Source organism: Bufo bufo, chromosome 7 (assembly GCF_905171765.1).
Source record: "Bufo bufo chromosome 7, aBufBuf1.1, whole genome shotgun sequence".
In the NCBI taxonomy this organism is placed as follows: Eukaryota; Metazoa; Chordata; class Amphibia; order Anura; family Bufonidae; genus Bufo; species Bufo bufo.
The window spans coordinates 54,659,328-55,613,879 of NC_053395.1; the positions used below are offsets into that span (position 1 = coordinate 54,659,328).

At 44.0% G+C, this 954,552-nt stretch overlaps 6 protein-coding genes across 11 annotated transcripts in view; 2 read left to right on the forward strand and 4 right to left on the reverse strand.

Moving 5' to 3' along the window:
- The window catches only part of RRN3 (RRN3 homolog, RNA polymerase I transcription factor), a 69,329-nt gene extending 27,219 nt beyond the window's left edge, over positions 1–42,110 (reverse strand). The window contains exon 1 of the mRNA XM_040441445.1: positions 42,021–42,110. Within this exon, the coding sequence (XP_040297379.1) occupies positions 42,021–42,110 (90 nt within the window). The remainder of the gene's footprint in view (positions 1–42,020) is intronic.
- A 20,136-nt stretch (positions 42,111–62,246) lies between these two features.
- Positions 62,247–71,550, reverse strand: LOC121008750. The gene is made up of 6 exons (XM_040441446.1): positions 71,476–71,550; positions 71,191–71,304; positions 65,245–65,322; positions 63,524–63,589; positions 62,706–63,076; positions 62,247–62,471 (listed from the first exon to the last, which is right to left on the reverse strand). The coding sequence occupies exons 1-6, from the start codon at positions 71,548–71,550 to the stop codon at positions 62,273–62,275; spliced, it is 903 nt and encodes a 300-aa protein (XP_040297380.1). The 3' UTR covers positions 62,247–62,272.
- Positions 71,551–86,320: 14,770 nt separating this feature from the next.
- On the reverse strand, positions 86,321–99,639 carry RSL1D1 (ribosomal L1 domain containing 1). Its single transcript, XM_040441647.1, has 9 exons — positions 99,553–99,639; positions 96,527–96,666; positions 95,731–95,869; positions 92,647–92,795; positions 90,301–90,402; positions 90,122–90,215; positions 89,735–89,845; positions 88,850–89,062; positions 86,321–87,266 (listed from the first exon to the last, which is right to left on the reverse strand). The coding sequence occupies exons 1-9, from the start codon at positions 99,589–99,591 to the stop codon at positions 86,448–86,450; spliced, it is 1,806 nt and encodes a 601-aa protein (XP_040297581.1). The 5' UTR covers positions 99,592–99,639; the 3' UTR covers positions 86,321–86,447.
- Positions 99,640–111,742: 12,103 nt separating this feature from the next.
- Positions 111,743–136,926, reverse strand: GSPT1 (G1 to S phase transition 1). Of its 5 annotated transcripts, none has more exons than XM_040441650.1 (15): positions 136,863–136,926; positions 126,738–126,785; positions 123,683–123,724; positions 122,687–122,914; positions 122,478–122,511; positions 122,168–122,245; positions 121,004–121,184; positions 119,799–119,953; positions 119,440–119,580; positions 117,947–118,040; positions 117,679–117,759; positions 116,833–117,006; positions 116,288–116,377; positions 115,988–116,156; positions 111,743–113,430 (listed from the first exon to the last, which is right to left on the reverse strand). In XM_040441650.1, exons 3-15 carry the CDS (start codon positions 123,702–123,704, stop codon positions 113,378–113,380), a joined length of 1,500 nt encoding a protein of 499 aa, XP_040297584.1. In that variant the 5' UTR covers positions 123,705–123,724; positions 126,738–126,785; positions 136,863–136,926; the 3' UTR covers positions 111,743–113,377. The 5 variants fall into 5 exon arrangements, with proteins under 5 accessions (XP_040297584.1, XP_040297583.1, XP_040297582.1 ...); XM_040441649.1 differs by having other exon boundaries at positions 122,687–122,911; positions 136,499–136,916; XM_040441648.1 differs by having other exon boundaries at positions 136,499–136,916.
- A 126,917-nt stretch (positions 136,927–263,843) lies between these two features.
- Positions 263,844–305,031, forward strand: TNFRSF17 (TNF receptor superfamily member 17). 2 transcript variants are annotated; one of them, XM_040441654.1, is made up of 4 exons: positions 263,844–263,973; positions 278,735–278,812; positions 280,084–280,215; positions 304,165–305,031. In XM_040441654.1, the coding sequence occupies exons 1-4, from the start codon at positions 263,856–263,858 to the stop codon at positions 304,440–304,442; spliced, it is 606 nt and encodes a 201-aa protein (XP_040297588.1). In that variant the 5' UTR covers positions 263,844–263,855; the 3' UTR covers positions 304,443–305,031. The 2 variants fall into 2 exon arrangements, with proteins under 2 accessions (XP_040297588.1, XP_040297589.1); XM_040441655.1 differs by lacking the exon at positions 278,735–278,812.
- A 54,223-nt stretch (positions 305,032–359,254) lies between these two features.
- Positions 359,255–941,046, forward strand: SNX29 (sorting nexin 29). The gene is made up of 21 exons (XM_040441656.1): positions 359,255–359,366; positions 409,919–409,983; positions 413,515–413,567; positions 418,049–418,173; positions 419,369–419,549; positions 422,461–422,531; positions 424,241–424,489; positions 426,513–426,894; positions 433,513–433,631; positions 441,607–441,700; positions 447,156–447,238; positions 470,900–470,963; positions 472,422–472,550; positions 501,073–501,152; positions 592,005–592,108; positions 643,077–643,193; positions 653,703–653,758; positions 656,109–656,190; positions 782,211–782,351; positions 841,058–841,197; positions 940,308–941,046. Exons 1-21 carry the CDS (start codon positions 359,360–359,362, stop codon positions 940,435–940,437), a joined length of 2,472 nt encoding a protein of 823 aa, XP_040297590.1. The 5' UTR covers positions 359,255–359,359; the 3' UTR covers positions 940,438–941,046.
- Positions 941,047–954,552: the final 13,506 nt, after the last annotated feature.

A 954,552-nucleotide genomic window follows, 5' to 3' on the forward strand; every position in this document is an offset into this window, starting at 1 on the left:
AGAGGGGTCGAGGACCCTGCAGGCAAGAGCTTACAATCTATACGGGAAGGGGAGAACACAGTAGGTGAGGGTATAGGCTGCTCTTTTGGCTGTGTGGTGGCAGCATGCTCATTGCAGGTGGTAGGCTTTCCTGAAGAGGTGGGCTTTCAGGTAACTCTTGAAGGTTTGGATGTTGGGGGAAAGCCTTATGTGTGGGGGTAGTGAGCTCCAGACTGGGAGATGCACGTGAGAAATCTTGTAGTCAATTGTGTGGAGGACAGAGGAGGAGGAGGACAGAGGAGGTGGAGGAGGACAGAGGAGGTGGAGGAGGACAGAGGAAGAGGGCCTGTTAGGATCTGAGATTACGTGTGGGGACCTATCCTCTGTATATTGATGGGGGTCCGACACCCCGGTAGCTGAGGAAAGCAGTCGGTCATCAATATTAGAGGATAGAAAGTTGTACTTTCTAATGGCACCATTTAATATTGCATATGATACAGTGGGGAGCAGGAAATATTTTTCAAATGGGGTGGAATTAGAAAAACATGCAATTCCGCCACAGATTTATGGGTTTTGTTTTACAGTGTTCTCTGTGCGGTAAAAATGACCTGTTACTTTCATTCTTTGGGCCAGAACGATTACGGCCATAACACATTTGTATACTTTTTCTTGCGTTTTAAGGGTACTTTCACACTAGCTTTATTCTTTTCCAGCATTGAGTTCCGTCCTAGGGGCTCAATATCGGAAAAGAACTGATCAGTTTTATCCCCATGCATTCTGAATGGAGAGTAATCCGTACAGGATGCATCAGGTTGTCTTCAGTTCAGTCTTTTTGCCTTTTCAGGATGGAGATAATACCGCAGCATGCTGCGGTTTTATCTCCGTCCAAAATTCCGGAACACTTGCCGGAATGCCGGATCCAGCATTTTTTCCCATTGAAATGCATTAATGCCGGATCCGGCCCCGAGTGTTCCGGCAAAACGGACCCGGCATTGCGGTCTGCGCATGCTCAGACCCCAAAAAATGTGAAAAAAAATAAATGCCGGATCCGTTTTTCCGGATGACACAGGTGAGACGGATCCGGCATTTCAATGCATTTGTAATATGGATCAGAATCCTGATTCGTCTGACAAATGCCATCAGTTTGCATACGTTTTGAGGGATCCGGCAGGCAGTTCCGGCAACGGAATCCTCTGCCACAAGTGTGAAAGTACCCTAATACTGAAAAAAAAAAAAAAAAATGATATTTTTTTTCTTTTCATTGCCATATATTCTGACCCCTATAACTTTTTTGTAGTTAAGTGTATGGAGCTGTGTAAGAGTTTTTTTTGTGGGGAAATGTGTACTTTTCAGTGATGCTATTTTGAAGTGTGTGTGTGACTTTTCATTCAATATTTTAGGGTGAGGTAAAGTGACAAAAATGGCCCTTTGGCCATTTTGAATTTTTATTTCTGTCATGCCATTCAAAGTATGCAAGAAATATTGTTATATTTTAATAATATGGATGTTTTAGGATGTGGCAATGAATATGATGGTTTTTTTTTATTGTTCATTGATTTTGGGGGAAAAGGGGGTGATTTGAACTTTTATAATTTTTTGAATTGTTTATTATATTAAGTCACCCTAGGTGACTATAACCAGCACTCATTGGATTGCCAATTGTATTCTGTCATGGGTATATACAGTACAGACCAAAAGTTTGGACACACCTTCTCATTCAAAGAGTTGTCTTTATTTTCATGACTATGAAGGCATCAAAACTATGAATTAACACATGTGGAATTATATACATAACAAACAAGTGTGAAACAACTGGAAATATGTCATATTCTAGGTTCTTCAAAGTAGCCACCTTTTGCTTTGATTACTGCTTTGCACACTCTTGGCATTCTCTTGATGAGCTTCAAGAGGTAGTCCCCTGAAATGGTCTTCCAACAGTCTTGAAGGAGTTCCCAGAGATGCTTAGCACTTGTTGGCCCTTTTGCCTTCACTCTGCGGTCCAGCTCACCCCAAACCATCTCGATTGGCTTCAGGTCCGGTGACTGTGGAGGCCAGGTCATCTGGCGCAGCACCCTATCACTCTCCTTCATGGTCAAATAGCCCTTACTTTCAAAGTTTTCCCAATTTTTCGACTGACTGACCTTCATTTCTTAAAGTAATGATGGCCACTCGTTTTTCTTTACTTAGCTGCTTTTTTCTTGCCATAAAACAAATTCAGTAAGACTATCAGCTGTGTATCCACCTGACTTCTCCTCAACGCAACTGATGGTCCCAACCCCATTTATAAGGCAAGAAATCCCACTTATTAAACCTGACAGGGCACACCTGTGAAAGGAAAACCATTTCAGGGGACTACCTCTTGAAGCTCATCAAGAGAATGCCAAGAGTGTGCAAAGCAGTAATCAAAGCAAAAGGTGGCTACTTTGAAGAACCTAGTATATGACATATTTTCAGTTGTTTCACACTTGTTTGTTATGTATATAATTCCACATGTGTTAATTCATAGTTTTGATGCCTTCAGTGTGAATCTACAATTTCCATAGTCATGAAAATAAAGAAAACTCTTTGAATGAGAAGGTGTGTCCAAACTTTTGGTCTGTACTGTATATCCATCACAGAAGACAACATTCACTTTATTCCAATACAGTGCTGCCACCTGCAGGCTTGTATTGGAATATACCAGTGATGGGTATCAGAGCCTGCTTGAGGCTCTGAGCCATCACTGGCTTATGACAGGTTCCCCGATCTCAGCCAGGGAACGCTGTTACGGCATCTGATCATATAATACCATACTAGAATAATAAAAAAATTTAAAAAAGGATAGCACTCCAACTCAGCAGATGATAAAATGTGAGGGTTTTTAATCACCCATATATGGGTAAGACATTCTGGTTTAGAAAGAATATGACACCACAAAATGCAGTGCATTCTGCAAGCATGTTATAGAGCAGGAGAAGCTGAGCAGATAGATATATAATTTTATGGGAAATTATTCAGTAAAACTTGTAATTTGTACATTTATATCTCTGCTCTTTCTGACTTCATTGTACAGGGGGAAGTGTTATCAGTGATTGAGAGAATTCCCTGTGTAACAAGTGCAGATCTTTCCCTTATACCTTATCTCTGTGGAGGCTCCAAGCCTGGTTTTGGCTCGTAATCACTGATTGAAATGTAACACCCCAGAGTTGTGTTACTACACGCCTCTACCCTGCTACTATCTGTACAGAGCCTGTATATTGTCATCAGATATCATTTATATTATGTCTTCACAAATGTGCATGTAAAACCATGTTAAATGTAATTGTTTTCCTGTAGTTTTCCAGGTTGACCAGCAGGTGGCAGCAATGCATTGGCCAGGTATAAGTTGCAGTTTAGTATATCTAGGCTGAAATGGATTATTCCAGCTTAGCTCCCCCTCTGTGGAGGTGTGGACTGTGCCCACATCCTGCAGCATGGGTGGAGAAGGAAGTTAGAGTCAGTGTGCCAGCCACCCCTGTTGGGGAAGGCTGTGTGATAGCCTTCAGGAGATCCCCTGCATAGGGAAGACAGCAAGGAGCTGTGTGAGACCTGATCAAATACCCAGGCTGAGAACCTGCAGCCTCAGCTGGAAGAAGAAAGCAGAGAACCTCCAGAGTTCCAGGAAGAAAGCATCCCCTGAGAAATCATCTGTGAGTTAAGTCCAGAGACCTAGGAGAAGCCATTACTCCTCAGCTAGTCTATCCCCACAAAGCAGAAGGTACAGAAAAGTGCAGAAGATTAATTCCTGCCACAATTACAGAGCTACCAAGCAGACGCTTTATCCTGCAAGCTCCCCACATATCAAGCAGAAGCATTTATTCCTGCCAATGATTGCCAAAACCTGCTGGGACCAGAGACCAAAGCTGTATACTGCTTGGATACAAGTTATCTTCAGTAAAGAAAGTTTGTGAACTTAATCTAAAGGTCTGGACATCATTTCTGCTGCAAAATTCCTCTATTACTCCTACGATCACTATACTCAAATTTATTGCAAGTGAGCCAGGAGTCCAGCCGTACCCAGGTAGGAGACACCGTTGACACAATTATCACCACCCTACAGAGACATTATAGGCCATTACACCACTCTGGCATTCCTAATCTGGGACATGCGTTATAACACCTTGGAAGGGCCCTGGGGTAGTACCCTGCGCACGCTGCAATTGGCGTCATGAACAAATACAGACTATTATCCACCCATATCCTGACCCACTGCATAAGTGGCGTCAGCGTACCCGTTCCTGGTCACTGCAGAAATCACTGACTAAAACACTGACGTGTGAATGAGGCTTAACCCTTTCGCTACCAGCGCCTTATATGTACAGCGCTGGAGCAATAGGCAAACATAGCGCTCGCTCGCTTGTGCAGTGGGTGTCATGACCGGCATATCTCTGCTGTTTAAAAAAAGCAGAGGCACGCGTCTAATCACTGCGACCGGCATTAATGCCGATCACGGTTATTAAAGCTTTAGATGCCGTTATCAAGGGAGAAAACGGCATCTAAAGGGTAAAAATGATTTAAATGTGCCTCAGCCTTGCTGAAGAGGCTGAGAGCCTTCAAGCTGCAATTCTTATTTTGGCAGGCCAACATAAGAAATGAGCAATAGTCAGTAATAAATGCATTTTAACCCTTAACACAAAACGCTGTACATGTATGGTGGGGGATGCATTGCCAGAATGCATTCCGCGTTACATGCACGGCGGGCTGATCGGGCGGGTGCAGGAGCTGCACCAGCCCGATTACTGCAGGGGTCCGGCAGTCCCTGGTAGCCGGGCCCCTGCGGTATCCGCCAGCATCGCTGTTTACAGTGATGCCGGCGGATTGACCGCGGGACATAGAAGTTGGTTTGTGGCGAGTGAAGGAGCGCATCGGGTCCCCGCGCTGCTGTGAGGGACCCGATGTTGTGACAAGGCAACCCAATGCCGTGCAGTAGGCTGCCCAATGCCTTGCACGGCATGGGGACCTGCCTTCTACGGGTGCCGAGCAGGGCGTACAAGGCAGGGGCCGAAGGAGCGGGTGCCCTGGGCGCTACCATTTGCAGACAGGAGGGGGGCGCAGGTGAAGTGCCAGCCACGGCCCCCCTACATCATGCTGTGCCCCCCCATGTGCCCCCCCAACTAAAATGACCCCCCCCCCCCAAGTGAGCAGCCGCCGCCCGGGCACAGGGAGATGAGCGCCTTCCATTGCGCTCATCTCCATTGTAAACTGTCTGTGCCAGCGGAGGTGCAGGGGAGGGAGAGGCGTGTCCCTTCCCTTTCTCTGATAGGCTGCAGGCAGGCACCGAAGTGGAGGAGAGGGCCCCGCCCCTAATTACTCCTGTTTACCTTTCTAAAGCTAAAGGACCTTTGATGATGTCATCACAGGTCCTGTAAGGGAACTGCACAGTGTAAAGTGTAGTTCCCAGGTTAGAACAGTGCATCTGCCAGGACCTGTGATGACATCATCTTCAACATCACAGGTCCTGCAGAATCTAGCAAAGGAACTGCACCAAAAATGGTGTAGTTCCTAGGTTTCAAAGGTACATCTGCCAGGACCTGTGATGACATCATCACAGGTCCTTCAACCCCTAACAGCAAGTATTAAAAGTTCACAAGCAGCTCTGTATTGATCCATACAGACTGGAATGGAGAGGTAAGAGGAGGTCCTCCACTTTTCATCATTTACCCCCCCCCCCCCTCCATGCCCTGTTTTTACTCATTGCTCACTCATGTATACTACTTCAGACAGTTACCACTACCTCATGTACCTCACAGTGACTATAATGCATAACTGACCACATATTTCTATAACCACTGCATCTACAGTATTATACCTTCTATGTGTCACATCAATACACTGCTCTGTATATATATATATATATATATATATATATATACACACACACATACATGCAGGGCCGTCTTTTCGAATGGGCACGCTGGGCAGTTGCCCGGGGGCCCCACTTGCCTGGGGGCCCGCCTGCCCAGTGAACCCACCAGCCAACTTCCCAACCGTCATTTAGCAGCGTTGCCGCCAGGGCCGTCTTTACCAAGGGGCAAAAGGGGCAGCTGCCCTGGGCCCAGTTGCTCCTGGGGGGCCCAGGCAGCTGCCTCTTGAGCCCTGCTAGCTACTGCCCCGGGTGTCAGGCTGTCGGCTACACAGGCATCATGATCGTACTGTGTTAATGATCTTAATTCTAGGACCTTAATGAGTTTTGATCTAGGACCTTAATGACATCATTACCATGTGACCAGTAACCTAGCAATTACTGGTCACATGGCTATGAAGTCATCACAGGTCCTATCAGGAGTGTTGCAGAAGTTAACTGTGGAGCTTTTCTGTGTAAAGATTACATCAGAAAAAGGTGACATGGGGTTGTTATTTTAATATACTGTAAACTACTGTATAGTGGGGTGCTGTGTACTGTGTGGGGGGCTGTATACTGTGTGGGGCCTGTATACTGTGTGGTGGGCTGTATATTGTGTGGTGGGCTATATATTGTGTAATGGGCTGTATATTGTGTGGTGGGCTGTATACTGTGTGTGGGGGGGGGGTGGCCTGTATACTGTGTGGTGGGCTGTATAGTGTGGGGGGCCTGTATAGTGTGGGGGGGGGGCTGTATAGTGGGGGGAGTGCTATACTGCTGTACTGTATAGTGTGGGGGGCTGTATACTGTGGGTGCGGTATAGTGTAGAGTGCTGTACTGTATAGTGTGGGGGGCTGTATCGTGTATAGTTTGGGGTGCTGTATACAGTGAGGTGCTGTATAGTGTGGGGGTCTATACTGCTCTACTATATACTGTGGGGTACTGTATAGTGTGGGGTGCTATACTGCATACTGTGTGGTGCTGTATACTATAGGGTGCTATACTGCATACTGTGTGGTGCTGTATACTATAGGGTGCTATACTGCATACTGTGTGGTGCTGTATACTATAGGGTGCTATACTGCATACTGTGTGGTGCTGTATACTATAGGGTGCTATACTGCATACTGTGTGGTGCTGTATACTATAGGGTGCTATACTGCATACTGTGTGGTGCTGTATACTATAGGGTGCTATACTGCATACTGTGTGGTGCTGTATACTATAGGGTGCTATACTGCATACTGTGTGGTGCTGTATACTATAGGGTGCTATACTGCATACTGTGTGGTGCTGTATACTATAGGGTGCTATACTGCATACTGTGTGGTGCTGTATAATATAGGGTGCTATACTGCATACTGTGTGGTGTTAGGGTGTACTGTATGGGGTACTATAGGGTGCTATACTGCATACTGTGTGGTGCTGTATACTATAGGGTGCTATACTGCATACTGTGTGGTGCTGTATACTATAGGGTGCTATACTGCATACTGTGTGGTGCTGTATACTATAGGGTGCTATACTGCATACTGTGTGGTGCTGTATACTATAGGGTGCTATACTGCATACTGTGTGGTGCTGTATACTATAGGGTGCTATACTGCATACTGTGTGGTGCTGTATACTATAGGGTGCTATACTGCATACTGTGTGGTTCTGTATACTATAGGGTGCTATACTGCATACTGTGTGGTGCTGTATACTATAGGGTGCTATACTGCATACTGTGTGGTGCTGTATACTATAGGGTGCTATACTGCATACTGTGTGGTGCTGTATACTATAGGGTGCTATACTGCATACTGTGTGGTGCTGTATACTATAGGGTGCTATACTGCATACTGTGTGGTGCTGTATACTATAGGGTGCTATACTGCATACTGTGTGGTGCTGTATACTATAGGGTGCTATACTGCATACTGTGTGGTGCTGTATACTATAGGGTGCTATACTATATACTGTGTGGTGCTGTATACTATAGGGTGCTATACTGCATACTGTGTGGTGCTGTATACTATAGGGTGCTATACTGCATACTGTGTGGTGCTGTATACTATAGGGTGCTATACTGCATACTGTGTGGTGCTGTATACTATAGGGTGCTATACTGCATACTGTGTGGTGCTGTATACTATAGGGTGCTATACTGCATACTTGGGGGTTTACATCCACTTTAATCATACAACTAAAAAAACGAAATAAATATAGATATATATATAAATGTACACACACTCTGGTGCTGGTGGGTAATGCTGGTGTGGGTACTGCTGGTGCTGGTGGGTATTAATGTTGGAGTGGCGTGTGTACTGCCTGGGTACTCTACATTGTGACATCACAAAAAAAAAAAAATGTTTGGGTTTACATCCACTTTAAGTTATTAGTGCCCCCTCAAGTTTTGACTGTAATATCTTATGTGTCCCCCTATATAGCAATCTTAGAGTTGCCACTCGTTCGAGGAAGTGTAAAAAAGGTGAGGAAAAATAAAGTTATTACGTGTTGGTGAAAATAACCTTTAGTGCAGAAATGAAACGTAATGTTTTGAGTGGAGCACAGAAGAGGAAAAAGGCTGCAGAGGAGAAAGAGAAAATGTGCAAACTTCCAAAACTAACATCTTGGCTCAATCCAGGTGCAACGTCAGCCAGTAGTTCTGCTCCTCCAGATGTAGCATCCACATCTACATGCACTCCAATTCCAGCAGAAATACCAATGGTATCATTACCTGATCCTACTGCTGGGGAAAATCCACAAGAGGAAATGCCCAATAAATATCGCCTTATTGATAATTTGCATTTTTATTCTAGTGCGTGATTGTGTAGACAGGGCCCCAGTGCACTGTATTGCCCGGGGGCCTATAATGCTCTTAAGATGGCACTGCATACATGCACACACACTGCATATATTACACAGTATTATACATGCAATATGTACAGATATATAGTATATACCGCAGTGCACTGATATGTGAGGTATGAGGTATAATAGATGCTGTGTGTACAGATATCAGTACACTTCTGTATATACTATATATGTGAGGTACGAGGTATAATAGATGCAGTGTGTACAGATATATAGTATATACAGCAGTGTACTGATATGTGAGGTACGAGGTGTCAATACACTGCTGTATTTACTATATACCTGTACACACTGCATCTATTATACCTCGTACCTCACATATTACACTACTGTATATACTGTATACACTGCATATATTATACCCCGTACCTCACATATCAGTACACTGCTGTATATACTATATACCTGTACACACTGCATCTATTATACCCTGTACCTCACATATCAGAACACTAGGGAATATACTATATACCTGTACACACTGCATCTATTATACCGCGTACCTCACATAACTGTACACTGCTGTATATAATATACATCTGCATCTATTATACCTCTTTTGTGTGCCAGGGCTGTTTTGTAATCCCATTCCGGCCCTGATGGCATAAATTATAAAACGCAGCAGCAAGAATAGTTCATGGAACAAAGGGAGGGGCTATAAAAGGGGAATGGGGGGCCCAATTTAGATTCCTGCTATGGGGCCCAGTGATTTTTATGTACGCCCCTGGCTGCAGGCACTAGGCTGGCAGCCTATCAGAGGCCGGCGCAATGACGTCATCGTGCCGCCTGAGCCTTACATTACAGCGTGGGACACAGGAAGAGGCTGCATCGCATCGCTGACACTTAGGTAAGTATAAGTGTTTTTTTTTTGTTTTTTTTTACAATAGTGTTACTGGCACATTGGGGGGGGCTTATTACAAAACTGGCACATGATGATGGGGGGGACTTTATACTGGCACATGATGATGGGGGGGAACTTTATAGTGTCTGTGACTTTCAAAGTCCCACAGTCCTTTGTTCTATTGCTTTAAGTATATTCTTGTTTTGAAACAACATTGATTCTTTCTTAAAAACGGGGGGGGGGGGGGGGGGGGGCGCAGTTTGCCATCTTCGCCCTGGGCACCAAATGGCCTTGTCCCAGCCCTGGTGCCGAGATCCAACCTCAGGCTGCGTCTCCTAGGCAATGCATTACAATACAGATGTATTGTAATGCAGTGCAGAGGGGATCAGACCCCAAAAGTTGAAGTCCCAGAGTGGGACAGAAATAAAGTTCAAAATAAAAGTTAAAAAAAGTGTTTTCAATAAAAGAAAGAAAAAACGCCCCTTTCCCCTGATTTTATAATAAAAAAATAGAGAAAAAAAACCACACATATAAGGTATTGCAGCATCCGTAACGACTGGCTCTATAAATATATCACATGATCCACCCTGTCCGATAGACACCTTAAAAAATAAAAACTGTGTCAAAAAAATGCTTTTATTGTGTTAAATGTAAATAAAAAATAAAAAGAAGTATACATATTTGGTATCACCGCGTCCATAACAACCTGCTCTATAAAAATACCACATGACCTAACCCCTCAGGTGAACACCATTTTTTTTGTCACCTTACATCACAAAAAGTGTAATAGAAGACGATAAAAAAGTCATACGCACCCCAAAATTGTACCAATCAAACCGTCAGCTCATCCCGCAAAAATTATACCCTACCTAAGAGAATAGCCCAAAAAAAAAACTATGGCTCTCAGACTATGGAGACACTAAAACATGATTTTTTTATTTATTTTTTGTTTAAAAAATGATATTAGTGTATAAAACTTAAATAAATAATAAAAAGTATACATATTAGGTATCGCCGCATCCGTAACGACCTGCTATATAAAAATATCACATGATTTAATCCCTAAGGTGAACACCGTAAAAGACATCATATACAAAAGGGTATCAAAAAGCCATTTTGTCATTTAACATCACAAAATGTGTAATAGCAAGCGATTAAACAGTCATACGCACTCCAAAATAGTACCAATAAAACCGTCATCTCATACTGAAAAAAATGAGCCCCTACATAAGACAGTCGCCCAAAAAAAAAAAAAAACTATGGCTTTCAGAATATGGAGACACTAAAAAATATTTTTTTTCAAAAATGCTTTATTATGTAAAACAGAAACAAACAACCAAAAAAATTCCTATTTGGGATTGTCGCGTCCGTAACAACCTGCTCTATAAAAATAGCTCATGATCTAACCTGTCAGATTAACATTGTAAATAACAAAAGATAAAAACAGTGCCAAAACAGCTATTTTTTTGTTACCTTGCCTCACAAAAAGTGCAATATAGAGCAACCAAAAATCATCTGTACCCTAAAATAGTACGCGTAGTTTCCAAAATGGGGTCACTTTTTTTGAGTTTCTACTCTAGGGGAGCATCAGGGGATCTTCAAATGTGACATGGCAGCTTAAAATTATCCCAGTGAAATCTGCCCTCCAAAAACCATATGGCGTTCCTTTCCTTCTACGCCCTGCTGTGTACCCGTACAGCAGTTTACGACCACATATGGGGTGTTTCTGTAAACTACAGAATCAGGGCAATAAATATTGAGTTTAGTTTGGCTGTTAATCCTGGCTTTGTTAGCGGAAAAAAATTATTAAAATGGAAAATCTGCCAAAAAAAGTGAAATTCAGAAATTTCACATCCATTTTCAATTAATTTTTGTGGAACACCTAAGGCCTTTTTCACACGGACATCGCGTGTGAGGGCCAGACAAAATGCGGGTGCGTACGAGTGCAAAACGTTTTAATGCGTTTTGCACGCGCGTGAGAAAAATTGGCAGTTTGGTACCCAGACCCGAACCCGGACTTCTTCACAGAAGTTCGGATTTGGGATCGGTGTTGTGTAGATTTTATTTTCCCTTATAACATGGTTATAATGGAAAATAATAGCATTCTTAATACAGAATGCTTAGTAAAGTGTCCATTGAGGGGTTAAAAATAATAAACAAATTTAACTCACCCCATCCACTTGATCGCGTAGCGCAGTGGTGCCCAACCTACGGCCTGCGGGCCACATCCGGCCCGTGAAGCTGTGTGATCCGGCCTGCGCAGTGACGGGAGGCGGATCTTGCGCCCAGCTGAAGAAGAAGGTACACTCTGGGGCGGCTGCAGTGGCGCAGTACAGAAACCCTGGAGGCAAATTAGGGAACGAATGTGAGTAGTAAATAATTTCTGTGACTGTAGGGTGTTGTGTGTGTGGACTCTGCGGGGTGCGTTGTGTGTGTGGACTCAGCGCGTCTCTCACCGCTGTCGTTCACGTGGGTTGATGCTGGCAGTGCTGGGCTCCTACTGTGCGGAGGGCTCACAATTCCCCATTTTGTGCGAGTGCTGTGTCTGGGTGCGTGCGCTGTGCTGGTCCTTGTGACCGGACTGTACCGGAGGAAGGAAGGGCTGACTCTTAATGGCAGGCACAGGTGGGCAGTGTGGTTTCAGGAGGGCTGCCCCTGTGAGTGTGGATGGTACCTTAGTGAGGACAGTTGGGATATCCTGAAGGGCTAGTGGAGTCCATGTGGCAGGGGTCCGGCAGTACATGGCTTTGAGGGGTAAGAAGGGAACTGTTAAAGCAGCCCTAAATTAGGGCATTTTAGATACACTCTGGTGTTCCTGATCAATGTCCCCCCCCCCCCAGGGGGTTAATATCCACGTGTGGCTGAGAGACTGAACACTGACACAGAAGTTGGTCAAAGCAATCTCTAACTTTTATTACATGGGATAAGCCGTATATACATCTTCAGAAGAGGGCAGTCCTCTCTGAGGCTAAAACATTGTTTCATTGGTCAAAAAGGAAGAAGAGATAAGAGAAACAGAGATAACACTTCAACATCTGCGCAGTGAATACCACTTTGGAATGTGAACTAATGTAAACATCTAAGTGTTCGCCATTTTGTAATGGCGGACAATCTAACAATAATACTGCATACGTCATATGTGACACTTCAAAGAGGTGCTTCTCTATAGGCAGTGGATAATATATATCATCAAGCCATATGATTGGCTTACGCATCTCTACCACACTCTATGGGACACCTGTAGAAAGATGAGAAATCAGACACTTCTCACAGCACAGCACTTTGCCCCCCCTCTCTCTCCTCTCCAGCCTTGAAACAAAGAGAGGGGTGGGGGGGGAGGCACTTGGAAAAGAAAAAGTTAACTCATTACAGTCCTAGAGATACTGAATAGAGAATAAAATTCACACATCTTTAACAGTCAAATTCACACATCTTTAACAGTCCCCCCTTGAATTTCATTCTCTCCCTAAACCTAACCATCTGTCCCAATGCTCCGCCTCCTCTTCACCAGCTTCCACGACAAGTCATTCCTAGCGAACAGCCTCCCGTGACACTGGATTTGAGCACGGGGAAGTCAGATGATCTTTCCCTAACTGGCGTTGACATTATATGGGGGGGACTGGAGGTCATCAGTACTCCTGATTTTCTGGATCGAAGTTTTCATACAATTTTTCCATATTCTTTTGAGTCATGATCAACAGTCACACAAGGGAAAACCAGTCTCAACATTTCCTTGAAATCAATCCAATTTTCCTTTTCTTTGAGCTTCACTGTGCATGTGGTCAACAACACTCGGAATGGACCATCAAACCAGGGTTTTGGGACTTTTCTAACGTGTCTTTTCTTACCACCCAATCTCCAGACACAAGTGGGTGGGTTCCTGGTACTTTATCAAAAGCTGGAAGTGAAGCAAAAACTCGAAAATATACTTTAGTCAAATGCTTGTACAAAACTGATCACATAATCTGTCAGACAACCATGTTGCATCTGAAGCTGCTGTGGGAAATATATCCTGCTCTAGGGCTGACCCAAAAAGGACCTTATAGGGACAAAGGCCTGTCTCACGGTTAGGCGTATACCTTACTAAAAGAGGGCTACCAGCAGGCACTCTAAGGCTTTTGAATCTTTAACTTAGTGTCCCGTTCAGTTCCTTTTCCCTACTCTACTGCTGCTTTGTGGATGGTACGAAGCATGTAAGGCCTGTCCTACACCCAAAACCTTCATCATCTCCTGCATCACTTCACCTGTAAAGTGAACACCTGTGTCACTTTCAATGATCTAAGGTACCCCATACCTGCACACAACTTCGGCCATAATCTTTTTTACTTCTTTGGGTACGGTTTTGGCCATCCTGAAAACAAGTCACATATCAATACATACTCATACATGCCCACGTTGTGTAGTTCAAGGTAGTCTGTAAATGTTGAAACAGATACAAAAAGCAAGACGTGTTTCTTGGGTACCTTAACCACCTTGTCCATGTTGTTCTGGACACGACCGTTTATCCTTGAGTATGTCTGACTGTTACAGTGCTGAACCCTGGGGCGTACCATATGCTACGTACTAAATCACACATAGCAGTTTTTGTCTGGTGCGTCACTCCATGGGTTGCCTGTGCCATCGTGGATTAGAGGGACCTGGGAAGGTAAAGTTTCCCTTCTTATTTGTAGTCCCCCCTTTTCCATCCACCAGTCCCTTTCCTCCTTCCCCATCTGGTTCTGTAAGGTCTTAAGAACTTTCGGGAGACAGGAGGAGTTATTTCAGGGACCTGAACTGTGGCCACTTAAGACAGGGGTCTGCTTAGGTAATTTGGCAGCCATTTTTGCCGCCTGATCTGCCGTGGCTTTCCCCTTTGCCTCCTCTGCATCTGTTTACAGTGGCCTTTCGTTGCTATCATCACCTCTCATGTTAGTGACAAGAGGGCTTCCATCAGAGACCTTACTGCTTCCCCATTTTCGATGGGTTTACCTGAAGCGATCAAGGAGTCTCTGGCTTTCCATATGGGCCCATAGTCATGGGCTATCCCAAAAGCACACCTGGAATCAGTGTAAATGTTGGCTGTTTTTCCATCTGCATATCTGCAAGCCATCTTCAGAGTCTTTTAGCTCCACTTCTTGAGCAGACATGTGTGGTAGTTCACGTTTAATCACCACTGCCCAACCTGTGTAGTACCTGCCATCCTGGCCATACCTTGATCCATCCACAAAGAGCACATGATCTAGATTACCTAATGGCTGATTTACCAAATCCCACTACCTCTTGTGACATCATCTGTAAACAGTCAGGAGACTCTTCCTTTGAATCTGGAAGAAAAGTTTAAAGTGCGGTGCCCTAACTCTTCCCTCCCCCCTTGATCCAGAGGCAACAGAGTGGCTGGGTCCAAAGTATTACACCTTTGGAGAGCAACATTGTCAGGCAACAAAATGGAACACTGCATTCTCAAATAACGGGCAACAAAACAATCATTTGGATTGTACGTTCATGAGGATAGATGTAATATCACCATCACTATCTCAGAGCTTTCATCAAGCATAGCTAATACAACTACTACAGCTCTGATGCAGAAAGGGGCACCTCTGGCCACGGGATCAAGTCTGACTGAATAATATGCTACGGGGCGTTATTGCTGGCCATGCAGTTGGGTGAGGACAGCTGAGTCATGGCCACTCACTTCATAACAATACAATCTAAATGTAATAATCTGATAGTACATTGTGGGGGAACACAAAATTGCCAGTTCTAGGCATAAAAAGCATCTACCACCTCATCTGTGAGGCGGTAGGGACTAAATGACAAATCAATCACAGTGGAGTGAGCAGGGGTAATGGGAACCTGAGCCAACAAGGTGTGTGTGTTGGGCACGCTGTGGGTGTTAGAAACTGTGGCCTCATTAACGGCATGTAGGTCATGTACCATCCAATGGTGAGTGGTTTTGCTTTTCTCAGCTTCTGGGAGTACTGATACAAACATGGACCAGGGAATTTTATCACTAATGGCCAATAAAGTTCCTGGTCGTTGAGGACACCTGTAAGCTTGACAGTGCCGTCCTCCTGATGTGAGATACCAGCATGTACTTTTGCAAGCAAATCTGCACCTAGGAGGCAACAAGGGGCGTTACCACTGACCAGCAAACAGGCAAGCGCATCTTGGTTAGGGGCAAATCTAATATGGATGGTTTCTGTTGAAAAGGAGCGTACTACTTTCCCATCCACTTCTACCCAAAGACTGGTGTGCTTGGGGAGTAAATCAGGGGAGGCCATGTTTGCTGTGCACAACTGTCTTGGCTGCTCCAGTATCAATCAAAAACGGGACTACTTCTTTATCACCCAGAGTGAGGGATATCATTGAGCCAGACTGAATCTGCTAAAATGTTTAAAAGTAGAGCCGATACTAGATTTCATCTAAGTCCACCCCCTTCAGTCGGACGCTGTGGTCCCCCTTTTGTCCATCAGTAATGTGGCAGCTATCCATAAGAACAGAGCTCTGATGTTTAGCACAACACTTAACATGTAACACGTAACTTCAAACATTGAAACAAACAGATCTGACAATACAGACATGAACACACAAAGGGCCCATAAGAAACTTTTCATTGACTTCGATATAAAAAAATGTACAGCTTGATCAATGCTGTTGGCACCAATAAAAACCAAAAACTTCCAAGAAAAATAAAATAAAATCCTCAATGCGCATATTATTTTAAAAAAACAAATACCGTACTCCATACGCATTCATATACATTTTCATGTACTCATTTTCATTAACAGCTCATAATCAGTCTTCACACATATTCACCTCAATTACAACTCAAAGCCACACCCATTCACATTCCACTGAATCATTTATGTCTTCCAACCCACATTGTTTCATCCCAAAACATGCAGCACAGACAAACACAGCTTTCCTGGAAACAGATAGCCACACCCAGAATTGCTGATGGTCTGTCGCTGTAAGACAATTGTCACAACCAGACAGCTGAGAAGCTCTGACAGGAGCCTTCCAGATCCTCCTCCTTGAGTTTCTTTGTTTTGGTTTCAGTTCCTCATCTCGTTAGTCTATCTCAGCTGTCATGCAGTTGGACTGATTGCTTCCCTTTAAGTTCCTCCCCATAATGCAGTAGTGTGCAGCTTATACAACTTCCTGGAGTGTGTGCGCATGCTGTTCCTATTTCCCAGTCCTCTGCAAGATAAGTGCTGTTCCTTTATTTGTGATTTTCTGTCTACTGGATTTCAGGAGACCCTGACTCCCTCCGTGTCTAGTGTAGGGAGCCGGTGGTCGTGTCCCCTCACTATTGTAGGGTCTTCAGGTATTAGATAGCCGAGGTACATGGATATGCGCCCATCCACCTTTGGGGTGTTCGCATAGGCTGAGCAGTCAGGGAGAGTGGCAGGTCTCATGCAGGGGTCTCCCTTTTGTTCCTTAGTTGTGGATCCAGTGAGTCATTGATTATATTGCATTGTCTTGTTTCCTGTACACCATCCGTGACAACAATATACATATTATAATCATACAGTCATTTTGTTAAAAGCTGGATTCCCACAATACACTGCTTGGGAAAGAAGAAAGAAGAAAGAAGATTATTGAACAATTCTTTGTCTTCTATAATAATATTACACATATAACATCACTTACTCTGCATGATTCCCTGCCCCCATGATTCACTGCCCCCTTTCCCTGCTCCTCTTATCTCAGGAATGTTTCTGTGTGAAGGTGGGGGGGAAATGAATTTCTCTATTTCACAGTTCCTGACCATCTTTTTGTCCCTCCAGTTGCCATAAATCGACTTGCCGCTCGGTGCCATGCCTGTGCTGCACCTAATAATCCTTCATCATTCAGCTTTCCCTGACACTGCTCTGTTTTCTCACTCGTTTAAAACTCCCCCTTCAACATCACCGGAGTTCTGATGCCCTCAGTCTGTAAGCTCTAACTTCACAGTTTCTAACAGATTTTCATCCCTGTTGCCAGCCGGGCGACCTTCTGTCCGGGGCCACCCTTTCTCTAACATTCTTTGTCACATTTTAACTTTCAATTCTCCATATCACATCCTATAATCTCCCTCTTTCCTCGCTACTAGCTAGGGGCTGTATTTTCTAATACTGGGACTGGCCCCTTTTAAAACAACAATATTTAAAACTGACACACACACAAAACAGAGGAGTGATCAGCACCTTTAGCCCTTTCTTCCGCAGACAAAGGATTCACCCTCCCCACTGGTTTGCTCAAATCTGACTATCACGTCTGACTAGTCAGCTGGGACTCCCCGCACGTCTTCCCCAAAACCAGGGGTCAGGCGGGCTCCGTCGCGTCTTCCTGGGGTCAGGTCAGGTAGAGAATATCACCGCAGTCTTCCCCTAGATCAAAAGGTCATGAGAGGTTCTACCGTCTTCCTAGGGTCATGTCAGGTAGTCTCCGAAGTCTTCCATTAGATCAAAAGGTCATATGGCTCTACGCGTCTCCCTGGTCAGGTCAGCCGGAGTTCCTTTGTCCCACACCTCGGCGCTACAGCGCCTCCTTCAAAACCAGGAGGTTACTGTCCCCTCCCTTTGTCTGTGGTTTTACCGTCTGTGCTCAACTCACTCCTCACATAAATCGCAGACACACACAAAACATATACACACCAGATTGATCTATAATTTCAGACTATTGGTTCTATGGACCCCAGGCTTTCAGCATTACAGCCAACTACTATACTTACATGGGTACCACCTCACAGCAGACTAAGCCAACATGAAGTGACAAACTAAATGGCAGAAAGGCAGGTAAGAGTATTCTTACTGTTCTATGAAAGCCGGCCATCTCCTCTCTGCCGTTCGTCAAGTCCTGGGGCCTCTTGTGTGTCGGCTGTTGATGCTCCCTTCGCCTTGGGGCCCCATGTTGGGGGCGCCATTTGTTAAAACAGCCCTAAATTAGGGCATTTTAGATACACTCTGGTGTTCCTAATCAATGTACCCCCCCAGGGGGTTAATATCCACGTGTCAATAAAGAAATAAATATATCACCAGTCCGCAATAATGCTATGCAGCAGGTCCGAAAAGTGACGTGGGTTCAATCACGTTATAAACAAGTACAATATATAGGGTTCGGACCGCGCTTCTGGTCCAGGTCAGTATGCAAGTTCTTTAATCCTTCTCACTTCCTCGTTTGCAGAGAGAGCCTGAGGGCTGCAAATATCCCTCAAGTAGATATCCTGCAACCAATGGAATTATAATAGTGTAAATCCGTATGTAACAATAGCCTGCATTGCACTGATTGTACTCACACACTGCGTATCACACAAGGCGTAAATGTAATCTCTCCGTGGTAGGTTGCTCTTATTCTGTTGAAACAGCCACGTTTCCATACAATCTGGTTCAGTCCCCACACGGACTCAAATGGTATATACCACAGACAAATCTGTATTTCATTTCTTCAGATTCCTGGAAGTATTCTGTGGACAAGAATGGCTTCTGCAATAGTGAAGCTCCGTAATACTTCTTTAAAACTTTTTATTTGTCCATACTCACAAGACAACTTTCTTAAAACAGCTTTTAAAACACATAAAATTCCCAGCGTCTGCTGCTTCTGCCCGACCCGGGTTTCACTCCTAGAGCTTCGTCAGGGGCACACTTGTTTTCTCCCTCCCCCACCTTCTTATTCCTTCCTTGCAACTAATCAGGAATCAGGTGTGTTCTTCCACAGTATTTTCCTATCCTGCCTTTTAACCCTATACTGGACTCTCCTCACCCCAAGGGGAAAGAAGACGCATGTAGTTACGTCCCCATTCACATGAGCATGCTTTTTAGTATAACGTTTTTTCACTAATTCAATACAGCCTGCAGGTCAAAATCTACATTTAGACCTCCCGGCTGTAGTGTACCTAATTCGTATATCCACTTGGTTTCCTGCCTATTGATTTTTTCCAAAAGACTGCCTCCCCTCCAATGGTTTTGTACGGATTCCACTCCCATAAACTTTAGAAACTCTGGTTTTTTTTTGGGGTATTTTTTATAATGGGCCGATACTCCATGACTTTCAAGACCTTTTTTTATATTTCTTATGTGTTCCTGTATGCGGACTTTTAGAGGTCTAATAGTCCGTCCAACATACTGGAGGCCACAAGGGCACTCCAGTACATATACAACCCCTTTACTATGACAAGTCATCTCACCTACTACTTCTAATTTTTTATCTTTATTGGTGCTTTTGATTAGCGTACTCTTTTGTAATTTTTCTGTTCTTTTTCTGTTCCTGCATGGAATGCAAAAACCACACCAATTAAAGCTATTTTTCGTTTTTTTATTTTTATATTTATTTTCAGAACGATTGGCGCTGTGTACCAATTTATTTTTTAGGTTGGGAGCCTTTTTATAGATGACTGTCGGTTGCTCAGGAATAACACGTCCCAAAATTGGGTCATTTTTTAAAATCGACCAGTTTTTTCTGATTGCGTTTTTCAGTTCACCAGAACACTGTGTGAACTGGGTTATAAATGAAAATGAAAAGCGAAAATCCATGGTCTTCTCTATTTTTTTAGGTTTACTATTGGGAGTTCTCTCTTGCTGTTCTGTTATATCTTTTATACACCTCTCCAGGTCTTCATTTTTATAGCCCTTTTCAACAAAGCGCTCCTTTATTACATTGCTCTGTTTTTTAAAAATCGCCGAATCAGTGCAGTTGCGGTGGATTCGCTGGACCTGTCCCTTCGGTAATATCCACGTGTGGCTGAGAGACTGAACACTGACACAGAAGTTGGTCAAAGCAATCTCTAACTTTTATTACATGGGATAAGCCGTATATACATCTTCAGAAGAGGGCAGTCCTCTCTGAGGCTAAAACATTGTTTCATTGGTCAAAAAGGAAGAAGAGATAAGAGAAACAGAGATAACACTTCAACATCTGCGCAGTGAATACCACTTTGGAATGTGAACTAATGTAAACATTTAAGTGTTCGCCATTTTGTAATGGCGGACAATCTAACAATAATACTGCATACGTCATATGTGACACTTCAAAGAGGTGCTTCTCTATAGGCAGTGAATAATATATATCATCAAGCCATATGATTGGCTTACGCATCTCTACCACACTCTATGGGACACCTGTAGAAAGATGAGAAATCAGACACTTCTCACAGCACAGCACTTTGCCCCCCCCCCCCCCTCTCTCTCCTCTCCAGCCTTGAAACAAAAAGAGGGGTGGGGGGGAGGCACTTGGAAAAGAAAAAGTTAACTCATTACAGTCCTAGAGATATTGAATATAGAATAAAATGCACACATCTTTAACAGTCAAATTGTTGTTGTTTGGAAAGGCCAGGACATGAGTGGTGTTCATTGGTCTTGGTTGGAATTAAGACACTGGTAGCGGTGGTCTGCGATGTGGCTGGCAGTAGAGAGAGTGCCCCCTTCACAGTAATAAAGCTCACATGTGCCCCCTTCACAGTAATAGAGCTCACATGTGCCCCCTTCACAGTAATAAAGCTCACATGTGCCCCCTTCACAGTAATAAAGCTCACATGTGCCCCCTTCACAGTAGTAATGCTCACATGTGCCCCCTTCACAGTAGTAATGCTCACATGTGCCCCCTTCTCAGTAGTAATGCCCAGATGTGCCCCTTTTACAGTAGTAATGCTCACATGTGCCCCCTTCATGGTAAAAATGCCCAGATGTGCCCCCTTCTCAGTAGTAATGCCCAGATATGCCCCTTTTACAGTAGTAATGCTCACATGTGTCCCCTTCTCAAGTAGTAATGCTCACATGTGCCCCCTTCACAGTAGTAATGCTCACATGTGCCCCCTTCACAGTAGTAATGCTCCAATGGGCCGCCTTCATGTTAAAAATGCCCAGATGCACCCCTTCACAGAAAAAATGTCCAGATATTTGCCCCTTTACAGTAGTAATGCACATACGTGCCCCCTCACAGTGTTTGCATTTCTTTCTGGCAAAGCTACCTGGTTCTGGCCCGCAAAATTTATACCATGTCTAGTGCGGCCCTCAGACGAAAAATGGTTGGGCACCACTGGCGTAGCGGATCTCCTCTTCTTTCTACTTTCTTCAGGACCTGGCTAAAGGACCTTTGATGACATCACTGCGCTCATCACATGGTCCATCACCATGGTGATAGACCATGTGATGGACCATGTAATGAGCGCAGTGATGTCATCAAAGGTCCTTTAGTTAGGTCCTGAAGAAAGTAGAAAGAAGAAAAGCTACGCGATCAAGTGGATGGGGGTGAGTTAAATTTGTTTATTGTTTTTAACCCCTCAATAGACATTTTACTAAGCATTCTGTATTAAGAATGCTATTATTTTCCCTTATAACCATGTTATAAGGGAAAATAATAAAGATCGGGTCCCCATCCCGACCGTCTCCTAGCAACCATGCGTGAAAATCGCACCGCATCCGCACTTGCTTGCCGATGCTTGCAATTTTCACGCAGCCCCATTCACTTCTATGGGGCCTGCGTTGCGTGAAAAACACACAATATAGAGCTTGCTGCGATTTTCACGCAACAAGTGAAGCGTGAAAATCACTGCTCATGTACACAGCCCCATTGAAGTAAATGGGTCCGGATTCAGTGCGGGTGCAAAGCGTTCACCTCACGCATTGCACCCGCGCGGAATTCTCGCCCATGTGAAAGGGGCCTAAAGGGTTAACTAAGTTTGTAAAATCAGTTTTGAATACCTTGAGGGGTGTAGTTTCTAAAATGGGGTCACTTTTTTGGAGTTTCTACTCTAGGGGTGCATCAGGGTGGCTTCAAATGGGACATGGTGTCAAAAAACCAGTCCATCAAAATCTGCCTTCCAAAAACCATATGGCGTTCCTTTCCTTCTGCGCCCTGCCGTGTGGCCATACAGTAGTTTACGACCACATATGGGGTGTTTCTGTAAACTACAGAATCAGGGCAATAAATATTGAGAGTTTAGTTTGGCTGTTAATCCTTGCTTTGTTAGCGGAAAAAAATGTTTAAAATGGAATATCTGCCCAAAAAGTGAAATTCTGAAATTTCATCTCCATTTTCCATGAATTCTTGTGGAACACCTAAAGGGTTAACAACGTTTGTAAAATCAGTTTTTAATACCGTGAGGGGTGTAGTTTCTAAAATGGGGTTATTTTTGGGTGGTTTCTATTATGTAAGCCTCACAAAGTGACTTCAGACCTGAACTGGTCCTCAAAAAGTGGGTTTGCTTCTAAACTTCTAAGCCTTCTAACGTCTCCAAAAAATAAAATGGCATTCACAAAATGATCCAAACATGAAGTAGACATATGGGGAATGTAAAGTAATAACTATTATTTGAGGTATCACTATCTGTCATAAAGTACAATATGTGACGAGAAAACAATCTCAGAATGGCTTGGATAAGCGTTTTAAAGTCATCACCACATAAAGTGACACATGTCAGATTTGCAAAAATCTGTCTGGTCCTTAAGGTGAAAGATGACCCGGCCCTTAAGGGGTTAAAAATCTATGACTGTTCAAATTAAAAAATGTATTTTGTACAAGCTTCAAAATCATTACAAAAAAGTAAAAAAAAAATTAAAAAATATATAAAAACTTACAAAAATCACCCCCCTTTCCGTATAATAAAAAAATGTATACCTAAATAGCAAAAAATATAATCATGGGTCTCACTGCGACCAAAGATTTATAGATATAACTATAAAAAAGTTATGGGGGTCAGAATATGGTAATGTAAAAAAAAAATGTTTTTTTCAAAGTTTACATTTATTTTTACACTATTTAGACAAAAAAAAAAATACACATATGGCATATCGTTCTAATCGTACTGACCCAGAGAATGAAGGGCATGGGTAAGTTTTGGTGCAAATGGAACGCCGTGGGAACAAAACCCGTAAAACAGTGGAGGAATTGATTTTTTTTCCCTATTCCACCACATTTCGATTTTTTTTACCGCTTCCCACTACATTGTATTCCATAATTAATGGTGGCGTTAGAAAGTACAACTTGTCCCGCTAAAAAAAAGTTATGTGAACAGAAATATAAAAAAGTTATGGCTCAAGGAAGATAGGGAAGAAAAATGAAAACGGAAAAACTAAAAACCTCCAGTATCCTAAGGTTTAATGCCTCATGGACACATCAGTAATTTCCATCAGTGATTTTGAGACAAAACCAGGGTGGCTCTAAACACAGAACAGGAGCAGATCTTGTCTCACTCTAGCAAATTACATTTATCATGTAGAGAAAGTTAATACAAGGCAATTACTAGTGTATTGTGATTGTCCATATTGCCTCCTTTGCTGGTGTGATTCATTTTTCTATCACATTATACACTGCTCGTTTCCAGGAGTTACGGTCCCTGCTGCAACGCAGATATGAGGAGGCTGGGACAGGAGCTACCTCACATGTGCACCTATGCGTACTTCGACGATCTCGGCCACCGGAGAGGCTGGTGCTTTTTCCTATAGTGTTCAAGCACGTCCACCACTGATGGATTAGTAAGTGCCTTGTATTAAAGGGAACCTGTCATCAACTTTATGCTGCCCATACAAACAGCAGCATAAAGTAGAGACAGGTTAGGTGATTTCAGCGGTCTGTCATTTATAAGTTAAAAGTAAGTGGTTGCCGAGAACCAACATCACAATCATTGCAGACTGGGCCTGGAAAAGAGTCACGGCCACCTGAGAAGAGTCCTGGTTACTCATGGATTCCTGCTCTCCTGCTGATGACTGACCGTCTTCTACCTAGTTTTCTCCCTTTCTATCTAGGAGAGAACTGCCAATCATCAGCAGATGGACAGAGAGCAGGAGATTATGAATAACCAGGACTCTTCTCCAGGCCTGAGCTGCAATGGTTATGATGCTGGTTCTCGGCAACCACTTATATTTAGCTGAAGAATTACACACCTCTGAAATCAGCATTTCTGTCACTAATTGATGCTGCCCTCAGTGAGGTCAGCATAAAGTTGATGTCAGGTTCTTTTTAAATTTTTCTACATGATAAATGTCATTTGCTGAAGTGAGACCACCCCTTTAAGTAATCTCAAATGCAGTGCCAAAATATGATTGCATATAGATTGTTTTACTATGTATGGCAAAGTAAAAATAAAGACGATCAGAGGGGAAAGAAGGATGGGACCTGGACACCCAGATTATCCTACAAATATAAGGTAAGTAGGGGTCAGCTCCTGGCATCCCTGTTGAAGAGACCACAGCGCTCTGTCCTCAAGGGATTAATATTACAGCTGTGCGAGGCAGGCACACTCACAGTACCCAATAACTGTACGATTTTGCAGTGAAATCATGTGGCCATCGCTTGCTGTGGGTGGGTGTGCACCTTCTCCAAGATGCTGTTCAAACCCAAAACTGAGATACATGAAATACGCTATTCCACATGTGCGTTATGTCTTTCTGTCCGGCCATCAGTTGTATCATGGATCTACTACACAGGGGCAGACAGGCCATAGACCCTACAGGGAAGTTTCCTGGTGGGCCGATGCCCACAGCCAAATTGCATCAAAAGACCACGGCACTCTGTAGTTATTTTTAGTTGCTTGTTTTATTTCATATCTTTTTTATATATATACACTGCTCAAAAAAAATAAAGGGAACACTTAAACAACACAATGTAACTCCAAGTCAATCACACTTCTGTGAAATCAAACTGTCCACTTAGGAAGCAACACTGAGTGACAATCAATTTCACATGCTGTTGTGCAAATGGGATAGACAACAGGTGTAAATTATAGGCAATTAGCAAGACACCCCCAATAAAGGAGTGGTTCTGCAGGTGGTGACCACAGAACACTTCTCAGTTCCTATGCTTCCAGGCTGATGTTTTGGTCACTTTTGAATGCTGGCAGTGCTTTCACTCTAGTGGTAGCATGAGACGGAGTCTACAACCCACACAAGTGGCTCAGGTAGTGCAGCTTATCCAGGATGGCACATCAATGCGAGCTGTGGCAAGAAGGTTTGCTGTGTCTGTCAGCGTAGTGTCCAGAGCATGGAGGCGCTACCAGGAGACAGGCCAGTACATCAGGAGACGTGGAGGAGGCCGTAGGAGGGCAACAACCCAGCAGCAGGACCGCTACCTCCGCCTTTGTGCAAGGAGGAACAGGAGGAGCACTGCCAGAGCCCTGCAAAATGACCTCCAGCAGGCCACAAATGTGCATGTGTCTGCTCAAACGGTCAGAAACAGACTCCATGAGGGTGATATGAGGGCCCGACGTTCACAGGTGGGGGTTGTGCTTACAGCCCAACGCCGTGCAGGACGTTTGGCATTTGCCAGAGAACACCAAGATTGGCAAATTCGCCACTGGCGCCCTGTGCTCTTCACAGATGAAAGCAGGTTCAAACTGAGCACATGTGACAGACGTGACAGAGTCTGGAGACGCCGTGGAGAACGTTCTGCTGCCTGCAACATCCTCCAGCATGACCGGTTTGGCATTGGGTCAGTAATGGTGTGGGGTGGCATTTCTTTGGAAGGCCGCACAGCCCTCCATGTGCTCGCCAGAGGTAGCCTGACTGCCATTAGGTACCGAGATGAGATCCTCAGACCCCTTGTGAGACCATATGCTGGTGCGGTTGGCCCTGGGTTCCTCCTAATGCAAGACAATGCTAGACCTCATGTGGCTGAAGTGTGTCAGCAGTTCCTGCAAGACGAAGGCATTGATGCTATGGACTGGCCCGCCCGTTCCCCAGACCTGAATCCAAATGAGCACATCTGGGACATCATGTCTCGCTCTATCCACCAACGTCACGTTGCACCACAGACTGTCCAGGAGTTGGCAGATGCTTTAGTCCAGGTCTGGGAGGGGATCCCTCAGGAGCATGCACAGGCATTGTAGGGAGGTCATACAGGCACGTGGAGGGCACACACACTACTGAGCCTCATTTTGACTTGTTTTAAGGACATTACATCAAAGTCGGATCAGCCTGTAGTGTGTTTTTCCACCTTAATTTTGAGTGTGACTCCAAATCCAGACCTACATGGGTTGAAAAATTTGATTTCCATTTAAAAATTTTGTGTGATTTTGTTGTCAGCACATTCAACTATGTAAAGAACAAAGTATTTCAGAAGAATATTTAATTAATTCATCTAGGATGTGTTATTTTTGTGTTCCCTTTATTTTTTTGAGCAGTGTATTTTTCTTTTGTATATCCATCCACAAAAGTAGCCACTGACCAACGTTTCGGTCTAGTCTTAGACCTTGTTCACGGCCTATTGTATAAACAAGTACATATTTACATTAATATATACAATAATAGAAAAAGTTATTTCATAAGTAGCATGTTATCTAGTAGACAATGCAATTCATAGCTGTGACATTACTTGGGGAGAAACACGTCTGTCTTACATGAGAATACATAATGGACCAGAAACATCCAGATATACAGCTTCTGACATATAAATGGATAATCAGCCTAATCTAAAATAGAGAAAGCAGCATCAGATAGACCGTTCAGACAATGGAATAGTGATCTCCAGGTAGAGATGCCAGGGTATAGGTGCAATATCTGTGGAATCCAAACAGTATATTATTAGATAGAGGGTAGTCGTTATATAAGCATTCTTGATCATATATAGCCATGTTGGAGTGAGCATAGTACGGGACGATAGTGACACCAGGACAGTAAGGGCTGTAGTTCATAGGAAATATTTGGATGGTACACTTAGCGTTAATATCAGTATAGTTGTAAGGAGGCTAAACAACTTACTATGTTAAATCAATTACTATGTGTGGACGTTACCTATCCTTAACTACCATAACATAATCATAATCACAGCTCCATTAATCGTAATTAGTCTCAGTGGCTATACATACCTTCGTTTTTGTAGTAGGGAGAATGGTGGATGGTGTGGGTGTGCTGTGCGCCTGTTTGGTTTAAAAGGACGGCGGGGATGACGAGGAGCGGTGTGACCCGCGCCAGAATGATGACGTCATGCGCAAAGCTAGTAATCAGTATCGGGAGCATGGTCATGGGCGGGCGCATGCGCAGAGGCAGGCTGTGGTCTAGAAAGGGCACTGGCAGGCTGTAATTATGCATAGGGGAAAGAGCGCTTGCATAGTGGCAATAGTGAGTCTGGTAAAGGTACTGGTTTGTAATTAGAGACATCGATGGCCCCATTCTATCCCAGGTATCTTGGAAAGAAAGTTATATATAATACATTATATATTTCATATTTATCAGAACCAGTTAGTATCGAACTTAAGTGTAGTAGAATAGTAAGATAGGATAATTACTAAGATAAATAGTGAATCATCCTCTTAGTCTATTTATATATATACCTCTATCAATATAACGTTATAGTATATTCTAATAATGGCATCATATTATATTATATTATATTACCAGTGGCATACTACAGGGTGGGCCATTTATATGGATACACCTTAATAAAATGGGAATGGTTGGTGATATTAACTTCCTGTTTGTGGCACATTAGTATATGTGAGGGGGGAAACTTTTCAATGGGTGGTGACCATGGCGGCCATTTTGAAGTCGGCCATTTTGAATCCAACTTTTGTTTTTTCAATAGGAAGAGGGTCATGTGACACATCAAACTTATTGGGGATTTCACAAGAAAAACAATGGTGTGCTTGGTTTTAACGTAACTTTATTCTTTCATGAGTTATTTACAAGTTTCTGACCACTTATAAAATGTGTTCAATGTGCTGCCCATTGTTTTGGATAGTCAATGCAACCCTCTTCTCCCACTCTTCACACACTGATAGCAACACCGCAGGAGAAATGCTAGCACAGGCTTTCAGTATCCGTAGTTTCAGGTGCTGCACATCTCGTATCTTCACAGCATAGACAATTGCCTTCAGATGACCCCAAACATAAAAGTCTAAGGGGGTCAGATCGGGAGACCTTGGGGGCCATTCAACTGGCCCACGACGACCAAGCCACTTTCCAGGAAACTGTTCATCTAGGAATGCTCGGACCTGACACCCATAATGTGGTGGTGCACCATCTTGCTGGAAAAACTCAGGAAACGCGCCAGCTTCAGTGCATAAAGAGGGAAACACATCATCATGTAGCAATTTCGTATATCCAGTGGCCTTGAGGTTTCCATTGATGAAGAATGGCCCCACTATCTTTGTACCCCATATACCACACCATACCATCAATTTTTTTTGTTCCAACAGTCTTGGAGGGATCTATCCAATGTGGGTTAGTGTCAGACCAATAGCGGTGGTTTTGTTTGTTAACTTCACCATTCACATAAAAGTTTGCCTCATCACTGAACAAAATCTTCTGCGTAAACTGAGGGTCCTGTTCCAATTTTTGTTTTGCCCATTCTGCAAATTCAGTGCGCCGATCTGGGTCATCCTCGTTGAGATGCTGCAGTAGCTGGAGTTTGTAAGGGTGCCATTTGTGAGTAGCTAATATCCGCCGAAGGGATGTGCGACTAATGCCACTCTCCAGTGACATGCGGCGAGTGCTACGCTGTGGGCTCTTGCTGAATGAAGCTAGGACAGCCACTGATGTTTCTTCATTAGAGACAGATTTCATGCGTCCACATTTTGGCAAATCCAACACTGAACCAGTTTCACGAAACTTAGCAAGCAGTTTGCTAACTGTAGCATGGGAGATGGGTGGTCTCGTAGGGTGTCTTGCATTGAAATCTGCTGCAATGACCCGGTTACTGCGTTCACCAGACATCAACACAATTTCTATCCGCTCCTTACGTGTTAACCTCGGCGACATGTCAATGGCTGTAAACAAAGAGAAACTTGCAAATAACTCATGAAAGAATAAAGTTACGTTAAAACCAAGCACACCATTGTTTTTCGTGTAAAATTCCCAATAAGTTTGATGTGCCACATGACCCTCTTCCTATTGAAAAAATAAAAGTTGGATTCAAAATGGCCGACTTCAAAATGGCCACCATGGTCACCACCCATCTTGAAAAGTTTCCCCCCTCACATATACTAATGTGCCACAAAGAGGAAGTTAATATCACCAACCATTCCCATTTTATTAAGGTGTATCCATATAAATGGCCCACTCTGTACTACCTGTCTGACAGTGGTCATTACACCTGTAAGGAATAAAGAGGGGGAGGGGAGGGAAAGACAATTAATATTTGGAAATCCATATTGATCATACATTCAACATATAGGATAATATGAGCATAGAGTTGTCATAGTTCATAGAATCGGTAAAGAGAACATAATAGGATGAAGGTGAGGACATTGTAATCCAGAAGTGTAGATTCATTTACAAGATAAGAGAGTACAAAAGATCAAGTAATGCAAAAATCTAAGTCCCTATTTAATCCATGAGGTGCCAAGGTATTAAGTTCGTAGATCCAGTACGCCTCGCGTTGTTTTAGGCGTGCTATCCTGTTTCCTCCACGTCTTGCCGATTCTACTTGTTCTAAAATTTGAAACTTTAATTGGTTGATCTGGTGGTTTGCCGAAATGAAGTGATGTGGTACTGGTAGTTCGGTTTTGCGACAACGGATGTCCGATTTGTTCTTGGAAATGCGGTCCCGTGCACATTGGGTAGTTTCACCCACATATGCAAGGCCGCATGGACAACGGATCAGATACACGACATATGAAGATGAACATGTGTAAAAGCCTTTTGGGTGGTATATTTTGCCTGAATGGGGGTGAATTATCCTATTACCTCTAATAACATTATTACATTGGGTGCAGTTGAGACATGGATAGGTGCCTGTTTTTGTTGGTGCCAGTGTAGTTTGTTTTAAAGAGGGTTTTATCGGACCAATGTCAGCCTTGACTAGTCTATCTCTTAAGTTTTGTGGTCTTTTATAGCACATGCGGACTGGAGATTGAAATTCAGGAATATCTGGATATGATTCTTTCAAGATCGACCAATGTTTTTTTATTATTGTTTGAATTTTAGGCATGATAGGGTGATATGTTACTACTAACAGAAGACAGGGTGGTAATGGAGTAGTGTTAGAGGGGGGGTCCTGGCGTATTGGAAAAGTTTGTTCTCGTTTGAGTAGAGGAAGTGGATATCCTCTATCCTGAAATTTTTGGGACATTTCTTGTTATCTTTGTTTCTGGAGTATGGGGTCCTTAACAATTCTAGATACCCTTTGGAACTGTGAACGTGGTAGGGATTGTTTAGTGGTGAGAGGGTGGCAACTGGAGTAATGTAGAAGAGTGTTCCGGTCAGTAGGTTTGCAGTATAAATTGGTGGTCAGTGTGCCAGTGGAGGTCTTCATGACGACCGAATCCAAGAAACTAATAGATTGCGGGTCGGTATGTGCTGTGAATTGTAAATCGGGGTCGACACTATTGATGTATAGCAGAAAATTAGTGAATGTATTCTGGTCACCTTGCCATATGCAGAATATATGATCGATATACCTGTACCATGTTAGTGCATGGGTCTGGAATAAGGCATTGGAATAAATCCAGTCCTCTTCGAACTGTGCCATAAAGGCATTAGCGTAGGGTGGCGCCACGTGCGTGCCCATGGCGGTCCCTTTCTTTTGAATGTAGAAGTTGTCACCAAACTTGAAGAAATTGTGTTGAAGCACGAATTCTAATAGACGTATACAGAAGGTCTGTGCTATTGGGAGGAGTTCAGAAGTTCTTAGCAGTATTGTAACTGCTTTGATTCCTTTGTCATGCGAAATGGAGGTATATAAGCTATTGACATCTAGTGTCACTAGCAGACTATCTGGAGGTAGGTCCCGTAGATCTGAAATGATGGATAGGAATTGTGAAGTATCTAGTAGGAAGGAGCGTGTTTGTTTGATGAGTGGAGTTAGTATTTTTTCAAGAAACTTAGATAGTGGTGAAAGTAGAGAATCAGTAGAGGCTACAATGGGCCTACCTGGTGGGTGGGTAAGGTTTTTGTGAATTTTGGGCAGAATGTAAAACACTGGAAGAATGGGATTGTTGTTGAAAAGAAAGGTATATGTAGATTTATCAATAATGTTGAGTTGAAGCTGATGGTCTAGGAATGTGGTAATGTCCTTAGTAAGGTTACTTTCACACTAGCGTTCAGAGCGGGTCTGTCTGATGTTTCATCAGACGGATCCGCTCCTATAATGCAGACGTTTGTATCCGTTCAGAACGGATCCGTCTGCATTATAACTTAGAAAAAATTCTAAGTGTGAAAGTAGCCTGAACTGATCCGTCCAGACTTTACATTGAAAGTCAATTGGGGCGGATCCGTTTGAAGATTGAGCCATATTGTGTCATCTTCAAACGGATCCGTCCCCATTGACTTACATTGTAAGTCTGGACGGATCCGCTTGCCTCCGCACGGCCAGGCGGACACCCGAACGCTGCAGGCAGCGTTCAGGTGTCCGCTTGCAGAGCGGAGCGGAGGCTGAACGCCGCCAGACTGATTCATTCTGAGCGGATCCGCCTCCACTCAGAATGCATTAGGGCTGGACGGATGCGTTCGGGGCCGCTTGTGAGCCCCTTCAAACGGAGCTCACGAGCGGACACCCGAACGCAGGTGTGAAAGTAGCCTAAGCTGAAAGGTAGGATTGTGTTGGACCTGCTCATAGGTGGTAGTGTCGGATAGTTGTCTCTGTATTTCTTGAATGTAGAATAGGGTGTCCATTACAACTATGGCACCCCCTTTATCAGCTGGTTTGATCGTGATTGTTTTGTCTGCCTGTAGTGTATTCAGAGCCATATGTTCCTCACTTCTTAAATTAGATGGAACATGGAGTTCACCATTTTTCAGGGCAATAGTGCTGGTTTTGATTTCGCGATTTATAAGATCAATGAATGCTTCCACACCGTGGTATGTTTTGGGGGGCATATAGTTACTTTTATTTCTCAGGCCCAATGTTTTGATAGATAAGGGAGTGGGTGATGTAACCGTAGGTGGTATGGTAGTTTGTTGTGAGAAATGGGCTTTGAGTCACAGTGTTCTGTAAAATCTATTGAGTTCCTGTTTCAAAGGGAAAGGTCTTAGATTGCCATATGGGCAAAATGAGAGTCCCTTTGATAATACGTTCAGTTCAGCAGGTGAGAGAGTTCGTGAGGAAATGTTCACTATAAGGTTCCTACCTGTGAGCGGGTCTGGATGCCTGTTGGTTTTGGATCGGTGGGTGCCTCTTAGCCCACCTGAGCCCTCCTCACTGCTGCTGGTTTGGTACATACTACTGGTGGCACTATAGGGGTAATTATTAGAGTAAGTCCAGGCAGCAGGTTGACGGTAGGGCTGGATTTGTGCTGTGGCCCACATCTCACCTCTTAAGCCCCTTGCTCCATATCTTAGAAACAATTGGAGGAGGGCAGAACGTGGCAGCCATTGATGGCCCCCACAGAAGGATAAGCTTCTGGGGAGGTATTTTGTGTTGCACTGTGGTATTTGCTTCTGTTGGATGGTATTTTCTGCTGCCCTGCCAACTTGTATTGGCCTAATACTTGTGTTGCCCCACCTTCTGTCAGTTTGGACCCACCTACAATATTAGGGCCACTTTTAGCTTTTCCAAGGCCACTTTAAGTTCCCAGTCCGCCCCTGCTGCTACACCACCATGATTGTATTCAACAGAAGCCAACTCTGTTGTGTAAAAGAAGTAATGAACCAGATATGAATGGAGAATAAACACATTTTATTGGCTTGAAAATAAGAACAGCATTTACAGAGAAAACCCCAAATGGATCATCTGAGGAGCACGTTTACATTTTAGATAGGAAGACCTTAATCCTGCTCAGCCATTGTTCTCAATAGTCCTTTACGCCTGATAGATTGAGTGATGATTGGTAACCACACAAGCCCTGTGACCAAAAATATTAATCCAATGGAAAGGAAGACTGGTCCTAGGGCGTACGGCACATCCAGGTATTTGGTGAAGTAGAAGGTGGTATAAATGATTCCCACTAGGAAAACGATTCCCCCGAAGACAAGCAGAGTGATGGGCTTGTGGTAATAGGACCATTTACTCCTCTCTGTGACAGCAGGTCCCATGAAAGTTCCTCGTGGTATGACTCTCAAGCCCTCGGTGCTCTCCTCCGCCAAAGGCTGTTGTGCTGGACTAGTAGCTGGAGACATTCTGGAGAAAATAATTAGCAGAATGATGGATATATAATGTATAGTTCATAACTCTAGGTCAACCTAATTTCACCAGTTATCGGTTACCTGTAAATATACGTTGCCCTGTTCTCCGTATAGTAAAATCTAATAACTATATGTATCCTCCTGAGTTCACTGCTTAGTCCTCTGTGAATGAATGGGACAGGCCTCCCAAAACAGCCTAGCAGCACTATCTGTGCTTACATCAGTTACTCAGCGTCAGCAGCATCAGTCCCATCACATTCAGCGTAGTGTAGAAGGAGGAAGCATCAGAACAGGAGAAATGTCAGGAAATGGCAAAGACGAGGATGAACAGAAGACTGCTTTGGTGGCCTGGAATTTCTGATAAACCTACATTTTAGAAATATGATCAGGCCAGGTATTTACTGCATATTGTCAATGTATAGTCAGGCAAAATCAGTGAATGTGTCTTTAGAAAATGACCTATTGTTTAAAGGCTATGAACACTTTTGGGGCAATTTATTTTCATTATTGCATTGTACTCATTTTGAGCTAAAAATCATTTTTTTCAATTGGTCTTTATTAAAAAAATATGAAGTCCTTTTTCCTGTACAGAGCTGAGATGCTCTAGAAGCAGCCTGTGGATTTTCTCTCTTTTCCATCAGTTGGGGAGCTGACGGGCTCCTTATCTCTGCTCTCTGACCTTATAAACACTCATTGTAGCTCAGTCCTTATCTTACTGATAAGAATGTGGCTTAAATAAATGTTTATGACCTCTTAGTAGTTTACAGATAAGGTTTATTAGATGTCTGGCACAAAGTGAAAGTACCAGTCACATAGTTAGAAAAACAGTTAACCCTTTGTGACAGAACAGCTCAATATTTTGAATAAAGGCAAATTGAAAATATGATTTTTAGCCCAAAATGAGTAAAATGCAATCATAAACAAAAATTGCCTCCGAAGGTGTACATAGCCTTTAAATCATGTTTTTATGCTAGAAATATTTTTTAAAGAATTTTAGAAATCTTAGGCCTAATAATAGGTGCCACTTCTAGGTCTACGGATCACTTTACTGCAGTTATCTCCTTATTATTACAGGCATGATTAGAATGACAGATATCACCCTAAATATGGATACAACGGGATCCACCATTGTCATTAGGTGGTATCACAGCTTATCTACTCTGCACAGGTCATAGAGCATGCCTAGAAAACTCTCCCAGTGTTTTAGACTTTAACATTTTTCATTGTTATTGTTGTTTCCTGTTGACTCTGTAAAATCAAAATCTCTTAAATAAAGATTAAAATAAAAAAAACAAGGAGTCAGCTCCTGTCCATTGTGTCTATAGCCCATGGTGGCTGCTGTGAAGAAATTTTCTAACTGTTGTTAAGAACAGGTCAGGCAAGATGGCCTCTATAATCATGCTTAGGAAACAGAATAAAAAATCTGCAATCAGAACATAAAAACAGATTAGAAAAAAAGTATATGTGTCTCTTTCTGGTTTTAACTGACAGAGAAAAAAATTTGGTGTCACATTCCCTTTAACACAGGTATGGTATGAAGCATTTTTTAAAGTCAGATTTAGGGCTCGTGCACATGATCCAATATCAATTCAATGAGTATAGATCTACTAGTACATCCCAATACATTTGAATACCATCGAAAAGTTAATTTATTTCAGTAATTCAATTCAAAAAGTGAAACCCATATATTATATAGATTCATTACACACAGAGTGATCTGTTAAAGCCTTTACTTATTTTAATGTTGATGATTATGGCTCCCGCAAATTCTCAACCTAACCCTTTCCCTCCAGCCCTACTGGTAAAGACATACTTCGAAAACATTACATACAGCACCACATACCTCTTACATCCAGTGACATCTTGTCTCTGCAGAGTTTGACACACAGACATCTTAGTCTCCTACATTTCCATCCACCCATATTCTGAACACCCCATCCTGCCACCCCCAATACTGTTCCCACTATGCTCCCCAATACTATACTGTAGAAACAGATAATTCCCCTGAAAATACTATTACCACACAGATAGTGCCCTCTTCAATAATTATTGGCACACTCATAGTTAAAACATAATGTCCCCTAAAACTAATTGTGCTAAGCTGATACTGTGCAAGGGTGCCCCCTACAGCATTAGTGCTCCTCAAAGTCCCACCAATAAAAATAATTATCTGCCAGAGTGTATGGTGGCAATTGTAATAATGCCCCCATTGTGCCCATACTAGTAATCATGTTCCCCGTAGTCCCCCAGTAGTAATAATTCTCTTTATAATGTGTGCCAGTAAAAAAATGCCCCCTTACATGGTGAGCCAGTACAAAAAATACCCCCTTACAATGTTCACCAGTACAAAAAAATACCACCTTATAATGTGTGCCAGTGCAAAAAAATACCCCCTTACCTCTCAGATCAGACCCCCATATGAGATCCTCAGACCCCTTTATCAGTTTCTCAGACCTCAGATCAGAACCCCATCTCAGATCATCAGACCTCAGATCAGACCCTCATATCAGACACCCATATCAGACCTCCATGCCAGACAACAGATCAGAGTCATACCCACATATCAGATCCTCAGACCCAAGATAAATTAACTTACCTCTCCTGCTCTGCCGCTGCATGGTCTTCTCCTGGCCTGCGCTGCACAGTCACCTGACTACGTACAGTGTTAGGTCATAGTGCACCCTGTACTTCCTGACACTGTACGCAGTCAGCACATAGCAGCATGAGACAGGAGGAAGACCAGGGAGGATGGGTATGTATAGGCAGTGCTCACAGTACTTCACTCACCGCTCCACCTGCATACTAGTGAGAGCTTCCATTAGCTTGATAAGACACACTGCGTCTTATAAAATGAAAGATGCATTTCTGGCAAGGGGGGCACACAGCTTAGGTGCCCGGTCGCAATTGTGACTGCAGCGACCCCTATAGCTACGCCACCACTGCTCATGGTGTCACACTCTAATCGGCTGATAAACACAAAACACCTGCAAAGGTTTTCTAAAAGGGTCCCTCATTCTGGTTTAGTAGGCTACACAATCATGGGGAAGACTGCTGACTTGACAGTTGTCCAGAACACAGTCATTGACACCCTCCATGAGTGCTGTATACAAGCATATTAATGGAAAGTTGAGTATAAGGAAAAAGTGTGGTAGAAAAGGTGAACAAGCAACAGCAGCCTTGAAAGGATTGTCAAGAAAAGCACATTCAAGAATGTAGGATAGATTTACAAGGAGTTGACTGCGGCTGGAGTCAGTGCTTCAAGAGACACCACACACTGACGTATCCAGGACATGGGCTACAACTGTCGCATTCCGTGTGTCAAGCCACTCATGACCCAGAGATGTCTTACCTGGGCTAAGGAGAAAAAGGACTGGACTGTTGCTCAGTGCTCCAAAGTCCTGTTCTCAGATAAAATGCTAAATTTATTTTAATTTGGAAATCAAGGTCCCAGAGTCTAGAGGAAAAGGGAGAGGCACACAGTACAAGTTGCTTGAGGTCCTGTGTGAAGTTTCCACAGTCATTGATGGTTTGGGGAGCCATGTCATCTGCTGGTGTTGGTCCACTGCGTTATATCAAGTTCAAAGTCAGTGCAGCTGTCTACCAGGAAATATTAGAGCACTTCATGCCTCCCTCTGCTGACAAGCTTTATGGAGATGCTGACGTCATTTTCCAGCAGGACTTGTCCACACTGCCAAAAGTACCAATTACTGGTATCACTGTGCTTCGTTGGCCAGCAAACTCTCCTGACCTAAACCCCATAGAGACTCTTGTCAAGCAGAAGATGAGAGACACCAGACCCAACAATGCAGACAACCTGGGCAACACCTCAGCAGGGCCATAGACGAATGGCCTTCATGCCACGCCACATTAATGCAGTAATTCATGCAAAAAGAGCCCCGAGTGCATATACTTTACATACTTTTCACTAGGCCAACATTTCTGTATTTAAAATATTTTTTTTTAATTGGTCTTATATAATATAATAATTTTCTGAGACACTGACTTTTGGGCTTTCATTACCTGTAAACCGTAATCATAAAAAATAATGCTTGAAACAGATCACTCTGTGTGTAATGAATCTATATGACATATGAGTTTCACTTTTTGAGCTGAATTACTGAAATAAATAAACTTTTTGATGATATTCTCATTTATTGTGATGCACTAGTAAGTATCTAAGTGTCTCCCTGATTTTACAGAGAGGCAAAGCTGCTTTTTTACTTCCTGCTCTGCAGCTTGCTCCATCACGTCATATTATAGAAGTATACTCCAAAAGGGTAGATATGGCACAGAGGCACCAAATGGGTGCACCCAGGTACCCCTTGTAAACCTAACAATGCTGTGTACATGGACCCTAGTACTAATGCCATGGAGTTCAAGGGAATGAGTGCAAATTACATTCCTCGTGGATTCAGAGCTGTGTGTGAGATGAACAGGTTTGAAATCCTTCTCTATTCTATACACCCGGTATCATATATTATGCTATGTAAAAGCATAGATTAGATAGATAGATAGATAGATAGATAGATAGATAGATAGATAGATAGATAGATAGATAATTAGATAGATTGATAGATAAATGAGAGAGATAATTAGATAGATAGGAGATAGATAGATATTAGATAGATAGAATAGGTAGATTACTTAGACAAAGATAGATTAGATAAATTGATTAGATAGATGATAGATTGATTTGACATATACAGGTGAAACTTGAAAAATTAGAATATCGTGCAAAAGTCCATTTATTTCAGTAATGCAAATTAAAAGGAATTGCATTAATGCAACTTAAAATTAGAATTTTGTGAAAAGGTTCAATATTCTAGGCTCAAAGTGTCACACTCTAGTCATCTAATTAATCCATACCCCCTGAGCAACGGGGACCTCAAAATTGAGACTTTAGGGTTTCATAAGCTGTAAGCTATAATCATCCAAATTATAACAAATAAAGGCTTGAAATATCTCGCTTTGCATGTAATGAGTCTATGTCTTATATTAGTTTCACCTATTAAGTTGCATTACTGAAATAAATGAACTTTGCACGATATTCTAATTTTTCGAGCTTCACCTGTAGTAGCCTGATTAGCTAGATGATGGACAGATAGGTCCCTATATGAAAAACAAAGATAACTTGGTTAGGTAAACATTCACACTACGCTCTGCATAAAAATAATATTTCCTGCACACTGTAGCTTCTTTTCTGTCACATTACCTTATCTGTGAGACAGATCCGGCTCTTCCTGCAGCATTCCTTATAGACCTTGTTTTCCCAGGCTGCGATCACTGGGCTGGGGATAGTTTACAGAAGGATATGACATATTTGTATATTTTCCAGCCGTGTAGGAGTGTCCCGGAGGATGATGGGTCTGTAGTAATCCAACACCTTTCCCTCATGTACTGGCTTTTATACAAATGTGTATTGTCAGACATCCTGTATCTGGCTTGGTGGACGGCTTGAGAGAGCGGAAAATATGTTTCAACAATTAATAATGGATTTGTGAAAATGTTATTGTTCTTACTACATTTCTGGTATTATACTATATTATATTATTTTATTATATTATTATAATCCTAATTTTAAATCTATACAACTAGCATGCACAGTTACAGTCCTGTTCATTTGCTGCCAGAATAACCCGATTCAGGTGAACAGAACAGATTTTTAGTGGCAGAAATTTCTACAACAAATTATTATTATTATTTATTTGAAATCTCCATTAATTCCATTGCGCTGTACATCAAGAGGAAGGGGGGGGGGGCCATACATTTTTTTGCTATGGGGCCCAGTCATTTCTAGCTACGCCCCTGATTGGTAAGATTGGGAAGGCACTGGAGCGATAGAGCGCCCTGCTGTAGGAGAAGCCGGCGGGAGATGAAAGGAGGAGGGGCCAGCTCCTGGTGGTGTCGGGCACACGGCGCAATCATGACGGTGGAGGATCTGACTGAAGCCTAAAGACCAGACATCAAGGTAGACCTGCAGAAGAAAGTGACAGCGCAGTATGGGATGTTGTCACGACCATGGTCATGGTCGTGACTCCTAAACCTCATGCTGTTGCCTACGGTCTCGTGTGGTTGTTTCAACCACAGGTGAGGGCCGCTTGTATGTTGCCTCACTTGTGGTTGCCGTTGGCAACATGTTCTTATGATGTACTTGGCAGCATAGCAGCCTGAGCTGTTGCTTGGCAGCTTGCTGCAATCTGCATGAGGTTGCACCTGGCAACCTGTCTTTGTAGGTGTGCCTTTTTATTGGTTTGGTGATCACAAGGTTTTTGTATGTGTGCACGTCCCCTTTAAGTGGCTGTCTTCCCTTCCCTGGTGTGGGAAGGGTTAATTCCCTTCCTAGTGTGTGAGCACTGGGTGTGTCTGTGTGGGTGTGGCTACTTGGGCCTATATAGCCTCTGCTGAGAGCAGTAGTCAGGGGGGTACTTCAGCCATGGTCAGCTGGAGTCATCCTCCTACCTAATACCATCTGCCAGTGAGGGCCACCCTTGTGGTCATAGCAAATGTTATGTGATGTTTAGTCGATGTTGTTTTCCTTTTGTTATTTAATGCAGCTATGGATCTGGTTTCCTGTCTGTATGTGTGTTGGCTGTGTCCTTTTAAGTATTGTGTGGACGTCAGCGTGTCAGCACAGGGATCCAGTCAGCAAGGCTGTGGCAGGTAGGTGGAACTTGTGCAGTTCACCTGCCATATCCATAGGTCTGTTTTTGTATCCCGTTTCCTAGCAGCTTGGCCAGTAAGACTCCTGTTCCTCCGTGTCCAGGAGGAACGGGCTGTCTACCCAGTTCCTAGCTCAGGGATCGGCGGAGGGTCAGTAGGGATCCGAGGTTCCTGAGTATGAGCCCTCCTACCATCAGGGTCGGCTCATGCAGCTAGGAGTCAGGGTCAGATTAGGGAAGCTCTAGGAGGTGACCTGCCCCCTATTTCTGTCGTCCTGGCCAAGAAGCCACTAACATCTTCTGGCATCGCACGGCTGAGGGTTTCTTCCATCCTCAGCCGTGACAGATGTATACATGTGTGTAGTGTATGTAGTGCAGTGTGTGATCATCACATACTGCACTACATACATTACACACATGTATACATCACATGCCCCCTCACAGTAATAATGCCAAGATATGTGCCCTCTTCACAGACCTAATGCTCACACATGCCCCCTCACAGTAGTTATGCCCAGATATGTGCCCCCTCACAGTAGTAATGCCAAGATATGTGCCCTCTTCACAGATGTAATGCTCACACATGCCCCCTCACAGTAGTTATGCACAGATATGTGCCCCCTCACAGTAGTTATGCCCAGATATGTGCCCCTCACAGTAGTTATGCCCAGATATGTGCCCTCCTCACAGTAGTTATGCCCTGATATGTGCCCTCCTCACAGTAGTTATGCCAGATATGTGCCCTCTTCACAGTAGTAATGCTCCCTCGTGCCCCCTCACAGTAGTTATGCCCTGATATGTACCTTCCTCACAGCTCACAGTAGTTATACCCTGATATGTGCCCTCCTCACAGTAGTTATGCCCAGATATGTGCCCCCTCACAATAGTTATGCCAGATATGTGCCCTCTTCACAGTAGTAATGCTCACACGTGCCCCCTCATAGCGTTTGCATTTCTTTCTGCCAAAGCTACCTGGTTCCGGCCCGCAAAATTTATACCAAGTCTAGTGCGGCCCTCAGACGAAAAATGGTTGGGCACCACTGGGCTAGACGGATCCGTTAGGCTCCGCATAGTCAGACGGTCACAAAAACGCAGCAAGCTGCATTTTAGTGACCGTCTAAAAAACGCAACGGAGGCCAAACGCAGCCAAATTTATGCATTCTGAACGGATCCTTATCCATTGAGAATGCACTGGGGCTTAACTGATCAGTTTTGGGCCGCTTGTGAGAGCCCTGAAACAGATCTCACAAGCGGACCCAGAAACGCCAGTGTGAAAGTAGCCTAAAGTCTTAATAGTCTGGAATTTCTGATAATCTGGCAAGTTGGCAGTCCTGAGCATGCTGGAGGATTACTGTATATATTCTTATAGGGAGTTTTTTTTCTCAATAAAGGGGTTGTCCCATGAAAACTATTCTACATTTTTCAAACCAGCACCTGGATCTGAATACTTTTGTAATTGCATGTAATTAAAAATTTTGTACAGCCACTAAGTTATTCAATATAATGTATCTGTATAGCGCCACCTGCTGATTGTATTCTTTATTCCCTTACGTCCTACCAGCAGCACAGATGGGGTTAACCACCCCCCGTGGACAGGTAGGACTGGCGGAATTATTAATGAGCCCAAGTAAATAAAACAATTAAACAATTAATTAAGTATCCCCTATAAAGGAGGGAATCACCCCCAGCCCACTGTGTTTTTTTTCTGTCCTCCCGGACAGGTGGGCTGGCGGTCATCCCCTCTTTCTAGGGGATCTTTCTCTTTTCCCAGGTGCCTAGGGGTTTTAGCCCATATTTTTTTCCCCTCAGGAAATATTTTTCCGAGCTTTTTGCCCAGTCTTCTCTTTTAGCTACTTTGGCCGGCAGCTTACCTGCTGTCGGCTCTGCGCGTTTGCTCTTTGTTTTCGCGTCTCTCGGCGGCATCCTCGGTCCGGTTTTCCGCAGCCGTTGGGCGCGGCCATCTTTCAGAGGTGGCGTCGGAGTGGCCTCTGACATCACTTCCGGGTTGTCCTTGCGGCGTGTTTCACGTTCACCGGGGATATTATTATTGTTATTTCTTTCTTTCCTCCTGTTGGGAGGATTTTTTGTTATTCCTTGCCCTGCTAGGTAGCATCGATTTATATGTTTATACAGTGGTTATTTTTTTCCTCTGGGTCCAGCCTCTTCCCTATTTAAGCATTGTGCACCAGCTCGGTCTCTGGCTGCACATGCTTCTCAGCTTGCTCCCAGAGTAAGATAAGATAAGATAAGATGCATTTATTGTCACTGTACAATACAATGTAATACAATGTACAGTACAATGAAATGTTGTTTGGAGCAATCCTAGATGCCATGGACAGAGGAACAAGAACTGACATTTAAACTAAAGCATTACACTATAAAAAAAATAAAAAAAACATTGCACTAGAAAGCATTACTATACACAGTTCACAGCATATATATATATATATACACTCACCTAAAGAATTATTAGGAACACCATACTAATACGGTGTTGGACCCCCTTTTGCCTTCAGAACTGCCTTAATTCTACGAGGCATTGATTCAACAAGGTGCTGATAGCATTCTTTAGAAATGTTGGCCCATATTGATAGGATAGCATCTTGCAGTTGATGGAGATTTGAGGGATGCATATCCAGGGCACGAAGCTCCCGATTCACCACATCCCAAAGATGCTCTATTGGATTGAGATCTGGTGACTGTGGGGGCCATTTTAGTACAGTGAACTCATTGTCATGTTCAAGAAACCAATTTGAAATGATTCGAGCTTTGTGACATGGTGCATTATCCTACTGGAAGTAGCCATCAGAGGATGGATACATGTTCTCATTCTGTTTACGCCAAATTCGGACTCTACCATTTGAATGTCTCAACAGAAATCGAGACTCATCAGACGAGGCAACATTTTTCCAGTCTTCAACAGTCCAATTTTGGTGAGCTCGTGCAAATTGTAGCCTCTTTTTCCTATTTGTAGTGCAGATGAGTGGTACCCGGTGGGGTCTTCTGCTGTTGTAGCCCATCCGCCTCAAGGTTGTGCGTGTTGTGGCTTCACAAATGCTTTGCTGCATACCTCGGTTGTAACGAGTGGTTATTTCAGTCAACGTTGCTCTTCTATCAGCTTGAATCAGTCGGCCCATTCTCCTCTGACCTCTAGCATCCACAAGGCATTTTTGCCCACAGGACTGCCGCATACTGGATGTTTTTCCCTTTTCACACCATTCTTTGTAAACCCTAGAAATGGTTGTGTGTGAAAATCCCAGTAACTGAGCAGATTGTGAAATACTCAGACCGGCCCGTCTGGCACCAACAACCATGCCACGCTCAAAATTGCTTAAATCACCTTTCTTTCCAATTCTGACATTCAGTTTGGAGTTCAAGAGATTGTCTCGACAAGGAGCACACCCCTAAATGCATTGAAGCAACTGCCATGTGATTGGTTGACTAGATAATTGCATTAATGAGAAATAGAACAGGTGTTCCTAATAATTCTTTAGGTGAGTGTATATAGCAAGAGCAAGGTAGGAAGTGCTTATGAGTATATATACACACTGATTCAGACACCACTGCAGACATGAGATCATCATGGGTTCACGAATGCAGCAGTCACTTTCAGTCTGTGGTAGTTTCTATCCTAGGAAGGGGCAATAATCTCTGAGCATTTAGGAGACTGATTGTTTTGGGGTAAAAGCTGTTCTTCAGCCTAGTGGTGCGGGCGTGTAGGGCTCTAAGACGCCTACCAGAGGGTAGGAGAGTGAAAAGGCTGTGGCCGGGGTGAGTTGGATCCCCGCAGATAATTTTTGCCCTGTTGCTGCAGCGAGCAGTGAAGATGTCATCCAGTGATGATAACTGAGTACCAGTGATTCTGCCAGCCATTCTGATGATGCGCTTGAGGGTCTTCTTGTCCTCAGAAGAGCAGCCGGAGGACCACACTGTAATGCAGTATGTGATAACAGATTCTATGGTGCATCTGTAAAAATTTACTAGCAGCTGTTTTGGGAGTTGTGCTTTCTTCAGACTCCTCAGAAAATAAAGCCTCTGATGGCCTTTTTTGGTAATTTCTGTTGTGTTTTTTTATCCATGACAGGTCCTGACTAATATGAACTCCCAAGAATCTGAAACTTTGAACTATCTCCACGTTTCCACCATTAATGCTAATGGGATGGTGTCCATTTAGTTTCTTCTTCCTAAAATCCAGAATTAGCTCCTTTGTTTTCTTGGTATTGAGTATGAGGTTGTTGTTCTTACTCCATCTCTCTAGGTTCTCAACCTCTTTCCTATAGGCTGTTTCATCATTGTTGGAGATCAGGCCTATCACGGTGGTGTCATCTGCAAATTTTATAATGGTATTTGTATTGTGAATAGGTTTACAGTCATTTGTGAAGAAGGAGCAAAGGAGAGGGCTCAACCCCAGTGTTTAGTGTTAAGGATGAAGAAAAGTGCTTGCCCATGCGTATGATTTGTGGTCTTTTTGTAAGAAAATCCAGTATCCAGTTGCACAGGTGTGAGCTGAGACCCAAGTTGTTCAGTTTCATTGCCAACTTGTTGGGAGGGATGGTGCGAAAGGCTGAGCTGTAATCAATGAACAGCATCCGCACATAGCTGTCTCTCTGCTCCAGGTGAGACAGCGCAGTGTGAAGGGTAAGTGAGACAGCATCCTCAGTTGACCTATGTGCTCTGTAAGCAAACTGGTATGGGTCCATGGAGGTGCAGATCTTGCTCTTCATGTGCCTGAGTCCCTATAAGCTGGTGTTTTCTCTGCTTATTGGTGCTTTGTTCTTCGTCTGGCCCTTTTTTCAGCTTCCTCCGGTCTGCTTCTTACCTTTTCTGCCTAGTAACATTTATTTTTAATATACAAATATTTTATTTGTCTTTTCTTCCCGCAGTGATGTCTTCTCCGCAGGATCCTGATAGCAGAAAGTCGGTTTCTAAGAGGCAGCATTTATCCTGCTACGATTGTAGCACTCCTTTGGAGGATAGCAATCCCTACTCCAGGTGTGACAGCTGCCGTCCAAGGGTCCAACCTTTGGGTGAACCTACCATGCAGGACATGTATGCATGGGTGAAGAGCTATGTGGATGGGTCCATCAAGGGAGTCGTGAACCTGCTTGATGAAAGGCTTCCTACTCCTGCTCAGACGCCTATGGAGACCTCTGCTCCGGTGGAGAGACCCTCTATGGTCTCCTTAGTTTCTTCCTCCTCAGATGAGGAAGAGCTTACCTCGTGTTTTTTTTCCTCCAGAAAAGACACAAAAGCTACTCAAGTCCATCAGGTCGGGGGCCCGGGGGAGCCTTCCAATCACGCTAGTCGGGCACCACGTGTCTTTAAAGCGGATGAGACCCTCCTCTCTGTCATGCGTACAGAGTGGAAGAAACCTGAGAAAGGTCCGGTTCAAACCAAGAAATTTAGAACCATGTTCCCGATGGCTAAATCCTTGGTGGAATCATGGGGTTCCATTCCCAAGGTGGACATGGCTATTGCCAAATTGTCCAGAAGCACTCTGGTTCCATCAGACGATGGGTCTAGTCTGCAGGATCCCCTTGACAGCAGAGCGGCATGCACTCTGAGAATAGGTTACACGGCAGCCGCATCATCCGCTTCTACAGCCATTGCTTCTACCGATGTCTCTACGTTCCTCCGGACTCGCCTGAACCAGATTCAGACTGACGTGGATCAGAAGATGTCTCGTGACGACATTCTGGCTGCCTTCAAGACCATTAACCTGGCGACGGATTTTATGTGCGATACTGCGCAGCTTCAGCTGAAATTGGCGGCCAAATCTATGGCCCTTGTGTCAGCGGCCCGTAGGCCTTTGTGGCTTAAACCTTGGGTCGCTGACAACTCCTCTAAGTACAACTTATGTGGCCTTCCCATTGAGCCAAACTGGTTGTTCGGCTCGGAGCTAGATAAAATTATGGAAGGCCTGTCAGATAAGAAGAGGAAGAGTCTTCCCCAACAGTCTTTTCGAGGGCGGGGCAGACAGAACCGTGGAGGTAGGTCTAGCCAGCAGTCAAGAGCTTAAAGGGACTGGGGAGCGCAGCGAAGAGGTTCGAGGCACTCTCGCGAAGGAGCCAAGGATAAAAAATCCACCTCCTGACTACGGGCCTCCTCGAGGTTCTTGGATGACTCCTGTTACTCCTGCCGTCCTGCCAGAAAACTTCCCCATTCCTCTGCCTCATCTTCCCATCAGGGGCCGTCTCTCCCACTTCAAAGAGAATTGGATCCGAGATATTTCGGATCCCTGGGTCCTGAATATCATCTCCGAGGGGCATTTAATCAATCTAATCTCTCTTCCTCCAGACAGGTTCATCAAGACCAAGCTCTTACAAACTGCCAAGCAGTCGGTTCTGGAGGCTTACATTCAGGACTACATCCGCAAGGGGGCTCTGGAGGAGGTTCCGGCAGGGGAACGGGGCTTAGGGATCTATTCACCAGTTTTTCTGGTTCCCAAGACGTCAGGAAATCTCCGGATGATTATCGATCTGAGGTATTTCAATTGATATATAAGGAAGGTGAAGTTTCATATGGAGACCATCAGGTCAGTGGTTCACGTTTTCAATCTTGGGGACATGATGGTAATCCTGGACCTCAAAGATGCATATCTGCACATCCCAATTCATCCTGCTTCCAGGAAATATCTCAGGATGGCATTTCTTCCGCCCCTCACACTTTTACCAATGTGGTGGTTCCGTGGTGGCAGCTTTAAGACTTCAAGGACTGACCATCATTCCTTATTTGGACAATTGGCTTTTGAAAGCCTCTTCTCTAGCGGTCCTAACCCACCATCTTCATGTGGCAATCTCCTTTCTGTTCCGCCTGGGTTGGATTATCAACTGGCAGAAGTCGAATGTGAGCCCGTCGACTTCAGTAAGATATCTAGGCTTCATAATCGACTCCGTTGGGATGTCTCTCCAGTTGACTCCAGAAAGAAGATTCCGAATACAGAACACAGCAGAGTTCCTATCCGTTCCTCGGCGAGTCCCAATTCGGACTCTCATGAAGATGTTGTGGCTCATGTCAGCGTCTACAGAAGCAGTCCCTTGGGCTCTATGGCACGGTCCTCTCCAAATGGAATGCCAGCCCTGCCGGGCTAAACTCCCTGTGCTCCCTGTCTTGACGAACTCGGTATTCCCTCAGATGGTGGTTCCATCTTTTAGACTGGAAGTCTATGACCCAGCCAACCTGGATCATATTGACAACAGATGCGTCCCAAGTAGACTGGGGCGCTCGCGTAGACGACTCTCCAGTTCACGGGAACCTGGTCTCCACTGGAGCGGCTTCTCTCTATCAGGCTAGCCCTCCTTCACTTCACCCCGTAGATCCGGGGCAAAGCTGTGGAAGTCCAGTCAGACAATATGACTGCGGTACTCTACATCAACAAGCAGGGAGGCACAAGATCACTTCCCCTCCTATCAGAGATTGAAATTTTCCCACTTATCTGCGATCCACATTCGAGGCTCTCTCAATATGAGAGCGGATCGGCTGAGCCGTGGTCTTCCAACAGGGGAGTGGTCTTTGAATCCAGAGATATTCAAGCAGATTGTCCTCAAGTGGGGGATGCCAGAGGTGGATCTTATGGCAACAAGGTTCAACGCCAAGGTGAAGAGGTTTTGCTCTCTTTACAGGGAGGACAACCCCCTGGCTATAGATGCTCTGTCAATATCCTGGAGGTTCAGGCTGGCTTACATCTTCCCTCCGTTTTCCATGATTCTGAGGGTATAGATGAAAATCCGTCAGGATCAGGCCAAGGGGATAGCCATCATATCATTTTGGCCGAAGAGATCCTGGTTGACCTAGCTCACCCAAATAAGTTGAGGGCAATATTAGAGGCTCCCCCCTCAGCAGACCCTGGTGTCGTGGGACATTCACCTCTGCTCAGATCTGCACAGCCTGACAGCCTGGAGGTTGATCAGTCCCTTCCCAGAATAGAAGGGCTTTCAGAGTCGGTCCTGAGAACGCTGTCTCATTCAAGAGCGGACTCTACCAAGAGAGACTACTCACGGATTATGAGGATATTCTCATCCTGGTGTACCTCAAAGGAGGTGGCGTGGGCAGATCCGCCCCTCTCCGCCATCCTTCAGTTCCTGCAAGGCGGCCTTGACAAGGGCCTTGCTCCATCTACTCTGAGGGTTCAAGTTTCATCCATCTCAGCTTGCCTCAACAGGTCTTTTTCTCAGGACCCGCTCATCAAACGGTTCCTTAAAGGAACTGAAAGATTAAAGCCTACAGTACTGAGACCCATTCCTCAATGGGATTTATCAGTAGTTCTCAAGGGGTTAGCATCTCCCCCTTTGAGCCTTTGGAGGAGGTGGATTTCAAGTTCGTCACATGGAAGCTTGTTTTTCTCCTTGCAGTGACTTCGTCCAAAAGGGTCTCTAAACTTCAAGCTCTCTCAGCACACGAGCCCTATACCATCTTTTTGCAAGACCAGGTCCTTCTAAGATTTCTCCCGTACTTTAGACCTAAAGTTCCTTCGTTCCATAATATCAACCAGGTGATATCCCTCCCGGTGCTTTCTACAACTTCTACCTCCTCCGAAGAACCTGTTAGACATCCTCTGGACGTCTCGAGATGCCTCTGGATCTATGTGGATAGATCAAAGTAGTTCAGGAAAGATGAAAATCTTCTAATCCTGTTTGCCGGTAAGTTTAAAGGCCGTAAGGCATCTAAACCATCCATCATTCGATGGATTAAGGAGGCTATTAGGGAATCCTTTGTTTCCCAATCTCTGGACCCTCCAGGGTTTGTGAAGGCTCATAGCTACTTCTTTTGCCGAGAGGAGTCTTCTTCCTCTCGACATGATTTGCAAGTCTGCCTCCTGGAGCTCTGAATCAACATTTATCTCCCATTATACAGGGTGGGCCATTTATATGGATACACCTTAATAAAATGGGAATGGTTGGTGATATTAACTTCCTGTTTGTGGCAAATTAGTATATGTGAGGGGGGAAACTTTTCAAGATGGGTGGTGACCATGGCGGCCATTTTGAAGTCGGCCATTTTGAATCCAACTTTTGTTTTTTCAATAGGAAGAGGGTCATGTGACACATCAAACTTATTGGGAATTTCACAAGAAATGGTTTTAACGTAACTTTATTCTTTCATGAGTTATTTACAAGTTTCTGACCACTTATAAAATGTGCTGCCCATTGTGTTGGATTGTCAATGCAACCCTCTTCTCCCACTCTTCACACACTGATAGCAACACCGCAGGAGAAATGCTAGCACAGGCTTCCAGTATCCGTAGTTTCAGGTGCTGCACATCTCGTATCTTCATAGCATAGACAATTGCCTTCAGAAGACCCCAAAGATAAAAGTCTAAGGGGGTCACTGGATATGCGAAATTGCTACATGATGATGTGTTTCCCTCTTTATGCACTGAAGCTGGCACGTTCCCAGAGTTTTTCCAGCAAGATGGTGCACCACCACATTATGGGTGTCAGGTCAGAGCATTCCTAGATGAACAGTTTCCTGGAAAGTGGATTGGTCGTCGTGGGCCAGTTGAATGGCCCCCAAGGTCTCCCGATCTGACCCCCTTAGACTTTTATCTTTGGGGTCATCTGAAGGCAATTGTCTATGCTGTGAAGATACGAGATGTGCAGCACCTGAAACTACGGATACTGGAAGCCTGTGCTAGCATTTCTCCTGCGGTGTTGCTATCAATGTGTGAAGAGTGGGAGAAGAGGGTTGCATTGACAATCCAATACAATGGGCAGCACATTGAACACATTTTATAAGTGGTCAGAAACTTGTAAATAACTCATGAAAGAATAAAGTTACGTTAAAACCAAGCACACCATTGTTTTTTATTGTGAAATTCCCAATAAGTTTGATGTGTCACATAACCCTCTTCTTATTGAAAAAACAAAAGTTGGATTCAAAATGTCCGACTTCAAAATGGCCGCCATGGTCACCACCCATCTTGAAAAGTTTCCCCCCTCACATATACTAATGTGCCACAAACAGGAAGTTAATATCATCAACAATTCCCATTTTATTAAGGTGTATCCATATAAATGGCCCACCCTGTAGATTGGATGCCAGATTAGCTGAATACTCGGCCTTTGGGCAGACTATACTTGATTCTGCCAGGCATGAGGGCCCTCCCTAGGGGTTCTTCTTGCTATCTCCCCATCTGAGCTGCTGGTAAAACCTAAGGGACTCGTTAATTTCTAACGATAATTTGTTTTCCCTTAGTCCTAACAGCAGCACACAAATATCCCACCCTAGTAAGTCTAGTTTATTTCTTGCTATAACACAGTGGGCTGAGGATGATTCCCTCCTTTATAGGGGATCCTTAATTGTTTTATTTACTTAGGCTCATTAATAATTCCGCCGGTCCTACCAGTCCACGGGGGTGGTTAACTCCATTTGTGCTGCTGTTAGGCCTAAGGGAAAACAAATTATCGTTAGAAATTAACGATTTCCGTGTCCGATTTACTGAGAAGGTCGTACATGCTCAGTTTCATCTTTCAACTGCCTCCTGAGCTGTGATAGGGAGAGAGCTGCAGCAGAAAGGACACTCCCTTTGAGCTGCCATCTGGATATAAATCTAGCAGAGCAATAAATGTGGAGATCTCTGGGTCCATGTGAGATACAGGGCTGGTTCTAGCTTTATTAGAAAGCAATTGTCATGTGCTATATGATGTCTGAATTTTATCTTTAACATTAATCATGGGATAACCCCTTAACATTACCAACCAACTCCACCGAATATATACACCGCCAGCCCTTTTGATGTAGAAATTGGCAAGGGAGCCATGCTAACAACCCCTCCCCCATCTATCACCTCGCATAGTAACATTCTTTTAAGTGCTAGTTCACATGGTAGATTTTGCATAGGTAAAATCAGTTGTGCATTCCATGGCTGAAAATGCTGCGGTGTCTGCCACGGTTTTTCAATTTGAATCCTGCAGATCCACTCACTGTTAGGCCTCTTACACACAAACGTATTTTCATTCCGTGTCCGTCCCGTTTTTTTTTTTTGCGGACCGTATATGGAACCATTCATTTCAATGTGTCTGCAAAAAAACAGAAGGTACTCCGTGTGCATTCCGTTTCTGTTCCGCAAAAAAATAGAACATGTCCTATTATTGTTCGCATTATGGACCAGCTGATCCGTCCCGCAAAATATGGAATGCACACGGATGTCATCTGTATTTTTTGCGGATCCGTTTGTTCCGCTGGCAAAAAACACTGTGTGAATGGGGCCTTGAAATGTCAACTGTAGATAGTCTTGTCCATGGGGAAAGTACATTTTGTCACAAAAGAGGACGAATGTAAAGACCCCAGAACTACTGTAAGTAGTTCTTCGATGTGAATGATACCTAATGAACCCGCAGCAAACACACTGGATAGACGCACAGCAGCTGCTTCTCATGAATCCAGAGGACAGCTGGGTAAATACAGCGACACGGAATCGTCCGCCATCCAGCAGGAAAACAAGGGGAATGGATTTCAATAGAGGTTGGTCCATTGTACTTTTTGTACTTCTCCTTTGTCATAGGGGATCCTCAGCCCAGTTTGTAGCTTTGAAAATATTGATCATTTGTCACCAGGCGTCCTGCAGTTGCATAAGGTTTGCATGCCACATTATGTGTATTGCAAATGACACTAGGATGGGCCAGGCTACTGTACTACCAGGATTAACCCACTAGATGCGATGGCTGTCATGTCTGAGGGCAGCAGAAACTGGTAAACACCCGCAACAATGCCCAGACCCCTCATAAAAATAATATTTACCTGGTCCTCGACGCCTGTTTCCTCCCGGGTCCCTCCATGGCCGTCACTGCATTTCCCCGGCATGGCAGATCACAGCATACGTCAATAGGGGGAATGCATATGGAACCTGCATTCCCTGAATTTAAAGTCCATTGTGGCACCAAAAGAGGTATAAGGCCCCTTTCACATGGGCGAGTATTCCGCGCGGATGCAATGCGTGAGGTGAACGCATTGCACCCGCACTGAATACCGACCCATTCATTTCTATGGGGCTGTTCACATGAGCGGTGATTTTCACGCATCACTTGTGCGTTGCGTGAAAATCGCAGCAAGCTCTATATTCTGCGTTTTTCACGCAACGCAGGCCCCATAAAAGTGAATGGGGTTGCGTGAAAATCGCAAGCATCCGCAAGCAAGTGCGGATGCGGTGCGATTTTCACGCACGGTTGCTAGGAGACGATCGGGATGGAGACCCGATCATTATTATTTTCCCTTATAACATGGTTATAAGGGAAAATAATAGCATTCTGAATACAGAATGCATAGTAAAACAGCGCTGGAGGGGTTAAAATAATAATAATAATAATTTAACTCACCGAGTCCACTTGATCGCGTAGCCGACATCGCCTTCTGTCTCTTTTACTGAACAGGACCTGTGGTGAGCATTCATTATAGGTCAAGGACCTTTGATGACGTCACTCCGGTCATCACATGGTACGTCGCATGATCTTTTACCATGGTGATTTTAACCCCTCCAGCGCTGTTTTACTATGCATTCTGTATTCAGAATGCTATTATTTTTCCTTATAGCCATGTTATAAGGGAAAATAGTACAATCTACAGAACACCGATCCCAAGCCCGAACTTCTGTGAAGAAGTTCGGGTACCAAACATGCGCGAGTGCAAAACGCATTACAATGTTTTGCACTCGCGCGGAAAAATCGCGGGTGTTCCCGCAACGCACCCGCAAATTTTCCTGCAACGCCCTTCTGAAAGAGGCCTAATACTATGTGAGCTCAGCATGCATGTGGAACGTACATTACCTGACTTTAATAAAGGCCTGTATGGCACCAAAGGAGGTATTTAGTGCAGGTTCTTATCCTAGAGATCGCCTCGACGCTGGCGGAAAATTACAAATAATTTTGTACAAAATGTATCTGCCAAGAATCTCACCAATATGGCCCTATTGTTTTTACTTTATTTTTTGTGTTTGCAGAGTGCTGTTGCATTGTTTCTTTTTGCTTTTGAGCTTTCAGCCATGGCGACGTGCAGCTGCGCACTGGGATGTGCTGACTAACCCCCTTTTTATTCTTTGCAGCCCTATAGTGATATATAGCATCTATAGCAGTATGTAGCATCCAATATGTAGGATCAGGAGTGCTATTTTATCATGTTACCAGGCAGGGGTTATGGCTCGTACATAGACTGTGCCTACTCTTACAACTGTATACAACTAAGGGTACTTTCACACTAGCGTTTTTCTTTTCCGGTATTGAGTTCCGTCACAGGGGCTCAATACTGGAAAAAAACTGATCAGTTCTATCCTAATGCATTCTGAATGGAGAGCAATCTGTTCAGTATGCATCAGTATGTCTTCAGTTCAGTCCCTCTTACGTTTTTCTGGCCGGAGAAAATACAGCAGCATGCTGCAGTTTTCTCATCTCCGGTATTAATTTCCATTGAAATGTATTAATGCCGGATCCGGTACTAAGTGTTCCGGAAAACCGGATTTGGTTTCCCGTTCTGCGCATGAGCAGACCTTTAAAAATGTGAAAAAATTAAATACCGGATCCGTTTTTCCGGATGACAACCGGAAAGACAGATGCGGTATTGCAATACATTTGTCAGACGGATTCGCATCCGGATCCGTCTCACAAATGCATCCGTTTACGTCCGGATTGCCGGATCCGGCAGGCAGTTACGGCGTCGGAACTGCCTGATGGAATGCTCCGCCGCAAGTGTGGAAGTACCCTAACATGATGTCTGCACAGATGAGTACTTGTGATGTCATGTGGCATATTGGTGTTAAAGGGGTTGTCTCATCATGGACAATGGGGGCATATCCAGTGAAAGGAAACAGATTCAGGGGCAAATTGTCTTGCAAAGCATTTATGTTTTTGTCCTTATAAATTCACCTGTAAGTAATGAAAGTAAATAATAATAATGGAAATATAATTTCTAAAAAATTTATTTATGTGCATCCATAATAGGTATATTTTTTATGAATACATACCATAAAAAATATAGTATTCATAGAATAACTTTATTCAAAAAACGACAATGCAATAACAACACAGCAATAAGTCTTGCTTGTCATATAATCCAAGGTCTGTGAATGTTTAGTTGCACTTTGATATATCCTGCTAGAACTACAGGCCACATAAATCGAATTTTCTTGGAATGTTCTTGCAATGTGATTTTTTAAGCTGATGCTATTACTTCACAATAATTGTAAAAAATTGATGTAAGTACGATTACTGTGCGACTATCAAGTTTCACTACCAGCTCATGATATAATAACGAGTGAACCTACCAATTAGTTTCGGATAATTATGTATTACAAAAGTGTTGCACGACACATCTTTCAGTGTGGTGAAATTAAACTTGACAAATGTCATCTTGATCCAATATCCTTAGGCTACATTCACATGGACATTGTTGTTTCCATCCATGAATTGGGGGACTGCAATTTGCATCAAACACAGCACAGTGAATTTCCATCTACCGTGATGGAAGGAGACCCATTCAACTTGAACGGGTACGCAACCTGTCTGATACGCACAAAATATATATATATTTTTTTATTTAGGAAGCAGAAACAAAAACAAAACTGAAGCACTCAAAAGTATTTCCATGGTGTTCCGATATGTGCCTCCGTTCAACAACACAAAACATATCTGTGATTGTGGACCCACTCAAGTGATTGGATCGTTTCTGCGTGTTGCACAGAGTTGGTATGTGTTCCATTATTGACAACACCGTCCATTGCACAGCTTGTCTAATGTATGCAGTTCTTGAACAGCTGTTCGAGGGGGCATATATTATTTTAAAATGTGAGGAAATTGTTGTTTTCGAATCGCCAGTAGAGTATCTAAATGTACGGGTTTCCTCACTGAGAGGCGTTAAAATTTTTTAAAAAATTGAGCAAGCACTGTATGGGCTAGATGTGAGGTAGGGTAGTAGCGGCTGTCTACCACACACAGGCCCCTCCATCAATTTTCTTTTTTTTTTTTATCATTATGAAGACGCTGCGGTGCTTCGTCAGCACAAAATTCTCTTCCCAGGCCATATGACATCATATTCCTGGTTCACATAGCATGGCTGCGGCACTGTACCATCAGAGTGATTTAGTCTGATCTGTAATAGTAAGCACAGTGCTATCAAATGCACAGCGATGAGGAAAGAGGCTGCGGCGCTCACTGGGCCATCGCTGTCTCGTCAAACAGCTGTTTGTCGGTGGTGCAAGGAGTCAGACCCCCACTAATCTCCTAACTCTCTGAGTATAGTTGTTACCTGCAGTCCTATGTAACAGTCCACATAACACAGTTAATTATTTTGTTATGTGACTTTTTAACTATGACTGCAGAGAACATCTACTACATTATCTACACACAGAAGGTTAGCACTGTTATATGTGCTTTTACATAGGACTGGTGGTGACCTCTACAAATTAAAATATTTGTCCGCACTACATGAAGAAGAATTCAGCACCACATACGTCTTACCTCAAGTGACATCTAATGTCATGTAGATCTTATCGATCCTCTTCTCCTCATTTTCTTTCAGCCACATCAAATTTCTCCAGAGTTTGTTATACAAACATATTATAATTCACATAATTGTCACATTTATCAAACTGGTGCAAAGTAGAACTGGCTTAGTTGCCCATAGAAACCAATTAGATTCCACCATTCATTTAGCAAAGAAGCAGTCAAAAATGAAAGGTGGTATATGATTGATTGCCATGGGCTAATTAACCTGTTCTACTTTATGTTCTACTTTACACCAGTTATAAAAATTATTACAAAGGTCCCTGTCTACAGCAGTTATAATGTCCCTTAGAGTGCACACAGTAAGAATAACACCCTATATTGTGCTTCTTGTAATAATGCCTGTATAGTGTCACCAAAAATTATGATCCCTAATGGAAACGTCTTCACAATGCCCCCGTATAGTAATTTCCCCCATACTGCCAAAAGAAAAAATTCTCACCCACAATGCACTCCCACAATATAATTTGCCCCCACACTGCACCCATGAAGTAATTTGACATCACATTGGCCACCATGAAGAATTTTTATACAAACTGTAGTGATTTGGCCCCCCCGTTAATAATCTGCCCCACATCAAGTGATTTGACCCCATTTATTAATCTGCCCGCTCCCCTCACCTTATTTGCTACCACACTGACCCGTGTACTTCTCCTGCCCCCCCCCCCCCAAAGTTGGCACACAAAGAAACAATTATTTTTCTAAAGATAATACTTACCTGTGTTCTGCATGGTAAGGCAGGCGCGCATTCGGCATTGTCCTGCGTTCCTCCAGGAACAGTCGCGCAATGACGTTATCAAGCAAGCCAGCGCCGTGATTTCATTACTGCATAGGTAGGCCTCCGGCATACTAGGGCTGAATCATATTTCGCTGATCGGGTGCGGGGCAAGAAACTATTCACTCCCGTGCCCTAACACAGTATGAGTGCATTCCAAAATAAAGAAAGATGGTCCAGCTTCACTGAAAAATACTTGATGCTTTATTCAATCCCGTGCAGATAAAAACCAACATACAGCAATGCAGAAAATCGACTGGTTTTGGATCAATGTAGATGCGGTTGTGCACATCATGACTAAGGATCTGCATCTACAGTGATCCAAAAACAGTTGATTTTACAGCATTGCTGTATGTTGGTTTTTATCTGTACGGGATTGAATAAAGCCTCAATAATTTTCCAGTCAATCTTGACCATCTTTCTTTATTTTGGGATCCGTTGTGCGCCCAAGGTTCAGGGTGAGGTCCGGGCTCCTGGCTTCCTGTGGAATAGTGCGGCATTTTCCAGTGTTGCTTCATAGTATGTGTGCATTCCGGTCTGCGTTGGGACCCCCAGGGATGCCGGGCCCGTGGCTATCCAACACAAACGCCCCTATTATAATCCTCCACTCATCAGGAGAGTGAGTTCGCAAGGTGTATCACATTTAAAAAGCGGGTTAGAGGGAATAGTACCAGGGAGGCTAGCCCTGATCTGACCCACCACAACAAGTTTGAACAGTTGTTAGTTGAGGGGTATGTTGGTTCAGGTACAGCACTGCTGTAGCCGGCCCGTTTTTATGCAAGTCTTTACGGTAAGAGCAGTTAGACTAAGGAGCTATATGCCTGATGAGGTGGTGATGGTGAGTGCAATAAAACACTTCACGTCTGGGTGTCTGGATGTATTTCCGTAGTGTAATAATATTACAGGCTATAGCTACTAGAGAGGGGTCGTTGATCCAGCGATTGATTATGATTTTCTTGATTGTAGTCAGGAATGAATGTTCTCTCATCAAGTCTTGATAATTGGAAACCTCACAGTAGGTTTTTTGCATTCGTCATGATCAGTTTGCCGGCTAACTGGATGCAAACCGGATGGAAAAATTTATTTTTTCTGTCTTATAAACCATGTTACTATGTATTAGATACGTTTCATTTAACACTTTATGATGTTCTAACCATTGCCCTCTTAAAAAATGAATATATAAAATAATACAATTTGGCCTGTATCACCAGTTGCACGGTCAATAATAATTTTTCTATTTCATTTGATAGTGTATTTCCATCTCAAGCCATGCCATCCTGCATCATCCCTGGTTGTGGTAATACATGGAAAAGAAAAAACCAAAATATTATTATGCATGTTTTCCCAAAAAACAAAGATTTAATTCGCCGTTGGCTATTACAAGCGCCCCAATATTTTCAAGATTTGGAAGACTGGGTAGAAAAAATATTTCTTGGAAAACAGACCGACCGCTATAGACTATGTTCCCGTCACTTTGATTATTTTGCATATCAGGATGGCGGTTCAAGAAAAGTACTATTTCCCTATGCTCTACCAACTATTTTTCCTGACCTAAAGATGATGACAGCGGAAAATACAATAGGGGTATCACATGAAACCCCCTTTGAAAAACAAGAAAACATTACTGAAAACAGGCCACGAAAAAGAAAACGAGTAACCCAAACAGAGAGAGTTGACATGGATCCTAATAGATCAACAATAAACAGTAACATAGTGTTATCCGGATTATCGATTGGTGAAACTGTATATCTACCCATATTTTCTAATCCTATAACCACTGCAGTAAACAATGAATGCGTCAACATCAAAACAAAAGATAATTCTACAAACACTGACCTACACTGGTACGAGGACAAAAATGTATTTGTTATTGACTCATCACTAATACCAAAGAAAAATATTGGAACTCAAACATGTAAAGGAAACAAAAAAAATCGCGGGACAACTTGCAAGCTATTGACAGACTCGCATGATTTACCAAAGAAAGAGAGATTGAGAAAAAAAGTTACTCTTGAAGAAATTGAAACTGTTGAAAGTTTACCATCAGGCGAGGATCTTTACCAGAAGTACATTGCTAACAATAATGACAACTGTTTAGATAAAAGTGCATTATCTTCTATGGAAAATGTTGATTCACTATCACACGGCGAACAAAGGATTGGTTTTCATACTGTGTCAATATCAAATACAGATCAAAATTATTCACGTTTTGACATTCCACATACATCTCCTCTTCATAGGTGTTTACTAAGACCAGAAGAACCAGTATTTACTTCGACCCCAATGAGTGTATGCTGCACACCGGTATGCACGCCCTATGATAATAGTTTACAAGGTCAGAAAGTACCATCTTCAGTTGTTAAAAAACTGGATTGGATGGAAGGAGTAGTGCAACCTGTAGAAAAAGAGTCTATTGAAACAAATCAAGAGTACTTGGATATACCAATGGAGGATTCTGATATTGAAGAAGATGAAATTCTAAGTGACCTTTCTGACAACAGTGATGACGAAGATACAGATTTTTTGAATACAAATTCCTGGATGGACAACATGGATAACATATCATCTGACTCAGATAACCATTCAGAAGAGCATAAATTTTTTGTTTTTTATAGTTGTCTTAAAAAACTAATTGGTATGATTCCATGCCAGTACCGTAAGACATGTGGTCATGAAATAACGCATATTGCTGTTAGACAAAATGGTTCTGCTATAAATGTGGATGTAAAATGCACAAAGGGTCACCACAAACACCTTTGGAATAGCCAGCCCCTAGTTAATCGAGTTCCAGCTGGAAACTTATTGATTTCAAGCGGTATTTTGCTGAGTGGAAACTATTTTTTAAAGATTAAATCATTTTTTGATGTTATGAACATCTATTCTATATCCAAATCAACCCATTATAGGCACCAAAGAAGATATATATTCCCTATGGTTGATTATCATTGGAAACAAGAAAAAAAAAATATTATCACAGCTATTGGACAACGAGCAGTGTGTCTTGCAGGTGATGGGCAATCAGATAGCCCTGGCTTTTCTGCCAAATACTGCGTTTACACCATGTTGGACACTGAGTCAAGTAAAATAGTTGATTTTACTGTTGAACAAATTGTACCCCCAAATAATTCAGTGAGCTTGGAGAAAATAGCTTTCAAAAAGACATTGGAAAGAATACTGGCTTCTCATGTTAAAGTAAGAATACTAACTACAGACAGACATGTTGGAATTCGAAAAATTGTAAGGGAGGACTATCCGAACATCAAGCACCAATTTGATGTGTGGCATATGGCCAAATCGGTTGGTCAAAAACTACTGGCCGTCTCAAAATTCAAAAATTGTGAAAAGATTTCTCCCTGGATTCAACCTATAAAAAACCATCTTTGGTGGTGTGCCAGAAATTGTAATGAGGACGCTTCAAATTTATTGGCAAGATGGAATTCCATTACTCGTCATGTTTTGAATGTGCACGAATGGGATTCAGATGGGCAATACTGTAAATGCCATCATCCACCAGGACTTCCACAAACTAAATGGTTAACGGAAGATTCCGCTGCATTTGCTAAAATAAAAGCTGTTATTGAAAACCCATCACTTCAACGTGACTTGGGACACTTATCTTTCTTCTGCCACACCGGCGACTTAGAAGTGTTCCATTCAAGTGCCCTAAAATACAGACCAAAGCGAGTTCATTTTTACTATGATGGTATGGTGGCACGGACAACTTTGGCTGTTCTAGACCATAATAGAAACATAGAAAGAGTTCAAGTGGCTTTGAGAACATTTGAAAGTGACACTGAAGAATCCAGCCAAAAGCGTTTTTGAATAGAATATTCAAAAGCCCGTAAGGCCTGGGTGGTCAAAATACTATATGAACAGCGTTGTAACGAATTCCTGAAAGAAATTCTACGAGACATATTTCTTTATGCTGAAAACAGAATTGAGAGTGATTGGGAGTCCGCACGAACCTCATTACCAAAAAATATAGCCCCAATTCCAAAACCACCATCTCAGGAAATTATAGACAAATATTTATCTAGATTTGGAAATAAATAACGGGTAATAGTTCATGGAACCTTAGTCTACATACACAATGTTGCGTTAATATTATCAGTGACCAGGTACACTGGTTTGACATTTGTATATTCGCCTTTTACATAATATAAATGGACACCCATATGAAAAATCATACTACTGTTGGTATAAAGATCAAGACTAAGGTGTGTTCCTTTTTTTCTAATACTATAACTCTAAACTTAAAAAATAACCATAATACCCAGTTTAAAAGTGGCCACATGAGGCATAATTGGATGTTGAAGAAACAATTGTATGCCTACGTCCTTATTTGGTTGCATTACTATTTCACTTTTTTTTTTTATTTTGAAATTAAAAAAGATGTTTGGTAAGTTTTCTAAGTGAAATATACCTTATTATCTGATTGTACAATATACGGCACTCCAAACAAAATTATATATCATTATTAGTACACTGTTACTGTTTTTATCTATTAAAATTCTTCTTTTTTGTATAGGTGAATGGTCGTGTTTATTCTTCAAAATTTGTCAAATTGAACCAATTGTTTATGTTTAAATAAAAAATTTGTTTTTGAAAACATTGTGTGTAAACATCGTGTGCAATATTATTTTTTACGTAAAAAAAGAATTCAAAATTTCAAAACAATTTTTATTTATTTACCAAATTGTAAGTTCACTGAATCATGAATCAAACCATATAATATCACAATTTTGAGATATTTTTATAGTATGTAATTGGTACATATATGGAACCATTCTGACTTTGATTGGAACTTCTGCACAATTGGAAGCAAGTATCGGCCTTGGTTGTCTCATGACAGCCGGAGAAGACTGCCCAGAAAGTAGCCTTAGATGTTACAGTCAAGTGTGTCCATTGAACCGTGGAAAAATGTGTCCATTTGAATTTGAAAGTAATTTTTAATATACTTTGATTGTCCTTTTGTAGTTATTCAGATTAATTTTAAACGGGTTATCCCATCTTAGACAATGGGTGCATATCGCAAGGATATGCCCCCATTGTCTGATAGGCCACCGCTGGGACCGACACCTACAAGGAGAACAGAGCAGAGAAAGTGGAGTAGGGCGCACTGCGCATGTGCAGCCGCCCTGCCTTCAATTCTATGGAGTCGCCTAAAGTAGCCGATCGCCGGCTCAGTTATTTCCGTCCGCCCAATAGAAATTAATGGGAGCGTTGCCCGTGTTTGTGCGGTCAGCTCCCATTCACTTCAAATGGGAGAGGCGGAGAGCTGTGCCTCGTGGTGTTCGGACCCTTGGAAACCCGGTGTCCTCCAGCCACAACTATTCCTGGCTCCGTTATCGTTGTAGGTGCGGGTCCCAGAGGTGGGACCCGCACCTATCAGACAATGTGGGCATATTCTTGCGATATGCCACCATTGTCCAAGATTGGATTACCCCTTTAAAATTTCATAATATACAAATATTTTCCTTGGCTAGGACCACCCTACACGATGGATCAACTGAGATGATCCTTGCACACTGTCGAATAAATAACTTGCCTGCTTGGGGACATGAATGCTGAAGTGGCATTAGGGTAGTGCTTATTCCTATATTGTAAAACAAAGTCCTCTACTATGTTATTAAAGGGTGGTCGTAACGCCAGGAAACATACAGTATATATTTGTGGAAATACCAAAGAATCAATCCGGGAAAGGAGATTTTATGGACAATCATAATAGATTAATTGTTTACTTGTGTCTTCATATCGAAGGTAAATGGATAAATTTATAGAACCATTTTTTCAAGAATTAGAATTTTTTTTCCAAAAACTATGGAATACAACTTTGAAACTAAAACAAAATTAAATAGCATTAAAAGTTAAAATCCAAATCAGATTGGGTAAGTGGAACGTCTTGATAATAGTGAAAACCCGTGTAACAACCATTTTGATCAGGAAAAAGAGCTCTGATTTTTAGAACTGCACACGTTGGAATTGGTCTCCGGTTATGTTTACCCAGTGGGCCATGTACCCACATAGTAAATGCTCGATAAGCGGCCAAACAAAGACATCTAAAAAGAAAGAAAATAATATTATTGCTTTATTGTCTGACATCCACGAGATTATGTTCTGGAATAGGATTATTTTGTTGAAGAGATATCTCCCTCAAGCAATATCTAATTTAACAGTTTTTAAAAGCAACCACATCTAATATAATCATAGGATTTCTACTAAATACAAGTACCTTCCAGTTGCAGTAGCTCCAAATTTACTTTATATTCATATAGAAATCTAAGTAGACTCACCGAGTGTTTTTGGAGTCCATTGTCCGACCAGTGGTAATTTGCATCGATGTAATGAGACCAATTAGTTGATCACTGTCTTGACAAACTTCAGTAAACCTTGGATGTTTACAGATACAATTAATTTCTGGGGTTAATAGGCTTTCCAAGGCATAGATCTCAGTGCAACATAAACAATCATTTACTGATGTCAAGATTTGGCACTGTCCACAGTTACACCAGTGCAATTCTTTTAGTCTATTTTCCGGGTCTGGCTCTTCAATTGAACTATCCTCTTCTGGTGACCATAATGGGTCAGTCTGAAAGCAATAGTCTTCACCTGGGTTTGCAGCTCTATTTTTTTTCCTTAGGCGCTCTAATAGACTTTTCATTTCCTAAAAAAAAAAAAAATAAGGTAAGGATTAAAATAAAAAATGGTTATTTTATGAGACAAAAAAAATATATCGTATACAGGAAATTATTATTAGAGCTCTGTCGAACATAGAGAAGTTTGCCCACTATAGTAAGGTTCAAAGAAGGGTAGAAAAAAAAAACACCCACCCCAAAACAACAGTGGACTGATGAATTTACTCATATTCTTTTTTACATGAATATTTGTAATTTTTCTTATGAAGAAACTTCTAGTTTTAATTTCATAAGAGGAGAAGAACCCAACAGGGCCGACTCTTAGGCATAAACATTTATAAGTAGCTTTGTCCGTCTTCCGGGACAAAGTGACAGGTAATGCACACAATCCAAATAGCTAAGTTTGTGAAAGTGGTAACCTTTTTTTTTTTTTTTTTTTACAGTTGATAAAACATCTGTTGAATCCAGTTCAATACCTCATCTTCCTCAATTGTTTCATGTTCAAAACTTTCATTGAGCCAACTTTCGTCGATTTCCGATATCTATATTTGTAATTTAAAAAAATATTAAAAGCTTTACATAATAAACATATCTAATTTAAATTTGCATATATTTTTTTTTATTTTCTCATACTATTTGCATTCAAAAGGCTGAATAAGTTTGTGTCCACAATGCAATCATAGCTATTATATATGACGAAAATAATTTTAGAATAATCAAAGAATTCAATCATTTAGTTTGTTTTTTACATTATCTCAATTCATGTTGTAAATTATAGTATGTAAAGCAAACATGCCATCCACAATCTACGTGACCATTAGGGCTGCACGATATATCAAAAAAGGAATCGAATAGCAATAATCGCAAAATATAATACGGTGATTTGGCCGACCAGAAAATGTTGCGGTTATATATGAAGGGACCACGCGCACATAACTTGCTTTGTGTGTAAAGTATTCTACTACTGTGTGAAACTAGCTCTCTCCTATTGATAACATGGCCAGCCTCTGTACTCACTTTCACGGTACTATGAATGCAGGGCAGCGAGCAGGACTGCCAGTGCGTGACTGACGTCACTTAGTAAATCTCCTGATTCCCGAAGTGGGAGGAGCGTTAATAAGTGAAGACAGTCATGCGCCGGCCGGCATGCTAGCTGCCCTGCATTCATAGTACTGTCAAAGTGAGTACAGAGGCTGGCCATGTTATCAATAGGAGAGAGCTAGTTTCACACAGTAGTAGAATACTTTACACACAAAGCCAGTGATTTGCACAGTTTAGGACACATGAGGGGAGACATAGGTCCATGAGGGGGACCAGCATAAGATGCTATAGGTATGTCTTATGCTGGCCCCACTCATGGCCCTATGTGTTATAACACATATCCCCTATAACAGTGCTATCCACAGATTCCCCACATAAACGTATGCTCCACAGATCACCACAACACATCTTCATCCACAGATCCACCACAAAACAGCGTCCTCCACAGATGCACCATAACTATGTTATACCCATCCGCGTCAGCGGCTCGTATGTGAAAATGCAAGCAAATAGACCTCTAGCACGATTCCCTTTAAAATATCAAACGGCATATGGTTATCGCAATTTTAAGGGCCATAATGGCAATCGCACCAAATTCCTATATATCGTGCAGCCATATTTACCATGGCAGTTTAATCTAAATAGTATGACTGTGGAGAGGATAAGTAGATAATTTAGTAATGAAAATTTATTCTTCAAAATTGATTTTTTTGTACAGTTTTCTCCATATCGCCGGCAATGCTATGACAATACTTCACACTAGGAGTGGGATTGCTGACTTCCCATAAACAAAATTATATGTTTTTAAAATAAATTCATGCATATGTTTGGAGCCTTGGGCTGCATTATACACTACCGCAGGGTGCCGGTGATATCAACAATGAATGTAGGGGTGGAGACTCTGACTACCATAGCGTGAGATGTCATTGAGCTTCATTGGCAGTAAATAAGACATTTATGAAAGGGAGAAGCTCTTTTCAAATAATTTCACAAATAATACACTGCGTCTGAATACATGAGTAAAGATGCTGATATGTCTGTGATCATCTCTAAAACCAGCAAAAAAAAGCTATTATGTGATTATCAATTGATTTATTAAAAAATATAGATTCTAATAGACAGACAGACAGAATAAAAATAATAAATTTTGAATTACCTGCATTGATGACATAGTATTTTCCAGTACATCTAATTCAGAATCTGAGATCACCTCTCTGTAATCTTTACTGGTTGCCTAGGAATCAGAAGAACAAAGGTTATAGCTAATTCAAACTAAATGTATGACAATAAAACAATATTATAAAAATATATGTTTTTTAATAATATATGGGAAGAAAAATCACCCTATGGCCTCATGCACACGACCGTTATGTGCATCCGTGGACGTTGTGCCGTTTTCCGTTTTTTTTTCGATGACACTGTGCCACCAAAGAATTATTACAATAGAGGGAGGAAGGGGTGGCGGGGGATTGTGCACACTGCCACAAACCTATTATTACAATAGAGGGAGGGGGTGGGGGGCTGCATTAGTGCCCTCCACATATATCCCCATAACAGTGCCCTCCACAGATAACCCCAAAACAGTGCCCTCCACAGAGCCCACATAAGTTCTCGCCACAGAGCACCCATAAGTGCCCGCCACAGAGCCCCCATAAGTGCCCGCCACAGAGCCCCCATAAGTGCCCTCCACAGAGCCCCCATAAGTGCCCTCCACAGATATCCCCATAAGTGCCTTCCACAGATATCCACATAAGTGCACTCCACATAGCCCCCATAAGTGCCCTCCAAAGATATCCCCATAAGTGCCCTCCACAGAGATCCCCATAAGTGCCTTCCACAGAGCCCCCATAAGTGCCCTCCACAGATATACCCATAAGTGCCCTCCACATATATATCCATAAGTGCCCTCCACAGATATACCCATAAGTGCCCTCCACAGAGATCCCCATAAGTGCCTTCCACAGAGCCCCCATTAGTGCCCTCCACAGAGCACCCATAAGTGCCCTCCACAGAGCCCCCATAAGTGCCCTCCACAGATATCCCCATAAGTGCCTTCCACAGATATCCACATAAGTGCACTCCACATAGCCCCCATAAGTGCCCTCCACAGAGCCCCCATTAGTGCCCTCCACAGAGCCCCCATTAGTGCCCTCCACAGAGCCCCCATAAGTGCCCTCCACAGATATCCCCATAAGTGCCTTCCACAGATATCCACATAAGTGCCCTCCACATAGCCCCCATAAGTGCCCTCCACAGATATACCCATAAGTGCCCTCCACATATATATCCATAAGTGCCCTCCACAAATATACCCATAAGTGCCCTCCACAGAGATCCCCATAAGTGCCTTCCACAGAGCCCCCATTAGTGCCCTCCACAGAGCACCCATAAGTGCCCTCCACAGAGCCCCCATAAGTGCCCTCCACAGATATCCCCATAAGTGCCTTCCACAGATATCCACATAAGTGCACTCCACATAGCCCCCATAAGTGCCCTCCACAGAGCCCCTATTAGTGCCCTCCACAGAGCCCCCATTAGTGCCCTCCACAGAGCCCCCATAAGTGCCCTCCACAGATATCCCCATAAGTGCCTTCCACAGATATCCACATAAGTGACCTCCACATAGCCCCCATAAGTGCCCTCCACAGAGCCCCCATTAGTGCCCTCCACAGAGCCCCCATAAGTGCCCTCCACAGAGCCCCCATTAGTGCCCTCCACAGAGCCCCCATTAGTGCCCTCCACAGAGCCCCCATAAGTGCCCTCCACAGATATCCCCATAAGTGCCTTCCACAGATATCCACATAAGTGCCCTCCACATAGCCCCCATAAGTGCCCTCCACAGATATCCCCATAAGTGCCCTCCACAGAGATCCCCATTAGTGCCCTCCACAGAGCCCCCATAAGTGCCCTCCACAGAGCCCCCATTAGTGCCCTCCACAGAGCCCCCATTAGTGCCCTCCACAGAGCCCCCATAAGTGCCCTCCACAGATATCCCCATAAGTGCCTTCCACAGATATCCACATAAGTGCACTCCACATAGCCCCCATAAGTGCCCGCCACAGAGCCCCCATTAGTGCCCTCCACACAGCCCCCATAAGTGCCCGCCACAGATATACCCATAACAGTGCCCCCCCACAGAGCATCCATAAGTGCCCTCCACAAAGTCACCATCAGTGCCCTCCAAACACCCCCCCCCCCAATCAGTGCCCTCCAAACACCCACCATAAGTACCCTCCACAGAGCCCCCATAAGTACAACACCGCTTCTGATGCGAAACAGAGAACGAGGCAGTGGGTGTCAGGGCAGCGCAGCGGATACATGGGACATAATAAACTAATCCACGAGCCGGCATCTCTCACTGAGCTACCTCCATCATGCGCCTCCTGCCCTGCCTGCCTGCTTCATTCATATAGTAGGTGGAGCAGGCAGACGGGGCAGGAGAAGCATGAGGGAGATTTTCAAAAAACTGAATGCTGGGCACTTTGATTTTGCCAGCAGCATGATGGGGGGGGGGGGGGGGGGTCAACAGGCGGCCGGTCCCCCAGGAGTTCCGGGAACGGTCGCAAATGTGAATACTGTATGTACGCCACTGGTTACGGCGTGTTTGCTAGATTGAATGTCATGCGGCATGACATTCAATATAGCAAACACGCCGTACCTCTACACAGGATTGAGTATACAGAACAGATGAACATATATGAAATACTTACTATTGTTATCTAGTTCTAGGGAGGGGATGGGAGATCAGAATTGTAGCTGCGGAAGCTTGAATCATTTCCGGCTAACACGGGAGCGCGCACGCAAAGGAAGGAGGCAGAGTCAGCAGTCAATCAATAGAAATGTAAACGCCCACCAACTGAGCAGTTTCTTGTACAGGAGAGAGCAGCAACGGCATGGTAAGGAGGAGGTGGGATAACCCCTTTAACTGCAGACTGTCAGCTTTAATTTGAGGGTATTTACATCCGAATCAGGTGAACGGTGTAGGAATTACAACAGTTTGCATATGTGCCTCCCACTTGTTAAGGGACCAAAAGTAATGGGACAGAATAATAATCATAAATCAAACTTTCACTTTTTAATACTTGGCTGCAAATCCTTGCAGTCAATTACAGCCTGAAGTCTGGAACGCATAGACATCACCAGACGCTGGGTTTCATCCCTGGTGATGCTCTGCCAGGCCTCTACTGCAACGGTCTTCAGTTCCTGCTTGTTCTTGGGGCATTTTCCCTTCAGTTTTGTCTTTAGCAAGTGAAATGCATGCTCAATCGGATTCAGGTCAGGTGATTGACTTGGCCATTGCATAACATTCCACTTCTTTCCCTTAAAAAACTCTTTGGTTGCTTTTGCAGTATGCTTTGGGTCATTGTCCATCTGCACTGTGAAGCACCGTCCAATGAGTTCTGAAGCATTTGGCTGAATATGAGCAGATAATATTGCCTGAAACACTTCAGAATTTATCCTGCTGCTTTTGTCAGCAGTCACATCATCAATAAATACAAGAGAACCAGTTCCATTGGCAGCCATACATGCCCACGCCATGACACTACCACCACCATGCTTCACTGATGAGGTGGTATGCTTAGGATCATGAGCAGTTCCTTTCCTTCTTCATATTCTTCTCTTCCCATCACTCTGGTACAAGTTGATCTTGGTCTCATCTGTCCATAGGATGTTGTTCCAGAACTGTGAAGGCTTTTTTAGATGTCGTTTGGCAAACTCTAATCTGGCCTTCCTGTTTTTGAGGCTCACCAATGGTTTACATCTTGTGGTGAACCCTCTGTATTTCCTCTGGTGAAGTCTTCTCTTGATTGTTGACTTTGACACACATACACCCACCTCCCGGAGAGTGTTCTTGATCTGGCTAACTGTTGTGAAGGGTGTTCCCCCCAGCAGTGGGACCCGCACCTATAAGACAATGGGGGCATATCCTAGCAATATGCCCCCATTGTCCATGATGAGACAACCCCTTTAAGGGTGTTCAGTAACATGCAGCACCTGAAGTTCTGAGCTACTGGATAGTTATTGTGGACAGTCAGCCTCATGATGTCATAACCTTGCCAATCCACTGGCACTTCTACTTGTACAGTCCATGTCTTATCCACCTATGGAGTTTGGGAACTTACTGAATACTGACTTATCCTTAACTTTAATGGGCCTTTGTAAAAAAAAATATAATAATAATAATAAAATAAAATAAATTACATTGAGCTCCCCCTAGTGTTGGCTAAAGGCAGTCAGACTTTTATAATTTACCTGTATAACTATGCAGAGGGTATGGAGCTATGCATCAGAAAAACAGTTCTGGTTGCTATAAAGATATGAAATGAGAATGGAATTTTCAACAGATCCGACTTTCCAACAAGCCTTGGGATTGATTTGAAGGGAATATAGCCAGGCCAGATATTGATCAGTAGACAGCTGTTTTGGGTTGCCTGCCCCTCATCTGTAGAGTAGGATTCTGGCTGGCTAAGCTGTTGCAAATCCGCAGCATGTAACACAGGGTTCCCCAACTCTAGTCCTCAGGACCCACCTGCCGGGCAGGATTTGGGAATATCCCATAAAATTAATACCTGTGGTAAGTCCTGATGCATGGACACTAATTCTATCACCTGCTCAATACTAAAGAAATCCTGAAAACATGACTGGCAGGTGGGCGCTGAGGACTGGATTTGAGGACCACTGATGTAACATACAGTATGCGGATTTTGCTGCGGTTCTGTATCGGAAAAATCTAACGCGTGTGTGAACTTACCCACACGATAATTAAGTGATGCCTGCAACAAAGTAACATTTAATGCAAAGCTCATGCGAACAATGGCAAAACCAAGTGACCAGATGCCAATGCTGCAATTAACATGAGCAATTAGATGCTACTATGTTGTGAATTATGGGACACGAGACATAAAATCTCAATGTCGCAAATAAAAGTTACACAAAATCAGCAATGCTCATCCCTTTTTCTAGGACTTTCCCTCTCTCTCAGTAATAAATATTCCCTTACGTCCTACCAGCAGCACAGATGGGGTTAACTGCCCCCCGTAGACTGGTAGGACCGGCGGAATTTTTAATGAGCCCAAAGAATAACCAATAAAAGAACTCCAGCTCCCTTAAAGGGAGGGGTTCGCCCCCAAGCCCATCGTGTTTTTTTCTGTCCTTTGGACAGGTGGACTGGCGAGTTTTCCTCTCCCTTTGGGGAGTTTGGAGACGCTTCTGACTCTATCTGAGTCACCCTTTGTCTCCTTTTCTTTTAAACATAGGAGCGCTTATATATTGCGCTTTATTTTTATAATTTTTTCCCCCATTTGATCGCGCTGCGGTACCTGGGGGTATGCTTGCCTCATCTATGGTCCCCTCCTGCGATGTGACTCTGCGGCGCTCCGCTGCCGGCATGGCATGGGCGCCGCCATGACCGGTAGTGACGCGCAGCCTAGGCGCAGCGTCACTTCCGGTCTCTCGGCCCGGCCGTCGGCGTCCTCGGTCAAACAAAACTGAGGATGCCGGCCGGGTTCTATTCCACAGGGGGGGATGTGATGGTTCTCCCCTCACTTAGACATAAGTTTTTTTTAAGGAAAAACAGTATAATTCAGCAGTATCTTTTAGGAGGAGGGTTGTCATAGGAAACCACTCCCCTAGGCGGAGCTTCTCTATTTAAGCTCCCTGAGTTCCTTCAGTCGGTCTCTGACTGCGTTGCTTTAACAAGCTAGCTCCAGAGTCTCCTGTTATCAGTGAGAGATATTGCTATCTTACCAGTTTGCTAATTCAGCTTTATCATTGTATTTGACTTCTCCTCTGGTTCGTGCTCCTAAATCAAATGGATGTTTTCCCCTTACTTTTAGGGATGCTTTTAAATTTGTCTTTTTTATTTCAGCTATGGCCTCTCCCAGAGAGTCCGATCAGCTACGGAAGTCAGCGACCAAGAGGAAACACCTGGCTTGTTACGACTGTAATACGCCTCTTGACAAGAGCTGCCCTTTTTCCAGGTGTGACAGCTGCCGTTCCGCCACTGCTACAGAACCTTCGATGCAGGACATGTACCAGTGGGCCAAAACTTATGTAGACGACTCCATTAAAGGGGTCGTACGTCTTCTTAATGAGAGGTTACCGATTCCCTCTCAAACTCCAATGGAGGTGGCCGCCCCCACTGATAGACCAATGCCCCTTTCGGTGGGGACGTCTTCCTCTGATGAGGAAGAATCGACTTCTTGTTTCTTTCCACCTGAAAAGACACAAAAGCTACTAAAGTCCATCAGGTCGGGGACCATGATGTTGATGTAGGGGAGTCTTCCGATCCCGCCTGCCGGACCCAGCGGGTCTTTAGGGCAGATGAGACCCTTCTCTCTGTGATGCGCACAGAGTGGAAAAAGCCGGAGAAAGGTCTAGTCCTTACCAGGAAATTTAAGCTAATGTTCCCGATGGCTAAACCCTTAGTGGAATCATGGGGTTCCATTCCTAAGGTGGACATGGAGATTGCCAAGTTGTCTAGGCGCACTCTGATTCCTGCAGACGATGGGTCTAGTCTGCAGGACCCTCTAGATAGGAGGGCAGAGTGCACCCTAAGAAGGGGTTACTTGGCGGCCGCAGCCTCGGCCTCGACATCCATTGCTGCCACAGAGGTTTCTTCCTTCCTTAGAGCTAAGTTGAATCAAATTCAGACGGATGTTGACCAAAGTGTCTCTCGGGACGATATCCTTGCCGCCTTCAAATCCGTCAATTTGGCTATGGATTTTCTATGTGACACATCCCAACTTCAGCTAAAATTGGCGGCCAAGACAATGGCTTTAGTGTCTGCTGCTAGGAGACCTCTGTGGCTAAAGCCTTGGAATGCAGATAATGCATCCAAATACAACCTCTGTGGGCTCCCCTTTGAACCGAATCGTCTATTTGGATCCGAATTAGACACCATTATGGAGGGTCTTTCAGATAAAAAGGGGAAGAGTCTCCCCCAACAGCCTTTTTCGAGGCAGGGGTAGACAAGCCCGCGGGGGCCGACCAGGACAGCAGGCTGGACGTAGAGACTGGGGGGGGCAGTCTAGAAAGTTTTCTAGACGCTCCTGCAAACCCACCAGGGAGGCAAAGCCCTCCTGACTATGGGCCTCTCAGAGGCTCTTGGATAAACCCTGCTACCCCTGTCGTTACGCCTCTAGATTTTCCCGTACCCCTCCCCCACCTCCCTGTAGGGGGGCGTCTTTTCTCTTTCAGACACGTATGGGCCCAGGAAGTCCTGGGTCCAAAATATAGTAGCCACAGGCTATCTAATAGACCTTGTTTCTCTCCCCCCAGGAAGATTCATTGCTACGCGCAGTTTTTCGCCGGCCAGGCAAAGGATCTTGGAGTCCTATATTCAAGACTACCTTTCCAAGGGAGCCCTGGAGGAGGTACCGGCAGGGGAGAAGGGTCTAGGGATTTATTCTCCAGTATTTCTGGTACCCAAAAAGACGGGAGATCTTCGGATGATTATAGATTTGAGATTCCTCAATCGTTTCATAAGGAGAACCAGGTTCCGCATGGAAACCATAAGGTCAGTCAGCCACCTCCTCAATCCTGGGGATGTGATGGCTACTCTGGACCTCAAGGATGCTTACCTCCACATCCCGATCCATCCTTCCTCCCGGAAATTTCTCAGGATCGCGGTCCAGATGTCAGGAGTGTGCAGGCATTTTCAGTTTGCCGCCCTTCCCTTCGGAATCTCATCTGCCCCCCTGATCTTCACCAAGGTGGTAGTATCGGTAGTGGCAGCCTTGAGACTCCGGGGTCTGACCATTGTCCCTTACCTGGACGACTGGCTTCTTCTAGCCCCTTCAGACCCTCTACTTTCCCATCATCTTCATGTCGCAATTTCCTTTCTGCTACGCCTAGGCTGGATTATCAACTGGCAGAAGTCGAACGTGAGCCCTTCAACTTCTATCCATTATCTAGGATTCATAATCGACTCTCTGGAGATGTCCCTCCAGTTGACGCCAGAAAGAAGAACGCGGATTCAGGACCTGGCAAGGTTCCTTTATGTACCACGACGAGTCTCCATACGGACCCTCATGAAGATGGTGGGGCTCATGTCAGCGGCTGCGGATGCAGTCCCTTGGGCTTTATGGCACCTCCGACGTCTTCAGTCGGAGGTCTTAAACAAATGGAACGGCAACCCTACGGGGCTAGATTCCCTGTGCTCCCTATCCAACCAAACCCGAAATTCCCTCAGATGGTGGTTCCATCTACCAGAAGGGAAGTCTATGACCCAACCAGTTTGGCTCATATTGACCACGGACGCGTCCCTTGTAGGCTGGGTCGCCAATTTAGACGGATCCCCAGTTCGGGGATCCTGGTCTCCTCAGGAGCGGCATCTTTCTTCGAATCTCCGCGAGATGCGTGCTATCCGGCTAGCCCTCCTTCACTTCGCCCCTCAGATTCGGGGCAAAGCAGTGAAAGTCCAGTCAGACAACATGACTGCTATGCTTTATATAAACAAGCAGGGAGGCACAAGATCCTTACCCCTTCTTTCAGAGATTGGGGTAATTCTGCGGTGGGCATAGCTGAACCTATCCCATCTATCCGCCACTCACATCCGAGGCTCCCTCAACATCATTGCGGACCGCCTAAGTCGCGGCTTACCGACCATGGAATGGTCACTGCATCCGGAGATCTTCAAACAGTTAGTCCTCAGATGGGGGATGCCAGAGATGGATCTCATGGCAACCAAGTTCAACGCCAAGGTACAGAGGTTCTGTTCCCTATACAGGGAGGACAACCCCCTGGCGATAGATGCTCTGACAATACCGTGGAGGTTCAGGCTGGCGTACATCTTCCCTCCTTTTTCCATGATTCCGAGGGTATTGATGAAAATCCGTCAGGATCAGGCCTCAGTAATAGCCATCATACCATTTTGGCCCAGGAGATCCTGGTTTACCCAGCTCATTCAGATGAGTCGGGGACAATATTGGAGACTCTCACCGGAGCAGACCCTGGTGTCGTGGGACACTAATCTCTGCCCAGATCTGCACAGATTCAACCTGACAGCCTGGAGGTTGATCAGTCCGTTCGCAGAGTGGATGGGCTCTCTGAGTCGGTCCTGAGAACTTTATCGCATTCCAGAGCAGAGTCTACCAAGAAGGCCTACTCCCGGATCATGAGGATCTTCACCTCCTGGTGTAGCTCCAACCAGGTGGCGTCTGCAGATCCGCCCCTCGCAGCGATCTTACAATTCCTTCAGGATGGGATAGACAGAGGTCTCTACCCTGAAGGTCCAAGTTTTTGCCATCTCGGCCTGTCTCAACAGGCCATATTCTCGGGACCCGCTCATCAAATGCTTCCTTAAGGGAGCGGAAAGATTGAAGCCTACAATACTGAAACCCGTTCCTCAATGGGATTTGTCAGTTGTTCTCAGGGGGTTAGCATCCCCCCCCTTTGAACCCTTGGAGGAGGCAAGCTTTAAATTCCTAACACTTAAGATGGTCTTTCTTCTGGCCATAACCTCGGCCAAAAGAATTTCGGAGCTGCAAGCCTTCTCCGCGTTATACCCATATACCATGTTCCTACAGGATAGGGTCCTTCTAAAATTTCTACCTTATTTTAGGCCTAAAGTTCCAACCTTTCAAAATATCAATCAGGTAATCTCTCTACCTGTATTATTCTCTGCCTCCTCCTCTGATGTTCCAGTCCGACATCCACTGGATATATCGAGATGCCTCCAGATCTATGTGGATAGATCCAAAGAATTCAGGATGGATGAAAATCTTTTTATCCTGTTTGCCGGTAAGTCTAAAGGCCGTAAGGCGTCTAAAACAACTATTAGTCGCTGGGTCAAGGAAGCCATTAGGGAAGCTTTCACCTCCCAATCCTTAGATCCTCCGGAGTTTGTGAGGGCCCATTCTACAAGGGCCGTAGCTACCTCTGTCGCGGAGAGAAGTCTTCTCCCCCTAGAGTTGATCTGTAAGGCAGCTTCCTGGAGCTCTGAATCAACCTTCATCTCCCATTATAGGATTGATGCTAAGGTATCAGTTTTCGGCCTTTGGGCAGACAGTCCTTACTTCTGCCGAGCATGAGGACCCTCCCTAGGGCATTCTTCTTGCTATCTCCCCATCTGTGCTGCTGGTAGGACGTAAGGGAATCGTTAATTTCTAACGATAATTTGTTTTCCCTTAGTCCTAACAGCAGCACACAAATTTCCCACCCTAAGGTATTTTTTCTTGTTATAGACACGGTGGGCTGGGGGGCGAACACCTCCCTTTAAGGGAGCTGGAGTTCTTTTATTGGTTATTCTTTGGCTCATTAAAAATTCCGCTGGTCCTACCAGTCCACGGGGGGCAGTTAACCCCATCTGTGCTGCTGTTAGGACTAAGAGAAAACAAATTATCGTTAGAAATTAACGATTGATGCCTCCTGCCCACACCTCAACCTCCTCTTTCACATACTGTACTCAATTTCTCTCTCCACTGGAGATTCGGCTTAGTGCTGGAACATGCACTGTTGAGGATGTCATGATATTAATCTGAAGCCATTACAATATGGCGCTGACACCTAGATGTTTACAGTTTACATACCAAAGTTTGTAAAATAATGCACAATGTGCAGATGCCAAGTGTTCTCTGTTCTTGTTTTTCTATTTTAGCCAATGAAACAATTGCATGAGCCTCAGTAGAGGAACACCCTCTCTGATGATATAAAAACTGCTTAACTTCCTGTAATAAATGAGTTCTGCTTTAATACTAAATTAGTGGCAGTGTGGTCCTTCCGTGCATGATATACTAACAGCTTGTAATTTGGAAGACAGTCAATAAGCACAATCAGCTTGTGGTAATCCAAAATCCATGTGTGTTGATGTGCGGCTGACATATCAGGACCAAATCCAGCAACCTCTGTGACTCTTGCACGCTTGCTCGGCTGTTCTCAGAACTTCCATAAAAGTGATTGGAGCATATTAAGAGTTGTAGTTTCACAACATTTGGAGTGATGGAAGTTGTTGATCCTGTGCTTTGGGTTTTGCATGAGGCATAACATAACCATAATCCCCTGAGACATGTCCAATTCACTTGTCCAGCTCAAGCAGCAGTTCTCCTTCCTGTATAATTACTGCAGCCACCGCACTGAGCTGTGATCGCTGCCATCAGCGTCTGCCCTATGTACTCTAATTGTAATGGAAAGATGAAGATCAATGATCAAGTCTGTAAATACTTAATCAGGGTTACTTATTGATTATGTAAAGATCATATATTTTTTATTAGTATAATCTGCATGTCCACAGCAGCACTGTTGTGCTTTTTCATAAGTGTATAAAACATTTATCTAAATATCCTAGTTACAGTGGATTTGATTATATATCTATAAGAGGCCATATTGTTATATGTTATGCATTTTAAAGATGGCCGAGAGAGGGTCATTTGAAGGAAAGTTCAGATAATTTCTTTTCATGGATGTACCAGTCTAAAAAAAAAAGAGGCCTTCTTGTCTCCTTAGGGATTTATGACAGGAGATAAGAGTGCTCTCCAGACGCAGCTGGTGCTAATTACCTCTACAGTTTGTTATTTATTAATGAAGCAGAAAATCTGTGATATCTATATACACCTATAATCAACCTTAGTTTTGTATAAGAAAATCAATAAGACATATAAAATGATACATATTGTTACATATTTTTAAAGGGGTTCTGCAGTTTGTTTTAACTGCTGATCTATTCTCTGGATAGATCAGCATCTGACCGGCGGGGGTCCGACACCCGGGACCCCCGCCGACCAGCTGTTTGAGAAGGCAGCGGCGCTGCGGCCTAGTCACTGGGCCAGCGGTAAACAGTGAGGTCACGACTAGGATCACTGGGCTGGGCGGGGATAAACTCCGTTCCCTTGAATAGAGCTTAGCCGCGCCCAGGCCAGTTGATACTAGTCGTGAAGTCACTGGGCCAGCGGTAAACAGTGAGAAGGCCGCGCCGCTGCCTTCTCAAGCAGCTGGTCGGCGGGGGTCCCGGGTGTCAGAATCCTCTGGATAGATCAGCAGTTAAAACAAACTGTAGAACCCCTTTAAGGACGTTTATGCATCTGTTATATATACTCTTAGGAACGCATATATTCCTATTATATGATGAAGACAGTTTGGGTATAGACTTTGTTAATGAGTATCTGTAAAGATGTGGTGTTTTTACTAACAATCAATTAACCGTTGGTGTAGCAGAGGAGGTACAGATATCTCTGAGAAAACAAGGCTCATTCATATAATTATTGGTCCCATAAATTAACCATGTGAGAAACATTCAAAGGGCGCCTAAGAGTCTGTCCATAATTGGTAAGAAGTGTCAGAATTAATCACTATAGCTTTGATTTAGGTTCAAGAGGTCATGTGTATAGAATGTGAGATAGCTTAGGTAACTGTCACCTAGGGGTAAACGAGCAACATTACAACAACAGCAGAAATACATTTTGGGTAATACATTGACATCACAGTCCTTATCACATATACACGCCTAGCCGACAATGATTGGAAAACTCCAAACTAGGAAGGTGTGTCTAACTGATAAGTTTGTGAGCATAAACCACACACGAGAAAAGGGTACACCACCACCAAGAAAGAAAAAAAAAGAGAACACAGAGAAACGAAGAAAACCCAGAAGAAAGATCCTAATGACCAGATCGTAACTTAGAGCCAACTTCCTTTAGTCCAGTGCTTCTCAATTATTTTCTGTCATGCCCCCCCTAGGAAGAAGAAAACATTTCGCGCCCCCCGCGCGACTGTAAATAGTATCATTTGTCGGGGGCTCCCTCTCTCCAGCCGTAGAGTTGCTAGGCAACCGACGCCGCGTGGGACGCCGCTTGTGGATGACGGACACTTATGGGGGGATCTGTGGATGACAGACACTTATGGGGGGGATCTGTGGATGACGGACACTTATGGGGGGGATCTGTGGATGACGGACACTTATGGGGGGGATCTGTGGATGACGGACACTTATGGGGGGGATCTGTGGATGACGGACACACACTTATGGGGGGATCTGTGGATGACGGACACTTATGGGGGGATCTGTGGATAACGGACACTTATGGGGGGGATCTGTGGATGACGGACACTTATGGGGGGGATCTGTGGATGACGGACACTTATGGGAGGGATCTGTGGATGACGGACACTTATGGGGGGGATCTGTGGATGACGGACACTTATGGGGGGATCTGTGGCTGGCACTGTTACAGGGGGATCTGTGGCTGGCACTGTTATATATGTGCCATCCACAGACCCCCCACCCCATAACAGTGCCATCCACAGTGCCCCCCCAGCCCATAACAGTGCCATCCACAGACCCCACCCCATAACAGTGCCATCCACAGACCCCCCCCCGTTGCCGTTCCAGTACAGTTATAGAATGTGTAAAATTAATAATGATTCTATTCATGAGGCCCCCTCTGTAGTAGAACATTCAATATATCCATCCTACTCACAGGGCTGTTATCGTAATCCAGGCCGGCCGGGCAGACGAGCGGCAGCGTCACTGACTGACGTCACGTGCCTGCGCCGCCTGCTTCATTCATAAAGTATGCCGGGCAGGCACGTGACGTCAGTCAGTGACGCTGCCGCTCATCTGCCCGGCCGGCCTGGATTACGATAACAGCCCTGTGAGTAGGATGGATATATTGAATGTTCTACTACAGAGGGGGCCTCATGAATAGAATCATTATTAATTTTACACATTCTATAACTGGGGAGGAGCGGTGGGGTGGGGCTATAGTACAGTGACCGCACCGCCCCACCGCTATTGCCGGCCCCAAGCTCCAGGCCCTGAACGAGCCCCTCTTTACGGAGCCTGGCGCCCCCCCTGGGGGGCGCGCCCCACTATTTGAGAAGCACTGCTTTAGTCCCTGCACATCATCTGTATTCTCAGTAATGTATAACTTTGTTTTGTGTAGTATTGATATAAATTTAATCAGCCTGATATTTAGTCAACTCCCCGCTTAGTGTGGATGCTTAGTGTTAAAAGGCGCTACATCAATATTGTTAATATTCAGCAAAGATGCATATTGCTAAATAAAAGATCCAATATTGATTTAAGAGGAAACTCTCTAAAGGCGTGGCCTAAGAGCGCATGGAGTAAGTCGTACCGCTCACTGCTCCTGCTAGCATCCTGTATAATCGAGTGGTAGCACCCCTCGAATCGTTGCTGTAATCTTGCCTGGTGGAAGGGAAGTGACCGGAGGGTGCTGTGGCGATTTTGTGAGTTCTGACATGCCGAGGAAATCAAGCAAAGTGCCGAAGGCCGACAGACCGGAGGTGGGCCAACATGGCGCCGATGGAGGAGAGGGGACGGCGCTGCAGCAGGCGATGAGTCAGAGTGCGGCTGCTAAACTGAGCAAGTATGCTCGTACAGACAGCGGAGTGGGCGATTGGGCTGAGGAAAAGGAGACAGATATACATACCTCCTCTGACCAGGAGGACGGATCCCTTGATGGTGAGGCCCTGGATGCGGTGAATTGGCCGCCACTGACTCCTGTATGTCCAGCTAAGGACACAGTAGGCCCCAAGGCCGCGGCTAATGAGGAGCCCACTTTGAAAGATATCATGGCCGCTGTGGCCAGCTGTAATAGCACCCTGAAAGTGCTCACAGTGCAAGTCGGCAGCCTGAGATCAGATGTGTCTATAATAAGGCATGATCTACACAAGATCTCTGAGCGCACCTCTGAATTGGAGAAGAGGGTGTCCACGATAGAAGATGTAGTTCAGCCTTTGCAAATGGCGGCAAAAACAACTGCTAAGGACATTGCTGCTTTATATGCCAAAACGGATGACCTGGAGAACAGGTCCAGAAGGAATAACCTGCGAATTGTGGGAATGCCAGAGAAGGCGGAGGGGGCCAATGCCACAGAATTTGTGGAGAAATGGTTGCATCAGTTGTTTCATGAGAAAGGCCTATCTTCCCTGTATGCGGTGGAGCGGGCGCACAGAGTGCCCATGCGGCCGCTCCCGCCAGGCAGGCCTCCTCACCCTATATTGGCGAAGATTCTGCATTTCAATGACCGGGACACTATTCTGCGGCAGTCCAGGGACAATGAGGAGATGGTCCTGAATGGAGTTAAAGTGTCCATATTCCCGGACTATTCTAATGAGGTGCAGCGGAGAAGAAGCAGATTTATTGATATAAAGAAAAGGCTGAGAGGTCTACAAGTCCAGTATGCTATGCTGTTCCCTGCTAAACTGCGTGTGGTGGCTTTGGGATCCACCAGATTTTTGGAGGAAGCGGCACAGTGGCTGGACGTCCACGAGCGACAATTGAGAAGTGGGGCCCTGGACACTTGAAGGAGGCAGAGATATGGTTCCTTATGTTTAATCTATATATGTGTTTGCACTTTAAGGTCACTTTAATGTTGCACCAGTTAAGAAGTGTATTATGCAATGCTACCGCATGGTAGATCCTGAGGAGGGAGTAGGTGGTTGAGAGAATGTAATGTATTTCTCAGCTGTGGGGAGGATTCTCTACCTGAGGAAGTGTGTTGTAATCTGTTATGATTATTATAGGTTTGGGGGCAAGTTGCTCTCGGATTGCCCTGTTTTAATGATTGAGGTGGAAAAAAGGGGGACTGCGGTTCCCAGTTACAGTAACCTGATTATGGGTGGGGATGGGGGGTAGTGAGACAGTTGGGGGGAAGGGATAGGGTCGTGAACTTTGAGCGGATGGAGTTTGAGTGGGTTGTGAGATTCAAGTATGGCTTAATGTTCTACCATGTCACAGGTGATTAGAGTTTTAAGCTGGAATGTGAGAGGTATGGCAGATGCACGGAAACGACAGTGTGTTTTCCAATACTTGGGGCAGTTTCAGCCGGCTATATGTTGTCTTCAGGAAACGCATTTGATTGGCGATAATCTACACTGGCTGAGCAAAAACTGGGTGATTCATGCGATACATTCAACTCATTCCTCTCACTCCAGAGGTGTAAGCATGATTGTGCATAGTAGTATTAGATATAAACATATACAGGAACGTGTGGACGCTGATGGTAGATATGTTTGTGTTGTGTGTAAGGTGGATGGGATACAGGTGGTGCTTGTGTCGGTGTACGTGCCTCCACCGTTTGCTTCTCCATTTATAAGGGAGATTATGGATTTTGTGGCGGACTTCCCTGGGTTACCATGGCTACTGGTAGGTGACTTCAATTGCACGATGAATGACTCCTTAGATAGATGCCGGGTGGAAGGATCAGGTGGTTCACCGGGGAGTGTGGCTCTAAAGAATATTATGAGTGAAATTAGTGTATATGACGTATGGAGATTGCGTAACCCTAATAAGCGTGGATTCTCGTGCAGATCAGCCACGCATCATTCGCTATCACGCATAGATTTGGCCCTTGTTAATGATGTTATGCTGCCACTGGTTAGGGATGTTGTCTATCATCCTAAGTCGTTGTCTGACCATTCTCTGGTGCAGATTGACTTGTGCCTGGGGGTGCTCAGACAGGGACCGAGGCTGTGGAAATGTAACTCACATTGGCTGAATGTGCTGGGTGACCTATCCGGGATTTCTCTAGAGATCAAGGAATTTTTTGCTATCAATACGGGGACGGCTTCAGTACCCGGTGTCTGGGATGCCATGAAAGCATTCCTGAGGGGAGTCTTGATGAAAGAAATTAGCAAGCATAAATCTAAGTCTAGAGAGTCAGACGTTAAGGCGCATGTCCTAGTGGCTGAGGCTGAGAGAGAGTTTAGTCGATTCCCTACTCTGATTAATAGTGAGGCGCTGGCGGTAGCTCAGGAGCAGCTGAGGTGTCATTTAGTGCAGGCCGCAGAAAGGAAGAGAAGTTTCTATCGTCAGAGATCTTTTGAAGAGGGCGAGAAGGTGGGTCATCTACTGTTGGTTGTTTCCCAGGCTCAGAGAGGCTCCTCTTGTATTCAGGAACTGAGAGATGGCATGGGGAACAGTAGTCAGGACACAAAAGGTATATTAGATATTCTAAAAAGTTTTTATGTGTCTCTATATGCTTCTACTGTCTCTAGTTCTGAGGAGGCTCTGAATGCGTTCCTGATGGAGGCACAGTTAACGGTGCTGTCAGAGGAGGATAGAGAAAGGTTGGAGGAGCCGATTACACTTGAGGAACTGGAAGCTGCGCTTGGGGATATGGCGAATGGTAAGGCGCCTGGGGCTGATGGCCTCCCAGTAGAGGTATATAAAAAGCTGCAGGGGATACTTCTTCCTGAATTACTTAAAGTGCTTGAGCACTCATTGGAGGCAGGTTCGCTACCACATTCGATGCAGGAGGCTATAATTGTAGTTATACCTAAACCTGGGAAGGATCCTAAGTTACCGGATTCCTATAGACCAATTTCGCTTTTAACGGCAGATGTAAAGCTCCTGGCGAAGGTGCTGGCGAACAGGTTGTCCAGGGTGATTCTGACCATTGTGCACCCGGATCAGACGGGTTTTATGCCTGGGAAATCGACCGCTATTAATCTCCGTAGACTATATGCTAGTTTGAATATGCCGGCAGATAATTGTGGAGACAGGGCCTTGCTTGCTCTTGACGCCGCCAAGGCGTTTGATAGTGTGGAGTGGAATTACCTGTGGGGGGTCTTGAGAGTCATGGGTTTTGGAGCGCGGTTCATTCAGTGGGTAAAGGTACTGTACTCGAGTCCCAAAGCAAGAATTAGAGCTAATGGGGGGTTGTCAGACGGTTTTGCCTTGGCTAGGGGCACCAGACAGGGATGCCCATTTTCGCCCTTGCTGTTTGCTCTTGCAATAGAGCCGCTTGCGGCTTTTATTCGCCTGTTATCAAATATTGATGGGTTTCGATATGGTGTGCTGCACAATAAAGTGGCTATGTACGCGGATGATACTCTGCTTTTTTTGGGCGATACTGGTGCATCCCTGGATGTGGCCATGGCATTGATTGATAGATTCGGGAGCTTCTCTGGGCTTCAGATAAATTGCCAGTTGATGGACAGGCCCTGTCAGGTAGGCAAGTTGATAGTTTGGTTCCTTGGGTGGATAAATTCAAATATTTAGGGCTATATATATCACCTAGATTGTCGGACTTTGAAGACCTTAATCTGTCTCCGCTTCTGGCTACTTTTAGACTAAAGGTGAGGACATGGTGTAGACTCTTTCTTTCAGTGGTAGGTAGAGTGAATCTTTTAAAAATGGTAATGATGCCCCAGCTGCTCTACGTATTGAATAATGCTCCCGTGTGGATTCCCCTGGATAGATTTAGGAGAGTACATTCTATGTTTAGGGATCTTATTTGGAAGTATGGTCAGGCTAGGATTAGACTGGAGACGTTGCAATACCCTAAGTCTGAAGGTGGTCTGGCTGTTCCTAATGCATGGATTTATTTTTTAGCTTCTCAATGTCAGCATTTTAAGGGATGGATCAGCTTCCAACTGCCAGATATGACGGGGCAGATTCTGCAACACTGGTTGGGCAGTCGTGACCTCGAGGGTATTCTGGAGGGGTCGGGAATGCATGCTGGGAGAGAGAACTTCATGCTTATTGATCTTATGGAAAAAAGTCTGGGCGAAGGTGAAGCAGCTGAGAGGTGTAGGTGGTGTTTGTGAGCTTTCCCCGATTAGGAATAATCACCTATTGCCTGAGTTCCTAACAATGTCAGGACTCCGGAATTGGGAATCCCATGGAGTAATGAGGATTGGCCAATTAACTGAGGGCAGGATATTTAAATCATTCCAGAGCCTGCAGCAGGAATTTAATATCCCCAGGGTATGAGGTCATGATGAGGAAAGGTTGTACAATAGCCCAAATGGAGGTGGTCCATAAACTTGTTCTCCCGACAGGGGGGAAGGGAAAGAGGACTGATATCACAGGTATACACTCTCCTACTAGATAAATTCTTGGAAGGATTTCCGCTTTCAAGGATGAAGAAGTGGGAGGCTGACCTGGGGGATATCTCTAAGAATAAGTGGAATGACATACTGGAAGGAGTTCCCAAAGTGTCCCTGAGTGAACAGGGCAAGTTGTCCCAACTATTCATCATCCATAGAGTAAACGCCGGTGTTCTTAAAAAGGTTGGTGTAAGAATGGATGACAAGTGTCCAAAGTGTATGGAAGATGGCGCAGATCTGCTACATATGCTTTGGTCTTGTCCAGTAATAGGTAACTACTGGGAAGGAGTAGTGAACATGATTAATAGTAATATGATGCTGAGACTTCAAAAGGATCCCAAGGTGTGTGTGTGTTGGGGTATGTGTCAGATATTGGAGGGACTGAGTTGGTTAAGGTAGCGGTGGGGAGGCTGTTGTATGTGGCCAGGAAATTAGTGTCTCTGAGGTGGATCCAGGGGAGTCCGCCCACATTGGATGAGTTTGAGCGGAAGGTGCATGACATGCTGATGTTGGAAAAAGGGGTGTTTGTGAAGAGAGGGTGTCCTCAGAAATTCGAGAAATTATGGAGTGAATGGTTATCTCACATTCATGTAGTTATTTTGGCTCTTAAAAGGTTCATGACTTGTTTAGGAGGGGGGGGGGTATGGGAGGGTGTTAGAGGTTGTTAGGATAAACGCATCTATGGTCTAAAGTTTGGTCCTACATGTTAACAAGCTATGTACAGCTGTATGAAGATACTGTGTGAAGTTATCATTGGATATTGCTGTATACTGCTTTCGAATCTTAGAAGGGAAAAAAAGACATTGTATTGTTATGGAATTTGATGCATTTATTGATTTAGTAAAAACTATTTGATTTAAAAAAAATAAAAAAAAAAAGAGGAAACTCTCTGATTGGAATAATTTTATTCTATAGTCAATACCAGGCTTAATTTATATTGCTTCCCCATTATCCGAGATTTGTCATAGTTGGGTGCAGAGCAAGGGTACATAACATTATTGAGTTTTTACATCAAAAAATTGTGGTTGAGACGGACTGTGTATACGCTGGTACTGTGTATACGCTGGTATTTGTGTGGCGCCATCTAGTGGCAAATCTTGGGTACTGTATTTCACTGTATCTTTGCAGATTATTGAGTTTCACATTGATTAATCTTTGATTGTATTTAAAAATTATTGTATAATAAATCATTTATATTTTTACATAGATGCTTGTACCTTGTTTTACTGATTGCACAACATAATTAAATAACCGATGAAACTCTTTTTGAGGTTTTATACATGTCCACCTCGAGGATCAACTGTTTTAGAATTTTTTTTCTCTTTAATCCTTTCTTTTATATAAAGCCATTTGCTTTATATCCCCTACAGCACCACAACAGTACTTTTCTCCACCCCACATTTTTGTCATTTGACCATGCTGCAGCTGCCATGATTACCCATAGCAGGTATGCCCAAACTACGGCCCTCCAGCTGTCACAAAACTACAAACTTCCATCATGCCTGGACAGCCTACGGCTATCAGGACATGCTGGGAGTTGTAGCTTTGCAACAGCTGGAGGGCCGCAGGTTGGACATCCCTGACCCATAGCAATGCAATAAATGTTGCTGAATACCAGAACCATCAGGTGACCCCTACCTGTATTTTTTTTTTTTATTTCTATATAAACAGGGGATATTACCTCTTTCCTTAATCAGAATATGGCGTTTGTTTTTTACTTTTGTTATAAATAGCACTAATCAGCCAAAGTGTAGTCACCTATTTCTATAGTATTGAATGCTATATGTCTCAAACATGAAAATGTGCTTTCCCAAAACATTTCAAATGCCCGATTCTTCAATGTAAAGGGTATCCTAAAAACAAATATTCTATATTTTTCAAACCAGCACCTGGATCTGAATAATTTTGTAATTGCGTGTAATTAAAAATGTAGTACAGCCAGTAAGTTATTCAGTAAAATGTATCTGTATAGTGACACCTGCTGTTTGTTCTTTTTTCTTAATTTTTCTGTCCTGCTCACAGACATGGAAGCACATGCTCAGTTCCAGCCTTCAACTGCCACCAGCTGCCACAGAAAGGACACCACCCTGAGAAAGCCACTTAGAAGGCATGCACCATCTTGAAATAAATCCAGCAGAACAACTGGAGCAATGAATGGGGAATTCTCTGGGGTCCTCCAACCACCACTTTGTCAGCTCCGTTCTGGATATCAGTGTGGGTCCCAGCAGTGGAACCTGCACCTATCAGACAATGGGGGTATATCCTAGTGATATGCCCTATTGTCTCAGAGGAGAATACCCCTTTAAGCATTGGAAATGCCCATTCATGCAGAACTAGTTGGCCCAAATTGTGAAGAACCAATGCAAAAAGGATGTCAGGCAGTAAAGAGAAGGCTCTGATAATGGGTTTACCGTACAGACATAAGGGTTAACTAATTCTCATCTTATAATTCATTTTTATGGATAAAACAGTATAGACAAAATCTATAAACTTGTAAAAGGAATGCTTATTAAGAAAGATATGGAAATATTTAATTAGGATAAACCTGACCATTACATATCTCTAGCATTATACAGACTGTGGGGTCTTCATTTTCTTTTTCTGCTTCAGTTTTGGGGTCTGAGGGGCTTTTCTGGCTGATTTTGTGAGTTTCACTGCAGATTTTCTGGGTGTTTTTTTAGGAGTCTTTGTAATAATGCTGCGCTTGGGTGGAGTCCCCTGCTCTTCAGGCTCCTTGCTCTCTTCCTCGGAAAGCAGCTCCTTTTTGTGTTTGCTTGGGGTCTTTTTAAGAACACTGCGCTTTGGAATGTCCTGCTCTTCAGGTTCCCTGCTCTTTTCCTCAGATGGCAGCATTACGTTGCGTTTGCTTGGGGTCTTTCTAAGAACCCTGCCCTTGGCTAGAGTCTCCTGCTCTTCAGGCTCCTTGCTCTCTTCCTCGGACACCAGCTCCTTTTTGTGTTTGCTTGGGGTCTTTTTAACAACACTGGGCTTTGCTGGAGTCTTCCGCTCTTCAGGCTCCTTACTCTCTTCCTCGGACGGCAGCACTTCGTTGCGTTTTCTTGGGGTCTTTCTAAGAACCCTGCCCTTGGCTAGAGTCTCCTGCTCTTCAGGTTCCTTGCTCTTTTCATCAGACGACAGCCCTTTTTTCTGTGTACGTGGGGTCCTTTTAAGAATGCTGCGATTTGCTGGCGTTTCCTGCTCTTCCGGATTCTCTCTCTTTTCTTCAGATGGCATTTCTTTTTTGTGCTTGCTTGGGGTCTTAAAGTCTTCACTTTCATTTATCTTGCGCTTCTTAAGTGTAGAGCTTTTAGTAGATGACGCTTTCACATTCTCCTCAGACGCTTTGCTTTTTTCTTCCACTTTGGATTCTTCTAGAGAATCAGTTTTCTATAAAAGAATCACATACATATAGTAATTAAAAGTAAGGTCTCCTCTACTTACACCTAAAAAGTAACAAGCAAGCTGCTTAAAGGGGCTTGTCTCAAGATTAGAACTGATGACCTATCCATAGTGTGATCACAAAGGGTCCTACCACTGGGATCCTGTATAGCAAGGTATTTTAGTGGTTCTTTCCCCTTTACTTCCTTGTAATGTAGTTGGTTAGTCGTACCTGGTGGTACCTAGCCACATCCCTAAAGGCTAAAGTAACTATACATGCGTACTGCACACTGAAGACCTTTAGGAGGGGCCAGGAGACTAGAAAACATCTAGCCATGTACCAGAGCTTAGCTCCATTCAGTGAGGACATCATCTGGGTAAGATGCGTCTTGCTACCACTAACTCTCTTTGTATCATATGGACTCCAAGCTTCATTTGGATTTTCCATCTCCTTTACTATACTTTAGCGAGGCTAGTTAATTCCAAGCCTGGTTCTGATTCTATATAGGACATTCTCCATTGTTCACTGTGATAGCAGGGATACGCTTGAGGATTATTTCACAGCACTATTAGTGTAAGGCTGTGTTTTATACTTATTTTTCTCGTGCCTGAACATTGTACGATTCACTTTTTTTTTTTACACAGGTCTACATATCATATTTGAGTGGCTTTTTTTTGCCATTGACGTCACATCATCATGGGTTTTCTTGGCACATTGGCATTACTGGCACTTCAGAAGCCAATTTTGTCACTCTCACCAACATACAGATTTTGCCTGCTGTGGTTTTTAGGACTGTTATTTATTAATTGACGCTCATGAATTTTGTGTATTTTAGGTGTTATTAACTTGTTTGCCTTAGTCTTTGTTGGTATTTTAATTACTGCTTGCCTGGTGTACTCAGTCGTTACGTGTACACTGTTGTTTGCTATCTAAAAACACTATGTAGTCTGCAAATTATGCAGCCCTCGACACTAATGGGAAATCACCATCTAATAGGGTCTGTGAAGAACAAGATATTTTTGACAGACTAGTACTACTCTTTGCACCAAAAATACAGGAAACCACGACAGACCCCACTGACACAAACGTGACACTTCTAAGTCTCCAACACTTCTCTGCGATACAATAATATGAGGGTCTTTACTTACAGGGAGGTGCTTTCTGTTAAGACGATTCATTTTTAGACACTTAGAAATACTAGACCTGCACCTTTCTATAGAACAGAGCTCCCAAAGAGAACAAGAGCACAAAGCGCCCACCATTAATTTCTAAGGAAATCAAGCACTGGCACAGCTGTCTCCGAAAGGTCCATAGAAGTGAATAGAGCGTCAGCCGTGCTTAAACGCCAAGCTCGCCATTAATGTCTATGGAACTTTCACATGCGCTCGCTCTATTTTCGGCACTCCCAGAGAAATTGAGAGCAGCTGCGCGTGCTCTCCTTCATTTTTGGGAACTTGGTTCTAGTGACAAGTGCGGGTCCAAGGGGTGGGACCTGCACCTATCTGACACTGTTTGAGGGTAGACAACGTAACCCAGGGATAGGTTACCATTTTAAGAGATGTTGTGCGTGTTGACAGGACTGAACACTTGCCTTTATCTTGCTCTTTGTTGCACTGATGGGCTTCTGAATAGGAACCAGTTGAGGTATTTCTTCCTCCGCATCATCTGCTTCATTCGGCTCTTTGTGAGGAGTGGCTGTATCGTTCTTCCCATTTGCTAGCTCATCCCCAGTTTTCTTAGAGCCTGGGGTTACTGGTTTGTGCTCTTTAGCTGACTTTTTGCTTTTTTTCTTCGTTTTAACTTCCTGTAATCGAGAAGAAATGTTAATTTTGCAACAGAATGAGGGAAACATCTTGCAACTTTTGACACTTTATATGCCGCATATAAAAAAAAAAAAAAAAAAAAAAACACAACAAAAAAGGTGGGTGTAGGGGATGGAGGTCTCCCAATTATTATTGCAGCCACATTTATTATAATGTGCTGCTACATTGGCCTAATGGACATGTGTGGTGCATCTACCATTGGTTAAGGAATACCGTCCTATGGTCATTAGTCCAAGCCAAAAAGACAAATGCGGTGTTCATTGCACAGGCTATGTTACAAAAGGGAATCAACTGAATTGCGTTAAACAGATTATTCCCACATTTAAGGAAGCTTGTATTCAAGGGCTTCTCCAATGAAAGTCACCCACCCAATCCTACAAAGTGTGGAGAGCTGCAACTGAACTCCGGGTGCTAAAGTTGCTGAGGCAACCGACTGATGTCCACCAAGTACGGTGCACAGGTCTCCTAATAGGACTTGTACAAACTATTTGCAGGGTGTCACACCACTGTCCTGGCAACTGCACCTCCCCCCCTGCACTGAGTGTCAGATCAGCTTGGACAACCCCTTTAAAAATCTGATTTGCCACACGAGACTTTTTTTTACCACTAGTGGAGAACACACAGTCAGCACACGCCAGAGATTGTGCACTTACTTCAACCTTCACCAAACGTAAATCTTTTAGACTGTCAAAGGAGGAGTTGTAGATAGGCAGAGCCATGGACGACTGGGTTTTCAGGTGAAGAACTTTGACATTCTTCCATTTCTGAAAAGACAAAGGCAGACGCTGTTTATGGTCACTGACAATGACCCCCACCCTACAAAAAAAAATAATTACAGAATATGGAAACGATATATACAGTGTCTAAACATTTGAACCGAGTTTGTTCATTCCCACATGCAATGCAGGGATCAAACTATCTGGACATACATTTATCGGCACAAATGACAATATAAAATATATATCTCATGAGTGCATCTTAAATAAAAGACCCAGACTATATGCTGATGTGATGCACAACTGTGTGCGGGAGACACCTACCATTGGCAACTTCTCAGCTACGACTTTAGCAACTGCAAGTACGTTTTCAACGATGTCTTCCACCTTCATACCTGTGTGACCCACACGTATTGCACTGCAATAAAAAAAAAAAAAAAAGAATGATTTAATAGCCATGTTCTTCACCTCTCTGTAATAAAGACGAAGTGTCACACACTCACTAGCAGCATCCTTTGTTGGTAACGTGAAGCTGTGTTCCTTGGATGAGGCGGTTCAATTCACGGGAGAGATTCTTGCTCTTTAGGTTGACAGACTGCGGCTCTCTGCATAAGGTGGGCACAGATAAAAACAGAGGGAGGTTTATCAAAACTGGTGCAAAGGAAAACTGGCTTAGTTGCCCATGGCAACCAATCATACCGATTAGTGTTGAGCGAAATCCGGATCCGAGAGCAAAGTCGATTAACTAAACACTAATGATATTAACTCTGAAAAATGGAATCCGATTGGTTACTACGGACTACTAAGTCAGTCGTCTTTTGCACCAGTTTGATAAATCTCCCCCTTAATCTTTTACAAGTCACCTGGAAGATGCAAAATGACACGGACACAAGGACATGAAAATGAAACTTCAGAAAGCAAACCATCTATTAACCAGAGCGGAGTGCAATGGCTTTAATGGGGTTGTCCCAAAAAGCAACATTTATCACTTAGCCAGAGGACAGTTGATAAGTGTCTGATCAGTGGACCCCACCAGTTACTAGAACTGGGGACCCCCCAGTACACAAACGCACTAAGGGGGAATTTGCATGGAGCAGCATATGACCTCCCACTCCATACAGAGTATATGGGAATTATTTAACAATCTCTAGCAAGTGATCATTCAGGAGATGTCATGCAGAAGTCTTTCCTGGTATGAGGTAGAGAAACGCCACAAAAGTAGAGAGATACAATTTGTACTGCAAGACGTCCTTGGGGAGGTTACACCCCTTCTAATTGAACAGGTAACCTGATGGAAAGGCTGTACTGGACTTCTTTACAGATTGGGACATCCCTCTAATACAGGGGTCAGCAACCATCGGCACTCCAGCTGCTGTGAACCTACAACTCCCAGTATGCAAACGTTGTTGTCAATATATCAAAATTTTGATTAGATTTCGATATCATAAAAAACTATTGCGATACTCGATACCATGCGGAAAAAAATACCACCAGAAAAGCCACGCGCATTCCACATTTTATGGAACGTCCGGCCCATAATCGAACAGTCCCATCTTGTTTTTTGGGGGGACAAGGTGACAAAAAAATAATATATAAATATGGCGAATCGCGCGGTTTTTATTTTATTTTTTCTGTTACAGCGTTCACCGCATAGGAGATTTTTTTTTCAAATTTTAATAGTTTAGACTTTTCGGACGTGGCGATATGTAATATGTTTATTTATTGTTTATATATTTTATATGTAAAATTGGGAAAGGGGGTGATTTATACTTCATTTTTTTTACTTTTTATTTAATAACTATTCGCCTCCTTAGGGGCTAGAACCTGGGATCTTTTGATCCCTTGTCATATTCACCCTGATAGATCTCTATCAGGGTGAATAGGACTTCACACTCTCCCTGCTGCCCTGTGCATAGTGCACACAGCAGCAGGGAGCTTACCATGGCAGCCAGGGCTTCAGTAGCGTCCTGGCTGCCATGGTAACCGATCGGAGCCCCGCGACTTCACTGCTGGGACTCTGATCATTGGTGGTGCAGTGTCAGTTGTGAAGAGGGTGGAGGGGAGCCTGTGGGGACTGCTACCAATGATTATAATACTGGGGAGGTTGGGGGGGGGGGACTGGACGCACCGCACCACCAATGTTTTTAATACCGGGAAGGCGCACTCAATGAAGATATTTAACATTTAATACAGATACAGGAGGCAGGTTCCAGTGGCAGAATCACATATCCGGCACCCAACACCTATGACAGGGAGCTGCGATCAGTGGCAGTTAACCCCTGAGCTGCCGCACCTGAGGGGTTAATTGCCGCTGATCGCAGCTCCCCGTCATAGAGGTTGGGCGCTAGCTATGTCATTCTGCCGCCGGCACTCGCCTCCTGTATCTGTATTAATGGGCGAGTTATCTTCATTGGTGGCGCAGTGGCCCCAGTCCCTCCCCTCATTGGTGGCAACAGCAGCACAGGGTGGGGGAGACACTGCTTCCTTCTCCCCTGTGCTGCTGAGGGAACATGGCGCGCGCTGAGAGCAGAGCGTGCCATGTTCTGTGATACTAGGCTGTGCAGTAGCGCAGCCTAGTATCAGTAAAAGGCAAATCCCGGTATTGAAGCGATACCGGTACAAAAGTGTCGATTGGGTATGGATAATTCGATACCTGGTGCAACCCTAGGCTGGAGGTTGCTGATCCCTGCTCTAATATGTACTAATGCCATGAGGAGGGGGACACACAAAAAAAAAAAAATTGACACCCTCCTCCCTACTTCTTAAGTGCTGCTTATTTTGCATGATATATGGATACAGTATAAGATGAACTTTTGGGCGTTAGTTTACCATTTGTGTGTTCCACTAACCTCTTCTCTTTGTAGAAGTGTTTTCCGATAAGGGCTGGAAGGAGTCGGCGGATCCTGGCATCAGCAAGAAATAGGTCATAACTGCCCAGCAAGCGGAGCTTTGCTTCAAATTGTTTGTATTCTTTTCTCATTTTTTTCAGGGGGATGATCTGCCGACACATACATTACAATTTATACATAAGATGTCATGGATAGATTACCGACACTTCAGTATAACACCACCAAAAGGCTCCATTATACATGACTAAAGTGATAATGTTCATGTATGTTATGGAGCCCATCAGGATTTCATGATGCCGGTCGTTCTGCCAGCAGGAATCTCCTGACAGCTTCACTTTAAAGCGTTTTAAATATTCTCAGAACAGGTCATTAATATCTGATCGGCAGGACGCTAGGACTCGGACGTCCACCTATCCTTATATCGATAACGTATCTGGAAGATGGGTCATCAATTTTTAAAGGGGTTTTCTGAGACTTTACTACTGATGACCGATCCTCTGGATAGAGAAAAAAGTAAGAGGCGTGTAAAAGCCATTTGATGTACTGATGGGTATGGAATAAGAGATACAAGGTGAAGATACCGGCTACATTAGTTTTTTCCCTGCAGATGGCGTGATGATGAGCCTGCCCACTGCGAGCCATGCATCATGGAATAAGTATTGGGCGCTGGTGCTGTCTTCAAATGTTATCTAGTCTCATCAGTATCTGATTGGTGGGGGTCCAACACCCTGGACCCCCTGCCAATCAGCTGTTTGAGAAGGCAGCGGCGCTCGCAGCTTTGCCTAGGTCATGTGAGGTCACGTTCATCGGTCCCATAGCCAAAACGCAACTCAGCACGATTGTAGTGATTGGGGCTGAGATGCAATACCAAGAACAGCCGCTTTACAATGGATGGCGCTGTGCTTGGTGAGGTGAGAGCTGGTGCCTTCTCTAACAGCTGATCGGCAGGGGTCCCGGGTGTCGGACCCCCACCGATCAGATACTGATGACCTATACAGAGGATAGGTCATCAGTATTAAGTCTCTGAAAACCCTTTTAAGTCCTGGAAACCACTGTTTAATATTCTTTTTAACCAATTCTCATTTTGAAAACTGTGTTCAATAGCATCGCCTTCTGGTAACATTGGGGGAAAAAACACCATTAATAAAAATGTGTCACCAAAACTTTTATCTGCCAGCTTAAACGAGATAGCGACACATCCTTTTCTTCTAATCCTTTTATATTCTGATTGTAGATTTTTTTTATTCTATTTTCTGAACATGAGTATGGGGGGGGGGGGGGGGGGGGGGCATCTTGCCTGAGCTGTTAACAGAATTTAGAAAATTGCTTTACTGCAGCCCCATGGGCCATAGACACAATGGTCAGGAGGGGACCCTATTGACTTCTATGGGAGTTTTCTAGGCCTGGTCTGTGACCTGTGCAGAGGTCATTGTACAAGGAAAGAATAGATAAGATGTGACAATCACCTATTGGGAATGGTGGGTCTTATCTGTTCTAATCCTGCCTGTAATGATATCACCTCTGTGTATAGATACTGCAGGGAATGCAGTAAAGTGGCGGCTATTATTAGGCTTAGTGGCCAGTTTGAAAACTGAAGGATCTTAGGGTTTTTGTTGAAATCTAGAATATCAAAAATTCTTAAAAAATATGTTAAACATAAAAACGTGATTTAAACAATAGGACATTTTCTGATGACACATTCCCTTTAACCCTTTCACCCAATGGAGGTTTTTTTTTTAGCGTTTTTGTTTTGCGCTACCTGCCTTCCCAGAGCCATAACTTTTTTTATTTGTCTGTTCACATAGCCATATGAGAGCTCGATTTCTGCGGGACAAGTTGTACTTTCAAACGCCACCATTTAATATTGCATATGACGTAGTGGGAAGCGGGAAAAAAAATTCCATAAACGATACGATAAAACTGACCGGGTACTTTTATTCTACAGGTCAGTACGAATCCGCCAATACCTTAGGGCTCATGTACACAAACGTTTTTTGCGTTCAGTATACTGCCCGTTTTATTAGTTCAGTATGCGTTACTTATACTGAACTATTCATTTCAATGGGTCAGCAAAAAAAAAAAACTGAAGTGTCTCCGTGTGCATTCCCGTTTTTCCGTTCCGTTCAAAGATAGAACATGTCCTATTATTGCCCGCAAATCACGTTCCGTGGCTCCATTCAAATCAATGGGTCCGCAAAAAAACTGAACACGTACAGAATGTACTCCGTATGTCTTCCGTATACTTTCCGTTTTTGCGGAACCATCTATTGAAAATTTTATGCCCAGCCCAATTTTGGGGTGTGTATGACTTTTTGATCACTTTTTAATGTAATTTTTTGTAGAAAATGAAGCGACACAAAATGGAGAAATCGGCCATTTGGATGCTTTTTTCCGTTTTGCTGTTTGCCGTATGGGGAATATATTTTTATACTATGGGCGCTTTCGCACATCGCGACACCCAGGATGTGTATTTTTTTGATATTTTTATTTTAGGAAAATGGGGGGGGGGGGGGGGATTAGAATTAATGTTTTTTGTTTTTTCTTTCAATTTTTTTTTTTTTTTTTTTTTTCACTTCTTTATAGTTACTATAACATGCAATCATTAGATTGCTATTCTCATAGACCCCAATGCATTGGAGTCTATGAGAAAATTGCTTGTTTCCTATGGAGCCCTATTACAGGCAAGGGCTCCATAGGAAATACTATGCAGCAGCCTCCTGTCATTCACAAAGACAGGGGCTGCTGCACACAAGCTCCGTCTCCTCCGATCGTGGCACGGGGGAGCTGGAGCACCACCGGAAACGCGCGCTTTTGGTTTTCAGCGTGCTCAGATGCCGTGGTCAGGAGGTGTTAAATGTCCGTGATCAGCATTACTGACGGTTGCGGACATGAGCCGCGGGTGTTTGCTATAAGAAGCAGGCGGCCACCCGCGGATATGGCACCCGCAGCGCTCAGGAGCGGGCGCCATCTTTAAAGACCCGGCCAGCGCCGTACTATTACGGTGCTGGTCGGGAAGGGGTTAACTCAGTGCAAAGTGAAATGAGTTCTCAGATATAGACCATTCACTAATATACATCTTATTACCTCAGTTATCTGTGTAATTCCATGCTGACTGAGCAATTTTTTGTAAAGCTTTTCCGTCTGTTCAACAGACATATTTGGTTCATCTTTTGTGAAGAGGCAAACGTCATGTGTATCTGGTCGAATCCCATGAGGAAGAGGACTGCAGGAGAAGATAAAAAAATATATATATATGTTGTACACTCAATGCAGGAGGTGTAAATGAGAGGCAAGAATACCTCACCAACATCGGCTTCATGTTGGAAACTGACCCAAGGATTCGTCCCAGAAACTCAATTATTCCAGACTGTCACCTTAAAAGGGCTCCCAATTCCACTTTGTTAGGATGACATATACAATTATGTATGATCTATACAAGCATGACGGATTACTGTCCCTCACCTGTCCCAGTGGAGGCCCCGGTTTTGGTGTAGTAAACATCCTCACCTGTCATCCATGGGCTGCAAGCTGGTGACGACCATGTACTCCAGCACATGCACAGACAGAGTGGATTCTGCTGCCGGCATTTGCGCATCCATGGGACGCATTCATCACTGTTCAGCACATGCACAGAATGGAAGGTACCCAGGAACAGCCAGAAAAAGCAATCACCACCATCTTGCAGCCAATGGATGCAGAAGATGCCTGGTGAGGGTTTACTTCACCAGGGTAGTCGGGGCCCAGTATACAGTTATGTATGCTTGTATGGAACATATATGGCAGTATGACAAATTACACTGGAAACTGGCCAACCCTATTAAGTAAATTAATAAAAAGAAAAGCAAAAAGCATGGGATGGGCACTAGCCATATGAGCTTACATTTTATATGCTCTTGTTTGGTTTGGAATCTTCCATACAGTAAGCAGGATGGATATCCGGTCATGTTCATTTAAGAGTAAAGCATTGGAGCGCCCCTTGGTTTTTTGGTAAGCGAGTAGGGCCTTAGCTGCCTTCTTAACCTGAGAGTAGCAAGGAAAAAAAAAAAAAAAATACAACGTTGGGTTAAAACTTCTTTATAACAGACCTTTATGTCAATCAGAATAATAATAAAAAAAATGAGACAAAAGGGAGGAGGCAGCGCTACATGATCTGCAGCATGAGACGGGAGTAAAGAGAGAAATTCATTTCATAAGAGGAAAGACCTGTCAAAAAGACATGGTGACTAAAGAGAACGAAGGGGGTCAACACACTACACAGACAGGATAGAGGCACAGTCTATGGCAGGGCTACAGGCTTTGAAAAAATAATAAATCCCATGGGCACTTTCAGCTCCCAAGTCTAAAAATTTACAGAAAACCATGTGCTCTACTTTCCTTCTACCCGCAGCTGCCACTAGATGGAGCACAACTACTTACTGCTATTAATGTAAACTCAACAGTAACAGCATGAAGTAAGCTCCCTCTAGTGGTGGCTTCAGACAACCACCGCTAGAATGCCATGTAATTGTCCAACGTAAATGGAAGAAAAAAAAGCCACTCAGCCCTGCTTGCTTCCAGCATTGAAGCTCCCCTTTCGCTGCTTTAGGCTACTTTCACACTTGCGGCAGAGAGATCCGGCAAGCAGTTCCGTCGCCGGAACTGCCTGCCGGATCAGGCAAAATGTATGCTAACTGATGGCATTAGTAAGACTGATCAGGATCCTGATCAGTCTTAAAAATGCCTGATCAGTCGAAAAAATGCATTGAAATGCCGGATCCGTCTTTCCGGTGTCATCCGGCAAAAACGGATCCGGCATTTATTTTTTCACCTTTTTTTCAGTCTGCACATGCGCATACCGGAAGGACGGATCCGGCATTCCGGTATTCTGAATGCCGGATCCGGCACTAATACATTCCTATGGGAAAAAATGCCTGATCCGGCATTCAGGCAAGTCTTCAGTTTTTTTAGCCGGAGATAAAACCGTAGCATGCTACGGTTTTCTCTTTTGCCTGATCAGTGAAAACGACTGAACTGAAGACATCCTGATGCAAACTGAACGGATTACTCTCCATTCAGAATGCATGGGGACATACCTGATCAGTTCTTTTCCGGTATAGAGCCCCTGTGACGGAACTCTATGCCGGAAAAGAACAACACAAGTGTGAAAGTAGCCTTATGCTCCCCTGTTGACCCAAAATGTGATAACTTGTCCATGGTCACGTGCACTGCTGCAGCCATTCACTGCCTCCCAAGCAGCACATGGCCACAGTGGTTCAGTAGTCACATGCCAATCACTGGCTGCAGTGATGCACCTGAACCCCGTCCGTGCCGGAGGTTTACACGCAGGGACTGAGGCACAGTGAAAACCCATGTGGACCATTAAGTATGCTTCCTCTGGACTGCTGTCTCTGGCAGTCCCCTAGAGCTGAAGGAATACAGCCCCCCGTTCTTGTGATCAGTGGAGGCCCACTGCCAGGACCTCCACCAATTACAGACATCTCTCCTTATCCTGGATGCATGGGACTTAAAGAGGAGCTTTCATCAGTTTTGACATAGGCTATTGATGGTATTACCTTGTAAAGCGGCCCCCACTGATGCCATGGGTGTATTTAATGTTTTTTTTTTCAAGACACAACCCCCCCCCCCCCCCCCCCCCCCCCCCCCCCCCCCCTGTTCGTCCGCTGTGCCCCCCCTGATGATTTGGCACTCTGTATTATAATGAGCAGCAAACTCGCAACGGGGAGGAGACGCAGTCTTCTGCTGTGGGCGTCTCCTTCTGCCTGGTTGTGAGCGCGATCCAATCAGAGCGGACCGCACACAGCCAGGGAGAAGGAGACGCCCACAGCAGAAGACTGCGTCTCCTCCCCGTTGCGAGTTTACTGCTTATTAAAATACAGAGCGCCAAATCATCAAGGGGGGAGGGGGGCACAGCAGACGAACGAATAAATAATAATTTGGTTACTTTCACACTCGCGTTTGGTGCGGATCCATCATGGATCTGCACAGACGGATCCGTTCAGAACGAATCCGTTTGTATCATCTTTAACGTAGCCAAGACGGATTCGTCATGAACTCCATTGAAAGTCAATGGGGGACGGATCCGTTTTCTGTGTCCGATTGTGTCAGTTTCATCAGACAGCTGCAAGCAGCGTTTTGGTGTCGGCCTCCAGAGCGGAACGGAGACTGATTGGAGGCAAACTGACGCATTCTCAGCGGATCCTTTTCCATTCAGAATGCATTGGGGCGGAACTGATCCGTTTTGGGGCGCCTGTGAGAGCCCTGAAACGGATCTCACAAACGGAAAGCCAAACCATTGTGAAAGTAGCCTTAAAAGGTGTTGTCCAGCCATTACTCCCCAGGATAGGCCATCACTAACTGATCGGCAGGGCTCGGACACCAGCTCTACGGGTGAGCCTCCGTCGCCCCAAGTTGAGGACTACTCCTGTAGTAGTTAGGCCTGATACAGACGACAGTGATCAGTCCGGGAAATGGCGGTCCGCGTGTCAGCTGCATCTCCAAGACAGTAGGAAGCACACTTACCTGATCCCTGTCACTGAACGTTCCAGCTGCTGCAGCCATCCACTGGCCACAGCAGTGACCTGTCCTCTTTGTGTCAAGTCACTAGATCATGTGACGGGGGGGGGGAAGTTTATAGGTGGAGACCGGAGCAAGGTAGTCACTGCAGGGGTCCAAAGAAACCCAGTAGTAGATACATATGCCTCTATCCCTGGTAGCAGTCTGGCAAAAAAAAGCCCCCCCGGCAAAGAAGAACAACCCCTTTAACATTTACGTCTATGGAGAGCACATTGGATATTGCCTCCATGACAAAGCAGCACAATACATTAGCAGCAGACATACGGGCACTGGTCGTCGTGCTAACACATAGGATAACGCGTGCGGTTCCGCTCTGCTATGTCAGCGCCTCACCTGCTCGCTGTCCACCTCATGCCGCGCGATCTCAGCCATCTTCCACACCACACGTGTGACCGCAGAGAGCAGTGCGCAGGCGCAGCCTTACAGTCAACAAGTGAAACTTTATTAGTTGTTTCCAGGAGTGCAGCGTCGCTGAGGAAGTGACCCGGAGGAGAGCTGATGTCACGTGACTGCCACCACAGCTGAGCTGAGCGGAAGTGACTGGGCGGAAGCCGTCCTGTGGCAAGCTCCTCCGTAGGTGGCGCATGGGAACAAATGTCGCAATAAAAAAAAAGATAATTTTAAATATATATATATATTAAATTAGGTGACCGAAAAGGTTAACATACTGTACCTCCAGGTCTGCATTCATATTGTCACCTAGTTTTGCTTTTAGGGTACAACTTAATATACAGGGACCATACAGGGCATTGGCATTATAATGCTAGTTGCAGGAGCCCATAACAGCGACTCCCACACAGAAATAACCCTTAAAGGGGTTTTCTCAATAAGAGCTTTTATGGGGAAGCCACAAGATCAGTGATAAATGTACAATACTACTGCTGGGACCCCCATCTTGGATAGTGATAATTGGGGGTAAGAAAGCAGGGGAGACAGGCATGTCGGATCACCGCTGCACTCTTTATGGAACCAGCCAAGATAGCCAGAGGCCCATAGACAATTGTGGTTGACCCCCATACACCGGCGGATAGGGGATAAATGTTATTAAAGGGGTATTCCATCCTTCTGGCTCTTAGTATGACAACACAATTCTCTGACCTGTAGTGAAGGTAGTCTTCTTTCCGGTGATTGTATTTTAGTTATCCCCTCCCTTCTGATCCTCAGCTGTGTCATGTGACCAGCACTCTCACTATCCAAATAACACAGCATCTTATGTGTGGGCAGGAAGCCAGTTTCTCTATGTATTCCTATGGAAGCCTGAATGGCAGTCTCATAGGGATGAATGAACTTGTGTTTTCAAGTTCAGCCTACAACGTTCGGGTTATCTAAGAATTCCGTTATGGATACTGCTACCACGGACCATAATTTATGGTCCGTGGTAGCGGAATTCTTAGATAACCCAAACTTTGTACGCCGAACTTGAAAACACAAGTTCATTCATCCCTAGTAGAGAAGTAACTGACCTTCTGTCCTGTGTCAGTTGGAAAGTCTGATTGCTGGTCACATGACACAGCTGAGGCCTTCTAAATCGGTCAGCACTGTGTGGTGCTCGGTCAGAGGGTCGGTTGCCCAAATATCAAATAGAAGCGAAAGACCGGCACTCCTGAGTTGCTGATGAAGTGAATTTATTGGTCATATATTACATTTGTGACACACGTTTCGGCACACGTGGTGCCTTTATCAAACTGTGTATCATCCTTGGATGAACAGAGTACGATCCGTGATCAACACTTTGTTTGTTCTTGCCACAGTAACACAGTTTGAGAAAGGCACCACGTGTGCCGAAATGTGTGTCACAAATGTAATATGGGACCAATAAATTCACTTCATCAGCAACTCTGGAGTGCCGGTCTTTCGCTTCTATATGATACAGCTGAGGATCAGAAGGGAGGTTATAACTCACAAATACAGTCACCGTTAAAAAGATTACCTTCACTACAGATTACATCATGGAACTTTCTAACAGGTCAGAATTTTTTTGTGGAAGAGCTACTTTTAAGGGTTTGTCTCACTTCAGCAAATAGCATTTATCATGTAGAGAAAGTTAATACAAGGCACTTACTAATGTATTGTGATTGTCCATATTGCCTCCTTTGATTGTTGGATCCATTTTCCATCACATTATACACTGCTCATTTCCATGGTTACAACCACCCTGCAAATCCATGGTTATGAGCATCCTGTGCTTACACACTATAGGAAAAGGCGCAGCCCTATAAGCACTCCCATGGTCTCGGCCACCAGAGGCTTGGTGAGTCTGTGTCTTCACAGAACGCAGAGCTGCATAGGGATGGAGAGAGAAGCAGCCTGAAGCAGTGAGACAGGAGCTGTGTCAAACGCCCCATGGGATCTGTAGGTAGGCTGTAGTCACATATCTGCTCTAAGGGCTCATGCACTTGGCTGTAGCCATTTTTGCGGTCTACAAAACACAGATACCGGCTGTTTGCGATCCGCATTTTGCAGAAAGGAATATCTGGCCCATAATAGTACAGTCCGTAATGTGGACAAGAATGGACACGTTCTATATTTTTTGCAGATGCCACAGAACGCACACGGAGTCATTTCCATTTTTTGCGGGGCCGCATTGAAGTGAATGGGTCCTTATCCAACCTGCATAAAAAAAAAAAGCGGATCGGATGCAGACAAAAAATACGTTCATGTGCATGAGCACTAAAGCAGCAAGTACTGAGGAAGACATGCAAAGTAAGCTGCACCTATAGGTAATGGAGGTACATGTAGTTGACAATTGGAAATTCTCTTTCATAGACCCCAATGAGCAACGTGGAAAAACTAGATTTTTGTACTTCCGTAAAATCCGTTTTTTTTCCATCATTGGGCGACACAGGCTTGACCATGGGTATAGCTGCTGCCACTAGGAGGCGAGATTAAGCACAAAAGTGTGAACTCCTCCCTCTTCAGCTATACCCTTCCTACAGGGACTAAGCTAAAACAGTTTGTGTAAAAATAGTAGGAGAAGCAAGAAAAAACACAGGAAAACCAACAATGTACAAACCCAGAACACGAAGGCCACAAAGAGGCCCGTAAAAAAAGAACATGGGTGGGAGCTGTGTCCCACAATGAACGGAAGAGAAACAGATTTTACGGCAAGTACAAAAATCTCGTTTTCTCATCCATATCATTGGGGGAGACAGGCTTGAGCATGGGACGTTACAGAGCTGTCCCAAAGGTGGGCCATAAACAAAGAAACCCTCTGGTCAATTAGAGAACCGCTGTCTGTAAAACTCTACGCCCCAGAGAAGCGTCAGAGGACGCAAAAGGTGTGCACTCTGTAAAACTTAGCAAAAGTGTGCAAAGACGACCAGGTAGCCGCCTTGCATACCTGAAGGGCCGAGGCCCCATGATGCACTGCCCAAGAGTCCCCTGCTGGCTGAGCAAAATGAGCAGTTACCCAAAAGGGCAGGGCCCGGTCACTGATGCGGTATGCCTCCACAATGGCCAAACGAAACCATCAGGAAATGGAGGCTTTTGACGCAGCCAACCCTCGTCTCAGCCCCTCTGAGATGACGAATAGCGAATTCATCCATCAGAAAGATGACGTCGGAGACAAATAGATATGAACGTACTAAATCCAGAGTGTGAAGTGACTGCTCGCGAGGGTGAAATGGTGCAGGACAAAAGGATGGCAGAATAATCTCTTTATTGAAATGGAATGCCGACACAACCTTCGGAAGGAAGGACTGAACAGGGCGAAGTACCAGGAAGGGCGACTGACAGAAAAGAGCCGCGAGTTCTGACACTCTACGGATGGAAGTAATTGTGACTAAAAAGGCCACCTTGTAGGACAGGAATCGAAGGGACACCTGCTGCAAAGGCTCCAACGGAGATGACTGAAGAGTGCTGAGCACCATATTAAAGGGTTTCTATCACTTCGTATGACATAATTAGCTGTCAGACACTAGCGATTCGCTAGTGTCTGCTCTGGCCAACCATCCTAATATAACAGCTTTTGGGGCAGCCCTTTTGCTAAAAAAAGAACTTTTATAAATATGCTAATGATCCTCTAGGTGCTATGTGGGCGTCATTAGCACCTAGAGGCTCGGTCTACCTTCATAAATAGCCACCGCCCAGCGCGTCCCTCCAGCCCGCCCATCTCCTGCTGAATGCGATCCTCCGTGTGACGCAGCGGACGAATTCTCGCGCATGCGCCGTGCGCGGCTGTATTCGGCGCATGCGCAGTGAATGTCTGACCGCTTCCCTGCTCAGACATCTCCACTGCGCCTGTTCCTTGGAGCACTATGACGTCATCGGCGCAAGCGCAGTGGAGATGTCTGAGCAGGGAAGCGGTCAGACATTCACTGCGCATGCACCGAATACAGCCACGCACGGCGCATGCGCGAGAATTCGTCCGCTGCGTCACACGGAGGATCGCATTCAGCAGGAGATGGGCGGGCTGGAGGGACGCGCTGGGCTGTGGCTATTTATGAAGGTAGACCGAGCCTCTAGGTGCTAATGACGCCCACATAGCACCTAGAGGCTCATTAGCATATTTATAAAAGTTCTTTTTTTAGCAAAACGGCTGCCCCAAAAGCTGTTATATTAGGATGGTTGGCCAGAGCAGACACTAGCGGATCGCTAGTGTCTGACAGCTAATTATGTCATACGAAGTGATAGAAACCCTTTAAACTCCTAAGGATTCAAAGGAGGATGGTAGGCAACTCCCTGCAGAAAGGTCCTAACCGCAGAAAGCGAAGCCAAGTTCTGCTGAAATAAAATGGAAAGAGCCGAAACTTTCTCTTTTAGGGAACTGAGAGCCAGACCCAAGTCCAGTACAAAAATCAAGTTTTCTCATCCATATCATTGGGGGACACAGGCTTGAGCATGGGACGTTATAGAGCCGTCCCAAAGGTGGGCCATAAACAAAGAAACCCTCTGGTCAATTAGAGAACCGCTGTCTGTAAAACTCTACGCCCCAGAGAAGCGTCAGAGGACGCAAAAGGTGTGTACTGTGTAAAACTTAGCAAAAGTGTGCAAAGACGACCAGGTAGCCGCCTTGCATACCTGAAGGGCCGAGGCCCCATGATGCACTGCCCAAGAGTCCCTTGCTGGCTGAGCAAAATGAGCAGTTACCCGAAAGGGCAGGGCCCGGTCACTGATGCGGTATGCCTCCACAATGGCCAAACGAAACCATCAGGAAATGGAGGCTTTTGAGGCAGCCAACCCTCGTCTCGGCCCCTCTGCCCTCGGATCAGTCCCAAGGGGGGATGAGGATGGGGCCGCAACAAGTGAAGAATCTGAAGCCGGAGAGTGGATACCTTCTCCGAGGGCAAGAATACCTTGGCGTGAAGAGTGTCGAAAAACATGCCCAGAAAAAATAAATAAATAAATCAGTCTCTGAGATGACTTTGGTCGGTTCAGAACCTATCTGAATAGTTCCAGGTGTCTAGGATGATGCGCAGGCTGTCCGCCATTTCCCAGAATTACAGACCCTTTATTAGGATATCATCCAAGTATGGGATCGCTACTATTCCCCTGGTATGGAACAGAGCCATGACCGAGGCCAGAACCTTTGTAAAGGCAATGGGAGTAGCCAGGCCGAATGAGAGAGCCACAAACTGGTAGTTAAAAGGACCCACTGCGAAACAGAGAAAATTCTGGTGACTGACGCAAATAGGAACAAGGTAAGTGTCATTGAGGTCTATCAAGGCCAGGAACTCCCCTGGTTCCATGGATGTAATGGCCGATCTCAAGGACTCCATCCGGAAGCGTCGGAGCCGAAGAAAGCGGTTGAGAGCTTTGAGGTCCAGGATGGTACCTTCTTTTTTGGGAACCACAAAGGGATTGGAATAAAACCTGCAAAAACGGTCTTGAGTAGGAACCAGGACGATCACTCCCTGCCGAAGGATGAGAATAGCCTGAAAAAAGAAATGGGCGGCAGAGGGAGAGGTCGGAGGAAATGAGCGGAAAAAATGGGGTGGAGGAGGGGGAGCTGAACTCCAGCTTGTAACTCCGAAAGGGTCGAAAAAGAGGTCTATGCTTTTTTGACTTGTTGAAACACACTCTGTTTTGTGGTAAATGAGTGCCCTTACCACCTGCAGCATCAGAAATGATCTCGTCCAGGCGTTTGCCAAATAGCCTGCTGCCGGAAAAGGGCAGGGCCGTCAAGGCCTGCTTTGAAGCATTGTCTGCCGCCCAGCAGAAGAGCCATAGGGTACGTCGAGTAGCCACCAAAAGAGCTGACGAGCAGGCCATTAGTCTGTCCTCGCCCAGAGAGGCTTCAAAAAATATACGAACTGGCATGGGAGAGCTGCAGGGCAATATCGGAAAGTTCCTCCGAGGAGAGACCGTGACGCAGTTTGTTTGCCCACTCACCCATAGCTTTGCTCACCCACGTAGAGGCAAAAAACGTCTGTGCCCACTGCTTCAAACGATTTTGCAAAAGATTAAATTTTTTTAGCCCTGGTATCCGAGAAGGAAGCCCCATCCGCCATAGGCAAAGTGGTATGTTTTGCCAAGTGGGATACTGGCGGGTCAACTATAGGAGGATCACTTCTTAGTCAAATCCTCCGGAAATGGATAAAGGAGGTCTAAGTGCTTTGGTAAGGCAAAACGTCTATAAGGAAAATTCCACTCCTTGAAAAGAGAGGAATCAAAATCCTGGTGGTTGGGGAAACATTTGGGCGAGTGACGAGACCACCTGAAGGAAAAACTTGAACTGGCTGATGAGGGAGCGGGGTCCTCAACCTGTAAAATCCACAATTGTAGGGACCGCGCTGATACCAGCAGAAATAGACACAATGAAGACTTCAACACAGGCTCCAGCAGGCAGCTGTTAACAATCCACTCCAATGGACGTCTCCTGCAGCGTCTTGATACCAACCGAAAACTTTGATATACGGCACCAGTTCCTTCACAAGGAAAAGAAACACATAGCGCAATACCCAAGTGGTAAAAGTAAGTATCTAATTTATTGTACTTACAAAGTCTATGTAGTAAAAAGCATTTCATAAAATCGCACCCGACCCGGGTTTCGCCTTAGGCTTCGTCAGGGGTTAAGGAACTGAATTCCCTCAGACTCGATGTTAAATATCCTTCCCAGATTGCTCTGGAGCAACACCCTACTTCCGTTTTATCCGGAGGGCGGGCGACATGCATTAAATAGAAACAACACTAAAAACATCCATAATACAAAAATCAATAATACAAAAATATCAAATAGAAACAACATATTACAAACATTATCCACATGCGCTTCACATGGGCAATATAAAGAACTTAAAATATTACTAAGTTTACGCGGACTATGCAGTCTGCGATTATGACATGGAAGCTGCCTTGATATCCCATTCTATGTTGAGGCCGTGTGGTAGGAGGGTGCCCATCTCGTATATCCACTCTGCTTCTCTTTTGTTTATCTGTTTAACAGGGTCTCTCCCTCTCCAGTGTCTCCGCACCAGTTCAACGGCACAAAATCTTAAACCGCTCAGATTTTTCTGGTACACTTTTTTGAAATGTGCCGAAACACTGTGGGTCTCTAGACTCTTCTTAATGTTTCGGACATGTTCAGCAATGTGGGTTTTTAATTTTCTCAGAGTACGACCTATATACTGTGTCTTGCAGGGGCACTCTAACAAGTAGATTACCCCCGCTGTTTCACATGACAGATTCCATTTTATTTTACACTCCTTATGTTTCGATGTTGATATCACCATACTTGTATTGGTATTTCTCTTGTCTTCCTTGGCCCTATTTTTACATCCTATACAGAAACCGCACCATGTGAACACATCCCGATGGATACGGGATCCCATTTCTTTATTAGGACATCCATGTACGATCTTATTCCTAACAGTTGGAGCCCTTCTGAATATGAGGGGGGGGGTTTGTGTGGAATCAGATCCCCTATTACACCATCATTCTTAAGGACATTCCAATTTTTGTTGATTATATCCCTAATCCGGGGGCAGTGGACAGAGTAAGTGGTGGAAAAAGCAAACCTGTACCGATCACTATAATCTTTCTTTTTAAATTGATCACTGTTTTTTTCATCTTTACTTATTACACTGACATCTCTTACTTCCTCCCTTTGTTTACACAACAGATCCTTCGCATATCCTTTCTCCATAAACCTTTCGAGAATTATATCACTTTGTGATTCAAAATCATCAGCCTCAGTGCAGTTGCGTTTAACGCACTGTAATTGCCCTTTAGGCACATTTTGGATCCATGGTCTATAATGGCAACTGCTCCTGTCAATATAACCATTGCGATCTGTAGGTTTAAAATAGGTTTTAGTTTTTATCCTCCCTTGTTCGACCGCAATTTCCAGATCCAAGAAATGGATCACCCTCTTGCTAATATTCTCAGTGAATACAATACTCCAGGGGTTATCATTGATGTATACAATGAACTCCTTGAGCGCGGTCTCTGTACCACGCCAAATACAGATACAGTCGTCGATATACCTCTTCCATAATTGCAGACAGCCTGCTTCATTCTCCATACACAACAGCGGGTCATTATAAAAAATGTTCCCAGTATGACTGGATGCGAAACTTGGTGCGAATTTAGCACCCATCGCGACGCCAGATACTTGCAAATAAAAATTGTCCTCATACCAAAAATAATTGTGAGTGAGGCAGTATTTGATGCAATCCACAAATGTTTTATGTTCCTCACTCATCTTCTCATCCTGGTCCATATAAAAACTTACACCCTTTAGTCCTATTTCATTAGGTATTATGGTGTATAAGGATGTGACATCAAGTGTCACCATATACGTATTATCTGGAAGTGCACTAAACCCCTTAAGGATTTCTAGGATCTGTCCCGTATCCCTAAGATAGGAAGGGGTTGTAGGCACATATTTCTGTAGGAATATGTCGATGTATTCTGAGACCCTACTTGTTAAGGAATCCAACCCTGAAATTATGGGCCTCCCTGGCGGCTTTTCAGCGTTTTTGTGTACCTTAGGGAGATAGTATATTATTGGAGTTCTAGGGTGGGCGTGGTTGAGGTATTGAAATTCTTTCTTATTTAGGACCCCTTGTGCAAAGCCCCTATCAAGAAGGACCTTAAGTTCACTTTTGTATTGGACGACTGGATTTGTTTTTAATCTCATATGTATTGTGGTCACTGAGAATTCTATGCATTTCCGCATTGTAGTCCACTTTATCTAAAATCACAAACCCCCCCCCCCATCGGCTGGTTTCACCACCACTTGTTTTTTTTTTTTTTAGGCCCCTTAGAGCCTCTTTCTCTTTCTTACTCAGGTTGTCCATGACTGTCTCCATATTTGATTTCATCTAATCCTTTTAAAACACCCCGTTTGAAAGCCTCTAAGCATTCGTTATCCTTGTTTACTGGGTAAAAAGTGGATTTTGTGTAGATCCCACTATTTTCTTTTTGTGTGGTCTGCATGGGATTTTTCACCAGATATTTACAAATATTCAGTTTCCTGATGAAACAATGTAAATGGGTCTCAAATCTGTTCCCTTTATATGTGGGAGCAAACTTTAAACCCTTATTCAGGACCATCGTCTCTTCCTTAGTAAGGGTGTGGGAACTGAGATTGTAAATACCTACTGGTTCACCCGATCTTTCTTTGCGGATGGGCTTGTTGTGTCTCTTACCTCCCCTTCTCCCCCTATGTCCCTTTTTTTCTCTCTCGGTGTTTCCTCTTTTCTTTGTAGCATCGGACTGGTCCTGCCTGTAAGGTTTCTATAACTGCTGTAATGAGATTGTCCACCATAAAGGACAGTTTTAAAAACTGGACCTCAAGAGAGAAAGTCTGCATCTGAAAACCCTTTCTCGGAACATGCCTCCTCTAATGAGAACAAGTTGGAGTGAGATTGTCTGGGAGGTGGCGGAGAGGCAAAAGAAACGGAGGACGCAGACACCTTTCTGCGGGAGGGAGGTCTGGCCCATTTTGCAGTTAGTCCGCGATGGGAATGAGCCCCAGGATCCCCAGTCGGACGCGTCAGAGGAGGGCCTGGCAGACAAACACCCCAGTATTTCCACAATGGCTTTGCTGGTATGGGAGACTTCCTGTACCATCTTTGACAGGGAGCGTGCCCACTCTGGCTCTACCATGGGCTGGGCAGTAGGGGCGACTGTGTCAAAGCCACTTGGCGGTTGGGCAGAGCACGAAGAGCAGAGGGGATCCAACTGACCAGATGGAAATTTGGAGCGACAAGAAGCACAGGCAAAATGGTGCACAGAAGTGACCACTTGCTTTGGGGCCTGGGCTTGGACATAGTGAATACCCTGTAGTGACAGGAAGGAGGATGAGGAGGGATGGTTAGACCCTGTAAGAAGGGGAGGCAGAGCTTACACGGCCTGGGTCCCTCAATGCAGCTGGTCCGGAGGAGCCTTAAGACAGTGTCCCGCAGAGATCCTCTTGGAGCAGAAGGTGGGCGGAGCGCAGAAAGAGCGCCAAGGATTCAAGTCAGGACACAAATGAAGGAGGAGGGAGCGGAGAGAACTGCAAGCCCCGTCCCCAATATGGAGTCGGTACCCGGCAAACGCAGGCACCCCCCCAGTATAGCGGAGAAGCCACTAGAAGACCCAACCAAACGGGGATGCCAGCCGGGCGAGAAAAAAACCCAGGGAGCCGGAAAGCGGGGTAGGCTGCAGAGATGCTGGGGCCTTAATTACAAGAGGCCCCGGCTCAGTCCAGAACCGGGGACGCCGTGAATGAGGAAGGGCCTGGGAACACCAAGGAGGAGGCAGGTGCCCGCAGAACAAAGGGGCATAGTGTGCACTCAGAGGCCACCCTTCCCCCCCACCGGAGAGAAGACAGATGCCTGGAGGGGACAAGGCCTCCATGAGGGACAATCAGCCCAGGTAACCTGAGAAGGAGGAAGAAGAGGGGGAGTTTGGGGCCAAAAATACTCACCCTTGCGACGTGTTCTGCCCCCCTGGTTCCAGCCGGATCAAAACCTTTGGTGTGCGGCCCTATGGGGAGGGCAGCTACACCGGAACAGAGGGGGAATTAAAGTGGGCGGCCGTGGTGACCCGAAGGCTGGTGGGATGCAGAGGATTTAGGAACCTCTGGTCCTGCTTGCCTTCTGGAGATTGGGAAGGAGCAGCGGGCTTGGGGACCCCCTGGTCTCCCGTCTCCTGGGTGGGAACGCAGGCAGCTAGAGCTGCCTGTAGCCCAAAAGAAAAGAAAAAAACACAGCAGAGGCAGGGAGATCTGCCTCCTACAGACACTAAGCTAAAACGGTTTTAGCTTAGTCCCTGTAGGAAGGGTATAGCTGAAGGGAGGAACTCACACTTGTGCGCTTAGTGGCAAGCAGCTATACCCATGGTCAAGCCTGTGTCCGCCAATGATACGGATGAGAAATTGACGATAGCTGGACCCTCCAGAAGGAAAGAAGTAAAGGGAAGTTTTCCCGTGGGCCGATGCCCAAGCCCCCATCTCTGCCACTGGCTGGGTATGTAATGAGCCATCAGTGGTAATTAATACTCAAAATCAGGTACTCATGTACCCGGCCAGCAATATGCCCTCCTGAATTTAATTATGCCCCGCATCTCACCTCCTAAGGACCCTGTTCCATATCTTAATCAGAGACAAGTGGAAGCGGAGGAGAGAAAATGGCCGCTATTGTTGGCCAACTCAGAGGAACAGCTTTTGGGGCACTGTGGTATTTTGGGCTATTGTATTGCCGACGACCCCTCCCCCACTACTTTTGTTACTCTGCCTCCTGTCAATTTAGACCCTCCTACAATATGTAACCACTTTAGGTTCCCAATCCACCCTGGAGTGTGCCCTCACCAGTTTGAGTTGTGCAACCATAGACACGGCTCTAACTGTGCTTGTCGATAATACACCAAGATGTGGGAGCTTCAAGCTAGAGCTGTCAGCGTAACGGCTCATGCACAAGAACGTTTTTTTGCGTTCCGTATACGGGCCGTATTTTGATTCCGTATACGGAACCATTCATTTCAATGGGTTCGCAAAAGATGCGGACAGCACTCTGTGTGCTGTCAGCATCCGTTGCTCCGCAATAATTATGAGGCATGTCCTATTCTTGTCCGTTTTGCTGACAAGAATAGGCATTTCTATAATGGGCCTCCTGCAAATTGAGGAAGGCACAAGGACGGCACCAATTTTTTGTGGATCCGCAATTTGCGGACCGCAAAAAAAACGGTATGGTCTGTTGCATGAGTCCTAAGTGCATTGTCCAGGCGGTTTTTCTGAAGCCATGAATGATGGGATGACTCTTGCTGGTGATGCCTGAAGATTACCCAAAAGGACAAAGAACATCAGATGGCGGTACACGCTTTATTTAGTATAGCTATGTACATGCTTAGCTTTACATAGTACAGCGTGTATCAAGTTCAACCAAGGAATTGAGAGAGATATGGATAATAGAAGAAAAAAAAAAAAAACACATACAGCAAAGTGTGAATGTCAATCTGACCGTTTATTATGGGCAACAAGTTCTGTATCCCCTATATCTCTCTCTCCTGTTACCAGGGACTTGGAATCTGCGGAAAGGCACTGTGAAAAATGTACCGCTCCATACTTTGTCACATTACCATTACTCTTAAGTAAAGACCAAGTTCACATCATTGCTGACATAATAAAATTTATTTCCATTTCATGCATTACGGCAGCTACAAGAGTAATCAATTGAAACTGTAGGACAATAGCTTTTCTCTGGTCGTACAATGTAGCCTCATTGGTGAAATGAATGGAAAACCCACAGATACAAAGAAACAAATAGGGTTAAACAATCTTAATCTCCAAATTGGCAGCCATGTGTCGACCGCAGAGAATTCTGGGAGGTCAGAATTTCTTTTTTTTCCTTTTTACACATCTGAATACATTTCACCATTACGTCAAAACATAGTCAGAAGTCAAGAAAATTAACTGTTCGATAGGAAGATGAAGCAAAAAAAATAAAAAATTTACCAAATTTCTCTATTTTTGGCCCCTCGTCAAGACCTTCGGAGAAAGAAGCAGCTAAGCTATTGCTCTTCGTATCCTGAGGATCATCGGAATAAGAGAAATCTCTAATGCATCACCTACTCAATACCAGAGACTACTATTTCAAGTTCTAGACAAGCTGAACTCTTGATATGCAAAGGTTTACAGGTGGCAGGACTGGATCTATCTTCCATATCCAAAAGGTATAATATGTGCAAACGTGTGAGCTCAGCAGCGACAGTCATCTGCTTATCCCAGACACTTGAAGCAGCAAGGAGAAGAATTCAAGCCTTTATTAGACAACACAAAGACTGAACTATGACTGAGAAATAAACCCTTCCCAGGTAGTAATCACAACGTAGCTCTTGTGGGGATGGAGCTACTACCTAGGTCTTCCTCGTACGCTGGAATTCTGAAAATTTAACAGCCATTCACTCCCTTAAAATTTCGGAATTAGTAAAGAATGATGCGCCGGAGCAATTTCCATATATATTTTTTTTTGCTTTAATACATATAGGACAAACTTAGTCGCATCGCTCAAGACTATTAAAATTGTAGCGGTGTCAAGTTTGCTTACATATTGCCTCCTTCAATGAAAAAGGGCAGTTCTTGTAGGCGGTATTAGAAACGGTTGAAGTCTTTTTAAGCAGATAGGCCACTGACTTCACTGGGCAAGAAAGAAAAAAATATCTAATAAAATACTTGAAAATTTTAAATAAAAAACAAGTTAATGCAGCAGTGTTACATTCAGTTTTAAAAAAAGAAAAAGCATTCAAAAGCAATTCAGATACCGACTAAAAGGTTTTAAACTGATATTTTTTTATTAACATGGTAGTTTTCTCTGTAACATGTGCTTACACACTCCGAGCGGTCTGCTTAGAATTACCGTGTGTTTATGTACTGACATGACAGGGTGATATTGCAAGTATTTAATTTAAAAAAAAAAAAATCTTAGGATTTTTTCATTATTGTAGGCAATTCTGTCCACATAACTTATGAAGCCATTGCCAAATCTTTCCAAAGGTTGCAGAATTTGCAAGGGAATAAAATAAAATGTTGAGGGGGAGGGGGGAATCATCAGTGGCATAGCAGAGCTCTCAATATGAGAAAGCTGTCTATGTGGACTTGATGTTTTCAGCTTTTAAATTTTTTGTTTAAAAGGGCGTTACAGTTTGTCAATGGGCTGAAAGTATGAAGGCGACGTGAAGTAGGCTTCCGTAGAGTCAATATCCTCACAGTATTGTGCAGCGTCAAGAGGAAAGCTTAATCCTTCTCTGGAACCAGTTTCAAGACCTTTCCAATTGCAATGGTCTTACCTAAGGGAAAGAAAGTGAGAGAACAAGTTACTATCAGCAAGCCTAAGTGAATGATGCACAATGACAAGTTGGAGGATATAAAACACCAGCTGATGTTCAAGTCGGTAGACCAAAAAAGCTGCAGCACTTGATAAAAGTAACCAAAGATCCTTGGCAGCTGGTCTGAGACTTTCTTAAAGGGCATCTGTCAGCAGATTTGTAACCATGAAACTGGCTGACCTGTTGCATTCACACTTGGCATCTGTGTTGGTCCCATGTTCATACGTGCCCGCGTTGCTGAGAAAAATAAAACTTTAATATTTACAAATGAGCCTCTAGGAGCAACGAAGGCGTCTGCTTTCCCTGCAACCGCCGCAGACTCTGCACTTTGAATGGCCAGGTAGTGTAAACTGTATCACACCTGGCCCTGTCCGAGTGCAGAGGGAGTGCCAGCGGCAGAGAAAGCTGAGCCGCTAGGTATAACGGCAACGCCCTCGTTGCTCCTAGAGACTCGTTTGCATTTATTAAAACATTTTTCTCAGTAATGCGGGCAAATATGAACATGGGAACAAAACAGATGCCTTCAGCTGCCAAGCGCACATGTAACAGGTCAGTTTCATAGGTACAAATCTGCTGACAGATGCCCTTTAAAAGGGTTGTATCAGACTAGAAAAACATGGCAGCTTTGTTACTGAAAATGCTCCATTCTAGTCTATAGGCAATGTCTGGTATTGCAGCTCAGTCCGATATGCTTGAATAGGGCTGAGCTACAATACCACATACAGCCTAGAGTGGTGCTGTTTTTTTTTATCTCATTGAACCTCTAAGTGCGGGTTCTCACTAGCATTAGAAAGTCCGTTATAACAGAATGCAAAACAGAACCCTTTAACAGGCATTATGTCCTAATCTATTTCTATAGGCACATATAACCATTCTGTTTTTTTCCCCTTATACATGACGAAGGAAAAAAAAAAATCCTGTTGACAGGACTATTTTTTCCCGTCATGTATAACGGAAACAAACAGCCATTATTTGGCCCCATAGACATGTATTAGGAGGCTTAAAGGCTTCCGCTTTGCCTTCAGTACTAGAATTTACATCCTATTGAATTCAGTTATAGTCTGTTATTCAATAACGCCGATTTGAACCCGCTATTAACCTACATTCAGTCATGACAGGAAGGATGGACTTATCACGTCCGCTGGAAACTGTCAGTGTACCTCTCAGCTACATGCTATAGTGATTAGGGTTGTTGCGGGTATCGAAATTTCAATACCCAATAGATACTTTTGTCGGGATTTCCATTTTTTCGATACTGGGCTGCACAGTCTAGAATCTCTGAACATGAGCGCGCAGCTGTCAGCGTGCTCATATTCCCTCAGCAGCACGGGGAGAAGGAAGCAGTCTCTCCCCCCCCCCCCTGTGCCGCACTGCCAATAAAGAGAGAGAGGGGTGGAGGAGGGGTGGGCGCACTGCGCCACCAATGATAGGAGGACCTTTCACGGGTCCAGACTGTTAAGTCAGCAGGCCACATAGAGCGGCGCCCAGGGATCTCCCTGCACTTACTATTATTCCTGGGCACCGCTCCGTTCGCCCACTGTTACAGTCTTCTGTTCCATATGCTAATTACTACTATCGGAGCAATGGGGAGGAGACATCAGCTTCTCACCTGGGCGTTCCTTCTCCCTGTGACGTTCTGCGCTGCGATTGGACATCGCTACAGCCAGGGAGAAGGAACACCCAGAAGAGAAGCAGATGTCTCCTCCCCATTTCTCCGATAGTACTAATTAGCATACAGAACAGGAGACTAATGGAGGCACAGCAGGCACAGGGAGTGCGGCACCTGAGGGGTTAACTGCCGCCGGCACCTGCCTCCTATATTAAAGGTCAATCATTGGTGGCGCAGTGCCAATCCCCTTCTAATTGGTGGCAGGGGCAGTGCCAATCGGAGCCCCAGCAGTGTAATCCTGGGGCTCCGATCGGTTACCATGGCAGCCAGGACGCTACTGAAGTCCTGGCGGCCATGGTAAGCTCCCTGCTGCTGTGTGTATTATGCACAGGGCAGCAGGGAGAGTCTGAAGTCCTGATCACCCTGATAAAGCTCTATTAGGGTGAATAGGACAAGGGATTCAAAGATCCCAGGTTCTAGCCCCTAAGGGGGGAAATGGTTATTAAATAAAAAGTAAAAAACACACCGAAATATTAAGTATAAATCACCCCCTTTCCCAATTTTACATATAAAATATCATATATTGCCACGGCCGAACAGTCCAAACTATTCAAATCTATGTGGTGAACGCCGGAACAGAAAAATAAAAAATAAAAACTGCGCGATTCGCTATTTTTAAAAATGCGGAATGCACGTGACTTTGGCGTTTTATTTTTTTTACCTGGTATCGAGTATCGCAATACTTTTTTTATGATATCGAAACCGAATCAAAAATTTGGTATCGCAACAACTCTAATAGTGACCACGAAAAGCAGATTTCTAGAACATCCGACATGACTCAAACACAACTTGCATTCCCTTCTGGCTCTATCCAGGTCTGACAGCATGGGCAAACACAGAAGTTCTCACCTTCGTCTCGCAAGGTAAATCGGCCCATCTGAGGGAAATCTTTGAATGTTTCAAGGCAGATAGTTCCCGCTGTCCTTAAGCGGGCGATGCATACTTGATCTTGTTTGACAAAGCGGGGTCGCGTCTTACTTTTTTCCCCTGTTTTTTTGTCTACCAAGCAGATTAAGGCCTTGAGAGAGAAGAATAAAAAATATATATATATATATATATATAAAGAAAGAAATTATACACCACCGTTAATTCCTGCATCAGTGGCCGGGGACAGAGTTTCTGGATGCAGAGGAGCAAAGAGCCACTTACGGTAATTTCAACTTCTTCAATACATGTATGAATATGCAGCACTGCATTGTAACCAGGACAGATGATTGATTTGTGCTCAATAATCACAATCTGAAAGGCAGAATTGAAACAAGATGCAGATTCAGTTAAGGACTGTGTGAAAAAGTAAAGTGCTGTATATAAAAAATAAAATTAAAAAATAGTACACTCTAAGGACTCAAGAACACAACCGTGATCAGGAAATATGGTCCGTGTGTCTGCCGGATCTCCGAGGCCGACCCAGACTTCCTGAACTGACCATCTTACTTGCTTTAGGATACAGAGAGTTCATATCCGATTGTAGACCTCTTCTACTGTACTCCGGGTTCAGTACAAGAGAGAGACAATCCGACAGAAACTGACTGCATTATAAACACTCAAGATACAGTCAGTTCAGTGGAGCTGCGGTCAGCCCAGGAGATCCAGCAGAGTTTCCCGGGCCAATGGCTGTTGTGTGCATGAGTCCTAAACAAAATGAAGAAATGCAAAATGTCTGAGATTTGTAACAGAAAACCCGCTGGCTGTACCTGGGCATCAAATGTACGTCCAGAATGACAAAGATTGTTTGGGTCGCAAAGAATAAATCCAGGAAGAATTTCCTCCTCTTCTATTCCTTTGAGTCGGAGCTTCAGATTTTCACCAGATGCTACAAGCTCAGTCTCTACTTCATCGGACAGCAAGCTGAGGACTTCAACGGTGTGCTATTAGGAGAAAACACAGCAGTTAGACCTAATCCTCTCCACCATCATCTGCACAGTTTGAAAAAAAATAATAATAGTTTTTTCCAACATTAAAGGAGTATTCCCATCTCAGACATAAATGATACCTGCATCCCATGTCAAAATCCCCATCCCGCCGGATGAGGTGGATGCCTCCAGGTGTAGAAAGAATGTGGAGGTGGATGCATGTGTGCGCCGCTCTGTTCACTCTGCTCTATAGAAACAGCTGAACAAGCAAAACTCCGTTCACTAGGCGTCACAAGAAGTGTATTTGGTGTCGGAAAGGAGGGGGGGTTGGTGGAAGCAGCCAATGGCAGGCGGGGACGAGCCTCCCTAGCATAGAGAGTGACGCTAGGGAGGCTCGTCCCGGCCTGCCATCACCCGCCTCACACCGGATGTTTTCATCTGTGTGCAGAGAGAAGCAGAGGCAACGGTGCGGGGACCAGGAGCGGCGCAGGGAGTGTGGTAAGGATATTTACCTGTGAGGGGCCCGACACATGGGAGGGCTGTTTGTGAAATTGGATAACCCCTTTAAAAAAATCAGGGGTCTAAATAAAGATATATCCCTTTAAAATAAAGCAGGGTATCCTAGATTTGACTAGGTTTGCAACAGAGTAGTCTTCTCATGCCCAGCTTCTTAAAGCTTTAAATCACCTTGTTTGGCATCATGACAAGCTGCTGTCCTTTGCATATTGAGCCAGATTCTAGTTTTCCTAGCACCACTGTTCCCATGTCCTAAAGGGAAAAAAACAAAAAACAAGATATATAAACCTCCTGCAACATCTCAAGACAAGAAACAATATTACTGGTAAGACTCCCGCAAGAACTTCTCATGGAGCAGACCAAATCAATGTTCATATGAATATGAGGGATGGGATTTACTTAAATGAGCCAACAGAGCAATAACCTTTGTTCTGCTCACCTTGTATTTATCCACAATCGGAAGTCGGACAGGTCCATCAAATGATCTGCTGAAGTTTGGCATGTGATCAAGATATGGAATAAACGGTAACCCACTAAAAATTAAATAAAAATTTTTCAATCAAGTTTTTTAAATATATTATAAGGTTATATTTCATGTTTGTATAACATTTAATAATAAACACAACATTTATATCAGTTTCTCCATATTGTTTTCATTTGTTAAAGAGGACCTTTCATTACGATAAAAAAAAAAAAAATCAAAAATATACAGACATGGAGAGCGGCGCCCAGGGATCTCCCTGCACTTATTGTCCCTGGGCGCCGATCCGTTCTCCCGGTATAGGCTCCGGTATCTTCAGATTTTTGGCTTAACCGGGAGGAGCCTGCTCTTGTTCTCCTGGGCGTCTCCTTCTCCATGCTGTAGCCCTGGCCAATCACAGCGCTCAGCTCATAGCCTGAGAGGTGTTTTTTTTCTCTCAGGCTATGAGCCGAGCTCTGCGATTGGCCAGCGCTACAGCCTGGGAGAAAGACGCTGGCAGGCTCCACCCAGTTGAGCTGAACATATGAAGATATCGGAGCCTATACCGGGAGAATGGAGCGGCGCCCAGGGATAATAATAAGTGCAGGGAGATCCCTGGGCGCCGCTCTCCATGTCAGCATAGTTAGTTTAGATTTTTTATTGTAATGAAAGGTCCTCTTTAAATAGAGCGAATGAATTATATAATGTAAGTAAAATAGTTAATCATTGTGATATATATATATATATTTATTAACAATAACAAAAAAACTAATATATATAATATATATATACACACACATCCATTTAAAAAGACACTCATGTAAATGTGTACTTATACACACACACACACACAATCTGTGAATGTCTCATCCATATATTAACCACAAATTATCACTCACTCATGTGATATTAAAGTTAATAAAAAATAGGGGTAGGTTGGACATGTCGATTTGAGTTAATAAGTAGTTAATATTATAGACTTTAAATCTAGAAATAAACATATGCACAGGCATTAAACAATGTAGCTAAATAATAAAGAATTATAAATAACATTTTGAATATCACATTACATGGTTATACAGTGAGAGAACATCGCAGCCTCCCAACATACACCTCCTTCCTAGGCTTTATATGTTAAGAGAACAGCCTTACTGCCCAGGGTTGTATTCGGATTTCTGCTCAAATACTGGAGCCAGTCCACAGTTTGACAATCACTTCTGAGAGTCTGCGCTCTTTTAAGTCAATTCTCTGCTCTTCACTGCAAACCAGAGAACTAGTCTATAGGGTCTACATTTACTATGAAGCAAATGCATGCAAACTCTATGCTGCCACAGTACGTGTCACTTCTTGATGTGGACGTCACATCAACACTGAACACATGCTGAAACCCATGTGAACATACCCATAGACCGCTGTGTATCAGGGTTTGTGACGAGCTGTAATATACCTCAGTGATTATTTTCTATACGTACTTGTACCATTGGCAGAAATCCACAGGGTCCTTCAAGTTTGCACCAGTCAGACCCGAACATGGCATAAAGTGAATATCTTTTTTAGGGTTAAAACCAACTTTCTTCAAGAAGGGTACAAGTTTCTCTTTACATTCTTCATATCTGCAAAAAATAAACATAATTAGCAATTTGCAGGAACTCAATGAAGTCAATACTAAGATGAAGTGCGGTGATCGGCTATCTCCCTCAGTCCCCACAGTGTTTATTCATACAAGGGAGTGATCAGTGGGGATCCCAGCTTTCAGACCCTCAATGGTCCAGACATTTATCCTCATGGACACACAACTGTAAATGATGGGTTTGCTTTGTGTTTTTCGCACCTGTCATTGCTCCAGTTTACTGTTGGATCGTCCATTTTATTAACAAGTACTATTAAATGTTTTACACCAGCTGTTTTTGCCAACATGGCATGCTCTCTTGTCTGTCCTCCTTTCTCAAATCCCGTTTCAAACTCTCCTTTTCGTGCAGAGATTACCTGGGGGAGGGAGAAATTAAAAACACACTTACAAAGGTTGTATTTCAAGGGAACCTCACATCTTCATAATGCCCCTCCAACAACCTGCAATACCTTAAAGGGGGTTGTATAAGAATGGGTGGGGGTAGCTTTGCCAAGACACCTCAAAATTAGGCCAGACCTGTAAACCTGTCTCAAACGCTCCTTCTCCTAGCCCGCAATGCTCCGCTGGGCTCCCTAGATGAAAACATCTGGTTTGATGATGCCTGTAGCCAATGACTGGTTGCGACCATGACTGGCTCCCCTTACATAATGCAAGAGAATCTGGTCACCCCTGCGGCCAGTGACCGGCTGCAGGCGGCATCAAACCGGATGTTTTGGGCGTGTGAGCCCAGCGAAGCACTGCAGGCCGGGAAGAGAAGAAACAGGGAGCCAGCGCCGGGAAGCAGTTAAGTTAGCTTCCCTTTCCAGGTCCGGCACCCGTTTTTACGCAACCCCTTTTAAGATTAAGTTATCTTGTCTCCAATACTGTCTTTTCTTGTGGGATCTGATGGCCAAATATGTAAAACAGCTGTATTCCCCCCCCTTCCTGTGTCTCTAAAAGAGCAGCTTGAAGTCAAGGGGGCAACAGTCTTCATGTTTCAAGTCAAGCTTGCTGCACCCCCTTATTGCCTCATTTACTCTTGATGGACAGCTATTTAATTCTTCAGGTGCAATGCGCCAGATATCCTGTGCCATCCTCTTTCGTTTTCGGCACCTGCGCTGTGAACCCAGCTGTAGCATGCTGTTTTCATTGCGCCAGAAGAGAAAAATAACGGGGGGGGGGGAACCAAGCTTGACAGGGAGATTGAAGTGCCGCCCCCTTGACTTGAAGCTGCTCCTTTACATACATGGAGTGGGGGGAATAAAGTTGTTTCATTATCTATATATCATGCAGACACTGAGGTGAGGGTCACAAATGAAAAAAAGAGTGCATTTGCCGGGCTTCCGTTTCACCCGTATACAATCCATATACTAAGATATCTTGAGCAACGTGCATACAATTTCCAGCCAGTATAGTACATAACGTACCAGCACCGCCAAATCTGCTTGTGAAGCTCCCCCAATCATATTGGGAACAAAGCTCTTGTGACCGGGGGCGTCAAGGATAGTGAAGTGCTTCTTTTCCGTTTCAAAGTAGGCACGGCCAACTTCTACAGTTTTACCCTTGTCTCGCTCCTCCTGGTTTGTGTCTAAAGCCCATGAGAGGTACCTGAAAGTAGAGCGCAAATAATAATATACAGCACAACACATGTTAACAGGAAGCCAATGGCTGCAAAGGAGACATTCATAAACTAGGACTATGCTAATGAAAGGAGCTTAAAGCTCTCAGCCCTTTTTTGGAGCTACAGAAACTAAAACCATCACTAGATGTGATCGAGGCTGGTTGATTGTTGCCAGATTTTACCAGTGATCTCGGACTGTAAAGATTGGCAAAGGACTTGGGCTACTTTCACACTAGCATTTTGGATTTCCGTTTGTGAGATCAGTCATGGGCTCTCACAAGCGGTCCAAAACGGATCAGTTTTGCCCTAATGCATTCTGAATGGAATAGGATCCGCTCAGAATGCATCAGTATGCCTCCTTTCAGTCGCTCTGGAGGCGGACACCAAAACGCTGCCTGAAGAGTTTCTGTCCGTCCTGGGATGTGGAGAGAGACGGACAATGTAAGTCAAAGGGGACGGATCCGTTTTCTCTGGCACGAAAACGGATTTATCCATCATTGACTTTCAATGGAGTTCATGGCGGATCTGTCTTGGCTATATGAGACATAATACAACCGGATCCGTTCATGACAGATGCATGCGGTTGTAGTATTGTAACAGAAGTGTTTTTGCAGATCCATGACTGATCCGCAAAAAAAAACGCTAGTGTGAAAGTAGCGTTAAACCGGTTCTCATGATTAATGTAAAAAATAAAAAACCAGATCATATAGGACATGACAACCTCTTTCTAGCAAAGCTAGAACCAGCCTTGTACCTCACATGGATCCAGAGATCTCCACACTCACTGCTAGATTTATATTAAGCTGACAGCTCTAGGGGAGTGTCCTTTCTGCTGCAGCTCAGAGGGTATGTCCATTCTGCTTCATTGTGACCAAAGGTGTGTGTCAGCAAACAAACTGGTAACCATTTCCTAATTTCTGGATGCAGACACGGGGACAGCTCTCTCCGAGCCCTTCTCAATGTCACTCACCAGGTTTCTCTGTTCTTCTCTTTTGCTTCCCTTTCGTATTTCTCAAGTGTTCTTTTGTCCACCATACCAGTTAAATACCTAAAATAGGAAAGCAAGTTATAACTCACTGGGTAACCTGCCAAGCACCTGTGACCGTGGTCTTTAACCCGTGGCTCTCCAGATGTTAGTCTACAACTCTCTGCATTACTAAAACATGTGGAGTGAAAGCCTGCACCTGTCAGGACTATGCTGGGAGCTGTAGTTTTAGCTGGAGGCCATTGCTCAACCACTAGGTGCCACTATTTGAGGAATCATTAAGTAATTTACTCACATAATCTGTCCACCAATAGTTGATTTTCCAGCATCTAGTGGATAAAAATATTCATTTAAGTTACCATGGATGTTACATTATGCAGTAAGGTATAACACAAAGCTTCAGCAGATAAAGCACTCAAATATTGTTTGCTATAATTAACGCCCCATTTTGTGAAGCCCCATTTTATTTTTTTTAAAAGTGGCTGAAACAATCAGACTACCTACCTACGTGTCCGATGAACACTACATTAACGTGTTGTTTTTTCGGGGCATCGGGTGGTATGACGACAGTTTTAGGTTTTATAACTTCCTCTTCTTCCTCCATCATTTCTTGGGCAACTTCTTCGGAGGAGCCCCCATCCCCCGAGAAGCCGCCTCCTGGCTCTGCTTCGCTCGGCTCATCTTTGTGGTCCCAGGACTCTTCGGGTGACATCTCAGATTCTCCATTTTCTACTGTAAAAACACCAATGTTTATCAGAAAACGACGGTAAAAGACTGCTGCAAGCACAGCTGCTATACCACCATGGGTGTCGGCAGCTTTTTAGCTCTGCTGCATTTGGCTACAGAAGCTTGAGGCGCTCTGAAATCCACAGGTTTTAGAGGCTCTGGGTGGCACTGTCAATCCCCATGCTTTACAGTGCAGCTCCTGCCTCTTCAGACTGGCTATCAAGTGCAAGTACAAACTCAAGCTTCCAAGAAACGAAGGGCATACAAATCTGTTCAGGAGTATTACGAAGTTTGTCTTAACGGGGAGTCCTTAATTCAGTAACTTAAAGGGGTTTTCTCATCTCAGACAATGGAGGCATATCGCTAAGATATGCCCCCATTGTCTTATAGGTGCGGGTCCCACCGCTGGGACCCGCACCTATATCAAGAACGAAGCACCGAAAGTGAAGGAGAGCGCACTGCACATGCACAGCCACCCTCCCTTACTATGGGGCCACCGAAAATAGCAGAGAGCTGGCTCGGCTATTGCCGCCTGCCCCATAGAAATGAATGGGAGAGGCGAGGATTAGCGCTTGGTGGTGGACAGACGCCGGGAAATCAGGGGTCCTGCAGCCACAGCACTCCCCGCTCCATTCTCGATATAGGTGCGGGTCCCAGCGGTGGGACCCGCACCTATCAGACAATAGGGGCATATCCTAGCGATATGCCCCCATTGTCTAAGATGGGAATACCCCTTTAAGTGCTGACGTCTATCACTTATGAAGTGGTACTTACCGACGGGCTCAGAAATCTCCATGCCAACAACAGCAGTGGAACCTGCATATCAAAAAAATGTGAAGCTGGAATTAGAGAATATTTTTGGAAGATTCACACAAGGTTCTTAACTGCAACCCTTAAAGGGGTCCTCCAAGAGCAATGATTTTTTTGTCAAGTTCCCCCAGCTTGCCTCCATAAACAGAAGACTCATACTTTCCTGCTCCTTGCCGATCCAGTCCTCCGTGCTACCTCCTGCATCTCCATGTTCCGGAACCCTGCACTATTCACATCTGAAACAGCATGGTCACATGCTCTGGTGCAGCCAATGACTGGCTTCAGCGGTGATGTGCTGCCATGCGGGGACTGGAAGATGGACATGTGGGAGGCAGAGCACAGAGGACCAGATCAGCAGGAAGCAGCTAAGTATGAACCTTCTGGCTGGGGGCATTTGCAAAAAAAAAAAAAAAAAAAAAAAACATTTCCAGGGAACCCCTCTAAAGGGTTTGTATGTGACTGGAGAACATGGCTGCTGTCTTCCATAGAAGCCACCATACAGTTCATGTTTTTTTCTGGTATTGCAGCTCTATTTAAAAGGGGATGTCCACGTTATATTATTAACGCAAACGTCCAGGGTCCTGATAAAATATAAGTATTTCCAGCCTGCTCCAGATCCAGCCCTGCCACGAAGGCCTCTTCCCAGGCTGCAACCAGTGACATTGTTGTGGCCATAGTGGTGATATTCGGTATACTGCTGCAGCCTCAGCTGTGACCGACTGGCCTCGGCAGTGTATGACCAGAGAAGGCGGAGGCTAGTGAATGGCTGCGGCTGTGTTCAGGACGTCACCGCTGCAGCCACAACATTACATTACTGGCTCCAGCCCGGGTAAGGCTACTTTCACACTTGCGGCAGAGAGATCCGGCAAGCAGTTCCGTCGCCGGAACTGCCTGCCGGATCAGGCAAAATGTATGCTAACTGATGGCATTAGTAAGACTGATCAGGATCCTGATCAGTCTTAAAAATGCCTGATCAGTCGAAAAAATGCATTGAAATGCCGGATCCGTCTTTCCGGTGTCATCCGGCAAAAACGGATCCGGCATTTATTTTTTCACCTTTTTTTCAGTCTGCGCATGCGCATACCGGAAGGACGGATCCGGCATTCTGAATGCCGGATCCGGCACTAATACATTCCTATGGGAAAAAATGCCTGATCCGGCATTCAGGCAAGTCTTCAGTTTTTTTAGCCGGAGATAAAACCGTAGCATGCTACGGTTTTCTCTTTTGCCTGATCAGTCAAAACGACTGAACTGAAGACATACTGATGCAAACTGAACGGATTACTCACCATTCAGAATGCATGGGGACATACCTGATCAGTTCTTTTCCGGTATAGAGCCCCTGTGACGGAACTCTATGCCGGTAAAGAAAAACGCAAGTGTGAAAGTAGCCTAAGAAAGAGGAGCAGCAGTGCTGAATCTAAACAAGCTGGAAAGGTCATTAGAAGTACTTACATTATTTTGTCAGGGCACAGGCAGTTTGGATTAATAACAACCCCTTTAAGTGAATGAGTCCGAGCTGTAATACCACACAAAACCTGTAAATGGGTGTGGCGCAGTTTCTGGAAGAAAACCACAATTTTTTCACCGAAAACCTTTAGGGCTAATGCACACAAGAGCACTGCAATATACAGGCACCGGCCGCTTGTGCACTGCATCACGGATGCAGACCCATTCACTTGAATGGGTCCATAGTCCGGAACGGAGGCACGGAACCCCACAGAAGCATTACGAAGTGCTTCTGTGGAGTTTCTGTCCATGTCTCCGCACCACAAAAAAGTAGCAATTGCGGACCCTTTCAAGTGAATTGGTCCTGCATCTGCATACGGTAGCCCTACGGTTGGTGCCCGTGCATTGTGGACGGCAAATTGCAGTCCAAATTACGGGCCTGGCCGACACACGGTTGTTTGCGTGAGCCCCTAAAGTGTAACAGTCGGGTTTTTATAAAATAAAAAATCTATTTTAGCCTATGTTACTGCTGCAGCAGCATTATGCATAACACAATCTTTAGTTTCTTCACATACCACTGTTTTCCTTGAGTTTTTCCCTTAGTTACGGCTGTTTTAACTCCTACAATATTAGGATCTTCTCAAGATGGCTCCTCTGCCAGTTCTGAGGCTAAAACTGCTTTCCCTCACTTCACATACACACTTGCTGTCGCCAGCAGCTCCCTGCCAGCCAATCAGATTAGATTACTGAGAGACACACCTCCTTACTCTGAAGCCTAATGCAGACATGCAGTGTGGAGGACCGCCCTTCTGTCTTCTGTTTACACTAAAGGTAAGACAGACAAGCCCTAGCAACAGCCTTTAAGAGACCAGTGGAAAGGGACAGGGGACATTAATGAAAGCTGTTATTATAAGGTCATTACCGATCTTTTGACAATCATTGACAGACTAACTCAGGTATACATGCCGTGCTCTAATAAACTAGCAAATAAAATAAAACATATTACAGTTACACTTTAAGGTGGATTTACTTTCACAGAACATGTAAATCACTTTGGTGCTGGAAAATACAGCTCATTACCACCCTTCAGAATTTATTTTTTTTTCAAATAAAAACATGAAGCAGTGGGCAACTGGATGCATATATGGTTTGGGGAAGACCTGGTCGGGGGCTTCTCTAGTTGCACCATTAAGCCGTCGACTGGATTTAGATTTTCCGTGAATGTAGCCAGTTCTCTTTTCTTACACAACTAAAGCAAGACACTATGGGGGAGATTTATCAAAACTGGTGTAAAGGAAAACTGGCTTAGTTGTCCATAGCAGCCAGATTCCACCTTTCATTTTTTACAGCTCCTTTGGAAATTAAAAGGAGGAAATCGATTGGTTGCTACAGGCAACTAAGCCAGTTCTACTTTACACCAGTTTTGATAAATCTCCCCCCCACTGTTCTGAGCAAGTTGAGTTTGGGACACGACGATAAAATGGCCAAATTTAGTATGAAAAAACACAACCGGCCTGCACAGGAATGCAACGGGAGACTATAGATCTTTATAAATAAGTGGAAGACATACCTTCTGAAGATTGGGACTTTTCTTCTTGCGCAGAAATCTCTGTTGCATCTACATGGGGGGAAAAATTAAAAAAGTTAGAAAAACATAATTTACAGAATGAATGTAAAGCAGTGGCATCTCAGTTTTTAAGCTTGTTTTGGCAAGATGCCCCTCGACAGCCCCCCCAAAGAGGTTTCTGCAGTGTGAATCAGTCAGAAAACCCCTTTAACCATTGAAGAGGACACAGCGCTCACAAGAGCACCGCGGCCTCTTTAAAGGGCTGATCAGCGGGGTAACCGAGTGTAAGAACCCTCCAATCTGAAAGGGAGGGGCTATGGCCATCAATCTCAAAATCTCAGGGGAAAAAACCTATAACGCAGGCCAAGAAATCAATGCCCCTCAGAAGTTCTAATTGGTGCCCAACGTTTTAGGTTACTAAAGTGAAGTAAAGCCCCTTTTAAAGAGGGCTGGCCAATATTGGTAAAATGTTTGAGCTACACCTAAACTGTTTTGATGTGACCTACCTCTTTAGGGCTATTCCTTAAAGGGCATCTGTCAGCAGATTTGTACCCATGACACTGGCTGACCGGTTACATGTGCGCTTGGCATCTGAGGGCACCTGTGTTGATCCCATGTTCATATGTGCCCGCTTTGCTGAGAAAAATGATGTTTTAATATATGCAAAATCAGGCTATAGGAGCAACGGGGGCGTAGCCATTACACCTAGAGGCTCAGCTCTCTCTGCACTTTGAAAGGGTCAGGCAGTGGAAATATGATCACACCTCACCCTGTCAGTCAAAATGGAGAGGTGACCAATTCTGTGACTGTTGATAATAGAGCTGCACACCATTGTTCTACCAGAACAATGGACGCCACAGCAGGACCAAAAAAACAGGGTCTATAGGCCGCCACTGGTGCCCATTATACGACAAAAACTGTAAAGGACAACAGAAACCACAAAGATGTGAACAGGAGCATATTTATACAATACACGATTAGAAGTGGTTAAAAAAAAAAAAAAAAAACATTTCATGTGAGGACCTCCACGTAATCTGCAGCTCACCCCCCACAATTCAAGAGCACTAGCACATTTTATAAGTTCAGCACTGCAATAAGCTGGGGACCTCATATGTACACAGCACCGCTCAGATAAGAATAACCTTGACTATTACTTTTTCCCATCACATGTAATACAGTTTCACAATTAAAGGGGCGGTCCAGCAGGATTCTACTGTATATATGTGGTAGAAAAGAATTTAAAGAAGCACTCCCACAAATATTTTTATTCTGACCTGTTACAAAGGTGGATGATGTAAACTGTAGTGAAGTAATCTTCTTACCAGTGACTGTATTTGTGAGTTATCCCCTCCCTTCTGATCCTCAGCTGTGTCATGTGACCAGCACTCCGACTATCCAAACAACACAGCATCTTATGTGCGGACAGGAAGATCGTTTCTCTAGGTATTCCTGTGGGAGCCTCAATGTCAGTCTCATTGGAATGAATAGAGAAGTAACTGACCTCCTGTCCCGTGTCACTTGGAAATCAGAGCCGTGATGACAAAACATCTGAGGATCAGAAGGGAGGTTATAACTCACAAATACAGTCACTGGAAAGAAGATTATATCATGCACCTTTCTAACAGGTCAGAGAACAACATTTTTTGTGGGAGTGCTACTTTAATATTACTCACCTCACCCTGCCTCTGCAATTCTGATGCTTACCGCGTCCCCAATGCTGTCCCCCTCCTGTTACAGGCTCGACACACAGGGGATGCCTGCTTACCCAATCACAGGCTGAGCCGAGTCACCGACGATCGGCTCTGTCATTTGATGCGTGCACTGCCAGGACCAGGAAGAAATGGAAAACCGCAAGGACCTCTCACTGGCAGCAGAACGGGACCAGTGAGGTGAGTAATAAAGACATTCTGCCCCGTATACTAAAAAAATGGAAGCCTTCCTCCTGGACAACCTCTAAGTGATCCAATCAAGAGTCGGTGTGACAAGAAACTTCTTAAAGGGATTGTTTGGTCGTGAAACATTGATGAACTTATCCTTACAACAGATGCAACTGGTAACACCCAGATAGACCTTTATTGCAGACATAAATGTCTAGTAGGAATAATAGAGGAATGACAACATCAAGATGCTCCAGAGTTGTTACTACATGGGGAATCTAAGTAATTAATAAAACAGACATGTCAGGAGAGGTGACAGGTCCCCAAACAAAATAAAGGGGCATCCCCTAACCACAGTGACCCACACGTTTTAGGCTAGGGCTTCAGGATATTACCACCGCACACCCGACCTGCCTACTACTTCTGCCTCAAGCTGTGGAAGTAGAATGGAAGCTTCTATAATACAATTCCTCCCGGTTTTCACGCCCGTCATTCAGAAGGGACAATTATTGCTTATTTCCAGTAGATACAAGCATGTCCTGATCATATGATTTTGCGCCGCCACATGACTGGGACTTTTCTGGATTCAATTCAAGTCCATGGATGTTGACTTCCCCCCCCCCCCCCCCTTTTTTTTTTTAAATAATCAGCAATTTCATGCCTTTATAGGTTCCATACAGAAGCGGAGCCAAGGAGCAACCATGATTCTTAAGTAGCCTGCGTTTCACGGCTGCTTTTGCGCCACACTTTTTCGGACTGGAAAAACGAAAGTGCCCTGATAACACAAATGTTAAAGGGGGCATGTAGAAGTGTCATCCACAGTTTCCATGCGAAAACAGCACCTCCGACCATATTTATTGCGGAACAGATGTGGACCCATTCATTTCAACGGGGCCGCAAAAGATGCGAACAGCACAAAGCGTGCATCTGTACTTCCGTTCCGCGGCCCCACAAAAAAGATGGAACATGTCCTATTCTTGTCCGCAATTGTGGACAAGAATAGACCGTTCTATCATAGGGCCAGCTGTGTGCATTCCGCAAAATGAGGAACTCGCACGGCCGGTATTCGCGTTTTGCGGATCCACAATTTGCGGACTCCAAAACACATATGGTCGTGTGATTGTACCCTTATTGTGAGCCAAAACCAGCAGTGATGCCTACTCAGATAAGACATAATGAAAAAAAAATATGAAAAATTTCTTGCATCGTATGAAAATCTCATCTACTTAATGTACAACGCTGTGGAAATCCGTGCTGAATATGCGCCATATACCCTGAAGGTGCAGTCACATGACCATATTTTCAGTCTGTGTCCGATCTGCACTTGTTTTTGCAGATCACACGTGTGCCCGTTCATTTCTATGGGGCCGTGTGCTGTACACATCCATGCGGCCGGGAATCTAACAAGCTAATCTTCAAGGCTGACTTATCTGGGCCCTGCTGCACCGAGTGCCACCCTGCCTGCGCCGTCACCGCCCCACAGGCAGTGTACCATCAGCAGAAATACAGAAGATTAGCTGCAGCAAGGACGTGGAGCCTGACCAGTCTCGTCACTTGACATTTCCTGGTAGACGATGGGTAACGCGGTCACCAGGCAAGTAGTCTGGAGATTGCATCATTCTACCCAAAAGACGGCTACGCTTTCTGAAGTACTCTTAAAGGGGTATTCCCACCCAAGTCACTTCTAGCATAACCCAGGTTCTAAGGTTGGAATACCCTTTTGAAGTGGTCCTGCCCCATTTACCATCCTCTATGGCGGTTACGTCGGCCAGGGTCTGGTTTAGATCTCAGTTCAGGCACACCGGGGGTCATTTATCACGCTCGGCTGTTTTTTTTTTAGGGAGCGATTAGACTGGCGTAGTGGATCGTGTGCAATTAGACCGCTCGTTGGTCAACTCACAAATCGGGTGCAAAAGTGCAGCGAAAAAGTCACAACCCCAAAACCAGTCTAAAGCCTCCTGCTCATGACTAGGGATGAGCGAATCAACTACGGATGAAACATCCAAAGTTGATTTGCATAAAACTTCGGTCTCGCGTGACTTCGCGTAATAACTCCATAGATAAATTTTTACTGTAAAAAATTTCCTGAACTCGGGTTCGGTTCCAAGTGGTACCTTGGAACTGAACCCGAGTTTGGGAAAAGGTTTTTAAAAGTAGAAATACATTTTTGAAGTTATTACCCGAAGTCGATTCGCTCATCCCTACTGATGACTATATCTGTATTTTCGGTACACAAATACCGGCCATGTGCCTTCCGCATTTTGCAGAAAGGAACGTCCGCCCATGACAGAACAGTCCTACCCTTGTCTGTAATGCGGAACAGCCATATGGATGTGGGCAGGACACGGTGTGCTGTCTGCATCTTTTGCAGCTAGGTCTGTAGTAAACGATTATGTTAGAAATAGAGTATTAAAACAAGTACTCTAATACGAAAAAAAAAAATTATAGACTGTTTCTCCCCCGCACCAAGGCCATCAGCTCCCCCCCCCCCCCCGCACCAAGGCCATCAGCTCTCCCCCCCCCCGCACCAAGGCCATCAGCTCTCCCCCCCCCCCGCACCAAGGCCATCAGCTCTCCCCCCCCCCGCACCAAGGCCATCAGCTCTCCCCCCTCCTCTATGGCGGTTACGTCGGCCAGGGCCTGGTTTAGATCTCAGTTCAGGCACACAGGGGGTCATTTATCACGCTCGGCACACAGGGGGTCATTTATCAGCAAGGCCATCGGCTCCCCCCCCCCGCACCAAGGCCATCAGCTCCCCCCCCCCCCCCCGCACCAAGGCCATCAGCTCCCCCCCCCCCCCCCGCACCAAGGCCATCAGCTCCCCCCCCCCCCCCGCACCAAGGGCATCAGCTCCCCCCCCCCCCCCGCACCAAGGCCATCAGCTCCTCCCCCCCCCCCCGCACCAAGGCCATCAGCTCCTCCCCCCCCCGCACCAAGGCCATCAGCTCCTCCCCCCCCCCGCACCAAGGCCATCAGCTCCTCCCCCCCCCCGCACCAAGGCCATCAGCTCCTCCCCCCCCCCGCACCAAGGCCATCAGCTCCTCCCCCCCCCCGCACCAAGGCCATCAGCTCCCCCCCACCCCCCGCACCAAGGCCATCAGCTCCCCCCCCCCCCGCACCAAGGCCATCAGCTTCCCCCCCCCCCCCGCACCAAGGCCATCAGCTTCCCCCCCCCCCCGCACCAAGGCCATCAGCTTCCCCCCCCCCCGCACCAAGGCCATCAGCTCCCCCCCCCCCCCCGCACCAAGGCCATCAGCTCCCCCCCCCCCGCACCAAGGCCATCAGCTCCCCCCCCCCCCGCACCAAGGCCATCAGCTCCCCCCCCCCCCGCACCAAGGCCATCAGCTCCCCCCCCCCCGCACCAAGGCCATCAGCTCCCCCCCCCCCGCACCAAGGCCATCAGCTTCCCCCCCCCCCGCACCAAGGCCATCAGCTTCCCCCCCCCCCCGCACCAAGGCCATCAGCTTCCCCCCCCCCCCGCACCAAGGCCATCAGCTCCCCCCCCCCCCCCCGCGGCCATCAGCTCCCCCCCCCCCGCACCAAGACCACCAGCTGCCCCTCCTAGCCATCAGTGCGAAGCCGCAGCGCCAGTACACTAAAATGTCCTGACAATGTGCGTTCCGTGGCACTCACAAAAAAAAAAAAAAAAAAACTATAGAACATGTCCTATTCCTGTCCGATCTACGGACAAGGGCAGGACAGTTCTATAGAGGGCAGGACGTTCTGTTCTGCAAAATGCAAAACACATGCGACCGGTATCCGTGTTGTGGACAAGGGGCAATGGCCGTGTGCATGAGGCCTTATACCTCATCTCTGATTAGGCTTCGCTACTGGTTTTGTCTACCAATCACTGATGGAAATAACTGACCTAATAACTGAAGTGTGAACTCAGCCTAAGGGCTCATGCACACGGCCGTTCCCGGGCACTGGCCGTGTGCATCCTGTATCACGGATGTGAACCCATTCACTTGTTCTATATTTTTTTTGTGGTGCGAATAGATGATGGTCCCCGATGCACGGAACGGCCAACCAACCGCCGTGTGCATGAGCCCTAAAACAAAAACAGTCGAACCAGGATAAAGACGGAAAACCAGGATGTGAATCATAATAAATGCGACAAAAAAATAAAATAAAGACTGCCAAGAACACTCAAAATGGAGGATGACAAAAGGACCCTCACAGACTGCCAGATGCTGTGCCTAATTTTTTACATGGTGTACACCGCCAATGATAAATCAGGGCCATAGGTTTGGAATGGTCATGGCTTCCAGGGGGTGCAAATCTGCCCTGGACTTGTGACACTCTCCCAGCTGCTTGGCTGGTTACTCAGATAACTTAAAGGGGTTGTTCACCTTTAGGATTTTGTGACTTTTTGCCTAACAAATTTTAGGTTTTTTTTTGCCTTTTAGTCACAAAACGCCACAGCACGCTGCGATCCCACACTGACAGGATGCCATGCCGTATTCTAGGAGTTTTCTCTACTACACGTGACCCTCACTGAGCTTCTGCCATCCACAATGCCCACAGGTCAGGAACCAGCAACCTTTGGCACACCAGAGGCTGTGAGACGAGAACTCCCAGCATGCTCTCTGTGGGAGCACCAAGAACGGCCGTGCAAGCAAGTGTGCCTGCTGGGAGTAGATTCACAGCAGCTGGAGTTTGCCGACCCCTGCTGTAGGTCCATAAGTGAACCCTGGGCACTATCTGCTTGGATCGGGAATGGCTTCCTAGGAGTCAGGCAAATCTACCTATGTACTAATATCCGGCAGACATTTTACATTATGCATGAAATTAAGCAGTGATCAGACACTAAAATAATTAAGTATGGGCCATACACGCAGATGATGCTTCCTGTGCCTTCACTTATGGGGGACACCACCGATCATAAGAACGCTGAGGCTGCTGCCCCCACAGGTGCAGACCCTACACACGGGGCTGCTGTGCAGGACATCACCTTCGATTCCTAGGTTGCTTCTTTGGTCAAACCCTGTCCAATCAGCAAGTGACGGCGCACCCTGGCTGGGACACTTTAATGGCGGAGGTGTTATCCCGCGAACTGTAAGAGCATGCAATAAGAACTTACTGCGATCTACATGGAAAAAGTGTATTGTTTGGGTTTCATGCAATTACAATTTCCTTTCTGATAGCGCCCCCTGCTGCTTACCCCGGAGCTGAAGCAGCCCAGACACCTTTTTGATATTCGTCCCTTTTGGTAGGTACAAGTTATCCCCCTATCTAAAAGGATAGGGGGAAACCATCAGATCAGTGGGGGTCCCAGAGCTAGGACCCCAGCGGTGGATAACTTGTACCTACCGGAATATCCCTTTAAAGGGAACCTGTCAGCGGCAAAACCCATCCCAAACCGCCAGCAGTACCTTCAAGCAGCCGGCAGTGAGTTTCTAATGATTTTCTTACTGCATTCTGAAGAGGCAGAAGTATGAAAAACGATCTTTTATCCCCCGTCCGCGCTATTTTCCAGTCAGGCTTCAAGTCAAGGTATCCGCGCCCCCTTCCCTGCGAATGACAGCGCTTATACCAGTCACAGAAGGGGCAGGGAAGGGGGCGTGGATACCTTGACTTGAAGGAAAGAGGCCGCTTCCCGCTTGATTTCAAGCCTGACTGAAAAATAAGATAATGATATGATAAAAGAGCGTTTTTCATACTTCTGCCTCATCAGAATGCAGTAAGAAAATCATCATTAGAAACTCACTGCCGGCTGCTTGAAGGTACTGCTGGCGGTTTGGGGTGGCATTTGCCGCTGACAGGTTCCCTTTAAGGCTACTTTCTCACAACAGTGAAGAAAAAAAAAAAAAGGATGTTAAATACAGATACATTCAAGCCTTGAAATGCGTCAAGTTGTTCATGGCAATTTTGCATTGGGTCATGCATCCATTTTCTGGCCATTTTGCATCAGTTTTTAACAGCCATTAAAAACTGTTGAATTTCATGTTGCGTCTACGGGGGTGCCGTCTATGGCAGCGTCAGGCGGGCGCCGTCTATGGCAGCGTCAGGCGGGCGCCGTCTATGGCAGCGTCAGGCGGGCGCCGTCTATGGCAGCAGTGGTCTTATGTTTAGTGTATGATGTTGGATAAATGTAAAGTTGTCTACATTTATTTTTGCAGAGAGACTAGCAATGGTTTCCTGCAGAAATACCAGCCTCATAACGTTATGTGGGCCTATGCATTATATATGTGAATTACCGCAAAATTCGTACTCCTCCTCGGCTAAAATACTCCTCAAAATTGTTATGAGGAGTATTTTTTACTCTTCTGGAAAAAAAATGTAGTGAGAACTCTGGTCCCCTCCCCTCCAGTTGTGATCGGAGCCCCAGCAGTGTAATCCTGGGGCTCCGATCGGTTACCATGGACGCTACTGAAGCCATGACTGCCATGGTAAGCTCCCTGCTGCTGTGTGTACTATGCACCGGGCAGCAGGGAGAGTGTGAAGTCCTATTCACCCTAATAGAGCTCTATCAGGGTGAACAGGACAAGGGATGAAGAGATCCTAGGTTCTAGCCCCTAAGTGGGGGGGAATAAAAAGTAAAAAAATAAAAATAAAGCAAGCTATTAAAATATAAAAAATATCTCCCATGCGGTGAACGCAGTAACAAAAAATAAATTAAAGAAAGCAATTCACCTTTTTTTAGTCACCGTGTCCCCCCAAAGAATAGGATCGGGCTGTTCGATTATGGGCCGGACGTTCCATAAAATGCGGAATGCACGTGGCTTTTTGGGAGTTTTATTTTTTTCCGCATGGTATCGAGTGTGGCAATACTTTTTAGGGTTTCAAAATTTTAGTATTGTGACAAACCTACATTCAATCCAAGAGATTTGCGCAAATTGATATTGCTGAAATTTTTTTGATTTGCAGTATGGCTGAAGAAAAAAAAACAAAAAAAAAAAACAGACAGGTCACGTGCAACTTGCACCTTGTGTCGCATCCGCAGGTCACTATGCGATTCCACATGTTGTCATGTATGGCACGATCGGAGGCGTGGATTTTACGCATCATGCCGCTACATCAGTGTGTACAGCGGAGAGAATGGGGGTCACTTATCAAACTGGTGTAAAGTAGAACTGGCTTAGTTGCCCATAGCAACCAGATTCCTCCTTTCATTTTTCAGTGCTCCTTTGGAAAATGAAAGGTGAAACCTGATTGGTTGCTATGGGCAACTAAGCCAGTTCTACAAATGACCCCCAATATCTCTATAACACGCTATTTAATGATGACAGCATGGAAAGCGCCCCCTAGCCAGGTCCCTCTGGTCGTTATCAGGACCGCGGCCACGGACAGAGGAATAATCAGGAGAACTGTTCATCCACAAACAGAATGGTTCTCCCAGGATTTTTTTTCTTTGCGTAAAATCGGACATCGCATTCGTTTCTCAGACACGTCCGTCAGATTAGCCCATAAAGGACCAAACTTTACGGAGGTGACCAATCGCGACCCTCCTATAACATACAAACGCTCATCACGGCGGATGTCCCGTCACTAGACCCTGCTGGTGATGACATCACTGCCTCACAGGTCAGTAACTAGGTGATGTCACCTTGTGGATCAGACCTGATGGTTTCAGCAGCACAGATGGCACCATTATAAGAGGGGGGGGGGGGGGTCGCTGGCCACATCACACAATACATCTGGGCGCAGGCCACCCCAGGGCTAGATGGTACGGTCCACTTGCATAAATACCGGCAGGACAGTGGGGCTCTATGCACACCTATGGCAGGGGCGGCGGTGCGGGCAGCCGGGTGCTCTTCTCCCATCACTCCGCAGGCGCCTCCCTCACAGTGCTGGGCGGTGGCGTCCAGGCCTGGCCTCCACACATCCCCTACCTGGAAGAGAAGCGACCCCCACAAAGCCTCCCGGCTCCTGCCCGGTCCTTACCCTCCTCCAGCCCGTCCGCAGCCGCGCTGCCACTCTTAACCAGGAAGGAAGGCACGAACTCGGCGGCGTGGACATTGGGGACGAACGGCCTGGCGTTGACGTTGAGCCGGGCCAGGGCTGAGTTGAGCTGGGCCTCCGGGGCGTCAATGTCCGCCTGTTCCCAGGAATCTGGAGCCGAGTCGCTGGGGTCCATGATTTCCGGGTGTGTGTGTGTGCACTGACGGAGGGGGAGGTTAGATGACTGCCGGGGCAGGGGGTGCGCTGGACCAACGTCGCCCAGGGGGGGTGTACAGGCTGCGGCTAGGAAGTGGGAGAAGACCCGGCTGAACCCGCGGCTGCGATGATAACCCGACTCAGCACTCACTCAACGGCTCCTCGTGTGTTGCCGCGACGTCACTGACGTAAGCCGGCGCCCGGAACGCGACGCAGGAGGTGCCACAAGTTGTAGTTCCAGCTGGCGCTGCTCCTATTTGCAAGACGCCGCTCTCGAACTACGAGTCCCACAATTCCTAGCGTTCTCAGAAGAGGAACACCGCCCACTTGCGTGCTCTTGAACACGCACTCGCACCGGGGTGTTGTGGGAAATGTAGTTCTGAACGCGTCCGCAAGCGTTGAATAACTCTACACCCTTTACTGGGACTGTGGGGACTGGATTGTATGAGGTTCTCCGACCTTCTGGCGGGCTTATAGAATATTCGTTTTGTTTGTATGGTGATTGAATAAAGTCAGATTTTATTTTATTTTATTCATACCCTACGTTCACATTCCAATGCTTTCATCCACCAAGCTCTACTTTCTGGTCCGTGTAGACCTGGAAAAGTGACTGTTCAGCCAATCAATGGAAGAAGTAGAAAACAAAAAAAAGTGGACAATCCTTTTAAGTCCATAATGATGCAGCAAATAAGTTTGCAATGCGAAAGCCATAACTTTTTTTTATTTTTTATCAGGGCTTGGTTTTTTGCAGTAAAAGTATTTATTAAAGGGAGTCATCAGAAAATGACATAATGTTGAAATAACATATTTTGAAAGTTTTTTTTTTTTTTTCACGTTAATATAGTTAAATAAAAACCATAAAATCCTGCAGTTTCCCCTCTGGCTACTAAGCCTAATAAAAAGGCACCAGTTCTTGGTCTGTACAGTTCACTTTACTGCAGTTATCTGCTTATCTTATATTCTAATCCTGCATGCAATGGTATCACCTCTGTGTATAGATAAGACAGGATCCCCCATTCACAATAGGTGATATCACAGCTTCTTTCTGACCTCTGCACAGGTCACAAAGCATGCCTAAAAAACTCTCCTATAGAAGTCAATGAGGTCCCCTCCTGACCAATGTGTCTATGGACCATGGGGCTGCCGTAAAGTAATTTTCTTAATGTAGTAAGGAACAGCTCAGGCAAGATGGCCGCCCCCATAATCATCTTCAAATAATAGAATTTCTTTCAGTTTTTTTATCAGGCAGATAACATTTTGTGACAATTTTCCTCAATTTTGAAAGTACGAAAGTACGGGGGGATGAGCAATTTCCACCATAGCTTTGGGTTCTTTTTTGTGGCTTTGACTATGTATTAGGTTTATGGTGATATTTTTATATATTTTCTTGTTTATTACATTTGAACACTAAAATGCTCAATGTTTTTGTCTCGCCAGCGTCTCAAGATCTGTATCATCTTTCTTTTTCTGAAGCTTTCTGAGGGCTTGTGTTTGCTGAGATGAGTTGTAGTTTTCTTTGTTAATATTTTCATCTCTTTTTGTTCCATTTTTGGGGAGACAAGATGAAAATAAAATATACTTGATGGGAAGAAAACATTTATAACTTGAGTCCATAACTCTATGGAAAACTAGTAATTGGTTCCAAAGCCCCAAAATGTCATGATAATAGAAAATGAAGATTTAAGAAAAATAAGCAGATAACTAATCCAGATAAAGCGAGTCCTTACATGTAAATGGACAGGACTAGATGCTGGAAGCTGTACGTCCCTTTCTATGATGAGGGCAGGGGCTTCTTCAGGGTCCTCTACAGCACATAGTGTACCAGAAAAATAAAATGGAGCTGCCTTCATCTGGTGTCCAAAGGAGCAGCTCGTCCTGGCACAGACAGAGGACGGTACAGGACATTTAGTACCGCTCTGTACTGTAAAGAGCCACTAGACATCCAAGATAGGCCATATTGATTGGTTGGATCTGAGTGAGGAGTTGTATGGTGAGTCAAGTCTCAACATATGATGGCCCGGAAAGACCATTGTATGTTGAAAATATTGAGGCCAGGGGTGTAGCTAAATACTCATGGGCCCTGGTGCAAGAGATCAGCTTGGGCTCCCCTTCCCTCAGTGCTTTGTGGGTAGGGGAGCAAACGGCCCTCCTACTGCCTCAGGCAAAAATTGAAACATCACCCCTCCATGCCAAATTCTTGACCTAACCCCTTCCCAGAGATGTAACTTTACCAGCATGCACTTTCTATAATACCAGTATCTTCTTATGTGACACAAGGGTCTTTGGGCCCCCTCAGGCTCCTGGACCTGATAGCGACTGCTACCTCTGCACCCCCTAAAGCTACGCCCCTGCCTGAGACCCTTGTATCTTGAGGGACCACTGTACTTATTGTCTTGAAGTTGCATGGTTCAGCTGCTCCTCTTCTGAAAAGCCTACATCTGCCAACCAGGTCTGATGTATGGACGGGGACATCACTTCCACAACCTAGAATGGGGATATGCTTTGGACAGGCCCAGAGTTGTTCACCTCTAGCGCTTGCGCAGATGAAAACAAAGATAAATATCGGAGCAAAAACAGCATGTTATTCAGTAGAAACCTCTAACAAGGACCAGCTTCTTTTAGCCGGGCCAGGGCCAACTTCATTACCATGTCACCCAATGACTGAGGCTGGAAATAGTCCCTGGTGATATCTTTAGATAGACCGTTACAACCCCAAGCCCTGTTTCAGTCACCCAGTCCCTTTAAAGGGGTTGTTGAGTAATAATGATGACCTATCCTCAGAATAGGTCATCAGTATGTGATCTGTGGGGGCCCAATGCCTGGCACCCAGTCGCCAATCATCTGTTTGAAGACACAGTGGTGCTGGCACCCCGTAGCTTACTAAGCACAGCGCCGTCCATTGGCTAGTGTCCGTGCTTGTTTTCGCAGCTCAGCCCCATTCACTTGAATGCCACTGAGCTGAACCTAGGTCATGTAACCGATGAACGTGATATCGCTGGTCTAGGAAGCCTCTTCAAACAGCTAATCAGCGGGGTGTAGGAAGTCGGATCTCCGCCAATCAGATATTGATGACCTATTCTGAGGATACACCAGTAGTGCCCAAACGATTTCACCTGGCTGCTTTGTCAAGGGTCCACCATCTGTGTTTCTCTTGTTTATTAAAAACTTTAGTGCCCACCTATAAAGTGAAATACACCAATCACACATGGTAAAAACATATAAAACTTACCATCAATATTCATTTGTGCAGGCACCACCAATTATGGCTTCTGAGCAGAAGATCCTGCTGTCTGAACAGCGATCTGCTGCTTAGAAGCCATGATTCTGTATGAGGACAAGGGATCGCTATAGCTATTCCATCGTCCTCATACATAAAGGAGATTGCTGCATGTAAAAGCGCAGTCTTCTTCATTGAACGAGCAGATGACTGTCGGCCCGCTCAGTCAGCCCATCTAAATCCACCTTAAACTGTGCTGCTTTTCCAGGTAATGTAGAGATGCTAATGGAATTAATGTTTGCTACAAAAGGTATGTCTCCAGACCACCCAATGCTGCTGCATATATCAATAGACCGAAGATATACTTTAAAACCAGTCTTGTCATAATTCTGGTTTTGTAATAAATAACTTGTGATCGGGGAACTTCAGCTCTGCTTTGGTCTCAAGCAGCAGGATTTTCGGCCTTAGGAAACCTACCGAATTACATATTGGTTTAAAGGATTAATATTTCATATTCGTGTTTGGTATGCCTGGGTCATAAAAATAAAATAAATTTATAAAATAAATTTAATAAGTTGTTCCTTGCTGCTCTAAGCCTACCCACACCCTCTAAGTACCTCTTTGCTGTGTTACTATTAAAGGCCAGGGTGTTCCTTTGAGTGCTGTGCGTGTGTAACTGGGGTGTTCAGTTGACCGTACTGGCAGACGGTGGCAGCATGTGTGTAACCATGTTTAGGGTTCACTTCACTCCTTGGTAGCCTACTGCGTTAGGCGAGGGTGGAAGCGGAGTTTCCCCTTTATGGTAACATGCAAGGTGCAGTGACTGCCAGAGTGCCTCTTGTGGCCTGTCATGTTGCATGTCTGTGTGATTGTAACAGTGTACATTAGCAAAATGAGCAGACAAACTGCAAAACATACGGCCCTTCCTGATGTTCATCGATACATGTTTTAATTCGCGGCCAGTGCCACTTCCATATTAGAGGCCTCACTGGCGGTCCAACACATACACCACATTAGTGCTGTCTCATGAAATTAACTCCTTGATGTCATACAATTTCCCAGCAATCCTATTCAATTTACATTATGTTGGTTATAATGTTCGGCACATTTAGCATTTTTTACGTGGAAAAAAACCCATAATACCTGCATCACTTTTTAAAACATTCCAATATTTTGATAGAATCTTTTTAATCCTCCCCTATCACGAGAATAATTTGTAACCAATGATGGGTAGAAAATACTCACACTTTTTCTTTCTCCATCAATAATTTCTCCTGTTCCAAATGTCTAATATCTGCACATGCTTTATCCACTATTTTCCTAGATTAACTCAGTTCTAAAAACTTTGTTTTAAGAATTCATTGTTTATTAAAACCCTAAGGCTACTTTCACACTTGCGGCAGGACGGATCCGACAGGCTGTTCACCCTGTCGGATCCCTCCTTCTGCTATTTCGCCGGACCGCCGCTCCGTCCCCATTGACTATAATGGGGATGGGGGCGGAGCTCCGGCTCAGCCCGGCAGTGCATGGCGAAAGGCCGCCGGACTAAAAGTCCTACATGTCCGACTTTTTAGTCCAGCGGCCTCTCACTGCAAACTGCCGTACTGCGCCGGAGCTCCGCCCCGCCCCCATTATAGTCAATGGGGATAGAGCGGCAGTCTGGCGGCACGGCGAAATAGCGGAAGGACGGATCCGACAGGGTGAACAGCCTGTCGGATCCGTCCTGCCGCAAGTGTGAAAGTACCCTAATCTAAAGTATATTTTATATATTCCTGATTACATCAAGGAGAATCTCGAGAGGGGGTTTATCTGGAAATCTACTTCACCAGCCAGTGCCAGGTTCTTCTTTGTGCAGAAAAAAGATGGATCCTTACGGCCCTGTATCGACTATAGAGGTCTGAATAAGGTCATAGTCAAGAACAGATACCCTCTTCCGCTAATCTCCGAACTCTTTGACAGGATCCAGGGAGCTAAGGTTTTCACAAAATTCGACCTGCGCGGCGCATGCAACCTTATCCGCATTCGAAAGGGTGATGAGTGGAAGACTGCTTTCAACACTCGTGATGGTCACTACGAGTCTCTTGTCATGCCCTTTGGTCTGTGCAATTCTCCCGCGGTATTCCAGGAGTTGGTAAACGATATCTTCCGGGACCTGCTCTATGTCTGCGTGATAGTGTACCTGGACGATATACTGATCTATTCTCCAGATTTGACCACTCACCGGAAGCATGTACAGTTAGTTTCACAGCGGTTGAGAGAGAATCGACTTTATGCCAAACTCGAGAAATGTATCTTTGAAAAATCCACTGTACCGTTCCTCGGATGCATCATCTCAGATGCCGGGTTGCAGATGGATCCTGAGAAATTGAATGCAGTAATGGACTGGCCCCGCCCACAGGGTCTTCATGCTATACAGCGCTTCCTTGGATTTGCTAATTTCTATTGTCAGTTCATCCTGAATTTTTCATCTCTTACATCTCCGCTCTTACTAAGAAAGGGATGAATGCCAGAGTCTGGACTCCTGAGGCTGAAGCCGCCTTCGTTCAATTAAAAAGGTCCTTTGCTTCTGCACCTTTTCTGCGTCATCCCGATGTCTCCTGCCAATTATTTTTAGAAGAAGGAGCCGGTGCTGTTTTACTACAGAAAGGTTCCAAGGGCAAGATGTTTACATATGGATTTTTCTCCAAGCTCTTCTCCCCTTCTGAGAGGAATTACTGTATAGGAGACAGAGAGCTTCTGGCCATAAAACTTGCTTTGGAGGAGTGGCGTTATCTATTGGAGGGGGCCCAGCATCCAGTGATAATCTTCACCGACCACAAGGACCTTACATATCTGCAGACAGCCCAGCGTCTGAACCCTCGCCAATCCAGATGGGCACTCTTCTTCTCCTGTTTTGATTTTGAGCTTCACTTTTTCCCGGCCGAGAAGAACATCAAGGAGGATGCTCTGTCATTTGACTTCCCCGATCAGCAGGAGGAGCTCCAGTACATTGTAGATCCTTCTCGCTTGATCACAGTGGCTCCTGTCCTGGTAAAAGTCATCCCTCCCGGGAAGACATTCGTGCTATCTGCCAAGAGAAAAGGTATTCTAGCTTGGGGGCACAACTCCAAACTGGCTGGTCACCCTGGGACCACAGAACTTTTGTCTTGCCACTACTGGTGGCCCACACTGTCTAAGGATGTGCGTGATTATGTGTCTATTCTGAGCACAGACTGTGTAGGCAAAGTCTCCAGGACCAAACCACCCGGGCTGTTGTTGCCTTTTCCTGTTCCTGATACCCCATGGCAACACATTGCTATGAACTTTGTTACAGATCTGCCCTCTTCTGCCAGATGAACAGCTATCTGGGTGGTCGTGGATCGGTTCTCCAAGATGGCACACTTCGTTCCTTTAGCTGGACTGCCCTCGGCTGCCGAACTTGCTAAACTGTTCGTGAAACACATATTCCGCTTGCATGGTCTACCTTGGCATATTGTTTCCGATTGCAGAGTCCAGTTTACCTCTAAGCTCTGGAGTGCTCTTTGCCAGCTGCTCGAAATCGAGCTGGACTCTTCCAGTTATCATTCCCAGACCAACGGGCAAGTGGAGTGGTTCAATCAAATATTAGAACTATCTCCGGCATTTTGTTTCAGCTCAACACGACAACTGGGTACAATTGCTACCTTGGGATGAATTCTCCTATAACGACCACTATAGTGAGTCTACTGGATCCTCTCCATTCTTTGTTGTTTATGGACAACACCCTCGTACTCCTCTCCCTGTTCCTACATCTTCTGGGGTACCAGCTGCGGATTCCTCTTTTAGGGATTTTTTGAAGATTTGGTGTGACACCAAGGACTGCATTAACAAAGTAGTGACGCGCATGAAAACAAATGCAGACAAGAGAAGAAGAAAACCGCCTCAGTTCTCTTTAGGAGATAAGGTATGGCTCTCCTCTAAAAATATCCGCTTAAGGGTTCCCAGTTTCAAATTTGCTCCTAGGTTCTTGGGACCCTAAGAAGTACTGAGGAGGATCAACGAAGTGACATATAAGTTACGTCTGCCTCTCTCTCTGTGTATTCCTAATGCCTTTCATGTGTCCTTACCAAAACCTGTAGTTCTTAATCGCTTCTCGACGGCTCCTTCTACTCCAACTCCGGTATCTGGAGATTCTGACGAGATATTTGAGGTCAAAGACATCCTGGACATCAAGAAGCGTGGCAAGAAGACCTACTATCTTGTGGACTGGAAGGGCTTTGGCCCTGAGGAGAGATCTTGGGAACCAAAAAGAGGGGGCGTAAGGGGGGGGTACTGTAACAACGGCTGCTGTGCGCTGTTGTTCCCCTGCTTACCGACGCGGTCCCGGGCGCCGTGTTCAGCGGTGATCTGCTGCCAGTGTTTCCTTTCAGCCCTGGCCACAGCATGCTTGCTGCTTGTTTCCTGCAGCATTTCCTTAAGGGCCGGTACGCGTCACTTCCTGTGTTTTATAGGTTGGATCATGTGACCTCGCTGACCAATCCTAGCCCTCCTGCACATATATAAGTGGCTCAGCCCCCTTCCCAGATGCCTCAGTGTCAAGGTCCTTGTGTCCTGCTAAGGTTCCTGATATCTGCTTGTGTTCCTGACTCGTACTTGTATTCCTGGACTCTGCTACCTGTTTGATCTCTGCCTGCTTGCCTTGAATCTCCTGTTGCCGATCCGGATTGCCTGATCTATACCTGTGCTGCCTGCCCTGATCTGCTGCCTATTTGACTTCGTCTCTGCCTCATCCTTTGGTCCTGCACTGTTGCTCCTGGTTGCGACTCGGCATGCTGACAATGCCTGTGCCTCTGGTACCTTGCTCAGGTACCTCCTGGTCCGCCTGGACAAGATGCCTCATGTGCCAATTTTTTCTCAAGAGGTAGCGACCTGGTTTTCCCCTCAGGAAAGTCTATCCCCACCATCAGGGGTACTGTGAAGATCGAGGGGTTCACTTAGACAACGCCCTTAGAGGGGGTAGGACACGTGGCACAGTGGGTTCACACATGCTGGTTCATGACATGTGGCCACAAGCAGAACATCACAGCTGAAGCCAGACATTGGCCAGAGTGGTGCATATGACCATGCCGCTGGCTAGCTGGATGTAAACTTTGGGGGGTCTGAAAGATGGAGACAGTAGAGGCAGTGCATATGACGGGGAGCAGAGAAGCATGAATCTTGTGTTTCAGCGTGCAGGCTGCGGGCACTTGATAAAACATAATTATTACCGGAAAAGTTGACCAGCCTGGCATACAGACATATGTAGTAAATAAGTCATCCAATGTAGCAGTGAGGGGAGGTCATGTGCACGTGTCATTGAGCCTGTGCATCATCCATATTGTAGAAATTGACTTCAATGCATGACATATTAGGGAGGTGATAAGAACAGAAATAGAATTTCCTTTGCAACTTGACTCTTGTATGTGTATTATTCTCACCTCCTGTGTCCGGTTCCTGTCCAGCTCTTCCTTCCCCACACTACCCCTATTCTAGGTAACACGATGCACCTGAGCAGCCACTAATTGATGCACCTCAGGTCATGTTAGTAATGAGCTGCAGCAGGAGCCGGCCAGTAACTGCCACGCAGTGGCAACGCTACATGGGGGCAAGGGGGGGGGGGCAATTGCCCCCCCCCCAGGTCATTCCTTGCCCCCCCGGGTGCCCACCCCGCTGATTCGCTAATCGCTGCTGCCTGCGCCCGGCCGGCCGCCCGCCCGCACTACTGACTCAGTGATTCAAGTTAAAGTACAATACTACACACACCACAGAACACAGATACATACACAGTTTCAGACATGAGAGTCACATGACAGATGGGGGTGGGGGCCCAGCGGTGGCAGAGCGTGCAGGGCGGGCGCAGGCTGGGAGTGTGGCAGCCGCAGAGACGAGTTGACGTCACGGTCGTCACCACGTAAAGCTGCGTGCCTGCCTGCCCGCGCGAATGTTTGCTGCCTTCATCTTCTGCTCCTGCGTCACTCTGCTGCTAGTCTAGTGAGAGCCTGTCTCTGTCTGTGCCCACTGCCTAGGGCTAGGCCCCAGCTTCGGACTGTCAGGAGAGGAGGACAGGACTACTGACTGTGGCTGCTGCTGTGGCAACTTCCCAACTCTGCCTCACCCTGCCTGGCCGGCCCCGGCGCTAGAGAAAAGAAAAGAAAGTAAGAATAAAAAGTTTTAAAAAAAGTATTTACCCCTACCGCCACTACCTCACCTCATGGCCTGCCCTGCCTGCTTGGCTTGTGCCCAAGCCCTCCTCAACCCTGATACCCCTATAACTTAGGGGTATCAGGGTACATTATACAGGGGTAATATCTAATGGACCCCTGTATAATGTCCCCTGGTAGCACTGAGTTCTCCTAAGTTATATTACCCTTGTATAATGTACCCTGATACCCCTTAGTTATAATATTACCCATAATGTCCCCTGACTGATACCCCTCAGTTATATAACTGAGGGTAATCAGGGTACATTATACAGGGGGTAATATAACCAAGGGGTATCAGGGTACATTATACAGGGGGTAATATAACTTATATTACCACCGTATAATGCCTGATAGGCCTCCTGAGTTATATTACCCTTGTATAATTATGTACCCGGATACCCCTTAGTTATATGATCCCGGCGGGGTCATATAACTAAGGGGTATCAGGGTACATTATTATACAGGGATAATATAACTCAGGAGGCCTATCAGGCATTATACGGTGGTAATATAGCTTACATTACCCCTGTATAATGTCCCATGATAGCCCTCCTCAGTTATATTACCCTTGTATAATGTACCCTGATACCCCTCAGTTATATTACCCTTGTGTAATGTACCCTGATAGTTATATTATATAACTAAGGGATATCAGGGTACATTACACAAGGGTAATATAACTGAGGGGTATCAGGGTGCATTATACAGGGGTAACATAACTGAGGAGTGCTATCCTATCAGGGACGTAATACAGGGGTAATGTAAGCTATATTACCCCTTTATACTGTCTGATAGCCCTCCTCAGTTATATTACACCCAATGTACCCTGATACCCCTTAATTATATTACCCCGGCGCCAGGGGCGTAACTGCAGGGGAAGCGGCTGCTTTAGTATTTTTCAGTAGTATGATTAGCTGGTGAAAATTATTAGTGCCCCCCCCATTTTTGACTGTGTATCTTCTGTGCCCCCCCCTATATATTGATCCTAGAGTCGCCACTGCTGCCACCTTGTAACTCTGGACTGGATTCCTGGACCGTCCATGCCATCACTGCATTTGTAGCCACCTTGCATAATCTGAAATGAAAAGTAAAAACGTGGATGCTGAATGCAGATCTGGACAGATACCATATCATGGAAAATGCCAGCAGTGTTTATGGATCCTTAATTTCTATTTTGTCAACTGTTTTCTCCCTGTTTGGGCTGCAAAAGGCAGTGACCTTGTAAAAAAACAGACTGTTATGGCAGTGGATGTAGAACCACATCCAACCAACCAACAGATTTGGCTTTAGGCTACTCCTAAGGGCGTTATCTTGTCTGTCCCCTGGTTTTCACCCTTTAAATCCTATACAGGGATCTGGACTGCACTCCAGGGGAGCCACCAGGCCACTACCTCTTGGTATAGTCTCGTTGTGATCGACAGTTGACCCGCTCATTAAACGGGCAGACAACAAGCTATAGCACACCTTTGCAGGATCTAGTGGACTAAGAACCTTATTGCTCAGGCACGTTCCCAAAGGGGAATGTGCTTTAAGTACCCCACAGTTGCCAGCTGTTGGCTGGTGAAAATTTGGATACGTGCTGGCCCTTCAGGAGCCAGAGGAATGCACACCCTATGGGCAGAAGAGGAGAGATCTTGCCAATAGGCAGGCCACAGCCTGTGTTGAGGGGCAGAGCAAGCCTAGGAAGAAGGGAGGGGTGTCGGGATCGCCAGGAAATGTGAGCAGAGCAGCAGAGGCTGACTGATACTGTGAGACCCATTGGTCCATTGCATAATCGGAACACTGCATGTGTCACAATGAATCTGTGAAGCAACAAAGGGCGATGACCTCATAAATGGCCCTGTCTGCTGGACAAACAGGACACAGTTAAACTGATCACTCATGTATACAGCCATAGGGAATTTGTGTGCACATCTCATTGACCGTGTGAATCATCCATATTATAGAAAGTAACTTCAATGCATGTTGGGGAGGTGATAAGAACAGAAATAGAATTTCTCTTGCAACTTGACTTGTCTTCCTCCTCCTCACACAATCCTCCTGTTATAGGTACCAATCTGCAACTGAGCAGCCACTAATTCACATACCTGAGTGGAGAGGTCGTGTTAGAAAAGAGCTGCAGCAGGCACCGGACAGTAGTTGCCACCCTGAAACTATGGACTGGATTTATGGACAGTTCATACCCTCCCCACAACATGTACCCACCTTGCAAAAATCTCAACTGCAAAGAAACAACATGGATGCTGCATCAGACCTGGACAGATACCATGCCATGGGAAATGTCAGCAACACTTGTGGATGCTTAGTTTCTGTTCTGTCAAATGTTGTGTCTCCAATGTGGGCTGTAAAAGGGAGAGGTTGAGAAGGGCAAGTAATCTGGTCCAAATCAACATGGAGACTGATTAATACTTGCTTATTGGGCCATTGCAGTAAGTGTCACATAAATCTGTATACAAGGCTCGTAAAAAAGGCTCGTGCCAGAGCCGAAACGCGTCACATTAATACAGATTTATGTGACAATAAAAGAATAAGCTATCCTACTTAGTGAAGTGCCGTTCCTTTTTTCAACAATATATTGCGGGATGCCAACCCTGGACACGTGCACCACGCCACCTAACTAAACAGAGTGCCAACTGCTATTATTTGGAACACTGAAGCTGCTCAGCTACAAAGAGTGATGACCTGCTGGATGGACAAGACACAGTTACATTGGTCAGTCAAGTATATAGTCATATTGTACATGGAAGAAAAGCCATCCAGTCTAGAGGGAAGGGGAGGTCATATGCGAGTGCCATTGGCTGAGATAGTGCATTATTCATATCACGGAAATGCACAACATGTTAAGAAGGTGATAAGAGCAGAAATAGAATTTTCAACATGACTTTTTGCATGTGTGTAATTTCTGCCACTTTTCTCAGATTCCTCACCTGCTCCTTCTGCCCCCCCCCCACACCACGCCAAGTTCTTGGTATCAAGCTGCACTTCAGTGGAAAGGTCATGCTAGAAATTAGCAGTAGCAAGAGCCGGCCAGCGGTTGCCCCCTTGTCCCATCAGGCATTAATCTTGACCACAAAGAAACAGCGTGCAAAGGTTGTAGGTCCTTAAAGGGGTTGTCCGGGTTTAGAGCTGAACCCTGACATACCCATATTTTCACCCAGGCAGCCCCCCTGATGTTAGCATCGGAGCATCTCATGCTCCGATGTGCTTCCTTGCCCTGCGCTAGATCACGCAGGGAAAGTGCTTTTTTATTTATCATAACATACTGCCGGGCAGAAGCTTCCGCCCGGCAGTGTGTTCGGTGACGTCACCGGCTCTGATGGGCGTGCTTTAACGCTGCACTAGCTGTTTTACTGGCTAGGGCAGCGCTAAAACCGCCTATGAGTGTTGGTGACGTCACCGGGCTTACTGGCAGCCCTATGGAGAGCCCGGTTCGTCAACAGAACTCCTGAAAATGCCTTTACCCTGCGCAATTTAGCGCAGGGCAAAGGAGAGCATTGGAGCATGAACTTCTCCAAGTCAGGGGGGCTGCCTGAGTGAAAATGGAGGTATGTCCAGGTTCAGAACAACCCCTTTAACCCCTTAAGGATCGGGCTCATTTTCACCTTAAGGACCAGGCCATTTTTTGCAAATCTGACCAGTGTCACTTTATGTGTGAATAACTTTAAAACGCTTTGACTTATCAAGGCCATTCTGAGATTGTTTTTTCGTCACATATTGTACTTCATGACACTGGTAAAATGGAGTAAAAATAAAAATCATTTTTATTTATAAAAAAATACCAAATTTACCAAAAATTGGGAAAAATTAGCAAATTTCAATTTCTCTACTTCTATAATACATAGTAATACCTCCAAAAATAGTTATTAATTTACATTCCCCATATGTTTACTTCATGTTTGGATCATTTTGGGAATGCCATTTTATTTTTTGGGGATGTTACAAGGCTTAGAAGTTTAGAAGCAAATCTTGAAATTTTTCAGAAATTTTCCAAAACCCACTTTTTAAGGACCAGTTCAGGTCTGAAGTCACTTTGTGAGGCTTACATAATAAAAAACCACCCAAAAATGACCCCATTTTAGAAACTACACCCCTCAAGGTATTCAAAACTGATTTTACAAACTTTGTTAACCCTTTAGGTGTTCCACAAGAGTTATTGGCAAATGCAGATGAACTTTCAGAATTTAAATTTTTTGGCAAATTTTCAATTTTAATCCATTTTTTCCACTAACAAAGCAAGGGTTAACAGCCAAACAAAACTCAATATTTATTGCCCTGATTCTGTAGTTTATAGAAACACCCCATATGTGGTTGTAAACTACTGTACGGGCACACGGCAGGGCGCAGAAGGAAAGGAACACCATATGGTTTCTGGAAGGCAGATTTTGCTGGACTGGTTTATTTACACCATGTCCCATTTGAAGGCCCCCTGATGCACCCCTAGAGTAGAAACTCCACAAAAGTGACCCCATTTTGAAAACTACGGGATAAGGTGGCAGTTTTGTTGGGACTATTTTTAGGTTACATATGATTTTTGGTTGCTCTATATTACATTTTTGCGAGCCAAGGTTACAAAAAATTTAAATTCTGAAATTTCATCTCCATTTTCCAATAACTCTTGTGGAACACCTAAAGGGTTAACAGTTTGTAAAATCAGTTTTGAATACCTTGAGGGGTGTAGTTTCTTAGATGTGGTCACTTTTATGGAGTTTCTACTCTAGGGGTGCATCAGGGGGGCTTCAAATGGGATATGGTGTCAAAAAACCAGTCCAGCAAAATCTGCCTTCCAAAAACCATATGGCGCTACTTTCCTTGTGCGCCCTGCCGTTTGGCCATACAGCATTTTAGGACCACATATGGGGTGTTTCTGTAAACTACAGAATCAGGGCAATAAATATTAAGTTTTGTTTGACTGTTATCCCTTGCTTTGTTAATGGAAATTTGGCAAAAAATAGCTGTTTTGGCACCGTTTTTATTTCATTTTTTTTTACTGTGTTCATTTGAGGGGTTAGGTCATGTGTTATTTTTATAGAGCAGATTCTTACGGACGCGGCAATACCTAATATGTCTACTTTTTTTAATTTATTTAGGTTTTACACTAGAATATCTTTTTTTAAACAAAAAAAAAAAACATTTTAGTATCTCCATAGTCTTAGAGTCAGTTTTTTTTTTAGTTTTTAGCCGATTGTCTTAGGTAGGGGCTTATTTTTTGAGGGATGAGAGGACGGTTTTATTGGCACTATTTTGGGGTGCATATGACTTTTTGATCGTTTGCCATTACACTTTTTGTGATGTAAGGTGACAAAAAATGGCTTTTTTACACCCTTTTTTTAATTATTTTTTACTGTGTTCATCTGAAGGGTTAGGTCATGTGGTATTTTTATAGTTCAGGTTCTTATGGACGTGGCGATACCTAATATGTATACTTTTTTAAATTTATTTTAGTTTTACAAAATAATATCATTTTTGAAAAAAAATAAGTTTTAGTGTCTCCAAAGTCTGAGAGCCTCCAGTTCCCGAGGTACTCTGGCCTGCTCTTTCCAGGTCAGAAAAGATCAGGGCCTTGAGGACTGCCTCATAGAACTGCAGGAATTTCTCTGTGTTGCCAGCGCTCCGGGACAGCACAAAAGAGTTGTACAAGGCAACCTGTACCAAGTAGACCGCAACTTTATTGTACCATGCCCGGGTTTTGCGCATGGCGTTATATAGCTTGAGGACTTGATCAGAGAGATCAACGCCTCACATATACCGATTGTAGTCCACGATACAATCGGGCTTGAGGACCGTTGCCGTGGTACCTCGCACAGGGATCGGGGTAATGCCGTTACCATGAATTGTTGACAGTACAAGGACATCCCTCTCGTCCTTATATCTGACCAGCAACAGGTTTCCACTGGTAAGGGCACGGGTCTCACCCCTGGGGATAGGTACCTGAAGGGGGTGGGTAGGGAGGCCGCATTGATTTTTCCGCACGGTCCCACAAGCGGACGTGGATCTGTCAGCGAGGGACTGGAACAAGGGGATACTAGTATAAAAGCTGTTATTGTAGGCTGGAAAAGGCAGCTTTTAAGGAGGGCAGATGACCTGGTCCATACCAAAATAGAGACTGATCCTCTTAGACTCATTGGGCATTGCTTGGAAAGAACACTGCTTGTGTCACAGTGAAGCTGCTCAACAATAAAAGGTGATGGACAGTGATTACAGTCAGGTACAGTGCATTGGGAAAGTCTTCAGGTTGCACTCATAATTCCATACTGACAAAGTGAAAGCGGGATTTTAAAATTTTATGGAAACCTTTTAAAGAGGAAAATAATAATATTTTGAATGGACATAAGTATTCAGACAATTCGCTATGTCACTTGAAATTTTGCTCTGGCGCCTCCCATTTCTTTTGATCATCTTTGAAATGTTTCTACACCTTGATTGGAGTCCTCCTGTGGTAAATTCAGTTGGACATGATTTAGAAAGACAGCCCTGTCTATATAAAGTCTGACAGCTGACAATGCATATCAGAGCAAACACCAAGCCATGAGGAGGAAAGAACTACCTGTAGAGCTCAGAGACAGGATTGCGTGGAGGCACAGATCTGGAGAAGGGTACAAAAACATTTCTGCTACACTGAAAAATCCCAAGGACACAGTGGCCTTGATAATTCTTGAATGGAAGAAGTTTGGAACAACCAGGACTCTTCCTAGAGCTGACTGACCCACCAAACTAAATAATCAGGGGGAAAAGGGCCTTGGAATGGTCCCTCTGGCTGAGCTCCAAAATCCTGTGTACAGATGGGAGAAACTTCCAGAAGGTCAACCATCACTGCAGCATTCCACCAATCCGAGCTTTATGGCAGAGTGGCTAGAAAGAAGCCTCAACTCAGTAAAATCATGAAAGTCCGTCTGGAATTTGCAAAAAAGCACCTAAGGACTTTCAGACTGTGAGAAACAAGATTCTCTGGTTTCATGAAACCAAGAATGAACCTTGTGGCTTCAATTCTAAGTGTCATGTCTGGAAGAAACCAGGCACTGCTCATCACCTGCCCAGTTCCATACCTAGAGTGAAACATGATGGTGGCAGTGGGGGTGTTTTTCAGCAGCTGGGAGAGGGAGACTGGTCAGAGTTGGGGGAAAGCTGAAAAGAGCAACATAGAGAGATCTTCTTAGGCCGAGTTCACACTACAGTTATTTGATCAGTTATTTCCATCAGTTACTGTGAGGACAAGCACTGCTAAGTCTGTGGAAGTCCCCATGATGACCTATGTGTTTTTAGGTGCTGGGTAAATCCCAAACTTGTTCTGCCTGAGACCTCCCCAGTCTTCATCTTTTATACCTTACACCTCTCTTACACTACCCTAGCCAATTAGCTGTCTGTTATTTCCCCTGACTTAAAGGTGTTTTCCGAGGTTTTTATACTGATGACCTATCCTCAGGATAGGTCATGAGTATCTGATTGGTGGGGGTCCGACACCTGGGACCAGTGGCGACTCTAGGAATAATATATAGGGGGGGCACAAAGATACCACAGTCAAAAACAAAATAAGTATATATAAATAAGATTACAAAATATGAGAGCATTGCGGTATGCAGGGATACATTTATAATAAAACTATTTACTTACAAAAGAAGCTGTTCAGTCGTCTGCGGTGCCGTCCTCTGCTTGCTTCCGCGGATTCTTTCCCCTTCTTTCTGTCTCTCGTCAGTGCGCAGGCGCACTGTTATGGTGGATCTGTGGAAGACACACTGTTATGGGGGCATCTGTGGATGACACTGTTATTATGCCTCTCATTAGCCCCCATATGCCTCATCATTAGCCCCCATATGCCTCATCATTAGCCCCCATATGCCTCATCATTAGCCACCATATGCCTCTCATCATTAGCCCACATATGCCTCTCATCATTAGCCCACATATGCCTCTCATCATTAGCCCCCATATGCCTCATCATTAGCCCCCATATGCCTCATCATTAGCCCCCATATGCCTCATCATTAGCCCCCATATGCCTCATCATTAGCCCCCATATGCCTCATCATTAGCCCCCATATGCCTCTCCATTAGCCCCCATATGCCTCTCCATTAGCCCCCATATGCCTCTCCATTAGCCCCCATATGCCTCTCCATTAGCCCCCATATGCCTCATCATTAGCCCCCATATGCCTCTCCATTAGTCCCCATATGCCTCTCCATTAGCCCCCATATGCCTCTCCATTAGCCCCCATATGCCTCTCTATTAGCCCCCATATGCCTCATCATTAGCCCCCATATGCCTCTCCATTAGCCCCCATATCATTAGCCCCCTTATGCCCCCAGCAGCCACATTTTTTTATAAAATAAAAAATCACTTACCTCTCCTGCTCCTGGACGCCGCCTGCCTCTCCTCAGTCGACTCTGTGCTCTGAACTGGCGCGCACAGCGTGAGGTCACAGAGCGCCCTCACGCTGTGCGCAGCCCTGCACAGCCGACAGCCGAGGACCAGGAAGTGGTGAGTACAGAGCGTTCACCACTTCCTGGTCTCTCGGTTCTAATGAGCGCTTCCATAATGGAAGCGCTCATTAGTATTCACCTGGGGGAATCAGCGGGGGGGCAACCGGGGGGCAAAGGACAACATAGGGGGGGCGATTGCCCCCCCTCACCCCCCCCTAGCGACGCCACTACCTGGGACACCCGCTGATCAGCTGTTTGAGAAGTCAGCAATGCTCCTATGAGCGCTGCACCCTTCTCTCTGCTTTATTCAGGCCAATAACGTCACGTTCATCGATCACATGGTCTAGGACATGGGTAGGCAATCTCCGGCACTCTAGGTGTTGTGAAACTACAACTCCCAGCATGCATACTTGCTCAGCTCTTCTCATAACTCCCATAGAAATTAATGAAGCATGCTAGGAATTTTAGTTTAACAACAGATGGAGTTCTGATGTTTGCTGACCCCTGGCCTAGGATCAGCTCAGCCCCATAGAAGTGAATGAGGCTGAGCTGTGATACCAAGCACAGTATCACCGCCAGTTCTGTGAGAAGGTCTGGCAGACGTTCTTCTCTACCTCTTGTATGACGTTCTTTGTTTTGGTTTCACTTTGTCATCTCCTTTCCTTCTGCCAGGTGTCACTTATTTAGACTAATAGTCTTCCTTTATATTCCCTCCCATACTGCCTCTCTTTGCGATTTATACTACTTCCTGGATGAAGTGTTCACTGCTGGAGGCTGCTGCTGCTGTTTGCTCAGATAAGTATTTTCCTTTATTGTGTTTCCTTGCTGGCTTGATTCTAGGTGACTCTGACTCCGTCCGTATTAAGTGCAGGGAGACGGTGGTCGTGTCCCCTCACTATTATAGGGTTTTCAGGTGTCACACAGTCTTAGGTACGTGGGCATGCAATTGTCTATCATTGAGACCCTTGCATGTGCATAGCAGTCAGGGAGAGCTCTTAAGGTTTTAAAGGGCTCACCTATATGCTCCTTAGTTTGGGATCAAGCCGTTTATTTATAAGTTCCAGCTATCTGCAACTTCATCCGTGACACACAGCCACTATACAATGTATGGCACTGTGCTTGGTGAGCTGTGAGAAGGCCAAGGTGCTTAAAGAAGCGCCGATACCTTCTCAAAACAGCTGATCAGTATGGGTCTGGGGTGTCAGACCAATCAGATACTGCTGACCTATCCTGAGGGTAGGTCATCAGTATTAACCCCTTTAGGACCCTGGCATTTTTTTACCTTAAGGACCAGGCCATTTTTTGCAAATCTGATGTGTGTCACTTTATGTGGTGATAACTTTAAAATGCTTTTACTTAACCAAGCCATTCTGAGATTGTTTTCTCGTCACATATTGTACTTCGTGACAGTGGTAAATTCGAGTCAAAATATTAAATTTTTTATTTATAAAAAATACCAAATTTACAAAAAAAATTGAAAAATTAGCAATTTTCAAAATTTCAGTTTCTCTGCTTTTAAAACAGATAGTGATACCTTCTAAAATAGTTATTACTTTACAATTCCCATATGTCTACTTCATGTTTGGATCACTTTGTAAATGACATTTTCTTTTCATGGGACATTAGAAGACTTAGAAGTTTTGAACAAATCTTAACATTTTTAAGACAATTTCCAAAACCCAATTTTTAAGTACCAGTTCAGGCCTAAAGTCACTTTGTGGGGCTTACATAATACAAACAGAAACCACCCATAAATGGTCCCATTTTAGAAACTACACCCCTTAAGGTATTCAAAACTGATTTTACAAACTTTGTTAACCCTTTAGGTGTTCGACAAGAATTAAAAGAAAATGTAGATGAAATTTCAGAATTTCACTTTTTTGGGCAGATTTTCCATTTTAATTAGCAAAGGTTAACAGCCAAACAAAACTCAATATTTATTTCCCTGATTCTGTAGTTTACAGAAACACCCCATATGTGGTCGTAAACTGCTGTACGGGCGCAGAGCAGGGCGCCGAAGGAAAGGAACGCCATATGGTTTTTGGAAGCCAGATTTCACTGGGATAATTTTAAGTTGCCATGTCACATTTGATGCACCCCTAGAGTAGAAACTCCAAAAAAGTGACCCCATTTTGGAAACTACGGAATAAGGTGGCAGTTTTGTTGGTATTATTTTAGGGTACATGTGATTTTTGTTTGCTCTATATCACACTTTTTGTGAGGCAAGGTAACAAAAAATAGCTGTTTTGGCACCGTTTTTTTTTTATCATGTTCATTTGACAGGTTAGATCATGTGCTATTTTTATACAGTAGGTTGTTATGGACGCGATAATACCAAATATGTAAACTTTTTTTAGTTGTTTGTTTCAGTTTTAAAATGGCCGATTGTCTTAGGTAGGGTCTCATTTTTTGCAGGTTAAGATGACGGTTTGATTGGTATGATTTTGGGGTGCGTATGACTTTTTGATCGCTTGGTATTACACTTTTTATGATGTATGGTGACAAAAATTGGCTTTTTCTACACCGTTTTAATTTTTTTACCTGAGGGGTTAGTTCATGTGATATTTTTATACAGCAGGTTGTTACGGACGCGGCAATACCTAATATGTATACTTTTTCTTATTTATTTAAGTTTTACACAATAACAGCTGTCACGTAAGGGTGGGAAGAGTGCAGCCCTGATCTCCACCCGCACCTCTGTCCCTACCTACTTGCACGCCCCGTCCTAACTGATGGCGTACAACTTGGCGGTGGTCCCTAGCTTAGATACGTGGAGGGGCCTAAAGAGAGCTAGAGTACCAGAGTTAGGGAAGCAAAGGTCAAAGCCAGGAGATCACGCAGGTACACAAGGGAAAACACAATAGCAAGGTCAAAACAAACCTAAGTTAAAAGCCGATAGGTCACATCAATTCCAAGGAGGTAACAAGATCGAGGTCAGAAACAAAGCCGAGGTCAAAATATAATAGCTAGGTAACAATAGGAACGCTGGTGAAGGTAGAAAGACCAATAACAGGCAACCTGTGGCCAGCAGGCTGCTTGTTGAAATAGCCCAGACTGGTGAGTCACATGACGTGACCAGCGTCACGTGACTCGCATAACACAGCCCAACATAGTTGAGCGCCGATCATCATTATCGGCGCTCAGCTCTCCTGCTGCTTGTTGTCTAGGGGACGGAGGACGCTGGCCACGCAGAGGAGGCATGGGCGGCCGGATCCTCCCCGCCCCCTGGTCCCCATGGAGACGAGGATGCCGCACGCATCCTCGCTCCACTATGCGCGCAGAATGCCGGCGGCACTGCGAAGGGAGAGTACGCCGCCGGCTCCCCGTGACAAACAGCATGTTTTAGTGTCTCCATATTTTGAGAGCCATAGTTTTTTTATTTTTTGGGCGATTGTCTTAGGTAGGGCTCATTTTTGCGGGATGAGATGACGGTTTGATTGGTATGATTTTGTGATGCGTATCAGTGGAGTACACACAATCCATTGGTTCCCGGTGCAAAACTGATCCATGGGGCCCCCTCCCTGTCACCGCTACCACCCCCCCACAACCCGCCGCCGCCCCCCCAACCTGCCTGCGCCCCCCCACTACCTCCCCTACCAGTCACCCAACATGCCTCCCGCCATCTGTGGAAGACACCGTTATGGGATATCTGTGGAGGACACCGTTATGGGATATCTGTGGGTGACACTTATGGGGGATCTGTGGGTGACACTTATGGGGGATCTGTGGGTGACACTTATGGGGGATCTGTGGGTGACACTTATGGGGGATCTGTGGGTGACACTTATGGGGGATCTGTGGGTGACACTTATGGGGGATCTGTGGGTGACACTTATGGGGGATCTGTGGGTGACACTTATGGGGGATCTGTGGGTGACACTTATGGGGGATCTGTGGGTGACACTTATGGGGGATCTGTGGGTGACACTTATGGGGGATCTGTGGGTGACACTTATGGGGGATCTGTGGGTGACACTTATGGGGGATCTGTGGGTGACACTTATGGGGGATCTGTGGGTGACACTTATGGGGGATCTGTGGGTGACACTTATGGGGGATCTGTGGGTGACACTTATGGGGGATCTGTGGGTGACACTTATGGGGGATCTGTGGGTGACACTTATGGGGGATCTGTGGGTGACACTTATGGGGGATCTGTGGGTGACACTTATGGGATCTGTGGGTGACACTTATGGGGGATCTGTGGGTGACACTTATGGGGGATCTGTGGGTGACACTTATGGGGGATCTGTGGGTGACACTTATGGGGGATCTGTGGGTGACACTTATGGGGGATCTGTGGGTGACACTTATGGGGGATCTGTGGGTGACACTTATGGGGGATCTGTGGGTGACACTTATGGGGGATCTGTGGGTGACACTTATGGGGGATCTGTGGGTGACACTTATGGGGGATCTGTGGGTGACACTTATGGGGGATCTGTGGGTGACACTTATGGGGGATCTGTGGGTGACACTTATGGGGGATCTGTGGGTGACACTTATGGGGGATCTGTGGGTGACACTTATGGGGGATCTGTGGGTGACACTTATGGGGGATCTGTGGGTGACACTTATGGGGGATCTGTGGGTGACACTTATGGGGGATCTGTGGGTGACATTTATGGGGGATCTGTGGATGACACTTATGGGGGATCTGTGGATGACACTTATGGGGGATCTGTGGAGGACACTGTTATGGGGGATCTGTGGAGGACACTGTTATGGGGGATCTGTGGAGGACACTGTTATGGAGATATCTGTGGATGACACATATATAGCATCTTATGCTATACATGTGTCATCCACAGATCCCCCCATAACAGTGTCCTCTACAGATATCCCCATAACAGTGTCCTCCACAGATCCCCCATAACAGTGTCCTCCACAGATATCCCCATAACAGTGTCATCCACAGATCCCCCATAACAGTTCCATCCACAGATCCCCCATAAGTTCCTTCTAGCAATGTATCAGTGGGGAGGGAGGAGGCGGGGACACTGGTGGCGGGGCCGGTGCAGTGACTCTACTCTAATACCCCGGCCTCGCACACAGCTGTAAAGTATATTCATGTAAAGCTTAATCTTTGTAAAAGTAGCCCAAACCCTGCTGTACTTACTAACTAGGGTGGCATGGAGACTCGCCACCATGACGGCAGCTAGTGTTAAAATAAATGGGATTGATTCAGAACAGTTCCACCTACAGCGAGGCACCCGGCAGGGATGTCCCCTTTCACCTCTGATATTTGCCCTGGTCTTAGAGCCTCTTGCATGCAGAATCAGACAGTCTAAAGAGATCATAGGCTTTGGAGGGAGAGGAGAAGAAGATAAAATTAGCCTGTATGCAGGCGACATCCTTGTTTTTTTGAGGCAGGGAAGACCACCAGTCTGTGACGCTGCTGAATATCCTGTCAAGGGATTTTCAGGGGCCATATGGAGACATTTTTTCTATTTTGGAGACTGGGCATCCAGGAAAAAGAAAAAAACAGCGTTTAATCAGTGACACGTTAGATAGGGTCTGGAATAAAACTATAAAAGATATTGGGTGTAAGCAGCCCCACACTTTTTACTCCACTTTGGCATAATTACAACTTAAAAGAGTTCAGGTTAATTGAAGATTATAAGTATTGGAATTCACGCGGCATCAACCGTTTAACTCAAATAATATCACAAGGAAGTATTATTCCCTTTGACGATTTAATAAAGGGTATAAATGTCACTTCTTTAGATAGATAGATATAGATATGCACAAATTAGACACGCATACATGAACACTCAGGATAAAGATTCTTTGATCACCAGGGCATATTCCTTCTTGGATTACCGTTTGTAATTTAGGGATACACAACTCACTCTTTCACAAATATATCGTAGATTTCGGGACTGCTTAGGAGAAACAACAACATTTAAAAGCGAGGGAGGATGGGAAGCTGATTTAGGTGTAGGAAGTACTGTTGATTGGGATATAGTATATCGAAATATAAAAAAAGCATCAATATCCCAAAAATACAGATTAATCCAGTTTAGGATTGTACATCGCCTGTATTACTCCCCTGCCTTCCTCGCAAAAATATATAGGGAAAGAAGGGATACGTGTTGGAAGTGTTCAGCTGAAAATGCTGGTCTAGGTCACTTGCTATGGGATTGCCCAGAAATAAATGGATTTTGGACCAGAATCTATGAAGAACTACATAGTAGATATAAGATTAAATTGAACCGCTGTTTTACGCAAGCAATATTACCGTATATACTCGAGTATAAGACGAGTTTTTTGGCACATATTTTTGTGCTCAAAAAGCCCCCTCGTCTTATACTCGAGTCTAGGTCTGTCTTAGCTCCGGTAATAGCAGGCAGTGCGGGGGGCGGCACTCACTCACTGACGTCACGTGCCTGCGCCGCCTAGTGGGAGCAGGCGCGTGACGTCAGTGAGTGAGCGCCCCCCCTGCACTGCCTGCTATTACCGGAGCTAAGACAAAGTAAGATATCTAAATAATCAGAGTAAAGAGCTCAGCAATGAGCAATGATTAAAGTTAAAGTACCGGTAGTTACTGATTTGTTTATAAATATACTGCTGTGAGCGTCGGGGAGGGGGATCTGTGGATGGCACTGTAGGGGGATCTGTGGAGTGCCATCCACAGATCCCCCTACAGTGCCATCCACAGATCCCCCCTCCCCTAAACAGTGCCATGATGGCACTGTTTAGGGGAGGGGGCATCTGTGGATGGCACTGTTTAGGGGGGATCTGTGGATGGCACTGTTTAGGGGGGGATCTGTGGATGGCACTGTTTAGGGGGGAGATCTGTGGATGGCTCCCTGTATTTAATGCAGAGTGTGTGTGTATATAATGCACACACTCTGCATTAAATACAGGGAGTCAGAGTCAGACTCCCATCAATCTGAGTCACCCTCTTGCAGATGTGTGTATATAATGTACAGTGTGTGCATTATATACACATACACTCTGCATTATAGCTGCATTTCCCACCCTAGTCTTATACTCGAGTCAATAATTTTTCCCATTTTTTGGGGGTAAAATTAGGGGCCTCGGCTTATATTCGGGTCGGCTTATACTCGAGTATATACGGTAGGTCTTTTCTCCCATGTGGATTTAACGCCCTATCAGATTAAAATCTCCTTGGAGAGCTTCATGGCCGCAAAGGCCTTGATTCTTAAATATTGGGGCACAAAAAACAGCCCTACTTATTCCGAGTGGAGGGCTCGGATAGATACCATTGATGTTTATAGAAGAATGGTAAGAAAAACAGAATAGTCCTGGAAGGGGCGGGTCTTTGATATATTTTCTTCGCTCCAAAGAGCCTGGCTGTTTGTGGTATTGACCACGAGTAGCAATAGGAGACGGCTGGATCCCGCAGCAGTGAATCAAGGGGTGGGGGTGGGTATAATGGGGTTAACTACGTGGATTGATGTATGATTATCTGTTATTTTTAAACTATATGTAATGGAATTCACATTTTTGGCTCAGAAAAACAATAAATAATTTTTCTTAAAAAAAATAAATAATAATAATTGTGAGCAGGGCCAAAATAATTGTGGGCGGCCGCGCAGTTTAGAGGGAACACTGGCTGCAGTGGTCCACAGGAGGCCGGGCCCCCTGGAGTGCCGGGCCCGGTCGCAACTGCGACCCCTGCGACCCCTGTATGTACGCCACTGGTGCGTATGACTTTTTGATCGCTTGGTATTACACTTTTTGTGATGTAAGGTGACAAAAAAATGGTTGTTTTAGCACGGTTTTTATTTTATTTTTTCGACGGCATTCAAGTAAGGGGGTGGATCATGTGATATTTTTATAGAGCCAGTCGTTACGGACACGGCAATACCCAATATATATGTTTTTCTTTTTCTTTTTTTTCACAATTTTATGTGTTTTATTTTGGGATTTGTTTAATTTATTTTTTTACTTGAAACTTTATTTTTTTTATTATGAAAAGCACTTTTTTTTTACTTTTTATTTTTGTCCCAATATGGGGTTTCAACTTCTGGGGTCTGATCCCCTCTGCAATGTATTACAATACATCATGTATTGTAATACATTGCATGTCAGCTTGTATGCTGACAGCCTGCCTGTGAGACCCAGCCTAAGGGCTGGATCTCACAGGCGTCCATAGAAGGCAAGCCCCAATGCCTATGGAAGACATCAGGCTTGTCTTCTCTGCCATCGGGTCCCCGCCACTGCAGCGATGGGACCCGTTGGAGATGCGGAGGCCACCCCTACCCTCCGCAAACCCTCTGCATGCCGCGGTGAACTTTGACCACGGCATACAAGGGGTTAATACGCCGCCACGGTGTCTTCTCCAATGTCGGCATATGCAGCAGGCATATGTCAGTGACTGCCGGGTCCGTGCCGCTGATCGGACGGATGCAGCTCCTGCACTCGCCCCCGATCAGCCTTCCGTACATGTACAAACCTGGTCCTTAAGTCACGTCCAGCTGTGACGTACATGTACGGCATGGGTCCCAAGGCCTCTTTCACACGAGCGTGACGGATTAGGTCTGGATGCGTTCAAGGTGCGTTCAGGGAAAATCGCACCATTATGCAAGCAAGTTCAGTCAGTTTTGTCTGCGATTGCGTTCAGTTGTTCAGTTTTTTCCGCGTGGGTGCAATGCGTTTTGATAAGTTTTTCAGGCGGGTGATAAAAAAGAGAAGGTTTACAAACAACATCTCCTAGTAACCATCAGTGAAAAACGCACTGCATCCGCACTTGCTTGCGGATGCAATGCGTTTTTCACTGAAGCCCCATTTACTTCTATGGGGCCAGGGCTGCGCGTAAAACGCTGAATATAGAACATGCTGCGATCTTCACGCAACGCAGAACTGATGCGTGAAATAAAACGCTCATGTACACAGACCCATTGAAATTAATGGGTCAGGATTCAGTGCGGGTGCTATGCGTTCACGTTACGCATTGCACCCGCGCTGAAAACTCGCTCGTGTGTAAGGGGCCTTAGGGGTTAAAATGTCGGAATACCATTTTAAATTGCCTATTGTCTTCAGGACCTCTCTCCCTTCCCCATCCTCTCTCCAGCTCCATTTTGTCCTCCTCCCACCCCGCTGCTTCCAGATCCACAGCTCTCTCATCCCCCGTAGCTATCTCAGGGAAATCGCAATGGTTTCTTTATTGCATTGAGTTCCCGACACTTGTCGTTCTTAGTTAGAGGCCAAACTGCCAGAGGATTTATTTTGTACTGCTGGTGTGTTGGTTTTTCTGTTTTCTGCATGTAAAAAATAAAACAGGCCAAACCAAAGCTCCTTGTGGAGTTGAATTTGTCACGTGACAAATATCTTAATCCAGAAGATAGCGATTCCCATGAAAAGTTGTCACACGTGGAAATAAACTTTAATGCACAACACGTTGGGGAAGTGACAGGAACTGAAATAGATGATTTATATGAGAATTACTATTTCCTTTTTGTCTCTTTTGTCTACAGTCCACACAACCTTCTGCTCCCCAAGGGCATTATGTCCAAATTTACGTTGTTACTAATTGAAGCCAATGTCCTAGCAGTCTGACTGCGGCCACGTGATTTCAATAGGCGCCTGTGAGTGATCGCCAGACAAATGAGCTAATACATAACAGATGAAGATTTTTATACTTTGTCTATGTTTTCTTTTATAGTTATTTTACATACCAGGAAACATGGGATTGTCCCCGTCAACTGATAATTAGCCTCAGAGCAGGCAGGCATATACAGGCATGATCCCGTGTAATCCTTAACCTCTTAGGCCCCTTTCACACGGGGCGAGATTTCCGCGCGGGTGCGATGCGTGAGGTGAACGCATTGAACCCACACTGAATCTGGACCCATTAATTTCTATGGGGCTGTGCACATGAGCGGTGATTTTCACGCATCACTTGTGCGTTGCGTGAAAATCGCAGCATGCTCCTCTTTGTGCGTTTTTCACGTAACGCAGGCCCCATAGAAATGAATGGGGTTGCGTAAAAATTGCAAGCATCCGCAAGCAAGTGCGGATGCGGTGCGATTTTCACGCACGGTTACTAGGTGACGATCGGGATGGGGACCCGATCATTATTATTTTCCCTTATAACATGGTTATAAGGGAAAATAATAGCATTCTGAATACAGAATGCATAGTACAATAGGGCTGGAGGGGTTAAAAAAATAATAATAATAATTTAAGTCACCTTAATCCACTTGTTCGCGCAGCCGGCATCTCTTCTGTCTTCATCTGTGAGGAAAAGGACCTTTGATGACGTCACTACGCTCATCACATGATCCATCACCATGGTGATGGATCATGTGAATGACCATGTGATGAGCGTAGTGATGTCATCAAAGGTCCTTTTCCTCACAGATGAAGACAGAAGAGATGCCGGCTGCGCGAACAAGTGGATTAAGGTGAGTTAAATTATTTAGTATTTTTTTTAACCCCTCCAGCCCTATTGTACTATTCATTCTGTATTCAGAATGCTATTATTTTCCTTTATAACCATGTTATAAGGGAAAATAATACAATCTACACTACAACTAACCCAAACCTGAACTTCTGTGAAGAAGTTCGGGTCTGGGTACCATATTCAGTTTTTTATTCCACGCGTGCAAAATACATTGCACCTGTGCGATAAAAACTGAACAACGGAACGCAATCGCAGTCAAAACTGATGCAATTGCGTACCTACTCGCGCGGGTTTGCCGCAATGCACCGGGACGCATCCGGACCTAATCCGGACACGCTCGTGTGAAAGAGGCCTTAGGGACTGGGCTCATTTTCACCTTAAGGACCAGGCCATTTTTTGCAAATCTGACCAGTGTCACTTTATGTGGTGATAACTTTAAAACGCTTTGACTTATCCAGGCCATTCTGAGATAGTTTTTTCGTCACATATTGTACTTCATGACACTAGTAAAATGGAGTAAAATAAATACATTTTTATTTATAAAAAAATACAAAATTTACCAAAAATTTGGAAAAATTAGCAAATTTCCAAGTTTCAATTTCTCTACTTCTATAATACATAGTAAGACCTACAAAAATTGTTATTACTTTACATTCCCCATATGTCTACTTCATGTTTGGATCATTTTTGGAATGACATTTTATTTTTTGGGGATGTTACAAGGCTTAGAAGTTTAGAAGCAAATCTTGAAATTTCTCTGTAATTAAAAAAACCCCACTTTTTAAGGACCAGTTCAGGTCGAAAGTCACTTTGTGGGGCTTACATAATAGAAACCACCCAAAAATGACCCTATTCTAGAAACTACACCCCTCAAGGTATTCAAAACGGATTTTACAAACTTTGTTAACCCTTTAGGTGTTCCACAAGAATTAATGGAATATAGAGATAAAATTTCACTTTTTTGGAAGATTTCCATTTTAATAATTTTTTTTCCAGTTACAAAGCAAGGGTTAACAGCCAAACAAAACTCAATATTTATGGCCCTGATTCTGTAGTTTACAGAAACACCCCATATGTGGACGTAAACTGCTGTACGGGCACACGACAGGGCGCAGAAGGAAAGGAACGCCATGCGGTTATTGGAAGGCAGATTTTGCTGGACTGTTTTTTTGACACCATGTCCCATTTAAAGCCCCCCTGATGCACCCCTAGAGTTGAAACTCCAAAAAAGTGACCCCATTCTAGAAACTACACCCCTCAAGGTATTCAAAACTGATTTTACTAAGGCTAAGTTCACACGAACGTGTGTGATCCGTGGGCGTATTGCGGCCCGCAAATCACGGGCCGCAATACACGGCCACAGTTCCGTGTGAATTCCGCATCACGGATGCGGACCCATTCACTTCAATGGGTCCGCAAATCCGGAATCGCGTAACGGACGCATGGGACGGGACCCCTCGGAAGCACTACGGAGTGCCTCCTGGGGTTACGTCCCGTTCTTCCGTTCCGCAAAAAGATAGAACAAGTCCTATCTTTTAGCGGAACGGCCGGATCGCGGACCCATTAAAGTGAATGGGTCCGCGATCCGATGCGGCTGACCTACGGCCAGCGATCGTGCATTGCGGCCCGCTATTTGCGGGCCGCAGCACAGGCACGGGTCACACACGTTCGTGTGAACTCGGCCTAACTTTGTTAACCCTTTACTAATTAACTTTTTTGGAAGATTTCCATTTTAATAATTTTTTTCGTTACAAAGCAAGGGTTAACAGCCAAACAAAACTCAATATTTATGGCTCTGATTCTGGAGTTTACGGTTTTTGTAAGGCAGATTTTGCTGGACTGTTTTTTTGACACCATGTCCCATTTGAAGCCCCCCTGATGCACTTCTAGAGTAGAAATGTAACATCCCAGAGTTATGTTACTAAACTCTTTCTCCCCGCTACAACATGTTAGGTGTATGTGTATTGTCATCTAGTGTAATCCAACATTGCATTCTTAATTATATGTATTTTCTAGGCCTGTTTTATATATTATGCTGTAATTTCAATGTACACCAGCAGGTGGCAGCAGTATGTAGCAGGATCTTAGTTCAGTTTAGGGTACTTTCACACTTGCGGCAGGACGGATCCGACATGCTGTTCACCATGTCGGATCCTTCTGCGGCTATTTCGCCGTGCCCCCGGGCTGCCGCTCCGTCCCCATTGACTATAATGGGGACGGGGGCAGAGTTCCCAGACCAGGATCTGTCTCGGCTGAGACCAAAGATCACCCTTCCCAGACTGAGCCTTCAGCCTCAGCTGGTTGACAAGCAAGCAGCACCTCCAGTCCTCCAGGAAGAGCATTCCCTGTGAGCATAACTGTGAGTACAGATCCAGAGACCAGGAGAAGCCAAATCCCTCCTCAGCTTGTCAGGCCCATATCAAGCAGAAGACAGAGAGAGCAGAAGACAGATACCTGCCAGATTCTCCAGGCATATGATAAGAAGCAGAAGAGATATTGATCCCTGCCACATATTGCCAATACCTGCTGGGACCTAAGACTAATGCTGTATCTTGTATGGATTAAAGCTGCAACCAGTAAAGACAAGTTGAACTTTATTACCCGTCTGGATCTCATTTCTTATTACCAAAGTTCCTCAATTACTCCTACTAGCAACACTCAATTTATTGCAAGTGAGCCAGGATCCAGGAGTCCAGCCGTACCAAGGTAGGAGACACCGTTGACACTACATAGAGACATGATCCCCACTCTGGCATTCCTCACCTGGTTCGTGAGTTACAACATCTTAAAGGGCCCTGCAACAGTACCCTGCGCAAACTGCAATTGGCGTCACGAACAAACCATAGACTTTTATACACTTATCCTGACCCACTGCATAATTGGCCATCGTACCACGGTCCTGCTCATTGCAGAAACTCCAAAAAAGTGACCCTATTTTAGAAACTACGGGATAGGGTGGCAGTTTTGGTGGTACTATTTTAGGGTACATATGATTTTTGGTTGCTCTATATTACACTTTTTGTAAGGCAAGGTAACAAGAAATAGCTGTTTTGGCACCGTTTTTATTTTTTGTTATTTACAACATTCATCTGACAGGTTAGATCATGTGGTATTTTTATAGAGCAGGTTGTCACGGACGGGGCGATACCTAATATGTATACTATTTTTTTTATTTATGTAAGTTTTACACAATGATTTCATTTTAGAAACAAAAAAAATAAATCATGTTTTAGTGTCTCCATATTCCGAGAGCGATAGATTTTTCAGTTTTTGGGTGATTATCTTAGGTAGGGTCTCATTTTTTGCGGGATGAGATGACGGTTTGATTGGCACTATTTTGGGGTGCGTATGACTTTTTGAATCGCTTGCTATTACACTTTTTGTGGTGTAAGGTGACAAAAAATTGCTTTTTTGACACCGTTTTTATTTTTATTTTTATTTTTTTACGGTATTCACCTGAGGGGTTAGTTCATGTGATATTTTTATAGAGCAGGTTATTATTACTATTTTTTTTATTTATGTAAGTTTTACACAATGATTTCATTTTTTAAACAAAAAAAATCATGTTTTAGTGTCTCCATAGTCTGAGAGCCATAGTTTTTTCAGTTTTTGGGCGATTATCTTGGGTAGGGTATGATTTTTGCGGGATGAGATGACAGTTTGATTAGCACTATTTTGGGGTGTGTATGACTTTTTGATCGCTTGTTATTAGACTTTTTGTGATGTAACGTGACAAAAAATAGCTTTTTTTTTTTATGGTATTCGCCTGAGAGGTTAGGTCATGTGATATTTTTATAGAGCAGGTTATTATGGACGCGGCGCTACCTAATATGTATACTTTTTTTAATTTACTTAAAGGGAACCTGTCACCAGTTTTATGGTGTCCTAACTAAGGGCAACATAAATAAGTGATTGATTCTCTTAGCAAAATGCTGGGTCACTTTCTTTAATTGACCCAGTCAATCTGCCAAAATCTTGTATTGAAAAGCTCCAGCTGATAATGATGAGTCATGAATATTCATGAGCTCCTGACTCTCCCCGCCCACCTGCTGCTGAATGACAGTTTGTTTCCATAGGAATCAGCAGCAGGTGGGCAGGGGAGTGGCTATACGCTGGACTTAATGACATCACGCTGGACTCCAATCAGCTCATTAGCATGCGGCATCTTTGTGTGTATATTATGAGGTAACCATCTGTCACACCAGTAAGTGAATACATCTAAGGCACTTTTTAGTAATTAATGATTGTATATAATTAGTTAGATTATAATCAAATATCCACATGACAGGTTCCCTTTAAGTTTTACACAGTAACAGCTTTTTTAAAACAAAAAAAATGATGTTTTAGTGTCTCCATATTCTGAGCCATATTTTTTTTAATTTTTTTGGCGATTGTCTTAGGTGGGGTCTAATTTTTTGAAGGATGAGGTGACGGTTAGATTGGTACTATTTTGGTGGGCATACGCCTTTTTGACAACTTGCTGTTGTACTTTTAGTGATGTAAGGTGACAAATAAATTGTTTATTTAGCACAGTTTTTATTTTTTTATTTTTTACGATGTTCATCTGAGGGGTTAGGTCATGTGATATGTTTATAGAGCCAGTCGTTACGGACATGGCGATACCTAATATGTAAACTTTTTTTTCCCCCTATTTTTTACCAATTTTTTTTAACTTTATTTGGGGGAAATGACATTTTTTTTTTTTTTTACTTGAAACTAATTTTTTGGGGGAGAAAACTTTATTTTTTAAACTTTTTTTCACTTTATTTTTTGTCCCACTTTGGGACTACAACTTTTGGGGGTCTAATCCCCTTTACAATGCATACCAATACTTCTGTATTGGAATGCATTGGCTGTATGAGTAATACAGTGTGTATTACTCATACAGCTTGCTGCCTGTGAGATCCAGGGGGCTGGATCTCACAGGCTCTTCACTGGAAGGCAGCGCCGATGCCTAAGGAAGGCATCGCGCTGCCTTCCATGCCATCGGGTCCCCATTACAGCAGCACGGGGAACCGATGGCACCGCCGATACCCGCCACAACGACCCGTAAATGCCGAAAACCGCAGGTCTGAATTGTCCCAGGGTGCCTGCTGATTGATTTCAGCAGGCACCCAGTTCCGACCACCGCCCACCGCGCGGCGGTGTTCGGAACTACACATGACGTACCGGTACATCATGTGTCCCCAAGAGGTTAAAGGCTATGTACACCTTCAGAGGCAATTTATTCTTTTTTTTTTTTAAACTCGTTTTATTGAAGAGTAACAAAAAGGCACGACACTTCCATATTCAGAATCAATCCATCCCTCGCAGGGGAGGCAACATGTGACATTGTTATGCAGTAAAGGGTTAGGGAGCACACCAAGGCATCACATTTTATCATAATAAAACAGATTCACTTCTATTAGCAAGGCAGAGTCTCAAAGAGGTCCAGGGACCACAAAACCGGGCCCGCCCGACACAGAATACATGTGAGTGGGCTGCAAAGACATAGAGGACGAGCACCAATCCCCCCATATCCTATGGAATTTCTCTGGGTGTTTCCTATGAATGTAAACAACATTTTCCATGGCAGCTGTGTGATTAACTAGTGATATCCATTGGTTGACAGTGGGTGCCCCATCTGCCATCCATCTCAAGGCTACAGCCTTCCTAGCCAGAAATAGTGTGGCGTCGAGGAACCTCCTCTGATAGTGGGGCCACACCTCCTCATCTAACACCCCCAGGATGCAGATCCTGGGACACAACGGGACAGAAGAGGGGAGTATGGTGGACAGTTTCTGCAGTACCTCTTTCCAGAACCTCTGTAAATAAAGACACGACCACATTAAATGCCAGAAGTCAGCGCCAGGGGTATGGCATCTGTGACACTCGGTGTGCTGGAGTCTACCCATTTTATACAACCTGGTAGGGGACAGATAGCTTCTGTGTAGTATGAAAAGCTGAGTCAATCTGTTGTTGATGGACGGGGAAACCCTAGCTGGCACTTGCAGTGCCTCCTCCCACTCCTCGGCCGTTAGAGATGGTATGTTCAGCCTCCATCTATCCACCACCCCCAGGGGATGAAGAGCAATCCAGGCATTGAGTAAGTGTGTGTATAGTGCCGAAATGACACCCCTGGGGCCCTGGGACCTCAAAACACCAATTAAAGGGTAGTTCGATATCTCGGCGCCCCTGGTTCCAAACTGCGTCGCTAAAGCGTGGCGCAATTGGAGGTATCTGAAAAAGTGGACTCGGGGCAGCTCAAACATCTCCTGCAGTTGCTGGAATGAGCGCAGGGTCCCGTTAACATACAGGTCTTTCAACAATGTAATCCCAGACGTCTGCCACACTCTAGAGCCCTCCAAATTCACCAGGTGCGTAAACATAGGGTTGTCCCATAGGGGGATTTCGTCAGGTATGTCTTTAAATGAGTGCAGCTTTGCCGCCGCCCACACTTGATTCGCTAGCTTATGCAGTGGCAGAATTTTACCAGGTACAGTCCTGAGGTTCTCCAGTACAGGCCACAGGGTGGACATGTGGAGATGCTCCAGGAGGTAGTACTCAGCCCCAGGAAATGTCCCCGGGGACATCCAGGATACTATGTATTTCAGTTGGCTGGCGAGATAGTACAAGAAGAAGTCAGGCAAGGCGGCCCCCCCCTGTAGCTTAGGGCGCTGCAGTACATTGATGGACAACTTCCTTCTGGCTGTCCCCCAGACAAAGGTGGCAACTGAGGAGTGCAACTTATTGAAGAAGGTTCGGGGTATAGGCATACAGGCATGGGTGAGGAGGTACAATGCCTTGGGGAGCAGTATCATCTTGACTAAGTTGAGTCTCCCCATCACTGATAGGGGCAGTGATTTCCAAGTTTTAATCTTATCTGCGAGCATGATCTCCAGTGGGGTGATGTTTTTGGCTATATAGCCATGTGGGTCCTTAGTTATGACAATGCCTAGATATTTGAAGTGGTCTACCACAGGTAAATTATGTACCCGTGACGGCCAGCTATGGGGCCAAAGGGGCATAATGGCTGACTTTGTCCAGTTTATGTGCAGGCCCGAGAAGACCCCAAATTGTTCAATTATGGTGATGGATCTTTGTAGTGTGGTTTCAGGCTCGGACATAAATAGGAGAAGGTCATCAGCATAGAGTCCCACCTTATCCACCCTTTCACCTATTGTCACCCCACGATAGGAGTCATCCTGTCTAATCCTTAAAGCGAGATGCTCAATGGCTACAGCAAACAGCAGAGGCGAGAGGGGACACCCCTGCCTCGTCCCCCTCCGAAGTGGGAAAGACTCAGATTGCACCCCATTTACAAGTATGTTTGCTCTTGGGCTCTGATATATAATTGCTATCCATTTGATAAACTGCGGGCCAAACCCAAAACTTTTCAGGATCTGCAGCAGGAAAGGCCATTCCACAGAGTCAAAGGCTTTAGCTGTGTCTAGGGAAGCTAGCGCCCACTGTTTCTTTTCCAGAGCCCCTATTTGCGCCACTGCCTGAGCCCTTCTTACGTTGTCAGATGTCGTCCTGCCGGGAATGAATCCCGCTTGATCGCCATGTATGATGGTGGTGATCACCTTATTCAGCCTGGTAGCCAGGAGACGGGTGAGTATTTTGTAATCTAAGTTCAGCAATGATATGGGTCTATAAGAGCCACATTCTAAGGGATTTTTATCCGGCTTCAAAAGAACCACTATAGTGGCATCATAGAAGGACTCAGGCAGGCGGTGGCATTCATGGGATGCCCTGTACACATCCAGGAGCCCTGGGCCCAGAATCTCAAGATACTTGCGGTACACCTCTATTGGGATCCCATCAGGCCCTGGAGCTTTCCCGGAGGGTAAGTTCTTAACCGCTAGCTGGACCTCCTCAAGGGTGAAGTCAGCATCTAGCATATCCCTTGCCTCGATGCTGAGCAGGGGGTGAGTCACTTCCGCTACATAATCTCCCAATTGTTGACTGTCATAGCCTACTGCTGATGTATATAGGTTTAGGTAGAAGTTCCTAAAGCACTCCAGTATACCTTCAGTTGAATCCACCGTGTCCCCCGCGGGATCCTGAAGTCGGAGAACCGGGGGAGACGCGCTGTTATTCCTGACAATTAGCGCCAGCAGCCTTCCCGCCTGATTTCCTGCCTCAAAGGCCTGCTGTTTCTGGAAGAATAACTTCCTCTCACTTTTCTCTTTAATGTGCATCATATAAGTTCTGCCTTTTTCCATCCATTCCTGCCTGTTCACTTCTGATGGGTCCAGTCTAAAAGCTCCTTCCGCATCCTTACATCTGTTGTGCAACTCAACTTCCTTTCTCCTGGATTCCCTCTTTATGTACGAAATGGAGGACTTAAGACACCCCCTAAGGTACGCCTTCATGGTCTCCCACAGCAATAAGTCATCTGTATGTTCCCCTTGTACCTCATAGAACATTTCCAGTTGATCCGGAATTCTGTCATAGGGAGTCAGCAGGGACAGCCAGAAGGGGTGCACTCGCATCTTTCCCCCCGCAGTGCCCGACCGCGGCAGTCTGATGTGGGCCAGTACCGGGGAATGATCTGACGGGCCCTGGGGTGCGTGTTCTATGTCCTCTAAGTCATTATACACCATAGCATTCCCCAAGATGTAGTCAATTCTAGACAGGGCACCCCTGGCGGGGGTATAGCAAGAGTACTCTCTTAGTGAGGGGTGTCGGAGTCTCCACATGTCCAGCCATCCAACCTCCGCGATCAATCGAGACAGAGGGGTGTCAGAAGCAGTTGCCGCTTCCTCCCCTCGGTCCGAGTGAAACCTATCCCGCTCCTCCTGCATCACCATGTTAAAGTCCCCCATGCATATCAAGCGTGCTGTGGGGTATTGAGCCACATAGCATAGCACTGTCTGAATGAGGGACATACTGGCAGGCGGGGGGTTGTATAAGTTAACAATAACATGTGCAACGTTATTAATAAATCCAAAAGCACAAACATACTGTCCCTCCGGGTCAGCTACAGAATGTTTAACCTCCCATTTCACACTCCTATGTATCATGAGGGCAACCCCTCTAGCATGAGAGGTCCCGTATGCCTGAAGAGACCACTGCACCCATGGTTTTAACACTCGCCTTCCCGTCTCTGAGGTCAGATGAGTTTCCTGAAGTCCCAGAATGTGAGGGCCATGCCTCCTGATCTGTGAAAAGACGGATATCCTTTTATCCGGGGCCCCCAGGCCCCTCACATTCCAGGACATCACCGTCAGGGACCCCATAATAACCAGCTTATTGACATATATATCCGATCGAGCAATGTGATACCCATCAGGCGGGCATTATCCCCCCCTCTCCCTCCCATACCCCGAGTCTCCCTTCCCGCATAGCAAAGGTGTGTCCGTGCCTGAAACAGAGAACTTTTTGTTATACTACAAACATAGTTAAACATATACTGAATCTTGTCATATGTGCTGTGGCATATCGTGGCTGTGTATTCGGGGACCTGCATGTGGTAAGGTGTTAGGTTATGCAGGTAGCCGAAATGTGCCTTCCAGGAGGATAAATGTCCAAGCTGAACTGGGCCAGCAATGACTAGTGAGAAAGAGTCACTGTGATGATAAAGTCTTTCCGGGTGATGTTGCCCAGCCTAAGCACTTTAAATGAGGAAGAGGAGAAAAATAAAGGAAAAACAGAAAAGGAAAGGAGTCTGTACCCGTTCGGGCCACAATAAAGCGCAAGTGTACCTCACGCGCCGGCCGAAGGTGCGGCTAGCGGGTGGCGTGCATGGCGCCGCAACATGTCAGCAGGCCTCTCAGGCTGCCAGTGAGAACTTACTGAATCGCCGTTGTCAGCGCGGTCGTGGTCGCTGTAGGATCCAGTCGTCCGCCTCCTTGGGATCGGTGAAGAAATGCGAGCGATCTCCGTCCACCACTCGGAGACGTGCAGGGTAGGCCATAGAGTATTGAATGTTTAAGTCCCGCAGGCGTCGCTTCACCGCAACGAAAGTAGCCCTTTTCTTTTGTAGGATGGCGGAGAAGTCCGGGAAGAGTGATACCCTTGCGTCATCATGTTTGATGACTCTCTTGTTCCTCGCCTGGCTGAGTATGAGGTCCCGGTCCCTCCAGTTGAGCAGTCGGGCCAGCAGCGGTCGTGGCGGAGCTCCTGGGGGAGGGGGTCTGGCCGGTACCCGGTGGGCCCTCTCAACTGCGTACGCGGCCGAAAATGGGGCCTCAGGGAACTGCTCCCTAAACCAGAGCTCCAGAAATGAGGCCGGGTCCGGGCCTTCCGCCCTCTCCGGCATACCCAGGATTCTTACATTGTTGCGCCGAGCGCGATTCTCTAAATCGTCGCATTTCTGCTGCCACAGGCCCACCGACCTCTCCACCTCCTGCAGACGGACGTTCATGGGTCTGGTGAGGTCTTCCAAGGCGGATACCCGATCTTCCGTTTGGCGCGCCCGCTCCCGGAGCTGCTGGACATCATGACGTAGTAGGCCCAAGTCCACTCTCACCTCCTCTATTTTGCCCGTGAGGGAAGACTGGCAGGCGGATATCGCCAGGAGGAGCTGATTCGAGACCGCTTTCAAGGTGGGTTCAGGATCAGCAGAGTCCTCGGGTGGCAGTTGCGCAGCAGCTTGACCGCGAGTCACCGCGGCGCGCGGGGTAGAGGGCGCCTGGTCGCCATGTTGGGCCTCGTTCCTGGCATACTCTTTCAGCTTGTCTGCCGCCGTTTGAGCCTTGCTAGGACCCATGTCTGTATTCCTTGGCCTCCTCCGTCTCCTCTGCACTTGCCACTCGGTACTTGAGGCAGTCAGCTTGGCAGGATTACTCAGGATTAAGTATGGTGCACGGAGCGGCTCTCAAATGCGTGCGCTCATGTCGGCAGTTGGCCACGCCCCCCCGCAATTTATTCTTTTGACTGCATGTTACTCATTTTTGGCTAAAAATCTTTTTTTGAATTGCCCATTATTAAAAATATTGAGCTGTTCTGTCACAAAGGGATAAGTGGTTTTCTAGCTGTGTGACTGGTAATTTCAGTTTCACTTTGTGCCAGCTTCTACATAACTTCAGCTCATTCACCGCCAGTCCAAATCTACGCCAACTTCCTTGCTGGCGTACATTTAGAACATTTTCTACGCCTAAAACAGGCGTTGAAAATGATAAATGAGACGTGGTCGGGCCTGGCAGCCTGCCCTCTTCCCCGCTCATGCCACAGCTCCTTTTTTAGACCATGGCGTTTACTGATCGTGTCTACCCTGGAATATATGGGGTTAACTTTTCCCCTCCCACTCCAAGAGTATGTATATTGCTATAACATGAGCAGCATTTGCTATAACTAAACAGTGAGTTTCTATGCTTCTTTTTAATGTGGGAGCGCACTATTGGTATTTAATTTACAGTATATCTAATAAGCAAAGTTTTTATTTCACCTTTATGCTTGGTGCTAGAGATTCCTTTCCTTCAGATGGACACAACGTACCTAGTGAAGATGTTGCCTTTGGATGAATTTGATCCCAAGACCACAATGTACGATTGCTGGAGGTCTGACCCCAATGATCATGAGAACAGGGATTCCAGAGTCCTCTGTGTGAATGGAGCAGTGGTGCGCATGTGTGACCACCGCACCATACACTCCTTCAGACAGAGCTTGGGAAACCCTGCTCTCATCACGGGTGTGTGGTCCCAGCAAGAATAAGGACAGCCCCAGATATTGATGACCTATCCTCAGAATAGGTCATCAATATCTGATCGGTGATGGGAATGGGTCTGAGCTGGAATACCAAGCACAGCCTCTCTCTAATGTACGGCACTTTACTCACCACAACCTTGCGCCCTCTTCAAACAGCTGATCAGCGGGGGTCTTGGGTTTCGGACCCCCACCGATCACATACTGATGACCTATCCTGAGGATAGGCCATCAATATTGTGCTGCCGGAAAACCCCTTTAACTGTTCTTATTTGTCAAACATTTATTTCACTTCCCCCACTAGGTGTCACCCCTGATCTCTGACTGTTCATATTATATAGAGAAACGTTCAAGAAAAGTGTGCAAAATTAGTTTTATTTTCAAATTTAAGTGAAATGTAGAAATGAATACCTATATTTGAGGGAAATAAGTTTTCTATTAGTCATTATATTAAAATAATGTATTAATTGATATAAAGAACTGGTCATGATCTGATTTCATCTTGATCGAGTACTTACAGTAGCTTAACCTTAACCCTTTACCTTTAATAAAGACATGTATATATACATATTTTTAGTCTTTTTTTTTTTTAAAGAAATTAATATTATCTCCATATAGGGTGGGAATAAACCCCGGGTGCTGTCATGGGCTTATGGAAAAGTGATTACCGGTGAGTGTAATCTTAAATTTCCGTTACGCCCATGACAGCACCCTTGAGAGACGACTAGAATAGAAATCCCTTTTTTAGGGGGGGGGGGGGGGGACGACGACTACTGCCTGGAGAACTTTCCTACCGAAAGCTAGTTGTTCTCTGGAACTTAGGTCTAGTCTGTAGTGACGAAAGAAGGTACAGGGTGACTGCCATGTGGCTGCTCTACAAATCTGTCCTAAGGTAGCGTCAGCCCTTTTTGCCCAAGAGGTGGAAACTGAACTAGTGGAATGAGCACCAAAACCCTTCGGGGAAGTCTTTCCAGCTGAAGAATAGGGAATAGGCCAAAGTAATGTCGCTCACAATCCATCTGGAAAGGGATTTAGTAGAGGCTGCGAGACCCTTATTCTTCCCACTAAGTTGAATGAACAGCTTTGAGGTTTTCCTTCACTGACTAGTAACCTCCAGGTAATGAAATAGGCATCTTTTTACATCCAAGCAATGGAGCTTCTTCTCCCTTTCATTTTTATCGGATTTTGACACAAGGAAGGAAGTGGAAACTACTTTGTTGGAGAGGCCTCTACTTTCTAGGATTTCCCCCTCAAGAGCCATGCTGTTACGTGTAACTGCCTCACGCTCGGATGGTTGACAGATCCTTGAGACAGAAGATCATGCCTCTCCGGGAGAATCCAAGGGTCTGTCAGGGATAGCTTTCTCAACCAGGTGAACCAGGTTCCTCGGGGCCAGAATGGAGCAATTAGGATCACTCTGGTTTGTTCTTGTCTTAACTTTTGGAGGAATCTTGGAAGAATTGAGGGATAAGGCATCTATCCCCGTTGGTGAATCTCTCGCGCTGAGGGAAAAGAAAAGACGACATTTTCTGTATTCCCTGGTAGCAAACAAGTCCAGATGTGGGCGACCCCAAAGCTGAATTATTTGATTGAAGACCATTTGATTTAGACACCATTCCCCCAGGTCTAGCATGTTTCTGCTTAGGAAATCTGCCACCATGTTTTCCGTACCCCTTAGATGTACTGCCATAAGGGACGGAACACAAGGAATTATAAGGGAAAAAATGTCTGCTGCCAACTGCATAAGATTTTTTTATTTAGTTCCTCCTTGTCTGTTCAAATAGGAGACAACTGTGGCGTTGTCCGAAAAAACTTTTATAGCCTTTCCCTGAAGTAGAGGAAGAAACTCTTTTAAGGCGAGAAAAAAACGCTCTCAGCTCCCTCATGTTTTGAGAGTCTAGACTCTCCTCTCTTTTCCAAATGCCTTGCCTTAGGTACCCTTGGCAACAGGCCCCCCCCCAACCGAAAGGACTTGCGTCGGTGGTAAGGGTAACAAAATTCTGTTGGTTCCGAGAGAGCCTCGGGGACAGGTTTACAGGATTCAGCCACCAGCGAAAAGACTGAATCACCTGGGGGGTGAGTGTGAGGGGTATATCTAATGGGCGGAGGGTACCTTGCCATTCCTTCAGGATTTGCCACTGAAGGGGTCTGGAATGAAGTTGGCTCCAACTGACCGCTGGTATAGTGGAAGTCATTCTGCCCAAGACCGCCAATGCTTGCCTGATAGTAGGGTATTTTGTAGACATCAGAGACTGAACCCCCCGTATTAATCTCTGAATCTTGTCTTGGGGGAGGATACAGAGTAGATTTTTCGAGTCCAGAATCATTCCAAGAAAGACACGTTCTTGGGAAGGTATTAAATGTGATTTTTACCAATTTATTTGCCAGCCGAGATCTTCTAGGATCTGCACTACTTTTTTGAGGTGTAACTCGAGAAGGATTTCTGACTCCGCTACTACCAAGAGATCGTCTAGGTAAGGAATTACTAGAATGTCTCTTTCTCTTATATGAGCCATGACCTCTGCCATGACTTTCGTGAATAGTCTGGGAGCCTGAGAAATCCCGAAAGGAAGGGCCGTATATTGTAGGTGATGAATGTGACCTCCTATTGAAACAGCGACTCTGAGAAATTTTTGACAGTCTACATGAATAGGGATGTGATAGTATGCATCTCTTATGTCTATTGTAGCCATAAAACAGCCCCCAAAAAGATGTTTTAAAACTGACTGGATCGACTCCATTCTGAATTTTTTGTAGGAGAGAGACTGATTTAGATCTTTTAAACTTATGATGGTTCTAAATGTTCCATCCGGTTTGGGAACCAGAAAAAAAAGGGAAGAGTAGAAGCCCCTGCCCGGAGGGTGAGAGACAAACTCTAGGCAAAAACCTTCCCTTATGATGCTTAAAATCCAGGGGCTTGAGGAGATTTTTTCCCAAGCGTGAAGGAAGTGAGTAAGTCTGCCACCCACAGGAGAGAAACCGTCATTGCTAAGAGGATTTAGAGGCTGAGGACAATTGGGAATTTCCCGAACAGGAAACCCTTAAGTCAACGGACAAGGGATTCCCAAACAGTCCCCCAAGCTGGTACTTGCCAAGCCTTAAGCTGCTATTTTCTGCGATCTGATGAGTGCAGGTACATTCAGCTTAGAATAACCGTTGACCTTATTTTTTGATCCAGTGTCTCCTGACCACCCTTTGAGCCAAATAGCTCGCCTGGCTGAATTAGAGAGTGCCGCTGATCTAGCGTTTAATTTCAATGCATCCGCTGAGGCGTCAGAAATAAAATCTACCGCTTTAAGAATAGTGGGAAAAATGGCTAATAATTGATCTCTCTGGGTTTTATTCTGAATGTGAGATTCTAATTCCTGTAGCCATAACTTTAAAGACCTAGCAGTGGATGTGGTGGCAATATTCGGCTTAAAAGCTTGAGCTGAGGTCCCCCAAACCTTTTTGAGGTAGACTTCCGCTCGCTTATCCATAGGGTCTTTAAGAGTACCCAAGTCCTCAAACGGTAGAGCCTTCATGGTAGCACGGACTGCTTTTAGTAAAGCTTCCGTATCATCTGGGGAAAAAGTGGTCTGGGTTATCTAGGATTTCCCCTGGTTCACTTTCTTCTAATGGATCTGAGTCAGATGTCTTATTAGCCATGCCTGAACTGCCCGAGACTACGGAAGAGATGCTCTCTTTTTTTGAAATTTTTCAAGGAATCAGAACCTCTGACTTCACCATATCCCTAATATTCTGCAGAAGGGATGGGGCTCTTCCTCTATTACCTTCTCAACACAACGTTGACATAGTAATTTTGACCAAGAGGGTGCAAGTTTCTTTTTACAGACGACACATTCTTTCCCTCTTTTTTATAATCTAAAAGGCAAGACAAAGGAAAAAGGAGATTTAGCATGACTAAAGGAAAAAATTGATGGGGAATGATCCCCCTTACCCCACCAGGAGTACCGGTCTGCTCTCATGACCCTCCTGCTGATCGGCGCATCGGGCACTCTCCTCCTCCATGGTGTGTGGGATAGAGTGATTTCCGGGATCCAAATCCGGCTTCCTATGAGGCTGGCTGGGCTGCTACTGACCGCGCGCCTCCTGTGGGTGAGAATTCCCTCGGTCGGGTCCTGCTGGAGCTATCTGCGGCCATTAATAGGAAATCTACATCCTACTTTCGGAACGCTCGCTGCGTGCGTTCCAAATACCGGAAGTCCCGCAGCCGAGATCCGGATCTCGCTTGTCTCACGAGATTTTGTCCCTCTGCGATGCTGTAGTGAAGAGGGAGGCCCCGGTCCTCCTGAACACTGTCAGGAAGGGCCGGCGTGCAGAGTAGCGGCAGCGCGGCATAAGCCGGACCCCAGCAGCAAGCACCAGACTTCCGTCGGCGGCTCCTAGAGGAGACTTACGCCGGGACAGGTAACCCCTCTCCAAACCAACTCTCAGGGGCCCTGCAGCCTAAATCCTATTGCTCTCCACGTGTCCCCTGTCTAGGACAGGAAACAGGAACTGGTGGTCTTGGGGCCATGCTCCTCCTTAAGAGCTCTCCACGAAAGTTCCTGTTTCCTGTCTTGGATGGAGGCGGTCTCTCAAGGGTGCTGTCATGGGCGTAAGGGAAAACATGCTTAAAAGGGTTATCCAATACTATAAACTGCCCCCCCATATGCCGGGCCCCTCACAATGAATATACTTATCCTGCTCCCCGTGCCGCTCCTGGTCCCCGCACGCTGATGAAAACATGCTTAAGATTTGTTATGTCATAGGGAATGCAAGTATTTACTAAAACAGACCTGTCAGGAGTGGCAACAGGAAACCCCTTTAACGCTATATCACATACATGTACATTATTAAGGGGTTGTGTGGAGCAGGATCATGAGCAGGATCATGGCAGGTGCCGGCTGTATAATATCTGAGGCACAGCTTCACAGGCAGCCTGTCCGAATCCCATAGACTGCAATAGTATTCTACTGCAGTCTACGATACAAGCGATCCGAAGGGGACTAACAATTACTGTAAAAATTCAATAAATAAATGAAAGTTAAAAAAAAAAAAAAAAACACAACAATGTTAAAAATTGAAATCACAGGCATGGCCACAACCGAAAATGTCTGCACTGTTAAAATATCCAAATATTTTTCCTATGTGGTAAAATTGGTCTGGTCCTTAAGCGTTGGTCCTTAAGTGTTTATAAAGAGGTTGTCCACAGGCTAGAACATATGTCTTAGGGTGAGTTCACACCACCGAAGTTTATTTTCATTGTTCTGAAGAGAACAACAAAAATAATGCGAGGGCCTAGAACAGTGCTAAACGGACACCTTGACTATAAAAAATGCCGGCCTCTCTGGTGACTGGGACCGTGGCAGCGCACATAGGCTGGTGCTTTTTCCTGTATTGTACAAGCATGGCCACCGCTGCTGGATTGCAGGGTGGTCGTAACCATGGAAAAGAGCAGTGTATAATGTGATGGAAAAATGAATCCAGCTAGCAAAGGAAGCAATATGGACAATCACAATACATTAGTAAGTGCCTTGTATTAACTTTCTCTACATGATAAATGCTATTTGCTGGAGTGACAAAACCCCTTTGGTCGCCATGCCCGTGCTGTGGATCACAGATAGCGGTCCACAAAACATGGGCACTTCCGCGTGAACTCCGTGTGGGGATGTGGACCCATTGAGTTGAATGGGTCCCCGATCCGCAGGATATGGCAAAAGATAGGACATGTCCAATCTTTTGCGGTGCGGAGGCATGGACTTGAAAGCCCACTGAAGGGCTTCCGATCTTTGATTCCGCTCCGCAAAAGATAGGACATGTCCTATATTTTGTTGTATCTTGCAGATCGCGGACCCATTCAAGTCAATGGGTCCCCATCCGCAACACGGAAATTACATGCTGTTTGCGGTCCGCAATACGGGCACAGCGACCAAATGGTCATGTAAATGAGCCCTAAAGAAGGGGGAATCAGCACAATTGTCATAAACAGGGACAAGGGGGACAACCAAGCACCAGGCACTTTCACCCAGCACTATAACATGGGCCCATTTGATCCCTGCTTCACAGCTTCCTCCTGTCACGGATGGTGTACAGGAAACAAGATGATACAATACAAACAATGACTCACTGGATCCACAACTAAGGAACAAAAGGGAGACCCCTGCAATCGACCTGCCGCTCTCCCTTATTGCTCAGCCTATGCGACCACCCCAAAGGTGGATGGGCGCATATCCACGTACCTCGGCTATCTTAGACCTGAAGGCCCTACAATAGTGAGGGGACACGACCACCGGCTCCCTACACAGACACGGAGGGAGTCAGGGTCACCTGGATCCAGACAACAGAAAATCATAAATACATAAACAGAACTTATCTTGCAGACGACTGTGGACAGGGAACTGGGACCTGGGAACTGGGAGCTGGGAGCTGGGAGCTGGGAACTGGGAGCTGGGAACTGGGAGCTGGGAGCTGGGAACTGTGAACAGCATGCACACACACTCCAGGAAGTTGTATCAGCCGCACCCAACTGCCTTATGGGGAGGAATATAAAGGGAAGTGATCAGTCCGACTGCATGACAGCTGAGATAGACTAACGAGGTGAGGAACAGAAATCAAAACAAAGAAACTCAAGGAGGAGGATCTGGACGGCTCCTGTCAGAGCTTCTCAGCTGTCTGGTTGTGACAGTACCCCTCCCTCTAGGAGTGGACTCCGGACACTCAGGGCCCACCTTCTCAGGATGGGACCTATGGAAAGCCCTGATGAGACGAGAGGCCTTAATGTCCATCACTGGGACCCACATCCTCTCCTCAGGACCATAACCCTCCCAATGAACGAGGTACTGGAGGGAACCGCGGACAAGACGAGAATCCACAATCCTAGAGACCTGAAATTCAAGATTTCCATCAACAATAATCGGAGGAGGAGGCAAAGGCGAGGGTACAATAGGTTGAACATAAGGTTTCAATAAGGACTTATGGAAAACATTATGGATCTTCCAAGTCTGAGGAAGATCAAGACGGTAGGCAACAGGATTGATGACAGACAGGATCTTGTAAGGCCCAATAAACCTAGGACCCAACTTCCAGGAGGGAACCTTCAATTTGATATTCTTGGTAGACAGCCACACCAAATCATCAACATTCAGGTCCGGACCAGGCACACGTCTCTTATCCGCCACACGCTTATATCTCTCACTCATGTTCTTTAGATTATCCTGAATCTTTTGCCAAATAGATGACAAAGACGAGGAGAATCTGTCCTCATCAGGCAAACCAGAAGAGCCCTCTCCAGAGAAAGTCCCAAACTGCGGATGAAACCCATATGCACCAAAAAATGGTGACTTATCAGAGGACTCCTGACGACGGTTATTTAAAGCAAACTCAGCAAGGGACAAAAAAGAACACCAATCCTCCTGATTCTCCGCCACAAAACAGCGCAGATATGTCTCCAGATTCTGATTGACACGCTCTGTCTGGCCATTCGACTGCGGATGGAAAGCAGAAGAGAATGACAAGCGAACCCCCAAGCGAGAACAGAAAGCCTTCCAGAATCTGGAAACAAACTGCGTGCCCCTATCAGAGACTATGTCTGAAGGAATCCCATGCAATTTGACAATGTGGTCAACAAATGCCTGCGCCAGCGTCTTAGCATTGGGCAAACCAGGAAAAGGGATAAAATGCACCATTTTGCTAAAACGGTCCACCACCACCAGAATCACAGACTTCCCCGAGGAACGAGGCAAGTCCGTTATGAAGTCCATGGACAGATGTGTCCAAGGACGGGAAGGAATGGGCAAGGGAAGGAGAGGACCTGATGGCCGTGAATGAGGGACCTTGGCACGAGCGCAAGTCTCGCAAGCTGCCACAAAACCCTCAACCGACTTACGAAGCGCAGGCCACCAGAATCTCCGAGCAATGAGATCCAGTGTGGCTCTTGTCCCCGGGTGCCCAGCAAGGACCGTATCGTGGTGTTCTTTAAAAATCTTGTGTCTCAAAGCGAGAGGCACAAACAACCTCCCAGGAGGACAAAGATCAGGAGCTTCTGACTGGGCTGCCTGCACCTCTGCCTCCAATTCAGGAAAAAGAGCAGAGGCCACCACACCTTCAGCCAAAATGGGACCCGGGTCTTCAAAATTCCCACCTCCCGGGAAACAACGTGATAGGGCATCTGCCTTCACATTCTTAACCCCAGGGCGGAACGTAACAACAAAATTAAACCTTGAAAAGAACAAAGACCATCTGGCCTGTCTCGGGTTCAGACGCTTGGCTGACTCCAAGTAGGCCAGATTTTTATGGTCAGTAAACACGGTAATAGGGTGTCTGGCTCCCTCTAGCCAATGGCGCCATTCCTCAAAAGCCAACTTGATGGCCAACAATTCCCTATCTCCCACATCATAATTTCTCTCTGCGGAGGAGAGCTTCTTTGAGAAAAAGGCACACGGTTGCCATTTGGCAGGAGAGGAACCCTGAGACAAGACCGCACCCACCCCTACCTCAGAAGCATCAACCTCAACTATGAAGGGTAACGAAACATCAGGTTGTACTAGGATGGGAGCGGAAGCAAAACTCTCCTTGATATTAGAAAAGGCCTTACGCGCCTCTACCGACCAGGAAGAAAAATCTACCCCCTTTCTGGTCATATCAGTGAGTGGTTTAACAACAGAGGAATAATTCAAAATAAATTTCCTGTAATAATTAGCAAAGCCCAAAAAATGCATCAGCGCCTTCTGATTCTCAGGAAGCTCCCACTCAAGCACAGCGCGAACCTTCTCGGGGTTCATGCGAAAACCAGAAGCGGAGACAAGAAACCCCAGAAATTGGATCTCTGGAACCGCAAACACACATTTTTCCAGTTTCGCGTATAATTTATTCTCCCGCAGGATGAGCAAGACCTGACGTAAGTGTTCCTTATGAGTCTTGAAATCAGGAGAAAAAATCAAAATGTCATCCAAATACACTAATACAAATTTTCCCATTAAATGATAAAAAATGCTGTTGACGAAATGCTGAAAAACGGCTGGGGAATTCATCAAACCAAAAGGCATAACTAAATTCTCAAAATGGCCCTCAGGGGTATTGAAAGCCGTCTTCCATTCGTCTCCTTCTCTGACCCTAACCAGGTTGTATGCCCCTCTTAGGTCTAATTTGGAAATGACTTTCGCCCCAACAACCTGGTTAAACAAGTCCGGGATCAGAGGAAGCGGATAAGGATCACGAATAGTGATACTGTTCAGCTCCCTGAAATCCAGACAAGGTCTTAAAGAACCATCTTTTTTCTTAACAAAGAAAAAACCAGCGGCAACAGGTGACTTCGAGGGTCGTATGTGTCCTTTTCTCAGACTCTCAGAGATATAAGCACGCATAGCGACCCTCTCAGGTTGGGAAAGATTGTATAAACGAGATTTAGGCAGTTTGGCGCCTGGGATGAGATCAATAGGGCAATCATACTCCCTGTGCGGAGGTAAACCCTGAACTCCACTCTCAGAGAAGACATCCAAAAATTCAGAGAGGAAAGATGGTACAGTTTTAGTAGAAACCTCAGAAATAGATGTTATGAGGCAATTCTCTCTGCATATGTTACTCCAACCATTTATTTGCCTCGCTTGCCAATCAATGGTGGGGTTATGTTTAGTGAGCCAGGGTAGCCCCAACACTAGAGGAGTAGGCAAACCGCTAAGGACGAAACATGACACATCCTCAACATGAGCATCATTCACAATTAAACGGATATTGTGAACTATGCTCTTTAATGATTTCTGAGAGAGTGGAGCTGAATCAATAGCAAAAACAGGAATATCTTTTCCCAAAGTGCATACCTGGAAGCCATGAGTTATTGCAAATTGATTATCAATGAGGTTGACAGCTGCTCCACTATCCACAAAAATCTCACAAAAAATGCTCTTGCTCTCTAGCGCCACCCTAGCAGGCAGGACAAAACGGGAACTACAAGCAAAAGGAAAACCTTCAATTTCCGCCTCAATCCTGCCAATAGTAACAGACGGAGCATTCTTAAAAGATTTCTTCCTTTTTGTCTCTTTATTACTCCCAGAAAACTGCCTGAATCTCCTAGAGGGACAAACATTTGCCAGATGATTTATACCTCCACAACAAAAGCAAACCCTCCCCTGCGGGCTGAATCTTCTATTGTCAGAAGCAATCAACCCCAGCTGCATGGGCTCCTGCTCAGAAGGGGCTGACAGCGACTGGGACCCCTGTGCACAGAATGACACCGCTGCACTGTCCCGGGACTGAGTATGACAGGAAGGAGAGATCTCTCCTCTCTCTCTAAGACGCCTGTCAATACGAACAGCCTGAGACATAGCAGAATTCAAGGAGGTAGGTCTTTCATGAAAGGCAAATGCATCTCTCAATCCCTCTGAAAGACCATGGCAAAATTGACTTCGGAGTGCAGCATCATTCCAACCCGTATCTGCTGCCCATCTCCGAAATTCTGAGCAGTATATCTCTGCGGATTGTTTACCCTGGCATAACAGACGTAGTCTAGACTCAGCCAGAGCAATACGATCCGGATCATCATATATCTGACCCAGGGCTAAAAAGAATTCATCCACTGAACGGAGGGGCCGTGCCCCCTCCGGCAGCGAAAAGGCCCAGGACTGAGCATTACCCCTGAGCAGCGATATAATGATGCCCACCCTTCGTTCTTCATCACCAGAAGAATGGGGAAGAAGGCGAAAATGGAGTTTGCAAGCCTCTCTAAAACGTACAAAATTCTCACTACCCCCGGAAAACGTATCCGGGAGCGAAATCTTAGGCTCAGCACAAACTCCATGAACGCAAGCTGAACCGGTCACTTGAAACTGAGAAAAAGTCTTACGGAGATCAGCTACCTCCAAAGCAAGACCCTGAAAGCGTTCAGCCAAAAGTGAAACCGGATCCATGCTTGAGACGGTTTAGGCGGCTGATAATGTCACGGATGGTGTACAGGAAACAAGATGATACAATACAATGACTCACTGGATCCACAACTAAGGAACAAAAGGGAGACCCCTGCAATCGACCTGCCGCTCTCCCTTATTGCTCAGCCTATGCGACCACCCCAAAGGTGGATGGGCGCATATCCACGTACCTCGGCTATCTTAGACCTGAAGGCCCTACAATAGTGAGGGGACATGACCACCGGCTCCCTACACAGACACGGAGGGAGTCAGGGTCACCTGGATCCAGACAACAGAAAATCATAAATTCATAAACAGAACTTATCTTGCAGACGACTGTGGACAGGGAACTGGGAACTGGGAACTGGGAGCTGGGAACTGGGAGCTGGGAACTGGGAGCTGGGAACTGGGAACTGGGAACAGCATGCACACACACTCCAGGAAGTTGTATCAGCCGCACCCAACTGCCTTATGGGGAGGAATATAAAGGGAAGTGATCAGTCCGACTGCATGACAGCTGAGATAGACTAACGAGGTGAGGAACAGAAATCAAAACAAAGAAACTCAAGGAGGAGGATCTGGACGGCTCCTGTCAGAGCTTCTCAGCTGTCTGGTTGTGACACCTCCATTGTCTTTGCCTTATGGTAGCCATACTGGGCCCGCTACCCACAGCAGCAGGGGGCCTGGATCTAGCACACTACAGTCTGACTCCTCTGTCCAGTGCTGCACTAGACAGAGGGGTCCAGAGGGGCTAGATAACTCCAGTCAGGCCCCACAGGCCCCCATCATCTCCTGCAGTTTTCCAAGGTAGATGACTTCTGGGACTTCCCCACTTTTTCTGCTGCTATCACAGACCTTGTAGTGAATCCTTTCTCAAAAACTCTCTTTGGTGGTGCTCTACGTAGCATAAAAGCTTGATAACACATACAAAAGAAACAGTTTACATGGCACTCACCGGAGGGTTAAAATCTTCTTTATTCCAATTTGCAGGTACATGAAGACATGGACATATTGCTAGTATGCAGCGCTGAACTCCTTCTCTTCTCTATGCAAAAACACTGTGTGCAAACAGATTGTTACAGCTTCTAATTCCTATGCATTGAGCTCCCCCTAGTGGTGGCCGCAGGCAGTCAGAAGGGAAGCAGGAGATTTATCAATGTATTTGGCAATTTTCTGGTGTAAAATACATTGAGAAACATGTTGGTCCGAATGAGCGCCATATTTCTGAAACACCTGTTCCACTTTACTAACATAGACGTTGAATAAAGTGGGTGAGGCTGCTGTTGACTTTTGTATTACAATTTTTTAAATACAATTTATTTAATTGAGTATCAAAAATCTGGGGGATTGCATTCTACATTGCCTGGAAGTGATTGACACACATCTATTGGGAAATTAAGTGGGGCAGGGGGGCCCCCATATTAGGTTTTGCTATGGGGCCCTATGAGATCTGTGTACACCCCTGCAGGACAACCCCTTTGATCTAAAGTGAACATAATGGCTTCCCCTATAATTATTATGTGGTATTGTCCACTGTAATTAACTGCAAAATTTAATTTTGAAAATTCAATGTGGACAAGTGAATGAGTCAATACGTTGCTACTAATTGCTGTAAACACTTTGTGGCTCATTACACAATGTAACAGGTAGATAACAGGTGCTCGCTCACATGTAAATGAACATAAAAGGAGCATCCTATAATGATGGTTCACTGCTACTATTGTTCTCTTTGTAGTTTCAGAAGTATCAGCTATGTATCATCAAGGGAGGTAATTCTACTTTCATAGCGCGTTGTTTGTTGTAAATGTCCATTTGCCTTTCTGTGTCATTGTGAAATTGATCACTAGTTTTTAGGGTAAATCCACGGAATAAACACTAAAGCAAATTCTGCAGAAACACAACAAATTAGGAAAAAGCTGTAATCCATTCTAAACTTGTACTGAGCTCTACATATAAACTACAGAATCCAGGCAGTGAAAATGTCATCAGGCCTGGCCCTGTCAATCAAAGTGCAGAGGGTGCGCAAGTTGCAGAGAGAGCAGAGCCTCTAGGTGTAATGGTAACGCCCCCATTGCTCTGAGAGTCTTATTTGCATATATTAAAACATCAATTTTCTCAGCAATGGGGGCACATATGAACATGGGACCAACACAGATGACTTCAACTGCGAAGCGCACATGTAACAGGTCAGCCGGTGTCATAGGTACAAATCTGCTGACAGATGCCCTTTAATTCAGGTTTTACTTATACATACAGTATATTTATTTGTACATTTTACTTGCAGGTATAGGAATGGAAATTTGCTAACTAAAACTTTTAAAGGGGTTTTCCAGTTTCCCCAGGATGGGCCATCAGTATCAGATAGACACCTGGCACCCACACCAATTAAAGGGGTTGTCCGGGTTCAGAGCTGAACCTGGACATACCCATAACTTCACCCAGGCAGCCCCCCTGATGTTAGCATCGGAGCATTCCGATGCGCTCCCTTGCCCTGCGCTGGATCGCGTAGGGCAAGGGCTTTTTTATTTACAATAACACACTGCCGGGTGTAGGCTTCCGCCCAGCAGTATGTTCGGTAACCTCACCTGGCTCACTGCTGGGTGGAAGCCTCCGCCTGGCAGCCCCATGGAGAGCCCGGTACGACACTGAAACTCCAGAAAATGCCTTTGCCCTGCGCGATTTAGCGCAGGGCAAAGGAGAGCATCGGAGCATGAACTGCTCCGATGCTCAAGTCAGGGGGGCTGCCGGGGTGAAAATGGGGATATGTCCGGGTTCAGCACTGAACCTGGACAACCCCTTTTACTGTTTTTGGTCGCCACTGGAGCACAGTGGATGGCACTTTCTGCTTTCAGTCCCATGCCTGTGCCAGCATGCTGCAGCTCATCTCATTATTGGGGATGTGAGGTTTCAGATTTTGCCCCCCCCCCACTGATCTGATATTAAGGATAGTTCATATATGTTTAAAAAACAGGAAAACCCTAAGAATTAAGAAAAAAAAGACTGAAAATACTCAAATATTATTTTATTATAAATATATTCCCATATACCTTTCATTAGTTATAATGGTTCATTTAATCTAGGGAGCAATCATCAGGGGAAATAAAATGGCCGCTGTCCTATTAGTACACAAAAAAACCTGTCCTAATCAAGTTACTTAACAACACTGAGGTATGTGCTGCCTCATCCTCCTCTCTGCCCTACTTGTACGGGGTTATGATGCTGAATACAGATGATAAGATCTTCAGCTGAGTCTCTGTAGAAATGAGGGTGGGGATGTGGAAAATGAGTAGCAGTTCTTGTAGGTAGTCTCCATTACCACACTCTGCCCTGTCCGTCCTCACTGTAACTGTACTAAGTCTTGTCACAGGAATCTGCAAAGGAAACAGTTACTTAACTTACTTTATATTCCCTATATAGCCTACCTCCAACTGCTCAAGAACATGGCTCTTAAAAGTCTTGTACTGGAGACCGTCTGGTGGGAAGATAATATATATCTCTGAGGAAAGGAATTTTAGGATACACTTGGAAGAATCTGAGGTTAGGAGCAGCAGCCATATACGGTCACAGTACAAGCAACACTGACAAACTGATATGAAAAGATTTATAGAATAATTACTAGAATTCAAGCTGCCTCTAAACTCATACTCAGAAATTACACTAAGCTGTTGTGGGCTGTACAGTTTTAGAATGAAGTATCTTGAGGTGAGACATAAGAAATGGGAAAACTGAGTAGCTATAAGGAAACTAGATACAGTTGCAGTTCCTCTTTTTCACAGTATCAGATTTATGTTACAACTTTACGACAAAATATCTGAAACATGGACTTTCTGAAAGCAGGTCCCTTGTTTTCACGAATGTTATCATTGCATAATGTGCTCAAATGGCTCTTTGGAAACAGAAATCACCTAAGATAAGAAAATCCAAAATTAAATTTATTGGTCTCCGTAATAATAAGTCAGAGGCAGAGCAACTGGACTTTTTTCAAATAAGACGTTTCACTGTTTTTCTTAATTCGAACTTCTGACCAGTGAAACGTCTATTACTACTGGTATACTGGATGAATGAGAACTTTCACAGATGTATTGGTCAATCGTTACAATATTCGACTGATTCAATATAACCATCATCTAGTCTCCCCCACTCTTAGGCCTCTTTCACACTTGCGTTGTCCGGATCCGTTGTGCACTCCATTTGCCGGAGGTGCCCGCCGGATTCGTAACAACGCAAGTGAACTGAAAGCGTCTTCAAAATGCGTTCAGTGTTACTATGGCAGCCAGGATGCTATTAAAGTCCTGGTTGCCATAGTAGTAGTGGGGAGCGGGGGAGCAGTATACTTACAGTCCGTGTGGCTCCCGGGGCGCTCCAGAATGACGTCAGAGCGCCCCATGCGCATGGATGACGTGATCCATGTGATCACGTCATCCATGCGCGTGGGGCGCCCTGACGTCACTCTGAAGCGCCCCGGGAGCCGCACGGACGGTAAGTATACTGCTCCCCCGCTCCCCACTACACTTTACCATGGCAAACAGGACTTTAGCATCCTGGCAGCCATGGTAACCATTGAGAAAAAGCTAAACGTCGGATCCGGTAATGCGCCGAAACGACGTTTAGCTTAAGGCCGAATCCGGATTAATGCCTTTCAATGGGCATTAATTCCGGATCCGGCCTTCCGGCAAGTGTTCAGGATTTTTGGCTGGAGCAAAAAGCGCAGCATGCTGCGGTATTTTCTCCGGCCAAAAAACGTTCCGTTCCGGAACTGAAGACATCCTGATGCATCCTGAACGGATTTCTCTCCATTCAGAATGCATGGGGATAATCCTTATCAGGATTCTTCCGGCATAGAGCCCCGACGACGGAACTCTATGCCGGAACACAACAACGCAAGTGTGAAAGAGCCCTTACTCTATTTACACTCCTTACCATTCTTTCTGTGATTACTTTATTCTTGAAGGGGTTGGCCACTTTCTGGCTACTTGTGACCAATGTGTAATATTACTATATGGCACTTACTAATATACCGTAGCCTTTGTTGATATTCTGCATGGACATAAATATTCACACCCTTTACTATGACACTTGACAGTTAGCTCTGGGGACCTCCTGTTTCTCTTGATTATCTTTATGATGTTTCTATACTTTGACTGGAGTCCACCTGTGGTAAATTCAGATAAGCTGACATGATTTAGAAAGACACAGCCCTGTCTATATAAGGTAACATAGAAACATAGTACATAAGGCCGAAAAAAGACATTTGTCCATCCAGTTCAGCCGGTCATCCTGCAAGTTGATCCAGAGGAAGGCAAAAAAAAACTGTGAGGTAGAAGCCAATTTTCCTCACTTTAGGGAAATAAAAAATTCCTTCCCGACCCCTTTCTAGTAGCTATATCCTGTAATATTATTACACTCCAGAAATACATCCAGGCCTCACAGCAGACAATGCATATCAGAGCAAAAACCAATCCGTCAGGAGGAAAGAACTGCCTGTAGAGCCCAGACACATACTTGAGGTACAGATCTGGAGAAGGGTACAAAAAAAAATTCTGCTGCACTGAAAGTTCCCAATAGCACAGTTGCCTACATAACTCTTTCACAGAAGTTTGGAACAACCAGGATTCTTCTTAGAGCTGGCCACCCCATCAAACTAAGTAAACTGGGAAAAAGGGCTTTGGTAATAAAAGTGACCAAGAACCCAATGGTCAGTCTAGCTGAGCTGCGAAGAACCGGTGGAGAAACATATAGGTCAATCATCACTGCAGCACTCCACCAATATGGACTTAATGGCAGAGTCTTCAGAAAGATGCCTCTTCCCAATAAAAGACACATGAAAGTTTGCAAAAAAAAACACCTAAAGGAATCTCAGACTGTGATAAATGAGATTCTCTGGTCTGATGAAACCAAGATTTTACTTTTCACCTTAATTCTAAAGGTCATGTTTGGAAAAAAACAGGCACTGTCCAATTCCATCCCTACAGTGAAGCATGGTGGTGGACCATCATGCTGTAGGGGTGTTTTTCATCAGCTGGGACAGAGAGAGACTTATCAGAGTTGAGGGAAAGCTGAATGCAACAAAGTACAGATATATTCTTAAAACCTTATCCAGAATGCCCTGGGCCTTATAGCGGGCCAAAGGTTTACCTTCCAACAAGACAATGGCCCTAAGCACACAGCCAAGACAACATGGGAGTGGCTTAGGGACAACTCTGTGAATGTCCATGAGTGGCCCAGCCAGAGCCCTGACTTGAACCCAATCGAACATGTATGGTTGGGCACTGACGATCGTTCTGATCCTTCTTGTACAGGCTTGAATGCTTGTTGCTGAAGCTTGTGTACTGGGATACTCTGGATAAATTGAAGGGGCACTAGGCCAACATACAAAGTCCGCTTTTAGGCATCTGGGAACTCTCCCTAGGTGTCTGTCCTGTCCCTGCCTAAAAGCGGAGTAATCGCCCTGAAAGGGGTGGCCCCACTTATCGGTGGCTGCACCCTTACTAGGATTCCCTACCTGTCCAGTATTCCCAGTTATAGATGATGCCAATGGTGAAAAAACTAAAAATCCTTTAACACATCAAGGTTTAACAGCCAAGCAAAACTCAATATTTATTACCCTGATTCTGCGGTTTACAGAAACACCCCACATGTGGTCGTAAACTGATGTAAGGGCACACGGCAGGGTGCAGTAGAAAAGGAACGCCATATGTTTTTCTGGAAGGCAGATTTTGCTGGACTGGTATTTAGATGCCATGTTCCATTTGAAGCCCTCCTGATGCACCCTTACAGTAGAAACTCCCAAAAAGTGACCCTATTTTGGAAACTAGGGGATAAGGTGCCAGTTTTATTGGTACCATTTTTGGGTGCATATGATTTTTTTGATCATTCATTATTACACTTTATGGGGCAAGGTGACCCAAAAATTGCTAATTTTGGCACAGTTTCTATTTATTTATTTTTACAGCGTTCATCTGAAGGGTTAGGTTATGTGATATTTTTATAGAGCAGATCATTCCGGACATGTAAATACCTAATATGTATACTTTTTCTTATTTATTTATGTTTTACACAATAATGGCATTTTTGAAACCAAAAAATTATGTTTTAGTGCCTCCATAGTCTGAGAGCCATAGCTTTTTTATTTTTTGACCGATTATCTTAGGTAGGATCTAATTTTTTGTGGGATGAGGGGACGGTTTGATTGGTACTATTTTGGGGGGGGGGGGGCATACGCCTTTTTGATCGCTTGGTGTTGCAATTTTTGTGATGTAAGGTGACAAAAAATTGCTTTTTTGGCACTGTTTTTATTTTTAATTTTCATGGTGTTCACCTGAGAGGTTAGGTAATGTAATATTTTTATAGAGCAGGTTGTTATGAACTTGGAAATACCTAATATGTCTACTCTGTTTTATTTTTTTCAAATAATGAAGCAAATAAAATAAATCATATTTTAGTGTCTCAATTGTCTGAGAGTCAGTTTTTTTTATTTTTTAATAATTGTATCAGGTAGGGTCTCATTTTCTGCGGGATGAGGTGACTTTTTTTGTACCATTTTGCTCAACATACGCCTTTTTGATCGCTTGGCGTTGCACTTTTTGTGATGTAAGGTGACAAAAAAGACTTTTTTTGACACAGTTTTTATTAAAAAAAAATTATGGTGCTTATCGGATGTGATATATTTATAGAGCCGGTCGTTACGGACGTGGCGATACCTACTATGTGCGTTTTTCCTTTTTTTTTTCTATTTTCTATTATGAAATCTGGGGAAAGGGGCGTTTTTTTCTTTTTTTTACTTGAAACTTTATTTTCATTTATTAAAAACACTTTTTTTAACTTTTTTTTTTACACTTTATTTCTGTCCCACTCTGGGACTTCAACTTTTGGGGCGTCTGATCCCCTCTGCAATGCTTTACAATACATCTGTATTGTAATGCATTGCCTGTTAGTGTATGACACTGAGTCTGGATCTCCTCGGCCCCCCGTAGAAGGCAGGTCCCAATGCCGTGCAAGGCATTGGGCAGCCTCTGCACGGCATCAGGCTGCCTTGTCACGCATCGGGTCCCCACGCATCGGGTCCCCGCCGCAAACCACTACTATGTCGCGGTCAGCACTGACTGCGGCATAGAAGGTGTTAATCCGCCGGCATCACTGTAAACAGCTTCGCCGGTGGATACAGCAGGGGCCCAGCTACCAAGGACTGCCGGACCCCTGCAGTGATCGGGCGCGCACCGCTCAGGTGCCCGCCCGATCACCATGACGTACTATTACGTCAAAATGCGGGAAGTCACTGACTTCCATGACGTAATAGTACGTCACATGTCGGTAAGGGGTTAAATATCCTGTCTGCGATGTTGGTGTCTCTTCAGAGCAATTGCGCAGGCGTCGTGGTAGATACACATGTGCGCCGTTCCGCCCTTTGCCTATGTATATGTGATGGCAGAGAGGAGGGGGGGGATTTGATGCAGACGCGTCACTAGACGTGGGCGCGCCGAGTATGCATGCGTCCCCCCGTTCTAAGGGCAAAACTGGTACTGGCAACAGGAATCTCAGTATTAATCTGCGCATGTCTGAAATTTAGTTGCTCACTGTATATGAAGATCGCAACTGCGCTTGCATCTTATCCATGCTCCTTATATAAATATAATACTGAGGAGCCATTTATACATATTATAATAAATGTATAGGTGTTTTAAATATATGTATCGGGCTATAATAGGATTAAGAAAAACCCCTTCTATCTTTTATATCCCAAATTTTAAAGACATAAAGGGGGAAAGAAGACCTTTCTTTTTTTTTAAATTACAGGGAGACAGGGTAGCATATTATATGGGCTTAAAAAACACATAAACATTGGATCAAAGAAAAATTCATGAGGGAATAAAGGATTGGATATATAAGGGGTCACTTTACCCCCAAAAAAGGATTAAGACCTTTGTGGATTTTAGGTAACGCATTAAAAGTGGGAATCTTAGGATTCTCATTGAACATGTACCTCATTTCGTCTTTGGAGATCAATTGAGTCTCCACTGCTTTAATAAGATTCTTCTCTAGTTTAGATTGAAACTCATTGGTGGGATCTCTCTTAAGTTGTATATAAGAGGATCTATCATTCAGAATTGTATAGCACATCTCGGTATATTGTGAGTGATTTAAGATCACCAAATTTCCTCCTTCATCGGAAGTTTTGATTATGATGTTATAATTTGCTTCAAGTGTTAACAGTGCTCTGATTTCAGATTTGGAGAGGTTAGGTCCTCGATCAGCATTCAAATATTCCAGTTTTTCAAGTTCCTTTGTAACAACGCCCAAAAACAAATCTATTACATTCGTTTCTTGGGAGGGGGGGGGATGATTTTGTACTCTTGGGTTTTAAGTTAGTGAATGGGCCCAGACCCCTATCCCTTTCTTCTTCTTCTTATAGTTCTGTCAAGAGTCTTACATTGGGTAGATCTTCCACCGCAATACCCAAATGGATACTCTCTTCCAAATCATTATTTACAAAAAATGTATGCCATTTAAAGCGGTTGTCCGGGTTCAGACCTGAACCCGGACATCCCTCCATTTTCACCTCGGCAGCCCCCCTGACAGGAGCATCGGAGCAGTTCATGCTCCGATGCTCTTCTTTGCCCTGCGCTAAATCGCGCAGGGCAAAAGCATTTTTTGGAGATCCGGTGACGTACCAGGTCTCTCCATGGGGCTGCCAGGAACCCCGGTGATGTCACCGGCACTGATGGGCGGGATTTAGCGCTGCCCTAGCAAGTAAAAAGGCTAAGGCAGTGCTAAAGCCCACCCATCAGAGACGGTGACGTCACCGAACACACTGCCGGGCGAAGTTTCCGCCCAGCAGTGTGTTATTGAAAACAAAAGAGACCTTGCCCTGCGCGATTTAGCGCAGGGCAAGGGAGCGCATCGGGGCATCAGATGCTCCGAGGCCAACATCTGGGGGGCTGCCGGGGTGAAAAGAAGGGTATGTCCAGGTTCAGCTCTGAACCCGGACAACCCCTTTAAGTTTACGGCAAAATAGGTGTATATCTTTAACCCAATGAAAGGCATTATATTTAGTCGTAGGGACAAAAGACACCTCCTTAGATAGGACACTTATCTCCTCCTTAGTCAATATTCTACCCGATAGATTAAATCTGATACACACGTGCACGGTACGGCGCACGTGTGTAACAACCACGACACCTGCGCAATTCCTCCGAAGAGACGCCAACATCGCAGACAGGGTATTTAAATCCGTGGCGGGAACAGATGCACCATGGGTCAACATCCATTGGCCTTCTATCATCATTCGCCATTGCGCTTTTTTGCACTAGTCCCCTGACGAACTGATATATTAGCTAGCGTTGGAACCTTTAAAGTCATTGGAGATTATATACAGCACTGGACTTTTTTACTATTGGCATCATTCACAACTAGGACTTTCAGAGCCATTGGAGATATTATACAGCACTGGATTTTTGTTTTTTCACCATTGGCATCATCTATAACTGGGAATACTGGACAGGTAAGGAATCCTAGTAAGGGTACAGCCACCAATAAGTGAGGCCACCCCTTTTCGGGGTGTTTACTCCGCTTTTAGACAGGGACAGGACAGACACCTAGGCATAGGCGTGCGCAGCCTATTGCATTAGGGTGTGCACCCTAAAGTACAAACACAGACGCCCCGCGCACGCGTGTATGTATATATATATTATATACATACACACACAGGCCGGGCCTCACCCTAGCGTTGCCGTGACTCCGCCTCTGCGCAGTGGCGACTCTAGGAACAATATATAGGGGTCACATAAGATACCACAGTCAAAAATGGGGTGGGCGGGCACTAATAATTTTCACCACTTAATCATGCTACTGAAAAACCCCGAAATAAGTATATATAAATAAGATTACAAAATAGGAGAGTATTGCGGTATGCAGGGATACCTTTTTATTGTACTATCCTAATACTTAAAAGACAAGCTTTCAAGAGTTTTCCTTTCTTTCTCGGTATTGCTTCAGACCTGAGAAAGAGAGAAACACTCTCCAAAACTTTTCTTTAGAGTTTAAAGCAGTTTCAGCACTATAATAAAATAATTTACTTACAAAAGAAGCTATTCAGTCGTCTGCTGTGCCGTCCTCTGCTTGCTTCCGCGGATCTTCCCCTGCTTTCAGTCTCTCCTCAGTGCGCAGGTGCACTGTTATGGGGGATCTGTGAATGACACACTGTTATGGGGGACCTGTGGATGGTACACTGTTATGGGGGATCTGTGGATGACACTGTTATGGGGGACCTGTGGATGATACACTGTTATGGGGGATCTGTGGATGACACACTGTTATGGGGGATCTGTGAATGACACACTGTTATGGGGGATCTGTGGATGACACACTGTTATGGGGGATCTGTGGATGACACACTGTTATGGGGGATCTGTGGATGACACACTGTTATGGGGGATCTGTGGATGACACTGTTATGGGGGATCTGTGGATGACACACTGTTATGGGGGATCTGTGGATGACACACTGTTATGGGGGCATCTGTGGATGACACTGTTATGGGGGCATCTGTGGATGACACTGTTATGGGGGCATCTGTGGATGACACTGTTATGGGGGCATCTGTGGATGACACTGTTATGGGGGCATCTGTGGATGACACTGTTATGGGGGCATCTGTGGATGACACTGTTATGGGGGCATCTGTGGATGACACTGTTATGGGGGCATCTGTGGATGACACTGTTATGGGGGCATCTGTGGATGACACTGTTATGGGGGCATCTGTGGATGACACTGTTATGGGGGCATCTGTGGATGACACTGTTATGGGGGCATCTGTGGATGACACTGTTATGGGGGCATCTGTGGATGACACTGTTATGGGCATCTGAGGATGACACTGTTATGGGCATCTGAGGATGACACTCCACTGTTATGGGGGCATCTGTGGATGACACTGTTATGGGGGCATCTGTGGATGATGCACTGTTATGGGCATCAGTGGATGACACAGGGTTATGGGGGCATCTGTGGATGACACTGTTATGGGGGCATCTGTGGATGATGCACTGTTATTAACAGTGCATCATCCACAGATCCCCCCCATAACAGTGTCATATTCCACACAGATCCCCCATAACAGTGTCATCCACAGATCCCCCATAACAGTGTCATATTCCACAGATGCCCCCATAACAGTGTCATACACAGACCACAGATATCCCCTTAACAGTCTATTAAAGGGATATCTGTGGATGGCACTGTTATGGGGGCACCTGTGGATGACGCACTGTTATTAACAGTGCGTCATCCACAGATTCCCCCCATAACAGTATCAGCCACAGATCCCCCCCATAACAGTGTCATCCACAGATCCCCCATAACAGTGTCATATTCCACACAGATGCCCCATTAACAGTGTCATCCACAGATCCCCCATAACAGTGTCATATTCCATAGATGCCCCCATAACAGTGTCATCCACAGACCACAGATATCCCCTTAACAGTGTATTAAGGGGATATCTGTGGATGGTACTGTTATGGGGGGCCGGGGGGGGGATCTGTGGATGACACATATATAGCAGCATCTTGTGCTATATATGTGTCCACAGATCCCCCCCCCCCCCTCATAACAGTGTCCCTGACAGTGACCCCCAACAGGGGGGGTGGAGACCTCAGGCCGGCAACTATAGACCCCGCCGTGTTCCTTTGGTAAAGTGTTGTAAACTTGTAGTTGTACTACTATTACTAACTTACTGGGACAGTGGGACTCCCTCCATCTAGTATTCACGCGGGCTCTGAAACATTCAAACTAGGCCGGCGGCAGCGTAACGTGACGTCACTCACGCCGCACGCGCCTGCTCCTCCCACTTTATTAATGAAGCAGGTGGAGCAGGCGCGTGACGTCGAGGTGAGTGGCGTTATGCAGCCGGCTGCCGGGACACGGAGCACAGGACTCCCCAGGAGCAGTCGAGCAGATGTCATTGAAGCTGTGTGAGTGTGCGGGGCAGCCGGGGTTTAAGAGGCAGCTGCGGTAGGCGGCGGTGCAGGAGCACAGAGGTGTGATTAGGGTGTGCCCAGGCACACCCGGCACACCCCGTGCGCACGCCTATGCACCTAGGGAGAGTTCCCAGATGCCTAAAAGCGGACTTTGTATCTTGGCCTAGTGCCCCTTCAATTTATCCAGAGGATCCTAGTACACAAGCTTCAGCAACAAGCATTCAAGCCATTACAAGAAGGATCAGAACGATCGTCAGTGCCCGACCTGTTTAATTAAAAATTCCCTCATCATAAGGGTCTTTAGTATTGTGAGTATCCACATCTGTGGAACAGGCAAATGTGTATATATATGCCCGATGCATTTACAAGCATCTCCATATATTTGTGTTTAAATGAATGGTTTGTGGGGATATAAAACACACATACATATATATTTTTTAAGATATCAAAAATAAATGTTTCATTTTAAGGGTAAATAATGTATTCAGTGACTTCTCTCTTTATACTTACCAGTTTTCTAGACTAAAAAATATCAATGACGGTTTTGGAACAAAAATATAAGCCCAATATTATATGTCTATAATTCAGTTTGTTCTTGTTTAATTCTATAACAAACTAAATTGCAGGCTGCATCATTGCTGAGAATACAAATTGATTGGTCCAAGCTAAATAGTTACAAATAAAAATATTAATACAGTATAATAATAAAATGAAATGAAAAAAGACTACATGACAATTAATAAAACAACAATAATTTAAACACGAGCAAACCATATTAGGCAAGGCCTGTACAAAAAGGCTGTTTTACAAAGAAAAATTAATTGTGGATGGAAGAGAAGCTGTTTGATTGGGAACAACCCCAGAAAGCATAAGGGTACTGGTAAAACAATCTGACTTCTGATTGCCTGTGAGGGAAGGCCCAACCCAACAGATGGTATTTGAGAAACAAAATATCTTTAAGTATGTATTTAATCACTTTGATACCAATGTGTTGAATTCAAATATTTGTATTCAGCGTGCAACAGCTGGGCAATATGGTTTCCACCTCTCCAATCTCGTTTGATCATCTATTTGATCATCTATCATCTATAGTCTTATTGGGTTGCTATTATGATGTAGCGTGAAATGGTGTAATAGGATGTGTTTTTCATAACCAATTTTGATATTGTTACTGTGTTCCACTTCCGATGTTCTCTTTTTCAGAATTTGATGTTGCATATTGCATAGAATAGGGATGCTCAACCTGCGGCCCTCCAGCTGTTGCAAAACTACAACTCCCAGCATGCCCTAATAGCTGTAGGCTGTTCAGGCATGCTGGTAGTTGTAGTTTTGCAACAGCTGGAGGGACGCTGGTTGGGCATGCATGGCATAGAACAAGGACACTTTATTAAATAGATGATGTCTTAGCTGTTACTGTAAGTGCCTCACTAATTATCCATTCAAAATTATTTGCAGTGGATTATACTGTTTTTATAGGAAATTAGGTAATTTGACAATTGCGACCTGTTGCACTGATAAAGCGATTTTAAGACCTAAAGTAGGGGCTTTGGTGTAAACAACAGGTGGGAGTCTGGGTTGACTGTTTCCTAGTGCTTTGGCGATCTGTAGGACCTTCTTGTATTGTGTAATGAGGATTGTGATGTACTATTAGCCTATTTTTGTCCAGAAATTGTTTTGTCAGTATTTCTGCCTCTTGTTCGAATTTCAAAGATAAAGTACTTTTTCTGTTAAGATGTCTATACTGACTCACTGAAACCCTGAATAGCCATCTTGGTAGATTGCAACTGAAATGTAGAATAAAACAGTTTTTTCCACTGGTTTATGGTATTTTGCTACATATAAATTTGGATTTGGTTATGGATACTAACAAATCAAGAAATTCAGTCTGAAGTTCTAGGCCCTAGATGAATAGAAATGAGCAAATATGTCTCTGATGCATTAATATAACGAATTTCCATAGTAGTTTATACTTTTTAATGGTTAACTGAAAAGATGGTGACACAATTGCAAGCTTTTGAGACTACTCAGAAGAGACCTGGCCTGATTAGCCTCGAAGCTTGCAATTTTGTCATCATCTTTTCAGTTAACCATTAAAAAGGTATCAACTTCTAAGGAATCTAATTTTTTATAATCAACATATCAGAGACATATTTGCTTATTTCTACTCATCTAGGGCCTAGAACTTAAAACTGATTTTCGGGAGTAGTTCCAATCGCTTTAACAACTATAGATGTGTGCCCTTGTATTCCACCTTTTCAAAAGTGGCCCTGTTTACATATTCAGCTGAATATCACGTCCACTTCTGTGCGTGCTGTCCTGACGTTCAGCAGGAATAGTCCCATCCATGTGCACGGAACATCACAACTAAAGTGCAATCTGTGGGCTGAACTTGTGACAAGCCACACCCGGCTGCAAGGGACATCAGTACTGAGGTCTGATATGTGGGTGGAGCCTGTCAGAGTGAGACGCCATGCCTCACTACACGGGACATGAGTACTGAGGTCTGATATGTGGGTGCAGCTTGTCAGAGTGAGAAGCCATGCCCCACTACACGGGACATGAGTACTGAGGTCTGATATGTGGGTGGAGCTTGTCAGAGTGGGACGCCATTCACCGCTACACGGGACATGAGTATTGAGGTCAGATATGAGGGCGGGGCTTGTCAGAGTGAGAAGCCAGACCCCAATGTACCTGTCACGGCGGGGAATGGGGATAACCCCCCACCGTGCAATGTCAGTGGCTGCAACGTCAGATAGCAGGGAACAGGGAGCAGGTCACCTCCTAATGTAACCCTGAGCTCTCCCTAGACTCCTAGCGCATGAGCCGCCTCAGAAGGTAAGGGGGCTCATGCTCACCAACCTTTGACCCTACTATCCCCTCAAAGCCCTAGGCCTAATGACTGGGCAGAGACCACTCATTCATCCAACACCACGGATGAATGGTGTCTCAAACGGCCCAGTGGCAAGTAGGATAGAAGGCCATGGGCTAAACAGTACGGCAGGTAAGTTACACAGTAACATAACTATGCAATCCTCACTTACCTGCTATAGCGATGATGGAAGGTGGCTCCAAGCGGGAAAAACCCACAGGCGAGTCTTCGCTTAAACCCCTCTGGGAAAGCCCGCCCCTTTCGGAGCCTCATACAACAATCAAACCTCCAAGCAAAACCCGCACCACAATTACATACACCAGGTGGGCGGAGGAATGACAGACAAAGCAAGAAATACAAAATAGCAAATAAGGATAGCTCACACAGACAGTATCATTCAGCCCAGGAGCAGAGCTCCACACCAAGCTGACAAACAAACCAAACTGACACTCAGGCTCCACCACACCAACATTTAGGAAGCCTGAGGTCACACCCACCACACCTACCAAGCACACCTTAACCCCGTGCACACCAAAGCAGGGAAAGGAAACATCCTAAAAGGGAAAGCGCACACACATGCATAAAAACAAGTTGCTCTCGGCAACCAGCATGCACAGCGAAAATGTCGCTGCACACACCGAGGCCGTGACAGTACCATACTGGAGCCTGAATGTGAAATGGCTTAGCATTATTTTCACAACCTATGGGGGCACTCCAATCAGAGTGAAACCCAGCAGGGTTGGGTTAGCAATGGTTTAATGGACTTTAACAGGTGAAGTACTTTGCCAGAATAAATGGAAAAAGCAGCAGGAATTAAATGATCAGGACAGCAAACAGAAGAACAAATGTCTGTGTGAGGCCAATAACTACTGTGAAGAGCTGCAGCATGAAAAGATTGATCAGTTTGTCTGGGTTAGCTAAGGCTACTTTCACACTGGCGTTTCTGGGTCCGCTTGTGAGATCCGTTTCAGGGCTCTCACAAGCAGCCCAAAACGGATCAGTTTAGCCCCAATGCATTCTGAATGGATAAGGATCCGTTCAGAATGCATCAGTTTGCCTCCGTTCAGCCTCCATTCCGCTCTGGAAGCGGACACCAAAACGCTGCTTGCAGCGTTTTGATGTCCGTCTGACAAAACTGAGCCAAACGGATCCGTTCTGACTTACAATGTAAGTCAATGGGGACGGATCTGTTTTCACTGACACAATATGGTGCAATTGAAAACGGATCCGCCTCCCATTGACTTTTCAATGTAAGTCAAAACGGATCAGTTTGCATTATCATGAACAAAAAAAATGCAAACGGATCCGTTCTGAACAGATACAAGCGTTTGCATTATAGGTGCGGATCCGTCTGTGCAGATACCAGACGGATCCGCACCTAACGCAGGTCTGAAAGTAGCCTAAGGCTGACAGTGTGAGCAAATAACCATGGATGGTGGTCTGCAAATGTAACATCCCAGAGTTATGTTACTAAACTCTTTCACCCCGCTACCACCTGTTAAGTGTATTTGTACTGTCGTCTTGTGTAATTTAACATCACATCTTCAATAATGTGCATTTTCTAAGCCTGTTACATGTAATTTGCTGTAATTTCCATGTACACCAGCAGGTGGCAGCAATGTGTCAGCAGGACCTTAGTTCAGTTTAGCATATCTAGACTGTAATATTACATTCCAGTTTAGCTCCCCCCTCTTTGAGGAGGTGTGGAATGTTCCCACATCCTGCCTCATGAGGAGGAAAGGAAGTTAGCGTAGTGTGCCAGCCAACCCGGCTAGGGGAAGGCTGTGCTGGTAGGAGCTCCCAGTTCTAGGGATCCCAACCCAGGATCGAGTCTCGGCTGAGACCACAGATCACCCTTCCCAGTCTGAGCCTTCAGCCTCAACTGGTGACAAACAAGCAGCACCTCCAGATCTCCAGGACGAACCATTCCCTGTGAGCATAACTGTAAGTAACATCCAGAGGCCAGGAGAAGCCAAATTCCTCCTCAGCTAGTCAGTCCCATACCAAGCAGAAGATAGACAGAGCAGAAGACAGATTCCTGCCATATTCTCCAGGCACATGATAGAAGCAGAAGAGATATTGACCCCTGCCACATATTGCCAATACCTGCTGGGACCCAAAGACTATTGCTGTAACTCATATGGATTAAAGCTGCAACCAGTAAAGACAAGTTGAACTTTATTACAAGTCTGGATCTCATTCATTACTACCAAAATCCCCCAATTACTCCTACTAGCAACACACTCATTTATTGCAAGTGAGCCAGGATTTAGGAGTCCAGCCGAACCAAGGTAGGAGACACCGTTGACACTATACCTACTACTACACAGAGACATTATACCACTCTGGCATTCCTCACCTGGTACGTGAGTTGCAACATCTTAAAGGGCCCTGTGTTGGTACCCTGCGCACGCTGCAATTGGCGTCACGAACAAAAACTATAGACTTATATACCCATATCCGGACCCACTGCATAATTTGGCGTCCGTGTAACCGTACCACGGTCCTGCTTATTGCACAAAGAGAATCAAGACAGTACAGGGGAAGAGAAAGGCAGTCTTAGCTGACACCCAAAAATATTCATGAGAAGAACGTCACAAAATGTTGTTATATGCCCCCATAGCTATGCAACTGCATGTAAACAATGGGGCCAGGCCAGTACTAGATATGTATGTACATATTTTTCCTTTTTAATAAACCTTACTTATGTATATATTTATGACCATTAGGTTTGCACCCTTGCCCCTCCCTCTGTTTTATTGACAGGGCCAAGTTTCTGCATAGTCATCTTGTCTGGATCTGTCAATCACGAAGCAGAGCAAGGATGCACAGAGCGGCTTGGGCCCGTGCTCTGTGCACATAAGTGTTCATTTGCATGATTAAAATTTGTAGATTAAAAGTAAGTTTTTTCTTGAATGAAGCAATGGATCGGTAAGTGAAAGAAGTCATTACATTCAGCTGAGCTAGACCTAGAAGACATGGTTTAATGGGGTTGTCTCACTTCAGCAAGTGGCATTTATCATGTACACAAAGTTAATGCAGGGCACTTACTAATGTATTGTGATTGTCCATATTGCCTCTTTTACTGGCTGGATATATTTTTTCAACTGCTAGTGTCCATGGTTACGACCACCCTGCAATCCAGCAGCGGTGGTCATGCTTGCACACTATAGGAAAAAGCGCTGACTGGGACCATGGGAGTGGTCACAGTCCAGCACTTCTATAGTGTGCAAGCACGGCCACCACTGCTGGATTGCATGCCGGTTGTAATTAGACATGAGCGAATATCTAAAAAATTCTATTTGGTCGGTTTGCCGAATTTTCCGAAAAGATTTGATTCCATCCGAATAAATTTGTGGCAAATCGCGTTAAAAAACAGCTATTTCCTGGCTGCAGAGTGCCTGTATAGTGGTGTAGAACAGTGATGGCCAGTTCGCATTGTTTTCCCGCTTACATATGCGGGCTGCCATCTTTTTTCACAAGTCCGGCGAGGCACAGGTAAGCCCTTACCTGTGCCTGTGCCGCGAGCCGGTCTGAAAACAAATGCGGTCACCGGGAGCAGGCAGTTCAGAGAACAGCCCAATGAAGGCCCCCGGTGGCTGTTCTCGGAACTGCCTGCTCCCGCTGACAGCACTTGTTTTCAGACCGGCTTGCAGCACAGGCACAGGGCTTACCTGTGCCTTGCCGGACTTGTGAAAAAAGATGGCAGCCCGCATATGTTCACGGGCGAACAATGCGAACTGGCCATCACTGGTGTAGAACACTGCGCCTTGCAGTAACAAACATAGGGAGTCTGCTGTGGTAGTGAAATAATACTGTGAGTTAGTATGACACGCAGATGACAGGCGTCGCTCTTAGAATCACTGCACACTTCACTTAGGGGGCCATAACTGACCAAATAACTCAAGTGTGAACTCAATCTTACAGGTCGATGTTAGCGTCAGGTATAAAGAACCGTGCAGAGGCCCAAGATCCTACTATAGCGTGAAAGAGCACACTTCTTTTACACCGTTGTCAGCTGATTCCACATAGTTGTCTACAGAACCTGTTCTATTAAACGCTTATACATGTAGAGCCCCCTGACAAAGTGGAGAGTGTGTCAGCAGTAAGTTTGTGTTGACGTCACCGATTATTTTGCCCTTCCTCTGATCCGTCAGAACAATAACCCCCAAAAAAACGGATCCTGTCTGTTGAACATCCGCTTTCACTCGGTCAGCATTTGGTCAGTAATCCATCAGTATTGCTAATGCCAAAAAAAACAGGAGTGGATCCAAAACAGAGATGACACGAGAATGGAATATTTGCATGTCTTTTGTGTTTTGTACCCACTCCTGCTCCTGGCTACCAAATCATAAGCCAATTGGGGTGGGACCATACGGGCCTTTCGGCTGCTAGACAGACAGGATCCGTTGTGTGTCTCATTTTTCCTTCCTTTTGACAGATCAGAAGAAGGGTCAAATAAATTATGTCAACACGGCCAAAAAGGCAAAATAGTGGCCCAGTCATGAAGTGGGTAGGGTGGGAACAGCATGAGAAGTCCACAGAGTGGCCCAGTGGCATAGTGTGGAGGTGGCAGCAGCATCAGGAGACCACATAATAGCAAGCTGACATAGTGTTGAGGTAGCAGCAGCATCAGGAGACCACAGAGTGGCAAGGTGACAGTGTTAAGGTAGCAGCAGCATCAGGAGACCACAGAGTGGCACGGTGACATAGTGTGGATGTAGCAGCAGAATCAGGAGACCACAGAGTGGCACAATGACAGAGTGTGGAGGTGGCAGAAGCAGCATGAGGAGGCCACAGAGTGGCCCAATGACATAGTGTGGAGGTGGCACCAGCATCAGGAGACCACAGAGTGGCAAGGTGGCACAGTGTGGAGGTGGCAGCAGCATCAGGAGACCACAGAGTGGCAAGGTGACATAGTGTGGAGGTAGCAGCAGCATCAGGAGACCACAGAGTGACACAATGACAAAGTGTGGAGGTGGTAGCAGCAACATGAGGAGGCCACAGAGTGGCAAGGTGACATAGTGTGGAGTTAGCAGCAGAATCAGGAGACCACAGAGTGGCACAATTAAAGAGTGTGGAGGTGGCAGCAGCAGCATGAGGAGGCCACAGAGTGGCAATGTGACATAGTGTGGAGGTGACAGCAGCATCAGGAGACCACAGAGTGGCAAGGTGACATAGTGTGGAGGTGGCAGCAGCATCAGGAGACCACATAATGGAAAGGTGACATAGTGTGGAGGTGGAAGCAGCATCAGGAGACCACAGAATGGCAAGGTGACATAGTGTGGAGGTGGCAGCAGCAGCATGAGAAGGCCACAGAGTGGCAAGGTGACATAGTGTGGAGGTAGCAGCAGCATCAGGAGATCACAGAGTGGCAAGGTGACATAGTGTTGAGGTAGCAGCAGCATAAGGAGACCACAGAGTGGCAAGGTGACATAGTGGGGAGGTGACAATATAATAACATTTGCAAAGACAGGTGCACTCTGCGGTTTTACTAAACCCTCATACTGATGTTAAAATTGAGAGATTAGCCAACATATCCTACTGTGGAGGACATGTCTGAGCCAGAGCACCGTGCCAAGGTTTCTCAAGTAGCTCGGGACCTAACACTCACCTACCTCTGCCATATGGGCTATACCGGGAGCCAGTGGGCTAATTACAGGAGCGTAAGGTCTGACTCATAGCCAACTTACCAGTTACCTCCAGCATGTGAACATGCTTGCAATGGGAGGAGGGAGGAGTCTGCGAGTCCCACTAAAGACTGGCTGATATGGCCCAGGCCTCGCAGGTGCACCTAAATGTAGCCTGTGGATGGAAAACAGACACATTTAAACTGGAGTTTATACACCTCCAAAGATATATACAAACCAACAGAAAAAATAGCGTGGTGTTAAACAAGCAGGAAGTGCTCAAACCCATATGCAGTTGTGCATGTGTATACAGGGGAGCAAATCCTGCACTTGTAGCCCATTGCTAATGGCGATCCCCAGCAAACATGCATACAGTGGAGGATGCCCGCAGTGGACCACAAGTACCACAATCAGTGGCGCACCTACAGGGGGGGTCCAGCGGGTCTGGACCCCCCCTAGAACAACCAGCCCAATTTTTTTATTTTTAATCCTTCAGGGCCGCACCGATCACCACAGGCGGCGCGGCCCTGGATGTAATTGTGGAGGCCGCGTCGGTGGTGGGGGGGGGGGGTGGGGCCCATGGGGCAGTAGGAGTACTAGGAGATGAGCGCTTCCATTGTGGAAGCGCTCATCTCCATATCTAATCCATCTGTATCGCCGTCCTTAGGACAGCGATACAGATGCCTGTGCTGTGCTGCGGCAGGGGAGGGAGAGGTGTGTCCCTCCCCTGTTCTTCTGATAGGCCGCAGGCACTAATGCCTGCAGCCTATCAGAGGCCGGCTCAGGTGGCGCGATGACGTCATCATCACGCGCCTGAGGCGGGCAGCACACAGCAGGGACACAGGCCGGAAGAGCCTGCATCGCATCGCTGCTGATAGAGGTAAGTATCAGTGTATTTTTTTTTTGTTTTGTTTTTTTGGAGGGGGGAGCTGGCACTATGGGGGCACTAAAGGGGAGAACGGCACTATGGGGCATCTGGTGGTACTTTTTTTTTAGGTGGCACTTCTTACTGACACATTATGGGGGGGGCAACATGGGGGAGAACGGCACTAGGGGGCATCTGGTGGCACTATAGGGGCATTATTTGGGGGGCACCATGGGGAGAGGAGCACTATGGGGGCTCTAAAGGGGCTTTTTTTTTTACACAGGGGCATTATTTGGGGGCACTATGGGGAAGTGGGGGTTCTAAAGGGGCCTTTTTTTCTTATTGGCACATGGGGGCATTATGGCATCTGGTGGCACTAAGGGGGCATTTTTTACTGGCACATTATGGGAGGCACTATAGGGGAGGGCGGCACTATGGAGGAGTGGAGCACTATTGAGGCATATGGTGGCACTTTGAAGGGGCATTTTTTACTGGCACATTATGGGGCGGCACCATGGGGGAGAGGAGCACTAAGTGGGCATCTGGGGGGTCTAAAGGGGCTTTTTTTTAATTGACATATTATGGGGGCACTATAGGGGAGAATGGCACTATGGGGAATCTGGTGGCACTATAGGGGCATTATTTGGGGGCACTAAGGGTAAGTGGGGGCTCTAAAGGGGCCTTTATTCTTATTGGCACATTATGGGGGCATTATGGCATCTGGTGGCACTAAGGGGGCATTTTTTTACTGGCACATTATGGTAGGCACTATAGGGGAGAGCGGCACTATGGGGGAGTGGAGCACTATTGGGGCATTTGGTGGCACTTAGAAGGGGCATTTTTTACTGGCATATTATGGGGGACACTATGGGGAAGGGGGAGAGGAGCACTATGAGGGCATTTACTGGGGCACTATATAGGGGTATTTTATACTGGCATACATTATGGGGACCTTAGCTCAACAGCGGGCACTAAGCAGGGGTATTTCATGTACTGTCATATTGTAGGGAGAATTATTAGTACTAGGAGGTATTATGCGGAGCTTTGCTAATACTGGGGGGCTATGAGGAACATGATTACTAGTATGGGCACTATAGGGGCATTATTACTACTAAGTGTGCTCTGGCAGAGAATTATTTCTATTTTGGGGAACCCTGTTACTTTGAGGGGCACCCTGCCACAGTATCAGCTTAGCACAATAATTTTTGGGGGACATTATCTTTATACTATTAGTGTCTGGGCGCAGTTATTTATTTAGAGCACTGTGTGCCAATAATTGTTGAAGGGGCACTATCTGTGTGGTAGTAGTATTTCCAGGGGGACTGTTTCTGCAGTATAGTATTGGGGGCACAGCAGGCACAGTATTGGGGGTGGCAGGAAAGGGTGTTGGAAATGATGGAAATGTGGGAAACTAATGTCTGTTTGTTAATCTCTGCAGAGACGGGAGATGGCTGAAAAATCATCATGGCGGTCTGGTCTGAATGGAGAAGATGAGTAAAGAGAACGTCTACAACAAAGGTGACATCACTGGATGTAAGAGGTATGAGGCGCTATGTAGGAGAGGAGATGCTCCGGCTCCTCCCCCTGCCATTTTCAGAAGGAGGATTCAGAGCTGGGTGAGGACGGTCAAGGGGGGCAGCAGGCCACGGGCAGGTGGCAGATGGTGGGGGGAACCGCAGGCCTTGAGCAGGATCAGGGGAGGGAGGAGAGCGGAGGAGCTTCCTGGCTGTAGCCGGCTTTCTATTGTATAATGTGAAGCAGGCAGTGCAGCCAGGACAGACCTCCCCCTCTCTCCGTATGATGTGTAGAGACAGGCCGCAACTATAGAATGTCAGCTGTACAGTGTTTGTTGGGAGTGGCCTATTATATGTAGGAGGGGCTTTTAATAATGGGCGCCGCATTGTTATTTTCCTGCAGGGCTTTTAGAATCGCCAAGTAAAAGAATCAGCGCAACACACTACACCCCTTCCCTGCATTTTTAAATATAAAGGGGGCTTTGAAAAATTGAATTAGCACAGCGCACTACACATGCCACATTTTTTTGCCTTTCGGACCCCCCCTAGACAAAATTCCTGGGTGCTCCCCTGACCACAATAGACATCCTACACAAGATAGCACTTATGTGGATGTGATAACCAATATAACAATATAATAACATTTGCAAAGACAGGTGCACTCTGCGGTCTTACTAAACCCTCATACTGATGTTAAAATTGAGAGATTAGCCAACATATCCTACTGGAAAAATTGTAGAGCTCAAGGAACCTATCTACATCTATGGTGGTCATGCCCAAGAATTCAAACATTTTGGAAAACGGTATTTGAAAAACTAAACAAGATGCTCCATATAAACATTCAACCATCTCCAGACTTTGCCTTATGTTTTCTACCAAATCAACCTATTCCACAACATACCAAAACAGTGGGATCACATATAATACTAGCCGCAAGAAGCCTCATAGCACAAAAATGGAAAAGTCCAGAAATCCCCACCATCTCAGAAGTACGGACATCGGTCTCACACGCATACAGTATGGAAATTAAATTTACATCATATTCACTATCTTTGAGAAAAAACGAAAAAATATTGCTCTTTATGAAACCCGAACTATCTAAGTACCATACCAAACTGATTTTCCCTTAATCATAGATAATTTTCCAGACTAATGTTGATATTATTTACCTGTTATTTCTATATTATAAAAATATATAATAACTAATCCTTGAATATATTAAGATAAATATATATGTGGGTGTGTGCACATAATGTGTACGCATGTACAGTCGTGGCCAAAAGTTTTGAGAATGACACAAATATTAGTTTTCACAAAGTTTGCTGCTAAACTGCTTTTAGATCTTTGTTTCAGTTGTTTCTGTGATGTAGTGAAATATAATTACACGCACTTCATACGTTGCAAAGGCTTTTATCGACAATTACATGACATTTATGCAAAGAGTATTTGCAGTGTTGGCCCTTCTTTTTCAGGACCTCTGCAATTCGACTGGGCATGCTCTGAATCAACTTCTGGGCCAATTCCTGACTGATAGCAACCCATTCTTTCATAATCACTTCTTGGAGTTTGTCAGAATTAGTGAGTTTGTGTTTGTCCACCCGCCTCTTGAGGATTGACCACAAGTTCTCAATGGGATTAAGATCTGGGGAGTTTCCAGGCCATGGACCCAAAATGTCAATGTTTTGGTCCCCGAGCCACTTAGTTATCACTTTTGCCTTATGGCACGGTGCTCCATCGTGCTGGAAAATGCATTGTTTTTCACCAAACTGTTATTGGATTGTTGGAAGAAGTTGCTGTTGGAGGGTGTTTTGGTACCATTCTTTATTCATGGCTGTGTTTTTGGGCAAAATTGTGAGTGAGCCCACTCCCTTGGATGAGAAGCAACCCCACACATGAATGGTCTCAGGATGCTTTACTGTTGGCATGACACAGGACTGATGGTAGCGCTCAACTTTTCTTCTCCGGACAAGCCTTTTTTCAGATGCCCCAAACAATCGGAAAGAGGCTTCATCGGAGAATATGACTTTGGCCCAGTCCTCAGCAGTCCATTCACCATACTTTCTGCAGAAGATCAATCTGTCCCTGATGTTTTTTTTGGAGAGAAGTGGCTTCTTTGCTGCCCTACTTGACACCAGGCCATCTTCCAAAAGTCTTTGCCTCACTGTGCGTGCAGATGCGCTCACACCTGCCTGCTGCCATTCCTGAGCAAGCTCTGCACTGGTGGCACTCCGATCCCGCAGCTGAATCCTCTTTAGGAGACGATCCTGGCGCTTACTGGACTTTCTTGGACGCCCTGAAGCCTTCTTAACAAGACTTGAACCTCTTTCCTTGAAGTTCTTGATGATCCTATAAATTGTTGATTGAGGTGCAATCTTAGTAGCCACAATATCCTTGCCTGTGAAGCCATTTTTATGCAACGCAATGATGGCTGCACGTGTTTCTTTGCAGGTCACCATGGTTAACAAGAACAATTATTTCAAGCATCACCCTCCTTTTAACATGTCAAGTCTGCCATTTTAACCCAATCAGCCTGACATAATGATCTCCAGCCTTGTGCTCGTCAACATTCTCACCTGAGTTAACAAGACGATTACTGACATGATTTCAGCAGGTCCTTTAATGACAGCAATGAAATGCAGTGGAAAGTTTTTTGGGGGATTAAGTTAATTTTCATGGCAAAGAAGGACTATGCAATTCATCTGATCACTCTTCATAACATTCTGGAGTATATGCAAATGGCTATTATAAAAACTTAAGCAGCAACTTTTCCAATTTCCAATATTTATGTAATTCTCAAAACTTTTGGCCACGACTGTACACTATTGTCTTTACAAATATATTGTGCATATTATATATATATATATATATATGAATATATATATATCTGTAGATGTGTGTATATATGGGCATGTGTGCATGCATATGTGTGGACAATCTAAGATGGATGTATGAATATGTATTGTGACACAGTGAAGGGTATGGTCTGGGAAGACAGGTATTTTCCTCCCAGTGTGTGCTGCTGGGCTGATTTGCAGCCAGGTGGGGTCAAACATCGGACTGGATTTTAAGTGCCTGTCTGGGTTTTGACAACACCTAGCTGTCCTTAAAAGACTGCTGGGCTCAGCAGCAAGGAGTCTCTGTTTTGGGATCTGAGGCATAGTGCCAAGCTAAAGGGCTGAGAGCCGCATGCTGGGAAACAGGCCCCCTAAAGCCTGCTGTGGACTGCTGAGGATAAAACAGCCAACAAGGTGATTATTTTTGTTCTGTGGACTTTGCATTGTGTGAACTAACACCAAGACTGTACAGAGTCGTTTTACTTTTGCCTTATGTGTGAATAAACACTGACGTTTTGCTTTACAAACTTGTTTTCGCCTCTGTACTGAGTCCGCTTACCCTGCCTACCAGAGCAAATCCCCACAATTGGTGGCTTGGAGCGGGCACACGCAGTGAGGCTGGCGTAAACGCCAAAATATTTTTGTTTTCAGGTACAGCTGGATGTCCTGGATTAAACCAGCTAAATTCAAACCTGTGTCACGTGACAAAATGGAGTCTGTAATTAAAGATCTCGTGGAGGCTAACCAACACCAGCAAGAAACAAACCAGCTGCTGTTACAACATGTGATGGCTTTACAGACGGCAGGAGCGTCCCAGAGTGTTAATGATGTCCGGAAAGCGGTCCGTGCGGCGATCCCCAAGATGACACCATCAGATGACGTTGAAACCTACCTGGCGATGTACGACAAGGTGGCCACAAGTGAGAATCTACCTCGAGATCAGTGGGCTGAGGTCGTCGCTCCGTTCCTGACATCCGATTCCCACCGGGTGTATTTCGACTTGCCGGACGATCAAGCAGCCGACTACCAGAAAGTCAAGGGTGAGATTCTGGCAAGACTGGGGGTGAATGTGTTGGTCCGGGCCCAGCGGGTGCATCAGTGGGGGTTCAACCCGGCTGAGCCCGCGAGACCCCAGTATTATAACCTGCTTCACCTCTTGCAAAAGTGGCTACAGCCTGATGTGCTGAGCCCCACTGCTATGCTGGACTGTCTGTTAGCTGATATGTTCTTGAGGGCTTTGCCATCCCCTCTCCAGCACTGGATCGGCCAGGTGTCTCCTGGCAATTCCCTTGAGATGTTGGTTCTGGTGGAACGCTATGAGGCTACCAGGAATCTAAAGGGTGGTACTTTCGGGAGGGGGCCAGTCAAACCCCGGAAATCTCCACCCCAGGCCCGGAGGTTTGAGCCGATAAAACCCGCTCAGGATGTGCCCACTGCAGACCTGACTCCAATAGTCTGCTGGCAGTGTCAGGAGCCTGGCCATGTAAGGGCTGGCTGTCCCCATTGGGTTGAGCCCATGGACACTAACTATGGCTACCGTCAGTCGCTATATGCCAGGAAACTGTGTGCAACAGGTACCCCAGGGTCTCTAGATAACTTGTGCCAGGTGGAAGTGGGAGACACTCCAGCGGAGTCTGGTGACCCTAGTAAGGGCTCCCCTGGTCCGGTCCGCTGTGTATACTGGCTGGAAAGTTGGGGTCATGTGCATTCATGGGGACTTCAAAGACTATCCCACCGCCCTGGTGTCTCTAACCACGGGGGCCGGCTGGTGGACTCACGAAGTGGCAGTTACCACAAACTTACACTATGAACTTATAATCAGGAGAGACTTCCGTGGCCTGCTAAGAGGGTGACTGGTGCCCATGAGACAGGGGTAACCCCAGCAGAGTGGCCTTGCTCCGGAGGGAGGCCAGAGCCTTGGGAACCCAAGGCCGAAGGGCTAGCGGTAGGGGTTACCGGCACTTCTGTGAAAGAGGGGGAGACTACCCCACTGAGTGTAATGGTGGGAAACATGAAGGACTTGCCGCCGGTGCCTGAGCTGGCAGACCTCAATGTCTCCGGGGATAATTTTTGTACTGCACAACACCAGGACCCAACCTTATCCCGAGCCTGGTAAAATGTATTAATAATAGATGGTGAACCACAACAACTGGGGGCCGAGTCTACGTTCCCCCATTTTGTGGTTCAACAGGAGATGCTGTACCAGGTAAATCAACTACTGGGTGAACATATTGAACAGTTGGTGGTGCCCAAGGCGTTTCGCCAGCTCGTGTTGGAGTTAGCCCACCAACATGTTCTTGGGGTACACCTGGGCCAGCAGAAAACACAGGACCGGATTCTACAGCCGTTTTAGTGTGTTCAGAGAGGTGGAAGAGTATTGCAAGTCTTGCCCAACCGGCCAGATAACCAGCCCCCAGCCACATTTCCATAGTCCCCTGGTCCCTCTCTCGATTATTGAGGTTCCATTCGAGCAGATCGCTATGGATCTCAAAGGCCCAGTACCGAAGTCCGCTAGAGGGCACCAACACATCCTGGTAGTCCTGGACTATGCCACTCGGAACCCGGGGGTGGTGTCGCTGCGTCATACTTCCGCCAAACTTATAGCCAAAGAGTTAATAGAGACGTTTTCCCGAGTGGGCCTACCTAAAGAGATTCTGACCGACCAGGGGACCCCTTTTATGTCAAAAGTCATGAGAGAACTACTACAGATAAAACAGTTACGGATGTCCGTCTATCACCCGCAAACGGACGGCCTGGTAGAGAGGTTTAATCAAACCTTGATAAACATGTTAAAGCGGGTGGTGTCTAAAGATTGGAGGGACTGGAATCTTTTACTGCCCTATCTCATGTTCGCTGTGCGAGAGGTGCCCCAGGCCTCTACTGGGTTCTCGCCCTTCGAACTGCTGTATAGCTGACATCTGCGTGGTCTGTTAGACATAGCCAAAGAGGCGTGGAAACAACAACCCACACCGCATAAAAGTGTGACTGAGTATGTCACTCAGATGCAAGAGCGGATGGAGACAGTGTTGCCACTGGTTAAGGAATATATAGTGGCAGCTCAGTGAGCCCAGAGTAGAGTCTATAATCGCCAGGCTCGGGTTCGGAATTTTAACCCGGGTGATCGGGTTTTGGTTCTGGTACCGACCCTGGACAGTAAGTTCCTGGACAGGTGGCAGGGGCCCTACGAGGTACTCGAGAAAGTTGGAGATTTAAATTACAAGGTACACCAGCCAGGGCGGCGAAAGCCGGAACAGGTTTACCATGTTAATTTACTAAAACCTTGGAAAGATAGGGAGACCAGTACAGACGACAGTCCGCGGCCGGGTTTTCTAGCGGAAGAGTTTCCGACCCCTCTGTCTGATGCAAGGGAAGCGGTTGCCACAGTAAAAAATGCTGACAGCCTCTCCTCTAAACAGGCTCAGGAGGCCAGGGAGTTCATTAGTCGGAACACAGATGTGTTCTCGGACCTCCCTGGACGCACTTCCGCAATCCGGCATGACATTGTCACTGAACCTCAGGCAAAAGTCCATACCGGGTACCCAAGGTTTGGCGATAAGCCATCTCGGAGGAAGTGCAGCTAATGCTGTGGCTAGACGTCATCGAGGAGTCAAAAAGTGAATGGGCCAGTCCGATAGTATTAATACCCAAGCCGGACGGGACGTTATGATTCTGTAACGACTTCCGCAAACTTAATGAGGTTTCCAAGTTTGACGCATATCCCATGCCCCGAGTAGATGAACTTAGTGAGAAGTCAGGTCAAGCCCGGTATTTCTCTGTTTTGGACCTCACCAAAGGGTACTGGCAGGTATCCTTGACGGAGGCTGCCAAGGAGAAAACGGTTTTCATCACACCAGAGGGGCTGTATCAGTATAATGTATTACCCTTTGGTCTACATGGCGCTCCCGCCACGTTTCAAAGGCTAATGGACATTATACTCTGTCGACATCATCGGTACGCTTCGGCGTACCTGGACAATATTGTTATCCACAGTACCGACTGGGAAAGTCACCTACCTAAGGTACAGGCTGTGGTGGACTACCTTAGGAAGGCTGGCTTGACCGCTAACCCAAAAAAGTGTGCGATAGGGTTAGAAGAGACTAAATACCTTGGGTATGTCATTGGGCACGGATTCATCAAACCCCAAGTAAACAAAATAGATGCCTTACGGAATTGGCCCCGACCTGTCACCTCTAGGCAAGTAAAGTCATTCCTGGGGATCGTGGGCCATTACATGAGGTTCGTCCCCCACTTTGCTACGATAACCGCGCCATTGACAGGACTTTTGAAGGGACATAAGTCTGTGATGGTTCGCTGGGATGATCAGGCAGAAGAGGCGTTCTCCGCTTTGAAGTCGGCCCTGTGTGGGTCCCCGCTTTTGGTGAAGCCCGACTTCAAGGGGGAATTTATAGTACAGACGGATGCCTTCGAGGTGCTGTGCTGTCCCAAAAAGTCAACGGGTAGGAGCATCCCGTTATCTTCCTCAGCCGTAAGCTCACCCCAGCCGAGACCAGGTATAGTATAATGGAGAGAGAGTGCCTGGCTATCAAGTGGGCACTCGAGTCTCTCTGCTTTTATTTATTGGGGAGAAAATTATGCTTGGTGACCGACCAGTCCCCTCTCAGGTGGATGAGCCAGGGCAAAGACAGAAATGCACAGGTCACCCGATGGTTCCTGTCCCTACAGAACTTTAAATTTACAGAGGAACACAGGGCAGGCCGGTTACAGGGAAACGCGGATGCCCTGTCCTGTGTACATTGTCTGGCGAGTGTTCACCCCTTGAGGGTTGAACAAAGGGGGGGGTGGGGGTATGTGACAGTGTGTGCTGCTGGGCCGCCAGGTGGGGTCAAACATCGGACTGGATTTTAAGTGCCGGTCCGAGTTTTGACAACACCTAGCTGTCCTTAAAAGACAGCTGGGCTCAGCAGCAAGGAGTCTCTGTTTTGGGATCTGAGGCATGGTGCCGTGCTAAAGGGCTGAGAGCCGCATGCTGGGAAACAGGCCCCCTAAAGCCTGCTGTGAACCGCTGGGGATAAAACGGCCAACAAGGTGATATTTTTGTTCTGTGGACTTTGCATTGTGTGATTTAACACCAAGACTGTACAGAGTCGTTTTACTTTTGCCTTATGTGTGAATAAACACTGACGTTTTGCTTTACAAACTTGTTTTCGCCTCTGTACTGAGTCCGCTTACCCTGCCTACCAGAGCAAATCCCCACAGTATGAATACATATGTGTGTGGCTGTGTGTCCGCGTTTTTACACATATGCACATATATTCGAACTGTTATTTAGTTATGTTACTTAATGCCTGTGCACATGTTTATATTCATATTTAAAATCAATGTTATTAACTATTCATTAACTCATATTGGCATGTCCAACCTACCCCCCTATCCCTCTTATTAATTTTAATATCAATTGAGTGATTGATAACTTATATAATTATTTGTAGTTGTTAATGTATGGATATGTATGTAGGGCATTCACGGGTGTGTATGTTTATGTATATATGTATATGCACATATACACGTGTGTCTTTTTGTATGGATATGTATTAAGGCATTTGCCTGGATTTGTGGGAGGGGCTGAGGTCCGCCTCCAGCCTATTTAGGGCACCCCCCTTACCTGGCTCCTGCACCGTCTGAGGTCTGAGCTTTGTGAGAGGAAGTCGCTTGTTGGAGTTCTGAGGAATTTACCTGCGAGCCGCTGATTTTCTGAGAGCTTTTTTCGTCGCCGTCTGGTTCTGGTTGTGGAGCATTGCTGTTCTTTTCCCAGTTTCTCTCGGTTCACTGTGGGTCGCGTTTGCCCGTCAAACTGTGAGTTATTTCGTACGGGTCTGCAGGGCCTCACGGTCGCCCCAGCACCGGTTCATCTCATTTCATCAAGGCACACCAATGTCACGGTTTCATGCAAGTCACCATCATTCATTTCTGTCACACCTGTTCATGCGTTCTCATTACGATCCGCACCACCAGTTGGTCATACACACTGGCAGCATGCGGCATGGTTCCTGGTTCAAACACCCCCCCTTTTCTGTTGTTGTCCACTCGCTGCACCCATGTCACCAGCAGCTCCTTTTTAGGCCCTCCGGCGTCTCCACAGGGCCGCCATGCCGGCCAGCAACCTGCTGATCCCAGCACATTCCCCGGTTTGGTTCACCCCAAACAAACATTCATCATGCACAGCACAGTGGGCTGCTGCCGTGCACCCCCCCCATTCATTTTCACTTTTCACTGGGCTGCCGTTCGTCCCTTCCCTGTCGCCTCCTGCCTGTTGCCGCTCCTCCTGCCGCGCGGCCGATGGCGCCCGACCGCGTCCTGGGGCCTGATCTGCGCATGCGCGGCCGGGGGGGGGTTCTGCGCATGCGCGGCATTTTCGATGGCGCATGCGCAGTGTCCCGACGCCTCCGGACGTTGGTGTTCAACACACTGATTCTTCCCAGCCCCCACATGTCACTCCTCAGTCACAAACCCCCCCCGGTCATTCATGTGCGCAGTCGTGGGGGCCAGCAGCAGTGCAACCGCACAATCTCCCCCCCCCCCCTTTTCCATTCATTACCTGCACTGGGCTCACCGCGGCCGTAACGTCCCCTCACCACCTGCTGCCTGGTTGCCGCTCCCCCTGCCGCGCGGCCGGCCGCGTCCTGGGGCCTGTTCTGCGCATGCGCGGCCGGGGTTCTGCGCATGCGCGACGGCTCGTCGGCGCATGCGCGGTGTCCCGGCGGCCGTGCGCGCGGCATCTGTGTCCGGGGGGCCGCCGTCGGGCGGCAGGGGAGGCCACAGCAGGCCCCTCTTGTTACACATTCCCCAGGAGCCCCAATAAAGACAGTGAAACACATCACACCCATGAAATAAACAAACAGGGAATCATGAGCAGGCCCCTCTTGGCCAAAATCGTACATGATCTCACCATGCTGATCGCCGGAGGGGCATAGACTTCCCATCCGCATTCAGCTACAAGTGACTGTCTCAAAAGGGGTCGTCACCTTTTCACAACCATGTTCAAAAAAAAAAAAAAAATAATATATAATATTTATATTTTGCTTCATATTCAATAAACATGTGGGAATTGCGGGGGCACCGTCCAGAAATGTTCCAAAAAAAAAAAAAAAAAAAGGGGAAAATATTTTGCAGGCGCACACTTTCCGCCAGCCCATGGCCACGGCACGCACTGGTCTCGTTCACATCAGGCGCAAGCTATCATTTCATGTGTAACCGCCATGATCCTCCCGGTCATACATATGTACCACATGCATTTACGCTTTTCATCACGCTATGTCATGTTTACCCTCCCCCTTATTTTTTAGGCGGTCAACCTATACTGTTTTACACTACCGTGTATCCGGAGAATTTTTCTTGGTACCAGGTACGTTCACCTGCTCATTTACCAAAATCTTCCTTACATTTCGGATGGTCCCGTTAGGGTCAGCGTGCTGGCTTTAGGGGCACGATCATCCCACTAGGTAACCCCCCCCCTTTCTTGGCTTCGCCGACAGTTAGTGGTCCCGCGAGGCCGACACCCCGCCTCAAACGTACGGAGGCACCTGCCCAACGCGCCACCTCGTTAGTAAGCCGCCTCGCATGTTGCATAGAGAGGGCCTCACCTGTCACTCCCTTCCCCTAGTCCTGTCTTACAGTCACCGAGAGGCCAACGCTCCTGCCACTACCACGAGTGGCCTCATTACCCCCTCGCGCCAAATCATAGGTAGAGCCTCTCAAAGCCGCTTGGCAATTAGCAGGGCCTCATCTGTCACCATGCAAGTGTAATTTTTCGCCATTTGGCCTAGCTAGCCAGCACGATCCTGCATGGCCTCAAATTAATCAACTTTTTTATTGTAGTATGTCGCTGGATGGGTTGGGAAACTTCTCCCTACCTGGCACCCCTGCTAGATCTGTCACTGCCACTTCGGGAGACGATCTAGCCAGTCCAGCGTCCATCCGGTCCTGGACAATTCCTCGCATCACGGCGGAGTTGAGGAAACGGCATGTTCCCTTCCCCGCCACGGCTAGGAAAGCGGAGCTGTTCCGGCTGTTACGCGCTTCAACCGATACTAGCGATGCGGGGCAAGGACCCAGCCAGTCCGGCACCGGGGACATCCATGCCATGCTGGCCTCTCTGATGACATCCATGTCAACAATCAACGCCAGGCTGGAGAGGCTGGAAACGGTCACCACGACCCTCTCCTTGGCGGGTCCGCCACCGGCGGCATCACCGGCACCGGTCGGTTTGCCGGTGGTCACACCATCCACTAGCATGGAGGACCGGGAAGTCAACCCGGCGCATATGATTCCTGAGCACTTGAAACGGGATATCCTGGAAGGTAAGGATATAAACCTGGCCTCCCTTCTGATTGCCTCCCAGGACGTGGTCGAAAACACGACGTACGCCTATGACGAGGTGTCAGTTGTGGTCAAGTCCAGGGATGCCCGGCTCAATAGGAAATTGACCATTCCCGAATTCGTGTTGGCCTTCGGAATCTACAGAGAGGTCATCTGTGCGGTCTACCCCAACAGAAGGGAGGAATTCGACCTCTACTTACACAAACTGGTGGATTTGGGCAACAAATACGGAGGGTCAGCGTTTTATGACTATCACAGGTCTTTTTCGGCAAAGGTGGCAGGGGCTTTCTCCCAGTACGGAGTCCGCTCCAACTGGGCGAGGATCGACACGGTCATTTTTTGTCGCCACTTCGCAGGCCTTAGGACCCCAGCCTGTGCGCACTGCTCCTCCACGGCCCACACCACCAATTTCTGCCCGAACACGTCGGTCAGACAGGGCCCCTCCCAGGCAGCTGGTCCCTCCGGGGTCCCGGAGAGACTGGCCCGGGACAAACTGGGTCGGCCGATCAAATTTCTAGGCAAATCGATGATTTGCAATAATTTCAATGAGGGGTCCTGTAATTATAACGGATGTAAATTGTTACACATATGCACCAAATGTTTCCGGGCACATGCCAAGTCCATGTGTCCAAATAAAATGTTTACCAAACCGTATCTAACGACTATCAACATGCCAGTTTTTACCGCGCTCATGTCGCAACACCCCTCCAGGCATCTATCAGATTTCCTCGTTTCAGGATTGACAGAAGGATTTCACACGGGCATCCTGTATATGCCAACAGGCACCCTGGAATGTCCCAATCTTTTATCCGCTCTACACAACCCCACCGCCATTGACGCCCTCATAGCCCAAGAGGTAACAGAGGGTTTTGTGCTAGGTCCTTTCAAAACTCCCCCATTCGCCACATGGCGCACCAACCCCATTGGCGTCGTCACTGGGAAATCTTCCCAGAAACAGAGGCTCATCATCGACCTATCGGCACCTCACGGGACGGGCAACCCCAGTCTCAACTCCCTCATTCCCTCGGAGGAATTCTCTCTGCAGTATACCACCATAGATCACGCCATCACGGCCATCAGTCAAGCAGGGGTGGGGGCATGGCTCAGCAAAACCGACATCGCCAACGCCTTCAAATTACTTCCGATTCACCCTACACTGTGGCACCTGCATGGCATCAAGTGGTCTGGGGATTATTATTTTTTCTCCCGATTGACCTTCGGGTCCAAAAGCAGCCCGGCCATCTTCGACGTGTTTGCGGAAGCATTATGCTGGTTGCTATTGAATATAGCAAGGTGCCCGCTGGTTTTACATTACCTTGATGACTTCCTATTGGTGGAAGAGAACACTTCCCCTCCTTCCAGCCTCAGAGCCACCATCAAGCTGTTCAAGGAACTGGGGGTCCCCCTCTCCACCAAGAAGACAGAGGGGCCGGACACGATCATCACCTTCCTGGGTATCCAGTTGGATTCAGCTTCAATGCAAGCCAGTTTGCCGTCCGGGAAGATCCAGGACATCCTCACCCACATAGACGGCTATCTTCAACTCGGCACCTGCAACCGCAGAGAACTACAGTCCCTGCTGGGCTCCCTGAACTTTGCCATGCGCATCATACCCCAGGGTCGCTCGTTTATTTCACGGCTTCTGCACCTCTTCCCCTTGTTCCTACACGACTCGCACAGATTGTCCCTGGATGCCCACGCTGCGGCGGATCTGGGTATGTGGAGGAGATTTCTGTCCACCTGGAATGGTAGGAGCTTGTTTCTCCCTCAGCTGTCGGACTCTTCCCCCTCTATCTGGTCAGATGCGGCATCTACCACAGGCTTTGCGGCCATATTTGGGGACGATTGGCTGTGGGGCAGCTGGCCTCCTGAGGTCCAGGGTCTGGAAGGATTCTCCACTACCTCAGCGCTTTTTGAGATCTATCCCATCGTAGCGGCTGCCGTGGCGTGGGGTCATTTATGGGCAAATCTGGCGGTCCGCTGCTACTCGGACAACCAAGCAACCTGCCAGATTATAAATAAAGGTCGTTCCAAATCCCTCACAATCATGAGGTTCATGCGAAGACTTACTTGGCTGGCCGCCTGCAACAATTTTTTCCTGCATTGTTTCCATGTCCCAGGGGTGTGCAATTCGGCTGCTGACAATTTATCTCGCTTCAAATTTCAGGCTTTTCATCAGGATCTCCCATCAGCATCACCCACTGCCTCCAGCACCCCGTCATTTCAGCAACTCATTCTGGACTAGAGGCCATCATGCGGCATAGCCAGTCTTTGTCCCATTTTTCACTATCAGTCAATACACATAGAGCATACAACAGAGCATTCACGCTATTCAACAGATTCCTGGTAGAACACAACATCACGCACCCTTTCGTCATGACGTCTGTTTTGGGATTTGCTTCCTTTTGCCACCTCAAACTAAAAATGTCATACAACACCATCAAACTGTATCTTACTGGCATTCAACATCATATGCTAATCTTGCACCCTAACTACACCAGCTTCATGGCCTCCCACCAAATCAAAACAATACTCAGAGGCATTCAGAAGACGGAACCCGCACGTCCAGCCCAAAGGCTGCCCATCAACAGTCATGTTTTCAAGGCATTATCCGACCTGCTGGACGCCACGCCTTTTGATACAAATACCAACGCGGTCATCAAAGCTGCTATTTACTTGGCCTTCTACGGGTTCCTGAGGCCCGGGGAATTCACTACCACCTCCGCATCCCAAACCTCATCTTGTCTTCTTGTCTCCCACTTATCTAAACACCTGGATCACTACGTCCTGACCTTACCTCACTCCAAGAGTAGTCAGCGTTCACCTGTCAACATCTCATATTACCCCACGCACAACAAATGGTGTCCGGTGAGGGTGCTGGACACATACAGTCAGCTTCACAGGTTCCTACCCTCTCAACCGCTACTTCAACTTCATGGATCGGTGCTCACCACGACCACCTTCATGATCCATGTCAGATCATTTCTCACCCAACTGGGCCTTGACGCGGCCAACTACTCGGGGCACTCCTTTCGCATCGGAGCTGCATCCACGGCCTCCAGTGCCAACATCCCTGCCCATGTTATCAAGAAATTGGGACGCTGGAAGTCGTCCGCTTACGCACGATACATTCCCAATCCAGCGCAAGAGTTAAGGGTGGCTTTCCAAAGCATGTCGGGTTGAGCTGTTTACATGTTTTATTGGTTACAAATAAACTGGTTTATTTCCATTTTTTGCCCTCTTCTTTCTTAGGCCTACCTCGTCCTCGGTTTCGGCACACCACAACCGACTGCATTTCTTTCCCTGCTTCCCAGGGCTCTTCTCTGTACTACCGTAAGCACCTAACACAAGTATTAAGGCATTTGCCTGGATTTGTGGGAGGGGCTGAGGTCCGCCTCCAGCCTATTTAGGGCACCCCCCTTACCTGGCTCCTGCACCGTCTGAGGTCTGAGCTTTGTCCCTCCCACCACTCCACTCATTTACAACTCATTTCTTTTATGTCTTTTCCTTGGGTGGGCCCTCTTCTTTCTTAGGCCTACCTCGTCCTCGGTTTCGGCACACCACAACCGACTGCATTTCTTTCCCTGCTTCCCAGGGCTCTTCTCTGTACTACCGTAAGCACCTAACACAAACATGAATTAATCACATCTGAAAAACAGATGTTATAACGACAAATTATTCTCCACTCACTAATATTATATAATTCAACCACTCTAATTAATAAATAACAATAATACAAAGAAACTGTTGTATAAGTTCTGTTTACTGATCAATTGTTAAATGAAACATATGAAATGTAACCTTATAATATATCAAAAACCAATAAAAGTACTGATAAAAAAAATATATATATGCCATTTACTGAAGTGAGAAAACCCCTTTAACATGGTTGTGCAGAATCCAACAGGGTTGGATTAATGTCGACTGATAGGATGTGGTTGCAGCATCTTGCCGGTTGCAACGTGACCACATTCATTATGATTAGTTGCGATGTAGACAACATAAAAGCCGTTGTTGCGTGACATAATAAAGCTAATCTATACACATAAAACTGTCATCCATTCTTTTATAATCTCTTACTCTACTTACTTTTAATATTTCCACGTATGTACAGACCAAATTATGTCTGAAAAGACGAACAGTATGGACAAATAATCCACTCAAGCATAAGGATACCAGTTGATGGACCAGCAGGTGTAACCAAATTAAGTAAAAGGAGGCCATTAATCTGTGGATCATTTCTTTCCTGCTGGGAATGTTGTAATAGATCAGACTGAACATGTCATCTATTTTACCGGCTGAATATGAAGTATTAATATATTCATTTAGATAATCTGTCAATGGTAATTGGATTCTCAACAAGCATGATGACACAAACAACAACATTTATTTTATTACATATTTTGTGAAGATAATTGCTATCTGTTGAAAACTTTTGGACTCATAACTTTTAGATTCATAATTGGCTTTCATTTCATCAATGTGATGACATAGGCCAGTGCTACTAAGAATGCCATATAATCCTGTTATATCAAAATGTCATCAATTTCAAAGCCTTCATATGAGTCTCATAGACCTGCATAGAGAAACTTACTTCCGGGTGACACAGCAGATGCAGTATCAGTCCAGTGATCAGACTTAAAGGCTATGTACATCTTCGGAGGCAATTTTTGTTTATGATTGCATTTTACTCATTTTTGGCTAGAAATCATATTTTCAATTGACCTTTATTAAAAATATTGAGCCATTCTGTCACAAAGGGTTAACTATTTTTCAGTGTGACTGTTACTTTCACTTTCTGCCAGTCATCTAATATACCTTATCTCTAAACTACTAAGAGGTCATAAACACTTAAGGCACATTCTTATCAGTACGATAAGAACTGAGCTATAATGAGTGTTTATAATGTCAGAGAGCAGAGATAAGAATCCCGTCAGCTCCCCAACTGATGGAAAAGACAGAAAATCCACAGGCTGCTACTACAGAATCTCAGCTGTGTGCACAAAAAAGGATTCCATATTTTTAATAAAGACCAATTGAAAAAATGATTTTTAGCTCAAAATAAGTACAAAAAAGTTGGGACACTATACAAATCGTGAATAAAAACTGAATGCAATGATGTGGAGGTGCCAACTTCTAATATTTTATTCAGAATAGAACATAAATCACGGAACAAAAGTTTAAACTGAGAAAATGTACCATTTTAAGGGAAAAATATGTTGAATCAGAATTTCATGGTGTCAACAAATCCCCAAAAAGTTGGGACAAGGCCATTTTCACCACTGTGTGGCATCTCCCCTTCTTCTTACAACACTCAACAGACGTCTGGGGACCGAATCGTCTTGGGCCGTCTTTGTTGCACCTTCCTCTTTATGATGCGCCAAATGTTCTCTATAGGTGAAAGATCTGGACTGCAGACTGGCCATTTCAGTACCCGGATCCTTCTCCTACGCAGCCATGATGTTGTGATTGATGCAGAATGTGGTCTGGCATTATCTTTTTGAAAAATGCAGGGTCTTCCCTGAAAGAGATGACGTCTGCATGGGAGCATATGTTCTAGAACCTGAATATATTTTTCTGCATTGATGGTGCCTTTCCAGACATGCAAGCTGCCCATGCCACACGCACTCATGCAACCCCATACCATCAGAGATGCAGGCTTCTGAACTGAGCGTTGATAACAACTTGGGTTGTCCTTGTCCTCTTTGGTCCGGGTGACATGGCGTCCCAGATTTCCAAAAAGAACTTCGAATCGTGACTCGTCTGACCACAGAACAGTCTTCCATTTTGCCACACTCCATTTTAAATGATCCCTGGCCCAGTGAAAACGCCTGAGCTTGTGGATCTTGCTTAGAAATGGCTTCTTCTTTGCACTGTAGAGTTTCAGCTGGCAACGGCGGATGGCACGGTGGATTGTGTTCACTGACAATGGTTTCTGGAAGTATTCCTGAGCCCATTCTGTGATTTCCTTTACAGTAGCATTCCTGTTTGTGGTGCAGTGTCGTTTAAGGGCCCGGAGATCACGGGCATCCAGTATGGTTTTACGGCCTTGACCCTTTCGCACAGAGATTGTTCCAGATTCTCTGAATCTTCGATCTTCGGATGATGTTATGCACAGTTGATGATGATAGATGCAAAGTCTTTGCAATTTTTCACTGGGTAACACCTTTCTGATATTGCTCCACTATCTTTCTGCGCAACATTGTGGGAATTGGTGATCCTCTACCCATCTTGGCTTCTGAGAGACACTGCCACTCTGAGAAGCTCTTTTTATACCCAATCATGTTGCCAATTGACCTAATTAGTGTTAATCGGTCTTCCAGCTCTTCGTTATGCTCAAATTTACTTTTTCCAGCCTCTTATTGCTACTTGTCCCAACTTTTTTGGGATTTGTTGACACCGTGAAAATTGGAATCAACATATTTTTCCTTTAAAATAATACATTTACTCGGATTAAACGTTTGATCTGTCATCTACGTTCTATTACAAATAAAATATTGACATTTGCCATCTCCACTTCATTGCATTCAGTTTTTATTTACAATTTGTTTAGTGTCCCAACTTTTTTGGAATCCGGTTTGTACAATGCCATAATAAAAAATGCCCCCAAAGGTGTACATAGCCTTTAAAAGGGTTATGCTATGAGTAATGTAATAGCTATGTACTTCACATGGATCCAAAGATCTGTCCATTCATTGCTGCAATTGCTCTGCTAGATTTATTTCAAGCTGGCACCTTAGGGAGCGTGCAATTTCTCAGGGAGCATGACAGCTGCAGCTGGTGGCAGTCGAAGGATGGAACTGAGCAATGTATGTCAACCTCATTGTTCTGCCAAATAAATCTGAAGGTTTCCTGATTTGCTTTGGTCGAATATCCCAAAGTGGAGCATCCATTTTACTTTGAAAATGCAGTACTTTAGCGAGAGAAGCAGGGCAGGGAGGATGAAAATGGAGGATCACATGACCCCATACTTGGCCCCAGCTGACGGGTTTGCCCGCAAGGCAGGCAGCCTGACAACTAGTCAGGAGGGAGGATATTGGCTGGTCTGTTAGCCTCTGTGCTAGCTGTGAAGCACAGATGTCATTGTGAGATCAGACAGAAGCCAGCCATCTTAGGGTCTTTTAGGGATAATGTAGGGATATATTTAGTTGGGTAGATTGAATTACTAGGTAAAAAGTCAGGTTTTATCAAAAGGAGAGCATAGGGGCAGCTGGTGTACTGGAAATAGGTGTCTTACAGTGAGGACAGCAGCTGGAAAGATAATTTTTCTTTCTGTGGATGAGCCAGCCTTTTTTCCACAACAACCTGTTGCATAGCTTCTACAGATCATACGTGTTTTATAAGCCCATTTCCAGCACCACCACCAGCATATATTTCGTTGGCTACGCTTTGCAGTTGTGCCATTTGTTTAAAAAAATAATAATTGCAATTTTTCTATGGTTTATAATTGCGCAATTCAGTGAATTTGAGTGCATCAGTACCAGTGTACAGTGTGTTTGTAGCAGGGAACGTTTAATTGAGCCTTGCAATTTTGTTACTGTTTATGTGTATAAGTAAGCGTATTTTCCAGCATCACTGACAGCATATAGTTTGGCCTCAGACTGTTTAGAACAACATACTGCTTCTTTCGATACTATCGTGTGTGTGTAGCATCTTCCGCCATTAAGGCATAATTTTTGGACGCATCTTCAGAACAAGCCACAGTTTCTTCAGACACTATAGTTTGTGTGTATAAACATGGGCAGGCATATGCCCCAGCTAAGGTATAATTTCTGGACCACTTGCTCAAAACAAGCCACAGTTGTTTCCAGGTGTGTGTTTAAACACCATCTGCCCCCAATACGGGACAATCCTTGTAATGTTTTTAATTTTCAAAAGCATAATATATGTTATGGTGCAGTGTGTTTTAAAACATGCTGTTTTTTAACATCGTTAGCCATGCATTTACCCATAGCCATATGTGTCAGTGTCACTTTCACATTATTTACTATTGCTGTCATTGAATTAAAGAGCCTAAAAGGGGAGAGGGGGAGAGAGAGAGACGAAAAAAAAAAAGAAGAGAGTAAGACAAGAGAAAAAATGAATCCCAGGAAAACTCATGTCATGTCATATCATGTGTCAATTTTCAGGTCAATTGAAGCATTTTTAATTTGAGTAGAATCGATTTGGACATGAATTGAAATTTTGGACCAATTTGTCAGAATCTGACCAGAAACAAGTTTCAAGAAACTTGCTCATCTCTAAAATTGACACTTTCATCAGAAAAGAGTATTTTAGTGAACTTAATATTCAGTAACAAAACGTTTATTTATTTATTTTAGAATTTGTGGGCTGTTTGTTTTTCATTTTGGCAGTATTATGCCTTTAAAAATTAAATACAACATATTGTCCATTCTGTCCCTCAGTTAACACAAATCATAAGACTTCCTATGTAAATGCATTGTCAGTTTTCTGCTGCTGTGAGGGTAAGATTTTATCCGAAGGGTAATCCTCATGATAATAGTAGGTGTAGAATTTGGGATGACAATATGACAGCTCTATTGTTCTCTTGATAGGCCTAGATAAAAGTGCTCTCTGGCTACTGTGATGGTCTGATTAAAAAAAGGTAAGGGAAACTATCTACAGATCAAACAAAAAGGTTAAAGAACCAGGACTGTAAGTAGAAGACATGGAGAGACCTTTAAAAAAAATCTATATACAGAAAAACACCCATTTTTTTGTAAAAATATAAATACATAGAATATTCACATATAGGCTGTTAATATATTATTAAGAAATAAATGATGAACTTTTCTCTTTAACTCACACAATGGCTTGGTTTCAACTTGGACATGTCTGGAAATAGTTGTCACGGCGGACAGGATCTCAGATATACAGACAACCAAATAAACAAGTGTCTAGGCGAGATGCTGGGGAATGGTCACCTCCTAGCATATCCCTGACTTCTGTCCCTACGCTGCTAAACCCACATTCAGACCTTGATGGTAGGAATAATGTGTCCTCGTGCCTGGACAGCAAACACCCTAGAATCCCTGAGATGGTGAAAGGGGAGAAGAGGCAGAAGACACACAAACAGCCTAGACCGCAAATAACAAAAACAGAAACCAAACTTATCTGAGCTGGAACAGATAATCCTTCCTTCCTTGAATCCAAGGCCAGACTGAATTCTATAACCCGCGCGGCCCTCTGGTAATAAAGGCAATTTAAGACAATGACCCCACCCAGAGCACTTGAAGGAAAGCGGATCCAGCATGATTCCAAAACAAAACAAAACAAATGGTTAGACACGTGCTGCCAATCTGACAAACCTCCACACACCGTCCGAGCAGGGCATGACAATAGTATTTTATCAGGACTATAAAGTACAACTGCTCCAAAAACTATTTAGTTTAGCAGCATGGTAATCTCACCAGACAGTGAGTCATCTGCAGAGTAGTTATTGTCCTCCATTGACTCGTTTTTAATACTACAACATACTAAATCATCAATAATGATGAAACGAATGTGTGACAATATATAAGAAAACCAAATAGACAAAGGGACACACATATAAGAAAATCTCAAATTTTTATTAACCCCTTAAGCCCTATTTCACCTTAACCACCTCCGGACCGCTGTACGCACAGACGCGTCCTGGAGGTGGTTGATTCATTCCGAGTGGACGCATATACGCGTCATCTCGCGAGACGCGAGATTTCCTGTGAACGCACACAGGCGCGCGCGCTCACAGGAACGGAAGGTAAGAGAGTTGATCTCCAGCCTGCCAGCGGCGATCGTTCGCTGGCAGGCTGGAGATGTGTTTTTTTTAACCCCTAACAGGTATATTAGACGCTGTTTTGATAACAGCGTCTAATATACCTGCTACCTGGTCCTCTGGTGGTCCCATTTGTTTGGATCGACCACCAGAGGACACAGGTAGCTCAGTAAAGTCCCACCAAGCACCACTACACTACACTACACCCCCCCGTCACTTATTAACCCCTTATTAGCCCCTGATCACCCCTAATCACCCCTGATCACCCCATATAGACTCCCTGATCACCCCCTGTCATTGATTACCCCCCTGTCATTGATCAACCCCCTGTAAAGCTCCATTCAGATGTCCGCATGATTTTTACGGATCCACTGATAGATGGATCGGATCCGCAAAACGCATCCGGACGTCTGAATGAAGCCTTACAGGGGCATGATCAATGACTGTGGTTATCACCCCATATAGACTCCCTGATCACCCCCCTGTCATTGATCACCCCCCTGTCATTGATTACCCCCCTGTAAAGCTCCATTCAGACGTCCGCATGATTTTTACGGATCCACTGATAGATGGATCGGATCCGCAAAACGCATCCGGACGTCTGAATGAAGCCTTACAGGGGCATGATCAATGACTGTGGTGATCACCCCATATAGACTCCCTGATCACCCCCCTGTAAAGCTCCATTCAGATGTCCGCATGATTTTTACGGATCCACTGATAGATGGATCGGATCCGCAAAACGCATCCGGACGTCTGAATGAAGCCTTACAGGGGCATGATCAATGACTGTGGTTATCACCCCATATAGACTCCCTGATCACCCCCCTGTCATTGATCACCCCCCTGTCATTGATTACCCCCCTGTAAAGCTCCATTCAGACGTCCGCATGATTTTTACGGATCCACTGATAGATGGATCGGATCCGCAAAACGCATCCGGACGTCTGAATGAAGCCTTACAGGGGCATGATCAATGACTGTGGTGATCACCCCATATAGACTCCCTGATCACCCCCCTGTAAAGCTCCATTCAGATGTCCGCATGATTTTTACGGATCCACTGATAGATGGATCGGATCCGCAAAACGCATCCGGACGTCTGAATGAAGCCTTACAGGGGCATGATCAATGACTGTGGTTATCACCCCATATAGACTCCCTGATCACCCCCCTGTCATTGATCACCCCCCTGTCATTGATTACCCCCCTGTAAAGCTCCATTCAGACGTCCGCATGATTTTTACGGATCCACTGATAGATGGATCGGATCCGCAAAACGCATCCGGACGTCTGAATGAAGCCTTACAGGGGCATGATCAATGACTGTGGTGATCACCCCATATAGACTCCCTGATCACCCCCCTGTAAAGCTCCATTCAGATGTCCGCATGATTTTTACGGATCCACTGATAGATGGATCGGATCCGCAAAACGCATCCGGACGTCTGAATGAAGCCTTACAGGGGCATGATCAATGACTGTGGTTATCACCCCATATAGACTCCCTGATCACCCCCCTGTCATTGATCACCCCCCTGTCATTGATTACCCCCCTGTAAAGCTCCATTCAGACGTCCGCATGATTTTTACGGATCCACTGATAGATGGATCGGATCCGCAAAACGCATCCGGACGTCTGAATGAAGCCTTACAGGGGCATGATCAATGACTGTGGTGATCACCCCATATAGACTCCCTGATCACCCCCCTGTAAAGCTCCATTCAGATGTCCGCATGATTTTTACGGATCCACTGATAGATGGATCGGATCCGCAAAACGCATCCGGACGTCTGAATGAAGCCTTACAGGGGCATGATCAATGACTGTGGTTATCACCCCATATAGACTCCCTGATCACCCCCCTGTCATTGATCACCCCCCTGTCATTGATTACCCCCCTGTAAAGCTCCATTCAGACGTCCGCATGATTTTTACGGATCCACTGATAGATGGATCGGATCCGCAAAACGCATCCGGACGTCTGAATGAAGCCTTACAGGGGCATGATCAATGACTGTGGTGATCACCCCATATAGACTCCCTGATCACCCCCCTGTCATTGATCACCCCCCCTGTCATTGATCACCCCCCCTGTCATTGATCACCCCCCCTGTCATTGATCACCCCCCCTGTCATTGATCACCCCCCTGTCATTGATCAACCCCCTGTCATTGATCAACCCCCCTGTCATTGATCACCCCCCTGTCATTGATCACCCCCCTGTAAGGCTCCATTCAGACATTTTTTTGGCCCAAGTTAGCGGAATTATTATTTTTTTTTCTTACAAAGTCTCATATTCCACTAACTTGTGACAAAAAATAAAATCTCACATGAACTCACCATACCCCTCACGGAATCCAAATGCGTAAAATTTTTTAGACATTTATATTCCAGACTTCTTCTCACGCTTTAGGGCCCCTAGAATGCCAGGGCAGTATAAATACCCCACATGTGACCCCATTTCGGAAAGAAGACACCCCCAGGTATTCCGTGAGGGGCATATTGAGTCCATGAAAGATTGAAATTTTTGTCCCAAGTTAGCGGAACGGGAGACTTTGTGAGAAAAAAATAAAAAATATCAATTTCCGCTAACTTGTGCCAAAAAAAAAAAATTTCTATGAACTCGCCATGCCCCTCATTGAATACCTTGGGGTGTCTTCTTTCCAAAATGGGGTCACATGTGGGGTATTTATACTGCCCTGGCATTCTAGGGGCCCCAAAGCGTGAGAAGAAGTCTGGTATCCAAATGTCTAAAAATGCCCTCCTAAATGGAATTTGGGCCCATTTGCGCATCTAGGCTGCAAAAAAGTGTCACACATCTGGTATCTCCGTACTCAGGAGAAGGTGGGGAATGTGTTTTGGGGTGTCATTTTACATATACCCATGCTGGGTGAGATAAATATCTTGGTCAAATGCCAACTTTGTATAAAAAAATGGGAAAAGTTGTCTTTTGCCAAGATATTTCTCTCACCCAGCATGGGTATATGTAAAAAGACACCCCAAAACACATTCCCCAACTTCTCCCGAGTACAGAGATACCAGATGTGTGACACTTTTTTGCAGCCTAGGTGGGCAAAGGGGCCCATATTCCAAAGAGCACCTTTCGGATTTCACTGGTCATTTACCTACTTACCACACATTAGGGCCCCTGGAAAATGCCAGGGCAGTATAACTACCCCACAAGTGACCCCATTTTGGAAAGAAGACACCCCAAGGTATTCCGTGAGGGGCATGGCGAGTTCCTAGAATTTTTTATTTTTTGTCACAAGTTAGTGGAAAATGATGATTTTTTTTTTTTTTTTTCATACAAAGTCTCATATTCCACTAACTTGTGACAAAAAATAAAAACTTCCATGAACTCACTATGCCCATCAGCGAATACCTTGGGGTCTCTTCTTTCCAAAATGGGGTCACTTGTGGGGTAGTTATACTGCCCTGGCATTCTAGGGGCCCAAATGTGTGGTAAGGAGTTTGAAATCAAATTCTGTAAAAAATGACGAGTGAAATCCGAAAGGTGCTCTTTGGAATATGGGCCCCTTTGCCCACCTAGGCTGCAAAAAAGTGTCACACATCTGGTATCTCCGTACTCGGGAGAAGTTGGGGAATGTGTTTTGGGGTGTCTTTTTACATATACCCATGCTGGGTGAGAGAAATATCTTGGCAAAAGACAACTTTTCCCATTTTTTTATACAAAGTTGGCATTTGACCAAGATATTTATCTCACCCAGCATGGGTATATGTAAAATGACACCCCAAAACACATTCCCCAACTTCTACTGAATACGGAGATACCAGATGTGTGACACTTTTTTGCAGCCTAGGTGGGCAAAGGGGCCCACATTCCAAAGAGCACCTTTCGGATTTCACTCGTCATTTTTTACAGAATTTGATTTCAAACTCCTTACCACACATTTGGGCCCCTAGAATGCCAGGGCAGTATAACTACCCCACAAGTGACCCCATTTTGGAAAGAAGAGACCCCAAGGTATTTCGTGATGGGCATAGTGAGTTCATGGAAGTTTTTATTTTTTGTCACAAGTTAGTGGAATATGAGACTTTGTAAGAAAAAAAAATCAAAAAAAAAAATCATCATTTTCCGCTAACTTGTGACAAAAAATAAAAAGTTCTATGAACTCACTATGCCCATCAGCGAATACCTTAGGGTGTGTACTTTCCGAAATGGGGTCATTTGTGGGGTGTTTGTACTGTCTGGGCATTGTAGAACCTCAGGAAACATGACAGGTGCTCAGAAAGTCAGAGCTGCTTCAAAAAGCGGAAATTCACATTTTTGTACCATAGTTTGTAAACGCTATAACTTTTACCCAAAGCATTTTTTTTTTACCCAAACATTTTTTTTTTATCAAAGACATGTAGAACAATAAATTTAGAGCTAAATTTATATATGGATGTCGTTTTTTTTGCAAAATTTTACAACTGAAAGTGAAAAATGTCATTTTTTTGCAAAAAAATCGTTAAATTTCGATTAATAACAAAAAAAGTAAAAATGTCAGCAGCAATGAAATACCACCAAATGAAAGCTCTATTAGTGAGAAGAAAAGGAGGTAAAATTCATTTGGGTGGTAAGTTGCATGACCGAGCAATAAACGGTGAAAGTAGTGTAGGTCAGAAGTGTAAAAAGTGGCCTGGTCTTTCAGGGTGTTTAAGCACTGGGGGCTGAGGTGGTTAAGGACTTGGCCATTTTTTGCAAATCTGACCAGTGTCACTTTAATCGCTGATAACTTTAAAACGCTTTGACTTATCCATTCTGAGATAGTTTTTTCGTCACATATTGTACTTTATGACACTGGTAAAATAAAGTAAAAAAAAAAACATTTTTATTTATAAATAAATACCAAATTTACCCAAAATTTGTAAAAAATTGCAAATTTCCAAGTTTCAATTTCTCTACCTCTATAATACATAGTAATACCTTCAAAAATAGTTATTACTTTACATTCCCCATATGTCTACTTCATGTTTGGATCATTTTGGGAATGATATTTAATTTTTTGGGGATGTTACAAGGCTTAGAAGTTTAGAAGCAAATATTGAAATTTTTCTGAAATTTTCAAAAACCCAATTTTTAGGGACCAGTTAGAAACATAGAAACATAGAAACATAGAATGTGTCGGCAGATAAGAACCATTTGGCCCATCTAGTCTGCCCAATATACTGAATACTATGGATAGCCCCTGGCCCTATCTTATATGAAGGATGGCCTTGTGCCTATCCCATGCATGCTTAAACCCCTTCACTGTATTTGCAGCTACCACTTCTGCAGGAAGGCTATTCCATGCATCCACTACTCTCTCAGTAAAGTAATACTTCCTTATATTACTTTTAATCCTTTGCCCCTCTAATTTAAAACTGTGTCCTCTTGTAGCAGTTTTTCTTCTTTTAAATATGCTCTCTTCCTTTACCGAGTTGATTCCCTTTATGTATTTAAAAGTTTCTATCATATCCCCTCTGTCTCTTCTTTCTTCCAAGCTATACATATTAAGGTCCTTTAACCTTTCCTGGTAAGTTTTATCCTGCAATCCATGTACTAGTTTAGTAGCTCTTCTCTGAACTCTCTCTAGAGTATCTATATCCTTCTGGAGATATGGCCTCCAGTACTGCGCACAATACTCCAAGTGAGGTCTCACCAGTGTTTTGTACAGCGGCATAAGCACTTCACTCTTTCTACTGCTTATACCTCTCCTTATACATCCAAGCATTCTGCTGGCATTTCGTGCTGCTCTATTACATTGTCTTCCCACCTTTAAGTCTTCTGAAATAATTACTCCTAAATCCCTTTCCTCAGATACTGAGGTCAGGACTGTGTCAAATATTCTATATTCTTCCCTTGGGTTTTTACGCCCCAGGTGCATTATCTTGCACTTATCCACATTAAATTTCAGTTTCCAGAGTTCTGACCATTCTTCTAGTTTTCCTAAATCCTTTTCCATTTGGCGTTTCCCTCCAGGAACATCAACCCTGTTACCTATCTTTGTGTCATCAGCAAAAAGACAAACCTTACCAGCGAGGCTTTTTGCAATATCACTTATGAAGATATTAAACAAAATCGGTCCCAGTACAGATCCCTGTGGAACCCCACTGGTAACATGACCTTGTTTTGAATGTTCTCCATTGACTACCACCCTCTGTTGTCTGTCACTCAGCCACTGCCTAATCCACTCAACAATATGGGAGTCCATGCTCAATGACTGCAGTTTATTGATAAGTCTTCTATGTGGGACAGTGTCAAAAGCCTTACTAAAATCTAGATATGCGATGTCTACTGCACCTCCACCGTCTATTATTTTATTCACCCAGTCAAAAAAATCTATAAGATTTGTTTGACATGATCTCCCTGAAGTAAACCCATGTTGTTTTTCATCTTGCAATCCATGGGATTTTAGATGTTCCACAATCCTATCCTTTAATAGGGTTTCCATTAATTTGCCTACTATTGATGTCAGACTCACTGGTCTATAGTTGCTCGATTCCTCCCTACTACCTTTCTTGTGAATGGGCACGACATTAGCCAATTTCCAATCTTCCGGGACGACTCCTGTTACTAATGATTGGTTAAATAAATCTGTTAACGGTTTTGCCAGCTCACCACTAAGCTCTTTTAATAATTTTAGGTGTATCTCATCAGGCCCCTGTGACTTATTTGTCTTCACCTTAGACAGCAAACTTAGAACATCTTCCTCTGTAAAGATACATGCATCAAACGATTTATTAGTCATTCTTTCTAGTGGAGGTCCTTCTCCTTTTTCTTTTGTAAAAACTGAACAGAAGTATTCATTAAGGCAGTCGGCTAGCCCTTTATTCTCTTCTACATACCTTCCGTCCTTTGTTTTTAATTTAGTTATTCCTTGTTTTAATTTCCTTTTTTCATTTATATATCTGAAGAATGTCTTATCCCCTTTTTTCATAGACTGAGCTAGTTTTTCTTCTGCCTGCGCTTTAGAAGTTCTTATAACTTGCTTGGCCTCTCTCTGCCTAATCTTGTAGATTTCCTTATCTTCATTGCTCTGGGTTTTTTTATAATTACAAAATGCTAGCTTTTTATTTTTAATGATTTGGGCCACTTCTGCTGAGTACCACAGTGGTCTCCTCCTTTTTTTGCTTTTACTGACAAGTCTAATGCAATTTTCTGTTGCCTTCAATAATGCACCTTTTAAGTAATCCCATTTCTCCTGGACTCCATGTAATCCGTTCCAGTCTGATAAGGACTCATTTATGACTAATTTCATTTTTGAAAAGTCTGTTTTTCTAAAATCTAAAACTTTTGTTTTTGTGTGGTGGGACTCTTTCACAGTTCTTATATTAAACCACACTGACTGGTGATCACTAGTTCCCAAGGTTTCGCCTACAATGACATCATATACCGAATCCCCGTTTGTGAATACCAAATCCAAAATGGCCTCCCTCCGGGTTGAGTTCAGGTCTGAAGTCACTTTGCGAGGCTTACATAATAGAAACCACCCAAAAATGACCCCATTCTATAAACTAAACCCCTCAAGGTATTCAAAACTGATTTTACAAACTTTGTTAACCCTTTAGGTGTTCCACAAGAATTAATGGAAAATAGAGATACAATTTCAAAATATCACTTTTTTGGCAGATTTCCCATTTTAATAATTTTTTTCCGGTTACAAAGCAAGGGTTAACAGCCAAACCAAACTCAATATTTATGGCCCTGATTCTGTAGTTTACATAAACACCCCATATGTGGTCATAAACCGCTGTACGGGCACACGGCAGGGCGCAGAAGGAAAGGAATGCCATACGGTTTTTGGAAGGCAGGTTTTGCTGGACTGTTTTTTTTGACACCATGTCCCATTTGAAGCCCCCTGATGCACCCCTAGAGTAGAAACTCCATAAAAGTGACCCCATCTAAGAAACTACACCCTCAAGGTATTCAAAACTGATTTTACAAATGTCGTTAACCCTTTAGGTGTTCCACAAGAGTTAATGGAATATAGAGATACAATTTCAAAATATCACTTTTTTGGCAGATTTTCCATTTTAATAATTTTTTTCCGGTTACAAAGCAAGGGTTAACAGCCAAACCAAACTCAATATTTATGGCCCTGATTCTGTAGTTTACAGAAACACCCCATATGTGGTCGTAAACCGCTGTACGGGCACACGGCAGGGCGCAGAAGGAAAGGAATGCCATACGGTTTTTGGAAGGCAGATTTTGCTGGACTGGTTTTTTTGACACCATGTCCCATTTGAAGCCCCCCTGATGCACCCCTAGAGTAGAAACTCCAAAAAAGTGGCCCCATTTTAGAAACTATGGGATAGGGTGGCAGTATTGTTGGTACTAGTTTAGGGTACATATGATTTTTGGTTGCTCTATATTACACTTTTTGTGAGGCAAGATAACAAGAAATAGCTGTTTTGGCACCGTTTTTATTTTTTGTTATTTACAACATTCATCTGACAGGTTAGATCATGTGATATTTTTATAGACTAGGTTGTCACGGATGCGGCGATACCTAATATGTATACTTTTTTTATTTATGTAAGTTTTACACAATGATTTCATTTTTGAAGCAAAATAAATCATGTTTTAGTGTTTCCATAGTCTGAGAGCCATAATTTTTTTTGTTTTTTGGCGATTACCTTGGGTAGGGTATGATTTTGGCAGGATGAGATGACGGTTTTATTGGCACTATTTTGGGGTGCGTGTGAATTTTTGATCGCTTGCTATTACACTTTTTGTGATGTAAGGTGACAAAAAATGGTTTATTTAGCACAGTTTTTATTTTAAATTTTTTACGGTGATCATCTGAGGGGTTAGGTCATGTGATATTTTTATAGAGCCGGTCGATATGGATGCGGCGATACCTAATATGTATACTTTTTTTTTATTTATGTAAGTTTTACACAATAACAGCTTTTTTCAAACAAAAAAAAAGATGTTTTAGTGTCTCCATATTCTGAGCCATAGTTTTTTTATTTTTTAGTCTCATTTTTTGCGGGATGAGGTGACGGTTAGATTGGTACTATTTTGGTTGGCAAACGCCTTTTTGATCGCTTGCTGTTGTACTTTTTGTGATGTAAGGTGACAAAAAAATTGTTTATTTAGCACAGTTTTTGTTTTTTATTTTTTACGGTGTTAATCTGAGGGGTTAGGTCATGTAATATGTTTATAGAGACGGTCGATACGGACGTGGCGATACCTAATATGTATACTTTTTTTTCCCCCCTATTTTTTACCAATTTTTTTTAACTTTATTTGGGGAAAATGACGTTTTTGTTTATTTTTACTTGAAACTTTAATTTTTTGGGGGGGAAAACTTTATTTTTTCAACTTTTCTTTTCACTTTATTTTTTGTGCCACTTTGGGACTTGAACTTTGGGGGGTATATTCCTTTACAATGCATTCCAATACTTCTGTATTGGAATGCATTGGCTGTATGAGTAATACTGTGTGTATTACTCATACAGCTTCCGGGGCCTGTGAGATCCAGGGGGCTGGATCTCACAGGCTCTTCACCGGAAGGCAGCGCGATGCCTTCCTTAGACATCGCGCTGCCTTCCATGCCATAGGGTCCCCCCCACAGCCGCATGGGGACCCGATGGCACCGCCCGATCGCCGCCACAACCGCAGGTAAAGCCGCAAACCGCAGGTCTGAATTGACCTGCGGTTTTCCGCAATCGCCGATACGGGGGGGTCACATTACCCCCCCCCAGGCGTTGTGACAGGATGCCCGCTGAATGATTTCAGCGGGCATCCTGTCCCGATTAACCCCCGCCGCGCCGCAATCGCGGTTTAAACTCATGACGTACCGGTACGTCATGGGTCCTTAAGGACTCGGGAAACATGCGTCCCTAAGGGGTTAAGTAATTGACATTACAAAAGACATAAAAATAATAATAAGATTAGCAGCAGTAATGCAGACAAGCGCTACGACAAGCAGCTCATTTGCCGAATAGAGGGTATACCCGATTCTAATATAGGGGGAACATAAATGCCGCAAAAGCAGGCAATATTGAAGCAGTCCCCACTTAACTATAAAAATCCCTGTTAGATGTATAAGACTACACTAATATGAGCAGTAATGAGGGCCAGCTAAAAAGCACCTCCAACAGAAAGCCCATAGGCAGTATAACAACAAACATTAGTAGTAATAACAAGCATGTAAAAACAGCAACATATTACCTAAAATAAATGGGATCACAAGAGGATCAGACCCTGGATCGACAAAGAGCGCACCCCGACGTACGTTTCGTTCCGCTTCTTCAAGGGGCGTATATAGTTGTACCCACTAACCATCTAATATACTCTAACTAATGAAAATAGAATACAGTTCTTCTGTGCACCGACCAATCATTGTAAACCAAACCTGGCACAAGCTAGACCAATCAGCCATGGCCACGTCATCTCGCGAGATTGTCTGCATTATTGCTGCTAATCTTATTATTATTTTTATGTCTTTTGTAATGTCAATTACTTAATAAAAATTTTAGATTTTCTTATATGTGTGTCCCTTTGTCTATTTGGTTTTCTTATATATTGTCACACATTCGTTTCATCATTATTGATGATTTAGTATGTTGTACCAATTTTTCCTGTGTTTTCACAGAAGATTAGTTTCCAGTTTACAAGGCATAGCTCGGACGGTACCTTGTTACGGGTCAGGGGTATTGACCGAGTTTTAATTACCACGAGAAGTGGCAACTGGAAAAAAAGTGCTGGCTCAAAGAGAAACCAAATGGATCTTTCTCCTCAATACTACGGTACCTTTGGGTCTGAATGAGGGCAATAGTTTTGCCCCATTCGTCTAGATTAGCCTTCAAGCTATTGGTGTGACATTGTATCTATGGTCCGGGTCTGAACCAGTCGCTCATGCATGTTGTTTTTAACTGTTTTCTTAATAATAGTATGTTTTATTTATTTTTTAACAGGTTATACACATATGGTGATTAGTACCTACTGTCTACGTACATGTTTCAGGTTATCTGGATGGGGTATTGACCGAGTTTTAATTACCACGAGAAGTGGCAACTGGGAAAAAAAGTGCTGGCTCAAAGAGAAACCAAATGGATCTTTCTCCTCAATACTACGGTACCTTTGGGTCTGAATGAGGGCAATAGTTTTGCCCCATTCGTCTAGATTAGCCTTCAAGCTATTGGTGTGACATTGTATCTATGGTCCGGGTCTGAACCAGTCGCTCATGCATGTTGTTTTTAACTGTTTTCTTAATAATAGTATGTTTTATTTATTTTTTAACAGGTTATACACATATGGTGATTAGTACCTACTGTCTACGTACATGTTTCAGGTTATCTGGATGGGGTATTGACCGAGTTTTAATTACCACGAGAAGTGGCAACTGGAAAAAAAGTGCTGGCTCAAAGAGAAACCAAATGGATCTTTCTCCTCAATACTACGGTACCTTTGGGTCTGAATGAGGGCAATAGTTTTGCCCCATTCATCTAGATTAGCCTTCAACCTATTGGTGTGACATTGTATCTATGGTCCGGGTCTGAACCAGTCGCTCATGCATGTTGTTTTTAACTGTTTTCTTAATAATAGTATTTTTTTATTTTTTTTTAACAGGTTATACACATATGGTGATTAGTACCTACTGTCTACGTACATGTTTCAGGTTATCTGGATGGGATATACTTACCCGAACTTTGGAAGGGGATACAAGATTACGGACAAGAGATGATTGTTGGAGTTTTCCTCAGTTATTTAGGGAGATCGTTCTGGATATCCAACTGGGGGGATTATCTGCTGCTAGTTTTAGTGGGGACTTTTTTCAATCTGTTGTTCTATATAGAATTATGAGATACATGTGCCCTTGAATTATATGACGATTGTGTGGTTTTAATATAAAAAATTTCATAATCTTCTTTGTCACTGCATGGCACTCTATCACTTTGCACTTGCACTTTATTCTCACTATTTATTTTATATCACTTATTTTGTTTGCATCACCTTATTATTTACTATATGAAGTGGTTATAGGCCCTTCAAAGGTTATTATTATTTAAAGTTGTCTATTGTACAAAATTATTGTGCTCATTACATGTAATTTTAGGTTCATGCTTTGTATCAGTAACGCACATAGCACTTTTATTGCGCTTTGTAAGCGCCATATTCGTATTTATTGTTATGTCATTACAAACTAGATGGTGTCGTGTCTGTTTAATGAGTTTTGATGATGTTTACATTATATTATGTACCTATTATGCACTTAGCACTTTTGTTGCGCTTATATAGCGTCATATTGTGTTATATTATCACAACTATATCGCCATTTGGGCTTCTGGTCTGCTATAGATTTGTAGTTGGTTGCTTAAATTCTATTATATAGTAGATCTTACTTTATATCCCTGTCCCCCCTAATGATTAACAACTGTGCACAAGATCTGATGTGGTTTGGTGGGTAGCGCTCTTTCGTAGGTGAGTCGGTCTGCATATAGCATTGCCGGTTACCATGGTATGCACCATGTATAATCTACCTGGGGTTGGCGGATCATGTGACGGCCTACGTCATCTCCCGGTTACCTTGGCGAGCAAGTCATCTGCATACTAGGACGCGGGGTGGGGGGGGGGGTTCTTTATTGGGCTCTAGTTGGTCACGTTACGGCCGTCGTCGTCTCCCGAGATCTCGCGAGATGACGCGAGCAATACTTACTTGCACAATGTATCCCTCTACCTGGCTTCGGCGGGTCATGTGATGGCTGATCTGATGTCATCTTCGCGTTGTCTCGCGAGATGACGCGGCCATCGCTGTTTGGTCTAGCTTGTGCCAGGTTTGGTTTACAATGATTGGTCGGTGCACAGATGAACTGTATTCTATTTTCATTAGTTAGGGTATATTAGATGGTTAGTGGGTACAACTATATACACCCCTTGAAGAAGCTGAGCGAAACGTATGTCGGGGTGCGCTCTTTGTCGATCCATGGCCTGATCCTCTTGTGATCCCATTTATTTTAGGTAATATGTTGCTGTTTTTACATGCTTGTTATTACTACTAATGTTTGTTGTTATACTGCCTATGGGCTTTCTGTTGGAGGTGCTTTTTAGCTGGCCCTCATTACTGCTCATATTAGTGTAGTCTTATACATCTAACAGGAATTTTTTATAGTTAAGTGGGGACTGCTTCAATATTGCCTGCTTTTGCGGCATTTATGTCCCCCCTATATTAGGATCGGGTATACCCTCTATTCGGCAAATGAGCTGCTTGTCGTAGCGCTTGTTTGAGATTGTACCAAAAAAATTGTCGATACGGGAGTGGGATCCGTGTGGGGCAGAGTAAAAGGAGAAGGATCTGTCAGTTGGGTGGGAGAGACGCCAGAGGTCATACAGGGAATACTTCCGCACTAATTTACGAAAGTCCCTAGCCAAGCGCTGCTGTGTAGCGTGCACCGGCCTACCCGGTAAAGCCAGGCGATCCATTGAGTCAGAGAAAACTGCATTAAAGTCCCCGCCCAGAAGTACCAAAGGCTCCGGAGAGTCCGCTCCTTCAACAAAAACCTTGCGGAAAATTCAGCCGAGAAAGTGGATCTGCGAAGTATTTGAGGCATAAATGTTACATAAAGTGATGGGTTTATCTGCTAAGTGACCGCGGAGAATAATATAACGCCCCTGAGGGTCCAGCGTTGAAGATTCAACTCTGAGGGGACACTGCGTGGATATCAAGATGGCGACCCCCGCCTTCCTACGGCAATGAGTAGCCGAGTAAGCAATAGGGTACAAGTAAGAGATAAAGTGTGTTTCCTGCAGGAACACAACGTCTGCTTTAAGGGATTTCAGTTCTAAAAGCAAGAGCTTCCTCTTGGCATTGGAGTTGAATCCCCTTGACATTGAGAGTTGCGCACTTCACCATGAGGATATGTGATGGTATATATAATATGCAAGATACAGCTCACCAGAATATTCTGTGTGCGTCAGTGGTGTCACACTAATGGAGCAACAGGTCACGGGTTAAATTGAGGTGTACGATCCCCACAGACAAGTTCAGGCACCTATAATAGGAGAAAAATGGAAGAGACAAGAAGGAGCGGGAGGGAGACAGGACAAAACAACACAAAATCAGACAAATAAGTAACAGTAAATAACTATTCCCAGGGACGGAGTCCCTGCCAGTGGAAAACAAAAATCCCCTCAGGGGGTAAGAGTGTCAGAGACCAGCAGGTCAAGGCCGGTCAGAGAGTAAATCTCAGAAAACTTATATAATAAACGAAGAACTATAAGGGCCCTACGGAGAGCCCGCACCGTAAGGGAGCAGAAAAAAGTAGTCAATAACTGGCCAAACAGTACTGATAGACGACCCATATACTGATTCATCAGAGTCCAATGTCCCTGTGAACCTAGAGGGGGTAAGAGCATGGCTCAGGACAGCCATTTCCTCCAGGCCAGGAGCGGTCAGGCAGGCGGGCGTTGTCCTGATGACAGAGGAGACCGCAGGGAAGAGGACGCACTTGAACTTGGTTTTCTTTTCCCGGCGACAGGTGACCAAGTGCGTGGTGGCGGAGGCGCTGGGGACTCAAACTCCCAATCAGAGATGTCAGGTATAGGGATTCCCAGCGACTTGCAAAAAGGGTGAAAATCCGTGAAGGAACGGAGAGTCTCTGTTCTTCCCTGATGCCGGACCACCAGGGCAAAAGGGAATCCCCAGCGATAGGCGAGTGATGCAAGAAGAGGTTGGAGGTGTCTCCTTTTCTGGAGCGTAAACCAGGATGGGTCAGGAAACAGCTGCACAGGAGCGCCATAAAAGTCAAAGTTGCGCAGGGATCTTGCTTTAGCCATGATGGCTTCTTTAAGGGCAAAATTGTGGACGCAGCAAATTACGTCCCTGGGATGGGTAGCGGAGCCCTTGGGCTTGAGTGCCCTGTGCGCCCTGTCCAGCTTGATCTTATGCGAGGGCGGGCGCTCCAGGACCATATTAAACATGGCTTCTAGCGTGGCAAAGAGGTCTTCCTCTCCGGATGCTTCCGGCAGGCCGCTTACCCTGATGTTATTGTGGCGGCCCCGGTTATCAAAGTCCTCCAAGTGCCGTCCCATGCCCCGGAGTACAGCTGTTTGGGCAGAGATAGATTCATGAAGAGCAGAAACGTACTGCCTGGTGTCATCATGGGCTTTTTCCAAAGAGTCCACCCGATCCACCACTAGTTTGATATCAGTGCGGACCGCTGCAATCTCAGCCCTGCAGGCTTCTGTAACTTCAGAGATAAGGGCCCGAAAATCCTCCTTTGTAGGAAAATGGCTAAAGTAGCTCGCCCAAGGTTGTGGGGGCTCAGGTGAGGCTGGTGGGCCTGTAACAGTGAGTGGTGGAGGGCCTGGTGATCTGGCCCACATGTCAGAAGGCAGAGGGAAGCTGCTATCCCCTAGCTCCAGCACAGGGGGGGACGGAGGGGGCTTGTCAGGCCGGGTTTTTTGCAGGGGGGCCCCAATATGGCTAGTCCACGCTGTTATCGGCGGGCGGCAAAGTCTCCAGGGCAGACACGCCCCCCCCCCCTGATATTGGTTTCTCTTAAAAGTCACAGCACAGTAAGACTAGGTTCACACTGAGTTTTTTTGAGGAAGTTTTGAGGAAGATTTGCCTGCAAGTTTTTCAAGAAAATCACAGAAATAAGATAATAATGCACTTAGTAAAGTGGATGCAAGTATTATATATGGACAAAGTCCTCACTCTGATATGATAATATCTGAGACACTTAGCCAATATATTTTAATCAAAACACATCTGAGCCCACCTACCAAGCGCCAAGGTGGTCTCAGGTCAGGCGGGTCCTACGCTAAACCTACCTAAGCCATTGGGCTTCTATATTCAGGAGCGCAGACGCCACACATATTGTGTGCTGCTCCTAGTCACCTCCATGTGCATCAAGCAACCAATGGGAGGAGGAGCAAGCACACCCATATGTACCACCTAATCAAGGCGCTCTATTGGATAGGAAGGGCAAAAGTGCAGAGGAATGCTACTCCCAAGATAAAATAGGTGCGCATTCACACTTGAAGGTGCCACTCCCTCAAGCAAATACTACATAGACAAAAAAAATCACAGAAAAAACTAAGATAAAAACATCCTGCACGGTATGATATACAAATGTGCGGATGTCCCTGGCCATATTATTGAAGAAAATCACAGAAATAAGATAATAATGCACTTAGTAAAGTAGATGCAAGCATTATATATGGACAAAGTCCTCACTCTAATATGATAATATCTGAGACACTTAGCCAATATATTTTGATCAAAACACATCTGAGCCCGCCTATCAAGCGCCAAGGTGGTCTCAGGTCAGGCGGGTCCTACGCTAAACCTACCTAAGCCGTTGGGCTTCTATGTTCAGGAGCGCAGACGCCGCACATATGGTGTGCTGCTCCTAGTCACCTCCATGTGCATCAAGCTACCAATGGGAGGTGCGCATTCACACTTGGTTGCTTGATGCATATGGAGGTGACTAGGAGCAGCACACCATATGTGCGGCGTCTGCGCTCCTGAACATAGAAGCCCAATGGCTTAGGTAGGTTTAGCGTAGGACCCGCCTGACCTGAGACCACCTTGGCGCTTGGTAGGCGGGCTCAGATGTGTTTTGATCAAAATATATTGGCTAAGTGTCTCACATATTATCATATCAGAGTGAGGGCTTTGTCCATATATAATACTTAAAACACCAAAAAATAAATACCATAAGTTGCACTGACCTTCACGTCTTAAAGTAATGATGGATTGTCATTTCTCTTTACTTAGTTCAGTGGTTCTTGTCATAATGTGTGTTAGAACAGCAGTAGAAAAGGGATAAATACTGTATGGAACTTTGTACCAATCCTACCATTGTACCAAGGAGAGAGAGTACAACACAAATCCTGACTCTGCTCTGCACTGATGAGGGGCAACCCCGAAACAGCTGTCTGCAGATGAGATACTGGCTTATTTAGTATTTGAATCATGTCCCAAGGGCTATTTAAAGGGGTGAACACTGACTTATAGGATAGCTGCCTTACATCTAGAGGTATTTGAGGCAGAGCTTGCTAAGAGTTCATTTGCATCCCTTTCTTCCCAGAATTCCAGAAGAGCGTGTATGGCCTATAAGTCTCCTCACGCAGATTAACCAAATCCTACCTCTGCACAAAACAACGGATGGTCTCAAACACATAATGAAGGCGAGAAATTATGCATGTTAACTATGGTCAAGTCACCTGTTAATTGAAAACCATTCCAGGTGACTAACTCATGAAGCTTATTGACAAAATGCGAAGAGTGTGCAAAGCTTTCATAAAAAAAAATGGGGCTAGCTTGAAGATTCTAAAATATAAAACATATCTGGTTTGTTTAAAACTTTTTAAGTTCACTGCTTAACCCCTTAAGGACTTAGGGCGTACCGGGACGCCCTATTTTCTGAATCCTTAAGGACTCAGGGCGTACCGGTACGTCCTAAGTTTAAATCGAGATTGCGGAGCTGCGGCGGTTAATCCGAACAGAATGCCGGCTGAAATCATTCAGCCGGCATCCTGTCACAACGCCAGGGGGGGTCATGTGACCCCCCGTATCGGCGATCGCCGCAAACCGCAGGTCAATTCAGACCTACGGTTTGCTGCGCCTTCTGGAGTTTCTGATCCCCGCAGTCCCTGACCGCGGGGATCAGAAACTTTAAAATGCCCAAAATGCCGATTTGTGCGGGCGGTGCAGGAGGCGGGCGGTGCGATCCCCCGCCCTCCTCCTCTTGAATATTCATTGGTGTCCAGTGGGTATACCAGAGTGTCAGCACATTGCTGACACTCTGGTATAAACGGCTGACATCTGTGCAGATGTCAGCCGTTTAACCCTTTCCATACCGTGGTCCGTACGGACCGCTGTATGGAAAAGGTTAACTGTCAGGGTCAGGGAGCTCCCCTCCTTACCCTCCCCCGTCTGCGAAGTTGTGGCCACAACTGAGCAGACGGGGAAGGTTCCCATGGCAACAGGACGCCTTCTCAGGCATCCTGCTGTCCATGGTGCTGAACAGATCTGTTCTAAAGGCATAGATCTGTTCAGACAAAGTGTAAGTAAAATACAGTACAATACACTATATAGTGTACTGTACTGTATTATACAGACATCAGACCCACTGGATCTTCAAGAACCAAGTGGGTCTGGGTCAAAAAAATGAAAAAGAATAGTAAAAAAGTAAAGAGAAAAAAACCCACTTTTATCACTGAATAAAAATAAAAAAAATAAAATACACTACACATATTAGGTATCGCCGCGTCCATAACGACCTGATCTATAAAACGGTCATGTTACTTTCCCCGCACGGTGAACGCCATAAAAATTAAAAAAATAAAAACTATGAGAAAATTTAAATTTTGCCCCCCTTACTTCCCAAAAAAGGTAATAAAAGTGATCAAAAAAGTCGCATGTATGCCAAAATAGTACCAATCAAACCGTCATATCATCCCGCAAAAATCATACCCTACCCAAGATAATCGCCCAAAAACTGAAAAAACTATGGCTCTAAGGGTCCATTCACACGTCCGTTTTTTCTTTCCTGATCTGTTCCGTTTTTTGCGGAACAGATCAGGACCAGATCTGGACCCATTCATTTTCAATGGGTCCTGGAAAAAATCGGACAGCCCAATGTGTGCTGTCCGTTTCCGTTGTTCCGTTTCGCATGTCCGTTTAAATATAAAACATGTCCTATTCTTTTCAGCAAAAATCGGATCCTGGTACAATACAAAGTCAATGGATCCGTATAAAACGGAAGACATTCGGATGTCATTCCGTATGTCATCCGTTTTATACGGATTCCGTTCCTGGAAATTAAATCCTGCCCACAGAAATCAAAGGGGAAGGGCTTTGCAGAGCTGGATCATCTTTTTTTAAAATCATACTGGATTTAAAGTTGTCAGGATGCCACTCTATGATGTGGAGAAATTAATAACGCTAATTGAAGAGCGTCCCAACCTATGGGATACCCGACTGGACTCCTACCATGACCGAGTCCAGAAGGAAAGGTCATGGGAAGAGATTGCCCAAGAAATAGACGGGGCTGAATTTGCTAAAGCAGACTCAAAGAAGCGTCACCTCATCAGTGAGTAATTTATATATGTATATATGTCTGGTCATATTTCTTGTATGAAGTGCATGTATTCAGGAATGTGAAAACTATGGCTCTACAAACTACTACTCCTCCTATGACGTGCTGTCTAGAGTAGTAGTTGTTCAGCATTTGGAGAGCAGCAGGCCGACCATGCATTCCATATAGCATAAAGATCCAGCTGCATATTCATGCTTTTTTTTGCTTTTCAAACTTTTCTAATCCTTACGTCTAAGAATTTTACTTAGCAAACCTGTGCATAGCAATGCATTACTATACATCTGCATATGCATGCTTTTTTACTGGTTTGCAAACATTTTAAGCCCCCAGTCCCAGATTTTTACTTTGCAAACCTGTGCATAGCAAGGCATTATTATCCAGCTGCATATGGCTACTTTTTTTTTAGGCCTTGCAAACATGTTAACTCCTTATAGCATGGCTGCTCAAGCTGTGGCCATACAGCTTTGGACAATCTACAACACCTAACATGCCATCCTATAGGCTATTAGCTGTCGCCTGTGCAGAAATGCTGGGAGTTGTAGTTTGGAAACAGCATGAGGGCCTGAGGTAGTGCATGCCTGCCTTACAGCTAAGGCTACTTTCACACTAGCGTTCGGAGCGGATCCGTCTGATGTTTCATCAGACGGATCCGCTCCGATAATGCAGACGTTCGCATCCGTTCAGAACGGATGCGTCTGCATTAAAACTTAGAAAATTTTCTAAGTGTGAAAGTTGTCTGAGCGGATCCGTTCAGACTTTACATTGAAAGTCAATGGGGAACGGATCCGCTTGAAGATTCAGCCATATTGTGTCATCTTCAAGCGGATCCGTCCCCATTGACTTCCATTATAAGTCTGGACGGATCCGCTCGCCTCCGCACGGCCAGGCGGACACCCAAACGCTGCAAGCAGCGTTCAGGTGTCCGCTCACTGAGCGGAGCGGAGGCTGAACGCTGGCAGGCGGATGCATTCTCAGTGGATCCGCCTCCACTGAGAATGCATTGGGGCCAGACGGATGCGTTCGGGACCGCTCGTGAGCCCCTTCAAACGTAGCACACGAGCGGACACCCAAACGCTAGTGTGAAAGTAGCCTAATACAGTAAATTGAGTAGATGAGTGTTTGAATACTGTTTAAATCTCAGATATGTTGTTTTTTTTATAATTTTGGCAAATTTAAAATATATGTCTGGTTTTTTTTTTTGTTTTTTTTTTACCTAGTCAGCAAAATAAAAAAACGCTGGTACTCCTGCCGAGACCAATTAAAGCGGGAAATGAACCTGCGTCAAAAAAGTGGTGACGGATCGCTGGCCAAAAAGCCATATTTGTATACGGCCAATTTACAATTCTTAAGGCCAATCATGGATACTCGACCGTAAGTAATGTTTTATTTTAGATTTTATTTCAATGTTATCTTGATGATTAGTTTGGTGCCTTTCAGACTGGCGTTTCTGGGTCGACCTGTGAAATCAACTCTCGCATGCGGCCCATGAATGATCAGTTCTGGATCAATGCATTTTTTTATTGTTCTACATGTCTTTGTTAAAAAAAAAATGTTTGGCTAAAAAAAAAAATGGTTTGGGTAAAGTTATAGCGTTTAATAACTATGGTACAAAAATGTGAATTTCCGCTTTTTGAAGCAGCTCTGACTTTCTGAGCACCTGTCATGTTTCCTGAGGTTCTACAATGGCCAGACAGTACAAACACCCCACAAATGACCCCATTTCGGAAAGTAGACACCCAAAGGTATTCACTGATGGGCATAGTAAGTTCATTGTACTTTTTTTTTTTGGGCACAAGTTAGCGGAAATTGTTTTTTTTGTATTTTCGCACAAAGTCTCCCTTTCCGATAACTTTGGTCAAAAATTTCAAACTTTCATGGACTCATTATGCCCCTCACGGAATACCTTGGGGTGTTTTCTTTCCGAAATGGGGTCACATGTGTGTTATTTAGACTGCCCTGGCATTTTAGGGGCCCTAAAGCGTGAGAAGAAGTCTGGAATATAAATTTCTAAAAAATGTTACGCATTTGGATTCCGTGAGGGGTATGGTGAGTTCATGTGAGATTTTATTTTTTGGCACAAGTTAGTGGAATATGAGACTTTGTATGAAAAAAAAAAAATTCTGCTAACTTGGTCCAAAAAAATTACAGGGGGGTGATCAGGGAGTCTATATGGGGTGATCAGGGGTGATCAGTGGTTCATAAAGGGGTTAATAAGTGACAGGGGGCGGTGTAGTGTAGTGTAGTGGTGTTTGGTGCTACTTTAATGAGCTACCTGTGTCCTCTGGTGGTCGATCCTTGCAAAAGGGACCACCAGAGGACCAGGTAGCAGGTATATTAGACGCTGTTATCAAAACAGCGTCTAATATACCTATTAGGGGTTAAAAAAATCGCATCTCCAGCCTGCCAGCCAACGATCGCCGCTGGCAGGCTGCAGATCCACTCGCTTACCTTCCGTTCCTGTGAACGCGCGCGCCTATGTGCGCGCGTTCACAGGAAATCTCGCCTGTCGCGGGAGGACGCGTATATGCGTCCACCCAGAAGAGCAGGGCCGCCGCTTTCTGTATGCCATTCTGAAATGTTGGGAAATGTAGTTTTGAAACTGCTAGACGTTTCCCGGATCAGCATGTCTGTCAAATAATAATCAATTTTGATGTTTATATTTCCTTGAATAATTAACTTTAATAATACTTTTGAAATTATTTTACAGGACCGTTGATAACCTCAGCCAAGACCCGGTTGAAGCCGTAGCAGCATCGGGACCATCTTCCGTTGAAAATACATCGGCCCCTGCATCAACGGAAGAAAATCCACCTTTGCCAACCGTCTCAGAGGAAGTCCAAGAAAATCTCGCAGTGCCACAGCAGATAAACACCCAGCGTCGTTCCTCTAGGTAGACGTAGGGGTCCCCCTCCCCCCGATTCTGCTTTAGATACTCGAACCATTGTTGAGTCAAGGGTTATGGAGTATCTGAACCAGAATCGTGGTGAGAGTGCGGACGAAAAAATGGTCAAGAGTTTGGTGCCCTTACTTCAAAAAATACCAGAGGAACGAAAAGCTCGGTGTCTATCTGCTGTGGCACTTTTAATGGACCTGTTTGCAGGTCCACGAGAACCCCTTGAAACGGTTCACAATTTGGAGCGTGATCGAGATCAAATGCTCAATTGGAGGCCATTTGAGGATACTTATTCCCACTATTCACCAGCATCTCGGTCATATCGTGGAGAAACCTCTACCCAGGGGAGTTACCCATTTCAGCATGGACAACCCAGGTCTTCAGAGGGATCTCGTCCCCCCAGTTCTTTTACAAGGGATCTTTTTGATCTTAAATTTTTTCCTTTTAAAAAATATTCGTACTGTAATAAATGTCTTTTTTCATTTAAATATGTCTATTAATTTTTATTTAGACAATTATAGTTAATAACATATAAATAATAAGATTTAAGTTCAACACACATTTCTGAAAAAAAATTTAGTTCCAAAAGCACAATACAAAAACACATTTCAGACAATTTTGAATAAATGTTATTTTGAGGTATTTGAAGGTATTTAATAAAAAAAATTTTTAAAACACTATCACCAAAATTTGATATAATGATAGTCATTTGTCAAATATTAAATACCTCAGCTCGCAAGCCCACGTCAAGTGTCCTCATTATCTTGCGAGTCCCTAAACTAAACTAACAACAGGGGATCTAACTAAACTAAGAAAATGTAAATTTGTATAGGAATTTGGAAACCAGATTCAAGCTGAAATCAACGTCTTCCACGGATGGCTTTCAATTGCCACGGTAATGCCCCCTCTGGACTGCTGAAAAAGTCGGCATAGAATTCCCAAACAGCTAGCCCAGCCGTTCCCGGTCGTCCAGTCCGACTCTGATCAAAATTGACAGAAGATGGCTCATTTTGACCAATATCAGCATCAGCGGAGGCATCATGTATCCTGGTGAAGTTGTGCAGCAGTACACAAGCCTGAATCACCAGGGTGGCATTGTCCGGATTCATCTGTATGGATGACATGAATACTCTCTACTTACTGGACAGTATTCCAAAAGCGCACTTCACATACCGACGGGCGCGAGTCAATCGATAATTGAAGATGCGCTTCCTGTCATCCAGATCGCGTCTAGGGAAGGGCCGCATCAGGTGGTGTGACAATGCAAATCCTTCGTCTGCCACGATCACAAATGGAGCTGGCGGACCTGCAGATCCGGGTAGTCTTCTTGGCTCTGGCAGGGCAGGCTGGTTTTCACGAAGCCGTTCACCCATTCTGGAAACACTAAAGATGCGGCTGTCTGAAGTGCTCCCATAGGCCCCGATATCCACAATTACAAACTTGTAACTTGTCAACCAAGGCCATCAGCACTACAGAAAAATATTGCTTGTAATTGAAGTACCGGGACCCTGAGTGAGGCGGCTTCTTCACACGGATGTGCTTTCCGTCCAGTGCCCCAATGCAGTTTGGAAACTGCGCTGATTGGTAAAAATCCCTCGGCGATACGAAGCCAATCTTCCGCCTTGGGGGTGGGCATCACCGCATCTCTGAGTCACTGCCATATGACTTGACACGTATGGCAGACAATCCCAGAGATAGTTGAGATCCCTAGCAAAAATTCAAAGTGCAGCGATGCAAACGAATTTCCAGTTGCAAGGAATCTGTGGGGAAAAAAAAAAAAAATTAGTTTGCTTCAAAAAAAAAAACACAAAATATTCACATTACCGAAAAAACCTTACCTCAACGTGACAATAAGCCTTTGTTCGGCAGAGATGCTGCGCCGCATGCTAGTGTCCATGAAGTTAAGGTCTGGGTGGAGAGACGACAAAAGGTGATCAAATGACTCCATGGACATACGGCAAAAATTTTGAAACTTGAAGGGGTCTTGACGCAGATCATTATAAAGAGTATGAAATTGTCCCTTCTGATGTCTCTGCGCAACAATGGGATGAATCCACTGTCTCCTCCTCCTCCTCTCCGGTTCTTCTTCCAACATTGCTGCTTGATGTCCAAATAAACGAAATAGGACCCAATGGAACAGAACTCCAGAAATATCCTTCGGCATGTTATCGCAGTAGAGTTTGCACAGAAAAATGGCTAAACAGCAAAATTTCCACACAGAGCTCTTTACCTCACGATGAACCAAAGAAAATGGCACCTGAGGTAACACATAACTAGACTTTTATTCACTTTTTTTTTAACTTTTTTTTTCAAAGAAATCCCCAAAAACTTTATTTGCTTTGTGAAATTTAGACTTGTTTCCGTTTTTCGCGGATCCCCAAAAAACGGATGACATACAGAAACATTTTCAGAAATTCGGATTATAGAAAAATACTGACGTGTGAATGTAGCCTTAGACTATGGAAACACTAAAACATGATTTTTTTTTTGTTTCAAAAATGAAATCATTGTGTAAAACGTACATAAATAAAAATAAAGTATACATATTGGGTATCGCCGCGTCCGCATCGACCGGCTCTATAAAAATATCACATGACCCCTTAGGTGACCACCGTAAAAAAAAAAAAAAAAAAAAAGTGTAAAAAAAGCCATTTTTTGTCATCTTACGTCACAAAAAGTTTAATAGCAAGCGATCAAAAAGTCATATGCACCCCAAAATTGTGCCAATCAAACCATCATCTCATCCCACAAAAAATGAGATCCTACCTAAGATAATCGCCCAAAAACTGAAAAAACTAGGGCTCTCAGACTATGGAGACACTAAAACATGATTTTTTTTGTTTCAAAAATGAAATCATTGTGTAAAACTTACATAAATAAAAAAATTGTATACATATTAGGTATCGCCGCGTCCGTGACAATCTGCTCTATAAAAATACCACATGATCTAACCTGTCAGATGAATGTTGTAAATAACAAAAAAAAAACGGTGCCAAAAAAGCTATTTCTTGTTATCTTGCCTCACAAAAAGGGTAATATAGAGCAACCAAAAATCATATGTACCTTAAACTAGTACCAACAAAACTGGCATCCTATCCCGTAGTTTCTAAAATGGGGTCACTTTTTTGGAGTCTCTACTCTAGGGGTGCATCAGGGGGGCTTCAAATGGGACATGGTGTCAAAAATACCAGTCCAGCAAAATCTGGCTTCCAAAAACCGTATGGCATTCCTTTCCTTCTGTGCCCTGCCGTGTGCCCGTACAGCAGTTTACAACCACATATGGGGTGTTTATGTAAACTACAGAATCAGGGCCATAAATAATGAGTTTTGTTTGGCTGTTAACCCTTGCTTTGTAACTGGAAAAAAAATATTAAAATGGAAAATCTGCCAAAAAAGTGAAATTTTGAAATTGTATCTCTATTTTCCATTAAATCTTGTGCAACACCTAAAGGGTTAACGACATTTGTAAAATTAGTTTTGAATACCTTGAGGGGTGTAGTTTCTTAGATGGGATCACTTTTATGGAGTTTTTACTCTAGGGGTGCATCAGGGGGGGCTTCAAATGGGACATGGTGTCAAAAAAAACAGTCCAGCAAAATCTGCCTTCTAAAAACCATACAGCGCACCTTTCCCTCTACGCCCTACCGTGTGCCCGTACAGTAGTTTACGGCCACATATGGGGTGTTTCTGCAAACTACAGAATCGGGACAATAAATATAGCATTTTGTTTGGCTGTTAACCCTTGCTTTGTTAATGGAAAAAATGGATTAAAATTGAAAATTTGCCCAAAAAATCGAAATTCAGAAATTTTAACACCATTTGCCATTAACTCTTGTGGAACACCTAAAGGGTTAACAAAGTTTGTAAAATCAGTTTTGAACACCTTGAGGGGTGTAGTTTATAGAATGGGGTCATTTTTGGGTGGTTTCTATTATGTAAGCCTCGCAAAGTGACTTCAGACCTGAACTGGTCCCTAAAAATTGAGTTTTTGAAAATTTCAGAAAAATTTAAAGATTTGCTTCTAAACTTTAAAGCTATGTAACATCCCCAAAAAATAAAATATCATTCCCAAAATGATACAAACATGAAGTAGACATATGGGGAATGTAAAGCCATCACAATTTTTGGGGGCATTACTATGTATTACAGAAGTAGAGAAACTGAAACTTTGAAATTTGCAAATTTTTCTAAATTTTTGGTAAATTTGGTATTTTTTTATGCAAAAAAATTTACTTTTTTGACCCAATTTTAGCAGTGTCATGAAGTACAATATGTGACGAAAAAACAATCTCAGAACGGCCTGGGTAAGTAAAAGCGTTTTAAAGTTATCAGCACTTAAAGTGACACTGGTCAGATTTGAAAAAAATGGCCAAGTCCTTAAGGTGAAATAGGGCTGAGTCCTTAAGGGGTTAATTCCATATATGTTACTTCATTGTTTCCTTGCCTTTAATTTAGAAAAAAAAAAAAAACATAGAATGAGAAGGTGTGCCCAAACCTTCGACTGGTACCGTAGGTATGGGAATATTATTGTGGAAAGAAATTACAATCATAATTTTTTCTTTTGAGTAAGAAAGTATGTAGCCTTTGTTCAGTCTGACCTATCCTTCCCACAGAGCTAATGGCCATCACTGCAGCAGTGGCTTCAAAAAGTGTTGAAGTCATTCATTATTTGCAGGAAGGGGAAAGAGGGTTTATTAAATTCTGATGAAATTACTGGGGCCATCACCTATTGTGGATATTATATTGGCTTCCTTACATGCATCTTGTATTATCAGATGTCATATTTCAGCTACACTTGTATCTTCTAGAGAGTTTCATCTTAAGCATTGAACTAACTCAAGTTATTTTTAAGTTAGAAAATATCATGGTATTTTGTATGACAATGGCAGTGTTTAACACAGGTGGACTGAGAATCAGATGAGCCCGAGACAATAATAGTTATGAGACCCTTACTGTGTTATTTTATTAGTTTATGTACAGTATACACTAAATTTATTGTTGGTACTTCAGATCCAGGTTACATTGGCAAGATACTGTAGTGACAACTACATCATCTAAAGACAATGAATGTGTCATCCCTATGAATGAAATGATGTCACTGAGGTGAATGTCGACATGGCCTACAAGCCGATACCTCACCATGGCTTGTGTATTTTTACATACATTTTCCCATTTATTTATCTTATGCATTTATATAGCGCTGACATATTCTGCACCGCTTTACAGACATTAGCATCAAGCTGTTCCCAATGGGGCTCACAATCTAAATTCCCTATCAGTATGTCTTTAGGGGGAAACCCACACAAACACGGGGAGAACATGCAAACTCCACGCAGATGTTGACCTTGGTTGGATTCGAACCTAGAACCCCAGCAGTGGAAGGCACCAGTGTTAACCACTGAGCCACTGTGCTGCCCATCTGTAAGCTATACTGCGGAGGTCACCATCCAGAACCACAACTAACAGACTCAAAAATATTATACCAATCTTCCTACACCACTTCAGTTAGTAGAATCTAAGGCAAAGCCTAGGTGATCACCAGAACCCGGCGTGATGGACTTGGCTGCTAAAAACAAATGTTATGTCTGTGGAGTATGGTGACAGTAAACCAGTGAAAATTCACAGGTAGCTGACCTACCCGATGACCATAAGAGAAACAGAAGGGTAGTCAGCTAGCAAGGGTCAAAACCAAGAGAGTAGGCAGAAGCCAAATCAGTAGACAATAGGTTAATCAGGAGCCAAGATACTAGACAATAGGTTAATCAGGAGCCAAGCCAAAGTTGATACTCAGAGGGCTAAGCAGGAATAGGACATAAGCACTAAGCACAAATGGGAGTCAGGACACATACGAAATCACAGTCAGTGCTTGATTTAAATCCCCACCTAGCCTTCTGATTTGACTTTGAGAATCACAGAAAACCACCTTTATAAAACATAACCTTTAATATCATACAAAACAATAACCCAAATATGAAAAAGGAAGAAAAAAAACACATACTACTCCGTCCGATTTTTGTGGTAGGTTGGTAGTGGTACTCGATGAATGTATGGGGTGCTATCCATATTTATCACCCTACATTTGATACCCTACCTGCAAAACAGAATAGCCGCCTCGATAGGGGCGATCCCGTATCTCGAACCTCCTATAGACCCTAGGATGGCCCTTATATTGGGATAAAAATCCAACAATTGTGTTGGTGAAAAATAACTAGTAGCCAAAAAATAGCAGATGGTACCAAAAATAATAAACAGAAATTATGCCTCAATTAATAATACAAAATTCAAGAGAAGGGATAATGGATAAGATCTACAGAAATGGAGAAAAGTGTAAGGAATCGGCTAAGTCTGTGGGATATATCAGATGGTATCCATGTCCCGTTCCAACGCGTTTTACCCTAGTAGTTTAAGAGCTCATCAGGAGACCTAAAGATCTGTAAGTCAAAGGAGAGTGATCCACTACAGATAACCAAGAGAAAAGAAAAGAGAGATAGCACAACTTAACTGTAAGATGACGGCAGCAGACGTGTGGATGTCAGAGATGTAAAAAAAACACCTGTTTAAATACAGTGACGGACATAGATATGTGTAGCAAACTAGCAAATTCAATAAAAGATATAGCATGCCCCTATATACAGTCAGGTCCATAAATATTGGGACATCAACACAATTCTAACATTTTTGGCTCTCTACACCACCACAATGGATTTGAAATGAAACAAACTAGATGTGCTTTAACTGCAGACTGTCGGCTTTAATTTGAGAGTATTTACCTCCAAACCAGGTGAACGGTGTAGGAATCACAACAGTTTGCATATGTGCCTCCCACTTGTTAAGGGACTAAAAGTAATGGGACAGAATAATAATCATAAATTAAACTTTCAATTTTTAATACTTGGTTGCAAATCCTTTGCAGTCAATTACAGCCTGAAGTCTGGAACGCATAGACATCACCAGACGCTGGGTTTCATCCCTGGTGATGCTCTACTAGGCCTCTACTGCAGCTGACTTCAGTTCCTGCTTGTTCTTGGGGCATTTTCCCTTCAGTTTTGTCTTCAGCAAGTGAAATGCATGCTCAATCGGATTCAGGTCAGGTGATTGACTTGGCCATTGCATAACATTCCACTTCTTTCCCTTAAAAAACTCTTTGGTTGCTTTTGCAGTATGCTTTGGGTCATTGTCCATCTGCACTGTGAAGCACAGTCCAATGAGTTCTGAAGCATTTGGCTGAATATGAGCAGATAATATTGCCCAAAACACTTGAGAATTCATCCTGCTGCTTTTGTCAGCAGTCACATCATCAATAAATACAAGAGAACCAGTTCCATTGGCAGCCATACATGCCCACGCCATGACACTACCACCACCATGCTTCATTGATGAGTTGGTATGCTTAGGATCATGAGCAGTTCCTTTCCTTATTCATACTCTTTTCTTCCCATCACTCTGGTACAAGTTGATCTTGGTCTCATCTGTCCATAGGATGTTGTTCCAGAACTGTGAAGGCTTTTTTAGATGTCGTTTGGCAAACTCTAATCTGGCCTTCCTGTTTTTGAGGCTCACCAATGGTTTACATCTTGTGGTGAACCCTCTGTATTCACTCTGGTGAAGTCTTCTCTTGATTGTTGACTTTGACACACATACACCTACCTCCTGGAGGGTATTCTTGATCTGCCCAACTGTTGTGAAGGGTGTTTTCTTCACCAGGGAAAGAATTCCTCGGTCATCCACCACAGTTGTTTTCCGTGGTCTTCTGGGTCTTTTGGTGTTGCTGAGCTCACCGATGCGTTCCTTCTTTTTAAGAATGTTCCAAACAGTTGTTTTGGCCATGCCTAATGTTTTTGCTATCTCTCTGATGGGTTTGTTTTGTTTTTTCAGCCTAATGATGGCTTGCTTCACTGATAGTGACAGCTCTTTGGATCTCATTTTGAGAGTTCACAGCAACAGATTCCAAATGCAGATAGCACACTTGAAATGAACTCTGGACCTTTTATCTGCTCATTGTAATTGGGATAATGAGGGAATAATACACACCTGGCCATGGAACAGCTGAGAAGCCAATTGTCCCATTACTTTTGGTCCCTTAACAAGTGGGAGGCACATATGCAAACTATTGTAATTCCTACACCGTTCACCTGATTTGGATTTAAATACCCTCAAATTAAAGCTGACAGTCTGCAGTTAAAGCACATCTAGTTTGTTTTATTTCAAATCCATTGTGGTGGTGTATATAGCCAAAACCCTTAAAATTGTGTCGATGTCCCAATATTTATGGACCTGACTGTAGGTAGATATCTATACGTTATATGGACCGGCACTATGCCTGTACTTGCGTGTCCAGTATGGAAATAACAAGGCCAGATTATGATAAAACGTGGCCTGTATCCGTGATGTCAGGTGCAGGTGCTGATGGGTGTAACGTCCGCAAATAGATTTGTCCGCAAAGAACTGGTGTTTTTTTTACATCTCTGACATCCACACATCTGCTGCCGACATCTTACAGTGAAGTTGTGCTATCTCTCTTTTTCACCAACACAATTGTTGGATTTTTATCCCAATATCAGGGCCATCCTAGGATCTATAGGAGGTTAGAGATATGGGGCGGCTATTCCATTTTGTAGGTAGGGTATCAAATGTAGGGTGATAAATAGGGCTAGCACCCCATACATTCATCGAGTACCACTACCCACCTACCTCGAAAATCGGCCGGAGTAGTATGTGTTTTTTTTGTTTTGTTTTGTTTTTCGGATTTGGGTTATTGTTTTAACTATGATATTAAAGGTTATGTTTTATAAAGGTGGTTTTCTGTGATTCTCAAATCCTATTTGCCACACTTGTTAATTGTACCCTCTGACGGGTTATTGTCTGAGCTGTGAAGTGATTTGACCTCGAGCCAGAGCCCTAACTGGCTAGCTGAAGGTCCTCTGAAAGGACCATGGAACAGCCAATAGCTGCTGGTTGGAGAGACAGACACTGCCTGATCATGGATAGGCAAGTTCATGACAGTTGGGTTTACACATTATGGCTTAATGAAGTGACCTAATTATATGATGACTGTGAGCTCAGGATTGTGATCATGGATGGAAAAGACCCATTTGTACGCAGTGATCACCACAGAAGGGCTTGATTGACAACACACAACTTTAGCTTGTTGAAAATGAGAGTTATTTACGTGCAGAGGTTATCAATATGATACTACGCAAAAAAAAAAAAAAAATTGGTGGGTTAGCCCACCCTATATGTAATGTAACCTATACCATACTGTACATTAACAGGACTCTCCTTCAATTCTACTGAACCAAACTTAAATCAAGTCTTAATCTAAGTTCATTTCAGTTGACATGTGGGGGGATGTCTGGATTTTGTGGTCACTATATGGATGCTAAAATGCGATCAAATTATGAGCCATATGAAACTGGCCCAAGAATGAGACTCTTGAATACTGTTGTCATGGTTGACTACATTTTTCCCCAAAAGAAAACTGGCAAGGTACGCCTGATGATGTCATCAGTCCCTTGTGTGTTGTTTAGGATGCATCAGCAGAAGTTAGTCAAATGTATCTGTAAATCTCAGGCACCTGCGCTGAACCATGTGACACAACTCTAAAGTGACTAATTATCGAAGCCATTTGCATGTCGAGTATTTTAAAATCTCCTCACGGAACCGCTGCACACTTTGGTTTATGGCTGTGATCAAGATTACAAATGGGTAAACATTGTCCAACAAGTCAGTACTATGATGAGTTACTGCAGTCTTGTAAAGCCTGCAACCTTCGCTGTGGAAATCTTCCTCCTGGTTGTCTCAACTTTAATCTCTGTACAAGTAAGTTGTATTTTTTAATTTTTTGTCTTAAGGATTCCAGATATACTTTATGAAACTGAACTTATTATTCAGTTTCATCAACTGAATTTTTATTTTAATCTATACAGTAAGGTTATATTTTTGGATTCACTCTCGTGGGTATTTTTTTATGTTTTGCTTCATCATTGAGCTTCTTAAAATTTTTGCTTCCTGTAAGATCTAATAGGCCACCTGTTCATATGTACAGTTCTTTTTTTTCCATTCAGATGGTTGTTGGCCAAGCTTGAATGAAATAAAAGAGGCGGTGCCACAATTAAATATTAATTTACTCTATTAGATTAGGCAAAATATAAAAAAAATAATAATAATTGTAATTATTCAAAAAATGCTTCTGTGTCTAGATATTGCTGTTACATAATTGTGATGACGTCTCCTCTGAGAACATCCACCTAATGTATCCTTTGTGGATGAGAAAAAACTAGGTAGCAGATGAATGTAATTTACTGGTGATCTTATTTTAGGTGGATATGAGTTTATTTTTCTAGAAGCAGTATAGTTTTATTTTAGTATTGCATACTTGGTTTAACCCACTTTCGACATGCGCTATACATGTCCGGAAGCGGTTTGAAGGTCTTGCTCAGCAGTGACGGAGGCATCATAGACAACTCAGATCACAGACATTTAACCTCTCACATGTCACGGTCATTTGCGACCACTCCATCTACCAAGATCGTGACCGAACACCGCCCACACACAACAAGATAATGGCCTTCCCAGGCCTTCCATGGTTAGTGGGAGCCAGCAACCAGTCCTAGAATGTGAGCAGGACAGGTTGCTTCCCCATTCAGAGCTGCCTGGCCTCAGTACACTGCTCTGCAACAGATAGTAATGACGCAATCCTGCCTACAATATGCCATGGCTGAGCAGCCTGACAGGAACACACCAATATGTAGTATATGCAAGTGCCGGAGCTTAATGTGTTTTGAGTCCCCCTTAACCCCTTTAAGCCTCATGCACACGTCTGTGGAACACGGACTGTGAGATACCGGCCTGGATTCCTGCTGAGTGCAGGAGCGCACGGCGTCATTGGTTGCTATGTCATTCCTCCTTTAACCGCATGGCGACCTCTGACGTACATGTACGGTGGAAGTCGCCTCTTTAAAGATTGCGCCCCCTCACAAGTTTCTGCTGTTTGAACAGCCGAGACCCAGGGCGGATGTATGCGATCAGCCCTAAGGCTGATCGCATACACTTAACCCCTCAGATGCTGCGGCCTAATGTGACCTCGCCGAGTTCCCTGGCTGAGATCGGATGAGAACCTGTTATAAGCGAGTATTAGCTCGGAGCCTCAAGAAGGCTCCAATAGCGAATACTAAAATATACCAATAAAGGCCAACAGGTGGCAGCACTGTATTATTGTATAGTAAATTGTGTGTCCTATGATGGCTATATAGCCATCACAGTACACAATGGGCAATCTAATGATTGTCAGTTATAGTCATCCAAAGTTTTAAAAATATAAAAAAATAAAAGAATCTAAAAAGGTTAAATTACCCCCCTTTCTCCAAAATAAAAATATATGAACAATGAAACAATACATATCATGAGCATCACAGCATGTGAAAATGCCTGTACTAATAAAGTATAACAATATTTGTCCCATACAGCGAATAGCATAACCCAAAAAAAATTAAAAATGGCCAATTTGCCATTTTTTTGTCACTTCACCCCCCCCAAAAAAGTAATAAAAAGTTATCAAAAAGTAACAAACACTTCAAAATGGTATCACTCAGAAAAATGAGCCCTCACACAGCTCTGTACGCATAACTACAAAGAAGTTATAGGGTCAGAATATGGTGATGACAAGAGAAAATTAATCGTGTTCAAGTTTTTTTTTTTTTCAATATTAAAATGTGAGAAAACTATACAAGTGTGGTATCATTGTAATTGTACTGACCTGGAGAATGAAGGTAACAGGTCAATTTAACTGCATAGGAAATGCCGTAAACCCCTCCATCCATAAACTGTGGCAGAATTGTGTTTTTTTCCAATTCCACTCCGCTTGGATATTTTTTCCAGCTCCCCAACACATCATATGCAATATTAAATTGTAGCATTAGAAAAAGTAAAACTTGTCCTGCAAAAAATAAGCCCTTATAAGGCTATGTAAATGGAAAAATAAAAATGTTAAGGCTCTGGCCAAGCGGAGAGTGAAAATGAAAATGCAAAAACTGAAAATCGCAAGGTCTTCTAAGCGTCAGTTCCTATTGAAAGAAGAAACATCACATCAGAAATATAAAAAAGTTATGGGTGTCAAAGTAGGTTAATGCAAAGAAAAACATTTTTCTTTTTTCTTTTTTTTTTTAAGTATTAAAGCATACAAAAATTTTTATTTGATACTGCTGTAATTGTAAAATTTGGCGTATTGTGGCATTTTTACTGCATTGTGAATGCCATAAAAACTTAAAGGCTCAAATAAATTGCCAGCAGTCTGCAGTAACAGCACCCAGCTGTACCTTTACTGCAGGCTGCTGGTAAATCATTTATACATTTCTAGTAAAAATAATAAAAGGAATGGCATAACACAGAGTCATAAGAATAGATGCTCTAGAATTGTTATTACAGGGGGATGCATGTAAGCTACTACAACAGCCATGTCAGGAGAGGAGACAGGTCCTCTTTAAAGGGGTTTTCTGAGATTTTCTTTACTGATATCTAGGATTGAGCACATCGGGCTTGGATTGTCGTATCCGAACCGATACGTTTAAAAAAAGATTGTTAATAATATGGGCTCTGTCTTACTCTAAGGCCCCTTTCACACGGGCGAGTATTCCGCGCGGATGCGATGCGGGAGGTGAACGCATTGCACCCGCACTGAATACCGACCCATTCATTTCTATGGGGCTGTTCACATGAGCGGTGATTTTCACGCATCACTTATGCGTTGCGTGAAAATCGCAGCATGCTCTATATTCTGTGTTTTTCACGCAACGCAGGCCCCATAGAAGTGAATGGGGTTGCGTGAAAATCTCAAGCATCTGCAAGCAAGTGCGGATGCGGTGCGATTTTCACGCATGGTTGCTAGGTGACAGTCTATAAACTGTATTATTTTCCCTTATAACATGGTTATAAGGGAAAATAATAGCATTCTGAATACAGAATGCTTAGTAGGTGATCAATTGAGGGTTAAAAAAAAATAAAAAAAATTAACTCACCTTCTCCTCTTGTTCGCGTAGCTCCCGGTCTCTTCTTTACTTCTCAAAAGATGAACTATCGGCTAAAGGACCTTTGGTGACGTCAGATCACATGCTCCAATCACATGGTACATCACCGTGGTGATGGACCATGTGATTGGAGCATGTGATCTGACGTCACCACAGGTCCTAGCCGATAGTTCATCTTTTGAGAAGTAAAGAAGAGACCGGGAGCTACGCGAACAAGAGGAGAAGGTGAGTTAATTTTATTTTATTTTTTTAACCCTCAATTGATCACCTACTAAGCATTCTGTATTCAGAATGCTATTATTTTCCCTTATAACCATGTTATAGGGAGAAAATAATAAAATCTACACAACACCTAACCCAAGCCCGAACTTCGGGCTTGGGTACCAAACATGCGTGATTTTTCTCACGCGAGTGCAAAACGCATTACAATGTTTTGCACTCGCGTGGAAAAATCGCGGGTGTTCCCGCAACGCACCCGCACATTTTCCCGCAACGCCCGTGTGAAATGTATGTCCCCCGCAGAGGTCTTTCCGAAGTTTCTGCAAATATCGCAAGAATTACTTTGTCCCACCTCTATCACATGTCAGTTCATTTATTGGCATAAATTACTGTATCAAAATTAAGCCAAACTCGGCTTTGTATTTTGATACAGTAATATATACCAATAAATTAAGTGACATGTGATAGAGGTAAGAGGAAGTAATTCTCGCGATATTTGCAGAAACATCGGAAAGACCTCCGTGGAGGACATGCTTTTTACAGTAAAGCGGAAACCATATTATTAATGAAGTTTTTAAACAAATCGGGTTCGGATACAGCAACCCAAACAAGATTCGCTCAACCCTAGTGATGACCTATCCTCAGGAAAGGTCATCAGTATCTGATCGGTGGGGGATCTACACCCGTCCCGATCAGCTGTTTGAGAAGGCATCAGCACTCCTGTGAGCGCTGCGACCTTCTCTCTGTTTTTTCTAGGCCAAGTGACAACATGTTCATGTGTCATGTGGCCTAGGAGCAGCTCAGCCCCATTCATGTAAATAAGGGTGAGTGCGATACCAAGCACAGCCACTATACAATGTACGGCGCTGTGCTTGGTGAGCTGTGAGAAGGCAGCGGTGCTCGCTGGAGCTCCAGCGCGTTCTCAAACAGCTGATTAGTGGGGGTCCCAGGTGTCGGACCCTCACAGATCAGAAACTGATAACCTATCCAGAAAATCCTGGAAAACTCTTAAATTATGTTAGATAAATGAATGGAACTGCAATACCAGACAAAGCCTATAGTGTTTTTCCTGATTTATACTTTTTTATTTGAACATTCATTTTTTTGTGGGAGAAATGCCAGCACCAGCTGAAATTCTATAACAATTTTGAAACACAGGGCAAACATGCCTTTTCTTTTTTAAATTTGGGTGATTTTTTTTTTGGTCTATGGTGTTTTTCTTTATTTTTAGGCACAGCATTTGAAGCAATGTCATTTTTCAGGGGGTTTTCTACCCCCTGCTCTGCAAGAAAAAAAAGCCAGAAAAAATTCATACATCTTAAAAAATTAAATAAAATCACTAAAAACAGCCCAAAAAGGAGCATACGACTTCCAAAAAAAACAAACCAAAAAATAAATAATTGGTTTTCAACCCAGGAATAGCCTTTTACCCTTACAATAGCTATTTAAGTATAGTGGGTGACATATACTAAGCTTTAACATCCTTTACAGTAAATCATATGATGTCACAAAAATGATGTCAGAGGAATTTCCTTAAGGGGAGCCCTTAGGGCTCTAGGCAAATTGAGTTTCATTTCTGCGCTTCTGCTCTGACAGTTATAATTCTGTGCAGCAATAAAATGAAAACAAATGTACACCTCCGGGGTTATGCCAGTATTTGCCATATTACAAGAAAATTTAGAGTAGCACATTCATAATCGCAGATGCATATCCATAAAGCTAACATGCAGGAAGCAAACATAAAAAGGTATGGCAGCACAACATTTCACACACAATAAAACTGAAAAATAAGGATCATTCTAACTTAAAGTGGTATTATACCTACTATAAATGAAAAAATAGACTAGCACATTCATAATCACAGATGCACATCCATAAAGCTCGACACACGTTTGATCAAATATGTGCGCAAAGAGCTTCTATTTTTTTCATTTATTGTAGGTATAATGCTACTTTAAGTTAGAATGATCCTTATTTTTCAGTTTTATTGTTTGTATGTGAAATGTCGTGCTGCCATGCCTTTTTTTGTTTGCTTCCAGTAATTGCCATATGTCTGTTAACCCCTTCCCGACACATGACGTAATAGTACGTCATGGCGGCAAGTGACTTTACCGCATTTGGACGTACTATTACGTCATGGTGATCACTTCAGGGGCCCTGCAGTCACTGATAGCCGGGCCCCTGCTGTATCCGCCGGCATAGCTGTAAAAGTTGATGCCGGCGGATTAACCCCTTCTATGCCGTGGTCAGCGCTGACTGCGGCATAGAAGGTGCATGAGGCGGGTGAGGGAGTCCATCGGGTCCCTGCGCTACTGTGGCGGGGACCCGATGGGTGACAAGGCAGCCAGATGCCTTGCAGAGGCTGCCCAATGCCTTGCACCAAATGATGGCCAGAGGGTAGAGAAAGGCGCTCATAGGGTGAGTGTGTTCAATAAGTGGAGAATCCACGAAAAAAAGACATTTTTTAGGTATGCTCACCTATTAAGGCTGCACCTAATTGGGTGCAAACCCAGTAGAGGTTGTATGTAGACGGTTCACAGTTGATGCAGCTGTCAAGGCCTTTGGTTTGCGCTGTGAAACTGTTGCCACACTTGCGGTTGGTTGCCCGCGGCAACGTGTTGCTGTGAGAGCATGCGGTGGCCGTGTCTCGGCCTTCTGGGTGATTGCCGGGACATGGTTGCCACGCATGCTGTTGCCTGTGGTAACGTGTGGTTTGGCATGCTTGTGTGTGCACTTTCCCTTTAAGTTCTAGCCTCCCTCGGTCTGGTGCTGTAAGGGTTAACTCCCTGACTGGGTGTGGTCACTTGGCTTATATCTTTCCTGGTTTCCTGGCTGGAGTAAGTTGTATTTCAGCTGTTGTTGGTGCTGGAGCTCTGCTCTAGTCCAGGGTGTTTCATCTGTCCTGTCAGGGCCACCCTTGTGGTCATCAATGTTATCTCGGTGTCTCCTTCCCTTCCTGTCCTTATTTGTATGGAGTGGGTTATGTTCTGGGTGTTTGTATGTCTAGTTTGGTGTTACATGTCTGGTGGTGTTTGGTGTCCAGCATGTTTACTAGACATTCCCCTGTCTTGTGTTTATTGCAGCTATGGCTGTTCTGGGTTCCTGTGTGGTTTGTGGTGTGTGCTGTGTCCTTTTATGTTGGTGTGGACAGCAGCACTTGTGCACGGGTTTGCCAAAACAAAGATCGTGGCATCTGTGAGGTAAGGCAGAGGTATGGGTCTTCTTTTGCCTTCCAATCCGAGCCCCACAGTGAAATCGCAGGGCTCCAATCGGTTACCATGGCAGCCTGGACACTTTTGAAGATTCCCATGGCTGCCATGGTAACCTCCCTGCTGTGCTGTGCAGCTAGGAGCGTGTCAAAATGCTATTCACCCTAATAGATCTCTATTAGGGTGAATGTGAATAGGGCAAGGACCAAAAGATCTCAGGTTCTAGCCTCCTAAGAGGGTTAGAAGTTGTCACTGTAAAAGTACTGTAAAAAAAATGAAAATATTAAAACTTTAAATCACCCCCCTTTCCAATTTTACATTATTAAAATATTAATAAAAATTGTATGTGCGCTGATCACCATAATGGAAAAAAAACAATTCACAGTTTTTTTGTCACTTTTTCCCCCCAAAAAATTAAAATAACAGTTATCAAAAAGTCGTTCGTACCACAAAAACAGTACTACTTCCATAGTACAAAATGGTACTACTTCCATAGTCAACTATATGGAAAGGGAGGGACTGTAGTACCAGCAACTTGGCCAGGTGCATGTTCAGCTTCTGCGCCACTGGATGAGTGCAGGCATATTGTTGTCTTTTTGCAATCACCTTGGTGATCAATTGCTGTTGAAAAAAATGACGAGGAGGAGCATCAGGAGCAATCGACAACATTGAAGTAGATGGGAAGAAATGACAGCTTCCTTCTTCTGAGGTTGACGAGCCTTGAGGACGGTGGGAGATGCAGCAGTTGCTGTAACACTAAATGAGTGGCACGGGGCTGTCGTGCCAACATTAGCACCCTGGCCGCATGTCACTTTCTGCCCACACATCCCTCATACCGCAACGCTAACGTTTCCCAGTGACTGTGTAAAATATTTCCACTCTGCCAAGTATAGCATTTTCCTCCCTCCACGACTGTGTGATGCCTACCTGCCATTGCTTTTATGAACCCGTGCAATGCTAGTGTGATCCTCAAAGGTAGAATCCCGAGTAGCAGACGGTGTACCCCTCCCGTGTTTGGCTCCAGATCTTCCACTGCTTTCACCCTGCTGTCTCACGGGCACGCTTCCACCCTGCTGACTTTCTGGCATTCTCCCACCCTGCTGTTTTAGGGCCATGCTGTCACCCTCACCCCCTGATGATGATGCCCCCTCTTCATCCGGCTCACATGTGCGATTGGCTACATCATCATATACATATGTTTGCGAGCCACTTCTGTCATTCTCACCTGTCTCTTGTGCACGTCCCTGACCTCTCGCAACATGAGCTCCCATATATGCTCCCATCATCGGTAGTTGTATGCCTAAAGAACTCCGCAATGGATCTCTCCTCCAAGTCTGTGCTGGCCTGTAACTGCTGACTGTCCCCACAAAGGTCAACGTCGCTGAAAAGCGGAGCAGAACTGGCAGCAAACACTACTTGGCTAAAAGACGAAGCAGCAAAAACAAGAGGCAGGTTCAGGACAGGTTGAGTACATAGAGGCAGTTTCTGGGCCATGAAAACTAAGTGTGGTGCTAGAGGTACCCACCGATTGCTGGCTGTGTGTATCTGTTGTATCTTGAGATGATTGTGAAGAGCAAGTCAACCATTCCAGTACAGCTGGATTGTTGGTCAAAACACAATGACTAGATGCAGGGGCGGGCACAGACAGCAGAGGGCCCCTGTGCAAAAATGTACCTAGGCCCCTTCTCCCCCAAACCACACATACAGATATAAACATATACGTGCAAATAAAAAATATCTTGTTAATATGGGTCAATACATTTACAGTATGTATAGATTTTTTTTCATTCTAGGCCATGCCTCCAACTCCACCAAAAGCATAACTATACCCAACCAGTCCCCTTAATGCTCCCACATAGTAATTATTCTCCCCTTGTACCAGCACATAGTAGTAATGCCCTCACTGTGCCTCCTCCACAGCAGATGCCCAGATCTTAAGGGCTGTTTTGTTTATATTTTTACACTGCTAGGCGGAGACCTCTGCTTAGCAGTGTTCCTGGTGACGTCAGCAGCACTGATGGGCATCTTTACAGGCTAGGGCAGCGCTAAAGCCTGTCCATTAGTTCCGGTGACATCACCAGGCTCATTGCTAGACGGAGGCCCCCCCATAGTACCCCCAGTGGTAATAAGGCTCCCTACAATGCCCTTAGTACTAATAAGGCCCCATTATAGGGAACCCTTAATAGAAATAAGACCAATCTATAAGGCACTCCCATAGAGCCCTCAGTAGCAGTAATGCCCCCCACTACTGCCCACAGTATTTATAATGCCCCCTGCAGTGCCCTCTGTAATTATAATGCCCCCTGCAGTACCCCCTGGAGTAATAATCCTGTCTGTAGTGCCCCCATAAATTATAATGCCTGTCCTCTCCCTCCAGTCTTCTATATCATGCAGTCCCATGTAACTAACCTCTCTTCCGTACAGTCTTCTATAACATACAGTCCCATATAAATAAATTCACTCCACTTCCACTGTTGAAAAGATCACATGACTATGATGTCATTGCAGGTCCTTCATCTATGGAGTTTAGGCACAACGGGCAGCAGATACACAATAAGTCCTAATCAAGGCCCCCCCAAATCCCCCCCCCCCCCGACCTGGTTACGCTGTTGGCAGAGAAAGGGAGTGAAAACAATAATAAAATAAATTTTAAAAAATCCTCTGTTGGCACTGGGAAGGGTTCCCTCCCCAGCTGGGCCCCTGTGCAGTGGAACTAGTTGCACAGGCCATATATCCGCCCCTGGCTAGATGACAGTGGCACCTCTGGCCTGTTGCTGCGGCTGCTGCTACCACCACCCCTTCTTCTGCTGCTATTTGTGCAATCTACAGCATAATTTTTGCCACAACCTGTTCCTGTGGTGGGTCCAGGCAACTGTCTGTTGGCCGTAGTGTATAACAACTGTATCGCTGACATACATTTCACTCCACCGTGACTTAAGGGCTCATGCACACGAACATGTGCCGGCCATGTCCGAATTGCAGCCTGCAAACAGCGTGTCTGCAATATACAGTCACCAGCTGTGTGCACACCGTATCACGGATACAGACCCATTTACTTGAATGGGTCTGCAATCTGGAAGAAACGGAGTGGAGGCATGGAGCGAAAGGCCAGGAAACGTGCTCTATTTTTTTTGTGGTGCAGACGGATCGCGGACCCATTCAAGTTGAATGGGTCTGCACCTGTCAGCGCAGTTCACATGGACAGTGCCCTGCATTGGGGACCACAATTTGCTGTAATTTAGTTCCACTGCACACATGAACAGGGTGTTGTATTTAACCGTGGCATCATACTGACACTATGTAACACAACCGCTAACAGAAGGCATTCGCTATGATAAATTTCGCTACACTGCACACATGTACAGGCAAAGTGTATAACTATGGCCTAATAATGCCGCTATGTAACGTACCAGCTAACAGAAAGCATTTGCTGTAATAAATTTCGCTCCACTGCACACATGTATAGGGCTAAAAACTACACCGTCCTGGAATATGGATGCAATGTAACTGTATCACTAAAATAAGGCTACTTTCACACTTGCGGCAGGACGGATCCGACAGGCTGTTCACCATGTCGGATCCGTCCTTCCACTATTTCGCCATGCCGCCGGACCGCCGCTCCGTCCCCATTGACTATAATGGGGACGGGGCGGAGCTCCGGCGCAGCACGGCGAAAGTCGCCAGACTAAAAAGACCTGCATGTCCGACTTTTTAGTCCGGCGGCTCTCGCCGTGCACCACCGGAGCTCCGCCCCCGTCCCATTATAGTCAATGGGGACGGAGCGGCGGTCCGTCAGCACGGCGAAATAGCGGAAGGACGGATCCAACAGGGTGAACAGCCTGTCGGATCCGTCCAGCCGCAAGTGTGAAAGTACCCTAACTCAGAATGTGGGTGCACCAGAACTTGATGCACACGGCGAATGCACTCAACCTGCAGTCTCCCAGCTGTCTCCCTACGCTCTCCCTACAGTCTCAAAAAACTCTCCCTATGATCTCCCTGAACTCTTCCTCTCCTTTTTAAAACAGTTTTCAGCAACACTGTCGCTAGCGCATGAGCGCTTGCCACGTCTCTCCCTATGTTCAGCTCACAGTGAAATGGCGGCGAACGCCTGAGAGCATGGATTTATAGGGCTGTGACATCACAGAGGATGGCTATCTGCGGATTGGCTCGCTGCACAGCATTATGGGTGATCACATGTTCCCAGGCTTCTTACTTTCGCTTTGTAACACGTGCAGCCGCCATTTTAGGAAAACCTGATTTGGCTTTGTTGCAAATCAAAGTTTTCCTAAACTAAAGGTTCTGCTTCGAATGCTTTACTTTGCTCAACACTAGTATTGTGTGGTATTGCAACTCATCCCCACTCATTTCAATGGAGCTGAGCAGTAATAGCAAACACAACCCAGGACCAGGTGTGGTACTGTTTATGAAAGAAAGCAGGCATTTTCTAATCCTGAACAACCCCTTCAATGAAGCATATTTATTTATGCAACTGCACGGAAATAATATATGGCATTTAAAGGGGTTCTCCTTTAATCCCTTTACGGATAGGACTACGCGATGATATTGGTTGTGCTACATATTTTATAATGCTAGTTTATGGTGTCACACTGCGACATGCTGCGACAATGACACGACAGTCGCAAAAAACCCATCCAAGATGGATGAATGTCGCACATCACATGTTGCAGTATAGTTGTACCCTATAAGTTGCGCGATACATGTCATCCTGTAGCCCTAGCCTTAGAAGCAGTGGTTAATAGCAACCACGGCATCTAAACGGTTACAGAGGGACTGTCTCCCACTGGCATCGCATAAATGAGATTGTGGGGCACCAATGTCTTGGCATGACAGCCCAGGGCCTAATGAAGGCTCCCAAGCCTGCCCTCAGTTTTTACTTAGCAGGCCGTGCCTGCACTGACAGAATAAGGGCTTGTTCACACGAACGTCTGAAGCCCGTGCTGCGGTCCGCAATGCACGGGCACCATCCGTGGGGTAGGCGCATGGGGATCAAGGACCCATTCACTTGAATGGGTTCGCGATCCTTCCGTTCCGCAAAAAGATAGAGCATGTTCTATCTTTTTGCGGGGCTTAAGCACGGAACGGAACGCCAGAAAGCACTCCGTAGTGCTTCCGTAGTGTTCCATTCTTCCGTTCCGCATCTCCGGATCTGTGGACCCACTGAAATGAATGGGTCCGCATCTGTGATACGAAATGGCAACGAAACGGTGCCCATGTATTGCGGATCCGCAAATGCGGTCCCCAATACGGCAACGGGGATCACACAATCGTTTGAACGAGCCCTAAAACATTGCATGGCAAGATGTTTTCAATGGAGCTGAGCTCTCTGTTCCAAAACTGTGTTTTCTACTCTCTTGGCCCCTCCTAAAGGTCAGGGGTAGACCACCAATGAGGCCAGGTGAGGCAAAATACTGTGTAAATCACAGCGCTAGAGGTTCCCGGCATTCTTGAGGCATAACCAGGCAAAGGATCTCTTTGATACCAATAAAAAGTACAAGTCGTCCTGCAAGAATCAAGCCCTGACTCTGCTCTGTCGAAAGGAAAATATAAAAGTTATGGGTCTAGGGATGCTGCGATACAAAAACATTTTCTATTCCTTTTTTGTAAAATGATTTTTATTGTAATAGTAGTAAAATATACCATCCGAAAGCAGCCATTATGCACTGTTCTAAGTGTCAATATTGTCCATAGCAGCCAGATTCAAAGTTTCATTTTCGATGAATAAATTCATATATCTTCATATAACACTGTAATGAATTGCTGCTCATGCAAATGCATAATTTAATAATTTGTATCATATATTTGTGCCTACATCTTCTATTGGGATCTGTAAGTCTTCATGGTTAGAGACTACAAACAAACACTGAGTGGTGCTATACTGCAACAACGACAAACATTTGCAGGGAAGTCAGTGGCAGCCATATAGGCGCTCAACTCCAACACACTAGGAAGCCAATTTTCGTAGAAAGCCAATTTTTTGGGGAGTGGGGGAGGAAACTGGAGTATCTGGAGGAAACCCGGGGAGAACATACAAACTCCATGCAGATGTTGTCCCTGATCAGATTCAAACTTGTGTTAACCACTGAGCCACCATACTGCAGTCCTATAGTAATACATCTGTCCCCCACTTCTTGCTTACTTACAGTTGGTAGGCTAACAAGAAGTAGGAGGGAGATGGAAGATATTAGTAGAGTATACAAAATCCACATTGACCATTTACATGATTTATGATTTACAGTCAGTTCAGTTTTTTAGATTTGTTGGGTGACTATATATTTTGTACAGTAAAGATACAGTGCAGAGCACACTTTTATTGGTTATTCTGCAACACGTTTCAGGTCCGGAAAGGACCTATCGTCAGGCATTAAAATCATGTTATGGCCTGATGAAGGGTCTGTTGCAGACTTGAAATGCGTTGCAAATTAACCAATAAAGGTGTGCTCTGCATCTGCACTAAATCCTGACTGTATCTTAGAGGTAGTGCCCTATTCTTCTCTTCTGAACCTCTGCAACTATTGAGCATTGAGGCTGGTAGGGATTGCGAGCAGCACCTTCCTACAAGTCTGTTGTGCCCTCAGAATTACACGCTCAGGTGAGCAATCCGGCCTTTCACCTTCTAACTCTGTTGTCCTTCTCATGTGCGCTTTCCCTCTCTCATTCTAGCAATGGACACTTATTTGATGGAGTCATGATAATATATAAGGAGCCATTAACTAAACTGAGCAAGTTTTTGCCAATATCTGTCTTGTATGTTGCTCAGATTAATGACCCGGCACCACACCAGCAGTAACTAATGTCCATGACCACATGTAGCTCCAGTCTAAAAAGTCTTAGGCCCCTTTCACACGGGCGAGATTTCCGTGCGGGTGCAATGAGTGAGGTGAACGCATTGCACCCGCACTGAATCCGGACCCATTCACTTCAATAGGGCTGTGCACATGAACAGTGATTTTCACGCATCACTTGTGCGTTGCGTGAAAATCGCAGCATGCTCTATTTGTGACGCAACGCAGGCCCTATAGAAGTGAACGGGGCTGCGTGAAAATCGCAAGCATCCGCAAGCAAGTGGGGACCCGATCATTATTATTTTCCCTTATAACATAGTTATAAGGGAAAATAATAGCATTCTTAATACAGAATGCATAGTACAATAGGGCTGGAGGGGTTAAAAATAAATAAATAATAATAATAATTTAACTCACCTTAATCCACTTGATCGCGCAGCCCGGCTTCTCGTCTGTCTTTATCTTTTCTGTGCACAGGAAAAGGACCTGTGGTGACGTCACTGCGCTCATCACATGGTCCGTCACATGATCCATTACCATGGTGATGGATCATGTGATGGACCATGTGATGAGCGCAGTGACGTCATCAAAGGTCCTTTTCCTGTGCACAGAAAAGATGAAGACAGAAGAGAGGCCGGGCTGCGCGAACAAGTGGATTAAGGTGAGTTAAAAAAAAATTTTAACCCCTCCAGCCCTATTGTACTATGCATTCTGTATAAAGAATGCTATTATTTTCCCTTACAACCATGTTATAAGGGAAAATAATAAAATCTACACAACACCTAACCCAAACCAGAATTTCTGTGAAGAAGTCCGGGTTCGGGTCTGGGTACCAAGCATTTTGATTTTTCTCACGCGCGTGTAAAACGCATTACAATGAAAAATTTCGCATTTTCCCGCAACGCACCCGCATCTTATCCGGGCCAAAAACATGTTGCCCGTGTGAAAGAGGCCTTATAAGGATACAGGTTGGAAATATGAATATGTAAAATTCCAAGAATTCCACATATTATTAAAGGCGTATTTCCATATAAAGTATTTACATTAGCCCAATATGCCTGATAGGAACACGTCCCACACCTTAACGTAAGAATGTAGGTCTGGTGACCTCTGTTTACTCATTTCTGACAAGCTTCATTGACTACAGGAAATACATGGCTAAGCGCATTGAAGTCTATGAAGGTTATGGAAACAACCAAGCGCTACAAAACAACACTTTTATTATATGTCGTTCATATGTGCAATTCTATATATTTCTCATTTCTCCCACTGTATATTAGATTTCTCTAATCTTACTGTGTTATTTTTGTTTTATTATTTTGCATAGGGACTTCAAATTACACAGTGACGCACAAAGAGGTCCCGCCAACGAGTGTCGGGCCCACAATCACATATAAAACAAAAGGTAATCAGGAAGATGAAAACATTTTGGGATATTTCCAAAATGTCTTGGGCTAGAGATTTCAGTCTGATGTATATATATATATAGTCCTAGTTAGGAACAGGCATATGGGATGATAGTAAACGTTCTATAGGTCACATAATCTAGACTGAAGTCATGATATAATTTCCCATCCATATCGCTGCCTTAGTCCTCAATTTGTTGGCCGTAATACAATGACAATTTAGCATCCCTTCTTTTATTTTTGTCTGTGATGGCCCAGATCCTAAAATTTCCTCTTGGGGTAAAAGAATGGGAAGACATGACTCTTGATGGTATTTGAGTCTTCTTCTAAAAAAAAAAAAAAAACTGCCAGAAGATTCCTTTTATTAAAGAGAAAGTCCTGGGTGTTACCCTTACATCCTAGAATTACAAATCAGCCAATCACATTGTGACATGTATTGAAAAATGGATCTATATGTCTCGACTCTCAAGAGCATGGCATCTGGAAGCAATCAAGGTAGCTTTTGGGCAGGAAAGCAAAGGAATTCTTTAGTCTAGCTACATGAGGAGTTTACATACAGATTATATCAGATATTGCAACCTAGGTACTTCCTTGTATATCCTGTATGATATAGGCAGGGTTCGATTGGCCCACCAGAATACCAGAGGATCGTCTGGTGGGCCCAGGCCCTGATACCATAATGGGCTCCAAAGATCCAGGTGAAAAACTTATTTTGGCTACTTTTGGAGCCCGTCAATTGCCACTAGGGTCTATTTCTTTTATTCAAAACATTTTAAAACTTTATTGATGCCGTGAGAATAATTTCCTTTGGTGGGCCCAAGGTACTCCAGTCGGACACTGTATACTGTATATGATTTAGAAAATAACACGTTCAATGTCTAAAGAGAATAGACAAACAAGATTTAATTATGTTCAACTATTATGGCTGCAAATCGTAGACCCACTGCGTGTCTAATGACCTGAACTAAAAGCATTATCTATTCCCCACTTGGTTCCCCTACATCTCTTTTTAAAAGGAACCTATATATGTGGATCAAGGCTGCTGTCTGAAGGTTGGAAGAGGCTTTTCAGAAATGACATAGAGTATATAATACTGTAATATGCAATAAATCAATAGTTGTGATATCAATGTTAGCGTGTTTTTGGACTTCACCAGTGTTCTTAAGCATGCACCGGCAATAACACATTACTAACTGAAAACATGACATGTATAATGATATAATGTAATTATGATGGATTCATATATTAAGATTTTTCTTGTTTTTTTTAGGCCCCCATAACCCTGAGGTTGGAAATAACGCAAACTACACGATTTGGCTGGTGGTGTTATTGATTGCTGTGTTAATATCAACTATAATAATTGTAACAATTATGCTGCATAGAAAACGGAAGCTGCACGCAGGTAAAGTGTAATTTATTGCTGAATATTTTTACATGGTGCCTCAGCGAGTAACGAAACACCTTATACCAGAGATGCTCAACCTGCGACCCTCTAACTGTTGCAAAACTACAACTCCCAGCATGCCCTAATAGCTGTAGGCTGTGCAGGCATGCTGGGAATTTTAGTTTTGCAACAGCTGGAGGGCCGCGGGTTGGGCATCCCTCTGCCTTATACGATATTATTGCACTATAGACAGTACATGTCTATACACAAAAACAATGTCTGGAATAAGACCGAGATACATAATACTTATCAACATACCCACTCATGGTAAGTAATCTCCCTTCATGGTTGTGTGGAGAAGGAATGATAATCACACATAATGACATTCAAAATGCCACTTTTTTATCATTTAATATACAAAACAGTTCCAAAGCACAGCGTTCATCGTTGTTACCTAGCTGTGGAGCACATGTAGGGTATGTTCACACATGGCGGATACGCAATGCAGATTTTAAATCCGTAAGATATCAGTTTCTGGTGCAGAATTTCATCCGATGCAATGCATAGAGTGAAATATGCAGTAAATTCATGAAAAATCTGCGTGTAACACATGAATTTTGCTGCTAATTATATATCATGGAAGTGCATCAAAATCCACCATGTATGGTCATATCCTCAGTTGCTTTGTCACCATCATTTGTCATGACCTATGTAAAACATAGGTAACAATCATTGTTCTCAGCAAATAGGACTTATACCAGACCATTTGTGAGATTTGCGAGGGTACCAGTGGCTGCACCTCAACAATCTCAACATCTCTATACTGATAAATACCCTCTCAGAAAGACACTTCTTTGTGCAGATACAATATGTTAGTAATTATTTCGGACATATTGGCTATCTTTAGGATAAAATGAAATTTTATAGTTTTAGCAAATAAAAGGGCAATTTCCCTCTTTATGCTTAGCAGCTGTCATCCCTGTATTACACAGAATTTAGAGCACAGTGCCGATTCCCCCCACTCCCTGGCTGTAGTTATTTAAACCATCTCCAACAGTGAAGAGGCCTCTTAGCAATTAAGGCAGGTGTTCTATCCCAGCACCTCTCAACCCCCCTCCAAAAAAAATAAAAATCACCTGTTTTAGAAGTGTGAGACAGGACCATTCAGACAGTCTCTTTTCCCAGGGTTTATTGGGCATACACAGCAAAACGATACAGGCTTGCTTCAGCAAACAAAATAACAGTTCATGGAAATAACTAAAAATGTGGTGATATAGGCTTGTAGGTTTTCACCTAGAGATTCCACTTTGAATAGTGGTCTTTTCCATGGGTCTTCTTCTCATACCAGCACACACACACTGCTCTCTGGCAGCGTGCCTTTTAATTAGTTTTCCACCTGGTTGAGGTAGGAACACCCGGGATGGAGTATGGAAGTGACCTTCCCACCCAAGTTCTTCAGTCACTCCTAAATCCCGAACCCAAACTCCAGCTACCACAAACTCAGTGATCTAGCATCTATGGTCACAACCTACCTCTGGGAGTATTATCACTGAGAGTAGCAGCCTCAGTTATACATACCTGCTGTCATGGTGGGGAGTGGGGGAAACCCCCCATCTTATAGTAGGATCTGTTACTAGGCCAGACTACAGAGAAGGGAGCAGGCCACAACCTACAGCCGCCCTAATCCTGACCCTGATCTTCTGACTGCATGAGCAAACCCTGAAGGTGGGAGGGCTCAGGCACTGGAACCTGGATCCTGCTGACCCTGACGGTCCCTGGCATAGGGGTCAGGAATAGGAGACAACCGGTTCCTCAGGGACTTAGACGAACAGGTGTCTCCAGCTGCCTAGTAACAGGTGGAAGGTAAATTACCATATGCAGCGTCTGGATCGGCAGATAATAACACCGGAAAACTCACTTACCTGCCGCTGCCACCACGACTGGAACCCGAGCATAAGTACAGGTGCCCACACACCAAACAGGACACCGTACAGACAACATACACACACACACACACACACAGGTATCCAGCACTCCTGATACTGCCTGGACCCCATGCCGCAAGGAGCACGGCAGCCCCAGGCAGCACTGCATAAAGACTAATGGTTAACCCCTCCGGGAAACCAGCCCCCTCACAGAGGTATCAACATACCGGGCGACGTATAGCATACATGCAGGGACCAACACCAACAAAAGCCCAGACATGTAACAACCAACAAAACGCTTAACACACCCAGAACATAAACCCACACCACACATACAACAAGTGAGGGTAAAGGTACATGGAGGGTGTAACGGATCTCCTGGCACCCCGACCGGGTACCTCTGTTGATGGATGCTCCTAGCACTTCCCGAGGACTCCAAGCACTCCACTCTACACCAAAACCACCACAGGAACAAGAAACAGGAACAGCTCTTACAAGAGCTAGTAGTTATAGCCAGGGGAGTATAGCAAATCTTCAGCGTATAGCAATCCCCAGTGTCGATCAGTTACCCAAAAACCAGCCTCAACATGATGAAGGGTAAAACAGGAACTCATTATTGAACACACCAGTATTGACTTATATACACATTTCCCAACAAGGGTACCACCCCCCGTGGACCTGGTTGGGAACTGAGGACATGACATAGCAGCCAATCCTTTACAGCTTTGCAGTTTAAACACAAAACTAACCCTATTCCACAAACACAATGGCATTGTCTGTGATGCAATTAACAAACACAATGGCATTGTCTGTGACTCAATTAACAAACACAATGGCATTGCCTTTGACGCAATCAACAATGAACATCATGCAAACAGACATCTTCACCCCCTCCATAATGAATGAATAGGAAGAGAGGAGACACATGTGATGGGAGTATCTCCTGAGTGTATCATAGGGTGATCTACTCATCTAGGAGTCGGCTGCTATTATAATCAACTATCTTAATCCCATCACTAACACAATCAGTGGGAGTCTCTGTGCAGAGTTAACCCTTTTTGTGTTGCTGAATCCACACCATGCACCTTTAATGGGCAATAGGAAATATGTGGCATATAAATTCCACACATAAATCAGGGTTCATAGTTCCTTGTAACCCCAAAAGGTCTGAGGGGGTCTCCATAGTTTTGGGTCCATAGTCCGTAGGAAGGAGGCTGGCCCTCAGGCTTTCTTCAGCAGCCCCAGTGATGGTTCAGTCCGTCACAGAGGGTACATAAGGGAGGACAATTTATGTTCCATAAAGTGGCCCTCAAGGACTGGGCTGGAACACCCAGGCAAGGAGCAAAGCTTCAACACCAAGCAAGGCTGTAGTACAACCCAGCCAGCAAGCCACAGGTTTATATCAAGCTTGTGGCCACACCCAGGAAACACCTAAATCCCCACTAGGGGAAGTGCATGTGCAAACCACAAACTACACGTTGCCCCTGGCAACCAGTCTGCACGGCAACTGCGTCACGGTCAAACACCAATATGACCGTGACACCTGCCATCTATGACCTCACCCATTGAATGCTTACATATCCCCACCCCCCTCTGCCTAAAGCCAGGGGGGCTTGGCACCTTCCGCAACAAAACTGTGAACTCTTGACAGGGCATCTGCATTGATATACAATTTACCTGGCCTGTGTTCTACCACATAGTCAAAGTCCTGTAATGCCAGGAACCACCTTGTTACCCTAGCATTATTTCCCTTGTTTTGACTCATCCACTTCAATGGGGTATGGTCTGAGAAAAGTCTGAACTTTCTGCCCAGCAGGTAATACCTTAGGTACTCTAGGGCCCATTTTATTGCCAGACATTCTCGTTCCACAATAGAGTAATTTCTCTCACAGGAGTTCAGTTTTCTACTTAAATACATGACAGAATGCTCTTTTCTATTAATTTCCTGGGACATAACAGCCCCTAGTCCCACCTCTGATGCATCTGTCTGCACTACATATTATTTAGAGAAATCTGGCGCTATCAGCACTGGTTGTCTACACAAAATGGATTTCAGTTCCACAAATGCATTTTCTGCCTCAGGGGACCACCAAACCATAACCGACTTTTCCCCCTTTTGTGAGGTCAGAAAGGGGCTGCAATACCGGCAAAGTTGGGCACAAAACACCGGTAATACCCCACTATACCTAAGAAAGCCCTCACTTGCTTTTCTGTAAGAGGCCGTGGCCAATTCTTTATGGCATCTACCTTATTGGCTTGGGGTTTAATCATGCCTCTTCCCACAATGTAGCCCAAGAATTTAGCCTGCTCCATACCTATGGCACACTTCTCCGGGTTGGCTGTAAACCCCGCTTTTCTAAGGGAGTCTAGGACTGCCTGGATTTTACTTAAATGGCTTTCCCAATCCAGGTTATAAATGACAATGTCCTCACACTTTGAAATGTAGCAGGGGCTCCTTTCAACCCAAATGGCATTATAGCATAGTGAAAACACCCTTTGGAAGTAGAAAATGCTGTTTTGACAACAGTATTTGCCAATACCCTATGGTGAGATCTAATGTGGTTATGTTTCTGGCTGGACCTAATCTTTCAGCCAGTTCATCCACCCTGGGCATAGGGTAGGCGTCCATCTTGGAAACCTCATTAAGTTTCCGAAAATCATTGCAGAAGCGCCAGCTTCCATTTGGTTTTGGGACTTATACAATTGGGCTGGACCATTCACTTTTGGACCTTTCAACTACTCCCATTGTTAACATCCTCTGAACTCTTCTGAGATCGCCTTTCCAGGGGCTTCTGGGATGCAGTAAGGTTTTACTTTAACCCTTACCTGGGGCTCAGTAATTATATCATGTTCCACAACATTAATGCAACCTGGTAAGCTGGAGAATATGTCCTTGTTATGTTGCAACAACTCCTTAGTTTCCTGTTTTTGGGAAAAAGATAAGGAATTAGCAATTGTCACCTTCTCAAACTCAGGATTAGAAACAGCAGGAGAGAAGAGCGTAGCCGACAATGACTCACGTTCTCTCCAAGGCTTTATCAGGTTTATATGATATATCTGCACAGGTTTCCCATTACCTGGATGATGGACTCTGTAATTTACCTCCCCAACTTTTTCCATCACCTCAAAAGGTCCCTGCCATTTACAAAGAACTTGCTCTCCATCGTAGGTACCAAAATGAATACCCGAACCCCTGGCTTCTCTGAGCTTCTTGGGCCCTCTGGAGATGTTACTTGACTATGGGCATCACCTTGGCAATTCTTTCCTGCATTTGTACAACATGATCAATTACACTTCTGTATGGAGTAGCTTCAGTCTCCCATGTCTCCTTAGCTACATCAAGCAAGCCCCGGGGGTGTCTACCATAGAGCAACTCAAAAGGTGAGAACCCTGTAAAGGCTTGAGGAACTTCCCCGACTGAGAACCACAAACATGGCAACAAACAATCCCAATCCTTACCATCTTTTTTAATGGCCTTTTTCAGCATTGCCTTCAAGGTTTTATTGAACCTCTCTACAAGGCGATCGGTTTGTGGATGGTATACTGAAGTTTTTAACTGTTTAATCTTCAGTATTTTACATAGCTCGTTCATAACCCTGGACATAAATGGGGTCCCCTGGTCAGTCAAGATTTCTTTGGGGAGTCCCACTCTAGTGCACATATGAAACAACTCCCGAGCAATAGACTTAGCGGAAAAGTTTCTTAAAGGCACTGCCTCTGGGTAGCGAGTAGCATAATCCAGTACTACTAAAATATACTGGTGTCCCCAAGCCTATTTATCTAATGGTCCCACTAAGTCCATGGCGATCCGTTCAAATGGCACCTCAATAATGGGAAGGGGCACCAAAGGACTTTTAAAATGAGACACTCGGGCCTTTAACTGGCATGTAGGGCAGGATTTACAATAGTAGAACCTCTGAAATATCCATTCCTGGGTTTTGTCTGTACCTAGGTGACCCCCCAATACATGAGAATGAGCCATGTCTAGCACAATTTTTCTATAGGGCCCTGGAACCACTAACTGTTCTATCACCTCATTGTGAGCTTTGGCAGTCTGATATAACAGATTGTTGTGCACTTCAAAATACGGATACCTGTTGTCAGCACCCAGCTCTTGGGGAACACCATTTAGAACAGTCACATTTGCTAGGGCACCTTTTAAGGTAGGGTCTTTCAACTAAACAGTCCCAAAATTACCTTGAGTGATATCAAGATCTGGTACGGTATGCTCAGACTCTCTTGTCTCACTCTCATCTCCCACCAAAACAGATAGCGGAAACCGCTACCCCACAGTTCCCAAAACAATGGAAGATTCCTCCCTATTATCATTGCATGCAATAAGTCTTTCACCACGCTAACCTTATGTGACACTGTCCCACATTCAGTGGTTATAGTGACTTGAGAAATAGGATAGTCTTTAACATCTCCATGTACACACATCACCCCCATGACCTGTCCAGGCGCCGGCAACACAGGGGAAAGTTTCTCTCGGAGAAGCGTTACCAGGCTTCCAGAGTCTAGTAGTGCAGTCAGGGGGCTACCATTGACAGTCACTTGGCACATCTGAGGCCCTGTTGCCTGGTATGGTATAGCACTGCAGACGGGGTGTGCAAACAAGGAGCACCGTCATGCCATATTACACCCCATAGGTTCAGTCGTCATTGGACAGTGTGCTGCAATGTGCGGCGGGTTATGACACCTCCAACAAACAAAATGGCGGGGTTCGGCTTTAGAACCAGTTTCTAGTGGTTCCCTTTTCTTGCCCACTGGCACTTGCCCCCTCTCTCCCCCAGGTTTAAACCACCTCTTATTAGGCTCAGCATAGACCTAGGGGTTACATGGAGCTGCCTTTACTTTATCTGCCCCAGCAAGGAGGTTCTCTGCTGTGGTATACCTCTCCACAAGGTTTACCAGCTGGTCAGCATTCTGGGGATCTCCTTGGGCAACCCAGCGCTGTACTGGCACAGAAAGAGAGTGCGGGACTGACCCAAAGGCGAGCAAGTATTTCAACTTTTAGTTTGAGATAGTCCTTGGAATCCTGTAAGGTGAGGTCATCATAGTAAGCCTTTTGTGGCTCTCCAGTCAAATATGGAGCCAGCACTTCAGCCCACTGATCTACAGGCAGTTTTTCTCTGTCTGCAATATGCTCAAAGACAGTAAAAAAAGCCTCCTCAATAATCCTCAGTTGTCATTATTTGTAAGCAGACTGCACAGTTTTCCGCACACCACCACCAGAACTTTGCCTAGCCACATTCACCACTTGTTGCGCTGTCACAGCGTCTCTTAGGGCCGCAATTTGTTCTGTCAGTAGGTAGTTAGTTTCCTGTTGCTGTGCATTAACCTGCTGTTGAGCCTGTAAAGCCTCTGCATGAGCCCTTTGCTGCTGCTCCAATGCCTGTCGCTGCTGCAGATTGCTCTGCACCATTTGTTTAATGAGAGCCTCCATTATAAGAGTCTCTTGTTGCAATTCTGCTGTCGCTTTAACCCAAGACATTCACCAAGCAACCAAGTTTGCCCGCATCCTCCACCATATGTGAGATGGGACCATTAAGACAGTCTCTTTTCCAAGGGTTTATTAGGCATACACAGCAAAACGGTACAGGCTTGCTTCAGCAAACAAAATAACAGTTCATGGAAATAACAAAAAATGCGGTGATATAGGCTTCTCACCAGCTTGTAGGTTTTCACCTATAGATTCCACTTTGCATAGTGGTCTTGTCCATGTGTCTTCCTCTCAGACCAGCACACACTGCTCTCTGGCAGTGTGCCTTTTAATTAGTTTTCCACCTGGTGGAGGTACGAACACCCGGGATGGAGTATGGGAGTGACCTTCCCACCCAAGCTCTACAGTCACTCCTAAATCCCAGACCCAAACTCCACCACAAACTCAGTGATCTAGCATCACTGGTCACAACCTACCTCCGGGACTTATATCACTGAGAGTAGCAGCCTCAGTGATACATACCAGTCATCTATGACCTCACCCATTGAATGCTTACAATAGTAAAACTGGTGGGATGTGGCAAAGGGTGTTACAAAAAAAAGAGTAATTTTACAAGTTGCTCTCATACACACTGGACCTATGTGGCATAATGGTAAATATGGGCCTACCTGTATTAGTAACTGTATGTTCACATGTTAAAATAAGCATTGGAAAAATCTGAGTAATTGCCACGTAATCCATTGCATAAATCCAAGGATGACCCTCGGATTTCTTTGAATTTCGCTTATTAGCCATATTCAGTTGTGCTTAACAGCATTCGGAAACGTGGAAACTACGCCAAAAAAAGGCACTTCCTTGATGTGCATTTCAAATCCGTGCACAAAATCGGCAGTAGAAACAAGCCCTAAGGCTATGTTTTACATATACGTTGGGAAAAAAGGATACAAAAGCATAGTACACTACATCCAGTAAAAAAGACGTATATGCATATTTTTTTTCAATGGAGATCTACGGTGACGGATGTCACTGCATGGCTTCTGTCAGAGGCATCCGTTTAACGTATATGTTTTTTGTATATGTTAAATGTAAGACAAAAACGTGATGTGAATAAACCCTAAGATGCAAAGAAACTTTATTTAGGGCTATGGTATTCTTACACACAACAGTAATACAGCAGCAGCTAATTCATAGGAACTATCTATGGCTGCCACTGCAATTTTAGGTACATGAGATGGATGAGATAGATGTCTTATATATTTTTTAAATAACCTTATTGATAACAACTAATAATACAAAATAATAATAACCTTACTATTAATAATAACTAATAATACTAAATAATAACCATACTATTTCACCATTGGAGAATTATAGGAAAGTAGACTTCTGAAATGTGCAGAAATCAGCTAGGTTACACCACTGTTGAGATGGTGAAAAGTAAGGTTATTAAACACTCAAATGCTGTCGTTTTAAGGAGTGTAAAGAACTACCTAGCCAGTTGTGTGTTAAATGTGCACAAAATGATTGGCAGGATCAGTAGGCTTCATTGCTCATGTGAGATAAAAGGTTCACTAAATAAGGCTCATCTGAAAGCACCCAGTACAGCTTTTGATATTTTCAGGTAACTCAGATCGAAAGCCCTGGAAATTCTCAGATGATAAATCTGTCAGTATTTGCATAACCATTACTTCTCTTCTGCAGTGAGGAAACTTTGACAAATAATCCATCAGATTCCAATCCACAGGTCACCACCTATATATATTATATACATACACCAGTACTTAGCAAACATTCTAGGCAGGAGTGGAAAAAGTGCTGCAAAGTAAGAATTCTTTCAAAAATAGAAGTGTTAATAGTTTATTTTTATCAATTAACAAAATGCAAACAAAAGAGAAATCTAAATTTAATCAGTATTTGGTGCGACCACCCCTTTGCCTTCAGAACAGCATCAGTTCCTGTAGGTACACTTCCACTTTTTGAAGGAACGGCAGGGAGGTTGTTTCAAACATCTTGCAGAACTATCCACAGATCTCCTGTGGATGTAGGCTTGCTCAAATCTTTCTGTATCTTCATGTAATCCCAGACAGACTGGATGATGTTGAGATCAAGACTCTGTGGGTTGCATATCATCACTTCCTTGATCTTCATTTACGCTGAAGCTCATATGATTTTTGGAGGACAGATTTTGCTGGAATTACACCCCTCAAAGATGCAACAAGCTTGACCCAACAAGTATTTTCTAGAACTTAGAAACACTTGGCTGTGAAAATGAAAGTAAATGTTGCTTTTGCTGCAAATTTTTCATTTTCACAAGGGGTAACAGGAGAAAAAACACCTCCCTTTGTTATCTGTTTTCTCATTAATATGGCATATGTGGTCATAAACTGCTGTATTGGCACACTGCAGGGCTCAAAGGGAAGGAGCATTATTTGGCTTTTGGAGGGAGATGTTCACTGGAATGGTTCTCAAGTGCCATCTCACATTTGCAGAGCCCCTGAGGTACCAGTACAGTGTAATACCCCAAAAACATACCACATTTTGTAAACTAAACCCTTCAAGGAATTCACCTAAGGGTTTAGTGATTGACTTGACCCCAGAGGTTTTTCATAGTATTTTTTTTATAAATTGAAACCTGAAATTAAAAATTACATTAATGTTTCATTTTCACAAGTGGTAACAGGAAAAAAGGCACCCCAAATTTTGGTACATGATTTTCACAAGTACGACTATCTCCTATGTGGTCAAAAGCTGCTTTTAAGGCACACTGTAGGGTTCAGAAGAGAAAGAGAACCATGTAAATTTGAGGGCCAGTTTTATGATTTATACAGAAATTGACAAAAACAGCAGAGGCTCTGAGGTGAAATAAAAAAAAAGAAACCCAAAGACGTGACCCTATTTTAGACACCACACCCGTCTCAGAATTTGCCAAGGGGCGTAGTGAGCATTTTGACCCCAAAGGTATTTTTCACAAATGATTGCACAGCAAAGTGAAAACTGCAATTTGGTTTTCGGCACCTACATCATATTAGCAGAGTCCCTGAGGTAGCCGTACAGTGGAAACCTTCCATATGTGACACGATTTTGGAATCTACACTCTTCAAGTTTTTTTATCAAGCAGTGGAGTGAGCACACCAAATGTAGGGGGATGGTGCAAAATGAAAATTGTAAGTTTTCAGCAGATATGGCATTTCAATGCCCAGTGTGTTGTGGGCAGCTTGTACCATCTGAGACTCACAACCCACCCCTTAAATTGTTGGGTGGGTTCTACTGAGCACGGTAATGCCCTTGATGTAGACATAAACTGCTGAGGAGGCTGTAGGGTTCAGAAGGCAAAGACCACCTTTTGGCTTATGCAACGTAGATTTTGATGGATTGTTTTACGGGCACCATGTCACACAGCTTCTTGCGTACCAATACAGCAATTTTTGAGAACCATACATTTTTATTGTTCTCTTGACTCACCTGTATGAGTGCTTATTTTTTACGAGATGAGTTGCTATTATTAGTGTTGAGCAAGGTTTACAAAAATCTGATTCGGCTGTTTCACTGAATTTCACAAAGAAATTTGCTTTGTGATAAATTACTTAGTCACAAAGCGCATTTATTTATAAGTACAGGGTGCAATGACCAGGTGGGCAGAGACTGCACCATCCCGTCATTAAACCTCTCAGATGCCGCGTTCATCACTGATCGCAGCATCTGAGATTAAAAATGAGGGCTTTCAGGGGTTAGACAATTAAAAAATAATAATAAAACTCACCTTATCCATTTGAGTGGATAACTCACCTTATCCCGCACAAAATCTTGTATGGTGCCTGATGACGTCATGATGCTGGGCGGCGTGATAACATCATACGTCACCACGCACAAGGTTTTGTGAGGGAACTTCAATCAAGATGGCCACACTGGCTTCTTCGCACTCAAATGGATAATTTCAGGGAAAGTTGATTCATTATCAAGAAACATGAGGAAATTCAGCTTTGCGGTAAACCGAATATTCCCTGAAATTCAGATCAAAGTCCACTACGGATACTTCGATTCGCTCAACCCTAGTTATTATCATTGGTACTATTTTGGGGTACATACAACTTTTTGATTGCTATTTGTTTCACATTTTGGGAAGCAGGATAAAGAAAAGTCAGCAATTTCACCATTGCTTTTTGGGTATTGTTATTGCGGCATTCACCATGCAGGAAAAATGACATTAACTTTATTCTGCTGGTCACTCCGATTACAAAGAAACCAATTTTATTTAATTTAACAAAAAGGTTTACTACTTTTACACAATAAAAACATTTTTTTTAAATCATGTTTTTGTGTTGCCATTTTCTGAGGGCCATATTGTTTTACATTTTTCTGACTACGGTCTAATGTAAGGGCTTGTTTGTTTTGCAGGATGGTGTGATGTTTTCATTGGTACCATTTTAGGGTCGTACCACTTTTTGATCATGTAATATTCAGATTTTTGCAAGGTTGGTGACCAAAAAAATGGCTGTACGTGCAAAACGTTTATGTATACTTTTCATGGTGTTCACCAGACAGGGTAGATCATATGATGATATTTTGATGGAACTGGTGTTTACGGACGCGGCAATAGCTACGTGTATTTTCTTTTTCTATTTTTGAGCAAAAATAGGCACTTTTTTTTTTACTTAAAACTGTTATTTTCTATCTTTTTATTTTTGTCCCACTAGAGGACTTCTACTTTTGAGGGTCTGATCACTTTTACAATGCATTGTAACTAAGAGACCCTGCTTGGGGTTGATCCTCATAGCCTTCCATAGTTGGCAGGCCCTGACACCTTTGTAAGTCTGCCATAGCAATCATCAGAATCCCGGAATAGTGTCGTGGGTAACCAATGGGCTGAGAAAGGGAGTTACCTCCCTCTGTAAACCGCTTAGATCGGCAGTCATCATTGACTGCCGCATCTAAGTCGTTAAACCACCGTCATTGGAGGTTTCAGCTGAGTCCTAGCTGTCAGTAACAGCCAGGCCCCTGTACTCAGGGTTGCCAACCGTCCAGAAATTTCTGGGCAGTCCATAAAAACAGGAGAATTTTTTGCTATGTCCGTGAAAAAAAAATAAACATGTCCGTGATTTTTTTGAGGTTGGTGGTAGTTGACTAGATTATTTTGGTGGTAATTGTCATCATTTTGCAGCTTACAGTAAATGCTGGTAATGAGGTGTTATCAGTATATTGAGTTATATACATGTACTACTTATAATATTTATCATCCATTATGGTTTTCCAATTCGTCTCTAAAAAATTTTGGGCTGTCTGTGATTTTGGGATAACTTGTCCAGTAAAAAGAAAAATTCTGATTGTCAACCCTGGCTGTACTAATGGGGCAAGCAGAGCTCCTGTGCCTACCTGATCGTCATGCTGTAACAGTAAGGGGTGGGTCTTCCTTCCCACTGTGCTGTATATATACAACAAAAGTCATGAAGGGGTTAATGCCGTTATATGTTTGGGGTTGTTGTCCTTCTAGAGAATAAATTTAAATTTAAACACTTCTATTTTTGAAAGCAGCATTTTTTCCACACACACAGAAAACTTTTGCACAGTACATGTACATTTTAATTGCAAAGAAAAGGGGGTCAGTCAGCACATCCCAATGCGCAGGGGCACGTTGCTATGGCTGAGAACAAGACTGTTAAACAAAATAAGCAATGCAACAGCTCACTGCAAATCAAATAAAGTACAAAATTGCATCCTATTAGCAAATGCTGAACTAATAAGTTAGAGATACTTAGCAAATCATTTTGTACAAAATTATTTGAGCCCGCCTGCCGAACGTCAAGGCAATCTCTAGTTAGACGGGTTCCTAACACTAAATATACCTGTTATGTGCCATAGCGGCTATCATAAAATTCAGAAAGTGTAGGTTCCACTTACATGCCGGATCCGCCTGAATTTCTGTCATTTTCAGTGCCAAAATGGCCTCCATTACATCCAGGGAAAGCAGTTACCAGCATGCACGCCGGGCTCACTCCACCCCACCCCTGGCGCCACATGGTCACCAAGGACTGCAATGAGAGTCCACACACTATCTCTCTCCTGGTGCCAGATGGCCTCAGTGAGTGGGGGGGAGCAGGCCAGGCTAAATACTAACACTGATTAAAATCAACCTGTGGGACAGACGAGCTGGAGGGAGTGCACGACTGGGGAGGCAGCCACACCTCCAGTACAAACTGCAAAGAAAATAATACATTATGAGAATTTCTATCTAAAATCAGAAACTAAAGCAAAAGTTTTTTTGTTCCAGGCATTTTTTTATTTTGTCAATCCATATAGAAATGCCAATAACTCCAAAGGATAAATAGACAATTAGTTAAAAAGTCTAATTTATTTAAATCACATATTTGAACGAAACATAATAAAGAAATAAAGGGACAGATAAAAATAAAGCCCTGAACAAGTTTGCTACAGAGACAGAGCCAATACAGGGTATATGGATTAGGCCAGTATGTTCACAATAAAGGTTCAATAGAGTGTAACAATATCCCAATTGATATCATCTGTGAGCGCCAATATATTTAAACTACAAGCCACACTACCCCAATCAGGAGTAGAAACATAATGTATATGTATATATATCATGAAAACGTGTGCAATCACTTGTCCGGCCAGATATGAAAGGCTAAATAGCCTAAAGCATGTAGGCATGTAGTCCAAAGCCAGCACTCACAGAAGAGATAATAATAGTTAACAAAATAAATAGTGAGACGGTATAAAAAATAACAACAGATGATAAATCAATAATACATGTGAATACCCACAGTGAAGGTGGTCCAATACGCCCTGTACAGCAAACACCCTCGACTCGTGTTTCGACAAAATAGCTTCGTCAGGAGGCAATAGAAACAAAAAATGTGGGGTAATATATAGGTCTCAAATGGAGTACACCTGGAAATAATCAGAGCGCATACCTGAGATGATACGGAAGCAATCATCACGACGGTGCTCAAACCCTCCCCCAGGCTAGCGAATGTCACATGACAAGAAAGTCACGTGACCGCGCACAAGATGGCGAAACAGACGTCACGTGGTCGCGAGTCAAGCGAAGACGCGCGGCCGGCTGTAACCATGGGGAAGGATTCACCTGAGCACAGCGCGATGGCACACCATAGCGCATGCGCAAGTTGCGCTCTATTCCATAATAAAATATATATAAAACTCCAATATATTTTTGATTTTGTGACAGCTACGACCTTATTTTACACAAGGCACTGGAGGCGGTGCCAGGTACCAGGCCATAAACTGTGCTAAAAAAAAAAAAAATTGGCACCTTACATCACTGCAACACCAAGCGATCAAAAAGGCATATGCCCTTAAAATAGTACCAATCTAACCATCACTTCATCCTGCAAAAAATGAGCCCCTGGGGGGCGTGGCCAGCCATGAGAGAGTGAAGACGTGCTCTCCCTGAGCTCCTCTGCATCCCTGGCGAAATCCATCTGCACCCAGCCTCTCCAGATGGGGAAAACGGTCAAAAAGGGTAGAGCCCGACCATCGGTCTGCCCTAGCAGCCTCACAGGGTGATTTACCCCTTCTCTTTGCCCAGCAAGTCTCCTCTCCGGGTTCCGGACCGACAGGCCTCCCTTTGCTACAGATATGACTCCACTCAAGATTGCGTCGTTCAACGTGAAAGGCCTCAACGCTCCTGAGAAGAGATCCCAGGTCCTCCATCACTTCCACCGCCAAAGGGCACAGATTGTATGTTTCCAAGAAACCCACTTCAAAGAAGGTAAGGCCCCTACCATCCGCCACAGGCACTACACGTCCTGGCACCTTGCGAATAATGCTGAGAGCAAATCTAAAGGAGTCGCCATAGCGATACACAAATCTCTGGCTCACCAGGTGCTGGAATGCGTTGCTGACCCTGGGGCGCGATACTTGATCCTCACACTTCTTATAGGCGGACGGGAATTCACCATTCTCAACTCTTACGCCCCTAATTGCCATCAGGTCCCCTTTATCACGGATTTAGTGGACAAGGTCCTGCCCCTGATTCATGGAACGCTCGTGTTCTGCGGTGACCTTAATCTCACTCTCGACCCCACGCTCGACAAATCCTCAGGTAGGGCCTCCCTCTCTTATGCTGCCATCAAAAAGGTGAAAAGAGCACTGCTCCAAGTACAACTGTATGACCCATGGCGCATTCACCATCCCGCAGATAGAGATTACACCTTTTTTTCAGCTCCCCACTCCTCATATAGCAGAATAGATTATATCCTTGTCCAGCAACCCGCCTTCTCGTGGATGGTTTCCGCGACCATCGGCAATATCCTTTGGTCTGACCATGCCCCGGTTTCCTGTTCCCTGACGCGCGACGCCTTCTGGAAGCGTCCTACAAACGGATGATCCAAACCTGTCGCAGTAAATTTTACGAGTATGGCAATAAATGCGGACATCTGCTTGCGAGGGCTCTCAGAGGCCATATTGCCGCTTCCCATGTCCCTGCTGTCAAAAATCCAATGGGCCACATGGTGCACACTAATGAGGAAATCGCCTCCTCCTTCCACACTTTTTACTCCCGATTGTATAACCTTGCTTGCCCCCATGATGCGGAGGTTGACCTGACCCCCGATTCACTATCTCGTGGCCCTAAATTGTCTACTGAACAACTGGCGCTTAGAGGCCCCGTTCACAGAAACGGAGTTACAGGGTGTGATCAAGTCCTTACCAGGTGGTAAGAGCCCAGGTCCTGACGGATTTACCGCCAGTTTCTATAAGTCTTTTTCGGCTCCTCTCACTCCCTTTCTGTTGAAGGTCTTCAATGCTGTGTCCTCTGGATGCCATTTTGCCTGCGCAATCTACCATGGCCCACATTGCAGTCATCCCCAAGCCCGACAAGGACTCACACCTCTGCGCCAGCTATCGTCCCATTTCTTTGCTGAATGTGATCCTTAAGTTATTCGCCAAACTGCTTGCCAACAGACTAAATACGTTCCTGCCCTTTTTGATACACCCTGACCAGGTAGGCTTTACCCCCGGGAGGGAAGCCCGTGATAACACCCTCAGAACACTAGACATCGTCCACCACGCGAAATCTACCAACACCCCCCTTATGATCTTATCCCTTGACGTGGAAAAAGCCTTCGATCGAGTTTCCTGGCAAGCGATTCGAACTGCCCTTTCGGGATTGGGGATAGGCCCGGACTTCATGGGGAAAATCTTCAGTCTATACCAGCAACCCTCTGCTCGCGTTAAGATCAATGGCACATATTCCCCTCCCTTCCTCATCCGCGTCAAGGCTGCCCATTATCCCCCCTCCTATATGTATTAGTAATGGAGCATCTCCTTGCTTCTATCCGTGAAAATCCGGATATTGCTGGAGTCAGGATAGGTAGCGTGGAGCATAAATGCGCAGCCTTTGCGGACGACCTTTTATTGTACATAACCAACCCACGTATTGTGCTCCCGCCCTTACTCCGCAAACTCACTGGTTTCGGCGAATGGACGAACTTTAAAATAAATATGTCCAAGTCCGAGGCCCTGAACGTCTCCTTGTCTCAGGAATTAGTTTCCTCCCTTAAACCCTCGTTCCCTTTCACCTGGCCGCCGCCGCAGGAATAAAGTATCTGGGCATAAAAGTCTCGGCGGACCTCTCCCAGCTCTTTCAAATGAACTTCTCTCCGCTTCTCCGGCGGTTCCAGGCGGATCTGGACTCCTGGCATTGCCGCGACTTCTCATGGTTCGGCAGGGTCAGTATCCTGAAGATGAACTTACTGCCAAAGCTGATCTACCTCTTGCAGACCATCCCTATCCGATTGCCCTCAACCTACTGGTTACAGTTGAAACGATGCTTTACGCGTTTTTTGTGGGCCCCAGGCAGGCCATGGACGAAATATGAAATACTGACTAGGTCCAAGGAGTCGGGGGGGGGGGGGGGGGGGTCTGCCGGACTGTAGATTGTATTATTATTCCATGGCGTATGCTAGACTTCTAGATCTGCTGAGAGTGGACTCCACTAAGATATGGGTCCACATGGCACGGGATTCCTCCCCTACCTCGCTCTCGGCGCTTCCTTGGTTGATCGGGTCGTCTAGCGTCTCTGCCCCAAGCCCCTCTTTCACGGTCAACCATACCCTCGCAATACTCGCCTCCATACATAGCCGCCTTTCCCTCATTGATGCTACGGGTCCTCTAACCCCAATCACAGATCACCCTGACTTCCCGCCTGGAAGCTCCTCTCGTCCCTTTCTGACAGGCACAGGCTTGCGCCCTCTCCGATTTTGTCACGTCCTTAGCGGGTCATCTTTAAAATCCCTTAATCAGCTAATAGAACCTTCTGCTACTAGCCCTAGACACACTTTTGAGTAGCTCCAACTTCAACACTTCTACTCATCCATGCGCAAAACCCATGTTCTGTCTAGAGCCCTTACTGCGTTTGAACAAATGTGCTTAGCCCCATCGGCGGTATTTAGGGACATCGCCACTATATATAACCTGCTCATACTGCAACACTCTTCCCACCTTCCCCCCTTTTGCCAAGCCTGGGAACGCGACTTAGGCGTCCAACTCACCCCTTCTCAGTGGAAGAGAGCCTTCTTCTTGACCCACAAGGCGCTGATTTCCACAAAGGCGCAGGAAACAAACTAAAAGGTCCCCTCCAGGTGGTACAGGGTGCCCCCTCTTTTACATAAATGGTTCCCGTCTGTATCCGATAGATGCTGGAGATGTCTGTCAGAGGAAGACACCATGATCCACGTCTGGTGGCAATGCCTCAACCTGCGTCCTTTCTGGGACTCAGTACACAAAATCACACGGACAGTGACAGGGATTCCTATACCTAACACTCCTGAATCCCTCTTGTTGTTCATCTTAGACCTGACTATCCCAGCTTATAAGGCCTCTCTTCTGAAATATATGCTTCAAGCTGCAAAAACGGTTATCCCCCGTCATTGGAAATCACCTTCCCCCCCCCCCCCTTACTGAAGGAGTGGTTCGAGGAAATTGCTCTCCACCAGAGGATGGAGGACCTAATCTGTATCACCCCGCTGGACGTTGCCCGTTACACAAAGGCGTGGAGCCCTTGGGAGACGTTCCGCACTTCTGACGAGTTCCGGGATGCCTATCTGTCGCAAGCGCATTCGTCTGTACCCTGCCTCCCCTCCCCACCTCTCTCCCTCTTGTTTTTTTTCTGTTGTTTCTAATGTTTCCTGACATTTTTTTGCTTCATTTTCTATACACTGTTCCTATTGTTTTAGGGGTTGTCCTAAACTCATTGCTTAGTATTGTATATTTCACTACGCATTTCTGCCATTGTTTTCTCTAAAAATTCAGACAATCTAAGACAATCGCCCAAAAAATTAAAAAACTATGGCTGTCAGACTATGGAGACACTAAAACATGATTTTTTTTTTGTTTCAAAAATGCTTTTATTGTGTTAAATGTAAAAAAAAAAAGAAAAAAGTAGACATATTAGGTATGGCCGCGTCCGTAGCAACCTGCTCTTTAAAAATACCACATTACCTAACCCATTGGATGAACACCGTAAAAAAAAAAACGGTCTAAAAAAAAGCTATTTTTTGTCACCTTACATCACAAAAAGTGTAATACCAAGCGATAAAAAAGTCATATGCACCCCAAAATGGTGCCAATCAAACCGTCATCTCATCCCACAAAAATGATATCCTACCTAAGACAATCGCCCAAAAACTGAAAAAACTATGGCTCTCAGACAATGGAGACACTAAAACATGATTTTATTTTATTTTTTAAATTATATAATTGTGTAAAACTTACATAAATAAAAAAAAGTATACATATTAGGTATGTCTACGTCCGTAACGACCTGCTCTATATAAATATCACATGAACTAACCCCTCAGGTGAACACCGTAAAAAAAAAACAACTAAAAACGTTGTCAAAAAAGCTATTTTTTGTCACCTTACATCACAAAAAGTGTAATAGCAAGCGATCAAAAAGTCATACGCACCCTAAAATAGTACCAATCAAACCGTCATCTCATCCCGCAAAAAAATGAGACCCTACCTAAGAAAATCGCCCAAAAAAATAATAATATGGCTCTCAGAATATCGAGACACTGAAACATGATTTTTTTTAATTCAAAAATGCTATTATTGTGTAAAACATAAATAAATTTAAAAACGTATACATATTTGGTATCGGCACGTCTGTAAGAACCTGCTGTATAAAATATCACATGAACTAACCCCTCAGGTGAACAGCGTAAAAAATTTTTTTTTAAAAGGTGTAAAAAAAGCCATTTTTTGTCACCTTACATCACAAAAAGTGTAATACCAAGCGATAAAAAAGTCATATGCACCCCAAAATGGTGCCAATCAAACCGTCATCTCATCCCACAAAAATGATATCCTACCTAAGACAATCGCCCAAAAACTGAAAAAACTATGGCTCTCAGACAATGGAGACACTAAAACATGATTTTATTTTTTGTTAAAAAAATTATATCATTGTGTAAAACTTACATAAATAAAAAAAAGTATACATATTAGGTATTTCTACGTCCGTAACGACCTGCTCTATATAAATATCACATGAACTTACCCCTCAGGTGAACACCATAAAAAAAATAAACTAAAAACGGTGTCAAAAAAGCTATTTTTTGTCACCTTACATCACAAAAAGTGTAATAGCAAGCGATCAAAAAGTCATACGCACCCCAAAATAGTACCAATCAAACCGTCATCTCATCCCGCAAAAAATGAGACCCTACCTAAAAAAATCGCCTCCAAAAAAAAAAAACTATGGCTCTCAGAATATCGAGACACTGAAACATGATTTTTTTTTATTCAAAAATGCTGTTATTGTGTAAAACATAAATAAATTTCAAAACGTATACATATTTGGTATCGGCACATCTGTAAGAACCTGCTGTATAAAAATATCACATGAACTAACCCCTCAGGTGAACACCATAATTTTTTTTTTTTTAAACGGTGTAAAAAAAGCCATTTTTTGTCACCTTACATCACAAAAAGTGCAATAGCAAGCGATCAAAAAGTCATATGCGCCCTAAGATAGTACCAATCAAACCGTCATCTCATCCCACGAAAAATGAGCCCCTACATAGGACAGTCGCCCAAAAAATAAAAAAAACTATGGCTTTCACAATATGGAGACATATATATATTTTTTAAATGCTTTATTATGTGAAACTGAAACAAACAACCAAAAAAGTAGTCATATTTGGTATTGTCACGTCCGTAACAACCTTCTCTATAAAAATACCTCTTCGACAAATACACAATGGGGGAATCCCATGACTAGTATCCCACCCATGTCCTGCTTGATCTACGCTTCCCTTTAGGCTTGGGATGCATGGCGACAGGACACACGGCAACATTTGTTGCGTGACACTACTTGTAATGTATTTCAATGGTGTCACAATGCGGCCTACTGATGCGACAGTGTCCAAAATCCAACTTGGATGGATCTTTTTTTGTGACTATCTTGGTGCATCGCATTGTGACACATTCAAATCCATTATATGGACTGCCATGTATCCCTAGCCTTAATGCTCGTTTGTAAATTTTTATTTGTTTCTTGCCATATTTTGCAACCAATAAAGCTAGCAAAACTAGTAAAAAAATAAAAAATAGCACATGATCTAACCTGTCAGATGAACACTGTAAATAACAAAAAATAAAAACGGTGCCAAAACAGCTATTTTTTGTTACCTTGCCTCACAAAAAGTGCAACATAGAGCAACAAAAAATCACATGTACCCGAAAATAGTACCAACAAAACTGCCACCTTAGGGTTCTTTCACACTTGCGGCAGAGGATTCCGGCAGGCAGTTCCGTCAAAATGTATGCAAACTGATGGCATTTGTCAGACGGATCAGGATCCTGATCTGTATGACAAATGCATTGAAATGCCGGATCCATCTCTCCGGTGTCATCCGGGAAAAACCGATCCGGCATTTATTTATTTTTCTAATTTTTTGAGGTCTGAGCATGCGCAGACCACAATGCCGGATCCGTTTTGCCGAAACACTCGGAGCCAGAGCTGGCATTAATGCATTTCAATGGGAAAAAATGCCAGATCCGGCATTCCGGAATTTTGGACAGAGATAAAACCGCAGCATGCTGCGGTATTATCTCCATCCTGAAAAGTCAAAAAGACTGAACTGAAGACATCCTGATGCATCCTGAACAGATTGCTCTCCATTCAGAATGCATTAGGATAAAACTGATAAGTTCTTTTCCGGTATTGAGCCCCTAGGACGGAACTCAATGCAGGAAAAGAATAACGCTAGTGTGAAAGTACCTTTATCCCGTAGTTTCCAAAATGGGGTCATTTTTTGAGTTTCTACTCTAGGAGTGCATTAGGTGGTCTTCAATTGTGACATGGCATCTTAAAATTATCCCAGTGAAATCTGCTTTCCAAAAACCATATGGCGTTCCTTTTCTTCTGCGCCCTGCCGTGTGCCCGTACAGCAGTTTACGACCACATATGGGGTGTTTCTGTAAACTACAGAATCAGGGCAATAAATATTAAGTTTTGTTTGGCTGTTAACCCTTGCTTTGTTAGTGGAAATTTTTTTATTAAAATGGAAAATCTGCCAAAAAAGTGAAATTCTGAAATTTCATCTCCATTTTCCTTTAATTCTTGTGAAACACCTAAAGGGTTAACAAAGTTTGTAAAATCTGTTTTGAATACCTTGAGGGGTGTATTTTCTAAAATGGGGTAACTTTTTTGGAGTTTATACTCTAGGGGTGCATCAGGGCGTCTTCAAATGTGACATGGCAGCTTAAAATTATCCCAGTGAAATCTGCTTTCCAAAAACCATATGTTTTTTTCCTTCTGCGCAATGCCGTCTGCCTGTACAGCAGTTTACGACCACATATGGGGTGTTTCTGTAAACGACAGAATCAGGGCAATAAATATTGAGTTTTGTTTGGCTGTTAACCCTTGCTTTGTCAGTGGGAAAAAAAAAAGATTAAAATGGAAAATCTACAAAACAAAAATCAAAATTTTGGGTAAATTTGGTATTTGTTTTATAAATAAAAATTACATTTTTTGACTCAATTTTACCACTGTCATGAAGTACAATATGTGACGAGAAAACAGTCTCAGAATGGCCTGGATAAGTAAAAGTGTTTTAACGTTATTACCACATAAAGTGACACATGTCAGATTTTCAAAAATCGGCCTTGGATTTAAGGTGAAAAGTTGCTCGGTAGTAAAGGGGTTAAATGGAATGTGCCATCAGAAAATGGCTAGAGTTGTGCTGATTCTGAACAACTTTGTTTCATTAAAATTGATTTGCTCAGCTATAAACATGTCCTATTGTTTAAATCACTTTTACTTTTTTTCTTTTTCTCTTTTTTTTACTTTTTGGTGATTTTTTCCCCCTATGTTAATATCTATATTTAAAGTCCTAAAATCATGCAGTTTTATCACTGACCACAGGGCCTACAAAATGTAAAAACTAACTTTTCAGTAGCCATCTCATTATCATCACAGGCATAATTACAATGGCAGATATCACCCATATATAGATAAACAAGATTCATAATTCACGATAGGTGATGTGACAGCTTATCTACTCCCTCCTGACCTCTTTACAGGTCACAGATCATTCTTAGAAAAATCTCCCATAGAAGTCAATTAGGTCCCTTCCAGTCTATTGTTTTTATGGTCCATATGGCTGCCTTCAATAAAACAGTAAAACCATAATTCTCAAACTTTATCTTTGTACTTCTCCAATTTACTCATGTGTGGCCAATTTTATAAAATTATCTAAACAATCGGGACACTCGTAGAGTAGAGGTTGTCCCAATCTCAATATTTTACTAAGTTCTTACTATCTGATTTGCTTTTGTAAGGGCTCTTGTAAGGGCGGGAAAGAGAGCCAAGCCCCGTTCCGGACAGCAGAGACATGAAGCAGTAACATGATTGATAATGCTCTTTGCCTCTCTGTGATCTTTTTACTACAAAATCACAGTGAGATAAAGTTGTCACCGTGATTTTGTAGTAAAAAGATCACAGAGAGGCAAAGAGCATTATCAATCATGTTAATGCTCCGTGTCTGTGCTGTCCAGAACGCGGCTTGGCACTCTTTGGCCTCATGCACACGACCGTTGTGTGCATCCGCGGCCGTTGTTCCGTTTTCCATTTTTTTTCGCTGACCCATTGACTTTCATTGGGTCCGTGGAAAAATCGGAAAATGCACCGTTTGGCTTCCGCGTCCGTGATCCGTTTTTCCAGTCCGTGCAAAAAATAGGACCTGTCCTATTTTTTTCACGGACAACGGTTCACGGACCCATTCAAGTCAATGGGTCCGTGAAAAATCACGGATGCACACAAGATAGTCATCCGCGTCCGTGTCCGTGATGGGTGTCCATTTTTCCTATCATTTTCAATGCAAACTTGACTTAGTTTTTTTTTTTCACTTTTCATGTCCGTGGATCCTCCAAAAATCAAGGAAGACCCACGGAAGAAAAAACGGTCACAGATCACGGAACAACGGAAATCTGTTTTGCGGACCGCAAAAAAAAACGATCGTGTGCATGAGGCCTTTCACACAGCATCCAACAGCTTGTGTGAAAGAGCCCTAAAGGTTTGATTAAGATACTTACCATGTACAATTGTGTTTTCAGATTCTTTTGGCGAGGCCTGTGGCAAGAGTACAACTAAAAGCAGGATTAAAGGTGCGGATTTAGAACAGGCCTCATGTGATGAACTAAAGAAACCAGTGGCAGAGAACGAAGATGTGGACAACCCAGTGGGTGCCAATATTTATGACAACGCTCTGTCTGATTATCTGTTTCCTTTGCCGGCGGTAGAGGAAGGAGCTGCTATTCTCGTCACCACAAAAACATCTGCTTGTCTTAATCCTGGCCCAGGTGTGAGGGGTGACGCTTTTGTGGAAATATAATCTCACATCTCTCTGTCATTGATTGAGACACTAGACGACACCAAGAGCTTTGTGCCTGTTGAATGTGTATATATGCTAGGACATAACAGCTATGTGACTACCATTGTCAGGAGGCCATTTTGTGATGTGTTACCTCATACTACGATCTTTTACAAAAAGATCTGAAATGCACATCAGTTATGATCCACATCCTTTGTACAGAGCTGTAGCTAGGCTTTCCTTCATCTAGGGCAAAATAACAATTCACCGCAACCATCCGTGCCTCATCCTTGATCATGGCTCGTGCCCCAGTAGTCCCCCTATCTATGTCCCTGCTTTAAAGGCATTGTCGGGCAGGATAACTTTCTGGAAGAGGCAAAATGTTGTTAAAAATGAAAGAAGCATTACTCTCCTCACTGATCCCCCATTGACGTCATTTGGGTCTCTGCTGGTCTCTGTTTCCTGGTCTGGGATCACCACACAGGAAGTAATAGGAGATGCCTGCTCCATGCCTCCTAAGTGTCCTTCTTTTGGAGGGACAGTCCCTCTTTTTGACCCAAGTCCCTCTGTCCCTCTTTGATCCTTAAATGTCCCTCTTTTTGATCTTAGGAATTAAAGAGGACCTTTCACCAGAAGAAAGTATCTAAACTGACTATACAGACGTGTAGAGCGGCGCCCAGGGATCCCCCTGCACTTACTTTTATCCCCGGGCGCAGCTCCGTTCTTCGGTTATAGCCTCCGGTATGTTCGTAGTTAGGCTCCACCCAGGGGAACCTGCCGGCGTCTCTTTCTCCTATGCTGTAGCGCTGGCCAATCGCAGCGCTCAGCTCATAGCCAGGCTATGAGCTGAGCGTTGCGATTGGCCAGCGCTACAGCATAGAAGAAGGAGACCGCGGCAGGTTCCCCTGGGTGGAGCCTAACTACGAACATACCGGAGGCTATAACCGGAGAACGGAGCGGCGCCCGGGGATAACAGTAAGTGCAGGGGGATCCATGGGCGCCGCTCTACACGTCTGTATAGTTAGTTTAGATACTTTCTTCTGGTGAAAGGTCCTCTTTAATGCTTAAATGTGCATTAACAAATCTACTAAACTATCTGTATGGTTTCTACCTGTATATTAGACCAGAACAGATGATTTATAAGCTAATATTTAAATGGATATTGAAGTGCAAGAAACAAATTGTCCCAGGGGCTCCACATGCTGTAAAAAAATAAAGGAACTTACACTCACCTAACCATCCCCAGCCGCTGCAGTTGTGACATAATTGAGTCAGTAATTATGCTTTGGGCGGAGTTATCGGCATAAATTGTCCCTCTTTGCAATTTTGGGAGGTATGGCCTGGTCAGCCAATGACTGGCTTAGGCGGGTCACAGCTGTGGCCAGTCATTGGCTGAGTAGGCATCTCCAGCCATTTTCTGTGTGTTGAGCCTGGACCAGGAAGCAGAGAACATCAGTGGTGGGGAATCAGTGATCTGAGTAATCCTTCTTTTATATTTTTTTACATCATTTTACACCCTGTATCCTTACAGACAACTCCTTCAAGTGGAGGCCCACTCCTGATTAATAATCATGACTTTCAGCATATCAACAGGGTATGCATTATATTTTTATTTTAACATTCCCTTCCTAGAGTTCTAACTTTGAATATATTTGATTTATCCAGGGTTTCCATTTGCCACTTCTTAAAGGGAACCTGTTACCATGAAAATTTAAAATATTCCGCAGGCAGCATGTTATAGAGCAGGAGGAGCTGATATATATATATATATATATATATATATATATATATACACACTGTGGGAAAAGATTCATTATAACTTGTATTTCATTCATTTAAATTCCTGCTCATTCTGAGCTTTGAAGCTTTAGCTTAGACACCATGTTCAATGTGATTCCCGTCATAGGGTCTCAATACCGTAAAAAAACGCTTCCGTTTTTGTTCCCATTCATTGTCAATGGGGACAACACGTAACTGAACAGAACTGAATGCTCCAAAATGCATTCTGTTCAGGCTGCGGTTTTCTTTCCGTCATGGGATGAGGAGCAAGATTGATCCGTCATGACCCACAATGCAAGTCAATGAGTAACTCTGACATAATCTGACACAATAGAAAACGGATCCGTCCAGCATTAACTTTCAATGGAGTTCATGCCGGATCCGTCTTGGCTATGTTAAAGATAATACAACCGGATCCGTTTATAACGGATGCAGACGGTTGTATTATGAGTAACGGAAGCGTTTTTGCTGAACCCTGCCGGATCCAGCAAAAACGCTAGTGTGAAAGTAGCCTTAGCGAGTTAAATTACTGGCTCAGGAAGGAAGGGTTTGGGTTCATGAAGAATTGGGCTGACTTTTCTGTCAGCTGCACCCTTCCCATTTATGTGCAGCCTGTTCTATTGTAGGGTCTGTTCCTAACTACAATAGGAACAGGTGCAGTTGTACTGGGGGAAAGAATGGTTAGATGGCTGAAGGAGTATTGAAGCTAGGATTTGGGTGGAGGGAGGGTGGTCATACCAATATGGGGGTAGATAGGTTAGATAGAGAGTGGCATATAGGAGGGGATGGCAGGGATTTAGTGGGGGCTGGTGTTAGTGAGGAAAGTATGGAAGTGACTAGCAATAAGTTTACCAAAAACATAAAGAGAGCTACTGGTAACAAAGCATGTTACAAACCAACAATAAAAACCAAGGTGCCCACAGAATCTCAAGAATTTACATTCGGGGAACTTAATGTGGAAAATTAAAGAATAACGTAAAATGCATGTTCACAAATGCCAGAAGAATTGCAGGCAAAATGGGGGAGCTGGAGTCTATTGTATTGCAGAAACACATACCTGTGGATCTAAAAAATTCTAATCGCCCCCTTTCCCCAAAATAAAAAGAAAACAAAAAAAAATACACATAATGGGTATTGCCACGAGCAAAAACACCGATACTATAAAAATATCATCCCCATACGCCAAACAGCAAAACAAAAAAACTTCAAAATGACCCATTGGTCACTTCATTTCCCACAAAAATTCACAAATTAGATAAAAAGTGATTAAAAAGTCGTACACACACGTACACAGTGCAATCAATGAAAAGTACAGATCGCCCCCCAAAAAATGAGCCCTCACACAGCTCCGTACACATAATTACAAAAAGGTCAGAATATGGTGACGAAAAAATTAAACAGATTTTTTCCAAGTTTTTTATTATTTTAACAGTATCAAAACGTAAGAAAAACGATACATATAAGGTATCGCCGGATTCATACTGACCTGTAGAATGAAAGTAACTCGCCAGTTTTATCACACATCGAACGTCATAAATAAATAAAAACTGTAAAACTGTGGCAGAATTCCTTTTTTTCCAATTTCACCCCATTTGGAATTTCTTTTCCTGCTCCCCAGTACATTATATGCAATATTATATGCAATATTAAATGGTGGTGTTGGAAAGTTCAACTTGTCCCGCAAAAAAACATGTCCTTATACGGCTATGTGAGTGGAAAAGGAGGCAGGGAGTACAAAACGAAAATGCAAAAACAAAAACACCTCTGGGTTAGGGCTCATTCAGACGGCTGTATGCTGTCCGCAAAAATGCGGATCCGTTTTTTTGCGGATTAGATGCTGTCCCATTCACTTCTATGGGGCCCTTTTCTTCCATTGCACAGCTCAGCAAAAAAATGAAAAAAAGTCCTATACTTGTCAGTGAAAATCAGGACATGGCCCTATTGAAGTCTATGGATCAGCAAAAAACGGAATACAATCAGTTTTTTTGCGGACATGCTGAACTGTCCGCAAAAAAACGGATCCGCATTTTTGAGGACAGCATACAGCCGTCTGAATGAACCCTTAAAGCTACATTGGGTAATTATACTGCAAAATGTATTATTCTGGGTAACAGGTATTAACAACTAAAATTAAACCTCACATGGTTTATAGCTACCGTAAAAAGGGCAATATACAAAAAAAAAAAACTGCATTTGAAAAATACAAAATGCATATTTGAGGAGTCATCTGTAGCCTTTGAAAGCTTAATAAAATCTGTAAAAATAGATAACATATGCAAGAATACAAAATGAATGCCAGGTGGCCCACGAGAACAATTTCAATCAGTCTGATCAGTCTTACTAATGCCATCAGTTGGCATAGGTTTTGCCGGATCCAGCAGGCAGTTCCGGCGATGGAACTGCTTGCCGGATCACTCTGCCGCAAGGGTGAAAGTAGCCTAACCCTGTAATATTACCACTTTTTGGTGTGGCCTCATCTGGAATATGCAATTCAATTCTGGGTACCAGATCACAGAAAGGATGCCCTGGAGCTAGAAAAAGTTCAAAGAAGAGCAACAAAACTGATAATGGGCAGGATGTGGTCAAGGTTTTTAAAAAGGCTTAGATTAAATTCTTAACATTAATGCTTATCAAAATGTGTAGAAGTCTGGGTTTCACTCCCCTTCCCCAAAATTCCAATCCCCATCCATCCCTTGGTTGAACTTGGTGTCTTTTTTCAACTTTACTAACTATGTAACTATATACAGAAGGAGAAACTGAGAACATTGATATATATCTATGTGGGAAAAATTAATCAAAAATAGTAATTTATTCATAAAATCCCAGATCATTCTAGGCTTTGACATCAAGTGATTGATGGCCTTCCCTCTTTGACTGTGTATCACTGATAGGACCGCCTCCTGGACTTCAAAGCCCAGAATGAGCAGGAATTTAAATGGATAAATTATAACTTTTACTGAATCTTTTTCCGTAAAACTATATATCAATGTGCACAGCTCCTCCTGCCTGCAGTTTACACTACATTTTCATGGTGACAGGTTCCCTTTAAGGGCTGTGACATAGTCAGAGGTTTGGTCTGGGAAAACAGGTATTTTCCTCCCAGCATGTGCTGCTGGGCTGATTTACATCCAGGTGAGGTCAAATACCGAACCGGATTTTAAGTGCCGGTCTGGGTTTTGGCAGCACCTGACTGTCCTTAAATAGGCAGCTGGGCTCAGAAGCGAGGTCTCTGTGTTGGGTGACTTTTTGCTTGTTTATGAATGCTTGTTTTGTCACTTGCCTAAAGTGTGAATAAAACACTGAACTGTTTGATCCAAATAACTCGTTGTTGCCTCTATACAGCGTCCGCTAATCCTGTCTACCAGAGCGAAACACCACAGGACTCATTCACACGACCGTATGAATGGGTCCGCATTCGTTCCGCAATTTTGCAGAACGGGTGTAGTCCCATTAATTTAAACAAATAAAGAGCATGTTCTATTCTTGTCCACAATAGGCAGTGGGAACGCACATAGCAGGTATCCATGTTTTGCGGATCTGCAAAACTTATATGGTCGTCTGAATGCACCCTTATGCAGTGCACTCAACTGAGTACTTGAGTAATAACTGAGTGTTTGAGGTTGGTGTCTGGTCCCCTAACACTGATATACTGCTCAGTCCATTAATGACCCTAATCTAGATATTATGCTATACATTTTGTGTCTTTTTACTTTTAGTTTATGTAACTAGTATACATGACTTACTGACCAATGTCTTTTTTTCAGCTTTATGTTTATTGATCATGTAATTTATAAGCTACAATTTCTGTAAGTAAATATATATGGATAACATGTTATCAATAAATACCTTTCTGTGTTGATAAATGTACTGTTAGAAGTTCTATCTTTCCCTAGGCTAGAACCAGAACTGACTTTACTGACTTTATTCTCTGGCACCGAGAGGCACAATCTTGAACATTACAATTAAGGGCGGGTTTGCACTGGCGTTAGGGTATTCCGTTATACATTCCGTTTATAACGTAGTTATAACGGAATTCTAGGATAGAATGCATTCCGTTTTGCTCCGTTCTAATACATGTCTATGGAGTCAACAGGACTATTTTCCCGTCATGAATAACGGAAACAAACCGTTATTTGGCCCCATAGACATGTATTAGGATGGAGCAAAACAGAATGCTTCTTAAAGGCTTCTGCTTTGCATTCCGTCCTAGAATTCCATTATAACTCTGTTATAATGGAACCTATAATGGAATTCCCTAATGCCAGTGTGAACCCTCCTTTAGCTGGAGGGGGTGCCCGGGGTGAGTCTAGTCAGCCACTCATCTGTATGTTTCACACTGGCCCACATTTACCAATGTGAGTGCATCTAGATATTTTTTGTAAAGTTAATTTGGAGCATATAGGTTTAGGAAAGTTTCTGTGCCTAGCCCAAAAAAGCGGGTGGTTTAACAGAAAAGGGATCAGACTATACTTGCTTGTGGCAAAATTGTGACACAGTTCTGGAGTAAAATTGTGTCTCAACAACAACAATAGTGGTATAAAGTAAGACAAAAGTATCTGGCCCTGTGTACGCCGTGTATCAGGGTGGGCTCCCCAGGATACAGCGAAGTGATGAACACCAGCTTTACTTAAAGGGGTTTTCCAGGAATTAAGAAGATGAAAATACTTAAATATTACTTTATAATAAATATATTATCAAATACCTTTCATTAGTTAAAATGGCTCGTTTTGTCTGGGGAGCAATCATCAGGGGAAACAAAATGGCCGCTGTCCCATTAGTTGACACAAAACCTGTCCTAATCACACAGCAGGACAAGTTACTTTACAACACTGAGGTAAAGAGCTGCCTCCTCATCTTCCTCTCTGCTCTACTTGTCAGGTATTATGATCCTGAATACAGATGATAATGACTTTAGCTGAATCTCTGGGGAATTTAGTTCATGAGGAGACATGAAGTACAGAGAGGACAGACAGGACAGACTGTGGTAATGGAGACTGCATACAAGAGCTGCTGATCATTAGCCACACCTCACCCTCCTCTCGTGTCTCCTCATCGTCCCCATTCCCACAAAGTTTCACCTGTATTCAGCATCATGATTCCTGAGAAGCAGAGCAGATAGGAGGATGAGGCAGCTCTTGTTGTGAAGTAAGTTGTCCTCCTGTGTGATTAGGACAGATTTTGTGTGTACTAATAGGAAGGCGGACAATTTATTTCTTCTAATGATTGCTCCCTAGACAAAACAAGCCATTTTAAGTAATGAAAGGTATTTCTGAATATATTTATAATAAAGTAATATTTAAGTATTTTCATTATTTTTTTTTATTCCTGGAGAACCCCTTTAACCGTGGCAATGAACACGACCACAAATGCTGGGAACATACAATACATTTACATACACCCAGTCCGAACGCTGAGACCCTTGTGCTGCACTGCACAGCGCGCCGCCCTCCAATGGATGCAGGAGGAAAAAGTGGTAATTTATATACTGGCGGGCACAACTAAACTGTCACACCTTACCTGTTATAACCCTAAAAAAACAAGAACAATTGTTTGGGTGCGTGGTGCAGGCTAGTCTACAGTGCAGCACAACAGCTTATAATCTTACAATGCTCTACAGCAGGGATGGCCAACCTAATGCTCTCCAGCTGTTGCAAAACTACAACTCCCAAGGAAAAACTGGTTAGTCAGCACATCCCAATGCGCAGGTGCACGTCGCTATGGTTGAAAACACAAATAGAACAACACATAGTGCAACAGCACTCTACAAACCAAATAAAGAACAAAGACATATTACATTGCAAATGCTATGCTAATAAATTAGAGATGCTTGGCAAATATATTGACACTAAGTTCACCTGTTATGTGCCATGACAGCGACCATGAAGTTCAGGAGGTGTAGGTTCCACATGCATACTGGGCCCCTTTTGGTTTATATCTCTGTTGTGCCAAAAATGGCCTCCATTGAATCCAGGGACTACAAGTACCAACATGCATGCAGAGCAAACTATATACTCATGCTAATTAAAATCAGCCTGTGAGGCAAAAGCTGTTGCAAAACTACAACTCCCAGCATGCCCAGACAGCCTACAGCTAACAGCCTACAGCAGGGCATGGGGGGAATTGTAGTTTTAAAAGAGCTGGAGAGCTGGAGGTTGGCCAGCCCTGCTCTACAGGATTCCCCCTCCCATAACTGGTCCTGTAGCACGTGCCTGAGTATTCCTTCTGAGCAAAAAGCCATCCTGGCTTGAGTTTATGGGTAGTTTATCAGCTCTCCAATGTGAAATGTCTCTTTAAATTGTAGAGTCCTCGCAATGAACAGTAGCAACACTTGTGGCCTGACACAAACAGAGACCCTATCTAACTAACTACAGGCTTGGTCTCAGTCTCTAGGCGCCAAAACCTTATTAATGAGGTGTGTGCATGATCTTACCGACCCAGGTCTGCTCTGCATCCGCTGGTGACTCTGAACAGAACAAATGCCTCTCCAACAAGCATGCGGTACCACAGTGTATGTAGCTTTGTTCCTCAGCTCTCATCAGCGTTCCTGGAAGCAATCGTCGTTCCTCTGGACAGGATCAGGGTCTTGCACACGATCAGCTTCACTTAGCTGCAGCTCTGGTCACTGACGGATGCTCCCACACCTGGATGTCAATGGATCCTCTGCTCACACAGGTCCTCAGTCTCACCTTCCTCTAAGATGGCTGCTCCCTTTCTTCTCCAGGCTCTATATCTCCAACTCTCATGAATATGGAAATATGCAGTCTGTTAGCTGTGTTTAGGAAACAGCAGCATCTTGTGGCCAAACAGCAGAATGTCAGTCCAGATCATTTAATTTAAAGGGTAACTGTCAAGTTTTCATAAAAAAAAAAATCTATTTTAGCATATGTTACTGCTGCAGCAGCATCATGCATAAAGCAATCTTTAGTTTCTTCACATACCACTTTTTCCTTGACTTTTTCCCTTAGTTACGGCTGTTTAAACATTTACAATATGAGGACCTTCTCAAGATGGCTCCTCTGCGAGTTCTCTGAGGCCAAAACTGCTTTCCCTCACTTCCCATACACACTTGCTGTAGCAAGCAGCTCCCTGCCAGCCAATCAGATTGGATTACTGAAAGACACACCTCCTCACTCTGAAGCCTAATGCAGGCATGCAGTGTGAAGATCTGCCCTTCTGTCTTCTGTTTATACTAAAGGGGAGAAAGACAAGCCCTAGCAATGGTCTTTTAAGGGAGCAGTGGAGATTAACCCCTAAGCTACCGGAGGTTTTTTTCGTTTTTGCGTTTACATTTTTCTTCCCAGCCATAACTTTTTTATATTTCCGGTCACATAGCTGTATGAAGGCTTATTCTTTGAGGGACACGTTGTACTTTCTAATGCCACCATTAATTATGGCATAAAATGTAGTGGGAAGCGCAAAAAAAATTCCAAATGTGGTGGAATTGGAAAAAAACGCAATCCCTCCACTGTTTTACGGTTTTCATTTACGGCAAAACTGACCCTAGCCCTTCATTCTCTGGGTCAGTACGATACCCCATATGTATAGGTTTTTTATGTCTAAATAGTGCAAAAATACATTTTCATTTTGAGAAAAAACATATTCTGACCCGCATAATTGTTTTTTATACTTATGTCTACTGAGCTGTTTAGGGGCTCATTTTTTGCAGAACAATCTGTACTTTTTATTGATACCATTTTGGAGTGTGTGTGACTTTTTGAAAACACTTTATTACTTTTTTTGAGTAAGAGAAGCAATGAAAAAATGTAAAATCGGCCATTTTGACCCTTTTTTCCTTTACGTCATTCGCCGTATTGGAATTTCTTTTCTATTTTAATAGTATGGATGTTTTCAGTCGCGGTGATACCCATGATGTTTATATATATATTGTTATTTAAGTATTTATTTTTTAATTATACGGAAAGGGGGGGTGATTTAAACTTTTATTTATTTTTTATATATTTTTTAACATTTAAAAAAAAATAATTGTAATCACTTTGTGCCTCATATATGAGTTTATTAATTATATTTTTTAATTTTTAATTTTGGTTTATCAGGGATTTTATATTTGCCATTTACAGTCAACTTTGCTAATTTCTCATCCTGGCCTGCCATCTGGTGGCCAAAATAAATTGCATAGACATTGTAGCATAAACATTTTCAGCCTTATCAGCAAGGCTGAGAGTGTTCAGCCCAACTACTGATGCCCGAATTGGCCACACGTTTTTGTGCATTTAGGTGCCCTGATCTCACTTGATCACGGCATCTAAAGCATTTAATTACCGTGATCGGCATTATTGCCGGTCACGGTAATTACCTGCAGGTCTCTGCTCTGTGGAACAGCAGAGATCTTCCAGCCATGATGCCCGTTGCACGTTCTAGCGGGCGCCATGTTCGCACATTGCTCCAGCTGCGTACATGTACGGCGCTGGTATCGAACGGGTTAATGAAAGCTGTTATTATAAGGTAATTACAAATCTTTTGACAATCATTGTCAATAAACTAGCAAATAAAAAAAATATGACAGTTACCCTTTAATCAGTGCGCACACAATTAGAGCTGTTTCCCCATCTCACACCTGCACCAGATTTATCATCTAGCCTGAGCCCCTGTGATAAATCTGATGCAGTTCTAGACAACCTGTCTAATGGTGGATTTAGACAGGGCAAGGATTAGCTGATTATCGAGCAGAAAGCGCTCCTTCCCAACAACTGGCTGCTCGTTCAGTGGGGGTGAAGCACTGCATTTACATGCAGCGATTACCTCTACAGTATGAGGACAAGTGATGGCTATTGCGATGGCTCGTCCTCACACAGCTGCATTGTTTCTGGGCAGCAGATAACTGTTTAGGCAGCACGATTTGCTGCTCAGATATGATAATTTAGGTGGCTGCATGAACAATGTTTCGCTCGTTCAGGGGATCGGCTGCACCTTAGATACGTTCACAGGAACGTTCGCCCACGATAATCTGCCCGAATATCAGGACGTGTAAACTTTCAGTAATCTACAGGATTAGTAAAACTGTCCTAATGTCTCTCAGCTCCGCACAGGCACACCAGATACATGCAGTGCCACACTTCACATGCACAGCCTGCTCTGAGGTTGCTCAATGTCCTTTACTGTACATTCAACCTAGTTACACATTCTGATACCCTTAAATAAAATCCAGTGTGACCAATTGCCTTCAGAAAATACCTACTTAGTAAATAGAGTCCACCTGTGTATAAATTATTATCACTATAACTACAGCTGTTCTGTAAAGGGCTCAGGGGTTTGTTAGAGAACATTAGTGATCAAACAGCATCATGAAAACCAAGGAACACACCAGACAGGTCAGTGATAAAGTTGTGGAGAAGTGTAAATCAGGGTTAGGTTATAAAAAGTATCCAAAGCTCCGAAAATCTCATGGTGCACTGTTCAATCCATCATCCGAAAATGTAAGGAGCAAGGCACAACTGCAAACCTACCAAAACATGGCCGTCCAACTAAACTGACAGCCCAGGCAAGGACAGCACTAATTAGAAAAGCAGCCAAGATGCCCATAGTCACTCTGGAGAAGCTGCAGAGATCCACAGCTCAGGTGGGAGAATCTGTCCATAGGACAACTATTAGTCGTGTACTCCACAAATCTGGCCTTTATGGAAGAGTAGCAAGAAGAAAGCCATTGTTGAAAGCAAGCCATAAGAGGTCCGGCTTGCAGTTTGCCACAAGCCATGCAGGGTACACAGCAAACATGTGGAGGAAGGTGCTATGGTCAGATGACATAAAAGTTAAACTTTTTGGCCTAAATGCAAAACGCTGTGTGTGGCAGAAACATTACAAATCATCCGTGAAACATGGTGGTGGCAGCATCATGCTGTGGGGACAGGGAAGTTGGTCAGAGTTGATGGGAAGATGGATGGACCTAAATACAGGGCAATCCTGGAGAAAAACCTGGTAGAGGCTGCAAAAGACTTGAGACTGGAGTGGAGGTTCATCTTCCAACAGGACAACGACCCTAAACATAGTCATAGCTACAATGGTTTAGATCAAAGCATATTCATGTGTTAGAATGGCCCAGTCACAGTCCAGACCTAAATCCCTTTGAGTATCTGTGACAAGACTTAAACCTTGCTGTTCACAGATGCTCTCAATCCAATCTGACGGAGCTAGATATGCAAAGCTGGTAGAGACATACCCCAAAAGACTTGCAGCCAAGGGCGTAACTACCATAGCGGCAGACCATGCGACTGCTATGGGGCCCAGGGCAAGAGGGCCCAGTCTTAGTTGGGATTATGTCCTCTTCTACTGGAGGTCAAAACTTGGTCAGGACCAGTGGCATAGCTCCAATAGAGGCAGATCACGCAGAGCTGCTATGGGACCCCTGGAGGAAGGGGTCCCGCAGTGGAGAATAGGCCATGCTCAATAATTACACTTGAATATCTAGCTACCTGTGAGAGGAGAATATAGGATATGGAGAAGGACCTTTGGTGATGTCATCATCACCATGTGACGAGTGCAGGAAGCCAAGCAGAGCAGTGAAGTCCGAAGGACCTTTGGTGATGTCATTATCATGTGACCAGTGCAAAGGACTAGTGAAAGACCTGTGGGATGTGAGGGGGCGGAGCTCCTGTGTGGTGCCTGGAGGAGAGGATAGGGGTGTCCTGGCATAACCCATATAACATCCTAGAAAACCTGGGAGTTGTAGCTCTGTCCTATTATATCCCCCTCTATGTAATTTCAGCTTATTCCCTAGTAAGGTCTCGTAATTCTGGGAGTTGTAGTTCTGTCCTATTATATCCCTCTCCATGTAATCTCAATGTATGCCCTAGTACAGTCTGGTAATGCTGGGAGTTGTAATTAACTCTTATACCCCCTCTCTGTAATGTATACTGATGCCCAATAATAAGTCTGGCCATACTGGAGGGTTATAGTTATTTCCTTTTAAAGCTCTCACCTAGTAAAACTGGATGAGGCCCTATAATAATCTGGACATGCTGGGAGTTGTAGTTCTCTCTTCTAATGCTGGGTTCACATCACTATTTAGTTTTCTGTTTTGCGTGCAGGACTTTTTTCCATTTAAAATAACGGATCTCAGATAGAAGTGGCTCAAACGGATGCAGAATGTGCAGAACTGATGCTGGAAATAGAGGATCTATTTTTTTTATTTATTTGTCTGTTCTTCTGACTGATCAGAAGTGCGGAAAACTAAACGGTGATGTGAACCAGGCCATATACTGTCTCTGTGTAATATAGAATAATAACAGCCTGGACATGCTGGGAGTTGTAGTTCTCTTCACTTTTACCTCTGCCTGTATTGCCCCCTAATTTCCAATAATAACAATCTGGTGATGATGAGATTTGTAGTTCCCTTGTCTATTATAATGTTCTGCAGCTTCTGAGGTGTCTATTTGTTCACATCTGTGCTGGTGACAGTCGCTGTTCTGCCGTCATAGGAGCACAACAATCACTGCAGTTCCGGATCTGGCACTTCATGGACAACACCTGACGAATCCACTGACTATGATCAGATCTGACGGCTATGAAATTGTATATAGCTAATAAGGACCGGCACTCACTTTCTTGATGATATAAAGAGACGTTTATTCAAGGCATAAAAGCATCATCAGTGACTAGTTTCGGCTCAAGCCTGAGCCTTTTTCAAACTGCTATGAAATTGTGTCCAGCATTTATGACCTGATCTGTGAATGAGGCCCCTACACCGATATGATCAAAGCTTTATACAGTATGTTTTCAGATTATGAGGTTCTGCAGCAGCTGAGGTGTGCATTAGGAGGTTTTGCAAGAGCTGAGGTGTGTATTATAAGGTTCTGCAGGAGCTGAGATGTGTATTAGTAGGTGCTGTAGCAGCTGAGGTATGTATTAGGAAGTTCTGCAGCAGCTGAGGTATGTATTAAAAGGTTCTGTAGCATCTGAGGTGTGCATTAGGAGGTTCTGCAGCTCAGGTGTGTATTAGGAGGTTCTGCAGCAGCTGAGGTATGTGTTATGAGGTTCTGTAGCAGCTGAGGTGTATATTAGGAAGTTATGCAGCAGCTGAGGTGTGTATTAGGAGGTTCTGCAGCAGCTGTGGTGTATATTAGGAAGTTATGCAGCAGCTGAGGTGTGTATTAGGAGGTTCCTCAGCAGTCAGAGAAACATACAGTAAGTTGTGACTGAATTAAATCCTTTAGTTTTCTGTGTCTACGCAAAATGTTCTTGTCCTGTCCTTATCCAGCACACGTTGCACTGTGACCTGACTGACCAGTCCGGACCTGACCTGATCCTGCAGCGTCACCAGTCCAGACTCCAGTCTAGCTCCATGAAGATCTGCCCCAGGCCCTGACTGTGCTCAGCATTGGGGAGGAGGTGAAGCAGGAGCAGGCCCAGTCCATGGGGGATGACACACTATATAAGAAGTAGCAGCAGCGGGCACAGTCCAAACTCCAGTCCAGCTCCGTGAAGATCTGCCCAAGGCCCTGACTGCACTCTGCCAGCAGCACAAACAGTAAGGGTCCATTCACACGTCCGTAGAATGTGTCCGCACCCGTTCCGCAATTATTCGGAATAGGTGCGGACCTGTTCATTCTCTATGTGGCAGGAATGGATGGGGAGAGCACACAGAATAGGCAGTTCTATGGGGGTGCCGGCCGGGTGTATCGCGGATCCGCAATACACTACGAATGTGTGAATAGACCCTAAGTCAGCATTGGGGAGGAGGTGAAGCAGGAGAAGGCACAGTCCATAGGGGAAGGGTGGCACACTATATAAGAAGTAGCAGCAGCGGGCACAATTTATCGGGTAAGGTTAGGTAATGACTTGGTATTCTGTTCCAGCATACCAGCAAAATACCAGAATCTCCAAATCCAGCATACGCCAAACACTGCTGGCACCTGCCGGATCCCATTCACAATAATGGGGTCATTCGAGATCCCACATGCAGCGGTGTTTTGCCCTTTGTTTTTGCCAGAATCTGCAACGGAGGCTTCTGCTGGAATCTCTGCAGTAGATGTGCACGTACCCTAAGGGGTACGATGGGTCACTCACAAGGGGGCCCAATTCAGATTCTTGCCATGGGGCCCAGTGATTTCTATGTATGCCCCTGGTCAGGACTCTACCCTCTCTAAAGGAACAACTTTTAGCAAATTAAGTAGTGGAAAAATGGCTCAAGGGTCATTGAAAAGGGTTTAGGCAGAATCCCTTCTGTCCGGTGTGAGGGCCTGGTTTAATCCTTGCCATGGGGCTCTTACTTCTCTATGTATACCACTGCTTGCAGCTGTAATTGCAGCAGAAGGTGGTTCTGCAAAGTATTGACTCAGGGGGCAGAATACAAATGCACGACACATCTTTCAGATTTTTATTTATTAAAAATGTTGAAAACCAATATTTTCTTTTCACGTCACACATACTCGCTACTCTGTGTTGGTCTATCACATACAATCCCAATAAAATACATTCAAGTTTGTGGGTGTAATGTGAAAAAATGTGGAAAAGTTCAAGGGGTATGAATACATTTTCAAGGCGCTGTATGTGTCTTAGGTAACAGAGTTGCATTTGGGGACCCTTAGGGCTCATGCACACGACAGTGCTGTTTTTTGCAGTCCGCAAAAAACAGATGCCGCCCGTGTGCCATCCGCAATTTGTGGAATGGAACAGGAGGCCCATTATAGAAATGCCTATTCTTGTCCATAAAACGGACAAGAATAGGACATGCCTCATAATTTTTGCACGGCCACGGAACAGAGCAACGGATGCGGACAGCACACAGAGTGCTGTCCGCATGTTTTGCGGACCCATTGAAATAAATGGTTCCGTATACGGAATCAAAATACGTCAACGTTCGTGTGCATGAGCCCTTAGGCAACAGAGCACTTGTGCAATTGCTTCTTTTGCATCCCCTATAGTTTCATCCTTAGTCATTTGTGGTCCTCAGTTTATTTGAATAAGGCCAAATGCACACAAGAGGAGAAGAAGCAACGGATATTTGCATGGGACAATGCTGGTTAATCTGGGTCCAATTATTCCATGCTCAGTATGACATTCCCTCAGATATCTACTCCTTAGGCCGAAAGCACACGGCCGTGTTCCACTGCCGTGAGCGGTCAGTGGTAACCCGGCCTGGATTCCTGCTGAGAGCAGGAGCGCACAGCGTCATTGGTTGATTTGACGCCGTGCGCTTCATGCCGTCGCTGCACTACAGTAATACACTCGTATAGATCATATGAGTGTATTACTTTACAGCAGCGGCGGCATGAAGCGCACGGCGTCATAGCAACCAATGACGCCGTGCGCTCCTGCTCTCAGCAGGAATCCAGGCCGGGTTAACACGGACCGCTTACTGCAGTGGAACACGGCCGTGTGCTTTCGGCCTAAGGAGTAGATATCTGAGGGAATGTCATACTGAGCATGGAATAATTGGACCCAGATTAACTAGCATTGTCCCATGCAAATACCCGTTGCTTCTTCTCCTCTTCTACATGCAGTCATTTACCTGCTGTGGCCCTACTTCCCCCACCCACCCAATCATCCTCTTTCTGCAATGACATCTTCTTCACCTCATCCATGTAATTCTGTAAACCCCACAGGCTGTAACACTTTAGATAACCATGGATGCTAAAGCCAGATCTGGATTTACATGTGCTGTATCATTCTTCGGTTGTTCTTTATTTATGAGATGACAAAGTTTCAATAAGAGGAATACAGGGTGTACATTTTTGAATGAATATACAAATGTACCATGTAGAGTATTTTTTTTTTACATACCATCTTTAATTAGCTTGAAACAGAAGACTCATACTTACCTGAAACGCGCCGTTCCTGTCCTCCATTTTGCCTCCGCTCTCTTCAACTTCCGTTCCTGGCTGGTTGACATCTGGCTGGCCATTGGCATGGTCAAAAGCAGAATGTCACTGCTAAAGCCAGTCATTGCTTGGAGCAGTGCATGTGATGTGGGAACTGGAAGATGGAGAGAGTGGAGGCAAGCAGAGGACACGAGCGGTTATTCTCATCAAGAAATTTACAGCATACCTACAGTGACTAATAGGTGAGGTTCCTGCCTCTGGTCCCATGGCTCATGCCAGCTGTGTATGGAGAGGTGGCCATGCCTGTATGGTTACATCGTTTTTGGAGCTGTCAAGTGAATGGAGAGAGCAATGCATTCACAGCCACATTTCCATAGCCAGCAACCGGAAAACAGAGGTCCATATTCTGGACATATGTGTGGATCCTAGAGGTATTACAGGGAGTGCAGAATTATTAGGCAAGTTGTATTTTTGAGGATTAATTTTATTATTGAACAACAACCATGTTCTCAATGAACCCAAAAAACTCATTAATATCAAAGCTGAATATATTTGGAAGTAGTTTTAGTTTGTTTTTAGTTTTAGCTATTTTAGGGGGATATCTGTGTGTGCAGGTGACTATTACTGTGCATAATTATTAGGAAACTTAACAAAAAACAAATATATACCCATTTCAATTATTTATTTTTACCAGTGAAACCAATATAACATCTCAACATTCACAAATATACATTTCTGACATTCAAAAACACAACAAAAACAAATCAGTGACCAATATAGCCACCTTTCTTTGCAAGGACACTCAAAAGCCTGCCATCCATGGATTCTGTCAGTGTTTTGATCTGTTCACCATCAACATTGCGTGCAGCAGCAACCACAGCCTCCCAGACACTGTTCAGAGAGGTGTACTGTTTTCCCTCCTTGTAAATCTCACATTTGATGATGGACCACAGGTTCTCAATGGGGTTCAGATCAGGTGAACAAGGAGGCCATGTCATTAGATTTTCTTCTTTTATACCCTTTCTTGCCAGCCACGCTGTGGAGTACTTGGACGCGTGTGATGGAGCATTGTCCTGCATGAAAATCATGTTTTTATTGAAGGATGCAGACTTCTTCCTGTACCACTGCTTGAAGAAGGTGTCTTCCAGAAACTGGCAGTAGGACTGGGAGTTGAGCTTGACTCCATCCTCAACCCGAAAAGGCCCCACAAGCTCATCTTTGATGATACCAGCCCAAACCAGTACTCCACCTCCACCTTGCTGGCGTCTGAGTCGGACTGGAGCTCTCTGCCCTTTACCAATCCAGCCACGGGCCCATCCATCTGGCCCATCAAGACTCACTCTCATTTCATCAGTCCATAAAACCTTAGAAAAATCAGTCTTGAGATATTTCTTGGCCGAGTCTTGACGTTTCAGCTTGTGTGTCTTGTTCAGTGGTGGTAGTCTTTCAGCCTTTCTTACCTTGGCCATGTGCAGCGTACTCAAGTTAGGTTTAGAAATGTTCCTGGGTGTTGTAGTGCAATAGACACTAACCTGAGACGGCTGACTCTCTGCAAGGGCAGGTGATGATGAGAAATGTTCGTGACGCCAGTGCCAATTAAACGGTGGCACGCCGTTTGCTGATAGCAGGAATAACTGAGGAACCACGTGATGTTAAAGCAGAACTCAAACTTTAGTAGTCATCATATAGGGACATTAACGGAAACGCAGTTCCTTTGCAGACAGTTGATTTTCAATACAGTTGATGCAGGCAATATATGTATAGCAAGGTGACTTCAGAGTGTTAAACACAGGACTTGCAGTACAGGCAGCTTGCACTCTATTCCTGACTGATCCAGGAACATAGAAAATCTTCTCCAAGGCCCAATACCCTAGCTCTGGCGTATATCCTTGGTTTTATCTTTATCAAGTACCTCCTCTGTTGTCTTGAGTACCTCTTGCTTTTCTGAGCTTTGCCTCTGTCTCTCTCAGCACAGACTCTGGAAACTTCTGAACTCCCAGGCTGTTTTACAGTGGTCTTCCTGCTTCTGCATATATGAACTCAGGAGGGGAACCTTCTCCTTGGATCTGGAACCCGGTTACAGGGACTGCAATACCCTCTCCTGGTCCGCAGGCTTCAGGCCTGGACTTGATTCTGACATAGCCTAATCTATGGATAGACTAGACTGCAGACTCCAACTACAACTCTAGACTCCAACTTTAGACTGACTTTCCTTTCCCTGAATGGGCCTTATATAAACTAGGGCTCCCTAGCTCCCTCTAGTGACTAAGAGCTGAGATGACACCCCTAGCAGGCCTGTACATGCAAGTTTCACAGTAACAGGGAAATACATAGCATTACATTTTATAAAGATGACTTATACCAACTTCCCCATAAATAAGGGGACACGACAGCACAACAAGTGACCCTTTTGTAGTGACGGGCATTACAGTCCCCGTACACTACATACCCCACTGCTTTAAGCTGAGTACGACCTCGTACTCCATCAGGGCTCGCCCAACTGGAATCTCTACCTGAAACAGAAAAAGAGACATGCAGGCATACATATATGTAATTCATCTGCATTTACATTCATATCAGGTCCAATTGGCAAAGGTGAAGGGTGGTGACAAGGGACGTCGTTCTCTTCTTCTCAGGATAGTGAATGGAACTGGGGCGCTGACCTGGCACAGCGTAACATTATAACCAGGATAGTCCATGACAATGAATAAGTCCATAATAGAACAGCAAAATAGATAAAACAGTATAAAAGTTCTTGGAGGCTCAAAGAACAAACATGAGTCCGTACCCAGGTTATTTTCCTATTAAATCACAGAGGCTCTCGTGCGGTGGAGTCCATCTCTGGGCACATTTCCTTTAAAAGAGCAAAAATCTCAGAGGCTCAGGTGCTTTTGAGTCTGTCTCCGGGCACGGTTCCTTAGTATCAAGTTGCAAAATAAAATTGTAGAATATAAAACAAGTGCTGTAATACCCCTGATCAACCTGAAAAGGAGGGTAAGGGTAAAAGGTGCAACTAAGGAACAGGCACAACTTGGCGTGGGGTAGCAAAAGCAGGCAGGAGATCCTGGAAACAAACTTGGCTTTGTTGACCTTGTAATTTCAGTGGTTAACACCTACCACTGAGCCGTGGATGAACTGGCAGCAGCAACAAAGAACCAGAAAACATAGGGCTCCTGTCCTGGAAGGGTTAATAACATCATTCTTTGGTGAAATAAATCAAAGGCCTAGCAGGCTGATTCACAGTGGCATGTCATAATCACTTGGCTCTGCTGGCAAATACGGCCTGTAGTAATCCTCTACAGGAGGATGTGCCCACATAACGGTGTCAGGGGGCAGCTGCAAGGTAAAGGGGCCCCTAATAGGTATTGGCCCCATGGGCCTAGGGGTAAACCCTTGGGTGGACCGTACCGGTCCCGGCATAATGATTGTGGGTGGTGCTGTGTTGGATACCGCCGCCGCAAGCGGTCCGGTGGGCTCTGTGCAGCAGTTCACAGCAATAGCGGGTCCTCTTTGGGGCCGCAACGGAGCGGTGGTGACAGAAGGTGATCTACGGGTGGTGACAGGCACCCTTACCTCGTCCTTCTTTGGCGGCGTCCGGATCCTGGCGGTCGCGATCTTGCGCAGCTCCCGCAACTTCTCTTCCAGCCGGACAATCTGGTGACCGATGCTCTCCGTGTCGGAGTCGCTGTCATCTGCTGGCGCCGCCGGCGCAGGTACAGTCAACGATGGCTCGGACTCGGCCTCTGCAGGTTCTGGTGGTGCATCGGGTCTCCGACCCCTCCGGATGTTCTCAAAAGTATTGCGAAGTCCTTTTAAGTTTTCCATATCTTGTATGGTCTTCTCCCGACGGGGCAGCTCGGGGGAAGGATAGGGGCTCACCCATTTTTCCAACACGGTTGGCTGCCAGAAGACGTTAGGCCCAATGAAGGAGCTCCGCTCCTGGAAGGCGTGATGGGCCGGCTCTGGAGAGCGTTCCGGTTCCCGCTCGCAGCCAGAGTAGTCTTCTTCTGCCTCCCAGTCCTCAGGTTCTCGCTTGGGACGGGTCACGGCAGTTGCATAAGGGCCTCTCAGGCTCTCGGCAGGGGTGAACTCCACTTCCTCTCCCTCGCGGAGGCTGTGCTGATAGGAAGGGAGGTAGTCTCTCTTGACAGATCTTCTGTTAACATATAAGTCTCTGCCAGTTAGATAATCTTGTATGAACCCGTAGCCACGGGCTTTGTCAAAGGACACCACCAACCCCTTTCTCCTTTCCAGGCGGGGTTGGGTGTTGGTGTGTCGTTCATGGATAGTCTTGGTCAATTCCTCATAATAGATTTTAGTCTTTGTATTCCGCTTTATAGCGGCCTCCCGGATCTCTGCCATTAGTGAAGACCACTTGAAAGAGGGCTGAAAGAAGTCTCTCCAAGAGCCATAGCAGGGCTCTGGTTCTTTCTCCCGTGGCGGGCAGGCGGGTTTCTCCGGTCCCGGAGAGTAGGCCGGTGGAGCCTCCTCTGGCTCTACACCAATATCAGTCATCCCTGGTATTTCAGGCGCGGACGTTGCAGCAAAGCTCTGTTCACTCTCCAACATGCTCGATCCTTCTCTGGAGAGCGATAGGGTCGCGTCAATTAAATCAGCCAGCTCCTCCCATTGCACTGGGAGGCCGCCCCCCAGGTATTCCAGTATATGGAAGGCGGAGTCCATGCTGGCCGACATGCAAATGTCCAGATAAGCAGTGGCGCCTGACCTTGAACTCCTTCCCGCTATTTCCTCAGAAAGGCGCCAATTTTTCCCGCCTTTTCGGGATGAAGATGACGCAGCAGCTATTTCAGTAGCCTCAGCGGCCATCTTTGGGTATAAACGCTGTCTATTCACTGACAGCAAGCAGGATGATGAAAAGTCCACAAAACCACACTCCAATGTGGCGATTTTCTTCCTCTTGATAGCGCAACACTGCACAGCACTTTTTGGAGGTTTTAGGCACACTTTTAGTATGTTTTTCAGTCCACAAAGTCCACTTTAATAAAACAGGCAATTTGTCACTTTGGTCACAGGGCAACTGTATAAGGCACAAAGTTCACGCTTCTTGCACTAGAAAGCGTGCGTATCCTGTTCGTGACGCCAAAAGAGAGGTGCAGCGTACTCAAGTTAGGTTTAGAAATGTTCCTGGGTGTTGTAGTGCAATAGACACTAACCTGAGACGGCTGACTCTCTGCAAGGGCAGGTGATGATGAGAAATGTTCGTGACGCCAGTGCCAATTAAACGGTGGCACGCCGTTTGCTGATAGCAGGAATAACTGGATAGACTAGACTGCAGACTCCAACTACAACTCTAGACTCCAACTTTAGACTGACTTTCCTTTCCCTGACTGGGCCTTATATAAACTAGGGCTCCCTAGCTCCCTCTAGCTCCCTCTAGTGACTAAGAGCTGAGATGACACCCCTAGCAGGCCTGTACATGCAAGTTTCACAGTAACAGGGAAATACATAGCATTACATTTTATAAAGATGACTTATACCAACTTCCCCATAAATAAGGGGACATGACAGCACAACAAGTGACCCTTTTGTAGTGACGGGCATTACAGTCCCCGTACACTACACATGTCTCTGAGTATTGCACACCTTGTGCTTTTGGGCACTCCAGTGATGTTGCAGCTCTGAAATATGGCCAAACTGGTGGCAAGTGGCATCTTGGCAGCTGCACGCTTGACTTTTCTCAGTTCATGGGCAGTTATTTTGCGCCTTGGTTTTTCCACACGCTTCTTGCGACCCTGTTGACTATTTTGAATGAAACGCTTGATTGTTCGATGATCACGCTTCAGAAGCTTTGCAATTTTAAGAGTGCTGCATCCCTCTGCAAGATATCTCACTATTTTTGACTTTTCTGAGCCTGTCAAGTCCTTCTTTTGACCCATTTTGCCAAAGGAAAGGAAGTTGCCTAATAATTATGCACACCTGATATAGGGTGTTGATGTCATTAGACCACACCCCTTCTCATTACAGAGATGCACATCACCTAATATGCTTAATTGGTAGTAGGCTTTCGAGCCTATACAGCTTGGAGTAAGACAACATGCATAAAGAGGATGATGTGGTCAAAATACTCATTTGCCTAATAATTCTGCACTCCCTGTAAAGTTCAGATAGCCAAATGGCTAATGGATTCCCGTTTAAGGTCTGTTTTAAAATATAACGTTTAATTAATATTCTTTAAAAGATATATACGGGAAGACAAAAAAGAAAAAGGTGTTTTAAAATTAAAGTGCTCTTGTGCTTGGCAGCAATGAGATACTTCATTTATTGATATTTACTGCTTATTGTTTGCAGTCTCTTGCCTTAGTGTATCTACTGCTCTGTCCAGAGGTAGTTAATCCTAATATATTTCACTACTCCAGTTTGTTAGGAGTATGACGAGATATGTTCTCCGTCAACCCTGCACTGGAGTAACTTGAGTATATATAACTCTGTCCCTTAGTTCCTCTTAATGGATTAAATATTGCTGTTTGTATCGGCTAAGCCAGTGTCTGCAGCGCACCGGGAGCCGAACGCCAAGACACACCGCACTACTCTAAAACCTAACTTGCAGCTCCCCCGACATGTTTCACCACGGATGTGGCGTCTTCAGGGGCAATGGAGCTACTATCAACAAGATCGCCATGTGATTTGGCATTTATATATCATATGGGTGGATCTTTCCCTTCCTATTTACCAATAGATTGTCGGCGATAGCATGATAGTCACATAGTTTGGCCAATAAGATCCATTTAATACTCGGTCGGTCAGCGGGCTGGCCAGTGTTTGTGAAGAATATGCGCCTGCGTATCAGCTTATACCTTTATTCCGCCTACCTTTTCCGATTACACTGCATGTCCTGCTAGGAGAGATTCTCAGTACGGACACTAAGTCTGGGCGCATGCGCACCACACTCCATGCCGCTTCCCCATGGTTGATCCCTACTGCGCATGCCCACACACTTAGTCCATGAGCTTCAAAAAAATCCATGATCAAAGCACCTATGCGCATGCGTCCATACTCAGTGATTCCTGAGATCTATTTCTCCTCTCCGCTTCCTCTACCGATTTAAAGTCGGGGTGCATGCGTCTATACTCTAATAATACCTCATCATTTGTTCCTCCTGCGCATGTTTGCCGACTTAGTCTCTAAATTTTCAGAATTCTCTCAAGTCCATACTTATATATACTTATATCCCTATTCTTGGAGATTTCCAGTGCATGATTTATACACCTCCTATATTCCTTTTCTGGTTTAATCACCTTATATTTATCTCCACATTATATTTGAGGGATTCCAGGCATATTACATTTATTCTTCTTTTTATTCTCATAAAATATTAGGAGAAATCCAACATATAAATAGAAAATCATGCTATTTTCCTAGATAGGGAGAGGAGGGAGGAAAGAGAAAGAGACTCAGAGGAAAATAAAAAAATCAGAAGAGGGTCATCTTATTACAGAGGTCCATAGAAAAGTGACTGCAACAAACAGTTATCTACATTGGAGCAGCTGGCATCCACCTCCTCTGAAAAGAGGAATACCAACTGGCCAATACCTGAGGGCACGCAGGAACTGCTCGGATGAAATCTCCTTTGGCAGAGAGAGTGAACAACTATTCCAGAGGTTTAAAAAGAGAGGATATTCGACCAGATCCCTAAAGAAGGCTTATAATAGAGCTAAAAGCCTGAATAGAGAAGAACTATTGAAAACAACAATTCACAAAAAAAGTTAAGTCATCAGGTGTATTGGAACCTATGATGGATACAATGATGAGATATGCCGTATAATTAAAAAATACTGGCATATAATACGATCTGACAGAGATCTAGGGATGGTTCTTACTCCATATCCATCCATAACATACAGAAGAGGCCCCAATCTTAAGGACCAGCTGGTCCATAGTCACCTAGTAGAAGATAAAATCCAATATGCCGAAAAAAGGGAAAAATACAAGGGATCATCACCATGTGGGAACTGCTCTTTCTGTAAATACATACCTCGTATTAAGAAATTCACGAACCCTGGAGACAAGAAAGAATATGAAATCAGACAATTAATAACATGCAGAACACAAGGAGTTATTTATATAGCTGCCTGCCCATGCCCAAAACTGTATGTGGGAAAAACTATACAATAGCTGAGACGTCGAATCTCAGGACATCTAAATACAATTGAAACAGATAAAGATATCCCTCTGGCCAGACATGTCAAATACATACATGGGAACCAGAGTTCGATACTAAGATTCTGGGGAATAGAAAAGATATCCATGGGACCAAGAGGAGGCAATCTAGATAAAAAACTGTTACAATGTGAAGCCCGTTGGATTGACAGACTAAACACTATGAGTCCCTGTGGACTGAATGATAGTTTTTCATTCGCAGCATTCATCTAGTCTAAAATTATATTTGTATATAAAAAGGAAACCTAATATACTGAAGTATATAGACATACATTCTAATAAATTAAAATACAGGAAACAAGAGGAAGAATTTTAGAGAAAATAAGTAAGGCCAATTACCATTTAGGTCAGTATCACCTACAGTATTTCCAGCAGTATAGTATATATTTTATAACCTATATATAGGAAAAATACAAAAAAAGAAAAAAACTAAAATATATATAAAATAGGTTATAGTTAGGGTTCATACCACTGTAGAGCATCTCCAAGAGATGCTCTACCAAATATAATAGTACTATACGTGGTTACATCCTATCAAATATAATAGCAGTATAGGTCCTGTTAAACAGGGTTGATTTGTATCTCCTGTAGAACACAAAATATAACATCAGATATAACAGCAATAATATCCCCTTTGAACAGGATGGATTTTAAATCCCCTATGGAATATACAACATCTAATAAATCCCTAATTTCCCTCTGAGTCTCTTTCTCTTTCCTCCCTCCTCTCCCTATCTAGGAAAATAGCATGATTTTCTATTTATATGTTGGATTTCTCCTAATCTTTTATGAGAATAAAAAGAAGAATAAATGTAATATGCCTGGAATCCCTCAAATATAATGTGGAGATAAATATAAGGTGATTAAACCGGAAAAGGAATATAGGAGGTGTAAATCATGCACTGGAAATCTCCAAGAATAGGGATATAAGTATATATAAGTATGGACTTGAGAGAATTCTGAAAATTTAGAGACTAAGTCGGCAAACATGCGCAGGAGGAACAAATGATGAGGTATTATTAGAGTATAGACGCATGCACCCCGACTTTAAATCGGTAGAGGAAGCGGAGAGGAGAAATAGATCTCAGGAATCACTGAGTATGGACGCATGCGCATAGGTGCTTTGATCATGGATTTTTTTGAAGCTCATGGACTAAGTGTGTGGGCATGCGCAGTAGGGATCAACCATGGGGAAGCGGCATGGAGTGTGGTGCGCATGCGCCCAGACTTAGTGTCCGTACTGAGAATCCATCCTAGCAGGACATGCAGTGTAATCGGAAAAGGTAGGCGGAATAAAGGTATAAGCTGATACGCAGGCGCATATTCTTCACAAACACTGGCCAGCCCGCTGACCGACCGAGTATTAAATGGATCTTATTGGCCAAACTATGTGACTATCATGCGATCGCCGACAATCTATTGGTAAATAGGAAGGGAAAGATCCACCCATATGATATATAAATGCCAAATCACATGGCGATCTTGTTGATAGTAGCTCCATTGCCCCTGAAGACGCCACATCCGTGGTGAAACATGTCGGGGGAGCTGCAAGTTAGGTTTTAGAGTAGTGCGGTGTGTCTTGGCGTTCGGCTCCCGGTGCGCTGCAGACACTGGCTTAGCCGATACAAACAGCAATATTTAATCCATTAAGAGGAACTAAGGGACAGAGTTATATATACTCAAGTTACTCCAGTGCAGGGTTGACGGAGAACATATCTCGTCATACTCCTAACAAACTGGAGTAGTGAAATATATTAGGATTAACTACCTCTGGACAGAGCAGTAGATACACTAAGGCAAGAGACTGCAAACAATAAGCAGTAAATATCAATAAATGAAGTATCTCATTGCTGCCAAGCACAAGAGCACTTTAATTTTAAAACACCTTTTTCTTTTTTGTCTTCCCGTATATATCTTTTAAAGAATATTAATTAAACGTTATATTTTAAAACAGACCTTAAACGGGAATCCATTAGCCATTTGGCTATCTGAACTTTAATAATTTAAATCCCGGGTCCAAAGGGTCCCTGAAGGGAGATCCTAAAGGTAGGATCGGCCCCTACTGGACATTTATAGCATTTCCTATGCCATAATGTCCAGATGGAAATAACCCTTTAAATGGGTTGTCTGGTTTAAAAAACATTATTATTAAATCCCCTATTAGGGAATACTAAATGAATAATGTAGCCCCCCATTCAGTAACTCGGAATTGCTTAATCTCACCTACCCTTGTCAGCTGGGGTCCTGGAGAGCCATGCAGTTGTCTCATTTTCTCTCCACTCTTCCCACGGCCCAGGGATATGATAGATCCCTCAACCCATTTGAAAAAGCATGTATTGGCACAGGTGTCCTCCAACACTCCCTCTCAGTCTTCTATAAGTTGTTGGTCTCTACTCCGTCGGATTTCCGGCTGCCGTACATCGACCACTAGGCCTCCGATCTGGGGGTTGATATCCCCTCTGACGAATGGCCGAGATTGTTCCGTCTCACTCATAAATCCTCTATAGCTAGTAAATTCCAGGAGGAGGGCTACAAATTGCTATCTAGATAGTATTACGTCCCGACTACATAAAATGTTCCCTTTCAACTCCCCACTGTGATGGCGTTGCAGCTCCGCAGAGGGGTCGCTCATTCATATCTTTTGGAATTGCAGTAAGCTTAAACAGTTTTGGGAGATCTTTCCGTTCTTAATACCCAACATCCCAGGGTTCTTCTTACTGCACCTCTCAGATGTATCGACTCTTCTCCTCCGTAAATCAATCATACGACACTTAGTAAATGCCGCCTGTGCCTATATACCAGCTCTGTGGAAGTCTCCCTCGATACCTTCTGTGACTCACTGGGTCCACAAGGTGGGGGACCTCTGGAGAATGGAGGAGCTTACTGCCCTCTTGAGACATGTGCACGAGGCGTTTGTTACCTCTTGGTTCCCGTGGATTCTGTTCCAGGGCACGGCAGAACACCAGCTTCTGTTGGCTTAGTGGAAGCTTCAAGGTTGTCCCAGCGAGTTTTATGGACGTATTGCCCAGCCATTAGCATGATTTGTGTCTCTTGTACCCCTTAGTTTAACCAGCACTTTTTTTTATTTTTCTCTTTTTCCTTCTTTCCTCCTCCTTAGGTCTCGTTCACACGAACGTGTGCTGCCCATTGCCGTATTGCGGACCGCATTTGCGGATCCGCAATACACAGGCACCGTTCCATGTGTATTCCGCAATGGGTCCGCAAATCCGGAGATTCGGAAAGGAAGCAAGGAATGGAACACTACAGAAGCACTACGGAGTGCTTCCTGGGGTTCCGTTCCGTGCCTCCACACCGCAAAAAGATAGAACACGCTCTATCTTTTTGCAGAACGGAGGGATCGTGGTCCCATTTAAGTGAATGGGTCCACGATCCCCATGCGGCTGCCCCACGGATAGTGCCCATGCATTGCGGACCGCAATTTGCGGTCCACAGCACGGCACGGGCTTCACACGTTCGTGTGAACGAGCCCTTACTTTCCCTTCCCTTCCTTCCCGTCTCCTACTTTCGTCTACCCCCCTGCCGTGTTTCTGTCTGCTTGTTTGTATTTAATATGTATTGACAGATTATTGCCTCTGTTTCCCACGTTCTCTGTGGATGTCCCTCCACTAAGGCTCTCAGGGAATTTGATATGTTACGCTATGATATTTTTCTATCACTCTCGCCTACCCAAGACACATAATAGTTAACACACGAAATGCAATTTCACCATACTTCTGTATTTTATATGCTACTACAATCCAGTAACTGGATATCTGTACACATTTTTTTTTCTTAACCACCTCCGGACCGCTGTACGCACAGACGCGTCCTGGAGGTGGTTGATTCATTCCTCCTGGACGCGCCGGCGCGTCCTCTCGCGAGACGCGAGATTTCCTGTGAACGCGCGCACACAGGCGCGCGCGCTCACAGGAACGGAAGGTAAGAGAGTTGATCTCCAGCCTGCCAGCGGCGATCGTTCGCTGGCAGGCTGGAGATGTGTTTTTTTTAACCCCTAACAGGTATATTAGACGCTGTTTTGATAACAGCGTCTAATATACCTGCTACCTGGTCCTCTGGTGGTCCCCTTTGTTTGGATCGACCACCAGAGGACACAGGTAGCTCAGTAAAGTAGCACCAAGCACCACTACACTACACTACACCCCCCCCCCGTCACTTATTAACCCCTTATTAGCCCCTGATCACCCCTAATCACCCCATATAGACTCCCTGATCACCCCCCTGTCATTGATTACCCCCCTGTCATTGATTACCCCCCTGTCATTGATCACCCCCCTGTCATTGATCACCCCCCTGTAAAGCTCCATTCAGACATCCGCATGATTTTTACGGATCCACTGATAGATGGATCGGATCCGCAAAACGCATCCGGACGTCTGAATGAAGCCTTACAGGGGCGTGATCAATGACTGTGGTGATCACCCCATATAGACTCCCTGATCACCCCCCTGTCATTGATCACCCCCCTGTAAAGCTCCATTCAGACGTCCGCATGATTTTTACGGATCCACTGATAGATGGATCGGATCCGCAAAACGCATCCGGACGTCTGAATGAAGCCTTACAGGGGCGTGATCAATGACTGTGGTGATCACCCCATATAGACTCCCTGATCACCCCCCTGTAAAGCTCCATTCAGATGTCCGCATGATTTTTACGGATGCACTGATAGATGGATCGGATCCGCAAAACGCATCCGGACGTCTGAATGAAGCCTTACAGGGGCATGATCAATGACTGTGGTTATCACCCCATATAGACTCCCTGATCACCCCCCTGTCATTGATTACACCCCTGTCATTGATCACCCCCCTGTAAAATTCCATTCAGATGTCCGCATGATTTTTACGGATGCACTGATAGATGGATCGGATCCGCAAAACGCATACGGACGTCTGAATGAAGCCTTACAGGGGCATGATCAATGACTGTGGTTATCACCCCATATAGACTCCCTGATCACCCCCCTGTCATTGATTACACCCCTGTCATTGATCAACCCCCTGTAAAGCTCCATTCAGATGTCCGCATGATTTTTACGGATGCACTGATAGATGGATCGGATCCGCAAAACGCATCCGGATGTCTGAATGAAGCCTTACAGGGGCGTGATCAATGACTGTGGTGATCACCCCATATAGACTCCCTGATCACCCCCCTGTCATTGATTACACCCCTGTCATTGATCACCCCCCTGTAAAGCTCCATTCAGATGTCCGCATGATTTTTACGGATGCACTGATAGATGGATCGGATCCGCAAAACGCATACGGACGTCTGAATGAAGCCTTACAGGGGCGTGATCAATAACTGTGGTGATCACCCCATATAGACTCCCTGATCACCCCCCTGTCATTGATTACCCCCCTGTAAAGCTCCATTCAGACGTCCGCATGATTTTTACGGATCCACTGATAGATGGATCGGATCCGCAAAACGCATCCGGACGTCTGAATGAAGCCTTACAGGGGCATGATCAATGACTGTGGTGATCACCCCATATAGACTCCCTGATCACCCCCCTGTCATTGATTACCCCCCTGTAAAGCTCCATTCAGACGTCCGCATGATTTTTACGGATCCACTGATAGATGGATCGGATCCGCAAAACGCATCCGGACGTCTGAATGAAGCCTTACATGGGCGTGATCAATGACTGTGGTTATCACCCCATATAGACTCCCTGATCACCCCCCTGTCATTGATCACCCCCCTGTCATTGATCACCCCCCTGTCATTGATCACCCCCCCTGTCATTTATCACCCCCCCTGTCATTGATCACCCCCCCTGTCATTGATCACCCCTCTGTAAGGCTCCATTCAGACATTTTTTTGGCCCAAGTTAGCGGAATTATTATTTTTTTTTCTTACAAAGTCTCATATTCCACTAACTTGTGTCAAAAAATAAAATCTCACATGAACTCACCATACCCCTCACGGAATCCAAATGCGTAAAATTTTTTAGACATTTATATTCCAGACTTCTTCTCACGCTTTAGGGCCCCTAGAATGCCAGGGCAGTATAAATACCCCACATGTGACCCCATTTCGGAAAGAAGACACCCCCAGGTATTCCGTGAGGGGCATATTGAGTCCATGAAAGATTGAAATTTTTGTCCCAAGTTAGCGGAACGGGAGACTTTGTGAGAAAAAAAATAAAAATATCAATTTCCGCTAACTTGTGCCAAAAAAAAAAATTTTCTATGAACTCGCCATGCCCCTCATTGAATACCTTGGGGTGTCTTCTTTCCAAAATGGGGTCACATGTGGGGTATTTATACTGCCCTGGCATTCTAGGGGCCCCAAAGCGTGAGAAGAAGTCTGGTATCCAAATGTCTAAAAATGCTCTCCTAAAAGGAATTTGGGCACCTTTGCGCATCTAGGCTGCAAAAAAGTGTCACACATCTGGTATCGCCGTACTCAGGAGAAGTTGGGGAATGTGTTTTGGGGTGTCATTTTACATATACCCATGCTGGGTGAGAGAAATATCTTGGTCAAATGCCAACTTTGTATAAAAAAATGGGAAAAGTTGTCTTTTGTCAAGATATTTCTCTCACCCAGCAAGGGTATATGTAAAATGACACCCCAAAACACATTCCCCAACTTCTCCTGAATACGGCGATACCACATGTGTGACACTTTTTTGCAGCCTAGGTGGGCAAAGGGGCCCATATTCCAAAGAGCACCTTTAGGATTTCACAGGTCATTTACCTACTTACCACACATTAGGGCCCCTGGAAAATGCCAGTGCAGTATAACTACCCCACAAGTGACCCCATTTTGGAAAGAAGACACCCCAAGGTATTCCGTGAGGGGCATGGCGAGTTCCTAGAATTTTTTATTTTTTGTCACAAGTTAGTGGAAAATGCTGATTTTTTTTTTTTTTTTTTTTCATACAAAGTCTCATATTCCACTAACTTGTGACAAAAAATAAAAACTTCCATGAACTCACTATGCCCATCAGCGAATACCTTGGGGTCTCTTCTTTCCAAAATGGGGTCACTTGTGGGGTAGTTATACTGCCCTGGCATTCTAGGGGCCCAAATGTGTGGTAAGGAGTTTGAAATCAAATTCTGTAAAAAATGACCTGTGAAATCCGAAAGGTGCTCTTTGGAATATGGGCCCCTTTGCCCACCTAGGCTGCAAAAAAGTGTCACACATCTGGTATCTCCGTACTCAGGAGAGGTTGGGGAATGTGTTTTGGGGTGTCATTTTACATATACCCATGCTGGGTGAGAGAAATATCTTGGCAAAAGACAACTTTTCCCATTTTTTTATACAAAGTTGGCATTTGACCAAGATATTTATCTCACCCAGCATGGGTATATGTAGAAAGACACCCCAAAACACATTCCTCAACTTCTCCTGAGTACGGAGATACCAGATGTGTGACACTTTTTTGCAGCCTAGGTGGGCAAAGGGGCCCATATTCCAAAGAGCACCTTTCGGATTTCACAGGTCATTTTTTAGAGAATTTGATTTCAAACTCCTTACCACACATTTGGGCCCCTAGAATGCCAGGGCAGTATAACTACCCCACAAGTGACCCCATTTTGGAAAGAAGAGACCCCAAGGTATTCGCTGATGGGCATAGTGAGTTCATGGAAGTTTTTATTTTTTGTCACAAGTTAGTGGAATATGAGACTTTGTATAAAAAAAAATAAAAAAAATAAAAATCATCATTTTCCACTAACTTGTGACAAAAAATAAAAAATTCTAGGAACTTGCCATGCCCCTCACGGAATACCTTGGGGTGTCTTCTTTCCAAAATGGGGTCACTTGTGGGGTAGTTATACTGCCCTGGCATTCTAGGGGCCCAAATGTGTGGTAAGGAGTTTGAAATCAAATTCTGTAAAAAATGACCTGTGAAATCCGAAAGGTGCTCTTTGGAATATGGGCCCCTTTGCCCACCTAGGCTGCAAAAAAGTGTCACACATCTGGTATCTCCGTACTCAGGAGAAGTTGGGGAATGTGTTTTGGGGTGTCATTTTACATATACCCATGCTGGGTGAGAAAAAATATCTTGGTCAAATGCCAACTTTGTATAAAAAAATGGGAAAAGTTGTCTTTTGCCAAGATATTTCTCTCACCCAGCATGGGTATATGTAAAATGACACCCCAAACACATTCCCCAACTTCTCCTGAGTACGGAGATACCAGATGTGTGACACTTTTTTGCAGCCTAGGTGGGCAAAGGGGCCCATATTCCAAAGAGCACCTTTCGGATTTCACAGGTCATTTTTTACAGAATTTGATTTCAAACTCCTTACCACACATTTGGGCCCCTAGAATGCCAGGGCAGTATAACCACCCCACAAGTGACCCCATTTTGGAAAGAAGAGACCCCAAGGTATTTCGTGATGGGCATAGTGAGTTCATAGAAGTTTTTATTTTTTGTCACAAGTTAGTGGAATATGAGACTTTGTAAGAAAAGAAAAAAAAAAAGAAAAAATCATCATTTTCCACTAACTTGTGACAAAAAATAAAAAGTTCTATGAACTCACTATGCCCATCAGCGAATACCTTAGGGTGTGTACTTTCCGAAATGGGGTCATTTGTGGGGTGTTTGTACTGTCTGGCCATTGTAGAACCTCAGGAAACATGACAGGTGCTCAGAAAGTCAGAGCTGCTTCAAAAAGCGGAAATTCACATTTTTGTACCATAGTTTGTAAACGCTATAACTTTTACCCAAACCATTTTTTTTTTTTACCCAAACATTTTTTTTTTATCAAAGACATGTGGAACAATAAATTTAGAGCAAAATTTATATATGGATGTCTTTTTTTTCGCAAAATTTTACAACTGAAAGTGAAAAATGTCATTTTTTTGCAAAAAAATCGTTAAATTTCGATTAATAACAAAAAAAGTAAAAATGTCAGCAGCAATGAAATACCACCAAATGAAAGCTCTATTAGTGAGAAGAAAAGGAGGTAAAATTCATTTGGGTGGTAAGTTGCATGACCGAGCAATAAACGGTGAAAGTAGTGTAGTGCAGAAGTGTAAAAAGTGGCCTGGTCTTTCAGGGTGTTTAAGCACTGGGGGCTGAGGTGGTTAAATAAAGAACTTATTTTAAAAAATTTTTAGATAAGGGTCCGAACTCTTGGATCCCCACCAACTTTCAGAACGGAGGTCCCCAGAGACGGACTCACGAGGCAGGAAGAGGATCAAGACCCTTCTGCTCTGGAGATAGATGAGGATCTCAGGGGTGTGACCCCACATCAATCAGACAAGTATGGCATATCCTGTGAATATACCATATATGTCCAAGATGGGAATACCCCTCCAATTTTGTGGTACCATTCTTGCAAAAAGGGATTGTCCAAAACAGACAACCTCTATCAGGGGTGGACTGGGAACTTAAAGTGGCCCTGGCAAAAACCTAAAAGTGGCCCCATGTTGTAGTCAGGGCCAATACAAGCCACAAGTAGGCAGGGACAACAGAAGTAGGTAGAGCCTGCAATACTGTAGTGAAGCACCAAATACCTCCCCAGTAAAATCAAATACCATAGTGCAGCATAAAATAATGCCCTATCACCATACTGAGGACGCTGGTGCAGTTAAATTCAGGAGGGCACCTGCGGCTGCTGGTCAGGTGAATAAGTACCTGATGTGCCTAGTATTAAATAATGCTAAGCATCAGATCCTTATATACAGTGCCTTGCAAAAGTATTCACCCCCTTTGACTTTTTTCGTATTTTGGTGCCTCACAACCTGGATTGTTTAAGGATTTGCATAATTTAATTTACAAAACATGCCCACAACTTTGAAGATGTTTTTTTATTTTTATTGTGAAGCAAACAACAAATGGGACAAAATAACAGAAAAAGTCAATGTGCATAACTATTCACCCCCCTAAAGTCAGTACTTTGTAGAGCCACCTTTTGCTGCAATCACAGCTCCAAGTCGCTTTGGGTAAGGCCTCTTTCACACTTGCGTTGTTGGGATCCGGCATGCACTTCCGTTGCCGGAGGTGCCTGCCGGATCCGTAACAACGCAAGTGTACTGAAAGCATTTGAAGACGGAACCGTCTTCCAAATGCTTTCAGTGTTACTATGGCACCCAGGACGCTATTAAAGTCCTGGTTGCCATAGTAGGAGCGGGGAGCGGTATACTTACAGTCCGTGCGGCTCCCGGGGTGCTCCAGAATGACGTCAGGGCGCCCCATGCGCATGGATGACGTGATCCATGTGATCACGTGATCCATGCGCTTGGGGCGCCCTGACGTCACTCTGGAGCGCCCGGGGAGCCGCACGGACGGTAAGTATGCTGCTCCCCTGCTCCCCGCTACACTTACCATGGCTGTCAGGACTTTAGCGTCCCGGTAGCCATGGTAACTATTCAGAAAAAGCTAAACGTCGGGTCCGGCAATGCGCCGAAACGACGTTTAGCTTAAGGCCGGATCCGGATCAATGCCTTTCAATGGGCATTGATCCCGGATCCGGCCTTGCGGCAAGTGTTCAGGATTTTTGGCCGGAGCAAAAAGCGCAGCATGCTGCGGTATTTTCTCCGGCCAAAAAACGTTCCGTACCGGAACTGAAGACATCCTGATGCATCCTGAACGGATTACTCTCCATTCAGAATGCATTAGGATAATCCTGATCAGTATTCTTCCGGCATAGAGTCCCGACGACGGAACTCTATGCCGGAAGACAATAACGCAAGTGTGAAAGAGCCCTTAGTCTCTATGAGCTTGCCACATCTTACCACTGGGATTTATGCCCATTCCTCATTGCAAAACTGCTCCAGCTCCTTCAAGTTGGATGGTTTGCGCTTGTGAACAGCAATCTTTAAGTCTGACCACAGATTTTCTATTGGATTGAGATCTAGGCTTTGACTAGGCCATTCCAAAACATTTACATGTTTCCCTTTAAACCACTCAAGTGTTGCTTTAGCCGTGTGTTTGGGGTCATTGTCCTGCTGGAAGGTGAACCTGCATCCTAGCCTCAAATCACGCACAGAGTGGTACAGGTTTTGCTGAAGAATATCCCTGTATTTAGCACCATCAATCTTTCCCTCAACTCTGACCAGTTTCCCAGTCCCGGCCGCTGAAAAACATCCCCACAGCATGATGCTGCCACCACCATGTTTTACTGTGGGGATGGTGTTCTTTGGGTGATGTGATGCGTTGGGTTTGCTCCAGACATAGCGTTTTCTTTGATGGCTGAAAAGTTAAATTTTAGTCCCATCAGACCAGAGCACCTTCCTCCATACATTTTGGGAGTCTCCCACATGCCTTTTCGCAAACTCACAACGTGCCTTTTTGTTTTTAGCTGAAAGTAATGGCTTTCTTCTGGCCACTCTGCCATAAAGCCCAACACTATGGAGCGTACGGCTTATTGTCGTCCTATATACAAATACTCCAGTCTCTGCTGTGGAACTCTGCAGCTCCTCCAGGGTTACCTTAGGTCTCTGTGCTGCCTCTCTGATTAATGCCCTCCATGCCCGGTCCCTGAGTCTTGGTGGGCGGCAGTCTCTTGGCAGGTTTGCTGTTGTGCCATGTTCTTTCCATTTGGTTATGATAGATTTGATGGTGCTCCTGGGCATCATCAAAGATTTGGATATTTTTTTATAACCTAACCCTGACTTATACTTCTCAACAACATTGTCCTTTACTTGTTTGGAGAGTTCCTTGGTCTTCATGGCAGTGTTTGGTTAGTGATGCCTCTTGCTTAGGTGTTGCAGCCTTTGGGGCCTTTCAAAAAAGGTGTGTATATGTAATGACAGATCATGTGACACTTAGATTGCACACAGGTGGACATCATTTCACTAATTATGTGACTTCTGAAGGTAATTGGTTGCACCAGAGCTTTTTATGGTCTTCCTAACAAAGGGGGTGAATACATACGCACATGCCAATTTTCTGTTTTCTATTTCTAAACAATAGTTTTATTTATATATTTTTCTTATTTCACTTCACCAACTTAGACTATTGTGTTCTGATCCATCACATAAAAACATTGAACTTAAGGCTGTAATGTAACAAAATAACAAAAAAGTCAAGGGGGGGGAGTGAATACTATTGCAAGGCACTGTACCTGGCCAGCAGCAGTGAGGAGGGCTCTGGAAGCCCCCAGGGCATTGGCCCACAGAGAAATTTCCCTGTAGGGTCTATGGCCAGTCCGCCTCCGACCTCTTTAACTAAACGGTTGACAATAAATATTTTTTTTCCTTGTCAGACCATTCCCTGCAATAAACTTCATGCTATACCTGATCAATTAACAGATGTAATATAGATAGGAAGCTACACAGATCTGTCTACAGTGGCACCAGTCTGACATTGGCTATAAACATTAAATCTGAAGCATAACCCATATCCATGTTTAATCCTATCAAATTAATTAAATGGGTTTTCTGGGGATACAATATTGATGACCTATCCTCAAAATAGGGCAGTATCTGACCGGTGGGTGTCCAACTATTGGCACCACCACCAGTTAGTGATGTGGCCTTCTCACAGCATACCAGGCACAGCTCCATACTTTGTACAGTGGTTTTACTTGGCATTGTAGTCCAAATCCATTTAGTTGAACTGAGCTGCACATAGGCTATGTGGCCACTGAACGTGACATTAGTAGTCTAGGAAGAAGCTGTAGTGTCCCGGCCTTTTCAAACAGCTGATCAGCATGGGGGTCTGTAGTCGGATCCCCACTGATCAGATATTGATAATCTATCCTCATCTAGGTACTCCTGGAAAATCTCTTTAAGTTAAATTTTTGTATGTCAGATGTGACTTAGTTCAGCCCACTTGTTTGAAATAGTTTTCACTGCATCTATTTGGAGTTGAGGCAATGGGCAAGCAACCATGGGGAAAAAAGACTATGCATCAGCACCCTGCAAATCAGATAGAGTACAATAATGCCATAGTCACAAAAATGATGGTGCTAATGCTACGCTTATTTATAAAGTGAGATGCTTGGCCAATGCATTTTGTACAAAACCATCGGAGCCCGTCTGCCGTACGTCAAGGCGATCTCTGTTAGACGGGTCCTAACACTAAATACTACCTGTTATGCGCCATATAATTCAGGGAGTGTTGGATCCACATGCATGCTGGATCCACTCTCTCTTTTTTTCCTCTAGGTCTTTGCCATGGCAGCGTGCACCTGCGCACTGGGAGGTGCTGACTAACCCCCTTTTTTTGCAGACAAGCAACCATGGGGGTCATTTATGAACAGATTTACCCAACTTTTGTAGCGTGTATCTGGCGCAGATTCTGTCACACACCATATTGTGGCAGAATCTGCGACTTCTTCCCCGCTCACGTCAGGTCTAAAAAAGGGGCATTGGTTTAGGAGTAGAAAATGGTCTAAATGTAAGACGGCAAGGAATCGGTCTTACATTTAAAATCGTCAGTGAATACGATGAAGTTATGTAGAAGCCGTCGCCTCTACATAACTTCAGTGATCCACCACCAGCACAGGGGCTAAAATGCCAGTCTTAATAAATGTGCCCCCATATTTGTCTAATCTCATTCACCTCTTGAACTTGTTAAAAAATTAATTGTGACAAACACATCAATGCTCTTGGTTATGTGGGGATTCGCTCTGGTAGTTAGGACTAGCGGATGCAGTATAGAGGAAAAGTACACAGTTCTTGAATCAAACAGCGGTGTTTATTCACATATTGGTGTATAACAAAATGCAGATAAGGTGTATCACAAAACGCAGGTGGCTTGGTGTTTGTTCACACACAAGGAAAGTCCATAAACAATAACATAGTAACATAGTACATAAGGCCGAAAAAAGACATCTGTCCATCCAGTTCGGCCTGTCATCCTGCAAGTTGATCCAGAGGAAGGCAAAAAAAAAAACCTGTGAGGTAGAAGCCAATTTTCCCCACTTTAGGGGAATAAAAAATTCCTTCCCGACTCCAATCAGGCAATCAGAATAACTCCCTGGATAAACAACCCCTCTCTAGTAGCTATAGCCTGTAATATTATTACGCTCCAGAAATACATCCACATACAAGTCACCTTTTCTCCTGGGGGTTAATTCACACCCTGTTAGCAGTTCAGCCTCATCAAGTCCATAGGCGGCCTGTTCTCTTTTAGAGGGGCCTGAGTCCTCTAGCCCGGCTCAAACCTCAAATCCCAGCACAGCCCTCAGTTCACAGCACACAGACTCCTGAGCTCCACTGTCAGAGGGAGGTAAATCCACCCACCTAGCTAAACCCGGCCTGGAACATGGGGAGTAGTCACCCACCCAGCACTTTGACTACTCCCAGTAAGAGCCGTCCCGGATTAGCTATGACAGCCATGCTAAATCTCACGGTGTCAATTAGCAATAGCTGCTGCTGACACATAAAATACCAGCTCTTACTTCACCGAGGCAAGGAACCTCAGTGACATATACCTTCCATCCACAATGATTTCAGGTACCTTCTTACAGTTACCATACATCATATGCAGCATCTTAAAATGAGTATAGTTTAAAACTGCAGAATTTCCATCGGTGATATGCTTGCTGCTCCAGTGATACTGCGCTTGCACAGCCTTGGCCAGGTTTCACACTCAGTGCTTTGCATATCTCCTTGCTTGAGTGAGTTCTTGGTTTTGCTCATATTTTTCTTTCCTATTTTCCTTTTTCTTTTAAAATAACAGCCACAGCAAACCCATGACTCACCCGTGCGGGTTAATGTAGTGCAGCTAACACTATTTATCTCACTTCATGCTTGCGGTCTTCTTTATGTGATTTATATTGCATATAGCTTCTATTACTTTATATTGTAAGATGTTTTGTAGGGAGGCTTATCATTCTTAAAGGGGTTGTCTGCTTTTTACTATTGATGACCGACCCTCAGGATAGGTCATCAACATCAGATCGGCGCGGGTCCGACTCCTGGCACCCCTGTCGACCACCTGTTTGAAGAGAATGTAGCGGAGTGAATGGGGACGCCATACTTGTAATTTCACCCGCTCACGACTGCAATTTCTGCAGAGAGCAGGTAAACAGAGCAGAGAAGACAGCACTCATATGAGCGCTGCCTTCTTTTCAAATAGTTGATCGGCGGGCGACCGGGAGTCAGACCCAATGCCAATCTGATATTAATGACCAATCCTGAGGATAGGTCATCAATAGTAAAAAGCTAACAAAGCCTTTAAAGGGGATGTGCATCTAGTAATATTGATGACCCATGCTCAGAATAGGTCATCAATGTCTGATTGGTGGGGGTCCAAGTAATGGCACTCCTGCCGATCATCTGTTTGAAGAGGAGGCAGTGCGAGGGCGACTTCCTCTTCAAGATTACACAGCACTTCAACATTACTGGCTGCACAACCCTTTTAGTGTTATGCGATTTTAAAGGGGTTTTCCAGGCTCCGGATACTGATAACTTATCTTCAGGATAGATCATTAATATCCAATCGGTGAGGGTATGACACCTTGCACCCCCATCAATCAGCTGTTCCCTACAGCCACCCATGCCTATAACTAGCACTTGGAACAGGAAGCACAGCAGCATTCAAAGTGCAGTGGTGATGCTTGGTTACTACAGCTTAGTTACCATTGAAATGAATGGGAGCTGAACTGCAGTAACCTGGTACGGCCACTACACTTTGAACAGAGCTGTGCTTCCTGTTCCAATCAGAGTGCTACTTCCAGAGGCTAGGTCATCAACATCAAGAGCTTGAAAAACTCCTTTAAGTTCATTTTATACTGCAAATTTAAAAATCTTTGCTGAAATGATAAGACTTTGTTATGACATGTTAATGTGCTTTCAGTGGTTTACAGTGTTGTTTTCATATAGAAACTATATAGAAAGTATTGCATCTTTCTATATACTGAAAACTGACTGACCCCTTTACGACAGGGTGGGCTCACATCTGTGCTGGGGGCTCCATTAGGGCTAAAAGATCTGCTCCGTTTTATCTGGAGAAATAACAGGCACGACAGACCCAATTACTGTCAGTGGAATCTGTTGGGTGCTATTGCCCCCCAACATCTGATGGATCTGGGCATCTGACTCCTGTCACGGAGCCGAACAATGGAAATGATAAACAGAAGCCTAGTCCCAATGTGAACAATCCCTAAACTAGTAGCCATCCACAATGCTGTAGCTAAAGGAATTGCAGAAGCGACAAACTAATCATGCAAACTACTCTGTAACATAAATAGGATAGCAGCACAGACACGATGCCATTGCAAGTAGGATTCTGTTCACATGAAGTTTAGGGCCTCTGTTTAAAGTATATGCCGGGATATACATATTATACGGACACCTCTGACATATGCCATAGAGGGGTGTCCGTGAAAGATAGTGTCCCATTGTAAACTGCATATCATTGTGTTCTTGTGGCCACCCGGTGGTTGTGATGTGAACTGCAGGCTGTCTAGGGCATTGATAGCATGTCACCGGGGCTGTTTTAACACTATGATGAGCCCATGCCAATTTTTATTTTCTAGTGGGCCCTCTCCCAAAGCTTTTTCTGGAAATTCCACAGTTTTCCATTTCATTTTAGAATGCAGACTATAGAAAACACTATCTACCATCATAAGAATGTAGCAGGATATACTAATGCCTTTTGCCTCAAACTTTTAAATTGTAATGCCACTTATACAGACTACTGTTACAGCAGTGAGTGTGGAACCGCTGTGCTAACCAACAGATTTAGTTTAGAGCTAATGCCTCCTGGCAGTATCAAGGTTTTTACCATTTAACCCCATACAGGGATCTGGACTTTGCTGCAGGGGTACCACCAGGGCGCTATCTCTTGGAGCAGTCTCTGTGTGGTTAAGAGCTGATACACGTGGGTCAGAAACACTGATGCAGGGCACTGAGGGGTCAGACAGAATTGTAGTCAGGGACAGGCTGAGATCAGGGCTGGCGGTGTACCTGTAATATAGGAATGAGTACGAGGTCAGGGTCAGCAGTGTAGGATCCACATGGGTAAACAGGCGCAGGTCATGTCAGGCAGTGGAGGTTCAGAATATGACATTCCGTCCGCATCCGACAGTGCCAGATCCAGGGAATTTCGGCAGGCTGTTCTTTGCCGGAACAGCCTGCTGGAATTCACACCTTAGGTGTGAAAGTAGCCTGAATGGTCCTAAACTCCTGGTCATGGTGCAGCTGTACTTTTTTCTCTATGGTCCTGCGTCTTGCAATATTGTATTGAATTTATATCATGATAAACTGCAGTTCTTAACAAAATTTGCAGAAAGTTCTGGGTAGGCATGAATTTTTGTGGTTCTCCAGCCCTTTAAAATAGGCAGCCACAGATCTTATTGTCTATTAGGTGCACCAGGAATTTCAGAGCATTTCTAAAACTTGACACTTGATTGATCACTGGCAGGTTACGCATTGAATGTAACACTGACCAAACTGATGAAGGCGGCTGTGCAGATTCTCGAAACACAAAGTGAGTCATACATTAAATGTTACCGCTCAGGTTGCAAATAAATGTACTATCATGATCTTAAAGGGACACTACCATCATTTTTTTTCTCACATATTAACAGCCTACATGTGAATATTGTAGGTTATTTGGTTATTTTTTTCTTTTACAAAAAAAAAAACTGTGGATGTTTTTTGGATGGAATTTTTTGAAGTCACTCCATGTATACTACTTCCTGTCCTGGTTCTTAACTTCCTTTTTATTTGGACTTTTAGCACGGCAGACAGCCCTGCTTGATTTCTCAGTTAGACCATTTCTGTGGCTAGAGGGAGAAGGCGATGAGGGACTCAATTAGAGCATCACACCTTACACGGATAAGTGCAGTGCTTTGGGCAACTTTATCTAGGCCTATTCAGAGAACAATAAACCGGTTGTTAGCCCTGTCGTCCGTGCCAGCGCTGCTGCCCCTACCCGCGGGCGTTGGGCTCCCTCTTTCCCTCCTGCTGCCATGTGCAGGTAGCTTTACTGTTGTATCTGTGCTCCATTCCAGAGCTTACTTCCTGCTGGAGACCTGTACTGTTAGTTAGGGCTTGCATGGGTGTGTCTCTTCTCCCTTGTGAGGCATCACGTACACGCCCTCTATCCCCCCAGCCTATGGCTGGATTGCAGGAAGTATTTAAAGGTGTTTCCTGCCTCAGGAAGGCGCCTGAGCAACTCCTAGGTTCCTAGCTTGTCTAGTTTCCTGTTTGAACGAAGGTGTTCTGTTGATTCTTGTCATTCTGTGTACCGGACTTTGGATTACGTTTTACGGACTTTGCCTGATTGCCGCCTGCCCTGACCCTGATCTATGTTTACGAACTTTGCCTGACTGCTGCCTGCTCTGACTTCTGCTAGTGTACCCTGACTATGCTTCTGTCTGATCAGCCTCTGGCCTCCCAGCATCCTCTGGGTATATTGTGTCATCTGGAGGTCAGTCCAGTGGGTTCACACTCTGGTCCCGATTCCATCGTGTTCCAGTTCCCCTCTAAGGTAGCACCTGCTACTCCCCTCGGGAAAGTCTCTCCTCACCATCAAAGGTATCGTGTGAACGACGAGGGGTATGCTGCAAAGTAAGGATGCTTTAAAAAACAGAAGTACTAGTTCAAATTTAAATTTATTCTGCAGCAGGACAACGACCACAAACATAAAGCCAACAATCATTAAGAAATATCTTCAGTGTGAAGAAAAAGAACAAGAAGTCCTGGAAGTGATGATTTGGCCCCTGAAGAGCTCTGATCTCCACAAAATCATTGAGTCTGTCTGGGATTGCATGAAGATACAGAAGGATTTGCGCAAGCCTACATCCACAGAAGATCTGTGGTTAGTTCTCCAAGATGCTTTGAAAAACCTCCCTGACGAGTTTATTCAGAAACTATGTACAAGTGTACCTAGAAGAACTGATGCTGATTTGAAGTCAAAGGCTGTTCACACCAAATACTAATGTCATTTCGATTTTTTGTTTCCTCATTCACTTTGCTAATTGATCAAATAAAAAAGCAGCAGCAGGACAAGACCCCAAATACAAAGTCAATGTCATTAAGTACTATCTTCAAGAACAAGGGATTCTGGAAGTGATGATATGGCTCCCACAGAGCTGTGATCTCAACAGCATTGAGTCTGTCTGGGATTACATGAAGAGACAGAAGGATTTGAGCAAGCCTACTTCCACAGGAGATCTGTGGTTAGGCCTCCACAATGGGAAGGGTTATTAATCGAAATTGACCGAATTTTTTTCAAAAAAATGACATTTTTCACTTTTAGTTGTAATTTATTTTTTTAAAAACTACATTTCTATATAAATTTTTCTCTAAATTTATTGTTCTACATGTCTTTGATAAAAAAAATGCAATAAGTGTATATTTATTGGTTTGCGCAAAAGTTATAGCGTTTACAAACTATGGTACAAAAATGTGAATTTCCGCATTTTGAAGCAGCTCTGACTTTCTGAGCACCTGTCATGTTTCCTGAGGTTCTACAATGCCCAGACAGTAAAAACACCCCACAAATGACCCCATTTCGGAAAGTAGACACCCTAAGGTATTCGATAATGGGCATAGTGAGATCATAGAAGTTTTTATTTTTTGTCACAAGTTAGCGGAAAATGATGATTTTTTTATTTTTATTTTTTTCATATTCCACTAACTTGTGACAAAAAATAAAAACTTCCATGAACTCACTATGCCCATCACGAAATACCTTGGGGTGTCTTCTTTCCAAAATGGGGTCACTTGTGGGGTATTTATACTGCCCTGGCATTTTAGGGGCCCTAAAGCGTGAGAAGAAGTCTGGAATCCAAATGCCTAAAAAATGCCCTGTGAAATCCTAAAGGTGCTCTTTAGAATTTGGGCCCCTTTGGGCACCTAGACTGCAAAAAAGTGTCACACATGTGGTATCGCCGTACTCAGAAGAAGTAGGGCAATGTGTTTTGGGGTGTATTTTTACATATACCCATGCTGGGTGAGAGAAATATTTCTCTAAAAGTCAACTTTTCCCATTTTTTTTTATACAAAGTTGTCATTTTAGAGAGATATTTCTCTCACCCAGCATGGGTATATTTAAAAAGACACCCCAAAACACATTGCCCAACTTCTCCTGAGTACGGCGATACCACATGTGTGACACTTTTTTGCAGCCTAGGTGCGCAAAGGGGCCCAAATTCTAAAGAGCACCTTTAGGATTTCACAGGGCATTTTTTACGCATTTGGATTCCAAATTACTTCTCACGCTTTAGGTCCCCTAAAAGGCCAGGGCAGTATAAATACCCCACAAGTGACCCCATTTTGGAAAGAAGAAACCCCAAGGTATTCCGTGAGGGGCATGGCGAGTTCCTAGAATTTTTTTTTTTTGGAACAAATTAGCGGAAAATGATGATTTTTTTTTCTTAGTCTCATATTCCACTAACTTGTGACAAAAAATAAAATTTTACATGAACTCGCCATACCCCTGCCCCACTACCTTGGGGTGTCTTCTTTCCAAAATGGGGTCACTTGTGGGGTATTTATACTGCCCTAGAATTTTAGGGGCCCTAAAGCATGAGAAGAAGTCTGGAATCCAAATGCGTAAAAAAATGACCTGTGAAATCGTAAAGGTGCTCTTTGGAATTTGGGCCCCTTTGCACACCTAGGCTGCAAAAAAGTGTCACACATGTGGTATCGCCGTACTCAGGAGAAGTAGGGCAATGTGTTTTGGGGTGTATTTTTACATATATGTAAAGGGAGAATATTAATCACCAATATTTATGCAAATATCGATAATTAATATTCATAAATAGGAGCAACCGTCTATTGATGACTCCGCCCATTTATACCTTTATATAATAACACAATACCTTTGCTATACTTTACACTAATCACTATGCTAACTGCATGCGCCTTACTAACTAACTATCGCCAATAACTACACGTTACACAGATAGTTACAAGTAACAGTATTTATTACTAACAATACACTACGCACGCAGTACACTACAATACAGCACTAAATATACAATCCTAAACTACACTACACATTCCCAATTCCACCCATAAACTATCTATACAGTTCACACATACAAGTATATAACAACCCACCCCACCTGACTATTCACTGTCCCTACGGGGTATGACGAAGGGTTAAAAGGATTGTTTGCAGAGCAGAGGCATGCTCTACAGAACCAGGGTAACCACCAGGGGTTAATCAGGGCTAACCAGGGGTGTTTCGGGTTCCAGGGGTCAGTAGGGGATCAGGGGATATAGGGTTTGGGTTACCAGGGGTAACAGGGTTAACCAGGGGTGTAACAAGGGGTGTATAGGGTAGGGTTACCAGAGGTTTATCCTGGCAGAGAAGAAGGGGTGTATAGGGTAGGGTTACCAGGGGTTAATCGTTGGTGGGATAGGGGTTTGGGCTATCAGGGGTGTAAAGGGTTAATGGAATTGCCAGGGGTATTGTTGGTGGGATAGGGGTTAATAAAGGGTGTGATACTTAGGGTTCTGCTCGTCTTCTAGGGTGATCCTCGCCAGCCAGGGAGCCGCTCTGTACAAAGCGTCGATCGCGCTCTCCTCTGGGGGGGGCGGCAGGGGTCCGGTCGTGGGTCTCATGGGGGTCCGGGCTGTATAGCGCAGGACGCGCTCTCCTCCAATTGGGGGGGGGGGGGAAGGCCCTGATCCTCTCTTCCTTGGGCGGGAGGGGGGGGGGGGGCGCATTGTCCTGAGCGCCGATGCGCTCACCAGGTGGGGGCCCCGATCCTAACTACGGAGTGCCGGGGCCGCCGGATATTTATCCCCCGGCGGCCCGCACTCCCGCGCCACCAGGGGGCGCGCGCGCGCCCCCATGATCCACGTGGGCCGGCGCAGTGATATGACGTCACTGCGCCGGCCAGCACATCGGGGACGCGCTGCAGACAGGCGGGAGAAGCCTTTGATCTCCCGCCTGCTGCACCTAGCATTCCGGACAGTGTGATAGTAATCGCACTGTCGGAATGCACATAATAGAAGGAGGAGAGGCTTCTCCCCTTCTTCTATCATGTGTAATTATCTCCAGCTGCGCTGGGGATAATTACAACAAAGGGCTCAGATTCTGTTGAATCTGAGCTCTTTGTATCCATCAGGATGACCGGACCCTTGTCCGGTCATTCTGATGCAATTAGCCAGATTGCATCGGTGCGAATGCTTGGGGCACATTCACACCGATGCACCTGGTTTCAGTTGTAGGAGGGGGGGGGGGTATATATAATATACATGTGTATTGATGCTTGGGGCACATCCATACACATGTATACATTAATCATACATTCTAAGGGGGATTATAACTCACATAAGGGGCCACATTCATGTATATAAGGGGGCACAAGTCCCTACAATATAAGGGGGCACAAGCCCCTACAATATAAGAGGGCACAAGCCCCTACAATATAAGAGGGCACAAGCCCCTACAATATAAGAGGGCACAAGCCCCTACAATATAAGAGGGCACAAGCCCCTACATTATCAGGGGGCACCAGCCCCTACATTATCAGGGGGCACCAGCCCCTACATTATCAGGGGGCATGGCTCCCAGGGGACACATATTTCCCACAGGGGCCACCATGAGCCCCTGGGGATCACCATGGGCAGACATGCGCAGATGCTGGGCACATCTGTGCACATCGTCCCATGATGCTGTGGTTAAGGTATGCACATATATACCATACATGCCCGCACGTGTTTACAGGCATGCATGGATATATATGCATACGTCTCAACCGTTCCTCAACAATATACCCATGCTGGGTGAGAGAAATATCTCTGTAAAAGTCAACTTTTCCCATTTTCTTATACAAAGTTGTCATTTTAGAGAGATATTTCTCTCACCCAGCATGCACCTGAGGGGTTAATTGTGCTGATCACAGCCTCCTGTAAGAGATCGGGTGCTGCCAGGCAGCAGGGGGCAGTCATATACACAGTTCTTAGTATATTCTAACTTGAAGCGTCCCCATCACTATGGGAACGCCCCTGTGTTAGAATATACTGTCGGATCTGAGTTTTCTCGAACGGTCGTGTGCATGAGGCCTAAAGCTGTATTCAACATTAATACAAGTCTGGACTCAGTTTATTCCATCCTCATCCTCAACCCATCTTAATTGCACTGCTGAGGAGTCAGGACGACTACGTCTGGGGTTCCAGGATATCCAGGTAGGAGCACCGTGACAAGTGCACAGCCACAACACCTAAAGGGACACCATAGGCAGCCCTTACACCACTCTGGCATTTCTACACCTGGGTACCACCATCACCATCTATTTAGGGGGACCCAGTCCCTCATTGCTGAAATGTAATTGGCGTCACAACAAACTTTTAACTCTCATAATATCTTAAAGGGACCCCCTGGCCGACGTCACACCCGTGGTGTGCTGCATATATACTACATATCTGTAACTACTGCATCTATTATACCTTGTACCTGACGTATCAGTACTCTGTGCGTATACTATGTGTCAGGTACGAGGTATAAAAGATGCAGTGAGTACAGATATATGTGGACAGTCATATATTATGGTCACTATTTGAGGTACGTGAGGTATTGGGGGTTGTAGTTAAGATTAGTATTAGGGCTCATGCACATGGCTGTATTTTCTTTCCGTGTCCGTTTATTTTATTTTTTTGCAGACCGTATGCGGAACCATTCATTTCAATGGGTCCACAAAAAAACCCAGAAGGTACTCCGTGTGCATTCCATTTCCATATGACTGTTCCGCAAAAGAATAGAGCATGTCCTATTATTGTCCGCATTACGGACAAGGATAGTACAGTTCTATTAGAGCCAGCTGTTCCATTCCGCAAAATATGGAATGCACACGGACATCATCCGTATTTTTCCGGACTGCAAAATTCATACGGTCGTGTGCATGAGCCCTTAGGGTCAGTATTAGCATTAGGGTCAGTATTAGGGTAATGCCTCATTCACACATCAGTCTTTTGGTCAGTTATTTCCATCAGTGATTTTTAGCAAACAACCAGGTGCGGCTCTAAACACAGGGCCCAGTATTAGGCTTAGGGGTCAGTGTTAGGGGTCAGTACTAGAGTTAAAGGCCAGTATTAGGGTTGGGCACATGGAAAGAAAAGGCAAGGGCAGTCTCTACTCACCTATTCCGGCACGGTCCCACAATGCAGCGATGTAGACCCGGCCTCTTCTGGCGGATCTGCAACTGCGGAACGTCACAGGTGGCGCATTGATGTCATTGCACTGCCTACATCACATCGATGATGCAGTAAATAGTGGGGCAGGGAACCAATGGTTCCCTTGTCCCGCCGGCGCTGCTGCATGCTCAACTGTATCTGAATCCAGTGGACGCAGATACAATTGAGTTCAGGGGCTGCAGAAACTGTCGGCCCTAAACATCTACCAGCCTGGTTTGCATACACCCCCTCTGCCCAGCCCACCCCTGCTTGTGTAGTTCCAGTTTCAGAGAGCTGATCGTCAGGGATGCAGGGCGTCGGACCCCCGCCAATGTGATATTGATGACCTATCCTGAGGGTAGGCCATCAATATCAAAATACTGGAATACCAGTTCTCCAGCCAGGAGATAGGGAAGATCTATTCTCAGGATAGGACATCAAGAACAAAACGGTAGGGCCCCGACACCTCCCATGATGCACCAAAAGAGAAAGAAAAAAGATTGCGACCCTCCTTTAGTGTAATACTGGGAGGGAAGTTACAGAGCTCGATGCATTTTGGGGCAGATCCCCCTTTTTCAAGAGCAATATAAAATAAACCCCCTTTAGTAGCATATATATAGGGACCAAGTGCAGCTTTAGGTCAAAGGTGAGTTGGCCACGGAATGAAGGCAGCGTCACTTCAGGCTCCGGGCTGAATACATAATTAATTGATCAATCACAAATGTATACTTGAGTGCTGGACAGTAGGGCATACCATAAAATGCAATGAAAATGCTTCACGATGAAGTCATCATGAGCGGGCCGCGGTTCCCCAGTCTCGGGCGCTGGAAGCAGAAGTCTAAGTCCGATGCGTTCCAGAGTGGAATGCATGTGTCCGAGTAGAGGCCGCGGTACATTGCGCACCACAGTGGAACGCATATTCAATAAGGAGTGAGGAGCAACCCAGCTGCGTTCCAGCGTGGAGCGCATGCATTTAAAAGAGGAAGAACATTAAAATAAAGGAATATATAGATTAAATGTGTACTCAAAGATACTTCTATGTATAGATAAATACATGAAAAAGTAGTTAAATACACAAAAAAATTGATGAAAACATTACTAAATAAAGGTTACCCTGAAGCATCCAATTATTCTCATAAAAAGTAGTACGGTAATTCATAATAATAATAATAAAATCTATGTAAATGGATACGCTAATTAGAAAAGATCTGCATAAATTAATAAATAAATAAATAGATACATAAAAGATCTGCATAAATAAATAGATACATAAATACATTCGTACATTGGGGAGGTGGTGATATTGTATGATGGTGGTGTAATATGAATAAGTGAATGAATAGGTAGATGCAATGCGTTTTCACTGAAGCCCCATTCACTTCTATGGGGCCAGGGCTGCGTGAAAAACTCAGAATATAGAACATGCTGCATTTTTCACGCAAAGCAGAACTGATGAAAAAAAAAACACTCATGTACACAGACCCATTGAAATGAATGGGTCAGGTTTCAGTGAGGGTGCTATGCGTTCACGTCACGCATTGCACCCGCGCGGAAAACTCGCCCGTGTGAAAGGGGCCTAAGGCCTCTTTCACATGGGCGTTGCGGGAAAATGTGCGGGTGCGTTGCGGGAACACGCGCAATTTTTCCGCGCGAGTGCAAAACATTGTAATGCGTTTTGCACTCGCGTGAGAAAAATCGCGCATGTTTGGTACCCAAACTCGAACTTCTTCACAGAAGTTTGGGCTTGGGATCGGTGTTCTGTAGATTGTATTATTTTCCCTTATAACATGGTTATAAGGGAAAATAATAGCATTCTGAATACAGAATGCAAAGTAAAACAGCGCTGGAGGGGTTAAAAAAATAATAATAATTTAACTCACCTTAATCTACTTGATCGCGATGCCGGTATCTCCTTCTGTCTCCTTTGCTGAACAGGACCTGTGGTGATGTCACTCCGGTCATCACATGATCTTTTACCATGGTGATGGATCATGTGATGACCGGAGTGACGTCACCACAGGTCCTGTTCCTACAATCAGCAAAGAAGGAGACAGAAGGAGATGATGGCATCGCGATCAAGTAGATTAAGGTGAGTTAAATTATTATTATTTTTTTAACCCCTCCAGCCCTATTTTACTATTCATTCTGTATTCAGAATGCTATTATTTTCCCTTAGGCTGGGTTCACACGAGCGGATGCCGTGCGTGGCATCCGCTCCGTGAAAGAGTGCCAAGACCCGATGCAGACTGCAGAGGCACGGAGTATTAACATGACTGATAATGCTCCGTGCCTCTCTGTGATCTCTTTACTACGAAATCACAATGACGATTGTCTCCTAGCAACCGTGCGTGAAAATCGCACCGCATCCGCACTTGCTTGCGGATGCTTGTGATTTTCACGCAACCCCATTCACTTCTATGGGGCCTGCATTGCGTGAAAAACGCACAACATAGAACATGCTGCGATTTTCACACAACGCACAAGTGATGCGTGAAAATCACCGCTCATGTGAACAGCCCCATAGAAATGAATGGGTCGGTATTCAGTGCGGGTGCAATGCGTTCAACTCACGCATCGCATCCGCGCGGAATACTCGCCCGTGTGAAAGGGGCCTTAGGCTTGAGGCGCCCGAGACTGGGGAACCGCGGCCCGCTCATGACAAATTCATCATGAAGCCTTTTTATCGCATTTTATGGTATGCCCTACTGTCCAGCACTCAAGTATACATTTGTGATTGATCAATTAATTATGTATTCAGCCCGGAGCCTGAAGTGACGCTGCCTTCATTCCGTGGCCAGCTCACCTTTGACCTAAAGCTGCACTTGGTCCCTATATATATGCTACTAAAGCTACATCGAGCTCTGTAACTTTGAATAAAGACTTCTACCTCATTCTCTGAACCCTGACAACATTCTTTGGGGACACAGAAACCTTAATAACATCTGATAAGCGATCTCGGTGGGGGAGGAGAAGGTATAGGAGTATTGAACCTATCCTATACCTCCCTCCATGGTGAAGTAAGTTTTTAATTCATTTATGTGCTACACCTTGCCTTAATCCTGTGCCTCGCTAGTCTCCGTTGATATTTTATTTCATTTTAACTGCCTAAAAAACTATTTCTCTATACCCATTTGTCGTCTCATTGGTGCCCCCACGGCCCTCCCGGTATCACACTGAAGGAGGGTCGCAATCTTTTTTCTTTCTCTTTCGGTACACTTCCGCAGTTCACCTTTGTGCACTGTCTACAATTTCGGGTGCTGCCTTGTAACGACTTCTAGCTTCCTCCACACATCTCCAGTTCATCATCTTTGGCAGTCCCTTTGCAGCGAACCGGACACCCTAGGGGTGATGTGTGGGGAGTGTACTAGTGATGAGGTGCTGACTGCTGAGGATAGTAGTACTCACAGTTCAGTTGTCCCCTGGGGCCGGCGTGCAGTGGATGGGAAGACAGCACTAAATCCTCCGGGGCACTCTCGGTTGCAGGGAACACTAGCCAGATGTTGGTTGAGGTGCCCCTGATGGTAGTGGGTATGCTTAGGGTGCTTTGGTGGCTGGGCCCCTGTGTTTGAGTTTGTGACGCCAGTACCGTAAGGTGCAATTAAGAGATGGAGCAGAAGAATGAGGAATGAGGCAGTGGTTAAACCAAAGAAGAACTTTTGTAGTAAGGCAACCAATATCATCACTTTGTCTTGCATACAGATGGCAAAAATGAGGTGAAGTGCAGAGGTTAACTCCAGCTCACTTTAGTAAAAGTGATGTTCTTACTTGTACTTGGTTCCTGATCTTACTCTGATCACTCAACCTTTCAATAGTAGTTTAGATCCTCTGTAAATAAGTATTCTGACAGATGGCCTTTCTGTCCCCAATTATGGTGGGGCAGCCTGTAGCTTAGAAACTCTCCACCTAATGCAAAGGTGATTAAAACCTGATAAACGGCAGTTATCTTCCTTCGCCAATAGTCTATAGTTCAGTGATCCAACAACCCAAGGGCGATCTCCCTCACGGCAGGCAAACTCTCTGCTTCATTATTTGAAAAGGTTGCGGTCCTCAAAGTGATAATCCACTTTTTACCCCGGAAGGGTAATTTATAGTGTAGGATCAGATAGTCCTAATCTTGGACTCCAAGGTTGAGGTAAACTGGTTCCCCTGGGATAGGCCCAGTAGGACAGAGACAAGACTGTCTCCTCTCCTTCCTCCTAGTCTCTCATTTTCTAATCTCAACTAAGGGTACTTTCACACTTGCGTTAAAGTTTTCCGGTATTGAGTTCAGTCCTTGGGGCTCAATACCGGAAAAAAACTGATCAGTTTTATCCTAATGCTTTCTGAATGGAGAGTAATCCGTTCAGGATGCATCAGGATGTCTTCAGTTCAGTCCTTTCACGGTATTTGGACGGAGAAAAAAACGTAGCATGCTGCATTTTTCTCTGGATTTTTTCTCTGCAAATTCCGGATGCCGGATCGGGTATTCATTTCCATTGAAATGTATTAGTGCCGCATCGATGGATCCGTTCTTCCGATCTGCGCATGCGCAGACCTTTAAAAATGTGAAAATAATAAATACTGGATCCGTTTTTCCAGATGACACCGGAGAGACGGATCCGGTATTGCAATGCATTTGTGAGACGGAACCGCATCCGGATATCCGTCTACATACAGATTGCCAGATCCGACAGGCAGTTCCGGCGACGGAACTGCCTGCCGGAATCCAGCCACGCAAGTGTGAAAGTAGCCTAGCTTCTAGTGGCTACAATATATAAATGTGCGTGGTAGAGACCTCTAGTGGTGGAAACATGTAGTGCATGTTACCAGCCTGTAATATGGATTTAGCAGCATAGACAAAGGAATAGTGCAAACTGACATCATCCAACATATAATTTGGAGTGGACCATACACACATATGTGGGACACTACACCTTGGCGCTTCTTTTCACATTCCCAATCCACCCCCCCCCCCCTTTTCCCATTTGTAACTCTTCTTTTTTTGTGTTTTGACCTCCCATGATGAGCTGTTTTTGGCAGCCCCCAGAACTATACAGTGGACGGAGCCTTCTGCCTCTATCTCCGTCCACAGCTCAGTTTCAGACACCTTCTGAAAACATGATGAGACTGCTGGGTGTCAGGACCTGTCCCACAGTAAGGCCTCATGCACACGACCGTAGTTCTGGTCCGCATGGACCCATTCACTTCAATGGGGCCGCTAAAGATGCGGACAGCACTCCGTGTGCTCCGTTCCGAGGTTCGCAAAAAAAATATAGCCTGTCCTATTCTTGTCCGTTTTGCGGACAAGAATAGGCATTTCTACAATGGGCCGCCCGTTCCGTTCCGCAAATTGCGGAAAGCACACGGGCGGCTTCCGTTTTTTTGTGGATCCGCGGTTTGCGGACCGCAAAAAACGGAACGGTCGTGTGCATGAGACGTATGTCTGGACACCTTACCTGTAATCCTGTGGCTGTGCTCTGTAACTACAGACCGGTGTTTTACTGAAAACATTCTGTTGCACTTAAAGTGTCAGACGCCTCAGAAATATTTACTCAACCCAAAGTAATTTATTTTCATCACAAGGCAAAAATTCTTTAAAAAGAAGAAGAATGTGCAGACGTAAAGGCCGCAGCACACAGCTGTAAGCCTTGAAAACAAAATGTCTCCTCTCTTCCCTTCTGGAAGGAATACGGGGCTTGTTTCCACTTCTCCAGAGTCAGGGGAACCCGCCGGTCGTCCCGGCCCCGCCCATATACGGCCCGCACACCTGTGCTCAAAAGAGATTGGCTTGAACTGTCGCCAGGACAACCAGGGGCTTCCCTCAGCTCAGTCACATGGCTTGTGCCTCACGTGACACGCCCAGACGATGTCCGTTCTGCTTGGATGATACTAAGTTGAAAGAGGGGGGATACACGGCTGTGATTTCGTTTCGCTTTGAGGAGTTAATTACTTTTTTCAACTTCGTTATCATAGCTGTGCGTTTAATGAGTGAAGAGTTCCGTTCTCATTTCGCTTGTCGTTTTTCTATTAGATCCGCTCTCACTAGAAGCTGCCAGCCTCTTCAGTACACCCCTGTAATGTAGTTGGAATATCCCGTCAGTCCTGTATTCCTGTGCTTGTGCATGGGATTTACAGTCCGGGGCGGAGTTGCACTTTCCGGTCTCCTGTCACTGGTGTTTATTTACCTTGCAGTGCCACAAGCCGGGGACAATGAGCGGTAAGTGCCTGGGGTGGGCAGGAGAGGGGGCCCTGCACGTGGCACCAGTCTAGTGGTTGTGCACAGTCCTGGGCACCCAGCCAGGGACTACTACCCCTTTCATGCTAACCATTTGCTGCTGTCTGAGTTCTCCAGGTAATATAACTGTCAGGGAAGCTCCACTTGTGAGTATGGAACCCCCCTTTAAATTGTGCAGGTGCTGTGAGTTCTGGAGACGTGGGCAGGTGTCATGGCACCCGATATAATGTATGAGACCACAGGGGATCCGCAGTGATGAGGGAGAGCCGGCGTCAGCGCCTGGTAAAGCTGGGTGGATGCAGAGTCCACGGTGCCTTGTGAATAGGGCTGGTGGAGCACTGCCTTTTGCATGCGCTGGCACGTGTCAAAAGCATCCATAGGATCGCGTCACTTGATGGAGGGCAAAACAGCGCCCCACTGGGGTTTACTGGGGAAATATATGTCAGACAGAAACGTATATATATCGTGGGATTTTGTTTTTATCGAGTCAGGTAAGTGGGTGTCAGGTATTCCTCCCGGCCTGTACCGCCGATGCAGCGTGAAGAGACCCTAAAGGTGTCCAGACACTTGCAATAGCTCCTTCAGTCGACACCTGTTTCTCCCCTCCTCACCGTATACATGTAACACATGTATGCTCGGATCGGCCGAGGGTGCATGTATTCTCATTGGGGACTGGGCTGAGCCTAAATTTACCACTGTTTCTCTCGAGAAAGTCACCCATCATTTGGCTGATTATTGAAGATTCTGACTACTGGAACCCCGAGTCTTAGGCCCCTTGCAGACGAGCGGGTGTCACGGTGCGAGTCCGGAGAGCAACTCCCGGCCTGACCTCCCAGCACTGCCGGGGTCACATAGCATTATATTGATTTATGATGCTATGTAACCCTTACATTTCTGCAATGTATTAGATGACAATGACATAATGCTATCAGTGCTATCCAATATATTCCAGAACTGTAAGGCCCCTTTCACACGGGCGAGTTTTCCGCGCGGATGCGATGCGTGAGTTGAACGCGTTGCACCCGCACTGAATACCGACCCATTCATTTCTATGGGGCTGTGCACACAAGCTGTGATTTTCACGCATCACTTGTGCGTTGCGTGAAAATCGCAGCAAGCTCTATATTGTTTTTCACGCAACGCAGGCCCCATAGAAGTGAATGGGGTTGCGTGAAAATCGCAAGCATCCGCAAGCAAGTGCGGATGCGGTGCGATCATTATTATTTTCCCTTATAACATGGTTATAAGGGAAAATAATAGCATTCTGAATACAGAATGCATAGTAAAATAGCGCTGGAGGGGTTAAAAAAAAAAGAAAAAATAATTTAACTCACCTTAGTCCACTTGCTCGCGCTGCCAGCATCTCGTCTGTCTCCTTCTTTGCTGAACAGGACCTGTGGTGATGTCACTCCGGTCATCACATGATCTTTTACCATGGTGATGGATCATGTGATGACCGGAGTGACGTCACCACAGGTCCTGTTCAGCAAAGGAGACAGAAGGAGATGCAGGGTTGCGCGAGCAAGTGGACTAAGGTGAGTTAAAATTATTATTATTTTTTTTTACCCCTCCAGCCCTATTGTACTATGCATTCTGTATTAAGAATGCTATTATTTCCCCTTATAACCATGTTATAAGGGGAAATAATACAATCTACACAACCCCGATCCCAAGCCCGAACTTCTGTGAAGAAGTTCAGGTTTGGGTGCCAAACATGCACGATTTTTCTCACGTGAGTGTAAAACGCATTACAATGTTTTGCACTCACACAGAAAAATTGCGTGTGTTCCAGCAACGCACCCGCACCTTTTCCTGCAACGCCCGTCTGAAAGAGGCCTAAGGGTTACATAGCATCATAAATCAATATAATGCTATGTGACCCCGTCAGTGCTGGAAGTTTAGGCCGGGAGCTGCACTGCGGACTTGTAGCGTGACACACGCTCGTCTGCAAGGGGCCTTAAAGGGCATCTGTCAGCAGATTTGTACCTATGACACTGGCTGACCTGTTACATGTGCACTTCGCAGCTGAAGGCATCTGTGTTGGTCCCATGTTCATATAGCAAGCATTACTGAGAAATATGATGTTTTAATATATGCAAATGAGCCTCTAGGAGCAACGGGGGTGTTACCATTACACCTATAGGCTCTCCACTTAGATTAACAGGGCCAGGTTCACACTGCTTGGCCTCAAAGCACAGCAGATGTGGCAGTTAAAGAGAGAGCAGAGCCTGTAGGTGTAACGGCAACGCCCCCGTTGCTCTTAGAGGCTCATTTACATATAATAAAATGTAATTTTTCTCAGTAATGCGGGCACATGTGACCATAAGACCAGCACAGACGCCTTCAGCTGCCAAGCGCACACGTAACAGGTCAGCCTGAGTCATAGGTACAAATCTGCTGACAGATGAGCTTTAATAATTGCAGTGGAAATTATATTATTATAAATAGACTTCCAGAGAAGCTACACCAGCATTCTACTGGAGCCCAGCCTGTCCGATACCAGCTGACCCTAAAAATCTCTAATTAAATACTCAATTAGGCTGGTTCTCAGTATCTTTGCATACATATATACACTGCTCAAAAAAATAAAGGGAACACAAAAATAACACATCCTAGATCTGAATTAATTAAATATTCTTCTCAAATACTTTGTTCTTTACATAGTTGAATGTGCTGACAACAAAATCACACAAAAATTAAAAAATGGAAATCAAATTTTTCAACCCATGGAGGTCTGGATTTGGAGTCACACTCAAAATTAAAGTGGAAAAACACACTACAGGCTGATCCAACTTTGATGTCATGTCCTTAAAACAAGTCAAAATGAGGCTCAGTAGTGTGTGTGGCCTCCACGTGCCTGTAGGACCTCCCTACAACCCCTGTGCATGCTCCTGATGAGGTGGCGGACAGTCTCCTGAGGGATCTCTTCCCAGACCTGGACTAAAGCATCTGCCAACTCCTGGACAGTCTGTGGTGCAACGTGACGTTGGTGGATAGAGCGAGACATGATGTCCCAGATGTGCTCAATTGGATTCAGGTCTGGGGAACGGGCGGGCCAGTCCATAGCATCAATGCCTTCGTCTTGCAGGAACTGCTGACACACTCCAGCCACATGAGGTCTAGCATTGTCTTGCATTAGGAGGAACCCAGGGCCAACCGCACCAGCATATGGTCTCACAAGGGGTCTGAGGATCTCATCTCGGTACCTAATGGCAGTCAGGCTACCTCTGGCGAGCACATGGAGGGCTGTGCGGCCCTCCAAAGAAATGCCACTCCACACCATTACTGACCCAATGCCAAACCGGTCATGCTGGAGGATGTTGCAGGCAGCACAACGTTCTCCACGGCGTCTCAAGACTCTGTCACGTCTGTCACATGTGCTCAGTGTGAACCTGCTTTCATCTGTGAAGAGCACAGGGCGCCAGTGGCGAATTTGCCAATATTGGTGTTCTGTGGAAAATGCCAAACGTCCTGCACGGTGTTGGGCTGTAAGCACAACCCCCACCTGTGGACGTCGGGCCCTCATATCACCCTCATCTAGTCTGTTTCTGACCGTTTGAGCAGACACATGCACATTTGTGGCCTGCTGGAGGTCATTTTGCAGGGCTCTGGCAGTGCTCCTCCTGTTCCTCCTTGCACAAAGGCGGAGGTAGCGGTCCTGCTGCTGGGTTGTTGCCCTCCTACGGCCTCCTCCACGTCTCCTGATGTACTGGCCTGTCTCCTGGTAGCGCCTCCATGGTCTGGACACTATGCTGACAGACACAGCAAACCTTCTTGCCACAGGTCGCATTGATGTGCCATCCTGGACAAGCTGCACTACCTGAGCCACTTGTGTGGGTTGTAGACTCCGTCTCATGCTACCACTAGAGTGAAAGCACCGCCAGCATTCAAAAATGACCAAAACATCAGCCAGGAAGCATAGGAACTGAGAAGTGGTCTGTGGTCACCACCTGCAGAACACTCCTTTATTGGGGGTGTCTTGCTAATTGCCTATAATTTCCACCTGTTGTCTATCCCATTTGCACAACAGCATGTGAAATTGATTGTCACTCAGTGTTGCTTCCTAAGTGGACAGTTTGATTTCACAGAAGTGTGATTGACTTGGAGTTACATTGTGTTGTTTAAGTGTTCCCTTTATTTTTTTGAGCAGTGTATTTATTAAACAAATAAAACAATCAATTTTAAAACCACTTTGATGCATAACCATGTGACCATTAACATACAAAAAAGCTCACGCATCTATCAAGATGAAACTGGAGTACGCCAATTAAAATGACCTCTTTGCTCTCCAAAACTTGTTTTATATGTCAGTAGTTCCTCTGGTATCTATAACATTTAGCGCTTGTTCCTGCCTCGCTCCCGACCCGAACAAGTGCTGTTTGAGCGCGTAACTTCGAACATCCGAAAACTTCAGCGATCGTGTAAAGACATAATCCTCTGAACCAGGAGGGATCCAACTACTGGTAACGTTGATGATGATGATGATGATTTCTAAGTTACATGACATTAATAGAGTCAGCCTGATTAAAGTATCGTATTTTTCGCCCTATAAGACGCACCGGCCCATAAGACGTACCTAGGTTTTTGGGGAGGAAAATAAGAAAAAAATATTTTTAACCAAAAGGTGTGCTTTTGGTAGGTTTGGATCTAATGGTGGTCTGTGGATGACGGACACTGTTATGGGGGGATCTGTGGATGACGGACACTGTTATGGGGGGATCTGTGGATGACGGACACTGTTATGGGGGGATCTGTGGATGGCGGACACTGTTATGGGGGGATCTGTGGATGGCGGACACTGTTATGGGGGGATCTGTGGATGGCGGACACTGTTATGGGGGGATCTGTGGATGACGGACACTGTTATGGGAGGATCTGTGGATGACGGACACTGTTATGGGGGAATCTGTGGATGACGGACACTGTTATGGGGGGATCTGTGGCTGGCACTGTTACGGGGGGGGGATCTGTGGATGGCACTGTTACGGGGGGGGGGGGGATCTGTGGATGGAACTGTTAGAGGAGGGATCTGAGGGTGGCACTGTTATATATGTGCCATCCACAGACCCCCCCCCCCAGCCCATCAGTGCCATCCACAGACCCCCCCAGCCCATAACTGTGCCATCCACAGACCCCCCCCATAAAAATGTCATCCACAGATAACCCCCCCCCCCCCCCCGCTCCAGTATACAAATATAAAATGTCTTATTCAATTAAAGTGATTAAACATGTCACCTCACTCCTAATATTACCGTACATCCTAACCGCTTCAGTACAACGCAGGCAGCCCGGGCGGCCGGCGCGTCACTCACAGATGTCACTTGCCTGCGCCGCCTGCTTCATTCATAAAGTAGGCGGCGCAGGCACGTGACATCAGGGAGTTACGCTGCCGCCCTCCCGGCCTGCCTGCCTGCATTCTACTGAAGCGGTTAGGATGTACGGTACTATTAGGAGTGAGGGGGCATGTTTAATATCTATTAATTGAATAAGACGTTTTATATTAGTATACTGGAGAGGCGGGGCTATAGTACACTGACTGCACCGCCCCGCCGCTATTGCCGGCCTCCAGCTCCTCCTCCCAGTCCCTCCCCGCTCGCTTGTACATCGCAGCTTGGATAATAGAGAGGCGGGGCCATTATGTCACCTAGGCCGGGTTTCGGCCGGAGACATAGAGACTGAGGGCCCCTGCCTATATCCCTCCTGACGGTCCCCGGTTGCGCCAGAGGATATTATGCGGTTGGTGATGAGTGCTGATCGCCGCATCGCTTGGCCCGGGACCCGGCCGCCGGCACTGGTAACGTGGGGCTATGGGGTGACTGCTCTCATTACGTGGAGGTGGGCGGATCGGCTCATTGGCGTCCCTAGCAACGGTGCGCATAGCGGAGGATGTTTGGAATGACGCGACGATCACCAGGGCGGAGTTACTCGCGGTCAGGTGATCTCGGGTCAGCTGGGTAGTGACGCAGTTCCGCCTTCCCTGACATGCGCACTGGTGGCCTAGGAACGCCAAGGAACATGTGTGCCCTGAAGGTATGTGGAGGTATGGGATCTTATATATATATGATTGGTGTACATTGATACACTGAGTGGGAGCACCGCAGTATGCATTCTTTAATGACATTAGCACCTCACTCATTGTGTTATTGGCCACTCCTGTGTGAGTGGGTGTGTCTTAATATATTTAAACGGATACTTTTAGATTTCACATTGTGTTTGATAAAGGCTGCGGATCAGCCGAAACGTCACAACCTGCTGCACGTTGGTTCACTTGGCGATTCCCATTAAAGGGTTTTTTACCGGACATGCTGCCTCTATCTTCTTTTCTGGGACTTGTTACGCAGGAGCCCTGATGAATCTTGGACTCCAGGTAGGCTGTTGCATTCCGGATGACCTCAAGATCTGGTGAGTGCGATTCCACAATTACTTTTTGTCAGTCATCAGCAGATGGACAGGAGAGCAGGAATTCATGAATAACCAGGACTCTTCTCAGGTGGCCGGGACTCTTTTCCAGGCCCAGTCTGCAATGATTGTGATGTTGGTTCTCGGCAACCACTTACTTCTAACTTATAAATGACAGACCTCTGAAATCAGCTCACCTGTCTGTACTTTATACTGCTGTTAGTATGGGCAGCACAAAGGTGATGACGGGTTCCCTTTTAACAAGCCTTTCCTTTTTTTGACTTCCCCTTCAGATAATGGCTGGAGTCCCAGCTGGCGCATAACTTCCTGAGGCATCAGCATCATTTTCGCACCTAAGAAAAAAAAAAAAAAAGCATGAGATTTATCTAACATCTAAAAAACTTTGCGGCCACTATATTATGCTGCCGTTTTTCCGCACAAAAATCTGCGTTTAAAAGCCACACGTAATCTGCATGCATCGATAGGACTCGTTGACATTTCCATGTCAGGGATCCACATCATGGATCAAAGTAGTGCATGTCTCAATGATCCACGGTCAGTAAAAAGAAATGCTGAAATGTGAACAGATACATGTCAGTAAAAAACGGAAATGTGAATGAGGCCTTAGACTTCTAGCAGCCGTGTATCAGGGTGTTCTGTTCTTTGTGGTCTTTACGTTGTTGCTCTGTTACATGCTTTGCTGCAGGCTGCCCAGTTACATTGTACTATGGTCCTTTGTACTATGGACCCTTTAGTCTCCACTTTGCTTTATATGTTGTGTTTTTGTCTTTAAAGGTGATAACCCTGATTACATTTATCTCCTCTGTTTGTGTCATTTAGGGCTCATGCACACGGCCGTATTTCCAGTTTGTGTTGTGCGGGTTGAATGCGGATCCATTCATCTCAGTGGGGCTGCAAAAGATGCGGACGGCACATCCTTGTGCTGTGCTCATCTGTGTGTCCGTTCCGCGGCCCCGAAAAAAACCACAACATGTCCTATTCTTGCTGTTGTGTGAATGAGGCCTTATGTTCAGTTCACACTGAGTTTTTGGCGCTGATTTTGGAGCATTTCTGCCTCAAAATCGGCTCCAAATCTGCTCCAAAAACCCCTCAAAACTTCCTCCCATTCATTTCAGTGGGAAGCAGCACTTGCTTCTTTATTACACGTGTAAAAAAAAGAAGCAGCATGTCCTATCTTGGGGCAGAATTAACGCTGATTATCCCAAACGCGCTGCAAAATGCGCCACAAAACGCTTGTGGAAAAGTACTATAGAATTTAATAAAGTAAAATATCTGCTTGAAAAACACTTAACAAAAAACACGTCAAATGCGCATAATTTTGAGGCATAAAAATCTGCTTAGATTCAGCGCTGATTTTTTACACGTGTGTTTTGAGAACTGACTTATAGGCCCTTATTTATCATACCGTCGCTACAGAATTCTGACGTCAAAAAATAGGGCTTTTGTGACTTTTTGCACTCGCTTGTGCAAAATTTAGCAACTTTTTTACACTCGCACAAAATTTTGCAGAGTTTTTGCATTTTTACACTAACTGCAGTTTTGTAATGTGTGTGGAATAGTGGCTGTGGAATATGTTAATGAGTTTCACTCCAGATTTATTATGAGACTTTTTCCATTCAATCCACCATGACGGCCACAAGTGAGAGATGACCCTTGACCTCTATAGGGGCCAGGAATATACAGAGAGTTTAAATTGCCCCCACCCCTCCTCACCCTCAGTCTTCTTCCAAATTACCAAGGTAGTTCAGCAATCTATGTGTGTCCCCATTTGAGTATTACTTCATACCCAACTAGATATAAGAATACAGTATAGTGTATCTATATGATATTTATTATTTATATAGTTGTTTGTTTGTTTGTTTTTCGGGGGGGGGGGGGGGGGGGGGATATATCTGGGCCGTCATGGTGGATTCAAGGAAACAGAATTACCGGTAAGTCTAATTATGGTTTTCCATTGTATCCACCATGACGGCCACAAGTGAGAACTAACAAATATTTACATAGGGTGGGAAACCGCCTACAGTATTTTTGGGCCAAATGCTAAATCTGCGGAGGCGGAAAGATTAAGGCGATAATGTTGACCAAGTAGCCGCTTTGCAAATCTGATTTAATGAGACGCCTCCTTTTTCTGCCCACGAAGAGCCAGTTGCGAGAGTGAGCTTTAAAGGGTATTTTTACACTACTCACTCCAGTTTTGTAATGGAATAGTGAGTGCGCTGATGTCGGGTCCACGTGGAACGCGCTCGTGATGTGAAAGCCGCCGCTGCATTGATCCTCTGGTCTGACAGGCGGGGGGAGGCGGAGCTATGTCACAACATGGCAGGCACATCAAGGTGACGTCAGACTCCAGGAGAAATGAAAGTGGTGCTCATGCGGCTCAGAGGCAGCATCTCCACCACTATGTCGGCGTCTAAGGCTCCAGCATCCCTTCAGGGGGGGTCTTGATCCCTCTCTGGCTGCACCTTCAGTGAGTTCCCCTATGGGGAGTATGATTTTTCTTACCTGTATGTTTAATGGGTTTTCCAAACTTGTGACATTTGGTTGCTCTTCTCTGTTCCGTAGGGAGCAAAGGAAACAAAAGCTAAATCTAGATCTCTAAAGTGCGCTACTTGTGCCAAGAGACTACTAGATAACTACAAAAAGAAGTTATGTAAAGTCTGTATATCTGACGTCTTAAAAGAAGCGCAACCATCTATCTTTTCTGAAATTAAATCATTTATCCAAGAAGAAATCAGATCCTCCATGGCCTCTTTGAGAGCCCCTAGCCCTCCTATCCCGCTAAGTAAGAAACCTAGACTATCCGTTCAATCCTCCTCAGATCAAATGGAAGAATAAGATCTACCATGGGTTTAGAAGATATCCCTAAGCCATGTACAGTACAGGATGAGATGTTTAGGGGTTTACATGCTAAAAAATCTAAAGTATTCCCCATTAACCACCTCAGCCCCCCTAGCTTAAACACCCTTAATGACCAGGCCACTTTTTACAATTCTGCACTACACTACTTTCACCGTTTATTGCTCGGTCATGCAACTTACCACCCAAATTAATTTTACCTCCTTTTCTTCTCACTAATAGAGCTTTCATTTGGTGGTATTTCATTGCTGCTGACATTTTTACTTTTTTTGTTATTAATCAAAATTTAACGATTTTTTTTCAAAAAAATGACATTTTTCACTTTCAGTTGTAAAATTTTGCAAAAAAAACGACATCCATATATACATTTTTCTCAAAATGTATTGTTCTACATGTCTTTGATAAAAAAAATGGTTTGGGTAAAAGTTATAGCGTTTACCAACTATGGTACAAAAATGTGAATTTCCGCTTTTTGAAGCAGCTCTGACTGTCACGAGGGTGTCAAGAACCACGCCTGACTCCGTTATACCCGGGGTCAGGAAGTCGCAGCGGTTGGCTGCACGCTCTATGTAAGATAGGGCTGTTTCCTTGTGGTAGCTTTCTGGGTTTGCTTTGCAAACCCTTTTGGCTCACTCAGGGATCCGTAGCTCCTTCTCCTCAGCTGTTCCTTGTCCAACACTCCCAACCTCCTTATATTCCCCTCTCACACTTCTCTGGTTGCCAGATATAGAGCTTCCTGCCTGGACATCTATTCTGACCCTCTGGAGCTGTGTTGCTGCGTTCTCTGGTAGTTGATCCAGAACGCTACCCTCCGGATCCCTGTTGGACCTTTGTGGTCTATTGTGGTCGCCCACCTGGGTGTATGTGTTTGTCTGTCCTCTCCCTGGTGTTTCCCTCTTAGTGACAGTGGTGCGGACTAGCGATCCCACCGGCCCGTTCACTATCTAGGGCTCATTTTAGGGAAAGCCAGGGTTTAGGCACGCGATCGCCGCACGGGTGAGGAACCCGTCTAGGGACGTCAGGGCAGTCAGGTGCCAGCCGCAAGGTGAGTTAGGGGTCACCACCTTTCCCTCTCCCTTGGGCAGGGCTTTCCCTTTTTCCTCCCTGTGCGCGACGCCGTTCATTACACTGACTTTCTGAGCACCTGTCATGTTTCCTGAGGTTCTACAATGGCCAGACAGTAGAAACACCCCACAAATGACCTCATTTTGGAAAGTAGACACCCTAAGGTATTCGCTGATGGGCATAGTGAGTTCATAGAACTTTTTATTTTTTGTCACAAGTTAGCGGAAAATTATGATTTTTTCTTTTTTTTTCTTACAAAGTCTCATATTCCACTAACTTGTGACAAAAAATAGAAACTTCCATGAACTCACTATGCCCATCACGAAATACCTTGGGGTGTCTTCTTTCCAAAATGGGGTCACTTGTGGGGTATTTATACTGCCCTGGCATTTTAGGGGCCCAAATGCGTGCAAAGTAGTTTGAAATCAAAATCTGTAAAAAATGGCCGGTGAAATCCTAAAGGTGCTCTTTGGAATGTGGGCCCCTTTGCCCACCTAGGCTGCAAAAAAGTGTCACACATGTGGTATCGCCGTACTCAGGAGAAGTTGGGCAATGTGTTTTGGGGTGTCATTTTACATATACCCATGCTGGGTGAGAGAAATATCTTGGCAAAAGACAACTTTTCCCATTTTTTTATATACAAAGTTGGCATTTGACCAAGATATTTATTTATTTACGGATCCACAAAACACATACGGACGTCTGAATGGGGCCTTACAGGGGGGTGATCAATGACAGGGGGGTGATCACCCCATATAGACTCCCTGATCACCCCCCTGTCATTGATCACCCCCCTGTAAGGCTCCATTCAGATGTCCGTACGTGTTTTGCGGATCCTATCCGTGGATCCGTAAAAAACATACGGACGTCTGAATGGAGCCTTACAGGGGGTGATCAATGACAGGGGGGTGATTAATGACAGGGGGGTGATCAGGGAGTCTATATGGGGTGATCACCCCCGTCATTGATCACCCCCCTGTAAGGCTCCATTCAGACGTCCGTATGTGTTTTGCGGATCCGATCCATGTATCAGTGGATCCGTAAAAATCATACGGACGTCTGAATAGAGCCTTACAAGGGGGTGATCAATGACAGGGGGGTGATCAGGGAGTCTATATGGTGTGATCAGGGGTTAATAAGGGGTTAATAAGTGACAGGGGGGGGTGTAGTGTAGTGGTGTTTGGTGCTACTTATTACTGAGCTGCCTGTGTCCTCTGGTGGTCGATCCAAGCAAAAGGGACCACCAGAGGACCAGGTAGCAGGTATATTAGACGCTGTTATCAAAACAGCGGTTAATATACCTGTTAGGGGTTAAAAAAATCGCATCTCCAGCCTGCCAGCGAACGATCGCCGCTGGCAGGCTGAAGATCCACTCGCTTACCTTCCGATCCTGTGAACGCGCGCGCCTGTGGGCGCGCGTTCACAGGAAATCTCGCGTCTCGCGAGATGACGCGTATATGCGTGACTGTGCGCAGGGCTGCCGCCTCCGGAACGTGATCCTGCGTTAGGCGGTCCGGAGGCGGTTAATGAAAATATTAACTATATGATCCTGGATGAATGGATCGAACAGGAAAAAAGGCTAGGTGTATCAAAGGAATTTAGGAATAGGTTATGGTTTGATCCAGCTGAATGTAAGATATTTGATGAAATACCCAAAATTGACATTCAGGTGGTGAAACTAATCAAGAAGACGGCTTTACCATTTGAAGATTCCTTGCAGTTAAGTGATCAGATGGAACGCAAAGCAGACTCCCTTCTAAGGAACGCTTGGGAAGCGGCGATGTTTGGTGTCAACGAATATTGCATACATCTGTGGCCAGAACTATGTATTTCTGGTTATCACAATTGGAGGAGCATCTTAAAAATAAGACTCCCAGGGAAGATATTATAAACTCTATCCCACTATTAAAATCCGCAACAGCTTTCCTGGCTGACACATCGGCTGAGTCCGTACGTTTTTCCGCCAAGGATGCAGCTTTATCCAATGCTGCCAGAAGAGCCTTATGGATGAAAGCTTGGTCAGGGGACAAGGCCTCCAAGGCCAAGTTATGTTCAATCGCCTTTTCAGGTGAATTTGTATTTGGGGCAGTATTAGATAAAATACTGGAAAAAGCTGCTGACAAAAAGAAGGGGTTTCAGGAGGAGAAAGAAACTAAAAAGAGACCCTTTCTACCGGTTTCTTCCCAGTCTAGAGGGAAAGGTAAGACAGGTCGGTGGAGCTACAGTAAAGGAGGCAAAGGTAGGGGTTTAGACTCAATCCCCAGAACAAACAAGGAAACAATGACGCCAGGGTAGGAGGAAGGTTGAAGAATTTTCTAGAGCGATGGACTCTCGTCACGTCAAATCCCTGGACCTTAAACATCTTAGCACAGGGTTACAAGATAGAATTTTTCCTCAACCCCTCTAAAGAAATTCACCATTACGACCCACAACAAGGGAGTTCAAGAAAAGATCTGGCAGGGGGTTCAGGACCAAATCAGATCAGGGGTCATAATAAGGGTACCAGATGCCGAAGAAGGGCAGGGGTTTTACTCAAGACTCTTCTTGGTAAAAATAAACGACGATTCTTAGCGCACAATAATAAATCTAAAACCCTTAAACAAATTAATCGTGTTCTGGAGGTTCAAAATGGAGTCAGTGGCCTCTACTATTCCCCTGATTCCAGAGGGCGTCTTTATGGCGTCGATAGATTTAAACAATGTCTACTATCATATACCAATCCATCAGTCTTTTCAGAAGTACTTAAGGTTTGCGGTAAGAGATCCTGAACTGGTGGAGAGATGAAGAGAAACTTCTTCAGGGCACAGACTGGCTCAGGACCCCAGAGAGTACTCAGAAGTACTTAAGGTTTGCGGTAAGAGATCCCAGAGGTTCCCCCCACCACTTTCAGTATGTGACGCTTCCATTTGGAATATCATCAGCCCAAGGACCTTCACCAAGTTTGTCGTGGAAATGGTGGTGTTTCTACGCAGAAAGGGAGCAAATATCGTCCCCTATTTAGACGACTTTCTAATAATTGGAAGCTCAAAAGAAGAGACCTCCAAGGTAATAAAGGATTTTATAGACACCCTCTGGGCTGGTTGATAAATCTAAAAAAAACTACACTCACCCTGTCCGCAAGAATAAGATTTCTGGGCGTAGTGTTAGATTCTGTATCCCAGAGGACTTATCTACCCCAGGACAAGATAAGATTTCTCAAACAGAAAATAACAAGGTTTCAGAACATTCACAGATACTCCATTCAAAAGGTGATGAGTCTGCTAGGTCTAACCTCTTGCATAAATTCAGTCCCATGGAGTCAGGCCCACACCAGAACCATGCAATCATGGATCTTGAAAAGCTGGAACTGGAAATATTCGTCCCTGGACAGAATAATCAGCATTCCACCTGCAGTCAAAATAGACCTGAACTGGTGGAGAGAGGAAGAGAAACTTCTTCAGGGCATAGACTGGCTCAGGACCCCAGAGGTTCAGATAATGACCGATGCCAGCGCTTCAGGTTGGGGAGCAAAGGTAGGAAGCTATTACTTCCAGAGAGACTGGTCAGTCATCATAAAAATCAGATCTTCAAATTACAGAGAACTGTATGCAGTCCTTATGGTCCTTGCAAAAGCTCCCTACCTATTAAAGAACAGACATCTGAAAGTCCTTTCGGACAATATCACAACGGTGGCATACCTAAAACATCAGGGCGGCACAAGATCCAATCCTCTGGCAGAAGTAGCAAGGAGAATGTTTTATTGGGCAGAAGGAAATGTTCTCTCCTTAACGTCGGTTCAGCTAAAGGGGTCAGAAAATCTAGAAGCGAACTTCTTAAGTCGGCAGTCATTACATCCAGGAGAATGGACTCTAAATCGAAACATTTTTCAGGAAATCATGTCCAGATGGGGACTGCCAGAGATAGACCTGTTCGCCTCCAGAGAGAATGCTGAGGTCCGTCAATTTTGTTCTCTAGACCAGCGGTCCCCAACCGCCGGGCCGCGGCCCAGGACTGGGCCGTGGAGGATTGCTAGCCGGGCCGCGGCGATCAGGGCAGTCTTTAACTCTGTACTAATGAAGCGCTTCCATTATGGAAGCGCTTCATTAGTACAGAAGGACCAGGGAGCGGTGAAGGATCTGTACTCACCGCTTCCTCGGCTCGGCTATCGGCTGTGCATGTCTGCGCACAGCGTGAGGTCTCTCTGTGACCTCACGCTGTGCGCCGCTATACACAGCCAGCCGACAGCAGAATGAAGAGGATCGCGATGGTGACCAGGCGCAGGAGAGGTAAGTGTTTTTTTATTTTATTTTATTTTATTTGCACTGATGGCTGACCTGGGGGGCTCATGGGCTGGCTGACATGGGGGGCTTATGGGCTGGCTGACATGGGGGGCTTATGAGCTGGCTGACATGGGGGGCTTATGAGCTGGCTGACATGGGGGGCTTATGGGCTGGCTGACATGGGGGGCTTATGGGCTGGCTGACATGGGGGGCTTATGGGCTGGCTGACATGGGGACTTATGGGCTGGCTGACATGGGGGGCTTATGGGCTGGCTGACATGGGGGGCTTATGGGCTGGCTGACATGGGGGGCTTATGGGCTGGCTGACATGGGGGGCTTATGGGCTGGCTGACATGGGGGGCTTATGAGCTGGCTGACATGGAGGGCTTATGGGCTGGCCGACATGGGCTGGCTGACATGAGGAGCTAATGGGGGGGGGGGCTTATGGCTGACATGAAGGGCTAATGGGGGGCTTTTGGCTGACATGAAGGGCTAATGGGGGCTTATGGCTGACATGAAGGGCTAATGGGGGCTTATGGCTGACATGAAGGGCTAATGGGGGCTTATGGCTGACATGAAGGGCTAATGGGGGGCTTATGGCTGACATGAAGGGCAAATGGGGGCTTATGGCTGACATGAGGGGCTTATGGCTGACATGAAGGGCTAATGGGGGCTTATGGCTGACATGAGGGGCTAATGGGGGGGCTTATGGCGGACATGAAGGGCTAATGGGGGGGCTTATGGCTGACATGAGGGGCTAATGGGGGCTTATGGCTGACATGAGGAGCTAATAGGGGCTTATGGCTGACATGAGGGGCTAATGGGGGCTTATGGCTGACATGAGGGGCTAATGGGGGCTTATGGCTGACATGAGGAGCTAATAGGGGCTTATGGCTGACATGAGGGGCTGATGGGGGCTTATGGCTGACATGAGGGGCTAATGGCTGACATGAAGGGCTAATGGGGGCTTATGGCTGACATGAAGGGCTAATGGGTGGCTTATGGCTGACATGGGCTAATGGGTGGCTTATGGCTGACATGAAGGGCTAATGGGGGCTTATGGCTGACATGAGGGGCTAATGGGGGGCTTATGGCTGACATGAGGGGCTAATGGGGGGCTTATGGCTGACATGAAGGGCTAATGGGGGGCTTATGGCTGACATGAAGGGCTAATGGGGGGCTTATGGCTGACATGAAGGGCTAATGGGGGCTTATGGCTGACATGAGGGGCTAATGGGGGGCTTATGGCTGACATGGGCTTATGGCTGACATGAGGGGCTAATGGGGGGCTTATGGCTGACATGAGGGGCTAATGGGGGGCTCATGGCTGACATTGGGGGTGGGGGGTTTATGGCTGACATTGGGGGGGTGTATGGCTGACATTGGGGGCTTATGGATGGCTAAAGGTTTGGTGGTTGATCTGAGCCATTGGGGGTCTAATCTGAGGTCTGATTAACATTGGGGGTCTGATTGCTGGTCTGACCTGAGGTGTAATGAAAAATATTTTTTTCTTATTGTTCTCCTCTAAAACCTAGGTGCATCTTATAGGGCGAAAAATACGGTGCAGTGCAGCAGAGACCAGTGCAGCAGAGACCATAGTCAGTTTATATAGTCATTATATAGTGTTATATATTTTAATATGCACATTTGTGTTTTGTTATGCGCGTGAATCAGTCGGCCCCGCCCACCCCCTAAGCCCCACCCCAGAACTCCGCCCCCTTCCCTCCCCCAACCGGTCCCTGGGAAAATTGTCTTGCATGAAACCGGTCCTTGGTGCAAAAAAGGTTGGGGACCACTGCTCTAGACCCCAGAGACAGACCTTGGGCAATAGACGCCCTGTCAATAAGATGGACCTGGGACCTTGTTTACGCATTTTCACCTTTTACATTGATTCCTCGCATAATACAGAAAATCCAGCGGGAACCAACAACAGTAATTGTAATAGCTCCTTACTGGCCAAAAAGAAGCTGGTTCTCGGCCCTGAAACAAATACCCTTCCAGGGGGAGATCCTCTCTCAGGGGCCAATAAAACATCCAAACCAGACCTACAATCTAGCTGTCTGGATCCTGAGAGCGAGTCACTCAGAAAACAGGGTCTCTCAGATGGAGTAATCCTCACTCTCAAAGCAAGTAGAAAAAAGGTTACATCCATGTCACGTTAGTGATGTGGGAGGGAACACCATGCCGACAACAGGAGGAAAGGGAAAAAGTACTAGGCCTCAAAGCTAGGGAAAGGGAAACAGTCACCATCTACAGAAACCCTAATCCTAGCCCTGACTCCTATCTGTATGAACGGACCTTGATGGTAGGATGGTTCACACACTGGAACCTAAGCCCCTGGAGACCCTGAATTGCCGTGGAATAGTGTCAGGGCTAGGGTCGACCTGTTCCTTCCAATATGAAGGAACAATCGTCTCCCTGAGGGCTAGCAACATAAGACAAAGGAAAAACAACAAAATACAAAATGGAAGAAACACTTAACTTCTGCAGTAAATGGACAAGCAGGAACTCAGAAGAGGACCACACACCAGCACTTCCAATACCTAACTGAAGCTATCAACCGCATAGCTTGATGGGTGAAGCCATACTAAATAGAGGAGCTGGAATGACCACTAAGCTACACCTGATACAAGAGGTGTGGTCATTACCAGCAACAACACTAAAGCAAGTGAAACCAAAGGGGTTGTCAGATCTCATCACGTGCAGCCAGTCTCCTAGATCTTCTGACACCGGTCACGTTAGAAACCGTGACAATCGTCCATTTATCTTAAAATCTGGAAAAGGGTTTTGCAGTTGGTTGGGAGAAGAACATCCGGATACCTCTTCTCCACCCATAAATTAAATTCTAGATTTCTTGCAGAATGGGTTAGAACTAGGATTGAGGCCTAGCACCCTTAGGCCCCATTCACATGAGCCTGACGGATTGGCTCCGGATGCGTTCAGGGTGCGTTCAGTGAAACTCGCAACATTTTGCAAGCAAGTTCAGTCAGTTTTGTCTGCGATTGCGTTCAGTTGTTCAGTTTTTTCCCGCACGGGTGCAATGCGTTTTGATGCGTTTTTCACGCACTTGATCAAAAACCTGAAGGTTTACAAAAAACATCTCTTCGCAACCATCAGTGAAAAACGCATCGCACCCGCACTTGCGTTTTTCATGCAGCCCCATTCACTTCTATGGGGCCAGGACTGCGTGAAAAACGCAGAATATAGTCCATGCTGCGATTTTCACGCAGACCCATTGAAATGAATGGGTCAGGATTCAGTGCGGGTGCAGTGCAATGCGTTCACGTCACGCATTGAACCCGCGCGGAAAACTCGCTCGTGTGAAAGGGGCCTTAAAGGGAACCTGTCACCGGGATTTTGTGTATAGAGCTGAGGACATGGGTTGCTAGATGGCCGCTAGCACATCCGCTATACCTAGTCCCCATAGCTCTGTGTGCTATTCTTGTGTAAAAAAAACAATTTGATACATATGCAAATTAACCTGACATGAGTCCTGTACGTGAGATGAGTCAGGAACAGGACTCATGTCAGGTTAATTTGCATATGTATCAAATCGGTTTTTTTACACAATAAAAGCACACAGAGCTATGGGGACTGGGTATTGCGGATGTGCTAGCGGCCATCTAGCAACCCATGTCCTCAGCTCTATACCCAAAATCCTGGTGACAGGTTCCCTTTAAGGTCCAGATATCGGCTCTAAGCACGTTTTATGATACAAGCCTGATGGAACACCGATGGGTAAAGAGATTTGTTAGGGCAGCCTCTAGACTAAGGCCAACCTTGAGTTTTAGAATTAATCAGTGGGATCTTAACATTGTATTAAATGGTCTGACCAAGCCCCCCTTCTTTCCCTTAGCATATATTTCTATCAAACACCTGTCCTTCAAAATGGCTTTTCTGATAGCCATAACATCTGCTAGACGTATAAGTGAAATTCAGGCCCTTTTCTGTAGAGAACCTTACCTGAAGGTTTTTGAGGACCGAGTAACATTGAGGCTAGATCCAGGGTTCCTCCCCAAGGTGGTATCAGATTATCACCGTGACCTGGAAATCGTTTTACCATCCATTGCAGTCCCACCAAAGGATGAGGCTGAAGAAAAATTGCATCTTCTTGATGTTAGAAGCTTCTAGATATTGTAAAATGCTATTTCTAAGACCTTTAGGCCCCTTGAAGACGTTCGCATCACGCATTGCACCCGCACGGAATTCTCGCTTGTGTGGAAGGGGCCTTAGGAAAGACGATAACCTTTTAGTTCAATTCGGGGGATGAAACATGGGGAAAAAACTTTCCAAAGCCTCTCTATAGGTCGCTGGATTAGAGCTACTATAGGTTGCTGTTACTCCCTTCAAAATATTCCTTGTCCTATGGGTAGTAAAGCTCACTCTACCAGGGCAACTGCCTCTTTTATAGGCAGAAAAAGGAGGCGTCTCATTAAATCTGATTTGCAAAGCGGCTACTTGGTCAACATTATCCCCTGAATCTTTCCGCCTCCACAGATTTAGCATTTGGCCAAAAAGTACTGCAGGCGGTTTCCCACCCTATGTAAATATTTGTTAGTTCTCACTTGTGGCCGTCATGGTGGATGGAACGGAAAACCATAACTTACCGGTAATTCTGTTTCCTTGAATCCACCATGGTGGCCCAGATATACCCCCCCAAAAAAGAAACTGAAAAAACCCAACTATATAAATAATAAATATTACGTAGATACGCTATACTGCATTCTTATATCTAGTTTGGTATGAAGTAATACTCAAATGGGGACACCCATAGATTGCTGACCTACCTTGGTAATTTAGAACAACACTGAGGGTGAGGAGGGGTGGGGGCAATTTAAAGGGCTTCTGTCACCCCCCAAACAGCAATTTTCAGTATTGGACTTAATATAATTGCTAATGTACTCAGAGTCCATATATACCCCTCTTACCTCTGGCTGTGCTTTAAATTCTTTAAAAATAGTACTTTTGTGATATGCAAATTTCTTCACTACCAGCAAGTTGGACGGTTACTTGCTGGTAGCCGCCGCATCCTCGGTCTAAAAAAACGCCCCCTCAGGGCTCCAGATGGCGACCAAAATGGTCGCAAATGCGACCTAGAATTGCTAAATGGCGACAAGACTTTGTAGTCTTGTCACCATTTGCGCCTAGACCCGCCACTGCTCTGCCGCTTTCACAAACTGACATGGCATGCGCTGAGAGCAGCGCGTGCCATGTTCTCAACAACACAGGGGAGAAGGAGGCAGTCCCTCCCCCCTGTGCTGCTGGGAGGGGCTATGGCCACTGCTCCACCAATGAATATTGTTTATGCTTAAAGGGGTTGTTCGGTTTTTTTTCACCCAGACAGCCCCCCTGAGGCTAGCATCGGAGCATCTCCTGCTCCGATGCGCTCCCGTGCCCTGCGCTAAATTGCGCAGGGCACGGGCTTTTTTGTTTTCAATAACACACTGCCGGGCGGTAACTTCCGCCCTGCAGTGTGTTCGGTGACGTCACCGGCTCTGAGGGGCGGGCTTTAGCTCTGCCCTAGCCGTTTTACTGGCTAGGGCAGAGCTAAATCCCGCCCATCAGTGCCGGTGACATCACCGGGTTCCTGTCAGCCCCATGGAGAGCCCCGGTACGTCACCGGAACTCCTAAAAATGCCTTTGCCCTTCGCAATTTAGCGCAGGGCAAAGGAGAGCATCGGAGCATGAACTGCTCCGATGCTCATGTCAGGGGGGCTGCTGGGGTGAAAATAGAGGTATGTTCGGGTTCAGCTCTGAACCCGGACAACCCCTTTAATACAAAAGCAGGCTGCGGGTGCCGGACATGTCCCATACCCGGCACCCAGCCTCTATGACTGCGCGCTGCGATCCGCCGCTATTAACCCCTCAGGTGCGGCACCTAAGGGGTTAATAGCGGCGGATCGCAGCACGCAGTCATAGAGAATAAAAACCTCAACTCTTTCTGCAAAATACGAGCCCCTGCACAAGACGATCGGCAGAAAAATAAAAAAACATATGGCGTTCAGAAAATGGACACACAAAAACATAATTTCTTTTTCAAAATTGCTTTATTATGTAAAACTGAAACAAACAAGCATAGAAAGTAGACATATTTGATATCATTGCGTCCGTAACAGCCTGCTCTATAAAAATAGCACATGATCTACTGTCAGATGAATCTTGTAAAAAAAAAAAAACTGTGCCAAAACAGCCATTTTTAAGTTACCTTGCCGCACAAAAAACTTAATATAGAGCAATTAAAAATCATATGTACCCCAAAATAGTACCAATAAAACTGGCACCTTATCCCCTAGTTTCCAAAATAGGGTCACTTTTTGGGAGTTTCTACTGTATGGGTGCATCAGGGGAGCTTTAAATGGGACATGGCATCTAAAACCAGTTTTGCAAAATCTGCCTTCCAAAAACCATACAGCGTTCCTGTCCTTCTGCGCCCTGCCGTGTGCCCTTACATCAGTTTACGACCACATGTGAGGTGTTTCTGTAAACCGCAGAATCAGGGTAATAAATGTTGAGTTTTGTTTGGCTGTTAACCCTCAATGTGTTAAAGAAAAAATGTAATAAAATGGAAAATCTGCCAAAAAAGTGAAATTTAGAAATTTCATCTCCATTTTCCTTTAATTCTTGTGGAACACCTAAAGGGTTAACAAAGTTTGTAAAATCAGTTTTGAGTAACTTGAGGGGTGTAGTTTCTACAATGGGGTCATTTATGGGGGGTTTCCACTATGTAAGCCCCACAAAGTGACTTCAGACCTGAACTGGTCCTTAAAAAGTGGGTTTTGTAAATTTTCTTAAAAATTTTAAGAATTGCTAAACTTCTAAGCCTTCTAACGTCCTAAAAAAATAAAATGACATTTCCAAAACGATGCCAACATAAAGTAGACATATGGGGAATGTTAAGTAGTAAATATTTTATTAGGTATGACCTTCTGTTTTAAAAGCAGAGAAATTGAAATTTAGAAAATTGAGAATTTTTCTAAATTTTTGATAAATTTGGGGACTTTTTCATAAATAAAGGTGAAATATATTGACTCAAATTTATGACTATCATGAAGTACAATGTGTCACGAGAAAACAATCTCAGAATGGCGTGGATAAGTAAAAGTGTTCCAAAGCTATTACCACATAAAGTAACGCATGTCAGATTTGTAAATTTTGACCTGGACACTGGGGCATCAATGACCCATGGTCATGAAAGGGTTAACAAGGTTCCAAGTAGAGCTTCAACATGCAACAAGAAGAAATGGGAGTGAGACAAAACATTTTTTGAGCATTCAATTAATTGAAAATAACCAATAACCAATATACCGCCCTAACAGAACCAAGTACCACAGTGCAGCACAAAATACTGCTGCCCGTGATACAATATTCAAGTGTATCATCGTACTGAGGATGGCAATCCAGTTGAATTCAGGAGGGCCCCTGCGGCTACTGGACAGGGGCATAAGTGCCTGATGTCTTAATGCTGAGAGCATCAGATCGTTCTGTACCTAGCTGTCGGTCTTCGGCAGCGCTCTGTGCATCGGGCCACCAGAAATGTTCCCTGTAGGGTCTATGGCCAGTCCACCCCTGGACATAAGGGAATGCTCTTTGCAGAGATGTTCAAGAGCAAGGGGCCCATATACTGTTCTTTCATGATCGCCCCCTGCTGGCTGTGCTCGTCCCTGATTCTGTAGAATACCACAGAACAGGCTTGAAGGAAACCACAAGGTAAGGCCTCATGCACACGGACGTTTTTTTTCACGGTCCGCAAAAACAGGGTCCGTAGGTCCGTGATCCGTGACCGTTTTTTCGTCAGTGGGTCTTCCTTGATTTTTGGAGGATCCACGGACATGAAAAAAAAGTCGTTTTGGTGTCCGCCTGGCCGTGCGGAGCCAAACGGATCCGTCCTGAATTACAATGCAAGTCAATGGGGACGGATCCGTTTGACGTTGACACAATATGGTGCCATTTCAAACGGATCCGTCCCCATTGACTTTCAATGTAAAGTCTGGAGTCCCTTTTATACCATGGGATCGGAGTTTTCTAGAATCCGATGGTATATTTTAACTTGAAGCGTCCCCATCACCATGGGAACGCCTCTATGTTAGAATATACTGTCGGATATGAGTTAGATCGTGAAACCTCATTTCCGACAGTATATTCTAACACAGAGGCGTTCCCATGGTGATGGGGACGCTTCTAGTTAGAATATACTACAAACTGTGTACATGACTGCCCCCTGCTGCCTAGCAGCATCCGATCTCTTACAGGGGGCCGTGATCAGCACAATTAACCCCTCAGGTGCCGCACCTGAAGGGGTTAATTGTACTATCATATCCCCCTGTAAGAGATCAGGGCTGCCAGGCAGCAGGGGGCAGACCCCCCCCTCCCCAGTTTGAATATCATTGGTGGCCAGTGCGCCCCCCCCCCCCTTTCTCCCTCTATTGTAATAATTCGTTGGTGGCACAGTGTGCGCCCCCCCCGCCCCCCCTTCCTCCCTCTATTGTAATAATTCGTTGGTGGCACAGTGTGCGCCCCCCCCCCTTCCTCCCTCTATTGTAATAATTCGTTGGTGGCACAGTGTGCGCCCCCCCCCTTCCTCCCTCAATTGTAATAAATCGTTGGTGGCACAGTGTGCGCCCCCCATCGGCCCCCCCTCCCTCTATAGCATTAACAACATTGGTGGCCAGTGTGCGGCCTCCCATCTCCCCCCCCCCCCCCCCGATCATTGGTGGCAGCGGGTTACTAGCAATAGTACAATAGTAAAAGATTCATACTTACCTGGGAGCTGCGATGTCTGCTTCCGGCCGGGAGCTCCTCCTACTGGTAAGTGACAGTTCATTTAGCAATGCGCCGCACAGACCTGTCACTTACCAGTAGGTGGAGCTCCCGGCCGGACACGAACATCGCAGCAGCCGGTAAGTATGAATCTTCTACTATTGTACTATTGTTAAGTAACCATGGCAACCAGGACTGTAGTAGCGTCCTGGTTGCCATGGTTACCGATCGGAGCCCCAGCGATTAAACTGGGACTCCGATCGGAACTCCGCTGCCACCAATGATGGGGGGGGGGGGGAGATGGGAGGCCGCACACTGGCCACCAATGTTGTTAATGCTATAGAGGGAGGGGGGCCGATGGGGGGCGCACACTGTGCCACCAACGAATTATTACAATAGAGGGAGGGGGGGGGCGCACACTGTGGCACCAACGAATTATTACAATAGAGGGGGGGGGGCCGCACTGGCCACCAACCTATTATTACAATAGAGTGGGGGGGGGGGGGCGCACTGGCCACCAATGATATTCAAACTGGGGAGGGGGGGGAGGGTCTGCCCCCTGCTGCCTGGCAGCCCTGATCTCTTACAGGGGGATATGATAGTACAATTAACCCATTCAGGTGCCGCACCTGAAGGGGTTAATTGTGCTGATCACGGCCCCCTGTAAGAGATCGGGTGCTGCCAGGCAGCAGGGGGCAGTCTTGTACACAGTTTGTAGTGTATTCTAACTAGAAGCGTCCCCATCACCATAGGAACGCTTCTGTGTTAGAATATACTGTCGGTTCTGAGTTTTCACGAAGTGAAAACTCAGCTTTGAAAAAGCTTTTATGCAGACGGATCTTCGGATCCGTCTGTATAAAAACTAACCTACGGCCACGGATCACGGACACGCATGCCAATCTTGTGTGCATCCGTGTTCTTTCACGGACCCATTGACTTGAATGGGTCCGTGAACCGTTGGCCGTGAAAAAAATAGGACAGGTCATATTTTTTTCACGGCCAGGAAACACGGATCACGGATGCGGCTGCAAAACGGTGCATTTTCCGATTTTTCCACGGACCCATTGAAAGTCAATGGGTCCGCGAAAAAAAACGGAAAACGGCACAACGGCCACGGGTGCACACAACGGTCGTGTGCATGAGGCCTAACTGAAATTCCCCTGCCGGCTCAGCATTACAGGAAAGTCCCTGATGGGAAGGGGAGCGGTCACTGTGCCTGTGATCCACTAGTTCAGTAGAATCTATTTTCCTGGCATCCTAAAGTACCGAGATTGTGATTAGGGATGAGCGAATCGACTCCGGATGAAACATCCGAAGTCTGTTCGCACAATACTTTGTTTGAATACTGTACGGAGCGAGCGCTCTGTACAGTATTAGAATGTATTGGCTCCTATGAGCCGAAATTATTACTTTGCGAAGTCTCGCGAGACTTCGCGTAATAACTTCATAAATCAATTTCTACTGCAAAAAAACATTTCCCGAACTCGGGTTCGGTTCCAAGGTACCACAGTGCTGGGCTCCAGTCAGCGCAGAGTAAGCAGGACTGGATTTATCCTGTGAATGAAAGCTGTCCGCATCCATAGTTCCAATCCGGGGCCCCGCAAAAATATAGAGCATGTCCTATTCTTGTCGGCAATCGCAGACGAGTATAGGCATTTTCTATATAGCGCCGACCATGTGCAGTCAGCAAAATGCAGAATACCCACAGCCGGTATCCGTTTTTTGCGAAACGCAAAACATTGATGGTCGTGTGCCTTCACAGCCTAGCAATGTGCTGTTGCTTGCTATGGCTGGAATACCTTTTTAAAGGGGTTTCCGAGGCATAAATATTGATCACCTATCCACAGGTCATCAGTATCAGATAGGTGAGGGTCCGACTCCCAGCACCCCTGCCAATCACAGCGCCAAGTATTGCATAGTGGCTATGATTGGTATTGCAGCTAAATTCCATTGATTTGAATGAGACCAAGCCTCATGCACACAACCGTTGGATGTTTTGCAATCCCTAAATTGCAGATCCGCTCCACAAAATACGGAATGTATACGGCCAGTGTCTGTGTTTTGCGGAACAGCTGGTCCCTAATAGAACAGTCCTATCCTTGTCCATAATGTGATAGCACCTCTTCTATTTATTTGCAGAACGAACATATGGAAACAGAATGCACACAGTCATTTCCGTTTTTTTTGCGGCCCCATTCAAGCCAATGGTTTTGCATATGGGCCGCAAAAATATGGGACTGACACAGAAAAAAATAAGTTTGTGTGCATGAGCCCAGAGGCCTCCGCACTTAATTTAGTGATTATTTTTTCCAAAAGCTGATCACCAGGGATCCTGGGAGTCAAACCCCACAGATCTGATATTGATGGCCCATCCTGAGGATAAGGCTACATGCACACGACCGTATGTGTTTTTCAGTCCGCAAATTGCGGATCAGCAAAAATAAAACGGATGACATCCGTATGCCATCCGTTTTTTTGTTTTTTTTTGCGGATCCATTGTAACAATGCTTAAAACAGGCAAGAATAGGACATGTTCTATTTTTTTTTTGCAGGGCTACGGAACGGACATAATGATGCGGACAGCACACGGTGTGCTGTCCGCATTTTTTGAGGACCCATTGAAATGAATGGGTCCGCATTCTATCCGCAAGAAAAAAAACAGAACAGACACGAAAACAAACAACGTTCGTGTGCATGTAGCCCAAGTCATTCGCTTTTAAAGGGGTTGTCCGCTTTTTACTATTTATGACCTATCCTCAGGATAGGTCAGTGGTGATGAACCTATGGCAGGGGTGCCAGAGGTGGCACTCAGAGCCCTCTCTGTGGGCACCCGCACCCTGTAATAAGTCTGTGGTGTACCAATATGCCTTGGACTCTTCCTGCCATTCATCAGCGCAGGGCGCACTATGAACAGCACAGGCAGCGCACAATACAGGCAGGTTATTATAGCTAAATGATAAAGTACATGGAACATATACTATATTGGACTGTAGTATGCAGGTTACATTGCCGTGTTGGCACTTTGCGATTAATAAGTGGGTTTTTGTTGCAGTTTGGGCACTCTCTCTCTCTGTAAAGGGTTCACCATCACTGGGATAGGTAGTCAATATCAGATTGGTGGGGGTCCGACACCTGGCACCCCCTGCCGATCAGCTGTATGAAGAAAAGGCAACACTGGTACAAGCGCTGCCTTCCCATCATTGCAGTAGTGATCAGTGTAATTACAAGTATGGCGTCCCCATTCATTTCTGTGGGACACTGTGTAGTATTCACTAGAACAGGTACAGCCGTCCCGTAGAAGTAAATGGGGACGCCATACTTATAATTACACCCGCTCATTGCTAATACGGGTGCTGCCATCTCTTCATACAGCTGATCGGCTGCCAAGTTGGATCCCTGCCGGTCTGATAGTGATGACCTATCCTGATAGGTTATCCATAGTAAAAAGCCCCAGAAAACCCCTCTAATCCCTTTTTATACTTCCTTTTAAATAGCTTGGAAATCCCCAGGAGCATTAGAGCAGGAAGTACCTGAATGAGGTGGTAGTAGATTGCACATCCGAATCGCATAATTAACCCTTCCTAGGATGTATTTCTTCTTGCTGCCGTTTCTGTGCTTGCAGAATTGTAATAGGCAACCCAGATAGTTGAATTATCTTTGTAGCCAATTTATGTCGGCTATACAAAATGTTCTATTAAAATTTACCGGCTACCTACTGCCATAATGCCAGTCCTCACCCTCTTCTTCCCTTTTGTCCCAGCCGTGTTTGTGGCTGCCATATTGCCTTAAAGGGGTTGTCCCAGTACGACAGCTTATTCACTATCCACAGGGTAAGGCAGGGTAAAGCAACCTTTGCTGTGAAACTACAACTCCCAGCGTACACACTTACTTAGCTGTTCTTGTAACCGCCATAGAAGTCAAAAGAGGATTCTGGGAGTTGTAGTCTCAGAACAGCTGGAGGGCCGGAGGTTGCTGATCCTCGTGATGGGGGATAAGTGTCTGATCACCTGGGGCCACTGCCGATCCTGAGAATAGGGGCATGTTCCCTCGTTTGAGAGGACACACATGCATGCGCACTGCTGCTCCAGTCAACTTGATAAGAAATGTTGGCCCACTAAAGGGAGGCATGAAGGCTACTTTTTGGCAATTGCTATAGAATGGCAGGAGATGGCCTGTAGTCGAAGCATGACTATGGAAATCTAATTTTTATCAGATGCATCAATGGGCTTCTGCCAAAGCCTCATATAGAATAAATAAATGCAGAGGGGCAAAAACGCTGAATATGTTTTGGTCTTAATACCCTGTTCCCCTGCACACGACCATAGAGTTGTCATTAGGACAAGCCGTGTCCATATCCCTTGTGTAGGACCCCACTCTGTGTAACTGTGAAGACCACCTCCTACCTTGGTGTTAGGAGTGCTATCTAAGACAGGTCACCTCTGGGTGCAGGCAAGGTGAAGACATGGAAGGCAACCAAATCACTTCGTGGTTCTCAATCATCAAGCCTTGGCATCAGACCAGCGCGCCCCCCCCCCCCCCCCCCCCCCCTGCAGAACCACCAACACAGCGGCGCGGTATAGCATGCAGCAGCTTGTACTCCTCCTCTCAGGAGCCTTGATGCATCGCAGTGATGGAGACAGTGGAGGACAACTCTTGCCTGGTTCCATCATAGACATTGATAGCTGCAGCAGGACGAATGCCTGACCACTGCTCCAATTATATTCCTCCTCACTGTGATCATGGAGCGAGAAGGAATGGTCAGGTTCTAGTGATGTTGTCATTGGCACCCCTAATAATCAGACATTTATCATCAATACTGTAACCATGTATTGAGGAGGAACTGACAATTCCAGTGAGTTTCTAGCCAAGATTAATATATCACATGACTCCCTTCCCATTGGAAAAACCTGAGCTGAATTCAATATGGCGGATTTCAAAATGGCGGGCAAAAAGTTGTGTGTGTATATATAATATGTGCATATATATTTGGGCTGCAGCTAACGATTATTTGAATAATCGATTAGTTGTCGATAATTTCATCGATTAATCGGGAAAAAACATCTAAATGACAAAAAAAAGGTTTATATGATTTTACTTGAAAAATTATGTACAAAGGCCATATTAAAACAATTTTAGGAGCTACATTATTATAAAAATTACATTAATTATATAAAAATACAATAGGAAAAGGGGGACTCATTTTTATTGCGGGAGGGGCTTATTTACATTTTAATAAAACTAGTCTGTATACCCTAGTATGTACACTCCTACTATACACATGGGGGTATGTGCCGACTGGGAAGAGCATTGCATCATAGTGTCTGTAGTAGAGACTCTAGGGTGCAATGCTTTGCACATACCCCCATGTGTATAGCAATGGTCAAAGGCCTGGGACACTGTGGCAATGCGGCAGTAACAGTGGCAGCATGAGCCCTGAGCAGGGCACATTATACAGCGGGCAACTGGCCTACCGACAGCAGGTGGGCTTAGTGTGGTACGGGTGAGGTCCTCCAGGGCGGGCTGAGGCTCCATAAACGTACGCACGACGTAGCATTACGCATGACGTAGCGCATCAGGTGGTGGGGGAGAGGGGAGGAGAGCTATTTTCACAAAGTAAGGATTTTTGTTAGAACACCTGATTGGTGAGCGGAGGGTCAGAGGAGGGTGGGACTGAAAGTAAGGGGTCAGGGACTTAAAGGGAATCTGTCACCTAGTTTTACCCTATAGAGCTGCGGAAATGCATGGATAGATCTCCGCTATCATGTCCGCAATATACCTGTCCCATAGCTCTGTGTGGTTTTATTTTGTTAAAAAAAATATTTTATAGATATGTAAATTAGCCAAGTAAGGTGCCCAAGGCGTGGTTACTTACGGTTAAGGAGCCCAGCCACGCCCCCTGTGAAGGAGCCCCGCACCACCTGCGTCCTCCGAATCTCCTCCTTGCTCACAAAGTTACAGTGCCGTAATCTCACGATGCGCGAGCTAGCCCATGCGCAGTTCGTTCACTGAGGCTGATGCCAGCAAAGGGAACGAACACTTTGCCGACACTGTGCCTGCACTAGCTCGCGCATCGCGAGATTACGGCACTGTAACTTTGTGAGCAAGGAGGAGATTCCTGGGTGCAGGCGGTGCTGAGCTCCTTAACTGTAAGTAACCACGCCTTGGCCATCTTACTTGGCTAATTTACATATCTATAAAATAATTTTTTAAACGAAATAAAACCACACAGAACTATGAGACAGGTATATTGTGGACATGCTAGCGGAGATCTATCCCTGCATGTCCGCAGCTCTATAGTGTAAAACTAGGTGACAGATTCCCTTTAACTGCAGCCGTGCGGGATTTACGGGACCCGCAGGCATAGTGCCTGACCGCCCGCTCCCGCTTGCATAGCAACGAATCAGCCGATTATTCGATAACGGGATTCGTTGACAATGAATCCTGTTATCGAATATTATCGATAACGTTGATTAATCGTTGCAGAAAACTAGAGCAAGGTATTAGAGGTACACGTCCCTAAGTTAAATATCAGAACAAATATTGGTAGAAAGGACGTTAAAAAGGAGCAAAAATAATTTATTAGTGCTCTAAGTGGAATGGGGTGAAAACCTACAATAATCATAGGACACTGAATCAAAACCGTCTACCCAGATTGTATAACCTAGTCATATATTAGCAGGGACCCTCACAACTGTGGTGTGTTGGAGGACCACTAAGGTATAACAACCAGATAAACGGACTAATATGTGTAAAAATATATATATATACCCACCGCACTATTAATCGGATATGGTACTCCGAGAGGCAGGGTGCTGCCTATAAATAATGATGTGTGCTGGTGGAATAATACAGGTGTGGTCAGGGGCAGTCGCCTAGGGCGCCATTTAGCAGGCGGCGCCCGTTGCGGTTTAAAATAAATGTTGGTTACATAAGATGGGGCGGCCGGCGGCGCCCCTCATGCTGCGCCGCCTGAGCGGCTGAGGCTGAGCGCTTGCCGCTCTAAAGAATCTCCGGCCGCCGGCTCAGTGCTGCACAGCCTGCCTGCGCCTGCTGTCTCTGTGTCTGCTCTGTGCTGTTGTTAATGTAGCGTGGCCGAGCTCTGTTCGGTCCGCGGTACAGGAGCTTTTGTTTCCTGTAACCGGCCGGACTGACAGGAAGTGCACACTTAGTGTGCACTTCCTGTCAGTCCGGTCGGGTACTGAAACAAATGCTCCTGTACCGCGGACCGAACAGAGCTCGGCCACGCTACATTACAAGGGGGGGGGAAGTAAATGAGAGTGACAAGGGGGGGGGAGTAAATGAGAGTGACAAGGGGGGGGGGAGTAAATGAGAGTGACAAGGGGGGGGGAGTAAATGAGAGTGACAAGGGGGGGAGTAAATGAGTGACAAGGGGGGTGGAAGGAAATGAGTGACAAGGGGGGGAAGGAAATGAGAGTGACAAGGGGGGTGGGGAAGGAAATAAGAGTGACAAGGGAGGGGGGGAAGGAATGAGAGTGACAAGGGAGGGGGGGAAGGAATGAGAGTGACAAGGGAGGGGGGGGAGGAAATGAGAGTGACAAGGGAGGGGGGGGAGGAAATGAGAGTGACAAGGGAGGGGGGGAGGAAATGAGAGTGACAAGGGGGGGGGATAAGAGTGACGAGGGGGGGGGATGAGAGTGACAAGGGAGGGGGGGAATGAGAGTGACAAGAGAGGGAGGGGGGAGAAGAGAGTGACAAGGGAGTCCCCAGAGCCAGACCAAGAGCCAGACTGCAGCCAGAGACCAGATCGTCTTATTGTCCTGGTGGTCAGTAGACAATGCTATATGTTTATTATTTAATTGTTTAGTTATTAATACTACATTGGAAACTAATTTACCTCACATTTGCGGATCCACAAAACACAGACAGCGGCAATGTGCGTTCCGCATTTTGCGGACCCCACATTGCCGGCACTAAGAGAATATGCCTATTCTTGTCCGCTATTGCGGACAAGAATAGGACATGTTCTATTTTTCTAAGGATGGGAATTGCGGTCCTGGGTCCACAATTCCGGATCGGGGCCGCATGTCGTCATAAGATAGGGCAGAAGAAGGTCCAATCCCTTTCATCCTTAGACACCACTCTTTTTACCATGTTTTTTAATGTTTGATTAAACCTTTCTACCAATGACGACCCCTTGTATCTTCCTCCAAAAAAGATATATATATATATATATATATATATATATATATATATATATATATATAATATGAAGTCGAAAAACGGGCAGCACTCCATAAAATAAAAATAGAAAAATGTTTATTCACCCAAGCAGGACATGCGATGTTTCGGCTCTATGCTGGAGCCTTCCTCAAGCAGTGTATACAGACAAAGTGCTCAGTATATACACTGCTCAAAAAAATAAAGGGAACACAAAAATAACACATCCTAGATCTGAATTAATTAAATATTCTTCTGAAATACTTTGTTCTTTACATAGTTGAATGTGCTGACAACAAAATCACACAAAAATTAAAAAATGGAAATCAAATTTTTCAACCCATGGAGGTCTGGACTTGGAGTCACACTCAAAATTAAAGTGGAAAAACACACTACAGGCTGATCCAACTTTGATGTAATGTCCTTAAAACAAGTCAAAATGAGGCTCAGTAGTGTGTGTGGCCTCCACGTGCCTGTATGACCTCCCTACAACGCCTGTGCATGCTCCTGATGAGGTGGCGGACGGTCTCCTGAGGGATCTCCTCCCAGACCTGGACTAAAGCATCTGCCAACTGCTGGACAGTCTGTTGGTGGATAGAGCGAGACATGATGTCCCAGATGTGCTCAATTGGATTCAGGTCTGGGGAACGGGCGGGCCAGTCCATAGCATCAATGCCTTCGTCTTGCAGGAACTGCTGACACACTCCAGCCACATGAGGTCTAGCATTGTCTTGCATTAGGAGGAACCCAGGACCAACCGCACCAGCATATGGTCTCACAAGGGGTATGAGGATCTCATCTCGGGACCTAATGGCAGTCAGGCTACCTCTGGCAAGCACATGGAGGGCTGTGCGGCCCTCCAAAGAAATGCCACCCCACACCATTACTGACCCAATGCCAAACCGGTCATGCTGGAGTATGTTGCAGGCAGCAGAACGTTCTCCACGGCGTCTCCAGACTCTGTCACATGTGCTCAGTGTGAACCTGCTTTCATCTGTGAAGAGTACAGGGCGCCAGTGGCGAATTTGCCAATCTTGGTGTTCTCTGGCAAATGCCAAACGTCCTGCACGGTGTTGGGCTGTAAGCACAACCCCCACCTGTGGACGTCGGGCCCTCACATCACCCTCATGGAGTCTGTTTCTGACCGTTTGAGCAGACACATGCACATTTGTGACCTGCTGGAGGTCATTTTGCAGGGCTCTGGCAGTGCTCCTCCTGTTCTTCCTTGCACAAAGGCGGAGGTAGCGGTCCTGCTGCTGGGTTGTTGCCCTCCTACGGCCTCCTCCACGTCTCCTGATGTACTGGCCTGTCTCCTGGTAGCGCCTCCATGCTCTGGACACTACGCTGACAGACACAGCAAACCTTCTTGCCACAGCTCGCATTGATGTGCCATCCTGGATAAGCTGCACTACCTGAGCCACTTGTGTGGGTTGTAGACTCCGTCTCATGCTACCACTAGAGTGAAAGCACCGCCAGCATTCAAAAGTGACCAAAACATCAGCCAGGAAGCATAGGAACTGCGAAGTGGTCTGTGGTCACCACCTGCAGAACCACTCCTTTATTGGGGGTGTCTTGCTAATTGCCTATAATTTCCACCTGTTGTCTATCCCATTTTCACAACAGCATGTGAAATTGATTGTCACTCAGTGTTGCTTCCTAAGTGGACAGTTTGATTTCACAGAAGTGTGATTGACTTGGAGTTACATTGTGCTGTTTAAGTGTTCCCTTTATTTTTTTGAGCAGTGTATAACAAACCAAATTAATGTGCCAATTCACAAAAATCACAGACAATCATATAATATCATAATAAAAAATGGATAAAAGTAAACTGTGACAAATACTTAATGTATCATATGATGACATCATAGAATTCAAAGATAAAAGAGAGTTGCAGAGCAGCACAAACAGACCTCTTGACCCATCCGGAATGCACCAGCCGCGGTAGAACCACAGATCCAAAGCAGTCCCAGGAATAGTAGTATATAATAAATAAGATTCACAGCAGCATGTCCGGTGTGACTGTTTAATGGGAGCCAAGAGTGCACACACAAAAAGTACGATGTTTCGGCTACGCAGTAGCCTTTATTAAGTATACAAATACAAAAAGAGGGCAAACATATATAAACCACACTAGCCACTCCTATGACATAGTAGAGCCAATCAACTAAGGGCTCAATCAAATCCGCACATGTGTGACATTTACAATGGTCTGGGCTCCAATCAGACTGTCTATCATTGATAATAAAAACAATGTGTACCTGATATCCCAATATGTGCCATCCAATAACCTCAGCCATGTTCCTAACTCAAGTCAGCGTCTCGACAAGCCTATTGCGCATGTCCGTGACGTCATCACGTTCCGATGTGGGCGTACCGCTGTCAACAGGATCAAGGATGCAACCGCACCCAATCCAATGACTGCATCATATACAGCCCTATCACCGCTCGCGTACCAAATCACATGCGTAGCGCATCATCGGCACACGTGACCGTCACATGACCAGCGAAAAGGTCCTAGATCCACCATAACTAAAGGGAATATGCAAACCTTGTATGTGTCTATCATCACAAGCCACCAATATGTAGATGGGGACACAAAACATGTCTCGCTCACATCCAGTCATATTGCTAGAGGCTTCAGATGAAGGCCACTTACATATCCCTACATGCCTTATGACGGATAGTTCTAATCAAGTACTCACCAGACATCGGCTTGAAAGGGAAAAGGTAATGGATGGAACAACGAGTAACGGTATATATATATGTGGAGCACATAAAAGTGATAAAAAAATATACCCCAAAAGGGGACAAATAATTAAAGTGCAAATGAAGGTGTAAACAAATCTACCTGAAATACCGTATAAAACCATGCTATACTAAATCGGACAGCAATATATGAAGATGTTCTACCTATCTACACTGTTTACATTAAATTCAATGTTAAGTCCCTGGGGTTGTAAGGATTGTAATGTGAAGATCCATTTTAACTCTTTTTTTTCTCAACATACTCTCCCTATCTCCACCTCTTTTGGGAACCTGAACAGAGTCGATGACCCGAAATCTCAGTTGGCTGACAGAGTGTCCACAATCAATGAAATGTTTAGCCACCGGCTTGTCTATCATTTTTTTCCTGATAGTACTTTTGTGTTTGTTGATATGTTCTCTGATCTCCATGGTCGTTTCTCCCACATATATCAAACTGCAGGGGCAAACGATCATGTATATGACAAACTTAGACCGGCACGTGTAATATTCTGTAATATTGAATTTTTTGCCACTATATGGGTGAACAATAGTGTTCCTTTTTGGCATATTCCCACAATTGCAACAACCAAAACAAGGGAAATTCCCTGTCTTTCTGGGCTTCAGATACGTCTGACCCCCTCTACTAACATCACCAATGTCGGTCTTGGTAAGCTTGTCATGCAGATTAGTACCCCATTTGTATGCCATCAATGGCGGGTTGTCAAATATACTTACTGTAGGTAAGCCCCTGTGTAAAATTTGCCACTCCTTTCTCAGAATCTGTGCTATGATTGCCATACGTGGATACAAACGGGATACGTCCAAAAATACACAGAAACAGCGTTAGAAATCATGATGGAACCAAGGCAAGCCACAATCCTATGTCGATACTCCAATTTTATAATCCACGTTCAGACCATACGGTTTTAGAGAGTTAAGTGTGCGTATCCACTGTAACTCTCTAATTTTTTTTAGAAAAAGGCTGGTTCTGTTACCACCTCTCCTGGGCATTGGTACAAAATCGATGATACAGCATTTTATATCCCTTTCTGCGTGTTTAAAATCCGCAAAGTGCTTTGAAACCGGCAAATCAAGTCGTTTTTTTCTAGTAGTATATCGGTGATTGTTGAGACGCGTCTTGAAATCGGTGGTGTGTATATATATATTTATATAGTACATTTGTTTTCATTCATATTTGATCCATATTATTAAATACACAAAGACACAAAAAAGCTAAAGTAACGCTGACCCCATTTTGGATGAAATCCATACCAGCACAATGCAGACTTGGATACAGACCAGTGTTTTACTCTGTGACACTGCCACATCTCCAGCAGTCAGTGCGCCTGAAATGAAATATTCGCCAGCTAGATAAATGTGCCGGGCCTGCCCTTGTCACGCCCGAGGGTGGCAGAGAGACGGTACTGCGGCAATTTTTTCTGTACAAGTCGCATTGAGAAAGTCACAAGTACTGGTGGTAGTTTCCGAATATTTTTACGCCAATTTTTGTTGCATGGATGTTCTTGTGCCATCGTTTGCCATTTTGGAGTGGTGGCGATCGGGACTTCCAAGCAAATTTCCTGAAGAAGGGCTTATGTACACGGCCGTAATTCTGGTCCTCCTTTTTTGTGAATTAGACCCATTCATCTCGATGGGGCTGCAAAAGATGTGTACAGCACTCCTGCGTGCTGTCTGCCGAACGCACACGGCCGTGTTCCGCGGCCGAGAGCGGTCCGTGGTATGCCGGGCTGGATTCCTGTTCAGAGCAGGAGCACACGGCGTCATTGGTTGCTATGACGCCGTGCGCTTCATGCCGCCGCTGCACTACAGTAATACACCCGTATGATCTATACGAGTGTATTACTGTACAGCAGCGGCGGCATGAAGCGCACGGCGTCATAGCAACCACCGTGTGCATTCGGCCTAAGTCTGTTCCACGGCCCCGCAAAAATATAGAACATGTCCTATATTTGCCCGTTTTGCGGACAAGGACAGGACATTTGTGTATCCACGATTTGTGGACCGCATGAGGCCTGAAAGAGGAGTAAAAACGACTCTAGTCAGGGGCTGGAGTACTTTATGGTCCGGGTGCACGGACTGATGGAGGTGCGCCTAACTGATGACGAGGTGCACGCTTCGTCATAAATTAGGTGAATCCTCTGGCACCGTAGAGGGGAAACAAAGTTTGTGACTGTGTTTGCGACTTTTTTCCACCAGACTGGTATGGGCGGGGGTATGATAAATTCCCCCCAAAGTATTTTTATATAATGCCTCAGTAGTCAAGAGTATTTGCACTTGTGTGAATGAGGCCTGATGAGGGTTATGATAATGCATGCAGCAGAAACATAAGCCGATATTAGTGATGTCAGTGCCTGTGTATCGGCCAGTCCGCACATAAGTGGCGTGATTATACCGAATATCCGTTCTAGCTGTTAACTGTCATCCATCATAAAGTGGCTGTTCTCCACGGTCTGTGATCGGCAACTGTGTAAAATCTTTATAGTCTGCTCTGCATAATAGGAAAATGATTTACTTGTCAGCCTGCAATAAATTTCCCCCGAACTCAAATGTCAGGAGAGAGAAAAACTATTATTTGTGCTGTAATGTTTGGCATTTACTAGCGAGACATTACATGTGTCGGGCGAATCGCCGCCTTGTTTTATACCCCAACTTTACAGCGGAACCTTATAAAAAAAGACAACTTTACTATATGAGTACCTTTAGGGTACGTCCACCTGTGCCTGAAAATACAGCGTAAGAGTCCGCTGTGGTTCTTGCCTCTGGTCTCCGAAAAAAGCTGCTCTGCGGTTTTTGCCACGGCTGTCTGTGACTTTCACCCTTTCCATTGCCTAGGATGAAATCTGAGGTGGAGATCTGCAATGTCAATTCACAGGCTGCAGATTTTAAATCCGTTAACCCTGTGGTTTTCTTACCCAGCGTGTGGATGAGATGGTAAATTCGTAGCCTTAAAAGGGGTTGTCCTCACCCCTGCTTTTTTTTTTTTGTCTGGCTGCAGCGGTGACGTTCCACGCACAGGTCACCTGGCCTCAGCTGCCCACGGGACATCTCTGCTGAGGCCAGTGATTGACTGCAGCGGTGACCTGATGACATCAGCAGTGCTCGAAGAAACAAGTAAGAAAGCAGGTGAGCATCCATTCATTTGTTATTTTAGGCCATTTACAGGGGTTGTCCTAGTTTTTATATAACTCCGACAACCCCTTTAAAACCTGCCACCATTTACGTGACACAAGTTAACGGGCTCCCCCGATGCTTCTTGATGTAGTGTGGTGGAGTGACAGCACATGAGAACAAGAGGTAGAGGGGGGCCACGGTGACCAGTTGCCTGGGAAGGGCTCCGTATCTACACTGGATGGATATGACGCACGTTTTTCACAGCAGACCTGCTTGCAGAAAATCCACAGTATTTTGCAGTACGGTTGGGGTTAGGGTTAGCGGATCTGGACAAAACTTGATTTGCGGTGCGGATTTTAGATTAGGAGCTTGTCAAGTTGTCTTGCAGGTTTTTTTTTTTAATGCAGATTTCATCCTTTGCAATGCAGAGGGTGAAACCTGGGGCTCAGAAACTCCGAATTCACCTACTGAAAAACCTGCACCGTTTAGATTTATAGCAGACTTTATGTTGCTGAAAATCTGTGGCAGATTCGCCCCATGTGGAGGTTCCCTCAGGGTCCATTCACACGTCCGCAAATGGGCCCGCATCCGTTCCGCAATATCGGGAACGGGTGCGAAAAACCCATTCATTCTCAATGGGGCAGCAATGGATGCGGAGAGCACACTATGTGCTCTCCGCATCCGCATTTCCAGAACGCGGCCCCGAACTTCCGGGCCGTGGCTCCGCAGAAAAATAGAACATGTCCTATTCTTGACCGTAATTGCGCAATACACTACAGATGTGTGAATGGACCATCAAGGTAAGTATATTGAATTATTTTATTATTTTATTATTTTTTAGGCCTCATGCACACAAATGTATTTTCATTCCGTGTCCGTTCCGTTTTATTTTTTTTGCGGACCGTATAAAAAAACATTCATTTCAATGGATCCACAAAAAACCCGAAAGTTGCTCCGTGTGCATTCCGTTTCCGTATTTCTGTTCCGCAAAAAAATAGAACCGCATTACGGACAAGGATAGTACTGTTCTATTAGGGGCCAGCTGTTCCGTTCCGCATAATATGGAATGCACACGGACGTCATGCGTATTTTTTGCGGACCGCAAAATACATACGGTCGTGTGCATGAGGCCTAAAGTAAAGCTCCGTTCACACAATGCTGGTGGTGTCTTGTGCCTACAATGAGAAATGCTCCTAACTTAAAAGCTGAATGTATCTATAGACTTCAGTGGAGCCGTCTTGGTGGTATTCATTGACATATTCTTTTGATGATTGTTTGCCGCTGTTCCATGATATTTCCCTACCTGTGAAATTTCCTTACCCTCATCACTTCCTGTTGTGACGCGGCAGCATCGGATATGACGTTCCCAGCTTTGGAAGGAGGTGTGCCGCGCCGTGCAGGCGCACAACGATGGGGTAGGGAAATTTCACACCAGAGTTGGGGAGAAGGGGCCACCTAATGCGCTTGTGCCTTACCTCTCGGCTGGACACTGGCCGACACTGCGCATGCGCCGGGAACCTCACCAGCGGTTAGAGGGTAGGGAAAAATTATGGGCCAGTGCGCAACTGTGGCTAACTACTCCCGTCGGGATACACCGCACGTGCGCACCAGCGGACAGGGAGATCTCTTATACTGAATATCCATCCATCCGATCACCGCGCCTGCGCAGTGTGGGGATAGGGAGATCTGATGGCCATTTATTCTGTTAAATCTCCCTACCGCACACGCAGTGTCTGATCATCTGGAGCCAGCTGAGAGGTAAGGCACAAGCGCATTAGGTGGCCCCTTCTCCCCAACTCTGCTGTGAAATTTCCCTACCCCATCGTTGTGCGCCTGCACGGCACACCTCCTTCCAAAGCTGGGAACGTCCTATCCGGTGCGGCCGCGTCACAACAGGAAGTGACTAGGGTAGGGAAATTTCACAGGTTGGGGAAATATCACGGAACACTGCATACACCACAAGCATAGTGTGAACAGAACTTAAAGGGCATCTGTCAGCAGTTTTGTACCTATGATACTGACTGACCTGTTACATGTGCGCTTGGCAGCTGAAGACATCTGTGTTGGTCCCATGTTCATATGTGCCCGCATTACTGAGAAAAATTAAGTTTTAATATATGGAGCAACGGGGCTGTTGCTGTTACACCTGGAGGCTCTGCTCTCTCTGCAACTGCCGCGTCGTCTGCAATATGATTGATAGGACCAGTCAGTGAAAGCGTCATTATACATGGCCATGTTAATTAAAGTGGAGAGGGTGCGGCAGTTGCAGAGAGCAGGACCAACACAGATGACTCCAGCGGCCAAGCGCACATGCTTTCTAAGGGCAGTGATAATGAGCATTTCTGTAATACACTTTAAGTTACTGAAATTGTACTTTTCTGTTAAAAAAGTAGCTCTGAAGTGGCCCATTTTGTCCATTAGCAGCGCTCCCTGTCTTCACGTAGTGGCTGTGCCGACGTACTGCCGCTCAGCTCTCATTCAAGTGAATGGGCAGCGGCTGAAAACTGCTGATCGGTGGGGGCGCCAGACAACCAGCAATCTGATATATCGATGACCTGTGTGGAAGATCATTAATGTCAAATAATCCCTTTTAATTACTGCAAAATGTTCTATATATGTGCAATAGGTATATATATTACCTGTGCTTTTCAGCCCTAGAAAGACCCATTTTGTTCTGCATTTGATAAAAAAAAAGACCCTCAGTGCCCCGAGAGGATGAGAGTGATGACTGTGAGCCAGCGATGTGCCCCCGTTCATTGGCTCTGCTAGGTGAAGCACAACCATAATGAAAGCTTGGATGAAGTCTGCAAGTACAGCTGCGCCCCCTTTACGCTACCACAGGACCCTTTTCGATTGTAATGCAGAAAGGAATGAAGTCCAGCTGAGGTCCAGAAGGCCATGAAAAATGCAAAAGTTCAGCTTCTCTTTTCATTTAAAAGCATTAATCCCGAATGTATTCCTGGTGCCGGCAGGTTGTGTTGCTTTCCTGCTCAGCCTATGGATATATTGGACAGGCAGTGCATTGTGTATTCAGCATTACAGGATCTTCTTCAAGTCCTTACCTAACAGTCTGAGGTCAGATTTCCACGTCCATAGTCTGTATTCCGCATCTGTGGCCTGGACCGACCGTGGGTTTATTCACCCATCGTCCATTTGATGCTTTGAGTTGCTTTCGCTAAATGGGTTAGCCACTTTCTAAAAAAAAAAAATATATACTTGTGATCATTAGCCTAGAAAACGCCAAGCCCCCTCATGTCTTACCTGGGCACCCTGGTTCTGTGTCCCCCGCTGCCAATGGATCCAGGCTGTAAACAGCAGACGTTAGTAGTCAATCAAGATGGCGGCGGTAACACTGCCCTGGACACATCTCCTTCTGTGCTTGTACTGAAAGCATTTGGCATGTGTGGCATCTGCAGTATCTGCGCAGGCATTGAATGCTGTCTGCGCAAGCGCAGAAGATGTTTCCAGGTCAGGGGCATGTAGGAAAATGAGATGACTGCCGCCATCTTAGATGCCCTGGGTGCGGCAGCCGCCAGCATCTGCTGTTCGCAGCCTGGATCCATGGGCAGTGGGGGACATTGAATAGGGGTGCTCAAATAAGGGGCTTACGGTTTCCTAGGCTGATGTCCACGTGGTTAGAGTGTTATAGAGATTCTTTTAAAAAGTGCCCAACCCGTTTTAAACCACTGCTGGAATCCAGACCTTAGACTTTTGGGGCTTCTGATTAATTTTTTTTAAGTGGTTGTCCCTTCTGGACATTAATGGTAGATCTACGGGTCCACCTCAGGAACCCTATAGCAGTGAATGGAGAATGCCACCCATGCACGGCATCCTCTCCATTCCCAGCGCTATATGGCCTCGTTCTGAGATAGGAATTGGTCCCAGTAGTGGGATTCATACCTGTTGTACATTTTTGGAATATTCTGTGTATATGCCATAAATGTCAAGATGACACAACCTCTTTAAGTGCTCATGCAGACGACCGTAGGCGGGCCATGCCCGTATTTTGGTCCGCAAACAGCGGGTCTGCAATATACGGGCAGTGGGCGCACGTATCACGGATGCAGACCCATTCTTGTGTACTGCAGCTGTCATCGCGTAGTTTAGAAAAATCACTCTGTGTAGCTTTAACCGGGGGAGAGGGAGAGACACACGAGGCAGAACTGGAAGAAATGGATTTGACCTGTCGGCTTGGCCTTTTGACTTTGCTGTTTTAGGTGATTGAGTGTTAAGATTCAGTAGTGATCGCCCTTCATAAAGATTCAGCACAGCTATGCAAAATTCATTATCTCTTTCTTTAAACCCTTTACACGTCCATTTGAGCTTTGAAACGTGCCCTTCGTTGACTGGGGAAAATTTGTATTCGCAACCACTAAGCATGTGAACAGCTTAAAACTGATACTCACCCTCAGTAGATATGAGCAGAACGTGCAAGTAAAAAACCATTGCCAGTAGTCTACATATACAGGTGAAACTCTAAAAATTAGAATATCGTGCAAAAGTCCATTTATCTCAGTAATGCAAATAAAAAAGGAATTGCATTAATGCAGCTTAAAATTGGAATTTTGTGAAAAGGTTCAATATTCTAGGCTCAAAGTGTCACACTCTAGTCAGCTAATTAATCCATACCCCCTGAGGAAAGGGGACCTCAAAATTGGGGTTTTATAAACTGTAAGCCATAATCGTCCAAATTATAACAAATAAAGACTTGAAATATCTCGCTTTGCCTGTAATGAGTCTATCTCCTATATTAGTTTCACCTTTTAAGTTATATTACTGAAATAAATGAACTTTGCGCGATATTCTAATTTTTCGAGTTTCACCTGTATAGTGGCTTCATGAGTCCTACTGAGTGTCTGCACATTATACTGTAGTAGCGACCATATTATATTGTTTATTGAGTTAGATTCATTGCACCGTATGGCTGACACATTACTTATACACAGTCCAGTCACATTATTATGACCACCAGCCAATATCCAGAGTAACCGCCGTGTGCAGCACGGACAACAGCTAGACCGGCTGGGAGGGACTCCGTAATGTCCTGGTAGGTTTTCATGCTGACTGTGTATTCCGCAGCTGCCAGAGAAGATCCATAGAGCAAACTAGACGATTGAGGTGGTCATGTATTGCCAACCAATGTCAGACATTTCTAGCTGTGTCACATTGTCTTGCTGGAAGATCCCATTCTCTCCATGAAAGACAATCCAACCACGTATGGGTGTACAGGATCTGAAAGGATGGAGTCATACCCAAATCGGGTATGCCTTCCACATGCATGAGTAGCCCCAGAGAATGCCACAAAAACATTCCCCAGACCATAACCACCACCAGCTTGTGTTCTTCCAGCAGTGGTTGAAGGGTGTTTGTTCTCTGATGTTTCTTGCCTAACATGCCAACGTCCATCCATTCCATAAATTAGAAAACGTGACTCATCAGAGGAGGCAACCCTTTGCCAATCAGTGGAGTACTTCAAAGGAGCGGTGACCATCTGTCTGCTTCGGAGCACCATACGCAGTAAGGTTCTCTGAACTGTTGTTGTAGACACACGTTTGGTAGCCCCCGGTTCATTTTTGGTGGTGAGCTGCTCCACTATAGCGTGTCGGTCCACCCCAGCACTCCTTCATAGCTGATGTTCACCTCTCACATCAATGGCACAAGGTGCTTCACAGTTTCGCAACGGTGCCATTTGTCCGTTACACTTTCACCACAGTGACTACTGTGTACAGCCGTGCGCTGCCTAAGGTTCCTTTCACTATAATAGACCGGCGGACATCCAGCCACAGCACGCCATATTTGGATCTCCGCCGGTCCGGGCGGACTTCAGGCAGCGCCTGGCTGCAGTGCTCCAGACTAAAAGTGCTCCAGACTAAAAAAATTACCTAGGAGCCATTGGCTCCTAAACTGAAAAAGTTAGGAGCCAAATTAAAGTTTTAGTCGCCAAATTTAAATACATATATAATTATGATATAAAAAAATTGCCTCAGTCACACTTCAGTGTTTTGGTTAGTGATCTCCATCAGTGATTGTGAGCAAAAGCCAGGATTGGAGCCTCCACAGACATCAGGTATAAGGGAAAGATCTGCACCTGTTCTGTGTTTAGAGACGCACCTGGTCTTGGCTCAAAAATCACTGATGGAAATCCCTGACCGAACACTGACGTGAATAAGGCCTCATGCACACGACCTTAGTTCGGGTCCGCATCCGAGCCGCAGTTTTTGCGGCTCGGATGCGGACCTATTCACTTCAATGGTGCCGCAAAAGATGCGGACAGCACTCAGTGTGCTGTCCGCATCCGTTTGCTTCTTTCCGAGGCCCCGCCAAAAAAATATAGCATGTCCTATTCTTGTCTGCAATGGGCCGCCCGTTCGGTTCTGCAAATTGCGGAAGGCACACGGACGGCTTCCGTTTTTTGTGTATCTGCGGTTTGCGGACTGCAACAAACGGCACGGTCGTGTGCATGAGGCCTAAGGCATTGCTGTGTGCAGTGTCCCGCATCTCTCTCCTCCTTCTCATTCCATATGGTCCTCTCACAGCTGAACTTAAAAACTTGAACTTTCATCACTGATGAAAACTATTTACATAGTTCAAAATTTAGGGTTTAATGGTTCCAATAAACAGTCAAAATGTCAGCGTCATTTTGGGACCCATTCAAGTCAATGGGACCGTGAAAAAATGTGGAGGCACACAAGATTGTCATCCACGTCCGTTTTTTTCCTATCATTTGCATGGCAAACTTGACTTAGATTTGTTTTTACTTTCCTTCATGTCTGGTGGTCCTCCAAAAATAAAGGAAGACACACGGAAACAAAAACGGATCACGGAACAACGGAACCCCATTTTGTGGAACGGAACGCAACGGTCGTGTGCATGAGGCCTTAGATCCTCCAGTGTAGAAATATGAATTAATTGCATACTTTTGATTTAATTCTGTTTTGGGCAGATAAACCTTCGTTCACATGAGATTCTACTTTTCAGTAGTACCATCCTGGGGCATATATATAATTTATTGATCGACTTTTATTAAAGCAGTTTTCTGGGCTTTTAATATTGATGACCTGTCATGCTCGCTGCTGCTATGTCTATGGCAAATCAGCAGCGCTCATGAAGAGATACGGGAGGTGGCACTTGCACACTGCGCGCGCCGTCTCCTCATACAGCTGAGCCGGGTATCGGACCCCCGCCGATCTGATATTTATGACCTATCCTGAAGATAGGTCATCAATATTAAAAGCCCAGAGAACGCCGTTAACTCTTTCTTTGGGGAATAAAAAACAAACAAAATACCTTTCCACGCCTACCATCGCGTATCTGAACTTCCAGCACTGCTGGGGTCGCATAGCATTATACTGATTTATGATGCTATGTAACCCTTACAGTTCTGGAATGTATTAGATGACACTGACATAATGCTGTCAGTGTTATCCAATACACTCCAGAACTCTAAGGCAGGGCTCTAGATGGCGACCAAAATGGTCGCCAATGCGACTTAGAAATTAGAAATGGCGACAAGACTTTTTAGTCTTGTCGCCATTTGCGACTAGACCCGCCGCCGCAGCTCTGCCGTTGAATACAGCCGATGTTCTTCTCAGCAGCGCAGAGCGCAGTGGAGAAGGAGTTTCTCCCTCCCCCTGTGCTGCTGCCGCCGCTGCCAGTAAGAAGAGAGTCGGGAGGAGGAGGAGGAGGGGAGGGGCTGTGACCACTGCACCACCAATGAAGATGACAGGTCAGTTATCTTCATTGGTGGCGCAGTGCGCGGCCCCCCCCCAGTATAATGAACATTGGTGGCGCAGTGCCCCCCCCCCCCCCAACACCCCAGTATATTAAACATTGGTGGCGCAGTGGGAAGTGCCAATGAGGGTTAAAAAAAAAAAAAATATTAACTCACCTCCTCCAATTGATCGCGTAGCAGCCGGTCTCTTGTTCTTTCTTCAGGACCTGTCAAAGGACCTGTGGTGACATCACTGAGCTCATCACATGGTACATCACATGATCCATCACCATGGTAATGGACCATGTGATGAGCTCAGTGACGTCACCACAGGTCCTGAAGAAAGAACAGGAGACCGGCAGCTGCGCGATCAATTGGAGGAGGGGATTTTTTTTTTTTTTTTAATAACCCTCATTGGCACTTCCCACTGCGCCACCAATGTTTATTATACTGGGGTGTTGGGGGGGGGGGGGGGGGGGAGCGCACAGCGCCACCAATGTTTATTATACTGGAGTGTTGGGGGGGGGCCACACTGCGCCACCAATGTTTATTTTACTGGGGTGTATATAATGTTCATTATATTGACCTTCTACTATGCATTCTGTTTTAAAAAATGCTAGTATTTTCCCTTATAACCATGTTATAAGGGAAAATAATACAGTGAATAGACTTTCATCCTAGCAACCATGCGTGAAAATCGCACCGCATCCGCATTATCTTCTATTGGGCCTGCGTTGCGTGAAAAACGCACAACATAGAGCATACTGCAATTTTCACGCAACACACAAGTGATGCGTGAAAATCACCGCTCATGTGCACAGCCCTATTGAAGCGAATGGGTCCGGATTCAGTGCGGGTGCAATGCGTTCACTTCAAGCATTGCACTCGCGCAGAAATCTCGCTCATGTGAAAGGGGCCTAGGGGTGAATAGGACAAGGGTTTAAGGGGGCTAATAGTAAGTAAAAAAAAAACACAAACACTAAGGCTACTTTCACACTTGCGGCAGTGTGATCTGGCAAGCAGTTCCGTTGTCAGAACTGCCTGCCAGATCCGTTGATCTGGATGTGACTGAAAGCATTTGTGAGACGCATCCGGATGCGGATCAATCTCACAAATGCATTGCAAGAACGAATCCATCTCTCCGCTTGTCATGCGGACAGACGGATCCGTCTTGTATCTTTTTCCACATTTTTACCGGTCTGCGCATGCGCAGACCGGAAGGACGGATCCTGCATTCCGGTATTTTGAATGCCGGATCTGGCACTAATACATTCCTATGGGGAAAAATGCCGGATCCGGCATTCAGGCAAATCTTCAGTTTTTTGGGCCGGAGATAAAACCGTAGCATGCTGCGGTTTTATCTTTTGCCTGATCAGTCAAAATGACTGAACTGAAGACATCCTGATGCATCCTGAACGGATTGCTCTCCATTCAGAATGTATGGGGATATGCCTGATCAGTTATTTTCTGGTATAGAGCCCCTAGGACGGAACTCAGTGCCGGAAATGAAAACGGCTAGTGTGAAAGTACCCTAAAATATTAAGTTTAAATCCCCCCTTTCCACATTTTACATATAAAATATATAAACAATAAATAAATAAACATATTACATAGCGATGCGTCCGAAAAGTCCAAACTATTAAATTATTAAAAAAATATCTCCTATGCGGTGAGCATTCCCCATTTTTTTGTCACCTTGTCACCCCAAAAAATAGGATAGGACTGTTCTATTATGGGCCGAACGTTTCATAAAATGCGAAATGCACGCGGCTTTTTTTTTTTCTTTTTCGCGGTATTAAGTATCGCAATACTTTTTTATGGTGACGGAGTGACGAAAGCGAATCAAAATTTTGGTATCGAAACAACCCTACGCCGATCTGATCGGCGTAGCGTTGTCATGATACCAACATTTTGATTCGGTTTTGATTTGGCGGCTAAAAATTTAATTTGGCTCCTAAATTTTTCAGTTCATGAGCCAATGGCTACTAGGTATTTTTTTTTAGTCTGGAGCACTGTAAGGGTTACATAGCATCATAATTCAATATAATGCTAGTGCTGGGAGGTCAGGACAGGTGTTCTACCTGACACCCGCTGCGAGTTTAATGCTTGGACCTCGCTCGTGTAAAAGGGACCTAAAAGGGAATATATAATAAAGGGAAGGTTTATTGTTTCCTTATGTGTCCAACCATCTGTCTGTGTATACCTCCTTCCTCTCTTGTTCTTGGTTCAGCCCTTCAGTGTTCCCTGTGGTGCTTTAGTACTTTATGGTTCCTTCTGCCTGATCTTCGGTGAGTCTCCTGTGATCCTGCCTCCGCGTTGTCTCCGCAAGAAGGAGGCAAGTAAGTGTGCCGTAAAGGGAGGAAGCCAGGGGAGGGGGAGCAGCACAGGGGCCTCATGATAACATACCAGCTATGGTCAGTCAGACTCCCCAACTTACTATGTGGATGCCGAAATGTTTAGGAAGTATTGTGTACTTGTGTACTCACAAGCTTGCCGTCCTTGCTGGATGTCAGGGGATTGGCTCTTCTAACAGACGTGCCCAGCGTGGTGCGTCTGCTGAAGAAAGTTTATTTTTTTCCTTAAAGCTGCAGCGCGGCGGTGGGACAAGTTCAAATGGCGATAAGACTTAAAAGTCTCAAATATGTAGAAAGGCGGTCTGCACTGCCCAGAGTGGGCCATATACATATGGGGACTAATCCTGCACAGTGATGGCCAGTTCGCAGTGTTCGCCAGCGAACACATGCGGGCTGCCATCTTGACTCACCCGTCCGCGATGCACAGGTAAGCCCTTACCTGTGCCTGTGCCGCGAGCCGGTCTGAAATCAAATGCGGTCACCGGGAGCAGGCAGTTCCGAGAACAGCCGCCGGGGGCCTTCATCGGGCTGTTCTCGGAACTGCCTGCTCCCGGTGACCGCATTTGATTTCAGACCGGCTCGCGGCACAGGTAAGGGATCACCTGAGCATCGCCGGACGGGTGAGTCAAGATGGCCGCCCGCATGTGTTCACTGGCGAACACTGCGAACTGGCAATCACTGATCCTGCATACATTTTTTTGTGATCTCCGGCGGTGCTCAGCTGGCCCACAGCTTCAACTCTTGAATCAACATGTAGATAAAAGAAACAGCGGCACTCGCCAGTATTCTTTCTGCAGCTTTTATTGATCCATTAAAACACGGTGGATGCGGGTACAGAACAGCAAAAGACAACAGCCGTTTCTCGCTTCCTCAGGCCTCAACGCGACGACGCTGGCGCATACACATAAAATACCCTTAAGCCTACTCAAAATGAGTACAAAAGCAAAATGATACAAATACTGCTAAATCATTGTTATCATTTAACCCCAAATGACCCATTGCCCTTGTCTTGATAATCCATGAAGCTTCTCTTTGTAATAGGATACGGTTTCTGTCCCCACCACGATCTGGGACTTGGACTCTCTCTATTCCTGCACATGTCACTACATCATTTCTCCCTTCGTGTGCTTCACGTACATGTTCTGTCAATCTAGATGCTCTTATTCTTGTCTCTATGGACCTCCTACGTCCCCTAAATCTCACAGGCAGACATCTTATGGTTTTTCCTATATAAAATCTACCACAATGGCAAAAAATGACATATACCACAAATTGTGTCTTACAGAATATGACGTGTCTCACTACATGTTCAACCCCTCCTATCTTAAGATACTTATGTCTGCAAATAAATCGACACATGGAGCAATGCCCACAACAAAAATGACCTTGGTGGGGTATAGTTCCCTAGCCATTTCAGGTCCTCTTCTTGGAAGCGACTTCTTACTACAAAATCCTCAATAGTTCTACTCCTCCTAAATGGGATTAAATTGGGGTTTTCTCCTTTAAGGACTCATCCTGGGCCAATACATGCCAGTTGTTTTAAATGTCATTTTTAATAAGAGGAGCCATTGGGGTGTAATAAAAGTAAAAACCGGTCTCTCACTTTTGTTTTTACCTCTAATCTGCATGCTACGGTTTTATCTCCGGCCAAAAAAACAGAAGACTTGCCTGAATGCCATTTTTTTTCCATAGGAATATATTAGTGCCGGATCCGGCATTCAAAATACCGGATCCGTCCTTCCGGTCTGCGCATGTGCAGACCAAAAAAAAGGTGAAAGAAATAAATGCCGGATCCGTTTTGCCGGATGACATCGGAAAGACGGATCCGGCATTTCAATGCATTTTTCTGACTGATCAGGCATTTTTAAGACTGACCAGGATCCTGATCAGTCTTACTAATGCCATCAGTTGGCATACGTTTTGCCGGATCCGGCAGGCAGTTCCGGCGACGGAACTGCTTGCCGGATCGCTCTGCCGAAAGTAGCCTTAAAAGTCTTATCGCCATTTACAAATTCCTGGTTGCGTTGGCGACCATTTTGGTCGCCATCTGGACCACTGGGCTGTACATGGTAGTTACGGATCCAGCAGGTTGTTCCCCCGCCGGAACGAGTAACACCAGTGTGAAACGGGCCTAACCCTCTCAAGTATCACTCAGTTGTACATTTATTCATAAATTTGTAGTTGGAATAACAGAGGAATGGCACAACATAATAATGTAAGAAAAATGGTCCAGGTTTATTATTAGGTGGGGGAATGCAAATAGTTACTAAAACATGTCAGGAGAGGTGACAGGTTGTCTTTAAAGGAATGGTCTAGTTTACAAATGTTATTTAAAATTTGGTTCTCTAAGTGAAGGGGGTCTCTAGTTCAGGCTCTCCATCAATTGTCTGGAGGTGAAAGCTGCTACAGTGGTGCTTTGCAGGCGGAGAAGAGGTTCTGAAGAGGGTTAAAGTGTGACTTTTAAGATTAGGGCACACAAGGAATAGTTGTGACTTGTATGTATCCTGCATTTATCACCAGTAATTGTCCGTTTTCCTGAGCTAATGGGTGGACACTGCTTGATGTCCCCCATATTCTGCTCCTCTATTTTTCTATCACACCCTCAGAAGCAGCATTGTGGAGAAACTACACAGCAATACTGAGCAGTGTAGCTGTGAATCTAGAACTGGGGTGAGATGGAAAGCGTTAGCAATGTCTCTGTGTGTCCCTGACCCTGTCTGTCTCCAGCAGCTCTCCCCTTCTTCTACCCATCTACCCTCTGTATAGATTTCTAGGGGCTTCAGCTGTTACCTGATCTCTTAGTCAGCTGATAACTCATCGACAAGTGGAGATCTATTACAGAGGTTCTTATCTTGGCTTGTAGTATACAGGTAGCAATACACCTGGGAATGGGTAATATCTGTAGAAGAAAGGGTGTGAGGTCTTAAATTCTACATTTAGATTCCAGGATCACTACCGTAGCTAGGAATAGTATGAAATAAGACGCGTAAAGTATTTTCGATGTAGAGTCCCTCTGTGTACATCTCTTAATGATGTCGGTGCTTTATTCCATTGCAGGGTTACAGAACAATGACTTGAAAAGACAGTTTCTCATGGAGCGTCTACTGGATGCCGTAAAGCAGGTACGACGGAGGAGGTTAATCATCTCCCTGCGCCACTTTTCTGGCTTTAAACCCTACATGCGACAAATTTTCTCACAACTTCCGCCCTTGTCGCTTTCTCGGAAAAGGGGAGGGGTGTGGTGAGCGAATGGGTGGGGCCAGCGTTCTCCGCACATTTATCTTCATTTGCGGCAGTCATTCTGGCACACGGATTGGCAGAGGATGGGCCAAATTTATGATGAGGCCTACGCCATGCCATAAATAAGGCGCATCCTTCGTGCAGAATACTTTAAAGAGCAGCATAAAACGCCAGCCTTTGATAAATCTCCCCCAATATACTCTGTATTCTTGTGATAAGTAAGCTTTATAATAACATAGCGTACATTTTCTACAAAAAGCGACCCTCCAGGCTTCCCCCTGCTAAGGCTCGTTCCCTTCAGTGTGTCTGCGGAAATGAAATGAAACATACGCAAAATACAGATACCGCCATGTGCGCCCCACAATACAGTACGGACCTATTGACCTCAGTGGGTCAACAATATGCATATTGCAGCCAAAGATGGGACATGTCCTATCTCTTGCGGTGTGGCCACACGGACCTGGAAGCACATGGAAGGGCTTCAACATGTGTATTGTGGACTTATTGAAGTCAATAGGTCTGCGACGCAGTGCGGGGTGCACACGGCCAGTGTCGGTGTTTTGCGGATCTGCGGTCATGAGAATGCCCCCTTACTGTAATAGAAATCAGCTCCCCTGATGAGCCTGTGATAGACTTGTATTATACACGGAAGCCAATATGAGGCGGCAGAGCTGTAGGGAGCAGTCACAACCAGTGATGAGACAGAAGAGATGGCCCAGAATATTTTATATCTTTATGCTTAAACTAAATCTGCATTCGCTCTTTTGAGAGTGCCGTGAATATGAGGAGCAGAGGTCGCACTACATTTTTTCCAGAATAGTACAAATGCACTTTCCTGAGGAGTATTTTTAGCTGAGGAGGAGTACGAATTTTGCAGTAAATATGTATATATAATTAAATAATACATAGGCCTATGTAAGGTTACCAGGTTGCTAGTTACTCAGGGAAGCCGTTACTAGTCTACACTATATTGTCTTCCATGCATAAATAGCAAATTTGGACAATTTTACACTAAACATTAGACCAGTGTTGCCATACACAGTGCCCACATAACACTGCCATACACAGTGCCCACATAACACTGCCATACACAGTGCCCACATAACACTGCCATACACAGTGCCCACATAACACTGCCATACACAGTGCCCACATAACACTGCCATAACACAGTGCCAACATAACACTGCCATAACACAGTGCTTTCATATGCAGTTGCCTCATTTTAGAGTCAGACGTGGTGATTCCGTATGTAGTGCCCCCATAACAGAGCCATAAACAGCGCTCCCAATACTATTCTGTGATTATTTGGCTCTAAATCCCCAATTCCTGCTGTCACCCCACCCAGGGGCTTATAGATCTACCAGTGCCCACACTGCTCACAGCACCTCTTACAAGAGGCTGCTTACCACACCAGGCTGCCACTCCCCTGGCAGTATTGGTGAAGATGGCGGCCCCACTGTACAGGCGTCCTCCACAGTGGTCTCAGTCGTGCAGCAAATGGCTCAGCAGCCTCCTTACTAAAAACAAAGCTCAATATGTAGCTCTGCTACATGCCCATTACACAATTATCTCTGCTGTATGCACATTACATACACAGCCCTACTACATGATCATTACATAGATAGCTTTACTATATACACATTACATACACAGCTGAAGTATATGCACATTACACACACAGCTGTAGTATATGCACATTACATACACAGCTGTAGTATATGCACATTACATACACAGCTGTAGTATATGCACATTACATACACAGCTGTAGTATATACACATTACATACACAGCTGTAGTATATGCACATTACATACACAGCTGTAGTATATGCACATTACACACACAGCTGTAGTATATACACATTACATACACAGCTGTAGTATATACACATTACATACACAGCTGTAGTATATGCACATTACATACACATTACATACACAGCTGTAGTATATACACATTACATACACAGCTGTAGTATATGCACATTACATACACAGCTGTAGTATATACACATTACATACACAGCTGTAGTATATGCACATTACATACACAGCTGTAGTATATACACATTACATACACATTACATACACAGCTGTAGTATATGCACATTACATACACAGCTGTAGTATATACACATTACATACACAGCTGTAGTATATGCACATTACATACACAGCTGTAGTATATACACATTACATACACAGCTGTAGTATATACACATTACATACACAGCTGTAGTATATGCACATTACATACACATTACATACACAGCTGTAGTATATACACATTACATACACAGCTGTAGTATATACACATTACATACACAGCTGTAGTATATACACATTACATACACAGCTGTAGTATATGCACATTACATACACAGCTGTAGTATATACACATTACATACACAGCTGTAGTATATACACATTACATACACAGCTGTAGTATATACACATTACATACACAGCTGTAGTATATGCACATTACACACACAGCTGTAGTATATGCACATTACACACACAGCTGTAGTATATGCACCTTACACACACAGCTGTAGTATATGCACCTTACACACACAGCTGTAGTATATGCACCTTACACACACAGCTGTAGTATATGCACATTACATACACAGCTGTAGTATATACACATTACATACCCAGCTGTAGTATATGCACATTACATACACAGCTCTACTACATGCCCATTACATACACAGCTGTAGTATATGCCCATTACATACACAGCTCTACTACATGCCCATTACATACACAGCTGTAGTATATGCCCATTACATACACAGCTCTACTACATGCCCATTACACAGCTCAGCTTAACTGGGATTCGGTTCAGTATGTGAACGCTCAGCATGGACAGGGTCACGTGCGCCACTACAACTATGACGTGTCCCCAGAGCGGCACGTCCATGCTGGTCCATCTCCACACATGGTGAAATAATTCAGATGCAGAGCTCTCTTCAATGTTGCTGCAAACTCATTTGGAAATCCATAGCATTCTCATGTTTCTGCAATTATTTTTTGAAAATCTGGTCATTTAATTCTGAGAAATGCTTTTTTTTTATTTTTCAGTGCTCTTTGGGCAGGGCCTGTCTGGTGGCAGTACCGCTGCCCAGCACCTCGCTCTCCTGTTTAATTGACAGTCCCTGAGAGCTCAGAGCTGGTAGTGATGACGCAGGGATGACCAGGTGCACTGAATTGAGTGGCCCCGCCCACTGTGCACCAAAAACCTGATTTAGAAACATTTCTTAGGGTTAGAGGACCAGATCTTCACAGGGAAGGTATGATTATGTTTTGGGGCACCTATCGTACATGGCGGTGTTGTTACTCCTTTGAGTGAATCTTGAGATGAATATTTTTATTAGTAATCTTCCTATCTTTTATTTCCAGTGCCAAATTCGATTTGGAGGACGAAAGGAGATTGCTTCAGATTCCGATAGCCGGTATGTCTTTTGTAGTCTACAGTCATTTCATCTTGGGGCTGTGCGCTTTACAGGATATCTAGCTTATGCTACTTCACTGTTTCCATAACTCCTGTTCACTTCTATGGGAGTCCTGCTAATCCCTGCCACCTCTGGTTGCCTCTCCTCCATTTGTAATCATCCTGTGAATCTCTGTGCTGCCTTGTACTGCATTCTGTATACAGATATACTCTACACATGTTGGGGGGGGAATTTAACATTTCCTGGCGTAAAAAAAAGTAGCATGCTCCATGTTTGCAACTTTGTAAACGCCACTTGCGACAAAATTTGTTGCATATATATCTTCTTTTGCGCCAATTTACCCACTGACGTATAATAGAGTCCATCAGGTTCCGTTTTGCCATCTGTAATTTTAATGTGAAAAATTGCACTGCGTTCAGCACCACTACGTTTTCTGTCAGATGACAGAATCTGCGACTGAGGGGTCTGACCGATCCCTTAAAGGAGCATTGTGGGATTTTTTGTTCTTTGCCTATATAATGCAGAAATGGTAATTACTGGAGAGTTAGATAGAGTCTCTTGTGTGTGCATTGTTTGTTTATACCTGTTTTATTTGATGTGACATTTGTGGGTTGTCCTCCATCTTGATTCTTTCTTCTCTCAGATATGATTTTCCTAATGAATCCTATATTTCCCATCATGCTTGGCTTTGCAGAGACAGAAAGGGTGAAGTCTTCCCAGTCATGACAGATCAGTGACACAGAACTGCTGTCCCCTCTCACTGCAGGGTCTCCATGTTTTACTATGAAATGCAGCTTGAGCCTGTCTGCCCTCTCTCCTGTCGTCACTCTCCCCTGTCAGCTGCAGGAGGCAGTGTAAAGCTATATCTCACGGAACTGCACTGGAGAATCGGCACACACAGATAGTACAGGCAGGAGGTTTATATAACTGCAGCTAATCACTGTGTATACTCACCTACTATATACAAGATCTGCACTCCTGGTCCTTAGATAGGGGAGACATCATATTTTTAACAAAATACAGAGGGGAGGGGCCTAAGAGCTGCTAGGAGGGATTTGGTTGGTGATGATGTCATCCTGTAGTTCACAGGAAGTCAGTCACAGGGAGAGACTGAGTACCGTTTACACATTAGAGCAAGCTCTCGACTGGTGGTCAGACTTGGGACCACCTGACCAGGGTCCCATAGCGAAAAGGTTAAAAATGCATAGAAGCAAATGAGAACTGAGTTTGGGTATAAATGATTACGCTGCTAGAATACTGGTGGTGAGTTAGTAATATATGTAAGATACAAAAAAACAAAAACAGAGTGCTTCTTTAACGTGTGAACAGAACCTTATTCTAGCATTTGGTGTTCTTTTCTGTCTTTTTAGTGGACAGTAACACTCCACGATTCATCCCTTGTTTTCTCACCGTAGCAGAACATTTCCTGTAGGCTAACTTGAACCTGATGTACATTTTTTCCAGCAGAAAACTAGGTGTTGATAATGTGCGGCTGATGACAGCGTTGTGCCTGCAGCGTACATCACGCGTCGTTGCTCCTGATAGCTAGCACAGATACACAGTGTAACGCGTTCATAACATCTCGTACCGTGTTGCCTCTTGTGTTACGAAAGCGCAGCATCTGCCTTCGTGCACAAATTGTCCCATAGCCTGAGCAAGACAGCCCAGTCTTTTAGAAATAAAAGTAATAGGGAAAAAAAAAGACATTGATTAGGAATGGCCGCAGGGTTTAGCAGGTAAAAGCGTGACCAGTAACATTTATTTTATGAAAACCTTGCGGACTGCATGCAGGCTCGGCATTGTCAGTGTGCGCGCTTCGCTGCGTGAGACCGTAGAAATAGGAATAAATATAATTTGCATTGCCGCTTTATGAAAATGAGAAGCTCTTTGAGCATATTTTTGATCAAAATGTGAAGTTAGTGTAGGTCCCATCTGTGAAGGCCACCTTGTCACTGGTAGACCCCCACCGATTAGCTAATCATACAGAGGTATCCAACTGATGATGGGGACCGTGTATGCAGTCAGTAGATAGAGATAGATAGCCTTTAGACCAGAGATGCCCAACCTGCGGCCCTCCAGGTGTTACAATACTACAACTCCCAGCATGCCTCGACAGTCTACAGCTACCAGCCTACAGCAGGGCATGATGGGAGTTGTAGTTTTACAACAGCTGGAGGGCCGCAGGTTGAGCATGCCTGCTTTAGACCAATAAGTGATAAAGTTCCAGGTAAAGCTAACATTTATTTTATGAAAACCTTGCGGACTGCATGCAGGCACGGCATTGTCAGTGTGCGCGCTTCGCCACGTGAGACTGTACCCTAATGCAGGGGTGAAATCTGTGGCCAAATTCTGCAGCAAGTTGTGTTGCAGGTGTTACATGCCACTTGCGTCATAGATTAGAGTAGAACTTGCCTCGCTCCCCGCACCCGCGTCTCTTCTCATACTGGCATGGCTGTCGTTGCTTCTGCCTGGGGGCGCGGATGGAAACCTCCGGTGTTAGGGGGGCATTTTTTTTTGGCAACCAGTAGCATGCTGCATCGTGGGTGACCCTAGGGAGGCTTGTCCCCCTCACCGCCTACAATTGGCTGTCCCCCACATTGCCCCCTTCCCCCACAGATGCTGGATGTTTTCATCTGCACACAGGGAGAAGCAGTGGCGGCCATGCTGGTATGAGAAGTGACGTGGGTCCCGGGGAGCGAGGTAAGTACATTGTGCAAGGGGCCCGGGCTTATGGGGTGGCATTTCAGGGGAAACCCCTTTAATAAAGTCCTAAGTTGGCGGTTGATCCCCCGGAGCTATGAAGAGGCGCCGGCCTCTTCATAACTTCGGCGCATCCAGTTCTAAATGTAAGTCATGTAGACCCTTTTCTGTGCCTGAAACAGTCGTAGATAATGGTAAATGAGACGGGCCTTCCGGCCTGTCCCCTTCCCTGCCAAGGCTACGTCCACTTATTTAGACCTGGAGTGAGTGGGGAGAGGTCGCAGATTGCAGCACAACTAGGTGTTTTGCCGCAATCTGCGCCTGAAATACGCCTAGTAGGGGCATATTTCAGCTTAATAAATGATCCCCAATATGTTTCAAATATCTTTTTATATAGATTTATATATATATATATATAGGTTGTACAGCTACATCTGTATCTAAACTGTGAACTTAGGGTGGGTTTTCAGCTTTGGGTAGTAAAAGGTGAATGGTTTTGTTTACTGACAGCAAGCAGAGATGTGAGAAAATATTGAGTAGTTGAAATATAGACTATTGAAGACGAGCAGAACAGTGCACAGAAACTGGGGTTGAGTGGGTTACCCCTGGAATAAATATTAGTTGACTCAGATTAGGCAAAACAGAACAAGTTTTCAATTGGGACCATTTAAAAATGTGCTACTGCGTGTAGATATTGCTGTTATGGCGCCCCCTGATGTTCATTTGTTCCCTTTCTGAATGTCCACCTTACGTATCCAGCAGCGGTGGTCACACATGCTCAGTAGCTAAGTCCCACCACCAGTTTCCTCTTGTACACAGGCAACGTAGTGATTCTTGTCAGTTAATGGCGTAGTCCCTTTCCAAACCTTATCCCCTATCCACAGTGTCTGATCTGCAAGGTTTGACCGGTAGGGCCTCTACCTATCATGAGACTGGGGGCTTGAATGGAGCGGCAGTCACGGCTATATCATGTGGTCCCATGGAGTTGATGGAGTGGTAGCATTCATAACTGTCTGTCGCTCTATTCAAACAGAGGGGAACACTGGGCCCGGCCCCCCTTATTGTGATTGGGGGGGTGTCAGCCAATCAGGCTCTTGTCACATATCCTGTGTATAACAGACAAGTGTTTGTAGGGGGGCAACCCCTTTAATAAGAATTGACATGCTGGAAGTGGCTTCTTCTCACCAGCAGGTGGACGTTTTAAGAGGGAATCAGAAGAACACCAGGGGGCGCCATAATAAGTATATAACAGCAATATCTAGATACAGCAACATTTCTATCATGATTCCAGTTGAAATGTGGCTCCATTTTGTGATCTAAATAATACAGTAATTTAATATTTATTTCTGGGACAGTGCCCGTTAAGGGCTTCCGCTCGTACTCTTCCTACAGCTATACAAAAAGTGAATATAAATTACAGAGTCAATGCAGATTACTCTTCGAAGTGGAGGAAGCGGCTGCAGGGATCCCTAGCTTTATTCTGCTGCCCATTATTTTCTCTGCATTGAACGGAGCACCGCGATGCCAAGAAAAACGGCGCAATTACCGTAAACAGTAAAACAGCAAACAGCTCGCGGAAAGTAGAGGGTCAGCGTAATCGTCTGATAATAATATGGGTCGCGTTCAGTTCATGCAGAAATAAGAAAATGATGGCGTCAGCGGCGATGTAATGATACCGACTTGTAGGGCGTTGCGCTGTGACACACTGCGACGTTTCTTCCCCTCCACCTTTTCATCGTGTTTAAGGTTCCTTCTGTAATTATGCATTTGTTTTTTTGCAGGGTTATTTGTCTGTGCGCTCAGTTTGAAGCTGTTCTTCAGCATGGCTTGAAGAGAAGCAGAGGATTAGCATTAACAGCAGCAGCCATCAAACAGGCAGCAGGATTCTCCAGTAAAACAGAGACAGGTAACCCGCTATTATCGCCACTCCGCCTAATTATGTTGTGACAGTTCCTCCGTGTGCACTTTGCATGGCTTGTTGCAGCAGCATTTTATTTAGTCATTTGGCTAATGTACCAAGCCAGAGCGCATTATGCTTTACCGTTTAGCAGTCCTCACGATTCCTACCACATCTTCTTCTAATGCTCATTATCGCAAAGCTCTATTAACGATTTGATTGCAAGTGTTCGCAATGTACGAATAATGTACACTCAGAAAAAGAACATAGCAGAAGGATTTTACATAGTAGTTATTTTTCATATATCCATGTCCTTGCCCACTGAACTTCCACATTGTATGATGTCAGAGCAAACGAGGACTACAAGTAGCCGCACACGGCCATGCGCAGAGACACCACCAAACACTGGAAACATGAATAAATGTAAATTGTGTTACTGCTATACCTACTATATGAAGCCCTTTGTGCACATGTCGATCTACCAGCGACAAGGTGGCTTCCAAAGATGGGATCTACACTATCAGACCGTAGCCAGGAGCAGCCAACCCATTTAATTTTCAATGGCATAGGACTGGTGAAAAAAAGCCAAAAAAGGGCCAAAATTCTAAAAATTAATGTCTATGAATATCGAGTTTTAAAGAGTTTCCCAGGAACCAGGAAGGCTTTGGTGCTTTCAATCATCTTGGTTGCTTGTGCTGACTTCCAGAGAGGATGTTACTATCTAGTGTACCTGTTTGCTGCAGCCAGTCACTGGCGTCAGTGGTCACATGAGGCAGTCTGACACATCATCGCTGTAGTGGCTGAAACCAAAATAATCTTGAGGACCATCGGGGCGGTGGGGGATTCAGCATTGATTTTGATTTTTTTTTGAGGTGTTTAAAAAGATCCCTTTCTGATGGAAATGATCTTTTATATGGCTAATCTCCCTGACAATTCAGGAAATAAAGGGACTTTTTCAATATTTTACCATGTGGATGTACCCTTCTGGGAAAAAGTAGACAACCTACCCAAAAGGTATGCTTCATTCTGGGCAAATGCTTCCCCCGTGCTTCAGGAAAATGAAGCTGCTGCCTGTCCAGTGAACAAAATGAGGATTCACACTTTGAAAATGTATTTTTCTTAGTTGTGTCCTCTTGTCCTGAAGTGGAACTGTAATGTTTACTACAAATTCTTATTTATGTATTTTTTTTATTATTTTTTGCAGAACCAGTATTTTGGGTGTACGTGAAAGAAATTCTTAACAAGCACGAACTTCAGAGATTCTACGCTTTGAAGAACATAACCACTGATGTAGGGAGGGGCCGCGCCTGGCTGCGATGTGCTTTGAATGAACATTCCCTGGAGCGCTACGTACATATGCTGCTTGCAGATCCTAACAGACTTAGGTAACACTCAGATCAGCAAACTTGAAAAACATGGTTGCCTGTTGTAGACAATCTTGATCAAATAAATCTTGTCCAGCAATAGAATTTAGGTCGATGTGCTTCGATAAAAGGAATAGTGGTAAGTTATTACAGATGATAATGTTGTATCCGCACACATCAGGAAATTAGTCAGCGCTTAGTATTTTTAGCAGTACCAAATGCACAAGTAGCAAAAGTATGGTTGAGAGAGGTTTGTTTTACCTAGGGCTGGACACACACTTTTGCTAGCTGTCTGCCAACAGCTATATTCCCACCCTTCCCAACCCCATTATAAGCATTCATCTGTTTTCAATGGGGAGAGAGTGGAAGGCCACTGCAACACCTCTGGCGGCAGCTTATCTCGACTGATAACAAAAAGATTTGGCATGTTGAAATCAAACAGTCCAGTCTTTCTCCCATGCACATTAAGTGGTTGGATGATCCTACCAAAAATCAAAGGTTTGGCCAACATTACTCTGTGTATGGCTAGCTTAAATGGTGTATAATAACCCCCATTGGATTCTGAATTCTGCTGGTTTAATCAGGTCTGGTTAACACTGCATGCCTATGGACCTTGCTTTTTGAAACACAGTGTGTCTTTAGGTCCAGATTATGGATCCATAGGCACTCAGTTTGCTATCGTATGGTAGTACCCCTGTGATATGTATGTTCTGCCCTAGCAGCATTGCTACCTTTGCCATATGGCATATGATGGGCATTATTTGTGCCTCCATATATAATCATTACCCCTGTAATTTACAGATTTGTAAAGACTGGCCTGGGACAACACATTTAGCATAACTCTTATACAACTAATGTTATCCATTTTCTTAGTTGTTTTACCATGAATTCAAACATATGAGAATAAAATAGGCTTAGCAAGGCTAACTGAATAAAATAATTTGTTAAGTGTGCTAAAACATATTTAAGATAAATACAAACAAATCACATACAGTGTAGTAGTAAATGACAATCAATTAACCTGGCTCTCCACATCACACATGGGGTGGGCTCCCGTAGACACGCTATCAACATGGTACATGGTCTATCACACACCCCAGTTGCTTAAACACTTGAATCCTACTGTTTCTAATACATGTTGGGGATGTGGCTCTGGTCCAGGGTCTTTGTTTCACATTTTCTGGGACTGTCATGCTATATTCCCACTATGGAGGGAAACCCAACACCTTATTCTGCAACTAACTAATGTAAAATTCTCACTAGACCCGTATATGTTTTTACTGAACATGCCTCCAACAGTACTAAAGAAACATGTACTCTACTTAGTGCTTCATATATTGTCGGCAACTAGACGCCTTATAGCTAAATACTGGAAAAGACGGGACATACCGACTCGGCCTGACCTAATCTCCAGTGTCATGGATGTTAGACGAATGGAACACCTAACCGCGCTTATCAATAACACTACAGACAAATTTCATAAAGTTTAGCAGCCTTGGGACACATTCACAGAGATCATTGGGTAGCCCCCCCCCCTTTACCCTCTTGTGTCTTGTCTTGTCTTTTGACTATTGTAACTCAATTGTTATATATTACATATACATATTCGAGGACTGTTCTTGTCCAGTTATATTACTATTTTTCTATTACTTGTGGTTTATACCAGTATGTGTTGAGAGAAATGGAACTGCTTGGTATGCATTTATGAAAATTATTTGCAATGTCAAAACTTTCATGTATGCTGATTTACTTGGATGTCAACTGATTTCACAAAGAAATGTGTATGTTTCTTATATACTTATACTTCCTTCAATAATGGTACATGGTCGACACCCCATGCTCATACAGAGAGAGTGTCCGACAACATCCTACCTGATTGATGCCATCAGTGGAACTGAGAGCTTTGTCTCGTGCATAGAACTTTTTTAACTGAATGGACCCTCCTAAGCTATCTAACACTCAGGAATGTAGCCTTTACAATAGGGATGTTGTATATGTTATAGTAACTCACTATATTAAAAAGAATACTATTGTAGTAAAAGGTAAACAATTAATAGTACGCTAACAAGTAAAAATTAAAGTGAAAGAACCAATAGCAATTATAATTAAAATGCCCATATAAGAGTACTTTCACACTAGCGTTAGTTTTTTCCGGCATTGAGTTCCGTCCTAGAGGCTCAATGCCGGAAAAGAACTGATCAGTTTTATCCTAATGCATTCTGAATGGAGAGCAATCCATGCTGCGGTTTTATCTTCGTCCAAAATTCTGGAACGCTTGCCGTTATGCCGGATTATTATGCAGCATTTTTTTCCCATTGACATGCATTAATGCCGTATCCGGCCCCGATTGTTCCGGCAAAACGGATCCTGCATTGCGGTCTGCGTATGCTCAGACTGCAAAAATGAGAAAAAAATAAATGCCGGATCCGTTTTTTCCGGATGACACCGGCGAGACGGATCTGACATTTTAATGCATTTGTCATACGGATCAGGATCCGGCGACGGAACTGCCTGCCGGGATCCTCTGCCACGAGTGTGAAAGTAGCCTTACACATTGGTTCTTAGATCTGTTTCTGGGGAACCTGGGTGCCCTCCTATATCCTAATACAGTTCTCATACTATTTTTTATTTAGCTTTCACAGTGTTACTGCATGTATGCAGATTTGAGGAGTCTGAGAAAAGCTAGGTAATGATCCTGGTGAAAGCTGTAATAGAACTGGTTGTCACCCATTTATTTTATTTTTTTATAATACTTACATCTTTGAGCCATATTTGAGAGACGAAAACAAGACAGGAACATATACAGACAAGTGCTCTTCAAGACTTACTTTATGAGAGGCAATATATTATTTGTCATTGCTGTTGAAATTGTGTTCAGTCTTTCATAATGCTATAAGCTTTTTCCCCCCCTCTTTATTTTATTGATTTTTAGTTTCTTCTATGAAGACTGGTCATTTCTGTTAGATGAGGAACGTTCCAGCATGCTTCCTACCATGGCAGCTGGTAAGCATAACTCAAACATAACTGAGCATGTTTGACTCCAAAAGAGGATGGATGAAAGAGTAGTTCCATTCATTTTTTTCTTTTGATTTCTTATAGGATGTAGAGCATCCATGATCCTTTGGCATTGCTGAGTGATCTCTGTAACTGGAAATTTCCTTCACTTCTTCACGCTCCCTTGAACCTTGTGTCAGTGATTTCCAGTGACAGAAATCTGTGTGTAAGGACAGGTTTGAGCACCATTCTGGTGGGAATCTGCAGGGGGAATGATCAGAAGGAGAATTACACATACATGTGTCTTGAAGTGGGAACAAACATCTTTTTAGTTGGTTTAAGATACTTTAATAAAAAATGGGACAAATGAGCATTGTCCTTCCATAACTATTTAGTTTTTTCCCCATTAATGAATAGTACAGGCGACTATAAGAAACTTTGTAATATATCTTATTAGAGAAATGTTTTCTTTTCCTGTTATCGGGCTCTTTTTCTGCCGCCCTCCTCTTCACTAACTCTCAATTCACTGTTCAAATCAGGCACAGGCAGAGAGATTACTGCTGATTTGTAAGTGATTTACTGTCTTAACCACCTGCTGAATTTACATGAAAACTGCTGCTGCCTCTGAGGGTGTGCTGCAGAGAGTTAGAGAGCAGGATTCCCTGTTTCTCCTTGAGTAGTGTATGGGCAGACATGTTTCTAGCTAGTCTCCATCCACCAGCTTAGGAAACAAATAATAATAGAATTACAGACTGTGGATGGAAAAGCTGCGAAAAATGGCAGATACTAGTCATATGATGGCTATTATTCCACATGCACAACCACCCGACAGCTTATTCTAAAAAAAAAAGTTCTAAAAAAAAAAATGACTTGAATCGACAGTTACACTTAGGATATCTGTCATATTTTCAGTCAAAATGTAATTCTCATATATGTTGGAGCTGCTGTTATGATAATCCATAATCACTAATTATTGTGTTCACATATCACTTGTTTAAGAAGATTCCGTCCATAGCAACCGCTCCTCACAAGACTTCTTTCTGACTATCTTCTCAAGATGGCCGCCGATGCCCTTACCCTGAGGCTAAGACCTCCCTCCCTAACTACCCAGAATTAATTCGGCTCATCTTGGGAATGCGCAGCCTCACCCCAACCAATCGGCTTTCTCCAGACTTAAACACGCCCTCTTCATCCTCAAGTAGTTGATCGCGAATATTCTAATCACAAATTTTTATCGCGAATATTCTAATCGCGAATTTTTATCGCGAATATTGGCACAATCCCGGTCCGACGGGAGTGCGCACGCAGCGTTCGGGACTGCCCACTACTACGTCCTTCGTCTTCTGTATATAGAAGATAGGAGATGGAGGACACCTTTGCAGATCCTCCAATCAACCCTTCGGGGGTAGATCTGACGCCAGAGCTACACAGCTTCATCCACTGTGTAGTCGATTTAGCTGGTTACTGCAGCTCTGCTCCCATTGAAGTGAATCCACTACACAATAGATGGAGCTGTAGTTCCAGCGCTGCAGTTACTGTAGAATAGCTGATCAGCGGAGGTGCAGTGGTCAGACCCCCTAAAAGATTGTCAGCTAATACATCAACATCGACTTGATCCACCCTCATATTAATGGTCATCTTCTGGTTAACATCTAGATAGATTTGATTTTGATGACTTTCCCTTTCTTATGATAAAATTGTATTTTTAACACTCTCAGGTTTGAACTCCATCCTGTTTGCAATCAATATTGATAACCAGGATCTAAATGGACAAGCAAAGACAGTTCCTACAGTGTCACACCTTCTGAAGGAGTCCACTCAGAATGTCACTTCTTTACTTAAGGAGTCCACACAAGGCGTCAGCAGTCTCCTTCGAGAGATCACATCATCTTCTGCCGTATCTATTTTAATAAAACCAGAGCAGGACTCTGACCCTTTACCAGTGCTTTCCAGAAGTCTTGCATCAGGTGAGTTTCATGACGTAAACGGAGATCATTAAATGGGTTCTCCAGGCTTTTTAGGAAATCAGTCCTTTCTTCTGTCCTGTGGAAGAAAGACAGCTTAGGCTACTTTCACACTTGCGTTCAGAGCGGGTCCGTCTGGTATCTGCACAGACGGATCCGCTCCTATAATGCAAACGCTTAGATCCGTTCAGAACGGATCCGTTTGCATTACCATAAACAAATGATAATGCAAACGGATCCGTTTTGACTTTACATTGAAAGTCAATGGGGGACGGATCCGTTTGAAAATTGAGCCATATTGTGTCAACTTCAAACGGATCCGTCCCCATTGACTTAACATTGTAAGTCTGGACGGATCCGTTTGCCTCCGCACGGCCAGGCGGACACCCGAACGCTGCAAGCAGCGTTCAGGTGTCCGCCTGCTGAGTGGAGAGGAGGACAAACGGTGTCAGACTGATGCATTCTGAGCGGATCCGCCTCCACTCAGAATGCATTAGGACTGGACGGATCCGTTCGGGGCCGCTTGTGAGAGCCTTCAAACGGAGCTCACAAGCGGAGCCCCGAACGCTAGTGTGAAAGTAGCCTTAGTTAGTACTTACCCCTCCCTCGCACTGTCATCTCTAGTGCAGTCACAAAGGCTGCGGGCTCTTCCACTTAGGTGCTGACCAGATGTTTGCCCTTCTCTTCCTGTTCAGTTGCATAAATAAGAAACACCCACACATTCCAGACATATAAAACACCACCCATGACGTAACTCCAGGCCCCCTCCCAGGCACTACATCATGCATTAGAGGGGTTTTCCAACTTTTTTACTGGTGACTTATAATCAGGATGGGTCCAAGTAAGCTAAATGACGAAAAAGTGTCTGATCCTTAAAAGCTATGGACACCCTTGGTGCGATTTTTTCATTATCACATTTTACTCATTTTGGGCTAAAAATAATTTTTGAAATTGGTCTTTATTAAAAAATAATCAGCTGTTTCCGAAATACAGGGGTTAAAAATAAGTCTGTTTGCAGGCTGTCACTTTGTATTTTCTTTGAATACTCTCATCTGACTGCTCATGTTGAGCTCTTATCTTTGATTTGCTGAACTCATAAACACTTATTATAGCTCAATTCTTATCAAACTGATAAGAATATGGCTTAAAGGGCATGTGTCAGCAGGTTTGTACCTATACAATTGGCTGACTTGTTACATGTGCACTTGGCAGCTCAAGGCATCTGAGTTGGTTCCCTGTTCATATGTGTCCGCATTGCTGAGAAATTGATGTTTTAATGTATGCAAATGAGACTCTAGGAGCAATGGGTTCAGCTCTCTCTTCAATGGCAATACCTCCATTGATCTTAGAGGCTTATTTGCATATAGTAAAACATAATATTTCTCAGCATTGCGGCACATATGGACATGGGATCAACACAGACGCCTTCAGCTGCCAAGTGCACATGTAACAGGTCAGCCTGAGTCATAGGTACAAATTTGCTGACAGATGGGCTTTAAAACTGTGTTTATGAGGTCAGGAAATAAGAGATAAGAACTAGGTGTGAGCTGTCGGATCAGGGGATTCAAAGAAAACACAAAATGACAGCCTACAAACAGACTGATTTTTAACACTTGTATCTCAGAAAAGGCTGAACTTCTTCTTTTTTTTTTTTAATAAAGACCAATTGAAAAAATGATTTGCAGCCCAAAATGAGTAAAATGCAATCATAAAAAAAAAAATTCCCTTAAAGGGGTCCATAGCCTTTAAGGCCTTTTCAGGCCTGTTTATTAAAGGGTTAAAGGAAGTTCAGTAAACAAAGATAACTTGCTTTGTTTATTTCTTAAGCAGTGATTTTCTTTTTGTAGCACATAATTATAAAATAAGGAGACTCTATTCGACTCCACAGTAGAGGTATTCATCCTGGGCACAGATTTCTTAGTTGCAGTTCTCTGCTATTATTTCCAACAAAGCCGCTTATCTTCCTTGTTCGCTGTACTTTCCTAAAATATGCCAGGGGAAAAGCATTCTGTTTTGTTTCCTGTAGATGGCAAAGCGAAAAAGGATCGTAAAAAGAAGAAGAAAGTGTCGACTATCATCTCGTTTGATGATGACGGCGATATGGAAGATCCGCATCCGCCTGCGGGTTCAAAGACCTTGATGAGCGGCATGGAGGGTTCAGAGGAGCATTCTGACAGGTCCTCAGCTGCTCTCGCTAACTTTGAAGTGCAGTTTGAGATGAACTTGAATGACAAAGAAAATACAGACTGCTCCTGGAGTAACGATTCTCCATGTGTTAATGGGGATTTCGGCTATAGAAAGCTGGACGTGAAGAGCATAGATGATGAAGACTTGGATGACGATGACACGTATGAAGCACAACCTGTCAGCAAGTCAGAAGTTAGAACTGAGAGTGTTTCTGCTGAACAGTAAGTTTTCCCTAATCACAGCACCACTTTGTATGGGTCTGTCATCTGACGCGATACTTCTTTTAAGACTTGTTTGGGTTGTTTTTGTAAGTAAACCCTTTGTCGGCGAATTGCTGCTGCTGAAATCTGACAGAATACAGTATGTCTGATCTGTCAGAGGAACATGAAACAGACACAAAAGACGTCTCAGTGTTTCCTTGAACCATGTAGTTTAGACAGTGGGAGCGTTTGCCACCAGTCTGCTTTTCATGGCAAAGGAAACAAACCTCTACAGATTCGACTTTTACATTGAAGACAAAATGTGCAGAAGAAGCATCCTGACTCATTGTGTTTCTTACATTTATACCCAGCTTCGGTAGGAATGCATTATAGATTCAATGGGGAAAGGGGGCATATATCAACTCCTCTGCTTCAGAAAACTGGCATCAGAAAGTCACAAACTTGGGTGTACACCCGCTTGGCAAAATTTAGCAACTTTTGGGTATTTGGCACCCGCTTGCCACCTTTCCAAAAAGAGAAACAGGGCAAGCGTAGCTGACACTGCACATTTAGTATAATTTTCTCCAGGAAATTGGTATGGATTATACCTGAAGTCTACGCCAGCTCCCTTGCTGTCACAGATTTCACTTTTGGTGCACAGGCCTGCAAAGATACTTCACAATTATTAGGAGGTGTGCACCACTTAAAAGAGTTTTCCAAGACCTTTATACTGCTGATCCATTCTCTGGGTCATCATCCGTACCTGATCGGTGGGGGTGCGACACCCGGGACCCCCACTGATCAGAGATTTGAGAAGGGATCGGCACTAACTGTAGTGCTGCTGCCTTCCCCCAGCTCAGCAAGCACAGTGTCGTACACTGTATAGCGGCTGTGCTTGGTATCGCAGCTCAGCCCCATTCACTTCAATGGGGTTGAGCTGCTCCTGGGTCATGTGACCAATAAATGGGACATCCGATGCCAGGGCAAAGCTGTGAGAAGGCTGCGGCGCTACTGCTAACACTGGTGCCTTCTTAAACAGCTGATTGGCAGGTGCCCCGATGTTAGACCCCACCGATCAGATACTGATGACCTATCTAGATTTTCTTCTGTGCTTCTGTGGACTTCTGCTCCATGCCTCCGCACTGCTCTGTATCTTGCGGACCCTTTCAAGTGTTTACGGGCGGCAATACGGCACTAGTTGCACACGTTCATGTGCATTAGCCCTAAATTTGCGTGTTAGAAACACCATAAATATCTTGGTCCAAGACCACTTATTACCTTTTAAACCCATCAGTCAGGGTTCAACGAACGCTACGTGGGAGTCTAACACTTGGGACCCCCACTGTGCAGAAAACAAGAACCCCCCCAATGCAATGCAAAGAACAGGAAAAGCATATACTGTCCCTCTCCATAGAGGTAAATGTGAGATGGAGAATTGAGGTTTGAGGAATAGGCAAATACACTCATTTTGCTGTTTTTGGCTGCCCCTTTCCCTGCAACTGTGGGGGTCTAAAAGGTTGCACCCCCACCTAACTTACTTTTGAAACCTGTCTGAATGACTGGTTATACAAGTAAAAGAGGGGTTATTCTGGTGCAACCACTTTAGTTTCCCCACTCTATTAAGGGGGTTGTCTGCACAATGGTGGTAACCTGTGGCTGCGTAACAAAAAAAAACTCCACCTTTACCTTGCTCCCACATGTTTTTGGTCCCCACTGGACTGGATGTAGTATGGTCCTATGACCGATACGGCCAATCAATTGACTTCACTGATGTGACATTCTAGCACACATGAGCACTGAGATCAGTGACTGGCCACAGCAGTCACAGGACCAAACCACTTTCGGTCTGGTGAGGAAATAAGGCAGCGGCCAGAGGTTACCCCTTAATAGTCCTTTTCGTGTTCATAAAGGGAGCAATTTTGATGATTAACATAAATTGACGTCGACACAATTTTCTAGTGTATCAGCAGATATTCCAGTTTGGCTCTCAATAATATTTTGCTGTATGACTGTGGCACAAAAAGTCGTTGTTGGTTGGCAGCAGATAGTCCTGTGTAAGCTAACAATGGGGATGGGGATGAATGATCGTAGTACAGATTGTTCATTCCCATACAGCCCCAATGACTGCTTCATGTAAATGCAGTCAACCAGTGTGAAATGATCAGGAATGAAAGTTCATATGAGGGTTCCCTCCTGACCATTGCCTGGTGATATTGACCCTTGTGAATTTTCTATAGTTTACATTTCATACTTTTTTGTGACTTTACGTGAACAACAATAAAAAGAAGTCAGTATGTAAAATAAACTGCTTCCATATAACTTTAGTTTTATAGCCCTTTGGCAGCATTTGCAAAGTGGTGTAAGAAATGTAGTAATGTAATGAGCACAGTATGATGTTATCATTGTGATGCTGAATGGGTAGTTGGATCTCCGAGGTAAATGGTGGCATTCTGATCCAATTTTCAATTATACACTCAATAAAACATCTGCATGATAGCAGATACTGTGAATACTCACATAATCCAATCAGCAGTAGTCTCCGCATGCGATTTTTAGTCTACCCATGAAAAGTAAGTAGACGCCTTTAAATAAGTTGTCTGGGAACACATAAATCATACTTTATCTGCAAGATCGCCAACTAGACTCTGAGCTCTTACTTTTTATGTACTGGCTATGTAAATGCCCTCCATAATCACTAATGTTGGGCTATGTCCATAGTTTACTGATAAAGGGAGGTTTGCTTATCGGAAATTGGAGATTTATGTCTATCTCCGTATTCCGTCCCTTCTATTCTATTACTAGACTGTTGTCTTTGTTTCCTATATGACCCGCTTGTTCTGTGTATTATTACACACCCTCCAGTCCTTCATACACCCCAGGAGTAACACACAACCCTCGCAGATACTTATATATAAAAATAGATTACTGATAACATAGAGATGACAAAGCAATGGACATTATACATAAAGATACAGACATTACAAATAACATAGAGGACACCCCCACACACAGCTGCCTCCGGTCCTGCCCTCCCTGGCTGCTAAGCAATGTGGCTAAAAATGTGTACTGTATGTATATCAAGTATATCCAGATCCTGGATCTTCACTTCTAACCAACTCACATCCAGCTGCTCCTGATCATTAGTACATGTACATATGGAGACTCATGCATATAAAGCATATATATAATCTACACGTACAAATATCTATATTAGGATTGTTTCGGGTATCGAATTTTCAATACCCATTCAATACTTTTGTCCGGTATCGACTTCGATACCGGGATTTTGAAATTTTTCGATACTAGGATGCGCTACTGCACAGCCTAGTATCATAGAGCATGGAGCGCGCTGCTATCAGCGCGCGCCATGTTCCCTCAGCAGCATAGGAGAGAAGGAGTCTCTCCCTCCCCCCTGTGCCGCTACTGCCGGGGTGGAGGAGGGAAGGGCGCACTGCGCCACCAATGAAAGTTAACGTTTAATACAAATACAGGAGGCTGGGTGAAGAATCACATAGCCGTCGCCCAGCCTCTATGAAAGGAAGCTGCGATCAGCGGCAGTTAACCCCGAGGCTGGGTGACGGCTATGTGATTCTGCTGCCCGCACCCAGCCTCCTGTATTAAACGTTAATTATCATTGGTGGCGCAATACGCCCCCCCTCCTCCCCAGTATTAAATCATTGGTAGCGCAGTGCCCCCCCCCCCCCAACCCCCAAGTAGTAAAATCATTGGTGGCAGTGGCCACAGGGTCCTCTCCCCTCCTCTTCATTGGTGGTGCAGTGGCAGTTCCAATTGGAGCCCCAGCAGTGTAATCCTGGGGCTCCATGGCAACCAGGACGCTACTGAAGCCCTGGCTGCCATGGTAAGCTCCCTGCTGCTCCCTGCTGCACATGGCAGCAGGGACAGTGTTAAGTCCTAATCACCCTGATAGAGCTCTATTAAGGTGAATAGGACAAGGGATTAAAAGATCCCAGGTTCTAGCCCCTGAGGGGGGAAATAGCAATTAAATAAAAAGGAAAAAAAGGAAAACCCCCCACCAAAATATTGGTTTAAGTATAAATTACTCCCTTTCCCAATTTTGCATATAAAATATATAAACAATAAATAAATAAAAATATTACATATTGCCACGTCCGAAAAGTCCAAACTATTAAAATATTTTAAAAATCTTCTATGCGGTGAACGCTGTAACAGAAAAAAAATAAAAACTGCATGATTTGCCATTTTTTTTAGTCGCCTTGCCCCCCCCCAAAAATAGGATAGGACTGTTCGATTATGGGCCGGACGTTCCATAAAATGCGCAACGTATGCGGCTTTTTTTGGTGTTATATATTTTTCGCGTGGTATCGAATGATATCGAGTATCACAATAATTTTTCATGCTATCGAAACCGAATCAAAATTTTGGTATCGAAACAACCCTAATCTATATGTACACATATAAAGTCTACTGGGATATTATACTTATATACATACACATGTAACCAGATATATACTTAGCTTGCTCCTGAAGTGTTGTTGGTCCAAGGGCTGGCAGGAAGAGAGCGAGCCTCCCAAGTTTCACATAGCCTATATGTTCCTGTGCCCACACCCCCCACCATGGACTCCACCCTGTGACTACCCAAATCTCGTCCCAATCTGTTGATCACGAGAATATTATCCAACTGCTCTTACAATGTGCTCTTCCTGCCTTTTGATATGCTAACAAGGGACACAATGACCAAATGGCTGCTGGCCATACTGATATCACTGAATGGGTGAATACCATTGGATATCAATATACACTATATCCAATTATTAGGCATATTTGTGTAGTCATCAGGCTGAGGTTCTGGCTAAGAGACATATTTTACTGTAACATTTACTATTGTAAAAAGTCTACATTATAAATCTGAATTTTAGTAATTGCATTATTGAATAAAATTTATCTGCATAGCGCCACCTGCTGTTTGTCTTTTTTCTTATTACTCCATCTACTCCAACAACATAGCTAAGGTGGTCACACATGCTCAGTTCCATCAGTTACATGGAGAGAGCTGCAACAGAAAGGACACACCTCTGAGAAAGGACAAACCCAATGAGAAAGGACACCTCTGAGAACCAACGCTCCCCCCGAGAAAGGACACACCTCTGAGAACGGACACTCCCCCTGAGAAAGGACACACCTCTGAGAACGGACACTTCCCCTGAGAAAGGACACACCTCTGAGAACGGACACTCCCCCTGAGAAAGGACACACCTCTGAGAACCAACGCTCCCCCCGAGAAAGGACACACCTCTGAGAACGGACACTCCCCCTGAGAAAGGACACACCCTCTGAGAACCAACGCTCCCCCCGAGAAAGGACACACCTCTGAGAACGGACACTCCCCCTGAGAAAGGACACACCTATGAGAACGGACACTTCCCCTGAGAAAGGACACACCTCTGAGAACGGACACTCCCCCTGAGAAAGGACACACCTCTGAGAACCAACGCTCCCCCCGAGAAAGGACACACCTCTGAGAACGGACACTCCCCTGAGAAAGGACACACACCTGAGAACGGACACTCCCCCTGAGAAAGGACACACCTCTGAGAACCAACGCTCCCCCCGAGAAAGGACACACCTCTGAGAACGGACACTCCCCCTGAGAAAGGACACACCTCTGAGAACCAACGCTCCCCCCGAGAAAGGACACACCTCTGAGAACGGACACTCCCCCTGAGAAAGGACACACCTCTGAGAACCAACGCTCCCCCCGAGAAAGGACACACCTCTGAGAACGGACACTCCCCCTGAGAAAGGACACACCTATGAGAACGGACACTTCCCCTGAGAAAGGACACACCTCTGAGAACGGACACTCCCCTGAGAAAGGACACACCTCTGAGAACCAACGCTCCCCCCGAGAAAGGACACACCTCTGAGAACGGACACTCCCCCTGAGAAAGGACACACCTCTGAGAACGGACACTCCCCCTGAGAAAATACACACCTCTGAGAACCAACGCTCCCCCCGAGAAAGGACACACCTCTGAGAACGGACACTCCCCCTGAGAAAGGACACACCTCTGAGAACCAACGCTCCCCCCGAGAAAGGACACACCTCTGAGAACGGACACTCCCCCTGAGAAAGGACACACCTCTGAGAACGGACACTCCCCCTGAGAAAGGACACACCTCTGAGAACCAACGCTCCCCCCGAGAAAGGACACACCTCTGAGAACGGACACTCCCCCTGAGAAAGGACACACCTATGAGAATGGACACTTCCCCTTAGAAAGGACACACCTCTGAGAACGGACACTCCCCCTGAGAAAGGACACACCTCTGAGAACGGACACTCCCCCTGAGCTGCCAGCTTGAAGAGAATCTAGCAGAGCAATGAATGAGGGAATCTCTGGATCCATGTGAGGGACAGGGCTGGTTCAAATGTTTTTTTTATTGTCATGTACTACATGATGTCTGATTTTAATTTTTACATCAATCATGGGATAACCCCATTAACCGACATTCATAGATGGTATACAAGGGTGTACAAGTGGCAATACACCATGATGTGTAGGTAGATTGTCTACTGTGACTTGTACATAATCTTGCACCAACGGGTGATTGGGTTGTTGGAGAAAAATTCTAATTTGCCATTGCTGTTGATTTCAGGACACCCGTAGGAAGCTCAGAAAACCCCCAAGTTTGCTGCTGGACATCATTACAAGTCTTAGATGACAACTCTGAGGTCTTATTCCCTGTTAATGCTGCAAGTTCCTATACCACCTCAGGTAATTTATTTACAACGTGTTCCGTGAATCCTGTAATGTTTTTAGTGCAATGGACTTTGTTCTTGTTTGGTAAATCTCAGCATTTTTTCTTAAAGGTGTCTTTAAAGGGGTTTTGTGGGAATGAAATGTCTGCAGCGTTCGAATCAGCATAGCGACCTCTTTACAGTATACCAAGAACAGCGTCAATCATTGAATGCTGTCTGTGCTTGGTATCTGCAAAGAAGGGCATGTGACCAGTGGAGGAGACAGCAGCACCTGTTGGGCATTGTGGCCCCTTCCAACTGCTGATCGGCTGGGGTGCATTGGACCTCCAGTGATCTGATATCTGAGTCCTACACATCAATATTTGAAGGTACATTACAAGGCTCTAATGCAGGACGTAACCAACACCAACTGAATATAAAAATGGATTTGACACAGGGTGCAATGGTAGGCCAATAACTTTAGAAAAGGGGCCCTATTACACGGGCAGATAGAGCAGACGATTTTCGGGAAGGAAGTTTTCCCTCCAGTCAATTGCCTGCTCGCTAGAGGAGGAGACCGCTGCTATGACATGTAGCGATCTCCTCCTCAGTATAGGAATGAGCGATCACTAAGGTATAGCTTGTCCCTATTATTGTCTCATTGTTTGCCGGGAGCAGAGTGCCTATTACATTGCGTGATCTGCCTTCGGCAAACCAGGATTTTTTAATATGTTAAAAGATCCCGATTACCCGATGAACAAGCGGTAATTGGCAGCGATATTACACTGCCAGATTATCGCTAACGAGCATTCATATGAACACTTGTAAGCGATCATTTTAACAATAATCTGCCCATGTAATAGGGCATTAAAGGCGTTGTCTCACTTCAGCAGATGGCATTTATCTTGTAGGGAAAGTTCATACAAGGCACTTACTAATGTATTGTGATTGTCCATATTGCCTGCTTTGCTGGCTGGATGCATTTTTCTATCACATGTTTGCACACTATAGGAAAAAGCACCAGCCTATGTGAGCTCCCATGGTCCCAACCACCAGAGAGGTCGGCGCTTTTTCCTATAGTGCGCAAGCACGACCACCACTGCTGGATTGCAGGGTGGTCATAACCATGGAGACGGGCAGTGTATAATGTGATCGAAAAATGAATCCAGCCAGCAAGGGAGGCAATATGGATAATAACAATACATAAATAAGTGGCTTGTATTTGGGGAAAATGATATAACAGCGATATCTGTTGGGCGGGATGCATTTATATTGTGGCACATCTCCTTTAAGTCCTCACCATAAATATTTAAGTCCCAGAAAACACCATTAAAGGGTTTTTTCCTATAAGAATATTTATCACCTATCCTATGGAATATGAAATGTATGCGGGTCTGACTGCTGGGACCCCTGCTGTTTACAGGAGCTGAAGTCTCTTAGTCCCTGTATGAATGGAATGGGGGTTGTTATGCATATGTCACGATCAGTGTGGGGGTAAAACTCCACACTGAACACAGGAGGGAAGGGGAACAGTAACTGGGCCTGGAAACTAGGGAAGGAACAGGTCACCTTCTAAACAACCATAATCCGGGCCCTAACTACCTATCAATATGAATACATCTTGAAGGTAGGAATATTCATAAGCAGGATACCTAGGCCCTTATATCCTTATAAGGCCCTGGAATGAGGTTAGGACCAGAGACAACCCATTCTTCCCCAGATGGACGAATGGAAGTCTCTGTCTCAGGCCCAGATACAAACAACAGGGAATATAACAAGCACAAAAGAATAAGAAAAGACAAGACTTGCAACCGACCAGCTAGTTAGAAGACAGAAAGAAAATGTATAAACCGCACCTCCAAGAGTGAGAAGCGGCTACTTATGGGAAAGGTAAATTACCAACAAGCAACACCTGAAGCAAGGGGTGTGGCATTCACCCAAACACAGACACAATAAGATCCACATGAGTTTCCAGTTTCTCCGATCTCCTGGTACCTGCCACGGGAATGTCTGTGACAGCATAACCATAGCTCTATTCACTTCTGTGGGACTTCCAGAATACAGTGCTCAGCTGTCTGTTGGTCCCATAGAAGTAAATGGAGTCGTGGTCACCCCATTTCTCTCAGTTGCTGGGGGTTTGACTGCTGGGATATCAGATAAATGTTCTGTATAAGAAACCACCTTTCAGCACAGTGATTATCGCTTCAGTCCGACAGATATGATATATTGTTAATCACTACTTGTAAATGCACAAAAGAACATTCTGTCCGGTTACAATTAATGGAAAAACTATTTGCACATCTCGCCTGTCACTGCAGTTGTAGCGTGACCGCAAAATGGAATATTATGGGGATTTCTAATATTGTTTCCATCACAGCTAAGTATCTTTTTTTGTATAGATGCTGAGAAAGAAGAAATGTTCCATCAATATATCACCAGTAAGGCTGTCATATTCGGGGTCTCATTTCAACCAGACCCGGACTGCCAGTGACTGTAATGCAGTCTTTTAGGGTTCTTTGATATTTTAGATAAATAGTATTGCAGTCTCTGCTATTCTTGCCGCCAGAAATCTTGACAGAAACAAGCTATAGAGATTAAACAGCTGTCCTGACTCTCCCATGACCATGCATGGTTAGATCAGCCAGTCTCAATTGCAGTATAGATGAGGAAAACACACAACCAGACGCCTCTGGCAACTGCTTACATACTGGAAAATGAAGGATCGGGCATGTTGGGATCCAACATAATTGATTCTTCTCCATGCACATTAGATCTGCAGATCTCCAACTGCTGTAAAACTGCAAAAACAGTTTTGAACTCCCGGTGAGCAACCGTTTGCAGACCACTACATTAGGCCGTGTGCTGATCCCAGTAAAATGATGAATAGGCCCAGTACAGTTACAACTGTGCACCTATTTGCAAACCCATTTACTCCCCTTGAAGTAATGTGGTACTCTTAAAGGGGTTTTCTGAGATCAGCAAAATAGACCATGTATGATGGCACATGGGTTCTGTACAGACCTTTAGGTACTCTGTTGGCAATCATATGGCACCAGTGTAAGGCTACTTTCACACTTGCGCTTTCCCTTTCCGCTATTGATATCCGTCATAGGATCTCAATAGCGGGGTGAAAATGCTTCCATGAACTGAATGAACCAGAATGCCTTCCGTTCCGTTTAGTTGCGTCCCCATCGCGGACAGAATAACGCTGCAAGCAGTGTTTTTCTGTCCACGATGTGGTGCGGAGCAAGACGGATCCATCCTCACACACAATGGAAGTCAATGGGGACGGATCCGTTTTCTCTGACACAATAGAAAACTGATCCGTTCCCCATTGACTTTCAATGGAGTTCATGACAGACGTCTTGGCAATGTTAAAGATAATACAACCGGATCCGTTCATAAAGGATGCATGCGGTTGTATTATCAGTAACGGAAGCGTTTTTGCTGAACCATGACAGATCCAGCAAAAACGCTAGTGTAAAAGTAGCCTAAGTCAGTGCTTCTAGGGTAGAACACCTCTGTACCACGGCATGTGATGAAGCATCACATAAGAAACCATCTCAATATGAATCCACATAAAATCTGAGACACATTGAGGTGTAAAATGGGCCCGTAGGAGCCTATGGCAGGGATGGGTAACACAGCAGTGTCCGTGACGCAGAATACAATTCTGAATGATATGTGACTACCCCATACTTTCTGAGCAGCAATAGATGGTCACTTGATACTGCGATACATCTTGCTTTATTTCTGTGCAGTACGTCGACCAAGTGGCTTATTTTTAGTACAAGTTATTATTTACATGTAGGTTTTTATATCAGATTGATGGCGTAACCTTTACTGTATAATTAATTGTTGCTTAAAAGGGCAATCACACATTCTAATAATGACATACTACATCCATACTGCTTCCCCGCACATAATCACCATATGCTAAATATAAAAGCCTCTAGAAAGACTGAGCCTGGGTCTTGATGTTGTTAAGAATATTTTACGAGTATAATATGCCACCACTTGCATCCAGGTGGAACGGCTGGAATTTGTCTACTACATGTATGTCAAGGAATTTAATTAGTCCTAAAATATATCCAGATATTGGATTACGATAGCTAGGACACATGTACCTTAAAGGCACCTAAACATCCATGGGACACATGCTCTTAAAGATGTTCTCTGGGAGTTTGACATTTAACGGCCTATCTTCAGGATAGGTCATCTGTATTTGATCAGTGGGGTTCCGAGTTCCAGCAACCTCGCCGATCAGCTGTATGAAGAGGCCACACACTCTGTGAGCACTTAGGTCTCTTCCTAGGCCATGTGATGTAATGTTCATCAGTCACACGGCCTATGCGAATCTCAGTCTCATTCAAGTGAATGGGGCTGAGCTGCAATGCCAAGCACAGCCACTATACAATGGACAGCGATGCGCTTGGTAAACTGTGAGGAGGCCAGAGCTCCGGTGAGCACCACGGCTTCCTCAGACAGCTGATCAGCGAGGGTGCCAGGAGTCATACCCTCACCGATTAATATTTATGGCCCATTCTCAGGATAGGTCTTCAATATCTGAAGTCCCGGAGAGCTCCTTGTATTCCATAAAAAGTCTATAACCTCTTGGCAAGATACAAATAAGCTGTAAGGATTTTAAGTTTCCAACAACTAATGAAAGTACAGTATATTAAGAAACTGCATGTAAACCGTTTATTTAATATTTAAAAGAAGCATCTGTCAGTTTTGTTGAGGGATTCGGACAGGAGGTGACACAAAGGGGACAAAGTGCTGAAAAAATCTATTTAGAGTCATTTTGAGTTTTAGAAAGCAGGAAGAGGAGGAGGAAGATATAGCTGTTGGACATGCTGAGATTCTGGATAGCAGAGACTTGACATCTGGGCTATTGTCATCAGCATAGACAATCACCTGTCCAAGGATGGAGAAGAGTAAGGGTCCCAGGGCAAAATCCTTGAGGATACCAACAGAGAGAGGGTGGGATGAGAAAGTGGTGTGTGAATGGGGGACTCTGAATGTTTGGTTGATGACGTGTGAGAAGATCAATATGAAGGCCAGGTCTCTAATACCTAGGGATGTGAGAGCCTGTAACAGGATAGAGTAATCCATTGTATCAAAGACAGAAGACAGGTCTAGAAGGAGGAGCACAGAGGACTGGTCTAGAAGGAGGAGCACAGAGGACTGGTATAGAAGGAGGAGCACGGAGGACTGGTCTAGAGGGAGGAGCACAGAGGACTGGTCTAGAAGGAGGAGCAGAGAGTAGTAGTAGTTTAGCTTTGGCAGCTAGCAGATCATTAGTGACTTTGGTTAGGGTTGTTTCAATGCAGTAATGTATTTGGAAGTCAAATTGTAGTTGGTTAAAAAAGTTATTGGAAAGAGAGCAAGGTGGACAGTTCAAGATGGACATTTTCCTTTTAGGAGTCTTGATACAAACAAGGGTCATAGCTGGACAAAGGTTACTGGTCAAGGGAAGGCTTCTTGAGGATGGGTGTAATGATGGTATGTTTAAAAGATGAAGGGAATATACCAGTGGTTAATGATAGGTTGAAAAGATGGGTTAGGGAGGAGGTGGGATGGGAATGGGTCAAGGGCACAGGGTGTGATGTGTAATCTGGAGAGTAAGGTGGCCTGAGCTCATTTGCATATTTTCCAATAGAACCTTGTGTAAAACATTATCCCTACCGACCTGCTTCTTATCTGGAGTTAGCAGAGATCTTGGCACTAGGGCTGAATTGAAACACAAGCTATGTTAGAAAGGGCTTTTCTGTTTTATACTGATGACTTATCCTCTGGATAGGACATCAGTTTCTGATCGGTGGGTGTCTGACACCTGGGACCCTTGTCAATCAGCTGTTTGAGGATGCCGTGGCACTCCAGTGAGCACTGTAGCCTTCTCACAACTTAGCCTAGGCCTTTGACATCACATTCATTTGTCACGTTTCCTAGGCCCAGCTCAGTCCCTTTCAAGTGAATGCGGCTTGTCGGGGATATAAAGCAAATGCTTTATATAAAAGAAAGGATCAAAGGAAAAATTTCAAAGGGAATTGATCCTAGAGGTGGACAAAAAGAGATCGTCGTTAATCAATAGAAAACTCAATGATATGCAATAACACACTAGATGGCTCTAACACGACAACCAGCATTCCATAACTCCATAAAATGTAATACAACCGTCTTTGACGACAACTATGAGATATACTCAATAATGATAAGGACAGATACGAACTCTTGCTGTGCTCAAACTATGACCAATCGCGGATATCGGGTAGTATTGCTACACAAATTATAAATTACCCCTTCCTGTGTGTGTGGTTTAAGATCACAAACTTATCAGTTAGACACACCTTCCTAACTTGGAGTTTTCCAATCCTTGTCGGTTAGACGTGTACATATGATAATGACTGTGATGTCACTGTATCACCCAGAATGCATTTCAGCTGTTGGTGCAATGTTACCTATTCATACCTAGGTAGCACTATTGCATAAGCTACTAGCATCATCACTATTAATGGTTAACTGTCCATGTCTGATTTCTCTTACATTCCTTTACACATAATATATGGAATCCTAAATTAGAGCTAAGGGATTATTTTTGTCACATAAACCAATTAAGATAGACTTTGTGGTACCATTTAGACTTTTCCCATACTCTCCAATTTATGTACCGATAAGAATATAATGGACCTTGTACTCTCACTGACATGTGTATCTCCTCTGTTACTCCAACGGTTAATTGATTGTTAGTTAAAATAACATCTTACTAACAAAATTTTACTCTTAAAATATTTCTCATCATGCTTTAGGAGTGTATGCGTTCCTAGTAAGAAATATATAAGATAATAGATGCATTGACTTCCTTCATAATATTCAACAATACAAAACAATATATGTCCTATTGATTATCTTATACTAAAACGTAATGTTTATTATACATATACACATACATCACAGATTTTCTGCTTCATCAATAGACATTAAACTATAGGGATAATTAGATCCATACACATCTAGAGAATATCTTTATCTCAGTCATAAATCCATAAGGAGACAAGAATGACTCTTCTCAGACTGGGACATTTTATAGAAAAGAAACCTTATGAACCGTGTCCTTTCCATGAACCTCTTTTGGCCTACTTTAAAATACATACACAATGGTGAATATAACACAACATGGCTTATTATATATCAAATCTACTATAATTAGGATATTTTGATATAAATGTTATATACCTATAAAAAAGGCACAACAGGCTGAGCTACAATACCAAGCACAGCCACTGTACAATGTACGGCGCTGTGCTTGGTAAGTTGTGAGGAGGCTATGGCGCTCTCCAGAGGGCCACGGCCTGCTCAAACAGCTGATCTGTGGGGATACTGGGTGTCGGACCTCCACCGATCAAATGCTGATGACTAGGGATGAGCGAATTTCATGTTATGAAATTTGTTTGCGCTTCGTTTGGTGGTAAAAGCAGAATTGCATTATGGATTCCTTTACCACGGACCATAACGCAATTCTATGACAGAATGTATAATAGAATGCTTTTAGAGGCATTCCGTTATTCATTCTGTCATAATAGAAGTCTATGGCCTGCATAACGGATCCGTCCCGTTTTAGTTATGCAGGCATTCTGTTATAAATTCCGTCATAGAATTACGTTATGGTCCGTGGTAACGGAATCCATAAAGCAATTCTGCTTTTACCACTAAACGAAGCGCAAACTAATATCAAAATATTTAATTCGCTCATCTCTGCTGATGACCTGTTCAGAGGATAGATGATCTGTATAAAAAGGTTGGAAAACCTCTTAAATATAGAAGAAAATAAAGAGTAAAAGTGATGCAATTGACTAAACGTCAGTGCAGCGTTCTGTACCTTGTGCTGTAATAATTGCTCTGGTAAAATATTCATATAGGTGTTCTAAAATGTTACAGATGTGAAGTGGGATTTATTAGACATGACTGTTATTGGTATTTAGTGGTATTCATTATTATCATTTTGGATGCAGATTCCACTTTGAATAATTTACCATATGGAGATGAAAATATCAGTGCTGCCCTTGCTGTAGAGTTGGCTCAGAGAGGATCTGACATCCAGTTCAGGTAAAATGCATTCAATGACAAATGTGATCATATGGCAATCGGAGTTAAAGGGGTTGTCTCACTTCAGTAAGTGGCATTTATCATGTAGAGAAAGTTAATACGAGCCACTTACTAATGTATTGTTACTATCTATATTGCTGCTTCCTTTGCTGGCTGGATTCATTTTTCTATCACATTATACACTGCTCGTTTTCATGGTTACAGACCACCCTGCAATCCATCAGTGGTGGTCGTGCTTGCAGACTATAGGAAAAAGCGCCAGCCTCTCTGGTGGCCGTGTCAATGGGAGCGCATATAGGCTTGTGTTTTTTCCTATATTGTGCAAGCACGACCACCACTGATGGATTGCAGGGTGGTCTGTAACCATGGCAATGAGCAGTGTATAATGTGATGGAAAAATGAATCCAGACAGCAAAGGAAGCAATATGGATAATAACAATACATTAGTAAGTGGCTTGTATTAACTTTCTCTACATGATAATTGCCACTTACTGAAGTGAGACAACCCCTTTAAGAAATGACCAAGTGAACCAAATCAAACACACATATATGTACTTAGGGGATCATTTACGATAAAAAATACATCTATATTAAGCGAATTTCTGGCGCAGATTCTGAGCAGACTGATATATAGTTTTCTGGGAACAGATTCAGTAAAACTTGTAGTTTTTTCATCTAAATCTCTGCTCTTTCTGAGCTAAGGAGTCATGTGGGCGGTCCTACTCAGTGACTGATTACTGTATACAGAGATGGCCAGCATTAACTGAGCAGGACCGCCCATAGCACACCTAAGCATAGAAAGAGCAGCAAATATAACGAATGAAATACATGTTATGCTGAATGTATACCCACAAAGCTGTATCTCAGTCTGCTCAGCTTCTCCTGCTCTATACCACGCTGCCTGCTGATTACACTACACTGCGTGCAGAATTATTAGGCAAATGAGTATTTTGACCACATCATCCTCTTTATGCATGTTGTCTTACTCCAAGCTGTATAGGCTCGAAAGCCTACTACCAATTAAGCATATTAGGTGATGTGCATCTCTGTAATGAGAAGGGGTGTGGTCTAATGACATCAACACCCTATATTAGGTGTGCATAATTATTAGGCAACTTCCTTTCCTTTGGCAAAATGGGTCAAAAGAAGGACTTGACAGGCTCAGAAAAGTCAAAAATAGTGAGATATCTTGCAGAGGGATGCAGCACTCTTAAAATTGCAAAGCTTCTGAAGCGTGATCATCGAACAATCAAGCGTTTCATTCAAAATAGTCAACAGGGTCGCAAGAAGCGTGTGGAAAAACCAAGGCGCAAAATAACTGCCCATGAACTGAGAAAAGTCAAGCGTGCAGCTGCCAAGATGCCACTTGCCACCAGTTTGGCCATATTTCAGAGCTGCAACATCACTGGAGTGCCCAAAAGCACAAGGTGTGCAATACTCAGAGACATGGCCAAGGTAGGGAAGGCTGAAAGACGACCACCACTGAACAAGACACACAAGCTGAAACGTCAAGACTGGGCCAAGAAATATCTCAAGACTGATTTTTCTAAGGTTTTATGGACTGATGAAATGAGAGTGAGTCTTGATGGGCCAGATGGATGGGCCCGTGGCTGTATGGTAAAGGGCAGAGAGCTCCAGTCCGACTCAGACGCCAGCAAGGTGGAGGTGGAGTACTGGTTTGGGCTGGTATCCTCAAAGATGAGCTTGTGGGGCCTTTTCGGGTTGAGGATGGAGTCAAGCTCAACTCCCAGTCCTACTGCAGTTTCTGGAAGACACCTTCTTCAAGCAGTGGTACAGGAAGAAGTCTGCATCCTTCAAGAAAAACATGATTTTCATGCAGGACAATGCTCATCACACGCGTCCAAGTACTCCACAGCGTGGCTGGCAAGAAAGGGTATAAAAGAAGAAAATCTAATGACATGGCCTCCTTGTTCACCTGATCTGAACCCCATTGAGAACCTGTGGTCCATCATCAAATGTGAGATTTACAAGGAGGGAAAACAGTACACCTCTCTGAACAGTGTCTGGGAGGCTGTGGTTGCTGCTACACGCCAATGTTGATGGTGAACAGATCAAAACACTGACAGAATCCATGGATGCAGGCTTTTGAGTGTCCTTGCAAAGAAAGGTGGCTATATTGGTCACTGATTGTTTTTGTTTTGTTTTTGAAATGTCCCAGAAATGTATATTTGTGAATGTTGAGAATGTTATATTGGTTTCACTGGTAAAAATCAATAATTGAAATGGGTATATATTTGTTTTTTGTTAAGTTGCCTAATAATTATGCACAGTAATTAGTCACCCTGCACACTACAGATATCCCCTAAAATAGCCTAAAACTAAAACAGACTAAAAACTACTTCCAAAAATATTCAGCTTTGATATTAATGAGTTTTTTGGGTTCATTGAGAACATGGTTGTTGTTCAATAATACAATTAATCCTCAAAAATACAACTTGCCTAATAATTCTGCACTCCCTGTATATGTACAATGTGACAAGTTCATGGACACAACTTTGAAACCATCTACCTTTAGCCATTATCCTGACAACGCCTCACACACAACCATACATATGTTTCTGTGTTTCTGTCCCCAAATGCAGATGACGTCCATGTTACATAGTTTTTTTTTTTTTTTTTCCAGACGCATTGACTTTAGTGGGACCGTGGCCCGTATATTGCGGCCAAGTATAGGACATAATAATGCCGATTGCGGTAATTAAAGGCTTTAGATGCCGTGATCAAGTGAGATCATGACCTCTAAAAGCGCAAAAACCCAGAAGGCGCTTCCTACCGCTGCCCCGTGCGGCCAATGCGGGCATCGGTAGTTGCACTGAAAACTGTAATCTCGCTGACGAGGCTTATAGTGTTCATGCTGCAATTCTTATTTTGGCCACCAGATAGCAGGCAGGATAAAAATACCTGATAGCGCAAAATGAAAAATAAAAAAAACTGAATTTATAGGCTCCTATATGAGCTTTAAAATCATCACAATTAAAAAAATAAATATGTTAAATATATTTAAAAAAAACAAGAAACATAAATTTAAATCACCCTTTCCGTATAATAAAAAAATAAATACCTAAATAACAATAAATATAAAAATCATGGGTATAACGCGACCGAAAACGCCCGTACTATTAAAATCTAAAAACAAATTTTCAATACGGCGAATGGCGTAATGGAAAAAAATAGGGGTGCACCGAAATTATCGGCCGAAAATGGGCCTAATCCATTTCGGCCGATATTGGTACATATCGGCAGAAAATATGGGGTTTGGGATTTGTGCGGGCGGGGCGCCGGAGCGGCGTTTACTTTAAGTCACTGCATCTTTATTTTACCTTACAATCGTGAGGCTCCAGTAACAACTCTACAGTGCACAGAATCCCTTTCCCCATAACAGTGCAAGATCCCTTTCCCCAATAACAGTGCACAGATCCCTCTCCCCATAGCAGTGCCATAGACAGATCCCCTACCCATAACAGCCCCGGCCCTGCTGCTCACAGCAGACTAATCACTCACTGCATCTTTATTTTACCTTACAATCGTGAGGCCTCCAGTAAACAACTCTGCAGGCAGAGCGGAGGGCGGCGTAACGTCACTTACTCACGTGACGCGCGCTGCTCCGCCTCCCTCATTATAAAGTGGGCGGAGCAGGTGCGTCACGTGAGTAAGTGACGTTACGCCGCCCTCCGCTCTGCCTGCAGAGTGTTACTGGAGCCTCACGATTGTAAGGTAAATAAAGATGCAGTGAGTGATTAGTCTGCTGTGAGTAGCAGGGCCGGGGCTGTTATGGGTAGGGGGGATCGGTCTATGGCACTGTTATGGGGAAAGGGGATCTGTGCACTGTTATGGGGAAAGGGGATCTGTGCACTGTTATGCCCATAACAGTGCACATATCCCCCCCTCCATAACAGCGCCACCCACAGATCCTCTCCATAACAGCGCCACCCACAGATCCCCCTCTCCATAACAGCGGCCACCCACAGATCCCTCTCCCATACAGAGCACCCACAGATCCCCTCTCCATAACAGCGCCACCCACAGATCCCCCTCTCCATAACAGCGCCACCCACTATCCCCTCTCCATAACAGAGCCACCACAGATCCCCCTCTCCATAACAGAGCCACCCACAGATCCCCCTCTCCATAACAGCGCCACCCACAGATCCCCCTCTCCATAACAGCGCCACCCACAGATCCCCTCTCCATAACAGCGCCACCCACAGATCCCCCCTCTCCATAACAGAGCCACCCACAGATCCCCTCCTCCATAACAGCGCCACCCACAGATCCCCCTCTCCATAACAGAGCCCACCCACAGATCCCCCTCTCCATAACAGCGCCACCCACAGATCCCCCTCTCCATAACAGCGCCACCCACAGATCCCCCATACAGATCCCCCTCTCATAACAGAGCCACCCACAGATCCCCCTCTCCCTACAGATCCCCCTCTCCCAGCAAAAATTTGTTCTTGACCTGAGGCTACGTCTGTTTACAGTTTGAGGTTGGTTTTACAACTGTTTCTTGCACTGTTTTGTACAATCACTTGTGTATGAGGAAGCACCATGTTATATAATATGATTTATTAAATTCATGAAAAAGAATTATTAATAAAATCATTTAAAAAAAGTAATTTAAAAAGTATTTGGGCAAAAAGGCAGTTTCGGTTTCGGTTTTCGGTCAAGGGCATCCTGAATTTTCGGTTTCAGTTTCGGACCAGAATTTTCATTTCGGTGCACCCCTAGAAAAAAGGGTCAAAATGGCCAATTCGCCATTTTTTCATTTCTTCTCTTACCCAGAAGAATGTAATAAAATGTGATCAAAAAGTCACACACACTCCAAAATGGTATCCATAAAAACTACAGATCATCCCGCAGAAAAATGGGCCCCTATATAGCTCAGTATACCATAAGTTTAAAAAAGTTATGAGGGTCAGAATATGGTGATGTAAAATTTTTTTTTTTTTTTCAAAGTTGACATTTATTTTTAGACTACTTAGACATAAAAAACCTATACATTTGGAATTTTTTTACCGCTTCCCACTACATTTTATGCCATAGTTAATGGTTACATTATAAGGTACAACTTGTCCCTCAAAAAATAAGCCCTCATACAGCTATGTAAATGGAAATATAAAACATTTTGTGGCTCAAGGAAAATAGGAAGAAAAATAAAAACGGTTAAAGAGGTTCTCCAGGACTACAAAAAGATATCTGCCTTTCTTCTAAATACAGCATCACACCTGTCCACAGGTCGTGTCTGGTATTACAGCTCCTCTCGATTGAAGTGAATGTGGCTGATCTGTAATACCAAACACACGACCTGTGGACAGGTGTGATGCTGTTTTTGTAGTCCTGCAGAACCCCTTTAAGAGCTAGCCGCCTGGCACAGGTGGAGCTTTGAGTATTGGAACAGATTGATTAATTTCTCAGTGTTTTTTCACCAATATAGCATGGAAGCCAGTCCACCAGCACCATTGACGGCAATAAGCGGTGTACCGCCTGAAGAGCAAGGGCCAGACTCCATGACAATAAGTAAGTGGTTTTAAGAGTTAACAGAGTATTAATCGCTGTTACAGAATCAAAGGGTTATCTACGTTATAGATATTGATAAGCTATCCTTAGTGGTCGGTCATCAATATCAGATCGTGGAGGTCCAACATTCAGCACCCGCACCATCAGCTGTATACTGTAAATAACAAGGAGAGGAGTGTTGGAAGCACCGCTCCATCCACTGCGTAGTAGGGTTACTGCAGCTCAGCTACCATGTAAGTGAATGGGAGCTGCCTGTACCTACCCAGCACGGCCACTACACAGTGGATGGTGCTGTGCTTACGGCTCCTCCTTCTATGTTAGTTCTTGCACCTGCTGCAAACAGCTGGTCAGTGGGGTGTGCGGGTGTCAGACACCCACGTTCTGACATTGATAGGACCTTTCCTAATGATAGGTCATCAATATCTAGAACCCGAACAACCCCCTTAAATATTTTATGTCTTAGGATTTAAAATGTTGTAACCTGCTTACTAAGCGTTCTCTCGCTCACCTTCCAGACCCCTATTTATGCCTGCAGACATTTTGTAAGTGCTCAGAAACCACCCCAATCACTGAAAAGTTAAACTTTGATCTTTTGATCAAAATGTTCACTAAGACCTTTTTTTTTTTTTTTGCCTGTTTTAAATGTGAGATGCCTCCAGCAAACCTATCCGCTGTCTGTGGCCTGTCCATCGGTACAGTCTTTATGGAGACAGGGTCTATGACTTCACCTCTACAGGTCTCCCTGAGCCCCTCTAGGTTGTTCTTTTGATGCATTAGCCTAAAAAATTCCCTCGGCTCTAGAAAATTACTCAACTGGAGTGTGTCTCAATACAGACGTGATTAAAGGGGTTTTGAAGGGGGGCCTGAATATTTATGATCTATTCTCAGGATAGGTCATCAATATCTGATCACTGGGGGTCTGACTCCTGGCACCCTCCACCGATAGCTGGTTTGAAAGAGTTGAACCCTTCCAACAAGTGGTCTGCAGGGATGCAGGAGTTGGCCAATGGCTGCCACACACTAATCGTTGGTTGTTTGACGGGTGTTCGCATCCAAGATAACAATTGGTTGTACAGGAATCACATTAATGGCCCGTGCTTGGTGGTCTAATCCCTGATCCCCCACAATCGGCTTATCAAGGGGTCCCTGTGGTTTCAGTGACCACCAGGACCCATTCGTGTTGATCAGGGCAGACTGCCTCGTCTGGTACTGTAGCTTGGCTCCCTTCATTGATCTGCTAATTTCTAGTGGTACCAAGGGTTGGTCACCCATCAGTCACACATTAATTGTCGATCCCTGGCCATCCAAGGTTCCAGTGGTATATTCTTTCACATTTTCTTCTTCAGTATCTAATGTTCCCCTCCTCTTCTGTAGGCCATGTGTTGGCATATCAGGAGCCACTTAAATCTGCAGCTAAAGCTGATGTCTTAAAGGGTGCTCCAGGAATTTGACATTATAGCCTATCTTTCAGTATAGGTCTTCATATAGATTGGCGGGTGTCTGACTTCCAGGAAGAGGCGGCTGTGGTGACCGGAGTGCTGTGGCTCTTTCATAGCTCAAAAACAGTGCTCTAAATTATATAGTGGCCATGCAGGGTATGCAGTCTAGTCACTGAAATGAGACTGAGCTGTGCCTAGGCCACGTGAGGGGAGACATCACTGGCCTAGGATGAGGCCTAAGCTATCACTGAGCGCTGTGACCTCTTTGAACAGCTTCTGAACGGTGGGGTTTCTGAGAGTCAGAACGCCACCGGTTTGATATTGATGACCTGTCCTGAGGATAGGTCATCAGTGTCAAATTCCCAGACAACCCCAGATGTCAGTGTGTTCATACATTTCTAGGAGGAATAACGGGGAACAGAAAAATGTAGAATTATAAGAAAAGATGCTCCAGAATTGTTATTTCATGGGGAATACAAGTATTTGGTAGGATAGACTAGTCAGGAGAGGTGAGAGGTCCTCTTTAACCCCTTCCTGATCCATGACATACTATTACGTCATGGAAGCCACTGCGTTCCCGCAATTTGACGTAATAGTACGTCATGGTGATCACCGCGGGCACCGGAGCGGTGCTCGCCCCGATCACTGCAGGGAACCCAACAGTCCCTGGTAGCCCGGGCCCCTGCTGTATCTCTGTAAAAGCCGATGCCGGTTGATTAACCCCCTTCTATGCCGCGGTACCGCGCTGACCGCGACATAGAAGAGGTTTGTGTCGGGTGAGGGAGCGCATAGAGTCCCCTCTGCGCTGCTGTGGCGGGGACTCTATGTGTCAGAAGGCAGACCGATGCCGTGCAGAGGCTGCCCAATGCCTTGGCACGGCATTGGGAACTGCGCCTTCTACGGGAGCTGAGGAGATCCAGCCTCAGGCCGTCTCCTAGGCAACCTGTTTGTGTACTACTCACTGTAGTACACGAACAGGCAATGCATTACAATACAGATGTATTGTAATGCTTTGCAGAGGGGATCAGACCCCCAAAAGTGAACGTCAGAAATAAAGTAAAGAAAAAAATAAGTGTTTTTAATAAAATTATTTTGGGTAATCATATTGGGTATCGCCGTGTCCGTAATGACGGCTCTATAAATATATACATGATCACCCTGTCGATAAACACTATAAAAAAAATAAAAATAAAACGGTGTAAAAAAAAGCAATTTTTGTCACCTTACATCACAAAAAAGTACAACACCAAGTGATCAAAAAGCATACCAGTGGGGGAAATAATTATTTGACCCCTCACTGATTTTGTAAGTTTGTCAATGACAAGAAGTGAAAAGTCTCACGAACAGTATCATTTTCAATGGTAGGTTTATTGTAACAGTGCAGATAGCCCATCAAAAGGACAAATCGAAAAAATAACTTTAAATAAAAGATAGCAACTTGAATTGATTTCAATTGAGTGACATAAGTATTGAACCCCTACCAACCATTAAGAGTTCTGGCTCCCACAGAGTGGTTAGACACTTCTACTCAATTAGTCACCTCATTAAGGACACCTGTCTTAAACTAGTCACCTGTATAAAAGACACCTGTCCACAGAATCATCAATCAAGCAGACCTCAAACTCTCCAACATGGGAAAAGACCAAAGAGCTGTCAAGGATGTCAGAGACAAAATTGTAGACCTGCACAAGGCTGGAATGGCTACAAAACCATTAGCAAGAAGCTGGGAGAGAAGGTGACAACTGTTGGTGCGATTGTTCGAAAATGGAAGGAGCACAAAATGACATCAATCGACCTCGCTCTGGGGCTCCACGCAAGATCTCACCTCGTGGGGTGTCAATGGTTCTGAGAAAGGTGAAAAAGCATCCTAGAACTACACGGGAGGAGTTAGTTAATGACCTCAAATTAGCAGGGACCACAGTCACCAAGAAAACCATTGGAAACACATTACACCGCAATGGATTAAAATCCTGCAGGGCTCGCAAGGTCCCCCTGCTCAGGAAGGCACATGTGCAGGCCCGTCTGAAGTTTGCCAATGAACACCTGAATGATTCAGAGAGTGACTGGGAGAAGGTGCTGTGGTCTGATGAGACCAAAATAGAGCTCTTTGGCATTAACTCAACTCGCTGTGTTTGGAGGAAGAAAAATGCTGCCTATGACCCCCAAAACACCGTCCCCACCGTCAAGCATGGGGGTGGAAACATTTTGCTTTGGGGGTGTTTTTCTGCTAAGGGCACAGGACAACTTATTCGCATAAACGGGAAAATGGACGGAGCCATGTATCGTGAAATCCTGAGCGACAACCTCCTTCCCTCTGCCAGGAAACTGAAAATGGGTCGTGGATGGGTGTTCCAGCACGACAATGACCCAAAACATACAGCAAAGGCAACAAAGGAGTGGCTCAAGAAGAAGCACATTAAGGTCATGGAGTGGCCTAGTCAGTCTCCGGACCTTAATCCAATCGAAAACCTATGGAGGGAGCTCAAGCTCAGAGTTGCACAGAGACAGCCTCGAAACCTTAGGGATTTAGAGATGATCTGCAAAGAGGAGTGGACCAACATTCCTCCTAAAATGTGCGCAAACTTGGTCATCAATTACAAGAAACGTTTGACCTCTGTGCTTGCAAACAAGGGTTTTTCCACCAAGTATTAAGTCTTTTTTTGTTAGAGGGTTCAAATACTTATTTCACTCAATGAAATGCAAATCAGTTGCTATCTTTTATTTAAAGTTATTTTTTCGATTTTCCTTTTGATGTGCTATCTGCCACTGTTACAATAAACCTACCATTGAAATGATACTGTTCTGAGACTTTTCATTTCTTTGTCATTGGACAAACTTACAAAATCAGTGAGGGGTCAAATAATTATTTCCCCCACTGTATGTCCCACAAAATGGTATCAATAAAACAGTCACCTCATCCCACAAAAAATGAGCCCCTACCTAAGACAATCGCCCAAAAATATAAAAAAAACTATAGCTCTCAGAACATGGAGACACTAAAACATAATTTTTTTGTTTCAAAACTGCTATTATTGTGCTAAAGTGAAATACATAAAAAAAATTCCATATTAGGTATCGCCATGTCCGTAACAACCAGCTCTATAAAAACATCACATGACCTAACCCCTCAGGTGAACACCGTAAAAATAAAAAATAAAGTAAAAAAGCACAATTTTGTCACCTTACATCACAAAAATTGCAACAGCAAGCGATCAAAAAGGCATATGACCCCCAAAATAGTACCAATCAAGCCGTCACATTATCTTGCAAAAAATGATACCCTACCTAAGACAATCGGTCAAAAAATAAAAAAGCTATCACTCTCAGACAATGGAGACTGCTAGACTTTTGCTTCAAAACTGCTATTATTGTGTTAAAGTGAAATAAATAAAAAAAATAAACATATTAGGTATCGCCACGTCCGTAACAACCTGCTCTGTGAAAATATCACATGACCTAACCCCTCAGGTGAATATCGTAAAAAAATAAAAACTGTGTAAAAAAAAAAAACATTTCTGTCACCTTACATCACACAAATTGCAACACCAAGCAATCAAAAAGGCATATACCCTCCAAAATAGTACCAATCAAACTGTCACCTCATCCCGCAAAAAATGAGACCTTACCTAAGACAATCAGTCAAAAAAAAAAAAAAAAGCTGTGGCTCTCAGTCTATAGATACACTAAAACATCATTATTTCAGTTTAAAAATGCTATTAATGTGTAAAACTTAAAAAAATAGGAAAAAGTAGACATATTAGGTATTGCCACAACCGTAACGATCGGCTCTATAAAAAAAGTCACATGACCTAATCCCTCAGGTAAATGCTGTAAAAATAAATAAATAAAAACTCTGCCAACACAACCAATTTTTTGGTCACCTTGCCCCATAAAGTGTATTAATGAATGATCAAAAAATCATATGTACCCAAAATGGTACCAATAAAAACGTCAACTCTTTCTGCAAAAAACGAGCCTTTGCACAAGACGATGAAAAATAAATAAAAATAGGGCATTCAGAAAATAGAGATACAAAAACATTATTTTTGTTTTCAAAAATGCTTTATTATGTAAAACTGAAACAAACAAGCATAGAAAGTAGACATATTTGATATCATTGCGTCCGTAACAACCTGCTCTATAAAAATAGCGCATGATCTAACCTGTCAGATGAATGTTGTTAAAAATAAAAAATAAAAACGGTGCCAAAACATCCATTTTTTGGTTACCTTGCCTCACAAAAAACGTAATATAGAGCAATTAAAAATCATATGTACCCCAAAATAGTACCAATAAAACTGGCACCTTATCCCGTAGTTCCAAAATGTGGTCACTTTTTTGAGTTTCTACTGTAGGGGTGCATCAGGGGGGCTTCAAATGGGACATGGCATCTAAAAACCAGTTCAGCTAAATCTGCCTTCCAAAAACCATGTGGCGTTCCTTTTCTTCTGCGCCCTGCCGTGTGGTTATACAGCAGTTTACGACCGCATATGGGGTGTTTCTGTAAACCACAGAATCAGGGTAATAAATATTGAGTTTTGTTTGGCTGTTAACCCTTGCTTTGCTACTGGAAAAAATGGATTAAAATGTAAAATCTGCCAAAAAAGTGAAATTCTGACATTTCATCTCTATTTTTCATTAATTCTTGTGGAACACATAAAGGGTTAAAAAAGTTTGTAAAATCAGTTTTGAATACCTTGAGGGGTGTAGTTTCTAAAAAGGGGTCATTTTTGGGTGGTTTCTGTGGCGAAAATAACCTCGCCACTGGGTTTTGGAGGGGCCTGTTTGCCAGCCTCTTGCCTCAGGATTATGGCCCATACACTAACTTTGAAGGAGAAGACAGACCGACCGCACAGCTTAAATCTGTGGAACTGTTTTGGGCAGGAAAGCCTAAATCTGTGGAACTGTTTTGGGCAGGAAAGCCATGCTTGCGGTCGCCCAAATGTGACTTCCATGGAATTCGGGAACCCCTGCTCGGATCTGGGTGATTTTTGGATAGGTTGTTCACCCAGATCAGAGCTATCCATGGATGTATACATTATGGGGATATGTGGGGTTTTGAGGTGTTTTCTGTGTTTTGGGAAAAATGTGTTTTCTGTCTGTGAGTGATTAAATTAGCCCATTATGTTTGGTAATTGTATCACAGGCAGAGCCCAATGTGTTTTGGTAATTGTCTTTTGTTGATTGCGTCAAAGACAGTGCTCATTGTATTTTGTTGATTGCGTTACAGACAGAGGGAAGGGGGTTTTGTGCACAATTGCTGGGAAGGTTTCAATACTGTAAATGCGATGTGATTGGCTAAAATATAAACTGTCACAGTCTTCTACAAGGGCCCCAGGGGGAGTGTCCCTTGCTAGGAGACCTGCATAAAAGGCTGAAAAATAACCCATTAAAGAGATCCTGTTTTACATTCAACATAGAGCCTCGTCTCATGTGTATGGGGATTGCTATACGCTGTATACTCCCCTTGCTATAACTCCTAGCTCTTGTAAGAGCTGTTCCTTTTCCTGTTCCTGGTTCCTGTGGTGGTTTTGGTGTAGAGCGGAGTGCTTTTAGTCCTCAGGAAGCACTAGGAACAGCTATCAACGGAGGAACCCGGTCGGGGTGCCAGGAGATCCTTTACAGTTTCTATTATGTAAGCCCCACAAAGTGACTTCAGAATTGAACTGGTCCTTAAAAAGTAGGTTTTGGACATTTACAAATTTCAAGATTTGATTCTAAACTTCTAAGCCTTCTAACGTCCCCAAAAAATAAAATGTCATTTTCAAAATGATCCAAACATGAAGTAGACATATGGGGAATGTAAAGTAATAACTATTATATGAGGTATCACTATGTATTATAAAAGTAGAGAAATTGAAATTTGTAAATTTGGGAATTTTTCTAAAGTTTTGGTAAATTTGGAAATTTTTCACAAATAAAGGTGAAATATATTGACTAAAATTTATGACTATCATGAGGTACAATGTGTCACAAGAAAACATTCTCAGAATGGCTTGGATAAGTAAAAGTGTTCCAAAGTTATTACCACATAAAGTGACACATGTCAGATTTGCAAAAAATGGCCTGGGCAGAAGGGCGAAAACTGTCCCGGGGTAGAAGGGGTTAAAGCTCATCTGTCAGCAGATCTGTACCTATGACACTGGCTGACCTGTTACATGTGCACTTGGCAGCTGAAGACATCTGTGTTGGTCCCATGTTCATATGTGCCCGCATTGCTGAGAAATATGATGTTTTAATATATGCAAATGAGGCTCTAAGAGCAACGGGGGCGTTGAAGATCAGTTGAGATTGTTTACACTGCCTGGTCTTGTCAATCAAAGTACAGAGGGAGCAGCAGTTGCAGAGAGAGCAGAGCCTCTAGGTGTAATGACAACGCCCCCGTTGCTCCGAGAGCCTCATTTGCATATATTAAAACTAAATTTTTCTCAGCAATGCGGGCACATATGAACATGGGACCAACACAGATGTCTTCAGCTACCAAGCGCACATGTAACAGGTCAACCAGTGTCATAGGGACAAATCCGCTGACAGATGAGCTTTAAGATTAAGGCTACTTTCACACTAGCGTTTTAGTTTTCCGGTATTGAGATCCATCGTAGGGGCTCAATACCGGAGAAAAACGCTTCCGTTTTGTCCCCATTCGTTGTCAATGGGTACAAAACTGAACTGAACAGAACGGAATGCTCCAAAATGCATTCCGTTCCGTTTAGTTGCGTTCCCATACCGGAGAGCAAACCGCAACATGTTGTATTTTGCTTTCCATCCTGGGATGCGGATGCAAGATGGATCCGGCATTAACCCAATGCAAGTCAATGGGGACCGATCCGTTTTCTATGACACAATCTGCTACAATAGAAAACGGATCCATTTCCAATTGACTTTCAATGGAGTTAATGACGGATCCGTCTTGGCTATGTTAAAGATAATACAACCGATCCGTTCGTAACGGATGCAGACGGTTGTATTATCAGTAACGGAAGCGTTTTTGCTGGACCCTGCCGGATCTAGTAAAAACTCTAGTGTGAAAGTAGCCTAAAGTAGTCCCAGTCCCAGAGGACCTTTAATTAAAGTAACATATGTTTAGTTATACATACCTCCACCCGAGCCATTGCTCTAATTGCATGTGTGGGACTCGGGTTCCTATAAGTGGCCTGTCATGCGCGCCTTTCTGATTTCTAGCCACAGTGTATAAGTGAGCAGAACACCTATCATGGCCCAAAAAAAAGTGCTACAAGGAATGGAAGGCTAAGCCAATTAATATTTTAATTGCTGTGCCAGAACCGTTCCAGTATAGCGAGTAACTTTGTGCATATTTTGGATGCAGTCCTGGTTTTCTCTGTGTAATTATTCCGTGAGGCCTGCATGTAAATCTAAAATGAAAAAAGAAGTCCTGACCCTAATTAACCTAGAGAGGACTTGTGAATAATTGTGGTTTTTCTTAATCAGACGGAATATTTATATGATAAGGAGATATTTAGAAGTCAGGAAGAGTGCACACAGCGGAAATCGATATATTAAACATTTCGTTCTGGTTGAAATTTGCACAATGTTCTATGCACAGCCACGAATAAGGGCTTTAACGTGAGAGCAATTCTAAGCCGAGTTATCTCTATGTAAGAAGAGCTGCGAGAAAGCTTCTACAGTATCATTTATGTGTATAGAAGAACGTTCTAGTTTGGAGGGCGTCACATGGAAAAAATGCGGCTTAGGCGATTCTAATATTTCATTTATTGAATAAAAATAGATTACTAAAAACTATTAAAACCAATTGAAAATGAGATCCTAACATATATACAGTATACCTAATTGCTTATGACAACATGATTATTTGTAATTGATATTTTGTATATGTAAAAAGAACAAAAATGTATACAATAAAAATAATAAAAAATATATAATAAAAATCAATATACCAAGATTGTTAAAATAATATCTACCATAATCCACATTTCATATCAGAGAATCCTAGTAAAATACTTTGTAATACTTTATTACATGATTGATAATTATGATTTGTATTCTAATTTTATTTGATCATTAATGATTCAATAGTGAATTATGGTTATCAATAAATATTATAGATCACTTATTAAGCCACATGATTATACATAATTATCAATCATGTAAAAAAGTATCACAAATTATTTTACTATGATTCTCTGATATGAAATGTGAATTATGGTGGATATTAATTTAACAATCTTAGTATTTAGATTTTTATAACTTTTTATTATTATTTTTATTATATACAAAATATCAATTACAAATAATCATGTTGTCATAAGCAATTAGGTATACTGTATATATGTTTGGATCTAAATTTCAATTCGTTTTTAGTAATCAATTTTTATTCAATAAATGAAATATTAGAATCACCTAAGCCGCATTTTTTCCATGTGACACCCGTTTATTGAGTGCCCTCCAAACTATAACGTTCTTCTATACTTATAATCGGCAGTGGGTGAACCGTGGACATAGGTGTTGGAACCCCAAAAAACTGCATTTTTGCTCGCCGGGTATATTCTTATTCAGTAAACTGCGAGTTGTTTATATCGTTAAATTTTAAGTGTGTGTGTGTGTGAACCCCCCCCTACACTTACAGTTCTGAAGACTCAGGGGTGCTGGCTGGCTTGCCTGAGGTGCTGGCTGGCTTGCCTGAGGTGCTGGCTGGCTTGCCTGAGGTGCTGGCTGGCTTGGCCGGGCAGAAGGCGTGTAGGAGACTGTGAGGCCTTTTCTCCAAGCTGCTCTGGATCAGTGCTCTGGGCAGCTGGGCTCCGGGCTGGAAGTGGGCACAATACGAAAAAAATATTTTTCATTACACCTCAGGTCAGACCACCAATCAGACCCCCAATGTTAATCAGACCTCAGCTAACAGCCCCAATAAGATCCCCAATGTTAATAAGACCTCAGATCACACCTCAGCTCAGACCCCAATATGAATGACCCCTAATCAGACCTCAGATAAGAGCCCCAGTGCCTCTCATCAGCCCCCCAGTGCCTCTCATCAGCCAGTAATAACAGCCCCCCCAATCATGTGCCAGTAATAACAGCCCCCCCCATCATGTGGCAGTGATAACAGCCCCCCCAATCATGTGGCAGTAATAACAGCCCCCCAATCATGTGCCAGTAATAACAGCCCCCCCAATCATGTGCCAGTAATAACAGCCCCCCCAATCATGTGCCAGTAATAACAGACCCCCCAATCATGTGCCAGTAATACCAGACCCCCCAATCATGTGCCAGTAATAAAAGACCCCCCAATCATGTGCCAGTAATAACAGACCCCCCCAATCATGTGCCAGTAATAACAGACCACCCAATCATGTGCCAGTAATACCAGACCCCCCCCAATCATGTGCCAGTAATACCAGACCCCCCCAATCATGTGCCAGTAATAACAGACCCCCCCAATCATGTGCCAGTAATACCAGACCCCCCCAATCATGTGCCAGTAATAACAGCCCCCCCAATCATGTGCCAGTATTAACAGCCCCCCCAATCATGTGCCAGTAATAACAGACCACCCAATCATGTGCCAGTAATAACAGACCCCCCCCAATCATGTGCCAGTAATACCAGACCCCCCCAATCATGTGCCAGTAATAACAGACCCCCCCCAATCATGTGCCAGTAATACCAGACCCCCCCAATCATGTGCCAGTAATAACAGCCCCCCCAATCATGTGCCAGTAATAACAGCCCCCCCAATCATGTGCCAGTAATAACAGACCCCCCAATCATGTGCCAGTAATAACAGACCCCCCAATCATGTGCCAGTAATAACAGACCCCCCAATCATGTGTCAGTAATAACAGACCCCCCCAATCATGTGCCAGTAATAACAGACCACCCAATCATGTGCCAGTAATACCAGACCCCCCCCAATCATGTGCCAGTAATACCAGACCCCCCCCCAATCATGTGCCAGTAATAACAGACCCCCCCAATCATGTGCCAGTAATACCAGACCCCCCCAATCATGTGCCAGTAATAACAGCCCCCCCAATCATGTGCCAGTAATAACAGACCCCCCAATCATGTGCCAGTAATAACAGACCCCCCCAATCATGTGCCAGTAATAACAGACCACCCAATCATGTGCCAGTAATACCAGACCCCCCCCCAATCATGTGCCAGTAATACCAGACCCACCCAATCATGTGCCAGTAATAACAGACCCCCCCCAATCATGTGCCAGTAATACCAGACCCCCCCAATCATGTGCCAGTAATAACAGACCCCCCAATCATGTGCCAGTAATACCAGACCCCCCCAATCATGTGCCAGTAATACCATAGAAACATAGAAACATAAAATGTGTCGGCAGATAAGAACCATTTGGCCCATCTAGTCTGCCCAATATACTGAATACTATGGATAGCCCCCGGCCCTTATCTTATATGAAGGATGGCCTTATGCCTATCCCATGCATGCTTAAACCCCTTCACTGTATTTGCAGCTACCACTTCTGCAGGAAGGCTATTCCATGCATCCACTACTCTCTCAGTAAAGTAATACTTCCTTATATTACTTTTAAACTTTTGCCCCTCTAATTTAAAACTGTGTCCTCTTGTGGTAGTTTTTCTTCTTTTAAATATGCTCTCCTCCTTTACCGAGTTGATTCCCTTTATGTATTTAAAAGTTTCTATCATATCCCCTCTGTCTCCTCTTTCTTCCAAGCTATACATGTTAAGGTCCTTTTATCTTTCCTGGTAAGTTTTATCCTGCAATCCATGTACTAGTTTAGTAGCTCTTCTCTGAACCCCCCCAACCAGACCCCCTCAATCATGTGGCAGTAATACCAGACCCCCCCAATCATGTGGCAGTAATACCAGACCCCCCCAATCATGTGCCAGTAATACCAGACCCCCCCAATCATGTGCCAGTATAATACCAGACCCCCCAATCATGTGCCAGTAATACTAGAGCCCCCCAATCATGTGCCAGTAATACCAGACCCCCCAATCATGTGCCAGTAATACCAGACGGTCCAGACCCCCCCCCCAATCATGTGCCAGTAATACCAGACACACCCAATCATGTGGCAGTATTGTAATACCAGACCAGACCCCCCAACATGTGCCACTATACCAGACCCCCCCCCCATCATGTGCCAGTAATACCAGACAGACCCCCCAATCATGTGGCAGTAATACCAGACACCACCCCCCCCTCAATCGGTGCCAGTAATTCCAGGGCCCCCCCAAATTCCCCAATCATGTGCCAGCCTAGTATAATACCAGGGCCCCCCCAAATTCCTCAATCATGTGCCAGTATAATACCAGTGCCCCCCTTTTATGTGACATTTAAAAAAAAAACTAATTATTGTATATAATATAGTAAAAAAAAAATGAACACTTATACTTACCTCTTTGGAGCGATGCAATGCAGGCCTCTTCCAGCCTGTGTCCTGACTCCAGCGCTGTACGACTCAGGCCGGCGGTGCGATGACGTCATCGCGCCGCCTACGCCGGCCTCTGATAGGCTGCCGGCCTAGTAGTGCCGGCAGCCTATCAGAGGAACAGAAAAGGGACACACCTCCCTGCCCTGCTCCTCCGCAGCCTTCTGTTTGTATCGCTGTCCTGAGGACAGCGATATAAACAGAAACAGATCACCATGGAGATGAGCGCTTCGCTTCCACAATGGAAGCGCTCATCTCAGTGCCTGCCCCGCCGCCGCACACTGCCTGCCCCGTCGCACACAGACACTGCCGCTGGCCTGGCTGGAGCCTGGGGGGGATTTAACCAAACCTGTCCCCCCCGCATTATTTCCTGGGGGGGATCCGTCCCCCCCGCTTCCTACGCCCATGGCCGTGGAGAGAGCACCTTGACCATATCGTTCAGGTGGTTGAGCCACTGTATACCCAGTATCATTTATCTGGCATCTGTATTTGACCTTGTGCATGCTGCCATGTAATGCACATGTTTTATACGGATCTATATAGGGCTGCAGTAAATGATTAATCAAGTAATCTAATAAGAAAAACCTTCTTAAAATAATGTTTTGCTTTATAAAAATGTCCCCCTTTCCCAGTGCCACCTATGCCATCCACCATGTCCCCCACACCCCCAGTGCCATCAGATCAGCAGCCCCTCCATGCCATCTCCCCCAGTGCCCCCATAATGGCACTACCATCAGCCCCTCCATCCAGATTGCCATGATGTCCACCTTCCCCAGTGCCTCCATGCCATCCACCATGTCACCCACTCCCCCAAATCAGCCCCTTTATGTGCCAAATCACAGGTGCCCCCATTAACCCCTCCCCCCCAATAACTTTATACATGCCAAATCACAGGTGCCCCCATTTCCCCATTCCAAATCACAGGTGGCACCATTCCCCCCGCCCCACTGCTAACTTTATACTTCTCTTTCAGTGCAGAGTGCGCCGACACATGGAGTCCACAGGAGACGCGTCTTCATCCCAGCATGCACTGGGGACCTGACGTCACACACCGCATCAGCCAGCGAGCTGACGATGTGTGAACACAAGGTCCTGCGGCGCGGTGACGGCGGGAGTCCACGGAGCGGTGAGTGAGAAGCTTAATTTCACTCGCGCTCCGTGGTCATGTGATTAAAACGAATCCTCAATGCAGAAAAACTGCATCGAGGATTTTTTTTGCCTCGATTACATCGATTAAATTGATGAATTTTTTCTGCCCTAGATCTATAGTACCGCTTTCTTGGCTGTCTATAGGCCCATACTGTACCTCCAAAAAAATCATGGCATGCTCCACTGTACGCCATAGGGTATAACTGCGCTTCACATAGGTACCGTACATAGAAACATGGAGTGCCTACATGGCGATATTTTGTGTAATGGTAGTCAATGGTGTTGTAGTGCGACATGCTGGTCTTCGATGTGATAGTCGCAAAAAGTCCATCCAGTTCAAAGTTTTTTGTGACTCGCAGTCGTAGCATGTCGCAGCATGTCGCATTGCGACACTATTAACGATCATTACAAAAAATATTGTGCAGCACATGTTGCCATGTAGCTGTACCCTTTTTGTTACGCGAGTTCTGTCGCTGCGTAGACGGACCCTAAGGGTCTTTAAAGGGCTTGTTCATCTTTTGGGGGGATATAGCGCAGACCTGCGAAGAGAAGCATACTTACCTGCTTCCCGGCGCTGGTTCCCAGCTCCTTTGCTTTCCAGCCTTGGCTGTTCCTGTGGGCTATCTGGATGTAAACTTCCTGTTTGGCACTGCTGCAGCCAATCCCCTCGCAGAGCAGGTCACCACTGTTGCCAGCGATTGCCTGCAGCGGCATCTAACATGAATTTTACATTCTGAGAACCCAGTGGAGCAGCTGAGGCCAGGGAGCCAGTGCCGGGATACAGGTAAGTGTGGTTATCTGCCCAAGTCTGCTCAGGAGGAGGGGTGGTAAGCCAAAGGTGCACAACCCCTTTAAAAGTGGTCTGTGAGCAGTTTTGTTATGTAGAACTGCTGACAGACTCAGTAAGGGCATGGGGCTTCTTTTAATAAAAAAAACAAAAAACTTTTAACCCCTTGACCATTCTCCGTAAGTGCTTCAGGTTCAACCATTTCCCGAACTCTGGTTCGGTTCCAAGAGGTACCTGCCAGCCTGAAATCAATCTAGCAGAACAACTGGAGCAATGACTGTGGAGATCCCTGGATCCATGTGAGGTCCAGGGCTGGTTCTAGCTTTGTTAGAAAGAGATTGTCATGTACTATATTATGTCCATTTTTTACATCAATCATGGCATAACCCCTTCAAACGAAGCAAGACTAGTCACAAGGCAGGGACAAAAGGAAATAAAGAAAGAGGGGATTAGTCACAGGCCCCTTTAGAAAAAAAGGGTCTGGGATATCCTGGCAGGGCGCCAAAGGAAGGACCGTAGATAATGGTTCTAGGTGTAATTAGTTACTGGGGAGGTAATAGGCTGCCACAGGTATACAGTCCAGATAAGGAGAAACCTACGTGGACGTGGTACAGAAATGAATAAAAGAGAGGAAAAAAGAAACCTGTATATGGCGCCAGATACCTCTAAAGTGATAATATCCCACTAAATAATGATTAGTGGTTGGTTATGGGATATCTTCAATTGGTTGCCCTTAAAATCAAGGGCAGTAACTTAAAAAACACATGTACCTTTTGGTAAAATAATCGAGTCCTATAATGATAGCAATGCTTTAAATATGGTAAAATGATGTAGTAAAAACGTAAGAATAAAAACGATGAAAGACACTCACTTCACCCAGGAGGGGCAGGGTGGGCTAAAGCTCAAGACACCCACTCTGCTTCCTCCTGCGCCTGGGTCGCCTGAAGAGTGACCGGAATTAACGGCAGTCACACGTGGTACATCTGATTAATATCCTTTAATTTGCACAGGGTAAGGGAAAAGTGCAGGCTCAACGCGTTTCGGGTCTATAGGATCCCCTTCATCAGGAGCTCCTATCGCTCTATCATTTAGTGGGATATTATCACTTTAGAGGTATCTGGCGCCATATACAGGTTTCTTTTTTCCTCTCTTTTTTTCATTTCTATACAGGTGTGGCACTGTTTCTGTAACAAATCAGCCATGTTTTTCTAACCCCATTAAGTACGGAAACCCTTGAAAGATTTTGGAACTTGAGTTATCCCCGCTAAGGCCGTACTGTGTTTTGCAGTTGGCAAATTGCGGATCCGCAAAACACGAACACCGGCAGTGTGGGTTCCGCGTTTTGCGGAATGGAAGGTCTGGCCCTCAATAGACCAGTCCTATCCTTGTCCGTGATAAGGACATGAATAGGACATGGTCTATTATTTTTTTTTGCCATAGAAGTGAATAGGTCGGGATGCGGACCCAAACATCGTTTGTGTGCATGAGGCCTAAAACTGAAAGATTACTTTCCGACTGTACTGGCCAAGTCATGTGGCACAGGTTATCTCTGTTTTTGTCTGGGTATTTTGATTTCTATAACTTATTGCAGACTTAGAAAATGATTAAGGTGCAAAAACAAACAAACAGAAAAGCATTCAGTTCTCCATCTGTAACTTGCTATTATATAGTGTGACCACCAGGGGGAGAAATTGGCCTTCTGTATCCTGCTCTCTGTGATTCTCATTTAACATGTATCTAGCTAAAACCCCACATCCATTTACTAGTGCTTCACTTCTAGGTTCTCGAGAGGTTAAAAAAAAAGAAAAAAAAGAAAAAGGAAACAATATCTGTGCGTGGAGCGCTGTCCATGGTAACTGTTGAGCATGTGAACTAAAAGAATAATGACCTAAAATGGAGAAATCCCCTGGAAATTCTCCATTTGATTGGTAACGCTCCCTTGTAAAGTGTGACTAATTAGGAGAATGCAAAGTAGCATCGATGACCCTACCAGGCAAGTGTATGTCTGGATTATATTGTCTCATCTTTCTGCGTAGCGGAGAAATCTTGTGTGTAAAATGGCTATCCCTCGGCCATTAGATAACGGAGGGGCTTCTCGCTAGTTGCATAGCAACCGCATTCTAAATGGAGAGAAGGTATGAAATATGGAATAGCAGAGTAACAAAAGCGCAGGAGAACCGAAGTGTACACCGGCCGTTCTTTTTTTATAATTTTTTTTTTTTTTACATTTTTTATGGTTATTGGCCGACATCAAGGGGAGGCCATGTAGGAAAGTGCGGTCACGTATTCAGTGTATGTCTCATAAATAGGTCATTTTGCAGTTTAGTCTTTGTATTAGTAGTATGTAATTAAATCCCCGCAGTGCCATAAAGCCACGTGACGCTTCGCTGTAAGTGATGATTATGGGCCGTATTAAATGAAACGTTCTGTAAGTAGATGCGGTCGGCGTTGGCTTCGTACTCCCCAGCGTACCATAGAGATGACAGCTCGCATCTGCGTCGCTCCTAATGCTTACAGCACGTTTGTCGATGAGCAAGTCACCGCAGTGTGCTTCGCGAGACAGCGCCTGGATGCTAATTCGCAACGGGCTCGGACGCAGCCTTTCCGTCGCGGCCCGTCCTATTCCGTAAGATAAGCAGGGGACGATGGGGCCTTGTAGTCCCAACGCTTACGACATGTCTGTAGATCGTGCAATCCGGCAAGTTGTGAAATATTGTTCTGCAGCAGCCACAGGTTAGGAACCTTCTCAGGATGTCACTAAACATAAGACAGATGGTAGATGACACGGACTGCTATTAATCGCATCCGCTGATATGTCTCTGGGCAGCCCTAGCATATGTCTTATTAACACTGACAATGTAAACACACTGAGGCTTTCTAACTTGTTGGGAAATGAACGTTTGCTATTTATAAAAAATGAATAAGTAGACGCAGGTAAGTCCATATACACCATATGGGCATAAGTCTTGTGAAAAGATGGGTCCTTCTAAAGAGCTCACCGAATTCCAGCATGGTCCTGTAATAGGATTTCCGATGAAGCGGGGTCACTAAGGGGGTCATTTATCATGCTGAAATCCGCCTAAATTAGGCTACTTTCACACCAGCGTTTTTTTCTGGATCCAGCAGGGTTCAGCAAAAACGCTTCCGTTACTGATAATACAACCGTCTGCGTCCGTTATGAACAGATCCGGTTGTATTATCTTTAAAATTGCCAAGACGGATCCGTCATGAACTCCATTGAAAGTCCATGGGGGACGGATCCATTTTCGATTGTGTCAGAGAAAACTAATCCGTCCCCATTGACTTGCATTGTGGTTCACAACGTTTTGCTCCGCATCCCAGGACGGAAATCAAACTGCAGCATTCTACGGTTTGTTCTCCGGTATGAGAGCGGAACGGAATGCATTCTGTAGCACTCCGTTCTGTTCAGTTACGTTTTGTCCCCGTTGACAATGAATGGGGACAAAACGGAAGCGTTTTTTTTCCGGTATTGAGACCCTATGACTGATCTCAATACCGGAAAATATTAATTCTAGTGTGAAAGTAGCCTTAGGTGTATATCAGGCACAGATTGTGGCGCAACAGCTAGGGTTGGTCCTGCTAATAGGACACCTTTCTTATGTTTCATTGAAGTGCCATTGCTGAGCAATACTCATTTTTATACAAATTAGCTAATTGGGGCATCAGTGGGCGAGCAGAGCCCCTTGGATCACCAGATCTTCGCCCTGCTACTTCTGCCAATTTCCCTTTCCCATAGATTGACAGGGCCAGACATCTAGCCTGGACTTTTATTCTAAAGCCTGCGCAATTGCTCACAGGATCAACGCATCCGTGCACGCGCCAGTGATGTCCGGAGCTGCGTGGAGGATCATGACTTGGGATATACTTACTTCGCTGCAGCTCTGGACGACTCCAATCTATTCTCCAATCCTGTGAGCAGTGGCACAGGAGCTAAAGTAGAGGGTCTGGTGAGATGTCTGGCTCTGTCAATGAATGGAAAATGGAGAATAGCAGGAGGAGCAGACTGTTGAAGATCTGGTGCTCCGTGGGGCTCGGCCCATCCTTCGGTGCTCCAATACGCTCATTTTCATAAAAATTAAAACAAGTATTACTTAGTAACGGCTCTTCAGCTGAGCATAAGAAAAATTTAGTTTTAATCGGCAGCATCAACCATACCAGTCATCGCTTTTAGCAATGATGAGAGTGGCAAACGAGCTAGCAAAGTGCATGAATGCAGTCCTGTTTAGGACAAGTAGACAGTTTCTTGTGGTCCAGGTGGTCACTGCAGAGCCTACTGCAGATCCAATTTGTGATGTCGTGACTGTCCTTTGAGATACAGCAGCCCTTCTTATACAGCGGTCTTGGCATGCATCTGTCTGTCTGTCTTGACCGTCTAGAACCCTCTCTACACATGTGTGCCCTCCTCTGACCACTTTTGACACCACCAATGCACTGCAGAAACTTCTCATCCGACTCTTTCTGAGATTTGACGGATGGACCATCTAGTTTCTTGAAGTCCCACTATTTGGTCCTTGGCATAGTGAACCCTTCAACAACACCCAATCAAAAGTCCTGTAAGAGAGAAAATGAAAAACGGTGCTGTCAAACAAAAAAAACAACAACAGTGAAGCTGGGCAAAAAAGAACAACAGTGAAGCTGGGCAAAAAAGAACAGCAGAGAAGCCGGGCAAAAAAGAACAGCAGTGAAGCCGGGCAAAAAAGAACAGCAGTGAAGCCGGGCAAAAAAGAACAGCAGAGAAGCCGGGCAAAAAAGAACAGCAGAGAAGCCGGGCAAAAAAGAACAGCAGAGAAGCCGGGCAAAAAAGAACAGCAGAGAAGCCGGGCAAAAAAGAACAGCAGAGAAGCCGGGCAAAAAAGAACAGCAGAGAAGCCGGGCAAAAAAGAACAGCAGAGAAGCCGGGCAAAAAAGAACAGCAGAGAAGCCGGGAAAAAAAGAACAGCAGAGAAGCCGGGCAAAAAAGAACAGCAGAGAAGCCGGGCAAAAAAGAACAGCAGAGAAGCCGGGCAAAAAAGAACAGCAGAGAAGCCGGGGCAAAAATGAACAGCAGAGATGCCGGGCAAAAAAGAACAGCAGAAGCCTGGGCAAAAAAGAACAGCAAGAACCGGGCAAAAAAGAACAGCAGAGAAGCCGGGCAAAAAAGAACAGCAGTGAAGCCGGGCAAAAAAGAACAGCAGTGAAGCCGGGCAAAAAAAGGATTTGAAACTTTGATCACTACATGTTACAACGCCTCCGCATTCCCATATTGTAAAATAGGCCTTTTATCTTAATTTCTTCTCGGTTTTCTATATTCTGATAGCTTGCAAGTGGATGAGGTGAATATTTTTTTTTTACAGCTAAAAAACAAACATTAAAGCTGAGAACTACTATGGGGACATTGGGGGCCAAAATGAATACAAAAATGATATGTCCGTTTTTTTTTCCACTGTCGTGTGAATGTAGCCTAATGTGTTAGGTCTGCCTTGGAAAGGGGAATCTTGACATTACAATCAGTCTTGCTCTGACCAAAGTGAGGTGCACGGTACCCTTCACCAGGGACCCCTGCACGTTTATATTCATGGTCTTACTGTTTTATTCTGCTACCTTCTTGTTTGTCGCTCGCGTTTTTTCCGGAAGAAAAGAATGCCCCGTGTGGACAGTGAGTCTGTACGGTCCATAATGATTGGTATGGCTGCACTGGGCCCACGGGCGTCGGACCGCATCTCTGCAATAAATAAGTAAATAATAGATATACATGTGAATACAGGCAGGAGACAGCTTTCCAGATAGAAGGTTCAGCTCAGCATAACATTCATTCCTGTATGCATTATTAATAGGATTAAAGGAAAAAACCACATTACTGGTGAGTACAGCAGGGGAATTATTCCTGCCCTAAGCAGTGCTCCTATTGTCTGCCCGCAGTCCCGTCCAAGAGCCCAGGCATCGCACAGACGAAAAGTTAGATATCAGAGAAGTCACAGGTAGAACTGATGAGTTTGCACATCCATTTATAATGCTGCGCCGTTGTACTGGATCAGAGGCTGACCTCACATGGGACCTCAAGCGTCCAGAAGTGTTATTTTCCATCTTTAGGCCCATGTTTAGGGAATTTCAGGTAAGGGAGGACGGATCGTTATTGTTATAATTGTAACCATAACAATTACAATATAAGGTTAACTAATAAAAGGCTTACTTGCTCCATAAGCATATATGTGTAGGGTAATATTGAGTACCGGGTAGAGATAGAGGTCACTTCTACGGTGTTACATTCACATTACCGCGGAGAGGTGTATGATCTAAGCTGTAATCTTTTTAGCACTGCTAGACTGGGGTGTGAAGTCTAAGGGTCAGTTTCCACACGGCTGATTTTCAAATACACATGTAAAAAAAAAAATCAGCACTGAATCCAAGCAGATTTTTTGCGCCTCAAAATTACATGCGTTTTTTTTTTTATTACGCGTGTTTTGTAAAGCATTTTTCAGGCACATTTTTGACTTTATTAAATTCTATAGTACTTTTCCCACAAGAGTTTTTGGATGTGTTTTTTGGAGCGTTTATGCGTTAAAATAAAAAAAAAAAACGCATGAAAAAATGCGCATATGTGCTCAATGGTGCATTTTTTTCTGCTTCCCATTCATTTGAATGGGAAAATCAATCCTGATTCTGCCCTATAATATAAGACATGCTGCTTCTTTTTCACAAGCAAGTGCTGCTTCCCATTGAAATGAATGGGAGGCTGTTTTGAGGCGTTTTTGGAGCAGATTTGGAGCTGATTTTGAGGCAGAAACGCTCCAAAATCTGCGCCAAAAAACTTAATGTGAACTGACTTCAAGGGATCACATGGTCTTCACCTGTAACCCCTGCAAGGAGAGAGAGACTTTTCTTCATGTGGATCCGAAGAATAGTCATGGATTTGGCAGCATTAGCACTAAAGCAATAGTAGTGTCGTTGGAAAGTAAACAAGGGTTGCCACTAAGGGAGCAGTCAGGATGCGACAGGCCCGAAGACCAGGTAGGAGCGTAAACCGGAATGGAGCCAAGGGTTAGAGCCGGGAGGAGAATAACAGGAACCAGATGAACAACCTCAAGGACAAGGCAGAAGCAATATCTAGAAATAAGGCCAAAGTCAGAACCAGGAACAGTAGCACAAGGAACGAAAGCCAGGACTGGGTATGAACCACAATCAGCAGGCAAGACATCACCTCTAAATTAAAAGTAATCTCTGGCCTTTAGCAATCCAAGAAGCTAGAGCAGGAGAACCAGGACCCAAGACAGCAGGGTTATGGCGGAAGACTCTATTTTTGATTATTGTAACGGAGGCAGACAAAGCAACCAATGTGTCTCTGCTAGAAAATAGATTGCCCTCTCCTATCCTTTTTTTTGGCAGGAATAATGGTGGGAATTGCTGGGATAATAGGAGGGGAGGTCATGGCCACTGTACATTTGTAATTTATATATATTTATTTGTAAAAAAAAACTTTCAGTATGGTAATGGTATTTTCGATGCCCTCTGTGAGTAATGCTCATCAGTCTAAGGCTTCGGTCACATCACCGTTCAGCCTTTTCCGTTGTCCTTCTCCATTTAGGAGCAGGAGAACGGAAGGACGGAGAAGGCTCATAACTGAGCCAAACAGAGCCTAAGGACCCATAGACTATAATGGGGGTCCGTTATGTTTCCGCTCAGAAGATGATTTTGGAGCGAAGACTTTTGTCCCGGCATTATAGTCTATGGGGTCCTAAGGGCTCCGTTTGGCTCAGTTATGTGCCTTCTCCTTCTAAAACGGAGCAGGAGAACGGAAAGGCTGAACGGTGATGTGAACGAAGCCTTAGGCTTATTTCACATATGCGTAAAACAGATCCGTCCGGGAACAGTCTGTCTGATCCGCCTCTGCCGGGTGCAACCGTGCCGGAATTCTGTCCAGCCCCTTTCGCTATAATGGGGGCCGGCGGCAACCTGGCAAATATGCAGAGGAGCGGCCAGACAAATACCGTATGGAGAGGACAACAATTAATTCCTGCGGATTCAACCTTCCTATGTACAGAGATGAGCAGCACCAAACGCTATAGCATAGCATAGGTGCACTTTGGTAGCTGTGGCACTCCACGCCAGTGAAGCTCAAACTTGCTTTATTTGTATCTGTATGAAATTGGAGTTACAGTATCGTCCCAGAGATTTCTATAGATGCCGCTTTACTGAGTCAAACATGCTGTATGTAGGAGCCATTATACTCTACGTTATCATGAGAATTCATATGGCACCAAGCCACAGGTGTTCAACTGCTGCACATATTAGAGGAGCATCACCCGCTTCGTACCCATCACCGGATCTGTACAAAATGATTAAATTCGCCTGTTCTGATATCTCAAGTCTAAAACCTATCAGAGCTGCCTTAATAAATAAAGCGAGGTGTCTGTAAATGGCACTATTTTGGAGGGCGGCTTCCTGTTCTTTTTTGTACAGATGAGCAGCGTGTTCCATTTTGAGAGTTCGATGACAGGCAAGTATGAAGAAACAGGTTTGTTTTAGCATAACTGCACATAGCACAGGCTGGCAGGGACTCAAGAAATGGCTGCCATGTGAACTGATTATTTTTAACTTCTCACTGAAATCGAAGCCAAGAATAGGATTTTCATGATATGACATAGGATATTAGAAAAGAAGCCTATAATTGGAAATGGGATTATTCAGTGACGTGGACGCCTGATTTACATATGAACACAGAATGAATTCATTAGAAGCGCACGGGCCTGAAACGCGTTGCCGTCTCTAAAGTTATATATATATTTTTTAAGGTGTGCACGTCTTTCTAATGAAATGCCCATCGTATATTGGAGTAACCCTCTCTGTGCTGTGATGGTTAAAGGCTGTTTGTTGTATTTCTTTAGGTGAACTCCGTCAAGCTGTCGTTCTCATGATGAACAGGAAAAAAGAACTTGAGGATGAAAATGCGTAGGTTTTAATTAACATTGTTAAGCTTCTTTCCACTAGTGTTGTGTGTGTGGTCATGGAGAAATGTCGGTGCTCTTGCCTGTTGTATCTTCTGGCCCCTAGATCAGTCAGCGGTGGGTTCCGGCAGAGCATTGGCGCGGTGTTTGCTCGGTCTCATATTTTAACTATAACACACTAGCCAGATGTTACATGGGAGGGAATGAAAATGTACGAACTCCCATTTGCAGAGTGCAGGAGTGCATTGTGCGTTTTCTTTCCACGTTACTGAATTATCTCTTTCTAGAGGCTTTCTGTCCTTTTTTTTTTCCTATCGACTTTGTGCATCTTTGCCCAAGAGCATTCAAGGACTCTGTAGAGTGCCGCAGGGAGTCGACAAAGGTCAGAGCTCAGGTTTTTTAATTCCCATTGCTTATATACCGTAGTCACATTATGTTCTGCAGTGCTGTGCAGAGATTGTCCTCATTCACATCAGTCCCAAGTGAGGTTTACAATCTAATTTCCCTGTCTCAGGCGTACACACTGAGACTAGTTTTGTAGGAATCCAATAAACATATCCCTCTTTTGGAGGAAACAAGAAAAGTCTGAGGAAATCCACACCACACAGAGAAAGCATACAACATCCATCCAGATGTTGCCCTTGGTGTCACTCAAAGCCAGCAGTGCGAACCAGTGAGACTCAAACTCCCAATAGTACACGATTTGTCTTCATATTTCTAAGTTTTTATACCCATTATTCAACCAATATGTTCACTTCTACAGTGGATCTAAGAAAAATAGTGAAACAATGTTGCAAATACTAATAGTATTACTATAATGTTTATATACTGTGTATCTCCATGGCTACAGACTACAAACAAACTCCTTGTAGTCTGGTCGTTCCTTCCCTCTGCCTATTCCAATACTATCTGTAAGTTATCAAGAAAATACTGTAAAAGGAGTGATTTCAGGCTCACATTACACACAGGGTTTGTTACCAGTCTGCAACCGTAGGGGGCAAACAAATCTGCATTGGAGTTGTATACACAGAATAGTGGGATAGTTTATTTGCAAAGTTTTTTCATTTATTTTGCTTGGTGAAATTAGAAAACTTTCAAAAATGTGCATACGTTATGCTACTTCGATGCTATGACTACCAAAAAAAAAAAAAGTAATAAGGTTTTGTTCACATCCGTCATAGAAGCATACAAACGGAATACATGCCAGAGACTGCTCTGTCACACAATGGGCACGAATGGTGCCTACCAGACCCCATTGACTGTAATGGAAGCCGCTGGGTTTTCATCATGGATTCCGTCATTTTACTGCATCGTGCCTCCAACACAGATGTGAACACAGTCCACGATTGAGAACACAGAGTTTGTGGAACTTAGTTACCACTACTTTTTCTTCTCTTGTTTAAACATTTTGGAGGAAAGGCAGACTTTGCAGAATGTGGCAGATGGTTTGCTCTTTTTCCAGATCACTGAGAAACCTGCTTGATTCAGAGATGGAACATTCTTCAGCACTCAGGCTGGAGATTGACAACCTGAGGAGGAGTGTGGCAGAACAGGAGGAGCGGCACGCAGCGAAAATCCAAGCTTTGGCAAGGTAGGAGGCTTCAGCCAGGGAACGGTTCCAGCACACTTCAAAAGGGTTTCAGGCCATGGAGTTAATGACTGATCTGCTCAGGACAGTTTCTAGCACTTAATTGCAGAAAGATTAACACATGGCTTTACTGGGCACAATGCTCCACATTTGTAATATTTGGCTTAAAGCATTAGTTTAGACTGCAAGTCTTTTACTGTCTGGAAGCATTTTCATTTTTACAATGCAGTACCATTGAGGTCCTCTAGGTGGCAGTTTTGTTTTTGTTGTTATTTGGAGAGGTATGCAATTGAATTTACCCGTACTCGAGCTAAAAAGCGGAGAATTTATTGTAGATTGCCAAATAGTGCTATTTGTATTCCTAGATTGCACCTTATGGCATTCACTGACTTGTGGGCAAGAACGTGCATTCATTATTATCTTAGCAATTATTTTATTTCCACAATGGCCATTAACTGTCGGCCGTGATGGGAACAAAGGTTATCATGCCTCATAAAAATACGTTACCTTTCACATTTGTATTTTGATTCTTTGATGCAATGTCTTAGACTTGTTGTACCGTGGAGTCTAAACCATCGTAAACTTCATTCATAATCGAATCAAGCGCCTGCGGCTCAGTACAACATGGGCTTTAGGTATGTTATTTCAGTGGTCGTCTTACTACAGCTCCTTTTATATTGGGCTTATCCAGGATTAGAAAAAGATGGCCGTCTTGTTCCAGAAACAGGACCGCACCTGTCCGTGGCTTATGTCAAGTATTGCAACTCAGCTCCATTGAATTGAATTGAATGGGGCTGAGCAGAGCTGTTTTTGGAAGAAAGCAGCTATGTTTTTCTAGTCCAGTTTTTCTAGTACTCAGGATAGGTCATCAATATCAGATTGGCAGGGGGTTGACTGACGTTTGAAGAAAAGGCAGTGCTCATACGAATTCTGCCTTCTCTACTCTGTTTACCTGCTCGCCGCAAGTATGACGTCCCCATTCACGTCTAGGTGACGCCGTGTAGTATTGAACTGAACAGACAGACCTGTCCCATAGAAGTGAATGGGGCTGCCATACATAATTGCACCTGCTCACCGCTGTAATTGCTGCGACGAGCAGGTAAACAGTGAAGAGAAGGCAGTGCTCGTATGAGCACCGTCTTGTCTCCTAAGGATTGGTCATCAATATCTGTGGCATCGTTTGGCAGATGTAGTGGAAGGAGGATTTGACATACTGAATTTCAGTGTGCCCCATCCTTTGTTCTGTAGGGACAGAATATGCCACCAGAGGCGTCTGGCAGTAGCTTACTTGAGGACACATGCACTCTCAGCGGAATACGTTTTGTGTACAGGGGAGGTCGGCCGACAGCAGGTAAAGCTATATGGTCACCTTTGGAAGAGGGAGCAGAGCTATACCAATGCTGGAGCCCATTCATTCTCAGGAAAGATAGGAGTCCCCGAGGTTGAACCCCATTCTGTCATAAAATTATGGCATATTCGAGCGAGACACCATTACTTTATGAGATGGCAGTACCCTAAACAAGTTGGTGCTGCTTGAATCTACTCAAAACATTTAATTTGAAGGTTAAGTTCTGCTGTTCCTTTAAAGTTTGTTGGCATGGAAGAGCTCAGAGTATAAAAAGTCATGATCTTTAAGTGTAAATGTTACAAAACTGAGCAAAGGGCCACAAAGGGATATTTTCGGAGTAAACATGAAACCAGCCATTTAGCCGCTATAAAGGAAAGGTTAGTGTTCTCACATCATCTTCAACTAGTTGTTCTCTCAAACCGGCCTGCCTCATGTTAAAGGGGATCCATGCTTTGTTGATGGCCGGTCCTGCTATATTTTTAAAGGATGATCACTTTTATTTCTAACCTAAAATGCACTGTACGGCAAACGTATTATCTATTGTAACGGTGTGGAGTCATGTAAATGACAGAGCGTGCAGTGATCGTGGGCTATTATTGTGATCTTAGAAAACGTACGTTTTACTGATACAACGTTTGAAGGATAGAAATTAGAGAGGGTTTCATTTCTGCATGAACCAGTCCCGTAGGGAACAGTGATTTTAGATTTGGTTAGGCTACTTTCACACTTGCGGCAGAGAGATCCGGCAAGCAGTTCCGTCGCCGGAACTGCCTGCCGGATCAGGCAAAATGTATGCTAACCGATGGCATTAGTAAGACTGATCAGGATCCTGATCAGTCTTAAAAATGCCTGATCAGTCGAAAAAATGCATTAAAATGCCGGATCCGTCTTTCCGGTGTCATCCGGCAAAAACGGATCCGGCATTTATTTTTTAACCTTTTTTTTAGTCTGCGCATGCGCATACCGGAAGGACGGATCCGGCACTAATACATTCCTAAAGGAAAAAATGCGGGATCCGTCATTCAGGCATGTCTTCAGTTTTTTAGCCGGAGATAAAAGCGTAGCATGCCTGCGGTTTTTCTCTTTGCCTGATCAGTCAAAACGACTGAACTGAAGACATCCTGATGCAAACTGAACGGATTACTCTCCATTCAGAATGCATGGGGATATGCCTGATCAGTTCTTTTCCAGTATAGAGCCCCTGTGACGGAACTCTATTATGCCGGAAAAGAAAAACGCAAGTGTGAAAGTACTTACACTTTTACACAGTAAGTTTTTGCACTGCAAATAATCTAAACTGTTCTAAAAACGTATACATGATGGATCCTTCAAGCTTTCTGGCATTTTTATGGCAGTAATAGCACAAACAACATGTGGTCAAAAACAGTGTCGGACTGAAGCCCCTTGGGACCACCGAAGGCACTCTGTGTCTATAGGACCTTAAGGGCCCTGTTTTATTAGGGGTCTAATATTGTCAGAATTTAGGCCTTCCGGATGATCCTCTGGTACTACGGTGGGCCAGTCCGACCCTGGTGAAAAATACTGTGGCTCCATTAACGGAAACTTATCAAGTTTATGTTTGCCTGACAGTGGGCAGTGTATTGTAGTGACAGACTCGCTGATTTTAGTCTGCCACTTAAAGGATTATTCCCATCTCATATCCTAACGGTATGCTCCTATTATCTGATAGGTGCGGGTCCCACCTCCTAGAAATATGCCCCCATTGTTTCGGATGGGGGTAACCTCTTTAAGGTGCATTTAAATTGAAGATTATGGGGAACAAACCTTCCTACGAATGCTAGTTCATGATAATCTGCTCCTATAACTGTGACACAGATCACACGATGAACCAGTAAAATGCATGTTCATCTGTAGAAATGATCTTTGGTGTGGACACCTCAATCATCATTTCTGGCATCTGGACACGTCTCTGGCAGCACATCTAAAGATAGGTGTTGGTCCCAGAGGTGGAACCCTCACCTATCGGACATGTATGGCATATTCTGACTGAAATGAGAATACCCCTTTAATAACAATATACAGAGAATTGATAAAGGGGCTGTCACCTTGGACCACCCCCATAAACTACACTAAACGGTGCGTAGTAAACAGGATGCTGAGCTCAAGTCACTAAGGCTACATTCCCATGGCTGTTTTTTAGAACCAAGTCTATGGGGCTTTTCACACGACTGTCCTAGTTTTCATGGCCAGACGGACCCCATTGAAATCAGCGAGTACGTTTTTAATCGCCGTATAGATAGGAGTGCACCTATCTAACGACTGTTAAAAACAGGCTAAAATGCCTTTCAAAGGTTAAAATGAAAAAAAAAAAAAAATATAAAAAATTCTCACCTAATCCACTATAACGCTCTTTTCACTGGAGGGAACTGGAAGGACCTGATGCTCCCAGCAACCAGGGAGCCATGGAAAAAACAGCTGCAAAATGGCCATTAAAAATGGACAGGTGGCCTGAAAATGGATGCACTATATGGATGCAGAATGGCCGTGAAAAATGACAGGGAGTCCGTTTTTAATGGCCATTTATTTCACTGTTGTGTGAATGTAGCCATATCTTTAAACCATATCTTTATACCCGACAAAGGTTTCCCACCCAGTTTAGCCAGTTCTCTCTGTTCTGCACTGATGAGAGTAAATCACCTTGAAACCACTGTCTGCAGATGAGATACTGGCTTGGCTATAATCCTAAATTATGTCACAAGGCCTGTTTTAAAGGTCAAACATTGATTTATAGCAGTGGTGCCCAACCATTTTTCGTCTGAGGGGGCACTAGACTTGGTATAAATTTCGCGGGCCGGAACCAGGTAGTTTTGCCAGAAAGAAATGCAAACGCTGTGAAGGGGCACGTGTGAGCATTACTACTGTGAAGAGGGCACATATCTGGCATAACTACTGTGAGGGGGCACATATCTGGGCATAACTACTGTGAGGAGGGCACATTTCAGGGTATAACTACTGTGAGGAGGGCACATATCAGGGTATAACTACTGTGAGCTGTGAGGAGGGTACATATCAGGGCATAACTATTGTGAGGGGGCACGAGTGAGCATTACTACTGTGAAGAGGGCACATATCTGGCATAACTACTGTGATGGGGCACATATCTGGGCATAACTACTGTGAGGGGGCACATATCTGGGCATAACTACTGTGAGGGGGCACATATCTGGGCATAACTACTGTGAGGGGGCCATGTGTGAGCATTACATCTGTGAAGAGGGGCACATACTGGCATAACACTGGTGATGGGGCACATATCTGGGCATAACTACTGTGAGGGGCACATATCTGGGCATTATTACTGTGAGGGGGGCACATATCTGGGCATACTACTGTGAGGGGGCATGTGTGAGCATAAGTCTGTGAAGAGGGAACATATCCTGTTGGCATTATTACTGTGAGGGGGCATGTGATGTATACAATGTGTGTAATGTATGTAGTGCAGTATGTGATTATCACACACTGCACTACATACATTACACACATGTATACATCACATACTGCGCTGTCACCTTCTTCTGTAGGTCTACCTTGATGTCTGGTCTTTAGGCTTCAGTCAGATCCTCCACCACCATGCTTGCGCCGTGTGCCCGACACCACCAGGAGCTGGCCCCTCCTCCTTTCATCTCCGCCGGCTTCTCCTACAGCAGGGCGCTCTATTGCTTCAGTGCCCGCCCATCTTAACAATCAGGGGCGTAGCTAGAAATGACTGGGCCCCATAGCAAAAAAAAATTATGGGCCCCCCCTTCTGAATCTCCCACCCCCACATACCTATCGGACCTTCACCCCTTCCAGAGCTCCCACCCAAACACCCCTCCAGGACCTCCCACCCCAACATCCCCCTAAGTGTCGTCCACAGATCCCCCCTTCAGTGTCGTCCACAGATCCCCCCTTTCAGTGTCGTCCACAGATCCCCCCTTCAGTGTCGTCCACAGATCCCCCTTCAGTGTCGTCCACAGATCCCCCCTTCAGTGTCGTCCACAGATCCCCCCTTCAGTGTCGTCCACAGATCCCCCCTTCAGTGTCCGTCCACAGATCCCCCCCCTTCAGTGTCCTCCACAGATCCCCCTTCAGTGTCGTCCACAGATCCCCCCTCCAGTGTCGTCCACAGATCCCCCCTTCAGTGTCGTCCACAGATCCCCCCTTCAGTGTCGTCCACAGATCCCCCCTTCAGTGTCGTCCACAGATCCCCCCTTCAGTGTCGTCCACAGATCCCCCCTTCAGTGTCCCGTCCACAGATCCCCACTTCAGTGTGTCCACAGATCCCCCCTTCAGTGTCGTCACAGATCCCCCCGTGTCACGTGTCGTCCACTAGATCCCCCTTCAGTGTCGTCCACAGTTCCCCCCTTCAGTTGTACGCCACAGATCCCCCCTTCAGTGTCGTCCACAGATCCCCCATTTCAGTGTCGTCCACAGATCCCCCCTTCAGTGTCGTCCACAGATCCCGCCCCTTCAGTGTCGTCCACAGATCCCCCCCTTCAGTGTATCCACGAGGATCCCCCCCTTCAGTGTCGTCCACAGATCCCCCCCTTCAGTTGTTGTCCACAGATCCCTCCCCCCTTCAGTGTCGTCCACAGATCCCCCCCTTCAGTGTCGTCCACAGATCCCCCCCTTCAGAGTGTCGTCACAGATCCCCCCCTTCAGTGTCCTCCACAGATCCTTCCCTTCAGTGTCCTCCACAGATATCCCCCCCCACCCAGATCCGCTTCCTAGCTAATTTATTCACTGCACTTGCCTCTGTGAAATTGAAGAGAAGCGCCGTAATCTCGCACAGGCTCACTGGCAGAGGCCAGGAAGATGGTGCATGCGCACTTCGATGTCTCTGCCAGTGCGCCTGTGCGAGATTACGGCGCTTCTCTCAATTTCACAGAGGGCAAGTGCAGTGAATAAACTAGCTAGGAGGCGGCGCTGGGCGGGGAGATTGCAGGCACAGGCAGCATCGCTTTGCTGCCTGTGCCGTTCGCAGCGCGCCCTGCGCTAATAAAGTCCGGTCACTGCGCGGGCCGCAGGTTGGGCATCACTGATTTATAGGATACCTTACATCTGGTGGCACCAATGCCACATCTTTTCTTTTTTAAAAGAGCCTAATTTACATACTATTCGTCAAGATATGCCATGAACGTCAAGTTCTTCGGTATGTATATGGAAAATATGAATGCGTTAAGAGATCACACACCGGTTCATGTACCTGACTGTATGAAATATTGCCATTCTTCAGTTTCATTATGTCCGTCTCATTCCGACTCAGCACAGATGTCCCGTTCTGCAATGATTCCTCCTAATTATTGCCCATTTTCCAGGACTTTTTATATGTAAAAGACATGCCAGAAATTCAATAAAGTAATCTGAACTGAATATTTCACACCGACGAAGGTAAACGCGCTCATTGCTAATCTTCCCGGCACTGTAATTGTTTTTCTTCATCCTGACCACGCCATGGAGATAGTCTGCTCATTGAAAAACATTGCTTGCCTAGCTGACACAAAACCTGCAGTTACACAACGGATCTTCACTTAATGAATCCGGATCCTATTTCCTCTCGGTGCACCATGCTTCAGCAAATAGAAAGTTACTGTCTCGCTGTACTGTCTGAAGCCAGTGACTAGGAAAATACATTTCATTTATTCATGTTTTCAATAATTGTATTGCAGGATTTCCAGTCATGACTTCTCTGCTAAATTATCAAAACATACGTTAGGACAGACTAGTTCAGTTCATTGAAGATAATGGAGAGGCAAAGGTCATGGATAACAGGCCCGATTGTCAGTGGAAGGATTTTGTATCTACAAAAATGAATAGAACTTTATTGCCTAGAGCCACAACGAAGATGGTTATTGCATCGGCATAGCGATATGTTATGTATGAATTTTAAAATCATGGTCCCTTTAAAATATAGGAAGATGCAGCACATTATGCAGGTAGGATGACTACAAGCACCACTAGTGGTGAGCATAGGAGTGTACAGTAAAAGGCCTTGTTTATTGAAATCAACGGTAGCTTTAACCCCTTGGATACTGGAGATTTTTTCATTTTTGCGTTTTCATTTTTCTTCACAGAGCCATAGCTTTATTTATTTTTCCGTTCTTATAGCCATATGAGGGCTTGTTTTTTGCGGGGAAAGTTGTACTTTCTAATGCCACCATTTAATATGACACACAATGTAGTGGGAAGCGGGGAAAAAATTCCAAATGGGGTGGAATTGAAAAAATAAAAGCCTGCAATTTTACAGGTTTTGTCCCTACAGCGTTCCCTATGTGGCATGCCCTTTAATCTCTGGGTCAGTACGATTACAACAATACCACATATGTATATTTTTTGGTGTTTGAATACTGAATACATATTCTGACCCCTATAACTTTTTTTTTTATAGTTCTGTCTACTGAACTGTGTGGCGGCTCATGTTTTGTGGGACGATCTGTAGTTTTTATTGGTACCATTTTGAAGTGTGTGACTTTTTGATCACATTTTATTAAATTTGTTTGGGTAAGTGAGCAATGAAAAAAAATGAATCGGCCATTTTGATTATTTTTTTTTCTTTTATGCCATTCGCTATATGGAATAAATATTTTTATATTTTATAGAGGACCTTTCATTGGTTTTACTTATAGGAGCGAAATACCTGTACTTGCGGGGTATTTAATATATATTTTTTTTAATAGTTTAACTTTTTTCACTTCTTTTTTAGCCCCTCTAGGAGGCTACAATATAAAGTAGTTAGATTTATTTTAGCTTATACTTTAGTTCCATAGAACTACAGTATAAGCTCAATTTACCTTTATCCTATATTGGCCTTACACCTTTCCTCCATAGGAACTGTACCGATAGCTGTTCACAGGAAGTGGAAATAGCAGAGATATAAATGTATAAATTGCACATTTTACTGAATCTTTCCCCATAAAACTATATATCAATCTGCTCAGCTCTTCCTGCTCTATTACATGCTGCTTTCCAGATTGCATTGCATTTTTGTGGTGACAAGTCCTCTTTAAATTGAACTGTGCTTGTCATTGTTTCTTCGAACCTGGCAACCGGAGTTTCCTTCTCCGCTGTAGTTTCTGTCGCCCATATGGCAAGAGTGTACCAGCTCAATTTTCAGTCTAATTTCAAGGAAAGTTAGTTGTCACAGTTTTCTGGGGTGCACCTGCTGTTGGGCCACCATCTGTTTCTGTGAAAGCTCGGAGTTCAGTGTGCTGTTTTAATGCAGAGTTTATATTTAGTCATTGAACAGAGAGACCAGCGCGTCATGGCCTGATATACAGGTGAATCTTGAAAAATTAGAATATCGTGCAAAGTTCATTTATTTCAGTAATGCAACTTAAAAGGTGAAACTAATATATGAGAGAGACTCATTACATGCAAAGTGAGATATTTCAAGCCTTTATCCTCTATAATAAAATCCTTCTGTGCCTGCGATGTGTCCGTGCGTGTGTGCTGATGTTAAATGCGCATGCGCGACCTATCGGCACCCACGCCGCCCACACCAGCGCTCCACCCAATCACCACCGCTGGCGTAGGCGGGACCGGCACTGGGGACCCGTCCTCATTGGCAGTACACCTGCACAATCTCTTCTCTATGGCACCTCTTACACCCCGACATTGGCTGGGATCGCGCTCTGTGCTGAGGATCTCCTGCCTGTGGTGTGCGGCTCCACAACGGACAGACTCCACAATGATTACACTACATTACGGGCTGTCACCTGAGAAGGGAGGAGCACGCTGTCCGCTGGGGACATGTCATTACCTGGCAGGCCCTGTACGGGTGCTCAGGGCTGAGCTCTCACCTGAGATCGGGTTCCAGCGTGCGGGGCACGGAGCCCGGGATGCTGCAGCTCCTCACCGACTAATCTACGCCGTCCTCCTGGTTACAAGATGAGAGAGCCCAGAGGCTCGGAGGATGGAGGGTCCGTAGCCCGAAACCTCCCCCAGGGCACGACCACAGTCCCCGGACACTCCCACAGCGGCGTCCAGCAGGGCACCGGACTGGGGCTTGAGACCGGGCACCGGCAGTTTCCAACTGCGACCGACCAATCTCCGGCCCCCTGAGAGCGTCATCTGTGGGGGCCGGACACAGTTACCTATAAACGACCCCTCCACCAACTGCAGAGTATAAAGCGTCTAGTCAGTCGGCCCGTGTATATGATGTACAACAAACCTCACCATCACTGCCCCTGTATATGATGTACAACTAACCTCACCATCACTGCCCCTGTATATGATGTACAACAAACCTCACTAATCACTGCCCCTGTATATGATGTACAACGACCCTCATCATTACTGCCCCTGTACAACCACACTCATCCTCCCTGGCTCTGTATATCATGTACAACAACACTCATCCTCCCTGCACATCCATAATATTAAAATATTTAATTATGCGTGTCCGTTCGTGTGACCGATAATTAAACTGGGCGTGCACGACACGGCGCTCCACATGCCGCCCACACCATGCGCCGACCAGTAGACTTTTCCCCTACATTCAGCAGCGCAGTGAGCAGCGCTGCGCTGCCTGTGCCTGAAATAACCAATAGCAAAGCTCCATACAGTAAGGAGCTTTGCTATTGGTTAGTTTTGGCGGGTGCCGGAGCGATTCAGCGCACTGCAGCAGGGGAAGCTGGCGGGAGCTGAAAGGAGGAGGGGTCGGCTCCCGAATCCCAATGTATGAGGAAAGTAGGGGCAGCACTGTGCCTGCAAAAATGGTGTGGAGCTGAATGAGGAATGGAGTGCTGGACCACTGCAGGGGAGCCCGGACATCCAGTCCTGACCTGCACCACAAGGTGACAGTGCAGCAATGTACGATATGTGTAATGTATGTAGTGCAGTGTGTGATCTACACACTGCATCTCCCGCTGCGCCACACACATCACACACAAATCTCACACTACGCCACACACATCTCACGCTGCGCCACACACATCTCACACATCTCACGCTGCGCCACACACATCTCACGCTGCGCCACACACATCTCACGCTGCGCCAACAACACATCTCACGCTGCGCCACACACATCTCACGCTGCGCCACACAACATCTCACGCTGCGCCACACACATCTCACGCTGCGCCACACACATCTCACGCTGCGCCACACACATCTCACGCTGCGCCACACACATCTCACGCTGCGCCACACACAGCCACACACATCTCACGCTGCCCCACACACATCTCACGCTGCCCCACACACATCTCACGCTGCCCCACACACATCTCACGCTGCCTCACACACCTCTAACGCTGCGCCACACACCTCTCACGCTGCGCCACACACATCTCACGCTGCGCCACACACGTCTCACGCTGCGCCACACACGTCTCACGCTGCGCCACACACCTCTCACGCTGCCCCACACACATCTCACGCTGCCCCACACACATCTCACGCTGCGCCACACACATCTCACGCTGCCCCACACACATCTCACGCTGCCCCACACACATCTCACGCTGCCCCACACACATCTCACGCTGCGCCACACACCTCTCACGCTGCGCCACACACCTCTCACGCTGCGCCACACACATCTCACGCTGCGCCACACACCTCTCACGCTGCGCCACACACCTCTCACGCTGCGCCACACACATCTCACGCTGAGCCACACACATCTCACGCTGCGCCACACTTCTCACGCTGCGCCACACACCTCTCACGCTGCCCCACACAACCTCTCATACCGCTGCCCCACACACCTCTCACGCTGCCCACACGCATCTCACCGCTGCGCCACACGCATCTCACGCTGCGCCACACGCATCTCACGCTGGGCGCCACACGGCATCTCACCTGCGCCACACGCATCTCACGCTGCGCCCAAGCATCTCACCGCTGCGCCATACACGCATCTCACGCTGCGCCACACGCATCTCACGCTGCGCCACACGCATCTCACGCTGCGCCACACGCATCTCACGCTGAGCCACACGCATCTCACGCTGCGCCACACGCATCTCACGCTGAGCCACACGCATCTCACGCTGAGCCACACGCATCTCACGCTGCCCCACACCCATCTCACGCTGCCCCACACACATCTCACGCTGCACCACACACGTCTCAATGTCTAGTTTGTTATAATTTGGATGATTATGGCTTAGGGCTACTTCACACTAGTGTTTAAGTTTTCCGGTATTGAGTTCCGTCATAGTGGCTCAATCCCGGAAAAAAAGCTTCAGTTTTGTCCCTATTCATTGTCAATGGGGACAAAACTGAACTGAACAGAACGAAGTGCTCCAAAATGCATTCCGTTCTGTTTAGTTGCTTTCCCATACTGGAGAGCAAACCGCAACATGTTGTATTTGTCCTGGAATGTGGATGCAAGATGGATCCGGCATTAACCCAATGCAAGTCTATGGGGACAGATACATTTTCTCTGCCACAATACTTTCAGTGGAGTTAATGACGGATCCGTCTTGGCAATGTTAAAGCTAATACAACCGGATCTGTTCATAACGGATGCAGACGGTTGTATTATCAGTAACGGAAGCGGTTTTTCTTAACCCTGCCTGATCCAGCAAAAACACTAGTGTGAAAGTAGCCTTACAGCTTATGAAAACCCCAAAGCCACAATTTTGAGGTCCCCTTTGCTCAAGGGGTATGGATTAATTAGCTGACTAGAGTGTGACACTTTGAGCCTAGAATATTGAACTTTTTCACAATATTCTAATTTTAAGTTGAATTACTGAAATAAATGAACTTTTGCACGATATTCTAATTTTTCACCTGTAAGGAGTTGACATCTCGATATGCGGTTTTTAATCCACTTGATTCTCTGTAAGAGAGATTTTTTTTAACCCTATATTGATGCACTATTTGAGGGAGCAGAGCAGAGCGCACCTTATTGTGGAGTAACGATCTACCTCTCGTTGGTGCAGCAGCGCTCAATGTGAATTGCTTCTGAAACTCACTCTGCTTATTCAGTCATTGAAGCGTGTTCTTCCAGCCTGTTCATAGCTTTCTGCTCCTCTACCATTAGAAAAATCTTTTCTGTAAGTACGATATTTATTTTCAGTGACCCTAAATATGGACACTACCATGCAGCAATGTACTTCTGATCCAGTTATTATAACTGCATACTACAGTGTCATTTTTATTCCATATGTGCAGTTCTCTTATAACATCAAAACTGGTTGAAGTTGGCTGACCAGTCATTTTTATGGTGGAAACTAAAAAAAAAAATTCCTGTTTAACATGACACATACATGACATTAGACCCAAATGAAAAAGGCTAATTTGAATTATGATGACTACAGGTGGACCAGACATTATATACAGATAGTGAGTTCATTATTCCTCCTGCAGTCGGTAAAATCAGTCTTTAAAGGGATTCTGTCATCAGAAATGAGCCCTATAAGCTAAACATATGGCGATGTCCCTTGTAAAACACAGAATCCTAAAGTGAGTTTATCAAATGCCCCTGTGGCTCTATATTCCTAAAAAAGCGGAATAGGAGGTTGGATGGCTGGGATGGGCTGGTAATAGGGCAGTCAGTGGAGGGTTCGAGCGAAGTGCGCCGGTCGGCGCATGCGCACTTCGCTATACGAGTCCGCTGCCAGTAGTCCGCACGGGCGCATCAGGATATACCTAGTGCGCACGCGCGGGATCTGGATGAAGCGAGCGGTGGTTAGAGAGGTAGTGATGACGTGAGGTAGGCGCATCGCATGAAAGGGAGGGCGGCGATTTCAGCTCAGAAGGCGGCGCTGGGCACCTAAACGAGATGGCTGCAGCCGGGCACCTTTCACCATGAGACGTCCCCTTGGACACATTTTGAAGTGATTGACAGGTGATATAAACCGCTTTTTCAGGTATATAGAGCCACAGGGGCATTTGATAAACTCACTTTAGGATTCAGTGTTTTACAAGGGACATCACCATATGTTTAGCTTATAGGGCTCATTTCTGATGACAGAATCCCTTTAAAGAAATTGTCTTATGAAGACCACCCCTGGTTATCCTCCTCAATGAGTCTGAACAGAGAATCGTTTTATGCTAATGGTTCCCGTTCTAGCGGACTTTAGTCAAACCTTGAATCTTTGACTGTTTAAGCTGCATTCTGTGATTTTCCTGTCAAAATTAGCCCTTATAAGGCTTCATCTCAAACTGAGCTGCAGTTACATATTGAAAATGATCAATGGCCAACTGAGATGTGCTCCACCAGGGCTACAAGTCTACCATATGGCATGCCTAGTCTTTGTTCCAACCATGGTCAGACTGATCATTTAGATTACCAAAGGATCCTGGTTCTGACACGGTAAATGTTCCCAACGGTCCAGCAGAGGACATCATCTTTGGAGCTGACTTTGGAGCCCTTCACTTGACACTTTGGTTTGTTTGAATTTTTGATATCTCTTGTTTCTTAAAACTTCTAGCCTATCTGGTGCCTCCACATTTTATTGATTAATTTTTAAAATAAAAGTTTTGACGATTATACAGTATTTGTCTACCTGTCTGTATCAGCTTCAGTAGGATAATGTTGCATCACATGATTGCATAATTTTCTTGGAAAGAGGTTCTTATATTTTCTTTTGATGTTTACTTTTTGACCCAGAATAGATTCTGTGTGAAGGTCTAATGCCCAGGTAATTGGGAAAGGCAACAAAAGGTAGAGAGATGTAGGGGCCCAATTTATGACACTGGTCTACAAGAAACATGCTAACCAATCGCAACACTACTTTTATTTTTGTATTCTGCTTTTGAAAAATGAAAACTGTGCTCTGATAGGTTGCTATGGACAACAAAGACAGGTTTTCTAGACAGTTTCATAAATGTCCCTGATTGGATGTAGGAGCCTATGAACCGCTAGCTATTCATGTGTGTATAGCAGGTGGACACTCGATGTATGAAATTGTGGTTATACTCTAGGGCACCATAGACGTCTTTTTGTTTGGTATTACGGCTTCATATAACTTGAAGGATGCACAGAACCGTAACATAACCTTTGCTTGTGGTCTGTACTTTAACATAGGCAGAAATCACAAATTTAAAAAGCTTGGACATCCATATAATGAGTTTGTTGTATTGAGTTGTAAGAAGGCTCTAACCACTGATGTGTTCCTTGTGATGCAAGTTTCCTTAAAAAAATAAAAAAAATCATTATTTTGCAATTTCTAGATCGAGTGCAATGACCTCTCTCCGAGACATTCTTGTGAGAATTCACAGGTAGAAAAGTCTTCACATTTCTATAAAGAAGGCTGCCGTAGTCAAATTCTCCAGCGGAGCCCATGTGGCTTTAGTTACACCATTGATCGTCCCAGTTCCCCTTTGTATTTCGAGTCTGCAGGTCATTTATAGATTAACCTTTCTCAGGGTCTAGAGAACAATGTGACTTAACTAACCCCTTAAAGATCTGCATTGATATATTTTTCATATCTTCTCCTACACCATGAAGAGGCTGGAGTTATTTTAATACTTTGTTCCAGAAAGTTGGCGTATTTAATACTTTGTTTTCCCGCCTAGTCACCGGATTGCCATGATCAGAGGCTTTTCATTGAGATGCTATGGATTTTATAGCTGACACGTCAGTCGTCAATGCTATATTTAACAGTTGAGAAGCAGGTTCCTTGGGGAATTCAGTCCTAAAACATGCCCTTTTTCCTGTCGTCAATCCTGTCCTCTTTCTCTGACAAAAGTCTAAAGACATGACAAGACTGTGGGCTTTTTTTTTTTGCAAGAGATCTATCTGGTTAGAACAGCTAAATGATACCATCTGAGATGACATTTATTGCAAGACACCAATTTTCCAAGCTTTTGTTTTTCAGAGGCAATATAACAGGTGTTCGTGTCTGCAAGATTGACAGTATTGATGTCACTGGGTACAATTTATAGCAAAAGACATCTCCCAGGGCTTTAAAAGCACATGCACAGGAAATAGTGATTTAGTCCAAGAACTGCTACACCTGATATAGCTAGAATTTGTGTATGGTATCTCATCTCTCTATTATCTATCTATCTATCTATCTATCTATCTATCTATCTATCTATCTAGGAGCTAAATATTGATGCCTTCTCCTCAGGTAGGTCATCAGTATGATTGTTGGGGTCCAACTCCTGGCAGCCCTGCTGATCGGCTGTTGGAGGTGGATGCAGCGCTCCTGTCTCTTCCTCGGCCTGTAATATCAAGTGCATCGATCACATGGCCTTTGTGCAGCTCAGTCCTATTCAAGTGAAATAATATTGAGCTACAGTGCCAATCACATCTGCTATAAAATGTGTGGCGCTGTGTTTGAAGATCAGCTGATGGCTGGGGATGGCGAGAATCAGACTCCCACTGTTCTGATGTTGGTGGCTTATCCTATCCATCAATATTTAAAGGGGCTGTCCAGCCTTTTCTAAATGATAGCCTATCCTAAGAATAGGCCATCACTAACAGATTGGGCAGGGTCTGACACCCTGCACCCTCCGCTGTTCTGATGTAGCTCCATTGGTGCTGGAACTGGACAGCTCATGGTCTTCAGTGAGTTCCCTCTACTACAAGGTTGATGGAGCTAACTCCTGGTGACAGAGCTACACCCAAACAGCTGATCGGCAGGAGTGTGTGGTGTCAGACCTCCAGCAATCAGCTAGTCATGGCCTATCCTATCGCTTAGTAAAGACTGAAAAACCCTTTTAAAGAGGACCTTTCACCACTCTTGACATAGAAACATAGAAACATAGAATGTGTCGGCAGATAAGAACCATTTGGCCCATCTAGTCTGCCCAATATACTGAATACTATGGATAGCCCCCGGCCCTATCTTATATGAAGGATGGCCTTATGCCTATCCCATGCATGCTTAAACCCCTTCACTGTATTTGCAGCTACCACTTCTGCAGGAAGGCTATTCCATGCATCCACTACTCTCTCAGTAAAGTAATACTTCCTTATATTACTTTTAAACCTTGCCCCTCTAATTTAAAACTGTGTCCTCTTGTGGTAGTTTTTCTTCTTTTAAATATGCTCTCTTCCTTTACCGAGTTGATTCCCTTTATGTATTTAAAAGTTTCTATCATATCCCCTCTGTCTCTTCTTTCTTCCAAGCTATACATATTAAGGTCCTTTAACCTTTCCTGGTAAGTTTTATCCTGCAATCCATGTACTAGTTTAGTAGCTCTTCTCTGAACTCTCTCTAGAGTATCTATATCCTTCTGGAGATATGGCCTCCAGTACTGCGCACAATACTCCAAGTGAGGTCTCACCAGTGTTCTGTACAGCGGCATAAGCACTTCACTCTTTCTACTGCTTATACCTCTCCCTATACATCCAAGCATTCTGCTGGCATTTCGTGCTGCTCTATTACATTGTCCTTCCCACCTTTAAGTCTTCTGAAATAATTACTCCTAAATCCCTTTCCTCAGATACTGAGGTCAGGACTGTGTCAAATATTCTATATTCTGCCCTTGGTTTTTTACGCCCCAGGTGCATTATCTTGCACTTATCCACATTAAATTTCAGTTTCCAGAGTTCTGACCATTCTTCTAGTTTTCCTAAATCCTTTTCCATTTGGCGTTTCCCTCCAGGAACATCAACCCTGTTACATATCTTTGTGTCATCAGCAAAAAGACAAACCTTACCAGCGAGGCCTTTTGCAATATCACTTATGAAGATATTAAACAAAATCGGTCCCAGTACAGATCCCTGTGGAACCCCACTGGTAACATTACCTTGTTTTGAATGTTCTCCATTGACTACAACCCTCTGTTGTCTGTCACTCAGCCACTGCCTAATCCACTCAACAATAATGGGAGTCCATGCTCAATGACTGCAGTTTATTGATAAGTCTTCTATGTGGAACAGTGTCAAAAGCCTTACTAAAATCTAGATATGCGATGTCTACTGCACCTCCACCGTCTATTATTTTATTCACCCAGTCAAAAAAATCTATAAGATTTGTTTGACATGATCTCCCTGAAGTAAACCCATGTTGTTTTTCATCTTGTAATCCATGGGATTTTAGATGTTCCACAATCCTATCCTTTATAGGGTTTCCATTAATTTGCCTACTATTGATGTCAGACTCACTGGTCTATAGTTGCTCGATTCCTCCCTACTACCTTTCTTGTGAATGGGCACGACATTTGCCAATTTCCAATCTTCCGGGACGACTCCTGTTACTAATGATTGGTTAAATAAATCTGTTAACTGTTTTGCCAGCTCACCACTAAGCTCTTTTAATAATTTTGGGTGTATCTCATCAGGCCCCTGTGACTTATTTGTCTTCACCTTAGACAGCAAACTTAGAACATCTTCCTCTGTAAAGATACATGCATCAAACGATTTAATAGTCATTCTTTCTAGTGGAGGTCCTTCTCCTTTTTCTTTTGTAAAAACTGAACAGAAGTATTCATTAAGGCAGTCGGCTAGCCCTTTATTCTCTTCTACATACCTTCCGTCCTTTGTTTTTAATTTAGTTATTCCTTGTTTTAATTTCCTTTTTTCATTTATATATCTGAAGAATGTCTTATCCCCTTTTTTCATAGACTGAGCTAGTTTTTCTTCTGCCTGCGCTTTAGAAGTTCTTATAACTTGCTTGGCCTCTCTCTGCCTAATCTTGTAGATTTCCTTATCTTCATTGCTCTGGGTTTTTTATAATTACAAAATGCTAGCTTTTTATTTTTAATGATTTGGGCCACTTCTGCTGAGTACCACATTGGTCTCCTCCTTTTTTTTTTGCTTTTACTGACGAGTCTAATGCAATTTTCTGTTGCCTTCAATAATGCACCTTTTAAGTAGTCCCATTACTTTTGTTTTAATAGCTACATGCATTCTCCATGTAATAACAATTCTGGAGCATCTATTTTTATGGCTCTATGTTGTGCCATTCCTTTATTATTTCTACTAGAAGTTATGAATGAATTGCTACCAGTCTGCAGTAAGGGTATAGAGGGGAGGTAAAAAGTTGGGTGTGTGTACCTGCTCAGTTTGAAAACAGCAGCAATGATTGGATAGAGTGAGTCTGGGCCACCCCTCTGTACGATTACTGCAGACTGCTAGCAATTCATTCATAACTCTCCACTCTATTCTCCAGATCACATCTCACCACCTGTGCACTTGACCCAATCCCATCCCACCTCATCCCTAACCTCGCCACAGTGTTTATCCCAGCCCTAACTCATCTCTTCAACCTATCACTAACCTCTGGGGTCTTCCACTCTGGTTTTAAACATGCTACCATTACACCCATCCTCAAAAAGCCTTCACTTGACCCATCTTCTTTTGTCCAGTTACTACCCCATATCACTACTTCTTCCATATGCCTCAAATCTACTTGATCAACATGTCCATTCTGAACTGTCCTCTCACCTCCCCTCCTGCTCTCTCTTTGACCGGCTACAATCTGGCTTCCGACCCCACCATTCAACTGAGACTGCCCTCACCAAAGTCACCAATGACCCACTAACAGCCAAAACCAAATAACATTACTCTGTCCTCCTTCTCCTTGACCTGTCCTTTGCCTTTGCCACTGTCGACCACTCCCTTCTGTTTCAAACTCTCTCATCTCTTGGCATCACTGACCTGGCCCTCTCCTGGATCACATCATACTACACAGAGCGGACATTTAGCGTCTCCCACTCCCACACCACCTCGTCCTTTCATTCCCTCTTTGTTGGTGTCCTGCAAACCTCTGTCCTAGGACCGCTGCTCTTCTCTATCTACACTTTTGGCCTGGGACAGCTCATAGAGTCCCATGGCTTTCAGTATCACTTTTATGCTGACGACACACAAATCTACCTCTCTGGTCCAGACAGCACCACCTTATTATCCAGAATCCCACAATGCCTATCATCCATATCCTCCTTCTCCTCTCGCTGTCTAAAACTTAGCATGGACAAAACAGAATTCATCATCTTTCCCCCATCTTGCTCAACCCACCCAACAGACCTATCTATCACGATCAATGGCTGCATACTCTTTCCGGTCAACCAAGTCCGCTGATTTGGAGTGACCTTGGATTCTGCCCTCTCCTTCCGACCGCACATCCAAGCCCTTTCCACCACCTGCCCCCTCAAACTCAAAAACATCTCCCGCATCCGCGCTTTCCTCAACTTTTGAGTCTGCGAAAATGCCTGTACATGCCCTCATCATCTCCCACCTAGACTACTGCAACATCCTCCTCTGTGGCCTTCCATCTAGCACTCTCGCACCCCTCCAATCTATCCTCAACTCTGCTGCCCGACTAATCCACCTCTCACCCTGTTACTCCTCTGCCTCTCCCCTCTGCCAATCCCTTCACCGGCTCCCCATTGCCCAGCGAATTCAGTTCAAAATACTAACCAATACATACAAGGCCGTCCATAACCTGTCCCCTCCCTACATCTCTGAGCTACTTTCCCAATACATCCCCACACGCAATCTCCGATCCTCACAAGACCTCCTTCTCTCCTCTCCTCTTATCACCTCTTCCCACAATCACCTCCAAGATTTCTCCCGTGAATCCCCCATACTCTGGATCTCGCTACCTCAACATATCAAACTCTCACCTACAGTGGAATCCTTCAAAAGAAACCTGAAAACCCACCTCTTCAGACAAGCCTACAACCAGTGACCCTGCTGCCTGTATACCGCCATGACCAACTTTACCCTCACCTACTGTGTCCTTCTCCCATACCATGTAGATTACTACAAGAAAATTTTGACTATTCAAATACATAATCACAGGTGCATATCTATCAAACATATCCATCAAGCATGTACAGGGTGGGCCATTTATATGGATACACCTTAATAAAATGGGAATGGTTGGTGATATTAACTTCCTGTTTGTGGCACATTAGTATATGTGAGGGGGGAAACTTTTCAAGATGGGTGGTGACCATGGTGGCCATTTTGAAGTCGGCTATTTTGAATCCAACTTTTTTTTTTTCAATAAAAAGAGGGTCATGTGACACATCAAACTTATTGGGAATTTCACACGAAAAACAATGGTGTGCTTGGTTTTAACGTAACTTTATTCTTTCATGAGTTATTTACAAGTTTCTTTGTTTACAGCCATTAACATGTCGCCAAGGTTAACACGTGAGGAGCGGATAGAAATTGTGTTGATGTCTGGTGAACGCAGTAACCGGGTCATTGCAGCAGATTTCAATGCAAGACACCCTACGAGACCACCCATCTCCCATGCTACAGTTAGCAAACTGCTTGCTAAGTTTCGCGAAACTGGTTCAGTGTTGGATTTGCCAAAATGTGGACGCATGAAATCTGTCTCTAATGAAGAAACATCAGTGGCTGTCCTAGCTTCATTCAGCAAGAGCCCACAGCGTAGCACTCGCCGCATATCACTGGAGAGTGGCATTAGTCGAACATCCCTTCGGCGGATATTAGCTACTCACAAATGGCACCCTTACAAACTCCAGCATCTCAACGAGGATGACCCAGATCGGTGCACTGAATTTGCAGAATGGGCAAAACAAAAATTGGAACAGGACCCTCAGTTTACACAGAAGATTTTGTTCAGTGATGAGGCAAACTTTTATGTGAATGGTGAAGTTAACAAACAAAACCACCACTATTGGTCTGACACTAACCCACATTGGATAGATCTCTCCAAGACTGTTGGAACAAAAAAATTGATGGTATGGTGTGGTATATGGGGTAAAAAGATAGTGGGGCCATTCTTCATCAATGGAAACCTCAAGGCCACTGGATATGCGAAATTGCTACATGATGATGTGTTTCTCTCTTTATGCACTGAAGCTGGCACGTTCCCTGAGTTTTTCCACCAAGATGGTGCACCACCACATTATGGGTGTCAGGTCAGAGCATTCCTAGATGAACAGTTTCCTGGAAAGTGGATTGGTTGTCGTGGGCCAGTTGAATGGCCCCCAATGTCTCCCGATCTGACCCCCTTAGACTTTTATCTTTGGGGTCATCTGAAGGCAATTGTCTATGCTGTGAAGATACGAGATGTGCAGCACCTGAAACTGCGGTGTTGCTATCAGTGTGTGAAGAGTGGGAGAAGAGGGTTGCATTGACAATCCAACACAATGGGCAGCACATTGAACACATTTTATAAGTGGTGAGAAACTTGTAAATAACTCATGAAATAATAAAGTTACGTTAAAACCATTGTTTTTCTTGTGAAATTCCCAATAAGTTTGATGTGTCACATGACCCTCTTCCTATTGAAAAAACTAAAGTTGGATTCAAAATGGCCGACTTCAAAATGGCCGCCATGGTCACCACCCATCTTGAAAAGTTTCCCCCCTCACATATACTAATGTGCCACAAACAGGAAGTTAATATCACAAACCATTCCCATTTTATTAAGGTGTATCCATATAAATGGCCCACCCTGTAGATTGTAAGCCCTCACTGGCAGGGCAATCTCTCCTGTACCAGTTTGTAACTAGTCTTGTTCATGCTTAGTGCAATTGTCTGTATTATGTATGTTCAGCGCTATGGAATGAATGGCACTTTAATAATAAATAATAATAATAATAACCTTTAGTAGAAATAATAAAGGAATGGTACAACTGAGATCCATAAGAATAGATGATCCAGAATTGTCATTACATGGGGAATGCATGAACCTATTAAAACAGGAGTGGTGAAAAGTCCTCTTTAAATGTTGCATGAACCATATAGTTCTTCTCACTGGAATATCTGTCTGTCTGTAAACCCTTTAAGTGTTGCATGAACCATGTACTTATTTTAAGTTACTGGAATATCTGTCTGTCTGTCTATTTACACATACAGTGTTTGTATATTTCTTTATTAAATTTAATTCAAAGAAAAAAAAAAAAAAAAGCTGCAGGAATATTTAACTAGTTCTTTAGATTTTCATTTTCTGTTATTAGACAGGTATGGAGCAGGTCTTGGCTTAGATAATTTATTAGGACACTGAAAGGATCCTCCAGATGGAGACTGCTAAGGGATCAGCTGGTAAAATGCTTTTAGTAGCTGAAAGCTTTATAATGGAAATCCGTTCGCCAGTGTCAGACTGACTTTAAGATGTCCAGGTGCATGGGGAGAAAAAAAAAACATTATTTTAATAAACTTTGCAGTAAAACAACTTCCTTGCTAGCTTTACCAGTGGAACATTGATTGTTAAGTGCCGAGTTGGAAAGAACAGCAGATCCAGATAGTATTTGGGAAATAATAATGGAAAGTGACCTTTGCTGTTTTGTGATTTTCATCAGCCTGGTGGTTGCGCAGAATAAAATTACATAGTAGATTGATGATTCCGTACAGGCTGAAGCTAATTAGTTTGTGCCATCAGTATACAGTAAGTTGGTTCCTGTCTTATTACACTGTGGATATCCCAGTGCTTCTGATCTGCTCGTATAAAGACAAAGACAAGAGCTCAAGGGAAATACAGAGAAGAACAAAAAATATCAAAATAAACCACATTTTAAAAAAATGAAATAAAAGCAGAACACATAAAAGTACTATGCCTGAAGAAATATGGTAAGTAGTGGAGGATCTCCATCCCACACAGGTAACTGCTGAGGAAAATCTATATCAACATATAGACAACAGAGCCGTATGCCCTTAGGAGAACCTTAATTAGGGCGAGAGGAAAGCTCAATACTGGGTTTTTCTTTAAAAGCAAAACGGTCTCATCCAAATGAACTTTATAAAAATTACACAGCTGGGCAAATGCTACTCTCTTTCATACTGTATCTTATATACAGTGTTATAATATTAATTAGTTCCAGGATGACCATTGTATGTTCAAACCAGTATAACTTGAGTAATCGGTTCCAAAGTCCCAAAATGTTATCCGAGATAAGAGAAAATGAAGATTTAAGAAATAAAAGCAGATAACTAAGACCTTACACATAACAGTCAGGAATAGCTGCTAACTAGCAATATATACGCCTATTTTACCAGAGAAGTGGCCTTGAGCGGTTGCATCCGAGTCTCAGACATTGTATGTTGAGTCTAGTTTAAACTTACGATGGGTCAGAAAAGATCATTGTATGCTGGAAATATTGTATCCTGAGGCCATTGTATCTTGAGGAACCACTGTATATGGACAAACTGCATTGAACCAAAAGAAGGTAAATACCAAAGAAAGACAACTGGAAAAAAAGGAAACCAAAAGGACATCTAAAAATAACTTACATTTTACGGTAGTTGTCATCTACCTTTTGTCAGTGGGCCAAAAACTCAGCCGCATCTACTACACATATATTAAGGAACTAATACTGCCGCATCTTTTCTGTCCCCATAGAGAATGAATGGGTCCGCACCCGTTCCGCTAAATTGCAGAACGGATGCGGACCCATTTGCGGACGTGTGAATGGAACCTAAATCAGTGGTACAAGTGACTATAACAAAGTTTGTAATGTACAGTATCTTTTCAGAGAACAATACCTGTTTCTCCCCCTTGAGAGGACTGATGGTTTGTTATCTCACTGAAGGATCAGATTACATGCTGCCCATAGAAAAGAGAAGGAGTGAGCTCCTAGAGGAAGAAGAATAGAATGTGTTGATAGGGGGCGAGGACGTTGTATTGGGTGGTATAAGGACCAGGAGTCAAGTTAACCCCTTCCCAACATCCACCATACATGTACAGCGGATGTCTGGTCTTTAAAGATGGCGCCAGCTACGATGCAGAGCGAGAACCATAACCATTTAATGCCTGGTGTTTCATACAGCAGACACCCGTGACTAATGTCCACGATTGGCAGTAATGCCCACTGCGCACATTTAACCCCTCAGGTGCTGTAATCAAATGTGACCAAGGCGTCTGAGAGGGCTAAAACTCAGAAGCTCACGCTTCCTAGTAAGGCTACTTTCACACTCGCGGCAGAGTGATCCGGTAAGCAGTTCCGTCGCCGGCAATCTGCATGCAAATGGACAGCATTTGTAGACGGATCCGTCTCACAAATGCATTGCAAGAACGGATCCGTCTCTCCGTTTGTCATACGGATCAGTTTCAATTTTTTTCCCACATTTTTAAAGGTCTGCGCATGCGCAGACCGGAAGGACAGATCCGGCATTGCAGTATTTTTAATGCCAGATCCGGCACTAATACATTTCAATGTAAATTAATGCCGGATCCGGCATTCCGGCAACTGATCCGGAATTTTGGACAGATATAATACAAACCGGATTCCAAAAAAGTTGGGACACTATACAAATCGTGAATAAAAACTGAATGCAATGATGTGGAGGTGCCAACTTCTAATATTTTATTCAGAATAGAACATAAATCACGGAACAAAAGTTTAAACAGAGAAAATGTTCCATTTTAGGCTGGGTTCACACGAGCGTGTCCGGATTAGGTCCGGATGCGTCCCGGTGTGTTGCGGCAAACCCGCGCGAGTAGGAATGCAATTGCAGTCAGTTTTGACTGCGATTGCGTTCCGATGTTCAGCTTTTATCGCGCGGGTGCAATGTTTTTTGCACGCGCGTGATAAAAAACCGACTGTGGTACCCAGACCCGAACTTCTTCACAGAAGTTCGGGTTTGGGTTAGGTGTTCTGTAGATTGTATTATTTTCCCTTATAACATGGTTATAAGGGAAAATAATAGCATTCTGAATACAGAATGCTTAGTAGGTGATCAATTAAGGGTTAAAAAAAATAAAAAAATTAACTCACCTCCTCCGCGTAGTTCCCGGTCTCTTCTTTACTTCTTTAATGATGAGTTGTCGGCTAAAGGACCTTTGGTGACGTCAGATCACATGCTCCAATCACATGGTACATCACCACAGTGATGGACCATGTGATTGGAGCATGTGATCTGACGTCACCAAAGGTCCTTTAGCCGACAGCTCATCAGAAGAGACTGGGAACTACGCGATCAAGAGGAGAAGGTGAGTTCATTTGTTTATTTTTTTTAACCCCTCCAGCGCTATTTTACTAAGCATTCTGTATTCAGAATGCTATTATTTTCCCTTATAACCATGTTATAAGGGAAAATAATACAGTGAATAGACTGTCACCTAGCAACCATGCGTGAAAATCGCACCGCATCCACACTTGCTTGCGGATGCTTGCGATTTTCACGCAACCCCATTCACTTCTATGGGACCTGCGTTGCGTGAAAAACGCAGAATATAAAGCATGCTGCGATTTTCACGCAACGTACAAGTGATGCGTGAAAATCATCGCTCACCTGAGCAGCCCCATTGAAATGAATGGGTCCGGATTCAGTGCGGGTGCAATGCGTTCACCTACCGCATTGCACCCGCGCGGAAATCTCGCCCATGTGAACGCAGCCTTAAGGGAAAAATATGTTGAATCAGAATTTCATGGTGTCAACAAATCCCCAAAAAGTTGGGACAAGGCCATTTTCACCACTGTGTGGCATCTCCCCTTCTTCTTACAACACTCAACAGACGTCTGGGGACCGAGGAGACCAGTTTCTCAAGTTTAGAAATAGGAATGCTCTCCCATTCTTGTCTAATACAGGCCTCTAACTGTTCAATCGTCTTGGGCCTTCTTTGTTGCACCTTCCTCTTTATGATGCGCCAAATGTTCTCTATAGGTGAAAGATCTGGACTGCAGACTGGCCATTTCAGTACCCGGATCCTTCTCCTACGCAGCCATGATGTTGTGATTGATGCAGAATGTGGTCTGGCATTATCTTGTTGAAAAATGCAGGGTCTTCCCTGAAAGAGATGACGTCTGGATGGGAGCATATGTTGTTCTAGAACCTGAATATATTTTTCTGCATTGATGGTGCCTTTCCAGACATGCAAGCTGCCCATGCCACACGCACTCATGCAACCTCATACCATCAGAGATGCAGGCTTCTGAACTGAGCGTTGATAACAACTTGGGTTGTCCTTGTCCTCTTTGGTCCGGATGACATGGCGTCCCAGATTTCCAAAAAGAACTTCGAATCGTGACTGACCACAGAACAGTCTTCCATTTTGCCACAATCCATTTTAAATGATCCCTGGCCCAGTGAAAACGCCTGAGCTTGTGGATCTTGCTTAGAAATGCACTGTAGAGTTTCAGCTGGCAACGGCGGATGGCACGGTGGATTGTGTTCCCTGACAATGGTTTCTGGAAGTATTCCTGAGCCCATTCTGTGATTTCCTTTACAGTAGCATTCCTGTTTGTGGTGCAGTGTCGTTTAAGGGCCCGGAGATCACGGGCATCCAGTATGGTTTTACGGCCTTGATCCTTACGCACAGAGATTGTTCCAGATTCTCTGAATCTTCGGATGATGTTATGCACAGTTGATGATGATAGATGCAAAGTCTTTGCAATTTTTCGCTGGGTAACACCTTTCTGATATTGCTCCACTATCTTTCTGCGCAACATTGTGGGAATTGGTGATCCTCTACCCATCTTGGCTTCTGAGAGACACTGCCACTCTGAGAAGCTCTTTTTATACCCAATCATGTTGCCAATTGACCTAATTAGTGTTAATTGGTCTTCCAGCTCTTCGTTATGCTCAAATTTACTTTTTCAGCCTCCTATTGCTACTTGTCCCAACTTTTTGGGGATTTGTTGACACTGTGAAAATTGGAATCAACGTATTTTTCCTTTAAAATGATACATTTACTCGGATTAAACGTTTGATCTGTCATCTACGTTCTATTACAAATAAAATATTGACATTTGCCATCTCCACATCATTGCATTCAGTTTTTATTCACAATTTGTTTAGTGTCGCAACTTTTTTGGAATCCGGTTTGTACCACAGCATGCTGCAGTATTTCCTCCGTCCAAAACGCCGTTCAGTGACTGAACTGAAGACATCCTAATGCATCCTGAACAGTGCGCAGTGCTCCCTCCTTCACTTGCGGGGCTCCTTTCTTGATATAGGTGCGGGTCCCTAGCGATATGCCCCCATTGTCCATGATGAGACAACCCCTTTAATTTAAACCTGATCCAGAGTGCTCTGGACCTACGACTTGGCAGAAGGTTCAGAAGTGGCTTAGGGACAACTCTGTGAATGTCCTTGAGTGGCCCTGACTTAAACCCAATCGAACATCTTTGGAGAGACCTGAATATGACTGTCCACCGACAGTCCTCATCCAACCTGACAGCTTGAGAGAATCTGCAGAGAAACATGGCAGAAAATACCCAAATCAAGGTGTGTGAACCATGTGGCATCATACCCAAAAAGACTAGAGGCTGTAATCACTGCCAAAGGGGCTTCAACTAAGTAATGAGTAAAGGATCTGGATATTTATGTCAGTGCAAGATTTTAGTTTTTTATTTTCAATAAATTAGCAAAGATTTCTAACATTCTGTTTTCACATTGTCATTCTGAGTTTTTGAGTGCAGAATGATGGGGAAAACTTTTTTATTTTTATTTCAGCACAAGGCCAGAACATAACAAAATGTGAAAAAAGTGAAGGGGTCTGAAGACTTTCTGAATACACTGTATATTTTCTGTTGCACATTTTCAATGCATATCACTGAATCCTGTAGGCTTTTTAATTTAAACTCAGGCTTTTTATATGGGTTGCCCCACGACAAACACAGGATAGGGATAAGATTTGAATGGAATGGGTAGTGCATGTCCACTACTGCTTAATTCAACTATACGGGACTGCCAGAGATAGCTGAGGGCTTTGCTTGGCTATCTCCAACAATCCCATAGAGTTGAAAGGAGTGGCAGCAGACATGCACGACTCCCACTCCATTCAATCAGGGGAACTTGGATCCCTCTTTTTCTGATCATCGGGAGGCCCAGGTCAGACTCTTATCCTGTCTTATCCTATGCATAGGGGATATTTTTTGTTAAGGCACAACCGCTTTAACTCCTTCGTAATAGAAGTTATACATTCTGCACCTTTCACTCGCAACACTACGGTATTCTCTATTCATATTAGAGCAGGAACAGAGATAGAATTAATAACTCTTGTTCCTGCTTCTTTCTTTCACACGTTGGTAATATCAGAGCTTTAAAACTAGATTGCCCATTGTCGATGTGTCCTGAACATGTATATGCAGAGCACCGATTTCACTTTAAAATGTAGCACCTGTCATCTCATCTTTGTAAAAGAAACCTTACTTTTCTAAAGCTTACTAATGAGAATGCAGAAAAAAGCAAGAATGTATTCCGAGACACTTGATGATTTATAGGCTTCGTTGTTATGAGGGGTGGCGGTGAAGTGGCTACCTCCTTGCGTGGAGATAATTGGTGCGCTTTAAACAACAGACTCGTCTGTCACTTATTTCAGAAATGTTTGCATTAACAGTGTCTTGCAATAAATCCTCTCCTATGACTGGATGATGCATTGTGTTCTTATTACGTTTGGACAGGGAAAACGAGGTACTGAAAGTGCAGCTGAAGAAGTATGTCGGTGCAGTACAGATGCTGAAGAAAGAGGGACCCAATGACAGTAAGTTAGACGCTGGTTTAACATGTAACTGTGATGACATGTAAAATAATGCCTCAAGTTCTACAATTCACTATGAAGAGATGTAAAAGAGACTGGATGGTCTTGTTGTTTTCCCCTATGTCATCCATCTCACCTTCAAGGAGTGGTCGGTTAATACTTAACAGAAAGGTATCATCAGAAAATGACATATTTAAAGTGTACCTGAGTTTTCAAAAAAGTGAAAAGGGCTGTGTTTCATTGTAGAATCATAACTGTGAAGGAGCAGGGCTTTTGGGCTTTCCTAAAGTCTTCCTCGACCATATATTCCCTGTTTCAGCTGCACAGCTAGATGCATTTCTTTCACAAGCAGTGGTCATCTCCCTTCTGTTGAATCTGCCAATACTATATGCAGTGACTTCACTTCCCACTATTTTTTCTTGTATGGCACTCAGAAACCTGATAAGGAGGGAGAGATCAGACTTACAGACACACAGAAGCTTCTTTGCTCTTCAGAAGCGGTGTAGAAGCAGTTCTTCTATCAGACTCATGATCTAGGCTAGCTGTCACACGCCCCCATTTCCATTGAGACGTCTTCTTTGTCTGTGTTACTAGTGACAGATCTTGCCTAACAACAGGCAGTGAACTGCAAATTAGCTAGAAGTGAGACCCCTAGTGGCCATGACTTTACCCCTTTTTTCCTTTTTTTTTTTTTAGGTGGATGTAGGCAGATTTTGTAAATGAAGTGATCTCGAAATTTGCTAATTACACCATTCTGTATTAAATTAAATTGTCTGAAGGTGCAGTGACTCTTTAAGTCATATTTTATACCTATTTTCATATTTTTATTAGTCCACAAGATAAACTTATTATGCTAATTTTAACACTGGTCACTAGGGCAGACTTCAATACTCTAACACAGTAGAGTTCTCACCATGGAGGCAGAGCATGCGACTGTTGTGGGGCCTTCTGTTCCCAACATGAATTTGCAACATTTTCCTACAGCCACCACTAGGTGGAGCTCAGTGCATAGAGATTGTACAGCTTCCATTGGTTTCAGTGGTAGCTGTATAAATTCCTATGCACTGAGCTCCCCTAGGGAAGCAGGATATTTATTCATTTCTACATTCAATACGTATATTGAATTAAGCAAAGCAATAGTCTTCTTTTGTTGGATTCATGCATAATGCTCCATTGGATATGATATTATGTCATACGCCTATAAAAACACTGATTGATATGTTGTATGGAGGCACACCGTACTAGGACACTGCAGGGAGTCTGTATGCCGCTGTCTAGTTTCTCAACATACCGCAGATACATAAAAACTAAGGCCCTGATTTATCAACAGGGGACACACTGAAGTTGTCTCCACATTTATCTATTTTTGTAAGAGTACCTGCACACCACAGCAGATTTCAAAACTGAAAATCTGCAATTTTTTTTCATGCTGATTTTTCTGCGCACCAGATCTGCACCAAAAGCTACATGTGTGACTTGCAGTTATTGGTGCGGAGTTAATGCGGTTTTGCCACAGATCTCACTCTTCCATTGAAAAGGATGAAATCCGCACAAAAAATCACACAAACAATTGACATGCTGCGGATTTCTAATCCACACATCAGGTCAATTTCCACATGGAAGAAAGTAGCAAAGCATACATGGGATTTGCTTAATTTCATATACTTTGCTTTTTTTTTTTTTTTTTTTTTTTTCACGTTAACCTGCATGGAAAACCCACACATAATCCCAGTTGGATTTCTAAAACGGCCTTAGCGGGAGCAAAAAATAACTTTGTCTTGTCACAGACTATTGATAAATATATATTATAAGTAAAATGACAGAATATACAATAATTACCCTAAAATAAAGATAGTTTGATAAATGAGGGTCTAAAAGTGGAAACTTTAGACCTGTGATGGCCAACCTCTGGCACTCTAGTTGTGGTTAAACTACAACTCCCAAGATGAACACTTGCTTGGCTGTTTTTCAGAACTCCATAGAAATGAATGGAGCATGCTGGGAGTCGTAGTTTCACCACAGCTGGAATGCCGGAAGTTAGCCATTACTGCTTTAGACAGAAGCTTTAGTATAACTAATTTTGCAATTAAAGAGGTTTTTCAGGATTCTTTAACTAATGACTTATGACTCTGCATAGGTCATCAGTGTCTGGTGGGAGTCCGACATCCATGACCCAGCCAATCAGCTGTTTGAGAAGGCACCAGTGCTCAGAGTAGCGCTGCAGCTGGCTATGCTTGGTATTGCATTCAGCCGCATTCACTTCTATGGGGCTGAGCTGCTTCTAGGCCATGTGATCGATGAACATGACGCCACTGTCCTAAGAAAAGCTGGAGAAGGCCGGGGCACTACTGTTGTGCTTTCTCAAACATCTGATTGGCGGGGGTCCTGGGAGTCGGACTCCCACAGATCAGATACTGATGACCTCTCTGGAGGATAGGTCATCAGATATAAAATTCCAGAAGTGAAAGACTCTGTTTAATAAAATGAAATTTGTGGAATCTCTTGGGAAATACAGATGGATATGTATGACGGAATTGACTGTATTCTTTCTATCTCCACTGAGCATAAAAGCTTTAGCTGTTTAAAAAGTTTTGCAAAAAAAAAGAGGCTTTCAGTTGTGTAAAATAAACAGTAAGGCTGGGGCTCCATGGCGACATGTGTTGCATAACATGTAGATTACTGGGATATCACGTCTAATGATTGTCAATGGGGCTGCGACGTGACAGTCGTAAAGAATCCAACATTGTTGGATTTGTGGTCACAAGTAGTGATGAGCAAAGCGAGCTTTGAATTTTTCATCCGAAGTCGCTTAGTTCAAAACTTCGGATTAATGCTGTATGGATTTGTCTCCGTACAGTAATAGAATGTATGAGCTCCGATGAGCCAAAGTAAGTTATTGTCACAATCAGTGTGGGGGGAAACTCCACACTGAACACAGGAGGGAAGGGGAACAGTAACTGGGCCTGGAAACTAGGGAAGAAACAGGTCACCTCCAAGACAACCCTAATCCGAGCCCTGCCTACCGATCAATATGAAAAGACCTTGAAGGTAGGAATATTCATATGCAGGATACCTAGGCCCTGATTTCCCTATAAGGCCCTGGAATAAGTTTTGGACCCGAGACAACCCATTTCTCTCCAGATGGACGAATGGAAGTCTCTGTCTCAGGCCCAGATACAACAACAGGGAATATAACAAATACAAACAAACGCGACACTTAACGTCTGTAGAGTTGGAAGAACAGGAACACCAGAGACGACCTCACACCAGCTCAGCCAAACCCAAATGAAGCTATCTACCGCATAGTCAGAAGGGTGGGGTTAGACTATAAAGGGTAGAAGTGATGACCACTGTGCAACAGCTGAGAAAAGGGAAGTGGTCATTAACCCTATCAACACTGAATCAAGAGAAATCAAGGAGGCTGTTAGATTCCTCCACGCTCAGCCAGTCTCTCTGATCTCCTGACACCAGTCACCTGAGGGACCGTGACAGTTGTTCGTGAAGTCGTGTGTGACTTCGTTGAATAACTTCGGTAGTTGGTTTTTAAAGTGGAAAGCCACTTTAAAACTTGACACCGAACTTGGTTTCGGTTCTGAGGTACTAGTCAGAGCCAAAGCCGAGTTTGATTCCAAGTTTTAAAGTGTATGATTGATTTTACTGTGTTGATATCCTATTGTCATATAATGTATGGTTTATCTGAACAATTGGCTGTATGTAAAACCGTTAATAAAAATGATCTGATTAAAAAATAATGTGGTTTTCCACCTTAAAAATCAACTACCGAAGTTATTCAACGAAGTCACAGTCACGCACAACTTCACGAAGAACTGTCACGGTCCCTCAGATGACTGGTGTCAGGAAATCAAGGAGATTGGCTGAGCGTGGAGGAATCTAACAGCCTCCTTGATTTCTCTTGATTCAGTGTTGATAGGGTTAATGACCACTTCCCTTTTCTCAGCTGTTGCTCAGTGGTCATCACTTCTACCCTTTATAGTCTTAACTTACTTCGGCTCATCGGAGCCCATATATTCTAATACTAATATAAATAATAATATACAGTATTATTCCAAAGTTTTTAATGAAGCGACTTCAGATGAAGCATCCGAAGCTCGCTTCGCTCAACACTAATCACAAGTCGCACGTGGCTTAGCTGTTTTTCAGCAGCCAGATCGCAGGTCTAGAAAGTTGCAGACAAGTCACACAAATGTTTTTGATCGTGTGACTTTTTTTAAACGCACATCGCTGTGTAGCCCCTGCCTAACTGACTGTGGGCGGTCATCACCTTCATGCCAAGAAGAACCAGGGACTGATGGAGGACTGGGAAGCATTAGAAAGGACTAGTGGAGGACTGGGAAGCATCAGAAGGGACTGGTGGGGGACCGGCACATTGAGTATGTATTTTTTATTTTATTTTACACAGTGGCAAACCTTCTTTTATTTTTATATTTTTTAATATAAAGAGCCGGGCAAGGTTACCTGCATGGTTTTGTGTGTGCGCAGAGGGTTCTCAGTGTAGAAACGTCTGACAGGTCCTGGAAGCTCCCATGTCTAGCAGTTAATGAGCGGTGAGCGCTGTGTGTGAAGGCCAAGGTTGGCTCTGTCAGAAATGCTAACACATGGTTAAAGGATTTTAGGCTGTAAATAAATTGTGTTCCTAGCTGCTGTTCAATTAATTACATTGTGGCCCTGCGTCCTCTTATCTTGAAAAATGGTAATATCGAGATAGTGGTCTCAATTATTAATGGCTACAAGTCCAGGAGCTGCTTTTTTTCCTCTTAGTAATTGGAAACTGTTATAAATAAGACCTTGTACAACTGAAGTCAGCAATTTGGCTTTAATTTTTCATCTTCACCTTGTTACTCGCTGTACCGTAATCTGCCCATTAAATGGAAAGATTGAAGACATTATTTGTTAACCAAACAAAAAGACAGAGTGCTTCATCCACCTTTTAAGGGTAATTTAAACAGATTACCTTTGGCTGTCCGAACTTTTCATTTTGTCTCATTTCTGCATTGGAAAAAAGAGAGAACAAGAACATTACAGTAAGTAATCTTATTTTATTTTGCAGTGGAAAATGACCTTTCCCAGACGATCATATTCCCAGTCTAAATGTGATATGTAAAACACAAGTCATTTTATAGCCGTGTGATGAATGTCTTACCCTTACGCAGACGAAATCTCAAGAATTACTCTTTCTTTTTGAATCTTATTTATCGGAATGGAAGTGTTGGGAAGGATAGTCCAAATGCCCTATTATTGAATCATAGAGGCCTCCCCCCCCCCACTCAGGACTCCCATGTGAAAGCCAGAATGGGGATGCGCTGTGTATAAGCTGCTCCTGTTACAAGGAGGGCAATTCATCTAAGTGACTGCCTTGTAATAATACATTTCTGCTGCAGGAGAAATTTGTGGCGGCTATGCATTCCCCTGATTTCTGGGGGGGTTGCGTGAATGGGACTTGGGGTGATGAGCTGATGAATCTTTGGGTTTGCCTTCTGGAAGAGGCTGTCTTTGTTGAGACTACCTCATTTTAAGGGGTTATCCCATGAATAATGTAAAAAATGAAAATCAGACATAATCTAGTACATGACGACCTCTTTCTAACAAAGCTAGAACCAGCCCTGTGTCGCACATGGATCCAGAGATCTCCACATTCATTGCTCCAATTGTTCTTCTGGCTTTATTTCAAGCTGTCCGCTAAGGAAGCGTGTTCTTTCTCACGAGTGCGCCCCTTTGAAGAATGCAACTGCACATGTGCATCCGTCTCAGTGAGCAGGACAGAGGAATTAGAATAGAGAACGAACAGCAGGTGGCGCTATACAGATAGATTTCATAAAAAAACCTCAGTAGCCATAATACTGTCAATTTTTGATTACATGCAGTTATAAACATATTCATAGCCGGGTGTTAGTTTGAAAAATGTAGGATATTTTTGTGGGACAATCCCTTTAAAGAAGTTGACATTTTTGCAGCTATAGTCTATTCTCTGCATGGCTTTCACCTTCCGATGTGGTCATTTCTTTGATTGAGACGCCTGTTGACCCATTGGAGAAAGCAAGCTGCAAACCAAGTCACTTCTATTGTTAGGACTAAATTAATATGCAGTTAGCAGGGCCGTCTAATGCACACATAAAGCTGGTGCAGCAATTAGCTTATGACTATGGGTACAGCTTTTCAAACCTCAGCAATAAGAGCTGCAGGCCAAATGAATGACCAGCCACATCATGCATGGACAAGGCCTAGTCAACTAGAGTAGGAGCTGCATCGGCAAAGCAACTGGTCCATATGCCCTAAAGACGTAATTTTCTCTCCATATTTAGTACTCTTTTATTTTATGTAGCTTTGTAGTCTTCTGAGCTTACCAGACGTAGAGGCTCTCTTGTAACTTGCGTCTCTACAGCTTAGATCCGTCAGCCCTGCAGTGGGTGTGCCCTCTGCTGTAAAAAACCGTGCACTTGTGTGAGCGACCCTGGGTCAGGACAGATATTTAACCAGTGTTTTAATTCACTGATTGCAAGCAGAGATCTTGCAAATTGTGGGATTAAAGCGCACAAAGTATAATCAAAAATTGCATAACTCTCAATTGTACAATAAAAAAGCTTATGTTTTTTTAATAAAAAATTGAAAACTCCTTTAATATTAATAGCAGGATTTCTTTATTGGCCTGAATGTTAGGGGGCGGTTGATATGGATATAACCTGGTTTGTTTGACCCTTTGTTAAGCTTAATTCACACTGTGCACTTTTTAGGGAGGTGACGTCGGTTATTGAAAAAATTGAAGGTGTTCACTAGCTTTTTAAATGGAGTCTGTCACCTACTTCACGTTATAGAACAGTTTCCCAACATAGAAATAGTACCTTTTTTGTGTCTGTCCCTCTTCCAGAAGCAGAAAAAAACCACTTTGTAAAGATATGCAGATTAGGTCCCGCAAGTGCCCAGGGGCGTAGTCATGGCCGCAAGTGCCCAGGGGCGTAGTCATGGCCGCAAGTGCCCAGGGGCGTAGTCATGGCCGCAAGTGCCCAGGCAACTCTCTAATGTGCTGGCATAACCGCTCCCCTTGGAGTCCTCTGGCCCGCACTACTCTCCTAATTTATCCTCTTCCTCTGGATTAGAGATGTCGTGCGAGCACCAGTCACTGCCGGTCCTGCGCATGCGCACTGTTAAGATCGTTCCCTCTGCCCATAGTGGGCAGAGCAGTGCGCATGGGCGGGCCCAGCGGTGACCGACGCTCACATGAGATCTATAAGCCAGGGCCACTTTAAGGTCCCAGTCCGCCCCTGGCTGAACCAGTCATCTTTTCGGTTATGTGCCTATGTTCACACGTGGTGATACTCTGTACAGGGGCGCTGCTGATTTAAACATTTTTCTGTATCTTTTTTCCTACTTTAACCAAGCTCATTAATAAATCGTAGATGGAGACTTATTTTTAGTTTGGAGATTTTGTGTACATTGCAGTCAGATGTTCAGTTAAACTAGGATAGCAGGTGGTGAGCCTGCATTGCACAATCAGAGCGCTATTCAATGCTATGTCTTGGCACGTTTTTTATTGCACGCATGTCACAGAAAATAGAAATCTCAGCGGTCCGAATGAACCTATAGCGCATCTAAAAAATACATTCCATCCTCTGTCACATTAATGTACTTGTTTCCAATTATATTAAAACTATACTGTACAAAACTATGGATTTTGGTAAGCTCCCCCTAGTGGTGATTGCAGGCAGCAAGAATTATAGCATTTAGCTTGGTCGCTGAGAGAAGGTAAACTGAGATTTTACGTTTTTTAACAAAGGAACAGGCTCAAACACCTGTAAAGATATTTATCTGATGATCAAGAAATTTTTAAACTGTTGCATTTGTTTCCAGTAATGTTCTGCCATATAAAGCTGAATTTCTCAAGGATAGAAATTTTAAACTGAGCACAGAGAACCAATCAGAAAATTCCAGTGAGCAATGGTTTTTGAGAAGGTTTTTTATTCTCCAAATGAGTCTGATAATCCCAAACATCCCAAAATCTGGAACCTTAATTCAACAGTATTTTGTACCTATTATGACTTTTAAACGGATTTTCTGGGACGTATATATTAACTATCTTCAGAATAGGTCATCAGCAGGGGCAAATTGGCCATAGACCTCACAGGGAAATTTCCTGGTGGGCCAATGCACAGGGGGCCGCCCAAGCCCCCATCTCTGTCGCCGGCTGGGTACATAATAAGCTGTCAGTGGTAATTAACTCTGTACCTGGCCAGCGACATACTCTCCTGAATTCAACTATGTCCCACATCTCACCTCCTAAGCCATGGGTGGGGAACTTTTTTGCTGCTGAGGGCCATTTGGATATTTGTAACATCGTTCGGGGGCCATACAAAACTCTCAACTTAAAAATTTTACTTGGTCAAACATATAAGTAACTTAGGGATAAGTTACAGAAATTGCGCTTTAATTAAAAAAATCTAGAGCACTGTATTTTTGCATCACAAAATGCCACCTGCACTATATATTACAAATAGTACAGGCGCCATTTTGACCACACATAGCTGTCTAATATTAAAGTTGAGAATGTTATATATTTAGTTCTTTATTTGGCTTTAATGGCAGTCAAGCTCATCCCAGAGGGCTCCAGAGAGGGGTTCACACAGCTTTCACTCTCCCTCCCACTATCCCTGCCTCTTTCTTCTCAACTGTCCCTACCTTTGTCCCTTTCTCAGCCTTAGATCTGCCCCCCCACCTCCATCAGCCTCAAATCAATTTCCTATCAGACCCCCCCAGCCTACATCATCCTCAGATCAGACCCTCAACAGACCCCCAGCCTCAGATCACACCCCCATCAGACTTCCCAACCTCAGATCAGACCCTCCCTAGCCTCAGATCAGCCCCCATCAGACCCTCCGTAACCTGCCAACCTCAGATCAGACCGCCATCAGACCTTCCAACCTCAGATCAGACCGCCATCAGACCTTCCAACCTCAGATCAGACCCCCATCAGACCTCCCATCCTCAGATCAGGCTCCCATCAGACCCTCCCTAGCCTCAGATCAGCCCCATCAGACCCCCCAGCCTCAGATCACACCCTCATTAGACCCCTCAGCCTCAGATCAGACCCCCCCATAGGCCCCCCAGCCTCAGATCAGACCCCTACCAGACCCCCAGCCTCAGATTAGACCCCCCCAGCCTCAGATCAGACCTCATCAGACCTTCGCCACCCTCAGATCAGCCCAAATCAGACCTCAGATCAGACATTTAAAATATATAAAAATATAAACTTACCTCTCCAGCTCCGGACTACCAGCTACCTATCACTTACCCTCCTTGGTCTTCTTCCTGCCGGGCTGTACTGTGACCTGACAGCGCACATCGTCAGGTCATAGTACGCGTCTACCTGCACTACGTCCTGACACTGTATGGTCTGGAAGAAGACCGGGGAAGGTGAGGACAGCCAGTGCAGTTCTCACCTTCCTGTGCCTCGCACATGCTAATGACCACTTCCATAATGGAAGCGGTCATTAGCATTTTCTGGCAAGGGGCCGGGGGCCACATGAAATGGTCCAGAGGACCATAAATGGCCTGCGGGCCGGAGGTTCCCCACCCCTGTCCTAAGCACCCTGCTCCATATCTTAATAAGAGAGAACTCGAAGAGGAGTAGAGAAAATAGCAGCGATTGATGACCAACTTGATGGGCAATATATTGTGCGGCACTGTGGTATGTGGCATTTTGCGCTATGGTATTGAAGACCCCCCCTACTTTTGTTGACCTGCCTCCTGTCAATTTAGACCCTTCTACAATATGGGGCCACTTTTAGGTATTTTTTTTTCCAGGGCCACTTTAAGTTCCCAATCCGTCCCGGTCATCAGTATGTGATTGGCGAGGGTCCGACTTTCAGGACCCCTGCTGATAAGCTGTGTGAAGAGGCTGCAGCACTCTATGATTGTTTAGGTCTCTTCCTAAGCTATATGACATCACTTTGTTATATGGTCTAGGCACAGGTCACTCCTATTCAAGTGAATAGCAATACCAAGCACAGTCACTATACAACGTATGGCAATGTGCTTGGTAAGCTGCAAGGATGCTGCATGTTGACCCTTGCCAATCTCATATTGATGACTTCTCCTGTAGATAGGTCATCAATATGTAAATCCTGGAGAACCCCTTTACCAACTGCTCACTGGGGCAGATTTACTAATAGTTTGACATTATTAATATTAGACAAATTTACTGTTCTGGCACATGGACATTTATGAAGCTGGAGTATCGTAAATCCTGTGCCAGATTTCCACTAGAATTCTGTCCATATACCAGAAAATTGTCTGTGCCCCAGAATTCTGTCCATGCACCAAAAATTCGGTCCGTGTGGCAGAAAAATTGCCTAGTCTCATTCATGCCACCTATAAGTTGGCAGATTTTTATTCCAAAAATGAGGCAGAATTTTGGAGCATTTTTTGATTCATGGGAGGCTAATTTAGGCCACTCCAATTTCCTCTGAAGCCGCAACCATTTCATATGAAGTCACGTCCCCTTGTCAGGCGATGTGTAAAAAGCAGTTACAGTTGGTAAATGTGATGGAAAGCATGCATGCCAGTTTATTGGTGTAAACTGTGGCGCATTTTCAATGGTAAATCTTCCCCACTGTGTTTTCACCCTGATGTTTTTTGGTGTCACTTCAGTAGGGGAGGGAGCACTTCATTATGTGCTCCTGCTCTAAGAATGAGCTGTTAGAAAAGTCAGCTGCTGCACAGCCAGTATTGGAGGAAACTCTGATCCTGCCCGTATGTATATGTAATATATACAGTGCCTTGCTAAAGTATTCACCCACGCTTCCCCTTGGTGTTTTTCCCATTTTGTTGCATTGCAACCTAGAATTACAATGGATTTTTTGCTAGGTTTGTACCGTTGTGGAAATTTTATTAGGATGTGTATTTAATATATTGTGTATTGTCATCATGTCTCTCAGTGTCAGGGTAAATCATTGGAGTGGATATCTTCCTGTGTATGTCCTGTCACAGCTGCTGGGCGCAGAGGTCTCCGTCGGCGAATGGTCCATGTGCTAAGCACTGGGCTGTGGGCCGGGGGAGACTGATGTGTTCAGTGTTTTGTTGGCTGATGTATGGACGCCGGCTAGGGCCCCCGCGCAAGACGCGGATTTATTGGCTTGGCGTGGATGCATTTGTTAAGAGAACAATATAATGAAAGGAACGTGCGTTTGTTGTCTCTAGTGCGCCTGATCAGCCGCTGGAGATAATGACGTTGTCCTGTAAATAAACATGCATGAGGATCATAGTAATTTTATCTGGCATTGATCACTGAGCAAGGCTGGATAATGTTCGATTCCAGTGGTAATGGTAGATTATTGTATACATGTGTTTGTTAGCTGGCTAGGTTATTCTAAATGATGGTGTCTTGTCTTCCTATGTCATCACTTCCTGTATGTCATCACTTCCTGTATGTCATCACTTCCTGCATCCTTGTTATGGGCCAGCCCCTTTTACACCTTTTGTGAGTAAATAAAAGAAACAGACTGGGCAGGGAGGAGAGGAGTTGCTCAGCAAGAATTCAACATGAAAACACCTTTGACTGACTGCGGTTGAGATTTTTACTTTTCCTTACACAAAGCCCGATGAGAGCGGATTTCTAATATTAATATTTCTACAACAGATAATATTTCTACAACAGTACCATTTGATTTACACAGCATGCCTACTATGTTTAACTTACCTAAGTATTCACACAATGAACATCAGTGTTTTTTGTGGATCCACCTTTTGCTGCAATTACTTAGGCAAATCTCTTGGGGTGCTTTATGTTTCTCTTAGCTTATCAAATCTAGACACTAGGAGTTTTGCTGTTCTTGTAGGCAAAAATGCTCCAACTCCCTTAAAGGGAACCTGTCACCTGGATTTTGTGTATAGAGCTGAGGACATGGGTTGCTAGATGGCCGCTAGCACATCCGCAATACCCAGTCCCCATAGCTCTGGGTGCTTTTATTGTGTAAAAAAAAACAATTTGATACATATGCAAAGTAACCTGAGATGAGTCCTGTCCCTGAGATGAGTCATCTCAGGTTAATTTGCATATGTATCAAATCGTTTTTTTTACACAATAAAAGCACATAGAGCTATGGGGACTGGGTATTGCGAATGTGCTAGCGGCCATCTAGCAACCCATGCCCTCAGCTCTATACACACAATCCCGTTGACAGGTTCCCTTTAAGTTACATGGGTTGTGTCGGTGTCCTGTAGTCTTCAAGTCATGCTGCAGATTCTCAATTGGATTGTGGTCTGGGCTTTGACTAGGCCATTCCAAGACATGTAAATGTTTTGGAAGTTCATTGGTTGGACCAGACTTTATTTAAGGATTTGATAACAAATTTGTTGAATACATATGCACCCGTAACTTCACTTTTTATTTGTTTTTGTTTTTTTAAGGTGTTATTTGAACTATTTTGTCAGGTCCCAACAAAACAGGACACTTTTATACTTTACACCTCCAGGACCTGTTATGACGTCCCATTCTAAATCCATAGGCATTAGTATGGATTGATCTCTTATTTGCAGCTGGAAGCTTGCACTCTTCTGGGAAGACTTTCTACAAGATTTTGGAGTGTGTCTGTGGGAACTTTTGCTCATTCATTCAGAAGAGCATTTGTGAGGTCAGAGACTAAAGTTGGATAAGAGGGCCTGGCTTGCAGTCTCTGTTCTAGTTCATTTTAAAGTTGTTCAGTGCAGTTGAGGTCTATCCTCTGGATAGATCATCAGCATCTGATCGGCGGGGGTCCGACACCCGGGACCCCTGCCGATCAGCTGTTTGAGAAGGCAGCGGTGCTGGCAGTAGCCCCGCGGCCTTCTCGCTGTTTACCGCAGGCCCAGTAACGTCACGACTAGTATCCAATGGCCTGGGTGGAGCTAAGCTCCATTCAAGTGAACAGAGCTTAGCCCCGCCCAGGCCATTGATTCTAGTCGTGACGTTACTGGGCCTGCGGTAAACAGCGAGGAAGCCACGGCGCTACTGCCAGCGCCGCTTCCTTCTCAAACAGCTGATCGGCAGGGGTCCCGGGTGTCGGACCCCCGCCGATCAGATGCTGATGATCTATCCAGAGGATAGGTCATCTGTTTAAAAAAAAAATTCAGAACCCCTTTAAGACCTCCCTTCACTGGAACTAAGGTGCCTAGGCCAACCCCCGAAAAGCAACCCCACAGCATTATTCCCCTCCACCAAACTTTACAGTTGGCCCAATGCAGTCAGGCAGGTAATGTTCTGCTGGCATTCTCCAAACCCAGACTCATCCATCAGACTACCAGATAGAAAAGCTTGTTGTTTCCACTGCTCCAGAGTCCAGTCACGTTGTGTGCTTTACACCACTCCATCTGATGCTGAGCTTTGTGCTGGATGATGTAAGGTCTGCATGCAGCTGCTTGACCATGCATACCCATGCCCTGAAGCTCCTGGCTCACAGTGTGCTGATTTTAATGCCATAGTTTGAAGCTCTGCAAAGCGCTGGTGACCTTTATACACAATGCACCTCATCACCCGGTGACCCACCTCTGTAACTTTACATGGTCTCCACTTTGTGGCTTAGTTGCTGTGGTTCCTTAAAATTTCCACTTTTCAATGATACCTCTTACAGTTGATGGTGGAATATCTAGAAGCTAAGTGATTTAGTTACAACGGTGGCATCCTATTACAGGAAATTCAGTGAGCTCTTTAGAAGGACACATTCTTTCACAAATGTCTGTAAAGGCAGGACTGCATGGCCGGGTTCTGGATTCTATACACCTGTGGCAATGAGACTGAATGGAACACCTAAAGTCAATGATTAAGAGGTGTGTCCCAATACTTTTAGCAATAAAGTGTGTGTGTATATGTTAAGCAGTAATTTGTATGTACCCCAAACAACAGCTCCAGAAAAATACAATTTCTACTGCACAAAACAAGTCAAAACATGTCAATAAGTTATGGCTGCTGAAATGCACAGGAAAAGCAAAAATCAGGTAGCCGGTCGTTAAGGTCATGGGGTTAATAACATGATACATACTGTGCACTTCAATGTAGGGTTGTCACGATACCAAAATTTCGATTCGATTTCGATACCATAACAAACGATTGCTATACTCGATACCATTCGATACCACGCGAAAAAAAAAAAAACAACAACAAAAAAGCCGCGTGCATTCCACATTTTATGGAACGTCCGGCCCATAAGCAAACAGTCCTATCCTATTTTTTTGGGGGACTTGGTGACTAAAAAAATGGCAAATCGCGTGGTTGTTATGTATTTTTTTCTGTTACGGCGTTCACCGCATAGGAGATTTTTTATATTTTAATATTTCGCACTTTTTCAGGCATGGTGATATGTAATATGTTTATTTATTTATTGTTTATATATTTTATATGTAAAATTGGGAAAGGGGGTGATTTAAACTTAATATTTTGGTGTTGGTTTTTTAAACCTTTTTTTGTTTTTTTTTAGTTAATAACTATTAGCCCCCTTAGGGGCTAGAACCTTTGTCCTATTCACCCTAATAGAGCTCTATTTGGGTGAATAGGACTTCACACTCTCCTAGTATAGTACACACAGCAGCAGGGAGTTTACCATGGCAGCCAGGGCTTTAGTACCTTCCTGGCTGCCATGGTAACCGATCGGAGCCCCAGGATTACACTGCTGGGGCTCCGATCACAACTGCCACTGCACCACCAATGAGGAGGAGGGGAGGGGACCCTGTGACCACCAGTGAAGATGACTAACCTTTTAATACAAATACAGGAGGCGGGTGCCGGCAGCAGAAACACATAGCCGGCACCCGACCTCTAGGACAGGGTGCTGTGATCAGCGGCAGTTAACCCCTCAGGTGCGGCACCTGGGAGGTTAAAGAGGACCTTTCACCCGGCGCCCGGGGATAACAGTAAGTGGAGGGGGATCCCTGGGCGCCGCTCTACACGTCTTTATGGTGAGTTTACATACTTTCTTCGGGTGAAAGGTTCTCTTTAACTGCCGCGGATCGCAGCGCCCTTTCATAGATGCCAGGTGCTGGCTTCCGCCTCCTGTATTTGTATTAATGGGTTAGTTATCATCATTGGTGGTGCAGTGACCACAGCCCCTTCCCTCCTCCTTCCGTCTCTCTTCTTATTGGCAGCAGCGGCACAGGGGGGGGAGGGAGAGACTCCTTCCCTGTGCTGCTGAGGAGGACATGGAGCGCGCTGAGAGCAGTGCGCGCCATGTTCTCTGATACTAAGCTGTGCAGTAGTGCTACTGCACAGCCTAGTATCGTTAAATGTCAAATCCCGGTATCGAATCGATACCGGTACAAAGGTATCGATTGGGTATCAATAATTCGATACCCGGTGCAGCCCTACTTTAATGGGGAGTTCGCACACAGCAGATTTGTTGCAGAAATCTTCAAATCTTATCTGAATGGGAGTGTATCTGTAGCATGTACAGTAGATGGATTTTTGCAAACCTCATTTAGAAATATAGAACGGTCCCTGATATTTCTTGTTTGCAGTTAATCATTAGAAGAGATGATTTTTGGTAAAAAAAAAAAATTATGTGATCTTGCAAACTGAGATTTGTCTATGAAAATATAGAAAACTAAAAAATACGGTTATTACCTTACATAATGGATAATATGGCAGCTTCAAACCGTTCAGCTTTTGAGTACATTATATGGTTAATGCAGATGCTTGGTGAGCGAAAGGCTTATTAGAGCTTCTAAAAAAAGCTGGTGATCGTTTTATGCTCATCATTTATGGAAAGTGTTACCTATGTATAGCTAGAGTTTTCTATATTTGGCAGCCTGAAAAGGGTCCATTAAACCGCCAAGGAGTTAAAGTTTCCTTCAAAAAGGAAATTGACTGAGCTAATAAACCATAATTGAAGTTTAACCCTTATTAAAATTTAAATTCTTATCGTCTTGGAGTAGCTGGCTCAAGAGCAGGAAATTAAGAGGCAGAAGATATCTTCCTGGGTCGCCATGTAACTGACGGGCTATGCATTAATAATGGCGTTATGAAGTCTGTGAAAGTTAAAATCTTCTTACGTTTTTTACATCTCTATGTTTGATGTGAGGAAGGTGTTCCTAGGGTGAAGGGGTTAATTAAAGGTGCAGTCTCATGGTAAAGCTTACTTACAAAGATTTCTCATCTGGGAGCGACTCTACTTTGTAATGCCCTTGCCACACAGTCTACAGAACCTAAACCACACATGTCCGATTGTCTGCTATCTGAGTCACCCTGCTGCCGAGATTACCATTTCCCACCCATCAATGCTTTCATTGTTTTTTGGGGCCATGTGACTTTAGATCCTCTCGCATGGTTGGTGTCAGAATCAGGGACTTAGATTCAGAATGGGAGCCTGCAGGGTCACGCTGGACCTCCCTCTGTCAGCACTGTCATCTGAAACTAATCAATCTTGGCTGAGGAGACACCTTGCATAAAATAACACCTAAGTACTCTCTACAGCTGCTAGCATTAACAGGTTACTAAAAGCAATATAGGTAAGGCTTCATGCACATGACAGTGAAAAATGGCCATGTGACGGCTGTCTAAGTAACGGCCGTCACACGGCCATTTTTAGCACCAGTGATAGTCTATAGGGCTATTCACATGGCCAGTATTTCACGGCCGGACGGACCCTATTGAGATCAATAGGACTATTTTTAACGGCCGATTGACAGGAGTGCACCCGTCTAACGGCCGTTAAAAATGGGTACACAGGCCATTTAGGGGTTAAAAAAAACCCTCACCTCATCCACTTGCTCTTCATTGAGCAGGACCTGCGATCTGCGTAGTGACGTAACCACGTGGGAGCGCGCAGTGACGTCATCGCGCACCTTCGGCAGGTCCCGTTCTTTGAAGAGAGAAGAGACTGCTCCAGCGCGAGCAAGTGGATAAGGTGAGTTTTTATTTTTTTTGGGCTGTGGGACTCTATGAAGGCATTATATAAACCATTGGGGACATTATAAAGCTGGGGGCCCTAAAAAAAAAAAAGAAAAAAACACACTATGGGGGACATTATTTAAGATGGGGCCCTACATTGGGGGCATTATTAAAGCTAGGGGCGGTTAAAAAGATAATATACACAGTTGGGGACATTTATTTAGCTGGGGGCCTACATGGGGGCATTATTAAAAAATGATATACACTGTGGGGGACATTATTTTAGCTGGGGGCCTACCATCCTGTGGATGTTCTCAGAAGGGTGGGTCTAGAAATAACTGCCAATCAAATTCATCCATTTTTCATGTCCGTTAAAAACTGATGCAAAACGGATTAAAAACGGACATTAAAAACAGACACACGGCCAGAAAATGGATGCACACACTGATGCAAAATGGCCATGAAAAACTGACAGTGTGTCCGTTTTTAACAGACGTTTTTTTTCACTGTCGTGTGCATGAGGCCTTACACTTCTTCTAAGGTCATGGAATCGTTAGAATACAAGAAAGCTTTTATTAAAGTGAAGTTTTAATATTACAAAAGGACAGTGCGTACAAACAATGGGGTTATCATAGAAAATACAACATAAAACATACAGACATATAACCGGTACATACAGTGCAAAACAACAGTTTGTAAAATAAAAGAGATAAAAGCAGAACTTAATATGTTACGCAACGGTTAAGTCTGGTTGCCTGGGAAAGCATAAATATCGGTCAGTCCATAGTCCATCAAGCTAGTGACCGTTTCCTTTTCTCCATGCATGTGTTAAAAAGGATCTGTAGCTCCCCCCCTTCCCCATACCCACCCCCGGTCAGTGATATAAAAGGAGGCTAGTGAGTATTGGGGTAATGACCTTTTATGACAGTTTTTGCGACCATTTGCTGGAAACCAAGTCTGCCTCAAAGTCTTTGTATTGAAATATCTTTTCGGGTATTCAGCAATTTCATTTTACCTCCATCCACTCCGTCCAAATGTACCAAAAATTGGCGGAGGTAATGGCAAGATAGCTGGAGTTATCTCATTGCTCCCTGTTACTGAGCTGGGATCTACAGGGAGTGCAGAATTATTAGGCAAATAAGTATTTTGACCACATCATCCTCTTTATGCATGTTGTCTTACTCCAAGCTGTATAGGCTCGAAAGCCTACTACCAATTAAGCATATTAGGTGATGTGCATCTCTGTAATGAGAAGGGGTGTGGTCTAATGACATCAACACCCTATATTAGGTGTGCATAATTATTAGGCAACGTCCTTTCCTTTGGCAAAATGGGTCAAAAGAAGGACTTGACAGGCTCAGAAAAGTCAAAAATAGTGAGATATCTTGCAGAGGGATGCAGCACTCTTAAAATTGCAAAGCTTCTTGTCACGAGGGTATCAAGAGCCACGTCTGACTCCGTTATACCCGGGGTCAGGAGGTCGCAGCAGGTGGCTGCGCGCTCTATATCTAAAGATCACGTTGTTTCTTAGTGATTGTTTTCTGTGTTTGCCTTGCTATCCTTTTTGTCTCAATCAGGGATCCGTAGCTTCTCCTCCTCAGCTGTTTCTTGTCTGCCACTCCCAACCTCCTTATATTCTCCCCTCACACTTCTCTAGTTGCCAGTTATAGAGCTTCCTGCCTGGACATCTATACTGACCCACTGGAGTTGTGAATCCTGGTTGTCGTTCCTGTGTGCTACCCTCCGGATCCCTGTTGGGCTTCTTGTTGTCTCCTGTTGTCGCCCACCTGGGATTATATGTTAAGTTTGTATTGTCTGTCCTTCCCTTGGTGTTTTCCTTTAGAGCTAGTGGTGCGGACTAGTGTTCCCACCGCCCTGTTCACTATCTAGGGCTCAGCTTAGGGAAAGCCAGGGCTTTAGGCACGTGATCGGCGTACGGGTGAGGAACCCGTCTAGGGACGTCAGGGCAGCCAGGTGCCAGCCGCTAGGTGAGTCAGGGGTCACCACCTTCCCTCTCACTTGGTCAGGGCCTTCCTTGTTCCCTCCCTCTGTGTCACGTATGTGATAGTCACGCCGACCGTGATACTTCTGAAGCGTGATCATCGAACAATCAAGCGTTTCATTCAAAATAGTCAACAGGGTCGCAAGAAGCGTGTGGAAAAACCAAGGCACAAAATAACTGCCCATGAACTGAGAAAAGTCAAGCGTGCAGCTGCCAAGATGCCACTTGCCACCAGTTTGGCCATATTTCAGAGCTGCAACATCCCTGGAGTGCCCAAAAGCACAAGGTGTGCAATACTCCGAGACATGGCCAAGGTAAGAAAGGCTGAAAGACGACCACCACTGAACAAGACACACAAGCTGAAACGTCAAGACTGGGCCAAGAAATATCTCAAGACTGATTTTTCTAAGGTTTTATGGACTGATGAAATGAGAGTGAGTCTTGATGGGCCAGATGGATGGGCCCGTGGCTGGATTGGTAAAGGACAGAGAGCTCCAGTCCGACTCAGACGCCAGCAAGATGGAGGTGGAGTACTGGTTTGGGCTGGTATCATCAAAGATGAGCTTGTGGGGCCTTTTCGGGTTGAGGATGGAGTCAAGCTCAACTCCCAGTCCTACTGCCAGTTTCTGGAAGACACCTTCTTCAAGCAGTGGTACAGGAAGAAGTCTGCATCCTTCAAGAAAAACATGATTTTCATGCAGGACAATGCTCCATCACACGCGTCCAAGTACTCCACAGCGTGGCTGGCAAGAAAGGGTATAAAAGAAGAAAATCTAATGACATGGCCTCCTTGTTCACCTGATCTGAACCCCATTGAGAACCTGTGGTCCATCATCAAATGTGAGATTTACAAGGAGGGAAAACAGTACACCTCTCTGAACAGTGTCTGGGAGGCTGTGGTTGCTGCTGCACGCAATGTTGATGGTGAACAGATCAAAACACTGACAGAATCCATGGATGGCAGGCTTTTGAGTGTCCTTGCAAAGAAAGGTGGCTATATCGGTCACTGATTTGTTTTTGTTTTGTTTTTGAATGTCAGAAATGTATATTTGTGAATGTTGAGATGTTATATTGGTTTCACTGGTAAAAATAAATAATTGAAATGGGTATATATTTGTTTTTTGTTAAGTTGCCTAATAATTATGCACAGTAATAGTCACCTGCACACACAGATATCCCCCTAAAATAGCTAAAACTAAAAACAAACTAAAAACTACTTCCAAAAATATTCAGCTTTGATATTAATGAGTTTTTTGGGTTCATTGAGAACATGGTTGTTGTTCAATAATAAAATTAATCCTCAAAAATACAACTTGCCTAATAATTCTGCACTCCCTGTATTTGATTTTGATACCGTGGAAGCGTATACGTGGCCTGAGTTCTCAGGAGGAAGCACGAGGACCAAATATGGATTAGGCCACGTAGTTCTATGATGTATATTGCAAGATTTCATGTGTGACCTCGGCTGGGGTTTCATGTGTGACCTCTAACGATTCTGGTCTTGTATGCAGCTGGTAAATGACATCTTCACATTTTATAATAGGGGTCCCTGGTCTCTGTGAAGTTGTTCCATCTTACTGATTTTACGGCTACAATCTCCTGGCCTGGCTTTGGAACAGAAACATGGGCGAGGTTATGATTCAATCCTGGAATGTAAAGGTCAGGGTTGCCTACTCCTAGCAATAATTTTGATATCTGGATCTCTCTATCACCACAGTTGGGTTGCTTCTATTGTTCTTTGTTCTGTGAAATTTTGATATGGTTTTATTACCTCATGAAATTTGAATTTTAACCCCTTCAGAACCCTGCCATTTTTCACCTTAAAGGGGTATTCCCATCATAGTGATCACTGTTAAATCTGTTAATTATTTGACAGTGATCATTTTTGTAAATATATTTGATTAACCAATTCCCACCCTTTAGGAGAAAATTCATCCCCTCTTACCTGATTGTTGTCATTCGGTCTCCCCTGGTTACGGCCACCGCTCTTCTCCAGAATCCCTGTGGCCGCACTTACGCAGAAGACTCCTTCTTTTCTCCCGGCCGGGCCGCTTGCTGTCCTGAACGCGCACACTGCCGAGCATGCGCCATGGTGACTTCTTCCTGGCCAGAATAGTACAGAGCCGCGAACGCGCACACCAGCTCTGTACTATACTGGCCAGGGATAAGTCACCATGGAGCATGCGCAGCGGCGAGCGCATTCAGTCCAGCGCGCGACCCGGCCGGGAGAATACGTCAATCAAGAGGAAGCCCGTCCCCAGCCAGAATCCAGGAAGTGAACGGCGCGCTGTCAGCAGGTAAGTATGAAAAGGCTCCATGGGAATGCCCCTTTAAGGACCAGGCCATTTTTTGAAAATCTGACATGTGTCAATTTATGTGGTGATACCTTTAAAGGGGTTCTGCACTTTGTTTAAACTGATGATCTATCCCAGGCATGCTCAACCTGCGGCCCTCCAGCTGTTGTAAAACTACAACTCCCACAATGCCCTGCTGTAGGCTGATAGCTGTAGGCTGTTTGGGCATGCTGGGAGTTGTAGTTTTGCAACAGCTGGAGGGCCGCAGGTTGAGCATGCCTGATCTACCCTCTGGATAGATCATCAGCATCTGATCGGCGGGTGTCCGACACCCGGGACCCCCGCCGATCAGCTGTTTGAGAAGGCAGCGGCGCTCCAGCAGCTCCGCGGCCTTCTCACTGTTTACCGCCGGCCGAGTGACGTCACGACTAGTATCAACTTGCCTGGGCGCGGCTAAGCTCTGTTCACTTGAATGGAGCTTAGCTGCGTCCAGGCCAGTTGATACTAGTCGTGACGTCAGTGGGCCTGCGGTAAACAGTGAGAAGATAATAATAAAGATATTTAATTTTAATTTTGTCACACTATTTAGTAGAGACCCCTAAAGGGATTTGTGTCCCGGTCTATTGACCGTTTAGTTTATTGATTTAAACATCCCGAGGGTCTCTAATTGGGCCCCCAAATAAGAAACAGTGAGAAGACCGCGGCGCTCCTGGAGCGCCGCTGCCTTCTCAAACAGCTGATCGGCAGGGGTCCCGGGTGTCGGACCCCCGCCGATCAGATGCTGATGATCTATCCCGAGGATAGATCATCAGTTTAAACAAAGTGCAGAACCCCATTAAAACGCTTTTACTTATGCAAGCCATTCTGAGATTGTTTATTCGTCACATATTGTACTTTATGACGGTGTTAAATTTGAGTCAAAATATTTCATTTTTATTTATAAAAAAAAAATACCAAATTTACCATGAATTTGGAAAAATTTTAATTTTTTAAAATTTCAATTTCTGCTTTTAAAACAGATAATGATACCTCCTAAAATAGTTATTACTTTACATTTCCCATATGTCTACTTCATGTTTGGATCATTTTGTAAATGACATTTTCTTTTTTTGGGACGTTAGAAGATTTAGAAGTTTAGAAGCAAATCTCTCTTTCTTTAAGAAAATTTCCAAAACCCAATTTTTAAGGACCAGTCCAGATCTGAAGTCACTTTGTGGGGCTTACATAATAGAAACCACTCAAAAATTGCCCCATTTTAGAAACTACACCCCCTCAAGGTATTCAAAACTGATTTTACTAACTTTTTTTTAACCCTTTAGGTGTTCCACAAGAATTAAAGGAAAATGTAGATGAAATTTCAGAATTTCACTTTTTGGGCATATTTTTCATTTTAATCAATTTTTTTCCCGCTAACAAAGCAAGGGTTAACAGCCCAAAAAAACTCAATATTTATTACTCTGATTCTGTAGCTTACAGAAACACCCCATTTGTGATCGTAAACTTCTGTACGGGCACACGGCAGGGCGCAGAAGGAAAGGAGCACCATGTGGTTTTTAGAGGGCAGATTTCACTGGCATAATTTTAAGTTGCCATGTCTCATTTGAAGACCCCCTGATGCACCCCTAGAGTAGAAACTCCAAAAAAGTGATGCCATTTTGGAAACTACACCCCTCAAGGTATTCAAAACTGATTTTGCTAACTTTGTTAACCCTAGAAGACGTATTATTATTATTGTTAAGCAAGCAAAGCAGGAAGGGGACGTGGATGTTCTTGTCCATCTAGGGACAAATGACCTGGCTTGCAATGAAGTGTCAGAGGTGAAAAAATCTTTTATCACACTTGGTAATGACGTACAGGATTTTGCATCCACCATTTCATTTTCTGAAGTTCTGCCTGTGCATAATGTTCAGAATGATAGGCAGAGGCGCATAAAGGAGTTCAACATATGGCTTGGTAAATGGTGTCAAGAGCAAGGATTTGGCTTTGTTTCTCATGATAGCTCTACTTGGAATAGAAAGGAACTGTACAAAAAAGATGGTTTGCATCTTTCTCTCAAAGGAACAAATGTACTTAGTGAACAACTCCAAGAATTTGCGAAAGAGTATTTAAACTAGGAAGGGGAGGCAAAAGAGTGAAAATAAGAGTCCAATTGCCCCCCGAAACAATGCCAGAACAGGTCAGAAGCACAGAGGTTAAGAAATGATAAGCTCAGAGTCCTGTCTACAAATGCTCGCAGTTTAGGTAAAAAAATCAATGAACTTGGGTCAATAATGGCATCTGAGAATGTAGATTTAGTGGCTGTTACGGAGACATGGTTTAATGAAAGAAATGACTGGGACATAACCATACCAGGGTACTCTTTATACAGAAGAGACAGAGAAGGCAAGAAAGGAGGAGGAGTGGCCCTGTATGTGAAAGATAGCATTAAATCTAACCTAATACAAGTTGGTGAGGCCAACATAGAGTCAGTTTGGGTTACGTTGCAGTTTGCTAACCATGCAGTAACTCGTGTAGGTGTGATATATAGACCACCTGGTCAAGTTAAAGAACTAGATGATCTACTAGTTGAAGAAATAGCTAAAATGACAATGAAAGGAGAAGTTATCATTATGGGAGATTTCAATCTTCCAGATATAAACTGGAAAACCAAAATAGCAAGTTCTACCAGGAGTACAGATATTCTAAATTCCCTACTGGGGTTATCTCTACAACAAGTGGTTGAGGAGCCAACCCGCAGGGAGGCCATTTTGGATTTGGTATTCACAAACGGGGATTCGGTATATGATGTCATTGTAGGCGAAACCTTGGGATCTAGTGATCACCAGTCAGTGTGGTTTAATATAAGAACTGTGAAAGAGTCCCACCACACAAAAACAAAAGTTTTAGATTTTAGAAAAACAGACTTTTCAAAAATGAAATTAGTCATAAATGAGTCCTTATCAGACTGGTAAAGGGATTTAGGAGTAATTATTTCAGAAGACTTAAAGGTGGGAAGACAATGTAATAGAGCAGCACGAAATGCCAGCAGAATGCTTGGATGTATAGGGAGAGGTATAAGCAGTAGAAAGAGTGAAGTGCTTATGCCGCTGTACAGAACACTGGTGAGACCTCACTTGGAGTATTGTGCGCAGTACTGGAGGCCATATCTCCAGAAGGATATAGATACTCTAGAGAGAGTTCAGAGAAGAGCTACTAAACTAGTACATGGATTGCAGGATAAAACTTACCAGGAAAGGTTAAAGGACCTTAATATGTATAGCTTGGAAGAAAGAAGAGACAGAGGGGATATGATAGAAACTTTTAAATACATAAAGGGAATCAACTCGGTAAAGGAAGAGAGCATATTTAAAAGAAGAAAAACTACCACAAGAGGACACAGTTTTAAATTAGAGGGGCAAAGGTTTAAAGGTAATATAAGGAAGTTTTACTTTACTGAGAGAGTAGTGGATGCATGGAATAGCCTTCCTGCAGAAGTGGTAGCTGCAAATACAGTGAAGGGGTTTAAGCATGCATGGGATAGGCATAAGGCCATCCTTCATATAAGATAGGGCCGGGGGCTATCCATAGTATTCAGTATATTGGGCAGACTAGATGGGCCAAATGGTTCTTATCTGCCGACACATTCTATGTTTCTATGTTTCTTTAGGTGTTCCACATGAATTAAAGAAATATGTAGATAAAATTTCAGAATTTCACTTTTTTGCCAGATTTTTCATTTTAATCCTTTTTTTCCCTGCTAACAAAGCAAGGGTTTACAGCCAAACAAAACTCAATATTTATTATGTCTGTGAAGGTTCTCATTTATCCAGGTCATGGTATATCTGTAAAGAATAAATCAAGGCAACTGGACTTACTGTAGATTTCTTGAAAACGTTTCACTTGTTCTTCCAACGATCTTTCTCAATTCTGAGTGACTGTACAAGAATTCTCTGGCAATATTTATTACCCTGATTCTGTAGTTTACAGAAACACCCCATTTGTGATTGTAAACTGCTGTACGGGCACACGACAGGGCGCAGAAGGAAAGGAGCGCCATGTGGTTTTTGGAGGGCAGATTTTACTGGGATAATTTTAAGTTGCCATGTCACATTTGAGGACCCCCTGATGCACCCCTACATTAAAAAATCCAAAAAAGTGTCCCCATTTTGGAAACTATGGGATAAGTTGGCAGTTTTTTTGGTACTATTTTAGGGTACATATGATTTTTGGTTGCTCTATATTACACTTTTTGTGAGGTAAGGTAATAACAAATAGCTGTTTTGGCACCATTTTTATTTTTGTTTTTGACAGTGTTCATCTGACAGGTTAGATCATGTGCTATTTTTAGAGAGCATACCAAATATGATAGCACTCTACAACCAGCATTCTGCCCTGCCCCTATGCTGGATGAGGCATTGGTGTACATTTTGGCCAAAGCGTAATAAGCCACTCACCACGTCAAGGTCGCCTCTATGGAGTGGTCCCTAACACTAGTTCCTACCTGTTTATGGGCCATGTTTATTTGGCCAAAATGTACACCAATGCCTCATCCAGCATAGAGGCAGGGCAGAATGCTGGATGTAGAGTGCTATCACATTTGTATTTTGCGTTTGTATATGTATTTCGCCATAGTGATGTGCACCACATACAGGGTTGTGCTGACTCAATCACCCACATTTTTTCTTTGTAGTATATATATGAGGCGTGGCGATCTCCATGAAGTCATGCACACCTGACCAGTCAATCTGTCCTGGAGGCTGGTTTTAAAGTCAGTTTAAAACTGAGTCTGCTTATATAGCACCTACCAGTAGCCATTTGGCTCCAGGAGAAGTATATGGTGGGCTCAGCGTGCATGTTGGTACTTGCATCCCTGGATCCGATGAAAGCTGTAATGGCACTGGACGGGGTTAAAAGCAGAGTGTGCTTGGCGTGCATGCTGACCTGCATTCCCTGGACTTTGTGTGGCTATCATGGCCCATAAACAGGTAGGAACTAGTGTTAGGGACCACTCCATAGAGGCGACCTTGACGTGGTGAGTGGCTTATTACGCTTTGGCCAAAATGTACACCAATGCCTCATCCAGCATAGAGGCAGGGCAGAATGCTGGTTGTGCTATCACATTTGTATTTTGCGTTTGTATATGTATTTCGCCATAGTGATGTGCACCACATACAGGGTTGTGCTGACTCAATCACCCACATTTTTTCTTTGCAGCATACCAAATATGACTTTTTTTGGTTGTTTGTTTCAGTTTCATATAATAAAGCATTTTTGAAAAAAATAATTTTTTTAGTGTCTCCATATTCTGAAAGCCATAGTTTTTATTTTTTGGGCGACTGTTTTATGTAGTGTCTAATTTTTTGCGGGATGAGATGACAGTTTGTTTGGTACTATTTTTGGGTGCTTATGACTTTTTGATCGCTTGGTATTGCACTTTTTCTGATGTAAGCTGACAAAAAAATGATTGGTTTAGCACAGTTTTTATTTTTTCTACGGTGTTCAGCTGAGGGGGTGGAGCATGTGATATTTTTATAGAGACAGTCGTTATATATGCAGCAACTCCAAAGACATAGTGATAGGGACCTTAGATTGTGAGCCCCACTGATGGAGATGCAGAAGGCACCCGTGCTTTGACCGCGGCATTCAAGGTGTTAATACGCCGGCATCAGTGTTTTCAGGCGTATGCAGCAGGGGCCCTGCTGTCAGTGACCCCCCACTGATCAGCCCGCCGTACATGTACGGCGCTGGTCCTTAAGTGAGTCGCCATCAACACTTGTGATTCTTTGTAAGTAGAATGTTCTGTGCATTTGATAGATCCCAGGGAGAGTTTGTACCCCCAACCCCAACACCTTCAACTTAATTAACTGGTCTACTATCTCTTTATGTTAGTCTTGGACCTAATTTAGACAGGTGTGTTAAAAATTATCCGTTTTGCAACCACGGGCTTTGGATGATGTGTCCTGGCAACTGCCAGAAACACTTGTTTCCAGTGGCTTTTTGCGGTCCGTGTTCCATGAGATACAGACCAGTATAGTGCATGCCCCATGTTTCTTTTGCCCCCGCCGAAGTAAACACAAATGTGAATTACACTATTAACTTGCATGGGTCTGAGGGCCGTTCCTTTTGCTCATGCAGATAGCACATTATTAGGAAAAACACCCATCTGAATCAGGCTTTAGTGCCATTAAATTCCTGCTCCTCCACCTCTGCACAGGTCCATTCCTGGTCTTGCCACTTCTCTGTACAGCTCTTCTGCATCTATTGCACATGGCTGAGAGCAGGACATGCGTAGTAGGTCACCATGCCACATATAAGCCAATGCCCATGTTCCTATGTTTGAATGGAGCAGCAGACACGTATGGCCACTGACGCACCATTCAGCTCTATGGGGCTGCAGGAGAGAGATAGTGGAGTGTTTGCTATATAGGATTGAATGGCTCTGTACATTCATGTCTTCCACATCCGTCAAATGGGAGAGCATGGGCCCCCTGTTCTCATGATCAGTGGAGCCCCAGTGGTTGGAACCCCACTGATCAGGCGCTTATCTCCTACCCTAGGTTTTGGCAGGCAAGTTGTTGTAAAGGGTCAGCCCCTTTAACATTGGGTTATAGCCAGGCGTATTGGATAAACGGAGCTGCTCTTTTGTTACTTTGTTGCACAAATCCATTTTGTGTCATTTATATTTTGATTAGCTTTTTGCCCTTTAGATGTGGACAAGGCAATTTGTGTAAATGAATTACATAAATGCCTTTATTTTAGTGTTTGATTACTCACAAAAATGTCATATATTCTTCAGCACAGTCTGTTTTTTATTTGAACATCTGCTCCAAATATCAAACATTTTGATAACCATTTTAATATTTAATGTGTATGATTCATAATCATATGCTTGGACTGAGTGATCCATTTTCTTGGTGAATACATAATTTTTTTTGTTTCATTTGATAAGTACTCTGTGCCTTGGTACAGGCTGAATCTATGATATGTATTATTGCTCGGAGTGATAGAAATCTAAGAATGCCTTAGGTTCTTCAGGTTTTGTTTTACTTGTCATGAAAAAGGTATAGAAAAGTGTGTAAAATATTAAGATTATATTCAGGGCTATCTTACAGCAGTAAAATAAAATATTGTATAAGGATTCCTGGCAGTAAATCAAAACTTCGGGAACGTGAGTCTGAGATGACTACAACGGGCTTAATATATAAGAATATTCTACTGTTTTCAAACCAGCACCTGGATCAGATTTTTTTTGTAATTATATGTAATTAAAAATTTTGCGTAGCCACAGAGTTATTCAATACAATGTATCTGTATAGCGCCACCTGCTGTTTGTTCTTTATCTTATTTCTTTGACCTGCTCACTGACAGGGCCGCACATGCTCAGTTTCATTTTTCAGCTGCTTCCTGTGTTGTGATAGGCAGAGTATGGACACGCCCCCTTAGCTGCAGCAGAAAAGACACTCCCCTTGAGCGGCCAGCTTGATATAAATCTAGCAGAGCAGTGAGTGGGGAGATCTCTGGATCCATGTGAGGTACAGGGCTGGTTCTAGCTTTGTTAGAAAGAGATTCTCATGTACTATATGATGTTAGATTTTCATTTTTTACAATAGTCTTGGGAGAACCCCTTTAAGGTTAGAAAAAGAACTTATACATTTTCCCAGCGATGCCAGTGCCGTATGAAGCACCAAATACTCAGTTTCAATTTTTTTTGTGAATGCTGAATTTAATGCGATAAGTGTAGTTTTGCAATATAACACCTTTTTGACCTTGGCTCTAGTGACTTCATTTGCTTAGATGAAACCATTCACACAAGGCTTTAGAATCAGCAGGACACTGCTAGATTTATTTTCCACCACAGCAGTGCCTTGGGAAGATCTTTCAGCTATCTTAATGCATTGATTTAAGACGAAAGGCAAAAAGGTGGACATGCAGACTCTGCAGTTTTTGGGAAACTTGTCCTTTTCAACAGCTTTTCCATCATTTCACTTTTCTGGTTTAGATGCTTCGAGTAGCGCAGCTTGTAAATATATAGCCTAGGTTTCCGAGAGCAGCAGTTTAGTATGACATTGAGGGAGGTTTATAGCGAGGGGAATTTTTCAAGTCTGTTTTGCAGGAGTCTGTCAATTTGTGAACACGACATCGGATTAATTTTGTGCTTCTTTAAAGGGGTTGTGAAGTGCAAAGATATTGAGGACCCATCCACAGGATAGGTCATCAATATCAGATCGTGGGGTTTTGACTCCTGGCATCCCCCTCCAACCAGCTGTTTGAAGGCATAGTGTCCAAGTGCTGCTTCCGCTTTAAGGCCTCTTTCACACGGGCGTCATGTTTTTGGCCCGGATAAGATGCGGGTGCATTGCGGGAAAAAAGATTTTTCCGCGCGAGTGCAAAACATTGTAATGTGTTTTACACACGCGCGAGAAAATCACAGAAGTTCAGGTTTGGGTTCGGTGTTTTGTAGACTGTATTATTTTCCCTTATAACATGGTTATAAGGGAAAATAATAGCATTCTTAATACAGAATGCATAGTACAATAGGGCTGGAGGGGTTAAAAAAAATAAATAAAAAATTTAACTCACCTTAATCCACTTGCTCGCGCAGCCGGCATCTCTTCTGTCTTCTTCGTTGAGGAATAGGACCTTTTGATGACGTCACTGTGCTCATCACATGGTCCATCACATGAACCACAACCATGGTGATTGATCATGTGATGGACCATGTGATGAGCGCAGTGACGTCATCAAAGGTCCTCTTCCTGTGCACAGCAAAGATGAAGACAGAAGAGATGCCGGCTGCGCGAGCAAGTGGATTAAGTGAGTTAAATTATTATTATAATTTTTTTTAACCCCTCTAGCGCTATTGTACTATGCATTCTGTATTAAGAATGCTATTATTTTCCCTTATAACCATGTTATAAGGGAAAATAATAATGATCGGGTCTCCATCACGATCGTCTCCTAGCAACCGTGCGTGAAAATAGCACCGCTTCCGCACTTGCTTGCGGATGCTTGCGATTTTCACGCAGCTCCATTCACTTCTATGGGGCCTGCGTTGCGTGAAAAACACAGAATATAGAACATGCTGCGATTTTCATGCAACACACAAGTGATGCGTGAAAACCAACGCTCATGTGCACAGCCCCATAGAATTGAATGGGTCCGGATTCAGTGCGGGTGCAATGTGTTCACCTCACGCATTGCACCCGCGCGGAAATCTCGCCCGTGTGAAAGGGGCCTTTAATTATCTTTGCTTGTAGAGCCAGCACAGTGTCATTATAACTGCTTTTACCGTTCAAGTGAATAGGACGAGCAGTTGTAAACACACTGTACCGCCACTGCAAAGGAGATGGCGTGCAGGTATTTTTTTAATTGGAAGAGGCACTCGAACAAGCGCCGCTACCCCTGCAAACTACTGATCGTCGGGGGTGTCTGAGGATACTGTAGGTCATTAATATTTTTGCAGTTCATAACCCCTTTAAGTCTAACACTTCTATCTTGAGATGTTAGTCCACTTTTGTAAGATTGCAACAACGTTTGGGACTTTTTAAAAAGTCTCAGTTGATATATCATTCCCACTCACTTTTCAAAACGGGAGTGAATGGTGAATAGATGCCAAATGTAACAGTTTTTGAAAAGATAAGCTCAGAAAATAGCAAAGCCTTGTTTTGCAACTTTTTGAAGCAGAGATTCTGAAGTGCAGGTGTGATAAATTTTGCTGTGTCATCAGAAAACTGCTTGTTTCATAAAGGTCATCTGTCAGCAGATTTGTACCTGTGACACTGGCTGACCTGTTACATGTGAAGCTGAAGGCATCTGTGTTGGTTCCATATTCATATGTGTCCAGATTGTTTTTAAAAAAAAGACATTTTAATATATGCAAATGAGCCTCTAGGAGCAACGGGGGCGTTGCTATTACACCTAGAGGCTCTGTTCTCTCTGCAATTGCCGCATCCTTTATTGACAGGTCCAGATATCATGATGTTCTCCCTGCCTGGCCCTGTCAATCAAAGTGCAGAGGGTGCAGCAGTTGCTGAGAAAGCAGGGCGTCTAGGTGTAATGGTAACGCCCTCGTTGCTCCTAAAAGCTCATTTGTATTGTTGAGTGATCTAGTTATATATGTTGAGCGATTATACAGGGTGGGCCATTTATATGGATACATCTTAATAAAATGGTTGGTGATATTAAATTCCTGTTTGTGGCACATTAGTATATGTGAGGGGGGAAACTTTTCAAGATGGGTGGTGACCATGGCGGCCATTTTGAATCCAACTTTTGTTTTTTTCAATAGGAAGAGGGTCATGTGACACATCTAACTTATTGGGAATTTCACAAGAAAAACTATTGGTTTTAACGTAACTTTATTCTTTCATGAGTTATTTACAAGTTTCTGACCACTTATAAAATGTGTTCAATGTGCTGCCCATTGTGTTGGATTGTCAATGCAACCCTCTTCTCCCACTCTTCACACACTGACAGCAACACCGCAGGAGAAATACTAGCACAGGCTTCCAGTATCCGTGGTTTCAGGTGCTGCACATCTCGTATCTTCACAGCATAGACAATTGCCTTCAGATGACCCCAAAGATAAAAGTCTAAGGGGGTCAGATCGGGAGACCTTGGGGGCCATTCAACTGGCCCACGACGACCAATCCACTTTCCAGGAAACTGTTTATCTAGGAATGCTCGGACCTGACACCCATAATGTGGTGGTGCACCATCTTGCTGGAAAAACTCAGGGAACGTGCCAGCTTCAGTGCATAAAGAGGGAAACACATCATCATGTAGCAATTTCTCATATCCAGTGGCCTTGAGGTTTCCATTGATGAAGAATGGCCCCACTATCTTTGTACCCCATATACCACACCAATTTTTTTGTTCCAACAGTCTTGGAGGGATCTATCCAATGTGGGTTAGTGTCAGACCAATAGCGGTGGTTTTGTTTGTTAACTTCACCATTCACATAAAAGTTTGCCTCATCACTGAACAAAATCTTCTGCGTAAACTGAGGGTCCTGTTCCAATTTTTGTTTTGCCCATTCTGCAAATTCAGTGCGCCGATCTGGGTCATCCTCGTTGAGATGCTGCAGTAGCTGGAGTTTGTAAGGGTGCCATTTGTGAGTAGCTAATATCCGCCGAAGGGATGTTCGACTAATGCCACTCTCCAGTGACATGCGGCGAGTGCTACGCTGTGGGCTCTTGCTGAATGAAGCTAGGACAGCCACTGATGTTTCTTCATTAGAGACAGATTTCATGCGTCCACATTTTGGCAAATCCAACACTGAACCAGTTTCACGAAACTTAGCAAGCAGTTTGTTAACTGTAGCATGGGAGATGGGTGGTCTGGTAGGGTGTCTTGCATTGAAATCTGCTGCAATGACCCGGTTACTGCGTTCACCAGACATCAACACAATTTCTATCCGCTCCTCACGTGTTAACCTCGGCGACATGTCAATGGCTGTAAACAAAGAGAAACTTGTAAATAACTCATGAAAGAATAAAGTTACGTTAAAACCAAGCACACCATTGTTTTTCGTGTGAAATTCCCAATAAGTTGAGTGTCACATGACCCTCTTCCTATTGAAAAAACAAAAGTTGGATTCAAAATGGCCGACTTCAAAATGGCTGCCATGGTCACCACCCATCTTGAAAAGTTTCCCCCCTCACATATAATAATGTGCCACAAACAGGAAGTTAATATCACCAACCATTCCCATTTTATTAAGGTGTATCCATATAAATGGCCCACCCTGTAGTTTGAAAACGTAATTACCAATATAGCCTCCATACTACCTTAAAATATATGGGCTCTGCTGAGGTCTTTGCGATCTTGCAGCAAATATCGCAAGATTTGCATCGTCTCGCGCCTATGACATGACACTTCGGTTATGCGCATAAAGGTCCATTCACACGTCTGCAAAATGGGTCCGCATCCATTCCACAATTTTGGGTAACGGGTGCGGACCCATTCATTTTCAATGGGGCTGCAAAAGATGCGGATACCACACAGTTTGCTGTCCGTACTTACGTTCCGCGGCCCCGCAAAAAAATAGAACATGTCCTATTCTTGTCTGCAGCCACGGACAAGAAAAAGCATTTCTATTATAGTGCCGGCCATGTGCGGTCTGCAAAATGTGGAACGCACATGGCCGGTGTCCGTGTTTTGCGGACCGCAAAACAGTTGTGGACGTGTGAATGGACCCTTCATTACACATCCAAAATCCGAATCGTAATCCGAAGCTGAACTCGAGTTTGTGCCTCATTAATGAAGCCGAGTTCCGCTTCAGATTTTGACACTGTAATTTACGCAAATAACTGAAGTGTCTTGTTGTAAACGCGAGACGAAGCAAGTCTCGATATTTGCAAGATCGCAAAGAACTCAGCGGAGTGCATACATTTTACTGTAGTACACTACGGAGGCTATATTGTCATTGTAATGACTTTTTTTTTCAAACTAATCGGATTCGGATACAGCAGTCCGAACCCGATACGCTCAACACTACTCATTTGCATACATTAAAACATCATTTTTCTCAGCTATGCGGTCACATATGAACATTGGACCAACACACATGTCTTCAGCTGCCAAGCGCACATGTAACAGGTCAGCCAGTCCTGAAATATTGTAGTTTTCACACTGGCAACTAAGCCCTCAATAGTCTGATTGTTCCTATCCTGTATAGATCACTTTTTATTATTTCATTATCACATGCAGGATTATAATGAAAAACAACACATCTGTATGGGTAACAGAGAATCGTCTATTCACAATAGGTGATGGTCACCGTTTATCTACTCCCCTCCCTGCACAATGACCTCTGCACAGTTTACAGAGCATGACCACAACACTCTCCCTCAAAAGTCAATGAACATTGCCAGTCTGCAGGTTCCTGTGGTCCATGTGGCTGATGTATAGCATATCTCTGAATGGTGTTAACGGCAGCTCAGGCACAACAGCTGCCTCTATAATTGTGTACAGAAAGCGGAATGAATTAAACCGCAATTGGAAAATAAAAAAGGAATACTTAGCAGTACCTGGTTTAAGATTCTCCAAAAGCCTATGTACTGTATGTATGCATAATAACATATAGACTTGGAGCCCTGTTTAAAGATTTTCTTTTGAGGTGAAACTGAACACTTCTCTATGCAATGTGGCAAAAGGCTGCAATGACGGTAGCATCCCGAAAGATTAAATTAAAGTGGAATCTTTTGTTGTATTTGTAGTGGGTGCATGATCCATTTAATTGTAGCCCATTGAATAAGGAATCTTGGTAACTACTGTATCAGTCTTTTTTCAATTCGTCATTGATGGGGAATGTAGGACATCCTTAAAATGGCATGTCTGCATCTAAGTTTCTGTGGACTGCCCCCCCCCCCAACACACACTCCAAACAAGTAACAATGAGATACTGAGTTGCTATAAAAACTGACTCTGCTTGATGTGTACTGTATTGCTCATGTCATGTAACCAGGTTGAAAGTTTCATCTAGGAAAGGGAACATTGGTCTACATACTGTGTGGATACGGGACGATAAATACAATAATAATTTAAAGCTAGATGGTGTCGTTCTGAAGAAACCACAGGACGTTGGCTTGTAATCTGATTGGCTGTTAGCGGCTCCTCCCACTTTTTAAAATTTGAACACAAGTCACCCAATGACTGACAGACTGCCAAATTTGAGGACCCTGCTATTAACAGTCAAAGAGCGGCAGTAATTTAAATTTTCCATATAAAACAAATGGCTGAAATGTGATTGGCTGTTAAAGGCTCCACCCACTTTTCCCAAATTTTAACCACACTCAGCCAGTGACCCATGGTGCCAGTTTGGGGACTCTGGCTTTCATATTGTAAGAATAACAGCTTTTTACATTTTCTCATTGAAGTTAATAGGGAAAATCTGATTGGTTGTTTGTGGCTCCGCCCACTTTTTAAATTTGAATTGCCGTAACCCAGTAACCGAATGTACCAAGTTTGAAGACCCTGCCATTAACAGTGTAAGAATGGAAGCAATTTAAATATTCCCATTGAATAGCACTAGGTAATATTTGATTGGCTGTTTTGGACTCCACTCACTTTTCCTAACTTTTGACCGCAGTCACCCAGTGAGTAATTGTGCTAAGTTTGGGACACTTGGCATTTAAACTGTGATAATAGCAGCCTTTTATCTGCTTTTCATTAAGGTCAAAGGCTGAAATCTGAATGGCTGTTGTTGCCCCGCCCCTTTTTTTCCTAATTGTGAACCACAGTCACCCAGTGACTAACACTTTAAGGTTTGGGAATTATGGCATTTAAAGTGTAAAAATGGCAGAAGTTTTATTGTTTTCTATTGAAAATCAATGAGTGAAATTTGATTGGTTCTTGGTGGCTCCGCCCAATTTTTATAACTTTGAAGTGGAAACACCCAATGACCACATTTGTGATATTTGAGGTCCGTGACATAAATAATGTGAGAGTGGCAGCATTTATAGTTTTTCCTATTTAAATCAATCAAATAAATTTGTTTTTTTTTGGCTCCACCCACTTTTCAGAATTTTTATCCCAGTCCTCCAGTGACCAACTATGCCAAGTTTGAGGACCCTGCCATTAACAGTCTAAGAGCAGCGGCAGTTTAACATTTTCCCATTTAAACAACGGGCTGAAATTTGATTAGTCGTTTTAACCCCAGTGACCCACGGTGCCTAGTTTGGGTATTCTGGCTTAAATACTGTGAAAATGTCAGCAATTTACATTTTCTCATTGAAGTCAATTGGGAAAATCTGATTGGTTGTTTGTGTCTCCGCCCACTTTAAATCCCCCAAAATGTGACAGAAATGTTCAGGTTGACCCCATGACTAAGTGACCCAAGTTTGCTGAGTTTAACTTCAAAGCTGTACGAGTGGCAAAAGTTTACAATTTTCCAATAAAAGTCTATGAGAAAAAGTGGGGTCTTCGGGGGCTGCCCCAGGGGCCCAGGGGGTGGGATCAGTTAACAAAGCACAAGCAACCTATTCGGGTATGTGCCGAACAAGTGTGCAAAGTTTTGTACTCCTAAAACTGATGGGAGGAGTAGCGTATAGAAAATAGCTAAATTTTCCTTCGCCGTTGCTGGCTCCGCCCACTTTGGGGTGTCCCCTCAAAATTTACCCTTTTATTTGGGTTGACACCAACAATATGTGATCCAAGTTTGGGGAGTGTAGCTTCAAAACGATTGTGCGAGTGGGAGCGATTTGAAAATTTTCCCTGTCAAAGTCAACGGCAAAAAAGGGGTCTTCGGTGGTCCGCCGCTTGGGCCCGGAGGGTGGGATCACTTATTAAAGCACAAGCAACTTACCTCACTATAGGTCAAAGAAGTGTGGAAAGCTTGGCATTTGTAACCAGTGTTCCCTCTAAGCTGCGCGGGTGGGCGGCCGCGCAGCAATTATTGTGGCCCGCTCACAATTTTATAATGCCCGCTCACTCAGCCTACAGCGTGCCGCTAAGTTTGCTAACGCTGCTGGCAAAATGCCAGCACTTGTCGTCAGACTCATCTGCGTGACGGCGCCGACGTCCTCCTCGAAGTCTTGTGCGGCTCAGCACAGCGGGGCGCCGCCTACCAGCTCCCACGTGCTACTTCTGCCTCCTCCTTCTTTTTGCAGGAAGAGGAGGACTGAGCAGCAGCAGCAGGCAGTAAGGTGCGATAGTGGCGGCGGCACCGCCATCTTAGAGCCAGGCCAGAGGCACACGCTAGAGTGAGAGTGAGTTTCTCTTATGGGCTACCTACAATAAGTAAAATCCTAGAAACCGTCATTGATTGCTGAACTGGTCTGTCCTGGTATTTCTAGAGTGTGAACTCGTGACAAGAAGTGGAGAACAGCGGTGGACAATAGTGGCACTAGTAGACTACTAGTTCCACTATTGTCCCCTGCTGTTCTCCACTTCTTGTTACGAGTTAACACTCTAGAAATACCAGGAGAGACCAGTTCAGCAATCAATGACGGTAGAATGTCAGTAGTAGGGGAGAACACTAAACAATCTTAGTTATTTTTAATCCTATAGGCTAGAGTGAGTGAAGTGAATGCGTCTCTGGCCTAGCCTGATAGTGATAAGTCCTTCATGTGGGCAGCAGGAGCTGTGTCTGTGAAAGCAATGAAAACAGCATGTACTGTATGGGAGGTTTTATCACAGCAGACTCGCCAATGCAAAACAAGGGAATGCTGGTTGGCGCCAACATCTTAGAGAGGCTAAAGTGAGTCTCTCTGGAACAGCATTGCATTCCCTTCAGGTTTTGCATTGGCAATGTTGCTTGTCTTAGCCAAGGAAAATGGGGGGAAAAGTAACATATATAACTATATAAATCAGGAAGTTAAAGGTCCCCCCTGCGCTCCTATTGTTTGGATGTGTAAATCTACCTTAATAGGAAGATCCCGCTGCTTGCTGTCTATCAAGGAGCTATTGTTCTCCTTAGGTAAGTATATATAAAATGGTATATCACCCATGGGTGATGCGAGACAAAAAGCGCTTTTTGTCTCACATCACCCACGGGTGATATACCATTTTTTATATACAACAGGAGATGCCTGGGTTATACCAGCATGTTCCATATCACTGTATACAAGAAGATGTATTACTTATACCAGCTGTACATATATAATTATATACAGAAGATACCCAGGTTATACCAGCATGCTGCATATCACTATATACAAGAAGATGTATAAGTTAGACGTCCTAGCCAGTGTCAGGTTAGCACTTAGCAAGGTCTTTCTTCACTCCGCAGGAGACATTTTGTGTGCGGTTCTGTTCTGACCCTTATGTTAAAACATAACTTTCATTTGATTGCTTTAATACCTAAAGGAAAAAAATAATTTTAAAAACCTGCTGTTTATCTAGATGACCTTATGTTTATGGTAGTGGTAAGAGTCTTAAGGGTCTATAAAAGCAGCTACACTGTTTTTACAGACCTTTGAGACTCTATTAACACTACTATTAACATAAGGTCATCTAGAGAAAAAGCAGGTTTTTAAAATTCTTTTTTTCCCTGTTTAGGTGTTAGAGCAATCTAATTAAAGTTATGTTTTAACACCTAAAGAGAAAGAAAAAAAAGAAAAACCTACTGTTTCTTTAGATGACCTTATGTTGATAGTAGTGTTAATAGAGTCTCAATGGTTTGTAAAAAATAGTGTAGCTGCCTTTATAGACCCTTGAGACTCTATTACCACTACTATCAACATAAGGTCATCTAGAGAAACAGCAGCTTTTTAAAAAAAAATAAAAAATTATTTAGGTGTTTAGGTATTAAAGCAATCAAATGAAAGTTATGTTTTAACATAAGGGTCAGAAACTGGGTTTTGTTTTAGGCTCTTGGTTATTAGTTTTTCTATGTAAGTTCTCTGGATCAAAGATTTTTTCCCCCGTATGGTTTATATATGGAGAGCAATGTCCAGTGATCACAGAGAGGACTATACTGTATATTGTACGGGATGGTGCAGGGGTTATACTGTATTGTATGGGATGGCGCAGAGGTTTGTATGCTCTTTGAAGTGACAATTATCTTAGGTTTTCCTATCGCCCACCTTTGATGGCGCTGTGCACAGCTCTGAGGGAACACTGTTTGTAACCCCAAAACTGTAGGAGGAGTAGCGTATAAAAAAGGGGGTGCGGAGAAGAAGAATAAAACGGAATATTAAGCTGAAAGAATCGAAGAACAGGATGTTACAGAAGAACAGGTGGTTACAGAAGAACAGGATGTTACAGAAGAACAGGGTGTTACAGAAGAACAGGATGTTACAGAAGAACAGGGTGTTACAGAAGAACAGGGTGTTACTGAAGAACAGGGTGTTACAGAAGAACAGGATGTTACAGAAGAACAGGATGTTACAGAAGAACAGGGTGTTACAGAAGAACAGGGTGTTACAGAAGAACAGGGTGTTACAGAAGAACAGGGTGTTACAGAAGAACAGGGTGTTACAGAAGAACAGGGTGTTACAGAAGAACAGGGTGTTACAGAAGAAGAGGGTGTTACAGAAGAACAGGGTGTTACTGAAGAACAGGGTGTTACAGAAGAACAGGGTGTTACAGAAGAACAGGGTGTTACAGAAGAACAGGATGTTACAGAAGAACAGGATGTTACAGGTTACAGGTTATCAAGCCAACATAACTATTACTTTGTGGATTAGGCCTTGTTCACACTTCAGTAACTTCTTCACAAACAGCACATGGATCAATTGACTTTGATGTGTTTGTTCACACATCAATGGTTTTCTATTGACTGGGTCAGTGAAAAAACAACAGAATGTGCACTAATGGCTTTACTATGTTATATTACTGAATTATATGGGTTTCTCCCTTTGGACCCAATTTACTAAAGGCTTCATCTGAAAATAAGCTGATCTCAGGATGCCCTGCTGCTGAGATCCCCAGTAATCGGATGTAATCTCGAGGGACCAGCCACCAAGGAGAGTGGTCGCTATGGCTTTTAATTCCGAATTCCGGCATGGAAAAATCACAAATTTCATTGCTCGCTGTATTTGCAAAACAATTTGTGACTTTTTGGCCTTTGTGCCACTTTTCAGAAGGGTCATGATAAAGAGACATTGTGACGGCTGGGAGGGGGCCTGCCAGAACGTCTGACACATTTATCTTTATTTACACCAGTTTTCTGGTGTGAATAAAGATAGAAAGCTACGGCCTATAAGAGTGTCACACGGCCTTCTGGAGGATGTGACAAATTCATTAGAGGCTTGCATTTCAACATAAATTTGTCGCATCCTCCGGCAGCACAGCGGAAATCAACACCGACGCATTAAACACCGGCCTTGATAAAGGTCTACCCAAGTGTTCAATTTCCCTATAACAGGAGAAATTGTTAAACAATACACATTGAACCCAATGGTTGTCCCATGGGCTTGCTGGATCCTCCATGGTTAAAGACACTTATTATTGTAGCCACATTGCACACATTGTAGCCATGATCCAGGACTTACCTAGCAATGCTAATCACCTAAGCCCCAGCTGGTCAACCTATCTGTGATCCTGGATGCTGGCAGGGGATTTAAGTCTGGCATCGGCTGTTTGTCTTTGCTTGTGATTTTGAGTTTTGGCTCCTGTTTTGAGCTCTCTGTTCAGTCACCTTTGCATTCCTGACTTTGCTGTGTACTGACCTCGGCTTGTTTCTGGTTTTATTCCTTGCCTGCTGATTAGCCTTCCTCTGATTCTCCTGACTTAGGGCACTTTCACACTTGCGGCAGGATGGATCTGACATGCTGTTCACCATGTCGGATCCGTCCTTCCGCTATTTCGCCGGACCGCCGCTCCTTCCCCATTGACTATAATGGGGACGGGGCGGAGCTCTGGCGCAGCACGGCGGTGCAAGGCGAAAGCCGCCGGACTAAAAAGTCCTGCATGTCCGACTCTTTAGTCCGGCGGCTTTCGCCGTGCACTGCCGTGCTGCGCTGGAGCTCCGCCCCGTCCCAATTATAGTCAATGGGGACGGAGCGGCGGCACGGCGAAATAGCGGAAGGACGGATCCGACATGGTGAACAGCATGTCGGATCCGTCCTGCCACAAGTGTGAAAGTACCCTTAGACTTTGTGGTCCATTTCTAAATTAACCCCTTGTCTTCTGATTTAGCTTCTACTCCTTGGCATCTTATAGGTCTGCTACCTGTTAACTTGCATCTGTTTTCTGCCGTCTTACTCTACAGACTTAATCTGGGTCCCTAGCAGCCAATTCCAACCTGCCTTGCATTGGTCTGTGGTGAACTTCGAGGAGAAGTATTAGCTCTATTAACCATAGTGGTGAAGAAATCTAGGTAGCAGGTTTTGAGGTTGCTGGTGGGCTTCCCGGACAGTTTCTTCCTCATCTCTGTTTCATTACATACCATCTCTGAAGGAGCGCAGGGGTTTCCCACAAAAATGTATTGCTATGCATTTCCAATAAATTATCTTAGCAATATAGGGCTGCAGCTAACGATTATTTGAATAATCGATTAGTTGTCGATAATTTCATCGATTAATCGGGGAAAAAACACCAAAATGACAAAAAAAAGGGGTTTATATGATTTTACTTGAAAAATTATGTTCAAAGGCCATATTAAATCAAATTTAGAAGTTACATAATTATTACAATTTTGCATTACAATGTAAAAAAGACAAGTTATTGGGGATCTGTGGATGACACTATTATGGGGGATCTGTGGATGGCGCTGTTATGGGGGGGATCTGTGGATGGCACTGTTATGGAGGGGATCTGTGGATGGCAGTGGTACTGTTATGGGAGGGGGATCTGTGGATGGCGCTGTTATGGGGGGGGATCTGTGGATGACACAACTATGGGGGATCTGTGGATGACACTGTTATGGAGGGTATCTGTGGATAGCACTGTTATGGGGGGATCTGTGGATGGCACTGTTATGGAGGGGATCTGTGGATGGCAGTGGTACTGTTATGGGAGGGGGATCTGTGGATGGCGCTGTTATGGGGGGGGATCTGTGGATGACACACTTATGGGGGATCTGTGGATGACACTGTTATGGAGGGTATCTGTGGTTAGCACTGTTACGGGGGGATCTGTGGATGGTACAGTTATGGGGAGGGGGATCTGTGGATGGCACTGTTATGGGGAGGGGGATCTGTGGATGGCACTGTTATGGGGAGGGGGATCAGTGGATGACACTGCTATGGGGGGGATCTATGGATGACACTATATAGCATCGTATGCTATATGTGTCATCCACAGATCTCCCCCATAACAGTGCCATCCACAGATCCCCTCCCCATAACAGTACCATCCACAGATCCCCCTCCCCATAACAGTACCATCCACAGATCCCCCTCCCCATAACAGTACCATCCACAGATCCCCCTCCCCATAACAGTACCATCCACAGATCCCCCTCCCCATATCAGTGCACAGATCCCTCTCCCCATAACAGTGCCATCCACAGATCCCCTCCCTAACAGTGCCATCCACAGGTCCCCTCCCTAACAGTGCTATTCACAGATCCCCCTCCCCATAGCAGTGCACAGATCCCCCTCCCCATAACAGTGCCATCCACAGATCTCCTCTATAACAGTGCCATCCACAGATCTCCCAATACACCAGCCACATCAGTATTCAGATTATTCCTTAACTGGCAGTAACTTTTACTTGAACTTTAAATCTGCTCTATGATCTTTATTGCCTTACAAATACAATGAAGCTCCAGTAACAGGCAGAGCAGGCGGCGGCGTAACGTCACTCACTCACCTGACGCGCCTGCTCCGCCCACTTTATGAATGAAGCAGGCGGAGCAGGCGCGTTACGTGAGTAAGTGACGTTACGCCGCCGCCTGCTCTGCCTGTTACTGGAGCTTCATTGTAAGTTAGTAAAGATGCGCTGATTTAAAGTTGAAGTAAAAGTTACTGCTGGCCCGCTCCCGCCCCGCATAGCAACGAATCGGCCGATTATTCGATAACTTTGATTAATCGTTGCAGCCCTATAGCAATATACATGCAATTAAAATAATGTTGTCCTTTAGCATGCTTGAGAAAGGCTAATATGTAGCCGAAACGTTGCATTTTTGTACTCCTTTTTTTATTTTTTTTTGTACATTATTCATGGACGTCTGGGGAATAAAGGACCCTTGTATGGATATGCTGCCGTCATCCTTTGTTTCTTACTATCCTCAGGGTAGGTCATTAGTATCTGATCGGTGGGGGTCCGACACCTGGGACCACCACTGATCAGCTGTGTGAGAAGGCACTGGCGCTTCTGTGAGCACCGCAGCCTTATCTACCTTTTCCTAGGACAGTGACGACACATTCATCTGTCACGCGGCCTAGGCGCAGCTCAGCCCCATAGAAGTGAATGGGGCTGAGCTGTGATACCAAGCACGGCCACCATTCAATGTATGGCACTGTGCTTGGTAAGCTGCGAGGAGGAGTGCCGGTGCCTTCTCATACAGCTGATTGGAGGGGGTCCTGGTTGTCGGACCCCCACTGATCAGATACTGATGATGACCCATCCAGAGTTGGAAAACCCTTTTAAGGCCAAAGTCGAATTCAAAGGAACTACTACTATGGTAAGACTCGTGTAAACAACCCATTTAATTAATTTTGGCCAATCTACTAATAACTGCTAGTGAATGCCATATTCTTGTCGGAGGTCCCATCATGTCGTGTTCCTGGTCTCGGGAGAGAACACACACTGTTCACTTTCTCACAGAACCTGGCATCGTTTTTGGAGGATGACTAACCCCACAGAGTGGTGTGCCAGTGAGACTGATGGTATACATCTGTGACTCATTTTTAACCTTCAAGAATAAAAGGCTGTGATCACAGTACCTGCATGAGAGTAGGCCTTTTATATTATTCCTTGTTTACTGGTATGCTGTTTTATGCACCAAAACCTTTGAGCTTTTGTGCATTCCCAATAGAGGTTGGAATTGTATCACCCTGCTGCAAAATGTAATGACCGTAAATCATCAATAATTAGAAAGGTTAATCAAATGATCATTGTTCTGGGGGATTTGAGAGCTGAAGTATTGAAACATAAGTGTCTCTCGTCTGTGTACTTCTTTTGGCAGGGGCGACACAGTGACATGAAGATCGTGATGTCGCATTGTAGCCGCATGTAATGTTTGTCTATGGCATCATAGTGCCACATGTGACTGTGGACAGACTGTCTTAAAAATCCAGCACTGTAGGATTTTTGGTTGGAAGTCGCACATAGGTCACCAGTATCTAAAGTGAACCAGTCACCACAAAATGCATCACAATCTGCAGACACTCTGTTATAGAGCAAGGGAAGCCGAGCAGATTGATACGTAGCTTTGTGAAAACTTGTAACTTATACATTTATATCTCTGCTTTTTCTGAATTTAACCCCTTCAGGACCCTGCCATTTTTCACCTTAAGGACCAGGCCATTTTTAGCAAATCTGACCAGTGTCACTTTATGTGGTGATAACTTTAAAAACGCTTTTACTTATCCAGGCCATTCTGAGATAGTTTTCTCGTCACATATTGTACTTCATGACACTGGTAAATTTGAGTCAAAATATTTCATTTTTACTTATAAAAAAAAATACCAAATTTACAAAAAATGTCTCTACTTTTAAAATAGATAGTAATACCTCCAAAAATAGTTATTACTTTACATTCCCCATACTGTATGTCTACTTCATGTTTGGATCATTTTGAAAAAGGCCTTTTTTTATTTTTTTTGGGACGTTAGAAGGCTTAGAAGTTTAGAAGCAAATCTTAAGATTTTCAAGAAAATTTTCAAAACCCAGTTCAGTTATGAAGTCACTTTGTGAGGCTTACATATTAGAAACCACCCATAAATCACCCTATTTTAGAAACTACACCCCTCAAGCTATTCAAAACTGATTTTACAAACTTTGTTAATCCTTTAGGTGCCCCACGAGAATTAAAGGAAAATGGGAATGAAATTTCACAATTTCACTTTTTTTTTTTTTGCAGATTTGAAATTTTTATCTCTTTTTTTTTTTTCTGCAACACATGAAGGGTTAACAGCCAAACAAAACTCAAAATCTATTACCCTGAATCTGGAGTTTACAGAAACACCCCATATGTGCTCCAAAACTGATGTATGGGCACAGCAGGCTTCAGAGTGGAAGGGGCACCATATGGCTTTAGGAGAGCTATGTCGCATATGTGGACACCCTGAGGTGGCCCTACAGGGGAAACCTCAAAAAATTGACCCCGTTTTGGAAACTACACCCCTCAAGGAATATTTTAAGGTGTGTAGTGAGCACTTTGACATCAAAGATCTTTCCTAGAATTAGGAAACACTTGGCAGTGAAAATTAAAAATTGGATTTTGTTTCACAAAAAAGTTGCTTTACACCCCCATTTTTCACTTTCCCAAAGGGTAACAGGACAAAATGCACCCCACATTTTGTTTCCCATTTTCCCCGGAATACGGCAACATCCCATATGTGCTCAAAAACTGATGTATGGGCGCACAGCAAAGCTTTAGCGTCAAACAGCAAAATATGGATTTTGCTGACCTGAATTGGCAGACATTGATTTTAGGTGCCATGTCGCATTTAAAAGATTCCTGTGGTCCCCAGAAATTAAAAACCCCAAGAAGTGACGCCATTTTGCAAAGTGCATATTAAGGGGTAGAAAGGGCACTTTTTACCTCACAGGTGTTTCACAGAAATGAATATGTAGTGGTTGGTGAAAAGTGGATCTGTAAGCTATGTGGACTAAATCAGAGATATAAGGTGGTAAAACTACAGGGTACATCATGGATGAAATTAAAGGGGTTCTGTACTTTGTTTAAACTGATGATCTATCCTCTGGATAAATAGTGAGAAGGCCGGGGCGCTGCTAGAGCGCCGCTGCCTTCTCAAACAGCTGATCGACGGGGGTCCCGGGTGTCTGACCCCCGCCGATTTAGATGCTGATGATCTAATCATCCAGAGGATAGATCATCAGTTTAAACAAAATGCAGAACCCCTTTAATTTAATACTCCATGGATGAGTGGTAGATTTTAAAACACCCCTGCATGCACAGGCCAGGTTTTTCAGGGCAGGTATCACAGTGGTAAATGGTGTCTTTCCTTATCCCCCTTTTGGAACACACCCTGCATCTTTTTTGGGTCCTTCCCTTCCTTGCTGTCTGGGGGACTTGACCTAGAAAATGTTGCCCTGGTACGACACGGGCACCATGACTTCCTGAAGTACTGGGACCCTCCCCGGCATGGCTTTGAAAAATTAGGGCTTTGATAACCACCTCTTGGAAGTGAAGGAAAGTTCCTGTGTGGCCTGCAGATTTAAATAGCACGTACATTGCACATTGCCATCTGTACAATGTGTAAGGCCATCTTTTTGTACTACACTTTTGATTTTCGTGTGGCACTGTAGGGCTTCAGAAATTTTATCTGAAAGGTCCACCCCTCCCATGGGCTTTTTGTAGTCCAGGATACAAACAGGTTTGGGGGTAGTGGTTGTGGTACCTCGTACAGGAGCAGGGGAGCTGGTGTTATTGTGGATGGTGGTCAGTACAAGGACATCCCTCTTGTCCTCTTACTTAACCACCAGCATGTTATCATGGAGGAGAGCCCTACTTTCACCCATTCTCAGTGGTTGCCCTACCAGGGATCTAGGGACGCCTCTCTGAATTTTTTGCACTGTGCGCAAGCCACAGTACCCCTGGCAGTTAGGGACATGAATAGGGCTATGCTGGTATAATAGTTTTCCACATACAGGTGGTAACCCTTATCCAGCAGTGGGTGCAGTAAGTCCCACACGATCTTCCACTAACTCCTAGGATGGGGGGGGGGGGGGCATTTTGGGGGTTCTATCCAGGAATCTTTTCATTCGTAAATGCAGAACTTGTGGGTGTACCCGGAGCTACTCTCACAAAGTTTGCATATCTTTATGCCACACCTTGCCCGTTTGCTAGGCAGGTACTGGCGGAATCTAATCCGCCCTTTGAAAAGTAATAGGGACTCATCTACACAGACATTTTTATCTGGGTTGTACACCTCAGCAAACTTGGTGTTAAAGGGATCAGTGACAGGCCTAACCTTGAACAGACGGTCAAATGTCGGGTCGTTTGGGGGTGGGCACTGTGCATTGTCATTGTAGTGTAGGAATTTCCGAATTGACTCAAATCACTTCCGGGTCATGGTGTTACTGAAAATTGGAATCTGGTAGAAAATGTCAGAACTCCAATATTGTCTAACCTTTGGCTTCTTTACAACCCATATGCAGTACTTACTGGGGTCCAACCTAGGGGTCTAGCATATGCCGATGTAGGGTTCTGATCAATGAATTGTTGGGTGTATAAATTGGTTTGGGCTACCACTAAATTTACAAATTCTTCAGAAGTTCTTCAGAAAATTGATGTTTCTGATCAGCACTCAGCAGGTGCAGGATGCGCACACGCACATGTGCAGATGACAGGTGCAGATGACATGTGCGTGCAAAAATTTACATTAACACTACCTAAAATTGATTTCTATTTAACACTAAATGTATTTTTTACACAAAAAAAAAGAAAACTGAGCACAAAAGCGACCAGTAATTTTTTTTGTTACTTATTGGTGCTCAGGGCTGCAGAACGCACGCAAGCTGATGTTTGGTGCGTCCGTGCAGACACTGCAGTATAAAAATTTGCTACAGATACAAAAAAAGAACACTATCTAAAAATCAACATATACAGTACAGACCAAAAGTTTGGACACACCTTCTCATTCAAAGAGTTTTCTTTATTTTCATGACTATGAAGGCATCAAAACTATGAATTAACACATGTGGAATTATATACATAACAAACAAGTGTGAAACAACTGAAAATATGTCATATTCTAGGTTCTTCAAAGTAGCAACCTTTTGCTTTGATTACTGCTTTGCACACTCTTGGCATTCTCTTGATGAGCTTCAAGAGGTAGTCCCCTGAAATGGTTTTCACTTCACATGTGTGCCCTGTCAGGTTTAATAAGTGGGATTTCTTGCCTTATAAATGGGGTTGGGACCATCAGTTGCGTTGAGGAAAAGTCAGGTGGATACACAGATGATAGTTCTACTGAATAGACTGTTAGAATTTGTATTATGGCAAGAAAAAAGCAGCTAAGTAAAGAAAAACGAGTGGCCATCATTACTTTAAGAAATGAAGGTCAGTCAGTCAGCCGAAAAATTGGGAAAACTTTGAAAGTAAGGGCTATTTGACCATGAAGGAGAGTGATGGGGTGCTGCGCCAGATGACCTGGCCTCCACAGTCACCGGACCTGAACCCAATCAAGATGGTTTGGGGTGAGCTGGACCGCAGAGTGAAGGCAAAAGGGCCAACAAGTGCTAAGCATCTCTGGGAACTCCTTCAAGACTGTTGGAAGACCATTTCAGGGGACTACCTCTTGAAGCTCATCAAGAGAATGCCAAGAGTGTGCAAAGCAGTAATCAAAGCAAAAGGTGGCTACTTTGAAGAGTCTTTGGTGAGCTTGTGCAAATTGTAGCCTCTTTTTCCTATTTGTAGTGGAGATGAGTGGTACCCGGTGGGGTCTTCTGCTGTTGTAGCCCATCCGCCTCAAGGTTGTGCGTGTTGTGGCTTCACAAATGCTTTGCTGCATACCTCGGTTGTAACGAGTGGTTATTTCAGTCAACGTTCCTCTTCTATCAGCTTGAATCATTTCTCCCATTCTCCTCTGACCTCTAGCATCCACAAGGCATTTTTGCCCACAGGACTGCCGCATACTGGATGTTTTTCCCTTTTCACACCATTCTTTGTAAACCCTAGAAATGGTTGTGCGTGAAAATCCCAGTAACTGAGCAGATTGTGAAATACTCAGACCGGCCCGTCTGGCACCAACAACCATGCCACGCTCAAAATTGCTTAAATCACCTTTTTTTTCCCATTCTGACATTCAGTTTGGAGTTCAGGAGATTGTCTTGACCAGGACCACCCCCCTAAATGCATTGAAGCAACTGCCATGTAATTGGTTGACTAGATAATTGCATTAATGAGAAATAGAACAGGTGTTCCTAATAATTCTTTAGGTGAGTGTGTATATATGTATATATATATGTATATATATATATATATATATATATATATATTATTCTAACTATTACTTAAAAAAACAACAACACAAAAAAATATCTGCACCAAAATAATGAGTCCAGGTGCTGAACAGTGGTTTACGGACTGATCAGCTCTTGGCGGCCACAGCTCGCACGCAGAAAGTGGTGCAGAGCTAGATAATTGTAAAAAAAAATATATATAATTACCAAAAAAGTGCAGCAATTCCAGATGTTCTTCTTTTCTTCTTTCAGGGGGAAAAGCTCAAATCGCAGTGGTGGTACACCACAAGTCCCAGCAAGCCAACAAGCAGCACAGAGAAGCACAGAACCTCTCTGCATGCAGTCAATCTCAGCGCTGGCAGGGGACGCCAAACACTGGAGCAGACCGGTGCTGACTAGTTCAGCACTGGTATCCCCCGCCCTGCAGCTTCCTTCTGCTCCTGGCGCTGCGATGTGCTGGTTTTCATTGATCGGCCAATTGCAGCGCTTGGAGTTGCAAGGGGGCGGAAAGACACCATGCTGCCCTTACCCAGCATGGATCCCTGCCAGTAAGAGCAGCCATGGTGCCCCGATTCCCCTGTGATCCTGCCCCAGCACCCGGCGGACCTTGCGCCATACATGTACGTCCAGCTGCGCCGTACATGTACAGCGCGGGTCCTTAAGGGGTTAAGACCGTCTCTGTGTACAGTTATCAGTGTCTGACAGCTGTCTCTAAATACACACTTAAGGTGCATTTACACTGCCCGATATTCATGCAGATTATCGGCAGTGAACATTCCTGTGAACGCTCGTTCCCGACCATCTGCTCATCTAAATGTGCTGCTGACCAACCGATTAGCAAGCATTTTTTTTGCACGTTTTGATCGTATTGTTCGTGCAAACATGCCAATTATCACATGGGTAGCAGATTGTACTGTGCAGAAACAATGATTCTTGTATGGGGGCGAGTGATCACAATAGCGATCCCTCGTCCTTATACTGTAAAGGATGCACCGATCTCCTTCACTGAACTAGCAGCTGACTGTCGGAAAGGAACGCTTCCTTCCCAAAAATCGGCTGTTACATCGGGACATGTAGACCCGCCTTTACACAGAGAATGCGATCAATTACTGATAACACCTCCCCCGTGTACAGTTGAAACCAGAAACTGCAGCATTTTAAATGTATAAATTACAAGTTTTACTAAATCCTCCTGCTCTAAAGCATGCTTCCCGGACATTGCACTGCATTTTGTGTTAACAGGTTCTTCCTAAGTCCCAGAACCCCTTTAATACTATGATATAATACAGTATATAATTAAAATAATGTCATTCTGCTGACCTTTTAGATATTACATGAATTTGCCTCTTTATGTTGTAATATCATAAATACCGTTGTATTCATCACTTAATTATAACCTTTTTAATCTAGACCGCCTGTGAGCATCCAGATTAATCACTAGCTCATCTCTTCTTGATAAGGTCTCTGCACTTTGCAGCTGGACAAGTGGATTGGAGTCTTGGTTCATTATCTTGCTTACAGTCCTGCCACCGCTTGAAGTTTCCCCTTACGACTGTATAAGCGTCCGCTGCTAATTCCCATCAATTTTTTTTTAAGTGCAGGAATATATTGAATTCCTACTTGTGTGAGATGATGGGTTAGATGCAGTGTAAGGTGATAGATTTAAAGCTAATGATCTTATGGAGGAAAGCGGTGGTTATACGGCGTCCTTGTTACGTTTGTAAAAACTTTTCTAATAATAAAGTTATCCACTTTGATTTGTGAGAAAATCCATTGGAAATGATCAGTCCGCAATTATAGAACATGTCCTATTTTCGTTTATTTTCCGGACAAGAAGAGGCATTTCTACAATGGGGCCAGCGCAAAGCGTGGGATACACAAGCACCGCATTTGTATTTTGCAAATCCACGTTTTTGGAAGGTCGTGTGCAGGAGGCCTTATATGAGGATGATTGAGTTCCTCTGGGGAGGGTATTTCAGAATAGATTCTGCCCGACTAATAACAAAGTGGTTGCCGTCAGCCACGGTTTCACCCTACCTTTCCAAGGGCCACATTTCATCCACATGCTCCGCCGCTATGATATGTACACCATTGTTTCAGTACTGATTTTGAAATATTTAAAAAATTAAGTAATCATTTCATGATTTGCTTAAATGTTAAACAATGCGAAGAATGATGGTGGTAGTTAATTTATAGTTAACCCAAACACTATACTACATAGCTGTGGTAAAAGTCAGTATTAGGCCTCATGCACACGACCGTTGTGTGTTTTGCGGTTCGCAAATTGCACATCCGCAAAACACGGATGGCGTCTGTGTGCATTCCTCAATTTGCGGAACGGCATGGGCAGCCATTAATATAACTGCCTATTCTTGTCCGCAAAACGGACAAGAATAGGACAGGTTATATTTTTTGGGGCGGACCACGGAATGGAGCAATGGATGCGGACACGCCGGACAGCACGTGGAGTGCTGTCCATATCTTTTGCGGCCCCATTGAAGTGAATGGGTCCGCATCCAAGCCGCAAAAACTGCGGCTGGATGCGGACCAAAACAACGTTTTTGTTACAAAGGAAAAAATATAAGGATAAAGGTATTTTTGCCAGCTTATGTTAATCACAATACAACCTACTGTACATCTAATGTTTGCTACTGCGCGATGTACGATTAGATTAAATCTACATGAGCGCAGGACGGACAACAGCGGGAAGTCTTTTCAACACGGCTAATGGAACATTTCTCCACTTTCTTTTCCACAGACATTTGTCTTCCTAGATATTATTCTAGAAATAAAATGTTTTAATGATTAGTAGCTAAGCAGTAGGCTCGGTTTAAACATCGCGGACACACCTCGCCCGCAGTGCACCTGCAGCGTGCAGCTGAAACTGGGCTGAATCTCAAACTGACCGCGGCCAAACACAGTTTCCTTGTTAAAAGGATTGTGCTAAGCTTCAGACTTATCCCCAATCCATCGGATAGGGAACAAGTAGCTTATTAATAGGGTTCAACCACTGAGACCCCCACTAATGATGAGAACGGGGGTACTGTGCCGCTATATATATGAGCATCAGTCGAGCACATGCTCTGCCATCTCCATTTATCTCTGAGACTGCCAAAGACAATCAGAGTATAGGGCATGCCAGTCTCCTCCAGTCCCATAGAGATGAATGAAGAGGCATGCTCGACAGCCACTTCATTCATATAGGGAGATTATTGACCCCATTCATGAGGGTCTTGGAGATTGGACCCCCTCTGATCAGATACTTATCCCCTGTCCTTGGGATAGGGATTAAGCTATAAAGGATAACTGTCATATTTATTTTTATTTGCTAGTTTATTAAGAGCACGGCATGTTTACCTGAGTAAGTCTGTCAATGATTGCTAAAAGATCTGTAATTTCCTTATTATAACAGCTTTCATTCATGTCTTCTGTCCCTTTCCACTGCTCCCTTAAAAGACCGTTGCTATGGCTCATCTGTCTCCAGCTAGGAAGACAGAGGGGCGGTCCTTCACACTGCATGCCTGCATTAGGCTTCAGAGTGAGGAGGCGTGTCTCAGTAATCAAATCTGATTGGCTGGCAGGAAGCTGCTGTGACCGCAGTTTTGGCCTCAGAGAACTGGCAGAGGAGCCATCTTGAGAAGATCCTCATAATGTAGGATTCAAAACAGCCATAACTAAGGGGGAAACTCAAGGAAAGCAGTGGTAAGTGATGAAACTAAAGATTGCTTTATGCATACTGCTGCAGCAGCAGTAGTAACATATGCTGAAATTGATTTTTTTAATGAAAATATGACAGTTATCCTTTAAACCTGGCACATCCCTTTTAAGGCGGGTGTCACACATATTTTATTCGTCTTTTTTTTGGTGAGGGGTTTTGCATTTTTCGTTTTCTCATATTTTTTTCTGCAGGTGTTTTTTGGCCCTTTTTTTTTTTTTTAGGCATAAACACCAGCTCCAGATACCAGATATTGCATGGAAATCTTTGGGAAATTTTAAATGCAGGACAAACAACATTTTATCGTAGTGGCCTTTTTTTTACCCTTGAGGTGTGTGTTTAAAGGGAAATTGTTACCCCAATTTTGGACCAGCAGGAGAACGGGGAGCAGCAGGAAAATAAAAAATGGTCGCTGTTGAAAGCCAATAACAGGCCGCGATGGGAATGAGCCTCCCTAGCGTCACCCGAGATGCAGCGGCAGCTGTGGGGGAATCAGGAGCGACGTGGGTGCCAGGGTACAACCTGTGTGAGGGTCCCGGGCATTAGAGGGTGCATTATAGGGTTTGGATAACCCCTTTAAGGCCAAGTTAACTCTTCAGTTATTTGGTTAGTTATTTCCTTCCGTTATTGTGAGCCAAAACCAGTAGTGAAGCCTACTCAGATATAAGGTATAAGGGAAAGATCTGTACCTGTTCTGTATTTATGACCCACTCCTGGTTTTGGCTCACAATAACTGATGGAAATAACTGAAGTATGGCTAACTAAAGATATACGTGTCTCTGACTATACAAGTGGTTTTCTACCCACCACAATAATGCTTATACCTCAAAACAAGAGTAAATGTCCACTTTGAGACTAGCAATCACAGCAGCAATCTCCACAGACAGTTTCTGTCTCCTCAGATGACTTTCTCTCTCGAGTACCTAAATAGCCCTGTAAATAGCTCTACTGTGTCAGGGCTCATACCCACGAGTGTACTTGCTCAGTGCCAGTGCTGTGGACCACAAATTGACTTGAATGGGTCCTCGATCCGCAGCATACAACCAAAGATAGAACATGTTCTATCTTTTTCCGTTGCGGGGACACGGATAGGAAGCCCACGGAAGATCTTCGTAGTGCTTCCATCGGCTTCTGATCCGTGCGTCCGCTGTGAAAAAAAAGATAGGTAAAGACTTATCTTCAGTCGGATCTGGCAGATGCGGACCCTTTCAAGTCAAGGGGTCATTGTTCAGCAATATAGCCCTGAGCAAGTACGCTTGTGTGAATGAGCCCTTACAAAGAATGACAGGCCCACTTCCGACCTGTCCCATCCTTCCATAAAAATCTGAGCCCGAAAACAGGATTTACCAAAAGCCCTCAGCTTTTCTGGATTCCTTATAGCTCACCCAGCTTTTCCTGTAAGAGATATACAGTATACTTCCTTGAGCCTAGTACACATATGAGAGGAATCCTGGGGAAATATAACAATCTCTGATCACTTTCCTATCACAGTCTGACAATATACATAATAATAATAATTTGTTCACGAGTGATCGCTATTGCTTGTTTAGTCCACCCATTAAATACTGATATTTTCCAATAATTTATTCATCTATTTGTGGAGTTATTATATATTTTTTCTATCTATAGAATTTAGACAAGAAAAATGTTTGTACACTTGTGTCATTGTTTTTTATTTTTTATTTTGAAGTGTTTTTTTTTTTAACATTTCCATATAAGAATTATTCATGAAAATTATCCTTTCTATATCAGAATTATTCATGAAAATGATCCTTTACACTTCTTATAATAGCAGAAATTATTTTTCATTATCTGCTGACAGTTGTGTGTGATGAGTGTAATTATATATAAAGAAAGTATTCCTGGGTTAGCTATATTCAGCAGTACTTATACTACACAAATTAAGCCCAGTTAAAAATAGAAATGAGTAGGAGGGTCAGATTTATGCAAGTGGTGGGAGTAAGGATGCAAAAAAAAGCCACAAGGAAACTGGCAATATTTGTTGGAAATCGTGGAAAACGATAATAGCGGAACATGTTTATTGTTAACCGTTTCCTGTAGTTTATTCTTTTTAGTTCAAGTAAGGCTACTTTCACACTAGCGGCACGGACCTCCGGCAGGCTGTTCCGTCGGGTGAACAGCCTGTCGGATCCGTCCTGCCGCTAGTGAACGTGTGCCCCCGGACTGTCGCTAAAATGGGGGCGGGGCGGAGGCACGGCAGCGCACGGCGAGAGGCTGCCAGAATAAATGTCAGATATGTCGTAGTTTTATTCCGGCAGCCTCTCGCCGTGCGCTGCCGTGCCTGCCGGAACTCCGCCCCACCCCATTATAGTCAATGGGGACTGAGCGGGAGTCCGGGGGCACACGTTCACTAGCGGCAGGACGGATCCGACAGGCTGTTTACCTGACGGAACAGCCTGCCGGAGGTCCGTGCCGCTAGTGTAAGTAGTGAAAGTAGCCTAAATGGTTTAATAGATTGATATAGTTAATGGTTTAAAATATAGTGAAACATCTCTTGTAGAAATGAGCAAATTGTAATGAGTAATAAAAAACATACATTACAGGTGACTTTGGTGGGAATTTATCAAAGACTGTATATCCGTTTTCTGGTGTACAAAATTGGTAAAATTTTTGTGCAAGCGACTTTTTGCACAACAATTTGCAACCCTTTTTCAGTTTATCACCATTCTCACTGGTTTTAAAGGGCATCTGTCAGCTGATTTGTAGCTATGAAACTGACTGACCTGTTATACACTGCCTGTCCAAAAAAAAAGTCGCCACCTGGATTTAACTAAGCAAATAGTTATGAGCCTCCTATTAGATAATTACTGCATGGGCGATTATCTTTCAGCTGGCAATAAGTTATTTAACCCCAACTGGTGCAATGAGTTGCTTCTCATTTCTTAAACAACCATGTCGAAAGACACATCTCGTGGTCGTGGAAAAGATGTTAGTCTGTTTGCGAAGGGTCAAATCATTGGCATGCATTAAGCAGAGAAAACATCTAAGGACATTGCAAAGACTACTAAAATTGGGTTAAAAACTGTCCAACACATTATTAAAAACTGGAAGGATAGTGGGGACCCATCGTATTCGAGGAAAAAATCCTGAATGATCATGGTCGGCGATCACTTGTACGTTTGGTAAAATCAAATTGAAGAAAAACAACAGTAGAACTCAGGGCTATGTTTAATAGTGAAAGTAAGAGCATTTCCACATGCAAAATGCGAAGGGAACTCAAGGGATTGGGACTGAACAGCTTTGTAGCCGTAAGAAAACCAGAAAGGTTTTCTAGGGAGCATAAAGATTGGACTCTGGAGCAATGGAAGAAGGTCATGTGGTCTGATGAGTCCAGATTTACCCTGTACCAGAGTGATGGGCGCATCAGGGTAAGAAGAGAGGCAGATGAAGTGATGCACCCATCATGCCTAGTGCATACTGTACAAGCCTGTGGGGGCAGTGCTATGATCTGGGGTTGCTGCAGTTGGTCAGGTCTAGGTTCAGCAACAGTATGTGCTCCAAGAATGAGGTCAGCTGACTACCTGAACATACTGAATGACCAGGTTATTCCATCAATGGATTTTTTTCTTCCCTGATGGCACGGGCATATTCCAAGATGACAATGCCAGGATTCATCGGGCTCAAATTATGAAAGAGTGGTCAGGGAGCATGAGACATCATTTTCACACATGGATTAACCACCACAGAGTCCAGACCTTTACCCCATTAAGAATCTTTGGGATGTGCTGGAGAAGGCTTTGCACAGCAGTCAGACTCTACCATCATCAATGCAAGATCTTGGTGAAAAATTAATGCAACACTGGATGGAAATAAATCTTGTCACATTGCAGAAGCTTATCGAAATAATGCCACAGCGAATGCGTGCCGAAATCAAAGCTAAAGGCGGTCCAACAAAAATATTAGTGTGTGACCTTTTTTTTTTGGTGGCGACTTTTTTTGGGGACAGGCATTGTATGTGCGCTTGGCAGCTGAAGGCATCTGTGTTGGTCCCATGTTCATATGTGCCCGCATTGCTGAGAAAAATTATGTTTTGGTACAATATATGCAAATGAGCCTCTAGGAGCAACGGGGGTGTTGCCGTTACACCTAGAGGCTCAGCTCTCTCTGCAACTGTCACGCCCTTTCTACTTTGATTGACAGGTCCAGGCAGTAAAAACATCATCATGCCTGGCCCTGTCAATCAAAGTGGAGAGGGCATGGCAATTGCAGAGAGCGCTGAGCCTCTAGGTGTTACGGCAACGCATTGCTCCTAGAGGCTCATTTGCATATATGAAAACATCATATATCTCAGCAATGCAGGCACATATGAACAAGGGACCAACACAGATGCCTTCAGCTGCCAAGCGCACATGTAACAGGTCAGCCAGTTTCATAGATGTCCTCATACCACAACCTAGCCAGGTGAGTTGCATTCCCATAAAGTGAGTCTGATTGTCTCCTCAGCCCTATAACAATACTACCTTAGAGTAGTACTCTTGTTTTCTCATTTCCATTGTTATGCCATCATTTTAGCATAGCCAGTGTCGATACATTTCCCACTATGTCTTCTGAAACCCTTTAGACATCTCATCAGAGACAAATCCTTTAACACAAGAGTCACAGCAGAGAATGATTGATTTCTGTGGTCCTGACTCCTATAACCACTGACAAACAGCTCATTATGCCAGAAAAAGTTGCTGTTGGCTTCAAATTTTTTCAGCAGCGGCCACTACAGGATAAATGCAGTATTACAACGGACATCCTGGTAATTCCTGTATTTATTGCATTTACTGGGTTTGCCACAGTAAACACCTTTGCTTGTTAGCATCTCCTTGCTGTGGCTCATAGAGAAGGTCTTTCCCTATGTCATTTTAGACTTTTTGGAAAGCGGTTTTGAAAATTCGGACACCCCTTTTAATCACAATTGTATAAAAATATTTTGTCAACAGACTTGTACCAAATACTTGAAAATGTACCAAAAATATTTATTATCCAGAATTTTTTCTTTTTTTGATCCGGCTGATCATGAATGTAACCAGTTGTTTTTTAAAAGCCACAACTTGAAGTATAAAGTACAGGTAAATGAAGTCCGCAGTGGAAGGCCTCATACACACGACCATATTTTTCATCTGTGCGCTATAGACATTTTTTGCGGATAGCACAGTGAACCATTCTTTTATATGAGGCCATTCATACATCCATAGTTTTGGCGCATCCGTGTGACCTTTCCGCAGATTGTAGGGCAGGTCCTTTTCTTGTCCATATTTTGGATGAGAATAGCCCATTTTTTTTTGTTGGGGACGAAATATGCACATGGCAGTGTGCATGAGGCCAAAACCAGAGCCGGTTCACACCCAGTAGATTAGCTAATGGTTATTGCACATGACTGTAATACGGCTGCGCCAAGCAATGGTATGTGTTGTATGGTGCCATAGAAGTTTATAGGGCCCTACTTTAGTATGCCTGTGACTTCATTTACATTCAAAATGGGGTTTATTCCATCAGATGCCATCAGGACTGATTTTATTCTTAATATCCAAAAATCTGGACAGCCAACATTTTGATTATTGTATAATACATATATTCAGTTACTGTGACCTGAAAATGATTATAATTGCAGTCACAATAATCTGTACGTGCTCCTAGAACTTTAAGAAAATCCCCAACACATCATTTTTTTATGGACACTAGGAAAAAAGGCCCCTACTTTCACAAACTGTCTGGGAAGTTATGGATGGTTGGCGACCCTGGAGGCTGTATATTCTCCAAAGGGAGCATTGCTTGCAGAAGATGTCACCGAATCAGCATTCTATTCAGATTTTAGGGGGTTGTCCGGGCTACACAAATTGATGATGATGACCTATCCTTGGGATAAGTTATCAATATTAGATTGGCGGGAGTCACACTCCCCAAACTAAAGATAATTTCCGCGTGTAATTACAGGTATTGAGCGCTGATCAACATGCCATTATCACGGATGTCACTAGCGCTTATTGCTGGGCAGAATATTTACTCGTATAAATTGCCCCTAATTAGGGATAAGTATTATCTTTTTAAAGGGGTTGTCCAGTTTCATTATATTGATGGCCTATCCTCAGGATAGGTATCAGTATCAGATCAGCGGGAATCCAACACCCAGCTCCCCTGATGATCACCGGTTTTGAAGGGACCATTATGCTTGTGCGAGCGCTGCATCCACTTCAGTGTTTACTTGTGCACCTTCTAGACCAGGGATGGCCAACCTGTGGCTCTCCAGCTGTTGCAAAACTACAACTCCCAGCATGCCCAGACAGCCTAGGACCGAGGATAGGTCATCAGTGTCAATAAACCGGACAAGCCCTTCAAAGGGATCTATCTGCAGGATCAACTCTGTTAAACCACGCTGAATGCTTGGTAGGTTTGATCCTGCTGAGTAAAATAATACCTCAGTTACGTATTTTCCTCCATTGCACTGCTCCTGACTAAAATAGCTTTTTTTAAATTAATATAAAAATTAGATCTTTAGTGCAACAAGGGGTGGGCTCGAGAGCCCCAGAGCTCCTCCACTTTGCACCTAGAGCCACCCCCATTCCCTTGATTGACAGTACAATTCATCACATAGAGGGGAAGCTTGGTTGGGTGTATGGGTTCCACCAACACCAAAGTGCAAAAAAGGAGGTGCAAAAAACTGTTTTTTGTATCCATTTATCCAGTGCACGGCATAAGCAAGGTAATAAAACCTACACATTCTTCTTTAAAGAATTGTTTGACTTTATTCTAAAATAAAGTAATGTAGCACATTTACCGGGTGTCGGATCTCACTGAATGCATTTTCTTCTAGCGACTGAGAAAGAGATGTTACAATGCTCAAGTGTTCTGGAATATCATTATATTGTCCTAATCTCATGCATATCTCCTAATCCATCTCCGGCTTTCTCTGAGGCAGTGATCTATAACATGTAACTTGGGGAGATGTTGTAGGCTGAAACATGTCAAGCTCTGAGAGAAAAAAAATGTCAAGCACACCAAAAATGTCAACCCAGGTTAATAAAAAAATGTCTGAAGCCTTACAGTCTATCTGCCCACCATCTCAAGATGGTCCTGGTGCTTGTAATGAGGATTGTTCCATCTGGTGTGCCTTGTTCTGCTACTTGACTATGTCCTGAAGATGATTAATGATAAATCTGTGAAAAGGCCGTAGATATGAGTGACTGAAGGTAGATCCTGATATACTAATTCAGCAGCAGTTCCTCCAGAGGATTATGTCACATTTTAGTATTATTCCCATTAGATGGCTGACAACTTGGCTTTAGTTTTAGAAAAAAAAAAAATGTGCATGTGTAGATGTGTTCCACCCAATCCATTCTTAGCAAATACAGTAGAACAATTTATGCAAAAATTATTTAAAACGGGGATCCTGTTCGTGTAACCATGTTTGTTAAATGGCCTTTATCCTAGATGCTGCTGAGTAGTTATGTTTCTTAGGGTCCAAATACCCCAAAACAGCCCAAGAGTTTCATTAGGTGCAAAATGAATTAGATGTGTGTAACTAAATAGTTAGATACAGGAGCAACAAAAAGTTTAATGGACGGGCATGATCAGAGACAGTGAAATAGATTGGCAATATGAATGTGAAATTGAGACACTCAGAGAGTTATTTCATGATCTTTATTTGGCATGGGTAGGATATATAAAAGACCTTCAGTCTTCTCTTCAGAGTGCAGGCCAAATGCTTGATCTAAAGCTTCAGAATGGCCTGATAGGTTAGGGAGGGATGAGAATGGGATTTTTTATATCTCAAAAATGTTCAAAATTCACCAGAACCCCTAAGCTTCCCATAAACTATCTTGGTGTTCCACCTTAAAGAAGTCTGTAAGTATTTCTGCAGATAGATCATAGCAAATATTAAAACTTTAGATGTTCCTTGACGTAAAAGTGTGAAATTATTTACGCTGTGTTGAAATTGTGTCTGATTATTAGACTAACGGACTAAGTAATGCAGCACGTTTGCCAGGTGTCGAGTCTCACTGAATGTATTTTCTTCGAGCGACTGAGAAAGAGATGTTACAATGCTCGAGTGTTCTGGAATATCATTCATACAGTCCTGATCAAAAGTTCAAGACCACTTGAAAAATGGCAAAAAATCATATTTAGCATGGCTGTATCTTAACAAGGTCCAAGTAGAGCTTCAACATGCAACAAGAAGAAATGGGAGTGAGACAAAACATTTTTTGAGCATTCAATTTAATGAAAACATAAACGAATTATCTGAAACAGGCTGTTTTTCGGCTGATCAAAAGTTTAGGACCACACCTCCAAAAAAAAACTAAACCCCCCCAAAACAGAAATCCAACTTCCAAACATGAACTCAGTAATGAGTAGCTCCGGCATTATTGTTTATCACTTCCAAAATTCGTTTTGGCATGCTTGATGCAAGCGTTTCCATGAGGTGAGTGGGAACATTTCTCCAAGTGGTGAAGACGGCCGCACGAAGGCCATCTACTGTCTGGAACTGTTGTCCATTTTTGTAAACTTCCCTTACCATCCATCCCCAAAGGTTCTCAATTGGATTTAGATCGGGGGAACACGCAGGATGGGCCAAAAGAGTGATGTTATTCTCCTGGAAGAAGTCCCTTGTCCTGCGGGCATTGTGTACTGTAGCGTTGTCCTGTTGAATAACCCAGTCGTTACCACACAGACGAGGGCCCCCAGTCATGAGGAATGCTCTCTGCAACATCTGGACATAGCCAGCGTCCGTTTGACGCCCCTGCACTTTCTGAAGCTCCATTGTTCCACTGAAGGAAAAAGCACCCCAGACCATTACGGCGCCCCCTCCACTGTGGCGCGTAGAAAACATCTCAGGTGGGATCTGCTTGTCATGCCAGTAACGTTGGAAACCATCAGGACCATCAAGGTAAAAAAAATTCTCATCAGAGAATAAAACTTTCTTCCACCTTTGAATGTCCCATGTTTGGTGCTCTTTTGCTAAGCCCAAACGAGCAGTTCTGTGGCGTTCAAGGAGACGAGGTCTTTGAAGACGTTTTTTGTTTTTGAAGCCCTTCAGTCTCAGATGCCGTCTGATGGTTATGGGGCTGCAGTCAGCACCAGTAAGGGCCTTAATTTGGGTCGAGGATCGTCCAGTGTCTTGACGGACAGCCAATTGGATCCACCGGCTCAGTACTGATGAAACTTTTTTGGGTCTTCCACTTGGCTTTTTTGTTCCATAACCCTCAGGATCATTTAAGAAATTCCAAATGACTGTCTTACTGTGTTCCACCTCAGCAGCGATGGCGCACTGTGAGAGACCCTGCTTATGCAGTTCAACAACCCGACCACGTTCAAAAAGGGAGAGTTTTTTTGCCTTTGCCATCACAACGTGTGACTACCTGACAGAAAATGACAATGAATCCACATCTTTGCACAGATTTGGCTTTTTAACCTCTTAAGGACACATGACGTACCGGTACGTCATGATGTCCTGGTACTTAAGGACACATGACGTACCGGTACGTCATGTGTTGTTCCGATCACTGCCGCCCGGCCGGCAGTGATCGGAACAAGGTGCCTGCTCAAATCATTGAGAAGGCACCTAGGCTAAATGCGCGGGGGGGTCCCGTGACCCCCCCATGTCGGCGATCGCAACAAACCGCAGGTCAATTCAGACCTGCGGTTTGATGCGCTTTTTGCAGTTTCTGATCCCCGCGGTCCCTGACCGCGAGGATCAGAAACTTTATAATGTCCAAAATATATCTGTATCCCCCCCCCTGCACCCGTGAGTGATTTTTAGCCCGGTGGGAGGTGCAGGGGGAGGGTTGCGGGCGGTGCGGGCTGTGCAGGAGGCGGGCGGTGCGGCAGGCGGGATCGCGATCCCCCGCCCGCCTCCCCTTGAATGATCGTTGGTGGTTAGTGGGTATACCAGGGTGCCAGCACATTGCTGGCACCCTGGTATAAACGGCTGACATCTGCGATGTCAGCCGTTTAACCCTTTCCATACAGCGGTCCGTACGGACCGCTGTATGGAAAAAGTTAACAGTAAGAGGGAGCTTCCTCCCTCTCCCATCGGGGGGCTGCAGTGCCTTTGCAGCCCCCCGATGGGAGAGGGAGAGAGCCCCCAGACAGCCCCCCGCCAGCCCCGTCCTTACCCTTCCCCGTCTGCGAAGTTCTGAGCAGACGGGGAAGGTTCCCATGGCAACAGGACGCCGTCTCAGGCGTCCTGCTGTCCATGGTGCTGAACAGATCTGTGCTAAAGGCAGAGATCTGTTCAGACAAAGTGTAAGTAAAATACAGTACAGTACAATATATATTGTACTGTACTGTATTATACAGACATCAGACCCACTGGATCTTCAAGAACCAAGTGGGTCTGGGTAAAAAAAAAAGTGAAAAAAAGTGAAAAAAAAGTAAAAATCAAAAAACACATTTATCACTGATTAAAAATGAAAAAAATAAAATTCCCTACACATGTTTGGTATCGCCGCGTCCGTAACGACCTGATCTTTAAAACGGTCATGTTACTTTACCCGAACGGTAAACGCCATAAAAATAAAAAATAAAAAACCATGATGAAATTGAAATTTTGCCCACCTTACTTCCCAAAAAAATGTAATAAAAGTGATCAAAAAAGTCGCATGTACGCCAAAATTGTAACAATCAAACCGTCATCTCATCCCACAAAAATCATACCCTACCCAAGATAATCGCCCCAAAACTGAAAAAACTATGGCTCTTAGACTATGGAAACACTAAAACATGTTTTTTTTTGTTTCAAAAATGAAATCCTTGTGTAAAACTTACATAAATTAAAAAAAAGTACACATATTAGGTATCGCCGCGTCCGTATCGACCGGCTCTATAAAAATATCACATGATCTAACCCCTCAGATGACCACCGTAAAAAATTTAAAATAAAAACGGTGTAAAAAAAGCCATTTTTTGTCATCTTACGTCACAAAAAGTGTAATAGCAAGCGATCAAAAAGTCATATGCACCCCAAAATAGTGCCAATCAAACCGTCATCTCATCCCGCAAAAAATGAGACCCTACTTAAGATAATCGCCCAAAAACGGAAAAAAACTATGGCTCTTAGACTATGGAGACACTAAAACATTTTCTTTGTTTTCAAAATGAAATCATTGTGTAAAACTTACATGTATACATAAAAGCATACATATTAGGTATCGCCGCGTCCGTGACAACCTGCTCTATAAAATTACCACATGATCTAACCTGTCAGATGAATGTTGTAAATAACAAAAAAAAAAAAGTGCCAAAAAAGCTATTTTTTGTTACCTTGCCTCACAAAAAGTGTAATATAGAGCAACCAAAAATCATATGTACCCTAAACTAGTACCAACAATACTGCCACCCTATCCTGTAGTTTCTAAAATGGGGTCACTTTTTTGGAGTTTCTACTCTAGGGGTGCATCAGGGGGGCTTCAAATGGGACATTGTGTCAAAAAAAACAGTCCAGCAAAATCTGCCTTCCAAAAACCGTATGGCATTCCTTTCCTTCTGCGCCCTGCCGTGTGCCCGTACAGCAGTTTACGACCACATATGGGGTGTTTCTGTAAACTACAGAATCAGGGCCATAAATAATGAGTTTTGTTTGGCTGTTAACCCTTGCTTTGTAACTGGAAAAAAAATATTAAAATGTAAAATCTGCCAAAAAAGTGAAATTTTGAAATTGTATCTCTATTTTCCATTAAATCTTGTGCAACACCTAAAGGGTTAACAACGTTTGTAAAATCAGTTTTGAATACCTTGAGGGGTGTAGTTTCTTAGATGGGGTCACTTTTATGGAGTTTCTACTCTAGGGGTGCATCAGGGGGGCTTCAAATGGGACATGGTGTAAATAAACCAGTCCAGCAAAATCTGTCTTCCAAAAACCAAACGGCGCACCTTTCACTCTACGCCCCGCTGTGTGGCCGTACAGTAGTTTACGGCCACATATTGGGTGTTTATGTAAACGACAGAGTCAGGGCAATAAAGATACAGTCTTTTTTGGCTGTTAACCCTTGCTTTGTTAGTGGAAAAAATAGGTTAAAATGGAAAATTTGGCAAAAAAATGAAATTCTCAAATTTCATCCCCATTTGCCAATAACTCTTGTGCAACACCTAAAGGGTTAACGAAGTTTGTAAAATCAGTTTTGAATACCTTGAGGGGTGTAGTTTCTTAGATGGGGTCATTTTTGGGTGGTTTCTATTATGTAAGCCTCGCAAAGTGACTTCAGACCTGAACTGGTCCCTAAAAACAATTCAATTCAAACATGAAGTAGACATATGGGGAATGTAAAGTCATCACAATTTTTGGGGGTATTACTATGTATTACAGAAGTAGAGAAACTGAAACTTTGAAATTTGCAAATTTTTTAAATTTTTTGGTAAATTAGGTATTATTTTGTGAAAAAAAAAATATTTTTTTTACTTCATTTTACCAGTGTCATGAAGTACAATATGTGACGAAAAAACAATCTCAGAACGGCCTGGGTAAGTCAAAGCGTTTTAAAGTTATCAGCACTTAAAGTGACAGTGGTCAGATTTTCAAAAAATGGCCTGGTCCTTAAGGTGAAATAACCCCTATGGGGTTAAAGGCATGTGGTCCTAAAATTTGGATCAGCTGAAAAACAGCCTGTTTCAGTTTAATCGTTATTTTCAATTAATTGAATGCTCAAAATATGTTTTGTCTCACTCTTATTTCTCCTTGTTGCATGTTGAAGCTCTACTTGTAACCTTGTTAAGATCCAACAATGTAAAATATGATTTTTTGCCATTTTTCAAGTGGTCTTAAACTTTTGATTAGGACTGTTTCTCCTAACCCTTCTCAGTCTTTCTTTGAGGCAATGATAACATATAACTTGGGTTGATGTTGTAGGCCGAAATATGTCAAGCTCAGAGGGGAAAAAAAGTCAAGCACACCAAAAATGTCAATCCAAGCTAATAAAAAATGTCTGAAGCCTTATGTGCCCACCATCTTAATATGGGCCTTGTGCTTGTAATGAGGATGGTTCCATCTAGTGTGCCTTGTTTTGCTACTTGACTACATTCCTCAAGATGATTAATGGTAATTCTGTGAATAAGCCACATTCGGAGGTGTATTTTTCTTATTAAATGAAATGTATGGCTGTGCTTTAGGGATTCCAAATTATGACAAAAGGTTACCATGTTTAAAAAGCTAATACAATCTCAGAGGAGACATAAAGTGAATGTGCTATTAGGATCAATGGGTTCGGCATAGCTAAACTTTGTAGGGGAATTTCAGGTCGTTTGATCTGTCTACTCTTTTCGATTTGCTTACCTCTTGTTTAGGGCCAATTTCACATGGGCAAAGGGATCTATGATGTTGTCAGTCTGGGTCATTAGACTTGTGGTCAGGTCGGAACTTGCATCCATAAGTGAGAAACTATTCTTGGTCTTCAGATTTGATAAGTCTGTGATAAGAACTTGTTTTCATGCAAACGACTATTGTTGTCACCATTGATCTCACAGAGGTGTAGTGGCAGTAGAGGTCGGCATTGAATCTGAGGTTATAATCAGGAGCATTGTTGTACATCCAGTGACCTGGTAGCCAAATGTGGCTCCTGGACCACCTGCTTGTGGCACCCAGCTGTTGAGCAACTGTGGGACCATATCACTGGAAAATAACATAGAGTAATCATCAATTGGTCCTTTTAATAGCATCAACACCATCTTGTGTTTCAAACTGGTTGACATTGGGACACCACCACTATATATGTTAGTAAGAAGTAGGGAATAGGTAAAAATATGGCTGCAGAATCAGACTACACTGAGTTTGTTTGTAGTCTGTTACTTTGGAGACACAAAAAATGAGCAGTTTAATCAAGACTACTTGTAAAGTTGTTTCATGTTACATTTTAGATATATCTAGACACAAAAAAGGTTTGATATGAAGGTGGACATAGCCTTTAACCTCTTCATGCACCTGAGCATAACTGATATGCCCAAGGTGCACAAAGGGGGTATGAAGCAAGCTCATGGGCTGAGCCTGCTTCATACACAACATGTGTGAGGCTACTTTCACATTAGCGTTTTTTGCAGATCCGTAATGGATCTGCAAAAACGCTTCCGTTACATTAATACAACCGCATGCATCAGTCATGAACGGATCCGGTTGTATTATGTGTTATATACCCAAAACGGATCCGTCATGAACACCATTGAAAGTCAATGGAGGACCGATCCGTTTTCTATTGTCAGAGAAAACGGATACGTCCCCATTGACTTACATTGTGTGCCAGGATGGATCTGTCTTGATCCACACCACATCGTGGACAGAAAAACACTGCTGGCAGCGTTATTCTGTCCACGATGGGAGCACAACCACACGGAACGGAATGCATTTTGGTGCATTCCGTTTGGTTCAGTTTAGTTTTGTCCCCATTGGCAATGAATGGGGACAAAACTGAAGCGTTTTCTCCCACTATTGAGATCCTATGATGAATCTCAATAGCGGAATTGAAAACGCTAATGTGAAAGTAGCCTAAGCTGTATTACACAACTGACTCTCTCTTGCAGCAGCTGGGATCAGAGATTACTCTAATCCCAGCTGTTGAGTCCCTCAGATGCTGGGATCAATAGCAACAGCTGCATCATTGTGGTTAGGCAGAGGGTGTCCTCTGTTGCAGTGCCAGCTGGGGGTCGTTTGAAAGCCCCTAGGCCTGCCTTTCACTGGTACTATAATACCTTGCCTTTTTAAAATGTAGAACAGCAGTAGTAAAAACGGTTTAAAGGGAACCGGTCACCTGGATATTGGGTATAGAGCTGAGGACATGGGTTGCTAGATCGCCGCTCGCACATTCGCAATACCCAGTCCTCATAGCTCTGTGTGCTTTTATTGCGGAAAAAAACAAACGATTTGATACATATGCAAATTAACCTGACATGAGTCCTGTCCCTGAGATGAGTCATCTCAGGTTCATTTGCATATGTATCAAATAGTTTGTTTTACACAATAAAAGCACACAGAGCTATGGGGACTGGATATTGCGGATTTGCTAGCGGCCACCTAGCAACCCATGTCCTCAGCTCTATACACAAAATCCCGGTGACAGGTTCCCTTTAAATTTGGTATCGCCATAATCATACCGACCCACAGAATAAGGTTGTCATGTCGTTTTTACTGTATAGTCAATGCAGTAAAAAAAAAAAAAAAAACAGCAAAAATGAAATTGCAATTAACTTTTGCACCCCATAAATAATTTCTTTACAGTTTTGCAATACATTATATACAACACTAATGGTGTTATTAAAAATTACAACTAGTCCCTCAAAAACAAGCCCTAATATGGCTGTGTCAAGGCTTAAATAAAAAAAGATTATGGCCCTTGGAAGACAATGTAAAAAAAACGAAGACATAATTTCCCAAACTGGCTGTGACATGAAAGGGTTAATGAAAAATATGTGTTGGTAAAAATCCTTATGACTGGTTACATTATGCTGGAAGACCAAATATGCATGTCTATGTACATGGAGTAGAGAGTCTGATCAACATAACTGTGATCATCAATGTTCGATTCCATGTGTTACGTTATAACTAGGGCTGCAGCTATCGACTATTTTTGTAATCGAGTATTCTATTGATTGATCCAACGATTAATCGAGTACTCTAATAACAAAAAACAAATTAAAAGAACTTTTTTCTTTATAAAACTCATCAGCCCCCCTGTGCCATCAGATCCCCCCCAGTGCCACCAGCTTGCCCCCCAGTGCCATCAGCTTGCCCCCCCAGTGACACCAGCTTGCTCCCCCGTGCCATCAGCTTGCCCCCCCAGTGACACCAGCTTGCCCCCCCAGTGACACCAGCTTGCCCCCCCAGTGACACCAGCTTGCCCCCCCAGTGACACCAGCTTGCCCCCCCAGTGACACCAGCTTGCCCCCCCAGTGACACCAGCTTGCCCCCCAGTGACACCATCTGCCCCTCTTAGCCATGTCCCCAGCGCTAGTGAAATAAAATACTTACCCCTCCTGTAGGGGCGCCACTTCACAGCTCTTCCATCTTCTTCTCCGCGAGCTGCACTGTTGTCCTGACGTCAGACAGCGTCGGGTCATAGTGCGCTTTTACGTGCACTATGACCTGACGATGTGTCAGGATACCGTGCAAGCAGAGCCCTTGTAGCACGGTGCAACACGGTACGGGCCGGCGGGTGACCACGGAGCTGTGAGTAATAACAAGCGCTTCACTCCCGCTCCGTGGTCACATGGCACAAACGAATCCTCGATGCAAAAAATTTGCATCAAGGATTTTTTTGTGTCTAATTACTCGATTCAATCGAGTAATCGTTTCAACCCTAGTTATATCGTACAGTAGATTCCATATTGTATTATTTCTTGGTAATCAGCGCTTCCATAAGAACACTACATAAAAATTGTACTCCCTTTAGCCTTATCCATAGCACCGGTTGTGAATTTTATCTGCCAAAGCAATAGGATGTTGATAGTCAGCGCTCGAGGGTGAAATATCACTCCAGTTATTGAATATTGCATGAAGCTTAGTTAGGGTTCAGATCCTTTAAATGATATTTTTTGTAATTTTATAATATGGTTTTATTGATCCATGACATTTTCTCAGGATTTTGGGCTTTGCTCTTTCCTTGGATATTGCATGGGTCTATTCTCGTCATGCCTGATCTCATTGTTCCATGTTACAAATATTGTGAAAATCTCATATGTGTAACCAATTATCTGTGTTATAAGTTGTCCATTGGAGAGGGACATACCATAAGCAGCAGTATTTTATGTACTATTTTATGTACTCTGCTGTCTCTTATGTTTTGAGATATATACTATATATATATATATTAATTTTATATATATATATATATATATATATATATATATATGATAGTCTCTCCATCTTTCAGCACTGTACAGTAGTAGAACTGTTTAGCACGCTTCTCCCTATCTGTGCCTCCACACAATCCTGCCTCTGTGCTCTACAGGCAGTTCTTTCCTCCTCATGACTTGGTTTTTGCTCTGATATGCATTGTCAGCAGTGAGATCCTATATAGACAGGACTGTGTCTCTCTATATCCTGTCCAGTCAACTGAATTTACCACAGGTGGACTGCAGTTGAAGGTGTAGAAACATCTCACACATGAGCTAGAGAAATGGAAGATCCCCGGAGCTAAATATTAAGTATCATTGCAAAGGGTATGAATGCTAAAGTTCATGCGAAATGTTAGTTTTTCCTTTTCAATAAATTTGCAAAAAATTTTACATTTCTGTTTTCCTTTTATTATTATTAAGGGAAAGTGAGTACAGATTCATGGGGGGGGGGGACTTTATTTTTATTTTTCATTTCACACAAGGTCGCAACATAAAATATGAAAAAAGTGAAAGGGTCTGAATGCACTGTATATGTGCAGTCAACCTTCCAGTGCTATATAATAACAAAAAAGAGTAATACTCACCTAACAATTTCCCTGCTGCTTCTGGGCCAATGTTTACAGGATACCCTGCTGGTCTCTGACACCAGGAGTGACAGCCTGTACAGCAGAACACATAGAGCTCTATAGACATCTCTTGTGCCGCCATGTGGTACTTCTAGGAAAGAGTAGTTCTATGGTGAGGAGAACAACTTCCATATGTCCAGAAGGTTGTACAACACCATAGTACAGCCGTGTGCATGAGGCCTAAATATTACACACTGAATTAAACTGCCTTATGTCATGGTAAAGTGTTCTAACTCTAACATGACATCTGCTTATTAGAATTTAATTGTTAACGATCTACCATTCCTTGTCTTGACTCTTAAATAAATATTTACTTCCTAATGTGCACCCGTTAGCTGCTCCTTCAGGTAGATTAAATACTACACAAAGAAGATAGCAGCACAGTCTATATCGTTTTTGACAGATGGACTGGGTTTCTTTGACTTAGACAATGCCCATTGCACCTGTGCTTCTTGAGCAAACCTCAATCCACACTGCACACAATAACTCATGGTTTCCAACTGGCTCAGACAATTGCCACCGTTGTTTGAAAGAATGGTATGTTGTGTGGGTAGAAGATCAAGGTTTGCTTCCATTAGGTTTGGCGTGAACTTGCACGACTGGGGAGTAATTCTGTGGAGCCACAATTAAGTCTTAAAATTAAATTTGAATCTTTAAGCAGTTTGTTCTCCAGAGTGCCGACTTGTTGCCTTGAATACAAAATATAACAAACATAAAAGCAAAATTAATTAATAGAAGACAATGCATCCACAAAATGTACAGCTGTGCTTTACAATTTGTGTATTAAGTTGCATTTAGCAAAGTCCTAAACGTTTAACTTAGGGTACTTTCACACTTGCGTTGTTTGATTCCGGCAGGCAGTTCCGTTGCCTAATCCTGATCAGTCAGAAAAATGCATTGCAATACCGGATCCGTTTTTCCGGTGTCATCAGGCCAAACGGATCCGGTATTTATTTTTCTCTCATTTTTAAAGGTCTGCGCATGCGCAGACCGGAAGGACGGATCCGGCATTGCGGTATTTTGAATGCACTAATACATTCCTATGGAAAAAAATGCTGGATCCGGCATTCAGGCAAGTCATCAGTTTTTTTCGCCGGAGATAAAACCGTAGCATGCTACGGTTTTCTCTTTTGCCTGATCAGTCATAATGACTGAACTGAAGACATCCTGATGCATCCTGAACGGATTACTCTCCATTCAGAATGCATGGGGAGATGCCTGATCAGTTCTTTTCCGGTATAGAGCCCCTAGGACGGAACTCTATGCCGGAAAAGAAAAACGCTAGTGTGAAAGTAGCCTTACTCTTTTAAGATTATCCAAGACCTACCAATATTTCAGTTGGAATATGCTCCTGTGTCTACATACTTGTTAGGCTACTTTCACATCAGTGTTTCCCTTCGCGGTATTGAGATCCGTCTTGGGATCTCAAAAGCGGAGGAATGCGCTTCAGTTTTGTCCCCGAGCGGAGTGCACCAGAATACATTACGTTCCGTTTTCCGTTTCAAACGGAGCAAGACGGATCCGACATGAAACACAATGTAAGTCAATGGTGCCGAATCTATTTTCTGTTAACTTACAAGTGTTTTAGTGCTGGATCCGTTTTGGTCATTTTAGACATAATACAACCGAATCTGTTAGGAACGGATGCAGCCGGTTGTATTATACTAACTGAAGCATTTTTGCTGACATGAAAGCAGCCTTATAACCCCCCCCCCAGGTGTTCTTTTGATTCTCTCTCAGAGAGTTCAGTCCAGTGGCGGTGGTAACATATATCCAGTAACTCAGTCCCATTACCCAGGTCACTTTCTCTCTAAACTCTGTATTGAGCAGCATCAGTACAAGCTGAGCGCTGGAGTCCTTTCAATACAGTTTGTGCGTCAGAGAGTCCTCACATTTATTACCTTCTGCCTGTCCCTGCCCCCCTAATGCAATCAGGGGCAGGGTGAGCCAGGAACTCATGACTATGAGGACTCCCAAGTGTGTGCACAGTATTGAGCAGACTCTACCACTCGGCTCCCTCTTATGGCCACGCTTTCAACATTGTGATTGACAGGGCCAGGTAGTGTTCACATCATCCTGCCTGGCTCTGACTACGCCTGAAGTCTCTCGCCTGCGACGTGCCGTTCAGTATGCGGCACAGGCATCGAAAAGGATAGATGCTTACTGGCAGTGATCTTCCTTACTGTGCCTGCAGTCTGTCACAGTCCACCTGGAAGACTCTCAGAAGAGGGGGAGATTGCTCTGCCGGTGAGCATCTATCCTTTACTACACCTGTGACGCATACTGACGGGCGCAGCGTAAGACTTCAGGCGTAGTCAGAGCCAGGAGGGATGATGTGAGCACTACCTGGCCCTGTCAATCACAATGTTAAGAGCCTGGCCATAGGAGGGAGTACGGTGCCTCTAGGAGTAGTGGCAGCACCGCCATTACTGCTAGAGGTTCATTTGCATAAAATAAAAGTTAATTTTTCTCAGAAAAGGAGGCAGATAAAAAGATAGGACAAAGACTGACGACGTCAGCTGACACTAGCATGTCTAATGTCAACCCGTGTAATAGCGATGTTTCTGATGACAGATACCCTTTAAATAGGAAGATATCAGAAGCACCCCATAGACTGCTGTACTATAGTATTACAGTCTATGGGATAAGTTATTATTTTTAACACCTTTAGGTAGACTAAAAATGAAAGTAAAAAATAGTTTTTAAAAATATAAAAAAAAGTATTAAAAATTCACATCATCCTCTTTCCCAATTTTACAAAAAACTAGGTATAATTGGTGTCTCTGTGTTCTGAATGTCTGAACTCAAAAATTTAAATGCCCAAATCACAGGTAGTTTGGTCAACTTGCTGCCTAAAGATATACCGTAGATTAGTGATCAAAGTCATATGTACCCCAAAATGGTACCAATAAATGCAAAAAAAATAAAAAATTCTGGGTGTTAGAATATGACACAAAGCAATTATTTTTCATTTATTTTATTTTTTTTACTTCACAGAGAATGTTTTTCCCCTGTGCAAAATAATTGTAAATGAAATAGTGCAATTAAAAATAAAGCTTGTCCCACAGAAAAACAAGCCCTCATTCAATTGTGTAAAAATGGAAAAGGATAAAAATTATGGCTCTTGGAAGGCCAGGAGAAAAAAACTGAAAAATAAAAAAATTGGCCCAGTCCTTAAAGTGTATCTAAACTTATGATTAAACCTATTGTAAATGTGATTAAATTTATTTTTCTAATGTCCTTAATTTTTTAAAACTTTTTCTAGTGAAATAGGCGCCTGAAATAGCGCTTTAGAATCCATACTCTCATACACTGCTGTGTATGGGAGAATGGACTCCCCTGTGGCCGCACTGAGCGATGTATAGGTCAGAGCATCGCTGCTCCTGCTTGTACCAGCACTGGTCCTTAAATTCTGGCATACATGGGCTAAGTCAGTCATTAGCAGAGCTGGCAGAGACAAAAGAGGAATGTGCTGTGGAGCTCCCCCACTGTGTGCAAGAAACACCTGAAAAAATTTCGCCCCCCAAAAAATTTAAGGTGCACTAATAAAACTACATGTGCTTATGCTAGCACTTCTCATAAAAAGCCAGAATAGGGATAGTTCATCAGTATCAGCTGTTTGAGCTCCGGTGCCCCTATGAACGCCACTGCCTTCTCCCTGTTAACCAAGCGCAGTGCCGTACATTGTGTGGCACAATGCTTAACATCACAGCTCAGACCCATTCACTTGAATGGGTCTGAGCTGTTCAATGAACGTTACTTGCCCAGGGTAATCTGCGAGAGGGTCACAGTACTCCTTCTGAAACAGCTGATTTGTGCAGGTTCCGGTTGTCGGACCCCCAATGATCAGATACTGATGACCTATCCATGTAAATGCATCGGTCTCCTCCGCTAGTGATTAGAATCTGCTAGTTTGTCGTCCCTTGTAAAGGGACCATTATTCACACAGTCAGTGTTCGGTCAGTGATTTCCATGACTGTATTTGAGCCAAAACCAGGTGCGGCTTTAAACACAGGACAGGTGCACATCTTTCCCTTATACCTTATGCCTGTGGAGGCTCCAATACTGATTTTGGCTCATAATTCACCAGGTGATTAGTCCTGTCTGTTAACAAATTGCATGCGCTAGATTAACTAAAGACCGATCATTTATCACCCCTCCCGACCAGGTACTTTTTTTTTTTTTTTAGCACATGTGTCTTTGAAAGCCATAACTTTTTCCCCTCTGGTTATGTAAATAATTTTGGTGCCTTTTTTTTTTTTTGATGATACATGGGACTTTATTTTTATATCATTTTAATTTTATCTTTTACCAGGAAAAAAAAAGTGGGAAATAGTAAATGCAACTTAAATATAATTATTTAAAAAAATGTTTCCATTTTCCATTAAGGTCATCTTGATATATGGGAAGTATGGGTTATGGCCGCCAGGGGTGGGGATAGCACCCCTGGCGGCCATATTTTTTTTTTTATTTTACACTTTGTCTACCCCCATAAGGTCATACAGAATATATAAATATTATATATAAATATATAACATATATTGCTGATTTCTACTGTAACTGGGGTTTAAGGGAGAATACAGCCCCCAGAAGGGTTGGGCTGTACAACCTCACTGCAAAGCTGATCTGGGTCTGATGAGACCCAGCAACTCTCACAAACCCTGAGTGGTCACATGACTGCTGAGACTGGAACAAGAAACGATTAGTGCACAGCTACAGTCTCCCGAAGGACCTTTTAGAACGTCTGATAATTTGTTGCTCACCTGGGCATATGGCAGGTGGTTAAAAGTAATTTTTTTCTTCTTTTACGCTGCGCCTTCTCAGAAAGTTTATGTAGAGGCATGTCTATAATGCTGTAAAAGATAGGAATAATGTGGTGGAGCAAATCCATGTGGCAGATTTCCTTTTAGAAAGACTTCCTAAATATGTATTAACTTATTTAGATGTACCACAGTCTTACTGTTGCAATGCAGTTCCTTCACAGTAGGTAAAAACTAGCCCCAGGTTTTCAGCTCAAGAATCGTGAAGCAAGATTTTTCTTAGAAGAGCATCTGGCACCTTGGCAGCACAGGCAGTTGCGTTGGCAACTTTGGAAGAGCTCCCGGCTCTGTGCAGTTTGCAAGGACTGTCTGGTCTGCTTCCACTTAACACCTTCACCCCCAAGATCCATTTTTATAGTGAGATTCTCACATAATGATACGTGTGGGCATCATGTCATCTACAGGCATATCAAATTTGACAGGAAGCAAGCATGCCACAGATGCACTTAAGCTTCTGCCAGGTCCATCTCACTGATCTAAGCTGTGACTTGATTAGAGTGGCAGAAGAGTGCTGTTGCTGCTCACCTTGGGCCAATAAAACTTTAGCTAATAAACCATTGCTGGGCTGATTTCAAAAAATCCTGGCTTAAAGGGGTTATCGGGCTATTTCTGTCTGATGACCATCTAGTTCAGACTTCTTGCACATATGTTATATGTATTATGTTTTTGAAATAATGGACCCTACACTAAACTATTTTTTCTTTGCCACAACAAGAAAATATTGTATTTGTATGCAGCTGCCACTAGGGGGAGCTCAATGAAAAGAGATTATTTCAGCTTCCGTTCACGTAAATGGTAACTGTATAAATTCCTATGCACCGAGCTCCATCTAGTGGTGACTGCAGGCAGTCATCTTTGTAGTTTAATGGAAGCAGATTTATCAATGTATTTTAGCCAGTTGTCTGGTGTAAATACATTGATAAATATAGGGGTTAGAATAAGTGCCATATTTATGAAGCACCGTTTCTGATAGAATAAAGTAGGTGAGGCAGAGGGCACCTTTTGTGTAATTACACATTTTTAAATTAAAATTTCTTCCACTTAAAAAGAAACCAAAACGTAAATTCATCAGAAATCTCAGGCATTGTGCTTAGCATTGTCTGGGAGTGATTTTCGCACACATACTGGGAAACTGGGTGGGGCAGGGAGACCATACTAAGTCTGCTTCTGCCATCTCAGTCTGCTTCTGCCCTAAACTGTAATTTTTGTTCTTTTTAATCTTAAAAGGTCACAAATAGTGTTGAGCAAACTTGTGTTTTCAAGTTTGGCATACAAGGTTTGGGTTATCTAAGAATTCCATTATCCGTAGATAACCCGAACCTTATATCTGTTAAGAATAAATCAAAGCAACTGGACTTACTGTAGATTTCTCGAAAACGTTTCACTCGTTCTTCCAACGAGCTTTCTCAATTCTGAGTGACTGTCCAAGAATTCTCTGGGAATGTAACTGAATCAACATCTAGTAATTATACCCAGCATGGGGTCAGAGGTCATTATACCCAGCATGGGGTTAAAGGTGTTGATTCCATTATCCTAATTGGAGTCGGTAGGTGATAATGACTTCCCAGAAAAAGGTGTCAAGACAGCATTGTATGTGGCAGACAATAGATGTCTAACCCCCCCGCCTCTATTTTTCTATATTTGATTCCCACCATCCTCTAGACCACAAACTCGTCCAGACTCTACACCACCGGGCAGAGAAAATCCCCACCAGCACAGAGGCCAAGGCGAAGGAATTCAAACACCTCAGAGGGGCACTTAAAACTTGTGGGTATCCAGATTGGGTCTTTGTCAAAAGAGAAGGAAGTAGAAGAAAGAGCACCAAGACTACCAGTGAGGGCGAGAAGCATGACAGACGCAAGAATATGGTTATCCCATATGTAGCTTGGGTGTCTGAGAAACTCAAAAGGATTTTTAATAAACATCACATCCCTGTCCTCTTTAAACCCAGCAACACACTGAGGCAACAACTGGTTCACCCAAAAGACCCAACGCCTAAACACAAGATGGACAACAGTGTGTACGCAGTCCAGTGAAATGAGGAATGCTCAGAACTGTATATCGGTGAAACAGAACAACAACTACATCAGCGTATGGCTCAGCATAGAAGAGCCAAAACCTCTGGTCAAGATTCAGCCGTGTACTTACATCTAAAAGAAACAGGTCACACCTTTGAAGACAGTCAAATACGTGTTTTGGTTAAGGAGGTCGATTGATACAAACGAGGTATGAAGGAGGCCATCTACGTAAAAATGGAGAAGCCAAGCTTGAATAGAGGCGGGGGGGGGGGGGGGGGGGGTTAGACATCTATTGTCTGCCACATACAATGCTGTCTTGACACCTTTTTCTGGAAGGTAATTATCACCTACTGACTCCAATTAGGATAATAGAATCAACACCTTTAACCCCATGCTGGGTATAATGACCCCTGACCCCATGCTGGGTATAATTACCAGATGTTGATTCAGTTACATATTTATTCCCAGAGAATTCTTGTACAGTCACTGAGAATTGAGAAAGCTCGTTGGAAGAACGAGTGAAACGTTTTCAAGAAATCTACAGTAAGTCCAGTTGCTTTGATTTATTCTTTACAGATATACCATGACCTGGATAAATGAGAACCTTCACAGACAACCCAAACCTTGTACGCCCAGTTTTACAAAATATATCTTGTTGTATGAGGTCCTTTTTTTCTGAATCAGATGTTCAAATCACCCACTTCCCTTCACCCAGCCACAAAATTCTACCTGATTGTATTTACCACTAGAGGGAGCCTACTGAAAATTAAAGGCGTTGTCTGAGTGAAATAAAAATTTAGGCAGCCCCTGTATATGGTCTACAATAAGCAAAGAATCTCTACTCACTAGTTTTTTCCCCCTGATTCTAACAGCGCTGTGCTCCAGTCTTCCGCGCGCTGTTGTCACCTTACTGGCTGCAGCGCCAGTAAGGTGACAACAGCGCGCTGTTGTGACACAGGTCACAGCACAGCCAATCACTAGCCTCAGCACTACACGGGACATCACAGCTAAAGCCAGCGATTGACTGCAGTGGTGACCTGTATGCACGGAGCATCACCACTGCAGCTAGGAAAACAGCCCGCATCGAGGAGGGCCAGAGCACAGTGCAGTAAGCAACAGGGGGAAAAAAACAGGTATCGATTATTTTGTTATTTATGGGCTGCCTACGTTTAGGCCTCATGCACACGACAGTGAATAATGGCAGTGTGACGGCCTTCTAAGTAACGGCCGTCACACTGCCATTTTTAGCACCAGTGAAAGTCTATGGGGCTATTCACATGGCCGTTCTTTTAACGGCCGTTGAATAGAGTCCGTCCAAGAATAGGACATGTCCCATTGAAATCAATGGGACCGTTTTTAACGGCCGATTGACAGGAGTGCACCCGTCTAACGGCCGTTAAAAACGGGTACACAGGCCATTAGGATAGATGAATTACATACAAGTCTATGGGGGGTTGTGAAGACGGCGGCCGCGTCGCGCAGGATAATTGCGCGGTTCGGCTTCATTCGAGCTGCTGCTTCCCTGGTTATAATAGATGGCGGAGTAGGGGTTAAAAAAAAACTAAAAACTCACCTCATCCACTTGCTCGTGGTGCGGCATTCTCTTCTCTCTTCATTGAGCAGGACCTGCCAAAGGACCTGCGATCTGCGTGGTGACGTAACCACGTGGGAGCGCGCAGTGACGTCATTGCGCACCTTTGGCAGGTCCCGTTCTGTGAAGACAGAAGAGACTGCTGCAGTGCGAGCAAGTGGATAAGGTGAGGGTTTTTTTTTTTTGGCTGTGGGACACTATGGGGCATTATATAAACCATGGGGGACATTATAAAGCTGGGGGCCCTAAAAAAAAATATATATATATACACTCTATGGGGGACATTATTAAAGCTAGGGGCGGTTAAAAAAAATTCTATACACCGTGGGGGACATTTTTTTTAGCTGGTGGCCTACATGGGGGCATTATTAAAAATGGGGACATTAAAAAAGAAATTCTACACTATGGGGGACATTATTTAAAATGGGGGCCTACATTGGGGGCATTATTAAAGCTGGGAGCAGTAAAAATCCTACAGTATGGGGGAAATTATTTTAGCTGGGGGCCTACCATCCTGTGGGTGTCCTCAGAAGGGTGGGTCTAGAAATAACTGCCAATTAAATTCATCAATTTTTCATGTCCGTTTTTAACGGACATGAAAAGCTGATGAAAAACGGACATTAAAAACAGACACACGGCCAGAAAATGGAGGCACACACTGATGCAAAATGGCCATGAAAAACTGACAGTGTGTCGTGTGTATGTAGCCTTATACTGTAGGGCTGCCACGTTTTTATTTAAACCGGGTCACATGATGCAAAGGTGATACGTCACCTCGGTGGCCAGTCGTTGGTTGCCGGGCATATGCGATCTCCGTCAAACCGGAAGTTTGCGAGCGGAGACCAGAGTGTGTCCACATAAGAAAGACAGTTAGATGACAAGTGAAACGTCTTCAAGAGAAAATACAAGAAGTGCAGTTGCTGTGACTTATTACTACTGATATACCATTATCTGGTTGAATGAGGACCTTCACAGACATCTGGCGCATCTATTCTCTGTGCACGTGGTAGATAGGTGCTTACAGACGGTTACTAGAAAGAAGAATTAGACCGAAAGCTTTACGTAAGCATTGCAGCAAATGTTTCCTACAGAGAAACCCCTCTCTAGAGAACGCCATCACCCTGCGCAGCGATACGTATAAACTGCTGGTTCCGTCCACACTCACAGGTCCTGGGTTTGCATATCCAGCAGCAGTACAAACTTAAGACTGAAGTCTGAAACTGCGGCTGTGCGGCGTTCTGGATGGAAATCACGTAGGATGGACTGTCATTCCGCTCACGTCTGAAGATTCCTGCATTCATTTATTGTCACTTTTTGTCAAACATTTAAATAAGTGCAATCATTTGATTACATTAAATAAATATGTCCCAAAATATGGCTTTTTAGGAAGACAGGGAGGTATTAACCCTTGGCATTCCTGCAGTTATTAGCAGTTATGTTCTCATTTGAGTGACTTTATTTTACTCTGTGTAATCTCATCATGTGCAGTATGTTTTTTCTTTATAACTGGATTCAGTCTTTGGATCGCACGGCCATTTTTAGAAGTGAGTTCTAAGGGGCTATTAACATTGCGTTTTTTTTTTTAACGGGCAGTCATTAGCAGCCATTAAAAAATAGGACATGTCCGATTTCTTACTGTTTTCACAGCAAGATGGACCCTATTGAAATCAATAATACCATTTTAACTTCCGTTTACACAGGAGTGCACCACAGGAGTGCAGCTATACTGGGGGGGGGGGGGCACTAAGAGAAGCGTTAACTATACGAGGGGCCAAAAAAGAGGATCATTATATATACTTTGGGCCACTAAGAGGAGCATTATATATACTGGCTGCCGCTAAGAGGGGAGAATTTGATGTCCAGGGTACTGCAGGGGTTGGGTTTGCGAAAAAGAAAAGCCAATGAACTACAGAATTTTTAATGGCCGATAAAAAGTGACGCAAAATGGCCATTAAAAACATATACATGGCCAGAAAACGGATGCACACAATGATGCAAAATGGCCATGAAAAACAAACAGTGTGTCGTGTAAATGTAGCCTAAGGTAAAGACCTTCCATCCATAGTTCATGCTCCATTTGTACTTGCTACTGGGCAGAAATCCTTGTGTGAAGCATGTGGTTCCAAATCAGGACCCCATCAATATTGGGTTACAGTGATGTATTTTTTTAAATAAAATACACAGGGTGGCAGTTTCTGGTTACCATGATACAAATTATAAACCCTTTCTGTGAAGAGCTGGTAATTAGTTTAATAAGAGAATGGGGATTCCATCTTAAATTTAGTCTGACAGGTTCACTGCCGTTTTCCTGAATTCCTTTTCTACAAATGTTCTCACCACTTCAGGACTTCGTTATTAGACAGTCTGCAACAAGTATTGAACAGCTGCTGGTATTTCTCTATTGCACTCTTGGGATATCTCTTGCCAGTCAATTGCCTAAGTAAGATCATTGCAGATTACACTCTAGGTATATTTCTAATTTCTGTAGAACGCAGTTGGAATGTGTCTATTGGACTCGCACAAGTATTGTTCACATAATAAAGGAGAAGCGCGTGAAAGGCGAGGTTCGTACATGTGCATTTATCTTATATTGGTGGATTCCCATTGTTTCTGTGAGACTTAGGCCCCTTTCATACGAGCGAGTTTTCCCGCGCGGGTGCAATGCGTGACGTGAACGCATTGCACCCGCACTGAATCCTGACTCATTCATTTCAATGGGTCTGTGTACATGAGCGTTTTTTTTCATGCATCAGTTCTGCGTTGCGAGAAAAATGCAGCGTGTTCTATATTCTGCGTTTTTCACGCAGCCCTGGCCCCATAGAAGTGAATGGGGCTTCAGTGAAAAACGCATTGCATCTGCAAGCAAGTGCGGATGCAGTGCGTTTTTTACTGATGGTTGCTAGGAGATGTTTGTAAACCTTCAGTTTTTTTATGACGCGCGTGAAAAACGCATCAAAACGCATTGCACCCGCGTGGAAAAAACTGAACAACTGAATGCAATCGAAGACAAAACTGACTGAACTTGCTTGAAAAATGGTGCGAGTTTCAGTGAACGCATCCGGAGCCAATCCGTCACGCTTGTGTGAAAAAGGCCATAAAGTGCATCAATTTTCTGCATGCAGTCTACTCTCTTTTCACATTGGCAGGTAATGGGGTTATCCCATGATTAATGTAAAAAATGAAAATCTAACATCATATAGGACATGAAAATCTTTTTCTAAAAAAGCTAGAACCAGCCCTGTACCTCACATGGGTCCAGAGATCTCCCCATTCATTGCTCGGTTAGATTTATATCAAGCTGAAAGCTCAAGGGGAGTGTCTTTTCTGCTGCAGCTCAGGGGGGCGTGTCTCAGCTCTCCCTATCACAGCTCAGGAGGCAGTTGAAGGATGAAACTGAGCATGTGCGGCCTTCTCAGTGAGCTGGACAAAGAATAAGAAAAAGAACAAAGTGCGGGTAGCGCTATACAGATATAAAATACAAATACAAAAAATAAAATACATTTTATTGAATAACCCAGTGGCTACACATTTTTTAATTACATGCAATTATGAAAGTCTTCAGATCCAGGTGCAAGTTTGAAAACTGTATCATATTTTTCATGGAACAACCCTTTAAAGGTGTATTCCCATCTCAAAGGGGTTTTCCAGTCCTCAGATATTGATGGCCTATCCTGAGGCAGAAGCCATTCCTCTGCTCTGGCTAAAAATAGAGAGGACTTAGACATGGGATTGGACAGTTCTTTTAAATGGTGGTCAATGATAGTATTATATATTTCATACTGATTTAGTGCATAAGATAACCAGCACTGTATTTACCGAATATCTTCTCTATATTCTATGATATCTAGTGTATCTCTTTATTTTGTGGAAGTCATATACTTTAGACCATTTTCAGTTGAACCCTTCATTTTTATTGGGATCAGTCAGCAATCAAATGTGTAGTTCTATATTTGAAATAAAGCGGGGGGGGGGAGGTGTGATTGTCCGTCAACTGAGACCGCGCCTGCTGAGGGGCGGAGTCTGAACTACTTAATGACGTCTTAATTATGGCCGACATGCTGCTGCACTGCGCGCTACTATGTGCGGGGATTTAATGCCACGTTCTCTCTTTACTTACCTGCTAATCTTTTAACCTGCTCCTGATGAAGTTCGGTCTTACCACCTCATGGAAACGCGTTGAGTGGGATAGTAATGAGCGGGGATAGCTTTGAGGATTTGGGCAATGAGGACAGGTGTTAAGACATAAGCACTGTGTATCCAAGCGAGCATACTAAACAAGGTCGAGATACAAAGCCCATTGGTCCTTAGGGAAGGTTTCTTAAGGTATTGATCCAAATATAATAAATTGCCTGTGTTATATATTAGCAGGCACTGAGGTTTGTGGTTAAAGTGACACTGTTGACAGTACGTCTTGATACAGTGTCACAAAGGTTTTAGAGGACCTTATGGAGAGAGGCAGGTATTCTAGGCTCGATTAATTTTGAGATAGAAAGTGTAAACAGACATCCAGAGTGTCTCCACTTCTCCCCCTCTCCATAGGCATACACCCTAGCCTGATTAACCTGAGACACTAGTGAGATTTTGACTCCTATTTTTAAATAAAATAACACAATAAAGATTTATTATCTTATTTGAACCGTTCCATTCAGGCAAGATATTTAGTTTCGAGGACGAGGGACGTAAAGATTCATCTACCAATTCATTATGTTAGGCCCGATGTTTCACTTTCTGAGTGGTTGCATGGACCTAGGCCTCTCTGATTTTTGCGTACTGTGCCACTAGCTAAGGGACTTAAACAGTGGTAGCCTGGTGTAGAAGTTATCCACATAGAAGCAGTAACCCTGGTCCAGCAGAATGCCCCTTTAATTAAAATTTCTACCCCCCCCCCCCCCCCGAAAAAAAAAACCTTCAAAAACATTAAAACATTTATGTACTTTGTTACCATGTGAATAACAATGGCAAATGAGAATCAAAATAGGAAAAATAGGGGTGTGTGGTCTGCGCTTGTGCCCCGTAATGTAGAGCATTTATTTTGGAAAGGGCCCACCAGGTCCCAGCAAAGCCTCTGTCCCTGGAGCACTCCCACGTCCATTTCTAGCAAAGCTCCTGAATTATAGGGATTGTGATGTTATCTTTCAGCGTGCGCGTCGCCATGTGGAGATTCAATTTGAAAATACCACTGTTTCGATATATCCATATTTTTCCGCGGAGTTACTGAAGCAGAGGGACACGTTTGTTGGTGTCAAGAGACAACTTAGGGAGCTTCAGGTGAATTTTTCCATGGCATATCCAGCTTGTCTATGTATTGTAGATTGGGACAGAGTGTGTTTCTTCAACACACCACTGGAGGCGGAGGATTGGATCCCCACTCAACATCATTGATCGGCACTGCAAGATACTACCTGCTGCTATATGCATGAAGGGCCTGCTCGCCATGTTATGGATGTTCTCCGTTGGTTTAGCTTTGGGACTACATTCGTCAAATGGATGCCCATTATTTATGCACAACCTTCTGCTAGAGCAGTGATGGCAAATCTTTTAGAGACTGAGTCCCCAAACTGCAACCCAAAACCCACTTATTTATCGTAAAAGTGCCAACACAGCAATTTAACCTGAATACTGAAAAATACCGGCCAAGTAAAGCTGTGGGGGCGTGGCTTAACACAGGCCCCAGTAAAATGAATGCCCCCTAGTACTAAAAATGTCCCATTAGTGGCCCCGAGTATTAATAATGCCCCAGTAGTCGCCCCCAGTATTAATAAGGCCCCCATTAGTGGCCCCCAGTATTGATAATGCCCCACTAGTGGCCCCCAATATTGGTAAGGCCCCCATTAGTAGCCCCCAGTATTAATAAGGTCCCAGGGTGGAAAAGATAGGCATGTACGCAGATGTCATGATTCATTTTTTTTTTTCTATCCAAGAGATTCTTTACCATATGCAATATCGGTTATTGATACTTTTGGCAGATATTCAGGTCTACTCATAAACTGTCAAAAGTCCTTTCTTATGCTGTTTTCTAGATCTGGAGGGTTGGAGAGGTGCAGGGACAGCTCACTATTCTCTCATTCTAAATACTTAGGCATATACGTAGTAGAGATAGCTCACAATCCTATCCTCTTAACATTTATCCCCTATTGACTTATCTTAAAGATAAGTCTCGGACCTGGGACTTTCTACCCTTGTCAGTGGCAGGTAGGATTAACCTACTTAAAATGATAGCATTACCTAAGCTTCTTTATTCACTGGAACATGGCAGTCCCATGTAGATTTTTTGACTCTGTAGACTCCCTCATGACGTCCTTCATCTGGGGCGCTAATAGACCCAAACTGCTCCTAGATACCCTAAAACGCCCTAAAGACAAAGGGGGAGCGGCACTACCTGACTTTAGTTTATATTACCTGGCATTGCAGTTGCAATATATCCGATCTTGGTAATTGGATGATCCATTACCACATAGTGAATACCATCTTCTGCATTAGTTATCGAATGATTTCTTATGGGAGATCATACTCCGGGCACTTGCTACCACTGCACTGGTTAGCTATTCAAGATTGGGCTGTAGTTAAGAAAATTTCTGGCTTCAATGACATCCCTGCGTAGACCCCACTGTGGGGTAATAGGGACCTTGTGTTACCTCACTGATACAGGTTTTTGGTCACAGTATGGTGTTACCTCCTTGTCACACCTCTATCAACACAACACTCTCATCATTTTTGCAACTTCAAACAATGTGTCACCTTCCGAGATCAGGCTTCTATAGGTATCTCCAGCTACGACATTCTCTGACCACACAATTTCCACCATCTGGTTTAGCTATACCCCATGATAGGTATACTTCAGAAACGGGGACCTAGGGAACAAATTTCAGCCATCTATACCTATCTTATTCAGTCTTAGGTACTATTTGTGGCTCGAACGAAGTTGGTAATCCCCGATCTCACCCTGATCTAACATCAATGTCATCTGACTGCGATACGCCTGTTTAAGGGGCAGATTTCCATCAGCTCATTGCCTTAGGTGTTCAGCCCCAGATTTTATTCTTCTCTCTTGGTCCTGCTCTGAATTACAGTAGTTCTGGAGGGGAGCGACAACTAGGTCATCTGTTGCACTAAGACGCAGGATATCTTACAATCTTAAGACTTGCCTTCTAGGTCTTATGAAAAATCACCACTGGTACTACCACAGTATGTTATTACATAAGACTTTGTTTACAGCCCAGAAAGCCATTGCACTGAGATGAATGACGAGATGCCCTCTTCAGTTCCTCAGCGGAACATATTAGTGAACACTAGAAACAGCTAGAGAGCTTCCACAAAATATGGGATATTTGGTGTAATTCTAGATTAACAGTATACCCAACGTGGCTATCAGCACTAATTAGATTCCCTCTGCTTCTCTTTTCCTGCAAGATCTTAGTATCTGGAGATGTCTGTGAGATTATATTACATACGGGGGTTCTGATTGCAAGCCTTGGGGAGTTACAATCTTGGGGTTAGATGTTCTTGTGTGGTTCACCGATGACACTCTCAAATGTTGGTCTCCAGTGCCTTCCTTTTTCTTCTTTCTCTCATGGGTCTGCTTAGCCTACTTGATTAGTATTGCGTTTCTTTTTCCTATGTTTTTCCTATGCTCTTGAATAGTTCGATTTTAATGTCAGTACTTGTTTTTATTGTTTTCCTATTGTTTATTGGCGACTGTAGAACATGACTGTTGTGTTGTTTTAATAATCCGAGTTAAAAAAAAAATTGGGAAAAATATTACTGCTATTCCAGAGATGGTTTGCTGGCAGGTATGAAAAACACAAGATAATGGATTAACACTAGTTAGCCTCACACCCCCACACGCACTCCTGCGTATACCGAGGTGTGTTGTTTGCTCCGTCGGCTGGGCATACAAACACAGAATGAATGAAGACCTCAGTATAAAATGTGACAACCGTGAACACCGTTTGCCAGTTGGCTTTGCGTTACGGAAACCTACAGAAAGCAGCAGTTTCTCCTTTCATAATCGTATCATTCCAGCGTAGAGGATCATTCGGAAGGAACTTAAATGATGTGTGCCATTATGTCATGGAAACTGCCAGTTTGTAAGACAGATGAACATATAAATATTCACTTTTTCTTTTCCAGCTCCAGTGTCTCCAACAAGATGTCAAATCCCAAAGAGACATTATAGTATTATCATATTTTTATCCACACGTCTTGAATGTGTCTTACAGTGGGTATTTTAATTGATGACAGGCAAAATTCCATGAGTTTCTTACCCTTAAGCTGCACATTAATTGAAACAACTGTAGAGCAAAAATATAATTTAGCCGCAAGCCATATACAAAATGGCAGATCAGCGACCCTTTGAGTTCCCTGAATTGTGTAGGAATAATAGGGATGAGCAGGAAGTATGGAGCTTATTGGAACATAGTATTATTTGAGCAGGATTGCATAGAATCAATTGCTGTGGAAAGGACATATAGGAAATGTTACTGTGATGGATCTGCTCTGATATCTACTTCTTCTATATAGGACCTAGTAAATGTGTCAAGAGCTTTATTTTTTTTATTTTCTATTATTAATACAGATGAGGCTTTTTTTTTTTTTTTTTTAGATTTTTGATTAAAAATGATGTTTTGATGGCCTATCCCAAGGATGGACCATTGTGGGGGTCTGTCTTCTGGGACCACTTTCTGGCTCCTTCATGGTTTATCCAGGCTCAGTGGTTCATCCATATTGTTGCTGTGTCTGGTACTGCAGCTCAACCCCCTGGTGAAAGGTGATCAGCAAGAGTCCTGGATTTAGGACCCCAACACTTATGATTCATCCTAAGGATAGGCAACTGTTTTACTCCCAGAAAATCTTGTTAAGATATTAAAGGGTTTTCCAGGGAAGATATTCCTTAAACACAGGATAGAAATGATGAAAAAGCACTTTAAAGATATCCCAACACTGCCTTTACAATGCTGCTCCAGTCACTGCTCTACTCCACTTCTCGCCATTTGGCTTGACATACAGAAAATGGCGCAATGGTGTTTCGCCTCAGCCAATGACTGGCTGAACGGACTGCCCAAGGCATTTCCCATATGTTAAACCCAAGACTAGGAAGTGGAGAGGAGCAGGGACTGGAGCAGCGTTGGAATAGCAGAGGATATGTGGTGTGACTAGTGATTTTGTTTTGTTTTTTAAAATCATTCCCACCATGTTTTTAAGGAAAATAATCAGTTAAGAAAACCCCTCTTGCTTTATGAACAGTGAGAATTTTATTGCAATGAGAGATTTTTTAAAATTGATTTGATAAACCCTAGATTTTGCTGAACTAATTAAGCTATAACTCTCTTCTTTGTGTTTGTGTAACTCATGTACAGGGGCGGATTGGCCATAGCCCTTATAGGGAAATTTCCTGGTGGGCCGATGCCCAGAGGACTGCCTGAGCCCTCTTCATGGCCGGCCAGTGGAAGTTTTTGGGGATGTATTTTGTGCTGTTGGTGGCAGTATTTTGTGATGGACTGTGGTATTTGGCTCCGTTGGAGTGGTATAATGTGCCACAATATGGTATTGCTGGCCTCACCTACTTGTGTTGGCCCTGCCTTTCATCAATTTGGACCCAACTACAAAACAGGGCAAATTTTATTATTTTTTCCAGGGCCACTTTAAGTTGCCAATCCACCCCTGCTCATGTAGCAATACTGTTTTGGCAACTTTCTGTATACTGGATTGCCATATAGAAAGACTCCTTGGTGTTATTATAATAATAATACATAGGTTGGGACACATTGACCTAGACACACTGGTGATAAACCTTCCTGACACATCCTCCTCTTTTAACAATGATGCTTTCAATCAGAAATACATACTGGAGTGTAATTCACCCAGATGTGATGAGGCCACCACTCCTCTGCTTACCGGTCCTGAGTTTCTTCATCCTGGTGGCATGGACCCACCTCCTGCTCGCCCTACCCCACGGGCTCAGGCATCAGGGTTGCTCTGTCCCTCTACACAGGCCATGACCTACTTTCTGGCAATGTCCTCCACCTCTGCTCGTAGGGTGCACACACACGTGCTCCCTCCAGCTCTTGAAGGGCTAGCATGTGCACCATAATCTGCTCTAGCCTACAGTTGGCTGCCTTGGAGTACTTAAGGTACCTTCCCTTGTAGAGGGTGCCTGAGCAATAGGTTCCTTTGCTTGCTAGTATACTGTTCAATTGTTTGACCATGTCCCAAATTTCTGCCCGATTCCTGTATTGTGACTCTCTGCTGCCTGATCTGTGCCTGACCTGCGTATTGACCCTTTGCCTGACCTGACCTCAGACAATGCTGCTTGTACACTGCCTGTCCTAACTTTGGCTTGTCCCTGACTACCATTTTGCTATCTGCAATGTGAAGGGCAGATAATTTAAAGAGATTCTTCTCCGCTATTTAAAACATAGTCTAATAGCATGAAATTATAAAAATAAAAATATTCTACTAATGTACATTGGGGAGATAAATCAGTCTAGGGTGGCTTGGTTTGGGCTACAGCTCTCACTGACTGAGTATCTTTTAAAGCAATGTTGGGAAATCACTACAAAAGGTATTTAGGCCGCTTTCCCATTGCTATAGTATGACAGCATTATAATGCCTGTATTTTGACTGGAAGATCCAATCAATCTCTCTGAACCAGCTTTGATCAGTTGCGTACTGCTCATAGACTGGTACGTCCAGGCGTTATTAATTTAACTCTGAAAGGATATTTCTGAACATACTTGCAGAGTTAGCAGCTCAACAGAGATTGTGCAGCTACGGGAGATGGGAATGTGTTGTCGGTGACAGCTGGGCTTCCCATTAAGAAGATAGAGATGGTTTTTTTTCTTGTCTCTGCCTTTCCTATCCGTGTATGCACTACACTGAAAGAGAATTGTATATTAAGATCAGGCAGCAGCAATGATGCTTCCTGCTCCAGTCCCAGCAATCGTGTGATTTCCTGGTGCCAAGTAATTGCAGGATCCGCTGGGTTTTAGCAGACCCAGATCAGCTCTGCAGCCTTGTCAAATCCTCTGGGGGCAGAATTCCCCCTTGTAAGTGGGGCGAATTTATAAATGAATCAGCAATAAGAAAAAAGGTAATGTTATAATGCCCCAAAAGGTCTTGTATAACCTTATGGGAGGGGGGAGCACAGAGTAAAAAAAATAAAATAAAAAATGAAATAAAAAGAACTCTACCACCAACCTACTACAGCCTGGCGCTGTAAGCTGTTTATACTTGTGTGTTAAATTGACCGTAACAGGAAAGGGGTTGTATATTAAAGTGACCGTTAAAAGAAAGGGGGCGTAATTTAAAACTAAAAGTATTTTAGTTGCACTTTATTCTATTAAGGCCTCATGCACACGACCGTTGTGTGCATCCGCGGTCGTTGTTCCGTTTTCCGTTTTTTTTTCGCGGACCCATTGACTTTCAATGGGTCCGTGAAAAAATCGGAAAATGCACCGTTTGGCTTCCGCGTCCGTGATCCGTTTTTCCAGTCCGTGAAAAAAATATGACCTGTCCTATTTTTTTCACGGACAACGGTTCACGGACCCATTCAAGTCAATGGGTCCGTGAAAAATAACGGATGCACACAAGATAGTCATCCGCGTCCGTGATCCGTGTCCGTTTTTCCTATCATTTTCAATGCAAACTTGACTTATTTTTTTTTTCTTCACTTTTCATGTCCGTGGATCCTCCAAAAATCAAGGAAGACCAACGGAAGAAAAAACGGTCACGGAACAACGGAAATCCGTTTTGCGGACCGCAAAAAAAAAAAACGGTCGTGTGCATGAGGCCTAAAGAAGAATATGAATATTTTTTTTTTGTTTTTCCTGGGTATTAAAAAATAAAAATAAAGACCCATGTATTAGTGGAAAAAAAGATGCAAACAATATTTAAGAAATTGACTGCAAAAAAAAAAAAAAAGGTTTTGGCTTTTAAGACACATTTACTAAATAGACTAGTCTTGGACTGCTTAAATCATCATCTTGCAACTATAATATGGACTTTTCTGCAGTATTGTGGGCGTCTGAAACTGGTTTTAAAGGGGATGTTCAGGTTTTATTTTTCTATTTGTCCCCAGACAGTGGTACCTTTTGGAGAAATCTATAATCCCCTGCTTTCCACCACTCCATTCTGGCTCTGTGGCTCCCAGACTCTCTTCACTGGACTCCTGGTTTCCATTTGTCAACTTCCACACGGATGGGGTCAGTTGCACCGCTGCTACCGTTGACTGACTTCAGTGATCATTTGTCCTGATGCGGTACATCACTGCTGGGTCATTTGCCGCTTGCAGACACGTCACCGTAGAGTCCAGTCATTAGCTGAAGCATCGCATGTGACCCCGTCTGGGTGGAAGTTGACAGACAGGTACTAGAAGTCCAGTGGAAAGAGTCTGGAGCCACAGAGCTGGAAGGGGGCAGCAGGGTGCAGGTGAGGATGGATTTCTTCACGTGTACTGCCGGCTGAAAATTTTTAATAATTGCAACCTGTACAGATACACCCAAAGGAGTAAAACTGCCTATATAACAGATTAATATGTCTTGGTGTGCCACACATGGACTTTTTAAAGATGTACTGTTGTGTTTATGGTGTCAGAAATGTGGCTACATGTGATGCTAATAGTAATATCTCACTTGTTTGTAGCATTCCCAAACCTTCGAAATATTGATGGAGAAATAATTCCTGAAGTAAAGCCTGTGGTGGATCATGATGAGTTAGCCAGTTCATATGAACGCAAGCTCATAGAGGTAAATTTTACGAGTCTCATTTGTATAATATACATCAATATACATCTGGAAAAAATATGATTTTTAAAAACCCTAAACGGAATCTGTCAGCAGTTTTGACCATGCTGAGCTGCTGACAGAACTAGGTAGGGGCTGTGGAGAACAGTATGGGCATGCCTTTTGTGAAGCTTCTATTATAAGGAGTAGTGTGGATGTGAAGTTTTATTCTTCCAGATTCTTTTTCTTAAATGCCAAGGAGGCAGTGCTTCACTGTGAAGTGATCTCTCCGTTGAACTGCTCTGAGTGGCAGCTATAGCATCCAACCAGGAGACCACTATCCCTGTCACTCAGTGCAGAGGGGCAGGGACGTGAATCAGCTCAATGCAAAGAACAAAAGACTTTACAGTGAAGCTCCTCCTGGGCACTTGCAGGAGCAGAATAAAGAAATCATATTCTTACTACTCGGATAATAAAAGATCCCAAAAAAGTTGTGTGTGTGTTCTGCTTTGTACCAGCCCCCACCTAGTGTTGTCAGCAGTTTAGCATGGTCAAAACTGCTGACAGATTTCTTGTAATGTTATTGTAAACTAAATATAATTTAAAGGGAACCTGTCACCTGGATTTTGGGTTCAGAGCTGAGGACATGGGTTGCTAGATGGCCGCTAGCACATCCGCAATATCCAGTCCCCATAGCTCTGTGTGCTTTTATTGTGTAAAAAAAAAAACGATTTGATACATATGCAAATTAACCTGAGATGAGTCCTGTCCCTGACTCATCTCAAGGACAGGTCTCATATCAGGTTAATTTGCATATGGAACAAATTTGTTTTTTTCACACAAAAAAAGCACACAGAGCTATGGGGACTCGGTATTGTGGATGTGCTCGCGGCCATCTAGCAACCCATGGCCTCAGCTCTATACCCAAAATCCCGATGACAGGTTCCCTTTTAAAAGCATTATCAGTTCTGCTGAGGACATATGTAGCTGTTTCAAATTAGTGTCTATAAAGAAGGGAATCTTTTGAGTATATGTTCTTCCAGAAAGTACTAATTAGAATATATACACTGCCACCATAATAATAGTAAAGTTTTCACAAGTATTCTGTTCCCATGTAGTTATATCACACAGTTTTGTTAGTGATCAGTTGTTACTTATGCCCAGTTAGTGGGTAAGTAGGTCTTGGGGTCAGGATAAGAATATATTAAAGGGGTTATCCTCTTTTCTTTTTTTATATTGATAACCTATCCTGAGGATAGGTCATCTATCAATATCAGATCAGCGGGGGGCCAACTGAGGAGAGGTCATCAGTATAAAAAGCCGACAACCTCTTTAATTATGTACTGTATAAATAACCTCTGCAGTTTTCAATGCCTACTGTATGTAACTACTGTTTTTTTCCACTGCAGCAGGCTCCAGTCTTAATGTTTTTATTATTTTTATTGCACATTGAGTCCCATGCAGTTGAGTGTGAAAAACATGCAAAATTTTGTGGGAAACAATTCTAGAAATATTTTTTAAATTTGTACAAATAATAGAAATTATATTCACCCCACTAAACAAGAACAAGAGACATGTTTCCTCCCCACAGCGTCACTGTTGGCATCTGCTTAATCTGCCAGCCCGAAGCAGCACAGCTCCTTCTTTCTTTTTTTGATAGGTTATTTTTTTATGATCATTTTGATAAGCAGCAACCAGAAACCAAAAGGCTGGCAACCACACCATTCATTCTCACAATTGACACGAGGCAAGAACATGAGAAATACTGTATTTTTTGGTCTATAAGATGCAGCGGACTAAAATATTTTTCATCAGACCTCAGATCAGACAACAAAATTTGACCCCAAGCTCCATCAGACCTCAGATCAGACCCCCAAGCTCGATCAGCCTCAGATCAAACCCTCAGACCCCCAAGCTCCATCAGCCTCAGATCAAACCCTCAGAACCCCAAGCTCTATCAGTGTCAGATCAGACCCCCAACCTCCATCAGCTTTAGATCTGACCCCATCAGACTGAGATCAGACTCAGATCAGACCCCCATCAGACTCAGATCAGACCCTCATCAAATAAGTAAATAAACTTACCTTGCTTACTCCTGATGGCATTTCCACTCACTCACGCACTGCGTCAGGTCATAGTGAGTGCCTACGTGCACTACGTCCTGACTAGGGATGAGCGAACCCGAACTGTAAAAGTTCGGGTTCGGTGTTCGGCGCTTTCTTGGCGCTTTTTGAAAGGCTGCAAAGCAGCCAATCAACAAGCGTCATACTACTTGCCCCAAGAGGCCATCACAGCCTTGCCTACTATTGGCATGGCTGTGATTGGCCAGTGCAGCATGTGACCCAGCCTCTATATAAGCTTGGGTCACATAGCGCTGCACGTCACTCTGCTGATTCAAGCATAGGGAGAGGTTGCTGCTGCGACGTGAGGGGCGAGATTAGGCAGATTAACTCCTCCAAAAGACTTCATTCTGTGATCGATCTCCAGCTGTGGATCATTGAAGTGCTAATATCGACTTGCTCACTTTTTGTAGGCTGCCCAGAGCGTTTTTATATCACTTTTTTCTGGGGTGATCGGCGGCTATTTTGTGGCTTGTGGTGCGCCAGCACAAGCTATCACCAAGTGTATTTAACCATCAATAGTGTGGTTATTTTTTGCTATATCCTACATCAGCTGCAGGCTGAGCCTGTGTCCCCGAAGTGCATTTAACCATCAACAGTCTGGTTATTTTTTGGCCATATACTACATCTGGTGCAGGCTGAGCCTGTGTCACCCAAGTGCATTTAACCATCAATAGTGTGGTTATTTTTTGGCCATATACTACATCAGGGGCAAGTTGAGCCTGTCACCCAGCGCCTAAAAAATAGACCTGACATTTCTATTCAACCAAATCTGTACTGTTTTAGCTGGTCAAGTTATTTGTAGTGACCGTAAAAGCACAGTTTTTGTTCTGGGCTGAAAAACTATTCCCAAATTTGCCATTCTCAAAATAAGTAGTTTCTGCTATATCAGGCCTACTTGAAATTTATCCCAAAAAGGATATCTTAGATTCAAGGTGCTGATAGTGTCATTCAGAAAAACTTAACACACACGCTACCGTGCAGATACAAGTCTAATTCTGTGATTAAACCTATACCTGTCACACAGCGCAAAAAAAAAAAAGGCCACACATTTCTATTCAACCAAATCTGTACTGTTTTAGCTGGTCAAGTTATTTGTAGTGACCGTAAAAGCACAGTTTTTGTTCTGGGTTGAAAAACTATTCCCAAATTTGCCATTCTCAAAATTGTGGTGAACAGGAACAATAAGGAAAACATCTAATAAGGGACGCGGACGCGGACGTGGACATGGTCGTGGTGGTGTTAGTGGACCCTCTGGTGCTGGGAGAGGACGTGGCCGTTCTGCCACAGCCACACGTCCTAGTGAACCAACTACCTCAGGTCCCAGTAGCCAGCAGAATTTACAGCGATATTTGGTGGGGCCCAATGCCGTTCTAAGGATGGTAAGGCCTGAGCAGGTACAGGCATTAGTCAATTGGGTGGCCGACAGTGGATCCAGCTCGTTCACATTATCTCCCACCCAGTCTTCTGCAGAAAGCGCACAGATGGCGCATGAAAACCAAGCCCATCGGTCTGTCACATCACCCCCATGCATATCAGGGAACCTGTCTGAGCCTCAAGTTATGCATCAGTCTCTTATGCTGTTTGAAGACTCTGCTGCCAGGGTTTCCCAAGGGCATCCACCTAGCCCTTCCCCAGGGGTGGAAGAGATAGAATGCACTAACGCACAACCACTTATGTTTCCTGATGATGAGGACATGGAAATACCACCTCAGCACGTCTCTGATGATGACGAAACACAGGTGCCAACTGCTGCGTCTTTCTGCAGTGTGCAGACTGAACAGGAGGTCAGGGATCAAGACTGGGTGGAAGACGATGCAGGGGACGATGAGGTCCTAGACCCCACATGGAATGAAGGTCGTGCCACTGACTTTCACAGTTCGGAGGAAGAGGCAGTGGTGAGACCGAGCCAACAGCGTAGCAAAAGAGGGAGCAGTGGGCAAAATCAGAACACCCGCCGCCAAGAGACTCCGCCTGCTACTGACCGCCGCCATCTGGGACCGAGCACCCCAAAGGCAGCTTCAAGGAGTTCCCTGGCATGGCACTTCTTCAAACAATGTGCTGACGACAAGACCCGAGTGGTTTGCACGCTGTGCCATCAGAGCCTGAAGCGAGGCATTAACGTTCTGAACCTTAGCACAACCTGCATGACCAGGCACCTGCATGCAAAGCATGAACTGCAGTGGAGTAAACACCTTAAAAACAAGGAAGTCACTCAGGCTCCCCCTGCTACCTCTTCTGCTGCTGCCGCCTCGGCCTCTTCTGCTGCTGCCGCCGCCTCGGCCTCTTCCTCCGCCTCTGGAGGAACGTTGGCACCTGCCGCCCAGCAAACATGGGCTGTACCACCAACACCACCACCTGCGTCACCAAGCATCTCAACCATGTCACACGGCAGCGTTCAGCTCTCCATCTCACAAACATTTGAGAGAAAGCGTAAATTCCCACCTAGCCACCCTCGATCCCTGGCCCTGAATGCCAGCATTTCTAAAGTACTGGCCTATGAAATGCTGTCATTTAGGCTGGTGGACACACACAGCTTCAAACAGCTCATGTCGCTTGCTGTCCCACAGTATGTTGTTCCCAGCCGGCACTACTTCTCCAAGAGAGCCGTGCCTTCCCTGCACAACCAAGTGTCCGATAAAATCAAGTGTGCACTGCGCAACGCCATCTGTGGCAAGGTCCACCTAACCACAGATACGTGGACCAGTAAGCACGGCCAGGGACGCTATATCTCCCTAACTGCACACTGGGTAAATGTAGTGGCGGCTGGGCCCCAGGCGGAGAGCTGTTTGGCGCACGTCCTTCCGCCGCCAAGGATCGCAGGGCAACATTCTTTGCCTCCTGTCTCTTCCTCCTCCTACTCAGCTTCCTCCTCCTCTTCTTCCACCTGCTCATCCAGTCAGCCACACACCTTCACCACCAACTTCAGCACAGCCCGGGGTAAACGTCAGCAGGCCGTTCTGAAACTCATATGTTTGGGGGACAGGCCCCACACCGCACAGGAGTTGTGGGGGGGTATAGAACAACAGACCGACGAGTGGTTGCTGCCGGTGAGCCTCAAGCCCGGCCTGGTGGTGTGCGATAATGGGCGAAATCTCGTTGCAGCTCTGGGACTAGCCGGTTTGACGCACATCCCTTGCCTGGCGCATGTGCTGAATTTGGTGGTGCAGAAGTTCATTCGCAACTACCCCGACATGTCAGAGCTGCTGCATAAAGTGCGGGCCGTCTGTTTGCGCTTCCGGCGTTCACACCCTGCCGCTGCTCGCCTGTCTGCTCTACAGCGTAACTTCGGCCTTCCCGCTCACCGCCTCATATGCGACGTGCCCACCAGGTGGAACTCCACTTTGCACATGCTGGACAGACTGTGCGAGCAGCAGCAGGCCATAGTGGAGTTTCAGCTGCAGCACGCACGGGTCAGTCGCACTGCGGATCAGACCCACTTCACCACCAATGACTGGGCCTCCATGCGAGACCTGTGTGCCCTGTTGCGCTGTTTCGAGTACTCCACCAACATGGCCAGTGGCGATGACGCCGTTATCAGCGTTACAATACCACTTCTATGTCTCCTTGAGAAAACACTTAGGGCGATGATGGAAGAGGAGGTGGCCCAGGAGGAAGAGGGGTCATTTTTAGCACTTTCAGGCCAGTCTCTTCGAAGTGACTCAGAGGGAGGTTTTTTGCAACACCAGAGGCCAGGTACAAATGTGGCCAGACAGGGCCCACTACTGGAGGACGAGGATGAGGAGGAGGTGGAGGAGGATGAGGATGAAGCATGTTCACAGCGGGGTGGCACCCAAAGCAGCTCGGGCCCATCACTGGTGCGTGGCTGGGGGGAAACACAGGACGATGACGATACGCCTCCCACAGAGGACAGCTTGTCCTTACCTCTGGGCAGCCTGGCACACATGAGCGACTACATGTTGCAGTTCCTGCGCAACGACAGCAGAGTTGCCCACATTTTAACGTGTGCGGACTACTGGGTTGCCACCCTGCTGGATCCCCGGTACAAAGACAATGTGCCCACCTTACTTCCTACACTGGAGCGTGATAGGAAGATGCGCGAGTACAAGCGCACGTTGGTAGACGCGCTACTGAGAGCATTCCCAAATGTCACAGGGGAACCAGTGGAAGCCCAAGGCGAAGGCAGAGGAGGAGCAAGAGGTCGCCAACGCAGCTGTGTCACGGCCAGCTCCTCTGAGGGAAGGGTTAGCATGGCAGAGATGTGGAAAAGTTTTGTCACCACGCCACAGCTAACTGCACCACCACCTGATACGGAACGTGTTAGCAGGAGGCAACATTTCACTAACATGGTGGAACAGTACCTGTGCACACCCCTCCACGTACTGACTGATGGTTCGGCCCCATTCAACTTCTGGGTCTCCAAATTGTCCACGTGGCCAGAGCTAGCCTTTTATGCCTTGGAGGTGCTGGCCTGCCCGGCGGCCAGCGTTTTGTCTGAACGTGTATTCAGCACGGCAGGGGGCGTCATTACAGACAAACGCAGCCGCCTGTCTACAGCCAATGTGGACAAGCTGACGTTCATAAAAATGAACCAGGCATGGATCCCACAGGACCTGTCCATCCCTTGTGCAGATTAGATATTAACTACCTCCCCTTAACAATATATTATTCTACTCCAGGGCACTTCCTCATTCAATCCTATTTTTATTTTCATTTTACCATTATATTGCGGGGCAACCCAAAGTTGAATGAACCTCTCTTCTGTCTGGGTGCCGGGGCCTAAATGTGTGACAGTGGCCTGTTCCAGTGGTGGGTGACGTGAAGCCTGATTCTCTGCTATGACATGAAGACAGATTCTGTGCTGACATAAGGCCAGATTATCTGTTACGGGACCTCTCTCCTCTGCCTGGGTGCCGGGGCCTAAATGTGTGACAGTGGCCTGTTCCAGTGGTGGGTGACGTGAAGCCTGATTCTCTGCTATGACATGAAGACTGATTCTGTGCTGACATAAGGCCAGATTCTCTGTTACGGGACCTCTCTCCTCTGCCTGGGTGCCTGGGCCTAAATATGTGACAGTGGCCTGTTCCAGTGGTGGGTGACGTGAAGCCTGATTCTCTGCTATGACATGAAGACTGATTCTGCGCTGACATAAGGCCAGATTCTCTGTTACGGGACCTCTCTCCTCTGCTTGGGTGCCGGGGCCTAAATGTGTGACAGTGGCCTGTTCCAGTGGTGGGTGACGTGAAGCCTGATTCTCTGCTATGACATGAAGACAGATTCTGTGCTGACATAAGGCCAGATTCTCTGTTACGGGACCTCTCTCCTCTGCCTGGGTGCCGGGGCCTAAATGTGTGACAGTGGCCTGTTCCAGTGGTGGGTGACGTGAAGCCTGATTCTCTGCTATGACATGAAGACTGATTCTGTGCTGACATAAGGCCAGATTCTCTGTTACGGGACCTCTCTCCTCTGCCTGGGTGCCTGGGCCTAAATATGTGACAGTGGCCTGTTCCAGTGGTGGGTGACGTGAAGCCTGATTCTCTGCTATGACATGAAGACTGATTCTGTGCTGACATAAGGCCAGATTCTCTGTTACGGGACCTCTCTCCTCTGCCTGGGTGCCTGGGCCTAAATATGTGACAGTGGCCTGTTCCAGTGGTGGGTGACGTGAAGCCTGATTCTCTGCTATGACATGAAGACTGATTCTGTGCTGACATAAGGCCAGATTCTCTGTTACGGGACCTCTCTCCTCTGCCTGGGTGCCTGGGCCTAAATATGTGACAGTGGCCTGTTCCAGTGGTGGGTGACGTGAAGCCTGATTCTCTGCTATGACATGAAGACTGATTCTGTGCTGACATAAGGCCAGATTCTCTGTTACGGGACCTCTCTCCTCTGCCTGGGTGCCTGGGCCTAAATATGTGACAGTGGCCTGTTCCAGTGGTGGGTGACGTGAAGCCTGATTCTCTGCTATGACATGAAGACTGATTCTGCGCTGACATAAGGCCAGATTCTCTGTTACGGGACCTCTCTCCTCTGCCTGGGTGCCGGGGCCTAAATGTGTGACAGTGGCCTGTTCCAGTGGTGGGTGACGTGAAGCCTGATTCTCTGCTATGACATGAATACAGATTCTGCGCTGACATAAGGCCAGATTCTCTGTTATGGGACCTCTCTCCTCTGCCTGGGTGCCTGGGCCTAAATGTGTGACAGTGGCCTGTTCCAGTGGTGGGTGACGTGAAGCCTGATTCTCTGCTATGACATGAAGACTGATTCTGTGCTCACATAAGGCCAGATTCTCTGTTACGGGACCTCTCTCCTCTGCCTGGGTGCCGGGGCCTAAATATGTGACAGTGGCCTGTTCCAATGGTGGGTGACGTGAAGCCTGATTCTCTGCTATGACATGAAGACTGATTCTGCGCTGATATGAAGCCAGATTCTCTGCTATGGCATGAAGAGACTCATTCTCTGCTGACGTGAAGCCAGATTCTCTGCTATGGGACCTCTGTCCAATTGATATTGGTTAATTTTTATTTTTTTTATTTTTATTTTAATTCATTTCCCTATCCACATTTGTTTGCAGGGGATTTACCTACATGTTGCTGCCTTTTGCAGCCCTCTAGCTCTTTCCTGGGCTGTTTTACAGCCTTTTTAGTGCCCAAAAGTTCGGGTCCCCATTGACTTCAATGGGGTTCGGATTCGGGACGAAGTTCGGGTCGGGTTCGGATCCCAAACCCGAACATTTCCGGGAAGTTCGGCCGAACTTTTCGAACCCGAACATCCAGGTGTTCGCTCAACTCTAGTCCTGACGCTCTATGCCATCAGACAGAAGATGACCAGGGAGGGTGGGTACAGCCGTACAGCTCTTCCCTCACCGCTCCCCACACCTCTTGCATGCTGATGACTGCTTCCATAATGGAAGCGGTCATTAGGATTCCGACTAAAAGATGCACTGCCACTTTCCCCTCACTTTTGGGGAGAAAAAATTGTGTGTTACGGTACATCTATTTTGATTTTGTATTTTTCGCAACTCCTTTCTAGAAAAGCATGAACTCTCAGCACTCCATCGATCCATACTATCTCCAGACACAATGTCAAAATATACTGCAGTTTATATTGGATGGTTACACTTTATCTTTTTTATTTCATCATCACAATATGTCTTTTATTAGGTTGTGTTTGTATTTGAGTGTTTCTATTGCTTTGGAATAAGTTCTATATCAATAAGTGATTTTTCTACCAGTGGTATACTGTTTCTCAAATTTTTTTCTTATTATGATTTTTTTTATTTCTTTCACAAACCATTACTTTAATTCCTTCAGGCAAGTGTTTGTACAGATGCTTTGCAGTGGATAAGTACTCATAAAGAAGTTTCTCCAGAGTTGTGGTTATGGGTTTTGTAGCATTTAATTTTGCCCAGACATTTGAAGCAAATTTGTTGTTAGTTGTGGTAAAAAGTAATAACAGGCAAGAAAGCAAATCAACTTTTCTGCAATAAATCCAGATGGTGCAGTGCTGGTTAATGGTATTTATTCCCTGTAAGTAGATGAAGTCCGTGGATTATGGTCAAATGTGCTGGGATGAAAGGTGAACATCCTTTAACCATATTGATCCTGATATTCTTTGTAATTGAAATAATAATCACACTGACTTCCGTAATTTGTATGATCTGGTAAGTCCAAGGTATCGTGTGCCATTTTATAGTGCTTTGAACATACCACAATTATTTTTTAACAGAAATACAGTGTAGGTACATGGATTTATGTCGTTCGTATGGCTGGGCTCCTGCTGTAGTGGCAGGGACTGGAGCCATTAACCTATGTTTTTGTTCATCTCAGCTTAAAAAAAAAAATATATATATATATATAACTCACCATGCAAAATGCAAGGTATTGTCATTTAGTGTAAAAAAAAAAAAATAACTGCTTGCCGGATCACTCTGCTACTACCACTCCCCTCCTTCTCTTGCTGTGTGCAGTTGCACTGCTGTTTCTAATTGCTAATAAGTTTTCTGCTGTAAGGGTATGGCTACACAATCAGGTTTCTGCATGCAGTTTTGGAATCCAAAATCTTTTTTTAATTCACTCCTGGTTTTAGCTTCGAAAATTGCATCAGGAAATCTGACTGTTTGGCCGTACACTAAGATTGTGGTGGTGAGCTCATTTTCTTGCCAGAGCAGTTAGGTTTCTAGTTTGCTAAGTTCCTGCTAAGGCGTTTGTTTTCTGTTGTCTGCCATGTATCGATCTGTGCTTGTTTACCGGATTCTGATTCCCAGCTGTCTGCCCTGATCTGTGCCTGTTTACCATTGTGACTCTTGGCTGCCAGCCCTGACCTTAGACCTGTAACATGAATTTGCCTAAAGACAGCCTGCCCTAACTCTGGTTTGTTACTGACTATGTGTTTTCCTGCTCCTTTGGTGCTTTGCACCAGTGTCTCTGGCCCTGTGGGTCAGCTGTCAACCACACCGGAACTACTCTGGGAGGTAGCTGTCTGGTGACTCCCTGCAGCAAAGTCCAGATCCCTGTATAGAAGTTAAAAGGTGAAAACTAGGAAGTCTCCAGGATAATGCCCATAGGTTTAGTCCAAAGTCAAACCGGTTGGTTGACTTAGTGGTTTCACACCCACTGCCGTAACACATGGCGAATGGCACCAGGTTTCAAATGTCAAAAGCAGAATGTCTTTTTTCTATTGCCCCATAAAGAGTTAATAAACATTATACAACTACTGATAGATCATCAGTATCAAACACTTGGACATCCCCTTTAAGTCCTGTCCTTGTATGCCCTCACTAAACATTTTAGATGCACCAGAATATACAGTAGAAAATCATTATGGTGTTTTTTTTAGCAATGAGAACAACGTTTTAATACCTCCAGTGTGAAGATGTTTTCCCGCAAAGACTACTTAGAGCAGGGATCAGCAACCTCTGAAATTACAAGAGCGCTCCCAGAGTGCCCCATTTGCTTCTATGGGAGTTAGAAGAACAGCCGAGCATGTTTGCATGCTGGGAGTTGTAGTTTAACAGCAGCTAGAGTGTTGCAGGTTGCTGATCCTTGCCTTAGAGACTGCCATGGCAACCTTGGCACTACTCCCGGCAAGTCCAAATAGAAATCATGGTGACCTTGTGTGGACTCGGATCATCTGATACATCAGTACTACACAAATGCACATATTCATGTCCTAATTTCAAGAAAAGCGACAGTTATTTAGATATTTGGTCAACATTTTCAACGTATTCTAACGTGCTCTTATAAGTGTCTGCTCTTCGGCTCCAGAATACTAATCCTTGATGAAATACTGTATTTTGCTTAGATGAAATCTCCCGTCTCCCTTAAATTTCAGGTACAAAGCCATGTTTCTCATGTTAGCAATTAAAAGTAAAAGATTTATCGAAATAACGTTTTAATTGGTTGTAGAAAATTAAACATAATTGAACTTGCAAATGAATAAAGTAGATTTACTAATTGAATTTCAGTCGTTATGTCGCTAATGTTTTTTGTTGGTCTGATTATATCGGCTTCTAACTGTTGTTCTTGTAGAAATATTGCAGTGCTGACCCACTTCGCTGCTTGCATTGGTTTATTTTAGGTAGGGCTTTACAGAAGCAGTCACCTTTTGCCCAGCATTTTCTGTAGTTAACGTGGAATGTGACATGTGAAGGACGTGCCTATTATAACAAAAGTATAGTATTAAGAATTGAACAGAAGTATAGTACAGAGGTTATACACATCATAATCAGCCCTTTTTTCTACAAGCTTCTACCACCTTTGTTGAGATTGGAGAACTATCATGAAAAGAAGTTTATGCTTTTATGGGTTTTTTTTTGCCTAAATAATACAGTAAGTACTTTTGTTCATAACTAAATACTAATTTTCAGGCACAAGTACCAGACTTATATAAATGGAGCGTGTTGGTCACATTGTAAGGATTCGTTGAATGCCCAGATGGCTCACCACAAGAGTTCTAGTCAAACATTATGTACGGTATAACCATTCTTAAAAGTTTTGCATGGTAAAATCAAGTGAGGACTCTGTGTCACTGTCAGTAAGACTGTAGCTGGCTAACAATTATTAGCAGTATCAGTAGTTGAAGGTTGTTTTTTTTTGAGGGACTATGGACCTTAAAGTTAGAGTTTCTCCAGCTCTGGTGGACCAGTCCCATCAGTGCATTACATAGTTGGTCACTCATTACAGCCAGGGCCGGCGCCACCAGTAAGGCGACTTAGGCAGTCGCCTAGGGCGCCACGCAGCAGGGGGCGCCCGGCGCCCGTTGCGGTAAAAAAAAACAAAAAAAAATTGCTTATATAAGTTGGGGGCGGCCGGCGGCGCCGCCTGAGCGGCTGAGGCTGAGCGCTTGCCGCTCTAAAGAATCCTGCCTGCGCCTGCTGTGTGCTGTTGTTAATGTAGCGTGGCCGAGCTCTGTTCGGTCCGCGGTACAGGAGCTTTTGTTTCCTGTACCCGGCCGGACTGACAGGAAGTGCTCACTTAGTGTGCACTTCCTGTCAGTCCGGCCGGGTACAGGAAACAAATGCTCCTGTACCGCGGATCGAACAGAGCTCGGCCACGCTACATTAGAGGTGGGGGAAAAGAGAGTGACAAGGGGGAGGGAGGGGGGGGGGGAATAATAAGTGACAAGGGGGGGGGATAATGAGTGACAAGGGGGGGGGGAAATAATGAGTGACAAGGGGGGGGGGAATAATGAGTGACAAGGGGGGAATAATGAGTGACAAGGGGGGGGAAATAATGAGTGACGGGGGGGGGGGAAATAATGAGTGACAAGGGGGGGGAAATAATGAGTGACAAGGGGGGGGAAAATATTGAGTGACAAGGGGGGGGAATAATGAGTGACAAGGGGGGGGGGAATAATGAGTGACAAGGGGGGGAAATAATGAGTGACAAGGGGGGGGAAATAATGAGTGACAAGGGGGGGGGAATAATGAGTGACAAGGGGGGTGGAAATAATGAGTGACAAGGGGGGAGAGGGGTGGAAATAATGAGTGACAAGGGGGAGGGGGGGAAATAATGAGTGACAAGGGGGAGGGGGGGGAAATAATGAGTGACAAGGGGGGGAAATAATGAGTGACAAGGGGGGGAAATAATGAGTGACAAGGGGGGGAAATAATGAGTGACAAGGGGGGGGAAATAATGAGTGACAAGGGGGGGGAAATAATGAGTGACAAGGGGGGTAAATAATGAGTGACAAGGGGGGGGAAATAATGAGTGACAAGGGGGGGGAAATAATGAGTGACAAGGGGGGGGAAATAATGAGTGACAAGGGGGGGGAAATAATGAGTGACAAGGGGGGGGAAATAATGAGTGACAAGGGGGAGGGGGGGGGGGAATAATGAGTGACAAGGGGGAGGGGGGTGGAAATAATGAGTGACAAGGGGGAGGGGGGTGGAAATAATGAGTGACAAGGGGGAGGGGGGTGGAAATAATGAGTGACAAGGGGGAGGGGGGTGGAAATAATGAGTGACAAGGGGGGGGGAATAAAGAGAGTGACAAGGGAGGGGGGAATAATGAGAGTGACAAGGGAGGGGGGGAATAATGAGAGTGACAAGGGAGGGGGGGGGGGAGGGAGAAGAGAGTGACAAGGGAGTCCCCAGAGCCAGACTGCAGCCAGAGACCAGATCATCTTATTGTCCTGGTGGTAAGTAAACAATGCAATATATTTATTATGTAATTGTTTAGTTATTAATACTACATTGGAAACTAATTTACCTCACATTTAGGGTCCATTCACACATCCGTGTGTGTTTTGCGGATCCACAAAACACAGACAGCGGCAATGTGCGTTCCGCACTTTGCGGACCGCACATTGCCGGCACTATTGCGGACAAGAATAGGACATGTTCTATTTTTTTCAGGATCGGAATTGCGGATCCGGGTCCGCAGTTCCAGATCGGGGCCGCACGTTGTGCAGCCCCATAGAAATGTATGGGCCCGCAATTCCGTTCCGCAAAAAGAGACGGCTACAAGAAGCTGGATTAACCCTAAGGGAAACATAGCAGTTCTTTTAATTTAAAAGCTGAGAAAGGGGTGGAACATGATATGGGCAGATCATCTGATAAGGGGGGGGCGTCAATTTTTATCTTGCCTAGGGCGGCAAAAATCCTTGCACCGGCCCTGACCACAGCCATAATGTAAGGCCTCTTTCACACGACCGTTTTTTTCCCCCCGTTTACGAGTCGTTTTTTGCGTTCCGTATACGGAACCATTGATTTCAATGGTTCCGCAAAAAAAACGGAATGTACTCCGTATGCATTCCGTTTCTGTATTTCCGTTTTTTCCGTTCCGTTAAAAGATAGACATGTCCTATTATTGCCCGCAAATCACGTTCCGTGACTCCATTCAAGTCAATGGGTCCGCAAAAAAAACGGAACACATACGGAAATGCATCCGTATGTCTTCCGTATCCGTTCCGTTTTTTGCTGGACCATCTATTGAAAATGTTATGTCCAGCCCAATTTTTTCTATGAAATTACTGTATACTGTGTATGCCATACGGAAAAACGGAACGGAAACGGAATCACAACGGAAACAAATAACGGAACAACGGATCCATTTAAAACGGACCGCAAAACACTGAAAAAGCCATACAGTCGTGTGAAAGAGGCTTATACTGTTTTTCCTTATTTCCAACATCTGTAGGGGAAATGTATGGTTGAGCAAACCTTCCACTGGCAATAATAGCATGCTCGGCCGAACACCATTTTGACTCGAGTATCGCGATGCTCACGTCTCCTTCCCACACGTTTGTTGGCTGCTACGCTGCGGGGACGTACTGGCACTCACTTTAATGCCGTAGCCATGTTGGTTACTGGCATTACAGTGATTGGCTGGCCGGAATGCGTCATCGGGTGCTATACAGGTCCTTCTCAAAAAATTAGCATATTGTGATAAAGTTCATTATTTTCTGTAATGTACTGATAAACATTAGACTTTCATATATTTTAGATTCATTACACACAACTGAAGTAGTTCAAGCCTTTTCTTGTTTTAATATTGATGATTTTGGCATACAGCTCATGAAAACCCAAAATTCCTATCTAAAAAAATTTGCATATTTCATCCGACCAATAAAAGAAAAGTGTTTTTAATACAAAAAAAAGTCAACCTTCAAATAATTAAGTTCAGTTATGCACTCAATACTTGGTCGGGAATCCTTTTGCAGAAATGACTGCTTCAATGCGGCGTGGCATGGAGGCAATCAGCCTGTGGCACTGCTGAGGTGTTATGGAGGCCCAGGATGCTTCGATAGCGGCCTTAAGCTCATCCAGAGTGTTGGGTCTTGCGTCTCTCAACTTTCTCTTCCCAATATCCCACAGATTCTCTATGGGGTTCAGGTCAGGAGAGTTGGCAAGCCAATTGAGCACAGTAATACCATGGTCAGTAAACCATTTACCAGTGGTTTTGGCACTGTGAGCAGGTGCCAGGTCGTGCTGAAAAATGAAATCTTCATCTCCATAAAGCTTTTCAGCAGATGGAAGCATGAAGTGCTCCAAAATCTCCTGATAGCTAGCTGCATTGACCCTGCCCTTGATAAAACACAGTGGACCATCACTGACTGTGGGTACTTGACACTGGACTTCAGGCATTTTGGCATTTCCCTCTCCCCAGTCTTCCTCCAGACTCTGGCACCTTGATTTCCGAATGACATGCAAAATTTGCTTTCATCCGAAAAAAGTACTTTGGACCACTGAGCAACAGTCCAGTGCTGCTTCTCTGTAGCCCAGGTCAGGCGCTTCTGCCGCTGTTTCTGGTTCAAAAGTGGCTTGACCTGGGGAATGCAGCACCTGTAGCCCATTTCCTGCACACGCCTGTACACGGTGGCTCTGGATGTTTCTACTCCAGACTCAGTCCACTGCTTCCGCAGGTCCCCAAAGGTCTGGAATCGGTCCTTCTCCACAATCTTCCTCAGGGTCCGGTCACCTCTTCTCGTTGTGCAGCGTTTTCTGCCACACTTTTTCCTTCCCACAGACTTCCCACTGAGGTGCCTTGATACAGCACTCTGGGAACAGCCTATTCGTTCAGAAATTTCTTTCTGTGTCTTACCCTCTTGCTTGAGGGTGTCAATGATGGCCTTCTGGACAGCAGTCAGGTCGGCAGTCTTACCCATGATTGCGGTTTTGAGTAATGAACCAGGCTGGGAGTTTTTAAAAGCCTCAGGAATCTTTTGCAGGTGTTTAGAGTTAATTAGTTGATTCAGATGATTAGGTTAATAGCTCGTTTAGAGAACCTTTTCATGATATGCTAATTTTTTGAGATAGGAATTCGGGGTTTTCATGAGCTGTATGCCAAAATCATCAATATTAAAACAAAAAAAGGCTTGAACTACTTCAGTTGTGTGTAATGAATCTAAAATATATGAAAGTCTAATGTTTATCAGTACATTACAGAAAATAATGAACTTTATCACAATATGCTAATTTTTTGAGAAGGACCTGTATAGCACCCGATGACACGTGGTTCGGCTCAGTCTTAGTCAGGGAGAGCTGCAGCAGAAGGGACAGACGGTGTAGGGACAGGAATATATATATATTTTTTTTAGGCAGGGTTTAGTGTTGAAAGGTGTTAGAGACCCAAAAGTCCTTTTAAGGACTATTGTTTTATCTGGCTGCAATATATATTATTAGTGCAACATGCGCTAAATTGCGTGCAATTGTTTGGCCGCTGCTGACTGTGACACAACCTCTGCTACATCTGTTGTGTTATATTTGCACATCCTAAATATCAGTGACATTCAGTGCAATTGTTTGCCCGCTGCTGACAGCGACATTACCTGCAATACATCTCCTGTATAATGTTTGCGCATCCTAAATATCTGTGACATTCAGTGTAATTTATTTATGCATACACTTACAAAACCTGCGCTACTGTACGTGTGACATACTTGCAAGCATATATACCATTTAACATGCTCAAGGCGAGCAGTAAGGGATGGGAAGTGGCCGTGCTGCTGATGGTGCACGCAGAGGCAGTGGTGAAACTGTGCCTGCTGCCAGAGCACAAGAAACACACTCATCCATGATACCTAGCTTCATGTCCCAATTTTCAGGGCAGCGCAGGACACCACTCTCAAAGTCACACCAGTGTGACCAGGTGGTCGGTTGGATTGCAGCAGATAATACTTCAAGTCGGTTAAGCACCACCCTGTCTTCCACAAAGTCCAGTCTCGGTAGCCAAGAGTCTGGTCAACAAAATCTCCACCCTGATCCTCCTTCCTCCCACCATGGAGAGTCTTGGCAAACAAGTGATAAGTCAATGGCAATTAGAGTCTCAAGAGGTTGATGATGAGGATGATTCACAGTTGTCAATAAGTGAGATTCTTGTTAGGTCAACAAGTCAGGAGGATGACCAGAGTGAGGAAGTGGAAGAGGAGGTGGTGGACGATGAAGTCACTGACCCAACCTGGGAAGGTGGCAAGCTGAGCGAGGACAGCAGTACAGAGGGGGAGGGATCCACAGCACCGCAACAGGCTGGAAGAAGCAGTGGGGTGGCAAAAGGGAGAAGACGGGCCACACTAAACAGGCCCGCAACTGTTCCCTGGAGCACCCCTTGTGGAAATCTCCCTTGCCAAGGGGTAGGTGTTCCGCAGTCTGGCGCTTTTTTGAGGAAAGTGCGGACGATAAAAGAATTGTCATTTGCAACCTATGCCGTACCAAAAGGAGCAGGGGCATGAACACTAGCAACCTCAGCACCACCATCATGATCCGCCACATGGCATCAATGCACCCTAATAGGTGGGCCGAAGACCTTGGTCCACAATCAGTGTCTGCCGGTCACACCACTGCCTCCTCTTCTCCTGTGTTATGTGCTGGCCAATCCCCTGTCCAAGATGCAGGCCCGGATGTCTCCCGCCCTGCACCTTGACCTTCGCAAGCACCATCAGCTAGCCCATCCACTTCTGTGTCCCAGCGCAGTGTACAGATGTCCATACCTCAGGCCTTTGAACGAAAGCGCAAATACCCAGCCACCCACCCACAGGCCATAGCACTAAATACGCACCTTTCCAAATTGCTGGCCCTAGAAATGTTGCCATTTAGGCTTGTGGACACTGAGGCCTTCTGCAGCCTGATGGCAGCGGCGGTCCCTCATTCTCAGTCCCCAGCCGCCACTATTTTTCCCGGTGTGCCATCCGCGCCTTACATCATTATGTGTCCCGTAACATCACCCGTGCCCCGACCAATGCAGTTTTTGGGAAGGTCCACTTAACGACTGACACATGGACAAGTGCTTTTGGCCAGGGACGCTACATTTTCCTGATGGCACACTGGGTGAACGTTGTGGAGGCCGAGAGCGAGTCGTACCCTGGGATAGCACAGGTGCTACCGACCCCAAGGATTGTGGGCCCTACTTCCATCAGGATTTCCGCAACCACCTACATTAGTGGCTGCAACCCCCCCTTCTCCTCCTCCACTTCCACCTCTGAATTCTCATCTTGCAGCACCAGTCAGCCATCAATCTTTAGCTGGAAGCAGTGTAGCACTGCAGTGGGGAAGCGGCAACAGGCCTTGCGGAAACTAATTTGCTTAGGTGACAAACAGCACACCGCCGCAGAGCTGTGGCAGGGTATAAGGGACCAGATTGAGCTGTGGTTCTCGCCAATTAACCTACAACCAGGCATGGTTGTGTCTGATAATGTCCGTAACTTGGTGGCGGCTTTGGAGCTCGACAAGCTCACACACATACCATGACTAGCCCACGTGTTCAACTTAGTGGTTCAGCGGTTTCTCAAAACCTACCCCAATTTGCCTGAGCTACTGGTGAAAGTCATCTACAGCTGCCGCCAGTCTGGCAATGCTGCAGCAGTGCTTGCAATTGCCATCTCACCGACTGTTGTGCAACGTGAGCACGCGCTGGAACTCCACGTTCCACATGTTGGTCAGGCTTTGTGAGCAGCAGAGGGCAGTAGTGGAATACCAGCTACAACATGGTCGTCACCTTTCCAGTCAGCTTCCGCTCTTCACAAGCGAGGAGTTGGCATGGATGTCTGACCTCTGTGAGGTTTTACGCAACTTTGAGGAATCAACACAGATGGTGAGTGGCGATGCCGCTGTTATCAGCGTAACCATCCCACTTCTGTGTCTACTGAAATGCTCGCTGCTCACAATGAAAGCGGATTCTTTGCATGTGAAAGAGGTGGAAATGGGGGTAGACAGTACACAGGGTGATAGCCAGACCACCCTCAGTTCATCTTCTCAGCGCAAATTAGATGAGGAGGAGCAGGAGACGGTTGCCTCCACTACAGAGCATAGTACCCATAGCAGGTTTATTCCATCTGTTCAGCCTGAAGGGGCCAAAGAGGAGGCAGAGGATGAGTAGATTGAGAGTCATCCTCCTGATGAAGACAGCAAAGTCTTGTCTCTTTGGACTCTGGCACACATGGCTGACTTTGTTATGCTGCCTTTCCTGTGACCTTCGCGTTATACGCATTTTGGCCAACACCGATTACTGGTTGTTCACCCTTCTCGACCCCGCTAAAAAGAGAACTTCTTATCTCTCATTCCTGTTGTGGAGAGGACTAGCAAAATGGTACAATGCCAGAAGGTCCTTGTGGAAAAATTGTTTCAAAAATTTCCAGCTGACAACGCTGGCGATAGAGTACATAGTTCCTTGGTCAGCAGAAGAGGAGAGATAAGGGGAACATACAGCATTTCCAACAGAGGCAGGGCAACACTCTCCAAGGCCTGGGATAGTTTCTTGACACCCCACCAGCACCCTCACCCTGATGCGCGGCCTAGTGTTACAAGGAGGGAAAAGTTTTGGAAGATGGTGAAGGAGTACGTAGCAGACCGTGTCAGCGTCCTCAGTGATCTTCCTTTTCTTGTCCTCCTCCTCCATCAAATCAACATGCTTATTAGGCTGCCCTCGCTCCTAATCAGGGGCATAGCTATATGGGGTGCAGAGGTAGCAGTCGCTACCGGGCCCAGGAGCCTGAGGGGGCCCAAAGACCCTTGTGGTGCATAAGAAGACACCAGTATTATAGAAAGTGCATGCTGGTCAAGTTACACCTCTGGCTCAAGGGGGTTCCGTTTCAATTTTTGTCTCGGGCAGCACGAAGGCCTTGTGCTTCCTGCCCCTGGCCACAAAGGACTGAGGAAAGGGGGGCCCCAGGCTGAACTCTTGCACCAGGGACCATGAGCCATTAGCTATGCCCCTGCTCCTAATGTTTTAGAGGGTCAGCTCAGCACCAGACCCTCACCCATAATGTTTTAGATGGTCAGATCAGCAGCAGGCCCTCGCCCCTAATGTTTTGGTCAGATCAGCAGCAGACCCTCACCCCTTACGGCATACATATTAGGACATCCTCAGAGATCATCCACAACTCCCTCCTCCGTCAGGCAAAACTCCATCCTCTGTCAGCCCAAACTCCCTTCTCCCTCATCCAAAACTGCCTCCTCCCTCATCCAAAACTCCCTCCTCTGTCAGGCAAAACTCCATCAGTCCTCCTCCCTCAGACCAAACTCCCTTCTCTGTTGCAAAATGTCTGGCCTATATAGAACTGACCTATCCTTGTTTGTAATACGGACAAGATTATGACATGTTTTATTTTTTTGTGGGTGCAGTGGAATGGACATACGGATGTGGATAGCACATGGTGTGGTGTCCGCATCTATTACGGCCCCATTGAATGAATGGGTCCACATCTGACCCGCAAAAAATGTGGACTATGACAACGATTGTGTGCATAAGTCCTAATTTACAGTGCTGGTGTGCTGCAGCTCAGCTCCCATCATGAGCTGAGCTGCCCTACCCCAACACAGCCCTACACAATGAATGGAGCCTTCTATATCTGGCTCTGTCTGAAATGAAGTTTCTGGTCCTAGCAGCTGCTCGAAGCAGCTGATTAGTAGGAGTGCCGTGTGTTGGACCCCATCAATCAGATATTAATGACCCAGAAAGCCCCTTTGACTGTTCAGTGGAACGTTGAATAAAGGGGTTTCCGAAAACATCCTTTGATGGCTTATTCTTAGGATCTGTGGTCTTTTAATGCTAGCAAGAGGGTGTGGATTCTGCTGCAGCATAATTTCAGGGTTGTGGTTCCTGGAACAGTCATCAGTTGGCTGCCATATTCCATACAGAAAGACGTGACATGAATTTGAAACTTAGAAAAGGGCCACGATCAAAGGGCAGGAATTTAGTCACTAGACAGAGACAGGAGCATTGAAGCCAGGAGCATAGCCAGAGACTGTAACCAGGAAGAGCAATGACCAGATGAGTGTAGCCTGTTAGGGAACAGAGCCAAAGGTAGTCTCTTGGAGAGCAGTCAGGTTTTAGTGTAGTTAGGAGCAAGACAAAGGTTAAGACCAGAAGTAGAATACAAGGGTCTTGGCAGGAACATGAACAGGATTAGCCAGGAGACAGGACTAAGGCTACTTTCCCGTCTGCAACACTATGATCTGGCCGCCAGTTCTGGCAGAGAATGCCAGGAATTGGCCCGACACAAACTGCAGCGTTCAGCGGTTTGTATCCGGCAGATTCTCTGCATATTTGCCGGATTGCCGCAGGATCTCTGCTGGACCCCATTATAGTTAAGAGGGTCGGCGAGGATTCCAGTTGCATCCAGCAGTGCTGGATCTGGAGAATTCTGGCAGGGTGTTCTCTGCTGGGACAGCCTGGCGAAGTCCATGCCGCAGAAGTGAAAGTACCCTAACAGTAGTATTACAAACAGCACTAGGACCACACTCTAGGATCAAGAAAGCAGAAACATGGTGGCATGAGGCATATTCTACAGAACAGTGATCGGGCAAAAAAGGATGAGTAACCGTGCTGTGCTGTAGCTGACACCCAGTCAACAAGTGAAGGAACTGGCTTGAATAGTAGACCTTGATGATGTAATAAAAAACAACCAATTATGTTGCATGGTAGCAGTGCCCAGGACCGGTTAACCACTGCTTTGCTGGTTCAGCAGAATGGCTGATCAATGATTAGAGAACAACACAGAAGTAAATTGGGAGCAAATGCACACTTGAATAAACCACCAGAATCAAATGCCACCCTGCCACTAACAGTGGAAAATGCAGGTTTTTCTAGCAACACGGCACAGCCGTCAAGAGGACACGAGGGTAGAGTAGGAAGTGATGAGAAACGGCACTGTTAGCAACACCTCCATTTAGCAATCCATAAACCTGCAGCATTAAGCAACTAAGCAATTGCAATAAAGCGATTTTGAGAAAATATTCACAAACTTTGGTTTTACAACTTTTTCACAAGTCTTCCAAAGAAAAATAAATCTGACTTAAAAGTTTATTTTCTCAAGCATAATAAGAAAGAGCAGTTAAAATATGCAGTCCTAAATAATTCAGCAAGCAAGTGGAAAATGATGAATTCTAAATACCGTCTCAGAAATCTTTATGACCCGAGTCACTGCTAAAGTAGAAAGTCTTCGAATTCATATCACTTTCTTCTGCGCATAAATGCCCCGAGGTTAAAATTAAAGATTTTTTTTTTGCTGTGTAATGCTTAGGACTCTGATATTCTTCTGCTGATAATGACATAATGGCAAGTGAAGCATTCTGGCCAACAGGGATTGAGCCACTAATTTTGATTTCATCTACTTGACAGTTTTTTTTTTGGCTTCTAATTTGACAGCAAAGGACACACAATGGTAACAGAAAATACAAATAAAATGTTATCCGTTTTTGCATTTCTGTAGTGACAGTGTTACAGTTAAACAGTCAAAGGGCTGTTTGGGTCAATGGAAACTCGGTAAAAAAAACCCAGCAAAATCTGTTATTTTGTTGTTTCATTTCGCCATGTACAGTTTTCTCTATGTGTTTCTAGTTCAAGGAATAATTTGTTACTTGCAAAATTTAAAATATTAAAGGGGTTGTCTGAGCTTTTACTATGGCAAAGACCGTAGACCACAGCAATGGACAGGAATAGAGACTGAAGACGGCACACGCGCATACAACTGAACGGTGGGGGTGTCGGGAGTCGGACCCCTGCCGATCTGATCTTGATGACCTATCCTGAGGATAAGTCATCAATAGTAAAAGGGGTTTAAAGGGGTTTTCGGGGAGTAAAATATTGATGAACTATCCTCAGGATAGGTCATCAATATCTGATTTTTGAGGGTCCAACTCCCATCACCCTTGTTGATCATCTATTTGAAGAGGCCACAGCCCTGGCCCACTCTCTTGAATGGGACTGAACTGCAAATAGGCCATGTGACATACGAACATGATGTCACTGGCCTAAGACTAGGCGGCAGAGCTCATGGAGTGCCGCTGCCTCTTCAAACAGCTGAACAGCAGGGGTTCTGGGAATCAGACCTCCACTGATCAGATATTGATGACCTGTGTTGAAGATAGGACATCCATATTCTAGTTCTGGAAAACCCCATTAATAGTGCATACTACAAAAATCCTCTCAAAGTTCCAGTAATGGGAACAGTGCAAGGAAGAAATATCTTTTCATATTTTATAATGTATTCTATCGCTGAGGTAAAGACTCTTTTACACAGTGATTGGTTAAATGAACGTTTGGAGAAACATTTTTTTCCAACCACTGCCCATATGCCCTCCAATCAGCTGAAAAGTGAGCAGACTCTAATTTGTCTTTTTTTTTTCTGGGCACTAAAATCATCATTTGTTGGCAGCATGTCTTCTCTGTTAAACAGGGAACGTGCTGCTCACAAACTGCAGACTTCATAGGGGACAAAGTCGTACTAACAATCGCTTATCCCTATGCAATATGATGATCTGTTGTATTTAAATGTACTCAACGAGCATCAGTTGACGTTCTATGTTGCTCATCTACAGGCCCTTGTGAAAGAACCTTAAACGGGTTGTCCACCTTTGTAGTGTTTTCTTTCAGACCCCCCAAGCATGGCCGGACCCGTGGCGGTGACCATACTTACCTGATCACCGCCGCTGTGTTCCAGCTCCATCACTCCCTCTGGTCCCAAGTGTACCTGAGGTAACATCCTGTTTCATATGGGTCATGTGTCCATCACAACCAATGACTGGACGTGGTGGTTACGTGTCACCCATGTGTCATATCGCTGGGTCACGTGACATATGGGTGACACGGTGCAGCAGCCAATCATTGGCTGGGGTGGTCACATGACCTGTGTCATTGCACATGTTGCTGTTGGTACACCCAGGACCAGTGACGCACGAGGGGGATCAATGGAACTAAACCCCAATTGCACAGATGAAGGTAATTATGCCCACCACTGCAGGTTCAGCAATGTTCGGGGGGTCTGAAAAAAGGCAGCACAAAAAGGTGGACAATTCCCTTAAAATAGAAATGACAAAGTATATCTGGGTATGTTAGTATCAATACTGTATATCCTCACTGACCTGTAACCAGCCTTAAAATGTTAGTAAAACAAGAGTGTGATACATGATAAAAAAAAAGGTTGACCCTGTAAAAAAACCTACCCCAATTATACTCTGTTATTCCCTGTACTTATGTGTTTCCCTGAATAAATGAGTGTTTCATCGGGGACTAATAAGGCATGAATAGAGAAGAGATAATAAGCCTATACAATTATGATACTGATGACAATACAGTAATTCAGAAAGTTCATCACTTCGGATAATGTAGTAGAAATAATAACAACCAGGTTCATGGTAGAGTCGCATACCACACACACACACGCATACATATTAGGTGCCCTGCCCATTTTATTACTCCCCTTTATCGGTATCTGGTTGTCATCCATGTACCTGTTGGTTTAATGGTCCATTTTGGGTTTTTGTGCCTTATATCCGTCTTTTAGTTGTCACTAAAGGTTATGTTTTAAAGTCGCTTTTGATTAGTACAAGAGTGTCTCCCAGCCTGTGCCTTAAGCTCCAGGTGTGGCTCATGGTGCCACTGCTTGTGGCTCCTCCGCTTTTGGTAGCTCCAGATACAATTATGCATTAATAGTATCTTTGGGGTAAAAGTATTACCAAATTGTGGTAATAAGGGTCAAAACCACATCATTGGTAGTTAAAAGGGTTATCCAAGACTATGATAGACTTTTGCAGAATGGCCGACCTGCGGTGGAGATCATAATTACCTGTTCATCGGTACTGGGTTTGGTCTCCATCGCTTCATGGTCAGCTCTTCTTCCTGCGGTGCTGAAGTCAACATCCTGTTGACAGGGGAAGGGGGGAGCACACGATTGGCTGCCGCGGTGACCTGCTCCACTTATGTCACCTGTGATGCAAGGATCAGAAATTGGCTGCAGAGCCATCCATGGAGCGATGGAGACCGAACTCAGTGGCAGTGAGCAGGGGAGTATGAGTTTTAAACAAGTACAACATGCAGCAGGGGTCTGTCAAAAATGTCCCCAAAGCTGGACATCTCCCTTAAGCACTTTTGTATGTTGATGAACCAAGGTATTACAGTTTGTTCCAAAGGAACATACCGGTATTTTTCAGTTGTAGTTGAGGTGACTTTGTGAGGAACTTCTAATTTCCAAGTACCTTGCACTAAAGGGAGTGATGCTGCTTTATGTGTTATTTTAGGAAGTTTTTTCTAATGTACTGTAAGTGTTTCCAGGGTGTTCGTGTCAGGGCCTTGGTGTAATAAAATAAAATAAAAAAGTATTCAAAAACTTCTACTTTTTCCAAGATGAAACACATGCATTTTCAACATCGTGTTGATGTAGTAGAGGAAACAGGAGAAATGTATGCTTAACATTGTTCTACTCTTATGTTTCAGAATGTTTGATTACTTTATGCATTTTTAATAAAAGAAAGCTAGAAAATAGCATCTGGGGCAAACTGCTCTGGTGATAATTTGAGAATCAATTTGGCATCTTAATTTGCAGGAAATTGCCTAATTATGATTTAATGCTGCCAGTTCTTATTTGTGGAGGGCGTTATTTTTAGCTCATTAAATGATTCAGAATAACACTTTCTTGCACCTAGATTGAACCGACAGGAATGTATTTTAAGGATAGCCAAGTAAGTTTTCATTTATGGGTATCTTTAACACGTAAAATGTTTCTTTGAGACCTTCTTAGCAGTCAGATAAATGAGGACGTATGGATATTGGCATATATTGTTAAACTAAATATATCAAAGAACCCTCGCCAGGGCCGAATAGGAAGTTTAGGCTAATATATAACTTTTATTATGATCGTTAAAAAATCTGGGAGTACCAGCTATCAAAGGACAAACATACAAAAACAACTCAAATACTCAAGTCCCATGGGGGACAAAATCGTACCAGAGGTTCCAATCAAGAACAGATAAGACTATAAACAATTCTAGAAAAAAGTAGCAGTCTTACCAATTGATGAGCTTGGGGACCATCCGGTAACTGTACAGCCTGAGGGATGACTGGCAATTGATAGTAAGTTACTCTGTGCAGGGCAGCTGTGGCGAGTATCTATCCCTAGAATAGACCCTGACCAAGGACCAGGGGAGGAAAACTGCAAAGGCACTGCCTTACTGCACAAAGAATTGCCCCAATCAGGGAGACCCCATCTGGATGTCTAACCCTGTTGGGGATTTTGCACCCTGGGACTTGAGTATTTGAGTTGTTTTTGTTTGTTTGTCCTTTGATAGCTGGTACTCCCAGATTGTTTAACGATCATAATAAAAGTTATATCTTAGCCTAAACTTACTATTCGGCCCTGGCGAGGGTTCTTTGATATATTTAGACTGTTGGAAGTAATTTTCCCTATCTTGAAATTTTTGTTTGGTGTTATTGTTGCATACATTGTTAAACACCATGAATTACGGAAACTGAAGCATACGTGAGAACGATGCACATAGTCATAGTCATCGTGTTGAGCAGGGATGCCAATAAAGCAAGGAATGCAAAAGAGGCTCCCAAGTAATTCCGTTCTCTGGCATATGAAATGTCAATTATCATAGATCTTTAGAAAACATAATGTTCTAAAAATCCAAATGTAAATCACATCCATTAAAGGGCTGTGCATGTTGGACAATCCCCTTTTGTTAATAGGGTCCCACTTTGCTGCAGAAATCAGCCTTATCTTGCAGAAGATCTTGGAAGCAAATGTTTCTGTTATGAAGGAGATCTGGATCAGCTGTGTCATTTGAACAAATTTGGCTTGGGACAACTCCTAAGGGTGCTGCCACACATCTTGGCTGTGCTGCGTTTTGGATGTGGAAAAAATTGCAATAAAAACCTCATGCGGTTTTTTAAAACATAGCTGTGGTTATAAGTGAGTTTTCTTCCAGCAAGAGGAAACACAGCAAACACTGTAAATTACATTAATTTAACTCTGTTTAATAATTAATGTAATTCAGTTTTCATGTGTGTGATTCCCCCCCCCCCCCTTTGCTGGAAGAAAACGCACTCTAACTGCAGGTAAGTTGTTGCAAAAAATGCATATGGGTTTTTGATGCTTTTTTTTTTTTTCCTGCATCCAAAACTTAGCACAGTGACGTGTGACAGCACCCTAAGGGCGTTATCTAAGTGGCCCCTCTGGTCTTAAAGATGCATGGGCAGGTGAACGTAGAAACAGCACATCTTTGCAGGACTTAGTTATCCTAAGTGTAAAAGATGCTCCACAATGCACGTGCCCCTCATATACAGCCAGGTCCATAAATATTGGGACATCAACACAATTCAAAATTTTTTGGCTCTATACACCACACAATGGATTTGAAATAAAACGAACAAGATGTGCTTGAACTGCAGACTGTCAGCTTTAATTTGAGGGTATTTACATCCAAATCAGGTGAACGGTGTAGGAATTACAACAGTTTGCATATGTGCCTCCCACTTGTTAAGGGACCAAAATTAATGGGACAATTGGCTTCTCAGCTGTCCCATGGCGAGGTGTGTGTTATACCCTCATTATCTCAATTACAATGAGCAGATAAAAGGTCCAGAGTTAATTTCAAGTTTGCTATTTTCATTTGGAATCTGTTACTGTCAACTCTCAAGATGAGATCCAAAGAGCTGTCACTATCAGTGAAGCAAGACATCATTAGGCTGAAAAAACAAAATAAACCCATCAGAGAGATAGCAAAAACATTAGGCGTGGCCAAAACAACTGTTTGGAACATTCTTAGAAGGAATGCATCGGTGAGCTCAGCAACACCAAAAGACCCGGGAGACCACGGAAAACAACTGTGGTGGATGACCGAAGAATTCTTTACCTGGTGAAGAAAAAACCCTTCACAACAGTTGGCCAGATCAAGAACACTCTCCAGGAGGTAGGTGTATGTGTGTCAAAGTCAACAATTAAGAGAAGACTTCACCAGAGTGAATACAGAGGGTTCACCACAAGATGTAAACCATTGGTGAGCCTCAAAAACAGGAAGGCCAGATTAGAGTTTGCCAAATGACATCTAAAAAAGCCTTCACAGTTCTGGACCAGCATCCTATGGACAGATAAGACCAAGATCAACTTGTACCAGAGTGATGGGAAGAGAAGAATATGGAGAAGGAAAGGAACTGCTCATTATTCTATGCATACCACCTCATCAGTGAAGCATGGTGGTGGTAGTGTCATGGCGTGGGCATGTATAGCTGCTAATGGAACTGGTTCTCTTGTATTTATTGATGATGTGACTGCTGACAAAAGCAGCAGGATGAATTCTGAAGTGTTTCAGGCAATATTATCTGCTCATATTCAGCCAAATGCTTCAGAGCTCATTGGACGGCGCTTCACAGTACAGATGGACAATGACCCAAAGCATACTGCAAAAGCAACCAAAGAATTTTTTAAGGGAAAGAAGTGGGATGTTATGCAATGGCCAAGTCAATCACCTGACCTGAATCTGATCGAGCATGCATTTCACTTGCTTAGGACAAAACTCGAGAGAAAATGCCCCAAGAACAAGCAGGAACTGAAGACAGTTGCAGTAGAGGCCTGGCAGAGCATCACCAGGGATGAAACCCAGCATCTGGTGATGTCTATGCGTTCCAGACTTCAGGCTGTAATTGACTGCAAAGGATTTGCAACCAAGTATTAAAAAGTGAAAGTTTGATTTATGATTATTATTATGTCCCATTACTTTTGGTTCCCTAACAAGTGGGAGGCACATATGCAAACTGTTGTAATTCCTGCACCGTTCACCTGATTTGGATGTAAATACCCTCAAATTAAAGCTGACAGTCTGCAGTTAAAGCACATCTTGTTCGTTTCATTTCAAATCCATTGTGGTGGTGTATAGAGCCAAAAATGTTAGAATTGTGTCAATGTCCCAATATTTATGGACCTGACTGTAGATTATACTTACCCAGCTCTCCAGCACCCGCGTCGCTCCTGATCCCCACCAGACCACCGCTGCATCTCCCCGTCGCGCGGATCAAAACATCTGGCGACTGGGGGAGCAGCCAATAGCAGTCCAGACCCTTAACGTGTTTTGCTAATGGCTTCTTCGGGAGGAAGGGAAGACAGAGAGAAGGGGAATACCAGCGAGTCTGAGCTGATGGCTAACAGGGGCGCCGTAGCAGGTGGGAGATCTGGCTGCAGTGCCAACTGAAGCAGCAGTGGTCATGGACCGCCGACGCCCTACAGTACCGCCACGGGCCAAAATAAGCATTACACGGGTTTTATATTATTTGGCTGTCTATGTAATTTATGGACATGTGGAGTCCTCCTGACCATGAGTTGATCTTTGTGACTGCTCTTTGTTCTGGCTTATAGAGGAGGTTCCTTCTATTAAAGGGAACCTTTTACCGGGATTTTGTGTATAGAGCTGAGGACATGGGCTGCTAGATGGACGCTAGCACATCCGCAATACCCAGTCCCTATAGATCTGTGTGCTTTTATTGTGTAAAAAAAACGATTTGATACATATGCAAATTAACATAAAAGAGTCATATCTTACTTGTCTGACCAGAGAAGAGTCATATTTTCAAGCTCTGACTCATCTCAGGGTAATTTGCATATATATCAAATAGTTTTTTTTTCCACAATAAAAGCACACAGAGCTATGGGGACTGGGTATTGCGGATGTGCTAGCGGCCATCTAGCAACCCATGTCCTCAGCTCTATACCCAAAATCCCGGTGACAGGTTCCCTTTAACTTGAGTCCACCTTGTACAGACAGACATGTTGTGAGATGCAGCTCCAGAGTCTTTTGGAGACCCATTTTCATGTTAAAATTCTTTAAATCCGGGGGTTGATTCATTCCTCTAAATCTATCCCAAAGTGTTAGCGTAAGGTTAGACATGGAGCTAATGACAAATGCATAACCATGAGTGACTAGAGCTGCTCCGCAGTTCAGTGCCCTAGAAGTATCCGTGTGTCAAGATGAACAGTGAGAGAGCTTATGCTTCCACAGATTTCCTCTTTTCTTCCCTCGCCCCTCCTTCCAGGTGCAGAGGACAGTGTTGAATGTGCATGTGGGGTTTGCCATGGATTTCTGTTTGGATATTGCAGCAGATTTCACTGTTTGCAAGTGAGGCTACTTTCACCATCATAATAATACAACCGCCTGCATCAGTTCTGAACGGATACGGTTGTATTATCTCTAAAATAGACAAGATGGGTCCGTCTCTAAAACCATTGTAAGTCAATGGGGGACGGATCCGTTTTTTTTTTTGTGTCAGAGAAAACGGATCCGTCACCGTTAACTTACATTGTGAGTCATGACGGATCCGTCTTGCTCCGCACCACATCGCGGACAGAAAAACGCTGCTTGCAGCGTTATTCTGTCCGCTATGGGGACGCAACCAAACAGGACAGAGTGCATTCTGGTGCATTCCGTTTCGTTCAGTTCAGTTTTGTCCCCATTGACAATGAATGGGGACAAAACGGAAGCGGTTTCCCCTGCTATTGAGATCCTATGACGGATCTCAATAGCGGAAAGGGAAAGCGCAGATGTGAAAGCAGCCTAAATCAGTGAAAGGTAAGAAAACCTTGAAAATTCACAGCATGCCCTCAAATCCATCTGTTTTTATGTTTCATTGGTGATGGCCTGACTGCTAGGTTTCCCGCATGAATGGGAGTATCTTTACCTAATTCCAGGTGAGAAGTCACAGTGGAGACGATGTCATACAAATATATGCATGTCTTTTGAAGGGAGCTGATGATGGACATGTAGTCAAAGGCAAGGCAATCAGTCAATGATGCACATATAGTCCAGGCAATTTACCTTTATCTTGCAGCAGAATTTTCTTCTCTTGCTGTGTGGAAACCTGCAGTCTTATTAATTTTGCCGGTGCCTGTTTAGCATCTGTCACCTATTGATCTAGAGGACGGAGGGTTTCTGCTACCAGCTGTGCCAGAGACAACAAACACAATGTTTTATTGTGGCACATAGGGCCTCATGCATCAAAGCTCTTTCAGAGAGAAAAAAAAATGTGGCATCTAATCGGTCTTCAGGTTTACATTTGTAAAACCACATACAAAAATGGAACATGGACTGTGCATCACAATCCAAAGATTTGCATGCCCGGATGCTGGGGTATCTTTAAAAACAAATTCAAGCAAAGCTTATTCTATCAGTACATAATGATTGTATTACGAGCCTGGAGACCTATGCCAGGTCCTCATAGCTGCGTGCCATAAGAGGGGACTTTATTAATATTGGAGAAGAATTATGTGCAATATCATATTTAGTAATTACAGTGATGACTTGTGTGGTGATGGATACAAAATCTTTTATGTTTCCCTTCATAAACCTTTTAGCCATAGTAGTACTGTGGCCGAGACTGTGCTTTGCCTTTGGAAGCAACATGTGACTGACTGATGTAGACTAGATTAAAAACGAATCACAAAGCATAATTGTAATAATAAAAATATAAATGTTAGCCCAGTGCTCTGTGCCTACACGTGGGCATGGGTGCCGGGCTCCCTCCTTCCCTCCTGTTGTCATGTTCTCTGCTGACAAGCGCGGGCATCAGGTAGCTTAACCTGTTGTATCTGTGCGTCGTGCCAGTGCTTACTTCCTGCTTGAGTCCTGTACTGTTTGTTAGGGCATGCACGGGCGTGTCTCTCCTACCTTCTGAGCCAGCCCGTGTACACCCTCTATCTCCCCAGCCTATGACTGGTTTGCAGGAAGTATTTAAGGCACTTGCTACCCCAGGAAGGTGCCTGAGCAATCTTGGTCACTAGCTAGTCTAGTTCCTGGTGTGAAGGTGTTTGGAAGTTTCTGCTTTTCTGTGTAACGGACCCTGCTTATTGATTTAACGGATTTCTCTTGTTTGCCGCTTGCCTCTGATCTTGGACTTCGATTACGGACTTTGCTTGATCTCGCTGCCTGCTCTGACTACGGACTTCCAGACTACGTCTTTTCCCTAGGTGCTTGCACCAGTATCTCCAACCCCCTAGTCAGCTTCCACTGACTCGGGGAGTGGTACTTGGTAACTACCCTAATAGCCACTCCCCTCCAGGGTATAGCCGGTCAGTGTCGCAGTGGGTCCACACCCGCTTGCATAACAATAAACATCACATTGTGTTTTAAAACCGTGATCAACAGAGTATGTACAAACCAATTTCCTATGTATATTATAAGCCATTGGTTAGTAGCCCCTTTAAGGGAGTCTGTCACCTCATTTGCACCACAATAACTTACAGCATTGCCACACTGAAGGTTGTAAACACATTCCAAACATACCTGTGTGTACTTTGTGTCTTTAATCCATGTCCAGAAAAAGTGCTTTTCTTGTGCTGAAAAATGGCTCCCAAGTGCCCGTCTGGGCGTGCTTTGTTGTTCCAAGTGCCCAAAGCAAACCAGACTGAAGAGGGGAGAGCTGCTTTTAGCTGCTGATATCTTTGGAATGGTAGCAGCTGGAGATATGAGACATGGCATTCCATGCTTTCAAACAGTACCAGAATCACAGTATTATATCAATTACATTGGAAGATATAGCTGTTAGAAATCGGGATGGCAGTAAATGCAGCTGAAAGTATAGTAAAAGCAGGTTTTTACTGCTTTCATTTCTGACTCGATTTCTAACAGCTATAGCTTCTAATGTTGTGGATATAATGATGTGATTCTGGTATGGAATGCCAGCTTTCAAAAAAGAGTAGGCTAATATCTCTAGCTACCAATCCAAAAATATGAGTAGCCCTCCCCTCTTCTTAAGTCTGGTTTGCTTTGGGCACTTAGAATAGCAAATCCTGCCCGGCCGGGCAATTGGGAGCTGTTTTTTAGCAGAATAAAGCACTTTTTCTGGACATGAAACAAAGCCATATAGTACACACAGGTATGTTCAGAATGCATGTGCAATCTGCGGGGCAGTGTTGGTGAAAATGACGTGACAGACTCCTTTTAAGTATGTTGTTAGTTCTCAGAGATTTGCTCTTTCCTCTACGCTGTGTACTTTATATCCCATGTAAATTTGGCAGGCATCCCGAAATTAACTGTGCCGGATTCAGCTTTATTTTCGCCCGAGAGAATAGGCAGAGGCCTCCACTAGTAACGTAATGAAATTTCTACAGTGACCTAGTTTGGTAGGATTCCCATAGCTAAATATTTTTTGTTGGTGACTTTTGCAGAGTTTGTTACTTCAGTAAATAGTTGCAGTTTATCATTTAGAGAAATTATGTTGATGTAGCCTTTTCTATTTTTTAAAAGGGATGTGTTATTGTTTAAAGTGTACCTGTACAGTATGAGGTTTAAACAGACTTCTGTCCCACCTCTGGGGCTTACAAACCTCTTGCTAGTACACTCCTTTCCCAGATCTCCTATGTGGCAGATTGGCCTTTCCCCACATCTCATGTGCCAGGCTGCTGCTTCCCTCCTTTCTGCCAGGCTGCTTCTTTCTGAGTTCACCTATATAACAGATGTCACTTGCCCAGATTACCTATCTGCCAGGTTGCTTCCTCCCTAGATCTCCTATCTGCCAGGACACTTCTTCCCCAGATCTCCTATCTGCCAGGTCGCTTCTTCCCCAGATCTCTTATCTGCCAGGACACTTCTTCCCCAGATCTCCTATCTGCCAGGACCCTTCTTCCTCAGATCTCCTATCTGCCAGGACACTTCTTCCCCAGATCTCCTATCTGCCAGGTCGCTTCCTCCCCAGATCTCCTATCTGCCAGGTTGCTTCTTCTCCAGATCTCCTATCTGCCAGGTTGCTTCTTCCCCAGATCTCCTATCTGCCAGGTCGCTTCTTCCCCAGATCTCCTATCTGCCAGGTCGCTTCTTCCCCAGATCTCCTATCTGCCAGGACACTTCTTCCCCAGATCTTTTATCTGCCAGGTCGCTTTTACCCCAGATCTCCCATGTGTCAAGTTGCCCCTTCCCCACAGGCTACTGCTTCCCTCTTTTCTGCCAGGCTGCTTGTTTCTAAGTTCACCTATATAACGTCACCTCCCCAGATCTCCTATCAACCTGGTTGTATTTTCCCCAGATCTCCTATCTGCCTGGTCCTTTTTCCCCCAGTTCTCCTAGCTGCCTGGTTGTTTCTTCCCCAGATCTCCTATCAACCTGGTCGTATTTTCCCCAGATCTCCTATCTGCCTGGTCCTTTTTCCCCCAGTTCTCCTAGCTGTCTGGTTGTTTCTTCCCCAGATCTCCTATCAACCTGGTCGTATTTTCCCCAAATCTCCTATCTGCTTGGTCCTTTTTCCCCCAGTTCTCCTAGCTGTCTGGTTGTTTCTTCCCCAGATCTCCTATCTGTCATTCACTTCTTTCGCAGATCTATCTGCCAGGTTGCTTCCTCCCCAGATCTCCTATCTGCCTGGTCCTTTTTTCCCCAGTTCTCCTAACTGCCAGGTCTCTTCTTCCCCACATCTCCTATATCTCCTATCTGTCAGGTCGATTCCTCCCCAGATCTCCTATCTGACAGACTTCGTCAGGTCTCTTATTGGTCAGACTGCTATTTCTCAGATATCCTATTTGCCCAGCCACTTTCCAGAATTCCTATCTCTCAGGCCACTATTTACCCAGCCATCCGGTGTGGCTCGACCACTCCTATAGTTCTTTATTATGTCAAATAACTTATACAGCTCTTTTCTTCTATGTATCAGACCATTTTTCTCTTAATTTTTCCACTCTCTTCTTTGTACATCTCATCTGCTTGGAAACACAGGTTCTCTGCCTCCTCTTCTTTATTGCTGTTTATTGTCTCACTATTAGGGTGTGCCTCTGTATTTCCTTCAGACTATGTGCTGAAGTCACAACACTGCCTGAAGACTTCATGTGTTGTTACTCAAACTTAGGCTGGGGTCACACGTGACTGATTAGCTGTGGATTTGCCATCACAGATTTTCATGAAATCTCTGTATTCTTATCCACATGTTGCATATGGAGAGAATAAAAATTGATGGTTTTGTTGGTATTTTATTTTGTGTTTTTTTTTAAAAAAAATTAGAAGAATTATCCAATGCTTCTATTCAATATCTGCACTTTCCAGTCATTGGGATGGAAACATCAAATAGATTAGGGAGCTACTAATGGCAGCCCCAATCTCGCCAGAAGTTCTCTCTAAAGCCCTCAAAGATTGATTATTATTAGGGATAGAATAGGAATCTATCCAAATTTTGATATGTGACATGCTGTTTACCCTTGCTACAGTTTCCACCACAATGTAACCAGTTGAAAAGCCACATAATCTTGCAAGAAATTCAAGAATAAGCCTTGCATGCCGAAACATTGCTGTTTTGGCTTATGTGCCTTGGACTCTTCTTGCTATTTGGATTTCCTGGGTGGATTTAATTGGAACCCACCCCTAAAATACATGTTCTCACATTGAACTCGTAAGTTAGCCACTTTGTCAGTATATTGTTGAAAGAGGGAAGAAGTGAATGTGACTTTCAGTCTTTTAACACATAACCCCCTTCCCCCATAACTATGGCTTAGAGGATCAATTTTAAGCAGGGATACAGAGATATAAGAAGACAAAATCTCTAGGTCCCAAAGAAGGTTGAGTGTAGGAACATAAAATCACTGCTCAATGACCAGAGTGTTATGGTTCTAAAAGACAAGGCACTTTTTGGTAATATTGTGTACATTCTGGTTTTACAGCCCTGAATATTTGTTGAGCTACCAATTTTATTTTTTGTGAAACATAGTTCTGCTTTTTTTTATTTTTATAAATTTGAGATGTTATTTTTTTTAGTAGTAGTAGAATAGGTTTAGTGATTGGTGGTGTTCACCTGGCTTTTCTAAGACCCAACAGTCCTTCCTTGCCATGGGGCACTCCAATCACATGATACATTACATAGTTCTTCTTGAGCGCCATTTATCCCCAGCTGTTCATTTAGGCTATGAAAACATAGTACTCAAAAATGTGGCTATTTTATGTACAAATGAAACCCCTCCAAAAGACCATGTCTTTAGCAAGACCTCATTATTCAGACCAGATCATATAGTTTGGTCATCTTCTTTGAGAAGACTCCAACCCCCCTTCTTTCTCAAGAAGATTACTTTTAATTGAAATTTAGGTGGTTGTCCCAAAGAAGTATCACTGTATCAACATTTATAGTCAATGGCATATTGTGGTAGCTTACTTTTGGGAAAAAAAAGTATTTGTACACCAAATCTGCATTCACAGACTACTGCTACTTCAGCTATAACAATGGCTAATACTTCATGTTTCTATTGTGATACAGCAGTGCTTCAAAGGGAATCTTTCAGCTCTGAAACACCCTCCGAACTAGCTTAAGAAGTGTATAGTGTAAGTGATGCTGCGTCTGGTTATCTAATTTTTATCTTCATACTCACTTGCATTCCGACACTGTGCTCCCACAAAACAGAAGTAAAATGCATTGAGAGGAGTCCTGAGCTCAGGCACATAATGGAGATGGCTCAAAAAGGAGTCCTCTCAAAGCATTTTATTGCAGGCTTGTTGGAGCACAGTGTCGAAATCCAAGTGTGTATGAAGATAAAAATTACATTTCCAGACTTGGAAACAATATACCCCGCCTACTTTAGTTTGGGGGGTGTTGGAGTTGACAAATTTCCTTTAAGCAAAAATGTTAGATATACATTCATCAACCACTATACGTCTTAAACTATCATCAAGAAGTATGCCACATTTGCTAATTTTTGGAGGGTTTCAGCCCTTCTCGCCACTCTACTAAAACATTTGCATGGAAGGGCCAAGCATGGCCTCAACACATTTATTATAATCTATGACCAAAAACTGCCGTAGATTATACCTGAAATCTACACCAGCTATCTTACTGACATAGATTTCAGTTCTGGTGCACAGACCTGAACAGATCCTGCAAAATTATTTAGAGACGTGCACCTTTTAACAATCGTGGCACATCTGACGGCAATGGCGGGATAGATTAAGATCGCCATGTAAAACTCCAGTCTTAGAATTCCAGAGGAGCATGTATGGCCTATAAGCCTCCTCACGCCTATTAAGGCGCTCTCTGCAGGGAGAGACAGCACCCCCAACTCCAGTCTTAGTAAATGTTCCCTATAGTGTTTGTTTCTCAATTATTTTAAGACCTTCTATCAGTTATTAGCACCCTGTACAGATCTAATATTTTAGTGCAGCTCACTCCCCTTCAAGTGAATGGATCTAAACTGCAATATCCGGTATAGCCATTTAAAAACCATGGGGTGTTCCTTGAAAACAATTAAAGGGGTTGTCACATCAGACCTACCTATCTCCTAAATGGAGCCCCGAAAGTGGTGGAGGGCACACTGCGCGTACACAGCCACCCTCTATTCATTTCTGTGGGGCCGCTGGCTCGGCTATTTCCTTCGGGCCCATAGAAGTCATTGGGAGCAGTGGCCGATCATGTGCGGTGCGCTCCCATTCCCTTCTTTGGGGAGAGCGCTTGGTAGTGGCCGGACAGGAGTCCTCCAGCCACCACTTTGTGGGACTCCGTTCTCGATATAGATGCGGGTACCAGCGGTGGGAGATGCATCTATCAGATAATGGGGGCTTATCCTAGTGATATGATCATTGTCTCAGATGAGACAACCCCTTTAACGGGACATGGCCGTCACTGGAGACCTCCTCAATATTGTAGTTCCAGTAAAACACTTTAGCAACTAAAGCTTTGGCGGTGATGTAAAGAGATTCTTACTAATGAGGACCAGTCTAGATATTTTTTAACCTTAGCTTTAGTCTAGTAATTAACCCTATAATATTGTGTTAAGTTTATTTTTCCATTTAGTTGTAGTGTGGATTATTAATGCTCCAACTATTGCTACAATTTAATTTGTTATTTTACCTTTATGAGACGTGTTATGTAAACTAAATGCGTTAAGCAAACACCTTCAATTGCTTTTCAATGGCTTTTGTTTCAAGATAACGCAATGAGTTAAGAAATTTGAGTTAAGAGTTTGTGTGTAACCCTGCCACATCTGGTAGCACATCATAAAGCCCTATTCTTCATATATGTAGGGGCTAAAGGACATGGGGTTGCCTAGATCCTCAATATTTTCATACTTAGGGTCATTTTTCATAGTTATAATAATATATTTACTTTATTTACTTATTTTCTCTAAGTTCTATAGTTCTTATTTTCTCTAAGGGTACTTTCACACTTGCGTTGCTGCATTTTGGCAGGCAGTTCTGTTTTCCAGAACACTTAATACATTTCAATGTAAAATAATGCTTGATCCGGCATTCTGGCAAGTGTTCCGGAATTTTTGACATAGGAAATACCGCAGAATTCTGCGGTATTTTCTCCATCCAAAAACCATACAGTGACTGAACTGAAGACATCCTGATGCATCCTGGACGAATTGCTCTCCATTCAGAATGCATTAGGATAAAACTGATCAGTTTCTTTCTGGCATTGAGCCCCTAGGCCGGAACCGGAAAAGTTTAACGCAAGTGTGAAAGTACCCTTAGTTCTATAGTTCTAGAATCAAGATCCATGTTTTGGTCTACAGCCAAAGGTTGATGGTATTTCATTTCCTGGACCTGCAGTATAGTGGAGTGCAGTAGAATCTGCTCATTTCTGTTTGACCGCTGGTAGGTTCTCATTGTAGGAGCCTTGTTCAGTTTTCAGACTTGTGCATGTAGAATATACTGTTTGCTAACAGTTCTGTGCCCTAGTTGCATGTTTTATTCCCAAGTCTGTGTACTCTGAAAGTTAGCAGCAGCCAGCATGAATCCTAGCCAGACAGGTTTCAGTCTGTGTCCAAATACCGAAAAATAGAAAGAGAATCCCAGGTCTTTTATGTAAACTTGCTGAAAGTAAATTTAAAAGCCCCAAGACTGTAAGAAGACGTTTAGTAACATCCCTGCTGGCTCTGAGATTTCATCTGAAGCTACATACAGATCTGCAATGACCTACTGCATCACATTACATTACATGGTACCGCTTCTGCTCAGTGAAGTATTTTTATACTGTTACAGTATTTACTCCCTTCCAGCAGCCCTTATTTTTGTAACTCTGTCCCACTGAATGACTCTGATCTTTAAAGGTTACAGACGCCTTTGAACAATTTTTATTGCATTGCTTGTACAAAAAAGATTTATGGTACTTTTTGTTAATTTTTCTTTCATTTGTCTTCTACAGCTCCCATGTAATACACTACACTGCATGCCGCGCAATTCCATTCTGCCCTCGTTCCATCGGATGAGCTCGCTGACAACCCCTATCTCACTTCTCCTGAAGCTAAGCTAGGCTCAAATCCTGTTTGAGTCAGGCTTATTTTTTTTTTTTATTTTTTTTTTTAGATTTGACGTTAGATGAGCTTTCAAGAGAGGTGAGAGACGGTGGCTGCAGACTCAGCCATCAAGAGAGGTCGCCTGACACAGGGAGGGCAGAGTGAGATAGTGCAGCCTAGGTTGTAATATATTACATGCAAGCTATGGAAGACGCACAAAGATGGTTAATAAAGAACAATTTCAAATTGTGAAAGCGCTTGTAATGCAACAAATAAGAAAAAAACGTTCAAGGGTGCCCATAGACGTTAATGGGATTTTACCAGGATTTAAATACTAGGTAGCTAAGTAACTACTTGATAGGTCATCAGTATCAGTTTGATAGTGGTCCATCTCCTGAGGAGCTCTCAGAAATGAAAGGTGGAATCTGATTGGTTGCTATGGACAACTAAACCATTTTTCCTTTACACCAGTTTTGACATATCTCCCACATTGTGTAAAAAATACAAATGTGTTTAATATCTTTACGCCTGTAATAACCTGCACAGTAAGTAACAAAATATTGTATTTGTGGAGTACATTCCTAAAATAAGAAAATTAAATATATAATACATATATATTCTGTCTAACCTGGCACAATGGCAGCCGATTCAGACAACTGCCTATGAATCCTGATTCTTCTTAGAAAATCCTGATAGACCCATCAGCAGGGGCGGATTGGCCATAGACCTTACAGGGAAATTTCCCGGTGGGCCGATGCCCAGGGTTCCGCCTGAGCCCTCTTCATGGCCGGCCAATGGAAGTTTTTGGGGATGTATTTTGTGCTGTTGGTGGCAGTATTTTGTGATAGACTGTGGTATTTGGCTCTGTTGGAGTGGTATAATGTGACACAATATGGTATTTCTGGCCTCGCCTACTTGTGTTGGCCCTGCCTTCTATCAGTTTGGACCCGACTAAGAAATGGGGCCACTTTTTAGTATTTTTTCCAGGGCCACTTTAAGTTCCCATTCCGCCCCTGCCCATCAGATTTCCATTGTAGAATAAGGGTGCGACCGCATTTTGTGCTCTACTACCGCACGGCCGTACGGGCCAAAGCTGGCTCTTGTTAAACTAACGAGACCACACTGTTTAGCCCAGGGATAGCGCTCCAGCTGTTGCAAAAATACAACTCCCAGCAGGCCCAAACTGCCTACAGCTATCAGCCTACAGCAGGGCATGGTGGGAGTTGTAGTTTTACAACAGCTGGAGAGCCGCCGGTTGGCCATCCCTGGTTTAGCCCATCTGCATTGTTAATGGCCGCATAGCACCTTCAGTACTGTGCGCCAATTAACGATGCAGACCGACAGTGCGGCCATGTGGCAACTGCCGTGTGGTCATGCCCTAACATTGCATCTAATACTCTGTTCACTCTGTGAAAAAGTATGTGCCTCCTTAGGGAGCAAGTCAACTAATAGTCAGTGGGTTTTATTTATCACTATCATAAACCAGTTTTCCAGGCGTGAAAAAGTCTCAAACAATGTGTTTACCCAAGTGGTGTTCCTCCGCCGCCTTCACCACTTTCCCGCAAAGGGTGTGTGGCAAGGTCAGGGAGGGTGCTAGACCAGCAGCCCCACCATATTAATCATCTTCTATGCCAGTTTTATGGCATAGAAGAAGCCAAGGCGCCAAAAAATGCTTGCCTTGTCATAAATTAGGCGCAGACTATTGCAGCGCATGGGGTTATCATAGACCAACATACCCCTCGTCATAAACTAGGCGAAGACTCTGGCAGTGCACGGGGTTATCATAAACTGGCCATACACCTGTTTATAAATTAGGCGCAGACTGGCAATGCACCGGGTTACCATAGACTGGCCGTACACCTCTTCACAAATTAGGCGCAGACTCTGGCAGCGCACAAGGTTATCATAGACCGACATACACCTCTTCATAAATTAGGCACAGACTGGCACCGCACGGGGTTATCATAGACTGGCGTTCACCTCGCCATAAATTAGGCGCAGACTCTGGCAGTGCATGAGGTTATCATAGACCGGGGTACACCGCCGGGCTATGATAAATCAGGGCCCATCAGTAATGACATGGAATATCGAATATAAAACCTCATCCAGACATTCAGTATATACTGGTAATCTCTATATTTTTAATGTAGTTTATACAAAAGAGGCGACCTTCTGGTGTTCATCTAAATGAGATAACTGGTTTCCATCCTTCTAATGCGGAGACAGAGAGATATTTATGAGGCGTCCTCTTCTAGGTCATGTTATATATGTATCCTGAGACAAAACTTATGAACCAATAACAAGTTTTGTCAAGTAATATTCTCCAGCGCAGAGCCGATTCTATTCTAAACCTAAAGATTTGTATCTCGGAACATTAATAAAGTCAGTGTGTCTGATGTTCTTTTTTTTACCGTGTCTGGGGTACACTGCGTTCTAAATAAAACGTCGCCATGTCAGCCATGATTAAATGCTAGATATAGAACATTTATGTCTGTCTTCTCAGACAGACCAGGCTTCACTGGTCAAGATTGGTCGTTTACCTTGCCAAATAAAGAAGAATGACTTAAGCTCCTCAGAGAAAACTTTTCATCAAAGTAAAATTTATCGTCTGCAAAGTTTTATGTTTCAGAGCCTGTACTGTATCAGAAGCAATGTACTGTGGGGAGCAGTCACATCACAAACTGTGTGATCATTTAACCATCTCTTCATCTGTTGGCCATAAAATTGGGGAGAGAAGGAGGAAGGATTTCCAAGAGACCTCTTAAAGGGAATCTGAAAACGAGTATCAAACCAGGCACATTGCTTTCTCTCCTTGATCCATTGCGGCGATTCAGAAAAAAATGGGTTTGCTTCTGCTAAATAGATTGTAAGTGCACATTAGGCAGTCCTGAGCCACTCGGTGCACCCTAGTTCATCTGCTCTCCTTGGCTAGTCACTTCCACTTCAAGTTGATTGTGAAGACCAGGCAAGATAATGATTCAGACACTTGGCCCTCTGAATCAACTTGAAGGAGTGGCTAGTAAAGGAGAGCGTTGGAGCCAGGGTGCACCGAGTGGGCTAGGGCTCACCTTCAGTGCACTTATGACCTATTAGCACTCAGTGGCGGTACATATGTATTGTATTTTGCTGAGGCAGCCCTACTAGGCGGTGTGCCTGGTTTGATACTGATTTGCATGCTGACAGATTCATTTACAAAAAATTTTTTTAATCTAAATTGATCCCAAATCATATGGGTGCTGATTAATTTCCTACTGTATTTTTGCTGGTTTCAGGAGGCAAATTATAGACAAACTGAGATATATTTTTAATAGTGGCATGGACCCTGGCAGGTGAGGTTAAAACAAAAAGGTTAAGAAGCCCTCATCTCTACTGAATATACATATCATTGTTTTCTGATAGCATTTAGGTGTATTTACGGTATATATTGTATATATGATCATAGCTTGCTATTTTTACTATACCTCAGTGTGTCTCTGATTTTATGTAGACGCACACAGTGTTTGCCATGGAATCCGTGAAAAAAAAAAAGAATTGAGGCATGCTCCTGCACATGCTGTACCAAGGGAGGTTTGTTTCTGAATTGGTATCATAGGCCTACCTAATTTGCATGTTTTTTCCCATTGAGCATTGCCTTTAAATAGGTATTTATACACCGCCGAGACTCCCCAATGAGAGCCAATAACCCTATTGAACTGCATTTGACTGTAGCATATGAAATGCCCACATGGTAAAGAAATATATTCGAATCCCTTTTATTGAATCAGTGCAGACTGTATGTTACATTGAAATTCACATGGTCAGTGACAATACCAACACTGGTTGTGAACTGTTGCTGCTGAAAGGGGTTTTCTGGGACAACATTATTGATGTTTTATCTTCAGGATAGGTCAGTGCCGGTCATGATTTGAGAATATCCCACAGAATGTTGTGGTAAGTCCTGATGCATTGACATTAATGATATCACTTGCATAATACTAAGGAAATCTTGAAAACATGGCCAGCAGGTGGGCCCTGAGGACTGGAGTAGAGGAACACTGGGATAGGTCATCAATATCCAATCAGTGGGCGTTTGACTCCTGGCACCCAACCAATCACCTGTTAGGAAAGGCTGCGGTGCACCATTGAGCACTATGGCCTCTTCCTAGGTCAGTGATGTCAGTTCATTGGTCACATGTGCAGCTTGGTGCCATCCAAGTGAATGGGCCTGGGCTGCAGTACCAAGCGCAGCCACTATATGGCACTGTGCTTTGTATGCAGGGAGGAGGAGGTTGCTGAGCTTGTTCAAGCATTTAGTCCCTTTCAAACACCTGATTGGTGGGAATGCCGTGAGTCAGATCCTGAGGATAGTTTTTCAGTATTGTGCCCTCGGAAAACCCCTTTAAGGTAGTGTGCAACCAGTTAATCAGGATAAGGGGAAAGTTAATTTTTCTTGTTCTGCTGCTCAACAAACGAGTTCTTTCAAAACTTCTTGTCATTACACAAAAATGTAGTTCGTCCCCTTGGATTCATGTCACTCGATGGCTTGGTGAGTTGGTGATTTCTCCTGGCATGATTTCATATGTGCTACAGTATTTGCTTTAACCAATTAGTTGCTCCCCCTCCCCTCTCGCAGCACAAGTCATACACAAAAATTGAGAAAGACTGCAGCATCTTCCCCCTCCTCTCCCCCCCTTCTTCTCTGTGTCTTCAGTTACTTGTATTACTAAATAGGAGCTTTTTAGTGATGAAGAGTTTTCTAAAGGTCTAGAAAACGCTACAGAAATGCCGTGATATTCCTCTAACAGATTTTTTTCTGTTTCTTTATGTCTATTATTTTTTTGTTTAGATCAGAAAGCCTTCAGAATGACAAATTTGTATTAAGGGACACATAGAAGGTGGCAATTCTTTTTTACAGTTGGTTTAGGGTGCGCAGTTACGGTGCACTTATTTTCCAGTTACTAAAATTGTAAAACTATAGGTCATTTATTATACTGAAATACGCCTATATTAGGAGTATTTCAGGTGCTGAAGCAACTTTTCCGTGCTCACGCTAGGTCTAAAATTGTGGGCATCGCGTGAGTGGGGAAGGAGACGGACCGGGAGGCCCGTCTGATTTACCATTTTCTATGCCTGTTTCAGGTGTAGAAAAAGGTGTAAATGTATGGCAGCTCAGAAGCTGTCTTCGATTTAGAACTGTCGGAGGATCCGCTGAAGTTAAAAATTTTCCAGCGCCTCTTAATAACTATGGTGGAACCACCACCAGCTTAGGGGTTTATTAAGACTGGCGTCTAAAACTGTGGTCTTAATAAATGTGCCTCATAGAGTTACCTGTTAAGTTACTCACATATGCATTGCAAAGCAAAAAAGTCCAAAATGGTCATACCCATATTGTCAGAATACTTTGATATATTTTTTATAGATTTTATACTTTAAGTTAATTGTATGTATTTTGCCGCTTGCATTGTTCTGTAGCTTTTAGATTTTAAAAGCCACCATGAACTTCTTGGTTGCAATGACCAAAGTTTCTCTCCTAACTAGCTGCTCTTAGCTTATTTTTTTTTTTTCATAATAAATTGGCTTTTTATTCATGTGGATGAAGTTTCCTGCGATTCTTTAAAATCCATTTCCAAGTGTTTTCTTCAGATAGCAGGTCATCTTTGCACATATGCTTTGTGTGCAGTCAGCATGAATGCTTCGTACTATGCCTCCCCATTGTCTCAAATGATTTTAATGTCACTTAATTGCAGCAGAGCAGTTGCACTGAGCTAAAGTGTTATATTCTCAGAATCGTGTGGCCCCAGTATCTCAAGCTGTTCATGCTATTGTGTCCTGATAAAATGCTAACATCAGCAGGGTCTTTGCATTCACAGCCCATCATAGATGTTTCCATCCATTTTTATTGACTGTAGGTTGGTCAGCTGCCTGTACAGATATGGACAATATACAAATATATAGAATTTTGGGTTTGGATAATCATGAAGCCACCATTGTACTATGCAAGGCGTATAAAAGCAGTGCCCATTATTATTATTAGTCTGTTAGTTGAATTATGGCTTCATTTGTATCTCAGTAAGTTACGGACTCGAGCTGTCCATGTTCTCCATGGATAGCAAACATATCCATTGACTTTTAATGTGTTTATTCACATACTTGTTTTTCCACTGACCATGGGTCAATGAGCAGCGGAGATGTCCAGTACAGACCAAAAGTTTGGACACACCTTTTCATTCAAAGAGTTTTCTTTATTTTCATGACTATGAAAATTGTAGATCCCCTTAAGGCATCAAAACTATGAATTAACACATGTGGAATTATATACATAACAAACAAGTGTGAAACAACTGAAAATATGTCATATTCTAGGTTCTTCAAAGTAGCCACCTTTTGCTTTGATTACTGCTTTGCACACTCTTGGCATTCTCTTGATGAGCTTCAAGAGGTAGTCCCCTGAAATGGTTTTCACTTCACAGGTGTGCCCTGTCAGGTTTAATAAGTGGGATTTCTTGCCTTATAAATGGGGTTGGGACCATCAGTTGCGTTGAGGAGAAGTCAGGTGGATACACAGCTGATAGTCCTACTGAATAGACTGTTAGAATTTGTATTATGGCAAGAAAAAAGCAGCTAAGTAAAGAAAAACGAGTGGCCATCATTACTTTAAGAAATTAAGGTCAGTCAGTCAGCCAAAAAATTGGGAAAACTTTGAAAGTAAGGGCTATTTGACCATGAAGGAGGGTGATGGGGTGCTGAGCCAGATGACCTGGCCTCCACAGTCACCGTACCTGAACCCAATCGAGATGGTTTGGGGTGAGCTGGACCGCAGAGTGAAGGCAAAAGGGCCAACTAGTGCTAAGCATCTCTGGGAACTCCTTCAAGACTGTTGGAAGACCATTTCAGGTGACTACCTCTTGAAGCTCATCAAGAGAATGCTAAGAGTGTGCAAAGCTGTAATCAAAGCAAAAGGTGGCTACTTTGAAGAACCTAGAATATGACATATTTTCGGTTGTTTCACACTTGTTTGTTATGTATATAATTCCACATGTGTTAATTCATAGTTTTGATGCCTTCATAGTCATGAAAATAAAGAAAACTCTTTGAATGAGAAGGTGTGTCCAAACTTTTGGTCTGTACTGTACACTACTTTGGTCCGTGATGCAGACCAAACATGCCCATTGAAGTTTATGGGTCTTTGAAAACCATTGACGGAAAACACGGAAGTGTCATGGTCTTACCTGCTTGCTGCTCTCCTTCGTTTGACATGTGCTGGCGGCCATCTTGGGTTCTGGGTTTCTTGTAGCCTTCCACCCTGCGGCTCCTCCTTCCCCTGGGAGGAGCTGGATGCCTAGCATATATATAGGAGGTCTGTGGCTTCAGTTCCTTGCTTGGTCCTCCTGTGTTCACATGCTTCTAGACTGCTGCTGCTTCTGGTTCCTGATCCTGGCTTAGTCTGACTACCCTGCTGGTTCCTGATCCTGGCTTCGTCTGACTACCCTGCTGGTTCCTGATCCTGGCTTCGTCTGACTACCCTGCTGGTTCCTGATCCTGGCTTCGTCTGACTACCCTTCTGGTTCCTGACCTCTGGCTTCGCAAAGACTCTGCTCGGTTTCACCATCCGTTTGGACTTTTGCTTTACAGCTTTATTTTCAATAAAGCCTTCTTATTTTCACTTATCTCTTGTTGTACGTCTGGTTCATGGTTCCGTGACAGGAAGGCAGTGATTTTCTCTCAGTGTTTTTCTCTGACCATTGGTAGGAGATGCTGTGGAAATTCCTTTTTTCGGCCTAGCAGTGTACATGGATTACAGATGACATATGGCAGGCGAAAAACTGGACCAATCATGGATTATTCACAGAAGAAACACTGACCATCTTGTCAAGGACATCATCACGGATGTGTAAATGAGGCCTAACAGAGCAAATACAGCACCAAGTAGGGGACTTAACACATGTAGAAACATGCCTTTGACGCTTTTGATAGTTAGACTTTCAGAGAAAATGAACTGTATTTTTGAATGCAGAGGAGCTTGAAAGTGCCCAGTGCGTGTTTCCAAGCCTAGTATGTTCTCTGATTCTTCTGACTGAACCTTCAACAACGGCGTCCTTGAAATGAGGGAGTTGTGGAGGGTTCATAGAGCAGAACCAGAGCATTTGCCCAGCTTGGGATTGCCCACTGGACTCATTCAAGCTCATTTGCATAGGGAAAGTTACAGACAGACACAAATATACAAACATACACACACTACGTTTACGCCTATTCACATTACACACAGACATGCAGTGCATTCAGAAAGTCTTCAGATCCTTTAATTTTTTTCTCATCTTGTTATGTTGCGGACTTGTGCTAAAATAAAATAATTACGTTTTTACCAATCATTCTGCTCTCAGTACTCCATTATGAGAAAGTAAAAACAGAATGTTTGAAATCTTTGCTAATTTACAGAAAAGGAAAATTAAAATCTTGCAATGACATAAAAAATTCAGACCTTACTTGAAGCACCTTTGGCAGCGATTTCAGCCTTCAGTCTCACAGTCTTAGAGTTCTTTAGGTGCTTTTTCACAAACTCCACACAGGCTTTTGTGTGTCTTTTACTGATGAGAAGCTTCTTACTGGCCACTCTGCTGTAAAGTTCAAATTGGTTGAGTGCCGTAGTCACAGTTGACCTTCTAGAAGTTTCATCCAGACTGACCATTGGGTTCTTGGTCACCTCTCTTACTAAGGCTTTTCTCCTTTGATTACTTAGTTTGGTGGGGTGGCCAGCTCTAGGTAGAGTTCAGACTGTTCCAAACTTCTTCCATTTAAGAATTATGGAGGCTACTGTGTTCTTGAGAACTTTCACTGCAGCAGCAAATTTATGTACCCTTCTCCACATCTGTGCCTCCACAAAATCCTGTCTTAGTTATTTGCAGTTAGATAGACCCATTGCTAAAAATGCAAAACTGGTCTGGTAAGGAACGGGGGTAAACACTCTGGTAATGAAGCTGTTAATAAAAAAAATGCTGGCATCATTGTTTTTATGTACTGTATAAATGATGGCCATTTTGACCATTACACTAGGTACTCCCGCCTAAATGATGGATTAATGCTGTTAATAAATAGATTATTTCCTTTTGCACAGTTTTCTATTCATTATTCCTGTTTATTGGAAGACAACAGGGCGCTAGGAACAATGGTGGCTTCAGCTTCATGCATTCCCTCGTAACATAAACACATTTTGTTCCTATTGTTGACCAACATTTATATCTCATTAGAGACGTCGGGCTGCCTGCCTAGAAGCGGTACTAGCCAATAAAAATCTAAGGTTTGGTCCAAATTTACTCTCATCTCTATAATTAAAACAAAAGAAAGGTCAACATTTTCTGTTGAGCATTTTTTGCTTATTACTTTTATATACAGTTTTATTACTATCCTGTGCGGTTTTTATCTGTTATAAGTTGCAGTTAGAAGTAATTTGCCTTAAAGAAATGACTTCAGTTTAATTACTTAATTCAACAAACAATTAACATACCACAAAAATATGTATTTAACAATTGCTACCAGTTCCTATTGTCAAAACTGCAGAGACAGGAAAACAGTTTTTAGAGCAACCATCCGGTTAAAAAACAACAACCTCTAATTAATTGAGCAATGATTAGAACACTTACCTGGTGCCCTTCTTTTTTTAACTGATCAGCTGTGGATCTTCCAATTTCCAGGCTCCTCTTGTGCCATCCAAGATGACCGCAAAGCTTTGAAGACTACCTGAGACGTTCTGTGCATTTTGTAGGCCTAGTCACTTCCTGCTGCACTTGAATTGGCCAGCACTGCTCACATGAGCATCGCTGGCTGATCCAAGACAAGGGCTGGACAAGTAGGAAATGTCTTGGGCTAATTATGAACATTGTGCATCAGGTAGTCTGGCAAGCAGTGCGGCCATCTTGGATGGCAGAAGAGGAGCATGGGAATCTACAGATCTACAGCTGAAAAGTTAAAAAGGAGGTCACCATGTGTTTTGTTCACTCCCCAGTTAATGGGATTTTTTCTTCTTGAACTGGAGGGTCATTTTAAGTGGTGGACAGGCTGACAAAATGTCTTCCGAGATAACATACCTTCTATGTTCGGTTGCTATATTAAATATAAGGGGGGGGGGGGGGGGGACATTCTGATCTATTTACGCCAATCTAATGGTATAAATAGGTTGCAAATTTTGTCACACATCATTTTTGCTGTAAAATTTGATATCTCCCCCCCCATGGCACTTTTCCAAAGTGGCAAGAAAAGGGGACATGGAAGCAGTTTGACCAACAGACCTGGCTCATCTTTTTCCATGCTGGTTTTTGGCATGGAAAATGGCTTAAATCTACGACAGCAAGAGGCCTGGCATAGAGTTAAAATGTCACACGGCCTTTCGGACAAAGCGCCAAATTATGTAGTCGCCTGCACCTCTACATAACTTTGGTCCTTCTTACAGCAGCACAGAGGGATTAGTATGGAAAACACTGGTCTCCCGGAATGTCCGTCTAGGTTTTTGCCTATTTTTTTTGTGGTATCTGCAGAATTAAAATGCTTGGTGAGCAGGAAATAAATGTGTTCAACTGTATGGAAATTTAAGGTCATTATGTAAGGGACTACCTATGGAGCTATATTATAGCTGCGACGATTATGACATACAGGTATGTGTGTATTTTGCATATTCATTGCTCTCAGGAGGTCTAGTTCTTTTTGCGACAGTCCTGCTGTGTAAGGAGCTTCTCAGGTAGGGCCTCCTGGGAAATAGTCTGCAAAGTCGCTCTCCATCAGAATAAAGAAAAAGTTCTCTCTAGTGCCACCTATAGGCGGCACTAACGAGATAGTTTTCTTCCTTCTGGAGGAAAGCCAACACTTATATTTGTCTTGGATTAGAAAAAGGGGGCTGAGCTGCAATATTGGGCACAATCCATGGACAAGAGTGGGCCCTTTCTGGATAATAAAAAAATAATAATCTGACCCTTTTTTGTCTAAACAACCCCTCTAAGCCTGTGCACACTACATTATATGCAAGATCGTTCTGCCATTTAGTATTTACATTTTCAGGTATTTTGTATTCAAGTGTTCTGCACTCCTAAGCTGTAATGCTTGAACAATATCTTAACAAGTAATGTACAGAACTGGATTTCTCCGCAAGCCACAACAAAGACAAATTCATTAAAAGTGATTTGTGCTGAAATCTGTCAGCGCACCGATCTTTGATATAAACACACTAATGTTTCAAAGACTGCAGTATTGCTTCCTGTAATTGATCTCCACTTTTGGAACTGATGTTCATTTCAAGAAACGGTTGTCACTTAAAAGCTCATTGAAAACAAGCAAACGTATTCTCCCAATCACAGCGCAGTCAATACGCTGGCAGACTTTCCCCATTTTTTATGTTAGTTCTTCACATAGCCAATCAGGACGGTGATTTTTTTCCTGTGTATTATTCTTGTTTCAGTTCCTAGAGTCATTATAATGAGATATTTCTGATCTATGTGTTGATTTATGGATCTGACACTGAGGTCTTCTCCCTTCCCCCCACTTTCTAGGTTGCTGAAATGCACGGAGAGTTGATTGAATTCAACGAAAAGCTTCACCGTACTCTCATTGCAAAGGAAGCGCTTGTGTCACAAATGAGGCAAGAACTTATTGATCTCAGAGGGCCGGTAAGAATTCTTTATTGTGATCTGATTTTCTACTTGCAGTTGAAGAATAATTAGATGAGTTGCAAGAAAGACAATATACATTCCTAAAAAAAAAAAGCGCATTGTCTGTTAGAAGCCATACCTACTAGTGAAGTACTGTTTTATCTCTATTTTATAGTTTTCAATATGTTTAGAGGATTAGATGCTGGTAGTTGTAATCATGGGAAGTAATGTCCATGCATTCATAAGTGGCAATAATTGAAAGCCACACTCCTGGACTAATAACCTGGATCAGAGAAAGCTCTGATCTCAGCTCTTTAGCCCTGTTAGTACTGCAATCACTACTGATTGTTGTACTCAGGAAAAGGAAGGTGTTGCCTTTGTCCTGTACCTTTTAACCTCAGCATCTCGATCATTACACATGATGGTTTAGGTCCCCAGGGCTTTCCACTATGTGGCCCAACTGAGCAAGCAGTTATCGGGAATTAAGCAATTGGTCCTTATAACTGTCTGATCATCAGTGGAGGTGAGAGCCGCATTTACATACAGCAATCACCTCTGCTATATGGGGACCAGCGGTCGCTTGTTCCCATGCAGATTCATTGAGGCAGATTTACTATTTACAAGGCTCCAGTTTTTTGGGCTCAGTTTGTGCCAAAGAACTGTTATACATGCTTTGCATTTTTTTACCTCCTCTAAGGCTGGGTTCACACGAGCGTGTCCGGATGCGTCCCGGTGTATTGCGGCAAACCCGCACGAGTAGGAATGCAATTGCAGTCAGTTTTGACTGCGATTGCGTTCCGATGTTCAGTTTTTATCGCGCGGGTGCAATGTTTTTTGCACGCGCGTGATAAAAAACCGACTATGGTACCCAGACCCGAACTTCTTCACAGAAGTTCAGGTTTGGGTTAGTTGTAGTGTAGATTGTATTATTTTCCCTTATAACATGGTTATAAGGGAAAATAATAGCATTCTGAATACAGAATGCATAGTAGGTGATCAATTGAGGGTTAAAAAAAAATAAAAAAATTAACTCACCTCCTCCGCGTAGTTCCCGGTCTCTTCTTTACTTCTTTAATGATGAACTACAGGCTAGGAACTGTGGTGACGTCAGATCACATGCTCCAATCACATGGTCCATCACCACGGTGATGGACCATGTGATTGGAGCATGTGATCTGACGTCACCAAAGGTCCTTTAGCCGACAGCTCATCAGAAGAGACTGGGAACTACGCGATCAAGAGGAGAAGGTGAGTTAATTTTTTTAAAAATTTTTAACCCCTCCAGCGCTATTTTACTAAGCATTCTGTATTCAGAATGCTATTATTTTCCCTTATAACCATGTTATAAGGGAAAATAATACAGTGAATAGACTGTCATCTAGCAACCATGCGTGAAAATCGCACCGCATCCGCACTTGCTTGCGGATGCTTGCGATTTTCACGCAACCCCATTCACTTCTATGGGGCCTGCGTTGCGTGAAAAACGCACAATATAGAGCATGCTGCGATTTTCACGCAACGCACAAGTGATGCGTGAAAATCATCGCTCATCTGAACAGCCCCATTGAAATGAATGGGTCCGGATTCAGTGCGAGTGCAATGCGTTCACCTACCGCATTGCACCCGCGCGGAAATCTCGCCCGTGTGAACTCAGCCTAACAAGGTAGTTTGACTTATTAGAAAAGGGTGTGGAATTTGTGGGAAAGGGTGTATGGCATAAATATGTCTCCATGGATCAAAAGATGCATCAGTGTTTTGACTTGTTTTTTGAATAAGTTAGTGGTAAACATATCACAGTTCTGAAACTTGGGCAAAATTTTGGCGTACAGAGAGACCTCTGGCGCATGGACAAATTTTTTTGCACACGGACATAATTCTGGTGCGAGATTTAGGATATGCTAAATTTATAAAGGTTATAAATTAATATTGGATGCCTGAATCGTAAATTTGTCTATTAATACTGCGATTTGTAAATCAAAGTTCGACAATATTAATAAATCTTCCCCAGTGGTTGTGATCAGCAACAGGACAATATGCTGACCAGAAACAATGATTTTAAGTGCTACATAAACAATGCTGTCACTTGATCAATGAGCGTGATTAGCGGCACGTTTACACTGGCTAATTATCAAGAACAAGCTTCCGTACAAACCTGCATTCCCGATAGTTGGCCTTTGTTAAATGGCCTTTAGTGCTAACATCTTACATGCACAGGCATGAATGTAATACCATATGCATATATGATGACATTACACTAAAGTTAAAATAAATACTATCCCCAGACAAGTCATGAACCATGCAATAGCATTATGGAATTTATATAAAAAAAATAACTAAATAAACAATGGTGTATTTTTTTTTTTATGCATTCTACAACTTTACAAAATTCATATAAGTACCATGTACCTGAAAATCATATTAATAACCAAAGGTTTAAATAGCCACAAAGAAGTTATGGTTGACGGAATACAAGGAGGCACAAAATGTCAAAATTCCCCTAATCCTTTAGGTTCAAAATGTGCTTGGTCCTAATGAGGTTAACATGTATGGCAACTTTTATTAGAATTGCTCTAAAAAAAATAATGGATCAAGGTTCAGTCTCAAAAAGTTATATACAGTTAGGTCCATATATATTTGGACACTGACACAAATTTATTTATTTTTGCCTGTTTACTAAAACATAGTATATAAGGCCGAAAAAAGACATTTGTACATCCAGTTCGGCCTGTTATCCTGCAAGTTGATTCAGAGGATAGAAAGAAAAAAAACTGTGAGGTAGAAGCCAATTTTCCCCACTTAAGAGGGAAAGAATTCCTTCCAGACTCCATTCAGGCAACATATTCAAGTTATAGTTATATCATGGTCATAAAGTCCAGACTTTTAGCTTTCATTTGAGGGTATCCACATAAAAAAAAAAAAAATTTGATGAAGGGTTTAGGAATTTCAGCTCCTTTACATGTGGCACCCTGTTTTTAAAGGGACCAAAAGTAACTGGACAATTGACTCAAAGGCTGTTTTATGGGCAGGTGTGGGCAATTCCTTCATTTTTTCATTCTCAATTAAGCACATAAAAGGCCTGGAGTTGATTTGAGGTGTGGTGCTTGCATTTTGAAGATTTTGCTGAGAAGTAAACATGCGATCAAAGGAGCTTTCTATGCAGGTGAAACAAGCCATCCATCATCTGCGAAAATAGAAAAAAAACATCCGAGAAATTGCTACACTATTAGGAGTGGTAGCATCTACAGTTTGGTACATCCTGAGAAAGAAAGAAAGCACTGGTGGCCTCAACAATGCAAAAAGACCTGGATGCCCACGGAAGACAACAGTGGTGGATGATCGCAAAATAATTACCATGGTGAAGAGAAACCCCTTCACACAGCCAACTAAGTGAACAACACTGTCCAGGATATAGGCGTATCAATATCCAAATCTACCATAAAGAGAAGACGGCATGAAAGTAAATACAGAGGTTCACGGTGCAAGCCACTCATAAGCCTCAAGAATAAGAAGGCTGGATTGGACTTTGCTAAAAAACATCTTAAAAAAACCAGCACACTTCTGGAAGAACATTCTTTGGACAGATGAAACCAAGATCAACCTTTGCCAGAATGATGGAAAGAAAAAAGTATGGCGAAAGCATGGTACAGCTCATGATCCAAAGCATACCACATCATTTGTAAAACACGGCGGAGGCAGTCTGATGGCTTGGGCATGCATGGCTGCCAGTGGCACTGGGTCCCTAGTGTTTATTGATGATGTGACACAGGACAGAAGCAAATCACAGTAGTATTATAGGGTTGCGAAAAGTATCAATATAGTATATCACAGAGAGAAATGACATTTAATCTAAAACATAACTTCTGATAATTATATAGCAGACCTCCTGGTATCATAAGGTGATACCAGGAGGTCTGCTATATAATTATCAGAAGTTTGCCCTATAATATCAGATGGGCAATTATCTAATGAAACCTGCAACAATTGATCATCTATCCTGAGTCCCCTGATGAACCAGTTTTTACAATTACTGGGGAAACCCGTTCTGACAAACTGCTAAGAAGGGACGAACATCTTCAATCCTTACAGGCAGGGTAATATTAGGCGACAGCGAGGGCTTAGCCACCGAGAGGTGGGGTTGCCCCTTTCGGGGCGGGTGCTCCGCCTGTAGGCAGGGGTACATTGAGGGATGTATTAGGGACTTTGTTCCCCCTCCCCCTCATCTATCCCCGTCCCAGACTTCACCTCTCTTTCACCGTCTGGCAAGGTCCACAGTCATCTAACTGCAAGTTGCCGTTATTTTTTATATATCGGACTGTACTATCCTGGACACGTCCAAAGTAAGGCCTTGTCTATTCATTTTGACGTAGCCTAACATTCATATTTAGATTGGGTAATATTTTAACCAACGATAGTAAAAGTTATGTTTTAGATGAAAAGTCATTTCTCTCTGTGATATACAGGACAGAAGCAGCCAGATGAATTCTGGGGTTTTCAGAGACATACTGTGTGCTCAAATCCAGAAAATGCAGCCAAACTGATTGGTCGGTGTTTCATAATACAGATGGACAATGACCCAAAACATAAAGCCAAAGAAACCCAGGAGTTTATTAAAGCAAAGAAGTGGAATATTCTTGAATGGCCAAGTCAGTCACCTGATCTGAACCCAATAGAGCATTTCACTTGTTAAAGACTAAACTTCAGACAGAAAGGCCACAAACAAACAGCAACTGAACACTGCTGCAGTAAAGGCCTGGCACAGCATTAAAAAGGAGGAAACACAGCGTCTGGTGATGTCCATGAGTTTAAGACTTCAGGCAGTCATTGCCAACAAAGGGTTTTCAACCAATTTTATTTACAATTATTTAATTTGTCCAATTACTTTTGAGCCCCTGAAATGAAGTGAGTATAAAAAATGCTTTAGTTCCTCACATTTTTAGGCAATCATTTTGTTCAACCCACTGAATTAAAGCTGAAAGTCTGAACTTCAACTGCATCTGAATTGATTTGTTCAAAATCCATTGTACAGAACAAAAATTAGAAAAATGTTGTCTCTGTCCATATATATATGTACTTAATCTGTAATTCATCTGTAAAAATGGACACATGCTACCACGTAAAAGTCGCAATGCAATCAGCTGGAGCATGCACACAAATTTTAGGAGACTCGTTCTACTCAAAGACTATTTAGCGTGTGTGACTTTGCCCCTATGTTCTCCATTAAGGTTCCTCAGGATAGGTCATCAATATCTGATTGGTGGGGGATCTGACTCCTTCGTACCTGCGCCGTCTTGCTTAGTATTCGGCCGGCTTCCTTCCTTCGGCGCAGTGAGGAAGCCAGCAGCAGGAGCGCGTCCTTCACTCACTGCGCCTGCGCAGAATACTAAACGGGACGGCGCAGGCGTGGGATTTACGGGACACTGAGGAGAACTCGATAGTCAATCAACTGGACCTGGGCGTGCCAAAGGTGCGTAGACCGAGCTTCTAGGTGCTGAAGCAACGCCCTAATAGCACCTAGAGGCTCATTAGCATATTTTAAAAGTCTTTATTTTAAGAGCAGGCCGGCAGTTAGGGCTGTTTCACACGAGCGGATGCCGTGCGTAGGATCCGCTCCATGAAAGAGTGCCAAGACCCGATGCAGACTGCAGAGGCACGGAGCATTAACATGACTGATAATGCTCGTGCCTCTCTGTGATCTCTTTACTACAGTGAGGAGGGTGTAGCCATGTAGCCTTTTCACACAGCTGATCGGTGGGGGTGCCTGGAGTCAGATCCCCAACAATCAGATATTGATTGTTAATGGTTGTAGTAGTATTAATATTGTTTACCTTGCTGCTTGCTCTGAAGTTGCCATGGTTACGTTAACAGACTAAGGGTACTTTCACACTAGCGTTATTCTTTTCCGGCATTGAGTTCCGTCCTAGGGGCTCAATACTGGAAAAGAACTGATCAGTTTTATCCTAATGCATTCTGCATGGAGAGCAATCCGTTCAGGATGCATCAGGATGTCTACCGTTCAGTCTTTTTGCCATTTCAGGACGGAGATAATACCGCAGCATGCTGCAGTTTTCTCTCCGGCCAAAAAGACTGAACACTTAACTTAAATTGAAGTGTATTCGTGCCGAATCTGCAAAACACGGATAATGGCCCATGTATGTTCCGCAAAATGCCAGCCCTATACAGAAAATGCCTATTCTTGTCCGCAATTTCAGAAGAGAATAGGACCTGCTCTATATTTTTTGAAAGGCCGCGGATGGAACTACGGATGCGGACAGCACACCGCGTGCTGTCTGCATCTTTTGAGGCCCCATTGAAATGAATGGGTCTAATCTCATTCCGCAAAATTGAGGAACGGATGCGGGCCCTTTCAAACGGTCGTGTGAATATGCTCTAACTCTTCTTTTCACGAGCATCCTGTCATGTGGCCTTTATTCTGATAAATGTATTATTGTGAGTGGAGATCACTTGACGACAACATGTTTATGCTCAAAGATCCGTCCACGGACACCATTGTAACCAGCTGTTGGCTGGACAAAAAAAAACGGTGCATGCAGCGTATTTTTTTTTTCTTGCCGAAACCCGGCATTTATGCTGGAAAGCGGCTGTCTCACCGCCGGACCTTATTACAGTCAATGTGGATCTGGTGGTGAAGTGGAGTATCTGGCAGGCTGCTCTGCGAGATCCAGAACAGCCTGTTGGATCTCCTCACACAGATGTGAACGAGGACTTATATAATTCCTAACAAAGCAGCCTACTTACAGGTAAGATGCCCCTGAACGAACCTTCACGTGAATAATATATCTGAGCCGTGCTTTGCATATTCTACTTCAAGCCAATTTTTTTGTTCAAACCCCACTTTCCTTACTTGCATGATGTATAATGCAGCATTTAAATATTCAGCAATTTGAGTCATTAAAGATGAATGCGTTCTCTGTAGATTACGAATAAATCCAGGTAGATTGGTAGATGTGATAGTTATTTGGAATCATCTGACAGTGATTTTCTAGCAGGGCACTGTTATTGCTTGCTTACCTCTTCAGTAAGAGCGTTATCCATCATCCTCATGGGTAGACTGCAGTTTTTAGTGTCTCAGAGCCAAACACATAGCGGTTTTACATTTTCAAATGTGCAGTCGTTTCACTGTGAGGAAAATGAGGAAAGAGGACAGCAGAGATAACTGCTTGAGGTTTGGATAGAATTTCAAAAAATGGTGTCTTTAGAAGTCATAAAGGGAATGAGTTTATAGATTTCTTAAAACAGGTTCACATCAGGGGCCTTTCCCTCCTGAGTCACAAAATCAGATGTTTTATGTAAGGTTGTTCTACAAAGCACCTTCTTAATTTTGTACACTGTGGACACCTGATCATCACACACCCCATTCCAAAAATCTGAGAGTAAACATAAAGTTGGGCTCCCCCGTGGAGGCTCAAACTGCCTCCTATCTTCTGACGTAGGATGAGAAGTAGTGTGGAGCGAAGCATCCGAAATGGAATTCGGTCCGAATTTTAGGAAAAATTTAATTCTAAACTAAGCCAAATGTCCTGGCGCTTTGTGGTACTGAATAATTTTTTCTAAATTGGCAACTGGAGTTGTCTTAGAAAGAACGGGAAAAAAAAAACACACAGAGGCAGTCCACTCCTCTCTTGATTGAAGGACTTGCACTGGCCGTGATGACTTCACTGCCCTCTCCTAGCTTGATAATGTGGTGACGATGACGATGATCACACTGGGAGTGCGTGGTGATGTCATCATGCTCAGCGCAGGTCTTTTTCAATCGAGAGAGGAGTGGACTGCCTCTGCACGAGCAAGTGGATGAAGTGAGTGATTTTTAACTCAAAATGCCATATTGCACTAATGTTTTACAGTTTTTAACATCCGTTAGAAACGGTCCCATTGATTGATAGGCTGAATGTGGTTTTAACATAGTGAATCGTGACAAATGAATTTGTAATCATTATAATTTCTTGTCAAACTTTGACGAAGCTGGCAAATCAAATTTTTCAAAACTTTGCGCATTTCTAATGATAAGTTCTGGCTTGCATTCTGTTTCCTCCTAGAGATGTTCAGTGAGGTAGAAGTCAGGGTTCTGTGAAGGCCACAAGAGTTCACCACACCAAACTCGTCATTACTGCGTCTTTTTGAAGCTCACTTTTGCACAGGGGCAAAGTCGTGCTGGAGCAGGAAGAGACTTTCTCAAAAGTTGGAAGCATAAAATTGTCTAAACTTTTTTTGTACTATAGCATTTGTAGCGGAGAGGCAGGGTAAAGTGCAGTATCTCCGCTAGTAGACAGGAACAATCAGAATGAAATGCAGGTAGCGTGTATATATCCCATCCCTCCAAGAACTAGACGACACATAGCTTGGAGGTGAACTGCCTGGCTGCTAGCTTGCAGCCCTTTTTATTACATTTGTTGCAAATACAGGTCCGCCCACAGGGGTTTGAAATACAGCCAATCAATATGTTACAACACATACAATGTAAGTACACGCCCCTAGGGGACCAGAAGGAATACTTGTGACATAGGACCGATACAACATATCCCCACAATGCATCATGGTCTCCTCCTCTCTGTCCCGGAGACAACCTGAGGAGCAATCCAATTATCTCTGAGGACAAAGGGAGATCGCCAATACACATGTGAGGACAACAGAACAGACATCACCCTTTAAACACACAATGGGACAATGGCACAATAGAAACACACCCAGCATTTTCCTCCCAAGCTGACAAGTTACACTTATTATAAATTGTTACAACTTTGTGAGTTTACATTGGCCATACATATAACTTACATCAATTTAAACAGTATAACTTGGGGACAAACCTATCTAAAATTCACTTGAATAGGTTCAGGGGTTTAAAAGTTAGTATATGGCCCATAATCCAGGGGCAAGAGGCCAGCAGCCAGTCCTCTCCAAAACCCAGTGGCGAGGTTGGTTTCGCCACAGCATTCACATTACCCTCCAGTGAAAATAAGGGGCCAAGGCCCCTGGAGAGCAGCCCCAAACTACTATCCCTTATCTACTAAATTTTACAGTAGACACTATGCATTTTCAACCGTTAGACTGCCAGATAGTGAAATATAATCCTTCACTCCAGAGAGTACATTTCCAGTGCTCCATGATCGTTGTGCTTTACACGACTGCAGTAGACATGTGATCTTAGGCTTGTCTGCAGATTTTCCACCATATAAACCCATTTCATGAAGCTCCCACCATTTTGCAAGCAAGTTCAGTCAGTTTTGTCTGCGATTGTGTTCAGTCGTTCAGTTTTTTCTACGCGGGTGCAATGCATTTTAATGCGTTTTTCACGCACGTGATAAGAAACTGAAGATTTACAAACAGCATCTCTTAGCAACCATCAGTGAAAAACGCATTGCATCCGCACTTACTTCCGGATACAATGCGTTTTTCACTGAAGCCCCATTCTCTTCAGGGCTGCGTGAAAAACGCAGAATATAGAACATGCTGCATTCTTCAAGCAACGAAGAACTGATGCGTGAAATAATACGCTCATGTACACAGACACATTGAAATGAATGGGTCAGGATTCAGTGCGGGTGCAATGCGTGACGTGAAAGGGGCCTTAGTGATGAGCAAAGCGATTCCTACAAATCGAATTTGTTCAAATATCAGCCTTCTAGACCAGTGAGTGGCATAGAGGTGAAATTTACAAGGCCACTTGAGATGTGTAGTCCTGTCAATCAAGGGGGAGGGGGGAGTCCCAGGCTATGAGCTGTGCGCTATGATTGGCCAGCGCTGCAGCAAGGGACAACCCTAATACAAAACTCCGCCCAGTACAACAGAGGGATCTGCAGACATCGGAGCCTATACCGGGAGAACGGAGCGGCGCCCAGACATACTAGTAAGTGCAGGGGGACCCCTGGGCGCCGCTCTTCCCACTGATATAGTTAGTTTTTAGTTTTTAAACTAGTGAAAGGTCCTCTTTAAGTACGATATTTAACTCCAAATGACAAGCTGGTCACCAACATCTGTAATGTGCTTTTCCCTCACAAAGAACTTCTAGCTCGTAAATTCTTGCTGTTATATTGGGAGTCAATGGCTGCTATATTGGCACCTCAACACCTACTAGGGTTAGGTTTAGAGGGAGCCAGTTAACCTTACGGTATATATTAGAGTGTAGGAAGAAACTGGAGTGCTTGGAGGAAACCTACATAAAGACAGAGAGAACATACAAACTCCATACAGATGTAGACCTTGGTCAGATTAGAACCCTGGACCTTGACCGCGACATGCTGCACTATGGTTCTGTCCTCAATATAAACAATCACTCTAAAAATCTACCTTTAGCTGGCATCCCCTGCCTGTAAGGATAGTATGCCCTAATGGGGCATAAGGAAGTGTCCCTTTTGAGTGGACAACCTATTTTTAATAGGGATTTTCAATATTGATTTAGTATTTATTTAAAAAAAAAGATATACCTGTACCGTATATATTTTTTTCTCTAGAAGATTTCAATAAAACCAAATTGGATGCACATTGTAATGTATTCCGTTTTTGTCATCCTAGGTCCCTGGAGATTTGAGTCAAACATCTGAGGACCAGAGTTTGTCAGACTTTGAAATGTAAGTTTAAGAACTTCTTCCTGTGAAGCCACCAAAGCTTAGTGCTTTTCTAACTTTTCATAGAAGTCACTCTTAAATCAACTATGCAGTATATTTGCTATGTTACAGTATGTGACAGAAACATGTGAAAGTACACTCGTACTTTTTTCAGCGCAGTGGTACTGCAAAGGTGCACCACAATGATATGCAACTGACAATACTATCTAATCCCTCAGGCTGATGTTAAAAACTGAGACTTTAGCCAATGTATTCCAGCCAGGAACACAACGGAGCCCTTTTGCACCACCGTCAAGGTATCTCAGTCTGGCATGTGTCCTACCACTAGACTACCTGTGGTGTGTGAACACGGTCTGAATGTTTTTAACATCAGCCTGAGGGATTAGCCAGTATTGTCAGTTGCATATCATTGTGGTGCACCTTTTGCAGTGATTTATGTATTTGTATATTTTCATCCACACAGTACTCCATCTTGTGTAGGATGCCTTTGTGGTTCATGTGGTCCGCTGCCAACATCCTCCATTGTATGCATTTTTTGCTGGGGATTGCCGCTAGCAACGGATCGCATGCGGAGGAAGTGCTCCCCCGGTTATAAACACGCTACAGTGTTTGGGGTTTTTGAGCATTTCCTTCCATTTAAAGGGCTTCTGTCAATCCCAAAACAAACTACCAGCAAGTAGACGCCCTGATTTGCATATTTTAAAAGATCGATTTTTAAGGAAACAAAGCCACAGCCAAAGGTAAGAGCCCTATATAGGGAATAGTCGTTAAATAAGGATTTTAACAAGCCCAAAAAAAAATAAAGTGTTTTGGGGGTGACAGAAGCCCTTTAAGCCACTTTATTTTAGTGAGAGCGCAGTGGTACTCCAGCTATGAACAACTATGTCAGGTCTGACAATCTGGCTGTACTGCCTAATGATCCCATTCCTTACAGTGATGTCAGATGTCCCTACACACGTTTCATCTCCTTCTACCACCAAATTATCTCGTGGCATGTCATTGATACATCATTGAGACATGTCAGAAGATCCTTGTTGATCACTAGAATAGCTTTGTTATCTGAGTCTCATTTGTGAATTTCCCCATTGGCTTCAATGGATTCGTAATGTGTATGCATTGCATCTTCGTTGTGACAAACTTAACAACGTGTCAAAACCTTCACTTCACATCTTCTGTAGGAGAAAGGGTTGCCGCTATACTCAGGACCCTTGTAAGGGTTGTACACTCCTTTACTAATGATGGTCTATCCTCAGGATAAGCCATGCGATCCTCCTTACCCCCTGATGATGAGATGTCACATGGCTAGAAATGTCTGAAATTGGTTGGAAGAGCATGACCAAGACTTCCAAATACTACCCTGGCCCCCTAATTACCCAAACAAACCCAATTCAGCATCTGTGAGACCGCCTTGATTGCCATGTTTCTTCTATGGATCTTCCACCCACGCACTCTCCAGCACAGCATGGCTCCAGATACCTGTGACAACCTACCAGGACCTTATTGAGTCACGCCCAGCCCGTCTAGCTGCTGTCCAAACTGCACACAGCGGTTACTCTTTATATTAGCTGGTGGTCATAATAATGTAACTCAACTGTGCAGGTGCACGTTGCAAAGCCATGTTCCTCTCCATATTCTGTGTCATATTCATCAAAAAGTCATACAACAGATGAGGTTTGCTGCTTATCACAAAAACGTCTAAAAGTGCATTTACACCAACAGATTATCTGACCAATTTCTTTCCAATCAGACCAATAGTTTGTGTGTATAACAGAAGATCTCTGTGTGTAAACAGACATCTGACCAATGATTAGTCAGAAAATGTGTCAGATAATCTGTTGGTGCAGGAGACTGCAGATTGTCTAGGACTATTGACATCATTCATGAGCCGTCCACAAGCAGTCTTGTTATGTGGTGTTATAATTGTCAGCTGAAATTCCAATTTCCTTCCTTGTGCTTCTTGCACACACTTACTTATGTAGGCGTGCAGGAAATGGAGAAAGTAGACTTTCCTTTAACATCCAGTATTTTTCTTTTGACTATCAAACATAACGATGTTTTCTGGTGTAAAAACTCATTTTAGCTGAGAAAGGAGCTCTTAACACTAGAAGAGGCCACTCATCATTCACTGCTCTCATTAAGTGTCACAGGAAGTGGGACTTCTGATGTTCTTGCTTGTCCGTGGCTCTCAAGGCCTCCTACTCCCCTCGTGACTCTCAAGGCTTCATATCTGCATAATGATTCTAGTTTATTATTGTGCTATTTTTTTATTTGTTCCAGTAGACAAAATATCAGGCTTAATCCTCATCCATTTCTGTAAATGTCAGTGAGCTTTACCTCTTTGTCTCTGTTACAGATCACACCGTGCCCTTGTAAATGTTTGGATACCCTCGGTTTTCCTACGAGGTAAATCTACCCACGGCTTTCACGTCTATCAGGTAAGAAGCAGTGTAAGGTCATCCGTAAGGACGAGGTTTATGAAAAGAAGGGGAAAAAATAGAAGATTTGTTATTTGGCGTTGGAAGGATATAATATAATGTTTTTGTTGCTAGTGTTTGAGTTTTAGTGTCCTACAACATGTGGTTTTGTAATCTTATAAAGTAGACATGTTGTGGATACCTACCTGTTATTTAAAAGGATTTTCCAGTTTGTTTTTTAACTGAGTTTTCTATCTTCTTCCTGCTCTTTCTGTCCACCGCTCTCTTCACACAGCGCTCTGTTTCCCGGATGTAAACTTCTAGCACAGATGGGATTTAACATGTACCGCCTTCAACCAATGACTGGCCTCAGAGGTGATGTAGCCCCCAAGTGGCATGTCACTGGGTCAGGCATGTCATTGTTGTGGCCAGTCGCTGGGTGCAGAGGCACTCATGACACAATCCATGCCAAACGTTTGCATGTGGGGACCAGAGCGGGCAAAAGAGAGCAGTGGACTGAAGGAGCCAGAACCAAGTGGCAGGAAGGAGGCAGCGGGGAGGGGTGAGAATAAAAAAAATTCTGAAAAGTTGGAAAACTTTTGAAGTAACACTAAACCTGTAACCGAGAATACTTTCCCACAATGTTTGCATGTTTGTGCATGTTCCTAAAACAAACTGTGTTGAACTGTTGCTGAGATGGTGGTCATTTCTTCCAGATGTCTTAAATTTTTGGTTGGCAGAAGCATGAGAGCTAGAGCTTATCCAAGAGACTGGACTTAGTATTTCTGGTCTCTTATTGCAGACAGAGCAGTTGGGAAAGGCTTCTTCTGCAGCCAGTTGCCTTACAGCCAGAACAGGATTGTGAAAAGGGAGGAGACAATGATCCTCTGGTACACACATAAAATAATTTACACAGTTTTGATTACAAAATGAAGCAGAAAAAGGATCAAAGGACATGAAGACATAAGGAACATATTTTTTTTTTTTTTACCTTTTCCTTGTTTTATTTTTAGATTTAAAGGGGTTGTCCAAGTTATTTTTTTAAATTATTTCTATGTTTCTAACTAGGCAAGTGTTTCAGCTTTCCAATTAACTCACTTTATCTCCAGTGGCTGGTTTCTCAGATTTCACTGAGGGTCACATGACCTGTGATGTCAGCTTCTCTCCCTGCTCTTATAATGTTCGTGCACCAGCCTGAGAGATCTGTACACAACATCACTGTGCTGGCCACGCCCCCCTGCACTGCTTCCTGCTGCTTATTGAACTCTCCCAGGATTCTTAACCCCTTCAGCTGCACAGACCCAGGGCTGAAGTGTTTACTGTATAGCTGCAGGCAGTGAGGAGACAAATGCTGGGCACATGAGCTGAAAGAGAAGTTCTGCAGAGCATTGCAGGTAATGTGTATGTGTATTAGCAGTGTCATTGCACAGCTAGGACTTGTAGTTCTACACATACAACATGCTGCTGAGTCTCCCAGCAGGCAGACATGTCACTCAGGGCAGCACTTGTATTCACTCCCTTAGCAGAATAGGGCGAGGGGCAGAGATTGTTTTTATTGCAAATAAACAAAGGGCCAGAAGAGAACCAGGGAAATGAGGAAATAGATTTTTTTTTGCCTAAAACTTTCTTAGCTTAGTTATTTATCGCTGACCATCAGATTTACAGTGCTATACCTTTTTTTTCCATAACTCGGACAACCCCTTTAATGTTTCTTTGAACAGTTATTGGTTGCCAGACAGACCCTTTGAAGGGCATTAAAAAAAAATCCTCATTTGCCTGGATAATTCTGTTTGTTATGGTGTCCTCTCTCAGAATGTCCATCTAATGTGTCCCCGTCGAAGAACACATGAATGAAATGGAAGAAGGATTTGTTCTGCCCGTTACCAGACCAGTGAAGTAGATGGAAATATATTCTGTCAATAAATCCAAGTAAAAGCTGACTGAGTGGAAGAATTAGGACTAAAATCCTGATATAAGTGTACTTGGCGGAAGCTGTGCCCACTTATACCATCAAATGCTTGTTCTGCTGCTCTTAACTTTGCGGTTGTTTGAAGCCAGCTGCATATTTGTTTAACCACTGGACCCAGGGACTGAGCCGTTGAATGGCACCCGGCTGTGGCTTGTGTGCTGCCATGATAAAACGCATTTCAGAAAAATTCTTATTTATGCAGTTTATCTCGTTGCACACAGGTGTTGCATCAGTAAGCATTACAAGTTCCCGGTAGTGTTTATGGCATCTTCTCCAGGCAGGAATACAGCTATTTTATTATTCAGAGTCCAAGCATTTGATGGAAATCTTCAGAATTGTCTACTTTAGGCTGAAGTTTCTTCGTAACAAATCTTGGCATTGCAGAATTTTTCAGGCGGCTAGAATATTGATGGCTGTTCAGCTCTATGTAAAAATCCTTAGCAGCTCCGTTTTATTTTTTGTTTTGTTCTAAAGGGAATCTGTCACCCTGCTTTCGGACCATAATCTACAGTAATGCAGCTAACTATTTTTTATTTTCCCACTGCCCCCTATTATCCCGCTGTCAGCGCTCAGAGCTGCATTGAAATACATGGTCAGTCCTCTATGTTAGTACAGCAGTCCAGACTGTGTATTTCAGTGCAGCTTTGAGTGCTGAAAGCGGAGGAACCAGGGGCAGTAAGAAAATAAAAAATAGTGATCTGGACTCCTTATCGGCAGTAATACATGAGTGGTACTGCAGATAAGGAGTCCAGATCACTGTTTTATTTTTTAATAGTCCAAAATCGGGCTGACAGATTCCCTTTAAGGTCAAAACTAGCATTAGATCCTAAGCCTGTTTTCACAACACATTTTCAGTGTCTTGTTTGCTGTATGCTCCTGGAAAGCTCCTAGGATATGTGTCAAACATAGACCCCCTATTGACCTGATGGAAGCCAAAAGAGTGTTGAAAACAGGATCAGTGTGCATCAGTATACCCTTTTTTTTTTGCTGTATGGAATAACTCAGCCGACTACATTTAGAGGCACCCATCAAAAAACATATACCGCTTGGTGTGCTGTGTTTTTTTTTTATATATACTATAGGAACCAATGGCTTCCATCAGAGGTATACACTGGGGAATCTTTTAAAGGCTGTGGATACCTTTGGGGCAATTTTTTATCATTTCTTTCTACTAATTTTGGGCTAAAAATCATTTTTTTCAATTGATTGTTACTAAAAAATTGTCCTTAGTTTATTTCCTGTGTAGCTTTCTTTTTTCAGTGCATCTGCAGATCAAAGCTTCCCATTCTCTGCAAATCTGTTAGGGAGCTCTTTTAAAGGCTTGATCCGTAGCCCTTATCTATACATTCCTGACTGCTCATAAGCATTCATTATAGCTAAATTATTATCAGTTTGAAAAGAATTTAGCCTAAATCAGTGTTTATAAGCTGCCAGGAGCTCAGAGATAAGGGCTACAGATCGAGCAGTCAGAGCAGCTCTCTCTAACAGATTTACTGAGGAAGGTGAAGCTAAAGTCTACAGATGCACTGAAAAGGAAAGCTGTACGGGAAAAACTATTGACAATTTTTAATAAAGATCAAATTAAAAAATTATCTTTAGCCCAAAATGAGGAAATTGCAATGATAAAAAAATAAAATTTCCCCCAGAGTGTCCATATCCTTTAAACTCTTTGTATCTGTTCTTTGTTCTGGATAAACATAATATGGATAAAAAATTGTGAAATTGACCTAATAGTGTCCCTGTACAAGGTTGTACCCTAAAAAGACTTCTATACCTATTTCAGGAGTGTTCAAAGAAAGGTGTTTGGTTACATGGGGGAGTATGGGGTCTATGGTGAGATGATAGGTATATGAAGGTGTTTATGATTATCAATGGCAATAGGTTGGTATATGGGGAATCTTGATATATACATTGAAACATTCCCAGGTGAAGTGCCCCTTGATAACTTATTAAATGAGGCATGCAGCACATAATCATAGTCCATGGTCCACTCCACTCCTTCCTCAGCTAGCTCCCCTTGTCACATCAGTTTGCACTTAAAATCTGGGTTGGCTTAGATACTGATATTTTTACAGCCAACAGATAAGGTATTAGGCATTTCCAAATATTAGGAGTCGCTGCCTGGGGAGACGCTAAAACACACTCTCACAAATGCTGGGGGGGGGGGTACTCCACCCCTTTAATGTATGTCCCACTGATTGCAGGAGTGTGATAGGAGGGGAAATGATAGCTGCTAGAGCAGGTGCACCTAATGCCATTGGTCAGCTTATTAGAGGGGTCTCTGTGTTGGCTATTTTAGAGACACTGGGAAGCTGCAGCCTATATTTTTCAGTGGATATTGTGGGGACCTGATTGGCGGGTATTTATACCCCACTTGCACTTATAGGTGCACCTGCTCTAGCAGCTATCATTTCCCCTCCTATTACACTCCTGCAATCAGTGGGCAATACATTAAAGGGGTGGAGTACCCACCCGCACAGCATTTGTGAGAGTGTGATACCAATGTGAATGGCAGCCAACACATATGCTGCAATCACATGATTTGATTTATTTACCTTGCAATTTCCCTATCCCCATTAAATGTCTTAGTACAAAATCAAATACAAATAAAGATTTTTAGTTTTTGTTTTAGCGTCTCCTTAGATGTAGATATCCCTTGCCAACGCAGGTGTCTAATCCCCTGGACAAAATTACCACAGTGTACCTATTGTGTCACCCCTCCCATTTCATTTAAATTGTAACTCCTTTGAGTAGCGACCTCTCTATTTCTTTGTTTGGGTGTTATGTACTAACATTGTACACTAGTTGTAAATTTTGTTGGGAGTGGGTAGACGGTGGTTGGGAGCTCCTTGCCTGGACTCAACAACATGTGCACCAGAAAACTGGTGCACGTTACACCAGAATTCTTCTCCAACTCCTGAATGGAGCAGACTTCTGTTCTGGCATATGGGCATCTTAATACGGTAATTGGATGGATCTTCCGCCAATGGGGTTTTTACTAAGACTGGAGTGCATTGTTTTAATTATCATTTTGCTTTTCTTTCACCTCCCCATTTGTAAAGCACTGTGGAATATGTTGGCACTATAATTATTATTAGGGATGAGTGAATCGACTTGGGATGAAACATCCGAAGTTGATTCGCATAAAACTTCGTTCTAATACTGTACGGAGCAGGAGCGAGACTTCGCATAATAACTTCATAAATTGATTTATACTGTAAAAAAACACTCGGGTTCGGTTCCAAGTGGTACCTTGGAACCGAACCCAAGTTCGGGAAATGTTTTTTTAACAGTACAAATTGATTTATGAAGTTATTACCCGAAGTCTCGCGAGAATTCACGAAGCGATGAGTTCAGCTCATCGGAGCCAATCCATTCTAATACTGTACGGAGCTTCTGCTCCGTACAGTATTCGAACAAAGTTTTATTCAAATCGACTTTGGATGTTTCATCCCAAGTCGATTCGCTCATCCCTAATTATTATGGTTGCTTATAGGGTACTTTGTCAGGCTATCAAGTGTGATAGTGGATGTTTGGTGGCATATGTTGCAGTATGAATATATTCTGTAGGTGCTGGGAACATTAGGTGCAGTATTTGGCTATAGCCAGATAGGCAATGTATACATGCATGCAAGGTTACCTGCATGGTATTTATTTAGCTCTTATGCACATCTAAGGCTATGTTCACGTCTGCATCGGAGACAGTATTCAGAGCTTCTGCTGCATATTCTGGCACACTTGACCGGAAAAATACAGCTCTATGCAGGTAACCGACCCCTCGGCGGAATTAAATTGACTCCATTCTAGGTCAGCGGGATCTGTCTGATGTTGGTGGTGCTGTATGACGGACACAGCACTGTGTTGTGTCTTCACTTTTTTCATGGAAACTAGGACTCAATTGTAGAGAGCCTAATTCAGCATATCTGCTGGATATAACCCGACAGTTGCCAGTGTACTGATTGTCAGGGAGGAGCAGTGAATGGAAACAGCAGAGCGCAGCCTGCTTGACCGATTCCTCAATTCCCCCTACCCCAGGCCGGCGCTTACTCAGGTTATTACTATCTGGACAATGAAAGGCTGATATAGGAATAGCCATTTAAGCTAAATGTTCCCTTTAATCATGTTTACCAGGAGTTTTAAAATTTATGTTAAATTCATTAAAAAAATATTCTTCTGTGTCTTGTCTGTGTAACAGTGGGTTTCTACTTGCTGTGCTTTCAGATTAAAAAGGAATATATTCAATTTTGAAAAGATTCAGGCACTATGGAAATAATACAATCCCCTTTACCGTGCTTTTAGTACAATCTGTAATGTGAAACTTTCTTTGGTGAACATTTTTCAATTGTGAGCACAGATCAAGGGATCATGTTCTCAAATGGGAAAAATTAGTACCAACCCAAAAACAAAAATATAGTGGTAAAGCCAAGGGAGGCAACATTGTGGTTCTCTCTCTCCAACAATATAGGTATATGTGTCTGTCTTTGCTATCTGATGACAAGAATTATGAGTTATTAAAAATAGATCCCACTAATAACTATTCACTTGAATTTTCCCACCTATGGCGAGAGGCCCTTGAAGGTAGACTAATTGACCGTAAGGAATTTGAATACCTCCTTCCCACATTCCCTAAAATGGCCACGTTTTATGGGCTTCCGAAAATCCATAAAGAAACCAGTTGCCTTTGTGGATGACCGATTGTCTCTGGTATAGATAGTCTTACCCATCATGCCGGTACATATATAGACCAGATACTCCGTCCCTTTCTGGTATCCCTACCCTCCTACTTACGGAATACCACTGATCTTTTGAAACGACTCGAGGGTATTATCATAAAACCGGACATGTGGTTAGCCTCTATTGATTTTGAGGCACTATACACATCGATTCCTCACAACAAAGGTTTGGCGGCTGTCAAATATTTTTTGGATTCTAGATCAAACGATCTTTGTCAACATAACCACATTGTGTTTCGACTGCTCAGTTTTATACTTATCCATAACTACTTTGTCTTTGAAAACTGCTTCTACCACCAGCTCAGGGGCACTGCAATGGGTAGCCCCTGTGCTCCAACTTATGAAAATTTGCTCCTGGGCTGGTGGGAAGACACAGTGGTATTTTCAGAACACTTTACTCAATGGATTAAATTCATCAATCTTTGGTCTAGATTTATAGATGACATCTTACTCCTCTGGTCTGGCACTGAGACTGACTTTATACAGTTCATGGATGTCTTAAATTCCAATCATTTTGGTTTGTATTTAACGTTCGAACTCCAACGCGACTCCATAACATTCCTCGACATAAATAACTGTATTAAGACAACTCTGTATCGTAAAAAAAACTTCGACTAATAGTCTCCCTAGATGGGAGAGCTTTCATCCTAAATCTTTCACAAGGGGCATTCCAAAAGGACAATTCCTTAGAATTCACAGTAATTGTTCCGACCAAAGTGACTTTAAACAGAAAGCATCTAAACTCTTTAGTCGTTTCAGACAAAGAGGATATCCCGACCCATGCCTCTATGAAGCATGGGGACATGCCAACTCCACGGACCGATCTGTTCTACTTCAATCTAAGATGAAAGAGCAGTCACAAGAGGTGATTAGGATAATTGGGACCTACGATACCGAGTCCGGAAAATTTCAAAGGGTATTGATCCTCGAGGTGGACATATAAAACACCTCAAAAAGAGATCGTTGCTAATTTAATTATGTTGTGCAATTAGTAAATCTTTTGTGAAATTGTGCTACCCCTCTTTTCATCTTTCGCTCCTTGCTACTTGCAGTGGATTACTTTCTTTGATTTACAGATCCTTAGGTCCCCTGATGAGCCCTTAAACTATTGGGGTGAAATGCGTTGGGACGGGACGGGACATGGATACCATCTAATATATCCCATATACTGGCCTCTTTAGCCGACCTCTTATATCTCTTTCCATTTCTGTAGATCTTATCCACTACTTCTTTTCTTCTATTGTGCATGATTAATTGAGGCATAATTTCTGTTTATTATTTTTGGTACCATTTGATATATATTTTGGCTACTAGTCATAATTTTTTTCACCAACATAATTGGTGCATTTTTATCCCAATATCAAGGCCATCCCAGGGTGTACAGGAGGTTTGAGATACGGGATCGCCCCTATCGGGGCCACTATTCCGTTTGTAGGTAGGGTCTCAAATGTAGGGCCATAAATAGGGATAGTATCCCATCCATCCATCATCGACTTCCACTACTCACCTACTTCAAATATCAGCCGGAGTAGTATATGTTTTGTTTTTTTATTTTTCTATTGTTTCATATTTGTGTGTGTTTTATTATTATATTAAAGGTTATGTTTTATTAAGGTGGTATTCTGGGATTTTCCAATCCTAATTGCCACACTTACTACCTTTACCCTCTGACGGGTTATTGTCTGAGCTGTGAAGTTCAAATGGGAACGCTGCAAGTTCAGGCAGAATTAAGGATTCGGTGGCTGTACAGCAGGTTAAACAGTACATTGCAAGAACCACTTGTTTTAAAGCCTCTGCCATCTGTCTGCTCTTTCCCATTGTTTTATCATGATCCTTTTATGCTTTACTTATCCATCGCAAAAAAAATTAAGGATGTTTGCAGGTTACTGCTGGTATACTGTGGTTCCTCATTACAGTGTATGACTACACTTTGTGAATTTACCCAAATATATTAGGAAATTCCATACAAAGTACAGTAATAACCCATTGTGTTCTCAAACTCACCCTCTTTAACAGCAGTAGCATGCTAATGACATGCAGAGTTCTGAATTTCCGGCCATTGCGCTGAATTTGACCGCAGCCTGTCATGTTAATCGTCCAATCTGAAAATAACACCAAGTCAATGGATTGTTTCGCTGACACAAACTGGTTACTTGGTATGCAGTACGTGGTGACTGAATTTCTAGCCATAGTTCTTAGGCCGATGGTGGTCAAACAGTAGACCTCAGAGCGAGATCAGTAGATCTTGATGTTAGCCACCAGGCTATTCTCTTGCTGGGTTTACAAAAGAATTGGGAAAATAACATCTTTGTAGATTTGTGCTTCAGTGTACCTCTTCAATTTTCTGGTGTTCAATCCCTGTAATGAATTTAAATTCTTGCATCTACACTGACATGGACAAAAATTCTGCTATACAGAGACCAAGTAAGGCTACTTTCACACTCGCGTTTGGTGTGGATCCGTCATGGATCTGCACAAATGCATCCGTTCAGATAATACAACCACATGCATCCGTTCAGAACCAATCCATTTGTATTATCTTTAACATAGCCAAGACGGATCCGTCATGAACTCCATTGAAAGTCAATGGGGGACGGATCCGTTTTCTATTGTGCCATATTGTGTCAGTGAAAGGGGATCCGTCCCCATTGACTTACATTGTGTGTCAGATCGGATCCGTTTGGCTCAGTTTTGTCAGACAGACACCAAAACGCTGCAAGCAGCGTTTTGGTGTCCGCCTCCAAAGCGGAATGGAGGTGGAACGGAGCCAAACTGATGCATTCTGAGCAGATCCTTATCCATTCAGAATGCATTAAGGGCAAAACTGATCCGTTTTGGACTGCTTGTGAGAGCCCTGAAAGGATCTCACAAACTGAAACCAAAACGCCAGTGTGAAAGTAGCCTAACACCACCGTACAATGCACAAATAATACTGCCACTCATTCAGATGGGTATTCACATCCAGGTGCTGTCCGAGTGTAGAATGGACAGCATCCGGACTCAACACCGACCCAGAAGAGTCAATGGGCTAATTCACATGTCTGATTTTCCACATGTACCATCTGTCTGTGCAGAGAAAATGTCAGCATGCACCATTTAGTTGTGATTTTCCTGCAAGACTTGCATGAGAAAAGCAAACCATACATGTACCGGCCATGTAAAAAACATAATTTTTCCCATCTAGCACATGGAATGATGCTTTCTCTACCATACTTCACAGTTGAGATAAGGCTTTGTTGTTGGTATGCAGTGTATTTTCTCTCCATAGAAGAACACCTCGCAAGAAGCTTTTAATATAAAAACAGAAAACAAGAAAAAACAAAACACATTGTGGCCCATCTCAAGTTTCCTCAAGACCACCTGGACTGTTCCACAATGCCTCTGAGAAGATGTTATATGGACAGATGAGACAAAAGTGGAACTTATTGTGAATTTTTGTAGGCTTTGCACTCTGCTTGCTACATTTCTAAAAAGTGGGCGATTTGGACCAGGCAAGCTGGCCTAGCTCATTTATTATAATCTACTCTAGAAAGCTGGCCTAGTTCATACCTCAAATCTGCTCCAGCTCCGGTGTTGGCATAGATTTCATGTCTGGTGTATGGACCTGCACAGATGTGCAACAAGTGTGCAAAGCGTCACCTTTTGTGACGCTTTTGATGCAGGCGGTGGACAGATTAAAATGCCAGTGCCAATAAATTTCCCCCTATGTTTAGAGGAAAAAGAACACTGTCTACCAGCACCAAGACCTCATCCCAACTGTGAAGCGTGGAGAAGAGAACATCATGGCTTGGGCCACTTGGTTGCCTCAGGGCCTGTATATTTTGTGATCACTGAGAAGACAATTCTAAGATGTATCAAAACATTGTACAGGAGACTATAAGGGTAGCAGGCCATGATCTCAAGCTGAAGAGATGTTGGGTGATGTAACAAGACAATGGCCCAAAGCCTACAAGTAAATCAACTAAATAATGGTTGAAAAAGATGAAGATTTGTGTTTTGTAATGACCAAGTCACCATCTGAACCATAACCCTATCGAGATGCTGTTCATGCAGGACATCCCAGAAATACCAATGAACTGAAACACATTTGCAGTGAGGAATGGTTTAGAATTTCTCCTCAAAGTTGTACAAATCACATTTGCAGCTGCAGCTTGGTGGAGGTGATTGCTACTAAAGGGGGAATCCTAAGATTATTAAAATTCAAAGGTTTACTTACTTTTTCTCCTGCTCTGTGTATGTTTGCTCACTGTGATCAATGAATGGTACAACTATTTGTGTGTTATTAGTTGGATTGTGTCAGAGTGGTTCTATCAAAGCAGAGATTGATCAATTATTCTGGCTGAGAAATTCACAGACAGATGCAGATAGATATGTCTGAGGAGATCTGGTTAGACCGCCCCTAAAGACTTTATTTTATACATATCTCTTTATAGGAGTTTCAAGATAATCAAGATGTTTACAGTACTATGGTTGGTCAATACAAGTTATATAATCTCACGTGATACATATTGGCAATAAAGAACCTTACATAACAGAGTAATACATCAAAGTGACAAGATTCAAAATTCAAAAGGTCCCATTCCCACATTTAGCTTGGACGCATCTTAATGTTGGCTCAGCAATATCCACAGTTCTTGGAATTTCAAGTACATTGTCACAAGGCCTATTTGATAATTATCCAACAAACAGATTTGCACAATAACCTACAAAATCTCCCTAAAACTCCCTTTTTCCTGCGGTTATTTAGGGAGGTCATACTCCCCCTGTCTCCAGCTATTCTCAGATGACCTTAAAGAGGACCTTTCACCGATTATTACACTTTAAACTAACTATACAGACATGTAGAGCGGCGCCCGGGGATCTCACTGCACTTACTATTATCCCCGGGTGCCGCTCCGTTCTCCTGCTATGCCCTCCGGTATCTCCGCTCACTAAGTTATAGTAGGCAGAGATTCCCGTCACTAAGTTATGGTAGGCGGAGTCTGCCCTTGTTCTGCTCTAGCGCTGGCCAATCGCAGCGCAGAGCTCACAGCCTGGGAGGTTATTTTCTCCCAGGCTGTGAGCTCTGAAATGCGATTGGCCAGCACTATAGCAGAACAAGGGCAGACTCCGCCTACCATAACTTAGTGAACGGAGATACCGGAGGACTTAGCAGGAGAACGGAGCGGCGCCCAGGGATAATAGTAAGTGCAGTGAGATCCCCGGGCGCCGCTCTCCATGTCTGTATAGTTAGTTCATAGTGTAATAATCGGTGAAAGGTCCTCTTTAACCTCAGTAAATATGTTCAGTGGAATATATGATAAAGGTTACACTGTTCTTAACTATTGCAAATGTCAGTTTATAGAAATATACATACAGTTAATATACTAAGGATATATCTTAAGCAAAGTATTGCAATTACTCTCACAATTGTGTTTGTCTATAACTGGCACTTAGATAACAATTAGATCACATTTTATTAGTAATAAAGGTAGAAATTCAGGTAATTCCAAATTACTTTTTCGTGCACCTGTAGGAGAAATGAGCATAGCCACCTTCTTTCTTCACCAAGTGAGAGGTGTCTGTATATATGACTAGTTTTCAAAGCAAATACATCTGGTTGTGATGTTTAGTTGTCCTTATACTTCCCGCCATGTAGTGTATTCACCTATTTCCCTTTGCTGCGGTATTTTGGCATAACATACTAGAAGGTATAGAGACCCCCTTAAAGGGGTTACCCTGGATTTTGATATTAATGGCCTCTCCTCAGGATAGGTCATTAATGTCAGATTGGAGGGAGTCCGACTGCGGGCACCCCTGTCAATCGCTGTTTGAAGAGGCTGATGCAGTCTCTTCACAGCCTACCAAGAACAGCGCCATACATTGTAGAGTGGCTGTGTTTGGTATCACAGCTCAGCCCAATTAACTTAAATGGGCCTGAGCTTCGCCTAGGCCATGTGACCGATGTACGGTGACATCACTTGCCTAGGAAGAGGCCTAAGCCCTCATGGAATGCTGCCTTCTCTTCACTCAGCTGTTCAGCGGGGGTGCCGGGGCTCACTCTAATATTGGTGACCTATCTTGAGGATAAGACATCAGAATCAAAATTCCAGTAACCCCTTTAATTCATATAGTTTGATGAAGGGTTAGTTTGGATTCCAAAGTTTCAAAGAAAACGAGCAAATATATTCTACAAGGGAGAGAAGCTCTGGTTGATTCCAGTGAAAGTGTTTGTTCTTAGTGTGGGTTTTGGTTGTGTGAATAGGCAGCTGATCAGCTTTTATATTTGAAGCTCCAGTATAGCTTAAGGGATCCAATACATTATTAATGTCTTTCCCAGCTGTGCAAGAATTTGATGTTTTATGTGTTTCTCTTGTTGTAGTATGTAGTGTAATTTGTGTTTGATGTTATTAATATAGTGGCATCTTGAAAAAAAGTTTTAACATTGTGTTGCATACTGAATGTTAAGTAGTTTTTTGTTTTTTTTTAGCATTTATCGTTACTACGTTTATACAGCATAGTGGTAGTGATTTTCTTGCAGTGTTTTAAGTTACGGTCACCGCTGCAGCACAGTTACGAGGTGGCCGGAACAAGAGCTGCTGTGCGTGAGTGCCCATGCACACTCCCGCGGTCCTGCCCACCAGAGATGCCAGCAGTCGTCAATTGTAGATAAGGATATTCTTTTTATTCAGTCATAATAGTATGTCTTATGACGCGTTTCGGCTATAGCAGCCTTCATCAACAAAGGTTACATACAAGTGTTCAATGCCATCTTATATAGCTAGTATACAGGTGAATCACTGGTGACGTCAAACGCCCAAATAAAAAGCAGCTGAGATTGCACCAATCAACAACTTGGTTTCACTATGTGCAAATAAAGAAACACAAATCCTGACGATTCAGTGAATAATTCAAACGAAGTGAACAAAAATTCAAATAAATGAGGATACCGTATCCATCCGCAACATCAACGAGAAGATGTCTATAAAATAATACAATAATAAGAATCAGGGATCGAAACAAATATTATAATCGCATAACTTCATAGTCACGATTCAAACCCCTAGGTTGTAAGGTGTCTAAAGTGTGAATCCAGTAAGCTTCTCTCCGTAAAAGGAGTTTTTTTAATATCACCACCTCTCCTAGGTCTCTTGATCTGTTCTAAAACCTGGAACCTCAATTGTGATACTGCATGTCCACATTTATCAAAATGATAAGGTAATGTTAACAATAAATTCTTCGTTCTAATTGTGGCCTCATGTTTCCCTATCCTTGGTGCAATCTCAGCTGCTTTTGATTTGGGCGTTTGACGTCACCGGTGGTTCACCTGTATACTAGCTATATAAGATGGCATTGAACACTTGTATGTAACCTTTGTTGATGAAGGCTGCTATAGCCGAAACGCGTCATAAGACATACTATTATGACTGAATAAAAAGAATATCCTTATCTACAATTGACGACTGCTGGGATTTCCTTTTGAATTAGATGTGGAGTTTCACTTCTTCCCGCTGCAGCGCATACACAAGGTCGAGTGCCGGCTGATTCACAATACTGGCCACCAGAGAGGCAGGCGCGTTTTCTTATGAGGACGACTGTTGATGGATTGCAGGGTGGTCATAATCTCGGGAAACAAGCAGTGCATAATGTGATGGAAAAATGAATCCAGCCAGCAAAGGAGACAATATGGACAATCACAATACATTAGTAAGTGCCTAGTATTAACTTTGCATGATAAATGTCATTTGCTGAAGTGAGACAACCCCTTTAACAACTGAAATCAAATGCACGATGACTCTTTTACATTGCGGAGGAGGAATTTTGTCTCTCTTTTTTGCAGAATTGTTTTAATTCAGCTACTTTGGAAGGTTTTCAATCAGTTTTTCCACAACATCTCAATGAGATTCAAGTCACTCCAAAACCTTTATTCAGAAGTGGCCTTGCTTATGTGCTTCAGATTGTCCTCCTGCATAACCCAACTGCACTTGAGCTTCAGGTCACAAAGGTCGGGGTAGACATTCTTCTTCAGGATTTTCTGTTATAGAGCAGAATTCATAGTTCTGTCAATTACGACAGGTCTTCCAGGTCCTGCAGAAGCAAAGCATCCCCAGATTATCAAAGTACCACCACCATGTTTGACCGTTTGGGTGTTCTTATGGTGGAATGTGGAGTTAGCTTGACTCCAGATGTAAAGTGACCCATGTCTTTCTAAAAGTCCCGGTTTTGATTCATCAACCCTCAGAATATTATGCCGTGAGCCTTAGGTGTCATCTAGATGCGTTTAGCAGATGTTAGAAGGGATATTTTGTTCTTTTTGATCAGCAGTGGTTTGCACCTTGTAACTTTGTCATGGATGCCATTTCTGCTCAGTGTCTTTCTTATTGTGAAATCATGTACTTTACATTCACCTTGACTAAGGCAAGTGAGGCCTGCAGTTCTTTTCATCTGGGTTCCAGTCTTTTGTGACCTCCTGGATAAGTTGATGAAATTTTGGTGGGTTGGCCACTCCTGAGAAGGTTCATCACCATTCCAACTTTTCTCCCTTTGTGGTTAATGGCACCCACTGTGGTTTGATGGAGTCCTAGAACTTTATCAGTGTTTTTTTTAAACATTTCCCAACTGGTTGATTTCAATGACTTAGTTTCACATTTATATTTAAATCTCTTTAGGACATGACATCATGTGCTGCTTTTTAAGACTACTTGGCCTGCTGTACATTGCCAGCCAAGTTCTATTTAAGTGGTGTTTAAATTCAGTAGGTCTAGTAGAGATCATGCCTGTATGTGGCTAGTGAAATTGAACCCATTTGCCAAGTGAATTTAGTTGACTGGTTGATTTAGTAGCTAAGGGACAGTTACTTTTTCACATAGGTCCAGGTAGGACTCAATAGCATTTTTCCTTCAATAAACAAAATCTGCATATAAAACAGCATTTTGTGATTACTTGGATTATATTTGTCTAATATTAAAGGTGTTTTCCAACTTTTTGCTGTTGACCTATGTTCTACATAGGTCATCAGTATCTGATCGGTGGGGGTCCGACACCTGGGGCTCCCGCTGATCAGCTCTTTGAGGAGACCACAGGGCTCCAATGACCGCTACTGCCTCCTCACAGCTCACCAAGCACAGCTCCGTACATTGTATAGTGGCTGTGCTTGGTATTGCAGGTCATCCCCACTCATTTGAATAGGACTGAGCTGCGCCTAGGCCACGTGACTGATGAATGTGACATCACTGGCCTAGGCTAAGAAGGTCACAACGCTCACAAGAGCCCCACAGCCTTCTCAAACAGCTGATCGACAGGGGTCCCAGATGTCGGACTCCCACAGACTGATAACCTATCCAGAGGATAGAGCATCAGTATAAAAAAAGTCAGAAAAGTACTTTAAAAGTAGTTGGATAATCTGAAACATTCAAGTATGACCAATATATCAAAATTGAAGAAATTGTGAAGATGATAAATACTTTTTCAAAGCACTTTATATGTTTTAAAGAAGTTTTAAAGATGTTTATTAAATGAAACCCCACTATATTCAATAGTTTGCTAATACTTAAAAATAGTTTTCCCAAAGTGAATGACGAATGGCCAAAAGGCAGAAAATTACTACAAGGATTGTATGAAATGCCTATTTTCAATATGGTCATAGTTTTTTTTCGAGTGAATATCAATAGACTATTCTTAGTTTTTACTTTTACTATTAATCTTTTTGGAAATATGTTGTTTCTTCCTTTAATATTATCAATATGTAATTTGTGTAATTACTATTTTCTTACTCCATGCTAAATGGCTGGAATATGGATGACTAATAATTTTCAAAAATAACTTATCTCTTGTTTTGTGAAATTGGTTCAGATAATACCTATTTGTATTTTTTATTTTATTTGTTGTTGTTAAATGGATTTTTTTAGCCATTCAAGGGGTATTCCCCCACCGATCCGATATTGATGCCCAATCCTGAAAATAGGCTATCAGTATTGTAAAGTCAGAATACCATGCTTTACCATGCACTTACTTTATCTGCAGTTGCTGCTTTGTCAGATTTCGCTGAGGGTCACATGACCTTTGATGTCAGCTTCTCTCCCTGCTCTGATGATGTTTTGTGCACAAGCCTAAGACAGCAGATATGTGTCTGAACACGAGACGTCACTGTGCTGGCCACGCCCCCAGCACTGCCGTCTACTGCTGTCTAATCTCTCCCTGGAATCTTCAGGAAAAACTTTACCCCCTTCAGCAGCAGAGACTCCGGGCTGAAGGCTTTGCTGAGTAACTGCAGGCAGTGAGAAGACAAATGCTAGGCACAGGAGCTGACAGACTAGAGGAGTTATGCAGAGCATTGCACAAGAACAGGTAGGGAGAAGAACCTGTGTGTATTAGCAGTGTCATTGTACAGCTGGGACTTGTAGTCCTACAAATACAACATGCTGCTGAGTATCCCAGCAGACAGACATTCAGTCACTTTGCAGAGCAGGAGGAGGGGCAGAGATTGTTGTTATTGCAGTTAACCACTTAAGGACCACAGGTTTATACCCCCCTAAAGACCAGGCCCTTTTTTACAAATCGGCACTCCACAACTTTAGCGGTTTATTGCTCGGTCATGCAACTTACCACCCAAATGAATTTTACCTCCTTTTCTTCTCACTAATAGAGCTTTCATTTGGTGGTATTTCATTGCTGCTGACATTTTTACTTTTTTTGTTATTAATCGAAATTTAACGATTTTTTTGCAAAAAAATGACATTTTTCACTTTCAGTTGCAAAATTTTGCAAAAAAAACGACATCCATATATAAATTTTTCTCTAAATTTATTGTTCTACATGTCTTTGATAAAAAAAAAATGTTTGGGTAAAAAAAAAATGGTTTGGGTAAAAGTTATAGCGTTTACAAACTATGGTACAAAAATGTGAATTTCCGCTTTTTGAAGCAGCTCTGACTTTCTGAGCACCTGTCATGTTTCCTGAGGTTCTACAATGCCCAGACAGTACAAACACCCCACAAATGACCCCATTTCGGAAAGTAGACACCCTAAGGTATTCGCTGATGGGCATAGTGAGTTTCATAGAACTTTTTATTTTTTGTCACAAGTTAGCGGAAAATGATGATTTTTTTTTTTCTTACAAAGTCTCATATTCCACTAATTTGTGACAAAAAATAAAAACTTCCATGAACTCACTATGCCCATCTGCGAATACCTTGGGGTGTCTTCTTTCCAAAATGGGGTCACTTGTGGGGTAGTTATACTGCCCTGGCATTCTAGGGGCCCAAATGTGTGGTAAGGAGTTTGAAATCAAATTCTGTAAAAAATGACCAGTGAAATCCGAAAGGTGCTCTTTGGAATATGGGCCCCTTTGCCCACCTAGGCTGCAAAAAAGTGTCACACATCTGGTATCTCCGTATTCAGGAGAAGTTGGGGGATGTGTTTTGGGGTGTCATTTTACATATACTGTACCCATGCTGGGTGAGATAAATATCTTGGTCAAATGCCAACTTTGTATAAAAAAAATGGGAAAAGTTGTCTTTTGCCAAGATATTTCTCTCACCCTTTTTTGCAACCTAGGTGGGCAAAGGGGCCCATATTCCAAAGAGCACCTTTTGGATTTCACTGGTCATTTTTTTTACAGATTTTGATTTCAAACTTCTTACCACACATTTGGGCCCCTAGAATGCCAGGGCAGTATAACTACCCCACAAGTGACCCCATTTTGGAAAGAAGACACCCCCAGGTATTTCGTGATGGGCATAGTGAGTTCATGGAAGTTTTTATTTTTTGTCACAAGTTAGTGGAATATGAGACTTTGTAAGGAAAAAATCATCATTTTCCGCTAACTTGTGACAAAAAATATAAAATTCTAGGAACTCGCCATGCCCCTCACGGAATACCTTGGGGTGTCTTCTTTCCAAAATGGGGTCACTTGTGGGGTAGTTATACTGCCCTGGCATTTTCCAGGGGCCCTAATGTGTGGTAAGTAGGTAAATGACCTGTGAAATCCTAAAGGTGCTCTTTGGAATGTGGGCCCCTTTTCCCACCTAGGCTGCAAAAAAGTGTCACACATGTGGTATCGCCGTATTCAGGAGAAGTTGGGCAATGTGTTTTGGGGTGTCTTTTTACATATACTCATGCTGGGTGAGAGAAATATCTCAGCAAAAGACAACTTTTCCCATTTTTTTTATACAAAGTTGGCATTTGACCAAGATATTTCTCTCACCCAGCATGGGTATATGTAAAATGACACCCCAAAACACATTGCCCAACTTCTCCTGAGTACGGCGATACCAGATGTGTGACACTTTTTTGCAGCCTAGATGCGCAAAGGGGCCCACATTCCTTTTATGAGGGCATTTTTAGACATTTGGATCCCAGACTTCTTCTCACGCTTTAGGGCCCCTAGAATGCCAGGGCAGTATAAATACCCCACATGTGACCCCATTTTGGAAAGAAGACACCCCAAGGTATTCAATGAGGGGCATGGCGAGTTCATAGAAATATTTTTTTTTTGGCACAAGTTAGCGGAAATTGATTTTATTTATTTTTTTCTCACAAAGTCTCCCTTTCCGATAACTTGGGACAAAAATTTCAATCGTTCATGGACTCAATATGCCCCTCACGGAATACCTTGGGGTGTCTTCTTTCCGAAATGGGGTCACATGTGGGGTATTTATACTGCCCTGGCATTCTAGGGGCCCTAAAGCGTGAGAAGAAGTCTGGAATATAAATCTCTAAAAAATTTTACGCATTTGGATTCCGTGAGGGGTATGGTGAGTTCATGTGAGATTTTATTTTTTGACACAAGTTAGTGGAATATGAGACTTTGTAAGAAAAAAATCATAATTTCCGCTAACTTGGTCCAAAAAAATGTCTGAATGGAGCCTTACAGGGGGGTGATCAATGACAGGGGGGTGATCAGAGAGTCTATATGGGGTGATCACCCCCCTGTCATTGATCACCCCCCTGTCATTGATCACCCCCCTATAAGGCTCCATTCAGATGTCCGTATGTGTTTTGCGGATCCGATCCATGTATCCGTGGATCCGTAAAAATCATACGGACATCTGAATGCAGCCTGACAGGGGGGGTGATCAATGACAGGGGGGGTGATCAATGACAGGGGGGGGTGATCAATGACAGGGGGGGTGATCAATGACAGGGGGGTGATCAGGGAGTCTATATGGGGTGATGACCCCCCCGGAAGGCTCCAGGGAGACGCCTGTATGTGTTTTGCGGATCCGATCCATCTATCAGTGGATCCGTAAAAATCATGCGGACGTCTAAATGGAGCTTTACAGGGGGTTGATCAATGACAGGGGGGTAATCAATGACAGGGGGGGGGTGATCAGGGAGTCTATATGGGGTGATCACCACAGTCATTGATCACGCCCCTGTAAGGCTCCATTCAGACGTCCGTATGCGTTTTGCGGATCCGATCCATCTATCAGTGGATCCGTAAAAATCATGCGGACATCTGAATGGAGCTTTACAGGGGGGTAATCAATGACAGGGGGGTGATCAGGGAGTCTATATGGGGTGATCACCACAGTCATTGATCACGCCCCTGTAAGGCTCCATTCAGACGTCCGTATGCGTTTTGCGGATCCGATCCATCTATCAGTGGATCCGTAAAAATCATGCGGACATCTGAATGGAGCTTTACAGGGGGGTAATCAATGACACGGGGGTGATCAGGGAGTCTATATGGGGTGATCACCACAGTCATTGATCACGCCCCTGTAAGGCTCCATTCAGATGTCCATATGCGTTTTGCGGATCCGATCCATCTATCAGTGGATCCGTAAAAATCATGCGGACGTCTGAATGGAGCTTTACAGGGGGGTGATCAATGACAGGGGGGTAATCAATGACAGGGGGGTGATCAGGGAGTCTATATGGGGTGATCACCACAGTCATTGATCACGCCCCTGTAAGGCTCCATTCAGACGTCCATATGCGTTTTGTGGATCCGATCCATCTATCAGTGGATCCGTAAAAATCATGCGGACGTCTGAATGGAGCTTTACAGGGGGGTGATCAATGACAGGGGGGTAATCAATGACAGGGGGGTGATCAGGGAGTCTATATGGGGTGATCACCACAGTCATTGATCACGCCCCTGTAAGGCTCCATTCAGACGTCCGTATGCGTTTTGCGGATCCGATCCATCTATCAGTGGATCCGTAAAAATCATGCAGACGTCTGAATAGAGCTTTACAGGGGGTAATCAATGACAGGGGGGTAATCAATGACAGGGGGGTGATCAGGGAGTCTATATGGGGTGATCAGGGGTGATCAAGGGTGAATAAGGGGTTAATAAGTGACAGGGGGGGGGTGTAGTGTAGTGGTGCTTGGTGCAACATATTACTGAGCTACCTGTGTCCTCTGGTGGTCGATCCAAACAAAGGGGACCACCAGAGGACCAGGTAGCAGGTATATTAGACGCTGTTATCAAAACAGCGTCTGATATACCTTTCAGGGGTTAAAAAAAACACATCTCCAGCCTGCCAGCGAACGATCGCCGCTGGCAGGCTGGAGATCCACTCTCTTAACTTCCGTTCCTGTGAGCGCGCGCGCCTGTGTGCGCGCGTTCACAGGAAATCTCGGCTCACGCGAGATGACGCCAATTGGCGTTAGCGTAGCCTGGGGGAGCCGCCGCGATGACGCCTTTCGGCGTTACATGTGCGGCAAGCGGTTAAACAAAGGGCCAGAAGAGAACCAGGGAAATTAGGAAATATGTATTTTTTGCCTAAAACTTGCTTAGCTTAGTTATATATTGCTGCCTATCAGATTAACAGTGCTGTATATTTTTTCAGAACTGAGACAACCCCTTTAAGTAAAACTCATATACCCAAAACAGATTCTAGTACAGGTTATATACATCAATCTAGCTAGAAACTCCAGTTTTGACAGACAGATAAATAGTTTTTGTGTAATACGTGGAGTGCTAAAGGCCACCTTTGTTAAACGGGCTGTCCGGATTCAGAGATGAACCCGGACATACCCAGAATTTCACCCAGGCAGCCCCCATGACAAGATCTTCAGAGCAGTTCATGCTCCGATGCTCTCCTTTGCCCTTCACTGAATCGCTCAGGGCAAAGGCATTTTGTGGAGTTCCGGTGATGAATCGGGCTCTCCTTCGGGCTGCCAGGCGGAGGCTTCCGCCCAGCAGTGAGCCCGGTGACGTGACCAGGACTGTTTGGGCGGGCTTTAGCGCTGCCCGAGCCCAGCAGTGTGTTATATTAAATAAAAGAGCCCTTGCCCTGCGCAATCCTGCACAAGGCAAGGGAGAGCATCGGAGCATGAACTGCTCTGATGCTCATGTCAGGGGTATGTCCGGGCTCTGAACCCTGACAACCCCTTTAATAGAGGATGGTCCTGAGCGAAGCACCCCCCTGTATGATGTTCATATGCCCTGTAACAGTGATAGTTGTTCATGTTGAATAGTCAACAAACAATTTTTCAGCAAAACAAAGTTCTTAGAAAGTTGTTCGACCTTCCCCCGAGTCATTAAAAATGTATGGGCAGTAAGAATAACAACCATTATAGACTCACATGTGTATGGCTGTGAGGATGTAACGATGGTTCACCAGTTGATTGTTCATTCAACAGTTGTTCAGATATGAACCTTCTTCTGTATGGCCACCTTTGGTTTTGTAAGAATTAAGCCAATATTGTAGAGAGCTTGTTGCAAGGTCTTTGAGAAAACAATAGCCAGATATGAATTACTGAGGCTATAAAGGAAATTGAGATGCTAGAGATTATACATATATCATTTTACTTATGGACTTGCATTCAGGATGTAAAAAGAAGGTGTTGAGGTGGCTAATGGCTGGAAGAGCAAAAGAACGTCCATTATCTCATTCAAATATCTAAATGTAGCATCTATGCAACAAAGTCTGCTCAAAGCCATACATGGGGGCAGAAGAACAGTATCATTTGGGCTTTAAGCACATAGGGCTTAGTAAATGGTCAACTGAATCCACTATTGCAGCTTCTGGTTAGTCTACTTTCCCCACACATTATTGGAGCCTGCAATACAACATTGGCTTACCTAAAGAGCACAACGCACCTGCACTGCACAAGATTTAGCAAAAGTTGGTGTAAAACTTCATAATCAGTTTTCCTGCCTTCTGCTCATGATTTCTTTGTAAGAGATTTAAATATACATTTGACATTTTTCAAAATGTGCTCTCTATCTGGCGTGCTAAAACATGGCAGTTGCTATAATAACACATTCTGTGAAACTGATTTGGCTCGCAAACTTCCAGGAGACCTATGGGAATGGTTTCTATTTACTGGCACATCAAGCTGGCACTTTTTTATTTATTTATTTATTTGCTGATTTTTTCAAGGAAAAAAAAGCTTTTGTTTGATCTAAATGGGTTCATTAAAGAAATAATAATTTATTTTTATATCAAAAGTCTTGAATGTGAGAATATTGAACAATATGAAATATCAAACAGGTTCTCAGTTAATTTCAGAAAATTTATAATTTATGTGTTTCACTTTCTTTGCAGGATGTCTTTGATGATTGCTTTGTAAATTCTGTTTTTGTTCTTTGTCTTAAGAAAACCAGAAATCTCTCCACTTGATCACACTATGGCTGTATAGTAATCACGCGCACACTTATCAGTGTTTCTCTTATGGCCTAATATATTTCTTTATCTGCCTTTAGCATACAGGGTGCTGGTTTACCATATTTTTCGCTTTATTAGACTCGCCTAGGTTTCAGAGGAGGAAGAGAAGAAAATAAATATTTTTTTATCAGACCTCAGATCAGACCCCCAATCATCATCAGACTCTGAAAATTGATCCCCAATCTCATCAGGCCTCAGATCAGACACCCCAATGTTAATCAGACCTTAGGTCAGACCCCGAATGTTAATCAGACCTCAGGTCAGATCCTTCAATATTAATAATTCCGCCCCTTTACCACAGTACCCCATATGAATATGGTTGTGCAAGATATTCCAGTTCAGCCTATTCACTTGACTAGTTTACATTTCAGACTATACTTGTCATGAATAAGGACTGAGTACAGTCCAAAACGTGTTGACTGGTGTGGGGAGATGCCCTGCTATGTGACATTTTTGGACTTTTAAAAAAATATTTGAAATAAAAAATTTATGGTTTTATTCAAGACCCGAGTGCTGGATGCACTACTTTGTTTCTACAGTGGATTTGCTTCTTCTAAGGATCTGTGCACCGAAGACTAACAAATGTGGTGAGCTGATTGCATTTTTGTGCACTGGCATTTCTCCTCCACTTTTTGGTTAAAAAAGTGAGTCTTATAAAGTGAAAAATAAGGTACATCATTTGAGAGTAGTCACTATTATAGTAAATAAGTGCTGCATTCAGTGGGGAGATATATATGCTAAATGCAGCAGAGTTTTGCCTTAAAGGGGTTCTGCATTTGTTTAAATTGATGATCTATCCTATGGATAGATCATCAGCATCTGATCGGACCCATGCCGATCAGCTGTTTGAGAATGCAGCAGCTCTCTGACAGCGCCGCGGCCTTCTCACTGTTTACCGCAGGCCCAGTGACGTCATGACTAGTATCAATGGCCTACGCGGGGCTAAACTCTGTTCACTTGAATAGAGCTTAGTCCCGCCCAGGCTAGTTGATACTAGTCATGACGTCACTGGGCCGGCGGTAAACAGTGAGAAGGCTGCGGCTCTACTGGAGCGCCGCTGCCTTCTTAAACAGCTGATCGGCGGGGGGTCCCCGGTGTCGGACTCCTGCCAATCAGATGCTGATGATCTATCCAGAGGATAGATCAAAAGTTTAAACAAACTGCAGAACCCCTTTAATTTTCATCAAAAAGCAGCTGTACATGCTTGGACCATTTATTATGTGTTTCAGACACTTTTTAGTGCCTCATTCTACGTAGAGGCAAGACTTAGTTGAAGAGGGGTGTGGTTAAATGTAAAGAGGGTTAGCTTAAGATCTGTCAACATGCACCAAAAGTTAGCCAAACAGTCGATGGGGTGAAGTTAAACAAAAATAATTAAAACGTTTTTCTAAGACTACAACTTGTGACCTATCTTCAGGATAGGTCATCAGTATCTGATCTGTGGAGGCCTGGCCCCCAGGACCCCGCCAGCCAGCTGTTTAAGAAGGCACCAGTACTCCTGTGAGTGCTACGACCATCTCCCTGCTTACCAAGCACAGTGTCGTACATTGTATAGAGGTTTGTGCTTGGTATCACGCTCATCCCCATTCACTTCTTTGGGGCTGAGTTGCACCTAGGAAAAGCTGAGAGAAGCCTACATTACTGCTGCTTTCTCAAACAGCTGATCAATGAGGATCCTGGGTGTCGGACTCCTACCGAACAGATACTAATGACCTATACTGTATCAAAGTCTCGGAAAACCCCTTTAAAGATGCACCAAGTTTAGCCACTGTGATGAATTTGAAGTATCTTTAGTCCTCATTCACTTGTCAGTATTCAGGTCTATATTTTACATCTGTATTTGTAAGCCAAAACCAGAATTGGGTCAAAAAATCTGAGAAGTTGCAAATACTTTGGGAAGTAGGGAATGTCTTTAAATGGTGTTTCCAGGAGAAGAATATTGATGACCTATCTTCGGGAATGGTGATCAATATCTGATCCTGGCACCCCTGCTGATCGGCTGTTTGAAGAAGCTGCTCCAGTGAGTGCTGCGGTCTCTTCCTAAGCCAAGCGTCACATGGCCTATGTGCAGCCCCGTCCCATTCAAGTTAATGGATCTGGGATGCAATACCATGAACACATATTCAGTATGGTGCTATGCTTGGTAAGCTGTGACCGTTTCATTATGTTGAAACGTTTGTCCATTTTGGAGGCATACACTTGTTTCCTGCATTGTCTGCATAGCATGTGAAGAGGAGTATGTATGCTTCCTCTGTCACAATATCATCATCCCCAGGGGAGGCAATCATGAAGGGGCTACTGTACGTGTGCTAGTGTAATTCAAAAGAAAGCCTTGTCCTGTGCTCCCCCATAAGCTGCCATGTTCTGGACTGGAGCACCATAAAGTCACTGAAGAAACTAAACTAGGGGGCAAGACTTTGATATCAGGACATCGAGGCAGATTCTATTATATTGTCATATGAGTTAGTCACTTGTAATGCTGTTTAACAGCACATTTGCAAAAATTTCCATAAGGTGGGCAAACCCTTTAAAAAAAGTGTACATATACACATAACTGATACTACCGCACCTGTAATGTCCTGTACTCTAACATTATCATGTTATTTATCCTCCAAGTATTTCTGACTGTTTTTTGATATTAGGGGAAGGTAGTGTATGTTGAACCATTTCATATAAACTATATCAGTGGTCCTGGTAGTCGTATGCATTGCTGTTAAATGTAGGTACTATGACCAGACCTGGTGCAGCTCTGCTGCAAGTAAATACTACAGACTAGTTATATATGGACAGTAGTAAAGTTTGGTGGCTCACTCACTAATTACTAATGGAGTAGGTGCACTGCCACTCAGCACTCCCTGTTGCTGATGAAGTGAACAGTATAATAACAAGGTTGGGCGTCACTCAGTATCGGGCATCAAATAGACAAGGACAAAATTGATGTCTGAAAGTTATCTTATATTTGCAACATGTTATATAAAATTGCACATAAAATACATAAAATACTCTAAAACACACATATAACCTCCTGGGGATCGCTCATATAACCTCCTGGGGATCGCTATGCTGGACCACTATATAAGTTACCAAAGTCCATATTGTATCAATGTCCTTGAGAGTTCATGTAGCGATCAGCAAAGTGGAGAAAAAATATATAATATATATATAATTTCCTTTTTTCTCCACTTTGCTGATCGCTACATGAACTCTCAAGGACATTGATACAATATGGACTTTGGTAACTTATATAGTGGTCCAGCATAGCGATCCCCAGGAGGTTATATGAGCGATCCCCAGGAGGTTATATGTGTGTTTTAGAGTATTTTATGTATTTTATGTGCAATTTTATATAACATGTTGCAAATATAAGATAACTTTCAGACATCAATTTTGTCCTTGTCTATTTGATGCCCGATACTGAGTGACGCCCAACCTTGTTATTATATAGTTATATATGGAATATGGCTTTAGAAGAATTGACTTGCTTCCCTCTTTCCTCCAATCCAGGAAATAAGACAGCTTGGGGGAATGCTATAAATAAGACCTCAGATCTTTAAACAAGCTTTACTTTTTGGCTAAGTTTTTAAGTTTATCTTATTGATGAATCACCCCCACTCAATAGGCTCCTAAGAATAGATAACTGTATGCCTGCCATTATTAATTAAAATCTAAAGTGAACATATTCCCTTTATAGGCAGGGGTTACTCTCTCGTATTTATGGCTTACTCTGTTACGTACCTGAAGAGGTTAAATTACCTTATATGAGGGCCTGGGAGGAGGACATGCAACTAGAATCCTCTTTCCCCAAATGGTATCAAAGATCGCAGACCCTTACAAAAGGATCCTGGCAGGTCACATTAGCTGAAACCTCAATTAAATTACTTCACAGAACCTATATGGTCCCTACTAGATTCAATCGTATATACCCGGAGGTTTCTCCCAATTGCTTTAGAGGTTGCGGAGAAGAGGGATCTATGCTCCACATTTGGTGGACTTGCCCAATCGTTAGAAGGCTATGGGCCCAAACAACTGCACTATTGTCTACAGTTTTACAATGTAATTATCCTATGACACTTCCCTTGTGCTTATTGGGCGATAAACCACATTGGCTGACATTTGCCAAGTTTAAACTTTCCCAACACATATTGATGGCCGCCAGGATCCACATAGCCTTTAAGTGGCGTACCGATACTCTTTGCTTCCAAATGGTGCTTGACAGGATTAACAAAATTCTCCAATGTGAAAAATTATCTGCCATACGCACTGATACATTCTGTTCATTTGAGAGGGTTTGGGATCCGTGGCTGTCCTCCTCCTATGCCCCGGATATACGCTACAGTATTTCCTTGTAAGCTACTATGTCAAGCTTCACTCAATGTTTGGGTCTTTATCTGATGCACGATGCCTTCACCCGGGTTTGACGGAACTTCATCTACTATGAATATACTGACATTTGAACAAACATGTATATGCCTTGAACATTTATTGTTTTTTCTGTATTTCCTTTGAAATATTTTGTTATGTATGTCTTTTTGCTTAAATTTCTCAAAAACCAAATAAATGTTTTTGAAACTAAAATCTAAAGTGAAGGAGTTTCCTGGAACTTTTTAGAGATGGTTTTGTAACTTTTTCCAGCCTGATGAGCATCAACAACTCTTCTTTTTATGTCCTCAGAAATCTCCTTTATTCTTGTGCTGTGAAGATCACACTTTGATTTTGTTATCTTTATCTACTTTTGGGACTTAAGTGAAAATCCAGTGTAGTTTTTGGTCAAATTTATGCAGAAATATAGAAAATTCGGAAGGGTTCACAAACTATCAAGCATCACTGTAACATTAATGGACTGTACTAAGGGTAGGTGTTTAAAGTATACTCAGTGGGGTTTCTATCCCTGTTGACCCCACAGATTTGTAGAATGGAGAGGTGTTGGTTCCTGATGCAGTAGTGCCGCCCCTTTACCACAGTACCCCACACATTATATCCATATGAATATGGCTGTGCAAGATACTGCAGCCTATTTACTTGACTAGGATCAACCACAGTACCAGGCACAATCACACTTGTTTGTAGGTAGCTACACTGAGTAGTATATTGAAGGAGCTGCTGAAATTCTGCTCTCCATTGGTTCTCCTGATGGTGGGGGTCCCATAGATGGTAGCAGGAACACTTTACAACATCATACCAATGTATTTGTCAACCCTATGAAGAAATTGGTATGATATTTAATTTCGTTGCTGCTACAATCTACATGCAATAAAAATTGTTAACACGAAGACAACTTCTGGCATTTATTCGCAAAAGTGAAGACCCAGGAGTCTGACGGTTCCCTATTGTTTATACTAATTTATTGGGGCACATTGTGCCATGTGTTGTTTCATATTTTCCTGTATGCATACGTCCTTGGTAGTTTACTGTGTTTTACACTTTATTTCCGTACTGTGCTTATTTTGGCGTATCCAGTAGTGGATTTATAACTATGGCTTATTATGACTATATTGTTTTATCTCTTCCATAGAAAGGAACGTTCACTCTCTGCCAGAAGAGATTACGTTAAAGTTACCCTCCTTATCTGTGGCTTGCAGAAATAAGGATTAGTGAATAATGGACCTCCTTATGCAGTTGGCAAGATGGTTCCTTGGACTTAGAAATCCCAGTCCATGTGGCTTTAGATTATATAAGGTTAACATCTAAGTCACATAACTTAGAGCAAGGGTGCCTTGAAGTTGGGCCAATCTCATTATAGTAAAAAATAAATTCTACATAAGTTTCCTTTAAAGGCATTGAAAGTGTCTAGCATTACGTATGATGTGAAACCGCTGACATGCTGTGTGGAGAGGAGAGGCCCACCATGTTTCCCATACTTTACCTGTTTTAAATAGTTATTTTTGCGTGAGAAGAACCTGGCGAATGCTGGATCTTTACTTTCCACATCATTTATGCTGTTGCAGTTTTCTATGACACTGAACACAATAATAGAATAATATTCTCTTATATCTGGATTAATTGGTGTAAGGATTTTTTTTATTTTTCTTGTTGGTCTAATGACTTTACATGCCAATGTATCTAATGATGATGTATAGATCTGTGCATATCATAAAAGATATTAATTGTGTTGGGAGGACAGATTCGTAGTTATAGAGCCTGATGCCTAAGAAGATCAAAAGGCCATCCCATTAGACATTGTAATCATCTTAAATGGCACATGGTAGCTGGGGGGCCCTATTACAAATTTTGCATTGGGGCCCTTGAACTTCAAGTAATGCCTCTGTACAGTTAGTTGTCTTAAGGGGACAATATATATTAGATGAGTGCTTATGGTGGTGTCCTCACTTTCTCCTGATGGCAAATATTGGGGGCAAGAAGGTTTGAGCATGTTGAATTTCAGCATGCCAATCCTTTGTCCTCAAAGGAGATAAGACACCAGACAGCAACTTACATCTCATTTCATATTCATACTTAGCCAAGCATGCATGAGTATTGGGAGGCTACGAAAAATAACTCTTGGCCAACAACATCTAAAGTGTACAGCCGCCTCAAATGTAGCAGAAATAAGATATTATTCAGTTAGAATAAATAATGGAACCCATGTTTAAGGCCGCGTTCATACAGTGTCTTTTGTCACGGACTCCACTCCAAAAAGCCCAGTGCTGCCCAGTGAAATCTGCCTCCCATTGTTTTCAGGAGGAGTCTGCACTGCCATTTGTGCATCTGTGGTTTAATGCCGTGACTGTGCAAAGAAAGGACATGTCTTTTCTTGGTGTAGTATTTGGAAGGGTGCCGTTGGAAGCCGCCATTTGTGGCTAATGGAGCTAAACTGCAAGCAGGTCCGTGCCACTGAAATTAAAAAACCGTGGCAGAAACAACCTAAGTAACAAGGCCTTACGATATTGTTTAACTGGTGGGGTGGGGTATGGGGCTCATTACAATTGTTACCTGCGCAGTTGCTTGGGCTACTTTCACACTTGCATTGTTAATTCCGGTGTTAAGATCTGGCAGAGGAATTTGATTTTGCACATCAGGATGCATCCGTTCTGTTAGGATCAGTTTGTGTGAAATCAAAACGGATCACTAAATACATTGAAAGTCAATGGGTGACGGATCCTTTTTTTAAGCTCCTAACTGGTGGTGTCCTCACCATTGACTTACATTGTTTTTGGTGACGGATCCATTCCTTTCCGTTTTTATGACGGGACACAAAACAGCAGCTTGCTGACGGAACGAAAGACTTCCTGATGCATCCTGTACTGATCTCTTTCAATTCAGAATGCATGGGGACTAAAGTGTGAAACAGGCCTTACAAGTAACTTTCTTTCTTTCTGGACTGAGTAATTCCAATGAAATGTATTTATCAGTTTATAGATGCATCTCTCAATTCATTTGATCTTTAGTATGTGTAATAACTGCAGTAACTGCAAAGAACCATTCAATTAAATTCATCTGTTGAGCCTCGGAGGCAAGCAGCATTGATTTAACGTATTTGTCCTTAAATATCATCCATCATTTCAGGTAACGGAGCACTTGTTGCTTTTAAGCTCAGTTTGATTTATCTTATTATAATGTGTTCTGTGCCAGCAGCAACTGTTCCGCCTAAAAATATCACTATTAAGCTTCACGTTCTAAAAACATAAATGATTGTGGAGTTATATTTGGGGGGAAGGAACGTGCTGGATGACTCATGTGCATGCATTTGTTCTACTTAGAATTTCTGATGAATGTACATCATAGTATCCAGCTATATATGAAGTAAAGCAGTCTTACGGAAAGTTCAACTCCTTTTTAAATGGCCGCGTGCAAGTGAGATAAAACTAGAGGAGAAAATGGCATCATATTTATGTAGCACCAGCCCAAAACTTTTTTTTTAAAGACTACATTTTCTATATGTGTGTTGTGAAATATACAGTACAGACCAAAAGTTTGGACACACCTTCTCATTCAAAGTTTTCTTTATTTTCATGACTATGAAGGCATCAAAACTATAAATTAACACATGTGGAATTATATACATAACAAACTAGTGTGAAACAACTGATAATATGTCATATTCTAGGTTCTTCAAAGTAGCCACCTTTTGCTTTGATTACTGCTTTGCACACTCTTGGCATTCTCTTGATGAGCTTCAAGAGGTAGTCCCCTGAAATGGTCTTCCAACAGTCTGGAAGGAGTTCCCAGAGATGCTTAGCACTTGTCGGCCCTTTTGCCTTCACTCTGCGGTCCAGCTCACCCCAAACCATCTCGATTGGGTTCAGGTCCGGTGACTGTGGAGGCCAGGTCATCTGGCGCAGCACCCCATCACTCTCCTTCATGGTCAAATAGCCCTTACTTTCAAAGTTTTCCCAATTTTTCGGCTGACTGACTGACCTTCATTTCTTAAAGTAATGATGGCCACTCGTTTTTCTTTACTTAGCTGCTTTTTTCTTGCCATAATACAAATTCTAACAGTCTATTCAGTAGGACTATCAGCTGTGTATCCACCTGACTTCTCCTCAACGCCACTGATGGTCCCAACCCAATCTATAAGGCAAGAAATCCCACTTATTAAACCTGACAGGGCACACCTGTGAAGTGAAAACCATTTCAGGGGACTACCTCTTGAAGCTCATCAAGAGAATACCAAGAGTGTGCAAAGCAGTAATCAAAGCAAAAGGTGGCTACTTTGAAGAACCTAGAATATGACATATTTTCAGTTGTTTCACACTTGTTTGTTATGTATATAATTCCACATGTGTTAATTCATAGTTTTGATGCCATCAGTGTGAATCTACAATTTTCATAGTCATGAAAATAAAGAAAACTCTTTGAATGAGAAGTTGTGTCCAAACTTTTGGTCTGTACTGTATGTTGAAACTATAATATAAATAATTCTTATTATTAGGTATCTACATGCCTGTCTTACTTGCTAGAGAATTTATTTGATTATACATCCTATTTAAAAAGATTCCTCTCGGTTGCAAAAAAATCACAGAAAACTGAAAATAATGCACTAACGCAATAGATGCAAACATTATATATGGACTAAGCCCTCACTCTGATATGATAAAATCTGAGACTCTCAGCCAATATATTTTGATCAAAACACATCTGTGCCCGCCTACCAGCGCCAAGATGGTCTCAGTCAAGCAGGTCCTATTCTAAACGTACCTATGCTGTTGGACATCTACATTCAGGAGAGCAGACCCTGCATATAGTGTGCTGCTCCAAGTCACCTGTATGTTAACTAAGCAACCAATGAGAGGAGGAGTATGTACAGCTATATGTGCCACCTGTAGGATAGGTAGGGTAAAAGTGCACACAAATGCTACTCCCAATTGCCAGTGAAGTTTGAATTAACAGGGTTTTCAAGTATTTAATATTGATGGTTTATCCTCAGGAACCCCCACCGATCAGCTGTTTGAGGAGGCTTCAGTGCTCTAGTGAGCGCCATGGCTTCCTTACAGCTTGCCAAGCACAACACTGTTCATTGGATAGTGGCTGTGCTTGGTATTGCAGCTTAGCCCAATTCACTTGAATGGGGCTGAGTTGCACCTAGGCCATGTGACCAATAAACGTGACATCATAAGCTTAAGAGGAGACGGCAACGCTCACCGATCTCTTCAATCATCATCTTCACGGTATCTCTGTGCATTCAAAATGCCATCAATAAAATGCACCTGTGTTCGTTGTCCATAACATATGCCTGCCCATACCATAACCCCACCGCCACCATGGGCCATTCAATCCATAACGTTGACGTCAGTAAACCGCTCATCCACATGACGCCACACATGCTGTCTGCCATCTGCCCTGAACAGTGAAAACGGGACTCATCCGTGAACAGAACGCCTCTCCAACGTGCCAGACGCCATTGAATGTGAGCATTGGCCCACTCAAGTCGGTTACGACGACGAACTGCAGTCAGGTCCAGACCCCAGTGAGGACAATGAGCATGCAGTTGAGCTTCCCTGAGACGGTTTCTGACGGTTTGTGCAGAAATTCTTTGGTTATGCAAACTGATTGTTGCTGCAGCTGTCCGGGTGGCTGGTCTCAGACGATCATGGAGGTGAACATGCTGGATTTGGAGGTCCTGGGCTGGTGTGGTTACATATGGTCTGAGGTTGTGAGGCCGGTTTGTATGTACTGCCAAATTCTCTGAAACGCCTTTAAAGATGGCTTATGGTAGAGAAATGAACATTCATTTCACGGGCAACAGCTCTGGTAGACATTCCTGCAGTCAGCATGCCAATTGCACGCGCTCTCAAATGTTGCGACATATGTGGCATTGTGCTGTGTGATCAAACTGCACATTTCAGAGTGGCCTTTATTGTGGGCAGTCTAAGGCACACCTGTGCAATATTCATGCTGTCTAATCAGCACCTTGAAATGCCACACCTGTGAGGTGGGATGGATTATCTCGGAAAAGGAGAAGTGCTCACTAACACAGATTTAGACAGATTTGTGAACAATATTTGAGAGTCATGAGTCTTTTGTGTATTTAGAAAATGTTTCAGATCTTTGAGTTCAGCTCATGCAAAATGGGAGCAAAACCGAAAGTGTTGCGTTTATAATTTTTGTTCAGTGTAATAATATAATCTTCGATGATCTTTGTCTATGATTCAGATTTCACAAAAGTTATGAATGTGGTTGGTGCAGTTATGCCTTCATTGACAAGAATTTCTTGAGTAAACCCAAAGCATATACCTGTGAGGAACTGGTGCAAAACATGCCCAAACACTTTCAAAATAAAGGTGCACTTATTCAATAGCCAGAAAATCTTGGTGATTTTAGTGAGAAACATTTTTGTAGAACAGTTCTTATGAAGCCCATGGTGGTCAAGGTCCAGTATGGCAGTGCTTAAAGCTGGAGAGAAGCCAGGAGGGTAAGTACATGCAGAGTTTAGTCTGGGGTCTGATTGTTTTTTCCCCTCTGGTCTATGGTCTAATTAACCAGGTTTAAAGGGGTTTAATGTAGGGTCTGATAAATATAGAGGTCTGGTCTTGGGTCCAAAGTTGTGTTGATATAGTGGTTAGGGATGGCTGCAGAAAATACTGCAATCTTTGGGAGAAGTTGTCACTGTGGTCTGGGTCAATTGGAAAAGAAAAGGAATCTACTACATAGTCATAGGCAGCTGGAGGAACACTGGTGCACAAAGTGCCTTGGGCCTGCTCTCGATGCACTTAATTGCTCATTTGCAATTAGGATTAAATGTCGTTTTTCTTCAGAATGAAGCAACATATCCCAAACTAAAAGTTATCATTAACTACAATGCCCTGAAAGCCACTGTGCCTTGTTAACAGTGAATTTCCTGGCAACAGATTCTCGTTAACAGAATGGGGAGGGACATGATCAAACACAGAAGGATTTGGTAGAACACATGTTTCTTGCAGAGACTTTCACATGTTAATACAACCTAATTGGATGTTTGGCAGGACTTTGTTTTTATGTTCGTCCTGTAAATCCTCCAGAAACTACCCTTTTGTTTTGCTGTGTGTAATTGATGCTGGGATTTATTCTGATCAATATGTATCTTCCGCTTACGCAGGACAGACTGACAATAGGAATTGTGTTGTTCCTTCCTCTTCATTTATCAGTCAAGCAAGAAAGCAATCAATTGACCTTGATGCATTTACGTCTGTTTTTATGCAAACATTATGAATGAAGACATTTGTACGGTTGGAGAAGTTGTGTTTCTTAATTTGTGATTATTTGATGTCGGGCACATTCGGTATATTTGGTATCAAGCTTTATCTGAAAATATAGGAAAATTGTTTTCATCAGGAAAGTATGTATAGGAGGAGATACATATTCTCAGGTAGCAATATAAATGAAGAAGCGCAACAGAAAAGGAAAAAGCCATACATATTCACTGCTGTAGGCCAAGTGAAAGGGGTCATTTTAAGGGTTCATACAGTTTCAGAAAATAAAACCTGTTTGGTGTATAGAAAAAACTTAAACAATTTTCCATTATACCTTCTGTATCAATCCCTCAAATTTTTCAATGTTTTTGCTGGCTGTCATTCAATTTAAACCTATACTGTTTATTCCCACTGTAAAAAAAAAAAATTAAAACAGATGTGTTTTGGTCCATTCCAACATCTTCATTGGGCACAATAAATGTGCGCATCCATGGTCAGTTAATTTGCGCTCTAAAAAAAACAACTGCAGATTAAAATTGTACCTGGATTGATGCGATGTATAGGGAAAGCTCAGCCCTTAAGGCTTCTTTTGCAATATGAGATGCTATGAGGAATTGATGCATTTTCTCAAACTTTTACCCCCCCCCCTTTAGCACATGCATAATGCATACCTACTAATTATTAGATTTTTTTTAAATAATAGGACAGTTTGAGTTAAAGGGGTTGTCTCATCTGCGACAATGGGGGCGTATCGCGAAGATATGCCCCCATTGTCTGCTAGGTGTGGATCCTACTGCTAAGACCCGCACCTACCTCCTAAACGGGGCCCCGAAAGTGGTGAAGGGCACACTGTTCATGCGCAGTCACCCTCCATTTATTTCTATTAGTCCGTCGGGCCCATAGAAGTGAATTAGAGCGGTGGCCAGTAATGCACGGTGCGCTCCCATTCGCTTCTGTGGGGAGACCGCTTGATAGTGGCTGGACCGGAGTCCTCCAGCCACCACTTTGGCCCGCTCCATTCTCGATATAGGTGCAGGTCCCAGCAGTGGGATCCACACCTATAAAAAAAAATGGGGGCATATCCTAGCAATATGCCTTAATTGTCTCAGATGAGACAACCCCTTTAAGTACATATATGTGGTTCTGTGTCACTTGTTGGCCAAATATTATTACATTTACCATAATTATCATAAAAATCTGTCATATTAGCAATATTTATTTTAGGAGATATTTATATCTCACTCTTTTGCACGTTTTCATTTGTCTGAAATATAGTATGATAAAAATCTACAACAATTGGACAGTGTGATATAATGTACAGTACCAACAATACAACATAACATCTACATAATGCTTAAAGGCTATGCAGATCTTTAACATTTTTATCATTGCATTTAATTCATTTTGGGCTAAAAAAATATTTCAATTGGTCTTTATTATAAAATATTGAGCTGTTCCGTCACAAAGGGTTAACTGTTTTTCTAGCTGTGTGAATCCTACTTTCACTTTCACTTTGTGTAATCTAATAACCCTTATCTCGAAATTACTGAGAGTTCATAAACACTAATCCCTTAGTTCTAACAGCAGCACAAGTGGGGAGTTCTCCCCTGTGAAACTAGTAGGACAGGTGGAATTTTTGATGGCAATAAATTTCCTACCAAGCACTAATTAGTAGAAACCCACCCCTATAAAGGGCAGACTGCCCATAATCCAGTGCTTTATATCAAGTAGAAACTAAACAAGGGTGGGAAATTGGTGTGCTGCTGTTAGGACTAAGGGAAAACAAATTTACGTTAAAAATGAACGCTTCCCTTATGTCCTAACCAGCAGCACAAGTGGGGACCTAGAAAGCAACACACACAAATTGGGAGGGTCTCCTCACAGGTACACAATACCGTCCCCCTTTTTTTTTTACGAGAGGGCAGCAGACAAAATGGTGCGTCCGAATGCTACCCCCTCAGAGCGCCGAGAGTCTAGGCGATAATGTTTAACGAAAGTGCTGTGGGAGCTCCAGGAAGCCGCAGCACAAATCTGTTCCAGCGGAACTAGATTCTTTTCCGCAAAGGAAGTCGATATTGCCCTCGTGGAGTGGGCGGTGACAAAGGATGGAGGAGCCAAGCCTTGGGATAAAAAGGCTTCTCGGATTGCCTCCTTTACCCATCTACTTAGAGAGGGTTTAGAGGCTTTTAGCCCTTTGCTTTTCCCGGAGAAGGAGAGCAGCAGGTGTTCTGATTTCCTAAAGTCCGCAGTCCTTTTCAGGTAGATTGAGATTCCTGGAAATGTCCAAGGAGTGAAGGGCTTCCTCTTCAGGAGATGATGGAGTAGGACATAGGACCGGCAAGGAGATGGTCTGATTTCGGTTACCGAATGAGGGAACCTTGGGAGCAAAGGTCGGTAAAAATCTCAACAGGACAGAGTCATGGAGAAAGAGGGTATATGGCTCAGCGGCCACAAGGGCCTGTAACTCTCCAATCCTTTTGACCGATGTTATGGCCAGTAAAAATGTGACCTTTAAAGATAGGAATCTAAGGTCTACATTCTCTAGGGGTTCAAAGTGGGGAGAGGATAGCCCCTTTAGAACAATAGATAAATCCCATTCAGGGATAGGTCTCAGGATTCTAGGTTTTAATCTTTCGGCTCCCTTGAGGAACCTCCTGAGTAGGGGGTCTTGAGATAATGGTCTACCTAGAAAGGCAGAGAGAGCACTGGTGTGGACTCTGAGAGTAGACGGGCTTAGACCCTTGTCCAGGCCGTCCTGCAGGAATTGTAAAATAGCTGAAAGAGGAGGATCTGAGGGTACTACCTCTTTAACAGTACACCACTGAAGAAAAATCTTGTGAATTCTTGAGTATGCCTTGTTTGTAGACTCCATACGGGAGTGTGAAATAGTTCTCAAGACCTCCGCAGAAAGCCCTCTAGCTTCTAGTAGGGACCTGTCAATCTCCAGGCTGTCAGATTGAGTTTCCTCAGATCTAGGCAGGGACCTGTGTCCTGATACACTAGGTCCTGCATTAGGGGAAGTCTCCAATATGTGCCCTGACTCATCTTCATGAGCTGGGTGAACCAAGATCTCTTCGGCCAAAACTGTATTATTGCAATGACCGGGGTCTGGTCTTGTTTGATTTTCGTCAATACCCTTGGCATCATGGAAAGTGGAGGGAATATGTATGCCAGCCTGAGCCTCCATGGAATGGACAGAGCGTCTATTGCCAGAGGGTTGTCCTCCTTGTAGAGGGAGCAGAACTTGTCCACCTTCGTGTTCAACCGGGTCGCCATCAAGTTGATCTCTGGAATGCCCTAACGTAGAGGGATCTGGGAGAAGATGTCTCTGTTCAGTGACCATTCGTCTGGAACTGGTAGACCCCGACTTAGTCGATCCGCAACTATGTTGAGATCTCCCCTGATGTGAACCGCGGAAAGGTGGGATAGACTGAGCTCAGCCCAAGAGAGAATTAGACCAACTTCCTGGAGAAGAGGTTGAGATCTCGTACCTCCCTGTCTGTTGATGTAAGCGACCACAGTCGTGCTGTCCGAACGGACTCTCACCGCCTTTCCGCGGATGAGAGGAGCAAAATAATAAAGAGCTAGACTTATGGCTCTTAGTTCTCTCATATTGGACGAGAGAAGCCTCTCCTGTGGAATCCAGATACCCTGTACTGGACTGTCTTCCAGATGGGCTCCCCAACCTAGAAGGGAGGCGTCTGTGGTCAACGTGATCCAACAAGGTTGAATCAAGGACCTCCCATCTGATAGGTTCCTCCACCATTTGAGTGAGGACCGAACTTTGACAGACAGGGAGTGAGTCTTGTCCAACCCCTTGGGGTTGTGGTTCCAGACTGCCAAAACTTCTTCTTGAAGTGGACGGAGGTGCCAAAGGGCCCAAGGAACTGCTTCTGCTGATGCTGACATGTGGCCCAACATCTTTATAAGTGTTCTGATGGACACTCGACGAGGTGCCATGAGAAACTGAGCGGCTCTTATGACTCGATCTTTCCTTTCTGGCGAGAGAGAGAGTCATTCTTTGAGAATCCACTATAAACCCCAGGAATACCCTGGAAGTGGAAGGCAGGATCTGGGACTTTTCCCAATTTATCAACCAGCCTAACCGCTGGAGAGTCTGAAGAGCCAGATGAAGATGGGTTTGAAGAACATCTAGAGACGTGGCTTTTAAGAGCCAGTCGTCTAGATATGGCACGATTTCTAGTCCTTGAAGCCTGAGCTTGGCAACAACCGGAGCCACAACCTTGGTAAGGGTGTGGGGAGCGGAAGAGATGCCAAAGGGTAGAACAGCAAACTGGTAATGCTTTACCACACCCTTTATGGAGACCGCAACTCTTAGGAACTTTCGGTGAGTTGGATGAATAGGGACATGAAGATAAGCGTCCTTTAGATCTATGGTGACCATGAGGTCTCCAGGATTTAGAATATTGATTAAGGAGCGGATGGTCTCCATTCTGAAGCGCTTCTGCCTTATGAAGCGATTTAGGTAGCGCAGATCTATTATCATGCGCCAGTCTCCGGAAGGCTTTGGGACTAGAAATATGGGGGAATACACCCCTCGCCCTCGTTCGTGGGAGGGAACCTCCTCTAGGGCTTTTTTGTGAAGGTAAAGGAGGACTGCGTCCTCCAGGATCTTTTGTTTGATTTGGGGTAGAGGCCGGGTTAACACAAATTTCTCCTGAGGGGGAGACACGAAATCTATCGTGTAGCCAGACAAAATTATATTTAGGACCCACTGATCCGGAATTTCTTGCAGCCAGGCCTGCTGAAAAAAACTTAAACGACCTCCGACTGGAGGAACACTTGGAAGTTGTGCATCGCACGGAGGGTCTGGAGGGGAATGGGGAAGGTAAGCAGGAGAGTCATAGGTCCGTCTTGCGATCTCTGCCCCGACCACGACTGCGTCCGCGTCTGGAGGACCCCTGACGTCTTTGGGATCTAGAGAGGCCCTGGGGTCTTGTGTTTCTGGACCTGCTGCGGCCGCGAAAGGACTGTTGAGGGAGATTTTACCCTTTTTTGTCTGCTCAGAACCAAATAGCCTTCCTGGCTCATATCGCAGGCCGCATAAATTAAACTTAGAGGTGTTATCAGCGACCCAAGGTCGCAACCAGAGGGGTCTACGGCTGGCAGAAGAAAGCGCCATACTTTTCGCAGCCAGCTTTAGATGCTGCGCAGAGGCGTCGCATAGAAAATCTGCTTCTAACAGGAGGGTCTTAAACTGATCTAGAATGTCCGTTTAGGCCACTCTGGCCTCCAGGTCAGTCTGAATTCTTAGGATGCGAGAACGTACAAAGTCCGCGGTCTCAGACGAGGCAACAACTACTGACGCGGAAGCTGCCGCAGCGGAGTAATTGCGCCTTAAGGTGCATTCAACCCTCCGATCTAACGGGTCCTGGAGATTACTACCGTCATCTGACGGGACTAGGGTCCTTTTTGGACAATTTGGATATCGCCATATCGACCTTCGGAGGCGGTACCCAAAGGTCAGATTCCGACTCCTTGAGGGGGAACATTAGTTTAAACCTCTTATTGAGTAATGGACCCTTTTCCCGGATGCTTCCATTCGGTAAGTATGAATCGCTTAAGGTTTTCGTCCACTTTGAAGGTTCTCAACCCCCTAGAGGTGGACGGTGGAGCTTCCCCTTGCTCAACATCACGATCCCTTGACCGGATGGAGCGTAAAAGCCTTTGGGTCTTTTCGGCTGGAAACAGGAACAGTGAGTCTTCATCGTCAGAGGAAGAGGAAGAATGGTCGTCCACGGAGATAGAGACACTCTTGCTCTTTTGGATGCAAGGGCGTTCTTAATTTCGGAAATGGAATTTCCCATAAAGTCCTTCATTCACCCAAACATGTCGCTTACAGTGGGTTGCGACAGAGGAGGACGACATAACGGACACCTGTTATACTCATAGGAGTCCGGCATTGGCATCTCGCAAGAAACGCAGACTAGATGTCTCTGCTTGTGGGAGGCTTTCCCGCGCTGATCACCATTGGGAGACGCCATCTAGAAAGGAAACTTTAACAGCTTTAGTAGTAGCAGCCATAGAAATGTAACGTTAGCTCTCTGCTCAGAAAGAGGAAGTACTCCTCTTGTTGTGGGCTTATATAGGTGGACAAGCTCCACCTCTGCCTTAGCTCGGCCCCCCCGATAGCCCCGCCTCAAAGCTAAATCTTTCCCTGAAAGCTCAGGAATATTAGTTTAAAACACACATATATTAAATGTACATTAAAACCCTGTATCCCCCGGGACTCACACTACAGTTATACCCCACCGTTTGGAAACAAAAAATCGGCGCGAGAACCGGAAGTCGTCGATGACGCACTTCCTGTCGGGCCGTACAGCGCCGTGCAGCAGGAGCCAGCGATGGGACGCCGGCGGTCCACGCCGGCCTCGCAGGCAGAACAGAGTACCGCGACCTCCCGTGCAGCGTAGCAGAACGGCGGATCACGAGTGCTTGGTAGGAAATTTATTGTCATCAAAAATTCCACCTGTCCTACTAGTTTCACAGGGGAGCGGTGGCCAATCATAGCGCACAGCTCATAGCCTGGGAGTCCCAGGCTATGAGCTGTGCACTACGATTGGCCAGCGCTGCAGCAAGGGACAACCCTAATACAAAAACTCTGCCCAGTACAACAGAGGGAGCTGCAGACACCGGAGCCTATACCGGGCGAACGGAGCGGCGCCCAGACATACTAGTAAGTGCAGGGGGACCCCTGGGCGCCGCTCTGCCCACTGATATAGTTAGTTTTTAGTTTTTAAACTAGTGAAAGGTCCTCTTTAAGCATTTTCTATGGTTTTTGAACCATTGAATCCACTTTCAATGTATCTGCAGACTATTGCCGTCTGTTGACCTGCTCTAACGGCTTAAAGAGGACCTTTCATGCGATTTTACTAAGGGAGATATATACCTGTACTTGCGGGGTAACCCCCGCTAATGCTGCCACCCTGCTTGATTTTTTAAAATATGCCTCCTATGCCCCGCTGTGCCCTGCCGGATTTCTCCCGCTTAGTATGTTAATACTGAGCATCGGAGCAATGAGGAGGAGACTGAGTCTTTCTACGTGGGCGTCTCCTTCTCCCTAGCTGTACCACTGTCCAATCACAGCGCAGAGCGTTTTTTCTCCCTGGCTGTGACGCTCTGCACTGCGATTGGATAGCGCTACAGCCAGGGAGAAGGAGGCGCCCACGGAGAAAGACTCAGTCTCCTCCTCATTGTTCCGATGCTCAGTATTAGCATACTGAGCGGGAGAAATCCGGCGGGGCATACAAGGCATATTTTAAAAAATCAAGCAGGGTGGCAGTACCCCGCAAGTACAGGTATATATCTCCCTTAATAAAATCGCATAAATAGTCCTCTTTAATCTGTAGTCCTTATCTCTGAACTTCTTACGGCTCATGACCACTCATGTTATTTCCATTTGATAAGAATTTAGCTATAATGAGTGCCAGGGAGGCTAGCCCTGATCTGACACACCCCAACAAGTTTGCACTTTTGGCAGATGAGGGGGATGTCAGTCTAGGGACGGCACTGCTGCAGCCGGACACTTCCTCTGCCAGTCAGGGGAATGTCAACTCCAGTAAGCAGGGAACCAGGAGAGCAGGGCAGGCCAGACAAGTGCTGGTAGTGGGAGACTCCATTATTAGGGGAACAGATAGAGAAATCTGTCACAAAGACCGTGATTGCCGAACAGTGTGCTGTCTTCCTGGCGCTAGAGTTTGACACATCGCGGATCGGGTTGACAGATTACTGGGAGGGGCTGGAGAAGATCCAGCAGTCATGGTCCATATCGGAACCAATGACAAAGTTAGGGGTAGGTGGAGAGTCCTTAAAAATGATTTCAGGGATTTAGGTCAAAAGCTTAGGGCAAGGACCTCAAAGGTAGTATTTTCCGAAATACTACCTGTACCACGGGCCACACAAGAAAGGCAGCGGGAGAATAGGGAGATTAACAAGTAGCTCAAGAACTGGTGTAGGAAGGAGGGGTTTGGGTTCCTGGAGAACTGGGCAGACTTCTCTATCGGCTACAGTCTCTATCGTAGGGACAGGCTGCACCTCAATGGGGAAGGGGCAGCTATGCTGGGGAGAAAGATGGCTAGAAGGTTGGAGGAGTGTTTAAACTAGGGACTGGGGGGGAGGGAAATTACACTATAGGAGGGGAATATAGTGCAGATAGAGACCGGGGGCAAGGTAGTGGGACTGGGGGAGGAATGGAAGGAGGGACTAGAACAGTTCAGAAGGAAAGGTGTAGGGTAAAAAATATACATAAACCTCTCAAATGTATGTATACTAATGCCAGAAGCCTGACTAATAAAACTGGGGAGCTGGAATTAGTGATGTGTGAGGAGAACTATGACATAGTGGGAATAACTGAGACATGGCTGGATGATAGCTATGACTGGGCAGTTAATGTACAAGGTTACAGTCTGTTTAGAAAGGATCGTCCAAACCGGAGAGGGGGAGGGGTTTGCCTTTATGTAAAGTCTTGTCTAAAGCCCACACTCCGTGAAGATATAAGTGAGGGCCATGAACATGTGGAGTCACTGTGGGTAGAGATACATGGAGCTAAAAACAACAATAAATTACTGATAGGAGTTTACTATAAACCACCTAATATACCAGAGTCCACAGAAAATCTACTACTAAACGAGATAAACAAGGCAGCAAATCATAATGAGGTGGTTATTATGGGGGACTTCAACCACCCAGATATAGACTGGGAAACTGAAACTTGTATATCTCATAAGGGAAACAGGTTCTTGGCAATAACCAAAGACAATTACCTCTCCCAACTTGTTCAGGACCCGACTAGAGGGACGGCCATACTGGACTTAGTATTAACCAATAGGCCTGACAGAACAACAGACGTGCAGGTTGGTGGACACCTGGGAAGTAGTGACCATAAAGTAATAACCTTCAAACCTTTATCATTCAAAAGACCGTTTCTACAGGGAGGAACAAAAATGCCAAACTTTAAAAAAGCTAAATTTAGCCAACTAAGAGAGGCCATAGTCCTAACTAACTGGGACAAAGTCCTCAAAAATAAAAATACAGCCACAAAATGGGATATCTTTAAAAACATCCTAAAATCGCATTGTGAGAGGTACATACCGTATGGGAATAAAAGGTTAAGGAACAAAAAGAAACCAATGTGGATAAATAGAACTGTAAAGAAAGCAATAAATGACAAAAAGAAAGCATATAAATCCCTAAAACAGGAGGGTAGCACGGAAGCACTGAAAAACTATAAGGAAAAAAATAGAACATGTAAAAAACGAATAAAAGCGGCCAAACTAGAGACCAAGGTATTAATTGCCAAAGAGAGTAAAACTAACCCTAAAATGTTCTTCAATTAGGCCTCCTGCACACGAACGTATTTTTTTGCGGTCCGCAAAAACGGGTCCCGTTTTCCCGTGATCCGTGACCGTTTTTTCGTCCGTGGGTCTTTCTTGATTTTTGGAGGATCCACGGACATGAAAAAAAAGTCGTTTTGGTGTCTGCCTGGCCGTGCGGAGCCAAACGGATCCGTCCTGAATTACGATGCAAGTCAATGGGGACGGATCCGTTTGACGTTGACACAATATGGTGCCATTTCAAACGGATCCGTCCCCATTGACTTTCAATGTAAAGTCTGGAGTCCCTTTTATACCATCGGATCAGAGTTTTCTCCAATCCGATGGTATATTTTAACTTGAAGCGTCCCCATCACCATGGGAACGCCTCTATGTTAGAATATACTGTTGGATATGAGTTAGATCGTGAAACCTCATTTCCGACAGTATATTCTAACACAGAGGCGTTCCCATGGTGATGGGGACGCTTCTAGTTAGAATATACTACAAACTGTGTACATGACTGCCCCCTGCTGCCTAGCAGCATCCGATCTCTTACAGGGGGCCGTGATCAGCACAATTAAGGCTACTTTCACACTAGCGTTCGGGGCTCCGCTTGTGAGTTCCGTTTTAAGGCTTCGTCCAGCCCTAATGCATTCTGAATGGATGCGGATCCGCTCAGAATGCATCAGTCTGGCTCCGTTTGTCCTCCGCTCCGCTCAGCAGGCGGACACCTGAACGCAGCTTGCAGCGTTCAGGTGTCCGCCTGGCCGTGCGGAGGCCAACGGATCCGTCCAGACTTACAATGTAAGTCAATGGGGACGGATCCGTTTGAAGTTGACACAGTATGGCTCAATTTTCAAACGGATCCGTCTCCCATTGACTTTCAATGTAAAGTCAAAACGGATCCGTTTGCATTATCATGAAAAAAAAATTTTTTTTTTTTTTTTTTTTGTTCACGGTAATGCAAACGGATCCGTTCTGAACGATCTAAGCGTTTGCATTATAGGTGCGGATCCGTCTGGGCACATACCAGACGGATCCGACCTAAACGCAGGTGTGAAAGTAGCCTAACCCCTCAGGTGCCGCACCTGAAGGGGTTAATTGTACTATCATATCCCCCTGTAAGAGATCAGGGCTGCCAGGCAGCAGAGGGGAGACCCCCCCCCCCTTCCCAGTCTGAATATCATTGGTGGCCAGTGCGGCCCCCCCCCCTTCCTCCCTCTATTGTAATAATTCGTTGGTGGCACAGTGTGCGCCCCCCCCCCCCCTTCCTCCCTCTATTGTAATAAATCGTTGGTGGCACAGTGTGCGCCCCCCCCCTCCCTCTATAGCATTAACAACATTGGTGGCCAGTGTGCGGCCACCCATCTACCCCCCCCCCCCCGCCCCCCGATCATTGGTGGCAGCGGGTTACTAGCAATAGTACAATAGTAAAAGATTCATACTTACCTGGGAGCTGCGATGTCTGTGTCCGGCCAGGAGCTCCTCCTACTGGTAAGTGACAGTTCATTTAGCAATGACACTTACCAGTAGGTGGAGCTCCCGGCCGGACACGAACATCGCAGCAGCCGGTAAGTATGAATCTTCTACTATTGTACTATTGCTAAGTAACCATGGCAACCAGGACTGTAGTAGCGTCCTGGTTGCCATGGTTACCGATCGGAGCCCCAGCGATTAAACTGGGACTCCGATCGGAACTCCGCTGCCACCAATGATGGGGGGGGGGAGATGGGAGGCCGCACACTGGCCACCAATGTTGTTAATGCTATAGAGGGAGGGGGGGCCGATGGGGGGCGCACACTGTGCCACCAACGAATTATTACAATAGAGGGAGGGGGGGGCCGCACTGGCCACCAACCTATTATTACAATAGAGGGGGGGGGGGGCGCACTGGCCACCAATGATATTCAAACTGGGGAGGGGGGGGGGAGGGTCTGCCCCCTGCTGCCTGGCAGCCCTGATCTCTTACAGGGGGCCGTGATCAGCACAATTAACCCCTTCAGGTGCCGCACCTTAAGGGGTTAATTGTGCTGATCACGGCCCCCTGTAAGAGATCGGGTGCTGCCAGGCAGCAGGGGGCAGTCTTGTACACAGTTTGTAGTGTATTCTAACTAGAAGCGTCCCCATCACCATGGGAACGCTTCTGTGTTAGAATATACTGTCGGTTCTGAGTTTTCACGAAGTGGAAACTCAGCTTTGAAAAAGCTTTTATGCAGACGGATTTTGACGGATTTTATGCAGACGGACCCATTGAAAGTCAATGGGTCCGCGAAAAAAAACGGAAAACGGCACAACGGCCACTGGTGCACACAACGGTCGTGTGCAGGAGGCCTTATATAAATGTTAAAAAGTATAAATCTGAATCCCTTTAAAGAGTAATGAGGGGGGAGTCGCAAAGAGCGACGAGGAGAAAGCAAAGCTGTTAAATATTTTTTTCTCCAATGTATTCACTGAGGAAGAAAAACTGTCAGATGACATGCAGAATGTAAAAAAAAATTCCCTATTAAAAGTGTCCTGTCTGACCCAGGAAGAAGTACATCAGCGACTTAAAAAGATTAAAATAGACAAATTGCCAGGACCGGATAGCATACACCCCGTATCCTAAGGGAATTAAGTAATGTCATAGCCAGACCCTTATTTCTGATATTTGCGGACTCAGGGAATGTCCCACAGGATTGGCGCATGGCAAATGTGGTGCCAATATTCAAAAAGGGTCCAAAAACAGAGCCTGGAAACTATAGGCCGGTAAGTTTAACATCTGTTGTGGGTAAACTGTTTGAAGGTTTTCTGAGAGATGCTATCTTAGAGCATCTCAACGGAAATAAGCAAATAACGCCATATCAGCATGGCTTCGTGAGGGATCGGTCATGCCAAACTAATTTAATCAGTTTCTATGAGGAGGTAAGTTCTAGACTTGACAGCAGCGAATCAATGGATGTCGTATATCTGGACTTCTCCAAAGCATTTGACACTGTACCACATAAAAGGTTAGTATATAAAATGAGAATGCTCGGACTGGGAGAAAACGTCTGTATGTGGGTAAGTAACTGGCTCAATGATAGAAAACAGAGTGTGGTTATTAACGGTACTCACTCAGATTGGGTCACTGTCACTAGTGGGGTACCTCAGGGGTCAGTATTGGGCCCTATTCTCTTCAATATATTTATTAATGATCTTGTAGAAGGCTTGCATAGTAAAGTATCCATTTTCGCAGATGACCCTAAACTGTGTAAAGTAATTTACACTGAAGAGGACAGTATACTACTACAGAGGGATCTGGATAGATTAGAGGCTTGGGCAGATAAGTGGCAGATGAGGTTTAACACAAATGATGTGACAAATGTAAAGTTATGCACATGGGAAGGAATAATGCAAGTCACCCGTACATACTAAATGATAAAACACTCGGTAACACTGACATGGAAAAGGATCTAGGAATTTTAATAAACAGAAAACTAAGCTGCAAAAACCAGTGTCAGGCAGCTGCTGCCAAGGCCAATAAGATAATGGGTTGCATCAGAAGGGGCATAGATTCCCGTGATATGAACATAGTCCTACCACTTTACAAATCGCTAGTCAGACCACACATGTAGTACTGTGCACAGTTCTGGGCTCCTGTAAACAAGGCAGACATAGCAGAGCTGGAGAAGGTCCAGAGGAGGGCAACTAAAGTAATAACTGGAATGGGGCAACTACAGTACCCTGAAAGATTATCAAAATTAGGGTTATTCAATTAAGAAAAAAGATGACTGAGGGGAGATCTAATTAATATGTATAAATATATCAGGGGTCAGTACAGAGATCTATCCCATCATCTATTTATCCCCAGGACTGTGACTGTGACGAGGGGACATCCTCTGCGTCTGGAGGAAAGAAGGTTTGTACACAAACATAAAAAAGGATTCTTTACGGTAAGAGCAGTGAGACTATGGAACTCTCTGCCTGAGGAGGTGGTGATGGTGAGTACAATAAAGGAATTCAAGAGGGGCCTGGATGTATTTCTGGAGCGTAATAATATTACAGGCTATAGCTACTAGAGGGGGGTCGTTCATCCAGGGAGTTATTCTGATTGCCTAATTGGAGTCGGGAAGGAATTTTTTATTCCCCTAAAGTGAGGAAAATTGGCTGCTACCTCACAGGTTTTTTTTTTTTGCCTTCCTCTGGATCAACTTGCAGGTTAACAGGCCGAACTGGATGGACAAATGTCTTTTTTCGGCCTTATGTACTATGTTACTATGTTTATGAACTGTTAGGAGTTCAGAGATACGGTCTACAGATTGAGCTGTCAGAGCAGGTCCCTGACGGATTCCACGTAAAATGGAAAGCAGTAGTCTGCAGATACACTGAAAGTGAAGGCTGTAGAACAAAAGCCGCTGAAAAATGTTAAAAAATGTATTTGTAGCCCAAAATAAAGTAAATTGCAGTGATAAAAAAAAATGTCCCCAAAGATGTTCATAGCCTTTAAATGGGTTGTCCAGGATTTTTTTTAAATGCCACCACCTGCGAGACCTGCAAAGAGATCTATACTTACTTCCTTTCTGACGCTTCATCTCGGCTTTGTGGCTCTCGGGCTATCTTCAGTAAAATTCCTGCATGTTGTGGTCACGTGCACCGCTGTAGCCAATGACTGAAGTTATGCACGTGACCCTGCCCATGGGGAAATTTTACATTATGTCTTTCTGCATAGGTCCTGCTCTGGGGGAAGGGATTTGAACATTCAAAAAAAAGTACTGGAAAACCCCTTTAATTTCCATCAGATCCCTTTTTGGTAACATGTTATAATTATGTGTATACATTGTATTTTATGTATTCATACTATTCCATTGAAAATGATAGACCTGAACCTGAAGTGAATTTTTTTTCCCACATTGATTTGCAAAGAATCAAATAGCTATGGTAGTGAACTATTTCACCTTCCTTGAAGGTTCACTAAAATTAAATCTGTGCCATTGTTTACAACATGAAGTAAATAATGTAGCATGACACATACTAAATATGCTCTAAAAGAAAAGATAGTCATTGTCAGGAAACTGGGCAGATGATCAGTGAAACGTCTTTAGATAAAATTGTCTTTCATGCATCATTTGTCACTGGAAATCTTCAATCCTGTTAATCCTAAATTCACTTGCAAGCCTTTGCTGTAACAACGTGAAAGTAAAAAGAAATGATGTGCATCAGGCTTGGGGTGTCCTCTCCAAGGTTTTCAGACCAGGTAATGTCTTTAGAGAGCATCCAGGCTATAGGTTGGGAGCATAAGTTATGTTGAAGACACATCTGCTAAGAGACCGAGCCTCTGATGATGGGATTATAAATAGTAAGCTTAAGCATTGAAGGCTGTATGCCCAGGGCAGCCATGTCGTCTTAAGGTCCTTTTACACGGAAAGATAAATAGTTAAAACAGGCACCAATTGATGATGAAAGGAAGTCTTTAACAATCACAATACATGTCTTTATATGGTACAAATTCTTATCTTTATTCTGTACTGGTGATCACCGATCGCTCACGATCCGTTGTCTTTCTTCCTTTGATTTCCATTACAAACAGTAAGCAGATGCCCGTTTACATGGGGGATGTACTGAAGACAAGTGATAATTTGTAGGACAGCTTAAAAGATGCCATCAATGACAACTGAGCAAATTATCTTTAATTGTTGGACGTCTTCACACTGGACAATTATTTGGAACTTTTGCTCAATTTAATGATCATTCAGGCGATTATCACCCTGTGTAAAAAGTCCTTTAGTCCTTGTTCAAGCCAGTCTAGTCCATTGTAGCATTTGTTTTTTTTATACTGTAGTTAAATGGGTTATCCCATGACTAATGTAAAAAATGAATATCAGACATCATATAACATTCATTCTAACAAAGCTAGAACCAGCCCTGTACCTCACTTGAATCAAGAGATCTCTTCATTCATTGCTCTGCTAGATTTATATCAAGCTGTAAGCTCAAGGAAGTGTCAGCTCAGGGGGCGTCTCAGCTCTCCCTATCACAGCTCAGGAGGCGTCTCAGCTCTCCCTATCACAGCTCAGGAGGCGTCTCAGCTCTCCCTATCACAGCTCAGGGGGCGTCTCAGCTCTCCCTATCACAGCTCAGGGGGCGTGTCTCAGCTCTCCCTATCACAGCTCAGGAGGCGTCTCAGCTCTCCCTATCACAGCTCAGGGGGCGTCTCAGCTCTCCCTATCACAGCTCAGGGGGCGTGTCTCAGCTCTCCCTATCACAGCTCATGAGGCAGTTAAAAGATGAACCTGAGCATGTGCGGCCATCTGAAAGAGCTGGACAAAGAAATAAAAAAAACAGCAGGTGGCGCTATACAGATACATTTTTTTGGGATAACTCAGTGGCTATGCTAAATTTTCAGTTACATGTAATCACTAAAGTATTCAGATCTCAGGGTGCATCATCAGTATGTGAATGGTGAGGGTTCAATACCTGGCACCCCCGTCCATCAGGTGGTTGAAGAATCTGCGGCGCTCACCTGAGTCTTCTTGCTTTTTACCATGGACAGCGCCATACATTGGATAGCGGCTGTGCTTGTTATTGCAGTTCAGCCCCATTCACTTGAGTGGGACTGAGCTGCGCCTTGGCCATGTCACTGATGAACATGACCTCACATGGTATAGGAAGAGACCACAGTGCTCACAGGAGCACCACTGCCTCTTCAAACAGCTAATCTGCAGAGGTGCCAGGAGTAGGACAACCACAGATCAGATACTGATGACCTTTTCATCAGCATATATCACTAGGAAAACCCATTTGTGATGGTTGTTTTTATCCTACTTTTTATCCCAATAATTTTTCATCATATGTTTATTGTATTATATATATATATATATATATATATATATATATATATATATATATATATATAGACTTTGGAAAATGAGGATGCAGCACACTGTTATGTTCGGGTGCAAGTCAGGCCAGTGTGGACCAGCACCAAGGTCCAATTCAATAAAAGTAAAAGAAGGCCAGCAGCACACCACGGATTTCAAAGGAAAACGTGCAGTTTATTCACCCAGTGTCAGCAGCGACGTTTCAACCGCTTGTTGCGGTCTTCCTCAAGCAATGTGATATATATATAGTGACACAGTGAGGGGTTGTGTTTGGCAAGGCAGGTATGTTCCTCCCAGCATGTGCGGCTGGGCTGGTTTACAGCCAGGTGAGGTCAAATACCGGAACTGAGTTTAAGTGTCAGCTGGGCTCAGCAGAGATGTCTCTGTTTTTGGGATCTGAGGCTTTGCGCCGTGCTGGAGGGCTGAGAACTGCATGGTGGGGAAACAGACCCCCTAAAGCCTGCTGTGGACTACTGGAGGCAGAACTGCCAGCAAGGTGACTTGTGTTATATGAACTTTCCATCTAGTTCTAGGCCCACAAGTCATTAATCTCTCCTCGCGTATTTTGAGCGTGGATGAGACTAAGACCCTGGAACTAGGTTAATCCTTTGTACCCACCCCCAAGTTCGACAGATTTTCATCCGTCAAGGATATTAATTTATTCATTCGCAAGTTAAGGTGGCATAAGCCCTTTAGGCATATGGATCGGCGCCAGTGCCTCGAGTTAGGGATCCCCACTGATCTACTGGGCGACGTACATCTTCTATGTTCCCTGAATACTGAAGAGGGTCTGGCTTTGGGCAAAGGCCCATTCACCAATTTAAAACTAAAAAGTACCAAAATGCCACCTACTGCGAATTAATTATCCTGTATCGACGTATTTCTCAACATGGTCACCAGGGATCTGGAGGACCTGAGAGTGTCTACACATTATTCTAATTGCGCCGAGTCTGTGACCACCGCCATCTCTACACTAGCAGATGACCCCCATATTGTCATTAAACCCGCCGACAAGGGGGGTAACATTGTGGTCATGGACTCGGGGCAATATAAGAATATGTGTAGGAATATCTTAGCAGATACAGAGACGTATGAAATTTTGGATAGAGACCCCACTGAGGGTTACAGGCGGGAATTGAAAATTATTTTGGAAGAGGCTAAGGCCTCTCACATCATCACAGCTGACGAATATGCTATCCTTTTTCCAGCATATCCCCGTAAATCCACTTTCTACAGCCTCCCCAAGGTCCATAAGGGGGTCAGCCCCCTTAAGGGGAGACCGATAGTTTCTGGGGTGGATAACCTCAATCAGAATATGGGGATTTACATTGATCAGGTATTGGCACCCTTTGTGACGGCTCTCCCCTCCCATGTCAGAGACACCACTGATCTTCTTAAACGTCTGGAGGGTCTGACATTGGAGGAGACATGTCTTTTGTCCAGCATCGATGTGGAGGCATTATATTTATCTATACCACATCGTCTGGGCCTTCTTGCTGTGGAGCACTTCCTTCGATCACGGGGGTGTCAGTATCGCGCCCACAGCCAATTTGTCCTGCGCATTCTGGAATTCACCCTCACACTAAACTTTTTCTCCTTTAATGGTAAGACCAACCACCAGCTCAGGGGTACGGCGATGGGGAGCCCTTGTGCCCCGTCGTATGCAAATCTATTCCTGGGCTAGTGGGAGGAGACCATGGTTTTTAGTGAGGATGAAGCGTTGGACACTCTCGAAATTGGCTTGAGGGCGCGATACATCGACAACATTTTCATCCTCTGGAATGGAGATCAAGTAGGTTTTGAGGCCTTTGTCCAGCATCTCAATCAGAACCAAATAGGAATGCACTTCAGTTGTGAATCGCACCCTACGAGTTTACCTTTTTTGGACATAAAAATCTCCAAGAACAACAGGGGTGAACTCGACACCTCAATTTATAGGAAGGCTAGCTCCACGAATTCCCTCCTGAGATGGGAGAGTAATCATCCGCTCCCACTCAGGAGTGGAATTCCTAGGGGCCAATACCTACGACTCAGACGCAACTGCTCGGACAAGCGTGATTTTATCAATCAAGCAGCTGATCTGAGGAGGAGATTCCTGTCAAGGGGATACCCTGACCATGTCTTAAGGTCTGCATATCAGACCGCCCTGTCCCGACCAAGATCTTCCCTACTAACTCCCAAACCAAAAGTAATGAGGATTATCACCAACTTCGATAGAGGGTCCAAACAAGTTAAGCGCATCATACAACGTCACTGGGAGGTCCTTAAAATGGACCCGGATTTGCAGGATGTTCTGGGAGACCAGCCTCAGATTACTTATAGAAGGGGGCCTAATCTACGTGATAAACTGGTTCACAGCCACTTTGCACCTAATCGCACAAAGTCCACCTGGCTGCGGTCAAACATTGTGGGTTGCCACAAATGTGGTAATTGTATTGCATGTAAACGCGTACAGACCACAAAATCCTTTGTAAGCCACGTGACAGGCAAAAAATATTCCATCCCACACTTTATTAACTGTAAATCCAGAGGGGTTATATACCGTATTCAGTGTGAGTGTGGGATGGAATATATAGGGAAAACGATACGCGAGTTCAGGAAGCGGATAGGAGAACATCTGGGGGATATCTCACACAAACGGGATACCCCACTATCCAAGCATGTACACACTGCCCATAATGGTAGGGCTTCCCTGGGATTTCTGGGTATCGACCTGGTGAAGCCTCCCATTAGAGGGGGTGACTGGGATAAACATCTCCTCCAGCGTGAATCCCGCTGGATATTCTGTTTGAAAACTACTGCACCCCTGGGCCTTAATGAAAGGCTGGATTATGGGTGTTTCATATAAATAAAATTGATAATAGGAACCTAGATTACCCCTCTTGGTTTCTGTCATACATCCAATTGCTTCTGCTAATTCTGCAAGAAATGTCAGTTTCTATCTAGCTGTGATTCTGTGTCACAGCATTGCTATGGACGCTTCCATCGGGAGGCGTGCCGTATGGCTGCCTATCTGTTGATATAGTCTCCAAGGCAACCGCTTTCTCCCACGGCCTTCTCATGATTGTGATTGGCTGCCGCTATCACGTGGTGTCAGGCGCCGGGGTCTGACGTCTATTCGGCGCGGCGCACGCGCTGGTAAACGTCAAGGAACCCCAGAACTAGTGGGACTTTACCTTAAGTGAGGATCACCATATCCCCACACACCAACGTGCAGAGGAATATCTATCACTCTGCAGCACGGCACTTCAACACCAGGAGTGTCTGCCCACCGGCTCTTAATCCTGCTGATAGAGTTTTTCTAGCATCTCTAACCGTGGGGATCATTCTCCTGTTTGCACCCACGGTTGTGTATGTTAAAGCATAGCACTTCAACACCAGGGGTGCCTGCTCACTGGCTCTTATTCCAGCTGATAGAGCCTTTCTGCATTTTTGACTGTAGGGTCCATCCCTTTTGTACCCACGGTCATATATGCTATATGCTGTTTCCCTTTTTTGTACCAACTTCCCCTGAGGAGTCGACACGACAGAAACGTGCCACGTCGGGAGGTCTGAAGAATCCGCATCTTTTTAAATAGTGCTAGTGATCAGGTCCATAACTAGGGACAGGTATCCAGACGGGGTCGCCCTTTTCAGGGCGAGTGCTCTGTGTAGACAGGCAGTATGGGAGCAGTCCCCTTCCTACCAAGTATATAGGGTGATACAGGGCATAGCACCAAGACTCCCTCTGACTACACAAGACTCCATCTGGTCCAGGCATCACCAAAAGCCTCAGCTGATCCTAGCCATCTGGTTGGTCGGGTAAGACTGCTTGCGTCTTCACAGGCGCAGCAGGTCTAATTTCCTTTCCTTGCTTTACCAGCAGTGGGGTACCTATACACGGACCCCGTTACATGTTTGTATGTGTGTTATGTTGATGCATCCTCTGGTGTATATTTTATTGCATACCGTATAAAAGTTAAATTTTAATAAGGATATTTCCCCACACCTCCTGTGGTGGGTCCCTTTACATATTGTATCTTGAAATATCAGTGAGGCTTGTACATCTATCAGCTTCATTCAGCTTCTGCCATTGTGTGTGAATTAACCTCAAGACTGCAAAGTTACGTGCTGTTTCAAGTGGGAATAAACATTGACGTCTTGAGTTAAGAACTTGTATGTTGCCTCTGTACTGCGCCCGCTTACCCTATCTACCAGAGCGAAACCCCACTATATATATATATATATATATATATATATATCTATAATTGATTGCTTCATTTCTTTTTTATCTATTTTAACTTATTGGGTAAATTTAGGTCAGATTATATTATAGGATAGTTCAGGACTATATAAAACACAAGATTAGAACACTTGTGCACAATCACAGGAACAACGTGTTGATCGGCGCTTGTTACCCATATTTCCATACATCAGTTATCTTTAGTAGTGATGAGCGGCAGGGGTCATATTCGAATTTGCAATATTTTAAGAATATTTTGTAGAATATTAGTCGGATATTCGCGAATTCGAATATTCGTTATATTCTACATTTTTTTACTCTAAAAATCAGCAAGGTAATGATCGCGTAATATGCAAATATTGCGCCATCAATACAGGCGTGGGTCAAAAACGAATATATAGCACTATAGAATTGGTGTATTGTCAAGCAACTTAAGCAGGGAGGAATCATGATGACGAATATTCTAAAAAAAATGAATACCCGTATATAGAGCAATATAGCTAATATAGTGCTATATTAGTTTTTCAGAATATTCTTAATATTCTAAAACAATATATAGCAATATAGCGAATATTAGAAAAAAACGAATATAAAACAATTTGAAAAAAATGGCGACTATTAAAAAAAAGATTATAGCATTATATTAGCTAAATTGCTCTATATTCATTTTTTTTCAAATATTCGCTATATTGCTATATATTCTTGTTTTAGAATATTATGAATATATAGCACTCTATCGAATATATTTGTTTTTTAGAATATTCGTCTTTTTTATTTTTTTTCAATCTGTACAGTTGTTCTACTTTGGCATACTCCTCTCCGACAAGCGTTCTCGTCACCATGGGAATGCCTGGGGGTTAGAATATACCATCGGATCGGAGTTTTCACGATCTCACTGAAAACTCAGATCCGATGTTATAGTCTAACCCCCAGGCATTCCCATGGTGACGGGGACGTTTGTCGGGGAGGAGTATGCCAAAGTAGAACATCTGTACAGATTGAAAAAAAAAAAAGACGAATATTCTAAAAAATGTATATATTCGATATAGTGCTATATATTAGTTTTTTAGAATATTCATCATTTTTTCCATCTAAAGTCATGATTCCTCCCTGCTTAAGTTGCTTGTGCGCCAATGACTCATTGGCCCACAAGCAAGAAGCAGGAAGGAATCATGTGTTCAGATGGGAAAACATGCCAAATATTCGTTATAACGAATATATAGCACTATAGTCGAAATATTCGCGAATTCTTGAAGTTGCGATATTCGAGATAAAAATTAGCTTACTAATCTTTAGTAAGGGGGTGAAAGATCAGTAATACGCTCATTCATCCCCATACAGTTTTCATTTGTTGGCAACACACTGAGTGATGTGCAACTGACAAGCAATGATTTTTGGTGCCACATAAAAGATGTTATCACCCCACAAATGAGCAGGATTGAATATTACGCTGTCTGAGAAACTGTGGGAGAAGACATAGCTTGTAAAAATATTCCCTTTCTCTTCATATGACTTACTTGTTAGGCCGCTGTGCTCCTATCTTGCTCATCTGTGCAATCATTTAACCACTTTAGTATAAATGGTTGAAATTATTGCCACAATTACCATCGGTAACTTACTGATATCACAGCTCCCCAACTGTTACTTTCTGTGATCAGAGGCTCTGTCTCTCTTGTCAAAATTATTTTAATCAGACCCCTACTGATAGCAGATAGAGTAGTGATCTTGCACCATTAGAAATCTAAGACACCTCCCATTGTTCTCTGCTGATTCACCACAATCAACCAGTTTTGTTATGTCGTCCAGTACATCTAAAAATACTAAGCCGGTTTGCAAAGTCTTACTTAAAGGCACACAGTCCTCCTTCCATTATAAAGATTTTATTTTTAACTCATCATTAATATTCTTATTTTTTTTTTTACTTTTTTTTAAAACTTTTTTACAGCAATTCTATGCAATTAAAAATAAAATACTAAATATTTTACTCTTTTAAGCAGTTTGTGGTCATGTTTAAAAGGGTTGTCTAAATTCAGAAAATGGCATTTATCATGTAGGCAAAGTTAATACAAGGCATTTACTAATATATTGTGATTATCCATATTGCTTCCTTTGCTGGCTGGATTCATTTTTCCATCACATTATACACTGCTAATTTCCATGGTTATGACCACCCTGCAATCCATCAGCGGTGGTCGTGCTTACACACTGTAGGAAAAAGGGCCGGCCTGTCTGGTGGCTGGTACTGTGGGAGTGCGCATGGGCTGGCACGTTTTCCTATGGTGTGCCAGCACGGCCACCGCTGCTGGATTGCAGGGTGGTCATAACCATGGAAACAAGCAACAATAAAAATAATGGTTGTGAATATGGACATAGCCTCTAAGTTTGAGCAATTATTTGCTGTGTTAAACAAGTGCCTGGGCACTCATGCCTTCAAAGGAAAACTAAGAAAACTCTAAAATCATATGTACAAGTCTATATATTGTCACGGGTATGTGTGTGGACAGAGTTAGCCATGACTATTTTCACCCAAGTTTTAGAGTCACTTGCATGAAACCAAGGCACATAAATAGAACATAAACCACAAAGCAAAAGTCCTTGCCCGGCGCTACTAAGTAGGTTTTTTTCACCTATGCAACTTTCAGGCTTCTGACAGTGAATTAGAATTTCAGCCCTGTATTTATCCCCACAATAATGAGTCCAGCAGATACACCTGGGTTTGCCTCAGGCTAGCAGAAAGTATTGTACTGGTGTGTGGAGAGAATGGCATGTCCCACTACCAACGCCTACATGCCATTCCATAAAAATCCAGGCCCATAAAAAAGTTTAAAGAAAAGAAGAAAAGTTATATATATATATATATATATATATATATGTACTGTATATAAAAATAATGTTTGAAATGTGTTATTTTGCGTTGATGCATTGATTTAGGGGTTGTGCAGTACTTTTATATTGATTTTCTGTCCTTAGGATAAAGCATTACAGTACAGCACTCTGCACCCCGCCAATCAGCTGTTCTGCAATCGCTCCATGCCTGAACTACACAACTCTGCCCATTGTGTATTGGAAGGAGCTGGTTACTACAGCTCTGCACCCATTTAAGTGAATAGGAGCAGCGCTGCAGTAACCAGCTCCTTCCACTACACAATGGGCAGAGCTGTGTAGTTTCAGCTCCTACTTCCAGTGCCACACCTACTCCGGAACAGTCAATCTCTGGGATGTTAAATCTCTGCCTATCAGATATTGATGGCATTTCAATATAAAAGTCCTGGATGACCCCTTTAATATTAAATTGGTAGCACCACATATAGTTTGGTTCCATATATATTTGGACATTGACACAAATTTCGTTTTTATTACCTGTTTCCACATTAAAATTGGATAAAGGGTTTAGGAGTTTCAGCTCCTTTACATGTGGCACCCTGTTAAAGGTTCCAAAAGTAGCTGGACAATTGTTTCATGGGCAGGTGTGGGCAATTCCTTCATTTCATTCTCAATTAAGCACATAAAAGGCCTGGAGTTGATTTGAGGTGTGGGGCTTGCATTTTGAAGACTTTTCCTCACATCCAGTCAACAACATATCGAAAGTTGGCAGCTAGGTTATATAGTAAAATGTCAGGGAAATTAAGACCCCCCAACATCCTAGGTTGCTGAAGTTTATATAGGCTAATACGACTCCTCCAGGAGGAGTTCCAAATGAATCGTCTAAAGGGTCTCTGAAGAAATTTAATATCTGCTGAATAGAGCAGAAGGGGGAGAGTTTGGATTAAATAGAGCAATTTAGGGAAGGCCACCATTTTGAGAAGGTGACAACGGCCAGAGACAGACAATGTAAAATGTTGCCAGGATTGAATTAAGGAAATAAGAGAGGTAATAAGGGGACGGTAATTCAGCTTTTACAGTTGCGCCGGGTTGGCTGCTAACCTGACCCCCAGGGAATGAAGTACCCCAATGGTTTCTGGCCGTGCAGAAAATAGGAAGTGCCTTTGATTTATGGAAATAATCTTTGAATCTAGAGATTGCACCAAAGGAAGCTATAACTGACATAATCTCTGGGATAGCCTGACGTGGGTTTGAGATGAATAACAGTATGTCATCCGCAAAGGCTAGTAGCTTAATCTCAACTGAACCTGTGTGGGTACCACGAAACGATGGGAGATATTGAAGGGTTCTAATTAATGAATCTAGTGCTAAATTAAAAAGCAAAGGGGATAATGGGCATCCTTGTCTCATTCCTCTACCTACTTCGAATGAGGAGGAGCAAATAGAGTTGACCCAAATTGTGGAACGGGGATTGTGGTACATCATCCGGACAGCAGCACAGTACACAGGGCCAAAGTGTTGTAGCCTGAGAATTTCCTGGAGATATCTCCATGACACTCGATCAAAAGCCTTGTCAGCATCTAGGCTGACCAGGATATTCTTAGTTTGTCTATGGATTCTGGTGGATGATATCGCCCTAACCGCTGTCCGGATGTTGTAAGTAATAGATTTCCCTAGCATAAAACCCGTTTGTGATGGATGTATAATATCTGCAAGAATTGTTTGAAGTTTGTTTGCCAATATCTTTGTAAAGATTTTAAAATCTGTATTTAAGAGTGAAATGGGACGTATGATTCCACCAGTAGGTGATATTTACCTGGCTTTGGGAGAACCGTTATGCAGGCATCATTAAACCCATCAGGATTAGTGTTAGAAGAAATAATGTGATTATACAGCCAGCAGCCAGTGACATGTCTTTTCAATTTCGGTGGTGAATCCCTGGATTTTTTGGATGTAAGATTTACCATAGAAAATGGCACTCTTCATACTACAGGTTACCGTAAACCGACTGCAACGAACTCGCTGCTCCACCAGACCAGTTTTCACCCATCCGCGGTAAAGGAAGCGGTCCCGTTTGGACAATTCACCCGTCTCCGTAGAATCAACGACACAGATGAGGGTTATTTTAGTCAGGCACACCAACTCAAGAAGAGGCTTCTGGAGAGGGGCTACACCCGGAGAGACGTGGTCGATGCCTTGTATCGTGCTAGCCACTATGCACGTCACAATCTCCTTAGTGATAGGACAAAAGATAGCGATAACGACAGATTTGCCTTTGTCTTCAAATTTAGTCCGGCAGCAGGCATAGTGAGACAGGCCGTGTTAAACAATTGGGACCTCCTAAAAGGTGAATCCGTTTTAGGGGACTTGGCTTCTAAAAAACCTTTAATCACTTTCAAAAAATGTCATACCCTAAGAGATAAATTGGTCCACAGCGTGGGGAGACAGCCTAAACAAAGTAATTGGTTGCAGAGTAGGAAACCACAGGGAAATTACAAATGTGGAACGTGTTCGTTTTGCCCCCATAATTCACAGAGAAAAATGTTATACATGTAAGGAGTCACTCATAAAGTCAAAGACTTTATCACCTGTCGTACACCCTATCTAGTTTGTTATGATGTGTACCTGCAAGAGGTTTTACATTGGCAAGACCATCAGACCCCTTTTTGAAAGAGTGCGGGAGCATTTGAGCTCCATCAGAACGGGACGAGGATCTCCTCGCCTGATTGATCATGTCCGTGCAGTCCATGGCGGTGATCCATTGAGCCTCTCCTTTGCAGGCATAGAGGTCGTGGGACCCATCCCGAGGGGTGGTGATCGCGATGGATCATTAAAACTAGCGCCATGGGCTTGCACGGCCTCAATGATAAAAATGATATGGCAGTATTTTTGTGAAACTGCCTAGCCTTCATGCGACTCCTTAATGTTTATATATAATGTAACTGCTTGTAGTCATATGAGACTGTTCCTGCCCATGGCCCTAGTAAGCCCCTAAGCCCCTGACTTCCAGGTGTTCACTATATAGATCTATCTATGTGTTTTCAGAGACATACTGTGTGCTCAAATCCAGCCAAATGCAGCAAAAATGATTGGTCAGTGTTTCATAATACAGATGGACAATGACCCAAAACATAAAGCCAAAGCAACCCAGGAGTTTATGAAAGCAAAGAAGTGGAATTTTCTTGACTGGCCAAGTCAGTCACCTGATCTGAACCCAATAGAGCATTTCACTTGTTACTAAACTTCAGACAGAAAGGCCCACAAACAAACAGCAACTGAAAACCGCTGCAGTAAATGCCTGGCCGAGCATTAAAAAGGGGGAAACACAGCGTCTGATGATGTCCATGAGTTCAAGACTTCAGGCAGTCATTGCCAACAAAGGGTTTTCAACCAAGTATTAGAAATTAGCATTTTATTTGCAATTATTTAATTTGTCCAATTACTTTTTTATGCAATCATTTTGTTCAACCCACTGAATTAAAGCTGAAAGTCTGAACTTCAAGTGCGTCTGAAATGTTTTGTTCAAAATCCATTGTGGTAATGTACAGAACAAAAATTTGAAAACTGTATCTGTCCAAATATATATGGACCTAACTGTAGTTATGCACTGATTTACTTTAACCTCAAGATACACGTAGAATATACAGGACATCTGTTACCTGCTGTATGACTTTATTCCATTTACTTGCACATTAAAAATCCACATCAGTGATCTCGCTGAGTAGAGCATTACATCGGTGATTTGCTTTTAGAAGAACTGTTTTGGAGACCAATTTGATATATTAAGAAACAACTTCATTTCTGGGAATGGTTGGAAAATTACATAAATGCAATGCTGTTTTTTCCCCTGAAATGATCCACTGAAATTGTAAGCAACGTTGACAGCTATGAGCGAGTCTTCCGCCTGCCATTTCAGGATGTGAGATATGTTTTGTGCTTGCTGAAGTGTATACTGAGACTTTGGCACCTTGTCCCATTTCTTCTCTTTAGTGAAAGTACTTCTGTCATATTTCATTAAATGCTGGTGACTCCACTCTATAAACTTGTACAGTCTTTAAGTTTGGAGGTGCACTGATTTTAAGTGCAGCAAATATTGGTGTAGATGTGTCGAAGGGGAGAAGAAGCTGGTAGGCCAGGCTTTGCTCTTGTCCGACGTGATTCATCCTATCCTTTCAAGTGAATATGGTAGCATTGTGTCCTGTATCAAATAAACCTATAGATGTGAAGAAGAAGTTAGCCTTCTCCCCCAATTCCCATATACACATGCATGTTCAGATCAGCCAAGCAGCAATCAAGAGACGAGGATAAGCTACTAGCCCCGGCAGTGGTTATCTGGCAGAAGAACAGGGGACCAGGTATATTGAAGTCCTACATGCCCAATTCTTGTTTCTCCTTATGGCAGAGGTTGGAGTCGAGCTGACCTTTTACACATTCAGCACCTCTGCATAGGTTTTTTGCACTTTAAAGTGGTATTCAGGGGATACAATATTGATGACCTATCCTCTGGATTGGTCATTAATATCAGATCGGTGGGGGTCCGACTCCTGGCACCCCCCGCCGATCAGCTGTTTAAAAACGGAGGCCTCCTCACAGGATACCAAGTACATTGCCATACATTGTATAGTGGCTATGCTTGGTATTGCATCCCAGGCCAATTCTCTTGAATTGGACTGACCTGCGCCTAGGCCATGTGACCTGTGAACGTGACGTCACTAGCCTGGGAAGAGGCTGCAGCACTCAATGGGGCCCCATTAAGTGTGCACCGTCATTACACCAAATTACACAGAGATTGATAGATATGTTCACATTAAAAAAAATCTTAGTTTTTTTCTTGTAAATTTGTATTTTATTGAAATATTAACATAAGTTAAAGAAAAATACATACAGTAAAGTAACCAGTTCTGTTCAGCATCATCTATACAAGCATGCAGTCAGTTGCCTATCAGATGTTTTCTTTACGGCAATATAACATATTATAAACAAGAAATATGAAATATGTAACATATAATCATTATCCTATTAGTTATAGCATGATATTTTGCTCTACATGGTATTATGTTTATTACATAACTTTATAGTAGTAAGATTTACATAATAACCTTATGTGATATCCAGCTAAGTAATTATTAGAAAGTTTAGAACAGAACCTAATGGATAACAACCAAAAATTTAAGAAAATAAATTGTAACTAGGGAACTCAAAAAGAACATTGTCACATGTCACTCTATGTGTCATTTTACATAGGTTAAGTAGGCTTTCAATTATTCTAGAAATTTAGCAATACTATCTGAAGTGGCATAGTCATTACATTTATTCCAAATTTCGAGGTATGTATTGTACTTTCCTTGTATAGGCCACTTTAATTTCTCAAATCTGTTAGATTTATGTCAGCAAACCACTCCTGTATCAGCAGAGTCTCTATGCTCAGCCAATGTTTGGGGATAATTGCTTTTAGAGCGTTGATAAGAATGGGGAATAGCCTATCCTTCAAGACCAGATTATCTTTGTTATATATACCAAACAGGATGAGCTCCCGATCCACCTTAAGGATTGAATGGTATATCTCTGGTATAATCTGGTTAAACTTATGCCATAGAGGAGCTATTTTGCGGCAGTCTATCCAGAGATGAGTTATTGTACCATCATCTCTACCACATCTCCAGAATTGTTTTGGGATTGCTGAGTTCATCCTGTTCAGCAAGACTGGAGTTCTGTACCATCTAGTTAATAGCTTAAAATGAACTTCTTGGAATAGAGGACTGAGTGATTGTTTGGCATTATTTTTCATTAAGTGTTTTATTTAGCTCGGTTGACCATCTGCTAAGATAAGGTGGAGGAAGGACTTCTTTGTTAAGTAAAGAATAGATTCTGGAAACCCCATGTTCTAATGGTCTCTTGCATTGTACATATCTAATAAGACTGTGTTGTATCAACGATGTGGAAGGCTGTGATCCTAATGCTTGGATGTGCTTCTACATTAATAAGTATTTATGTGTGAGAGATGGAAGTGTTGCTATGTTCTTATATTTTTCGTACTCTAAAGGTATGTTGTCTGTTGAAATGTCTTTCAAGGTTATATTTCTCGATGCCTCATTAGTCCTGATTTTATTTCTAATGGTTTTAAGCTTTTTAGGGATGATTGTATAAAGGGGGAGATCCCTCAGCTCAGGCATCTGTAAATTTTTCTCTTTGAGTGTTTTGAACCAAATTTTAAGGGTGTGGTTGGCGTAAGGATTAGTAATATCCTTAAATAAATAATAATTGTATCTGGTGTTCCAGGTTGTGTAACTAAGTGGGAAATGTGTACAACTCTCCTCTAGATCCACCCAGTTTTTGCGTCTTGGCAGTGTGTTCCAATCAGTTCCATTCCACTACCCTCGTTATAATAGAGGCCTTTCTATATTTTTTTAAGTCAGGGAGTCTTAGTCCACCTTTCCCTTTGGATCTTGTTAATGTATTGAAAGCAACTCTATTTTGGACTCTGTTCCAAATAAAGGAGAGGACTGTTCTTTTCATTGCTATGAAGAAACTCCTGGGAATATCAATAAGTATACTCTGCAGGAGATATAATACTCGAGGAAGCGTGATCATTTTTACCAAATTGACTCGCCCGAACCACGAAATAAAGAGATCATTCCACTCCGCTAAGTCAGATTTAGTTCTGTGTATTAATGGTAGGAAGTTTTGTTTATATAGTTCTGTTTGGGAAGTAGCTATGTTAACCCCAAGGTAATTGAAGTGAGTATCGGATGGTTTCAAGTTGCTGATCGCCTTTATTTTAGCCCATGTATGGCTAGGTTAACCTTGAATATGATGGATTTAGTGAGATTTACCTTAAAATATGAGAGTTTCCCATATTCCTCTAGTTCTTTCAATATTCTGGGAACCGAAAGTGTGGGATTAGCGACTAGAAAAAGTATATCATCTGCGTAGGCTGCATTTTTTGCGTCTTTAATCCTGATATTTGTTTGTTTTGTCTAATCTTTGCAAGGAGAGGTTCAAGAGAGGTGATAAAGGACATCCGAGCCTAGTCCGTTTTTTATTTTAAAAGGTGATGAGGTGACTCCATGAACTGTTACTGAAGCAGTCGGGGTGGTGTATAAAACATAGATTTTTTTAATGAAGGTAGTAGGGAAAACAAATCTGTCAAGTGAGTCCATCAAGAATTTCCAGTTAAGCCTATCAAAAGCTTTTTCTGCATCTGTGGAAATCAGTGCAGTGGGTATACAGTTCTTTTTGCTGTATTCTATTGCATTTAGAACTTTAATTATATTATATTTGGCCTCTCTTCCAGGGGTGAATCCTACTTGTTCTGGATTAATGATTTGTGGCAGTATGTTTTGCATTCTGTTTGCTAATATCTTTGCGTAAATCTTAAGGTCATTGTTCAGCAGAGAAATTGGGCGATAACTTGAACATTGTGTAGGGTCTTTATCCTCCTTAGGGATTACTGTTATATTTGCTGACAGTGTTTCAGTTCTAAAATTTTGTGACGTGCCTATATTGTTAAAATCTGAGTATATTTCTTATAGTGGTAAATGCTATACCCATCAGGGCCTGGGCACTTGCCTCTGGGGAGCTTAGCAATGGCCTCTTCTATCTCCTCCTGCGTAATTAGAAGTGAAAGGGTTTCTTTTTGCGTGCTGTTAAGACTAAGAAGTTGTAGCTTCTCAAGATAGGCTCTAGTTTCCTGGTTAGTAGGACCTGGGTCATTGTTGTTGTCTTCTAAATTGTAAAGTTTCTCGTAAAAGGAGCGGAATGCATTAGCGATTTTCTCAGAGAGTTGTTCTGTCTTTCCTTTTTCTGTCTTTATCTTATGTATTACTGCTTTGCTCCTTTGTTTTTGGACTAATTTAGCCAGGTCTCTACCACATTTATTTGCACCTATAAAGTTCCTATATTTATGCATAAAAAGGAATCTTTCAGATTCGTGGTTAAGAGCGTCTTTAAGTTCTATCCTGAGTAGCAACAGTTCCTTTTTGTCTTCTGTAGCACAGCAGAGTTTATGCACCGTTTCAAGTTTGTGTATTTTTGCAATTAGATTTTCTACTTTTTGTCTCATTTCCCTCTTTTTCCTAGCATCTGTTTGCATGAGATGGCCTTTGATAACAGCCTTGTGAGCTTCCCACACTGTAGCCCAATTTACATCTTCCCCTAGATTCTTTCGGAAAAAAATGTTTGATCTGGGTGGCTATGTAATTTACATCTACGTCTAATTTCAATAAAGAATCATTTAATTTCCATTTATAGTTTTTAGGTTTTCTGATTGTGATATCGAAGTGGAGAAACAATGGGGCATGATCAGAAAAAATAAAGGAGTCATATTTAGCCTTCGGAATGACATCAAGATTTTTTTGTTGAACATTTATGTGGTCAATTCTAGAATATTGGTTGTATACTGAGGGGGAAAAAAAAAATCTCTCTCCCCTGGGTTGATATATCTTCAGGCGTCAATCAATTGTCTACTTTGAAACAGTATCCTAACAGTTCTCAGTCTATTTTGGTGGAATGAGGTTTTACCGTTAGAGGTGTCAATGTTTGGTTCCAGTGTTATATTGAAATCCCCTCCCAAGATCAGGGTACCTTCTTGAAATGTATCTATAATGTTGAACATATGTCTTAAGAATCCTAATTGTTCATTGTTAGGTACATATATATTGACTATAGTGATGATTGTTTCACCTACCCAGCCTTTGATTAAGACAAACCAACCTTCCTCATCAATAATCTTGTATTTTTCTTTAAATCCCAAATTTTGGTGTATTATGGAGACCCCTTTTCTCCTCATCAAAGGTGTATTTGCATTATACCAATGTGTGTACGGGTTAGGCTACTTTCACACTTGCGTTCGGAGCGGATCCGTCTGGTGTCTGCACAGACGGATCCGCTCCTATAATGCAAACGATTGTATCCGTTCAGAACGGATCCGTCTGCATTATATTTCACAAAAAAATCTAAGTGTGATAGTTAGTCAGACGGCTCCGTCCAGACTATGCATTGAAAGTCAATGGGGGACGGATCCGTTTTAAAATTGCACCATATTGTGTCAACTTCAAACAGATCAGTCCCCATTGACTTACATTGTAAGTCTGGACGGATCCGTTTGCCTCTGCACGGCCAAGCGGACACCCGAACGCTGCAAGCTGCGTTCGGGTGTCCGCCTGCTGAGCAGAACGGAGGTCAAGCGGAGCCAGACTGAGGCATTCTGAGCGGATCCGCATCCACTCAGAATGCATGGGGCTGGACGGATGCGTTCAGGGCCACTTGTGAGAGCCTTCAAACGGAGCTCACAAGCGGAACACCGAACGCTAATGTGAAAGTAGCCTAAGTTTTAGTCAAGGGAGTACATGATTTTTTCAAATGTGTTTCTTGGAGTAGTGTAATTTCTACCTTTCTTTGTTTAAGATATCTCAAAATCTGTGATCTTTTCTTTGGAATATTGATGCCATTTACATTGAATGTAGCAATCACTAATTCCTGCATTATGGTGGGGGAAAAAAGTTAGAGCTGTGCATGTGACTATGTGACTATTAACAATAACTTATCAAGAACTATGTAACAGAATAGTTTTAAACTGAATAAAAATAACTGTGGGCTGTACATCTAAATTTTGAGCTTGTAGTACAGCAATAGTAGAAGAAAAGCTGCTGACTACCTATGGGTTAGCCCAAAAGACCCAATGGGTGCCAGGTTGTGAATCAGCTGTATTGGAGGAGTTCCTCGGGGGGAGGGGGGGAGAGAAAGAGACCTCTCAAATTACTAATAGTCTGAACTTGTTGTACCAAACTATTAAGATAGTTGCATATGGGAAAATACTGGTGATGTAGGATAGATGGAAGGGGGGATAGTAATAAGGAACATAATGCTCCCGGTGCCTGTATTATTTTGCACCAATATTATTAGATCGTTTTAGTAAACATGGAACAACTTCAGAGGAAGTAACATATAGGTAATATCATAATTAACTGTATAGCAAAAATGGTCTTAGAAATTTATGTAAACAATAATAAAAAGGGAGAGAATGCTAGCAGCGGAATGAAGGAGCTCCGGCACCCGCCCGACTGCAAACCGCCCCCCCCCCCCCCGCCTCATTTACTGGTGTGGGAAAGTCACCTGATCAGTGCCTACAGTCATTAACCGGCCACAGAGCCCCTTACATGGAGCGATATCTCCTGAGGAGCGGCAGCCAGAAGATCATCATGTCCGGCAGCGCGGGAGACACTCAGGGCAAGATGGTGGAGTCGCGCCCTCCCTCACCAGAATCCGTGCCGGAGGCGCAGGACAGGGGTGAGTCTCCTGTACAGCATTCAGTCACCATTGCGACACACGGCATCGATTACAAGTCGCTAGCTATTGAGGTGGCCACTTATTTAGCTCCTGATATTAGGGATACATTGACAAAGACTCTGTCAGCGTCCCTGCAACAGATTCATGAAGCCAAAAATCAGTATGACGCTAAGCTACAGGAGCTGGAGCATAGAACCCAGTCTCTGGAAAGTGAAAATACTAAGTATGCACGCACCCTGAGCGAATTGTCCAAGCAAAATACGATACTATTAGACAGGGTGGAAGACCTGGAAAATAGGTCGCGACAATGCAATCTATGCCTCATTGGCTTACTAGAATCCATAAAGCCGCAGGACTTGAAGGAACTTTGTGAATTGGATCTCCCCCGGGCTCTGGGACTGGAGGGGCGCCATAAGGTGGAACGAGCGCATAGAATTGGCCCCTTGGAGGAATCACAATTGAGGAGGCCTGGCGGGTCACGCAGTGCTCCTCCCAGACCGCGCCAAGTGATAATGAAATACCTAGACTACTGTGATAAGGAAGCCATACTTAAGGCATTCAGAACCAGGAAAGGCCCTCTTAAGCTATTAGGCCATAATATCTTACTATTTGCGGATTATTCAGCAGCAGTGGCGAAGAAAAGGAGGGAATTCAGTCAAGTCTGCTCTCTGCTGCATAAGAGGCAAATCAAATTTCAACTTATGTACCCGGCAAAATTACGTGTTACCCACGCAGATGGATCCACTATCATATTTCACGAGCCTTCAGCGGCGGAAGAGATGATGGACACTTTACAGAACCATCGGCAGGAGAGGGATACAGAGCATCGAAAGAGATCCGAATCGCCACGTCAAGAAAGATCAGACGGAGAACGGCGAAGGAGGAACTCACAAGAACCAGGCCAGTAACGCCGCGACAGAGATCGGGGAATCGGAACAGGCGTTAAGCGCTCTCCCAGGAGGGATGAGCCGTCGTACCTGAGGAGGTGACTGATTAACCGACAGCATGTGCCATGGTGAGGCACGTACATTCCTTAATAAATATGAGGAACTTGATGTTTCGGGTGCACCTCTAGTTAAAGTGAGGTTTTACCCTTTAGTGCCGAAGATACGGAGAGAGGGATATTGCTAAATGACACTGTTGGGGGCTATATGCTCCTGTTATTGCCAGTTCATTAATGTGTTTCGTTGACACTTTTTACATTGTCCCTCGGTTTGAGAGGCTGTTGGGTTAGCAGTTTTATGGGTCAGGAAGGAGGGCGGGAGAAAGGAAGTTTCCGTAGCATAACTACAGTTAGTGGCTGCTCTAACTGTTAGGGAAAGGGAATTGGGGTGGTAGGGAGGGAGTAGTTAAGCAAAGGTTGGGAGTTCGCTAGTTCATACTTTTTGTCCTCTCTGGATGTCTTTTTAAATCTCGGCTACTAGGGAAAGTTTGAGCGCAGTAAGACATAAAAATTATATCATGGAATATAAAGGGCCTGAAGTCGCCACACAAAAGATGGATGATTCTTAGACATCTAAAGAAACTCAAGCCCGACGTTGTTCTCCTCTAGGAAACTCACCTGGGTGAGAACGATTTCGACAGGATGAAGAGGTTATGGGTGGGAACGGTGCTGGGCTCCCCCTCATATAACAGGAAAGCGGGTGTACTAACTCTGATTAATAAACAACTTAATTGTACCGTCGTAGGACATACCGCAGATAAAATGGGCAGATGGGCGCAAGTGTTTATACAGGTCCAGGACACACAGTACAGTATCTACAATGTTTATGGCCCGAACACGAATAATGGTACGTTCTTTAGAGACTTGGAAACTATGGTGTTGGGAGACGCATGTCAGCACAAGATCATAGGAGGGGACTTTAATTCAGTGATCAGAGGGGCGGAGGATAGAAGACGATAAGGCGACAGGGTAGAAATTGATGGCCCGCACGACAACATGCTCCAGCCACTACATCCGGATGACAGTAGCTATACATTCTACTCGAACCCACAATCCTCATGGTCACGGATTGATTACATACTCCTGTCTCACTCTTTATCACATAGGGTGGTGGAGGCGGAGATTGGTGATATTGTTGTATCAGACCACGCGCCGGTATCTGTGGATTTTCTGGAGACTTGTCCAAGGGGGACAGATTACATCTGGCGCTTCCCTTCTCATTTATGTGCAAGAGAGGAGTTTCTAGAAAAACTAATTATATGGTGGGAGGAATTTAGGTCTAATAATGAGGCTCATTTAGATGACCCAAGGCTATTTTAAAATGCTTCAAAAGCAGTGATGAGGGGAAAAATCATGGGGTATGTGAGTAGCATCAAGAAGAAATCCCAACAATCCTTCAATCAAACGAGCCAGAAAGTGCGGGATGCTTACTCCATTTTTATGAGTGATCCATCTGAAACAAATAAACAGAGGTGGGTGGTAGAGCGTCAGGCATTTGAAAATTGTGTGAAAGAAAAAGAATCCTTAAAACAGTCAGAAATGGAAGCAAGACTGTTCAAATACGGTAACAAGTCGGGGAAGCTACTAGCAAAAGGGATGAAAACCCCCCAATATATTGCTTGCTTGAAAGACACTGAAGGTAACTTAAGTCATGACCCTGCAGTAACCAATTCTATAGTGGAAACCTACTATGAGGCATTGTATAAAGATGAGGCACAATGTGATTTGACAGACACTATTTTAAATAAGGTAAAATTGCCCAGATTAACTGAAGAACAGATCCATTTTTTTAATGCTAACATTTCCCTGCAGGAACTACAGAGGGCCATTAAACACCTAGGTAACTCTAAAGCCCCAGGACCGGATAGATTCACTGGGGAATACTTCAAGGCTCTTATAGCCCAAATATCCCCTGTTTTGCTGGAACTGTTTAATGGTGTCCTCCAGGGCCGTATGCCATTGGGCAATGAGAATATGTCATACATTAAGCTGTTGCCCAAGCCAGGGAAGGACCCTTTGGCACCGGGTTCTACACCCCTCAAGGTATTCAAAACGGATTTTACAAACGTCGTTAACCCTTTAGGTGTTCCACAAGAATTAATGGAAAATAGAGATACAATTTCAAAATTTAACTTTTTTGGCAGATTTTCCATTTTAATATTTTTTTTCCCAGTTATAAAGCAAGGGTTAACAGCCAAACAAAACTCATTATTTATGGCCCTGATTCTGTAGTTTACAGAAACACCCTATATGTGGTCGTAAACTGTTGTATGGGCACACGGCAGGGCGCAGAAGGAAAGGAATGCCATATGGTTTTTGGAAAGCAGATTTTCCTAGACTGTTTTTTTTTTACACCATGTCCCATTTGAAGCCCCCCTTATGCACCCCTAGAGTAGAAACTCCAAAAAAGTGACCCCTTTTAAAAAATTACACCCCTCAAGGTATTCAAAACTGATTTTACAAACTTTGTTAACCCTTTAAGTGTTCTACAAGAGTTAATGGCAAATGGAGATGAAATTTCAGAATTTCTATTTTTTGTTACTTTGCCTCACAAAAAGTGTAATATAGAGCAACCAAAAATCATGTACCCTAAAATAGTACCAACAAAACTGCCACCTTATCCCGTAGTTTCCAAAATGGGGTCACTTTTTTGGAGTTTCTATTCTAGGTGTGCATCAGGGGGCTTCAAATGGGACATGGTGTCTAAAAACCAATCCAGCAAAATCTGCCTTCAAAAAAACAAATGGCGTTCCTTTCCTTCTGCGCCCTGCTGTGTGCCCGTACAGCAGTTTACGACCACATATGGGGTGTTTCTGTAAACTGCAGAATCAGAGTAATAAATGTTCAGTTTTGTTTGGCTGTTAACCCTTGCTTTGTTAGTGGAAAAAAATTATTAAAATGGAAAATCTTCCAGAAAAGTGAAATTCTGAAATTTTATCTCCATTTTCCATAAAATCTTATGGAATGCCTAAAGGGTTAATAAAGCTTGTAAAATCAGTTTTGAATACCTTGAGGGGTGTAGTTTCTTAGAAGTGGGTCACTTTTATGGAATTCCTACTCTAGGGGTGCATCAGGGGGTCTTCAAATGGGACATGGTGTAAATAAACCAGTCCAGCAAAATCTGCCTTCTAAAAACCACACGGCGCACCTTTCCCTCTACGCCCTATCGTGTGCCTGTACAGTAGTTTACGGCCACATATGGGGTGTTTCTGCAAACTACAGAATCGGGGCAATAAATAATGAGTTTTGTTTGGCTGTTAACCCTTGCTTTGTTACTGATTAAAATGGAAAATTTGCCCAAAAAATCGAAATTCTGAAATTTTATCTCCATTTGCCATTAACTGTTGTGGAACACCTAAAGGGTTAACGACGTTTGTAAAATCAGTTTTGAATACCTTGAGGGGTGAAGTTTCTAGAATGGGGTCATTTTTGGGTGCTTTCTATTATGTAAGCCTCACAAAGTGAGTTCAGACCTGAACTGGTCCTTAAAGGGGATGTCCGAGTTATTTTTTTGTTCTTTCTATGTTCCTAACTAGGCAAATGTAACAGCTTTCCAATTAACTCACTTTATCTGCAGTGCCTCGTTTCTCATATTTCACTGAGGGTCACATGACCTGTGATGTCAGCTTCTCTCCCTGCTCTGATAAAGTTCGTTTACAAGCCTGTAAACGAGACGTCACTGTGCTGGCCACACCCATCCTTCACTGCCTGCTCTCTCCTAGGATTCTTAACCCCTTCAGCTGCACAGACTGGGTAGCCTGCAGGCAATGACAATTCTGGTCACAGGAGCTGACAGACTAGAGAGAGCATTGCACAAGAAGGTAGGGGGAAGATCGTGTGTATATTAGCAGTGTCATTATACAGCTGGGATTTGTAGTTCTACACTTACAAGTTGCTGTTGATTCTCCCAGCACTCAGGGCAGCTCTTGTATCCACACCCTTAGCAGTGTCATTATACATCTGGGACTTATAGTTCTACACATACAACATGCTGCGGAGTCTTCCAGCAGGCAGACATGTCACTCAGGGCAGCACTTGTATTCACTCCCTTAGCAGAGCAGGGGGAGGGGCAGAGATTGTTTTCATTGCAGGTAAACAAAGGGCCAGAAAAGAACCAGAGAAATGAGGAAATATATATATTTTTTTTGCATAAAACTTGCTTAGCTTAGTTATATATTGCTGCCCATCAGATTTTCAGTGCTATGTATTTTTTTTTCATAACTTGGACAACCCCTTTAAAAAGTGGGTTTTTGAAAATTTGCTTCTAAACTTCTAAGCATTGTAAGGTCCCCAAAAAATAAAATGTAATTCCCAAAATGATCCTAACATGAAGTAGACATATGGGGAATGTAAAGTAATAACTATTTTTGTAGGTATTACTATGTATTATAGAAGTAGAGAAATTGAAACTTGAAAATTTGCAAATTTTTCAGCATTTTTGGTAAATTTGGTATTTATTTATTTTTTACTCCATTTTACCAGTGTCATGAAGTACAGGGTTGGCCATTTATATGGATACACCTTAATAAAATGGGAATGGTTGGTGATATTAACTTCCTGTTTGTGGCACATTAGTATATGTGAGGGGGGAAACTTTTCAAGATGGGTGGTGACCATGGCGGCCATTTTGAAGTCGGCCATTTTGAATCCAACTTTTGTTTTTTCAATAGGAAGAGGGTCATTTGACACATCAGACTTATTGGGAATTTCACAAGAAAAACAATGGTGTGCTTGGTTTTAACGTAACTTTATTCTTTAATGAGTTATTTACAAGTTTCTGACCACTTACAATGTGTTCAATGTGCTGCCCATTGTGTTGGATTGTCAATGCAACCCTTTTCTCCCACTCTTCACACACTGATAGCAACACCGCAGGAGAAATGCTAGCACAGGCTTCCAGTATCCGTAATTTCAGGTGCTGCACATCTCGTATCATCTGAAGGCAATCGTCTATGCTGTGAAGATACGAGATGTGCAGCACCTGAAACTACGGATACTGGAAGCCTGTGCTAGCATTTCTGTTGCTATCAGTGTGTGAAGAGTGGGAGAAGAGGGTTGCATTGACAATCCAAGACAATGGGCAGCACATTGAACACATTTTGTAAGTGGTCAGAAACTTGTAAATAACTCATGAAAGAATAAAGTTACGTTAAAGCCAAGCACACCATTGTTTTTCTTGTGAAATTCCCAATAAGTTTGATGTGTCACATGACCCTCTTCCTATTGAAAAAACAAAAGTTGGATTCAAAATGGCCGCCATGGTCACCACCCATCTTGAAAAGTGTCCCCCCTCACATATACTAATGTGCCACAAACAGAAAGTTAATATCACCAACCATTCCCATTTTATTAAGGTGTATCCATATAAATGGCCCACCCTGTACAATATGTGACGAAAAAACATTCTCAGAATGGCCTGGATAAGTAAAAGCGTTTTAAAGTTATCACCACATAAAGTGACACTGGTCAGATTTGCAAAAAATGGCCTGGTCCTTAAGGTGAAAATGAGCCCTGTCCCTAAGGGGTTAAGGAAACAAAACTTCCTTGGAAGTTAGATTGTCATCTTCATGAGCTCCATACAATGTTACAACCTCGGGTCAATGATGGGGCACACAGGAGCTGCGGATGACCTATACACATGCTGCGGTGCCATTGCTTGTCATCAGTGTGATGCTGATCTACTAACTCGAAGCCATTTTACAAATAGATTTATTGACCTGTCCCTCATGTGGTTAAAATTGAACATAGTATCGCACAATATCAGTATGATACTTTTGTTGATTTTTAGCAAAAGAAAAACAAAAGCCACTTGCATCATTCAGTATTGCAAGACCAGAAGAGCAGAACTCCTTTTTAATATTATGATCCACCTTAGCAAACATGAGGGTTAGAGCTTCTGAGATCCTACCCATAAAATCTGCTGTAGCATGTACTAGATAATCCATATCTTCTCTGCAAACAGTGCATACTGCCCATCAATAATGGAGGAGCAAAGAAAGCCCAGCAATTCTAAGCAAACAAAATCCATGTTGGATACCTAGGCAAGCGCTGCCCTGCATATCAAGAGCGAATTGCAGTTACAGGCGATGGAAAGTGGCACACTACAGATAATGACCGATTGCTTCGATGGTTCAGACCTTACCTCTTTACACTTGAATTCATGTGCTTAGTCTACACAGTGCAATATTATTCAGCCTATATAATTTCTACACATTGATTCCACCAACTCCCATCATGCTCTTAGCAGGAAAGTTCTTAAATGTATATTATAAAAGTATCTTACATTTGACAGCCTAGCCTGGGTTAATTGCTTGTTGAGGACCCTGGGTTTAAAGGGGTTATCCAACTTCTCAAACAGCCCCCCCCCTCATGTGCTGGCCCCTCACAGGTAATATGCTTGCGCCGCTCCTGGTCCACCGACACCGCTTCTCCCTGACACTAGATGTTTTCATCCATGTACAGGAAGAAGCAGCAGCGAAGGTGCGAGGACCAGGAGCGGCGCAAGTATAATACCTGTGAGGAGTCCGGCAAATGGAGGGGGGACTGTTTGAGAAGTTGGATAACCCCTTTAAGCACATCCAGAAATATACATGGACACACGGCGTCCACAATCATCATAATTAGCATATAATTACTTGGACAAATTAAAGAGTATCCATCCTCTCTCCTGACATGTCTGTTTTAGTATCTACTTCCTTTATTATTCCTGCTAGAAGTTTGTGAATGAATTGCCATCAGTCTGCACTGCGGTTCTTACATAAATGTCTAGCAGGAATAATAGAGGATATAGAGGAACATTGCAGGGGGAATGAAAGTAGTTACTAAAACAGACATGTATGGAGAGAGGGTCCTTTTTAAAATAATATAGTTCATTTGTCAAAGTAATTATGTGCTAGTTATGATGACTTTGGATGTTGTTTTCCATGTCAAGAGAGGTGACAGTTCCTCTTTAAAGGGGTTTTCCGGGATTTTAATATTGATGACCTGTCCTCAGAATAGGTCATCAATAATAGACACTTCCTACACTTGTATAGGAACGAGCTGTCCCACTAGTGAATGGGGCTTCTTGTAATTATAACTGCTCGCTGCTACAATGTTGACGGCGAGCAGGTAAACAGTGAAGAGAAGGCAGCGCTCGCACGGGGCGTGCCTTCTTTTTAACCAGCTGATCTAATATTGATGACCTAATCGAAGTTGACAAAGTGGAATTCGATCCGAATTTCAGGAAAAATTTGATTCGCACCGAATCTGAATTTCCTCACGTTTTGTGGTAACTAATCGCATTTTTTCCTAAAATGGCTGCTGCACGTGTTAGGACATGAAGAAAGGAACTCTGGGAACGAGGGATCACCCACAATGCCATGCATGCAGCCAATCAGCAGCCAGCCAGCCATGTGATGTCACAGCTCTTTAAATAGCCTCAGCCATTTTCTTGTGCACTTAGTGCAGGGAGAGACGTAAGCAGGCGCCAGGGACAGTGTTAGAAAAGGCTTTAAAACTTTTATTTTGCTGAATAGAAGTTTAGGGAAAGGATAGGGTGGAATCATTCCACAGTATTGAAGCAGAACAGGGTTCAGTAGGGGAGTTTACAGCCTGGGTAATAGGAACAATCCTATTACACCTTGCTACACTGACTGCGGATCCAAATTGCCATTATACAGCTCTGTAATTCCAGCAAACCGTTCTTGTTATTGGGATGCAAGTGCTGTTTGATACAGCCATTAACAGGGTTTATTACAAAGAAATATTTATACGTTTTATTTGCCCTTGTGCGGTGCAGTTATATGTTCTAAAGCATTTTTTGGCTTGTATTAGTGGGAAAAAAAGGGCTTATTAGCTGTTGTGTGGTGAAGTGAGAAAATTACAGCCCTTTTTGGCATGTATTAGTGGCAAAAAAATATATATTATTTGCCATTCAGCTGTGTAGTTATATGTTCTAAAGCCTTTTGTGGAGTGTATAAATGGAAAAAATAAGGGCCTATTTGCCGTTCAGCAGTGCAGTTATATGTTCTAAAGCCCTTTTTGGCATGTATTATTGGCAAAAAAATATACGGTATATTATTTGCCATTCAGCGGTGCAGTTTTATGTTCTGAAGCCCTTTTTGGCGTGTATTAGTGGCACAAAAAAAGTATTTGCCTGGAGTGGTAAAATAAGAAAATTACAGCCCTTTTTGGCGTGTATTAGTGGCAAAAAAAATATATATTTGCCGTTCAGCGGTTCAGTTATTTTTTCTAAAGCCCTTTTTGGCGTGTATTAGTGGTAAAAAAAAATATATATTATTTGCCATTCAGTGGTGCAGTTATATGTTCTAAAGCCCTTTTTGGCGTGTATTAGTGGCAAAAAAATATATATATTTGCCGTTCAGCGGTGCAGTTATATGTTCTAAAGCCTTTTGTGGAGTGTGTAAGTGGAAAAAAAATAAGGACTTATTTGCCATTCACAGCCACAGTTATATGTTCTAAAGCTTTTTTTGGCATGTATTAGTGGGGAAAAAAAGGGCTTATTAGCTGTTGTGTGGTGAAGTGAGAAAATTACTGACTTTTTTTGGGTGTTTTAATTTCCTTTTTATTTATTTTTTTGATCTAACAGTATGTCAGACAGAGAAGTGCCAGGCCCTGCACGGGGGAGTGGCAGAGGCCTAAATGTTTCTGGCGCAGGCACAGGTCTCAGCAGAGTAAGGGGGCATGGCAGCAGGATTCACAGTGAGAAGTCTGAGTTCCCGGTGTCATCTAGCGGTCGTGTCTTGACCAGTAACCTAGCGGTTCTTGAATGGTTGACTCGGTCATCCACTTTGTCCCAATTGACATCAGACACTCCCAACCAAGAGTCGGTAGGTTCATCAGACACAACCCTTAGTTGGCATGGCCCGGGAGCAGGCTCTGTGCCCTCACCTGTCCTCAACCTGCCTCTGTCCTTTTCTGTTCCCTTAGCCAGAAAAGTATTATATGCTGTGGGCTCAGCTCCACTATACAGCGAGGACGAGCTACTAGAGGACAGTCAGCAGCTACTGGCCAGCCAAGATGTGTAGGAGACATCCACCGCTTCCTCCGGTAGGCGGGCAAGTAGTGATGAGGAGAGTGCCTTGGAAGCTGGTGTCTCGAGCGGTCAGGCTCCTGACCCAGAGACCGTTGAGGAGGACATCAGTGACATGCAGACAGTACTCGATGATGATGATATAGCTGATCGCACTTGGGAGCTGGGTGAATTAGGGGCTTCATCATCATCGGGAGAAGAGTGTAGCAGCTTGCCCGTGAGACAGCAGGGGAGCCAGAAAGTCTCTAGCGTGGCCGGGAGTCAGCAGGGTGGCAGCAGTGGAAGGTCGGGAGCCAAAGGTGCCCGCGGTAGACCACCAGCTTTGCAGAAGCCTACCTGCCCAGAAAGTTGTGGTGCGGGGGTTCACGGAAGCAGCGGCGGTAGCAGTCAGTCAGTGTGGAGTGTTGGGGGTAAAATCACCTACTCGGCTGTGTGGCAGTTTTTTGTTAAGCCACCGGAGGAGGTGAACATAGCCATTTGTAGAATCTGTGGGCAGAAGGTGAAGCGTGGCCAGGGTGCCAATGCTGGCATCACGGCCCTGCGTCAACATATGCAGCATCACCATAAAGTGGCCTGGGAGAACCGTGGCTCCGATGTGGTGGCCCAGCCTGCCACAGCACCCGCTGCATCACCCAGTGGCATGCACCCAATTTCAAGCAGTCAAGGCTCCACCAACTCAGCCAAAGGCAGCAGTCTGTCCTTCCCATCATCTGCTGGTACTGATGCTCCTGCTTCTCCTCCTCGTCAGTCATTCCGTCAGCAATCGATCACCGACGTGATTGCCAAGAGACAACAGTATGCTTGCACTTATCCAACGGCGCAGAAGCTGAATGTGCTCCTGGCCAAGTTGCTGGTGTTGCAGTCTCTTCCTTTCCAAGTGGTGGACTCTGCAACTTTCAGAGAACTGATGGCTTGTGCCGAGCCGAGGTGGAGAGTCCCAAGCCATCATTTCTTTGATAAAAAGGCAGTACCAGCCCTGCACACGTATGTAAAACAGAAGGTGGGCCAGTCCTTGAGCCTATCAGTATCTGCCAAAGTGCTCGGCAGTGCCAACGTGTGGAGCTGTAACTACCGGTCAGAGACAATACATGTCCTTTTTGGCCTGCTGGGTGAATGTGGTTCCTGCACAGCCACACCAGCAACTTGGCCAGGTGACGCCGCTTCCGCCTCCATGTTTTTACGCCATTGGCCCTGCGACATTGTCCGCCTCTGCCTCCTCATCCTCCTCTGTATCCTCAGCCTCCACTGCAGGGACAATTCACAGTGCTCCTCCAGCATACCACAAGGGCACGGCGGTGTCACACTGTTCTGCACCTGGTTTGCCTGGGCGAACGGAGTCACACAGGGGAGGAACTGCTCAGAGTCCTTCATCAAGAAATCGAAACCTGGTTTTATCCACGACTGCTCAAAATTTAAACCATGGTGACCGCCAACGGGAAGAACATGGTGTCAGTGCTGCATCAAGGAGGGCTGAGCCATACGGCCTGCATGGCACACGTGTTCAATCTGGTTGTCAAGCGGTTCCTGAAGTCTTCCACCCATCTGCAAGACATCCTAAAAATGGCCACGAAACTTTGCATGCACTTCAGCCACTCGTACACAGCAAAGCACACCCTCCTTGAGCTGCAGCGGCAGAACGGCATCCCCCAACATAGACTGATATGTGACGTTTCCATCCATTGGAATTCCACCTTCCATATGTTGGACCGACTATACGAACAGAGAAAGGCCATAAACGATTTCTTGATGATCCAAGCGGACAGGAGTACTCCCCTGTGTAACTTCGATGTCAGCCAGTGGCAGCTCATGTGTGACACCTGCCATTTGTTCGTGCCCTTTGAGGAGGCCACTTTATTTGTCAGTCGCCAGGACTACGGGATGAACAACGTCATTCCACTGCTTCATGTTCTGGAACAGATGCTGGTAAATCTGGCTGTTCAGGGGACTGGAGACGTGGCGCTTAGATCTCACGTCTACATGAGTCCTGTGGGGGCTAAACTGGAGGAGGAGGAGGACACTGGAGCACTAGCAATGTGTAGCGAAATGGGTGGTTCTTCTACACAGGTGAGAGGTGGAGCAGCCAGAGGAGCTACAGGACGATGAGGAAGATGAGGCAGGGGACCCAGACAGATCGTGGCAGTCCCTCCGAGTCACTTGCACAAATGGCCCGATGCATTTTCACTTGCTAGCCTAGTGACAGCCGAATTTTTACCATTCGGCAGAGGGATCACTTCTGGCTCTCCACCTATGTAGTCATTTGGCTGCTGCCTATCTGCGCCATTGTCCATCCTCTCGCAGGTCTGACCGAGGGGGCCCGCTGCGCTCACGTTCCTCTGCCATGGCTGCTGTGGCGGGGGGGGGGGGGGAGGAGCAGTCCCAGCTCCATCAGCAGCAACTTGAGTCTAGAGTCGCTGATGAGCAGATTTCTTCACCTGCCTAGTGAAGAAACTACGCAGCAGCAGCTAGACCTGAACCAGCAGGTGGTGGCATACTTGGACAGCACCCTACCACCCCGCATTGAAGATCCACTGGACTACTGGGCAGCCAAACTCGATTTGTGGCCATAACTGGCAGAGTTTGCCCTAGAAAAGCTGTCCTGCCCTGCCAGTAGTGTGGCATCAGAGCGGGTGTTTAGTGCAGCGGGGGCCATAGTTACCCCAAGAAGAACTCGCCTGTCCACCCAAAATGTTGAGAGACTGACCTTTGTCCAGATGAATCAGGCGTGGATCAGCCAGGATTTCCACCTACCAATGCCTGATGCATCAGACTAGATCATCCATTGTGCCACACCAACACTTTGACAAAAGAGACCGGTTTCTTCTGGCTACCTGCCTTAGCTACGATTCTGATGCTGCCACCCGCCTGATGCCACACATCTGATGCCAAGTGCTCCTTCATTCACCCACCGCCTTCAGCTGGTACTGGTATTGCCTCACACTTCCTCACTCTGTCACCGGGTCACTCTCTGGTCCTCTGATGCTGCTGCCACTTGTCACGGTCCTTCAGGTGACTGATGTCAGGAAATCAAGGAGATTGGCTGAGCGTGGAAGAATCTAACAGCCTCCTTGATTTCTCTTTATTCACTGTTGATAGGGTTAATGACCACTTCCTTTTTCTCAGCTGTTGCTCAGTGGTCATCACTTCTACCCTTTATAGTCCCACCCCACCCTTCTGACTATGCGGTGGATAGCTTCATTTAGATTTGGCTGAGTTGGTGTGAGATCCTCTCTGGTGTTCCTGTTCTTCCATCTCTACAGAAGTTAAGTGTCGCATTTGTTTATATTTGTTATATTCCCTGTTTTTGTATTTGGACCTGAGACATAGACTTCCATTCGTCCATCTGGGGAGGAATGGGTTGTCTCTGGTCCTATACTTATTCCAGGGCCTTATAGGGAAATCAGGGCGCAGGTATCCTGCTTATGAATATTCCTACCTTCAAAGTCTATTCATATTGATAGGTATTTAGGGCCCGGATTAGGGTTGTCTAGGAGGTGACCTGTTTATTCCCTAGTTTCCAGGCCCAGTTACTGTTCCCCTTCCCTCCTGTGTTCAGTGTGGTGTTTCCCCAACCCCCACACTGATCGTGACACCACCTCCGCACTATGTCACCTTGCCACTCTGTTGTTTCCTGATGCTGCTGCCACCTTCACACTATTTCACCTTGCCACTCTGTGGTCTCCTGATGCTGCTGCCACCTCCACACTATATTTCCTGGCCTCTCTGTGGTCTCCTGATGCTGCTGCTGACACCTTCACACTGTCATTGTGCCACCCTGTGGCCTCTTCCTGCTGCTGTTGCCGCCAACTCCATACTCTGTCATTGTGCCATTTTGTGGCCTCCTGATGATGATGCTGCTGCCACCTCCACACTATTTTTCCTTGCCTCTTTGTGGTCTCCTGATGCTGCTGATACCTTCACTGTGCCACCCTGTGGCCTCTTCCTGCTGCTGTTGCCGCCAACTCCACACTCTGTCATTGTGCCATTTTGTGGCCTCCTGACGCTGCTGCTGCCGCCACCTCCACTCTCTGTCATTGTGCCACTGTCACGGTCCCTCTAGTGACAGAGGTTAGAAGATCTGAGAGACTGGTTGCACGTTAGGTCATCTGACAGCCTATCTGTTTTCACTTGTTGCAGTGTTGTTGGTAATGACCACACCTCTTGTCTCAGGTGTAGCTTGTGGTCATTACTTCTCCTCTATTTAGTCTGGACTCCACTTCATAACATGCAGTTTATATTCTCTGCCTGGAGTTGGAAGAGCTGGTTTGTGGTCCTCATCTAAGTTCCTGTTCCTCCATTTTCTGTTAAAGATAAGTGTACGTCTCTTTGTATTTTGTTGCTCCCATTTGCTTGTTGTTTTACTAGGCCTCAGGGAGACGTTGGTTCGTTCACCTGGGAAGGAACCAGTAGTCTCAAACCCTGTCACTAATCCTAGGGATTTTCAGGGTTACTAGGGCCTAGGTTTATAGTGTATTAATATTCCCACCTTCAGGGTCTATTCATACTGACAGGAGTCAGGGCTAGGTTTATGGTTTCCATAGGAGGTCACCATTTCCCTAGCCTTGAGGCCTAGTTCCTGGTCATTTTCCTTCTGTTGTCATTCTGGTGTTCCTCCCCCTACACTGTGACATTATCAACCACCGTAAAACCTTAATTTTGTTTGTGTCAGTGCAGCGATGGATACGATTTCTGCACTGGTCGGACAACTGCAGGGGCTGTCTTTTGAGGTAGCTGATCTCCGCACAACTGTCTCACAGAGCCAGAGACCACAGGTAGCTGGTTCCTGCAGCGGGAACCAGGCCTGCCCTGAACCGAAGGTCACTCTCCCGGACAGATTTTCCGGGGGAAGTGACAACTTTATTCGGTTCAGGGAGTCGTGCAAATTATATTTTAGAGTACGTCCTAACTCTTCTGGGGACGAGAGTCAAAGAGTGGGTATAATAATTTCGTTACCTAAAGGTGACGCTCAATCTTGGGCTTTTTCGTTGCCGACCGGATCACAGTCCCTCCGTTCAGTAGATGAATTTTTCAAAGCTCTAGGTCTTATCTACGATGACCCATATCGGATGTCCCTGGCTGAGACTAAGTTGCGTGGTTTACGGCAGGGAGAGCGTTTTGCGGAGACCTATTGCTCTGAATTTAGGAGATGGACTACGGATACGGAGTGGAATGATCCAGCTCTCCATAATCAATTCTGTCAAGGGTTACCCAAGAGCCTGAAGGACATGTTGGCGTTTCATGAATATCCTGAGTCATTGGAAGAGGCCATGTAGGTATTGACAGACTCCTGAGGGAGAGATCTAAGGTTCCTCACTCTCAGGACGTACTATCATATTAGGTGGTGGCTTCCTCCGACACTTTGGGTAGAGAGACACTTGAGTTCATGTCTGGTGATGAACTAATGCAGCTGGGAGGAGCTACTCCTGGAGCTGGTGATAAGAACTTTAAGCTTAGGCTACATGCAAACGAACGTTGTTTGTTTCCGTTTCCGTTCCATTTTTTTTGCGGATAGGATGCAGACACAGGGGAAAAAATAAAAGAACCAGCACCTCCACAATAAGTGAATATAAGAACGCAGTTGCACGCTACCTTGGCTAAAACACACTTGGATTAGTAGAACTACAGGTAACAGCACTCTGCTAGTCAATTGCACAAAGATATATGCAAACACTGAAAGAATAAATGCTTGGTGATCATACTTACTGCAAATGCAGCTAGACGCTCTTTGCGAATATAATTGATCAAAAATATTTCTGGCCCATCTACCGGTCGTCAAGGTCGCTTCTAATCAGATGGGTCCTACTCTAACATGCCTCTCCTGGGCTTACAGCCTACAATCTGGGCAAAGTAGTACCAAGCTGCATCCTACGCATGCCTCTCCCAGGCTGTGAGCCTGCAGTATGGGCTGGGTAGAATACAGCTGTACAAGCTATCTGATTAAAATAGCACATGGTAAATGGGCTGGTGGTGCACGGTTCAATCTCACCACCAGGAGGAGCCACTCCCCTAGTGGCAGTGACAATGGGGAAAAAATGAACGAACCAGCACCTCCACAATAAGTGAATATAAGAATGCAGGTGCACGCTACCTTGGCTAAAACACACTTGGATTAGTAGAACTACAGGTAACAGCACTCTGCTAGTCAATTGCACAAAGATATAAGCAAACACTGAAAGAATAAATGCTTGGTGATCATACTTACTGCAAATGCAGCTAGAAGCTCTTTGCGAATATAATTGATCAAAAATATTTCGGGCCCATCTACCGGTCGTCAAGGTCGCTTCTAATCAGATGGGTCCTACTCTAACATGCCTCTCCTGGGCTTACAGCCTACAATCTGGGCAAAGTAGTACCAAGCTGCATCCTACGCATGCCTCTCCCAGGCTGGGAGCCTGCAGTATGGGCTGGGTAGAATACAGCTGTACAAGCTATCTGATTAAAATAGTAATAGCTGTTACCTGTAGTTCTACTAATCCAAGTGTGTTTTAGCCAAGGTAGCGTGCACCTGCATTCTTATATTCACTTATTGTGGAGGTGCTGGTTCGTTTATTTTTTCCCCATTGTCACTGCCACTAGGGGAGTGGCTCCCCCTGGTGGTGAGATTGAACCGTGCACCACCAGCCCATTTACCATGTGCTATTTTAATCAGATAGCTTGTACAGCTGTATTCTACCCAGCCCATACTGCAGGCTCACAGCCTGGGAGAGGCATGCGTAGGATGCAGCTTGGTACTACTTTGCCCAGATTGTAGGCTGTAAGCCCAGGAGAGGCATGTTAGAGTAGGACCCATCTGATTAGAAGCGACCTTGATGACCGGTAGATGGGCCCGAAATATTTTTGATCAATTATATTCGCAAAGAGCTTCTAGCTGCATTTGCAGTAAGTATGATCACCAAGCATTTATTCTTTCAGTGTTTGCTTATATCTTTGTGCAATTGCCTAGCAGAGTGCTGTTACCTGTAGTTCTACTAATCCAAGGATGCAGACACATTCATTTCAATGGGTCCGCAAAAAATGCGGACAGCACACCGCGTGCTGTCGGCATCAGTATGTCCGTTCTGTAGCCCCACAAAAAAAATAGAACATGTCCTATTCTTGTCATTTTTAGGCATTGTTACAATGGATCCACACAAAAAAACGGATGGCATACGGATGTCATCCGTTTTTTTTTTTGCGGATCAGCAAATTGCAGACCACAATACACATACGGTCATGTGCATGTAGCCTTTAGAAGAGACTTTGCTTTTTCTGTGGAAAAGGGGGACATTTTATTAAAGTATGTTCTTATGTTCAGTGTCAAGGTGAAAAAGAAAAAAAAATGTTTAATCCTCATCTTACTCTTGGTGGTGTGGGTGGGGAATCTGAGAATTTACTTTTGTCATTTGCCGGTAGTACCCGATTTCTCCTGTCTGCCGAGATAGCGCTAGATTCCAAAACTGTGAAAATTGAAGTGTTTATTGACAGTGTGGCAGCGGTTAACCTAGTTGATGGTCAGTTTGTCCGTATGCATGGGTTGATAACAAGTGCATTAGACAAAAATATTTCGGTGTTTGCAATTGATTCCACTCCACTCACACAGAAATGTTTGTCACAGGTGCAGGACATCCGTCTAAAAGTGGGTGATTTTCATCAAGAATCCATTTCGTGTTTTGTGCTGGAGGCTCTGATTTCTCCCTTGGTGCTAGGTTTACCATGGTTAAGCAAACATAATCCTACCATTGATTGGCAAGCAAGACAGATACTTGATTGGCGTGATTATTACATAGACAACTGTCTTAGCACGTTGCTTTCAGTTGTAACCACTAAAGTTGTACCTTCGTTTATTTCAGATTTTTCCTATGTATTCTCTGAAAGTGGAAACCAGAAGTTACCTCCACATCGCGAGTATGATTGGCCCATCAACCTTGTTCCCGGAGCTAGGTTGCCTAAGTCTCAGTTGTATAATCTTTCTGAACCTGAAAGAGCAGCCAATGCGAGAATATATCAACAATAGTTTGGCTAAAGGTCATATTAGACCATTCAAATCCCTAGTGGATGCAGGGTTCTTCTTTGTTAAGAAAAATGATAGAACTTTTAGGCCATGTTTGGACTTCCTTGAGCTTAATCGCATTACTGTCCGTGATCCTTATCCCCTTCCTTTGATCCCAGATTTGTTCAATTGGATTGTCGGTGCCAAGGTGTTCTTTAAGTTGGATTTGAGGGGGGCATATAATCTGGTAAGGATCAAGGAGGGGGACGAATGTTTGACGGCCTTTAATACCCCTGAAGGTCATTTTGAGAATACGGTCATGCCTTTTGGGTTAACCAATGCCCCTGCGGTTTTTCAACATTTCATCAATGACATCTTTCATCATCTGGTGGGCAGGTTTGTGGTGGTGTATCTGGATGATATTCTAATTTATTCTCCTGACATGGAGACGCATCAGGATCACGTAAGACAAGTGTTACAGATCCAAAGAGAATAAATTGTATGCTAAGTTGGAAAAGTGTGTATTAGCAGTTCAGGAAGTGCAATTCCTGGGTTACTTACTCTCATCTTCAGGTTTTCGTTTGGATCCAGAGAAGGTCCGTGCTCTGTTGGACTGGGGTTGACCCAAAAATCTGAAATCGCTTATGCGGTTTTTGGGGTTCACCAAATACTACTGCAAATTCATTTTGAACTACACGACTGTAGTTAAACCTTTAACGGACATGACTAGGAAAGGTTCGGATGTCTGTCTGGTCTAATGAGGCATTAGAAGCCTTTTCAGTGGTGAAGGAATGTTTTGCTTCTGCTACTATATTGGTGCAACCGGATGTGTCACAGCCATTCATTGTGGAGGTTAACGCTTTCGAGGTAGGGGTAGGAGCAGTCTTGTTGCAGGGTCCTTCACCTAGTAAATGGCGCCCATATGCTTTCTTCTCTAAGAAGCTCTGAAATGCTGAAAAAAAATTATGACGTAGGTAATAGAGTGGCTGTCCATTAAGTTGGCTTTTGAGGAATGGCGTCATTGGTTGAAAGGAGCGATTCATCCTATTACGGTATTTACCGATCACAAAAATCTGGCTTACCTGGAGTTGGCTAAACGTCTTAACCAAGGCAGGCCAGATGGTCGTTGTTTTTTACCAGATTTAATTTCATTGTCACCTATCGCCCTGGGGTTAAAAATGTCAAGACGGGCGCTTTGTCGCGTAGTTTCCTGGGGGGCATGATTCGTAAGATCCTGGTCTGATATTGGCTGAAGGGGTAATTATATCCGCCCTTTATCCCGACCTTGAGGCAGAGGTGTGGGAGCCCCAGGGAGATGCACCAGAGTCCTGTCCTCCGGGAAGGTTGTTTGTTCCATCCGAATTACGACACATGGTGTTTGAGGAACATCATTGTACAGTTCTTAGAGGACACCATGGGAGGAAATCCACAGTCTATCTCATTTCTTATAGATTCCAGTGGCTGGGGTTGGGTAAATCTGTTGAGGGCTATGTGTCAGCTTGTGGTACTTGTGCACGTGCTAAGGTGACACATACAGGGCCTTCAGTATCTCTACTTTCGTTGTCCATCCCGTCACGACCTTGGACTCATTTGTCCATGGACTTTCTCACAGATGTGCCGAATTCCTCTGGAAAAACAGTGATTCTGGTGGTTGTCGATCGCTTTAGCAAGATGTCGCACTTTATAGCAGATATGTCAGATCTACTTAATGCTAAAACTCTCGCACAAGTGTTTGTTGATAACATTGTGAAGCTACATGGTATTCCCTCTGATGTGGTGTCTGATAGGGGGACTCAGTTTGTTTCCAGATTCTGGAAGGCGCTCTGCACTCGCCTGGGGATACAATTGTCCTTCTCTTCGGCCTTTCATCCTCAGATCCTCGGACAGACTGAACGCACTAACCGGAATCTGTAGACTTATTTGAGATGTTTTGTCTCAGAGAATCAGGAGGAGTGGTCTTCATTTTTGTCTTTGGCTGAGTTTGCCATAAATAACCGTAGGTAATAGTCTACTGATAAGCCGCTGTTTTTTGGGGATATGGGTTCCATCTGCAGTTTGGCACATTTTCTGGTACTGAGACTTTTGGTATGCCTGAAGAGGAAAGATTTTTCTCTTCTTTGTCATCTGTTTGGCGGAAAATTCTAAATAATAAAAAAAAAATGAGCAGCAAGTATAAACGGATGGCTGACAAGAGACGTATGAGTGGTCCAGACCTGAGAGTGGATGATTCTGTGTGGCTGTCCACAAGAAACATTAAGTTGAAAGTACCTTCGTGGAAGTTGGGTCCAAGGTTTATTGGTCCATATAAGATTTCTGCCATTATTAACCCGGTAGCCTTTCGTCTTGAACTTCCGCAGGCTTTAAAAATTCATAATGTTTTCCACAAATCATTGCTGAAGAGAGATTTCGAACCTGCTGAACCGTCCTCCTTGCCTCCTGCTCCTGTCACGGTGGATGGTAATCTTTAATTTCAGATCGCCAGGATAGTGGACTCACAAATTCTCCGTAGATCCCTTCAGTACCTCGTTTACTGGAAGGGTTACGGTCCAGAGGAGAGAATGTGGCTTCCAGCAGCCGACGTTAATGCTAGTCGCCTTGTGAAAGCCTTTCAGAGGGCCCATCTGGATTAGGTCGGTCCTGGGTTTCCGGAGGTCACCCGTAGAAGGGGGGGGGGGGTTACTGTCATGGTCCTTCCAGTGACAGAGGTTAGAAGATCTGAGAGACTGGCTGCTCGTTAGGTCATCTGACAGCCTATCTGTTTTCACTTGTTGCAGTGTTGTTGTTGTTGTAAATGACCACACCTCTTGTCTCAGGTTTAGCTTGTGGTCATTACTGCTCCTCTATTTAGTCTGGACTCACAATTCATATCATGCAATTGATATTCTCTGCCTATATTTGGAAGAGCTGGTGTGTGGTCCTCATCTGAGTTCCTGCTCATCCATTTTCTATTGAAGATAAGTGTACTTCTCTTGGTATTTTGTTGCTCCCATTTGCTCGTTGTTTTACTAGGCCTCAGGGAGATGCTGGTTCGTTCATCTGGGAAGGAACCAGTAGTCTCAGACCCTGTCACTAATCCTAGAGCTTTTCAGGGTTACTAGGCCCTAGGTTTACGGTGTATGAATATTTACACCTTCAGGGTCTATTCATACTGACAGGAGTCAGGGCTAGGTTTAGGGTTTCCATAGGTGGTCACCATTTCCCTTTCCCTAGCCTTGAGGCTTAGTTCCTGGTCATTTTCCTTCTGTTGTCATTCTCATGTTCCTCCCCTCTCGCTACACTATGACAGGCACTCTGTGGCCTCCTGATGCTGCTGCCACCTCCACACTTTCATTGTGCCACCATGTGGCCTCATCCTGATGCTGCTGCTGCCACCTCCACACTCTGTCACTGGGCCACTCTTTGGTCTCCTCATGCTGCTTCCACCTCACTACTATGTCATTGTGCCACTCTGTGGCCTTCTGATGCTGCTGCCACCTCCACACTGTCTTTGTGCCACTCTGTGGCCTCCTTCTGAGGCTGCTGCCACCTCCAAACTCTGTCACTGGGCCACTCTTTGGTCTCCTCATGCTGCTTCCACCTCACTACTATGTCATAGGGCCACTCTGTGGACTTCTCATACTGTTCCCCCCCTCCCCACTTTATGACTGGGCCACTATTTTGCCTTTCAGCCTGGCTGACATCATCATTTATTTGACCCTTCTTCTGATCTGTCAGAAGGAAGGAAAAATGAGACGCACAACGGATCCTGTCTATGTAACAGCTGTAAGGCTTGCATGTTATGGTCCCTATTTTGCTTCAGAATTGGCTTATGATTTGGTAGTCAAAAGCAGGATTGGGTACAAAACACAGAAGACATGCAAATATTCCATTCACGTGTCATCTCTGTTTTTGATCCACTCCTGTTTTTTTTGGCTTTAGCAATACTGATGGATTACTGACCAAATGCTGACCGAGTGAAGGCGGATGCTCCACATACAGGATCCGTTTTTTGGGGGTTATTGTTTTGACGGATTAGAGGACGGGCAAAATAATCATTGACATCAACACAATCTTACTGCTGACACCCTCTCCACCCTCGGGGGGCTCCACTTGTATAAGCGTTTAACAGAATAGTTAGCGCTTCTTCTTGACGCTAACATTGACCTGTAAGGCTGGGTTCACACTTGAGTTATTTGGTCAGTTTTGGCCCCGTGACTGTCCAAATAAGTGAAGTGTGCAGTGATTTCATCTGCATGTCATACTGACTCACAGTATTGTTTCATTTCACAGCAGACTTCCTATGCCTGTTACTGCAAGGCACAGTGTTCTACACCACTATAAAGGCTCTCTGCAGCCAGGAAATAGCCATTTTTTAACGCAATTCGCCACAAATAAATTTGGATCGAACCGAACTTTTTCAAAAAATTTTGCAAACCAACCTAATCGAATTTTTAAGAAATTCGCTCCTCTCTAGTCATCAATATTAAAATCCTGGAAAACCCCTTTAAAGGCACGGCCACATGTTCAGGTTTGAAAGCTAAAATCAGGAGAGGATCGTACAAATATAGACAGTTTTAATGACTTTTCTTCTTTTAGTTTACTCCTGGTTTTGGCTTCCAAGACTGCATCAGGAAACCTGACCATATGGCCTTACTCTAAAGAAACAGCTCCCCATCACAACCATTTTACTTTTTTTGTTACATCTGCTAAACCTAATAAGACACAATTTGCAATCCATATAGTTTTATTTTAAAATATTCTTTAGTTTTGTATCTGCAGCTCCTCCGCAGTGTATTTCCATGGTAACAGACCACAAAGAATTCCTGTGTAGACTAAGGACTCTGTCCTTCACTGTAGCCAGGAAATGTTTAATTTCATTAAAAAAACATGTTAAGGGTCCATTCACATGTCCGTAGTGTATTCCGGATCCGCAATACACCCGGCCGGCAACCCCATAGAACTGCCTATTCTTGAACATGTTCTATCTTTTTCGGGAACCGCGGACCGGAAGATTGGGGCCGCGCTCCAGAAATGCGGATGTGGACATCACACTGTGTGCTGTCCGCATCTCTTCCGTCCCCATAGAGCAGTGCTTCTCAATTATTTTCTGTCATGCCCCCCCTAGGAAGAAGAAAACATTTTGCGCCCCCCGCGCGACTGTAAATAGTATCATTTGTCTATAAAATTGTTATAAGTACACCTGTGCATAACACTGTATCCTTATTAACGTATAAGAGAATAAAAAAAGAAAGAAATGTGGATCGGACACACACTTATGGGGGGATCTGTGGATGACGGACACTTATGGGGGAAATCTGTGGATGACGGACACTTATGGGGGGATCTGTGGATGACTGACACTTATGGGGGGATCTGTGGATAACGGACACTTATGGGGGGATCTGTGGATGACGGACACTTATGGGGGGATCTGTGGATAACGGACACTTATGGGGGGATCTGTGGATGACGGACACTTATGGGGGGATCTGTGGATAATGGACACTTATGGGGGCGATCTGTGGATGACGGACACTTATGGGGGGGATCTGTGGATGACGGACACTTATGGGGGGATCTGTGGATGACGGACACTTATGGGGGGATCTGTGGCTGGCACTGTTACAGGGGGATCTGTGGCTGGCACTGTTATATATGTGCCATCCACAGACCCCCCACCCCATAACAGTGCCCCCCCCAGCCCATAACAGTGCCATCCACAGACCCCCACCCCTTAACTGTGCCCGCCGCCACCGTTTAAAGTTATTAAACATGCCCCCCTCACTCCTAATAGTACCGTATATCTTCTGTATAATGCCGGCAGGCGGGCCGGGCGGCCGGCGCGTCCCTCAGTGACGTCACTTGTCTGCGCCGCCTGCTTCATTCATAAAGCAGGCGGCGCAGGCACGTGACATCACTGAGGGACGCACCGGCCGCCCGGCCTGCCTGCCGGCATTATACAGAAGAAATTCGCACACCCCAAAGGCCGGCCCTGAACGAGCCCCCCTTCACGGAGCCTGGCGCCCCCCCTGGGGGGCGTGCCACACTATTTGAGAAACACTGCCATAGAGAATGAATGGGTCCAGATCCGTTTCGGAACATTGCGGAACGGATCCGGACCCATTCTACGGATGTGTGAATGGACCCTAAAGGGTTTTTTCAGGTCTTACCTATTGATGACCTTTCCTTAGGATACATCATCAATATCAGATTGGCAGAGGTCCAGTTCCCAGCACCCCTGATCAGCTTTTTTTAGTAGCCGCAGTGGCTGAAAGCAGACAGCAGAACTACAAAGCTCTGTCCACTTCTCCCATTCCCAGTGTATTGAGCTGTGGAGATCCATAGCTTGGTTCTTGAACCACAGCTAGTAAAAACAGCTACTCATTGGGGGTGTTTGACCCCTACCAATCTGATACTGTTGACCTATACCAGGGTTCAACAACCTTTCGCACTCCAGCTGCTGTGAAACTACAACTCCCAGCATGCACACATGCTCATCTGTTTTTGTAACCTACCAAAAAGCGAAAGGAGGATTCTGGGAGTTGTAGTTTCAGAACAGCTGGCGTGTGGGAGTTTGCTAATCCCTGACCTATCCAAAGTCCTGGAAAATCCCATTTTAAATGCACTTGATACAGGTTCACAATAAGACTTGAACACCAATTAATTATAGTGCTCCTCAGGATAGTCCGTCAGTATCTGATCAGATAGGGTTCGACATCCTGCACCCCTGCCGATCAGCTGTTCTTCAAGTAGCTTCAGCACCAGAGGTCATCACCGGAACTCCACAGCTCCATCTATTGTCTACTGGATGGGGCTGGTAACCAGAGTTGGCAACCAGAATATTTTATTTTTTCTGGACAACTTATCCCAAAATCATGAACAGCCAATATTTTTTACAAACAAATTGGAAAACCATAATGAATGATAAAGACTAAGTAATTCATGTCTATAGCTCAATATACTGATAAACCTCCAGCATCTACTGTGAGCTGTAAAAAGATGATTACCCACTAGGCTTGAGTGAATTGAGCTTTGGGTCATAGATCCGAAGTTGATTCATGTATTGGCTCAGTGTAGCCAAACTTCGTATCGCCTGAAGTTGAGCGGGACTTCAGTGAATTACTATGGTATTCCTATCTGCATATTTAAAAAAAATTTAAAATAGGAATCCAAAGTGGGCTTTGGTACCAAGGTATCAGCCATTTTTAGGTCTTTCCAAAGATGTTTCATTGGTTCAAGTGAGGGCTGTTGCTGGGCCACTGAGGGACATTCACATGTCAGCTGTGAGACCTTATATAGACAGGGGTGTGTATTTCCAAATCATGTCCAATGAACTGCATTTAAAACAGGTGACTCCAATAAAGGTGTAGAAATATCTTACAGTTGACCAGGAGAAATGAAATGAGCTAAATGGAATGAGCTAAATGTCAACTGTCACAACTAGGGATGAGCGAATCGACTTCGGATGAAACATCTGAAGTCGATTTGCTTAAAACTTCGTTCCAATACTGTACAGAGGAGGAGCTCCGTACAGTATTAGAATGTATTGGCTCCGATGAGCCGAAGTTATTAAGACTTCGGTTAATAACTTCTTAAATTAATTTGTACTGTAAAAAAACATTTCCCGAACCCGGGTTCAGTTCCAAGTGGTGCCTGGATATGGTTTTTTACAGTACAAATTCATTTATGAAGTTATTATGCGAAGTCTCGCGAGACTTCGCGAAGCAATAACTTCGGATCATCGGAGCTAAAACATTCTAATACTGTACGGAGCTTCTGCACTCCATACAGTATTGGAATGAAGTTTTATGCGAATCGACTTCAGATGTTTCACCCCAAGTCGATTCGCTCATCCCTAGTCACAACAATGGGTCTGAATACTTATGTCCATGTGAAATTTTTATTTTTAATAAATTAGCAATGTTTCTGAAGTTTTGTTTTCACTTGCTCATTATGGGGCAGTGAGTGCAGATTGATGGGGGGAAAACCTTAATTTTTGTATTTATTTTAGCACAAAGCCACAACATAACAAAATGTGAAAATAGTGAAAGGGTCTCAAGACTTTCCAAATGCATTGTATGCCGTGATATTATGTTGCTTATACCGCTTTTGTACAAAGATGTCCAGATGGGATGAATATTTTCAGAAATGGACAAATGCTACACAGCTGAGGGCTCATTTCGGGAACAAACTTTGCATGAGCCCTCGTTAATGGGTCTCAAGTATTGTACTCTTAGCATGTCGATCATAGAGGCACTGTACAATATATCACAAGTACATAAGATACAGTATTTAATAGACTATTGAGCACGAAATCTAATTTTAGGAACTACAATCCAGGCCTGAACTAGAAGACCATGGGCCATTTTCCACAGTTAGCTTAAAGGGGTTATCCTACTCTTTGTAAAGGTGGTTTTATACATTCTGACCAGAAAGCCGATTGTCAGGAAGGAGGCGTTCCTTGAAACAGTTGGGCGCTCATTAGGTAAAGATGACCGCTGCATTTACATTCAGAGATCTCCTTCACAGCATGAGGACGAGGGATCGCTATTGCCATCGCTTGTCCTCACACAGCTACACTGTGATAATTGGTTTGTCTGCACATCGGATGATTGGCGGCACCTTTAGACGGGCAGATTGTCGGGAACGAGCATTTGCAGGAACGTTTATTCCCGATAATCTGCTTGACAAATCAGGCAGTGTAAATCCACCTTAACTGATGACCTGTCTTTTGATAGGTCATCAGCATCTGACCGGTGAGGGTTCAAGTGAATGGGACTGAGCTGCGTCTTGGCCACATAACTGATGGTCGTGACATCACATGATTCTAGGTAAGCAGCAAAAAGGCTGTGGCACTCACAAGAGCGCCAGGGCCTTCTCAAACAGCTAATCGGTGGCAGTCTCGGGTGTTGGACCCCACTGATCAGATGCTGATGATTTATCTAGAGGATAGGTCATCAGTTACAAAGAGTTTGATAACCCCTTTAAACCTTTTGGGCCTAATAGAAAATGGAATATTCTGCCTTATCCATGTATCAATTTACATAGATGTGTACAGTTACACAACGCACAGTTAGTTTAATATAGTTATATAGTATTTAAAATACCTCCTGCTGCCCCTAAACTATTAATCCCATCACCTTGTCATTGCATAGGGAGAATAGGGAAAACTTAATCTGGTACTTGGTACCTTATCTGGCTCACAATGCGTCCTATCATGTGTAATGATGGCACTGTGGAAACTTTTTTCTTATATACACTGTATAGAATAATATGATTAGCATGGTTTCAGATTGGTAGGTTGATCCAGTTATCTTATGACTGCAGAGGGTATAGTTACGGCACATGGCCTAGGAGTTCTTCAGGTTTTCCTTCATGTGAGCCTTCGGAATCAACTATTTCAAATTGTTTTTTCTGCTCAGATGAGTTTCACATATCAATCCTTCTGATGTACAGCTATGGCATATTCACATTTGGCTGATCCTAATCCCAATCGCCTTTATGTGACGATGCACAGATGCAAAGGGTGACTAAAAGTTACAACGAACAGCTAACAGTTAAAGTGAATCATATTGATTATCTCATGACAATGGCAGCTGTCAAGGGGTGGGATATATTAGGCAGCAAGTGAACTCAATTATTGAAGTTGATGTATCGTAAGCAGAAGAAATGTGCAAGTAAAAAGGTCTGAGAGACTTTGAAAAGGGCCAGATTATGATGATTGGGTCAGAGCATCTCCAAAATGTCAGGTCTTGTAGGCAGTGGTGTGCCAAGGGGGGAGTCCACCCCACCTGCCAGCTATCAGGGGGGTTCCGGATGCAATCAGCACTTCCATGAAGATGGAAGCGCTCATTGCTACAGTGCCGAGATGCTGGTGGTCCTTTCACTTACTGACCGCTCAGCTCCTCGCTCTACTTCCCTCCTCCAGGCCAGCACAATGAATGGTGAAGCAGGGAGCCATCTGGGCACAGAGAGGGCATTACTACTGTGAAAGGGGCACAGAGAGGGCATTACAACTGTGAAGTGGGCACAGAAGGTATTATTGCTGTGAAGGGGCATAACTGTTATGGGAGCACAGAGAAGGCATGTCTACTGCGAGAGGGGGGCACAATGTGGGCATAACTACTGTGAAGGGGTGCATTGAGGGCATAACTACTGTGAGGGGGGGACACAATGTGGGCGTAACTACTGTGATGGGGCGCAAGTAAAGCATAAATACTTTGAAGGGGTGCAATGAGGGCATTATTACCCTGTGGGGGGCACAGTTGGGGCATAATTACTATGAGGGGGTACAATGTTTTAAAGTATGGGGCGGGTAGTGGCAGACACAGGCAGCAGAGTGCCCCTGTGCAAAGAATTTGCCTGCCCCCCCCCCCTTCCCTCAGTGCTTTGTGGCAACGGGCAGGGAGGCACCTAGCCTTTCTGTTGCCAGAGGCAAAAATTGACATGCCCCCACCATGCTAAATTCTCAAACTAGCCCCGTCCCTCCAGTCCTACTGTTAAAGACATACTTGGAAACCATTACGTACAGTGCTACGAATATACAGGAGAATACAGAGCACATACCTTGTTCATCCAGTGATATCTTCTCTGATGTACACATTCTCTTTCCTCATCTTCTCCATTCAGACCAAACCACCATGATGACTTCTTTCAGCCATCTCTTGTCTCTGCAGAGTTTAACAAAAATACGATAAATAAATGAAATAATAACAAACTAACAAAATAAAAATAACTGCACCCAGAAAATAGTATTTCAGACACTAATAGTGTATCCATAATGTCCCCAAAAAATAATTGCTCCAAGCTGATAGTGTGCCTGGGTGCCCCCCACACCAATAGAAATAATTATCTGCCAGAATTCGGATAACAGTGTTAACAGTGCCCCAAATAGTAATAATGTCCTTATTGTGCCCTGAAAGTAATAATGCCCCCATAGTGCCCATTCTTGTAATCATGTTCCCCGTAGTCCCCCAGTAGTAATAATTTTTCTTAGAATGAGTGCTGTCACATATTAGATCTTCAGACCCCCATATCAGATCAGATCCTCATAATCCCATGTCAGATGTTCTGACCCCCCTTATCAATGCTCAGGTCCCATAGATGCTCAGACACCCCCCCCCCCCCCGATATAAGCTGCTCAGACCCTCATATTAGATGCTCATTCCTCCCCATATTAGATGCTCATTCAGACCACCATATGAGAAGCTTAGGCCCCCATATGCTCAGATAGACCCCCATATCAGTTGCTCAGACCCCCCATATGAGCTGCTCAGACCCCTATATTAGATGCTCAGGCCCCCCCATATGCTCAGACGGACTGCCCATATCAGTTGCTCAGACCCCCCCATATTGATGCTCAGACAACCATCAGACCTCAGATCAGACTCAAAATAAATAAATAAACTTACCTTTCCTGCTCTGCCACTGCTCTCCATGTCTGCGGTGTCCTGCAGTCCCTGCTCTGCTGGTCTCCTCCGGCCCACGCTGCATAGTCACCTGACTGCATACAGTGTCAGGTCATAGTGCGCGCTGTACGCAGTCAGGACACAGCAGCGCGGCCCGGAGGAGACCAGGAAGGAGGGGTGAGTATAGCGCTCACTAGTATGAATAGGCCTACGCTGGGCCCCTGTGTAGCTGAACTGGCTGCACAAGCGGTATGTCCGCCCCTGGGGGGTGCCACAGAAAGGAACCCACCCTGTGCTTGTAGGGTTTTCCCAGTATACAGTGGTTAGTACTATACCTACCTAAGTGGACCAAGAGCTTTCGGCCAACAGTTATTTAATGTATATTATCAGCTTTAGCTTCAAAATTACAATCGACAAATTGTGCAAGAAGAACAGGTGAGGGTGACCAACCCAGCTTCTTCTAATTTTTTCATCAGCAAGTTCTCCACAACCTTTCATATTAATGTCCTTTCCTCTTTAAATCTCAAGTAATTCCACAGGCCCAAGGCTCCAACCTCTTGGCAGATTTTCCTAATTCCGCAGTCACATCACATTAAAGTGAATTGCATGTGACAGCGGTAGCTACAGCAGAAGGTGACAACAATACTTGGATTTTCCACAAAATGCCTCTTGCCGATAGAGAAAGGCTCTATGCATTTTTCCTCATTGCAGATGAGCACATCAATAAATCAATTTCCCACTTCAATGCCGATTCTAAGAAAGTAAAAAGAATTAGACTGCCTTTTCTCAGCCACATACAGGCAGCAAGATGGAGGTAGAGCAATATTGATTGCTTCTCCTACCAAAGTCATTAAGTCGAGGAAAGGCTGAGTATAGTGCAAGACGAGAGCTACATTGTTAAGTCTCAAACAGCGACACTGAGTCCTTTGCCCTCGAGCTGTTTGATAGCACCTAAACAGTTCATGGATTCTCAGTTTCAATCTTTTAGGGTCAATAAAAATGTTTAAAACATTGAAAGATTCTCCTGGTTTGGACTGGTTTGGTATTGCTTACTTTATGTATGAGACATTTATGGTTCCTGCTGGTGCTGCTCTCAGTCTATTTCGCTTTGACTTTTATTGCATTATTTTGCCATCATTGTTGGATAGGTGCAGGTCCCACCTCTACAACTCACTCCTATCTCCAGAACAGGCCTCTCGAAGTGAAGTAGAATGCACCATGCAAGAGCAGCCTCCTCCATTAACCGCTATGAGAGTGCGAGATCAGCTATTTTCGGCAGTTCCATAGTGGTGAATGGAGAGGTGGCTGTGCATGCACAGTAGTGTGCTCTCTTTCACTTCAGGGGGACCCTCACCTATTCTACATTGATGGCATATTCTAGCAAAAACAAACAAAAAAAATACTCTACCCATAAGCATTGCATATAATGAGATCCATACATGAAACACACAATAATCAGGCTGGCAGCTTAGCTTCTACGGATGAGTCAGCCGTCTCTCTCCATTGAAATAGAGTAAGGCCTGGGCTACACTACAACTTTTTGTAGCGCGACTGATTGATTTAGTACAGCTCAATAGTTCAAATCAATCAGTCGCGCTACAAAAAGTTGCAGTGTAGCCCTACCCAAAAAAAATAAGGTTCCACGGCTCCCATCATTTCAGCGTAAAATGGCCATGCAAAGCGGCGGGGGAATAACTTGCCGGATCCGTGCTAATGCTAGCCCACCGTGTCGCCGGAAATCCAGCACAACAAACATGCCGAGAGGCGGCCAGACAAAAACTACAGCAAAAACTACAGCTGCTGGAACAGCCTGCCTGACCCTGCTGCCGCAAGTGTGACAGTAGCCTTAGTCCCAGGAATAAAAAAAAAATATAATTTGAAAAATAATATTCAATAAAATTAAAAATGTACAAAAAAATCCCCTCTTTTTCCTTTCTATACACTGTGTATTATATATAAAGATAAACATAATTGGTATCACCACATCTGTAATGACTTGAACTATTAAATTATCCAATAATTTTACCTGCACTCAGCACATATTGCCTGAATTTTTTTTATCACCTTGCCTCCCCCCTCAAAACTACAGAACATCATGCAAAAGATGAGTCCTCACACAACTCTGTCTGTAGAAAAAAAAAGTTATGGGTGTCAGAATATTGTGACACAAAGCAATCTAAGAGCGTTTTAGTATTTTTGGAAGTAGCAAATAATGTATTTATTTGGTATCTCCATAATTATACTAACTTGGAGAATAAAGTTAACATGTTATTTTTACAGCAAAGTAAACAGAGTAAAAACAAAAGCCTAGCAACAATGATGGCAGTGTGTTGTTTTCACAGTGTTTCCCCATGATGCAGTAGAGGTATCTCAAAATGGCAGCATTAAAAAACACAACTTGTCCTGCATAAAACAAGCTCACAAAGCTATGAAGATGGAAAAATAATATAACAATTCTGGCTCTTGAAAAGCCAGAGGTGAAAAAGCTGGAGCCGGAAAGAAAAAAAAAAAAGCTGGAGCCTTAAGTACCAAACTAGGCTACATCCTTGAGGGGTTAAGATACAAAATGCATATAAATAGGCTTATTTATATGAGATTGTATGCAAACCAGTCTGAGGCATAACAATGATAGGATAGCTGGATCCGAAATTCCTTGGGTAGTTATAAAAAAAAAAGATGGTGGTGACGGAGAAAGTACCCACACACACATTAGTCTAAAGTTGATCGAAGCAGACAATTTCAACTAAAATGGTTGTTCGTTGGGTGGAATTTACCAATGAACAATCATTTTAGCCGACTGATGACAGACTGTTAGGCTAGGTCTACATGACGACATTTGTCACGCAACATTTTGTTGCACCGATGGCGCGCGACAATTTTTATAATGGCAGTCTATGGTGTCGCACTGCAACATGCTGCGACGCGACAGTCGCAGTTGCAGCATGTTGCAGTGCGACACCATAGACTGCCATTATAAAAATTGTTGCACGACATCGGTGCAACAAAATGTCGCGTGACAAATGTTGCAGTGTAGTTGTGCCCTATCTGTCGCGCGACTTATTGTCACGCAAAAAAAGTCGTTTTGTAGACCTAGTGTAACGGTCACGTACACACACACAGGGAGGAGGGAAGTGACCACTGCGCTCCACCCTTACCCCTGGCCCTGCCTACTTGCCTCGCGAGTCCTAATGACAGGGGACAACTGGACGGCAATCCCTAACTTGGAATAAGTGCAGGGATGACAGACAGACAAACAACAGGAAGTGAACGGACCGAGTCAATACCAGGAAAGCTACAAAGTACAAATGGAGCAAGCAGAGAATTGTCAGGAGAAGTCGGGGTCATAAATACCAGGAGAGACGTGAAGTACCAAAGGAGTCAGCAGAGGATCGTCAGGAGGAGGCCGGGGTCAGAATACCAGGAGAGCAGCAAAGTACACAAGGAGCAGGCAGAGGATCGTCAGGAATTCAGCAGGAGGTAAGTACGCCAGGAAAGACCAAATCACAGGTGGAACCTAAATTAACAGGCAACCTGTGGCCAGCAGGCTGCCTGTATTTATAGTGGGGGGTGAGGGTCATGTGACGTGGCCAGCGTCACATGACCGACAGACCAACCAGTCGAGCACCGAGTGATCAGCTCGGCGCCCAAGGCAGACTTAGGAGCAGGGAGCCACCCAGCTAGTAAAGCCGCCCTGGGAACGAGGTAAAACACAGATCCTCGTTCCCGAAGCTAAGCAGTAGGTCTGCGGCTAATGGGGGACCGAGTGCACCTTCGGAACCCCGTTACACCTAGCCTTATTGTCTGAAAAGAAGTTGGTCGATGGTCGAATGAAAGGATCTTTAGTTTAAAGAATGATCATTTGTGGATGAAATATCTTTCTTGGAAAGAACTTTCTCAGAAAGACTTTTAGTCCATTGCCCGGTTTCACAGATTCAACATGTTTGAATGACTAGAACCACCAATATGAACAAAAATGTGTATTGTGAATGGAACAAATGGTCAGACGCCAGATGACTGTTCAACTGCTAATCGGCCATCAGCCCCCTTCCATCTAATGTATAGCCATTGTTACTCCTGTCTAGTGTTAGGGTACTTTCACACTAGCGTTTTTCTTTTCCGGCATTGAGTTCCGTCCTAGGGGCTCTATACCGGAAAAGAACTGATCAGTTTTATCCCCATGCATTCTGAATGGAGAGCAATCTGTACAGGATGCATCAGGAGGTCTTCAGGTCTTTTTGCCTTTTCAGGACGTGGTTTTATCTCCGTCCAAAATTGCCCCGAGTGTTCCGGCAAAACGGATCTATTTTTGCGGTCTGCGCATGCTCAGACCTCAAAAAATGTGAAAAAGATTAATGCCGGATCCGTTTTTTCCGGATGACACCGGAGAGACGGATCCGGCATTTCAATGCATTTGTCAGACGGATCAGTCTGACAAATGGCATCAGTTTGCAAAAGTTTTGACGGATCCGACAGACCGTTCCGGTGACGGAACTGCCTGCTGGAATCTTCTGCCGCAAGTGTGAAAGTACCCTTACTTTCCCGGCGCAGACTTATCCTGAATGTTTAATAACTTGTGCAGTCCTTTGCAGTTTACTATCGTAAATACACGGCGACCATTTTCATATTTATGGGCTCAGCGGAAGTTATTATGAGCTTAGCTCTCTGTAGCCAGACTGTCCCTATAATTGTTATGATACCTCTGCTGAAAAGAGACCGTGAAACCTAATTATATTATTGTTGCATATTTTTATACTCCTGTTTCATTTTCATATCCATGAGAGTATTACTAGAAGAAAATGTGAAATTTGGCAATTTTCAACAACGAACTAAAGAGCTGTGACTGATGCAGCAAGGCCATTAACATGTGGGTCATTGCTGAGGATGTCCTCGCACGCTGTCAGTCAGCTAATTAAGCGCTCAGCGCAGAGAGCCTCCCTCCTTCATCTCCTTCATCTCTCTTATTTGTCCGCTACGGTTATGAGAGTAAAATCAAAGCATTCATCTAATCGGAAGATATATTATATCCACGTGATTAGAATAAAACATCTTATGGAGTTTTTTTACTTTCTTCTGGGCTCTTTGGATATACCTTACAGCCGCTTGTGTTTACTAGGCTTATACTAGGTGTGGGAATCTCTTAATGGGCCACAAGAATGATGGATGACACTGACTCTCTAGTGCCACCTATAGTTGATGAACCTGTAAATGTTCTCGTTAAGGGTCTTCAAACACGAGTCGGGATTGTCAGCTAATCTGGAGAAGGTGTTGTTTCAGATGTTTCTCCATGAGGTTCTGGTTTGCTATGTGATGCTGTGCACACTTGCCTTGTGAAAAGTGCTGAGGCTCCTTGCAGAGCAGGGGTTCTTTGTGGCAGAGAGGTCCATCCTTGTCTACCTTGTGGGCTACATTCAACTTGGAGTGATTACCGGAAGCAACGGTCAGCTCAATAATTGAGGCGAATATAGAGAAGGAAGAAAGCACACATCATGGATACATATTTCGGCAGGAGATTTTACTATAGTATCATAACATCCACATTACCATTGTTTGATGGCTAGAATATGTCTGCAGTAATGCCATTGGCCAGCGCATATGTTCCTAGCTCAGGGCTCCTATGCCAAGCTATAAATCTGGGAGTTGAAAGCCACATGTGACTCCAGAGACATATACTCCCAAACCCTGAAACATACTTACCTCTAATGGAAGGCATCGAGGCATAACGCATAGGGCCCTCTTCATAATTTGCCTAGGGCAGTGAGGGGATTCATTTTGATATGTCTGAGTGTGGCAGTTAAGGGGTTAATGAAAAGATGAGCAGGGTGCTACGACCTGAACACACAGGGATCTAATTCCCTGCAGCTGAACTTACCAAATGAAGGCGGTCATTTATCAATCTGAAATACGCCTAAATTCAGCCACAGATTGCGGCGCATCGGTCAGTTGCGCCTCAATCTGCGACCTCTCCCCGGTGCCTCTTCATAACTTTGGTGGATCCACCACCAGCTATAGGGTTTATTAAAGGGTTATTACTGTCTACAAAGCCAGTCTTTATAAATGACCCCCAAAGAACTTTCTTAAGTTAAACCCTTGAGGATTGTAACTGACTATCGGCCTGTGGGCCTTTCTGATTGTCACTCCTGTTTTTTTTTTTTTTGTTTTTTTTTTTGGGGGGGGGGGGGGGGTCATCACCCCAAGCATCGGATCACTCTGAATAATCGACCAGTGTCTTGTTAAAATAAGCTAAATTGAAAGACGTATACACTGTTTCAAGCTGTCCTTCTGACTGTGATTTTTAGAATTATTAAAAGCCACTGAAACAATTCCTCTAGGATATTTTTTCTCTCTAAATCTTTTAGATAGAATTTTTGCCTGATGAATGAAATCACTATTACATGTACAATTACCATATCCTCTTATATTATCCATACATTACATTACGCAACCAGTTCGGCAGATGATGACTCAAATTTAAAATAGCAATTAAAGGGGATTTCTGGAATTTACATATTGACGACCTAACCTCGCTGTTTTTGTCCAGCCCATTCTGGACATATCTGCCGGGTAACGTCTGGATTTCTGCCAGGCAATATCATAGTCAATGGGGTCCGGCGGGAAGGCGGCAGTATGCGGGAATGCCGAACCCAACTGTCTAGCGGAGTTCCCTGCCGCAAGTGTGAAACTAGCCTAATAAATTGATCACTTTCTAATAATTCATTGTATTTCGGATAATTCAATATTCTGAAAGCTTTGTATAAATATGAAGTACGAGCCAGCAATACTGTCCCGCTCCTTTATCTGGGCGTATCACCAAGTCAAAATTATTCTGCAGAGATTTAATGGAAGCTTTTTCGGCAGGAGGTAGATTTTCATTTGCTCTAGTGATTACAACAGTTTATTCCAAAGAGTTAGAATCTTTACTTACAAGTGTACAAAGGTATCCAAAAAATTCCCCTTGTGCTGTAAAGGGAAATAAGTTGAATTATTTGTAACCTCTACATTTTTCACATTCTTGTTGCTAGAGGTAACCAAACCGCATATGACATAGATGAAGTACTAGGTAATGCTGTATCTACTGATGAGTGATTTGTGTCCATAGTAACATAGTATATAAGGCCGAAAAAAGACATTTGTCCATCCAGTTCGGCCTGTTATCCTGCAAGTTGATCCAGAGGAAGGAAAAAAAAAAAAAACTGTGAGGTAGAAGCCAATTTTCCCCACTTAAGGGGAAAAAAATTCCTTCCTGACTCCAATCAGAATAACTCCCCGGATCAACGACCCATCTTTAGTAGCTATAGCCTGTAATATTTTTACACTCCAGAAATATATCCAGGCCCCTCACCATCACCACCTCCTCAGGCAGAGAGTTCCATAGTCTCACTGCTCTTACCGTAAAGAGTCCTATTCTATGTTTGTGTACAAACCTTCTTTCCTCCAGACGCAGAGGATGTCCCCTCGTCACAGTTACAGTCCTGGAGGTAAATAGATGATGGGAGAGATCTCTTTACTGACCCCTGATATATTTATACATCGTTATTAGATCTCCCCTCAGTTGTCTTTTTTCTAAAGTGAATAACCCTAATTTTGATAATCTTTCAGGGTACTGTAGTCCACCCATTTCAGTTATTACTTTAGTTGCCCTCCTCTGAACCCTCTCCAGCTCTGCTATGTCTGCCTTGTTCTCAGGAGCCCAGAACTGTACACAGTACTCCATGTGTGGTCTGAATAGTGAGTTGTAAAGTAGTAGGACTATGTTCTCATCACGGGCATCTATGCCCCTTTTGATGCAACTTATTATCTTATTGGCCTTGGCAGCAGCTGCCTGATGCTGGTTTTTGCAGCTTAGTTTGCAGTTCACTAAAATTCCTAGATCCTTTTCCATGTCAGTGTTACCGAGTGTTTTACCATTTAGTATGTACGGGTGATTAATAATCACCCCTTTGTTTTCTATCACTGAGCCAGTTACTTACCCACATACAGACATTTTCTCCCAGTCCGAGCATTCTCATTTTATATACTTACCTTTTATGAGGTACAGTGTCAAATGCTTTGGAGATATACGACATCCGTTGTCAAGTCTAGAACTTACTTCCTCATAGAAACTGATTAAATTAGTTTGACATGACCGATCCCTAATGAAGCCATGTTGATTTGGTGTTATTCGCTTATTTTCATTGAGGTACTCCAAGATACCATCTCTTAGAAAACCTTCAAACAGTTTACCCACAACAGATGTTAAACTTACCGGCCTATAGTTTCCGGGCTCTGTTTTTGGACCCTTTTTGAATATTGTCACCACATTTGCTATGCACCATGTGGTGCCTTCAATATCAGAAATAAGGGTCTGGCTATGACATTACTTAACTCTCTTAGGATACGGGGGTGTATGCCATCTGGTCCTGGCGATTTGCCTATTTTAATCTTTTTAAGACGCCGCTGTACTTCTTCCTGGGTCAGACAGGGCACTTTTAATGGGGAATTTACTTTTACATTCTGCATTTCATCTGACAGTTTATTTTCTTCACTGAATACAATGGAGAAAAAAATATTTAATAGCTTTGCTTTCTTCTCATCGCTCTCTGCAACTCCCCCCTCATTACTCTGTAAAGGGCCAACACCTTCAGATTTATACTTTTTACCATTTATATAATTGAAGAACATTTTAGGGTTATTTTTGCTCTCTTTGCCAATTAATCTCTCGGTCTCTAGTTTGGCTGCTTTTATTTGTTTTTTACATGTTCTATTTTTTTCCTTATAGTTTTTCAGTGCTTCCTCGCTTCCCTCCTGTTTTAGTGATTTTAAATGCTTTCTTTTTGTCATTTATTGCTTACAGTTCTATTTATCCACATTGGTTTCTTCTTGTTCCTTAACCCTTTATTCCTATAAGGTATGTACCTCTCACAATTAGATTTTAGGATGCTTTTAAAAAGATCCCATTTTGTGGCTGTATTTTTATTTTGAGGACTTTGTCTCAGTTAGTAAGGCCTATGGCCTCTCTTAGTTGGCTATATTTAGCTTTTTTGAAGGTTGGTATTTTTGTTCCTCCCTCAAGAAACACTCTTTTGAATGATAATTGGAAGGTTATTGCTTTATGGTCACTATTTCCCAGGTGTCCCCCAACCTGCACATTTGTTGTTCTGTTAGGTCTATTGGTTATTACTAAGTCTATTGTGGCCGTCCCTCTAGTCGGGTCCTGAACCAGTTGGGAAAGGTAATTGTCTTTGTCTCCGTAATATAATAAAGTCAAGTAAGGGTAAGTTTCCTGATGAATTGATTAGGATCAAATAATATATCAAAGGCATTAGGAGGAGCAACAGGGCAGAATGATAAACCCTTTTATAATACAGGCTGTTCATTATTTTTAACAGATATTCAGATGATTTTCAGACTGAAAATGTTGATGGTATAAAGAACCAAACTCCCTAATGGATTTTGGCAATATATATTTATGAACCTTCAGCCTCCCCTCCATCTTTTTCCCCCTTTGGAGATCAGGGGACTGGAGGTTAAGGATACCCTGATCTGCAGGTTGAATTGGTTCTGCAAGGCCAGAACAGGGATGAGGTTCAACGGAAGCATAAAAAAGAGGTGGAAGGAAAAGTGAGAGAGGAAAGGGTTACAGTTAAGGTGTTGTCAGGATCCTTAGTGGTCTAGGGCTGTGAGGGGGTTAATGCCTATAACATTTGTGTTCTATGGCAGTGAAGAGCTTTATGTCAGAATTCTTGGTGGTTTAGGGCAGTGGAGGTGTTAATGTCAGGATCCCTGGTGGTCACAGGCAGTGAAGGGGTTAGTCAGGCTAACTGGTGCTCTAGGGCAGTGAAGGGGTTAATTTTAGGATATCTGGTGGTTTAGATTAGTGAAAGGGTTAATTTTAGGGTCCCTAGTGGTATGCAATGAAGTGGTAATATTTCACTCCTGAGGTCCAGTGGATTGCGCACCCCTCCGGCGATGTCCAGGCTGTGGCACCGATCATTCGGCTTGCTGTACTCTACTTGCACTGATCATAGAGATGAGTGCAAGGAGGGGATAGAGAAGAAGGAGCAGTCGGGTGCACAGTTGCACTGTACACTGTTGGATCAGGCAGAGCAGTTCAGGAGTGTTCTGCCCAGTCACAAAACTACATATAAAATCTTCTTAGCTCCTCCTGAACTATAACTTGTTGCCTGCAAATTGCACTTTATTTTCATGGTAACAGGTTAGCATTAAACTAGTAGTTCAGGGAGTTTGTGCAGGGGCAGACTTTCTCTGAGCAGAGGGAGATTTTAAAGGGAACCTGTCATCTGGATTTTGTGTATAGAGCTGAGGACATGGGCTGCTAGATGGCCGCTAGCACATCCGCAATACCCAGTCCCCATAGCTCTGTGTGCTTTTATTGTGTAAAAACACCGATTTGATCCAAATGCTAATTAACCTGAGATGAGTCCTGTCTTTGACTCATCTAACGTACAGGACTCCTCTCAGGTTAATTTGCATATGTTTCAAATCAGTTTTTTGACACAATAAAAGCACCCAGAGCTATGGGGACTGGGTATTGCAGATGTGCTAGCGGCCATCTAGCAACCCATGTCCTCAGCTCTATACACAAAATCCCGGTGACAGGTTCCCTTTAAGCCGAGCACCTGCACAGCTTAAAGGGAATAATGGTGGTGGCTCCGTCTCACCTGTTTTATATTCCAAGTCATGTAAGACTAGGGGTACACCCAGACATTTTGTAAAGAAAGTTTTTTCTATAGGGTAATCAAAACTTTAGCAAGCAATTTTCAAGAGATTTCCAAGTGATTTTCATTATACTCTGTGAAGGAAAGAAGTAACAATTACCTTTTCAAAATCACTCAGAATTCCCAGCATGTAGCAATAAAAAAAAAAAAAAATCTCTGCATCCCAAGCCTTTATGGCTAACGAAGTAAAGGCAAGATCGCCAACTGCATACACCCCAGCTGTCCGGGATCTGGGAGGACAGTCCCAGATTTTGGTGGCTGCAGTATGTCCCAATTTCAACTGTATCTGTGTCCTGAAGATGCAGATTCAGTTACATATGGTGGGGAAGCAGAGAGCCTTCAGCTCCCTGCTCCACCATTCTCGGCCTGTGCTCTACCCATCAGCACACGTGATGCGGTGATGTGATTGCGCCTGAGAGAGCTCAAGTCGGGGGATTATGTGCTTGAGTCATCAGGGAAACTGAGCTAAGTATTACCTTTTTATTTTATTCAAATTACAGGGGCAGCTCTATTGTAAGGGAGGAACCAAGGGGGCAGCACTATTGTTAGGGGCATTCTGCTGTGTGAGACGGCACTAAGAGGGCATTCTTACTGTAAAGGGGGCACTAAGGGGACATTCTACTGGTAATGGGGCACTATGGGAGCATAACTAGCACATAACTACTGTAAAGGGGACACTAAGGCATATCTACTGTGTGGGGCCACTAAGGAGACATGAGTACTGGTGGGGGGGGAACTAAGGAGGCATGACTACTGTTCGGGGACACTTACAGGGCATTCTTACTGTGAGGGGACACTAATGACACATATCTACTGTGTGGGGTCACTTACAGGGCGTTTTTACTGTGAGGGGGCCCTAAGGGGGGCATACATGTAACTACTTGTGAGGACACCAAGGAGGCATGACTTCTCTGTGGGGGGACTAAGGAGACATGAGTACTGTGTGGGGGCACTTACAGGGCATTCTTACAGCGAGGGGACACTAATGACACATAACTACTGTGTGGGGTCACTTACAGGGCATTTTTACTGTGAGGGGCATACACGTAACTACTTTTGAGGGTACTAAGGAGGCATAACTACTGTGTGGGGTCACTTACAGGGCATTTTTACTGTGAGGGGCATACATGTAACTACTTGTGGGGGTACTAAGGAGGCATAACTACTGTGTGGGGGCACTCAAAGCATTCTATTGTGAAGTGGGCACTAAGAGGAAATACCTATTGTGTGGGGCAGTAAGGGGGCATTCTATGGTATGGTGGCACTAATGGGGCATAACTACTGTGTGGCGGCACAAAGGAGATTGGGCGTGTATGGAAGAGTCAGAAGTGTAGTTTAGTTTCTTGTCCATTTTTGTGCTTTTCAAAATTGTTATAAGAAAAATAGATACCAGCACAATGACACATTGTTTAATACGGTAGGTAGTGTTTTTATGATGGCGCCTTCCGTCTCTAATGCTTTCTGAATTTACATATGATTTGGGCTAATAAAAGACGGTCCCTGCTTCTCCAGCGCCTTATTACAGTATGCGGTCAGCTGGTGGCAGCTCTGCACAGGGCGTTGTGCTGTGTGCATTAATACAGTGCAGCACGGTATAACCGAATATTGCTCATTTGGATGATACAGTTGTGTAATTACTATCTTGTGTTTTATGTTTTACATTTATGTTACTTTTAGCTGAACACATATTTTCAGTTCTCTCATTACCGACTCCATCCAACCCAGCGATCTCTTCTGCTCCATCTAAAAGTCGCTCGCGTTAGCAGAGCTCATTGCAGGTCCAGGCACATGAAGCGCTGACATAATCGAGCCGAATGAATAAGGACTGGTGGCCAATCACAATTACCGATTAGCGTCCATCATTACAGTTTATTTTGAGAACATCTTTCCATTCATGGTTCATTTCCAGCTACTTGGGAAGCTGACTGACAGTGAAATGTGCAGTTACTCCCAAGAATCCAGCTGCAACTGTATCATTACAATGATGTGAACTCTAATTCAGAAAGTGCTGGTGGGCAGTCTTCCAGAAGAGCGTGTCCTCCGCGCAGAATAGAACAGGATCACTGCCATCTACATAACGCTGGACATTTTCACATTCACGGCTGAATATTTTAATGGCGTCTTCCGGGTTCTTTTGTGAATAAAAGAAATGAAATAACACATCATTTACACTTTACTTTTGCAGACAGTTCTTCACAATGTGCAACTAAACTGCAGACTTGCATCAGGTTGTCATAAATCTCCTATGAAAGCATTAGGGTGTTAAAATAGCATTAAAGGGCTATTCCAGTTATAACAAGTTATCCCCTATCCATAGGATAAGGGATAACTAACAGAAAGGTGGGGGTCCTACCCCTGGGACCCCCACTGATCACGAAAATGGCCTGTGGAGCCCCCTGAAATCCGAAAAGCGTGCCTTCGCTCCATTCATTTCTGTCGGTGCGCCAGAGCTAGTGCTTTTCTGACCAGCCGCTCCGTCTATTTCAGGGGACCTCCACAGTGTACGGTGCCCCCGTGATCAGTAGGAGCCCTAATGGTAGGACCCCCACTGATATGATAGTTAGAACAAGAATACCTCTTTAAACCTAAACTCCATGTTTTTTACCAGATGATATAGAATTTTGGTTCCGGTACCTTTAAATCTGTGCATAGTGCCTTTTTCCAGTGGCGTCCATAGAGAAGTAAGGGCCCCGTAGCAAAGATCAAACCAGGCCCCCCACACAGGACAGAATTGTTTCTGCCTAAACCCTTTTCAGTGACCCGTGGGCCATTTTTCCACTGCTTCATTTGCTAAAAATTGGTCCTTTAGAGGGTAGAGTCCTGACCAAGTTTTCACCTCCAGTAGCAGATGAGATGATCCCGACTAAGACTGGGCCCCATAGCAGTCGCCTGGTCTGCCGCTATGGTAGTTACGCCCCTGCCTTTTTCATATTTTCACTGAGGATCTGGTTACTGAATGCATTTCACATTGCAGATTGAATAGTTAATACTGACTTCTATGGGAAGTCTTTTTCCGTACACTCACCCTGCTGGTGTTTGCAGACAGACATAATATTATGATTTAAAGGGATATTCCAGAATTTTGTTATTGATGGCTTATAGGATAAGCCATCAATATCTGATCAGCTGGGGTCTGAACCACCGCACTCCTGTCGATCGGCTGTTTCATTGTAGCCCTTTAGCACTGTACGTGTTATTAACACTTCACAATTGGTATCTTTGTTTTCCTGGTCTATGGCTGTGATGCTCAAAAACCTAACGTTGAAGTGATATGCTATCGAGCTTGCAGGTGCCCGGGGGTGTTTTCCATTGCTGTAGGTGCCCAGGCCCCCCAGCCTTCCCTGTGTTGATGTAAGCCAGCCCAGTATCCTCCCTGCATCACTGTCTTTGCTGCTAAAAACCTGCGTCTGCGCACATCACTGCCGGCACAGATTAATTTTTTCAGTTATTTTCAGCTATAAAAAAAAATAAAAAACGTCAGCCCTTTAAAAAAACAAAAAACATTTCCATACATCCTGTTAATAGAGGGGAGGGAGTCCCCTGTTTCGAATCCTCCTCTATTGACAAGGGTGGAGAGCAGTTACTAAGTGCACTTCTCACTCTGGAGGAACGGTCCTGCTCTGCATTAGGGCTCATGGACACGACCGTTGCATGTTTTGTAATCTGCAAATTACGGATACCGGCCGTGTGCGTTCCGCATTTTACGGAACATCCGGCCCATAATAGAACAGTCCTATTCTTGTCCAAAGTGCAAACAGGAATAGGACATGTTCTCTATTTTTGCGCATGGAACGGACAAACGGATGTCTCTATCTTTTGCAGCCCCATTGAAGTGAATGGGACCGCATCCAACCTGCAAAAAATGCAGATCGGATGCTGACAAAAAAAGTGTTCCTATGCATAAGCCCTTAGGGCTCATTCACTTGACCATATCCATTTTTTGCGGACCGCAATTATAAAATAACCTTATCTTGTTACTTTATAATTTTAATGATATATTAGATATGCTGGCTGTATATAAGACAGGTTAAAGGGGTATGCCATTATTTTAATATTGATGGTTCATCCTCAGGATAGGCCATCAATATCTGATTGGTGGGGGCCCCTGATCAGCTGTTTCAGAGTAGCTGCGGCACCAGCTCTGTCCATGCTGTCGTGGATGGAGCTGGAAAGTGCATTTACCAGGTCTGTCCTCTACACAATGGATGGAGCTGTGTAGTTCTGGCACCGATGCTACTCTGAAACAGCTGATGGCCCCCGACCGATCATATATGGCTAGCCTATCCTTAAGAATAAACCATCCGTATTAAAATCCTGGAATACCCCTTTAAGGGCTGTGTATTACAGAGATATTCACAAAACCTACATGTATATTTTATTGCCAGTGACTAGTGTTGAGCCGAATTTCCTCGCGCTTCGTGGTAACGAGTAAATTTTCCCTGTAATGGCGGTAAAAATAAAAAATAAAACATACTCACCTCAGCCATTTGCGTGCAAATAGGCTGCTGCCGCCATCTTCTTGAAGATATTGTGCGAAATCTTACACGCGGCGACGTATGACATCTTCAATCAAGATGGTCACAGCTGCCACTGCACGATCAAATGGATGAGGTGAGTATTTTTTATTCATTTTTTTTTTACCAGATTAACCCCTGAAAGTCCTCAATTTTAATCTCAGATGCCGCGATCATCAATGAACGCGGCATTTAAGGGGTTCAAAGACGGGGGGCAGCACCATCGCCGTTCCCTGTCATTGCATCCGACATAAAAAGAAATGCGCTTTGTGACTAAGTAATTCCGCGAAGCAGCCAAATAGAATTCTCCATAACTTCACTCATCTCTACCAGTGACAGTAGACACACCTTTAGGCTAGTTTCACATCTGCGGCCACAGCTCTCTGCCAAAACAGCCTGCCGGAGTTCTCCGGATGGATATGTCATTGCCGGATACTGCCGTCTGCCCGCTCAACACCATAATCAGATCCGGCAGAGATCCGGCCACTCTCCGCCAAATATCCTGTGATTTGGCCTGGCAAAAACCGCTGCACGCAACGTTTCTTGTCCAGCCGATTTCTCTGCTTGCCGGGGAGCTGTGCCGTACCCGTGAAAGTAGCCTTACTCTCTGTGTTCATATATCACTTCCCTTGGTGGTAACTGGTGCAGTCTATGTGCTGACAAGGTGGTGATGTTATCTGGGCTTTTATGCATCACACGGGTTGGTATAGCGGTGCCCCGTGTAACACCAAATGTAAGCATTTTCTTAAGGTTCACATAAGTTATATTTTTAACCTGTTTAAGATCAGAAACAGCTTTAGCCTCCCACTCCTTTGTAGTTGATGTGCTGATAGAGGGGTATAAAGCACATGGCATTTATGTGCGCGGAGCTCTGCTGTCACTGGCGCTGGCATTGCAAATTGAAGTATTACTAAGTAACATGAGCTATATTGGGAACAGCTACCTATGACAGTAATTTAGCATTTAATGGTCTGTAGCATATTACAGAACATCACCATTAATTTTCTGTATAAAGGCTTATCACCATACATTACAGCTCTGTGTTGTTCAGTGGATCGTAAAAGTGTCCAAAAACATTATTTCCATCTCACGTAGCACATGTTAAAAGAAAAAAAATGTTTATTCTGGACTAAGAAATGAGGTTTATTCTGCAGGGAATAAAAACTATTATAGTGACAATTTTTTATACGTTTCTATCTAGACATATGGATAATGCCCATAAACCTGCCATGCAGTTATGTCGCAGGATTATATAAATGATTACCGGTGTGGTCTAATTAGACATTGGGTTTTTCCACAGCAAAGTGTAGAAGTGCTTTCTCCGCTGCCCTATAAGAAGGCTCTCAGAAACTACTTTTGGATAGTGTACCTCTTGGTGAGAGATCGTTGACGGCTAGGTATGCCTCTCTAAACATAGGGGAGGGCATCATTGGACCGAGAGAAGCAGGATGTTTTTTTTCCGACAAATTGCTTGCCATCAAGACCTAGCGGCTAGGAGGTGTTGAGAGCAGTGGTTACATGAGGAGGCACACAAAGAGTGACCAGGCTCGAGATGGCCCAGTCAGTAGAGAGGTTCTTTTGATCCGCTAACAAGCTCCAGCAGCTTCCACAGTTTTGTTTTCTGCCAACCATACACAGATGGCACCTGTATTACACCCCTGTCTCTGCCTGGACCATTTCCAGGTTCTTAGCAGAAGGAAATTTAGTGTCGCAACGCCCATTACGTGTTCTGCCATTCACATCCAGCCACCATTGCCTTTGTTTATAGTGGTGTCGTGAACAAGAAACCTGGATTGCTACTGACTGGAACCGTATCACCTTTAGTGATGAATCCAGGTTCTGTTTGGGATCTAAAAATGTTTGGGATCTTAAGTATGGAGGTCTCGTGGTCAGCGATTCACTCCTGTGTGGAGTGACACACTGCCCCAACTGCTTTTGTGATGATCTGGGGAGCCATTGCATATGACAGTCCGTCACCCCTAGTAGCGATATGGGGGACACTAACAGTTCAGCGATACGTGCAGGACACTCTGCGGCCATATGTGTTGCCTCTCATGGCAGAGCTTCCAATTGGCATTTAATTGGCAGGATAACGATCGTCCACACACAGCAAGCGGTTACCAGGAATGTCTCCTCCAGATTGTAACACTTCTTTTGCCTTCCTGGTCACCAGATTTATCGCCAACTAGGCATTTATGGAACCAGTTGGGATGCCAGCTTTGGCAACCTGTGAGTGTGCAACCTCTGTGGGCAAATGTGCGGCTTCAGAGTGTCCTTTGAACTTAACAGTTTTCCCCAATAAACTTATTATTTTACTCTAACATTGTAAGCACTTACATATATCATCATTGCATATGACAATTCCTTCTTGTTTTTCATTACATTGATGTCACAGTACAGAAATATCAAACAGAGTGATGTCACATGAGACAGTAAACAGTGATATAGTATCGGTCATTACACATTCAGCATATCTTTATATTTTCTTCTTGTCAGTAACCTTAGTGTACAGTAGAAAAGTTCTAATTGAAGGTTTTCTATAAAACCACTTAGGTGCTTCAGTCAGCATTGACAGTGGCATCTGAGGGGTTAAACACTCATCTACAGTCGTGGCCAAAAGTTTTGAGAAATACATAAATATTGGAAATTGGAAAAGTTGCTGCTTAAGTTTTTATAATAGCAATTTGCATATACTCCAGAATGTTATGAAGAGTGATCAGATGAATTGCATAGTCCTTCTTTGCCATGAAAATTAACTTAATCCCAAAAAAAACTTTCCACTGCATTTCATTTCTGTCATTAAAGGACCTGCTGAGATCATTTCAGTAATAGTCTTGTTAACTCAGGTGAGAATGTTGACGAGCACAAGGCTGGAGATCATTATGTCAGGCTGATTGGGTTAAAATGGCAGACTTGACATGTTAAAAGGAGGGTGGTACTTGAAATCATTGTTCTTCCATTGTTAACCATGGTGACCTGCAAAGAAACGCGTGCAGCCTCCATTGCGTTGCATAAAAATGGCTTCACAGGCAAGGATATTGTGGCTACTAAGATTGTACCTCAATCAACAATTTATAGGATCATCAAGAACTTCAAGGAAAGAGGTTCAATTCTTGTTATGAAGGCTTCAGGGCGTCCAAGAAAGTCCAGCAAGCGCCAGGATCATCTCCTAAAGAGGATTCAGCTGCGGGATCGGAGTGCCACCAGTGCAGAGCTTGCTCAGGAATGGCAGCAGGCAGGTGTGAGCGCATCTGCACGCACAGTGAGGAGAAGACTTTTGGAAGATGGCCTGGTGTCAAGTAGGGCAGCAAAGAAGCCACTTCTCTCCAAAAAAACATCAGGGACAGATTGATCTTCTGCAGAAAGTATGGTGAATGGACTGCTGAGGACTGGGGCAAAGTCATATTCTCCGATGAAGCCTATTTCCGATTGTTTGGGGCATCTGGAAAAAGGCTTGTCGGGAGAAGAAAAGGTGAGCGCTACCATCAGTCCTGTGTCATGCCAACAGTAAAGCATCCTGAGACGATTTATGTGTGGGGTTGCTTCTCATCCAAGGGAGTGGGCTCACTCACAATTTTGCCCAAAAACACAGCCATGAATAAAGAATGTTACAAAACACCCTCCAACAGCAACTTCTTCCAACAATCCAACAACAGTTTGGTGAAGAACAATGCATTTTCGAGCACGATGGAGCACCGTGCCATAAGGCAAAAGTGATAACTAAGTGGCTCGGGGACCAAAACGTTGACATTTTGGGTGCATGGCCTGGAAACTCCCCAGATCTTAATCCCATTGAGAACTTGTGGTCAATCCTCAAGAGGCGGGTGGACAAACAAAAACCCACTAATTCTGACAAACTCCAAGAAGTGATTATGAAAGAATGGGTTGCTATCAGTCAGGAATTGGCCCAGAAGTTGATTGAGAGCATGCCCAGTCGAATTGCAGAGGTCCTGAAAAAGAAGGGCCAACACTGCAAATACTGACTCTTTGCATAAATGTCATGTAATTGTCGATAAAAGCCTTTGAAACGTATGAAGTGCGTGTAATTATATTTCACTACATCACAGAAACAACTGAAACAAAGATCTAAAAGCAGTTTAGCAGCAAACTTTGTGAAAACTAATATTTGTGTCATTCTCAAAACTTTTGGCCACGACTGTACAAATGCTTATCTCACTTTCTGGGGGGAAAAAAGACCCCCGTCATATGTGACAATTAGAGAGCAGTTATGCTCTCTGATTGATATGGAGAGAGATGACATAATGTCATCCTTTTTCCTGAGATGATCTAAACCCATACAGGGTCTGGAGGAGGTTCTCCTTCCACACTGCTTGTTCCCCAGAAATCCTCCACTTCTTGTCTACACAGGCTGAAGTGAGAGCTGCTAGTACAGTATATGCAGCTCTCACTTTAACCTGGTCTAATTCAGGTTAGGTTCTGATTAGAGCCATGTTCTTTTAAAAGCTGTATTATAGCCTGACAAATAGCCTTCAGAAGCAGACCCCCGCTTTCCCCTCTGTAGCCACACAGCCCAAGCTGGAGTCCTCTAAGACAGTATTGTCCTGCTGTGCTTGAATGAACCCAGCTGGGCTAGTCAGGTAGGGGGTTACTATTAATTATCTATGGCTACAATAATTATCTATAGCTAAAGGGATTTTCCTGGACTTTAATGTTCACTTCAATGGGAGCACCGGTGCAGTAACCAGCTCCGTCCACTACACAACAGATGGAGCTGTGTAGTTCCAGCGCCAGAGCTACTCTAAAACAACTGATCCACAGGGCGTTGGACCCTGCCTTTCAGATATTGATAGCCTATCCAGAGAATAGGCAACTAATATTAAAAATCCTGGAAAACCCCTTTAAAGCATTTGCAATATATGTACCGTATGGAGTCATTAAAGAGGTATTTCTATCTTGACAACCCTCTTTTTTGAATAAGGACCTGTTGGCCATCAGCTGATCATCACAGGTACAACAGCAGAAGGTAAAGGCTGCCATACATTTATTATTAGAATTTTGGTATTCCATCGTGTTCATTCCTGTGAATGGGCACCCATGTTACGCATGGTCAGGCTGAGTTCTTCAGAACTACTCGTGGTTGCTCTCTCTTAGGCCTCATGCACACAACCGTTTTTTTTTTGCGGTCCGCAAAACGGATTTCCGTTGTTCCGTGATCTGTGACCGTTTTTTCTTCCGTGGGTCTTCCTTGATTTTTGGAGGATCCACGGACATGAAAAGTGAAAAAAAAAGTCAAGTTTGCATTGAAAATGATAGGAAAAACGGACGCGGATGACTATCTTGTGTGCATCCGTGATTTTTCACGGACCCATTGACTTGAATGGGTCCGTGAACCGTTGTCCGTGAAAAAAATAGGACAGGTCCTATTTTTTTCACGGACTGGAAAAACGGATCACGGACGCGGAAGCCAAACGGTGCATTTTCCGATTTTTCCACTGACCCGTTAAAAGTCAATGGGTCCATGAAAAAAAACGGAAAACGGAACAACGGCCGCGCTTGCACACAACGGTCGTGTGCATGAGGCCTTATGGAGACGTCCTGAGCAAGGGTCCATTATCTTACATCCCTATGCCTTATTGGAGCATAATCTAAAATAATGCTACATAGAATATAATACAAGTAATATTAAAATAAAGCCGAAGAAATAGAGCTTCTGTCTATCAGAATATAGAACAGTCTATTGGGACTTGTGTCTGAAGATGAAGATACTGATTGCGCGCCGCCTGCTGTGCGCACGTGACATTTCTGATGGTCCTCGGCACAGATCTGTTTGCTCTATTAGTACATTTCAAACGGTGACTGACACGTAATATGCATTTTAAAATCCTCCTCATTGTGGATTTGGAATTGACACCGGACCCTGACAGAGGAGCGGCACATGTTTATGCAAAGCCTCTTTTAGAGTGGTGAATTGTGTCTCATCAGTTGATATGGAGAACGCTTAGAAAGTCAAATTGGGTGCTCGCTGAAATAAGTCATCTCCTATTCTGCCGCAGGGACCAACGGTGCATTGCATGGAAAGCCCAGGGCTGCAAACAGATTAGAGACATCTCTGTGTGACTGACAGCTTTAGTAGGTATCCAGAAATAATACCTGGCGTGATAACTGTGCCATTAATAAGGTCGTTAATTTATACAATGCAGGTTTAAGTCTTTTCCTTTGTAGCTAAAAAAAACTCTTACCTGGCAAGAAAGAGGAGCTTCAATCAAGTTGATCATCTACTGCTAGTGTCAGAAGCCATATTACGTTACGTCTTCAAGTGTTTGCAGCTACTAGCATGGTGGTCAAGGTGAAAGGAACTCAATTTAAAGGGGTTGTTCCATTACATTTTATCCCCTATCCAACCGGGCCCCTTCTGGTCATGAGAATGGGGCCATGTTCCTCCATTTGAATGGAGTACCAGACACACATGCGTGTCCGCCGATCCATTGAGGTTTATGGGACTGGCAGAGATAGCTGATGACCCATCCCCAGGATATGTTGTTAAAGGGGCTATCTCATTTCAGCACATGGCTTTTATCATGTAGATAAAGTTAATACAAGGCACTTATTAATATATTGTCCATATTGCCTCCTTTGCTGGCTGGATTCATTTTTCCATCACATTATACACTGCTCGTATCCAGGGGTTACGACCACCCTGCAATCGAGCAGCGGTGGTCGTGCATGCACACTTATAGGAAAAAGTGCCGTCCTCTCTGGTGGCCGGGACCACCACCGGGAGTGCACAAAGGCACACACGTGCAGCAGCTCCCGTCCCGGCCACCTTGTGTCTGCGATGCAGCGGTGGTCATAACCCCAGGAAACGAGCAGTGTATAATGTGATGGAAAACTTAAGCAAGCCAGCAAAGGAGGCAATATGGACAATACATTAGTAAGTGCCTTGTATTAACTTTCTCTACATGATAAATGCCATTTACTTTAAGTGAGACAACCCCTTTAATATCTGATCCGTAAGGGTCCGACATCCCGCAGCCTCTCCAAGCATGCTACCTGCCACAAACTGATACTGTCCCATTGAAACTCTATTCTGACTCAATTGAATGCTTTATAACAAATTAATAAATAATTATTTTGGACCTATTCAGATGATATCATTGCGGGCAGGGCTTAGGGTACTTTCACACTTGCGGCAGGACGGATCTGACATGCTGTTCACCATGTCGGATCCGTCCTGCGGCTGTTTTGCCGTGCCCCCGGGCCGCCGCTCCGTCCCCATTGACTATAATGGGGACGGGGGCGGAGCTCCGGCGCAGCACAGCGGTGCACGGAGAAAGCCGCCGGACTAAAAAACCTAACATGCAGTAATTTTAGTCCGGCGGCCTTAAGCCGTGCACCGCCGTGCTGCGCTGGAGCTCCGCCCCCGTCCCCATTATAGTCAATGGGGACGGAGCGGCGGCCCGGGGGCACGGCAAAACAGCCACAGGACGGATCCGACATGGTGAACAGCATGTCGGATCCGTCCTGCCGCAAGTGTGAAACTAGCCTTAGCTATAGGGGGTGCAGAGGTAGCTGTCACTACCGGGCCCAGGAGCCTGAGGGGGCCCAAAGACCCTTGTGCTGCATAAGAAAACACTGGAATTCTAGAAAGTGCATGCTGGTCCAGTTACACCTCTGGCTCGAGGGAAGGGGTTAGGTCAAAAATTTGACATTGGGGGGTGCCTTTTCAATTTTTGCCTTTAGGCAGCACGAAGGCAATGTACTTCCCTGGCCACAAAGCACTGAGGGAAGGGGGGCCCAATCTGAACTCTTGCACCAGGGCCCATGAGCCTTTAGCTACGCTCCTGTTCACGGGGCATCTGCTTTACCTCCGTATGCCTCTAAATTTTATCGGGCAGTTTTTCTTCACTCATTTTCCATACAAATTCATAGCTCCGTATTATGGAGCAGCGAGGAGAACTGCGTGCATGAAGACAATTAAGAACTCATTTGGAGACATCAGCAGTGTCCATGACATTATATGTTGAGTCTGGCTTCAGGATACGATGGCCCAAGTAAGACCACTGTATGTTGAAAATCTTGAGTTACCACTGTATATTGTACATCGGTGGCCATGTATTTGCATGGAATTAAACCTTTTGTATAGCCACTGAGTTATTCAATGAAATGTATCTGTATAGCGCCACCTGCTGTTTGTTCTTTTACCTATTTATGTGTCCACCTTGCTGAGGTGGATGCACATGCTCAGTCCCATCCTTCAACTGCCTCCTGACCTGTGATCGGCTGCAGCAGAAGGGGCACATCCCCTGAGCTGCCAGCTTGATCTAAATCTAGCAGAGCAGTTAGAGCAATGAATGGGGAGATTTCTGGATCCATGTAAGGTGGAGGGCTGGTTTTAGCTTTGAAAGTGATTGTCATGTACTCTATGATGTCTGATTTTAACTTTTTATATTAATCATGGGATACCCCTTTAATATGTGCCTAAAGGATTACCTTGTACAGATGTGCTGTGCGTTCAGTTGTAGATCGCAGTTCTAGCTTTGATTACTTTATTTCCAGTTGTTTTGTTTTTTTTCTTTTTGGCCCAAAGATGTTCCTATTAAATGGCAAAATAATTGCAATGAGTAAAGAGTCTATGAGTCAGGCCTGGCCCTTTGTCCATGAAATTGTCATTGCGATTTTGCAGGTGTATCCACAGTGCAGCGAGTGGGTGGAAGTAATATGGTCAATTAGTTGTACTCAGGAAGTGAAGCTCTTTGGAATAAACAAAAATCCTGCTAGCCTTTTTTTTCCAGAGCTGAAGTTAGTGGCGTTGGGTTTTCGGTATCGAGCAATTATTAGTCAACAGGTGCAGACATGTGACATGCCAGACGTAACGCTGAGTGATTTGCCTCATCAAAGCGTGCCGTAGCAAGGAACAAATCCTTCGTGATACTAGGCTCCTTATCCCACAAGATTTACTAATTTGCCAATGTTATGATTGTACTTGCCTGCAGTGGCAAATGGATTCTGGAATCTGCTCCTGTGGGTGGCCTCTGCCTCAGCATCTCAGCACAGCTTCCAGGTCCATGGCAGTCATCCCGGACTGTTCTTGGCCTTTCATGTAAGAACACAGGTCTCGGGGAGTAGCGTTTCTCTTTGTGGAGAGTACCAGAAGTCTTTTTTAATTTTTTCATTTTTTAACATTTTTTGGGGTTTTTCCATGCAACAAACGTGCAGTACAGAGTACTCAACTCCAAACATTAAAGGGGTGGGCCACCTTCCAGCTACTGTTGGTCAATGTGTTTGTGAGATGACCATAGCGTTTGTCAATATTCTGTGCCATTTTCTATATTTCATAAGATATTCTCCATTGTTGGCCAGGTCCTTTGTGCTGTCCACAAAGAAGGGGTTGCGATGCTTGGGTTGAGCGCTGCTTCCGCTTTAAAATTACCTGCGCATTATGTCGCCTTTGGAGGCAACGCAGCTTAATTGCAACCGCTCGTCCTACTGAAGTAAATGGGAGGGAGCAGTTGTAATGACACTTTGTCGCTGCTGCAAAGGAGACGGCGGACAGGTCATTTTGAAGCTGATCGGTGGGGATTCCGGAGGTCAGGTCCCCCGCAGATCTGATATGGATAACCTATCCTGTGAACAGATCATCAGTATTTTTGCACAGCACGGAGTGTTCCTCATACGTAACATTAAACTGGTAATTGTAAAGGCGCTTTTACATGTGGATAGTCGTCCGTGAGTTTACCGCGAATAGCCGGGCAGCACCTAGGCTTGCAACCTGAAATGGTGGCAGATTGCAATTAGCGCTAAGTCACATGTAATAGCACCTTTACGCCAATAAATACTTCTATTGGGTCACATCAAGAGATTTATACGCGGCACATCTATATTGTGCGCTTTCATCTATTCTTTTTAACCGTTCCTAATCTGTTCCGTATTCTGACACTTGTGACAACTGACAAAACAAAATACTTCAACTTTTCTCCAGCGCCCAGGTTTTGCATAATCAGGTTTCTAAGCCAGGCTGCTGGTGCCGAATTCTACTTTTTTTTCTTTTTTTTTATTCAGTCGCAAATCTCTCCATAAAGGAGTTTTATGTATTCATCCCACCAAATATCTCCTTTTCTTCCATGAAAGCTCCATTTTCTGACAGTTGTTTTGGAAAATATTACTTTCAGCATTTCTTTGTCAATCTGAAGAATGAGCACTGAAGCTAAAAGCCTCGAGCCACACTGCTGTTATTAGGAGGCAGATAACAGAGGCACATTATTATGCCCCCCATATTAACAGAAACGTGACATGTCCTCTTGTGTTGATGCAAACCCCTGTAGTGAGCAAGCATTGCTCAGTGTGCGGTATTTGATATTACTAGCAGGTAACGTAATGTGTATTTGTAATGTGTCATTTATACACAATCTTTTCCCTTAAATCTATATACCAATGTGCTCAGCTCCTCCTGCTCTATAACACGCTGCCTGCAGCTCAGACATCACGCTCAACATGACAGGCCCCCATGTCATCTTATCAAAATGCAATGCAATCTGCAGCCAGCATGTAATAGAGCAGGAGGAACTGGGCAGATTGATATATAGTTTAATGCAGAGATAGCTGTCAATCACTGATAGGACCGCCTCCTGGACTTTAAAGCTCAGAATGAGCAGGAGCTTAAATTAATAAAATCTAAATTATACTAAATCTTTCCCATAAAAATATATATAGATCTGCTCAGCTCCTCCTGCTCTATAACATGGTGCCTGCAGCTGAGACACCAAGTTCAACTGGACAGATTCCCTTTAAAGTGTATGGCCATTGCCCTATTCAACATAAAAAATAAATCTGTATATAATTTTGCTGTCTTAATCATATCCTGTGGACATTTTTCACATTTCTGGTAATTAAAGCTAAAAAGGTTGGAAAATAACCTCCCCTGTGGTATGTCGCTCAAGGTCTCAGTGGCTGTGAAATGTGCATTATCCTTCAAACTCCCCTTCTAGTGGACCTTCCAGCCATTATCTGCTCTTTTGTGTAATGTTGGTTGGAATAATGCATCGCCCTGCTTCTGATTGATCAGGCCAGGCTCTGCACTGAATAAAGATGTTGAGGTCTCTCGGATAATATGCATATCAAGCACATTGTCATATAAGTGAAGTTATTTGTCTTACAGATACCATACGTTTGCAGAATGAAGCTGCATTAAAGTGAATATTTGCTCTTGGACACAATTTTATTTTTATTTTAAGTCCGTTATTAGTCATTGTGTAGATGTGATTATTATTTTTTTTCGACGGGTCAGAACCTAGTTTCCTCAATAATTTTGATTTGTTTTTGTTTTCCCCACAATTTCTGGCTACCAGTAGTCAACACTAGTAGGAGCATAGTTACTTAATGCACGCAGAGTTATTAATGATCGTATAGGGGTATTCAAACACAAGTAAAACAATGTTCTTAACCTGCAAATGGTTTAAAAAAATAATGGATCCTCCGTCGATCCCCTAACATGCCAATGGAGCACAGTGGGGACTTGGGCAATATCTGGTATGACCACCCTTTGCCCTCAAAACAGCATCAGTTCTACTAGATCCACTTACACACAGGTTTTGAAGGAACTTGGCAGGGAGGTTATTCCATTCACCTTGTCTGATCTTCTGTGGATGTACGGTAGATTTTCTCAAATCCTTCTGTCTCTTCATGTAGTCCCAGACAGACTCGATGTTGTTGAGATCAGGGCTCTGCAAGGGCCAAATCATCACTTTCAGGACTCGTACATTGAAGATAGCTCTTAGCGATGCATATTACTAATGTCTTTATAATTTATATATTGTTTCTGTGAATAAACCAATAATATGTATTAGCTTTCTAAGCATAGAAAATATCTATTCTCAATATAGTAAGGCTATAGCCGTTTACTATGGGTTTAATGAGGGAGAAAATAAAATAACTGAAGAAACAAATGTAGAAGTCACTCCTGGAATTTGAACCAGGAACACCTACATTGAAGGCTGACCACTTGCCTCCAGACTATAGCCTTATCACATTTAGAAAAGCGGGTTTTCAATACTCAGAAAGCTAATGCATTTTACTGGTGTCTTTATAATCATATATTGCTCCTGTGAATAAACCAGTAATATGTATTAGCTTTCTAAGCATAGAAAACCTTTATTCTCAACATGGTATGGCTATAGTAACTAGTGTATATGATATGTACATGCTAGGACACAGCTCTGCCCTCAGCATGATGATGTCTAGCCCTGTCAATCAAGGGAAGGGGGAAGTATGCAGAACACAGGGGTATTACAAAAGCAGCGCTCCATGGATTCAGCCCTGCCCCCTGGTGCTCCAATTTGCTCATTTGCATATGAATAAAATACAGATATCTCTGCAGCTGTTTAACATAAAGGACAAAAGAAAAGTATATTTTTAAAGGAAATCAACTTTATGCTGCCCATACTAACGGCAGAATAAAGTAGAGACAGGTTAGGTGATTTCAGAGGTCTGTCATTTATAAGTTAAAAGTAAGTGGTTGCCGAGAACCAACATCACAATCATTGCACACTGGGCCTGGAAAAGAGTCCCGGCCACCTGAGAAGAGTCCTGGTTATTCATGAATTCCTGCTGATGACTGACAGTCTTCTACCTAGTTTTCTCCCTTTTTCTCTAGAAGAGAACTGACAATCATCAGCAGGTGGACGGAGAGATTTTGAATAACCAGGACTCTTCTCAGGTAGACTGGACTCTTTTCAAGGCCTGAGCTGCAATGATTATGATGCTGGTTCTCAGCAACCACTTACTTTTAGCTCATGAGTGACACACCGCTGAGATCAGCATTTCTGTCACTACTTTATGCTGCCCTCAGTGAGATCAGCATAAATTTGATGACAGGTTCCCTTTCATCAGCATGATAACCCCACCAGGCAGTATGGTTTAATGGGGTTGATCATGCTGACAGAGGCTCTTTAAAGGGGCCATCTGATTTATTTTTTATTTATCTTTATTTCCTTAAGAACTTTTTATTCATACATATTTAAAGCTGCTTACCGGGCCACAGCTGCACTCCTGGTCCAATGTGTGATATTACCCATAGAACACAATAGTGAACCCTGCTTTTGTTTCTTACAGGTTTATGTCAGGATTAAGGATTACGAATGGAACATTTATAGGAGGTATGCCGAGTTCCGGAGTTTACATCACAAGCTGCAAAGTAAATATCCGCACGTGAGAAACTTTCACTTTCCACCAAAGAAAGCTATTGGGAACAAGGTATTTCCTTTCGGATAATTTAATAATTTGTATAATTTAGTATTCAACCACAGTTCATTTAGGGATTGTGCACATTTGTAATGTTTTACTTTGATTAGGATACCATTTCTTACATGTACATGGGAAACCCTTTTACTGTGCTGAGGGTTGTGGGGGGAAAAAAAAGTACAAATGAGCTTAAAGGGGTTGTCTGACCCCCAGGCTCAAACCTGTTATTGCCTGGAATACATTTAGAGTAAAATAAAAAAGCCACTCCCCATTCTGGTGCTGAGGGTCCCGTCGCCACAGCTACTGATCCCCAGTGGACCGGAGGTGTGAAGCCGTGCCCCTCATCACATGCACTGCTGCATGCATTCACTATCCGCAGTGATGACATGTCCCCAAGTAGCACATTGAGGCCAGAGAATGGCTGCAGTGGTGCATGTGATGACGGATGGGACGTCACACTTCTAGCCCAAAGGGGACATGCCACTGGAGTGGAGCGCTGGTGAACAGGTAAGTGGCTTTTATTTTTCTGTTAAATGCATTCCAGGCAAAAACTGATTTAAGCTTGGGGGTCGGGCAACGCTGTAAAATCCTTTGCAAAAGACTATTTTCCCATCTACAACCTCTACTGCCCACAACACTACTCCTCCTGGTAGTGACATTACGTCACATCACATGACCATAGCAGCGAACCATAAAATGATGGAAAAAAAACACCTCTACTGCCCAAAACACCACTCCTCCTGGTAGGGACGTCACCTCACATGACCATAGCAGCCAACTAAAAAATGATGAAATAAAAAACACTGACCGGGACTAATAACCTTGATTTGTATTGCTGGGAGTATGTTGGACACACTAACGAGTCAGCAAAAAAAGAAATGGTAATGCACTGCATATATAAGGTCTAAAAACTTGTGTGAAAAAAGTATAAAGTATGCGGCACTCACCTAAAATCTGGACTTTATTCCAGCATTAAAATATAATGGGTAACAGGAAGCGGGTTATAACATAAGGCAACAGACGTTTTGTGAACCCAAACCCACGCAAAATGGCTGTTGCCTTATGTTACACCCCACGTCCTGTTACCCATTGTATTTTAATGTTGGAGTAAGGCTACACGCACACGAACGTATTTTGTTTCCGTGTCTGTTCCGTTTTTTTTTGCGGATAGGATGCGGCCCCATTCATTTCAATGGGTCAGTAAAAAATGCGGACAGCACACTGTGTCCATTCCGTAGCCCCACAAAAAAAATGGAACATGTCCAATTCTTGTCCATTTTAGGCATTGTTACAATGGATCTGCAAAAAAAACGGATGGCATATGGACGTCATCCGTTTTTGTTTTTTTTTGCGGATCCGCAATTTGTGGACCGCAAAGCACATATGGTCGTGTGCATGAGGCCTAAAGTGCAGATTTTAGGTGAGTGCCAAACCATAAAATGGCCCTGTGATATCACTATCCGGAGAATCGGCAGAGAGGGATGTGAAAACCTCTTTAAAGGCGTTGTGTAAGTTTGAAGAGGGAGGTTTTGCAAACTAACCCCCTTGGCCAGACCTGTGAAGGAAAGCCTACTTACCTGCTTTCCAGCGCTGGTTCCCTGCTTCTTCTCTTCCAGGCCTGGGCTGCAGCAGTGACCTGCTCCCCTTACGTCCCGTGACCATTTGTCATGATGCAAGGGAAGCAGGTAACCACTGCAGCCAGCGATTGGCTGCGGGCGGCGTCAAACTGGATGTTTACGATGAGGGGAGTGCAGCGGAGCAGCAGAGGCCTGGAAAAGAAGGAACGGGGAGCCAGCGCCGGAAACAGGTAACTAAGCTTCCCTTCACAGGTGTGGCCAAGAGGAGGAGTTGAAAAATAAGGGGAACTGCCATGAAAAAGGCAACCAGATCCAGTGCCCTAGCCCTATTTACCTCTCATGCCCTTTTATCTACTGATTGGTCAGCCCTGATACATACATTTATTTTTGTGACCAAAATATATCCAAAAAGGCAGAGAATTCCCGTATATAGAGTATGTGAAATATATACTGTACTTCTCTACCCTTTAAAATCCACTTCTAGATTTTTCAAAAACCAGAAAAATTCCAGCACTGCATCAGAAAATACAAAAAGGGGGGGCACAACCTCAAAAGGGTTGTCAGGGTGTCGGGTCAGATCTGCTCTTAGAAGTCTAAACATATCTTTCACGTTTGTGGTGGGGATATATTCCAGCTCGTACTAAATGCCTGTCCTCTCATTCAAATGATTCCATGTAAAACTTATTTTCCCTGTATCAACACATGCATGGGAAAGGAGCATCTGACATTAATGTCCAAAGGCATTTGCCAGAGATTTTGAGAGCTGGACCAGGGTCAATGAAATGTTCACATTAAAGGGGATGTCTGTAATAAGACTACATACCTTTAACTTTGAAAAACATTTAGATGAGAATTTCACAGCTGAATATGTAACAGGGAAAGGGATTTTCCAGGGCCCACTGGGACCCAGCAACCCACCCTCTCAAAGTTTCTTGGAACAGCCTCTCTGGAACCCAGTCAGGTAATTCTCCGCCTCAGAAAATCCTACATCCGCCGACATCACGTCCTCTACCAGGTTCTCGGTCTGGTTTTTGGATGGGGACTTCACTTCCGAAGCCAAGGACATGGAGGACACTGTGTACCGGACCAGAACTATTTGTCTCCCTGGCACATGCGCAAACTCCTGAATCTGCGCATGCGCCCAGGAGACAAGTTATTCTGGCCCGGCCCATAGCGCCTTCTATGTCCTGGGCTGCGGAAGTGATGTCACCATCCATAGACGAGACAAGAAACCTGGTAACGGACATGGTGTTGACAGATGCAGGATTTTACGAAGAGAAGTGTCGCTAGACCGGGTTCCATGGCGGTCGATCAGCGCAGCTTCAGGATGGTAAGTAAGCAGAAACTTTGTTCTGCAGGCAAGATATGACTAATTAAGGTTGGTTGCTGAATCTAAGAGAACCCCTTTACATATATTGTTGTAGGGAGACTATTACTCTGTACAACATAGAAGAAAGACATTGGTGGAAAAATATGGATAAGTTGTCCTCAGGAAATCATATAACTAATGTGTCACCTACCAGCAGCGCAGCAGTACCAGTTACTTGTAGCTCCAGTTCATGTCTATTACATTATTAAAGAAATCAGCGTTTTCCTTGTGCACTAAACATTTTGCAGCCACCTCCAGTGAGGAAAAGACCTGTCATTCCAATTACTTTTATTTCCCATGTAATTAAGTAGGAAATGTTTGCTTGACTTACCGTATAGTTTGTTAGTACACACTCTGAGGAGCCTGGTTACCGTTTTTTTGTGGGAATTAAATTTGAAAGGGGCTTTTATCATCTCAGATATTTATGGCATATCACTAGGATATGCCACCAATGTTGGATAGGTGCGGGTGCTCTAAAAAGACAGAGACACTTTTTGCAGTGGTTCTCTGCCCGAGCTCTTGAACAGGGGGTCTCTCTTCTTTGTGCCCTTTTAATAGCTATATGGGCCATAGACACAATGGACAGGAGCTGGCCCCATTGAGTTCTATGGGAGAGTTTTCTAGGCATGTTGTGTGCCCTGTGCAGAGGTCAGGAGGGAGTAGATAAGCTGTAATATACCCTATTGTTAACAGTGGATCCTGTGTTATCTATATAGAGGTGTTACTTGTCATTGTAATTTTGTCTGTGGTGATAATGATAATGTCTACTGAAAACGTATACATTTTATTTAATATAGATAGTGACATGGAAAACTAAAAGAAACTCACCAAAATTAAAAAAACATGTGTAAAGAGGACCTGTCACCACTCCTGACATGTTTGTTGTAGTAGTTACTTGCATTCCTCATGTAATAACAATTCTGGAGCATCGGGTTTAATGACTTGTTGTGCCATATCCTTTATCATTCCTTCTAGAAGTTATGAATAAATAGCCAGCAGCTTGCAGTAAAGGTATAGATGGGTGTTACTAGTTGGGGTTGTCCCTACATAGTCTGACACCAGCAGCACTGATTAGACAGAGTGAGACACACCTAATACTGGTAACACCCAGCAGTACCTTTACTGCAGACTGCTGGAAATTTATTTGTAAACTTCTAGCAGGGAGAATGCAGGAATGGGACATCATAGAGTAGATGCTCCAGAATTAGTATTAATAGGGAATGCAAGTAGTTACTAAAACAGACATGTCAGGAGAGGTTGTATAGTGAGGTCAGGCAGCACTGCGCGTTAGTCGGCAGGTGCTCGGTCTTGCGGATGTAATCCCGAAGTCTGCACAACGAGGAAAAACCGGCACTCCAATTTTCTTTGCTCAAAAGGATTTACAGGGAGTGCAGAATTATTAGGCAAGTTGTATTTTTGAGGATTAATTTTATTATTGAACAACAACCATGTTCTCAATAGACCCAAAAAACTCATTAATATCAAAGCTGAATATTTTTGGAAGTAGTTTTTAGTTTGTTTTTAGTTTTAGCTATTTTAGGGGGATATCTGTGTGTGCAGGTGACTATTACTGTGCATAATTATTAGGCAACTTAACAAAAAACAAATATATACCCATTTGAATTATTTATTTTTACCAGTGAAACCAATATAACACCTCAACATTCACAAATATACATTTCTGACATTCAAAAACAAAACAAAAACAAATCAGTGACCAATATAGCCACCTTTCTTTGCAAGGACACTCAAAAGCCTGCCATCCATGGATTCTGTCAGTGTTTTGATCTGTTCACCATCAACATTGCGTGCAGCAGCAACCACAGCCTCCCAGACACTGTTCAGAGAGGTGTACTGTTTTCCCTCCTTGTAAATCTCACATTTGATGATGGACCACAGGTTCTCAATGGGGTTCAGATCAGGTGAACAAGGAGGCCATGTCATTAGATTTTCTTCTTTTATACCCTTTCTTGCCAGCCACGCTGTGGAGTACTTGGACGCGTGTGATGGAGCATTGTCCTGCATGAAAATCATGTTTTTCTTGAAGGATGCAGACTTCTTCCTGTACCACTGCTTGAAGAAGGTGTCTTCCAGAAACTGGCAGTAGGACTGGGAGTTGAGCTTGACTCCATCCTCAACCCGAAAAGGCCCCACAAGCTCATCTTTGATGATACCAGCCCAAACCAGTACTCCACCTCCACCTTGCTGGCGTCTGAGTCGGACTGGAGCTCTCTGCCTTTTACCAATCCAGCCACGGGCCCATCCATCTGGCCCATCAAGACTCACTCTCATTTCATCAGTCCATAAAACCTTAGAAAAATCAGTCTTGAGATATTTCTTGGCCCAGTCTTGACGTTTCAGCTTGTGTGTCTTGTTCAGTGGTGGTCGTCTTTCAGCCTTTCTTACCTTGGCCATGTCTCTGAGTATTGCACACCTTGTGCTTTTGGGCACTCCAGTGATGTTGCAGCTCTAAAATATGGCCAAACTGGTGGCAAGTGGCATCTTGGCAGCTGCACGCTTGACTTTTCTCAGTTCATGGGCAGTTATTTTGCGCCTTGGTTTTTCCACACGCTTCTTGCGACCCTGTTGACTATTTTGAATGAAACGCTTGATTGTTCGATGATCACGCTTCAGAAGCTTTGCAATTTTAAGAGTGCTGCATCCCTCTGCAAGATATCTCACTATTTTTGACTTTTCTGAGCCTGTCAAGTCCTTCTTTTGACCCATTTTGCCAAAGGAAAGGAAGTTGCCTAATAATTATGCACACCTGATATAGGGTGTTGATGTAATTAGACCACACCCCTTCTCATTACAGAGATGCACATCACCTAATATGCTTAATTGGTAGTAGGCTTTCGAGCCTATACAGCTTGGAGTAAGACAACATGCATAAAGAGGATGATGTGGTCAAAATACTCATTTGCCTAATAATTCTGCACGCAGTGTATTGGTCACTCATGTGACGCGCGTTTCGACACTCACAGGTGTCCTTTTCAACCAGAAAGTGAGCAGCAGTATACTGCTGCTCACTTTCTGTTTGAAAAAGACACCTGTGAGTGTCGAAACGCGCGTCACATGAGTGACCAATAAATCCTTTGATGTCAGGAGAGGTGACAGGTCCTCTTTAAAGAAGCACTCTGTTTTGTTTTGTTTTTTTTACATATAATGACAACTCACCTCCAGTATTCTAGCAGTGTAAGTTGTTACATGCTAACTCAGTTGTATCCATAAATTTTGACCCTTTTCCTCATGGGAATCTGGTCCACCAGCTCAGAGCTTGCTCTAATGCAGGGGTAGGCAACCTCCGACACTCCAGCTGTTGTGCAACTACAACTCCCAGCATGCATACTGGCTCTGCTCTTCTCAGAACTTTCAAAGAAATTAATGGAGGGTTTTGTAATTTCACAACAACTGGAGTGCCGAAAGTTGCTAACCCCCCCTGCTCTTAGTGTAAATAGAAATTTGGTCTTTGTGTATGGCTGACTTCATGTGAAGTACACAATGACATCATCACTAATCAAATCCCTCCTGGCAGCTCTCAGACCCCTCCCCACCCTCCATGTTCCTCTCTATATCCCTGTATTCCATTGAATATATAATGTTTCCGCTATCTAAAGGACCAGGAATGGAGATATATAGTAGGTAAGTCTATTATATAAACCTTCTGACTCGCACTGCCTGTACTATCTGTGTGTGATGACTATCCAGTTTAGTTCTATTAGATTTACCTTTACATGGCCTCCTGCAGCTGACAGGGGAGAGTGATGACAGGAGAGAGGGCAGACAGGCTCAAGCTACATCTCATAGGATAACATGGAGACCCTGCAATACGAGGGGACATCTGTTCTGTGTCACTGATCTGTCATGGCTGCCCTTACACAGAGCAGTGCAGTGTGGTGAGACTCTGCCCCATCTGTCCCTGTGAAGCCAGGCATGATGGGAAATGTAGGATTTATTAAGAGAACCATTTTTGAGCGGAAGAAGGAATCAAGATGGACACTGGAGGCTGGGGTCTGATCTGAGGTCTTATTTATATTGAGACTCTTATGTGAGGTTTGATTGTGGATTATTTACATTGGTGTCTGAGCTGAGGTCTGATTGTGGGTCTGATCTCAGGTCTTATTGGGGTCTTATTCACTTTGGGGGCGTGATTGCTGGTATGATCTGAGGTCTATTGAAAAAGATTTTCTTCTTATTGTCCTCCTCTAAATCCTAGGTGCGTCATATAGGGTGAAAAATCCGGTAGCTGTGGTTCACCTGAATCTCGTCTGTTGGTTCACTTGTGCTTGCCTGTTACAGCCCCCTTGTGAGACTGTTAAATTGTTTAAACAAAGTGTTATCAGATAAAAAAATACACATTTTTTTTTTGTTGAGGAAAAAACACACATTCAATCGAAAAAATTGTAAAAATTAAATCTCCTCCACATATTTGCAATCTCTGCCTCTGTAACGACCTGCACTAGGCAATTATCATGTAATTTATCCTAAACTGTGAATGCCGAAAAAAGGCAGAATTGCTGCTTTTTGTTTTTTCGCCATCAAAAAACTGAATAAAAAGATATCAAAAAGTGTTCTGTAACCCAAAATGATACCGATGAAAACTACAAGTCATCGTTGACAGAAAAATATATATATATGTATTTGGTATTGCTGTAATCGTACTGACCCACAGAATGAAGTTATCATGTTATTTATCCTGCAAAGTGAATACCACAAAATTTATAATGTAAAAACTCTGGGGCGGTATTGCTGTTTTTTCCCAACCCCTTCCCAGAAAGTTAGGCTAGTTTCATACTAGCATTCGGCATCTTTGGCAGGAAGAAGCCTTCCAGATCTCTCTGCATTCTGGAACTGCCATAAGCAACTGCATTGCCGTTGGTTCATTCCCCATTATAGTCACCTGATCTAAAAACGCTACTGTGAAACTAGCCTTAATCAGTAATTATTAGAGTTGAGCAAAGCGAGCTTCAGATGCTTAATCCGAAGTCGCTTCGTTCAAAACTTCGGAATAATACTGTACAGAGATTCGTCTCAGTACAGTATTAGAATGTATGGGCTCCGATGAGCCGAAGTAAGGTATTCACGAAGTCGCGCGTGACTTTGTTGAATAACTTCGGTAGTTGATTTTTAAAACTAGTACCTTGGAACCGAATTGGAGTTCGTTTACAAGTTTTCAAGTGGTTTTCCACTTAAAAAATCAACTACCGAAGTTATTCAACGAAGTCACGCTGGAATAACCAACTTCGGCTCATCGGAGCCCATACATTCTAATACTGTACAGAGATTCCTTACAGTATTATTTCAAAGTTTTGAATGAAGTGACTTCGGATTAAGCATCCGAAGCTTACTTCGCTCAACTCTAGTAATTATGTATACTCCAAAATGCCACCATTAAAAACTACAACTTGTCTTGCAAAAAAACAAGCAATAAAGCTACACTGACGGAAAAATAAAAAAGTTATAGCTCTCGGAAGGCGACAATGAAAAAATTTTGAAGCCCAAAACAGGCTGGTCACTAAGGGTTTAAGAAAAAGTAGCCTCGGATTTACAATAGAAAAAGAGTGGGACACATTTGCTAAGGCACTTGCGACTATTTTATGCCTAAACTAGCCGTAAGTCCCTCTTTTTTAACTGGCTATGCGACAATATTTAGTCGCACGACTGGGTGTATGCCGTGTTCACCAGTTGAGTGTGATGAGGCGTGTCAAGGCTCGTGCCAGGGCTGGGACTCCAGCCCCGGCAAATTTACTAACACTTACGTTTAGAAACCGGCGTAAATGTTAACAAAAAACTACGCCAACCAGGGTTTGCTGTAGTTTTTACACGAGATACAAGGACTGCCACAGATGCGCCTAATTTATGCCTCGTTGTCAATTAAATAAATCTAACGGCAGCGCAAGGGAGAAACTAAGTCTAAGTAAGTATACACTTAGAAACTAAGTATAGAAAGCCGTTTTTAGTAAATGTGCCCAGTGTGTTAGTCAGGTGAACCACAGCGATGTGTCTACAAACAGTTGGATGGGGAGGTCACTGCTGACAGATTCCCTTTAAATGTATTTTTTCTGCCATGTCGATGTGATTGAATTGAAAAAATGTCAGCGAATAGAGAAGATAAATCTTGCACTGATGAAGTTTGCAAGTAATTTTACTATCTGTCTGAAAATTTCAACGTTATGTATTTTTGTTATATGAGAATACTTTACATGTCAGTAAGATGATGAGAATGTCAAATCCCGGGTGAAATGCTTCTTATATACTAAAGTTTTAAAATACTTTAAGCCTTAATGTGAATATTCACACTTTTTTATCTAAATAAGTTCAACATTGGGTTATTTCATTAAAAGGGTTGTCCGGGCTATAGCTATTGATGAGTTATCCTCAGGTTACGTCATCAAAATCAGAACAGCGGGGGTCCGACTCCCGGTATCCCCACCGATCAGCTGTTTGAAGCCCTGCGTTCTCTTCAATATTTACCTGCACACCGTCTCCCGTGTAGCTGTGGTGTAGTGTACTTATGGCTTCCTTTCCCGTTCTCTTGAATGGGAAGAGTAGCGAGCAAGATAGGTGGGGGTGCCAAAAGTCAGACCCCGGGTGATCTGATTTTGATGACTTATCCTGAGAATAGGTGCAACAACCGGTCATCTGAATAAGGTAGAAGTAAACAAGATGGGAAAAAAAAAACTAGAAAAAGATTAGAGCAGAACCAGTCACCTAGAAAAGGATACAGAATAATAAGAAATAGAAAAAATAAAATAAGGGGAGGGGAGGTAGGGAAGAGTGACTGGGGGAAGGGGGGGGGGCACATCGTGGTAAGACGCTCAAATTATGCAGATTGAAGATAGGAAGGTAGAGGGTTGTTGGAATTCCATCCAATTAAACCAGATTCTGTGGAACCTGCCATATGTATGATGGAGGAAGAATGTCAGGTTCTCCATGAACATGTCATTTATTGTTAAAAACCGTAGAGCAATTGAAGGGGGTCCCTTTGATTCCACAGTATAGGAAAGCATGATTACTATATCTTTAAAGGGATCTTTATGGGGACTGATGAAGAGCTCCAAATTCACTGCTTTCACACAGCCATATAGTTACATACACGGGTTGTCAGGATTTTACATAATGGTCTGTGCTCACAGTAGGCCATCACTATGTGATCAGAGGGGATTATACACCCCCCACTGATCAGATGTTCTGCAGTAGTCCTGGCCATTCATTTCAATTGAAGCAGCACTGCAGTAGCCAGTCCATCCACTACACAGTGGGGGGAGCTATGTAGTTTTGACGCCAGAGCTACTTCCAAACAACTGCTTGGCCAGGGTACCTATCCTGAGGATGGGCGATCACTTATAAAATACTGATCAAACCCTTTAAAAGTGTTGCCCAGCTAGATAAAAAGATCTTTTATTATTTTACATTTTTTTTAATAACTAAACAAACTAATGTACAGTACTTTCATTCTGAATGCCATGGCCTGATTTCAGATGCTTTTTCTTGGTCCCGGAAGCTTTACTTCCGCCTTTGTTTGGGCACAGGTGATGTATTGAAGCATGCTGGATGTCTTGATCTGTCATAAGTAAAACCAGTTCTCTTCTCTGTCTCCACATTACCCATAATGAAGAAGGGAGCTGGCTTAGCTAATGAACTTAGCCAGACAGCCAGCCCCCTTCATTGATAAAGAATGGAGAAAGAAGCTTTCTACCCATGTCAGAACTAACACAGCATTGGAACCCATTCAAGTGAATGGGAGCTGTGCTGTGGTCAGTGAATCACGGACATGTGCCGTCCATGTTTTCAACTGAAAGCACGCGTATCCTTTGATTGTGTGCATTCACACATCCGTGATTTACCACATTCTGGGGTTACACCACAGAAGCATTGCCCTATTTTTATCCTTGTTTTTGGATCCATCATCCCCATTAAAGTCTATTGGTCAGTGAAAATATAAGAACACAACACGCACTCCTATTTCGTCTGTGTCTCATGATCATTACTAGAAGATGCTCTTGAAATTTATTTTTATCTGGGCAGTGTCCATGGAATACGGGTGATACACAAGGACGGAAAACGGACACATGGACCAAACACAGATCCTTCATGGACATTTTCAGAGCTGAATCACTGACCTTCTTGTCACTGATGTCATCACGGTCTTGTGAATGGGGACTAAATCTCTCCCGCCGTCTGGACATAATTTTTGTGCGGAAAACAAGTTTACAGAAACTCCACCACAAAATCAATAAAATGTTCTCTGATGTGTTTTTCACCTCCCTTCCTCCTTTCAGTTTTTTTTTTTTATAATATTCCTGGTCCAAACTGGTGTAGAAAACTACTTTTCAAATACCCTGTTTTTTGTGCATGCTGATGTAGCAGATAGTGGTGGTTTAGCATTTGGAACCTCCCTCGATTAGTCAGAGTGGATGTTGCTCTTTAGGGTCCAGCCTCAGTGCGTTACATGAACGCATACTGATTTCAATGGAGACATTGTGTGTTATGCTTCATTTTCCCTGTGGGGGTGCTGTAGGGAACGCAACACTCCTTGTCAGGTTCCCCGGTGCTTATGACAGCTAATGACTGGGGTTCCTGCAGCAGCAGATCCTGTCATCAGCTTATTATTGGTTGACCTAACAAAAAAATTCCCACGCGAACAGCCCCTTTAATACGCGGTCTCCTTCAGAGGTGAGTCAGGAAAGTCTCCTTGTTTGCAGGCATCAGAACAGATTGTGCAGTACGTACTTTTCTTCCAGAACAAGGCAAGGTTATCCAGTGTTGTTTTCTGTTTTAGATGAAGCAATTTATTTCTGAGAAGGCAGGGAGATGGAAATGGCCTCTTAGAAATGCAGCTGGGTCACAGAAGGGCCATACTTTTAATAGCCTGGTTATAAAATATGGCAAAGCATTTCAGAAATAACTATAGACTATTAAACCCCCTTATGATTTTATTCATTAGAAAGCCTGTTCAAAAAGCTCCAGGTATCGGTAAACGGGCAAATTATTTTCAGTGCAGCTTCTCGAAGCTCCTGTAACATTTTTTTTTTTTGGTCCATGTCTTTGTGTTCGGTGTCAGAGTTGTGATCTTACCATGAGCGATACTTATACTAGTCTTAAGATTAAGATCTTCTTGACCAGAGGTGTAATTGGACATTCAAGCCCCACGCCCAGACATTAAATAAGTTTATAGTTCTGGAATCCTGGTATGTTGGATCGACCCATTGGGTCTTCTTAGACACAAGTTTCCAGGTACAACTCCAAACTTTGCAACCTGTGATTTCCCACCACAGTGATTATTGCAGGGATTGTTAAAAAATAACAAAAGAAGACTTACTGACCTGTCCATTCCCCCTCTATTCCAGTTCCATTGCTGTCTGCAAATCTTTGTTCCGAGGCCAGTGACTGGCAGCAGCGATCACATAGTCGCCAACATCATTGCTGCAGCTCCATGTCACAGCAAGAGCCCATGCCTTCCATTGTTAACAAAGCCTTGCTTCCTTCCCATTGCTCTTGATTGATATTTCCCTTTCCTCCCGCTTCATGCATCCCTTCTCTGAAATCTTGCACGGGCACAGTATACAGCCAAGTCTTAAATTACCCAAGGAGGTTGCCACTTCCAGAAATGGTGCCACACTTGTCCATGGGTTGTGTCTGCTTTTGCAGCTCTACTCCATAGAACTAAATGACACTCTGGCTACTTTCACATATGCAGTAAAGGTTCCTCTTCCAGAACAGCCTGCCGGAGTTCACCGGGTCCAGCCTAGCCGGATAGGGCCATGCACCGCCAGACCCCATTGAGTATAATGGGATCCAACAGGGATTCAGACAGTTTCCAACATGATCTCTGTGTTTTAGCCAGACAAACAACAGTGCATACCCCTGTTTTGTTCCCACTGACATTGGGTGCTCATGTCGGAAAGTGGTCGTATCCCCACCGGATCCCATTACAGTCAATGGGCTCCGGTGTTGAATGGCAGTATTCAGCTAGGCTGGATTCAGTGTACTCTGACAGGCTGTTCCTCTGTCGGGACAGCCTGCCGGATACCTTTACTATAGATGTGAAACTTGCCTATGGTATAATACCACATATAAACCATACACAAGTGTGGTGTTTTTGGAAGAAAGCAACCATGTTTTTCTGATCTAGGACAATCCCTTTACATATTACTCTAGGTATGTGAACATGCATTTTAAAAGGTGGTCCCACCTGGGTAACCCTGTTACAATGGTGATCAACAGATGACGATGTGTCTGTCTAGTTTAGCGATTGGCTGTTAGAGAAGGTCATTTTATAATAACTCATTTTCCTTGCATCTGCACCTGCAGGGAAATTTAGTATTCATGATGCCTATTCAAATAAAGAGGCAATCGTGTAAATCATAGACCTGTTAGAGAGAAACCTATTTTTACATTCAAATGCTGTGCTATGGCATATGGAAAGATTACATGCTTGCCATAAAAGTTTATGGAGGGGGAGGAGTAGGAATAAGCTGCTAGAGGGGGAAAAAGGCATTTAGTATGATATATATTACAAAGTTTCTTATATTGATTTATACCATATTTGTTCGAATGTAAGTGACCATATAAGTAGGACTGTAGCCATATTACCATCTCACTAGCAATGTTCAACTTGTATCCACATCAGTGCAATTGTTACTGTTCAGGGCTGAACAAATCCTAGGATCCAGGCAGCCGATGTGACTAGATTATTTGTGCTTGCACCTAATTTTTTCCATTGTCTTCTGTTCATGTCTATGGAAGCTGTTATTGCTCTGGTTACATAGTGGTCAAATTGGTTCACCAAGTATCGAGTAATTCATTTACCCATACGGTACATTATGCAAAAGGTCTACCTATTTTGTCAGATTTGGAGAAGAGACTGCTGAGAAATTATGATGAAAGTATTATAACTTTTGGAACTGCAGCTTCCTTATGAATATGATGTAATCGTGTACGATCCCAGCTCTACTCAAGTTTCGGTTTTAGTACTGCATAAATGCAACCGTTTAGTAATCTTTTCAAGCCTTTAAGATTGCACAAAAATGGCTAGCTTTTCATTTCATGTTCATGCATACTTTGAGTGCGTGAAATTGACAATGAAAAGGGAGCCAAATTTCAGTTTGCAATTACATATAAGCCTTTCTAGCGACAAATGGAAAAATCACATGTTGCTCTTTCATCTTGATGTGCAACTGACATTGATCAGCTGCGCCTTTCCAATATTTCTTTGTCTTTTGAAAGTAAATAGGGATTTTGTAGCGAGAATACAGCAGGGCACAAATACTGAATTTACTAATATCCAGGAACCTCAATAAAGAGAGGACATAGAGCCAGCAAGAGATGCCATAAAGTGTGGTCATTGGTGAAACCTGTAGGCTCTCCTGACTTGCTTGATTTATTAAAATATGTGTATTCCAATTATATATTAATTCTGGAGCATGTTTTCTTACAGCTCTATGTTATTCCTGCTAGAAATGGATGAATAAATTGACAACTGTCTGTTACCATTTTCCTAGTCTAAGGTTACAGTAGCAAGAAACATCTTACCCTGATAATGTCCTCAATTGAGCTAAGCTCTTTGTTACATATCTAGATGTTTTCTGGTCTCCTGGCCCCTCCTAAAGGTGTCCAGTGCTCAGTACACATGTACAGTTGCTTCAGACTACAGAAATGCAGGAGGTGGCACCAGTTACCACTAACCAACTACAGTACATTACAAGGAATCAAAGGGGAAGAACCACTAACATACCTTACTATACAGATGGTATATTAATGACCTGTCCTGAAAAGAGGTCATAAATGGCAGGAGCCTGGAAAACTCCTTTAATGTCCTTATTTTTAAACACTGGAACACAAATAATGGATTTCAGTCTTTAGATAAGTCTGGGTTGAGCCTATTAGATGTAACTGGTTAATATCCCTGCACAGTCTGGCAGTACTGATTGGACAGTGGAAGACAGTGTAGTCACCACCCCCAAATGGTAACATCCAGTTGTCAGTTTGTTCATAATAGGAGTAAGAGAGGGACAGCACATCACAGAGTTATGAGAAAGGTCCTATTTATGAAGTGCTTTAAAGGGGCTGTCTGTTCAGGGGGCGGGCGTCCCACTGCTGGGGTTCCTGGCAATCATGAGACTGGGGCCAGTGCTCCCCCGTTTGAATAGAGCAGCAGTCACACATTCGTGCTGCCACTTGTACTCCAGCAGGCCTGCCCATAGAGTTAAATGGAGCCACAGACAGGCATGCGTGCTGCTGCATTCAAATGGGGAGCATGGACCTCTGTTCTTCAGGGATCCAGTGATCCCCACTCATCAGGCACTTATGCCATATCCTGTGCATAGGGCATAAGTTGTCATATTGGCTAACCCCTTTTTGTCCCTGGAAAACCCCCTTTGGCCTTATGCATATAACTGTATTTTTCATGCGTATGCTATCTACATTTTTGTGGATAGCACAGTGACCTATTTATTTCTTTGGGGCCATGTACACATTCGTATTTTTGACAGATTCATGTGGCCTTTCTGTAAATTATAGAACATGTCCTATTATTGTCTGTATTGCAGAAGGTATTTGTATTTTGTGGACTAAAATATGGATATGGTTGTGTGCCTGAAGCCTTTAGTTGATGTTTGGGCAGATATATACTTGGAAGTCACTGTCGATCAGCCTGTTGATTGCAATCAACCCCGTATTTTTTGCATATTCATGTGACCTTTCCGAAAATTTAAGAACATGTCCTATTTTTGTCCGTATTTCAGGCAAGAATAGTCCTTTCTATTGATTGGCGTGAGAAAAGTATGTAATCTATACAGGAGGTATCTGTATATTCGCCGATCAACTGTTTGAGAAGGCAGCGGCGCCACTGCCTTCTCGCTGTTTCCCTCAGGCCCAGTGATGTCACGGCTAGTATCACTGCCCTGGGCGAAGCTAGACCCCATTCAAGTGAACGGAGCTTAGCCCCGTCCAGGCCAGTGATACTAGTCGTGACGTCACTGGGCCTGAGGGAAACACAGAGAAGGCTGCGGCGCTCCTGGAGTACCGCTGCTTTCTCAAACAGCTGATTGGCGGGGGTCCCGAGTGTCAGACCCCCACCAATCAGTTGCTGATGATCTATCCAGGGGATAGATCATCAGTTAAAAAGAACTTTTAATAAGTGTTTATGACTGCTTAGTAGTTTAGCAATAAGGTTTTTTTAGATGGCGGCACAAAGTGAAAGTAAAAATACCAGTCACACAGTTAGAAAAACTGTTAACCCTTTGTGACAGAACAGCTCAATATTTTTTTTTATAAAGGCCAGTTGAAAATATGATTTTTAGCCAACAATGAGTAAAATACAATTGATAGAATGTGTGAATATCTTTCTTTCATTTTTTATGTAACTAGATTGATTATCTTATGAAGTTACTTTACGCTGCTTCTTCCTTATCTAAGCAGTGCCTTCCCCTCCCCCCTTTGCTCTGAGCTGCCTGTATATCAGCAGTGAGGAGAGGGGGGTGGGCACCCAGCTGTGTGCCGAGCTCATTCTGACTTCTCCCACAGATGTGTGTAGAATGATGTATAGGCTGTAGAAGAATGCTTGAGCCAATTACTTAGCTAGATAATTCACATATATATTCATATAGGTGCCTATAAAAAAAGCACCTCCTTGAAGTGTCATATATGACGTAAGCAGTATTAATGTTAGTAATACACCATTTGAATATGGCCCCAGTGCCCAGATGTTTACATTAATTAACATACCAAATTTTGTAAGATATAAGATGTATAAAACGGCTTTACTCATTTTAATAAACATAGAGACTGTCTTTGACCTGCCTTTGTGTCAGCATATGTCTCTGCCACGCGTGGATATTAACCCCTTTGGGTACCTTGATTTGGAGCACCAGAGTGTATCTTAAATGCTTCAAGTGGAAGCAGCTTCTACACAATCATAAACAAAAAATGTCTTCTAAGGTGTACATAGACTTTAATTTGATGTTTGGGCAGATACATACTTGGGAATAACTGGTGATCAGTCTGTTGATTGCAATCAACTCCTGCATTAAATGATGAGAATGCAATTTTAAATCCCCCACCCCCCTACATTATCATCACGAACGATGTTCCTTCAGGCAGGAAAGGAACAATACTGTTTTAAATTAACAAAATACAGGGCTTTGTGGCTACAAAAGAGGGCCAATTTGGAGCACTATTTGTTAGACTGTATTCGGGCTATATTTGGTCTTGTTTTAAAGCTGACAATCTAAGCTTTAAAACAAGACTGAGATCACAGCACTAGCAACCATACATTGTTCCCCTCGCCACTACCTGAAGTGAATCGGGAGCAGCTGAACATGCAGGGACACCCTCCATTTACAATTATGGGAGTTCTGAAAATAGCTGATCATGCTTTCAAATACCCAAATCAGTGAATGAAGAGCACTCCGCGCATTGAAAGTAAACTGGTGGGACCAGCACCTAGCGATATGTCATCATTGTCTGAGATGGGTATAACCCTTTAAGACTAAAATTAGTTGTCACTAAGGGGTCACCTGAGTTGTGCGCCAGCTATAATTATTTGAGGCATAAATTCAATCTCTGTAATACAAAAAAGCTATGTTTTCAGAAAGGTTTTTCCAATTTTGATGTGACTGTTAGAGGTTAAACTCCTGGTTGCTGATTTGGGGTTTACGTTTTTACATGCTATTCCTTCCTCTTACTGGTTTGTACAAATTACCTCATGTCCTTTTATAATCCTTTTATGTTGGTAAATGCAGTTGCCAGGGGACTTTATGATATTGCAAGGCATGATTTTTTAGTGGTTTGTAAAATACAGTTAGAGATGAACTTGTGTTATGGTTCATTCATTTTAGTTTTCCAGAAATGTTATAAAGTAGCTGCTTCTGAATACATAGAACTTTCAGAAGATAGACATACAGTACTGATGTGCTTCTTGAACATAAAGTTTAAATGTACATTTAACACTTAGCTGATCCCTCAAATAAGCCTGAATGTTCTTTTTAACAAGGAAATAACTCTTTGTGTGTTCTTTGTTTCATGCTTTTATGGCAACTGTGGTGTGGTGGGATGCTATAGCTTAGAAACAGTAGTATCACAAGCTGTTGGATCTCATTAAGTGAGTAGCAAAGTAGTTTTGGCAGCTTCTTCAGACCGGGCTCTGATCCAGACTTGTAACTTCTCATTCTGCATTTGATTGGGGACCCTGAGAACGAAGCTAAAGACTTCCAAATAAGTTATGCTTGCTTAGTGTTCTGTTACTTGCACACAGAAGCACTATGCTTATTTGAGTGACTACATTTGCAAAAAGATATAGGAAGACAGTCCAACTCAATTTAGTGAAAACTCAACCATGAAGTCGCATAAATTGAGTTTGGTTATGTTCATTTACAGTATGGTTTGTAAATGTTTCATCTTTATGGCTTTTGTCAACAAATTATTGAAAGTGAACTGATGGGTAAAAAGGCACCTTCAAAGCAAGCAATGACTGTGTGTCTGGGCCGTGACTATGACTGTTCCATGAGACTTTTCAGACTGGTGGAACTTATACGGAATTATTGAAGTACTGAAGTACGCAGCTCAGAGGGTACTATTTCTCACGTAAGTGGGTTATTTTTCAGGCAATGCTCCATGGGAAAACGTATTCGAATTAGATAAAAAAAGCCAAACCAGAGACAATCATCTGAAGACAGTTATTTTATTGGTTCAATGACAAACAGTACCACCTGAGATCCATCTAAAGCAATACATCATAAAAACAGTTAGGCCTCATGCACACGATCGTATGTATTTTGCGGTCCTAAAAACGGATCCACAAAAAATACAGATGACTACCGTGTGCATTCTGTATTTTGCGGTACGTAACAGCTGGCCCCTAATAGAACAGTACTATCCTTGTCCGTAATGCGGACAATAATAGAACATGTTCTATTTTTTTGCGGAAATGGAAATACGGACATACGGAAACTGAATGTACACGGAGCACCTTCCGTTTTTTTGGGGTTTTTTTGCGGACCCATTGAAATGAATGGTTCCGTATACGGAAAAAAACGGAACGGACACGGAAAGAAAATACGTTAACGTACATGAGCCCTTACACTGCTCTGTACAGATGACGGGCAAAAGACAAATGTCTACAGTTGCGTGTTTCTAGTTTGGCTGGTATGATCTACACAATACATTCAGAAAGTCGTTAGACCCTTTCACCTTTTTCACATTTCAAAATGTTGTGGCCTTGTGCTAAAAAAAAAAAAAAAATCAAGCTTTTCCCTATCAATCTGCACCCAATACCCCATAATGAGAAGGTGAAAACAGAATTTTAGAAATGTTTGCAGATGTATTCATTTAACCCCTTAGTGACCAAGCCTGTTTGGGCCTTAATGACCAAGCCAAATTTTGGAAATCTGACATGTGTCATTTTAGCTTAGAATAACTTTTTAACGGTTTTGCACATCAAAGTAATTCTGACATTGTTTTCTCGTCACATATTGTACTTTACTTAGGTGGTAAAATTATACCGATAAAATATGCGTATCTTTATTAAAAAAAGTGAAAATTTATAAAAATTAGTAAAAATTGGCACATTTTCCTATTTTCAACTGCAATATTTCATATACATACATAAATACTATTCAATATTTTTTTAGCAGAAATATATTTCCACATCTTTACTTTATTTTGGCTGCACTCACAAAAATTTTTTACTTTTTAATTTTTATTTAGGAGACTTTACATTTTAACATAAATTTTAACATTTTTGAAGTACATATTTTTTCCTGCAACAAGCCAAGTTTGCAGAGGCTTATAAGTGTCAGAATAATAGAACGCCCCCAAAAGTGAACCCATTTTAAAAACTAGGCCCCTTAACGTATTTATCTATGGGTGTAATGAGTTTTTTGACCCACTAGTTTTTTAAAGAAATTAATGCTAAGAAGGTGAAAAAAAATGTAATTTTCATTTTTTACACAAAAGTGTCAATTTAAAGACAGATTTTTTTCTACAGAGCACATGAAAATGAAGATGTACACTCCAAAATGTATCACCCCGTTTCTCCTGTCTTCAGAAATACCCCCATTGTGGCCCTAATCTTATGTCTTGACAAACGGCAGGGCCCAAACATAAAGGAACACCCAGTTGTTTTCAGAACACAAAATTAGCTTGAAAATGGTTCAGGCCCCATTGCACACTTGTAATGGCGTTGAGCTGCCAAAACAATAGAAAACCCCCATAATGGACCCCATTTTGAAAACTAGACCCCCTAAGGTATTCATCTAGGGGTGTAGTGAGCATTTAGACCCCCTAGTTTCTTGTAGAAATTAATGCAAAGCAGGCGGAAAAAATATATTTTTAATTTTTTACACAAAAGTGTCAATTTAAAGACAGATTTTTTTTTTCTACAGAGCACATGAAAATGAAGATGTACACTCCAAAATGTAAGGAAACAAATCAGAAAAGCTAAAATTAATTCCATTGTCTGGAAAAAAAAATTGGCTCTACGACCCATCCCAAAGGCATCCCTCCCTCCCTGGAAAGCCCACAAACTAAACAGAAAATGAGAATAAATTGAATTCCTGAACCCCCCCCCCCCCCCCCGTTCTTTTTGGTATTTAAATAAAATTAATAATTCGCAACCGTATGGTACGTTTCAAAGCAGGGGTAATTACAGAGGCCTGGTTGTGATGGGCAACTGGAGCAGTAAATCCGGGTGTCCCTCCTCCTTCCATGTTTGCTACACACCCGGCATCTTTTCTGTGGATACGTTTTGCTGGTAGTGGCAGGGACGGGGTGAGGGAAATGGCGTTCTGAAAGCCTTCGAAGGTCCTCCGATTCAAAGGCTTGCCTAGGGGCGCGGGACTCAAACAGGAGACTCTCAATCACCTTCTCCTGGTACTCGAGGAAGTTGAGGTTTCCCTGGGACTTTTTAAATAAAATAAAACTATTGTAGGTAGCAATCTGGATGAGGTAGACTGCTACCTTTTTATACCAGACCCTGTTTTTTCGCTTCACCAGGTAGGGGTGAAGCGCCTGGTCCGAGAGGTCTACACCTCCCATAAATGTATTGTAGTCTGTCACACAGACTGGTTTGTGCTTGTCCGCCGTAGCCCCCCTCTCCCTAACTGCCACTGTGGTGTCTGCATGCAAGGTGGTCAGCATGTAGACATCCCTCCTGTCCTTCCACTTCACAGCAAGCAGCTGGTCACTTGCGAGGGCGAAGGATGTTCCTTTCTCCAAACGTTTGGAGACCAGCGGTTGTGGGTATCCCACTCTATTTTTGCGGACTGTCCCACAAGCCCCTGTGTTTGCAGCATGGAGGGATTTATAAAGGGGTATACTAGTGTAAAAATTATCTGTGTACACATGGTACCCTTTGTGCAGGAATGGCGCCAATAAATCCCACACAATTTTTCCTGATGTCCCAATATTTTCAGGGCAGCCTGGGGGGTTAAGTTGGGAGTCTCTGCCCTCATAAATAGACAGACCACAGGTGTAGCCGGTTGTGCTCTCGCACACCTTATATAATTTTACCCCATATCTGGCACGCTTGGAGGGAATATATTGACGGAAGGAAAGACGGCCTTTAAAACTAAAAAGGGACTCATCAACGGATAAATTTTTCACAGGGGTATATAATTTCAAGAATAAATCTGTAAGGAGGGAAATAAGGGGTCTCAATTTATTTAGGCGGTCGAAGGCTGGGTCAGTTCTGGGGGGGACTTGGGAATTGTCCGAAAAATGCATGAACCGCATTAGGACTTCATAGCGGTTACGGGACATAACTGCAATAAACACAGGGGTTGAGTGGACAGTACTCGCAGCCCAATAGGATCGGACAGAGTTTTTTTTTACAATGCCCATGTCCAGGGTAAGCCCCAAATTTTTTTTTATTTCAGGGACACTTGTGGGGGTCCACCGTCTTACCTAAATAGACGTGGGCTTTTGTACAGCAAACTGTGTGGCGTACAAATTAGTTTGCTGCACAATTAACTCAAGGACGTTATCATCCAAAAATAAATGAAAAAAATCATAAGGGGTAAAATTGCCGACATCCACATTAATTTGGGGAGTGGATAAAAATTGGGGTACTTGGGGGGAAAATGAGGTGGCAGGAACCCACGTAGCAGAAGGGACGGGACCGCTGGGTGGAGAATGAGAGGAGGTGGTGACTTCTACCACCATAGGGCTATGGGGTCTGGGGATGGAATCGGAGTCCCCGCTATCTGAAAATATTTCCGCCTCTGAAGCGGTGCCAGATTCAGAGTGGTCAGAGCAGAGAAATTCGTAGGCCTGCTCCGCACTTAACAATCTCCGAGCCATTTTTTTTTTTTCTGTACAGCTCAGAAAGAAATTAAATAACTGACCGTCCCTAAAAATGACTGACATCCACCGACTGACTGACACCCACTGACAGAGTGACACCCACCGACTGACGGAGTGACACCCAACAACTCACTGACACCCACCGACTGACTGACACCCACTGACCGCCAGTAACAGACGGACACAGGGTCCCTAATAAAAATAATTGACCGTAACTAATAGATGTCTAATGACGGACGCCTAATCACAGACACCCACTGACCGCCAGTTACTGACGGACAGTTTATAATTTGATTTTTTTTCTTTTTCTTTTCACAGTATGTATTCACAGAGCCAGGACAGAAGTCTGATCTCTCTCTCCTCACAGAACAACTGCGCTGAGGGGAGAGAGAAGCACAGCCCCTGTCCTGGCCATGTTTTGTAAATATAATGGAGGTGATCTCCATGATAGGTTTATCATGGAGACCACATGATCAGGGACCATTATTATTGGTCTTCAGCACAGTAACCAGTGCGCATGTCTGTGGCATTTTTTATTTTTATTAGATGGGGGGGCGCCCTAATAACTTTATTATAACATATCTGGGGGCCATATTGCCCTGATCGGGGCGCTGGGGGACCCGATCGGGGCATAATTCGAACTTCTCTCTTCTCTCCTGAGGAGAGAGACCTTACAGTGAGCGGCGGCGGCCGGCTTTAAGTCTGCGCATGCGCCGGGCCGCCGCCATCTTCCTTGAGGGTAAGGGGGGGGGTGGGGGTGAGGATCGGGACCCAGCTTAGGACCTGAAGCGCTGGGGGACCCGATCCTAGCACCGGAGACTTTCTCCCTCCTCTCTTACATGAGAGGAGGAAGAAAGTTTAGTGCAGGCATCTCCGCTGCCGGCATTTTCGGTGATCGCCGTGATAAAGTGTATCACGGCGATCACGTGATCAGAGACCGCTTGTCACGGTCTCTGATCACTGCCCCGAGCCCTCAGCTACCTCCGGTAGCTGCGGGCACGGAGCTACAGAGATTGATTTTAGCGCTAACTTGGGCTAAAGTGCCGCCGTAAAAAGGCGGCGCTCCAGCCCAAGGCCCCTTAGTGACCGCCGTAAAAACACGTATGGGTGGTCACTAAGGGGTTAATAAAAAGGAAAAACTTTAATTTCACAAGGGCATACGTATTTAGACCCTTTGTTTTGACACTTAAAATTTAGCTCTGGTGGCTTCCAATTTCTCTTGATCATCTTTGAGATGTTTCTACACCTTGACGGGAGTCCACCTGTGATAAATACAGTTGATTTGACTTGATTTGGAAAGAAACAGCCCTGTCTATATAAGGTCTCACAACTAACAATACATATCAGAGCAAAAACCAAGCTATGAGGAGGAGAGAATCACTTGCAGAGCTTAGAGATAGGATTGGGTGGAGGCACAGATCTGGAGAACGGTCCAAAAAGAATTTTGCTCCGCTGAAAATTCCCAAGAGCATTCATTCTTAAATGGAAGAAGCTTGGAACAACCAGGACTCTTCCTAGAGCTGGCTGCCCCACTAAACTAAGTAACAGGGGAAGAAGTGCCTTGGTAAAAGAGGTCACCAAGAGCCCAATGGTCACCAAAAATTATGTGTCCAGATGGGAGAATCTTCCGGAAGGTCAACCATCACTGCAGCCTTCCAGCAATCTGGGCTTTATGGCAGAGTGGTCAAAAATAAAGTACCAAGAGGATGCTCAGACTCTCTGGTCTGATGAAACCAAGATTGAACATTTTGGCCTCAATTCTAAGCGTCATGTGTGAAAGAAACCATACACTGCTCATCACATGCACAAAACCATCCCTACAGTTAAGCATGGGTGTGGCAGCATCTTTCTATGAGCATGGTTTTTAGTGGCTGGGACAAGGAGACTGGTCATAGTTGAAGGTAATCTGAATAAAGCACAGTACAGAGATGTTTTTAGCGAAAACCTGATCCAGAGTCCTCTGAACCTTAGACCAAGCCGAAGATTCACTTTCCAACAAGACAATGACCCTAAGCACAAAGCCAAGACTACATAGGAGTGGCCTAGGGACTACTCTGTAAATGTCCATGAGTGGCCCAGCCAGAGCTTTCACTTGAACCCAATTGAGCATCTCTGGAGAGACCTAAAAATGGCAGCCCACCAACGGTCCCCATCCAACCTGACAGAACTTGAGAGGATCTTCAGAGAAGAATGGCAGAAAATCCCCAAATCAAGTTTGCAAACCTTGTGGTATCATGCCCAAGAAGACTGTTGGCTGTAATCCCTGCCAGAGGAGTTTCAACTAAGTCCTGAGTAAAGGGTTTGAATACTTGTGTCAATACAAGATTTAACTTTTTCCTTTTCAATAAATAGACAAAGATTTTGAACATTCTATTTTCACTTTGTCATTATGGGTTATTGATTGCAAAATGATGGGAAAAACTGGATTTGAAATTGGTACAAGGCCACAACATAACAAAATAAAAAAGTAAAAGGGTCTGAACACTTTCCAAATGCACTGTAATTCAAATACTATAAGGCAAGAAAATACAATACATCATGTAAACACAAATAACTCAACCTTCAGGTCTTCTAAATGCTGGTCTTCTTATACAGAACAGGAGTACAGAATATGAATGTGTTTTTATCTCTTGATTGGGCTGGCCTAACAGATATCAGTTAAGTCCGGCCAGGTTTAATGCTGGGATTCGTACACAACTGGTATATGTGTATGTGCACTTTACATATAACCCAGGTTCGGTGTCCGCAGCCTGATAGCGCCGGACAGAAAAAATCCTGCATACACCATTTTTGCTGTCCGGTGCAATTTTACGTCTGGCATCAAGACTGATGCGCCAGATGATCCATCCCATAAAAATGTATGCGATCAGTTTGGCATCAGTTTCCCTCTGACATTTCTGTACCACACCAGAAGGAGACTGAGCCGGATCAGCGGACATAAGTGAAGGGGCTCTTATACAAATATTAAAGCAACCGGTGAGCAGATCCCTTGTCATTATATATTGTCCTTAATTGTGTTGTGTCAAGAATTGATTGCCTGTTCGAGGCAGGTGAAAGGTTTTACAGTATTGGAGCCACTTTACCTTATGCGGAAATACGGTACACCACAAGAACAGCGACAGGCGCTGCAGTAGCCGGAGGCTTCTCAAGTCATAGGGGCAGATGACAAAGAAATCCAAATCATTTATTTATATATTGTTGATGTCCACTTTTTGAGCAATCCATCAAATCACCAGGACATTCCTGCCCAAGCTGTATATCACAGTTGTTGCGTATTGAAATATGAATTTATTGTTCTCTAGCAAAAAAGGAAATGTATGTATGTGTATGGCAGATATTTTACACAGTACAGCACAGTGGTTGTAGTAACGTTTTCTGGAAATTAAATACAATGATGATCTATTCTGAGAATACGTCGTTAGTATTTAAATCCAGAAAACTCTTAAACTTTAAAATGATAGCTGGTCTTTACTCAAAAATGGGAAATTACGTTTTGGCTGAAGATTGAAATTCTCCACCCAGTATTCTCTAGAGGGGTTTTCTGAGTTAAGTTGAAACATTTGAGTGCATTTCTTGACCGCGATCATTTGAGTACTATTGCTGTTTTTTTTAGCATTCTGAATAACTTAAAAAATTGATACCTGTGTTAAATGTTGAAGAACGGAGAGCGCATGCGCGCGGCTTGCTGAGAGGACATGCCTCAGTGAGCTCCGCAAGCCGAGAATATCCCGAAATTAGCGCCGTCCTCACGGCTCCAACAGCCTTCTAAACAGATGCAGGGGACCCCGAAGATGACCCGCAACAAAGGTAGAAACAAAATCGCGGGTACGCCCGCCCCGTCACACACTTTACCGGAGATGTTTCGGCACTCCAGAGAAACTGTCATGGCAGACCCTACCTCATCTCTGGCCAGTCCCTCCTCATCCAATGATGGTGGACACTCATCGGGCCCTAACATCACCGATCCGGGCCAGGCAACACTATATAAAAACATAGCTTCCCTGTTTAAAGCGAAGCTCTCTCAGGCGGTGGAGGAGTTTTCCCGCCAAATCCAGGACTTGGGGAACCGAGTCTCTGAACTAGAGACGCTGACTGATGACATATCAGATGCCATAGGTGCTGACAGGGAGGAAATCAACTCCCATGCCGCACAGTTAGCCGCTCTGGAGCTAAAAATAGAAGACCTGGAGAATAGATCCAGAAAAAGGAATCTGCGGGTCAGAGGCCTCCCTGAAACGTTCCAGGATCTACAAACCACCATGATCACTCTGTTTGGGGCCTTCTACCCCAAGCTGAGCCGACACAGCTACGAATGGACAGAGTTCATAGAGCTCTGAGTAAACCCCGCTCAGCGGGCCTACCAAGGGACGTTGTCCTCAAGTTCCACTATCCGGAGGGGAGAGACCAAGTAATAGCGGTCGCATGTAATCGGCCCGACCTACCAGGGCTCCCTTCCTCTGTGCACCTAAATGCAGATTTAGCACCTTTCACACTCTGTAAACGCAGAGAGATGAGACCGGTGACATTAGCCCTGCAGAATGCACAGGTGCGCTATAGATGGGGGTTTCCGTTCAACTTATCCTTCCAGCTAATCTCCCGTTCTCACACTGTCCATACCCCGGCGGAAGGCCTAGAAGTGCTGCAACGGGCAGGAATCCCATTTGAACGCTCTGAAATTTTACACCGAGACCACAAAGACCGGCTAGGGTCTGGACCAAGGTCCCCTCCTCATCACCTCGCACGACTAGATTGGCAGATAATTGAGACTACAGGACGGTCTCTACCCTTCTCCAGGATCGAATAACGGCATTCATTTACTTATCCGGACGCAGGTGATACCTTTCTTATATACCTTTGGGGGCCCTTTTGCCCCGGTTTTGTTGTTTTTATGTCTCGCAAAAAAAAAAATCCTACAGGGATTTGGCGTGACAGACTTTCATGTTGCTCACTCCTTCAGGGTTGACCGGAATGGAGCAGTCTGCCCTTGTTGGGCTCCGTCTCGCTTCCACTACTATTTGCTGGCCTTGCTAGGCTCAGCCATATTGCATGTTATCTAGTAGTGATGAGCGGCAGGTGCCATATTCGATTTCGACGAAATTCGCGAATATTCAATAGAATATTCGTTTTATATTCGTCGAAATCGAATATTCGTCATTATTCTTGTTATCGCGATTAATATGCGATTTAAATAATCGTGTATTGCGATTTTAACTTAAAGGCTACTCTCCTATTGAAATAGCAATGCGATTAATTCAAGTTATAATAATCGAATTTCGATTTTAACTTAGCACTGCTATATTCCATATTCGTTAATTCTAGCTTAATATGGAATATAGCAGTGCTAAGTTAAAATCAAAATTCGATTATTATAACTTGAATTTTTTTTTATTTTTTATTGTTATATTTTTTTCTTTCCCACTTCCCTAAAGTTGTTCTTACCTGTCCTTTGGATTCCTGGCTTCCTGGCTGCTCCAGTCAGTGCCCGTTGCCGCTTCTGCCGACTTCCGTGCTCATGGAGCGTCCCAATCACCATGGGAACGTCTCCATATACTAGAATGTACTGTCGGATTTGAGAATTACGTGAAAAATCGCAATTCGATTATTTCAAGTTATAATAATCGAATTTCGATTTTAACTTAGCACTGCTATATTTAATTCTAGCCTAATATGGAATATAGCAGTGCTAAGTTAAAATCGAAATTCGATTATTATAACTTGAATTAATCGAATTGCGATTTCAACTTGGACCTGGTTTACTATGGTTGGCTTGGTAGAATTAGCGAATATGACGAATGTATTCGTCATATTCCACAAAACGAATATAACGAATGTATTCGTCATATTCCACAAAACGAAGATAACGAAGTATTCTGCATCTTCGTTTTAGCTACCTATTCATCAACTTCGCTAATTCTAGCAATCATATAGGAAAGTTTACTATAGAGACAGCTAAGTTTAATTCGCTATGCGATTATATTACTTTGCTTTTTTTTTATAAATAGAATAATTATAATAATTATCAGGTATTATAATTATTCTATTTATTTTTTTTACACCGCTTTACGTCCGCCCATAGGATATAAACGTCCTATGGGTGGACGTCTATTTCTGAAAGCACGTTTTAGAACGTCCTTTCAGAAATAGCAGCTGCACGCTAATCGTGCAGCTGCTGATCGGGTTGCCCGCTGTCAGTGACAGCAGGGCAACCCTAAGACAAGGCAGGGACAGTGCCCAGGTGTCCCTGCCTTCTAGATCGCTGCAGACACAGCGCTCACCGAGCGCTGTGTCTGCAGAGAAGGAAGCGCTGTGCGCTTCCTGTTCCGGCCCGGCGGTCATGTGACCGCCGTGACCGGAGTGTGCAGGAGCTGTGTGAGGTCTCTCAGAGACCTCGATCAGCCCTGCTCTGAGGCTGTACAGCGCAGGATTGCTGCTGTACAGCCTCTATAGGGGTGCATTTGTCCTGTAACTGGGGCTACTATGTCAGCCCCAGTTACAGGAGAAATCAACTGTGAAAAAAAAAAAAAAAAGTGAAGTAAATGTCCCCCAGAGGTCTTGTATGACCTTATGGGGGACGAAAAGTGTAAAATAAAAAAAATAAAAAAAGTTTCACATGTAAAAAAAAAATATTAGGTATTGCCGCATCCGTAAAAACCAGCTCTATAAAAATATCACATGACCTAACCCCTCGGATGAACACCGTAAAAAAAAACAAAAAAAAACTGTCAAAACAAGCAATTTTTGTCACCTTGCATCACAAAAAGTGCAACACCAAGTGATCAAAAACGCGTATGTCCCACAAAATAGTACCAATAAAACCGTCACCTCATCCCGCAAAAAATGAGCCCCTACATAAGAAAATCTCTCAAAAAATAAAAAAAACTATAGCTCTTAGAACATGGAGACACTAAAACATCATTTTTTTGGTTTCAAAAATGCTATTATTGTGTTAAAGTGAAACAAATAAAAAAAAAGTATACATATTAGGTATTGCCGCGTCCGTAAAAACCAGCTCTATAAAAATATCACATGACCTAACCCCTCGGGTGAACACCGTAAAAAAAAAAAAAAAAAACGGTGTCAAAACAAGCAATTTTTGTCACCTTGCATCACAAAAGGTGCAACACCAAGTGATCAAAAACGCGTATGTCCCACAAAATAGTACCAATAAAACCGTCACCTCATCCCGCAAAAAATGAGCCCCTACATAAGAAAATCTCTCAAAAAATATAAAAACTATAGCTCTCAGAACATGGACACATTAAAACATAATTTTTTTGTTTCAAAAATGCTATTATTGTGTAAAACTTTAATGAATGAGAAAAAGTATACATATTAGGTATCGCCACGTCCGTAACAATCTGCTCTATAAAAATGTCACTTGACTGAACCCCTCAGGTGAATGCTGTAAAAATAAATAAATAGAAACTGTGCTAAAACAACCAATTTTTTGGTCACCTTGCCCCATAAAGTGTTATAATGAATGATCAAAAAATCATATGTACCCAAAAATAGTACTAATAAAACTGGCACCTTATCCCCTAGTTTCCAAAATGGGGTCACTTCTTGGGAGTTTCTACTGTAAGGGTGCATCAGGGGGCTTCAAATGGGACATGGCATCTAAAAACCATGTGGAGTTCCTTTTCTTCTGCGCCCTGCCGTGTGCCCATACAGCAGTTTATGACCACATGTGGGGTGTTTCTGTAAACCGCAGAATCTGGGTAATAAATATTGAGTTTTGTTTGGCTGTTAACCATCGATGTGTTAAAGAAAAAAATTGATTAAAATGGAAAATCTGCCAAAAAAGTGAAATTTAAAAATTTGATCTCCATTTTCCTTTAATTCTTGTGGAACGCCTAAAGGGTTAACAAAGTTTGTAAAATCGGTTTTGAATACCTTGAGGGGTGTAGTTTCTACAATGGGGTCATTTTTGGGGGTATCCACTATGTAGGCCCTACAAAGTGACTTCAGACCTGAACTGGTCCTTATAAAGTGGGTTTTGGCAATTTTCTTATAAATTTGAAGAATTGCTTCTAAACTTCTAAGCCTTCTAACGTCCTAAAAAAATAAAATGACATTTCCAAAATGATGCCAACATAAAGTATACATATGGGGAATGTTAAATAATAAATATTTTATGAGGTATCACTTTCTGTTTTAAAAGCAGAGAAATTGAAATTTAGAAAATTGCGAATTTTTCAAATTTTTGGGTAAATTTGGGATTTTTTCATAAATAAAGGTGAAATATTTTGACTCAAATTTATGACTATCATGAAGTACAATGTGTCACGAGAAAACAATCTCTGAATGACTTGGATAAATAAAGGCGTTCCAAAGTTATTACCACATAAAGTGAGATATGTCAGTTTTGCAAAATTTGGCCTGGTCAGGAAGGGGGCAAATGGCCCAGATGGCAAGTGGTTAAAAAGCAGTCATATAATCGCATAGCGAATTAAACTTAGCTGTCTCTATAGTAAACTTTCCTATATGATTGCTAGAATTAGCGAAGTTGATGAATAGGTAGCTAAAACGAAGATGCAGAATACTTCGTTATCTTCGTTTTGTGGAATATGACGAATACATTCGTTATATTCGTTTTGTGGAATATGACGAATACATTCGTCATATTCGCTAATTCTACCAAGCCAACCATAGTAAACCAGGTCCAAGTTGAAATCGCAATTCGATTAATTCAAGTTATAATAATCGAATTTCGATTTTAACTTAGCACTGCTATATTCCATATTAGGCTAGAATTAAATATAGCAGTGCTAAGTTAAAATCGAAATTCGATTATTATAACTTGAAATAATCGAATTGCGATTTTTCACGTAATTCTTAAATCCGACAGTACATTCTAGTACTTGGAGACGTTCCCATGGTGATGGGGACGCTCCATGAGCACTGAAGTCGGCAGAAGCGGCAACGGGCACTGACTGGAGCAGCCAGGAAGCCAGGAATCCAAAGGACAGGTAAAAACAACTTTAGGAAAGTGGGAAAGAAAAAAATATAACAATAAAAAAATAAAATAAAAAATTCAAGCTATAATAATCGAATTTCGATTTTAACTTAGCACTGCTATATTCCATATTAGGCTAGAATTAACGAATATGGAATATAGCAGTGCTAAGTTAAAATCGAAATTCGATTATTATAACTTGAAATAATCGAATTGCGATTTTTCACGTAATTCTCAAATCCGACAGTACATTCTAGTATATGGAGACGTTCCCATGGTGATGGGGACGCTCCATGAGCACGGAAGTCGGCAGAAGCGGCAACGGGCACTGACTGGAGCAGCCAGGAAGCCAGGAATCCAAAGGACAGGTAAGAACAACTTTAGGGAAGTGGGAAAGAAAAAAATATAACAATAAAAAAATAAAAACGAATATTCGAAATATCGAATTTATATCACTATATTCGAAATATTCACGAATTAGCGAAGTGCCGATATTCGTGAAAAAAATTCGAATATTCGCGCTCAACACTATTATCTAGTGCTTGCAAGCACATTGTTAATGTTATTTGGTTTAACAGTTACTCAAAGGGGTTATTCCTATTGCCATTATAGATTTCAGCAGTATCAGTCCAACTTAGATGGATCCTACACCACTTAAAATATTAACCCATAATGTACGGGGCTTTAATTCCCCCAAAAAACACAAATCAGCTTTCTCTACATATCTAAAACATCTACCTGATGTTATCTGCTTGCAGGAGTCACACTTCACTCCTACATCCCATCCGAAATATTTCCACCAGCAATACACAAGATATTTCTCATCCACGTATACCACTAAAAGCAAAGGGGTTATCACCCTGTTAAAAAAAAACTCCTTTCCGTTTTCCTTGACTCAGTCTATCATTGATCCAAATGGGAGATATGTATTATTAGTGGGCACCTACAAAGAAGAGACCTTATGTATAGCCAATGTTTACACCCAAACTGACGAACCTATCACCTTTTTTAATGATGTGAGTCGCATAATTGAACCCCTCTCCTACCATAAGCTTTTATGGTGCGGAGACTTCAAGTTCGTCCTCAATCCTATATTGGATCGCTCATCTTCCCCTGGCCATCCTCGCCCATCTACTCACACAGCCAAAATACGTCAAGTCTTAGAATTTTTGTCTCTGGCTGACTCATGGAGAGAACATAACGGTCCACAAAGAGGCTACACCTACTACTCCCCTGCTTATAACGTATATACCCGTATTGACATGATACTGGTCTCTACAACCTGCCTTCCATATATTGCCTACTCCAGGCATATTGTTTCATCATGGTCTGATCATGACATGGTTTTGGCAGAGATTCTCTCAGCGGACAAGTACAGCATTCCCTACTCTTGGAGGCTGAATGAGTCCTTCTTAACACGCCCTGCCTTGTATGATCAGCTCCATGATGAATTAAAAAATTTCTTTATTGAGAATGCTTCTCCTGACATTGACCCTATGATTCTGTGGCTAACCCACAAAGCCTTTATGCGGGGAGATTGGTGGGAGTGGCTTCCCTGTTAAAAAAAGAAAGGAACTCAACCCAAATTGCTTTAGAAGCTAAATTGACCAGGTTGGTCCGAGCTCACCAACAAGCCCCTTCACTTTACCTTCTAAAAGCCATCAAAGATGTTAAACTACAGCTGAATATGCTACTCTCCAACAATACAGAAAAAGCCCTCCACTGGACAGCTTCCTACTACTATAGATATGCCAATAAACCAGACAAGATGCTAGCCCGCCAACTTAAAGCTAGACAGAAAATCAATCAGGTATTCCAAATACGCACAAGCTCAGGACAGACCACATCAAAACCTGACCTTATATACAAAACGTTTGATGCTTTCTACAAACGACTCTATTCTAATCTTGGGGCACATCCTGGATCGAATGGGGAAGATTTTTTATCTTCTATCCCACTTCCGAAACTCACCCCTGAAACGTCAGCATGTTTAGGCGAGGATATCACGGGGGAGGAAGTAGAATTTACAATTAAAAACCTCAAACTTGGTAAAGCTCCTGGCCCTGACGGGTTTTCTGCACTATATTATAAGAAATTTGCCCCTTCACTAATCCCGCACATCACCCATTATTGTAACCATTTAATGCAAGGTTCCAAGCCCCTGTCAGAATTCCTATCTGCCAAGATCACTGTAATACCCAAGCCAAACAAGGACTCCTTATCGCCCTCCAATTACAGACCCATTTCCCTCCTCAATTTGGATAACAAAATATTTACCTCTATTCTAGCACATCGCCTTAACAGGCTGCTCCCTGACCTCATACATAAAGACCAAACGGGCTTCATTCCCGGTAGAGAAGCCCCAGATAACATCCAAAAAATCCTGAATCTAATACAAAGAGCCAACAAAACCAATATCCCTCTGGCGGTGCTAGCACTGGATATAGAAAAGGCCTTTGACACTGTGACTTGGCACTATCTATATAAGGTCCTCTCCTCAATGGGCTTTGAGGGGCCTTTCCTGACTGCAATACAATTCCTGTATTCCACACCCGAAGCAAGCCTTAAATTACCAGCCACGCATAGCTCACCTATTCAGATTCATAGGGGTACACGACAAGGGTGCCCTCTATCCCCTGCCCTATTTGCTTTGGCAATGGAACCCCTAGCTACCCACATAAGAGCTCACCCGGATATTACTGGTATCTCAGTTGGAGGGAAGGAATATAAACTAAACCTTTTTGCAGACGATATCCTATTGTCCATCACCAACCCCATTACGGTATATCCTTTCCCTCTCTAATGAAGATATTGGATTCCTTCTCAATGACCTCAGGCCTTAAGATTAACCATACTAAATTGGAGCTTCTCCTATGCAATGTTACACCATTTACAAAATCCCTCATATTACGAAACTTCCCATTTCAATACAAACCTCACCATATCCCATATTTGGGAACGCAACTGCCCACAATAATTGACTCAGTTTACAAAATCAACTACCTGCCTCTATATCGCAAGATTAAAGAAGACCTCGTGTCTTGGAATGCTCTTCCAGTATCCTGGGTAGGAAGGATCCATATAATAAGAATGGTAGTTCTTCCCAGACTTCTCTACTTATTTAGAACCCTCCCAGTACCGATCCCAAAGACCTACAGGCTCTCCAGGCAAACAAACGCCCCCGAATATCCAGGATATGGATGTGCCAACATAAAACCCAAGGAGGCCTCTCAGTTCCAGACCTTATAAAATATTACAAAGCAGCCAGATTGGCTCAATTGTTCCTAACCCATCTAGATCCCAAAACACATCCATTATGGATCCCACTGAAACAATCTATGATTGCTCCTTACACCTGGAGGGCCTTGACTTGGTCTATTCTCCCCCTACCAGATGTCATCCACACTAATTCTATTTTATCAGACTTTTCCCTTCTCCTATGGAGATCTGTAAGATTTAAGTTCTCATTACAATCTAAACTCTCACCATTAACATACTTGATAGGTAATCCCGCTTTTCTCCCGGGCCTTCAGACACATGCTTTTGCATGGTGGATCTCTAATAAACTATGCACTCTCCATAGGTTCCTGACTAGAGGTAAATTGCTTTCTCTATCCGAATTTAAAGATAAATATTCCCCCCCTGAACGGGAGCAGTTTACTGCTAGTCAGATTTTCTCTTTCCTATACTCGCTGCGGGCAAATAATCAAACCATTGATTTCACTCCCTTTGAGCGATTAGTAACCTACTCATTATACAAGCAAGGCTTATTGTCCCAGAATAACGCATCACCAGAGGGGGTCAAGTTACCCTATATGAGGGTGTGGGAGGAGGATATACATATGGACTACTCTGTATCCAGATGGTGCCATCGTTCCCAGACCCTTACCAAGGGGTCATGGCAAACCATATTAGCAGAGACGTCTATAAAAATCCTACACAGGACCTATCTGGTACCAACAAGATTGCACCGTATTTATCCTGAAGTATCTCCCAGATGCTTTCGGGGATGTGAGGAGGAGGATGGTACAATGCTCCACATTTCGTGGACGTGCCCGATAGTTAGGAGGTTTTGGAACCAGATTAGCAACCTATTAACATCCGTATTTGGTTGTGTTTACCCTACATCTCTCAAATTATTTCTCTTAGGAGACAAACCCTCCTGGCTTCAATATGCCAAATTTAAACTATCACAATTCATACTCCTGGCGGCTAGAATCCATATAGCTTTCAAATCAGATGCAGTCATCACAACTTTGAAAATGCCAGGTCTGCCTTAAAAACCTGTTTCCCCAATTTAATTTTATTGGGAATTGAGACGTTGCAGTTCCTGACCACATCAAGCAGTTTTAGATAGGATTAACAGGATCCTTTTATATGAACGGCTAACGGCTATTCGTATGGATACTTTCATTACTTTTGTAAAGTTCTGGGAACCATGGCTGTCCTCCTCCCACTCCACAGATCTCCGTTATTACATTACTTTGTGATTGATATCAACCTAGCTGGATGTTTTCTTTGAATTCTTGGCAATTGAAACTGTACTTCATATTGGCTATCTAAATCGCTGATGCTGCATACCTTTGTTTAACCAATGTACATGCTATAATAGGAATGCCACTCAATAATGTTGTATCCTCAACTTATGTTCATGTTTACAACATATTCTACTATGTATTGACATGATTTTTTTTGCATAAATCTTTCAATAAATACCCCATTGAAACATAAATGTTGAAGAACAGACCACTTGCCTATACCACAAGTTGCTGATCCACTGTATAGCCAGTGTGCTCAGCTGCCACAAGTGGCTGGGCATGTTTATCTTGTGGTCAACTGCATGTAAATCAGATGCAGTCATCACAACTTTGAAAATTACAGGTCTGCCTTAAAAACCTGTTTCCCCAATTTAATTTTATTGGGAATTGAGACGTTGCAGTTCCTGACTACATCACGACCGCGCTATGTGCTGTATACAGCAGGGTCACAATCTCCCTCATTCTACTGGTTAGACTGTTAGCTTCGCAGCCCAGTATCCTCACTTTTCCTACTGGCCACACTAGAGATGTTTTTTTCAGTGCTCCATATCCTAATCCTATCTTGTCATGTCTCCCCCACACAAGCTTGACTGCTACACTAGCAAACTTCAGGGTGTAGGTTTTTAACATAAGATGTGAAATTGACCTGGCGTCAGCTAAAATTCATTTATTGAAAGGCAAATCTGATTTACCAGAGCTGTTGCCCTCAGGCCTCCTCCAATAAAAATAGAGATGACTTTCCTTTTATGTGGGAAGTTGTGGGAATTATTGTATATGAAAAAAGGTATCGTGTGCCAAAACATTCTCCTCTGTAGAAACCTTATTTTCTCAACAGGAGCAACTGTCACGCAGCCTCACATCATGTACAACAGTGTCTGTGGGAAACACTGTGACAACAATGACTAATCAGACTTACTCCATTCTCTATGCATTTAAGAGCTTCGTTAGATAAGCTGATATTGCCCACTCTCCTTGCGTCAGTTTTTATTACGTCCATTGCTAATTATTCATTTACTAAAATTGCCACCTAGCAACTGCCTTTGTCGATGTCTTCAAACCTTCTGCAGAACAATACCGTGCTGTCAAATCTGACTGTTCATAGGAAGACAGTATTGTAATGATTCATACAGGGAAAATAGATTAGAAAACGAATAAACCAATCCAGGAGTCCTTATCCGAGCTTTGAAGAGGACCTGTCACCTCTCCTGACATGTCTGATTTATTAAGTACTTGCATTCCCCATGAAATAACAATTTCTGGAGCATCTTTTCTCATATTTTTTGTAGTTATTCCTCTTGAATGTTTATGAGAAAATTGACATCTGGATGTCACCATTCCTTTTCCCTACATAGTCTGTCACTGCCAGCCCTGTCATTCTGTTGAACCCCCAACTGTAGCACCCAGTTGTCAACTTATTCATAAATTTTGGATGACTCTTGGTACTCAGATACCCCCAGTACTTACAGTAAGGCTAAACAATCAGACAGTCACAAAAAAACAAAAAAAAAAAACATTAATGAACCACGTACCAGCAGAAAACAAGGTAGTAAAATAAATTGACCAGTAGATGACCGGAACTGATTGATGAAGGTCACAGATGGAGGAGAGGATCCAGGAGTACAGTGAACGGCAGATGGATGGCATACAAATTGATAAAGGATAATTGACAGTGAACAGAAACCAAGCAATACTGAACTGACCCTGTATAAATTCAACGGCAAAACCCTAAACTTTGTGACACTGCAGATCCCAGAATACAGACTAGACTATATGGAACTATAGATCCCAAAATACATACTACACTGGAGCAACAACAGCATAACAGAATATAGGGGGAAATATACTGTACATAGCAAACACTATACCAGACAACCAGAATTGAGTAAAGCATGCATATAAAAGGCTAGACATTCAACAACTCCACCCTAATCAACCAAGCAGAGCTATGCAATAACCAAATCCAGATTTAGATGCAAAGCATAGCAACTGCCCAAACAGAATTAGTGACTAGGTCAGTGATAGGCAAACTGCGGCTCTCCAGCTGTTGCAGAACTACAACTCCCAGCATGCAAAGACTGCCTACAGCTTTCAGCCTACAGTAGGGCATGGTGGGAGTTGTAGTTTTGCAACAGCTGGAGAGCCCCAGTTTGCCTATCACTGGACTAGGTGAACAAGAAGCAACAGAGAGACCCTTGTTGCTTGTAACGGGGATGGCACAATGCAAAGTTATGAGAAAAGGCTACCCAGAATAGTTATTTTTAGGGATTATAAGTATTTACTAAGTGGTTTACTAAAATTGACATGTCTTCTGGGAGCTCCTGTGCTTGCTCAATAAGGCTCTGAAGACCAGCACACTACAGCTGGGTGCACTGTGTATGTGCGGGATATCTGGCTCATCACGCATGAAGAAAGAAAAACAGCTGCTCATCGAGAGTGAAGGAGGCAGGAAGGGGGCGCAGCAAGCTTGACTTGAAGCATGAAGACCACTGTTCCCTTGACTTCAAGCTACTCATTTACTTACGCAGTGTGTGTGTGTGTGGGGGATAAAGTTGTTTTGCTGCCATCAGATCCCACAACAAAAGACAGTATTCGAGACAAGATAACGTGAGCTTTAAGGAACTACAGGCTGTTGTGGGGGCATTATGGAGATGTCAGGTTCCCATTAATAAAGTTTATTAAAAAAACATACAGAAAAAAACAAAACAAAATTTCCTTCTAAAGCATATTTTATTTTGTAGAAATGGTTAAAAAAACACCCATATTTATGGTATGGCTGCGATCATCGTGACCCATATAATAAAGTTAACACAATCATTAAATCGCATGGTGAATCAATGTAAAAAGAAATGCAAAAAATAACTGCGGAATTGCTTCTTTACCCTATTCCTCGCATTAAAACTAAATTTTAATTAATAAAGCCCATGTTTCCCAATGAAAACTAAATCTCGCTCTGCAAAAAACAGGCCCTCATCTGGATGAATTGGCAGAAAAATAGTAATAGCTCACTTAGGCTACTTTCACACTTGCGGCAGTGTGATCCGGCGGGCAGTTCCGTCGTCAGAACTGCCCGCCGGATCCGCCGATCTGCCGCTGACTGAAAGCATTTGTGAGACGGATCCGTCTCACAAATGCATTGCAAGGACGAATCCGTCTCTCCGCTTGTCATGCGGACAGACGGATCCGTCTTGTAAATTTTTTCACATTTTTATCGGTCTACGCATGCGCAGGCCGGAAGGACGGATCCGGCATTCCGGTATTCTGAATGCCGGATCCGGCGCTAATACATTCCTATGGGAAAAAATGCCGGATCCGACATTCAGGCAAGTCTTCAGTTTTTTTCGCCGGAGAGAAAACCGTAGCATGCTGCGGTTTTCTCTTTTGCCTGATCAGTCAAAACGACTGAACTGAAGACATCCTGATGCAAACTGAACGGATTACTCTCCATTCAGAATGCATGGGGATAAAACTGATCAGTTCTTTTCCGGTATAGAGCCCCTGTGACGGAACTCTATGCCGGAAAAGAAAAATGCAAGTGTGAAAGTAGCCTAAATGTGGCAAAAAACTTTTTTGTTACATGAGACGTGCCTATTATTAATTTATGTGGCGATGCATAAACTGAAAGAAAAAACTGTGGACCCTAAAGGGGTTGTTTCACTTCAGTAAGTGACATTTATCATATAGAGAAAGGTAATACAAGGCTCTTACTAATGTATTGTTATTGTCCATATTGCTTTCTTTGAAGGCTTGATTTATTTTGTCATTATATTATACACTGCTCATTTCCATGGTTACGACTACTCTGCAATCATCAGTGGTGGTTATGCTTGCACATTTATAGGAAAAAGCGATGTCCTCTCTGGTGGTCAGGACCGTCGGAGCACACATAGACTGGTGCTTTTTCCTATACAGGGAGTGCAGAATTATTAGGCAAGTTGTATTTTTGAGGATTAATTTTATTATTGAACAACAACCATGTTCTCAATGAACCCAAAAAACTCATTAATATCAAAGCTGAATATTTTTGGAAGTAGTTTTTAGTTTGTTTTTAGTTTTAGCTATTTTAGGGGGATATCTGTGTGTGCAGGTGACTATTACTGTGCATAATTATTAGGCAACTTAACAAAAAACAAATATATACCCATTTCAATTATTTATTTTTACCAGTGAAACCAATATAACATCTCAACATTCACAAATATACATTTCTGACATTCAAAAACAAAACAAAAACAAATCAGTGACCAATACAGCCACCTTTCTTTGCAAGGACACTCAAAAGCCTGCCATCCATGGATTCTGTCAGTGTTTTGATCTGTTCACCATCAACATTGCGTGCAGCAGCAACCACAGCCTCCCAGACACTGTTCAGAGAGGTGTACTGTTTTCCCTCCTTGTAAATCTCACATTTGATGATGGACCACAGGTTCTCAATGGGGTTCAGATCAGGTGAACAAGGAGGCCATGTCATTAGATTTTCTTCTTTTATACCCTTTCTTGCCAGCCACGCTGTGGAGTACTTGGACGCGTGTGATGGAGCATTGTCCTGCATGAAAATCATGTTTTTCTTGAAGGATGCAAACTTCTTCCTGTACCACTGCTTGAAGAAGGTGTCTTCCAGAAACTGGCAGTAGGACTGGGAGTTGAGCTTGACTCCATCCTCAACCCGAAAAGGCCCCACAAGCTCATCTTTGATGATACCAGCCCAAACCAGTACTCCACCTCCACCTTGCTGGCGTCTGAGTCGGACTGGAGCTCTCTGCCCTTTACCAATCCAGCCACGGGCCCATCAAGACTCACTCTCATTTCATCAGTCCATAAAACCTTAGAAAAATCAGTCTTGAGATATTTCTTGGCCCAGTCTTGACGTTTCAGCTTGTGTGTCTTGTTCAGTGGTGGTCGTCTTTCAGCCTTTCTTACCTTGGCCATGTCTCTGAGTATTGCACACCTTGTGCTTTTGGGCACTCCAGTGATGTTGCAGCTCTGAAATATGGCCAAACTGGTGGCAAGTGGCATCTTGGCAGCTGCACGCTTGACTTTTCTCAGTTCATGGGCAGTTATTTTGCGCCTTGGTTTTTCCACACGCTTCTTGCGACCCTGTTGACTATTTTGAATGAAACGCTTGATTGTTCGATGATCACGCTTCAGAAGCTTTGCAATTTTAAGAGTGCTGCATCCCTCTGCAAGATATCTCACTATTTTTGACTTTTCTAAGCCTGTCAAGTCCTTCTTTTGACCCATTTTGCCAAAGGAAAGGAAGTTGCCTAATAATTATGCACACCTAATATAGGGTGTTGATGTCATTAGACCACACCCCTTCTCATTACAGAGATGCACATCACCTAATATGCTTAATTGGTAGTAGGCTTTCGAGCCTATACAGCTTGGAGTAAGACAACATGCATAAAGAGGATGATGTGGTCAAAATACTCATTTGCCTAATAATTCTGCAAGTAGAGATGGCCCGAACTATCCGACGGCGAACAGTTCCCGGCGAACATAGCTTGTTCGCGTTCGCCTCTGCCGGGCGAACACATGCGATGTTCGGTCCGCCCCCTATACATCATCATTGAGCAAACTTTGACCCTGTACCTCACAGTCAGCAGACACATTCCAGCCAATCAGCAGCATACCCTCCCTCCCAGACCCTCCCACCTCCTGCACAGCATCCATTTTAGATTCATTCTGAAGCTGCAGTCTTAGTGAGAGGAGGGAGACTGTAACTGCTGCTGATTTAATTGGGAAATCGATAGCTAGGCTAGTGAATTCAGTGTCCACTCCAGTCCTGAAAGACTCATCTGATCTCTGCTGTAAGGACAGCGTCCTGACAGCACCCCAAAAAGCCCTTTTTAGGGCTGCAACATTAGTCTGCTTTTTTTTTTTCCTTTATATACATATTGCAGTTGCCTGGCCTGCCTGTGTGTGAGGAGCTGCAGGCCCACAGACTGTAGTGTGCCCACTGCCAGTGCTCACCCCTGTCATTCCGTGTGGCACAGGACTTTGCTTAAAAAAAGGCACTTAATTTTTACACTTTAATCTAAGGTTAGTTGCCTGCCAGTGTGTGTCAGGCTGACTTCCACTGACTGTAGTGTGCCCACTGCCAGTGCCCACCACTCATACCGGCTGGCACAGGACTTTGCATAAAAAAGGCATTTAATTTTTACACTTTAGTGTAATTTCAGCTGCTTGCCTGCTGCTAGTGTGTGTCAGGCCGACTTCAACTGACTGTAGTGTGCCCACTGCCAGTGCCCACCCCTGTCATCCCGTGTGGCACAGGACTTTGCTTAAAAAAAAGGCACTTCATTTTTACACTTTAATCTAAGGTTAGTTGCCTGCCAGTGTGTGTCAGGCCGACTTCAACTGACTGTAGTGTGCCCACTGCCAGTGCCCACCCCTGTCATCCCGAGTGGCACAGGACTTTGCTTAAAAAATAGGCACTTAATTTTTACACTTTAATCTAAGGTTAGTTGCCTGCCAGTGTGTGTCAGGCTGACTTCCACTGACTGTAGTGTGCCCACTGCCAGTGCCCACCACTCATACCGGCTGGCACAGGACTTTGCTTAAAAAAGGCATTTAATTTTTACACTTTAATGTAATTTCAGCTGCTTGCCTGCTGCTAGTGTGTGTCAGGCCGACTTCAACTGACTGTAGTGTGCCCACTGCCAGTGCCCACCCCTGTCATACCGAGTGGCACAGGACTTTGCTTAAAAAATAGGCACTTAATTTTTACACTTTAATCTAAGGTTAGTTGCCTGCCAGTGTGTGTCAGGCTGACTTCCACTGACTGTAGTGTGCCCACTGCCAGTGCCCACCACTCATACCGGCTGGCACAGGACTTTGCTTAAAAAAGGCATTTAATTTTTACACTTTAATGTAATTTCAGCTGCTTGCCTGCTGCTAGTGTGTGTCAGGCCGACTTCAACTGACTGTAGTGTGCCCACTGCCAGTGCCCACCCCTGTCATACCGAGTGGCACAGGACTTTGCTTAAAAAATAGGCACTTCATTTTTACACTTTAATCTAAGGTTAGTTGCCTGCCAGTGTGTGTCAGGCTGACTTCCACTGACTGTAGTGTGCCCACTGCCAGTGCCCACCACTCATACCGGCTGGCACAGGACTTTGCATAAAAAAGGCATTTAATTTTTACACTTTAGTGTAATTTCAGCTGCTTGCCTGCTGCTAGTGTGTGTCAGGCCGACTTCAACTGACTGTAGTGTGCCCACTGCCAGTGCCCACCCCTGTCATACCGAGTGGCACAGGACTTTGCTTAAAAAATAGGCACTTAATTTTTACACTTTAATCTAAGGTTAGTTGCCTGCCAGTGTGTGTCAGGCTGACTTCCACTGACTGTAGTGTGCCCACTGCCAGTGCCCACCACTCATACCGGCTGGCACAGGACTTTGCTTAAAAAAGGCATTTAATTTTTACACTTTAATGTAATTTCAGCTGCTTGCCTGCTGCTAGTGTGTGTCAGGCCGACTTCAACTGACTGTAGTGTGCCCACTGCCAGTGCCCACCCCTGTCATACCGAGTGGCACAGGACTTTGCTTAAAAAATAGGCACTTAATTTTTACACTTTAATCTAAGGTTAGTTGCCTGCCAGTGTGTGTCAGGCTGACTTCCACTGACTGTAGTGTGCCCACTGCCAGTGCCCACCACTCATACCGGCTGGCACAGGACTTTGCATAAAAAAGGCATTTAATTTTTACACTTTAGTGTAATTTCAGCTGCTTGCCTGCTGCTAGTGTGTGTCAGGCCGACTTCAACTGACTGTAGTGTGCCCACTGCCAGTGCCAACCACTGATACCGGGTGGCACAGTAGCTTGCCGATAAATAAGGCATTTAATTTTTAGACAGTAGTCTAAATTCAGTTGCTTGCCTGCTGCCAGTGTGTGTCAGGCCCGCTTCCACTGACTGTAGTGTGCCCACTGCCAGTGCCAACCACTGATACCGGGTGGCACAGTAGCTTGCCGATAAATAAGGCATTTAATTTTTAGACAGTAGTCTAAATTCAGTTGCTTGCCTGCTGCCAGTGTGTGTCAGGCCCTCTTCCACTGACTGTAGTGTGCCCACTGCCAGTGCCAACCACTGATACCGGGTGGCACAGTAGCTTGCCGATAAATAAGGCATTTAATTTTTACACTTTAGTGTAATTTCAGTTGCTTGCCTGCTGCCAGTGTGTGTCAGGCCCGCTTCCACTGACTGTAGTGTGCCCACTGCCAGTGCCAACCACTGATACCGGGTGGCACAGTAGCTTGCCGATAAATAAGGCATTTAATTTTTAGACAGTAGTCTAAATTCAGTTGCTTGCCTGCTGCCAGTCAGTGTGTCAGGCCCTCTTCCACTGACTGTAGTGTGCCCACTGCCAGTGCCAACCACTCATACCGGGTGGCACAGTAGCTTGCCGATAAATAAGGCATTTAATTTTTACACTTTAGTGTAATTTCAGTTGCTTGCCTGCTGCCAGTGTGTGTCAGGCCCGCTTCTACTGACTGTAGTGTGCCCACTGCCAGTGCCAACCACTGATACCGGGTGGCACAGTAGCTTGCCGATAAATAAGGCATTTAATTTTTACACTTTAGTGTAATTTCAGTTGCTTGCCTGCTGCCAGTGTGTGTCAGGCCCGCTTCCACTGACTGTAGTGTGCCCACTGCCAGTGCCAACCACTGATACCGGGTGGCACAGTAGCTTGCCGATAAATAAGGCATTTAATTTTTAGACAGTAGTCTAAATTCAGTTGCTTGCCTGCTGCCAGTCAGTGTGTCAGGCCCTCTTCCACTGACTGTAGTGTGCCCACTGCCAGTGCCAACCACTCATACCGGGTGGCACAGTAGCTTGCCGATAAATAAGGCATTTAATTTTTACACTTTAGTGTAATTTCAGTTGCTTGCCTGCTGCCAGTGTGTGTCAGGCCCGCTTCTACTGACTGTAGTGTGCCCACTGCCAGTGCCAACCACTCATACCGGGTGGCACAGTAGCTTGCCGATAAATAAGGCATTTAATTTTTACACTTTAGTGTAATTTCAGTTGCTTGCCTGCTGCCAGTGTGTGTCAGGCCCGCTTCTACTGACTGTAGTGTGCCCACTGCCAGTGCCAACCACTGATACCGGGTGGCACAGTAGCTTGCCGATAAATAAGGCATTTAATTTTTAGACAGTAGTCTAAATTCAGTTGCTTGCCTGCTGCCAGTGTGTGTCAGGCCCGCTTCCACTGACTGTAGTGTGCCCACTGCCAGTGCCAACCACTGATACCGGGTGGCACAGTAGCTTGTCGATAAATAAGGCATTTAATTTTTACACTTTAGTGTAATTTCAGTTGCTTGCCTGCTGCCAGTGTGTGTCAGGCCCGCTTCCACTGACTGTAGTGTGCCCACTGCCAGTGCCAACCATTCATACCGGGTGGCACAGTAGCTTGCCGATAAATAAGGCATTTAATTTTTACACTTTAGTGTAATTTCAGTTGCTTGCCTGCTGCCAGTGTGTGTCAGGCCCTCTTCCACTGACTGTAGTGTGCCCACTGCCAGTGCCAACCACTGATACCGGGTGGCACAGTAGCTTGCCGATAAATAAGGCATTTAATTTTTAGACAGTAGTCTAAATTCAGTTGCTTGCCTGCTGCCAGTGTGTGTCAGGCCCACTTCCACAGACTGTAGTGTGCCCACTGCCAGTGCCAACCACTCATACCGGGTGGCACAGTACCTAGCACGCGTAGTACCACTTATCTAAAAAAAAAATGACAGGCAGAGGCAGGCCACCCCGCAGGGGCCGTCGTGGTCGTGGTGCTGTGATTTCCACTGTCCCTGGAATAATGCCCAGTTTTCAGAGGCCACGTACCCTGAACCCGAAAAATTCAGAGGACGTAGTTGACTGGCTTAGACAGGACACCCAATCTTCAACAGCTTCCGCTAAGAACCTTGACGCACCATCCTCCTCCAACTCAGCTTCGGTCACCTGCTCTCAAGTTACCACGCACCCGCCCGTCGCCACTACCACCACAGCCACCACAGCCGCTTCACTTGATCCGTCAGAGGAGTTATTTACACATCAGTTGGATGCAATTAGTGATGCGCAACCATTATTGCCAGATGATGTAGATTACGGGGATATGTCTCAGTCAGGCAGGATTACACACATGGACGTACAGTGTGATGATGATGATGTTGTACCCGCTGCTGCTTCCTTTGCTGAGGTGTCAGATACAAGTGAAGCGGTTGATGATGACGATGTGTCCACGGATGCCACGTGGGTGCCTGCTCGAAGAGAAGAAGAGGGGGAAAGTTCTGAAGGGGAGACAGAGAGAATGAGGAGACGAGTTGGAAGCAGGGGGAGGTCGTCGCAAGGAGTTAGTGGCACAGTCAGACAGCATGTATCGGCACCTGGGGTCAGCCAGACAGCACGCCAGTCAACGCATGCTGTTGCCACCACTAGAATGCCGTCATTGCAAAGCTCAGCAGTGTGGCATTTTTTTTGTGTGTCTGCCTCTGATAAAAGCAATGCCATTTGCAACCTGTGCCAAAAGAAACTGAGTCGTGGGAAGTCCAACACCCACCTTGGTACAACTGCTTTGCGAAGGCACATGATCTCACATCACAAACGCCTATGGGATCAACACATGAGTACAAGCAGCACACAAACTCAAAGCCACCATGCTCCTCCTGGTCCTGCATCTTCAGCCACGTCAACCACTGCTGTCCTCCCTGCCCCCTCTCAACCACCCGCCACTCCATCTCTCACCTTCAGCAGTTCCTGCTCATCTGCCCACAGTCAGGTGTCTGTCAAGGACATGTTTGAGCATAAGAAGCCAATGTCACAAAGTCACCCCCTTGCCCGGCGACTGACAGCTGGCTTGACGGAACTCTTAGCCCGCCAGCTTTTACCATACCAGCTGGTAGAGTCTGAGGCCTTCAAAAAATTTGTCGCTATTGGGACACCACAGTGGAAGGTACCCGGACGAAATTTTTTTTCAAAAAAGGCAATCCCAAACCTCTACCATGTCATTGAAAAGGAAGTCATGGCATCTCTGGCATACAGTGTTGGGGCAAGGGTCCATCTGACCACTGATACCTGGTCTGCAAAGCACGGTCAGGGCAGGTATATCACGTATACTGCGCATTGGGTCAACCTGCTGACGGCTGACAAGCATGGAATGCGTGGCTCTGCAGCGGAGTTGGTGACACCACCACGACTTGCAGGCAGACCTACTGCCACCTCCTCTACTCCTACTCCATCCTCTTTAATTTCCTCCTCGGCTGAGTCCTCTTCTGCTGCGGCGTCTGGCTGCACATCAACTGATTCCCCCCAGCTCCCCAGGGGCTATTCCACATCCCGGATACGACAGTGTAACGCTATCTTGGGGTTGACTTGCCTGAAAGCAGAGAGCCACACAGGACCAGCACTCCTGTCCGCCCTGAACGCACAGGTGGATCAGTGGCTGACCCCGCACCAACTGGAGATCGGCAAAGTGGTGTGTGACAATGGAAGCAATCTGTTGGCGGCATTAAATTTGGGCAAGTTGTCACATGTGCCGTGCATGGCACATGTGTTGAATCTCATCGTACAACGTTTTGTGTCTAAGTACCCAGGCTTACAGGACGTCCTCAAGCAGGCCAGGAAGGTGTGTGGCCATTTCAGGCGTTCCTACACGGCCATGGCGCACTTTTCCGATATTCAGCGGCGAAACAACATGCCAGTGAGGCGCTTGATATGCGACAGCCCGACACGTTGGAATTCAACACTCCTAATGTTCGACCGCCTGCTCCAACAAGAAAAAGCCGTCAACGAGTATTTGTATGACCGGGGTGCTAGGACAGCCTCTGCGGAGCTGGGAATCTTTTTGCCACGTTACTGGACACTCATGCGCAATGCCTGTAGGCTTATGCGTCCTTTTGAGGAGGTGACAAACCTAGTCAGTCGCACCGAAGCCACCATCAGCGACCTCATCCCATTTGTTTTCTTCCTGGAGCGTGCCCTGCGAAGAGTTCTGGATCAGGCTGTAGATGAGCGTGAAGAGGAAGAGGAAGAGTTGTGGTCACCATCACCACCAGAAACAGCCTTGTCATCATCGCTTGCCGGACCTGCAGCAACGCTGGAAGAGGAGTATGAGGAAGAGGAGTCAGAGGAGGAATGTGGCGGCTTTGAGGAGGAGGAAGACCAACCACAGCAGGCACCCCAGGGTGCTCGTTGTTGTCACCTATCTGGGACCCATGGTGTTGTACGTGGCTGGGGGGAAGAACAGACCGTCAATGACATCAGTGAGGACGAGGAACGGGAAATGAGAAGCTCTGCATCCAACCTTGTTCAAATGGGGTCTTTCATGCTGTCATGTCTGTTGAGGGACCCACGTATAAAAAGGATAAAGGAGAACGATCTGTACTGGGTGACCACGCTACTAGACCCCCGGTATAAGCAGAAAGTGGCAGAAATGTTACAAAATTACCGAAAGTCGGAAAGGATGCAGCAGTTCAAAACCAAACTAAAAAATATGCTTTACACAGCTTATAAGGGAGATGTCACAGCACAACGGGAATCTAACAGGGGAAGAGGTGAGTGTAATCCTCCTCCTACCACGGCGGCAAGGACTGGACGATTTACAGATGTGTTGTTGATGGAGGACATGCGGAGCTTTTTCAGTCCTACTCATCGCCACAGCCCTTCGGGATCCAGCCTTAGAGAACGACTCGACCGACAGGTAGCAGACTACCTCGCCTTAACAGCAGATATCGACACTCTGAGGAGCAATGAACCCCTTCACTACTGGGTGTGCAGGCTTGACCTGTGGCCTGAGCTATCCCAGTTTGCGATAGAACTTCTGGCCTGCCCTGCTTCAAGTGTCCTGTCAGAAAGGAGCTTCAGTGCAGCAGGAGGCATTGTCACTGACAAGAGAAGTCGCCTCGGTCAAAAAAGTGTTGATTACCTCACCTTCATAAAGATGAATGAGGCATGGATCCCGAAGGGACTGACAGTGGGGGATACGTTTGACTAACAAAAGGCCTGATTACATGCCTTGGCCTCAAAATGGTCCCCACGCTGCTGTATTTAATGTCTGCATACCGGATGACTTTCGTGAATTCTCCACCACCAACTAGGGTTCAAGCCGTAATGTTTTAGTCACTTTTCTGCCTGGAAAACATAAATTTTTCCGGCCGCTGCTACAATAGCGTCTGCAACAGTGCCATTATTTTTCAGGCATGTGTACATGCCTAATTTTTCTGTCCTATGGTGCAGCACTGTGGCTGCAAAAACAAACCAAAAAAAAAAGGCACATACAAGTGTCAATTCCCCTTCGTGATCGTTACCTTGTTGTGGTGAAGGGGCTTGCGTATCACAATGAAGCAATCATCATCACCTCTATAAAAGTGTGTTGGCAATGTTGCCACACCCCAGATGATAAGGCCGTTGCTTCATTATGGTCAGACCAAAAGCGATCGGGTGGCCACGCTACTAGACCCCCGGTATAAGCAGAAAGTGGCAGAAATGTTACCAAATTACCAAAAGTCGGAAAGGATGCAGCAGTTCAAAACCAAACTAAAAAATATGCTTTACACAGCTTATAAGGGGGATGTCAATGGGGGATTCGACAATGGTTAATCAATTCGACCGGATAGGGTCCGTAACAGGGATTAAACTGATAGCAATAGTACTAGTTAAGACACCACTCATATAGGGTGTCACAGCACATTGCTCTGTGCACGCGCAGTGCCCCAATTTGGGAGTAAGAGGACCGACCAAGCTGCTTTTTCCATCTCCCGGTTCCTGAAATCAATTCAGTTTAGTGTATGAGAGTTTGGTCTGTCACTGTGAAGGCAGTCGAAGGTACCCGGCCTAAATTTTTTTTCATAAAAGGCAATTCCTGATATGGGACGTAACAGGGATTAAACTGATGAGAATAATACTACAGAAAATACCACTCATATCGGTGGAGGGAGCCAGCGTTTTTTTAACCATCTCCCCGTTCAAAAAATCTATTTAATAAATGGCCCCCAGATTGGGGATGTTAGAGGGATTAAACTGATGAGAATAGTACTACAGAAAATACCACTCATATCGGGTGTGACAGTAAATTGCACGGCGCAGATGCAGTCACCGTGGTTTAAAACAGAGTGGAGGGAGCCAGCGTTTTTTTAACCATCTCCCCGTTCGAAAAATCTATTCAATAAATGGCACCCAGATTGGGGACGTTAGAGGGATTAAACTGATGAGAATAGTACTACAGAAAATACCACTCATATCGGGTGTGACAGTAAATTGCACGGCGCAGACGCAGTCACCGTGGTTTAAAACAGAGTGGAGGGAGCCAGGTTTTTTTTAACCATCTCCCCGTTCGAAAAATCTATTCAATAAATGGCACCCAGATTGGGGACGTTAGAGGGATTAAACTGATGAGAATAGTACTACAGAAAATACCACTCATATCGGGTGTGACAGTAAATTGCACGGCGCAGACGCAGTCACCGTGGATTAAAACAGAGTGGAGGGAGCCAGCGTTTTTTTAACCATCTCCCCGTCCGAAAAATCTGTTTAATAAATGGCCCCCAGATTGGGGAGTCGGGGACGTTAGAGGGATTAAACTGATGAGAATAGTACTACAGAAAATACCACTCATATCGGGTGTGACAGTAAATTGCACGGCGCAGACGCAGTCACCGTGGATAAAAACAAAGGGGAGGGAGCCAGCGTTTTTTTAACCATCTCCCCGTTCGAAAAATCAATTCAATTGACCTTTCGGGGACCCTTGGTGTTGTACGTGGCTGGGTGGAGGAAGAAACCTTCAATGACATCACCGGGACGTGGCTAGCTTGGTATCCAACCTTGTGCAAATGGGGAGTTTGCGGTTGTGCAAATGAACTGTTTGCGGTGCATTAAAAGGGGAGTTTGGTCTGTCAATGTCTGTGATGCGGGCGTAACCCTTACACTACCTGATCGATACAACATCATACCTGATCGTATACACACACTGGATGTTTTAAAGCACGTTATTCCAAACAATTTAGGAATGTTAGTTGATTTATGCCCTTTATGGATTAAAACCCGACTCTGCGTCCACTACGTAATTTTCCATGGGAGTTTTGCCATAGATCCCCCTCCGGCATGCCACAGTCCAGGTGTTAGACCCCTTGAAACAACTTTCTCATCACTATTGTGGCCAGAAAGAGTCCCTGTGGGTTTTAAAATTCGCCTGTCTATTGAAGTCTATGGCGGTTCGCCCGGTTCGCCAGTTCGCGAACATTTGCGGAAGTTCGCGTTCGCTGTTCGCGAACTGAAAATTTTATGTTCGCGACATCACTATCTGCAAGCAGTGTAGTGTGCAAACACGGCCACCGCTGATGGATTGCAAGGTGGTCATAACCATGGAAACGAGCAGTGTATAATGTGATGAAAAAATGAATCCAGCCAGCAAAGGAAGCAATATGGACAATATATTAGTAAGTGCCTTTTATTGATTTTGTCTACATGATAAATGCCATTTGCTGAAGTTGGACAACCCCTTTCGCATCGTGACATTCAGCTATTATCCAGAGTAACTGCTGTGTGCAGCCCGGAAAGCAGCTACATTGGCTGGGAGAGACTCAGTAAGGTCCTGGTAGGTTGTCACAGGTATCTGGAGCCATGCTGACTGCAGTGCATCCCACAGCTGCTGGAGGGTGCGTTGGGGAGGATCCATAGACGATCGAGGTGGTTCTACAGGTGCTCAGCTGGCCAGGGTAGTACTTGGAAGTCTTGGTCATGTTCTTTCAAAGAATGTTGGATATTTCTAGCTTTGTGACATGTCGCATTGTCTTGCTGGAAGATCCCATCCACCCTTGGGAAGACAATCTGCATGTATGGGTGTACACATTCTGCAAGGATGCATTCATTCCCAAATTGGGTATGCCTTCCATATGAATGAGTGGGTCCAGAGAATACCACGAAAACATTCCCCATAATGTTGTTACCACCAGCTTCTGTTATTCTAGCAGAGGTTACAGGGTGTTTGTTCTCTGATGTTTCTCGCCTAACACACCAACGTTCATTCGTTCGATGAAGCAGGAAATGTGACTCATCAGAGAAGTCAACTCTTTTCCAATCAGTGGAGGTCCAATTCTGGTACTGCTGTGAAAATTGAGGCCTTTTCTGCCGATGCAACTTCATTAACAGAGGTGCAGTGACCACCCGCCTGCTTCAGAACCCCATACACAGCAAGGTTCACTGAATTGTTGTCTTAGACACACATCTGGTAGCTTCTGGTTCATTTTGGTGGTTAGCTGCTCCACTGTAGTGTGTCAGTCCTCCATGGTGCACCTTCGTAGCTGACGTTCACCTCTCACATCAGCGGCACATATTGCTCCGCAGTTTCCACGTCGCTTATTCACAGTGGTACCATTTGTCTACTTATGATGCACTTTCACCACAGCAGCACGAGAACAGTTCACAAACACAGTTTCAGAAATACTGCCACCCTTGGCTCAAAATCTAATGTAGCTCTGATAAATCACCCTTTTTACCCATGACAGCAACAAGGGATATGTATGCAGGCAGCCTAACGCACACATTATATACTCACTAAGCCAGCTCAACACGTGACTTTCTTTATGAGCTACATGCTGACTATATCGAAAGTAGGAAGTGGTCAGAATAATGTGACTTAACTGTGTATTTATTTATTTTATGCACTTATATAGCGCTACTATATTCCGCAGCGCTTTACAGATATCAGCATCCAACTGCCCCCAATGGGGCTCACAATCTGTGTGTATAAAGCGTGTGAATTTTCATCATAGCTTAAAGCTAGTTGAGATCAGTTATTGTGGGTGGACAAATCTACCAATTTATTGCTTAGTACAGTGTTTAGGCTGGACTGCAGAGCAACTGTTTGTCCTACCAGCTGTCATTGGATTGATCTCATGTCACTAATTAATTGATGACAACATAATTACTGCACATAATAAGTCAGCCAAATCCCCTACAAGCGTGAGTTTTTTTTTTCTTTTTCCTTCAGACACCCACATAATTCACACATTACACCATTGTACTGAACACTGTATTTTCCTCTGTCCAGTGACTCAATGATCTGTTTATTGTATTGTTGTTTTGTTTTTATGGCTTTTTCAATATTGTTCCTAACAGGCATTGGCAAGTAGTAAATTTAACAATGCCGCATTATTAGAATCTTCCTGGTATTGATCTTTCCACACACAGTGTTGGTTTATAAATCTCATAGACTCATTGACAACATCGCACAGTCTTTCTTGTAAAGTTTGCGTCTGTGACAGTCCCTAGTGCTGTATTTGTCTATCTCCAACGCTCTCATAGAGAATAAATGGGGAGACAATGTGCATGCACAACCTGGGACCCCCATACTCAGAATCAGTTCGGACCACCAGAAATCATTTGGTTATCTCCTATCCTGTGGATAGGGGATAACTTTTAAACTTGGCACAACCCCTTTAAGGTATATTCATGTGTGGAAAAAATGGTTTCAGTAGCGTGTGACTGTCCCTTCTTAAAGGGGCCTGACGAAATCCATGGGCTTTCTGCTGAACCAACTCCGCAACCCCAATTTTCATTCACAAAGAGGTTTTCCAGTTAGCATCAACATCCTTTAAAGAGGTTCTGTCTGCATGATCAACCTTTCTTTTGTCTGTATGCTAAACAGCTGCAGAGATATCTGCATTTCTGTTCATCTGCAAATAAGCAAGTTCAAGGACCAGAAGGGTAGGCTGAATCCTTTGAGCACTGATTTATAACACCCCTGTGCTCTGCACATTACTCCCTCCCCTTGATTGACAGGGCTAGACATCAGCATGCTGAGGGCAAAGCTGTGTCCTAGCATGTACATATCATATACACTATGTACTATAGCTTCTCCACACTAAGATATGCTCAGAGAGCTATATTGCTTTTTTTCACAGGCATGATATATGATTATAAAGACACCAGTAATAAAGACATCAGTAATATGTATTATTTTCGAAGAATAGAAAAAACATGGTTCCCTATGTGGTAATGCTATAGCTCAGTGCTAAGTGGTCACCTTTGCATTTTGAGATCCTGAATTCAAGTCCTATATAAGACATATTGTTTTTTGTTATTTTTTTCTCTCATTTAACCCATAGTAAAAGGATATACTATAATAAATAATATATAATCATATAATAATAACAGGCCTTACTATATTGAGAATAATATGTTTTTAAGATTAGAAATCTAAAATTACTTGTTTATTCACAGGCACAGTATTATTATTATTATTATTATTATTAATATTATTTATTATTAAAGCCCCATTCATTCCATAGCGCTGTACATATGAAAAGGGGTATACATACATAATATAGACAAATTGCACTAAACATGAACAAGACGAGTTACAAACTGGTACAGAAGGAGAGAGGGCCCTGCCCGTGAGGGCTTACAATCTACATGGTATGGGAGAAGGACACAGTAGGTGAGGGTGAAGCTGGTGATGGCGGTATAGAGGCAGCAGGGTCACTGGTTGTAGGCTTGTCTGAAGAGGTGGGTTTTTAGGTTTCTTTTGAAGCATTCCACTGTAGGTGAGAGTCTGATATGTTGAGGTAGCGAGTTCCAGAGTGTGGGGGATGCACAGGAGAAGTCTTGGAGGCGAATGTGGGAAGAGGTGATAAGAGGACAGGAGAGAAGGAGGTCTTGTGAGGATCGGAGATTGCGCGTGGGGATGTATCGGGAAAGTAGCTCAGAGATGTAGGGAGGGAACAGGTCGTGGATGGCCTTGTATGTATGTGTTAGTATTTTGAACTGAATTCGCTGGGCAATGGGGAGCCAGTGAAGGGATTGGCAGAGGGGAGAGGCAGAGGAGTAATAGGGTGAGAGGTGAATTAGTCGGGCAGCAGAGTTGAGGATAGATTGGAGGGGTGCGAGAGTTCTAGATGGAAGGCCACAGAAGAGAATGTTGCCGTAGTCTAGGTGGGAGATGATGAAGGCATGTACAAGCATTTTCGCAGATTCAAAGTTGAGGAAAGCGTGGATGTGGGAGATGTTTTTGAGTTGGAGACAGCAGGTGGTGGAAAGGGCTTGGATGTGCGGTCGGAAGGAGAGGGCAGAATCCATGGTCACTCCAAGGCAGCGGACTTACTTGACCAGGGAGTGTGTGCAGCCATTGATCGTGATAGATAGGTCTGTTGGGGGGGTTAAGCAAGATGGGGGAAAGATGATGAATTCTGTTTTATACATGTTAAGTTTTAGAAAGCGAGAGGAGAAGGATGATATGGAAGATAGGAATTGTGGGATAATAAGGTGGTGATGTCTGGACCAGAGAGGTAGATTTGTGCGTCGTCAGCATAAAAGTGATACTGAAAGCCATGGGACTCTATGGCCCGGGCCGAAAGTGTAGATAGAGAAGAGCAGGGGTCCTAGTACAGAGCCTTGCGGGACACCAACAGAGAGGGAATGAGACGAGGAGGTGGTGTGAGAGTGGGGGACGCTAAACGTCCAGTCTGTGAGGTATGATATGATCCAGGAGAGGGCCAGGTCAGTGATGCCAAGAGATCAGAGAGTTTTCAACAGTAGGTAATTGTCGACAGGTCAAGAAGACAGGTCAAGGAGAAGGAGGACAGAATAATGTTTTTTGGTTTTGGCTGTTAGTAGGTCATTGGTGACTTTGGTAAGGGCAGTCTCAGTCGAGTGGTGGGGTCAGAAGCCAGATTGTAGCCGGTCAAAGAGGGAGCAGGAGGAGAGGTGAGAGGACAGTTCAGAATGGACATGTTGTTCAAGTAGCTTTGAGGAATACGGAAGAAGTGATTTGGAGCGATAACTGGACAAAGAAGATGGATCAAGTGAAGGCTTTTTAAGGATGGATGTAATGGTAGCATGTTTAAAACCAGAGGGGAAGACACCAGAGGTTAGTGATAGGTTGAAGAGATGAGTTAGGGCTGGGATAAACACTGTGGTGAGGTTAGGGATGAGGTGGGATGGGATTAGGTCAAGTGCACAGGTGGTGAGATGTGATCTGGAAAGTAAAGTGGACAGTTTTTCTTCTGTTATGGTGGAGAAGCAAGTTTTGGGAGAAGAGGACTGAGCAGTTGTGTAGAGGGTCTGTGGGGACGGTGTATTGAAGCTTTCTCTAGTGTTGACTATGTTTTGTTTGAAGTATGCGGCAAAGTCCTCAGCTGAGATGAGAGGAGAGGGTGGGGGCGCTGGGGGACGAAGAAGGGAGTTAAAAGTGTTAAAAAGCTGTTTAGGGCTGTGGGCCAAGGAAGATATGAGAGATGAGAAGTAGGCCTGTTTTGCTTCAGCGAGTGAGGATTTCAATATGAGGAGGGATTGCTTTTATGTGGTGAATTGATCTTTAGAATGGGATTTCTTCCATCGCCGCTCAGCAGCCCTGGAAGCTTGTCTGAGTTTTTTGGTCAGGTTTTTTGTGACAGGGTTGTCTGTTGATTTTTGGGGTTTTGTTGTGTGTGAGGGGGGCAACTGAGTCCAGAGTTGTACTTATTGTGGTGTTATACAGGGCGGTGGCGGCATCTGGGTCTTGGAGGGAACAAATAGTGGAGAGTGGCAGAAGAGAGTCAGAAAGCAAGTGAAAGTCGAGATGCTTAAGGTTCCTGCGGGGGTGTGCTGGTGTGTGGACCGGGGGGAGCAGCAGAAGAGACCAATGAAGAGAAGGTGAGTAGGTTGTGGTCGGATAGGGGAAGAGGCGAATTAGAAAGGTTAGATAGGGAGCAGAGGCGGGTAAAGATAAGATCCAGAGTGTGACATCTCTGTGGGTGGGAGCGGAAGACCACTGTGAGAGGCCGAAGGAGTAAGAGAGTGATAGGAGTTTAGAGGCGGCTGAGTTGCAGTTGTCAATAGGGATGTTGAAGTCACCCATGATGATAGTGGAGATGTCAGCAGAAAGAAAGTGTAGGTGCCAGGTGTTAAAGTGGTCAAGAAAGATGGGGGCTGGGCCTGGGGGCGGTAAATGACAGCTACTTGGAGGTTGAAGAGAGAGTGGATGCGAACAGAGTGTACTTCAAATAAAGTGAGCGTAATGGAGGGTGGCAGTGGAGTTGGGCTGTAGGAGCAGGTGTCTGATAGAAGAAGACCAACTCCTCCACCATGTTTGCAGCCGGGGCGGGGGGTGTAAGTGAAATGAAATCCACTATATGAGAGTGCAGCAGGGGAGGAGGTGTCGGAGGGTGTCAGCCATGTTTTTGTGAGACACAGAAAGTAAAGTTTTTGAGAGATGAAAAGATCATGAATGTAGGACAGTTTGTTACAGACAGAGAATGCATTCCATAATGCTCCTGCAAGAGGAACCAAAGGATCAGGGGTCAGAGGAATGGTTATTAGGTTTAAGGGGTTGCAGAAATTTGTAGAAGGAGATTTGTAGTGGTGATAGTGGGGATTTGCTGAGGGGGCCCTGGATTTGGAGAGATATCACCAGCAATAAGGAGAAGCAGAGAAAGTGTCAGTAGGTGAGAATAAGAGAGGGCATGAGGTATCTGTGTGTGTTTGGGAAGGAAGTGTTTTACATTGCAAAACAGGTTTGTGCAATCGGTCAGATGAAAAGGTAAGATGGAGGGAGAGATGAATAGTTCCTTGCTAGATGAATGGATGTGGGGGTATTTCAGGAGGTTTTGGAAAAGTGGGAAGAGTAAGATGAAAGATTGAAACATTGTTTGCATTAACTATGTCTGTAATTACCTTTGGTCCCCTTTTGGTTCAATTCTGGTATAATTCAGTATGTGCACTTAAAGAGTTGCACTTGAAAGATGTCGCATTTGGAAAGACCAAGGTCTGGATTTATACCACTCAGTGTGCAATCAGGTGTGACCACGAGGGGAGGGGGCTACATTTGTCCTAATCAAGGGAGGACCAGATACAGGGGTGAAATAGTCAATGTAAATAAATACTCAATAAATCCAGCAGGGAAAGAAACATTAAAGTTCAATGCAGACATTCCAGGGAATGAAAAGAAAGGATGAGGGGTGTAGATATCAGACTTTGGAAAAGCTGGGTGCAGCAGTTAGGTTCAATACAGACATACCAGGGATTGAGAAGGAACGATGAGGGGTGTGGACAATATCAGACTCTGGAAAAGCTGGGTGCAGCAGTTAGGTTCAATGCAGACATACCTGGAGAGGAGAGAATTGGGTGATGATCAGTAGGCAGTAATGACAAAGTGGATTCCATATACATATTATTACATTCTGGTATAATTCAGTATGTGCACTTAAAGAGTTGCACTTGAAAGATGTTGCATTTGGAAAGTATATGATTATAAAGAAACCAGTAATATGCATTAGCTTTAAAAAATATTCTCAATATGATAAGGATATAAACTTTATTATGGGTTAAATGAGGGAGAAAAAAATATCTGAAGAAAAACCTGGGATCTGTACATGCAGGGCTGACTACAGATCACTAAGCTATTGCATTACTACATAGAGAAATATGATTTTTCTATGCTCAGAGTGCTAACACATATTAGTGGTATCGTTACCAGCATATATTGTCCCTGTGAATGAAGCAGTAATATGTATATTAGCTTTCTAATCATAGAAACCACTCTTCTCAATGTGGTAAAGCTGCAGTACGTAGTGGATATGATATGTACATTCTAGGAGACAGCTCTAGGACACAGCTCTGCCCTCTGGATGCTTATGTCGATCCCTGTCAATCAAGGGGGAGTGTGCAGAGTGTTACAAAACAGTGCTCCAAGGGTTCAGCCCGCCTTCTGGTGCTCAAACTTGCTAATTTACATATCAATAAAAATGCAGATATATAGTAAAACATAGTTATTTGTTCTGTGGAAGCCTGTCAAAATCTCTTGCTGCTCATGGCTAGACAGGTTCCCTTTAAATATAAGATGTTCATTAAAGAACAACATTTACTCAGACCTTGAGACCTATCTCTGACCATTCCACCCATGTATATTGAATTTAACCAGAGGTCATTAAATGTATGCTTTCTTGGCTGCACTTGACACAGCTTTGATTTTTAAACTATTTTAAATTACTATTTCGGCTTTTTTTTTTTATTTCTCCAGGATGCAAAGTTCGTAGAAGAACGACGGAAGCAGCTCCAGATTTACTTAAGAAATGTCATGAACAAAGTCATACAGACAGTGCCAGAGTTTGCTGCCAAACCTAATAAAGAAAGCTTAATACAACTGATGCCCTTTTTTACGTGAGTTGCATCAGTTTTTTTTAATTACCCTTAACTTGTGCTTGTCATATGCAAAGTCAATGCAATTTGTAAGGTGAACCAAAGCTTGGTCCCCATGTTCAGGTTTTTTTATGGATTTTTTTTTTTAAGCTAAAGCCAGGAGTAGATTCAAAAACAGAAGATTCAGTCTTTCTGTTAGATGTGTTTAGGAGTGTCTCTTTGGCATATGTTTTAGCCTGTGTTCGTTGATATACCTGAAAAGTGCACAGATACCACTAGGCAGGGCCGGTACAAGGCAGGGGCCGAAGGAGCGGGTGCCCTGGGCGCTACCATTTGCGGACAGGAGGGGGGCGCAGGTGAAGTGCCAGCCACGGCCCCCCCTACATCATGCTGTGCCCCCCCATGTGCCCCCCCAACTAAAATGACCCCCCCCCCCAAGTGAGCAGCCGCCGCCGGGCACAGGGAGATGAGCGCTTCCATTGCGCTCATCTCCATTGTAAACTGTCTGTGCCAGCGGAGGTGCAGGGGAGGGAGAGGCGTGTCCCTTCCCTTTCCTCTGATAGGCTGCAGGCAGGCACCGAAGTGGAGGAGAGGCCCCGCCCCCTAATTACTCCTGTTTACCTTTCTAAAGCTAAAGGACCTTTGATGATGTCATCACAGGTCCTGTAAGGGAACTGCACAGTGTAAAGTGTAGTTCCCAGGTTAGAACAGTGCATCTGCCAGGACCTGTGATGACATCATCACAGGTCCTTCAACCCCTAACAGCAAGTATTAAAAGTTCACAAGCAGCTCTGTATTGATCCATACAGACTGGAATGGAGAGGTAAGAGGAGGTCCTCCACTTTTCATCATTTACCCCCCCCCCTCCATGCCCTGTTTTTACTCATTGCTCACTCATGTATACTACTTCAGACAGTTACCACTACCTCATGTACCTCACAGTGACTATAATGCATAACTGACCACATATTTCTATAAACACTGCATCTACAGTATTATACCTTCTATGTGTCACATCAATACACTGCTCTGTATATATATATATATATATATATATACACACACATACATGCACACACACTGCATATATTACACAGTATTATACATGCAATATGTACAGATATATAGTATATACCGCAGTGCACTGATATGTGAGGTATGAGGTATAATAGATGCTGTGTGTACAGATATCAGTACACTTCTGTATATACTATATATGTGAGGTACGAGGTATAATATATGCAGTGTGTACAGATATATAGTATATACAGCAGTGTACTGATATGTGAGGTACGAGGTGTCAATACACTGCTGTATTTACTATATACCTGTACACACTGCATCTATTATACCTCGTACCTCACATATTACACTACTGTATATACTGTATACACTGCATATATTATACCCCGTACCTCACATATCAGTACACTGCTGTATATACTATATACCTGTACACACTGCATCTATTATACCCTGTACCTCACATATCAGAACACTAGGGAATATACTATATACCTGTACACACTGCATCTATTATACCGCGTACCTCACATAACTGTACACTGCTGTATATAATATACATCTGCATCTATTATACCTCTTTTGTGTGCCAGGGCTGTTTTGTAATCCCATTCCGGCCCTGATGGCATAAATTATAAAACGCAGCAGCAAGAATAGTTCATGGAACAAAGGGAGGGGCTATAAAAGGGGAATGGGGGCCCAATTTAGATTCCTGCTATGGGGCCCAGTGATTTTTATGTACGCCCCTGGCTGCAGGCACTAGGCCGGCAGCCTATCAGAGGCCGGCGCAATGACGTCATCGTGCCGCCTGAGCCTTACATTACAGCGTGGGACACAGGAAGAGGCTGCATCGCATCGCTGACACTTAGGTAAGTATAAGTGTTTTTTTTTTGTTTTTTTTTACAATAGTGTTACTGGCACATTGGGGGGGCTTATTACAAAACTGGCACATGATGATGGGGGGGACTTTATACTGGCACATGATGATGGGGGGGAACTTTATAGTGTCTGTGACTTTCAAAGTCCCACAGTCCTTTGTTCTATTGCTTTAAGTATATTCTTGTTTTGAAACAACATTGATTCTTTCTTAAAAACGGGGGGGGGGGGGGCGCAGTTTGCCATCTTCGCCCTGGGCACCAAATGGCCTTGTCCCAGCCCTGCCACTAGGGGAAGCTGAATGCATACAGATTGACACGCTTTCAAGTGCAAGGCTAACTGTATACATCCATACGAAATCAGCTACATCCAGTGGTGACAGCTTGCAGCCAAAATTCTAGAATTTATCAAGTCAGAAAGAGCCCCCTGTACAAATATACCATGAAATTCATCCAAAATTGTTGGGGCTAAGTGTAGAATAGTGGACATTAAGGGTGGTGTCCACTTTCTGGCTACTACTGACCAATCTGTTTAAGATGACTATATGACACTTACTAATATATCCTTTGTTTCTGTGCCATTTTCTTTGTTTTTTAAGGTATGCCCCCTTGTTTGCCAAGTCTTTTATGCTGTCCACAGGGACAACCTGTGACCAAACATCACTCGGCCACCTCCATTCAAACACACTACACCTGCAGTACACTAAACTGTGCAATCATAGGTGGCATATGCAGTGTATTTGAATGGAGGAGACATCACATGGAGATGATTTGCCTGGTCACATGACCCTCCATCACCAGCCATTTTATGGACAAGACTTCTGTGTGGAAAGCACAAAAGACTTGGCAAACAAAGGGACATACCTTATGAAAATGATGCAGAAGGCAGTATTAGTAAGGGCCATATAATCATCTTACAAACACATTGGTTGACGGTAACCAGAAAATTACCAACCCCTTTAACTTTTCAGTAAGGATGTAGTGCATTTGTGAGAATGCTCAGTAGAGTGAGGGTTTCTGGAGGAGGTTTTGAGGCAGATTTTTCAGAGCCAGAAGTGGATAAGAAGGAATCGGAAATATAAATGAAGGACTCCTTTCTGCTGGATCCACTTTTTGGCTGTAAAATCTGCCTTAAAACCTCCTCCAAAAAACTCTCTTTGAACCTACCTTGAGGGTCCATTCTGTATTTTGCTATGTGGCCCAGTGATATCTGTGTATGCCCACAGCCACGCGGTTTTCGGTGGTTACCCCGCAGTACATTAGCTTTAGTCTGCCTTGTATTGCATGTTTCTTCAGCTCAAAGCTAAATAGTGGATAGAAATAGGGTATAACTTTTCTTTCTGTTGGGCTCCATGTGTTGTGCTGTTTATTTGCATCCTTGGTAATTCCCCCCACCCCACCCCACCCCACCCCATCAAAAAAAAAAACTAGGAAAAGGTTTCCTGTGTTCCCCTGGCTCTAATTAATTGGGGCTAATTATAAGGCATTCTCATGTCTGTGTGAAAAAGTGCAACTGCTAGTAAAAATCTATGTACATGGAGAAGCTTATTACAATGCAGCTGTCATATTCCACATCCTGGTAAACTGCAGTTATGTTGCTGTATGCAAAATGGCTTCACGTTGCACTGCTAATTTTCTAAAAATTATCATTTAAATTACATTTATTTAATCTATACTGTAGATCAGATCTGATGTTTCTACAGCTTTGGGTATGATAGCCATATCATGGCAGATTAAACCTGATCACACAGTATATATTTTATAAAGTAGCTACAGTCATGTGAAAAAATTGGGACACCCTTTGAAAGCATGTGGTTTTTTGTAACATTTTTAATAAAAGGTTATTTCATCTCCGTTTCAACAATACAGAGAGATTAAAGTAATCCAACTAAACAAAGAAAACTGAAGAAAAGTCTTTTCAAGATCTTCTGTAAATGTCATTCTACAAAAATGCCTATTCTAACTGAGGAAAAAGATAGGACACCCTCACATGTATTCCCTCTTAAATTGGCTCAGATCTCACACAGGTATATCACACCAGGTGCACATAATTAGTAGATCGTTACTCTGCATGTTGAATGAGGCTTGCCCTATTTAAACCTCAGACATTTAGTTTGGTGTGCTCCTGACTGTTGAAGTGAGAGTGAGCACCATGGTGAGAGCAAAAGAGCTGTCAGAGGACTTCAGAAAAAAGATTGTAGCAGCCTATGAGTCTGGGAAGGGATTTAAAAAGATCTCAAAAGATTTTGAAATCAGCCATTCCACTGTCCGGAAGATAGTCTACAAGTGGAGGGCTTTCAAAACAACTGCCAACATGCCCAGGACTGGTCGCCCCAGCAAGTTCACCCCAAGAGCAGACCGCAAGATGCTAAAAGAGGTCTCCAAAAACCCTAAAGTGTCATCTCGAGAACTACAGCAGGCTCTGGCTACTGTTGATGTAGAAGTACATGCCTCTACAATCAGAAAGAGACTGTACAAGTTTAACTTGCATGGGAGGTGTGCAAGGAGGAAACCTTTGCTTTCCAAGAGAAACATCGAGGCCAGACTGACATTTGCCAGAGATAAAGTTGACAAAGACCAGGACTTCTGGAATAATGTTCTTTGGACAGATGAGTCCAAAATTGAATTATTTGGACACAACAGCAGAGGACATGTTTGGCGTAAACCAAACACAGCATTCCAAGAAAAGAACCTCATACCAACTGTGAAGCATGGAGGTGGAAGTGTCATGGTTTGGGGCTGCTTTGCTGCAGCAGGACCTGGTCAGCTCACCATCATAGAATCCACGATGAATTCTACTGTGTATCAGAAGGTGCTTGAAGAACATGTGAGACCATCAGTTAGAAAATTAAAGCTGAAGCGGAACTGGACCATGCAACATGACAATGACCCAAAACATACTAGTAAATCAACCAAAGATTGGCTGAAAAAGAAGAAATGGAGAGTCCTGGAATGGCCAAGTCAAAGTCCAGATTTGAATCCCATTGAGATGCTGTGGGGTGACTTGAAAAGGGCTGTACGTGCAAGAAACCCCTCAAACATCTCACAGCTGAAAAAGTTCTGCATTGAGGAGTGGGGTAAAATTTCCTCAGACCGATGTCGAAGACTGGTAGATGGCTACAAGAACCGTCTCACTGCAGTTATTTCAGCCAAAGGAGGTAACACTCGCTATTAGGGGCAAGGGTGTCCTATCTTTTTCCTCAGTTAGAATAGGCATTTTTGTAGAATGACATTTACAGAAGATCTTGAAAAGACTTTTCTTCAGTTTTCTTTGTTTAGTCGGATTACTTTAATCTCTCTGTATTGTTGAAACGGAGATGAAATAACCATTTATTAAAAATGTTACAAAAAAACCACATGCTTTCAAAGGGTGTCCTAATTTTTTCACATGACTGTATATAACAATGATTACATTCTGTAGCTAATGAGGTAAGTTAATTGATTACCATCACTTAAGCAAAGGTTTGCCTGTGACAAAATGAAGGTTGAGTGGGTCAGATGTCTCTTGACAGACATACATTGACAGGACTGTCAATATGTTTGACAAGCGATCAGAACATCAAGTAGAGTCTAGAAATGCCACCTTTCTCATTTCCAGAGTGGTTATTGAACAGAGTTGATAAGACACAATCCTAATTACTTTCTGCTTTGATGTGAAATATGAGCAGTCTTTTCCCATCAACGGCAAGTTATTCATCAGATTTGCTATGTGGGTCACAGTGGTCTGTATACTGTATGTACAATAGGATTCCAGTCCTAAATACTGGATACTGTTTGCATTGTCTGGCGGAAAGTGTTTTATATTTTATGCTTTTTATAAACCTCTGTATGTTAAAGGAACTCTATAAAAAGAAAATGCACAAGTAAATGAGTTGTCCTCCTTTCCGTCACTCTTTTATAAGCTCATATTGAAATCTGAAATTAGAAATACGTAACAGTTTTTTTTTTGTATGTGTTCAAAGAGATCAGCCATTTCCTCCCTACTCCTTTTTACAATGGTGTGTCTGACTGTAAGACAACTGGCTGCGGAGGGAGCCTCCCCACTGCTCTGTCTCCTGTAGAAGACAAATAATATTAAACCCCACCCCTTGGTCAGCCCTGTCCCCCAGCTGTCTACCAGCCAAAATGGATCAGTTTAGAAGAAGATTTGAACCTCCCTACAATATCTCCATGTACTTAAGAATCCCTATGGACAACTTTTACACGGAAACAATAGATTTTTACCTACAAAGATCTTCTTGAGTAAAAATGATTACATTAGGTTTCAGTCTACAAACTTCATTCATTTTAAGACCCCATGATATACAGTTTTTAACCTGCTCCTAGTTTAAGAATTTTCTCATGTGGTTGTGTCCCTGCCAGTAATTTATGCAGGACCTCTGTGTCCAGGATTTTGCTGCTTTCACCCTGCAGATTGGTTTATGTGTGTTTTCCTCCATATCTAAAGCCTGTGTGAGCTGCCCTTCTTGGATTCTTTCCCCCATCTCCAAATACATCTGCTGTGCAGTGAAGGTCAGTTCGCAGTGTTCGCCAGCGAACACATGCGGGCTGCCATCTTTAGTAAGGTAGACTCACCCGTCTGGCGATGCACAGGTAAGCCCTTACCTGTGCCAGGAGCCGGGCTGAAATCAAATGCAGTCCGATGAAGACCCCGGCGGCTGTTCTCGGAACTGCCTGCTCCCGGTGACTGCATTTGATTTCAGACCGGCACAGGTAAGGGCTTACCTGTGCATCGCCGGACGGGTGAGTCTACCTTACTAAAGATGGCAGCCCGCATGTGTTTGCTGGCGAAGACTGCAAACTGACCATCACTGCTGCTGTGTACAACCTCCTGCTGCTATCTCTGACATAGAATAAAGGGTTTGCCCAAGTTCAAAGTAATCGGGGGTAAAGTAAAAGCAAACTCACCTTCTGATCCAGCACTGCCATCCCATATTCTCTGACAGTCTGCTGCCTTGATTTAATGTTGTGGCTGCAACACGTCTTGTATACCACTGCAGTCGTTCACTGGGCTTAGCAGTGGACAGCACAAGACCACTGAGGCTACTGATTGGCTGCAGAGGTTGTGCAGTATATGGGACATCACCGCTGCAGCCTGGCTGAGAGGATGGAAGGGCAGCTTTGGATCCAAGAGGGCTCCGGATGGTGAGTTTAAATTTCATTTATTAACTCTCTCAACTTCTCAACTTTTTATTAAGTTTATCAACTTTTTTAGTCCATGATGGCGTAGTGTGTTACTAATGGTAATCTTTGAGACTGTGGTCCCAGCTCTCTTAGGGTCATTGACCAGGTCCTCCCGTGTAGTTCTGGACTGATTCCTGACCTTTCTCAGAATCATCCTTACCCCACGAGGCGAGATCTTGCATGAAGCCCAAGACCGAAGAAGATTGACAGGCATCTTGTGTTTCTTCCATTTTCTAATAGTAGCGCCTTCTCACCAAGCTGCTTGCCTATTGTCCTGTAGCCCATCCCAGCCTTGTACAGGTCTACAATTTTGTCCCTGGTGTCCATAGACAGCTCTTTGGTCTTGGCCATGGTGGAGAGGTTGGAGTGTGATTGAGTGTATGGACAGTTGTCTTTTATACAGGTAACGAGTTCAAACAGGTGCAATTAATACAGGTAATCAGTGCAGAGTAGGAGGGCTTCTTAAAGAAAAGCTAACAGGCCTGTGAGAGCCAGAATTCTTGCCGGTTGGTAGGTGATCAAATACTTATTTCATGCAATAAACTTTTAGAAAGTTTTTTTTTAGGTTTATAAAGTGAAATCTTTCGTCTATGGGCAGCAATGAAGCTGCAAAGGGCAGAGGCAAAGCCTTGCTCTTTCAAAAGAGGAAACCGGATAATTAGTAATGAATATTAATGTAACTTTGCTATCTTGTGTCAGACGTGTAAGCATGAATCAAAGATGCCTGGTTTGGTCTGTAGAAAAATACATTAGAGGGCTTATCACAAGGGAGTCCACTCCTACTGGGATTACTCTTAACTTTAATTAAACTGTTTAAAAAGTTCAACCCAAAGATTTTATTGAAACGTAAATTAATATCTTCCCGTCAAGGTGAGCTGGTTAAAATTAGCTTTTATGGCAAATGTTTAGCAGCTCATCTGTTGATTTTAGTAGGGATGGACAAAATTATTCTCAGTTTTTTTTTTCCAAGTGAAGATATTGACTCTGGAGTAAATCCATTTGTTACCTCCTCTGAATTCCCTTGGAAGTTAACAATCCCTTTGCTTCACAATCTTACAGTTTGAAGAATGAGAAAGCAGCAGTGTCCTTATTACTTTTGAAATTTCCATTTGAAAGGAGAAAGAAGATATCCCTTTATTACAGATAGGCTCCAATTTATCTTTCCCTCTCTTTAAAGTTTTTCACAGAGCATATAGTGATGGCTATGCTGCATTAGCTCCTATTTTCATAACTATAAATGTAAGTGGGGCTTTGTGTGGATGTTTATTATTAAAATTTTATCCAAAAGTTCTCTGCCAGACATTCTTTAGGTTCTCAATCTGTGGTTAGTATATGCCAGGGGGTACATGCCATGACAATCGAGGGTACTCACATTGTGGCAATGCTGTAAATTTAAAGGGGTTATCCAAGTTGTAAAACATCCCCCCCCCAATGCTCGGGCACCTCATATAGGTTATACTTACCCCACTCCCCATCACCCGCGTAGCTCCTGATCCCCGCACAGCCGCTGCTGCATCTCCTAAAGAGGCTTGTCCCAGTCGTGGCCTGCTATTGTCTGGACTCATCCCCCTGTCGCCAGGGAGATGCAGTGGCAGATGTGCGGGGATCAGGAGCTACGCGGTGTCGGGGAGCGGGGTTAGTATAACCTATATGAGGTGCCCGGGCATTGGGGGGGATGTTTTACAACATGGATAACCCCTTTAATAAGCAGCACAGGGTGTGATCAAAGCTTTAGGGCAACTTTGATATAATTTGAGTAGAAATACTTGGCTTAGGCCTTATTCACACAGTCAGCGTTTGGTCAGTGATTGCTAACAGTGTTTGTTAGCCAAAATCATTTGTGGGTCAAAAGAGCAGAACAGGTGCACAGCTTTCCATTATACCTTATCTCTATGTAGGCTTCACTCCTGTTTAGCCAACAATCGTTATTAGGCTTTAGGCCATACACACACAAGCGAGTTCAGTGTGAGGTCCCGTTCTGACCTCCACTCCTCTGACAGAATAACACAGCATTTTAACGATTTATAATGCTCTGTAACCCTGAGAGTCATGAAATCTATTGGATTATACTAACAGTATTATGTCAGCGTAATTCAGTATATTCCAGAACTCTCAGGGTCACACAGCATTATAAATCATTGGAATGCCGTGCAATCCTGTCAGAGGAGCGGAGGTCAGAATAGGACATCACACTGAACTCACTTGTGTGTGTGTCTGGCCTTAGGAACACTGAGAAACATTGATTTAGATGTTCTTCTGATAATGAAAGGGAAAATTCTGGAAGAAACAATGGAAAAATTAAACACCCTACTGTCAGTTTTCCCCTCTATGTTTTCAACTTAAAAGTATTGGGGAACATAGCAATTTTAAAGGTAGGTCCACCATCAACACTATTTAAGAGCTTATGTGCACAAACGTGATCGGCCCACGAAACATGGTCCATGTGTCGGCCGCATCTCCCGGGCAAATCACGGCTTCCCAAAGCCAAACTGCCTGTGTCATAGTGATCGTATGCGATCATGGGACTATTACAGCATGCTCAGCGGATGATGTGAATATACTGCAATAACCCCACAATCAGAAAGAGACTGACTGCATCATAAATTTCTTTTATACAGTCAGTTTAGGTCAATGAAGCTGTGGTCGGCCTCGGAGATGGAGCTGACGCATGGACCATGTTTCCCGTGCTGATCATAGTCATGTGCATGAACCCATACAGTTTATAAATAAAATCAATCTACACACAAAGGCCCAGATCTACTAATTTGCCTGCGCCAAAAATCTGTTTAATGTATATCTAAAGTGATTGTCTTAAGAGGCAGTTGCTTTAAAAGCTGTTGACACCTTTGACATGGAAAATGATGATGTTTACATATGATAGCGGCTTGAGTAAAACATGTGTACACCCTTCATATTACGTTTTCAACCTGCTCCTAGTTTCAGACTTTTCTTATGCTGACTTTAGTGCATGCTGGATGTGAGGTCTGTGTGTCTAGGATGCTGCTGCCTTCACTCATTCTTATGCAACAGCACAGCATTCCTGTACCGATTTTCTCTTCTACCGTGCTTGATCTTTCTCACATATGATAATTTGTGATGCTGAGAAGTTTGCGATTTTCCTTTCTTTCCTTGCTGTGGGAGCTCTGCTTCATCTCTGAATGTCCACATAGCCTATTTGACTCTCCCCTTGAAAAATGCCTGGTGTGATTTCCTGCCTATCTGCAGCCTATTAGGTGCTTTTCCCCCTCTCCACACTCTAATGTGCCAGGTACAATCTACTTCCTCTCTGTCCTGCTATTTCTACCACTCAGACAAAGAAGGGGGAGAGCAAAGAGAGCTGTCAGAAGCAGGAGTAGTGCAATAGATTTGTGCCAGATTGAGCAGCACCACCAGCTAGGTGAAGGATTTACACACACGCCTCAAAAAGAAAATGGTAGGACATTTTTATGAACATTGTTTAGGCAAAAGAAAAATCAGTACAAAGGTGTCCATAACTGTAAAGTATTGATTAACGTTCAGGGAAAGTAGGAATCATCAGATGGCAGAGGCTACATTTTTTTCTTTCTGTTATCCAACCCTGTTTTGGCCTATGGCTATATCACAGCGGCAACAATTAAACCTACAAGGAGTGCAGAATTATTAGGCAAGTTGTATTTTTGAGGATTAATTTTATTATTGAACAACAACCATGTTCTCAATGAACCCAAAAAACTCATTAATATCAAAGCTGAATATTTTTGGAAGTAGTTTTTAGTTTGTTTTTAGTTTTAGCTATTTTAGGGGGATATCTGTGTGTGCAGGTGACTATTACTGTGCATAATTATTAGGCAACTTAACAAAAAACAAATATATACCCATTTCAATTATTTATTTTTACCAGTGAAACCAATATAACATCTCAACATTCACAAATATACATTTCTGACATTCAAAAACAAAACAAAAACAAATCAGTGACCAATATAGCCACCTTTCTTTGCAAGGACACTCAAAAGCCTGCCATCCATGGATTCTGTCAGTGTTTTGATCTGTTCACCATCAACATTGCGTGCAGCAGCAACCACAGCCTCCCAGACACTGTTCAGAGAGGTGTACTGTTTTCCCTCCTTGTAAATCTCACATTTAATGATGGACCACAGGTTCTCAATGGGGTTCAGATCAGGTGAACAAGGAGGCCATGTCATTAGATTTTCTTCTTTTATACCCTTTCTTGCCAGCCACGCTGTGGAGTACTTGGACGCGTGTGATGGAGCATTGTCCTGCATGAAAATCATGTTTTTCTTGAAGGATGCAGAGTTCTTCCTGTACCACTGCTTGAAGAAGGTGTCTTCCAGAAACTGGCAGTAGGACTGGGAGTTGAGCTTGACTCCATCCTCAACCCGAAAAGGCCCCACAAGCTCATCTTTGATGATACCAGCCCAAACCAGTACTCCACCTCCACCTTGCTGGCGTCTGAGTCGGACTGGAGCTCTCTGCCCTTTACCAATCCAGCCACGGGCCCATCCATCAGGCCCATCAAGACTCACTCTCATTTCATCAGTCCAAAAAACCTTAGAAAAATCAGTCTTGAGATATTTCTTGGCCCAGTCTTGACGTTTCAACTTGTGTGTCTTGTTCAGTGGTGGTCGTCTTTCAGCCTTTCTTACCTTGGCCATGTCTCTGAGTATTGCACACCTTGTGCTTTTGGGCACTCCAGTGATGTTGCAGCTCTGAAATATGGCCAAACTGGTGGCAAGTGGCATCTTGGCAGCTGCACGCTTGACTTTTCTCAGTTCATGGGCAGTTATTTTGCACCTTGGTTTTTCCACACGCTTCTTGCGACCCTGTTGATTATTTTGAATGAAACGCTTGATTGTTCGATGATCACGCTTCAGAAGCTTTGCAATTTTAAGAGTGCTGCATCCCTCTGCAAGATATATCTCACTATTTTTGACTTTTCTGAGCCTGTCAAGTCCTTCTTTTGACCCATTTTGCCAAAGGAAAGGAAGTTGCCTAATAATTATGCACACCTAATATAGGGTGTTGATGTCATTAGACCACACCCCTTCTCATTACAGAGATGCACATCACCTAATATGCTTAATTGGTAGTAGGCTTTCGAGCCTATACAGCTTGGAGTAAGACAACATGCATAAAGAGGATGATGTGGTCAAAATACTAATTTGCCTAATAATTCTGCACGCAGTGTATACCAGATATAATGAATATACTGTATGTTATACTGTATGTATGTGTGTGTGTGTGTGTGTGTGTGTGTGTGTGTGTGAACAGATAGGTGAATTCACAGTAGTTTACTACAGAGGTGCAGTTAGTTAATCATAATACAGCCCATAAATATACATTTGGTTCATCAACACTCCAAATGATCCAGAACAGGTTTAGTGATTTGTCCATGATATATGCATAAGCATTAATTAACAAAATGATTGAGGTTTAATGATATATTATTCGCTGGAAATGAGTCTTTCCATCATTGATGGTCATTGTGAGACTTAGACCAACCTATCATTGCCATTTAATAGGGCATCTGTCATCATACTTGTATGTGAAGAAAGAGAGTAATTTAAGAATTCCGATAAACTATATGTTTTAATATGTATATTCAGTAGAGTTCTGTGGTATTACCATTTTGTCTTCATGGTTCTGAACACAAATTACTGTAAAGGGGTATTGCCGTTGTGTAAAGTGATGGTGTATCTTTAGGCTAGTTTCACACTAGCGGCAAGGAACTCCGGCAGGCTGTTCCGGCGGCTGAACAGCCTGTCTGATCCGTGCTGCCGCTAGTGCGCGCGTACCCCCGGACTACTGCTCCGGCCCCATTGACTATAATGGGGGTGGGACGGAGTTCCGGCGGCAGCACGGCAAACATGCAGAGAGGCGGCCAGAATAAAAGTACGACATGATATAACATCACTTTAAACAGATATAACAGTGATATAACATCACTTTAAAGAGGACCTGTTACCACAAAATGCAATGCAATCTGAAGCCACCATGTTATAGAGTGTGAGGAGCTGAGCGGATTGATATATATTTTTGTTGGAAAAGATTTAGTAAAAGCTTATTTTTATACATTTATATCTCTGCTTTTCTACCTCCTGTGAAGAGCTGTAGATATAGAGATAGCTGTCAGTCACTGATAGCTCCTCCCTCCTGTACTGATAGCTCTTCACAGGGCTGCAGATGTAAAAATGACAAGTTGTACTGACTCTTTTCCAACAAAACTATATATCAATCCGCTCAGTTTCTCCTGCTCTATAACATAGTGCTGTCAGATTGCACTGCATTTTGTGGTGACAGGTCGTCTTTAAGACTGGGAATGTGGAGCCACGATCATGAGAATGAAGGGGGCGCAGTGCTACAGTATTTCTGCAACCCGTTCATTGCTTCTGCTTGCACAGCAAGTGCTGCTGTTTTGTGCACCATTAGGTGGCTAGAAACCTTAGATCGGGACATGTTGTCACACTTTATTCTCAGGTTCGGTGCAGTTCCCAGAGGTCGGATTTTTTATCTGTTTGTGTATTGCACCATGGCGCACTTGCTATTTGCACAGCACACCCTCACAGTTCACTTAGATTTGACACTGTATACATCTGTATGAAGAGAACATAAAGGCAGTGGATGGAATATCTTCTTGTATTGTAGCTCTGTGAACATAAGTGAGTATTAGAGTGTTCATCACTTTGTAAGGCTCGAGCTAGATGGTGTCGTACAGATTTTTGCCTCCACTAAAAAGGAGAAAATGCGCTATACTTCTGCTATTTAAAAAGGGTTATACCAAGTTTTGAAGTTGTCCACTGTGACGGACCCCCAGCAGTACTCAGGATGAGTATGTCCGCCTCTGTATTCTTCCTTGTTCAGGAGATATTGCAAAACGCTGATCTTTAGCTCCCAGTTTTCCCCAGTCACTGGTCGAGACTCAGTGTAGGTGAAATAAAGTCTGCTTTATTGAGCAACTGCACAAACTTATATACAGAAAGTGATCAGATGAAACTGTAATCCCATCACATCCCTCTTCCCCTCCCCAGACATTCTGTCTGCACCACAGGGTTCCACCTGCTAAAATAGCTCCAGACAGCCCTAGCAGGAGCCTGGCCAAAATGTCATTGTCATTGTCCTGAGCTCTTTCAGAGTACAATGGGAGATAACGAAAGGGGGGGTGCTGACAGTCTTTTGATAACAAGTTACACATAATTACACATATCCAACACCAATAAACTTTTAACTCAAACTGATGAACATGTCGTCACATAGCTCCCCCAAGTTAAAGGATGGCAGACCCGGTGAGACCCTCTACGGGTCCACTTGGGGATGTCTATGTTAGTCACTCTTCCAGTTCTGTTTAGTGAGATAGTCCATCAGCATTCGCATTGTGTTTCCCAGGCCGGTATTAGATTGTAAAAGTGAACGGCTGTATAAACAGGCTCCACTGCAACAGCTGTCCATGTGCTCGGACACCCGGTTCAACCAAACAAGGGGGATCTCCAAAAATCCTAGGTCCATAGTCGCTAGGAAGGAGGCTGGCCCACAGGCTTCTCCAGCAGCCCCAGTGACTGTTCAGTTCTTCCCTCCCAACAGTAGACTAACCAGGTACCAGACCCTCAACTGGTCTGGATCTCTGTTAGTCGGACAAGATAAATCCAAAACCTCTTCCAACTGGTCCGCTTGGGAGAGTGATGCCACCCGCTGCAGGAGAGTAATGCCACCCACATCATCTCCTGGGTAAACACACTGCCGCTGGGGAGAGAGGTCAGCTACCTTTTCTCCCTGGGTCTCCATCTTCCACTGGGGGGGAGAGGTCGGCTACCTGTTCTCCCTGGAACACCCTCTGCCGCTGGGGAGAGAGGTCGGCTACCTCTTCTCCCTGGGTCTCGATGTGCCGCTAGGGAGAGAGGTCGGCTACCTCTTCTCCCTGGGTCTCCATCTGCCGCTTGGGAAAGAGGTTGGCTACCTCTTCTCCCTGGAACACCCTCTGCCACTGGGGAGAGTGGTCAGCTACCTCTTTTCCTGGGCCTCCATCTGCCGCTGGGGAGAGAGGTTGGCTACCTCTTCTCCCTGGAACGCCCTCTGCCGCTGGGGAGAGAGGTCAGCTATCTCTTCTCCCTGGGTCTCCATCTGCCACTGGGGAGAGAGGTCGGCTACCTCTTCTCACTGGAATGCCCTCTGCCGCTGGGGGGAGAGGTCGGCTACCTCTTCTCCCTGGGTCTCCATCTGCCGCTGGGGAGAGAGGTTGGCTACCTCTTCTCCCTGGAACGCCCTCTGCCGCTGGGGAGAGAGGTCAGCTACCTCTTCTTTCTGGGTCTCCATCTGCCACTGGGAAGAGAGGTCGGCTACCTTATCTCCCTGGGTCTCCATCTGCCACTGGGGAGAGAGGTTGGCTACCTCTTCTCACTGAAACGCCCTCTGCCGCTGGGGGGAGAGGTCGCTACCTCTTCTCCCTGGGTCTCCATCTGCCGCTGGGGAGAGAGGTCGGCTACCTCTTCTCACTGGAACGCCCTCTGACGCTGGGGAGAGAGGTCGGCTACCTCTTCTCCCTGGGTCTCCATCTGCCGCTGGGGAGAGAGGTCGGCTACCTCTTCTCACTGGAACGCCCCCTCTGCCGCTGGGGAGAGAGGTCAGCTACCTCTTCTCCCTGGGTCTCCATCTGCCACTGGGGAGAGAGGTCGGCTACCTCTTCTCCCTGGAACGCCCTCTGCCGCTGGGGGGAGAGGTTGGCTACCTCTTCTCTCTGGGTCTCCATCTGCCACTGGGGAGGAGGGTCGGCTACCTCTTCTCCCTGGGTCTCCGTGTTGCTCTCTGGCTTGGAGTGGAGGTTGCTTTGTGGGCAGAGATCAGTGGTACTCTGCCCTGGTGCTAGCGCTTCAGCTGGGCAAACTGGTGCGCAGTCCTGCCCTGTAACAAAGGGACAGGTAGGGCAGAGGCCTGTGGAGCTTTGCCCTGATGATAGGAACTGGGCCTGGAAACTAGGGTAAAGGAGAAGGTCACCTCCTAGAACAACCCTAATCCAAGTCCTGACTAACTATCAGTATGAACTGACCTCGAAGGTAGGAAAGTTCATACACCGGAACCTAGAGCCCTAACACATCCTGTAAGGCCCTGGTATAGTGACATGACTTGAGACAACCTATTCCTCCACCAGAAGGATGAACAGGAGTCTCCCTCAGGCCTAGATACAAAAACAGGGAAATACAACAAACAAAATACAAATAGGGAAGATGACACTTAACTTTACGTAGAGCCAAGGCAGCGCCAGGAGCTCAACCGAGATCCTACAACCAGTTAGCCCAGAGTCCAGAAACTGAAGCTATAAACCGCACCCCAAAAGGGGTAAGCAGTAATAAATAGGGGAAGTTAAATGACCAAACCAACAACACCTGCCAGAGGTGTGGTCATTACCAAAACAACACAGACACAAATGATCTGCAAGGAACCATTCAGATTAACCCACGTGTTGCCAGTCTCTTTGATCTCCTGGCACCTGACACAAGAGTGTCCGTGACACAAGCACATCCTGCTGCAGTTCTCACATCCTTCCCATGCCAGTTTTTTTAGTAAAACTACATGAGGCCCAGTGCATTTAGTATGGATTTTTGCACCCTTTTGACCTTTCCTTGTACACATTTTAATTATAGAGTCAGATCTTTAGTCTATTTACTGAGTGAATTACATTCCCCCGATTCTGCATTCAGTTTGTTGTCTTCTAGTTTAACTAGCAAAACACCTAGTGATCCCATCGACATGATGACATATGGGCCATTTAGATGCACTGTCCGGGAATCAATGGCTGCTGAGGCGGAGTGGAGGTTGTGTATTATTTTTTATTGAACGTGATAATACAAGAAGTTACTTCTATCGCCCATAAAAAGTATTGAATTACTGAAAGGGTAACATGTATAGATCGTAGCCTTTGCATGATGTGATTTCCATCAGCTCTACATACTGTGTGATTATTAATATGTCTGCTGCTCACATTAGCCTGGTATTTAATTTAATGAATGGAATTACTAAAAAATAATGCAGTTAATGAAGCACTCCCTATCTGACCTGTTAGAAAGGTACCAGATGTAAACTGTAGTGAAGGCAATCTTCTTACTGGTGACTGTATTTGTGAGTTATAACCTCCCTTCTGATCCTCAGCTGTGTAATGTGACCAGCATTCTGACTATCCAAATAACACAGTATCTTATGTGTGGACAGGAAGTCTGTTTCTCTATGTATTCCTATGGGAGCCTCAATGTCAGTCTCGTAGGAATGAATAGAGAAGTAACTGACTTCCTGTCCTGTGTCAGTTGGAGATTAGTGTTGGTCACATGACACAGCTAAGAATCTGAATAGAGGTTATAACTCACAAATACAATTCCCATCTATTCTTATGACTCTATGATGTGCAAATCCTTTACTACGCCTTCTAGAAGTTTATGAATTAATTACCAGAAGTTTGCAATGAAGGTCCAGAAGGTTATTACCAGGTCGTGGTGTATCCCTGCACAGTTTGACACTATCCAACTACTGCTGCCTGTGGTAGGCTGTGTAACACATCCCCAGCTGGTAACACAAATCTGGACGTTCATTGCAGACTACTAGCAATTCATTTATAACTTTGCAGGAATAATAAAGTAATGGCACAACATAGAATCATAAGAATAGATGCTCCAGAATTGTTTTTACATGGGGAATGCAAGTTCTTATGAACACAGACAAGTCAGGAGAGGTTACAGGTTCTCTTTAAAGGGGTTGGCCTTTCATGGCTGACATGGCTATAAGCCCTATTTTATGCAGCTCGTTTCCATGGTTACGATACCCATGTAATCTATCAGTGGTGGTCATGCTTGCACGCGGTAGGAAAAAGTTCTGCCCTATGTGCGCTCCCTCAGTGCTGGCCACCAGAGAGGCCAGAGCTTTTTCCTATAGTGTGCAAGCACAACCACTACTGCTGGATTTCAGGGTGGTCATAACCATGGAAATAAACAATGTATAATGTGATGGAAAAATGAATCAAGCCAGCAAAGGAGACAATATGGACAATCACAATACATTAGTAAGTGCAAACAATTCCAGGATATAGAGTAACCCCTTAGTAAGTGCCTTGTATTAACGTTCTCTACATGATAAATGCCATTTGAAGTGAGACAACCCCTCTAAAGATATAATGTCTCCTCTATGCAAAGGACGAGGAGTGCAGATATATAGTATATGAGTGTATGAGATTGGCTGCAGTTATATAAACCTTTTGACTCTCACACTGCCTGTACTATCTGCGTGTGCTGACTCTCCAGTGTAGTTCTTTGATATGTAGCTTCACACTGGTGTCCCTGCCTCCTGCATGTAAGAGCTGATGGGAGAGAGATGACAGGAGAGAAGGCAGACAGTCTCAAGCTTCATCACATAGAAATACATAGAGAGTATGTCGTGTGAGGGGACTACAGCTGTGTGTCACTAAACAGTCATGGCTGCCCTCAGAGGACACAGAGCACTGCAGTGTAGTGAGACTCCATCGCCTCTGTCTCTACAAAGCCAATGATCATTGGTAATGTAGGATTCATTAGGAATACAATATCTTAAAGGAATTAAGATGGCTGACAAACACAAATTACACCTCAAATAAAACAGGTATACACAAGGCACACACAATTGCATTTATTTTATTATTTCATAATCCTGCACTATATAGACAAAGAAAAAAGAATCCTGGAGAGCTTCTTTAAAAGCTCTTCCATATACTAAGCCTACATGAGTGCCGCTTTAGGCCATGTTGTGTATACTACTTAGATGCTACATTTTATATGTAATAATTATATTGATAACATTAATAAAATGATGGAGCTTTACTTGAAATATTCTAGCCATTATCATTAACAGGACATTTATCTGCTCTAATATACATTATATTCTCACTGTGCCAAAGTAATTGTGTCAGCTGCTGCTGTGTGTTAAAAAAGGAAAGTGTGTCCATCTCAGAAAAATGGTTCACCATAGGGATGTGACCAAATGTTCTGCTATCATGACATGATTAATGCAATTACATTAGCGCTACCTGGCACTTCTCATCATCTCATTCAAACAGTGATAGAGGATACAAATGTGAATGTCTAATAGTCAGGAATGTCACTTAAAAAGACTGAACATGGAATCTGGTCATGGAAAGTCTTGTCCTGTGATGGTCAATCATTTTGTGTGATTTAACCCTTAGACTCCCAGCACCGTACATGTATGGCTCTGGGATGGTCTTTAAATATGGCGCCCGTTCACGAGCACAGCGGGCGGCATACCCAGCGGGTCTCTGCTGTTTTAAACAGCTGAGGCCTGCAGCTAATGTCTGTGACCGACAATAATGCAAATAGCAGGCATTTAACCCTTTAGATGCCATGGTCAAGCGTGACCACAGCATCTAAATAGCGAAAAAGGATGCAGCGTTCGGGGAAGCCGGTCCTTCGTTCTAATGCACCGAGTCTCTCTGAAGATACCCAGCATATTAGAACTGCAGTTATCCTATGGAAGCCTGCAGGTGGCAGGCCAACATAGGATAACTGCAAATTGGGCTTATGCAGTAGTTCTATGAAACCATTTCACGAACTCGAGTTTGGTTCCAAGGTACCACTTGGAACCAAACCCGAGTTCGGGAAATGGGTTTTTTACAGTGAAAATGAATCTGTGAAGTTATTACGTGAAGTCACGCGAGAGTCGATTCGCTCATTTCTAGTCCTGATACATTGACACTAATTATATCATCTGCTCAATGTTAAGGAAATCCTGAAAACGGGAACGGCAGCTGGGCCCCGAGGACTGGAGTTAAGAAACACTGGCGTAAAGCACTGGGAATTGACAGAACAACTGTCTGAGCCCCTGATGAGACCATTGCTTGACTTGAGATTACTTTGGGCTCCTGAACGGCAGTCAGTGAGCATAGCTATAAGACTCTTTACATCTACTAAGTGCTCTCCATAAGGAGAACTAGTACTCCCACCCACCCCCTCCTCCGGCCTCAATCCTGAAAAGGGGTCTTCTGTTAATTTTTTTGCAGTTATCTTCGATGCAAAAGATAGCGGAGAACTATTAGACCAGTGTGGCTTCTGAACCACACCAATCAGGAGAATCTCCCCTCCAAAAGGAATGGAGCGGTAGGTTGGGCGTGTTCCCTGCTGCTCTGTTCATCTCTATGAGACTGCACAGCTCTCAGCTATTTTAGATGAATGGAGTGGCAGTGCACATGACCCATGCCTCCTTCAAATCTGTGGGCCCTGCATTGTACAAGCCCCCGTTCTCATGATTGGTGGGAATACCAGCTGTAGTACCCCCACCGATCTAAGGGGATACCCTAAAATTGCCTAAATAGTCCTATAATTTATTAGGTTGCGCATACTGTCCTGCAACTTTTACTACACACGTTGTTGTACCGTAGCTTCACATCTTTCTCCCGTACATATACATTGATACATGCATTTAAGTGGAGTGATTTGTCAGTCATATTGTGCCCGGGGATAACCCAAAACTGCTTTGTGCGTGCAGATGTATCCGGTGCTGACTCCACAGCACATCTGTGACATCTTCTTTGCCCTTGGATACAACTCTGCATGCTATCAAATTAAATGGCTTAAAACAGATTGCATCCATGAAGATAAAGTGATATCATTTAGACAAGTTGCAGGAGCCACATGCAGCTAATGGACTGCCGGTTCAGATATAGGTTTAAAGAGGCTCTCCAAAGAACATCAGCTAGGGAACAGCCATTAACTAAGGGCAGTAGGGTTATTTTATAAGCACTGTTAGGTGCATTGGCTTCGAGTTTCGGTAAGTGTTGGCATCCAAAAATACAGTAATACAGAAATGTTAATTCTGCATAGAGGTCTTAGCACCCTGCAAATAAAAATGGGACAGAGCTTGCTGATGGTTACCCGTCATTGCCCTGCTTCACTTTTCATTTTACCTACCACCAGGGCTAAGCTTTTTACTGCCTGAGGCAATATGTGGAATGTTGGCCCCATTTCCCTCTCCAAACTTTATATGTGAACACATCCCAGCTGTCTTCTGTGTATTGCGCATGCACCCAGTGCCTCTAGGTTAAAGTCCTCAACTCATCTCAGTTAAATTAGGATTTGCCACCAATGTCTAATAGGTGCAGTTTCCACCTCTGGGACCCACAGCTATCTCTAAAACGATGCCTGCAAAGTGAAGGAGAGTGGGCCGCGCATGCGCAGTCGCTCTCCATTCATGTCTTCGGTACTGACAAAAATACAGTGAGGAACAGAAGTATTTGAACACCCTGCGATTTTGCAAGTTCTCCCACTTAGAAATCATGGAGGGGTCTGAAATTCACATTGTAGGTGCATTCCCACTCTGAGAGACAGAATTTTTTTTTTATTATTCAGGAAATCACATTGTATGATTTTTAAGGAATTTATTTGTCTTGCACTGCGGAACATAAGTATTTGAACACCTGAGAAATAGCAAGAATTCTGGCTCTCAAAGACCTGTTACTGTGCCATTAAAAAGTCCACCTCTATTCCACTCATTAATCTAACTTAGTAGCACCTGTCTGAGCTCTTTAAAGACACCTGTCCACCCCACAATCAGTCAGACGCCAACTACTACCATGGGCAAGACCAACGATCTGTCAAAAGACACCAGAGACAAAATTGTGGACCTCCACAAGGCTGGAAAGGGCTACGGTGTAATTGCCAAGCAGCTTGGTGAAAATAAATCAACTGTTGGAGCAATTGTTAGAAAATGGAAGAGGCTAAAGACAACTGTCAGTCTCCCTCGGACTGGGGCTCCATGCAAGATCTCACCTCGTGGGGTATCACTGATGATAAGAAAGGTGATGAATCAGCCCAGAACTACTAGGGAGGAGCTGGTTAATGACATGAAGAAAGCTGGGACCACAGTTTCAAAGGTCACTGTCGGTAGAACACTACGCCGTCATGGTTTCAAATCATGCATTGCATGGAAGGTTCCCCTGCTCAAGTCATCACATGTCCAGGCCCGTCTGAAGTTTGCCAATGACCATCTGGATGATCCAGAGGAGGCATGGAGAAAGTCATGTGGTCAGATGAGACCAAAGTAGAACTTTTTGGTCTAAACTTCACTCGTCGTGTTTGGAGGAAAAAGAAGGATGAGTTGCATCCCAAGAACACCATCCCTACTGTGAAGCATGGGGGTGGTAACATCATGCTTTGGGGGTGCTTTTCTGCGAAGGGGACAGGACTACGGCACTGTATTAAGGAGAGGATGAATGGGGCCATTTATTGTGAGATTTTGAGCAACAACCTCCTTCCCTCAGTCAGAGCATTGAAGGTGGGTCGTGGCTGGGTCTTCCAACATGACAATGACCCAAAGCACACAGCCAAGATAACCAAGGAGTGGCTCCGTAAGAAGCATATCAAGGTTCTGCAGTGGCCTAGCCAGTCTCCAGACCTAAATCCAGTAGAACATCTTTGGAGGGAGCTGAAACTCCGTGTTGCTCAGCGACAGCCCCGAGATCTGTGCGGAGGAGTCGGCCAAAATCCCTGTTGCAGTTTGTGCAAACCCGGTCAAGAACTACAGGAAACGTTTGACCTCTGTAATTGCAAACAAAGACTTCAGTACCAAATATTAACACTGATTTTCTCAGGTGTTCAAATACTTATGTTCAGCAGTGCAAGACAAATACATTCTTTAAAAATCATACAATGTGATTTCCTGAATTATTATTTTTTTATTCTGTCTCTCAGAGTGGGAATGCACCTACAAAGTGAATTTCAGACCCCTCCATGATTTCTAAGTGGGAGAACTTGCAAAATCGCAGGGTGTTCAAATACTTCTGTTCCTCACTGTAGCTGAGGGCTGGCTCGGCTTTTTCCATTAGCCTCATAAAATTGAACGGAGCGGTGGTCACACTTGCACAGTACTTTTCCCATTTATTTCTTTGGGGCTTCCGAAAATAGCCGATTTATGCTATTTTCTTCTCTGCCATAGAAATTAGTGGAGGTTGGCCGCTCATGTGACGTTCACTCTCCTTCCCTTTGCGTGCTCCATTTTAGAAATAGGCGGGACCCGCACCTATTAGACACTGGTGGCATATCCTAGAATGGATTCAAGGTGTAGTCTGGAAGGGATAGCAGGAGATGCTGTAGGGGGGGCAAGGCGGACCATTCGGTAAAGCAACTGTCGGAAACTGAAGCATTGTCTGTAAAAGCTTGCACCTTACAAGTTCCAAGCTTCGGGCAGGAGTGCTTTCGACATGGAGCTACACTATATCACAAAGAGAAGATACAAAATGAATCTCTGCTGCGGCTTGATATACTTTTACCTTGTGTTCTACCATTGATAACAAAATAATTTTGTATTGATTTTGGTGCTTTGTGTTCCCTATCATTATGTTTTATAAAATATAATAAACCGCTAGATAACTGCAATGTTTTTATAGGTTATGCCATTCATTACTTCTAAAAAAAACTTTTTTCTACATCATTACAAATTGGCACCGACAGTGTTGGCATGACAAGACTTTAACAGTGACGTCAGCCTAGGCGGGCGCAGAGAACTCTGAATTCCGTGGGGTTTTATAGTCATTACATCCACACAAAAAAATAGCTATTTGTGTTTAAAGGGAATCTGTTGCTCAGCGAGTGGTAGATGCAGTCTGCTGATATTCTGAAGGCCTTGTCGGTGTGTTATTACTGCATTTTCAAAGAAATTGCATTTTTTGTTATCACTTTGGGGGATAGGAATGATTACCTGCTTAAGATGACTAATACCCTTTTCTCTTCCTTCACCCAACACAAAATATTGGTTAAAGTTCAACGACGTTACTGTTCTGGTTTTCTTTCAGGCTGAAAATGAGAATTCATGATGACTTAGACTTCAAATGACATTTGTCTTCACATGTGAGAAAACTGTTGGTACTTAAAGTGTTTCGCTAGCGGTTGGTTGTCAGGTATCGTCTTATTGATTAAAACCAAATTGCGTGCCAGTCTCCAGATTCCCCTGTACAGTAGAAATTCTGCCTCATTGCTAATGGAATAAAGGGATTGCTGTGTTTGGCACGCATAGAAGCCTACTGTATTAATGGACACATATTTAAGAGGGTTAAAATAGGATAGCAACAACGATATTCAGGTTCAGCAGCTCAGAAAACAGCATGGTAGAGATTTTTACTCTCCTAAAGGCGTTATCCTATACTAAATCAGACCTCAAGACGTGGCTGAACCACAGTGGTGATAATACTCATGTGATGGCTGCAGCGGTCACGTGTCCCCCCCCCCCTCCCCCCCCATTGACTGATGTTGATATACAGGTGAAACTTGAAAAATTTGAATATCGTGCAAAAGTCCATTTATTTTAGTAATGCGAATTAAAAGGAGTTGCATTAATGCAGCTTAAAATTAGAATATTGTGAAAAGGTTCAATATTCGAGGCTCAAAGTGTCACACTCTAGTCAACTAATTAATCCATACCCCCTGAGCAACGGGGACCTCAAAATTGTGACTTTGGGGTTTCATAAGCTATCAGCCATAATCATCCAAATTATAACAAATAAAGGCTTGAAATATCTCGCTTTGCATGTAATGAGTCTATCTCGTATGTTAGTTTCACCTTTTAAGTTGCATTACTGAAATAAATGAACTTTGCACGATATTCTAATTTTTCGAGTTTCACCTGTAGGTGCAGAGGGGAGCAGAAGTGCCTTTCTGGGAGCCACAGAGGCTGAATTCAGTGTCAGGGACCAGGTGAGTATCATCAACACCACGGGTCGGCCACGTCTGGTAGTCTGATTTAGTATCAGATAACCCCTTTAACATTTTCCCTTAGCCCAACATATGAGAGATGTGTGGCGTGAGATCCAACGCCCATCTTTCCATGCTTTGGAGTCCATTGGGCGGTCCTACTTGGTGGTTACATCGACCATCATACCGGGAATACTGTCAATCACCTAGTAGGACCGCTCTCTGGTCTCCACAAAGAATGAGCAGAGATGTAAATGAATAAAGGTTCTACTGAATCTTTTCCTAAAAAAACTATATATGAATCTGCTCAGCTCCTCCTGCTCTATAACATGATGCCTACAGATCAGACACCATGTCCAACTTCACAGTTTCCCTTTAATGTACGCATGATGTCTCTGATGGATGCCACCTATAGGTTCCCATAAAAAAATTTAAAAAATGTATCGATTTTGTATCCTGAAAAATTGGAGTCTGTCTCAAGATTCAAGAAAGGTTAAAGGAGTTGTGTCACAAAACATATTCTAATTTTTTCAAACCAGCACCTGGATATGAATACTTTTGTAATTGCATGAAACCAAAAATTTACTATAGCCAGTGAGCTATTCAATAAAATGTATCTTCATAGCGCCACCTGGTGTTTGCTCTTTTCCTTATTTTTTTTTGTCCATCTCACTGAGCTGGTCGAATGTGCTCAGTTTAACTCTTCAACTGCCACGAGCCATATGTTCAGGTAAAAGCTGTGGCAGTTACAGGGAAAGCTGCAGCAGAAAGGACATGCCCCCCTGAGCTGCGAGGTTGAAGATAATCTAACAGAGCAATTGGAGCAGTGAATGTGGAGATCTCTGGACCCATGTGTGGTACAGGTCTGGCTCTAGCTTTGTTAGAAAGGTATATGTTGGAAATTGGTGGCAGTCACTAATATGAGGAGGTGGTTAGAGTAATAGAGAGGAGAAGACCAATGGCAGATCAGGGATTGCATACACGGTGATATCAGATAGTTTTTAATTGTACTGTAGGCAATGGTACCTGATCAGTGGTTGGCATCTATACCCCAAGGTATGTCAGATTGTCAGATACTGACTGGTCGGCCTATCAGAGAGATGGGATGCTGAGCCATTCAGGGCTCTAGCTCGATGTTCAGGGCTAGGTGGGGTATTTAAATCAAGCACTATCTCTAAGTCAGTGCCTGAGATTTCGTATGTGTCCTGGCTCCTGTTCGTCCCTCTTTGTTTAGTGCTCATACTCTATTCCTGATTAGTAAACCCCTGTGTAAAGACTTTGGCTTGGCTCCTGATTAACCTCTTGTCTACTGATTTGGCTTCTACTTACTCTCCTGATTTGACCCAGACTACTCTTCTGTTTCCCTTTTAATTATCCAGGTAGGTGTGCTACCTGTGAGGTCACACCAGTTTTCTGTAGCTTTACTCCACAGATGTAACCCATGTTGCCTAGCAGTCAAGGGTAGTTCGGCGGTTAGCACTGGTGCCTTGCAGTGCTGGGGTCCAAGGACAACATCTGCATGGAGTTTGTATGTTCTCCCCGTGTTTGCGTGGGTTAACTCCCACACTCCAAAGACATATTGCTAAGGAACTTAGATTGTGAAAAGCTGCGGAATATAGTAGCGCTATATAAGTGAGTTTAATAAATTATTCGACCCTTGCGGTAGGGTTCTGGTGTACACCTAGGGATAACTTTATATTAATTGGAGTGGTGTAGGAAGAATGTAGCAGTTTTTTGAGTATGCTGGCTGTAGTTTTGGACGGTCACCTCTGTAGTTCACCTTACAGCCAGTACACGTAGCTTCACTGTCCACACACCAGATAACCCCGGAGCAGGGTTGTAATGATGCATCTAAGCATGTGGAATGTCATGTGGAACTGCATGACTTCTTAGAAGGCTTTGAGCACCTAAATGACTCTTTTTTTGGAAGCATGCACTACTTTATAACTGAATTTTTTCCTTTATGTTGCAAGAGACATTTCAGACAATGATAGCTTTAGAAACCTATTACTATCTTGTACTGTATAATGCTGTTGGGGTGGTGTAGGGGTTGAAAATATAATAACAAATTCCCTTAAAATATGGTAGCTTGTAAGTTCTCTCTGCTGGTGGTGCAAAGACTCCACCAATCGAAAGGTGGTGTTACAAGGCAATCATCGAAAAGAATGGCCGACCATATGGTGCATTGACAGGCCAGGTTAAGTCAACCAGACCAGCATATCTCGTTTCTGGCTTCTAGAGGAGGTATAGAGCAGGGGCCCACTTCTGTAATGTCAGCATGCCGTAATAGAACTTATGGAAAGGGGTTGTCATCATGAAATAAACCCTATAAAACCAAAAAAACAGCAACGTGACCTTTGTAGTTCTTAAATAAATTCACAACTACACGTGGATATGGGTGGTGCGTCAGAAGTCTCAATATACCATACAGGAAAAGGCTGCGTGGACTTTTCAGCAATGTTGTTTGTGCTTTAATTGTCCACGTTTAGTTATTTTTGTCATAAAATACACTTTGACATTCTTTTTTTTATTTGTGCTTTCCCATGAATTTATAATGCTGAGGTAATGAAGTCTCTTTTGATCTATACGTGTTTTATTGACATCCGAGGACACGTAATAATACGTAATATTTATTGGCATTTCAGTAAAATGAAGTCCTAATTACACTCATTCAGAAGTCTTATTTATTCTACTGATTCTGCATAACCCTGACAGAGTAGAGAGAACAACCAGTTCTGGGATATTTTACAGACCGTTCATTGGAATCTTACACGACTGTCCAACATTGCTTCACATTTAACCCTTAGGATACTGGAGGTTTTTTAGTGTTTGCGTTTTCCATAACTTTTTTATATTTCCGGTCACATAGCTGTATGAGGGCTTATTTTTTGCGGGACAAGTTGTACTTACTAATGCCACCATTAATTACGGCATAAAATGTAGTGGGAAGTGGTAAAAAAAAATCCAAACGGGGTGGAATTGGAAAAAAAAAAACGATTCCTCCACAGTTTTATGAGTTTTATTCCCACGGCATTTAGTTTACGGCAAAAGTGACCCTTTCTTTTCATTCTCTGGATCAGTACGATTACAACGATACCCTATATGGGTAGGTTTTATGTCTAAATAGTGTGAAAATAAATTTAAACTTAGTTAAAAAAAGATTTTTTTTACATCACCATATTCTGACCCCCATAACTTTTTTCTACTTATGTCTATTGAGCTGTTTAGGGTTCATTTTTTGCAGAACAATCTGTACTTTTTATTGATACCATTTTGGAATGTGCGTGACTTTTTGATCACATTTTATAAAAAAAAATTGGAGTAAGAGAAGCAATGAAAAAATATCGAATTGGCAATTTTTACCCTTTTTTCCGTTACGCCATTCGCCGTATTGGTATTTAAAAAATATATATTTTAATAGTATGGGAGTTTTCAGTCGCGATGATACCCATGATGTTTATATTTATTGTTATTTAGGTATTTATTTTTTAATTATACAGAAAGGGGAGTGATTTAATATTTTTTTTATTTTTTATATATTTTTTAACTTTTAAAAAAAAAATTGTGATCATTTTAAAGCTCTATCAGGGATTTTTAAATTGACATTTAAATCCTAATTTGCTCATTTCTTTTTGCACATTTAGATGCCGTGATCACGCTTGATCACGGCATCTAAAACCTTTAATTACCACGATCGGCATTATTGCCTGTCACGGTAATTAGCCGCAGGTCTCTGCTGTATGAAACAGCAGAGGTCTGCCGGCCATGACGCCCGCTTAGTTACGGCTGTTTTAACCTCTAGAATATGAGGATCTTCTCAAGATGATTCCTCTGCCAGTTTTCTGAGGCCAAAACTGCCTTCCCTCACTTCACATACACACTTGCTGTAGCCAGCAGGTTCCTGCCAGCCAATCAGATTGGATTACTGAGAGACACACCTCCTCACCCTGAAGCCTAATGCAGACATGCAGTGTGAAGGACCTCCCCTCCGTCTTCTGTTTACACTAAATGGAAGACAGACAAGCCCTAGCAATGGTCTTTTAAGGGAGCAGTGGAAAGGGACAGGGGACATTAATGAAAGCTGTTATTATAAGGTAATTACAGATCTTTTGACAATCATTGACAGACTAACTCAGGTATACATGCCGTGCTCTAATAAACTAGCAAAATAAAACATAATTTTTTTTTTTAAATAATGAAACATAAATAAAAATAACAGTTAGGCCCCTTGCAGACGAGCGTGTCCGGATTAGGTCCGGATGCGTCCCGGTGCATTGTGGCAAACCCGCGGAGTAGGTACGCAATTGCAGTCAGTTTTGACTGCGACTGCGTTCCGATTTTATCGCGCGGGTGCAATGTGTTTTGCACGCGCGTGATAAAAAACTGACTGTGGTACCCAGACCCGAACTTCTTCACAGAAGTTCAGGTTTGGGTTAGTTGTAGTGTAGATTGTATTATTTCCCCTTATAACATGGTTATAAGGGAAAATAATAGCATTCTGAATACAGAATGCATAGTACAATAGGGCTGGAGGGGTTAAAAAAAAAATAATAATAATTTAACTCACCTTAATCCACTTGTTCGAGCAGCCGGCATCTCTTCTGTCTTCATCTGTGAGCAATAGGACCTTTGATGACGTCACTGCGTTTATCACATGGTCCATCACATGATCCATCACCATGGTGATGGATCATGTGATGAGCGTAGTGACGTCATCAAAGGTCCTGTTGCTCACAGATGAAGACAAAAGAGATGCCAGCTGCGCGAACAAGTGGATTAAGGTGAGTTAAATTTTTTAATATATTTTTTTAACCCCTCCAGCCCTATTGTACTATGCATTCTGTATTCAGAATGCTATTATTTTCCCTTATAACCATGTTATAAGGGGAAATAATAATGATCGGGTCCCCATCCCGATCGTCACCTATCAGCCGTGCGTGAAAATCGCACCGCATCCGCACTTGCTTGCGGATGCTTGCGATTTTCACGCAACCCCATTCATTTCTATGGGGCCTGCGTAGCGTGAAAAACGCACAAAGAGGAAATGCTGCGATTTTCACGCAACGCACAAGTGATGCGTGAAAATCACTGCTCGTGTGCACAGCCCCATAGAAATGAATGGGTCAGGATTCAGTGCGGGTGTAATGCGTTCAACTCACGCATTGCACCCGCGCGGAATACTCGCCCGTGTTAAAGGGGCCTTACACTTTAAGGGCTCTTTCACACTACCGTATGGCTATTTCAGTGTTTTGCGGTCCGTTTTTCACAGATCCGTTGTTCCGTTTTTTTGTTTCCGTTGTGTTTCCGTTCCGTTTTTCCATATGGCATATACAGTATACAGTAATTACATAGAAAAAATTGGGCTGGGCATAACATTTTCAATAGATGTTTCCGCAAAAACGGAACGGATACAGAAGACATGCATTTCCGTATGTGTTCCGTTTTTTTTGCGAACCCATTGACTTGAATGGAGCCACGGAATGTGATTTGCGGGCAATAAAAGGACATGTTCTATCTTTCAACGGAAACGGAATGCATACGGAGTACATTCAGTTTTTTTTGCGGAACCATTGAAATGAATGGTTCCGTATACGGACCGTATACGGAGCACAAAAAACGGCCCGCAAAATGAAAAAATGAAAAAAAAAACAGTAGTGTGAAAGAGGCCTAAGCTTGAACTCAACCTTGGCAGCATTCTATGATGTCATCATCTAATGAATAGACTCTTTGGGGGAGATTTATCAAAACAGGTGTAAAGGAAAACTGGTTTAGTGGCTTATAGCAACCAAATCCCATATTTCATTTTCCAAAGGAGCGCTAAAAAAGTAAAGGTGGAATCTGATTGGTTGCTATGGGCAAGTTTTCCTTTACACCAGATTTGATAAATCTCCCCCATTGTGTGCATGATGAAGATTTATGAGGTCATCTTTCAGTCACACACAAATTAGAAAATTGTAATCTAACCACATACTGTACTGTTGGATAAGCTATACAAGTGAATATAATGCTGTAATGTAATAAACTGATCTGATGGAAAGTTCATAGAACTTTCTATATGACATCATCATCCAATCATATAGGTTCCTCTTGCACGGCCTGATGCTGGACCAACAGTGAGTGCTCATCAATCAATGCAATCTGATCGGAGCTTGTTTAACCACTTCACATCTGCGCCATTTCCCCCTTCCTGACAGAGCCTAATTTTGCAAATCTGACATGTTTCACATTATGGGGTAATAACTTTGGAACACTTTTACTTATCCAAGCTATTCTGAGATTGTTTTCTCGTGACACATTATACTTCATGACAGTGGTAAATTTCAGTTGATATATTTCACCTTTATTTATAAAATAATCCAAAATGTACAAAAAGTTTTGAAAAAATCTAAATTTTAAAAATTTCTATTTCTCTACTTTTAAAACAGAAAGTGATACCTCATAAAATATTTATTACTTAACATTCCCCATATGTCTACATTATGTTGGCATCATTTTGGAAATGTCATTTTATTTTTTTAGGACATCAGAAGGCATAGAATTTTAGAAGCAATTCCAAAACCCACTTTTTAAGGACCAGTTCAGGTCTGAAGTCACTTTGTGGGACTTACATAGTGGAAACCCCCATAAATGACCCCATTGTAGAAACTACACCCCTCAAGTTACTCAAAACTGATTTTACAAACTTTGTTAACCCTTTAGGTGTTCCACAAGAATTAAAGGAATATGGAGATGACATTCCTAAATTTCACTTTTTTGGCAGATTTTCCATTTTAATCCATTTTTTTCTTTAACCCCTTAAGGACGCAGGGCGTACTGGTACGCCCTATTTCCCGAGTCCTTAAGGACTCAGGGCGTACCGGTACGTCCTAACTTTAAATGCAGATTCCGGCGCCGCGGGGGTTAATGGGAACGGGATGCCGGCTGAAATCATTCAGCCGGCATCCTGTCACAACGCCACGGGGGGTCATGTGACCCCCCCTATCTGCGATCGCCGCAAACCGCAGGTCAATTCAGACCTGCGGTTTGCTGCGCTTTTTGCAGTTTCTGATCCCCGCGATCCCTGACCGCGGGGATCAGAAACTTTAGTGTCCCTCAAACATAGATTTTGCACCCCCCCTGCACCCCTGCATGATTTTTTGCCGGCGGGTGGTGCAGGGGGGGGAGTGGTGGGCGGTGCGGGAGGCGGGCGGTGCGGCAGGCGGGATCTCGATCCCCCGCCCGCCTCCCCTTGAAAATTCGTTGGTGTAGAGTGGGTATACCAGGGTGCCAGCACATTGCTGACACCCTGGTATAAACGGCTGACATCGGTGATGCGATGTCAGCCGTTTAACCCTTTCCATACAGCGGTCCGTACGGACCGCTGTATGGAAAAAGTTAACAGTAAGAGGGAGCTCCCTCCCTCTCCCATCGGGGGGCTGCAGTGCCTTTGCAGCCCCCCCGATGGAGAGGGAGAGAGCCCCCAGAGAGCCCCCCGACAGACCCGTCCTTACCCTTCCCCGTTTGCGAAGTTCTGACCAGTACTGAGCAGACAGGGAAGGTTCCCATGGCAACAGGACGCCGTCTCAGGCATCCTGCTGTCCATGGTGCTGAACAGATCTGTGCTAAAGGCAGAGATCTGTCAGACAAAGTGTAAGTAAAATACAGTACAGTACAATACATATTGTACTGTACTGTATTATACAGACATCAGACCCACTGGCTCTTCAAAAACCAAGTGGGTCTGGGTCAAAAAAAAAGTAAAAAAAAAGTAAAAATCAGAAAACATATTTATCACTGATTAAAAATGAAAAAAATAAAATTCCCTACACATGTTTGGTATCGCCGCGTCCGTAACGACCTGATCTATAAAACGGTCATGTTAATTTCCCTGCACGGTGAACGCCATAAAAATAAAAAAATAGAAACTATTAGAAAATTGAAATTTTGCCCATCTTACTTCCCAAAAAAGGTAATAAAAGTGATCAAAAAAGTCGCATGTACGCCAAAATAGTACCAATCAAACCATCATCTCATCCCGCAAAAATCATACCCTACCCAAGATAATCGCCCAAAAACGGAAAAAACTATGGCTCTCAGACTATGGAAACACTAAAACATGATTTTTTTTTGTTTAAAAAATTAAATCATTGTGTAAAACTTAAATAAATAAAAAAAAAGTATACATATTAGGTATCGCCGCGTCCGTATCGACCGGCTCTATAAAAATATCACATGACCTAACCCCTCAGGTGACCACCGTAAAAAAATAAAAATAAAAACGGTGTAAAAAAAAGCCATTTTTTGTCATCTTACATCACAAAAAGTGTAATAGCAAACGATCAAAAAGTCATATGCACCCCAAAATAGTGCCAATCAAACCATTATCTCATCCCGCAAAAATGAGACCCTACTTAAGATAATCGCCCAAAAACTGGAAAAACTATGGCTCTTAGACTATGGAGACACTAAAACATTTTTTTTGTTTTAAAAATGAAATCATTGTGTAAAACTTACATAAATAAAAAAAATTGTATACATATTAGGTATCGCCGCGTCCGTGACAACCTGCTCTATAAAATTACCACATGATCTAACCTGTCAGATGAATGTTGTAAATAACAAAAAAAAAAAAAAGTGCCAAAAAATCTATTTCTTGTTACCTTGCTGCACAAAAAAGTGTAATATAGAGCAACCAAAAATCATATGTACTCTAAACTAGTACCAACAAAACTGCCACCCTATCCTGTAGTTTCTAAAATGGGGTCACTTTTTTGGAGTTTCTACTCTGGGGGTGCATCAGGGGGGCTTCAAATGGGACATGGTGTAAAAAAAAAACAGTCCAGCAAAATCTGCCTTCCAAAAACCGTATGGCATTCCTTTCCTTCTGCACCCTGCCACGTGCCCGTACAGCGGTTTACGACCACATATGGGGTGTTTCTCTAAACTACAGAATCAGGGCCATAAATAATGAGTTTTGTTTGGCTGTTAACCCTTGCTTTGTAATTGGAAAAAAAATATTAAAATGGAAAATCTGCCAAAAAAGTGACATTTTGAAATTGTATCTCTATTTTCCATTAAATCTTGTGCAACACCTAAAGGGTTAACAAAGTTTGTAAAATCAGTTTTGAATACCTTGAGGGGTGTAGTTTCTTAGATGGTGTCACTTTTATGGAGTTTCTACTCTAGGGCTGCATCAGGGGGGCTTCAATTGGGACATGGTGTCAAAAAACCAGTCCAGCAAAATCTGGCTTCCAAAAACCATATGGCGCACCTTTCCCTCTATGCCCTGCTGTGTGGCCGTACAGTAGTTTACGGCCACATATGGGGTGTTTCTGTAAACGGCAGAGTCAGGGCAATAAAGATACAGTCTTGTTTGGCTGTTAACCCTTGCTTTGTTAGTGTAAAAAATGGGTTAAAATGGAAAATTAGGCAAAAAAATGAAATTCTCAAATTTCATCCCCATATGCCAATAACTCTTGTGCAACACCTAAAGGGTTAACGAAGTTTGTAAAATCAGTTTTGAATACCTTGAAGGGTGTAGTTTATAGAATGGGGTCATTTTTGGGCGGTTTCTATTATGTAAGCCTCGCAAAGTGACTTCAGACCTGTAGTGGTCCCTAAAAATTGGGTTTTTGTAAATTTCTGAAAAATATCAAGATTTGCTTCTAAACTTCTTGTAACATCCCCAAAAAAATAAAATATCATTCCCAAAATGCTACAAACATGAAGTAGACATATGGGGAATGTAAAGTCATCCCAATTTTTGGGGGTATTACTATGTATTACAGAAGTAGAGAAACTGAAACTTTGAAATTTGCAAATTTTTCAAAATTTTTGGTAAATATGGTATTTTTTTAATGTAAAAAAATTAACTTTTTTGACCCAATTTTAGCAGTGTCATGAAGTACAATATGTGACGAAAAAACAATCTCAGAACGGCCTGGGTAAGTCAAAGCGTTTTAAAGTTATCAGCACTTAAAGTGACACTGGTCAGATTTGCAAAAAATGGCCAAGTCCTTAAGGTGAAATAGGGCTGAGTCCTTAAGGGGTTAACACATCGAGGGTTAACAGCCAAACAAAACTCAAGATTTATAACCCTGATTCTGCGGTTTACAGAAACGCCCCACATGTGGTCGTAAACTGATGTAAGGGCACACGGCAGGGCGCAAAAGAAAAGGAGCACCGTATGGTTTTTGAAAGGCAAATTTACCTGAACTGGTTTTTAGATGCCATGTCCCATTTGAAGCCCCCCTGATGCACCCTTACAGTAGAAACTCCCAAAAAGTGACCCCATTTTGGAAACTAGGGGATAAGGTGCCAGTTTTATTGGTACTATTTTGGGGTATATATACATTTTAATTGCTCTATACTAAAAAAAAATTAAGGCAGGGTAACCAAACAATTTCTGTTTTAGCACTGTTTTTATTTTTTAATTTATTACAACATTCAGCTGACAGGGTAGATCATGTGCTATTGTTAAATACCGAGTAGTTACGGACACAGTGATATCAAATAAGGTATGTCTACTTTCTTTGTTTCAGTTTTACATAATAAAGAATTTTTGTCTCCATTTTCTGAACGCCATATTTTTTTTTATTTTTCTGCCGATCGTCTGGTGCAGGGGCTCGTTTTTTACAGGAAGAGTTGCCATTTTTTTTGGGTACATACGATTTTTTTGATTATTCATTATTTCACTTTATGGGGCAAGGTGACCAAAAAATTGGTTGTTTTAGCACAGTTTTTATTTATTTATTTTTACAGCATTCACCTAAGGGTTAGGTCATGTGACATTGTTATAGAGCAGATCGTTATGGATGTAGCAATACCTAATATGTATACTTATTCTTATTTATTTAAGTTTTACAAAATAATAGCATTTTTGAAACAAAAAATTATGTTTTAGTGTCTCCATAGTCTGAGAGCCATAGCTTTTTTATTTTTTGACTGATTGTCTTAGTTAGGTCTCATTTTTTGCAGGATGAGGTGACGATTTGATTGCTATTTTTTTGGGGGGCATACGCCTTTTTGATCGCTTGGTGTTGCACTTTATGTGATGTTAGGTGACAAAAAATTTCTTTTGCACTGTTTATATTAAAAAAAATTACGGTGTTCACCTGAGGGGTTAGGTCATGTGATATTTTTATAGATCTGGTTGTTATGGATGCAGCGATACCTAGAATGTATATATTTTTTTTTTTTTTCACAACAAAAAAATGATGTTTTAATTTCTCCATGTTCTGAGAGCTATAATTATTTTTTATTTTTTGAGAGATTTTCTTATGTAGGGGCAGATTTTTAGCAGGATGAGGTTATGGTTTTATTGGTACCATTTTGTGGGACATACGCCTTTTTGATCACTTGGAGTTGCACTTTTTGTGATGTATGGTGACAAAATGGCTTTCTTTACCTTAACTTTTTTTTTTTCACCATTGATTTCTCCTGTAACTGGGGCTGACATAGTAGCCCCAGTTACAGGGGAAATACAGCCCCCAGAGAGGCTGTACAGAAGAATACAATGCTGTACAGCCTCAGTGCAGGGCTGATCGTGGTCTGTGAAAGACCCAACAGCTCCTGCACTCTCCCGGCCCCGGCAGTCACATAGCGCTTCCTGATCTGTATATACAGCACTCATTGAGCGATCTAGAAGGCAGGGACACCGGGGAACTGTCCCTGCCTTCTCTCTGGGTTTTCCTGCTGTCACTGACAGGCCCCCCACCCCGCTCGACAGCTGCATTATTAGCGTGCAGCTGCGATCTCTGAATGGACGTTCCGGAACTTCCATTCAGAGTTAAACATCCATCCATAGAACGTTTATATCCTATCGGCCAATGTGAAGTGGTTAAAGGGCCTTTCACAGAGCACATTGCAAATTGAAAGGATGACAAACAATCGTTATTACGATCTTTTATTCTCCATTCAGATATTTTTAGAAGCACACAGAAGCACCATAATTTCACAGGGTAATGTGCAGTCGACAAATGTCTCTCTAAGGTGCTGAATGAAAGATGAAATGACCCCACGAAGCATCATTTTGCTCGTATGTTGGGTGATCAGTGGCACCTTTGCAGAGGCCAATTATCAGAAACAAGCATTCATACATGATAATTGACCCAATTCTTGCCCAAGTAAAAGTGTCCATAGTCTATATGTGTGCATATACAGTGAGGAACAGAAGTATTTGAACACCCTGCGATTTTGCAAGTTCTCCCACTTAGAAATCATGGAGGGGTCTGAAATTTACATTGTACATTCCCACTCTGAGAGACAGAATAAAAAAAAAAAATTCAGGAAATCACATTGTATGCTTTTTAAAGAATTTATTTGACTTGAACTACTAAACATAAGTATTTGAACACCAGAGAAACAGCAAGAATTCTGGCTCTCAAAGACCTGTTACTGTGCCTTTAAAAAGTCCACCTCTACTCCACTCATTAATCTAACTTAGTAGCACCTGTCTGAGCTCTTTAAAGACACCTGTCCACCCACAGTCAGTCAGACACCAAATACTACCATGGGCAAGACCAAAGAGCTGTCAAGAGACACAATTGTGGACCTCCACAAGGCTGGTAAGGGCTATGGGGCAATTGCCAAGCAGCTTGGTGAAAATAGATCAACAATTGTTAGAAAATGGAAGAGGCTAAAGACGACTGTCAGTCTCCCTCGGACTAGGGCTGCATGCAAGATCTCACCTCGTGGAGTATCACTGATGATAGGAAAGGTGAGGAATCAGCCCAGAACTACAAGGGAGGAGCTGGTCAATGACATGAAGAGAGCTGGGACCACAGTTTCAAAGGTCACTGTCGGTAGAACACTACGCCGTCATGGTTTCAAATCATGCATTGCACGGAAGGTTCCCCTGCTCAAATCATCGCATGTCCAGGCCCATCTGAAGTTTGCCAATGACCATTTGGATGATCCAGAGGAGGCATGGGAGAAAGTCATGTGGTCAGATTAGACCAAAGTAGAACTTTTTGGTCTAAACTTCTCTCGTCATGTTTGGAGGAAAAAGAAGGATGGGTTGCATCCCAAGAACATCATGCTTTGGGGGTGCTTTTCTGTGAAGGGGACAGGACGACTGCACTTTATTAAGGAGAGGATGAATGGGGCCATTTATTGTGAGATTTTGAGCAACAACCTCCTTCCTCAGTCAGAGCATTAAAGATGGGTCGTGGCTGGGTCTTCCAACATGACAACGACCCGAAGCACACAGCCAGAATAACCAAAGAGTGGCTCCGTAAGAAGCATATCAAGGTTCTGGAGTGGCCTAGCCAGTCTCCAGACCTAAATCCAATAGAACATCTTTGGAGGGAGCTGAAACTCTGTGTTGCTCAGCGACAGCCCCGAAACCTGACAGATCTAGAGGAGATCTATGTGGAGGATTGGGCCAAAATCCCTGTTGCAGTGTGTGCAAACCTGGTCGAGAACTACAGGAAACGTTTGACCTCTGTAATTGCAAACAAAGGCTTCTGTACCAAATATTAACACTGATTTTCTTAGGTGGTCAAATACTTATGTTCTGCCGTGCAAGACAAATAAATTCTTTAAAAAATCATACAATGTGATTTCCTTATTTGTATTTTATTTTTTATTCTGTCTCTCAGAGTGGGAATGCACCTACAATGTGAATTTCAAACCCCTCCATGATTTCTAAGTGGGAGAACTTGCAAAATCGCAGGGTGTTCAAATACTTCTGTTCCTCACTGTATGTTATATTTATATTATCATCTATTAACAGATCATGCATGCATGGTAATTATTCCATGACCTCATCATCCAATTTATACCAATGTAATGGATAGTCTGTGCGTGTTCATTGTATGATTCTATGACTTAAAGAGGACCTTTCATGGGTCCAAAGAATATGAACTTAGTAGCAGGCTGCATAGAGCGGCACCCAGGGATCTAAGTGCACTTACTATTATTCCTGGGCGCCGCTCCGTTCGTCCGCTGTGGCCCCCGGTATATTCTCAGCATTCGGTGCAAGTAGGAGGAGACGCCAGTGTCTCTCCTTCTCCCTGACAGCAGCGCTGTCCAATCACAGCACAGAGCTCAAAGCCAGGGAGGTTTTTGGGGGACAGTGCACTTAGATGCCCCCTGGGCATCAACCAACCGAGAAATTTCCCTTTAAGGTCTATGGTCAGTCCACCCCTGACTTCAGAATCTAGTTACATACCAGTTGATGATTAGACTATACATGTGCAAAACAACCAATACGTAGATGTCAATAATAGAATATGTGTGTCAAACCCATTAAATAGCACACATGTAGTAAAACTCGATCTTTATTAATTAAAAGAGAATAAATAAGTACATGATACAGCAAAATACAATTTTATATAGTGGTAGCAGTGCAGGAATGTACTACGACAAGTATAAAACCACTATCCCTCCTACAATAATATTAACTCCTATGGTATGTTAAGCGCTGTCAAAGAGAAGATTGCACACCCACAATAGTACAATACTGATGTAAAAAATACATATGTACCGATGTAGGTAGTGAGCAAATCAATGCTTGACCTCATGCCATCGTATCATCCTGCCCATTGCAATGCTGCTGCATAGAAGTCAGTATGGGGTCTGTGCGAGAAACTCCCAATACAACATCAGTGTGCAGACATGGATGCCACCAGAAAACAAGGGGCAATGGATGAAAAAGAAGGCATGACGCAGCCAATACTGACCAGGAGAGGAGAGAGGATGATGGCACCAACCCATGTGCATAGTAAAATTTCTAAGGCATCCTATGACATACTAGCCTTATAGATCAACTTCATATGACTAGTTATTCTGTTATATCATGATCCCATCATAGTTAACTTGTGCTCGGATCGGCTCATGCTGAGAGGGTCCCCTACCTACGCCTATACTCCACCCCCCCAACCTAGAAGCAGCAGAGTTATGCCGGAACTGCTTATCGAAGGGTAGCCTAAAGGGGGCTACCCCAATAATGAGACCTGAAAGAAGGGAGGGCTCCTGGGTGGGTTGAAATCGTTCGAACCGACAAGTGGGGGGAGGAGGGCCAGGTTTAAATAGTGAACGCCCCGCCTCCCCTCACACAAATACGGCACTCTTAATTGCCTACCACTTGTGCTCGGATCGGCTCATGCTGAGAGGGTCCCCTACCTACGCCTATACTCCACCCCCCCAACCTAGAAGCAGCAGAGTTATGCCGGAACTGCTTATCGAAGGGTAGCCTAAAGGGGCCAAAAGAACCATGCATAGGAGTTAGAAAACTTGATAACAGAAACTACAGACCAAAACTCGAAAGCCAATGATATTTCGTATAAGGATCCGGGATATTACGTATGGAACACACGGAACTGCGACGACCCAACCGTTTGATGACATGTACTGGCACCTTATGCATGGACGCCGCCGCTGCCGCGCCCATGCGGAAGGAATGTCCTGTGATCCAGCGAGGACCGACCCCTGGACCTGTCAACTAACCTGAAAGTACGTAAGAAAGGCCGCGGTGGTTAGCCGGGCATTGACTAGTTCGAGTACGGGAGAACATGCCGCTTGGACTAAATACTACGCAGCCAAGCCTCCAAGGCCTGCACCGGACACCATCTGCTGTCCGTGGGAAAGTATCTGACCGCCACTGGTTGCCCCGGCCGTGACGTCTTGGACGAGGCCAAGGTGAGGACATAGATGGACCCGCGCCGGATGAGCTGACCTTTCCGCAGGCACCCAGCCAGCGTATTGGTGCCCATGAGCTCGCCTGACCTGAGGAATCCATGGAAAGCCAGGTACAAGGCTGTTTCTACCAGAGCGCTAACCTGCGGCCCGAACGGTTTGCCCCTGCAGTTTGCCTGTCACGGCCTGAACAAGCTACCGGTAAATGGCTGACGCCCATGTCGTTTCACAACAGACATCTTGCGCAAACCCTTCAACGCCGCTTTGATCGGGTGGGCGGAGAAGAGTGACGGTAGGTCCGGATGTAGCCTGCACCAATGGTGCTGAATACCTGCCATGTATAGTTAACAATGCTATAGGACAGGTTTAATTGAGAGTGGCAAAAACCCTGACAAAGCCCAATAGGTGAGTGATAGGTCCCCGGCCAGCGGCCGGGAAGGTGTTCTCATATCTCTGAAACAGGTGCCAAGCTGTCTTGTAAGCCCTCAGAGTATTACTGGCCAAGGAATTGGCCATCAGTCTCTTAGCTATGGTGAGATGGGAGACTAGTCCCAGCGCAGCTGGGCCTGGTGAGGAAATTTTATTTTTTTAATCTCCATGCGTGAGAGACTCTAATGGCGGAGTCATATGTGTAAAACTAAAATGGAGAAGCTCTGCGTGAGGGACTCTAATGGCGGAGTCATATGTGTAAAACTAAAACGGAGAAGCCATGCGTGAGGGACTCTAATGGCGGAGTCATATGTGTAAAACTAAAACGGAGAAGCCATGCGTGAGAGACTCAGATGGCGGAGTCATATGTGTAACCTAAAACGGAGAAACCATGCGTTTGAGACTCTAATGGCGGAGTCATATGTGTAACCTAAAACGGAGAAGCCATGCGTGAGAGACTCTAATGGCGGAGTCCTATGTGTAAACCTAAAACGGAGAAGCCATGCGTGAGAGACTCTAATGGCGGAGTCATATGTGTAAAACTAAAACGGAGAAGCTCTGCGTGAGGGACTCTAATGGCGGAGTCATATGTGTAAAACTAAAACGGAGAAGCCATGCGTGAGAGACTCAGATGGCGGAGTCATATGTGTAACCTAAAACGGAGAAACCATGCGTGAGAGACTCTAATGGCGGAGTCATATGTGTAACCTAAAACGGAGAAGCCATGCGTGAGAGACTCTAATGGCGGAGTCTTATGTGTAAACCTAAAACGGAGAAGCCATGCGTGAGAGACTCTAATGGCGGAGTCATATGTGTAACCTAAAACGGGGAAGCCATGTGTGAGAGACTCTAATGGCGGAGACATATGTGTGAACCTAAACGGAGAAGCCATGCGTGAGAGACTCTAATGGCGGAGTCATATGTGTAACCTAAAACGGAGCAGCCATGCGTGAGACTCTAATGGCGGAGACATATGTGTGAACCTAAACGGAGAAGTCATGCATGAGAGACTCAGATGGCGGAGTCAAATGTGTAACCTAAAACGGAGAAGCCATGCGTGAGAGACTCTAATGGCGGAGTCATATGTGTAAACCTAAAACGGAGCAGCCATGCGTGAGAGACTCTAATGGCGGAGTCCTATGTGTAAACCTAAAACGGAGAAGCCATGCGTGAGAGACTCTAATGGCGGAGTCATATGTGTAACCTAAAACGGAGCAGCCATGCGTGAGACTCTAATGGCGGAGACATATGTGTGAACCTAAACGGAGAAGTCATGCATGAGAGACTCAGATGGCGGAGTCAAATGTGTAACCTAAAACGGGGAAGCCATGCGTGAGAGACTCTAATGGCGGAGTCATATGTGTAAACCTAAAACGGAGCAGCCATGCGTGAGAGACTAATGGCGGAGTCATATGTGTAAACCTAAAACGGAGCAGCCATGCGTGAGAGACTCAAAAATGTATATATTATATATTTTTTTTTTTATATATATATATATATATATATATATATATATACACACATACTTTTTTTTTTTTTTTTTTTCACTATCAACCACTTAAGCAGCTCCCGTATGGGCACAGCTCTGAGTACGAGCATGAAGAGCATGGTATAACGCAGATCACCTGCACGGACTAACTAACATCTTGTGCCTAAATAACCCCCTTGGAACCTAATGTACGGCCGGCAGCAGGAAGCCAGCCACTGCCTATGATCTGCTCCCCCTGACCGAGCCTAGTACTCCTTCCCCTGATCCCTGCCTACCTAACGGCACGGCGGCCCGTGCCAGACTTTATTGAAGATGAGGAGCCTTACCCCCCAGCCGCGTGGGGAGCTCACGCTGCTCCCTGGCAGAATGCACCAGTGCGGGAGGGCCGACCCACCGCCGGCTGGACACTCGTACCGCGTGGGGAGCAGCGCCACTCCCTGGCAATGTGCACCGGATCAGAGGGAGCCCTTCCTTTACCGTGGGCCCCGGCCCCCGCTGGTTTGAACCGTGTGCCGCGTGAGGAGCCGCACAGCTCCCTGGCATTGTGCGCCGGTGCGGGAGTGCCCCCCCTCACCTAGGGGCTGGTTATTGTGACTGGAACCCGCTGGGAGACTGAAGCCTAACTGGACCTACCTGTGACCGTGAAGGCTGACCTCCCAGGCCGTGGCTGACCCACGTGCGTAGTCGTGACGCAACTACCCGTAGATGCCCACCCAGTGCCTGTAGTTAACGGGAGTGCGACCGAGTCTGTGGATGTGACCGACTAGCCCCTATAGTCGTGAGGGGACCCTACATGAGTTTGGCGCAGTAAAGAAGACGAGTTTATTCTGCAGCGGATTCCTAGACATGAATAAGCATGTCCACCTTCACAGCCTCGCTAATTGTAATTACCAGGAGAACGTGCATCAGGATCGGCTGCGAGGGATTTGCGCTCCGCCATGTGGAACATTGCATCCCGTGCCCACCGCTATCGACTATTTGTACAGGGAAAGCCGCGGCGTATTAATCGCCTATAGGTTTCGGCTTCCGTCCCCTGATCCTGCAGCTGAACCTCCGCTTACTGATTGCAGCTAATGAATAGATCCCTGTGTGAGCGGACGGCGTTTTCCTCTACGGCGGAACGTTCTGATACGGGAGTGAGTGATATATAACGCTGCGTCGTGGAGCCGACGGCCGGCGTGACCGATGCTCAGGGTATGCGAGCGGACGTCGTGACCCGTCGCTGCTGAGCCACAGGTGAGGGGTGCCTGCCTGGGGGACGCTGCATGTGGGAGCGGGGGTGCTTAGCGCAGGGCCTGGAGCGGATCGGGGTGCCTGTAGCGATCGGGAGTGCGGGCAGTCTCCAGCGCAGCTGGGGACCGGCGGCACGCTCGGCAGCCCCACATGTTATACATAGCGAGACGGGTGTGCAAGCCACCCTGCCTACCTAATCACCGTAGCGACGAGCTCGACGCAGCCGATCCCCCGATCCTCCAGTGACGCATGCCCTTCTCTGGCACCAACCCACAAGCCGATTCGAAATCGTTCGAACCGACAAGTGGGGGGAGGAGGGCCAGGTTTAAATAGTGAACGCCCCGCCTCCCCTCACACAAATACGGCACTCTTAATTGCCTACCACTTATCTTATATATTTGGAAACTACTTATCAACTGATGCTATAAACTATTTGCACACAGTTTATAACATCAGTAGATAAGTGTAGTTTCCTAATATGTAACACTTTGATTTCTCGAAGGCACAGTCCAGGAGAAATCAGGGGATTAATCACTGCAACAGGAATTGGAATGAACTGACAAGGGACTATATTCTCCCAAATTGAGGATTTTTTTTCATCATAAAGGGATTGTAAAATGCTATAAAAGTAAGTATCATCCTCATGTGCCACTGAATCATAAATGTTTCCATTTACTTTCCACTTATAGCATTGGAGGCCATGCACATTCAATCATCTCCATTACTCTTCTTACAATAGTTCTCCAAGGACCCATCCGCTGCTCATTAGATTGTCTAAGCCTCTTATTCCCACCTCATAGCAGATGGAATTTTCAGTAACGGCTCTGACATCCTCACCTCTGTGCTGTCAGCTGTAAAGAGATTTATCACTTATATCTAAAATTACACTTTTGTGGACAATTGAGCAATTGTAGTGTAAAATGCAAGGCTCAAAATGCGTGGCAAATTTCTGGTAGTGAAATTTAAAGGGCACGGTAGGTTAACCTTTTGGTGAACCCGGAGTAATATATTTGAAAAAATTGCAAAACAATGCCATTTTCTAAATTTGTCATTTAATTATTGGAAAAGTATTTTTAAAGGGAATGTTCCTGCATGGCTTTGTCATAGCCCTGGAAATCCATTTAAGGGGTTGGCCCATCTCGCACTTTGGTGGCATATCGCTGCCACCTCTGGGACTCGCACCTATCTCTAGAACGGGGCCCCCAAAGTGTACGAAAGTTCACTGGGTAAGCATGGTCACTCTCCATTCACTTCTGTAAGAGTGCCACAAAATAGGCGAGCGCTGGCTTGGCTATTTCTGGGACTTCCATGTAGGTGAATGGAGAGGTGGTCGTGCTTGTGCTGTGGGCTCTCTATTCACTTCTATAGGAGTTCTGGAATTAGCGCTGCTCTTTTCATAATGCCTCATTTAGACTGCCGTAGGGTATTGCGGATCCGGAAAACATGGATACTGGCCGTGTGTTTGTCCGCGACGCACATGGCCGCAACTACAGTATAATAGAAAATGCCTATTGTTCGCGGACAAGAATAGGACATGCTCTATCCTTTCCGCGGAATGGAACCACGGATGCGGAACGAATGGGTCCGCACCCGTTAATACGGCCGTCTGAATAGGCCCTGACTCCCATAGAAATGAATAGAGAGCATGCCGCACATGCTCCGTGCATTGTCCTTCACTTTGGAGGCTCCGTTCTAGAGATCGGTGTGGGTCCCTGTTTCCTAATTCGGAAAATGCTGTGGAATATGTTGGTGCTGTGTAATTAAAGGTTATTATTCTGCAAATACAGGAAGGAAATCTGTGTCTCCAATATGGCCACTGCTGGAAAAGTTTTTAAAACGAAAGAATTTTTTCTCTTCCACAGAACTACATCTAATAAATAAAGCCTAACTACGTTAGACATTCCCTGTAAGTGTATATAAAGTAGCTTCATCTTGGCTGTTAATACATTTATTTCTCATCAGACTACTTGACTCCCTGGCTGCTAATGATGCCATAAAGCGGTCATTGTAGAGGCTGATCAGGGCAGTGAGAAGCTTTCAGTTTGTATTTATAGTCATTTGTGGTTACTAAGCATGCAAAACATAAAAGTGAGTTTCATCATTAGGTCGGTGCCAAGTTCACCCGTTCCAGCCCATGCCTCACTCTGGTTCTGTGAAGCTCTCCTAGCTCCCTGCAGTCTGCCTGATCATGTCCGAGGAAGGCTGCTTCCTTTCCCGCTGCGCGTCTCAGTCCAAAAACTCTTCCAAGAGCCTGGGGCGGTGGATAATGAGATAGAATCATTGTCCGTGCTTGTAATTTGCATTATAAATGAAGCCAGGATTTCTCTGCTCGGGCTTCATTGGATAATAAAGTACATTAATGATAAAGAATGTGGCTGAGCTGGAAGTGGTGGAGATGTTGTGCAGGATTGGAGATGGTCAGTATTTCTTTTTAGTTTATTAGAGGCAATGACAAAACTTTTGTGAAGGTTTTATGCAATACATTTATCTGTGTGTTTATTGCATTTGGCAGAATTTTGGTTAAATTACAATCCGTATTTTAGCCTGCCTTGTCTTCTCTGGGGAACTATGGCTAGATAATCGGAAACCCACCTAACATCAAATCCATTTTTTTGACATTTTCCAATCAGTAATCAAAATACTGTTACCTTTACACGCACCAGGTGGCCAAAGCAGAGCTTGAGATGTTGTGCCTTTGGGCCTTTTATTTGTGGCTCTTGACTACTAAGCCCCAGGCCAAAGAGTTGTCCAAGATTCATTGAGACATTCCCGATTCCTGACAGAGTAGTGGAATAAAGCAGATATCTGATCTTTGGTGATCCTCTTGTCTATTCCAGAGACTGCAGAGAATGGCTGAGTACAAGTTTGCTAGTAGTGATGAGCAGCAGGGGTCATATTCGAGATTGCGATATCTTACGAATATTTAATAGAATATTAGCGAATTCGAAAATTCGTTAGGAGTAGTGTTAATTGCAAATTTTTGTAATACGAATTTTCGTAATGAGAATTTTCATGATGCGAATTTTTGTAATGAGAATCAATGAGATCGTGAAACTCAGATCCGATGGTATATTCTAACCCCCAGGCGTTCCCATGGTGACGGAGACGCTTGACGGGGAGGAGTATGCCAAAGTGGAACAACTGTACAGATTTTTTTAAAAAAGACGAATATTCTAGAAAACTAATATATTAGTTTTTTCGAATATTCGTAATATTCAAAAACAAGAATATGAAGTTCAGATTGGAAAAAATTTACAACTATTAAAAAAAAAAAACATTATAGCACTATATTAGCTAAATTGTTCTACATTCGTTTTTTTTTTATATTCGCTATATTGCTATATATTCTTGTTTTAGAATATTACAAATATTCGAAAATCGAATATATAGCACTATATAAAATATATTCGTTTTTTAGAATATTCGTCTTTTTTTTTTTATAATCTGTACAGTTGTTCCACTTTGGCATACTCCTCCCGACAAGAGTCCATGTCACCATGGGAATGCCTGGGGGTTAGAATATACCATCGGATCTGAGTTTTCACGATCTCATTGATTCTCATTACGAAAATTCTCATTACAAAAATTTGCATTACGAAAATTCACAATCAACACTACTCCTAAAGTCAAAGATATTGCAGCCTTCTCATTGGCCAACAAGCCAGAAGCAGGGAGGGATCATGTGTACTGATAAAAAAAAAAAATCTCTCGTATTCGAAATTACGAATATATATCACTATATTCTAAATATTTGCAAATTCTTGAAGTGCCGATATTCGCAATAAAAATTTGCAATTCGAATATTTGTGATTAACACTATTTGCTAGCAGCTGCCAGGGTCCAGTAGTGTGTTGTATTAGGCTGCCTTCACATGTGGTGGAAAAATCCACCAGAAAATATGTAGCTGCGGCTTTTTATACTCGGATTATGATGTGGATTTCTTTGTGAATTTTGAACCGGATTTCTGTGCGGATTGCATCCACATTAAAATGGATGGGTACATTCTTTTTCAGAAAAGCTACGAGACATCATTATTTAGGCTGCATATTTTCTGGCAGATTTTTCCACCATGTGGGAAGGCAGCCTTATAGTGACGTTTCAATGGTGCCTATATATTCAGCCAAAACTTCTACATGGTATTACAGGTATGTTGTGGCATGTGCCCCGGTGATTCCAGTTGATGTTCCGCTACATAACTTCCGCGCATCCACCACTGGTCTAAATGTAAGCCAACTTCGTAAAACAGGCGTACAAAATGATGAATGAGATGGGCCAGTCCCCGTCCACACCAGGCCCGTTTTTTAGACCTGGCGTGAGTAGGGAAAAGTCACAGATTGCAGCGCAAATAACCTTTACGGTGCAATCTGTGCCTGATATACGCCAGAAAACTGATGCATATCTAATAGTAAATGTCCACATATTTTTAACTTATGTATAGCTACATGAATTTTATGTTGGCAGATATGTATGTACATAGGGGCAGATTTATCATAGCCCGGCAGCTTATGCTGGGCTATGATAATCAGGCACACTGCCAGATGCTGCCTCTGAGTTAAGACGAGGCGAACGCAGCATTTGGCATTAGGCGCAGCATCCAGCAGTTTGTGTGCCTGGCGTAGATTTCAGTGTTCTTCTACAGCCGAAAACTGGCTTAGAAGTATAATAAATGGGGCAGTTCCACAAGCCACACCCCCTCCATGCCTTCACAACATCCACTTTTGGGAAAGTGGCAAAGCTGGCGAGGTATCCGAACTTGCTTCAAAATTTTTGCACAAGTGCCATTAAAAAAAAAGTCACAACTTTTTCACTCCACAAAAGTGGCATATTTTAATGCTAAATGGGGGTTATAGATTTTTCTTTTTTACAGAGGGATATGTACATAATATTTTTCTCAACACACAATTCCAAGCTTCTGTACTGTGACCGAACTTGAATTAATACTAACATCTTCACTAATATGCACAGATGCAGAAGACTCTCCGCCTGTGACCAGGTGAAGGAAGTGGGGGAGTCTTTCGTACAATCACTTCTATAACTATGGTCTGGTTACTGTTGGCAGTTTACACCTTTTGAGGTACTCCTCACTAGGGACGAGCGAACCCGAACTTCACCGGGTTCGGTGTTCGGGTGGGTTAGGAATGCCATTATAGGTTCCGTTAGAACGAAATATAATGGGATTCGTAGATGGAATGCAAAACGGAAGCCTTTAAGAGGCATTCCGTTTTGATCCTTTGTAATAGAAGTCTATGGCCAAGCATAACGGAATCCGGTTTCCGTTATGCAGGACGGAAAACAAAGTCCTGCATAACGGAAGCCAGACAGATCCATTATGCTTGGCCATAGACTTATATTATGACGGATCAAAACCGCCTGAACCCCGAACTCGGTGAAGTTTGGGTTCGCTCATTCCTACGGGCCTCACATATCTCTTCACTCCTGGACTCCAAACTGTTTTTTGCATATTTTTTTTTTTATTCAGTTCTTTGAATCTACATCAAATAGTTGCATGTACCATTGGATGCCTTCTAATATAGGTATTCTCCCTTAGACGATTTGCTGCTTGGAGAGAATTACCCTTTACTATGGCACTGCATGGAGCACTAGACAGCGGCACACATACTACATAGCCACAGCGGTACAGACTCTTGCACGCAGCTCTGCCGTGCCTGAGGGACACAATTTATACTTGTTCCAAAAATCATTAAAAAACATTCACATCACCAGTTCTATATACATTAACTGTAGCACCCAGTAAGTGAAGCTTATTTGTTTGCTGTCAGATACTGTAACTTGTAGGTGTGTGACAAATCGGCCTGAACAGAAGCAGCTTTCCTAACCCAATCATCTGTACCGCAATAAGTGTCCATATAAATAGGATCTATGCTGATATATTGCAATTTCCAGAGAAACCTCTGCCCTGTTTTTACATGTGTGAATGGCAACAAGGCGTTCAATATATTATACAAATCTTATTATTCAGGGAGCATTAGAGTGATGACGCAGAAGCGATATTTGATAGGAATACATTCATACATTTGCAGCATCCTTTATAAATCCAAATTACCGCTAAACTGTCATGACCAATAGGCCCGCTCCACACAAAGTGCAATAAATGTGGATAAATGGAGAGCATAAAACAATATAACTTCCCACATTGATTAGTTTTGTTTCTCCAGCGTTATTATGTTATTATACGAGTACCAATAAAGCAATTCACTTTGCTGCGCTTCCGTTGATATTCATATATTCATTTTTCTTCCTCCTTATCCCTCATTTCTGTTTTTTTAATTTCAATATTCATAGTTTAGCCTAATGAAAAATCTCTTCTGGAAGAAAGATTTAGAAGCCTCGAGTATTTCTATTTACCCCCCTTCCCCGTAAAAGTAGTAAACTCACACAAAGTTGAAATGTGTTCTCCGAAGTAGTCCCCGCTGTAATCTCGCAGAATTTTATGTGATTATGTCCTTTCAATGGAAAGCTGACATGCAATCTCCGGTCTTATATAGAAATCTTGGCCAGTCATTCATTCGCTCCTCCAGCAGGAGTCTGATCACTTGAATTACCTTTGCAGCCGCAATCTTTTTTTTATTGCCTTAAAGAAAAGGTGCGATATCAAGCCGAGTAGTAAAGAGCAGCCTTTATTTTCCAATAATGAGACAACAGCAAAGTGTTGGATGTTCAGCAGCTGTACAAACCATCATGTTCTATGGCTTTAGCCGTAATTGGTGATGTGTCCCCTCCGGTTTATGTGTACCTGCTGCAAGGTCTTTTGAGGGTCAGATGGTATTTTATTATAGTGCAGAGTAGTGTTTGTCATTTTGTTGACTTTCTGTACTTTTATGCAGTACAGAAAATCTATTGTATTGTGTTATATTTTATGTGGCCTTGTGGGAAGACTTTTTTTTTTTTAATTCGTTCTATTCTTCTAGAGTACAGTCCATATGCTTGCTCAGCAATCATAGAAATAATTTTGAATAGCTGATATAGTTGACAGGTAGACAACAGTGGGGTAACTTATGTAACATGGTGGTTAAAGCAAGTAGTACCTAACATAGTTTATAAGGCTGGAAAAGACATCTGTCCATCCAGTTCAGCCTGTTATCCTGCAAAGTTGATCCAGAGGAAGGCAAAAAACCCTCATGAGATAGAAGTGAATTTTCCTCATTTTAGGGGAAAAAAGTGCTTCTCGACTCCAATCAGGCAATCAGAATAACTCCCTGAATCAACAACCCTTCTCAAGAATTCTAGTAACTATAGCCTGTAATATTATTACACTCCAGAAATACATCCAGGCCCCTCTTGAATTCCTTTATTGTACTCACCATCACCACCTCCTCAGGCAGAGAGTTCCATAGTCTCACTGCTCTTACCATAAAGAATCCTCTTCTATGTTTGTGTACAAACCTTCTTTCCTCCAGATGCAGAGGATGTCCCCTCGTCACAGTCACAGTCCTGGGGATAAATAGATGATGGGAGAGATCTCTTTACTGATCCCTGATATATTTATACATCGTTATTAGATCTCCCCTCAGTCGTCTTTTTTTCTAAACTAAATAACTAATTTTGATAATCTTTCGGGGGAATCTGTAGCCCACCCATTGGGCAGATATACTAAAACTGGCCTTGCAAATGCCAGTTTTATTATAAATTCCATCGGCTTAACATGTGGCCAATTTATTAAGATACACGGGCCTCTTAAAGGGGTTGTCCCAGAACCAAAATATTGGATCTGCATACTTTTGTAACTATATGTAATTAAAAATTTAGTATAGCCATTGAGTTATTTGATAAAATCTATCTGTATAGCGCTACTTGCTGTTGTTGTTTTTTAAAAATCTGTCCACCTTCTTGAGATGGTCGCACATGGTCAGTTCCATTCTTCATCTGCCACCAGCTGGATCTTCTGTTAAAAGCTGTGACAGTTACAGGGAGAGAGCTGCAACAGAAGCTGAGCTGTGATAGGGAGAGAGGTAGGACACCCCCCTGAGCTGTGATAGGACAATAGCTAGTATATGGCACCTGACTTTTACCAGAAAGGACATGCCCCTGAGTTTCCAGCTTGAACTAAATGGAGCAGAACAATGAATGAGCAGATTCCTGGATCCCCGTGAAGTAAAGGGATGGTTGTAGCTTTGTTAGACAGCTTTGTACTTTATGATGTCTGATTTTCATTTCTTACATTAATCATGAGATAACTCCTTTAACATATTTGGCGCATTGGATAGCAGTCTGTATACCAGACATTTAATTATATGCCAGCTATGAGTTGGTGTTGATTTGAAATATATACACTGCTCAAAAAAATAAAGGGAACACAAAAATAACACATCCTAGATCTGAATTAATTAAATATTCTTCTGAAATACTTTGTTCTTTACATAGTTGAATGTGCTGACAACAAAATCACACAAAAATAAAAAAATGGAAATCAAATTTTTCAACCCATGGAGGTTTGGATTTGGAGTCAAAATTAAAGTGGAAAAACACACTACAGGCTGATCCAACTTTGATGTAATGTCCTTAAAACAAGTCAAAATGAGGATCAGTAGTGTGTGTGGCCTCCACGTGCCTGTATGACCTCCCTACAACGCCTGTGCATGCTCCTGATGAGGTGGCGGACGGTCTCCTGAGGGATCTCCTCCCAGACCTGGACTAAAGCATCTGCCAACTCCTGGACAGTCTGTGGTGCAACGTGACGTTGGTGGATAGAGCGAGACATGATGTCCCAGATGTGTTCAATTGGATTCAGGTCTGGGGAACGGGCGGGCCAGTCCATAGCATCAATGCCTTCGTCTTGCAGGAACTGCTGACACACTCCAGCCACATGAGGTCTAGCATTGTCTTGCATTAGGAGGAACCTAGGGCCAACCGCACCAGCATATGGTCTCACAAGGGGTCTGAGGATCTCATCTCGGTACCTAATGACAGTCAGGCTACCTCTGGCGAGCACATGGAGGGCTGTGCGGCCCTCCAAAGAAATGCCACCCCACACCATTACTGACCCAATGCCAAACCGGTCATGCTGGAGGATGTTGCAGGCATCAGAACGTTCTCCACGGCGTCTCCAGACTCTGTCACGTCTGTCACATGTGCTCAGTGTGAACCTGCTTTCATCTGTGAAGAGCACAGGGCGCCAGTGGCGAATTTGCCAATCTTGGTGTTCTCTGGCAAATGCCAAACGTCCTGAATGGTGTTGGGCTGTAAGCACAACCCCCACCTGTGGACGTCGGGCCCTCATATCACCCTCATGGAGTCTGTTTCTGACCGTTTGAGCAGACACATGCACATTTGTGGCCTGCTGGAGGTCATTTTGCAGGGCTCTGGCAGTGCTCCTCCTGTTCCTCCTTGCACAAAGGCGGAGGTAGCGGTCCTGCTGCTGGGTTGTTGCCCTCCTACGGCCTCCTCCACGTCTCCTGATGTACTGGCCTGTCTCCTGGTAGCGCCTCCATGCTCTGGACACTACGCTGACAGACACAGCAAACCTTCTTGCCACAGCTCGGATTGATGTGCCATCCTGGATAAGCTGCACTACCTGAGCCACTTGTGTGGGTTGTAGACTATGTCTCATGCTACCACTAGAGTGAAAGCACCGCCAGCATTCAAAAGTGACCAAAACATCAGCCAGGAAGCATAGGAACTGAGAAGTGGTCTGTGGTTACCACCTGCAGAACCACTTCTTTATTGGGGGTGTCTTGCTAATTGCCTATAATTTTTACCTGTTGTCTATCCCATTTGCACAACAGCATGTGAAATTGATTGTCACTTAGTGTTGCTTCCTAAGTGGACAGTTTGATTTCACAGAAGTGTGATTGACTTGGAGTTACATTGTGTTGTTTAAGTGTTCCCTTTATTTTTTTGAGCAGTGTATTATGCCAGGCTCTGGTATAAATTGTAGTAAATCTGATGGACCTCAAGAGGCCACACACCTGCCTGCTCCACCCTCATTTCCCACCACTTTTTAAAAGTGGCGAGAAGCATTAATAGTCACAAATTATTGCTCAATTATGGATAGCTCAATTTGCCACTTTTGCACTGAAAAAGAGTTGTTGAAAGCTTACAGGGAACCTGTCAGCCTGATTTTTCTGTCCATACCCACTGGATTTCCTTTATAGAATGTTTATGTGGTCCCTGATGGTGTTCTTATATTTTCATAGACTTAAAAGGTAAAAATATGTTTATTCTGCACACCTGCAGTATACTAATGATCTATCTCACGTCAAGGAGGCCAGCAACTTTTTCCTGGAATTCAAGCAAACCTGTAACGGGGTTCCGAAGGTGCACTCGGTCCCCCATTAGCCGCAGACCTGCTGCTTAGCTTCGGGAAAGAGGATCTGTGTTTGACCTCATTCCCAGGGCGGCTTTACTAGCTGGGTGGCTCCCTGCTCCTAAGTCTGCCTTGAGCGCCGAGCTGATCACTCGGTGCTCGACTGGTTGGTCTGTCAGTCATGTGACGCTGGCCACGTCACATGACCCTCACTCCCGACTATAAATACAGGCAGCCTGCTGACCACAGGTTGCCTGTTAATTTAGGTTCCACCTGTGATTTGGTCTTTCCTGGCGTACTTACCTCCTGCTGAATTCCTGACGATCCTCTGCCTGCTCCTTGTGTACTTTGCTGCTCTCCTGGTATTTGACCCCGGCCTCCTCCTGACGATCCTCTGCTGACTCCTTTGGTACTTCACGTCTCTCCTGGTATTTATGACCCCGGCTTCTCCTGACAATTCTCTGCTTGCTCCATTTGTACTTTGTAGCTTTCCTGGTATTGACTCGGTCCGTTCACGTCCTGTTGTTTGTCTTTCTGTTATCCCTGCACTTATTCCAAGTTAGGGATTGCCGCCCAGTTGTCCCCTGTCATTAGGACTCACGAGGCAAGTAGGCAGGGCCAGGGGTAAGGGTGGAGCGCAGTGGTCACTTCCCTCCCCCCTGTGTGTGTGTGTACGCGACCGTTACAAAACCCCACCCAAACCCTATTCCTTCTCCTGTGATTGACATTGGCAGCACTGGAAAAGTCATCCTGGTTCTTCCAAACGTCTTCCATTTATGGAGGCCACTGTGCTCTTGGGAATTTTTAGTGCAACATAAATAGTACCCTTCTCCAGATCTATGCCTCCAAACAATCCTGTCTGTGAGCTCTACAGGCAGTTCTTTCCTTCTTATGGCTTTGTTTTTGCTGTGATTGTCAGCTTTGAGACCTTATATAGACAGGGATGTGTCTTTTTAAATCATGTCCAATGATCTGAAGTTACCACAGGTGAAGTCCAATCAAGGTGTACAAACATCTTAAAGATGATCAAGAGAAATGGGAGGCCCCCAGTGCTACATTTCAAGGGTCTTATTTTTTCTTTTTAATAAATTTGCAAAAATGTCTAAAATTCGGTTTTCACTTTCTCATTATGGGGTATTGGGTGCAGATTGATGAGTTTGATTGAGTTTGAAGACTTTACGAGTGCATTGTATATCTGATGCAAAGCCTTTAAATCAGTGACTTAAAACACTCTTGGTGACTGACGAGTGGCAGGTGCTTCAACACTACAAATCTTCATGGTTTCTGGATGAAATTTAAAGCAGTGCAGTACCCGGCCTGAATTCCCAGCGCTGTCCGGGGTCACATAGCATTTTATTGATTTATGATGCTATGTATGCTATGCTATGCATAATGCTGCCAGTGTTATCCAATACATTCCAGAACTGTAAGGGTTACATAGCAAAAATCAATATAATGCTATGTGCCCCCCCACCCCCCGGCAGCGCTGGGAGTTCAGGCCGGGAGCTGCGCTGCGGACTCGCAGCGTGACCAACGCTCGTCTGCAAGGGCCCTAAGTGATGTTTGGATTTCCACAAACTTTTGGACATGTAATGAAGAAAGCCCATACCATTAGATTGCAAAGATATAGCCATGGCTAGGATTATAACCTAAGGGATAAGTGAACATTCTGGCAAATGGAGAACTAAATGGGTAGACATAAAATGTAATATACATACTATTAGGAGCTTAGACATCTAAATTATTGAGTCCCTCAGTAATTGAGATGTATAGAAGAGTGCATGTTCTATCTTGTGTCTGCTCATACATGTGGTATATCTTTTTCTATTACAACCAGTCATTAAGTTTCTATCTCTGTAAAGACTTTGACCCAAGTGTATATTACACTTTTCAGCAATGTTCACATTGAATGAGAATTTTAGTTCCCTGTGTGACTGGCTAATAATGCACTCCATTTCCCATTGCAATTAGAGCTGCGGCACCTTTGAGTTATTGAAGTCTGAGATCTCTCATTACACTACAATCCTGAGCCTAAAAGTCATTGTACACCTGTTCAATTAATTTAAACCACGCATTTTTTTTTTTTACTCTGCTGAAGTAATTATTACCGCTCATTTACCAAAAATTAACATTTTAACACATTTTAATGATGTTGTTCTGGTTGAAGTCTTGCCATGCTTTGTGCTCCATTAGATCTAGAAGACGTCGCATTATAATGTGTCTCACTTGTCTAATCTCAGTCTGCATCCTTTTATCTTGAAGTGTATCGGTCTTAAGAAAGTGGGTCACATAAGTGGAGAATGCCTTAGATGCTTATAAATTTACAGCAGTTCAGTAATATACAGGTTTACCTGAATTTGGCTAATATTGGAGAACAGTTGTAGGGAAATCTAATTCCTTGAAGCTGCTCTTCCCAGGACCATCAATAGGAGAGGAACATATTCTGTCAATAGTAAGAGGAGAATCACAACCACTTACATCTCTGTTGACAGAATATAGACTGTCTTCATCTACAGATAGGCTGGACATAGGCAAGTGTTTCCTTTAACACTTTATGCCAGGGCTCGACAAATCCCAGGCGCCAGGTCGCCATGGCGACCAGGAATTTAGTCCTGGCGCTTGGGTATTTGTCAGCCCGTTTTCAAAGGTGCCCGGGAGCTGCAGTTCTGTCCGGAGGCAGCACCGTTTGAAACAGCTCCGTCACAGCACACAATAGCAGAGACGCTGGCAGCAGGGAGGGGAGGGGCTCGGGAGGAGTGTAATCTGATCCTAGAGTGGAAGCTGCTTCTGCCAGCCCCTCCCCTTCCCGCCCACCAACCAATCAGAGCTCAGGCAAGGACTAGCAGCTCTGAGTCACTGACACAAGTACAGGGAATCGAATGAGTCACAGGTTAAGAATCTAAAGATCCGATCAGTTAGGCCTCTTTCACACTTGCGTTGTTGGGATCCGGCATGCACTTCCGTTGCCGGAGGTGCCTGCCGGATCCGGAAAAACGCAAGTGTACTGAAAGCATTTGAAGACGGAACCGTCTTCCAAATGCTTTCAGTGTTACTATGGCACCCAGGACGCTATTAAAGTTCTGGTTGCCATAGTAGGAGCGGGGAGCGGGGGAGCGGTATACTTACAGTCCGTGCGGCTCCCGGGGCGCTCCAGAATGACGTCAGAGCGCCCCATGCGCATGGATGACGTGATCCATGCGATCACGTGATCCATGCGCTTGGGGCGCCCTGACGTCACTCTGGAGCGCCCCGGGAGCCGCACGGACGGTAAGTACACTGCTCCCCCGCTCCCCGCTACACTTACCATGGCTGTCAGGACTTTAGCGTCCCGGCAGCCATGGTAACCACTCTGAAAAAGCTAAATGTCGGCTCCGGCAATGCGCCGAAACGACGTTTAGCTTAAGGCCGGATCCGGATCAATGCCTTTCAATGGGCATTAATTCCGGATCCGGCCTTGCGGCAAGTGTTCCGGATTTTTGGCCGGAGCAAAAAGCGCAGCATGCTGCGGTATTTTCTCCGGCCAACAAACGTTCCGTACCGGAACTGAAGACATCCTGATGCATCCTGAACGGATTACTCTCCATTCAGAATGCATTAGGATAATCCTGATCAGTATTCTTCCGGCATAGAGCCCCGACGACGGAACTCTATGCCGGAAGACAAGAACGCAAGTGTGAAAGAGCCCTTAGTGACTCATTCGATTCTTTGAGTTAAAAGATCAGTCAGTCAGACTCTAGAACAGTTTACACTGAGGCGGTGGCTGATGCTTTCGCAGCAGTGATAAGATTAAGGGACAGGAGCAGAGATATGAGAGAAGTAACAGGACACAGTTTAGATTACAGTTTGAATTAACCCTTTAGGATCAAATTGGCTTCTCAAGGAGATCTATATGTTAAAGGCATCCCTTCTTCTGTCTCATTCAGTAGCTATAGAACTAAGGCTACTTTCACACTTGCGGCAGGATGGATCTGGCAGGCTGTTCACCCTGTCGGATCCGTCCTTCCGCTGTTTCGCCGGACCGCAGCTCTGTCCCCATTGACTATAATGGGGGCAGAGCCCTGGCGCAGCACGGCAGTGCATGGTGAAAGGCCGCCGGACTAAAAGTACTGCATGTCCAACTTTAGTCCGGCGGCCTCTCACCGCGAACTGTCGTGCTGCGCCGGAGCTCCACCCCCGTCCACATTATAGTCAATAGGGTCCGGGGACGGAGCGGCGGTATATGTAACATGGTATACAGCATTATTGGGGGGGCTCTATGGAGAAGTGGGGGGGAGCACTATGGGGGCACCTACTGGGGGCTTTATGACGCGGCTCCGCCTGGCTCCTAACTTTTTTAGCTGGCTCCTAGATTCCAAGGAAATTTGTCAAGCCCTGCTTTATGCATTGACTTGTTGACACGGAGGGCCACAAGAAATTTTTCAGGCTATCAACTATTCCCCAAGAAATAACACCTTGCATAGATTAGTGTAGGTACATTGAAATAGCTCACCAAAAATAGGCTTTATAATGGTAAGGCAGACAGCACTACTCACAAATCTTCACTAAAATTGTTTCCTATAGTGGCGGTGCCAGCGGTGTTGAGCTCAAGCCTGACAGGCTCCTGCTGAACCTTGAAGTAAATAGATGACCGCAGCTTCAAAAAAGCTTTAGAATGACTCTGTATAGTCGAAACGTCGCATTGTTGGTGAATAAACCTTCACATTTTTTAAGATAGTGAGTGCTGCGGTCATCTATTTACTTCAAGGTTCACCAAAAATAGGGCCGCTGTGCAACCAAAAGAGTTCTTCAACACAACCAATAGTCGGGTGAGAGTCCAGCGCACACACATAAATGGGTTTTTGTATTTATTACATAATCCTTCTAATATTCACATATAATTCTCCAATATCAGCAGTGTATAGTTGTGCATCCAGATGAATAAAATAAGTTAAAGATTGGGCTGTGCACTCAAATACTGGAATACTGAATATATAAGGTCATAAATTAATAATATTTATTCTCTGCGAGGCATACACGATGAAAAGCAATATAAAACTGACATATGTAACAGATACGGACATAAAATAAACTCTGCATTAAATGGATCCAAATAAATGTGGCGATATATTGCAATATAGTATCAGTTGATCCTCTCACATGAAGGGGTTAAAATACATGAAGTAGTAGAATCAGCAAGGTTTGGTATGTATCCACCTCAGGTTTTAATAGTGAGTGTGTATACACCTCAAGTTCAGTTTGCCAGTGTCATTAATTAATTAATTGACAGGTGTGTTCGTCCACCTGCAGGAATATACCCACACTGTTCCAGGACAGATTAGTAAAATATGAAGCGGTCATATAATCTGTAAAACAGTCATAAAATAAGGCGATATGGCAGAAGGATTTGCGGTGTATTTGTGGCGTCCCACTGTACCGCACTGCCTAAAAAGCCTTTTACCTTTCCGGACGGCTTCTATTGCTTTAAGTGTCTTTTGTGAATGGGCCCGTTCATATGGTCCTCAATTGACCAAGTTTGTGATGAGTAATACTTTCAGATGTTCACAGGAATATCCAGGTGTAAAATACAGCCAGTGTCCGGCAACACCAGGGAGTTGGTGGGATTCCAGAGGGATATCTATCAATCTGAATTCTTCAAAGAAGACAGTGGATAAAGGCAAATATACAGTTGCTCATCTGTAAATATAGCAGGTCCTGGCCAAACGCGTTTCAGGGTTTCCACTGTACCCCTTCCTCAGTGGTGACCTGCTGGGGCAACTAACATCCCCTTTTATACCTCTTGAAAGGCTTTTGGAAAACCAGGATTCAGGTTCCAAGTAAAATCAGGGGTGGATTATCTTAAAAGTAAAATCAGGAGTGGATTATCTTAAAAGTAAAATCAGGAGTGGATTATTTTAAAATGTTCAATATTCGGTGAAATATCAACCAAATAACCATAATCTTCAACTTGCATATCTAAAAACAGAATAAATGAACAAATACTGTCTGAAAAACATAAAAACGCACATGCGGTTTTCATGCGTTTTTTTTCTCATAAGAACTGCTTAATTGTAGCATAAAATAATTTAAATGGATCCAAATATACCAGAGATACAAAAAGTGTAATAAATTAAAAACCAGTACATATGTGTACATATGTATTCATAGAGATGTTCATAGATGTTCTTTTCATAACCTTATATTCAATGTTAGTGCATATCTAGGAACAATATAAATGACCAGATACTGGCTAAAAAAAAAAAAGCAGCAAAAACACATGAAAACTGCATGTGCGTTTTTATGTTTTTCAGACAGTATTTGTTCATTCTGTTTTTAGATAAGAAAGTTGAAGATTATGGTTATTTGGTTGATATTTCACAGAATATTGAACATTTTAAGATAATCCACTCCTGATCTTACTTTTAAGATAATCCACTCCTGATTTTACTTTTAAGATAATCCACTCCTGATTTTACTTGGAACCTGAATCCTGGTTTTCCAAAAGCCTTTCAAGAGGTATAAAGGGGGATGTTAGTTGCCCCTGCAGGTCACCACTGAGGAAGGGGGTATAGTGGAAACCCCAAAACGCGTTTGGTCAGGACCTGCTATATTTACGGATGAGCAACTGTATATTTGCCTTTATCCACCGTCTTCTTTAAAGAATTCAGATTGAAAGATATCCCTCTGGAATCCCACCGACTCCCTGGTGTTGCCGGACACTGGCTGTATGTTACACCTTGATATTCCTGTGAACATCTGAAAGTATTACTCATCACAAACTTGGTTAATTGAGGACCATATGAACGGGCCCATTCACAAAAGACACTTAAAGCAATTTGGACAGGTGGACGAACACACCTGTCGATTTAATTAATTAATGAAACTGGCAAACTGTACTTGAGGTGTACAGTCGTGGCCAAAAGTTTAGAGAATTAGATAAATATTGGAAATTGGAAAAGTTGCTGCTTAAGTTTTTATAATAGCAATTTGCATATACTCCAGAATGTTATGAAGAGTGATCAGATGAATTGCATAGTCCTTCTTTGACATGAAAATAAACTTAATCCCAAAAAAAACTTTACACTGCATTTTATTGCTGTCATTAAAGGACCTGCTGAGATCATTTCAGTAATCGTCTTGTTAACTCAGGTGAGAATGTTGACAAGCACAAGGCTGGAGATCATTATGTCAGGCTGATTGGGTTAAAATGGCAGAATTGACATGTTAAAAGGAGGGTGATGCTTGAAATCATTGTTCTTCCATTGTTAACCATGGTGACCTGAAAGAAACGCGTGCAGCCACTCCTGCATAAAAATGGCTTCACAGGCAAGGATATTGTGACTACTAAGATTGCACCTCAATTAACAATTTATAGGCTCATCAAGAACTTCAAGGAAAGAGGTTCAATTCTTGTTAAGAAGGCTTCAGGGCGTCCAAGAAAGTCCAGCAAGCGCCAGGATCGTCTCCTAAAGAGGATTCAGCTGCGGGATCGGAGTGCCACCAGTGCAGAGCTTGCTCAGGAATGGCAGCAGGCAGGTGTGAGCGCATCTGCACGCACAGTGAGGCGAAGACTTTTGGAAGATGGCCTTGTGTCAAGAAGGGCAGCAAAGAAGCCACTTCTCTCCAAAAAAACATCAGGGACAGATTGATCTTCTGCAGAAAGTTTGGTGAATGGACTGCTGAGGACTGGGGCAAAGTCATATTCTCCGATGAAGCCTCTTTCCGATTGTTTGGGGCATCTGGAAAAAGGCTTGTCCGGAGAAGAAAAGGTGAGCGCTACCATCAGTCCTGTGTCATGCCAACAGTAAAGCATCCTGAGACCATTCATGTGTGGGGTTGCATGTCATCCAAGGGAGTGGGCTCACTCACAATTTTGCCCAAAAACACAGCCATGAATAAAGAATGGTACCAAAACACCCTCCAACAGCAACTTCTTCCAACAATCCAACAACAGTTTGGTGAAGAACAATGCATTTTCCAGCACGATGGAGCACCGTGCCATAAGGCAAAAGTGATAACTAAGTGGCTCGGGGACCAAAACGTTGACATTTTGGGTCCATGGCCTGGAAACTCCCCAGATCTTAATCCCATTGAGAACTTGTGGTCAATCCTCAAGAGGCGGGTGGACAAACAAAAACCCACTAATTCTGACAAACTCCAAGAAGTGATTATGAAAGAATGGGTTGCTATCAGTCAGGAATTGGCCCAGAAGTTGATTGAGAGCATGCCCAGTCGAATTGCAGAGGTCCTGAAAAAGAAGGGCCAACACTGCAAATACTGACTCTTTGCATAAATGTCATGTAATTGTCGATAAAAGCCTTTGAAACGTATGAAGTGCGTGTAATTATATTTCACTACATCACAGAAACAAATGAAACAAAGATCTAAAAGCAGTTTAGCAGCAAACTTTGTGAAAACTAATATTTGTGTCTTTCTCAAAACTTTTGGCCACGACTGTATACACACTCACCATTAAAACCTGAGGTGGATACATACCAAACCTTGCTGATTCTACTACTTCATGTATTTTAACCCCTTCATGTGAGAGGATCAACTGATACTATATTGCAATATATCGCCACATTTATTTGGATCCATTTAATCCAGAGTTTATTTTATGTCCCTATCTGTTACATATGTCAGTTTTATATTGCTTCTTATCGTGTATGCCTTGCAGAGAATAAATATTATTAATTTATGACCTTATATATGCAGTATTCCAGTATTTGAGTGCACAGCTCAATCTTTAACTTTCTTTATATATAATTGTGTTGGTTGGGTGGATCAACGGGGCTTTGTAGCACCACTCGTTTGTTAAAGGTACAGTGAGCCACTATTACCTTTGTCTTTTTAGATGAACAAAATGACGACGTTTCGGTCAACATTACCTTTTTCAAGTCTCATCTGTACTTATTTGAAGAGGATAATGAGCTACTGAAGGGTCCTTCTCTTCAGCAGCTCATTCCCCTCTTCAAAGTAGTGCAGATGAGACAAGACAAAGGTCATCTCGACCGAAACGTCGTCAATTTAATTCATCTGGATGCACAATTATACACTGCTGATATTGGAGAATTATATGTAAACATTAGAATGATTATGCAATAAATACGAAAACCTATTTATGTGTGTGCGCTGAACTCTTGCTCGACCTTGCATAGATTGGCGGTAAGAACAGGCCAGCTTATAATGGTCTCTTGCTGCCCCACTTATATCTACTGTTAGATGACTTTGTGACTGTAAAAGGAAACCGTGTTAAAACTGTTGTGGTGCCTTGATTTCGAGGGTGAAGAAGTAATGACTTGCAGTGCTGTGGTGATATGACATCACTACTAGCGGTGGCTAAATGCCCTTATAATTTGTAGGTGGCTATGTTTGGTTTTTTGATTGACTGATCAGAATGTAAAATGCAAAGACAATAAGGTTCAGTTAAAAAAGCATTAGGAATAAAGATTATTATTATTTTTAGAAGAGAACTTGCCAGCATGAAACGCTGAGAGGCTCCCTCATTACAAAGATGTGTTTTCCACAGAAATCGCCAAGTTGATGGGTTTTGGACTGTGGAAAACCTTAAAAGCTTTGACAGTTTGTAGTTTCATCTTCCTAGACAAATCTTTTTCCAATATCTCCAGCTCCGACATACTATCTCTAAGGCTACATTCACACAGTCGTATGTGTTTTGCGGTCTGCAAATTGCGAATCCACCAAAAAACGGATCACGTCCATATGGCATCCGATTTTTTGCGGATCCATTGTAACAATGCCTATCCTTGTCTGCAAATGGACAAGAATAGGACATGTTCAATTTTCTTGCGGGGCTATGGAACGGACATAGGGATGCGGATAGCACACTGTGTGCTATACGCATTTTTTGCGGACCCATTGAAATGAATGGGTCTGCATCTTATCTGCAAGAAAAACTGAACGGACACGGAAACAAAATACGTTTGTGTGAATGTAGCCTAAGCAGAGGGAATTGGGGAGTTTAGCAATACTTTCTAACTTAATCTTGGATGGTCTTGTCTTCTCCTCTAGTAAGTCTAAAGGGCTTTATCTCTTTGGTGTAGTCCAGCTTGTTGTTGAATTTCTACAATGCGAAATTTCCCCTGCATATAAGGCCTCATGCACACGACCATATGTATTTTGCGGTCTGCAAAAAACAGATCCGCAAAAAATACGTGTGCATTCCATATTTTGCGTAACGGAAAAGCTGGCCCCTAATAGAACAGTACTATCCTTGTCCGTAATGTGGACAATAATAGGACATGTTCTACTTTTTTGTGGAACGGAAATACGGACATACGGAAACAGAATGCACATGGAGTAACTTCAGTTTTTTTGGCAGACCGTAAACGTAACCATTAATTTCAATGGGTCCGCTAAAGAAACGGAAGTTACTCCATGTGCATTCCATTTCTGTATGTCCGTATTTCCGGAACGGACACAGAAAGTAAATACCTTCATGTGCATGAGGCCTTAAAGATATATTAAAATTAGTTTGTCTGTCTGTCCATCTGTTCTTTATGCGCGACCAAACAACTGGACCGATCTTCAATAAATTTGGCACATAGGTACATCAGGTGTCCGGGAAGGTTTCAGACCGGGTCTCAGCTCTCTAGGACATACCGTTGCTAAGACATTCTCAAAAAATTACCTGCATTAGCCAATAGAAGACTGCAAGTCTTTCACTCATATCCCAACTGCCATACACACGGTCACATGACCCTCATCAGCCAATAGAAGCACGCAGGCCCTTAGTCTCCACATATACACATAGTTTTACTCCAGGTTTCCATAACAACCCAACCATTTTTCTTCACTGCTGTAGGTCAGCTTTAGGCTCGGGCTACACGACGACAATAAGTCGCACGACACATAGGGTACAACTACACTGCTACATGCATTCATCTTGGATGGATTTTTTGCGACTATCGTGCCGCAGTCACAGCATGTCGCAGTGCAACACCATAGCCTATCATTATAAAAAAATTGGCGCGACATTGGTACGACAAAATGTAGCGCGACACATGTCATCATGTAGCCCTAGTCTTAAAGGGGCAGGGCGCTGTGGAGGTCACTGTTAAAGGGGCAGGGGCCACTATTAAAGGGCCAGCTGCTGTGGAGGTCACTGCTAAAGGGGCAGGGGCCACTATTAAAGGGGAAGCTGCTGTGGAGTTCACTGTTAAGTCAGCAGGGTACTGTGGAGGTCACTGTTAAAGGAACGGGGTACTGTGGCAGTCCCTGTTAAAGGGACGGGTGCTGTGGAGGTCTCTGTTAAGGCGACAGGGAACAGGGCAGGTCAAAGATAAGGGGACGGTCCCCTATGGAGGTCAGTGTTAAGGGGCAGGGTGCTGTGTACATCACTGTTAATGGGCCGGGCCCCTGAGGAGGTCAATGTCAAGAGAGTGGGTTGCTGTAAAACTCACTGTTAAAGGGGCGGGCTGCTGTGAAGGTCAAAGTTAAGGGGATGGGCTGCTGTAGAGGTCCCATTTTAAGGAGGCGGGGCACTGTGAGGGGGGTCAGTGTTAAGGGGTTTGGGGCTGTGGAGTTCACTGTTATGGGGGCGGGGTACTGTCTATCTTTTAACGACACACAGAAACATTAAATGAAATAGATGAAATATACCCGTTCAAAGCCGGGTCCTTCTGCTAGTTAAAGATAAATGGGAAAAGGATGTTGGCCCAATAGATGACTGTTAGTGGGCTGATATATTAGCATTGATTCCCAGATTGTCTCTCTTGGAGTCTTATGGGTTGTTACAGATATATAGTACCTTGTCCACCGGGTCTATAGAACTCTGGTCCTTCTGCACAAAATTGGTATACGTCCAGATGACAACTGTCCAAAATGTGGCTGCTCGCTTGATGCACATGACGGGAAATTGTGTTAAGTTACAGGGATTCTGGAAGGAAGTCTTGGGGCAAATTGAACGGGTATAGCATTTTATTCTTCCGGCATGTCCCAGACTTTCCATTTTGGGAATTCCAGACAGTCTCCCATCTAGCCCGGATACTTGGTATCCAACGCCTGTTATACCAAGCCAGAAAACGAATTGCCAATCCCCCTCTATTTTGAAAAATACAATAAAAATTATTTGATCAAAAAAACTAAGATTTATATTTTATAGAAACCATAGTTTTAAAGAAAGCCGGGCATGAGAAGAAGTGGCGCTGGGTGGTGCCCCAATGACTTATCCCCATCAGGCCCGTTTGACAGCACTCTGCCTATTTGTACATATATAGGGAGAGACCTCTAAAAGGGCTGACCTGTTACATGTGCGCTTGGCAGCTGTGTCGGTCCCATGTTCATATGTTCTTGCATTGCGGAGAAAAATGATGTTTTATATATGCAAATGAACCTCTAAGAGCAACGGGGGTGATGCCGTTTACACCTAGAGGCTCAGCTCTCCCTGCAACTGCTGCTCCTTCTCCACTTTGATTCACAGGGCCAAGTGTAATGATATTTTCACCGCCTGGCCCTGTCAAAGTGCAGAGGATGTCTCTAGGTGTAATGGCAACGCCCCCGTTGCTCCTAGAGGCTCATTTGCATATATCAAAACATTTTTCTCAGCGGTGCGGGCACATGTGAACATGGGACCAACACAGAGGCCTTCAGCTGTCAAGCGCACATTCAACAGGTAAGGGTACTTTCACATTAGCGGCAGGGGAGTGCGGCAGGCTGTTCCGGCGGGGGAACAGCCTGTTGGTTCCGTCCTGCCGCTAGTTCACATATGCCCCCGGACTGCCGCTCCGTCCCCATTGGGGGGCGGGGTTCCGGCGGCAGCGCGCGGCGAGAGGTAGCTGGACTAAGGGTCCATTCACACGTCCGCAAAATGGGTCCACATCCGTTCCGCAATTTTGCGGAACAGGTGCGGACCCATTCATTTTCAATTGGGCCTGAATGTGCTGTCCGCATCCGCGGATCCGCAAAAAAATAGAACATGTCCTATTCTTGTCCACAATTGCGGACAAGAAAAGGCATTTTTTTTAATGCGTATAGTTTAGTTCCATGTACGTGCAGCATATTAGGGGATTAAATGCTGTATGTTTAATCTCCTTATCATGTAGACACCATGAGCCTTGAAGATAGCAAGTAAAATTACAATCTTGCTCCACAAGATTTATATTTTTATATTTCACTAGATGTCTTTTCTAAAGAACATGAGTTGTGCGAAGACGTCTTTGTGTTTGATATAGCTGTTAAGCAATGGATGTACGACGGCTACGGTTCACAACCTGGACGATTTTCTTTCTTTCACATTTCTTAACTGTTTGGTTAAAAAAAGGACATCTGCTTCGTTTTCCCTGTACAAAAGCTTTACAAAATCCTTCTTGGCAGCAGTCAGTTTTCCTTAACAAAACTAGAGGCATTTACCTGCAGGCAGCCAATTACAATCACAACACTGCAGCACAAGTAAACCCAATGGTCTTGTTAATATAATTGTTTTAGACTGAAACCTGCGAATGTTAGTTTCACCAGATTTGTAAGAAAAAGCATTAGAGCCTGATCTTTCAACCTTTTGTGCCGCAAATATACATAATGTAGTAATTGTGTAATTCGTAAAAATACACCTAATAACTGTGCCGCACTGTACAATGATGAATACAATCATTTCATATCTGATGGATGTCCCATACAGTGGCAAGTAACGAGATATTCCTTAGGAGCCTACGGAGAATGTAGCATATCTTTTCATCTTCCTTGCAGTTCGTAAAGCTGTACCTGCGGCTTCTCCTTTCATTAGCATTGGCTATATAATTTCCTATTGCTGCAAGCTGTAGACAGATCTTACTAATTCCTATTGTAAACACTTAAAGGGGTTTTCCGGGACTTAGATATTGGTGGCTTATTCTCAGGATAAGCAAAAACATGGGAAAATCCACACAGATCTATCTAGATAATAAGTAATCTTTATTCAGAATCAGCATTTCATTAAAACAATACATAAAAATGAAGCAGTCATAGGAAAAAAGGGAGCATAGGTGGCTACTCTAAGCTAGGAATCGACCGATTATCGGTTTTACCGATATTATCGGCCGATATTCAGGATTTTGAACGTTATCAGTATCGGCATCTATTTTGCCGATATTCCGATAACGAATCGTGAACACTGATCGCGCTGCTGACATCGCTCTCCGTGTTCCCTCAGCAGCACAGGGGAGAAGGAAGCAGTGTCTCCCTCCCCCTGTTCTGTTCTTCTGCGGCCGCTGCCGCCAATGAGAGGAGGGAGGACAAGAGGAGGGGAGGGGCTGTGGCCACTGCGCCACCAATGAAGATAAGTCTCTCATTAATTCATATACAGGAGGCGGGAGCTGGCTACAGGATCACATAGCCGACTCCCGACCTCTATGAGCGGTAGCTGCGATCCGCGGCAGTTAACCCCTCAGGTGCCGCGGATCGCAGCTACCGCTCATAGAGGTCGGGAGCCGGCTATGTGATTCTGCAGCCAGCTTCCGCCTCCTGTATATGAATTAATCAGAGACTTATCTTCATTGGTGGTGCAGAGTGCCCCCCCCCAACCCAGTATTAATCATTGGTGGCGCAGTGCACCCCCCCACCAAACCCAGTATTAATCATTCGTGGCGCAGTGCCCCCCCCCCCCAACCCAGTATTAATCATTGGTGGCGCAGTGCGCCCCCCCCCCCAAAGTATTATTATCATTGGTGGCAGTGGTCTCCGCTCCTTCTCATTGCATTGGTGGTGCAGTGGCAGTTCCGATCGGATCCCCAGCAGTGTAAGCCTGGGGCTCCGATCGGTTACCATGGCAGCCAGGACGCTACTGAAGCCCTGGCTGACCTAGTCAGCTTCATGCTTCTGTGTGCACTATGCACAGAGCAGCAGGGACAGTGTGATGTCCTATTCACCCTGATAGAGCTCTATCAGGGTGAATAGGACAAGGGTTTTAGTCCCTAAAATGTTAAAAAACAAACAAAAAAAAACACCAAAATATTAATTATAAATGAAAAAGAAAGATTTACAAAAAAATAACTACACGTTAACAATAAACATTCATTTTCAGCAGATTTGAGTAGGAATTTTTTTTTATTTTAAAAAAATAATGAAAATTCACAGAATATCGGTATAAATTATCGGCTATCGGCCGGAAAGTTCACAGATTATCGGTATCGGCCCTAAAAAATCTATATCGGTCGATCCCTACTCTAAGCTACTCTACGCTAAGAGACTTCATAGATAAAGTGCCGAGAGCTAAACAGCATGAAACAATTAAAGGGATTCTGTCACCAAGTTTTGGGCTATAGAGCTGCGGACATGCACGGCTAGATTGCCGCTAGCATGTCCGCAATATACCGGTCCTATAGGGCTGTGTGCTTGTATTTTCTTTAAAAAAGGATTTTAGAGATATGTAAATTTGTCTTGTATGTGTCCAAGGGGCTGTACGAACTTTCCTGGAGCCCAGCACCGCCTATGTCCTCCGAATCTCCTCCTTTTGTCACCGATAGATTGCCGTAATCTCGCGATGCGCGAGCTCACGCATGCGCAGTTCTTTCCCTGAGGCTGATGCCAGCACAGGGAAGGAACACTATACCGGCACTGTGCATCGCGAGATTACGGCAATCTATCGTTGATGAAAGGAGGAGATTCGGAGGACATAGTCGATGCTGGGCTCCTTCACAGGCGGGCGTGGCTGGGCTCCAGGAAGGTTCGTACAGCCCCTTGGACACATACAAGACTAATTTACATACCTCTAAAATCCTTTTTTAAAGAAAATAAAAGCACACAGCCCTATAGGACAGGTATATTGCGGACATGCTAGCGGCGATCTAGCCGTGCATGTCCGCAGCTCTATAGCCCAAAACTTGGTGACAGAATCCCTTTAATTAAGGGGGTTGTGCCATAAACTACTTTTCGCTCCAAAGTGTATTTTCATCAGTGGTTAGCACTGCAGCATTTGGGTCATGGGTTCGATGCTGACTAGGGACGACAACTGCATGGAGTTTGTATGTTCTGCCTATGTTTGCGTTTCCTTCAGGTACTCCGGTTTCCTCCCACACTCCAAAAATATACAAATAGGCAAATTGGCTTCCTATGAAATTGTATCCTAGTATCCGTTTTGTGTGTTGTGGTCAAGTGCCGATATGGCAAACTTACCAGGGAGTTGCCCCAGCCACACAACTATCTCTGCGCATTGAGTCGCTGTGAGAAAAGCACATTGCAAATTACTGTCATTGTCATTGCTCCAGCTCCTATTCCTCCTTAAGTAGTGTTTTTTTTTTCAAATGTATCTCCTTTGCAGTTTTCTCTTATCCCCCATGCTTGAACCTGACTTCCTAGTTTGTCATGTGTCTGTTGTCCCATCATGACTTAGAGCAGCGAGATGTGTCCTGACATCAACAGGACATGTGACACTAACCACACCAATTGTTCTTACCAGTGATACGTCCTACATTACAAGGCCCCAATGCAGGACATAACCTACAGCAAATGAACGTGAACACAGATTCACCACAGGGAGCAATAGTAAGTTAACAACTTTAGAGAAAGGCATTTTCAATAAATGGCGGTATTTGGGGAACGTGATATAACAGCGATATCTCTTTGGCGGAATACATTTACATAAATTGCACAACACCTTTAAGTAAGAAGAATAATACTATCACTACTAGGTTATATAGCCTCAGGATAGGTCATCAGCATCAGATTAGTGGTGGTCTGACACCCAGCACCCCCACTAGTCAATTGATTCGGGCAGCCACCTTTGCCAGAAACTATACTGTAGACAGGAGGCCCCAGCCACTGTGTAGTTCCCATTGCTGGCTTACTACAGCTAAGTTCCTATTCACTTGTATGAGAGCTTAGCTGCAGTACCCTAGCACAGCCACTACATAGTGGACGGAACCTTGTGATTCCAGTTCCGTCCACTGTATAGTTTCCGGTGCCAGCAGCTGCTCGAAACTGGTGACCTATCCTTTGGACGGCCCATCAATATCTAAGTCTCTTTTAACTATCTGATCCAGGGATTAGGTCTCTGTATATTTATTAGGCATTGGTTGTCCATGGGCATAAAATGTTCTTTGATTGTTTTACAAATGTGAATTAATAAAATTTACCAATATTGTTTACTTGTGAAAAATCCAATTTTCGGTCCCCAAGACCTTCAGATAACTTCATCCCCCACATCAGAAAAGGGGGCAGTCCCATTCTCCATTACAGCTGATGCAGGGACAGAGAAGAAGTCTGGCTTAGCTTAGCTTTAACATCCCCCCATCAAGCACATCATCGACATGGAGAGGGGGAGGAAGCTCTCTCCCTGTGTCAGATCGAACATGGAAGTGGAACATTGGCAGTAGAGTGAGTTTGGACTAGCACTGAAATCAGGGCATTGGTGCAGCTTTAAACTTCATTAGTAAGTTTTATTAATTGACATTTGCCAAACAACCAAAGAACTTTTTATGTCCTCTTTTAATAAACCTGTCCACTGTGGACATTAAAGAGGTTGTCGGTCTTTTTTTAGCCTTCAACCACAGCCTGTTGTACCTGTTGGAAAAATCTTACTCACCTGCACACTCCTGGTCCATTTTGACTTCTTCGCTCCTTTTAGAGGTCTTGAGGTCCCAGCCTGTAAACTTCTGCTGGATAACGTGCCACTTTGAGATACATTACTGCTGAAGCCAGTCCTGGCTGAAGTGGCACATGTGCCTCAATCCTTCCAGAAGACAGCTAAAGGGAAGGGACCCAGTGTCATGGATGTACCGAGACATATGGACGTCCCTGCAACAGTCAGTGACAGAAGATCTGTGAGACTGGCAACACGTGCTTTGATCTGACAGGTTTCCTTGTGGATCAATAGACATCTGTGTTGTTTCTGATACTGGCCACATCTCTAACCTCCAGGTGTTGCTATTGTGGTCATTTAACTTTCCTCATTTATAGTTGCTTCTCCCACAATGCTGTGCAGTTTATAGCTTCAGTGGTATCTGTGGTCTGGTGGTGTTTGGTTCTCGGCTGAGTTCCTGTTACTGCCATAGCTACTGGAAAGTTAAGTGTTTCCCTTCCCTTTTGCATTTTGTTTTGGTTTATCTATGTGTTGTTTTTCCCCTGCCCTTTGTTGTCTCAATCCTGTCACTATTGCTAGGGTCTTATAGGGTGAGTTAGGACTCTAGGTACTCCTGCGTATGAACTCACCTACCTTTGGGGTTTGTTCATACTGATAGCCAGTCAGGACTGTGACTAGGGATTTGACTAGGAGGTGTCCTTCTTTCTTCCCTTGCTCTCAGGCCTTGTTCCTTATTCCCTCTCCTTCTTCATCCGGTGTGGTGTCTCTCTCCCACACACAGGCGTGACACCCAGGGAGCTGTAACATAGTCGGGGTGAGCAGAGTTGTAATGAGTTCATGCCCCATATCTTTCAATTGCTGTGAGGGTTGCTATGCTCAGACAAGTTCTGACTACTGGAATAGTCAGAGTGACCAGAAGCTGAGCCAGTCAGGTTTATGACTCTATTTCCAATCCCAGAGCTAGGCTGGGAATTTAAGACAGCTGGTTCCTATCTACCATGCCTAAATTTGCAGTAGACTCTATACTGTGCAAGTTCATGCTAACATTTCTGGTGATCTAACTTTTGGCCTGTTTTTGGATTTTTCCCTGTGCCTGCTGTTCCTCTTTATATAGACTCTCCTGGTAACTGACCTGGCTCTCCTCTGGATTAACCATTCATGTCCTGCATTTACCGTTTATTTACAGTTTACGTTATCGACCCTGGCTTGTCTTGGATTTAACCTTTTGTGCATTTACCGTGTTTTGTCCCTCCTGGTTTTTGACCCTGCTTGCTGACTCCTCTTTTTTCTTCCCTGGTCATTCTAGGTCTGCTACTAGTGTGTCGCACCAGCATTCTGTTATTAGCGTCACAGACATATCCTGGGTCCCCGGCATCCAAGTTCTACCTGCCTTGCAGCGGGCCCTACCTGCAACTACTGTGGTTTTGGAAGGCTTGTACTAGTTTTGGGTACACTGGCTGTCAGCCAGATAATGACTCTAGTAATTTCTAACACAAGTATAATGTTTTCAATAGGTACAATAGGATGGGGCTGACAGCTAAAATTGTTCAAAAAGCTGGAAACCTCTTTAAGGTATTAACTTTTCCAGTACTCCCACAGTGTAGACATGCAGTACCTATATCAACATCAGTTAGCAGCTTGCTAATGGTTTTCATGTAGCAACAGTAGGTTTTTCTGCATTGTGCAGTAAAATAGACTAAGGCTTCTTTCACACCTGCAACCGGGTGTTCTGGCCAGCAGACAATGCCGGGAATCGGCCAGACAAAAAACGCGTATCCTCAACATATTTGCCCGGTAGCGGACAGATCTCTGCTGGACCCCATTATAGTCAAAGCCGGATCCAGAGAACTGATTTCTACTGGAACAGCCTGCCAGAGTTCCCTGCCACAAATGTGAAACTAGCCTAAAAATAAGTAAGACCAGCTATAAAGATATATTGCAAAAGATGCAAAATGTTTTATTTGCTGATTGTATAGCTTATGTAAGTGAACGGTGGGAGCATAACAGCGGTTTCAGATGATATTGTAGATAGAACTTAGACTTTTTATTGAAGTCGATGTGGTGTTTCACTAAAGCAGATCTGATGACTCACAGGTACAAGAATAATTTTCAGGTCTACCTGGCTTTGTAAGTTGGCTTTGTAAGCAATGCTGCTTCAGGCTAAGTATCCCTGTGTAAAGCAAGCAGGATATACATTGGGTCATATCAGAGTAGATATAATCTTCGACTGCTGAAATCCCATCTAACGTGACATGTATTCAGTGTTACACTGCTTGCAGAATCCAGACCTAGCCAGCACGTAAATACTGGTGAGTGTATAGGTAATAAATTGGTAGATAATGGGCCTGTTTGCCATTTTATATATAAAGGTTGATCCTTCCACTTGGTTCAATCCAAAGTTTCTGGTAGCATTGCTGGTAAGGGACTTCTTAACAAAGAGAAGTTCACTTCTACATATTCCAACATTGTTCCCTTTACTAACAAGTTTTACAAAAAATAAAATAGTTTTATGAAATTTTAAACGGTAATATCAAACAACATAGATTGATAGGTGTCCATCTGCCGGCACTCCTTACAGATTCAGGGACGATTGGTTGTAACCCCTGACAAAAAATAGACTTCACCCTTTGTATTCCACATTGGCCCTTGTTAACATTTCTTTGACAGTAAGGGCTCATGCACACGGCCGTTGCTGTTTTTTGCGGTCTGCTAATTGCGGATCCGCCAAACACCGGCTGTATGCACTTCACATTTTGTGGAATGAAATATTCCTGCCTTCTGTAGAACTGTCCTATCCTTGCCCGTAAAATGGACAAGAATAGGACATGTTAACGGCCCCAGAACAGACATACATATGTGGATCTTTTGCGGCCCCATTGAAGTGAATAGGTCTGCATCCGACCAACAAAAAATGCGGATCGGATGCGACAAAAAATACGCTTGTGTGCATGAGCCCTAAGTGATATTCCCTTCCTAGAGACACAAAACCATCGGTGACTCCATATTGATACCAGTGCATTGATATCCAGTAATCTTAATTAGTGATGAATTTCTGAAAATTTGTTTCAGCTCCGATTCTTCAGTTCTTCAGTCTCCTTGACAAGCTGTGCATGACATTCTGGTTAGTCTCACTGTCTCCAAAAATTCCCATGAATCAAATCACTAGAAATTCTGAGTTTTTTTAAAAATCCGAGTTGAATTCTGATTCTGTAGAATCAATTTGCTCATCTTTGATCCGGAAGAAGGGTGGAAGAAGTAGATGCAAAGAAAATGTGCTAAATAATTGTATAGAAGGCTACAGACTATGGTCTATGCTCCTAAAAGCAGTATCTTAGGAAAAGGTATCCTTATGGAGACTCTCTTGATGAAGCTTCCCTCTGATGTCTTTCTCGAACGAACCGGCTGGCTTTTGAGGCTTTCTGCATTTTGAGAAGGTGGCACAGACAGGACAGAACACTTGAAGGCTGAACTAAGAACCCCTCCACCGATCTCGCTACTGAAGAACAAGTATCTTGTTAATTCAATCCAGGAGCAGCATGGAATGAAGTTCTTACATATTTGTGCAGGTGCTTCACAGTCCTCGCTGCTATAATATGTCAGGCTTTCTCAGTACTGACTTTTAAGCCCATCATTTTATCGACATGACTCACTCGTTCACACAGTTCATCTTTAAATCTTTGCCAAAATCTCCTTCTTTGATTTCTGCCCAGACCAATTTATTAAAGGTGATTACTGCCTGTTTGGCAATTAGCATTCGATCCTCCGTGTTCCAGGCTGTTATTTAGCTCAGTGCAATTATTGTCACTTGGAGTTTCGAAAGGTTTTGTCTTAGACGAAGGCTTGTTTGTACCATGATCCCTAACTAATCTTTAATATTCTCAAAATAGCATAAGTGAATGTTCTCATGATGCATATTGCCTTTCCTTGCTCTTGTTTACCGGTTTCTTCAGCAATGGTCAATGGGGGAATTTATCATGACAGGAATTTTAAAAGTCAGTTTTGTTTTGAGTCTGTGTTTCTATAATTTGTACCAATCAAACATTGACCCTAAAAATATCCTCCAACGTACATCTCTAGCTGGTTCCCGAGGACAGAGGGTCAGGGGGGCTTGCTCTGTAGTTCAGCCAGGGCTGCCAGAGTTGCAGGTAGCGGTCACTACTGTGGTATGTCCAACCTATGAATTCCTCCATCTGGTGAACCCTGTCGTGCCACATATCCAGGGTCGGTGGGTCCACCGATCTCCAATTCAAGGGAATTAGAAGTTTTGAAGCCATAAGTAAGTGGGTGGTTAGATTGTTCTTCCCTGGGCGAAAATTTGGTGTGGGCAGCCAGAGAAGGACTAACTGGACTGTGAGTTTCAGGGTCGTGGAGCAGACCTTGTTTATAGCTCGCTCCACCCCTTCCCAAAACTGGCGAATGGCCGAGCAGGACCACCAGATGTGGGAGATGGACCCAGTAGCGGCATTACATCTCCAACAGAGGTCTGTGGGGAGGAGATAAATTTTATAAAGGTACTCAGGAGTTCTATACCATCTAAACGCCACCTTCACAGAGTTCTCTTGTATTTTTATACATTAGGAGAAACCGTGTGAGCACCTTTGGACTCACTTTTTGCTATTATCATCTATTGTGAGATGTAGCTCTCTCTCCCAGTCAGCCACCCATGGTGGCAGATTGGAGTCTCTTGCACAGAGTATTTGCCTATATATGTGGGTGGTGCACTTGTGGGGCAGAGTTGGCAGTAGTGTGAAGTTTTCTAACCACGTCGGATCTGGTAATGGAACATACTTAGAGGTCTTAAACTGTCTGCAGACGGTTTCGAAGTCATTCCCTTGAATAAAGTTCTTCCCAGGGTCTGGTCTTCCAGAAAGGGCAGCGTAGAAGTCGGTAGGGGCCTGTAACTTCGTTAAGTCACCCAGTCTGTGTCGGGTCATTGAGAGCCAGATTTCAGATGGGTTTCTAACTTGTGGGCACATAAATTTGGGGAGGACTGATATATGAGCCAGAGGAGAGATCCTTGCTTGGCCAGAGTTGAGCTCTTTTGATTTTTGGCAAGCACGTAACATCCCTCTGGTAAGTTCGCTGTCTATTTTGACCCCCTCTCCCAATTTTCCAAGTAACCACAGTCTGTGGAGTGAGTCTTTGCCCAAAAGGGCCAACTCGAAATCTACATGCATGCAGTGAATCTCCTGTCTGGTCAGCCTCAACCACCTTTCTAAGTGAATGGCCTGAATATAGGCCGGGATGTCTGGGAGGGAAATGCCGCCATGTTTTTACCTGCGAGAGAGCAGGCGGAGGGACATTCTAGGTCGGCCACTAGCCCAAAGATATTTAATCATAAGGGTTTGAATTTTGCTTATGAAGTTGCAGGGTAATGAAATGGGAAGGGCCCGTAGGGTATACATAAGTAAGGGCAGGATGTAGGTGGTTATGACATTCTTCCTGCCTAGCCAGGTGAGGAGCTTTTTGAGAGAATAGAGGTGACTTTGGTAAGTAACGGGGGATAATTGAGGCGAAATAGGAGCTTAGGATCTAGTGGGATCATGACTCCCAGATATTTTATTGCCTGAGTAGGCCATTTAAACGGTGTGAGGGCTTTAACCCTAGCTCGCAAGGTAGGTGACAGAGATATGCCTAAGGCTTCCGACTTATCAAAATTTATCTTAAAGTTCGAGATTAGCCCAAAGGATTTGAATATCTGTAGAACCTCCGGCAGGGCCTCCTCTGGATTCGACAGCAAGAGCAGAAAGTCGTCCGCAAAGGCGGCCATCCTGTGGGAGTGATTTCCCAGTTTTACGCCTTTGATCGTGGGGGACTGCCGGAACTTTAGCAGTAACGTTTCCAGGGTGAGAATGAACAGGGTGGGGGACAACGGGCATCCCTGGCGGGTACCATTTTTGATTTGGAAGGCGTCCGATAGGGTCCCGTTGACCAGCACTTTTGCAGATGGTGCTGAGTACAATGTAAAAATAGCTAGTGTAAAGTCCTCTGGGAAGCCAAAGGCATTCAATACACTACTCATATAGTGCCAACTGACCCTATCGAACGCCTTCTCTGCATCTGTGCCTAGCAGCACAAGGGGGGGACTTAGTTTTAATAGCGTGTGTGGCCACATGTATCACTCTACTGATGTTATGTCTGCACTCTCTGCCTGCCACGAAGCCCACTTGCTCTTCACCCACCAACCCAGGAAGCAGCTTCGATATTCTGTTGTTAAGCAGTTTACCCCACCATTTTAGGTCAGTGTTTAGCAGCGATATCTGTCTGTAGCTTCCACAGACCTCTTTATCTTTTCCATCTTTGTGGATAATTGTTATATGTGCTTCCTGGGATTGTGGGGACAGAGATCCACCTCTAAGCAGATGATTACAAACATCGACAAAGCGAGGTATTAGAGTGTCCCTGAATTTTTTGTAATAGGAGATTGGAAACCCATCGGGCCCTGGGCTCTTACCGGAAGGGATAGACAAGAGGACTTGGTCTACTTCTTCTATCGTAAATGGCAGGAGTAACCCTCGTATATCTTCTGTGGATAGGCTCGGAATGTTAATGGAGACTAAAAACTCTGTGATGCGGTCGTCGAGCTGCTGATTAGAGGAGGATGCCGGGAGGTTATACAAAGTCGAGTAGAAGGAGCAAAACTCCTGTGCTATCGCTGGGGTGTTGATGAGTCAGGAGCCTGAGCCCGATTTAATGGCCTGGATAAAGGATTTCCTTTGTCCCTTTAGAAGGCTAGAAACTAATTTGGATCCCCTGTTCCCGTGTAGATATTGTTTAAAACGCAGTGTCTTTAGGGCTCTAGCAGCCCGTACGTTCAGTAGGTCTGTAACCTGCTATGTAACCATAGCCAGGCTATGAGCTGAGCGCTGCGATTGGCCAGCGCTACAGCATAGGAGAAGGAGACTGGGTGGAGCCTAACTATGAACATACCGGAGGCTATAACCAGAGAACGGAGCGGTGCCCGGGGATAACAGTAAGTGCAGGGGGATCCCTGGGCGCCGCTCTACACGTCTGTATAGTCAGTTTAGATACTTTATTCTGGTGAAAGGTCCTCTTTAAGTCAGTCATGGCGGTGGTATGGGGGGCCTGTGCGGATGAGCTGAGGTAGTCAGAGGGGGACACAGGGCAACATATGGAAAACAGAGTATAAACATTGTGATAGAAAGGATTCCTAAATAAGCAAAAACAAAAACGGTATAATTTACCAAAGAGGTCTCAGACCTCAGTAGGGGGAAATTAGTGTGGAAGTGCCCGAGTACCAGGTCTCACACACTAAGCCCATTCAAGGAATGCAAATAGCAGACATAGTTAGGTTATACAGAGTGAAGGCACTAATCATGGAACAGGCACTCTACATCGCCACCCTTGAACAGCTGCCCATTGCTCCAACCTAGCCCAGGGTGGCCATTTTCATGGACTAACTCCAGAACGGTTGGGGCGACAAGATACATGTGGGGAGGGGGGGGTAGGTAAGATCAGGAGTGGTGTATAAGGACAGCAGTAGAGGAGAGAAGAGAGGGGGGGAACCCCATGGGAGAGGAAACAAGCAGGGGCTATATAGAACCTGAGTCCTGCAAGAGGAGGATGTGGCAGCGGCCTCAATGGCGGCGATCATCAGAGGCCCGCATCAAAGTGCGCTTCCAAGGCCTCTGGAGGTATCGATTCAAGGGACCCTCTTCTTTGGGGATTTATTTTTCTGCGCCAAGTGCCATCTCTCCGGCCGCGACAGGCTTGGGAGGTCCAGGATCGGACTGCAGGGGAGCCAAGACTGAATGTCCAGAGCATCTGTTCCCAAGGCCTCCCAGACAGGCGGTAAGTCCTCCGGGAGTCTCACAGTGTATTGCTTCCCCCCGATCACGGTGCTTAAGCTGAAAGGGAACAGCCATCGGACCGGGAGCTTCTTGTCCCTCAGCAGCGAAGTAAGCGGGCAAAGAGTCCTGCGTTTGGGCAGCATGCTCGCCGCCAGGTCTTGAAACAGGAGCACCTTGTGCCCATCTAGAGTGACGTCTCCCTTCTCTCTAGCCGCTCTCAGAATGGCAGCAGTGTCCAAAAAGTTCATTAAGGCACACACCACGTCTCTGGGTGGGTCTCCCGCGGCAGGTTTAGGCTTGAGGGCTCTATGGGCCCTCTGTCACGGCTGTATGTGAGCAACAAGAGCATACACAGTAAATAGAGCTACTGACCGGACCCAAACTAGGGAGGATAAAGGGTGACCCCTGTCAGACCCTCAAAGCTCTCCCTATGCTGCTAAAGCACATGCCCGGATCCAAATGGTGGAACGAGGCATGCCCGCGTACCTAAGACTGATGACCACTGTAACCCCTACAATAGTGGAAGGGGCACGGCCACCGGTGCCCTGCTCAGTATATGGAGGGAACCGATGTCGCCTCAGATCCAGTCAGAAAATAAACAGATACACTACAATGTCTGCACACTTAGCTGAAGGAGCTGCAGCAGCAGAGAAGACGGATCCAAAGACAGCTGGCAATATCCAGAGTACTTGCTGCAGCAGAACACAGGTCCAGTGAAATGATAGCTTACAAGTGAAGATACTCAAGCAAGAGCTACAACTCAAATGAGAAATATAATCCACACCCTACAAAAGGAGGAGGGGTGATTTAAAGGCAGGGAAATCAAACGCAGAAGGAACAGCTGGGAGGAAGGAAACAAAGTAAAAACCTAATCACAGGGGCGGAGAAACAGAGCAGTGAGAACTCCTTCAAGCTCTAGTAGTGACATCATCACAGGGGTGGAGAAACAGAGCTGTGAGAACGTCTCAAAGCTCTGGTAGTGACACCCTCTCGATGACAATGGCGGCGGCTTAGTCTTGTCCCACCAGAAGGGCAAATAGACGGCGTACGATGTCCGCCAGGTCCTCCGCCGGCACCACCTCAGGTATACCGCGTAGGCAAACATTTTTCCTCCGCCCTCTATTCTCCTGGTCCTCCAGGTGCACATAGACCGAGTTAATCATTTTAGACATAGTGGTCAGGTGGTTTTGTACTCCGGCTTCATGCTGAACCAGGAGATCGTGGCTTTCTTCCAGGTATTCAACCCTGTGGCCGAGTTGCTGGAAGCTCCGGGTAAGAGGGAGAGAGTCTGTCTCACCTCTGTTGAAAGATTCAGCGTCTGAGCTGCCAGCATCTGAATCGGAGTCTTCCCGCCCTGAGTCAGTTAGCGCCTCGCGCGCCATCTTGCCGCTCTCAGGGTGCGAGGAGGTTCTTCTATTGAGGAATGTATTCAGGTCTCCCTGTGTCTTTTTTGCCTTCAGGGTGTTCCCTGTCGCACCATCTCTGTCTCTGAAAGTTTTCCCCATCGTGGGTTCTCTGTCTGCTGATTATAGCTGATAAAGCTGGGCAAGCGGCGAGGAGCTCTGGTGGAGACGTCCTACACCATGGCTTGCTGGCTCCGCCCCCCTCCAAAACCGCTTTGGGCATAACACTTTTGTTTAGAGATATTAGTCCCCATTATTGAAGTAAGTGTGCTCCCCAACCTTTTTTTTTTTTAACTTTTTAAAAAGTCACAGTTGATAAATCTGGACTACAACTAACATAGACAATGATGCACGCTTTTTCAACCACTTTTCAAAAGAGGCAAGAGGGGCATAAAATCACAAAAAGTTGCAAATTTTCTCACAAAAAGACCATGAATCAAAATCTGCATCTATTACACCAGAATTCTGCTGCTAATTATACATTCTATTAAAACATTAAACATAAATGCATTACCCTTTACTATATTGTTTCCCAAATTGTGGCTCTCCAGTTGTTGCAGAACTACAGCCCCCATCATGCTTAGACACCCTGCGATTGTGTATCTTGCATTGGAAATCTCATTCCAATTGTTAGGCTATTTATATCATTCTTTTATATCTTTCTTTGACAGGGCCGGGTGTGATGATGTTTTCACTGCTGTCCCCTAATTGCCCACTGATAAAGTGCAGAAAGTGTGGCAGTTGCAGAGAAAGCAGAGCCTCTAGTTATAACGGTAATGCCCCCGTTGCTCCTAGAGGCTCAGTTGCATATATTATAACATCACTTTTCTCAGTAATGCGGGCACATATAAGCATGGGCACATAAGAAATACTGAGGGCACCGTCCTCCCACCTGGGGATTTAAGGAACACAATCCTGACCTAATCCGACCATCCAAGAAATCGGGGTGCAAGGCTTGAACAGAATGAAGTAGAGAACAAGATGCAAAGATAAGCCGCACTCACCATTCGTGTTCACGCTTCTTTATTGTAGGGTATGTTACGGGGGCTGACTCACATGGAGTATCAATCCACAGCTGTAACATACCCTACAATAAAGAAGCGTGAACACGAATGGTGAGTGCGGCTTATCTTTGCATCTTGTTCTCTACATATAAGCATGGGACCAACACAGACGCCTTCAGCTGTGAAGCGCACATGTAACAGGTCAGCCAGTGTCATAGGTACAAATCTGCTGACCGATGCCCTTTAACTGTTTATTTGCATATGGATTTAAAGTACGTTTTTCTCACGAATGAAGCAATAGATCACTTCATTCAGCTGAGCTAGCCCTTCAAGGCTGTCTTTAACAGTACTATCCTAGTGTCAGCCTCCCTTTTAAGAGGCTCCAAGAAAGGATCGTATTGAATATTTTACATGAGATTGCTGCAATATCTTTAATATAATCCTTGCAGTCATTGCTTCAGGCGTCCCTTAGGTAGTCCCTTGCTGACAGCTGCTGATGTAAAACATATTCTTATACCAGTCTGGACAGGAGTGACTCCCAGTGTGTGTGACATGGATCATTGGTTGCTCAGTGTATTTATACAATTGGGTTTCCCAGTTGTCATATGTGCATGCTTAGAGGCAAATACAATTCAAAAATGTATTGAAGATAAATTGTAAAAACTGACCTTGTATGGAGTGGGGCTTCTTATAGTATATTTAGAAATGATTTGAGTCTCACGAGAATAAAAAAAAAACAAAAAAAAAACAACATTTTTTGCGGAATGTACATATGGACACGGAATGAACACGGAGTCATTTCCATTTTTTTCAAGCCCCATTGAAGTAAATGGTTCCGCATACGGATCTGTAAAAAAAAGACACGTCTCATTTATCATTTTCTGCACCTGTTTTAGGCGTAGAAAATGTTCTAAATCTACACCAGCAAGGAGGCTAGGGTAGATTTAGACTGGCGGTGGATGCACGGAACTTTTGTAGAGGCCGCCACCTCTACATCATTTCGACGAATCCACCGCCAGCGCAGAGATAATTTCAACGGATTCCCTTGTGTCTTTTTTGCACAGCTCTCGCTTTTTTTGGTTATTGAGTCTTTATTTTCCAGCAAAGTATTTCTAACATCCATGAGAGTGTCTAAAATGAGCACTGTCTGCGGGGACATGATAGGAGAAAAATTTGAAGGTCTGCAATTATAGAGGTAATTACACAGGCTCAGCCTTGAAAAGTGCATGAAACGCCAGTTGGGAAGTCAACAGTGAAAGGGAGTGAAATTGTATTGTAAAGATTAACTACAAAAAACACACATTATGGGAAAATCAATTTACATGAATTTGTATTCAGAATTGTACATCCGGACAGAAATTCTTGGAAATCAAAATAACAATTACTCTAAGAACAGGCCATCTCACAGCATGGACTCCGCATTTTCCCGGCGTGTGCAAGAAGCGCATTTGCGCTGGTTAAAAGCCCTCTTTCATGTCGAGAAAAGGAAGAGACAGGGGTTAATCATCTAGGTTCAAGTGAGTGCAGCATTATTAACGTATGTGCAGCTGGGGGAGCGAGTCATTTTTATGTAGGTAAGCTCTGCAGGGGCAGGGGATAATCTCCCTCTGTCTTGTAGTGGAAAATAGATATCTTAATTATAATCAATATTCAAGAAAATGACATGCCAGATGGCAAGTGCAGAGCATTTACCCCTCATCCCAGTTCTGTGGCATGGCAGTCTCATGTGACCACATTTACTGGTGGTATATTTTTGGTGATTATATTTTATATAATCAATACTGAGAATAGCATCCTAGGAGCTCAATATAGAGCCACCTTTTTCCATCTAGACTTGAATGCGTCTTATCAGGGGGCAGTACAGAGATCTATCCCATCATCTATTTATCCCCAGGACTGTGACTGTGACGAGGGGACATCCTCTGCGTTTGGAGGAAAGAAGGTTTGTACACAAACATAGAAAAGGGTTCTTTACGGTAAGAGCAGTGAGACTATGGAACTCTCTGCCTGAGGAGGTGGTGATGGTGAGTACAATAAAGGAATTCAAGAGGGGCCTGGATGTATTTCTGGAGTGTAATAATATTACAGGCTATAGCTACTAGAGAGGGGTCGTTGATCCAGGGAGTTATTCTGATTGCCTGATTGGAGTCGGGAAGGAATTTTTTATTCCCCTAAAGTGAGGAAAATTGGCTTCTACCTCACAGGGTTTTTTTTGCCTTCCTCTGGATCAACTTGTAGGATGACAGGCCGAACTGGATGGACAAATGTCTTTTTTCGGCCTTATGTACTATGTTACTATCATCAAGTAAGTCTGTAGACTAAAAATACTGAAAGTGATGCCTTTTACCAAGAAGCATAGCATTGACGGAACACGGGCTGCTGTAAAGTGTCTCATAATACAGGCTGATCTACACTATCATATATGGCAAAGTATGGGTTGTAAGGTTATTAGGCAGTTGTTCTTAAAGGGGTTGACCACTTTCTGGCTACTATAGACAAATATGACCTTTCTTGAAATTCTGTCTTGTCCTATATTTCATAAGGTATGCCACGTTGTTTGCCAAGTCTTTTGAACTGTCCACAGGGATGTCCTGTCCATAAGATGGCCGCTGATGTAGAGTCATGTGACCAGACACATCACTCAGCCTCCTCCATACAAGCACACCACAGCTGAATTAAGCTCCCCACAGTACAAGGGCAGATGCAGTGTATTTCAATGGAGGAGACATCACATGAAGGTGATTTCCCTGGTTACATGATCCTCCATCAGCAACCATCTTATGGACAGGGCCCCCTTGTGGACCGCACAAAAGACGTGGCAAAAAAGAGGGCATGCCTTATGAAATATAGAAAATGGCATAGAATTTCAACAAAGACTATATTAGTAAGTGCCATATAATCATCTCACAAACACATTGGTCAACAGTAACCAGAAAGTGGCCAACCCCTTTAACCATCTCCTGTCCGCCAGTTGACTATAAACGTCCGGGAGGTGGTTTCTGAACGTCCATTCAGAGATCGCAGCTGCACGCTAATTGTGCAGCTGCAGAGCGGGTTGCCCGATGTCAGTGACAGCAGGGCAACCCTTTGAGAAGGCAGGGACAGTTCCCAGGTGTCCATGCCTTCTAGATTGCTGTATACACAAAAAGAGTGAAGTTAAATGTCCCCCAGAGGTCTTGTATGACCTTATGGGGGACGTAAGTGTAAAATAAAAAATTTAAAAATAAAGTTTTAAAAACAAAAAAGGTTTCACATGTAAAAAAATAAATAAAATTCCCCAAGTAAGGAATTAAAAATTATTATTTTTTAAATACAAAAAAATAAAAAAAAATAAACATATTTTGTATTCCCGCATCCGGGACAGTCGGCTCTATAAATATATCACATGATCCACCCAGTCCGATAAACACCATAAAAAAAAAAAATCACCTCATCCCACAAAAAATTAGCCCCTACATAAGAAAATCATTTAAAAACTAAAAAACCTAGAGCTCTCAGAACATGGACACATTAAAACATCATTTTTTTTGTTTAAAAAATGCTATTATTGTGTAAAATTTAAATAAATAAGAAAATGTATACATATTGGTCCGTAACGATCTGCTCTATAAAAATGTCACATGACCTAACCCCTCAGGTGAACGCTGTGAAAATAAATAAATAAAAACTGTGCTAAAACAACCAATTTTTTGGTCACCTTGCCCCATAAAGTGTTATAATGAATATTTAAAAAATCATATGTATTGTAAGAAGGAACAAGGGGCCATCATTGACGGAAGATACGTGTCACCGAGGTTCCTGGCCTCGGTGAGGTAAGAACCAGATTTTTCCCTGAAGTGTCAGTTTTAAGCTGCAGTCTGACACTTCAGCTGTTAGTATGGCTGTAAAGCCGATCCGGGCCGGTTCTTATCGGGAGCAGCCAAAGAGCAGGGTGGGTGGCTGTTCCCCACGGTTCCAGGCCGGGTTTTGGGCTGGGATATAAAAACCCAGCCAGCATGTTCAGCTGGTGTGGATTATCCTCCATGACTGAGAAGCTGAGGAGTCTGTGGTTTGAGACACTGAGGCCATCTATTTGTGAGAGCCGCAGGCTGGGGAAACAGGCCTCTAAAGCTTGCTGCGGACTGTGGGTGAAAATCATCTGCTGACCAGGTGAAGTCTTTTTGCACTGTGGACTTTTTGTGGTGTGAACAGGCACCAAAACTGAACACTTACTTTTGGCTTGTTTTTGTTTGCTATGTGTGAATAAACACTGAACTTTGATTTACAACCTTGTTTTTGCCTCTGTACTGCGCCCACTTACCCTGCATACCAGAGCGAATCCCCACAGTACCCCAAAATAGTACCAATAAAACTGGCATCTTATCCCCTAGTTTCCAAAATGGGGTCACTTTTTGGGAGTTTCGACTGTAAGGGTGCATCAGGGGGGCTTCAAATGAGACATGGCATCTAAAAACCAGTTCAGCAAAATCTGCCTTTCAAAATCCATGTGGCGCTCCTTTTCTTCTACGCCCCCCCGTGTGCTCTTACATCAGTTTACAACCACATGCGGTGTGTTTCTGTAAACCGCAGAATCAGGGTAATAAATATTCAGTTTTGTTTGGCTGTTAACCCTCGATGTGTTAAAGAAAAAAATGTATTAAAGAAAAAATCAGCCAAAAAAGTGAAATTTAAAAATTTGATCTCCATTCCTTTAATTCTCGTGGAACACCTAAAGGGTTAACAAAGTTAGTAAAATCAGTTTTAAGTAACTTGAGGGGTGTAGTTTCTACAATGGGGTCATTTATGGGGCTATCCCCTAGGTAAGCCCCACAAAGTGACTTCAGACCTGAACTGGTCCTTAAAAAGTGGGTTTTAGCAATTTTCGTAAAAATTAAAGAATTGCTTCTAAAATTCTAAGCCTTCTACCGTCCTAAAAAAATAAAATGACCTTTAAAAAATGATGCCAACATAAAGTAGACATATGGGGAATGTTAAGGGCTTCTTTCACCCCCCATTGTGCAATTTTCATTAGACGACATTATCTATTTGCTAATGTCAGCTGAGTGCAATCATATATGTCCTACCTTTTGTCTGTGGCTTATTTCTTGTAAAAATCATACTTTTAGCATATGCAAATTTCTTCACTACCAGCAAGTTGGGCGTGTACTTGCTGGTAGCCGCCGCATCTGCCGCTTCTAGACACGCCCCATCTCACCTTGATATACAGGGCCAGCGAGCTCTCTCCTCCTCCCGCTGGCCCCGTCTGCTGCTGAATTACCGCGCCTGCGCCGTAACGTTCCTCGATCGGCGCAGGCGTACTGAGTGAAGGACGCGCGCTTGCCAGCTCCTTCCTCAGTGCGCCTGTGCCGATTACGTCACACTACACCCAGAAGAGAAGACTGCCCGCATCAGCGATAATCGGCAGTCTTCTCTTCCGGGTGTAGTGTGACGTAATCGGCGCAGGCGCACTGAGGAAGGAGCTGGCAAGCGCGCATCCTTCACTCAGTACGCCTGCGCCGATCGAGGAATGTTACGGCGCAGGCGCGGGAATTCAGCAGCAGACGGGGCCAACGGGAGTAGGAGAGCGCTCGCTGGCCCTGTCTATCAAGAGGAGATGGGGCGTGTCTAGATGCGGCGGCTACCAGCAAGTACACGCCCAACTTGCTGGTAGTGAAGAAATTTGCATATGATAAAAGTATGATTTTTACAAGAAATAAGCCACAGACAAAGGTAGGACATGTATGATTGCAAATAGCTAATGTCGGCTAATGAAAATTGCACAATGGGGGGTGACAGAAGCTCTTTAAGTAATAAATATTTTATGAGGTATCACTTTCTGTTTTAAAAGCAGAGAAATAGAAATTTTAAAAATTGCAAATTTTTCAAAATTTTGGTAAATTTGGGATTTTTTCATAAATAAAGGTGAAATATATTGACTCAAATTTATGACTATCATGAAGTACAATGTGTCACGAGAAAACAATCTCTGAATGGCTTGGATAAGCAAAAGCGTTCCAAAGCTATTATTACATAAAGTGACATATGTCAGATTTGCTAAATTAGGCCTGGTCAGGAAGGGGGCAAATGGCCCGGATGTGAAGTGGTTAAAGAGGACTGGTCATCTCTCCTGACATGTTAATATTAGTAACATGGCCATTTTTAGCACCAACTAAAGTCTATGGGGCTATTCACATGGCCACTTTTTTAATGGTCAGTGAATAGCGGTTGCCAAAAAATAGGAGATGTCCGGGCCCCATTGAAATCAGTGGGACCTTTTTTAACGGGCGTATAGACAGGAGTGCACCCGTTAAAAATGGGTACACTAGTTCAATATGGCCTTTTAGGGGTTAATTAAAAATTAAATCACTCACCTTATCCACTTGCGAAGGACCCACGTTCAGCGTGATGATGTCACCATGCGATCTTGCTGGGAGTACGCCGTGACATCATCATGCTTAGAGCAGGTCCTTCTGAATCAAGACAGAAGCGACTGCCATTGCATGTGCAAGAGGTGAGTGATTTATTTGTTTCTTCTAAAAAAAAAAGTATTCCAGCTGGGGGCCACTATGGGGACATTATTACTGCGGGGGCCACTATGGGTGACATTATTACTGCGGGGGACATTATGTATACTGCAGGGGTTGGGATTTTATTTAAATAAAGCCAATGATATTCAACAATTTTTAACAGCAATGAAAAATGGATACAAAACGACCATTAAAAACAGACAGACGGACAGAAAATAGATGCACAAATGGTTGAAAAATGGCCAGGAAAAACTGGCAGTGTGTCCGTTTAACAGCGTCTTTTTTCACGTGATACTGTACCCGTGAATCCAGAAAAAATTAATATGCAAGCTCACAACGCATGCACTTCCTAAATGGTAACAATTTTAAACTAGATGGTGTCGTTTCTGAAGAAACCACAGGATTAACAGTTAAAGAGCGGCTGTAATTAAAATTTTCCCATATAAAACAAATGGCTGAAATGTGATTGGCTGTTAAAGGCTCCACCCACTTTTCCTAAATTCTAACCACACTCACCAAGTGACCCATGGTGCCAATTTGGGGACTCTGGCTTTCATATTGTAAGAATACCAGCTTTTTACATTTTCTCATTGAAGTGAATAGGGAAAATCTGATTGGTTGTTTGTGGCTCCGCCCACTTTTAAAATTTGAATTCCCGTCACCCAGTAACAGAATGTAATAAGTTTGAAGACCCTACCATTAACATTGTAAGAATGGCAGCAATTTAAATATTCCCATTGAATAGCACTAGGTAATATTTGATTGGCTGTTTTAAGCTCCACCCAGTTTTCCGAATTTTAAGCCCAGTCACCCAGTCATGGTCTGTGCCAAGATTGGGGCCTCTGGCTTTAAAACTGTGAGAATAGCAGTATTTGAAAGTTTTACATTTAAGTTAATAGGTGAAATCTGATTGGCTGTTTTAGGCTCCACCCACTTTCCCTAAATTTTTACCGCAGTCACCCAGTGAGTAATTGTGCTAAGTTTGGGACAATTGGCATTTAAACTGTTATAATAGCAGCAGTTTATCTGCTTTTGATTAAGGTCAAAGGCTGAAATCTGTTTGGCTGTTGTTGCCCCGCCCATTCATAATTGTGAACCACAGTCACCTAGTGACTAACACTTTAAGGTTTGGGAATTATGGCATTTAACGTGTAAAAATGGCAGCAGTTTTATTGTTTTCTATTGAAAATCAATGAGTGAAATTTGATTGGCGGCTGTTGGTGGCTCCGCCCACTTTTTCTAACTTTGAAGTGGAAACACCCAATGACCACATTTGTGATATTTGAGGTCCATGACATCAATAATGTGAGAATGGCAGCATTTTTAGTTTTTTTTACATTTAATTCAATCAAATAAATCTGATTAGTTATTTTTGGCCCCGCCCACTTTTCAGAATTTTTATCCCAGTCCTCCAGTGACCAACTGTGCCAAGTTTGAGGACCCTGCCATTAACAGTCTAAGAGCAGCGGCAGTTTTAAATTTTCCCATTTAAACAAATGGCTGAAATTTGATTGGCGTTTGTAGACTCCACCCACTTTTAATAAATTTTAACCCCAGTGACCCACGGTGCCAAGTTTGGGTATTCTGGCTTAAATACTGTAAGAATGACAGCAATTAAAATTTTCTTATTGAAGTCAATAGGGGAAATCTGGTTGTTTGTGGCTCCACCCACTTTTTAGAGTCCCCAAAATGTGACAGAAATTTTCAGGTTGACCCCATGACTAAGTGACCCAAGTTTGGTGAGTTTAACTTCAAAGCTGTACCAGTGGCAAAAGTTGACAATTTTCCAATAAAACTCTATGACAAAAAGTGGGGTCTTCGGGGGGCCGCCCCAGGGGCCCAGAGGGTGGGATCGGTTAACAAAGCACAAGCAACCTATTTAGATATGTGCCGAACAAGTGTGCAAAGTTTGTACTTCTAAAACTGTGGGTGGAGTAGCGTATAGAAAATAACTACATTTTCATTGGCAGTTGCTAGCTCCGCCCACTTTGGGGTGTCCCATCAAAATTTGCCCTTTTATTCGGGTTGACACCAACAATATGTGGTCCGAGTTTGGGGAGTGCGGCTTCAAAACTGTGCGAGTGGGAGCATTTTCCCTGTCATAGTCAATGGCAAAAAAGGGGTCTTCGGTGGTCCGCCGCAGGGGCCCGGAGGGTGAGATCGCTTATTAAAGCACAAGCAACTTACCTCACTATAGGTCGAAGAAGTGTGGAAAGTTTGGCGTTTGTAACCCCAAAACTGTAGGAGGAGTAGAGTATAGAAAAAGGGGGGGGGGGCGGAGAAGAAGAATAAAACGGATGTTACAAAAGAACAGGATGTTACAGAAGAACAGGATGTTACAAAAGAACAGGATGTTACAGAAGAACAGGATGTTACAGAAGAACAGGATGTTACAGAAGAACAGGATGTTACAGAAGAACAGTAATAGCAGGATGTTACAGGCTTTATCAAGCCAACATAACAATGGATCAGATATGGCAGTTAACAATAAGGCTGGATCTAACCATAATAAAAAGAGTACCGTATTTTTCGCCCCATAAGACGCACTTTTTCTCCCCCCAAAATGGGGAGAAAATGCCCCTGCGTCTTATAGGGCGAATGCTGGCAGTTTTACATCGCAAGCTGCGATGTGCGAGCGGGGGAGGGACTGGGAGGATGAGCTGGGGGCCAGCAATAGCGGCTCCGGTATACTAATATAAAATATCTTATTCCAGGCATGGCTAACCTGTGGCTCTCCAGCTGTTGTAAAACTACAATTCCCACCATTCCCTGCTGTAGGCTGATAGCTGTTGGCAGTCTGGGCATGCTGGGAGTTGTAGTTTTGCAACATCTGGAGAGCCTCAGGTTGGCCATCCCTGTCTTATTCAATTAATAGTTATTAAACATGCCCCCCCCCCACTCCTAATAGTACCGTACATCCTAACCGCTTCAGTAGAATGCAGGCAGGCCAGGCAGGCGGCAGCGTAACTCCCTGATGTCACGTGCCTGCGCCGCCTACTTTATGAATGAAGCAGGCGGCGCAGGCAAGTGACATCAGTGAGTGGCGCGCCGGCCTGCCTGCGTTGTACTGAAGCGGTTAGGATGTACGGTACTATTAGGAGTGGGGGGGGCATGTTTAATAACTATTAATTGAATAAGACATTTTATATTAGTATACTGGAGCGGGGGGGGGGGAATCTGTGGATGACATTTTTATGGGGGACATCTGTGGATGGCACAGTTATGGGCTGGGGGGTCTGTGGATGGCACTGTTATGGGGTGGGGGGTCTGTGGATGGCACATATATAACAGTGCCACCCACAGATCCCCCCTCTAACAGTGCCACCCACAGATCCCCCCTCTAACAGTGCCACCCACAGATCCCCCCTCTAACAGTGCCATCCACAGATCCCCCCTGTAGCAGTGCCAGCCACAGATCCCCCCTGTAACAGTGCAAGCCACAGATCCCCCCCCCATAACAGTGTCCGTCATCCACAGATCCCCCCATAACAGTGTCCTTCACAGATCCCCAGTAATAGTGCCATCCACAGACCACCATTAGTTCCAAACCCAGCAAAAGCACACCTTTTGGTTAAAAAATTTTTTTTTCTTATTTTCCACCCCAAAAACCTAGGTGTGCCTTATGGGCCGGTGCGTCTTATAGGGCGAAAAATCCGGTAATAAAAAAGAGTAACCTATAAATAGAAGTATTTTTATATACGCATATATCGAGAAATACATTTTATCCAAGTCAACCATCCTTATGTAACATGAATAAACTGTGCATATACTAAATATATGCTTCACTAAAAAGTTCATTCATTTTGACTGTGATAAAGAAAATCGTGCATTTAGCTCAAAAATATTTATAAAGATAGCAACCATACAGTTGCAAGAAAAAGTATGTGAACCCTTTGGAATTATATAAATTTCTGCACAAATTGGTCATAAAATGTGATCTGATCTTCATCTAAGTCAAAGCAATAGACAATCACAGTCTGCTTAAACTAATAACACACAAAGAATTAAATGTTACCATGTTTTTATTGAACACACTATGTAAACATTCACAGTGCAGGTGGAAAAAGTATGTGAACCCCTAGACTAATGACATCTCCAAGAGCTAATTGGAGTGAGGTGTCAGCCAACTGGAGTCCAATCAATGAGATGAGATTGGAGGTGTTGGTTACAGCTGCCCTGCTCTATAAAAAACACACACCAGTTCTGGGTTTGCTTTTCACAAGAAGCATTGCTTGATGTGAATGATGCCTCGCACAAAAGAGCTCTCAGAAGACCTACGATTAAGAATTGTTGACTTGCATAAAGCTGTAAAGGGTTATAAAAGTATCTCCAAAAGCCTTGCTGTTCATCAGTCCATGGTAAGACAAATTGTTTATAAATGGAGAAAGTTCAACACTGCTGCTACTCTCCCTAGGAGTGGCCGTCCTGTAAAGATGACTCCAAGAGCACACCACCAAGAGCACACCACAGACTGCTCAATGAGGTGAAGAAGAATCCTAGAGTGTCAGCTAAAGACTTACAAAAGTCTCTGACATATGCTAACATCCCTGTTAGCGAATCTACGATACGTAAAACACTAAACAAGAATGGATTTCATGGGAGGATACAACAGAGGAAGCCACTGCTGTCCAAAAAAAGCATTGCTGCACGTTTACAGTTTGCACAAGAGCACCTGGATGTTCCACAGCAGTACTGGCAAAATATTCTGTGGACAGATGTAACCAAAGTTGAGTTGTTTGGAAGAAACACACAACACTATGTGTGGAGACTATGTGTGGCACAGCACACCAACATCAAAACCTCATCCCAACTGTGAAGTATGGTGGTGGGTGCATCATGGTTTGGGGCTGCTTTGCTGCATCAGGGCCTGGGCGGATTGCTATCATCAAAGGAAAAATGAATTCCCAAGTTTATCAAGACATTTTGCAGGAGAACTTAAGGCCATCTGTCCACCAGCTGAAGCTCAACAGAAGATGGGTGTTGCAACAGGACAACGACCCAAAGGATAGAAGTAAATCAACAACAGAATGGCTTAAACAGAAGAAAATACGCCTTCTGGAGTGGCCCAGTCAGAGTCCTGACCTCAACCCGATTGAGATGCTGTGGCATGACCTCAAGAAAGCGATTCCCACCAGACATCCCAAGAATATTGATGAACTGAAACAGTTCTGTAAAGAGGAATGGTCAAGAATTACTCCTGACCGTTGTGCACGTCTGATCTGCAACTAGAGGAAACGTTTGGTTGAAGTTATTGCTGCCAAAGGAGGTTCAACCAGTTATTAAATCCAAGGGTTCACATACTTTTTCCACCTGCACTGTGAATGTTTACATGGTGTGTTCAATAAAAACATGATAACATTTAATTCTTTGTGTGTTATTAGTTTAAGCAGACTGTGATTGTCTATTGTTGTGACTTAGATAAAGATCAGATCACATTTTATGACCAATTAGTGCAGAAATCCATATAATTCCAAAGGGTTCACATACTTTTTCTTGCAACTGTATGCATATGGCTTGGAGCTAAGTTCTCATCCCATCGAGCAGTGCAGAGGGAACCCCCCAATTATAAATTATAAATTTTGAAGGAAGGAGGGTAAGACATCAGATCAGGGGCCCCACTAAAAGATGAGAAGGTTCATCTTTGGAGTCCTATCCAATTCTTGCACTACTAATATTCAAGAGTCATAAGGCCTTTTCTCTTAAATTGTATAAGTGAGGGCACGAATCACAGGGTTGGCATTTCAAATTACCCAAACGAGATCCAAGTATAGCAGTATAAAGAAACAAAATAACAGCAGCAGCTCATACACTAGACTGTGGACTGACCGGCAGCAGCTCATACACTAGACTGTAGACTGACCGGCAGCAGCTTATACACTAGTTTGTGGACTGACCGGCAGCAGCTTATACACTAGACTGTGGACTAACCAGCAGCAGCTTAGACACTAGTTTGTGGACTGACCGGCAGCAGCTTATACACTAGACTGTGGACTGACCGGCAGCAGCTTATACACTAGTTTGTGGACTGACCGGCAGCAGCTTATACACTGGACCAGTGGTGGTGAACCTATGGCACGGGTGCCAGAGGCGGCAATCAGAACCCTCTCTGTGGGCACCCGCACCCTGGAAAAAGTGTATGGTGTACTAATATGTCTTAGACATTTCCTGCTATTCATCAGTGCAGGGCGCGTTATGAATGGCACAAGCATCACATTGAATGTAGGCAGGCTAATATAGCTAAATGATAAAGTACATGGGAGAGATACTACAGGGTGGGCCATTTATATGGATACACCTTAATAAAATGGGAATGGTTGGTGATATTAACTTCCTGTTTGTGGCACATTAGTATATGTGAGGGGGGAAACTTTTCAAGATGGGTGGTGACCATGGCAGCCATTTTGAAGTCGGCCATTTTGAATCCAACTTTTGTTTTTTCAATAGGAAGAGGGTCATGTGACACATCAAACTTATTGGGAATTTCAGAAAAACAATGGTGTTCTTGGTTTTAACGTAACTTTATTCTTTCATGAGTTATTTACAAGTTTCTGACCACTTATAAAATGTGTTCAATGTGCTGCCCATTGTGTTGGATTGTCAATGCAACCCTCTTCTCCCACTCTTCACACACTGATAGCAACACCGCAGGAGAAATGCTAGTACAGGCTTCCAGTATCCGTAGTTTCAGGTGCTGCACATCTCGTATCTTCACAGCATAGACAATTGCCTTCAGATGACCCCAAAGGTAAAAGTCTAAGGGGGTCAGATCGGGAGACCTTGGGGGCCATTCAACTGGCCCACGACGACCAATCCACTTTCCAGGTAACTGTTCATCTAGGAATGCTCGGACCTGACACCCATAATGTGGTGGTGCACCATCTTGCTGGAAAAACTCAGGGAACGTGCCAGCTTCAGTGCATAAAGAGGGAAACACATCATCATGTAGCAATTTCGCATATCCAGTGGCCTTGAGGTTTCCATTGATGAAGAATGGCCCCACTATCTTTGTACCCCATATACCACACCATACCATCAATTTTTTTGTTCCAACAGTCTTGGAGGGATCTATCCAATGTGGGTTAGTGTCAGACCAATAGCGGTGGTTTTGCTTAACTTCACCATTCACATAAAAGTTTGCCTCATCACTGAAAAAATCTTCTGCGTAAACTGAGGGTCCTGTTCCAATTTTTGTTTTGCCCATTCTGCAAATTCAGTGCGCCGATCTGGGTCATCCTCGTTGAGATGCTGCAGTAGCTGGAGTTTGTAAGGGTGCCATTTGTGAGTAGCTAATATCCGCCGAAGGGATGTTCGACTAATGCCACTCTCCAGTGACATGCGGCGAGTGCTACGCTGTGGGCTCTTGCTGAATGAAGCTAGGACAGCCACTGATGTTTCTTCATTAGAGACAGATTTCATGCGTCCACATTTTGGCAAATCCAACACTGAACCAGTTTCATGAAACTTAGCAAGCAGTTTGCTAACTGTAGCATGGGAGATGGGTGGTCTCGTAGGGTGTCTTGCATTGAAATCTGCTGCAATGACCCGGTTACTGTGTTCACCAGACATCAACACAATTTCTATCCGCTCCTCACGTGTTAACCTCAGCGACATGTCAATGGCTGTAAACAAAGAGAAACTTGTAAATAACTCATGAAAGAATAAAGTTACGTTAAAACCAAGCACACCATTGTTTTTCTTGTGAAATTCCCAATAAGTTTGATGTGTCACATGACCCTCTTCCTACTGAAAAAACAAAAGTTGGATTCAAAATGGCCAACTTCAAAATGGCCGCCATGGTCACCACCCATCTTGAAAAGTTTCCCCCCTCACATATACTAATGTGCCACAAACAGGAAGTTAATATCACCAACCATTCCCATTTTATTAAGGTGTATCCATATAAATGGCCCACCCTGTACATTGGACTGTAGTATTCAGGTAATATTGGCTTGTTGGTACTTTGCGATAAATAAGTGGATTCCAGGTTGCAGTTTGGGCACTCGGTCTGTAAAAGGTTTGCCATTACTGCACTAAAGTGTGGACTGACCGGCAGCAGCTCATACACTAGTGTGTGGACTGACCGTCAGCAGCTTATAAACTAGACTGTGGACTGACCATCAGCAGCTCATACACTAGACTGTAGACTGACCGTCAGCAGCTCATACACTAGACTGTAGACTGACCGTCAGCAGCTCATACACTAGTGTGTGGACTGACCGTCAGCAGCTCATACACTAGACTGTAGACTGACCATCAGCAGCTCATACACTAGTGTGTGGACTGACCGTCAGCAGCTCATACACTAGACTGTGGACTGACCATCAGCAGCTCATACACTAGTGTGTGGACTGACCGTCAGCAGCTCATACACTAGACTGTAGACTGACCGTCAGCAGCTCATACACTAGACTGTAGACTGACCGTCAGCAGCTCATACACTAGACTGTAGACTGACCGTCAGCAGCTCATACACTAGACTGTAGACTGACCGTCAGCAGCTCATACACTAGACTGTAGACTGACCGTCAGCAGCTCATACACTAGACTGTAGACTGACCGTCAGCAGCTCATACACTAGACTGTGGACTGACCATCAGCAGCTCATACACTAGACTGTGGACTGACCGTCAGCAGCTCATACACTAGTGTGTGGACTGACTAGCAGCTGCTCATACACTAGACTGTGGACTGACTAGCAGCTGCTCATACACTAGACTGTGGACTGACCGTCAGCAACTCATACACTAGTGTGTGGACTGACCAGCAGCAGCTTTGTTCCTTTCTATGGGAAAACAAAAAACAAAAAGAACATGGAGCTCATAAGTACCCATAAAAAATTATTTTATTACATATACAATATATAACAGACATCATGCCGTTTAAATAAAGGAGGACGTGCCAGAAAAAAAGCACCATCCCGGCAGTAACAGGATCATGAACAGTAGTTACCATCAGAATGACGAATAACGCATATGTACACACAGGCCCCAAGATGATAAAGGACACAATCCCAAACAGAACAATGTAATGAAGCCGACTCGCCAAACAACCGGACTGCGAGGACCAGGATGGCACTACTCCTGTCTATGGGAGTTCCAAGCTCAGCCGAGAAAGTTTGCATTTTGGGAGTTGTAGTTTCACAACCGCTGGCGTTGCTGACCCCTGGTGTAGGTGATTGCCAACATGGTTGGAGGGGTGTTGTGGGCATTGTAAATGGTAGTAGAAGTTGCTGTGGGGACTACAGATGCTATTATGTGGGTACAATGGCATTAGAAAATATGCTAATATACAGTATGTGCCGTATTGATGATGCTTTGTGTTCATACATATGCAGTGTGACTGATGTTACATTATACATGCAATATGGCGGACAGATATGCATTGTGGTGGACATTATACATTTATATGCACTATGGTTAATAGTATTACATGCGCTAAAGAAAGTATGGTATATATGACCCATTAATTCAGGGCTGTGGCTATGGCAGGAGGTGTAGTAAAAACTGTCCTACCCCTACTCCCATTTTCTAGATCTTCCCTACATACTTCTTAAAAGTGAATATTTTTGCCACAGTGATTTTGTTTTCTAGACCATATATACAAAACCATTCATGTAGGATCAGAGTCAGAACAAGCAGCAAGTACCCAGCAGGAATGTATCGCTAATGTACTTCATCATTTAATGAAACCTCCTTAATTAGGAGACCGCTAAGTAGAGCATCATTGCAGCTCACTCTCTCTGTACTGTTCCTGCAAATCCCCAGAATGGAATTCACTTCACATGACGTCACTTAACTCTGCACTTACACAGCAATAGACATGGATCCCCTTTAGGCTGGAAACACAAGTACATTTAGTTTTTACTGCGGTTTGAAGTACATTTGTGACCCTATTACTATATTTCTGCCGTTGGCTCAAAAAGCTGCATCAAGAACTGAAGGTGTGAGTTCCAGTAGGTAAGGTAGGTATCTGGACAACTTTTTTCTATAAACCCTATTAGGTTCTATGAAAAGGAACCCCTCTTGAAACTCCCCTCTATGAATAGGGCAGGGGGCAGTTCCCACTCTGGCAGACTCAACCATATGACTGACTTTTCCAAGCTTCCCACCTTCTCCCTAATTTATAAGAGCTGGGGGTTAGGGAAGCTGGAGCCACCACAATCAGTTTATTGCTGGGGCAGATAAGACAATCCCCATTACTTTCTATGTATTCACTAAATCTGCATCGAGTCCAATATAAGTCTGTATCTGTGAAATATTTATTCAAAAGCAGCTGGTTCTTTTTGGCTACGGTGGATTTTAGCATAAAGACAATTTGCTACAACCTTTCATTTTCGAAAATCTGATGTATTATATGAGGGATACAGTGGTGCCATTGGTAAGGTCTTCTGTTGTGAAGGAGGGACATTTTCATGATTTGTTGACCATTTATCCCATTGATGTGATTCTTCATAGAAGCAGCTCTAGAAGCGGTGGAAATTCACATCACAGACAGACATTGTTGGCGAAGTATTGGTTTGGCTCCATAGCTGGAATCTTTATAGAGTTATGGAGTCAAGTGGAGGTTTTTGTACAATCTCCTAATTCTTTTAAGTAATGGGTAAAATTGAACCATAAGTGTTAAGCAATGGTAATTGCATTGCTGTATTTGTGCTGGGGGAGGCGGGGCCACACAGGGTTAAAAGGCAGCAGCCGTTACCTGCTGCACGATCACCGGCACTTCTGCCCACCCAACCCCCCCCCCCCCCTTTTCTACACATAATCCACACTGGGGTAGCCCCCTTCAGGCTACCCTCAATACAGCAGTTCCGGCATAACTCTACTGCTTCAGGTAGGTACGGTTAGGTAGGTTGTCACAGAGCCGATCCTAGCACAAATGATGTTTGGCTATTGCATCTGCTAGGAAGTTGGATGTGGAGCCTTGTTGTGTTACACATATATAGCATTTATGGTCATACTCTTCCGACAGTCACATTATTATAGGTAATTGCCATGACTAGCGTGTTCCACACTCAGTGATGTTCACAGTGGAATATGTTCTTGCATTTGCCACAGTCATTTTGTAATTTGTCCCTTTTATCTATGTCTTTTTCTGTCTTTCAGTGACATTCAAGGCAATGGAGAACAAGGAAGCAAAGGCAGTCGATCTAAAGTGGCCTCTCGATTTCCAAAATTATCTCGAAGCCACCAGAGAGACTACCGGAACCCTGAACCACAAAGTGGAGATCTCTGAGCACTTTATTTCATGCCAAGGCAGATAAGAACTGAACTCTGCAAAATGCCTCCTGTCCAGAAATAGGTCACATTACCACTTATGGAATCTTCTCCTAGAAAAAGATGCACACATCTTACGAAGAAATCATCACACTTTTTCTGTTGCTCAAACAAAGGCCATCACTTTGAGGCTTTACTTTATCTTGCACATTGATGACTAATGTCACAGGGTCACCTGGATCATGCTAAGTATAATCAGATTCTTATTTTTAGGAATTTTATCATGATTGGAGCACACCAACAAAGCGTGGTCTGTATCTAACGGCCTGATGCAGCTTAGTAGATTATTTTGATGATGATAACTTTCTATGGACACATCTAGCCTTGAATGACTAACAGTGTTTTTTGAAAACTGCCATGTTTGATGATTGCCTTGTTGGGTAAAATCACTGATATTATTGTTACTATATTGAGATCATAGTTTTCTATAGCTCACTTCAAGCCAACTCATATAAAATACAAACTTGCGGGTCAAAAAAATAAGTACAATCAAGCCTGATTATCACTGGAGTCTTAAAGGGACTTTAAATAGACTAACATGCATGGGCTTATCTTAGGATAGGCCATCCATGTTTGACCAATGGAGCTCTAACCTCTGAAAAAAAAAAAAAACTAGTTACATAATGTGGGATCCCTATTGATCAAAAGCAATCTGCAAGTGATCAATGTCCCTAAAGTTCCACCACAGAAACAAGTAGGCATTAAGTAGTGCTCATTAAAACAATGGGCTAGCCATGTATACGTTGACATACTGGGTCCTCAAAAGCAGTGTTCCAACCTGCCGGTCATGTTTTCAGGATTTCCTTGGTATTGAACAGGTGATATAATTAGTGTCAATGCATCAGGACTCACAACAAGCATTCATTGTGTGGCTTATTCTCAAATCATGACCAGCAGGTGGGCCCTGAGGGCAGCAGTTGAGAAACAGTGCTCCAAAGCGGGAGACTCTAATTTGACTGCCCTATTGATGGAGGCTACAGATGCATGACCCCCTCTATGCCTTGTAATAACTAAAATGCTCTAACAGCAAATTTGAAAATAGATTTTCTACAGCAGTCACGTAAAAGGGAAGATTTTTTTATGCCAAATTCTCTTTTGGTTTTCAAGCATACAGTCAGGTGCCACTCTCAGTCTATAAGGCTACATTCGACCAGATGTATTTAACCCCCTCTGAGCTGCAGGAGACTCAATGCTTTTACTTGCCATGTTCTGTCTAGACCAGGGATGTCAAACTCGTGGCCCTCCAGCTGTTGCAAAACTACAACTTCCATCATGCCTGGACATCCCTCAGTTATTGGGGCATGCTATAAGTTGTAGTTTTGTATCAGCTGGAGGGCCATAAGTTTGACATCTGTGGTCTAGACCATGGATGTACCTTGGCTGTAGATCATGCTGTTGTAAAGATGGTATCATTTGTAGCACCTATGGAAATGTGCCTTCTAAAGGGCTTAGATGCAACTTACTTACAGTATCACCATCTGTACTTTATATATATCATTTATGCTGTAACTGTGTAAGGCCTCATGCACACCACCGTTTTTTGTACCAATGTCCAATCCCAATTTTTTTTTGCGGATTACATACATATGGACCTATTCACTTCTATAAGTCTGCAAAAAAAAAATTATCTATGTACTGTCCACATCTGTGTGTCTGTTCCACAGATCTTCCACAGTATTGTGGACAAGAATAGTCACTTCTAGCAATGGGAGTGAAAGAAAATGCAGATTGCACATGTAGGGTGTCCTTATTTTGCGGATCCATGGTTTGCAGACTTCAATACGGACATGGTTATGTGCATAAGACCTAAAGCAATGTTCTCCAACCACTGGTTTTCTAATTGTTGCTAAACTCCCAACTCCCAACATGTCCTGTGTATCCATCAGGGCATGCTGGGAGTTTATTCTCTGCAACAATTGATGTCCACTGGTTGGATAATATAATTTTACAATATTTACAAAGCAAACTTGTGCGTTTTTCCACTAATTAAAAAAGAATATCGACTGTATCTCCTTCGCCTTATGTTTTAAATTGATTTTTACGCATGAATTGAGATGCATTAAGCTGTGATCCCACCTATTATATTCTGATTAAGAATTGTCACTTTCATTACAGGACTACTAAGCACCAACAATGGGGAAATGCAAGCTATGAAAACACTCAGCCTTCTACATAGAAAGATGGTGTATTGTAACTTAATTTGTAAATTTTGTCGTGTTTGTTTTTTTTAGGAAATTTTAAATGACTGTTGGCATCAGCCACACTTTGTCAGACACATTAACATCATTGAAATTTAAATGGTGATCTGAGATATTCAGTTGACGATCTAAGCCTACATTAGGCCATACATTTTTGATTGGTGGTGGTCCCATGCAGCAGAAAGAAGAGGCTGTGCTGCCCTCTGGAGTACTGTGCCCCCTATAAGGCATGTTCACATAGAATATGTGCTGAAATTTACATAGAATCCACTCAAAATCCTCCCCCATTGTTGTCAGTAAGAAGCCATGGTATGTGATGGTCAGCCTTGGATTTCTGCCACGCAGTCCATGTGGTGATTCTGTCATGTGGAGCATGCCCATAGAGTAGGGCCACTATGAGTGGATACGCTGTTGATTCATCTCAGTGGACTTGCAGGTGGAAAATCCACAGTGTATACAGTAGCAGCAAAGTGGCTGAGATTTTATCAGATTTCATCCACACGCCACGTAAAAAATCCAAATACAATTGACATGTGGTGCAGATTTTAATGTCCCAAGCATGTCAATTTATGCTATGGATTTTCACTGTGGATTTCACCCTTTAGGCCAGATTCAGGAATCTGTATTCTGGACGCGTTTCCCAATCTGGGATTAATTACTTCAACTGTCAGCATACAGACGTGTGGATCCAGCCTTACAATGCATAGGGTGAATTCTGCTGCGAATACACCTCAAAATCTGCAACAATTCCGCAATTACCACTTTAATTACATAGGTTATAGAAATCACATCCATCAAGTCCACCTTTCACAGACCTACTGTAGCTATCTCAACCAGAAGACAGTTAAGTAACCCCCCCGGGTGATTTAAAAGAAAACTTTGGGAACCCATATTGTGCTATGCCAAATACAGGGACAGTGCATGGCATAGGGATTCAAGGGGGTATCTCTGTGTCAGGCTCATCCTCTAAGGCCCAATTCTAGGCATATATCAGTTTTGTCTGGGGTGTTTCTTTGAATGTATCCAGCATTAGCAATAATGGCCCATTATTGGGTCATCTTTCTTTATATATCTATCCTTCAGTATTACTGCACTTTTAGTTGTCCTAAAAGTCATCCCATCAGATGCTTTAAGAAGATAATAGGGATTAAGTTTGAGCTCCAGCACGCTCATAATGCATTTGGTGGAGTCTGGAACTTGTGTATATATAATATGTAATGAAATCTAGATACATATACATTGACAAACGTGCATCTTTAAAGGATGTAGGTGCTTGTACAAATAACAATGATGTAATGTTTAATGTGCCTATTATTTACTAATGTCATAAATACATGGAATTTGAAGTAAATATTGTCTGATGGTTTATTTTATAGTGTGTTCCCAGAATGGGGCCTTTTCACATGCTCAAAAATAAGGGTATGAAATTAAACTACAGGATTGTACACCGTGCACTTTCCTATCAAGGTTCATCAAAGTCTTGTTTGGCCCAGGAGTCTGGTCAGCTGAACGGTGGTGATTAAAGGGCTATTCCGGTTGTGGCATATTATCCCCTATCCACAGAATTGGGGATAGCTATTAGATTGGTGGGGGTCCTACCCATGGGAACTCGCACTGGTCACGAGAACGGAGACCCCTTGGAGCTACTCAAAAAGAACAGAGCAGCAGGTCAGGCATGCACACTGCCGCTCCATTTATCGAGCGATGTACTCTGCTGAACACCCGTAGAGGTGACTGAAACAGCAATGCATATGCTTGACGTACTGCTCCAGTCATTTCAGGGGGACCTGAGGGGTACAGGGCTTCCATTTTTGTAATCGGTGGTGGTCCAAGCAGTAGGACCTCTGCTGATCTAATAGTTATCCCCTACAGTGGCATGCGGGGGGAAGGGGGGGGGGTGTACTGCCCCAGGTGCCAGCTGTCAGGGGGGTGTCAGATGCAATGAGCACCTCCTTCAATACAAATGTATGCACTCATTGCTAGAGTGCCGGGGAGTTGGCAGCCCCTGCACTGACTGACCGCTCAGCTCCCTGTGCCCCTTACCTCCTGCAGGCACAGATCACGCTGCTGGCCTATGTAGAAGGAGCCTAAATGCCGGGAATCTGCCTGTGCACTCCTACAGGGGAGAGCTGGATCTGATTCTCAGGAACGGGACAAGGTGATTAGTTACAGTTTTTTGTTGTTTTTTTATTAACATCAAGGGGCACAATGTGAGCATTACTACTATGAAGGGGGCACAGAGAGGGCATTACTACTGTGAAGGGGCAAAGAGGACAATACTATTGTCAAGGGGGTACTGAGAGGGCATTACTACTGTGAAGGGAGATAACCATTATGGGGGCACAGAGGGGGTATATCTGCTGTGAGGTGGGCACAATGAGGGCATAACTAATGTGAAGGGGGCACATATAAGACATGACTACTGTGAAGAGGCGTAGCAACTGTTGAGGGGACACAGTGAGGGCATAATTACTTTGAGGGGGCACAATGAATGGATAACTACTGTGAGGGTGCTCAATGTGGGCATAACTACTGTGAGCGGGCACAATGAGGTCATAACTACTGTGAAAGGGGCACAACGAAGGGATAACTACTGTGAGGGAGAACCATGTGGGCATAACTACTGTGAAGGGGGCAATGAGGGCATAACTAGTATCAGGGGGAACAGTGTGGGCATAACTACCATGAAGGGGCACAATGAGGGCATAACTACTCTGAAGGGGGCCAAAGGGCATAACTACTGTGTGGGGGGACAATAAGGGTATAACAACTGTGAAGGGGGCAGAATGAAGGGATAACTACTGTGAGGAGGCACAATGTGGGCATAACTATTGTGAAGGGGCACAATGAGGGCATAACTACTGTGAAGAGGGCACAATGTGTGCATAACTACTGTTAGTGGGGGAAAAGTGTTTTAAAATATAGGGGAAGGGGTTCCAGAGAAAGGACCCACCCCGGATGCCAAACGTCTTAGGTACGCCACTGATGTCCTATTCTGTTGGTCATTTTCAGAAAGACCCATTATCTTTTACTGACATCAGGAGGACCTCTTGGACCACAAACCTGGAGCTCCATCTGCAGTGATATATATTGCTCCTTTAAAAGTGTATGGATCATAGGGGGCCCTTATATAGAGGGGCCATGGGACCCTTATATAGAGGGGAGCTCAGTGCTGCCCCATCCCCTTTGCTACTGGGCGGCAAGGGCCAGTGCAGAACAAGGGTCATGGCAAAGGCATGTGGGGGAAAAACCACTAGGCTCTGGAAAAACCCAGAACCATAATGGGATTTGATATTGGCTTTGGACCCCTTCTGGGCCAAACTGCCACTGTTACCTCTCTGGATAAACTATTTAGCTGAATCAGAGACCCTTTACAGTATTATGAACATTGCAGGGTTATGGTTTAGAATGTTTTCATTCTTCACCCAACTAGCTGATGTCCGAGGCCCAGTATGCCCATCATGAGCAGCAGATGATAAGCCTACTTGCCCTTGTGATCATGGGAGCACCGCCACTGTGCTTACGCAATTAAGAGTGGAACAATGATTGTAATACACAGTACTGCACTAATGTTGAAGATCAGAGGAACCTTGTTTAGTCAATTACATGATGAGTGCCCATATGGGCAGACAGACCTGAATCCATGGAAGAACCCTCAAGGCTGTATGTCATATTGCCAGTTGTTAGGGCATATTAGGCTAATTTACTAACATATGCAGATGCAGCCGAGCTAAACTTGACTGTTGATGCGTTAAGTTAAAGATGACAAGAAAAAGTTAACTAAACGTTCAATGGATTTCAATGGCTTTTGTCACGAGATAACTAAGATAACACTGTGCCATGTGTTATCAGAGTCAATTTTAGCTCGGCTACATCTGTAGATGTATAACAGCACATTGTAACAACACATAAAGACCAGACATACCCTTTGAAATTAAAGGGGTTGTCCGGGTTCAGAGCTGAACCCGGACATTTCCCCATTTTCACCCAGGCAGCCCCCCTGACATAAGCATCAGAGCAGTTCATGCTCCGATGCTCTCCTTTGCCCTGCGCTAAATCGCACAGTGCAAAGGCATTTTTTGGATATCCGGTGATGTACCAGGGCTCTCCATGGAGCTGCCAGGAACCCCGGTGACGTCACCGGCACTTATGGGTGGCATGTCACCGAACACACTGCCGGGTGGAAGGTTCCGCCCAGCCGTATGTTATTGAAAACAAAATAGCCTGTGCCTTGCGCGATTTAGCACAGGGCAAGGCAGCGCATCGGAGCATGAGTTGCTCCGATGCTAGCCTCAGGGGGGCTGCCTGGGTGAAAATAAGGGTAAGTCCAGGTTCAGCTCTAAACCTTGACAACCCCTTTAAAATCAAAATGAAGGAAAGTAATTAACTTGAAGTTGAACTCAACCAATGGGTTGCAAAGGCAAAATAAAAAAAAATAGCAAGAAATTAACATGATGTAATTAAGAATGTGAAAAGAGCCCTCCCCCACTCTGGTCCTGACTGTTTAACCCTTTATGTACCTTGATCAATGAAAACCTTTGATATGTCTCTACAGCTTATCAAAAGTTTGTTAAAAGTACAGGTAAGGCTGAGTTCACACAAGTTATTTGGTCACTTATTTCCATCAGTTATCGGGAGCTAAAACCAGTACTGAAGCCTACTCAGAGATAAGGTGTAATGGAAAGATCTCCACCTGTTCTGTGTTTTTGACCCACTCCTGGTTTTAGCTTATGATATTTGAAATAACTGACCAAATAACTGAAGTGTGAACTTGGCCTAAACCTTAAGGGTGGATAAGGCTACTTTCACACTAGCGTTCGGAGCGGGTCCGTCTGATGTTTCATCAGACGGATCCGCTCCTATAATGCAGACGTTTGGATCCGTTCAGAACGGATCCGTCTGCATTATAACTTAGAAAATTTTCTAAGTGTGAAAGTAGCCTGAACGGATCCATCCAGACTTTACATTGAAAGTCAATGGGGGACGGATCCGTTTGAAGATTGAGCCATATAGTGTCATCTTCAAACGGATCCGTCCCCATTGACTTACATTGTAAGTCTGGACGGATCCGCTTGCCTCCGCACGGCCAGGCGGACACCCGAACGCTGCAAGCAGCGTTCAGGTGTCCGCCTGCTGAGCGGAGCGGAGGCTGAACGCCGCCAGACTGATGCATTCTGAGCGGATCCGCGTCCACTCAGAATGCATTAGGGCTGGACGGATGCGTTCGGGGTCGCTTGTGAGCCCCTTCAAACGGAGCTCACAAGCGGAGCCCCGAACGCTAGTGTGAAAGTAGCCTTAGACACCCCGATGCTGCTAGCGATTGTCGGGAGGGAAGCGTTCCCTCCCAGCAATCGGCAAATAGCTAGCAGAGGACACCGCTGTTATTTCATGCAGAGTTGTCCTCCGCAACATGCAGGCGTTAGATGGCGTGATCTGTCGCTGGCAAATCCAGATCTTTCAGCATGCTGAAAGATCCAGACTGCCCGATGAACGAGCATCGGGTATTTATAGGCAGTATTAGACACTTCATAGGAACTCTCAGTAGCGATTATCAGGCAGAAAATCTGTCAGTCTAATATACCCTTTAAACGGGTTGTCCGGGTTCAGAGCTGAACCCGGACATACCCATAATTTCACCCAGGCAGGCCACCTGATGTTAGCATCGGAGAATTTCATGCTCCGATGCTCTCCTTTGCCCTGCGCTGGATTGCGCAGGGCAAGGGCTCTTTTATTTACAATAACACACTGCCAGGTGGAGGCTTCCACCCAGCAGTGTGTTCGGTGATGTCACCGGCTCTAAAGGGGGGGCTTTAGCGCTGCCCTAGCCGTTTTAGATACTAGGGCAGCACTAAAGCCCACCCATCAGTGCCGGTGACGTCACCGGGCTCACTGCTGGGCGGAAGCCCGGTACGTCACAGAAACTCCAGGAAATGCCTTTGCCCTGCACGATTTAGCGCAGGGCAAAGGAGAGCATCAGGGCATGAACTGCCTGGGTGAAAATGGGGATATGTCCGGGTTCAGCTCTGAACAACCCCTTTAGGCAATTTGCTGATTACATATTTCAAAATGCCTGTCATTAATGGGTTAAAGTAACATCTCCTCATAGTGTTCTCTGCCTATTCTCAGCTCATTTACGTACAGCAATATACAGAGTTATATAAAGTGATAATAATAGGGAGCCATTGTCCTCACTTTGCCCATGCATCCAACACCCATTAAACTTCAGTGGAATTTACTGAATTCCTAGTAAACAGAAATGGTCTCATTTACATGTGAATACTGAGACGTTCTAATCTGGGGATATCACTGACATGATGAAACAGATGCAGCATTCTCTTTAATGGCAGCAGGATTGAATGTATTTAATCCAAAGATTAAAGTTCTTTCCATTTTTGGAAAACTATTGTAAGAAATAAGCGTTTTTGCACTTTTAAATATATACTATTGTCTTGTAGCCCCCATACTATATTAGTAACTAGTAAGTATTCTGTCATCTAAAATCCAAAAATGACCTGTAATCGTCCTTGAATTGCCCCTTTCTCATTTACAATGGTCATGGGGCTGTCACTCAGCTTTCCAAGAAGCACATAGCACAAAATTCCACATTATCCAGCCTGCTCTCACTTTCTTATTTCCCTACAAAATTGCTCGTGAAGATATCAGATGTTTTTGAAAATGTATTTCACCGCATGGTATAAAAACAAAATCTAAACATCAAAATGAATACATAGGAAATAATTTGCTGCCAGAGGTTTCTGGACAATTTACATACACGTAACATTAAAAATCTAGTTAGATTTCCATTAGTTGCAGCCGTTGTTTCTTGCATTTTTTTTTTTTTTTTTAACTATAGCAAATTTGTCTTAATTTAGGGACATGAGGGACACTACTGGCTTTCTACAGAAGCACCAGAGTTAGAGCTCAACGCCCGAGGTGGCACCGGATGGAGGAGCTGTACAACAAGAAGCTCGGGCATGATTTGACCCTTCAGCTTCCTAATGTTGTACAGGATCCTAAATGCACAAAATGAGATGGATTTATCAATCTTCTCACCCCTTTAGTAAGAAAAAGAAGATAAACTGCTCCCCCAAAATGGAGACAGTTCTTCTCAGATTAGGAAAGGGCTGGTAACATGAACAAAAGGTCCTCTATCTGCCTGAAGAGCTTCCCAGAAGATGACATCAGGGCTGGGACAAAGGGTAGGCGAAAGTAGGCACACGCCCAAAGCAACGTCCAAGTTTAAATGTGAGGGGATACAATTTATTCAAGAAAAAAAAAAATCTCTAAAATTTGATTCAGATGCTCTGCTCTATTTCTGAGCAGTGTTGTTTCTAAGCTGCACAGTTGTGTGGCTTCCATAGTGCCCCTGCTCAGGGCATCTGTAGTTCCTCTCACCACCACACGCCCAGACTCTGACTAGTTCATTCTGACACCAAGACATTCTGTGTGAGGTTCAAAGCTGGTGCCACCTTCTCCCTCATGCTACCCTTGCTGCTGTGACCTCCTTCTCTTCTGGTAGCAGCAGCACGCGTGGCAAGAAGGAGGGGGTGGTGCCAGCTTTGAACCCTGTACATAGGACTGCAGGTACCGTCTACTACATTATCTGTACTCAGAGAGTTATCCCTGTGTTATCTGTGGTGCTACATAGGACTGCAGGTAACATCCATATCTCCCAACCATCCCAGATCCAGTGGGACAGTCCCGGAGTCCTGCGGTCCTGGACCAGCTGTGGCATGTCCCACTCTCAAATGTCTCTGCATCCTAATGATACAGAGACAGTTGAGTGCAATAGTGAAGCAGGGAGCTGTCAGCTCCGTGCTTCTCTATACAACTGCTGGTGCTCTCATCATGCCTGCAGGGCTGAATAATGGAGTGCTGAGGCTGGGGAATGATGATGATTTTATGATCCCTGTGCTCAGCGCAGCAGGCATGATAACGTCACTTCTTCGTGCCTGATCCTGGGCAGAGCATGTGTGCTCTATTCTCTGTGCTAACAGAGTTAGGTGAATGTTATTTTTTTAAATTTTATTAACAATTTATGGGCCAGCACTACTGTAAGGGGCCACTAAAGGGAGTATGACTAAGATCATGACTAAGAACACGACAGTTCGAAACGCGTAGATCTTGGGAACCGGGGGACCACCAGTGTTGTTTGATTGCTGTATTCACCTGGATTCTTGGTGACAATAAAGACCGGGACTTTCACAATATCCATCGTGGTGCTGGAGCATTTTTTCCATTTTCTTCTATCTTCAACTAGGACTGGCTTGAGTCCGCTCCGTGCACCGCTGTGCAGCACGTCGAGGTGAGCTGGCTATAACCCTTTCTACACTAAAGGGAGTAGTCTACTTTGTGGGTTCACTAAAGTGGCATAACTACTGAGTGGGAACACTAAGGGGGCATAACTACTGTGTAGGGGCACTAAGGGGGCATAACTACTGTGTAGGGGCACTAAGGGGGCATAACTACTGTGTAGAGGCACTAAGGAGGCATAACTACTGTGAAGGGGGCATAACTACTGTGTAGAGGCACTAAGGGACATAACTACTGTGTAGAGGCACTAAAGGGCCATAACTACTGTGTAGGGGCACAACTACTGTGTAGGGTCACTAAGGGGACATAACTACCGTGGAGGGTTTAATATATTGTGTAGGGGCACTAAGGGGAGGGGGTAAACTGTGTGGGGAACTAAGGGAGCATTAATACTGTATGGGGGTACTAAAGGGGCATTAATACTGTGTAGGGGTACTAAGGGAGCATTGATACTGTGTGAGGCACTAAGAGGGGCATGAATACCGTGTGTGGGGTACTAAGGGGGCATAACTACTGTGAAGGGGGCATTACACTTTGTGGGGGCACAAAGGGGACTGGGCGAAATAGTGGCATGTATATATAGTGACTGGGCGGCTTCAGAGGCATGGTGTAGCATTAAAAAAAAATTGCTGCTGCGTGCTTCTGATAAAGTTCTCCTTGGGCTTGTTTAAAGTTTGGAGGTATGATCATCTAATACATTACTCAGAATTATCACTGTGTATTATCTATGGTGTTACATAGGACTGCAGGCCGTCTGCACACATTGCAGGTGATCGCACATAAGATTTCTGTGTGTTTCTGCAACATATCGGCACCAGAATCTGCTATTTTCAATTGTGGATTATGGTGCAGATTAGATGCGGTTTTTCTACAGATCTCAGTCTTCATTGGGTGATCTGCAGCTAAAACAGCAAACATAATTCAGGATTTTCCTAAGTTATGACGTAAAGTCATGATTTTATGAAAGACACGGCGAGTATTTGCTTAACTCTTTCTTTACTGAGTATATAGCAGCAAAGACAACTGAAGAAAAAAACATCAGTGTAACCATGGAAATAACTCCACCCCCATAGCCCCTATATAAGGCGCATCACTGGACCACCACTTCCTCTTTCTTTGTGGACTTTAACTGCCGAGAACCTGAAACTTGGAATCTGGAACGGTCAACAACAGCCGGAACTTTGGCCGCGCAAGAACAAAACTGGATTGCAGCCAGGTGAGCACCTGGAGACAGCTGATAGAAGGTGATCAACCTAAAAGGAAAAAACAAGACATCGTGGTAATATGGGATCCAAGTCCGGATAACCATTCCTGGTTCATTATCTACTTGCTGTAAAACAATAAGCACATAAATATATGAATAAATCACAACAAAAGGAAATAAATGATCAAGAAAAACCACAGACCAGACGGGTGGGACATTAACAGCAATGGGTGGGAAATACTCGCCTCCGTGTCTTTCATAAAATCATGACTTTATGTCATAACTTAGGAAAATCCTGAATTTTATATCAAGACACCGAGGCTCATATTTGCTAGTTTAAAGCTGAGCAATCACGGAAGAAAAAGCGTGAGGAATCGGTCTAAAATAGAATTCCCGAAAGGTAGCTACCCGGGACCAATCCGCCAATTTCAATACATCCTCTAAACGCGCACCAGCTATGGACATAGAGGTAGCCGCTGCCCCTCGCACCGAATGTGCGGTAAAGATGGACGTGTCCATACCAGAAAGGGAAAGGATCCATTTAACCCAACGGGATAAAGTGACGCTGGAAACCGGATTAAAGGGGCGACGGAATGAAATGAAAAGTTGAGGATTATCCCCAGAGCGGAAGACCAGCGTGCGAGCCTCATACTCCTGCAAACAAGCCACCGGACATAACTGAAGAGATGAAGGGAAAGAAGGATAAGAAACCGACTTAATGCTCGTCTTAGTGCGCCGAGAGATATTGAACATAACCCCCTCCGGGGTAAAATAACGTGCATCAATATCCAGAGCCCGGACGTCAGAGACCCGTTTGCACGAGATTAAGCAAAGAAGGGTGACTAACTTGGCTGAGAGCTGCCGGAGAGACAGCATAGAGTTGGCAGGCCAACCTTCTAGAAATCTGAGAACTGTCGCAACGTCCCAAGTGGAAGAGAAACGAGGTCGCGGAGGACGAGCTAAGCGACAGCCACGCAACAACCTGCATACCAAAGGATGTTGGCCGGCGGGAGAACCGTCAAATCCTAAATGCCTGGAAGAAATAGCAGAACGGTACACATTGAGAGTACGGTAAGCTTTCCCAGCCTCAAAGAGAGAAGTGAGGAACTGAAGAACGTCCGTCACAGGGGCAAGTATGGGATCCAAGTCCCGTGGATCGCACCAACGACTCCAGACGCGCCATGCCGCATGATAGGCTCGTCTAGTCCCTGGCGCCCATGCAGACTCCAACAGCCGTCTAGTCGCTGCCGAAAAGCTTGAGGAGTCCCAGGAACTCCTGAAATCCGACACGCGAGAAGATGAAGCGAACCGTCTAGAAGTAGAGGGTGTGGACGACCGTAAGGGTCTAGCAGGAGTAGCGGAAAAGATGGCAAGAGCCGAGGTTCCTCCGACAGAAGGCAAAGTAGCTGGGGGAACCAAGACTGCATTCTCCAATAAGGCACTATTAGAACTAATTGTGCCTGCTGACTGCACACCTGAGCGAGCACCCTCGGAATGAGAGAAAAAGGAGAGAAAGCGTAAAGAAGGGGGCCGCCCCAGAGCTGGAGGAAAGCATCTACTGCTTCGGCCTCCGGATCCGGACGCCAACTGAAGAATCTGGGGAGTTGTGCGTTCAAACGTGACGCGAACAGATCGATGGATAACGGGCCCCAAAGAGATAATATAACCTGGAAAACCGTTGAATCCAACATCCAGTCGCTGGAATCTGAAAGACAACGAGAACTCCAGTCGGCCAAAGTGTTGTGTAGGCCTGGAAGGTATTCGGCCACCACGGATATTCCCTGGGATAGGCAAAATTCCCAAAAGTCTTTGGCTAGCGTAGACAGGACCTTGGAACGGGTCCCCCCCAGGCAGTTCACATAACGGACAGCCGAAACATTATCCATCCGTAAACGAACACACGCTCGAACCGACCCTTGAGCAAAGCTGCGGATCGCAAAGGATCCTGCTAAGAGCTCGAGAGCGTTGAAATGTAGATGCAATTGGTCTGGAGACCACGCCCCTCCCGTGGACACTCCCTGACAATGGGCTCCCCAACCTATGAGGCTGGCATCTGACTCGATGACTAGGTCTGGACTTGGTCCGAAAATAGCTCGGCCATTCCACACCGTCAAATTGTGGATCCACCACATGAGTTCGTGTCTGGTTTCCATGTCCAAGACCAGAGTGTCCGAATATGAGGCTCCAGCCCGGAGGTGAGCAATTTTGAGCCTCTGCAGGGCTCGATAATGGAGAGGAGCTGGGAAGATCGCCTGAATGGACGAAGTGAGGAGTCCAATTAGGCGGGCCAGCTGACGGAGAGATATCTGTTGGAGGGTGAGAGAATGGCGGATCTCCTTGCGGATCGCCTTGACTTTGG

What these genes read in the sequence shown, in the direction of transcription:
- LOC121008750 (XM_040441446.1), bottom strand. Translation starts at nt 71,550, where the DNA reads ATGTCCACCTTAGGAATGGAACCCCATGATTCCACTAAGGGTTTAGCC. An exon ending in TGGAGTTTGAGAGGGAATCG is followed by an intron (nt 65,323 to 71,190) that starts GTAACCTCTCAT and finishes TCTGATTCCTAG; the next exon opens with GCAACCAGTAAAGATTACAG. An exon ending in AAACAATTGAGGAAGATGAG is followed by an intron (nt 63,077 to 63,523) that starts GTATTGAACTGG and finishes TTTTTTTTTTAG; the next exon opens with GAAATGAAAAGTCTATTAGA.
- RSL1D1 (XM_040441647.1), bottom strand. Translation starts at nt 99,591, where the DNA reads ATGGCTGAGATCGCGCGGCATGAGGTGGACAGCGAGCAG. An exon ending in GAATTACACAGATAACTGAG is followed by an intron (nt 92,796 to 95,730) that starts GTAATAAGATGT and finishes ATGTGTCGGCAG; the next exon opens with ATCATCCCCCTGAAAAAAAT. An exon ending in ACCAACAAAGGATGCTGCTA is followed by an intron (nt 90,216 to 90,300) that starts GTGAGTGTGTGA and finishes TTTTTATTGCAG; the next exon opens with TGCAATACGTGTGGGTCACA.
- GSPT1 (XM_040441648.1), bottom strand. Translation starts at nt 136,691, where the DNA reads ATGGACCCCAGCGACTCGGCTCCAGATTCCTGGGAACAGGCGGACATT. An exon ending in ACTATTGGTGGACAGATTAT is followed by an intron (nt 122,246 to 122,477) that starts GTGAGTAAATTA and finishes TTCCTATTTTAG; the next exon opens with GTATTTAACTGGTATGGTGG. An exon ending in GACGTACATTTGATGCCCAG is followed by an intron (nt 116,378 to 116,832) that starts GTACAGCCAGCG and finishes TCTGCCTTTCAG; the next exon opens with ATTGTGATTATTGAGCACAA.
- TNFRSF17 (XM_040441654.1), top strand. Translation starts at nt 263,856, where the DNA reads ATGGGTAAACATTGTCCAACAAGTCAGTACTATGATGAGTTACTGCAG. An exon ending in CAACTTTAATCTCTGTACAA is followed by an intron (nt 263,974 to 278,734) that starts GTAAGTTGTATT and finishes TATTTTGCATAG; the next exon opens with GGACTTCAAATTACACAGTG. An exon ending in AATCACATATAAAACAAAAG is followed by an intron (nt 278,813 to 280,083) that starts GTAATCAGGAAG and finishes TGTTTTTTTTAG; the next exon opens with GCCCCCATAACCCTGAGGTT.
- SNX29 (XM_040441656.1), top strand. An exon ending in TTCCAGAAGTCTTGCATCAG is followed by an intron (nt 424,490 to 426,512) that starts GTGAGTTTCATG and finishes TGTTTCCTGTAG; the next exon opens with ATGGCAAAGCGAAAAAGGAT. An exon ending in GAACTTGAGGATGAAAATGC is followed by an intron (nt 470,964 to 472,421) that starts GTAGGTTTTAAT and finishes CTCTTTTTCCAG; the next exon opens with ATCACTGAGAAACCTGCTTG.